This window comes from Pectinophora gossypiella, chromosome 14 (assembly GCF_024362695.1).
Source record: "Pectinophora gossypiella chromosome 14, ilPecGoss1.1, whole genome shotgun sequence".
Lineage (NCBI taxonomy): Eukaryota > Metazoa > Arthropoda > Insecta > Lepidoptera > Gelechiidae > Pectinophora > Pectinophora gossypiella.
Genome location: NC_065417.1, coordinates 10,774,558 through 11,702,693, shown reverse-complemented (window position 1 = coordinate 11,702,693; position 928,136 = coordinate 10,774,558). Strand labels below are relative to the sequence as shown.

General features: G+C 37.5%; 24 protein-coding genes and 3 long non-coding RNA genes across 50 annotated transcripts; 11 read left to right on the top strand and 16 right to left on the bottom strand.

Moving 5' to 3' along the window:
- Window positions 1–19,369: 19,369 nt before the first annotated feature.
- LOC126372843 (uncharacterized) lies at window positions 19,370–22,588 on the bottom strand. Of its 2 annotated transcripts, none has more exons than XR_007567232.1 (3): window positions 22,422–22,588; window positions 21,092–21,238; window positions 19,370–19,471 (listed from the first exon to the last, which is right to left on the bottom strand). It is a non-coding gene; the product is annotated as an uncharacterized LOC126372843 (long non-coding RNA). The 2 variants fall into 2 exon arrangements; XR_007567233.1 differs by lacking the exon at window positions 22,422–22,588 and adding an exon at window positions 21,663–21,758 and having other exon boundaries at window positions 21,092–21,236.
- A 1,990-nt stretch (window positions 22,589–24,578) lies between these two features.
- LOC126372735 (exonuclease 1) lies at window positions 24,579–33,620 on the bottom strand. 2 transcript variants are annotated; one of them, XM_050018601.1, is made up of 12 exons: window positions 33,280–33,620; window positions 33,067–33,186; window positions 32,879–32,930; window positions 32,472–32,681; window positions 31,513–31,728; window positions 30,629–30,788; window positions 29,709–29,842; window positions 29,373–29,581; window positions 27,624–28,216; window positions 27,511–27,581; window positions 26,923–27,110; window positions 24,579–24,839 (listed from the first exon to the last, which is right to left on the bottom strand). In XM_050018601.1, exons 1-12 carry the CDS (start codon window positions 33,438–33,440, stop codon window positions 24,821–24,823), a joined length of 2,133 nt encoding a protein of 710 aa, XP_049874558.1. In that variant the 5' UTR covers window positions 33,441–33,620; the 3' UTR covers window positions 24,579–24,820. The 2 variants fall into 2 exon arrangements, with proteins under 2 accessions (XP_049874558.1, XP_049874557.1); XM_050018600.1 differs by having other exon boundaries at window positions 27,511–28,216; window positions 33,280–33,619.
- A 1,417-nt stretch (window positions 33,621–35,037) lies between these two features.
- On the bottom strand, window positions 35,038–36,328 carry LOC126372815 (uncharacterized). The gene is made up of 2 exons (XM_050018719.1): window positions 35,890–36,328; window positions 35,038–35,385 (listed from the first exon to the last, which is right to left on the bottom strand). Exons 1-2 carry the CDS (start codon window positions 36,203–36,205, stop codon window positions 35,195–35,197), a joined length of 507 nt encoding a protein of 168 aa, XP_049874676.1. The 5' UTR covers window positions 36,206–36,328; the 3' UTR covers window positions 35,038–35,194.
- A 4,149-nt stretch (window positions 36,329–40,477) lies between these two features.
- LOC126372806 (mitochondrial cardiolipin hydrolase-like) lies at window positions 40,478–41,496 on the top strand. The gene is made up of 2 exons (XM_050018706.1): window positions 40,478–40,947; window positions 41,021–41,496. Exons 1-2 carry the CDS (start codon window positions 40,602–40,604, stop codon window positions 41,398–41,400), a joined length of 726 nt encoding a protein of 241 aa, XP_049874663.1. The 5' UTR covers window positions 40,478–40,601; the 3' UTR covers window positions 41,401–41,496.
- A 576-nt stretch (window positions 41,497–42,072) lies between these two features.
- On the bottom strand, window positions 42,073–43,779 carry LOC126372821 (mediator of RNA polymerase II transcription subunit 10). Its single transcript, XM_050018730.1, has 3 exons — window positions 43,569–43,779; window positions 43,376–43,459; window positions 42,073–43,180 (listed from the first exon to the last, which is right to left on the bottom strand). The coding sequence occupies exons 1-3, from the start codon at window positions 43,688–43,690 to the stop codon at window positions 42,991–42,993; spliced, it is 396 nt and encodes a 131-aa protein (XP_049874687.1). The 5' UTR covers window positions 43,691–43,779; the 3' UTR covers window positions 42,073–42,990.
- Window positions 43,780–44,142: 363 nt separating this feature from the next.
- On the top strand, window positions 44,143–45,820 carry LOC126372793 (mitochondrial thiamine pyrophosphate carrier-like). The gene has a single exon (XM_050018692.1). It carries the CDS (start codon window positions 44,315–44,317, stop codon window positions 45,278–45,280), a length of 966 nt encoding a protein of 321 aa, XP_049874649.1. The 5' UTR covers window positions 44,143–44,314; the 3' UTR covers window positions 45,281–45,820.
- Window positions 45,821–45,934: 114 nt separating this feature from the next.
- Window positions 45,935–51,787, bottom strand: LOC126372777 (uncharacterized). Its single transcript, XM_050018662.1, has 3 exons — window positions 51,570–51,787; window positions 47,562–47,740; window positions 45,935–46,876 (listed from the first exon to the last, which is right to left on the bottom strand). The coding sequence occupies exons 1-3, from the start codon at window positions 51,655–51,657 to the stop codon at window positions 46,037–46,039; spliced, it is 1,107 nt and encodes a 368-aa protein (XP_049874619.1). The 5' UTR covers window positions 51,658–51,787; the 3' UTR covers window positions 45,935–46,036.
- A 9,723-nt stretch (window positions 51,788–61,510) lies between these two features.
- Window positions 61,511–66,623, top strand: LOC126372736 (zinc finger protein draculin-like). 5 transcript variants are annotated; one of them, XM_050018605.1, is made up of 3 exons: window positions 61,511–61,711; window positions 62,050–63,927; window positions 66,134–66,623. In XM_050018605.1, the coding sequence occupies exons 2-3, from the start codon at window positions 62,070–62,072 to the stop codon at window positions 66,358–66,360; spliced, it is 2,085 nt and encodes a 694-aa protein (XP_049874562.1). In that variant the 5' UTR covers window positions 61,511–61,711; window positions 62,050–62,069; the 3' UTR covers window positions 66,361–66,623. The 5 variants fall into 5 exon arrangements, with proteins under 5 accessions (XP_049874562.1, XP_049874561.1, XP_049874564.1 ...); XM_050018604.1 differs by having other exon boundaries at window positions 61,511–61,851; XM_050018607.1 differs by adding an exon at window positions 65,678–65,718 and having other exon boundaries at window positions 61,511–63,927; window positions 66,134–66,273.
- A 5,382-nt stretch (window positions 66,624–72,005) lies between these two features.
- LOC126372842 (uncharacterized) lies at window positions 72,006–72,692 on the bottom strand. The gene is made up of 2 exons (XR_007567231.1): window positions 72,447–72,692; window positions 72,006–72,155 (listed from the first exon to the last, which is right to left on the bottom strand). It is a non-coding gene; the product is annotated as an uncharacterized LOC126372842 (long non-coding RNA).
- Window positions 72,693–77,410: 4,718 nt separating this feature from the next.
- LOC126372725 (putative sodium-coupled neutral amino acid transporter 10) lies at window positions 77,411–89,944 on the top strand. 2 transcript variants are annotated; one of them, XM_050018584.1, is made up of 11 exons: window positions 77,411–77,598; window positions 77,954–78,071; window positions 80,133–80,289; window positions 80,795–80,918; window positions 81,863–81,984; window positions 83,134–83,282; window positions 84,347–84,483; window positions 85,525–85,761; window positions 87,024–87,180; window positions 87,336–88,364; window positions 88,407–89,944. In XM_050018584.1, exons 1-11 carry the CDS (start codon window positions 77,515–77,517, stop codon window positions 89,363–89,365), a joined length of 3,273 nt encoding a protein of 1,090 aa, XP_049874541.1. In that variant the 5' UTR covers window positions 77,411–77,514; the 3' UTR covers window positions 89,366–89,944. The 2 variants fall into 2 exon arrangements, with proteins under 2 accessions (XP_049874541.1, XP_049874540.1); XM_050018583.1 differs by having other exon boundaries at window positions 87,336–89,944.
- On the bottom strand, window positions 85,588–129,280 carry LOC126372716 (protein ELYS). Of its 3 annotated transcripts, XM_050018567.1 has the most exons (40): window positions 128,946–129,280; window positions 128,726–128,855; window positions 127,626–128,313; window positions 126,935–127,087; window positions 126,264–126,399; window positions 124,913–125,029; window positions 123,491–123,658; window positions 122,652–122,836; window positions 121,252–121,377; window positions 119,637–119,728; window positions 119,371–119,474; window positions 118,787–118,949; window positions 118,234–118,359; window positions 117,261–117,419; window positions 116,373–116,484; window positions 115,011–115,341; window positions 114,109–114,253; window positions 113,095–113,297; window positions 112,482–112,564; window positions 111,434–111,558; window positions 110,528–110,744; window positions 109,366–109,487; window positions 108,601–108,763; window positions 105,270–105,364; window positions 104,355–104,497; window positions 103,550–103,682; window positions 102,897–102,971; window positions 101,774–101,905; window positions 100,992–101,117; window positions 100,378–100,452; window positions 99,164–100,139; window positions 98,039–98,492; window positions 94,339–95,230; window positions 93,654–93,862; window positions 93,083–93,163; window positions 92,285–92,365; window positions 91,649–91,773; window positions 90,938–91,062; window positions 90,116–90,160; window positions 85,588–85,727 (listed from the first exon to the last, which is right to left on the bottom strand). In XM_050018567.1, coding segments are annotated over exons 1-40 (7,713 nt in total). In that variant the 5' UTR covers window positions 129,043–129,280; the 3' UTR covers window positions 85,588–85,726. The 3 variants fall into 3 exon arrangements, with proteins under 3 accessions (XP_049874524.1, XP_049874523.1, XP_049874525.1); XM_050018566.1 differs by lacking the exon at window positions 85,588–85,727 and having other exon boundaries at window positions 90,016–90,160; XM_050018568.1 differs by lacking the exons at window positions 85,588–85,727; window positions 93,083–93,163 and having other exon boundaries at window positions 90,016–90,160.
- Window positions 129,281–129,779: 499 nt separating this feature from the next.
- LOC126372741 (serine/threonine-protein kinase meng-po) lies at window positions 129,780–134,957 on the bottom strand. The gene is made up of 8 exons (XM_050018611.1): window positions 134,717–134,957; window positions 133,658–133,756; window positions 133,302–133,563; window positions 132,295–132,577; window positions 131,974–132,081; window positions 131,684–131,877; window positions 131,424–131,608; window positions 129,780–131,148 (listed from the first exon to the last, which is right to left on the bottom strand). The coding sequence occupies exons 2-8, from the start codon at window positions 133,724–133,726 to the stop codon at window positions 130,189–130,191; spliced, it is 2,061 nt and encodes a 686-aa protein (XP_049874568.1). The 5' UTR covers window positions 133,727–133,756; window positions 134,717–134,957; the 3' UTR covers window positions 129,780–130,188.
- A 37-nt stretch (window positions 134,958–134,994) lies between these two features.
- On the top strand, window positions 134,995–262,738 carry LOC126372772 (protein N-terminal asparagine amidohydrolase). Of its 6 annotated transcripts, none has more exons than XM_050018654.1 (11): window positions 134,995–135,135; window positions 165,927–165,957; window positions 220,655–220,730; window positions 238,871–238,921; window positions 250,491–250,684; window positions 252,016–252,081; window positions 253,604–253,786; window positions 257,707–257,924; window positions 259,087–259,191; window positions 259,675–259,836; window positions 260,666–262,738. In XM_050018654.1, exons 5-11 carry the CDS (start codon window positions 250,498–250,500, stop codon window positions 260,789–260,791), a joined length of 1,047 nt encoding a protein of 348 aa, XP_049874611.1. In that variant the 5' UTR covers window positions 134,995–135,135; window positions 165,927–165,957; window positions 220,655–220,730; window positions 238,871–238,921; window positions 250,491–250,497; the 3' UTR covers window positions 260,792–262,738. The 6 variants fall into 6 exon arrangements, with proteins under 6 accessions (XP_049874611.1, XP_049874610.1, XP_049874609.1 ...); XM_050018653.1 differs by lacking the exon at window positions 134,995–135,135 and adding an exon at window positions 136,211–136,336; XM_050018652.1 differs by lacking the exons at window positions 134,995–135,135; window positions 165,927–165,957 and adding an exon at window positions 198,579–198,717.
- Window positions 262,739–263,621: 883 nt separating this feature from the next.
- Window positions 263,622–766,824, top strand: LOC126372820 (brain protein I3-like). 3 transcript variants are annotated; one of them, XR_007567222.1, is made up of 3 exons: window positions 263,622–263,777; window positions 264,427–266,126; window positions 766,761–766,824. XR_007567222.1 is itself a non-coding variant. In XM_050018729.1 (2 exons), the coding sequence occupies exons 1-2, from the start codon at window positions 263,720–263,722 to the stop codon at window positions 264,768–264,770; spliced, it is 402 nt and encodes a 133-aa protein (XP_049874686.1). In that variant the 5' UTR covers window positions 263,622–263,719; the 3' UTR covers window positions 264,771–268,203. The 3 variants fall into 3 exon arrangements, 1 of the variants encoding a protein (XP_049874686.1); XR_007567221.1 differs by lacking the exon at window positions 766,761–766,824 and adding an exon at window positions 281,786–281,823; XM_050018729.1 differs by lacking the exon at window positions 766,761–766,824 and having other exon boundaries at window positions 264,427–268,203.
- LOC126372812 (uncharacterized) lies at window positions 294,811–298,793 on the bottom strand. Of its 2 annotated transcripts, XM_050018716.1 has the most exons (4): window positions 297,994–298,793; window positions 297,751–297,879; window positions 297,342–297,407; window positions 294,811–296,928 (listed from the first exon to the last, which is right to left on the bottom strand). In XM_050018716.1, coding segments are annotated over exons 1-4 (531 nt in total). In that variant the 5' UTR covers window positions 297,996–298,793; the 3' UTR covers window positions 294,811–296,594. The 2 variants fall into 2 exon arrangements, with proteins under 2 accessions (XP_049874673.1, XP_049874671.1); XM_050018714.1 differs by having other exon boundaries at window positions 297,751–298,793.
- LOC126372797 (uncharacterized) lies at window positions 360,871–368,994 on the bottom strand. The gene is made up of 2 exons (XM_050018695.1): window positions 368,071–368,994; window positions 360,871–360,961 (listed from the first exon to the last, which is right to left on the bottom strand). Exons 1-2 carry the CDS (start codon window positions 368,925–368,927, stop codon window positions 360,949–360,951), a joined length of 870 nt encoding a protein of 289 aa, XP_049874652.1. The 5' UTR covers window positions 368,928–368,994; the 3' UTR covers window positions 360,871–360,948.
- LOC126372803 (uncharacterized) lies at window positions 372,800–375,946 on the top strand. The gene is made up of 2 exons (XM_050018703.1): window positions 372,800–372,963; window positions 375,250–375,946. Exons 1-2 carry the CDS (start codon window positions 372,828–372,830, stop codon window positions 375,894–375,896), a joined length of 783 nt encoding a protein of 260 aa, XP_049874660.1. The 5' UTR covers window positions 372,800–372,827; the 3' UTR covers window positions 375,897–375,946.
- LOC126372768 (GTP-binding protein Rhes) lies at window positions 377,749–453,653 on the bottom strand. The gene is made up of 5 exons (XM_050018646.1): window positions 453,548–453,653; window positions 425,204–425,648; window positions 410,615–410,808; window positions 378,992–379,172; window positions 377,749–378,644 (listed from the first exon to the last, which is right to left on the bottom strand). The coding sequence occupies exons 2-5, from the start codon at window positions 425,545–425,547 to the stop codon at window positions 378,194–378,196; spliced, it is 1,170 nt and encodes a 389-aa protein (XP_049874603.1). The 5' UTR covers window positions 425,548–425,648; window positions 453,548–453,653; the 3' UTR covers window positions 377,749–378,193.
- LOC126372730 (E3 ubiquitin-protein ligase MARCHF6) lies at window positions 483,659–499,256 on the bottom strand. The gene is made up of 11 exons (XM_050018595.1): window positions 499,157–499,256; window positions 497,976–499,068; window positions 496,877–497,128; window positions 495,898–496,098; window positions 495,365–495,559; window positions 494,393–494,521; window positions 493,717–493,807; window positions 491,998–492,179; window positions 490,671–490,855; window positions 489,535–489,724; window positions 483,659–489,186 (listed from the first exon to the last, which is right to left on the bottom strand). Exons 2-11 carry the CDS (start codon window positions 499,029–499,031, stop codon window positions 489,067–489,069), a joined length of 2,601 nt encoding a protein of 866 aa, XP_049874552.1. The 5' UTR covers window positions 499,032–499,068; window positions 499,157–499,256; the 3' UTR covers window positions 483,659–489,066.
- On the top strand, window positions 500,053–509,516 carry LOC126372775 (adenosine 3'-phospho 5'-phosphosulfate transporter 2). Of its 3 annotated transcripts, none has more exons than XM_050018659.1 (6): window positions 500,053–500,265; window positions 500,802–501,170; window positions 502,140–502,366; window positions 503,887–504,113; window positions 505,586–505,767; window positions 506,475–509,516. In XM_050018659.1, the coding sequence occupies exons 2-6, from the start codon at window positions 500,854–500,856 to the stop codon at window positions 506,650–506,652; spliced, it is 1,131 nt and encodes a 376-aa protein (XP_049874616.1). In that variant the 5' UTR covers window positions 500,053–500,265; window positions 500,802–500,853; the 3' UTR covers window positions 506,653–509,516. The 3 variants fall into 3 exon arrangements, with proteins under 3 accessions (XP_049874616.1, XP_049874615.1, XP_049874617.1); XM_050018658.1 differs by having other exon boundaries at window positions 500,053–500,280; XM_050018660.1 differs by lacking the exon at window positions 500,053–500,265 and adding an exon at window positions 500,377–500,487.
- LOC126372755 (tyrosine-protein kinase Src64B) lies at window positions 508,589–593,000 on the bottom strand. 3 transcript variants are annotated; one of them, XM_050018630.1, is made up of 9 exons: window positions 592,791–593,000; window positions 564,855–564,882; window positions 525,433–525,515; window positions 517,754–517,891; window positions 514,651–514,861; window positions 513,666–513,919; window positions 513,026–513,213; window positions 511,895–512,131; window positions 508,589–511,724 (listed from the first exon to the last, which is right to left on the bottom strand). In XM_050018630.1, the coding sequence occupies exons 3-9, from the start codon at window positions 525,479–525,481 to the stop codon at window positions 511,227–511,229; spliced, it is 1,575 nt and encodes a 524-aa protein (XP_049874587.1). In that variant the 5' UTR covers window positions 525,482–525,515; window positions 564,855–564,882; window positions 592,791–593,000; the 3' UTR covers window positions 508,589–511,226. The 3 variants fall into 3 exon arrangements, with proteins under 3 accessions (XP_049874587.1, XP_049874586.1, XP_049874588.1); XM_050018629.1 differs by lacking the exons at window positions 564,855–564,882; window positions 592,791–593,000 and adding an exon at window positions 574,477–574,758; XM_050018631.1 differs by lacking the exons at window positions 564,855–564,882; window positions 592,791–593,000 and adding an exon at window positions 574,477–574,758 and having other exon boundaries at window positions 513,026–513,201.
- On the top strand, window positions 595,744–605,299 carry LOC126372722 (tonsoku-like protein). Its single transcript, XM_050018578.1, has 14 exons — window positions 595,744–595,886; window positions 595,972–596,229; window positions 596,537–596,702; window positions 597,206–597,482; window positions 597,979–598,132; window positions 599,419–599,623; window positions 599,705–599,894; window positions 600,106–600,337; window positions 600,635–600,747; window positions 600,956–601,142; window positions 601,489–602,848; window positions 603,153–603,328; window positions 603,690–604,395; window positions 604,617–605,299. The coding sequence occupies exons 1-14, from the start codon at window positions 595,874–595,876 to the stop codon at window positions 604,960–604,962; spliced, it is 4,383 nt and encodes a 1,460-aa protein (XP_049874535.1). The 5' UTR covers window positions 595,744–595,873; the 3' UTR covers window positions 604,963–605,299.
- LOC126372750 (U3 small nucleolar RNA-associated protein 6 homolog) lies at window positions 605,703–609,083 on the top strand. Its single transcript, XM_050018621.1, has 7 exons — window positions 605,703–605,918; window positions 606,024–606,336; window positions 606,433–606,624; window positions 607,024–607,221; window positions 607,552–607,860; window positions 608,292–608,477; window positions 608,627–609,083. Exons 1-7 carry the CDS (start codon window positions 605,827–605,829, stop codon window positions 609,035–609,037), a joined length of 1,701 nt encoding a protein of 566 aa, XP_049874578.1. The 5' UTR covers window positions 605,703–605,826; the 3' UTR covers window positions 609,038–609,083.
- Window positions 609,075–610,261, bottom strand: LOC126372796 (mitochondrial carrier homolog 2-like). The gene has a single exon (XM_050018694.1). The coding sequence runs from the start codon at window positions 610,234–610,236 to the stop codon at window positions 609,298–609,300; it is 939 nt and encodes a 312-aa protein (XP_049874651.1). The 5' UTR covers window positions 610,237–610,261; the 3' UTR covers window positions 609,075–609,297.
- LOC126372718 (axotactin) lies at window positions 610,470–628,693 on the bottom strand. 2 transcript variants are annotated; one of them, XM_050018573.1, is made up of 31 exons: window positions 628,569–628,693; window positions 628,395–628,481; window positions 627,187–627,321; window positions 625,842–626,073; window positions 625,305–625,441; window positions 624,709–624,860; window positions 624,459–624,522; window positions 624,008–624,292; window positions 621,831–621,937; window positions 620,978–621,589; window positions 620,711–620,888; window positions 620,515–620,632; window positions 620,288–620,436; window positions 619,841–620,046; window positions 617,929–618,140; window positions 617,501–617,715; window positions 616,619–616,792; window positions 615,688–615,913; window positions 615,130–615,377; window positions 614,623–615,051; window positions 613,886–614,089; window positions 613,500–613,717; window positions 613,327–613,406; window positions 613,133–613,245; window positions 612,742–612,957; window positions 612,185–612,375; window positions 611,643–611,795; window positions 611,296–611,412; window positions 611,016–611,157; window positions 610,722–610,921; window positions 610,470–610,642 (listed from the first exon to the last, which is right to left on the bottom strand). In XM_050018573.1, exons 3-31 carry the CDS (start codon window positions 627,296–627,298, stop codon window positions 610,523–610,525), a joined length of 5,610 nt encoding a protein of 1,869 aa, XP_049874530.1. In that variant the 5' UTR covers window positions 627,299–627,321; window positions 628,395–628,481; window positions 628,569–628,693; the 3' UTR covers window positions 610,470–610,522. The 2 variants fall into 2 exon arrangements, with proteins under 2 accessions (XP_049874530.1, XP_049874531.1); XM_050018574.1 differs by having other exon boundaries at window positions 612,742–612,945; window positions 628,395–628,693.
- LOC126372720 (uncharacterized) lies at window positions 652,309–861,397 on the top strand. 2 transcript variants are annotated; one of them, XM_050018575.1, is made up of 11 exons: window positions 652,309–652,628; window positions 707,136–707,177; window positions 781,904–782,013; window positions 850,432–852,316; window positions 852,411–854,516; window positions 854,614–854,891; window positions 854,970–855,176; window positions 855,344–855,633; window positions 858,752–858,863; window positions 859,272–859,535; window positions 860,405–861,397. In XM_050018575.1, the coding sequence occupies exons 3-11, from the start codon at window positions 781,945–781,947 to the stop codon at window positions 860,534–860,536; spliced, it is 5,343 nt and encodes a 1,780-aa protein (XP_049874532.1). In that variant the 5' UTR covers window positions 652,309–652,628; window positions 707,136–707,177; window positions 781,904–781,944; the 3' UTR covers window positions 860,537–861,397. The 2 variants fall into 2 exon arrangements, with proteins under 2 accessions (XP_049874532.1, XP_049874533.1); XM_050018576.1 differs by lacking the exons at window positions 652,309–652,628; window positions 707,136–707,177 and adding an exon at window positions 759,279–759,526.
- Window positions 797,051–908,281, bottom strand: LOC126372837 (uncharacterized). The gene is made up of 6 exons (XR_007567225.1): window positions 906,162–908,281; window positions 905,793–905,873; window positions 905,409–905,488; window positions 904,665–904,747; window positions 903,932–904,001; window positions 797,051–797,288 (listed from the first exon to the last, which is right to left on the bottom strand). It is a non-coding gene; the product is annotated as an uncharacterized LOC126372837 (long non-coding RNA).
- Window positions 908,282–928,136: the final 19,855 nt, after the last annotated feature.

Genomic DNA, 928,136 nt, shown 5'->3' with positions numbered 1-928,136 from the left:
GAGACATATATAAATTACCAGTGTATTTCGCCAGTGACTATTAATTTGCTAAATTATAAATGTAATTTAGAAACAATGCGCTTAGAGACTTAAATATTACGCGATATTATAAAAATATTCAATTCTGGTCGTCACTTATACAACATAATAATGTAAAATGTATAAATAGTTATTGCAACTGTAATTAGAAGTTTATTTTTCTTATCGGGTGTTAAATATGTTAAGTAGTGTAAATGGTGGTAACTCGTTTCATTACTGCAATATTATAAACTTATAGACGAATCGGCTGTGTCGTGTGAAATTGTGTCAGTCCCGTGAGTAGAAGGTATTTATGTAAATAGGCATCATTCCGACATTTTGTTTGCTCACGTACAGTATGGGCTTGAAGAGTCCGCGATATTCGCAAACTGCCCGCTCGATCCATACTGGCGCCCCAGTCACTCTTGCCCCCGTAGACCCAACGTTCTTATCAAAGGACCAACAAACCATTGTTATTTTAATTCCACTAATCCTGCTCAACCGAGGCTACAAAACTACAATAGAATAAGCATCGCCACATTTATTTTCATCGTGTAATTAGAATTAGACTATTTAGGCTATTTTTTAATAATCACCGCTTGCTTTTAGAGGATGATCGTGATCCGATGACATATCTATTTGTAGGTAGAAAAAAATGTTTTGTCGGTGTGGTAACGTAAGTGTTTATGAAGGATGGTTCGATAAAATGAAGAACGAATTTCGTCACGTCATTACGTAAATTAAATAACAATGTGTATAATTAAAAAGTGGATTTGTCGACATAATGATACCAAAAATACGAGGCCACTCCCCTAGTACTAGTTCATTTGATCTTTCATTAAAATTATGTCATGAGAAATAAATACCTAGAGAAACTTAATTGTGACTTCAAATCTATCGCACTATTTTAAGCTATCTTTAAGTGTAGGAAATTGTTTAATCCTTTACAGTAATCCCCTTGCCTAGTATCGTGTAAGATTTTTAGGTTTTTCACTCATTTTATACAATACTTACTTATACTTGTATCGGTCTACGTATATAAAGTTAAAGTTGAGCTTCTAAATCTAAACCTAATCTTAGGAATCCCAATCAGCGCGGTATTTTAACACGAAAACGTAGATACGCGAACAATTATAAAGTAAATCCAATTCTTGTAAAAGTATAATTAAATAAGTGCGTTTGAACCGGTCGGCTAGCCCGCCACCGCGATCGTTCGTAACTGCCAATGCCAATCGTATCACTTAGCCTATTGAATTTAAAAGTAAAAAAACAATAAAATACGAAACGTAACGTAGACTTAATTGAAAATATTGTTAATTGAGGTTATAGTGAAAATTTAATACTCGTTGATAAATCATGTATTTAGCGAGGATCGAGGCATTACACGCGAATGGGGAGCTTTATTTCATTTAGGCAGCTTTTAATAAAACGAGCTTTATTTTTCATTCATTCCGTTTTTATTTTTTATATTAACTATACTTATTATGTACGTTGTATACACACTCGAATCTATTTACGTGTTTATTGTTTTCGAACGCACATCAGTTAATTATTTTTTATTCCTTTTTAATGTATTTTTTTAATCTGGCAGCTTCAATAGACATAAGCAGCTACTTTAGCTATATTTTTATTGTAATCAGTTCTTTGTGTATATTTTCAAAATACCTAGCTAATTAGGGTTGTTTTTAATGCAATTCGTTATCAGTGCAATTAATATACCATGCCATATAAAGGTGCTGTAATTCCAGTAAGTACAAAACAAAATGTTTTTGTCTCACTCATTCATTGGTTTTCATTTCGTGTCGTCTAATCAATCATCACATGCGTTCCTTTTTACGCATAAGACTGATTTTACTAATTTCTATGTGTTTTTATTTGATTTTCTTGTATGTTAGCTAAAATGATATCCTGTGTTCATATATAATTAGTATAAGTTGTTTAATGACAAATTCATTTTACATGTATTTAATTCAATTAATAATTAATGTGATTTCTAATAAATTGTGAGGTTTATTATTGTTTGAGGGTATATCCGGTTTTATCCTGATGTTGGTAAAAGAAGCTCAGTTTGAGAAAACTATCTGAATTTTATTCATTCATATCGCTAAAATGTTTATCAATATACATAATAAAATTAATGTTGCCATGTCGAATACCCCAAATAATAATAAGCTAAATTGAAATATTTTGTGAACATAATGAAATTAATTGCATTTATGTACAAGTACAAATCCAGTGTATCACTATAATTTCTATATCACTTGCCATTTCGCGTTTCTAATTGGAGTGCTAATTGCTAATGTGGAGGTTGGCATAATTATGCTATTCCTTTGCTATGATAATTGAAATGTTTAGTGCAATTAAGATGGTGGACGCATTTTGGCGGGAGTGTGAATGTAATGTAGGAGTTTGTAGAAGATGATTTTTTTGTAAAAATTCCCGCGCTGCGTCTCGGGACACAGTGGATTCGCAAAATTATACATATGTATATGAAGAAATAAATTTATGTGAGACCATAATCGGTATTTGATTACTAATCTAACTTTTTTAAATTCACAACATACCAAACATATAACATGGCATACCCGTATCGCCGAAGGGCTTAGGCAGAGGTTTAAAATATAGGTACAGTCATGAGCAATATAATGTACCCACTTTAGGATTCTCTCGCACTAACATATTTGACATTTAGTGAGACTTACAGTTCAATTTGTCAAAACAGTTAATGTGACATGGTACCAAAGCGTATAGGTACATATTAATGCTCGTGAATAGGTACCTATTATACATAAATATCCATGTAATAAGTGCCTATTGCCATCCACCGGGCACAAATTCAAACACGAATTTCAAACTCATAGTAGAAATCAGTGGTTTAAACCCCGAATCGGGATTTGAACTTGTGACACATGTTTTTTTTTAAATTCCAACCAAACTATTCTTCTTATTCTTATCTTATTTTATTTATCGCGGTTACGTCATTATTATTAAAACGCCCCGCGTCTGTCGGTGCAACGTTATCCGTTCTTTACCATCCAAGGCCAATTCTTTGACTTCTCAATTAGACACGATTACCTACAAAAACTTCATATTCCGTTTCCTATATTTTTGACGCGAGTATCTACTTGCAGATGTAAAACTGACAAACTTGGCCGTACAAATGTAGAGCACTAAGAAAAACAGGGTAACAAAGACAACTTGCTGGCGAATGCTCAGGTTCGCCACAAACAATTAAGTACATACATACTCTCAGAGAAGGTCCAAGCGGGTCTCAGAGAAGGTCCAAGCGGGTCTCAGAGAAGGTCCAAGCGGGTCTCAGAGAAGGTCCAAGCGGGTAGACTGCACTATTTGCAACTGAATACGTACTTACGTGAAACACTATTTGCAACTGAATACGTACTTACGTGAAACCTCACTCTCACTACAAAAGTAACGGCCTCCGTGGTCCAGTGGTTGAGCGTTGAGCTCACGATTCGGAAGTTCTGAGTTCGGATCCCGGTGGAGACATATCACAAATATCACTTTGTGATCCCTAGTTTGGTTAGGATATTACAGGCTGACCACCCAATTGTTCGAAAGTAAGACGATTCGTGCTTCGGAAGGCACGTTAAGCCGTTGGTCCCGGTTACTACTTACTGATGTAACGTAGTCGTTACACGAGTCATGTCAGGGGCCTTTGGCGGCTCAATAGTAACCCTGACACCAGGGTTGATGAGGTTGGTAATCCACCTCACAACACAACCCACACGTTAGTAGAAACTACAAAGTAATCAGAGATCCCGTTGTTCCTTGTCGTGTGACGTCAATTACTGACCTCATCACCCTGCCTCCCTCATATGGGTCATAAAGGTAACCCGCCACGAGCCGCAGAAAATTCTTTAAATAAAAAAAAATTCAATGACCTTGCATCCCCGCGCTCATGCTGGCAGCTCCTTCGTGCGGCAAAGCCGGTGACTTTACATCCCACAGGGCGCTGCTATTCCGGTGGCAAGACTAGCGGCCTTATGTGTAGAAGCCTTAACTACTCCTTAGCCTCATCATAATCTTACTTTCGGACCATCGGGTTCGATAACCCAATGGTTGGCAGGCTGATGTCTGCAATGAACTAACCAAACTACGAATCACAAAGTGATTATTGTGACGTCCTAACAGTATTGTATGGTGACACTCGAATCCAACATCACCCACCCATATAATGGTGGTTCAAAAGGACAAAATTGTCAAAATATTCTTCAATAAAGTAATTGAATACCAAGATGTAATTTATTAAATTACCTAACCTGGCCTAACCTGCCTACCTCGATAGAGATTACAAGCGTGAAGAGACCGGTCAACCCTGCTTCTATATTATACGACGACTTTCTTTTACTTAATTTTTAATTTCCAGTTTTCAAAATCCTATTTCAGTTTGACTTTAACGAGTCTTTCGTGACTAGTAACACGCATTTGATTATACCAAGCATAATTTAGTGGGTTATAACTCGCTACTTGTTATGCAATTCGTAAAGAGTAAAGCCCCTTTTATTGCAATAATACTCGTATTTCACTGAAATAACACCTTATTAGAAACTCTATACCTACTTATTAGGGTTTAAATCTAATAACATTAAATTAAAAAAATTAAAAACCCCCGACCAAAAAATAGTACTTACTCAATTATTATGAAAAAAGGTTAAAAATGCTAAACCCTATAAAAAGCAAAAAATAACTTATCCCACATAGCTTGCAAGCAAACTGAGCGTGTAACATTCCTATCACACTTAACAAACGACCTGATGACCTTGAAGACCTGAACCGATTTCCACAAAACATAGCTGAGAACACTCTCTACTAATATACCTTTCAAACAAAAAAGCCGCATTAAAATCGGATATTCCGTTTGGGAGCTACGATGCCACAGACAGACACATACACATCTACACAGGCACGTCAAACTTATAACACCCCGTCGTTTTTGCGTCGGGGGTTAAAAAGAAACAATATATCTACATATCTACTCCTAATTAGGTTTATGTCTTGACGTGACTTGTTAGATTTGTCTCTGATATCATCAACTACTTCGCCGGACAAATGAGGAACGCTGAAAGCTCCCACACGGCATATGAAAAATTAAAACTAAGTAGTATAGTAGCCTTGTACAAGATAATAAAACTGTTTATAAGTAAATACCTATACCGGGTGTTAGTGACATCGTAACGAAAACTTTGAGGGAAAATTCAGACCATGACTACGAGTTGATATCAAGTGAAATTTTCCGTCGCAAAAGTATAGAACAGAAAATAATTTAAAAAAATATTTTTTTTTATCCTGCGTTCTGCAGGCATCGGGGAGATCCTATATGCGACTTACTCAAGGCAGAGGCTCCGGTGGACATCGTACTATTCCTCGCTGACAAAATAAAACGAATTAAAATCCTACTCACGACCACCAAAACGCTAATATAATAACAAGAGGCGACTCCGAACAAATACATAAGTAACCTAAGCCAGGCACAGGCCAGCCAGGCACAGGCCTCCCCTCAATGAACCGCAGGGTAGGTGATAGGGGGCACGCTGCTCTTGCGGGTAGATGACCATACAAATAAGTAAAACAAAAGTACTTATATCAAAACATAGAAGGCGTCACGAGGTAATTCCACCCACTTCATTCCATCTACGAACAACTAGACATCGGCGGACATTTCATACCTATGTTGTGGATATACCAATCCGCACTAAACGTTTTGCGCCTCTCTTTTTGATGCGAACAGCAAAGGACTGGAACTGTCTGCCGTCGTCTGTTTTTCCAACTCGTTATAGTCTTCAAGGCTAGTGTGAACAGGTATTTGCTAGGTAAGCGTGATCCACCCAATGACTATCTGTCACTTCCCATCAGGTAAATTGTACTCAAACGCGAGCCTATATTATTAAAAAAAGTAAAAGGTATACCTAGAAATAGGTAGGTAAACATCTACGTAAGTATATGACGAATGCCTAACCGGACATCGCTAGCAAACACATCAGCAATCGAAATACAGCGCCCGACGTTCCCCATTCGTTATTTACTCATAACGCTTAAACTAAACCAAACAGCCAGTGTTGTCCTACGTTCTGCATGCAGCAAGGAGATCGTATACCGTTGGCTTATAGGCAAAACCATGTAAGTGCCATTTTGAAAATTCGCATTCCGATGTGATTCTCTTCAACAAATCGATTTCTTGTAATTAATTTCAATTAGGGTATGACCACCAATTTTGACTTGGATTGAAACTAGCGAGCCCATTGCGAGTTGCGAGATTTTGTTAAGAAAACTTAAGAATAAGAATAAGAATAAAATAAATAAATAATACTTCATAACTTAACAAATACTTTATTGCACACACAGGAAATACAAAACAAAAAGAGAATTAGAAAGAGTACAATAGATCTGATTGCTAAGTAGCAATCTCTTCAGACAACCTTAGAGTATATGAGAGACTTAGAATAGAATATGTTTATTTATCAAAACACTTAAAATGTCGTGGCCAGATCTTAGAATTGATCATGTCACATTTCATGTGCTTCGGTCAGATCAATATCCACCGGTAGTGGCGCTGGTGTCGCTTTATTTTTTTATGCATAATCTACTAATCGATGTTCGAGCACATCATGAAATTATCACTATGGCCACGACATATACATTACTGGCGGATCCCGTACTGGGGAAACCCTGTAAATATTACACGTCCGTCCACAATGTGGTTTTTCAAATAGGCGCTTAAGCGGTTTTCACTATAATGCGACGATATGCCTCTTACTCAAGGCAGAGGTCCCGGTCGGGTCGACGTCATACCGGTCCCTCACCTGACTAATCCCATTGTCCAAATATTGTGTCGCCAGCAAATTGGGCCAATGAATACGTACGGCTGGACGTTAATTATAATATCTCATGGCGTGCCCCCGGAGATTGGTTGCCATTGTGCCGAGACTGGCGTCTGTGTCAGAGGGACTGGAAGAGCTTTGGCCAGCCAAGGAGTATATGCCATCCGAGGCTTTACAATAACTGACAGAGGTTTTTAACCTATACCTACGATTAATTGGGCATGAAACAAACAAAGCTAGTATGTTAATGCAAGGTATTAGTGACATCGTAGTGGTTGGTATTCTACCTCACGACCCACACGATAAGAAGAAGAGTGACATCGTAACAAATACTGAGGGGGATGATTCAGCTCATTATTCTAAGATATCAAGTGGAATTTTCCATCATAATAGTATACAATTAAAAATAATTTAAAATAACACAAAAATAATCATGAATTTTGCGACGGAAAATTCCACTTGATATTCATCCAGAATTATGAGCTGGATTATTGGCTTGAATGTGGGCTTATGCCCACAAGCATAAGCTGACGCAAAACTATGTCTGTATTGGGGTAGTTAAGAGTTACATCCACCGCAAGATGAACTAATTAAATAATAATTTAATGATAATTTGTACGCGTATGTATGTCTATCTATATAATATTATACGTTGAAAGTCTCTCTTGTCACGTAGGTCAGCTGGAAGAAATCTCTTTGTTTAGAGATAAGCTTGCCTGTACTATCTGTTTTCTTTGTATGTTTCTTGTGTCTGTTTCATTGTGTACAAATAAATAAATAAATAAATAAATAAATAAACTAAGTACCCACACCTCACCGAGCTTTTTGTTAGACTAACGTGATAGGTGAGCGGTATCGCCGTCTATAATGTTTGAGCCAACTGTATGTTTAATAAGGCTAAAATGTTAATATATCATAGTTTTTGCAATTTAATGTTTTTCTGATCTAGTTCTTAAAATCAAACCTAAGTAATTTCCATATGTAAGTACCTATTACTATAATTGGTACCTCATCATCATCAGCCCATTAACGTCCTCACTGCTGGGGCACGGGCCTTCCCTATGGATGGATAGGGAGATCGGGCCTTAAACCATCATGCGGGCCCAGTGCGGATTGATGGTTATTAACGACTGCTAATGCAGCCGGGACCAACGGCTTAACGTGTCTTCCGAAGCACGGAGGAGCTCGAGATGAAAACTTTTTTTGTTTTTTATGTGGACACCCATCCTATGACCGGCCTTTGCGAAAGTTGCTTAACTTCAACAATCGCAGACCGAGCGTGTTTACCGCTTCCTCAATTGGTACCTACTTATATTTAAAGTAAAAGCAAATTCTTTATCAACCCGATTTAAACAAAAAGGGCTAGGGGGTTAAAAATATTGCTATAAAACATTTCTTAATTTTGCGCACTTGCTATTGAATACCTAATTACCTATTCGCAAATGTCCAATTCCAACATTGCTTTTTAGATAAATTGCTTCAATGTGGCGTCTTTAGCCCCCTCGATTAACGTGCTTCCAGGTTCATACATCTTCGACGACGTATTGTCAATGAACTTGAGACGTTGCGGAGCATTTGAATGGAAAGACGAACATGGAAATTGCCTCAGTTGACGTGATAGTCAGTCAGCCAACTCGTTAAGAACCGCATCTCGAGACGTCTGCATGTCAATTGAACGCAACGACTATTATGTTAGAATAGCATGAATATTATGCCTACATGTATACATATAGGTAGGTATAAGGTAGATACTAAATCTGACACACGTAATCCTCAATAATACTAGGGTTGGAAGAGCCGTGGTAGCCCAGTTGGTAGAACGCTTGCCTCTCATTTTGAGGTCGCAGGTTCGAATCCAGCACAAACCTAAATCAATGATTGTCGAATTGGTTTTCTTATTCATGTTTGGATCGTAAATTATTATCACATGTTCAGCGGTGAAAGAAAACATCGTGAGGAAACCCACATGAAACCCCGAGAAATGCATTTTCGGAGGTATGGGACCTAACCTGTATTGAGTTGGTTTTCCCTTCGCGGGATAGGTAAGAGGTCCCTGTGTAAAACGGGATAATGCTAGGAAGATGATGATGACTAGGGTGGGAAGAGCCACAAGTAAAAGTAGGACCTACTTATCGTTATTGATGAAAGATATAAAAAAATACTTAATGTTATGCAGCATACTACACTTCTTCAAAAAACTCAGAACACTTCGCAAGTTTGTAATCAGAAATCAGAATCATTTATTCAACGTAATTATCATGGACAAACTTGTTGAAGGTCAATGTTTCGTGAATATCATCAGAATAATATTAAATAGGTACTTAAGTGTATTAAGAAAAAATACATTTTAAAGTGGGTATTATATAAGTAGGCACCTAAATCATAAATAAGGAATAATCATTATTATAGAATAAGGAATATACTACGTATAGAACGGCAACTCTCCGTTCCCCGACAGTGGCTAAGCTAGGTTTACCTCACCCCCTTCGCTCTTACTTTCAGTCTTCAATCGTATGGGCGTCATACGTCACACACAGATGCGTGTACGATAGCGTCAATGTGTAGTGTCTGTGTAAAACGAGGTGTTTTGTATAAAGTGTCTAGGGTATGCCTAAATGTAAATATCTAATTATAAATATTCCAAATTCAAAAAAAAAAAAAAATTCAAATTTAAAATGTAAAAAATCTCGTCTTTGTTGGACCAAAATTTAGAAGTGTTTTGTTTTTTTTTATTACGAATACCTATATATAATATTAAAAAAAGTCACTGAGAGGAAGATTTTACGTCATGAGAAAGGTTTATGGTTCGGCTTACCTCTATTTAGGTAGATAACTGGAACATGTAATTCTAATCATGAAATCATGAATTCATGTAACCTAGAGGTAATTCTAACAAAAAACAGAAGAATGCTATACTTAAACTAAATTATATTCAACGCCTAAGTAATCCCAAAATTCGGCGCCCTATTTTGTTAATGCCTTTTTAAAACGTGCCCCATTGCCCTTTCCTTTGAATACTGGAAAGTGCTTAAAGAATTTCTATAGGCAGCTAAAATATGATTAATTACCAACGTTTTACCAAATCGATGGCTGTTTAAATCATGGGCTAAGCCGCTCCGCCATATTGCGCGCCCGCTTCCCGCGCTTTTAATCCCGCCATAAATAACTGACACTTGTCTATAGCTTAGAAGAAACAATCGTGAATTTTAATAGTGTGAGCTTTTCGAATTCTGCCAATAGGCATATTTACGTCGATTTCAAGTTATAATATTTGGTATTGTGATTACTAGAACTATTTATTATTATTATATCAATGCCCTGCAAAACTATTTAAACAGTTTGTCAGCAGGAAAGAGTCTCTAGTAATACTATGTAATTATATCTAATAGTAATTTGTAAATATATCACATTCCTTAACTAAATTAACTAAATAACCAATTAGTAGCATGAATTAGCCAGGACACGAGTCTAAAAGTTAAACTTTTAAGTATTTTTTTTAAATTTACTTTTGTTTGGTTCGAGAATGATTCCCCTTCCCTTCTTGTTCGGCCAAGTAGTTAATGCCATTTGCGGCAAATCTTCAATAAGTCACACCAAAAAAAAAATCGAGAATGATGTTCTCAGGCAAACTGTTCAGTACGTACGTAGGATAGTCTCTCTTAAAGTTCTGTCGCCATAATAACTATTTACTTACTCTAGGTACTTCGAATTTGCCTACGCACACCGATCTCGTGCCATAACTATGGTTTGAATACGTCATTAGGAATTACTAGCCAACATTTACGAGTGTCCTACTTCCTCCGGCTTTATCTCCTTTTATCATCCCATGTAACCACAAGTACGTAACTCATTAGGGACTTAATAAACAAGAAAAACGTAATACAAGTCTAGACCTACTTACATAAATACAAGAAATGTTTGCTCAACCTGTCAAATTAATGCCGGCATTAAATGAATATCTTCTAAAAACAACTCGCTAAGCTAATAAATTATTTACGATGGAACATGAACTGTGGATTACCTTGTCCCTTCAAAATACCACGAAGCCACAAAGGTCGAGCGAATAAGTTTTTCCTTCGAATATAAACACAAAGCGCTTCGCATCGTTCTTTGCGCACTACTAGGGAGTGGAATTCTTTACCGTCTTCTGTATTTCCGAATGCATATAACCCAGGTGCTTTCAAGGCCAGAGTGAACAGGCACCTTCTGGGCGAGCTCCATCTTACGCCTCGTGAATGCCTTCGGGCAAGTATGGGACCAAGAACAAACCCATCAAAGGTAAAAAAAAACACTTAATTTTTACTAGCATTAGCCGTTGGAATTTTTAATAATACTTTTAACTCACAATTAACAATTTTTCTATATTTATTTTAAATTTTTGTATTTGGATCACAGCACCTCCACCAACCCGCATTGGAGCAGCGTGGTGGAGTATGCTCCATACCCCCTCCGGTTGATTGAGGGGAGGCCTGTGCCCAGCAGTGGGACGTATATATATAGGCTGTTTATGTTATGTATTGGGTCGTTCTTCTTTTTTATCGACAATGATCTGTCCTTCGCTCTGATATGTTTTAGAATTTTATTTAATCTTTCCATTGTCCAAAAATATAGTTATCTTATTATACTCAAAATACTAGCGAAAAACTAATCGGTTCCTCGATTAGTGATTAACGTAGCGTGAGAAGTGTGTTTTTCACAAAATTCTGTGACAGAGTGGTAAATCGAAATGCTGTCTCCGATGAAAAGGGCCACTCTGTCACAATATTTTTTGGAATGGAAAAGTATATTACCTAGATAAAGAGAAACACTAAAAAGTCCTCTACAGACCCATCTTTATAATTATGATGTTTTAAAATATTTATTGCCGTTATAATGTTAAAGATGTTAAAACCGATATATCGAGAAAATGACTTTTTATTGTCGATAAAAAACAAGAACGACCCATTTATCGTTTTACTATGGACATATATTATGGTCCGAAAATAAAGTCAATTGAATAAAATTCAGACTGGCCACTGTAATTCACGCTCGTGTGGCTTTCGATAACTTCGGTGCGTATTTGGTTTGGAGACTTATTTTGACAGTATTTAATAGCTAATTGGATAGTATTCTAGGCCAAAAATAAATTATGCAATTTTAATTATGAAATAAACAAAATGTAAAACCGACGAAAAACATTTTCTTTTTTCTATTTATTTTTTTTATGAATTTAATCAAGAAAATTTTATCGTAACAATAAGTGGCGATATTTTATCACTTTTATCTTTATGACGTCATAGTGTGCTTTATCATACAAATTCCATAGTAATTTTGTGTTTTGACGTTTAGTAAATAGTAACTTATTAGAATAATTGGAAACTAGCGAATTGTATTTTAGTCAAAAGCGTAGAGTGTAATGCCATCCTACGTTCAATTGCGCATGCACCATGGTTCAGCAAGAATGAAGAAATACATGAATACCTTAACATTCCAACCGTCGCTGAAGAGATCAAGAATTACCAAAAGAAACATCTAGAGCGACTAGCCGATCATCCGAATCCCTTCGCATCAGAACTTATAGACCTCGTAAATGTGGTGAAACGACTGAAGAGAAGCCATGTTGTATAAAGTCGGAGGCTGTGACACTGGTTGTAGCTCCTGACACGTCACTTATCCACTCAACGAAACTGCTTATAGCCAGACTGATTGTAGTTTAAAAAAAGAAAAAAAATCGTATAGTCTCTGCTTACCCCGGTGGGAAATAGGCGCGAGTTTATGTATGTATGTGAATGTTAAGACCTCCTATATCATTTTTTATATTGTGGGATGGCAATAAAGTTATTGAGTATTGAGTAACTATTTAAAAATGTGATTATAATTTTTGCCCGGATTTAAACTAGTTTCGTGTATTGGGAATCGTAGTCCTGATGTTCTGGATAGTGTTCTTGATGGTATTGTGTATGATGGTGGCTCAGATTCAAACGGCAAATGGCTCGGTGTAAAACAATTATATTTTCTTTAAATTGTTAGATATACAAAACAAAAGTTATGGTCAAGCGGACAAGTTTCGACATGTTGCGTGTGCGTTCAAAAGTCCTCTATCTAATGTCAAACAGCGAACGTTCAGAAACATGATACTTTAAAAGGAACGTTCGGAAATTAACAAAATAATATTATTACGTCATGAATATTAAAAATTAACTTAATAATAATTAAAATTATTACGATGGATAAAAATCTAATCTACATAAACCGTGAGCGTAATTCGCCACACTAGCATCTATCTATTGCGAAGTTTTGTTAACAAAAATACATTTAAATATAGGCTTATCACTGTAAGGTGACGCCCAACTGGGCACCCTCGGGCCTGTTGTCTTAAATTTTGTACCGGGTGAGAGTCCTCAGTGCTAACCATTTTGTACGGCCAAGTAGTTAATGCCATTTGCGGCTAATCTACAATTGTGGCGTTCTGGAACGCACGCCTTTATTTCAATTATAAAAGTTATAATAAATAATATCATTAATTTTAGTTATAACGTAACGCTATAATAATTATAAGGATAGTTATAATGGTTTTTGAACGAATTTGATTATTATTATGGCAACACTGCCTGGTTGCGAATGAGACTGTCATTCGCTCTCTAGACTTTTTCTGTAACGAAGTAACGAAGTTCAAAATTACAACTTTTGTCGGACACTGACTACTGTTTTAATTATTCTCCATCACCTTCGCCTTTGGAAGAATTGGTCGGCCACTACACTGCGATCGAACCTATTGTAGGCCCCAAACTGGTGACACCCGACGCGTAATACAAGCGTCTTTGAAGATCGCATTCCAAGCGAATTAAGTGGAAGATTACTTCATAGCTGAACGCCTGACTATCTTTCTACTTCGGAGACAGTGAAGTGACGACAGAAGCAACCTTGGCTATTTACTACCGACCAGCATTACGTGCTGTCTGGCCAACCTGTGGATTGCGCGGATTCGACATAGCAACTGCATTTCTTCGCATCGCTGCCAAATCATCGCGCTACCTTCCGCTTTCAGGCCCTCTACATAGTGCAATAAAGTGTTTCTGTCATATTTCCAACGTAGTGAAGTTCAGTGTCAAATCATCCAACATCACATAGTGAAAAACATTGTCGTGAACATGTTCAAACCTGCACCGGCCATTTTGGTACCTAAAGTACCTATCTTTTCGTAGAACATTTCGTCGCGAAAGTGCCATCTGTTGGACGTTCCGAGGACATTTTGGCGAGTTAAGCACAGCTGACAGATCTGTCAATGACAACTGTCATCGCCTACGTTCCTGTTCACGCAAGTAGTGTTTCTATTACTATATTATTCTTCGTGCAAAAAGTATTTTAAATTTATCTATGGACTATAACTACAATTTCGTTTACTACAATAACATTTTTTAACTATAACTTTCCTTTTGTATTGCTAGTGCTAATTTTTCACAAAATAACCTATAATAACTAATTATAATTGGTAATAACTAATCTGTGTTTAATAATTGTTTTGTTTGGATACACAGTTGTTCTAACAAATTAAGATTATTTAATTAGTTTTGACATATTAATCTAGTGTCTGTCTACAAATAATATTAATTTCTAAAACTTTAACCCGCATTAAAAACTTATTTTTTATTTTTGTGTGCATGTTTATACTCTTTTATGTCGAATTAATCTCATATAATTTTTAGCCATTTATGTACTTAACTGTAATAATTTTGTTTTCTTGTTATTTTGTTACTCACCCACAGTTTAGGCAGATTTCTAACTTGGGTTCTGTGGTTCGGATTGGTATTGTGTGTGTGGTGGGTTGGTGTTTTCCTTCATTGCATTACTTATCTTTCTACTTACCCCTTCATGCACGATGTCTGAGGATTTGCAAGCACGCTTAGATGCCCTCTTGGCTGAAAACCAGACCCTGCGGTCCCAGCATGTTCAGCCTAAATCAGAGAATGCAGCTGTGTGCCGAGTTGCTGTCAAACTGCCACCCTTTTGGCCCGACCGGGTTACAGTGTGGTTCGCTCAAGCAGAAGCACAATTTTTACTTGCAGGTATTACCACAGATGATACTATGTATAGCCATATCCTCACTCAGATCGACCACCGGATCGCTGCCGAAATTGAAGACGTCGTGACTAACCCCCCTGCGGAGGGGAAATACCAAAAACTAAAAGCGGCACTAATAGAACGGCTTTCCCCATCTGAAGGCCAGCGAATTAAGAGGCTCCTTAGTGACGAAGAACTAGGTGACAGAAGACCATCTCAATTCCTCCGTCACCTTCGCTCGCTCGCCGGAACTTCATTTTCGGATGAAAAGATTTTGAAACAATTATGGCTCCGCCGCCTTCCTCAACATGCGCAAGCTATCCTCGCGACCCAGGCCGATCTTGGTCTGGACGCAATGGCTGGAATCGCTGATAAAATCGTAGAGGCTCAGCCTAGTCCCGTCAATGTTTACGCTGCCGCCGCCCCTCCGCTGACTACCCTGCTGGACCGTATCGAGGAACTCGGCAAGCAAGTTGCTGCCCTATCATCCGATCGCTCTAACAGGCAGTCGCCTAATAGGTCTGCAGGCGCGAAGCTATGCTGGTACCACCGAAAGTTTGGTACTAAAGCCCTCAAGTGCATAGCTCCTTGCACCTGGAAGGCGGAAAACCCCGCAAGCAATCAGTAGCGGCGGCAACCGATTGCGATTCTATCAGCCGCCGTCTCTTCGTTACCGACCGGGTCACTAAACGTCAATTTTTAATTGACACCGGATCCGACCTATGCTGCTATCCCCGACGCTGGCTCCCAGACCAGAGGAAACCCTCTGACTACGAGCTCAGCGCTGCTAACGGTAGTAGCATTAAAACGTATGGGACTGTCCACTTGACGCTCAATTTTGGTCTCCGGCGGAAATTTGTCTGGCGGTTCGTCGTCGCTGACGTCACTACAGCTATCATAGGGTCCGACTTCTTAGCTCAATATCACTTACTGCCTGATTGCAGAATACAGAGGTTGGTTGACGGTGTTACGAACCATTCAGCTCCTGCATCTACTGCCACTTCTGAGCAGCCGAGCGTCAAGGCTGTAGCTTTGGCGAACTCCGCTTTCGCACAAGTGCTAGCAGAGTTCCCTGATATAACCCGCCCTGCTGGTCTTCCTAGGACTGTGAAACACAATACTGTGCATTTCCTGAAGACAACAGACGGGCCTCCCATTTCTTGCCGCCCTCGCCGCTTGGCTCCCCAAAAATTAATCGCTGCCAAAAAGGAATTCGAGGACATGGTTCAGGCGGGCATTGCACGACGTTCCAAGAGTGCTTGGTCGTCCCCGTTGCATATGACCATTAAAAAAGACAACACTTGGCGTCCTTGTGGCGACTACCGCGCACTAAACGCCAGGACTATACCGGACCGTTACCCAGTCCGGCATATCAATGATTTTGCACATGACCTCACGGGTGCTACCATCTTTAGCACGATCGACCTCGTGAAGGCTTACCACCAGATCCCGGTAGCTGAAGAGGATATCGCGAAGACCGCCATCGTCACCCCGTTTGGCCTCTTCGAATTTCCCTTCATGACCTTCGGTCTCCGCAACGCTGGTCAAACCTTCCAGCGGTTTATCGATGAGGTCACACGGGGTCTCGATTTCTGCTTTCCGTACGTGGACGACATCCTAGTCTACTCTGCTGACGAGACTCTCCACCGCGAACATCTGCGGATTCTCTTCGGCCGCCTGCGGGATTATGGTGTGGTCATTAACCCATCCAAATGTGTTCTTGGTGCTCGTGAGGTCACGTTCTTGGGTTACCATATTACTCCTGAAGGAACTCGCCCTCCGCAGGACCGTGTGCAAGCTATTTTAGATTTCCCACCTCCTAAAACTGTTCAGGGTGTGCGCCGTTTCCTCGGTATGGTTAATTATTACCGCCGCTTCGTACCCCACGCCGCGCAGTCTCAAGCTCCATTAATTAACGCCGTAGTGGCAACAAATGGCAAAGGTGCCAAGCCATTCATATGGTCACCTGAGCTACTGGAGCAGTTTGAAGCCTGTAAAAGGAGTTTATCCAATGCTACCCTGCTGCAACATCCGATTGGTGGCGCGCCCTTGGCACTGTTCACAGATGCTTCCAGCATTCACATTGGATCCTGTCTCCAGCAGCAGGTTGACGGAGAATGGTTTCCTCTTGCGTTTTTTAGTAAAAAACTGTCCTCCCAACAAGCACAGTGGCCAGCGTATTATCGCGAGTTACTGGCGGTGTACGAAAGCGTACAACACTTCCGCCACGTTCTCGAGGCGCAACACGTCACTATATTTACAGACCATAAACCGTTGCTGTACGCTTTCGTACAACGCCGGGAAAAACTGCCACCTGCTCAGCTGAATCAATTATCATTTATCAGTCAGTTCACCACTGATATTAAATACATTAAAGGAGAGGACAACGTCGTTGCCGATGCGATGTCACGTGTCGACGCTATTGCCCTTGAGCAAGATTTCGAGGCACTTGCTACGTCACAAGAGACAGATCAAGAGTTAGCCGACCTCATCAAACAAGGTTCTAGTCTGCAATTGACTAAAATCATCATTCCCGGCACTAACACCTCTGTCACATGTGATGTCTCTACTGGCAAGCCTCGCCCCTATTTGACCCCTCCTTTTCGCAAAGCTGCTTTCAACAAGCTTCATAATTTGAGCCATCCCGGTGCACGAGCTACCACCCGTCTCGTAACCCAACGGTATGTTTGGCCCTCCGTCAATAAAGACTGCAAGCAGTGGAGCCGTGTGTGCGAAGCGTGCCAACGCACCAAAGTCTCGCGCCACAATTCCGCTCCTCTCGGAAGTTTTGACCTTCCATCTGGCCGTTTCCAACACGTCCATATCGACATTGTTGGTCCGTTACCGATTTGCAACGACTTCCGTTATTGCTTAACAGCTATTGACAGAGCCAGCAGATGGCCCGAAGTCTGGCCAATGCGTTCGATCACTGCCGAAGAGGTGGCAGACACTTTTACTAGAGAATGGGTAGCCCGTTTCGGTGTTCCATCGGTTATTACTACCGACCAAGGCGCTCAATTTGAGTCGGATCTTTTCCGCCGATTGATGTCCCAATTCGCTACGAAGCGCATCAGGACGACTTCCTACCATCCTTGTGCCAATGGCATGATTGAGCGCGTGCATCGCCAACTCAAAGCCGCGCTCATGTGCCACAGCGATTCGTGGGTACGTTCGCTCCCGTTTGTTCTTCTAGGAATGCGATCTGCTTTCAAAGAAGACCTGAAAGCTACAGCTGCCGAAATGCTTTATGGGGAACCCCTCAAATTGCCCGGCGAGTTACTCGTTTCAGCCTCGGAGCCCGTGAACACGGAAGACCCAGCTGATTTCGTTGTGCAACTTCGACATAAGATGTCGACTGTGCGCCCTATTCCAGCATCCCACCATTGTGAACCTTCGTCTTTCATTTTCAAGGATCTCTCATCGGCGAGCCACGTGTTCCTTCGGGATGACACCGTCAGACGGCCTTTACAACCACCTTACACTGGCCCCTATCAGGTTATAGAACGCGCCAGTGACGGCAAGACAATGACTCTAGATTTCAAGGGTAAACGCGTCGTAGTCAGTGTGGATCGAATCAAACCAGCATATGTTGACAATTTGGGACCTCGTGTCTCTGAGCCTCCAATGACACCTACTCGACCTACATCTACGCAGACATCACTGCCCACTCTTTCTGCTCCAATAGTTCCTTTTGCACCTGATACCACCACACCCAACGCTAACTTGCCATACACCACAAGGTCTGGCAGACGGGTTAAGTTCAAGGATTTTTCAGATTATTGTTAATCTCTTATCCTTCTCCGTGGGGGGGTGGTGTGGCGTTCTGGAACGCACGCCTTTATTTCAATTATAAAAGTTATAATAAATAATATCATTAATTTTAGTTATAACGTAACGCTATAATAATTATAAGGATAGTTATAATGGTTTTTGAACGAATTTGATTATTATTATGGCAACACTGCCTGGTTGCGAATGAGACTGTCATTCGCTCTCTAGACTTTTTCTGTAACGAAGTAACGAAGTTCAAAATTACAACTTTTGTCGGACACTGACTACTGTTTTAATTATTCTCCATCACCTTCGCCTTTGGAAGAATTGGTCGGCCACTACACTGCGATCGAACCTATTGTAGGCCCCAAACAATAATTCACATCAAAAAAAGAACTACTTATAAGGTGACGGTCATCATCATCATCAATTTAAGAGCCAGGCGCTTGTCGGTGCAATATTTTCCATGCTACTTTTTTAGGGAAAAATTGGGCAGTGGTTTCCCTCTTGCCTTCCGCCCCGCAATACTCTGTCTGACGCAAGTGGGATGGCGCCCAGAGTAGTCTATTACAAAGCCATACTAGGACTCCTGTCCTCCGCCTCTGAATAGTAGTAAGTATAGTTAAGGTGAAGGTATATTGTGTAAAATGAAATCTGTGCAGGTACTTACCTACTCGACTCGGATGGGCGCCTCCGCGACGCTGAGACCCACGACGCGCGATCGGCTTGCAACGGCTCAGAGTCTAGCAGATTCGGCTTCGAATATTGTACAGCTTAAGATGAGGAGTTCGTCGCCAATGGCTCTGTAGAAAGAATAGGCTCGGATTAGAACAACTTGGATCATTTCTACAAAATCGGGCTGGATTTTCAATACATACATAAACGGCCTATATACGTCCCACTGCTGGGCACAGGCCTCCCCTCAATCAACCGGAGGGGGTATGGAGCATACTCCACCACGCTGCTCCAATGCGGGTTGGTGGAGGTGTTTTTACGGCTAATAGCCGGGACCAACGGCTTAACGTGCCCTCCGAAGCACGGAATCATCTTACTTTTTTTTGTTCGGACAATCAGGTGATTCAAGTCTGAAAAGTCCTTACCAAACAAAGGACAGTCTCACAAAGTGATATCGACAATGTTCCCATCGGGAATCGAACCCGGACCTCCAGATCGTGAGACTAACGCTCTAACCACTAGACCACGGAGGCTGTTGCAGGAGGGATTTTCAATAAAGAAATAAAATTTGGTGGGTTTTTTTTTTATTGTATTGTACATTTACATACATACACGTAAAATCACGCCTGTTTCCCGTTGGGGTACGCAGAGACCACGAAATTCCACTTACTACGATCATTCCAATGAACATTTAAATCCAACGGCCTCTGTGGTCCAGTGGTTGAGCGTTGGACTCACGACCCGGAGGCCCCGGGTTCGAATTCCGGTGGGGACATATCACAAAAATCACTTTGTGATCCCTACTTTGGTTAGGACTTTACAGGCTGATCACCTGATCGTCCGAAAGTAACATGATCCGTGCTTCGGAAGGCACGTTAAGCCGTTAAGTGAGTAATCGTTACATGAGTCACGTCATAGGCCTTTGGCGGGTCAATCATAAATTCATAACCCTAACACCAGGGTTGACGAGGCTGATGTTCCACCTCACAACCCACACGATAAGAAGAAGAATTCTAATTAACATGTAAGTATGTTTTTTTGTAATTGCTGTGAAAAATTTAAGTGATGTTATTGTCTTGTTTTTGTGTGTGTGGCTACCTTTTATAATAAACAATTATTCTATTCTAGTATTTTTTTCAGATATCGATATTCGGTCGGGTCTAAATTTTGGTACAAAAATAAAGTTTTCTATTTTTTTTCGATGCTGGGTGTTTGTCCACCAACCTGCAGTGGAGCACCGAATGCATGACGTTGTCAAGTTACATTCCAGTTATACCATGACTAGCTTTTGTCCGCGACTTCGTCCGCATGGCGTGTTATAAAAGAGAGATATTTGTGTGTGGGAATGCATGTCAAATTTCAACCATCTAATTTATGCAGTTTAGATTTTTTCATACAACATTTTTTTCCCGCTAACTCCCATTCCCGTGGGAATTTTGCTATATCCTGTTGCAACTAAGCTTTAAGTTTACTAAGGTACCTGCATGCCAAATTTCAAGCGTCTAACTTAAGTGGTTTAGATTTTTCATACAAAAGGATTTTCCAGCTAATTCCCGTTCCCGTAGGAATTGCGGGAATTCCTTTCTTAATGCACCTCTACGGTACCTAAGCTACGTCCCTTCCAAGTTTCAAGTGCCTACGTTTAGCCGTTTAGGCTGTGCGTTGATATGTCAGTCAGTGAGTCAGTCAGTTTCTCCTGTTATATATGTATTTAGATTCAGCAAAAGGAAGTCAATATGGACACTTACCCACTACTGAACTCGGCTTGGGAACTAGGCGGCTCTCTCCGTGATGTCGAGGAACAGGCTGGGCTGGGTTCGGCTTGTTGGTTCAGCTTCTAGGCACCAGGTTCAGTTGGGTTTGGGCTTCACTCAACGTACTCGTTCGGCATGACTCTGCGACAGAAATGGGTTCACTTAAAAAAAGTTCTAAAACCGCTTATATCTAAGTGATCATACTGGTAGGTTAAGCTATAAATAAAGATAGAAATGTAACGGCCTCCATGGTCCAGGTAGTTGGGCGTTGGGCTCACGATCTCGAAGGTCCCGGGTTCGAATCCCGATGGGGACATATCTCAAAAATCTCTGTGATCCCTAGTTTGGTTAGGACATTACAAGCTGATCACCCGATTGACCGAAAGTGATGATGACATGATCTGTGCTTCGGAGGGCACGGTCCCGGCTACTATCTACATGATAGCCCAATAGTACCGTGACGGTATACCTAACCCTGACACCAGAATTGATGATGTTGGTCATCCAATCACAACCCACACGACAGAAGAACATAGAAATCAAATAGCATAGATAATAAACTCACGCTTGCAATCTGTAATGGGGCGGGCAGAGCCACAGTTAATCAAAGACAACTTTCAGCTACAGTAAAAATAAAATAAAGGAGTACTTAGTAAGTAAGTATTCATTTTGGACTACGATTTCTATTCTACCCTCAAATTTTAAGGTCACAAACTCTTGCTCCTATTACAAAACAAAAAAAATACAATTGGCAGGTAGGGATAGATAATAAATAATAGGTAAGAACTATCTACCAACAATAGGTAAGTCTACCCACTTTTCACACGAAAATAACTCAAAAAGTAATCATGTGACGCAACCTTATTACAAACATTTAAATAAACCGCCGACAATATTACAAAAAAGACGCTTCCAAATAAAGAGTAATAACAAAAAAGGCAAAAATTACAAAAAACGCTTCAGGCATCCTGACTACTTAGTTGAGGCATTTGCGCCATGGACATAACAAACGTGAATTTATTATTTTTAACAGGAGAAAGCTTTGGAGCAATTAAGTAGATGTTGTAAAAATAAATAAAACCAGATAGGTATTTTATGCAGGTACCAAGTAGGTATCTTGAACGAATTAAAACAGTAGCAGATGAAACGCGTTTTATTTGTGTTTGGTTTAGAGGTGTTATTGTAGCAGGGACCAAAGAAATGCTAATAAAAGATTGTCTATCTTCCCGTGGTACGTTTGCTCTTTGTACGAGACGCCACGTGACGGAGTTTTACCTAAGTACACATTCTAAAGTAGCAGCTAAAAGTAAAAAAATACACCTACCTCATTCGGGGCACTAAATTGAATCTCGTAACGGAAATATTTAATGCGCTGTCCTTTAGACCGTCTTGTATCTTTCACTTCTGGAATTTTATCTTTACGTTTAACAAAATGGAACCGGGCAGTATCCATTACTTTAGCCAAATTAAGTCTTATTTCGCGTGACGTCGTTTGCCTCCCTCGTTGAAAAATTAAGAAGGCACTGCCTATAATTATACCGTAACAAATTGTACTTCTCAAATGTGAAACTTCAAAGGAAAATGTGTTTTGTGCACCTACCTTCATCTTTTGAGACGTTTTGTTCGCATTATATTGTATCCAGCTTACGACATCGTATCAACAGTGGCTGCAAGTCGTCTTTGATTACTTGTGGCTCTGCCCACCCCATTAGGGATTACGGGCGTGAGTTTATGTATGTGTATGTATGTATATTGTAAAAAAAAAAGTAAAATCAGAACAAACAGTAAGTACCTACCTAATTATAAATTAAACGCTAGATGATGATGATAATGGGACGGGAACGTGAACGACATGATGAAAAATATATATGACTTGGCTGTAAGGGCATAGTTCCCTTTGCCTTGTCCTTCGGGGAAAACCAAAACAATAAAAATAAAATAAAAAGATGATAATGATGATCATCAGGATTTTTACGCATCATGGATCACAAAAAAAAACAAATTAAAAATAAACTTGGTTTTTAAAAAAAAGAGATTGATACAAGTCGATAGTAACCAGACATAGCGTATTTACGGTGTAGGTAAATACCTTAAAACACCGGCCTTACACATCTTAGATTCTACCAGTTTTGGATACCTACCTTGCAACCTATCAACAGTTTCCTTCGATGTTATTCACTAGGTATAGGCCAAAACGTATCTGCATTACCTACCTATGTAATTAAAAATACCGCCTATATACTAACCACCTGACGAATACGAACCTCCTCATTTATCGGATGATATAAAAAAAACTCGCACCCGAGTAAAACAATTTTGGCCGGGACCTGAGACCTTTACGCCACCGCACCGTAGTGACGGATAAACTTTGATTTGTAAGTCGATGTGATAGAATCAAATAGGGACCTGTTAGAAAATTAAATCATCAAGTGAAAAGGCGGGAAAAACTCACAGATTAAGCGCTGCTCCGATTTATACGGTGTGCTGGAGTGCTGAGACGAGTGCTTTGGTTCCAACATGCTGCCTACACTTTTCACGTTCATATTTAGAAATTATTTGCAATGAGGGCCGGCACTTTCTTCGCAAGTGTTGATCGAACAAAGGTAATAATGTAACTAATCAAATTACTAAATTTGTCGAAGGAATGAAAAGTTCGAATAAACGTCTTTCGTGAATGGAAATGGCGCCACTGGATAGTGGGTAGATAGATCTTTGAGCACCGATAGTCATAATCATTACCGTTAACGCAAAAATATCTTATAATATTCGGCCTTTTTTGCAAATATCCAGTTAGGACTTATATAAGTTGGCATCATAAGTACTTCTAATTGGATATTTGCAAAATGACAAAAGGTTCTAGGATATTTTTGCGTTCACGGTAATGATATTGACTTCCGGTGTTCGAAGTACCACCCGTGGTACCACAGACTACAAAGATGTGTGGTACGAACAGAAGTAATAATTATTTACTCGTAGGTATACTAGGTACCGGTCCGCGAAAGTCCGTGTTGCTTTATGGTATACTAAGCGCTATCTCACACGGGGATATTCAAATTTTCTGGGGCCTAAAATTTAAACTACTACCCGGTTTCCTTTGAGTCACCGCCCATACATTTCAATAATGATAGTTTCTGGTAGATTTGTGTGCGAGCTCGCCTTGAATTGCATAGGCGAAGACGTCCGTAATATGAGTTAAAGGCCCCCAAGAATTTCGAATCCCTCCATGTATGCCGGATGCCTTCGTGTGTTGCTCTATGACTTATTTTTAACAATAAAGTGCCAATTCGGAACACACAAACTTATACTTTGATTTGGACAGATCTAAAATAGCTCTATCTTTTTCTTGCACTTATTGTAAGTGAAGGATGGCACTAGTTTTAAGAGCTGTCAATTTAAAATAAGAATAAGTTTTATCTGTCAAATTCGGCACTTTACTTTTTGTAAACGTAACGTGTTCCGGAGAAAAGAAGAAAAGACAAGATGGTTATTCAAATTATTTACTTATGAAAATATTGTATCACAATTGCAGTAAAATCATATTCAATCAACAACAAAATCATAATGTCATTCATTACACACGATTGTCAGGGCACAATATGCTCAAGTAAAAAACAATACGCCAGCAAATAAAACTGCAAACATTAGTATGCTTAAAACTCACAACAGAAAAGTTAACGCTTATACTAATTTCATAAGTCTTTGTACTTGATTGGGGTCATCCTTCTATCTCCTCAATATAGGCCTGTAATAGTACAAAATGTATTATTAATAATTGCTATATTTATTCAAAACGTAATAAAAAACAAGTCATTTAGGGTCGCAGTTTAATCATCATTATCAATTTAAGAGCCACGCTCTTGTCGGTGCAGAATTTTCCATGCTACTTTTTAGGGAAAAATAGGGCAGTGGTTTCTCTCTTGCCTTCCGCCCCGCAGTACTCTGACGCAAGTGGGATGGCGCCCAGAGTAGTCTATTACAAAGCCGTACTAGGACTCCTGTCCTCCGCCTCTAAGGGCAGTAGTAACTGTCAGTACTATTCAGACGCAGTTTGAAACCGTTAAAAAATATATAGAATTTGTTCAGCCACTTATCTTCCCGGGCACGTCGTAAAAGCCATTATCACCTATATTCTAAGATGTTAACTCGAACTCGAACTCAAAATTGGTATTCTTAGGGTGGTATTAATAAACTAATCTCAGCTGAGACTGCCCTCAAGATCATGCTCAAGTTCCTGTTTTTATATAAGAACTGTCACATTGACATGATCTTGAGGGCAATCTCAAAGCTGAGATTAGTTTATTAATACCGCCCTAAAACGTCGCCTCAACCTTATCTCGATTTTACTCCTTAGACATTTAGTTGAGGCATGACGTCATTAGTGTCGTTTTATTTTATTGGCAGTATGATATGCTCGACTTCAGTGAGCAAAGTCCTCAAGTGAAGGATGTAAATGCCAACAAAATACCTAAATCCTTAGCTGAGGCCGAGTCTAGTGGAGGAAGTTTCAAGTTAACATCTTAGAGTATGGATGTACAGTCATGAGCAATATAATGTACCCACTTTAGGACTCTGTCGCACTAACATATTTGACATTTAGTGAGACTTACAGTTTAATTTGCCAAAAAAGTTAATGTGACATAGTACCAAAGTGTATGCATATTAATGCTCGTGACCGTAGGTATGTCTTTCGAACATGACGGACCATAATCATGGGGGTTGGTATACTGTTAGTCATATCGATCTCAATACTTTGCATCAAAAGTGGCTGCAAGCACGGTATAAAAGAGGTTGGAAGGTGCTACACCCGCCATACAGGTATGAGCAAACAGCTCATACTTCAACTTTGCACTGCAGTCGTCCGCAAACTTTACGACACAAGAAGCTCCACGAAAATACATAGCAACTTTACCGGCAATATATATTTTATGTGATAGGTTGCAATTTTATCATAACCATTTGTAAGATACTGTATACAAAAGTATATTTATTAGCGAGCGAAATGAAAGATGACCAACTCAGTATTAACGTATAATAAAGAGTAAAGATCACAAAAATAATAATGTAAAAAACCTAACTTACACCCCCGTTGCTAAGCGCCTTATAATCAACAATACCTAGGCAACGGGGGTTGCCAGATCTGACGCCAAAAAATTGTTTGATAAATAGTTGATTAAACTAAGGTTTTTAGCTTAACTGTGATAAGAAATCCCTCTTGATATCGATAGTCGATATTTGACTTCTTGGCCTGCAGGTTATAATGGCACAAGACGATATTTTAATATACAGGATGTTACTGACATCGTAACGAATACTGAGGGGGATGATTCTGAGTTAATATCAAGTGGAATTTTCCGTCGTAAAATTCATGTTTATGTCATGGAAAATTCCACTTGATAGTAACTCAGAATTATGGTCTGAATCATCCCCCTCAGTATTCGTTAAGATATCACTAACACCCTGTATATTAAAATATCGTCTTGTGCCATTATAAGTAAAAGGTAAGCAAAAAACCTTAGTTTAATCAACTCTTTATCAAACAAAATACTTTTGTATACAGTATCTTACAAATGGTAATGATAAAATTGCAACCTATCACATAAAATATATACTGCCGGTAAAGTTGCTATGGAATCTACGCCGCACTAGAGCTATCTGTTTGCAGTAATAGTAAAAGAGAGTGGGGTTGAACCAGCGACAGCGGGTTTCGTACAAAATGCGCGTTACAGCCGTTCTAACCTCTTTCTTCGATTCCGTAGCTGCAAGGTATCTTCTGATTACTTGTGGCTTTGCCCACCGCATTAGGGACTTGTATGTGCGTAACTTACTTCTTCTGGAATCCAAACTTGCTCAGCAAGGTGGGTTGGTTGGTGGGCAGTGATGCGGTGCGCTTCAGTCCCGGCACTCGACATGTGGGCCTCTTAACACCATTGTTCCTAAACGGCTGGCTGTTCGACTTAGGCGATGTTTTAGTGTTCCAAGGTAACGCAGACTCTTGGGAATCGCCGTACGATATCTGTTAAAAATGTATTGCCGAATGCAAATTGGAAATATTATGCACCGTTGTTAATTAGTATTGTACAAATAATCAAGTAAAATCTATGTTTTACTTTGATAGTTTCATAATTTTATCTCTTTCTTATTTTTAGAATTGTCAAACTAAAATGTGCACGAAAATTGTCACCAATGATAAATAGTAAATTTTACATTTTAAAACATATATAAAGTCACGCCTATTTGCCACGAGGATAGAATTATCAATAAAATGAGAAAAATAATCAACAATCCTATTAAAAATTGAGATAGGTATGTAAACAAACTTCGTGAATTCATGATATTGCATTATATTATAAATACTAAACCTAACTATATTATAAACCTACTTATATTATAAACAATGTATTATAAATACTAACCTGTGAATCAACTGGAGTCACCAGTGTCTCTAATGGATATGTGTTTTCAATCACTATGTCAGATTCTGTCATTTGACTTAAAGGCGGGTCACACTGCGGCTCTTCTAATTTCAACCTAAACGGCTTCTTCAATCTCGGACTAGGTTCCAATATTGGACTTTTACGCGGAGAATTCTCTTTCTGAGAACTACTAAGTTCTGTATCGAATAAATCTTCGTTTTGTGAGTCTATTTGCATGGCATTGTTATGTTCCGATTGCGTATTGAACACATCCGCTGTTTTGTTAATATCAGCCACAGTTTTCACTTTAAAAGGATTCCTGCTCACTTTCTCTGGGGATTCTTCTATTACAATACTGTTTCTAGAAGTGTCTTTCTCATTTACACTATTATCCAAATCTACACTTGAGGTGGGACTGAAGAATTTGCTCTCAACAACATTATCTTCGTCCAGGACAGTTCTAGTAAACTTACTCAGTCTTTTCATAATGTTTCCGTTCTTCAAACATTTCTTAAAAGATCTCTCTTTGTTTTCCAGTATAGGTGACCTGTTCTGTGTTGAAGGCAGGTTCTTGATAATCTCACTTTCGCCTAAAGCTAAATTGTGTTCGTTTTGACTAAACGCTTCTTGGCTATCACAGTCAGTCTTTATTTTTTTAGCAGCTGGTTGAACACAGTACATGGTGCTCAGGTTCTCTATTGTTAAACTGAAACAGAAATGTGGAATTTCATCTTTGATCCTTGTTTTTCTATGAATATTGATAAATTATTAAATAAAGGTCATAAAACCAATAGCAAATTTCAACCTACAACTACCAAAATTCGATCAGTCATATCTCCACAGAATACTAATATAAACTCTTTACTCCCTACTAATATTGTTAATGCGAACGTAACTGACTACTAAACCGATTTTAATAAGGTACAGAAATATAATTATTAAACCTTGGCAAAGAAAACAGTATAGCTCATTACTATTTAGGGATGGAATAAACATGCCGCGCGCGACAACCGAAATCGATAAAGATCAAACCATCTCGGATCTTCATCTGAGGTCTCGGGTTCGAATTCCTGTGGGGACATATCACAAAAATAACTTTGTGGTCCCTAGTTTGTTCAGGGTATTACAGTTTGATCACCCTGATTGTCCGAAAGTAAGATAATCCATGCTTGGAAAAGCGCATTAAGCCATTGGTCCCGGTTACTAGTTAGTGACGTAAGTAAGTAGTCGTTACATAAGTCATGTCAGAGCCTTTGGCAGCTCAATAATAACCCTGACATGAGGGCTGATGAGGTTGGTACTGTGTTGTCGGCGCTGTGACAACTGACGATAGACGTCGACTGTTCCATTCTATTGTCGATCAACGGCATCGGTCGGTATTCGAGCGAGCGTGGTAGCACCTTTAAGCATAGCTTTGTGTTTCGACCATTATAGACGGCGATACGGCTCATCACCTATCACGTTGGTGTAACAGAAAGATTCATGAGTTTTGGGTACTTTTCATAGCTCATCATGCAGATTTTTTTTTGACGTGACTTTTTGTAGATTTGCCGCAGATGGCATTAACTACTTGGCCGGACAAATGGGGAGCGCTGAAGGCTCTCACCCGGTACAACGTTTAAGACAACAGGCCTGAGGGTGCCCAGTTGGGCGCGCGGCTCAGGGCGTCGTCTGAGAGGAAAAATATTTGAAAGAATTAATCGACCCTAGTGGGTCGATAGCGATAAGCGCTGAATGAGGGAAATCGTCGACCACGCCGGCGGGGTCGGTATCGGGGACCTGAAGTGTCTCATCATGCAGACGATGTACCTCTGACCACCCCAATTGAGATATATTCGTAAGCTTATGTTATGTTAAATTACCTTTCATCCTGAGTCTCCGCGACGTATTTAGGAACCAGATTGACGACAGTCGTCCTCGCCCGAGTCTGCGGAGCCGCTATTATGGGCTCCACTTTCCTGGGCTTCTTCTGCCATGGACAAGGGTCATCCAGGTGTAGGGAGAAGTCTTTACTCCAGATGCTTGGGTGCTTCGCTACTTCCTTCCAGCTGTCTGTTTTTATGCTTCCATTCTGGAAAAATTGTTAAGTAATCAGATATCAACAGCCTCCGTGGTCTAGTAGTTAGAGCGTTAGTACTTACTATCTGGTAAATATTGTGGTAAAAATTACTTATTTAATGATTACTAAATCGTCTTACGTCTTTCCGGTCGTCAGGATGCCAATCGTCCATCTTTTTTAATGAGAACGGATCAATATTACCGAGTGCCAGCTGGAAAGCTGTCGTCTCATCTAGTAGTTCACCCGCATTCACGCACAGCGCGGTTTCAACATCTGAAATATACAAATTTAAATCGTTTAACAAATCAAAAATTCCGTAATTTGCTGTAACATGAGTTGACAATCGTTCTATTTTCCAGACAACATATTTTCCTGACGCCCTGGCTCGAGATACCCTGGGAGGCTAAAAGGGCCACATCAAAGCAATTCATCTAAATGCAATATTACTTATTTGACATTTGTTTAGTGGAGTATCCCTTCCGATCGATTGAGGAAAGGCCTGTGCCCAGCAGTGGGTATAAAGGCTATTTATGTTTGAATTAAATGTTGTAACTGTATAAATACATTTTATGAAATTGAAAAGTTGTAATTTGATTGGAAAGAAAATGTTATGTGAACTGTAGGCTTGTCGGTGTAAAGTAATATTAGCACTCAATATTCTAGATAGGTGGCGCCGGCGTCGGCTTAATGACGATACATAGATCGAAAGAATTTCGCATGGACAGGTGGAGGACCCGGTTGTGTAATGGTTAAGACGCTCGTCCCGGGTTGACAAGAGCTGTGGGTTCAAGTCCCGTCCGAGACAGAAATTTTGCGATTTAAATTTTCTCTTTGAGTTTCCCTGACTGCGAGAGAACTATTGTTCGTAACAGTCGTAGTATGGACGCGCTAGTCGTGTTCATGCGTACGGTAGTCTAGGTAACGTTGGCACGAGAGTTGTGTGCATAGCAGCTAAAGTGTTAAGATTGATGCAAGCTGGGAACCTGCGCCCTTAACCGCTTGTGTGCCCCGCTCGCGCGGCTACGTGCAGCAGGCATTATAATCGTTTTGCCTTATTACCGTCATCATCGGGCTCCGTCAACCGCACCATCTTTCTCTGAAGTGGATCGTACACATATTGATGCTTGAACGTCGCCTCTGCCTTGAGAAAGCTCTCCCTGTACTCATCTGTGACCGTCAGCGACGCCTTGTTGAAGTAGCTTGGTAGCTTCCTTAGTGCCTGGAGAAAGGAATTTCATTATCATAATTAGACTGAGTGAAGGAGCGTTGCCAGATTTTTTTGCTAAGTCGGGATTTTGGAACATTTTGAGTGAAAAAAATCGGGATTATGCATTGTTTTAAACGCGATAAGAACCCGTTATTGTGTGTTTTAAAAGCGGGATTCTTTCGTCGAAAGCGGGACATAGTAAAACAACGTATATAATTATTTTGTTAATATCTATCTTTAATTTGAGTTCAAATTACGTTTACGTGACAATAGATAGCAAAAATATGCATAGAAAATGTAATTTAATAAAAATATGATATTTTTATTCAGATTTACGCTATCGTTAAATAGTTGAGTCTTATTCGTCTTCTGAATAAAAAAAAAACGGAAATGAAAATCAAAATTTCCAGTCCACACTTGTTTGTGCCATCCGCCCGCGCTTTCTCAGTACGTTGCACGCACGGTCGAGTTATTCCCGAAAAGCGGGACTGAGCCTGTCCCGCGCGGGAAATTAAATTTTGATTTAAAAATCGGGACGTCTGGCAACGCTGGAGTGTACACAGGTATTATGTTGGGGCACTGACTGCATTATTAAACTCATCAACGGAGTCTGCACCGCGACGCAGCGAATGCTATCTACGCCGATAAACGTCGTACGCCTATTGGTCGAAGCCCTCGATATAATACGCGCCACACGCGACGCGGTTGTCGTGCAGATCTTGCTGTAGCCACTTACATTAGCAATATTAGGATCCTGAGTAGCAGTAATGAACTGTCGTGCTTTGGCCAGGCCTATCCCCGGCAGGGAAGCGAGGTAGTCACACCCAGACATGATGCACATCTGTCTAAACTTGTCGAATGTGTAGTTCTCAATAGGACATTTCATCACTAGAGGTAGCTTGGTTGTGTCCACCAATGTGCCGCTGCCGTCAAGATCCATTTTGAAGAGGACCTGGAAATGTAAGTTAAGTATAAAGTACTAGTATCATGTTTGGCCTGATGAATAATACCACAAAAGTATTACATGTATGAAGTAGACCCTCGGAATAATGCGATTCCTGAACAGTGCATAATCAAGAATACAAACAAACAAATAAAAAATTATATATAAAATATTATGACATATTGTTTCGTCAGAATTAAAATCCCGCAAGGGGGACAGGATTTTTCACCTAAAACACTTCATAAGGTCGATGACCTTTACCATAACCATAACAACCGCTCTCAGGGTGTGATTTCTCTTGGTAACGGAGAAATCAATTGCTGGTTGGCAGAGCCACTATCAAGTAAGGCTTTTAGTTTATACTATCTGGTTGACCAATCCCTTGTCTAAGGGATAGGTACACGAAAGCACCCATGAGGCTGGCATGATCACTCAGGGTGTTCAAAGCCTCGTTAAAAATAAGAATAAAACAAAACATTTCGTTCTACTTGCGATCGGTTGTTCGACCATAAGCAGGTGTTTTAAGGTGTGGATATGTGGGCGTTTACAATCCTGTGATTACATGGCCCCCGTTTCTGTCCTCTTATGTTAAAAGAATGTTCTTTCTCTTGAGTCTGCTGCTGTTGTTACCAACATGCAGGAGTTGACCAACATGCAGGAGAAATAATAATAATAACAATGATTCTTTCAGACATACTACAAGACAGCAAGACTGATTTTCAACTCTGACCCAATAGATGAAAGATTTATACCTTAGTGCACCCAAACAAAATGAGGTCTGAATCTTCAGTGATGACAAGATGTGCAAATTTCTTGACATTGAGGTAGGCTAGTTGAGAATCAGCCTCATATGGAGCCACGATGCAGTCCACATTTCTCTTTCTGCACTCCTTTATGAGTTTCAAGGCCATACTGTGGGTAATGTCCACACTACGTCGCATGTATGATCGAGCTTCCTCTATCTGAAATTGAGGGAGATTAAATTAAATTGACATTCCAACTAATAAATGTTCTTTCTACTCTGATCTATTTTGAATTATATCTATGTGTGTTAATTTACATAGGAAAGTTGAAAGGCAGTATTAAAGCAAAGTAGCTTAAGTAGTTATAGTATGTAACAGTACTCTCAACATCAGAAATAATCAAATTTTATGCTCACCTTTCCCAAACTTAACAGTTCAGCTGCTCTTTTCTTCGATATGTCTCTAGACCTGAAAGATACCTCAGTAATGATAAACAAGTATTTATTTCAGTTTCATATCAGTAAGATGTCACAGTACAGACTTTGCTTTACCAGATTTCCGATAATGGGTATAAGTAAAAATGCGTCTGAATCCGAATACTTACTCTCTTCGTTTACTTTCGGTCATAGCTTTTGCAGGCAAATGTCTTCCGTCAAAAACCAAAATCGGCTTGATATTCTTAGAAAGTAGCATCGTCACATATTTGAGGCAATATTTTATGTGTCTGCAATGAAAATACCCAAGCGTAAATTAACAAAAACAAAACACTGTCAACATTTACGTGAATTAGAAAAGCTATAAAATAAGTTTAACTTACATGTCGGTATCTTCTCCTCTCACCAGCTTATCTGCACAGGCGAAGGCTCCCTTGTGGAGCCAACAATAGGAATCTATAGCTACGGTACATCCACTAAATTCGTCAACATTAGCCCTCCTTGAAGCCTTCTCAAGAAACGGTATTAAACCGGTGATCCCCATTATATAAAGTATATTATAATACTAAGATACTACCAATGTATCTCTAACTAATCTTCAGGACATGTTTATTGTAACATTTTAACCACGAAATTCAATAAAAAACAACCCATGGAACACCATATATGACGATATGACCAAGAACAGCAAATGTCAATAAACAAACGTCAATATTCGCGCCATTCGCCATTTTTTTTTTTTTTTTTTGTTTTTGTTTTCCCCGAAGGGTAAGGCAAAGGGAACTATGCCCATACAGCCATGTCTGACGTTTTTTTTTTCTTGATGATTAATGAAATGATGAAAGGTGATGATGATGAAACCTAAGCCCCCACCCTCGGAGTAGACTCCTACTCCGAACCCCAAACGAATTAACTCAAAAGTCCGCATAAACTTTTGAGTTATGAAGCGGCTTCCTGACACGAAGCGAAAATAGGCAGATACACTTTGTTTATTGAATACTCCAATATAATAACACTCGCGAATGTCTTCCGACTAACTTAATGCGATCATTAACCACAAAACACCACTTCGTATTAATTATTTAGATTATTCAATGAAGAAAGCAACTGTCCCGTTCCCGTTTCCCGCCAAAAAGCCGCGCCATTCGCCATTTATATCTTTTTTTTTTTTCGATTTGCCCATTTGGGCCGTCAAAGAGAACTTAGGACATACAGCCTGACCTTCGGTCATCTTTTTCATCTAAGTTGTAAAATCCAGTATACTAACGTCTTCAGTCTTCACTCTTCAGGTAACATCTTTAGTTTTTATAGCTTCATGTAGGTATATTCCGATAAATAATGTCTTCGGTGGTATAATTTTCCTTTTGACATTTTTGAGTAGTAATGTCTTTTGGTCTTCAGATACTTCAGAGTAGATAAATAATATGCCAGTTTTTAAGGATGATTCTAAGGATGTTTTCCCACTCGCACTACCATCCGATTCCTTTCATAAATCATCGTAAGAAAACATGAGTTCGAAAATGGGAAGACAAAGGGGAAAGAACATTACTATGAGATATCGTATGTCGGGTCTTTGGATATAGTGTATAAGCCAAAGACCTAGTGTAAGCTACCATACAAATAGTAGGCCACGTGGCCACGTCCACTTCGGATCTGTCATGAAAATCCGATCAAGTCCGTGAAATGATGAATCCGCAATGGTCGTAGAGCTAAATAGCTCTACGTACAAATTACGGTATGGATCGTAGCTTACACTACATCAGAAATCCCTGATGTAGTGTAAAAACGACCATAAGATCTTCTAGCGTTTATAAAGTTAGTCAAAACGAAAATGAAGAACTTTAGTTTTCCTCGTTAAAATTACTTAAAAAAATATGTTTTTTCCTTAAATGTTAAATTTGCAAGGAATAAACATTTTCAATGCATTACAAACTCAATAAAAAATATTTAAAATATAAAGTGTATTATAGTGTTAACTACTTACTTACTAGTATAATCAACTTGAAAAATGTTTGAGAAATGTAATACTTACTGATAATGATTAGGTATTTTAATTCTAATAATGGAGTCTACACATATGATACAATGAAAATACTGATAATTATTATTTTAATTCAAATAATATTATTTTAGAGGTGGAAACAAATTTATTTAAAAAAAAACGACACAAAACACGGCACAAAACAAATCGGATATATTTTACAAAATTATAATTTACAAAAGAAATGAACGTAATCTTAAGAGCGCGCGCTTCGAACGAAAGAATAAAAAAGAGGGCAAGTGTTGGTTGGAGCGTCCTTATATAGCTTCGGTCGTCGGTGTTGCCATATGAGTAGGGGATGCCGCTAACACGGCCTCTCCTGACGGAGCTGCGTCCTCGCTGCTCTCCTCGGCTGGCCTATGGCCTGGGTGTGGCGCACAGCGGCTTGGTCCCGGCTGTGGCTCTTGTCGTAGCTCTGGCACTGCCTCCACAATCGGGTCTTCTACACCTGGGGAGAATAGCCACACGTTAATTCTATTTCAAGCGTTATACAAGTCTTGTTATTTGGCTAATCGCTGTGAGCTGTTGTAAGAAGGTAGGTACGTTACACGAAGCCTCACACAATCTGTAACTTCGCACGTTATATACATGCGAGGTCCTGCCTACAGTCTCGATGCCACACAAGGCCTTACACGAGATTCATATCGCAACCGATGCCTACCAAGGCCTTACACGGGATTCATATCGCAACCGATGCCTACCAAGGCCTTACACGGGATTCATATCGCAACCGATGCCTACCAAGGCCTTACACGGTGCTACAATGCCTTATGCCATAGCCTTCCAGGACTTACATGTGTAAATTATATCGCTTAACTCAGTACTGGACATATCGAATGGTTTGGTGACTGCTGGACAAAGCGTACCACAAGAAAACTTAAGACAAGTTAAACAATTCAGCTACCGAAAGGGCACCTATAGGGGAATAAACATGCAGATAGATAATGCTTACAATCAAAGAAGGCAGAGCAGGTTTCCGGGGTCCATTCGCCATTCCAGGGCATCATATACTCCGCGGCCGCCTGTGTAGTCTTGCCATACGAGCCCGCTATCAACTGCAGCTCGTACCGGTTGTTAGACAGCGTTCTAATGATGCGATATGGACCCCGCATGCCACTATCAAGCTTATCTGTGGATTGGGATGATTTTATAACGAAAACCAAATCGTTCACAGTAAAAGACCTAGGTGCTTTTCTATTCGTATTGACACGAGCGTCTTGCTTTGCCTGATTTGAAGCCAATAGACCTTCAGCCCTTTGTCGCCGCATATCGCGCAAAACTGTCCGGTTAGGCGTAGAACTTTCAATGGTGATATCTCGAACCAGTGCGTTGATAGCAGGAGTGGTTGTCTCCGATCCAATGAGCAGATTTAGAGCGGAGCACTGAGTAGTCTTTTGTTTATTGACATTTAGTACAAGTTGTAGCTTCCACAGCGCCTTAGACCAAGATTCGTTTTTATAATTAACCTCTATTCTAATCATATTAAGAATAGTGCGACAGTACCGCTCCACTTGCCCATTTTCTTGGTGCATTCCGGGAGTAATGAAATGTATCTGTATACCAAAATTCGATGCCCATCCGGTGAAACCGACACTGTCGAACATTCTTCCCCTATCACAAATAATAAGTCGCGGCGTACCAAAAATCGAGACTGCGTTAGTAAATGCACATTTAAGTTCCTCATTGTCTTGCCTATACATTGGATACAGGAGACAATATTTAGTAAAGGCGTCTACTAATATGAGGATGTATTTATAACCATTCGACTCAGGTAATGGACCAAGAGCGTCAGCGTGCACCGTATCGAAAGGTGTCGACGGCTTAGTCCACGACACTATTGGCTGTAAAGGGGCACGAGGTACCCTTTTATGAGCCAAGCACACAATGCAATGAGATATGTATTTCTTTACGAATTGACGCATATTAGGGAACCAAAAATGCTTAAGAATTAAATCAAGTACCTTTTCAATACTTATGTGCTCATGTTCATCGTGAAAAACACGTAATAGGCTTAATCTGAAACCTTTAGGGACATAGCATAACAACCGCGATTGTTCACCTATCGCGTTATATTTGTAATACAACACGTTATTCTTTTTGACATATCGCGAGCAGTCTAACTGACCCTGATCAAGTTTTTCGAGCATAGTCAATGTCTCATCATCTGCCGCTTGGGCAACTTGAGCCCAATTAAGTGGTTTTCGGACGACACAGAGGTTAACTGGGTTGCGACTGAGATAGTCGGCGTGCGGCATAAACTGACCTTTTCGGTATTCTAGATCAAAATCATAATCCTGCAGGTACATCCACCAGCGCGCCACCCTAGGAAGGAGATCCTTTTTGCGCTGAGTCATCTTTAAGGCGTTACAATCAGTTACTACTTTGAAATGTTTTCCAACAAGGTAATGGCGAAAATGTTGTAGGGCCTTGACTACAGCGAGGGTCTCCAATTCATAGGAGTGGTACCTGGGCTCTGCACCCGCCGTGACCTTACTATAATACGCGACTGCGTGTCTGCGACCGTCCTTTCCCACCTGTATCAACACGGCGCCGTAACCTAATGAGCTCGCGTCGGTGTGTACCTCGGTAGGTAACGAGGGATCGAAAATTAATAAGGCAGGTTCATTAGTCAATATAGAAATGACTTCTTGTCTCGCTCGTTCCTGTTCCGCACCCCACAAGAACTTCACATCTTTGCGAGTCAAATATGCGATACTGGCCACCTTGGTTGCATAACCTGGGATATACCTCCTGAAATAGCCGGCCAGGCCGAGGAATTGCCTGACTTGCTTGACGGTTTTAGGGACCGGAGATTTGACAAGTGCGTCAATTTTTTGCACGCTCGGCCTAACCTGACCATTGGAAATCGTTCTGCCAAGATATTCTACTTCGGTAGTAAGAAAGGAACACTTTCGTAAGTTAATGGAAAACCCGGCTTTTGTTAGGGTTTGCAAAACAGAGTCGAGCAGAGACAATCCTTCTTCTATCGTGTCGCTAAGTAATAAAATGTCGTCAATGTATACGAGAACCCGGCCTGATTCTATAAAGGCTCTCAAAGTATCAGAGATAATTCGTTGATAGACAACCGGTGCGTTTGCGAGCCCGTATGGCATTTTGAGGTATTCAAAATGTCCTTCGGGGGTCACAAACGCAGTCTTACGTACGGATTCTTCATTAATTTTTATTTGATGGAAGCCAGTTGTCATATCTAACGCCGTGAAATACGTACACTTCCCGAGCCTATCTATATGATCCTCGATTAAAGGAAGCGGGTAGCGGTCCTTTATAGTGATGCTGTTCAACGCGCGATAATCAACCACCATCCTATCCGACCCGTCTTTCTTTTTGACAAGCAGGATAGGACTGGCGTACGAGGACTCAGATTCGCGTACGATAGGTACCTTTTTCCTTTAAATCGCTAATAATTTCACGAACACGCAGTTTTTCGTCATACGACAGTTTGTATGGGTGGTAATTAACAGGTTCCTCACTAGTGAGCCGAATGTGCATCTCCCCGGTATTGACGGTAGTCGTCGCTGTCCCGCTTAAAAAGAACTCCGAGTATTTATTCAAAACAGAGGCGAGTTGCACCTTTTTGTCACCACACACAGGGGTGTTGATCGAATCGAGTTGCACTTTCGGTTCACCATGACTCACATTATTTACAAACGAACAGTTTCTAGTTATGCGTATATAAGTAATGCCTTTTCTATTTAAAACGTCGGTACCTATAAGCACTGGCGCACTGAGGTAACAGCGAGGCACAACGTAGAGATCAACCTCCAACGTAACGTCTCTAAATTCTATTGGCAATGTAACGAAGGAATCGGAACGCATTTCTATCCCGCCTAAACCACGCAATATCTGTGCGCTTGGGATAGTACGACACGAAAAGTGCTTGACTAAATCGTGCGAAATTAGAGAAATACTCGAACCGCTATCGATTAACACGTCGGTTGGAACACCACAAAGAACCGCTGTTATCACATCATTATGACTGGGACGATCACAGGCCGTCTCGCGGCAAAAATTTACGTTAGCCTTATTACGCGACTCTGAGCGTTCTTTGGCAAAACAGTTTTCTTCGAGGTGTCCTATCTTTTTACAAAATGTACACATAGTTTTGACGGTGTTAGTCGGTTCGTGGGTAGATGCAAAACTTTTGTTCGCATCTCGAACATTATTTTCGGTCTTAACTCGCTTAGAACAGAATCTACTTTTGTGCCCAACCTGGTTGCAGGTATAGCATCGCGCTCGTCCGTCTGTGTTCCCGGCGGGGCGCTTATGATTACTATTGACGGATGAGTCACCGGTCGGTCGAAAGCTACGTGCATGAGTGTTTGCAACGGCCCTCGTACTTCCACTTAAACGATTTGGCTTCACATATATCGATAGGAATTCCACGATGCTGTCTGGTTTTAGTTTAGCATTAGTGGCAGCTGCGCGAATATGCGGATCTTTAATGCCACGTATGATTATAGCACACAGTAATTCGTCACTTAATCCTCTAACTATACGCAATCGCAATAATGATTTACGGGCATAGTCAGCATAGGTGGAATACTTATCGGAATCGGTACACATTACTTCAAAAAGTATGTTCGCAATGTCGATGCGGGGTGGACACAACAACTTTAGTTCAGCCTTGAAATTCGACCAAGTACGGTCATCACTCGTCCATTCACGTAGCCAGAGGCGTGCTTCGCCCTTTAGGGATAACCCCACACGGGCTAGGCACTCCCTGTCGTCCCACTGGTTTTGTGAACAGGCACGATCTATCTCGTCACACCATGCATTGACATCATGAACAGTAGGATCGAAATCAGATATATAATAATGGTTGGATCTCACCGGTTGGATGGATCTCAGGGCCTCGATCAGGCGCTCCGTTGCGCTCGGTGTAGCTGCGACCGATGTAGCGGAGCTGGCAGGGCTGGCGGTGCGGCCGTCACCCGACAGAGGCGGCGGCATGCTCGTCTCGGGAACCGGGGCCAGCGCGCGACCACGTGTCTGCGCAAGCGGCGCGGTTTCTCCACCCACATGTCCCGCCTGCGTTATCGCAAGGCCAGGCGCCTCGCTCGCGGAAGTGCTGGCGCGCTGCTCCAACGTGGCCAGGCGGTTGAGAATCGCGTCCATAGTGGCCGCCAGGCTACCTACATTTGGATGAGGCGAAGCCGCGCGCTCTCGCGGTGCTACTCGTTTCCTACTTGACATTATGAAGAAACCAGGAATGGCATTTGTCGGCTATAACGGCCTCCGAATCCCACTTCTGATTTTAGAGGTGGAAACAAATTTATTTAAAAAAAAACGACACAAAACACGGCACAAAACAAATCGGATATATTTTACAAAATTATAATTTACAAAAGAAATGAACGTAATCTTAAGAGCGCGCGCTTCGAACGAAAGAATAAAAAAGAGGGCAAGTGTTGGTTGGAGCGTCCTTATATAGCTTCGGTCGTCGGTGTTGCCATATGAGTAGGGGATGCCGCTAACAATTACTGGATAACTTGTAAAAATTGAGGGTAGATATAAATAAGTCTCACTTGTGCTAACTTATGGTAGTACTTATTGACCTCTTTGTTTTATTTCAAAGGATAAAACTAAAGACAGGTCCCAGTGCTACTTTAAACAACCCTTTATTCATGTTCGAAATTACTTACAATGAGATTTAATCCACTTATTGTGTCTTCGGCTGCGGCGGTTACATTAAGTTGCATTGTGTCGGCGGCCGCATTTTACTACAAAAGTCGAAATAAAGAAATCAACGATGTGATGGTATTCTGTAAGCTACAACTCAACGCCTGGAACTGTTTCGACAAATTGATTAGTTACATCGAAGGCGCTAAAACTAGTGTAGACGTTTGCATGCCTAGTATCCACAACCCAGCTATTCAAGGAAGATTAGTAAAATTGATAAAAATAAAAAATATTAAAGTCCGTATTATAATCGACAGAAATGGATACAACGACTCGACAGATTTCTTATTAAAAGAGCTATTGGATGCTGGTAAGTAACTGCAACTTTGACTGCAACAAATACCTACAGTTGTATGAATTTTAACATGCATCGTTATTTTCAGGTGCCGAAATCAAATGTAGAGTAAACGAACGTTATAATATGCAACATAAGTTTTGCTTAATCGATGACAAGATCTTGATGACGGGCACTCTGAACTGGGGCGACGATCGTTCATCGGACAACTGGAACTACGTTTATGTCACCAACAAGCCCCAACTTGTGGAACCAGTAAAGAAGGAATTCAATCAAATGTGGAACGTCGACATGAATATAGAAGACGCACTTAGAACGGAACCTGCAGTTTATGAGAGCGATGATGAAACTCCGGAAAGCTTACCGCGCCTTACTGACAGTACCATCGAAAGTGGCAGTGAAAACCAGTCATTCCAAATACCTTTTCTAAGAGAAACTCAAGTAACACCAGAGGTCTGCATAATGTAAGAATTCCGTAGTTTCCCAACTTTAATTTATTTAAAAATGTACCTCTTAATTTAATTTAAACTTGCAGCGTAAGTATACTTTAATGTTTTTAAGCAATTATTTTATAATAAAAGACAATAATTTAATTAATTATATTATCTGTAATTATGTGTTTTGAATCTGAGACCAAAAATGTTATGAAATTTTGCCTTTCATTAATTTCTATCATGTAAATCTCTATATTATTTTCTCAAATTTCATTTTCATTGATGAAATTGCTTTTTAGAAGAAAAGTATTTCTTCATTCTATATTTCAAATGTTTTCATTTGCTATTTTAATTCTTATTAATTCAATATCTTCTTTCAGAATACTTTTATTAAGTTTTTCCATTGTATGTATTTCGTTTTATTTTATAAAAAAAAAATGTTGAGTTTAATAATAAATGAATTTTCAACACAACTGTACTTGATTCTTTTGTCTGAAACAATGAGTGAATGTAAATATTTACTAATTTATATTTCTTTACTTATAAAGGTTAAATTCTAACATGCTACAAATCTCTTATCATAAATCAATAACTTAAGAAATTGAATGATTAATTCAAAATATCAAATGGAACTTCTTTTTGTTGAGCACAGTGACTGGGGGTACTCTTACTTCCTGAATACATTAAAAAAAAATACTACCCAGAATAAAAATAATTATAGTTAATAATTTATTTAGTTACAATACAACCACTTACAATGATTTTATACCTAAGAACATCTTGCAGTATAAAATTTAATTTCCGATTAATTTCTTATAATAGTTTATCAAACAAATGACGAATGAGGGACTTTCCAGGCTATGTTCACCAAAAACAAAAAAGATGATGTTGTATTGTACTGCTTTAACATGATATTCCTATTTTCTCAATACTCAGGTACATAATTATTCCAAAATACCTACAATTTAATGGCAGAAGCATAATATAAAAAAAAAATTGTTGCTTGATATTTGGATCACATTTTCATAGATAACAAAAAAGAATGGAGTGAAGGGGGGGGGGGAGGTCTTCGCCCGAAGGCATACAGATTGGTTATTGTAGATTAAGGAAAAACTTTAAAATGTAACTTTTATATCTGAAAAAAGGCTACAAATAAATAAATTTGGATCATATTATGTATAGAATTATTACTTCTCTTTATTTTAATCAGAATTATAATCATAATTGTGCCTGGGAGTACTAAAAGGGTACTCATTTAAACCCAAAAACAAAGATAAAAGATGCATACCTATACGTCTGTTATCTATGAATTTAGAAGGTTAAACAGGAATATATATTTTAGTTCTGTGCAATAAAGTATATTTGATTTGATTTTGATTTTTTGAATATGTTTACAGCTTGCATCTATATTGTTTTTGAGGAACTTAACCCGGAAAGTCCCTCATAATACCTACAATAAACTGCCATTTTACTTGAAGACTTTTTGGAGATATACAAAAGTGGCACATTTGTGGGTATACACTCTTAACATACAACCTGAGATTTATTATATAAAGGAATTTTACCTATATTTAACTTTACAATTATACTACTAGGTCTGATTTTGACTTAACAAAATTTTCGTCTATTCCCCACCCCTGATAGCCTTATATTTAGCTATTTCATTAGGGAAAGTTTTGGATAATTCTGTTAGTAAATGGCTCTTGAAACGCTTGTACGAATCTATTTTTCCTTTTACTTCTTCATTCTTCGCTAGGGCTTTGTCAATGCAGTCTTTTGTGTACAGCTGTGGATTGCGCCCTTGATCAATGTAGCTGAAAAATGATAAAATATAGTTTTTTTCTGGCAATGACATTGAATATTAAAAATAAGTGTTTAATAAATTAAAAAAATGTATTAACTAAAGTTCTAGGTGTCTAAAACCTAAAATGGTTTAAAAAGGTGTTAGGTTTTTTCATTTAAATAAAATAATACAAAATGATGCAAAAAGGAAGGAATTATAAACTTACTCGAATACTTCAGTAGGAACATGGATATCATGCACTTGAGATTTCAATTTATCTACTTCTTGCAAACCAGTTACCAACGATTGTCTGGAAATTAGTAAATAGATTAAATACACATCTTATAAACAGATACTCATCTGACATTTTGATTTATAAAGTACCTAATAGAGGAAATGTGAAAGAAAGAAACACTCACATTTTCTGGTTCAACACACTTTGTCCCTGCGGTTGGAAATCGCTGACAATAATTCGGATTTGTCTTACATTTTCTATGAACATTTCCAGTTGCGTCTCAAGATTTTCCAAAGGTGAAGACATTTTGTTAATTTATTATCACTTTTCTACAAAAATAAATAAAATTATCTAGCCCCGTTGTCTAACGAATGAATATTCAATGAATGAATGAGTTGAAGTATGAACACAAATAATTCAATTTCAATCAAAGATTTCAATGAATGAGTGAATTTATCTATGAATTAAAAAAATGAACGCTGTTTATGGTTGATTTGCGTAAAACTCCTGCGGAAAAATACGAACAGTAACAGTTTTAAAGAAAAAATAAAATTAATGATTTAACAATTAAGTAATAATAAGGTCTGGTAAGGTCTACAAAACGGTCTAAAATAGTTTAAATTTTAAATACAAGGTGACAGTAGCATAGACATATGGACAGTAGGCGTTCTTTACTGCAAAATACTTACCTTCTTGAACGCACCCTTTTTTGAATGATGAATCGAGATGAATGAATGTCATTTAGTGGTCATTGCGAAGTGTCATTGACATTTTATCAGTAAAATTTTGTTGTTTTTTTGAGGTTATTTTTTCGTAAATATTATGTCTGTGATGTGTTTATAAATAAAGTTATCCTATGTATACATCGTAATACGTGTTATCTATAATTGAAGAGAATTACACAAATTGATTTTATTTTTTTATAACAAAATGCATCTGATTGATAACGAATCTAAATTAACCGTTTACCAATCTGCATTCGCCGGGGGCGCAGCGGGGGCCTTCACAAGAGCTGTGGGGCAGCCTTTGGACGTCCTGAAGATAAGATTTCAGTTGCAGTTAGAGCCTATTGAAAAAGGGTCGAAATACAGCTCAGTGTTGCAAGCTGTCTCTGCCATCATCAAAGAAGAAGGAGTAACCACTCTCTGGAGCGGTCACGTTCCCGCGCAGTTGTTGTCCATATCTTATGGAGTACTACAATTTTCCACATTTGAAACCCTCACACAGCTATGCGAAAGATCTGATCCAAAATTTTACTTGGCAAATAAACATTGGTTGAACTTTTCTAATGGGGCCATCGCTGCCGCCATCGCAACAATAGCATCTTTCCCATTCGACACAGTGAGAACAAGACTAATAGCAGAACAGAAGACTAATAAAGCTTACAGAGGCTTTCTACACGCGTTTTCAACTATAGTCAGATTAGAAGGAACAGCAGCTCTGTTCAAGGGCTTGGTACCAACATTAAGTCAAATAGCACCACATGCTGGAATACAATTTGCAGCATACAAACTGTTGACACAAAATGTACTGAATCAGTTTAAATATTTCCAAAGAAAAATCAATGTGAGCTCGACAGTAGAATCCACACTGCTGGCCAATCTGATAGCTGGATCTACAGCAGGATTTGTGGCCAAGACAGTTATTTACCCCTTTGATTTAATCAAGAAAAGATTGCAGATCCAAGGGTTTCAAGAACACAGGCTAAGCTTTGGAAGACAAATGTACTGTAATGGTCTATTGGATTGTGTGAAACTAACAATTACTGAGGAGGGGTTTCTAGCATTGTTCAAAGGTTATGGACCTAGTATGCTTAAAGCTGGACTAGTCTCGGCACTGCATTTTGCTGCTTATGATGAAATAAAATACTTCATACTAAAAATACAACAAAGATAATGTCTTGCTTTATTAGAAAATTTAATAGCACCTCATTTTTTGTGTACAAAATAATCACTTACTTATATGTAGTTGATTAGAAGTATAGTATGTAGTATACTCGAATTTTTACACAATATAAGCTTTCAACTGTGTTCCCAATGCTGGTAGTCAAAGCTACATTCATCACATGTTGGGCTAAGTACCCATGCCTCACCGAGCTAACCAGTTTTCTGTTAGGCCAACACGATAGGATGTGAGACATATTGCCAAATGGTAAAACCAGCTGTGTTTGTCAAAATGGCATTTAAGATAAATTAATAATTTCTTAGTGCAAATCCAGTCTAGTTGAATTTTTCGACTGTTTATTAGTTAAATTATGTTATTTATTATTTAATACTCATTTTGTTTTGTGTTAGTTCTTAGCTGTCTTCACATCCTTATATTTATTGTAGAATTTCTTTTTATCACATGTTTATTGTAGAATGGTATTTGCTGAAATTCCTGTGATATTACATAATATTGTTTTATAGTTTATAAGATTAACATGTTGTTGTGATTTTTATTTATTTCATACTCCATTTATTGATATTTAATAAAAGGAAATCTATACTTACAGTTTATTTAAAATATTTCTTAAATCACTAATTTATGAGTATAATATTGCAGAGATATAGACAAAATATCAAACTTAATTATCAATAATATACATCACTTAGATAAGTAAGTTTAAGTACGCCTTTATATAAACGAGAATATATTTGACTAAATTAAAAATTACCCATAGGATATCACATAGCCCATGTTTCTCATTAGTGTATCTTTAATTGCAGGTTGCAATTCTTTCTTCATGTAAGTTGTGAGTAGAGTTCTTATTCCTTTTGTGAATATGTCTTCCATTTCCCTAGAGATGTCTTCAACTTCGTCCAAGTCATCACCAGGCCTGAAGAGTTTACTTCGTTCGTAGTTCGCTCGGCTGCGTGGCTCGTATACGATGTCCCAGTCGTTGCTGCCCCGACTTTCTAACGTCTCAGGATGAGGCTGTTCAAGTCGAGGATCGAATGTGAACTCGTCAGAACGCCGTCTTCGCCTCAAGGGAAGGTTGTCCTTGTTCCTAACCGAATTCCGATTTATATATTTCTCGCAACCATAAGCGTAAACGCTAATGAAACCAGGTTCAACAAATTCAGAATCAGTTTTAACATTGAACTTGCCCGGTTGTTGGTTCAGGGGTTGAGTATGGAATCCTATTCCCGCTTTTCTGAGTCTCAGGATCATGTTGCATCCAGTGCTTCCTCTATACCTCGCGTAAGGCGCCGGCGCGTCGTAGTCGTAAGCTCGACCATCTGCGTAATTGCGTCTCAACCTTCTACTTGGAGGTATACCCCTGTCCAGCTCATTGGCATCATACAAGTCAACATTTCCACTGATAGTTATATCATTGAATAGAAGCATTGTGTCCAAGGAGACGTTTCGAGGGTCGAAGTAACATTTTTCCACTCGCACCCAGTTGCTGTTTTGTGGTAGGCGCACGCGCATCCGGGTGACGATCATGTCTACAGGAGCCGTCCTCATTTGCTGGTACAGACTGTAGCCGTTAAAGTCAATGCTCTGACTCTGTAATCAAAGAAAAGCCATCATAATGTGCGTTCTTGTCGTATACAATCTACATTTTCTATCTCGTACACTTTGTATAGGAATGAGTGCTACGGTCTGATAGTTTTATACATAAAGCCTTCTTTAGAAAAATAGGTACGAAGATTGTTCTTTATTTCGAATCAGATTTGTAAACGGGACATAGGATTGTCAACGCACTTAGCTATCGTGCTTCCAATTTTCGCATTTGTCTATAGTGACACGTTTAGTTTAAGGACTAGACTGATTTAAAATAGGCTTTAATCGCACCGAGTGCCGAAAAAGAGGGGGCGCCAAAATCAACCAAGATTGGTTCACTCTGGCCGCAAACTAACTTCATCGGGTTAGATTGCGGCGACATAAACTCATACCGGGGTGGCCATAAACAAAATTTTTAAAACATTTAAATAGGTAAATTTCGGTGGCCGTATACTAATCGAAAAAAAAGTATTTTACGGGGCTGAGGGGTGCCATTGTGAGGTCTCGCACCACCTAAATATTTTGATAGGACCGCCACTGGCTTAAGGACACTTAGATATTGAATTACAAAGTTGAAAGAATTTGGCTGAACATACCTATTCGACATTATGAAACCATAGTTTTGGAAAACCAAATAGTCCAGATATTGATACGAACTATTGGTTATCCGGGAATAAGTAACACTTACCAAAGGCGTGTCTAAGTTCTTAGGCTGTGTGCGTTTGCGTCTCTTGAGCTGGTCCAAGGCGGACTCAAGCCTCGCCGAACATCGTTCACCGGCGATCGGTACTGTAGTCAACGGAGGAAGACCACCAACAGGCAGGGGACGGTCGTAGCGCTTCTCGAATAGAGGCAGGAAGCGAGATTCTGGAACAAACCGGTTTTTTAGGGTAAGTAATTGAAAGTAGTTGTAGTATTGTAGTAGTTTTAACACGTTGACAGTCCAGTGATCCATATACGGGTCATGACGGACTAGCTCCATACGTCCGTGACCCATATATGGGTCACTAAAACGACCAGGGGCCTGTTTAATAAAATTTACAATTGTAAATTACAATGACAATTTGATGTACGGTCACGAGCATTAATACGTATACACTTTGGTACCATGTCACATTAACTTTTTTGACAAATTGAACTGTAAGTCTCACTAAATGTCAAATATGTTAGTGCAACAGAGTCCTAAAGTGGGTACATTATAATTGCTCATGACTGTACATTGCGGAGTGTGTGATCACGAATATTTTGCAGTTTCATATTAGTTACGTAATGAACACCAAATTGTCATTGTAATTTACAATTGTAAGTTTTATTAAACAGGCTCCTGGTATGCACTAAGGGCGGGTGCTCCACTTGTATCCCGGGGAACTTAGCAAAGGTTGAAGTATAATGCGGGGCTTACAAGGAAGTCAAAACATTTTGTATGGGTACTGTCAACGTGTTAAGTAAGCTAGCTGAACCATTTCCTTTTGCCCGTATTCCTATCATAATTAATTCGTTTTTTAGAGAAAAATGAAAATTGTTACTGGCAAATGTATTCTATTCTTAAGTAGTAGATTGATTGTAAGAGGAATTCCGTGGTCCCTGTCTACCCCAACGGCAAATAGGCGTGATCTTGTCATTGTCAGTAAAGTTGTGGATGAGGTTAGCACATGACCGGTAAGGATGGTTCAAAATGGAGGAGGCCTATACCCAACAGTAGGATTGTTCAGCAGATTTTCATGTTGCAGAGAGAGTTGAATTTGTTGGATTGTATCACACTTAGAAACAACGACAGGTTATTGGATCGTTGAGAAAAAAAATAGTCATTTTTTGTAGTTTTGGTTTTCTCCGAAGGGCAAGACAAAGGGAACTATGCCCAATCCTTACGTATTTTCTTCTTGATGATGATGAAAGATGAAACCTAAGCCCCCATCCTCGGAGTAGACTCCTACTCCAAACCCCAAACAAAAGTCCGCATAAACTTTCCAGTTATGAAACGGCTTGTTGGCACGAAGCGAAAATAGGTAGGTACACTTTGTTTATTGAATATTCCGATATAATAACACTGTAGCGAATGTTTTCCGACTAACTTAATGCGATCATTAACCACAAAACACCACTTCGTATTAATTATTTAGATTATTCAATGAAGAAAGCAACCGTCCCGTTCCCGCCAAAAAGTCTCGAAAAATAGACAAAACGGAAAGTTACAAATTAGCTTTTACATCTGTCAATTTGTGTTGCTCGCATAGTTAAAAATAAATAATGAGGTATTTACATTTACCATTACATTTGAAGGGGGGTGATGCAGGCTCTATGGATGATTTGGGACAGACTGGTATTAGGGCTTCGTTATGAGCAATATAATGTACCCATTTTAGGACTCTGTCGCACTAACATATTTGACATTTAGTGAGACTTACAGTGCAATTTGTCATAAACATTGTGACATGGTACCAAAGTGTATTGCATATTGATGCTCGTGACCGTACTGGTACAAGTGTTTGTTTAGAATTTTTTTTACATGATTTCGATGTCAATAAAAACAATATGCATTAAGCAGCCTAGGTATCTTCCCTTATGTCATTTCTAACCACGCTGTACCATTATATCGGTGATGGACTGATAACCTGTCGCCATACAGTTCATCATATCCATCTTAGTATTTTGTATCGAATGTCTGGAAGTTGTCATCAGATTGCTTGTGGCTCAGCCCACCCTATTAGGGATCACAGGTTTTTGTCCTTACATAAACAGCCTACCTGTATGCGTCCCACTGCCAGGCACAGGCGGGGAGGCTCAACCGGAGGGGTATCGAGCATACTCCTCCACGCAGCTCTACTGCGGGTTGGTGGAGGCATTTTACGACTAATAGCCGGGACTAACGGCTTAACGTGCCCTCCAAAGCACGGAATCATCTTACTTTTCAAACAATCGGGTGATTCAATGTCCTTACCAAAAAAAGGACAGTCTCACAAAGTGATTTCGACAATGTCCCCATTGGGAATCAAACCTGCGCCTCCAGATTGTGAGCCCAACGCTCTAACCACAGAGGCTGTTTTTGTATGTAAATATGTATTGTATAAAGGTATGTCAATGAAAGCAGCCCAGACATATTTTAGATAAAAATGAAAGTAATCTTGCTATTTGTTTTCTAATGTGGATCCTGCATTTGTTTTCACTTCTATTGTCTGTGGTTTACAACCGTGAAAGCACCTATAGTTCGACAACAGCTGGGGATTCTGAGCTGTCGACTGCTACATTGTTTTTGTGTATTAATTGTTTTTACAATAGGCCATTTAATAAATTATATCTTTAGACACGTAACGTGTATAGGTAATAATAATAACTTTATTGCACAAACACATTACAAAGATATTTTTGTTAATATTATGCGCAATTATACAATTTAAGTAAAAACAGCGGCTGTTCAACAAGGGTTCCCCAAACTAGGCTGTGCCTGTATCTTGGGGAACCAGTTAAGTATACATTACATTTTAACATAGAGAAGTATAACAAAGTCAGAAAAAATATGAAAGTAAGATATAAAGACATTATTATACACATTATATGTGGAAGGTGATTGTTTTTATAGCATTCACCCGAGGGATACTCTCAAAGTGGAAATTAAATCGAAAAAGTTTGGCTCAGACTTGAACCCGCAGCTCTTAGTCCAGCCGAAACCAGCGTGTAAACCATTACCTACATCACCGGGTTCTCATCATGTCGGGAAGGGGCAAAGAACTTTGTTTGCACTTATCCCGCTTTTCCGACTCTGTGCGCATCAAGTTTAAGAACAATAAGAACCAACCATCTTCCAAAGAGGAAATTTCGTATATCAACGAGGATCTGGATAAGGACTCGATACTATAATTGTTTGTCTGACTTTATGTGCAGCAAGCATTAGTTAAGCCTTTCAACTTAAAAAACCGGCCAACTCTTGGCTCAGCTTGAAATTGAACTTAATTAAATAGTAAGAATTACATCTAAATGAGATGGAGGTTAAAAAGGCCATATCAAAACAATTCATTTGAAAAAGCAATATTGCAATTTGATATTTGCGCATATAAAAGTAAGTGCGCATTGCAAACAAATGTCGAATAGCATTATTGCTTTTTAGATGAATTGCTTCGATGTAGCCTTTTTATCCCCCATTATCATTGTAAACATTTACAAGAACGCTTATAGAACATTGCATTAGATATAGTATTATTTTAGCAAGATGGAAATTATTACGCGCACTATATGACTCAATTCCAATCTTATAAGTACTTACAACAATAGCAAAAATTAGTTACTTACATACATTTAATATAGGTAGTTGAGTGAAAAGTAAAGGGAAATCGTGGGAAATGCAAAGTAAGTTCATTATATTTCCGAACTAAACCGTGTAATCAGAAGAGTAGAGCTGCGCTTTTCCCTTTCTATTATTCTCGTGTTTTGGGTCCATACATAATTGTTATCTTATCCATCAAAAATTCACTTTTGTACAAATGTTTAAAACGAAAAATAATCATTTCCCCTTGATACTAATCTAATCTACTTAATCTCATAGTAAAGTGTTCTGAGTTTCTTATTAAATACAGAGCATAGATAAAATAACTCTGTCGTCTATTTCAAGACAGGTTAGGTACTTACCTAAAGTTTTCTCGAATTAACACAATAAATAAGTGCAATTATTTAAATATAATGGTTCATATTTATAAGGACCTACCTTTTTCCGACTCCACATCAGGCAGTTGGTTGTCACTAGCCGATGCCGTTTTCGCAAAAAATATGAACATCCACCAAAATCTCACCATTCTCACTACAATATCCAGACATGAAAACCAAAGGACTGGCCGAATGCCTTTAACCAACTGCAGAGCATGCACCGATAAAAAAGCAAATTGTCAAAATTTGGCGCGAAAAGATGTCGACTTCCTATCACCGCGAAACCGAATCGTGGAATAAAGTATGGATGGTGAGACAATAAGAAGTGCAGTGTTTGGAAAATGATCCCCGCTCGAATCGCAAGATCGTGCTTCTTGGAGGTACGACGACAGTCGCCGACAGGTGACTAGTACTTTGGATAAATGGCGGGAGATGCTTATTAGAGCGAAAATGAAGATGCTTGCATTTTATTTTGTCCCAAAAGAGAACATTTACTTAACAATTCTAAAGTAGGAATCAGTAAGAAATATCGCAAGACTCTCGTAATAAGCACATTAGTTACTTAACTGTATTTTAAAAGAAGTGCTTATAAAAATCTTTTCTGTAAAGTACGTAAGTACTTATAAAAATAATTATGAGTAGGTATCTGTAAAGCATTTTCTTTATCAAAAAATGACATCGTGTTCTTAGTCCTGTAAGTAGGCTGTAACGTAATTTTGAAAGGAAATTAGGTTGAGCGGATATAATTGTTAGGTAGGTAATAGCCGTAGAGTTGACTGGCCTCATGTCTGCGCGGTCGGGTTAATTTTGCATTATCTGTGTGACCTAGTCTAGTTACTAGTTAGGTGCTTATCATTATATGACTTAGTAGATATTTACTTACCTATAGATGAAGATAGGTACTTACTTTTTATGATGTTTTATGATATGTCGTCAAAGATCTTTTTGTGTTCATCCACAGATTATTATTTCAATAAATGTTTTTGGATTTTCGATGAATTTGGTTTACCTGCTAAGGATAGATTATGTCCAACACCAAACAAGGGTATTATACTTAGTAGGTAGGTAACTTATTACTGTATAATTTCCTGTGTACAGTCATGAGCAATATAATGTACCCACTTTAGGATTCTGTCGCACTAACATATTTGACATTTAGTGAGACTTACAGTTCAATTTGTCCAAAAAGTTAATGTGACATGGTACCAAAGTGTATACATTCATAAAAATAAGCTAAGTACCTATGCATTGCATTATAAGTAAGCTTCTCTATTACCTAATTCAGCTCTTTCTGAGTCAAGTCACTTTTTGATTTACTGTCCTCGCGCCCCTCGCGGCATAGTAACCGCACCGCAGCGCGATATATATCTAGAAGGCTTTGACCAATAGTGATACGACGTTTATCTACGTAGATAGATTCGCTGCGTCTATTGGTCGAAGCCGTTGATGTACTTCACGCCGCGCGCGACGCGCTGGCTGTACAGACCCTGCAGATCATGTGTACTACCTACTAGCTTTAGCGATTTGTATTACTTAGTTATTACGTTTTTTTTTGACGGGGCTTATTGTAGATTTGCCGCAGGTGGCATTAACTACTTGGCCGGACAAATGGGGACCCGGTACAACGTTTAAGACAACAGGGCTGAGGGTGCCCAGCTGGGCGCGAGCCCCGGCTCAGGGCGTCGTCTGAGAGGAAAAATATTTGAAATAATTAATCGACCCTAGTGGGTCGATAGCGCTGACTGAGGGAAATCATCGAAAGCCGGCGGGGTCGGTATCGGGGTCCTGAAGTGTTTGGAGTCGCGAGCTGATTGGCTGCCTCTATGGCTAAAGTAATCGGCTCGTCGGGATCGTATATTACGTCCTTCGCTTAGGTATTATCTGATTACAACTACTTTACTAGATATTCTACTCACAAGAAAGGAGCGACCGGTCCTTACCATGCATGCGTGAAAAAAAAAACATTTGCAATAAAATAAATCCATCTCACCTAGGCCCTCTGCATCGTCTAACTTAAAGGAAAATCTAATGATATCCATCTCTACGAGTAGCTACCAACACGTCATCTGCAAGTAGCACATAGTTTCTAGCATATTTCGCATACTACACCATTGTAACGCATATCGTAATGATCGTCGACATACTTACGATCTACACATCTTATGGTTACAGGTAGGGTTGTCATGATGTTCGAGTTTATACAACTGTACTCATAGACAGTCATTGTAATAGCCTGCAGGCAATATCTGTAACTCAGTGGACAACTGAACTAGTAGTACTTAGTAGGAGCTTTTCTTTTATATATAACAATGCTTGTGAAATGAAACTCCATTCGGCCATAGCAATACTTATTTATGTAAATTCAAATTAAAAAATATCTTTATTTAGCAGGTAACACAACATAGTTACACTTTGAATCGTCATTTTTTACGTAGGTAACGAATGTTTCATCCGCCTAAAACTACTGCAGCTTCTCACAACTAGTATAGCCGGGGTAAAGAAGGTGCAAGAAAAACCTCGTCACAGAGCCCTAGAAGTTCTTTTAAAAATGCAAAAAATCTCGTCACACACACGTTCTTTTTTAAAAAAAAAAAACTGTTATACAATTTAGTAATTTGGCTGCCTAATATCAGTTCCCAGACAGTTAATCCCATGCATTCATATCTTCTAGATAATCACTTATCTTATAATAAGTACATGGGAGTAGTAAGAGAGCTTAATAGATACTTACTAGTAAATAAACCACCTATTAAAAACTACGCGTTTTAGAGTAGCCCTATGGCATTGCAAGTAGCTTAACCTATGAGAACTCCGCATCAAAACATCATTGCGAAGCGTTGTCGGCACAGAATTCAGGATACTGAGTCTGGAATTTGGCAATTTCTAGCACATTACGTCTGCAGACGCCTGGCATTAGTTCCAACCATTGTCTACAAAGTAATTGTCCAAAAAGACATTTCGTTGTAATCGCCGGCGTCGTGTCGTGACCCATTGTTTTGACTTTTTCTTATGAAATTTCCGTGAAACAGTCCAAAAATGCACCACTATTAATTTAATAAAATGTTACAATCTGGCCTTTACAAAATAATAAGTTTCAAAATGCCATTGTTTGTATTAATGTGATATAGTTTTGTTGGAAATTATTATTATACTTACTTACCGGAATATTCTCATATCCTATCATTATTTAGGTAATAGGTTGTATTAATGAAGAAACACGTGTGGATACCTACTTACATACTTATGGTATTTAGATAGATAAACGCATGGCAATAATACTTATGTGGGTAAAGCAACTACTTAATAAGAAGACCAATTGCTATCACTCTAGCATAATTCACATCCTGGTTTCTCTCTTCATTTGAGCCTGTTTAATCGCAATAGGAGCTCGGTGGCGCAGCGGTAAACGCGCTCGGTCTGCGATTGTTGAAGTTAAGCAACTTTCGCAAAGGCCGGTCATAGGATGGGTGACCACAAAAAAAAGTTTTCATCTCGAGCTCCTCCGTGCTTCGGAAGGCATGTTAAGCCGTGGGTCCCGGCTGCATTAGCAGTCGTTAATAACCATCAGTCCGCACTGGGCCCGCGTGATGGTTTAAGGCCCGATCTCTCCCTATCCATCGGGATAGGGAAGGCCCGTGCCACAGCAGTGGGTACGTTAATGGGCTGATGATGATGAATGGCAATAGGCCCCCTATTGTGGGACTTAAACATAACTGGCGATGGCAGGGAGTGGTTGCATGTACAATACACCTCTGCCTACCCCTACGGGGATACAATCGTGATGCTATGTTGTATTATTTAGATAGATAGTTACGTAAAAAAGTGTAGTTTGCCTGTAAAATCAATTATTGTATTGGGATCACGTTACGTAAGTAATTTGTCTCTTTCTTCTATCTAGTGGGTGATGGGTCAAGGTGTGGGTTATGAGGTGGATTACCAACCTTATCAACCCCGCATTTATGCCCATATACCCATATTGGCAGCACTTAAATGACCTCTAAAGGCTTCATGTCACACGCCACTATAAAGTGCCACTGTTAAAGGATTCTTCATACAAAAGACATCAACGAGTTCATTGATTTTCTTCCAAAATAATGTTTTATGACCACATCTTTAAAACTTATGCCGATTTTGAAGAACCTTGCACTGTTGCTAAGCTATATGACAACTAAGTTCTTATTTTAATAAAAAGAAGAAAAAATATTGCAATACGATTTGCAGTTTTTGAGAAATGGAAAATTTAAGCTCACATGTACCTACGAGGAGCTCGGTGGCGCAGCGGTAAACGCGCTCGGTCTGCGATTGTTGAAGTTAAGCAACTTTCGCAAAGGCCGGTCATAGGATGGGTGACCACTAAAACATATAAGTTCATCTCGAGCTCCTCCGTGCTTCGGAAGGCACGTTAAGCCGTTGGTCCCGGCTACATTAGTAGTGTTAATAACCACCAATTCGCACTGGGCCCGCGTGGTGGTGTAAGGCCCGATCTCTCTATCCATCCATAGGGAAGGCCCGTGCCCCAGCAGTGGGGACGTTAATGGGCTGGTGATGTATCTACGAATATTGTGTAATTCCCACAATATTACATACTTACATAAAGGCTCAAATAGATAACCTCCTTTTGAAGTCAGTTAATAAATAAACTAATGTTTTCTCCTTTCTAAAACAGACATATAATTGTATAAGGAGGTATAAAAGAAGAAAGCATGGTAATTATATGAAGAGCTTGGAGGTCGTGATCGAATCTCGGGACAATTTGATCCGGTCCAGTTACTACCAGGTTCATTACCGATCTGCAGAGAAAACATCGGAAAACATTGATCTAAGCCAGTAGAGAGGTGCTCAATAGAAATCACGATTTACTGCGCTTGCTAATGTATTTAGATAAAGAAAATGTATGTTAGGAACAAAGAGTACGTCCAAAGAATAGGTACTTATCACAATAAGTAAGTAAACAGGTATATTAAGTATTTTTTTGTAATTTTTAAGTACTTAGGTTTTATTGTATAGTTTCCTACTAAATAAAGACAGACCTAAAGGTGACAATTTTTTTTTCTATTTATAACCTATCTATGAATTTTAATAAAGAAAAATCTAATAATAAGTGCGACATTTTGTCACGTTTTTCTATGACGTCAGAGGTTGCATTTTCATACAAATCGCATAGTAATTTCGTGTTTTGACGTTTGGTAAAAAGTAACTGATTTGACTAGTTGGAAACTACCCTATTGAGATTAATTCAGAGACGGACATGTGAGCGCTATAAAACATTACATTCAATAGATAGGACTAGGAACACCTATACTTAACTCTTTCACGGACATCATGATCGTGAGTCGTTGATGGTTCATAATAGGCAATATGACACCTTGGTTCTGTCATTGAAAGTGTTCTTCTTCTTATCGTGTGGGTTGTGAGGTGCAATACTAGCCTCATTAACCCTGGTGTCAGGGTTACTATTGAGCCGCCAAAGGCCCCTGACATGGCTCATGTAACGACTACTTACTTACATCAGTAAGTAGTAACCGGGACCAACGGCTTAACGTGCCTTCCGAAGCACGGATCATCTTACTTTCGGACAATCAGGTGATCAGCCTGTAATGTCCTAACCAAACTAGGGATCACAAAGTGAATTTTGTGATATATGTCCCCACCGGGATTCGAACCCGGGGCCTCCGGATCGTGAGTCCAACGCTTAACCACTGGACCACAGAGGCCGTGAAAAGAAAGAAAAATTGAAAGTGTTAACCTATGTCTATCTGTACTTGACCTACCCGGTATGTTTATAGGCACTCGTGCTGAACGCTTTCCAAACAATCTTTCTTAAGTGTGAGACATACACAGAATAATACACATACATAAACTCACTCCCGTTATCCCTAATGGGACGGACAGAAACAAAAAGTAATAAAAAACATTAAGTGCGAAGTCCTAAAGTATTTTTTGGTTGTTTTACTCGTCAGGTGATCAGCCCATTACCCAAATCAGCATGTGAGTAAGGACACAATTGTCACGATCGAGAAAATAAAGCGCACGCGCACCTTCTCACGTTCTAAGTATGTCATTCTTCGCTCCCAGTCGAAATAATACCGCTAAAAATATTCAGGTCACCCTCCAACTACTTCTAAATCTAACAAAGACAGAAATCCCCTTCACAGACCGCAGAAGCAGATAAAACAACAATCCGAGACATAAACCCGACGTGTAAGGTCAGCTAATCAGTTGGATCGGCTCGTCCAACATGTACGGTCAGCAATGTCATTGTGTTGGTTGTGCAAACCGTCCGCTGGATGGTGCAAACTGACGCTATTGTGATTAGACAATGGGGAAAGCCGCATCCAGGCTTAGGTGGTGTGCGGCCAGAGAATAGGCGACGAAGGATGCAAGTCAAAAGGTTTTTTTTAAGTAATAAACAACTTAAGCTCACGATTATATTTCTACGGAGTAGTCAGAGGCACTTATATCTATCGGAAGATCAACTAAGTGATAGGTTGTGAGCATTAGTGGCGAGCCACACATATTATTACATTATTAGCGAAATTGACTGCCCTCTGCTAGGCAGACATGGTTTCCCTCAACGATCTGGAGGGAGTGTGGACACTCCTACTCGCACCACACTGCTCCATTGTGTATTGGTGGAACAAATATCTACGTATCTACCTACATACCTAGTACAATACAAAAAGGATAGAGAACAAAGTTACAAAACGCGGCCTTGCTTCCAGGCCCACGCAACCTGGTAAGTATAGGTACCTAATGCTGGCGAAAAACCTCCCTCTACTGAGCGAAACTTTGATGATATTTCACTGGGTTCGTAAACAAACCCACAGTCCCGAGTCAATATTGAGTTGGAATCCTGTCTGACTTGAGGTAAATCTAGTTCGGCGACGGTACGTAACGACGTACCGTGTGTGTGTGTGTGTGTGTATACGTAGTATTATTCTATCTTATGCCATAGAGGCGGCCAATCAGGAACGCTTTTGTAAAAAGAGCTTTATTAGGTAAGTACCTAACCTTTAGGCATGAAGACCATTAACACCAGAGTACAATAAATATTAATTTGAAGAAGAAAAGCAACCAATGTCTTTTCAATAGTAAAGACAAAAACTATTTAATAAAAGAGTTTTTACAACGGGAATATTCCCACTTTGGAAACATTCCCGGGCACATCACTGCTCGTGACAGCAAACACTTCAGGACCCCGAGGCCGTGCAGATACAGAAAGTACTATTTCACCTTTTCGCTTGTATCGTAAATTCGTAATTACTAGCAGACTCTATAGCCCCATGTTCGTACATACTTTATGTTCTATTTTCCATTATTTAGGTCCCATTGTCGTACATTATTGTCCATTTAGATAATATGTCCGCATATGTAAGCGGGTTTACGGAAAATCATAGGATAAATTACAGTAGTGGTCTGAAAGAGGAAGTCACTAACATAATACGTATGTACCACAGAATACATATAAGTACAGGGTGTAAGTGACATCGTAACGAAAACTTTGAAAGTTGATACAGACCATGATTGTGAATTGATATCAATTAGAATTTTCCGTCGCAAAGGTATGCAACTGAAAATAATTTAAAAAAAAACTAAACTTTTCATGAATTTTCCGACATGGAAATCTACTCGATATCAACTCAGAATCATGGTCTGAATCATTCCCCTTAGTATTTGTTACGCTGTCATTAACACCCATGTGTACTTATATGGCTACTTGTTTGTACTTGCATGGGGTATAAATGACATCATAACGAGTTCTTCAGCACATTATTCTGAGTTAATATCAAGTGGAATTTTCCATCGCAAAATAGAAAAAAAAAATATTCAAAAATATATATATACGACGGAAAATTCCACTTGATATTATTATTATTATTGCGTATGGCAGACATAAATAAAATATCCTGCGTGGATCATATATCCAGCTTAAGCACTTGATATTAACACAGAATCATGGTCTGAAACTCTGAATCATCCCCTTCAATATTCGTTACGATGTCACTAACACCCTGTAAGTATATGTCCGTAGTTAGGTTCTCAGTTTATAGGGACTGGGGACAGATGGATAACAAATTATGATATTGTATTTGTCCAATATACTGACTTGAAACTATGCTTGTAGGCATGTTCTGTAACTCGTGGTCTTATTTTTGAATTCGTCATCTTCGACCACGTTTGAAATATATACCCCTAGAAATCTTATTTGAATCAAATGAGATTTCTCAAATTACTAGTCAGTAGAAAAACAAAAAGTAGCTGTAATGGAAATTATACGACATTATTTAAGATATGTAATATACTTCTTGCTAGTTCAAAGCACACCTACTCTTCTTCTGACGTGTGGGTTGTGAGGTGGAATACCAACCTCATCAACCCTGGTGTCAGGGTGACTATTGTGCCGCCAAAGGCCCCCCTGGAGCAGCGTGGTGGAGTATGCTCCATTCCCCTCCGGTTGATTAAGCGGAGGCCTGTGCCCAGCAGTGGGATGTAGGTATATAGGCAGTTAATAAATAATTATGTTAGGGTATCTACCATCTACCTACCTACTGAGCAATTCAAAGTAAAATGCGCACAAAACACATTTATAAGTAGAATTGGATAAGGAACGACATAATGTCACCTTCCAGCTCTATTACTATGCACGATTTTATTGTATTTATGTTGTTGTGTTGTGCATTTGCATACCTATTGTGATAGTTCTAAACAAAAAGAAAGATCTAGAATGTGTCATGCGGGCACTGCAAGCATGTTGTAGAACCAGAAAGAAAACTAATTATGTATTTATACCCCAATGCACCTTAAATAAACGCCTCAATAAGTATCACAGCGACTGAATCTAGTATAATATTCTAACGACTTGTTGCTCTGCCCACCCCGCAACGGAAACAAACGTCAAAATAAATAATGTAACGAAGAGTATTACATGTTATAGTTAAAAATAGAACACCAGTATGTTAAAAAATAGGTACGGAAATATGCGTCGTTGAAATCTTTTTCATAGAAAAAATATTTTAATAGTAAAGACATCAACGCATCACCGATTGAGCTCAATATTGTTATTGTTACTAAGAAGTTTATTATGATTGTATATTACTAATGAACCATTCTAATTAAGTTGCTAATTTAAATACCTACCGACTGCATCGTAAATTTTGTAAACTGATATGTTTCAAAGCAGAATAATGTAGTTATAGAAGGTATACTAAATACAGGTAATAAATACAAGGTCGTAATATACTTACTTTACTTTTTGATAACACAGCATCACGCCTGTATCCTCGAACGGGTAGGCAGAGGTGTATAGTACATCGATATTACAGCTGTAAATAAATAAAATCATCTTTAAGTTCGAGTTTACCTACCTAAAGTTCAAAAGGAATTCTAGACAAATACTTACTGTGTTGTATAAGGTAAATTCTATCTCGAATATTCACTTTGGTTAAGTACTTAACATGCCCTGTAAATGTAGGTAAGATAGATAAAGGACAAGATGCGAGGCCAAGGTTTAAAATAAGTAGGTACCATCATTTGCGCATCAGCGGGTGCCTTATATGATTACTGCAAAGCGAACAAACGTGTTTGTAACCGCTATAAATATATCCGGCTTGCCGTTGGCAGAAGTCGAGTTATTTATAGAACAATCTTCCTGTTGAATAAGTTCCTTGAATGCAATGAGTTCTCTTCAAAACAATATAATAATAATCTTCATGGGGCAAGCGAGGGCACGAGTTGCAACTGTAAAAGTTCCTGTAAGTTTCAATAGATGGCGGGCAGTTCGAAGTGCATGTGCGAGTCTTTTAATTTTTAATGAGACGTAATTATTATAGTAATGTAATTCAATAAAACATATCAATTTCAAAATGTTTTGAGTAATATTATGTTATACTTTTAATTAAAACTAATAAAATAAACTCTGAAATTGCTGTGTTTATCTCAAAAGTTTCTCTGAAGATAGTAATAGATGGCGCTTACCGGGTCTCTCCCTCACTCACACATGCCTCACACTAACACACAGTAGGGAATGACATTTTTCAACTTTTCATTCAATCAATCCAATACAATAATTTCGACATCGCTGACTCGTATTCGTGAAGTTTTTTTGAATAGAATTGTTCAATGTGATTTACATTTAGAGGTTGCGTGTTTACAATGTGTCGGTTACAAGGTTATTTTTCAGTGTAACGCATAGTAGGCGGGCAGGTAAAGTTGATGATGCTCTAATTACAAGCCGACCGAGACAAAAGGCTTTCGTCCTTCACACATTATCGGAGCATTGTTTGAACAAGTCGTTATCACGTAGTGCTAGTGATTATGGAGCTCTAACAATATTTACACTGCATGTAAGTTACGCCCGGAGACTACTAATATAACTTACTTTAATATACCTAACACTTGGTGGAGGGTCTTATCGCTTACTGTAGTTATATCACAAGAAGGTAATTTACAGCGCTTGATATGGGTTTAGAATAGAATAACCATGGCTAACTTAAGGAGAACTAGTGCTGGAAGTCGTGGTAAAACAAAGAAATCATTGACAGGTAACAGAAGTGGTACAGTGATGAAAAACAATAATATCAAGTTGAAAAATGGTGCGAATATTCAAAGTTTGCGGGGCTTTACAGTAAGCAGTGGAATTAACAAAAATGCCTTACACATTACCAAAGAAATTATGACTAGAAGTGGACGAATAATGAGGAAGAGCAAGGACGATTTAAAAGTCATGGATAACATACTAAAAAGTGAGTTGTTGATTGATGATGACCGAAGATCAAAAAGCTTACAAAGTTCACCAACAAATGGAATCAACAATAATGATATAGCAATAAGTAACCAAAATGATACTGGAATGTCTGTGAGTGATCATAATGAAAATAGCCCCAAAAGAATAAGTAAAAGAAAAAATAATCCACCATCAGGAACTGACAGTGCTGTCAATTTTGTTGGTAAAATAAGAGTGGCAAGGAATATTTTCAAGGAGAATACAGACACTACTAAAAAGAGTCCAAATAAGGATAAGACTGGGTCAGACAATAAGGATAATAGTAACTCTAATAAGAATAGTTCTAAAAAAAATAAAGATGATAACCCTAAACCAATGACTCCTATAGATGAGGTGCTTAGAGAAGATGTTATAAATAATATGAAAAGTGTTCTCTCGCCTCCTGAAGATGTACCTCCTCCGTTGCCAGAGAGTGACCAAACACAGATACCGAAAACGAGGGCCCTAAGGCCTAATACATATCGAGTTACAAAGATAAAATCAATGAATATTGATAAATCAAAGACCAAGCATGTGACATTAAGTAACGGAATAGTGTTAACATTATCTTTAGTGGAATGTGACCACTGCCACAAAACATACAACAACAAAGCTTCTTTAAGTAGACACATCATAAAGCATATGGATTTAAAACCCAATAAATGTAAGTTTTGTCCAAGGAAGTTCCGTTACCGTTCCACGTTGAAGAATCACATTAAAAGACGTCACGCTACTGGGAATGCTCTTGAATTTCATGTGTGTCATATCTGTGACAGGACTTTCCAATTGTTAGACAATTTAGAATTACACTTGGCAACTCACATAAAAGCGGAAAGCAACCTAAAGTGTATGTACTGTGAAAAGAAATTTTCATACCGTTTACTTCTTCTACAGCATGAAAAAACTCATTTGGACACTGGCCGTTTCAAATGCTACACATGTGAAATGACTTATGATTCCCGAGCCCAGTTATCAAAGCATATTAAAGTACATACTAAAGTGAAGGATTACATATGTCAGTATTGTGGGAAAGAGTTTATGAAGTTGAATTCTATTAAGAGGCATGTGAGAATATGTCATGGTGGTCATAGGGTTCAATGTCCTATATGCGGCAAAGATTTGAAGGGGCATTTGGCTGAGCACATGAGGGTTCATGAACAGAACCGTCCCCACATGTGTCCTGATTGTGGACAAAGATTTACCCAGTCCACACAGTTGAAGGTCCATCGCCGTTCGCACACCGGTGACCGGCCTTACATCTGTAGAATATGCAACCGTCCATTTGGCCATTCAAACGCCCTGATGCTGCACATAAGAAGACATACTGGGGAGAAACCTTTTCCTTGTGCCATGTGTCCTTTAACCTTCTCCCAACTGCCGCATATGAAAGCGCACATGAGTAAGATACATGGTAAGGATAGTGCTTACAAATGTCAAAAATGTGGACAGTTTTTCAAGCTAAAGAATGAGTTGGAGAAGCATGCGAAGGTCTGTATTGTTGGAGCAAAGAAGATAGCTTCAGATGAGATTGTGGCGACAGTCGAGGAGGTCGGGGTCGAGGTCGAGTTCGAGTCGACGACGACCTTATCCAAGATGAGATTCCAGCTAGCCCTCCTTCTGAACATGATTGCTTCAAAAGAGAAACTCAAATATTTAGGTGAGAACTTTTTATTGAGTTTGAACACTACTCATACTCAGTTGCACTGTTTTTGATTTGAGTGTGGAGCATCTGCTTCCTGTGTGTATGCCTATAACAGGAATCCATTATATAATTTAGAACCCATTACTTAGGAAACATTTCTTTTTATACACTGCTAAGTAATTTAAATTCTTAAGGTGCGTCAGAAGTCAGAGGTCAATAACCGGAACAGTATGCACTCATTGACCATTCAAGTGCACTGAACCAAATCCAAAATTAATGGTAAAAGTCCATTTCATTTCCTCACATAACTTACATAATGTTTTATCCCTTACATTCGACATCAACGCGAAATCATTTTCGATTGGTCTATTTACTATGAAACACAAAGATTGTGTTTATTAATAATGATAATATAACATATTATTTTTAAGTCATAGCAATGAGATTCGATTTTAAAATTATTTTGGGATTCGTAATTCAGTCGTAAAGGTCCATTTCAGACCCTAAGAAAAGAAAAAAAATTTAGGGAGTTACACATACATTAGACATCAACGAGTTTTTCCGACCTGCCTATAAAATAAATAATACTAGTGCTGTTTTGTAAAAGTCAAATAAGACATTGAATACTTACTAATATATATTTCTTTCGATTTCAAAATACATTACCGGACACGCAATGATAAAGCAAACAATAGGACCACTCCTCAGTTCCAATGATTCATGTTTTACTTATTTCTAAAGGACCTAACTCCATTTTTTTCTGTTTAGCAATTTTGAACAAACTTCTCTTTAAACAAACAGTAAAATTGAACATTTATGAATCGTCTATTCTGTTAAAATTTTATTCTTATTTCGAACCAATATATTTGAAAAATATTATTTTCATTTTCACATTTTTGAGCATAAAAATGTTACATGTATACATATACCGTATAGAAATATAAAAGTTTTTGGCTACATATATACCGTATCAAGTCATTGAAATGCGACTAATTATGTTAAAATGAAACCAGGTGAATCCATCAAGGTATGATTCACTAAGGTTTATTATTCTTCCAAACTTCCTTCTAGTCTGCCTTTGAAGGTTTATTGACTGTTTTATTTTATTGATACCTTTGTAATCTTATGAGCGTTGAACGTTTAACAGAATCGACGGTATTGTGTGCTGTGTGCTTACTGTATTGTCATGGTGGAATAGAAGAAGGTATTCTCTTACATTAAGTCCAGTTAGGAATTATATCTGCTAGTGGAAGGTCTATCTCTACGGGTGATAAACGGTGTCCTATCATCTCACGGTGAATATCTATCTTAGAATCAGGATTTGAAAAAATAAAATAAAGGTTTTAGAACTGGCATCGTCCCGCTCGCGTCGAATTGTTCTTTCGGTACCGAAAACGATTTCAATTAGGTACTGATAGTATATAGAGGTACTGGCACTCATTTCTCTACAGATTTTTAGTTCAGTCCCTCCAGCCAGATAGAAATTATGCGCGTGAGCCACAAGGCTCTAAGCTATTTTCTATCAATATTTAATCTATTATGACGAATTACATTTAACGATATTGTCGTATTTTATCAATAATGGATCTGAAAAATAAATGGGATCCATATTTTGTATAGAGATGAATTTCGATCTCACCTGTTTTTTATTTCAAATTCAGCAATGTTAGTTACTTGTTAATGAGAATACCCTCTTTCTATTATACCATGCTTTGTGTGAAGTCAGCACGTCATTCCGCTTGATCATCGTGCGTTTTTATTTTAGCGGCCATTTGTCATTGATCGTGTCAGCGGCGGCGAGTGTGGGTAATGTGTGAGTCCATACTCATTTTGTTGTTAATTTCTGGTGTTGGGCGGTGATGGGATGAGCTAGACATGGGGTTTCAGGCGTTAGTTTTATAGGCCTACCGTCTATATTCTAGGGAAAGGGACTTAGATAAGCTTATTTGAAGGTGGAGGTCAAGAGGTAGGAATTTCATAGCATTATAATGAAAAAAAAAGGACTTACTTGCTTTATATGCTACCAAAACCTTTGGTTGCATTTTATCAGTATCCCTTATAAGATGTAAGAAATGCTGATAAAATAACTTCCACACTTTCATGTAAATATTCCCTCTGTCAGACTTTAATAAACTTTAACATTTATGCCATCTGTAAAAATGTCACTATACTATCAAAATGCTTATAATACGAGATGTTAATATAGTTTTTACTCCCACAGGTTTCAATAAACGTCTCATAGACGATCTTCTAGTGGAATCCCTTGAAGCTATGGGTCGTGAGCCATGCAATGACTTAACCCTATCGCCGCTAAAGCGTCTCAAAAAGAACATCGAGTCGCTTCTCGAAGCGACCATTCCAAAACATCAAATGGACAAATTCAAAAGCGAAAACAAAACTACAGAGGAATTGCTCACATTACTGACAGATGAAAAGAAGAATGAGTAAATTTGGGTAGTTATTAAACATGAACCGGTTAAAATTAGCGTATTACCTAGTTGCCATTATTTTTAGCACGCTTATATGTACAAGATGTTGTATCATTCGCTGCCAGTAATGTCTAAGTTTACTTAAGTGTCATTTCAATACTTCAAAATTAAGTTTTTAAGCATTTAAGTGCTACTAGGCATTTTAAATTATTTATTTATTTCACAGTTGGGTGTTGAGGTAGCTTCCCTGGGGCCTTATTTATGAATCGCTCGCTCTCAACTAGTGATGGGCAGGGAAAGAAAAAATTGGGTGGGAAAGAAAAAATATCGGGAAAATATGGGAAAATAAAATAAACACCCGAAAAATTCCCGAATCATGGGAAAATATTTTTTATTTAATTATTTTTAATCTTATTATTATTTGTATGTCGTTTCCATGTCTCGGGTCGGATCTGTCATGGAGTCCCGGACTTTTGGAAGGCGTGTGTGGGGCCGAAGCCAACACGTAGAGGCCCCTTAAGACAATTTACTCTAAATGTGTTGTGACACCAACCGGCGATTATCCCTGTATGCACTATGGGAGTGCACCCAAAGACAATCCCTGGTTCGTGTAGGACTATTGCAGATTATGGGAACAAAAGGAACTGGGCTATTGGGTTGGGGGTTAGTGAACCTATATACTGGGGCTATGGGGGACTATGGCGCCTGCTCGACCAATGTTAATAACAGAGATACATTGGGCAGGCGGTGACTCGTCACTCACTGGTTGGGCCACCTATCTATCACCATCTAGCCGACGCGACTGGACGGCAAGGCAGCAACATGGTTGTGAGCATCTCAGGGTGTCAAGAGGTGTACACCGCTTTCTGCGAGGCGGTTTACCCGCCTTACCAACTCGCGACTTATGCATCTTTCACTTCCACCCTGCGAGCGTATAGCTCTAACGCCCCACTCTGGCTGGCCAATGAAGGCAAGCCAGATGTGAGAGTCCTGCGGCCCCCGCTAAGGTCCACTCCGGCCAGCCAGTACTGTCACCATCTTTGTTGCTCTTCTTTGACTCTCTCTAGTAGTGCAATGTCCTTCCGATAGTAAAGTCTCCATATTTGAAACCCATGTTCTAACAGTGGTCTGACGTAAGTAAGTTTTGTAAAGCCTAAGAAACAATTCCGTATCTATATGATAAAAAGCTTTTCTAATTATGTATAAGAGGGAGTTATCCTTCTTAGTGATTCCAATAATGTGTTCGTCCCACTTTAGATTATGTGTTATCGTTATGCCAAGGTCCTTTTGTTTTTTAACACACTCGAGAGGTTTTGAGTCAATGGTGTAACTCAACGTGGGGTGGTACTGCCAACATGCAACACAGTGCATTTGTCTACGTTTAATGTGATTAGCCAATCTCGGGTCCAAGCAATTACTCTATCAAGATCATCTTGGATTATATTATGGCTAATAAGTGTGCATCTGCAAAGAGTGATATATCAGACATGATACCATGTTTAAGATCTGTAAGGTAGATACTGAATAAAATAGGTCCTAACACCGATCCGTGCGGCACACCGCTGAGGACTTTTCTGGGAACAGAGTATGATTCTCCGATGCGCACAGAGAATGTGCGATTTGACAGGAAGTCTTCAATCCACTTCACGACATTGCCTCTGATTCCAAAGGGCTCTAATTTAGCAATCAATGGTGTGACAGGAACTCGATCAAAAGCTTTTTCATAGTCCAAGTAAATAATATCTGTAGGTATTCGTGCCTCCCAATTTCTTGCACAAAACCATGTTGCTCCTCGATGATGACATTCTCTCGTGCCAAAAGCATCCTATATATCCTATAATATGTAGATATCTTTGCATGGAATTATTAAAATCGAACATTCCATTCAAAATATATTACAAAGGAGATCATCGGCTTTCCATACTTTGGCCGGCCCAAATTTGAAAGTGCCGGTCAGAGAAAAAAATGTGTCAAACCTTTCGAGTAGATTGTTCTGAACATTTTTTACTATGACACCAGACGTGTATGACCATTAGTTTGGCTTTAATTGGATTTTAAAAATCTCGACTTTTCATACATTTTGTAAAAAATAATATTATGTCCGTTGGGAAAAAGAGGTATACAGGCGTATTACAAAGGACCGTTAGAACATTTATTAGTATGGCGCCAAACTTCTATGACCATTATTTGGACTTTCAGTTTTGGTTAATACGTTAAAATGCCGGCCATCGAAAAAAATACGTCGAATCTGTCTAATAGTTGCTTCTCAATATTTTTTAATAACACCAAACATCTATGACCATTATTTTGACTTTTATTGGAATTTACGTTTTAGTTTAAATATGAAAAATGCCGACCAGCAAAAATATCATGTTGAGAGTATCGAGTAGATGTCTGTTAACATTTTTTTCTATAGCGCCAAACTTGTATGACCATTAGTTTGGCTTTTAGTGTATTTTAAAAATCTTGATTTCTTATTTATTTTGTATGAAAATAAAGTGCTTTGGGTAAAAAATGCGGTACGGCGGATTACAAACCTTTAGAACATTTAATAATCTGGCGCAAAACATTTTTGACCGTTATCTTGACTTTTTATTCGTCTCTCTTTCCGTTTTGGTTCAAATGGGAAAATGTCAGCCAGCGAAACAAAATAAGTCAAATCTTTTGGTAAACGACTTGAACGACTTATTTTTACTATACTACCAAATGTCGACTTTGGCTTTTATTGGACTTTTAAAAAAAACTTTTTTTTATACATTTTAACAATGACAACAAGCAGAGCTTTCCCAATGACTAGTTATTAGTCAGATAAATACTTTGTGTTTTTATTTTGTGTGTTGTTAGGTGAACTTCTATATTAATACTATCTGATTTTAGATATGACGTTGGCTGTAGTTTTTGCATTCGACTCAACGTTACGGCCTAAGTTTAGGTTGAATTATTGTATTGATTCACCTTGACCGTAAATGGTTACCATCCTCCAAGGATAAGCTTGCCATCTAGTGACGAAACTCGTATTTTGGCATGACGTCTGAAGTATCTGTTAGGGAAAACAGGAGTCGGGTAGTTGTACTTTGCAAGTATGCCTATCACAATGTCCTGGTGCTACTCGGCCGATAACATAGTAGGTACCTCTATCACCCCACTGTTTATTCCTTGTATACACTTTTCTTTAAAAAAAGTAGTTTCTTAAGCGTGTATCACCATCAGGTAAGGTAGTGGTTAAACGCAAACCTATTTTTCAAAAGACGACCACCATATTACGCCTTTAGCAAGATAGTTTCATTATCACTAGATAAAACTTTTTTTTGATTTTTGGAAAATCGAATTAAGTTCAAAATATTGGTCATAGTCGTTTAATACCATAGTAATAAACATTCTGACGATCCTTTAAATAACGCGCCTGTTATATTTTATTTTTATACAAAATGAATCAAAAATCAAGTTTTTTTTAATCCAACAAAAGCCAAACTAATTAATGGTCATACACGTTTTTGTCATAGTGAATAATGTTTACAGGTATCTTCTCGATAGCTTTGACATGTGTTTTTTGCTGACCGGCACTTTTCACACAGAAACTATAACGTAAAGTCCAACAAAAGTCAAAATAATGGTCATAGACGTTTGGTGCCCTAATAATGGTCAAATGGATAAGTTCTAACGGGATATACAAATATTGTTTCATGGCCGGCACTTCACATTTTCACCAAAAATGTATGAAAATTCAGTTTTTTTTTAATTCGAATAAGACCGAAAATATTGACCCTACAGCTTTGGTGCCACAGTAATAAATGCTCAGACGGATAAGTTCTAAGGATAATACCATTATTGTTACTTGGCCGGCACTTTACATTTTCACCAAAAATGTATGAAAAATACAGTTTTTTAAAATCGAATAAAACCGAAGATATTGACCCTACAGCTTTGGTGCCATAATAATAAATGCTCATATGGATAAGATCTAACGGAATATAGCAAAATTATTTTTTGGCCGGCACTTTGACTTCTGGGCCGAAATCCGATGATCTCCTTTAAGTTTTTTAAGAGTTCATACGACACTACGACAGAAGATAAATTGGGCATAAGTAGGCATACATTATATTTAAATGGTCTTTGTTGGAAATCCTTACTTTTAATACAAATATATGCGATAAAAAATATTTTCCCTTGAAATGGGAATTTTTCGGGTTTTTTCCCTCAGAATTGGGAAAATTCCCAAAACGCGGGAATTTTCCGGGTAAGAACCCAACACTACTCTCAACTCACGTCCGGAAACATGTATCCATTTCAAGTAGCACATTAGAACTTGTCATTCGCAAGATGACATAATATATTTTAGTACGCGAGTTGAAGGCGAATGTTTCAAAAATTAGGGCCCGAATTGGTTTTGTTGGGTCATGAACATTCTCTGTTAAATCGTCGATTTTTAATAGTGAAACGATATATTTCATCATATTTTAGACAATGATATTAAATCAAGCGAGATAATTTATTCTCATCAAAGTTATAAAAAGCGAATATATTATAGCATAACATCATTATTATCATAGTGTAGTCTTTAAGCAGTAAACAATATTTACTAATTAAATAAGCCCAATAGCCATTGTAAGTGTTATGATCGTTTGATAAGACAGTAATTGAATCAAAATATTTTATGTACAAATATTTTGCAATCAACTGCATGAATATTTACAACAGGCAACCGAAATATATTTATAAAGTTTGTATTTATATGACAATTGTTTCTGTGTAGAGTTTACTTAAAAGAAATTTGAAATAATCAAAATTATATTTTAGAAAGGTAGAATTACTCCAGATGAGACATTTTAAAAGGTTTTGTTTTCATTTACAAACTGAGTTTGGCATGTTTTTAAATTATATTTGTTATGTTTTTTTTATATTTGAATGGGAACAGCCAAAGACCTTGTATAGAATAGACGGAGCATATTTAAGACGAAAGAAAAACATAGGTTTTGTCTTTCGCACTCATGTGAGCCGTCATAAGTTAAAAAGAGATAAATATACTATCGTCGTAACGTCTTTTGTACTCGTGTAGCGGGTTTGTTATAGAAACGTACCTATAGTATGTTTTTGTATCAGAACCACTAGTGCCGTTCCATGTCTTTATCGACATTATTATTGGCTAAATATTTCATGTTAGTCCAAGATCTAAAAAAATATACATTACAAATTGAATGATTAATTAAATACAGAAATAACGACCTAGTATCCATACCTGGGTGGGTTGAACCACAAGTAAATTAGTTAAAACGATACCTATTTGTACCCTGATAGAAAGATACCTAAGAAGAACCGTACGTTGCGGTGACAGATTCAGAACCACTTATTCAACGTAATTATCATGGACAAACTTGTTAAAGGTCAATTTATCATTTTTGAATCTATGTCATTTCGCAAGGTGTTATGGCCGAGGAGGTCGAGGACGGTCCATCTAGTCCACATATACTATAGTATCATTTTAATACGACATTGCGGCCACCCTTTGGTTGCTATAAATCACATACCTACCCTTTTATAAAAATTAAATACACGTTTTTCATTGACTTGACCGGGAATCGAATCGGCTCTCGATACAAGAAGTAGACGACCTTCTAGTATATTTCGGGGATTATCTCAATGCGATTAAAGAATAAAAGCAAATACTTCTTTATAAGATTTTTATTCAATATAGTTAGAATACAATGACTACGAAGCACTGAACAATTCCGACTTTTGGTGATAAAAAAAAAATATTTCCTCTTGTTCACTTTCTTTAGAAGTGTATAGTGTCGGCTCTGGTCGTTATAACTTTACCTGCAAGAATGGCACATATTAACGTGGAGCACACAAATACACAAGCATTGCATGTTTACACATTGCACATAGAAGGAATAATCACAGGTAATTACAAAAATAGTTATTCATACTAATTATTTATAGAAGGAGTAATCACAGGTAATTACCAAAATAGTTATTCATACTAATTATTTTGTGCAATAGAGAATATTTGTATTGTATTGAAATATTTTTTCCATGCTAATGTAGAATACAAAAACGAAATAGCTGCAAATTTATCTATAAACTTATAACTAAACTTAAACTCACCTTATGTGAGATATGTGAGTGAATATTGTTGGTACTGCATCTCTATGTAATATTTTTGTTTGGTATCCTGCTCGATAGAAAGCAAGATACATCGAAATGTAATTAGCACAGGCTTAAATAAGGAGAAGGCGTCCTTCAGAAGAGAGAATTATCTCGTTTCATGGTCTGAATCTAATTGTTTCTTAATTTCTTGTTTCGTAAATTAGGATATTTAGGAAATCTGGAAAATACAATATCTTTATGTACCTAATCTTCATCCAAATCGGAAACAGGTCGAAAAATAAATTAAACGTGAATAGAATAACGCAACATGTAGATGTTACATTCAAACATAATATTATGTTATCGATATCAAAGGACAACACTACTTATAACACTTTGGGTACATGATCTGTCAAAGCTGATTAACGTAAAATGTGAAATCAATTATTTGTACAAATGTGACGGCTTTGCTGAAAATATGCGTCTGCATCGTGTTTAGGGCTCAATAAACTTTACAAAAACCAGACCAGGTAATGTATTTCTTGCACACAAACATGTATTATGTGGTCGATAACTTACCCATGGTGAGACATTGTTTGATCGTTCTCCATTATAACACCCATTCTACTCTCACAACCAATAGCTACGCAAGCCATGGTTCATAATGAATAACTATTTCACAGATTGTTTATATAAAAAGTTAAAATAATGTCCCAAAACACCAAAAAACTAACGGCAGGTTTGGTATCCAGCTGACTACCACAACATCTCAAAACGGTAAACACTGACGTTCTAGACAGCGGTGTTTGTCTATGTTTGTTTCTTTTTTCCACAGAGATTGTTGCCATAGGGAAGAAAGAGAGCTGTGATAGTTTGATCGTCACTCTAAAATATTATCCGTCTATTCTATACAAGGTCTTTGGGAACAGCGCTTCTGCTATAAGTTGGTACAGTTATAAAAGAATAGGCAATTTGATTAAAAGAATGAGACAAAAATTAAAAGGGGACTATGGGTGTCGCCGGTTCCTTTAGCACTTCCTATTTGGAAAACATTTTTTTTTTATCATAAAGTATTTTTTTATCTGCCTTAACCGATGGTAACATGAGCCAACTGCATAGTAAAAATTTGTAGAATACGACTTGCCATTGAAAAGAGAGTGATTAATCCAAAGATCGTATTTACACTGGTAAGTGTATGTTTTAAAATAAGGATTAATTTTAAGTTTTGTATTTATCATTCCGAAAATGAAGATAATCGTGCCATTGATCTTAATTTGTTATGTTTGTAATTTGTACGAGTTGAGTTGTCACGTTTTGCCAAAGTAACCAAAATTTTATGTATACCTAATACAATTTTAAACTTTATTTTTCTATCTGTTAATTTTAGAAAAAAAAACAATTTCGTTTCAGACGCCACCAGCCCCCGCGGCACGGGTTCTGTGAGCTTCGACCTTTCCATTATATCGAGGGCTTCAACCAATAGACGTAGTGAATGCTATCTATATGGGTATACTGCTTTTGTCAAAGCCCTAGATTTATAATTCGCGCGGCGCAGATTCCATGCAGCGCGGGCAGTGGATGGAAATATAATAAATAAACGGAGAAACAAATATTAATTCCAAAATAAGTTAAAAAATATATATAGCAAGGAATGGTTGTATATACTATACACCTGTGCCGACCCCTTCGGGGACACATGCATGATGCCATGTTATATGCTATGTAAAATAATTTTATTTGCAATAATTAGTTTGTTCAGAAATGAGTGGCCTTTTAGAACCAGTACTACCGTTCGAGTGTTAACAGTGACTTTTATATAATTTGTTCTGGTTATGCAGGACAAATTGCCCTTTACTACGCGTAAATAGATAACAATGATATTTAAAGGGTTTGTTTCTGTAGAAGTGTCACTTCCAGTGTCATTAACCTGCTGGTAAAAAAATTTAAACATAACATAACAAATACTTAATGGTAATATAAAAAAAAACACAATTTTTTAATACAGAATGTTAGTGACATCGTAACAAATACTGAGGGGGATGATTCAGACCATAAAACGATTCAGATTCTGAGCTAATATCAAGTCGAATTTTCCGTCGCAAAATTGATGTTTTTTGTGTGTTTTTTAATTCTATAGTTTTGCAATGGAAAATTTCACTTGATTTAAACTTAGAATAATGAACTGAATCATCCCTCTGAGTATAGGTTACGATGTCACTTACACCCCGTACAAGTACATACCGGTAGCCATACAGGTACGTATGTGGGTGTTAGTGACATCGTAACGAACCCTGATTCAGATCATGATTTTGAGTTGATATCTATCAAGTGGAATTTCCTATCGGAAAATTCCTTATATAGCATTCAATATATAGCATTTTCATAACGTGTTCTAATTTTAACTATTTTCAGCTTCATACTTTTGCGACGGAAAAGTCCACTTGATGTCAACTCAGAATTATGGTCTGAATCATCCCTCAAAGTTTTCGTTACGATGTCATTAACACCCTGTATAGTCGTTTACGACGGCATCGTATTATCCATTACCATTACACTGAGGCAGGTATATGAAACTCTGTAGAAACACATAACATGTTTATAATAGTTATAAATATAATTATCACTATTGAAATAGCATATAAGTTATATAGCATGTTTGGCACAATATTTTGTAGAAATTTTATAGAATGGGCTTAAAATTAAGGGAAGTTATACAAATTATAGTAGGTATTTAAGTTTTTACATACGTAAAAGCAATATAACGATAGATAATGATACTATAAAGTACCTACTGACAGTTTTTTACTTTTTATGTACAGTAAATAATTTTAGCCAGTGGGACTCTTTTTATAAAAAATAAAAACAATTTATGCATTTTTAACAATATAGCTCTGAATTAAGCCTAGTATAATTTTCTTCGCTCTAAATGCTCTTTATATTGTTATAATTATAGTCTTGTGCAAAATATTAGGTGCCAGCTTTGTCATAGAAAAAAATATTTATTTTTTATTACCCTGTTATTAATTTCATTATATTATTCAGCCAAAGACAATGAAAATCCCGCCTGAATTGAACTTTTATTTATTCGAAATTGTTTCATTGTAACTGTAATCTTACAGTAGGTAGGTAGCTAATATTGTATTTATGTAATTTTAATTGAGTGAAATAATCTTATTTATATTATCCTCTGAGTACCAAAGAACTACGTTATTAAATACTAAATATGCAATTAACTGTTGTTTCTTTTGTAACTTAATAAAAACAATGGTCTATACTGTACATGTACACTCATGAGCAATATAATGTACCCACTTTAAGACTCTGTCGCACTAACATATTTGACAGTTAGTGAGACTTACAGTCCAATTTGTCAAAAAAGTTAATGTGACATGGTTCCAAAGTGTATACATATTAATGCTCGTGACCGTACAGAGATACTAAATTGGCTACAGATCTGCCTTCTGACTCCTTATTTATGGCTCACCTTTCTTCGATAAGCCGATAATGTGGGAGTTTCCAGGGTACGGTCCCCATAAAAAGAATAGAGGGCGCTGTAAAAAAAATGCCTATTTATCCTTCTAATTTCATGTATAACAGATCATTGTTTTTGGGTATAAATGATAACCCTTTATATTACACCCAGTTCAATACGTCTTCTACCCATTATTATTCTGATAGCAACATAATTATATACCTACATAATCTGATCCAAATATAAAGCAACTAAAATTTTTATATAAGTATGTATGTAATATTATATTTTTTTGAAAAAATTATGTACCCCTGTAATAAAAGAAAATAAGTAGTATATAAATAATAAAATAGGTAATAAAGATAAAATAGATAGCAAGTAATAAAACAAATATAGTAGATGGCACCTGGGAAGTGCCTCATTATGTACCCGAGTAACACCATTATAACATTAAAGCCGTACATCGCCATCTATATTGATTTTGGTGAACGTAGCCTGGAAAGTCCCTTCTTCTATCGTGTGGGTTGTGAGGTGGAGTACCAACCTCATCAACCCTGGTGTCAGGGTTACTATTGAGCCGCCAAAGGCCCCTGACATGGCTCATGTAACGACTACTAACGTAAGTTAGTAAGTAGTAACCGGGACCAACGGCTTAACGTGCCTTCCGAAGCACGGATCATCTTACTTCCGGACAATCTGGTGATCAGCCAGCAATGTCCTAACCAAACTAGGGACCGCAAAGTAATTTTTATGATATGTCCTCACTGGGAATCTAACCCGGGACCTTCGGATTGTGAGCGTTGCTCAACCACTGGACTACGGAGGTCCATAAATGGAAAGTCCCTCATTGAATTCACGGCTATCTTCTAACATCTCTAATCGGATGAATATCGGAGAAGCCTGTTCTTGTTTCATAACTACTTTTTAGAGCGCGATTTGCTGTCTTGGTTGGTGCTAGTTTTTAAATACTATCAGCATTTTTAGTGATGTACCGGTATCTATCTACGATATCGATTATTTATTACTACAACAACTTCATAAGCTTTCGGTGAATAAAAATGTAGCGTGCAAGAGAAATCAGAGGTGAATATTTGACTTTTTTGGCTTGGTTTTATAAAAGCTTTTTTCCTCGTACCGCCTCATAAGATCTTTAATGCCCATACCATGTCCATGTGGATCATAGAGATAGGAAATTATGTGGATACTCATTTATTTAAGTTGCTGTAGGGTTGTAGAATATAAATCTAATAGGCTATCTCTAAAACATCCATCACTATTCGCAATGGTAGGTATTTCCATGATTTTGAGTTGATATCAAGTAGAATTTTTCGTCGCATAAGTATTGAACTGAAAATAATTTCAAAATATTCTACTAAATCTCAGAATCATCAATTTAGACTACTTCAGACCATGATTCTAAATTGATATCTATATCTATTTTTTTTATAATATATTTTTTTATGAAAATACGTGACTGGCAACACTGTACAAATGTCACGTTATATTTACGTCAAAACAAAACGTTGCTATGATGTGGTAGTGCTAGCGAACTATTCGATTTAGGTGTTTCAGTCTAAATTATTAGAGAAAAATACTTAAAAGTGAATTGTGAAAATGGGGACGGCAGGCCAATCTATTACATTGGCTAACAGTATCATAGGAGTGGGTATATTAGCTATGCCATTTTGTTTTCAACAAGTAAGTAGCCCACATTATTATTCTCTTTATTTTTCTATGTTTTCCTATTATTACAGTAGCTTTATACACGTGTACATTATTGGTTTGCATGTGAAAAGTTTTGAACCTAGTGTATATATAGTTGAATGCAGTATATTTGTCTCTTGAAGACACATAAGTCCGTAACTTCCTACATACATTTTTTACACTGATATAATGATCAAGATGATTTAAGTACTATACCCTTAGATCGACGTTATAGTAGTCTTTCAAGGTAATTTAATTCAAAATCGTGATGTACCTGAGGTCATTTTATATTACTCATAATTGGAATAATTAGTATTCTTTCATTACAAATGAAATAAATGATTTTCAGTGTGGAGTCTTGTTGGCAACTTTAATTCTGTTGTTGATGGGTTTGGTCTCCCGGCTCTGCTGCTATTTCCTCCTCAAATCTGCACTAATAGCTAGAAGAAGAACTTTCGAATTTCTAGGTAAGTATTCCATCATGCATACAGGGTGTCACCAACCCCCAATTCAATTCAATTCAATAAATTTATTGCATTCCATGTAGTACAATGGGGTGTTACATAGGCATAGGAACTAAAACATGGACCCTGTAGGGCACAGCAACGTTGAAGGGAAGAGAGGAAGTGTGTATTCAGAACTTCGTCTCTGTTGATTGGCTGTCTGTATCTAATTTTTTTCTTTTTGTATGCATGTGTGTCTGTAGACCAAATAAATGTTTTTATCTATCTATCTATCTATCTATTAAGATTAAAACTTATCATTTAAAAATTCCCCCTGTATAGTTTATAAGTAAAACATAATACAATGTTTCAATGTTTTTGTGAATAATGTATGGAAATGTTTCTACAAAAGTAATGTAATTTATGGTCTATTTTATTTAATTATGATGAGTAGGTATGTAGGTAATATTTGACAGAGTGCCACTTGTATAAACACAATGGTTTTGGTTTATCTGCTATGATATCATACATTCTACAATTTTGTTTAATAACCAGATCCATATTACAAAACAAATTATGGAGAACCAAACAATGACTGCTCTAAGAATATATAGTGAACCGGTGTTGTACAAGTAGTCTTCAAATTCTTAAACACATGTTCAATGCTTGTTTATATGTTGTGATGGGACTATATAAAGTGTAAGGGGTAAGCGGTTGCTGTGTCAAGGGAACTGCTTAGTGTCCCTTAAACTCTACATGGTCTCATCACAAAATATTAACAAGTATTTTAAAAAAGAACCTCCCTACATACTATATAGTTTGTCTGAGAATATCCATCTCAAAACAACCAAAAGTCAATTTAAAAAAATACTTAAGCAATACCTTTTAGATTTGTGTCCTGGCTAATTCTTGTTATTAATTGTTAATTTAGTTAATTACTGTGATGCACTATTGTTGATATACATAATGATATTGTGATATACATATTACTATTTTTTTAGATATACATGTTATGTGTGTGTGTGTGGTGGTTATTAGCTGTAAAGACACCTCCACCAACCCACAGTGGAGCAGCGTAATGAATTATGCTCCATACTCCCTCCGGTTGATTGAGGGGAGGCATGTGCCCAGCAGTGGGATGTATGTAGGCTGTTTATGTTATGTTATGCCTCACCACCTATCACAATAGTCTAACAGTAAGCTTGGTAAGGTGTGGGTACTTAGTTCATCTTGCTTAGTAAAGTTCTGGTAAAGATCCGGCCCGGCTATACAGGTTGTGAGAAGCTGCAGTAGTTTTAGGCGGATGAGACGTTTGTTATGTAAAAATTGACGATTCAAAGTGTAACTATGTTACATACTGAATAAAGATATTTTTGAATTTGAATTTAATCATTGGAACATACTATACTACACACTGACTGTGTAGTCTGACTGATAAGAGAAACAGGGTGTAGGCAATTTAAAACGTGGGCCGACGAAATAATGTCAATGGCTGGAAACACTAAGACCTGGACCAGATTCGTAGATAACAAAAAAGAATGGAGAGAAATGGGGGAGGCCATTGCCCCAAGGCACACAGATTGGTTATCGTAGATATTATATTATTATTATTATTAAGGAAAAACTTTAAAATGTAACTATCTGAAAAAAAAGCTGTAAATAAATAAATACTACACACTATACTACTACTACTACACTACATACATACTATACTACGGTACTACTTGCGCTCATCATGCAGTATAGTCGTGAGCTTATATTACCTTATTGTATCGTTTGAGGAGCTCGTGGCGCAGCGGTAAAAGCGCTCGGTCTGCGATTGTTGAAGTTAAGCAACTTTCACAAAGGCCGGTCATAGGATGGGTGACCACAAAAAAAAAGTTCATCTCGAGCTCCTCTGGGCTTCGGAAGGCACGTTAAGCGGTGGTCCGGCTGCATTAGCAGTCGTTAACAACCATCAATCCACACTGGGCCCGCGTGATTGTTTAAGACCCGATCTCCCTATCCATCCATAGGGAAGGCCCGTGCCCCAGCAGTGGGGACGTTAATGGGCTGATGATGATGATGTATCGTTTGTGTTCCCAGCGTTCCATGTGTTCGGTCCAGCTGGCAAGTTAGCAGTGGAGGTGGGCATCATTGGGTTTCTCATGGGTACTTGCATCGCGTACTTTGTCGTCGTCGGCGACCTCGGCCCGCAGATCATCGCCAAGATGTTCAACATCAGCCAGAGTGATATATTGAGGTTTAGTATATTATTTAATAGGGTAGTTTCCAACTAGTCAAATCAATTAATTTTTACTAAACGCCTAAACACGAAATTACTATATAATTTGTATGAAAAAGTAACCTGTGACGTCATAGAAAAACGTGACAAAATGTTATTATTATTGCACTTTTCTTTATTAAAATTGATAAAAGGTTATTATCGCCTTTAAAATCTGTCTGTATTTAGTAATCAGAATTTGAAACTACCCAATTGTACTTTCCTAGTCTAAAATTAACAACGAACTTATGAACTTACCAAATTAACCAACTAACTTAAAGGTAAATTAACTATTCAAATTGAACAACGAATTTCTAAATTTAATTCTTGCAGCTTCTTTTCCCCGGCTATACAGGTAGTGAGAAGCTGCAGTAGTTTTAGACGGATGAGACGTTCGTTATGTAAAAAAAATACGATTCAAAGTGTAACTATGTTACATACTGAATAAAGTTATTTTTGAATTTGAATTTGTGTCATGTTTCAGAACATCAATAATGGTGATAGTGTCTCTGGTGTGTGTGCTGCCTCTGGGTCTCCTGAGGAATGTTGACAGCTTGAGTAACGTTAGCGCTGCCACCATAGGATTCTACTTCTGTCTGGTTATAAAAGTTAGTAACTTAAACTGTATAAAATACCTCTCCAAATCCATGATGTTTTAAAGAAAGGCTAGGACAAAAGCGCTCTCACTAAACTGGTGAGCATTCCACATCTGAAAAACGAAAACTGAAGTAATAATGCCAAGATGTATCCAAATAGTTTTGTCTTTGACTGTTCATAAAACAAAGAACAGACACTCCGCCCCGCATTAAGGGTGTTGGGACCCTCCCTATATAATTATCTGGGATGAGACGCCACTACACTTGCTGTGCAGTTGTGATGTTCTTATACTCAGTAGGAGCTGGACACTGGAGAAAGTCATGGAACATCGTCCCAAAAAGACATATAATCATAATAATCTATATATCTATAATCTTAATATTTTTTTTCTTATTTAATATTTTCCTATGGATGTGAAACGTGGACGCTGACTCAGAAAGACAGAGAGACTAGAGGCCTTTGAAATGTGGTGTTCATGGAGGATGGAAAGAATAAGTTGGACTGAAAGAGTTACTAATGAGGAAGTGCTAGTAAGAGTAAGGGAGGCAAATATTGAGAGTTATTGAGGAAGAGGCAAGATGATTGGACACTTAATAAGACACGACGAATTTATTAAAAACATCATAGAAGGGAAGCTATAAGGAAAGAGAGGAAGGGGAAGACCAATAAAAGCTTACGTGGAACAATTAAAGATAAGGCGTACGTCGTGTCTTATAAGGAAGTGAAGGAATTGGTCTTTGATAGACAAGAATGGAGAATGCTACACCGACAAGAGCGTGGCTCTTAAATTAGTGATGATGTAATATTTAATATAAATTGAATTTAATTGAATTGTGCAATATCTGTGATGTGTAATTATTATTATCATAAATTATAAAAAAACGGTCTAGAGGAGCCCTTTCTTTTTCAAATAGTAATAATAATGGAGTATCCGGGCTATGTTGTAATGTTGCAGGTGATAACAGAAGCAGCCTCCCAGCTGTTGACCGGCGACTGGCATGCCAAGATGGACATGTGGAAGCCGTCAGGCGTGCTGCAGTGCGTGCCTATATTCTCCATGGCGTTATTCTGTCAAACGTAAGTATTTTTTTCATCTTTTTGCAATGACGTCAGACGTAATTTGGTACGTTTATGTTTTTTTATGTAGCGAATAGAAAGCATACTCTCTCGACAAGGATCATTTTTAAACGTAGTGAATTATATTCTCTTTGGATGCTTTGGCATGTGGCGACAATCAGAACCAGCGTTGTTTCTCTAGGACACCTAAAAATGGGTATTTTGTATACTTTATTTCCCTTCGGCCGTCATCGCAACCACGTTTCGCAACCAGTTGCAAAGGAAGAATTTTACTCCTTTGTTGGCAACTAGTTGTGAATGAAGAATGTTTTGTCTTAATATGCAACCAGTTGCCAACTAAGAATATTTTTAACAGCATAGTTGCTACAAAATATTTTATATACGCAACCAGACTGAATAATTCATTTGAGCGGTAATAAGGCCAATTAGACGCTAAAAGCTAAGATTTTTTAGATGGTAATCAAATAATCCAGTTAGGTAAGTCCAACTTCGAGAAAGAGATCTCTCGTCGGATCCAACTCGGATGGGCAGCGTTTGGGAAGCTGCGGAATATCTTCTCGTCCAAAATACCTCAGTGTCTCAAGACGAAAGTCTTTGACCAGTGCGTGTTGCCAGTGATGACCTACGGCAGTGAGACGTGGCCGCTTACTATGGGTCTCGTGAGGAGGCTCGGTGTCGCTCAGCGGGCAATGGAGAGAGCTATGCTCGGTATTTCCCTGCTCGATCGAATCAGAAATGAGGAGATCCGCAGGAGAACTAAAGTCACCGACATAGCTCGAAGAATTGCAAAGCTGAAGTGGCAGTGGGCAGGACACATAGCGAGGAGAACCGATAGCCGATGGGGCGGAAAGGTTCTGGAATGGCGACCACGTGTCGGACGACGCTCAGTGGGTAGGCCCGCTACAAGGTGGACCGACGATCTGGTGAAGGTCGCGGGAAGCCGCTGGATGCGGGCAGCGCAGGACCGATCGTCGTGGAGATCCTTGGGGGAGGCCTATGCCCAGCAGTGGGCGTCATACGGCTGATGATGATGATGAATCAAATTACTAACTAACTAACTTTGTACTCTCGTATTGTCTATAATGGTCGAGCCAACTGTCAGTGAAAACAACATTTAAGATAAATTATAAATAAATTCCCACTCCACAGACAACTGTTCGAAATCTTCGAGTCTCTACCAACGTTGTCTCTGGAGAAGATGAACGTGGTGACCAAGAACGCTATCAACATCTGCACCAGCGTGTACTTTACCCTCGGCCTGTTCGGCTACATAGCCTTCTGCTCGCGAGATATATCTGGTACGGACTCTATACTGACTAATGATAATGGTGCTCATTCACATTGATATACAGGGTGTTAGTGACATCGTAACGAAAACTTTCGAAGGATGATTCAGCTTATTATTCTGAGTTAATATCAGGTGGAATTTTCCACCGCAAAAGTATCAGAATAGAAAGTAATTTAAAAAATCTAAAAAATAATAATGAATTTTGCGACGGAAAAATCCACTTGATATTAACTCAGAATCAGTATTCGTTACGATGTCACTAACACCCTGTATAAGTACCGTAAATAATAGTAAAATGTATTTATTTTATTGATGATTCAAAGTGTAACTATGTTAGCTACTGAATAAAGATATTTTTGAATTTGAATTGAATATTGGATCTAATAACTTAAAAACTATGGGTACAGTTATGAATTTAAAGTAATGCTTTAATTAAAAGTAGTGCTGGTACTTACAATGGGTAAAACCTACGCTATAATCACCAGCTATCTCCCATTGACACAATAATATTCAGAGTTGAGCCATAGAATAAGGAATAATACTACGTATAGAACGGCAACTTTCCGCTCCCCACCAGCGTCTGAGCTTTGACCGCTTTCATTGATGACGTCACAGGACTGTATTTCCATACAAACTCCAAAGAAGACTTTCGTTTTGACGTTTCGTTAAAAGTATCTCATTTGACTAGGTTGTAGTAGCCTATTGTTGGATAACTAAGTATAGTGATATTTTTGAATGTCAAAAATAGACTTGCCCATACAAAACACCGACCAAAAGGAAAAGTACTTACAGGATTGTTGAATTTGGTTTCATTTGACCCCGGGGTACTCTGGATACTGCTAGTGCACTTTCAGATTAAGTTTAAACAGCACAACTTGAATTATTACAGACTTTTACGTTATTTTAAAAATTCCTTGTACAGAAACGCGCGACGGCGGTAGTCGAGTTATTTTTTTTTTTTTCTTTTTTCGTGGCTTGGGGTGGCGGAAGTTTTGGCGCGACCTAAAGGAGTTTTTGGAAGAGATTCATGGTCGGTATCCTAACAACAATTACTATTTACTTTTTTAAATGCAGGCAACATCCTGATGTCCCTGTCGCCGACGATGGCGAATGACGTCATCAAGCTGGGCTTCGTCATGTCCCTCGCGTTCAGCTTCCCGCTCATCATCTTCCCGTGTCGCGCCAGTTTGTACTCGTTTCTATATAAAAAGGTAAAATCAAATTCACAAATTATGTAATATGTTTTAAACGTAAAAGCGAATAATTAAGTCGGGACTAAAGAAACATTCCGGGAGCCCCATACCGACCCCGCCGGCAGGGACGATGTTTTCCCTAGCGCCGGGTTATTAATTTATTTTAGTGATCACTAACTCAATTATAGACGGCGATACAGCTCACCTCTTGGCACGTTGGTCTAACAGAAAGGTTGTAAAGCGTGGTTACTTAGTTCTATCTTGCGATGGATGTACCTCTGACTAATTGGGATGAGTTTATGATATGTGATGTGTAATAGAGGCCGTGGTAGCCCAGTTGCTAGAACGCTTGCCTCTCACTTTCGAGATCGCGGATTCGAATCCAGCACAGGCCTAAATCAACGATGGTCAAATCTGTTTTCGAATTCATAAATGATTATCACGTTCTCAGCGGTAAAGGAAAAACATAACATAACATAAATAGCCTATATACGTCCCACTGCTGGGCACAGGCCTCCTCAATCAACCGGAGAGGGTATGGAGCATACTCCACCACGCTGCTCCACTGCGGGTTGGTGGAGGTATTTTTACGGCTAATAGCCGGGACCAACGGCTTAACGTGCCCTCCGAAGCACGGAATCAACTTACTTTTTCGGACAATCAGGTGATTCAAGCCTGAAAAGTCCTTACCAAACAAAGGACAGTCTCACAAAGTGATTTCGACAATGTCCCCATCGGGAATCGAACCCGGACCTCCAGATCGTGAGCCTAACGCTCTTACCACTAGACCACGGAGGCTGTTACCGGATAAAGGAAAAACATCGTGAGGAAACCCACATTCCCAAGAAATGCATTTTCGGAGGTATGTGACCTAACCTGTATTGGGCTGGTTTTCCCTTCGCGGGTTGGAAGGTAAGACGGGCAGTCGCTTTGTAAAAAACCGGAGCTGTCAAATATTCAGGTTAGGAAAGCGGACCGTGCGAAAAACGGGATCATGCTAGGGAGATGATGATGGGTAATAGGGGGCGAGCCTAAAGAATTTACTTATTTATTTTTCAGATCCACCCGGCTCACCACGACCACATAATCAACCACTCTATCCCAGAGACAACATTCCGCTGCATCACCGTAGCTATCGTCGCCGTCGCACTATTCATATCGCTGCTGATTCCCAACATTGAACTAGTGTTGGGATTAGTGGGCTCCACTATTGGGGTGCTGATATGTGTCGTGTTCCCCGCCGCCTGCTTCGTTAACGTCACCTTTAAGAACACGAACGAGAGGGTTTTGGCCAAGGTAAAGGATAACATAACATAACGCATGTATACTGAACTTCAGGTCCTGAAGGTAGGTAGTATAGTATGTATGTCCCGATTTTTAAATCAAAATTTAATGTCCCGCGCGGGACAGGCTCAGTCCCGCTTTTCGGGAATAACTCGCACGTGCGTGCAACGTACTGAGAAAGCGCGGGCGGATGGCACAGACAAGTGTGGACTGGAAATTTTGATTTTGATTTCCGTTTTTTTTTATTCAGATGACGAATAAGACTCAACTATTTAACGATAGGGTAAATCTGATTAAAAATATCATATTTTATTAAAATACATTTTCTATGGATATTTTTGGTATCTATTGTCACGTAAACGTAATTTGAACTCAAATTAAAAGATAAATATTCATTTTTTATTATATACGTTTTTTGACTATGTGCCGCTTTCGACGAAAGAATCCCGCTTTTTTCACTCAAAAAGCTCCAAAATCCCGCGTTGGCAAAAATATCTGGCAACCCTGGTATGTAGTTATATAGTATACACACTCCTCGGCAGCTATCTGTAAGTCCCATGTAATATGGGGTGAGCCTATTGCCGCCATTAACCGGGCACAAATCCTGGAAAACACTAAGGTAATGTTTTACTGTTGCCGAAATGACGATTGATGGTCTTGACAGCCATCTATACCAGCGGCTCTAATCTAATCATCTATACCAGGTTTGATGAGGTTGGTAATTCACCTCACAACCCACACGATAGAAGAAGATCTATACCAGCAGTGGCCAGCCACCCCTGATCTATACTATTGATTTATTTATTTATTACTGATAGTCTTAACACCGACCGTATCCGAAAACAAACAACGATTAATAGAATCGATAGATTATTTAGACCAACACTATCGTTACACAGCAATAGGCAACTTGACAACCGAGTCAAATGAGATACTTTTCACAAAACGTCAAAACGAAAGTTTTTTTTGGAGTTTGTACGAAAATACTGTCCTGTGACGTCATCAATAAAAGCGGTCAAACATCGTACTCATTATTACGTAATTCATAAATAAAATTTGAAAGTAAGTCGAAAAGTAAAATGAGATTGATTTTTGATCATCTTAGACTGGCTTCTATTTCATTTTATAATTTATCTTTGACCCAGTCAAATATCCTATACTCGATAGACTATCACGCCAGAAAGCATAGATAGAGGTGTATAGAATATACAACTACTCCTCGCCAGCTTTTGTACCTTTTATGAGATTGTTCTTTTTTATATCGTTTGTTTCAGGCCGTACTAATACTAGGACTAGTGATAATGGTTCTGGGCACGTACGCGAACCTACAAGCGGCTGAGACCAAACTAGACCGCTTCGATGACAAGATCACCCAGGAAAGAATAGACAAAATGGTCGAAGACTTCTTTGAGAGGATGGAGAAACGTGACGGTACGACTTTTTTATCGATTATCCTTGTCATGTCATCACATGTTTATCCCACATATTTTCATCACGTTGTCATAATCATTTGCAACTTAAATAAAGCCCCTGTTTTAACGAAACGAAAGGTAAACTTCTTTACTGAACCTATTTTTTGTTCCTAGATATTGTCCCAAAGACTATCGACGAAAACAAGCCAAAAACGCATAAGGAGACGATAAAAAAAGAAGCAATATTAGATTCAGAGGTGCAACCACCTAATCCTGTGCCACCAGAATCGCAGTCAAACGAGAAACGCCAGGTCGAAGGTAAACCACAGACAGAGGACAAAAATAAAAGCAAGCTCTTACCTATAGCTGAAAACGTAGCCGATAAAGCGTCAGAATCTCATCCAAGAAATTTGCAGAAGGTAAACGGAGCAAAACTAACAAACGGAGACAAGAAAGAAGAGAAAATAATTGAAACACCTAAAGAAGAAAAGGCTAAACCACCGACTAATCAGGATAAAGCTCAAGATAAACTTGACATTATAAAACAGCAACAGCTTATAGAAACTATTAAACAGCACGGCGAAGAACAAAAAGAGCTGATCAAGGAACAGAAAGAAATTCTAGATGAAATAAAGAAGACAAAGAATGAACTGAAACAGAACAAGAAGGACATTGATGACTCTGACGCTAAGAAAATAGCGGTTGAAAGTATACAACAGATTGCTAACATGGCAATAAAGAGTCTTAGTGGGGTCACGGAGAAACCTCTGGGCGACAATGACGTAAAAGTTAAAGACGAACCATTGGAGAAAATAGCCAATGAAGCCGTCCAAGAGATTGCTAAAAAAGCAGTTGAGACTATCGAAGCTATTAAAGAAATAAATGAGAAACCAAAGCCTAACCCAGATAAGGAGGAAAATCACATTGAAACTGGAAATCTAGGTAACGCACTGAATAATGTCGTAAATTCGATGCCAGTTCAAAGCAGGGGACCAGTAGTACAGAACCTACAAGGAAATATTCAGAACCCACAAGGAAATAATCAGAGCCCACAAGCAAATATCGAAAGCCCACAAGGAAATATTCAGAGCCCACAAGCAAATATTCAGAGCCCACAAGGCAATATTCAGGGCCCACAAGGTAATATTCAGAGTCCACAAGGGAATATTCAAAGCCCACAAGGTAATATTCAGAGCCCACAAGGTAATATTCAGAGCCCACAAGGGAATATCCAGAATCCACAAGTAAATGGTAACAATATCGCCCCAGTCGTCAGTCAAAATCAAATAAATCCAGTGCTTAATATGCCACATGCTGAAGCTTTAGTTCAAAATTTAAAAATGGCAATACCACAAGTCAATAACAATAATCAAGCTAAAATTTCTAATAACATTCCTGCAAATAATGCTGTCAATAAAATCCCAAATAATGTACCTTTGGCGAGTAATGTACTAAACACCATACCTATCTCGCAGCAAGTACAAAACGAACTACAGAAAGAACACAACAATCAAAGGCAAAATAATCAACAAATACAGAACAAACAACAACAGAATGAAATAAATCAACCTCTGGAGAATCAAATCAATTACCAACCACCACAACAAGTTAATCAACAACAACAGGCTCCATCAGTTCAACAACAGAGTGAGTCGATTCCTAAACAGACACTGAACAATAACCATGTGCAGAATCAATTGAATAAAAATGAACCGCAAAAGCTACACTCGCATTCCCCAGATGAACCTCAATCGTATAAACAAGGAGAAGACGCACAGAAGATTCTAGAAGTAGCTAAGAACATAGTCGAACATGTACCACTGCCTATTGCAATGAATGGCAATGCGCAACCAAGCCAAAATACAAACAACAAGCCAGATACAAAAGCAGAAGATATTAAAAATGAAAATATTGTAAACGATATAGAAACGAATGGTGCTAAAGAAAATGTACAAAATGTAGAAGCTCCTGTGAGACAAAAAAGAGAAGTAGTAGACTGCACAAAAACGACGTCCTTAGCGCCACAAGATAAAGAAATATGCAAGAAATTAATTGCTCCCAAAATGGAAAAGGGTTCCGAGGAAATATTATCTTCGAAAGTGGATTTCAATGATGCTGTATTGCCGAAGAATTTACCTATTGACTCGATGATACATCACATGAGATCTCTCAAAAGTTTTGATGAAACCGGTAAAAGAAGATAAAAGTGAGTTTTTGTTTATTTATAAGGAACTTTATTTCAATGAAGTGATTATGTGGACACATTCTGTGGAATAATGTAATAAAATCAGTTTTATGAGCCTTTCCTCATATATGAAACGATTTTTGATACTACAGTTCATGTTTTTATATTTTTTTTTTTGGGATAGTAAATGCCATCAGTTTTTGTGACTGCATGTGTCTGTGCTATATAGAGATCTTTATAGAAATTATGGGCGTGTTTATGCATGAAATAATAAATATAATAATCATGAAATTATTATACTATTTCACAGCCTATGCGTATTTTTTGCATTTATTTATTGTTATTTATGTACATATTGTTATTGTATGATGTAAATGTTAGTGAGAATTACAATAAGCATGTAAACTTTTACTGAACTCAAGGCCATTGGAACGTTTAACTCTTTTTAATATAAAGCCTTGCTGTACTAATAAAATTGTGATCTCAAAAAGTAATAAAATATAAAAAACGTGTCTTAAAATTATTGTGTAATGTTTTGTGTAAGCCAGGTTACATTTAAAACGACTGATTGTGAATAATAAAAAATATTTTGATAACACCTATAACTTTTTTTTTAATATAGCCCTAAAAACCGTTTAAGTATTGTATGTATAAGAAAAGGAAGGTAAGTATTTTATTTTTTATAATGGTTTATTAAGATAAATGCACAAAACAAAACTTATGTATGCCACCCTTAAATAACAGACTGTAAAAAAATAATTTACGTAACTACTTTGTATCCTTAGTTTCTTCTACGGCAGACAGTTTTCTGGTTCTGAAACAACACAAATATTCAAATAATTCGTAACATTTTGTTATAAAAACATTTTCAAAATGTTTGTAATTATAATACATGGCTAGAATGAGCAGGACAGATATATAGTACATCGTCTAGCGCGAAAGAGACGAGAGATATTTCACTATTCATGAAACATACAAGCCCTAACTGTTGCCCTCTCATTCGCTATAGGGCACTCTGATGATAAAACTACTAGGCATTAGCTTTCTCAAAAAAAAAAAAAAAAAACATAAATATGAGGTACTGGGGGTTAAAAAGGCCACATCAAAACAATTTTTCATTGCGCACTTTTTATATGCGCAAATGTCAAATTACAATATTGCTTTTTAGATGAATTGCTGGGATGTGGCCTTTTTAACCCCCAGATCATGCATACATACATAAACAGCCTATATACGTCCCAATGCTGGGCACAGGCCTCCCCTCAATCAACCGGAGGGGGTATGGAGCATACTCCACCACGCTGCTCCACTGCGGGTTGGTGGAGGTGTTTTTACGGCTAATAGCCGTGACCAACGGCTTAACCCCCCAGATCATGGACGAAATAATAAACCTTAGGAGCGAATTGGTCGTCATAAACGAGCATTCGTACGGTACAAATTCGTACAGATTCGTGTCCAAAGTACAGAATTAACGGGCACGTCTGAGTTCGAGTACTTGTCAATCGGAGCGTTTTTGTACGGCGCAGATTTGTGGATATAATGAACGCAATCAATACAAATAAAAAAAAAGAAGTAAAATCATTAAGATTACCTTTTGCTAGTGTCTGCTTTCTGGCTGGAATTGGAGTGTGTGGAGGTGCGGCGCGGGCGGCGCGTCGGCGTGGCGGGCGCGTCCTCGGCCGCGGGCGCCGCGCCCTGCTGGCTGTCCGGCTCAGCCTGGGGACATGACTTAAGCTCACGACTGGATTGGGGTATTCAGAGGTACATCCATCGCAAGATGAACTAAGTATCCACGCCTAACCGACCTTCTGTTAGACCCACGTGATAGGTGGTGAGCCATATCGCCGTCCATAACGGTCGAGCCAACTGTGTTAGTGGAACTCATTGGTGCAAATCCGGTACCGGGAAACCTTGGTCGTATTTTCTTGACGGTGAAAAAATCAAAATGGCGAAAAAACAAGATGGTCGTCATACAAAGTGTTCTTTATATACTCAACCGTTACAGGTAGGCGAGTCTTTTTCATGTTTTTCGAACAAATACAGGGCACACAGGTGCTTTAGCAGCGAGCGCACACGCACCATCTAATAGGTTAGTTTCTAACTAGTCAAATCAGTAACTTTTTATCAAACGTCAAAACACAAAATTACTATGGAATTTGCATGAAAAAGCAAGAAAACGGTCGAATTTATTATTACGTTTTTCTTGATTAAAATTCATAAACAAGTTAAATAGAAAAAAGAAATTCCTTTCCTTAGTATTAGATCTGTTTTTGAATTTAATTTCATACATAAAAACACATACCTTAACATCAGTAGAAGTTCGCCTTCCTTTAGGCGTGTGCAGCGCTTCGCACGCGCGGTTAAAAGACGCGCGGCGGCCGCGGGCGGGGCTGCCCGGTACAGGCGAGCCCACCTCCGGAGTGCCCGCTGGAATACCAACAAATGTGTCAAACAACATAACACAGCATCATGCGTAGGCAGCGGTAGTAGTATACATCCACTAACCATCTCCCTAGCATTATCCCGTTCCTCAAAAAGTCCGCTTACATAACCTGAATATTTGACAGGTCCGGTTTTTTACAGAAGCGACCGCCTGTCTGACGTTCCAACCCACGAAGGGAAAACCAGCCCAATACAGGTTAGGTTACATACCTCCGAAAATGCAAAAATCTTATTCTTACCATGTGCTACTTTACCACGGAAGTGCGAACGAGACAGGTAGTCCGTGCGCACTCCCCCTTACTCTTTAGCAGCTTACGGCCATTCAGACTAAAGCGAGACCCAGAGGGGGTGAGGTAAATCTAGCTTGGCGCGAAGAATTACGGGGTGACGAAAAATCTCCCACCTAAACCCGAGCTATAAATATTTACAGTAAAATTTTAGAAGATGAAATTAGGCTAAAGTTTAAACTAAGGCATAAAGAAAGGAAGGGACTAACCAATGTCTACGGACACTCTCCTGGTAATCTTGGCAGCTTTTGGCGTAGCCTTGGCTTCTGAAGCGGCTCGGGACGTGCGCGCTACAATATAACACATTATATAAGCACACAATCTACTTTTTTTTTTTTAATTATGGCAATGGGTCGCTAGGAGTACGACCAAACAAGAAATGAATCTAAAGTAAAAATATAACAGATGAAAATAATAGGGTAGTTTCCAACTAGTCAAATCAGTTACTTTTTACTAAGCGTAAAAACACGAAATTGCTATGGAATTTGCATGGAAAAGCAACCTGTGACGTCATAGAAAAACGTGACAAAATAGCGCACTTATTATTACATTTTGTTTAATAAAATTCGTGAAAAAAAAACAGAAAACGTTTTTTGTCACCTTTATATCTATCTGTCTTTATTTAGTAATCAGAATTTGATGATTTATCTTTGACCTAGGAAACTACCCAATTCTCGTGACCAACTGGTTGCGTACAATGATCATAATTATGTTAGACTACTTTTATCATGTCAAGGAGGTGACACATCCCACGCCATCATGGATTACTCTAGCCATGGAGCCCGCCGGCGTGGTCTTCGCTATCCCTCATTAAGCGTTTATCGCTAACGGCCCAATAAGGTAAATTATTTTTTCAAATATTCCTCTCACATGAGGTTCGCACAACAAATCTACAATAAATCAATCACGCCAAAAAAAGGGTCGTGTTTAATCATAAGCACACGACTATAGTCACGTAGGGTAGCCAGAGGACAGTCAGTGCATATTGGCAAAAAGCGAATACTCACATCTGCGTTGCTGCTTGCTAGCGTCCGAAGCTATGGATTCCGGCGATACATTGCTTTGTATTTCCGACGAGTCAGGCGTGCCTTGAGTTAGTATATTAGGTGCAAATTAAAAAAAAAATGCAAAATAATAGATTAAAAATAATTTTGAAAAGTAAGACTATCTTTTGAAAGGTTGTAAATAGTGCGATTCGAAGAGGGTTTGCAAATGTATAGGAAATGTTACCAGTAAAAAGTCTATAGATAATGCATGGAAAATTAAATTATATAAGTAGTTAAACGATAGCGTACGAAATACGTACTATTAATGCATGCATACCATAGAATCAAACGGAAAAATGTTATCAAGTCTTAGAACTGTGTTCCACAGAAAAAATGTTGCTAAATCAGGGGGTCTAAAAAGGCCACGAAAGCAATACTGCAATTTGACACTTGCACACATAAAAATAAGTGCGCAATGCCCACAGATGTCAAATAGAAATATTGTTTTTTTAGGTAAATTGCTCTGACGTGCCATTATTGACTACATTAATGAGGCAAGTGAATTTCCGATTCTGAAAATTCAAGTACTTACCTTCAAAATCTCCTTTGTTCAGCAAGCTGATCCTATCAATGGGTTGGACATCGAAAGCCCCGGAGTGGGTTGATGAAGCGTCGTCATCCTCATGCGATGCTTCTGACATGGCACTGGCTCTAGAGGCTGTGCTTGCGCGACGTCGGCTCGAAGGCGACGACTTAGGTTCCAACCACGATTCTAACACCGATTTCTGGTGGCGAGTTAGTCTGGAAACAATAGAAGGAAGTTTTGAAAACAGTTCAAATCTATAATGTTACTATTGTTAGATAAAAAAGAATCGATCGACCTATATAATAATCTCGACTGATACATCACTACGCTAATGAACGTCACAACACTAGCTTACTTTGACAGATCTAAATCTTACCGCGAATTGAGACTATTGTAAAATGTTATCTTTATTGAAATATAACCATTAATTGTACTGAACTGATCGTTCTATTTAATGTGATAAAAAATGGCATATAAATAGATAGTACTTTTCAATAAAGTAAATAGTACTTTTCAAGGGTGAAATTAGGATACCTCTTTACAGTAAGAACATACATCTACGCCGACGAAATCGCGGGCAAAGAGCTAGTTCACATTAAAATGTAAAATATAAATTAAATAATGTATTTCACATCCATAGAAGAGAATAGACGGCTCGATATCGCACATTTATATTTTCAAACAAACTCACCTTCGAGAACTAGAGTATTCAGCGATGACATCCTCCTTAAGATTGGCCTTTAGGTTGCCCTCTTCAACTGTTGACTCTGGTATCACTGACAGGTCCGGTTTGACTGGCAACACTGTTTTCCTTCCTTTCCTAGTTGTACTTCCTGGTTTAACATTACCATCACCTGCATCTTCACTCGCTTTGCTCCTAGTAGACCTAACTGAACTTCCTGAAGCTATACTCGCGTTGTCATCAATGTTCTTGCTCCTAGTACGAGTAGACCGTCTTTTAGGAGTAAGAGATTCATCAAGAATAGACGTTTGGGATTCGTCCATCTTTTCCGACAATTCTTTCGAAGCGCGACGCGTCAGTATCTTTCTAACTTCAGTACTAGTTGGCGTCTTAGCTCGCCTTGTAGGAGTTTTCTTAGAATCTTCTGGAGTTTTCTGTTCGTCGGTAATAGATTTGTTTGAGATAGATTGAGAGCGTTTTCTGGTCATAGGCGTTTTCGATTCAGGTTTTTCTTCCTCAAATTCTTTAGTAGATTTGTTGGATGCCGTAGAGCGTGTGCGTTTGGTACGACTGGCTGGTTTTACTGCTTTTTCAGAAGTTTGTTCCTTAGTTTCTTTTTCTGGTGTTTTTGTTCTGACATCTATTTCAAGAGTTTCACTTTCTAGCTCTTTAGCCTCTGGAAGTACATCTTCTTTTTTGTCAGATTTCTTGCTGTCTGCACCCTTATTTTCACTGATAACTTTCTCAGTAGACACTGCAGTGTCCACAACATCGACTAGATCAGGAGTTTTTTCTTTTGGTTTCTCAGGTTCAGGAATGTGTTTGGGACTTTTTGACGCCGTTTCGATTTCTTTTGTGGCGGGAGCTTCAACCGGAGTTTGGATTGGTATCTCAGTTGTTTCTATAACAGACAAAATATTATGAAGAATAGCTTTTTTAATGCACGATAAAACATATTAATAAATACCGGGTGTTAGTGACATCGTAACGAATACTGAGAGGGATGATTCAGACCATGATTCTGAGTTAATATCTAGTGGAATTTTCCGTCGCAAAATTCATGAAATTTTGAGTTTTGTTTTTAATTATTTTCAATTCCATATTGTGTTTTTAGCTGCATAGAACCCAAATTTCAATAAAAAAAACAATAATGACAAATTATCGAAAATTTTCGATGTAATGGAGACAACAGCTGCTCGAACGGGTCAACGGCCACACGCACCGAGCCGCGCGCCCCGCTCCGCACGCCCCGCTCCGCGCGCCCCGCGCCGCACGCCGGCGGCGGCGCGGCGGCGGCGCGGCCTACAAAGTAGGCACTACGAACCGATCCTATTTCTTTCTCTGTCTATCGTAAATTTATAAATTTATTTTATTCTTATTCTTAAATGGACGGATAATCAACAGGCATAAAATTTATGGAATACACGTCAATTTTAAGCAGAAATCTAAAACAACCGACAGAATTAAGTTGACAGCACACGTCAAACGGTTTGCATACCAGCGAGATACCTTTTTGATTCGACCGGGTTATTCATTCATTTACTCATAGGAATCGGGGCCATTATCTACCTAAAACAGTTGAAACAGTAAATAATTGTATTCTTTGTTGTCATTAGAATAACTAACAACCAACTAACACAACCACCACAGATTAGGTAATTAGTTACCTACTATGTCAACCATCCACCAACTTAGTATGTAAGTACCTACGCAAAACCTCGCTACACAAAAATCGAGCGAGATTGCGTCTAGAATTGGGCGGACACTCCGCCAGAGTGTTGCCTATCGATATTCTATCGATACCTAGTTAAAAAAAACCAATAGTAGGTACCTATCGATAGATCTTTTAGATCAATACCCATTATTATTACAAAGCAAGACCTATCGGTACTATCGCTAGTATCGATCTAAATGTACTATCACTACTTTCGATAGTTTAGACAATTTTCAAGTTCAACAATTGATATATTTTTATATTGTTCGATAGTTCGGCAACTCCGCCGCGTAGGCAATGTCGGCATGTTCAAAGAAAAAAATTGTCCGAGAGGAGTGATCTTATTTTTCTTGTTACATGTTGGTACCGAGGTACTAAGTACTAAGTTATTCGTGGTTTTAAATCTCATTGTTAAATCATCAGTAAAGAACTAATTAAACCTATCCTGTTCTGTGTACAATATTCATGTAACGGCTACGTGCTTACATAAGTACCTAGTAGACGGGAGCAACGACTTAACGTACCTTCCGAAGCACGGATCATTTTACTTTCGGACAATCAGGTGATCAGCCTGTAACGTCCCAACCAAAGGCCTTATAAACAGATTTTTGTGATATGTCCCCACCGGAATACGAACCCGGACCCTCCGCATCCCATCGCTCAACCACTGGACCACATAGGCCAAGAAGGTTCTAAGACATAATTAAAGGATCCTGGGACGCAAGACCTCCGCTTGGGCTTAGGGCTTGTTTGATCTGTCTTGATGGATACTCGGACGTGAATAGCCTCACGGATCAAGGGCAACGCGCGCCAATAAAGTAGGCATTACGAACAGATACTAGGTATTTCTTTGAGTTGATAGGTATCAAGTGAAGTTTCCTGTCGCCAAATTCATAAAAAAAATAGATTTTTTTCAGTCCCATATTGTGTTTTAAGCTGCATAGAACGCACATTTAAAATAAATAAAAATTACTAATTATTAAATTTTATCAATGTCATCAATAATAATAATAACGTATCTACAACTTCAGCTATGCGCAGGTGAATAGCCGGCGCACGGGTCAAGGGCAACGCTCGCCAATAAAGTAGGCATACGAACAGATACTATTTCTTTCTCTGTCACTTGCACCATAAACATACTTCTCTCTCTCTCTCTCTAGTCGTCGGCTCGACTCGGCCGCGGCCGATGCGTCGTCGGCGCCCTTAGTCGGCGCCTTTGATGCTTTGCGCTAACGCCGCCGCGCGCTTCCGCTCAGTCGAATACTAAGCTTGACCCGAATCGCGTGATGTTTTTCGAGGATATTTTTTTCGTGTTTGTGAGTGTTTGTTTCATTCTGTAAATGAGTAGTGTCGACTATGATGATAGATCATAGACCATTTACTGCGCAAAAGTATGGAAGATTGTTGATGTTTATTAAAGAGCAAGGTGTTGTGTTTGTGAGTGCGTGTGATACCTACCTACCGCGGAGGAAACGCGATGTTGCATACCTACGTGACGTGACATGTTCTAGGGTACCTACCTAGGTACTTCATCCGAAGGAATAACAATTAAGGTAAGGCAAGAGTAGGGTTTTTATTGTTAATAAGTTAGGAACGTTTTAATAACTGGTAGGTAGGTACCGTGCGTGAAAAATCGTGGCAGTAGGTGTTCTACTTCAACAAACAACATTTTTAAACGTTGAACCACTAAGCATCTAAATACAAGAGAATGAAAACTCCTACCTAGATATCAACATCGTATCACGCACGCGTAACGTAGCCGCGCGTAAGTTTAGCGTCTGTGTGGCGCGTTGTTCGACTTACATTGCGGCACAGTAAAAATTGAAAATCTTAATTAAACATTTGCGACAAGAAAAACACCCACCATCATTTTTAGTACAATAAAATAGGCGTTCCATTTTTTTTTCGTTACGATGTCACTAACACCCTGTATACTTAATTGACCCGTTGAAATTAATCGATCCTATAAAAAATAAAACGATTGCGACTACTCACCTGTCTCCATTTTTTCAACCTTATTCTCAACTTTGTCAACCTTAGTGTCGTCGATTTTTTCTACCTTATGCTCTTTAACTTCTTCTGCTTTTTGATGTTCAATTATTTCAACATTCTGCTCTTCTACTTTTTCAACCACATTCCCTTCAACATCCTTTTCTTCATCAGAATAGTTGAGATCAACTGAGTTATTTGAATGCATGGAGTTGTCGTCAGTTAGCAGAGATATCTGACCTTGGTTCAAAGGATCAATACTAGCTTCGATGGAATCTTGTACTTTATCCATTGTTTTATCTTTTATTCCTTCATTTGTGTTCGCTTCTTCTATATTTACTTCGGCAATTTTTTCTTCTGTCTCATGTGTTGGTTTGTCAGCTTTTGCTACGTTGGAACTAGATGATGATTCATCTGAGTCTGTGTCCGCGATTGATATGACGTCGTCGTCAGAGGCGGCCTGAAAATGTGTATTTATTGTTAGTCCATTCAGTTTACTTGTTAGCAAATTGACTGACTTAACTATTCTGTCTGTTAGGTATTAATAAACTAATCTCAGCTTCGATACTGCTCTCAAGATCATGTCAATATGACAGTTCTTATATAAAAACGGACTTGAGCAGGGTCTTGAGGGCAGTCTCAGCTGAGATTAGTTTATCAACACAACCCTTAATAATGAAAGTACTTCATTAATGAATAGCCAAACTGAATATTTTGATCGTATCAATAAAGTTGTTGCAATAGCGCATTGTTTTTGAAGCCTGTACAGGTACAGGTTCTGCAAATACAATTCCGTTAGCGCTCTCCATTTGTCCGGTCAAGTAGTTAATGCCATCTGAGGCAAACTTACAGTAAATCAAGTAAAAAAAAGCAAATACTATGTGTAATCTACAATTTGATAAATATTAGACCTGGAGGGCTACCGACTGAGCGAGATCCAGAATGTTTTATGTTTCGTTCTAGTTGGTATTTCACAAGGCGCAGCAACTTGTGTTTCGAGGCCTACAAAAAGAGTATTCATTACTTTTTTAGCGTGACAAAACGTGGGGGTATGGGACCTAAATCTTAGATACCTAGTTGCTAAAATGTGTCCTCATGGTCAAAACATGATGAAAGATATTTTTTTCTTACCTCATCTGCTTCGGAGCTATCTTCGCTTTCCTCTTCTTCCCCATCTTCCGATTCACTCTCATCAGTATCTACCACCATGCCGTCACTCTCCCCACTCTCTTCATCTTCCGACATCTCTTTCTCTATATCATTAATCTCCCTTTCAATCTCAACTATCTTTTCCTTCTCTTTTTGTATTACATCTTGACATTGTATCTTTTCAGCTTTCCAATCTTCTATTTCACTGTCGCTCGTCATGAGACTCGAGACGTTAGTTTTGCTGTTTGACGTCGCATCTTTGGTTTTATCTTGTATGTCAGCTAGGCTGTTATCTTGGCTTCCGAGTACAGATTTGTTTAAATCAGTGATATTGAAAGATGTAGAACCGGGAGATGCTTTTAGTGCTATAGTTTTGTGAGTCGTCTCAATTTTCTCTTCTCTTATGCTTGATTCGTCAGCTACGCTGCTTTGGTAGCTATGTAGTACAGACTTCTCGAAGTAAGATTCGCTCAGAGTAAAGGCTGGTAGCGACTTCAAGTCAGCTTTAGACACGCTTACGTCTATTTTAGTACTAGTTTCTTCATGTGTTATTTCTGCAACGGAGCTCTCGTAACTATGCAACACGGATTTACCAAATTTAGTTTCATTCATAGTAAAAGCGGGTAATGATTTTATTTCAGTGACACTGTCGTCTGTTGATTTAGTTTCTTTAATTACTGTTTCTGATAAAACGCTATCATTCGAGCTGTGTAGTATAGATTTGCTACCTATCGGTGATAGAGTAACGTCCATAAGACTATCAACGGGTTTAACTGCCTTCATAGGCGTGCATTCAATAACAGTTTCAGGTTTTTCGTCGACGTTCGATTCTTTTAAGCTCTGTTTAGACGCCGCAATAGCGTTTGCTTCTAAGACAAGTCTTGCTAGTGGCTTCTTAGCAGATTTTGCTACGTCTTTCTTAGGGGACATTAGTTTTTCTGGAGTCTTGGCACGGCTTCTATAGAAAATGTAAATATTTATATTATTCATTGTTTTAAGTTTACGCGGTTATTATCATAATTAAAGCACATAATAACGGGTTCTTACCGCGTTTAAATGGGGATATGATAAACGCGGTAAGAACCTGTTATTATGTGCTTTAATTATTTATATTATTGTTAATGACTTAGTTACTGCATAGTCTGTATAATTACAGGACATTATAATAAATATTACATTGTGGTTCTTATTCTTACCTTAATGTTCGAGGACTAAGGTTGCCCTCGTTCACTTTTACTGGAATTTCAACTTCGGGAGTTCGCGAACGGCTCCTATATTAAACACAAAAAGAAATCATATGTCTGTATCTCAACTACGGTTATTCATTAATTGCTGTTTAGCAATAAGGCAGCCGATTGTAGTTCTGCTGTCATTTTGTAATTGTCCTTTATGTTGTGTTTATATGGATTGAAAAAAATGTATTTGAATTGTGTATTTCATAATAATTTGTATTTATTTCTAGTAGAATAACGATTCCGCCTGAGTAGAAACAAAGACATAAAACAAACGTAAAAGAAGACAACAAAAAACACGACGAAAAAGGAAAAAAAAACGTAAAAGGAAGCGATGACTTCAACCTATGATCACTATAACCATAACTATCTTCCATTTAAGGATAAAAAATCCGACATCTTTTCAGGCAGTAAACTGTAGATATATAAATCTTACAAAGCTTCCTTTTCTAATAAGAAAGCTACCGAAGCGAAGGCATAATCAAACATTTTTGGACATTCGGTTTCAGGTGCTGAAAAAAATTGAACGTACACAATAACAAGAGTTAACAGCTAGTATCATAAGTAGATTTGTTTACCTCAAATTCCTACGAGTAGGCGAGGAGGTGGGGGAATCCGACGACTTAGTCGGCGACTCCTTGATTGCTTCCAGTCGTGGCGACTCGACCAATTTCTCTATTCTCTCAGGTGTACGGGATCTGCTCCTATTTGGTCAAATTGTTATATAATTTATATTAGTTAACATATATTTGAAAGGTTTTGTGAGTATCAAAAATAAGCTTACGTGGTTTTCATATACGGTGATGGTATGGTCATGATTCTATAGACTGGTATTCTCTGTTAATACGGCTCAAAATTGTTTTGTATATAACGTGGGAGGAGTTTTTGAATAAGCGTTGTCTCGCTTTCTCTTTCTATTAATTTCAAGTGAAAACCAGTTTATTTTTCACGTGAGTTTTTTTGTATATAAAATATGGTGCACACGAGCAGACGGTTAATCGGCACTTATCGCTATCGACCCGTTAGGATCGATTAATTCTTTCAAATATTTTTCCTCTCAGACGACGCCCTGAGCCGAGGTTCACGCCCAACTGGGCACCCTCAGGCCTGTACCGGATGAGAGCTTTCAACGCTCCCCATTTGTCCGGCCAAGTAGTTAATGCCATCTGTTGCAAATCTACAATAACACACGTCAAAAAACCGAACAGATGGATCGCCTGATGGTAATCAATTACTGACGACTTATTGTAGTTTTGCCGCATATGGCATTTACTTCTTGACTTCAATACTCTCCCTTACAAAATTTAAGAAAACAGACCTGAGGGTCTTCAGTTGGGCGTAAAAGCCAGAAGGAACATACCTAAGCTGCCTAGGCACGCTGAGTGTGGTCTTGGTAGGGTGTGGCTCGCTCTCCACCTCTTGTCGCGGTTGTTCTGGTATAGTGTCCAATGGGGACGACCGCGGGCTTATTTCTGGAGTGCGGGATCTGCTTCTGTAAGATTTGATTTAGTTACTCTTTAATTACATACATACACATAGATAAACTCGCCCTTATTCCCCGAAGGGGTGGGTAGAACTAAAAATAATCGAGAAACTATTTGCAGCCACTTTTGATACATAGTCCTAAGGTGGATAATGATAAACCATATGATGATAGGGGATCAGCCTATCGCTCTTACAGATGATCCACCATGTTCCAGGACTCTTTAATTAATTGTGATAAAGTTCCATTTGCTTTGATTCTGACACATTGCTCTTACACACTTCACTTCTCTTATGTATTGTGTAGAATAGGTTAGTTTCCTACTAGTCAAATCAGTTATTTTTTACTAAAGGTCAAAACAAAAATTACTATGGAATTTGTATGAAAAACCACACTTTGACGTCATACAAAAACGTGATAAAATGTCGGACTTATTATTAAAATTCAAACTTTTTCTTGATTAAAATTCATAAATAAGTTAAATAGAAAAAAGAAAACGTTTTTCGTTAGTTTTAGATCTTTATATAGTAATCAGAATATCATAATTTATTTTGAACCTAGTACGGTCACGAGCATTAATATGCATACACTTTGGTACCATGTCACATTAACTTTTTTGACAAATTGAACTGTGAGTCTCACTAAATGTCAAATATGTTAGTGCGACAGAGTCCTAAAGTGGGTACGTTATATTGCTCATGACTCTCTCTCTCTCGCTCTATTTAAGAGCTGCGCTCTTCTCGGTGGATTAATCACCATTCCTCTCTTCTTCCCGCCAAAACCTTCACCTCCCGATACGACACGACCTGCACCTTCTCTTTTATTTGTTTCATAAATGTTATCCTAGGTCTACCCCTTCCTCTCTTCCCTTCAATTTTTCCTTCTGTAATGTTTGTTATAAATGAATCGTGTCGTATCAGGTGGCCAATCATATTTCCTCTCCGGTTCTCTATACACACGACTGACTGTACACGACCCAATTAAAGTATAAAATAAATACCTGGTATTCCTGACAGATCGCAGTGGTGTCGTAGCCACCGGCGAATCTAGCCTTTCCGGAGTTCCTGAACGGCTCCTAAAATAATATTTTAATTACAATCATGCTTATCTTTCTGCACATATCAAAAAACCTACATAGGGGCACGTGTCCGAGCACACGATGGAAGTGAGATATGATGTTCAATATTTTTATGCATTGTTTGAAGTTTACGCGGAATTATGGATATACCTACTCCACTCCAATTTCATCAGTCGTCCCGTGACCATGGCACTTGCAAAAGTGTTGAAATATCGGGTCTCATATCCCTGATTAACGCAGTAAGAACCCGGTATTATTTGTTTTCATATTATTATGATTTTTGTTTTTTTTTACAACCTCCAGGGCCTTGTGCCTACAATTTTCTGGCAGCTAGTTTTCCTCCTAAACAGGTCGTGAGAAGCTGCAGTAGTTTTCGGATGACATGTTCGACAAAAAATATATTTATGTAAAAATTGACTTGATAAGTGTTACTAAAAACTATGTTACCTATTGAAAGATATTTTTGAGTTTGATTACGAGGTCTGAGGACTTCGTATCAAGTGTCGGTTTGGATGCAAGTTATGTTCTGAAATCCTGTGCCCCTTATATATGTTTATGTATATTTGAACTCTCACCTGTTTATCAGAGGCGTGCTTTCAGCACTCGCTGCTCTAATCCCCCGCCTGCCCTTAGGAGTCTTCGGCGCTTCTACCTTCAGGAACTCCTTCTCCACGTCCATTGGTTTGTCTTCGGTAGCTGATTCTGTGCCTAACAAAAGGAAGTATTGAATTTTTTAACATTATTATTTGCATGTTATAATCTTCACAACTAAAAATAATGCTAAATGCTGACCACCTGCAAACTGTACCTACCATTTTTAAAGCGAATAAATGAATTATGAATCATGCACTAATATTATAAATACGAAAGTAACTCTGTTACGTTTCACACTTAAACCGGTGAACAGATTTACATAAAATTTGGTATGGAGATTAAGGATTTCCGGGATAAACAAAGCCAATCCTGTGTTCTTCTCTAAGTCTGAAACGGGGGATGGTTGAGGTATTTTCCATCGCCAAAGCATAGAATTGAAAATAATGTTAAAAGACAGAAAAAAGATATCAGAATAATGGTCTGAATTAACCTCCAAAGTTTTCTTCACTAACACCCTGTATTTATTTATTTTTAACATTACATTATTTTTACCTTATTGGCTAATAAAAAACTAACAAAACCAAGCCAATTACAGATCCCACACAAATAGCAATGAACGGTCACGAGCATTAATATGTATACACTTTGGTACCATGTCACATTAACTTTTTTGTCAAATCGAACTGTAAGTCTCACTAAATGTCAAATATGTTAGTGCGACAGAGTTCTAAAGTGGGTACATTATATTGCTCATGACTGAACATGTATTGTATAAAATGATCTTACTCTCCGGCTCCTTAGCGAAGCTGCGTCGTTTCTCCCCGGAGTATCGCGGGTTGATGAGTGTCACTGGTATGTCGGCGATGCTCTCTATAGACGTGTTGGGGTCGTCCGATAGACTGCTGTTGGCCGATATTGAGAGGGACCGCCTGGGACATATTCAAAATGAAACACGGTTAGTACAGTCACCATTGTCGAAGTCTCCGAAGTGGACTACTGTACTGTGTGATGTAGAAGATGAGGCAACGCAATGTAGGGGTGTTGTTGTTGAATAATACACTCGTCGAATCCCGAGATATACATAAACTCACCAATTTCCTACCGGGGTAAGCAGACTATGGAATTCCATTTGCTTCGATCCTGACACACTTCTCTTCCGCCACATTCATCAATCGTTTCATACACGCACGCCGGTTCAGAGTAGATCGTACTAAAGTATTTTTACACAGTGGAATACTTCCTTCAACGTAACGAATACCGAGGAGGATGATTCAGACCATGATTCTGTGTTAATATCAAATGGAATTTCGTCGCAAAATTCATGATTTTTTTTTTCAATTCTATACTTTTGCGATAGAAAATTCCACTTGATATTAACTCAAGAGTGAATGATCTGAATCATCCCTCTCAGTATTCGTTACGATGTCACTTACACCCCGTACAAGTACATACAGGTAGCCATACAAGTACGTATGGGTGTTAGTGACACCGTAACAAGTACTGGGAGGGATGATTCAGATCATTATTCTGAGCTTTTTAAAATTATTTTCAGATCCATACTTTTGCGACGGAAAATTTCACTTGATATCAACTCAGAATTATGGCCTGAATTATCTCTCAAAGTTTTCGTTACGATGTCACTAACACCCTGTAAGTGCTTTACTTGGCAAGCCGACTGGCCAACCTAAAAGATTATCTTACCTTGCGCGAACTGAATCCTTATACGATTTTCTTCGCAGCAACTTGTCTTCAACTGCCATTTTCTTTGGTGGCGATTCCAGTGGATGTGGTTCTGACTGGTGATATAAATAAATATTACGTCAAAAACATGGATAATATTTTCTTTAGGAATAATATTTTAATTCAGATAATCAATAATAAACAGAATGTAAATCCACCACAGGCTTCGTAAGTACCAACATTCATATTAAAAAAAAGGGAAATTACGCACAAGCTTCGTCAGAAACTACAATACTATACACAAACTTTGTTGCGCAGAAGGAACATACCATGGTATAACAAAACAAGGTATGCTCAAAAGTGACAGCTAACATTTCAAGGTTAGCCCAGCTGACGTCATCCCATCCTGCGTAGCCATTTCGAAAAAAAAAAATTACCCGCGACCAATGTGTTTAATATTTACTTTGTAAGGAAATTTTAAACTTTTAGTAAAATAGTTACTTACAGTTTTAATGTATTTTTATATATATGTGACAAGTAATTGTAATTAAATTAGATACATTGGTCAGTAATTCACTTAATTTTCAATAATAAAATTTACGTCCTTGGAATGTTGGAGATCCCAATTTATTAGTATCACAGTGGTACCACTTACGTCATCAGAGGGCTAGTAATGGCGGCTTGTCATAGGATTGAGCATACCTGGTTTTCTTATACCGTGGAACACACAACACAGATTGAACAAAAAGTAGAAAAGCCAACTGTTATTTCTACCTAAGGTAGCAAACCAATAGTTTATCACCAACTTTTTGAAACCATTACGGGTACAAAATTCAACAAGCATTTTGTTTTTTTTATGATAATGATATATATTCTAGAATAGTCAAGACACCTTGAAGCAATATTGCAATTTGACATTTGCGTATATAAAGGTAAGTGCGCAATGGATACAAGTCAAAAAGCAATATGCTTGATCATCTTAGACTGGCTTAGTGTAATGCTATTTGGTTACCAACTATGAATTAATTAATATAAAAATATATTTTTATAAACTATATAGGTGTTACTCAATTTTGGATGAAAATACTACAGTAGTATTAGCTAGGTGGCGACTCCTCCGAATAACAGCACCACTTCGGATGACTCGACGCCTACTACACTTCTCATCAAAAAAATCGAAACACCTTGCAAGTTTACGTTTTGTCAGGATTATCAGAAAAATGTGTACATTTAGGAATAAATGTTAAATGTCGTTTAATAGTGAGTAATATGAGCTTATCAAATCTTAATGTTAATGTTCTAAATTTAAATGAATTTTTCATAGGTTTCGTATTTTGTTAAATGAGTCATTTTTATTCCGTATGGAGTATAAAGGAAATGGATAAAACAACACACGTAAATGAAAAAAAAAGCTAAAAAACGTTTATTTAATAACTTGTATTCCCTCCCCGAGCTCTAATTACTGCTTCCATACGGTTCTTCATCGATCGGATGAGAGTCACGATCACATGCTGTGGTATATTGTCACATTCCTCTTGGATTGCATCTTGCAGCTGGCTAAGTGTTTCTGGGGCAGGATCTCTTGCTCGAATTCGTCTCTTTAATTCATCCCACAGATGTTCAATGGGATTCATGTCCGGGCTTCTTGCTGGCCATTCCATAATAGAGATATCGACTTCGTTAAGATAATCTCGTACGACGCCCGCGGTGTGAGCCCTAGCATTGTCGTGCATGAATATGAAGCCGTTGCCAATAAAATGTGCATAGGGCATCACATGAGGCTCGAGACACTCTTCGACGTACCGATGACAGTTTAGTGCAGGCAGACGTGGCCCAGACACGAAAGCAAGCTCTGTCTTACCGTCGGCGCTGATTCCTCCCCAAACCGTCCACGAACCGCCACCATAGCTGACCTTTTCTTCAATGCAGCATTGTGCATAGCGTTCTCCGTCTCTTCTGTAGACCTTGTTCCTTCCGTCGTTACCATACAGCATAATTTTACACTCATCAGAAAAGAGAACTTTGCTCCACTGTAGGTATGACCAATTTAGGTGCTCACGTGCAAAGTTAAGGCGCGCTCTTCGATGGTCTGCAGTTAATTTCGGCCCATTTGCTGGCTTATGCGGTACCAGTCCACGATCCTTCAACCTTCTTCTAATTGTAGAGTCACTTACAGCCACCCTTCGTACAACACGAAGCCGCTGCTGCAGTTGAAAAGCGTTAAGGCGCCGATTTCTTAAAGAAGTTGTTACAATAAATCGATCATCTCGCTCAGAAGTGACCCGATTCCTGCCAGATCCTGAACGGCGCGTGAACAAACCAGTCTCCCGATAACGTTTATAGACTCTATGAACAGATGACAGGCTTAGATGCAGTCTTGCAGCCACAACACGCTGACTAAGGCCAGAATCCAGCAATGCCACAACTTGGGCGGCTTCTGTGGGCGAAGTATCCATACGTTTTAGGAAAAAAACCTTTTTTCAGACGTCCCAAAGTCACAGTATTGAAATAAAAAACAAAAAGTTTAAGGATAGGCGCCAATTTTTAGTTTTTAAACGCTAAATGTACTCCAACCCTAAACACACATTTGTCTCAAAACAGTGATTCATTTCGTTTATAAGATAAACAAATGAAATTCTAATTTTGAATTTAGAATTTTCGCTTATTACTGTAATGGCCAAACTGCCAGCTATACATTTATGTATTTTTTTTCATCGTATGAATTCTTTTTTGTGTTAAATACGGACAGAAACAATGAAAACGGAAGTGTTTCGATTTTTTTGATGAGAAGTGTATTTGTAAAGAGTGGTGTTTCATCCACGGATGAAATGCATCTGCGGATGAGCTGTCACCCAAGTCCTTCTATTTCTAGATTTGCATTTTATACTTTTTCTACTCCTCTACTTTAATCTGGCATTTAAATAACCAAAAAGTCTAATATAAGTACATACATAATTAAACTCTTTGAAAAAGCGTACACTCTATGGCCTATAAAAGCATTGTTTACAAAGTGTAACTGTACTATAATGTCGCCAAAAAAGCATTGTTGTTGTTTTTTTTTGACCTGGAAACTGGCACCTTTACTTTGTTTGGTGCCATAGATATACTATAAAAAAAAGTATACATTTGCCGCCATTTTCCCGCGCGTTGGAAAATAAATTGGAAATTTTTTGTGTTTCGTTTAAAATTACGTCGTCGTAGAAAAAGTATTGTATGCAACGTTGTATAACTAGGTCAAAAAATGCTCGTGGCGTCTCTTATTGCGATGTTCGCCACTGTTGCATAAAATACTATTATCTTTGACCCAGTCATGTAGCCTATTATGAGCGTGATGTAATCCAAGTATACTTACAATAGTATGCGACTGCGTGGTAACGAAACTATCGACAGACATATCGACGTCCTTGTCCCTCATCATAGAAATGGATCGATCCTTCTCTGTCGCACGAACAGGAACAGCGAGCGGTGGAGACGGCGTGGAACCAGTTTCCGATGGGATTGTGAATCTTAGATGTCTGAAAATAAGCATGAATTTACTTTAGATCCTAAAAGACATGTCATTTACAAATAAATTATTTTTACCCATCGAAAAAAATATGAAAATCTACGCCATTTGGAGGTAAAAATGAGAACTATCTTTTTCTACAATAACATCTGTTACACACAAAAAAAGTGAGAACAGGGGGGTTAAAAAGGCAAATGTGCAAGCCGCACGAAGCCAAAACCCAAGAAAAAAATATCTTGTAAAAGCCAAAGCTATATAATTTCATGTCATCATCATCACCAGCCCATTAAAGTCCCCACTGCTGGGGCACGGGCCTTCCCTATGGACGGATAGGAGGATCGGGCCTTAAACCACCACGCGGGCCCAGTGCGGATTGGTGGTTATTAACGACTGCTAATGCAGCCGGGACCAACGGCTTAACGTGCCTTCCGAAGCACGGAGGAGCTCGAGATGAAAACTTTTTTGTGGTCACCCATCCCATGACCGGCCTTTGCGAAAGTTGCTTAACTTCAACAATCGCAGACCGAGCGCGTTTACCGCTGCGCCAAATTCATGAATTGAAATAGAAAAAAACAATTTCATTTAAAGACCTGTAATATTGCAAATACTAACTTGTTAGTAGAGTCGCTATAATGCGTGTGGTTGCTGGCTGTCTCGAGCAGTTCATCGTCGCTGTCGCCCAGGTACCGCGAGTCTACCGGAGACGCCGCGTCGCGCAGCCCGTCCGCACGTATCTGGAAACAAATAATGTCACCAGATTGTCCGAAAGTAAGATGATCCGTGCTTCGGGCACGTTACGCCGTTGATCCCGGTTACTACTTACGAATGTAAGTAAGTAGTCGTTACACGAGCCATGTCAGGGGCCTTCGGCGGTTCAATAGTAACCCTGACACCAGGGTTGACGAGGTTGGTACTCCACCTCAGAACCCACACGATAGAGAATAATGTTCTAACGTGACATTGACCCCGACTCCTGCGGACACCTAATTTTATTTTAAGTTATACCCGTCATTTTCATATCCGACGAAAAGGAACGGGACGGATGATTGACAACGCACCACCACCTTATGATAATTTCGACAAACATCCGTCTTGCTTTTTTGTAATTGTTTTAGTGGAAATTTGATATGATGTTGTTGTGTTTTTTTTTTTGTGTGGCGTCCTTTTATAATAAACTTTTTCTATTCTATTCTACAACTGTCCATTTTAAAATGAATCGAGTAACCCGGACGAATAACATATACATCCCTATGGTTTTCAAGCTGTATGACGAGAGCTGTCTACTTAATTCTGTCGGGTTATTGGCCAATATAAAATTTTAGGATTTTTTAAATTTCTACCTAAAATTGACGTGTTCCATAAATTTTATGCCTATCGATAACCCGTCCCTTTCCATTTCGGTGGATAAGACAATGACAGGAAATACAATTAGATGGTGTATACTGGAATCGGCACAATACAATACAAATACACTTTATTGCACCAAAATAAAAAGAAATAAATACAAAAAAGACTCTTAACTAAATACATGGCAAATGGCGGCCTTATCGCTTAAAGCACCACCACCGTTATTATATATTTGCCGTCGATAATTAAGAATTTATAAGATTCTATTGTAAATAAATGTCTCACGCTGTAAAATGGACAGGAGATAAAGGATGTGCACGCCTTACCTTACGATGAAACCGCCAGCGAACGACGATACCTCCAGGGACTCAGAACACACAGCCACTAACACTTATTAATTTAGTTGCTTATTAATTTAGTTATTTACCTTAAGAATACTATGCGGTGTCTCGGCGCCTCTTCTTTCGTACAGCTTCATATCCGGGCTCTGTACTTCAGGCATATCGAGTAACTCTGCCATCTGCCGGCTGATATTAGCACTAACTCGTAGCGCGTTACCACGAGGTGTCTTCGGGGTGCCGGAGAGGTCGAGCCGCGCGCGTTTCGGTGGCGTCGACTCTGAACTCTCGTCTAAGTTGAATATGCTGGAAAATAAAGTGTAGTTATAATAATATAAAATAAATACACACTATGTCTACAATAGGCTAGTTTACAACTAGACAAATCGGTTACTTTTATTTGACGTCAAAACACAAAATGACTATGGAATTTATATGAAAAAGCACACTGTGACGTCAAATTAAAAATTTTCATTTAAAAAATTAGTAAAATTTCGGACTTATTATTCTTCTTGATTCAAATTCACAAATAAGTTAAATAGAAAAAAGGAAGTCCGTTAGTTTTAGACCAGTTTATGCGTCAGATTATGCATCTTTTATCATTGTTTTTGAGTAGAAATGAGGACCCTTTTTATTACATCAAGGCTCAAAAAATCTTCCACCCATTATTATTCTGATTAAAATAAAGAGAAGCAATATAGGTAGCAACATACTTCTTTACATAGTGTGATCCTGCTTAGTTTAGTGTAGTTTAGATAGATGTGTCACTGTACACGTTATAAATTAAAAAAAAATATATATATATTTATTCTTCAAAATTGGCTTACATAGTGCTTTTTGAACGACAAAAATTAATTACATATTATATAACTAGCTGTAAAACTACTAAACAATAGAATATTGAATGGAATGCAATTGCCTTGTTAATTCATGCAGAAAATAATAAAATAATATAATTACAATGACTACTCGACATTTTAGTATACAAAACTTACTTCTTTGTTCGTCCCAGTTTTGGAGTACAAATGAATGGTGTTTCCTCAATGTTCAGAGCTCGCTTCAGTCCTTTCCTGGCTTTGGGCTTATTTATCCAGATTTCACTTGCATTATCTATCGTATCCTGTGTAAGTTAAAATAAAGGGTGTTAGCGATATCGAAACGAATAAAAAATTTTGACATCTACTTGATTCTCTGTGATACAATGCATGAAATAAAGTCTGCATAGCCCCCACTTAAAAAAAAAAGTGTTCTTGTAATCTATCTTTCTATCTATCTTCTGTTCTGAAGGGTTAAAAGGCTACATCGATGCAACTGATCTAAAAAGCAACATTGCCATCTGCCATTTGCGCATATAAAACTAAGTGCGCAATCTAATTTTATTTTAAGTTATATCTGTCATTTTCTTATCCGCCGAAAAGGAAAGGGACGGGTAATCGACGAGCATAAAATTTATGGAACACACGTCAATTTTAAGCACAAATCTAAAACAACCGTCTAAAAATTTTACATTGCCCAATAACCCGACAGAATTATGTTGACAGCACACGTCAAATGGTTTGCATAACAGCGAGAAACCTTTTTGATTCGCCCGGGTTATTCATTCATTTACTAATTCTTCCTAAAATTAAGAGCTGTGAATCATCCGTCCCTTTCCTTTTCGGCGGATAAGAAAATGACGGGTACAACTTAAAGTAAAATTAGGAGGTGTCTGCAGGAATCGGGGCCAATGTCAAAGCAATGTAGCGAGGGTGTGCTGCCGCCAAAGGATGTTTTCGTGGTACCGAACAGAGCATAGTACCCCGCTAGCCACAAGTTGGTAGTGTGACTAGGGATCGACGATCCAACGGTGTTATGTTGAAAGTTTTATATATTGCGTCTCGCTGTGTAAACTTCGATATCGCGTTTCACGTCTGCATTATTGAATGTGGAGCCATCTGTTACATGTGGGCGAAACTAGCTGGCCAACTAGTTGGGTCCGCCACACAATGACGTAGCCTTTTGAAACAACCATGCTAGAGCGCAAATAGTATAAGCGATACATACCTGAATAAAGGTTGATTTGTAGGTAAACTTGTTCTTGGGAGATTTTGCTTGAATGAACACCGACATGGGTTTTGGCGCCACAACTGAAAAATGAACCTCTTATCAAATTTTCACATTAACACCTTCATGGACAGTAAGTCTACAGCAGTGGTCCCGATCCCATCGCCGGCCAAGTAGTGAATGCCATCGAAGGCAAGACAATAAGTCACATCTTTTGCCGTACCTTAGGTGCCAAGGCATAATAAACGTTAAGAGAATGAGATTCTGATTTCCAGTGGATACCTCCTAATTTTATTAAGTTATATCTGTATTTTTTTTATCCGCCGAAAAGGCAAGGGATGGGTAATAGACGAGTAAAAAGTATGAAACACATTTAGGAACGTTGGTATTATAACCCGACAGAAGGAAGTTGACAGCACAAGTCAAACGGGTTGCATATCAGCGAGATGCTGTTCATTCATTCATTTTAAAATTGCATCCATCATTTTCCTTTTCAGTGGATAAGAATATTACAGGTATAACTTAGGAGGCTGTCTGCTGGGATCAGAGCCTAAAAGTGGATAAAAAGTATAGGGGCAGTATACAGTCAAAATAGATAAATGAAATAACTCACTATGGGAGTCAAAGTCCCTGTCCAGCGCGCTGTGAGCCACGGTGCTAGTAATACTGGGCAGCGTGGAACACAACACTTCGACCAGTATGTCGCGAGCCCCCTCTCTGTCTATCACGTCTGCTATCGATTCTAAAGAGCCTGCGGTCTCTTTCCTCGGCTTTGTGTGCTTTATTTTTTTGTTGTATTGTTCCGCTTCTAGGTACCTGTGGAAAATGTTCGATAGTTATTAATAAAATAAAAAAAACAAGTGAAAATATCACATTTTACAAAAAAGAAGGAAGGGAATATCTTAGAACTGGAGCTATTTGAATTTAGGACTTTAGAACGGAACGAAATATCATATTTATTTGATTTTAGAACCTGGCGGTTAAAAAGGCTACATTGAAGCAATTCATCTAACCAGCAATATTGCTATTTGTCATTTGTTGACATTGCGCACTTACATTTCTTATGCGCAAATGTGAAATTGAAATATAGCTTTTTAAACGAAATGCTTCGATGTAGCCTATTTAACCACCCAGTTCTAAAATCAAATAAATATGATATTTCGTTCGGTTCTAAACTAAAGGTCATTTTTTATGTCCTCCCACTCCAGCTAAGAAATTTAAATAGGATTCCGGACCTAGCCAAGCCCGCTTAAATCTTTGGCGGCGGAAGTGTTCTCCCACCCCTTTTATCGCGCCATCGGAAAGTCTCCCGCCTGGAAGCCATCTAGCGTGACCCACATGGAAGTCTTTAAATAGGCTCCGGACACAGGTTGGCCGCTGCAAGGATAATCTCTGCAGGTGGGGATACCTGGTTGATGGTTGGGATGTGTGCGAGTGTGGAGTATCACCACAAACTATGGCTCACCTTTTGTGCTGTCCTAAGTGCCCTAACACCTGCACTATTAAAGACCTTTACGAAGCCACTGACAATGCCGTAAGCGTGGCCAATTATTGGTCAGCAAAAATTTAGTATCGATTGCCATCGACTCGCAAAGAAGAAGATTTAAATAGGAACTCAAAACCTCACCTAGCTTGTTGCAAGTAGTACATGATCAATATATCGGAGGTCTGAGATTCGTTGCAGTTCTCAAGGTATCTGATGAATATTTCCTCTTCAAACGGGAGCAGGGTTACTTGCAGCAGCTTTGACAATTGACCGCTGTTGCGGCAGCCTGAAAAAATAACCATAATTAAACTCAAACACAGTTCATCTCCAAATCCATCGCAAGATAAACTAAGTACCCACACCTCACCGAGCTTTCTCTTAGACCAACGTGATAGGTGGTGAACCGTATCGCCATCTACAACGGTCGATACAACTGTGTTAGTCGTCTTCTTCTATCGTGTGGGTTGTGAGGTGAATTACCAACCTCATCAATCCTGGTGTCAGGGTTATTATTGAGCCCCCAAAGGCCCCTGACATGGCACATGTAACGATTACTCTATTTACGCTTTAAACTACTACAGCTTTTCTCTCGTGTAGAGACCCACGTTCCTTAGAAATGAGTTTCGGAGGTATGTGACTCTAATCCTGTCTGACCTTATGTCTTCCGGTTCTGTACCTTCGCGTGTTGGAAGGTCAGACAGACAGTCTCTGTAAAAAGCCGGACCTGTTAACTCTTCAAGTTGTGTACGCAGGAAGGGGTAATTGTAGGGAAATGATTGGTGTTTTTTTTTTACCTTTGATGGGTTTGCTGTTGGCCTCAGACTTGCCCGAAGGCAGTGACGAGGCATAACATGGAGCCCAGAAGGTGCCTGTTCACTCTGGCCTTGAAAGCACCCGGGTTATATGCATTCGGAAATACAGAAGACGGCAAAGAATTCCAGTCCTTAGCAGCGCGCATAATGAAGGACGATGCGAAGCGCTTTGTGTGAATAGTTGGGATAATCTCCCCCTCCAGTTAAAGCAGTTTTAAACACCAAACTCACCTTTATAGAAGAAATTCATGACCTGCACTTTATCTTCTAAGCTCCCTGCATTCTGTACACACATCCTGACCACATCTAACGCTTCAAACACCAGTCCCCTCGCCAGATACAAGTTACAACACGACTGCCAATCCTCCAATTTGTCATGGTCATTGATTCTTGAGCTATTCATGTCGCTGGATGCATTCTGAATTGGTGCGGGTTTTCTCACGTGTAGGTATTGTAATGCCGCTTGTGTTTTCTTTTGCGCGAGCAGGGAAGATAGGACGACGTTATGTTGCCATTCTGAGAGTGTGTTCCCGGTTAGGCATTGTAGTTGGTCTAGGGCGAACTGTGGAACAAGACAAATGAATCAATATTTACATAAACAGCCTATATACGTCCCACTGCTGGGCACAGGCCTCCCCTCAATCAACCAGAGGGCATACGGAGCATACTCCACCACGCTGCTCCACTGCGGGTTGGTGAAGGTGTTTTTACGGCTAATAGCCGGGACCAACAGCTTAACGTGCCCTCCGAAGCACGGAATCATCTTACTTTTTCAGACAATCAGGTGATTCAAGTCTGAAAAGTCCTTACCAAACAAAGGACAGTCTCACAAAGTGATGTCGACCATGTCCCCATCGGGAATCGAACCCGGACCTCCAGGTCGTGAGCCTAACGCTCTAACCACTAGACCACGGAGTCTGTTTGAATCAATATTTAATAGTTCCCAATATCATAGAACATAAACAGCCGCACCACTGAACGGTTTAGATGTTTGGTATGGAGATAGTTCGAAAGCTAGAAAAGAACATGATAGTTTTCATTCCGGAAATCATCCCCTAAGGGGGTGAAAAAAGCGAAAATGAAAAACTTATCATCTTGAGAAAACCTGAGGCTTTTTGTTTGATGGTCAATTTGTCTAGATATTATATTAAAGATGTTGTTTCACTACGCTTACATGCTATTTTACTACTATACTTACTAGCGAGTGGGAAGCGTAAACGCGGGGGACAATATCTGCGGTACAAGGACATCTTGAAACGTAACCTGACCGCCTGCGATATTTCCACTGAACGCTGGGAGAACCTTGCTGTTTTAAGACCTGAGTGGCGTCACTGTGTCAAAACAGGGGTGGCTAACTTTGAGCAAAATCGCCTGAAAGAGCTCGACGAAAAACGCCAAATACGCAAGGATCGTCCCAAACCCATCTATAGCTACACCTTCAACTCGGATGGACAGCTATTCTGCCTCCAATGTGACCGGGTTTTCAGAACAAAGTTTGGCTTTGCCGGTCACATTCGAGCGCACGAGAGAAGAGACTGAGGTCGCCGTTGTCGGATACGAGAAGGAGGACTATATATATACTACTATACTTACATCAAAATCTCTATGGTCGAGGTGCCAGAACGCCTGCGTGGCTTTGATAGCTGTGTTGCTGAGTCCGAACATTGTTGGGAACTGCATCAGTCGTCTGATCACAGCTTCGTACCTGATGAAACAACAACACATGACATCTTCTATCGTGTGGGTTGTGAGGTGGATTACCAACCCCATCAACCCTGGTGTTAGCGTTACCCATTGAGCCGCCAAAAGACATGGCTCATGTAACGACTACTTACTCACATCAGTAAGTAGTAACCGGGACCAACAGCTTAACGTGCCTTCCGAAGCACGGATCATCTTTCGGACAATCAGGTGATCAGCCTGTAATGTCCTAACCAAAGTAGGGATCACAAAGTGATTTTTGTAATATGTCGCCACCGGGATTTGAACACGGAACCTCCGGATAGCAAGCCCAACGCTCAAACCACTGGACCACGGAGGCCGTTAACACGCATGACAGAAGCACACGAATATGTCCCAATTGGGGTAGTCAGAGGTACATCCACCGCAAGATGAACTAAGTACCCACACCTCACCGAGCTTCCTGTTAGACCAACGTATGGCCGTCGCCTGATAACACATTACGTAAATTATCTTCTACTTATGTTGTGCTTACACTTAGCTACTGTAATAATATGCAGGCGTAACAGAAGTAATTAGTTGATGATTTGGGGAAGTTGCATAATAGAAACTGAGAGGTTATAATGGCCACATTGAAGCAATTTGACATTTGCGCATATAAACGTAAGTGCGCAATGCAAACAACTGTCAAATAGCAATATCACTTTCTTAGATGAATTGCTTCGATGTGGCCATTTTAATCCCGATTAAAATGGCCACATCTATTTATACAAACGAAAAGTAAAAAAAAAAAACACTCACCTAACTTCATCATAAACCATAGAGTAGTCAACCAGTAGATAAAGTACCAAGGAGTGTTTATGTTCCTCTGCTATGTCGGGCAACAAGTACAGACGAAGCAGGGAGTATAGAGAGGGGGGTGGGTATAGACCGCTTTCACTGCCGCCCCGCATCCACATTCTGCAACGAAAAAGATGAAATAGGTAAATACCCGATATCGCGAGACTGTTTTAAGACAGTAGTTAAACAAAAACTACAAAAAAGGTTATTATAAAGTTAGTGATTTAGAAGATATGAATGCATGGGATTAACTGTTTGAGAACTGATATCAGGCAGCTAAATTACTCAATTGTATACCAATATTTTATGTTTATTTTTTTAAAGAACGTCTAGGGCCCTGTGCCGAGGTTTTTCTTGCAGCTTCTTTTCCCCAGCTATACAGGTTGTGAGAAGCTGTAGTAGTTTTAGGCGGATGAGACGTTCGTTATGTAAAAATTGACGATTCAAAGTGTAACTATGTTAACAACTGAATAAAGATATTCTTGAATTTGAATGATCTCGTCTAATTTTTCGGGATCAATCCCGAAGCATAATATGACGAGATCCCATTCGAGATTGACGGGATTGGGCGAATCTCATTGAGTTATACTTTTTGTTTTGATTATGCTAATTTCAAAAGAAAACTTAATTGTTTAGCTAGTAGTATTGAAGAATAAAGGAATTTGTTTTCCTTCAAAAATATTTTGTTTTAATTAACCTCACTATCACAAACAAGCAGTTTTCATCGTTTTCAGCCATCCTAACTTTACATTTTTTTTTTATGAACTAGACGAGATCCCGAAAATTTCGGGATCTCGCGGGATTGATATTTCCAATCCCGCGGGATCTCGAATTTGAGATCTCGAGTCGGGATTGCATTCCTTAGTGGTGAGTCGAATCGCAGTCTATAATGGTGGAGCCAACTGTGTTTGAAATTGCACTAATAACAACTTACTGATTAATCCGTTCTCCACCAAACTCGTTTTCAATCAGCTGGTCGATGTATAGGAGCGGACAGGACGTTTTAGCGGCGCTTTCGTCGCCCAAGTTGTGGTCTTGGAGGCGGTGCAATTTTAGACGTCTGCAATGTTACAAAAAATAAAATTACTTTATATAACGCTCCATACGAGCCGTGGTAGCCCAGTTGGTAGAACGCTCGCCTCTCATTTTGAGATCGCTAGTTCGAACACCAGCACTGGCCTAGCACATCCCAGCACATATATACGCTGTTATAGTTAATCAAATAAAATAAAAGTATATTGCACAGAACTAAATTTCAACAATCAGACATAACACATGAATACAATACAATTTGGGCGGCAATTTGGTTAATGATGAACATTATCTGTAAACAACGTGTACTAATAAGTACTTACTGATATACGTATGTAGTCGTTACATGGGCCATGTTAGGAGCCTATGGCGGCTAAATCATAACCATAACGCCAGGGTTGGTGCGGTTGGTACTCCGCGTCACAACCTACACGATAGAAGAAGAGTAAAGTAACCTCTTGGTATAGGTGTCGGCGAGGTTTCCGCCGGGGTAGGGCAGCGCGTCGCAGGCCTCGAGCCGCTCGGGCAGCAGTCCCACTCGCAGGAACCACTGCACCACTTGGAAGTACAGCGACACACAACCTATGCCCTTGTACTTCTCCTCCATCTCGCTTAGAGCTGGAATAAAAAAAAATCATCATTGCATTGGCCTTATAGGTTTTTTGTAATACTAGCTTTTGCCCTCTAGTTTTTGCTATTTTTGGAGCCGTGGCAGCCCAGTTGATACGCTTGCCTCTCACTTTGAGGTCGCGAAAACATCGTGGGGAAGCCCACATTCCCGGAAATCTCCATACAATTTTCCACCCCCATTTTAGGAATGTGGGAGGTTAGAAAGGGACAAAAACAGCCTATGTCACTGTCCATCCCTTCAACTGTCTCCACTTAAAAAATCACGTCAATTCGTCGCTCCGTTTTGCCGTGAAATACGGAGAAACAGAAAGACACACACGTACCCACACTTCACCGTTCTTTCTTTAAATTTCTTATGACTTGTCAATTAGTTCTATTTAAAAAAAGAGAAAAATATGTCGTTACTCACCATCAGGAACGACCAGATTGCAGCATTTAGTAAGCACGGCGTCCAGCAAGCCGGTGAGCTGAGTCAGTTGTTGCACGCAGTGATCCAAACATCTCACTACGTTCCTGTAAATGTAATATAACATAAACTCACGACTGTATCCCGGTTGGGGTAGTCACACATCCATCTCAAGATGAACTAAGTACTCACACCACAACTTTCAGTTACACCAACTTCACTGAAAGGTCAGTGACCCGTGTTAACTGACCTTGGAAGTATTAACTCACCTATCTGGTAAAGCAGAAGAGGTGAAGAGAGGCGCAGTAAGTTCCCTTGCGTTCTCTTTCAAGTCTACGGCCCGCTTCCAACACCAATCAACCTATAAAGAAAGATAATTTTAAATAACAATTAGTGCCTTACACTTCCGGATTCTTAAGGAGCTGAAAGTCTTGTATTGTCGGCGCTGCAGTAGCTCCGGCGTGGGTTTATTGTTTGTAGTAGGTATTGCTTAGCAGATTGATGGGATTGCTTCAATGAAAGCTTCGTTTCTTGAGGGGGATTGTTTAGTGACTTGTTCGTTACATTACATTTTGTGCGCGTACGCGATAGTTGAAGTTGGTCGTGACGTGACGCGGAGATAGATCGAGAGAGTGAATTGATAGAGCACAGATAATATTGACCGGGACCGGAACAACGTCATCGGGGTTGCCGTTTTTCAATATTATTATGGTGCGTTCACGTTGGCGTGAACATGTACGCATTTTCCATATCTTCATGTCTAGCAGCGAATTAAACAAGGCGTGGTCGACGGTTTCTTTCAAATTTAATCCTCTCAGACGACGCCCTGAGCCGAAGTTCGCGCCCAACTGGGCACCCTCAGGTCTGTTGTCTTAAATTTTGTACCGGGTGAGTCCTCAGCGGTCCCGCTAAAGTCACATAAACTCTTTATTTTTCAGTTTCCTTCCACCGACTGTACTTGGAATACCATTGTATTTACGTCTATAAATTATGTAATACAAACTGGATTTAAAAAAAAAGAAAGGAAAACATGAAACAGTAGGACTAGGGCCCTGTGCTGGGAGATTTTCTGGCCACGTCTTTCCCTCAGCGTTACAGATTCCGATGTGGTAGTAGTTTTACAGCTAGTTACATAATATGTAATTTAATTTTTGACGTTAAAAAGCGCTAACTTTGTAAGCCAATTTTGAAAAATAAAAGTTTTTGAATTCCCCGGCCAAGTAGTTATTGCCATTTGCGGCAAATCTACAATAAGACACGTCAATAAAGGACTAAATAAAGAGCCGGTCTTTGCGTTTCTCTAATATAAAATATAATATATAATAATATAATATTTATTATTATTATTATTTATTATTTATTTTTTTTATATAATATTATACGTTGAAAGTCTCTCTTGTCACGTAGGTCAGCTGGAAGAAATCTCTTTGTTTGGAGATAAGCTTGCCTGTACTATCTGTTTTCTTTGTATGTTTCTTGTGTCTGTTTCATTGTGTACAAATAGATAAATAAATAATAATAAATAAATAAATAAAACTTACCTTCTTCTATCGTGTGGGTTATGAGGTGAATTACCAACCCCATCAACCCTGGTGACAGGGTTATTATTGAGCCGCCAAAGGCCGCTGACATGGCTGATGACTACGACTACTTACTTACATCAGTAAGTAGTAACCGGGACCAACGGCTTAACGTGCCTTCCGAAGCACGGATCATCTTACTTTTGGACAATCAGGTGATCAACCTGTAATGTCCTAACCAAACTAGGGATCACGAAGGGATTTTTGTGATATGTCCCCACCGGGATTCGAACCCGGGGCCTCCGGATCGTGAGCCCAACGCTCAACCGCTGGACCACGGAGGCGGTTAAAATATAAAACTTACCAAGAAGGTAAGAGTGCAGCCCGCGCCAACATGGCTGCCGGTAGCCCAGTCATGCGCACAGCGCTTCAGGAATCTCGACAGCCTCGCTTCCAACGCCACTGATAGGAGGTATCTGCGCTGATCCTCCTAGAAACAAACTTGGCGTTATAAAAAACTTGATACTAGAAATAATCCGTGACAAACTTACATCTTAGTGCCACAGGTAAGAATCCCGGTTTGAACTATGAACTCGGGCTGTGGCGTGCACTGAATTCCACTTTGTGAGTTTGAATTCATAACGTAACAAACAGGAAAAAAAAACAAAATTAAAAACAAAAGAGAAATAGAACGAGTACAATAGGCGGCCTATGCAGGCGGGTCATGTTTATTTAGGTCATAGATATTTTTTTTGTTTTGGTTTTCCCCGAAGGGTAAGGCAAAGGGAACTATGCCCATACAGCCATGTCTTACGTATTTTTTTTTCTTGATGATTAATGAAATGATGAAAGGTGATGATAATGAAACCTAAGCCCCCACCCTCGGAGTAGATTCCCCGAACCCCGAACGAATTAACTCAAAAGTCCGCATAAACTTTCGAGTTATGAAGCGGCTTCCTGGCACGAAGCAAAAATAGGCAGATACACTTTGTTTATTGAATACTCCGATATAATAACACTCGCGAATGTCTTCCGACTAACTTAATGCGATCATTAACCACAAAACACCACTTCGTATTAATTATTTAGATTATTCAATGAAGAAAGCAACTGTCCCGTTCCCGTTTCCCGCCAAAAAGCCTTAGGTCATAGACATAGATAACTCATATCACGCAGTTTCTAGGATTTGTGCTAAGTTTTTTTTTACTATAAGCAGATGAGTTGAGTTTATATGGCATGGAGGACGCTACTCCCAGCGATGTCAGTGCTTTCTTTGAAGTAGTCATTCGTCCTGACTGTCCTTATCGATAATGTCTCGTTTCTTTTTTAGGCGACGTATGGTTTCTGGAATAGTTAGTTGCCCCGCAAGCTGATTTGGGTGCATTTGTAATATATTTTTTTTGTACTGGGTTCCACAATTGCTTATTTCTTCTTTGACCATAGGTACATTTAGAATTTCGTGCATTTCTGTTGTTTTGATGAACCATGGTGCGTTAATGGCAATTATGTTCGTCCCCTATTATATGTGATAATCATTTTTTATATGCAAACAAGTTCGAAAATCATTGGTTTAGGCCAGTAGTGTTTAGTTAGTAGGCCCCCTCCGGTTGATTGAGGGGATGCCTGTGCCCAGCAGTGGGACATATAAAGGCTGTTTATGTATGTATGTAGGCCAGTGCAGCGAACCTGCGACCTCAAAGAGAGTCAAGCGTGCTATCACGGGTCCTTAGACCGGTTATGTTGCTTTAAATAAAGCCAACCTACCTGGTCGATATTCCCCATAGCGTCCATGTACAAGGGAACCAGTCCGGTTTGCACGCATGCGTGGTACAACCTCGTCGGGTTGAGCAACGCCGTCGGGCCCACCTCGTCCAAAGAGTTGATGATCTGTCGCTGTATGCCCGTTGTACTTAACACGCACGATTCTGATGTGTTGAGGCATATGCAATCTGTTGGCAAGTGTGGAACATAGTATTATACTACTACTACAGTTCCGCGACGTACAGTCATAAGCAATATCATGTACCCACTTTAGAACCCTGTCGCACTAACATATTTGACATTTAGTGAGACTTACAGTTCAATTTGTCAAAAAAGTTAATGTGACATGGTACCAAAGTGTATACATATTAATGCTCGTGACCGTACCACTCTCGCCACTAAGAACCCGCGCGTTATCGGTCCGACGTTATATGAGCAACTACCCACTAGCTTTAAAAATGAGGAATGTGACGTATCATTCGGTTTTGTTGGATATGGAGCTATATTCTGTTGATTTTATGAAAAATTGACATTGTATTTTATTATAATTACTTGAATGTAATTTTATTTTATACATAATTAGTTTATTACTCATATTAGCCATAAAATTGTATTGATTTGTTATCTTTTGACATTTTAATTAAATTTATTATCTTCTTTTGAGTCAATATCAAGTGGAATTTTCCATCGCAAAAGTATATAATGGAAAATATTTAATAAAAACTAAAAAAAAAACCATGAATTTTACGACGGAAAATTCCACTTGATATCAACACAGAATCATGGTCTGAATCATCCCCCTTAGTATTCGTTACGATGTCACTAACACCCAGTATACTGACCGTATCTCAAACAGTTGGGATAGAAGTGTTCCTCGAGGCGTGTGGCGGCGCAGTAAACGGACACAGACGACGGGATCAGTCTCACGTCCAGGGTCGCCGTGGCGCCGCGGGCCAGCTCCGTGCAACGGGTCGCGCTCATGAACGCGTTGCTCTGGAGCTGGTACGTCGCTGGAAGCAAACGAACTTTATTATAAAAATCAGCGTCTATTGAATCACAGATGGCCTAGCATCATATACCGTAAACAAATATGTACATTGTCTTAAGTCTACGCAGTTATAATCATAATTAAAACACATAATATCGGGAGTCTCATATCCCTGATTTAAACGCGATAAGAACCCGTTATTATGTATTGTGTTTTAATTAACAAATATTTATTTTTCTCTGGTAACATAAACATAGTTGGCGAATAGGTATATAATGGTGCTAATTCCTGTAAATACCATCTAATTTTATTTTAAGTTATATCTGTCATTTTCTTATCCGCCGAAAAGGAAAGGGACGGGTAATCGACAAGCATAAAATTTATGGAACACACGTCAATTTTAAGCACAAATCTAAACCAACCGTGTAAAAATTTTACATCTGTCAATAACCCGACACAGTTAAGTAGACAGCACGTCAAACGGATTGCATACCAGCGACGTACCTTTTGATTCGCCCGGGTTATTCATTCATTTACTCATTCTTCCTAAAATTAAGAGCTGTGAATCATCCGTCCCTTTCCTTTTCGACGGATATGAAAAAGACGGATATAACTTAAAATAAAATTAGGCGGTGTCTGCAGGAATCGGGGCCAATATATTGTATAATATAAGTGAATTATTTCATTAAATGATACATCCAGTTATGTCATGTTAGTGGGCTCGGTTTTACACTCCAAGATGGTCCATTATACATTCTGTTTTTGACTATGTATACCAACCTAACTCCTTCTGGGGTTTTCACCATTTCTTTAGAGATTTTGTCACTCCCGTGCATTCCGCACGTGCGTGCCGCGACTTGTGCTGAGTGAGGCCCTTTTATCTCAGGACGTCCACCACCACCTTTATGATCATTTCGACAAACATCCGCTTTGCATTTTTTGTAATTGTTTTGTGAAAATTTTAAATGATGTTATTGTCTTCTTTCTGTGTGTGGCGTCCTTTTATAATAAACTATTTCTATTCTATTCATTCAAACAGCTTTGATCAACCATAATGGTGTTCTTCTATCGAGTGGGTTGACAGGTGGATTACCAACCTCATCAACCCCGGTGTCTGAGTTACTATTGAGCCGCCAAAGGACATGACTCATGTAACGACTACTTACTTACATCACTAAGTAGTAACCGGGACAGCTTTCCGAAGCACGGATCGTCTTACTTTCGGACAATCAGGTGATCAACCATAATGGTCTTAGTAAAATAAAACACAAGTTACCTGGCATCTGATCCTTGTACCACTGATCCAAGTCAAACAGCAACATTCCATACTGGGCAGAGGAGTTAGCATTCTCGCCCCAGCATTCCCACACCAGCTGACAGATGTTCAACATGCCTGCAAGTAAAACATACATGACGTGAAACTATAGGAGGGAAGGTTACATAAAAAAAATTATATATTCATAAAAACATAACAAAGTTCGTTGACGAGTCTTCCCAGTAAGTAGCAATAGTACTTGTGTTGGGAATTACTCGCAACCTACCTATGGATCACACAATGGGAGAATAACAAAATACTAGCAAGACTTAAAACTAGCAAGAATCTTCATAATCTATCTACTCCTTTTCTTCCATAGTTTATGTAGTAGTTTAAATAGTGATATTTATTTATTATAACAATTAAAACGAAGATTTTATATGGTCACTAAAATGTGAAGAGGCTTTCACATACATACATACATAAACTCACGCCTATTTCCCACCGAGGTAAACAGAGACTATATAATTCCATTAGCTAGAGGCTTTCAATAGGATTAAACAAAAAATACTGATCGGAGCTTACGTGCTTCGGAAGGCACGTTAAGCCGTTGGTCCCGGCTGCATTAGCAGTCGTTAATAACCACCAATCCGCACTGGGCCCGCGTGGTGGTCTAAGGCCCGATCTCCCTATCCATCCATAGGGAAGGCCTGTGCCCCAGCAGTAGGGACGTTAATGGGTTGGTGATGACTGAGCAAACGCGTCTTGATGCATTTTCCTTCCTTCTAGGTCTTCCTCGACCAGTCCTAGCGTAAACTTTCGCCTGATATCCCCCTTCCGTAATCCTATTATTTTAGTTATATAACACAACATAGCATCACGCCTGTATCCCCGATGGGGTAGGCAGAGGTATGTTCCATAAATTTTAGTCTCTCGGTTACCTGTCCCTTTCCTTTTCGGCGGATAAGAATACCACGGGTTATTGGGGGCGGTTATTGTCACATAATAACGGGTTCTTACCGCGTTTAAAATAGGGATATGAGACTCCCGATATTTCCCGATTTCTCCCGAGTTCAGATTGTTCCGAACATTCCGATATCAAATACATAAACAAGCGACAAAGAAAGAGGGTCAACAGATATGTCTGCCCGTAGAAAATTATGGATCTACCTACTCCACTCCAATCTCATCAGTCATCCCGTTATCATGGCACTTGCAACAGTGTCGAAATATCGGGAGTCTCATATCCCTATTTTTAACGCGGTAAGAATCCGTTATTATGTGACAATAACCGCCCCCAATAACCCGTGATAATAACCGCGTAAACTTAAAACGACAGTAAAACAGTTTGGGTTTAATATGAGTTTCTTACTATCTTCCCCTTCTCCCCCGAGCATGGAGTTGACAGAGTATGTGTGGCAGGACACGCAGCGACCGCCAATCAGCTGTGAGTCTTCCTCTGTTGTACTCAACTCTACTTGGAACCTCACTGTTGCTGTTAGGAATTCCTGTCGGGGAGTAACAGAGATTAGTACTTCTCCTTTTATAGTCCTATTATCCCCTGCTGGGATAAGGGCTCAAACAACAGATATCCACTATTTGCGATCTTTGCGTGGTTAGTACTAATATCGAAGAATTGAATGAATAGCCCTCTCTTAGTGATGAAAAATTCCACTTGATATTAACTCAGAATCATGAGCCGAAACATTGTCGGTAGGGCTAAAGGTCGAACCTGTAGATAGGGCTTAGAGGTGAACTAAAGGTGATGGCAATAGATCTTACAGGTCGCAGTGATACAGTGCATGAAATAAACCTTTTATTTTATCTTTGATGGGTTTGCTCTTGGCCCTGTCTTGCCCGAAGGCATTGACGAGGCCTAAAATGGAGCAAGCTCGCTCAGAAGGTGCCTGTTCACTCTGGCCTTGAAAGCACCCAGGTTATATGCATTTGGAAATACAGAACACAGCAAAGAATTCCACTCCCTAGCATTGCCTCCCTTGCATCTCCTCATAGCACTCCCTTGCATAGTCACAAAGATCATACCTGATAAAGGCACTTGGTATCCGACAGCATTCTCTTCCCCTGATAAGTGAGGGAGTACATGACAGCCAGGGGAAACTCCTCCTCATCAAACCTGTCTATCACGGAGAACACCACCCAGAGGTAGCAGAATGCTCTGGGGTCGTCACATGGCTCCTGGGAAAGAAATGAATAATAAATAATCCAACCAAATAAAAATAAATTACAAAGAAACTTAACTTACTTATCTAATAGCTATAAGCGGTTTTCTTTTTGTGGATGGCTGATGCCTAAACTAAGTAAACTTGTAATATAGGACATCAGGTCTTCCCCCGGAATTTACAATGTTAACAACTTACTTAGATTACAAGATTACTTTTGACAATTCACAAAAAAAAAAACATACTGTTGTAAGAGATTTATGCAAAATAGGCGCTAGTATGTCGAGTTGCGGTAAATGGCCTTCAAGTACATACTTAGGTTTATTTTCCATTAAACAAAAACCAAAATTATCATACATGTTTTCAACATCTTAATGATTATCTTTTTTGGACTATTAGCAACAACTCATGTTTTTCCATGATGAAGGTATTTTCAGCATTTAGATATACAAGCAGCCATATTTGAATTTACAGTCTTGAATTTTTTTTATCATTGATATCATTATAATAAATCTCTTCAAACTAAAACAAAAATAAAACAAATGAAATCTAACCTGGAATCCAAAATGTGTCACTGGCAGGCACTCAACATTGACTTGAGACGTGAATTCCAAATCCAAATTCAAAAGATTCCAAATCTGAAATGCTCCGAAATTGAATCCTACCACCAAACTCCCTAACTGAGGAATGTATTGTATCACAGTAACTCTTATATGGTCTCTCTTGGCCTTCATTCGCACTGTGCCATCTGGATTACGAAATATATACTGCCCGTCAACCAAAGAGTTCTCATTCAATAGTACAGCTATATGATCATCATTCTCTAAGGCCAGATCTCTTTGGACCTCTATTTGGTCAACTGCATTCAAAGGCAGAAACGAAATGTTGGATAAATTCTCTTCACCTCGAATCATGTGTTCATAACCTTGTGATATGTCCTTCAAAGCTTGAATTAAGCTTGACCGATTGAGGTCAAAGACGAATATCTCTCCAGTCTTTGTGCCAGCCATAATAGCACCATCGAAACATGTGAACGGTCCATCTGTAAGTCCATCGCAGACTGCTAGTTCTGTGACCACAACTTCAGTTCTGATGCAACGGAGTATTTGGGAGCCGTTGATGTGGAATACACAGATCATGCCAGCGATGTCCTCACATTCTAAACTGATGAGTAATTGCTGCGAGTTTTCTGTGAGAGGTGTTGGAAGCTCCACCACACTTGTTACAGTAGTACGGAAGTTGCTGAAATGAAATTATTACAAATATGTTAACAGAATTAATCCAAAATAACTAATAAAAAACCTGTTCAATGGAACAAGTTTACATGGATAAAATGAATACTACAAACTCTTTATTGCACTTTAAACAAACATTAAAAAAAAAAACGATTATTTTTCAAGAGTAAACAAATAATTATGTGTTCTTTGAGGGTAGACATATTTTTTCAACAAACAAATCCATGGAATATACATATATATTGTTTTGTAATTTTCTGATATTTTATGAAGACAATCCAGTCCAGTCATAATCCAGTCTAGTCATAGACGAAATTGTTTTTGTTTACTTTAACAGTTTAGTGTTTACATTATTATTGGGTAGTAAAAAAATGTGTGGGATGTTTTATATCTACATGACATCATATGAGAAAGATTACCTCAGCGACGCGCCGAATGTCCGCTGAGCTACTTTCAGGCCAGTTCTGAGATCCACAACACAAAACTTGGGGCCCAAAGCAAGCCAGCCATGTTTTGTGTCACTAAGGATCCCGCCAAGAGGAGTCTTGTCTGCAAAAATATGGTATATCCACTGTAATACACCCAGTTACACTACAGACATTTTTATTGAATGCTGTCATCACAAACCAATATACATACCCGGAAAATCTTCACTCGGCTGCAAGTAACTAAACACAGCAGGAGATAGATTGGTAGTTTTGACAATAGAAAAAACACTGTCTTGTAACTTTTGCATTTTTACACGATTTACCAATGTTTCTCTATTGTAACCGAAAAATAACTACTTATGAGAGGTTATGATACATTTTGCGATTTTTCTCTGCACAGAATATCGATAAACCATGAATTTTGTGACTATTCTATGCGACTAAGTTTAACAGTATATTTTGTACAACGTTATTCAGTATTTAAAATGAAATAACAAAGAAAACTTCATGATCAAAATACGTTTTCTACTGCGCGCGGTGCAAATTCAATTTTTTTTGACAACAGACTTCAGGCGGCTATTTTTTTTTTCGAGACAGGTGTCAATTGCATAGTGTTGTGTATAAGTTTTGCTTCAAAATACGTACTCGTTATAACGTTATTAAATTTATTTTGTAACTAGTATTTTAACAGTTACACCTGTTTCGCTAATCATTCTCTTTATGCTAAAAAAAGTCGAATAAAGCTGTTTAAAAATATTTTAAACATAAATATTATAAAATTTAATATACTTTTATAATACTTCATACAAATAGAATTGCGGGCGAAAGCATAATCGAATAAAAATATATCGTGTGTGGGTGATTTTCATGAAAATGTGGGTAAGTAACATATGTGTTTATTATAATAAAAATCAACTTCATTATAATATTCTAGATGTCATTGTACTATTTTTGTCAAAATTGTATTTGTTAATAAGGGTGGCACAATAAAATATTTCTAAGTTTTTTTTTTTTTTTTAAAGTGGCACAATAAAATATTTCTAAGTATTATGCAAAATTTTATTTCAACCTTACAAAAATAAACAGACTTATGCTAACTAGTTAAACATTTAAAAAATGTCTTTAATAATTATCTTTAAATTCTAATGTAAATAAGTACAATTCAGTACAATTATATAGTGGAACGTCGTACCTATATATAATAACAAATTATAATAATATTCTAGCTAAACAATAATTATTAATAATTTTGTACATTTTGTTTAAAATTATAACAGCAAATGTTTTGACGAATTACAATTTCTAATTCGTTACCGTCCGTTATAAATAGGTATATTGGTATTTTGTGTATAACTACTAAGTTGAGACTATACATGTATTGGCATACGCATACGTAAATACTTAGTGCGGAAATAATAAACCATACATCTTTAACGTTATGAATTTGAGCAATTTCATTTATTTTTGTTGCGGCTGACAGGTGTTACAGAAACATTTACGATATTTCTGTTAGTTTCATTTGCATGAGGACTTATTTTAATTTGCCCTTGAACTATATTCATCATGGAAGTGTATGGGCTATCTAATACTTGATTATGTTGTGGACTTTTATCAACAATATTAGTATTACTTTCACTACGAGCAGCTACATTGTCGTATGCGGTATTTTTCATAGACACGTATGCGTGTTGCGTTTGGGTATTTTTAGCACCAGGACTGAAACCATTCTGTGTTACTACCGGATTGTTAGGTCTAGATTTATTATTCATATTTTCATTTTGTGGCACTTGCAGCATCTCGGTGTTCGTTGAGGTATACTCGAGAGAACCGTTCCGTGTTACTTGCAGACTGTTTGACCTGGAAGAATTAGCCATAGAATGAAGAGTCGATGAACTACCCTTGAAACTTTCCATTTCTTTAGAAAACACTTCTTCAGTTTTCTGTATACGTTGGGCATGAACTGACATAGGTGATCTATTTTGCTGTATAGATGAGCTACTTAGTGATCGACTTGGGGAATTGTCGGTTGTTTGTATAGTGGTAACTTGTTTATTTTCAGCCCTGTAAGAAGCCGTCGTTTTGTTCGTCGTAACTTTTGCATCCATAGAACCATACGCGCTGTCTTTGGTGGAGCTTTGAGATGAGCCTTCTTCTTTCATACCATATCTTCTTACAATGTTTGCTGGAGCGACAGGTTCAATGTTTTGTACGTCATATGAAAGTGGGTTTTTGTCAACTGGGGATTTTCTGTCAACACCTTCAATCATTTCACCGGTGCGGGGGTTGATATGTTTCTCAGTGTCATAGCGGAGGGAAGGCCGGGAATGCTTTTCATCGATGGGGTAGGGCCGTGATCTATCTTCTAACTCTGCATCACTGTCATCGTAAACGCTGGGCTCGTAGTTGCTTTCCTCCTGTTTAAGAGAATAAAAGTAATATATATTGTTTAACATCATAGACGTCATCCATCTTTCCCAGATTATTTATACAATGCCTATTGGAGAATTACATAAACGCCTGAAATTTCGAAGGGGTAGACATAGTTGTATAGTACAGATATACACAGATATGTTTAATTCCCATGTTATAGAGGGCGAGCGTATTTCTGTTAAACGGACGCAAATTCTGGATATCACTTGCTTTTGTTTAACGTTAGAGATGTTTATTTATTTTATATTTAATTATTTACCTCTTCATCGCCTTCTTCGATAACACTGTTTTGTATCCATTCACGTATTCTTTGCTTCTTCGCTTGTCGATCAACCGTAGTTTCAATGCCATTGTCTCGGAAATGTTTCAATAGTATATTTTTCTCATTCGGGTCACTACGGAAACTGTACATTGATGGACAAAGTTCATCAATATCTCCACCAGCTAAAAAAAAAAATACGTGAGCAATTGTTTGTTTACATCGAAATCAAAAGGTATGTTTAAAATAGCAATACATACCAACTCTGTCAGTATATCCTTTAGCCATCCACCGATCATCTAAATACCGGGCAAGGTCCGAGAAATTAGTCGCTCTCCTTTCTTCTCTAGGCTCAATAAACTTCTTGAACATTTTTTGTGCTCGTGACGATACCATTTTCCACAATTTCGGTTGTTTCTTTAGAGGGTTTGCGCTATTATACCAGTTGTGGTAACTGAAAATGAAAATAAAGTGTCGTATAATTATAATACAAAAGGTCAAATAATAAATTATTTATTAAAGAAACCCAAAGAAGCACTCTTCCACGTACCTGGTATATCTAGGGTCATCGAAAGCAGCTTTTTGCCAAGGCAAACAGCCTGTGAGGCAAATGAAAATAACTATACCAAACTGCCAAATATCATGGGTAATTAGCGCTCTGCAAGTAAAATACAAAAATAGAGTTATCTATGAATAATAGGTTTACTGTTTACGTGAACATCGTCTATGATGAGCTATTTTATGGCTTCAGCTACAGCACAGCCACTGTTTATATTGTATGTCTAAAAGTTTATTTGTATAACGCTAAACAATGGTTCTTTATTACATATAAGAGGTAAGAGATACCTGTAAAACTAAAGCACAAACTTACTTATAGCTACTATCCATTGATAACTTTAGAACTTCTGGTGGTGAATATGGTAGCCACTCATTTCTTCTAAGCACAGTAGAATTAACTTTTCTCGTTTCTCCAAAATCACATAGTTTTATTCTTGAAAAATCTGATTTGAATATAAGAACGTTATCCAATTTGACATCTCTATGTACTAACTCCCTTTGGTGAATGTGCTCCAAGGCTGAAGAAAGTTGTTTCGCCACTCTTTTCGTATGTATTTCTCCAATTCCAGTATCAAACATATTAGATGTTAAGTCACCTGCAAGAAAAACTCCAATATGATGTCGGAAATCAACGTTTATCAAAAAAAAAATATATATATATGAATTCTTATTTTATACTGCACAGCTTTAAGAGCATCACGATCACTTACAAAATAACTAATCGTTCTGGAAATTTTAATAAACTATTTATATGAACGGTCTATAACTTTACCCTTCATAGCGATACCACCAATATTCCTTGAAAATAAGGCTCGATGGGTAACTAAACCATCACAGATGGGACCTATAAGTACCACCACAGCAAAATGTACCGTCCATTTAAAAACTACCCAAGACACGCGTGTAGGTCCTTAAGATTAAAACTAGGGATATTGCATTTGAAAATAGGTTCAAATCCAAATTCCGTTGCTTCTATTATTATACTGGTACCCAGTTGTCGAATTTAGATACTCGGATAATTTCGATACTCTAACATTGTTTCGAATATTTGTTAACGTCTCAAAAAAAGTTAATATATACAAAAAATTACATTATACTAATGAGGAGAATGTGCTAGATTTTATATTCATTCAGAACACCGTGGTGTTGGCCGATAGCCAAACTAAAGCATGTGAGAAACGATGTGAATTGGGTTTAGTTAGTTAAACCCAACTGTACTATAAAACTCGATACTTTGACTAAAAGACCGCAGCTGTGTGTGCTTTGTAAGTAGTAACAAAATAAATTTCTAATTGAATCCGCAAACACACACAAACTTACCTAAAGGAGCATATTCTTGACAAAATACATAGAATCCAGCTGTTTCGAATGCAACATCAAATGTCGTCACAATGTTTTTATGTGCGCTTAAGTGTAAACCGTAGTGGAATTCTCTGTAAAAATCCCTTATAGAAACGTATGGTTTTGGTAGAGCTTTTAGAACGATTTCAGTGTCTGATGCTCTGTGCTCTACTAAGAGAATTTTCCCAAACCATCCTTCTCCGACTATCTGCAGAATGTCGAATTCTTCTACCAAGCTAACCTACAAAGGAAAATAAGTAAGAATATATTTAACAATTGGTCGGGATGGGGTGTTATGGAGTGTCATCTTTAATGAAGATAATTATAATCCTTACTTTTTCCAGTTCAAACTCTCTTATCTTATGTATAGAGCCTGTCAAGGCTCTCCTCGTCCCATTATTCATTTTAGTTTATTAGTTCGTCACCATGAAACCCTGAAACGAAATGTTTAGTTTTAAAATAATGTTTTGACCCAATGACCTTAAGGTTGGTGTTAGAAGTATTCTCAACGTGTTCAGAAGAGATGGCGTCCCCATTTCTAAGGAAATCGTTGATTGAATGATCTTGGAGTGGTGCCAGGACTGATGTCTACTCCAGATCCAGACGGCTGTCCCGACGTCACAGGCTGACGTCACCTGTACTCTCACCTTTTGATGTGAGTATAATAAATTATGTCTATAGAAATATACTGAAGCCCTTTGTCACGTCTGTAAATATTAACAGTAAGTTTTACTTGAGCTCATTGCAATTTAATTAACAACAAATACAAATATACTTTATTGCACACAACATACAAAACATGAATTAAGAATGAAAATCCGAAGGCGAAATATTTTATTTTATTTTCAAATTATTTACGACATTAATCTCTAATAGAGTCGTGTTTTCGACGTAAGATTCCCGTTGAATATGGTAATTGTTACTTTGCCTACTTTTTTAATAATAAGAGAACCATGCTCGGTGTTAAGCAAGGTATTGTAGGTTTATATTGTCAGTACTATATATTTGGATATATAATATATAACATTGTCGTATTGAAGACAGGCAGATTGTTTCGCGGAGGTGTGTGTGTGTCAAACTATCATGTATCCAGGTATGGGTATGCAAACTACTATATTAATAAAAAGAAATGATGGTCGACTTCGCTTTCAAACATACTTATATAGAGACACTCAATTACTATTTTTTCACGTTGTTTTTTTTATTAATATAATAATGTAAAGACCTTTTAAAGTCTAAGTTACAAATTCAACAAGTTAATAGGTACCTTACCTACTCAAAAAACATGATTTGAAATTTCATTGGGTTCTGGATCTAGGATTACATAGGCTACATACAGTGTTGATAATTTAAAGTGCATGATTTTAATGATAAGTAAATGGAATGGAAATTACCCGTCATTAAAAGCTAGGCGCCCTTCTATAAGTTATGTTCACAATACACTTGGACTTTGTCCAATCACTTTGTTACGTACAGTCACATCCTCGTTATAATTTCACGGGTATGAAAGAAATCACATAAAACTGCACTATTTATAATTCCTGCACCGAAATCCCGGTGAAACGGCGATACTTTTCGTATTGCAAGGTGTATTTGTAGACTAGGGCGGAACGGGTTGGGCGGCCGGCGCTAGTGTGGCGACTGGCGGCGCGCACGCAGCAATGCCCGGGAGGCTATTTTTGTGCGACTGCATATACAAAAATCAATTTCTAACAAAAATGTTACGATCAACGACCTGTTAAATGTCTTTTCATGTGAATGAGATGAAAGTCGCACTTAACATCGTATTAGAAAAAAATATAAGTAATCTTCGGTAAGTTTTCTTATTATTTTTTTTTCACAATTATCTGGTTTTAATTCCTTTTAAGAACGATTGCTCTAATACAGTTGCGTAATGTACATAATAAATCTACAGAATAGAGTAGATTATTTATATAGATAATATAGTGTATAGGCAAAACACACATTTAACACGGAAATATTGTATGCCTACGTGAGCGGCTATAACTTGTTTTCAGACGACTTGTAGAGAGTTTGCGTTAGTTTACGTCAGTAATTAACAGGTTGTTCACGACTTCTTCCACGAAGACTCTAACTCTCTTTCATCCCTTTAATTTTCAAACAAAAACCCTTCATGGTGTTTTTAAATATAGGCAAACTAAACAATAAGTATATAATATAGATATCAACATCATAAAATGCTATTCATATTTTAGTACCAGCAGTTTTTGCTGTGTGCTATGCTGATGCATTATTTGTTAGGCAGGTCGTTAAACACGTATAGTTTTTCTAACTTGTTTACCTCGAGTTCTCGACAGGTATTACGGTCGTTGGTCGATATTATAAATTATATTGTGAAAATAACTAATAATTGAATTGTATTTTTTTAACCTTAGTCACATCATGCACGACGATCCGTCATCTATATCATGAAACAATTAATGGAAAAATAATTACTACTTACTTACATTACGCATCTGGTTTATTTTTACATTTAGCGAGTTCCTAGACCTTATATTGGATATGTGCCAAGAAACTAAAGAAATCGCTAAACTGTAATTTTAATTGGTGTAGAAATGTTAATTGCGTAACTGCATGTTTACGCCATAAACTTGATGCCAATTATTTGTTTCCGAATATTTTCAATCCTTACCTATTACGTTTTTACCTTGAGCTATAGTATTTCGTTATAACGAATGTACAAAATATTTTTGACAACAGTTATTTATAGTGCAACACTAATGAAAAAAGTAATATTGTCTATGGCTTGGTCTGAAGTTAAATCTTTTATCTCTTTTTGGCATATTGATTTCCTGATATGAGTGAAAAGGAGAAAACAGTAAGCATAAACAACATAGAACTTAAAAGGTAAAAAGTCACAGTTTTCTTTTGTTATGATGTGTCAAGTACTTGTGCATTGTTTATTTTGATTTTGTTATTGAATTAGAAATATAATTCATGAAGAAAATTGCGTGGAAATGAAAAACTAAATAGCTGGGATTGTACATTTCAAGGTAAGTGGTCATTAACTAAAGACACGACCTTTTTTGACGATGATTTGAGGTTATGTCGGGGTTTGTTATTTTTCTACTTTTTGCCTTTTTAGGAAAATTACTTGGGTCTCACAATAGTTGTTAGGTACTATCTATGTAAGTTATGTGCAATGTTACGTATTTAATATAGCTTGCATTTGTTTATAGATAATGCTATTATGTACTGCGGTTTTAGGTTAGAAACAGGATGTTTTTTTTAATAAATAATAAACCTTGTGTTTGTTAAATATTAGAGGTGCTTGGGTTCAACCAAACATGTCTTATTTTTGAGTATCAAGTGTTGTTGTTCATGTTGTAATTCTAACACAACATAGTTTCAGAGAGAATGTTCTGGAACTTGTAAGTGAAACTCTTCGAAAGCAGATTATTTGTACATCATTAGTACATAAAATAATAATTTTGGATGTTAAAAGTTTATCTAATAATGTCCTTGATCATTCCCAGTTAAGCATACAGGGAAGGTTTATAGAGTCATAGGTAGTGTGTCCCTAACTAATTCACATTATTACACAGAATTTAATTTTAAGCAGCAATCATAATACAAATACAGTGGGCGGCCTTATTTCTCTAGAACAATTTCACTTTTTTTTTTCATAGGGAAGGTCTATAGAGTCATAGTGTGTCCTTAACTAACTCACAAATCAAATCAAATACACATTATTACACAGAATTTAATTTTAAGCAGCAAACATAATACAAATACAGTGGGTGGCCTTATTGCTCTAGAGCATTTCACAATTTTCATCACCATTCCAATTAGAATATTTAAAAAAATATTTGAAAGGCACAATTATTTTATATATATATATATGAATCCTACTAATATAGCCCTAAAAAAATAAAACAGCAATTTCTATAATAAAATAACTTAATAATTAAGCAGCCAATCCCCTTGTAACAGCCATTGTAACTGATACTCTATATATTGGCTGTTTGTTATTTACTACTAGCATTAAAATAAGACATTGCATTTAATACCATAAGTACTTTATAGAAAGTGCTTTAATTAGTTCCAGTTTATTACCTTTTTTATAGCCAAACCCAAGTTAATTAGAATGAAGAATCCTATTACAACAATAAATGTTTTGTGCCATAAAATTGCACTCAATAGGCTACAGTTGTTGTTGTCAGTGTAACTTCTACTTTAGTTACCTTATTAGGGGTGTTAGAAATATCTTAATGACAGTTAGAATAAAGGTACAATCATCATCATTATAGTTTAAGAGACACGCTCTTGTCGGCGTGGTATTCTCTATGCTACTTTTTTAGGGAAAAATAGGGCAGTGGTTTCCCTCTTGCCTTCCGCCATGAGTACTGTCTGACGCGACTGGGATGGCGCCCAGAGTTTATAAAGGTACAATACAATAGATAAACTCTTTATTGCAAATAAGCAACTAATTAGACATACAACTGATCAGTTCTGCAGCCGCGGCGCGTGTGTCGCAGATTCTTCTTGAAAATCTTGACTTGACTTGAAATCTTGACAATTAGTTCCAATAAAATCCGCGGACTTCTAGCGTGGCGCGGATTATATTTTAAACCCTGGTATTATCTTTAGTCTTCGTTTTGTGTGCAGTATGGTACGGGTGGAAGGTAAGAGGGAATCGCTGCCCTATTTTTCTTTAAAATGTAGCATGGAGAATGCGACACCGACAAGACCGTGGCTCTTAAATTAGTAATGATGAAGTGCAGTATGATTCGTATCATAACATAAAAAAATACTTTATTGCACAAACAGGAAAATACAAAACAAAAGAGAAATAGAAAGAGTAGAATAGGCGTTTTTTTTAGGCGATCTTTTTCTTATCGTGTGGGTTGTGAGGTGGAATACCAACCTCATCAACCCTGGTGTCAGCGTTATTACTGAGCCGCCAAAGGCCCCTGACATGGCGCATGTAACGACTACATACTTACACCAGTAAGTAGTAACCGGGACCAACGGCTTAACGTGCTTTCCGAAGCACAGAGCATCTTATTTTCGGACAATCAGGTGATCAGCCTGTAATGTCCTAACCAAACTAGGAACCAAAATGTGATTTTTATGATATGTCCTCACCGGGATTCGAACCCGGCGATGCGGCGGTTTTAGGCGACGGGTGATTCTTAGTGCGGGCACACACACATATTATCGACCCCGACGCATCTTTACAGTGTGCAAGCGATTTACTGTATCCGATAAGGCGTAAGCAGTCTCTCCGATTTTATAGCCAAACAAAATAGGATCGCTGTTAGTGTCGGTAGTTAGCGAAGGCAAAAATTTGCTATTAGCACTTAAAACTAAACTTAAACGGCTGTAAAGTGGATGCCATCAATGCTGGTTTATCGCCAGTTTAGCTCTGCATAGGGCGGCGTAAAAAGTAGGTAATAAAATACAAACTACTTTTTTTGAGCCTTTTTCAATCGCGTCACCTTTATAGGAGCTCGTTGTCAAGTGTACCTAAACAATGCTTTAGATAGCGTTTGATACTTTAAAACCACTATTATTATAAAAAAATATGCATTAACTTTGAAAATATGCACTTATTGAAGTGCTAAAGATAATGCGTGTGAATAGATCTTACCGTAAACGATAAGCTGTGTGTTTGACTTGCAGAGTGCTGCAGGGCAGTATGTTAGGTCCTATACTGCTCATAATAGGCTACTTGAACTTGCGTTATAAAACATCAAAACGAAAGCTTTTTTGGAGTTTGTGTGGAATTACTGTCCTGTGACGTCATCAATAAAAGCTGTCAAACGTCGTACTCGAACAGTTCGAAGAGTAAAATGAGATTTATTTTTGATCACCTTAGACTGGCTTCTATTTTTAGATTAGAATTTTATGATGTATCTTTAAGCCAGTCATATATCCTATTTATATGAGTGAATATTAAGGGCTTCTCAAAATATGCGGTTACTGCTTGTTATGAAGAACGTAAATTTTCGGGAGTTATGTGTACGAAATAACTACACTCAAACGCTTTATACCGTTAGTACGAAAGAGTCGTATCTCTCTTCTCTTTCACGCTAGGCGATATACTATATCTCAGTCTTGCTGTAATTCTAATCTAAATGGGGTATAATTATAGCATATTTTATAGTTGCAAAAAAGCATAGCTTACAAAAACCTTGTGAGCTTAGGAATTTGTCTTTAAGCTTTATCTATTCACCATAAAAATACTATAATAATGCGATAATTGCAACATTGTTAGCTGTAAGTTAACTTTAATGCTATTATAATCTTAAAAAAAAACAGCATCGATAAATACCGCTTTATAGAAGCCGCAAAGGGTGGAAATTATCGAAAAAACTACCTATTTATTTAATTTCGCATGTGCAGGAGGAGGACCCGGTGGTGTAATGGTTAACACGTTCGTACCGGCTTGACAAGAGCTACGGGTACAAGTCCCGTCCGAGTCACATTCGATTCCGCTTTTTAAATTTTCTCTTTGTGAGTTTCCCTAAGCACGGGTAAGTGTTATAAAAACAAAAATCAACAAAGAAGTGTCGTAAGGTGGTATGGATTCAAAGAAAAACATTGAGATAATGATTTTAAACCACAAGTCGCTTAATAAGCTTTAATAGCACATATTAGTTGAGGAAATGTGCCGATAAATTATAAGTTTACACTACGATTGTATGCGACGCCATTTGAATTGCTAAAGGCACGTGTATTACGTGCTGATTTTATATTCATAAACGTGCTACAGTCTGTACAGAAAAATATGTTCCAGGAATTGGACTTGCCTTTTTCTAGCAGCTTCTTTTCCCCGGCTATACAAGTTGTGAGAAGCTGCAGTAGTATTAGGCGGATGAGACGTTCCTTATATAAAAATGACGATTTAAAGTGTAACTATGTTACCTACTGAATAAAGATACTCATTATTAGCCGTCAATTTTGCTCTGCACGGCTTTTGCCCTGGATGGGTAACCATCCTAGCCTCTTTTAAATGTTCTCTGTTTTATTTTTACTTTCTTTCTTTCTCTTCCTTTATGTTTTCCAACTAAATATTAATGTTAATGTCTGTATATTTTAATGTTGTAAATGTATATGTGTGTCGTAGATTTTACCAAATAAACTTTTTTATTATTATTATTTAAAAAAAAAATTCTTGGTTTTGTAATGCGATCTATATGGTAATAAATTGTGTCATCAAATAAATTAGCTCGAATAACAGATTTCCACTCCTCGCACACTTTTGCAGCCTCTGTAGCTTGCTCCCATGACGTGCCGAGAGTTTTTAACTCTCGGTCAACCGAACGTCGCCAGGTTTCTTTTGGCCGCCCCCTTTTGCCCCTTTTTTATGAAAAAGACTAGGTAGTTAATAATGTTCAGAATGTAACCTGGTCGAAACGAATTTACCTCGCAACTCTTACGCTATTTGATTACAAGCAAAAGCTCACACCGTGAGACCGATCAAGTCAAATCATCACACAGCATCCAATCAAGTCAGTCCAGTATCTAATAAAAAAACATATTATAGATTTGTTTTTTTTTTCTTAGCTGATGATACAAGGTGTCATTGCCGTACATTATAAAGTAATTACGTGTGTGCTCTTGAACCGAGCATTGAGGTGATGGCACGGTAAAAGCATTAGACCATTGATGTATAATATGTTACTGTTATTGTATGCATTAGGGCCGCGTTCAGGGACACGCGAGCCGTCGCGCGGCGCGGCGCGCGGGGCGTCAAGCGTTTTCTCCATTCATGGAGTTGCAGCGCGTCGAGCGGCACGCGTAGTTCAGTGACATAGCGGTTTTTGGCGCGACCCCCCCACCCCATAGTATCTATATCACGTCCCTCGGTACGTCGCCCGCCACGTCTCAGTCCAGCAATATTGTTATGTCTTCTTATCGTGTGGGTTGTGATGGGGAATACCAACCTCATCAACCCTGGTGTCAGGGTTATTAGTGAGCCGCCAAGGGCCAGGGGCATAGCTCATGGAACGACTACATACTTACATCAGTAAGTAATAACCGGGACCAACGGCTTAACGAAGAACGGATCGTCTTACTTTCGGACAATATTTTTTTTACTTTCGGTAATATCCTAATCAAGCTAGGGGTCACAAAGTGATTTTTGTGATATATCTTCACCGGGATTCGAACCCGTGGCTTCCGGATCGTGAGTCCAACGCTCAACTACTCGACCACGGTGGACATTATTGTTATGTGAAGCTACAATTCAAACAAACGCCTACAAAAAACGCTTGTCCGTGAACGCTCAGTAAATTTTCATACGTTTGTTTTTCCAGCAGCCCGCGCCACGCGCCGCTTCACTTGACGCGCCGCACGTCCCTGAACACGGCCTTAGTCGCGGTACTATTATTTGTGCTGTGTATTGTCAGCGTTTAATTGTAATAAGTAAACACATCACATTTGCATGTCTTTTTTATCAAATAGGTTTGCTCTTGACATATTCCGCCTCTTAAAGAGGTTAAGAAAGTGTCATCTTAAAGTAAACAATAGTTTTCGAAAACACCGGCGGGAAATAATTTGAGTTTATGCATGTATTTTTGCATTTTGCGGATTATATGGGTGTTTCACATAAACAGATGATGATTTTCGGTTCGAATCCCGGTAGCGGACTGATACACCAATGTTTTATTAATTTACTAGATGGTACCCGCGACTTCGTCTGCGTACTTTTAATTTGAATATTAAGGATTATATAAAAGGAACGGTATAGCATGTGATTAAAAGAGAGTAAGTAGGTATATTTAAAAAAAATAAAAAATATCTGTTTACAGTCGTTATAAAGTACCTATGTATTCCATTCTTATCTTATTTAGCCTATACGATCCCACTGCTGGGCAAAGGCCTCCCCTTGATTTTTCCACTCCTCTCGACTTTGTGCGATCTCCGGCCAATCCTTGCGATAAGCATTGAGGTCGTCACACCATCTTTTACGCGGTCTGCCTCGACTTCTAAGCCCGCCCTGAGGTATCCAGGTGAGGTATGAGGTGTATTCCATTGAGTGGCAGAAATTACCTAGGAATATTTATCGGTCCCTTATGTCCAAGACACTTACAGGGGTCAGCGTCACGTTGTGTACAAAAATATTTTAAAATGACCTAATTTAAAACTTTTTTGTACACAACGTTTGCTATTTTGTTATTATTTGTTAAAATGTAGAAATTGTTTGGACTCGACACTCGCGAGCAGGCCACGTATACACCACGTGCGCTCCCCCACCACAAGACAGCGCCGTTGACTGCCGCCACACTTCGGCGAATGTGCGCGACGACGAACGACGACCGACGGCAGTGGCGGCGATGCAGAGTATTCGTTAAAAGGAACTTTATCTACAAAAGCCAAATTTTTTTAACTTGATACACCCAAAACTACTAAATATCATGTTCCTAGGTTCAGTGGTTAATATTTTGTATACAAAAAGTTTGGCTTCGTAGTTCCCGTTCCGAATCCGTTCCGTTCCGTTCGAATTTCGGAAAATCCGTTTGTTGAAAAACTCTGCACATCCTAAGAGACCTACGTATCAAGTTTCATGGTTTTATCTTCAAAAATGACGAATACCCATACAAACATTCAACCCGTATTTCACCCCCATACTGGTAAAAATTTCAAAATGCTTGAACAAACGATTTTTTGTTTGTTATTTAGTGCCTAAACACAAAATTTAATATTTTTATCTTGAAAAATGACGAACCTCATAAAAAATTTCAACACCTATTTCATCCCCTCAAAGATCGAATTTTCAAAAACGCTTTAACAAATTGTTTTTTTATTTCTTATCAAGTTCCTAAATATAAAGTTTCGTGGTTTTATCCCCAAAAATGACGAACTCCCATACAAACTTTCAACCCTCATTTCACCCCCTCACTGGTCGAAATTTCAGCAACGCTAGAACAAATGTTTAATTATTTTTTATCAAGTGCTTAAATATAAAGTTTCATGGATTTATATTTTAAAATTAAAATATCCCATACAAACTTTCAACCCCTATTTCAATCTCTTCGTCCCTTCTTTTCGCAATAAAAGGTATCCTATTTTCTTTCTCAGGGTCTAAAGATTGTCTGTGCCAAATTTAATCAAAATCGGTTGAGAGGTTTAAGCGGGAAAGCGTAACAGACAGACAGACAGACAGAGTTACTTTCGCATTTATAATATTAGTAAGGATTATTTTCCCTCGTTAAATAGTAAACAAACTAAGTGTAGGTGTTATAATTTCGTTGACGAACTGATTACCTATCCGTTTCTTTGTCTAAAATGAGTATTACCTTATTACTATGATTGATTACTGGGCTTAAAGTTCGTATAAATGTCTATCGAATTACCTCCTCAAGTTTAAAGCGTAGCTAGTCATGTAGTACTATATTAATTATGTGGTGTAAGTAATTAGATTTTATCTGTATGTAATGTAACAGTCAGTTGAATAAAAAAACTTATACAAATCAGATCAATTAATTGGCGTAATGTGATTCTAGAAAGAGTTTTAATGTTAATAGATAGCTAGCTATAGCTATGTGTAGGTTCCTGTAGGAATGAGATATACCTGTTTAATAAAGACAGTTGCATCAAAATTTTATGATAAATTCCCTAAATTATGGCGCCTACCTACCCTCTAAGTTAGAAAAGTGATCAAATACTAACTTGAGGTCACTCAGTTTAAAAAAAAACATCGAAATCATTCCAGTAGCTATGGCGTCATGCGCTTCTTGACACGATCACGAAATCTAGATTTCCGCGGGAATGAGGTATTTTCCCGCCATAAAAAGTAGCCTGTGTCCGTGCCTAAGATCCTATCTTTAAATTAACCAAGTCTTATAAAATTCCGTTCAGACGTTAAGGCGTGAATGAGGCAAACTTTTAAAACAAACAATTAAAAATCACTAACCTAGTTTTCTGTCTACTGCCTACGCCTTAAGTACGATAGCATAAATATTAATAGGCCATATCCTTTTCTAGATTACTATCTATCAGCTAACTAAATTTCATCAAAATCCGTTGAGCCGTTTAGGCATGATAGACAAAACTCCCAGCAAAAACCATAAAAAAATCACTAACTCAATTCAGTTTTCTGCCTACTTCCTACCCCCTAAGTACGATGACGTGATCAATTTGACCGTACAACCGTTTGTAGATAACCAACTATTACCTTACTAAATTTCATTAAAATCCGTTCAGCCGTTTAGACGTGAAAGAGCAAAAGTCCCAACAAAAACGACTACAAATCACTAAATCAATTTAGTTATCTGCCAACTGCCTACCCCCTAAGAACGATGGCGTGATTATTTATAGCCTATGACCATTTCTAGGTTATCATCTATCACCATACCAAATTTCATCAAAATCCGTTGAGCCGTTTAGGCGTGAAAGAGTAACAGACAGACAGACAGACAGACAGACAGACAGACAGACAGACAGAGTTACTTTCGCATTTATAATATTAGTATGGATTTTAAGTACAGTTTTCACTAACACAGTCGGATCGAGCATTATACACGGCGATACGGCTCCTCTATCACGTTGGTCTAACAGAAAGCTCGGTGAGGTGTGGGTACTTATACATTGTTTTAAGTTTACGCGGTTATTATCATAATTAAAATACATATTAACAGGTTCTTAACGCGTTTAAATCAGGAAATATGAGACTCCCGATATTTCGACACTGTTGCAAGTGCCATGATCACGGGATGACTCATATCGGGAGTTGCATATTTCCCTGATTTAAACGCGGTAAGAACCCGTTATTATGTGCTTTAATTGTGGGTACTGAACTAAGTACTTGAACTTGCGATGGATGTACCTTTGACTACCTCAATTGGGATATAGTCGTGAGCTTATGTTATGTTAGAATGATGATGAGATAGCTAAATGAACATTGGAGCCCACGAATGAGGCCACGGGACTAGCTAGCTCGTCGGCTTATCTAGCGCCCTTAATTGGTCCCTCTTAATGTCAAACGGTGTATTCTTTTCTACGTATACTCACACGTATAGTCACGTTTGTAATCTAGACACGCAGGAGCATGTGAAGCCAAGTTCAGCAAGTAACAACTGTATTAAAAAAAAAAGAAAAGAAAGGAAAACATGAAACAGTAGGACTAGGGCCCTGTGCTGGGAGGTTTTCTGGCCACGTCTTTCCCTCAGGGTTACGGATTCCGATGTGTTAGTAGTTTTACAGCTAGTTACATAATATGTATTTTAATTTTTTTGACGTTCAAAAAGCGCTAACTTTGTAAGCCAATTTTGAAAAATAAATATTTTTGAATTTTAACAGAACTGGCGAGCAGCACCTTGTGTAATATTACACGAACCATTTGGAGCCACTTTTGATCCCCTCATAATTCAAAAACTATTTAACAAAAACTATCCAACTCGAACCTTATAACATATTACAATATATTATCTTAAGTTATAAGAAGAAATTATATTTCGTGTTTTTATAAATTTTCAGGACTGACCATTGAACTTGGCACCCAATTAGATCTCACTTCTTTTGTCGTTGAAGTCATCAAACAGGGCATAGGTATATCATGATATTGGACTTGGCTCTCATTTCACATTTATGTTTTTGATGGGATCCCTTTTAGTCTTACATTGGCCCCGATTCCTGCAGACACCGCCTAATTTTATTTTAAGTTATATCCGTCATTTTCATATCCGTCGAAAAGGAAAGGGACGGATGATTCACAGCTCTTAATTTTAGGAAGAATGAGTAAATTAATGTGTCGGGTTATTGACTGACGTAAAATTTTTAGACGGTTGGTTTAGATTTGTGCTTAAAATTGACGTGTGTTCCATAAATTTTATGCTTGTCGATTACCCGTCCCTTTCCTTTTCGGCGGATAAGAAAATGACAGATATAACTTAAAATAAAATTAGATGGTATTTACAGGAATTAGCACCATTGTGACATAGATAAATAATAACTGAACTGCGTAAAGTGTTTTGTGTGTGTTGTAATTATGATTTAGATTATCAAAACCTGTTAAGGAACGTACCTTTTTCTTCTATCGCTTGGGTTGTGAGGTCAGCGTTATTATTGAGCCGGCAAAAGCCCCTGACATGGCTCATGTAACGACTACTTATGTATTCATATCAGTAGATAGTAACCAGGGCCAACGGCTGAACCTATCTTCCGAAGCACGGATCATCTTACTTTCGGACAATTAGGTGATCAATCTGTAATGTCCTAACCAAACTAGAGACCACAAAGTAATTTTTGTGATATGTCCCCGCCGGGATTCGAACCCGGGACTTCAGGATCGTGGGCCTAACGCTCAAACACTTGACCACGGAGTCCGAAGGAACGGACTGGGATAGATATTTAGGAGTCGTTGCGCCGGATGCGGTTTGGACGACATGATGATGATGATGATGCTGTCGGAGGTCTTAACTACAGCTAAACCCCGTACACTTCATACAAACAACCTCGTATTACACAGACATCACATATTGACGTTATCGTACACGCGCGTCTGTATGTATGACGTCTGACGTCCATACGATTCAAGTCTAAACTATGTCCGAGGGAGGGTGAGGTAAACCTAGTTCAGACGCTGGTGGGGAGCGGAGAGTAGCCGTTTTATACGTAGTTGTATTCCTTATTCTATGCTACAGCCGTCTGTCTGTTTTTCTAGTACTCTGGTCCATACAATAAATCATTTCATTTCATCCCTGATCAGCCTGAGACAAACCTTCTCTAAGCTTTAAGACTGTGATAGCACTACCTATCTGCTCATTACATCAATTATTGACAACCTACTATAATCCCTCTGTTAATCTGTCTGTTGGACCTCTGTGGTCCAGTGGTTGAGCGTTGGGTTTACGATACGGAGGTCCCGGTTTCGAATCCCGGTGGGGACATATCACAAAAATCACTTTGTGATCCCTAGTTTGGTTAGGTCATTACAGGTTGATCACCTGATTGTCGGAAAGTAAGATGATCCGTGCTTCGGAAGTGCACGTTAAGCCGCTAGTCCTGGTTACTGCTTACTGATGTAAGTGAGTATTTTTTACATGAGCCATGTCAGGGGCGTTTGGCCGCTCAATAATAACCCTGACACCAGGGTTTATGGGGTTGGTAATTCATCTCATAACCCAAACCTAATCTTTTACTTACATGTTTAGAAAGGTGTTTCTAATCATGTTTTCTATGTAGTATAAGTATTATAATAGGTGTTAAGCCATTTATAACAGTGTGGTATTTGGCAATTATTTTTGTAACTAGTAAAAGGTGCGTACTTATTTAATATAAGAGCGCACGCCATCAACCTGTAGGTAATCAGTTAGGCGGAATTATTTGTAAAAAAATGTACCTAATGAAAAAAAATATACCTATGGTAGAAGAAGATCCCTGTGTTCCACCTAGTACATTGTAGTTTCGTTAATGAAACTAACTAATTAGTTAGTTAAGGTAAGTAACTACTTACCTTACTGCAGTTCTAGATAGGTACCTACTATTAGGTGCGGGATGATAGGGAATATTAAATTCTCATAAACATTTTCTTAACTACCAGCAGGTAGGACTGGCTAGTTATATTAATGGATCTACAATGTAACATGTCGAAACAGAGGGATTAGATGTAGTACAAGGTAGTCAATGATTGATGAAATGAGTGTGTAGCCCATAGATTCTACTGTTCTTGACGCCTACTTCTAACACACCCAGGAGCTCATACAAAACATTTCGTTTTACAGACACTACACATTGACGTTATCGTACAGTACACTTTAGAACCCTGTCGCACTATGATATTTGACATTTAATGAGACTTACGGTGTAATTTGTCAAGAAAGTTATTGTGACATGGTTTCAAAGTGTATACATATTAGTACTCGTAACCGTACACGCGCATCTGAGAAGCCCATACGATTGAAGACTAAAGTATGCTCAGCCGCTGGTGGGGAGCATGGAGTTGCCGTTCTATACGTACTATATTCCTTAGTGTATGCTTGTAATATACTATTCCCCACACATGAATTCCCTACTCCATCCCTACTGGTGCCCAGACAATCGCAGCACGGCGTCTTCCCGTTACCCGTTAGCTAGATGCACGCGCAACCAGATACCGACGACGATTTAATTAACGTATTGTACCGCAGTCGCTATTAACGTGCCCAACCTATTGCGTTAAGGCCGAGGTGTTCTTGATTTATACCATACCGAGTAGTCAATCTTTTTTATTTTGACGTGACTTATTATAGATTTTCCGCAGATGGCATAAACTATTTGGCCGGACAAATGGGGAGCGCTGAAGGCTCTCAACCGGTACAACGTTTAAGACAACAGGCCTGAGGGCGCGAACCTCGGCTCAGGGCGTCGTCTGAAAGGAAAAATATTTGAAAGAATTAATCGACCCTAGTGGGTCGATAGCGATAAGCGCTGAGTGAGGGAAATCGTCGACCACGCCGGCGGGGTCGGTATCGGAGTCCTGAAGTGTTTGGTGTCGCGAACTGATTGGCTGCCTCTATGGCTAAGAGTAGTCAACCAAAGCTGGGAGATTTCTTAGTATTCGATTGGTTTGAATAGTTGGAACGCGCCAGTAGGCTTAATAAAGACAGTGAATCGCGCCGCTTTAGTCAAGTCGGTGTACCAAGGGTGGTTAAAAAGGCGGAATTCATCTAAAAAAAGCAATATTGCAATTTGACATTTGCGCATATAAAAGTAAGTGCGCGATGCTAACACTGTATAATGTCAAAAAGCTATATTGCTGTTTTAGGTGAATTGTTTTGGCGTTTTCAAACCCCCAGTACGTTTTTGTCATATCCCAGTATTTGGCACAATTCTTAGGTATTACGTTATTAATTAAAAGTATATTTCATACCTACTATTAATCCACCAGAAAGAAAACATTTCTGAAGAGAACTGAATTTTTAGTTGGACAAATATTACATACATAAATTACATGAGTAGCTTATATAGATAGGTGCGTCCCACTGCCGGACACAGGCCTACCCTCAATCAACCGGAGGAGGTATGGAGTATAGGTACTCCATCATGCTGCTCCAGTGTGGAGAAAAATTACAATAATTAGGTGCAATATAATGTTAACCTGCCTTCGTCTTCTTCTTTATGGACACTTATTCCGGAATCCATTTGCCTCATCTACTAGCCTGAGAAAAATCACCAGTTTTGCCTTTAATGTATTGTTTATCTACTAAATTGACACAATCCTACTAACTTTTACGAATTTAAATTTATATTAGGCGACCTAATAAAAATAACCAGTGTAAATATTTTCCAAACGAATAAAACCAGAATTTTTGAATTAAAACCACACGTGCTTCGCTTTAAGCAAACCCTCTCGATAAGGGATTATGCGCCATTATTATGCAGCGCTCTAAGGTTTCGGGAACTCAAGCTCTCGTCAATTAAGGTATCTCCTAAACCCATCTTCCGTCCATTGAGGCCCAGTCTAGACCTAAACGGCACAATGGCTGGGAATAATGAGACGACATGTTAGCCAGGGACGGAGGCAGACGTGGCCCATACCATTTGAAGCTCCTTTGTCAAAATAAAATGTCAATCTAGTCTGGAATCTCTTCTGCGGTAGATTATTGTTGTAGAAGTTGTTGAAGCAACCGAGTGATTTTTTTGATAAAATTATTTGTTTTTTTTCTTTTTGCTATTGCAAGATATTGCTATTTAACAGTAAGTTCGCCGAGTGAGGCTCTTGGCACTTTGTAATTGTCTTTTAATGTTGTGTTTATGTGCAATAAAGTGTTTGTCATGCATGACAATCTGCACAGTGCGCGCCAACAAGCGTACGTAAAGTTTTCTAGAACTTGAACATTTTCTGGAACATTCCTTGCTCATCAATAATGTCGTCCTAAAACTTAAGTACGTTTTTAGGCACGCACCACGCTTTATCAACTTAGAAACTAGGGGGTTAAAATGCCACATCGAAGTAATTCATCTAAAAAGCAATATTGTTATTTGGCATTTGCGCATATAAAAGTAAGTGCGCAATATCAACAGATACCAAATAGCAAATTTGCTTTTAGATGAATTGATTGAATGTGGTCTTTTAGCCGCAGCGGCTAGGTAGATAAATACCAAATCCGGTCCTTAGCAAACTTTACTAAAATGGTTTTCGGTAGATGAAAAGGTTAAGCGAAGGTTATTTAATGGTTGTTAATAGATTTAAAAGGGTTTGTTTGAATTAATGTGCTGCGGCTCTCGGTATGGCCAGAGAGAATATGATAAGCATTTAACGGGTTCGCCGTAGTAATTTGTAATTTTCTCGAGCGATTCCTGTTTATTAGCAGTTACATTATAATCTCCAGTTAGTCACAGTTGGGTTTATTGATCATGAAATTCTCGGAAAAGCGTCGCGTCTTGGGAATCTATCGACTTCACAACTTCCAATTTGTTACGTGGCAGCTCTAATCGATTCGTGTAGTAGCATTTATGTGTTAAAGATTTGTATGGGATATTAGTATGGGCTATATCAAATCAATGAGGGACTTTCCATACTACGTTCCCTACAATTAATATAGATGGCGCTGTTCAGATTTAACGTGATAATTACCTATTTTCTCATTATAATAATATGTATATAATTATTCAAAAATACAATGTAATGGTAGAAGCATATACAGGGTGTTAGTGACATCATAACGAAAACTTTGAAGGGTCGTTCAGGCCATGATTCTGAGTTGATATCAAGTAGAAATTTCCGTCGCAAAAGTATGGATTGGAAAATAATTAAAAAGAAAAGAAAAATTTTCATGAATTTTTTGACACGAAATTCCACTTGATATCAACTCAGTATCATGGTCTGAACCTTCCCCCTCAGTATTCGTTACGGTGTCACTAACACCCATACCTACTTATATGGCTACCGTATGTACTTGTACGGGGTGTAAGTGTCATCGTAACGAATACTGAGAGGGATGATTCATCTGATTATTCTGAGTTAATATCAAGTGGAATTTTCCATCGCAAAAGTATAGAATTGAAAATAATTTAAAAAAACTAAAAAAAAACATGAATTTTGCGACGGAAAATTCCACTTGATTTTAACTCAGAATCATGGTCTGAATCAACCCCTTCAGTATTCGTTACGATGTCACTAACACCCAGTATAAAAATAATTGTTGCTTGATATTTGGATCACATTATGTATATAATTATGTTGCTATTTATGTTGCTTCTATTTATTTTGATTAGAATACCTAATAATGGGTGGAAGATGTAATTGTGCCTGTGTGTAATAAAAAGGGTCATCATTTATACCCAAATTGAAGATAAAAAATGCATATTCGTTTCTGCAGTAGTTTTAGGCGGATGAGACGTTCGTTGTGTAAATAATGACGATTCAAAGTGTAATGACAAGTAACCAGCCGGTAATAATAAAGTCTAACATGTTTTGACATTTTGCGAATCTCTTTCTCATTTTCAGCTTTTGACATTATGCGACTAAAGGTTTTCAAGAACGTAATCGACATTAAACAGCATAGCCGGGATGATAAGCCATTCTTTGTTTTTTTTCTTTACTCTCTCACTTCAGCTGAGAGATCAGTTCAAAACATAGAACGCCTATTTTCCGGAAGTGGTAGGCAATATAGTACATACACTCACCCCTTGCTAGCTACGTTTAATACGGCGAGCCTAATGCCTATTTTTTATAGATTATCTAAATACATAGAACAGCCAGCTAAATATAACAACCAGTTCAGTGTGAAAACGCCACTAATGCAAAGGTATCAGAGTGGTTCTCACGGTGTTCACTGGATCACAAAACATCTGTGGGTTTGCCCGGTACGCCCATCGGCTATCAAGCCCTCGTCATCCATCCGATATTGCTCATTGTACACATACTTTGTTGACTTTCGCAAACCTTAGACTTGGGCTGGTATACATTCATTGGTTCTACTGTTGCCGAACTATCGATATTCGATACTTCATCTATACTGTCAATAGCTGATTTAGATTTATACTATCGTTTCAAAGCAATACTATCGATAGTATTGCAAGGACTATCGATAATATTGCTTCTGAATATCACAAGGACTGTTGATACTATACTATCGATAGTATTGAACTATAACTATTGATAGTATTGATTGTATTATCGATAGTTTTTTTAAACTATCGATAGAGGCCTATCGGTGTACCTACACTTTCAATTTCAATTGGGTCGTGTACTAGGTTCAATATAAATTATGAAATTCTGACTACTAATAAATACTATTAACTAATGTGGAGGAAGCAAGAGAAGTGTGTCAGGATGGAAGCAAATGGAATTCCATAGCCTCTGCTTACCCCGGTGGGAAATAGGCGTGAGGTTATGTATGTATGTTTAGATAAAGTTGCCAGCTAGATTTATTTCTATTTGCACATGATTGTATCGGCATTATATTTGTAATAAATATGAGTAATAATATTAAACACCCTCGGGACTTGTGAGGCGAAATCTAAACAATCCTACTATGCAAACCGTGCACACTGTATTACCGTTCCGCTTAGTGATGTGTGTATCCTTTGTGATATGATTCAGTGAGTCATTTCATTACAACAAGACGATCATTTATGAGTCAAGTCAGTACGTCGAACTGATTAAAACACGAACGAGGGTATAAGACGCGAATGTTATAGCTTTTATATTAGTCAGTTTTTATATTCGTAGTCATATTTGGAAATGTTGAGACGAAATTGCCAGAAAACGCTCTATCAATTTTTCCTATACTTACCTAATTCAATCTAATAAGCGTCGATCTGTCTATTAAATAACATACATACATAACTCACGCCTATTTACCACCGGGGTAAACAGAGACTATGGAATTCCATTTGCTTAGTAGATTGAGTAGATCGTACTAAACCTTTTCTAAGGACATCTCTAATTAAATGTTATTCCCCTGCTTGTATAAAAGAAGAGGTTTACCAAACAAAAAGCGAGTGGATACAGACACAATGAGCCAATCACTTGAACTGACTTACATGTCACGAGGCGCACTAACAAATTCGCTGCAAGCGTTCGTTGCTCGCGCATCCAGCGTACTATAATTACGCTCTATCAATGCGGTGAGGTTTATTGAAAGGCTGCTTGAGGGGCGGGGGATATTAACATGATGGCTGGCTTGTAATTTGATGGATTAAGGAACACCCGCCGGCTAACAGTAACAACACTAGCACTAACAACCTGTAATGATGGTCGCCTAAAACGTAAGGAAGAATGTGGGAAATGTGAGCCAAGCGCGTTTGTTTTCCGCTATGATTTGAGGGAATTTATTAGGGGGTATCAATGAATGGCTCTGACTGTCAAACTGTTAACGATAAAGTTAAAAGTGTAAAAAATAATAGTGATAATTTCAACGCTTGTAAAGGTCAGAATAAAATAGGTAACGCAAATACTAAATAATCCGCGAGAGTTCTAGAAAATGGTATTGTAAATAAACAAATTCGAGGAACAGTAATTTTCGTACTGGTAGAAAGTGCTCAAAACGCTAGAAGCGTCAATCCAAACAAAAGCAGGTCTTCGAACGAATGGATAATAACAAATATTATAACAATAATAATAATGAATAGCAAAGGGACAGGAAGGGAATTTGTAGCGAGTCAAGTCGCGCACGACTGTATAGAGCCTGGAGCAAGTACAGGGCCACTATATCTCATGATTTACTATAATCTGTATGGCCTAGAGAATACTAGGTCTCTGGGAGATGATATATACAATTGTTGTATTAGTGTGAGTGTCTGGGGTGATAGTATAATATAAAGAATACCTAACACTAACTATAACTATGTTTAAGTCCTATCTATAACTAGCTTTGCCCGCGACTTCGTCCGCGTGGATGGATTTTCCCGCTAATTCCCGTGGGAATTTCGGGAATTCCTTTCTTGGTGTACCTCTACGGTACCTAAGCTACGTCCCTTCCAAATTTCAAGTGCCTACGTTTAGCCGTTTAGGCTGTGCGTTGATATGTCAGTCAGTCAGTTTCTCCTTTTATATATTTAGAAATAGCGGGCGAGCCTATTGCCATTATCAAGGCACAAAATACGGTAAACCATCAATTATATATGGGTGATATTAACAAACGAATCTCAGCTGAGACTACCCTCAAGATCATATCATACTCAAGTATAAGAACTGTGACATTGACATGATTTTCAGGGCAGTCTCAATACTCTCAATACTATTAGTTTATTAATACCACCCTATGATCCAAACGTGAATTCAAATTATAAAGTCGAATACAGCGAATTTTGGATTTTGATATTTATATTACAGAAATTGTATATATGTACTTTCGACCCGTGATACTTCTGAGTTTAATTAAAAAACTCAAGCACTGATCATTCCTTTCGAGATAATTATACATATATATAAACTGAGATCCTGCGCCCTTATGCGTACTTTATTTAAGTTCTCTATAGTTGTAAACTAGCAATAAATACCATATATTTCCTCTAATGGTTTCGTTTTATTATACTTCAAATCGTAGAGTTCTTATTGTATATGTAGAGAGATGCCGCGGGAGCATAGCCGGTGGGACTGAAATATGCACAAAAGGAAATATTTTACCGAGGCAATGATCGTGTAATGTTATAGAACTTTCCACATAGAATAGAAAAATATAATAAAATAGTACTAGTTTATTATAAAAGGGCGCCACACACAAAAAAAAAAACGACATCATATCAAATTTCCACTAAAACAATTACAAAAAAGCAAGACAGATGTTTGTCGAAATGATCATAAGGTGGTGGTGGACGTAAGATAAAAGGGCCTCACTCAGCACAAGTCGCGGCGTGAACCACGACGCTGATATTATGGGGACCCTGTTGGGTGACGTCATTAATTGCTTCTTTGGTGTCGCGTAACTACAAGTAGCGCTTGTAACTACGCAATGAACGGCGGGTAAATCGATGTGGCGGTCCAACCAGGAATGTCTTGGTGCAGCCGCTTCACAAGCCGACGTGGTTAACAGGCGACATGCAGACTCGTGTAATTTAGTGCTGAGGGAACATCCTTCTTGTTTCTATGATCTGTGGTTCAAATGGTATAGCAACGAAACGAAACATTAATTGTAGCAGTAAATATTTTACAACTACTATCACTTGAATATGGATGGAAGTACTTATTTAATTACATATAATTTACAATGCTTGTTGTACCGTTATTCGTTAACCTCTCCTAACACTAAATAAAATATAAGTATATTTAAATTATTAATTAATACAATAAATAGATAAATTATTGATAATTATTAGGCAGTTTTTAGCTTTGGGATACCAACACAGATCTTAGCATAAAATTTTACATCATTTTCTTCATAAAATAAGATATTTTGATTCTGAGTATTGTTATTATCACGTGTTTTATATTTTTATTTCAAACTATTGTATTAATTAGCCCTAATAGTCAGGTCTCATAATAGACGGGAGCCAGCATGGAAAATGAAACCTTGTAACTGTGATAAGGAAACGTCAAATATGTATGATCCAGCAAAGCAGCTATACAGCAAAGCTACAAGTCGTCAGGGGACAAATGCGTATACTCATCAAATATAGCGCCAAGTTTGAAGAAGTAATAAATATATACATGTACTCACACTCATATACTTAATATACATATACTCATATACTTTATTGTACTCATTCTATTTCTCTTTTGTTTTGTATTTTGTTTTTTCCTGTTTGTGCAATAAAGTATTTGTTATGTTATGTTGTTATATGTGAAATAAATTTGTAAATAATTATTACAAAAAATAAATGGAAGTAGGTAAGCAGTTTTGACGGCATTCGTCGATAACCACGAAGGTGCATTAATTTAGTCCTCATTTGCACACAAAATGTATGGTAATAAGATCGATAATTTATGTATAACTATTCAATATCCTTTTTAACTTGAAAATTAATACTTTGGGAAGGAAATGGATTTTAAAACAAGTTTTGATTGCGGTTTGAGCGGAAACGTATAGGCAGGCATTTTGTCGAAAAAAATAAAATTTGGACTTCGAAATGATAGTACCGTCATGCGCCATATCTATCACATACATACTCATTTTAGAACTCTGTCGCACTAACATATAAAATAAAGAATGATACTACGTATAGACCGGTAACTGTTATGTCTTATATGTGTTTTTTTCAGTCGAATTGGTTTTTACTGTAATGGCTGAATGTAAAACTGTAAAAAAAAAACTCCGCCCCGCGCCGATTCGTATCGGGCGCCGAACTCACCCCTGTCTTGAGTTTACTTTGTCTGCACTTCTTACGCCAATGAGCGTAAGGAGCTGAGGAGTAACGGTGTGTCTAAGGTGTGCTTACAGTTCAATTTGTTAAAAAAGAATGTTAGACCACTTTATTGCACAATTAAAAACAAAACAAACACATCTTATAAATAAAACACCTCCTCCAATGCGTCATATCGAGGCAAGGTGCCCAACAGGCTGGCAGCATTACCCCTCTGCCAGACTAATTCTCTGATTGGCATCCCCCGAAGCCCCGATAAGACGCATTGAAAATCCAGAATTGAATTTCTTAAAAATGTTATTGTGACATGGCACTAAATTGCATTTTATACTAATGCTTGTGACAGTGAAGCGACTGAATTAGCAATATCTACCGCAGAAGCATCATCCATCACTTTCTACAACAATTTTCTTTTGTTCGAGTTCGTGTTCTTTCGTCGCTGAACGCTATAAAATGTTAGAATGTCAGGATTCCGTAGGCGGCTAGTAAGTTGCTAAGTACTTGAGGGCAGCTATAAAATTGCGCTTGCGATGAAAAAACGCGCTCGTCAGTAGCGGACTCAGGTTTATGGTGGAGCTTCAAGCCGCAATAATCGCTGGGTCTGGGAACACCCCGGATCAAATTTCGAATCAGTCGAAATAACGTCGGCGTCCAATTTCAAAATTGGAACATATTAAATATACCGATAAAAAATTTAAAACAATAGTCCGCGCGCAGCCGACACGATTCAACACTAAAGTATGACCGAGGGGGTGAGGCTACCTAGCTCAGCCGCTGGTGGGGAGCGGCGAGTATAGAACGCTATACGTATTATTAATAATAACAGGAGCTAAAGTTTTTAACTCTATTATAAGAATAACTGAAGTTAAAATTTTAAAACATAAATAGTGATAACTTACTTGAAATAAAATTTAAATACTATGACATCTGAAAAAAGCTAAAACTATTGAGAAGTTTAAATAAAATATTTTTTTAAACGATAAAACAATACTGTATAGGGTCCTTATTGAAATCGATTATGATTATGAGATGATTGAAATTAGTGCAATGGACAAAAAGCTTTTTTTAATGTATTGACCTATGAATCTTTTGAAGCCCATTCGTTAAAATCCTAGATCCATTCCTTGTCCGTCTACGGCGCACGGATGGCGCGTTACGACGGTTACTGCAAATTGTTTCATAGGGTCCCCGTTTTACGAACCTCCCGGCGGCTGCGCACTGCCGTCGGCTGTACGAATTGTCCAACAAGTCACTTGATTCTAGTTTTATGTTCGTCTTGAGTTGGTTCGCTGCTTGTATGTGATATGATAAACTTGTCAATACCGCCTGTGTGGTTTTACAAGGCGAGAGCTTTCAGCGCTCTCAATTTATCCGGTTAATAATGATCATCATCATCATCAGCCCATTAACGTCCCCACTGCTGGGGCACGGGCCTTCCCTATGGATGGATAGGGAGATCGGGCCTTAAACCACCACGCGGGCCCAGTGCGGATTGATGGTTGTTAACGACTGCTAATGCAGCCGGGACCAACGGCTTAACGTGCCTTCCGAAGCACGGAGGAGCTCGAGATGAAAAATTTTTTTTTTGTGGTCACCCATCCTATGACCGGCCTTTGCGAAAGTTGCTTAACTTCAACAATCGCAGACCGAGCGCGTTTACCGCTGCGCCACCGAGCTCCTCATATAGCTCCTCGAGCTGCTAATAATGATAAAAACAACTAAAAGTAATTTACCCAAAAGTAATACTTCAAAAAAAAGATGCAATGCCATTGAACGAAAATGAGTACTAGTGAATGTCACCATCTAACTAGCATTATCCCGTTTTCACAGGGTCCGCTTACCTAACCTGAAGATTTGATAGGTACGGCTTTTTACAGAAGCGACTGCCTGTCTGACCTTCCAACCTGCGAACGGAAAACCAGCCCAATACAGCTTAGGTCACATACCTCAGAAATGCATTTCTCGATAATGTGGGAATGTGTGAATACTAGTGAATGTAATAAATGAAATCGCTAAATTATTTATTTATTTATGTTGGTTTAGTATTAAATGCATTGGGGCGGAAGGCAAGAGGGAAACCACTGCCCTATTTTTCCCTAAAAAAGTAGCATACTACACCGACAAGAGCGTGGCTCTTAAATTCATGATGATTAAATGCTCGAAACCGGTGAGTATGCATGAAGGCTTTGATTAGAAAGTGTAAGAAGCGTAAATGGTGTGTCCGAATCAGGATGGTAGTAGGTGGCTTCTCTCTGCCTACCCCAACGGGAATTAGGCGTGATCTTATGTATGTATGTAAAAGACTTAACCTGTAGCTAGTATGTCAATCTCCCACCCAGTAATGTACGGGCCATGTTTCGCATCAACAGAATCAGTGTCCAGGGCTTTCTACGGTAAATGTCCTATGAAATTGCCATCGTGAGTCCCGCTTTGGCCGTAAACCAGGCAGAGGCGTTTATGATCCAGTAATAATGTGCCAAGACAATGCAATGCATGCCACAGCCTGCCCTAGAATAAAAAACAAGGGTTTATGGGGTCTAAACAAAAAGGCCCTAAATTGTTCCGAGGTTAAAAGACAATGGCTGCAATTTTCTAGAAAGTTTAGCCTTTTTATGCATTACGTAACACGTAACATTCCTGTTAAGAATTTTAAAATAGGAACTAGCGCCTGAGATAATTCTTAATCATGATATTGTTTCAAGCGTATACTGTCACAAATTTAAAATTAATTTTAATTCATTATTATTCATTCGATATGCTTCGAGTTAGATTACTGCCAATGTTCGTCAATACAAAAACGTTTGATTTATTTCAGACGTAATAGACACGTCAATATGTATTTACAAGCTTAGCTATTATTAGTTTATTGCGCAACAGAAATGGATAGCAATATGGGAGAGCCCATGCCAATTTTTATACATTCCGATTAAGTATACCACTCGAAAAGAACAATGTATAATTATATAGTTTATTTGTATTAGTGTTTACTCGAAATATTCTTCACCTCACGTTTTCACGGGGTCCGCTTACCTAACCTGAAGATTTGACAAGTTCGGCTTTTTACAGAAGCGAATGTCTGTCTGACCTTCCAAACCCGAAAACCCCTTCCGACCCAATGAAAACCAGTAAATTTGCAAAACGTTTAGACCTGAACTTTATATTATTACTAAGTGACATAACTCTCTCTCTACTTGGCATTTATTATTCCCATCTGATGGTGGTGTCTGCCTTCTTCGTACTTCTCTTCCACTTCGCTCTATCCGACGTGTCGTTTTCGGAGACATTGCATTGCACATGCAATGTCTCCGAAAACGATCAAACACTTTTTGACCACATCCGCCCGTCTTGTTTTTGGTCGTCCTCTTGGTCTAAGCCCTGGTATGTTTAGATTGGCTGTAACGTTACCCACATAATCTGGAGATCTTCTTTTTACGTGCCCAAACCAACGGAGCCTGCTCTCTTGTAGCTTTTCGGAGATGTCGCGTACGCCGAGACTACCGCGCACGTATTCGTTACGGATTTTGTCGAGGCTCGTCACTCCGCACTACTAAGTGACATAACTGTTTTGTAATATTTTACCAAAGATTACTTGTTAGCTACACAGTTTGTTACTAGTAATACATAGTAGTGCAGCAACATCTTTATTTGTCAAAAAAAAAACTTCTCATTGTTTTAAGTGTATTTCGAAATTTGAATTTCGTAAATAGTTTTCATGTGTTCCCTATTACGTGCCAGTATCATAACGACGCTCGTGAGTCTGCGTTTGATATTTCTTAGAAACTGTAAGAAAGTTGAGCTCTCCTTATTAGTGTAATGTGCATAATTCAAGTACATTACGTGCTGATGGCATTATAATTGTAATCTTATCGCGTTTTCTAGTTCAACTCGCGTTAACTTTGAGATGAGCGTTGTTTTGTGAGTAGCAATTTCTTGAGTAAATTGTAATGTTAGGTGTTTGGAGGCAACGGCTTTATGAATTATGGTTTATTAGTTTTTGTACGTTTAAATAAAGGTTTTGATGTACATTGATTAAATTAAGTAGATGGCAAATATCAACACCTTCCAAAAGACACTTTCTTCAACGAACATCTTTATCTCGCTTAGAACAGTTTTGGAAAGTCCGTAAACATGAAGAATACCGAAGAAACTTTAATTACAGAATCATACTTGTTTAATTGAAGGATAAAAAGATTACGAAAGCAGTTTATAAAGTGAAGGTTGATGGTAGAGCTGGCAGAAGAAGACGCAGAAAAACGTAAATTTACTAAATTGGAGATGTCCTTAGAAAGGGACGTACGATCTACTCGGAATCCGGTTGCGTGTATGAAACGATTAAAGAATGTGGAGGAAGCAAGAGAAGTATGTTCGGAACGAAGAAAATGGAATTCCATAGTTTCTGCGTACCCCGGTGGGAAATAGGCGCGAATTTATGTACGTATCATGCTTGTGTAATGTAGGTATACAACATTTACGATTGGGTATTCTACCTCTATTACCTGAAGGAGTGCAGAGTGTATGATCACGAATATTTTGCAGTTTCATATTAGCTACGTAATGAACATCAAATTGTCGTTGTAATTTACAATTGTAAGTTTTATTAAACAGGCCCCAGGTTGGCGCTCGATATGAATTGATGCGGGGCGGAAAGTTACCGTTCTATACTTGGTCTATATACTTTATTCTATGACTATACCACAAGACAACTTGTTTAAGTAGCAGCTACCCTGAAGGCAATAAGCAACAACAAAACTGTGCCCTACTGGCAGACGACATCGTCAATGTCAGAAATGGCCGGAACGGTACCGTCGACGAGCGTGACCGTCCCTCAGGCTATAGCTGGTGATATATTAATGGCACCGCAACTACAAGATTATGCCGTCCGGGTAGCGGCGCATGCGATGATGCGATGCGACACTTTCTCTGCAAATTGTTGTGTAAGAATGAAGATAGGTGTTAATCATAGATGATATAATATACTAAAGTCCAGCGCAATGACTGTCGTCTTATAGGATAACGTTCTTTCGTAGTCTTCCTTTTATTTATTTTTCATTCAAATTCTTCCATTCCATTGACAAATTGAGAGAGGGCGCTAGCTCTGCACTGTAAACATCGAGTCCGTATAAATTTGTAATTAAAAATACTTTAAGTGAAATTTAAAAGCCGGAAATGTGTTTGTGTTGTAAATTTGGTTGTGAAAACCATGCATAAGTGTTTGTGAGACAGTAAAACAATTATTTTGGACAATGTTTTCGATTATAATCGAGGTGTATTAAGTGACTTTTGAGTACAGTGAACTTTGTGATTTGTACCAAAAATTAATTACTGGGTCTACTAGACATAAAAACAATTATAAAGTGACAAAAACTCTAAGTGAAACGTACTTTTTATGATAAAACTATAATCAAGTTCCGTTGAGAGTGTTTTAAAAACCATAAAGATGCTATTTGGCTTCTTGACAAGTAAGCCAGATAGTCGTGTTTGGTATTAAATATACGTAATTAGCTTATAACTTCGTAAACCTCACACGTTATTTATCAAAGAACCGTATGTTCATAATTATTTGTCTCCATAATATGTTTATAATTAATTGAATTAGAAAGCATTTTCTAAGCTAATATTTTCTAGAAAACAGTAATTCCATTAAGCCAGAGACAAATGGAGCTGGCATATATCACGCATGCGCGAGAATTGCCGCGGGCGCAGGAAACCTATCATAAACTAAAGGAAACGGTCCCATAAGTTCACACTTAAGTGTGTTGTTATTTTAATTTATTTTGATTGCCAGTCGCTTCTCACGGACTGCGCTTACACTAAAGAGTTACCTGTGCATAATTTCCACTCGATTTGAATATTTGTAATGCCAATTTAGACAGGAAAATGTGCAAATAGTCGCATTCATTTCCAACCTGAATGGTATCTTTGTGAATAATATTCTAAAGCATATGATTTTCTCGGTCTCTAGTCCTTTAAGTTACGATATTTTGTGTCTTCTATTAAATAGTAAGTAGTTGTACATTGAGCACTATTTATATCTATTATTGTATACTAAGTTTCATTTAAAGTTATTGTTACTGACATTGGAGTTCTATTGGTATAATTAAGCAGGTCTATAAACGTAGGCGAACATATCTAATCATTTCTTAATCCCTCAACGCGTACTCTGTTTTCAATTTCACCCTTATTATTAGGTATAATAGTTTATATTTTCTCTCTATATCAATCTCAAGCCGAAACCAAAGTAGGAAAGTAATTCTCTATTATCGCTTGGCGCGTATTTCTCTGGCTATCTTATTACGGTGTATCTTGCCGGTAATGCCAGGACTATTTATTAGATTGAGTCGTGAGAGCGTACTCGGTAGCTGAATAAAATAAATAAATGGAAAATGAATACCCGCCACCGCAGCAGTGTAGCCAACATAACCAATAACGGTGCGCTCTGCTACTGGCGGCGGCGCTCGCGCATGATTCATTCCCGATTCTCAATAATCATATATTGCCTTTCTACTGTTTTCACTTTTGTAGAGATGAATTTGAAAACGAGCTTTCTTTTTTTGGTCAAAACGAAATGAACTTACGCAGTTTTTTTTTCGAACGTAAATAAAGCGAATTTTTCGTTATCTCTATTTTAACCTTTACAAAACACCATTTGGAAACTCTTTCTTCGACAAAACTGTAATAGATAGTGCTATCTATTCTCAAAACGCACATTATAAGTAGGTAGGTACTTATAAATAATATTAAATCAACATGTTGAATTAAGATCTCGCTTCGAGTAAATTCGCCTTGCGAAACGCGTATAAACTTACACCGTAATTCTATTTACAACTTGTCTCCGCTAAATTAGGTTGAAAATATCATTTTGATTTATATCAATGCGTAGTACCAATAATTCTCGTTTATTTGCCGACCATTGCCAGAGATTGATTAAAATTGCATTTGCAGCCTGAGCGTACATAATATCATGCATAACGTTTATAGTTTATTGCTCTATTACACAAGCACTATTTATAGCCAGATTGCTTCGCGGTATAAACCTAAGGTATGCTGTTTTTTCCATGCTAATTGTACCAGTAAACGACGTCTATTGAAGTTGTGACACGTGGTCGATCCAGGGCCAGCTGTGGACGTGACGAATAACGTATCAACTAGTAATGAAGTACCTATGTATGATGACAGAAACGTACCTATTGCCCCCGCAAAATTGTCAGGAATCTCATTTGTTAATAACATAGGATAGAGTAGTCAGAGGTACATCCATCGCAAGGAGAACTAAGTACAAGCACACGAGCTTTCTGTTAGACCAACGTGATAGATGGTGAGCCTTATCATCGTCTATAATGTTCAAGCCAACTGTGTTAATGTTTCATTTGCTAATATATGTCTTTCGTGTGCGTCTATGCTGTTCTAGGAGCGAATCAAAGACATAGATCATGTTCAGCTGCTTGTCTTCCCAGGCATGTCGAATCCGACAGAGGGACAGTGTCCTTTCTAATATGATGGAAAATTGTTGCGATAGACTGATTCCATGTCAGCATAAGGTTCATCATATCCATCTCAGGACTTCGTATCAACAATTGCTGCAAGTTGTCTGAGGGGCTTTATGCCATTAGTTTAGAATAGAATAGAAATGCTTTATCAGACCGAGCGAGCGAGACTCAATCTTCTCCCATAGTAATTAAGAATTATAAACTCAACAAGCCAACCGCTCTTTCTCGTTGAAAATTCAACATTCACTTGTTGCTCAATTTATATGACTGAGCTTTGATTTAAAGGACTTATGTATAGTGCCTCTTAAACCATGTCCAGTTGGTGTCAGTGTCCTATTTGTAAAACACTTTATGACACGGTAACAAATATTGCCATATTGCAAGTTTGATGCAAGTCAAGCCTTTCTATTTCTTAAGCTTTTATGCCTAATTTTATGACTCTGTCTTATCGCCTTTACGTCGTCAGTTTATTTAGAAATATTGTCAATTGATTGTCAAAATAATGTATTTTAGATTTTATTGATCATCTCCTAAATGTTCCATGAATATATTGAGCGATATCTGCGTCGTAAAGTCCAAAATAGTTGCTATTCCGATAATAGTTTGATGAACTCGTATCGATGTTTCTGTCGTATTTGCATAGAGATTAGTTTGAAAATTGCCTCTTAAACGATCCTTTTAGTTTGATTAGAATTCGATGTCGCCTACTAACACCTACACTAGACCATTACATGAATAGATGACATGATGGTGACAGACTTAATGATTGTATTTTACCTTAACAGAGCTATAATTGATGCCAATCTAGGAAACATTCACGTTCTGAATGAATTATAAACAAATTATGCTAAGTCATGCGGGCTGTGACTAATTTTAAATGGTATGAAAAAATAAACGGGGGGGGGGGACTAGGTTTATTAACGACATTATTGTCTCAAATTGTTAATTATCATCAAGCGATGTTGAAGTTTCTCATACTTCATACCTACATGATTTTTAGAACACGCATCATCATCATCAGCCCATTAACGTCCCCACTGCTGGGGCACGGGCCTTCCCTATGGATGGATAGGGAGATCGGGCCTTAAACCATCACGCGGGCCCAGTGCGGATTGATTGTTATTAACGACTGCTAATGCAGCCGGGACCAACGGCTTAACGTGCCTTCCCAAGCTCGGAAGAGCTCGAGATGATTTTTTTTTGTGGTCACCCATCCAATGACCGGCCTTTGCGAAAGTTGCTTAACTTCAACAATCGCAGACCGAGCGCATTTACCGCTGCGCCACCGAGCTCCTCAAGAACACTATTACACGAGTAACTATGAGGTGTTATGTCCATTTTCTACAAGTGATATCATTTTCTAAAGTTTTAGCCAACTGACAGATAATGTGCGTCAAATTCTAAAATACCCAACGCGTCAGTTCTTCCGGTCTGCGTTGTGACTTACATAAAATTTCACCACTTCTTTGAGCAATTAATTAGCCGGAGTAAACATGACATCTCGCGGCCACATCACTTCGCGATTAATAAGCACCTAAAAAAAAATCGCGATTTGCAAACTGTTCTAATATCATTAGCGTCCTATTGCTTTAAATCTTTACGGATTGGACACTAAAATCCAATCCCGGACAGTCCATACAAAATCTCATTCTTAACCGTAAGTGCGTGCGAGGCACTGTCGTTGTGCTCTCTCCCTCACTCCTTAGTGGCTTACGGCCAAATAAAACTGAAGTTAGACCCAAAAGATGCGAGGTCCGCGCCCGGTACGATTTGGCGCGGGGCGAAGAGTTCCCGTTATGCTAATACTACATACGTCACGTTGTGCACTAGAACTGCAAATAATCTATCTGAACTTTCAATTCCCGCAAAGACTGTTCTCAATTTGAATTATCTCAATTTCCATTTCCCTCTGTTGCAGATAGCAATGACAGCGTCGTGATGCCAGCCCTGTAAGTACATTCCCCATTGACGGTGTCCATACTAGGGCGGTTGTCTCCCGTACTGCCAGCTAGGGGTCGTCCATTAATTACGTGTAGTGATTTTGGCGATTTTTGGACTCCCTTTCTCTTGCCTTGGTGACATTTGGCAAGATTTTTCTCAATCAAAACTCACGTGAGATTTTGAAGAGCTACTGTTGCAAAACGGCGTACACAAATGTGATAATTATTATTGGATAGTATTTAGTCGGAATTGAGCGGAAATATACGATGGATAAAAATGTATTTAATTTAATCAAGTTTTTTAATTTTAGACTTTTTCTTTGTTACGGAAAAAATACGTAAGATTAACCGGGTTCCCGCTCTCTCCCGCTTGAGATTTGATGAGACTTGGATTAAGGTCTCCCCTAAACACCTCACGTAATTAATAGATGCCCCCTTACATTGAATCGCGGTCGTGCAGCACGCCCGTATAATGCGCGAGCGCACCCGAGACCTATTTTTTGCTGTACCTAGAGTGAATTTTAAATCGAACATGTCTTTATAAGCGTTTTCGTTTCTTGCGCCTTCACGTTGTTGCTCCTACTATGAATTGCTATTTGGTGTCATTTCTTGTCTTATTTCTGACCTATCTTTCCGAAACGGCGATACGGTAGACCAGCTACAACGTTGGTCTAACAGAAAGCTCGGTAACGTGTGGATACTTAGTTCATCTTGCGATGGATGTACCTCTGACTACCCCAATTGGGATATAGTCGTGAGCTTATGTTATGTTGTTATCTTTAAGAAACTCCAAAGATAGACAATGGGTTACAAAGGTAAGTTACGGTCATTCTGTGATGCAAAGAATTTGTCTTACGTTCGATGGGTCCTTAGCAATTCGCGAAACACGTCTTTAAGAGAAAGAAGAAAATTATTATTTATTTTCGAACTTACTATGGATTGCTTACTTGTTGTACATACTATTAAAAAGAACGACTAGTTTAGAACAATGATTATAAAGTGATATTTCAATAAAGGTAACATTTTGTAAGAATTAGATCTGTCAAAGTACGTAAGCTAGTGTTGTGACGCTCATTACCATAGTGAAGTATCAGTCGAGATTAAGGGGGTTAAAAAGGCCACATAGAATCAATTCATCTAAAAAAGCAATATTACTATTTGACATTTGTTTGCATTGCGCAAATGTCAAATTGCTTTCTTAGATGAATTGTTTTGATGTGGCCATTTTAACCCCCTAGGTCGATCGATTCTTTTCTGTCTAACAGTACAAATAGAGAATCGCTAAGGCTACGTCGACGTCAAAAATAAAGAAGCTTGATTTGATGATTGATCTCTAGATATTGATGTGTCTATTGATAGCAATTTGCTATGTCTGACGTACGTTTGAGTCATCCAAGTTTGTTTTGATTATCTAATCCAGATCGTTGCCAGCAAAGCGAAGGTGAAGGTGAAACTAACCGACTCCTTACGGAGCGATCTTTTTTGACTTTTTTTTACCTTTGATGGGTTTGCTGTTGGCCCCAGCCTTGCCCGAAGGCATAGACGAGGCTTAAGATGGAGCAAGCTCGCCCAGAAGGTCCCTGTTCACTCTGGCCTTGACGTGACTTATATTAACCACTTGACTCCACCCGGCATGCAGCGGCCGAATTATTATTGCCATTTCTATTGATAACGCTATTAACAAGTGCAATGGCGCGGTGAAATTGACCGTTGTTTGTGACATAAGATCACGTCTATTTCCCGTTGGGGTAGGCAGAGACCATTGACTGTTGACGTTGGGATTCCGATACGATCATGATACGCCATCTTCGCTTCCTAGACTCTCATCAAATAATTAGTGCATGCTCGCGGGTTTAGTACTCTTAGCCTGGCCTTTCTTTAAAACATCCTGAATCAGATTGCGGTATATACGTACTTACAACTCTAACTTGCACTCAAAACCGCATCGTAAGTCTTTTTCGTAAGTATATTTTCGTACATTTGTTTGTTTATCCCAATGATACAAACTTTTTTAGGTTTAAACATTACACAACTTCTTAATAATAACAACTTAATATATTTTATGAAATGCATCTGAAATGAATCTGAAAAGGGTACTAAACTAACTAGCTCGAATATCGTATCGACCTTATTGGAAAGCGATACGGGACGCCTACTGCCAGCCTACTGCAACCTATTTAATGTCTGTAAATAAAATATTCGAAAACTTTTCTTAAATTATTATAGTTACAAAAACGAGTCGGTTCATAATCATAATATTACAAACCCTAGATCGAGTTGTAATTTTAAATTGTATTTCTACCATTTAATTTCCATATCACTGTAACAAGCTTACTGAAGCACTCTACTACCAGAAATAAAGCAGGTTAAGGACTTTAAAATATGTTTTTAATAGACAAGAGTCATGTTTCGAATTTCACTCGCACGCTTTAATGTGCCGCATGATTGAGCCATCATTTTGCAAAATGTCTTGCGCAGCGAATTCCGCTGTAACAAGTAGTAAGGCCTATCCCCAGTGCCATGTAACGGTAGCCACGAGTGGAATACCTAATCGATTGGTGCGGCTTTGTTTTAGAAATTGAGAGGTCTAGTCGTGATGCGCCCGCGCTTCTTTATACTGCACTCTGCGGCTCGCTTGTTTCGTATGTTGTACTGCAATATCGCTTTGTATATTAAAGGTGAAGTTATTTTGCGGTTTCGTTCCCGTAGTGTTTTGTTTGAAGAGTGACGCAAAAAACAAGTTTCACTCACGCTTCTACGGTGCTCCGTGTAACGGGGGTTTCTGAAATGATTTTCAATTTAGTTGAAACTGTTTCGTAAACTGCGGGGCGTTTTTGTTACACGAAAATGGCAGCACGTGTGATGCGTTTAACAGCTGAGACAGCTCATACGTCCCGCAACTGGGCACAAGTGAAAACTACCCTCAATCTGTAGAATAACACAAATATAGCATCAAACTCCTTTATTTAAGTAGTAATTCGAGGATAGCTGTTATTGGCTATGGTTTAGTAAGTAACATTGTAAAACATTTAGATTAAGCTGTTGTTATCCCAAATAAACATAAATAAACCTGTATCGCTAAAGGGGAGGCAGAGTGTATGGTATATGGGTACACCTACTTCTCGCCAGCTGTTTAAATCCCATGTAATGATAAGCCTATTGCCATTAACCGGGCACGGGCACATATCCTAGAAACCACATGATTCCAACTCACAAAGTCGAATTCAGTGGTTTGGAGCTCGATTCAATGCAGTGCAGAGACACTACGAAGTCACGCGTAAGAAAAAAGTGAGGGTAAATAAACCCAATAAGAAAACATCGAGTTGTAAATTCTCGAGAATTTAGCGTACAACTCGCATTCATTAATCGAATGTGTACTGTACCCATTTCGAAATTAAATTTATATCTGCTTTCAATATGTGAGACGGCGTGTATATTGTTTATTTGCCGCGTCTAGCTATACGTTAGCCGCGACTCCGCCTGCAGCCACACCCCCATATCTAGAGGGCTATCTGCCGGTGCGATATTATGAACAATGTTAATCTTTTGCCAACTCTACATAGTAAACTATAAGAACATACATTGCCAAGACCGCGTCCTATTTCTGGAATCCGCGTGCGAAACGCCGGGGCTGCTTTGGGTAAACTTAAACGGATTGATTTACAACGAGAGGAGGTATTCGAATAACTCAACCAAATCGTTTCTTTTTTCTTTCTGTCTTTCTTTCAAAACAAATCTTATGAAAATTTAAATATGGACTTTGTTTTTTTAAGATTAGTTTCAACTGTAGTACTAGATGATCACCTAATGCTTGTTAGAATTAGTCAGAGATGCAGTATTTCCGTTAGTAAGGTAAGGGGGCGTTTAGTTCACCAGATTAGTTATAAGTAGTGTTTATATGTCAGTACATTTTAACTCTTTATTTTGTCCCACATGTATTGTAGTTTTAATTTTTTCCTAGCTGCTGGGGAGATGGCGCTGGGCTTGGTACGTTACTGCAAGGAACGAAACGTTAATTATTAATTTTTTTTTTCGATGAAATTTTGAAAACAAAACAAAACGTACGTATATGTCACAATAATTACATTCTGGAAAAAAAAACAAGTAACAGGGAAAAATAAATCAATCTCTTATTAATTCGTGGCATCTTAGTTGGTTAAGCGCCATCTAACGAGTTTTGAGAACTATTTTAATTTTTAATTCTAAAACAGAATCTCCCATTATTAATACATTGTATAAATTACATATACCATGTTCTCCTTATCTTATACTTCCCTAGTTCTCAGCCACTCCAATTAATGCCTTTGGAATCGCAGCTAATTGAATCCCGATACTATTTGTAATAGGCCGATGAGAAAATTTGTACCGTAGATTTGTTATTAAGATTACGAATGAGGAATGTTTTAAAAGATGAGCACTATTAATTGCGAGATAGTAACCTTTAATTAAATGGTTTGTATTACGTATTAGTGTGGTGGAACTAGTCTGATATGGATCGTTTTATCGAGAACGGTTCTAGTTTTGGTGCCCGAAGGCATTAGGAGAGGTTAGCGGGGTTTATGGTACAGATCGCGCTTGTTGCTCGTCTTTAGGGTTTGCGTTCGAGATTTCTCCAAGTCGAGAGTCTCCCAAAGAACTCGAGAAATCGTGAAGTTGTTCTGGAGACAAAATTGAATTGAAAACTGGCAGTTCCATATTATTGTTTAGCAATGACTGCCAGTGGTGCTAATTCCTGTAAATACCATCTAATTTTATTTTAAGTTATATCTGTCATTTTCTTATCCGCCGAAAAGGAAAGGGACGGGTAATCGACAAGCATAAAATTTATGGAACACACGTCAATTTTAAGCACAAATCTAAAACAACCGTCTAAAAATTTTACATCAGTCAATAACCCGACACAGTTAGTAGACAGCATGTCAAACGTATTGCATACCAGTGACGTACCTTTTTGATTCGCTCGGGTTATTCATTCATTTACTCTTTCTTCCTAAAATTAAGAGCTGTGAATCATCCGTCCCTTTCCTTTTCGACGGATATGAAACTGACGGATATAAATTAAAATATAATTAGGCGGTGTCTGCAGGAATCGGGGCCAGTGACTGATAAGTAGCATAGTATTTGGAATGAGCTTTTTAATTCAATAGCGATTCGACTTGCTTTATTTTTCAATACATTAGAAAACTATTGATTGCAATTTACTTACTTTATTTTTCCTTTAGTCAGAATTATTTCATCCTTCCCCACATTCAGGACCTACACGGCTTAACCTAAAGCAATTCAAAGTAAACGTATTACACAAGCATTCATACTTAAACCCTTCCTACCCTCATTACGGTGTTAAGAAATCGTACGGAGCTTTCCTAGTGTCCGGATTGAAATAGGAGAAGAGCTAGACGAATGTCTGCTATTTGTACTGGTCAGTCGGGCCGCCGGCGTTGTGGTGCCACCTTTAGACGGATCGCCGAAAAATAAAGGGACGGGTAATATAAATAATATATGTCAACATCAATTTTAGACAGAAATTTAAAAAGCCCGTCCAAAGTTTTATATTTTCCAATAACCTGACAAAATTAGTTGACAGCACACGTCAAACGGGTTGCATATGAGTGAGATGGCTATTTTATTTGGCCGTATTCATTTTAAAATTAACAGTTGTCAATCATTCGTCCCTTTCCTTTTCGGCGGATAAGGAAATGACACGTATGACTTAAAATAAAATTAGGAGATGTCTTCAGGAATCGGGGCCACTGTCACATTATTTTACGGTTTCGGCATAGAAGAAGGAATAATACTACGTATAGAAAGGCAACTCTCCGCTCCCCACCAGCGGCTGAGCTAGGTTTACCTCACCCCCCCCCCCACCCCCCCCCCCCGATCGTACTATAGTCTTCAATCGTATGGGTTTCGGACGTCACACACACAGTTGCGCGTTTATGATAAGATCAATGTGTATTGTCTGTAAAACAAGGTGTTTTGTATGAAGTGTCCAGTGTGTGGTTTCGGTGAGTTTTGCGGGTTCGAGTGGGTTTTTGTGTGAACCTGTGCATATAATCTCGAATGTTGTTAATACTGTATGCAAAAATTGTAGAATAACTATTTATTATTTAATATGCCATTTGTCACGTATAATCTTAAAATAATGATCATCTTTATTAATACATCCATCGAAAGGCCTTAGGTCTAAACGAGGCATCTTATGAAACAACACTAAACGTTAGATTTACCTAATTAGAATATAATAGCCTTAATACTGCACAATGCAAACATTGTAGGACAGTAATTTATAATATAATTGTCGCTTGTCGCGTATACTGGTAAATTATTGTCAATATTATTAATTTTATATCTATTGAAAGAGCATAACGTCTAAACGAGGCATCTTATAAATTTGAAGCAACTAAATGTTGGAAATTAATTAGGATAATGGTATTAAAATATTTTATAATCAAAATAATTATTCATACTAACCTACTTACGATCTACGTAATTGAATTATTGAACATTAGGAAACTTTAAATGGGAATCTTACCCAAAGGTTGTGGACTTATAATCTGTTAACGCCTAATAAATGTTTATGAAGTTATAAGTTTGGAAACTTGGAGGGCGATAGGTTATTAATGGGTTCAACCCTCTGGGTGTAATCTTCTTAGGAGAGTTTATGGGATAAACCCAATAAACCCAGAAACCAAGTGGACTAATAAGTATAACAAATGGACTGGTCATAGTAATCCAGCGATTTGTCACGACGGGTAGTGGCACAGAATAAACAATCTATACTAATATTATAAATGAGAAAGTGTATGTGTGTGTCTGTTTGTTTGTCCGTCTATCACGGCGAAACGGAACGGTGATTTTTTAAGTGGAGATAGTTGAAGGGATGGAGACTGACATTGGCTGTTTTTGTCTCATTCTAACCCCCCACTTCCCTAAAATGGTGGGTGGAAGTTTGTATGGAGCAATCCACAGTTTTCAAGGTAGAAAGCAAAAAAATATTTGTGATGCACAAATGTGACTCCCAAAAAAAACGTGCATATTTTATTTAGAAATCTGCCCCCTACCCCTCAAAGAGGGGGTGAAATGGTATATGGGACATTTCGCAGTTTTAAATACCGTGTTACCCCGAATTTAACGCGAGCGAACCCGCGGGTAAAAGTTAGTACCACATAAAAAAGAAAGGGCATTCTCCGTCCCGCACCAATGCGAGCTTGATTTGCCTCACCCCCACGATGCCCACTTAAGTCTAAATCTATTTATCCATTAAGGAGTAAGGATGCGCGCGCAGACTGTCTATCTCGGGGTTAAGCGGTGCACTGTAAGAACGAGATTTTTGTATGGAGTGTACAGGCTGTGGTAGATTATAGGCCGACGCGTTGTTGTACGGTATTAGGTATGCTATGACCGATTAGCTCGTGTGTTAACAGCCTAATGTGTTGATGGTCTCAGATGATACTTCTCGTTGGGCACAAGTTTGTTTCAACTTTTTATTGTCAAGTAGGTCATAAAAGCTGAAAAGAAAAGCTGTCTATTAAAACATTCCGCAGATAAACTTACTTTGGAAGTTCTGTAGTGGCCTAAAAAAGCGACAAAAAAAAACAACTTACCAATACTAGCATACGTCTAAAGATAAATCGAAGAGGTTGCTCTGGTAGTGTTAATTTAATTCCTAATGCTAAGAGAATTAGCAAGGAAAGTAAACTAGTCCAAATCGTGATATACCGAGACCCGGACCCAATATTCGAAAGACTAGACTAACACGTTGGTCGAACTTCGTATGGGAAACGGTAACTGTCTCTAAGGGTTAGCAGACTCTTCTGTGTCCGTGCCACTTCCCGTTTGATTTGAGGTCGGGCCTCTGAATTTGTTTCCACCATTCGTATCTGTCGTTAGATATATTCAGCTAGTATTACTGTTGCCAAATAATCGATTATCGAAACTTCTATCGTTAGTATCGACTCCAAAGTCTACACTACAGACGAAGGGTAGCCTGTCTGTCGGTCTTTTATAGGATACACTTCGGTAAGTGTGCACAGGAATTTCACGAGTTAATTCCACCCACTCCATTCCATCTACGGGCAACTAGGCGTCGGCAGACATTTCATCCTTATGTTCTGGATATACCACTAAACGTTTCAAACGCGACCCTAGCAATATTATTTAAAAAAGATACTATCTTTTAAATAATAGATTATTAATCGATATGCAGTCGATTATCGGGCAACTAGCTGGTATGTTTTTAACTACCTATTTACTAGGTTTCTGCACTAGGTAGCTTTCGGGCGTTCCGGAGTTTGTTTACCTGTGTAAATGTTTAGCGTAGTTTCGACTAGCAAGTGATCGTCTTTTTGGTACATCATAATGTACGTACCATACGGAGCCACCTGTCTGAAGCCAACTTGCGTGACCCTTGATATTGGATCTGTAGAATGTATCGTGAGCCGTGTAATATTGCTTTATTAAAATCCAGCAAAGATGCTCGAATAAGTCAAGACTTATTCTAAGATTCGTCTCTAACTTAACCAACTTCACCGCGCATGAAACTAACGATAAAAACAGTACAAATAATACCTAACAATACACTGGATTCTAGGCCTATTATCCGTATCTTGCACAAGCCTCGCGCGGGCGGTCCACACTGGCTAATCGGTTTAAGTAATGTCCATTAATTAACATCCCAGCTTGTCGGATTACAGCCGTGTCCACTGTCCACCAACGACAATATCACTATGGACACACTACAGGCATATACAACTGGTGTGATAAGTTACGATTCACGCACACATGAGGAACGGTGATATGTGAGTAAGCCACTTACATCAAATCAAAGTAAAATCCATTGCCCGAAAAGGTAGTTATTTTGTAATTAGTATGAGAGCAAAATCTACTGTATTCCATAAATTTTAATAGACACATTTTCCAGCGTATTCTAATCCATTTATCAGACAATTTTAATTTAACTTTTATCAGTGATTTGGAATGTGGTTTTATATAGCAAGATAAACATGTCATTTGGCCTTTCAAAAGCATCGGCTTGGTTGCTTTATTGGCATCGGAAGCTAAAAAGGCCACATTAATAAAATCGCGAATGTTGCATTTTTAATAAGCAGCATTTGCGCGTATAAGTAAGTGTGGAATTTTAAATAGTAATATTACTGTTTTAGGTAATGTTCATACCTATTCCAGATTTGCCTCTAACCATAGAATAAGGAATATACTCTAACTAAAAGCAATCTCTACTTACCATTCCTACAGTCTATATTGTCTTAGCCTACTGCATGAATAAAAAAAAAGTGTGACAATATTTTGTCTATGGGCCCCGCATGCGCGCGTAACTTACCGCCGTACCGTTGCTATTGGTCAGCCCGGCGCATTAATCGTCATTATACTGATGGAGATACGGTTCCACTACTTACCGGACAATGTTATGGAAATCTTCAAGTAGCAACACTAGACAGTGTTTGTTGGCTTAGCCGGTAGAGAAACATTTAGATCGGTGCAGTTGTTATGTTTTGTTTGGGTTCTATGATTTATTTTTCGCTTAAAATTATTGCTTGTAGAATTTATCGGGTAATTGAAGTATCCATAAAAAGTATTGTTAGATAGAACAGAATCGATCGGCCTAATCTCGACTGATACATAACTATGCTAATGAACGTCACAACACTGGTTTCCGTATTTCGACAGATCAGAGCGCATCGAAGCTATTGTAGAATGTTATCTATATAATCACTGATAATTGTGCTGAATTAGTCGTTATGATTATTAGTATGTACCTATTAATACCGCTGGCTTTTCCAAGCGCGCAGATACGAAGTTGTTGCAGCAGAAAAACTCGTCAAACTATACTTTTGCAGTATATTAACAAGAAAATGAGCACCATAACTTTGCAAAGTGCGTTCAATACTTCAACGTCTTATCTGTATGGGAATGCATAGACAAATAACGATGTTCCGTAATATATTCAAAAAGAATTCCTGGCCATACCTCGTCAACGGACACGACGGATATGGACAAATGGTCGTCATTTGTTTCAGCTGATTGGCCATCCGAGGGTTGTGGCTTGCCTGATTGTTTCCCGAACCCTTGAGTTGGGATGGATGAAAACTTAAGATGGCCTTAGATAACCAATCTTCGCAATCTATTGGGACTTAGGGGCTTTGGCGAAAATTGGCGTTTTAGAATTGGACTTGAAGACGAATTCGTCGATTTCAAATTGAAAATTATAGAGTTTGTTTGACCATTATGATGATATTGATGTGAATATAAAAATGACGTAATACTCCCCAAAATACTGCTTCAATATAAGTATATTGTGCTCGATGCCTACAACGTCAAACCCTTCAAAATATTACTCCTCGCATTATTACGAAGAGGTAGTTACAATCTCATGTTACTCTAACAATGTTGGTAATATTTTAAAGTGTTTTTGCAATATTTCTCCCTTAGCTGGTTCATTTGTTTCCCGACATGGCGTGTCTAGAATTTATTTACCGGCAACATTATCTTCCCTTCAAAGTGACTAACATTCTACATACGATATTACATACGAGCTTTCGCTTGTGGGTTTGGTTGTGCGTCATTTTTATTACAAAGTTTTATTCCGGTGTCATTGAATTGGATTCATTTTTGTATTTAGTTTCAATGTTCTTTAAAAGTGAGATTATGAGTACTGATATTGAATGGTCTCTGCTTTTAAAATTTCCTTCTGTTTTCGCCTGTTCTATAATATTTTTTTTGTACCGGTGACCTTAGTTTCTAAAACAGTAAGGTGTATGAAGTTCATTATCATGAAAAAACCTGTATAAACTGACCTTCATTTTTAAGACACTTTAAACAGGCACATTTGAAACAATAACAAACAATCCAAACTTCAAGCTAGCTCCCGACTCCAGAGTTTCATAACGCGTAGTTAGATTAATGGTCGCAAGGCACCTTATTCATATTTTACGCGTAAGAGATTGTATGTAATAATTGGTCATGCGTCAAGCATGTCACGGTAATGTGGTCATAAGTTAGCCGGGGCTCCGGGCGCGTGTCATTATGCCAATCTGGACAATTGAGACTCTGCCCGTCTACATGACGTATGGGCTCGTGTTATGAGCCCAGACTGCCTCCTGCTCAAATTGGAAGGTGGGTGGTGATGGGTAAATCTGGCCTTTTGGCTGAATACTCGTATCTGTAATATTTTGGCTGACATCTATAGTTCTAATTTAAGATCTGTAGGGGAAGGCCGGGCATAGTGGATACCTTAAGGTATTTAAGGTTATAGCAGAAAAGATTTACAATACAAAAACAAAATAATTATCACAAATCAATCTTTATTTATTGCTCTTACAAATACGAATATCAGTAACCAAGAATATTTAAACAATAATCAACTGCAGTTAAAATAAAAAAAAGTACGATTGTATTCGCTTTGCCCGGTACCCCGGGTAAAGCGGATACCGCACTTGGGCAAAGTGAATACCCATAATCAGACTCTGAAAATATAGAAATAACTTTGATTAACTGAAACAAATAACTTTTATTGACCATAAAATTATAAAATTAAGATTGGCAATTGTCACAGGTATACCCTTATGTGCCATCAAAAGCAGAACAATCTTCGTGACACCATTGTTGACAAATGTCACATCGAATCCAATTTTCAATTAATTTACCGTCTTCTTTTGTATATATTTTCCTAATCATCGGTGAAAACAGTTTTTTTTTATATTTATTCATAATCTGAAACAAGTAAAACACCTTTTTAGATAATAAGTCATCAGTGGATATGGTATCCACTTTGCCCTACTCACTTTGCCCCACTAGGTAAATTTTGAGCTTAACACATTTCATGCAAAAACTAATAATTCTGACTTTCTGTTAAATATACCATAAAAATCTACTTTGGTATGCTACTGAATTAAGACATTCCTAATAATCAAGAACTAGTAATATAGGAGAATTAATCAATGTACTTACCGCTTAAAATCAATCTTTTATTTACGAAAACACAAATCTCCACTCCGCGGAAGGGACACGACGCGGCCTCTCGTTTCTATGTTTGCCGCGTATTAATCCAAGATGGCCCGACGTAACAGTAGTGGTGTGTTGAATTAACATCTAATATTTTAGGAGTAGTGGGGAGTATTCGCTTTGCCCGGGGTATTCACTTTGGCCAGCCTTCCCCTAGATTTATATTTCCCGAGAGCCGTGGTGGCCCAGTTGGTAGAACGCTTGCCTCTCACTTTGAGATGATTTGAGAGACCAATGATTGCCGAATTAGTTTTCGAATTCATGTTTGGATTATAAATGATTATCACGTGCTCAGCGGTGAAGGAAAACATCGTGAGGAAACCCACATTCCCGAGAAATTTCGCATTTTCGAAATGTGACCTAACATGTATTGGGCTGGTTTTCCCTTCGCGGTTAGGAAAGTCAGACAGGCAGTCACTTCTGTAGTAACTGGACCTGTCAAATCGTCAGGTTAGGTAAGCGGACCCTGTGAAAAACGGGATAATGCTAGGGAAGTAAACTATTCTATCGCTTAAAATGCAATAATAGCTGACTAATAATAATAAGAATAAAAATATTAATGATGATAAGTATGGATAAAGTTGACATTTATCAATATGAAATCTGTGTGTAAATACTTTTTCTGCACTAAAGTCAATTAGTGTCACATCAAAACAAAGTAGTACTGGCACAAAAACCCAAGATTACCAGTCAAAGTCAATCCCAAGGCAGGTGGAAATAAGTCTTGTAGTCTGGTAACAAATAGCAATGTTCATTGATACTAATATTATTACAGGCAAGTCGGGCCTCGTTCACACCCACCGCGCCGCGTTTGATTAAGAGTGGGCTAATGAAATTAATAACCGTGGAACACAAAGTCTAGCGCCTCCTTCCTCTTGACAAATGACCGAGTGTAATTTCACACGGGCCGTAATAACACTGATGTTTTGTACAACATCCTTTATGGACGTCAGTGTAGGGATTTGAAATAGGCACTTTTTTACCTGCGCTGAAAGACGAGACGGTCTTTCATAAGCCTTGTCATGTTGTGTGTCTTATGGATATATTTATTTATACCTATATAATAATACTTAGATATATACGTTATGTTGTTGTAATTGCGAATGCCGTGTTTATTTGTAATTAGGACACATATACAAAAATCAACTTAGTCTTGAATTTTATAACTTTACAATAATATGTGTACTGTTGGTATACATATTCAAATAAATAAATAAATACAATATTTATCTTGCACGTGCTTTTGAAATATGTTTCCTCTGTGAAACACCAACCCGACCAGTGTAAGTTAAAATGAGAGCAGCGGCTCTGCTTTCGTAACGTCTAGCGACCTAGGTAAAATTTCCCCGAGGTGAGCGGTGATATAGTGGTATCATAGCTTGCACAGGATGGTATATATCATAGTGCACTTGCTCGACGCGGACGGGACGCACGGAAACGAGATCGTCGCTAGCGCGCAGGCGCGCACCGATAAATCTGCCGCACTTAACTCGCAACCGGTAAATAACTATGGGATTTCCGCGTGCGGGAACGCGTTGCGCCCGAGCATAAATCTATGCCCGTATTGTGATATTGTGTTGCCATTATGGGACCGCGGGTTGGCTCGCCGTCACATAAATACTTGCTGTAAGCCTCCGCGTCACTCACAATGCGTATCTGTGGTGCTTCCACATAAAGGGCGTCCGGCAGCCTTTCTTAACTTGATTGAAAGTCTACCTCCATTGAAGCGTCTCTTAACTCACCCGGCCTCTACCAGGAAGAGCAGGAACCTTTAATCGTACATTATCCTTCCATGTACAATATTGAAGGTTACTTTACATTTATGTAATCTAAATGTTGCTATAAACGTCCGAATCATAACAAACAGCAGACGATTTCCCTATCTCGTTGTATAAACAAAGCTACAAAATTCCCAAGGGTCGAGGAGCGTGCAAGCCAATTCTGTCATCGAGACTGCCTTTTGCACGTCCTAATAGGGTAGGTATGCGGCGATCGCGATCGCACCGACGAACGACCGATGCTACACGTGTTCCAGGCGAAATTACCATTATTATCGATCATCTCGCGCCAGCGTCTCGTAACGACCCTCAATAGGCGCGAGCCGGAGTCGAATCTTATCGCAGACGCTAGTGCTCCGACCACGTCCCGTTACGGTCATCCTCCAATTTGAGCCTTGTTTATTTTGCTGATTTTCCCAGCGAGGTGAATGACATAGTCATCACATTCGCGTCACTCACCCGTCTGCCGGCTGACGGCCCAGCGACCCACAACAAATCTCGCTTTAATCACACGCCAGCCACAGAACGAGCGATCATCCTTAACTACAATGATAGCCTCCTCTTATTGCACACGTTTAGTGCCTCACATAAAATTGAATTGTAATTGCGCTCTAAGAGAAATGCTAAACGGCCCATTCTTTCTTGATTGCACGTTGTGTCGAGCAGCGTCTAATTCAGCCGGTGCTTATGCCAATTATTGCATATTAACTGAATTGAATTCGCTTGTATGATCGCAATTTATATTTTCATTAAAATATTGTTGCGCGTAGGATATGAGGACGTTTGATTAATGGGTGTGTGGCGTTCGCTTAGCTCGTTCTGTGCGAATTATCGAGGACGCTTTGTTACTCTGTCAGTTCGATGTTAATTTTATTTAGTAGCCGTGAAATTGGATGCTACATGCGTTTTGTTCGTAGTTGTTGCATCTTCAGAGATAATTTGTATTGAAATGTTTAATGGGCAATATCATTCGTTATAGAGGAGTGCACTTATCGCCTGCTTGGATATGATAGCTATAAAATGGCAAAAGAATCTATTTGTAACCCTAACGACGTTTTGCTTTTATCTTTATCTTGTTTGCTATAACAAGTATGGTAACGAGTGGCAACTACTGGCCATTTAGATGACATGTTGTCAGCCGATTTCTGCGAATTATATTTATTTGTTTTCTTCGATAGAAATCTAACTGTTTTTGGATGCTATGTAGAGTTCTCTATACTCATGCGTTCAATAGTTGAGTGGAGCGCTATTGTTCTTATGGGTTTCCCAATTATTATCTCATGATAGCCTCATGTCAATAGTCGTTAAGCCGAGTGGGAGACGTTCGGGTACTTGAAAGCTCTGGTAAATGGCTATTGTCCTAACACTTCCACCACACCATTTGCATATCGTTGCCTTATAGTCAAAACCAAGTCAGCACATTTTTGAAAAATCACATTTTGTTGCGATTTTCTTCCACAAAACCTCGATTTCTTTCATTTTTTTGTTATTTATTATAAAAGACGAGCACACCACACACACACACAGCATAGGCCTGAACGAATGATTGTCGAATTCGTTTTCAAATTCATGTTTGGATCATAAATAATTATCACGTGCTCAGCGGTGAAGGAAAACATTGAGGAAACCCACATTCCCAAAAATGCATTTTCGGAGGTATGTGACCACTAACGTAGCGTAACCTATATTAGGCTGATTTTCCTTTCACGGGTTGGAAGGTCAGACAAGCAGTCGCTTCTGTAAAAAACCGGACCTGTCAAATCTTCAGGTTAGGTAAGCGGACCCTGTGAAAAAGCGGGATAATGCTAGGGAGATGATGATTTAAAAGACGAACACAACAGTTAACAATCATAATAGAGGATAATAATAAAATAGTGTGTAAGGTATTATACCAGATTGTGAAACCTTAACAACTGTGATAACAAAGGGAAAAAGACAAAATATAAAAAAGTTGACGAAAACAGTTACACGATGTGAAGCACAGATAAATATTAATTAGGTTGGTATATGTAAGTAATGAATGATGACGATGATTATGTAAGTAATAATTCACTTAATTACATTTACAATGGAGCGTTTGAAAAAAAAATCATTCCGAGTAATCATTTAGATGGACTAAGGCTGTTACTGAAAGGTGGCCATGGGTTCGGCGGCCAGATGACATTGTGAGGTACGCCGGAAAGTAATGGATGAGACTTGCACAGGAACGGATAAGATGACGTGAAAGAGAGGAGGCCTATACCCAGCAGTGGGTGGACACAGGCTGAGTAGAAAGATAGATAGAAAAATTCAGACCACAATCTTTTACCTGGATTGGGTTTTACCTGGAACTTTATTGCGAGGTTCTGTTACCAAAAATGACATCCGAATGTCATTTTTCGATAAGGTGTTAACGTGATTTTCACTATAAGGTAACGATATATTACTTGTAAGCCTACGCGGAATCTGCAGCCAGCATTATAGGAAAATACCTGAAGCGAAAAGGGTTATATTGCAGTATTACCTACCGGCGATGCAACTAAATCTTTCCCAGCTGGCGTGCCACACCTTGGTTCCCGTATTAATAAGTAACAATACCTTAAAGGGCATAGAACTTTCTCGATGCGACATCGTTAGGAACAAATGCGTAAATCTAGCGGTGCGGTGCGGAGTGCGAATGTGTGTTGTTTATTGGACTTAGCTACTGAGATTTACAATAGGAGTGTATTTGTAGTAGGGAACAGCCGTTTTGTAGTTGGTTTTCGTTCAATACCGTGACTTTCAACCCATTGGGTTGAGGGAACTGCAGCACAATTTATCCGAACATATTTTACTCCAATTCAACGTCTTCCAACGTGATAAATATTATCATCATCAATTTAAGAGCCACGCCGACAAGAGTCAGTGTAGCATTCTTGTCTATCAAAGGCCAATTCAACACGTCGTTCGCCTTCTTTTTAATTTATTCCACGTAAGCTATACAGGTTGTGAGAAGCTGCAGTAGTTTTAGGCGGATGAGACGTTCGTTATGTAAAAGTTGACGATTCAAAGTGTAACTATGTTACCTACTGAATAAAGATATTTTTGAATTTGAATGCTCTTCATGGTCTTCCCGTTCCTCTTTTTCCTTCTATCTTCCTTTTTATGTTTTTTTTTTAATAAATTCGTCGTGTCTTATTAAGTGATAAATATATGGGCGTTAAATTCCCAAGTTGATGCCATAAGGTTTTTCGTATTCTACTTTGAACGTCATGTGTGAATATTTCATGTTTGTATTTCAAGAGCAGCTTTTGTGTACCTACTCTTCCACTCAGATAAGGATTACGTATGTGGGTTGTGTCTGTCTAGCTTGAGATCATCATCTCCCTAGCATTATAGGGAGGTAGTCCGGTTTTTTACAGAAGAAGTGACTCCGTGTCTGACCTTCCAACCCGCGAAGGGAAAACCAGCCCAATACAGGTTAGGACACATACCTCCGAAACGCATTTCTCAGGTATGTGGGGTTCCTCACGATATTTTCCTTCACCGCACGTGATAATTAATTACCATACAAACATCGAAAACGATTTCGAAAATCATAGGTGGATTCGAACTTGCGACCTTACATTGAGAGTCAAGCGTTCTTCAACTAGAAAAGAAGAAGAGACGACTACTTACGGCTATACATTAGTGATGACACTAATGTTAAACATAAATCGAAAGAATATTTCTTCCACCTTCATTAAGACCACAATCTTCCCCGTAATCTTTTTAACACCGCACTACAAAGTTCACATTACAATAGCTTTTCAAAGACCAAACTCGAGATCAGTTTGTGCTATTTATGTTATTGATAATTCAACACGACCGAAAGGGCCCTAACATAAATCGGCGCACTTATCACTATTGGTCGCAGTGCAGTCCCGTTGTTTGTAGGCGCATTGGGCAAATATAAGCAGTGCAGTAGGTCACATCAAAGCAATTCATCGAAAAGAAATTATGTCCGTATACACAACAGGACCCTTCGTCTGATTCGATCGACAACCAGAGTTTCACTTTCGTAATATTTAGTACCTTCCGAGTAGTGTAAGAAAAATAATAGTACCTTTACAGTTAAACAAAAAACTTGAATTAATTTCCAGCAGGACCCTCCGTGGTTTGAAGGTCTTCAGACCATTGGTGTATATCCCTGTATAGCGGTGCATTAGTACCTTCAGATTATCTTCGTTTTCTTTTAAAACAAATATTAGTTTATAAGAAATAAATCTACAAAATTTTTATACTGCCAGCAGGACCCTTTTTTGTTTTGGTGCTTTCAGTCCAGACATTCATATTTCCTAGCAGCAGTATATTAGTACTTTTCAAAAAAATATCGCTTAATTAAAAAAAAATGTATTAAAAAGTAATAAGACTGATTCTTTATCAGAGAAAATATTCTAACACTTTTATTTATGTGATGCAACCAATGAAATAAAAATCAGTTTTCATGTTATATTAGGTAGGTACGTAGTTTAATATCGTCAAAAAGGAAAACACAATGAAAATTATAACAAAAAATAAATTATATTTACAAAAATTTACATTAGGAATTATCAATCAAAATTACAATTACCAATCAAAATTACAATTACCAATAGAAATTAAATTAGAAAATAGCTTCTTTTTTCTAACCATTATTAGCACAAAAATATTTTAAATAACCTGAACGACAATACGTAACTGCACAAATGAACCTCTGTTACTAATATGCGATATGACACTACGAAATCGGTTATTTTTTTTCATCTACCCTCAATTTTGTAAATTATTGAATTATATGTTCTTCGACGATTAAACTACGTACCTACCTAAAATAACATGAAAACTAAATTTTTATTTAATTGGTTGCATCACATAAATAAAACAATAATAGGTAAAGTAAACTCCGGGAATAGAAGTAACGTTATGCTATTTAGAATATTTTCCCTGATAATGAATCAGAGTCTTATTACTATTACTTTATACTACTCATTTTTTAACGAAGCGATATTTTTTTGAAAAGTACTAATATATTGCTGCTAGGAAATATGACTGTCTAGACTGAGAGCACCAAAACAAAAAAGGGTCCTGCTGGCAGTATAAAAATTTTGTAGATTTATTTCTTATAAACTAATATTTGTTTTAAAAGAAAACGAAGATAATCTGAAGGTACTAATGCACCGCTATACAGGGATATACACCAATGGTCTGAAGACCTTCAAACCACGGAGGGTCCTGCTGGAAATTAATTCAAGTTTTTTGTTTAACTGTAAAGGTACTATTATTTTTCTTACACTACTCGGAAGGTACTAAATATTACGAAAGTGAAACTCTGGTTGTCGATCGAATCAGACGAAGGGTCCTGTTGTGTATACGGACATAAAGAAATTTGCGCATATAAAAGTAAGCGTGCAATGTCAGCAAATGTTAAATAGCAATATTGCTTTTTAGGTGAATCGCTGCAATGTGGGCTTTTAACACTCTGTAGCAGTATCTCGTAGTAGTATGAAGAACAGATGGACAGACGGTGAAATTAGGTTAGGTCTGGTTCTATGGGTGCTGAACCCGAAAATTGTAATTTTATACTGCTTCTCTCGTATTGGTTGTGACATCAATGGACCCTCTATGAAGTGTTGATACTGTTTATATACTCAGGTATAACGCGACCGCGTCGTGTGCGCCCGCGCAATTTCAAATACGAATTATTTTACACACGGCAGCCGTGTATGCGTTGACCTTTACGCGACTCCCTTAACTCGTCCGCAGGTTGGGGCTCGTCATGCGATAAAATGCCGCTTTTGTAATTTACGTGTGAATTTCCAGGAGTTATTGTTATTATATATTGTTCCTTTTATAAAAGATAATAAAAATACTAACAGCTTTTATTCGACAGCTTTTGTGTGGGTTATATAATGCATTTTTTTATTACCTAGTCTAATGATATTGTAAGAGTCGTTTTCGATGTCTATATGACCTTATTCTTTATTTTTTACGATCAAAACTGGAATAATTTTGTTCGCATACATATTTACTGCTAAATTGTTTTTTATGACTAAGTTAATTTTATTAAGTAGATAAGAAATATACACTTCTCATCAAAAAAATCGAAACACCTTGCAAGTTTACGTTTTGGCAGGATTATCAGAAAAATGTGTACATTTAGGAATAAATGTTAAATGTCGTTTAATAGTGAGTAATATGAGCTTATCAAATCTTAATGTTAATGTTCTAAATTTAAATGAATTTTTCATAGGTTTCGTATTTTGTTAAATGAGTCATTTTTATTCCGTATGGAGTATAAAGGAAATGGATAAAACAACACACGTAAATGAAAAAAAAAGCTAAAAAACGTTTATTTAATAACTTGTATTCCCTCCCCGAGCTCTAATTACTGTTTCCATACGGTTCTTCATCGATCGGATGAGAGTCACGATCACATGCTGTGGTATATTGTCCCATTCCTCTTGGATTGCATCTTGCAGCTGGCTAAGTGTTTCTGGGGCAGGATCTCTTGCTCGAATTCGTCTCTTTAATTCATCCCACAGATGTTCAATGGGATTCATGTCCGGGCTTCTTGCTGGCCATTCCATAATAGAGATATCGACTTCGTTAAGATAATCTCGTACGACGCCCGCGGTGTGAGCCCTAGCATTGTCGTGCATGAATATGAAGCCGTTGCCAATAAAATGTGCATAGGGCATCACATGAGGCTCGAGACACTCTTCGACGTACCGATGACAGTTTAGTGCAGGCAGACGTGGCCCAGACACGAAAGCAAGCTCTGTCTTACCGTCGGCGCTGATTCCTCCCCAAACCGTCCACGAACCGCCACCATAGCTGACCTTTTCTTCAATGCAGCATTGTGCATAGCGTTCTCCGTCTCTTCTGTAGACCTTGTTCCTTCCGTCGTTACCATACAGCATAATTTTACACTCATCAGAAAAGAGAACTTTGCTCCACTGTAGGTATGACCAATTTAGGTGCTCACGTGCAAAGTTAAGGCGCGCTCTTCGATGGTCTGCAGTTAATTTCGGCCCATTTGCTGGCTTATGCGGTACCAGTCCACGATCCTTCAACCTTCTTCTAATTGTAGAGTCACTTACAGCCACCCTTCGTACGACACGAAGCCGCTGCTGAAGTTGAAAAGCGTTAAGGCGTCGATTTCTTAAAGAAGTTGTTACAATAAATCGATCATCTCGCTCAGAAGTGACCCGATTCCTGCCAGATCCTGAACGGCGCGTGAACAAACCAGTCTCCCGATAACGTTTATAGACTATGAACAGATGACAGGCTTAGATGCAGTCTTGCAGCCACAACACGCTGACTAAGGCCAGAATCCAGCAATGCCACAACTTGGGCGGCTTCTGTGGGCGAAGTATCCATACGTTTTAGAAAAAAAACCTTTTTTCAGACGTCCCAAAGTCACAGTATTGAAATAAAAAACAAAAAGTTTATGATAGGCGCCAATTTTTAGTTTTTAAACGCTAAATGTACTCCAACCCTAAACACACATTTGTCTCAAAACAGTGATTCATTTCGTTTATAAGATAAACAAATGAAATTCTAATTTTGAATTTAGAATTTTCGCTTATTACTGTAATGGCCAAACTGCCAGCTATACATTTATGTATTTTTTTTTCATCGTATGAATTCTTTTTTGTGTTAAATTCGGACAGAAACAATGAAAACGGAAGTGTTTCGATTTTTTTGATGAGAAGTGTATTTATGTGTGAAACTTTTCAGGTCTATTACGACCCCATAAAGTTTATGTCTAATTTCTCTGCATAAATTTATATTTTATGTTCAAGAAATCGACACGCTTATTGCATTAGAAAACTATAAAAACCGTATTTATACTTGCAAGTAAAAGTTATGTGTGGTTTTATATCTAAAGTGGATCTTAGGAGCTTTTACGATTATTTGCTCAAATTAACATTACGTTTTAGGGCTGCAACGTTACGCGAAAGTAAATAAATGTCTGATTTATTTACTGGACTCGCAGTTTCTCCGTGTTTATTACTATAACATTACACGTGGGTGGGTTTACTCCTATTTTAGCTATCGGTTCGCACATTTAGATGTTCACAGTTCACACCACAGGTCCTTACAGATCAGTTTGATTTGGAAATAGTTTGTCCTTTGCGTATTCTAATACCGTTTTCTAATTTCTATCGTCTTATAGGAAAGTTGGTAATTGTCATTTTACAAGCATATTTATCTGATTGGCCTGTGTTTTTTTACAACTTGTAACGTTAACTAACAAAGCGCACAAAGGCATTTATAACATAAACATAACGTAAGCACACGACTATATCCCAATGGGGTAGTCAGAGGTACATCCATCGTAAGATGAACTAAGCACCCAACCGAACTTTCAGATTAACGTGATAGGTGAGCCGTATCACCGTCTATAATGGTCGAGCCAACTGTGTTAGTAATAACTGCACTTCAGATAATTACTTATTGGTGCAAGTTCGGTACCACAGTGACAGTTATAAGTTTTTATGTGTAATCATGAATAGAAAAGTACGTGAGTTTCTACGTTTGGCCGTACTAGAATAGAAACGCTGTGGGTGGATAGTGTCGAAAGATGTGATGAGTACAAATATGAGTGCGAATATGATAGCTGATAGTGATATTCAGGGTGCTAGTGACATCGTAACGAAAACATTGAGGGATGATTCAGACCATGATTCTGAGTAGTTATCAAGTGGAATTTTCCGTCGCAAAAGTATGGAACTGAAAATAATTTTAAAAAACCCGACAGGATCGGAAAATTCCACTTGATATCAACTCGGTATTTGTTATGGTGTCACAAACACCCATACGCACTTGTATGGCTAGGTACTTGTACGTACTTGTACGGGGTGTAAGTAAGTGACATCGTAACGAACACTAAGGGCGGTGATTCAGCTCATTATTCTGAGTTAATGTCGAATGGAATTTTCCGTCGTAAAATATGCGTTTTTGTTTTTTGTTCTTGAATTATTTTCTATTCAATACTTTGGCGATGGAAAATTCCACTCGATATTAACTCAGCATCATGGTCTGAATCATCCCCTTTAGTATTAATTACGAGGTTAATAACTTTTTTTTTTTGACGTGACTTATTGTAGATTTGCCGCAGATAGCATTAACTACTCGGGCGAACAAAAATAGAGGTTAATAACAGAAATAGCAGTCCTGTATAGAAAAAGCAGACTTAGTTTACACAGACTTTGGATATTACCAAATACCACTCGAGATACTCCATCAGGCAAGACGTGTATAAACGGGGCTAATCCCTCATTAGTTGCACAAGCGGTAGATTGGTCGCTTGCGGTCGCAATGTAAACTAATCGAGGAGGCACAGACTTGTCCGTGAGAACTGATCCCAGAGTGGCAAGAGGGCCTGCTACGAACTGCTGAACCGCTGTGTAGATAAATTATATACATAGATTCAATATGATGCCACGCTGTGCTATAATACTAATTAATTTAGAAGGTTTAACGAAGGAAAATCTGTACAGCGCCATCTATATTATTTTTGGGGAGCGTAGCCTGGAATCTCCCTCATTAAATAAAAGGTACAAAATGGCACATAATGAGATATCTGTTTTTTACTTGATTTAAGATTTAATCACGTATCGACCCGTTAAAAAGTAATTCAAAATGTATGAAAAGAGTGAATCTTTCAAAGTGACTACAAATAATGGCAGTTAGAATACCTAAAGGTACAATATAATACAAAACTCTTTATTGACCACAAAACAAGTAATTTTAAAAACAAAAAAAAAAAATGTCGCAGCCGCGGCGCTAGGGTCACCATTGGTGTATTTAGTCTTCGTTTTGTAATAAGGCGGATAGATTTGGACAATACAGTGGTCTGGTGACTGCATGGTAGTAAGTATATGTTAGTCTATAGGGATAACCGAACCACGATAGGTAGATACTCGCTCGCAGGTTCGAATCCAGCACAGGCCTAAACCAATGATTGTCGAATTTGTGTTCGAAATCATGTTTGGATCATAAATGATTATCACGTGCTCAGCGGTGAAGGAAAACATTGTGAGGTGACACATATCATAATGCATTTTGCGGAGGTATGTGACCTAACCTGTGTTGGGCTGGTTTTCCCTTCGCGGGTTGGCAGCCGCTACTGTAAAAAACCGGACCTGTCAAATCTTCAGGTTAGGTAGCGGACCCTGCGAAAAACGGGTTAATGCTAGGGGGATGACGATATTTTCGTTTTAACCGAGACATGCTAAGCCGCATGGGAAAAGAACATAATCGAATATGCTAAGCAATACTTCACATCGCGTGGTTCACATACAGCTCCCCCGAGTAAAATGACATTTACGATGCGATTTGAAGCTGTGTTCCGTGTAATTAGATCGTAACTCTGTTGGTAGGTTGGTAAGGCACTCATTATAGGATTCCACAAGAGCTCAGCCGAATTCTATCTGTCTATCCAATCGTTTGTTTCTACTTTGTTCGCATTTGCGTATAAATTTCAAAGGAATTGTTGGGTTTGTGGCTTGTGAGCCAAGTTAGGATCTGATTGAAAGTAGGGCGTTTCGATGGAATGTTAGTAATTACATTTATTTTTGATGTTGGTAATTTTAATTAGGCTTATATGGGAAGTTTAATGTATCGAACTGCTTCGGAGTATTTGTTAAGCAGTGGTGCCGGCTACTGGCCCCGATTCCTGCAAACACATCCTAATTTTATTTTAAGTTATACCTGTCACTCCACCGAAAAGGAACGGAACTGATGATTGACAACTGTTAATTTTAAAATGAATGAATACCCCAACCGAATAAAATAGGCATCTCAACTTAATTCTGTCGGGTTATTGACGAATGTAAAATATTGGAAGGGGTTTTTAAATTTCTGCTTAAAATTTATGTGTGTTCCATAAATTTTATGCCTGTCGATTACTCGTCCGTAATAGGTAATTGGATTTCGCTTCTTTTCTCTCAAATGTTTTGAAAATGCCTTTAATAATATTATTTAGTCTTCTGCTAATGCTATTACGTATTTAATGTCTTCATTGTCACCATTCATGAATATTATTACATTAATAATGTTGTCAAGGCTAAAAACGAATGTTTCTAAGATTTTTTGTACTGTTTAATAAGTTGAATGACGACATAACTGTCGTATTTCTTTACGTTATGATCGATTGCTTACATTATACGAATGCCACTAATGTATTTATGGAATATATGCGCAACAATGTAAAGTCACGTTAAGCCGTTGGTCCCGGTTACTACTTACTAATGTAAGTACGTAGTCGTTACACGTCATGTCAGTAGCCTTGGGCGGGTCAATAATAATCCTGACACCAGGGTTGATGAGGTTGGTATTCCACCTCACAACCCACATAATAAGAAGAAGAATGTAAAGTCGTTAGGAATATTTTGTTTGTATTAATGATATTAGGTATTGAGCGAATTCTGGGAAACATCTGGATTACTAAGAGATTTCTGGCCATAAAGCTAATTTAAATGATGATAAAAAGAAAAGTTTTGGATTCGTATCTAAATTTGATTTTAACTAACCAACAGTGGGATAGCGCCGTGCTCTATCCGAAAGATGGGTCTGTAGTGATGGGCATGGAACTGGAACATTATAGAAGGGACAAGCAAAAAAGCCCTCGCGACAAGGAAGGAGAAGGCCAAGAAGACCTTACATGGAACAGATTAAAGAGAAGACGAACGTCGTGTCTTAGGCGAAGTGAAATAATTGGCCTTTGATAGACAAGAATGGAGAAAGCTACACCGACAAGAGCTTGGCTCTTAAATTAGTGATGATGTTTGTTTGTTGTTATGTACGTGTGCCTTGCATGAATGAATCTTTCTCCCTCTCTCTCATTCTCTCTTTTTCTCTATACGTTGCGTACTTGATCGTGTTATTTTCTGTGGGTTGTGGACATCTTGAATCCTTGGAAAACTCACAGGCGCAGATTTAGTTACGATGTTTTCTCGGCACACGATATTTTATTATGTATGAAAATGTAGCGCTGCGTAGTTAGTACAAGTAGCAGTTACAAAAATCATCTAGGGCCCGAGGTTTCCTTGCAGCTTCTTTTCACCGGCTATACATGTTGTGAGAAGCTGCAGTAGTTTTAGGCGGATGAGACGTTTGTTATGTAAAAAAATTCAATTCAAAGTGGTAGTAAAAAGTGGATTTGATTTAATTTAAATAAAATTTCTTATAATTTGCGTGTCTGTCATTTTGTAATTATATCTTTTAGTTGCAAATGTACTCGTTGACAGGCGGGGATTTCCATTTATATATCATTATTATTGTTAGTCTCGTGTTTATTGCCAACTTAATTACTTTATTGATGTTAGGTATGTAACGTCCGTTTGTGTTTCCTCCTCTAGTTGGCAATTGTCTGTTGTAAGATTTTCCGGTTATAAAATGAAACATCTTTATCTAGCTTGATATCTATTGGCGGAAATTTGTTATTAGCATTGTTTGCATATCTACACTGCCTGCAAAAGTCAGTACTACACTTTTTAAATTTTAAACGTTTTAAATACACAAGATAAGCTATCAGAATAAAAAAGACTAAATGTTACTAATTTATAGTTTAATAGTTACATAGAAAACGTTTTTATTTTAAATATCTGACTTCTATGGTTTCGCAAAAAAAAAAAAAAGTGTAGTACCTACTTAGTTTTGCAGGCCAGTGCATAAGAATAATTAGTCTTTCAGTCTTTTTGCTTATCTTTTTGTTACCTTATCGTTCATTAAATGATTTCCGCCTATAAGTTCTCCAAATAGAAAAATGCAATAAGCATAGATTTACGCTTTTGCTGTATGCTTTTCTTCGCGAGTGTACAACTGTCTAATGCATTTTCTAACCATATTTCGAACACTTATTATATAATTCCATAAAGATGTTTAATATTATTTACCAACCGCTCATTCACATCGGAATTTAATTAATTGTTCTTCGACTGGTTTCGCTTAAGTAAAAGTGGCGTTTAGTTAGGATTCTCTCGATCTCGACGATACAGGTTCCGTTGTTAACTTTCTCATGGAGATTAGTGCTGATAAAAAGGTATTGGTGTCAGGGAGGCTGGTCGGCGAGGCTGAAAGCGCATGTAGTGTGCCTATCGCGAGACACGGCCCACGGCCCGTGGGCTAAAACAAACATTGTGCTCGAGGCGCAAGTTATAGGAACGTTTGCGGGTAGATAAGGGCGGTCGTGTGATGCTTCAATGCTTGAGAGAAAGGGCACGGGTTTCCTGGCGTAGTACGGCTACAGTACAGATCATGCAATACTAGTAGTATGGCAGTGTGGTTAAGTTCTAAAGTTTTGAACTCAACTATCACACATAGGTAATTACAGACAGATGCCATGCTCGCAACCCCTGTTGGGATGAAAAGACCTAGTAGGTCAAGCTTTGATCGATTAACTTCTCCTATCGCGTGGGTTATGAGGTAGATGACCAACCTCAGCACATTTCGATAGGTGTTACGGCCCTAAGTTTGGTGTACCGCCATAAGCTGTTAGTTCGCACCAGCACACCTTACCTTTCACCGTGGAGAGATATTGTCCGCGTAGTCGCGATCCCTACGCCTCATTACCATATACTGCGCCGTGACAGCATCGCAATTAACTATCTGTTTATTGTTGCTGAATTATAATCACAGCCCTCCGGTATCACTTCTGGGCGCGCCTTACGGCTTTGGCTTTATGTTGGTCGAAGACTTTGGTGTAGACGATATGGCACTATAATCCTGGAGGTTTAAGGCTAGAGTGTATAAGTATAAGCATTTGCTATGTAAGCGAGTCACACTTAACGTGATATTGCCAACTGAGAGCCTAACTGAGAACAATAAATAAAATTCGTTGTATGTCTTGCGAATCGATTTTTATATATATTTTTTTATTTTATTTGTTTATAAGTTCTTTTTATAAATATGAATCGCGTCGCGAGCCGCTGATGCCAGGCATGGCAGTGTCGCCATATAAGGATTGGTGTTATTGAAAGACAGGCGTCCGAACAGATACTACTTTATTAATGAATTCGCGAGGGATTATGTTGGTTACATACATAGTATACTTAAGTGTAGGCTTACACTACACAGACACAAGAAAGTTTTTCAATCTGGTATGACCGACTGCTATTTTAGAGTACAATAATCCACAAGTTATAACTGTGAGGTAAATCTAGCTGTGTGCTAGTAGGGAGCGGGGAGTGGCCGTTCTATACGTAGTATTTCTCCTCTAGGCTTCTGTACATCCATCGCTGAACGTCCACGCTTTACCTGAGGTCTTTGTTAGTCTAACGTGATAGGTGGTGTGCCGAAACATCGTCTATAGCCAACTGCCAAAGTGAAATATTCGTTTGTATATGAGATAGGTTGCTGGTAACGTTATGTCCATACTGCCTTGGATACTTGTATAGTTTACAGTGGCTTAACAGTTAATTTTTATTGCTGTTTCTATATTGCACTCGGTTGCGTAGGCGATGTTTATAGAGGCTACTTTAGTAATTCGCAACATCATTATCTAATACTAATGTTAGTTATATCTACGCATCTATCTGTTGAATGATGATCGGTCATAAATTGTATTTGAGAACTAATATTGACGTATTTTACGCTGAAGATACAAATCGTTATATTTTTGGGTTTCACACATCTATTCTTTTTTTAAAGTTTTGTTGTGTCCTCGAGGCGGTTCGTTTCAATTACTTGTGAAAGCAAAGAAGAAATCATGTATTACCATCACTTCGTTACTTCTCGTGTTATATTCAACGTAGATGACTTTACAAGTAATAGTTCCAATAGCTCGTACAGTACGTTCCTGGTATGGTACGTTGAAGTTCTACCTAATATTCTCAAAGAAAACAGTCGTTGTTTTGCATACAGATAGATTAAGTGGCTCCAACATTTCTAACGTTAAAATATTCGCCATTCATCACACATGTACCATTCCACGCCCCGTCTCTAGATCCAACAATATTATTGCACCTGCGCGATGCGATGCCTGCGCCCGCGCCGCACACCCGATCATTACCATTTATCTGCGCGCGACGCTCGACTCCAGATACTAATAATTATTATTAATAGCAATAATCATAGTGAAAACGTAATAATTACTAATTGAGATAATCGAGGTGAAATCCGCAACGTTGTTCGCTATGCTTATGCTGTTTACAACCTTGCCATCTCGAAATTAAGATAACATGTTATGTTGTTAAATTAAAAATTATTTTCGATTTCGACTTTTATTGCATATTTGTAAACTCTTGACTTTCTTGTTCATGTTGGTATTTTATCCTTCTATTAAGGATACCTTAGTAGCTCTCGTATGTTTAATTTTATGTGTACTTATGCGACATATCTGTACCCAATAAATTCCATGCGGAACGTAAATGTCAATTTAGTTTATAATGTTTATGGCCTGAAACGTCCCAGGCTTGTCTAGCACGTTGCACAACGGAATAGATTTAATGTCTAGTGCCATTGTTTGGTATTTAAATCATCCGATCAGCTGATTACAGACACACAACCTTTCACGATGTACACAATGAATTTAAATTGTCATTTGTAAACGTTCTCATAGTGTCTGGATCATGTTGCTTGTTTTCGTGATTGCTGTTTGATGAGCTGTATTTGCATATTTGAATTCTATACATGATGTTTGATAGGTCTTTGATCTATAGTATGGTGTTTAGTATAATTGTGAAGGTGTAGAGTTGGCTATTGTTAACTATTTGCCTATGTTGTTGTCATTACCATATCTTTTGTACCTATCTTTCCATTGTTGTCAACAAAAGCAATCGTGTCATCTTGAGTTTATGTTCATTATCACATTTAATACCAAGAGGCAATGTTGGGTAACATATATGTACCGTTTGTTATTGTCTATATTCAAAAGAATCTTTATCGTTTTTTTCTCTTACATATTTTTTTTTATTTTGGTATGTTACAATATTCTCCACACAATGGGTGCCAAATATCAAGAAGTGTTGTGACTGACCGAGAAAGATATTGCGTGACGAATTGGATGGTTACTCAACATCTTGAAAAGAGAGAGCCCAAGATCGGGAGGAGTGGAAGATAGGAAGAGAAGCCTTTACCCTGCAGTGCGATGGTGTACGCTTGAAATAATAATAATCTTCTACAGAAAACAGCAATATTGAATACCTGCAGTCAGAAAATTCTTGCAAACTGAACATGAACCTCTAATACTTATAGCCACTCAAACCATCCCACATCGTAACACACAATCAGCCACACAACCCACTCATTCTATAACTGTCACACAACGTAATGCAAGGCTTGACATGTCAGTAAACCGGCAAAAAACGTCACTAAAAAAATAATGATAATGTCTTAGTAACATTAGTCCATACGGAAAAAAAGCTTACTAACAGAAAAACATTACACCCCTTATTGTTCCACATTCTTGCAAACAATAAATAGGTGGACGACCTGACCCTACACGACGTAATACTCGTAAATATATAGGTGGATATCCTCGTATATTGTTTTCTCGCTAACGGCGTTGCGCATGCGTCGATATATATCGCACGTGATAAGTGCCAATTTGAGTTATGAGTTAATTAACACAGGATCTTGAAGTACCCTCATTTATTCTCGGTTGACTGGTTAGCCGCGTCGGAATTATCTTGTGGCGAGGATGAGATTGCTATATGCGAAATGAGTAACATACTTACACAGATACGAATTCTGATTGCAGTTTTAAAATTCGGCATTTTTTTCTATCTTTGTAAAGTAGAAGGAAGAAGGTTGCCTGGAAGAGGTTCCTGTTTAGGAACAAGGCCGCTTATTGTGCCCCTTCTGTCTCTTACGTATTTGTTCTATTTGTTATGTTTATCTTTGTGCAATAAAGTGTTTTTGAATTTGAATTTCGGAGATACTACAAACAAATTTGTCAATATTTTCCTTTCTCTCTTCTCTTCTTCTAATCTTTTTATCGCCTATTGTAAGGTATTTTTGCCTTTACGTTAGTGTAATTCCAGTTTCACCTAATATTAAGGAAGTCAATTTAAATTAAGACGTTCTAGTATGCATTAGAACGAGGTCAGTCATACACATAGTACCCATTAAACATTTTAATGATGATGACTCTTTTATAGTGTCTTGTTTTACGAAGTTAAGAGCTTATAGTTATAAACTGGGAGGTATTTATTATATTTATTACACCGATCACTTCTAATGTTGCAACTCGAGCGAATCTATTGCGAGATTGTTTCTCGTTAGCATGCTTATCAGTTTTATTGGTGAATGTGTTAACTACTAATCTGTAATTACCCATTTATTAAAGTTGCTAAGTAAGCAAGTAAGTCGTTGTAAGTTGCGACTTTTTCACTCAAAAGTTGTGAGATCTTATGCTCGCCTAGTTTAGGTCTACCAACTTAAATTTTAGCGGCGATTAATGCATCCTTCTTATCTGAAATATTTGAGATCTAGCTTTATTTCTAGTTGTGAGAATTTAATTTCATAATTTAACAAATCCAATAGCTTCGATGAAGATTTGGGGTAATCAGTAGTCACTTCGCAGATGAATGAAGTGCATGGGTATGTACATTCATCTTTACCTCCACAGTAAAACAAAACACTATAATAAGAAAAAGTTATTATATCCGACAACCTTATTACTCTACATCACTATCTAAGAGCTTATAGCTGTAAACTTAAACAGCATCAAAATAGAGTGGCTTCGAAACACCGGTATCATCTGATAGGCAATTCATTTACTTCACGAAAGCATTAAAGCTGGCCAAATTAAAACGGTCTTATGCCACTATACTTAAAGGTTATTTAACTGGAGTGAGAGTCCATCGTGATCTCCATAAATCTCCCGAGCTGACGGAAGGTATGGTGCTTATTAAGACGTCAACAAGAGTTATAGTTCAGTGCGCAATGCCGGTAATGTTGACTCAGTGATTATCTGGGTAAACGCGGTGAATGCCAGACGGGGATAAATAAATAAATCCTCCTTTAACACCGTTTAAATGGCAAGGGGTTGCACTTGCTTCGAACGTTCCTGTAATTAGTTCCTGCCAAATGATAACTCCTCAATCAATCTTGACAGTACTCTTTTAATGCCATTGAAATCAAAGACGTGATTTACAATACAATTTGCACAGATTTACCCTCGTTCTAAAGCTTGCCATAAATTGTCTCCGTAAAACGTCAGGCCTCTGTAACTGTGGAATTCCTAAAATGTTTTACGCTTGGTGCTAGAAGAAGACATAATTCACTAGGTGACAAGACCTAAAGACGCCTCGCGTGTGCAAGAGGTTACGCCAAGATTCCGAAAGTAACTGTCAAGTGTTTATTAACTTGAAGCTGCATTCTTTACTTAATTTAAAGCCTTAAAAGTCATTAGGAATCGGGGTTTAAAGGAGATATTCTGGATAGCTTCTGAAGTTTTTAAACAGAACTCTTCTCATTAAACGAATCTCTCAAACAACTTCAAAGTTAGACCCTCTTTTTGTCCTATCGCACCCACTTCAAGATAACAACACGCGATAAGTTCTCAAGTGTCATAATTAGTCTGTCATTATCTCCAAAAAAGTTTATCTGATATTCCATCTACGCCTGTCGAAACACCAAAGAATGCTCCGAGCCTTATCTCTTTTAGTCACAATAACAAGTAACGTCGATACTTTCGCCGTCGAACAAACAATTAACATTGCCTGGATTTGGTCTTCGTTGCGTGACAATGAGGCGTGTTCGTTTCCGAGTGTTAACATGCGCGTATATCACAGTTCGACTGATACACCTGCGAGGCCACGCCTACCGGTCCCCTGCTCCCCGCGCCCCTTCCCTCGTCCTTCTTCCTCGGCTCGCCATCATCAGACCATTCCACGTTGAGACGTCATCGGAGGCGGCCGTCATCGCCCCTTATCTCTACGTTCGGTGCATTTGAACTGAGTGCTGTGTGAATTGACTTACGTGTTTTCAATACAAATTCGGTCCGTGTTTTCGGTGGTTGTTGGTCATTTTTGAAGAGATTGTAAGTTACTCATTTTATTAATAATATATTTTCTTTAAATAGGTATGGTCTGTGCCGATGTTTACATATTCAATAAGTATGTTCTTATCTGTTGTTATATAGTAAATGAATCGATAATGTATAGTAATATCCGCAACCGTTAAGTTTTACGTTCATAGATTGTATTGTACCTGTGTTATGTTATATTATTTAATCTAGCATGACTTATTTTCACATAACACGTCGAATCACGTAATAATAGTGGTTGTTTTATATTTCAAAAAATCATGCAGTTTTAACAAAAAGATAAGAATCTTTAAGAATTGTGTAAAACTAACTAAAAGTATCACAAACTTGTTGCTTTAGTGTGGGAGGAGCTTGTAAGTTGAAATGTCTGTACGCACGCGCGAAACACGCCTTTCGAACTTGATAACGCTGGTTACGAAATCATTTCGCTCCCCAGCCTATAGTTTTGTAATTATTTCTATTCACATTATCTATAATTATGTTATGTCGACAAGTTGCTGCAAAATATTCTTCGTTAGTTCCAGTGACGGCTTCGTGTTTTAGATCGTAATCGTAATTTTATCAGTCTTCATCTAATTTGTCTATTCCTGTTTTGTTATAATTTGTCATGTCCGGTGATGTCTATCTGTATTATGCATTCATATAAAATAGAGCCTACTTTACGTTGACTGACTAATTTTCACATGACAAATCTTCGGTTTTGAAAGCGGAAAGAATGATTCACAAGATCAGCTCATTATCGCCAAAATTAGTTAATACAGGGTATTCAAGAGGAAAAAACAAACAAGACAAGTATTCAAAAGCAACATTTGCATTGATATTCTGTTCGTAGATAGAGAAATGTCCAAAAGAAACGGCGGAATGGCTCACGTAATTATTAGTTTCGCTATCGCAGCGATGTCCCAAAAGATATATCCCACGGAAACTCACAATAGAGGTAGCGAACGACGCACGAATACAACATTGTATATTACAAACAATGGCCATGTCTAATTCCACTTTGAAATTCAAATACATACGAAACTTAGTTACAAAGAATTAGCATATTAAGGAATTGGCAAAAACACATGCTTAAACGCCAACTGTATGTATAATTGTTAATCTTCATTTTATGTCAAGATCGTAAATATTTTTTCGTAGATTTGCCGCAGATTAACTATTTTGCCGGAGAAATGGAGAGCGCTGAGGGCTCTCGCCCGGTACAAAATTTCAGACAACAGACCTGAGGGTGCCTAGTTGGGTGCGAACCTCTACTCAGGGCGTCGACTAAGATGATTATATTTGAAAGAATTAATCTACCCGATAGTGGGACGATAGCGATAACCGCCGGATAAGGGAAAATGTCGACCACACCGGCGTGGTCGGCATCGGGATCCTGAAGTGTTTGTTGTCGCGAGTTGATTGGCCGCATCCTATGGCTTAACCCCTTAAACGCCGGAACGCGGATCTCGACCAGACACAATGTAAAATCTATTGTGTCTGGTATCTCGGCATATGAGAGGTTAAGTAATCGGGTCGTTAAGACAAATATTTTATGAAACAAAACTTCTAGTCATTGAAATTGTATAATAACCTTGTTACATTATGCTTTTAGTCATTAAATAACGTGCAAATATGATTAGAAGTAGATTTCAGATTTACATAATAATGCCATTAAATATTAGAAATTTTGCATTATATCGGTTTGTTGGCGCCAGTATCATGTAATCAATATTTTAGTGGAAGGAAATAATTTTTAAAGCTATGTTTGTAAAGACGTATTTTATATAAAAGCTAATGTATGCATTTTAAGAACATTTGCTACGTCTTGTCTTTACGTTAATGCATATTCCAGTAAAGTTGTTAATAGGAATATAAAATCACAAACTTGATGTCTAGTATTATTTAATTTAAGTATCTTTGAAATTATAGCTAAGTATGTAATTAAATGTTTGTATAATGGCTTATAAATGACGGAGTATTCAATGATTATTCTACGTTTAAACATGTGTTTGCTCAGCCAGGTATCAAAAGTCACAGAAGGGGTACTGAAACGAATGTACAACTAAAGGAACACATAACACGTGTAGGTACCTATTTCTGTAACTGTCCGTAGCCACATCAAGAAACAAAACAGAAATCGCATCACCATCTGAGTCTTCAGATCACACGAAAACTGCAATCTAACTCCAAGATTCCAGCAAAATCAGACTCGCTTCCAAATCAATTACGTCCAATTTAAAATGAACCGGGCGTTCATCATACGTGGTCCTATTAATGTGGCTTGCGTGGGCGGCTGCGGGACTCTGGTCGTAGTTTATGATTCCTATAGCTGCTAATGGGCCATAATATGCACTCGGAACATTGGCCTTAAATTTATCGATGTGAAGCTGCTATCGACGTGATCTTGTCCATGTATGGTTTATTGGTTTTCGGTCGGCTTTTCTTGAGAATTCTGCCTTCTACACCTAAAAGGCAATTGTTATGTTGCCGTAGTGTGAAGTTTCGTATTAAATTGTAGTCGTAATATTTACTCCCATCGATGTAAGAAGCCCAAGTGCAAGGGCTATTTGAGATGGACTAAATAATGTATGTACTCGTATTTCTTATGGCAATAGTACGAAAGGATGTTAGTAGTTACAAATGTTCCAAACATTATAAATAGATCACAAATGTACCTTGCAAAGTGTTCTCATCTTCAGCCCTTCACTAATAGCCGATACGTGACTCCATATTCAGATCTGAACCGTTAATCTGAGATTCCCATAAACCCTAATGTATTGCTGATTCCATGGTATTGCATCCTTTATGGCAGCAGTTGTAGCCTAAAGCGTCGCACCATAATATTCACGTTTGATAGAGTTATTTCGAATCTGCGCTATATGTAGATAACCTGTTTTGTTCGGATGCTAATTTATCTGCGAGTTCATTGTAGATAAGTACACAAATGCGAATAAGATACTTTGATTCGTTATCGTCATCAACAGCTCAAATAGGTCTTTTATCTATGACATTTTCTAGGTCACTGGTATAGGCCTGATTTTTAACACTATTCAATTTATATTTTATTTATTATAATAATGATTCGCTCAGTACCTAACCTATTTAATTTTATGACGTGACTTATTGTAGATTTGCCTCTTATGGCATTAACTTCGTGATCGGACAAATGGGGAGCGCTGAGGCTCTCACCCGGCCAGTATTTAGGTTCTATTGAATCGGAATTAAATAATTATTAAATATGACCGGATTACTAGGAAATAATTAACGTAGATGTTTCATTGGCAAAAACAATTATGTATTGGCAAACGGAACTAATCGTAACAATGATTTCTCTAATAGTCTCGTCGGGATCGACGGGAAGTCTTCAATTATAATTATTGTGCTCACTAAAGTCGCCATTCGCACTCACAATGTACGTATGAATTATGTATGGATGTATGACTAACATCCGGCAGGAGACATCTGTCCGATCCTCGCCCGTTATCTTCGTTGATGTCATCCTTAATTAGAGTACCGTTGTTGCACTTATCGTGAATTTTTGTCTGCTATCACACAACAATGACTACTTCTTCAACCATACAAATTTTATTATTATTCAGAATCAGCATTATATTCAGACTGCTGCGGCTACTCAAATCATATTCATCAACATTTGTATTACAAACCGATTCCAATCTGAAGGCTTGAATGCGATTTATATCAATAGAGCCATTCATCCGTCTCCTTTACCGTCCATTTCATATTCGCTTTGAATGATGTAAATGCTTTACGAAATGAGCAGTTTAGGTTCGATCTATCTACAGTTACGTCGGAGCCGAATTTGATTTATCGCCGGACAGTTTACGTATGACGTATTGTAGCGGCTCTTTATAAGTCGGTTCTTGGTCTGACAGGAGATGGATGCCTGGACGCGGGCTGTTCCTTATTGCTGTCGTTTGTTCTTGAATTTATTGGACACGAAGTAACGGTTGCGCCCGCGTCGGCCCTACGGTGGTCGCCTTCTGAACGCGCGTGATGTATAGCAGAAACACCGACCGCGGGAACCTGTTGACTTTCTTAAACATCATTATTTATTAACCAAATATACAAAATTCCATGATGTCTAAACGCGACTTAATTGAACGCACGTTTCTGTTGTCCTACTGTCACGCTGTCTATTTATTCACGCGTTTATGCTTTGACTCAGATGAATGAAGGGGATTTTGAATTTTAAAAGAACGAGAGCCGTTCATTAGTAGATATTGTGAAATGCTTTTAACGCGTGCCGAAAAACCAAGTCTATCAAGTCAATGACTAATCATTGGGCAACGGTTTTCTATTATTCTCTGTGTGCGAGTACTTCCATGATGCGACTTGTATGTAATATAATCGTACGTTGTTTTCTCACGAGTGGCCGATGTCTATTACGAAATATAAATATCTGATATGGGTTTGTTACAGACATTAAAAGTCCTTGTGCTTTATTATTGAGGTTGTATTCATAGCTTTGTTAAATTCATTTCTCACTTATCTAATACATGTACTTGAACATGTAAGTAGTTAGAGATATTAAAAGTACTTATCCGTTTTGTCTTTATTTGAAAAGTTCTATTCATAATTAAAAATGGTCGAATTTTCCCACAAAACATTACCATCTTTACCTATAGTCTATTCTATATCAACGTTTCCATATCTGTGAGGATAGAGCAGTGAATGTGTACTAACTAGCGGTGGCGTTATTTATGACGCGCGATACTATCGCCACGGACTTGTCAATCACACCGACACCTGACAAATCAAAACTATTCACAGCCATAAATTCCTGATGCGGTCTATCTGAACCGTACTCTATGGGAATAAAGGAGTTGGCGTCTTCACCAAGTGTAGTTAGCATGTGAAATGTTGATGGAAGCAGGGCTGCCTTTGGATTTGGCTGAGCGTGTTTGTTTATTGTTGGAAGATTTTGATAGACGTTACATACCTACTGCTCTAAGAACTTTTTATATAGTGTTTTTATATAGAATTATTTTTATTTTACAGAGCTTTCTGTATGTCTTGCAATATGAAGTTTTAGAATATTATTGACAATAGGATCGCGTTTGATTAAAATTATAGTCAAAAGCTACGTACGTACATTAAAAGGTGAAATGTCGCTGATTCAGCAACAACCAGGTTTAGATACGACATATCATGTGCTGTGTTTAGAGCGTGAAAGGTACGCCTATGGTTGCGAATGACTTCAACCCTAAGTTGCTCTAAGAATAAATTAAATTGTAGTAGGTATATTTATTAGCTATGCCCTTTAACTCTTTGATACAGTTTCAATTTAACTGTTAATACACCTTGCAAGTAAAGGTCCAGTTTGATGTTCTGCTAGCCCTATCGCTCCGTGTTCCTCGATCGGCCACGGCCATCCATCATTCATGAGCGCATGCGCGTAACGAGGCTCTATTCGTGAATGCGCCCGCGACGGTTTTTACACCCTCCCGCGACGTCAAGTGTACTTTCTCGTTCTTTATTGATGGATCACGAATTTGTATTAGGTTATCGCTCCGATTTACATCTTGATATTGTACGTCTCTGAACGACGCTTACGTGTTTGTTCTTTCATATGCATATCTCTTTGTGTTCAAAATGCTATCTATTCAAAATTTAGCCTTCTTGTTCAAGTGTTTCATATCGTAGTGCGCTATCAGGTTGGTTGCGTAGGTATAATTGCGTTCCCAGCAAGTCTGGCACTGACAACTGCAGAAGCTCTAACGATGAGATAGTAATCTTTTGTGACGTTTCAATACGCGGATCAATCGCTGCCGTAGCTATCATTCAGCATGGTCCTTCGGATACGCACTATCGGGCGATCGCACGAACTCCACTTGATTTAGCCTCGCACGTGCTTCAGCAGCCGGCCACCAAGATCGGTATACAGCTAGCTACTTTTTTTGTAAGCTCCGCCAGTTATGAAGTGTAAATAAAAGAATACCAGCAACTCTGTTTTTGTCCCAATATTGCTTATTTTTTGACGAAAAACTTCTCACAAATCTGTCACCATAAAAAAACCGATTGACACTTTTGTCACATTTCTTCGTTTTAACGATTTGAGTGTTGGCGTTTTTGTTGCTTTGCCCGTTTCCTGCTGTTCTCTTTTCTAGTCTGAGTAGATATCTGTAAGCTTAGTTGGTACATGTGTTCTGGTAGAAGTGTCTACATTCACGGAATGCAAAGAGCGCCCAGCGCCCGCCGTTCGGTTCGTGAGTGGCGGCTTTAAGATATTATCGCACTTTCTTTCGCAAGGCGACCCGCGAATCTCGCAGCCTTCAGAATGTGTTCCGCGTTTCTCTCGCTCTTTTCAAAAGATAGGTTTACAATGCATTCCTTTAAGCTTCCTCATTGCAGGTTCGTTCCAAGTAGCATCCGATAAAGGATTTACTTACTTATCTGATCTGTTATGAGTTGCGTTAATAGGCAGCAGGTTTTAGCTAGCTAATGGATAATATGCTGAAATTAAGTGTTTACCATACATATTTTTTATACAAACTAATTCATTTAAAAGAAGGAAATGAAGGAAGGTAAGAAAATTAATTCTATGATTAAACATTATGCGTGGATTGACTTACAATTTATGAATAAATGATCGTTGGAGCACAACGTCAAAAACCCATCGTCTCCGTCCTCAATTCAACATCAAATGAAGTTCCAAATGACATCACGAGTCGATATTTCACTATTGAATGGGTTCTTTAATAAACTTTTTTTTATACTTATCATTGCTGCGACGGCGCAATGCTTCTCATGTCTTGAAAGTATTGGACAATAGCCGCTGTTTCCGATTTTAATTCATCATACTCATAAGTCTCGCATGCTATAGGTATTATAGTATTGAATATCTGTTTTGGTATACCAGTTTTTGTCGAGGCTATAAAACCAAAAATAACAGCCTCAATGCGACTAGAGAAAGTAATTACGACGGATTTGGAACAACAGTACGGATTTGCAAATGGTTTTAGGATTGGCGTGTCGAATCGTGGCATATCGTTCTTTATTTAGGACACGTACTGTAGCAACAACATTTTTTTATGACTGACGAATTTGATAGAAATGCGGATTCGTCGAATGACGTGTTCTACAAATGCAATTGTTAGCTTTCGTTTCGGTATGCTTTTTGTTTGATAGTTAACAGTTATTAAACCTTGTTTCTACCATTATCAATCATATATCGCTCGTTAGGCCTCAACAATCCGTTAATGCGGCTACATTCTAAACACTGTTTCATTGATTTCCTTATTGATGATGGTTCAGATCAGCAAAGTGTCCGTTAATAGCGCACGGAATAAATGATTTGGCGTCGGAATTTGACTTGTGTGATGTAACGTGTATGGAGTATAATCTCCGTGTTTTATGTCTGCGCGTACGCCACTGACGAGTGATTAATGAGTCGACAGCCGGCGATAGGTATGAGTAGATACCGCAAAAGAAGTAAATAATTATCGTAAATGTGCCACGCGTGTCAAGAAACTTTAGGTGAAGTATGAAACTTATTTAAACTCTCCAATTGTTAGTTCACTTGTTCAAGCCGACGATGACACAAATCAACAATGATGACGTTCAATTATTAATTAATCTTTTAAATTTTCACTAACAAAGTTGGCTCGACCATTAGACGATACGGCTTACCACCTATTATGTTGGTCCAACAGAAAGCTCGGTGAGGTGTAGGTACTTAGTTCACCTTGCGATGGATGTACCTCTGACTACCCCAATTGGGATATAATCATGAGCTTATTGTATGTATTTGAAACAAATATTTTGTCAGTTAACTACCCATGACCTACGTCTACAAAACAGGTTGAAGTAAGGAGTCCATATCAACAGTGACTGCAAGTTGGTCTCTGATTACTTGTGGCACAGTTCATATTCTAATTAGTGATGTGCGGTGCCCGAGAATGTTCCGAAAGTCGGAATGTTCCCGTTGTAAAACTCTTCAATAGTAAGGACACTGCCTGCTTTTCTTTTTTCAAATTCTTCTTTCTTGTTCTTATCTTTCTAAAAGTTCGGTAGCAAAGCTCTTTTTACAATACTTTACCGCCTTTTTATTGTCGGGAACGATCAATGATTCTAATGGGGATTAGGGATTAAGGATTTCACAACTTGGATTGGACAACTTCCATCCACTGTTGATACGAAGTCCTAATATGGATATTATTATGATGAACATTATGGTGACAAGGCGCGAGTATAGATATTTTTTCTTACTTACATGCGTAATCTACGGTCACGAGTACTAATATGTATACACTTTGAAACCACGTCACATTAACTGTTTTGACAAATTAAACCGTAAATATCTTTAAATGTCAAATATGATAGTGCGACAGGGTTCCAAAGTGGGTACAGGATATTGCTCATGACCTTACACGTAAGTCATCACCATCTCCCTAGCATTGTCCCGTTTCCCACAGGGTCCGCTTACCTACCCCAAAGATTTGACAGGACCGGTTTTTCACAGAAGCCCGCGAAGGGAAAACCAGCCCAATACAGGTTAGGTCACATCCGAAAATGCATTTCTCGGGAACGTCAGTTTTCTCACGATTTTTTCCTTCACCGCTGGGCACGTGATAATCATTTATGATCCAAACATGAATTCAAATAACAATTTGTGCTAGGATTCGAACCTGTGACCTCAAAGTGGGAGGCAAGTGTTCTACCGACTAGGCTACCACGGCTCCTACTATGTACGGCCAAAATACTAACTATACTCGCGCAACCTTTCCGTAATCAATACCGGTTTAGAATTCGATTGTTCATGTTCCAACTTCAATAGCTAGTAAGACGAGGGCGCCATCAATATTGTCTCCGCTAATGATCCATTCAATAACACCTATTTTAGTACTTCTACTTTACCTTATGTAAGTTTTACTTTCTAAAATGCAAATCGCACTTGCTGCTAATTAGCATGGAATTTCATGCTAAGTGTAAAGTGAGAATATCGAAGATGCAAAGATACATACTAAGCATGCTAAAAGTAGGTATGGAAGCGGATTCAAACCCGTTGAAGTAGAGTACGGTATAATTATAGTGTTTTAATTCTTGTGCGCGTATGAATTTACTGGTGTGGAAGTAGCTATTTACATTCCGTCGTGTAATTTACAATTACTATGTCTATTGCTATACGGTTGCTATCGTAACATAAGTTTTGGTGATCATCAGGGAAAATAAGTGCCATGTTTTTTAGAAGTATAAACTATTGATGATATAAAAGATCCGTGAAATCCCAGTTGTAAAATACGTGACTTAGGGTCAAGTCCGAATCCCGTATCAGGTTCTAAATAACTGAATTAGACTTTATGAGTGTGTATTCATGTTTGGATTACAAATAATTGATATCACGTTGTTTCCAGAATTTTCGTCTGATTGATGACAATAGGCTCGCACCCTATTACATAGGACCTAAACACAGCTGGCGCGGAGTGGATGTATATGTTATGTAAACAGTTCTCACGAGTTTAACGTAACTAATTAAATAACAAACCTATTTCAAGACATTACTTTGCGCGCGAAAACATTGACGGTGATCACGAATCCACGACCTAAAATAATACCACACAGCAACTTTAAAAAAAGAATGTATTCTAAAATCGAGGATATTTCCCATAAACACACGTTGCGTATAATACTCGGCCAACGTGTAATTTCACAAAAACGTTGTTATAATACGGCGCGGAATTGCTGTGATTTGTTTTCGAACTGCGATACTGTGCCGTGCGATCGCTCGCAATTACTCAATAATACAACACAACAAATGTAAGAAGATCCCTCTCCAAAATTCTTGCACAGACTCAAAGCTAGGAGAATGTCTTCAATCATAGACGATTATTCAAATACAAAATTGAACGCTTTCCATTTCATATTGATCATCTTCAAAATATTAAGCACGAAGAAAGGCTCAAACGCATGTAACAGTTGTTGTATGTTATATGTATACATTTACACGGAAAACGGCGTGTTGAAATAATTCCAAGAATCGAATTTATATATTATGTTGTTATCTAATAAAAATTCGGAGCTCTTCCAAGATTTGTCGATTATATCGCCCGTGTTTACTCTACCCACAATGTTTTTGTTCTTAGAGCTGTGTAAAATAGCGCCCATTGCTAGGTGTCATGACTTTCACTAAGCGATCATCGTAACAATACCTTTCTTTCGACACTCGCCCAAATGATAGGTATTCAGACAATTTTCTCGAGCGAGCGCCACAAGGCCCCGCCAGACGAGCCAACAATGCTTGCTTCTAAAAGTAACGAATATTCATAAGCTGCATTTCATTTACGCAAACTCATTTAGTACTCGGTTTTATCTTTAACTGTAAGCAATCGCAATAGAGATTCGTTCTGTTGGGGGAATACGCAAATCATCGTTGTCTAGACGTACTCTACACACGATATAAAAAAATCGGGTTTGAGTTGCTATGTTTTCGTCACCGGTTGTTTTTGTCCTCAGTTCGTGGAATCACGATAGCGTTCCGAGTGACTCTGACGGTTTTTAGTTTTTACAATAATCCCATACTCACCCAAATTTCTAAAATTATAATTTATGACGAACGGAACGTAGATAAGGCGGTGCAAGCGCTCAGATGAAGAGTTTAACGACATTGTTAAATAAATTATTTAGTTGATAACTCTGAATGTTTACTTTATCTTTGTTGATAAATTAATGACTTCACTGGTATAGTCTTGTGTAACTGTGTCAGTTTTATGGATTTCTCTTTATTTGAAGTCAATAAGGATTGTGGTCGGATACATTTTAAATAGGTATGTTTCGTTAAAGTACGTAACGGTTTGCAAGCCTACATTCGCACGGGTAAGGAAAGTAAGGTGTTTTGTAATAAAATCACGGGAGTAATGACATTTGTAGATATAAATAAAAATAAATCTTTCCAAGTACCTAGTTATGTATTCCGGACCTACCGCGGGTACTGTAAGAGTCCCGACGTAAGCTTTCTAAGTATTGTATGAAGCGCATTCCCAGACCTCCGGCGCAGACGAACAACATCCGTCCTGCGCATTCAGCTTTAGATAAGCCCGAACTACCGGGAGGTATTGTTGTTTTCATAGCTTTCTTAGATCATAGAACTAGCTCATAAGTTTAGTCTTAAGTTGACCACTGTAAAGTACGCATTAAAAGTTTAAATTCAAAATTCAATTTTTGCTTTTTAAAAAGAGTCCCTCGCTCCGCGGCAACTTAAGTGGCGCAGCCGGTAGGATATCCGCTATTGGAAGAAGCTGTACCCAGAAGACCTGCAACTCGGTTATCACGGGTTACAGTACGGTGGATATTCTACGAACCAAATAAATAACTTTTGGACAAGCGGCGTGAGACAAAGGACGAGTACTCTCTCGGTGGCAACGCACAACTCTAGTAGGAGGAAATGGGATCGAGCGGTCTGTGAGTAGACTTTTTCACTATCCTGTCTTATCCCTTTCTATTCCAGCTAATTGTGAGACTCATTTAGGTAGGGTCTGACAATCGGACATAAATTGCCGAATGTTTTAGACAGCTAGCATAGTTTAGATAGGATCTGACATTTGGTCACAATCGCCGAATGTTTTAGATAATTAGCATAAAGTAGTTAAGTGATCTGATTTTCTAAAGAAAAATAATAAAATATAATTGAACAGAAATAATTGAAGTGATTTATATTATTGTCTTATTTTGTGTCATTTACTTGTGTATTTTTATTGTGTTTTTATTGTGTTTCTATTGTATTTTGTGTCTTGTGTTATATTTTAAGTAGATAAAAATGACGCAACAAATTTCTCTTGTTCCAAACGAAATGCTAAGCCTTATTCCAAAATTCAGTGGCGAACCACAGTTGCTAAATTTATTCATTAATAAAGCTGAGTATGTATTATCGGCATATGCCCAGCAACAGGACAATCCACACCAAACGCAATATGTATTTCATGCTATTTCAAGCAGACTAATAGACAAAGCAGCACATTTACTAAGCGAAAGACAAGATGTGAACACTTGGTCTTCCTTAAAAGATTTATTAATCCTACATTTCGGTGACCCAAGGTCGGAAGAATGTATAGCTATCGAATTGGAATCAATGAAAATTAAATCTGGCGAATCGTATCACGATTTTTGTTGTCGAATCCAACAAGTGCGAAGCACTCTGTTTGCAAAAGTGAATCTATTACAGGATGAAGGCGTTAAGGCCGCGAAAATGATAATTTACAATAACACTTGCCTTAATGTGTTCATGTATAATCTGCCCGAGAACCTCATTAGGACGGTGCGACTTAAGGGTTCTAACACGCTCGAGAACGCCTTAAGCGTAGTTACGGAGGAAGTAAATTTCCAATTTCAATACGACGCGAAAAATAAGAACAAAACTCAACCCGCACAAGTTTCACAAACACCATTTACGAGAACAGCTCAAAATTTCAGATTCATTCCATCCGGTGCTGGATTTGGACCGTTTCCACAACAGTCCCGTAATCCTTTTATACAACAATTCCAACCTAATAAATTCGGATTCACACCAAAACCCCAGTTCGGATATCGACCCCCGAACCAAAATCAAGGATTTAGATTTGGTATCCCCAACCAAAATAACTTTAAATTTGGAATACCTAATAACCAAAACTTTAAATTCGGTATCCCTAACCAACAAAATTTCAAATTTGGAATCCCAAACCAAAACGCACGATTTAATTTCCCAATGAATCATCCGTGGTATAGGCAAAACTTTAATAACCCGCAACAAACACGACCTCTGTATCAAATTATGCCTAAAGCCGAACCTCAAAAACCGCATGCATGTGCATTACCCGAGCCTGACGTGTCGATGCGGACTGCTACAGCGCAATTCATGATCGACTCCCCTGACGAATATAATAATATCTACTATACCGATGATTTCTTTGTCCCATACGATTACAACTATGAGGAAAACTATTTCACCGCGCAAGATGATTTTTCTGAGAACTGCGAGGGCGTTCCTCCCCCTGAATTTGAACAACAAGCTGAAGAAAATGAATTGACTCCAACGGACTTGCCAGCCGAAAATTTTCAATCAAAGGCCTCAACAAAACCCCGTCTCAAATAATCCGAATAAATTGCGTAAATGCACTAAAATTACCCCATATTAGAATACCTGAAATTAACGCTACATTTATGATCGATACCGGAAGCTCTAGGTCATTCATAAGTCCCAAAAAGGCAAACGAATTTTTTGCAAAATTCAAAATTCTGGAACCATTCGAGGTTATCAGCACACATGCTCGTAGTTGCCATAATGAAGTAATACAAATTCCCCTTTTAAAGACATTTAAAAGCAAGTTACAACAAAAATTTTATGTCTACGACGTTGATAGTCGCTATGACGGTCTAATCGGCTCAGACTTATTGAAAAAACTGGACGCATCCATAGATATGAAACACCAAGTACTGCGGACCCGTGACACCGAAATACCCATACTATACGAAGCACCACACGAGTTGATTTTAGGACCTCGTACCGAAACTAGGGTTCGCATCCCAACTGATCTACAAAACGGACATGCAATTTTGGACTTTATAGAGTTCACTAAAGGTGTCCGCATGCCAACCGCAATAGTAAACTGTGTAGACTTTATGGCTACGTCAGTTATACAAAACGTTACTGACGACACCATAACAGTGACGTTTAATAAACCTCTGCCTGTGACACCATTCCAAGAGAACGAGATCATAGTAAATTTTACTGACCATAGTTACGACGTTGACGACCTATTGAAACAAAATTTACAGAGACTAAGACTGGACCATATGAATCAAGAAGAAAGAGACAAAATATCAAAATTATGCTACGAGTTTCGAGATATATTCTATAGTGAAGACATCCCGTTAACCTTTACAAATCAAGTAAAACACGAAATTCGCACGACAAATGAAGATCCAATTTATATCAGGCCTTATCGTCACCCACCTGCACAAAATTTTGAAATTCAAAATCAGGTTGAAAAGTTATTGAAAGATAACGTTATTCGAGAGTCGCACTCTCCATGGAGTGCGCCAGTGCACTTGGTTCCCAAAAAACAAGACGCTTCTGGAAAAACCAAATTCCGTATGGTAATTGATTACCGTCGCCTCAACGACATCACAGTCGACGATAAGTATCCACTTCCAAACATCAACGACTTATTTGACAAACTAGGCAAATCTACATACTTCAGTACCATCGACCTAGCGAGTGGATACCACCAAATAGAAGTAGCCGAGAAGGATCGACACAAAACTGCGTTCTCTACGCAAGCCGGTCATTTCGAATTTACCCGTATGCCTTTCGGTCTTAAAACCGCACCCGCGACGTTCCAGCGAGCAATGGACAATGTCCTCCGCGGTTTGCAAGGATTACATTGCTTGGTGTATCTCGACGATATAATCGTCTATTCATCCAGCCTACAAGAACATCTAGAAAAGCTAAGAAAGGTATTTGAAAGGTTAAGAGCAACAAATCTTAAAGTCACACTTGATAAATGCGAGTTTCTTCGTAAAGAAGTACTCTATTTAGGCCATGTAATAACTAAGGAAGGTTTGAAACCAAACGATGACAAAATTAAAGCCGTTTTGAAATTCCCTTTGCCAAAAACAACTACGGAAATTAAAAGCTTTCTTGGTTTAGTCGGATATTATCGAAAGTTTATAAAAGATTTTTCTAAATTAACACGCCCACTCACTAACTGTTTGAAGAAAAGAAATCGGATTCAGATCAATCAAGAATACATCAACGCATTTGAAAAGTGTAAGGAGCTTTTGGTAAATGCCCCTTTGCTACAATTTCCGGATTTCACAAAACCCTTTGTACTTACCACTGATGCCTCAGACTATGCGATAGGTGCAGTCCTATCTCAAGGACCAATCGGTTCGGATAAACCAATCGCATACGCTAGTCGTACTTTAAACGATGCAGAAACCCGATATAGCACAACTGAAAAGGAACTTCTTGCCATTGTGTGGGCCACTAAATACTTCCGCCCATACCTATATGGGAATAAGTTCACCATATATACAGATCATCGCCCACTAACATGGTTAAAGTCCATGAAAGAAACCAATAGTAAATTAACTCGTTGGAAACTACGTTTGGCAGAGTTTGATTACGATGTCGTATATAAAGCAGGAAAACAGAATAACAATGCTGATGCACTATCCAGAATAAGAGTAAACGCAGTAGGTAACGATTCGGAATCCATGCGAGTCAATGTTGACGAAAGTGAACATAGACTCAGATCCTACTTGGATGACGTGGTAAACGAAGTAGTCAGACTAGGAAGCCGACCCCAAAATCGACGTAATGAGCAAGTAAACACAGATGATGTAATAGAACTCTCATCGGACGATGGAAGCGAAACCCCAAGGGCGGGATACAACGAATTGGAGTCCCAATTCCCAATCGTCTCACCATCGGAAAGTACCATTACAATCCCTGAAAACACTAATAGTAACACCGATACGATCCATTCCGCACGCGATATTGATACCAATGGAATCCCCATCTTGAACGAAGCAATCGACAGCAAACCCAATCAAATACTGGTTTATACCTGGAACAGAAATGAAACATCAATTAATAATTTGTCCAATTCAAAGCAAAGAATAATTGAAGTAACCTTACCTTTAAATAGACCGGATCTAGTAAAAGAATTCCTGAAAGGTTATGTAAGACCCAAAATAAAACAATTCATTTACTTTGAGAGTGAAATTCATCGCAAACAGTTTGTACAGGCATTTATATCCCTATTCAAGAAGGGCGCTGTACATCTCATGGAATGTACCAAAAGAGTAATAACCGTTGAAAATGAAGAAGAACAGAGACAGATAGTGCTGAAATATCATGAGGGCTCTACATGTCATCGTGGTATAAAAGAAACTTTAATGAAATTAAAACGTGTCTATTATTGGAACAATATGGACATTACAGTAACCGCTATTATCAATTCCTGTGAAACATGCAAAAAACTTAAATACGATCGGAAACCCTTCAAACCGGAATTACAGTTAACGCAAACTCAGAATAAACCGTTTCAAGAACTTTTTATGGATGTATTCTCTATAGAAGGACAATACTTCCTCACAATAGTAGATGCTTTCAGCAAACTGGGACAAGCTATCCCTATCCCAAGCAAAAACACCCCTGAAATAGTACGCGCATTAATTTCGTACTTTTCTTATTACGGAACCCCTAGAATTATAAATGTAGACCCCGGCACAGAGTTTAACAATACCCTTTTGAAAGAAACCTTATGTTTCTACAAAATAAACCTTCATATCGGAACTCCGCACAACCCAAATTCCATGGGAATAGTAGAGAGGTTTCACTCTACCATTTTAGAAATTTATCGTATCGCAAAGTATGAGCGAAAACTTACCGACGCAGCTTCCGTCATGACGTATGCTATCATGGCATACAACCATACAATACATTCTACTACTGGATTAACCCCATTTGAAGTAGTATTAGGACACACGGATTCCTCAAACGCGTTTGATGTAGACTTTAATAAACATTACACCCAAAAACTAATCAACGATCATGCGAACCGAACAAAATTCTTATATAAATACCTAACAGAGAAAATGATAGACCACAAGGAAAATATTAGGGTAAAGCGAGGAGGTGAGAAAAATATTAACTTAGACGAAGGAGAGACAGTTTACATCAAAGGAGTGAACACTAGACGTAGCAAAGACAAACCACGTTTTGAAAGGGCAATAGTATCTGGAAATATAGTTAGGAACACTGTACCCATCCATGTAAGGAACCGCGAAACTAAGGTAACTATTAAGGATATTCGACGGCCCCCACAGGTTCGCGACCATGCTGCTGGTAATGAGCATCCAGAGCCAGAGCCAGGCCCTTCAACTGCAGAAGATTGAACGGAACCCTGGAATACTTCCTGTGAGAAAGGGACGCGCCATTATTACCTACGACAAATGGTTAATTTTTAAGACATTAGATTTAAACCTTGTATATGAAGATTTAGAGCTCAATGTTAATCGACTTGCGGATCTAAACGAACATGTGCTACATTACTTTAAACAAAACATTACCTCCGAATGCATTGATATTAGAGTACAAACTGAACATATAAAGAACATAACCATACAAAAGTTTAGACAACTTATTCCTTCTGTCAGACAAAAACGAGGACTGTTAAACCCAATAGGTTCACTAATTAAAGTTTTAACGGGGAACTTAGACAACGAAGACGCAATAAGGTACGATAGTCAGATCAGTAAATTACAACAACAACAACATAGTGTCTCTATGAAAATCGCCTTGATAACCGAAATTATGGGATCTGTTGCAAATGTAACAAATGCTACGAAGAACAATTTTATCCAGCTCGATAAAGAAATACACGATTTGAAAATATTACTAAATGAATCAATCCAAACAAGCCAAAGTATAAATAAAGTTATCCATGTCTATAGTCTTTTCTTACATAACTTCCAAATGCTCTACATAAAGCTGGACGAAATTGAAACTGCCGTTGCATTTAGTAAGGTAGGAACTTTACATCAATCGATTATTGATACCGATGAATTTATGACTGTACTTAGGAAAATAGAATTAACTGATAAATTGGTTTATCCCGTAGAGTTAAATAATTTGATAAGAATTGAACAATGTGTAGAGTTAAAAGCGTTTTCTAAAGAAAATCAGATTACCTTTATTATTGAAGTTCCGTTAGTCAGATCCGAGAGTTATCATTATTATCGAGTCTTGTCATTACCTGTAACAGATAACCTAAATCTAACTACCCTAATAATTCCTAAATATCCTTACCTTATTGTGAATCAGTCGAAAGCTCTGTCGCTCTCCCACTCTTGCCTGGAAATAGAAAGAAGCATCTTCATGTGTCATGAAGACTCCATTGTTCCGCCGACTATGGAAGATGTCTGCATCACCGATCTACTGAAGTTCGTCATTAATACCACCATGTGTTCCCCTATTCACGTGGATATAACAAAATTCAAGTTACAGCCAATAGAGTCAAATCGTTGGATATTCTACTGCAAAACCGCTACTCTAATGACGTCACAATGTGGAGAGGATGTCACTAGAACATATGTTGAAGGAACCTATATACTTACCATTGAAGACGCCTGCGAAATAACAATCCAAAATGTAACTCTGAAACAACACAGATCGAAGGCGGGCAACGTTTTATATGAGAAACTTCCAATAATTGATCTTCCATCACTGTCGACGTCAAAGCCAGTCGTCTCGAAGAAACCACTTAACCTGGATGAAATAGATTTACAGACCCTGCAAAGCCTGTCCCATGTCCTGAAAAATAGTGAAAGTGAATTAGTTAGTGAAGTGAGCACATATGGAAGTGTAGTGAACGCAAGAAACATTAGTATAGGGACTCTACTTCTCTATGTAATCATAATTTTAAGTATTTTCATATATTCATTTAAACGTTTTAAGAATTTCATATTATCAGATCGGAATCATCAAAGGGCTGAAAACCACCCCTCCGATAATTCCAATCTTATGGAGGGAGGAGTTATGTATTCCGGACCTACCGCGGGTACTGTAAGAGTCCCGACGTAAGCTTTCTAAGTATTGTATGAAGCGCATTCCCAGACCTCCGGCGCAGACGAACAACATCCGTCCTGCGCATTCAGCTTTAGATAAGCCCGAACTACCGGGAGGTATTGTTGTTTTCATAGCTTTCTTAGATCATAGAACTAGCTCATAAGTTTAGTCTTAAGTTGACCACTGTAAAGTACGCATTAAAAGTTTAAATTCAAAATTCAATTTTTGCTTTTTAAAAAGAGTCCCTCGCTCCGCGGCAACTTAAGTACCTAGTAAACATTGACATAATAGGTATGCAATATTGAAGAAATATTAAGATAAGAAAATTATTACTTTTATGTTATAGAAGGCGCAGTAAACGTAGCACAGAAAAACAATACCACTTTGAATCTTATAGTTAGATACTAGAATAGAAAGAGAAGAAAATATTGTTAAAACCTAAACATGATTTGACAATCAGATTGACATTCCTATCTACATGATTCTCGACACACAGAGAATCTGTCAGTCGCTACATTTTCGAACATACGCATCTAGACTACACTTAAGCTTTTCAATACAACGCGAATAAGTAAATGGACAATCTGTACCCCGATGGTAACCCTAGCATCATCAATAACCTGCGATGCACTATTTCTCTAACCCCATCAGGAATTAATTCCGTTCCGTGCGCGCTCGTAATTATCGTGGCATCGATACCAACGTAATGAAGATATTGCTCGCGTACCCGTCTGTGTTGCAATTTGAAATATATACCAACTTGTGGAGCTTTTATTGTTGGCTAAGGCCATGTTTATTGTGACGCAGTGTGTTGTATTCTGTGGAGCGTTCAGCGGCACGTCGCGCGTTTATTTCAAACTTATGGTGATGTATGAGAGTGTTCACGTAGAACCGCGTTGTGTGATTTGCGACTGTATCCTTAGAGATGGGTTTTACTTTATGTCAGTGGCACAGGGAAAGAATACAAACACTCGCACACGGATAAGTGCTCTAACAAAGTAAATATTTATGTGAAATACCACCAACTACCAAATCGTTTGTTGCTGTTATTTATTAAATATACATATAACAATTTACAAACTGTCAAAAGATGTCCATGACACTCGCCACGTTGCCGCGTTGAACGGCGATAGGCCAAAATTGTGGGATATAGAAATAACACGGGATATATTTTAAATGTCTTTACTCCTTAAATATTTTACACAAATCATTTCACCATCGACATACCTTACTGTTATTAGTTTTTATGCAGGATATTGTATGTCTTTATTTTTCGTGACTTCGATGCCAACGTAATGAAGATATCGCTAGCATCCCGCCTGTGTTGCAATTTTATTGTTCTATAGGATTAGTTGTTTTAATTGAATTACCATAATTGTATTGTATAGTCCTTTTTTGTTTCAAATCCAAATGGCTTAGTATTTTTATGCTTCGAACAGTAATGCCTTTCACAAACGAAGAACACGTAGATACTTACATAGTTTTCTAAGTATACAAAATGTAACAAATGACCACTGTGTTACTTTGTGATGTACCAGTTCTACTTCTAACCGACGTTTCATTTTAGTCAAACTTTGACAAATAAATTCACCATGCCAGTAACAAATCGATTGGGGACGTCTATTACTCGTATCGACATGGAATTTATCTTAAATAAACATTCAGCAAGTTTATTAAAATGAAAAACTATCATGTTGTCAAAGAATTGCAAAAATATCGTGAAACTTAATCCTTACTGATTTGTCAACGTTGTCACCCGTGTTACTATTACAAATGTGATGTCCACATCAACAAATTTGCCAAATCAAAATAGTTTTTAAATCGGAATTGCCTGAATAATTTGATTTGCGACCACTAGTTTATCTTTCGGTGCTATTACCAGCTCTACGATTCATCAGTTGCGCCCGCGCAAGGTACTGCTACAATGTATATATTGTAACAGTGTGGCAACTACAAAATTTCGCGCACCGCACACAACATGCAAAGTTTTTACAATCCAATATGTAGTTGGATAAAAAGTGTTGATAAATGCATTACCTACTGTACATAGTGTACAAAAAATAAAATAAATAATACGTGTAAAATAGTACACCGGCCGTTTAAAAAATAAAGCAAGAAATATTGCTTAATCAGCGCGCGGTCTTTATGTTAATCTTAGATTTTTCCTAACTTTTTTGCTTGTTTTCCTTCCCACGAGTGTAAATGTAGGTCATTGTAAGTCCTGCCCTTTCGGCAAGGCAACCTGCCCGCGATGGCGCGTTTCGACCAATAGCCGTACGACGTTTATCTACCGTAGATAACATTCGCTGCGGCTATTGGTCGAAGACCTTGATTTAATTTGCAACGGTGTTACCGTGCAAAGCGCGCTGGTGCGTATGTGTGAGTCAGTGAATAAAATAGAACTGGAGTTGCTACACTGGATGTATTTATTCAACATCACTCCGTGGTCCGGCCGTTCACCTATGGACGTGCATAAATAATCGTCCGTAATCACTTTTTATCAAAACGACACACTATTTAAGCGTATCTTGGAGGCTGCCTTTATTTAGATCTTTCCTCCATTTTATACGGTCCGATGGTTAGGTATGCTTCGACCGTTCATAATAAGCTCAGAAGTGGGTTTTCTAGATTTTAAAGAGCGACTTTTAGGAGCGAATATCAGGGGGCTTAAAAAGGCCACTTCAAAGTAATTCATCTACAAAAGCAATAAAGTCAGTAAATTAATATTTTATCTCTTGTGTATCCACTTATTAAATACCTACCGCAAATCTAATATAGTTTTATCGCCTAATATTAAATCGGATAATCAGATAAAAATATAGCTAATAAATGATGCATTTAAATATTCATTTTTAAACACTTCATTTTTTATCACTGTCACTGTCGATTCTCATAAACCCCTGTTACAAATTGGGTCGTGTACTAGGCTCAAGATAAATTATGAAATTCTGGTTTTTAGTAAATAAAGATAGATCTAAAACTAACGAAAAACATTATCTTTTTTCTATTTAACTTATTTTAATCAAGAAAAACGTAATAAGTCCGAGATTTTATCACGTTTTTTTAGTATGACGTCAGTGTGCTTTTAATAGAAATACCATAGGAATTTCGCGTTTTGACGATTACTAAAAAGTAACTGATTTGACTAGTTGGACACTAGCCTATTACAATCACTGTAAATCCTGCTATAGAGCATAAACACCGTGTCAAAATAAAATAGTGTTATAATTGTTGTACAAAAGTGAAAATTTAATTTTATTCTTTATATATTGATCTATGAAGTTTGTCATCTTCCTGGCTTGCTATGCTATCCCACTCTAGATGGGGTCGGCACAACATGTACATAGATCTATACACTTGATGTGTTTTTTTTTTCAGATATTACGACTGGACTGCGCATGGACATCGAAGAGTGAAGCGTACGTGATTTCAGTGAAGCGTACGTGATTTCAATGTAAGTATTATTTTCGCCTTTATCCTTTTTAATAATAATAATAATATCATTTATTTCAGGCATAAAAAAAACCCATATACAAAAATAAAAGATACAATAAAATAAAATTATACAATAAAATGATATGAAATAAAATAGGTAATAAAATATTATTATTATGTTTTCCCGGGCCGATGTAGGGACGTCCAATGTTTCGCAAAAGGGTTTGCGAAGTCTTCACTGATAGTCATCAGGATACCGTTCTGGCTGTTACGGAGCCGGTCCCAGAAGGAGGCAGTTCTAGCTAGCTAATAATGATAACATAACATAAGCTCACGTCTATATCCCAATGGGGTAGTCCGAAGTACATCTATCGTAAGATGAACTAAGTACTTAACACCTCCTGGTTACATGTCGTTTCTGTAATAGACCAAAAACACCTACAAAAACATAATTTTTATAATTATGAGAAGTAATGGTTCATAATTCCACCAAATAATTCGCTGGGCTCAGTGACTGCACGTTTGTTCTTTGATTGTACGTCCTCCTACGTCGTCCTCTGCCATCCCTACCACCAACAGCTTTCCTTTTATTAGGGGTTATCGGGTTTTTCTTTCCTTTATGCAAAGGGGTTTTCGCAATTACAAGAGATCAGAACTTAACTCCTCCTGGAGTTTTACTGTCGATTAATTTTAAATTAGGATTATGTTAAGTACCTTGTTATATTAACCGTTCCTAAGCATCACGATTAGTTATGATAAATACTAGTTTATTAAACTCCCATATACCTTTAATTATTTTGTATTTACATACATTTTATAACCATATAACTGTAACCTTAATACCTACTTACTTAATAGTATAAATAATTATATTACTTGCTTTTATGAGTATTTAATTCACTATGTATAGTAGATATTTATGTTAATAGAATATGTTCTGAAAACGAGGTACGATCAATAAACAATAGTTTATGTTTAAATAGGTAATAAACTTTACGTCGTTTTAACTTTACCGGTTAATAGGTTTTACAGGGTTTACCTTATATATTAATTCTAAAGTAAATACATGTCCCTATAATAACTTTTATATGATGTTTATTTCTATTTAGTCAAAAGCACCTAAAGGTACCTACTTTATTTATTGGTTAGAAACAAAAGCAAATCATTATTATTTTTACTCCATTCATGATAATGCCCAAGTAGAAACCATAATCAGCGTAAAATTATGCTACACTGCTGTGCACAAGTCTCCATTCATGGCTCAATTTAAATATTAAAATCGCTCAAACTAAGTTACGTAACCATTTTATAATAGATGTAATAAACACGGCTAGTTACTTGAGAAAATATCGCAATAATAATGAGACGTTTGTACTACTAATATCTTAACCGCATTCTGATCTCATCTGATACTGTTTATCTAGATCGGTTTGTCACGTTTCGTTTTACGGCGCTATTGGTGTGTAAGAGTGAGATAGCAATTTTTCCTGGTTCATTTTGATATGTAATTATAACAGGCTAATGGTTAGGCTTCTTGGAAGGGCAATTTGCGAAGGATTATGCCGTGTTATGAAATGGTTTTGATGAACAATGTTTTATGCAACATTCGTTCTGTATTGCATTGTAATAAAATAAATTGTTATTGCTATTACCTTCTTCCTAATCGGATTATTCAGTAATTTCGTAAAAACGAATAAGTGCGGTCTAGTTCTCAATTACACGAGTTCACGCAAAGATTATGGAATGTTCGACCGAAGTAAAGAAACATATCGTAATATTAAAGGTTAGTTTGAATATATTTTGCAGCTGAACAGGGATTGTGCCTTCTCTAACCCGATGTACTACCTTTGATGGGAGACAGGCTAACCTATTAAGTCGGTTCTGTGTTAGTTTTTTGTATGTCTACATGCATACGATGTGATACTCTACGGTTCGCTTTTTTGAAAAGGGAATTTCATAAGCACATACACACCACCCATACACCACATGCACACTACATACACACCACACACACAGCTAATGCTGTCGATGTCACTCGGAATATTTGTGTTGTTTTGTTTTCGGAAGTTTTTTGTTCGGAAAATATATTTATTTATTATTTATTTATTTATTTATATATTTGTGAAAATTGTTTCCTTATCTTATTTGTTTATCTTCATACTTCATACGCTGCGCTACGGCGTGCAAAACATACGCCTTTAAGAATCATATCCCTCTCAGGACACCATAACTGATGGTGACTGTACGTTGTCTTCAGAGGGCTTTGTGGCTGGGTCCACCCCTATAGGGATTACTGGCGTGAATTATGTCTGTCTGGCTGTAGATGATAGACCACTTTAGAATGTATTTGATAGAACGTCACAGGGGCCCTAGCCAAGTTGCAAACGATTATGACAATCGACGTTGACTGTGATAAAAATGTATGGAATTGACATAATGTGACATGTCAATCCCGTACATTTTTATCACTGTTACTCTCGAATGTCATATTTGCAATAAGGCCCCTGTGACGTTCCATCAAATACATCTAAATGGTTCTTACGCGACATGCAAACAAATACATATCCAGACTTGAACCTCTTCTACGATTTTTTTTTGTATTTTACTCGGACAAAGCTAATATACAGCATACAAACCTCACCTTTAAATAGTATTTTACATCTTTACATAATCCTATGATTACGCAAGTAGCAATGTATTGACATGGATACATGGCAGGTTGCACGGACGTGTAACAGCGACTAATTTCTCAACTATCTGTCACTTACTGACAAATTATGATAGACACTATCTTATATGATCATCTTGTAACATACTCTGTAAAAGACTCCTTGATTTATGTTATAATAGTTACGGTAAGCTGGATTTGATAATAATTTAATTAATTTGTGAAAAAATAAGTTTTTATTATGTTCGTGAAATGATGAACTATCTAACTAGAGAATTAGCCATGTTGTGAACGGTTGTGTCAAAAAATCTAGTAGAAAAAGAGAGAAGATAACATAATATATAAGAGGGAAGGGATCGTACCAATAGGCTAGTTTCCAACTAGCCAAATCAGTTACTATTTACTTAACGTCAAAACACAAAATTACTAAGCAATTTGTACGAACACTGTGACGTCATAAAAAACGTTATAAAATGTCGGACTTATTATTACGTTTTTTTTATGAAAAATCATAAATAAGTAAAAGAGAAATTAGAAAATGTTTTTCGTTAGTTTTAGATTTAGTAATCAGAATTTCACAATTTATGTTGCACCTAGGATACTACCCAATTGTCTCTGACATCAGGACGTGAAGAATCCCGGTTCGGCGGCTATAGGTGTCAACCTTATTCGTTGACAATCCAATGTTATCTTTGTGTGCGTAGAGCACTAACCTTTAATCATGTTGTAGCCGTTTTGTATGATACCACTGCTTCAATATGTTGTAATTTGCAATTTACTAGAAAAAGGGAAGGATTATCTACTAAAGCTCAACTTAAAAGCCCTATAACCATTCTAATTATCATTCGCATCAAGCGTCGAAATCGTTCGATCTCTAGGGCGATTCTCTACGCCTTCGGGCACGCCTCACGTGCCGTCCGTTGCCATGGTTACGTGCGTGCGATTCGCCACGCGCCTCAACACGACGTGCGCCGGCGCTGGTTGTTTAGTTGTTTGCATCTTTTGTTGCTGGATATGGATTTGACTGGTAGGATTATTTCTTTTCGAAAGGGGTGGTAATAGGATGGGCTGTCGTTTTTTCTTTATTTTATTTATGAATTCCTAATTTTGATTCAATGGTGACGCTAAATTCGTCTCGATATTTGTGACAAATTGTAAATACGATTGATCCAATCTGTTTCTCTATTAAATTTTAAGGACTTACAATATCTATAAATGAAAGATAATTCGGGTCACGCAACGTCAGAATGGTTAAGTTCGCGAGAGCAATTAACCACTCCTTTAAAATTATGCAATTTTCCATGCGCAAAACCTTTCGGCTCATTTGCAATAAAGGTTCAACTTTACACTTTTATCTTATCATTCATGCATAGTTCATCTACTGAGCAATTCTCTACGGGTCTTATAAACACGCGTGTGGGCAATTAGACGCGGCAGTCGACGCATGCGCCGGTTGAATAAACCTTCACTAGTGTGTATGGATGATGTTTTATTTTATTCATCTCTTTATATTTATGTAATTAAGGCTAGAATTTCTATGCTGATGTTTATGGAGAAATTATTTATAACGTTATGGATTCGTTGCAGTTTGGTAGAGTGCTTGTTTTGCTGTGTAGGTTCCAATTTGAATTACCATATTTTGTTTAAAAAGTCGCATTTGTTCTACCGCATTTGCTGATCTCAGTATAAGTTTTCCTGTAAATAGTCCCGATTCCTGCAGACACCTCCTAATTTTATTTTCAGTTATACATGCCATTCTCTTATCCTCCGAAAAGAAAAGGGACGGGTTATCAACAAGTATGGAACCAATTTTAGGCAGAAAACCCTTCCAACATTTTATATAGGCCAACGACAGAATTAAGTTGACAGCACACGTCAAACGGATTGCATATGCGCGAGATTTAAAATTATTAGTTGTTAATCATCGGTCCCTTTCCTATTCGGCGGATAAGAAAGTCACGGGTGTAACTTAAAATAAAATTAAGATGTGTCTGCAGGAATCGGGGCCACTGTCTTGAAAATGTGTGTGCAATAAAGTGTTATTATTCTACTTCTGTCATTGGTTTCATGCGGCTGTTTATGACATCATTGTCGCGAAGTGTAGCTCTTTTCTCCGTGGCTGTATAGTCATGAGCAATATCATGTACCCACTTAAGAACCCTGTCGCACATTTAATGAAAAAAATTGTAAAATTGTAAAAATGTTTATTTTTCATAAGAAATACAGAAAATATTGGTACAATAAAAACCCCACAAAACCAATTCCTCGGTTTGTCTGTGGGAGTGGAGTTCGCTTAATGTTATTATGTTTAAGATACTTAAAGTTAACTTATAGCTAAGAGATCTTTTGCATGAGATGTTTAAATAAAGATTTTCTAAATTTATTTATATTGCACTCCTGACGTATGCCGACCGGCAGCATGTTGTACAGATACGGTATGCGTTTACGAAGTGTTCTGTCACCGAAGTAGTTGTTGACTCGTGGTACAACATACCTGCCCGTCGACATCGTCCGCGTACACTGGCCATGCTCAACAAGTTCTCTATGGTCTGGATTGCTATGGTTATTTAATATTAATAAATAGGTGTGCTTTAGACTAACAGGAAGTACATTACAAATCTTAAATAGTGTTGTATAATTTCCATTACACTTATTTTTTGTTTTCCTACTGACTAGTAATTTGAGAAATCTTATTTGAAGTGATTCTATTTTATTTATATGTGACTTAAAGGTTAAACCATAGCAATCCAGCCCATAGGACACTATGGAGTCAACCAAAGCCATATACATACATTTTAGTATATTAGTAGGAACTTTAAATCTGAGATGATAGAATTTATCAGATATGATTTGGTATCAAAGATATGGTATATAAAAAAAGATATGGTTTCAAAGTGTATACATATTAGTACTTGTGACCGTATAAGCCAATTCTGGAGCGGCAAATTTTACCGCACACTCTGCAGGAGAATCCTCCGACAGATGCAATGTTGTCGTTTCTTAAAACTTTATTTATGAATTTATCTGTTTCTAAATAGTATTGTATTTAATGCACGTTTTCTTAATTATATCCAATATTATTTCCAAAATGATGGACGTCATATAGACCATCCATCTATCCATCTCAGGTTCGTCATATCCATATTATGAATTCAACACTACATGAGATTCTCAAACTCTCGATAGTCCCAAGTAGTTATAGTGATTTGAGGTTCTGCATGTGTGACTCAGTCTTGTCTGTGTATCTGTGTACCCCGGCTTTAGTCATTTTACTAAACAACAATTCTCAACTGAGAAATTCCTAATTCCTTATCTATGCAGTAGCCTCATGTAGGAACTGTACAAGTAAGCAAGTACAAGGTGGGGGTCAGTCGGAAACGTTGTGGACATGGAAATGAAGGCTCCGAGTCGTGAGACGCGAACCGTTTGTAGGTTTGAAGGAAATACGATAGGGCTTGCGAGTGAGTTAGTACTGAGAACTGGTGAGGAGATTTACGCTGGGAATGTTTGGAAGAACCGTTTTTCAGTTCGATGTGGGTTTAAAGTAAGGTCAGGTGGTCGTGCTTCTGTTTTGTTTGCGAAAGTGGTTCATCGAGTTGTTTTTCTTTTAAGGCGTTGTCAGAATCTAAATTCTGAAGTCGACACAAATAGAAAGACGGTCGAACTAAATGTTCCACACATTGTTATAAGTAATTCAAATTCAAAAATTTAAAATCTTTATATTTTCAGACTATTGTCCATAGATGTTAGTAACATAGTACTTAATCCTAATGTTAGTAGACTAATATTTATTTATGAAAACAAATTATGAAAATTAGAGGCGTCTAGCGGGAGGAGGTATGTGTGCGTGTAGTCGCAACCATCGCGCCATCACTGGCGACTGCCAGTAATGCAACCACAGTGGAGCATAGGCGGAGTTTTCCGGTAATGAACGTTGCTGCTTGCGTGATACCTTTTAATTCTTATGCTTATGTAAATATTAAATTTGCACCTGAAATCTTCTTCCAATTAATTCCTTAGAATCGCATAAAGGCACTTCCCTATTGTCCTACTGTTCAGTAATTCCGTCATCACGGGTATGTCCAGTTAGCACCGGCGGTATCGGACACGGATCGCTGTAATGGCCAGTTCCCACGGGCGGATGTTTCGATACACGGACGACCTGTGTGGAATCACCTTTATTACATGTGTAGTTTTTACGATTGGCATAGACAGCGAGGAGTGGGTGTATATACTATACACATCTGCCTATTACCTTCGGGGATACCCGCGTGACGCTGTGTGTATGCATATGTGTGTGTGTGTGTATGCAATTGCAGACTGAATCTTGATATACAGATAATCTTTACACTTTACCAATTATAGATACATGAAAACTGGACTTTATAACTAGTTTAAGATAAGCGGCACTAGTCTGTCTTGCTCTAAATCGAAAATTGTAGTTTCATGATATTACCTAACAAAATTGTACAAATATATAAGCAAAATAATTATAACACTCAAGAAACACGCGTCTACCTAATTTAACGATCTTAGGAATTTTATACATACATAAGCATCCAATATACGTCCCACTGCTAAGCACAGGTCTCCCCTTAATCAAGAGGATTCCCTGGCTGGTATTCGCCATAAAACGAATGCCATAAAAGCATGTAAATCTCCACCATTTTGCATGTTAATATAGAGAAGGGCTGCGTCACGACACGTAGTGTGACGTCTTGGCTGCTTGAAGAAAAGATGTACGTTAGCGTTCTAATCTAATCTAGCCTACAAGATCCCACTGCTGGGCAAAGGCCTCCCCTTCCTCTTTCCATTTTTCGCGGTCCTGTGCGTATTCCGGCCAGTCCCTCCGACAAGCGTCCAAGTCGTCACGCCATCTCTTTCGAGGTCTGCCACGATGCCTGTATCCGTCAGGAGGCACCCAATGCGTGACGATCCGTGCCCACCGCTCAGGGTGCATGCGACAAACATGTCCGGCCCAATTCCATTTGAGTTTTGCGGCTTCCCGTCCCACATCAGCGATTCCCGTTTTTGAACGCAGTGTTGTGTGTTAACGTTAGCGTTACGATTGAATATTTTAATAGATCAAATTCGGTCAATGACCTAGGTCAGCGTAAGTATAACAATGTTAAAGGCAGACTTTAAAAAGAATCAGCCAAAATATCTAGCATCTAACAGCTGATATTGACTCGAATAGTTCACGCGGTGTAATTTTGCCAAACAAATAGATATTTGTCCCGTGTCTTCATTGACCTCGGGTGTCTTACAATAAAATAAGAAAAGTGGGATCTGAGCCAAAGGAGTCAATAGAAATGATACTAATAAGTCGTTGCCTTATAGTGAAAACCATGATTTAATGCCTTTTTGAAAAACCACATTTAGGTGTTATTTTTGTTAACAAAACCAAGCAACAAGACAAGCTAGTTTTAATCCAAGTAAATATTTACAATGTAAATTTTAACTCGAAATTAATTTAAAAACCTTTTACTCTTAAGGCATAGTACCCTATTATGAGAATAAATTGACTATACCTACTAGTACAACTATCTAGCCATCTTACAATCCTCAATATTTCTGTTTAGTTGAATGGCTTATGAGTATTTATTCGAAATTTCCCTGTCTAGACGGGTATACTTGTCCAGTATGAAATTCTATTTAAATTTATGCGATTCACATTAAGCTTTCAACGTTTCTAACATGCGGTGCGGGGTATAGCAAATTGAATGGAAATACTTTGTTTCAATATCACTGCTTCACTTTGTAATTTTCACTTACTCTTGACACGAAGATCCGTGTCCGTTACATTATATTACATTCCATTACATAAAGGAAAATAATAATAAACTATCTTACAAATCTCATCTCAGATCCGTTGAAATCTATTCACATTCGTATTTCATTAGCATTTTACTTGATCGAAAATATTATTAGAACGTTATTTAAATTGAATCTGTATATTTTGTAAATTTTATTATATATTAGTTTTATTTCCATAAAGCAAACAGAATTAACTAACATTGCTATCGGATATCGACAGCTGTCGTTGTGGCTACAAGTTGCGATTCGAGTTCATTAAAAGCGATTAACGGATCGTCGATTTCGATTATTTGGAATCGAATCAAATAGATATTTATCGGTGGAATTCGGAAGCCAGCACCAATCAGAACAAGACGTTGGTTTTTATCGCTGCGCGCGAGTCGGCCCGTGAGAGAATTTATGTAAACTACCAATTCGTCAGTTAGTTATGCTCAGATTTGAAATGGAAATATTAGATTGGGCTGTTGCAATGAGTCACGACGTGATAAAACCGTTTCATTCCAAATAGCTGGATTATAACGCTATTTTTTTCAATCAAGTCTTTGTGATGGTTTATGGTGTTGGTTTTTCACAAATTCTGTCATCAGAGATACATCTATCGCAAGATGAATTGAGTATCTATGCTTCTTCGAGCTTTCAGTTAGAACGTGATGACTGTGTGTAAAATCAACAATATTTAATGTAATAAACACATTTTTTATAAAACCGTAAATAGCCCCGAATAGATCTACTTATAAAATAACGTCTTTAACTGATTCTTGGATGTGTCGTCTTTGGCTTAGCTCCAGATGCATTTGATTACATATTCTAATGTGTCTCTACACTTTGTTCAGCTGCTTCTCTTCCCGGACACGTCGTAAAATCCGATAGAGGGATTGTGTCCTTTCTAACATGATCAACAATTGTTATGGACGCCGGTTGATTTCTGTCGCCATAGGGTTCGGCATATCCATCTTAGGCGTTCGCATCACCAGTGACTACAAGTGGTCGTTGTTATTTATTTATTTAATAATTTATTGTACACAGGATAACACAGAAACACAATATGACAACATGTTTCTAACAGAAATTTCTTTTTAATTTTCTTTTTGGTTGTTTGTGGCTCTGCCCACTATATTTGTGTATGTTCTCTATTACTGCTGCCCAGCAGAGAAGATGCATTTTGAGGTTGAATTAAGCGCAACGCAATGTGTGTTTGGTTGATGTACTCCTCTGTACTGACGTACTAAAAACTTAGTTTTAGTAATAGTAAACTCTTCATAGCATCCACCAGGCCCTAGATTTCATGTATGTACTTATCTCTAATAAAAGCTGTTACAATCTTAACACAAACATCGATGTTTTGGCACAATCGCGCGCATAGTTGGCGTTACTCTGTGCGCTTGCGCTCATTATTCGCCTGATTTACGCTCGTATTACGATCCGCGCGCGCTTTCTTCGTGTGTCACACGCATTGTAGCAGCCAATTATGATTTTTAATCACTCTTATAAGCACTTGTTTGTTTATAAAGGAAATCTCTTACATAAGTACCTGCTTTCAATGTAGGCGGTAAATATATGACTTCTGCACAGCATATATTACTACAGCCCAAAATTGATAGCGACGAAAGCAACGGCCGTTGTGGTTGAGCGTTGGTATCACGATCCGGAGGTAAAGTGATCGGTTCTCCGTGGGGACATGTCTAACAAAAAAAAACCACACACATTGTAAGACTGTCATGTAGTTTGAGCAGGATATTTAAGGGGAAAGCCGCTGGATGCGGGCAGTATGGGACCGATCGTCGTGGAGATCCTTGAGGGAGGCCTATGCCCAGCAGTGGGCGTCGTACGGCTGATAATGATGATGATGATGATTGAAGGTTTAATCACCTGACTGTGATTTTGAAAATACTACAAATAATAGTATTGAAAATAAGATCGTTCCGTGCTTCGTCAGGCACGTTAAACCGTTGGTTCCGGTGCTGACGATAATGCCACCTACGACCTGTGGCTATAGGACCCATGTAAGGACCCAATAAGTTGAATAGTCTATTAGGTATTTGGTAAACTTTACAGTATTTAAAGCTAAGGAAACGAAGAAGCACTATTATATAAATTCTCTAAATTAATTCCTTATGCGAAGTTAATTAGAAATATCTCGCGTGTAAAGTAGTAATTCATTAGAGTCGGTTCAGATAACGTGTTGGTATTTGCATCTATCGCCGGGTCTATAACTTGGCTGGAACAAGTGGAGACAACGCGACAGTCCTTTCACTAGTACGGTCACGAGTACTAATATGTATACACTTTGTAACCATGTCACATTAATTTTTTTGACAAATTAAACCTTAAAGCTCATTAAATGTCAAATATAATAGTGTGACAGAGTTCTAAAGTGGGTACATGATATTCCTCATGACTGTAAGTACACGTCTAGTAGAACGAGAAAAGTACAGTTCTACTGATCTACTGTCCGTCTGTCTGGTTCCTAGGTATGCTGAATGTTTTCTGGACATGTATACATGGTGTTAATGACACCGTAACGAAAACTTTGAGTGATGATTCAGACCATGATTCTGAGCTGATATCAAGTGAAATTTTCTATGGTAAAAGTAAGAAACTGAATTAATAAAAAAAAATCATGAATTTTGTCATTTGTCATGTCACTTACACCCCGCACAAGTAGGTACAAGCCATACGAGTACGTATGGGTGATAGTGACACTATAACGAATACTGTAGAATTTTGAGTTAATATCAAGTGGAATTTTCTATAGCAAAAATATATAAAAAAAAAACAACAAAATGTGAGTTTTGCGATGGAAAATTGCACTTGATATCATTAACTCAGAATCATGAGCTGAATAATCCCCCACAGTATTCAGTACGGTGTCACTAACACCCTGTATACATAATTGCCTAGATATGCCAGGATTTAGTACATTGGCCTATAAGTATCACGTCCCGTAGCGTGGATTGATCAGTGGAATAATCTGAATAAGCGATTTTATTATGAAATAAGTACCTACATAACATAAACAGCCTCTATCCGTCCCACTGCTGGGCACAGACCTCCCCTCATCAACCGAAGGGCTCGCCAAACAAAGGACAATCAAAATTATTTAGGCAATGTCCCCATCGGGAATTGAACTCGGATTAAATAAGTATTTAAATAATAATAATATTTATAGTTTCCCTAACGCCAACGATCTAGCGTGCGCGTGCAAACCTGATACCCAAACATGTCACCTGTATCAGTGATAGCAATTCTGTCTCCTGACTCATTGGCTCCTATCACGCGAATCGGCGCTAAAAGATCCCTTATACGGATAAACTAGCCACTCTCTCTCAGAACCTGATAAATGAGGATAAAACATGCCTATTTCTCCCGTCAGGTGTCGCTACTATTGAGTGTTCTTAAATTTTAACAGTTCCCCATTTAACAGTTCATCATTTTAGTAAACAAACATAATGTCCCCGATTCCTGCAGACACCTCCTAATTTTACTTTAAGCCTGTCATTTTCTTATCCGCCGAAAAGAAAAGGGACGGATGATTGACAGCTCTTAATTTTAGGAAGAATGAGTAAATGAATGAATAACCCGGTCAACAACCGGAAAGTAAAAGGCAACAACACTTTAGAATAAATTATTCCACCTATAGTTCCATCTTCACTTAATATACTTACCAGTACAATCTGCAGCGGTAATTTCTTGAAAGCCTGTGAACACCATAAAAATGTGCAAACCGATAAGCATTTGACATGTGGGTTGAAGTAAACAAGACGACAGCAATTACCGCTTTCCACAAGTTTTCCACAATTAACACAATCTGTTTTAATACGTGATAAACTCTTGCGCAGACGAGATCCGATCATCATACTCGTCGCTTAATTACACATCGAGATGGAAGGAGGTTTTACTTTTCTAGAGAGAGTCACGTCAAAAAAAAAAACAAAATCGGAAAACACATTTTAAAAACAGATTAAAATGTGTTTTCCGATTTTGTTTTTTTTTTGACGTGACTGTAGATTTGCCGCAGATGGCATTAACTACTTGGCCTAACTAAAATTAACTAAATCTCACCCGGTACAACGTTTAAGACAACAGGCCTGAGGGTGCCCAGTTGGGCGTTCCGATTTTGAAAATCTTTGTGGTATAGCGGTATAACTAAAAGTTTTTAATATAAGCAACCAACCTGAAGTTGTCTCCTTCAGCTTTCACTAGGCTATAAATTGAGTTACAGACTGGTAGGACGAGAGGTTACCGCTTAAAGATGTCGTATAAACGATGTACTACTTGTGATCTAAGCCCTGTACCTATGACTCGACATGACTCCACTTTAAGTTGGGACATAAACGAAGGGATAACATAACATAGCATCATAGCAGTATCCCTCGCTCCTACACAAACTTTTAGTAGGTATATTTAATCAAAAATCAAAAATTTTAACGGATCAACTTAATCTTCCCTTATCCTTCTTTCTTCTTATTCTTCTTTTTCCTTCTTCTTAATCCGGGTTCAAATCCCAGGGGACATATCACAAAAATCACTTTGTGATCCCTACTTTGGTTAGGACATTACAGACTGATCACCTGATTGTTTAAAAAGTAAGATGATCCGTGCTTCGGAAGGTACGTTAAGCCGTTGGTCCCGGTTATTACTTACTGGTAAGTAAGTAGTCGTTACATGAGCCATGTCAGGGGCCAATGGTGGCTCAATAATAACCCTGACACCAGGGTTGATGACGTTTGTAATTCACCTCACAACCCACACGATAGAAGAACAAGAACTTGATCTTAAGACTTGATGCAAACTGCAACTATGTCATAGAACGTTGGAGTCGTATGTAATTTTATAACTGCACTCAATATGCCAGTGTCACGACATATGCATCTAATTAAAATGTATGCGCTTACATTACTGTCGTTATCTTGAGACCTTGTGATTTGTTTACGTTTGTGTGAGTATTTTAGAACGAATCTCATCTGTTCGGCCATAACTCGGTCCGATTACTGTTGCTATGCTGTTAGGCTGACTACATTTTGATATTTGTTTGTATCAAGAAGTGTTGTCCCTGTTTTTATTGGCAATTTGGCAATTACGGTAAGGAAATGATGTGACCTCGTTTGAAAATACACGTGAAGAAGGAATTACTAAGTTTTGACGATACAAAACTGCCTTTGTCGTTGCAAAACTATTCAGGTTCAACTGGGCCAGCATCTTTGGCAAACAGTGTATTGGTTCATAACATAGCATAACATATCATCACATGATAGTATATAGGCTCACTCACTCCCTCGCCACCTATCTTCAAGTCCCATGTATCAGGGGGTGAGTTACCATTCTTCTTCTGTTCTGGCCATTAACCGGGCGCAAATCCTGGAAAACATTTGACATTAATCATCTATGATTTGAACATGTATTCAAACTTCTAAACATGGCCATGCATGGCATTGGCTCATGTTCAATGCAAATACGGATAGAGGGATTGTGTCTTTTCCTGATGGACCATTATATAAAGACCTATCAGTATACGCTTCGTCATATACATCTTAGGACTTTTTAAAAAACTGGTGCAAGTTTTCTCCTGATTACTTGTGCCTCTGCAAACTCCTTTATAGGCGTGAGTTTATTTATGCCCAATGCCAATATTTTTTGTGTTTCAATGTGAACTATATTTTAGTGTGACCGCGTTAATGCAACGCAATACCTTAACCCTTTGCTAAACTTTTATCGCTACCAAATCGACAGTCGTAAATCTGGGCGAACCATTGTTGCCGCAGTGCTTATATGGCTGGGGCCAAAATAAATCACGAATGGAACCATATCGGTGCGATCTGCTATCGCGGCATCGAGATCCAGTATTGCTATTGAATTAGCATTATCCCTGTTCGTGCATATTGCGATACTTTAAAGTCATGTTCTGATTGAACTTGTGACGATCTACCGGTGCCGTAGAACGGGAATTTTGAATATTTTCTTATCGCATTATCTGCCTTAGCGTTAATAACTTTTTCATTCCGGGTTCCGCTTATCAAATGGAGGTATTGACGAAGCCACTGCCAATGTGATCCTCCAAATCGAAGGGATACCATCCAACTACTGATTAATCATATTTCTTCATTTCTATCGCACTCTGGTCTGGTCTGGTATCTATGGTCTTGTGATTGAACCTATCACGATCCGGAGGTCCTGGTTTCGAATCCCGGTAGGCACTCACTACTAAAATCACTTTTTAATATCTAGTGGTTAGGACATGGCAGGCTGATCACCCGATTGTCCGAAAGTAAGACGATTCGTGCTTCGGAGGGTACGTTAAGTAGTCAGTCCTGGCTATTATTTACTTAACTATATATTAATGTAGTCGTTACATGAGACAAATCACACCTTTGGCGAATCAATGATAGTAACCCTGACTGCATTTAAACAAAGACAGAGGCTCTCCACAAAATTTAAAACGAATAAATTCATTGATAGTAGTTACCCCTTACATTTTATCTACTACGACAATTTTATTCTCGATAACAATCTCATGGCACCTCTACATCTCTGTTTAGTCCACGATCGAGTGGCGCTTAAGGAATGTATGAATATGGTGAATAGCTTTTACCAAGTTTCTATTTGCATTAAGTCCGCACTCATATAAATAAAATACCTGTAACTGTACGTATATGTGTTGGCGCCTTGTTACTTGTATTTGTGAGAAGGAGTTAAAGTCTGAGATTTTCATTTTATAATTTGTGTGCTTTTTTGTTATTTATTTATATTTCGTGCTTCTGTGTACCATTCCATTATTGAGGTTGATCAGTACCGTGCTTATTTTAAAATTGTTTTATTTAGTGTTACATGTGTAATTTTAATTTCAAACGGGCCTTGAAATCCTTATTGAATTGTTCTTTTTACGTACACATACATAAACTCACGCTTATTTCCCACCGGAATAAGAAGAGACTATGGAATTGTATTTGCTTTGATCCTGACCTACTTCTCTTACTTCCGTGGAGGAAGCTTCATCAATCGTTTCATACACGCACGCCGGTTCAGAGTAGATCTTACTGAACCGTTTCTAAGGGAATTCTTTCTGTTCCTTTCTGTTCTTGTTAGGTTATGTTGCCACAGGGCGGAATGTTAGGTTAAGTAAGTAATAGTGACTATGTCCGTGACGAGTGCACTGGTGTAATGTTACAATTGTAGGTATGCGTGACGTCATAGTAACATTAAACCTAATACCTACTTAGTAAATCAGAAATCAGAATCATTTATTCAACGTAATTATCATGGATAAACTTGTTGAATGTCAATGTAACATTTTTGAATTTACTTCATTTCGCAAGGTGTTATGGCTGAGGAGAAGAAATGACAAGAAACTGCAACAGCAACACATCTTTTGAAAACCAATGAGGGTATATAATACAAGTTTTTTAATAACTAGAGGAACACATTCAATACCAGACATTTTTGTCATTTAGGTAGTCATTAATCTTATAATAAGCTTTTTTACATAAAGTAAGCTTCACATGAGCTTTAAAAATAAATATAATGTCTAAAATGTTTAGCTTGCCTGTGCAATAATCCTTTGAATTACTTAATTACCCGACTACGACGAAGCAAGAAGGAGGGATACGTATTTAACCGCTATGTATAACATAACATAAGCGCACCTAATGCGATGACAGAAAAACAAGGATCCTTTGAAAAACCTAATAAGCATTAATATAAAATTAATTTAAAAAATATGCAATTATCGATTATTTAAAATTATTTAAAGTAGAATTAAGAAAAATCAATGTGGTACGGTCTAAAATCTTAATAACAGCTTTAATTCCACCATTATAATATACATATGACTAAATGTCAATAATTATACAATTAAATGTCAAAACTTACAACTAAGAATTATTAACAACAACAACAATAAATTAAAGGACGACAAATATAATGTCAATGAATAATATGCGTGTATGCACGTCTGTTCCAACCTCAGAACAATAACTAAAGCATAGAAGGAAGGCTAAAATAAGAATTCAGAAACTATAAACCGGCTCTCTTCTAGCTTACGACACAAACTATGAGTGAGAAAAGGACAAATATTCGCTCTTTGCTTCATTTTTTCCGAGGTTGTCACAAGTTGTCACAACATGAAATGTCATTTGGACCTATTGGACTCATTTTAACTCGGCCAAATACATAGTAACATACATAAGAAGATTTTACTTATATTTACCGAACTATTTGACACGGTCGTGTTCCTAATTCGAAGTGGAGACGTCTTCGAGACGATGCTATTCCTACATTGAACATTATAGATCAGACAGATGAAATGGTAATTACGGCCGAGCACCCACCACACACCCGAAGTCTCGACGGCAAAAGCAAAATTGTGGGTCCGCGTTAAATTCCCATATTTAGCCAGTTTTTGGCTAGCGGCCCACTCGGCAGCCGGCCCTGCGGTTCGAGTAGTACGGGGCAGGTGCGTTGCTGCAAACCTGCAAGCGCAGGTCGCGTCCCACAATAAAGCACGCTCCCTCTCCTAGGGTATGAGCGTGAGCCCATCGGGCCTCTTACCGTCTATGCGGCTTAGACCCGGCGGTTCCAATTTGCACGGCACGTCGATCAACACCAGTGCACGGCGGATGACATCATAAATAAATTCGAATATTACAAAATACTTACCGATGAGACGATAACAGTTGGCTATTTTCTTTCCTTCCTGAATGTGAGCTGCAGCTCCAAACTAATATAAACCAGACAATGGTGCTAATTCCTGTAAATACCATCTAATTTTATTTTAAGTTATATCTGTCATTTTCTTATCCGCCGAAAAGGAAAAGGACGGGTAATCGACAAGCATAAAATTTTTGGAACACACGTCAATTTTAAGGACAAATCTAAAACAACCGTCTAAAAATTTTACATCAGTCAATAACCCGACACAGGTAAGTAGACAGCACGTCAAACGGATTGCATACCAGCGACATACCTTTTTGATTCGCCCGGGTTATTCATTCATTTACTCATTCTTCCTAAAATTAAGAGCTGTGAATCATCGGTCCCTTTCCTTTTCGACGGATATGAAAATGACGGATATAACTTAAAATAAAATTAGGCGGTGTCTGCAGGAATCGGGGCCAATATAATCCAAAAATGGTTAGATACTTACCTATCAGAGACCTATCTCCTTTCATCAAGAAAAAGATAATTGCGTCCTACAAAAAGAAATCTTGTAAAAAAAATTATCGACTTTTATCGACATATTACTAAAGTGAAACCCAACACTAGGCATTGAAAAACTTGTGACAACCTACGAAATTACGAAACAATTTTTGTATATGCGTCTTTGTCTAACATTACGCCGGTTCCGTAAGATAAAGTAGAGCAGAATTATAGAGTTCTGTTGCTATTTTAGCCTTCCTTCTATGCTTTAGTTATTGTTCTGAGGTTCCAACCTAACTTCTAAACCCCCTGTCAGAATTTAACAAATGCAGTCTCCTTAGAAACGTTTTGATTGTTCGATGGTTATTCTGCCTTCACAGTTTACCGTTTATTTTCCTTTACACCTTGCACCTTCGGACTGAATATCAAAGAGTAGACAATACATTGATGTGCGTTATGGATATTTTATATCATACACAATTATACATATACATTCATACATTCATTATAATCACATCAGTGATATTTTTTTTTTGCTGCAGGTGGCCGGGCGACCTGAATGAACATCCCATAGAAAGCTCCACCTATTAAACGTAAGTTGATAATTGTAAATGCACTATAAGGTCGCAGGTTCGATGCCAGCATGAGCCCAAACCAATGATTTTCGATTTTGTTTTCGCATCCATATTTGGATCATAAATGATTATCACGTGCCGGCCTCTGTGGTCCAGTGGTTGAGTGTTGGACTCACGATCCGAAGGCCCCGGGTTCGAATCCCGGTGGGGGCATATCACAAAAATCACTTTGTGATCCCTAGTTTGATTAGGACATTACAGGCTGATCACCTGATTGTCCGAAAGTAAGATGATCCATGCTTCGGAAAGCACGTTAAGCCGTTGGTCCAGGTTACCATTTACTGATGTAAGTGAGTAATCGTTATATGAGCCATGTCAGGGGCCTTTGGCGGCTCAATCATAACCCTGACACCAGGGTTGATGAGGTTGGTATTCCACCTCACAACCCACACGATAAGAAGAAGACGACTTAGATTTTTTTAATAATGTTGGTTTTATTTCGTCAGTTAGAGCTCTTGATTTGTCATTTGGCTTTCAATAAACTTCATTCATTTAAATGTTTCTTTTATGCCCGTAGCCAAGTAAACTTGGTTTAAAAATAGCACTATGCACACAAGAAATGTTCCATTGTTTTCAAATGAGTTCGTTGTTTCTTTATTTGACGCGTGTAATAGGTATTTTCATGACATAGGCCTCCTCCATATGTTTCGATCTTTTGCTAAACTCATCATGAGACAACCTGACTGTTAAGGATGCTGATTTAAGTAACTAAATATTAATATAAAACTTTAGATAGCTATTGGCCCCGATTCCTGCAGACACCGCCTAATTTTATTTTAAGTTATATCCGTCATTTTCATAAACGTCGAAAAGGAAAGGGACGGATGATTCACAGCTCTTAATTTTAGGAAAAATGAGTAAATTAATGAATAACCCGGGCGAATCAAAAGGTACGTCGCTTGTATTCAATCCGTTTGACGTGCTGTCTTCTTTACTGTGACGCGTTATTGACGGATGTAAAATTTTCAGACGGTTGGTTTAGATTTGTGCTTAATGTTGACGTGTGTTCCATAAATTTTATGCTTGTCGATTACCGGTCCCTTTCCTTTTCAGCGGATAAGAAAATGACAGATATAACTTAAAATAAAATTAGATGGTATTTAGAGGAATTAGCACCATTGTACTCACTAACAATTAAACGTAAGAAAATCTAATACTAACTACTGTGTAACTTTTGAAGTCAGTGAATAAAGGCTATTTTCATTCATTTTCATTCATTCAATAGGTATTTTCGATTCGACATTTCACTAGGTTAGGTACCTTGGTTTTATTAGACAATTATCTTTCAGCGCCAATTAACGAGCGTTTTGTTCGCGATAAGCTATCTCGCATCCGAAGTGAATCAATCTTGTGACCCGAATAATGGTCAGTTTTGTAAACATTGTATATTATTTACTATTTTTTTTTTTTTGACGTGACTTATTGTAGATTTGCCGCAGATGGCATTAACTACTTGGCCGGACAAATGGGGAGCGCTGAAGGCTCTCACCCGGTATATATTATTTACTACGTATATATTTATCACACATACGAAATATTATTACCTACTACACTTATTGACTTTCCAGTTCCCCAAAAACAATATAGATGGCGTTGTATAGATTTACATACATACATACATAAACTCACGCCCGTTATCCCTAATGGGGTGGGCAGAGCCACAAGTAATCAAAGACAACTTGCAGCCACTGTTGATACGATGTCGTAAGCTGGATATGATGAACCATATGGTGATAAGGGATCACCCTATCGCCCATAACATTAGTCCATCATGTTAGAGGACACAATCCCTCTGTCGGTTTTTACGACATGCCCGGGAAGACAAGCAGCTGAACGTGTTCTATGTTTTTTATTTTTTTTGTTTTGTATAGATTTAATGTGATTATTACTTATTTTCTCATTGTTCGGGTATATAATTATTCAACAATATTTATAATGTAATGGAAAAGTCATATACATAATATTATATAAAAATAATTGTTGCCTGATATTTGAATCAGATATGCTATAGAATTTAATTGCGTCTCTTTATTTTGATCAGGAGGAGCTCGGTGGCGCAGCGGTTAACGCGCTCGGTCTGCGATTGTTGAACTTAAGCAACTTTCGCAAAGGCCGGTCATAGGGATGGGTGACCACAAAAAAAAAGTTTTCATCTCGAGCTCCTCCGTGCTTCGGAAGGCACGTTAAGCCGTTGGTGCCGGCTGCATTAGTAGTCGTTAATAACCATCAATCCGCACTGGGCCCGCGTGATGGTTTAAGGCCCGATCTCCCTATCCATCCATAGGGAAGGCCCGTGCCCCAGCAGTAGGGACGTTAATGGGCTGATGATGATGATGATTTTGATCAGAATAATGGGTGGAATATGTATTGTGTCTCGGTGTAATATCATCATTTATACCCAAAAGCAGAGACAAAAGATGCATACGTCTGTACAGTGCCATCTACATATTTTTAGGGAACGTAGCCTGAAAAGTCTCTCGTTGTATTTGTTTGTCTTATCAAATATTGTTCGTGTTGTGTGTAACGAAACGTTACTATCATTTGTAACATATAATTCTGCATAATATCACAATCAATTTTATTTATCCGACCTATGTAAACCATCAGTTCGTATGTTTACTTTTACACAATCTTCAAAACAGGAAAAACGAGAATTAGAAGAGAATTATAGAGTTTAGAAGTTAAAAAAATTACTTTGGATAGACAAGAAAGGAGAATGGTGTACCGACAAGGGTGTAGCTCATAAGTTAATGATGAGAATCTTCAGTTATTTCAACATGACTTCTTAAACTTTTGCAGTATTTTTATATTTTTTATATCATATAAGTATCATAAGATATATCTTTATTGCTCAGTTCATCTACAAACTCCATCGTACTCTCCACAGTAGCCCAATGGAGTTATTCTTTTTGGCGCAACCCATTCAAACTAATTTGGTCTCCATAAAATCATAATCCTATAATAATGGTAGGGCAAATCATATTCAGGAAGTTCCCGGGCATAAGTTGCCCGTTGGCCATTAGGGTACAAATTCGTGACACCATGGTTCTGCCCATTATGGCCTGAGCCCAATAGAACTGTCGCGGGCCTTATTAATGGTGTAGACGATGCTAATATTATTAAGCGGTAGATCGGCAGCGCTGCGTTTTAGTGTTGTCGTGCTCTTTATGACTTGAAACGGCATTGGGGCTAATAATGGGTAGCGAGATAGACGATTTTTGGTAAAGAGTGGGTAGAAGAGTGAATAATATGTCTAACAGTAGTTTTAATTAGAATTTATTGATGTGCCTTAGTATGTAAGTGGAAATCATGAATGTTTTTTACATTTAATAATGCGGCGGGGCGTGAAACGACTTTTACCATTGACACTGGATTTAGACGTCGACGTCAGACGATTTAACTAGAAGGCATAACCATACACTTTTGTCATGACTGCGCTGGCCAATACGAAACGAAAAGAAATAAGAATTACGATGAGATTTTTTTTTAATGTTTTAAGACATGGTACCGCCTCCCAAGCGTCTCTTTAGCCTTCCAATACTTACAATAATTCCAATACAATAACAGCCTCCGTGGTTCAGTGGTTGAGCGTTGGGCTTAAAATCCGGAGGTCTCAGATTCGAATCCCGGTGGGGACATATCACAAAAATCACTTTGTGATTCCTAGTTTGGTTAGGACATTACAGACTGATCACCTGAGTGTCCGAAAGTAAGACAATCCGTGCTTTGGAAGGCACGTTAAGCCGTTGGTCTTGATTACTACTTACTGATGTAAGTACGTAGTCGTTACATGAGTCATGTCAGGGGCCTTTGGCGGCTCAAAAGTAACCCTGACAGTAGAGTTGGTGAAGTTGGTAATCCACCTCACAACCCACACGAGAGAAGAAGATTAATATTACACATAATCATGATGGAGTTTGGGCTCTGTCTTACTAGGCCACCAAATAATATGTATATCAAAGGTTTCACTAACATAGTTGGCACGACCATTATAGACAGCGATACAGCTCACCTATCACGCTGGTCTAACAGAAAGCTCGGTGAGGTGTGGGTACTTAGTTCATCTTGCGATGGATGTACCTCTGACTATCCCAATTGGGATATAGTCGTCTCATATACAACCCACACGATAGAAGAAGAAGGAGAATAATTCCAATGCATCATTTTGTTAACGTTTCCTTTTCCTATACGTCTCAAGCGACTTACCCATTTTTCCGGCATTGTCTTAGCATCCAGCCGAGGGTTCCCACGGCACATTAATGACTAGGCGAAACTGAATCGCGCTCCTTTTATGCGCCGGCGACCATTATCTGCCTCATTTGCGGCAAAAGGCAAACGGCGATTAGATGCGGGTACAAATTTTGTTATAGTGCTTCATCGATAGCGATATTTCAACCGTTGTATACTTACCTACTTGTATAGCGATTATATCTGCTGCGGCGGTATTTTGTATTAGTGTCTCTTTACAGTTTTGTCAAACATATAACATAACATAAACAGCCTATACACGTCCCACTGCTGGGCACAGGCCTCCCCTAAATCAACCGGAGGGGGTACGGAGCATACTCCACCACGCTGCTCCACTGCGGGTTGGTGGAGGTGTTTGCGTTAGTAGCCCGGGACCAACGGCTTAGCGTGCCTTCCGAAGCACGAAATCGGTGATTCAAGTCTGCAATGTCCTTACCAAACAGAGGACAGTCTCACAAAGTGATTTCGACAATCTCCCCATCGGGAATCGAACCCGGACTTCCAGATCGTGAGCCCAACGCTCTAACCACTAAACCACGGAGGCTGTTACACGGTGTCAAACATATAACACAGCAAAAGCTCGCGACTATATCCCAATTGGGGTAGAGGTACATCCATCGCAAGATGTACTAAGTACCCACACTTCACGAAACTTTCTGTTATACTCTATAACGGTCGAGTCAACTGCGTTACTGAAAACCGCTCATAAGATAAATTAATAACTCATAGGTGCAAGTCCGATACCAGGGTTCGAACCGGCGCTTCCCGTTTGTAAAGCATGCCGATGAACCACAGGAGCAGAGTGACTACAGAATCAATGTTTTGTCACACGTTGACTTGTTTTTACTTGTTTCAAAAACTTTCTATTTAAGTATTTCCAACATTATCTTGTAATTTACCACACTTAAAGCATTTTATTGGTTAGAAAGATATGTTACACTTATTGTTCAAAGAATTCCTTTTTGTTCTTATCAATCGGAAGAGTTATTCATTGTAGTTCACCAGTAAACTGTCGGAAATGTTGACATTTTACCGGATTTTTGATAGCAAATCTACAATAAGTCACAACAAATAAAGAAACTGGATAGACACTGTTCTTATATTTGTGCGCCATAAAAGCCAAATCGAGGGCACTGTCCTCAAAAATCCTGCCGTTTTCAAATTCCCATTCTCCCCAACATTCTCTATACCTCATACTTCCAAGTCAATATCGAGCTGGGCGCGATAGGATCGTTCGGCAAGAGTAAGACAATGGTTATCTGCGATGCGCCGATAGCGTCGGCTGATGGATGCGGCACGCTCCGCCGATACCATCGCATCGTGACGCCGGGCGGGCGGGGAGCGTGTGCACCAATTATAATTCAATATCTACTATAAGCACTTGGAACTGTGCAAGCATAGAGGACTACGGATGGAACATTTTGGTTGTTCCTGATCGCGAGATATAAAAATCTTTTGTAAACTAGAGTTCTGGAGGACAGGCAACGTTGCGCAAAGTTGATCTTCGATGCCTCCCAGCTCTCTGCAAAGTGTGTTAAAGGCATACCATGAAATCTGAGTATGGAATGGCCCCGTGTTCACCAATTATAATTCAATATCTACTTTGTACACTACCCACACTTCAGCTTTCTGTTATACTAAAGTGATCAATTCAATATCTACTTTGGACAAGAAGAAGACTGCGGATGGAACACTTTGATTGTTCGTGATCGCGAAAAATATACCACTCTTATAGAGTTCTGAAGAAGACATCAAGAGTCAAAAGTCATGACGCGTCAAGTAATGTATATTAACAACGTTGGGTGACAATGATAGGTTGGGTGCAAGTAAGAAATACGAAATTGTCGATACTTTCGATGTTGAATTTGAACACCCCAATATATCCAACAAAATTATGCGTCAATCAAATCAAAATTAAGTCAAAAACATACCAACTAAAGCGAACTCCAACAAGTCTTATCACAGCTTGAGTTATATCACCCGACGTCTGCCCGATTCCTGCGGCAATAGATCTCCGATATTATTGAGGTTAACGTTTGATACCTCGTCGGTCAAGTGACAATCACGAACTTCAGACCAGTAATTGAATAATGGAATTTGTCAGCAATCACAGTTTACGGGTGTATCATTGATTCAATTACTCGGTAGCAATAGCTTGTTGGAATAAAATGAACAATAAACGAAGATTTTACTTAGATCAAGAAAATAGTGTGAAGGGCAAATATAATGATACGCAAAGTAGATTAAAGCACATAATAACGGGTTCTTACCGCGTTTAAATGGGGATATGAGTTATTATGTGCTTTAATTATGATAATAACCGCGTAAACTTAAAACAACGCAAAGTAGATATTTACATTATTTTAAATGTTGATGTTAAAAAAGTAGGTATGAATCTCGCGAGCTTTCTCAAATCTCTATCGCCTGTTTGATCATAATTAATTTAAATCGCAAGAGAAAAGCCACTTTGCCTTGTCTTCGAAAAGACTAGCTCATCAATCCATCAATTAAAAAAAAAACGACATTAAAACAAGGCTCCTCGACGCATTGTCTGAGCAAATCGGCGCGTCAACGTCCGCACTCGCAGTAAATCCATTTAGCCCGCCGGCGGCGTTGCGCACGCGCAAGCTCAATTAATTCCAATTAGGGCACGTCGCTTTGATCCGCCGCATGACTCCTGACTTACACGGATTTGTCGATAAACCCCTGAGTGACTTAAGCTGATTTTACCTTGCATTCGTTCAGCTTTGCTTACTTCCGACGCTAATTACAGCAGCTTCTCCATATAAAACGATCCGCATATAAATCATTTGAGTCCCAACATCTTTCAACAGAACGATAAATCTCCGAGCTTAAATCAATCAGTATGTAAATACAAGTACGAAATTAAAAAGATCTCATTCGAAATAAGTAATTAAAACTGATTATTTAATCAAGTGAAAGTAATTAACAAATAAGCGTTGATAGCTTATTTTTTACTAATAGTAATGCAGCGTTTGACGTCTGCAGTAAATTACACCACGATATGCTAGGATAGACAGGGAAAAAACATCAGCAGTGATTTGTTTTATCGTTCTCCGCTAGACACAATCTGTCTTTTAAACCGCTTTCTAGGAAGATAATTATGGCGCTAATTATTAACAACAAACAAGTTATATTCGCAAACGTGTGTTGTTTATTTTACTACCCGCGAAGATAAAAGCCAATGGTTGTACGTCTTAATTACTTATTGCACGATAGAGACGCTATCGGACACTATTTCCAACATAATAAGCATTATCATAAGAATAACAAGCCAGTTAGTCGCCTCACTCGCTCTGTCCATGTTAGTATGATAACCCGAGGCGGACCGCTCTCTACACTTCATGCTTTGGTTTTTTTAATGTAATAATAAATATAGTGATCACACCAATAAGTTCTTAGTGATGTGTGTCTATTGTGTTGTGTAAAAACAAATCTTCCCCAACGGATTTGTTATCAATAGTATTAATACAGTGTAAGTTTTCTTTCATTTAAGTTGTACAATTAAGACATCATTTTTAAAAGTCAATAGCGATCAATAAAGTTCCTTTCCATATCCGATCTCTATAGGCGTTTCGTAACCTTAATCGTGATTGATGGAATATGTAATTTATTCCCGGGGAACATAATTAGGCTATTGTTACCACTGACCCTGCACTGTTTGGTTTACCGAAGTCAAATCGACCGAGAGGCAACTTCATGTTTGAATGCATATTTTTTTCCACCTCACTGAATGGGACATTTTCAACTTGGTGAGATATTCTTACCAGGTATTGCCAAGACTGCAAAGTCATTAATCTTGTCTCGTTTAGCGAAGGACACACTTTTTGTGTTATTGTTCTTTAATTTTTTTACTGCGAACAGGTAACTGTAGTGGGCTTCTGCCTTGGTCGGTTGCATAACGTTTGGAACTGGCATAGATTGTGGGTACAGAGGTGATTGCACATATTGGTGTTATATATGTACGTTTTATGACTTTCATTCGTTTTATCAATTGTCTGTGGCGTGATAGTCATAGAAACTATTACAGCAGCAGAATTTGCTATTACTGAGAATTTATTGGTAATCAAAAGAATTTCGTTGTCATTACAAAAACTTAAAAAAATATTTCAACGTTTTTGTGTTGGAGTTTTGTTAAGCGTATTTACATTATTTTTTATCTTTAAGAATCTAGCTATTGACTTACGTAAAACTAATCTGTTCAGTCAATTCGTTTGTAGTTTTATCACCAGCTTTACACTTTACGCGTATATCTTCGCCTGTGAGACTTTGCAGTATGACATCAACGTTGACTAAAATATTAAAATTTATTACCGGTCACTTATCAACCGTGACACGAACACCACCTTTATAACTGTCGTATAAAGTTGCTGTCTGTAACATTTTACTCACTTTGTTCTCAATATTTTGTATAGGTTTAAAGGACTAAGTTACTCACATTCACAATCTTGACAGTTTTCAAAATAGTAAAGCAAGCAGGACGATCGATTAGTTCTGTTGCTTGCTTACTAGCAAGCTATACTTTTTTACAGCTTAGCAATTTTTTATTGAAGATTGATCTTAGAAAATTAGGGTTGTTTTAATATATATTTGATTAAAAAATATTAACTTAAAATGCTAATATGCTAATTTAGTTCTGCTACTCAAAATACCGGAAGTATTTCTTTCCTGTGACACAATCAACAACACTGTGCCTAGTACCTTCCTACCGGACACGAGCTCCAAATTGAACCCAGATGAACTTTACCGTCTGCCAACTGTGCCAACGATCTCTTCGATTTATTCCGAGCTGCTTGTGCGGGCGATACTAATTACGGTCAAAACTTATAATTAACCTCTAAAAATCTTAATTAAAACATGCAAAATAGAATAGATTGACGACCAACTCGTGTCACAGTCGCTGATGATATATCGCCACTTACGTCTGAGCTTTTAATGTTTCATAGTTATATATAGTTTCATAGATACAGCGGGGTCAGTCGTTTTACTTAAAATGTCTTGGTATTTTACGACTTACTCTAGCATCACAAATTTATAAGTGTCATATTTTAATACCGAACTGTAAACAGCGTTTCTCTGACGGTAAACGTCTCCCCTGAAATACAACGTGTGTTAATATGGTCGGCATCTAACGCATTTTATACGTAATTTGTGATTTATTTGCCCCGTAAAATTTCTAATAGAAACTGTACGCCGGGTTCGAACAGGCTTTCTTATAAATTAACTCTAGTATCGATGTCCTATCTATTCAATCTATTTCAAGTATACAGCTCATCGGAGCATAACCTCTTAGTTTTGAAATCAGTTTGGTGATGTCACTACTGTATCTATAGTAAATTTTTGTGTTTACTCATTTTGCTACTTTAGAGGTGATTGAACTATGACTAGTAATAGCAGGAAAAGATGACGAAAGTTGTCACTTTGATAAATACCGATAATTAGTGATAATACTTGATACTCTATTCGGAAATGAATGAACCACTTAGACAAGTTCTATGAAATTATCACGCTAAATATGGTGATTAATAGTAGCATGTCCTTAGGAAACTTCAATAACGATAACGTAATATTTCTCAGAAATGTAGTCATTATCCATGTGCACTACATTACTAATTATATCTTATCTTGGGTTATGATTGCGAACAAAAACAAAATCTCTAGTATCGATTCGTCTTGCAGTGGTTACAGTATCATTTGATTGAATACAGCCAACTGTGTTAATATAACATCCACAAGTAATGGCTTCGACACGGAAAAGTGATAATACAGCAGCGACATTTCACCTTCACACATTTTTATTAGTTTTTTATCTCTTGATCCGACCGTAAGTTTAACAAATATTAGTTATAGTTGATACTTTGTAGTGACTTATTACTTACACGTGTGTGTGGTGCAATCCCTCAATACTTTTAAATTCTTAAGGATTTTGGGTTGCTCTGGGCTGCTCTTAATTAAGCCTTTGTGTTTATCAACTTGTTGTTGTTGTTTCCTATAATCGACACTGATTAATTTAAGGCGATTGGAACTAGTTTTTAAGGCGATTTCATTTACATAAAGAAAGAAAACATTTATTTTCATATCATGCACATTATGTCGATTAATATTTTTTTAAAAATAATAAGTCTTATTCTTGTACCTACTCTACTTGTATTGTTTTTGTGTTATACTGGTTGGTACTCAGTAGTCAGTACAAGATGTTGCAATTTTAAAAGTTCCTATTTGGATGATTTTCTTGTTTTAAATAATTTATTTTCTCTCTTTTCTTATTGTAAGTTTTTTGCGGGAATTTGTTTAGAAACATCTCGTCTTTTTATTTTATTACCAAGTTACCCTTTTGCTCTCTTACTCAATCATGTCTTGTTACCTATTCAAAAATATTCAGGAGCATGTCAGCTTCGGTTTCCCTACGTGCTACGTCGTCGGTAGCTGCAAGGGTACGGTCGTTGGCGCCGCTTAAATGCATATGAATGGAATGCATCCGGAGTGTCGTGCAGGTGACCCTACGACTCACTGAATACATTACCAGACAATTGTTCAGGCGGACGACAATCGTCGCGTATTGTTTGCTCTACTGTTTGTGATGTTTTAGTTTCTTTTTTTATGTCTTTATGCAGCGGGGTTTTTGACGTCTCTTGTTTGTTGGTCTGATTTTTATGTCACTGATTATTTATTTACAAAGGAAGTTATGTTGAAATCGATTACTTTAGGTATTTATAAGGTTGTCTCCTCACGCTATATTCTGTACAAGGCAATAGGTAAGAGCTCTTCGACTTTATCAGTTTGGAGCATTACGTTGTCATCTTTTTGTATAAAAATATAAGTTTAATAATTAAAAACTAAAACCCGATACGTTAAAATAGGTATATTTCACAGAAATTCTTCCGAATAGTGATATTTAGGTGATAGCCGTGGTCGTAATGCCGTGGTAACAAAACTCTTGGCACTATTAGGACAGTGTACGTGCATACACACACATACATAGCCGTCAAACACTTAACCCTTCTTTTTTGCTTCACCGCAGTCGGGTAAAAATAGAATGTGTACCGTTCTATAAGAATACGTTATTCTTAATATTGCTTTTGTGTGAGTCATGAGCCTTTGGCGGCTCAATAGTAACCCTGATGAGGTTGATCATTGGTTTCACAACCCACTCGACACAAGAAGACTGTCATCAAAAGTCAAGGACGTTCTCAATTCAATTTTATAACGTCTATTTTCCTTTTTTGAATCGGTATCAAATTTTCACATCTTGTTTCAGCGGTAGCATGGTGGTGGTGCTGAACGGCGTGCTAGCGGACGAGTGTCCGACGTCGGTGCGGGCGCTGCTGGCGGCGCATCCCGGCTACCGGGACGCGGCGGCGCAGCTGCTGGGCGCCGCGGTGAGGGTGCTCGGCCCCGCCCACCTGCTGTACGTCGCGCAGCGCGAGCTGGCCGCCGTCGCGCCGCATGACAGTTAGTATATTCTGGACATAATAAAAAATATGACTTACTACATGTAGTTCGGTAACTCTCCTTTTAGTAGGTAAATTATATAGCCGTGGCAGCCCAGTTGGAAGATCGCTTGACTCTCACTTTGAGGTCGCAGGTTCGAATTCCAGCACGGGCATAAACCTCATTGGTCCGAATTTGGTTTCGAATCTATGAGAACCAAGTGTTCAGCGGTGAAGGAAAACATAGTGAGGAAACTCACATTCCCGACAAATGCGTTTTGGAGGTATGTGACCTTACCTATATTGGACTGGTTTTCCCTTCGCGGGTTGGAAGGTCAGACAGGCAGTCGCGTCTGTGAAAAACTGGACCTGTCAAATCTTCAGGTTAGGTAAGCGGATCCTGTGAAAAACGGGATATCGCTAGGGAGAAGATAATGATATATGTCTTAAGTCTCCCAGCCTCGCTGCCATCCAGAACGGTTCCATAAGAATCTAGGCAGTTGGTCTAGTCGCGTCACCGCCGCTGTCGCCTCGATGATGTACATATAACGTCATTCCAATCGCCGCCTTACTCAGACGCTCATAGCTTTCTTAGAACATAGTATTTTTTTACATTTCCTTTTAACTGTAGGTACATTGTAGTTTAGTTTACAGGTTAGTAACATCGTAACGAAAACTTTGAGGGATGATTCAGGACATGATTCTGAGTTGATATCAAGTGGAATGTTCCGTCGCTAAAGTATGGAACGGAAAATAATTTAAAAACACTAAAAATTTTCATGAATTTTCCGACAGGAAAGTCTACTTGATATTAACTCAGAATCATGATCGGAATCATCCCCCACAGTAGTCGTTACGATGTACCCTGTATGTTTGGGTACTTACCTATTGATTGCGCTAGGAGTCTTAGTACGGCTTTGAAATAGCCTACTCTGGGCGCCATCCCATTCACGTCAGACAGAGTACTGCGGGGCGGAAGGCAAGAGGGAAACCATTGCCCTAAATAAAACACATAATAACGGGTTCTTACCGCGTTTAAATGGGGATATGAGACTCCCGATATTTCGACACTGAACTTATCACTCATGACTGACTGATCTCATCAGTCATCCCGTGATCATGGCACTTGCAACAGTGTCGAAATATCGGGAGTCTCATATCCCCATTTAAACGCGGTAAGAACCCGTTATTATGTGTTTTAATTATGATAATAACCGCGTAAACTTAAAACCATTGCCCTATTTTTCCCTAAAAAGTAGCATCGAGAATGCTACACCGACAATAGCGTGGCTCTTAATTAGTGATGATGATTGATTGTGCTGATTCTTATTTTGCCCTTTTTTGTCTTTTCAGAAAATGTCCAAATCATAGGATCAGACGACGCCACGTCATGTATTATAGTAGTTGTCAGACATTCAGGTAAGAGAAGTTCATAATAATTAACGTAAACATACACAAGACACACATACCTAGGCCTAAGCGAACATACTGCAATGCATGGTATAACAATACCAGCGGGCTTAGCACCGTAAGCGTGCGACTCTTTCTCGCCACATACGTCACCCGTCACTCACTCACAGTACTGCACAGAAAGAGACAGATGATCTCTGTCGCGGCGAGAAAGGGTGGCGTATATACGATGCTAAGATATACCAGGTATGCTCAGTCTTATGAAAAGCCGCCTTTGTTAGCCGTTTCGTGACGTAATTGTTACACAATGTTACCATTTTATTAATGAAAATTAAGCGAATTACGGACTAACGTACTTAATTGCTGTCTCTTGTCACATATAAACTGTAACAATCATTAAAACTGTAAGTAAATCTTTTACTGAAAGTTCAGAATTGACTTGCAAAGTAAATTAAAAACATTACTCGTGGTTAATTTTTTTTTATAAAATAGTAACGGAGGGTGAGATGACGTCAGCGTGGCTAACCTTGGTCACTTTTGAGCATACCTGGTTTTGTTGTATCATGCTACAATGAAGTCCAGGATATTACATAGAAACGCCAGCGAGCATGTATGAAGATTTTTATGATAGTGAAAGAAACAAAAGTGGTGTGTCAGGATCGTAGTAAGTGGAATTCCGTGGTCTCTGCCTACCCTAATGGGAAATAAATCATAAACTATTGTTCCATTGTTTTACTTTGTATGGTATGGGGTGGTGTGATTGTACGTATTATGAAAAACATACATTATAAGATCAAAAATTAAATTATTGAATTTAGAAATTTTTGCTTTTAATGTTAAGTGGTTGTTTTTTTAAAGTTGTGCACGGAACACGTAATTATATGTTGCTAACTTTACCGAACGTAATAATAATTAGTAATCTCGTTAGTTCTTCTTGTTAATTCATTAGTTGATATAATCTGTCGTAATTACAGATTTAGCTCTTGTTTAATGATCTTTTGATATGTAATTACGTCTATCTATACATCAATTCTTTTGTTGATAATATCATAATTCTTTTATACTCAAATAACATATCCGGAATATTGAGTAACCGACGCTTAAATACTACTTCTCCCACACTTAACCCTTATTTTGCCAGGTTCTGAATAAACGTTTATTGTAACTACGAAATTGTAGGATTTCGTATCAAATGTGATGGAAAAAAGTCGTGACGAATGCTGAGAGGGATGATTCAGACCATGATTCTGAGTTGATATCACGTGGAATTTTCCGTCGCAAAAGTATGGAACTGAAATAAATTTAAAAATCTTTTCATGAATTTTCCGATAGGAAATTCCACTCAAAGTTTTTGTTACGATGCCACTAACACCCTCTGTCTTCACCTTTACTGAAAATCAATTAATCGTCTTTTTGATAACTTCGATTTATTTTAATTAATTTCTCAGTGAAAAAACGGGTGACTCCCGCCTCTATGCCTCCTCCAGCAATAGTCTGGACAATCAGCACATAAACAATATTTACTTTTCAGGATCAGGGGCCGTAGCACTCGCGCACCTGGACGGGTCAGGCACCGCGGACGCGGCCGCGGCGATGGTCGCGAGGGTACAGCAGCTAGCAGTCGGGTACCCCGAGGGCCGTCTCGAGTTGCAACTAGTTGGGGGCTTCACGGACCCACACCGCTACTCCGATGAGCTGTTCGCCAATATTATGTGTGAGTTTCACTGTTTTATTCAAAAAAGAAGTGCAACGGCTGCCATGGTTAAGCGTTGGCCTTACGATCAGGAGGTCCCGGGTTCGATTTCCAGTGAGGACATATTACAAAAATCACTGTGATCCGTAGTTTGGTAAGGTAGGACATTGCAGGCTAATCACCCGATTTTCCGAAATTAATATGATCCGTGATTCAGGGAGCACGTTAAGCAGTCGGTACTGGCTATTATTTACTTTAGTAAGTAGAAATAGTCGTTACATGGGCATGTGAAGGGCAGCTCAATACTACCCCTAATAATCTACACGAAAGAAGTAGAAAAATAGAAGACATAATGAAAGCATAGAACGGCAACTCTCCGCTCCCCACCAGCGGCTGAGCTTAGGTTTACCTCATCCCCCTCGGTCTTACTTTATCCTTCAACCTTGTAGGCGTCAGACGTCACACATAGATACGAGTGTACGATAAAGTCAATGTGTAGTGTCTGTGTAAAATGAGGTGTTTTGTATGAAGTGTCCGGGGTCTGGCAAAAGTACATCTTAACTGAATTAATCGGAGGACAAGCCCGATTGGGAATACAGTTAGTTCTGTGTAAAATGAGGTGTTTTGTATGAGGTGTGAGGGGTGTGACGAAGGGAGGGAAGTTCTGACTCGGATTGTCTTTTTCCAAACTCCGCCCATCGCAGCTGCCACGAATGTTTTTCTATCAATATTCTCCGAAACTGTGAGTAAAAGTGGCGCTACCATCATTCACGTTAATGGTTTTTTACATGTTTCCATTCTCCGGTTGAAGATGATTGTTTCTCAGCCGTGACGGATTTTGGACGATGGCCAACGGATATATTGTGGGATTTGTTCAAGCAGTTCTGTTGTTCACCACGCTTTTAATCTTTTTGTCTGTCGCGTTTAATACTTAAATCAGGAAACCAGGGTAGTTACAAAGGCTACATCAAGCAATTCATTTAAAAAAGCAATATTGCTATTTGACATTTCTTGACATTGCGTACTTACGTTTTATACGCAAATGTCAAATTGCAATATTGCAGTTATGTAGATTATCGTCAAAAGTGAATCAGGCACACCTCAGAACGCTTGCCTCTTACTTTGAGGTCGCAGGCTCGAATCCAGCACAGGCCTAAACCAATGATTGTCGTATTTGTTTTCGAATTCATGTTTGGATCATAAACGATTGCGTTCACGTTGCGATCACGTGCTCAGCGGTGAAGGAAAACATAGTGAGGAAACGGGAAATTCCCGGGAAATGCATTTTTCCGAGGTATGTGACCTAACCTATATTGGACTGGTTTCCCTACGCGGGTTGGAAGGTCAGACAGGCAGTCGCTTCTGTAAAAAACCGGACCTGTCACATCTTCAGGTTAGGTAAGCGGACCCTGTAAAAACGGGATAATGCTAGGGAGATGATAAGTGAATCAGGCTCTTAGAATAATAGAAGTTAAATTCTATACGGATAGTTTATACATCAGAAGATAAACTTCCGTTGTGCAACTCGTCATATTATATCATAGAGCGGTCATGTAAGTGAATGAATGAATGAGTAAACACTTCATTGCACACACAAACTTTAAACAAAAGTGAACAATGGCGGCCTTATCGCTAAAAGCGGTCTCTCTCAGACAACCTTTGATAGATGATAAATATAAACAAATAAAGACTACAGTCATAGAATAAAGAATAATACTACGTATAGAACGGCAACTCTCCGCTCCCCACCGGCGGCTGAGCTAGGTTTATTTCACCCGCCTCGGTCTTACTTTAGTCTTCAATCGTATGGGTGTCAGACGTCACACATACACAGATGCGAGTGTACGATAACGTCGATGTGTAGTGTCTGTATAAAACGAGGTTTTTTGTATGAAATGCCCGGGGTGTGCTGCAATGTATCGCGCAAACACATACAGTTTACGTCATGTATACCTATAATAAAATAGCATACTATGGAAAATAAATATACACATTACACAAATATACATGCACTTACAGAAACATGTCTATAGACACTTCGTTTTCCCGCGTAACGGAATACAAAAAATAGTAAAAGATATACAAGTAAGTAATAAACTCAGTTGTAGAAGTACTATATTTAATTAATTGCGCCAGAAATCTAATTCGAACTGGCTTCCTGCATCACTATCACTGTTTGGTCGCGTGTACACTGTGGACAATAGGTAGTAGGGTTGCCAATTTATTCTGAGTATTTAGAACACTTCCCGTCGACCCAATTCCCGGATTAAGTACTAGCTATCATTATCTCCCTAGCATTATCCTGTTTTCCACAGTGTCCGCTTATCTGAACTGGAGATTTGACAGGTCCGGTTTTTTACAGAAACGACTGCCTGTCTGACCTTCCAACCCGCGAAGTGAAAACCAGCCCAATACAGGTTAGGTCACATACCTCTGAAAAATGCATTTCTCGGGAATGTGGGTTTCCTCGCGAAGTTTTCCTTCACCATCTTACTTAAGTCCTAAACGTATGTAAGCCGCTAAGGAGGAAGTAGGACAGCGCACAGACATACAGATGTCTCGCTCGCACTTACACATTAGACGGCTCAAGGCAATAATGAGATTTTTGTATTTTTGATCACAATTTGGACCCCGTTAACAAAATATCTTACAAAGGTTTCTCTCTCTCTTTATTTAAGAGCTGCGCTCTTGTCGGTGGAGTAATAGCCTCCATTTTCATTACTAGAACAACGGTACAAAGGCTTACAAAGGTAACATAAAAAAATATCACTGGCAATAAATAATTAAATTAAATCAATCAATAATAATTTATTACACAACGACATATACACAGGACATAAACTTACTAATAAAAAAATAAGCACAATGGCCTTATTGCTAAACAGCAATTTCAGCAAATTCCACTTCCAAAAACCCGGTTGGTAACCCTTAATAGACCGTGGACGCCCACGCCTATCTTGTCCACTCACTTGGCACGATGACAAGCGCACGTCTTTATGCTTGGACTGTACGTCTATTGCTAAATCAATCCATCATAACCAACTGAAGATGTCTGAAGAGCTATAATGTAAGCTAATTGGGGTATTGAACTCTGACATAGGTGTTAAGGATGAAGAAGGATGTACAGTCATGAACAATATAATGTACCCACTTTAGGACTCTGTCGCACTAACATATTTGACATTTAGTGAGACTTACAGTTCAATTTGTCAAAAAAGTTAATGTGACATGGTACCAAATTGTATACATATTAATGCTCGTGACCGTACTATGTACTACATTTTTTGAATGAGTATATTATAAGAAAAATCGAGTTGGTTTGTGGATCTAGGTATTTATTCAGTAATTATTAAACCATATACAACATTATCATACGCAAAGATGGCCCAAAGAGACCTGGCGACGCTCGGTTGACCAACGAGTTGAAAACTCTCAGCATGTCATGGGAGCAAGGTACAGAGGCTACAAAAGAGCGCGAGGAGTGAAAATCTGTTATTCGAGTCCTACATCCCAACAGCGGATAAAAGGATTAGAAGAAGAAGACACAAAATTGTACATTTACGTTTTGGCGCGATTGAGCTAGTCTCCGAGACAATCGGATACATTCTAATATCTTATTTTATTTACTGCCTGTCTAACTTTCCAATCCGCGAAGGAAAACCAGCCCAATACAGGTCAGGTCTCATACCTGCAAAAAGCATTTCTCGGGAATGTGGGTTTTCTTGCGATGTTTTACTTCACTATTGAGCACGTGATAAACATTTAAGATCTAAACATGTATTCGAAAACAAATTCAAAAATCATTGGACAAAACATTCTTAATTATGTAACACTAGCAATTTGTATGTATCAATGTTATTTATGTCCATTTGAAAAGTCCCTGTTCAAATGTAACAATAAATTTAACACCAATTGGCAATAATTTCTTTTCTCCCTTCCAGTATCATTCCACCGGTTGACCGTAGAGATAGACCTGACGCTTGCGTGTTGTTGCGAGCTGAACACAGCCCTGGGCGGGGGCTCACCAGCGCCCCTGGTCACGGGCGTGGGCGTCGACATACGAGCGGGGGACCTGTTCCCCGCCACGTTCCCGGATAAAGGACCCGAGTTGCCGCTTCGAGGGGCCCGGACTATCACTGGGGGACCCCATTCGGCGCAGGTTGGTGGTGTTTTGTTTTGAGAGATGTTGAATTATGACGCTCCTAACACCTAAACCGGCTTTGGTTTAGGCGAATCTTCTTTACTTTCGATTATATTCCAGTAAACGTATTGATTTCCAGTAAAGCGGAGATGTGTCATAGAGTGTTTCATGGAAACCTATACTTATAAACTACTTGAGGCGAGGTCGAGGTGTTAGAAGCGTCGTATTTGAACAAAGTGATGGACGAAGGACTCTCTTATTGAAAGCCAGCAATATAATACATCAAAAAGAGATTGAGGTGGTTCATTCTACGGGGTACAGGTTGGTTTCCATCATTGTGTGTGTGTCTGTGTACTCTTCTCGGCATAAATATGAAAGCCGTGATCAGAAACGCTACTTTTTAAACAGTTTCAACCAAGGGAGATCAGGGTAGATAGCCAGGTTTATGGTATGAGATGCCCGATCAAGATCAGTGCCGGATTTACCCATAAGCCAAATATACCCGGGTTTGTGATGCCCCCATGTTCACAGTTGTCCCCTATACTTCTCTCCGGGGAAAATCTACAAAAAAGGTTCTACATTATTATTAACGCTTTACCATCCTGCCGACTGAGGGTAAATAAAATGAAATAATGAATGTTCTTTAAGAAAATATAAATACATAACACGCTTATTTTACAAAAAATCACGTTCTAGCTTAAGCTGCTTATGATTATGACCATAATAAAAATATTACCCTCCCTGCAGTGGCTGCCTTCTTAACGCGTGTTTAGTTAATTTGCACGGATTATACACACACCTACTTTATATGTCCCCCCGCGCACTAGGAGTTTAGGCTGCGATCAGGTTCAAGATAAATTATGAAATTCTGATTACTAAATAAAGACAGATATAAAACTACCGAAAAACTTCTTTTTTCTATTTAACTTATTTATGAATTGTAATCAAGGTAACGTAATAGTAAGTCTGACGTTTTATCACGTTTTTCTACGACGTCACAGTGTGCTTTTGCATACAAATTCCATAACGATCACGTGTTTTGACGTTTAGTAAAAAGTAACTGGTTTGACTGGTAGGAAATTAGCCTATTATGGTAAAAAAGGTAAATGAAGGGGGCATCACACACTTGGGATGCTTGGGGTAACACTTACCGGCGCTGATCGAGATCTCACTATTGAAGGTATGGCAGACGGAGAACCGCTGCCGGCTAGACGGCCCCAACGATCGCGGCTCCTGCAGGTGGCAAGGCAGCAACATCGGGGTTGACAGCTATGGCTGTAGAGAGGTGAGACGGGAACGAGCGTCCCCATATTTCGTTCGGCAATGGTGCCTATTCGGTCGGACACACACTTAACCTGATTTTAGTTTGACAGCTCCCAAACCAGTCGCCGTCCTTCACTTACAATAAGTGCAAGAAGGAGATGGAACTAGTTTTAATGCTGTCAAATTAAGTCAAAAATTAGGCTTGTGGTTTCCCGAATCGGCATCAAAATGATACCTTTTTCGTTATAAGATTCCTGTTAAGACTGGTCCAACTTCGAGATTTTGTGTTATTTGAGGTACTCTCCGTACGCGGAGCGCGGATAGCGCGGGATAACGCTAGGGAAATGATGATGATGTCCATTTTAATACTTGATCCGTGATTTTTCGAGCATTGAAGTAGTATCTAAGTACCTATTTTTATCAGGAGTTTTTTGCCCTCTTCTTATTAATTGCATCTAATATCTCAGTACATTATGGTCAATAACCTTGTTGTCATTTATTGCAGGTGCTAGACATCTATGACAACGGTGTGGGTATGTTGCGCGTGGGCCCGTTCAACTACGACCCGCTTAGAGGCGTCGACCTCTGGCTCGAGCAGTCCGACGACTTCATACTGCAGCATCTAAGCACCACGCCCGCTGTCGAGCCGCCGCATTTCGTGCATAATGTAGGTGGATACATAACATACGCTCACGACATATTCCTAGTTGCTGGCGATGTGGTGACCCATCATCATTATCAATTTAAGAGCCACGCTCTTGTCGGTGCAGCATTCTCCATGCTATTTTAGGGAAAAATAGGGCAGTGGTTTCCCTCTTGCCAAGAACATTTTATGCGAAAATTTTTTTTGCTATTTGACACAAATTCCTCATTCTTGAATCAGTCAATAAAATGGCGAAGTTAACAAATTTTAATTTATTTTATTTATTTATTTGGTCAAGCAACCAAACCAACAAATACACTGATATATGGTTACAGTTTGCAGTTAATACATAATATAAAAACTAAGCGCCTTGCCGACACAACATGCACTAATACTTAGGTAATTACAAAATCAAATTACAGTTAGAAAAGTAACAACTTCAACTATTAAAGTATTAGTTATAGATAAAACAGTTTTTGCGCGAATTATATCGAGGCCTTCGACCAATAGCCGTTTGAGGTCCATCTACGTAGATAGCATTCGTATCATTTATTGGTCGAAGCGCTCAATATAATTCGTGCCGCGCGCGGCGCGGTTGTCATGCAAACCCGGCCGATGTGAAGAAGATATCTATTTTTACCGACTTCAAAAAAGGAGGAGGTTCTCAATTCGACCGTATATTTTTTTTATGTTTGTTCGGGCATAAATTCGTTGTATATGAACCGATTTTGATAATTCTTTTTTTATCGGCATACAATTCGTAAGTAGTAAATCAATAAGGTGAGCGCTTGATGTCCGTGCCATATCGATTGGATGGATGATTTGTATTTGATTTTGATAATTTCTCTTCCAGATCCGTATGACGTTGAAGTTCATCCAGCAGCACCCGTTCCCAGCCGTGACGGTGTTCCCGGACAACCGGCCGCACTATTACCGCCGTGACGAACAATCCGGCTGTTGGGTGCCCATGCGCTTCTAAATACACAATACACACATAACCCGTGCGAATTAAATAGACACCTAGCTAGTATGCAACCTTCTTGACGCGTGTGCAGTTAATTTGCACGGATTATACGTACACCTACTAAGTAATAGGTCCCCCACGCAATAGGGGTCCAGGCTGCTTCAATTTTGTTTACTATTTCTCATGAACTAAGACAGAACGTAGGCATATAAAACCTTACAAAACACTTAAATGGAACATTCAAAATATTGGTACATACCATTAATATATAAATACCGAAGGTTGAACATAAGCGCTCAAAAAGTGGGACGAAAAGAAACAGCAACGCTCTGACATTCCATAGTTCGCAATTATAATTACGAACTGGCAGCATGTGGATTTGTATAACCGGTCCGCGTTACAAATCACCACGCGCTGTCGATGCTAAGACGAGGAGCATACCTACGTATTTTATGACGATTTTTATTGAGTCCATATAACGCTGCGTATGAATATTTTGTATAACTAAGTTAGCGTCCAGTTTTCGTCGTATTGTTATAATATGACGCGCTTTATCTGCGGTATTTATATATCATTGGTACCCTAAAATGACAGTACCATTGTACGTTCGACGTTAATAGTTATTGTTTTGTTTGCATACTGAAAATAGTAACCATGCATCACAGAAGGCCAGTGCTCCTTGACTGGAAATATTCACCTTGCAGAATGGAATATTTCTTGGACCAAAATCTTGACGTGACTCGATTATCGGAACTTTTTAAAAGTTTACAATTAATTCACGGTGTTACTCGCTATTTTGTCTCGAATATTTCTATTTCACTACCTAGATGACACATTCTTCTGATAAGATTCACAAAAGTAATTACGATGCACAAAATTAGGTAATTTTACTTTCGGTTTTTAATAAATTCCAACACCTATCCAATACAATAGGAATCTCAATAAATAGACTTAATTTATTGTAATAATTGTTGGAGACATCACTTTATTAACTAAAATATTACACAGATAAAATCGAGTATATACTAAATATCCGATTATATCATAGTTGTAGTGTGAATGGACTTTGATTCGAAGAAATTGTCGACAACAAATATAGTATAATACACATGTCGACAGTAAACTGTTGTTAGAAAACTGTTGTTTCTGTGTAAAGTGACGTATGCATTGCGCATGGATAGGTACTCTGTTTAATATTAATTACGACTATGACGACGTTGATTAATTTGATCGTAAAAAAAATAAAAAGAAAAAAACAGTTTTATTGGCAATATATTTTTCAGCCATTCGATTGGCTCTCTGTGCGACAGTATTGCCAATAAGGCATTGAATTTCTACTCTTTTTATCACTGTAAATAAACAGCGCGTTACAGGGTATGTAAACTCTGAAAGTAAATGGTAAATTGCTGGCAAGATTAGCCATAGTTGACGAGTATGTTACGAAAATATTTTTGTCGTTACTCGCTTTATCATGACGCAATTTTGTGATAAATAAAACTACTTTCCTATATTTAAAATAGCTATATGAACAATTACACTTAATAAACAAGTGTTGTAGAAATGTTTGCATTTTTTTTTTACCGTTACTTTAAAATGTTGTGTTAATTTGATTCCAGATTGCTCTATATTTTCTTTGTGAATTTAAAACTTTCCATTGTATGTAAATATGAGAAACAAATTATGTTAATGTTATTAGAATAATGTAATGATTGTATATTTTGAAATAAACGTAGATTTTTGTTTTTATGCCAATATTTAGCTGTTTCTTAAATTATCAATAGACTCTCTTGCATTATATTCAAACATGAGCTCGGGTCTGGGCCAATCTATAAGTAGTATGGCAATATGGACATTTGCATGTAAATATTTTAGCAAGCAAGTACGTAGATATGATTAGTTAATGACGTTAATAGTTATTGTTTTGTGAAATACAATGAATATATTGAAAGTTCTAAAGTTAAACGTGTTTCATTTAATGCGCTTACGATTATCGTAGATTGATATTTGTACTGAATTTTAGCATTGCAGTAGAACTATCGCGAGGAGTTGTTAGAAAGGGGATTCTCGTAAAGTAGAATTAAAAACAATGAGTAAATATCATAAAGGGGAGTTCATAAAGGAGGGGGGGGAGGGGCCTTTTTTGCAATAAATAAATGAAAAAAAAAAGAAAGGAGTAAATGGAAAAAAGACTGTGGTTTAGGAACTATATAATTACATACTTATTATTGTTACCATAGAAGTTATAACACGCCTACAATCATCACCAGCCCATTAACGTCCCCAATACTGGGGCACGGGTCTTCCCTATGGATGGATAGGGAGATCGGGCCTTAAACCACCACGCGGGATTGGTGATTATTAACGACTGCTAATGCAGCCGGGACCAACGGCTTAACGTGCCTTCCGAAGCACGGAGGAGCTCGAGATGAAAACTTTTTTTTGTGGTCACCCATCCTATGACCGGCCTTTGCGAAAGTTGCTTAACTTCAACAATCGCAGACCGAGCGCGTTAACCGTTGCGCCACCGAGCTCTTCTCTTTTTGAAATTCTTGAAGTTGAACTTGTCTCTGTACCTTTATTCGGGACATCTTGACTCGGGTCACTGTCACAACAGAAATTATCTAGGTGGGTAAATCATTGAACACCGAAAAGAAGAAAGATCTAGGATATTTTTTCCAGCGTTCATTGTTATGAGTAATGACCAGTTAGTAAATCCACACAGGTTAACAGCGTTTTAAAAAACGTTATTCTAAACGAAACCTTATTTCAATATTGCCATATTACAAAATGGTAGATTTCGCAGAATCCCGACATGGTAACATAATTTTGACTTTGACAGCTGTTTTCTGTCATCGCAAAACGAGTTTCGGAGTTTTGTTGAAGCGTTGTTATTGAGGAAAAACTTCTTCAAAAGTGCTTAAATACTGTCTTTTGGTGTTAAATATGGAGAAACCGACTGTTACTGAACAACCCCCGCCATATTCCGCCACATATCCGCAAGGTAACATGATACTTGTATGGAAATCGACTAATACCTTACCGACTATGTAAATGCACTACACAATGCGATAAGCCTGCGATACTGCGCAATGTTCGATGAAAATTAACTTCTATGCGGCATTTAGATAACACTGTTTATTAGTTGTTCCGCTTCTTAATGTCATTTTTGTATAATGCTCGTATTTTCTGACAAACCAGGCCAGCAAGAAGCGTGTCAATCTGCTAAGTTCTTATTTCACAATAATAAGCTGCCATCATTGTTTATCTCAGATTTTTCTTGTGTCTCTTTGGGGCGTAACAACAACCTAAATTCTTAATTAGATTAGGTATTTGGTAAAAGTTAATCTTTTAAGTTTCCAATAAGTTTTTTTACCTAGGGAAATTTATTACAAAGGTCTTAGAAATACTATTTGTTATTAGGAACTCTAAAATAGTAATGCTGAACAATGACAATCCTATACCTATTTCATAACAAATATTGTTATAATTTAATTACTCAAACAAATTAAGTGTCAATGAGGGTTAACAGGCCTGCCTTGTAAACAACAATAGTTAGTAGTATTTTGAAGTGAATTTATTTTATTAAATAGGAGATCTTATAATTATATTCATACTATTTTGTTATAACTATTAAATTTATATTATTTCAGGACCTCAACCACAAGTTCACCCACAACCACAAGCCCAACCGGGGCCAGGGGGAGCATACCCCCCACCCGGAGGAGCTTACCCCCCTCCGCCTCCTGGCTACACACCATTCGGTACCACTCCATCAGCCCCCAGCTACGTACCCAACTATGGTGCTACCAACATCATCATACCACCACCCATCATTGCTGTTGGAGCCTGCCCTGCCTGCCGCGTTGGTATCCTTGAAGACGACTTCACCTGCCTTGGTATATTATGTGCCATCTTGTTTTTCCCTCTAGGAATATTGTGCTGTCTCGCTCTCAAGAACAGAAGATGCTCAAATTGTGGAGCTCTTTTTGGCTAGACTTTAAATAGAAAGAGCAAAGTCAATGATATATTTTGGAATTACTGATTTACAATTTAACTGACTGTGGTACTAAGATAGAGAGCTGTACAAATGGTTTTTGAAATTAGGTTATTTTATATTTAACGGAACATTTACTTTGTCTGTTTTTTCTATTTCAAGAGACAATTCAGTTAAATGGTAAATCTGTGTAATTGATTAGATCGAAATATGTGAAAAGAGACATCATTACATGTATATATCTACAAAATAAAAATGTAAGGTTTGTAACAAAATCAATCAGTTGTTGCCTTATCAGTTGAATGATTCATCATGCATATTTAGATTGGGAAAACATCATTTGATTTTAATAGCCAGTATGTACTAGTGAATTACTATCAACAAGAAAACATTTGCAATTTTAGGAGGTAAATAATTCAATATTTTTCTTATTTTGATTTAAAATAATGAAAATACACAAGTCAAATGGGTCAATTAAAAAAACAATTGCAATAACATTATGTACATAGATGGCCTAATATGGCCACTGCTGGGCACAGGCGTTTTATAATTTGCATTAGAACACGCTTTCAAGGACCATCATAGAAACATTTATTTGTTGTCGCGCGCGCCGCGACATAATGTGAGCGAATATAGTTGGTTCATTTGTGGCGTAGCCAATAGAATCTGTTCATTTGTTGCAACGGGCGCGACATCCTAAGGGCATAGCTAGTTCGCAGATCTAAAAGAGACACAGCTTAAAATCTGTTGTGTCTAGTATCTCGACAGATTAGAGGTTAATAATCTAATTGGTCAATGGATCCCATTTTTAAATTGTGATAAAAAAGTAATAAACTATATTACAATATCGTCAATATTGTAATGTTTTTGTGTATGTTTTTAGCTGTAGTTTTTATAAGTAAGTAAGTCATTTAATTTCTACAAGTTATATTATTTACTTTGTTGCTTTTAGTTGATGTTAGAATGCATAACGATTCCATTACAAATTTTATAACTTCAAAGTACAATAGTGTCATTTACATTGCCATATAAAAAAAATGTGTTAATTGGTTTTTAATTGATTTCGATGATGGTTCCAGTATACACCAGATCTGATTTTATTTAAAGTTATAAGGGACGGATAATCGACAGGCATAAAAATTAAGGAACACATGTTAATTTTATGAAGAAATTTAAACAACCCTCTCAAAAGAAAGAATTAAGTTGATAACACACGTTAAACGGGTTGTATATCAGCAAGAAGCCTATTTGAATCGGCCGGGTTATTCATTCATTTTAAAATTAACAGTTGTTAATCTCCTCTCGTGTGGGTTGAGAGGTGGATTACCAACCTCGTCAATTGAGCCGCCAAAGAAGGTCCCTGACATGACTCATGTAACGACTACTTACTTACATCAATTAAGTAGTAACCGGGACCAACGGCTTATCGTGCCTTCCGAAGCACGGATCATATTACTTTCGGACAATCAGGTGATCAGCATGTAATGTCCTAACCAAACTTGGGATCACAAAGTAATAGCAGTTGCTAATTATCCGTCCCTTTCCTTTTCGGCGGATAAGAAAATGACAGGTATATATAACTTAAAATAAAATTAGATGTCTGCGGGAATCAGGGCATTTGCCATATTCTTTTCTTAAAGTATTAATTTGTGTGAAACCAATGAAATTGAGTGTAGATAAAAATGATTATTTCTTTTTATCAAGTTTTGTGTTACGCAGCTGAAGTAGTAGGACGGAAAAAAGTTAAAACATGGTTCTATTGTTCAAACTTGCTGGCGCGAAATATTGCAAAGTATATTTTTACACTTATTAGGGTAGTACTTCGAACACCGAAAGTCAGTATCATCACAGTGAAAGTGACCTCGAAGGACGTTCATTGTTCATTGACCAAATTGGAGATATCCTTAGTAAAGTTTCAGTACGATCTACTCTGAATCGGCGTGCGTGTATGAAACGATTGATGAATGTGGAGGAAGCAAGAGAAGTGTGTCAGGATCGAAGAAAATGAAATTCCACAGTCTCTACTTTGGCGGGAAATAGACGTGATTTTATCTATGTATGTGAACGTAAAAATATTCCAGAATCTTTTACCTTTTTGCAAATATCCAGTTAGACAATGTTTGTCGCCAACTTATGTAAGTCCTAACTGGATACTTGCGAAAAGACCAAAGATTCAGGGATATTTTTGCGTTAACTGTCACCACCGGTGTACGAAGATCTACCCATTGGATTACAGAATGTTACTGACTTCGCCCCTCCTACATTTTTTTATAATTTATGTAGTATTCCCTATGTTATATAATTATGATTATTTTATCCTTCGATTTACTGATCTTTAAATTCCGTTCCAGTTTCTTCTTATACTTTTTTAGAGTTACAAGAACACACAACACAGGAGCTGTGACAAGAGCAGCGGGTTCAAGTCCCGTCCGAGTCCGATTTTTTCCATTTAATTTTGTATTTGAGAGTTTCTCTAAGCATGGGTGAGTGTTAACAAAAATCCTTTTTTAGAATTCTTTACCCTGCCACCAAAGGAGGAAGGTGATGTATTTTTTATCAGAAATGTTGTTAGAAAAGTAAAAAAGAAATGTTGTTAAAGTGTTATCAGAAAGTGTTCGCCTCACCATTGCTCGTAGTCCGAGTTCTTTCCTTATACTTTCTTCCTTCTTTGACTTCCTATCTTATCTGTTTCTACACTTCCTACTTATCTGATCTTGTGTGCTCTCCATGCTGATATAAACACATAAGCCTTAGAAGGAACTGGGGGGTTAAAATGGCCACATCGAAGCAATTCATCTAAGAAAGCAATATTGCAATTTGACATTTGCGCATATAAAAGTTAGTGGGAAATGCAAACAATGTCAAATAGCAATATTGCTTTCTTAGATGAATTGCTTCGATGTGGCCATTTTAACCCCCTGAACATAATATGATACATATTTTGAGAAAACTAATAATCAGCCTTATTACAAAACGAAGACTGAAAGCTAAACTGGGTTGATATAGGCTGTGCCTTATTGTCATGTCTTGAAATAAGTCCCGCGGCCGCGGCGCTAGTGTCGCAGATTCTGCATAGAATTATTATGACTCGCCAATTAGTTCCTTTAAAATCCGTAGACTTCTTTCGTGGCGCGGATTATTATTTAATTCTACCTCTAGTCTATTTTTAGTCTTCGTTATGTAATAAGGTGAAATGTTTTAAAATGTTTAGTAAATAGTTGTCCAAATAATGATAGCTACCTGACTATACTAAACGACTGATCATATTGTCACAGCCAAATCGCCTTCATGTTATGGGTCGTAGGTTTGTTAAGATTGAAACGAGATATAAGTAATGTTATAATATAATTAAGTATACCTACGTTTAAACGCGTGATCTATGAGAATTTTATTGAATTTGTATAGATTTTTCAAAATAAATTTTTGGGTATAACGATTGTGTTTTCTTTTGAAGATTTAGATTTAGAATAGCCACTTGCATAATATACATTATTGTGTGTTACACAAGAAACAATTTAAATTAGGCGCTTGGTGGACTTATTGCTCTTCAGAATTTTCTACCAGGTGATAATAATAACAAACCAAATCAAGAAATTTAATTTATTACCATATTAATAATAGCCAATGTAACATTGATTAACCACTGAAAAATATATACACACTGAACTGTGTATATTATATGATCTACTACTAGATAGGTTTTTAGATACAGCAGAGTGTGTGCTGCTGATAGGGAACCAGCGGACTGATATATTGCTGAAGACGATGCGAAATGATGCTGAAAATTACTTGCGGGCGCTCAATACGTTGCGTTCGTTCATCTTTCCTTTCACTGGGTTTTTATAGCTTCGGTGATTTTCGTGAAACGTTTTATATAATAAGTATACAAGTTTTCACGCTTAGGTAACTAGATTTTTCTGTCGCCTTTACTGTCTTATCGTTTACCTATCCTAAAATATAGGTAAGTATCTTTTTCACATGGCGCTCCGCTCTGTGAAGGAGTTGCCTTCGCTTAACTTTCTAATTTCATGGATAACAGATATCTTTAATCTTTGTTTTTGGGTATAAATCATGACCCTTGTTATTACACCCAGGCACAACACATCATCCACCCAATACATTTCTCGGGAATTTGGGTTTCATTACGATGTTTTTCTTCACTGCTGAGCATGTAATAATTATTTATGATCCAAACATGAATTCGAAAGCAAATTCGACAATCATTGGTTTAGGCCTGTGCTTGATTCGAACCTGCGACCTCAAAGTGAGAGGCAAGCGTTCTACCAACTGGGTTACTACGGCTCTAAAAGTATGAGTCTGTAAGTTCATTATTACCATGAAATATGAAAAACATTCACATATGATTGTATTCGTTACGTTCCACGCCGGCATTTTTAATGAGGACTCCACTCGCAGTTGTCTGTGTTCATATTATTCTTCTACATATATGATAATGTACAGGGTGTTAGTGACATCGTAACGAATACTGAGGGGGATGATTCAGACCATGATTCTGAGATAATTTTCCGTCGCAAAATTCTTGATTGTTTTTTGATTTTGTTTTCAATTAACTTATGCAATGGAATGTTATGAAGAGCTGCAGCATCCCCCTCAGTATTTGTTACGATGTCACTAACACCCCGTATAAGTAGGACAAGTAGATAGGGTTTTAGTGTACGAATAAATAATATTTAAGTGACATCCTTTCTTTTGATTTTAGTTTTGATTTCTTCTTTTTCAGACGGGAACTTTTGAATGGAGGTGGCGGGAATTTTTATCGGTTGCGGGAATCTACTATGAAGAGTTCGAAAGTTAAAATTGTTTATGAAAATATAACATTATTCAAGAGAATTGCTGAATTGTTTGAATAGGTCGAGAACCTCCCATCTAAGAGCAGTAGTAATATCAAAAGTTATACTCTTGAATCTCATAATATTCAAATATCAAGTCATCACAAGTCATATCTATGTTAAAATACCTAAGTAGGTACGTTACGTGGGAAGCAGGTATTTTTAATGAGGACTCAACTGACGTAATACTTTATCATACTCTTTTATACCAAGCGAGACTTTAGGTTACTTTATTATCAAACAGGGTATTATCATATATAGAGCAAAAAGCCGCGGAAATAAGTTAAGTAGGGATTGTGTTATTATGAAACCTTTTCTTTGCTGATGTACCTGCTTGAACCTTACGCTCGTTATTTTAACTACTTATAGAAAATAACAGATAATTGTAGCCTTATTAACTTAAATATACTTAGATTAAATATAATAATATAATAGTGCTAATTCCTGTAGACACCATCTAATTTTATTTTGAGTGTATTTTTTTTATCCGCCGAAAAGGAAAGGGATGGATGATTGACATCTGGTTAATTTTAAAAAAGTGATCGAATGAATAACCCGTGCGAATCATATAGGTATTTTGCTTGTATGCAAAACGTGTCCTGTCAACTTAATTCTGTCGGGTTATTGGCCAATGTTTGTTAGATGGTAGTTTTAGATTTGTGCTGAAATTAATTAAAACATATTTCTGATGGGTTGACTATGTTGAAGAGAACATAGCCCATCAGTTTATTTAAATTAAGATACGACGATAACATGCAATTTGGGGGGGAACTCAAGCTAGAATTGGTGCGGGGAAAAAGTGTCCTTTCTATACGTAGTATTGTTATTTACTATATGGCTATGCATCCTCTTTGCTCACAATCCAGCAGAGAAGGGCTTGTTAGCGCGCGCGCTTTATCGCTGCTCTGTGAACACTCTCATTCATTTATAATGTTTGATAACACCGCGCGACACGCCGCATCTCCGTAAACTGGGCATAAGTAACAGTATTCATGTTACCTAAACATTTAACATTCTTAAACTAACCTACCTCTAACACTAAGTATCGTTTACTACGTAATGTACACGTATCTTAGTTGAGTTACCTCTGAAAGCCCTTGAGCTTGCTACGAGCTACGACTCTCGTAGCGTTTCCGTAACCACCGCTACGTGAAATCTAATAGTGCTACGACTATTTTATGAAGTTTAACTAGGTCACGATGTAAGTTAACCACGATTTGTTTATAGATACCTACGATATAAAGCACAATATACGCCTGCAAAGTAGGCAAGAGTTTCAAATTATTTCGCTTAGCCAAACACTGCTTAGATGTTAATAACCTGATATTATATACATTTACACCACTTGATACTGGTACTTTTTCATAAGGTGTTATACTTATGTACGTATATATATACACGTGATATACACAAATATGTAATAACTCATCATGAGATTAAAATGTATAGTAATTATTGGATGAATTCTTGATGGATTGCACACAATTCATTAGTGATACGGCTCACCACCTATCACGTTGGTCTAACTTTCTGTTAGTGTCTAGATGGCGTGTGGAGAGTTAGTTCATCTTGCGATGGATGTACCTCTTACTACCCCAATTGGGATATAGTCGTGGGATATAGTTTACGACATGCTCGTAAATACAATCATCTGGACACGTCCTATGTGCCTCTATAATATACGTTGATAAATGATAAAAAATATTAATGTAGGCTAACTAACGTCATCGAGAACAGAAAAGGCAATACGATTGGACACTTAATAAGACACGACAAATTTATTAAAAACGTCATGGTACGTTATATCCATACTAATAATTATTATTGTTATTTATAATAATTATTATTGTTGTTATTTATAATAATTATTAGTGTGGATATAACAACTGTATATTTATAACCTTTTTGTATAACATGCCAATTCAGCTCAAGTAGGTAGAAATCCAGGCTAGGCTAAGGTTTGTAATTAAAATACGAGTAAGATATAACGGTCCCTTCGTTAAAATTAAAACAATTACTGGATGTAAGTAAATGAATTCTCTCTGTTCCGGGGAATTCAATAAACGGATGTCATAAACTTTTTAAAACGTTTTGTGAATAGTAACAAAAAAAATACTTTTCACATTATGAGGGTACGAAAGAAAAATTGTGTAAGTTCAATCGTTTTACTTATTAACTTAGTTTAATTTTGGTAATAAATACATGTCAATTGCCGGCCTTATCGCATAAAGCGTTTCTTCCAGGCAACCGTTAATGTAACAGTTCAAGTGCAGTTCGGTTCTAAATATTTTTTTGACGTGGCATATTTGCCGCAGATGGCATTAACAACTTGTCCGGAGAAGTGGGGAGCGCTTAGGGGTCTTTCTCGGTATGAAAATGACAACAGACCCGTGCCGCGTTTATCAAACTTACTAGTCTACACGTTCACAAGCTCCAAGTTACTCACAAGTACGTGTAAATTACGTTTATCAAAAAAGAAGAGGGATTGTAAAATATACTTCTAAAATAAACATTGACACTTGTAACATGTACAGTCATGAGCAATATAATGTACCCACTTTAGGACTCTGTCGCACTAACATATTTGACATTTAGTGAGACTTACAGTTCAATTTGTCAAAAAGTTAATGTGACATGGTACCAAAGTGTATACATATTAATGCTCGTGATCGTACAACATTGTTTCAGCCTATTTCGATTTTCGACAATTTTTTTTAATTTTATTACTAAACCCTATGGAATTTGAAGTTAGAATTAATTCGAAATACAATAAATTAGCTGTTGGAAGGGGAGGACGGGTCTCATTCAGTTACGGTCATGGTTCTTTTGATTAACAGGGCACTGGGAAGGCCCTGTCGGGTGCGTAAACTAGAGAAACACAAAACACAAACGCAAAAATCTCTAAAAACAACAACTTACGCACCTTACATTTTATGTTTTGTCGTCAGGAGAAATGTATTCTTGAATTTGTTATATTTCCGTTTTCTCGACTTCGTTCACATTTCCCTTCGTTCATAAAAAGGGCATTTTAGTAATCTTATTTGGAAATGAACCGCGTCTCAAATGTTTTTCATTTATATTCCTTATTGAAGGTAATGGCAGACGGAGTAGATATTACGCGTTATAACTTCGCGTTGAATTTTAAATGAAAAAATACAGTGATTGTATGTGCTTTGGTTCAGAGTATACCCTAGGTAAGCTAGTATTGTAGATGTGCTTTGGCCGGATAAAGATAAAGGGGCCGACCATTGCTACCAACACAATATATGCAGTAGTACCTATAAACCCTTTCTCAACTCAATCAATAATACATAATAAATAAATAGTATATTGACAACAGTTACAGTAACAATGTTTACTACATTGAGCTTATTTTTAACTAGAACATGGTACAAAGCATGGTTCACTGACTTCCAAACTAAGTGGAAAACTTATGACTTGGAAAGCAGGGTTCCGTCGTACATTTTTGCGGAAACAGTAATATTATAATCTAACTGTAACAATTATAAAAATCAAATCAATCAATTAAACAAACAAAATGTGTGCGCGTGTGCGTGTGTGTGTCTGTGTATGTGTGTGCATGTGTATGTGTGTGTGTATCAACATCATATATAATAACAACAACTGCATACTTACGGTACATTTTTTTCGTGGTGCCGAAATGGTGCGCCACCGCGGTCCTATTGAGATAGGGCCCCAGGGCCAGATCAGAGATGTCCTTCAGAAAAGGTTCAGTACGATCTACTCTGCACCGGCATGCGTGTATGAAACGATTGACGAATGTGGAGGAAGCGAGAGAAGTGTGTCAGGATCGAAGCAAATGGAATTCCATTGTTTCTGCTTACCCCGGTGGATAATAGGCGTGAGTTGAATCGTATATATACTAATATATTCTCATCAAGACACATGGGAGTAATAACAACTGTAACCCTTATATATACATAATTCACATTTGTGTATGTGTGTGTGTGTGTGGTTGACCGTTGGTCTCAAGATCCGGAGGCCCCGGGTTCGAATCCCGGTGGGGACATATCACAAAAATCACTTTGTGATCCCTAATTTGATTAGGACATTACAGGCTGATCACCTGATTGTCCGTCAGTAAGATGATCCGTGCTACGGAAGGCACGTTAAGCCGTTGGTCCCGGTTACTACTTACTGATGTAAGTAAGTATGTAGTCGTTACATGAGTCATGTCAGCTCAATAATAACCCTGACACCAGGTTGATGAGGTTGGTAATCCACACGATAAGAAAAAGAAGCTGTGTTTAGAAATTACTGCATTATTGCTCAAGCAGCAGGCCGCCTGTTGTGCCTTTCTGTATCTGTTGTCCTTATTTCTGTATCTTGTGTCCATTGTGCTCAATAAAGTATTTTATCTATCTATCTGTAATAGACACCTCCACCAACCAGCCGAGGAGTAGCGTGGTGGAGTATGCTCTATATCCCCTCCGATTGATTGAGGGGAGGGCTCTAAAAATCACAGAATTCGAATATATGAGTTTGAATTCATGTTAGATGATATCACGTGATTTTCACGCTTAGTGCGCGGTTAATGGCTAGAGGCTCGGCAGTATTACATGGGACTTGGCGAGAAGTGCGGGTATTTGATATACCTATACCTCTACCTACCCCGCGGATAAGAGATAGCGCGCTATTAGGAGGTACCATTTTCGCAGAAACCACTCTTATGGCACAAGTTTTAGTGTAGTAGTTGATTTTATCGCCACTAAAGATTGTCAATATTTACCTTTCGCCCGTAAAGTGCCCGGTTTTATGACGCCTTTTTAATGCCGTGCCCACATTTGTCTTAAAATAAATAATACCTAGTGCTTTGAGTGCAGAATACTAAAGTAGGTAACTTAGAAGCAAAGTGGACTCATTGTTTATTATTAAAATACGAATACTGGGTAAACTACTACTAGCGACAAGGATAATGTGCTCAGCTCAAATACAAATAAATCATTACCGGGAGCGTACTGCAGGCGAAAAATTTAATTTTATTTTAAATTTTATACCTGTCACTTTCTTTTTCGCCGAAAAGGAAGAGGATGATTGACGGTTGGTAATTTTAAAATAAATGAATTCAATAAATTAAATAATTAATTTTGCCCGAGCGAATTAAATAGGTATTTATCTCGTTGGTATGCAAACCGTCACGTGTGAACAGTACACGGCAAACGGGCTGTCAATTCTGTCGGGTTATTGGTCAATGTAAAATTTTAAGAGGGATTTAAGGCCAGGCGCGCACTACGAGTTTTTCGCCGCGCGGCAGAAAAAGCAGCGGCATAATGTCACACTGTAATTCTGTACCAAACAGTTTTAAATTGTATTGCGCGCACTTGACGGCAGAGCCACCGCAGCGGCGCAGTATTACAGTGCGACATTAGGCCGCTGCTCTTTTCTGCCGCGCGGCGAAAAACTCGTATTGCGCGCCTGGCCTAAGATTTCTGCCTAAAATTATCGTATGTGTTCCATAAAATTTCCCTATTTGCTATATGCCCTTAATCCTAAATATTTGCTATAATCCCTTTCCTATTTGGCTGAAAATACAATGTCAGGTATAACTTAAAATAAAGTTCTACAGGAATGCATGTTTTTTACGATAGGTTCGTATTTTGACCACAATTTTATCTGATGGTAAGTAATGATGCGGTCTAAGGGGCATATCTCACTACGACAATATAGTGGTACAACCACGGTGGTCGCTTTAACGACAAAATAGTAAGCATGTAGTTGTAACCTCGTTTAAGTATAAACTACATAAATTTTTGGGTGTCGAGCCTATGGTTGTGCAGTTGTCCTTAATGCTCTAATTTTCAATGTTGTAAATGTTTATGAATATTTGTATTATATAAATAAACAGGTAACTTGGTATAAATAGGTAGGTTGGTACAATATTCCTTAAATAGTCTCCATTGAAATTCCAGGAAATTCAACAGAAATTAATTATATTTCAGCATAAAGGAGAATTAGCAAGGAAAACGCCCGTGCGAGCTTAAATACATATTCTGAGTAAATCCCTCGCTGAAATTGTACAAGACTGCATACAGTAACGGAACATTTACTTAGGTAAGTACCGAAGATTTGTTTTCTAACAATCATTATTATTATATGTATAAAGAATTTACACAGAGGCGCTGCGTTGCGTTACTGCGTGTTTTTCTGTGAAAATGCGTACATTGGAACTCATATATTACGAAATATTCAGCTCACATTGTGCCGTTTATCATGTAACCTCAAATTCGTTATTTAAACAACTTCAAGAAATAAGTAAACGGTTTCTGGAAATGACCTTAAACTGATTAAAAAAAGGATATTAAGTAATAAATCTAATTAAACTTATAATTGTTTTCCTAACTGGTTTAACATATAATACCTATTTTAATTACATCTCTATGGCTTTATCCCGATATTACCAAAAAAAATATAAAAAGAAAATGGCCCCGATTCCTGGAGACACCGCCTAATTTTATTTTAAGTTATATCCGTCATTTTCATATCCGTCGAAAAGGAAAGGGACGGATGATTCACAGCTCTTAATTTTAGGAAGAATGAGTAAATTAATGTGTCGGGTTATTGACTGACGTAAAATTTTTAGACGGTTGGTTTAGATTTGTGCTTAAAATTGACGTGTGTTCCATAAATTTTATGCTTGTCGATTACCCGTCCCTTTCCTTTTCGGCGGATAAGAAAATGACAGATATAACTTAAAATAAAATTAGATGGTATTTACAGGAATTAGCACCATTGTGTTTTATTTCGGACAATTTTACATCAAACAATCAAAACAAAAATCAAAAACAATCAACCATCAATCAACAATCAATCATCATTTTTTAGTTTTTTTTGTTTTTTAACAGAATCCGCTAACCTAACTTGACCATTTTGCTGACAACTAATCTAAACATCCAATTACTATTGATTTTTTTTATGCCAATCACTCAAAAATCATAGACCTAGATATGTAAGTATCACTTACCTATTTTACCGAGCCATGGTAGCCCAGTTGGTAGAACGCTTCCAGCACGAATCCAGCACAGGTCTTAACCAGTGATTGTCGAATTTGTTTTCATTATGACATGCTCAACGGTGAAGGAAAACATCGTGAAAAAAACCCAAATTCCCAAGAAATGCATTTTCCGAGGTATGTGACCTAACCTGTATTACTATATTGGTCTAGTTTTTCCTTCGCGGGTTGGAAGGTCAGACAGACAGTCGCTTCTGTAAAAAACCGGACCTGTCAAATTTTCAGGTTAGGTAAGCAGACCCTGTGAAAAACAAGATAATGCTAGGGAGATTAATTAATTCATAAAATTAGTCAACAATACTTTTCCTTTGTAACATTACTACTACTACTATTTTATAGTATACTTATGCATAACTCAATTCCTTTCCACTTTGTGCCCAATGTTCATAGTAAAATGATAGGCAGAATAGAATAACTCGAGTGTCTTACACTGGCTCGAATCTGTCCCGAATCCCGGGTAACAATTCCGCTTTACTGCTCGCCACGAATATACCTTGGGTACAGGAGAAATATTCGCCCATATCTCCCCGGGACCTTCGATGCCTCTGCTTGAGAATAACAGTCGCGGCCCTAAGGTAATCGGGAAGCGGATATATTCGCACAAAAAACGGTAAACATCTTCTTCTTCTTCTGTCGTGTGGGTTGTGTAGTGGATTAACAACCCCATCAACCCTGTTGTCAGGGTTATCATTGAGCCTGGGATTGGGTTATTGGGTTGTAAATGGTAAGTAAATATGATAAATAAATTGCTTAAAATCTACGTTCTTTTCTGGAGACAAGGATGTCTCGTTTTACTCATATTAATCTAACACCAGTCGATTAAAAGATTAAAACTTATCCCACATATGCTTGCAAGCAAACTGAGCTTGTAACATTCCTATCACATTTAACGACCTGATGACCTTGAAGACCTGAACCGATTTCCACCAAACATAGCTTTTTTATATCACCGTTCAACTCCTTTGGTCTCCGCTAAATTCGCGGCCACGGGGCGACAGCGAAAATGTGAAGGAATATTTTCTTATTTAGGTGTAGAACCTGTCCTTTGTTTGGTAAGGACTTTTCAGGCTTGAATCACCTGATTGTCCGAAAAAGTAAGATGATTCCGTGCTTCGGAGGGCACGTTAAGCCGTTGGTCCCGGCTATTAGCCGTAAAACCACCTCCACCAACCCGCAGTGGAGCAGCGTGGTGGAGTATGCTCCATACCCCCTCCGGTTGATTGAGGGGAGGCCTGTGCCCAGCAGTGGGACGTATATAGGCTGTTTATGTGTGTGTGTGTGTGTAGGTGTAGAAGCGTTTAGAGAATTCTAAAGCGAAGGTCTGAATGAAATGAATGAATTCTAAAAGCCGTTTGTTTGGCGCACCGAGGAGTGTGACCGGCTGTGGGGTGTTTAGCCTACTGTTATGGCATTAATGCTGTTTTAGAGATTGTACTTAATACTTGTACAAAATTAAAATTAAATAATTTAGTCTTACGGAGTTTTTTTGGATTATTTGTGGCTCTGCCCACCCCATTAGGGATTACTGGCGTAACTTTATGAATTTATATTAAGCCTGGACAACTTTATTTGCGACAAATTCGAATATAGGCCAGTTTATTTTGTAAATTCATACTCACTTAGTAGGTTTGTAAGTGTTCTTTTCAGACCTCCGATTGCACTTTTTGTTTCTTTTTTTGACGTAACTTATTGTAGATTTGCCGCAGATGGCATTAACTACTTGGCCGGACAAATGGGGAGCGCTGAAGGCTCTCACCCAGTCCAACGTTTAAGACAACAGGCCTGAGGGTGCCCAGTTGGGGTCGAACCTCGGCTCAGGGCGTCGTCTGAGAGGAAAAATATTTGAAAGAACCCTGAGCCGAGGCCGATTACTCTAAGGCTAACACCTTGATATGTTGTCCGAATAAAATAATTTTTGATTTCAGTTTAATGAACTTTAAAGTATACCTCGGTAAAGTGAGGAGCTCGGTGGCGCAGCGGTAAATGCGCTCGGTCTGCGATTGTTGAAGTTAAGCAACTTTCGCAAAGGCCGGTCATAGGATGGGTGACCACAAAAAAAAGTTTTCATCTCGAGCTCCTCCGTGCTTCGGAAGGCACGTTAAGCCGTTGGTCCCGGCTGCATTAGCAGTCGTTAATAACCATCAATCCGCACTGGCCCCCGTGATGACAGGGAAGGCCCGTGCTCCAGCAGTGGGGACGTTAATGGGCTGATGATGATGAAAGTAAGTACCTATTACACGGCCAGTGTTCTAGCATACTTAAAACTCCACTAATTGTACTTATAGTGTATCTGTTTGTAAGTGCACCGGGTGTAAGGATTTCATTATGAATAGTGAACTGTCGCTGAGCTCGGCGGGGAGCGATCTCACCAGCAGATTGTCAGGGAGAGGAAGTACGACTGCGAGTGTAGAATGTAGGTAGACGTGACATCCACACTTGTACAATAACGAGGAATTTTCCAGGCCAGTTCCTCAAAACAATATAGATGGTGCTGTAAAGATATTCCTTCGTTTAACCTCAGACTTGACGGTTATCGAAAAGACTGGATAGAGCTCGCACAGAACCGGGATACTTGGAAAGACATGGGTGCCTTTGCTCAGCAGTGGGATCATACAGGTGTAGCAGAGTACAAACTCTGCACATACTGGCCTTTTGTTCGGACCATCATCATTTTAAATTACGAAATTCTCATTCCATTCCATTCGCATTTCCTTTCATTTTACTCACTTTTGACTCACTGCATCCCCGACCTTCATTAAAACAACAAGTATATTATACTGTTTAGGGCCGTGCCCTCTAATTCCTAAGTCTTGATTCTTTTGTGAAATGTGTATATTGTGAACTATTATGTTTGTGACTATGTTACTAAGTTTGTGAAGTGTTTTTAATAAACTGTATATATTCCTCTTGCTGTTGCTTCTACTTTATCATCGTCATCACCAATCATTCCCCTACTCTGCCGGCACGTCGGGATACCATATCCTCACCTCTCAGCGTGCCGCACAGGCTAATAATAATAATCTGCAATAGTCCTACACGAACCGGGGATTGTCTTTGGGTGCTCTCCCATAGTGCATACAGGGATAATCGCCGGTTGGTGTCGCACCACATTTAGATTAAACTGTCTTAAGGGGCCTCTACGTGTTGGCTTCGGCCCCACGCACGCATTCCAAAAGTCCGGGACTCCATAGGCCCGAGATATGGAAATGACATACTAATAATAATAACCTCAGACTCATGCATCTTTTAGCATTGTGTTTAGGTATTTATGACCTTTTTTATTACAACCACGAACAATTATATCTTCCATCCGTTATAATTCTGATCAAACTAAAGAGAAGCAATATAGATAGCAAAAATAATTCTGTTCATAATTTTAAATTATTTTAATATACAGGGTGGCCCAGAAGTTCACGTTCAAAATGAAAAATTGGATAGAGGGGCTCATTAGCTACCAGAAACAGCCCCATGTGTGTTCAGCGACTATTTATGGTTAGGAAGATATGACCCATTTTGTACCTTTATCAAGATTTTTTACCTTAAGTACTTCAGTAATAATTATTTTGTCGGCACTTCTCAATAGTTCTTTAATTTTACTGCATACGTATCCCTAAGGAAGTGGACCTCTAGCTGAAAAAATTAAAACAGCCAAATCAGATTATCATTAAAAAGAAGATATTAGAAGTCAAAGTGAGAGTTTGACCAAAATTGTTTCAGTTTTGTTAAAACTTGGTCGAAAAATAATAAACACATGAGGTTGTCATGGACACTGAAAGTACTTCCAAAAACTGGTCTATTTAATAGGCTTTTAGACACATCCTAAAAAAGAGAGCTACGAAGACAATTTGCAGCTAGTTTACGGAGTCCTAAGATGGATATTGTAGTGTGAGGCAGCCGTTATCATAAAGTATTTAGAACAAGGATGGTGTAAACCACGGAAACAGGTAAGTAGTAGAAAGTGTCATTAAGTTATAACCTAAATAGTTGTACCATATACGGACAGCATACGGAGATAATTATAAAAACTTACGCCTATACCCCGCCGACGTAAGCAGAGACTGGATTTCCATTTCCTTCGGTCTTGACATATTCCTCTTGCTTCCTCTATGTTCATTATACGTACATATTTGCTTTTATCCATTATTTGGATGCTTTTGTATTGTTTAGGTATGTCTATACATTGAAGAATGTAATAACAATTATTTTATAATTCTATAGACTTTTGGAACAGCCTACGTGGTCTAGTGGTTAGAGCGTTAGGTTCACGATCTCACTATTGTCGAAATCACTTTGTGAGTCAGTCCTTTGTTTGGTAAGGACTTTGGCTTAAATCACCCGATTTCCCGAAAAAGTAAGATGATTCCGTGTTTCGCAGGGCACGTTAAGCCGATGGTCCCGGTTATTAGCCGTAAAAACACCTACCAACCCAATGTTCATTGAGGGGAGGCCTGAAATGTACCTGTACATTTTTTTGACGTGACTTATTGTAGATTTGCCGCAAATGGCATTCACTACTTGGCCGGACAAATGGGGATCGCTGAGTGATCTATATTACAATAATATTATAAAGGACGTTTAATACTACGGACGTACACATAAACTGAAAAACAAAAAAACAATATTGATAATCTGCATTTAACTCCAACGGGCTTTGTGAATCACCATTGTATTTGTGCATATTTCAATTGTTTTAGCGTACTGGCAAACTTTGATGTGGCTCCACCTTTGTTTCTACGCTCCTAGTTTGTATACAACCTATACAGAGGCTGAATAGGGCATTGTCATAGTCGGCCGAGAGCCGTTTTGTTGGCAACAAAAAGTAATTTAATACTGGATTCCACCAGTCGATAATAATTGTCTATACGGGAGCCCAGTTGAGAGGACTACACAATGATTGCGACTTTTTTTGTTTGAGCTTTACGTTACGTGACAGTTCTTTGTTTTTCACATTTCGCTTTTAATACAATTGTGATGACAGTTTTGTTATAATTTAAAAAAATAAAGAAAAATAATGTAAGTAACTACCTATTTAAACGGTTCGACTTATCGGCCAATCTTTTTCTATCGTGTGGATTGTGAGGTGGATTACCAACCCCATCAACCCTGGTGTCAGGGTTATTACTGAGCCGCCATAGGCCCCTGACATGACTCATGTAACGACTACGTACTTACATCAGTAAGTAATAACCGGGACCAACGGCTTAACGTGCCTTCCGAAGCACGGATCATCTTATTTTCGGACAATCAAGTGATCAGCCTGTAATATCTTAACCAAATTAGGGATCACAAAGTAATTTTTGTGATTTTTTCCCCACCGGGATTCGAACCCGGGATCTCCGGATCGTGAGCACAACGCTCAACCACTGGACCACGGTGGCCGTTCGTATCGGCCAATAAGATCATTCATTGAATGGCTGTATAATGTAACGTGTGGTAACCTTAAGAGAGCCGTGGTAGTCCAGTTGGAAGAATGCTTGATCCTCATTGTGAGGTCGCAGGTTTGAATCCACACACGTGCCTAATGATTTCGAATTTGTTTTCGAAGATCTTTAGATCATATGCTCAGCGGTGAAGGAAAATATCAACCAACACCCCAAAAGAGGTATTACCCAAGTAATAAAAAAAGTGAAGTAGGAATAAAATTAAAAAAGTAAGTAAAATAAGAAATAAGTATGTAAGAAGAAGCGAGTAGCTCGGTGGAGCAGCGTTAAACGCGCTCGGTCTGCGATTGTTGCGTTAAGCAACTTTCGCAAAGGCCGGTCATAGGATGGGTGACCACAAAAAAAAGTTTTCATTTCGAGCTCCTCTGTGCTTCGGAAGGCACGTTAAGACGTTGGTCCCGGCTGCATTCGCAGTCGTTAATAACCATCAATCCGCACTGGGCCCGCGTGATGGTTTAAGGCCCGATCTCCCTATCCATCCATAGGGAAGGCCCGTGCCCCAGCAGTGGGGACGTGAATGGGCTGATGATGATGATGTAAGAAGTGTTTATGGTAAGTAGTATGTAAAGTAGGAATGTTTCAACAATACTCATTTTTAAATAACTTGTTTCGTGACTCCGTTATGTGTCATTTTGTGTGGGTCATTTCAACGAGTATAGTTGTTTATGTACTCGTAGGTCATTTCGGCAGGAAGTGCACGCAAACGGTTAAAGTACACTTACCATAAAAGTGGCTCAGTTTAACAGTGCGTGTAGGGGTTAACGATGACAAGCTTTAAGTAGCCGGTCGCAAAAAGGCTACTAACACACTACTGTTTTCATGTCCATGATAGTAGGGGAATCCAGTAGGACTAACTTGCGCAATGTGATAAAGTTTTGTCATGGTCAATTTATCAATTCTGACGATATAATTATGTCGTCCACCTCCGTGACCTTCGTGGTCCAGTGGTTGAGCGTTGGACTTACGATCCGGAGCTCTCGCGTTCGATTCCCGGTGGACACATATCACAAAAATTACTTTGTGGTCCCTAGTTTGGTTAGGACATTAACTGGCTGATCACCAGATTGTCCAAAAATAAGATGATCCGTGCTTCGGAAGGCACGTTAAGCCGTTGGTCTCGGTTACTAATTACTGATGTAAGTAAGTAGTCGTTACATGAGCCATGTCAGGGGCCTTTGGCGGCTCAATAGTAACCCTCACACCAGGGTTGATGAGGTTGGTACTCCACCTCACTACCCACACGATAGAAGGAGATTATGTCGTTTTGTCGATTGGTGCTAATATGTGAAACTAAAGTCATGTCGTTCTGTCAAACGTGCCACGCATGTTAGGGAAAAACACAAACTTATCGATTGCGACAAAATTTATTGAATCGATCGATAATTTTATCACGCATGTTAGCCTTGCAGGACGTAATCGTAACTGCTTAAAAGATATCACAATGTGACTTCACAGTGCTTTCGATTGATTTATCTCAATTGAAGTAGGAAATATAAAATGTAGAAGAACTTTTGATTGGTAAGCAGTACTAACGTACCGCTTTCGTCCGCTTTACTTTATGTTTTTTATATTTATTTTTTTATTTTCTTAAATAAACTTGTTATTGACGTGCACGTCTATCTTCTAAGTTTCTGAAAAATATAAAAAAGTCACGAATTTTGCGACGAGTTTCTACTTGATATTAACTCAAAATCATGCATGGTCTGAATCGTCCCCCTCAGTATTCGTTACATCTCTCATATATAAGTACCATGTACGGTCACGAGCATTAATATGTACTTATACACTTTGGTACCATGTCACATTAACTTATTTGACAAATTGAACTGAAAGTCTCACTAAATGTCAAATATGTTAGTGCGACAGAGTCCTAAAGTGGGCTCATGACTGTACGATACAAACGTGATTTCATGTTATGTTGTTAGAATGTAAACTGCATACCTCATACGATTCATATAACTTGCAGTTTGTTCTAAACAATCCTTCATGCAACGTCACTACTGAGTTCGCTTCCCGTGCACATTGGCTAATAAAATAATGAAATGTAAGCATTTTCCAGAAAAATCTTACATTTTGTATTTTCTCAACTAAAATTGCAACAATAACAGCGCCATTTCATTCGCGCTCGAGTGATTTCAATGCGGTTTCCTTTTCTAAATGCTTTTTTTAAGTTTTCCACAATTTATTCCTTGACAGTTAATAGTCTTGGGAGTTTCGAACCCAGTTGTATCTTGAAAGAGCTACTGCTTTGCTGAATGCCATTACGGAATAAATGACTTTTATGCATTTTAATAAGAGGGTAATTGGAAAGGAAAGAATTGTGATTCTGAAGTTGGATTGTGAAGAACTAGATTGAGATCTGTTCTGTTATCCTTCTGTTAATCTTACTAAGATGTGATTTATGGACAGTGTATTTTTGGCGTGACTTATTGTTAACTACTGGGCTAGACAAATGGGGAGCGCTGAAGGCTCTCACCCGGTACAACGTTTAGCCAACAGGCCTGAGGGTGCCCAGTTGGGCAGAGTTACGTAATGTTAAGGAGAAGATGATTATAATGATTCTCCATCAATCCACACTGGCCCCAGTATGCTTGGTAGAATTACTTTTACATCACACACCGGGCACTCCGTACGAAAATCTGACTAGTTCGATTTGATGATTATTTTATATTACTCCCTAAAAGACAAGTTAGGGATGGTATCCTCCCTAACATAATGATCTGTCTACAGGTATGGGCAATAGGCCATTGCGTACTGCATATCATATTTTATTATCACCCCAATATTAAATATAAAGCTTATATATACGTCACACTGCTGGGAACATGCATCTCCTTAATGGACCAAAAAGTATGTAGTAGTTAATTATGTAGTTGTCGTGGCCAGATCTTAAAGTCGATCATTTCACGAAAAGGTCATATTTCGTGAGATGGATTATCATTTGTTGGCCACATCATGATGTAGTTTGGCCAGATCAATGAACACGAAACGTTTAACGATATGAGCAACTAAATGCATGATTACTTCATGATGTGACCAAACGCTGGTAATCATATCGTAAAATTAGTAACACTATCCACCGGTAGTGGCACTGGCGTCGATTATATTTAAAACTTGATTGATATTATAATCGATTAATAATTGTACAATTTTCCATATCGATTAGGTAAATAATATTGAAACTAAGAAATTAAGCGACCATTCGGATTTTTATTACACCACATAACATGAACACCGCCTGCATTAACGATATGGCCAAACGTTGATTGAAATATTAAACGTTGACGTTTCAACGATATGGTTAACTTAAGTTAGCTATTTCATGAAATGGTCGAACACATCATGAAATGATGAATTCTAAAACACGACACACCATAGACACACACACCACGACACGACACCACGACATAGTGAAGAAGTTATACTTTAATAAAATGTTGTGTGATCATTTGTACGAATAGCTCTGCCCTAGCGCTTCCTATGAGTCCGATAAAGGGACGTCTATAGATTTCATTTATTGATGTGTTTTGAATAGACTGTCGTAATAGTATACATAAGGTATGTAAGGTATCTTTTGTCTACGTGGGCGACGGCAACGGAAACGCTTTCTTCCCAGAGTACACTTTGAGATAGTAGTATCTCTTTATTAATGGACAAACCATGAGAACTGGCAGTAAAAGATCTGTTTCAAGCGGGAATGATAGTAATACATAGTTTCCCTACATCACAATAAAATACTGTTAGGGGTGTTTTTAGTATCCTGAGCGTGATTGTAAGTAGGCTGGACTGTCCGTACATGACTCATTGCTCCATGAGTCACTTGTACAGAGGAGCAGTATATAAATGTCTTATTTTTATTTATTTTTATTTCAATTTTATTGTGTGTATTGTGTATCTATGTAATACTAATATTAGTAAGTAAGAAATCATTGTTACTAACAACCTGGGTCCAAGTTACCCGTAATAAAAAATATTTTATTTTTTATTATTTTTTATAGCCCGGATTGTCACATAAATTATTTTAACAGTCTGGAGGCCACTTTAGCGGATCTCCGGTCCGAATATCAGCATACCATTGTGATGGGGGATTTTAACACCTGTTTAATTAAAAATGATCATCGGGCAAACTCGCTCCTTTCTTTACTTCACTCCTTGGATTTAAACTCTTTGCCTCTGGGTCCAACTCATTTCCCTCCCTATTAGATCTGATAGTTACGTCCTCTCCCCATCTTGTTGACAGTCATGGCCAGTTGAACGCTGCAGCCTTTTCACGGCATGATCTAGTGTTCGCATCCTTTAGAATTAGGCCTCCCAAGCATAGACATAAAGTTATATTGGTTCGTAGTTTCGATCGTATTAATCGGGAAACATTTATGTAGGATATGTACAACGTGGACTGGGAGTCTATCCTCTCAGTTTCTGATGTTGATGCCAAGCTGGCCATCTTCAATCAAAAAAGTGTGAGTCGGTCGCGTATGACATTTTTTATGTGACTTATTGTAGGTTTGTCACAAATGGCGTTAACTACTTGGCCGGACAAATGGGGAGCGCTGAGGGTTCTCACCCGGTACAAAATTTAAGACAACAGGCCTGAGGGTGCCCAGTTGGTCGCTTGTGTACTCACAATATATAAAATACATGTATATCATTTTGCACTACTTACTGCAGTGGGTATATGTTTATATATATAAACATATGTATATGTAATACATATGTTTATATTATTAACAATATACCCACTGCAGTAACTGTTTATACATATAAACAGTAACATACACATTATAAGTATATATGTATATAATATATATTATTTTAAATCTTTATTATAATGAATTAATATATAAACACTATTGCACACACAAACACATAACAGGTACAAGGAAAAACTAAAAGTGGGCAAAGGCGGCCTTATCGCTATAAGCTATATCTTTCTGGCTGCAGTACGCGTAAATAGATACTAGATTTTTTTATATAAGGTATATATATAGGCAGTCTATGTTATGTTTAGGTACATAATATATTATTATATTCTTCATAATCCGTCGAGTGCTGCGTTAATGACCAACCGTTATTAAAGTCAAGCAATTCGTGTGTTCTCTCTGATCCCATTATCTTCCATGCATATTTTACGCCTCATTACTAGTTGTTTCTTAACTCTGACTATAGTGCTTTAGTATACTAGGTTCTTCTTCTTATCGTGTGAGGTTGAATACCAACCTCATCAACCCTGGTGTCAGGGTTGCGATTGAGCTACCAAAGGCCCCTGATATGGCATGTAACGATAACTCACTTACATCAGTAAATAGTAACCGGGACCAACGGCTTAACGTGCCCTCCGAAGCACGTATCATCTTACTTCGGACAATCAGGTGATCAGCCTGTAATGTCCTAACCAAACTAGGGATCACAAGGTGATTTTTGTGATAAAGTCTCCACCGGGATTCGAACCCCCAATGCCGTTAAAGTCGTACGTGAGATTAGGACTTTATACAGGATAGTGTGTGACTCCGGAGTACGGATCATCTTACTTTCGGACAATCAGCCTGTAATGTCCTAACCAAACTTGGGATCACAAGGTGATTTTTGTGATATGTCCCCACCGGGATTCGAACCCGGGGCTTACGGATCGTGAGTCCAACGCTCAACCACTGGACCACAGAGGCCGTTACTACGCATTAAGTATCCATGTACAATGAAGGGCCGTACAAAATGCTCACGTCTGCATGGTTCGTTAATCCTCAAACAAGTCTTAATGGAACAGAGCCGCTTAACCGTAGCGAGTTGTAAATACATCACATTATACTGCTGAATTATTACTGCTCTCATTTGCCTTTTCGACAAGTGTACGTATGTCAAGGTAAATAAGGATAAAACTCTCCACTGTCAGGGATAAAAAGTCAAAAGATTGAAAAGTAACAGAATTTAAATCCTGTCGGTTTTTTTCTAACCGCATTTATTGTATAGCAAAGCAGAACTTTGGCTTGTTTTTAATTTTATTAGTCAAAAAAATCGCATTTTTTTTTTATTTCGACCAAGAGATCCATAATTAAAGTGCAAGTAAGGACTTAAATCATCGCTAACGTCACTAACTGACGTAAGTATCTGAAATTTTTGGTGAATCTGATTTGCACCTTTTGCAATTGTCATAACATAAATAAACAGCCTATTTACGTCCCACTGCTGGGCACAGGCCTCCCCTCAATCAACCGGAGGGGGTATGGAGCATACTCCACCACGCTGCTCCACTGCGGGTTGGTGGAGGTGTTTTTACGGCTAATAGCCGGGACCAACGGCTTAACGTGCCCCCAAACCACGGAATCATCTGACTTTTTCGGACAATCAGGTGATTCAAGCCTGAAAAGTCCTTACCAAACAAAGGATAGTCTCACAAAGTAATTTCGACAATGTCCCCATCGGGAATCAAACCCGGACCTCCAGATCGTGAGCCTAACGCTCTAACCACTACACGATGGAGGCTGTTGCAATTGTCAATAAGACACAAATTATTTTTATACGTCAGTGATACGTCAGTTTGCAAAGTCAGCCACGAAATTATGTGTAGGTAACGAACTTTTACTAAAGTAATTTGGTAGGCACGGCGGCAGACGGCTAACGTAGCGTTTTTCTACCTTTTTTTGACGTGAGTTGTTGTAAATTTGACGCATATGGCGTTAACTACTTAGCCGGGAAGATTTCTACCGTTTAGTCTTCAACAACAGTACAACAACAGTACAGTCGTGAGCAATATCATGTACCCTTTTTAAAACCCTGTCGCACTATCATATTTGACATTTAATGAGACTTACGGTTTAATTTGTCAAAAAAGTTAATGTGACATGGTATCAAAGTGTATACATATTAGTACTCGTGACCGTACATATAGTCCCCTTATCTTTAAAACCACGTAAGCGCTTTTATGAAAAATCATGTTCTGTAGAGCTAACATGCGCAACGTGATAAAATTTTCTCACGGTCATTTTATCGATACTGACGATATAATTATGTCGTTTTATCTATTGGTGATAATATGTGAACCCAAATTATTATTATTATTGCGTATGGCGGACAAAAATAAAATATCCTGCCTGGATCAAATATCCAGCTTAAGCTCCCTTAACCAAGTCACACAATGCAGCTCGGCTATACCACCTGGGAACTGGTGCAGAGGGCACTCGTTCACTATGTGAGATATGGTTTGATCCGGGTGACCACATTCACAGTATGGCGACTCCTTTAAGCCCCATTTATAGATATAAATGAACCCAAATAAGTCATGTCGTTCTGTCAAAATACAAACACACGTGGCACGCGTGTTAGGGAAAAACACAAACTTATCGATTGCGACAAAATTTATTGAATCGATGGATAATTTTATCACGTTGCGAATATTAGCCCTGCTGGACGTAATCGTAACTGCTTAAAAGATATCAGTGCTTTCGATTGACTTATCTCAGTTGAACTAGGAAATATAATGTAGAAGAACTTAGTATGCAGTACTAACGCACTAAGTCCGTTCGCTCCGCTTGCTTAGAATAAATGTTAACATATTTTATGTTATTTATATTTACTTTTTTATTTTCTTTAATGAACACACCAGCATTGGTGTGTCTTTCTTCAACAAAACCTTGATTTCTTTCAATAAATTACAAATAATTACAATTCACGTGTCGGACGACGCTCAGTGGCTCAAGCAGGCCCGCTACAAGGTGGACCGACGATCTGGTGAAGGTCGCGGTAAACCGCTGGATGCGGGCAGCGCAGGACCGATCGTCGTGGAGATCCTTGAGGGAGGCCTATGCCCAGCAGTGGGCGTCGTACGGCTGATATATAATGATGATGATGATGACAATCCGCGTACAAAATGGACACCACATTTTTTTCTTGGATTGAAATTAGCTTGGCTATTGCGAGGTTTAACACATAAATCACACCCGATAGTGATTTTCAAAATGGCGCTTACTTGGTTCACACTACAAGGCGACATAAGACCTACAACCTATAAATAGACAGCAAAGAACAAACATGAAACTGAAACAAAAGATTTTTGCTTACCTTATAGGAAGGTAGTGTAAAGAGGAAATCGGTGTTATGAAAATACAGCTATGTTTCAGAAAATTTATAAAGTGGTGTTTACCTGAAGGGCACAGCTAGATGTTATAGACCGGTGAGCATGAGACAAAGAAAACTCCCTTGAATTTGTACAATGTATATTCTAAAATATACAGATTTTATTATCCATAGGTAGGTAAAAACCCTATGGAGGGAGACAGGAGTAGTATGTTATTGGGCATTCTAGACCATCGAAGTGAAGGGATTCGCAAAAATGTTATTGGGCATTCTAGACCATCGAAGTGAAGGGATTCGCGAAAATGTTATTGGGCATTCTAGACCATCTTCGTTCAGTCGGATCGCTCGAGCGCCAACGCGCTATCGCGCGCGCTCTCGCGGATCCCTTCACTTCGATGGTCTAGAATGCCCAATAACATTTTCGCGAATCCCTTCACTTCGATGGTCTAGAATGCCCAAGAACATTTTCGCGAATCCCTTCACTTCGATGGTCTAGAAATACCCAATAACATCGAGTGTGGTTCTTAATATTACGATCAATCGGTTAGCAACTACAACACTCACCAGTATAGCACGAGTCGATTTCATATCACATTTTTTTGAGTCTAGATTTTTGTCCTGGCTTTCTAGACCACTTTATCGTTAAAACACTCGAGAAACGCTCGAGCGCCAACGCGCTCGCGCGCGCTCTCGCGGATCCCTTCACTTCGATGGTCTAGAATGCCCAAGAACATTTTCGCAAATCCCTTCACTTCGATGGTCTAGAAATACCCAATAACATCGAGTGTGGTTCTTAATATTACGATCAATCGGTTAGCAACTACAACACTCACCAGTATAGCACGAGTCGATTTCATATCACATTTTTTTGAGTCTAGATTTTTGTCCTGGCTTTCTAGACCACTTTATCGTTAAAACACTCGAGAAACGCTCGAGCGCCAACGCGCTATCGCGCGCGCTCTCGCGGATCCCTTCACTTCGATGGTCTACGTATAGAATGCCCAAGAACATTTTCGCAAATCCCTTCACTTCGATGGTCTAGAAATACCCAATAACATCGAGTGTGGTTCTTAATATTACGATCAATCGGTTAGCAACTACAACACTCACCAGTATAGCACGAGTCGATTTCATATCACATTTTTTTGAGTCTAGATTTTTGTCCTGGCTTTCTAGACCACTTTATCGTTAAAACACTCGAGAAACGCTCGAGCGCCAACGCGCTATCGCGCGCGCTCTCGCGGATCCCTTCACTTCGATGGTCTACGTATAGAATGCCCAAGAACATTTTCGCAAATCCCTTCACTTCGATGGTCTAGAAATACCCAATAACATCGAGTGTGGTTCTTAATATTACGATCAATCGGTTAGCAACTACAACACTCACCAGTATAGCACGAGTCGATTTCATATCACATTTTTTTGAGTCTAGATTTTTGTCCTGGCTTTCTAGACCACTTTATCGTTAAAACACTCGAGAAACGCTCGAGCGCCAACGCGCTATCGCGCGCGCTCTCGCGGATCCCTTCACTTCGATGGTCTACGTATAGAATGCCCAAGAACATTTTCGCAAATCCCTTCACTTCGATGGTCTAGAAATACCCAATAACATCGAGTGTGGTTCTTAATATTACGATCAATCGGTTAGCAACTACAACACTCACCAGTATAGCACGAGTCGATTTCATATCACATTTTTTTGAGTCTAGATTTTTGTCCTGGCTTTCTAGACCACTTTATCGTTAAAACACAAAACTTCACTTCGTTCGCTTGCGTTCACTCCGTTCCGTGTGGGGTTTTAACAACCGCGTTGCCCCGCACATATGCGCCTTCTGATGTTACCGCACGTGCACACTCAAAATCGCTTAGGTTTTCATTGTTGCGTTGTATTTCACGTTAACAAGTTTAAACATGAAAAATGGAGACTAGCGATTATAATTAAAGGAAGTATTTATCTAAGTACTTATTTCATCACACTAATGTTATAAATGCGAAACCCCTAAAGAGCTGAACGGATGAAATTTGGTAGCTAGATATATCACATAGCTACCGCATTAACGCATAGGCTACTTTTTATCCTATAAATTTTGAATCTAGGGTGATTAATTTCAATGATTGTGCAAGACAATATAGTATACTTAGGTATCCAACATGTCGGTACTCGTTGAAACAGTAAGACCTTCGCCACACTTGGCGGAAATTCCGACGCCGAACTTCCGTTGCGGTAAATAACCTGCCTGTGTGTGCCTGCTATTTGTAATTTTTATAAGTACAAATATTTGTATCGGCGTTCCGTTGCGGAAGATCCACGACTTAATTTCCATCAAGTGTGACGAAGGCCTAAGTTACCTGTCTGGTGGTTTGGTAGGTATGAATAAATGAAACTATTATGTATATCATATTCTTATTTATTTTCTCCACTGCTGCTAACTTTTTATATAACAATCGTCATCATCTTGTATTATATTTTTATGTTTATAGGTACCTACTTACAACATAAAGTACACTAACCTAAGTATTTACAAACAAAGAGTTTTAAGGATGATTCTTTCAGGGGTAATTGTTACATAGGTATTTTTACTTTTCTCTCTTAAAAACGAGCTTGCAATCTTCGAATAGATTATGAATTTGCTACATAAACGACTGCAATTCCTCCCACTGCGAAGAACAATTGACCTTGAAAGAATCACCTTAAGCAGTACAGCCAAAAATTGATTTATGACCCCAAGCAAGGGTAGTCACTTTGTCAGATTCTAACAATCGCTTATCATCGTTGCTAGAAAGAGCTATTTTATTCACTTTTTGAGTGAAAATTTCATGTTTAATTGATTTAAATAGAATATTTTTTTTGTAAACAACATCACCATTGTATAACACATGTTTATAGTCTGATACGCTCAAACCATTAATTACATTTTTTTTGGTACCCTTCGCCTTTTTTATTGTTTTGTTTAAGGTTTTAATACAGTAAAGCTTTGACCTTAATCCTACAAACTCTCTAATTATTTGTCCACCCATTTCGTCCTTGAATAAACCAGGAATCTTTTTATTAACAATAGGTAAACCAAATTCATTTTTTGGGTTGTAATTGCTTGTGTCAAAATATTTTAAGAAGTTAGTCTTCAAATCTTGGTAAATGTCATCTGTATGCACATTATATACGAAGCTATCAGTATCGGTATAGCACAACTTAATGCGGTTTCCATAAAATGGTTTTATTTTTGAGTAATGGAAATCGTACATATGACTTTTTGAGAGTTCAAGTACAGCAAAACCAATATAAATTGGTTTGTCAAGCACAATCTGTGAATGTTTCATCTGTATAGCTACCAAATTCTCAGAGAAAATTGAAGCACTATGGAAATTGGGACTTGCTATTAAGGTCTCTGCGCCAGTACATTTTTTAGTTAGATTATTTTTGTCTGACCACTTATTAACCAATCGTACATCTACTCGTTGTTCTGTGTTCTCCAAAGTTTTTCCAAATATGCTGTTGTTTAATAATTTAAAAAAATCTTGTTCAAAAGTAGACTGTGCTTTCTGGCGAAGTTGGGTGTTGAGATCTATGTATTTTTTTAAAAAGTTACTTTGATTAAATGTTATAGCTCTATGAATCTTTTTCAACACCAAGCCATGTTCTAAGCATTTTTTTAGATGTACGTAATGAATAATATAATTGTATTTATCATACAAATTAGGTATTAATTTTTTCGATTTTCCTCTGGGTGAAATAATTTTTTCAGGACAAAATGGAAAATCATTATGTTCATCATGTAAATGTGAAGGGTACGATAAGTCCACCTCAAGAATAAAACCATTTTCAGAGTCATCCATAATATTTAAAATATTCGACTCTAAAGTTTTTAATTCAGAATCGTTCACAAATCTGAAGTTTGAATGTGGTAATGTTTGGCACATACTGTATCCATATAAATTGTTACAGTCAAAGTAAACAATATATGAACTTGGGTGAGATGGATCAAATGTTTCCAGATATTTATGATTTGCTTTAACATGTCGTTTAGAACACATGCAAACGCCACCGCGTATACCTTGCTGTATCATACGGTAAATTTCTAAATCAGTTACAAGTTCTAAACGAACGCCTGTTTTAAGGAGCATTGCATCAAATGATAGACTCGGAGCCGTAAGATAGAATGCAGGATCGAGTTGGTAATATTGTTTACATGTAAGTCGAAAATTTTCATAGATATCTGTCAACAAAAGTACATCTGTTATCAAGTACAAATCAGTATATTCACCCATATTGGTTAATGAAAATTTTAACCACACTGATTGAGCGTGCTCATAATCCTCATCTGAGATCGGTTCATTGGTAAGAGAATTGTAAAAACAGTCTTTGGGAGGCAAACACTTTTCTTTATATCGTTCCCAGTTACACATATAATCGTAAGGGTATACGCCCTTTCGAGTAAGCAAATTAAAGTGTTTTTCATCGGGATAGTAAGATTTTAAGTATCTAAATTCATCGTTTTTTAAAGTCGGGGTTAGTTTTTCTAAGCTAGTTCCCAAAAACTTAAAGGAATCTACAAATCGTATCTGAAAGCTATCGGTATCGGATATAGACACAAATTTCGTGAAAGAAATATAATTTTCTTTGGTTTTAGGTATGACCTTGATGGGTCCAGGAACTTTAGCAAGCTCCTTAATAAAAAGATGACAGTCATAACCTGAAAGATTATGAAAGAAAACAGGTAAGAATTTGGGCACTTGAAAGTTCAAATTACATTGACTGTGAGCCGCACCGCGGTATTTACCAGTTATGTGACAATGGTCTCTAACTTTATCCATAACCAATAAACGCTCGCATATGTGACAAGTTTCGGCATTTTCAAAGTTTAACGCATCACTTTCTGTAAAAACCATAGGTACACTATTACTTAATACTGCGCTTATCCTTTTTGCATCGTTGCAAATTGAATCAACAAATTTGTCAACACAATCTTGTCCTCGGTACGATGTAATGTGATTATATCGTTCATCTACAGTACAAACAAGATGATAAGCAAAAGCTACGGGCACGTGCTGCTGATGAGTCACTGTGCTTGACTTGATAGGATCATTTTCACAAGTCTCGTAGGGTACGAGCATTGACTCAAAATCTGCATAAACAACAAAAGGAACATTTTGTTTTCTGTTATAATTTTTGAACTCTATAAATGACCCTTTTGGGGGTAATTTAGTAGCTACACCTCCACAACTATGAGAACTTAACTGATCGGTCGAGTTGAAAAATAACAAACAATGTTCGCAAAAATACAATTTACCATGATGTTTAGAAATTTGACTTCTAACTAGTCGCGGTAAATCCTTGATTAAACAGTAATGTGACATATTACCTTCCTGTAGGTACAGTAGATGAATTACTTTTTTATTTAATGGTTCAGATTTGTAAAGAGGGCCGATAACTGTATTATTATCTTTTAAACCGTAAACAAAAATACATATTTGAGGGTTGTTAATTTCAAATTTAGCTATGTCTGAAAAAGTAACTGGAAACGATATATCCTCTACATTTAAAACGTCTTTGAAATTAGGATATGACGATACTCTATCAGGATGAGATTTAACTGGGTATAAAGCAGCTGTAACTGACCACAAAAAGCAAAAACTGTCTTCGTTTTTTATGTTTACACACGCTTTTCTGGCTTTGATTGGTGCAGGCAAATCAATGTGACCTGACCCTCTTAATGGTTGATATTTATTAATATTCAATTCTAAATGGGAATTATGTAAGAAGGTCCAACCACTATCACGTTCTTGAAATTCACATTTTTTTCTCATCAAACTAATTTTCACTTTGTTCATTAAACTATCAAAGTCATAATTTTGATAGAGAGTATAATTTTTAGTTCCAAAAGACTTTATTTCCTGAGAATCATTTTTTACTAAAAGAAAAACAGCAAAATGTTCAAAATTGAGTTTTATACAGTCATTTTCCTTGAGAGACAAATCAATTAATGTTTTGATTTTATTTTTTATATCATCAAGAAACCGATCTAAAGAATTATGACCATCCAAATCTGGTGATAATATTCTGTATGAAGCTATTCGGTTACGAAATGCGGACTCAATTAATTCAATCCCGTCGCTAAAAGGAGAAATATTATTATTTTTATGGTTAGTGCTTCGTAAATGCCCCACCCAATGAACACGATCTACAGAGACTTTACAAACTGTACAAAACACCATTTTTGATAAGTATACTTTAAATATACAAAGAAAATGCCTCGCCTTTCATACGCTAACGACATAAAATTGCAATATACACAATGAATGTATGATTTACAATTATAATTTCATAGGTATTTGGTTGAAAATGCAGTGGAAAGTATCTTAAAGTGAAGTTATATCAATGAACAGCAGCAGTGAGAGAAAAGGTTGTAATAAGTACCTGAGTAGTAGGTACTTATTACTATTCGCTTATGAAGACGGGCTCACAATCTTCAAATAAATTATGAATCCGCTGCATAAACGATTGTATTTTCTCCCACTGCGGAGTCCCCCGATCTAACTTTACTTTAAGAGTAACTTCAGCCTCTTTCCACCGCTGATCTGGTTTAGAGGCAACAGCTTTCTCGGTGTTATACACCCGGAACTCTATATAGTACTCGCCAGACTGGTTGACGAGCTCCCGGCGCACTCGACCGTTGGGGACGCGGCTGGTCAAATAAGTCTGCAGCACTGCAGACTTCGACGTCCCCGAAGTTGCTCCCGTCTCAAACCCGAAGAGTCCTCCAGGGCCAGTACTGGAAACCGAAAAATACGAATAAGTAATAATTTATATAGGTTTAAAGGAACAAAGGAATAGCTGCACAAACGTCTTCGTCACCTTATTTTGAACTATGTTCATCATAATAATATTGTTCGTAATGTGTATAATGAATTATGGAGTGTAATAAAGATATCTACACAATTATTGAACCAGCTGTCCGCCCCGGCGTCGCACGGGTGCTCGGGTGGACAAAATACATAGGTATACGAGTAGCCTATGTTCATCAGAAATAATGTAAGATTCTAATGGTGAAAGAATTTTTCAAATCGATCCAGTAAGTTTCGGAGTCTATTCGATCCAAATACACAATTTGACAATCAAATCTTTCCTATTTATAAAATTAATAATGTAGACAAAATATGTAGAAAATTAGGTTTTGTTACATACCTCGATGAATACGTTGCGGTCGCGCCTGCCTCGTCGTTGGCACTCGACCGCGACTTCTTTTTAGAACTGTAACAATAATGTTTATATTGAAACGATGCAAGTGTTACCGCCGTGCGCTACGATTTCCAATTAGAACGCTCATTATACCCATTACATTATTTTATATTACTTTTGTTACTATTAATCAAGATACATAACATAACATATAATTCTGCATGTATCTCAAAAGGGTAGAGATAGGGGATATGTAAGTTGTATTTGCAAATAGCGTAAAATTATCTCGAATAAAATAAAAGTAAAGTGATAGATATTAAAGTACCTATTTAATGTTCCACTGATGGGCACGACTGTCTCACTATTAACTTCTCTCAAAAGCACACAAGATTAAAGATAATCATGTTAATCTTACCTAGTAGGCGTTGGGGTCGACTCCGCCGGCTTCCTCTTGCTCGCAGGCTTCTTTTTCAACACTTTCGGCGCAGGCGTAGGCGCCAGCGGCAGTTGGGAGTCCGAATCGGATGAATATTCGTAGTTAGACCTGAAAATTAAGAAATCGGTTAGGTATATGGTATTTAAAATGTTGTGTAAATTTATTATGTAAAAAACTCCAACACAATACATGAACTAAAAGTAAATGTAAATACTTACTAACATTTTAACAAACTTTCTTGAAGAAAAGCACTGAAGATGAAAATAACACGGATGAGGATACCACAATTGTGGACAATTGGGAATCGATCAAAGGAATGAGTAAAGTTTAATGATTTTTCCTATTTTATAGAAAAACAATACAAATCCGTGCAAAACTGAATTATGCAAAATAAAACCTTAAATGCAAGACAATAACGGATTATGCATTGCATATTTCAAATTTTAGCATTTTGGACGCGTAGTCATCGCTAAAATGCTTAGTTGCTATTCTCACGAACAAACGAGTTAGTCGCAACACTTTGTAAAATGATACACCGCATATTCATATTAATTAGGTATTTATTACACAGACGTAAACTTACACCTATTTCCGATGACGCAGTACGACGATGGCTCAGTGGTTAAGAGTTTGATGTTCAATGTAGGTATATGTTACAAGTTCGATTCTCTACATACATTTTTTTTTTCTGACTACATTATGTACATTGAATATAAACGATAATCTTACGAAGAGGAATATCATGAATATACCTGCATATTGGTTGTGATGATTATGTAATCACGATCTAGTTGTACATTAGGTAGGTACCTAAGTTGTACTGAACAAGGAGTGCAACGTTTCAATACTGATATTTTAAATAATATTAACCTTATTTCAACCTGCTTTGAATCGAACAGTAAGTCGAACGTTATAATCACCATCATCATTACAGTTGAACAAAAACATAACAATATTTGAGTAAACGCAAAGCATTGATTCTGCATGATGAATCAAAAGTGAAAACTTGTTCACCTTCTTCATAATGTATTGTAGGTAAACCTGTACCCTGCAATAAAAATAATTTATCAAGCGAAGTCAGTAACTGAAACTAGTTGTTTATTAAAAAGTTTCCCACGAGTCAGAGGATACCTGATTGATATAATATATGGTATAGTATAGCCCACATTCCTCAATGCATACGAGGCACAATCTGTGCAATGTGTAATGTAATTCAGTATAGATTTTTGCCTTGACCGGGCATGACAAGTGAGCTAGATCTTTTATAAATAGTTAAATTAATTGATCACACTATTAGGAAAAAGCTTCCGCTATGGGAATTATATCATGTAAGTCAAATTCATTATGTTATTACAATTTGCTGTCCTTGAATCTAATTACGACTCACGCCAATTTGGACAGAATTTCTGACACCCATGTGGTAATTTTTGGGTCACATATTGTATCATCACTTTTATGTCTAATTCTAGAGATCGTTGAGCCAATCTGGCATTGAATGACAGAATCGAAGCTGTTCTTGAATTTAATGACGACTCGCGCCAATCTGGATAGAATTTCTAACACCCATGTGGTAATTTTTGGGTCACACATTGTATCGTCATTTTTATGTCTAATTCTAGAGATCGTTGAGCCAATATGGCATTGAATGACAGGACCGAAGCTGTTCTTGGATTTAATGACGACTCGCGCCAATCTGGATAGAATTTCTGACATCCTTGTGGTAATTTTTGGGTCATACATTGTATCGTCACTTTATATCATAATTCTAGAGATCGTTGAGCCAATCTGGTATTGAATGACAGGACCGAAGCTGTTCTTGAATTCAATGACGACTCGCGCCAATCTGGATAGAATTTCTGACATCCTTGTGGTAATTTTTGGGTTATACATTGTATCGTCACTTTATATCATAATTCTAGAGATCGTTGAGCCAATCTGGTATTGAATGACGGGACCGAAGCTGTTCTTGAATTCAATGACGACTCGCGCCAATCTGGATAGAATTTCTGATATTTTCGTATGGTACTTTGTGGGTCTCAAATTATATTATCACTTTATATCATAATTCTAGAGATCGTTGAGCCAATCTGGTATTGAATGACAGAACCGAAGCTGTTCCTGAATTCAATGACGACTCGCGCCAATCTGGATAGAATTTCTGATATTTTCGTATGGCACTTTGTGAGTCTCAATTATATTATCACTTTATGTCATAATTCTAGAGATCGTTGAGCCAATCTGGTATTAAATGACAGGACCGAAGCTGTTCTTGAATTCAATGACGACTCGCGCCAATCTGGATAGAATTTCTGATATTTTCGTATGGCACTTTGTGAGTCTTAATTATATTATCACTTTATGTCATAATTCTAGAGATCGTTGAGCCAATCTGGTATTAAATGATAGGACCGAAGCTGTTCTTGAATTCAATGACGACTCGCGCCAATCTGGATAGAATTTCTGATATTTTCGTATGGTACTTTGTGAGTCTCAAATTATATTATCACTTTATGTCATAATTCTGGAGATCGTTGAGCCAATCTGGTATTGGATGACAGGACAGCAAATTGTATAGAGACATGAAGCAATCTGCTAATGAATTTGACTTACAGGAAAAAACTTGATTCGAACACGGACAGATCAAAATAAGTGAGAAGTATATACGGCGCGTATGATAAAGAAGATCGAGTGCTGGCATCCGCGCTGTACTCGTGTTACCTGATGTCAAAGGAGCTGGGTGAACAAGTTGAAACTTGTAGCTTAAATAAGTATGAACAGGTAATATTCGTTTATTGTGTTATTGTGTGCATAAACTACCTATTACTTTATTTTATATGTGTTGAGGGGTATAGTCTAATCTGTCATTGTATTTTCAGTTACTCGTGGAGAAAGACGTAGACACCGTTGACGGTTAAAAATCATCATCATAATTTCGAAGGTGTAGCACTAAAAGCGATGCCTGCTAAGTACTTTGGTAAGTACTGTGGTTTATTTTATAAATAAAATCAAATGTTTGTATTTTATTTTATACATAAATTAATGTAATACGTTTTATTGTTTCAGAACATGTCGAATAATTTAACAAACGTTAACGAAGATGATTTATTCTACCCTTACGCGCAAGATCCGCTTGCTGACTTCGATGAAAGGTATCCTGTTCAAGCGACTACCACAAAATCGACGGCGCCTCATGATAACAAGAGTCAAAAGCTGAAAAGTGATAAGAAGAAGAAGAGGAAGATAATTAAATCTAAAGTTAAATGCGGAAAATGGAAGCAGTCATCTTCATTTGTGCAAAATCGGAACGCGGAGAAAGCCACCAAGTTAATTAAAATCAGTATACTGGATTTAGGTGCTTCAAATACAAGTGAAAATCAAGAAAAAAGTGATGTTTTAGTGAAAGCCCAATATGTGGTAAAAGATAGTTATGATGATATATTGGGACAGACTGAAAAATTAATTAACAATATTTCAAAGACATTGTGTAATTACAGTACTTGTATTTATATGTAACATGCGATTATTTCATAAATATGTTGGAATCGCATTTTCGTGTATTCACAACACAGTAAATTCCATCGCAAATAAAGTCTCTGACTAATGTCAGAGTACTACAAGCTATGGAAACATTTAATGTATATAGTAGAAATAGTTAATATGGTAACGGTTATTTCAAAATATATTTTTTTTATCTATTGTACTTTAAACAGTTTTATGAACTTAATAAATAAAATGTGTTTTTCAAATTTCGTTGTTTTACTAGAAAACCGTTAAATGAAACAAAATCATAAATCAATAACGCTAATCATACTTGAGATAGACAACATAATTTTCAGTTTAGTCAAAAACTATAAATGTATCAAACATCTTCCTGTACCCCCCTTCATTTTTTCCACAATCTTTATTTATAACTACATAATTATAGTTGTTACTCCATACCTTTGAACACATTTCTCTAAATTGTGCCCACGACATGTCTGTGCCTACATGTTCATCGTATACATGTTTTAGATTGATATCGTCCTGTTTAAATAATACTATCAAATTTGAATTATCTCTAACAAGTTGTTTAGGAATCTTAGTATAGGTCTGATTTAAATAAAAGCTATCTATATTTCTATGTCTCCCCATAGCAAAATAATCCCGCATGTTGTTTTGATTTTCACAGGCGACGTCGTCGAATATAATTATAGAATTCGAACGAGCCTCCTGCGGGCTTAGAACTTCATCTTTTTCATGAAATTTATAAAATGATACACCCGGTACCATTTTTAACACATTTTCTAAATATTCATACTTTGGTTGACAAAGAGACTTGGAATATACATATAAATTTCTATAACGAAGACCATTTTTATGCAATAAAAGTCCAATCATTAAATTAGTTTTGCCGCAATTAGATGGCCCACAAATAATGCACCTTATTGTATTCGGCAATAGTTTTCCATGACGTCGAGTGTCAGAGCTCGATATAGGACAGATTTCAGGTAGTTTCAAAGCATGTTTCTGTTTCACAAATTTCATTATAAGTATAAAGCGATGACAATTTGTCTATTGCGTGTTATAGCTTTTACAGCAATGAAATGTATTTCTTGACGCAATGTTATTTAAACTTAAATATTTATGTGATATGCCGTCTCGTAGGTTATGAGCATTCTAATTCGAAATTGTGACAACCACAAACGGTGGTAATACAAGGATTAATAAATACTGTTTTGCGTTGTCGATTAGATAATTATTTTAAAACAGTTTATTGTTGTGTGAATATACCTACTTTCAATTTGTGAATTGAACATTCTAGACGAGTTTATTGTTAAAACCCCACACGGAACGGAGTGAGCGCAAGCGAACGAAGTGAAGTTTTGTGTTTTAACGATAAAGTGGTCTAGAAAGCCAGGACAAAAATCTAGACTCAAAAAAATGTGATATGAAATCGACTCGTGCTATACTGGTGAGTGTTGTAGTTGCTAACCGATTGATCGTAATATTAAGAACCACACTCGATGTTATTGGGTATTTCTAGACCATCGAAGTGAAGGGATTCGCGAAAATGTTCTTGGGCATTCTAGACCATCGAAGTGAAGGGATTCGCGAAAATGTTATTGGGCATTCTAGACCATCGAAGTGAAGGGATCCGCGAGAGCGCGCGCGATAGCGCGTTGGCGCTCGAGCGATCCGACTGAACGAAGATGGTCTAGAATGCCCAATAACATTTTCGCGAATCCCTTCACTTCGATGGTCTAGAATGCCCAATAACATTTTTGCGAATCCCTTCACTTCGATGGTCTAGAATGCCCAATAACATACTACTGACAGGTCGCGCTTTGGTCCGTCAGGTTAATTGTCACTCCGTAACAACCATGGGATATCACTATATTTAAAAACACTGTCCGTACACCTGTAGGCACCTCACTTACTCGAGGACCTCCGACTATCAGGCCTACCTGAGGCGTTCCGGAATACTGTACAGGTGATGAGTTGAGGCCGGCTCAGGCCAGGGCGTGCTGGACGATGGCGGCGCAGCGGGCCAACTGTTACGCAGCTGGCGGGCTGCACGTCCACCGGTCAACCTCGCAGACCTTCACCGGGCCTTATCCGGTGTGTTGACAAAAGGAGAGGCGCGGCACATCCACATGCGCGCCGCACAAAGGAAAGCTTCGACGTGCAACCAACCAAGGCAAGCTCCGCCGAAATGAAGCTTGAAATAACTTGCAAACGCAGAAGAAAACAGTAGCAATCTTCATTCACAAAATTCGTTGAAATAGTCTGATCCAATCATAAACTTCTTCTTAGATTAAAACTTGCAAAACGTTCGACGTTAAAAACTTGCAAAAACGTTAAAACTTCAAAACGTTAAAAACTTAAAGAAAAACAAAAACAACAACAAAAACTCAAAACTTTAAAACTCAAAAACTTTAAAATTTTAAAAACTTAAAGAAAACAAAACCCCATCTGCAACAAGGAATGGCAATGATTAGCATGTGGTTCAGCTGACAGCGTGGCAAGGCAACTCACGAGTGTAAAACAAAGAAAATAACTTACAGGTTCATCCGGGATAGTTGGGCATCGCTCGGATGAAACCTAATCCCACCCACTGGACCTTAGGCGATGGGATTTCAGTGATGTTGCTGAAAACAAGGACCTCGAGGTTATCACAAAGTTGGTGCAAAAATATGCACGAAGAATTGCGAGGACTCACCATCTCGGTTAAGTTGTTTATTTAAATCGAGACATCGGCTCTTGATGTCGCCGATAAATCGTGGCTTTTAATTTGCCCACATTATTGTTACGGCAGTGGAGTCTCCGGCGCTCTCGCGACGTCCCCACTTTCCATAACCTGTCTCTCAGCTCAGCCAGCTGTCAGTCTGACACAAGAACCACGAACAAAGTTGCCAAACTAGAAAAAATCTACCAAACCATAAATTCGCCGAATCAACGACAACAATCGATCGACTTGTTTGATCCAAATATATCCAAAATAAATCTTTAAATAAATGTTGCAGATAATTTAATATAATAATTTAGAACAAAAGAAAATTATTAAAATGTTCGGGCCCATCGATAACCCTGCAGCGCCATCTGTGATTTCCTGCGGGTAAAATATAAAAACAACGTTATATCGTCAGAAACCACAAGATGTCGCTACAAGGCTCGTTGGTCCGAAATGCTTCGTTACAATACCCCCCTACCCACGAGAGGTTTCGAACTGGGTGAGAAACACGGCTGCCCTCAGCCATAGAGCCTGGAGCGCACAACCAGTCTAAATTTTAATGATTTAAAAAAAAATCTGCCACAAAAGACAAGACAACTAAACAATTTATAAAAAAAACGTAACGAAGCACAAACCAACATATAAACAGCACAACCCTAAGCACAACAATTACCCCGACCTGTTATTCTTCGCCTTTCGTTAATCACCTTTCACTTCTTTCATATAGTAGCACCCAGTATCCATTTCACTGGATGTTACCCACAATCATACCCCTGATGAGCTGACGACTCTCATAGTGTCACTCGATACCCCAATTCTAAAGACAAAGACAAAAAACAAAACAAAATAACAGTTGCTAGAGGCTTATTTAAGGAGTCACTACCCGCTCCGTCGAAAAACAAATAAAAATAGTCAACCTAATGAGGTTTCCTATTTAAATGGTTTTCTAATAAATGGCTACTATAAAGCCTAAAAAAAATGTTGTCACGAGCAACATAAAAAACTATATTAAATAGTTGGCTATAACCGCCCATAAAATCATAAAAATATGAAACGCTAAGTTGAGCGTTCATAAAAACGCTGCGTTGCAGACGCTAGTGTGTATGGGCCTTATTAGCGCACCATAAACACACTAAAAAAAAAAACATTAAACATAAAACATCTATTGGTAATTGTAGTTATTTTAAAATCAAAAGACTCAATTAATAGTCTTTAACACATTGAGCGCCACGTGTATCACCAGTGATACATCATGGTAGTTTTGCCACAGGCCAATGTATCTTTGGTGATACACGGTGAGTGGGCAACTTCAGAGGCCAATGTATTAAGCGTGATACATTAGAGCGAACAATTTGTATGGGTTTTAGAAAGCCTTGGCCCTCACAAATCGTTCCATGTTACTGGGGTGTAAATATCAGTCATACTTAGAAAATTATGTAACAAAAATGAAACAACTTTTTTTTGTACTTTTTATTATAATTATAAAGACAGAGATCAACTTCTATTACTTTAATTGTACGTTAACATCGTTTATTTCAAGAAACAATTAAATTTAACTGCTTTATTTATTTATTTTTCTTATAAAAAAAATAATTCAAAAACATGCACAATCATTCCACTAACTAGTAAAGTGTATCATAAAGGATACATTTGGCCCAGGAGTTTGTTTTGCAGGTGTGACGTATTCCAGGGCCAGTGTATCTTTTATGATACACATACAAAAAAAGGGGGTAGGGTACATGGGGGAAGGGGGGGGTCAAGTCCCCATAATAATTAACTACCAAGGGAAGTTAAATACGCAAGAAAAAAAAAAAGAGTGGTTCACGATATTTTCTCAAAACACCCCTTGGCGCTGAACGTGTTAACCACATAAACAATTCGTGTTTGTTATAAATAGATTGTTACTAGGTCCTAATGACACAAGTAACCCCAAAAAATTTTTATCTAAATGTTATTGAATGCTAACCATGAAAAGGAAAAATTCTCCAATGAGTGACCGCAAGCTTTAAGATTCCCAATCTGCTTCGATTGGATGTCCCTATCGACAGACTCCGTGCATACTACACGCTCAAGACGGTGATGAAGATGATTATACAAAGCCCTAGCACGCATAAGGTGATGACGTTCCCTAGACTTCACTGCAGTATCAATCTTTGCCTGCAGCTCCTTCAGCTTTTCGGTGATAATTGGGAATTCGGCCTGTGGCTTCCGCTCATCGTCCAGTATTTCATCCGGAGAGAAACCTGTGATCAACTCCCTAAGCTGTTTCTTCATTTTGAGAACAGTATCAGCTGGTGCTTCAGCACGAATACTCACTCCATAAACCAACTCATCACAGAGCAGTGATTGTAAACAAACAGTTTGGATATCCATGGTTGTGTCTTAGTTATAATTTCAAGTTTGAAAAGAGTTCTGAAGTTAACTAAGTAAATTTATATCAAAATGTACCCGTCTGCCTCCAAAACTTATTTTCTAGAATATGTACAATATTTTCATTAAATATAGACCAAATAACTGTTATTATCACACAACATCAATTCTTAGTTTATTCCTGTAATTAACTTTCAAAATAATAAAAGAAACAACAGTGTTTTATATAAATTTTGTTTTAGGTTATGTTTACTATGAAGTAAATGTTTATTTTTAAGTTGTAATATATAAGATTGTAAAGCAAGTTGACTACTAAATATTACTCAATAAAGTTGTTTTTTAAAAGACAGATCTAAAATTATTCCAAAAAACCAAGTAAGAAAAATGCTTGCCAAGCAGCGGCACAACTAACAATATGATGATGAAGGAAAGTTACAGAGTATCAATTTTTATTTAATGTCCTGTTATAAATGCATTAATAAAAAACTACCTTTATATGTTTTATGAAAGTAATATTAATTCATTTAAAAATTAAATGGTAAATTTGTTTGTTTTTATCATTTATGTTTACAAATAGTAAAAAAAATATACCTATTATTATGGATATTAGTAGTCCAAATCTTAACAAAAAGCTCAATACTCATAAAAAAATTTGCTAGTAAGCATCAAATTAATGTTCAAAATATGTTTTAACCTGTAGTTTACATAATGGTTAAATAAAATGAAAACACAAATGTAGTTTTAAAAATTGACAATAAGCCCTAGAATTGGGTTAAACTTATTGCAATAAAATAAGTATTTAGGTTAGGTCTCTGTAGGAGGCCTAGAACCTTACTTATACTAAGACAGACACAACTTAACCTAGATGCAAACAAAACACAAACAATTCACACAAAATCCCATCACTTTTAATAATAAAAAATACACTGTTTTCACAAAATTTTTATTCTTAAAGTTTATGCCAACACCACTTATATACTAAATGGTTGTACAAAGCGACAATTTCACCAAGAAGGGCGCCACTGAAACGGTAGATCTTTGTAATTCCAATAGAATAGAATTTAATTATTGAGAAGTGGGCCATTAGGTAAAGTATCATTCTGTGACATGACCATAAGATAGCACTAGGTTTTAAAATATCTTTCCGTCCTCCTAGTAGGCACCTCACTTACTCGAGGACCTCCGACTATCAGGCCTACCTGAGGCGTTCCGGAATACTGTACAGGTGATGAGTTGAGGCCGGCTCAGGCCAGGGCGTGCTGGACGATGGCGGCGCAGCGGGCCAACTGTTACGCAGCTGGCGGGCTGCACGTCCACCGGTCAACCTCGCAGACCTTCACCGGGCCTTATCCGGTGTGTTGACAAAAGGAGAGGCGCGGCACATCCACATGCGCGCCGCACAAAGGAAAGCTTCGACGTGCAACCAACCAAGGCAAGCTCCGCCGAAATGAAGCTTGAAATAACTTGCAAACGCAGAAGAAAACAGTAGCAATCTTCATTCACAAAATTCGTTGAAATAGTCTGATCCAATCATAAACTTCTTCTTAGATTAAAACTTGCAAAACGTTCGACGTTAAAAACTTGCAAAAACGTTAAAACTTCAAAACGTTAAAAACTTAAAGAAAAACAAAAACAACAACAAAAACTCAAAACTTTAAAACTCAAAAACTTTAAAATTTTAAAAACTTAAAGAAAACAAAACCCCATCTGCAACAAGGAATGGCAATGATTAGCATGTGGTTCAGCTGACAGCGTGGCAAGGCAACTCACGAGTGTAAAACAAAGAAAATAACTTACAGGTTCATCCGGGATAGTTGGGCATCGCTCGGATGAAACCTAATCCCACCCACTGGACCTTAGGCGATGGGATTTCAGTGATGTTGCTGAAAACAAGGACCTCGAGGTTATCACAAAGTTGGTGCAAAAATATGCACGAAGAATTGCGAGGACTCACCATCTCGGTTAAGTTGTTTATTTAAATCGAGACATCGGCTCTTGATGTCGCCGATAAATCGTGGCTTTTAATTTGCCCACATTATTGTTACGGCAGTGGAGTCTCCGGCGCTCTCGCGACGTCCCCACTTTCCATAACCTTTTTTTTTTTTTTTGTTTTGGTTTTCCCCGAAGGGCAAGGCAAAGGGAACTATGCCCATACAGCCATGTCTTACGTATTTTTTTTCTTGATGATTAATGAAATGATGAAAGGTGATGATGATGAAACCTAAGCCCCCACCCTCGGAGTAGACTCCTACTCCGAACCCCAAACGAATTAACTCAAAAGTCCGCATAAACTTTTGAGTTATGAAGCGGCTTCCTGACACGAAGCGAAAATAGGCAGATACACTTTGTTTATTGAATACTCCAATATAATAACACTCGCGAATGTCTTCCGACTAACTTAATGCGATCATTAACCACAAAACACCACTTCGTATTAATTATTTAGATTATTCAATGAAGAAAGCAACTGTCCCGTTCCCGCCTCCCGCCAAAAAGCCTTTTCCATAACCTTTTTTTTTTTTTTTTGGTTTGGTTTTCCCCGAAGGGTAAGGCAAAGGGAACTATGCCCATACAGCCATGTCTGACGTATTTTTTTTCTTGATGATTAATGAAATGATGAAAGGTGATGATGATGAAACCTAAGCCCCCACCCTCGGAGTAGACTCCTACTCCGAACCCCAAACGAATTAACTCAAAAGTCCGCATAAACTTTTGAGTTATGAAGCGGCTTCCTGACACGAAGCGAAAATAGGCAGATACACTTTGTTTATTGAATACTCCAATATAATAACACTCGCGAATGTCTTCCGACTAACTTAATGCGATCATTAACCACAAAACACCACTTCGTATTAATTATTTAGATTATTCAATGAAGAAAGCAACTGTCCCGTTCCCGCCTCCCGCCAAAAAGCCTTTTCCATAACCTGTCTCTCAGCTCAGCCAGCTGTCAGTCTGACACAAGAACCACGAACAAAGTTGCCAAACTAGAAAAAATCTACCAAACCATAAATTCGCCGAATCAACGACAACAATCGATCGACTTGTTTGATCCAAATATATCCAAAATAAATCTTTAAATAAATGTTGCAGATAATTTAATATAATAATTTAGAACAAAAGAAAATTATTAAAATGTTCGGGCCCATCGATAACCCTGCAGCGCCATCTGTGATTTCCTGCGGGTAAAATATAAAAACAACGTTATATCGTCAGAAACCACAAGATGTCGCTACAAGGCTCGTTGGTCCGAAATGCTTCGTTACAAAACGTCCGAACAAGTTGTTCAGTCGAGCGTTTTCATTGAACTTTATAAATTGTACGTTGGTCTTGCTAAGATCAAATACTTTTGTAATGTATGTGGTACGACATGTTTTCGTGTTCAATTGCTATTCACGTACCTAAAGTCACGACAGTATGCGATTATTACCCACACGAGAGAACAAAAACATAATCTAACGTAATGTTCCTTTCTAAAATACCTACATAACTGCTTATATAATTAACAACATACTTCACGCACTAATGTGTGTATGGCAAGTGCAATTCATGTCGTAGAAAGATTAATCAAATACATACAGTGCTACTACACAACAAAGACTAAAAGATTAACTATGTTTAAAATATAATCCGTATACGAAAGAAGTCCCGAAGGCCGTGGCGCTACTGTCGTAGATTCTACATAGAATTATTATGACTTGTCAAGTTAGTTTCATTAAAATCCGCCGACTTCTTTCGTGGCGCGAAATACTATTTCAAACCTAGTTTATTTTTAGTTTGTGTTTTGTAGGAACACTGTGAAGGTCTGCCTCAATAGCGATTATGGCCGTGACCTTACGCTTATAATTTTGTATCTGAAAACTTTCTCATTTCAAAATGAGAGAGACATAAACTGGGATACATTCAGGCGTTATTGCTAGAGTTTTCTCATTACTGGCGGGCAGTGTTCGTATAAAATATGGAGTTTTAAAAGGCTCTTTCAGTAATGTTGGTGGACACGCATCATCTATTCATAGCTTCAGCAACTGCTCACAAATGAAAATGGAACGCGACTCAACTTGTTTCAGAGAATGGGAATAAAAAAGATGCGAACAGCGTGTTGGGCGAGTCCACAACAGGGTTCCCTAGCCTTTACGGGATAAAGCCTATTTTGTTACAAATTTACGTTTTCTCACAATATTTTCTTAGAATATAGATTTTTTTTTAATTTTCTTTGATACGCTTCTATGCCTTCTGGCCTATACTTAGGTATAGGCCAGGCGCGCACTACGAGTTTATCGCCGCGCGGTAGAAAAAAGCAGCGGCATAATGTCGCACTGTAATTCTGTACCAAACAGTTTTAAATTGTATTGCGCGCACTTGACGGCAGAGCCACCGCAGCGGCGCAGTATTACAGTGTGACGTTATGCCGCTGCTGTTTTCTGCTGCGCGGCGAAAAACGTGCGCGCCTAGCCATATATTTGTTTTTCAGAAAGAAATTGTCAGTAAGTGGATAAAGGAACTATGGCTACGTATAAGTCAAAACGAGATGCCGTATTATTTATGCATTGATACTTCGTGATACTTAAACGACACGTCTGATAAAGCGAAGTGGAAGAGAAATACGAAGAAGGCAGACCCTACCATCAGATAGGTAACAAATGCTAAGGAGTGAAAGAGAAAGAAATACTTACCAAGCGCGTTGAAATCGTCGTTGCGGTGACGTAACGAACTCTTCGCTTCCAATAGCAATAACATAAATGAAACTGAAAAGAGCCTAAAAAAAAAATCAGTGCCACTCACTTATTTCAGAAATTGAAAATGGAACGTAAATGGAAAATGTTTTTGGAATTAAACACTAATCCAGATTCAGAATGCAATTTTTCAAGAGTATTTATGAGTAAATAAAGTGCTGTTGAAAATAGGATTGTGTACGGTCCAGAAAACATTGCTGAGAGTTCGTGGATTTGGAATTCAGTTTATTAGTAATATTACATAACGGTCACCGTGGTCCAGTGGTTGAGCGTTGGGCTCACGATCTGGAGGTCCCGGGTTCGGATCCCCCCACCGGGGACAAATCACAAAAATCACTTTGTGATCCCTAGTTTGGTTAGGACATTGCAGGCTGATCACCTGATTGTCCGAAAGTAAGATGATTCGCGCTTCGGAAGGCACGTTAAGCCGTTGGTCCCGGTTACTACTTACTGATGTAAGTACGTGGTCGTTACATGAGTCATGTCAGGGGCCTTTGTTGGCTCAGTAGTAACTCTAACACCAGGGTTGATGAGGTTGGTAATCCACCTCACAACCCTTAGCGTTGGGCACACAAGAGAAGAAAATTAATATTACACATAATCATGATGGAATTAGGGCCCTATCTCACTAGGCCACTAAATAATATGCATGTCAAAACAATCTGAGCCTGTACATACTCACATACATAAATTCACGCCTATTTCCCACCGAGGTAAGCAGAGACTACGGAATTCCATTTGCTTCGATCCTGACACACTTCCCTTGCTTCCTACACATTCATCGATCGTTTCATACATGCACGCCAGTTCAGAGTAGATCGTACTGAACCTTTTCTAAGGACATCTCCAAAAAGAGACATGAGCTCATTTGGGATTTACCACGAGGCATGGGAGGAGCTCGCCGATGATCGAGACCTGTGGAAGAAGCGTGTGCTCGATGGACGCGACACTCATGACCACACCTGGTTTGACACACTGGCGAGCAGGAGAAGGAAACGCCATCAAACCAACAACAATCCACCAGTTGGAAACTTCTCCTGCAGAGTGTGCGGTAGAGTTAGCCGCTCTAGGATTGGCTTGCACAGCCATGAAAGAAAGTGCATTTCTTCGAGGCAATGACGTCATAAATCGTCTGAAACAAACGTATAAAGCCAATGATGATGATCTGGGTCTTCCTCTTCCAGCCCTACTATCAACCTTCGCTTTCATAATCCTATTATTCTTTATCCGCTCTACGTGTCCAAACCAACTTAACATTCCCTTCTCAATCTTAGTCACTATATCGTCTTATAAACCACATCCCGTGTACTTACAATAAGTTTTGCATTATTAAACGTTTAAAATGACTTAAACCCGCTAGCTGCGACGCAACTGTCTCATCAAGCTTTCATTAGATGCAATGATTGCACGACGTATTTCCTAGCAGTGCAGCGGAATGCAGATTTGAGGTTGAACCGGTAAACGTGTGAATATTGCCTCCAATATCGGGCAAATGAACGAATCTGCATATTGGAAATCGTATGTAGAGTTATGGATAGTGCTTTTGATGTTATTCTCTTGTTTGTCATAGTAATACTTAATTTATACGCGCACAAAATCTATAGACGACTATCTATCGATAAAATTTAATGAGGGAATTCCTTGGGTACGTTTCCCTAAAACAATATAGATGGAGTTGTACAGATTGACACGTTGAAGTGATAATTACCTAGTTTCTCATTGCTTGGGTACATAATTAGTCAAAATAGCAAAGGCATAAAAATAAGTAATTATTACTTGATATTTGGTTTGATATATTTAGTTATACTCTCAAACTATCGATATTGAAAAACTATAATATCTAACTTCTCATCATCATTCTTTGTTTGTTTGTATACTTAGTTAGTCTGTTTCCGGGCTTTCGATAGCATCGATACTTAGGCTGCGTTTCCATTGACGCGGAGCTGGGCGGAGAGGAGCGGAGATGTGCAGGAATCTACCAATCACCGTGAGCGAGAGAGTGACAGAACGTCTTCGTTTTTCGTTCTGTCGAACGCTGTGATTGGTCAAATCCACACATCTCCGCTCTTCTCTGCTTCTCTCCGCGTCAGTGGAAACCCGGCCTATGGGTAACTGTAATGCTTCATGCGAATTTCGCGTCTTGTCCAGAAAAAAACAGTTCAAAAGCTGATCGCTTTATAAGGTATGTTTCTTTTTTACTCGCAGACATACGTCGACTATCCACGTGAGGAAACTCAGTTTATAAAAATATAGAGCTTTTGCATAACAGTTATAAAACTCTCAATTTACATCGAAAATAAATAATTACTTGTTTTAAAACGTTTCTTTTATGCAAAATATTTTACAATCTGAATTGAACCAATGCAAGCATAACAAAAAATTAAACGTCAGTAAAAGAGAAAAGTAAAATACATTTTCCGTCCATGATTTTCAGTTGGAAATGAAATAATGAATTGAATTGTTTATATTTATGATATGTTGCTTCTGCAACTGATTTCGTGAATCGAGGTTTAAATTAAATTATTATAATTAACAGACCTTAAATATAGGTTCGCCACAAACGGGTTTCGCTAGCACCGACCGCTTGGTTGATTAATTTCATTTATGTAGCAATTCATTAAAAAAGGGTTTTTGAAAAAGACACTCCATGTATTTTATCTACATATCTATTATATTTTAACGGCCTACGAGGTCCAGCAGTTGAGGGTTGGGCTCACGATCCGGAGGTCCCGGTTCGAATCCCGGTGGGGACATATCACAAAAATCATTTTGTGATCCCTAGTTTGGTTAGGAAATTACAGACTGATCACCTGATTGTCCAAAAAGTAAGTTGATCCGTGCTTCGGAAGGCACGTCAAGCCGTTGGTCCCGGTTGCTACTTACTGATGTAAGTAAGTAGTCGTTACATGAGCCATGTCAGGGGCCTTTGGCGGCTCAATAGTAAACGTGACGCCAGGGTTGATGGGGTCGGTAATCCACCTCACAACCCAGACGATAGAAGAAGAATTCATGTTATATTCTTCATTATCTCTTATTGTTGGACGTGTTTGTAAACTTTTTTAATTACTTAAAGTAAATTATATGCGAAGTGGCAAAACGATCAGCGTTTTTTACTCCAGTCTACGCGTGGTGAAAGTAATCAAACCACTCTCTTTTAACAACCATTTCAAGCTTTTGGGAAACGCAGACTCACAATATTCGACTCTATTATGTATAGACAAGCTAGGTTCAAACCAGGTAAAAATGTGTGGTTTCAACTTTTACCCGGATTGATATTACTCGAAAGAAAATGAGGCGTTGTTGACGAAAATCACATTGGAATGTGATTTAAAATAACTTGCTTGATTTATAATTTATTATAAATTATACCAATTTTTATCATATGGGTGAATTCTCACGGAACCGCCACAGTCGTGTTACACACTAGTTATTCTGAAAATTAGTCTTTAATTGGAGTATCCTCAATTATGTAACGTTGTCGTGTGCTCGCTAATCGATCCGCCCTAGATCAGAGATAAGGCATTATTCCGCCCAACGAGAGGCACTCCATATTCCTCTAACCGGTGACTTCAAAGTTTAATGAAGCCATTGAGGTCGCTGCTCTTTGGTTTAGTTTAGAAAGAAAGAAAGAAACATTTATTACTTCCGGACACCACAGACACAGACAGACAGGTACATTACATTTAACACAGGACAGAAACCACACGGAAATCAATAAGTACACAGAAAAAAACAAACCAAAATTATAATAACAATAAAACTAATTATTCTAAATGCAACGCACTGACGGCCCGATCATCTACGGTGGAATCCGGAATAAAAAGACCTCGCTCAGCATAAGTCGGGGCGTGAGCCACGACGCTGGTAATCTTCGGGCCCTGCCGTGTGAGGCCACGGACATCGCGGTATATACGTGCATAGATACATACTACTTACACTTACATATAATTATTTAGTATTACAAAATATTACAAAATTATAACCATTACAATAAATACACATTAATACAGTTTAAGCGCCTGCTTACACTGTTGCATCTGTTGTTGTTGACACAAGTAATCAAAATCAAAAATCAAAAAAAATCAAAAATCAAAAATATTTATTTTCGTTTACAATTTTAAACATCTTACAACTAATTGATGGAGTCTCCTTTTAAGCAAGAAGGATGCCTGTAATCAGAAGACAACTTACATTAGGTACTTGTATTCGAAGTCCGAAGATGGATAAACTGTGGTACGTGAACAGCCCATCACCCCTGCGATGGGCTAATTACATACAGGGTATTAGTGACATCGTAATGAAAACTTTGAGGGATGATTCAGACCATGATTCTGAGTTGAGATCAAGTGGAATTTTCCATCGCAAAAGTCTCTCTCTCTCTATTTAAGAGCTGCGCTCTTGTCGGTGGAGTAACCGCCATTCCTCTCTTCTTCCCGCCAAAACCTTCACCTCCCGATACGGCATGACCTGCACCTTCTCTTTTATTTGTTTCATAAATGTTATCCTAGGTCTACCCCTTCCTCTCTTCCCTTCAATTTTTCCTTCTATAATATTTGTTATAAATGAATCGTGTCGTATCAGGTGGCCAACCATATTTCCTCTCCGGTTCTCTATAGTCTTCAATATGGTTCGCAAAAGTATGGAACTGAAAATAATTTAAGTAAAAAAAACTAAAACTAGATCACGAATGGGAAAATTATATAAGTATATCGTAACGATGTCACTAACACCCTAAAGTATATAAGAAAAACTGTAGTGTCGACGCAAGCGGACCACACGTCACTGCCTTATGATCCCATCTGACTTTCATTTTATTTTATTTTCTTCGGAAAACCAACAGCAAAAGAAATAATAGAGTATGTTATAACTATACAATAGCCAATTATAGGTTTTCGCAAATAACAGCTTAATATCTATATCCTCTTAAGACCGAGATTTCCAGATACAATAGTTAAACCTTGGGGTTTGGATTTATAAAGAAAATTCGGTCTTAGGAGGATATAAGATGGGAATAGCAAACTCGCCAAAAAAATTCACGCCCCACCATTTGGAACCCGCTCATCCCATTTCTTGCGAATTTTTATTATGTGCTTTAATTATTTCAATGAAGTTGTCTAACAAACAGAATTGTTAGTACTACCTACATATTTGCGGTAATGGAAGTATTTAATGAGGGATTTTCCAGCCTACGTTCCTCAAAAACAATATAAATGGCGCTGTAAAGATTTTCCTTCGCTTAATGTTCTAATTTCATGGATAACAGACATACGCATCTTTTATCTTTGTTTTTGGGTATAATTGATGACCGTTTTTAATACGTACGTGCCTACCCAGGCACAATTATATCTTCTACCCATCATTACTCTGATCGAAATAAACAGAAGCAATGTAGGTAGCAACATAATTATATACAAATCTCCTAAATATAATTTTATTTTAGACGACCGGAATGCCAGAATTGCACTTTTTGCTAAACTAAAATAGAATTAAGTTTTCTAAAGATAAAGTTAGGTTTAAGATGGTGTTTGCGGGAATCGGCCCCAATGTGATCCAAGTAATAAGCAACAATTATTTGTATATCTGCCTCTGCCATTAGATTATATTTTTGAATAATTATGTACACCGAGGAGCACGGTGGCGCAGCGGTAAACGCGCTCGGTCTGCGATTGTTGAAGTTAAGCAACTTTCGCAAAGGCCGGTCATAGGATGGGTGACCACAAAAAAAAGTTTTCATCTCGAGATCCTCCGTGCTTCGGAAGGCACGTTAAGCTGTTGGTCCCGGCTGCATTAGCAGTCGTCAATAACCATCAATCCGCACTGGGCCCGCGTGATGGTTTAAGGCCCGATCTCCCTACCCATCCATAGGGAAGGCCCGTGCCCCAGCAGTGGGGACGTTAATGGGCTGATGATGATGATGATGTACACCGAGCAATGATAAAATAGGTAATTATCACGTTAAATCTGCACTTCGCATTTTCGGGAACCTAGCCTGGAAAGTCTCTTATTAATAATTTAGACGTTGAAGAGGAGTTTATAATTTGATATTTGGCACTACAACAATTTAACAATCTTGAACCTTCAAATTAGAAATTAGCGGAACCAAAAGTATTTAGAACTTTTAAAGACTTCAGCGGATGATTGAACACTGTTTTTGTTTCGTCATTAATAATATAGAGGTACATAATACACTTCTCATAAAAAAAATCGAAACACTTCCGTTTTCATTGTTTCTGTCCGAATTTAACACAAAAAAGAATTCATACGATGAAAAAAAATACATAAATGTATAGCTGGCAGTTTGGCCATTACAGTAATAAGCGAAAATTCTAAATTCAAAATTAGAATTTCATTTGTTTATCTTATAAACGAAATGAATCACTGTTTTGAGACAAATGTGTGTTTAGGGTTGGAGTACATTTAGCGTTTAAAAACTAAAAATTGGCGCCTATCCTTAAACTTTTTGTTTTTTATTTCAATACTGTGACTTTGGGACGTCTGAAAAAAGGTTTTTTTTCTAAAACGTATGGATACTTCGCCCACAGAAGCCGCCCAAGTTGTGGCATTGCTGGATTCTGGCCTTAGTCAGCGTGTTGTGGCTGCAAGACTGCATCTAAGCCTGTCATCTGTTCATAGAGTCTATAAACGTTATCGGGAGACTGGTTTGTTCACGCGCCGTTCAGGATCTGGCAGGAATCGGGTCACTTCTGAGCGAGATGATCGATTTATTGTAACAACTTCTTTAAGAAATCGACGCCTTAACGCTTTTCAACTGCAGCAGCGGCTTCGTGTTGTACGAAGGGTGGCTGTAAGTGACTCTACAATTAGAAGAAGGTTGAAGGATCGTGGACTGGTACCGCATAAGCCAGCAAATGGGCCGAAATTAACTGCAGACCATCGAAGAGCGCGCCTTAACTTTGCACGTGAGCACCTAAATTGGTCATACCTACAGTGGAGCAAAGTTCTCTTTTCTGATGAGTGTAAAATTATGCTGTATGGTAACGACGGAAGGAACAAGGTCTACAGAAGAGACGGAGAACGCTATGCACAATGCTGCATTGAAGAAAAGGTCAGCTATGGTGGCGGTTCGTGGACGGTTTGGGGAGGAATCAGCGCCGACGGTAAGACAGAGCTTGCTTTCGTGTCTGGGCCACGTCTGCCTGCACTAAACTGTCATCGGTACATCGAAGAGTGTCTCGAGCCTCATGTGATGCCCTATGCACATTTTATTGGCAACGGCTTCATATTCATGCACGACAATGCTAGGGCTCACACCGCGGGCGTCGTACGAGATTATCTTAACGAAGTCGATATCTCTATTATGGAATGGCCAGCAAGAAGCCCGGACATGAATCCCATTGAACATCTGTGGGATGAATTAAAGAGACGAATTCGAGCAAGAGATCCTGCCCCAGAAACACTTAGCCAGCTGCAAGATGCAATCCAAGAGGAATGGGACAATATACCACAGCATGTGATCGTGACTCTCATCCGATCGATGAAGAACCGTATGGAAGCAGTAATTAGAGCTCGGGGAGGGAATACAAGTTATTAAATAAACGTTTTTTAGCTTTTTTTTTCATTTACGTGTGTTGTTTTATCCATTTCCTTTATACTCCATACGGAATAAAAATGACTCATTTAACAAAATACGAAACCTATGAAAAATTCATTTAAATTTAGAACATTAACATTAAGATTTGATAAGCTCATATTACTCACTATTAAACGACATTTAACATTTATTCCAGATACAGATTTCTGGGTAAGCTATCGAATACATATCAACAAGCGAAAGGCCCTAAATCAATAAAACATTTCTTATGTTATGTACCTATGGTACCTATTGTAAAATAATTGAAAGATGATTTTCATGACTTGCATTATTAATAATAACTATTATAATATTATTGTTTATTGTAATATCTATTACTAATATTTATTATAATAAATAAAAATAATACATAGTTATTACAATAATATTATAATAATAATACCGTCTTTCAATTATTTTACAATAAGTATAAATTTATTTTATTCTTATTCTTAAGTATGTCAAGGTACATAACATAAGAAATAATTATGTTATTGCTCTCAAAGGAAATATAAGATACAGAAACAAAAGATAAATAAAGAGTACAAGAGACGTCCTTATTGCTAATTAGCAACCACTACCTACCTTACTTTACCCTTTTACCTTTTTATAGGTTCGATGTTTTTATAAAAAAACAGCATGTAGCATTAATATTTATTAATTACAAACATTTTAATGATATCAATTTCAAACACAAAGCAACTATGCAAGTTATCAAATATTCGCCTTTATTAACACGTTATTATGATACGAATAATTTAGACCTGGTTTGTGGTTGAAAATGTAAGCTTATTATTTTAGTAATTTTGTATGAATTGTGGTATTGTGTGATTATTGTATGTAATGCTGCTTATTATTCTGGCCATATCATAATTGAAAAGAATTGGAATAGAAATTGTGTATTAAAAAAGGACGTCACACACAGGAACAAGACAATAACATACATACAGTTTAAAGTTTTCACAAAATATCAATATCAATTTTTTATTACGTATTATAAAAAAAAAAAAAACAAAAAGCCCGACAGCACACTATAAAAAGACGAAACCAACCCCACAAGAATATTGTTTAAACGATATAAAAAGCAATACGAAATGTATTCGTAATCCATAGTTTAATAAATTGAAACTTATTCGAAATCATCATCATTATCTCGTTTTTCATAGGGTCTGCTTACATAACCTGAAGATTTGACAGGTCCGGTTCTTTTACAGTTTTTTTTTATGACGTGACTTATTGTAGATTTGCCGCAAATGGCATTAACTACTTGGGCGGAAGTTTTTTACAGAAGCGACAAAACTTATTCTATAGATACCAACTAAATAAATATAATTTTTAAATGTTGATGCTACACCAGCACATACAGCATTGCACATGCAGCAGCATTGGAGCAGCGTGCTGGAGTATGCTCCATACCCCCGCCGGTTGATTGACGAGAGGCCTTTGCCCAGCAGTGTGACGTATATTTGGCTGTTTATGTTTATGTATGAATTATGCTACACCGACAAGAACGTGGCTCTTAAATTTGTGATGATGATGATGGAAAGTACCGCAGGCGGAAATTTGAGCGGGAAGGAAAATAAAAATGTGATTCCATAGTCTCTGCTTGCCCCGATGGGAAATAGGCGTGTGTTTATGTATGTATGAAGTAAAATAGACTTGATATAATATATTATATTTGTTAAATATATGTAGTAGTACAGCCGAGAGCGACCCACTGGTTCGGAAATGGGCTCATCTCGTTAGACCTCGATTACCACACTCGTATCACTCGCCACACCATCCAATTAGTATGTTTAATATCACCCTCGTCGCTTCACGACTGAGAAGGAATTAATACAATTAGTTATGATACAATTTCAACACAAAGTTCAGTTAAAAAAAAACGGTTTGAAAATATATTATTTTGAAATAGCTGCTTCGGATAATAGTGCTTCGGAAGGCACGTTAAGCTGTTGGTCCCGGATACTACTTACTGATGTAAGTTAGTAGTCGTTACATGAGCCATGTTAGGGGCCTTTGGCGGCTCAATAATAACCCTTACACCAGGGTTGATGGGGTTGGTAATCCACCTCACAACCCACACGATAGAAGAGAAGAAGTAAAATTGTATTATATTACTGGGTGTAGTGTAATAATATAATGTAAAATATACTTACTTACTTACGTTCTATAGTTATAACGAATTTATTTCATTTAACTCATAATTTTATTTTAATATTTAAGAATGACTTCTTTATTACGCTATTGTATTAATTTTATGATTATTATTATTTTATTTTGTTTTTAATGTGTAATGAATGATACCAAATGAATTATTCTACTAGTAGAATGTAACCTAGATTATATACGACATAATGACATGTAATACGAACTATTACGAATAAATGAATATAAAAATATATATAATAGGTTCACCTACGTTTGGCAGTACAGCTGGAATACAAATAGATGTGTTATAATGTCTGCATAAAGCTAGAATGTTTATGGCTACAATACAAGAGTTATCGCCGCACCTGTCGATATATTTCGATCTCGTTAGTTGTCAATAAACTCGTCACGTATCAGTCGCTGAATTGGCCGATGTTCAATATGGCGTCCAATTAGTGTTTTTTGCCGCGAACGGTATCTAGGACCGACCTCGTCAATGTATCAGAGTGTGTGACTAATTGATGCCACGTCAGAGTTCCGTAGTTTCGAAGTGGTGTTGCACTTAACACTATTCTGAGTGAGAATCAAAACTCTTCTCACTCAACACTATCGTCACCCACACTCTTCTCACTCACACCTCTCTCTCAACACTATTCACACTCAGTCTCTTCTGATTGAACACTATTCTCACTCACATTTTTCTTATTCTGACTCTTCTTACTCACGCTGTTCTCACTCATACTCCTTTCACTCAACACTATTCTCACTCACACACTTCTCACTCACACACTCAGTTTCAGCGTTTTTTACTTTTATGCAAGATAAAATCTGGTTGAAAGCGTAGGGAGTGGTAGGTAACCTGAAAAGCGGCACGCTACGATAACCGTTTTGGCAGTTTGTCCAAATCATCAAGTTTTGTTTCAGGAGCATTTTTTTTGACGTGACTTATTGCAGTTTTGCCGCAGATGGCATTAACTACTTGGCCGGACAAATGGGGAGCGCTGAAGGTCTCATCCATATCAAAACGGTCATCATGGCGTGCTGTTACGCCGTCAGTTTCGTGGTCACCGTCGTGTGAAAACCGCCTAACTCACGGGCTCGTATCACACGACACCTACTGTCCAATTAGTATGTTTAATATTATTCTCATGGCTTCGATTCCATTTTTACTCCTACCGCATATGGTTTACTAAGCACCAATCATCATAACAAAGGGCTTACCCAAAATTGTTGTACAGAATAATGTAAAAACCGAAATGACACGTGGTTAGCTGATGTGAATCCAGCGCATTTTATTCAATGGATTTGTGGTAGTGAGAGCGATTCTCAAACTGTAACAAATATGGCAAGGGTAACGAACCTATAAATTACGTATCAATGTTCGTCCGACAGATGGGGAATTGAAAACGAGTGGCGTGCTATCAATGAATAAATTTTCCATGCGAACGCTGCGGGTTATACTTCGTCGCGCAAATATGTCTCGTTGGAATGCCAATTACGTGTATATCAGTCGAGTTAGTGCCGTTTTATGTCGTATATATATTGCTTATCGTGTTGTAAAGGTGAGCGCGCTGTAAAAAGGATGATGGGAATGGAAGATGAACGAACACTTTATTGCGCTCACATTTAGAGGAAATCAAGCAATTAAAGGCCGGGATGATTAAGACCATGATTCTGAATTGATATCAAGTGGAATTTTCCGTCGCGTACTTTTGCGATGGAAAGTTCCACTTGATATTAACTCAGAATTATGAGCTGAATTTCCCAGTCAGTATTCGTTACGATGTCACTTACACCTCGTACAAGTACTTACTAATAGCCATACAAGTAGCTATGGGTGTTAGTGACACCGTAACGATTAACTGTGAATTATTCTGACCATGTTTCTCAGTTGATATCAAGTGGAATTTCGTGTCGGAAAATTCATGAAAATGTTAGTGTTTTTTTTTAATTATTTTCAGTTCCATATTTTTGCGACGGATAATTCCACCAACCCAGAATCATGGTCTGAATCATCGCTCAAAGTTTTCGTTACGTTGTCACTAACACTCTGTATATAGTTACAAGTCGACACAGTCTAATAGAACACGATGTCAAATTTAAATGTACCGTAAAACGGGGTAAATTGGTCCAATCTTCACTTTCAATTGGAATTTTGACCTACTTCCGTAAGTCATAGGCTATGCAACTCTTTATCTTAAAGATGTGTCATAAGCTCTTCTTGATGATAAATAGCTTTAAATTCCCAAACTAACGTCATATTTTAAGAAAATCAGTAAAAAGTCGCTTGGATTCCAATTTACCCCACACGGGGTTAATAGGTCCTACAGAGAGGTTAATTGGAATTTTCAATAGGGTTGAAACAATTAGTTTTAGTTCTTACTAGCGGCGTCTCGCGACTTTGTCTGCACTGTATCTCAATAAATTATAGCCAATACCCAATGGATGTCGCCGTTCGATAGGGTCAAGGTGTCAACCTTGACAACCAAATTCTTCCTCTTTAATAACTTTTTTACGCATAACTTGCGCATTTATAGAATAGATTTAAAAATGTCGTCTGCGCGCATGGTTTCTCGTTCACACTATTTAGCTATCTACAGTGTGTGAGCGAAACAACATGCGATCAGACGCCAATTTCAAATCTATTCTTTAAATGTATGAGTTGTATTAACTTTTTTACTCGGAGTAGGAATTATTCTCTTTTTGAATGTCATTACCGCACTAGTGCGTAATGGGACACATGCTTTTTCGAGAAATTAAATTTTAAAAATACTACACCAAAATCGGTATTATTATGGATCAATTATGAGCAAATGTGTTCAAAAAATAATAAAAAGAAAATAAGAAAATGTAAAAAAAAAGTAAGAGGTTTTCTTGTTTACGACTGCAACATGATATTTATAACTGTTTACCTATAGGTATAAACGTGTATATTACATCACATAAAACATAGATTACCTACATTTTACTCACGAATTAGGTGGATTCGATTTTTGACAACCCTATTTAGAGATTCCAATTTACCCCTTAGTCAAACCAAGTAACCCCTACTTCGTTCCAATTATACCTGTACATGTGCCTATTTCCCCCCGTTGCGTTCCAATTATTCCTAAAAAAATCTAAAAACTAGTGCCTGACTAAAAACTAAGATTATCAGTGAAATTTAGCAATTATTTACTTAGTTTTACGTTTTTTTAAACCACAATCCACTATTATAAATAATAACAAGTCTATTTCAACCCTTTTTTAAATAAAACATAGCAAAAACCTGAAGTTAAAAAGTACAATTTTTACGGGGCTAGGAAGACCTCACTTTGAAACGGTTTTTTTAGGTGAATCCTGATTATTTCGATTAAATTCACAGTGTAGCCAATAGCAAAAAATGTAGGTTCGTTCAAAAATACAAAAAGTATTGACCTATCAAAAATAGTATGACAGTAACAGAGCGGTTAAGAAAAAGCAGAGTTTTATTCCAATTTACCCCGCCATTCCTATTTACCCCGTTTTACGGTACTTTATTGCACCACAAAGTTGTGAAGCTTATGATAACTAAAACAATCAAGAGGTCTTATGTACTTATCACCTTGGACGATTGCTTGTATCCAGCTGCTGGACTAAATAGTAAAGGAGAAAAGATAAATATAAAAACGCTATTTTAATGCACCGTCTTCAGTATGCTCTTTTACTAAGTATCACTATTTATTTTTATAAGTACATATAAAATGTAGAGGACGCCACAGTAACAATACAATAACATTTAAAAAATACAAAACTTACTTACACAAAATGACTCGACAAAAACTAAAACAAAGTCGAAATAATCGTAATGAATGGTGGAAAATTTTACCTCAGTCAACATAAGCCGCGGCGTGGGCCACGACGCAAAAAGTTTACAGTTTGTATTGCGTAGGTTGCTGATTCAATCATACCCTGAATCTTACTTAAGTATATAAAATATTAATCAGCAAAGTTGGTCTACCTTCTCAAATAACAATGCCTTCTGCGTCCATGAAGATATTATATCTATACTTATAATAAATCTGTAGAGAGGTCAATTCTGTACATTAAATATTTTTTCAAAATAACTATCAGGGGGTGATAAGTGATCGATACTGATGCCAAAAATGCAATCAGTAAAATTTTTGTCTGTCTGTCTGTCTGTCTGTCTGTCTGTCTGTCTGTATGTTCCTTATAGAAACAAAAACTACTGGACGGATTTTAATGAAACTTGGTACAATTATTCTTCACACTCCTGGACAGGTTATAGTATACTTTTCATCACGCTACAATCAATAGGAGCAGAGTAGTGAAGGGAAATCCTTTTGTATGAAAAATCTAAACCACTCAAGTTAGACGTTTGAAATTTGGCATGCAGGTACCTTAGATACCGTAGAGGTGCACTAAAAAGGAATTCCCGAAATTCCCACGGGAACGGGAATTAGCGGGAAAATCCTTTTGTATGAAAAATCTAAACCATTCAAGTTAGACGTTTGAAATTTGGCATGCAGGTACCTTAGATACCGTAGAGGTGCACTAAGAAAGCAATTCCCGAAATTCCCGCAGGAACGGGAATTAGCTGAAAAATCCTTTTGTATGAAAAATCTAAACCATTCAAGTTAGATGTTTGAAATTTGTCGTGCATGTACCATATATACCGTAGAGGTGTACTAAGAAAGGAATTCCCGAAATTCCCACGGGAACGGGAATTAGCGGGAAAATCCTTTTGTATGAAAAATCTAAACCACTCAAGTTAGACGTTTGAAATTTGGCATGCAGGTACCATAGGTACCGTAGAGGTGCACTAAGAAAGGAATTCCCAAAATTCTCACGGGAACGGGAATTAGCGGGAAAATCCTTTTGTATGAAAAATCTAAACCACTCAAGTTAGACGTTTGAAATTTGGCATGCAGGTACCATAGGTACCGTAGAGGTGCATTAAGAAAGGAATTCCCAAAATTCTCACGGGAACAGGAATTAGCGGGAAAATCCTTTTGTATGAAAAATCTAAACCACTCAAGTCAGACGTTTGAAATTTGTCAAGCAGGTACCTTAGGTACCGTGGAGGTGCACTAAGAAAGGAATTCCCGAAATTCCCACGGGAACGGGAATTAGCGTAAAAATCCTTTTGTATGAAAAATCTAAACCATTCAAGTTAGATGTTTGAAATTTGTCATGCAGATACCTTAGATACCGTAGAGGTGCACTAAGAAAGGAATTCCCGAAATTCCCACGGGAACGGGAATTAACGGGAAAATCCTTTTGTATGAAAAATCTAAACCATTCAAGTTAGATGTTTGAAATTTGGCACGCAGGTACCTTAGATACCGTAGAGGTGTACTAAGAAAGGAATTCCCGAAATTCCCACGGGAACGGGAATTAGCGGGAAAATCCTTTTGTATGAAAAATCTAAACCACTCAAGTTAGACGTTTGAAATTTGGCATGCAGGTACTTTAGTAAACTTAAAGCTTAGTTGCAACAGGATATTACAAAATTCCCACGGGAACGGTAGTTAGCGGGAAAAAACATTTGTATGAAAAAATCAAATCTAAATAAAAGGAGAAACTGACTGACTCAGTGACTGAATCAACGCATAGCCTGAACGGCTAAATGTAGGCATTTGAAATTTGGAAGGGACATAGCTTAGGTACCGTAGAGGTGCGCTAAGAAAGGAATTCCCGGAATTCCTACGGGAACGGAAATTAGCGGGAAAATCCTTTTGTATGAAAAATCTAAACCGCTTAAGTTAGACGCTTGAAATTTGGCATGCAGGTACCTTAGTTAACTTAAAGCTTAGTTGCAACAGGATATTGCAAAATTCCCACGGAAACGGGAGTTAGCGGGAAAAAAACATTTGTATGAAAAAAACGAAACCGCGTAAGATAGATGTTTTCAATTCAATTCAATTAAATTATTTATTGCATTCCATGTAGTACAATGGGGTGTTACATAGGCATAGGAACTAAAACATGGACCCTGTAGGGCACAGCAACGTTGAAGGGAAGAGAGGAAGTGTGTATTAAAATTAAAACTCAATGAACAATCAATTAAAAAAATATATCAATTCAATCAATTGATTCAATCTAGCATGCATGCATACCTTAGTAAATATAAAGTTTATTTTTGGCTGTATTTTGAAAAATGGGAGTTATTGGGAAAAAAATTGTATGAAAAAATCTAAACTGCATAAGTTAGATGCTTGAAATTTGATATGCACTCCCACACACACAAAGATCTCTCTCTTATATAACACGCCACGCGGACGAAGTCGCGGGCAAAAGCTAGTCGTTAATAAAGTAATAACGAATGGTATAAAATTACTAGCGGCGGGCAAAATTGAAATAAAAAAGAAGACAAAGTGTTAAAAATATTTATTAATCGTTTATTTATTGTAACTACTTTTCCTCAGCTATGAGAATCTGGCCTGATGCATCAGGTGTTTGTTGGCTGCGAGCCAGATGGAAACTTGAGTCGACTCGAGCGGATTTATTGAAGCAAACTTTATTGCAGGCGGATAAATATTCCTCCGTCGATTACTCACTGAGATTGGAACGCCACATGCTCACGTTGTAACTTGAATTTATATGACATACTTACATCTCTCTATATATAAAAATCAGTAGGGTATCTCCCTGATGCGGAGCAGTTTTCCAAGATCGGGAAGTTTGCCCATACTCACCGGAAGGTCCCAATCACACCCCCATACATATTTTTTACCGCCCGACGCTCCTTCTGGGAGAACAACTCTGTCAGTGAGTGATTCAGTGAGTGAGTGAGTCAGTCAGTCAGTCAGTGGGTTTCTAGCTATATATACGTATATTATAAATAAATAAAAACGTAAAAAATTAAATGTTAATGTTTGTTTTTCATTATATATTGTAATATTTTCTTTTTTTTTTCTTTATTTAATTGAGTCAATGTTGGGTTTCATTTTTAAATCATCAAAATCGGACTTGCCCCTGGCATTTTGTTTATGTTTCAACCAACATCAACATAACCGAGAAATGTGTTTTCGAATGGGATCTAAGCTGTAATTAAGATGGTTTTCCCTTCGGGTTGGAATGTCAGACAGGCAGTCCTATAAAAATCTGAACCTGTCAATCTTCAGATTCAGTAAGCGGGCTGCGTGATAACGGGATGACACTAGGGGGATACTTTGTTGATATTGTTAGAACTCTCGATTAGAAAGAATTTACTTACTCGTACGAACTCGTAAAAGTTACTCGTAAAATAGTACTTGATGCTTAAGTAATATAGTAATACAGTCTTCTCTTCTATCGTGAGGGTTGTGAGGTGAATTACCAACCCCATCAACCCTAGTGTCAGGGTTACTCTTGAGCCGCCAAAAGCCCCTGACATGGCTCATGTAACGACTACTTACTTACATTGTTTTAAGTTTACGGGTTATTATCATAATTAAAACACATAATAACGGGTTCTTACCGCGTTTAAATGGGGATATGAGACTCCCGATAGTTCGACACTGTTGCAAGTGCCATGATCACGGGATGACTGTCATCCCAGGACATTAGGACATTACAGGCTGATCACCTGATTATCCAAACAGTAAGATGATCCGTGCTTCGGAAGGCACGTCAAGCCGTTGGTCCCTGTTACTACTTACTGATGTAAGTAAGTAATTAAAACACATAATAACGGGTTCTTATCGCGTTTAAATGGGGATATGAGACTCCCGATATTTCGACACTGTTGCAAGTGCCATGATCACGGGATGACTGTCATCCCATTTATGATATGAGACACATTTATGATATGGACATATCACCAACGGGATTCGAACCCTCAACCACTGGACCATAGAAACCGTAATACAGTGTAAGAATTTTAATATTCAGTCTAGGAAGCTAGACTGATTCAAGCATGTGTAATGTACTTAAACATGATGTGGTGTCATCGTCATTTACCACTCTAACGCGAACCTAATTTCAATTAAAAAATATCTTGTAGCAGCGATAGCAAAGATATTTATCTTTGTAACACACTTTTTTATATGCATAGATAGATAGATAGATACATAAAATACTTTATTGAGCACAATGGGCACAAAATACAGAGATAAGGACAACAGCTACAGAAAAGCACAACAGGCCTTATTGCTCATGCAGCATAGGTTTATTTTCTTTCTTTTCTCTTTATTGTTTTATAACTAGTGTAGTTATTGTGAATGTAGATTCATAGTAGTAGTAACTAGTAGTAAGAATAAGAATTTATAATTTCAAAACAATTAGTAATCTGTGGTTCTCGGTGTTGGTTGCATAATTAACGTTATTTTTTTTTCTCCGTTTTAACCTAGTTTAAGAGTTTTGTATTGTGCAATTGGGTAGTTTCCTAGGTCAAAGATAAATTATGAAACTCTGATTACTAAATAAAGACAGATGTAAAGGTGACAAAAAACTCGTTTTCTGTATAACTTATTAAGAATTTTAATAAAGGAAAATGTAATATTATGTGCGACATTTTGTCACGTTTTTCTATGATGTCACAGGTTGCCTTTTCATACAAAATCCATAGCCATTTCGTGTTTTGACGTTTAGAAAAAAGTAACTAATTTGACTAGTTGGAAACTACCCTATAGTTCGATGACCCAAATAAAGCAAAAAAATAAAAAACATAAGTAAGTAAGTACTTAATAAAATAATGAACAGCCTCCGTGGTCTAGTGGTTAGAGCGTTAGGCTCACGATCTGGAGGTCCGGGTTCGATTCCCGATGGGGACATTGTCTCACTTTGTGAGACTGTTCTTTGTTTAGTAAGGACTTTTCAGGCTTGAATCACCTGATTGTCCGAAAAAGTAAGATGATTCCGTGCTTCGGAGGGCACGTTAAGCCGTTGGTCCCGGCCATTAGCCGTAAAAACACCTCCACCAGCCCGCATTGGAGCAGCGTGGTGGAGTATGCTCCATACCCCGTCCGGTTGATTGAGGGGAGGCCTGTGCCCAGCAGTGGGACGTATGTAGGCTGTTTATGTATGTACGTAATAAAACAATGATAATGGTAGCAGTGTTTGTATAGTTGTCACATTTTGATGCAAATTCTCTTGTGGCTTGTAAATAGAAGCATGACGTCTTTTCTCCGATCGCATCCGATCAAGTTGGTAATACTATTTGCGGTTAATCTATGACAAGTAAAAAAAAACTGAAAGTATTCCTAATTCAAACGACATCAATCATACTCCATCACACTCCACGTTGGAAGCGGAATCCGCTCCTTGTTTTCATGGCGGCGAACATTCGTTCTCAGTCACAAGTCAGAAGGCAACTCGACGGATAAAAAAAAGCGTAATCAAAGCGAACTCGAACTGCGAATGTGGAGCTAAGAGACAAGCGATAATATTTGTTGACTGTATCCTTCTTTTTCTACCAAATTAATAGACGAGTACTTACTTACCTTTAAAATAAGTACATAAAAATTGTTATCCATATTTTTATTTAATTTTGTCTCATAAAACTGTAAAAGCAATCATGAATGAAATTGATAGAATTCGACTCCTTCAACAGCGTACTAAAATAACCGTTTAGGAAACGATGCTAAGATAACCCGAAAATAAAATGTCTTAAATAAACAATAAGCTTTAGGTACATACCTATTCAAGTTAGATGGGTATTCAATATTAAGAATTTTCATGGTAAGTAATAGCTTTTCAAGTTAGTGTTTATACAGGGTGTTAGTGACATCGTGACGAAAACTTTGAGGGGTGATTGAGGCCATGATTCTGAGATGATATCAAGTGGAATTTTCCGTCACAAAAGTATGGAATTGAAAATAATTAAAAAAAACACAAAAATTTTCAGGAATATTCAGACTGAAAATTCCACTTGATATCAATTTAGAATCATAGTCTGAACCATCCCCCTCAGTATTCGTTACGGTGTCACTAACACCCATACCTACTTGTATGGCTACCCTATGTACTTGTGTGGGGTGTAAGTGACATCGTAACGAATACTGAGGGGGATGATTCAGCTGATTATTCTGAGTTAATATCAAGTGGAATTTTTCATCGCAAAATTATAAAAAAATCATGAATTTTGCGACGAAAAATTCCACTTGATATTAACTCAGAATCATGGTCTGAATCATCCCCCTGAGTATTCGTTACGATGTCACTAACACCCTGTATAGAATAATATATAATAATATATAGAATTTTCATAATTATAGAAAGTACTGGTATACGTTTTCATATTATACTTAGTTCTAATTATTATGAAAATTAACCTTATGGCAAGTCTGTTATGGATTTTTTTTTAATTGTATGGAACTCCCGTATAGATTATAACATCACAAAACGGTACTTATATATAATTTCATGATTCGTCGCTTCAAGCTAATCTCGTGGGCCGAAGTCTCATTCTAGGTTGTCTTTGATCGGCTGCCTGAATACGGCGCGACAAAGCTGAACCTCACGACTTGAGCTGGGATCACTCCACACTATTCCTGTTACGTATCACGATGTAGAAGACAGAGTGGATAAGATTCCTTTAATTAAGTGTCATCTATTATCTATACTGGACTGGCAGAAGAAGCTCGGTGGCGCAGCGGTTAACGCGCTCGGTCTGCGATTGTTGAAGTAAAGCAACTTTCGCAAAGGCCGGTCATAGGATGGGTGACCACAAAAAAAAGTTTTCATCTCGAGCTCCTCCGTGCTTCGGAAGGCACGTTAAACCGTTGGTCCCGGCTGCATTAGCAGTCGTTAATAACCATCAATCCGCACTGGGCCCGCGTGATGGTTTAAGGCCCGATCTCCCTATCCATCCATAGGGAAGGCCCGTGCCCCAGCAGTGGGGAAGTTAATGGGCTGATGATGATGATGACTGGACTGGGCCTTTGGTTTTGGTTTCAGACAAGACCATTAACCCGGCCCCAGGGAGGACAGAGTCATCTTCCTAGCCCTCCACTGAGGCAATTCCTGTTGGGCGTGTCCTTGCCGCGGGGGTGGGTACCTCTTACTTCAATAGGCCGGAGTGAGTTGGTAGCTAAGTTCGGATAGGGATCCAGACCTACGGGGTATAACGTAGAACTCTTGCCCAGGGATACGGGTGAAAACCTCAACGGTTGCAGAGACGGAGATGAGAGCCATCGGTACGGCAATGCAGAACGCTCCCGTTCATGGTGAGTCACAGAGACTTTAACCTGGAACCTGACAGAGGGCAGCAGTAAATAAAACAGTCCCACTAACTGACAGAGTGCACAACTATCCTATTAAAGTTTCGATTTTGCAGCTACCTAAGCAAAGTGTACTATTGAAATGACATTTCATCTGAACAGACTTAAAACCGGAGAAGCCTAAGAAGGAAATGTCAGGACTAAAAAACAGAACTCATAATACCTACCAAAAAATTCCAGTCTACAAATTCAAAGAATTTCCAATGAAATTCTTATTCGTCGAAAATTAAATCGAACATTGGCAATAAGTAAAATAGAAACTCCTATTCTTTTAAGAGCTAATAACCGTTCTTATTAAAGTCTCTTCCTCACACAAGGGACCTCGCTAAAGTATTGCTGGATCATGCTAAGACAATCCTTCCCATTTCAGATATTAATCCATACCAATAGTTATCAACGCGAAAGTATCTCTGTCTGTCTGTTGTTATTCTTTCACAGCTAAACCGCTACACCGATTTGAATGAAAATCGGCACATTGGTAAATCAAAGTAACGGGCGATGGGTATTTATTTTACTTTCCAAGGATAGAATTTGATTTTTGTTTAAGTACATTGTTTTCGAATGTGCAATCGAGCATATTTTGTCTATATACTATGTATTAAATTAATTATTTATTCACAAATATATATTATAATTTTACTTTCATACTAAGTCAGTAATAGATTTCTTTTCTTGATAACACAATAAGACCTACTTACTTACTTAGTTTGTTTTGAATCGAAACGACTATTTAATTTATCAAACCCCAACATTGTACGGAAATATTACATTTAAGTACTTATTTCAATACACAATTAATTGTCGGTTTTATTATATCTTGGTACCTCTAGACAATGAAATCAAAACGGGAAAATAACAATCCCTCTACAAACAACTCTCTGAAGGGTAGCATCAAAGGATTTATTAATAAATTGATAACAGAATTCGCATGCCATCCCATACTACTTCTCATTCCTTCCTAAAACAAAATGAAACCTTTGGAATATCATAATATAATGTTTTGAAGGAAATATCCGTTTGATCTTTTGTTACTAAATTTCATATTGCTTATATGTTTTTTTTTTTTATATTGACAGTCCTTTTATGTTCATTCTTAATGTTATGTGTTTTTAATTACGTTATGTGTTTGATTCGTTGTTACAATCTACAGCACGGTCTGCATGACAACTGTGCCGCGGTGCGAATGATATCTAGGGCTTCGACCAATAAACGCAGCGAATGCTATCTACGTGGATGGACGTCGTACAGCTATTGGCCGAAACCCTCGATATAATACGCGCCGCGCGCGACATGGTTGTTGAGGGCTCACGGGACGACAACCATGTCGCGCGCGGTGGTTCGCATTTGAGGCGATTTTCACACAATGACGCGGATTTTGAAGTGGTGCACGGCGCGGGGAGGCGGTGTCCGTGTGTTAGACATCAGCGGACATACAAGTTAATGCGTCCTTATCAACCGATTTACCGCCAACCACGCGGGTACGCGGTGTCGTGTGAATGTCGCCTTATCTTTTTTTTCTGAACGCGTCTACTCTGAAAGCCGAGTCGAGTTGCGCTAATGGACGCAAATGTATTTTGGCTAGACCGTCTGGGTTGAAATTAAAAAGAAATGATACAGATAAGCATAAATCAATAAACCTAGTAATTATGCGTTCAGCGTATCATCCCGCCTGCCTCACAATAAAATACACTCACAATATTTGTAACAATATAAAATAATATGTAATTACATCACACGTCCTCAGAAATGTAGATATTCGTACAAAGTAGCAATACATCAGTAGCAAGATAACGCTTATTTTTATATCCTATGTTTCTTCTTTTTAATTTACCTGTTCAGATTTGTGTAATTAATTATTTCACGAAAAAATACGGCACGTGATGTGTATGTTCTACTATTCTACCATTAGATATATAGAGGGTGTTAGTGAAAACTTTGAGGGATGATTCACACCATGATTCTGAGTTAATATCAAATGGTCTGAATCAACCCCCTCAGTATTCGGTACGATGTCACTAACACCCTGTATACTTAATTAATTATCGTAAGTACTCTAATTCACATATATAACTTGGATCTAAAAACTAAAGGCGAAAATCGAAGACTATTGAAAAAAGATCCCATTTATTTTTCATTTTACAAACAGGCTTTACCTTTAAGCGGCTTTTCCCTAGTTCATAGTAAATATTTTCTCGATCACAAACCAATCAACGGGCACACCACGGGCACACCTCCCCATTCTTTTCATCTGAACTAAATTGTCCTTCAATCGGTTCCTCGTTACTTCCAACGCGACTTTATTAGTAAAAGGCCTTTGAAAAAACTGAGACCTTTCCTTGTCATCAACTGCGTTGACCCACATCAGCCTACGAAATAAATAACCCAAGCCAAACAGGGTAAACTATACTTGACCACCGGAATAAATTCAGGAAATTGGTTAAAAAATGGCAACGGTAGCAATTTTATTTTCTATCCCTGATAGTCCTGTTCGGAAAACACGTGATACACATCGTTATATGATTAATTCGCCCGGGTTATTCATTCAAAAATTAACAGTTGTCAATCTCCCGTCCCTTTCCTTTTCGGTGGATAAGAAAATGACAGGTATAACTTAAAATAAAATTAGATGGTGTGTACTGGAATCAACACCACTGTCTATTACTTTTATTTTACTTTTCACTACAAGTGTTCAATGGCTACGGAGGTGCTACGTGTTTGCTACGCGCCGGTCAGGCAGCTACGTAGCGTAGCTAGTAGCAAAGAGTCATAAATCGACAAAGACTATTATTTTACGGTTTAATGAGAATATTCACTATTTATTTTTATTGTTTATGTTATTAAATTAAATTTTCACATGTCCAAAATTATCACTTAAGTGAGAACGAGTTCATGTTCATTTTGCAACCAATTCCCAAAGTGCTAGTATTGGCGTTTGAAATAGGTAAACAGTAAAAGTTTCCACTTTGTAAAACTATCCACATCTATTGACATTCCACTGATATTGGTTGCCACAAATAGTTGCTGTCAGACAAAAGCAATTAAAAATTTCCTACCCCACAAACACACGTCAAACCCTGTCCTAGCGAGTATACACACTGAGGTGCGGTGAGTACAGTAAATTAACATCAAATAAGATGGACACGGGCCTTAGCCTAGTTAAAAATGATTACGAAAAATGATAGTGTACTTAATCGATTAGGTAATATACATATTTTCACCTGTTGTTTTTCGTAATAGTTTGCCAAGGTTTTTCTTGCAGCTACGTTTCCTCAGCTATACAGGTAGAGCGAAAGCTGCAGTGATTTTAGGCGGATGAGCCGTTCGACAAAAAATATTCATATAAAAAAATCGACGATTCTTTGTAATGTTACCAACAGGGTAGAGATATCTCATTTGAAGGGAAGGGCACTCAGGGAAGCGACACTCAGGGAAGGGACACTCACGAAAGTGACACGCAGGGAAGCGACACTCAGGGAAGCGACACTCAGGGAAGTGACTCTCAGGGATGAGACACTCAGGGACGAGATACTCAGGGACGAGATACTCAGGGAAAAGACACTCAGGGAAGGGACACTTAAGGATATTAAATCTTGATGCGCACATCCAACTACCATAGTTGGTTGAAATTCGTCATTTATTCAATCTGTGTGTATTACTTGTGGTTGTAGACATTGAACCCTGGCTACTCGGTTGACAGGAGTTAAAATTAGAAGTCCTTGAGTTCAAATAAATGTGGTTCAAACTGGCTTATTAATATCACTTGTCGTTTATTTGCATTTTACTAGTTAGTTTGTTAGTTCCTGAATTAATTCGTTTACGTCTGTCCTCGGGTTTACAGCGCATGTCATCGTAATATTAGGTTTATTTTCATTCATTTATACAACATGTTAACACTGACAGGATTTTCCTTTGCCTTATTTTTGTTGAACTAATGTTATTTGGCATTTATGTTTTTGGCATAAGTACTTATTTATTAAGCATAAATGTTGTTTGGGCTAATGACTTTTTCTCTACTTTTGTTTGTAGTTAGAACTGAGAAGAAATATAATTAGAATTAATTAGAAAAGCAATAACAATACTCTCTTTTAGTTAACAATTCAATTAATTTTATTACTCTATACAAAACAAAACTCAGAACCAGGAAATCATGTCGCTGATAAGCATTTTTTTCCTACACAAGCCGCACGAGCTCCGCGCCGATATATATCGAGGGCTTAGACCAATAGACGCAGAGAATGCTGTCGTTGTAGATAGACGTCGTACGGGTATCGGTCGCTTGTAACCTTTTGAGTGTATACTACAAACTAAAGGATGGATTTACAATCGTTTGCGAACTTTTACTACACTAACTTTAACAGCCTGACGCACTTAAACTCAAAGTTCTGACATGCTCTCTCAATGGGCACCCACATGGTGTTCGTCAGTATCACTGGTCACTCATATTATGTCGGCGTATTGTAAGTTGAAATGGTACTCAATAATAGCTGCCAAGTTAGTGCCGTATAGTGCCTATCATTAGATATCTTCCAACGAATTTTAGCAATAAAATAACATTTGCCATTGTAGGCTGGTGAATATTTATATTTTTTTATATACTTTTTATCTATTATTTGAATAAAATCGGTTACATTTAATAAGCATAATTATAGTCACTCAAAATTCATGAATCTTAATGCACATGAATCCAGTTCTGGTTTTCAGATATTTTTTTAAAGTAATACATTAAAAACGCTATATGATTAATTACACTAAATAAAACAGCTTGCCACACCGAGATTTTTTTTGTTTCTTCCTTAATAATTCATGCAGTAGAGGGTTAAAGGTGACCGGCGGCCCTGACGTCAGGATGGCCGGTCACTCGGTGTGTTTATGGCTATAGAGGCCAAGAGACGACGGACACTACTATGAGGTTGTTTATTATAATAACAAATGTACGGTACCTAGCTAAGCAGCTACATTATTATCACCTAAATCTTAGCACATTTGGGTACAATAGGTAAAATGAATGTGGACCAATAATCATTATTGTAACGATCGGCATCATTTCAGTATATTACAGTCTATTACTGTAAATACGGACATTCTAGATATTGAAAGCATTTTGCCATAATCACTAAGATTAACGAGATGGATTGTTGTATGATGGACTATTCATAGAAAGAAGCTTTTTATGTCAAAACATTACATTGCATAACACCGTACTTATGTTATATTATTATACTAGCTTTTGCCCGCGACTTCGTCCGCGTGGCGTGTTATATAAGAGAGAGATCTTTGTGTGTGTGGGAGTGCATACTTATGCAGTTTAGATTTTTTCATAAGTTCATTTTTTTTTTCCCAATAACTCCCATTTTTCAAAATACAGCCAAAAATAAACTTTATATTTACTAAGGTATGCATGCATGCTAGATTGAATCAATTGATTGAATTGTTTTTTTTTTAATTGATTGTTCATTGAGTTTTAATTTTAATACACACTTCCTCTCTTCCCTTCAACGTTGCTGTGCCCTACAGGGTCCATGTTTTAGTTCCTATGCCTATGTAACACCCCATTGTACTACATGGAATGCAATAAATAATTTAATTGAATTGAATTGAAAATATCTATCTTACGCGGTTTCGATTTTTTCATACAAATGTTTTTTTCCCACTAACTCCCGTTTCCGTGGGAATTTTGCAATATCCTGTTGCAACTAAGCTTTAAGTTAACTAAGGTACCTGCATGCCAAATTTCAAGCGTCTAACTTAAGCGGTTTAGATTTTTCATACAAAAAGATTTTCCCGCTAATTTCCGTTCCCGTGGGAATTCCGGGAATTCCTTTCTTAGTGCACCTCTACGGTACCTAAGCTATGTCCCTTCCAAATTTCAAATGCCTACGTTTAGCCGTTCAGGCTATGCGTTGATATGTCAGTCACTGAATCAGTCAGTTTCTCCTTTTATTTAGATTTGATTTTTTCATACAAATGTTTTTTCCCGCTAACTACCGTTCCCGTGGGAATTTTGTAATATCCTGTTGCAACTAAGCTTTAAGTTTACTAAAGTACCTGCATGCCAAATTTCAAACGTCTAACTTGAGTGGTTTAGATTTTTCATACAAAAGGATTTTCGGGAATTCCTTTCTTAGTGCACCTCTACGGTATCTAAGGTACCTGCGAGCCAAATTTCAAACATCTAACTTGAATGGTTTAGATTTTTCATACAAAAGGATTTTCCCGTTAATTCGCGTTCCCGTGGGAATTTCGGGAATTCCTTTCTTAGTGCACCTCCACGGTACCTAAGGTACCTGCATGACAAATTTCAAAGGTCTAACTTGAGTGGTTTAGATTTTTCATACAAAAGGATTTTCCCGCTAATTCCCGTTCCCGTGAGAATTTTGGGAATTCCTTTCTTAGTGCACCTCTATGGTACTTAAGGTACCTGCATGCCAAATTTCAATTGTCTAACTTGAGTGGTTTAGATTTTTCATACAAAAGGATTTTCCCGCTAATTCCCGTTCCCGTGGGAATTTCGGGAATTCCTTTCTTAGTACACCTCTACGGTATCTAAGGTACCTGCATGATAAATTTCAAACATCTAACTTGAATGGTTTAGATTTTTCATACAAAAGGATTTTCCCGCTAATTCCCGTTCCCGTGAGAATTTTGGGAATTCCTTTCTTAGTGCACCTCTACGGTACTTATGGTACCTGCATGCCAAATTTCAAACGTCTAACTTGAATGGTTTAGATTTTTCATACAAAAGGATTTTCCCGCTAATTCCCGTTCTCGTGGGAATTTCGGGAATTCCTTTCTTAATGCACCTCTACGGTACCTAAGGTACCTGCATGACAAATTTCAAACGTCTAACTTGAGTGGTTTAGATTTTTCATACAAAAGGATTTTCTTGCTAATTCCCGTTCTCGTGGGAATTTCGGGAATTCCTTTCTTAGTGCACCTCTACGGTACTTAAGGTATCTGCATGCCAAATTTCAAACGTCTAACTTGAGTGGTTTAGATTTTTCATACAAAAGGATTTTCCCGCTAATTCCCGTTCCCGTGAGAATTTTGGGAATTCCTTTCTTAGTGCACCTCTATGGTACTTAAGGTACCTGCATGCCAAATTTCAATTGTCTAACTTGAGTGGTTTAGATTTTTCATACAAAAGGATTTTCCCGCTAATTCCCGTTCCCGTGGGAATTTCGGGAATTCCTTTCTTAGTACACCTCTACGGTATCTAAGGTACCTGCATGATAAATTTCAAACATCTAACTTGAATGGTTTAGATTTTTCATACAAAAGGATTTTCCCGCTAATTCCCGTTCCCGTGAGAATTTTGGGAATTCCTTTCTTAGTGCACCTCTACGGTACTTATGGTACCTGCATGCCAAATTTCAAACGTCTAACTTGAATGGTTTAGATTTTTCATACAAAAGGATTTTCCCGCTAATTCCCGTTCTCGTGGGAATTTCGGGAATTCCTTTCTTAATGCACCTCTACGGTACCTAAGGTACCTGCATGACAAATTTCAAACGTCTAACTTGAGTGGTTTAGATTTTTCATACAAAAGGATTTTCCCGCTAATTCCCGTTCCCGTGGGAATTTCGGGAATTCCTTTCTTAGTACACCTCTACGGTATCTAAGGTACCTGCATGACAAATTTCAAACATCTAACTTGAATGGTTTAGATTTTTCATACAAAAGGATTTTCCCGCTAATTCCCGTTCTCGTGGGAATTTCGGGAATTCCTTTCTTAATGCACCTCTACGGTACCTAAGGTACCTGCATGACAAATTTCAAACGTCTAACTTGAGTGGTTTAGATTTTTCATACAAAAGGATTTTCTTGCTAATTCCCGTTCTCGTGGGAATTTCGGGAATTCCTTTCTTAGTGCACCTCTACGGTACTTAAGGTATCTGCATGCCAAATTTCAAACGTCTAACTTGAGTGGTTTAGATTTTTCATACAAAAGGATTTTCCCGCTAATTCCCGTTCCCGTAGAAATTTCGGAAATTCCTTTCTTAGTACACCTCTACGGTATCTAAGGTACCTGCATGTTAAATTTCAAACGTCTAACTGGAGTGGTTTAGATTTTTCATACAAAAGAATTTCCCTTCACTACTCTGCTCCTATTGATTGTAGCGTGATGAAAAGTATACTATAACCTGTCCAGGAGTGTGAAGAATAATTGTACCAAGTTTCATTAAAATCCGTCCAGTAGTTTTTGTTTCTATAAGGAACATACAGACAGACAGACAGACAGACAGACAGACAGACAGACAGACAAAAATTTTACTGATTGCATTTTTGGCATCAGTATCGACCACTTATCACCCCCTGATAGTTATTTTGAAAAAATATTTAATGTACAGAATTGACCTCTCTACAGATTTATTATAAGTATAGATTATAACATAAGCTCACGACTATATCCCAATTAGGGTAGTCAGAAGTATATTCATTGCAAAATGAATAAACTACCCACGCTCATCGAGCAATATGCTAGTTTTCAACTAGTCACATCACTTTTTACTAAACGTCAAAACTCACAAACCACATCACAATCGTCAAAAACCACACTGTGATGTCATCGAAAAACGTGATATTTTATGCCGACCCATTTTACCCCTTTTTCGATGTTACTCATTGTTACGTTTTTCTGGATAAAAATTCATAAATAAGTTAAATACTTAAAAGGAAAATGAAAATGATTTTCGTTAGTTTCAGATGTCTTTATCTTAATTAAAACAGATAATAACGGGTTTTTACCGCGTTTAAATCAGGGATATGAGACTCCCGATATTATTACGCGGTAAGAACCCGTTATTATGTGTTTTAATTATGATAATAACCGCGTAAACCTAAAACAATGTCTTTTCTTGAACGTAATACACGACACGACCCATTCGACTTAATTTGGTTCCCAAACATCACTTTTAAGCCCTCGTTTGATTAAGACATTGCTGGCTGATCACCAACCGTGTCGTGCTTCGGAAGGCACATTAACCGTTGGTTCCGGTTACCACACACTGATGTAAATGCATAGTACTTTTTCTTTTCGGCGGATAAGCAAATGATAGGTATAACTTAAAAAATAAAATAGATAGCGCTGGAATCAGCATCACAATGTTCGCCAGACAACAATTTCGTGGAATCCTGATGACTATTCTACGGACCCCTAGGTTCTTGGAACCCACTTTGGGAATCGCTGACTTACACAGGGTGTTAGTGACATCGTAACGAAATCTTTGAGGGATGATTCAGACCATAGTTCTGAGTTGATATCAAGTGGAATTTTCCGACGCAAAAGTATGGACCTGAAAATAATTAAAAAAAAAACAAAAATTTTCATGAATTTTTAACAGGAAATTCCACTTAATATCAACGCAGAATCATGGTCTGAATCATCCCCCTTAGTATTCATTACGATGTCACACCCTGTATAGTAACAAAGAAAGAGTTGTACAATATGAAACTTTACTCGCTCTAGGAACCGCTCTTAATAAAACAATGTCCTTTATTATTATACTTAGAGAACACTTCAAATAAGCACTTTTGCAACTATCGAGTACCGTCGCTTTAGAGCACTTTGAAATATAAGGAAGACTCATATTCTCAAGCTTTAACAGCTTTAGACACACCGTAAATATTAGTTTTGATACTTCGTAGATAGTTTTATGAGATATCGAACCATGATTCTCGACCAATGAGTTATTATCTTAGTAATTAATTTATCTAAGTGCAGTTTTCATTAAAACAGTTGGCTCGCTATATATCATGTTGATCTAACAGAAAGCTCGGTGAATGGGATAGTTCATCTTGTGAAGACTTCTTCGTCTATCGTGTGGGTTATGAGGTGGATTACCAACCCCAACAACCCTGGTGTCAGGGTTACTATTGAGCCGCAAACGGCCCCTGACATGGGTCATGTAACGACTATTAACCGCTGTAATCTGTGTGCGTGTAACTGTGAAGGCTGTAGCAATTGGAATATAGTCGTGAGCATCATCATCATCAGCCCATTAACGTCCCCACTGCTGGGGCACGGGCCTTCCCTATGGATGGATAGGGAGATCGGGCCTTAAACCATCACACGGGCCCAGTGCGGATTGATGGTTATTAAAGACTGCTAATGCAGCCGGGACCAACGGCTTAACGTGCCTTCCGAAGCAAAGAAGAGCTCGAGATGAAACCTTTCTTTTTTTGGTCACCCATCCTATGACCGGCCTTTGCGAAAGTTGCTTAACTTCAACAATCGCAGACCGAGCGCGTTTACAGCTGCGCCACCGAGCTCCTCAGGCTGGAGTCGTGAGCATACGTTATGTTTATGAGGTATTGGGATATAAAATCATATGGAGTAGACTGAGAACGATATCAAGTTATAACCTTTGAAAACTTGTCAGAGAGATTACTTATAAGATCCGTCTATCTGCAACATGTGTACCTACTTGTTCGGTCCAATGGGGAATACTGAAGTCTCTCATCTGATTAACTTGTCTTATTGAACGTACGAACAGCATGGAGTGTGCAGACGGTATATCTTTGGTTTTACGTTTTACTTCCTTTTCCTGAGATCATAATATTAAATCCTGCGAAATATTACAACAGTTTTCATCGCATTTATAAAACACTTAGAAACCATTCTCACTGAATCTGTGATATGAGCAAACTTAGCACACACTTTGTTCTAAAAGCGAGAATGAGTTAAAATACGTATCTGAAGAGCAGGGGATGCTTGAGGAGAGTTGGTCGAAGTGAATAGTTCAGGCTGGGTTTAAACTATGACCAAAGTATGGTGAGGAAGCCGAGGTGGGAGGAAGGAAGCGGCGACGAGACTGAGCTACTGTCACACCGTTACACTATTATTTGTCGGCCATTTTGGAAGTATGTTTTTTATGCTACACACGGATGGACATTTATTTTTTAAGAGTAAATTTTAGATTTCATAGTAATAACTTAGGGATTATGTAGCATTATAATAGTGAAAGAATTTTTGAAAACGGTCCAGTTGTTATTGAGTTTATTCAATACAAACATACAAGTACAAGTACAAATACAAGTCTTTCCTGTCATCGTCACTAATTTAAGAGCCTCGCTCTTGTCAGTGAAGCATTCACCATGCTACTTTTTTAAGGAAATATAGGGCAGTGGTTTCCCTCTTATCTTCCGCCCCGTAGTACTATGTCTGACGCGAGTGGGATGGCGCCCAAAGTAGTCTATTCCAAAGCCGTACTAGAACTCCTTTCCTGCGCCTCTGAATTATATATTGTCCATATTTGTTGCGAATTGTTGAATTGGCTTTTAATAGACAAGAACGAAGAATGCTATACCGACAAGAGCGTGGCTCTTAAATGTGTGATGCCCTCTGGTCGGACCACTATTCAGTACACAATTTCTAATTATAATCAATAAAATCTACATAATCTCTACTTTTACGTGTATACCAAGAAATTAGTACATCAAAGCATTAAAAGAAAATGAATGTTTTAAGGGGTCCTACCAGGAAGGATTTCTCCGAAATAAATATGGTATTTCTCCGCAGCGGCTCCCCACCGTGATTCTCAGGAATTATAGTATGTAATCAAGTAATGAGGAGCTCGGTGGCGCAGCGGTAAACGCGCTCAGTCTGCGATTGTTGAAGTTAAGCAATTTTCGCAAAAGGCCGGTTATAGGATGAGTGACCACAAAAAAAAAGTTTTCATCTCGAGCTCCTCCGTGCTTCGGAAGGCACGTTAAGCCGTTGGTCCCGGCTGCATTAGCAGTCGTTAATAACCACCAATCCGCACTGTGCCCGCGTGGTGGTTTAATGCCCGATCTCCCAATCCATCCATAGGGAAGGCCCGTGCCCCAGCAGTGGGGACGTTAATGGGCTGGTGATGATGATGATGATGAATCAAGTAATAAGGTCATAGAAAAAAGTGCGGAAATTCTACGCCTTTGCGAAGTATCTCCTGTGCTATAATCTTGTTTACCTTCAATATGAAATTGTTTTTCTAACCTAACCCTTACTATTCAGGGCGGGTCGAGGGGTCTTGGTCCGGGTTCGATCCTCGATGGGGAAATTGACGAAATCATTTTTTGCGACTGTCCTTTGTTTGGTAAGGACTTTTCAGGTTATGTTTACTCCATTATCACAAACAACAATCTAGTCTCTCTATTTAAGAGCTGCGCTCTTGTCGGTGGAGTAATAGCTTTCATTACTCCATAGATAGTGCGTGTAGAGAGGTGGTTGCTCCAATCGCCTTTCGTTCGGCAGTGCACCGACCAATTTCGCAATCGGTGATGTTCTAGCTAAAGGCCTACCAGAATCCACTTCATCGGAGAAATTCAGAATTCTTCAGAATCGGCCTCCAACCAGTACTGATACCGCTGCTGCCCGGCATCAGGGCAGCAATCTAGTATTGACTGAAGAAATCTACTATTTCATTAATTACCTGCTGTGTTTTTCTGCAAGTAAACTGCAATATTTATTTAAATATAAACAAATCAAAGGTCCGTCCATGGAGTATTGTAAATAATCTGTTTACAAAGAAAGGTAAAATGTAAAATAAAAATGCAAACTTTTTGACATGTATATATCTTGTTTTAAGTTTACGTGGTTATTATCATTAATTAAAACACATAATAACGGGTTCTTACCGCGTTTAAAGCAGGGATATGAGACAGGGACAGGGATTATTATGTGTTTTATTTGTTCTAATTATAATTGTTGAGATGTCATATTCTTCAGCAAATTTCAATCCGGGTAAAAATTGTGACCACATGCTCTATTGCGAGGTTTTGTTTACTTACAGAAAAATATATCTGTGGCGTTAAAAATGCCACACCAGTGAAATTCATCTAAAAAAGCAATATGAAAATTTGACATATAAAAATAAGTGCGCAATGCACACAATTGTCAAACTTAACTCCCTGAATGTGATTTTCCAAAAAGGCGCTTGACGTGTTTTTCACTATAAAAAAATATGTATAAAAACTAATAATGTGTGTAATGTGTTTGTGTGTATGTATCTGTGTGTGTGTGTGTGTATGTGTGTGTGCGTGTGTGTGTGTGTGTGTGTGTGTGTGTGTGTGTGTATATGTGCGTGTGCGTGTGTGTGTGTGTGTGTGTGTGTGTGTGTGTGTTATAATTATTGGCTATAAAATAATGTCATAATATAATATATATTGTTACGCTTCTGTGTGACGCCATCGGTTCGGTTTGAAGCCGGTTTAATTGGTTGGAACAGTCGCCGCGACAGATACCGACTGTAGTGCTTAGATGAAGTATGTCAGATGTCTGCCCGAGCTCGGTAGCGATATCCACTCGTCTTGCTCCACTTTACTTTGAAAATGGCCGTATAGATTCATCTGGTATTATTGTTTTGACTGTCTCAATATACCAGGGCTTATTGTTCAAAATGGAACTTACTTTGTAGCAAATACGTTTCTCAATAAAGTCCATAGTGACTGGGGTATTCTTCCTCATTTATCCGGCCAAGTAAGTAAATCTATAGTAAGTCCCATATAATAAAACATTATTATATAAGTATGTGAATAAAGTAAACACAATCAGTCAACTTATAATTAAACCTTAAACCTTATTTTATAAATTTTTAGTTGTGCCTATTGTCTCTCCCCATGTTATCATATTGTGTTTCTGTGTTATCCTGTGTACAATAAATTATTAAATAAATAAATAAAATTACAATTAATTAAGTCATTGAATTATTGCAAAAACAATGCAGGGCAATTTAAAATACCGCCCCCTCGTACCTGCTTCAAAGATGCCCATTATATATGAATATCATCTATGTCAACAGTCTCTGTGGTCCAGTGACTGAGTGTTGGTCTGACGATTCGGAGGCCCCGGGTCTGAATCCAAGTGGGGACATAACATAAAAATCACTTTGTGAGCCCTAGATTGGTTAGGACATTACAGGCTGATCACCTAAATGTCCGACAGTAAGATGATCCGTGCTTCGGAAGGCACGTTAAGCTGTTGGTCCCGGTTACTACCTGCTGATGTAAGTATATAGTCGTTACATGAGCCATGTCAGGGGCCTTTGGCGGCTCGATAATAACTCTGACACTAGGGTTGATGAGGTTGATAATCCACCCCATAACCCACACGATAAGAAGATCTAGGTCATACAGATATTACAGGTATTACGAGTAAGATTGTGAAAGCTTGTTGCGTGAGCAACTGGCGTTCTGAAGCTTATTTCCCGTTGGGGTAGGCAGAGTCCACGGAACTCCACTTAGTTAGTAACTTTGTATACACGTCATGACATGTGCGTTTTTGTAAAGTTACTAACTTTAAAAAACCGGACCTGTCAAATCTTCGGGGGGGTAATAGCGTCCGCTAACCTAATCTGGGGGGTTAAAATGGCCACATCGAAGCAATTCATCTAAAAAAGCAATATTTTTAAATGAATTGCCTCGATGTGGCCATTTTAACCCCCACAGTGTAGAAATATCGGGAGTCTCATATCCCTGCTTTAAACGCGGTAAGAACCCATTATTATGTGTTTTAATTATGACTTTACATATTCAGTCTTATCAAACCACCTCGTTATATCTCAGAAAGCTTAGTCTAGATTCCGGTAGATTAATGAACTAGGAGCACTTGCAGTTCCTTAGTTAATATTCCCAAACAGAACTTGGCCGAACTCTCAGAGTTGTGGATAGTACCGACGACTCGGGGGAGCCTCACAGAGACAGGTGAAGTTAGGCAGGTTAATATATCGATAACCTTAAATATCTATTCGAATCCCGGTGGGGACATATCACAAAAACCACTTTGTGATCCCTACTTCGATTAGGACATTACATGCTGATCACCTGGGGCCTGTTTAATAAAACTTACAATTGTAAATTACAACGACAATTTGATGTTCATTACGTAGCTAATATGAAACTGCAAAATATTTGTGATCACAAACTCTGCAATATACATCAAATTGTCATTGTGATTTACAATTGTAAGTTTTATTTAACAGGCCCCTGGTTGTCCGAAAGTAAGTTGAGCCGTGGTTTGGAAGGCACGTTAAGCAGTTGGTCCCGATTGTGAGTATTCGTAACTCACTCGATAGAAGTAGTAGGATGGATATGTATCGAAAAAGTAGTACCTACATCTTCATCTGCTTTTTCTTCCACGTCAAATCCCTTTCATCTGCGTATTATTGGGTGGAACATTCTGTGACATAAACATAAGCCCTAATTTTAAGCTCACTACTTGTATCTGCGTATGTTCCAACTAATTAAATGGTAATTGGTTAAGATTTTATTTGATTATAAATTTCCAGTTGTACAAATTATCAAAAATCTTTCACTTACTGATACGCTTTAATATTATAAAGTTGTCGTATTGCAACGCTTAGTGTAAAATGGAATTAATAAAGCTAACAAAATTCTCTTCGCTTGTCAATCTCCTATCTTTTTAATAAGTAAGTAAGTACCTTTTATTTAAATCGATTATGTTGTCGAAAATCAGTTATCAGAATCATTTATTCAACGTACCTAATTATCATGGATAAACTTATAAAAGGTCAATTAAACATTTTTGAATCTACATCACTTCGCAAGGTGGTTTATCAAATCAAATGAAATCAAATATACTTTATTGCACAGAACTAAAATAGACATAACACAACACAACACAGTACACAATACTGTACAATTTGGGCGGCCTTATTGCTCTAGAGCAATTTATTCCAGGCAACCACCAAAAGGAAACAAACATTTACAAACAACTTGGATGCGGGGTTATGGTTGAGGAGAACAAATGACAAGAAACTCTGTCTTCGAAATTCTCTTTTAATTTCTTCATCGTAACGTCGATATTACCTTACAAAATACAACATTATTGCACATCTTTAGTCCCGTGATATTGACTGTCTGAGTTCTCTAGTTGGAGAAGTTTCACCTTCGCCACATAATAAGATTATCAATGCAAAAGTGTACTAAGTTCTTATGTTCTGTTATAATTGGATCTAGCAGTTGATTTTATACATACATAAACTAACACCTATTTCCCACCGGGGTAAGCAGATACTATGGAATTCCATTTGCTTCGATCTTGACACTTGCTTCCTCCACATTCATCAATCTGTTTAAATATGTGTGGATTGATTATATCACCACTCGCAGACTGTATTAATGAAACGCTGATTGTTTTGCCACTTCGCATATAATTCAGTTTTAGTAGATAATTACAAAGGTTATAAACACGTCCGACAATAAGAGAAGATCGATGAATACAAAATTAATTTAAAAATAGTAAAGAATTAATATTTTTTATAAACTTTTTTTAAAAGGTATTTTTATGTTGCAATTGTCAATACAATCATCCACTTGATATCAATTAAATATGCACTCAATTCCTTGGTTCTGAGCCCGAGCGGAATTCGAACTTATGATATGATAATATACGATACAATTACTACTAAGTACACCTTTATTTTGGAAATATAAACGACAGCGTACAAAATACCAAACATTTATACAAAAGTAAATTAAGGCAACATTGTTATGGTATAATTGTAATATCTGTTTACGAATGATAAGAAGCAAGAGTGGAGTAGCAGGCTAGCAGGTGATTTATGACCTTCCGAGGTGTGGCCGTAAAGCCGACTATATACTGGGTACACGATTTGCACCCAATAGGGTCTGCGCGGCAACCGCACCGCGCGCGGCGCGAATTATATCGGGGGCTTCCATCAATACACGCAGCGAATCCTATCTACGTAGATAGATGTCATACGGCTATTGGTCGCCGCGCAAGGTGTGGTTACCGTGCAGATTCTGCAGGCAACATCGAAGGTGATTTTTCCTTGAGGGGAGACCTTTAAAAATACGTTGTCTACCTAGCTGTGTATTACTTTGCCTGACATAATGTCCCGATACAAATGCACCCGGTGTGTGTCAGCCATAAGACGTGTTTGTTATAACTTCTGCAAATTGAAATTAACGTTCACAGAATTAGAAACAGCGCAGCGTGGTTGTGGGTTGTGGTATTTTGTTTTGAAAAATACAGCTGCTAAAAACAGCACAGAAAATGTTGGTTTGTCATTTCTAAGTTAATAAATATATACATTTCGTACCTAATATATAAGTTTACTTAAAACAGTGCCCGTAGCACAGTAACCGTTCCGCAGGCGGTTGAAATCATATATGTATAGTAAAAAACCCATTGGTGCAAGTCCGCTACTGGGGCCGGGAGTTATGAATCGGCTTCCCGTTTGAGAATCAAGCACAGAGGACCACAGAATGAAGTATTTAGTTAAAAGATTTTCTTAAAATAGAAGTGTCTAAATAAGTTTAATGGATGTTTCTTTCTTCCCGGAGGCAATATAAAATATCCGGTACGAAAGGGTTTCAGTAGTTCCGCTGGTACGTGTCATTCTAAATTTACTCCACCAGCACTCAACTGTGTCGAGTTTGTACTAAACTTTTTCAATCAATATAATGGATTTGTAACGGAATGGGATTGCTACCTTTTAAGATTATCTTACTTTTAATTGATTAGGTACAATATTTTAATACTGGCAAAAGCAAAGTCTACGATACTTAAGTCATATCAAAAAGACAGCCAAAAGCTGGCGACATGAAAAATAAAGCCATATTAAATTGATTATGATATAAAAGGGTCACTGGCCCCGATTCCTGCAGACACATCCTAATTTTATTTTAAGTTATACCTGTCATTTTCTTATCCGCCGAAAAAGAAAGGGATGGATGATAGACAACATTTAATTTTAAAATGAATGAATAACCCGGGCGATTGAAATAGGCATCTCGCTCATATTTTATGTTACCCGTTTGACGTGTGCTGTCAACTTAATTCTGCCGGATTATTGGCCAATATTTTTGAAGGTTATTTTTCTGCCTAAAATTATTTTATGCCTGTCGATTATCTGTCCCTTTCTTTTTCAACGGATATGAAAATGACGCATGTGAAATTCTGTGGTGAGTTGGATGTATTCCGACGTTAAAATGGTTTTAATTTGAACGTTAGCATCGTGACGAAGATATACCTACGTCCTTCAGCTTTGAAAAAACATGTTCTTAACAAGATCGATGGAGTGAGCCTCAAATCTTCGGAGGGTCGAGGGCTAATACGCGTCAGCCGTCAGCTACAAGTATTTACTAAAGATGTGTATTACTCGGCTCGTATTTATTCGCGTGTATCCAATTTATTTCGTTTACTCAGCGAATTCGGTTGCCAACGCCTGTAGGTTTCCGAGCATTCGAAATAGTTAGGTCCTAGTTATTTTATTTAGTATTAGCTTTTGCCCGCGGCTTGACTCGCGTTAAATTCGGGTTAACACGGTGCCCCTTTTTTAATGTACCATTTAGCTTCCTACCTTGAAAACTGTGAAAAGTCCCATATAAAGTTTCACCCCCTCTTTGAAGGGGTTGGGGGCAGATTTCCACAAAAAAATTATGTACGGTTTTTATGTAAGTCACAAATAGTTTGCATACCCAGCTTTCTACCTTGAAAATTGCGGAATGCTCCATACACACTTCCATCCCCCATTTTAGGGAAGTAGGGAGTTAGAAAGAGAGGAATTATAGCCTATGTCACTCTCCATCCCTTTAAGCTATCTCCACTTAAAAAATCAAGTCGATTCGTCGCTCCGTTTTGCCGTGGAAGACGGACAAACACACACCCACACACCCACACACACACACACACACACACCCACACACCCCACACACACACACACACACACACACACACACACACACACACACACACACACACACTTTCCCATTAACAATATTAGTGAAAATAAATACATTTAAGTATGTTAATAAACTCACATGGATTGGTTGTACATTGTTTTAAGTTTACGCGGTTAATTAAAACACATAATAACGGGTTCTTACCGCGTTTAAATCAGAGATATGAGACTCCCGATAGTCATCCCGTGATCATGGCACTTGCAACAGTGTCGAAAAATCGGGAGTCTCATATCCCTGATACTTTTTACTAAACGTCTAAACAGAAAATTACTATGGAATTTGTGTATGAAAAATCACACTGTGACGTCAAAGAAAAACGTAATAAAATGTCGGACTTATGATTACATTTTTCTAAATTAGACATGTTTATAATATTCCTTTGATGTCGTAAGTTATTTGACAAAATTAATGAATAATAAATTACAATATTTACAAAATAATATACGTTTAATAATATTGCGTTTTTCTTGAATAAAATTCTTAAATAAGTTAAATAGAAAAAATAATGTTTTTCGTTAGTTTTAGATCTGTCTTTATTTAGTAATCAGAATTTTATAATTTATCTTTACCCTCGTACACGACTCAATTCATCATAATCGACATCTTTAACGAGATTACCCGTCTCTCAGACGATGAAACCTTAAGCTGGTTGCAACTGGAGTCCCTAGGGAACTTTTTTAATATAAGAACTTAATCTTCGTTACCTACTTCAACGACACTTTTAAGTACTGTTGTACCTAACTACTTTTTCTCAAAAACTCCAAGAATGGATTAGAGTACTTTAAAATAAATAAAGAATTTATGGCGGGTCACAGCTGCAGTGTTTCGCTTAAATGTTTTAAACTTAACTGTTTTTAGTATACGAGTGCATTACATAGTTGTTTACTGTGTATCTACTACTCTAACATGAGTGTGTATATGCTGTTTATATCGATTTCCGGCCAAGTAGTTAATGACATCTACGGAAAATCTACAATAAGTCACGTCAAAAAACTGTTTGTCTGTAAGTATGTCTATAGTAGCATAAGGTTGAGTCTGTTTTAGGCATCAGCTAAAACATTTCTTGTGTAACTTGCCCCCTACTTATTTTGTTATTTCAAAAATGTTGTAACATTTTACAACATTTTTTGTAGAAATACATTTTTATTATTTTTATAATATGTACCTTCTACCGATTCCAAAGAAAATTTGTCTCCACAGGGCATACAGGTATACACAGTACACTTCTCATGCTCCACATACACTTACACAAATGTACACACCAAGACACATCACACACTACACTAACACAAACACATTTTCATTTTTCTGTTTTCTGCCCTTTTATTTTGTTAACTGTTTTTATTTACTAAATCCTAATAATAAAAATAAAGGGACTCCATAATACAGTATCCCGATTATTCTCGAACCACTAACCCCCAACTCAATAGCCTAATTTCCTTTGTTTCAATATTTTGCAATAGTGGGTGCACTCTCATAGTGCATACGGGGATAATCGCCGGTTGGTGTCACACCACATTTAGATTCAATTGTCTTAAGGGGCCTCTACGTGTTGGCTTCGACCCACGCACGCCTTCCAAAAGTCCGGGACTCCATAGGCCCGAGATATGGAAACGACATACAAACATAATTTATTGAGAACTAATAGTACAGCACAGTAAAATACAGAAACTTTACAGACAAGGGGTTGTTAGTAGCTTAAGTAAACCGTTTGGGAAGTAGCGACTCATTCCCAACACAAGTATCCTAGGACTACTCAAAAGCTATATTTTGATATAGGTAAGAAGAGATGAATAAGGAATAAGGATAATTTATTTCAGTTTTTGGTATTTAGGTTATGCTTTAGTCATTTATCGCCTATTATATAGCGACTGTATATCATTATTTATTGCCTTCTATGTTTTGTTTTTAATATAGTTTATCTTATATTTTTCAACATTTTTTTTTTATTTTGCACTGTCTATCCCGCTACACTTTTCATTAAATTCATAATTCCTAAAGGTTGCCTGGAAGAGATTGCTACTCACACTACTCGTAGTGTTAGTAATAAGGCCGTCTGTTGTACTACCAATTTAATTATAATACTAATGTATTTTTAATGTGATTTAAGAGCAATAAACAGTTTTTGTATTGTATTGTATTGACTGTATGTGATGATGATGATCTCCGACTGATTTCGGCCATGACGAACACTTCGACTTCTAGTCGGCACAACGCTGATGCGCTCGAAGATGACTTATGTACAGTCATGAGCAATATAATGTACCCACTTTGGGACTCTGTCGCACTAACATATTTGACATTTAGTGAGACTTACAGTTCAATTTGTCAAGAAAGTTAATGTGACATTACCATGTGTATACATATTAATTCTCGTGACCGTATGTAAGTAATAATATTCAGCAGCTTCTCATTTGTAAATGATAGACGCAAATAGTGGTATTTCGGGGCACGAACGCGCCTCGCTTAGTGAAGTGCTCTCTGCTCGACCTAGTCTGGCATACCTATGCTAAACAACCAGACTGAACGCGACTAGACTCCACAAGTAGTGTGGTTCTCTAAGACCATTAGGTATATGATTAATCATCATATCATTTATTGCGTTCCACGTGGTAGGAGGTTGGAAATACATATAAGGTGAGTAACACATATGGACCCGGATTGGGCACAGCAATTTAAAGGAGATTTACAGCATATTTTTTAGGCTTAAACATAATAAATGAGAATAAGTATAGAGAGAGAGGAGCTCGGTGGCGCAGCGGTTAACGCGCTCGGCCTGCGATTGTTGAAGTAAAGCAACTTTCGCAAAGGCCGGTCATAGGATGGGTGACCACAAAAAAAAAGTTTTCATCTCGAGCTCCTCCGTGCTTCGGAAGGCACGTTAAGCCGTTGGTCTCGGCTGCATTAGCAGTCATTAATAACCATCAATCCGCACTGGGCCCGCGTGATGGTTTAAGGCCCGATCTCCTTATCCATCCATAGGGAAGGCCCGTGCCCCAGCAGTGGGGACGTTAATGGGCTGATGATGAAGTATAGAGGTGAGACGTCAGGGTGTTGGGGGTTGGCGGCTATAGCGTAGGTTAAGAGAGAGGGGGTCCTATATGCGTGCGGGCTCTTTCTTGGTGCAAAGGTTGTCCATCGCCATGCAACGTGGCGAGTGTAATGGGGACCTTTGCGCCTGGAACGACTCTTGGGCGGGAGGATTGTTTGACGTTTAGACACGTAAGGTCTTGAATTAAAAAAAAGGATAGAGGTATAATTTAGACATACAAGTATGTCATGACTTTTAATAGTATCTAACCTACAACGTTTCAAATGTTATCCTCTCAGACGACACCCTGAGTCGATGTCCGCGTCCACCTTGGCACCCTCTGGCATTTTGTTTTAAATTATGAACCGTGTGAGAGCCTCAGCGCTCCCATTGACTGGCCAAGTAGTTAAAGCCATCTGCGGCAAATCTAAAAACTAGAAAGATAAAGGCGAGTCAGGCTAGGCAACAAATATTGATGTCTGTTTACGATTAGAATAAGATATATTTAAAAATGTGTTATCTATTGTACGTATTAAAAATATTTATGTAAATGGGTTATCTATTTTACAAATAAAGAAAAAAACGAACTACTACTAGAACGAACATAACAATATATAAACTCACGACTCTATCCCAATTAGGTACATGCATCACAAGATGAACTAAGTACCCACACACCTCACCGAGTTTTCTGTTAGACCGATGAACGAATACGTGCATAATACTCTTTCAGCTCGTTAATACAAATCTATAAGTACCTATACTTACCTACGTTGTTGAAGCGGTATTTGTAAGTAAAGTTCAGCGGATGGATATTGTTCTTCTCGCGTACTGAACCCTGTGTACGGAACGCCGCGTCGGAACTTAAACTAAAGGCTACATTGTTCTCTGCAACGTGTCGGTTGCCGCTCTTGACAACTTTCGTTTTAATATGGACTTGTGGAGGTAGCACAATAATTTCTAAACTCCTTTGTTTTTACTAGCAGTTACTTGTTTTAGACGTGACTTATTGTAGATTTGCCGCAGATGGCATTAACTACTTGGCCGGACGAATGGGGAGCGCTGAAGACTCTCACCCGGTATAAAGTTTAAGACAACAGGCCTGAGGGTGGCCAGTTGGGCGCGAACCTCGGCTCAGGGCGTCATCTGAGAGGAAAAATATTTGAAAGAATTAATCGACCCTAGTGGGTCGATGGCGATAAGCGGTGATTGAGGGAAATGGGGAAAGGGTCCTGAAGTGTTTGGTGTCGCGAGCTGATTGGCTGCCTCTATGGCTAGAGTAATCGGGTTGTCAGGATGTATAACTAGTGATAGCATGTGAGATAGACTGTTTACTGACAAAAATATCGGATGGCTAATCATCACTTGGAAGTGAAACGTGGACCATGCCACAGAGAGACAGAAGGAGGTTGGAAGCGAAGAAAAAGAACCATACTATAGACTATAGAGAACCGGAGAGGAAATATGATTGGCCACCCAATACGATACGATTCGTTCATAAAAAACATCATAGAAGGAAAAATTTAAGAAACGAAATCGTAACAGAAACTTTGAATTTATATTTAGTAGAATTTTCCGTCGCAAAAATAGAGAACTGAAAATAATTAAAAAATATATATATTTTCATAAATTTTCCGACAGACTATGTACGTATAATAAGCCTGCTATCGATTTGAAAAAAGAAGATCATCATTTCATCAAATAACGGCCTCTGTGGTCCAGTGGTTGAGCGTTGGACTTACGAACCGGAGGCCCCGGGTTCGAAACCCGCTGGGGACATATCACAAATATCACTTTGTGATCCCTAGTTTGGTTAGGACATTAAAAAAAAAAAAAAAAAAAATAATTGTTTATTGTCATAGAAAAGATCGACACAACATTGGGTGCTACAGCTAGGACACACAAATGCTACAGAAGTATAACCCTGCTACCTGAACTAGGAGACCTGTATCTCAGGGAGCAGTGTTCAGCAATTACATCTTTTATAACATCAGTTTAGGCAGACCATTGTTAAACTGAATTTATTTGACAATAAACTGTGCTTAAATAAGAACAAATAAACATGCATTTTGTATGTAAATTGGGTTTGTGTGTGTGTGTGTGTATGTGTATATATTAGTGTGTGTGTGTGTTTGTGTGTAACTGTGTGAGTGTTTGCGATAGCCCTACGACTTAAATGTTGTCTTGGGTTCAGAAACTGCTATCGTGCTATAAGCAGCTTCCACTAACGCATGTACGTGTGCAATTATGTATTAAGGATTTGTGAAAAATAACAGGGCAACTGCGTTAGCAACAAAGCTAGGTTAAGATTTGTATGTAAAAGCAAATAACACATTGGTCAAGTAAGCAGATTATGCAATGAATTTCAATAGTTCCTCAGTTTTAGAGTAGTTCAAATTAAGAATCCAATTTACGACTTTATGTTTAACTTCATATTTATTTAGATCCCTTAGACTTAGAATTTTATCGATTTTTCTATATAATAAGGAGCCCAAGACATAGAAATGATGTTCAGTGAATCCAGTTTTATGCGGGACAGCAGGCAAGGCATTCCTACGTTGTGATTTGTCAGATGGTGGCGTTATTTTATGCACGCGTAAGACTGATTTTAGCACAAAGAGTTTCCTGACAGTTAGGACTTTGCAATCCAAATAAAGTTGTTCTGTAGGGTATATAAACGGCTTTTTTGACACCACTTTTAATACCGCTCTTTGTGCTCTTTCCACTTTTAGCATGCCACTTTTAATCGCACCGCCCCATACTGGTATGCAATATGAGATTATAGACTGACACAATGCATTATAAGTCATTCTTAGTACTTCACTACAGGCACTATTTCTTAATAACTTAAAGATGTATATCAGATGTACAACCTTAGTAGAAATGTAATCTATCTGCTTGTTCCAGCAAAGACGATCGTCAATCTGCACCCCTAGGTATTTGACAGTATTAGCTTTATTTAATTTATGACAAGAGCAACTATCAGAAGATCTAGTACATTTGTGTGCTTTTAGTACAAAATCATTAGGTGGTTTTGAATTGTGACGTATAGAGAAAACATTACAAGCTGATCACCTGATTGTCCGAAAGTAAGATGATCCGAGCTTCGGAAGGCCCGTTAAGCCGTTGGTCCCGGTTACTATTTACTGGTGTAGGTGAGTAATTATTACCCTGACACCATGGTTAATGAGGTTGATATTCACAACCCTCACGATATGAAGAAGACTTCATCAAATAAAATGTCCGAGAAAAACCTGATTAGGGTTCTCTATTCGCCGTGATACACCGCTACATGTCATCACGAGATCTGATAGATCTTTTCAGTCCCGGTAGACTACTGAGATCTGTAATTATAAAATACAATGTAGAAATGTAATTTACTCATAAAAGGAAGATTCAGATTGCAATAATTATTTTATCGTAAACAGGATAAACAATGTGATTAAAGTTCAACGAGAATGCTCGTGGCTTTCGGCAAGTTGGTATTCAATTTATGAATTCTGAGGATAAGCCGTAATCAACGGCGGAGTGTAAGGTTTCACCTGATGGATTCTACGGTATTGTCTTCCAGCAATATTGGATCTCGTAATCATATTTTACAGCCACCGTGGTCTAGTGGTTAGAGCGTTAGGCTCACGATCTGGAGGTCCGGGTTCGATTCCCGATGGGGACATGGTCGAAATCACTTTGTGAGACTGTGCTTTGTTTGGTAAGGACATTACAGGCTTGAATCACTTGATTGTCTGAAAAATAAGTTGATTCCGTGCTTCGGAGGGCACGTTAAGCCGTTGATCCTGGCTATTAGCCGTAAAAATACCTCCACTAACCCGTAATTGAGCAGCGTGGTGGAGTATGCTCCATACCCCCTCCGGTTGATTGAGAGGAGGCCTGTGCCCAGCAGTAGGAGATATATAGGCTATTTATGTTTATGTATGTATGTAATCATATTTTATTCCACCTCTATGTACACAGATAATACTTACAGAGGGTTTGTTTTACATCAGTTATGTAGAGTAGTGAGATTTTTGCTCCGGCAAATAATATACTAACATAGTTCGTAAGTCTCTATTGTTTTACTATTTACTAACATTATATGGATGCAGAATCTGAAATAAATATTTTATTATTATTATTATTATTAAATAGGGCTAACATGTGCAACGTGATAAAATTTTGTCACGGCCATCTTATCGATTTTGACGATATAATTATGTCGTTTTGACGATTGGTGCTAATGTCAATCCATATAAGTCATGTCGTTCCGTCAAAATACAAACAAAAACCCATGACTCGCATGTTAGGGAAAAAAACAAACTTATCGATTTCGACAAAATCTGCCGCCATACAAAGTATTCTATATTTGCTCAGATGTTATTCGGTTGGTTATAGGAATGTGTGTGCCTTTGGTCTTGGCTCCATACAAGACCATTAACCAGGCCCCAAGGGGGACAGAGTCATCTTCTCTGCCCTCCACTGAGGAAATTCCTGTTCGGCGCGTCCTTGCCGCAGGGGTGGGCGCCTCTTACTTCAGTAGGCCGGAGTGAGATGGTGGCTGAGTTCGAAAAGGGACCCAGACCTACGGGGTATAGCGTAGAACCCTTGCCCAGGGATACGGGTGAAGACTTCAACGGTTGCAGAGGCGAAGATGGGAGTCATCGGCACGGCAATGCAGGAAGGGGCAAGTCACAGGGACTGTAACCTGGAACCTGACAGAGGGCAGCAGTAACTGTCAGTATTATTCAGAGGCGGAGGACAGGAGTCCTAGTATGGCTTTGACTACTCTGGGTGCAATCCCACATGCGTCAGACAGAGTACTGCGGGGCAGAAGGCAAGAGGGAAACCACTGCCTTATTTTTCTCTAAAAAAGTAGCATGAAAAATGCTGCACCGACAAGAGCGTGGCTCGCGAACACGCGAAGCTGCTTTAGCAGCGAGCGCACCGCACACCATCTAATACAAACTCTAACATTGATACCAATGAAACTCGTATACACGAAGATCAAAAACCTGATTAACCAAAGCAGAGTAACGAATAAGCTTCTTATCTGGGATTGTAAGCTGACGCTCCCATGAGACCTGTTGACTTCCATTTGCTAAATCCTGTCTCGTGGGGGTTTTGCAAGTCTAAGAATACTTAGCGTCATGTGTAATCACGAGTAGATATTACTTAAACAGCCTTTCAATAAAACGGGCGGGTTATTATGTTTCCTTGCGGGTTGGTGGCGGTATTACGGCTGATAGGCAACTCATTTGTTACAATGGACATTATAAGTTAAAACAAACCTGGATTTGATCGAGGTACGTTCGGAAAGGATGGCCGTGTAGTCGTGGTAGCCCTGTCGTTAAAACGCTTACTCACTTTGAGATCGCAGGTTCGAATCCAGCACAGGCCTAAACCAATGATAGTCGAATTTGTTTTCCAATTCTTGTTTGGATTATAAATGATTATGACGTGCTCAGCGGTGAAGGAAAACATGGTGAGGAAATCCACATCCCCGAGAAATGCATTTTCGGAGGTCTAACCTGAGCTGGTTTTCCCTTCGCGGGTTAGAACTAGAACTTAGAATTTTTGTATTTCGAATTCTTTCAGAAGAAATCGGTTGTTTTTGCGGCGGAGCAGAGGCTTCTGTAAATTTTTTTCGTTGAGAAATTTTATATGAGAAAGGGGAAACATCCTTTTCCCAATTCTCGTCAGTATATCTTCATTCACGCCACAATATCCCTTATCACACAATTCCTTATGCTATCGTTCGAAGTCACCCCACTCATACTCATCAACGGTTAGATTTCTACTGCGATTATTCTACTCTCAATGTTTCGTCTGCCAAACCCAACAGTCACTACCGTACATCAATGTCGGAAATAGCACATTCCTATGCACATCCGCGGCTTTTAGATACTTTTTGGCTGCTCATAAAGGCATACGGGGTTCCATTCATTTGATTACCGGCATTCACATCTCCTTCACACTTACATTTAATATAAATTCATTTTATAAACATTTCCAAGATCTGTCTTTTTTGTATAGGTACTATGATGTGTGCTGTAATTTATTTATTAAGACATTGATAATTTAAATTTTATTTGATTTTATATAATTTAATTTTAATTTTAATAATGGAATCTAATCTAATGTACTTATAATTATGGATATTAATCTGAAATAAATAATTTGAATTTGTAGCCGTGAGTTATTTTACGGTGCGTTTATTAGAATTTTTGTATTTCGAATTCTCTTACAAGAAATAGGTGTTTTTTTTTTGCGGCAGACAGAATCCAACGAAGCCCAAGTTTGCACATACACATTTTCTCTATTCGGGCTATCGTCTCGTGTTGGCAGGTCCGTCAGACCTCCAGAAGAGTTTGTACCTTTTGCTTTGCATTTAAAATCTTTTCGTGTTTATTAAAAAGTGATTGCAACGTAATTCATATCTGAGTCTCTTTCCATCCTGAGAACTAAAAAAATACACGTAAAATCCTTACACTCAACATTAAATCCATCACAGTACAGTCATGAGCAATATAATGTGCCTACTTTAGGACTCTGTCGCACTAACATATTTGACATTTAGTTAGACTTACAGTTCAATTTGTCAAAAAAGTTAATATGACATGGTACCAAAGTGTATACATATTAATGCTCGTGACCGTACCTACATGTGTTGACTTTATGTGATCGTCTCCGACAGAAGAGGCCGTTAACGACGTTCTGACGCTTTTATGGGCTTGGAATATTTGATTTGAGAGGAACATAACTGAATATACTTTCGTCGCCCCTTTTTACGTCTGTTGGATGATTTATGTGACACGCAGAGCGCATGACCAGTAGAGCGCGGATTTTTTGCATGAAACCGTAAACAAAATTGTTTTTGAAGAAAGAAAGAAACATTTATTCGTTTCGGACACCAAAGAAACGGATTACAGAAACATTACAAGACAAAGAGCATACACCAACAACAATAAAATACTTACTTAGTTCTGAGTATACGATAAATGGAATAATTTTATTGATTGACATTGAAAATTAGCATTTGTTTGCCCTATTGTTCCCTAAAAAAGTATCATGGAAAATTGATATGTTTAGAGCAAGTAAAACGTCTATTCACAGTAGGAACTGGTTTATTACTGATCGCTGTAGGTACAATCGACATGACTCGATACAATTCACAACAGGTTACGTACTTATACACCAATCCTCCCCTTTTAATTTTCAAGCCTAAAATAGAAAAAACAATATAAGTTAGAAAAACTTTTTAAAATCCAATTCCTTATTACGAGGTCTTAGATGGCGGTGAACAGGTGCCGGTGGCGTTTCAACAACCTGATCGCCGACGGCCTCCGTTGGCTCAGTTTGGAGAGCCATAGGCGTGCTCTCCGCCTCAGCCTGCACTTCGTCCCCGACAACATCCACCGCCTCCTCCCACACATCAGTCTCTTGAATATTACTGGGTGTATCCACTGACACTCCGAAGTTTTGTGAGGCTGGTGATGTCGCAGAGGACGTCGCTGGCTCTGACAATGGCGCAGAATGACTATCCTCATTTGATAGTGTTCGTTCCCCCGTCAGGGGTACACCAGTATATTTTAAAATTTGATCAACGTGCCTCTTACAAGCTACCCCGTAATCATTTACATAAATTTCAAATAATCTGTTGCCTAACTTTGCTGTAATAGTTCCATGAGTCCACATTTCTTTTCTTCCAATATACCATTTTAGCCATACAAAACTTCCTACATCAAACTGTCTACTTGGTTTTAATGTTGTCGCATCCCTTAATCTGTCATTAGTTAAACTATCATTTTTACATGGTAAAATTAAATCCAACCTAGAACGCAAGTCTCTGCCCAACATTAGTTTTGCGGGTGTAACCCCCGTCGTACAATGGACTGTATTTCGATAATCGAATAAAAACTTGTATAATTTGTTTTCTATTTCATTTACAGGTGTTTCCTCTTTAAAAATACATTTTAACATCTTTTTACAAGTTTTGACTGAATTCTCAGCTTGTCCGTTACTACTAGGATGGTATATTGGAGAAGTTACATATTGAATCCCGTTAAATTTGCAAAAAATTTTGAATTCCCATGAATTAATTTTGACATCATTATCTGACACTATAGTAGTCGGTACACCGTACCTTGAGAATAAATATTTTAATTTATTTATTAATGAACGAGTCGAAGTGCCGCAATTCATGACTAAACATTCTACCCATTTGCTATACGCATCAATGACGATGAGATATATCTTGGAACCTATAGTCATATAATCAATGTGCAGCCGCTGCCAGGCGGCGGCGGGGCGCGGCCAGGGCGCGGGCGGCGCACGCGGCGGTGCGCTGCGCGTGTGGCTGCACGTCGCACACGCACTCACACATCGCTCAATGTCTTTATCAATGCCCGGCCACCACATGCGACTCCGTGCATTATGTTTAGTCTTTACTAGTGATGGGCAGAGACAGAAAAAATTGGGTGGGAAAGAAAAAATATCGGGAAAATATGGGAAAATAAAATAAACACCCGAAAAATTCCCGAATCATGGGAAAATATTTTTTATTTAATTATTTTTAATCTTATTATTATTTGTATCTCGTTTCCATGTCTCGGGTCGGGTCTGTCATGGAGTCCCGGACTTTTGGAAGGCGTGCGTGGGGCCGAAGCCAACACGTAGAGGCCCCTTAAGACAATTTACTCTAAATGTGTTGTGACACCAACCGGCGATTATCCCTGTATGCACTATGGGAGTGCACCCAAAGACAATCCCTGGTTCGTGTAGGACTATTGCAGATTATGGGAACAAAAGGAACTGGGCTATTGGGTTGGGGGTTAGTGAACCGGGATACTGGGGCTATGGGGGACTATGGCGCCTGCTCGACCAATGTTAATAACAGAGATATATTGGGCAGGCGGTGACTCGTCACTCACTGGTTGGGCCACCTATCTAGCCGACGCGACTGGACGGCAAGGCAGCAACATGGTTGTGAGCATCTCTGGGTGTCAAGAGGTGTACACCGCTTTCTGCGAGGCGGTTTACCCGCCTTATCAACTCGCGACTTATGCATCTTTCACTTCCACCCTGCGAGCGTATAGCTCTAACGCCCCACTCTGGCTGGCCAATGAAGGCAAGCCAGAGGTGAGAGTCCTGCGGCCCCCGCTAAGGTCCACTCCGGCCAGCCAGTACTGTCACCATCTTTGTTGCTCTTCTTTGGACTCTCTCTAGTAGTGCAATGTCCTTCCTATAGTAAAGTCTCCATATTTGAAACCCATGTTCTAACAGCCATCTGACGTAAGTAAGTTTTGTAAAGCCTAAGAAACAATTCCGTATCTATATGATAAAAAGCTTTTCTAATTATGTATAAGAGGGAGTTATCCTTCTTAGTGATTCCAATAATGTGTTCGTCCCACTTTAGATTATGTGTTATCGTTATGCCAAGGTCATTTTGTTTTTTAACACACTCGAGAGGTTTTGAGTCAATGGTGTAACTCAACGTGGGGTGGTTACTGCCAACATGCAACACAGTGCATTTGTCTACGTTTAATGTGATTAGCCAATCTCGGGTCCAAGCAATTACTCTATCAAGATCATCTTGGATTATATTATGGCTAATAAGTGGATTCCCCGTTATTTTCGTATCATCTGCAAAGAGTGATATATCAGACATGATACCATGTTTAAGATCTGTAAGGTAGATACTGAATAAAATAGGTCCTAACACCGATCCCTGCGGCACACAGCTGAGGACTTTTCTGGGAACAGAGTATGATTCTCCGATGCGCACAGAGAATATGCGATTTGACAGGAAGTCTAATCCACTTCACGACATTGCCTCTGATTCCAAAGGGCTCTAATTTAGCAATCAATCGTGTGACAGGAACTCGATCAAAAGCTTGTTCATAGTCCAAGTAAATAATATCTGTAGGTATTCGTGCCTCCCAATTTCTTGCACAAAACCATGTTGCTCCTCGATGATGACATTCTCTCGTGCCAAAAGCATCCTATATATCCTATAATATGTAGATATCTTTGCATGGAATTATTAAAATTGAACATTCCATTCAAAATATATTACAAAGGAGATCGTCGGCTTTCCATACTTTGGCCGGCCCAAATTTGAAAGTGCCGGTCAGAGAAAAAAAATGTGTCAAACTTTTCGAGTAGATTGTTCTGAACATTTTTTACTATGACACCAGACGTGTATGACCATTAGTTTGGCTTTAATTGGATTTTAAAAATCTCGATTTTTCATACATTTTGTAAAAAATAATATTATGTCCGTTGGGAAAAGGAGGTATACAGGCGTATTACAAAGGACCGTTAGAACATTTATTAGTATAGCGCCAAACTTCTATGACCATTATTTTGACTTTTATTGGAATTTACGTTTTAGTTCAAATGTGAAAAATGCCGACCAGCAAAAATATCATGTTGAGAGTATCGAGTAGATGCCTGTTAACATTTTTTTCTATAGCGCCAAACTTGTATGACCATTAGTTTGGCTTTTAGTGTATTTTAAAAATCTTCATTTCTTATTTATTTTGTATGAAAATAAAGTGCTTTGGGTAAAAAATGCGGTACGGCGGATTAAAAAGGGCCTTTAGAACATTTAATAATCTGGCGCAAAACATTTTTGACCGTTATCTTGACTTTTTATTCGTCTCTCTTTCCGTTTTGGTTCAAATGGGAAAATGTCAGCCAGCGAAACAAAATAAGTCAAATCTTTTGGTAAACGACTTGAAACGTATTTTTACTATACTACCAAATGTCGACTTTGGCTTTTATTGGACTTTTTAAAAAAACTTTTTTCTATACATTTTAACAATGACAACAAGCAGAGCTTTCCCAATGACTAGTTATTAGTCAGATAAATACTTTGTGTTTTTGTTTTGAGTGTTGTTAGGTGAACTTCTATATTAATACTATCTGATTTTAGATATGACGTTGGCTGTAGTTTTTGCATTCGACTCAACGTTACGGCCTAAGTTTAGGTTGAATTATGGTATTGATTCACCTTGACCGTAAATGGTTACCACCCTCCAAAGATAAGCTTGCCATCTAGTGACGAAACTCGTATTTTGGCATGACGTCTGAAGTATCTGTTAGGGAAAACAGGAGTCGGGTAGTTGTACTTTGCAAGTATGCCTATCACAATGTCCTAGCTTCTTAAGCGTGTATCACCATCAGGTAATGTAGTGGTCAAACGCAAACCTATTTTTCAAAAGACGACCACCATATTACGCCTTTAGCAAGATAGTTCCATTATCACTAGATAAAACTTTTTTTTTATTTTTGAAAAATCGAATTAAGTTCAAAATATTGGTCATAGTCGTTTAATGCCATAGTAATAAACATTCTGACGATCCTTTAAATAACGCGCCTGTTATATTTTATTTTGAATTATACAAAATGAAACAAAATTCAAGTTTTTTTTTAAATCCAACAAAAGCCAAACTAATTAATGGTCATACATGTTTTTGTCATAGTGAATAATGTTTACAGGTAGATACCTGTAAGCTATCGAGAAGATTCTCGATAGCTTTGACATGTGTTTTTTGCTGACCGGCACTTTTCACACAGAAACTATAACGTAAAGTCCAAAAAAAGTCAAAATAATGGTCATAGACGTTTGGTGCCCTAATAATAAATGGTCAAATGGATAAGTTCTAACGGGTTATACAAATATTGTTCCATGGCCGGCACTTCACATTTTCACCAAAAATGTATGAAAATTCAGTTTTTTTTTAATTCGAATAAAACCGAAAATATTGACCCTACAGCTTTGGTGCCATAGTAATAAATGCTCAGACGGATAAGTTCTAAGGATAATACCATTATTGTTACTTGGCCGGCACTTTACATTTTCACCATAAATGTATGAAAAATACAGTTTTTTAAAATCGAATAAAACCGAAGATATTGACCCTACAGCTTTGGTGCCATAGTAATAAATGCTCATACGGATAAGATCTAACGGAATATAGCAATATTATTTTTTGGCCGGCACTTTGACTTCTGGGCCGAAATCCGATGATCTCCTTTTAGTTTTTTAAGAGTTCATACGACACTACGACAGAAAATAAATTGGGCATAAGTAGGCATACATTATATTTAAATGGTCTTTGTTGGAAATCCTTACTTTTAATACAAATATATGCGATAAAAAATATTTTCCCTTGAAATGGGAATTTTTCGGGTTTTTTCCCTCAGAATTGGGAAAATTCCCAAAACGCGGGAATTTTCCGGGTAAGAACCCAACACTAGTCTTTACAATTCCAAAATGCCCTGAATGTAATTCTTTTAGCATTCTATCGTGATATATTGCCGGTATAATGACCCTATGACTCCTAAATAAACATTCGTTATTTAATTCAAGATCTGTTTTGCATTGGAAATAAGGCAATATAGAAGGACACGTTATTTTACGCGGCCAACCGTTTTTTACGTAATTAATTACCGTCTGTAAGATGTAATCACGACGCGTTGCATCTTTTATGTTGTCAAATGATACCGGCTCAATACTTTCATCTAAAAACTTAATAAACATTGACGTATCGACATCTTCCCAATGATTATCATGTTTATTTAATGGCATGGACGCGCGCGAAAAATAATCAGCCACAATATTATTTTTGCTACATATGTATTGAACATTGTAGTTATATGCAGACAAAATTAACGCATATCTTTGTAACCTAGATGCGGCCATAACGGATATTCCAGACTTTTTCCCGAATATTGACAGCAACGGTTTGTGATCTGTCTTCAGTATAAAAGGCTCGAGTCTTCCATAAAGATACTGGTGAAAATGTTTCACCCCAAATACAATAGCGGTCGCCTCTTTATGTATCTGGCTGTAATTGCACTCACTGGAGGACAACGATCTAGAAGCAAACGCCAGCGGGCGCTCCACGTCATCACGGCCGCGCTGCGACAGCACGGCACCCAAACCGGTTGGGCTTGCATCCACCGACAGTATCAGCTGAGCGGTCGGATCGAAATGACTCAACACTCGCTCTGATGACAATTCGCTTTTAATACGATCAAACGCACTCTGTTGTCTTTCGCCCCATTGCCACTGTACACGCGCTTTTAATAGTTCATGCAGGGGATGTAAAATTGAAGATGCATTAGGTACGAAATTCCTGTAGTAATTTATTACTCCAAGAAATCTTTTTAATTCTAATACATTACTAGGACACGGAGCTTTTACTATAGCATCAATTTTACTCGAGCATGTTTTTAAACCAAACCTGTCAATCACGTAACCTAAATACGTTACGGAAGGTTGGAAGAAAACGCATTTTTGCCGTTGGAGTCTCAGTCCCGCATCTCGTAATCTACATAACACTTCACGCAGCCGCGCCAAATGAGTTTGTTTATTAGGACCGGTTACGCATACGTCATCGAGCCAACAGCTGACTCCTTCGATCCCCATTAATAATGTTTCCATTGAACGTTGGAATATTGCAGGTGCGTTTGCGAGGCCATACACTAGCCGAGTATATTTGAATAACCCTTTGCTAGTGCTAATTGTGGTTAACTCCTGTGATGATTCGGATAACTGGAACTGATTATATGCATTACTGAGATCTAGTTTTGTATAACGTTCACCCCCTCCGATTTTGGCAAAAACCTCTTCGATGCGCGGAAGTGGATATTTATCTATTTTAAGATCTTTATTTAGCGTAATTGAGTAATCGCCCGCAATACGTATTTTTCCATTTTCCTTCATAACAGGAACAATAGGCGTCGCATACTTTGAATAACTAACCGGTTGCAATATTCCTAAACCCACTAATCGGTCAATCTCCCCTTCTACTTGTTTCTTCAAAGCAAATGGGACAGTTCTCGGCTTAAAAAATTTTGGTGTTGCTTCTTCCTTCAAATGTAATTCAACTTTAAACTTATTAAAACAACCTAACTCATCCATAAATAGTTCCGAATATTCGTCCTGTAATTGTTGCACTTCTCTCATGTGAACCTCCGAGCTAACGTAATTGTTATTTGTAATAGAAAATTGTATTTGGAACTTGGTCATAAAATCACGCCCCAGCAACGGCGGCCCACCATTTTTAATAACATATATTTTTAATGTTTTTGTAAACCCTGAATAGGTGACGTTTGCTTCAAAATATCCTAACGGCATAATTTTATGACCCGTATACATACACATCTTTAAATCGCTCATTTGCAATCGTTCCTTAACAAAATACATATTATATAACTTATCAGAAATGACAGTAGCACTTGACCCCGAATCTAATTCCATCTTAAGATCTATGTTTTTAACAGTAATCGGAACTATAATAGGGGATTGATTTACCGACCTTAAGTTAAACATTTGGCACTCGACGCAGTCGTGCGGTTCGGCTTCTTCCACTGGCGACGACTGTGGTGACATCGGCGAATCAGCGGTCACATCAATGTTGTTAACGCGAATCGAATTTTTATTTTTACAAACTTTAGATAAATGGCCCTTTACACCACATATACGGCAACGGTAGTTTTTATATTTACACTTATCGGAAGCATGATTTTTCATTCCACATACTCCACAACGTAACGCGGTATCATGGTGTCGTGACGCCTGTGCCGGCGCGCCGCCTGTCGCGGGTCGTGTTGTCACTCGGAACACAGGCTCGGGCTTCACCTGTAACTGCTCGCGGGCGTGCCGCGCACACGCCGCCTGCTGCGCCACCTCCACGGCCTTCGCGAATGAGAGCGTAGTCGCGTCTTGCTCAAACAGCCGGTCCCGTTCGGGTCCCGGGTTCATGCCCAGCACGAACTTGTCTTTTAGCAACATCTCTAGCGCACTGCTGAAATCGCAATGAATGGCTAGTCCTCGTAACCGCGCTGACCATTCTTCTACGCTTTCCCCCGGCGATCTTCTGGCCCCATAAAACTTCGCCCTATCGGCGAACGTACTTCTTTTTGCCTTGAAATGACCGTTTAGAGCAGTAACCAGCTCCGTGTAACTTGCCTTTTCCAGTGCCTGCGGATGTACTAAATTACGCGCTAGGCGATAGGTATCATCCCCCAAGTGTGTCAACAACAAGGCACTCTTGCTCTCCTCCTTAATATTAGCCGCATTCAATATTAAGAATTGTTGCATGCGACCGTGAAATATTTCCCAATCTTGGGTATTATGGTCAAAAACTCCAAGATTCCCAAATAAGGCACTCATCTTCCTCGAAGTGGGTAGAATTTACCTCGTCGGCCACTGATATGTTTAGAGCAAGTAAAACGTCTATTCACAGTAGGAACTGGTTTATTACTGATCGCTGTAGGTACAATCGACATGACTCGATACAATTCACAACAGGTTACGTACTTATACACCAAAAATGCTACACCGACAAGAGCGTGGCTCTTAAGTTAGTGATGATATATATGTAATTGATTCGGAATGTAACTATAACCTTTAACACGTTTACTAAAAGATTTTATTAAAGTACACTTACTAGTCTATCTCGAAAATGGTCAAAGCTTCTAGAAGCGTCCCTATTCCTATTATGTTCGAACATAACGTCCTTTATCCTGTACCAACCTAAAGGTAGGGATGGGAACAATTCTAGTTGATTGTGTTGCAAACTAGTTAGTGCTGAGCTTCCACGTTATAACCGACTATGCCGGCTAAATGTCATTGATGATGTTACACAAGTTATTAGTTGGAGTGCTTGGACGTTCCCTATAATCGGTATCTCTCTCTTCAATATAGAATAGAATACAAATTGTTTATTATCCACAGAAACGTGATCTGACGTGATGTTTGAGCGGCCTCCGTGGTCCAGTGGTCCCGGGTTCGAATCCCGATGGGTACAAATCACAAAAAACACTTTGTGATCTCTAGTTTGGTTAGGACATTACAGGTTGATCACCTGATTGTCCGAAAGTAAGATGATCCGTGCTTCGGAAGGCACGTTAAGCAGTTGGTCCCAGTTACTACTTAGTAAGTGTAAGTGAGTAATCGTAACATGAGCCATGTCAGAGGCATATGGCGGCTCAATAATAACCCTGACACCAGGGTTGATGAGGTTGGTAATCCACCTCACAACCTGTGGGTGATATAAGATTAACTGACTGTACCTAAGAATTATAACTTATTAATAAATTCTGAAAGATGTCCCGTAAAATACCGTTCAATCTAAGTAATGTCTGCTATACAACTGAAAACATAAAAAAACTTTTTCGTTATACCGAAAACTTTTTATTTAGACGATACAATAACTTTATTCTTTACAAAATAAAAATCTTTTACGTTACTTTTAGTATACAATAACATTTAGAACTTTCTTGTTTTAGATATACTAGAATATAATGTCTGTAGCAAATTAAAAGTTAAGGTATTTCAAAAGAAGAGTACCCATGGTGTGGTGAAATACTGGACTGGGAGGTTATCTAAATACAGGGTGTTAGTGACTTCGTAACGACTATTAAGAGGGATGATTCAGACCACGATTCTGAGTTAATATCAAATGAAATTTTCCGTCGCAAAGGTATGGATTAAAAAAACACAAAAAAAATGATTTTGTTTGTATATAAACTTAATATACCACATCCTATCTAAAGCTTCCAAAACAAAACTCGGTAGTCCACTGATTATCTTCGCGTCTGACCCATTTCCACTTGAATTGTAGCGTTGACAGTGACTTTCCGAACGGCGACCCGCGCTATGGCGAGTCTCTTTACTCACACTTGTGATTCGTGTTTTATTGCTACTTCGTAATACAATACAAAACTCGGTTCCCTAACAACGAGATCATGGTAAAATAGAATCTCTAATGGCATACCATTTGAATCAATTTGTCATTTTAATTAATCGAAATTGTAACAGGAAACCACCTTCAAACTTGTCCCTAAATCTTGTCTAACACGTGTTTAACCTTTGACCTTGTCTGGCTAAAATTGTCTTAGGCTTACATAGTTACAAAGTTCATTGTTGATTGGAAGTATTTTTATAACTATAGTGAGTATAAAATAACGTTTTTACTCTGTATATGCGAACTAAGCTCTTGCTTTGTTGAATTAGTTAGTTGTATATGCTTGCGTGTTGCGTGTGTGCTATGTATCAAAAATGGCTGCAATAGTTTTTTGATTATTTGTAGTTCTGCCCTCCCACCCCTTCGGGGAATACGGGCGTGAGTTTATGTATGTATGTATGTGTATATGCTTGCGTTTGACCACAAATTTTACTTGACGACACAGACCGGACACTCCATACAAGAATCTCTTTCTTACCGTTACCGTACCGTGTTGTCGACGTACCGCGCAAGTAGAGCGAGACAGACTGTATGTGCGCGCTCCTTTACTCCTTAACGGCCTACGGTCATTTATAGTAAAGTGGACCCAGTGAGGGGATGAGGTACATCTAGCGCACCCATACAAATTGATGTGGGGTGGAAAGTGTCCATTCTATATGTAGTATTACTATTTATTCTATGCTGACGGTAAGTAACGATGTAGCGTAAGGTGGTTCATGCTTATCTAGTAAGAGTGACTAGGCTAGAAAGCAGTGGCGCTAGGTATTTGAATGTGGTTTCACGAATTTCGCACGGGCGCAGCAGTGAGCGTAGTCTACCTGTATAAGAGGAAAGAAAGCCACAAATCAGAAGACTACTTTCAGATACTTTTGGAGACCTGTGTCATAGAATAATGAATCGTCGTCGTTCTACGTATAGAACGGCACCTCTCCGCTCCCCACCAGCGCCTGAGCTAAGTTTACCTCACCCTCTCGGTCTTACTTTAGTCTTCAACCTTATGGGCGTCAGACGTCCCACATACAGATGCGCGTGTACGATAACGTCAATGTCTAGTGTCTCTGTAAAACGAGTTTTTTTTTATGAATTTTCCGGGGTGTGATTGTGTGTTAAATTATGCATCACAAAGTTCTTCACATCTAAGTTGCATGTAGTAGGTAGGCTACAATTTGCAAGCCTACAACAAGCTCTTAACCCGCGTCAACATTCAATATAATACGAAGCAACAGCCAGGTCGATAACCTACACTGTTTCTATGCTACACGAGGCGGCACGACGCGACGCGACGCCTGTGTCGGCGTTATGTCGTCATTGCGTCATACATACTGCATAAAGAAGGGACGAGTGACGGACGACGTCACACACAGAATGGCTGAATGCTAGCGAGCAGCGAATAACATCTGCCGCAAACTTAGGTACGGTCACGAGCATTAATATTTATACACTTTGGTACCATGTCACATTAACTTTTTTGACAAATTGTACTGTAAGTCTCACTAAATGTCACACATGTTGGTGCGACAGAGTCCTAAAGTGGGTAAGTACATTATATTGCTCATGACTGTACTTGAGAGAAAGAAAAAGAAAGAAAGAAACATTTATTACTTCCGGACACCATAGACACAGACAGACAGGTAATATAATAAGAGAGATGATAATATATAAAGAAGCGTGTGCTCGATGGACGCGACACTCATGACCACACCTGGTTTGACACACTGGCGAGCAGGAGAATGAAACGCCATCAAACCAACAACAATCCACCAGTTGGAGACTTCTCCTGCAGAGTGTGCGGTAGAGTTTGCCGCTCTAGGATTGGCTTGCACAGCCATGAAAGAAAGTGCATTTCTTCGAGGCAATGACGTCATAAATCGTCTGAAACAGACGTATAAGGCCAATGATGATGGATAATATAATATGGTAAGTAACTGTAATATTAAGCATTCAATGTCGCTTGATACAATGTTGCTAATGATTATCACGTGCTCGCGGTGAAGGAAAACATAGTGAGGAAACCCACATTCCCGAGAAATGCATTTTCGGAGGTATGTGCATTAGGCTGGTTTTCCCTTCGCGGGTTGGAAGGTCAGACAGGCAGTCGCTTCTGTAAGAAACCGGACCTGTCAAATCGTCAGGTTACGTAAGCGGAACCTGTGGAAAACTGGATAATGCTAGGGGGATGAATGTCGCTTGTCGCTGCTAGACGGGGAAGCGGCAAGCGGGCGGGGGAGCGGGACGCGACACTACGCCACGCCGCGCCGCACCGCCAATCACGAGCTAGTACCTGCGCTGCATCCGCCGCACGACGACGCGCGACACGACGCAACATGGCCGTGGAAGTACCACTTGTTAAAGAAATTGAAAAACATCAATGTTTATACAACTTCAACATGCCGGAGTACAACAGGAAAGATGCACACGACGACGTCTGGGCCGAAGTCGCGGCTAATGTCAACTTAACAGGTATAAAGTGTGTTTTAATACATTGAATGATTGTTAACGGCCACCGTGGTGCAGTGGTTCAGCGTCGGGCTCACAATCTGGAGGTCCTGGGTTCGAATCCCGGTGGGGACATATCACAAAAAATCACTTTGTGATCCCTAGTTTGGTTAGGACATTACAGGCTGATCATCTGATTGTCCGAAAGTAAGATGATCCGTGCTTCGGAAGGCACGTTAAGCCGTTGGTTCCGGTTACTACTTACTGATATAAGTTAGCAGTCGTTACATGAGCCATGTCAGGGGCCTTTAGCGGCTCAATCATAACCCTGACACCAGGGTTGATAAGGTTGGAATTCCATCTCACAACCCACACGATAAGAAGAAGAAGAAGATTGTTAATAGTTACCTACCTACTAAGTAACACTATTAGCGCCAGAGGGCGCCCTACAACTAAACATTTTAAACATTTTGACTGTCGCGGTAAAAATAATAGTGACTATTTTTGACTGACTTTTTCTAAACACTTACTAGGTTTGAATCAATAACAAACCAACGGACTCACGTCCCGGGTTCGAATCCCGCTTACGCATTTTTTTATATTATTTTTTGTGCTATGGCGAAAGTTACAAAACCCGAGTAGTGATCAGTCTTTACATAGGTAACTATTTAATAAGTATAAGCAGTAAGACGAATTGTAGCCTTGACAATTGTATGTGCGAGGATCTTTTCCAATAAGATTGGCTATATAAGCCACATGCGACCACATGAACGTCGGAGTTGAAGCAGTCGCCGTAGCCGAAATCGGCTGGATCGCATCATCAAAACACAATTTTAATCACGCTAGTATCAGTTTTACTAAAGGCCCTATTACATTGCGCGATTTATCAGAGACAAATAAAAAAGTAAAATAAATGTAAAAATAAATAATAATAAATAAAAAAAATAAATAATAATAAATAAATGAAAAAATAAAATAAATGAATAAATGAATGATGTAATAATAAATGTACTTACGGCAAATCGTGGCCCCGCCCACCCGGTGTAGGTATTATTACACCACAGCGTAATAAGGGACTTTCCACGCTCCGTTCCCCATAAAAAAATAGATGACGCTGTACAGAGTTTCCTTCGTTGAACCTTCTAATTTCATGGATAACAGACATATCGACGGGGAAGAAGCAAATACTCCTATCTTACATTTTTAGCCAAATCGACTTTTAGATGTGGTTCGTTGCAAAATTTAATTTTACGTTGGTTGACAAGATCTCTTATGTATATTGCCAACTTTTAGAATGATTTTCGATAAATAGAAATAAGGCAAGTAATGGGAATTTGAAGCATTAATTGCAAGTGGAAAAACCGTCTAACGTCAAAACTTTCGACACAACACAGAAACCAATAGGCTCTAACATACATTAACTTTAATTCCTCCATATATACAAAATTAATATTAGTTTTAAAAAATGTCTCTTGAAATAACAAAACTATCTTCAAACATGACATCACACTATAATCATTAACAAAAAAGTTATTCAGTTTTTTCCTCCTCCTGTAAAGTTAGGTCTGTGTAAGATAGGAGTATTTGCTTTTTCCCCGTCGATATGCATCTTTTATCTTTGTTTTTGGGTATAAATGATGACCCTTTTTATTATACCCAGGCACAACACATCTTCCGCCCATTATTATTCTGATCAAAATAAAGAGAAATATCTGATCCAAATATCAAGCAACAATTATTTTTATATATGGCTCAGGAAATACATTATATTTTTGAATAATTATGTACCCGAGCTATGAGAAAATAGGTAATTATCACGTTACATCTGTACAATGCCATCTATATTGTTTTTGGGGAACGTAGTCTGGAAAGTCCCTCATAGGGACGTAAAGAATAATACTACGTATAGAACGGACACTCTTCGCCCCGCACCAATTCGTATCGTGGATTCGTGTTGTTAGTCCCCAGTCTATGATAATAATTCTATTAAGAATCTGCGACACTAGCGCTCCAGCCGCGTAACTTATATATCGTGTGTAACGTAGACTATATTTTAAATCTGCGAGCTTAGCACCGTAAGCGCGCGACTCTTTCTCGCCTCAACATACGTCACCCGTCACTCTCTCACAGTACTGCACAGAAAGAGACAGACGATCTCTGTAGCGGCGACAAAGAGTCGCGTGCTTACGGCGCTAGGCCCGCTGGTATTAACTTGTGTGTGTTTTGTAAGAAGACGGTTAGTTTTTATTTACTTCTAGCGCAGCAAAGAAACTGTCTGTCTATTTTAAAAATGAAATATTTTTGTTTCAGTCGCCGAATGTAAAGACAAATGGAAGAACATACGGTCCTCTTTCGTTCGAAGTTTAAAGTATACCGAAGGGAAGATGAAAAAGCCGTACTATTTGAGCAACTACCTACAGTTCATTTTGCCATATCTCAAACCAATAACTGGTAATATTGACATCAATCTTTCTGAGCCATCTGATGGAGAAACACTCGAGAATACGTCTATTGATGACAATTTGGGGATCAAAATTGAGCTTTTGGACGGAGAACAGATGAGTTTGGACACGTTAGATGCTCCTGTAGTTATTGAAAATCCTATAGAGTTACAAACGGAGAGACCCGGTATACGGAAGCGGAGACGACAGACGATAGCAATGAAACACAACCCCACAAACTATCGCAACAAAAGCAAAAGGCTGCTTCAAACAATAACCACTCCGCGGACAGATAACTCTTCAATGAAATACTTCCTACTCAGTTTGTTATCAGAATTCGATTCAATGAGCGAAGAACAAGTGAGAACGTTCAAAATTAAAGTCATGATGCTAATAGACGATATAAAATCGACCAAATCACAGTTGAAGCAGGAATTCACATCTGCAAAGGAAAATGAAAGGTTACAGAAGCGACTGATAAATCTTTTATTGAAAAAAATTGAAAATTCCTCATAGCTTTAATTAAAATTTTAAGTTAAGAAATAAGTACCTACTTACTTACTAAATATATTGACCTTTTATGTTTCAATAAGTTTTTTTCTATAACATTGGTAGGTTCCTTACATTATCTGCTCAAGTCCACAGGTATTGTATTTGCATGGTAAGTATTTTTATCCTACCATAACGTTCTAGAAACGAAAACACTAATCCGGACCAAATTATATTTAGGACAAACAGCATACCAAACATAATTCATCATCATCACCAGCCCATTAACGTCCCCACTGCTGGGGCACGGGCCTTCCCTATGGATGGATAGGGAGATCGGGCCTTAAACCACCACGCGGGCCCAGTGCGGATTGGTGGTTATTAACGACTGCTAATGCAGCCGGGACCAACGGCTTAACGTGCCTTCCGAAGCACGGAGGAGCTCGAGATGAAAACTTTTTTTTTTGTGGTCACCCATCCTATGACCGGCCTCTGCGAAAGTTGCTTTACTTCAACAATCGCAAACCGAGCGCGTTTACCGCTGCGCCACCGAGCTCCTCCCAAAACATAATTAATTCTACTTAATATGACAATTATACGTACCCAGGTATATCTGTATATCTACATTAATTAACGGTGCTAAAATCCCGTATCATAACACCGAAACTCAGCGACACATAAATTCAGATTTCATGTTGCATGCAAATTACGGATACAAGGTTTCAATGTTATTTTTCTGACCATTCCCAGAGTAAACGCTCGCAGCCGGATGGCAAAAGCAAAAAATTAAAAACACCAAACGTATTGTTTTCGGTTTTATCCCTCCGAACTGTTTCCGTTCGCTTCCAATTTCAAATTTAAACAAGATTTGCTTACATGCATACGAGTAACGGTCAGAATAAAACGGTAAACGACCGTCCATTTGAATTATAAAATCATATTACTTACATGTGGATTTTTGTTCTAAAAAATCTGGTCTGTTTTATTGCGTATTAATTAACGAATCAATCCTTAGAATAAGTAATTTAAATTTTACAATTAGAGATCATAAATAACAGTAAAACCGAATTATATTCATTCAATACTTCGAAGTTCGAATCAATGATGTTACATTATGCCGAAACGTACTTATAGACAAACGTTTTTTTTTTATCGAATTAATTAAAGATTAATCAAACCAATCAAGATTCAGGTACCTTTCTGTTTATTACTTACCAGTTACTCGAATCACTAATTACTTAATTGGAAAAGGTTAGTAAATGAAAAAAAAAAAGTAAAAACAATTCTTTATTAGGCATTATAGACAAGAATAGATAGAGTAGAGGTTCAGATAAAATATAGTTTCAAAACGATTTGAGTATACATAGAATAGGTATATGATATTTTAATATGATACGCGCCGAAACAAATTTCAACGTTTATAAATATTCATCCAGAGAATTTCTTACGCAACTTGGAGTAGATTAGCATTAAATTTAATAAATCATTTAACAATTATCATGGAATAGAAACGGTAGTCTTAATTTTTTAAGAAATATAGAGACCGTACTTACTATGCGAGAAATGTTATTTCCATCACCAATATATCCTTAGTTTTAGGAAATAAACAATAAAGAAATGAGCGCAATTTCCACGTTTTGGTCCCATTTCAACAATGATATATTTTTTCATTTATATCTTAAACGAAAGCGGATAATCTTTTCACAGATAGAAAGCGAGATTCGGAGGATTCATAAAGAAAACAAATTCGTAACGAATAAAAGACCGTTCCGAGAGTCCGCGAATTATATTCAGTGAAGACTTTATTGTAGCTATTACTGACTCGAGGGACTCCCGGCCGGTAAATTTTATGTGCCATTAAACATTTTACTTTATATACATTTTCAAGCTCGACAACCAGCATCCTTACTTCCTCAACTGATGCTCCGCCGCCCACCATCGACCATCGTACAAAGCCATCCCCCCTCCAATCAAGTCTTTACGTTTTAACTCTAACAACACCTTAATTACAGTAACAACATTTAAATTTCACATCGAGTTTCAATATTTAATTGAATGTTTCGTCGTTAGTGGAATTGAAATCTGTTTGGGAGTGAGGGAAATTGAAAATTGTTTCAATTTGTTCCATTAGCCAGTACAAATTAGCCTTAAAATCCTAACAATAGGCTGTTCCTCGAATCTGTTCACAATAATTTCTATTTTAATCCGGCCCCGATAAAACATAGGGGTCTCACAATAGCACCTGACTTACTGTTCCTTAGACCTGATCATACTCGACACTGTTTTATCAAACCAGTTAATTCATTACTAATATACTTTAAATATCACTGAATGACGCACGATCGCTTGTCAGGTTGTCCGGAAGACCGGACCAGTCTGTTGAGTGTAATCTTGGGACTGCCGCTGGCGCTGTCACTGTCTCCTTTGGCACAAGTCTTGGTTCTCATTATCATCAGGTCGGTGCGGATGCTAGGCCTCCTTACGTTGGGGGCGACGACCCCGCAGGCGTCTGACAACCGTCTTTTTATAGATAGAGTACATTTCTTACTTCTACTGCTCTGGCTACTGGTCGGAGGGAGGGTGCATGGGCTGCCGAAAGCCGTACTGACTCGTTTGTGGTGGTTTGGGGCCATTTCTAAGGGTAGGTTGGCGACGACGAAGAGTTCGTAGAAGAGGTCGTCGACCCGCAGGTTCTTCTTGGCGGAGGTCTCGACGAAAACGCAGGCGGGGTCTTGAGTGGCGCAGTACGCGGCTGCCTCCTCCGGTTGAACAGTCCTAGTTGGAAAATAAATGTTGCAGTTAATTTTTTTACGTGACTTTTTGCTGACTTTCCTCAGAAAGACTTTGCTGTGCTAATTCTAGGATGTAAGTGAGACATATCAAAATAAAGCTCCTAAAACGAACTAGTAATCAGCTATTCGCATCGAAATTCAAGACGAGAAACGTATGTTTTTCCACTCGACCCAAGTCCCAATCCAGTAAAGAAACTTTTAACGAGCTTAGGTATGTGTAATTACTTGATTTAACTGAGATCAGTAAGTCGATTCAACAAGCCCAGGATGACAAGGAACATGGATTAAGCTATATTTACCTAAAGAATTCCTTTATCAATTGATACTAACCTAAGATCCCGGTCACACTTGTTCCCGGCTATGGCCATAGGCACCCTGGGAACCTGTCGGCGCCCGCGATTGCCGCCGCCAGACGCACTAGCCTTCGTCTCCAGGATCTGCTCGCGGAGACGTATCACCTCCTCAAACGACTCACGGCTATCCATCGCGAATACTAGCACGAAAATGTCACCTGGGAACAAAAAGAAAATTATTAAAAGCCAGTCTATTAGAAAAAGTATCCATGATGTGAGCCGTATCAGGGGCCTTTGGCGGCTCAGTTATAAATAAATCATGCCGGGCGACAGACCCGACCCCCACCCCCTTGGATCCTGTCCGCTGGATCCGTTCCTGATACCAAATCCTAAGATGGATATGATGTACCTCATGGTGACAAGTCTATCGCCCATAATTTGTCCATCGTGTTAGAAAGGACACAATCCCTCTGTCGGATATACGCTTAAAGTAGGTACGTAGGTATCGTCAAATTTAAAAATAAAGAGATAAGAGAGAAGTAAGTAAGTATTTCATATTTTCTGCGTTGCTAGAAAGGAATAAAAAGTACCTTTTATAGGAATAAAGGAATAAAAAGTAGTGTTACGGAGAAACAAGGTACATTTTAACTAAGTATCTCTCGTAACATGTAATAATTCCTTCCTTTCAACTTTCCAGATGGATTTACGAGTATCCTTCAATATTACAAACTAGGATTAATTAGAATTATTAGCAAGTTACTCGACAGTTCTCGGCTCGAATTAGCGTCCCTTGAAATAAATCAAACTAAAACTTTTGAACTCGATGATGATCAATTATTCCCGAGCGATCAATGCGCAGGGAAATTACACGTAATATTCAGGGTAAATAAACACAAGTTGCCTTATTACAAAACGAAGACTTAAGATACACCGGGTTTAAAATACAGCCTGTGCCACAAAAGAAGTCCTACGGCCGCGGCGCTAATGTCACAAATCATCATCATCAATCTAAGAGCCACTCTCTTGTCGGTGCAGCATTTTCCATGCTACTTTTTTAGGGAAAAATAGGACAGTGGTTTCCCTCTTACCTTCCGCCCCGCAGTACTCTGTCTGACGCAAGTGGGATGGCGCCCAGAGTAGTCTATTACAAAGCCGTACTAGGACTTCTGTCCTCCGCCTCTGAATAGTACTGACAGTTACTGCTGCCCTCTGTTAGGTTCCAGGTGTCACAAATACTACTTCTTAATTATTTTTCGTAAGTATTTATTTTATACTAGATGTTGCACCGTCCCGCACCCAATTATGATAAATGTTTCTTTTTTATAAGTGTTGCCTGGAAGAAATAGCTCCTTAGCATTAAGGCGGCGTATATTAAAATATTATGTTATACGTATAGCGGGATAGTGCAGCATGGGAATACGTACTTGTACATAATATAAAAAAATATAAGTACAGTCGAATTGAGAACCTCCTCCTTTTTTGAAGTCGGTAATAAATACACTTTCGACTACATAATAATAATACACATAATTATATAATGGTGGTTATATGAAAGTTACTAAGTATTACGAAACAGTTCACCCCATTAGGGATTTCGGCTGTTAATTTATGTGTTTATATACAGTTATCTATTCCTAGTTATATTGATACTGGGGTAAATATAATTATCCTTACAAGTGAATGGAATAATGATTGAGTCGAGTCGCTTGTTAGTCCCAAGGGAAGGAAGTTATGTGATACGATATTCAACCTTAATAAGGATTTAGAATTACGGAACTGATGGATATATGGTTAAGTTATAAATACAGGTAGTGAAGTAGGTATATCATGACGCTACATAGCTTAAAAAATAATTTAAAAATACTTTCTTATATACTTTATTACCCGCGGGGGCTTATTTGACTAAATAGATTGTTATTGTATATTTTATATAATGTGTATTTTTGTTTTGACTGTAATGTTTATTACGAATAAATAATGTATTACCTAAGTATAACTAATATACTTTAATGTCATTCGAAAACCTACAATATTTCTAAGTGCTCTGCAAGCCGTGGTGGCCCAGTTGGTAGAACGCTTGCCTCTCACTTAAAAGTTGCAGGTTCGAATCCAGTACAGGCGTAAATCAAATACCGAATTGTCGAATTTGTTTTCGAATTCATGTTTGGATCATAAATGATTATATCACGTGCTCAGCGGTGAAGGAATACATCGTAAGGAAACCCACATTCCCGACAAATGCATTTTCGCAGGTATGTGCCCTAACCTGCATTGGGGTGGTTTTCCCTTCGCGGGTTGGAAGGTCAGACAGGCTGTCGCTTCTGGTAAAAACCGGACCTGTCAAAATTTCAGGTTAGGTAAGCGGACCATGTGAAAAAACGGGATAATCTCTGTGAAATAAGAGTTACCGTTCTATACGTAAGTAGTTTTATTATTTGTTCTATGACATAATATCACTCTTTATTATCTCTCTCTGTATCTCTGTTGTCTCTATATTATCTCTCTCTCTCTCTCTCTCTCTCTCTGTCTCTCTTGTCTCTGTATTATCTCTCTCGTAACCATTTACGATCTTATGAGGAGCTACTTAGCACACTGTCTTGGCATTAGATGTTCCGGTTTGTTTGTCTAACTAGCAAATCCCCTCAGAGTTAAGGTAATCTTAGTTTATCTATCTTAATTAATTACTAGACACCACCACCTCTCATTAAGGAGAGGGAGAATGAATGGCGTTTGCAGTACCTATCTGTGTCTTTTTAATGCATAGTTAGGTATATTGTGACGCTAACTAAGTAAGTATATCTTGTTAATTCATTTATTATTATTCATCATTCATATATAAGGTCCTTCACACACTGAGATTGTTTCCGCATCGACTCTTTATTTTTCACTTTCCTTCCACCGACTGTAATTGGAATACCATTATATTTAAGTCTATAAATTATATAATACAAACTGGATTAAAAGAAAAGAAAGGAAAACATGAAACAGTAGGACTAGGGCCCTGTGCTGGGAGGTTTTCTGGCTACGTCTTTCCCTCAGCGTTACAGATTCCGATGTGGTAGTAGTTTTACAGCTAGTTACATAATATGTAATTTAATTATGTTTGACGTTCAAAAAGCGCTAACTTTGTAAGCCAATTTTGAAAAATAAATATTTTTGAATTTGAATTTTGATGCAAACGCAAGATGTCATCAAGTTCTCACACGCCCTTAGAAAATAAAAGGAACGGTACAAACGCGATGCAGTAATGTTACAGCATTTCTTTTCGTAGCGTATGCTTATTCTTCTCGCCTCTACCCCTGTGTCCATTAACACCGCGTATGTATCGATGCTAACGCGATACAGCGTCGGTGCTGCAGAGAGCGCAAAATGAGAAAACATTTAGCGTGCCCAATTTGAGCGACTACACCTCCCCTCAATCAGCCCGAAGGCGTTTGGAGTGCACTCCGCCAAGCCATTTTTTGTTCTTATATCAGGTATTTTCTCAAATATGTTTCTTCGGGATGTTTTACTCCACAGTCAAGCACGTGAAACCATTCACAGGTACATAAACTGGATAATTTTCTGTGTTGTTAATTATGCTATAGATATAAACCCACCCACGCGTCACGGCTCTGTTAAAACAGAGGCGTTTGAGGTGGCTGGCGCAACAGCACACTGCAAGAGAGATGTCGGTAGGTCGGTGCTCCGATTCAAAGATTGCGTCAAAAGAGAGCTCATTCAGAGGTATGGGAGGAGCTCGCCGATAAACGAGACGTGTAGAGGAAGCGTGTGCTCGATGGACGCGACACTCACGACCACACCTGGTTTGACACACTGACGAGAAGGAGAATGAACATCAAACTGACAATAATCCACCAGTCGGAGACTTCTCCTGCAGAGCGTGCGGTAGAGTTTGCCGCTCTAGGATTGGCTTGCACAGCTATGAAATAAAGTGCATTTCTTCGAGGCAATGACGTCATAAATCATCTGAAACAGACGTATAAGGCCAATGATGATGATGATATAATAACAATTCGAACAGAGACAAACCGTGGACATCCATTTACAATACAGCTCCCTGTTGAGCTATATAGACGTAATACACTACACGTTAGTTACTTATAGCACGCTCGGGCCTAGTAAATTATGCGACGAACACTATATCTAAATCCAAACTGTACTCAATTTCAGAATACACTCATTATAGAACCCGCATAAATACACTCAATGAACAATACTGATTTGCACAATACGTTCTACGCAAAATAATGTAAATTTTAATGGTCGATGCTAGATCCTCGCAAAAAAGGTTGATTGATTGGTTGATAACGGTTGTAAATTACAGTTTAATGTTATTTATATATATTTAATTTAGATATTTCTGTTGGGTAGAGGCACTAGACTAGTAGTCGTTACATGAGCCATGTCAGAGGCCTTTGGTGGCTCAATCTTAACCCCGACACCAGGGTTGATGAGGCTGGTATTCCACCTCATAACCCACACGATAAGAAGAAGACAAGAGATTCAGAAACCAATATGTTAGTCTTAAACCTACCCAATACAATTAGTTTATCTATCTACAGCTATTCGGTTTCACCACATGTCTAAACGTCCATTATCTGGCCATCCACTCTGCCAGCCACAACCGCCAGGAGGCTATTGGCGCAATACCAATGGGTTTACAGAAAATGGGTTCTACCTAGTCTAATGTCAACACGACTTTTAGTATAAATTCTCAATTCTCAATTATTTATTGCATTCCATGTAGTACAATAGGGTGTTAGGTACATAGGCATAGGAACTAAAACATGGACCCTGTGGGGCACAGCAACGTTGAAGGGAAGAGAGGAAATCTACTCTTTATAAAAAAATACCAAAATTGCGGCGAAAAATATCTCTTCATTGTACCGGATGTTATTACCCTGCTTTCAACTAACAACTTTGCATTTAAAATCATCATTAAACTCTCTTAAATAGCGACATTAAAGTACAATAATGTGTGGGCGCGTATAATCTGCTTTTGTTGATCCATAACAATATCACAATTCGATTCTGTCTATTTGTTACTTTTCACTCTTAAACCGCTGAAACTATTTATACAAAATTTGGTATGCACGTAATTTGAGATCAAGGGAAAACATGGGATAGTTTGTCTTCCAGAAATCACCTCGTAGTAGGAATGAAAAAGCGTTGTCGGCAACACCAACTAAAATATTGGTTTTATATTTCTTAAGGTGGTAACAAGTTTTTGTACTCTCTTCCTGTGCAACAACATTATAATGTGCATCGTTTAATAACGGCCCCGGCGTTTTGTTACAAAAAAACCCTAGCAAGTACCTCCCTCAAGACCTTACACTATTAGGACTCGTTCAAACGTCGCGCGCGGTAACAGAAATCCATACGACAGAATTGCGGGCGAGAAAGTAGTATTAATCTACTATTTAATGAAACAAGTAAGAGATAAAAGATTAGATTACAAGGACAAGAATTGCCTTGAAGAAAGAAAAGGTTGCCTGGAAGAAGTTGCTATTTAGCAATAAGGCCGCCGCGTGTATTTCTCTTGTCCCTTTTGTAATTGTTTTTAGTGTTGTGTTTATATGTGCAATAAAGCATTTTTTGTATTGTAGTTTGAGGATTTCAAGTAAGTTTTTTATAAGTAGGTACATTATAGAATAGAATAGAAATAGTTTATTATGAAAGGATGCCACACACAAAAAGAAAGACAACAATATCATATCAAATTTCCACTAAAACAATTAATTATTTTTTATTGGTATTTGTATTCCTGTGTTATATGTTCCTTTTGTGCAATAATGAATTGGTATTTATTGTATTCTGTTAAAAAGCTTAAGTCTGAATCCGAATTTAAAAACGCAATCGCCTTTCGTCATAATTGAATAAAAATTGAATGACTTTTAAATATTTGTATTCATTTCTCAATCCGTTCAGAATAATACAATTCACTGCATTGCATTTTTTGTTCATAAAATGAATGTTTTTCTGATAGCAAAGTTTACTTTGTAACGAATTGAATTTTATTATGGACAAAGGACGTCACAGAATGGTGGCCACGCGAAGGAACAATATCCCTGACCTCATGATGGTGGCAGGCAGGGTAAACCTGCGGTCCAGTGTTTAGCGGAAAGGATGATGCAAAATGGAGGTTTGTATAGAATGTTCGAGGTGGGGACGTACCTAGGTAGAGCCTTAGTCTTCTTCTTCTATCGTGTGGGTTGTGAGGTGAAGTACCAACCTCATCAACCCTGGTGTCAGGGTTACTACTGAGCCGAAAAATACCCCTGACATGGCTCATGTAACGACTACGTACTTACATCAGTGAGTAGTAACCGGGAGCAACGGCTTGACGTGCCTTCCTAAGCACGGATCATCTTACTTTCGGACAATCTGGTGATCAGCCAGTAATGTCCTAACCAAACTAGGGACCATAAAGTAATTTTTGTGATATGTCCCCACCGGGAATCGAACCCAGGACCTTCGGATCGTGAGCACAACGCTCAACCACTGAACCTCGGAGGTCGTTAGCCTTAGTAAGGGTCCTACAAAGAGGTGTTACCTACAGAGACTCGGTAAAGGGCCTCTTTACCTAAGCTTCCGCAATACCTCCGTAATTAATAGGTAAGTATGCACTTCTCGCTTACAGTGCATCCCAATTCCCTCTCAATAGGTTTACCTGCTCTCGTCACTAAGTTTGCTTTACGGTGGTTTGATCTCACCAGCTCGGGCGTTGATGACGTCACTAATTGCTTCTAGACAAACAATGACGTAATTGTTCTAAGGTCTACCTGTAATCCTAATAGCTTCTTGGATTTACGCCGCGTCATTCCACACATGAATAGAATTTAGGTAATTGGGATTTATTGTTATGGACCGCTTGCGAGTTCGTATACGAGTAATGGTGATATGTTAACTAGAATATTTACTTAATAATAAATCACGAATGTTATAGGACTGACCCAAGAAAAAAAAATGGTTTAAGAGTAAAACCCGACTTCGGCAAAATCACGATCTAAAAAAGTATGAAAAAAGAAACTATTTCACTGTAGCAAACAAACAAAATGTATATCAATAAATTCAGTCGTACATTAGTTTCCTTTTAAGCAACAAATTGCCTGTGTCAGGAAAAACTCCGCTCAAAATAGCGAATGAATGAATGAATATTTATTCGCGCAACAATTACAGGAATTGTATTAGAAATACTGAAATACTTAAATAAGTTAACCAAACCTCAATTACAGAAAATAAACTACTTAATTCAAAATATAAACATTTCTTTAGTAAGTATGATAAAAGAATACAAAATATAATAAAGAAGTGACAAAAACAGTCATAACTAATGCCAAAATTTTAGGTGAATTTTAGGTGGTGAAATTAACATTAAAAATTTGAATGGGATACAAATATGATAAGTATGATATGAGTTTGTTATAAATATATAATAAATAATAAAAAATAATACATTAAAATCATTATAGAATAAAATAGAATATAAATATTTTATTACATAAGGACGCCACACACAAAAAAAAGACAACAACATCATATATCAAAAATCCACTAAAACAATTACAAAAAAGCAAGACGGATGTTTGTCGTAATGATCATAAGGTGGTGGTGGACGTCCTGTGATAAAAGGACCTCACTCAGCACAAGTCGCGGCGTGAACCACGCCGCTGATATTATGTGGACCCTGTTGTATTATACGACGCTGATATTACGTGGACACTGTTATATTATACAGTACATCTTATATTTATATTTACACCTCCTATTTAATACAAGAAGAAGACAATATTATAACGTAACGTAATCACGCAATGTCAAAAATCTCATGGTCTTATCCACATTAACCACAACTCCACAACACATACCTATCCCGATCACTGATGATAATCATACACGTAATTTGCTACCAATTTAGTAGCTAAGGACATTTCCAATTCACTGAAGATCTTGTACTATCCTAAGTATATGTAGATGGAGCGCATAATAGCCTGCAGCTATGGGTAACTGCGTGTAATTGCGACGTAATATCTGATATGTCGCTCATCTCAGGGCAGCCAATCTGTCACGTAATCACGGCACTCTAGGCTAGATTTTACTGACGGCTAGCTTTACCTAGATAGCTGTTTAAAGCTGCGCTGCGCTTCGGCCTCCGTGGTCAAATGGTTGAGCGTTAGGATCACGATTCGGAGATCATCCTACGTACTAAAGAAAGTTAGGCCACCTTAGCAGAGTTTAACAAAAGCTTGTACTTAATTAATATTCCATCGCCGCGGCATCTAGGAAAGTCTAGTCTATTTTGGACTCTACATAGTATGGATTTAAATCTTTTTACAACTCAAGAGAATAAGCATAAGCGCATTTCAAAGGATTAAATGCAGAAGTTAATAAAACCGATGTCGGATTTTCCTTTGAACTGAGAGGAGAAATATTCAGTGTGCATTCAAGCGAAGTGTATGCAAAATTGCACCCCTGTATAGCAAGCCCCGTTTGACGTAGAGCCTTCCGATTGGTTTCTTTAAGGTTATACAGGGTATTAGCGACAATACAACGATAACATTGAGAGGTGATTCAAACCATGATTCTGGATTGATATCATGTGGGTTTTTCCGTCGTAAAAGTATGGAATTTGTTTTCGAATTCGTGTTTGGTTCATAAATGATTATCACTTGCTCAGCGGTGAAGAAAAACATCGTGAGGAGACCCACATTCCCGAGGAATGGATTTTCGGAGGTAAGTATGTGACTTAACCTGTATTGGGCTATTTTTCCCTTCGCGGGTTGGGAGGTCAGACAGGCAGCCGCTTCTGTATAAAACCGGACCTGTCAAATCTAGGCAAGCGGTCTAGATAGGCAGTTTAGGTTAGGTAAGCGGACCCTGTGAAAAACGGAATAATACCACGATGAATTAGAGCCGTTGACACTCTTAAGTCCATAAATTAAGTCGTAGAATAAAGAATAATACTACGTATACAATAGTAGTCACTCTGCCCAGCACCAATTCGTATCGAGCGCGGACCTTAGCCTCTCTGGGTCTTACTTTAGTCCTAAACGACCGTAAGCCGGAATAAAGCGGAGAGAGCGCGGACTATAGTTCTCGCTCGCGTCGCGTTAGGCGACACACGGCGAGAATGAGATTTTTATAATATGTATTTGTATGTGGAGTGTGCTTTTTAGAATTTTGTTTAAGAACTTTTGCGGAGTTCACATAAAACACAATTTGAGCTACGATCAGTCAATGTCATCCAAAATAAGACACTTTGAGACCGCTTGATAACAATAACAACTGTAAAAGTGCGTTTTCAATGCGGAAACGCCGCCTGCGTTATGAGCACTTTCCCACCGGTGCGATTCAGAGCGGGTTTTTTGACAATTTTGTAATTTTGACATGTATTATATTATATTTTGTAATAAATAAATAAACATTGTGTACTTACTTTAAAAGTAAACCAACAATATTTAAACAGAAAACAACACAATACCCAGCCAATCACACACCCCGATCATGTCGTGATAAAACGTTGTGATTGGTTAAAAAGTCTTCATTAAAATGCATGCTTGAATTCCGCCATTGTACACCGCTGGCCCTAAAGTGGTTCGTCACGCGCGGTTTGGCACGGAATAGCAACGCGGTGTAATGTGCTGCTAAATGGGTTCCAAGGGAATGCACGGCAGTGCAATCAACATTATGGTAATACTCCTTTCATACAGCCGTGGTTGGAACCTAGTTTCAGTTTTATAATTAGCACTAGAAAGTCGTTGTGATGCATAACGTAACACTTTTCTTTTTTATAGTAACGACTTAGTCACGGAAGGGCCGTAGGAACTTTGGAACCTTTTTAAACATTTCCTTTGTCAGGAGAAGTTTTATGGCATTGTGGGCTAGTTCCAGGGTCATTGCAAAATGAAATTGACACCCAGTTTTCACCTGAGTTGCCACGTATATCGTCGTTGATGTCGCGAATTGACATATCTGCAATTTTAGGGGAAACTGATTTGCACCTTTTATAATTATCAATAAGACACAAATCACTTTAGCAAAAAATACAGATACGTCAGCTAGCAAAGTCAGCCACGATATGGTGGAGCCAACTGTGTTACTGAAAGTTGCACATAAGATAAATTAATAACCCATTTTCCTTATTAATTCCCTATATTTGCCTAGTTTGGTTAAGACACTACAGTCACGTTAAACCATTGGTCCCGGTTACTACTTACTGAAATATTTAGTCGTTACATGAGCCATGTCAGGAGCCTGTGGCGACTCAATAGTAACACTGAACAGGGTTGATGAGGTTGGTTATCCACCTTACAACCCACACGATAGAAGAAAAATAACTCATTGGTGCAAGTCCGGTACCTACCGGTGGATGAAATGGCCCAAGCCGGTGTGACTCACTAAAATATACGCTTGTAGCGAGCAATATTAGCTTTTATGAAAATGATAAGTAAGTAAACATAAACAGCCTATACACGTCCCACTGCTGGGCACACGTCTCCCCTAAATCAACCGGAGGGGGTATGGAGCAGTCTCCACCACGCTGCTCTACTGCGGGTTGGTGGAGGTGTTTGGGCTAGTAGCCCGGGACCAACGGCTTAGCGTGCCTTCCGAAGCACGGAATCATCTTACTTTTTCGGACATACAGGTGATTCAAGCCTGCAATGTCCTTACCAAACAATGGACAGTCTCACAAAGTGATTTCGACAATGTCCCCGTCGGATATCGAATCCGGACCTCCAGATCGTGAGCCCAACGCTCAAACCACTAGACCATAGAGGCTGTTATTGATAAGTAAGTATCCCTTTCAAATAGAGAAAAAAAACAATATCAGAATTAGTAATAGTTTCGTAGTTAGGAAGAAACAAACTTTTTCCCTCTGTAGAAGTAATATTAGTTTAGGTGCGCGCAAGCAGCCGCCGAGAACATTATTCTCAATTCAAATTAGTTCCGCAAATAAAAGTTAAGAACGTGGAAAACTGCAGTCCTTATCTACGGTTAACTAATTCGACCATTAGTTTTAAAGGGCTTTATGGTAAGACTGTTTTATCTAAACTAGTATATACAAACTTGCGCGATTTCGTTGTTGGTACAGTCTCAAGAAAAATACAGTGAAACAAACTAAAGATTTAGAACGTTATCAAACCAATATTACTCTTCTCCTAACGTATATGTTGTTAAGTGGATTATCAACCGCAGCAACACTGGTGTCTATGAGCCGCAAAAGCCCCTAATTTTTACATAAGTAAGTAGTTGCTAGGACCAATTAAAGCAAAGATCATCCTACTTCGGATAATACTTCGGACAATCGGGTGATCAGCCTGCTATGTTCTGACCTAACTAGGGATCGCCTCGCGTAATGTGATGCCTCCATGTAAACGAGGCCTAGGCTATAGGTACATAATGGAGGCGTATACTTTTTATACAGTCACTGTGGTCCTGTGGCTTGCTTCTCAAACGGGGATCGCCGGTTCGAACCCTATCACCGGACTTGCAGCAATGAGGTAAGTATCTATTTATCTTAAGTAACAGCCTCCGTGGTCTAGTGGTTAGAGCGTTAGGCTCACGATCTGGAGGTCCGGGTTCGATTCCCGTTGGGGACATTGTCGAAATCACTTTGTGAGACTGTCCTTTGTTTGGTAAGGACTTTTCAGGCTTGAATCACCTGATTGTCCGAAAAAGTAAGATGATTCCGTGCTTCGGAGGGCACGTTAAGCCGTTGGTCCCGGCTATTAGCCGTAAAAACACCTCCACCAACCCGCATTGGAGCAGCGTGGTGGAGTATGCTCCATACCCCCCTCCGGTTGATTGAGGGGATGCCTGTGCCCAGCAGTGGGATGTATATAGGCTGTTTATGTATCTTAAGTGCAATTTTCACTAACACAAATGTGTTAGACTCGACAATTATAGACGGCGATACGACTCCCCACCTATCACGTTGGTCTAATAGAAAGCTCGGTAAGGTGTAGATACTCAATTCAGCTTGCGATGGTGCCTCTGACTACCCGAATTCGGATATAGTTTTTTTTTTTTTCAGTATCCCCGACTAACACCACAGCTACGGAACGCAAACATGCGATTGGTCCAATTCAAGTCGCGCTGTAGAATGAAAAGCTCGGGTAACTAAAAGAAAATACGTACCTACCGAAAACGCGTCGAATTTCCGTCTAAAATTCAATGTATTTCTGCTGACGCTACCTGCATTTGCCTATCAATGTAACGCAAACAGAATGTGCAGGATCGAGCCGACATGCATCGCATTTGCAGGCTACATGGCCGGCCAATTTGCAGCACTTTGCTGCATATGCACTTGTGCATTTGTATGTGCTATGCTTTCTAACCACGATCTATTGTGCTATTGTTTTTATTTTTGCTTCGGTATTCCTACCACAAAACCTGTTATTCCGATTTCCTACCTGTCATTCAGCTGATCCAAAACTGCTCGGTCAGATTGAATGTTTAAAACATCGACGCATCAAATTCTTCTACACTCGAAGAATCGTCCTGAAATTGAATTTGAGGTATATACTTATTGGTTAGTTTCCTATATAGGTAGTCTTACCCGTATTGCTATCTAGACTCATCATCATCATTAGCCGGAAATCGTTAGACACAGACCTCCCACAAGACTCGCCATAATGATTGGTCTTCTGCTGCGCGCATACAGCGGTTTCCCGCGATCTTCATGAGGTCATCGGCCTATCTTGTAAAGACCTACCTACGCTGCGCTATCTAGACTACCTGAGACCAACCTCTACTCAGCCGGACAAAGAGTACTCTACCACAGCCCGGATACTCCATACAAAAATTATAGTAAGTATGCCAATTTGGAATCAGCGTATGAGTTCGTGCCATTTGCGTTGGAGACAGCGGGACGTGTTGGGGCGCTGAGGCCAAAGCTTTGGTGTGTGATGTCGCTCGCCGTATAAGGGTTGGAGGCGGAGATCCTCGAGCTGGCTTTTTCCTCGCACAGCCTCGGTCCAGAGAGGCAACGCTGCAATAATGGGTACGTTCGGGCGGGGTTTATTTCTGAAGGGCTTTTTGACTGATGTAGTTTACTATATATTATACTGAATTGTACAAACATTTCTTTCTTAGCATGTGGGGTACCAATCGTTCCAGCAAGACAGACAGTCCGCGCCTTAGTGTGCGTCAAGCTAGCGGCCTCAACAAAAAAATGGGCACGAAAAAATAATTTGACCATACCAAAAAATAGTACTCTTATTGAAAAAAATAGTACCTGTTGTAAAAAAATTAGTACCATCACGGTTCTGGATTTATAGCCATGTTTTATTGCACTTGCTAGCTTGACGGTGAGCGAAATTTGGCGAGAGTTAACGACAAGGTCTTTCGCTTTGATTTAAACGCCAAAAAATAGTACCGAAATAGTACTCACCCCCTGCAAAATACCGAAATGAGTACTTCAACGGTTCCAAAGTTATAAAGGCAGTTCTTTGATCCCGCTGGCTTGACGTTTTGAAAATACCTATTATCTAGGGAACGCTTGCATACTTCAGTTTGTAACTAATGTCAATAAACTCGTATGAAATAGTACTCCCTACCATCATAATTTGGACCTGATTCTCTTTGTAGAAATATGTCAAAAAGTCATTATAACCTATGTCATACATTTATCAAGACAGGTACCGTCGCGAACAAAATTATTACACATGCTCAAGAAGAATGTTGTCAGATTTTAGTATTTTTTCCCCATTTTTGGGTAAAAATTGGTGAAGTGCCAGGGTTGTCAGATGAAAGTAATATCATTGTTGAAACTCTTTGAGTTATTGTACAAATACTGCAAATTGTTTATTAACAAACACTTCGATCCGTAACAAATTGAACATGAAGGTATAAATTATAAAATAAAACAGTAGATTAAAAATTTATTATGATGTATTAAAATCACAGATTGTTTTCAATAAGAACTAGACCCATGCAGCCATTTTCTATTAAAATTATTGCATATGGGTGTATGCAATAGCAATTTTTTGTAATAGCAACACTCTGAAGTGCAAAGAAATGGTAGGGTAGACCTCCAAAATGGCAATACTGGCGATGGCAATACTTACGAATAAATTGTGAGGTTATGTAATTGTCTACGTGACTGTATCAACAACAAATGTATGGCATAGGTTATGATGATTTTTTAACATATTTCTACAAAGAGAATCGGATCAAAATTATGATGGTAGGAAGTACTATTTCATACGAGTTTATTGACATTAGTTACATACTGAAGTATGCAAGCGTTCCCCAGATAATAGGTATTTTCTAAACGTCAAGCCAGCGGGATCAAAGAACTGCCTTTATAACTTTGGAACCGTTGAAGTACTCATTTCGGTATTTTGCAGGGGGTGAGTACTATTTCGGTACTATTTATTGGCGTTTAAATCAAAGCGAAAGACCTTGTCGTTAACTTTCGCCAAATTTCGCTCACCGTCAAGCTAGCAAGTGCAATAAAACATGGCTATAAATCCAGAACCGTGATGGTACTAATTTTTTTACAACAGGTACTATTTTTTTCAATAAGAGTACTATTTTTTGGTACGGTCAAATTATTTTTTCGTGCTCATTTTTTTTTTGAGGCCGCTAGCTTGACGCACACCGCGCCTTATTCCAAAATTGGTTTACGGCTTAAATAGACTAAATACCTCTGTCAGGGGAGGGTTTGGTAAATAAAGCTCGCTTCAAACACGTATTCGTGGATTTCAAAATGTAGGTTATATTACAAAACGGAAATATAAGCCGATGACCTCAATCGATTGCCCCTTAGTGTAATTATTATGAGTGTATTCAAATCATTGAATATGCAACAGTGAAACTTTTGAAACCACTTTTTTTTAAAAGCACATTGCATGTTTAAAATGCATATGCTATTTTTATTCTGTTGTTATAATTGTTTATGAACCTTAGGTAGGCACTTAATTTAAGTATGCAAAGTGTTACAAAAGGGATTTATAATAATAATAATAAAAACGTTTCTAGTGAGACCTCATTCGTCAAATTCTGACATTCAGAACTTGGTGGGAATACACGTGCGTACGAGTACATAGGTACATAGCGGTCAAACACAGAAATCAGAATAATTTATTCAACGTAATTATCATGAATAAACTTGTTTAAGGTAAATGTAACGTTTTTGAATTTACGTCATTCCGCAAGGTGTTATGGCTAAGGAGAAGAAATGACAAGAAACTGCAACAGCAACACATCTTTTAAAAACCAATGAGGGTATACATTACAAGTTATTTAATAACTAGAGGAACACATTTAACATAACCCGCCTTTTTGTTTACGCAGTCGGGTAATTAAGCAAAGTATAAATGAGTATCAAAACAAATAATAAAGTCTTGTTGGTACCTACATACTTTATCAAACTTGTCAGACAATCTGAAACCTACTCAAAGAGAAAAGTGTGTATTTCACAATTCTCGTACTTTAAGCTGACGTAGGCGGTAAGCAGATGAACAGAAGGAGGAGAATGATAGGTCAACGACCTCTGACGGTGTGGGCGCAACATAAGCTTGATACACATTATATAGTCACTGTGGTCCTGTGGTAATACTCACTGTGTGTGTGTGCGTGTGTGTGTGTAAGTAGTAGCCGGGACCAATTGGAGCAAAGATCGGGTGATCAGCCTGCACTGTCCTACCCTACCTAGGGATCGCCCGTCGTTATGTGCTGCCTCCGTGTAAACGAGGCCTAGACATAGACTAGGAGGACTTCATTAGGAGGCGTATATTATTTATATAGTCACTAACAATCGGGGAGCGACTTGCACCAATGAGCTCATTTATCTTACGTGCAGTTTTCACTAACACAATTGGCTCGACCATTACAGACGGCAATACGGCTCACCACCTATCACGTTGGTCTAACAGAAAGCACGGTGAAGTGTGGGTACTCCATTGGGATATAGTCGTGAGCTTATATTATGTTATGTTTGCACACACAGACCCGGAAGTGCGGTACCAGAGGCCTTCCGGACCAAGAATATTGTCATACTATACAGGATGTTAGTGACATCGTAATGAAAACTGAGGGATGATTCATTCTGAGTTTATAAGTGGAATTTTCCGTCGTAAAAGTATAGAACTGACAATAATTAAAAAAAAACACTAATATTTTCATGAACTTTCCGACAGGATACTCAATTTGATATGAACTCAGAATCATGGTCTGAATCATTCCACTCAGTATCTGTTACGGTGTCACTAGCACCTGTACATACTTGTGCGGGGTGTTAGTGACATCGTAACGAATACTGCTGGGAATGATTCAGCTCATTATTCTGAATTTTTTTTTTTTTTCTGTAGCCTAATCAATGTCCCACTGCTGGGCAAAGGCCTCCCCCTTCTCTTTCCAACCCTCCCTGTCCCGGGCATCGTTCCGCCAGGTGTGCCGGAAGGCGTCCAGCTCGTCCCTCCACCGTCGTCGTGGTCTACCTCGACGTCGACGACCCTGTGGGGCCCAATCAGTTGTAATTTTGGCCCACTTTTCCGGATGCATACGGCAGACATGTCCCGCCCATTCCCACTTCAGTTTAGCGGATTTTTCTCCGACATCTGCCACTTGAGTTTTGGAGCGCAGTGTCGTGTTTCTAACGCGATCGATCAGTTTAACACCTAATATACTGCGCTCCATAGCTCGCTGGCAAACCTTGAGTCTGGACTTTTGATGTTTGGTCAGGGACCATGTTTGCGCACCATAGGTGAGGATAGGCAATATGCACATGTCAATGAGTTTCCGCTTGAGACATATCGGGAGGTCACCTTTCATTAGCTCCTTCATGGATCAGAAACTCTTCCAGGCATTTTGAATGCGTCTGAATTAATATCAAGTGGGATTTCAAAAAGAATCATGAACTTTGCGACGGAAAATTCCACTTGATATTAACTCAGAATCGTGGTCTGAATCATCCACCTCAGTAGTCGTTGCGATGTCACTCCCGTCATTTTCTTATCCACCGAAAAGGAAAGGGACGGATGATCAACAACTGTTAATTTTAAAATGAAAGAATAACCCAAGCGAATAAAATAAGTATCTCGCTAATATGCAATCCGTATGACGTGTGCTGTTAACTTAATTATGTCGGGTTATTGGGCAATATAAATTTTTGGGTGGGTATTTTAAAATTCCGCCTAAAATTGACGTGTGTTCCATAAATTTTATGCCTGTCGATTACCCGTCCCTTTCCTTTTCGGCGGATAACAAAATGAGAGATATAACTTAAAATAAAATTAGATGGTGTGTACTGGAATCAACACCACTAAATACTAATAACAGAAACCTGATGATGATGATCTCTCCGACCGATTTCGGCCATGGCGACCACTTCGACTCCTAATTGGCACGACGCTGATGCGCCCGAAGATGGCTTATGTAGCCTATCATTACAGTGAACTCCCGCGCACAGTGAAGGCACGTGAGCACACCTTTTTGGTAATTATAATGAATAGCAACAGAAACCTAGAACAATAACAAATGAATGTGACCTAATTATAACGTAATTATTAACATGGATCATTATATTACGAAACAGTAATTATAGGCTCATTAAATGTTAATCAATTATACTGACTGGACCACAAGCCGTTCCGAATTTGTGGGCCTGTATAATTATTGAACTTTAAGCCCTATCGGTGCCGGAACTTGGTACAAATATCCACCACTAACGAAACATATTTACCGTAATAAACCACTAAGTACTGAGTAATAAATACCGAACCGCGGTCAAAAATATGCTGTCAGTAAAAAGTTATGGCTAATTAAGTATATGAAAAATCACGTTTTCTTTTAAATGTCATAAATCAAGTTTTTTCATTTAACCATAACATTTTATTTTGACAGCAATATATTTGAATGGGGTCTGAGTATTAATTACTGAGTATACAGGCTGTTAGTGACATCGTAACGAAATCTTTGAGGGATGATTCAGGCCATGATTCTGAGTTGATATCAAGTGGAATTTTCCGTCGCAAAATTCGTGTTTTTATTTTAGTTCTTTTTAATTATTTTCAATTCTATACTATTGCGATGGAAAATTCCAACTCAGAATGAATCATCCCCCTCCGTATTCGTTACGATGTCACTAACACCCTGTATAATGAGCAATTCAGTTATATAGGCCGTTAATGGTGGAAGCATTTTTGGTCAATTTCCTTTGCCCTCTCGTGTGCGGTATGGGCTAGCCACCCACCAGGTTTCAGCAGTGGCGACAACCACGGGCGGCAGAATTTCGTATCGACCTACTTCGATCGATTTGGATAGTTTATTTAGCAATAACAAACTTTTATGTACCTTAAGTCTTCTGTATCTACAAAAATACTACGATGATCAATATGATCATTTGCCCTTTGGCCAATAACTCACTTAATTAAACACAGAGTTAATTAAGTAGAGGAAATCGGGAAAATGTATTTCGGACGACCAATCGTTACCAAAGATGCTCAATGATTGAATTCTTTTCGTATTACCTACTTATTTATTCGGAAGTAAAACATGCTTCTGCGATTTACCACCAAATCCACCATAGGTTCTGAGTTCGATTTTAGTTTTGTATGGCGTTATTTAGGAGTTCGGTGGCGCAGCGGTAAACACGCTCGGTCTGCGATTGTTAAAGTTAAGCAACTTTCGCAAAGGCCGGTCATAGGATGGGTGACCAAAAATAAAAAAAAATCATCTCGAGCTCCTCCGTGCTTCGGAAGGCACGTTAAGCCATTGGACCCGGCTGCATTAGCAGTCGTTAATAACCACCAATCCGTACTGGGCCCGCGTGGTGGTTTAAGGCCCGATCTCCCTATCCATCCATAGGGAAGGCCCGTGCCCCAGCAGTGGGGACGTTAATGGGCTGGTGATGATGATGATGATGGCGTTATTTATTGCAGATTTGGCTACTTCGCTAGGCGAATGGCGAAAAAATTAGGACAATACTAATATTCAAGTGGATGTGAACCTTGAATTTGAGAATTGCCTACTTGACAGTTTTCGGATAAGTATTTTAAAAACTACAATTGCTTAATCTACACCTCTTAAAATATTTATTTTCTCGGTTAAGCTACATACAATAGAAAATTCTTCACATTTTTCTACAAGTAATTTAAATCGGTCGGTCACGTGACGTTTTGCCCAGTGACGTCACTTTTTTTTTTAGTTTTGATTTTCCCCGTAGGGTAAGGCAAAGGGAACTATGCCCATACAGCCATGTCTGACGTATTTTTTTTCTTGATGATTAATGAAATGATGAAAGGTGATGAAGATGAAACCTAAGCCCCCACCCTCGGAGTAGACTCCTACTCCGAACCCCAAACGAATTAACTCAAAAGTCCGCATAAACTTTTGAGTTATGAAGCGGCTTCCCGGCACGAAGCGAAAATAGGCAGATACACTTTGTTTATTGAATACTCCAATATAATAACACTCGCGAATGTCTTCCGACTAACTTAATGCGATCATTAACCACAAAACACCACTTCGTATTAATTATTTAGATTACTCAATGAAGAAAGCAACTGTCCCGTTCCCGTTTCCCGCCGAAAAGCCCCAGTGACGTCACATTACAAAAAACAAAGAAACTGTCAAACAGTATAACTTGAAACCTGACAGATAGTTTTTTTTTTTTATTTCGTGAAATGTGACGTCACACGAAGCTTAATCATGGCCGCCCGTGTTTCGGGTCTTGTAATACACAGATAAAAAATCGCATTCTTATTTTGTAAACATAAAATATCTAAAAATGAAAAACAGCTATTGAATAATTATCGTTAAATGATAAACTACCATATACAATATATTTAATATTTTATTGTTACCACTATCAAGTATCCAATTATCTAAGCGAGCCGACAGAGATAAATGCTATTAACACGTTGACGGTCCCCATACAACATGTTTTGCCTTCCTTGTAAGTCCCGCATATAACTTCAACCTTGCTAAGTTCCACGGGATACAAGTGGGGCACCCGCCCTTAGTGCATACCTGGTCGTTTCTTAATGACCCATATATGGGTCACGGGCGTATGGAGCTAGTCCGTCATGACCCGTATATATCACTGGACAGTCAACGTGTTAAGAATCGACCTCGAGAACACGCCGGCGGGGTATAATGTTTTATGTATATTTTTATTTTTTTAAAGAACGTCTAGGGCCCTGTGCCGAGGTTTTTCTTGCAGCTTCTTTTCCCCGGCTATACAGGTTGTGAGAAGCTGCAGTAGTTTTAGGCGGATGAGACGTTCGTTATGTAAAATTGACGATTCAAAGTGTAACTATGTTACCTACTGAATAAAGATATTTTTGAATTTGAATTTGAAGTGTCTACTGTGCAAGCTGATTGCCCGCCTTTATGGCTAAAGTATTCAGGTCATCAGGATCCTATATTACGTACTTAATTCTATAAGTAATTACCAAGTGGATACAAATTGAACAATTCCTAGTTAACCCTTGATGGCTGGAGCCATAAACGCGCACGTAAACTAAATGTTTTATTATCCACCGACAATTAAGTAAGTGATGCTCGGCACGCAACTCCTCAGTCAATATGACAATTCTCTAAATAGTTTAGTGGGAAGCAACAGTTGTACCTTGCTTATATTAAATTGTTGAGTTTGTTTTCCAGTTTGTGAATTACCAGTTAATAAGTAGTAAATAGCCAGTTAATTAAAAAGCCTTTGTGGTTTAATGGTTAGAGCGTCAGGCTTACGAACCGAAGGTCCCTGGTTCGAATCCCCATAGGGACATATCACAGAATAAGGATTATTGAGATCGATTATTCTCATAACCTACACGAGAGAAGAAGATTACCGAGGGTTCTGAAGCTTTAACTTTGAAGTTGAAACCTAAATTTTTTTTTTATATAGGTAGAACGCTTGCCTCTCACTTTGAGGTCAAAAAACAAAACAAAATTCGAAAAGAAATTCGACAATTCGGTATTTCACAAGTAATGTTTGGATCATAAATGATTATCACGTGCTCAGCGGTGAAGGAAAACATAGCGAGGAAATCCACATTCCCGAGAAATGCATTTTCGGAGGTATGTGACCCAACCTATATTGGGCTGGTTTTCCCCTCGCGGGTTGGAAGGTCAGACAGGCAGTCGCTTCTGTAAAAAACTGGACCTGTCAAATCTTCAGATAAGGTTAGCAGACTCTGTGAAAAACGGGATAATGCTAGGGAGACGATGACATGATAGATCGCGAATAGCTTACCAATTGCAAAATAGTTCCTAAAATCCTATATGTGACGAAGCAACTTTAGGACTTCTTTAAACAGGTTCACATCAAAAAGTCTACATTGCTTACTTACCTATTTTAGGTATAATCTAATACCTACCATGAAAGTTTCCCTTCAAACATGACATGCGTACCAATTATCTCCGATCCCATACATCCATCACCTAACTCTGGTAGAAATATGAAATATTATCACGATTTATGATAAAACCCAGTGGACCGGCACCTTTTCCTTGACATGTGTCAATATATTTTGTGTTCATGTTTGAATGTGAATTGTATACCTAATAATAGGCTAATTTCCAACTAGTCAAATCAGTTGCTTTTTACTAAACGTCAAAACACGAAATTTCTATGGAATTTGAATGAAAAAGCAATCTGTGACGTCATAGAAAAACGTGACATAATTCTGAACTTATTATTACATTTTTAATTATTAAAATATTTAGATAAGTTAAATAGAAAAAAGAAAACGTTTTTTGTCACCTTAAGATGTGTCTTTATTTAGTAATCAGAATTTCATAATTTATCTTTGACCTAGGAAACTACCCAACTAAAAGAGGATTCCAGAGGATTTTTTATCAATTTTGTTTACCAACCTCACAATCCACTCGAGATGATGATAATGGTAACAATGTCCTCAAATATATTTTACGTTTGCGGTACGTAGCATTAACAATCCATTTACCTCCATAATAACATGATGTAACATCTAGAGGTCCCGAGTTCGATTCCCGGTGGAGACATATCACGAAAACCACTTTTTAATTCCTAGTTTAATTAGGATATTGCGGACTGATCACTCGATAGTCCGAAAGTGTGATGATCCTTGCTTCGAAAAGTACTTTAGTCGGTCCCGGCTAGTATGTAGTCGTTACATGAGCCAAGGGGCCTTTGGTGGCTCAAGTAACCCTGGTACCAGGGTTCATGAGGTCCATGTTTGAACTCACAACGCACACGATAGAAGAAAAAGAACATCGTGAGGGAAACAGGTATGCCCGAGTACCTAAATGACATGTAACGTAAACCTAATCTATAAGTTGGCTAGCTGTGTCTTCGGATTGGAAAGTTAGGTGAGAGTAGCTACTGTAGAAGCTAGACATGTCGCTGAACTTCAGATTAATAAGCGAACCCCGTGAAGACGGGGTATACGCTAGGGAGATGATGGGTAATACATTTTGAGCATCATGAAACAGTACAATTCGAATGAATTTAGCTTGGCTGTCAAATACTTAAACAGACGTTCATCGCTTGTATATTTTTTATTAGTAAGGCGGCGTGTCTACCAACCTTACCAGCTAGTATTTAGCTAGGTACTGCACCCGATTCCTGCAGACACCTCCTAATTTTATTTTAAGTTATACCCGTCATTTTATTATCCATTGGAAAGGAAAGGGACGAATGATTGATAACAGTTAATTTTAAATGAAACAATAACCCGGGCGAATAAAATAGGCAACTCGCTCATATATTAAACCATTTGAAGTGTATAATACAATATAAAATTTTGGAAAGGTTTTTCTCCTCCCTTCCCTTTCCTTTTCGGCGGATAAGAAAATGATAGGTGTAACTTAAAATAAATTTATTTGGTATGTACCGGAATCAGCACCACTACAATTGATTCCAAGACTTAGTTCCAACTAGCATGTACGTCTGCAAATTACAACACAACTCAGGGCAAACTTCTAATTAACACAACACAAAGTTTAATTCAGTTTCCGTTAGCACTGTTAGTTTGGAATATACCTGAAACTAAAATCTAAGTCAAAACATCTAATTAAATGGTTATAATGAAGCCACTAAAAGTTGAAATGTAGGAAGAACTAAAGATTTAGTCGTGAGGTGTGTTAAAGGCATTATTTTAATTTATTTTGTTGATAATTATTTTTCATATATTATCGAATAATTATTTATTGAAGTGTAATTTACACTTCAATTTATAGAAGTACAATTATTTATTGAAGTGTAATTTACACTTCAATAAATTACTGCGGCGTGTCGTGTAAGTAATAAAACGCTTATGTGTACATGCTTATCATGAGGAAACCGAAGGAACCGAACCGATACTTATATTTTTAGCCATATTTATATTCAGAGGATCCAAACAGCCGTCGTTGTGAAAACTTTCACGAATGTGTGCGATCTTTTCACAAATTACGCAAGGTGTGCCATGAACTAGGTACCTACCCAAATGAAAGTTTTAATAATATTGATACCAAAAAAATAATTCGATTTTATTCTAATTATCCTCTCCTTTTTCCTTATAAAAATATATTTGATGTAAAAACGTTTCATAATAAAGACATATGTATATTATCAAATATTTAAACAGTGTTTTGTGTCTTGCATGTGCTTCGTTCCATAGTATGTTTTAATATTATACTATAATATATGGCTAGAGAGGACATACTCGTGTAATAGACATCGGCATAACTTCGTTCCGGAAGCCATTTTAGATGCAATTCACTTACCGCGTGTACTTTATGTCTTTATGTGTTTTATGCCATTAAACATAAACATGTTTGCTTTATAACGAAGTTTAGAACCCTATTTTTATGTTTGGGAAATGACACTCGTTAGTGTAGGTAACGTTTATTTCGTGGAAAATTTGATAATGTATGCGGTTATTGGATTTATAATAGGTACTCATTCGCTTTTCTTTTCTTTATTTTTTATGTATTGGGTGGGATTTGATTATTAGAATATTTTAATACTAGGCTATTTTACAACTTAGTCAATTGAGATACTTTTTGCGAAACGTCAAAACGAAAGATTTTTATTGATCTTGTTTGGATGGATATACTTAATCTGTGTGACGTCATTGACAAATTTTCACCTTCACGTGACTGCAAATGTACTTTTCAGAATGAACTATTAATTTGGCCGATAGTCACATGTCATTATGAAAAAAAGAAACGTTTATTATAAAGGGACACCACAGTAACAGATGTTAATTAAAAAATTCAAAAGAAGATAAAAGTCTCCGAAATTCTTGATAACCCTGTTTTTGAAGAAAGCGTGACTTACATGTATTGTCATAGTAGCGTTACGGGTACGAATCCTGCGTCGGGCTCCAAACCACTGAATTCCACTTTATGAGTTAAAATTCATGTTTTGACCATAGATAATTGGTAACAAAGATATAAAGAAACGTTTATTATAGGGACACCATACAGTAACAAATATAAAACAAAACACGAAACAACACATAACTTACAACGAACACACGTAATAAAACCAACTTACACAAGAGAGTACAAATAAATAGACAGTACAAATTAAGGCAAATTGTAATTTTGTGCATGGACTGGTACAGCGATACATCATACCCATCTTGGGACTAATATCTCGAGTCGAATTATATCGAGGGCATATAAATCGCATAGCGAGCGGCGCGGTTGCAGTGCCGCGGGGACAGAAGTGTCGTTGATCTTATTGACGACTTACATTGTTTTAAGTTTGCGCGGTTATTATCATAATTGAAGCACATAATAACGGGTCCCCATTTAAACGCGGTAAGAACCCGTTATTATGTGCTTCAATTATTGACGACTTTATGTATAACAAATAGTAATGAAAGAAACTAAGTCTTTTAAGGCCTATTAAAAAGACTAGCCTTCATCTTAAAGGACTCGACTCTAAAATGAAGACTAATGGTTCGAGTTTTTATTAATAAGACTTAGTCGTTGTATTATAAAGACTAAACGACTTAAACGACTATAGTTGTTTTATAAAAACTTAAAGACTAAAATGACTGAAGTTGTTTTTAAAAGGACTAGCACTTGAGTATTACACATGACTCATGCATCATCTTTTGTGTCCTACTAACCACATAGATAGAAAAAAAAAACATAAGTTATATTCAGAAATTTTTAATGATTTTTGTATTATAATACGACATGCATCATGCACGAAGGACTAGCGCTCGCGCTACTAAAGGCTATAAGGCACTTTCAGTCATTTTAGTCGTTTTAGTCTTTTAAGCCTTTTACGTTATAAGGTTAAAGACTACGACTGAAATTAGTCGTTATTTGTAGTCTTATGACTAAAGACTAAAGGGTTACAAGACTAATTTAGTCGTAAGGCGTTAAAAAATAGTCTAGTCTTTTTAATAGGCCTTGAAAGACTAAGTTTCTTTCATCACTAATGACTAACCCCACATCGCAGTGACTATACTACACGTATATAATTACGAGCATTGATGTGCTGTTTCCGGGAATATTCTCAAAGTGGGAATGTTCCCGTTGTAGAAACTCTTTTTTGATAGTTAAAGACACTGGCTGCTTTTTTATTTATTTTTTTCAAATTGTTCTTTCTTGTACTCTGGTCTTATCTGCCTAAAAGTTAGGTAATAAATAGCTCTTTTAACAGGGAATTTTCCCACCTTGGGAATATTACTGATTATGGACGTGACTGTATGTACAATAGGGTGCAAAAGTCCAATCAGTTTCTTGCAAAGTAATAAATTAACTGGTTGCACTTGAGACCTCCTAGTTACATGTCGATTTTGTAATAGACTAAAAACACCAACAAAAATCTGTACCGTCGGTGAAAAGTAATACAAGTCCAAAATTGAAGTTTTGAGAAAATCGAGTTTAAAGTTAAAAATATTCTAGCTCGTGACTTATAAGGAATAATGGAACAGAAGTTAGATGTGTCGATAGGTGATGATGGAAGGTTTCTTTTCTAATATTTAGTTATATTTAGAACCTAAACAGAAATGGTAGAGGATCAAAATAAATTACATGTATCAGTTGACACCAACTTTTATACTGTGTAAATTGATACAAGTCTACATATACCTTTTTACACACATAACTATACAAAAGTCATCGTTGATATATCATATTTTCAATTAATAATTTTACAGTCTTATTGTACATAAAACAAAATGTCTTGGAAGAAAGTTTATTTTATGAAGTTGTAGAAAGGCAAAATTCTATTTATTTTCTTTAAAAAGTAAAGAAACGTAACTTATATCAATTGACACAAACGATAAACTACAACGAATTTGTGTCAAGTGGTATAACTTGATTTATTTTTTCGGTTTTATTGTGTAAAATGATACATGTTTTTACGAATTTCTAGTAATAAATACATATAAAGATGGTACACGTATATATAGTGTAAGGTGGCGATAATAAAATATTTTGTTATGATTTTACTCTCAAAACTCATAAATAACCGGTCAAAACCACCACTGCTGCCCGCTACAAACACATTTTGTCCACCACACTACGCCCCTAATCAAAACCATTGTTGGTTCATCTTACAAATTCAATTATGATAATATTTCCACCCCTAACAAATAAAGGTAAGAGGAATCATATTAAGACTGGTCATTAGGAATGTTTCGGGCTAGCCTGGCAGCACGGCCTGGAGATAAAAGTGATGTACCTACGTGCTTTTAAACCAAAATCACACAAACTGGTTAGTGTTACTTCATTCCTGCTGAAACTATTTAAAAGATTACAACTCATTCCACAATCAAAATCCCCTAAAGTATACATGTATCACGAAGAAAATGAGCAAAGCTTGCCCGGCGATCGAAGGGCGCATTTCCACAGAGGTTTTGATAATTCAATACTTCGAATTATCAAAATTGCCGGTCTAATGGTAGCCCGCAACATTGACAGAACCATAAACGGAGTCGAATCAATGTTGACGATAAGAATAGGTAGAGAAAATGAAGATCATTGATTCACCTTCAAAGCTATAGGTTACACAGGGCTATCCTCAGGGTAGGTCTTATCACCTTTACCATGGTCTGTTATGGTTAAGCTAAATGAGTTCGTTTCTACAAAACTTTAGACGTAAGCACACGTTCCGCGTATCCTCGCGTATGGACCACTATTGTGAAGTGGGCAACTTCCCACTATATCATCATCATCCTCCTGCCTTTATCCCACTCTAGTTGGGGTCGGCACAACATGTATGGACAAATGTCCCATATCTAATGTTACTTTAATGGGCTCAGTTTTCCGCATAAACGCAAGTGGTCCATTATGCGTGCTTTTGTTGACTATGTAAGCCAACCAGCTCCTTTCAGAAGCTCAAATACCTCCTGGGATTTCTACAAACTTTGTGACCTGGTTTAATTAAGGGGTTGTGCCCGTGGTGTTGCCAATTATTTATTCTAATCTAATTTATCCTACAAGATCCCACTGCTGGGCAAAGGCCTCCCCTTCCTCTTTCCCTTTTTCACGGTCCTGTGCGTAATTCTCTCTTATATAATCAAAATACAGAAAAAACAATTTAACGGTGGTGCACAGAGTTCAGAGTAGTTGTTCCCTTTATAAAGACGAGAAAGCTCGACCAATTATTTACACCATTCAACGCGTTTGAGAAACTGGTAATCTTCTCTTGAGAAGATGTGGCAGATCCCGATGCTGCCGATGCCAAGCTGGATCCCAGTGGGACCTTAAACCCAAAAGTATGTACGATCATCTACAGCTGTGTAGGTTCAAAAATACCACTACCGGCGCTTGCATCAAAGATCTAACCAGCGTGTATTGAATGGCTTGCATATTAATTGGCGCTTGATAATATTTGGAGCTATTATTTCACGTCTACAACCTCCTTAGCAATGAAAGCAGCGTTCAATCTGCCACCGCTTAACCTGCATGTAATCAAGAAAACTATATAAAACAGCTATGCTTCGAGCTAAGGGAAGGAGACTAATGACAGTTATGACAAATCTCAAATACCTCTTGACTAACCCTGCCATGGTGATATCGACGCCATGATCAGGACTCACAACTTATTGAGGTACTATTATTAAGTACTACAAGGCGGTTATAACAGAAAGAGAAAAAACACGGTTTGGTCTGAAGTACTAACGTAACCTATACCCATTCGCAATGCGGATCAGATATGGTTTGCTGTGGCTCTAGACAAAATGGCTTCCCATAGACAGGTTTATGCGGAGGTTACCCTAAGATACACACTGGTGGCGCATAGAATCGAACTTGTATGTATCATTATACACGACATGTTATTGATATCCAAGATCGTATTTTCTGAAATAATTTGATATATATTAATTTATATTACTTTTCACGAAAAAATAAATTTGGTGTTTGATGTTACAACTAAAATTATATCATTAAACACGGACCGTGAGAATTCAAGCATGGCGTGTATTTTAATATATCTAGAGTTGCATTTACTTACACCAAAATATTTAATGAAAATCTTCATTTCACTTTGATGCAAGTTAAGATGAATTATGTTACACGTGTTATAACAGCATGAATCCTTCACAAACAGTACTTATATCACTTTACACAAAAATTATCTCCGTATTTATAATAGCTACATTTACGAGAATTAGACAGAAAGAAAGAGAATTTTTCGAACATGAAGTGTGTGCTAATAACTCAAAAGTGATACAACTCGAGTTGTATTACTTTTCACCGACGGTACAGAAATATAAATGTTATAATTATGACAACTAATGGTTCATAATTTCACTTTATTTCACCACTGTTTACAAATAATTCGCAGGGCTCAGTGACTGCACTTTTGCTCTTTGATTGTATGTACGGTCAGCATTAATATGGTACCATGTCACATTAACTTTTCTGACAAATTGAACTGTAAGTCTCACTAAATGTCAGTCCTAAAGTGGGTACATTATATTGCTCATGACGGTATGTCTATTTGGCATATCACACGTCGGTGTAAGTATAAAATTAATAAGAACTTATACCTAACGCCTGTCATTTTGAGCAATAGGCACCGTAAAAATGGTTCGTCAACCGGTGTCCCGGTATTTGTGCTGAATGGGAATCTCTTATTCAGAATCCCGCCTTTTGTAGCTCGGACTTTGAGCCGCCTTTTATATTCAGGCAATTTCGGACGCAATTTTTAGCTTTCGCAGGGATCCGTATTCAAAGATCAGTGAAATAGTTTCACTAATTAGCCTGACTATACGCAATTAATTACTCATTCATTCGAACTTAATTATTTATAAGTACTTATTGTTCAATTACCTATGTTTGATTTGAATGATTCTTTTATTTTTGTGATGTATTCCTTTATATTATTCAAAATCAGAAATATTTTGAGTGAGGCACGTTCGCGTTTGACCATAATCTCACCTGATGGTAAGTGACGATGTCGTCTCGTATGGATCATATAAAAATATTCATTCCACAAACTAAAGTGAATTGAATAGGCATTTACAAGGTAAGTGTGTATCTTGGGCCCATCGTCAGTTTCCGTCACGTGAGATTGTGATCAAACGCGATATATATTAAGTATTAAAAAAAAGTTTTACAAAAACCGAATGTGCTTTTGAAATCCAAAACCCGTTTAACTATTTTGTCTGGAAATCTCGGTCTTAGGAGGTTAAGTAAGCTTAGATTTCTCTTTCTCATAATATCTTGTATTATGTACGGAACTCTCAATATTTAAGCAAATTGTAACTTGGCAACTTTTTTATAGTTACGTAAGATAGGCCTGCAAGAATACAAAGTATGTATGAACGTGTGGGCGGGTTTAAACGTAGTCATTATGGACATAAGCTGCTTTGCTTTTTCTGAGCGTCTGCGAAAACAGCTTTAAGGAAAAATAAAAATAAAATAGTTTTTAGTGGCTTTCAGATTGAAAGTAGCTTTTGTTTTTCAACAAAAGTAAGTTTTAGCCAGACACGCAGCAATATAGCACAGACATTGATAGAGCGAAATGGAAGAGTCTGATAGAGCGAAATGGAAGAGAAATACAAAGAAGACAGACGCCACCATCACATCATCATCTCCCTAGCATTATCCCGTTTTTCACAGGGTCCGCTTACCTAACCTGAAGATTTGACAGGTCCGGTTTTTTACAGAAGCGATTGCCTGTCTGACCTTCCAACCCGAAGGGAAAACCAGCCCAATACAGGTAAGGTCACATACCTCCGAAAATGTATTTCTCTGTGGGTTTCCTCAAGATGTTTTCCTTTATCTGAGCACGTGATAGTCATTTATGATCCAAACATGAATTCGAAAACAAATTCGACAATCATTGGTTTAGGCCTGTGCAAGTGTAAGTTCGAGTCAAGTGTTCTACCAACTGGGCTATGGCTCTTCACCACCAGACTACACCACCACCGTCAGATAGGAATAATAAATGCCAAAGAAAGAGAGACATTGTAATGTGAATGTCTTCAACAAACCTCGAAACTGCAATACTTAGATTACCACTTCGGAACTTGTTGATAAATAATAAGTACTTTCATGTCTAAGTTTTACTATTAAAGTTCTTCTTCTCTCGTGTGAGCCGTAAGAGCAATGACCGATCTCATCAACTCTGGTGTCAGGGTATTGGGCTGCCATAGGCCTTTGACATGAAGCTGACAAGGCGACCTGGAAATCTTTAAATAGACTCCGAACACAGGTTGACCGAAGTAAAGATAACCTGTCCACGTGGGGTTTTCTCAACGGATCGGACTTGAGCTGCGTGTGTGGTGTTACGCCACAGACTATGGCTCACCTGACATCTTGCCCCACGTGCCCTGATACCTGTACGCGAGAGGAGCTGATGAATGCCGCCGAAAATGCTGTCCGGGTGGTAAAATACTGGGCTGAAAAAAATCTGAATGCCATCAAAACGACAAGAAGATGAATGCTCTAGCCAAACTCGGGCTAAAGTGATGTCCCCACCGGGATTCGAAACCGGGACGTCTGGATCATGAGCCCGATGCTCAATCACTGGATCACGGAGACCGCGATCATGTAACGTTATTTAAATTTAAATTTCTCAAGTAACTTTTTGTGGAAATATTTTTTTATTAATTATTTACTAAAAAAAGGAAAAAACTAAAGTTTTTACATCCAGTATCATGTCTAACATGAAATACGTGGAACTGTAAAACCTTTTTCATATTTGATGGACAAACGCAAAATTGAAGTTGGACCCGTCACGATGGGTGATTGTGCCAATTTTTCACCCGACAGCGGGACAAAGGACGACGGTGTGGAGAGGATAACATTGCTTACTTTGTTACCTACCTACTGTTTATGATTTGTGAAAGTGTGTGAAGTTAAACATCAAACAAGTAATTTATTTTTCCCATTTATTCGACCGTGGAACTAGTGAGACTTTTTTAACGTGACTTATTGTAGATTTACCGCAGATGGCATTAACATAACATAACATAACAAATACTTTATTGCACAAACAGGAAAAAACAAAATACAAAACAAAAGAGAAATAGAATTAGTACAATAGAATTAACTACTTGGCCGGACAAATGGGGAGCGCTGAGGGCTCTCACCCGGTATAAAATTTAAGACAAGAGGCCTGAGGGTGCCCAGTTGGGCGCGAAAACTGCAATTATGAGAATAACTCACTGATGCAGGTCCGGTACCGGCACTTTCCGTTTGAGAAGCAAGACGGTGGACCACATTGACTTGACAAGTCTTTTACGTCTGCTCAGAGACTCACCAGTAAGGAAGGAGAGTCTCCTCATGGCGGGGAAGGGATGGTTGCCCGAGGTGTCGAGCAGGTCCAGTTGGTACACCTCTCCTCGGATGCGGTACAGCTTGCGGTGGAAGTCCTCGATGGTCGGAGTGTAGCTGTCCTCGAATTTGGTGCCGAGGAAACGGGCGACAAGGGATGTCTTGCCCACTCGCGCTGATCTGCAAAAAAGGTTAGTTTAAATTTAAAAAAAAATCTAAAGGATTCTCTTTTAAAATCTCTCTCCGAAAATAAATAATCTCTTCATTTTATTTTTTTATGAACACACTATGTGTTTACCAATGGTTTGTTTTCAATTTCAAGTTTGGATCATAAATGATTATCACGTGCTCAGCGGAAGTGGAATTTTTCGTTGAAGAAAATTCCACTTGATATTAACTCAGAATCATGATCTGAATCATCCCCCTCAGTACTTATTCGTTACGGAGTAAATAACCCCCTATATTGTATAGGGGCCCGGTTGGCTTCCTAATCTTTAATCAAAACTTAGAGTACAAAGTAAGGTTTAAGACCTTTTTAGATACTTCTTTAAACTAAACATAACGTTTTAAGTACAACATACATTTTCCGCTAACTCTAAGATAAGAAATATGAAAACATTCCGCATTTACAATTATTGAAAGTAATTGTGACAAACATCTTCATGAATAAAAAATATAAAAATACAAAAGTCTTTATCGCCCAATAATTTCGTATTTCGAAATAACAACTTAACTTTCGTACAAAACGTTCAGGAAATAATCCGACCGAAATAAATGGATTCATTCCAATCAAAGTCGACTTTTATTACTCCTCGATTAATATCCACACGTGTAAGCAAGTTAACTTTATGCAAACAAATTAAATACTTTTTACATTACCTAAAGTTATTACTTTAAATAAGACTGCCATGCCACGTGTAACGACTACGCACTTACTTAAGTACTTAAATAAAATCCGGAACCGAAGTAACGTGCCGTTCGAAGTACGGATCATCGACCAATTAGCCTATTAGATGATCCAATCTAAAATGTGTCCCAAAATGTAAAATGTAACCCAACCAAACTAGGTAATCACAAAGTATTTTTAGTGATCAGTCCCCACAGAGATTCTTACCCGGGAACACTTAACCATGGAATCCTTTTTTTTCTTAAATATAATAGGTTCGCGTTTGACCAGAATCGCACCTGACGGTAAGTGACGATGTGGTCTAGGGTGGATCACGCTTACCTAGCAAGTGCCTATTCACTCTAGCCTTGAAGACTCCCAGATTATAACGACGGGAGACAGTTCCAGTCCTTTACTCTTCGAATCAAAAAGGAAGAGGTAAAACGTTTAGTGCGGATGAGTGGTATATCCACAACATAAGGATGAAATGTCTCATCATCATCATCATCAGCCCATTAACGTCCCCACTGCTGGGGCACGGGCCTTCCCTATGGATGGATAGGGAGAACGGGCCTTAAACCATCACGCGGGCCCAGTGCGGATTGATGGTTATTAACGACTGCTAATGCAGCCGGGACCAACGGCTTAACGTGCTTTCCGAAGCACGGAGGAGCTCGAGATGAAAACTTTTTTTTTTGTGGTCACCCATCCTATGACCGGCCTTTGCGGAAGTTGCTTAACTTCAATAATCGCAGACCGAGCGCGTTTACCACTGCGCCAGCGAGCTCCTCGATGAAATGTCTGCCGACGTCTAATTGTCCGTAGATGGAATGGAGTGGGTGGAATTAACTCGTGAAGTTTCTGCGCAGACTCACCGAAATGTATCTTATAAAAAACCGATAGACAAGCAACCCTTCGTCTGTGGTCTAGACTTTCAATCAAGAGTTTCATTCAGTTTAAGTCTTTTTAGCCAGACTTCAGCGTAGGCATAGTAATATATGCTTCAGTATGACGTACGACTATAGATGTAAAACAGGCGAGTTTTCAACAGTGTAAAAATATTTATTTGGGGTTTAGAACGGCAACATTTTCTTTAAAACGTTTTAAATCGGACGTTTTAAACAAAGTGTTGCCGTTTTAAACCCCAAATAAATATTTTTAAACTGTTGAAAACTCGCCTACAACAATAAAATAACCGTGTTTTAAACTTCATTATGGGCAATTTTGGTCACCCGACGTCATGTTTCGTTTTAATTAGTTTATAGAATATCAATAGAAAATACCCACGACGGACCAACTAGAACTAATAAACACGCTAAGTATAATTATTGTCAATTACACATTTAAAAATTCTTTCTCTCGGTAAAATCAAGAAAATGTAGTTATAATTAAGAAAAACATAGTCATCAACAGCAGCCGTTTTAAACCGGTTTTGAACGGCATTTTTCGTTTTAAACGGATTGGTTTAAATGGTTTTAAACCGGCCGTACATCTATACCTACGATACATAATAGTTACCAAGGTATCGTTCCAAAGCTAAATATTAATTATACTTAATGGTTTTTTTTATGATTAACTGTCTGAGAAGTGATATTAGGCAGCTAAATTACTCAATTGTAGAACAATATTTTATGTATATTTTTTTTTAAAGAACGTCTAGGGCCCTGTGCCGAAGTTTTTCTCGCAGCTTCTTTTCCCCGGCTATACAGGTTGTGAGAAGCTGCAGTAGTTTTAGACGTTCGTTATGTAAAAACTGACGATTCAAAGTGTAACTATGTTACTTACTGAATAAAGATATATTTTTTAATTTGAATTTGAATTGAATACACTCTAGGTACATCCTTATTGCAAGTGTTTTGACTTCCGTAATGTAAGGAACCCATTCGTTATTCAGAAGCGATTTGCGTAAGTTTAAACAAGGCACACGCATACATGGCGTAACGGTCCTCTGGTCCCCAAACAATTTATTTTGAATAATTTGTTGTTTATTTTGTGTCCTGTTTGTTCAACCTCATAATAAGTTCACGACTATATTCCCAAATGGCTACTTGACAGCTGTAACAAAGTTGTAACAATAATACTAGGAAATATGTCGGAAATGGTAGTTTATCACTTAAGTTTAGGTAACAATAATTATACTGATGGATAACTATTCTTATTATTGTTTATTAAGATCATTTTTAAATATTTTACCTACATACATACATACATAAACTCACGCCCGTATTCCCCGAAGGGGTAGGCTGAACTACAAATAATCAAGAAACTATTTGCAGCCACTTTTGATACATAGTCCTAAGGTGGATAATGATAAACCGTGTGATGATAGGGGATCAGCCTATCGCTCTTACAGACGATCCATCATGTTCGACAGGACGCTGTCCCTTTGTCGCCTTTTACGACATGCACGGGAAGATATGCAGCTGAACGCATTCTATGTTTTTTTTTTACTCCCAGTCCAGCAGAGGAGTTAAATATTTTATTTTTACAAAATAACAATGCGATTAAACAAAAATATACACAATATATTATATCTAATAAACCATAAGATTATATTCTCCCCTATCTAGAACAGAATTTCAAACAACCTTTTAGTTTTCACTCTAATACCTATGAAAGCCTACAATGTTGTTTATGAAACTCTAATAGTGTTTCTGTAAAGGTCTATGTCTGTATTAGACTAAAAGCTTTCAGCTATAATGCTTCATCCTCACTTCTCTGAAATAATTACGAGGGCCTTATTTTTATTTTATTTTATAAGATTTTATGTTAATTTAAAAATTCAAAAGAAGATACAAATCTCCGAAATTCTTGAAACCCTGTTTTCGAAGAAAACGTGACTTACATGTCATAGTAGCGTTATGGATACGAATCCCGGTTCGGGCTAGGACCCCGATACCGACCCCGCCAGCGTGGTCGACGATTTCCCTCAATCAGCGCTTATCATTATCGACCCACTAGCGTCGATTAATTCCTTGTAAATATTTTTCCTCTCAGACGACACCCTGAGCCGAGGTTCGCGCCCAACTGGGCACCCTCAGGCCTGTTGTCATAAATGTTGTACCGGGTGAGAGCCTTCAGCGCTCCCCATTTGTTCGGCCAAGTAGTTAATGCCGTCTGCGGCAAATCTACAATAAGTCACGTCAAAAAAAAGTTTCGGGTTCCAAACCACTGAATTCGACTTTACAAGTTAAAATTCATGTTTTGATCATAGATAATTGGTAACAAAGAAATAAAGAAACATTTAATAAATGTTTCTCTATAATTAGAGACACCATACAGTAACAAATATAAAATAAAACACGTAATAAAAACAACTTACACAAGAGAGTACAACCAAATAAATCCTTTATTCCCATCTGCCCCCTTTAGGCTTGCCACCGGGGTGGTGGTTGGGAAATTAGGTGCCGTTTAACATTAAGGCAAATTGTAATTGAGTGTATGGACTGGTCAAGAATGGTGATGGTGTGTATCACGTGGTTTCCAGGATCTGTGGCCGGTTAATGGCAATAGGCTCGCCCCCTATTACATAGGACTTAAACACAGCTGGCGAGCAGTGGGTTCTATACTATACGCCTTTGCCTACTCCAAGGAAACAAGTATGATGCTATGTTATAAAAAATATCATCATCATCATCAGCCGTACGACGCCCACTGCTGGGCATAGGCCTCCCCCAAGGATCTCCACGACGATCGGCCCTGCTCTGCCCGCATCCAGCGGCTTCTCGCGACCTTCACCAGATCGTCGGTCCACCTTGTAGCGGGCCTACCCACTGAGCGTCGTCCCACACGTGGTCGCCATTCTAGTACCTTTCCCCCCCAGCGGCCATCGGTTCTCCTCGCTATGTGTCCTGCCCACTGCCACTTCAGCTTTGCAATTCTCCGAGCTATGTCGGTGACTATAAAAAATATACTTAGTCTTTATTTATTCAATGGAAACAACGAAACTATATTAAGTTTCATCACCTTTCCTGAAAAATAATCCAATTTATTCTACCTACTCCATTACATAAAGTTTGCTACGTAAAGTTACCTATGCGTACGTGTGTCGGCCGATTGGAAGAAATCTAACTTGATATCGGACGAAAGGTCACAGGTACGTGTCCCAGTAAGCCTGCCTATACGTCTGATTTTTATTTCCAATTTATTCGTAAATCAGATTAAAGTAAAAGGAGATAACATTGTGACGTAACACATGCAAGGCGCCGGCGCGAGGCACGTTCATAGAATAAGGAATAATACTACTACCTACGTATAGAACGGCAACTCTCCGCTCCCCGCCAGCGGCTGAGCTAGGTTTACCTCACCCCTTCGAACATAGTTTAGTCTTCAATCGTATGGCGTCAGACGTCACACACACAGACGCGCGTATATGATAACGTCAATTTGTAGACAACCCGAATGTGGGTTTCGTCACGATATTTTCCTTTAATCAGTAACAATGATTTTTTTTCAATTATTTATCTGTGTAAGTAACCTAATATTTGTACCTACTATACGACAGAATGAAACATTACAAATATATTCGAGTTATAAATATAATAATAATTATAGCAGTGGGTTGATGCGGACTGATTGACGATGATAATGATTAACTTCAGAATACATTAACACTCTATTATATACGTTCCTTCCCAGGGATACGGGTGAAGACCTCAACGGTTGCAGAGGCGAAGATGAGAGCCATCGGTACGGCAATGCAGGACAGAAGGGGTAGGTCACAGGGACTGTAACCTGGAACCTGACAGAGGGCAGCAGTAACTGTCAGTACTATTCAGAGGCAAAGGACAGGAGTCCTAGTATGGCTTTGTAATAGTCTATTCTGGGCGCCATCCCACTTGCGTCAGACAGAGTAGTGCGGGGCGGAAGGCAAGAGGGAAACCACTGCGCTATTTTTCCCTAAAAAAGTAGCATGGAAAATGCTGCACCGACAAGAGCGTGGCCCTTAAATTGATGATGATGATGTAAGTTATAAAAAACAATTATTTATGTGTGGTAAAAACTTATCTGCCCATGTAATATTCTTATCGCAATAGATCAACGTCAATGTCATTACACCAACGACCTAAAGCCAATATAAGCCTTCGTACGCGTTCAGTCGGCTCGTTATCTCACTAATTGGTCTTCGAACTAACCCTCGCACCATCTAATCGAATCTCCTTCGATCAACATTAAAAGTAAAACACCAATAAACACAGAACAGATAAGAAAGTCGATTTTTTTAATCCGTGCCAATAACGTTCTCCACAGTGTAAAGGTCTCTGCAACCAGGCCAAAAACTCTACACATAAAATCACAGTTTCTTTTCTTATTTATTATCAAAATGTACCTAAAACTCAAGTAAAAAAACAAAATAGAAATTCTAACGGCTTTTTTTTTAATTTATTTGGCAATACTACCAATAAAATTTTGGGAATTAAACGTTAAAATAATTATCATTATCTTGTGGTTATTACGAAATTAACTCCTTTTTTGAAATAGGCATTATTTAAATTTGTTTTGAAAACTTTGATACGTTAACACGTTTCTAATTTTATTGACTTGAAAATGATAAAACTCAAACTATATTCTTGTATGTAACATTCAAAGTCTCAAAACGAACTTTTAACAAAGCATTTTCTTACTGATCTTTCAGTTTACGCAAGAATATATTTTTAATTCGATCAACCTATTTACGTGTGGCAACATCAAAGAAAATTGACTCTTTGACTGGATAGATTCAATTTGTATTGTATACTCATTTTGTTTGGCTCATCACGTTGGTCTAACAGAAAGCTCGGTGAAGCGTGGGTACTTTGTTCATCTTGCGATGAATGTACCTTTGTGTTATGGTTTAAGTAATTAATAGGGCACAATTTATTCCTACCCATAAGCAGCTGGATAATAAACAATCTATGAAAATTCCAGACGCCTTAAGAACATTTATTAAAAACTTACAATTACCATCCCAAGACCATCCGAATACGATGGTGTAACACATAAAACATACTTAAACTCCGCTGAATGGGGTGGACAGAGCCACGCCACCTTAATCAGAAGAAAAATTTCATTATTTAATTTCATTGTTTTTAAATTTTATTATTTAGTTATCTACTAAACGATTACGTTGTCTTATTTTGCAAAAGTTGTGTGCACCTATAATTGGCTTATCCTGATGTAACTTTTATTTTATTTAATGTTTTATTATATAAGCTGTTGGTGTACCTTTTTTATAAATAAATAAATAAATAAATTATTATTGGGTATTTTCCTTGGTCAACGATATATTATGAAATTATGATTAAGTTTTCTTTTTTCTATTTAACCTACTTACGAATTTTAATAATGAAAAATGTAATAATAATTGCGACATTTTGTCACGTTTTTGTATGACGTCACAGGTGGCTTTTTCGGGTTAAAAACTGAAGTCCGACAAACTGTTATCCGACAAGATTTTACTTCGACAATATGAAAATCCGACACTTCGCGTTTTGGCGTTTAGTAAAAAGTAGCTAATTTAACTAGTTGGAAACTACCCTATTATGGTGTTAGGTGATCGGCCCATCGACCATATTACAATGGTTCCAGTCTGTTTTTACGACATCTCCGAGAAATAACATACTTAATATCTTTTCTTATAATCTAAGAATTACAAATCAAAACCTTAAGAAAAGTGAAAACACTTACAACGTAAGTAAACAGAGATTAGAATTAATGAATGAACAATTAAGTAATGAGAAGGGATTAAGTCTGTGTCAATATTAATTATCCGGGATTTCGTCGAGAAAGGCGGGACATGGATTTACACTAATCGTTCTAATTGATTACAAGAGTGTTATATAGGGGCACGTAGCCAATACTCATCATCATCATCTCCCTAGCCTTATCCCGTTTTCACAGGGTCTGGTTACCTGACATGAAGATTTGACGGGACCAGTTTTTACAGAAACGACTACCAACCCGCGAAGGGAAAACCGGCACATTAACATTATTTTTATATTAAGCACTTAGCCTAAGTTAAATTTTATTGCATATTATTAGCATGTTATAATGAACACTCACCATGAAAAATAAATATTCGAATCAAACGAAAGGACGCCGGCGTTCAATTTCAAAATTCGAACATATAAAAATAAAAACAACGGTCGATTCAAGTCTAAACTATGTTCGAGGGGATTGAGGTAAAGCCTAGCTCAACCGCTGGTGGGGAGCGGAGAGTTGCCGTTCTATACGTAGTATATTATTCCTTATTCTATGGCGGTAGCTGAGAACAGACTTTCTAATACCTGTAGCTAACCGTAGCAGTACCTATTAGCAGACACAGGCGGCATGAAATATGAGAGAGGGCCTTTTCCTCCAGCTGAGTTAGATCGTCATGCCACGTGTTTAAAATAAACTAATTTATTAATACATACGACTTATAATACTTTATTTGCCAACTTACAAGGATAAAAGCGGTATCCAATCAAAACTTCAGATTTCTCTGCTCAAAACAAGTATTATCGTATATTCCAAAAGAAAAACTTAATAATCCTGTTTATTGGATGAAAAAAAAAAACATAAACGTATGTTTACTGATTATAATATTAATTGAATTGGCATGAAAACATTAAAAATTCGCAACAAGTTCTGAAAGTATAATAAAACCACATTAACCTATTTGCAAAATTACATTTAATTTATGTAAAAATATTTATTTTATCCATAAAAAAGTGAATAAGTTTTGCGTACTCGAACAAATTGGAACGTAGCTTTTTTGTGCGATGTATATACACATACACAATACATACTTACTCACGCCCGTACCTAATGGGGTAGACACAGCCTCAAGTATTCAGAATAGACGACAACTTTCGGTGCATGTTTCTACATGAGATTTCTACTTCTTTTGTGTGGGTTGTGAGGTGGATTAATAACCTCATCAACCCTGCTTTCAGGGTTATTATTGAGCCGCCAAACACCCCCGAAATGACTCATGTAACGACTACTTACTTACATCATTAAGTAGTAAGCGGGATCAATGACTTAACGTGCCTTCCGAAGCACGGATCATCGTACTTTCAGACAATGAGGTGATCAGTATGTAAGGTAGTAATCAAACTAGGGATCCCAAAGTGATTTTTGTGATAAAGTCTCCACTGGGATTCGAACCCGGGACCTCCGAATCGTGAGCCCAACACTGTTAAAGTCGTACGTGAGATTAGGACTAGATACAGAGTGTTAGTGATATCGTAACGAATACTGAGGGGGATGATTCAGACCATGATTCTAAGGGGAATTTCCTGTCGGAAAATTCATGAAAATGTTGTGATTTTTTTTTCCTTTCCATACTTTTGCGGCGGAAAATTCCACTTGATATCAACTCAGAATCATGGCCGGAGTCATCCCTCAAAGTTTTCGTTACGATGTCACTTTCCAGCCGTATTCGGCTATGGCGACAAGTTTCCAATCTAGGAACTCATAAGATGCGCTCTTATATGGCTGACGTAACCGATCTTAGCAGTGAATGTACGGCCAGATTCACTACCTAGAGATTAGGACTACCTAGTCCTCTAATGGGCGTGTGACTGTTTAAGCAAAGGCGTTTTGCTAAACATCTTTTTTTTTTGACGTGACTTATTGTAGATTTGCCGCAGATGGCATTAACTACTTGGCCGGACAAATGGGGAGCGCTGAAGGCTCTCACCCGGTACAACGTTTAAGACAACAGGCCAGAAGGTGCCCAGTTGGGCGCGAACCTCGGCTCAGGGCGTCGTCTGATAGGAAAAATATTTGAAAAAATTAATCGACCCTAGTGGGTCGATAGCGATAAGCGCTGATTGAGAGATCATCGACCACGCCGGCGGGGTCGGTAATCGGGGTGATTTTTCTAAACATCAAACACTCAGTCAAATACCTGAATGGCCTACATTAACAAATAGTTGAATTGAATAGAGTACTGACCTATCAGTATCGAGCCAATGTCAATAATCTATCAATTCCACGGACCAACGATTGAAGTCGTGTAAGCCGTAAATATTTAGCTGCTATATTAGGTCTCTTTATAGGTATGTACTAGCCCTTACCACTGGGACGTGAGCTCGTGGCATTTTTTATTTTATTTTAGATCATCTCCCTAGCATTATCCTGTTTCTCACAGGGTCCGCTTACCTAACCTGAAGATTTACTCGTAACACGTCCGGTTTTTTACAAAAGCGACTGCCTGTCTGACCTTCCTATCCGCGAAGGGAAAACCAGCCAAATATTGGTTAGGTTATTAATTTCTGATCTCTAGTTTGGTTGGTGCTTTGGAAGGCACGTTATGCCGTTTGCACCGGTTACTACTTAGTGATGTAGGTATGTAGCAGAGTCATGTCAGAGGCCTTTGGTGATAATATCCCTAACACCAGGGTTGATAAAGGTAGGTAAGTCCATCTCACTACCTACACGATAAGAAGATTCCGGGTAAATATTGGGACACTAGCTAGTCTATTGCATTGTTTTGTTAACAAAAATTCCACCATTTCCTAATGCGATTTTTTAAAAAGGCGCTTACTTGGTTTTCACTACGTTTTTACTATAACGAGACGATATTGACGATATTCATTAGTTTTAATTGATACCTTTTTTCTTTTTGTTTTCTTTTTTATTCTTTATTTATTTGCTTTGCATGTCAACTGTTTAGTGTTAACAACTAGGGTAAGAGCGAGACATCCCCAACTCAAGCATTAACCTTGCTTCCTGGGGTTACCTCATAACTTTATGTTGTTTAAAACAAGAAATAAACACTTTTTTTTATTTATTGAGTTCCTCTAGTATGGGTCAGAATAGTGGTTGTATCCATATCTATTGACGGCACGATAAATTCGCAGACGCGGTGATGTTGACTGTCGACACAACGTGGTATTTGCAATTTGGACTAGGATTGTCGCACATTGATTCATTGCTGGATTTGCTCGACTTATGGCTTGCTTTACTCTGAACCATTTGTCACGTGAACTTAGATATTGACGCTTGGTACATGATAATTTGTCAATTATAATCAATAGATACCAACCGAGCAACAGCGTAGTGGATTATATCCCCCCCGGTTGGTTGAGGGGAGGCTTCTGCCCAGCAATGGCACGTACATAGTCTATTTATGTTATTATTATTATTAATAGGGCTCAATGTCCCACTGCAGGGCAAACACTTCTTCTTCTTCTTCTTTCGTCTTTATTTATGTTACGTTATAAAAAGATAATAATATAACAGACTAGATAGACAACTAGTGCTGTATCTAGTATTATTAAGCTCATATTTGGTTAAACATTTTATACGACTAAGCATGCAAGTAGTTGGGTAGTTTCCTAGGTCAAAGATAAATTATGATATTCTGATTTACTAAATAAAGACAGATCTAAAGGTGTCAAAACGTTTTCTATTTAACTTATTTATGAATTTTAATCAAGAAAAATGTACTACACACACACACACAAGCATTTATAGATTTGATATTTTCTTTTTAAGAAATATTTTATGATTTAGTCTAACAATTTAAAAAAAAAACTTTATTTTTTTATATTTTGTTATATTTTCTTGACCATGACTTTTTGGGGGTGGAGGCCTGGAGACCTAAAACACAGGGTATCCTACTTTAGGCTCCAGCCTCTACAAATATTGTATTTTTGTATGTATTTATGTATCCATGTGTTTTATTATTTGTAGAGGAAATAAAGATTTTACTTTACTTTACTTTACTTTACTTTACTAAGTGCGCCATTTTGACACGTTTTTGTATGACGTCACAGGTTGCTTTTTCATGCAAATTCCATAGTAATTTCGTGTTTAGACGTATAGTAAAAAGTAACTGATTTGACTAGTTGGAAAGTACCCTATTCTGGAGCGCAGCTGGTGTACGGCGCGCTAAGTATTTAGGTATTCTGCTCTAAAACGCTCTTTACCAACTTATACATAGCCAACCATCTAGGACGGAACTTTCTTCGAAGTTGCCTATCGCTCCTCACAGGAGCCTCATATTTTCCTAAACTTCCGAAGCAATTTATATTCGAAGCCTGGAATTACGCGGCGGATGGAGTTATTTCTTTCACGTCCAAATACGGTTGAGATGTTAATATAAACTTATGCCGAAAGCTTATTTTGTAGTACGCACACGTTATGGATAAATTGGAAGGAGTTTCTGCATTATTAGGAATTTATTCCCTGGCTTCTAATATTTTATCAACATGTTATCGCTGGCTTAAATTATTGTTTGATTATAGTCCAATTCAATAGATAAATACTTATACAAAAGAGTTAAGAGGCCGACCGCCTTCTACCTGGTGGTCAAATATGCAGAAAGAGATTCTATTGGAAAATCTAAGTACAGAGACAAGCCAAAACAGAGTTCTCTGGCGCAGACGTGTAAGGAGACCCGACCACAGCTAAACTGGGAACAGGGGTGGACAAAGAAGAAGAAGACGAAAATAAAACCTACATCTTGGATTTGGTCCCGGTGGCTGTGGTCTGTGGAATGTGTGCAGCGAAAATCAGAGAATTTCTTGCTTTTATTGATTGCTATTAGAATATAAATCATATAATAGATCGACAAACGTTGCTAGCAATGAGGGATTTCCTTTTGCTTTATTTTTCTTTTGTTTTAACAGGTTACTGCAAGGAACGAAACGTTAATTATTCCTGGACGACTTCTGATTTTCTTCGATGAAATTTTGAAAACATAAAATGAAACGTAGATGACACAATAGGGTAGTTTCCAACTAATCAAAACAGTTACTTTTTACTAAACGTCAAAACACGAAATTACTATGGAATTTGTTTGAAGAACCAGCCTGTGATGTCATAGAAAAACGTGGCTAATATCCTCAAATGTCGCATTAATTAAGTATTACATTTTTCTATATCAAAATTCAAAAATAAGTTCAATAGAAAAATAAAAAGTTTTTTTTTCACCTTTAGATCTGTCTTTATTTAGTAATCAGAATTTCATAATTTATCTTTAACCTATAAATCTACCCAATTATGTTCTAAAATTAACAAAAATGATAAAAGAAATCAATGTCTTATTAGTTTATGGCATCTTGGCAATGACCTAGTAACGTAGTTGGTTAAGCGCATCTAAAAAGGTACCTATAGAGATTTATTTTTATTTTTAATTCTAAAACAGAAAATCTCTCATTCATAAATTCTGACGCTCCGTAAGGCCATTCTAAAACGTAGTGAATTATATTCCCTTTGGTCCATTTGCTCTTTCTCCCGTGTTTACAACCAAATTTTGCTTTATCACGGAAGTCCGTTTGATTTACGTACAACACTAATCCCGCAAAAACCGATCGGATGGCGGTATTTCCGGATCCCTGATGTTGTTTAATTTTAATGGGATCCCCGATTAAATGAAAAGCTATTGGAAACACTTTTGATGATAAGGTTTAAAGTTCACGTTAACTTGCGTGAAATGTTATACAATTCATTTTTATGGAAACATTAATTAAAAATGAATTGTATAACATTTCACGCAAGTTAACGTGAACTTAATTCGGGTTTATGGTTTTTTAAAATATTACGCAGTAAAGATGAGACAATCAACATACCTAGATACCTACACCCTTAGATAAGTAGAGTAAGTAACGGCCTCTGTGGTCCAGTGCTTGAGCGTTGGGCTCACGATCCGGAGGTCCCGGGTTCGAATCCCGATGAGGACATATCACAAAAATCACATTGTAATCCCTAGTTTGGTTAGGACATTACAGGCTGATCACCTGATTGATGAATAGTAAGATGATCCGTCATTCGGAAGGCACGTTAACTCGTTGGTCCCGGTTACTACTTACTGATGTACTAAGTGAGAAATCGTTAAGTACATGAGCCATGTTGGGGTTCTTTGGCGGCTCAATAATAACCCTGACACCAGAGTTGATGAGGTTGGTAATTAACCTCACACCCCATACGATAGAAGAAGATTCCGGGTATAAATTGAGACACTAGCTAGTCTATTATATGGTTTTGTTAACAAAAATGCTACTACTTCCGAATGCGATTTTTTAAAAAGGCGTTTGCTTGATTTTCACCACGTATTGACTACAAGGTAAGAAGTAAAGTAACTTTACATTGTATGAACCTATGAATACAGAGCTACAATATCAACTGTATAATAAAGCCCCGTTTACACTATCTGGCTACAAAACCCAAAAATTCTAAAGAGCTACCGGACCCGAAACTTTTTGCTTTGTTTTATTGACATGTGGAAAATTGCAGGCTCAACTTGTTTGGAGGTCAGCTTTTGAACCAAATATAACTTTTTTCACCCAGTTTTCCTTTTTGGTTGAAATATGCATTTTGGTTTATGTGAAGTGGCCAACCCATCAATAAATGGAGACATGATACATAGAATACGACATTGTGTAAACGTACTCACATAGATGCAGATTCCGGGTGGTCTAAAAAGGCCACGTCGAAGAAATTCATCTAAAAAGCAATATTGCAGTTTGACATTTGCGCATATAACAGTAAGTGCGCAATATCAACAAATCTTAAATAGCAATATTGCTTTTCAGTGAATTGCTTAAATGTGGCCTTCTTAACCCCCCAGGGTCTGTGTTTGATTAAGTTTACTACACGTGTGTGTACTGTGGCATAACGGCTAAATGACTTTGCCTCGGTTCTGGCATCTACGATTTCATCAAAGTTATGACTAAACAAATGACTATCAAAAAGAAAGAAATAAAGTATACATACCCTAACATCACCAATCTAAAGCAGTTCTTCGGCGGCGGCGCGGAGTCTTCGCATCCTTGGGGCAAGGGGGCGCTTGGCCCAGGTGACCTTTCAGGCTCGGAATCCTCACCGCCCGCGCCCCTCCGACACAGCCACGACGTCCCACACTTGTCCCGAGCATCTTCTACTGGCGCTGCGAACTGGCAACGGCGCGGCGAGCGTTGTCGGGCCGTGCTTGATAACGAGCTCTTTAGTGGCGAAGGTGGCGCCCTCACAGGACTTGGAGAAGCTCTTACTGGAGACGTCGACACTTTCACAGGCGAAGATTGTAGGGACGCGGCCCTATCTGCTGTCCCGTTTAACATTTTTCGTCTATTCGTTCATGCACGTGTTACGCTTCTATTAAGTGGTTTTGGGCATCATTTTGTTTGTTTATTTTTATTTGATTTGTCGTCATTGTTTTATGCTATAAAATAAAGTGCAATATTTATTTTTATGGAACTGAATTTTGCAAATGTTTTATAGTTGAATTTTGGAGTTGAAATATTAATGTGGGATCTTCTTCTTTGCGAGTCGATGGCGATCGAAGCTAAATTTTTGCTGACCAATAATTGGCCACGCTTACGGCATTGTCAGTGGCTTCGTAAAGGTCTTTAATAGTGCACGTGTTAGGGCACTTAGGACAGCACACTAGGTGAGCCATAGTTTGTGGTGATACTCAGACCTCAACTTCAAAATCAGACCAACTTAAGTAATATTTCTAAAACATCAAAGTCTTGTGAACAGCTGTCGTGGCACGGGTCATAAATTATGCAACTTATGGCCTACAACGCTTGAAGAAACGCTAAAAATAACTTGAAGTGATGTCACTTAAAATTATTGGCGTTTATATTGTTACTTCTGATAAAAATGGTTTCAAATGCACTTAAAAATGCTTGCTGTATTACAATCTAGTGGTGTAACTAATCCCAATCACGAAATTTTTAGATAAGTAATTAGGGTTTTGTAAGACCTTGCTGCAAAATGAACTTTTATTGTTAACAGAAATATTGACAAAAAAATAATATATCATATTATTTATTTTTCTCTTTTTTGAGGTTGTTTTGAGTTGAGAAGTTGTTGTTTTTGAGTATAAAATCACGTCAAAAAAATTATTTCAAAAGAGCTATAAATTAATTTTATTAGGTAAATTCTGCCAGAACAAATTGTAACAACACGACATCAAACACATGTTGTTCATCTTAAATAATATTTAAAGTCGAGTCTGCGTATCTAAAGGCACCACATTAAAGAGAATGTTCATATCATCTAACACGTATATAATTGGACATTGTTGTCGACCGACCATGCGGAAACAGAGGTCGTTGATAAACATGGAACATTCGACCTGTGCTGTTCATTACAGTATACCTAAGTACGGTCACGAGTAGGTACTAATAGATAGATAGATAGATAAAATACTTTATTGAGCACAACGGTCACAAAATACACAAAAATAATATTTTTTTTATATATATTTAAATAAATAATATATTAATATCATAATATAATACCTTGAAACCATGTCATATTAACTTTTTTGACAAATTGAACCGTAAGTCTCATTAAATGTCAAATACGATAATGCGACAGGGTTCTAAAGTGGGTACATGTTATTGCTCATGACTGTACTCATATAATACACGATGCAATGCAATACACATGCCGTCGCCTCGCCAACCCCTTTTTGAAAAATCAAATTCTGACGTGATTTTCTTCTACAAATCCGGTAAACGGACACACTTCTTTCATTCCAAGGAAAAACTGAGAATACAATCCTGGATTCCTATCGTGTGGGTTGTCAGGTGTGGATTACCAACTTCATCAACTACTTACTTTTTTTATTTTATTTTATTTATTTAGATAGGTATAAGTATAAGTAATAACTGGATCATCTTACTTTGGGACAATCAGGTGATCAGCCTGTAATGTTCAACCTGCAGCCTGTAACACAAAAAGCGATTTTTGAGATCGGTTAAAACGAACGCGCTTAAATGTTTTCACCATAAGACCCACCACGAACTGGCACAGCGGCAAATAATCGTTGAGAATGTAACACGGTCAGATAACTTCAACGTTCCATTCCAACTAAAATTACAAGTGGAAAAGACACTGCAATCAAGTTGCTCGTTACAATGCTATCCGACTATTGCGACACAAGACGACAAGAACGTCCTTGTGCAACCACATTTTCTACTACAATCTGATAGCGGAACAAGATACTACACGTAGTAAACTCTTTAGAGTCCCGGTTTGCACGACAAATCACAAAAACACATAATAACGGGTTCTTACCGCGTTTAGTGTCGAAATATCGGGAGTCTCATATCCCTATTTTAAACGCGGTAAGAACCCGTTATTTTAATTATGATAATAACCGCGTAAACTTAAAACAATGTATGAAACACAAAAATCACTTTGTGATCCCTAGTTTGGTTAGGACATTAAAAACTGATCACCTGATTGTCCAAAAGTAAGATGATCAGTGTTTCGGAAGGCACGTTAAGCCGTTGGGCCCGGTTATTACTTACTGTTGTTAGCACGTAGTCGTTACATGAGTCATGTCAGGGGTCTATGGTGGCTCAATAATAACCCTGACACCAGGGTTGATGGGGTTGGTAATCCACCTCACAACCCACACGATAGAAGAGGAACTCTTTATCTTATTCTTATCTTATTCTTTTGCGATGGAATATTCCACTTGATATTAACTCAGAATCATGGTCTGAATCACCCCTCAAAGTTTTTATTACGATGTCACTAACACACAGTGTTAATGTTTTTATGAAAAGAACTAACCAACAAACATGTCTACTATCCTTTTTGTAATATAAATAGAGATGGAATTCGTTCTGCTCAAATTGTAACTAAGCTGAAACTAAGCTGCTGCTTGAAGTAAAAGAGTAAAAGTTTTCAGTACAACTCCGTAATAGCCCGAGGCGAGAGGTTTTGCCTCATTCAACAAGCAAACTAGCAGCAAATAACCAGAATAATTAACTAAGTACATTAACAACTTCCGTGGTCCAGCGGTTGTGTGTTAGGCTCACGACCCGAAGGTCCCGGGTTCGAATCCCGGTGGGGACATACCACAAAAATATCGATCACCTGATTGTACGAAAGTAAGATGAACCATAATTAAAGCACATAATAACGGGTTCTTACCGCGTTTAAATGGGGATATGAGACTCCCGCGACTCCCTTATGATAATAACCGCGTAAACTTAAAACAAGATGAACCATGCTTCGGAAGGCACGTTATGCCGTTGGTCTCGGTTACTACTTACTGATGCATGTTAGGAGCCTTTGGCGGCTCAATAGTAACCCTAACACCAGGGTTGATGAGGTTGGTAATCCACCTCAAAACCCACATGATAGAAGAGGACTAAGTACATTAACGTTACGATAAGCTCATTCAAGTTAATAAAAATAAATACCCGTTATTTAAATTTGTATTCGGTCTTATTACTACTGTCTTATTACTAGTCTGAACTGAATGTTTGAAACTTTAAAAATTGAGTTTTGATTAAAGTATAAGGTACTTAATAATAATAATATTAATAAAACACTTTATTGCACACAAATTTACAAAACATTTACAGGATAAACTACCCGTACTTAGTGAGTATTGAAGTCCTAAGATAGCAGATACGATAAAATGTACCTTACCAGCCCACATGCACAGCCCGGACACTCCGTACAAAAATCTCGTTTTTACCATAATAATATACCGCTTAACGCGTAAGTGTTTACCGGGTGAGAGCCTTCAGCGCTCCCCATTTGTCCGGCCAAGTAGTTAATGCCATCTGCGGCAAATCACGTCACGTCGTCATCACGTCGTCTGCTGTTAAGTCACGTCAAAAAAAAACGCGTAAGTGCGAGTGAGTCTATATGTAGTATTATTTCTTATTCTATGCCTATACCTACACAGTCTATAACTGCATCCCTCATCATCACCAGCCCATTAACGTCCCCACTGCTGGGGCACGGGCCTTCCTTATAGATGGATAGGGAGATCGGGCCTTAAACCATCACGCGGGCCCAGTGCGGATTGATGGTTATTAACGACTGCTAATGCAACCGGTACCAACGGCTTAACGTGCCTTCCGAAGCACGGAGGAGGAGCTCGAGATGAAAACTTTTTTTTGTGGTCACCCATCCTATGACCGGCCTTTGCGAAAGTTGCTTAACTTCAACAATCGCAGACCGAGCGTGTTTACCGCTGCGCCACCGAGCTACTCCACTGCATCCCTATTACACCTCAAACTCAAAGATTCGTTTACAAAAGTCCGTCTGAAAGTTGTTCAATATGTTCCCTCGTGTGAAACTCTCGACCGGTATTTGGTCGGAGTCCGGTTGTTATTATCGGTTTCCGATAACGTCAACGTATAAGTACCTTTTCACACCGATTGCATGGAATGAAACTGATAAAAACATTATGCATTTACCTGCGAAACGAATGCATACTTTTAATTTTATTTAAAACATAGTGACTCGATCCGCCTTTGCCTGGGTACAGATTTTACAGCCTAATACAAGAATCGAATCATTACCGTGTGCTGCCTTGCCGCGTAAAGCAGTGTAATACGTTTTTGCACGCTATCTCGACAAGTGTATGTTGCTACTAGGTATATTCGATATAATTACAAAAATAAATATTTATAAAAACTAAAAATAATATTAAAACTAAACTTAATATTATACATAATTACAGTTTTCTTATATTTTTTGCGTCAAGGTCACTTCCGTGGTCCAGCGGTTGTGTGTTAGGCTCACGACCCGAAGGTCCCGGGTTCGAATCCCGGTGGGGACATACCACAAAAATATCGATCACCTGATTGTACGAAAGTAAGACGATCCATGCTTCGGAAGGCACGTTAAGTCGGTGGTCCCGGTTACTACTTAGTGATGTAAGTGAGTAATCGTTACATGAGCCATGTCAGGGGCCTTTGGCGGCTCAATAATAACCCTGACACCAGGGTTGATGAGGTTGGGAATTTTTTAAACTACAATTTTATCTTTTTCGTAAAAGATAGATTCATCGATTTTTATTTAGTATAGATAGATATAATTCATTTAAGTTTAATATAGGTACTTTATTAGAGAGACACGATGAGTGTGGCTTTAAAAAAACCCTCCATAAATAAAACATAATTAAAAAAAAACCCACACGATAGAAGACTGATTAAGCAATAAGTATTATTGTAATTTCTTTTATAATTCAATTAGTTGTTTAGCTGTTTTTTTTTAATTAGGTGTTTTTTTTTTCCAATCCTCCGGCCTCAGCCTACGTAATTCGGGTATAAACAACTTGTTGTTTCTCCAGGGTTTGTTGTTGTTAGCGGCTTCCGATATAGCCAGTGTATAAGTGCTCTTTACACCTACCTCACAGATCGGACATTTAATTTTATATTTATCTATCTGCTTTACTTCTGTGCTGTTCTGGGAGTAAATATAAAAAAAAAATAAGTAAAGTATTCGAATTAAATTTGAAAAATATTTTCATTCAATGGGTAGCATTGTTACACGTTGAATCGATTTTTTTTTACATAAAGAACGTCTTGAAGTTACGTCTTGAAATTCGAATTCGTATGAAAAAGCACACTGTGACGTCATAGAAAACGTGATAAAATGTCGGACTTATTATTACTTTCTTTTTTTTTTCATTAAATTTAAAAATAAGTAAAGTACAAAAAATTAAATGATTTTTTTTAAAGAAGAATAAAAAAAAAATTTGTCCTGCCCGGTCCAATGAGAATCACGGGCGCGATCATGTATGTCTATTATGTGAAAACAACATAACAGCTCACCTGTCATTATTCATTGTCATTTTCAACACGAACATAGGTGTTATTATAAACTTATTTATTTATCAGTCGTACTATGTTTAGTATTTGACATTTTATTTTGTGTGAAATACTTAGAGATTTTATCAACAGTATTCTGTAACAAAGCTCCTGTGTGCGGTACATAAATGTACTTACTTTTTTTGTACTTGCGTAAATCTGTATTTCTAAACGGTAAATGATGTTTTATCTCTATTTATTTATTGCCATCATATACAATACTTATACAGATCTTAAATACTATGTTTTACATAGGTGGAACAGTACATGAACCCTGTTACTAGGGCATTGCAATATGTCATAAAAATAAGTTGGACTCGGACATGCAATAAAATAAAAATAACAAATTTACAATCATAATTTGGTTTTTAAGTAAAAATAACTAGCTAGATTGGATTGCAGAATTCCCGTTCTTCAAATAACTAAATAGTTATTCATAATTTAATTTATTACTATTTTATTTATGTCAATTTATCTATTATTACCGCCGTAATTTATATATTATTGCCGTTGGTCCCGGCTATTGGCCGTAAAAACACCTCCACCAACCCGCACTGGAGCAGCGTGGTGGAGTATGCTCCATACCCCCTCCGGTTGATTGAGGGGAGGCCTGTGCCCAGCAGTGGGACGTATATAGGCAGTTTATGTATGTATCTATTATTATTCAGAAGTATTTTTAATTTGTTTAAAAATCATGACATTATATTAAATTCAATTCAATTTACATTATACTTTTTGAACCTAGAATTTAAAATTAAATAAGATTGACGACATTTAATTAAAAAACATATATTTTTTTATATATTAAAATCTTTCATCTAAGTACTCATTTACAGTATAGTAGTACCTTTAGTAGTTAATATTTTTTTAAATTTGCTTATAAATTGTGTTGTTTTAGGTTCGGCCCTAATATGTTTAGGTATTTTATTGTAGATTATTGTAGCCCGATAATGTGGACTATTTCGATACAAAGTCATTCTTGCCTTTTTTTACGTGACTTATTGTAGATTTGCCGCAGATGGCATTAATTACTTGGCCGGAGCATTCTTGCCGGTGGGGGTACTATTGTATCTATTATTATGTTGTTCATACCTGCGTTCGTCATCTTCCCAGCGTTATTCCGTTTCTTACGGAGACCGCTTACGTAACCTAACGATTTGACACGTCCAGTTTTTACAGAAGCGACTGCCTGTTTGACCTTCAAACCCGCGAAGGGAAAACCAGCCCAATACAAGTTAGGTCACATACATCCGAAACGCATTTCTCGGAAATGTGATTTTCCTTCACTGCTGTGCAAGTGATAATTATTTATAATCCAAACATTAATTCAAAAAGTCATTGGTTTGGGACGTCACAATGAGAATCAAGCGTTCTTCCAACTGAGCTACCTTGGCTGGCTGAGCTAGGATATCTGCGTTAATGTTGAATAGTATTGCTAATTCCTGTAAACACCATCTAATTTTATTTTAAGTTATATCTCTCATTTTGTTATCCGCCGAAAAGGAAAGGGACGGGTAATCGACAAGCATAAAATTTATGGAACACACATCAATTTTAAGCAGAAATCTAAAACAACCGTCTAAAAATTTTATATTGGCCAATAACCCGACAGAATTATGTTGACAGCACATGTCAAACGGTTTGCATACCAGCGAGATACCTTTTGTAATTCGGTCGGATTATTCATTAATTTACTCATTCTTCCTAAAATTAAGAGCTATCAATCATCCGTCCCTTTTCTTTTCGGCGGTTAAGAAAATGACAGGTATAACTTAAAGTAAAATTAGGAGGTGTCTGCAGGAATTGGGGCCAGTGTTAATGTAAATTGGAAACTGTGATCACAGAAGCCAAATCGAATATTCAATTAACGCAACTTATTGAAACCAAATTAACACACCTTTTCTATATCTACCACACATATCGTTGTAACAGTTCACACAAGTTTTAATCGAATCGTTTTGAGGTCACTTGTAAAGGTATCCTCATACCAATACTAGAGGCGGGATTCTCGGGAATCGTTCGTGTTTGTAAGCATATAAGTACATTTATTAGAGCGCCTTTAGAGCCCCCGTGCTTCGGAAGGCACGTTAAGCCGTTGGTCCCGGTTACTACTTACTGATGTAAGTACGTACTTAGTCATTACACGAGTCATGTCAGGGGCCTATGCCGGCACAATAGTAACCCTGACATGACATGTTTGCCTGTTGTTTACGTGTCTATCGCGAACCAAACTATAAACAATAACACTTAACAAAAACAGTCGAATTCAGAATAAATGAGAATATTTAATTTACTTACTTAAAACCAAATTACACACAAGAAATGTTACAATAGTCCATATAAGTTTTGATGGAATCGTTTTGGAGGTCTATTGTAAGGTTAGGGTCCCAGGAGAGACGAAAATCAAATATGTAATAGATTCCCGCGTCCGTTCCCAGTAGACACCTGAAATAGAATCTTATTTAGACGCTAAGCATTCGAAGGCTGGTATTATACTAAAAATTACTTCTAAACGTCAAAACACGAACTACATTTTTTTTTGACAGTTGGCTCGTCCAATATAGACGGTGATACGACTCACCACCTATCACGTTGGTCTATCAGAAAGCTCGATGAAGCGTGGGTACTATGTGCATCTATTCCCATTGGGGTAGGCAGAAACCACGGTATTACACTTTCTACGATCTTAACACACCACTTTCGCTTCCTCCACTCTCATCAAAGACTTCATGCTTGCTCGCCGGCTTCATGTTTGACCTGGCCTTTCTTTAAAACATCCTGTTTCTGATCGCAGTATCTATGCGCCTCGGCCTTCTTCTTCCAACTGTACCACTTACAGCTGCATCCTAAGTCGACTTTCATTCATTCTCTCTACATGTCCAAACCATCGGAGCATCCCTTTCTCAACTTATATTATTCATCATCATCACTCATTTAAGAGCCACGCTCTTGTCGGTGTCGCATCCTCCATTCTACTTTTTAGGAAAAAATAGAGCAGTGGTTTCCCTCTTGCCTTCTGCCCCGCAGTACTCTATCTGACGCGAGTAAGATAGAGCAGTGGTTTCCCTCTTGCCTTCTGCCCCGCAGTACTCTATCTGACGCGAGTAAGATGGCGCCCAGAGTAGTCTATTTCAAAGCCGTTTTAGGACTCCTGTCCTCTGCCTCTGAATAGTACTGACAGTTACTGCTGCCCTCTGTCAGTTTTCAGGTTAGAGTCCCTGTGACTCGCCTCTTCCGTCCGTCGATCGTTCTGTCGTTTCGTTTTCGGTCGTGTAAATTTATTTTACAGTTTTCATTACAAGTGACAGCTCTAGACAATATTAATGAGCTCAATCTAAATTCGAGCAATATTTCTTCGTTATTTAATCAACTCAGTAATTTCTATGCCCTTCTATCTTTAGCCATCAAAGATCCATCAAAGGATCGAAATAATTAGAAGTACGTACCTCAATCGAAAATGGTGTCTATAGTTAATGAATTAATTAGTCTTCATAAGAATATCGAAACGATCATTGATATTTTTCTCCTACTAAATTATTCGTTTCAACGTAAAGCAAAGAATAAGGAATAATATTCCGTGTATTCTCTGGGTCTTACTTTAGTCACAAATGACCGTTGATAGTATTAATGGTTGACGAGGTTGGTGATCCACCTTACAAACCTACACGATAAGAGGAGAACGGCCATAAGCTGCTGACGAGTAAGGCGGACTCGCTGGCCCTCACACGGTAAGGTGGCTCACGGTAACAATGTCGCCCTGAGCCGAGGTTCGCGCCCAACTGGGCACCCTCAGGGCTGTTGTCTTAAACGTTGTAGGCACCGGGTGAGAGACTTCAGCGCTCCCCATTTCTGCGGCCAAGTAGTTAATGCCATCTGCGGCAAATCTACAATAAGTCACGTCAAAAATATAAAAAAAAAATGTCTGAAGTGTGCTACAAGCTTTGAGGCACTACCTACCCTGTTCACAATGGCGACGTGATCCAGTCATCTACGTCATACCCGGCTTCTAATACCATATTATGTATACCTACATACTCGCTGTAGAGTTGTTTAGTCGACTCTCGATAGAGTCTATCGATATCTAGTAGGTACCCAACTTATAATGGATCAATCGAATAGTAACGGCCTCCGTGGTCCAGTGGTTGAGCGTTAGGCTCACGATCCGGAGGTCACGGGTTTGAATCCCGGTGGAGAAATATCACAAATATCACTTTGTGATCCTTAGTTTGGTTAGGACATTACATGCTGATCACCTGATTGTCCGAAAATAAGATGATCCGTGCTTCGGAACGCACGTTAAACTGTTGGTCCCGGTTACTACTTACTGAGGCAATTTAGTAGTCTTTACATGGCCTTTAGCGGTTCAATAGTAACCCTGACACAGGGTTCATGGGGTTGATAATCCACCTCACAACCCACACGATAGAAGAAGAAGAATATTCTGAATAACTTTCGAGGTCCACTGTCGATATTTTCGCAACACTACGTTGATGCTACTGTGAACTTTAAGGTAAGTAAGTAGGTACTAGAGGTAGAATAGTGCTCGTAAAATGTTCAAGCGAGAGAAGATAACACTATCCAACATTGAAGTTTTATATTTTATGGGGAATTCTTTCGAGGAAATGTCAAACGTACGCGACGCGGCGACAGAAAAATAAAGTCATCTATATACTATTTACCTACGTACCGTAGGTCATCCTAGCATTATCCCGTTTTTCACAGGGTCCACTTACCTAACCTGACGATTTGACAGGTCTGGTTTTTTACAGAAGCGACTGTCTGTCTGACCTTCCAACCCGTGCAAGGAAAACCAGTCTAATACAGGTTAGATCACATACCTCCAAAAAAGGAACTCTCACAAATTTTCGTTCACCGCTGAGCACGTGATAATCATTTATGATCCAAACATGAATTAGAAAACAAATTCGACAATTACTGGCTTAGTCCTGTGCTGGATTCGAACCCGCGACCTTAAAGTGAGAGGCAAGCATTCTGCCAACTGGGCTACCACGGCTTGGCATAGGTATACTCATGGGCATTTCATAGGAATAACCTAATGTATGTGTGTAATGTAGTAAGATAAATGAAATATAGGCTTATTTATTATTAATAGTCTTTTATTTATTAAGTAAAAAACACCCAACCCACAGTACTCTTAAAGTATCTATATTTTAACTAACAATTATCAAACGCCATTAAACCACAGACAAAAAATAATAGAGAGCGACCGCTAGACATTGTCTATGTTATTACAATGATTATCAACACCCCGCCTCAATGTAATAACAGGAAAAAACTTATTACTACAGTCCAAACAACAATAGTTACTTAAATACCTAAGTAATACACACAGAACTACAAAATTACTTTTCATACACACCACAACTATTTAGAAATCTCAACAGTAAATGCTTATTTAACGGCTTTGTGAACATATCTGCAGTCTGATCTTCAGTTTTTAAATATTTTAAACACAAAGTTCCTTTCTTAACTAAATCCTTAATGAAATGATATCTAATATCAACATGCTTCAAACGCTTAACACTATCAGTATTTGCAACCATTATTGCACATTGGTTATCGCAAAACATTGTAACCGGGCAAACATTTTCAATGTTAAAATCTTTTAAAACATTAATAAGCCAACAAGCTTCGCATGACGCCATACTAGCGGCTATATATTCAGATTCTGTTGAAGACAGACTAACACTGGCCTGCCTTTTTGAACACCAAGAAATTAAACAATTAGCAAACTTAAAACAATAGCCCGTAGTGGACTTTCTATCACTTAGGTCTCCTCCCCAATTTGCATCACAAAAACCAATTAACATGTCACTATTACATCTATATACTAATTTATAATTAAGAGTGTGTTTAACATACCTTAAAACTCTTTTTAAGGCTGTTAACAACATATTATTAGCTTTATTCTGATATCTGCTCAAAATAGATAAAACAACACAGATATCTGGTCTTGTTCCTAATGCTGCATATGACAGACAACCTATAATTTGTCTACATGTCTTTTCAATTTCTTTGTTAATTACAGACCCATTATTTACCTCTAACAATATTTTAGCATTAAAGTTTACATCCATAGGGGTACACATTTCTTTACAGTTATACATTTTAAATTTATGTAAAACATTTTCAAGATATTCCTTTTGACTTAATTCAGTAATTTTATTTTCAAAATCCTGTTTTACATGTATACCTAAGAAAATTGATACTAATCCCATATCCTTCATTTTAAATTCCTTGTTTAACAATGACTTAAGGTCACATATTACTGTTTCATCATTTCCAAAGATTAATAAATCATCAACATATAACAAAACATATGTCTTACTACCACCTATACATTTTGTATACAAACAACAATCACTTTGTGACCTAACAAAGTTTTCTTTTGTAATAACAGAATTAAATTTTTCATTCCAATATTTGGGAGACTTTTTTAAGCCATACAAGGATTTATTCAATTTAACAATTCTCTTGTCCCCATTATAAGCCCCTTCTGGTAGTTCTAAGTACACATTTTCATCTATATCTCCATACAAAAAGGCCCCTGTCACATCCATCTGAAAAACAGGTAAGTTTAATTTAGATGCTACAGCCATAAATAGTCTAAAAGTTGCTAATTTTGCTACAGGTGCATAAATTTCGTCAACATTTAATATATCATTTTGTTCAAATCCCCTGGCAACTAATCTAGCTTTATACTGTATAGAACCATTGCTTTGTTTGACCTTAAACACCCACTTACTACTAATCACTTTTTCATTACATGGTGGTTCACATACATACCACGTGTCAGTCTCTTGAAGAGTTTGAAGTTCCCTTTGTACGGCCTTTTGCCATTTACAGGCATTCGGGCTTCTCATGGCCTCCTCATATGTCTTAGGCTCTTGGTCATCCACCATCACATTGTTGCAGTTGTAGAATTTTGTTTGTTTTCTTACACGCTTCTCCTTAGGACTTACAGAGCATTCTCCAATATCACCAAGCTCGTCGCTATCACTTGGTTCATACAGACTGCCTTCGGACTCGCTATGAGCACTAGACTCCAAGTCCGATGTAGAATTGGTGTGTGGTGACTGATGATCTTCACATACTTGGGTTTCTTGAACAGCCTCTTCTTTTTCAGCGCATGTGTCAGTCAGAACTTCCTCTTCACTTGTCTCTCTTGGTCTCATCCTCTCTTCTTTAATAAATACTATATCCCTTTTAATTTCCACTTCTTTCTTATCTGGAAAATACACTCTGTATCCTTTAGTAGTTTCACCATACCCCACCATCACTCCTTTTTCTCCCTTAGGATCCCATTTCATACGCTTCTCTTTAGGGATATGAACATATACTGGGGTACCAAATATTTGTAGGTTATGAATATCATAAATCTTATTTGCCCACAATTCATAGGGCGTCTTTCCTTCAACAGAGCTCTTCCCAGTCCTATTGATGACATAGGCCGCTGTATTAACAGCTTCAGCCCATAAATTGACCGGTAGGTTTTTAGCACAAAGCATTGTTCTGGCTGCCTCCACTAAAATTCGGTTTTCACGCTCGGCTCTCCCGTTTTGCTCTGGAGTGTAAGGTACCGACGTTTGATGTACTATTCCCTTTTCCTGGAACATATCTTGAACCTCTTTGTTTATAAATTCTGTGCCATTGTCACTTCTGACAATCTTTACCTTATTTCCAGTCTCGTTCTCGGCCAGGGCAATAAATTTCTTGATGCACAACTTGATTTCATGTTTTCCTTTCACAAAATACACCTTTCTATACTTTGAATAGTCATCTTTAAACGCGACAAAGTATCTAGAACCTCCAACAGACATTGTTTGCATTGGTCCACAAGTATCAACATGAATCATTTCACCAGTCTTTGTGCAGACGTTTTCGCTCCTTGGGTAGGGCAGACGATGCATTTTGCCCTTTAAACAACTTTCGCACGTAGAGGATTGGGCACTGCTCGGAATTATATTGTTTTTCTTGAGCGCGTCTTTCACGTAACCCATGTTTTGATGTGCCATTTTTTCGTGCCATTCATTCAAATCTGTCGTTCTAACATCAGCGACATTTGCGGCGCCTGTCTTATTATAGCGAAAATCCAGGTAATACATGCTGCCGCAACGCTCAGCCACTGCCATCACTTTATTTTGCTTATAAAATTTGCACATTTTATCACCAGTTACCAAAACATAACCTTTGTCTATTGCACAGTTGACAGAGAATAAGTTTGTTTTTAATTCCGGAACATGAAGTACATTGTCTATGGTTGTATCCACCCATTCACTACCATTCCAAACATATACCACCACCTGTCCACAGCCTCGGACAGTAATTTGCGTTCCGTTTCCCACAATTACAGATTTATTTTTTACCATAGAGTAAGATGTAAATAGTTCGTAATCACAACACATATGTTCGCTTGCACCCGAATCCACCAACCATTTTGTTTTTTGAAAATGTTCACCAAATGCACTGTCTACTACAAAAGCGTTACTTTCTTTTTGCTCACTGTTTTCTTTATTCTTTCTAAAACGACACTGATATTTAAAATGTCCTGGTTTCTTACAATAATAACATCTCATATCTTGACGACTGTCTTTCACTGTTTTGTCCGTACACTCACTTTTATAATGTCCTATTCTGTTACAATTGAAACACTTTACAGTTTTCTGGTTTGTTTTCTTAGCTACGAAAGCTGTAGATGTTTGCACACTTTCCACTTTTCCTTTAATTCTTTCCTGTTCTATTAGCAATCTTGCAACTAGGTTTTCAAAAGTTTGTTTCTCGTCTGGAGCAGATTCCCAAGCTGATATAAAATGTTTATAATCTTCCGGCAACGACATTAAAACCTTTGTTATTACAAATTTGTCAGATATTTCTTCCCCCATCTGTTTCAATTGACTCTGTAACTCCTGTATTTTAGACAAAAACACAGACATATCTGACCCTTCCTCATACTTGAACTGAAAGAACCGTTGCTGTACAATGTGTATACTAGTTTCAGATTTTTGTTCGTAAACACTTAATAACTTTTGCCACATCTTTGCCGCAGTATCACACGTGATGATGTGAAGCATGACATCCTCCGTCATTCTTGTTACTATCAGCGATTGGGCCTTCGCATCCTGAGCTTCCCATTGAGAGTGTAGTGTTTCATTTTCAGGTTTTACCGTTGTACCTTCCACTAACTTAAACAATCCTTGCCCACGCAACAATACTGATGTTTGAAATTTCCAAATATTCCAGTTCTTGGAACCCTCTAGCTTCATCACATTCTGTGTATCCATAATAGTATCCCTCCTGTAGGTTGTCCTGCCTTGCTTCCGAACAAGTAATTTCAAAATTCCTTCCTGGCGAGATGTGTATAACCACCAAAAGAGATCGATCGACACGTGCACAGTATTTCACTCACAATAAGCCTACATTCACCTCTCAATCCAGCTAGTGGCCTGGGCCCATAACCAGAAGATAAATGAAATATAGGCTTATTTATTATTAATAGTCTTTTATTTATTAAGTAAAAAACACCCAACCCACAGTACTCTTAAAGTATCTATATTTTAACTAACAATTATCAAACGCCATTAAACCACAGACAAAAAATAATAGAGAGCGACCGCTAGACATTGTCTATGTTATTACAATGATTATCAACAGTATGTGTGTATATACCTATGTAATGTGCATTCATAACATTTTTTTGACTGTCAATACAACTCTACAAGCTAAGCCTACCCGATCTAATTACTTAAAAGGCTAATAACACCTCAATGAAATTCAAAGACTTTTTATGACTTCTGAAAGGACAAGTTTATCTACCGTCATGACACCTTCAAAGGGTTCGTATCAAAATGGTGATCAAAAATTGAGTCGCGTTTGCAAAGCGGCGTCGGCATAAAAATAATCGTTTACTTAAACTGTAATGTAGCTTTTCATGTCAGCTAAACGTGATAGACCAATTAGGCTGCCCGCAAGTTAAACGTACATACACGTAGGCGCATCTGCTTTACCAATAAAAAATAAACAAACAGTGAACATGTGTATAAAAGAGCCAAGCATAGTTCCATCGAATTATCAAATAAGTGGTTAATAATAATAAAAACCATTTATTGCACACAAATTTAAAAAACATGTAACATAAACATGTGTGGTTACTTACTAATAAAAATAATTGTCTTCTCGTAATAATCAATAATAAATATTAAAAATAATTAATAATTATCTTCTTGATTGACGAAGCTTGTGCGGATTTTATTATGTATGAGAAAGCCTGTGGTGGATTAACATTCTGTTTATTGTTATCTTATTGAAATATATTTATGTTTTTTTTCTTAATAATTGTTTTGAAAATAATTGTATAAGTACTTTTTTGTTGCTGGTGCAAACACAGTCGCTCATTCAACATGTATGTAATCTGATTGATTGCGGAATGGCAATCAGAAAACTAGTACCCGCCTAATAAGTTCATCACACATACGATATTCCCTAACTCCTAAATAAATATTTTATCTATCTAACTCAAATTGAAACGATATAATGAAAAAAAAAAAAATAATGAAATACGTTACCTTGCGAAATTAAGACACCCTGTTGTTTACCTTTTAAAGCTAGATTAACAAGCTGTAGGCTACGAAACTTTGAGCTCTACCAACCTTCGAGGTAATATACGCTGGTTGGGCTTAAACAGATTATTCACACATTGTGAAAGAATTTCAGGCAATAGGCTAGTTTTTAATTAGTCAAACTAGTTACTTTTTACTAAACATCGAAACATGAAATTACTATAGAATTTGTATGAAAAGGCACACTGTGACGTCATAGAAAAACGTAATAAAGTGTCGGAGTTATTATTACGTTTTCTCTTGATTAAAATTCATAAATAAGTTAAATAGAAAAAAAAATCAATCAATCAATAATACTTTATTGCACAAGAACATATATAAAGGACATAAACATACGAATAAAACATAAGCACAATAGGCGGCCTTATTGCTAAACAGCAAAAAAAGAACAAAAAAAAAAATATGTTTTTCGTTAGTTTTAGATCTGTCTTTATTTAGCAATCAGAATTTCATAATTTATCTTGAACCTTGTACACGACCCAATTATCTACTAGGTCGGATTATCTTGACTCGTGACTAAGGTAATATTATCTACTGTCCTTAAGCGCATTAGTGGGGATTATAGCTTTTCCTTATATGCTGTTAGTCTGTAACTTCTCTCTCTCTCTACTTAAGAGCTGCGCTCTTGTCGGTGGAGTAATCGCCATTCCTCTCTTCTTCCCGCCAAAACCTTCACCTCCCGATACGACACGACCTGCACCTTCTCTTTTCTTTGTTTCATAAATGTTATCCTAGGTCTACCCCTCTCTTCCCTTCAATTTTTCCCTCTATAATGTTATGTCTTGTGTTGTGTGTGTTGTGTTGTGTGTGTGTTATGTTATGTTGTGTGTTGTGGTGTTGTGTTGTTGTGTGGTAACTTCTTAATATAAAACAAACAATCTGCAAGTTGTAGAAGTTTAAATACAATCCGTCTTATTACAAAACGAAGACTAAAGATATACCAGTAGGTTTAAAGAAAATACGTACTTATATAGTTCGCACCAAGACAGGAGTCCACGAATTTTAATGGAACTAAGGGTGGTATTAATGAACTAATCTCAGCTTCGAGACTGCCCTCAAGATCATGTCAATGTGACAGTTCTTATATAAAAACAGGGACTTGAGCATGTCTTGAGGGCAGATTCGTTTATTAATACCACCCTAATTGACAAATAAATAATTATTCTATGCAGAATCTGCGACTTCTGTCCCGGCACGGACTATATTTTAGACCTGGTATTACCTATGTTTTAGTTAAGTATTAATAAAAAATAAGTATTCCTCTCAGTCGTACACTTTGTATTTGATTTGAGTTTAGTTATTGCATAGAAATCAATTTTAATAATCAGATATAACAACTTGAACACATAAACTTATGGACACACAAAATGATTTAATAATTTTTTTTCGGCTTACCGAAAAAAATAATAGTGTTCCTTAGAACACGGTAGCAAATCGACTTTGAATTGCTTATAAAAGTCATTATGTCCAAGACTTATTCTACACTATCAAGACTAGCTGCAAATTCTGCGAGTCAGGAATTTAAAATCTGGGGGAATAAAAAGCTATAACTATTTCCGTAGGCAATATCATGCCAGTCGTTATTTCGAGATACGCTGAAAACCCAATCTTAACAATTTTATGGAATGTTCAGGATATAATGTCTCGAGCGAAAATCACTTTTCTTACTGACAGAACCTCTGTGAAATAGATATGGGTGAACACTGGACAAAATGTTTAGATTTCACGGTTCCGTAGCATTCAGAGCAGACAGTAAGTCTTCAGGGAATAAAGACCAAGTCAGACGTGTGGATAGAATGAATTGTTTGATTTATATAACGTGTTGTTTGTGGGGCGTTCCACGTCGAGGTATCTTGGGACGCGGACGTGGCTTTATCTTGTGATCAATAAGGTTGAATACTATCGTTGATGTCAATTGTTTTGTTGATTATTTGTTTAGAGTTAAAATGGAATAGTCTACGTTAGTTCGTTGGTAGTAATATGCAGTTTTGCCATAACCTATTTTTTGAAGAACAATCTTCTTTTATTTCTTTACCTAAAAATGAAGAGATCAAAGTAAAATTCGTTGTATCTTGACAAACGCGTTCGTGCCGAAAAGTATTGTCCAAAATGTATTAAAAAACCGTTGAAAAGAAGTCGAGAATTAATAAACAGATACTATTATGTAAATACTTATAGATAAACGAAATATATAATATTTTGTTTGATTTTTAGACCAAGAAATGTATTTATAATTAAGTACCTACTTACCTGCTAGAAAATGATAATTGCATCACAATACAAAATCAATAATAAAACTAAATAAAGTTCATTTCTTCAAACCATCCAAAAAACTCTTTTATATAAGTACAAACATAATTATCAGGTAAGAACTCCAATTACACGAAATTCAGTGTTAATTTCACAATCAAAATATTTTGTTCTTTCGCACGACGGAACGAATTTCAGTTGTCAACGAAAGCTTTTCCACATTTCATATCGAATCTGCCGCTGGGAAATTACAAATCGCTGGTACATTAGGAGTCAAAACAATGGAAACAAAGCGAAATCCAACCTTTAGCGTACCAGCCAAAAATATATCTGGAAGTATCGTGGGCGAGAAAGTAACATATTCACGTTGTTCTCACCTCACCTGATATTCACGCGGGAATCGAAACAAAACAAAAAAAAGTATTTAGTTCTACATTCAAATTCTAATAGACGATAATAACATGGAAATGCACTCATTTGAATTCGGAAGTGCTATGATTGCCAAGGGACACTAAGAAAACAAGCACTGAATAGGCTGGTTTCCAACTAGTCAAATCAGTTGCTTTTTAGTAAATATTAAACCACGAAACTACTACAGAGTATACAGTTTTTTTTTTATGAAAAAGCACACTGTGACGTCACACATTTACGCGCGCACACATTCACACACACACGCACTCAAACGCACACAGAATCTTTACGTTTATTTTACATACTTCTTTTGTGTACCACTCAATGTTGATATTTTATGTTTTTGTTTTGGCTTCACTTTCCTATAGTTCTAAGGTTATAAATTAGGAGTCCCGTAAGAGGTTGGGAGCCTGGTGATCTGTCACACAGGGTCACACCTAGTATCGACACCAGTCTCTCACAAAGGCACTATAGTCTGTAAGTACGTATCATTACCCTAGTTAAGTTTACATAATTTGTGTTACCTTTATGAAGACAAAATAATTTATAATTAATTTGTGAAGACAAAATAAAATATAATTTAAAAAAAGATTTATTTTATTATTTATAGGAAAACGTGATTAAATGACGGGCTTTTATTACGTTTTTCTGGATTAAAATTCATAAGTTAAATAGGAAAATAAAATGTTTTCATAAGTTTATTTAGTAATCAGAATTTCATAATTTATTTTTATTTTAGGATACTACCCAACTATAATAACTTATTGACTGAATTGATGCATTTTTTGACAGTTCGCACACAAAAATATTTACAATTCTAGCAGTTATTCTTAGTATCTTTGTTCGTCAGTCAAAACCTTCGCTGTCAAAATGCACAGACACGGTTTTCAAACGCAATAGACGAGCAATACAAATGTAGTCGTGAGCTTACGTTATTGGAAATTGGAATATGTAATCCAATAGCCCTTCTTATTGCTACGCCGTCGGGTAAAAAGTGGCGCAGAACAAAAGAAGCCATTTTATTGACGTAGCGGTAATAAAATTACACTCCTGTAATTACAGTTTCCAGTGTAATTATTGAAGAGTCCATAAGTTAATTACGGATTATTGATTTTTATAATTTGATGAATGCTTGAGGTGGATTGTGCGCGGTTTCGCTTGTTTTCTTTATGCTATTGTTATCTACCAACATAAGCTCACGACTATATACCAATTGGGGTAGACAGATGTACATAAGTGCACTACTCTGCCACTTACAGACGCTACATAAATCTCTTTCATACATACATAAGCATGCCAACGGGGCGTGACTTTTGTATTATATATTTAAACTCAGATAACAGAAAGACGAGGCATGTTATCTTATGTAAATATTTCCTAGTTAAACAAATATAGTCCATTTAGAAACATCTCGAAGGGTTTTATTTACCGGAGCAACCATCGCCTCCAACATAATATATGTTGCTGGCAACACAAGTAATTACTTAATATTTTTTGCATGGCAATATTTTACGGAATTGGATGGCCGACGCCTCCCGCGAAAGTGTATTTTAACGATTACCAAAACTTAATTACATAGTGACAAGGAACAATCTGGTGTTTTGCACTTGGAAGTAGAACCCTCGACCTCTCATCATCTACTACACCTACAGTCCCCATACACCAGGAGCCGAACAATATATTCAACACCGTCTTTAAATACGAACAACCGCAGCCCCAAACAGTGGTCTTCACCCGTATCCAAATCAAATCAAATCAAATATACTTTATTGCACAGAACTACATTTAAACAATCAGACATAACACATGAATACAGTACCATTTGGGCGGCCTTATTGCTCTAGAGCAATTTCTTCCAGGCAACCACCAAAAGGAAATAAACATTCACAAACTTGGATGCGGGATGGTGCAACAAAAAATAAATACCTAAAAGTAAAACTAAAGTTAACATAATAAATACTTAATACTATACGTACATACTATATTAATAAATACTCAATGTAATATAATCCATATATACTAAAAATATAAGTAACCATAATCTAAGAAAACTATAATAATAAATAATAGACTATACACACACACATACAAAACAAGTATTGAAATAAATAAAATACATCATACATAAAAGTAGTATCTTAAGAATATCCACATAAGGATTCAAAATGAGCTCGCAAAGCTCTGAAGAGAGTTAGCGACTCTGATGGAAGCAGGTAAGGAGTTCCATAAACGCACAGCTTGCACAGTAAAAGACTGGCCGTAGTAGTCAGTTCGTGTATAACGTAGAGCCCTTGTCCGTATCCCTGGACAAGGGCTCTACGTTATACCCTGTAGCGTAGGGAAGGCAGCTGGCTAGTTTTATTATGAAACCTAAATTGCCCACGCTTCCATGCGCATTCCGGTTTTATTGACGTACCGGTGTTGCTTAATAAAACAGCGAGCTATTACTGAGGCGGTTGTTTCCATCACAATCGCAATAAAACATTCATAGCATAATATTACCCTTGTTATTGGGCGCCAAAGTTGTTTGTGTTCAGCATTGTGTCGTACAAACAAAGTAAGTAAGTATTCATTATACTTTTATAAACAGCCTCCGTGGTCTAGTGGTTAGAGTGTCAGGCCACGATCTGAAGGTCCGGGTTCGATTCCCGATGGGGACATGGTCGAAATCACTTTGTGAGACTGTCCTTTGTTTGGTAAGGACTTTTCAGGCTTGAATCACCTGATTGTCCGAAAAAGTAAGATGATTCCGTGCTTCGGAGGGCACGTTAAGCCGTTGGTCCCGACTATTAGCCGTAAAAACACCTTCACCAACCCGCAGTAGAGCAGCGTGGTGGAGTATGCTCCATATCCCCTCCGGTTGATTGAGGAGAGGCCTGTGTCGAGCAGTGGGGCGTATAGGCTGTTTATGTTATACTTTTATAAACATCATCATCAGCCAAGCCGTGTCCGGCGACGACGACTCCTAAATGTCTAAACATAAACAACCTGTGACCTAGTAGTGATCTCATGAAACATATCTATATTATCTTGTAAGAACATACATATATACATAAGGTGCCTATTTTATATATTTTAACCACGCCTATTTCCCATTGGGGTAGATAGAGGCCACGGACTTTCACATACTACGATCCTGACACACCACCTTCGCTTCCTCCACTCTCATCAAAGACTTCACGCATGCGCACCGCATTAGAGTACTCAATCAATCAATCAATCAATAATACTTTATTGCACAACAACATATATAAAGGACATAAACATACGAATAAAACATAAGCACAATAGGCGGCCTTATTGCTAAACAGCAATTTCATACTCACTCATGACCTGGCGTATCTTTAAAACACCCCTGTCACTAACACCCATACGTACTTGTTCGTACAGTCACGAGCATTAATATGTATACACTTTGGTACCATGTCACATTAACTTTTTTGACAAATTGAACTGTAAGTCTCACTAAATGTCAAAAATGTTAGTGCGACAGAGTCCCTAAAGTGGGTACATCATATTGCTCATGACTGGACTTGTATGGCTACCTGAGTGTACTTGTATGGGGTGTAAGTGACATCGTAACGAATACTGATAGGGATGATTCAGCTCATCATTCTGAGTTATTATCAAGTGTAATTTTCCATCGCAAAACTATATAAAATATATTTAAAAAGAACATGAATTTTAGTCTTCCACCCGTACCTATTACTGAGCCGCCATAGGCCGCTGACATGATCCCAGACACCAGGGTTGATGGGATTGGTAATTCACCTCACAATCCACACGATAGAAGAAGAAGACCCGCACCTGTAAATAGGTGTGGGCACCTATTTATTACGTTATAATGAGTAATAAAAACATATACATTCTCACAGATATTTAGAATGTTTGTGTGTTAGTAGTCATTGTAGCTCGATAAACTGCCCATACATGAAAGTAGTCTTTTAGTAACTCGCGTCTCTGCCGACCCCGAAAGCGATTATGCGCGTAAGCTGTGTCCGCCTCACTATGACTTTAAGAAGGCTCTTTGGGAATTACTTTATATATTATGTATATGTCGCATGAGTAAGTAGCTATGGAATAATGTAAGATACACTGCGCGTCCCTAATGACTCTCGTTGGGGGCTTAGCAGGCAAGATCCCGAAAAGCTTTTACTCTTACAAGATTACTGTTTCCACTAATTCCTGCTATATACGTATTTACCTTAACTATAATACATCATCATACCCCTCGCGTTTTCCCGTTTTTACAGGGTCCACTTGCCTAACCTACTAAAGATATGTGTCACAAGACAGCATAGTTATAACAATTAAGTACCTGCTTCCGTGATCCAATGGTTGAGCACGATTCGGAGGTCCCGGGTTCGAATCCCGGTGGGGACTGTTATAAATAATTAATTTTATTATGAAATAAAACAACGTGTTTTAGCTGTTAGAACGGAAGAGAGATTTATTTTATTATCTTTTCTATATATATATATATATATATAGAAAAGATAAATAGATAGATAGGTAGGTAGATAGATAGATAGATAGATAGATATATATATATATATATATATATATACATAGACAATCATAGAGGATGAATACCGATGATGAGGATGGATTTTGAGAACAATTATAGGGACAAATCACAAAAATCACTTTGTGATTCTCAGTTTGGTTAGGACAATACAGGCTGATCACTTGTTCTCCGAGATTAAGATGATCCGTGCTTCGGAAGGCACGTTAAGCCGTTGGTCCCGGTTACTACTTACTGATGTAAGTACGTAGTCGTTACATGAGTCATGTCAGGGGCCTATGGCGGCTCAGTAATAACCCTGACGCCAGGGTTGATGGGGTTGGTATTCCACGTCACAACCCACACGACAGAAGAAGAAGTACCTATTTATTTTCGAAATTTATTTATGAATTAAGTAACAATGAGTATAACGTTTCACCGCTTTTGTTGATGACGTCACAGGACAGTATTTCCATATAAAATCCAAAGAAAACTTTCGTTTTGACGTTTCGTAAAAAGTATCCCATTTGACTAGGTTATCAAGTAGCCTTTTTGTGGCTTCTCAAACGATTATCGATGTCGATTTTAGTTGGCTTGCCAATGTATAGATGGCGAAACGGCTCGTAAGCTATCACGGTCTAACAGAATTCCCGGTGAGGCGTGGATACTCAGATCATCATGCGATAGATGTACTTCTGACTACCAAAATTAGGAATTTAGTCGTGAGCTCATGTTATGTTATGTTCCAAAACATTCGAGCTAACACTAGACCAACTGTACAACTAAATGCTCCAGTTTAACATAACATAACAACAGAGGTAAGCAGAGGTATAATAGCACCCACTCCTCGCTATGTTTCAGTCCCATGTCCCATGTCGTTATTGTGCTCTAGTTTCTATGCACAATAAGGGCCTTTAGCGGCTAGAAAACTTTCGCGACTGGGGCCTACCCATTATCTCAAGAGCGAGCAAGTTAGTTGTAAAACTCTCAGAGACGTGGCATGCCTCGTACACGCTTGACTGCACTAAGGGGCGACCTGTACTAAAGTTTTCGTCTCATTTTCAAAGGGCCACCTGACCTGAAATTATTACTAAAAACCGGACCTGTGGTTTTTTCAGAAGCAACTGCGAATTTGACCTTCCAATCCGTTGGGAAAACCAGCCCAATTGCAGATTTATTACTTACAGATTATTACAGATAAAAGATAGTCCAACATAACATAGAATAAGCCTACAACTATATCCCAATTGGGTTAGTCAGAGGTACATCCATCACAAGATGATCTAAGTACCCACACCTCACCGAGGTTTCTATTAGACCAACGCGATGGGTGGTGAACCGTATCAAACGTCGAGTCAACTGTATTAATGCAAACTGCCCTTACAGTACATTAATAACTCACTAGTGCAAGCAAATAAAGCATAAAAAAAATTTTAAAATGGGTTTTTTTTTCTGTAAATCTATAACAAACAAGTCACAGGGGCTTCCCTAAAAGTAGTCAGATGACACTTGAGATGGGAATGCCTCGCTCTTCCAACGCAACCAGTACAATTTGATTTACACTATATTGTCTTAAAATAAAACTTAGGTAAATTAAACATAATACGTGTGTGTAATTTACAAGTAGTCACTCTTTTTTTAATTTATTACAAATCAATAAAACAAAACTACCCCACCCAGACCCAGACCAGTCTAGACTAGTCTATTGATAACTATAAATAATTAGATCCAGCTTTTCTAAATCTTAAAAAATATTTTTTTCTTTATCATTTTTTTCGTGTGGATTGTGAGGTGGATGACCAGCCTGAATGGCTGGTTGAATGTAACTATTTTAAAAATGGTAGGTTGATTTTATTTCTTGTGTCGAAAAAAGCACCTTAAGATATCTAAATGACAAAGTTGCCTATAGATGTAGATACAAAACATACCGACTTATATTCCACGTTCGGTTCGGAGGAACCCGGTCGTAATACCGTGAAAAGGCAAGCGGATCCTTCTAGCGGGATTTATGAATAAAATCTTCCAAAAATTCTGAGGCAAATGTGAGACGGATCATACTTCATCCTGATTTATAGACAACTTTGTATGCTACAGTGTGCACAGGATTTTATCTGATCACTGGCTGTTTCTCTCTTTGTTTTTGGCGAAATTTGATTCTTTTTTGTTATTTAAACGCTTCAAAGACAATTTTAAATTCAGAAGACATCAACAACCGGTTTTGCTGTAGAAACGTTGGGCCCATGGGGTCCAGAAGCACGTCCGTTTTTAAAGACAATTTCAGCTCGCCTCATCGAGGTAACTTCCGACCCTAGAGCAGGCAGTTATTTTGCCCAAAGAGTCAGTTTGGCGGTGCAGAGGGGCAACGTGGCCAGTATTCTGACTTTGCCTCGATGTGGTGAGCTGGAGGACATTTTTTATTTATAGCTTTTTATTCCTTTTTTATGTTTTGTTTTTAATAATATGTGTGTTGTTACAATTGTAGTTGGATGGAATGTACTTGTTTATGTATTTTTATTTAATAAATAATTTTTATATTTGACAACCGGTTTAAAGTCAACGTATTCTAAATTTAAAATTGTTATATTTTTTCTGAATAAAAGTCGTCAGTTCGACAGATGTCATTATAATAATGTCAGACTACACGATCAATTTATTGGATTTCTCATAACTGGGCATTTGTGTGCCATACCATACCATATTAAGGTTGCCTGGCAGAAATTGTTGTTTAGCAATAAGGTCACCTATTGTGCCTATTTTATTCGTCTGTGCATGTCTTGAGTTTATGTTTTTGTTCAATACCTACTCGTAAGAATTATTGTTTGATTGATTAAAGTATACAATTAGCGAGCCACTAAATAAGCATGATATCTAGTGGTATATCTATCTGTAGCTTTACTTTTATCTATGATATTGCTCTTTTCCGAACTCCAGCCAAAAACATAATGCCATCTGAGACAAACTTACAATGAAGCCACGTCAAAAATTAAAAAAAAACAATCCTTTCCCGCATTTAAGTGCAGTGATTAAACTTTCTAATCGCCAAATTCCCAAAGTGACCTATTATGAAACGAACTCTTTGCTAAATCAGGAGTCTCTAAATAAACTCGTATAACCACAGATTACTAAATATTATGTATAGCTGTGTAGTGGTGCTGATTCCAGTACACACTACCTAATTTTATTTTAAGTTATACCTGTCATTTTCTTATATCTTATCATTCATTATAAGGAAACGGACGGGTAATCGACAAGCATAAAATTTAAGAAACATACGTCAATTTTAGCGGAATTTTAAAAAATCCCTCCTAAAATTTTACATTGGCCAATAACTCGACAGAATTAAGTTGACACACGTGAAATGGGTTTTTGTTTTGACGTGACTTATTGTAGATTTACCGCAGATGGCATCAACTACTTGGCCGGACAAATGGGGAACGCTGAAGGCTCTCACCCGGTACAACGTTTAAGACAACAGGCCTGAGGGTGCCCAGTTGGGCGGTGAAATGGGTTGCATAACAGCGAGATGCCTATATAATTTGCCCGGGTTATTAATTAATTTTTAAATGAACAGTTTTTCCCGCACTTCCCTTTTCGTTGTATAAGAAAATGACGGGTATAACAAATAAAATTAGAAGCCATTATCGTATTTCATTATCGCTCAGAAGAATTATCTAACTATGTATAGACAGGTAGGTTGTTTGGAACAAATTGCGATAAACCCCTTTTGCCTAATTTAGTTTCAGTATTTTGCAAATATGTGTGTTATACAGAGTTAGTATTAATATAGACAGTTCATGTTGCAAGAGAAGTGTGACAGGATCGAAGCAAATTGATAGTGTCTGTTTACCCCGATAGGAAACAAGCGTGAGTTTATATATCTATGACTGAATGTACAGTTTATGTTATAGATATCTTTTGGTCCGTTCACATGAAATATACTTTCATATTCATATATATTTATACTAGCGACCCGCCCCGGCTTCGCTCGGGTGCAATGCTAGAAAAAATGAAATTATTTAAGACATCACATTAAAAACCTCAAAAATAACAATATTTCTCCACTATTTAATGGATATTATTATACATATAAACCTTCCTCTTGAATCACTGTATCTATTAAGAAAAACCGCATCAAAATCCGTTGCGTGGTTTTATAGATTTAAGCGTACATAGGGATATAGAGACAGAATAAGCGACTTTGTTTTATACTATGTACTTAGTGATTTATTTATCTCTCCATTCGATTCATGTACCGAAGTACGCGTACGACAGTACAAAGATTGTGTTACAATTTCATCTCCAAAATTCAACGACAGACGGTAAGTACTGAGCAGTACTTCACTCCCTTGTCTCAGCTCTATGCATATTTTACTCAGACAATATCTCTCTCTGACCTATTTTATTGTAACCTCAATTTTAAAACTGAATCTTAATTTGCCTTCGAGGGAAAAAAGGTGAAATTGTAGTACTTAACCGTTTAATATCTTGAATTTATAACATTTACAATGTTAATTGTAATAATGAAGTATGCAGGTAACTGAATAAATTAACTTTTCATTAGTCGTTTTGAATTGTTAAGGAATAATATCTAGACGGTTCATTATATAAGAAAGACTTATGGTGTTTTAAAAGGAGTTTTGAATTATTTACACATTATTACTACTAGTTTACTTTACTTTACCGGTTTACGTAAGTGAAAACTACAATTTTAAATCACGGGTAGTTCAGTTCACCTCACTGCACAATTTAAAAAATGTATCAGCCGCTCAACTCAACCACTCACTAACACTAGCTTCTTGAAAACAAAAAATGAGAAAAAATGTTTCGTAGCCGTTTCCGCGTAGCACAATCGTAGCAAACGCTACGGGCGACTGTCGTAGCCGCCAACTTCGTAGACACTGCCTACGAGCCGCCAGGGATACCAGCACTAAATCAAGTTACCCAACGCTAAAAATATTTATGATATTGACTCGACTTTTATATTTGTAGGCAGTAAAGTTGCGCCGCAGAATCTTATCTTTACGACTTATTCGCTTTCGTTTGTTTCTTCCAGTTTTCGAGCAACCTGCTTTTATCGGAAAAACAGTATGTTTGTGCTTAAAATGTCGTTATTTGGAAATAACATGGGTCACATGTGTATCTTATTTTATGACACAGCTTAGTTTTATTCTCCAATACATTTTCATTTATTTCCTATTTCATTATTATTCTAACGAAAAGAACATTTTTTATTGCATAGAAACCAGAACCATAAACTCGTGAGACCGAGTGTTCTTTTAAAATCCAAACCCTATTATTTAATTATTGTGTCTGGAAATCTCTGCGTTGCGCGGTTTATCACTTTCGACAACAGCAAAGCGTCACAATCTCCCCCAATTTTTCCAACAACAATACCAAACGCTGGCAACCCCACGGCCCAAATGCAGCGAGCAACAGCTATCTGTTGCGCCGTTCGTTCAAATTAATAGCGAGAGCCGCTGCGAAATATTTATGGCGCGGGTTGGATGTAATCTGCGGGTTGAGGGTTGGAATGCCAACTTATACTCGTATACCTACTAATAACTCTTAGTTTAGTATAGTACGGATTGCCTATAATTGGGTCGTGTACTAGGTTTAAGATAAATTATGAAATTCTGAATACTAAATAAAAACAACAAAAACATTTCTTTTTTCTATTTAACTTATTTATGGGTTTTAATCAAGACAGACGTAAAAAGAAGTTCAACATTTTATCACGTTTTTCTATGACGTCACTGTGTAGTTTTTCATACAAATTCCATAGTAAATTCGATTTTTGACGTTTTGTAAAAAGTAACTGATTTGACTAGTTGTAAACTTTTTTTTTTGTTTTTTTTTTTTACCTACTTATATGTACTTGTATGTAGTTGTAAACTAGCCTATTGTAGGACAACTTCGTAGGTATATGTGTATTGAAAGAAAATAATGTATATATACAAAAAGACGCCACACGCCGTATCAACACTAGATTTAAAGCTGACACAAAGTGACATTTATTGATTAAGGATTATAATCCAACAAGAAAACGAAAGAATTTGTCTTGTTGCTGGTTAACTCGAGGTTTAGCTCTCTACCTACAGTTTAAAATTATTCAACTTGTCAATTATTTTCAGTTTGTTTTCTGATCACTTCGACACTGGCAGAATGATCGTACTCCATTGCCATAACCAAAAAAAAAAAGAAAAATCTTAGTAAAGTGCGTAAGTACTTAGTTCATTTTGCGATGGCACCCCATTTGTGATATAGTCGTGAGCTTATGTTAGGTTCTGGATAATAATGCACAAACTAGGATATCCGTTGCACGCAAGAACAAATTACAACAAATAATCCTTTATGAAGCCAAAGGAATGCTCTAATCCATTGTAGCCGTAATGAGCATCTATGTTAGAAGCATTATGTTGCAAAAAGTTAATGCTGCACCCTGGGATTACTAAGTACCTACCTGCTGATTGTGATATATGTATCCAACCCGACCACGAGCGCTACTGAAAGCTTTCCGGAGGTGGGAATTTCTGTTTCAGTGAATAGTCCACACTGAAATCAGTTTTATACCTTTATAGCACAGCAATAAATTCCAGTTATAACGGTATGATTTTGAAACCCGCCCCCCGCGGTACGATTTTCGTTGCGTCATTTTTGAATCACAAAAAAAGTTCACCGGTTTCATAGAGCTAAAATATAATTATTATTACAATCGTAATTTAAAATTCGTAAGAAAATAATAAGGGTTTCATGGAATTAATGGAGTAATTTAATAAACAAAATTAATTAAGTACTTACTTACTTACCTCTCCTTTTTTATTACTTTACGAAACAAGTTAATATAGGCGTTTGAAATAAACAATGAACACATTTTAAACATTGTTTAAAGAGATTATAAAGATCATTATTGTAAAGCACTTTGAAAGAATTTTTCACTTCGTTTACCGCTTTGAGTTACTGTTTCGAAACCATTTTTTACCTTTATTGACTGTCGAGGGCGAAAGCGAAGAAATTAAAAAAGTCCCTCAAAAACAAACAATGGCCGAATTAGAACTGGGCCTTAATTAAAATTATAACATAGAGCGAGGATTCAAGAAAATAAAACTTAATTACTACTTTGCTTTATAAAGATATTACTAAGTAAAACGAAAAAAATAAAATTAAAATCATTAGTTACTATTAGTATCTAATTACTTAAAAGTAACCTAAAGGTTAGGTACTGTTTACATAAAAAGTGACTTTCAAACCATGTATTTATTAGTAACAAAAAATACATGAACCGATCGTTCATATATTTCGAAAGGGGAACATGTGTGCTTGGTAACGGACTCCCGTCTATAATTTCTCAGAGCGCGATATTATTACACTTTTCAAAGTATAAAATGACAAAACGAAGCTGTCAGTACGTACTTCACAGATAATTATAGTTCTCCATAAAAATCAAATATTCCTTCACCGAACTTTACAACGAATTATATTTACTTAAATATATGTCGCAGTCGGATTGTATTACTATATAAAAAGCTGTTTATCATTATCAAAATTGATTTTCACTTTGAACATTGTTTTATTTAGTAATTATGGTCACCCTTAAGTAGTAGTACAATGCGGCTAAACTTGGACCGCTTTATTGGAGAACATATCGCAATGACAATACGGCTAATCGTTGAACCGCCGTATTACAAAACGGCCCTGTTTTTGAAAACAGCTAGCCGTAATGTAATACAGCGGATTATACAATCCGACTGCGACATATACATATATTTTACACACATTTTGTACAACTTTTAAAGAAGTTGTATAAGTCGATATACTTCTACGAAGCGAATGATCTTGGGCGTATGACTCAACATTTGCGCGCCATCTATCGAATGTCACGTGTGGTTTTTGGTCTTCTAGTTATTTCAAGGTTTCAAATGCGTTCTGCAGAGTCTGCATGACAACCGCACCATCTACGTAGATATCATTCGTATCGTTTATTGGTCCTGAATATAAATCGCGCCGCGCGCGGCGCGGTTGTCATGCAGACCTGGCAGCAGAGCTAACATGCGCAACGTGATAAAATTATCGATAGATTAAATAAATTTTGTCCCTAACATGCGTGGCACGTGATTTTGTTCGTATTTTGACAGAGTAACATGACTTATTCAAGTTCACATATTTTATTAGCAACAATCGACAAAATGACATAATTGTATCGTCAGAGCGGAGTCCTACTGATTCTAAATACACGTATTTTGACTGTTTCTCTGTTATATCACCCTTCGTATATTTCGGGAATCAGCTCGAGTAAATCACTTTTTTGTACACAACTTTTATTAATATAACTTTATGAGGCTTTTACGTGGCTGTCGTAAATAAAGAGTATAAAGGCGTTTCACATCGACCATCCAACAGAGTAGATTTAATACATAACATAACATCACGCCTGTGGCCCAAAGGGGTAAGCTGAGGTGTGTACTATATACACCCACTCCTTGCCAGCTTTGTTTGAGTCCCATGTAATAGGGGCGAGTCTATTGCCATTAACCGGACACAAATCCTGGAAACAACGTGATATGAATTATCTAAGATTTAGTCATTAATTCTTACTCATAAAGTCACATTCAGTGGTTTAAAGCTCGAGCCGAGATTTCTAAAAGTATAGAAAGGTCACGAAAGCACTCGCGGTTGGTCGAATGTTTTCGAGGGGCATCTAATCATTACCTAGCGGTATTCCGTTTTTGCAGGCTTCTGTTACCTAACCTGAAGGGTCACACAAAAACAAGACAATACCATCACTTAAAAATTTTCACAAAAAAAAAAACAATTATAAAAAGCATAGGAGGATGTTCATCAGAATGATCATAAGGTGGCGGTGGATGTCCTGAGATAAAAGGACCTCACTCGGCACAAGTCGCGGCGTGAACCACGACGCTGGTATTATATGGACCCTGCTGGGTGAGGCACGAAAGACTTGACCGACTTCCGACTTCCGGTCTTTTACAGAAACCACTGCCTGTCTGATCTTCCAAACCACGATAGGAAAGCCAGCGCATTAGAGGTTACATCACATGCATTCGAAACTCATGTCTCGTAATTGGACGTGGGTATCCTCACAAGGTTTTCCTTGACTACTAAGCACATGATAACCACTATAAACCAAACATTGTAAACAAATAGTATCATTGGTTAAATCCGTCATGGATTCGAACCTGCAACCTTACAGTGAGAGTAAAGAGTTGTTCCAACTGAGTTGCCACGGTTCTTTGGGAGGCATCTAATATCTGACCTATTTATCAGATGTTTTGACAGTAATCATCACTAATTTAAGAGCCACGCTCTTGTCAGTGTAGCATTTTTCATTCTTGTCTATCAAAAGCTAAATCATTCACTTTCCTATAAGACACGACGTTCTCTTTAATCTGTTCCATGTAAGCTCTTCTTGGTCTTCCCCTTCCTCTCATTCCTTGTAGCTTCCCTTCTAGGATGTTTTTAATAAATTCGTCGTCTCTTATTAAGTGTCCAATCATCTTGCCTCTTCTGTCCTCAATAACTCTCAATATCTCCTCTTTTCTCTTACTCTTACTAATATTAGTAACTCTTTCAGACACCCTAGACATTACCCTAGACACACCTTTGACAGTAATATCTGACATATTTGTCAGATGTGTTGACAGAACCCATTCGTCTGTTAGGAGTCTATAGGTTCTATCGTCGAAGGTGTAACTTTGCAGGTGTACCTGCTCTGAACGAATCTGAACGGAATGTTTTCATTCTGTGCCGACAAGTTTTATGGCAGAAAGTAACCGCTTTTATTTTGGGATTTGAAACATTTTATGTCGGAATTTTTGACAAGAATGCGATACAATATTGTACTGTGGTACTAATTGGTATTGTGATAATAGGGAAGGAAAATTATCTTCACTATTAATTAACTAGTTTTACGGTTATTCTTTGTTTTATTTACGAATCATAGTGCCTGGAATTTTTAGTTAGAAACAGTAAAAATAAAATAATATACGTATAATGTTGTAAAATACCTATTGAATAAAAAACAATAGAATGCCTGATTGAAATTGCTACGAGGGGAGGTCAAAAAGTTCGCGGAATGAAGGGGTTGGAGGGGGTTGGTTTGCTCGTACAGGTAGCCGCTAGTTGCACACCTCATTAACAGTATATGTACCAAGTTTGAAGCAAATTGGGTCATTAACGTTTGAACTATCGACCAGCAAACAAGTGAATCGGAAAGAACTCAGCGAATATGGAGAAAATTGAACACCGCGCCGTCATTAAGTTCCTCACCAAGCAAGGAAAATCCGCTCAGACGATTTTTCAAGAGCTGTTAGCAGTTTACGCGGACTCTGCCCCTGGTAAAACCATGGTTTACAAGTGGCATAGTCTTTTCAAGCAAGGAAGAGAGTCGATTGAAGATGACCCCCGCTCCGGACGGCCCATTGAGGCCACCACACCGGAAATCATCGAAAAAGTAGAGAAACTTGTATTAGAAGATACCCGCTTGAAGAAGAAGCAGCTTGCAGCAATGGTCGGTGTATCCGAAACAAGTATTTTAAATATCCTACATCAACATCTTGGGATGACTAAGGTCAGCGCAAGATGGGTTCCAAGAATGCTCACGCCACTTCAAAAAAGCGAGCGTGTCGAGTGTTCTCGCCAGTTTTTAGAGCTCTGTGGAGAGAATAAGGAAGAAGTTATGGCCCGGATTGTTACTGGAGATGAAACCTGGGTTCACCACTATGAACCTGAGTCGAAGCAAGAGTCGATGCAGTGGCATAAAAAAGGCACACCTCCTCCAAAGAAGTTTAAGGTGTCACAATCGGCCGGAAAGATCATGGCCACTATTTTTTGGGATACAGAAGGTATTTTGCTGATTGATTATAAAGATCGTGGTGTGACTATAACGGGACATTACTACGCTTCTTTACTGGATAGATTGAAAGAGGCTATCAAGGAAAAAAGAAGAGGAAAGCTGTCAAGAGGTGTGCTCCTTTTGCACGACAACGCACCCGTCCACACGTGCCATGTTGCGACGGCTGCCATTCACCGATGCGGGTTCGAAAAATTAAACCACCCGCCTTACAGTCCAGACTTGGCCCCCAGCGATTATTATTTGTTCCCAAAAATGAAAAAGGAACTGCGTGGACGAAAATTTGGCGATGATGAAGAAGTCAAGTCTGCAATTTCGGCCTATTTTGACAGCAAAGAGAAATCTTTTTTTTATGATGGAATAAACAAATTATTTGATAGATCCGGAAAATGTGTTAAGGTTAAGGGAGAATATATTGAAAAGGAAAAATAGTTTCGTGTTAATTTCGACCCCCTTCCCCCTCATTCCGCGAACTGTTTGACCTCCCCTCGTACCTTAGTAAATACGCCTTTTGTTTATGTAATATGTTTCTTTTATGTGCTTTAAAAAGTTTTATAATGTATTGTAAAATAAGCTATGGCTTATAATATAAAATTATGATTATCACATAAACAAACAGCTTCATATTTAGGTTAGGTTCAATTTTATTATGACATAATTAATCTTGTTTTCAACCTTATTCTATTCAAAACTTTCAAACCACGGACTTCCTTTCATTCGTCGGTTTGGACCATACTCTACCAAGGTATTCTAGTATATTTGAGGCGTATTTGTCTTATTAAAAAAATGCAGTACTAATTTACAGTTCCCAGGCAGATCCAAGGCAGAGCTCATTATTTTGGATGAAGCCCTCAAAGGCCGCAGAGGCCTCAGAACTATAAGTACGTTGTAAGGGATGAAATTGCAAAGAGTTGCCATCCGACGGACAGTATCGTCGCTTTGATCGCCGCCTCGCAGCCTCTTAACCCAGATACACTGACGCTCCGGATGGTTCAAACTTCCAGCTGGATCTAGATCTATCGCTGAATTGCAGGGTAGTTTTTAAAACTAGTATTTACTAGGTTTTTCTGTTTTTATAATGCTTAGAAAACTCACAATAAGAGATTGATAAGAGCTACGGGTTCAAGTCCCGTTCAAGTCATTTTTTTTCAATTTCATTTTCTCTTTGTGAGTTTTTCTAAGCACTATTTAAAAGTCAAAAAAATATCCTTAATACTAGTTTATGTATCTTATTTTTTCTTTGTGTAATACTACTTCTCTGGGGATTTAAAAAGACTACATTTAACATTTTTGAAAGCAACATTGCTGTTTGCCATAAAATTTTGTATACACTTTGACATGTGAACAAATGTCAAATAGCAATGTAACTTTTTAAATCCCCAGGAGCTAGGTATATCATGAAGTGGGTATCTCCTTTGGTGACATTACGTAATGTGCGCTCATTGATGTATAAAATGATGTTACAATAGTGCGCGCTACACACGGTTAAGATAATATTTTGACGTACTTACGTAATATGCCCAAAATAAAAAATGCACAAAATAGCGGCGTCATTCTCATGCGAAGTGCTACGAACATGCTACGCTGCTACGACTACTACGCCACGTATTGTGTAGTGCGCGCAACTCAGAATGCGTAACTTAATTAAACCTTTTAAAGTTATGAATAAATTATTTATAGTTACATCTATAAATATTTATAAAAATATTAACACCCATTTTTCATATTTATTTTTAGGGGCAATTATTGTCATCTTATTTGTCGTGGTACGATGGATGCATTGTGGATTACACTACAAAAACCACCTACTTACATAAAAAATGCGACATTCTCTGATTGGCTGAACAAATGGAGAGTACTAGGTACAATTACCAGATCATGCATTTATACAGGGTGGCCCAGAGGTTCTTGTTCAAAATGAAAAATTAGATTAGATAGAGGGATCATTGGCTACTAGAAACGTATATTCAGCGATTATTTACGGTTTAGGAGATATGACCCATTTTGTACCATTTTCAAGATTTTGTACTTTCAGAAATTACTACTTTGTCGCTATCTCTTTCTTAATAATTATTTTATTTTACTTCACATCTATTCCTAAGGATGTAGACCACTAGCTGTAAAAATAAAAACAGCCAAATCAAAGATAAAAAACGTTATTGAAAGTCGAAATGAGAATTTGTCCAAAATTGTTGCAGTTGTTAAAACTTTGCCGAAGAATAATAAACACGTGGTTGGCATGAACCCTGAAAGTAGGTATTTATAAAAACTGCTCCATATAAGTGAACCTTTGGGCCATCCTGTACAAGTAACATGCATTTTCTCACATTTCTTACTACAATACAACCTGCCACCTACCCCACCTGCGTGCTACCTACCTGCTAATACAATTACGTACAAACATGTTGTTCCAGTTACTCCAAACTCGAGAAAACATTCCGAGAGTTAGAAGTAAGTACCTAAATGATTAAATTTCTCTCAGAAGCAAACATCGAGTAATATGGTTACGTCAACAGCTAATAAGTTCACTTGAATCCCAAAGCCATACGAGTAGGCGGCGGAACCTTTGATCAGTCAACTTGGAATCCGATGAGGTAAACAGCTAAAGAATTTTATTTACTTTATGAAACATACTGTTTGAGCGCCATCTATCGGCTCGCTAATGAACCAACGGATAAAGCATGAAGTTAAGCGAAGATCGCGCCGCAGCACGTTCCGGGCCTCCGACGACTCTTGCGCCTCACTTCACATCGATCTCCGCAAAACAGCTGTCAATTTTGAAAATAATTCGTTCTGTATTTACCCTTCACATTCGACCTCTGTATCGACATACAATACGTTTCTGTAATACATTTTCTATAAATACCCCCTCCGGTTGATTGAGGGGAGGCCTGTGCCCAGCAGTGGGACGTATATAGGCAGTTTATGTAATACATTTTCTATTTATTTCGCTATAAACTTTGTATTTAAAAATTATAATAAGAGTGCTTCATTGAAGAGCTCTTGGCTGCATCCGACTATCCCCAACACATACATTCTCACGTATCAGCCTCTGCCCTTTTCAAAGTCACCCTCCAGCCCTTATCCCACTCAAAGGGTCGGCACAAGATGTATTCTTCTTCCATACATTTTTGTGCGGCGTGCGTGTATGAAGCGATTGATGAATGTGGAGGAAGCAAGAGAGGTGTGTCAGGATCGAAGAAAATGGAATTCTATAGTCTCTGCTTATCCCGGTGGGAAATGGGCGTGAGTTTATGTATGTATCTATGTATGTATGTACATCTTTGTCAGTCATCGTCTCAGTACTCACACCTTTCACACACATAATTATCCTTCTTCACACAATTTGCCAACACTTTTCTAGCGTTTCCCCTGCCCACATCTATGCATATCAAGTTATCAAAAGCCAGCAGAGTAAGTGTTGTTAATGGAAAGCCCAAAGACTTGTTCCGTATGGTGATCAGCCCATTGCTCTTATAATGATCCATCATATGTGAAAGAACACCGCTGTCGGTTTTTACGACATGAAGAAAAATCATATTAGAATGTGATTTTATAAAACAGCGCTTACGTGGTTTGAGCGCTTATATTTCAATCAAATATTCATACCTATTATGCCCGACAGAGAACCGAAATCAAAACTTTTTTTTTATAATCGCCAGCAATTTGTACTGCGGTTTGTTTCATTATTTCCACCAACATGTTGGAGCCATTCCTGTTTGTGGTCACGAACAAAACCTACGCGCTTTGATTGTTTTATTTCATGTAGGATCGGAAAGTGCTACATTAGAAAATGTTTGTTACAAAGGTAATTAAGTTAGTGGAACAAGTGAATCGGGAACGGAATTTTAAAGAATCCTCCAACAAAGTTCATCACGAGCACGAACGAATATTATTCTAAATTGAAATAAAAGGTTTTTCATAAATGTTTGATTGGGCTTAGACATATATTTGACTCAAAGGTAATGAATAAAGTTGGAGAAGTAAATGAGCATCGGAAATTGAAAGAATCCGCTAACAAAATCCTACTAGTATGCATCAATCAAGCTTTGGTTACGAACAAATATTATTAAAAAGAAATTATTTAAAAACCTTTTAATACAACCATATATATTTTACTTTCTAACAACTGAAATAGCCAACACAACAAAACAACTCTGTAACTCCTCTACCGTTTATTCTACGTCTGTTTATAATGAACAAAAGAAGATTTAAATGCTGGAATAAACTAAGCTAAAGTCTACTTAAGTTAGTATTTTACCGTCTCGTCTTGTAAGAGAGGTTGTAGTCTCAAGGTTTTAATTTAAAACCCTCTAGTGCGTCTTTAATACGGCTTTAGAAGTGAGCCCCAGGTGGTATTATCATAGAATACAGAATAATACTACGTATAGAGCTCGGTGGCGCAGCGGTAAACGCGCTCGGTCTGCGATTATTGAAGTTAAGCAACTTTCGCAAAGGCCGGTCATAGGATGGGTGACCACAAAAAAAAAGATTTCATCTCGAGCTCCTCCGTGCTTCGGAAGGCACGTTAAGCCGTTGGTCCCAGCTGCATTAGCAGTCGTTAATAACCATCAATCCGCACTGGGCCCGCGCGATGGTTTAAGGCCCAATCTCCCTGTCCATCCATAGGGAAGGCCCGTGCCCCAGCAGTGGGGACGTTAATGGGATGATGATGAATGTGTAGTGTCTGTGTAAAATGAGTTTTTTTGAATGTGCTTAAGTGAACTGTAATAATCTGATAATACTCAGACTAGACGTGTTTCTCATAGAAAGTGAAGAGCACCCTTTTTAACCGACTTAAAAAGGAGGTTCTCAATTCGGTAGTTATTTTTTAAATTCAGTTAAAAGATCGGCGAATGTACCACTGACTACCCCAATGTCTTTTTTATGAACTTGACAGTTTCTGAAGAGTCTAAGTGCACTTTCAACAGAGCTTGTCTTTTAAGTAGAGTAATAGAATGAAAACATTAAAAATGTTTTATATCGGGACATTTCAATTTAAAACTTCACAATCCGACGCTGTGGGGTTCCTTTATAAAGCGGGCTATGGTCTGACTGACGCGACGACAGAGAAATATGGTAAACCGCGGTAGCTATTTAAAACTATTTTATTTCTATTACATGGTAAAGTTTGCGTAGTGCTTTGTATTTAGTGCAGAACTATTAACGTAATTAATAATGAAGTGGACATATTTCTCTGTGCTCGGAGTGAATTCACAAAGGTATCATTGTTTAAATAAATAAAATAAATATTTTACTTTTAGTATAAAATGAACAATAATACTAACTACCTACATATAGAAGGGACACTCTTCGCCCCGCACCAATACCAGCTTGAATCGACCTTCATTCCCCCCCCCCCCCATTTCAACTATTGAGGAGTAAAGGAGCGCGCGCAGGGTAAGAACGACATTTTTGTATGGAGTATCCAGGCTGTTGAGGAGCTCGGTGGCGCAGCGGTAAACGCGCTCGGTCTGCGATTGTTGAAGTAAAGCAACTTTCGCAAAGGCCGGTCATAGGATGGGTGACCACAAAAAAAAAGATTTCATCTCGAGCTCCTCCGTGCTTCGGAAGGCACGTTAAGCCGTTGGTCCCGGCTGCATTAGCAGTCGTTAATAACCATCAATCCGCACTGGGCCCGCGTGATGGTTTAAGGCCCGATCTCCCTATCCATCCATAGGGAAGGCCCGTGCCCCAGCAGTGGGGACGTTAATGGGCTGATGATGATGATGATCCAGGCTGTATCATTAGTACAGTAGTAGGTTTGGATTGTAATAGACAAACAATTATTATTTTTAAATAATGTAGGCTCGCGTTTGCCCACAATCTCACCTGGGGGGGTTAAAATTGCCACATCGAAGCAATTCATCTAAAAAAACAATATTGCTATTTGACATTTGTGTGCATTTATATGCGCAAATGTCAAATTGCAACATTGCTTTTTAACCCTGATGGTAAATGACGATGTGGTGACGGGTGGTAGGGTGAATCACGCTTACCCAGCCAATGCCTATTCACTCTAGCCTTGTAGACTCCTAGATTATAACGACTTGGACAAACAGACGACGGCGGGCAGTTAAATAAAAAAAAGTCTGGTTTTAGAAATGTCAAACTAAAATTAAGGATTCAGTCTGCGTGCATCAGACCATATCATCCTACTGCTGTGTAGACCTATCCTCGTCAATCAGGACTAGTGTCATGGTCATCAAGCCTGGGCTTGATGAAGTTGGATGATCTCACAACCCACACGAGAGAGCATCAATGGAAGAAGTATGGAGTATTCTATCATGCTACTCTACCTAACGATCTCCGTGGTCGGGTAGAGCGTTGCCATCACGATCCGGCGGTCCTGGGTTCGATTCCCGGTGCGGACATATTACAAAAATTACTTTGTGGTCCCAAGTTTGGTTAGGACATTACAGGCTGATCACCTAATTGTCCGAAAGTAAGATGATCCGTGCTTCGGAAGGCACGTTAAGCCGTTGGTCTCAGTTACTACTTACTGAAGTAAGTAAGTAGTCGTTACATGAGCCATGTCAGGGGCCTTTGGCTGCTCAATAGTAACCCTGACACCAGATCTGGAATAACAGATTTCCACTCCTCGCTATCTTTTACAGCCTCTGTAGCTTGCTCCCATGACATGCCGAGAGTTTTTTAATTCCCGGTCAACCGGGCTATTTAGATGCCCAATTAAATTTGAATACCCAATCAATCGCCCAGGGCACAGCTCGCCTTAACCGTCATTTTACACCGCCGTAGAGTAATTTCACAAAGTTCACCGCATTTACATTCAGAAAGGGGAACTCAATTTCGTAACTGACGAATAAAGGTTCGCAGACAGTTCAGAATTCACTAAATTAATTGTATACGTACATAACTGTTACTATAGAAGCGGAATGGTGAAAACTTCCTTGATTCCTCAAACATCTTTGAATTGATAAAGTTTAAAATTAGAAAGAAAGTGGCCCCGATTTCTGCAGACACATTCTAATTTTATTTATTTTCAGTTATACCTGTTATTTTCTTATCCACCGAAGAGATAAACTATTCATTTTAAAATGAATGAATAATCCGGGCGAATAAAATAGGCATCTCATGTGCTGTCAACTTAATTCCCTTCCCTTTATTTTTCAGCGGATAAGAAAATGTCACTTATAACTTAAAATTAGATGATAGACATCATCATGAATCAGCACCAGTGTTACTATAAGTTTAAAACATAATATAGTTATTTTCCCTATTTTCTTCATAATAGGTACTTATAACCACGGAGTCCGTTTCTTAATAAGCATGCTAATATCAAGACTGCCTGCAAATTATCCTGTAACGAATTCGTTTCTATTCATCCTTTGGCGAGTTTGTTTATGGAAAAGTATGTAAATCTATCATCATCTCCCTAGCATTCTTCCGTTTTGCACAAAATCCACTTACCTAACCTGAAGATATGATAAGACCTGTTTTTTACAGAAGCGACAGCCTGTCTGACCTTGAGCCCAATACAGGTTAGGTCACATACCTCTGAAAATGCATTTCTCGGGAATGCGGGTTTCCTCACAGTTGATTCAAGCCTGCAATATCCTTACCAAACAAAGGACAGTCTCACAAAGTGATTTCCACAATGTTCCCATCGGGAATCTAACCCGGACCTCCAGATCGTGAACCGAACGCTCTAACCACTAGCCCACCGAGGTTGTTATCATCTACAATTATATCCTATCAAGTTATTCAAACTGCCATTAAAGAAATTCTGAATCTTCTTACATGTAAGTACTTAAACTTACGCCCTAATACCTCCTGTAGCGACGATAAACATTTTAATAGGCAATGGCAGGGTTCAAAGACCTCTTCACAAGCGAGTGAATCTATAAACACCTTTAGCAAAAACCTTTTAGTGCCTGAATGTATAAAGTGTTATCGAGACCAGAATATCATGTCTAAATTAAAAATATTAAATCCGACAGAGGCATTGGCCTCGATTCCTGCAGACACCATCTAATTATATTTTAATTTATATCTATAATTTTCTTATCCGCCGAAAAGGAAAGCGACGGATGATTAACAACTGTTAATTTTAAAATGACCCAGATGAATCAAACAGGTATTCGCTGGTATGCAAACCGTTTGACGTGTGCTGTTAACTTAATTCTGTCGGGTTATTGGTCAATGTAAAATTTTTAGAGGGTTCCGTATTCTTTATGCCTGTCGATGACCCGTTCCTCTCTTTCCTCTCTTTGTTAATATGCAAAAATGTCAAAATAAGGCTCTAAGAAATTGCATAGATGGAGGGTAATTAACAATTGATTTGTGGTTCCAGTAACTGGACATTATAACAACTAGACGTTTCGGCTATTGGGTGTTTTGATATTCAACATTATAACAGCTGCGCATATTATCTATTGGGTGTTTTGATAACTGGACATAATGACAAATTGACATTTTAACAATTGTTGTTTTGACACATGGATGTTATGACAACTGGGCATTTTAACAATAGGATATTTTGACAAATGGACTTAATATCAGTTTGTCTTTTTAACAATTTGGTTTTTAGTCACCTGGATGTTAAGACCACTGGGCATTTTAACAAAAGGACATTATTTCCTTGGCATTTTGACCCCTTGGACATTCTGCCCTTTGGCCCAACATACCCCGGTGGGAAGAAAATGACAGATATAACTTAAAATTAGATGATGTCCACTTGAATTAGCACCATTGTGTCTTTTCTTACATTATGGACTAATGTTGTGGGCGATGGTCCTTTGTCACCATAAGGTTCATCATACATTGTTTTAAGTTTACGCGGTTATTATCATAATTAAAACACATAATAACCGGGAGTCTCATATCCCCATTTAAACGCGGTAAGAACCCGTTATTATGTGTTTTAATTAGGTTCATCATATCCATAATGTAAAAAATAATGGGTGGTAGATGTGTTATGCCCGGGTATAACAACAAGGGTCTACATTTATACCCAAAAACAACGATATAACATGCATATGTCTGTTATCATATGTCTGACAGCCTCCGTGGTCTAGTGGTTAGAGCGTTAGGCTCACGATCTGGAGGTCCGGGTTCGATTCCCGATGGGGGCATTGTCGAAATCACTTTGTGAGACTGTCCTTTGTTTGGTAAGGACTTTTCAGGCTTGAATCACCTGATTGTCTGAAAAAGTAAGATGATTCCGTGCTTCGGAGGGCACGTTAAGCCGTTGGTCCCGGCTATTAGCCGTAAAAACACCTCCACCAACCCGCAGTGGAGCAGCGTGGTGGAGTATGCTCCATACCCCCTCCGGTTGATTGAGGGGAGGCCTGTGCCCAGCAGTGGGACGTATATAGGCAGTTTATTTATGTCTGTTATCCATGGAATTCGAAGGCTAAACGATAGCAACTCTGTACACTTACAGTCATGAGCAATATAATGTACTTACCCACTTTAGGACTCTGTCGCACTAACATATTTGACATTTAGTGAGACTTACAGTTCAATTTGTCAATAAAGTTAATGTGACATGGTACCAAAGTGTATACATATTAATGCTCGTAACCGTACAGCGACATCTATATTATTGTTGGGAATGTAGCCTGAATTCCCTCATTGTGGCTCTGCTAACCCCCTTACGCATTACGGGCTTGAGTTTATGTATGTAAAAATATTAAGTACTTAACATGTCTGTATATATAATAGGCTAGTTTCCAACTAGTCAAATCAGTTACTTTTTACTAAACGTCAAAACACGAAATTACTATGGAATTTGTATGAAAAAGCACTCTGTGACGTCATAGAAAAACGTGACAAAATGTCGGACTTATTATTACGTTTTTCTTGATTAAAATTCATAAATAAGTTTAATAGAAAAAAGAAAATGTTTTTCGTTAGTTTTAGATGTGTCTTTATTTAGTAATCAGAATTTCATAATTTATCTTGAACCTAGTACACGACCCTATTCTCGATTTGTCTGTAGGGCCATATCTACTGGAACTACATCTTGTTGGTACCTACTTCATTTTGTTAGGTAAGTACATCAACAACACAAAAGTGTACTCGCATGTACAACTTAGTACTGACAACCAGACAGGATTCTCTCTCTCTCTCTCTCCGGTGAAGTAATCGCCATTCCTCTCTTTTTCCCGCCAAAACCTTCACCTCCCGATACGACACGACCTGCAACTTCTCTTTTATTTGTTTCATAAATGTTCTCCTAGGTCTACCCCTTCCTCTCTCCCCTTCAATTTTTCCTTCTATAATGTTTGTTATAAATGAATCGTGTCGTATCAGGTGGCCAATCATATTTCCTCTCCGGTTCTCTACAGTCTTCAATATGGTTCTCTTTTCTTCAACTATTTCCAGAACTTTTTCATTTGAAACCATTTCAGTCCAGCTTATACCCTCCATCCTTCGTCCTTAGACAGGATTCAACTAATCTAATACATGGCTCCAATATAGTGTGGTATTTACATTAAAAAGGTTTATGAAATCTTCTTGGTTGTATCCCACAATCCGCGCTGTAGGGCGCTTGACGTGTTACCATACTATTCATGTATCAATGGGACTACGGCCTCTGTGGTCCATCGGTTTGAGCGTTGGGCTCACAATCCGGAGGTCCTGGGTTCAAATCCCGGTGGGGACATGTGATCACTTTGTGATCCCTAGTTTGATTAGGACTTTACAGGCTGATCACCTGAATGTCCGTAAGTAAGATGATCCGTGCTTCGGATGCCACGTTAAGCCGTTGGTCCCGGTTACTCTTACTGATGTAAGTTAGTAGTCGTTAGATGAGTCATGTCAGGGACTTAGGCGGCTAAATACTAACCCTGAGACCAGGGTTGATGTTCTCACTATAGAAGAAGAAGATCAGTCGGACTATATCACGAAGACAATTTTTGTTAATGAGGCACTTTCCAGGCTATTTTCTCCAATAATAATAAAGATGGCGCTGTATACCTTTAAAGTGATACCTATTTTCTCATTACTCGGGTACATCATCATCATCATCAGCCCATTAACGTCCCCACTACTGGGGCACGGGCCTTCCTTATGGATGGATAGGGAGAACGGGCCTTAAACCATCACGCGGGCCCAGTGCGGATTGATGGTTATTAACGACTGCTAATGCAGCCGGGACCAACGGCTTAACGTGCTTTTCGAAGCACGGAGGAGCTCGAGATGAAAACTTTTTTTTTGTGGTCACCCTTCCTATGACCGACTTTTGCGAAAGTTGCTTAACTTCAACAATCGCAGTAAGTATATTCAAAAATACGTACAATATAATGGCAGGAGCATATACAAAAATAATTGTTGCTTGATGTTTGGATCACATCATGTATAGAATTATTTTGCTACCATTGCTTCTCTTTATTTTGATCAGAATAATATGGGTGGAAGATGTAATTGTGCCTGGGTGAAATAACCTTTTTACTAGATAGATAGATAGATCGTTTATTTGCATGAACACATTATCCAAATTCAAATTCAAAAATATCTTTATTCAGTAGGTAACATAGTTACACTTTGAATCGTCAATTTTTACATAACGAACGTCTCATCCGCCTAAAACTACTGCAGCTTCTCACAACCTGTATAGCCGGGGAAAAGAAGCTGCAAGAAAAACCTCGGCACAGGGCCCTGGACGTTCTTTAAAAAACGGGACATTATAACTCACTACTGTCAATTGTAATAGTGGAAGTGAATAAATCGGTATGATAAAACTATAAGTACAATGTTTACCTTCTGAAAGTAATCCCATATTATGTTTATCCAAATTTTTGAATAAGACATGGTGGTATGAGAGAACGCCGGCCACCCGTCGTCTCTAATGGACCAAACTGAGAGGCTTTCACATCGACACTTTTCATACTAAATAGGTCGGAGCCCCGCTGTAAACTACTTTATCACAGCTAAGTATATGAAGTCGAGTGTCTTATTGATTTCGTAGATTATCCTATATAAACTTAATTGAATGACAACCTAGTCTAAGCTAGCATACCGCTTGCAATTCCATCCGCGTGTAATTTTATATTTTATATTATTAATCGGATAGATATATAGAGCGGGTGAAGGATAATAGAATTGCAAAAGCGGTATATAAAGCGAAAGTTAATGGTAGGGCTGGCAGAGGAAGACCGAGAAGGACTTACGATGACCAAATTGGAGATGTCCTTAGAAAAGGTTTAATACGATCTACTCTGAACCGGCGTGCGTGTATGAAGCGATTGATGAATGTGGAGGAAGCAAAAGAAGTGTTTCAGGATCGAAGCAAATGGAATTCTATAGTCTCTGCTTACCCCGGTGGGAAATAGGCGTGAGTTTATGTATGTATGTATGTTATATTATTAATATGGAATACCTAATACTACGTACGGTCTATAAACGGACACTCTCCGCCCCACCCCAATTGAAGCTAGATTTACCTTACACACTCACTTTCACTCTATGACGACCTCACAATGACAATCGCCTTACTTAAGTAAGTACCTGCCTGAGCAAAAAATATTAATTATGCAAAAACAAACAATGTAAAAATAAATACGCCACTCTTGGGTTATTTACAAAGAAAATTGCAGCAAATCCTTTTTAGCGTCCCCGAAATTGTAAGAGGCCGTTATTTGAGAGGCCTCGTTTACACTAATGGAGTTATACTGTGCAATATATTCGCGGTAAGCGAGTAATAACCTCGTAAAATCATATCATCATCTCCCTAGCATTATCCCGTTTTTCACAGGGCCCGCTTACCTAACCTAAAGATTTGACAGGTCCGGTTTTTTACAGAAGCGACTGCTTGTCTGACGTTCCAACCCGCGAAGGGAAAACCAGCCCAATACAGGTTAGATCACATACTTACCTCTGAAAATGCATTTCTACGGAATGTGGATTTCCTCAAGATGTTTTCCTTCACCGCTGAACACGTGATAATTTACGATTCAAACATGAATTCGAAAACAAATTCGATAATCATTGGTGTAGGCCTGTGCTGGATTCGAAGCTGCGACCTCAAAGTGAGAGGCAAGCGTTCTACCAAGTGGGCTACCTCGTAAAATCTTATATATTTTTAGTATTTATTTCAATAAATAGGTTTATAGTATTTTATGCAACAGTTGTATAAGAAGGGTCAAAAAATGCGAGTGGCGTGAGTTGCGATGTGAGCCTTGGCGAACATCGCAATAAGAGACGCCACGAGCATTTTTTGACCTAGTTATACAACGTTGCATACAATACTTTTTCTACGACGACGTAATTTTAAATGAAACAAAAATTATACAAAGAAAAATTTTATTTATAAAAATGAAGATGTAAATTTTGAATGGTATTGTGTGATATGGTAATATTGGGTACATTGGTAGGTTTTACTGCAGTGTTGATATGTAGATCGGTATTTTGTCCAATTTATTTTCCAACGCGCGGGAAAATGGCGGCAAATGTATACTTTTTTTTATAGTATATCTATGGCACCAAACAAAGTAAAGGTGCCAGTTTCCAGGTCAAAAAAAAAAACAACAACAATGCTTTTTTGGCGACATTATAGTACAGTTACACTTTGTAAACAATGCTTTTATAGGCCATAGAGCGTACACTTTTTCAAAGAGTTTAATTATGTATGTACTTATATTAGACTTTTTGGTTATTTAAATGCCAGATTAAAGTAGAGGAGTAGAAAAAATTACATAATCTGCTTACCTTACTTAAGTAATCTGTATGCCTTTAAGCCATTGGTCCCGGTTATAACTTACTGATGTAAGTACGTAGTCGTCACATGAGTCATGTCAGGGGCCTATGGCGGCTCAGTAATAACTCTGACACCAGGGTTGATGGGGTTAGTAATCCTCCTCACAATCCTCACGATAGAAGAAGAGACTTAAGTAAGTACGTGCCTAATGGGGCGAAAGAGAAAGACTGAAAATCCGCGCGCGCTCCCTTTGTCCTTAACGGCGTCCCCTGTCCGAAAATTCCCAATATAGGTATTTAAATATCCAAACTAACATTGACCAGGTAGTCCTAGAAATAGCCTTTTATATAGTACCGGGCACACGCCATCTATCAACTATTGCTTGGAAAGTTGCAAAGTACAATAAGTATTATATAAAAGCAGATACAGAGCTCAATGGTTGCGAATCGATGGGCCATAACTTTATATTAATGAAACCAAGATGGCGCTGTTTTTGGGGACATCATCAAATACTAAGTAGTATTACTATACTTACTTACTTATATAAAAAAAAAACAAAACGGATCCTCTGCCAGTAACTCGCAACCTAAAGAAAATACGGCATTACACGGTTTAAATAAGCTAATACGCTAGAGCCATAGGCTGATGTGTGACTAGCTACTTGGCAATAAGTGCTTCATATTTTATCTAACTTACGTAACTTTGTTCATTAATTCATAATAATTGTTTTCCCGGAACTGCATTAGAGTATTTTTCGACTTTTCAACTCTGGGAATAGAAATACAATCTGGGAATAGTCTAAAAGAGGTACGAAGCAAATTGAATAAGAAACAAGTTAATTGACCTCAAAATAAATTGAATAAGCAAGTGGTGTAAAGTGATATAAAAGAGATACGAAGTAAGGAGGTTTAGTAAGGAACAAGTTAATTGACCTCAAAATAAATTGAATAAGCAAGTCGTGTAAACGCTGCCGGACGCTAGGGAGGCTGTCTGACGCAGACCCCTGGCCTTCGCCAAATGAAGGATTAGCAGAGGGTCTCTAATCCACTCATACACTCACGTCCCTACCTCACCTATACCATAGAATAACGAATAATACTATGCATAGAACGGCAACTCTCCGCTCCCCACCAGCGGCTGAGCTAGATTTACCTCACCCCCTCGGTCTTACTTTAGATGCGCGTTTACGATAACGTCAATGTACAGTGTCCGTGTAAAACGAGGCATATCATATGAAGTGTTGTAGTGCCGTTTCTTTCAGCCTCCGGATTAGTTACAGGGGACCCGTTTTATAGCTTTTTTGTGTAGTATTGAACACAGCGCCATCTCGCCTTGTTCGATGGAAGGTCCGTGAGCATCGACTTGCTATCGTTGGGCTCCGCAGTCGACGACTTTCCACCAGTAACCGGAAGATGGCGTGTGCCGATATTATGCGGAAGGCTATATCTTGGAGTCCCTTGTCAAGTAGCTGCTGAAGAATGTTGGTGTCAATATTTAATACAAAATTATATTTGGGAATTTTCGGTCTGTCTCCTGTCCTTGGACTTGTTAATAACTTGCATTTTGAGTGTGCGACGGCGGTGTCATCTAACGGACGATTGAGGTTGTACTGGCTTTGTCCGTGACGTAGGCGTAGAATTGGGCGATTTATATAGTCCTGCGCCTGCGAGCTGCCGCATTCCCCAGACAGCGCTCCGCCGAGCGGGTGTGTCCACACCTTCGATTTTTAGTGTGAATTTCGGGTGAGAATTTGTCTTTATAATGCGTTATAGCATTTTAATCGTAATTATCAGTGTCGATATATGTTGTCATTGTTTTTCTTTTAGGCGGTTTATAAGCGTGTGACCGGTGGCCCGCAACTCCGTCGCACGCGCCGCCAAATCTTCGTAAATTTTTATTCTGGTAAGTAAGTTATACATTTCTGTCATCTGTCGTGACTCGTGAGTGTTAGTGTTTGCGGTCAGAATTCTAATGTGCGATTTGTTCCGAATAGGTGTGGTTTTGGTGTCCGTGGCGTGGACACGTTGCTCCGCCATTTTGTCCCAGCGTCGTGGCATCGACGTCATCGTACGTTGGCCGCATACGTGGCTTCTCGACCTCCGACAGGTGAGTCTTTTCATATGATTTTGGGGAGTTGGTTAGGTTGTGCCTCCGCCCCTAGAGGTTTGATTTACCCCTGTGCGTTTTGTCCACAGGAGGTGTTTTGGGGTGGCTGTTTTGAGACGTCTGTTTTGTGACGGCTGTTTTACGAAGGCTGTTCTGTTCTATGACGGGTGTTTTGTACAGCTGTTCTGCTACAGCTACAGCTTATTGGTAGCTGCTCCTGGTCGGCTCGGCTTCCTTCCCGCCGCCGAGGGCAAACGAGCTAGGGAGGTTTTTATAATACCTTTCTTATTTTTTAATAATGCTTAACGAATGACCAGTGGCCTTGAATACCTGGAATGTACCCTTAGGATTTAAAAGTTCCAAATACCTATTTATATATTTGTGTAACTTTGGTTTTCTTAGTAATTAATAAATTTAAGTAAACCCATTTTCTCACATTTTATTTCTTCATACATCCATTTTTCATCTTCATCATCATCTCTTCATTAAATTTTAAAACATTACATGGCGCCCGATTACTGAGGTCTAAAGGTTCAGGGTACGCCCCCGGTCTTCGGTCTTTTGCTCGAGGATCGGCTGGTCATTCGTTGTGTATTTTTTTTTGTAACGTGTAAAAAGAACAAATTGTGTGGTGGTGGTGTTTCTTCATTTACCCCCTAGTGAATAAGATTTATCGTATTCATATTGATGTGTGCTTTAAACGAAACAAGTTAATTTACAAATACCTACAAACTATTTTGTATAACTGTGTTTTTAAATTTACATTTGCATTATATATTATTTCTTTTGCTTTGCATACTTTTAAAGTTTGGACTTTGAACTCGTATAGCATTTTATAACATCACATTGTTAAAAAAAATTATACTGCGTTGCAGCTATTTTTCCGTATTATTAAACTTCTTTAATTGTTTCTTAAAATTTTGAGCTTACTTTTTTGTTTTTATCACAAATTTGCTTTTATAAAACAAAACAACATACATATATACAAAAGTTTTTTTTTTAATTTAACTTCAAATTTTTAACATTCTTGAGTAAAATTATTATTGTTGCTAGTTTACTGCTTAGCTTTGCTATACAGCTTTTTTCTTCAAAATTTTATGAAACTTGGCGTGAGTTTAGAATTAAATTTTTGTTTTATACCCTCAAGGTTTATTTACAATTTGTAAATTCTTTCAAATGATGCAACAATTTATAAAAGCATTTCGGCCTAATTTCAATTAAACATTTAACTTGCTGTCTCGTAAAATTATAGTTCTTGGTTGTATAACCACGGCTATACATAAGTACCTACATGCTTGTTATCTATCTTGCATTCCTTTTGAGCTTATAGCAAATAAACTGGTTTTGTTTTTTTTTTTTGATACGCTCGTTAGTATTACGTGGTACAATCTTATATTGTTGAGCTATTGTTTGCTTAATAGTTTTGTATTCTATTACTGGATAAATTCAAATAAGTAAATCTTTTGAATTGGATTAAATTCGTTAAATAAACAACATTTATACATTGTTAGTTTTACAAATAACTTATTTTATTTTTTTTACATTTGAATTTTGTTTATTTGCATTTATTTTTACTTTTCAAGTAGGTATTTAGTTACTGAAAATATTCTTTGATTATTTTTTCTTTAAAACTTAGTACTTAGTTAAATCTTTGTTAAAGTACATTGGTCATTCATTTTTTTTAATCATGGCATTGGAAGAACGTCCAATTAAATTTCATCTATTACGTAAAGATGAAATAATTTACGAGGTATTTCGTGGTACAGGGCCACCACTTGTACTATACATCTTCACATTTTGAAGGTGTGGGTACACCGGCAGCGTTGGGGAATCATTTAGGTTAGTTGTCTTTTAGGTTAGTTGTTGTAGGAGCCGATTTACTGGTGGACGCGCGGCCGCTGTGGGGCTCGCCGCGCCGCCACTGGCGAATTGTGGCCTATTATATTGTTGACGGTGAACGTGTGGGTATTCCCTAGGTTCCCCACACTGCCACTGTCGACATATCCAGTTATTTTTATTATTTTTTTTTATTTTTTTCCTTCTTTATAACTTTATTCCCGAGCTTGCGGGTGGACGCGCGGCCACACCGGCGGCACGCCGCGCCGCCATCAACAAGTTGGGTCGTTTTTTTTTTATATCTTTTTTATTATTTTTTTTGTTTCGCGTTAGGTAGGGATTAGTACCTAATCGTGTGGTTTGTTGATGGTTGGGGTCGAGCACTCACCAATAGTAAGGTGAGGTCACTTCCCCGCCGTTTTAGGATGTTGAGGGAGTGGTAGTTGTGACTGATGGCTGTTGAAGTCATTAGTGTTTATTGATGGTTGGGGTCGAGCACTCGCCAATTGTAAGGTGAGGTCACTTCTCCACCATTTTGAGATGTTGAGGGAGTGGTAGTTGGGACTGATGGCTGTTGAGTCATTAGTGTTTATTGATGGTTGGGGTCGAGCACTCGCCAATTGTAAGGTGAGGTCACTTCTCCACCATTTTGAGATGTTGAGGGAGTGGTAGTTGTGACTGATGGCTGTTGAGTCATTAGTGTTTATTGATGGTTGGGGTCGAGCACTCGCCAATTGTAAGGTGAGGTCACTTCTCCACCATTTTGAGATGTCGAGAGAGTGGTAGTTGTGACTGATGGCTGTTGAAGTCATTAGTGTTTGTTGATGGTTGGGGTCGAGCACTCGCCAATTGTAAGGTGAGGTCACTTCCCCACCATTTTAAGATGTTGAGGGAGTGGTGGTTGTGACTGATGGCTTTTGAAGCCGTTAGTGTTCGTTGGTGGACGTAGTTGTTGCTACGGACACGTATTATTATTGGGATGAGTCATTGCGACTTGCTTATCTACGTGTTTTTAATGCACGTGTGCGCGCTATCGATGCGAAGAATTTCTTGGATGCTATCTGATGTTGTTGTGCTCATGGTGAGCACAGGTGGTTTATGTGCCGTCTCGGCAAGTTTTTAAGTTGTGCGGCCTCTGCCGGCAATGGCATTTTTGCCTTTATTTTTTTTCTATTCTTTTTAAGTTTGTCTTTGTATTTCTAGGATTTTCTTTTTACTGTTTGTACTGAATGGCATTTTTTGCCTTTATTTATTTTCATTGCTATAGTTTTACTTTTTTTATTTTTTTGGATTATTGTTTTTTTTCGTCGACTTTATCTTGAATAGCATTTGTGTCTGTTTTTTTTAATTTTTAAAATTATTTCTCTTTCAAGTTAAACTTGAATATTTTTTGTTGAGGTTTGAGTTTTGGTTTGTTTGAGGGATCAGCTGGAGGGCCAGCTGGGATTTCCTCGTTTGTTTTATTTTTTTAATTATTTTTTTTTTCACTCGGAAATCCTTTTGGGTGGGGAGGTATTGTAGTGCCGTTTCTTTCAGCCTCCGGATTAGTTACAGGGGACCCGTTTTATAGCTTTTTTGTGTAGTATTGAACACAGCGCCATCTCGCCTTGTTCGATGGAAGGTCCGTGAGCATCGACTTGCTATCGTTGGGCTCCGCAGTCGACGACTTTCCACCAGTAACCGGAAGATGGCGTGTGCCGATATTATGCGGAAGGCTATATCTTGGAGTCCCTTGTCAAGTAGCTGCTGAAGAATGTTGGTGTCAATATTTAATACAAAATTATATTTGGGAATTTTCGGTCTGTCTCCTGTCCTTGGACTTGTTAATAACTTGCATTTTGAGTGTGCGACGGCGGTGTCATCTAACGGACGATTGAGGTTGTACTGGCTTTGTCCGTGACGTAGGCGTAGAATTGGGCGATTTATATAGTCCTGCGCCTGCGAGCTGCCGCATTCCCCAGACAGCGCTCCGCCGAGCGGGTGTGTCCACACCTTCGATTTTTAGTGTGAATTTCGGGTGAGAATTTGTCTTTATAATGCGTTATAGCATTTTAATCGTAATTATCAGTGTCGATATATGTTGTCATTGTTTTTCTTTTAGGCGGTTTATAAGCGTGTGACCGGTGGCCCGCAACTCCGTCGCACGCGCCGCCAAATCTTCGTAAATTTTTATTCTGGTAAGTAAGTTATACATTTCTGTCATCTGTCGTGACTCGTGAGTGTTAGTGTTTGCGGTCAGAATTCTAATGTGCGATTTGTTCCGAATAGGTGTGGTTTTGGTGTCCGTGGCGTGGACACGTTGCTCCGCCATTTTGTCCCAGCGTCGTGGCATCGACGTCATCGTACGTTGGCCGCATACGTGGCTTCTCGACCTCCGACAGGTGAGTCTTTTCATATGATTTTGGGGAGTTGGTTAGGTTGTGCCTCCGCCCCTAGAGGTTTGATTTACCCCTGTGCGTTTTGTCCACAGGAGGTGTTTTGGGGTGGCTGTTTTGAGACGTCTGTTTTGTGACGGCTGTTTTACGAAGGCTGTTCTGTTCTATGACGGGTGTTTTGTACAGCTGTTCTGCTACAGCTACAGCTTATTGGTAGCTGCTCCTGGTCGGCTCGGCTTCCTTCCCGCCGCCGAGGGCAAACGAGCTAGGGAGGTTTTTATAATACCTTTCTTATTTTTTAATAATGCTTAACGAATGACCAGTGGCCTTGAATACCTGGAATGTACCCTTAGGATTTAAAAGTTCCAAATACCTATTTATATATTTGTGTAACTTTGGTTTTCTTAGTAATTAATAAATTTAAGTAAACCCATTTTCTCACATTTTATTTCTTCATACATCCATTCTTCTTCTCATCGTCTTTTTCATCATCATCATTCTTCTATCTTTAAATTTTAAAACATTACAGTGTCCGGGGTGTGCCTATACACAGTCATTGTAACGAATACTGAGGGGGATAGTTCTGACCATAATAAATTCTGAGTTAAGTAATATCAAATGGTATTTTCTACGACCTTTACAAAACCCGAAATTGTTGTTTTATTGAGTGTTTTGTTGTCGTATTTTGAAACCAAAGCATTTGTACGAAAGACTATAAATGGAAATAAAGGAAATGTTCCGCTTTCAAAATCAAACACGTTAATTGATTGTGGAAAAACATTGGCCAAATTGTTTCCTCCAATAAAAACAAATGCTTGATGAAATAAATACCTTTGCCTTGTTTTATTGAGATGAAAAACACATACCTAAGTAAATAAAATCAACAAGTACTTAACAGGCACAGTTACCTTATCAATTGGAGTTCTGGAAAACTCCGAAGCCAGTCATCGTGGAAGATACTCCCCACGCTGCTTCCCTATGGATTAGGAAAAGAAACTTCGAAATTTACCCGATCGAGAATCAAACCAGCAGTCGGGGCCTGTAATTTGGTATTTGGCTAATGCAAAACTCATTAATTAAACATTACTTCGACTTTGACTTTATGAGACTGTACTCGTATGTCCTTTACTTGGCTAGGACATTGGATTTCCAAAAAAATAAATATGAATTAATAAATGAAAAAATCTCTCGGGAATGTGGGTTTCCTCGCGATGTTTTGTGTTGTATAGCAGTGAGGCGTACCATAAACTATGTATTTATATAAGCATGTATGTAGCTAACCACATACATAACATACATACATTACATTACATTTAGTAATCTAAATTACTTAATTGGAAAAATCTTACCTGTAAAAGTGAAAGTGAAAAACCTCTACCTGTATCACGATTTAGACAGATTAGCGTGGGTGAACTTCGATAACGGATATTCTACGCCGGTACCGTAAAAATATTTATAAAGTCGGCGGCTGGGCGCACCTATAAAAAGATATGAAATGTGGATAATAACCGTAGACGGTTACCTTCAGTGACATTCTCTGAAATACTCTGAATCGTAGGCGTAATCGGGTTTGGGTTAAAAGTAGCAGGACTAAATCATAGGGGTCGTCAGGGGTTCGTCATGTCGTGGCTGATTTTGCAAACTGTGACGTATCTACAATATTTTGCTAAAACAATTTGCAATAGCAAAAGGTGCAAATCAGATTCGTCAGTTAGCGACATCAGCGACGATATGCTGCTTAGGACTTCGTATCAAGAGTGGCTGAAGTTGTCTTCTGATTAAGTATTTGTTCGTTCGACATTACTACTTAAGGCACAGACTTTACAAACATACGTAAACTGCGCGACCCCATGTCTCCGACACTCCGTACAAAAATCTCATTCTTAATGAAAAAAAAAACTGTCTATGTTCTTCTTCTTCTTGTGCCCTTTAACACGTAAGTGCGAGCGAAACACTACTCGCGAGCTCTCTCTTGCTCAATCAGAAATCAGAATCATTTACTTATTCAACGTAATTATCATGGATAAACTTGTTGAAGGTCAATGTAACATTTTTGAATTTACGTCATTTCGCAAGGTGTTATGGCTGAGGAGAAGAAACGACAAGAAACTGCTCCTTAGCGGCTTGCGATCATTTAAGACTAAAGGCAGCGTATATACATGGTACATCATTTCATAGTAAGGACTTCGTATCAAAATGACTGGAAGTTGCCTTTTAATTACCCACCTGTGCTCTGCCCACGTCATTAGGAATCACGGCTATAAGTTTATTTAAATACCTATTTAATGACGTCATAATTCAGTGGGTCGTGATGCCAATATAATAAACAAATGCGAATGGCGTATGATAATCATTTATTACAAAGCAAACGATCGCGACTGCGAATTTATAACCGACGTGACTGGTTTAATGCGAGCATAAAGGGTCTGGAGGCGTCTCTACGAAGACAACCACACATAGTCGCCTTAGTGAAATCCCCGGAAAAACATTCAAAATAGACACGTTCGTTTTCAGATTACGTTCCCCAAAATGATGGCGCTGTACAGAGTTACTTTTGTTTGACCATCTAGTTTCTAATTCCTGTTGTAATGGTGTTAATTCCTGTAAACACCTTATCTAATTTTATTTTAATTTAAAAATAACACCAATAGTAATAGTTTTATATTTTTAAGTTAGTTAGTTAGTTTAGTTTTTGTTTTAGTTGGGTTATTGTTTTTTTAAGTTATAGGTAGGCTGTCATTTTCTTATCTCTGTATAAGTAGGCTTAGCATATGCATGTCAAGAATGTTGTTACTTGTAGGGATTATAATATTACACATGTATTTTGAATGTTGTACGGTTCTCTGTTAGAAGGGCATAATGTTGGTTCTATTGAAGTTTAAAATCAAATTTTTGTTTTGTTGAACCAATCTATTATTTTTTCATGGCTAAATAATCGTATTTGTAATTGCCACCTACAAACATGTGCTGACACCCCTGAAGTACAGAGTAGTGCGTGCTACGAATTCAGGACGCGTACGAAACATCGCAATACGTCGAATAAGAATCCCGGAGACCTTGATTAGAGCATCGCTCGAATAATTTCCCCCATATTGTAGGTTATATGCCGCGCGTGTAAATTGTTATGTAACGGCAAAGTCGGGACACTGAACAAAAATCTTATTTTTGCCGTGTATATTTGCCTTACCTCGTACGTGTGAGCGAGATAGGCAGTCCGCGCGTGCTCACTTACTCCTTAACAGTTTAGGGTCAAACTCAAACCACATCTATCATGCTATAGCGTGCCTTAACGTGCTGGAGCCCGCTATCGCTTTAACGTCAATTCTGTCTGTCGCGTACAGTCGGTGTTTGTCGTTCTAGAAAATGACGGTTCTGAATAACAGACAAGGATAGACCTATAGGAAACTGCGATGAGGTAGGTGCTAACATTTATTCATTTTACTACTTTTACTGCCATATAAGTACCACATTTTTTGCAATAAACGAATTTAAATTTTGAATTTTTTGAACAGATGTGTTTTAACCTTTAAATGGCTCCCATCGGGGGTGAGGTAAAGCAAACTCGCTCCAAGGTGGTATTGGTGCGGGAGAGTGCTCCTTCTATACGCAGTACCTATTGATTTAGTCTATGGTAACGATTATGTCTTGTGGGGTCTTACATAAATATATTCTCTTTAGGGTCTCAGGTGGGTTCTTTTAGATTTATCTTCGCAACTGAGTTTACACAATATAAATATACTTTATTGCACCAAAATAAAAATAAATAATTACAACTCTTAACTAGGTACATGGCAAATGGCGGTCTTATTGCTTAAAGCGTTAAGCACATAAGCGATGAGTGATAGCGAGTTTTAAACGTATTTCTCTGAGAGTGAGAGTATCCTAGTATAATATAGTCCAATATTATACCGTGCCTAGGTAGTATTTCGGCGAATAAAACACCAATTATTTTTCATTTATTAATTTATTTGTTTACAAATTGCTTATAACCTTCTGCTGCTAATCTACACGCGCGGATCGCTCCGCTGAATGCCTCAAGTTACCAACATTACTCTGTCCATTTACAATTTACAAAATAATAGTACAGTCTAAGAGTACAATAAAACACCTTTTCAGGTACAAATATAACAGAACGAGCAGATTGTAAAAGAAATACAAGATTGAGCAGTATACAATAAATAGATTATAAAACTACTTAACAATAAATACTAAGGAATTAAACAAAATATATCTATTTATGTATGTCACATGTTATCTCATAAAGCGGTGGATTCTATATTATTACAGTTCATCAAAGGAAGGACGTGAATGATTGATAAAAAGAACAGTGAATCGACTCAGTTAACGGAGCATTTCTTTTAAGCGAAATCATACTTTATCTAATGATATAAAAAATATCTATACTACTACGATGATCTCATGATGATTGATCTAAATCTATCAGTTACTGAGTTGGTTATGACTCATTTCTTTACTGTTCAAGGGATTTCTATTCCAATTAATAAAAATATTATTGACAAACGATCTTTTAAAGATATTCATTGCTGTGTACAATATAATGTTTTTTTTTCTTTTTTTTTCTTTCGGTGTTACCTGCCAGCAGGTTAAGTAAAAATAACACGATCCCAGTGGAAAAAATAAACTACGAATTCGATAAGAAATTACAGTTTCCCTTCTTCGCAACAAGAATCGTAAAGGTAAGGAAAGAAATACGTGCAATAGTAATTTTCTATCGTAAATTAAACGGGTTAGTGGCGAACGCCCTCAGTGATGAACGCCCCCAGTGGTTGACACCCCTGTGGTGGACGCCTTTGTGTCACTTGAATTTGATTTCAAGCATGTTTTTGGAAAGAATGGGGGCCTCCACCACAGGCGCGTTTACTACTGGGGGCGTAAGCCACGACCCCAACTAAACTTCGGCAAGAAATTCAATAAAATATTTGTTATCACTATTTAAGCGTAGATTTATGCAAGAACAATACAAATATGTGATTATTGTAAAAAAATACATCAAATCATTAATTAATTATTTTAACTACTAAAGAAGTCACTAATCTACAACGGGGTATACTGTTAGAAGTCTAGAAAAAAGTAAACATTCAGATAACCGGATGGTGTAAAAATACTATCGGGAAATGCATTTAGTAGAATTGAAATGTAGTGGGCTAAAACACCTCGATTGATTTGTATCGGTGTTATTTTGATTCTCTCAAACAATTTGCCAAGTCTCAGAATAAATCATTGAAAATTAAACTTTAACTTGTGACATGTACAGTATACTCAAAACTATATGAACCGTCAACGTTTTTACTTGTTATAATAATTGTGAAATGTACTGCATTCATATACTAACTACCGTAGGTAGAACATGAATGTCCGGTCACGACCATTAATATGTATATACACTTTGGTACCATGTCACATTAACTTTTTGACAAATTGAACTGTAAGTCTCACTAAATGTCAAATATGTTAGTGCGACATAGTCCTAAAGTGGGTACATTATATTGCTCATGACTGTTCATATAAAATATGTGTGTATTAAGTTTTCTTATATAGCGATCTTGCCAAATGCGCCAAATAAAAAAAAATGCGTAAAGCAAAAAAAATAAACTCCCCGCTAGTTCTCACTTTAGCCTAAAGCCGATAAAGAGTAAAAGAGCGCGCTCGGGTTGTCTGTCTCGCTTTTGTATGGATTGTCCCGACTAGGAGGTTATTAAAAACAGGAAAGTGGCCGTAATTTCGTTTAAAAAATCATAAACTATTTTGGGGAAGAGGCTGATTATAACACATCGGATTGGCTTGTTAATGATTTGTGTCATACCGTAATTTGCTGTTCCCGACAGTTAAAAAACGCACAATTTATGTTAAGAGCTTTATTACTTAGCCATTGGGCAGATACAATCAGAGTCCCTGAAAGAAAAAAGCAGCCAGTCTCCTTAATATTAAAGAGTTTTTACAACAGGAACGTTCCCACCTTGGGAACATTCCCGAGAACACATCCCTGCCCCAACCCGATAGAGATACAGAGATCACTACATGTGTGTTTGCCTAGTTAAAGTAGATGCGCTGTAAATACAACGTAGAAGACTTCGATATATAATCATTATAAATTTTGACTCCATTTATTAATATCTAATTAGGTACTCTCAAACTTCCTAAAGTCTAGCCACTTTACAATTAAAAAATAAACAAGCTGTGAACGTGTATAATCAACCAAAATTGAATTTAACAAATAATTCGATTGAACTTTGCTTAGTTGTCAATTGGCTAAATGACAGTTGTAACAATAAAATATGAAATATGTCGGGTATGGTACTTGTAGCATTTAACGATAATTATTATTATCCAATAGCTTTTTTATTTTTTAGAAAATAACGTCACATTTCACAAAATAAACAAAAACTATCGGTCAGGTTTCAAGTTATACATTTTAACAGATTCTTTGTTTATTTAAATGTGTCGTCACTGGGCAAAATGTTACGTGACCAAAAGTTTTCGCGCAAAATTTCAAATAATTGAAGAAAAGTATGTTTTTACTATTACATAAAGCTTTTTCGAGAAAATAAAATATTTTAAGAGGTATAAAAATACTTGTCCGAAAACTGTCAAGTAATTCACGTTCACCGCTTGTTTTTATTTTTATTTTTTAGTAGTAAGGTGGTTGTTACAAATCAGGTTAAAAATTTAAAACTGGAATATACAATTGGCCACAAGTAAATCCGTACCAATCGTTCGTTTTCATTGTTCTAATTTATTTTATTTCAGGTAGGTTTTAAAGTACAATTCTGCGAATTATACGTTTTAGCGCGTAACCTATTATTGAAGCCTAGTACGGAAGCTAATAGATATTCGAAATAGCTAATCATGTTTAAGCCCATATAAAAACAGCAATATATCGCGACAGAACGCCGAAATTGCGTTATTTATCGTGAAAAATGCTGACTTTAGTATCAAGATGTGGCGTATCTGGTATCATCAAGGAAAATATTCGCATTCGCATATCGAAAAACGGTTCCTAATAAGATTGAAGCTAGTTGCATTTCATAAATATAATTTAGAACGCACCTCTCAAATACGTGTTGTACTTACTTTACTTATATGTGAACATAATCAATTCTGGGACACCAATTTATTTGTTTTTTTTTTTACAGAAATTCTCACTTCAATGTCTTTTAAGTAATAACATTTTAGTTAGGATCAATTTTATTAACTTTTTGGTCTTTATTTCGCGTCGTGTTAACTTCACAATGATTGTTACAATTTTAGTCAAGTTTCGAATTGAAAACGACGTTTGGAACATTTACGAATAATCCTACATAACTCTCGACGTGTGAGAGACTATAAGTAACTCTAGTACGTCTTCCGACTGCAGTTTAGTTTATTCTACCACCAAATAGTACCAAAATAAATAATTATTTTCTTGACTTAACTCGGCAATTGACTTACAAAAAATCCTTCGTTGTTCTTTGTGATTGAAAAAAAAAGTAAAGTATATTGTTATAAGACTATTACGTTAAGTTATAACTATGACTATGTGTTGACCAGCGAGCGCTCTAAGCCACAGTAATAGACTTTATGAGTTTGAATTCATGTTTTGGATCATATATAATTGATATCACGTGGTTTCCAGGATTCGTGCCCGGTTAATGATATAGGCTTCCCCCTATCACATTAGTAGTGAGGAGTGGGTGTATACACCTCTGCCTACCGCTTCAAGGATATAAAGGCGTGATGCTATTATATGTTATAAGACTTAACAACTGTCAGTAATAGCTAAATACGGCTTGACTTTCGCTACAAATATGGCGGAAATCAATTGGGGAAGGAAGATGCTATTTTTTTTAAAGTTTATGGCCTGGAAAGGAAGATGCATGTTTTAAAGAGAATGTTGCCGAGTTAAGTCAACGAAACATCTTGGGTAGTTTCCTAGGTCAAAGATAATATACGAAATTCTGATCACTAAATAAAGACAGATCTAAAACTGAAAAAAAAAAACTTTTTCTTTTTTCAATTTAACTTGTTTATGAATTTTAATAAAGAAAAATGTGAAAAAATGCGACTTTGTGTCACGTTTTTCTATGACGTCACAGGTCGCTTTTTCATGCAAATTCTATAGTAATTTGTTTTGACGTTTAGTAAAAAGTAACTGATTTGACTAGTTGGAAACTACCCTATTTTCCACTAAACACCTACCAAGGCCTACTAGATTACCGCCGCCATTTTTCGTTGCCTGTACATACATGGTTATAGTAATGGTATAAGAAAACCAGGTATGCTCAAAAGTGACAGCTAACATTTCAAGGTTAACCCAGCTGACGTCATCCGACCTAGCGTTGCCATTTCGTAAAAAAATAAATTACCCACGACCAATGTTATTATATTTACTTTGCAAGGAAACTTTTGAACTTTTAGTAAAAGATTTACTTACAATTTTAATGATTTTTATTTATGTGACGAGTAATAGTAATTAAATACATTAGTCAGTAATTCAGTTAATTTTCAGTAATAAAATTTACGTCCTTGGAATGTTTGCTTGGAAGGATTGAGCATACCAGCGGGCTTAGCACCCTAAGCGCGCGACTCTTTCTCGCCTCGACATACGTCACCCGTCACTCTCTCACAGTACTGCACAGAAAGAGACAGACGATCTCTGACGCGGCGAGAAAGAGTCGCGTGCTTACGGTGCTAAGCCCGCTGGTTTTCTTATACCATGGTTGTAAATATCGAATCAATAATGTCAATGTGACGCTGACCCTACACCTGTCTGCAAATGTTATCACTTGGTTTGCAGGATTTGTGCCCGGGTAATTTTTATAGTAACCCTGACACCAGGGTTGTTGAAGTCGGGCATTGACCTCGAGAAACTGCAGTGTGGTCGTCTGGCGACTTATTACTGCTTATGCTAACATAAATAAAAGTTTATTATAAATGTATTGACTGTGTTAATCGATTTAAATTCAATTTACAGACACATGTAAGGCCACCTTAAAGGCGGGAATACACACGCCTGCAGCTGGTACACTTGCATGCCAGCTCCTTGCACTTGCCAGCTACTTTTACGTATATACATTAAAAAAAAAATGGTACGCCTGTACCTCGAATTCAAGTAGATTGCAATCGGGCGTACTGTTTACATTTGTATTAAAAGAGCCGGTAACTGGCATGTATATTCCCGTCGTAAGTTCAAAAACAACCAATTCTAAGAAAAACATTTCGATTGAATTTCGAACAATTTGAAATCGTACATTCCATTTTGACATCTCGAACGCTATTCGTCTACGTAGGCCTATCGCAGTCAGACTGGGAGTAATATAGCCGTCTCTCTCACACGCGTGTGATGTCCGTACCGTTTAGTTAGAGGTCACGCTCTGTTGTTGCTTGTGCCGCCGATGGTCGTAGTTCACCAATCGTTGTCCGACTAGGTACTTATCGTTCTTTATGTGCTCGTACAACTTTCTGAACTGCCGTATCTGCGAACGAATTGGTGGCTTAGGAGAAATAGAAATATAAATCTATGCAAATGCTATCTTAAAATGTTATATTAACAGATTTATTAAATCTAAGACGGGATTTTGCGAAATTCACCTCCTCGGGTTGTAAAAAGAGGTGTTATGTAATTAGGGTTTCCAAATTACTAGAAAATACTCTCTTTAAAACGTATTTATTTATTTCTCTAAGCAACCCTTACAAAGGGGTGAAATAGGGGGTGTAATTTTGTATGGTGAACATTATATACTCCAAACCCACATAATAGTCGTATTATATGGTCGTCGGGGCGGGTCGACAATATATAGAGTGCAATATATACGGCAACATACCTGGAAGACAGTGAGCGCGGTGAGCACACACACGAGCAGCAGCGCGGGGTAGATGCGGCGCGCTAGCAGGTTGCGCTGCGCGGCGGCCGGCAGCAGCAGCGGCGCCACGCTGTGCGCCAGCGCGTACGGCACCGCCAGCGCCAGCCCCAGCCAGCACACCAGCGGCGCCGCCACCTCCGTCAGGATGAACCTGTTCATGAAACACAACAACATAACATAAACAGCCTATATACGTCCCACTGCTGGGCACAGGCCTCCCCTCAATCAACCGGATGGGGTATGGAGCATACTCCACCACGCTGCTCCAATGCGGGTTGGTGGAGGTGTTTTTTCTTTACGGATAATGGCCGGGACCAACGGCTTAACGTGCCCTCCGAAGCACGGAATCATCTTACTTTTTCGAACAATCAGGTGATTCAAGCCTGAAAAGTCCTTACCAAATAATGGACAGTCTCACAAAGTGATTTTGACAATGTCCCAATCGGGAATCGAACCCGGACCTCCAAATCGTGAGCCTAACGCCACCACTAGACCACGGAGGCTGTGAAATACAACAAACGAATATTAAAAAAAGGAATAACAACACTCGAGTCATTCGTAAAGCGCGACAATGGCTTGGGCAATCACCAACAATACAATACAAAAAACTCATTGTTACACTTAAAACAAACATTAAAAACACAATCACCACCACCAACTCAATTTGACAGGACTAAAACTATCTCTATCTCCAATGGTAATTACATCGCACACTCGCCGAAACGTATCCGGTATAATACTGGAGGATTAAAAAGCACAAAACAAACCACATCGAAACATCCACATCATTTCCATCTAAAAAGAAACATTGCTATTTATGACATTCATTGACATTCCGAACTTGACGTCTTTATTTATTTATTAATATATAATAGAGTAATAGCAATATGACCTATTTAACCCCCAACCCACCCCACCCCGATAAATATGCTTGTTTGTCAAGTCCCTACCAGACAATGTTTGTTTTCATGTAAAATCATCAGAGATCGCTTAATGAAACTCAAAGATTCAATTTTTATCGGTTATCACTACTTCTAAACGTGTTACAGCTAAAAACTGGCACAAGAAACTCATAAACATCATAATTCATTACTAACTTGAGGTCCATTTCCCGTATTCCGTCTCGGTAAGCCTTCTCAATGGCGCGTCGCATGCTCCAATCCGGGCCCATCATGGTGAGAGCGCACATGATCTTCGTGTAGAGCACGCCTAATGCCCAGTCCTGCCATACGAATAGCACTGGCGACTGTTCCAGGGGCACTCGTAGCGGGATTACTAGTACCTGCGGGGCGAAGAAGGATTGTATTAGTGTTTTAAACAGGCAATACATCCATCGCAAGATGAACTACTCATACCTCATTGACCTTTCTGTTAAACCAACGTGATAGGTGATGAGCCGTATCGCCGTCTATAATGGTCGATCCAACTGTGTACGGTCACGAGCATTAACATGTATACACTTTGGTACCATGTCACATTAACTTTTTTGACAAATTGATCTGTAAGTCTCACTAAATGTCAAATATGTTACTGCGACGACAGAGTCCTAAAGTGGGTACATTATATTGTACCCTAGCGGATAACACTATTGTCAATCAATGATTTCAGGGGGGGGTGAAAGAGGCCACATCGAAGCAATTCATCTAACAAATCAATATGGCAACTTGACATTTGCGCATATAAAAGTAAGTGCGCAATGTTAACAAATGTCAAATGGCAGTATTGCTTTTTTACATGAATTGTTTCCGAATTTTAATTACCAAAATAAATTGTTTTTAGTAGCCGCTTCCACACTTTCTTAGCATTTTATGAGGTTTAGGCAGTTAAACGCGCGAATATCCGATCACTGCCGATCATCTCCTTATTAAAAAATAAGGATAATTTTACATAACTTTTATAAGGAGCTTGAATGTTGTTGTATATTAAGACCTCGTGTATATAAACTTAGCGTGTTATAGAATAAGAGTTAACGATTCACGATGAAACGTTGTCACGCGCATTTGTCCGATAAGATAAACGGAAGCCGAGACCGCGATAAACACGGAACATGACGAGGGTAGTAAAACAGACAATTGAAATTATATTATGGTAGTATTTCATATTATTTCATATTTGGGAGACCAACAGCTTTTATCAACACTATCAATACTACAGCAAAAATAATCATACATAAAAACTAAGCCTTTTTTTTGACGTGACTTATTGTAGATTTGCCGCAGATGGCATTAACTACTTGGCCGGACAAATGGGGAGCGCTGAAGGCTCTCACCCGGTACAACATTTAAGGCAACAGGCCTGAGGGTGCCCAGTTGGGCGCGAACCTCAGGGCGTCGTCTGAGAGGGAAAAAAAACTAAGTTATTGACAGCGCGCGTACGCGTTTTACTTAAGGTTTTAACCCGTCACGCGTGACGCGTTGTACGTACCAGCTCCAGCAGCAGGCCGAACATGAGCGGCACGAGCCCCAGCAGCGCCAGCGCCGCCAGCGCGGCTCGCAGCGCCACCCGCGCCCATAGCGCCAGCCGGGTGAGCAGCGCCACGCGCCCGCCGCGCGCCCAGCCCGCCGCCAGCGTGCCTCCGCGCCCCACCGCCCAGCACACGTACATGCCTGACACAGATCCTACATATTTATTTATTTATTTAACTCAGCCAACTCAACTCGGGTGCGGCGCATTGAATGGCATTTATGCCCACTCGATACGTTAGTATTCGATATCATGATGATACGTTTTCTGAGGAGCTCGGTGGCGCAGCGGTTAACGCGCTCGGTCTGCGATTGTTGAAGTTAAGCAACTTTCGCAAAGGCCGGTCATAGGATGGGTGACCACAAAAAAACAAAAAAGTTTTCATCTCGAGCTCCTCCTTGCTTCGGAAGGCACGTTAAGCCGTTGGTCCCGGCTGCATTAGCAGTCGTTAATAACCACCAATCCGCACTGGGCCCGCGTGGTGGTTTAAGGCCCGATCTCCCTATCCATCCATAGGGAAGGCCCGTGCCCCCAGCAGTGGGGACGTTAATGGGCTGGTGATGATGACTACGTATAGAACGGCAACTCTCCGCTCCCCACCAGCGTCTGAGCTAGGTTTACCTCACCATAGTTTAGACTCGAACATAGTTTAGTAAAATGTCTGTGTCTGTTTAAGGTTGTTTGTGTCCGGGGTGTGGTAAGAGTAAGGGATAAGAGATAAATACTAAGAGTTATTGAGCACAGAAGAGGCAAGATGATTGGACATTTAATAAGACACGACAACTGCACATCGTAGAATGGGAGCTAGAAGGAAAAAGATAAAAGGGAATACCAAGAAGAGCTAGTGGAACAAATTAAAGAGAAGGCGATCGTCGTGTTTTATAAGGAAGTCAAAGAATTGGCCTTTGATAGACAAGAATAGAGAATGCTAGACCGACAAGAGCGTGGCTCTTAAACATGATGATACTTAAGGTTTTAATTAAGAATAATCTGTACGACACTTTAGGTCTTTTTGAAATACTTGAAGTGGTTATATGATTTTTGTATGACACTGTACATTTACACATAATCTTACTACCAATATGTAAGCCTTAAGCAAACAATACATACTATAAATAGTTGGTAATACTGAAGCGTCGGAACACAAGTCCCTTTGGTCAGAAGTCCGCACTAAGCTGCTCAGCAGCGAGTGTGATGGCCACCCGGTGTTTAACAGACCTAAGGCTTGTTAGTCACTCAGAATCGAGGACAGTTACACCCCCTCCTTGGTGTGGCTGATTACATCATCCAGTAGGCAGAGGCGTATAGTATATACACCGGATCCTCGCCAGCTATGCTTAAGTGCCATATAATAGGGATCGAGATTTCGGGAAATCAGAAATCAGAATCATTTATTCAACGTAATTATCATGGATAAACTTGTTGAAGGTCAATGTAACATTTTTGAATTTACGTCATTTCGCAAGGTGTTATGGCTGAGGAGAAGAAATGACAAGAAACTGCAACAGCAACACATCTTTTAAAAACCAATGAGGATATATATTACAAGTTATTTAATAAGGGTTATGTATAGTCAAGTCTTGTGACAGAGCCAAACACTGCTGGATGTTGTGAAAGCGAACATGGAAGAACGATGCGACCCCAAAGCATACCAAAGAGCGTACAAACGAGAACGCTTACCACAAGCAGCCGTATATAACTCGTGAACGCCGTCAGACGCTTTGGGCAGCCACAGTGCCATCACCTTCCTTCCGATTGCTACTGGAATCACCTGTAACATCATCACCAAAACTCGGTAAAAGTGAACCCTTAATCCTGACAGGTATACATACATATAAAACCACGCCTATTTCCCGTTGGGATAAACAGACTACGGAATTTCACTTACTACGATCCTGACACACCACTTTCGCTTCCTCCACTCTCATCAAAGACTTCATGTTTGCTCACCGGTTTAGAATACTCTTGAGTTGGCTTTTCTTTAAAACATCCAGATTCGATGGTAAAAGTGATCTTGTATTTTTGTTAACTATGTACATTTGAGATAGGAAAGTTAAGGGCTTATTCACACCTCGTTTTTCAAACGACCCAATTATAGGCGTCATTTGCGCGTCGTCGGCACGTAGCACATTGTTTGTTTTTTGTCATTGTTTTACTGGCTGATCACCAGATTGTCCGAAAGTAAGATGATCCGTGCTTCGGAAGGCACATTAAGACGTTAGTCCCTGGTTACTACTTATTGATGTAAGTATGTAGTCGTTACATGAGCCATGTTGCTGACACCAGGGTTGATGAGGTTGGTACTCCACCTAACAAACCACACGATAGAAGAATCATAAGGTTCATCGTAACTTACGAGTGTGAGTGCGCTCGCGAGCACCAGGGACACAGAGACCAACGCGAGCAGCGCCGCCAGTCGCGCCGGGAACCACGATACCCGCACGTACGGCTCGAAGCCAGCCGGCCCGTCGCGACGCATCAGCGCCTGTTTTACACACATAACATACATAAATAGCCTATATATGTTCCACTGCTGGGCACGCTCTCCCCTCAATCAACCGGAGGAGGTATGGGGCATACGCCACCACGCTGCTCCATTGCGGGTTGGTGGAGGTATTTTTACGGCTAATAGCCGGGACCAACGGCTGTTTTACATATATAAACAAAATATTTAGTCAGTGGTGCTAATTCTTGTGCAGTCAATGTCAATGTCAAATATGTTAGTGTGACAGAGGCCTAGCTCTGTCACACTAACATATTTGACATTTAGTGAGACTCACAGTGAAATTTGTCAAAACAAATAATGTGACATGATACCAAAATGTATGCATATTGATATTCGTGACCGTACACACTATCCAATTTTATTTTAAGATAAACCTGTCATTTTCTTATCCGCCGAAAATGAAAGGGACAGGTAACCGACAGGCATAAAATTTATCGAACACACGTAACTTACGACAGAATTAAGTCGACAGCACGTCAAACGGGTTGCATACCAGCGAGATACCTATTTAATTCATTCTATCATTCAGTTTAAAATTAACAGCCGTCAATCATCCGTCCCATTCCTTTTTGGCGTATAAGTAAATGACAGATATACCTTAATATAAAATTAGATGGTGTCTACAGGAATCAGCACAGCACATCATTGTCACAGAGTCATGTACTTTTTTCATGGCTGTGCAAGCCAATCCTGGAGCGGCAAATTCTACCGCACACTCTGGCGACTGCCGCTCCCCGTGTCCTCTCCAAAGATAATGAGTCGCCTAGGACGCAGAAACGCAGGTACTGACGTATATTGTGGTATATTGTATGATATAGTGACCTGGTGCGCAGCGGCGAGCTGTATGGGCTGCGGCGGTGGCGGCTGCGGCTCGGGCCCGGGGTCGGCGGCGCGCGTCTCCCCCAGCAGGTACGAGCGCAGCCCCAGCACCGACGCCGCGCAGGCGCACCACGCACGCACGCCCGCCTTCAGCCACGTGCGCGTGTGAGACTGTTCTAGCAGGGCTGGGAGGATCACCTGAGAGGAAACTTCAAAGTTAATTCTATGTACAGCAGCAGCAATGGAGCATCTTTCGGGGATTTAGGATTCAACTTCATCAGGCCGCACCGCATCGCACTTTTCCATGCCTCTATTCTTTTCTGTCACTCAGAGCCGTCACATAGGTGTGGTGACTTTATAACATTATTTTGCTTCTATTGCCTCCAGAATTTTGTGAACTTCAATATTTTGCTAAATAATCGGTTCTATTTATTTATTTTTATTTTTTTGTTAAAGTGCAATATTCACGTATAACTCGGCAACCTATAGTATAAAATAATACAAAAAAAATGACAGCAAAAAACCTTTTAACATACCTGCAGCAAAAGCAGTTCCAAGCTGAGCTCATTCACCGGAGCCTCGGTGTGCACGGCCACAGCGTACGGCAAGAAGCCGGGCAGAGCGAACTTGATGACGCGGATGGGAAGCCACAGCATAAACAGAACAGCTGTCCCGAATATCACTGCTGACACCACCAGGCGACGGATGTGGGACCATACTGATAGGTGGATCATTTCCTGGGGGACAGATGAGGAAATGTGTAAAAAAACTAATACTGCACCCTCGATCAGCCCACATCATCCCACTGCTGAATATAGGCCTCCTCTATTTTGCACCTTCCTTACCGGTCCTGTGCGAATTCCATTCACAACTTCCCCGCCGATGAAACTATGCCATTCGACCACCGGGCCGCTGGTCTACCCATTGGTAGACCACCGGGTCGCTGGTCTACCCATTGACCATTCTGTGACGGCCTTTTTTCACCGCCCTTTGTCTAGCTGAGTGTCCAGCCCGTTTCAGTTTAAGACTCGTGATTCGCCTACCCACATCAAAACATCTTTGGACGAATATCAACACTGGGTACGGGATCCGCAAGGGAGATGCCTAACATGGAAAGCTCTATCCATGGCTCTTTGTGCAACACCGCTAAGGAATAAGAGAGAGAGCGCACGAACTATGGTCGCTAGCACTTACACATTAGGCGCTACACAGTAAGAATGAGATTTACAGAAACACAATATGGCAACAAGAAGAGAGACAAAAGGCACAACTAATTTCTAACAGAAATTTCTTGCAGTAGGCTTGAAACCGCATCAACCCAGCTGACACCCTTTGATCCATCTTCAGATTTCAATAATAAAATTGTCTTGAAATTAAATATTTGTTTGTGAATATTCGCCTAAATTTGGCTTATGACTTGTGGTTCAAATGATTAAGATATAGAACTACGAATAAGGAATTTAGGATGCAGCACAGATTAAAACACATAAAACCCACTTAAAGTGTTATACTGACCTGCACAGGACTAAAGTCAGGATCGTTTAAATTCTTCAAGAACCAAAGCACACCAGGCCTTAAGACTTCTCTGAGCAGCAGTATGAAGGATGCGAAGTAATATACGTAGACCATGCCAACAAGCCAATGTATGAACATTAGGGTCCAAGGAGCCGCTTGAAGGCTTGCTTCGCGGTCCTTCAGGGTTGCATCAAACATGGATAGAGAACAGAGGTCGAGCCACCAGCCACAGACTAGAGGAATTACGCCAATCTGGAATAAAACAAACAAATGCAATTTTTTACTGTTACTTTAATAATAAAACACTGTAGCAATATGAATAGCCCTTTTGCCCCTTTTGTGCCTATAGCCCAATAGGGTTAGTCTACACAAATACATGTTTTTATCATCAACATGTTTTCGACCTTTAAGAATAAAAAAGAATGTAATAAAATAAACCATATTCCTAATATTTACCATTTGCTTTGAATAATTGACTTCAATTGTCCTTGTTATGATTCAGATAAGAATCTTGTTATTGTACATAGAAAAAATAAACTATAAATATGTATTTAAATGTCATTGAATAAAAAATCATTATAATGCGATTCAATCAGTGACGTTGGTTGCTTTACTTCAAACAAACCAATAACAATGTATCAAATCTGATAAAAGTCTTGCGACTGATTGCAGATAAAAAGAACGGAAAAAAAAATTAAAAAAAATAATAATGATTCAACCGTTTAATTGTTATATGATTTAGGTAAAAGTGTAGCTAATGAACTAGTTCATTCATGCAATGTATTGTAATATTAGCAGCAATTTTGCATGCATTGACTATTCATTTGCATAAAACAGCTTGCAAAATTACTAGAAAAGAAAACAATAGTAACAATGGTACCTATACTGGTATTTCTATTAAAATAATAACCAATAATTTGTGACTTCAAACCTAAGGATTTTTTTTCAATAAAGCTTATCTGAGAACATATGATTATTAAACTAAGTATTAATACTGTTATTTTATTCACTTAATATTCCATTTACTATGCTTCTAGATTAGAGACTACTGGAAGGCCATTCAGAAAACAATGTATAATTATAAATATTAAAGGCTCACCTCAACAACAGACAGAAGGGCAACTTTGACGACAACATAGCAGAATCCTAAGGCTTTCTTTGCACCACGGAACCTTAGCAACGATGCTATACCATGTAGTACTGCCAGGATAGCTCCGACAAGGACGTAACCAGCCAGCGCCGTCAACGGACCAGCAAATGGACCTTCAGCAGTGAATCCAGCTAGGACAGCCCCCAGCTTGCCAATATGATACGGGCAAAATGCAAACACCACAATGAATAGTGTATTCAAGGAAACAACCCAGAAAACATGCTCCAAGAACACCATAGACCCATCCAGGCCAAGTAAACGAGCCCATGTCAACTCTTCAGCAGCAGCCCGGTCCCATTCCATTGGATTCCAGTTAGCTTCATCACCAACTAATGGATCTTCTGCAGCATCACCATTACCCTCCTCCGGGGCACCACCATCATTCCCAACTCCATCGTTAACTCTGTCATTATTATTGTCAGGAAGGGGCAAGTCTTCTGGTGCTGGCACTGGCAAATTCTCTCTTTCCATCCAGTCAGGGCCTCCACCATGCATAATCTGCTCTCTTAACCAAACAAGTCCAATAAAGGAGAATAAAGTGCATGTCACCACAAAGCAGCCAGAAAAGACATCCTTTGCCAAATTTTCAGCCGAGATAATATCAAATGGTAAAGAGATAACTGGATCTAGGGAGCCCGAAAACAGACAGCGGTAGGTCCTGCAGGCAGTGAGCGGCACTATGCCGAGCCAGGCGAGTGCCACCAGCGTATAGTGCAGCCAGTCCCGCACAGCAGAGGCCACAGAGGTCACCAGCCCGCCCACCACGTCACGGATGGGCAGACGCCGCGGCATGTCCGGCGAGTAGATCGGCATGAACGAAAACCGGTGACCACACAATTCGCATATCTCCTTCCGCGAATATCTCATCCACTGCACAAGACACTCTTGGTGAATCCATTTTATGGAACCGGTGCAAATGCAAGGATGGAACAGCGGCCTATCCGAGGAGGCTTCCGACCGACAGAACCGACAAAAGTCCGCTCCGGACGAGTCCGAATCCATCATACTCGATTCTTTCAATCCAGTTTGACTGCTTTTCGACCTGCGAAAGTTAGCAATCCAACATCATTAAATGTGGTTCACTAGATAATAAAACACTTTATGTCACATATATTGACCGTAATACACACCTCAATGCATAAAAATAAACAGAAAAACACAAAATACGGTGGATTTTAAGAAAAATACGGATCTATTCGATACTTTGTTTGCTAACCACACGAAAAAGTGTGGCACTAATTATTTATAAATTCTACCCTATTGTCCCAAGCCCCAATGGCGAAGTATCAAGTCTTCAGTCTTTTTAAGATCAATTTTAAATATTGATCTTAATTATGCAGCTTTATATAAAATTTAAATATTCTTTATATACTAGGATATTTAGTATTTACAAACATAGAATAAGTCAGAGGCTCAAGAAGAAAAATTTTCTCTATCAAATTTTCTACTGAAATGTAATGTTATAGAAAAGTTGGCAATACGAAACATATATTTTTAAATATTTTCGTTCAGGAACTAAGTAAATCGCAATGGAAAAAAAAAAGGGCTTTTTAGCGGGAAACGGGAACGGGACAGTTGCTTTCTTCATTGAATAATCTAAATAATTAATACGAAGTGGTGTTTTGTGGTTAATGATCGCATTAAGTTAGTCGGAAGACATTCGCGAGTGTTATTACATTGGAGTATTCAATAAACAAAGTGTGTCTGCCTATTTTCGCTTCGTGCTAGGAAGCCGCTTCATAGCTCAAAAGTTTATGCGGACTTTTGAGTTAATTCGTTTGGGGTTCGGAGTAGGAGTCTACTCCGAGGGTGGGGGCTTAGGTTTCATCATCATCATTCATCACCTTTCACCATTTCATTAATCATCAAGAAAAAAAAATACGTCAGACATGGCTGTATGGGCATAGTTCCCTTTGCCTTACCCTTCGGGGAAAACCAAACCAAAAAAAAAAAAATGGAAAAAAAAAGAAACTGTCAATTATGCACGCACACGTCAACATCGTCAACAAACAAATCGTCAATGACATGACCACGACATGCATGACGAACGGACAGACGACCACCAGAGAAAAGAACGAGCAAAATTGACTCGGTAGACGTGGTCGCAAAGAAAGGTTTTTCTTCTAAATCTGTGATTATAAACGTGGTGCTGAGTGGTCCGTGCCCCGTGGTTTTCAAGTTCAAGTTTATTTACTATGCTCTACGAAAAAGGGACTCGAGCAAAGTTAAGTTAACGTAGGTCGGTTCATTGAAAGTAAGTTTTATAAACAAAACAAAATTTTCCTTTGACGTACATTATTTTATTAAAGTACTAAAATAAATACATTTACGGGCCCGAATTAGATACATATATACGAGTTTATGTACCTATAGTACTGAAGCTGAAGCACAATAATAATAAAATAATTAAATTACTTTGAAGAAAAGTAATTCTTCTGTCAATTATAAATTTGGAACCTGTGTAAGTTATACCATAATTTCAAGCATCTTTCCCGTATGAGTAGCTAGAAAACAAAATTCTACTTGCTAATTCGATATGATCCAGACACCAAATTTCATTAAAATAAATTACAAAGGTACCGGTACAAAGGTAAAATTATAAAGGCCGGGTACAAAGGTACCTAATAATAATCCTCCATGCTGCTACTAAATATTTCCTTTAGGTGTCTATAATACTAATGGCATGCTGGACAATGAAGGACAATTTTCCTAAATCAAACAATCAAAGATCAATTACTTCTTTATTCTATTATTTATTTTTATTTTCATTTTCAGCCACACCAAAGAGTCTCAACAAGAAGGACAAAATAAAAACAATAGTCCCATTATGTCTAAAATGGGTCCTTTAAATGATGTAGTGATAAGCATTGACAACCCAAAAAATGTAACTAAGATTGAGGCGTCCTCGACAGCTGAAATCAATATATTATGTATAAACATAACTCCATATAGCCAGTTTACACAATTTGCCTGCTGTACAATATTCATTTTTGTATGTTACCTAGCATATGGGTATATCCTGGAACTAATATTCTCGAACCCAGAAGTAAAACCAATAAGTTTGTACATAACATTAGTACAATTTTTTATTACTATGGCACTCAGTTATGTTGAGTCTATGATACGAAGCCCGATAAAGAGGAAGTGAGTATTATAGCTTTAGATAAGAGCTAACTATTTTTTGATAATTAATTTCTTAATGAAGTGTGGGTTTTAATAGCTGAAGATAATATTTTCATTGCATATTTTGTTTGTTTTGATAGACACAAATGGGATAGGATAAAGTAAAAAAGAATGTCCCCTATTCCCAGTAGTCTTACCAGTTGAATTACTGGGAATATCCTTCCCAATAGACTTACTGAATAGTTAGACTTTGCAGTATAGACTTTGTAATTGATAAACAGTAGCTTTATTAAATCAAATCTGTCAAGTGCTAGTTGAATTTGTGCACTGAATGTTCCATACCACCAAATAATTTTTCAGTCAGTTTGGTGTATTTGATTGAGGGAAGAGCTGTGCCCAGGAGTGGGACGTATATAAACTGTTTATGTTATGTAGGCATCCTTAGCACAAGTCCAACTGACACTTGTCTAGTTTTTATCATAGCTTGTTTTAGTTTAATTTTTTAATATGCTACATACGGTCACAAGCATTAATATGTATACACTTTGGTACCATGTCACATTAACTTTTTTAACGAATTGAACTGTAAATCTCACTAAATGTCAAATATGTTAGTGCAACAGAGTCCTAAAGTGGGTACATTATATTGCTCATGACTGTACACGCCTATTTCCCAATGGGGCAAGCAAAGAAGTTCAAAAAAGAAAAGAAAATGTTTTAAGTTTGTTAATGTGGAGTCCAATATGGAAATAAATTTCTTTCTTTCAAAGACTATTTGCTTCGATCCTGACATACTTCTCTTGCTTCCTCCACATTCATCAATAACATATATACACTCTGTAATCGGCCTGTGATCATACCATGCTTGATGCTTGTATGTATTGTAGAAGCAAAAACTAAAAAAATATATGTTTCTGGTTTGGTGACAGTCAAGGAAACAAGTATACTTCAATTTTTTTATGCTAATTGCTTTTCATCTGTTTATTTCAGAATACCTCTAATAACGTGTGCAATATTAGCAGCCCTTACACTGGGTACAATGTCATTCTCCAATTTAGCACTCAGTTATCTCAACTACCCTACCCAGTTGATCTTCAAGAGCTGTAAACTCATACCTGTGATGATTGGGAGCATCATCATTATGGGGAAAAGATACGGCTTCCTAGACTACTGTGCTGCTGTTGTTATGTGTATTGGATTGACTATGTTTACATTAGGTAAGCATTGGCCCCGATTCCTGCAGACACCTCCAAATTTCGGTTTTAGTTATATCTACCTGTCATTTTCTTATCCACCGAAAAGGAAAGGGAAATTGACAACAGTTAATTTTAAACAATTATTAATAAGTAATCCCTAATCGGGTGGGCACAGCCACAAGTAATCAAAGACAACTTGCAGCCACTGTTAATTTTAAAATGATTGAATAATGACATTTCGCTTATAAGCACAACGTGTGCTGTCAACTTAATTCTATCGGGTTATTGGCCAGTATAAAATTTTGGGAGAGTTTTTAAATTTCTGCCTAAAATTGACTTGTTTTCCATAAATTTTATGCCTGTCGATTACCCGTCCCTTTCCTTTTCGGTGGATAAGAAAATGATACGTATAACTTAAAGTACAACTAGATCGTGTGTATTGGAACCATTGTATTTATAATCCTTGATATAACCCTATTCGGAAAACGCGGGACCTATATCGCGTAGTCACAATCTCGAATCCCGGCACGGCCTCTAAGCCACTGAATTTGACTTTACGAGTTTGAATTCATGTTTCATACATATTTAGCTCTCTCCATTGCCCGCTGAGTGACACTGAGCCTCCTCACGAGACCCATAGTAAGCGGCCACGTCTCACTGCTGTAGGTCATTACTGGCAACACGCACTGGTCAAAGACTATCGTCTTGAGACACTGAGGTATTTTGGACGAGAAGATATTCCGCAGCTTCCCGAACGCTGCCCATCCGAGTTGGATCCGACGTGAGATCTCTTTCTCGAAGTTGGACTTACCTAACTGGATTATTTGTCCTAGGTAAATGTACTGGTCTACAACTTCGAGTGTAACGTTCCCAACCTGAACTGGAGTGGGTGCGACATGGTCGTTGGACATAATTTTAGCTATGCTCGGTATTTCCCTGCTCGATCGAATCAGAAATGAAGAGATCCGCAGGAGAACTAAAGTCACCGACATAGCTCAGAAATTTGGCAAACTGAAGTGGCAGTGGGCAGGACACATAGCGAGGAGAACCGATGGCCGCTGGGGCGGAAAGGTTCTAGAATGGCGACCACGTGTCGGCGACGCTCAGTGGGTAGGCCCGTTACAAGGTGGACCGACGATCTGGTGAAGGTCGCGGAAAGCCGCTGGATGCGGGAAGCGCAGGACCGATCGTCGTGGAGATCCTTGGGGGAGGCCTATGCCCAGCAGTGGGCGTCGTATGGCTGATGATGATGATGATACATATTTGATATCACGTGATTTCCAGGATTTGTGCCCAGTTAATGGCTAGACTCGCCCTATTACGTGGGACTTAACATAGAATAATAGTCTGCTTACCCCAGTGGGAAATAGGCGTGAGTTTATGTATGTACTTACACTAAGACAGTTACCTATACTGTTCGTAATTCAACTCATTGACTATTGTTCATCGTCTTATGCATGCATGAATGCAACATGGAATCATTGTAAATGTTTCCTCAATATGTATTAACTGTTCAATTAATATAAAACTTTCCCTTACAGCGGACTCTAAAACTTCGCCAAACTTCGATGTATTTGGCGTCCTAATAATATCATTGGCTCTACTCTGTGACGCTATAATAGGGAATCTACAAGAGAAAGCGATGAAACAATATCAGGCATCGAACAACGAAGTAGTGTTTTACTCGTACGCTATTGCGTGTGTCTATCTCGTTGTAATCACGGCGTGCTCTGGAATCATGACCAAGGGAATCCAGTATTGTGCAGAGGTATGTCCGTTTTGTAAACATTTTATCGTTACGTAGAATTATTGTTTACATGCAAACATGTTTGACATTGGATTGAATTGGAATTGCATTTCAATATGCATTATTTTTTGAATTAGGAACTAATGGAAATGTCCGCAATATCATCTACAACGCCGCATCTAATTATTTGCTTATGTTGAAATTACGCCACGTTTATATGACAGTAGAACTTAGGAGAAAAGTATCATTCAATATTATTTTCCTTCTTCTTGTCGTGCCGCTCCATTGCTGGATTTATGTTTAATTAAAATGGTGAAGTAAGGTTGTTTGCTGCTTCCGACCTGGGCTGCTTCCAATGTGTAAACTAAATAGTACATAGTAGCTGTTATATCATTAAAAATAAGGAAACGGTTTATTAAATCATATATTTGGAGCATTGCACTCTATGGAAGTGAAACGTGGACTATGACACAGAGAGACAGAGAGAGGTTGGAAGCGTTTGAGATGTGGTGTTGGCGAAGGATGGAGGGTATAAGCTGGACTGAAATGGTGTCAAATGAAAAAGTGCTGGAAAGAGTTGAAGAAAAGAGAACCATATTGAAGACTATAGAGAACCGGAGAGGAAATATGATTGGCCACCTGATACGACACGATTCATTTGTAACAAACATTATAGAAGGAAAAATTGAAGGGAAGAGAGGAAGGGGTAGACCTAGGATAACATTTATGAAACAAATAAAAGAGAAGGTGCAGGTCGTGTCGTATCGGGAGGTGAAGGTTTTGGCGGGAAGAAGAGAGGAATGGCGGTTACTCCACCGACAAGAGCGCAGCTCTTAAATAGAGAGAGAGAGAGAGAGAGAGCTGTTAAACGTAAATTATCAGTCGCAAGAATCGGTGCTTAAACACAAAACTGAATACTATGACGGTATTGACGGTGGCATCTAATCAACCCTCGATATAACTAAAGAAAAAGAAACTGGATCAGCGATCAGCTCACGGGATGTGTGCCTGTCCTTGACCACACGGAATAGCTCTTCGACCGTTGCCACCTTCGTCCACTCCTTGATGTTGTCTGACCATATCACCCTAGGCCTTCCCACGCATCTAAGGCACAACATTTTGTCCGACAATATAACTTCAAGCAGGCGTTATGTATGTGTTCTCATATTCATTATTCCTCCTAATCATCGGTAATAAAAAATGTGAGGGTTTTTCCAGTCCCATAGGTAGTTATCATCCTCCGTTCGATGAGCAGACAGGGTGTCTATTTTTTACTTATTATTTAACATCATCATCATAAGTTCGCGACTAAATCTCGGGATAGTCAGAGATACAACCATCGCTAGTGGTAAGTACCCACACCTCACAGAGCTTCCTGTTAGACCAATGTGATAGGTGGTGAGCCGTATTGGCGTCTATAATGGTCGAGCCAACTGTGTTAACGAAAACTGCACTTAAGACATTATTGTCCTAACTTTTCATATTTGTTCCAGACGCCATTAAAGACGTACACAAACATATTCCTGCTGAGTGTAACCGGGTACATGGGCCTGCAGGCGGTGTTGACACTCGTGCGCATATGCGGCGCCACTGTCGCCGTCACTGTCACCACCATGCGGAAGGCATTCTCCATTATCATCTCCTTCTTACTCTTCAGCAAGCCTTTTGTCTTCCAGTAAGTATCTCCCTATCCATCCATAGGGAAAGCCCGTGCCCCAGCAGTGGGGACGTTAATGGGCTGATGATGATGATGATGAAGTATCATACATATCACATAATGTAAGAAGAGATGCCCATACACCTGTCGTGCTGTGCAGTAAAGTTCGCACACAAGAAAGCTTTTTATATTATTTTCAGTTCCATACTTTTGCGACGGAAAAATTCCACTTGATTAACTCAGAATCATGATCGGAATCATCCCCCTCATTATTCGTTACGATGTCACTAAGACCCTGTATAGCAAATAGTACGGCCACTTTGGATCTGTCATTTGACGGACTCGGATCGGATATGAATCGAGAGTAGTGTGAAAACGCTCTAAGTATCTAACGAACTTTTCGTATTTCGTGTTTTCGCTCCACCCGCGTCTTATCTAAAGAACCCTGTCACTGATGCACAGGGTGCGGGGGACCGCCAACACCATCCCTGAGGGTCGTTGATAAGCCCGATTGCTCCATCCTGAGGCACTACAAGCGCATGTGCTGGTGTCTAGTGCCCCCGGAGGGAACAAGCGGTATATGAATTAAAATAAAATTACTTTTTAAATTGTATGTTACTACTATGTATCTTTTGTACTTACTCTATATGGGCGTTAGGGTCGGAAATGAGGATTTTTTTTATGCGAGTACCAAGCTTACGATACCTATCTAAATTTTCTTACAGATACGTGTGGTCCGGCATGCTGGTGGCATTAGCTATTTACCTGAACCACTACAGCAAGCAACATCCGCAATACGTCCCACGCCCACTGTTGAACTGCTGCCATCTTCTACAGAGAATGTACCAATCAGAGTATTCTTATTTGAAGTCTAGAACTAAAATCTATGCTGATACTGTATAGGTATATAAGTAAATAAATTGAGAGGTAGCGGTGGGAAATATAGCTCACAGAGAAGAGTGATCGAATCTATCAGATACTGGTTTCAGAATCACTTTTTTTAGCTCTGTGGCTCTCAGCTCAGTACAATGCTATCTGTGGTTCTGCAAGAAAATATAAGCCTTAATCGTAAGGTTTTAGTGTACATAAAATACCCGGTAAGTCTTCCATACAGGCAACATCGAGCATAGCTATGAATCTCGCTCACTCTTGTGCATGCGGGTAGTTTCCATAAATTATGAAATTCTGATTACAGAATAAAGACAGATTTAAAGGTGACAAAAAACGTTTTCTTTTTTCTATCTAACTTATTTACGATTTTTTTCTTTCTAACTTATTTAAATAAAGAAAAATGTAAATAATAAGTACGACATTTTGTCACGTTTTTCTATGACGTCATTAGTTGCTTGTTTATACAAATTCTATAGTAATTTCATATTTTTGAGAGCCGAAGAGCTAAATAGCGACGATTAACGACGGTGCGTTAGTAAGCGAAAGAGTTACTGAGGCTAGCTATAATGGCTCATTCGCGAACCCATCGCTACTAAGAGGTGATAATATAAGCTAGGTAAACTGGTAAACCAGTAAATAGGTAATAGGTATTATGTTGCTCTTTCGCTGTTGAGCAGTTGCGTAAGGTCACTTCCACATACATACATAAACTCACGCCTATTTCCCACCGGGGTAAGCAGAGACTATTGAATTCCATTTGCTTCGATCCTGACACACTTCTCTTGCTTCCTCCACATTCATCAATCACTTCATACCCGCACGCCGGTCACTTCCACAGTTCCACCTAATGTGTGGTTTTAACTTTTATTCCTTAAGCTTTAAAATGTAAGTAAATAAAAATTGTGATATGAATTTTAATTAAACATACAGTTTATGTTTTGATTTAAGTAGGTATTGCATTTGTTTAGCATTTCACGTATTTAGATTAAATTATTATAAATGAGTTTCTTTATTAAATTTTATGTTAGGCATTCAATTAATTGGCAGAAGGCGAAACTGCTCACCACCTATCATGTTGGTCTAAAGCTGGTTGGGTGAATATCAAAATGTGTCAAGTTTGGTGGCGACTGTCATATAATTTTTTCGTGAAAAATTGGGGAAATTGTGAAAATTGGGAATTGAAAAATTCCTTTTTCATGTCGGAACCGAGGATCCTTTTGGATCTTTTTCATGTCGGAACCGAGGATCCTTTTGGATCTTTTTCATGTCGGAACCCAATTTTTCACGAAAAAATAATAGGAAATTTCGCCACCAAACTTGAAATTTTGAAATTCACCCGGTTGAGGTGTGGGTTCTTAGCGGTACGGAGATGTACTACTACCCAACATATATATATATTTGATTTGGTGATATGTGACCAACAATATAATATTTCAGTACATTTGCCAAGCTATCGCATACTTTTATTTGTATAATTTTAAGTTTCATGCGTTATTGAAATGTTATAAAAGAATTTCTTTTAGTAAGTACCTTTCTGTTTCAAATTGACCATTGTCACAAAATATTGTCTCAAATAAAAATACTGTTGTTTTTATCAATGACATTTATTTCATTGTTGTATGTACAAAATCTTATAAATCTAATCGTTTCATACAAAAGTGTCCAAATGTAATGTGTTTTAATATTTGGAATGTTATTATAAGACACTATTTTCATTGGCTTTATACAATCTCTAGGTCGAATGATTAATTTGTTAAAGCACAGTTTTAATACTTTAGAAGGCGTCAGAAACAATTATTGATACTTCGGTGAGTGATCAGTCGTTATTACAAAATTATATTAGTATTACTGTATTAATAAATTTTAACATGTTTTATATAAGCCGAAGTGGGAATATTGGTCAAATTAATTAACATTATACAGGTCACAAGGTCTAACTATACTAGAAATTAAATATGTTCCTACTCCCGCCCTTTTGCCCACAATGGCGTACCAATAAATACCCTAGCGGATAACATGATTGTCAATCAATGACGTCACGGGGTTAAAAAGGCCACATCGATGCAATTTATCTAAAAAAGCAATATTACAATTTGACACTTGCGCGTATAAGTGCGCAATGCAAACAAATGTCAAATAGCAATATTGACCCCTTTTTAACCCCTCGGGTCTGTAGGCCAAAATTCAATTTTAGTTTAGTGCGACAGAAAAACAAGCCCTCTGTTTCTTGCATGACATATGTCAAGGTTGGCACTCTAAAAAGCTGTCAAACCAAACTAAAATTACGTTTTGTCCGCTGAAAATTGTCACATTGTAATGACAGCTTTGTCTTGGTGATTGTAAAACTTATTTACATGTAGAGTATACTTGAAGGAAATGCACCAAATTATGAGACAGACGGTGAAATAAGTTTTAAAACACTGAATCAATACATAACATACGGCAAAGTTTTAAACCTTAAGTACTTGAGATAAGGTTTAACTAGTCTGCATATCTACTGATGGTCTCACGTAGACAATTTTTGACGATTTCCTTCGAGTATACTCGAATTGCTATAAAGGAATACTACAAAATATATCATTCAACATTGATTTATAAAAAAGGAACTAGAAAAGAATATGAGCATTTATATATCAAAATCGTAATAAAGACAGATTCTATTGTACCAATTCTAGATATTAACTACAGATTTATTCAATTTGTGCGACTGAGGCCGGGTTTATTGACACACGACGATTTGAGTGGCTATGGAAACTCTTATACATCGTCTTATGTTTGAATTCACCGCGCAACTGATTGCGTCCTGTCACCATAAACAAGGCCTTAGTTTTGTCATAGGGGTTTTCTAAAGGGTTACACATGGCTATAAAAACTGTTCTGGTGGTTAAAAACGCCACATTGAAGCAATTCATCGAAAAAAGCAATTTTTCGTCGATTGTTAACATTGCGCACTTACTTTTATATGCGCAAATGTCAAATTACAATATTGCTTTTGAGATGAATTACTTCAATGCGGCCTTTTTAACCCCCCCTGTTTTAAGCTTTACTTAGGAAATATGTATGACAATTAAAACACATAATAACGGGTTCTTACCACGTTTAAAATGGCGATATGAGACTCCCGATATTTCTGCCCGAAGAAAATTATGGATCTACCTACTCCACTCCAATCTCATCAGTCATCCCGTGATCATGGCACTTGCAACAGTGTCGAAATATCGGGAATCTCATATCGCCATTTTAAACGCGGTAAGAACCCGTTAATATGTGTTTTAATTATGATAATAACCGCGTAAACTTAAAACAATATGTATGACAATACCTAGGCTATTGGAAGCATAGCCTTTAGACAATTAATATTTCCATCGCACATACACTCACCGACTGAATTGCAACATGACTGGTCTATGCATCCAGTAGTCTTGGATAGCGCGTCCACCCCACCCTTGGTCTTTATAATAAAATTGTTTTAAATAAAAATGATTTTTGAATATTTTAACAAAACACTCTCATCACTTTTCCTTAGCCAGTATTGATTGCTTTATAAAGAATACAAATAAAATACAATATACATAATATTCTCCCGACTACTCTATCACTCTTAATGTACAATTAACTCTTTGGTATATGGTCCTAAAGCTAGCTTTACTTGTCTTTTTACATGAGGGTCTGCCCCTTTGCAAAGGCTTGAACATTGTGTTTATTGCACTCTTGATTTTGACAAAACCATCTATCCAATCTTTCTATAGTGAAGTACCTAAATAGTTTTGCAAAGGAGCCCTGTTTTATAATAAATTTTAAAACCAACAGAATCGATAAAGAGCTTGGCAATTGGCAGTAATTTGTACGTGATAAGTTTGAAAGTGTCGTTTTATAAATTTATATAGATTTAAATAGCCGTTCTAACACCGAACAGTTTTAGGAAATCGTAGGATTGAGATCTCACGTTTTGGGCCTAAGGTGATAAAAAAATATCACATTTCACTTTTTTAATCTACGAAAATATCATGTCACTAGATTTTACCTTATTGCTTACGTCGTAGTGAACCGTTTTTGTACAAAATGCAAAACAATACCCTACTTGTGCTTAGAAGCTACTGTTAGCTAATAAATAAGAAAATAGAAGTGTTTGCGGATTACAATGACTTAAAACTTACGATTTTTAATGGACTTACGCTTAGTTTTTCATTCATTTCTACTTAGTCACTAATGCTTTGCCTTTCACACAAATTATCGATTGAAATGAACATGGAACAAAGTGAAAGCTAACAATAAGGACAAGCTCACACTTTCCTGTATTCTTTTAGTTGCCTTTTGAGTATAAAAATACCAAAAAATGAATCGTAGCACTGCGTGTGACGGGCCATTATCAAATCTTATTGAACATTGTCTTTCTAAATTGTCGCCGCGATAAATACTTGATTCAGAAAAATAAATAATTTACATTTATACAATTTCTCAAAGGTTCATGCTTACCGATTCCCGTTAAACTAAAATGGAATGGCCCGCACACACTACAATTCGTTGATTCGCTAAAAAGGACCTTACACATGTCATCGTCTGCACTATTTCACTATATCACAGCACTAGTCTTGCACTTCTCTGTATGGTATCTCACTGGTCACTGTGAACGACTCGAAATAGTGGTTTAGGAACTCGAATGTCGGTCGTTTCTCGGGTATCGCGTCCCAGCATTGGAGCATCAATCTGTATATGTCGTCGGGCAGGTAATGCCCTACCGGTTTGGGCATCCTGTATCCTCTTTCGACTTGTTCTATGACTTCTTTGCCGTGCAAACCTGGGTAGGGTATTTGGCCGTATGTGAACAGTTCCATAAGTAGTATTCCGTATGACCAGACGTCACTTTTGATGGAGAATCTGCCGTAGATGATGGCTTCGGGCGCCGTCCACTTGACTGGGAACCGCGACCCCTGCTTCGGGCAGTATTCGTTGTCTTCGATCACTCGCGCGAGTCCAAAGTCACATATTTTAGCTATGTTATTTTCACCTATTAACACGTTTCTAGCTGCTAAGTCTCTGTGTATTAGTAGTTTTGATTCGAGGTACTCCATGCCGGAGGCGACCTGTAATTAGAAGAATCACATATTAATTGTTTAGCAACACAAGTGTGGCAGCCATGTTAAAAAAAAACAATTTACAACTTATATACAACTTCGTATCAATGGTGACTGGAAGTGGTACAGATTGCTATGTTCACCCTATTAGGAAAAATGATTATGGAAAATCAACGTACCTGCGCGGCAACATAGACGAGATCTTCAAACTGCAAGAACTTTCCTTCCCCGTTTCTTAAGAACTCTAGCAGCGATCCTTTGCTCATGTATTCCTGCACGATATACACTGGCTCCTGCGTAGAACATACCGCGTAAAGGGCAACCAGTCGCTTGTGTCGGAATTGTTTCATAATGGCTGCCTCTTGAAGGAATGCTTGCGTCGACATCGTGCCTTCTCGCAGGGTCTTTACGGCGACCTGTGAAGGAAATTGGGTCGTGTAGGTTCAAGATAAATTATGAAATTCTGATAACTAAATAAAGACATATAAAACTGACGAAAAACATTTTCTTTTTTTCTATTTAACTTATTTATGAATTTTAATCTACTAAAACATAATAATAAGTCCGACATTTTATCACGTTTTTCTATGACGTCACATTGTGCTTTTTCATACAAATTCCGTATAGTACGACAGCGGACCGTAGCAAACCCTACGGCTACCACGCCTGAAATAGTATGTCAGCGTCTGGGTTTGCCAAACACCACATCACACATCTTGTAGCTTTCAACTAGAGTACCTACCTAAATAATACTATTTGCTAGAACTGCTGCCTCATTGTTACTTTTTACTTTGCACATAGAACCTGTCGACCTCATCAACCCTATTATTGTCAGTGTTACTATTGAGTCGCCCAAGATGTCCCGTGAGTCCCGTGTGACTCACGTAACTACACTTACTCGGGTAAATAGTAGTCGTTAAACAGGTAAGGTTGTGGTAATACAGGGACCTATTCTGTATTTAAAAATTTTGAGTAGAAGTGAAATCGTGGAATTACGCGGTCTCTGCCTACCCCAACGGGAAATAGACGTGATCTTATTTATTTATGTAGAAATCTTATCTAGCCTAAAGTGTCCCACAGCTGGGCAAAGGCCACCCTCCATTTCTTTCAGGAAGAGCACTGGAGAGAGCTCCAGTGCTTCCTCCACCAGCCTTCCAGGAAAGCATCTACGACTTAGGCACGCATACGCGCCATCTCCGCCTCGGTCTGCCACGCCTGCGTCTGTCTCTATTCGGAGACCATTTTGTGGTGATCTTAGCCCACAGGTTGTTAGGCATCCGACAGACGTGACCTTATCTTATAATAAGTACCTCAATATTATTCCGCCACTTCCCATAGTAGACCTCGCCGAAGTTGCCTTGACCGAGTTTCCTGATGAGTTGTATCTCGTTCCTTGGTATCTCCCACTTATCCCGGAGCTCCGGGCCCAGATCCCACATCTGTGGCTCGGGCTTCGGACACGGCCTCGCCAACACATGGCACAAGCCTAGCGCGTTCTCTGGAACGCATAAGTATCTATTATTTAGATAGCGTCACAATCTACTGTACAAGAAAGAAGAGCAGTTGTTATGTTATTAAGCACAAGGTTGAAGTCAGTGCATAGGTCAATTTCACTGGCAAGGATTGAAAAGGTAACGCAAAATAGAAATATTGGATTTTTAATTTTAATTTACATGTTGCCAGTGAAAAATTACCTCTGAAACACATGCATGGGAATGGTAATCTACGTAAAAAAGTCTTTTTTTAACTGAAAAATTTAAAATAAGAAAGTCCAAATTACTTAATGTATGATATTAAAATTGGTTAAATTGGGATTTGGCTCAGCATAATAAACTTTCTTTGAGCACCTTAGCGTCATATAAAGCTCATTACTCGAATTGTAGATTGAACAAGCGACCCTTAACCAAAAACTAAAATTAAAAAATATACAATTACTACAAAACAACTCACTCGTATAGGACATGACAAGCGCCGGCAAACTGGGGAAAGTCTGGTTGGTCGCGATGTAGAAGCCTCCATTATCAAGCGGTTTGATTTTATAGTGTTTCACGTGGTACCCTCTTCCTTCCTCCCAGTCTTTGACGCTTAGACTAAACCCGTGAGGATTGTGCTCCGCTGGCCTCACTAAGAAGGTCCCTCTGGGATTGCTCTCGGCTAGAAGAAGCTTATCCGCCTCCTTTCTTGACACGTGGGGGAAGAACCAACTGCAACAGGACGTCTGCCTTTAGCAAAAAGTTACGATTAGATTCGTGGGGAAGGACGGGGCCACCACCTTTTTCCCGTTAGCGTTGTTCCGTCACCGTCTTCGCAGCGTAGCGTTTTCGTTGTCAGTTCCAATATTGGAAAACGACGAAGTACCTACTTACGCGCGTGTTTTATTTCATACAGTAGTGATGCTGTACAATTTTATTAGCAGTGGTATATTATTTATTAACACGCGTTTCATTATCCTATGGTTCTTAGGCCAGGCTATATAGGTACAACATGAAGCTATTGTAAGGCAGCTTTCTTAGGATATATGTACAAGTGTGGTTCAGCAATTATTTGGTTCAGTTCTATATCTGCTTTGATGTTATTATTTTATTAATCATACTTATGATAGAGATATTGATATAAAGAGGCGCGTAAGAATCGATAATACATCAACAGGAAAATGAAATAAAGATAAATATTTGCTAGTCAGAGCGGTAAGTAATGATTGTCTATATCAATAAAACATAGAAGTAGTATCGCTTTCGCGGTCTACTGGAAGTGATTTATTGAATCGTTTGTCTGTCTTGTGCTATCTATTTGTTTCTATGTCTGGGGTCTTAGTCAAGTTGTGTAGACGATTAAAATATACATACATGGGATTCGTTTAAAGTAACATATATTTTAGCCTCCCCCCCCCACTCCAAGTTCTGTGAACAATAAATAAATAGAAACGGACACTCACTCTTCGCATTCAACTGAACTCTCCTCGGCGACGAAGTTGACGGGAACTAGGCCTTCTCTCCGGGTAGTAAGGTGCAAAACCCGCCACCAGTCCGGCTCGGCGTCGTTTAGCACCTCCATTTTGTCTCCCTTTCTGAACGAAATGTCGGAGTCCGCGCGCGCTGTGTACGCGCATAGCGCTTTGACTACGCGACGTCCGCCATTGGATATGCCTGGAAAAATAATGTTACAAAGATTAAATTGACTATTCTTTATTTAATTAATACACAGGAATTCAGGATGGGGTTATCCCATCCTAAAAACAAGATTGAGGGCTTGTGTTCGTTCCAGGGCTTGAAAAGGTTAAGGTATACAAGAGGTTAAGGTTACGCTCCTGATATCATGCCGGTATAAAATAACAGTACCAATTTTACGGCATATTAAAAATCTTTTAATTCCTTTAATTCTCCTTCCTCCTCTTTCTTTCTTTATCCTTTAATTTTATAGCGTAATGATAGCGTAAGCTTAACCGCTTATATACCGTAATATTTTCAAGCTATGTAATTCCAACATGCATGATGGATTAAAAAAACATTGAATGCCTTCAGCTATGCTTCAAGCTACTTGTCTTCCCGGGCCGGAAAATCGACTGAAGAATTGTCTTTTCTGACAAGATGGACAATCACCTATCGTAGTTCTCTTCATATCCATCCATGTTAGGACTTTGCATTAAAAGTGGCTTTTAATAAGTTCAGGGGCATGAGTTAAGTTGCAAACGATTTCGAAAATCGACAGTGTTAGTGATGAATACACAGTGTTAGTGTTAGAGGAGCTCGGTGGCGCAGCGGTTAACGCGCTCGGTCTGCGATTGTTGAAGTTAAGCAACTTTCGCAAAGGTCGGTCATAGGATGGGTGACCACAAAAAAAAGTTTTCATCTCGAGCTCCTCCGTACTTCGGAAGGCACGTTAAGCCGTTGGTCCCGGCTGCATTAGCAGTCGTAAATAACCATCAATCCGCACTGGACCCGCGTGATGGTTTAAGGCCCGATCTCCCTATCCAACCATAGGGAAGGCCCGTGCCCCAGCAGTGGGGACTGATGGGCTGGTGATGATGATGAGTGATAAATATGTCCCATACATTTGACATAAGGTGACAATCGCTAACAGGTCCTAACACGGATGGATAAAATGACTCGTGGTCTTGCACATCCCGTCAGGGATTAATGGCGTGAGCTTATGTATTTATATTTTCCTTAAAAAAGATACCATGACTCAAAAATATTATGCCGTTCTGCTATACAAATACAGGGTGTTAGTGACATCGTAACGAAAACTTTGAGGGATGATTCAAGCCATGATTCTGAGTTAATATCAAGTGGAATTTTCCGTCGCAAAAGTATGGAACGGAAAATAATTTAAAAAATCACAAAAATTTTCATGAATTTTCCGACATAAAATTCCATATCAACTCAGAATCATGGTCTGAATCATCCCCCTCAGTATTCGTTACGGTGTCACTAACACCCATACCTACTTGTATGGCTACTGTATGTACTTGTATGGGGTGTAAGTGACATCGTAACGAATACTGAGAGGGATGATTCAGCTGATTATTCTGAGTTAATATCAAGTGGAATTTTCCATCGCAAAAGTATAGAATTGAAAATAATTTAAAAAAACTAAAAAAATAACATGAATTTTGCGACGGAAAATTCCACTTAATATTAACTCAGAATCATGGTCTGAATCATCCCTCTGAGTATTCGTTACGATGTCACTAACACCCTGTATTATGCCGTTCTGCTATACAAATATATTTTATTATTCCGCCTGCAAACGTTACCAACCACGAGTATAATATTTGTTTATGCAAATATTATAATTATATGGTTTCCCTTAATGTTGTCCTTATCGATTATATAACTTTCCCTATTTATATTCTTTGTAAAAAAAAAACAATGTTGCTTCGTTGCTTGTGATGTGTGCTGAATTGCCTGTTATATCCATCGAAATGTAAAGATACGAACTGGTGCGGGGCGCAGCGGAGGTAATATTCTATGCGTAGGTATACTTTATTCTAAATGGCCGTAAGGCGTTAAGGAGTAAGAGAGCGCGCGTGTAGACTGTCTGTCTCACTTCGCTTGCACTTACGCGCCACGGCGGCACACATTAAGAACGAGATTTTTATAAGTAATGTCCAGCCAATGACTTGACACATGGGCACATACCCGGGTGCGCCCATTGTTTGATGAAGAATCATCAAACATAATTGTTAAATTCCACTTTTGACAAGTTTATCATCGATAAATTCATTCATATCCAATGAATGATATTAAATTGAAACGCGTAGATACATAATAATTAAAAATACCTAATACCTACACTTAATCCTACTTGGCAAATAGCGAAGCTATTTTCTCAGACTTTCTTTTTTCCTTATAACTTTACTTTTGAGCTATCTTTGCGGAAATAGAGGCAATGCTAAAGATAGGCGAGTAAGCTCATGTTTGTTTTATTTTATTTAGGTAGGAAGGTAGTTGTTTACTATAAATTGCATAAAATATTAAGCATGGTCACACTCAAACAGTTGTTACCTTACTGGAATAATGTAAATTAACATTTACACTTACACTCTCAACACACTAATTAATACTCTCTCTCTCTCACACACACACACACACACACACACATACACACATTAACACCACTAATATAGATCTTATAAATTTACACACATACCCACTTGTTTTCTTTAATGTTCCTCTTTTTTTTTTATTATTGTTTTTATTTTTATTATTTTCTTATTTTTCTTTATTGTTCATTTATTTTGTACTTCTTTATGTTTACTTCATTACCAATACCAATGTATCACATAGAAGAGCGGGGCTACTAACACAAGTAAATATTTGCTTAAAAGTTGTCCCAAACACGAGTATTGTATTGATTTTTGGTAAATAAATAATTTTTGAATTTTGAATTTTTGAAATAGGTATATTGCGTGCCGTTGTCACTTACCTAATCTTTAGATTATTTACATCATGTGTTCTGTTGGCTCACATGATGATGAAATAATCTATAACATAACTGGAAATTAATAAATTAAGAACGGAAGTGCCAAAACTTACATTTGCCCGGGTTGCGCGCGCGCACGAAGTCGACGTTGTGGTTGGCGCGCACCCGGTTGTTGGGCTCGCCCGTGTACCGTGTCTCCAGTGAGGGACATGCCGTGAAGGCTGCCTCGTTCTTCTTGTATGCTGGGTACACTGGAAGGAGAGAAAACAAATGTTATATATATGTATAATAATGCTAGCTTATCTTAAGTACGCGCTCGGTCTGCGATTGTTGAAGTTAAGCAACTTTCGCAAAGGCCGGTCATAGGATGGGTGACCACAAAAAAAAAGTTTTCATCTCGAGCTCCGCCGTGCTTCGGAAGGCACGTTAAGCCGTTGGTCCCGGCTGCATTAGCAGTCGTTATTAACCATCAATCCGCACTGGGCCCGCGTGATGGTTTAAGGCCCGATCTCCCTATCCATCCATAGGGAAGGCCCGTGCCCCAGCAGTGGGGACGTTAATGGACTGATGACGATGATGATGATCTTAAGTGCAGTTTTCACTAACACAGTTGACTCGCTCATTATAGACGTCGACACGGCAAACCGCCTACCACGTTGGTCTAACAGAAAGCTCGGTGAGGTGAGGTGTGCTTACTCGTAGTAGCGACAGGTTAGGTCATGGGTGGGCTATTTCTTTACGGAGTTAGGTTGTCTGCGACCTGGTGGCACCCCCCCCCCCCCTGACGTAAAAGCTGGATCCGCTCCTGACTACGCCATTGGGATATAGTCGAGCTTATGTTATGTTAGTTTTACGGAATATTCTTTCTCCATCGAATCACATAAACAGCTGAAACACGTCTCACTACTGGGTTTCTACAGAACTCGGGATTCATACATAATAATAGTAATTATAATTTTTATAATCATAAAGCCATTTAAACATTTAATATCAGGATCTCACTTATAAGTAATAAATTAAAGTTTTGTATCCCTCGACCTTCCTTTTACACTCCAACCAATTTTATTTCAACCAAACAATCGATTACATATCGAATTTGTAATTTGAGATTAATTATGAGCATTGAGATAATAATTAGTTCCCAAACAATAGTTGACCTCAAAACACAGATGCACGAAGCAATGTGCATTACTTCGGCTTGACGGGCTCTTGGTTTATTTCTTCAAATAAAATTGAAAAAATTGTTCATTCAACGTTACTATCAATAAAATACAACGTTATTATAAACCCGATAAAAGGACATTTTTACAAAGTATTATGGCTGAGGAGAAAAAATCAAAAGATACTCAATATAATCCCAGTGTTATAGTGGTGATGTGTGTTTAGACAGTTTGATCAATAATAACGTTAATGACTACCCACAATAGGCGTTAGTAAGTAACACATAACAACATAACGATATAGTGAGTCATCGTTACACGAGGCATGTCTGGGGCCTTTGGCGGCTCAATCATAACCCTGACACCAGGTTTCATGAGACTGGTATTCCACATCACAACCCACACGATAATAAAACGAAGAACAACATAACATAGCATCACGCCTATATCCCCGAAGGGATAGACAGAGGTGTATAGTACGCCCACGAGCATTAATTACACTTTGGTACCATGTCACATTAACTTTTTGACGAATTGAACTGTGAGTCTCACTAAATGTCAAATATGTTAGTGCGAGAGTCCTAAAGTGGGTAGGTACATTATATTGCTCATGACTGTACACACTCTCCTCGTTATGTTTACGTCCCTTGTAATATAGGGCGAGGCATTAGTAGCTACAGAATATCAAAACATTGAAGAAATGTCAATGTCAAATATAGACCCATTCGTGGTGTAAGATTATACGACTCATTACCATAACCTAAAAAAAGTTATAGATAGGTACATAAGCAAAACAAATTCATGTTAGAAATTTATTTTTACTGGTTGCAAGACATGGTTACATGATGTTGGGTGTCTTCTATCTCTCTTCTATTTGACTCCATGTTCTTGTGTACTCACTATATTTTTGCGTATAGTAAAACTCAGTATGATTCATGAAAATGTAAACGATTCTAATATTGGACATAATAAAACCAACCGATATCGGCAACTGAATATCTGTGCATATTTATTTTCGACAATTCCACGCCACCACAATTCAAAAGTTGGAAACCTACAAACAAAAGCCACAGCTGAAGTGACGCACAGCACAAGCTAGTAACAAATGAATGTAAATTGAAGCTAAGTGCAAAGTTTTAGCATCGTGCGAAAAAAACTCGGCCATTGTTCCATTCAGGGAAGCAGTTCCGCTCACTGGTTTAGGAATCCGTACAGACGTGTGTGATCCGATCTCGAGTAAAAAACGTTAATTCGATGAGACGAGTGGGTAGAGATCGGTTTCTAGACTATTTGCGATTTAAACACTTAAGTTGTTTTAAGGAAAGGCGTAAATAACTGAGGATGATTCCGTAAAGCTGTTTCTTACTTGCGTTTTTAAGAGTAATTATCAGTAGGTAAATATGTCCTCTATTCTTAGTAGTCTTACCGGTTGATCTACTGGAAATTTCCTTCCCAATAGACTTACTAGTAGGACCACTGGGAATAGGGGAAAATATGTAGAGTCAACAATTCTATTTCTGTCAATCTATCCTAAGAGTTTGCTTACCACACGGCATGCGACTACGACTATCTCGTAAACGTCATTCTGAATAATTTCAGAGAAATATTTTCTTGCTTCATACTTTTCAGAGCGTGATTTTTTCGTAGACAGATTCTGGTTTTTGAAATTTATATTTTTATTCTATTTACTTCTGTCGGTAGTTACCGCAGTCGGCGCGGCATGTCAGAATACATTTGAAAAATATTTAAGCTCAGGAAAACGTTTGTGAAGGAATGTAAACAATGTTCGCCCGCACAGCTAGCGGTAGCCAATGACCCGAGTCCCCCCGACTTGCGAACCGAGTGATGCGAACTAGGTAGGGTTTGTGTGTATTATTGTATACTTACATAATGTAGCAGGAGGGTGGATTTGTACAAAAGGTGAATATTTTAAAATAAAAATCGGTGAAGCTTGGTTCTTAGCTCATCTTGCGATGAATGTACCTCTGACTAGCCCAATTGGGAATATAGTCGTGAGCTTTACGTGCGAATAATATTATTGAGTAGTTATTGCTGAGGAGACCTATAATTTTATTCAGGATACACATAACATAAGCTCAGGAGTACATTCCCCATTAGACTAGTCAAATGTACATTCATCTTTTTATATCTATTTTGGATTAGTTTTGATTCTTGTCAACTACTCTATTACTACTACGGTTTTTTTTTTAACTAAGTATATGTCAGATCTTATATTTTGCTTTAAAATATTGTCTAGATTAGGATTTAGGAGCGAGTAATTTTGTTACCTTAATGAGGAGACAGTAATAGTACTACCTACCTAGGTAAGTATCATTACTTACTGTGTTTGTGACGTCAGAGGGCTGCCAATTACAATAGCTAATTTAACCGTCATTTAAATTAGGTATTGTAATTGGCAGCCCTCAGACGTCACACACACAGTTACGCGTGTTGATACCTAATGTCTATGTGTAGTGTCTGTGTAAAACGAGGTTGTTTGTATGAAGTGTGCGGGGTGGACTAGTATTTTAACAATAATAAAATTATAAGCAAACAAACATAGAAGGAAAAATTGAAGGGAAGAGAGGAAGGGGCAGACCTAGGAGAACATTTATGAACAAATAAAAGAGAATGTGCAGGTGTGTCGTATCGGGAGGTGAAGGTTTTGGCGGGAAAAAGAGAGGAATGGCGATTACTCCACCGACAAGAGCGCAGCTCTTAAATTGAGAGAGAGAGAGAGAGAGAGAAAATTATAAGCTAGTTATCGGATCTTAATGGGCCTTATCTAAAACACGGTCTACTTTAGTTTTTAAGCTATTCCAATTAAAAGTATGTAGGGTGGTGGAGGAAAATTAAAAAAACTGTATAATATTTAAAGTTTTCTTATATTTTCTCTTTTTTTTAAATAAAATACAGAGCACAACCTCGCTTCAAAAATCTACCTGTCGCCATCTTCCTTCCCCTTCCTCTCTTCCCCTCTCACTCCCCCTCAGGACACGTTCATAAACTTTACCTCATACACATCACGTTCATAATAAGCTTTAATTCCCACAAGTATGTACGATCCTTCTCATCCGTGGAATCAGCTCTTTTAAGCTGGGCTGTTTAAGATGCCTGTAATCCAAAAGATCAGGTTATTATTAGCCAGGGTTGCAAGAAAATTGCCAGTCCATCGATATCGATTAATTGTGGTAGATATCGACGTTGACCCTATAGATATATCTATCGGTAATATCAGAATTTCGAGGTCGAATAACGAAAGTATGGCAACACTGCAGTACGCTTTAGTCCTTGAATAAACAATAACTACCTAGTATATTTTTACCTATTTGTTTAGTTCTTTAAAAAAGTATATTAATACAAAGATTGTCGATTCAAAGTGTAACGTGTGATGCTCGGTGGCCGGACCACTATCTAGTACACAATTTCTAGTTATCAATCAATCAATAATACTTTATTGCACAACAACATATACAAAGGACATAAACATACGGATAAAACATAAGCACAATAGTTATATCAATAAAATCTACCTAATATCTACCTTCACGTGTACTTACTATAATCTCTGAGGTTCACGGTGGCGCGGCTGGGGAGAACTACTCCCTCGGCGGACCTCAAATAAATTTTGCTTTGATGTACTATTTATTTTTTGGTATACACTCGAAGGTAGAGATTTTATTGATATTATTATAATTAGACACTGGCCCCGATTCCTGCAGACACCGCCTAATTTTATTTTAAGTTATATCCGTCATTTTCATATCCGTCGAAAAGGAAAGGGACGGATAATTCACAGCTCTTAATTTTAGGAAGAATGAGTAAATGAATGAATAACCCGGGCGAATCAAATAGGTATGTCGCTGGTATGCAATCCGTTTGACGTGCTGTCTACTTAACTGTGTCGGGTTATTGACGGATGTAAAATTTTTAGACGGTCGTTTTAGATGTGTGCTTAAAATTGACGTGTGTTCCATAAATTTTATGCTTGTCGATTACCCGTCCTTTTCCTTTTCGGCGGATAAGAAAATGACAGATATAACTTAAAATAAAATTAGATGGTATTTACAGGAATTAGCACCACTGTGTACTGGACAGTGGTTAAGCCAGGGAGCATTACACATGTGTTACAATGTTACCAACTAAATAAAGATATTTTTGAGTTTAAAGTTTTCGACTGCAATGAGGGGCTTTCCATGCTACGTTCCCCAAAAACATATAGATGGCGCTGTAGAGATTTGCTTTTGTTAAACTTTTAATTTCATGGATAACAGACATAAGCAATTTTTATCTTTGTTTTTGTGTATAAATGATGATCCTTGTTATTACACCCAGGCACAACACATCTTCTAAGCACCTATTATTATTCTGATCAAAACGATTTATTCCGTTCTAATACCAAATACTAATACCATTTGCTACTAATACCAAGTGGTACTAATACCAAGTGGTACTAATACCAAGTGGTACTAATACCAAGTGGTACTAATACCAAGTGGTACTAATACCAAGTGGTACTAATACCAAGTGGTACTAATACCAAGTGGTACTAATACCAAGTGGTACTAATACCAAGTGGTACTAATACCAAGTGGTATTAGTTTTTGGTATTAGAACGGAATAAATCATCAAAACAGAGTGAAGCAATATTGCTTCACATAGAGGCATACCTTAATTATCAGTTATGATATAGAATTACGTTACTACCTATATAGGTGTTATATCTGATCCAAGTATCAAGCAACAATTATTTTTATATATGCCTCTTCTATAACATTATATTTTTTTATATTATCAGTTAAATTTGAACAGCGCTATCTATATTTTTTTTAGGAAACGTAGCCTCGAAAGTTGCTTATTAAATGCCCGGATGTTACACTAGTAGCCCGGATGTTACTACTAGCTTACACTAGTCATCTATGTAAGTTTCATGTGAATAAAGTATGCTAGGTGCCTTACCATGTTCAAGATAATATAATATTTATGTTCCTAGCCACCGCATTAGAGATAACGTTTCGTATCTGTGTAAGTAAAGTTGAAAGGTTTACATGAATTGCAAACTAGCGGCGGATTACGAAGCTTTGCTTGCAAAATTGTGTCTAGACGCTTTACTAGGTCTCTATGTGTAAGGTAATAAAAGTAAATTTTCTTAATGTAACTCAAGTCAAGAGAGACGAAAATATACCATTGATACGATGCTTACTGGTAGATATTTTTACAAGTAGCAGTTTTGTCTCTTTGTGAGTTTCGCTAAGCAAGCGTAGCGACATGAAAGGCTTAGTTTTCCATACCAATTATATAAGAATAAAGAACACACTCATAAAACGATTATAATTTCAATACCTCCCTCATAAATAAAATGATCACTAACGTTAAAATAAGCAACGAAACACCAAAACAAATCCCAGGCCATTTTTCCCTTAAAGTGACGTCATTCTGTTCCCCCACCGCACAATAACCGACATAAAATACGCTAACATCCGCAAAATCGCGTCAAGTTTTACAAATATGGTTCCAAAATGGCGGGATAAAATGGCGGAGTTGGAACTAAAGACCACACATCAGGGATCCCTCTATAACGGAGTGTCAATGACAATAGTAAGGACCGTAATGGCCGGGACCGAGGGTCTATTGAGTACTCGCATTGAGGGAATTACACTAGCTATTGGATAAACGCGGCTTATATTGCGTTGTATATCGGTTGAGTTTGCAAATAGGTAAGCTAGTTCGGGTCAGTTTTAGCTTATTCACTGTGTGAGCATTCCTGTACAGTTTACTGTAATCTATATTAGTCAACACTTACGCCCAGTAGAAAATACGACTAATTAGAAGTTACTTGTTCCGAGTTTTGCTTAGTTGGGAACAATTAGCGTAAACGTTTTGTGCTTCTTTCCGGGCATGGTCACTGAATGATAACATCCTGTCCGCAATAAGTCATCGAGTGATGACAATATTGTCGTCATCGATGACAGTTGTTGAATAAAGAAAGTGAACTCAGTGTTCTGATGCATTCGATGACTATTTGAACGCATACGATCGTCTCTCGACTAAAATATGGAATGAAATTTAGTACTTTTCTGCTTATTATGTTCTCTGAGTTCTATACATTCAGATGGATTATTTCATCATTGTACCCTGTATATCGGCGAACAATTTATACTCTATCATTGGGTTTCTATCTTAGGACGCGAATCCCATAGGCTGGCGATCCTATAGACCAATGTCAATAGTGGTATGTAAGACATTTCATGAACCCCGTACTTTATTGATGTATTCAAACGTACATTGACATGTTCGTATTAGAGCGTTCACGCAAAGGCGTTGGAACACGTTGCTTGATTAGTAGTAAGTTGGTCGTGTACCTACTAGATAAATTATGAAATTCTGATTACTAAATAAAGACAGACCTAGAAGTAACGTCAAACATTTTATTTTTTCTATTTATCTTATTTATGAATTTTAATCAAGAAAAACGTAATAATAAGTTCGACTTTTTATGACGTTTTTCAAGACGTCACAGTCAGCTTTTTCATACAAATTCCATAGTAATTTCGTGTTTTGACGTTTAGTGAAAAGTAACTGATTTGACTGAACACTGGCATATTCAATAAAGACCAAAAATGGCGGCTCACCCAGGGGTCTGTCGGGGTCGTGGCGGCGGCTGCAGCACTTGTTACCCATGGCGCGGTCCGCCCGCTACCGCGCCAAGCCGCTTCTGAAACCAACAGAAAAAATCTTAGATTATGACGACTCAGCTAAATTACATAGTACAGTCGGATAGAAAACAGACTTCAGCACAATAAACGGCACATAATATCACACAGGAGAATTGATAAACTTGAACTGAGAAAATTGTCGATGTGACATTAGCGTGGGTAAGATTAGTGATGTCTTTCATGTCGATCGATTTCACTCAAGTAATGTTATCTACCATACTCTCTTCCCGAGATATTTCGCTTCATATAACCACCACTTACGTCCTTATCCTGTATAGAGCTCTTTGTTATTCTGTACCTAAACGTATATACCTACTTACCTAGTTTATACCGTGACTAGAAAAGATGAAACAGTTTCAAAATTAACTCTATTAACTTCAGAGTCTGCGCTGCGCGCTTGGCACGCTATTATCAAGGTTGTTGACAGATTAATAGGATATTAAGTTATTCAAAGTTAATTGATTCAAATTGAAATACGTTGTAAACAAAGTTAGAGACTTCGCACTTTCCAATTAGTGTAATAATAATAATAATAATTAAACACTTTATTTCAGACAAAACAAGACTTTTTACAGGAAAAAATATTATGAGGTAGATAAAGGCAGCGTTATCACTAAGAGCTTTTTTCTTCCAAACCACCTTCGGCAGAGGATATAATGCAATTGTACAACTGTAGTGAATCGCGAAAAGGATGTCAGATTTTACATAGATACCTACAAACATACAAACCGTCTATTATCTTAAAGGTGTCCGTTTTTATCCATATAAGACGAAGATACAAAAGACTAATAACACGCTGGACCCTAAATCATATTTATTTATTTTTATATTTATTTATTGATTCTATAGGTCAGTATTTAACCTACTTTTTTTGTCCTGCCCCATCGCAGAACCACCCCTGAACCTATCCTAAACCATTCAAGGACGTGGGTCACACAAAAACACGAAACATAATTTTTTTATTATAAAACAGAGTAGTAGAATAATTTTGTTTCTGGTAGTATCTAAAAAGCGTAGATAGGTCAGATATAACTATTATACTTTACGAATACGAATTACGAATTAAGTAAGTACCTATTTCCATCCTTCTAAGGAATTAAAATATTTTATGTTAAGCATGCTACTAATAAAATATATTAGTACTAATACTATAAGCTTGTAGAAGAACTTACAGCCAGTAATAATAACGTGGGTGTTGAGAAAGTGGGTTAGCAAAATAAAGTTATCAAGTATCTGACGCTAAGTTTACATTGCGATAAGAATGACATATTTGAACACATATTACTTTTTGACAAATTAACCTAACCCTGTTTGCTTTTAGATTTTTAATAGGAACAACGTAAATTTATTATCATGTTGTACATTATTTAGTTATCGACAACAGGGGAGTCAAAAAGCAATATTGCAATTTGACATTTGTACATATAAAAGTAACTGGACAATGGCAACAAATGTCAAAAAGCAATATTGTTTTAGATGAATTGCATCGATGTGGCCTTTTTAACTCCCCAGAAAAGGCAAGATAATTGGCGACTTAATAAGTCACAACCAATTTATTAAAAACATCATGGAAGTAAAGATAGAAGGAAAGAGAGAAAGATGAATACCAAGAAGAGCTTACTTGGAACAAATTAAAGCGAAGGCGAACGTCGTGTCTTATAAAGAAGTCAAATAATTGGCCCAGGATAGTCCAGAATGGTGAATGTCACACCGACAAGAGCTTGATTCGTTTGACTGTTAATTTAAGAATAATGATGACAATAGTCATAGTCGCCAATAGGCATCATTACATTTACATTACATTCAAGAGTATTTCGTACGTTTTAACATGAAAAGAACTTCTTATACACTCTACCTACCTGACGCGTTAATATTTTATCGCGTTTAATGTAAAAATAACTTTATTTATAGGTAGTTTATCATATTTATTTATTGGAGCGTGTGACTGTTGATAGGAGCTTAGATTGGAATAAAGTTACGTAGAAATACTAGTTTTATCTTTATTAGTTTCATGAACTGTGTGAATTGTACATATGGCGTATGTTGTATCAATAGACGATGATTTCTCATTATTTTTATACAAGCATTGATATGAAATAGAAAGGATCAATTACTACGCTAAATTTCTTTAGATAGATATTTTGTTTTTTCGTAATTAGAAGAAAACATAGAACACGTTCACCTGTTATCATCCCGAACACTTTTTTCGTCATAGGAGAATGATGATGATGAACTGATGAATGAATGACGAACTATTTCTACGATATTAGGTACTGACAACTCGCAAGTCTTCTTCCGAGAACTATTATTATATCTAACCCCTACACTTTAGTGATACCTGGTATTGAAGTTATTTTCCACCAGTAGAAGGAATGCAAGACAAGATAAAACATACATAAAGTCACGTCCGCGATTTCTATAGATATCGATAAGCCACGAGTTCAGTCGTTACAAAAACTTCGAATTTATACTAAAAATATTGGTAGAAATATTGACGAAACTACTTATATGGAAAATTCGTAAAGTTCCTTTGAAGATATAAAGGTTTACAGTTCGATGTTTATGTTTACTGACTTTCTTTCATAAAGTTTTACGACTTATTGCTTCGCACCTGTTACTATTGGAAACGGCCACTTCAGCTTTGATATCGGAAAGGATGTTGGTATTGGTACAAATCTATCAGCACTCGGATAAAATTGCTATATTTGAAAAAGGAATGCTATATTTTGTATTTTGTTTGTTTGTTCAGTGTGACCCAATGCTGGTGGATATTTTTGAGAATCTCTTTCGAGGTTATAAGTAGTCAATTTTAGGAATTCATTCTTGAATGTTGTCATTCCGGTAAGATGTGGGACTTAGTTCATAGTCGTGAGCTTCTGTTGTGATTTTGGACATCATTCTTCTTCTTGACGTTTCGATGGCATTAAGATTTTTGTCAGCCCAGTATTTCGCCACCCGGATAGCATTTTCGGCGGCATTCATCTGCTCCTCTCGCGTACAGGTATCAATGCACGCGGGGCAAGATGTCAAGTGAGCCATAGTCTGTGGCGTAACACCCCACACGCAACTCAGGTCCGATCCGATCATTTAACATTTCATAGTCCCGACGAACATAATATAGTCCAGAGAAGCAAAAAAACGTATGTCACACTGACAAGAGCTTGATTCGTTTGACTGTTAATTTAATAATATTGATGACTATTGTCATCATTACATTTACATTACATTCAGAGTGTTTGCATTTTGTAAGTTTTAAAATGAAAAGAACTTCTTATACACTCTACTTACCTGTAGGTAAATATTTTATCGCGTTTTATGTAAGAATAACCCTATTTATAGATAGTTTATCATATTTATTTATTAGAGCGTGTGACTGTTAGGACGAGCTTAGATTAGAATACCATCCGTGCTTTAACTGCGTGTTCTAGTCGGAAAGAGCCGTGTGACCCTTATTATTATGTTGATACGCAAAAACTTAACTTTTCACAACAAAGGATACTTCCAACGAAGATGTCTTCAACAAAATTATAGAGCGCGAGTACAAAATGAAATATGTTCCCAAGAGATTTTCTTCCAATATTGAATCCCACTGTTGAATCACTTGCGTCTTTCACTAGAAAACTGTTCATTGTTTCTTTCCTTGAAGTGGCCTTCCTATATTCCTACACATTGTTAACAAAACCTGCATTGGTTTTGTTAACAACCCTTTATATGCCAGTCGAATAACAATAACATCCTCGAATGACGGTTTCCTACATTCATGTGAAACGTCACTGATATTCAAGACTGCGATATTTGTGAACTGGGAAACTCCAATGTCTCATCTGATAAGTTATAATGAATTTACATTTAACCTTTATTTGACTATTTGACCTTTATGCAAATTAAACTTTGTCGAAGTATGTTAAAATTCTCTGAAAATAAAGATATTTAATATAATGTAACGTTTAAAGTCTTTGCTCTGACAAACAATACACATGTTATTACTTGTGTATTGTTTAAACGTTACATTCGACGCGACTTTATAATTAACTTTTTATTTCATACTTTATCGTTAAAAAAATCCCCTATGGCTTCAGTAAAAAACACTTAAAAATACCACGCAAACGGCATAGAAAATACGTATACTAAATGTAAGTGCGAAGAAGGGAACATAACATAACAAATACTACAAAATACAAAACCTTTATGCAAATGAAACTTCATTAAAAAATCTTAAAATTGATTGAAATTCTATTTATTAATATGTAGGTAATGTAACGTTTAAAGTCTTTACTCTCATAAACAATACACAAGTAATGACTACTTTATATTACTTTTTATTGAATATTTTATTGGTAAAAAATACTTGAAAAATAGAACGCAAGCGCCATAGAAAATGAAAATATTATTATGTGGAAGTGTGAAGAAGGAATTTTACTTTATCCCTAGGAAATGGGTTGGTCGTAAGGTTGAATTGAAATTGCCTCGAGTTAATGGCAGCCGGTCTATCCCTGCGGTTACCTCACCTTACACCGAGAACAATATCTCTGGATCAGTCAGCTGATGGAGCCATGAAACGCGCGATTGCTGTATTGGATACAGATGCTTTAAGTTACAGGTCGATGACCTCGCTATGTAACAAAATATTGAACTAGTTATTGAAGTAGCTGCCGAGTGAAAAAGAAATGCTTTTTTACCTAATACTTTGCTGTGAATGACTTTGGGATTTTAATGCTGCATTAAGAAAACAGGAAGAAACACTAAAGATAAAACTATCTACGTACCTAAGTTATTTTTCCGTTACATAAGGTTGAAAAAACACTTTTTCTACTTAATATTTCTGTCTATCACTTAGGAAACAGGAAGAGACACAAAAGATGAAACTTTCCACGTAAGTTTTTTCCGTCACTAAAGGTTACATCCAATGATCTACTACAAAGTAGCTACTTAGATTTTATGAAAACATGAAAATAAACTAATAAAACATAAGTTTGCCTTGTCTAACACCCAACATATAGCTATGTGGCCAGTAGCTAAAATGATTTCGAATCACACATTACTTTTTCATTTGTTATTCACAATTTGAAACCTATGCAAATGTATATTTAACGGCCGTACGGCAGAGCGTAACACAAGTAAACAATCCATTTTTCAGTGTCACTCGCACCTCCCTGACAGAAGGGGGGTAGACGGTAGACCGAAGGCTTATCGATACATACTCATAACTAGAACTACAGGGACAGGAACTGCTTTCTCCGCTTCCTGCCCTATTTATTACGAACAATGAAAGCCATCGATATTCGAGATATTGCGTGGTTTATCACCCCTTTGTTATTTATGTGCTGATGTGGTAGGCGTCAATAAGACTTCCTGTTAGGGATTATGAGTATCAAAAGGAGTTAAAATGTGCAATGTCGAAAATTACAAATATTCAGATTCAGTGCTCTGGTCGTCCCCAGAAATGTAATCCAAAGGTTTATATGAATTTGATAAAGTATTTATAAAATATGATGACTTTTTATAATTGAACTTTTTAAAAGGGCCATTTTTTGTTAATCTCTCTACGCAAAGAGGATTTTCCAAAGTTATTTTCACAGTCAGAAAATGTCGGTAAGCTTTACCTAAACCCGCCCATTGCGTGTAGTATACGATGACATCATTATTGATTAGTATAATTGTAAGTCCGAACATTTAAAATGACCAATAGGTCACCAAGTCAACTAAATTCAAAATATTAATAATATTAATTTTTTTACGGTTTAAATTAATTTACGGTTAAAGTGAAATTAACAAAATACATATTTGAAGAAGTCGCTGACTCAAAGCTATCTACAGAACTTACAATCAATTTTCATTCTAACACTGCTCCGAGGGAGGTGACATTTTGATAAAACGAATGAACTCTAATTAAATAATTATAAATAAACCACAAAATCTTACTGAAAATTTACCCCGCTTCCTATCGAACAATGCAATCACTCTCTGAATCGACAAAGCTTTCATTCATTAAGGTCCATTAAGTACCGTTGAACTGAAACAATAGTCTCGATATGACAGATGCCGATAACAGCAACCCAACGCAATTATTTCTGAACTCTCCACAGGTTTTAATTAATAAGCAGAACAAATTCATCAAGGAAACGTCTTAATTACATATAAAATATAACCGGCAGACACAAATTGTTATGAATGCTGTGATAAATTAGCCCAAGCGTTTATTTCAGTGTTGATGGGAAGTAAACCATGTTAAAGTATCTCTCTTAGTAATTGCACAGCAGTGAAGACACAGGCTTTCTGTGTATATATCTGATATCTGAGAAGGAATACTTTGAAGAATGCTGCAATAATTACAAAACTATCAGAAAGATGGAAAAACGAGGCAACGCTTAACAAAGCTTTGAATTTTTTGGACTTTGCTAATAAGGAACGTTCATTTTGGAATTCCTTATGTAAATTCTGGAGAGTAGTGAGCCAAACAGAAGAAGACGAAAGTGAAGGTAGCAACGCGGCGAGGGGGACGAGACGCCCTAACCACCTGTTGCCGGCAATCAATATCACCAACGCACCATTGTTCGTCCGAACCCTCAAAATACTCCCATAGACGAACCTGAAAGTGCCCATAAAACCGATTCAAAATTATACTTACACTTCAAAGCAAATTGAGAGGTATTTAATCGTAAATTTCTCAGAAGTCGGACACATTGATTCGAGAAACAAAGACCACTGATATTGATACTCGTGTGAGTAGGTACAAAAGCAAACAATAAAGCTTATAGCCAAAACTAAATCAATGTTCACTACATCGCTTAAGTCCTGAGAGGGCAATAAAACCGCTTAGCAAAATCCTTGTCTAAACACCGCTTCAGATAAGAGAATAATCAATATTATGCCCGAAAGAACTGAATGGCAACAGGCGTCAATGGTTACAGAAAATTATTTAAACGAAAATTAAGCAAATTGAGATTTCTGCAAATGTTTGAGATGTTGTTAACGGGAGGGGAAAATTGGAAAATTAAAAAGATTTGGTGCGGGTAAAAATGTGGTACGGAAAGTTAATTCTCTGTCGCGCATGTTCAGAGGGCGGTCAATAACCCAGCGGGTGAAATCTTGAACTTGAACCATAAAAGCGAACGCGGAAACTCTTTTAGCCGATATCCAATTTAGAAAGATAAATGCGAAATCTGCGGCGAATGGAAAAGTCAAGTAACTCGATAAAATCGTGTATAATGATGTAGGACCGCATTTGGTAAAATGGAAAAACAAAAATCTCAAGGTGGGTGTGACAATCGATTATTCAATTTGTCTCGTTTCGCTTAGACATGTAAGACTAACGCAATTATTATTATATATTGTCGGAAACGTAGGCATTTTTTCATTCTCACGTTTCCGTCATAATTGATAAGTAAATACATTCTACGGCAAATTATGCATGAATTAAGTATTTCTGAAGATTTTAATACACCTGTATATTATTGATTTTTGGCTGCATATAGTTTTGGAACCAAAATAATCTATTACGTAGTTACCAGTCCTCACACGTCGTTTGCGTTGAACTTGACAATGATTTGTATTTAGAGGATGCTCTGGTCGTCAAACGCAGCTGCGACGAAACAATAGCCTGAATGTTATGTTATGATAAACGTCCACCTCACGGGCTTTCACGGGAAGTACAGAATAATGAGCACTGTGTATCTGACATACAGACAAAGACCTTAAAATGGTCTTTGTCGCTAATGGCGTATTGTACGTTTCTAAGATCTGACATTTTGTCTCGGGATAAACGAATGAAAGTCTGCCTTTTACTTGTACCGACCCCGCATTGTCTTTGAAGACGCGGAATGAATGATTCTTTTCACCGATTCAAATATCAGATTTATTTATAAATCGGAGTGGTGTTTCATGTTAAAGGAAAAATTATTATTTTTTGTTATTTAAGTCAACGAATTGGCTTTTTAGGACACCCGTCTTACTCGATCCATAATTTATGAATTTGTATGATGATGCAAAAAATACTGACTGAATAACACAAAAAACTCAATTTAACGACATACTAAGATAAATGTAATCGCGGTGATAAAATTGTTTCTTTGGAGTAAAATAAGGAGTGGGAAACACTTTAGTATTCATGGTTGAGCCTGTTCAGGTAGTGTAAAGCCTTTGGGACAAAAGCTTGTGGCTGGAAAGAAGCAATTACATTAATTCGTTTCAAACAAACTTCTGCAGGAGCACGATTATTATATTATAATAGTGAAAACTCAAGGCCCTTTGACGTCGGCTAGAATGAAAATAAATTAAAATCTCGTTTTAAGATCAGACCTCTGTGGTTTAACGGCATCATTCAAACCATGTATTTAGATTAAGGATATAAAGAAAATAAATAAATAAATAAAAAACACAGGTATCATACCATTGTCGTCTATAAGAACCCCATGTAATCAGGACTTTTCTTTTTATGAATTTTTGTATGATAGGACTATGAAAATACTAGATTCAAACTTGTCTGCCTTACATGTCTTGCTCTTTTGATTTGTTTTTCTCTGCCATTTCTTAGCAAAATGTAGCAAATATAAATTCTAAGGATATTGACCAAATTGGAGATGTCCTTAGAAAAGGTTCAGTACGATTAACTCTGAACCGGCGTGTATGAAACGATTGATGAATGTGGAGGAAGCAAAAGAAATATGTGAGGATCGAAGTGTGCGTCAAGCTAGCGGCCTCAAAAAAAAGGGGCACGAAAAAATAATTTTACCATACCAAAAATTAGTACTCTTATTGAAAAAAATAGTACCTGTTGTAAAAAAATTAGTACCATCACGGTTCTGGATTTATAGCCATGTTTTATTGCACTTTCTAGCTTAACGGTGATCGAAATTTGGCGAGAGTTAACGACAAGGTCTTTCGCTTTGATTTAAACGCCAAAAAATATTACCGAAATAGTGTGTAACTAATGTCAATAAACTCTTATGAAATAGTACTCCCTACCATCATAATTTTGATCCGATTCTCTTTGTAGAAATATGTTAAAAAATCATCATAACCTACTTCAGTATGTATACTGAAGTATGCAAGCGTTCCCCAGATAATAGATATTTTCAAAACGTCAAGCCAGCGGGATCAAAGAACTGCCTTTATAACTTTGGAACCGTTGAAGTACTTATTTCGATATTTTGCAGCGAGTGAGTACTATTTTGGTACAATTTTTTGGCGTTTAAATCAAAGCGAAAGACCTTGTCGTTAACTCTCGCCAAATTTTTTTTTTTTGAGGCCGCTAGCTTGACGCACACGGATCGAAGGAAATGGAATTCCATAGTTTCTGCTTACCCCAGTGGGAAATAGGCGTAAGTTTATGTATGTATGAATGTAAATTCTAGTAAGGCGAATCTTGTTTATGCAGAAACATGAGTAGGTATCGTAATAAGCCTTATTGTAACCCATTGCACGCTCGAACAAAACTGCGAAGTAGGAACACCCGCTTTCCGCCGGAAACCATGGATACTTGGTCTTGTTATGCCGGCGTATGTCGTCAACCAGAGTCGGATTCGGTTACCATACATCCTCTTTGCCGTATAATAATTAGCTGACAAACTTATGTTTATACGAGTTTGGATTTTTATTATCTTTCTCTATTCTTCTGAACAATGTTTTGTTTTAAAAGGCGATCTAAGTATCAATTGAAACAACACAAGTTTTTTTTTTTATATCACAACCCCATATGCACTTGATAACATACAATCAGTTAATACGTATTTGATCATATCGATGAAAAACAGAAACTATGAAAGCGGTTTAATAATGAATTAGCAACCAATGCAAATAACTGCGAGAGGTAAATAGTAAATACACACGGACGAATGAACAGTACGGGTTGTTCAACCAAACGGTCCACATTATTGAGAGTTTGTAACATTGGTATATTATAACCCAGCAACACTCATGTATCTCCGAAGGTTTATACTTTCCACCCACTCGCGGCGAGCGGGCCTATTGCCATTATCCTGGCACTAATCATGGTATCACGTGATATCAAATTATCTATGATCCAAACATGAATTCAACCCGATTGTAATTTGAAATATGATACAGTAAATCGTGCATTCCATTACAAAATTTAGATCTCTTTCTAGCAAGTCTTCAAACTGTTGCCATATCCATCAAGCTTCGTCATCATCTCCTAGAGCCATCTCGTCCCCTTGCCTCAACTGAAGATTTGACAGGTCCTTTATAGAAGGTACTGCCTGTCTGACCTTCTGTCTGACCCGCTAAGGAAAAACCAGCCCAATAAAGGTTAGGTCGCACTCCGAAACGCATATCCATCAAGCTTGTTGACAGCATGCCTTTAATTTGTTGCAGATGAAAGGTGCTGCCCATTGTTACGCACAACGATTTCCTATAATACAAACGTGAAATGCGGAGCTAGATTCCAGTGTATTTACTCAAACTACCACTAACGTGTGTAATCACATTCTGCCTGCACTACCGGCGTTTCACTAGGAACTTGAGGAGGGCGACAATAGCTGCGTAAACAATGGCGCAGATTATCGTATTGAACGAAGGAATCGTCCAATCAGAATACCTGGAATACTGCGTGAATGCGAAACGTTAGCTTTCGCTGCTTTGTCAGGCAGGACAATCGCTCTAAAAGAGTAGTGACAATCTCTGCTTGGTGAGTGAACAACAGCCTATAGTTATTAGTTATGTTGAATGTGCGACAATTTGTGTGTGTACAAACTAACATATCTGTGGCCGCCTATTGTGCTTAGTTTTTTTCGTATATATATATATATATGTCCTGTGTATATGTTTTGTGCAATAAAGAATTATTGATAGATTGATATCTGTTTTTGAAAATATTTTTTTCTTTAGATCTATATTTTTGAGAATCTGCCTCTTTGAGAATAGAAAAAGGGACATGCAAAATCACAGAGGTCTCAGAAAACACGCAAAGTGTAACGCAGTTCACTAAAAATAATCACTCATCATCGTTTATAGTACCGTTTAAAGTGAATAACATGGTCATGTTGTAAACGCTCCATGCAAAATAAAGTCCGGTAGATTAAAAATAAGTCTGCATCATACATTATCGCGAACCCGAGTGAAACTGGCCCGAAAGACACACGTGCCGACCAATATATTAACACAGGAGCTAGAGATAAACACGGTGCTATCTCACGCCCTAAATCTCCATTCCCCTCAAACAAAATATCTCGGCCATTCCCCTTTTACCCTCCAGTTCCGCAATTTCCGCTGACCGCTCGAACAACTTTAGAAACCTTGTAGATAGAGGATGATGGTGATACAGGTTGCTGAATAAGCGCTTAATCTTGTTTATCTGTTTTATAGCTGCGTTCCGTGGAGCCCATCTCGACGGTTTAACACCGGGAAACAAAGGACCCTGTGTACAGAACACCGGGACAATACGCCCGCATGGGAATGCTCGTACAACGCAATCCAGTTCCGGTACGCCAAAATATTTTACTTATTACGTCACAATAGCTAATTCCATAAAGTTATCGTCCAGCAAGTTAATCGCTATGATTAAATTATATTTGTTTAACCCACTTCCTTTGCACCCGGGATGTTTATGTCCGAGCTGCTTACACAATGTTTGCATTCACAACAACCAGCTGACTGTAACTGGGGCAGATCCCCGCGTCTGTAGTCCACTGAAAATATTCTTGTGGCGAGCAAAAACAAAGTTCCATTAAGGAGATTAAACTGGAACAATAGTTTGGAAGTTTACTCGAACGAAAAGTAGGTGAGTATTGGACAGTGTCTATGACGCGGAATATTGCGGAGTGTTAATACGGTGACGACGTAATAACAACAATAACAAAAGAGTTTCACTGCCGAGTTATCTCCGGAACGAATCTCAATTCCGCAGACTATAAAAGTATCCGGAAATAGGCAAGTCTAGCGAAATAACTTGCTTTTCCACGCTTAACCACGTCACTGCTTCACGTGGAGCGACGGATTTTTTTTATAAACCGGCAAAAATATGTACCTATTAAGTATTTTTTCCACAATAAGCATGTTTCATGGCATGAAAGACTTAAATTACTAACAGGTCATAGAGGTTATTGCCTAGCTGTTTCTTATGCCTTGGTAAATCATAGCAACTTTTAATTAATTTATAGTCGTTATTCCGGATTATATTCTTTATAAATGTATGTAACAACGATTAGCATATTATAAGCAGTCATAGCTTACTTACTTGTGTACTTATAAAACAGTTACTAATTAATTGAAAATTATAATTCAGCACACGCAACTTTCTTAACCCGTCTAGCGTGATGTTTCGCAACTTAGGTATAGCCACGTCTTGATGACATAAGATTAAGATTTTTATGGCCGAAGCTATTTGTTTTCTCGGAGTAACTGTTAGGCTTCCTTGAATACTTTTTCCGAACCCATTGGAATGTTTACGGGCCGGGTGCGCCCTCCTGTCGCCGATGGTCATAACGCGAGGGCGCGTGCGATCAATAATGCGGGGCTTCCCTCTGCTACGAATATCCTGTGGGGTGCACAGTTTCTGAACGAGTTACTACTCATTCACAAATCGACTCGGTAACTAGCCTTTCGAGGAAGTTTTTGAACGAAATTGAACTTGCAAGAAGCGGAGATAGTTCGGAAAGTTTGAATATCAAATATGGAACGCGTATTGTCGAGCAAAAAAGTTGAGGTTGAAAATTGCGAAGGCTTATGAATTCTTTCATATTTTTTTAATTGGTAATTACATAACATACATAAACAGCCTTTATACGTCCCACTGCTGGGCACAGGCCTCCCCTCAATCAACCGGAGGGGGTTAATTGGAGGTTAAATGTATAATATGTATGTATATAACGTGAAGAATTCGAGACGATTCATTATAATTAGTGGAATATTATTAACAAAATATTGGATATATTAAAAAAAGAACTTTTGCATATCTACGTAAATTTATATTTATATTTGTTTGCTACTCTTTTTTTGCTCATTCACTTCCTCTAAATAAGCGACCTAGTTTCGTAATGAGTAGAATCATTGAGTCATGGTATAATAACTGCTTACAAACTTCTGTTTAAATTACTTTTTGTGACTAACAACAATTGTTTGAGTCATTGAGCTTCTGGAGGCGCAAGTTTTGATGGCTAATGATTGACGGACTTTTAAAACTTTCTTTGGAAATTGGCATAGCATAGCACATTAAATATTTTTAACAATAATTAATGGTAATACATTACTTATCACGTTGGTCTAACAGAAAGCTCGGTAGGGTACTGACTAACCCAATTGGTATATAGTCGTATAATAATAGCGTAGTATAATGGCAATATAGTCGTGAGCTTGAATTATTGGAACAAGGAAAATGACTTAGTTACAAATTTAAATAAAGTCTACACGAAAACTGTTTTCCACATAATATTTTACCAAGTTCTAAGTTTATCTTCCGATTATATGTAAGCTGTAACTTCTACTACTTACTTAAAACAATAGAAGTCAGGGACCCCATAGTCTCGACATAGAGTATGAAAGCGACATAACTACAAATAACAATAAAAATATACATACATCATATATACACTTTGACACCTTTCCCGAGAAGATAAAACTTTTGTTATTCATTTCATTTAGACATCAATATCAAAAGTGTCTCGGCAAAGATAATATAGTTATAGTTAGTTTCATCCTCTGTGTTAATTTGTTTTATATGTTGTGTGCAATAAAGTATATTTGATTTGATTTTTGATTTGATTTGATATTTAAGAATTTTTAGCATACCGATCCTTGAAAATATTGGGAGATAATCGACATTTACCTATACAAGCAAATTATTATCATGCATGTCATGGGAGCACGCTACAGAGACTGCAAAAGATCGCGAGGACTGGATATCTATAATTCGAGCCCTAAGAATAAGACCCATTATTATTATAAATTCAAGCTAATGACACACCCCGGACACTTCACACGAACAACCTAGTTTTACACAGACACTACACACTGACATTATCAACACGCGCAACTGTGTGTGTGACGTCTGAGAGCTGCAAATTACAATACCTAATTTAACCGTCATTACTTACTTACGTAGATAGTTAGTACTTCTTACGAAAGATGCGTTTATCAGTTAATTTTTATTTATTTATTTACCACACAAATCACAAACAAGAAATTTTGAAAGGTTCACAATTCATTAATAGACTTAAAACTTGACTTAAAAATCACTGAACTAAGTAATCAATCGCGTCTAGGTCCAATTTTATTGCAAATTATTACCACGTTTTGATGAACAATCACAATGAAAAATAAATATTTGTAGACGCCACGCAGGTGCGTCGGCACGGGCAATTACTGTGATTTCAAATATTCCAATCAGGCGAAAGAACGTCGACGTCCAATTTCAAATTTAGAACATATTATTATAAGCTAAACCGATAAAAAATAAAAACAACGGTCCACGCGCTGCCTACACGATTCAAGACTAAACTATGTTCGAGGGGTGGTAATCCTAGCTCAGACGCTGGTGGGGAGCGGAGAATTGTCGTTATATACGTAGTATTATTCCTTATTCTATGCTAATGATTAAGCTTAGCTAATGAGAAGTAATAGGTACGTAGTCGCTCTGACGTAACGCAACAGTCATTCATTATTCCACTTATACGCGTAAACCTTATTAATATTAATACTAAGGAAAGATATACTAAACTAGACAACGTTGGATACAGTATAATAACATAATCTCACGACTATATCCCAATTGGGATAGTCCTAGGTACAAGATGAACTAAGTACGGTCACGAGCATTAATATATAGTATACACTTTGGTACCATGTCACATTAACTTTTTTGACAAATTGAACATGCAAGTCTCACTAAATGTCAAATATGTTAGTGCGACAGAGTCCTAAAGTGGGTACATTATATTGCTCATGACTGTACACATACCTTACCTAGCTTTCTGTTAGACCAACGTGATATACCTACAGTCAGTCGGTCGTGTACAAAATAATATTTAAAGTACTATTACTATTTCGTTTTATTACGAGTTACGACTAAGTATGGGAAGGAAAAATCTTAATTCTTTAAGATAGAGAGCAGTTTGTTTTGTATTCGATTACCGAAAGGCTCCGTTGGGGTGCCCCACGCTTGTACAATTGACATCTAATGAGGAGCCAAGATACAATGGAGGAATAATACAAATCTTGAGTACAATACTTGTGTAAATATATTCAAGAGGGCTCAAACGATTTTCAAAGCCATTCCACAATTGATACGCTTCTTCAATGTCACATTAGTTTGGTGTAGTAAAAAAATATTCTTCTTCAAATATTAATTATAAGAGATTTCCTTTCACTCCCTTAATAGCAACACCCTAATCCATAATCAAGTTAGACATACGTATATTTATGTTAGCTTAGAGGCAGTATGTACGTGACTGAATGAATTCGAGGCAGTTACATCGGTGCACGCGGCAATTCGGGGGTTTATAACGAACCGCACGAGGGAACGCCTTTGCAGGGGAACATAGGAATACACGCGTTTTGTATTTGTGAACGGTAAATTTTGGACGGCTATGGGTTTTGACGCAAAGCTTTGTTAGGTTTTATATTGTACTGTATAGCGCCGGGCACCACCAGACCTAACGCCTCCAGAGCCTAACGCTCTAACTAGAACGCTCGCGAACTAACGCTCTAACAAGAATTAGACCACGGAAGCTGTTGCCTTTCTGTAATTGCCTTTATATTTATGTAAAACTAGACATAGACGTGAATCATCATCTTCCTGCCCTTATCCCACTCTAAGTGGGATCGCTACAACGCGTATTGTATTCCTTTCCATTCATTATTATCAGTCGTCATCTAAGTACTCACACTTTTCACACACATATCCTTACACTCACAATATGACATACACACACACACACACACACACATGACTTACACACAGACATGGTCATGCAGTTATTTTTATGCTGTGACGTCACGGGTTGTGTTATACTACGAGTAGCTAGGTGTAGTGATATGATAACATGCAGCAGAAGATTGACATCGGAGGTCACTACACGATAACTACAACACATCCGTAGAAGTGATAAACTTCTGCTAAGTAACTGGGGTGAATATATGAAAAGGTCCATTCGTATAGGACTTTTACCTATTAGAAACATACACAGCCATCAATGAAAACAGCTAATGAATAAGAAAATTGCATAGTGAGTTTTTCAGTTTATAAATAGTTTTTTCTTTCTTTCTTTTTTTTATATAGATAAGTATTTTTGTAATATTTTTCAGTACTTTATGTAAGTAGTTATTATTGTATGTCACAACATGACTAAATGTGCTGAGCGCTATAAGCTTTACTTCCATCGATATACTTACCACATTTATGACAATAAATTTTCAATTCATTTCAACGTGAAAAATAAACTTTGTAAGCTACCTACTATAAGGTAAATGGATGATGAATTATGGTACATCAAATAATATATAAATAATTCAAATATGTTGGAATCTATGTTTGAATATATACATAGTTTTCGATATACCGACGAGGAACACACGCTTTTCGAATCGAATCGAACACAATTATTTCAAAATATGTACATAAAAGACTTAATGTAATTGCGCCTTCAACTCCCCCTACCTGTATTTAAGTTTGAATTACGAAGCATTTTTGATTAATTACACCCTAGTATAATTAATGAACTGTTTCAAAAATTGCTTCGTATGAAAATACCTTTAGGATTCATAATTATCCAACACAAACTACGTTTAAAATGCTTAATAATGAAAAATTATCACGAAATTTACATTTATCTTAGGTAAAATTTTTAAGATTAATCATGTTGCTATAGGTACTTAATATAGAGTCATAAGACAAAATGTCCTGAGACCAAATGTCCTTTTAAAAGTCAAACTCCGTTATCTAGCTCTTGCGTCTTTTGTCTTTGGAGGATATGTACGTAATGTACATCCTTGCAAAATTAATTTGTATTTTAATTTTAATTTAAATCAGTTATTTTATTTTTTTCATTCTAATTTTAAAACCGCTACTTATTACTCGTATAGTTTTAAAAATCGTTTCTATTAGAAAATATGGCTCCATTTTCGAAGCGCGCACGAAAAGCTAAATTCAAAACTTTTCAAATCAAGATTCCAAATGATGAGCACAGTGCAGACTTCAACTAAACTAGTGAATACGAAACGTGCCTTAGTCGGAAAAGAAGCTATGGCCATTTCGCGTCCACTCTTACTAGCGAGTTATGAATAAGGAATAGGGGGAGCGCCACAGACTGGAACCCGCAGAGGAAATATGGCCGACCAGCCAATCACTATGAATGCCTCTTCCTTATGTTACACGAACAAGTATATTATAAAGGATTCAACAGTGTATGGACTTTAAAAATTCTAGCTCTATGTAGTGAATATTTAATGAAATAATTTAAAAACAAATAAAAATTATATTAATACGTACATGAGATCACGCCTATTATTTAAAAAGTAAACTGGGACGTCATAGAAAAACGTGACAAAATGTCGCACTTATTATTCTTTATTAAAATTCACAAATAGGTTAAATAGAAAAAAGAAAACGTTTTTTTTTTCACCTTTAGATCTGTCTTTACTTAGTAATCAGAATTTCATAATTTATCTTTGACCTACCCAGTTCCACTAAATGACAGCACTATTGCGCTAATGAGATTAATAGGGATAAATACCTAACTCATATTTTGCGTGGCGTTGCACCTATTTGCTAGCAATTATGTACCTATATTAATATATGCGAAAACATACGATATATTTTTTATGCTTTCGCATTTGTCACTCAATATGATTTACGTAACAATGTGCGGAAAATTGAGCGCAAAATATTCAGTGATTGCCTTATACTTATAAAGTCATCAAGAAATATGGCGAAAAGAACCAACATACTGATTCTGTTCTGATTCTACATAATTATGAGATTAAACGAACTTACCTGTAAGTGAAGTTCTATCTCAATTATACGAAGCTCCTTGTTCGAGAGGTTTTTAACAGTGTAGTCTACGTCTTATGCTCCAGCATCGTCACAATTTTCAAAGCTCATATCCAAAGCTAAAAAAAAAAAGTTAGTTTCCCGCTTCCTGAGCGCAGCTGTCAACTAATGTCATTATGTTTAAAGCATGTTTCATGGACAACTCATCACCTGTGGAAGCTTTAGGGCGGGATATTAAAATTGAAGGGAGGGAGTCCTCTCGAACAAGGAGCTTCGTATAATTGAGATAGAACTTCACTTACAGGTAAGTTCGTTTAATCTCATAATTATACTCGCTCCTTGTTCGAGAGGTTTTTAACAGTGTAGATGTTCAAAGTTTAGTTGGGAATGAAACATTTAAATTGAAACGAGTACCAATAATATGATTATTCATTAATGAATAAAGTACATACATTGTTATCACAAAAGCTAATTAAGCTGCCCATGACTTTAATCCCAATAAAGGCAGTCAGAGGCACAGCCGTCTCCTGATAAACTCAGCGCGGCGTTCCACCAAACGTTTTGATATTATCATGTAAAAAACAATAAGAATAATAACTGTTCGCTAAACAAGTTTCACCAGTTCTCAAGAATGGAATCGATATTATGTATGTTATATATGGTTATACTATACTGTACTAGAATAGATACATAGTTCTAAATAATAAAGTTGAAGTTGAGCAAGTACATTAAATACCTATTTCACATTACTATCAATTTCACACAAATTTCTGATGGAGCTCAACATCAAGATTGGCTATAAGAGCCTCACAGGGACCTCACCATAGAGCACATTTCCGAAGCTCTTGAACAACAACGATAGTTATAGTCGAAAGGACTGTGAGACTTCATCATATAGTATAACACTCATTTTTCATTGGCACACCAAGGGCTACAATAATTATCAAAGTTACACATTATTTGTTTACATACATAAAAGAAGAAGAAATACATAAAGAAGAACGGGTAATGACGAGGGCACCCAGACACAAGATTGATTGTAACATCCTGTGCTAAGTTGGCAATTGTTGTCGACATTGAGTAGTTAAATGAATCCTAAGACAACATGTCAAATTGATTAGAGAAAATACAAATATAAGTGCAAGTAAGAATTTCGATACATTTATTCAAATGACCTTTTTCATTAAAATATTCAGAACCACTGAACTAAACTTTCCTCTTTATTATAAGATATTGTTAAATGAGGCTGAAAGTATAAAGAGGGGAAGTGCATTTACATTATGTACTTGTGTGATAATTATCTTCGGAATAATTAAGATTTCGTTTTTATTAAAATAGATTACCTGAGCCCACGTTATTGTGTATTACCTAATATCGACCATATGGGCTTGGTAATAACATTTAGTATAATTTTTTATGTGGTAATAATAAATATAACTTGTTGTGGAATTTTTTCCTATTCCTCTATGCAACCTTTCACCCACCAATCAGATGATAGAACAACGTACACACAACACATTAACACACGTAACATTGTTTACGCAGCTATCTCTTTAGTGTAATAATTATTGAATTTGTTTTTAGGACAGTAATAGTAACGTCCTATTATTTACTGGAAAAATGGGATAAACATATATTTGTCATGAAAATATTATTGTTACTTCTCCACTGCAGTTTGGTTCCGATTGATTAAGTGGAGGGACATTATTGTTGTAATTTTTATATTAATTGTAAACTGTGTTTTGGGCTGATCAGCAACAACATAATAAATCTACAACAACATAATTTAGAGAAAACGCTAATGGTGATGTAAGTTATATGTTAATAATGAACTATTTTTCCTTCGTTTTCACCTATGAGTTAATAATAAAAAGGGCAACTATTCTATCTAACCGAACTAGGTATCAATATTTTACAATTTCGAATGTAATACTTGAAGGAAATTTTCATTGAAGTTATAATATTATCAGGTAGGTACCTCAATTTATACTGAGATTAGTATTGTTATTCCTGATTAACAAAGACAGGATTTGAATCCCATGTCTTAATGATAATGCTAAAACTTTTAGTGATAGACATTCGGAATTAATTTTACCAGAATTTTGAAAAAGTTAATATCATAAATATTTGCTTGTGCAAATTTTCCCATTATAACTTTATAGGGAATTCTTCCTCCTCATGAGGTACTATTCTTAAACGGCCTTGCTGCCTGGGCCACTGTTGATACTAATGGCTGTGAGACTGCTAATACATCTGGTTGTAGCTCTGCTACTACTGCTGGCTGTAGGGCTGCTGGTACTGCTAATTATGGCACTGCTGATCATGACTGGTTGCATCACTGCTTTTATTGCTGGCTGTGGGGCGGCCTGCTGATACTGTTCCTTGTGGGCTTTCTGTTCATGCTGTTGGCTGTGGGGCTGCCTGCTGATACTGTTGTCTCTGTTCCACAGATCCTGTTGCTATCTCGTTTACTCACTCTTCGGGCAATGTTATTCATTATTATTTATGTGCTATTTGAATTTTATGATGTTGGTTGAAAGAATTTAATAGCAGTATTCTCTAACCATGTCTTGTGTACAGTTATCTCTTTTGAAAGTAATCTCTGACATTACATACTATTAATACTTTGATTTCTAGCACAGTTGGATCATCTGATAAAGATGTAAAGGCCTGAAATGATGAGGTTGATTAATAGAACAGAGGCTTTTAGGTTTTGAATTGTCGGTTATTTCTTCAGAATTTGTACTCTCATTATTTTATAATAATCAATTTGACATAATAGTCTATTGTTTCTCAGCATTAGTCTAATCTTGAGTTTCAACATGGGTAGGTAAGCCCCGACAATTCAATGGTTTATCTTCGATTCCTCAAGTGACAAACCAAACATGGAAATAAAAGTATAAAAAATAGTTGGTCTATGTTCTAGCTATCTACTAGCGTTTAGCAAAAGGCGATACTTGTAGTGGTAGCTTTATGTTATTTGAGTTGATACCATCAAGTCCATTGTCTATCCTCTAAGTGATAGCTCTAGGTATGGAAATGAGAAATAGGTATATAGCGCTTGCTAATGCCGACCATAATCGTGGTAGCTCTTATATTAATAGGGTTCATACCATAAAGTCTATTGTCTATCCTCTAAGTGATAGCTCTAAGTATGGAAATGAGAAATAGGTATATAGCGCTTGCCAATGCCGACCATAATCGTGGTAGCTCTTACCATCAAGTCCATTGTCTATCCTCTAAGTGATAGCTCTAAGTATGGAAATGAGAAATAGGTATGTTAGCGCTTGTCAATGGCGACTTTCTTCGTGGTAGCTCTTACATTCATTGTGTTGATACCTTCAAGTCCATTGTCTATCCTCTAAGTGATAGCTCTAGGCATGGAAATGATAAATAGGTATATTAGCGCTTGGCAATGGCGACCTTCCTGGTGGTAGATCTTTTGTTAATTAGGTTGATACCATCCAGTCCATTGTCTATCCTCTAAGTGATAGCTCTAAGTATGGAAATGAGAAATAGGTATGTTAGCGCTTGTCAGTGGCGACCTTCTTAGTGGTAGCTCTTATGTTCATTGCATTGATACCTTCAAGTCTATTGTCTATCCTCTAAGTGATAGCTCTAGGTATGGAAATGACAAATAGGTATATTAGCGCTTATCAATGGCGACCTTCCTAATGGTAGCTCTTATGTGCATTGTGCCTTTAAGTCCATTGTCTATCCTCTAAGTGATAGCTCTAGGTATGGAAATGTAAAATAGGTATATTAGCGCTTTGCAATGGCAAACTTCCTAGTGATAGCTCGTTCATTAAGTTGGTACCATCAAGTCCACTGTCCATCAGCTAAATGATAGCTCTAGGTATTAAAATAAGGCATAGGTATATTTGCGCTTTGCAACAGTCTTAGTGGTTGATTTTTATGTTAATAGGGTTGATACATCAAGCCCATTGTCTATCCTCTATTGTGATAGCTCTAAAAGGAAACAAATAGTCTGTCTATCCTCTAGTCAGACAGTTCACTACTAGTGCTTAACTAGGTGACTCTCCAAGTGGTGTTCTCTTGTTGGTTAGGTTGGTACCAATAATCATCACCCATACGTTGGAAGCTTGAATTATAATAAGATTAGAGTAATTTGGAAGAAATTGCTTACTATAATAAGGCTATCTTTTGCCTGTACCCTCTTAACACTCTTTCTGTTTTTATTGTTAGGGTATATCATCATCATCTTATACTGTAAGTATCATTCGGAGAATATAACATTATTAACACCACTTAACAGAGACTGTGGGTAGGGATTATGTACTGTTATAATATATATAATATAATTTTTAAGTATGGTTATCTTGTATTGAACCAATTATAATACTCTAAATGTTTTAAGTGTTATCTTGAATAAGTTATGTATCTTGTCTACCAATGGTGTAGATGACCTCTGTGATATCGAGTACTACTGTCTCATAGGTACTTCTTGATGAACAGGGTAAACATGAAGTGCTTCTGTCATCTAATTATCTGAACTTGTCAAATTATTTCTGAGTTTATTATTTACTTTTCTATGCCATTCTGCGGTTATATTTCACTGGTGCTCTTTGTTTTATTATAAAACTGCTCATTTCATTCGCTGATAGTAAGTTATCAACCGCAACATAAGTCAAGAACACGACTTACAAAAAGAAACAAAAATATATTTTTTTTTTTTTTGACAGGTGAAAATAAAAACGTGGTTATCAGGGACTGAAGACAAGGCTTAGGCCTATTTTGATCGTGATTTTTGAATATTAAATTACTAAAGTCAAGACTGTATAGTCCTCAGATCTTTGCCTGCCTTATATAAGGCGAATTTAAACAACATCAACATCGGAATAAAGTATAACTTTTAAATCACTGTTATAACACGAACACGATACAATTTTAATAATATTATTATATCTGTTAATAAAACTAGTTACTTTTATTAGTAATAAGTACCAACTTAAGTTACTTCTTCGAATGATAGGATTATAAAATTATAACCTCAAAAAAAGTAATTTGTTTTCGACAATAAAAGGAATTAAATTGAATTAATCATAATTATATCTTCTCTTGTTTTAGTAGATGGATAATGTTAAGACTTACCAGTTTAATCCACATTTTGTTTTATCAAAAAGAACTTACGCTCGTCGTCATCCACATTTTTTCTTTGGTACTGTTTCTAGCTTTTTTAGAGAAAAAAGCACTTGATTATGTAAGTAACAGATTTTTCGCACTATATCAATCATGTTTGTGTATTAAATATTGGTTTTCAATTAGTTTATTTAAGGAGGCGAAGTGACGCGCCGGTGCACAAAAACCGTAATGACATTAGTTGACAGCTGCGCTCAGGAAGCGGGAAACTAACTTTTTTTTTAGCTTTGGATATGAGCTTTGAAAATTGTGACGATGCTGGAGCATAAGACGTAGACTACACTGTTAAAAACCTCTCGAACAAGGAGCGAGTATAATCTAGGTAAATACAAATACCTACCTTGTACCTACATCTACATCAACTTTTCTTGGAATCACTTGCGATTTTGCCAAAATTATGCAAACCAAATATTTTGCGGAAACTTTAAGAAACTTTACGTCTTCAAAAAGATAAATACAACAAAAAGTATATAAGTAGTATTTGGTACACACGCCGTAGCATGCGGTGATATTGCGTCAAACTTTAATGCTGCTATTTGCGAGAAACTTTTGATACTCCCAGCAGGAACCTCGAAAGTACGCCCGACTTTTATATCAATATTTAATATTCTCAGTGTCTCATCTCCTTGAGTAATAGTTCGAGTGGAATCATTTAACCAATAGCGACTGAATACCCATCAAGAAGACTCATTAGCCGCTTACCTAGTCTAGAGAGACAAATCGATACGTATTTACTACAGGCGACTTAAGAGCTTAATGTTCATTGTAAGTATTATTATAATTAAGTAATAATGTATGTATTTTCTATTATCATTTTTTTATATACACGCCTATCTGCCCTCCCCTGGTTTTAGTTTGTCTCTTTCCCGGTATACTGGAAGTTATTTTTTTGACGTGGCATATTGTAGATTTGCCGCAGATGGCTTTAACTTCTTAGCCGGACAAAAAGGAAGCGCTGATGGCTTTCACCCGGTAGAAAATTTAAGTAGACAGGCCTAAGGATGCCCAGCTAGGCGCGAACCTCGGCTCAGGGCGGCGTCTGAGTGGATTATATTTGAAAGAATGAATCGACCTTAGCGGGTTTATAGCGATAAACGCTGAATGTGGGAAAGCGTCGACAACGCCCGCGTCGGCGTGTTCGGTATCGGGGTCCTGAAATGTTCTGCTAGAAGAGATTTCTATTATAAATAAGCTGAACCGTTTGTCGGTTTTTTTCTAATCAACTTGTCTTTAAATTTTGTTTCTGTGCACAATAAACTATTACATAAATAATAAGTAAATTGTAAACAGATACAGTAGAGGTCGCAAAGGGGGTTTGTATAAAACCAAGCCTCGTTAGATTTTTTCCTACTTAGGCTGAGCTTGGAATTAAGGTTAATGCACATAGACGTGGTTTGCGGAGCGTTTCAGGGCCAAGTATTTTTTTTGCATTTTTGCAATGTTTCAGTTTGAATGTTTGTATGTTATATAAAACCCGTTCTGTTCCGAGTCCCGTTCCGTTGGTCCCGGCTATTAGCCGTAAAAACACCTCCACCAATCCTAAGTGGAGCAGCGTCGTGGACTATGCTCCATACCCCCTCCGGTTGATTGAGGGGAGGCCTGTGCCCAGAAGTGGGACGTATATAGGCTGTTTAACGTTTATGTATGTCTGTTCCGAGTGTATATACCATACACCTCTGCCTACCCCTTCGGGAATTCAGACGTGATGTTATGTTGTGTGAACCCCAGAACGCTCCTAGACCGCCTACGTGCATTACGTCTGAGTCATTAAATGCAGGTAAAGCACTTAGCTATCTTGTAAGCAGTTACTTATAGCTCGCAATTTATTCCCAACAATACGGAGAATTTCGTAATTTGTGTTCGAAGACAAAACTATTGCACCATTAATCTTGAATAACAAGGTGCTATTTAGATCGATCTCCAATTAGAAAAAGTCGAGACGCTGCGTTGCATCTTCCACGACTTAATTACAAGAGAGAAATTAACACTGTCGTAGGTTTTAGAAAAGAACGTTTCTTCTTTAAACCCGTGGTAGCCCAGTTGGTCCAACGCTTGCTTCTCACTTTGAGGTCGCAGGTTCCAATCCAGCACAGGCCTAACCAATACCAATGATCTTGATCAATGATTTTGATCTTTTTATTCTTCCGCAGTTACTCTAATACTACCTCTGGGTTGGCTGGAAGAGATCTCTCTTAGAGATAAGTCCACCCTTGTAAACGTCCATTTCTTGTTTGTGATGTAACTAGTTGTTAAGTGCAATAAAGTATATAATAATGATTGTCGAATTTGTTTTCGTGTTATCACGTGCACAGCGGTAAAAGAAAACATCGGGAGGAAACCCATATTCCCGAGAAATGCATTTTCGGAGGCATGTGATGATGTGACCTAACCTGTAATATTAGGCTGGTTTTCCCTTCGCGGGTTGGAAGGTCAGACAGGCAGTCGCTTCTGTAAAAAACCGGACTCGTCAAATCTTCAGGTTAGGTAAGTAGACTCTGTGAAAAACGGGTAAATGCTAGGGAGATGAATACTTACATTTTTAATTCACAGGTTGCATGGAAAGTTTTTCAATACCTGTCATGTGCCCAAAGTTACCCAATTAATTTCTTTTGTTTTAATCCTCAATGGGTTCAATAATTAAGAAACAATGCATAGATTTCGTAAACTTATCAAGCGACTATGATCTTGACAGCTCTTACAATAGGATCCGACTTATCTCAAATAATTTGGAAACTATCGACTTTCCCCGACGAGTTTCAGCCAACCTAATCTAGGTTTAAGAAGGAGACGGTGGGAATACTTCTCACGTACAGGTAAACTTAGAGCATGAAATTTATTACCTCATTCCAACAGCAGACTAACTGCCTGCCAAGGGTCCCAACTTTTATGGTCCCTACTCGTTACTGTAAGCAAACTTAAATGTCCAGCGAGAATTGTTGTTCTGTTAGAAAACTATTTGTCTCAATTCTATTCGCGATATTTTGTCACGCGTAAAAACGGTTTAGGTAAAACGTTATTGTTCGGTCATTAGTTTTTTTATCACATTTGTCGCCCATTTGTTTCGGTAGCATTACACGAGTCGTATTATGCTTTAGAGTTACGTTTCAAAATGAATTTTCAGTCGAGTCATTACATGACGTTGAATTACGTCTTTTTGTACCATAAAAATGTTTTTATAGTTCAAAATTGGTAGTTTTCAGACGTCGGGAATATTTCATGTGGGAAAGAAGTGGAGCTAATTAGATATTTTCGTGTAGACGACAGTTATTTATAACGATTGCACGTGGAGTGGAGTGTGGGGGCGAAACGTATAAAACAGGCAGTGAAGCAACTCCAAAGGTACATAAATAACCTACGAGGGGAGGTCAAAAAGTTCGCGGAATGGAGGGGTTGGAGGGGGTTGGTTTGCTCGTACAGGTAGCCGCTAGTTGCACACCTCATTAACAGTATATGTACCAAGTTTGAAGCAAATCGGGTCATTAAAGTTTGAACTATCGACCAGCAAACAAGTGAATCGGGAAGAACTCAGCGAATATGGAGAAAATTGAACACCGCGCCGTCATTAAGTTCCTCACCAAGCAAGGAAAATCCGCTCAGACGATTTTTCAAGAGCTGTTAGCAGTTTACGCGGACTCTGCCCCTGGTAAAACCATGGTATACAAGTGGCATAGTCTTTTCAAGCAAGGAAGAGAGTCGATTGAAGATGACCCCTGGTCCGGACGGCCCATTGAGGCCACCACACCGGAAATCATCGAAAAAGTAGAGAAACTTGTATTAGAAGATACCCGCTTGAAGAAGAAGCAGCTTGCAGCAATGGTCGGTGTATCCGAAACAAGTATTTTAAATATCCTACATCAACATCTTGGGATGACTAAGGTCAGCGCAAGATGGGTTCCAAGAATGCTCACGCCACTTCAAAAAAGCGAGCGTGTCGAGTGTTCTCGCCAGTTTTTAGAGCTCTGTGGAGAGAATAAGGAAGAAGTTATGGCCCGGATTGTTACTGGAGATGAAACCTGGGTTCACCACTATGAACCTGAGTCGAAGCAAGAGTCGATGCAGTGGCATAAAAAAGGCACACCTCCTCCAAAGAAGTTTAAGGTGTCACAATCGGCCGGAAAGATCATGGCCACTATTTTTTGGGATACAGAAGGTATTTTGCTGATTGATTATAAAGATCGTGGTGTGACTATAACGGGACATTACTACGCTTCTTTACTGGATAGATTGAAAGAGGCTATCAAGGAAAAAAGAAGAGGAAAGCTGTCAAGAGGTGTGCTCCTTTTGCACGACAACGCACCCGTCCACACGTGCCATGTTGCGACGGCTGCCATTCACCGATGCGGGTTCGAAAAATTAAACCACCCGCCTTACAGTCCAGACTTGGCCCCCAGCGATTATTATTTGTTCCCAAAAATGAAAAAGGAACTGCGTGGACGAAAATTTGGCGATGATGAAGAAGTCAAGTCTGCAATTTCGGCCTATTTTGACAGCAAAGAGAAATCTTTTTTTTATGATGGAATAAACAAATTATTTGATAGATCCGGAAAATGTGTTAAGGTTAAGGGAGAATATATTGAAAAGGAAAAATAGTTTCGTGTTTAATTTCGACCCCCTTCCCCCTCATTCCGCGAACTTTTTGACCTCCCCTCGTACCTCACTCATCAGAATTTACAAACGGACAATTTTGCTGCTTGTATCGTCTAATATTACTATGCTATTCTCTTATCTTCTTCTCGTACTCACAGCTCACGGTCCGGAGGTTCCGGGTTCGAATCCCGGTGGGGACATATCACAAAAATCTCTCGTGTGATCCCTAGTTTCGTTAGGACCTTACACGCTGATCACCTGACTGTCCGAAAGTAAGATGATCCGTGCTACGGAAGGGACGTTAAGCCGTTTTGGCGGCTCAATTATAACCCTAACACCAGGGTTGATGAGGTTGGCAATTCACCTCATAACCCACACGATAGAAGAGAAGACTATGCTGTTTTTGTCTAGAAAATTTTACCAATAACAGACTTGCTGAGTTTTCTCAACTATGTCTAGACAAGTCGCCTTGATAATTCAGTAACGCGTTCCGTTGATACGACATACTTAATTATATAAGTGCGTCAAATCAATCCACTCCCAAGCTTTCACACTGAGTGTATATATGCGCTGTCGAGTGGGGTTTTCGGCACTCAACGCGACGTTAATTAGCACTTTACCTTAATAAACAACCATTTACTTGATTGTGTTTACGTACGGACTGCAATACAACACGTTATTCCTTAGTTTATAAAGATTCTATACGAAATGATTTATTTGATGCTTCTATAAGAGCGAGTGAAAACATAGAACGCGTTCGGCTACTTGTCTTTTCGGGTATGTCGTAAAACCCGACAAAGGGATATATGATGTCTTTCTAACTTGATGAATGGAAAATAAGTATGTGGGCGATGTGTTGATCACCTATTACGTCACGGTTCGTCATCAGTTCGACTTATCAAGTGGCTGCTGACTTCTGATTACTTGCGTAGCTCTGCCCACACCGTTAGGGATACGGGCGTGAGTTTATGGAAGTAAGTTTCAAATGATGTTACTTTCAACTGGGGTCTGGCACTTGATTAAGGGGCGATTTAATTAAGAAAATTATAGTTTTTAGACGACATTACGAATTTATCGTTTCCGATCGTACCCGTCAGACTGGCCGTTGTATCCGTTCATAACACCTGCTGCCATCAATAATAATAACTTATCCGTAGAAGGAGTGTTGGCAAAAACTAAGGACGCGTCAGCAAGACAATGTCAAGGACTTGAAGTCGTTTGATGTCGGGTTGTCTAGGTTCGTTATGTTGGTATGCAGCTAGAACAGCGGTACCTAACTGTTAGCAAAACAATTTGCACCAACATACCATGTTGCTCATCATCTTGTAGTTGAAGTCGACAAAGAATAAGTACTTACAGGTAGCCATACAAGTGCGTATGGGTGTTAGTGACACCGTAACAAATACCGAGGGGCTTGATTCAGACCTTGCTTCTGAGTTGATGAGTCAAAAAATTCATTAAATTTTTTGTTTTTTTATTATTTTCAGATTCATACTTTGGCAACGGAAAATTCCACTTGATAACCACTGAGAATCATGGTTTGAATAATCCCTCAAAGTTTTTGTTACGATGTCACTAACAACCTGTATGTATGCAATGATATATACCGTATTCTACGTTAATGTTTGCAAATACATAAAATACCCACGTGATCTACGTAAGCTAATCACTTAGGATCTCCGAATGAACTCTGCGTATACAACACAACCATAATATAGAGTATCCGTTATAAAAAAAAACCCTGTTTTGCTTTCGTCCCTATTCATATTAATTTATTTCGTAACTAGCGACCCGCCTCGGCTTCGCTCGGGTGCAATGCTCAGGAAAGAAATGAAATTATTTACGACATCACATTAAAAACCTCAAAAATAACAGTATTTCTCCACTATTTAATGGATGTTATTATACATATAAAACTTCCTCTTGAATCACTCTATCTATTAAAAAACCGCATCAAAATCCGTTGCGTAGTTTTAAAGATTTAAGCGTACATAGGGATATAGGGTGCGCGTGCTTCGGAAGGCACATTAAGCCGTTGGTCCCGGCTGCATTAGCAGTCGTTAATAACCATCAATCCGCGCTGGGCCCGCGTGATGGTTCAAGGCCCGATCTCCCTATCCATCCATAGGGAAGGCCCGTGCCCCAGCAGTGGGGACGTTAATGGGCTGATGATGATGAGGGATATAGGGACAGAAAAAGCAACTTTGTTTTATACTATGTAGTGATAGTTATGTTACACCCCCCCCCCCCCTCACCCCTCCCCTGTCCCTTCGACGGGAATATGAGGTTCGGCGCGTTTCTATACACCTATAATATTGAGGTATTTTATATTAACGTAGGCATGAATTAAACATGACACGTGTGGTTATTAGGATAACTAATATTCCAGTAGAGTTGAAATACAAGAGCACTCCTCGATATAAACAATTCTACGAATACTTAGCAAGCCACTTCATATCATTATCAGTCTAGGTGTTTAATAAGTCATTAAAGCACTCAAGTTTCACAATAGTTCAGCCACCGGAAAAAACACAGCCATAAAATGGCGACAAAGGAAACCCCCTCAAAGGTTTTTAAAACCATAAAAATATTATCCATTGTATTAGATTTCGCCCCCTCACCATAATAGGGCTGCGTCATTATTCTGTCCCTACAAACTTCACTAATTCCCCACTCCCCATTCCCCCCCCTTCCGAAATTCGACTTAGCTATATGTAAATAAATTTTAAATCCACATGGTTCTTCTTCTATCGTGTGGGTTATGAGGTGAATTACAAACCTCATTAACTCTGGTCTCTTCGTAGTAGTAGTAGTCGTTACATGGGTCATGTAACTACTTACTTACATCAGTAAGTAGTAACAGGGACCAATGGCTTAACGTGCCTTCCGAAACACAGATCATCTTACTTTTTGGACGATCAGGCGATCAGCCTGTAATGTCCAAACCAAACTAGGGATCACAAAGTGATTTTTGTGATATGTCCCCACCGGGACTCGAACCCGGGACCTTCGGATCGTGAGCCCGCTTAACCACTGGACCACGGAGGCCGTTAATCTATCCATCCGTGTTTCATTGCCATCACCGTTACCATTATAAACTATAGGTATTACACTATACTATTATACTATACTATTGACTACTAGGTTATTTTCCTCAGTCTCTGCTTACCCCGGTGGGAAATAGGCATGAGTTTACATATGTATGTATTACCATTATTGACGACGATACAGCTCACCTATCAAGTTCGTCTAACAAAAAACTCGGTGATGTGTAGGTACTTACTTAGTTCATGTTACAATGGATGTGCCTCTGACTACCTCAAATATAGTCGTGAGCTTATTATGTTGTTTCATTTCATTGTAATATGATTTTTCAATGTGATTACAGGATTCACGAGAGCAAGAATTTTAAATAAAAAGCGCTTCGCAATTTGTATGCAAACGTTCAAAAATATTACATTTAAACTTTTTGAGATAAGTACATTCAAAGTGCTTGTAAAGCACAAAATATTTATAGTTATTACGCCTCGCGGCCTATCAAAGGTAAATTATACCTACGTACATTGGTAACTCCAGACAGGTACCTGACTGGGTCAAAGATAAATTTTAAAATACAAATGTAGCAATAGAAGTTAGTTTAAGACCATCAAAACTCTACCTCATTTTCCGTTTTGAATTATTTACGAATTTTAACGAATGACGTAAAAATAAGCACAATGACGCCTGAGCACGTGTATTGACGTCACCATTTTATATTCGTAGACAAATGCCATAAAATTATAATTTTGACGTTTCTAATAAAAAAGTATTTCATTTGACTAGGTTCGGCTGATTAGGGTCATATAGCCTTATATACTGGTGGACAGAACCACTTCTTACAGTGACTCTGGCGTCCTAAGATGACATTATGAACAGCTACCTATAGTTTCCAAATAGTTCATCAAATAAAATAAAGCACATTTTTGAAAAAGTCGATTTCTTTCAATAAATTTCAATCCGAGTAAAAATTGACACCGCGACGATATAGGTAGTAGTCTGGTTTCGGGAATCCATTTCTACACATCAACTCGATTTGTCTACGCCTACTTGGTTACAATGTAGGTCGTTATAAGAAAACGCACCCTGTCTCAAGCACTTTAACAATCTATATCTCACGACTCTCCAACTATGGTCCTCCATAATTCGAGCCCATAGTTGTAGGGCTCCGGAGGGCCGTTCAAAACATTTTATGCTCCAGTTACGCCAACCTCCATATGTAAACGAGAAAAAAACTCGTTCACACTGAATTTATTTAGTTCTATCGCCATTTTCAGGATAAAGTTCGTAATAAAAACATTTTTATTTCGTCCCGCGACATGTGGTGGGTTTATTACGATAAATTATTCAATACGGACGAATATTTTATAATTTGTCGCTTGTTTTTTGATCAAAAATAGGAAACACCAGTTTTTGGTCAATTTTAGCTAAGATTTTTTTGAAACAATAATGGCTATTTCTAAAACGATACAACTGCAAAAGAAAATTATAATAAGAGACGATGTTACAAAGTTTTTCAATCTAAACTCAAGCCGACAGGAAATAACAAACGCAAAAATAACAAAACCACAACAAAAAATAATAACAACTGAGGTAGAGGCGAGATTTCAGAGAATCCGTGACCAATAGGCGATGATTACTCTTGTACAAGAACATCATTAGGTGATTCTAAAACCTGGGTTGACGTGGGGCCAGGGACACGCACGATCATATCAATATGCAGTAAGTAAGTATAGTAATCACGATTCAAGTGCAACGCCTCACTGACATGTACGCGTTAGGAATATGATATCAACTTTAAAGATTAAATTGGTTCTTGGATATTATGCACGGGTCGTGTAACAAATGATTGTATAAAATAACAGCAACTTTTCAGACGACTCCTGAGATTTAGATATTTAAAATACAAACAGAACTTTAAAATTAAAACATGTTAATATTACATTTCGTCGTTATTAAGAATTCGTAAAGTAACCCAAAACCGGGAGCTCATTAACCTTTATAATGAGGATGACTTTCAAACCCCACACACTTTCTAACAATTCCAATTTCCTCTATATTTAGCAGCAGGTAAGTGATGGGTACCTGAGTACAAAGTAAATCCACAGCCTGCAATAAGCAATGGTAATGAGATACCTGATTAGCAAGGATGATGGATTGTGGGAGCTACGGTTGCTAACCACAGCCTACAGATGAAACAGATAAAAGAAGACGTACTGTGTGTAGAGTACATGATGATCCGTAATTGTAGATTGATATACTAGATAATTCTATTCAAATCAATCTTACCGCGGCTACATGAAAAACGCGTTAAGGTGAGAAAAAATCTGCAGGTGAGATAGAACTTCAATCTGCGATATAAAGGGATTTCTGTGCGATCATTTCAAGTTCAGTGGTTTATATTTAAGGATTGAAAGCCGAGGTTTGGTGTTTATATTCGGTTTTATGTTACATAAAATGGTGATGAAGACAAGAAATTTCTGGCAATATAAACACAGACACACAGAGTTGGGGTTCAAAGGGAGCTCGACGTAAAAGCGTCTAGAATATCTGAAGTGTGAAATAAACGCTTCTTTCCGCAAGAGTGATAATAAAAGTAACATTTATAATGTCTCGACTAAGGCATGAGTGCTATTGATCGTTGTTTATGACCAAAATTTTACACAAACGTTGTTTTAGTCGGGTAAGAGGGAATTTATAAAACATTGCCCGTACATTGTTTAGCGGAACAATGCAGCGTGGGTGGTAACTTGGTAAGTCTTCCCACTTGCTATGTAAACCGACTGGATTTCACTCGCTTACGTCTTATGAACACGTAATAAATATATTTAAGTAGAATTACTTATTAAATATAAAAACTTGAATATCAGTACCTTCTGTAAAATAACGTCATTGGTAGAAAGTAATTTGATTTGATTTAATGTGGACGAGCGTAATTTCAAATTTCCATCATGTTTACTGGAGGGTCGCTCTCGGACGTGATCGATGGAGCGATATGCCGCTTTTCTTTGGTTACATTAGTAGCCATTACGCTTTCAACTCGGCTTATCGCAACCACTTCCTCGGCAGCGATCGCTCACGCAGTAAAAACTTCACGTAATAATGGGTGTATATAAAACTCACTTACGTTTACAACTTCGGATGTTTGGCTGTAATTTTTTACTGTTGGTTTGTAATGATTTCTGAACGGCAATACGTGATCGTGCTCCGTATGTTTGAGGACCGCATCAAAACGTGAGCGCTTGCACGTGTTTGCCAGTTATTAAACAGTACATCGAGCAGGTGACTGCAGCAACGCTATACCCGTGCATAGTCTGTTTTATCTATTTAGCGACACAAAGCACAGCTGGGGATTTACCACACGCCTCGACCAGTAATATGCGGTTGCATACCTACTACTACAATATCTCTTGGAGGGCTATCAGTAATAAGTGTCCGCAATATTTGTACGTAACATCTGAGGCCGTGGAATGTTAATCTATGCGCAAAGATCAGTAAAACAACAAAATAATTCTTGTTTTTCAGCTTTTTTTAATTAATATCATTAATCGCGTTATTATCACACTTAACGTTCGTAAGAGTCGGTTGACGATTCGATACTATATGATAGTAATTAGATAATAAATTTTACATAAAACTGTTTTTTCTTGGCACCCTACGAACCAAGATTGTGTCGCAGACTAAAGCGGTCTAAATCAATTAGCAAGTAGGTAGTCCCTGCAGCCCTACAAAGCTCGTTCTCACAGAGTGGACACAGGCGGGCAGCGCACGTATCATACGCTCAATTACACCGCTCTGCGACGCAAGCCTCGCCACGCCACGCCAGTTTCCACAGATTAAACTCCCTACAACGCTCAACCTTTTCCTAGCAACAGTCCAGGGATTAATCAACCAACTCAGCCGAATCTAATTTGACAACAGCTGGTTCCGAAGCTCAATAAACCGAAACACGTTTTGAAGTGAACATGAAAAATTGAAACGTCAAACTTGAGTAACTAAATAACTTGTAATGCACACCTACATTGATTTAAAAGATGTGTTGCCGTTGCATTTTTTTGTCATTTCTTCTCCTCGGCCATAACACCAAATAGTAGATTCAAAAATGTTTATAAATAAAGAAACAAATAAAAAAAACAAAGAAATAAAGAACACTCAGTTGTTACGTTAACCAAATTCGTCACGACAATGAGGTATTCATCAGCAGCGGTGCTTTAATACAAAATCAAAATTATTTATTCAAATATCGTCAGCTCAACATGCTTTTGAAATAAGATATCGCGAAAATGTGGATGTAATTTCCGCACAATTTGTTTCCCCCTCTGTGGAAAGCATCTGGAATCACTGCAAATAACAAGCCATATAAAGACTTGGACATTCTCGAGCTAAGTTTAAAAGGAATGTTCGATATAAAACTCAGATAGAGTAGTGCATAGACTAGACCACTTCAGATTCTTACAATCGAATGAACGAAGTACAATTTTTAAATAAGGAGAAACTTTGTAATATTTTGAAATTCGTTTCGTCTTTGCGTTCTTGTTCAGCGCGATAGAGAATTCAGTAACAAAACGCAGAGATAATTTAAAACGATTTACGGAAGTGGGAAGCGCAAAAACGACAATTTACAACGGGCCTTTAAAAAGAGCAAAAATGCGAAAAATGTTAAATTTGCTGCAATTATTTTAAAGCGCCATAAAAATAATAATGTGTTTCCCGGAGAATGAATTTTAAAAATGCAAGCGGGTGAAGTGTGAGAGGAAGCTCGCGACGAGAGTCCGGAGGAAAACATTTCGCTGTATATCGTCCAAGGCTTGTGATCTGAGCTTGTCTCTCGTACATGTACCAGTGTTTGTTAATTACACTCTCAAAATAAACCTTTCATTTAAAATATTACGCTTGATTTTTAACATAAAAATGTGTGGCGGGAGTCTTAGAAATTGATCATACCTACGATAAAATAGTTAATAGATAAAAAATATAGGTAAATAGATAATAACTGTTAGGTACCGACATACAAACAGAACTTAGCAGTATAAGTACCTAAGTATAGAGAATACAACTTTTGTAAGGCCTATAGAAGTGTCTCAAATAGAAATGACTGTGACTATAAAAGTAAGATTGACGTTAATAGCAACATCGCTGTCCCGTAGTTTTATTTGAAAAGTTCTATTCAATGCTACGTTTGGACTATGCAACAAACTCGTGGCGTGCTCGGCAATAAATTAGGTCCCTGAACTTGACTGCAGACATTATATTTAGCTTGTGACTATCTAAAATAGAAGTGCAACTCATCGGGAACTGAGTAATGGTAGAATAGTCACGTTAGTAGCTAAACAATCGAGTGCTTTGACCGTTCACTGGCAGTTGAAGGTCGTCATTCCGATAATCCGTGATTCATATTTTTATGTTGACTGAGTTACCTGTAGGTAATGTGCAACAAAATCGTACATTACATATTTTATACACGTATTTTATACAAATTTGGGATTACCATTGATTATTAATAGATATTAATAAATCAGTAAAACGTGAACGGAAGAAGTTTCAAACGGGATTTGTTAAAGAAATAATTCCTTTGGCAAGGTTTCGTTTCATAAGTTCAGACAGAGCACGTTGTCTCGGAAAACTGACACGAAATAGTTTAAATTTATGCGAAATTGCACAAACTGAGCACTGCGACTATTGCGAGCGAATAAACGTCCCGTCTCGCTTATTTGTCGCAAATGAGTTTATCCTGCAAAGTTACAGAATGCGGTGAATTCCCAGTGATTTCAAGTACTATAACTCGTTACTTTAGTCCTTACAGGACACTTGTACGGTTTACGCAAATTGCAACCCTAATCTTAAATCTAGATAAAGCAACTTGATAAGCCACAGTACGAAATTGAGTCGTTTCGGTTACTCACGCCTCAAAAATGTTACTTGCATCATTCAAATCGAGACTGACCAAAGGTAACCTGACGACATTCTTTCATATCCTATCGGCCCAGTTTAAAAAGCGCTCCAAAATGCCAGGTGTTCGTAGTTGAACAATACCCTGTAGGTCATTGTTAAACTTATAAAGCGGAATATTCAAACCGTTATTACCATGAATGAAGTTTATGGTTGTGACGTAACAGCCCTCATTTCAAGAGGCAAATAAGATTGAGTACGCACTTCTCCCATATAGCGATGTGGAAAGATTCCAAAGCCAACTGCGCAAACTAGGCCAGTCATTGCTTCTCGCCTCGAATTTCGCGAAACGAGTCCCTCTGGGCTCTCGCAGCCCTAAAGGCGGCAACTTTATCTGGATCAGCGAAAATAACGTGATAACGGCATCCTGTAAAAACTATGACAAATTATTCTTTCATGAAAGTGAAAATGCAACGTAATGAAACCGTCAGCGGAATTTACTTCTTACCGATGTAAGTTCTATTCTATATCATTAAGGCCACTAAAGACTACCCACCACTTATGCTTAGTGTTTCCCTCGATTTAAATGACGCGAAACGGCATTTGCCCTTATCCTAACAACTGTTGTTAGACTGCTAGGCGAAGTAAAACGGACGTGAGAAGCTGAGAACCCTTGAGGTTTGCGACCTGGCTTGCATAATCACTGCAATTATCGGCTAGCAGGGCGCTGCACGCTGTCCCTATTGTCGACTTGACAACCTTCCATTACAGAAGCTGCCCCTAGAAATACATTGTATGAATTTGTATGTGTATCAATCTCCCGCCGCGTCACGTCACCGGTCCTTTCATGCGTTCCCATAGAAACTCCTCGGTTTCAAATGTCCATGAGAATTGAAGGCTATTGTTTCCCATCGTCAACCGATTTTGTGCTAACAATTTTACTATTACCTTTGTTACCGTTGTTACACCGTAAAATTAAGCCATAAAATGTGAATGGATGCCTATAGGGTTTTCTGCCCACGTGTAAAGTTCAATGGTCTCAGCCAGATAATGCGTCACGCAGTGGTAGTCCAGTACATTATTTTTTCATTAATACTTAGGTGCGGATTATAATAAGGAAGCCCCTCACGTAAATATGGTAATTCAATACGCGGATCATTAAATTCAAAAGCCGTAAGATTTTTTGTCTTGTTTTTTATTGAGTCTTGTGTGTAACCACCCTTCTGTACTTAGAGCATCTGTTTAATATTAATGCAACCTATAACAGAAACTGTAGATAGAAGACTAAGTGGTTGCTTAAATAAGTTGTTGCATGGAAGAGTCCTATTGACATTCAGAATTTACCTTTCAACAGTTTTAAGACAGTGATTAAACAGAAACTTTGTAAAAAAGGCTATTATAAGGTTAATGATTATTTAGAAGATAGCAATGCATGGGAATTACCACCTGGGGTCAAATATTAGACAGCCAAATTACGTCTAGGGCCACGACTACAGGTTGAGGTTGTGAGAAGCTGCAGTAGTTTTAGGCGGATGAGACGTTGGACAAAAAATGTATTTATGTAAAAAATTACGATTTAAAATGTAACTATGTTAAGTCATGAATAAATACATTTTTGAGTTTGAGTCGCTTGAAAACGAGAACATAATATAGGAAAATAATTAAACGGTGTTCCAAATATTGAACGATCATCGTAACGCCTGTCTGGGCAACGCTGAACTAAATTTAATATCGCTCAAGCGCCTTCTGATTATCGCACCGCTACGTACAGATTTACTCTGCTTTCACAAACTACTGAAATTGCAATTTTACGAGTATGTTCGCAAACACGAATATCAGAGCTCGCGGAGATTCGATAGAATTTCATTGCGAGAATTCCTATTATGAAACAATAACAACTGTTATTTATCTCGAGTAGACTGTAAAAGTACCGTTTCATTGCTAATAACTGTTTTATGAAGTTAACGTTCTTTATTTACATAGGTGGTGTAAATGAGTCTCGCAAAAGATCATGGCCCTGAACCAATTTCGTTTTAGAAGGTTTCATTATCACAACGTGTGCACATACGTACATAAACTCACGCCTATTTCCCACCGGGGTAAGCAGAGACTATGGATTCCCATTTGCTTCGATCCTGACACACTTCTCTTGCTTCTTCTACATTCATCAAAAGTTTTAGTTTTAGCTTGTATTTTCATACAAGCACGCCGGTATCAGAGTAGATCGTACTAAAACTTTTCTAAGGACATCTCTAATTTGATCAATGTACGTCCTTCTAGGTCTTCCTCTGCCAGCCCTACCATCAACCTTCGCTTTATATACCGCTGCAACGTGTGAACATTAAGTGAAACTAGCCAAACTGATAAATAAGTTCACACGTAAGATGAACTGATGAGTACCCACCCACCACTCACAGCGCTTTCTGTGAGACTAAAGTGATAGATGGTGAGCAGGTGACTATCACCGTCTATAATGGTCCCGCCATTCTCCGAGCTTTCTGTTAGACCAACATGATAGGTGGTGAGCCGTATCACCGTCTATAATTGTCAATTCAACTGTGTTAGTGAAAACTGCACTTAAGATAAAATAACAACTCATTGGTGCAAGGGCGCTCCCCGTTTGAGAAGTAAGCTGGTGATCCACAGGACCACAATGACACTTTTTAGTAGGTAATTACTATAAATATAAAGTACCTCCAATAAACACTTGGACATCATTCCTTACCAATCGAAAACAATCACATGACTCGTACCTGTAACAAACGTAGAATATAATATTAATTATGACGTTTAATAGGTCATTAACAAAGTAAATAAGGGTTATTTCAAAAAGGCTAACACGTTACGAATGGGTAAATTTTATGAGTCATAATCGTTAAGTAGCCAACGATCGATACGTCTAGTAGACCACCGATTGCTGTTGCTTTTAAAGATAGAAAGATTAAAAATAGTTCTTATTTCAAACTATTCGTTGATTAACATAACTTGTCTACTAGTTCGGATATTATCAATACACATAAGTTCACTTCTCATTGACACAGTGGTTTCTATTCTATTTGAATAGTGGTAGCATTGAGTGGTAGTCCTGAAACAATACGATTAATACAAGTAAAATATTGCTAGTATAACATAACATTGTATCACGCCTGTGTCTCCGAAGGGGTAGGCAGAGGTGTATAGTGTACACATCCACTTCTTGCCAACTATGTTTGAGTCCCATGTAATAGGGGGCGAGGCTATCGAAAGAAAGAGAAAGAAAGAAAGAAAGTATTTATTATTAACCGGCAACAAATCCTGGAATCCACGTCATATAGAGTATCTATGATCCAAACATGACTTATAACTCATGAAGTGGAATTCAATGGTTTAGACACCGAGCCGGGATTCGAACCCGAAACCGTGACATTACGATGTAACACGCGTTCTGCGAACTAGGCTATCACTATACCTATTGTTATTATACCTAAGCGTATACGTGTCACCTGTGCATGGTGAATGTAATGAACACGGTACGTAATTTTAATTGCATATTGCATTTCTGCTTCTACCATTTGGTAAGCGGCGGCATCTGGGGCAGCACAGTATTGAATAATCGTAAAATACATATAACAATAACACGATTTAGACTCACAGCTGGGTTTACTGCTATAAATAAACTGTTTCCTAATGCAAGTAAGATTACGATTAGCCAATGAGTTTATGTAATTTGCATGCGCCTCGAAACCGTTCATAAACAGTTTCATGCTGAAGTTAATTAGCTTTTTACTAAAGTAAGAAAAATAGTGCTTATAGACAACTTACAGTCAAGAAATGCATGGTCATTTCAACATTTTCTCGCTATCAATTTAAAGAACAGTTACGACCGATAGTTTTTGTGGTAACACAAAAGGTTGTGTAACTTAATAGCGGTGAAGATTCAGTCCATTGTCTGTTGAGTTGTATCCACGTTATAGCGTTTAACAGTTTCCGATAAGCTCCTAGTAAAATCGAAAAGTTCAATGTTTTCGGTGAATGAAACGAATAGATCGAAACACGATTTTTCATTTCGGTTAACGGCCACTGCGGCGAGGTCAGCGCACTAACAAAGTCCCGACGCATTGCCATTCTCAGTTTGTGGTGTTTTATCAAGGTTTTGTTGGAATTGGGAACGTCAGTCCTCTATATAGGTGCGTTTACCTTCCGCCAGATAAATATTACCTAAGCTGCACACTTGAAAATGGGTTTCGATTCGACGTAGCAAATATCTATCTCTAGTCGTTCGTTTGAAACATCCCCCATCATGCGGCTAAATTTAGAAAATCTTGGGCTATTTTCGGTGAAACGTTTCACATTTCAATCATCAACCCACCCATAGTAATTAATAAGCTTGTAAAGACCTACTCCGAGCCTCACCACTGAATGGGTGGTTCAGAATCCTTTGATGTTTCACGAAAATGATATATGATGCAGTTGGTGCTTTTCACATCGAATATGACTATGTGAGATTAACTATTTTAGGCTTGAGTAAGTTAATACAAAAGCGGCTAAAACAACAGCTTTACTTTACCAAGATCCGGTAGTTCACTCTAAAAGACATGCGTAATGGCTTTATGCTTTCAGCGGGAATGGTAAGAGGCTATTCCGAATAACTTATTTGGAAACGACTGAGCTTTAACTTATTTTCTGCTTGGGATACAACGAAGATTGTTTCAAGGAGTCGACGAACTCCAGAAAAAAATGGAGGTGAATGTAAATAGCGCGTTTTGCTCATGTTAGGATTCCACCTGCGCTAATGACTAACATCTGCGCTAAGTTACTTACGAGCTAAGAATACACCGAGGTTATAATAGGGAACCTCATATTACTGCGTTAAGATTACAGGGCGTGTTTGCGACTTGACGTGTCATTAGACACATCTGCATGAAGAGACGCAGATGAAGTGCTAACATTCAACGCAGAGACGTAACCTCACGAACATTATAAAGCACATATCTGTGACAACTCAGCCGTGTTTTGATAATGCTTAGGATTCCAAGAATGAGAATATAAATTTACAAAATAAGTACACAATATACGTAGTTGTACTTGGTAAAGCTATTGACGAAGAATTACTTACACAACAGGAATCGCATGTTTAGGTCTTGCTTCAAAACAAAAGAACACAATGGTTGAAATATTTTTAACATTGCCAGCAATAAATGTCAATTGACACTACATAACACATTGCCCACGTAATAGCTACAGTATAATGTCCGGCCAAGTAGTTAATGCCATCTGCGGCAAATCTACAATAAGTCACGTCAAAAATACAATAAAAATACAATCGCTACAGTATAAAAGTAAAACACTAACAGCTTCCTACTGACAATCAGGAACAAGTAGAATTGAATTGTAAATTGAATTGTAAAGGTAGCGGTGGGTCAATGCTTTTAGTCGAGACGGTGGGGTCACGCACAACTAATTATTCTTTTTAAGCTTTGAAGCTTTAAGGTTAGTGCCTCTACATAAATAGCTTTAACAAGCCCTGATATTTGGCTACAGAAGTACAGTCACCACACCTACATTTTCACATACACATACATACATACATTACATACATACACACATACGTACATTTTTCCTCACCTTATGGTTGTCTGGAAGAAATAGCTTTAAGCGATAAGGCCGCCATTTGACATTTACTTAGTTAAGAGTCTTTTTGTAATTATTTCTTTTTATTTTGGTGCAATAAAGTGTATTTGTATTGTATTGTACAGTCGTATCCAGTGATGCGCCATACCTGAGAATGTTTTTACTCTGGGATAGTTTATGTAAAAACTTTATTTAAGCTTTATTTCCTAACCTTTAGGCAGATAAGACCAGAGGACAAGAAATAACAATTTAAAAATGAAGAGCAGCTATTATCCTTACTATTAAAGAGTTTTTATAACAAGAACATTCCCACTTTGGGTACATTACCGGGAACGGTACATCACGCATCTATACTGGGATTTATTGGATAGTATACCTACTTTGATAATTAAATATCAAATATTAATTAAGTACCTAGTTTGTATATAGACGAGACAAAATTAACGTGAAAGCCAATAATACGGTACAGTCACGAGCATTAATATGTAACACTTTGGTACCATGTCACATTAACTAAATGTCAAATATGATAGTGCGACAGAGTCCTAAAGTGGGTACATTATATTGCTCATGACTGTACTGTAACTGATAATGTAAATATCAATTATGAGACAAAAAATATAGCTGTTATCTTTTTTCTTTTTTTTCTTCTTTTTAGCTGTTGTTTTTTTTTTTTTTTTCTGTTTTTTTTTTTTGTTTGTTTTTTTTTTTGTTGTTTTTTTTTTGTTTTTTTTTTTGTTTTTTTTTTTTGTTTTTTTTTTTTTTTTTTTTTGTTTTTCTTTTCGTATCAACAGTGGCTGCAAGTTGTCTTTGATTACTTGTGGCTCTGCCCACCCCATTAGGGATTACGGGCGTGAGTTTATGTATGTATGTATGTTATCTTTTTATCGTCAGATATTTGGAAAGAAAATGTTGACTTCGAAATGTCGGAAACTGTATTACAGCGACAAAAACAAACCAGATAAGAATATTCCAAATCCCAATGAAACGGAAATAATTCACAAAGGAAAGGCTTTGTGAATAAATGAGACAGATAACGAACAAAGTGATTTTGGAATAAATAATATTATGAATGAACTTGGGTATGGTGACATGTTTACAGTACAGATACCCGCATAGAAATTACGTGAATTACAAGTACCAGTGGTAATCCAGTATAAACTAGGGTTTTATTGCCGTGCGACGATGGGGTAGATTAACTAATGGCCAAGCCTGGAACGCTAATTGAATTCGAGTAAGGACTTGACACGCCCTTGTGAACATTCAATCACCACTTGACAAGGTTCAGATTCATTTAACACAACTATCTCTTCGGATCTTATTACTATTTAAATACGATTTAATATACAAAGAGTTTAAAACACACGTAGACTATGTTTACTGTGAATCCATTTCATTTCCACAAATAGTAAATAGTATCTACGAGGGCGGTGACTCGTAGCTTGCTCTACTTACAAAAGTTTTTTAATGACATGGATGGCTATTAACCTTTAAATGTCACTAAAATATCCTTTACAAATGCCAAGACGTTTAAAAATGTCCCCGATAACATATCATTGGCCGACTTTTATTTATGTTTGTAAGGATTTTAATCGAATGTTTCCAATGGAGGATAATTTTGATAGTCGCGATCACAATGACCATCCTTGAAAGTCTCGAAATAAATATCTTCAATCATCTTCATCTTCGCGTCGATGCATCTGACCTCCATATAGAGATAATATGCATATTTACGAAACATACTGGTCAGTAATTGTTAAGAGTTCCTAAAGTCATCATAAGTCCGTAATCAAGCAGTGTTTAGTGGTAATCTCCTGTCGTGTACAGCCCATCACAAGTGACGCTTCCGTCCGTACAAATTGTAAACACGATAAAAAACCTTTCCTGTTCTTTAAGTACGCCATCATTATGTTCACGAACAAAATTACCGCAATTAAGTACATTTTATTTATAGACACTCATGTTGTTAGCATAGCGACCTATCAGACCTCAGTACTTAAATTATAATTTTTAACTTGGATATTTACGAACATCCAAGGATGTTCCCTCATAAAACGAGATGTAGCACTCAGTTTCGCTGTATATTAGCGATTGTCATTATGTTAAGTTTTTTTATTAGTTATGCGATATGTGTCATCATTATGTAAAAAGTTCCTGTCTATCTTCAAGATTATGGATGTGTAGCGACAGCAACATAACTTTATAGTGATTCTAATATTAATCTATATTGCCTACACTACGTGCACTATATTTAACTTTATAGTCCTTACTCGATTTCAACGACGCGCTCGTGATGATAGACAGTACTATTTTATTACTAAGAGCAAACGAGTCTATTATTACTAAGTTAACAAACATCTATTGCTAAACTTGTTATTTCTTCATGTGTGTAGTGCTCATTGCCAACGTGCTATAGAATTAGATCCACATCAGAAGTTGTGCCCTTATCTTGACGTCTTCATCTCTAAGAACCATTGCGACCTGTATTTGCTGTGAGATTGCATAGTTAATGACGTGTGCTGCATATACCGACAGCTGATCAATAATAATTTAAGCCTTGAGTTCATCTCGACAAGGTGACGGCATTGGGTTGTCTCATTCTACATAATGCGTGTCACAGACGTAAAAAATGTGCACTTCAAATGGATTTTATCAAATAAAAGACCGGTTTAATAAGACGATTGAAATCGCGTGTGGTTTTGTGGGTCACGTAATGTAATGAGGCTCATCGAGAAATCTTCAATTTCTTTATCTGGGCGTGACGAGTCGGTAAGAAATTGCAGTGGGTGTAGAAACATACCCACAGCGGTGATAGTGTCAAGATTACCAATTCTAACGGCGTGCTGAGGGTCAGGAGTGTTCGTGGAAGTTCTTACTGAGTTTCGCAACAAGTTAGCGTCCCACGTTCCCCTAAATGTATTCACTGCTTGATTCAAGATGATAATGAAGCGTCTATTCAAGTATTCACACATTGGTGGGTTGATTAAAGTTGTATTGTAGTTTTTGTCATTGAACTCGTAACCTTGATATAAAAGGAGACAAAAGTTTTACTTGTATAAAAGCTCATTGGAGTCACTGTCAAATAAGAAAGTAAAATCTTTTATTTCCTCTACAGTTACAACAAAAAGTCAACATTATAATCAATAAGTATAATGATATATTTGTAGGGGATGGCTCTTCTGGTACTCTTATAACTTTATGAAATCAAATATGTGAAACTTGTTACCCAAAATCTTACTAGAGAGCGATACTGCGATGAATACTGAAATAGATATTTTTCTTTTCAGACGGAGAGACAGAAGTTACGTATAGCAGACTGGCTCTAAATTGGAAAACACGAAGCACAAAAGCATTCACTTCGGTTGCTCTGTGCCTCTCCATCTATTTCCATACAAAATTGATGCGAGGTACGGACAGGAAATGGTGACTGCGATATAGTACGACACTATCTCGTCGAGGTGCATTCGTCAGACCCTAGTCTCATTTTATCACACGGCACGAAGTTGCAACACTAGTCATGCACAGCAGTCTAGACTATAACGACATTAACTCCGTAAAAAGAAGCTGCGTTGCATTACAATTTAAATAAATTCTGAAGATATAGGTACACTTTTAACTAACATTGTTGGCAGTCTTTATGGTGCTAAAGAAAAAGAATAGGTACTTTTATCCATTTAAGGAAAGACGTGTTCGATTCGTGTTCATTACCACTATTTGGGCAGTCGGAACGGAATAAACAACGTTAACAGTTTTCTCGTAGGTAATTAACACGTGTTCGGGGTAAGTAGGCGGGTGTAATGGAAAAACAGTCAGGTGTCTGCTTCCCCGAAGCGCTGCAAGAGTGAGCAAGCCATAAATATTAATGACAAACACCGATTCAATAACCATAGACAGGTCAGCGCCCTTTCATCCGATTGTTAAGAGACCGATCGACCCAGAGATGTAATTAGGAATTCCTCATACTCCATTGAAGAATGTTTATGAATAAAACACGATCCCGTCGAAGTTGAGGACATACAAAAAGAACGTTGTAGGAATGACCTAAATAGACAGACGTAATCAATCATAACCAGCACGGAATGTTATGTTAGCTAAGTATTTACAATAAACATCATTAACCCAAATACGTTTGTTAATCTTGGTGAGAGATTTTCAAGATGAACATGATCGTTTTCCGAAGGCAGGGCGTAAAAGCAATTTCTATATTGCGACTTATAATCAATATACATATATTGTGGGTTCAAATATTGGAATAGTAAACGCTAATAATTTTGAGGCTATTGGGTCAAGTAAGATAAGACTTTTTGAGCTAACTGGTGATGGTCCAGATAGAAAAATCAATTATAATAGTTGAATCGTATGTCTAGAAAGCGTGTCAGAGCGAAGAATGATTCACTTTGGCTATGGACATGAAGATGCAGGAGAAAGCACTACTTTCAAAATTAAATAAATCTGATAAACGATTACGTCTACGCAGTGTTTAGTGTTTTTAGACACGTAATTACACGTGCGCGATGAGTAACTGTGAGGGAGACAGGAGACTGTTAATATTAATTATAAAACTCAAGTCAAGTGTGATTCACTAACGAATAAACCCATTATCAATTCAAGATAGTTTGTCTGCTCCATTAACAATAGTTTCAAACGGATAAAACACCTTCAGAGGACAAAAGGAGTGATGTAATAACATTTCGTTTGTTATGTGAATAAATGCTATTCTTCGACCAGTGGAGCATAACAAAACTAATATGTTTAATGATAACAGTGATGTCAATACGGAGCATAAATCGGTACCAAGAGTTCCAAAAGGTCAGTATCCTCTTAACTATAAGTGATCGTTCTCTCGCAGACAATAAAGAGAATTAAATGCTATTGTAGACTTGACAAACGGATTTCAACATATCAATTTTAATGTGTTTAAGTAATCGGAAAGCATCATTGAATGAAATAGTATAACAAATCTATTAAATTGTTTGATATACGATCTTATACGACCTAAGTATAATACTCGATTGAATATGTTTCACAATGGATATTAAGAGTCTTACTTGTATTCTTTTAATACTATAGGTGAAAAGCAACTTTCACTTCAATAAAGATTTGTGATTGAATATTGAAGTCTATTTTGACAGCAATGACCTGGACGAGTTCGCCGGATGTTTCCATCTCGTTTAAAGTTGACAGTGGTCCCCCTATATGTACATGGCCATATTTGAAGAGCATGTCTAAAGCTCAGTATAAACTAGTCAAGCGAAAGTTGCCACAGAGTGCTTCTTGAGACATACCTACCTACCCATTTCAAAATCTTTGAAAGCGTGTGTAACAGCTTCGCTGCTTGTATCAAAATCAATCAGAATCAGATTAAAAATTACAATTTGCTATGCTACTAAATAAGAAGCGCTAATTCCATTGCCGAATAACTTGCTCCATACATTAATTGTATCCATCAACATCGATCAAGATAACTTCGGAGTATAACATCAGAAATCGATTACAACATATCTATTGTACTATCAAACATGATAAATGGATAGGTGATAGAGATAACTTAGCATTGATTTTAATGTAATATTTATCACCTACGTAATAACCTCCATAATCCTGTAATTATCAATAGTCGAAAGCGTAGCTTCGAACGCAAATAGGTATGTGATGGAAAAGAGTTCTAGTGAAATACGTAATTGTATTATACAAGAGAGTAAAATTATAACAGCTCTCACCAAGTAATTAAAAGAATACGTGTGAATCGGAAGTATTGTTTTGCGGGAAAGCAAAGCAGCTATGGATAGCAATAAAGAAAGAGTCTTTCGTGTAATTCAACAATATGCATTTACGCCTTCCACTAATTGTTTCGAGCAACTTACTTAATATCTACAGCTATGTTGCGTTATATTGTGAGTGTAATAATATAACTTCTAACCACAATCTGTGTAATTATAATTAATGTTGGCCAAGCAACTTCAGGTTAGCGAGGGTTTTTGAGATAAGGTGAAATACTCCAGAACACGTCCAAACTAGCAAAGTCATGTTGAAACTTGTGTGACATGGGTCCCGCTGTAGTTAACAATTTTGACAGGCCCAATCCAACGCATGGAACAGTAACTTAATACACTCAAAAGACTTAAATAGGCTTGCTGAATGACAAATTGTAAAATCCGGTAGACAATGTAATGTGGGACAGTGATAAGAAACAAAGCACGTTGTTAAGCTTCCTGCGAGCAAAGACCGATTTAATAATGGTCGTTTTCAACTGGCCGATGAATTGAGTGGGTAAGTACCTACGGTATTCACACCAATATCCCAGTTTGCCTGCGTTGGCAACCCCTCTGGAACAGTATCGCTTTCTCACTCTCTCGTTCCTTTCATCTAACCCTCCTCCATGGTATCGTGGGATAATTAAATATTTATGCCATCACAGACGGTTCTATCAAATAGAACGACTTACGTTTTAAAACTTGTTAGATTTAAGTGCTATAAAAATGGGAAAGGCAAATCTAAGTCTCATTAGAAACTATATCTTAAGTGATGTACCTACGATACATTGATATGCACACATAATGTAAACACAATGAAAAATAAATATCAAACTTTACGATCACCTAGTCTATTTCGATTACAAACTAAATTACAATAGATAAAATAAAACAAGAATAACCGATTATTTGATAATTTTGCGGCACTATGAAAAGAACTTCATAAAACAGCAGTAAGAATTAATAACCAAACCACATACGTACCTTGATATTTAGTAGATGCTAATGCAACTGAAACATCCCGTAGTAAAATGTAAACACAATCACGGATCTTAAGTTAATAATAAACGAAACCGGCACTACCAAAACCGTTAACCACTGTTCAGCGATAATAGATCCTTCTTTTACAAACACTCACTAGCACTGGTTCAACAACTATACGAGAACAATGCAATGTTGCAAAACAGATGACACTTCATTATAAATAAGACAAAGCTCGGGTACGATAAGCTTTTATCGTGGTAAAGGCGTGCGGCTCCGACGACAGTTGTGTGAAGACTGCATCAGTCAGGCGGGAGTAGCGGCACGCGGGGCGCGGGGAACACAGCAGGGGGCGCGCGTCGAGCGCTAGAGGCAGAGGCGTCGAACCAACCGTGTGTCACCGTCACTGATATGATAACGAACGTATACAGTACAACATATCACACGTAACTACAAATACTTATGAACCTTGACACTACGCAGAAGGAAAGTATCATAAGGTATTTGTATATGAAAATCATTTAGATAGTGGGATACCTAATTAGAGTCAAATTTCTGGATTTACATATCAAACTGACAACAATCAAAATATATGCTCTAATTAAAACTTGAACAGACAGCCATGAGAGAACTATAACATACGTATATTGTCAACAGGGCTCAGAAAAATAAACAAAGCGACGGATAGTGATGTAAGCTAAATAATAAATCTTACCATCTGTGGGGACAGACAATAAATGCACGGTTTCTGTAATGGTTTTGGGTTTGGGTCTCCGAAATTCAAGATCAAAGCAATAGGAACACCTAAGCCAAAAATATATAATGATTTCTAAAAGGAATAATTTAAGGAAAATGGTTCACAAAACACCGAGCATGCCTATAGCACTTTAGAAGTTAAAGTTAATATGAAAACTGAAAATTGAAATATACATGTAGAGACTCGGCCGAACAATTACATAATTTAAATAACATGATATTTATGGTTGAAATACTAGAATAGGAACGCAAGCGACAGATGCAAGAATGAATATATTTAGTGTGAATCATCCGAAAACGTGAGGTAAAAAAGTAAACAAATAGCCACCATGCCATATTAATATTGACTACAGAGGTTTATTTCGAACTGAGTATACAATAGCACCTGTCCGATACTACTTTTATAGCCCTACTTAAAATTTAAGAAACCGCAAGCAGTCTAACGGAGCTTTTATATTTTTAACCGAACACTCATCTTGTTAAAAGGAACCAGACCCCTGCAAATGTTTTGTTAGCGAGCTAAATATATCACAAATCGTGGATATTGCTTTGCCCCGAGTTATAGATTGCCTAAGGGAAGAGTCTATTTTTACTGAAAACAAATTCAACAAGAAGGGGATAAACATTGGAGTTAAAGTAGAATTTTCATATTGTGGAAACATTGGACGTTAAGTTACTGTCTATATAATTTGGGAGAATATTTTGTTTCTACAATCAGGCAATAATGGGAACTAATTTATATTCTGTCATTGATAGTTTAAACATGTGTTTTACTTTACTGTCGTACAGCAATTGCAAGTCGTAAAGTTTACGATGCTAAGCTCTAACAGTGCACAATGCACTATACTTTAGCCATGAGAACGGCTCTATAGTCGGTCCAGTTACACGCATACGTAAATACTACATGTATCCCGTTTTAATGAATGCACTGTCGCTGATTCATAAACCGCGTCGTAAAATCAAAGCGGTCAGTCGCCTGGCAAATGAGTTCTCGGTCCATGTGTAATCAAGTAATGAAGATAACCTGACCTTATTTTTAAATGAGAAATTAGCTGACTTTCAAAGGGAAAAGTAATATAACGCTTGAACTACGCATATAGTACCAGACTGCAATGCGGTCAACCCTCAATTTGTAGATAGGGTTCATATAGAAATCTGTTAAAGGATGCATGACCTTAATATGCCAAGATTATTTTTAATTCACAAAATGGACGATAGCAAACGTAAATCACTCAACAATATCGTACACAGAAACGTTTTGAGACATCCGAGACGAAATGGAGATGTAATTAGTTCCAAGCTCCAGTATCTTGCTGCGTGTATGCACGACGTGATCGGTTTTGTTGTTTCAAGATCGTTTAGCTTTAAATAACTTTAAGTTGAGTCGGGTGAAACACACTTAACAGCTGTACGCGTGATTCTAGACTATGTTGTTATTTATCAAATGTAGGTGACATAAACGGCTGAACTCTATATTTGTTACACATTATCGAATCTAACAAGGTACGGTATCTAGCAATTGCGATACAAGATAAAAATAAGAATCAGAAAAGAATGTTATTAGACTCGTTTGGTATCCAACAAAGAGAATTCAAGGAAAGAATGAGGGCGATTATTTGGACTTTGATAACATGTAACAAGAACAAACGGTGCGACACGCTGTGCGAAAGTCAAGCGTCCCCGACAAAGTGAGGCAATAAAAATGTACGAGAGCCACGCCCGAATGCCGCAAACTTGCTAGTGTGTCGCCTAAAATCGATAGTCAACACCTTATAAACAATTTTTTAATGTTCAATTTATCGACTATACCTAACTTTCACGATGGAAGAATCTGTGTCGTCTTACAAAATAATATCGCCGAAACATACGTTACGTCAGACAAAATTAACGAGAAATCTTCCGACTTAGCAATGTAACCGAATATTATAAAATATCAAGTAGGTACAGATCAATCAAGTCACTTTGCGACTATCGATAAAACTATCGATTTGTAGACCACTCTAAAAGCTGGCGGTCGGTCGTCGTCCTGTTTCGTCCGAATTCACTTGTTATGTATCCAAACGACACTTGGTAAGCAAACATAAATAAGATTTATGGAACATCGGCGTGTGCGGCAGATCTCTTCAACTTTGCCGAACACTCCATCATGCGATCATGTGTATTGATTTTCTTTGTGGCTCCGTCGATATCGGCGTCTTTTGAAGACATGTGCTCTTGTGACTCACTTACAATAATACGCACGCATATTCGAATATATTCCACGTTTATGGTATGCTTTTTAATGCTGGGCAAGGTTCCTCTTAAAAAAAATCTTGGAATTTCTTCGGATAGCTTTTTATTTATATACATATTTCAAATTAGGAAATAAACAGCTTATACAACTAAAATTTCTCCTGATCTTTTATACCTACGTATTTATGTTCGATAATCATTAAGTCACACACTACAATAATTACCGCAAAGTATTACATCCGGTAACACGGTATGGGTATTAGCGTTTGATGTCACCATAAATACATTACCAGTGTCATTCAATCCATCAAGCAGACACCCCGTGATAATGTTGTTATGGAAATCAGCTGATACAAAGGGGCTGTTTATTAATTCGGTTATACGGTCACACTCGAGGCGTTACTCGGTACCCAGTGGCTGTTACACAAGACGGGTATATGCTCTACCGTGTAGTAAGGAGATAACTCGACTGTCAATACAGGCGGACCGTAAATCTTATTACACGCTGTTGCAGCAACAATACGGGAAAGTTAAAACGTCTTGCATGCATTATCTAAAGCACGCTATAAACATTATTTCCTTTTTATATTACTTCTAGTTGCAAAAGGACTTTTAAAGGATTATCCAATAAGACTATAGACTTGTACCAGGTAAATATTGTACTGTACTAGTTACGTTCTTCACTATCGCATCGGGGAACATCTGTAATGATAGTGTATAAGTGTGTTATAAATAAATAAATAAAACAAATATTTTACTTTTAGTATAGAATGAACAATAATACTAACTACCTACGTATAGAAGGGACACTCTTCGCCCCGCACCAATACCAGCTTGAATCGACCTTCATTTCCCCCCCCCCATTTCAACTATTGAGGAGTAAAGGAGCGCGCGCAGGGTAAGAACGACATTTTTGTATGGAGTATCCAGGCTATTGAGGAGCTCGGTGGCGCAGCGGTAAACGCGCTCGGTCTGCGATTGTTGAAGTTAAGCAACTTTCGCAAAGGCCGGTCATAGGATGGGTGACCACAAAAAAAAAGTTTTCATCTCGAGCTCCTCCGTGCTTCGGAAGGCACGTTAAGCCGTTGGTCCCGGCTGCATTAGCAGTCGTTAATAACCACCAATCCGCACTGGGCCCGCGTGGTGGTTTAAGGCCCGATCTCCCTATCCATCCATAGAGAAGGCCCGTGCCCCAGCAGTGGGGACGTTAATGGGCTGGTGATGATGATGACTTGTACCAGGGATAGTGAGCTGAGCACATCGAGGTTAGAACATTATCCTGCAAAAAATGTTGGTGTTCTGATGATAATATTTCCCATTTTCTAGACCCCCAAGTAATTGGGTCACTCTAAGGATATAATAAGGACAAGATAGTCTTAATACAGCGGACGCGAGGTTCATCAGAGGAAATTGCGAGACCATAAAAATATTTAGAGGCTATTAAGAGCTTCGTAGTGTGACGTTAGACAGTACTTATAAAGTATACTAGGTAAGCAATGATTTTAATGCTAGTAGCAGATACAGAACATGCTGGAATCGTGTAGAATTTTACAAACGATGCAATTAAAATCAACGCTTCTTGAAATATTGTCCTTCCGTACTTTAGTACGGAACGTAAGTGGCTTTATATGGCTAAATATGGCTTTACCACAAAACTGATTTCAGCACCGACACTGTTCAAGAAGAAAGACAGGTAAGCAAAAGTGGCCCTAATTTTCAAATAATTCGATTGCCTTAGCTTTCAACTGTGTTTAAATTCTAAACATTGTTTTGTGGTATAGAGCCGTTAAGGTTTAACAAATATAGACACAGACAATTTTCTAATGCTGGAATGGATAAATATTTTTTTTATATACAATATGTAATTATATACAATTAAACAATATATATTTTTACCAGCGCCTTTTATTCTTGTAACCCTTAAAATAATTCTTTGACTTTCAAATCAGGCTATTGTACCGTACCCGTCTTTTCCTACAACTTGCTGAAAGGTAAGCTCGTGATTTAACGAGCTATCGTTTCATCTTTTAATGTAATAAGACCAACCACAAAGCCTCAATAAGTCGAAATCAAATACCCAAATGTTTACGTTAATGTTTTAAACCAAATAATGAAGAAAGTTTGAGAAAGAATACCAACTGACTTTCAAATGTGTAAAGTTATGGCATATGGAGGAATAATACTATTTTATGGGTATAAAATTGTCCTGTTAGGGGTGACTTTGGAAAGTATGCGGAGTTGCATTCTGAGCGGAATGGCAGCAGATGGGAGGGACGTAACGGTCCCGGAATACCGCAAGCGAGGTAAAGAATAACCTATCCCCTTGTTAAACTTATTTGTGAGGAATGTTACTACAGTTTAATGTTATGGAGCAGACGGGCCGGACGTGCTCACTTTAGGAATTTCAAAAAAGACGATATTGCTTTTATGATCTAGCAAAGGAAGTCTTGAGTATTATTTTGTCGCTGTTTATGTACTGCAAATACTCTGTTCGATTTTATATTCACTAACACGCAAAGGTCTCAATGATGAACCAAATTATATTATTATAACAGCAATGGATGACACCGATTTAAATATATTATAAAAACTATACGAGACATCGGGCCTCGTTTCGAAAAGGGATATTGCCTACTCTCTTCAAGTTCAAGAGTAGGTAAAATACTCGAAATTCTGAGGTAACCTTTGGAAGACAATAGCCTCAGTTTTTACAATAAGAATGACATCATGTTTCATTCACGGCGTGATTGAAAAGCCACAAAAGGTTGAATTGAATGCGATAATGCTCCGTGACGGTTTTGTTAATGCTTCTTTATTACCAATTCCACGCTGTCCGAATAGATCCATTCGGACACAAATATTCCCTTAAAGACAATCATTTATAATGAGACTCCCATAAGTTATTATTAGTTCTTACTAATAACATCGATTTATTAGGCTGCTTGATCTACTATCCTGGGATATCGTTCTGAAGGGTAAAATTTATCAACTTTATTTCTCTCATACACTAAAATGTACCAATAATCAAAGGTATTAAGCAGGAAATAATTGTGGTATCAATGACCTGTTATTGGACACACTTCCTATATATATTAGGACTAGCTCCAATTCCAAACTCCGATATCCAGGTCAAAACACCATCTGTAGCGTCAATTATTTTCCCAGATTCATTAATATTGAACTGAGACAGATTCGGTTATAATTGGTTTCCGTTCGAACTTGATTTAAAAAAAAAAAATTAATAAAGAGAACTTATTGGAAAAGCTCTTACGTTCTAAGTGGGCTTAGGCCATTAGCCGTTGGATATCAATTTCGAATTTCTTTTGAAGGAGAATTTGTATGTTTCTGGGAAATTAAAAATATTCCCGAATAGCTATACAGGGTTCGCGAAGTGTTCTAAAGGTGCGAAAGTTTCTTTTAGATGAAAACTAAACAACAAAGTTTATTCTAGAATTTTAATAACGCAATTTGTTTGAAGTGTCTATATGCTTTTAGAATTTTGACATTAATGTATGATGTTGATACACAAGCTTATGTTCATTGTAAATATTGGCTTGCGCATATGTTGTTACTGAGGTAAAGTTAATTTCGATCCATCACAAAACAATTTGGTCCAGAGCTTTACTGAAGTTCGAAAACCTCTGAAAGTCAACGCCTGTCTGTACTGTTAAAGTTGCTATCAAACTAAGAACTGTTTAAATAATCTACTAAGTTTAGTAATCACTTTAGTACCAATAAAGTATTCACATACCTAGTATTTATATTTATATAAGTCAAATATAACATAATAAAATATAAAGTTATTTTTTGTAGATTTCCAAGGTGAAAACTAAATGGCAGTCGGTACGATGGGTCACAAGCTCCCCGAAAGGGCACCAGTTCAGGTCGACAAACTTTCATCAGGTCACTTTACAACCATTTACAATATTTTTAGATGCGATGTCTTTTGATGTTGGAAGCCAATTATGATCGATAATAAAAATAGTTAAGACATTTTCATCGGTTTGAGAAAAAAAAGGCTCGTTAAAAAGTCTCATCAAAGACCTTACATGTCTGAACACGGTTTTGTACTTCTTGTGTTGCATAACTGACGAACAGACGACAGACAGGAGGAAAAGAAATTATTAATAGTAGAGCAAAGGAAAGGAAGTGGCGATGGCGAAGAAAATAGTATATCAACGACAGCAGCTTTTTCAGAAATGTTTACTAATTCATAACACTGCGTATATACAGAAGAAAAAATAATGACTTATTGGAATAGTAAAAACTGTTTTTCAGACTTAGTTTGTTGTTCCGTAAGTCTATTATGAAGTTGCTGATATTTTTAGATAAATCCATCATTCTTAGTGAAGACGAGAAAGGAAGCTCGTTTGACCGCTAGAGTGTAAGAATAAATCGACGGTTCTACCTACACCTAACAATTTCTTAACACAAATATAAAATAAGGCCCCTCAGTACATAAAAGAAATATCAGAAAACAAAAATAATCTCGCTGAGAATGACATTAGTGAACCTGAGAGCGTCAGTCCCAATTCAAAAGCAAAGGGCAGACAGATCGCTGAACTCGCCGATTTTGAGGACGAACACCTTCATCCATAACATCTTCACCTTCAATCATAAGAACATTCTGGAACAATGATTATATTAAGGCTATGCTAATGGAAAATACGAATTTCATCTTCAGTGCCCAATTTAATGCTCTGGCGGCGTGCTAATAAAAAGTAGTCAAAGTTGAGAGATTAGTGCGAATTCTAGAGTTCTGGGAAAATCTAATCGTTTTTTCTAGGAGCCGCTTTAAAGAGCGCCTGAGCGGATATTAAAGAATCATCAACGTTCTACATTATATCGAAAAGTATTGAATCAACTAAATGTTATTTCAGAGTGTGAAGTAATTAATGGTTAGGTTAGGTAAAGTCGAAAACTCGTATTATTAAGATATGTTTACATGATACTACATAGGCGGTCCTAGCGTTCACAAAATATTTTGTATGTAACTGGGTAAGCCATCATAACTTAAGTCGTTAATAAAGTTGTATGTCATCGACCTCAGGGTGCCCCAGACTGACTTTTATTGGAGCCTAGTTGATTAGCGTTCTAGACGTTGCCAAAGTGGGTGCACTGCAGCCAGTCCAACCCATTTTCGGTAAAATCGTGTCTAGTATTCATGAATTAAACTTCCCAATATAGAATTTTCTTTTAAGCAATAAAATACTATCTTGACAGGTTGTTTCAATAACGGTTACATTCATATACCAACAGTTATAAAACAAATAAGTCGATACAATGACGGAAATAAAGTGAATTAGTATTAGTCGCATAAAGGTTAATCGTAATTAATTTTCAAATTAAGGAATTGATAAAATAGTTGTCGAGAAGTTTAAAAACAAGTCGTAAATTATCAGTAACGACGGTTTCCTTAATAAATCTGTTCGCTCGCCGTATTTCAGGGTTTAAGTGACACTCACAGATCCACTTGAATCGAACGTTGCCTGAAGAGTCATCGACCTAATATAATTGTAGGTGCTCCATTCTTTCGACAAAGTTTCATCCTCGAAAACTTACCTAATTTAACTTTTACTTTAATTAGCCATTTGGGAAAGATATGCTTCCGCATTTTTAACCCGTAGTCGAATCCCTAACAAGCAAACTACGAAGTATCTATCCGTAACAGAGTCAAATCTGCACATTTCATTTATGTACAGGAAAATACAACCCGCGTCACAACACGATTTGTACAACATCAACACGTAATTTGCAATTACTGAAACAACATGTGACATTTTATTAATTAAAATGTCATAAAATTAAGTATCAGAGCTATGTTAATGGGATGATCGATACCTTCCGCCCCTCAAATTACCGAGTAATCTCAGACGGTAATTACTCAATTTGAGTCAATTTACCCAAGACAGGAGGCGATACGATCAAAGCGCCGCTGAGAAGATTAACGTGGACTGAGCACCAGGTAGGAGGTACTTAATGAAAGGCTCTTTAACTTTATGATTGTGAAGCGAGCATCACCAAAAGATAACGACGGCTTATCTCATTGACGTCTAAATGAAGCGCACGCCAAGCATACTCTCTTATAAACAAATGTGACTGCGGAACGAAGACATGCCAAATTCCATGGCAACTTAAATAACATTCTGATATACGATAATCGTAGGCATACATAAATGTAGCGGAATGTAAACCATGGCACAGCAGAGCCACGCCCAGTCATATATGGAGTTTATGAGCGTCGAAGCGACGCATCAGCAAAGATAATTATAAACGGACGCGACCTAAATTCAGACATGTGAACGACTATTTCCAGACAAATGGGAAGGTGGGTTTGTCAGGTATATTTCGAAATAGCACCTCCGCTACGACCTGCATAAACAAAGGTGTGTTTATGTTTCGTGCTAAATCTAGACATTAGACAGGCTATTCTCTCTAGTTCACTGAGGTTTATGTTGACAAAACAAATGGAAAATGCATAGCTTAAGCTCCAATTTTCACCGAAACTACGATGCACTGAAAGGAACCACGTAATTGAGTATCCATCCAACAATAGCTGCTGCAGGCAGACGGGATGCAAATAACAAAAATCAATACGGCGGGCGAATGCAGACCAACTTGCACAAAATTAACTACCTATCCTCACGATTTTAGCACATTTCATGCCCTGTAAGTTAGAGTGAGATGAACATTCAAATGATATGTGCATTTAAACAAATAGTTGGAGCGTAGCTATTGATAAACTATTCAACAAGCGAGATCCAGACGGAATTCTCAGACGGAGCAACAAACGTACACAAACAATAGATGATCGGACATCCTGCCGCCGACGTTGACGGCCTAATAATACTGCACTTAAATCTTGAAGGTGTATATTGATATTGATTTCACATTGTTCTGAATTAATATTTATATTTTTTATGTTAGCAAAGGCACTATATGGAATTTTTACTGAGCAAATTTAGTACTTTCTGGGCACAAGTCTATACGTCAAACCGTCAAGTATGTAGAACGTATGAAACCTCTAAGTAAGTGGTTGAGAGACTCCGCTGGTGCTCGACGGACCTGTTGACCCAGTACGCAGCGCCCGCGGCTAAAACTCTGACTACACCTGCACCAACGCTATGCACGCCTAGTACTTTGACTAGTCAAACGAAACCTTCGTCTGTTTCAACTTTGTAATTTAGAAATTCTTGCACGGCGATGCCTTTTACTTGTTTAACATTTTATGTGCGTTTGGTAGTTAATGTTTACGTTTCTATGTTCCATGTTGTAATTTTAAGCTTTACTTGCTAACATAAGCTCACGACGATATCCCAATGGGGTAGTCAGAGGTACATCCATCGCAAGATGAATATACCCACATTTCACCACGCTTTCTGTTAGACCAACGTGATAGGTGGCAATGCCTTTTACTAGTTGACCATTTTATGTGCGTTTGGTAGTTAATGTTTATGTTCTTAAGTTTCATGGTGAAACTTTAAGCTTTGCTACAAGATGGTTTATGATTAGCGTAAGATTTCCATTCTCCTTTTGTATCAAGTGCCATTGACGAAGAAACCCTACCCGAAAGTTGCGAAGCTGTATTACGTTCTATCTGACTGGCTTCAGTTTAATCCACATGCGGAAGATTCGGGTGATATTGAATGAAATATCCAGTGAATATTAAGCGAATTGTTACATTGTAATTAATATGGATTACCAATGGACCAAAACCCTTTCTAATGTAATCGATATAGTCATTTAGGTACTCCTTTCTAAAGAGCTCGCGTGGGTGTAATAACAGAAACTATTTTACATAGAGCGATAACAATTCTGTCGTGTTCAGACTAGGTGCAAATTAATGTTGTAACTTTGCGTATAGTATGTCAAGATTAATCAGCTAAGTCAAATTTTCAAACCCTAATATTATCTCTTGTGTCATGAGGTTTTAGTTCCATCTTAGAAAGTGGAATTCCGTGGTCTCTGTCTAAATATATAAAATCACGCGTATTTCCCGTTGGAGTAGGATCACTTACTACTATCCTGACACAGCACTTTCGGGTCTTGCACTCTCATGAAAGTCTTCAAGCAAGCTCGCTGATTTAGAGTACTCTTGACCTGACCTTTCTTTAAAACATCCCGGATTAGATCGCGGTATGTACACCGAGGCCTTTTTTCTTCCAACTCTACCACTTACACCCGTATCATAATCTTTTTTGTAAGTCTACTTTCATTCATATTTTTGGTTTCTGTCTACCCAGCAGGAAATAGGCGTGATCTTACGTATATAATTAATATGGGTGGAGGTATGTCTCAATTTCTCTAAGACGTTTTAAAAATGCAGTTAGCATTGTAGTATATTTATTAAAAAGAAATATTGTTCAAGACGTAATACTGAATAGACAAACAAACATGCAAAATCCAAAACATATTGTGTAATTATTAGGCATTAAAAAATCTATGACTGGTCCACTGGGTTGGATCGGGAATTGCTCATGTATCTGACGTCCCATTTTAGGGAAAACAAACTCACAAAAAGCAGATGTAAGTACCTGAAGTACCTACATACATTTAATTTGGGAGGGACGCTGATACCAGAACAATGCCAGGCCTTTGTTAATCTGATTGGGTCTATGAAGACGTTCATAATAGCTAATCGAAGAAACGACTTTTAGGAAAAATAAAAAGTCTTTTTATTAAAACTTTTTATATTAATTCCAGAACACTAGTGATAAACGAGTTGAATAAGTTAAATTAATATTCCAAAGCTCCACATATTCCAAGTATCTGGCTGACGTCACCAGTTCACCGATGAGTCTCCTTAATAGACGCAGTATAATTTCCACACTCCTTGACCGTCGTGAACTCGTTGACCCACTACCGTGGAACACCTCGAGCCAGTCGGCGAGAAGTCGATTACCGAGCCGCTCTCAGGCTCCAAATGTGCTGACGAAAGGGGGCGCCTCACAAACGACATGACTTGATACTTTCTAATCTACAATCTTTCGTATGGAGGACATCGATACCTATATCACGCTAAAAATATCTTAGGGCGGTGCTTTGCTTTTTATTTGCACATGTCAACGTGATAGTCATTGAATAAACATAAACCCAAAACAGCTCTCGTAAATATTTTGGACCTGTTTCGATAACCAACTGTATTATTCGAACATATTTTACATCTTATCTACTGTAGTTTGTCAATCTTTCTCAGTACAAATAAATAGAATCCCGTTTCAAATACATTACGCCAGAGACACCCTCGTCAGAAAATCGTTTTCATGGTAATCGAGTCTCACAAGTCCATCTGACATCTCCAATACAGTCCTTATACAAAACATGTCTACATCGAACATTTTATTGTCACGAAAAGAATCGAACAGAACTATTTGTGGAAATACGATACAAGAAACAAGTAGTGGTATAGAAAAAAATAACTGTAGGTATATGGCATATATGCTCAATCAACCAAAAGAGGAACAAGAGGACAAAGTACACGCAACTAACGATTCTCCAATTTCACGCTCCAAAGGACAGTCTTATGAACTAATTCCATTTACCGATAGGTGAACTGTAACATGGAAGTCTACGTCGATCAACAATCATAGAGATATTCGGTCCACAATATTCAAATCAGGCTGCAAAATTATGATAATCGTTAAGTTAAATTTTTTGAACAATTACTTAATGCAACCTGTCGCTGTCAGAGCGCCTATTATTTCGCAAAATTGGACCGCGGAAACATAATTTGCATAGAATTTAAGCGTAAATGAAAATACATTTCCACCGCTCGGGTCTATGTAAATTCAGTGACGAAACGTAACGTTGTTACTGGCGGCGACTAATGGATTATGCTATCTGCAGTCACTGCTTTCAATGCAATCTCTCTGAGCTGAAAAACTCAGGTGGCAGCCGGAGCGTGCATTTAGGGCAATGGGTAATGGGTAAATGGAGCTGGCTAACAACCCATGTCACGCCGCTATCCAGCCGAATATTCAGGTGATTGTTTCAAATTCAATCTAGGTATAGGTAATAAGTCATTGAGCTAGTTCCGCATGGCTGCCGTTACAGTGAACAAAGGCTGTTCACATTCGGAGTCGGTCACCCCCTAAAGCGTCCATTTCTCCACGGTGCGTCCAATACCTAGCCCTAATTCCGTCGCGCTCACAGTTCGACTGTTCACAGGTGTGTTCCGGCACTTAGGATATTTCCGATGGCAAATAAAGCTCTGTCGGTCGCATTGCGAGAACTTTCCGTTCATGTACAAAGCACATTTTTCAACATCGAAAAATGCAACTGTAACTTGGAAACGGTTTATCGGTAAGAAAATAAGATTAATTGCTGCACGATTCCAATATTGCAGACCTTTTGGAAGCAATTTATTTAACTGTTTATTTCCCACTGCTAATTGACTATAATAATTCGACATTATTCTCTTCCCACTATCAAGTCAACGGGCCCGCATTTATTAGTCCCAAACGGGAAACCGGTGACATCCACTCGCCATGTTTGGAGCACCGAGAACGTTGCACTGTAATCTCTGATCTCATACGCCGCTTTAGAGCGTTATTCAAATTATTTTAGGAACTTTTGCTCATAAATTCCTGGCGTGTTTTATTAACTTCACGAGAGTTCGTCTTCCTACGTAGACGAGATCAACGTTAGGTACGTGGCTCGAATACTACAATTATCAACTGTAAAATACATATTAATTTTATATTCCTATAATTTCAGACGTGCAGAAACATAGTCGTGCGGGAGCAACAATTTGTGGTGACAACGGCACGACTTTATAAGTTCGAAGACAGAGTTCCGTAACTTAGTAGTCAAAGTTTTAGCTCACTGAATAATTGCTAAACTAAATATTAAGCGATGTGCGATTTTCTCCGTACGTTACGCAGACATTAGAATTTATTTTACATCGCTTTGATAACAATGCACCTAATTATACTTGGCTTTCAAATACATAGAGTTGTTTCAAAGAGTAAACATAAACTCGACTCTCCTAAACGCGTGGGAAGACCCACCCTGCAACATATTGTAATTTGTAATGACACTTCCTTGGAAGCGGCCTTAAAACTTGTTTAACATATTTTTACTTACAAACGCTATTGAATAACTTAACATTAATAAAAGAGACACGCAACTCGGTTTGCGAGTTTCGAAAATATCTGATAGTAGATGGAATTACATGATAAAAGTGTTGTGACCATTGCGCCCACACGGTTTTAAACTGTTGTTTGGTTTTCTTTAAAAACCGGCCTCAATGAAGCGGACTAGATGGTTTACAACGAAGCATTGATGTTCTTAAGATTCAATCAAGATTACCTTTCACTGATACTCTCGCTTGAACACCGAATTTGCATAAACAGATGATGTGGTTCGACTTCTGTCGTGTGTTCTACTTCTGGTGCGCGGGTAACGATTTTCGTTTATGTCCTTTCGGGGTATTGGGCTCTAAATGCATAATAGATGAGGTCCATAATAGAACCATTGAGTTTTCCGCCGCGGACGTTGCTCCGCGGTGGTATTTTCGGCATTTTTCAGTTGGTAACTGTGAATGGAGAGCGAAGCTTCGGGGTACGTCGATGCAGTATTAACGGCATTCTATTTGCGGAACTTCGAATTCAAATGGAAGACACAGGTTTTTTTACTTGAATGTTGTTGAATTGATTGTTTAAAAAACAGTGACTTAGTTCCGTTAGTCTATAGAAACTTTCTAAATCTCTACCGACCAGCTTTTAAAACAATCATAAAACAAAAAAGGAAATATTTATCTTTTCATACCGTTACCAACAATATTATAACTTATAAATCGTCTATAATGTATTTTTGAAAGTTTTTAACTACAGTCTTTGTAGATAACTTAAAAGCAGTAACGAGGATCATCACGCACGACTTGTAAACTACTTCAACATACCATCTACGCTGTAAGTGCTGTAACGCCTTTAGTAGTCTTCACTTGTAAACAGATCTAACTCTTCGTTGAGCAATGGGATACTAGAGAGTACTTAGTAGTAAAATGTCTTCAGCAACTTCTAATAATTCACGCTCTGGGCGATTTATACCATGATATTAATTGAACCTGTTAATTGAAGCGTTCGTGTGGAAAAAGTTGTAAATTCTAATTTAGAACAGTATTGAACAAGCTGGGCGTTGCGCCATGCCATGGCAAGCGTTCGTGCGTTCACAGGCATTCATTCCCCGATATTAATGCACAGATTACGCTATGGACTGGAGGAAATAGGTCACCATAACGCGGGGTTGCACAAGATAACCCCTTTTATGCTGCCATAAATTTCCTACTAAAAATGTTATGCTTTACGTCGCATCGTAAGTACATAGACAAAATATTGTCGATGATAAATTTTATATGCCAATCCATACTCTGATTACATTTGAAAGTAATTCTACTCATTAAAAGGCAGCGTTTGTTATCATGAATTCTGCAAGACCCAAGGAATGACCCAATGACCGGTGGAAAACTCATATCCCGTAATTTAGATTTTTTGACAAACTTGAACAAAACATGAACCGTACTAACGGTCTTATGTGAATTTTAGGCAAATTGCAAATTAAAGCGGGGGTCGCTCGCTGATTCACTGCATTTTAATTAAAACCGGAATCTTGATACCGTTCGAATGCTTTAGCTCTCATGTAGATGTAACCAAATGCGTCCAGTTCCGCGAATGCAGCATTAAATCTGATGCTTGCATCGCAAGTATCAGACCGCGCAACTATTGTTAACAGATCTTTCCTCGTAATCCATGTTTTTTGCAATTGTCTTATTTCTTGGAGGCCTACTTTCATTGGTGCGGTCTGTGCACTAAAACCTTCCATAATCAATGCAAATTGTATATCTTTCGTCACGCTGTTCATACTCGCCTGGTTATATTTGACATATAGTTTGTGGTTACACGCGACTGCCTAAATCCCGCTTGACTAAGCATTTTTAATTTGGCTAACGTTGTAAAGCAGGATATTTGCCGTGGATATGCAGGTAAAAATGTACAGGCAATATTCTTTCTTGGCCTAGATTTGCCGGTTCGTCGGCCGATTTCATGTCTGGCTTATGTTGGGAACGCCGCGAGCATTTCACAGGTGAATTTCGCTTAGTTGTCGTTTCCGAGGCGGGAACGGATATATTTTTAGAAGGATCCGATATTATTGCTGGAGCCGTGCATCTTAGTCGCTGTGGCAATAATTTTATGGCTCAATAAACCGGCTTTCTTTACTCTAGGCGAGCCGGAGTAGTGTCATTGACCTCTATATCTATATTGACATTTTGACTAGTTTCGTGACTTCTGTTTATTTTTTTACAGCAGAAAAGCTTGATTGCTGTGTAAATAAACCGTTTTGATAGAGCGTTCCGCGATGGGGTATTCCATTATGTAAGGGTAACATACAAGGGTATATGTAGGACTATAATTGAAGTAATTCAATAAGGGTTTTCGTCCAGGCGAACCCCTCAGCAATGCGGGGAAGGTCAAAACAGTGGCGCCTGTGGAGGCGCCGGGGTGTCGGCTAAGCCTAGGAATGTTCGTCTTACATCATAGATATAAGACATACTTTATGTCACAGCAAACGAGATACAAGGTTCTTTATAATACAGTACTTATTCAAGACATTGTAGACATCTTTGTGTTTTGATTTAATGGAACAAAAGTATTTGAGAAAGATTATTTGATTGGTGAAAAAATAAAGTTAGTTTACTGGGAATTGAGATAGGTATAATGTTGGACCATGATTGTCCTCTATATTTATTGCTCATTTTTTTATGAACAGATATGACCTCATCATCATCATCATCAGCCCATTAACGTCCCCACTGCTGGGGCACGGGCCTTCCCTATGGATGGATAGGGAGATGGGGCCTTAAACCATCACGCCGGCCCAATGCGGATTGATGGTTATTAACGACTGCTAATGCCGCCGGGACTAACGGCTTAACGTGCCTTCCGAAGCCCGGAGGAGGAGCTCGAGATGAAAACTTTTTTTTTGTGGTCACCCATCCTATGACCGGCCTTTGCGAAAGTTGCTTAACTTCAACAATCGCAGACCGAGCGCGTTTACCATTGCGCCACCGGGCTCCTCGACCCGAGATATGAACTACTTATGTATTAATTAATGATTTATAATATTTTCAAGCAATTACAGTATGTAAGTATTTATAGTTCAAGGATTTTAAACATTAAATCCTATTAACAAATAGCACTCATCCATGCTTAGGGAAACTCACAATTTCCCATTGTTTAACTATTGTGTCTAGAAATTTCGGCTGCTAGATAGACTAAAAAGTCGCATCTACACATGCAAGCAAGATGTTAAACTTGAAACTTTGTATAAAAATTCAAGTAGGTACTTAGGTATTACGTATATATAAGGTATTACAATGAAAACCACATACATAAACTTTTCTCTAAATACAACACTAAAGACAACTACATTTAAGTTATAATTAATTTACACAAGTCAACTAACAGCACTTGGTATTGTACTCCAGACCGATTTCTCAATAGTCAAATAGAGTCCATAAAGTCTCCCCTGGCATAATGCATATACCTATTAATTTAAATTTGGAAGGCCAAATTTGAATTTTATACAACATTTTCCTATTCCACAGACAAAACTTCTCTAGGTAGTTGGTCCAGGCCGGCCGGTCCATTTACTTCAGTAAGTAGGTAGGCTATGAATCATGCCAGGGGCGATTCAAAAGTAGCCCTAACACCAGGGTTGATGAGGTTGGTCATTGACTTTAAAACCCACATGAGAGAAGAATATTGTAACAATAAGTTGATACCTATTTCCCGTCGAAGTAGGCAGAGACCATGGCATTCTACTACCTATCTACTTTACCTATTATACCTACTTAAATTATTATTAAGTGATTAGGTAGCTAAGTATGACTTCTCAGGCTTTTCAAGTAGGTAGGTACCTACTTACCTCTATTTTGGACTATACCGCATTTTATATTATTGTTATAGATTGCAGAGACACACATTCAAATTCATGCCCAAGATCCTCATCAGGGTAGAGATCATCCCAATGTTATTACTGGCATTTAGTACTTATCAAAAAAATATAAATATTGAGATTCAATCCACATCATCAAAATATGTATACCAGCCTTTCATACAGTCATGCAAGATATTATATTTAGTACATTAATTACCATCTAGGAAAAATTATCACAACTAAGATAGGTAGGTACCTACCCAGACCCACAAATATTGTTTTTTTAGTTAATTTTGAAAATGCAAGTAGGTACCTAGGTATAGATAAAGATAATAAATTAAATAGATAGGTTTTCAGTAAAACAATAAATTAAATTGATTAAAATTACTCACAATCTACAGAGTGAACACCGCCCGGCCGGCCGGTCTTCAATCACAAAACCTTTTGTGGCACTGTACACCTAATTACAATAATTAATTATCGCAATAGTAATTGATTGTCTCAGAACTAATTCAAAACAAAACACAAATCACCAGCCCGTTACTTTTTATTTTATAAATAAAAGCAAGCAAAACAAGTACGTAGGCATACAACATTAAAGTACAACATTTATGTTATGGGCGCCACCTGCCTGTCAAACCGTTATGATTACATACCATACCAAAGACCTTGTATAGAATAGACGGATAATATTTTAGAGTGACGATCAAACTATCACAGCTCTCTTTCTTCCCTATGGCAACAATCTCTGTGGAAAAAAGAAACAAACATAGACAAACACCGCTGTCTAGAACGTCAGTGTTTACCGTTTTGAGATGTTGTGGTAGTCAGCTGGATACCAAACCTGCCGTTAGTTTTTTGGTGTTTTGGGACATTATTTTAACTTTTTATATAAACAATCTGTGAAATAGTTATTCATTATGAACCATGGCTTGCGTAGCTATTGGTTGTGAGAGTAGAATGGGTGTTATAATGGAGAACGATCAAACAATGTCTCACCATGGGTAAGTTATCGACCACATAATACATGTTTGTGTGCAAGAAATACATTACCTGGTCTGGTTTTTGTAAAGTTTATTGAGCCCTAAACACGATGCAGACGCATATTTTCAGCAAAGCCGTCACATTTGTACAAATAATTGATTTCACATTTTACGTTAATCAGCTTTGACAGATCATGTACCCAAAGTATTATAAGAAGTGTTGTCCTTTGATATCGATAACATAATATTATGTTTGAATGTAACATCTACATGTTGCGTTATTCTATTCACGTTTAATTTATTTTTCGACCTGTTTCCGATTTGGATGAAGATTACATAAAGATATTGTATTTTCCAGATTTCCTAAATATCCTAATTTACGAAACAAGAAATTAAGAAACAATTAGATTCAGACCATGAAACGAGATAATTCTCTCTTCTGAAGGACGCCTTCTCCTTATTTAAGCCTGTGCTAATTACATTTCGATGTATCTTGCTTTCTATCGAGCAGGATACCAAACAAAAATATTACATAGAGATGCAGTACCAACAATATTCACTCACATATCTCACATAAGGTGAGTTTAAGTTTAGTTATAAGTTTATAGATAAATTTGCAGCTATTTCGTTTTTGTATTCTACATTAGCATGGAAAAAATATTTCAATACAATACAAATATTCTCTATTGCACAAAATAATTAGTATGATTAACTATTTTGGTTATTCCTTCTATAAATAATTAGTATGAATAACTATTTTTGTAATTACCTGTGATTATTCCTTCTATGTGCAATGTGTAAACATGCAATGCTTGTGTATTTGTGTGCTCCACGTTAATATGTGCCATTCTTGCAGGTAAAGTTATAACGACCAGAGCCGACACTATACACTTCTAAAGAAAGTGAACAAGAGGAAATATTTTTTTTTATCACCAAAAGTCGGAATTGTTCAGTGCTTCGTAGTCATTGTATTCTAACTATATTGAATAAAAATCTTATAAAGAAGTATTTGCTTTTATTCTTTAATCGCATTGAGATAATCCCCGAAATATACTAGAAGGTCGTCTACTTCTTGTATCGAGAGCCGATTCGATTTCCGGTCAAGTCAATGAAAAACGTGTATTTAATTTTTATAAAAGGGTAGGTATGTGATTTATAGCAACCAAAGGGTGGCCGCAATGTCGTATTAGTTTGTCCATGATAATTACGTTGAATAAGTGGTTCTGAATCTGTCACCGCAACGTACGGTTCTTCTTAGGTATCTTTCTATCAGGGTACAAATAGGTATCGTTTTAACTAATTTACTTGTGGTTCTACCCACCCAGGTATGGATACTAGGTCGTTATTTCTGTATTTAATTAATCATTCAATTTGTAATGTATATTTTTTTAGATCTTGGACTAACATGAAATATTTAGCCAATAATAATGTCGATAAAGACATGGAACGGCACTAGTGGTTCTGATACAAAAACATATACTATAGGTACGTTTCTATAACAAACCCGCTACACGAGTACAAAAAACGTTACGACGATAGTATATTTATCTCTTTTTAACTTATGACGGCTCACATGAGTGCGAAAGACAAAACCTATGTTTTTCTTTCGTCTTAAATATGCTCCGTCTATTCTATACAAGGTCTTTGATACCATACGTTCTCTGAATTTGAAAAGAATAAAATTTAATAATTTATAGAAAAAATATGCAGAAACAAAATAATTAAAGGGAAATGTGAATATAGATCAATTTTTGTAATTATTTTTTTGCCGTAAAAGTCCGAAACGTTTATAAACTTTTGAACGAAAGTTAGATGATACCAGTATTTTACTAAAAATGGTAAGATAGTAATTATTGTTAATTAAAAAAAATGCATTGTTCGATTTGGTTTTGCACACAACTTATTACATTTAGCTTGAAAAAAAAATGTCAGTAAAACTTTATTCTAGCAGGAGAATGAGACATTATACTACCCGTAAACGGGAGGCAAAAGTATACAACAATCGTTTACCACCCACCTTTTTTACATTTTGGGTGTCAGAACCTGAAAAAGAAAAAAAATATTTTCCTTTCGTCGGTTCATTAAGGTCCATTTTCTCGAGAACGCGTGAAGGTATCAATTTGAAATTTCTTGTCGTATTAGGTACCATTTGGGAAAAAATACGATTTTCGTGTAAGTATATAAAATAAACTCAAACTACACCTTGGTTGGTAATCGGTCATTTTCTTACTCGACGGATTATCCTGACTATCCTGTAGTGAACATGGTGAACTAGTGAAATAATATATATTTGGTATAATTTACAATACATGTACTGGTAACACAAGTTTCGGCGCCATTTTTCTCTTTATTGACATTTGTGTCAAAAACATACGGCGTTTCTGGCGCTTATTTTTGCTTTCATTCTTAGAAAAGTAGCCTTTCTCCAAGAAAGTAGCTTTATTTTTTAATTCCATTAAAATAACTATTATGCAAGTCTATACAATTTAGTAATGGAAGAAGAAAGTAAGTGAAAATTATTTTATTTAAACATCGAAACTACATTGTTGTCGTTCAGTGTTCGTAAGTTGTTGACATCAACTTATTTCAGAACTCCTGAGAAGGAAGAAAAAAGCTCTAAATGGTAGCAACAGGAGGGCTTTTGCAGAGGCATGTAATGATTTGGCGACGTTTTATTACAAACAGAATAGATATAGTGATGCTCTTGACGAATATAAGGCGGAAGCGTCGATATGTAAAGACTTGGGACTCCGCATGGAGTGGGGCACTTGCAACAGGATGATCGGGGAAATGTACATGTTGATGGCGGAGTTTGATAAAGCTTTGAAGTATGAAGAACGACATTTAGGTGAGTTGTAATACCTACATAACCTAATGAAACATCACTATTTGTTTTCAAACTCGAAGCACCTCCATGAAATATAAAAAATATATAAATACATAGTAACTCTAACCAATGTACTGTTTATTAAAGTTTTTCAATTCAAAGTTATTTTTAGTACTTATGTAAGTGCATTTGAGTATTATAGTTAGGGTGTATTATATATATACACCTCTGCCGAACCTTTCGCGGATTCAAGCGTGACGCTATTAAGTAATTTTTAATGTCCATCCTCTTAGAATTGCGCTCAGTTTACCTTGTATTCAATTCACAGCTGTGGCAAAGGAGTTGAAGAATCTAGTTGAAGAACAGAGAGCTATGGCAACTCTTGGACGGATATACTTACTACAGGGACAAAGCTCCACCAATGAGGATGAAGCCAGTACCTCATTGAAAGCTGCAGAGAAAGCCTTCATGAAGAGTCTTGTATTGTGTGAGAGGTAATGGGGATATACCTATTATGAATTATAGATACACTTCTGTCATCTATAGGTAATAGGGTTAACAACTGCAAAATATAGTTAAAATTTTCCTAACATCTATGGTAGCTTGTCAATTGGCATTTATTTACTTATAAGTTTTATTACAAGGTACATATAAGCTCCTCCAATAAAAAAAAACTTAATTTTATAATTTTATTTCAGAAAAATTTAATTTAATACGTGCATAGTCCAAAATTAATATTAATATAAAATATAGATTTTCATCTCGATAGGGTTAACAACTTGCAGCCACTAAGAAGTACAATTTTAGTCGGTTGCCTTCTTACACATATTTTTGATAGTCCAAGGTTGAATAAATAAACTATAATATAAGCGTTCAAGGAGGCTTTTTTAATTACATGTTATTCTATACTGTATCCTAATTATTAGAGATAGCCCTCAATTAGTTATTGCTATTTACGGCAAATAATAAGTCAGGCCAAAAAAACTTACTGTTACAGTCTAAATGGAAAAATAAACAAACATGAGCTGATGGACATGAGAGCCCGGTTACTCCTAAACATTGGTGTAGTTCAAGAACACCTTGGTTTTTTCGACAAAGCACTGGATTGTATAAACAAGGCTATAACCATCTGCTCCCATCAAGATTTGTTTGATGTTCTGCATAATTGTTACACCACTGCAGCTTTGCTTCATGCTAATAAGAAAAAAGATTTTGCTAAGGCATTGAGCTGTTTGAACAAAGCTTTGGAAGTAGCCAGTAGGCTTGAAGATAAGGTAAGACTATAGATATTAATTAGTCTATGTAAGGCTTGAGATCAAAATTTCTTGTTTGTGATTAGTGTGGTAAATAATGATTAACTGATTGTTATAAAATCATCTTTCGTAAGTAGTACTACCTACCTAAGGTTAAATTAGGTATTGTTATTGGCAGCCCTCAGACGTCACACAAATAGTTCCACATGTTGATAATGTCAATGTGTAGTGTCTGAGTAAAATGAGGTCCTTTGTATGAAGTGTCAATGAGTGTCCTAGAAGGACGTTCATTGACCAAATTGGAAATGTCCTTAGAAAAGGTTCAGTACAATCTACTCTGAACCGGCGTGCATGTATGAAACGATTGATGAATGTTGAGGAAGCAAGAGAAGAGTGTCAGGATCGAAGCAAATGAACAAAAGAGACAGAATACAAAAAAATATATATATAAAAAAGGAATGGTAATATATAGAAGACAATAGACTATTTATAATCTTAAATTATTGCTGTATTTCAGGTGTTGAAAATGTGTGAGACCTTATCATCAAAGGCAGACATTTTGTGTAAAATGTCAGACTATCAGAGTGCTAAACAAGTATTACTAAAAGCTTGGAAAATGAAGACCCCTGATGAAGATGAGAGAGAAAATATTGAGTCCAATCTTAAAGTTGGTAAGTCTCTTTTTGTGCTATATTTTATCTGCCAAATCAAATACACAACGTAATATAGTTGTCATAGTTGGTTCGACCATTATAGACGGCGATACTGCTCAGCACCTACCATGTTGGCCTAACAGAAAGTTTGGTGAGCCGTGGGTACTTAGTGCAGCTTGCGATGGTTGTACCTCTGACTACCCCAGTCAAATGACATACTTTTTTACGAAATGTCAAAACTAAAAATTTTCTATGGAGTTTGTACGGATATACTGTCCTGTGACATCATCAATAAAAGCGGTCAAACGTCGTTCTCATTGTTACTTAATTCATAAATAAAATTAGAAAATAAGTCGAAAGGTAAAATGAGATTGATTTTTAATCTTCTTAGGGTGGCTTGCGTAAGGGTCTTTAAACATGTTTAGTGGGCCACTGTTTAAAGACCCTTACGCAAGCCACCCTTAGACTGGCTTCTATTTCTAGATTAGCATTTTATAATTAATATTTAATCAAATACCCAGTTGGGATATATTCGTGAGCTAATGTTATGTGTTAGTCCTATAACATCAAAACTACAAAGATCTAAAATCAATATCTGGTTTACAATAAAAAATAATATATAACTATATTAAAGAAAGAGGAAGGAGACCCAGCAGTGGAATCATAAAGGCTAAGTTACATTAAACTATACCTATAAAACTATATTCTTCTTCTGTTTTGTTAAGATATAGATTAAATAACATACTGCTATCTTTTGGACGTCATGGTATGTTCACATAGTAAAAAAATCAAATCACAAAAAACAATTCTTATATTACTTGAAAATTTTAGTCTTCTCTCTTGTGTGTTGTGAGGTCAATAACCGACCTCATCAAGACTGGAGAGGAACTAAAACATAATGATTAAAACTTAATCATTATGTTTTGTATTAATGTATTAAATTAACCTTTTGAAACCATGGAAGTGGTGGTGGTGGGTAATAGTTTTTTTTGTAAGTGGAATTCCGTGTCTCTGCCTACCTCAAAGGGAAATAGGCGTGATCTTATGTATGTATTTTTTGACAGAACGACTAGTTCAGTACAATTAGCAATTATATTTCAATAAAGACAATGTTTTACAATAGCTTCAATGCACGGTATGAATTAGATCTATCAAAGTACGGAAGCCAATGTTTGACATTCATTTGAGTGAGGTAACGTCGTCGTGATAACGCGGATCGATCCTTTTTTATCTCACATTTTGTATGAAACCATGGAAAGACCTGGTGGTAGATCTGTTGTATAAAACAAAACCTTTCAAAACAGTTGCAGCAATGTGCTACACAGAAGACCTACTCATTTCAACCAACCCCACTGACCATACTACCTTCAAGAAACTCTATGAGAAACTTGGAGACGGTGCTTGTCATCTGAAGAACTACGCTGGAGCCGTGGAGTATTATTTGAAGATGTTGGACCATGCTGAGTTAGCTGGCGACTGTGGGAAGACGCTTATACCTATCTATGTTAGGTAAGAGTTTATATGTTGTTATTCTAAGAACCCAAATTTAACTTACCTATTGTATATAATATATTTTTGTCCTTATTGCAGCTTATATCAAACCTATAAGGACATGGGTTGCTACAATGAAGCTCTTCAGTATTATGAAAAGGAATATGAACTGATAAAGGATGTACCTAAAGAGGCTTTCACTACACTGTACAATATCGCCGAAGCACTATTCTTAGCTAAGAAACCATATCACCAAGTCGAAAAAGCTTGCCTTGACGCTAGGAAAGCTGTGAGTTAACAAATATCTAATCTTTTATTGAGCTGAATACTGAAATATCTGGGTCCCCAAAGGCCCGGACGTTACATCGCCCCTAAAGAATCTCAAATTAAATAGATATAAGTATTCTACTTTCTGAATACTTTACTACTTACCATTTCAAGCCAAATCAAACTTTTAGATCCACCACAGTAATTTACCAAATCGATTTGTCGCTTTGCAGGCCCAAGATTGGGACAAAAAGAAATACGAAATTCGTGTTCTGAAAACCTTGTTAAAGTATCAAGAAGACTATTTTGAGACTGACAAAATTGAGGAGACGAAATCAGAACTGAGAGTGTTAGGCTATGACGATTTTGATAATTTAGATAATTCAGAGGATGAACAGAGCTCTACTGGTGGGGACGAAGATACGACGCACATTGGTGACGATATATGTCTAGATGATCTTACAGGTACGTCATATGTAGATTTTACCTACTAAAACAATATTCAGGATCATTAGAGTTGTGTATAATCTGGCCATACTGCATCGCACTTTCCTATTCTACTATCTTTGTCTGTCACTCAGAACCGCCATTCGATATTCGATAATGCGGTAGAATCATATAATTTAAGCTTTAGGACGTACTATCGTACGGCTGAGGAGAAGAAGCAGTGCCAATAACCAGAAAATAATATCGTTCTCTTTTTAAAGCAGCATTATGAAATTATTAATTTCTATTGTTTATTAAGTACTTAAATATTTTTAGACCTCTCTGACACAAATGAAGAGGAAGTGACGGAAACGAAACGCGAGACCCGAAAGAGAGGGAAAGGTTTTGCCATCAAGAAGAATATGAAGGGAGAAACACAGTTGCATGTGGTAAGTTTTATCTATAGAGTTTTGTGGCGTGCCGCAAGGTGGCGTTTTGGGTCCGTTATAATTCCTTTTCTACATTAACGATTTGCAATTCAAACTTATTTTACTAAAATAAAATTGTATTTTATTCTCAGAAAATACTCACAATATGGTATTTTATTTAAAGTGTTAATAATGATCTCACTGTAAATGTACGATTCATATTTTTCAGGCATGCATATCAGGCAACAAATTGCTAGTAGAAAGGTTGATAGCTAAGGGGCACCCAGTTAATATACGAGACAACGCGGGCTGGCTACCTTTACACGAAGCATGTATCCACGGACATGTAGAGGTAGCTAATATATTGATCAATAACGGTGCTAACGTTAACGATAGAGGCGGCGTCAATTGTGATGGTGAGTTGAGTACTAAGAATTTTGTTGAAACACTATACTGCCACTCAAACTATGTTTTATTTTGTAGACTTTGGCATTCGTCCATTTTCACTTTAGCAAGTGTGAATTTTTATTACATACCATATAGATGGCCATTCCCTTTCGGGTAGGCACATAAGACGGAATTCAATTTACTACGATCCTACTCTAAATTGACAAACACGCATGAAGATTTTGATGAGAGTGAAAGTCGTGTGTTAGGATCGTAGTAAATGGAATTCCGTCTTATGTGCCTACAATAATATATTGTGTTTATATAAACATGTATAAAACTTATTAAAAGTAAAATTTCAAACCTAATTTACAGGAATAACACCTCTATACGATGCGGCAAGCAATGGCCACTTAGAAGTAGTCCAACTGTTATTAGAAAAAGGCGCAATACCGTCTCTAAAAACTGACTATGGCGAAACACCCTTACAAGTTCTACAAAAATGGCGAACTGGTACCATACTTACTAAAGATGAGGAAGTGTTGTATAAAAATATTTGTAACAAAATAAATGGTTACGTTGACAAGAACAATATGGATACTTTAAATAGGTCCAAATCAAAAACTCCCGTTAAGCCTATAAAAGATGTAACACCACCTAGTACGTCAAAAATGAAGAGTAAGATCGAAGACTTAATATCTCCAGCGAAAAGACGGAATATTATTGACGATGACAGTGATGATGACTTAGACTTGTCACAAAATGTAAGAAATCAAGTTGCATTTCCTTCAGACGACTCGAACTCTTCTGACGATGGTTCTAGAACAAAGAAAGATAAGAGTTCAGGTGTTAAGGCTTATAGAGAAGCGATATCAGCACTTAGAAACAGAAATATAATTGACTCGCCAGACGAAGGTGTAAGGAAATCTAAACCGAAACCGGCTTTATTAACTGCCGATGAAATTGAAGATGATTGGCTTGATGATGATTTAGGAATTAATAAGCAGAATAAAAAACGGAAACTCAGTGACCCATTAACTACTGTAGCCAAAAAACCGTCATACGAGAATATCAAGGAGAAAATTGACAATATTAATAAACTAACTGAACCGCTTTTGGAAAGTAACAGATCTAACATAAATACGAAGAAGTCACGAATCAGCGACATTGTAGATGTAAGCGATAACAGTTCAGACAGTGATCAGTTTCAGAGGAACGAAAATATGTGTCCTAAAGTTTCTCCTTCAGACTCTATGAGGAATATAACAAGGGAACTTAACAATACTCTATCTAGAGATAGTAGAGAAAATATGAGAAGGCGATGGAAAACGCAGTCAACATTATTGAAAGCTGGATTTCAAAGGAAAAAGGACGATGTCGACCAATCGAGTAACAGTAGTAGTGACAATGAGTTTGCAACGCGGAAACAAAAACAAACATCTACTGGATCGTTTTCAAGGAAATCTTCCGGTGAAAACTTTTTCAACTCCAATGACGGCTTTAACGTGGTACAAAGTATAAACCCTGTTATAATGCCAGCAATGAATGTGATACAGCCTATTAATATTGTTCAACCGTCGAAGAGTGGAAGGCCAATGCAGACGCAGATTGTACAACCGGCAGCTGTGAAGGTCCAAGTAGAAGACAAAGTGTTGCTTATCTCGCTAAAGTTAGACACGATAAACAAATTGACAATCAGTTGGCTGGTTGACGAGGTGAAATCGAGATATTACAAGTAAGTAGAAATCAACCTTTATTTTGTCGTACATTTTCAAAGGCTAAATTAAATAAAATTATATTATTCATTTCAAATTACAAACATTCGAGAAGATTTTCATATCCTGATGCTTGCAACAATGCCGTATTAGTATTTGAGCTTTATTTCATTCCATGTATACTATTCCGACATGCTACGTCAAAAGTTTGACGCAGGGTACGATACTTGGTCCTTTTTGTAAAATAGTACTTACATCAACTTTTCACAAACATCTAACAGTAAGTTACAATCTTTACATAAAAACAATCAAAAATTATTTCAGATTGACAGGCGTGCGTCCAGTATTCAGTCTAATGACGTCAGATGGTGCAATACTTTCGGAAGATGACCCATTGAGCTTAGTCCTGTCTTCCCCGGAACTGAAAACTTGCATCACCAACTGGAAAGCATCCCCCGCCGATGAGCGGTATCTAGAATGCTGCGAGGCTTTGGGAATTGGTGAGTTATACGTACATAAGATCACGCCTATTTCCCATTGAGGTAGGGCATTGAGGCACTTTTAAAAATTGATTTATTTTCCCAATACATACATAAATTCAAATCCGTAATTCCTATACTTGAACCTTATGGTACTGACAATGTATTAGCTTATCGCCCTTAATAATTGACCATGATGTTAAAAAGGATACATTCCTTGAAAAAGTGACAAGGTGAACATGTTCTAGGTTTTTTATTAGCTCCTGAAGTTAACCAATTAAAACAGTCGAAATAAACCCTGGACACTTTTCAACACTTGTTTTCTATTTACCAACGAATATTTACATGTTTCAAAACTTAGATAATTTATTTAACTTTTCAGCGTGTTCAGAAGAAATACAGCAAGCAATAGGCAGAAGTCACACGACACATCGCCTCGCTCTCGGCTCAAAAACTTTAGCACCTTCCCAAATCCGGCCTCTGTTCAGAGCTTTAAACCACCAAACACACATCACTGCCATCATGATATCAGACAACAATATAAGAGACGACGGAGTCAAATATCTCACCGAATGTCTATGTACAATGAGACATATAACCCATTTAGATGTAAGCATGAACAACATAACAGCTGAAGGAACGAAAATCGTATTAAATATGATAGAAAAATCCACCAGACCAGTATTACAAACATTAGAAGAATTAGACCTAAGTGGCAACCCTATATCAGATGATGGATTTAAAAATATAGAAAAACTATGCCAACATGTGAAATTAAAAGTGCTAAAAATGAATTATTGCAACATAACAGAGAATGCTATAAATGAAAGCAATGAAAATATGAATTTTGAAAGCTTGGAAACTATCGATATGAGCAACAATAGTGTAAAAATGCCATTTGTAGGTTGTTTAATGAGATCACTGAATCCGAATTTATTGACAGATTTAGAATTGGATAATGTAGGTGTGGAGGGGAATGTGGTTGGGTGTATAGCGTCATTCATGGATTCAGCGAAGGAATTAAAGATTAGGAGGTTTGGTTTGTCTAATTGTAAGCTGGTGGATGGACAATTCATGAGATTGTACAGGTTAGTACTCGAACTATATCGAACTTTCTCCCATTTGTAACCAACGGTGATTGCAAGAGACCGAAATATACTAGCGGAAATTTAAAGAATCAAATCTAATCCCGCTTGCTTTATTTTTGCATAATAACTCTCGCTTGCATCCCTGTAAGAGTTGGCACAACCACAAATCAACAAAAGACACCCTGCCTCTTTTTGATATCTGTCTATTTTTTGTCTTTCAGATGCTTTGGACGCGCTAAACATTTGCAAACAATGACACTGAAAAACAATCTTCTAACTTTCATCACATTGAAGAAACTCTTACAACGACAACCACCTGTACCTCAAATCAACTTAGAAGGCTGTCAAGACATCTTTAAGTACTCCCCGGACTCGGATTTCCAAGTGTGGTTGCCAGCTATTGACTTTGGAAGGTGTATTCCTGAGATAAACATCACGCCAGTGTCGAAAACAGATGAGGAAAGAGATAGTTTCAAATCCTTCTCTAAGACATGGCTTAATTGCTTCAAAGGACGAGGCATTATTGAACATTGTGACGGAGGCGTTATTAAGTTTACTGCTAGGTGATATCATAACAGACAACAAACAACACGTATAACACGTAATATATTCACGTTTTACTCAATAGCATTTGATTTTTCAGTGTAATTTGACAGTAAATGAGGTTACAACTTAAAGTTAGGTCTGATTTTTGTGAAACTTGTTTGTATTTGGTGGAGGTGTTTTTACAGCTAACCACGCCCGTAGTGGAGCAGCGCGGTGGAGCATGATCCATACTCCCTTGTTGATAATGAAATTAATTATATTGATACTCGGCAACAACAGAAAAATCTACCGTAATTAAATTATTTTGTAAATAAACTCTCTAGATTTTAAGAGTGAATTTCTTATGAATCTTTGAATAAAATAATATTATAGATAAGATGATTTTTTTGAGTGTTATAAAATAAATAACTTTATAACATGTTTTCGTATTGTTATTGCTTTTATAAAATAAAATTGTACAGTTCTATTTTTTCTTATTTTCTCTCTTCGAAAGTAAAGTTTGTAAGTATACTTCATGTTTTCCATGCTCAAAGTTTTCCATATGGCAGTATAATATTTCCATTGCCAAGGTTTGTTCGTTTCATAATGTATTAAAAGCATTTGTAAATTATACGAGCCTTAAAAAATATTTCAATTATAAAAATCGAGGCGATATTCAGGTAATGTGACGAACCACGATAAAGTTTGAACCACTTAGTTCAAATATAGGTGATTAATTACTAAATGAAACGAACAGCCACCTACATAATCTGACAGTGACAGCATACATAACCTCAAAAACTCACGTCGTGCATCTTTTGCACGGTCGGTTTTGTTGTTTATAAATACAGAAAACAGTTTAATTTTAATTTAGTTCGTAAGTGAGAAAATAAACAATCTTCAAAAATGGCTGAACAAGTGAATCAACGTATAGAAGATATGATAAATGAGTTAGAGCAGATGCGAAGAACGAATTTGTATGATGAAGAAGAAATAAAGTAAGTTTTGAAATCGTTTGTAACAACGTGTTAATTATTACGTTACCGAAATTCACTATTTAAATTGCAGGCTAATAATAGTTAATTTTTTACTTTACTTTTCAGAGAAATATCCCGAAAACGCAAAGAATTCGAGTATAAAGTGCAGCGGAGAATCAAAGAGAAGGACGACTATGTACAGTACATTGCTTACGAGCTTGCCTTACTTGAAGACATCTCGCTCAGACGCAAGATGCACAAACTAGGAGAGAAGAAAAAAGATTTAGAGTATGCTATCGCTAAAAGATTGAACAAATTGTTCAAGCAATTCATTTACAGATATCAAAATGAAGTGGAGGTGTATTTTGAGTACATCAAGTTTTGCAGGAGTGTTGGGTTCGATTCTGCTGTCTCTGGCATCATTGGTCAGATGCTACAGGTAAGAATATTAATAAAATGTCTTTACTTTGATCAAAGATTATTTTGAAAGTAAAGATACTAAAAAATAAGGCACTTAACACCCTGTTACTTTCAGATTCATGGAGATAAGGCAAAAATGTGGCAGATGGCAGCCAAATGGGAGAGTAAGGAACAGAATAACCTGGAGAGTGCAAGGAGTTTTCTCCTCAAAGGTATCCACAGGCATCCTGAATCAGACATTCTTTACCTGGACCTGTTTGAAATTGAACTAATGCTGGCTTTCAAGACAAAGGATGAAGAAGAAAGGGTGAGTTGGCCCATAAACATTACCTTAGAGATCTCTCTTAGAGATAAGTCCACCCTTGTAAACGTCCATTTCTTGTTTGTGATGTAACTAGTTGTTAAGTGCAATAAAGTATATTATTATTTAGGTCTATTATTACCTATAAGTGAAAGCAATAATTATTATAGTCTTTTTACATTATTGCTGCCATTTGATACTAGAGACTAAATAATACTGACACCAGGGTTGAGGTTCATATCTCACAACCGATGCAATAGAAGAAGAAGAGACTACAGTACATGCCAAACACTAATTAAAAATATAGCCCCAAGAATTTATTATACTCTGTGTAGCACATCTTAAGCAATAGTTGTTAATTATTTCTACAATGGGTTAAATGTTCATAATTTCAATTATTTTCAGGCTAAGTTTTTGAAAAGAGCAGATGTCATATGGAAGAATGGAGCAGAGAATATCAATGATTTATCATTCCTCTTCAAATTGTGTGATATTACAATTAAATATGACGTTGAAGACAATACAAAGGAAGTCAAAGGGGAAATATGGGAAAAACGAAGTAATAAAGAGGTTTGGAGTTACATCGCTACCATGGAGTTGAGAGTGAGCTTTTATTATTTTTAGAATTAGGATATAGAAATAGATGTCTGTTGTATGAAGAAATAAATGTATTTGATGCCTAATTTAGCAGTAGCACTTTAGGCATCTGTCTGTGACTATTCTCACATGACAAAATAAAGTTGAAAGGAAAAAATAAAAGTACAAAAATAAACTTTCATTACAGTACACTATAGTGTGTAGGGTAGTGTGAATGTAGTACTACATACACAGTACTCAACTAATAGTGTACTATAGTCATAATTACTATAGTGAGTGACTTATTTTTTTTAATAAAGTAGATAATAAATGTTTTTTTTTTGTTTTTTGTTTCAGGGTTGCCACTGGGAACAGATAGAAGAATTTACAGATGATGAGAATAATTTCTCAAAGGAAGTAAACTACTATGTCGCTGTTTATGAAGAGGCTTTGCAACGGTTCCCAGAAAATAATTTATGCACTAAATATATTCATGGACTTCTCTCAGTCAGTGAATCAATTTGTACTGATGTCCAGAAATTGAGTGCGGTGAAACATGCATGGTTGAATGGGCATGAGAGCGGACTGCTCTCAGAAGACATGTTTGCATTTGGCTTTGAAATGTTGAAGTTGGAGAATGAAACATCCCAGGATGAGTTGATGGAGGTAATAAATATAATAATTCATCATATTTATTAATATTATGATCTGTTTATTGTCCTATAATAATGATGCTATTGATTCTATACATTGATTGAACTAGTTAGTAGAAAAATGATGTTTGTCTAATACTGATTAGTTCGGAATGTAGTTACTTATATCAAACTAATAAACTACTTATAAGGAAGTGAGACTTAATACTACTTTGATGGACAATTTTTTTCTCTTTATAAAGGTGCAATCAGTCCTTGCATCTTCAGCAGTTCTTTTCTACAGTATTAGATGTCGATTGAGGCTTCTCCTTCCATTGTTGGGCAACCTTTATTGTTACAGGTTATCCCATAATGTAGCTGTATAAGGCATCTCATATCCTGCGATTCGCTAAGACTCTGGGCATAGTGGTTTGGACAGTTTAAAGTAATAATATTTTTTTATAGATTCTAGACACGGCTTCTAAGTACAATCCAAAAGCCAGATACATTTGGGAAGAGAAGCTAAAGCTAAATAAATCCAATGAGAAGAAAGTCCTCACTGTACTACAAGACGCAAGCAAAGTATTGAAATCTGATGATACTTTGCACCTTTGGAATCTAGTACTTGATAACATTGATTCTAAAGATATGGTGAGTACTTACGACTACTTACTTCTCTGGAGTTTCAATATTTGTTAATAACAACATGAAATTTTGTTTTACTGTAAATTAGTACTTATCAAAGTTATTGAGCCATTGTGCTGATTTTCATGACTAAACATTTCTCTTATCTGTTTTAGTTGCAGAATTTCTACAAAAGATTCAAGAATTGTGAGAATTCTACTCTTTTGTCTATTAAACCAAAACTACTTGAGAAAATGTATGAGCATATAGGGTTAAAAGCAGCCAGGGAATTGTATGAAGAGTTGATCAGAACACCACCAACTCAGGTTGAGCTTCACAAAGTTATGATTGATATTGAAAAATCTCAAGAGAAGCCCAATGCAAAATGCATTAGGAAATGCTATGAGTGTTCCGTTCAATATCATGGGACGGATAATGTTGAAGTATGGGTGGATTACATGAAGTTTGAAACAGAAAATGGCAGCATTCAAGCTGTACCAGCTATATACAGAAGAGCCATTGCAACACTGAAGAGAGAATTAGTTGATGAGTTTATTAAAGTTCAGACTTTAGCCAAGTTGAAATAAATATGTAAATGTATATTAAGCAAATTAATAAACAAAATTAATTTAATTATTTTATTTAAATATTATAACCATATATTCAATCAACAATCTAGCAGAATGAATATCCACATGATACACCATTTATCCTAAATTATTTACACATTCTGTTGTACCTTACTTTTTTCTATTAAGAGGTTGAAATCTACTTTGGTGAGAGTGGAACAACACTTAGCAAATAAAGGCTAATAGATAAATGCAATAGTAATTTTGAACTTGTGCACCTACTGCATGGCTGCAATTGGTGCGATGTAGTACCTAAAGATTAGGGATGAGCCACGTTTGTGCTGCTTATTTCTTACGAGGTCTCTCCAGCAGCATTGCCATGACGGGTATTTAGGCATGTGCGGCGGGTTTCCTGCTTTCAGACTACATCCAGCCACAGCCATGCAAGTAGACACCACTACTAGCGGATAAGTAACAGTACTTGTTACGAATGTTAGCAATGGAACAGTGTAATATCTTAAATCCTTAGTTTTCACCAAATATTTGTTTACATAGTATGCCAGTACACCTGTGACAGCAACACAAGTTAAATCTCCCAACAATTTAGGGATTATACCGTTGAAAAAGCCGCGTATTCCGTCGTCTCTATATACAGACACTATTGCGCCTATCAATGAGGAGTATTCTTCTTCTTTTCCAATGAAAGATGCCATCATTCTAACTGACACAACATGGAATGGATATGATACGATAACGGCGGCAGTGTGCATGATCATATCTCGGCGCCCGAGCTTGATGTAGTCTTCCGCTTTCGGCTCTTCATCCGTGATGATGTTGGGGGGATCATTGATTTCTGGCAGGTCGATACCACACGCGTATATTACCTTCGATGTAAGTTGACTGGATGCAATTAACCCGAGCACTCTTGCTGAAAGGCCTCTGTAGCAACCCAAAAAGCCGTCTGTTTGCTTGATGTATTTGATGTATTGGAAAACGTTAGGTAATATCATGGCAGGGCGGCCGAAGAGAGTAGTGGACCGGCGCGGCGGAAGTGGCTCGTAACCAAGTTGGATGAGGACCTTCGCATATTCCATAGGATGACATATTGTCGTCACCAGTAATTGAGACGGCAAAGCAGCTATTTTTTCCTTTTCAATTTCGTCCATAATATATTTTGACAAGGTTACAAGAGCACTTCGGAAATCAAAATCAGGCATAAAGAACAGAGTGACTGTCACAGATAAATGTTGCCAGTCAAAGACTTGGAAACTTGGAAAACATAGACAAATATTTTTTAGTGGCATACATCCACTGTTCCGAATTTGTTTTAAAATAAGGCGGGTCATACATTAATGTAATTTAGCAATATTTACAATTTCGGCTACAAATCCAAATATTATAATATGAAATTGAGGTGTGAAAAGATTGCAGTAAAAACAACTACTCAAAATTGTATTTCAATATAAAATGTTTATTGTAATAAATTTTAAAACAATAATAAAACTATGCGCTAGATGTTAACATCTCATTCGAACCATCTTCATCAATTTTATATGGAAGTTGTGTTGTTAATGTCGATGTCGGCGGTCCTTTGTTAAGCTCCCTTGTTGACCGATGTTTTTTCTGTAAAATTAGACATCATTCTAATTAGGTATCTAAGTACGTAATTACTTATCATGATTATTTTAGCTTAAGTAATTACCAAACTATTCTCCTTTGTAGTTTCTGCGCTTTCATCTATCTCTTTTTCCTTTTCGGATTCATCACATTCCTCACTTTCATGAGATTCGTCACTCTCTGAGTCAGTTTCCTTACTGTCGCTTTGTTCTTGGGATTCTTCCTCTTCATTATCTGATGGTTCATCTTTTTCTTCTAATGGTTCCCAACCGTTATCCGCGATATCTACGAAATGAATAGTGACGTCATAACAATACATTTTAATTAAAAGGCATTTTAAAAAAGGGGATCAGGATATTTTAATATTTTTGTTACCGACCTTTAAATCTCAATGACCCTCTCCTACTTGCAGGTTTATCATCGTTGGGAACTTCTATTATAACAGTGGGAATCATGTCAATCATTACACCGTTAGGTTTCTTTTCTCCATCTTTGTTCGTGTCGTCATCATCTTTATTGAGCTGGAAATGCAAATATAGAAACTTATTACTGTTTGACTATGAAGATTGCTGTAACTGCAATACACCTTGGTCTTACCTTCATTCCCCATCCCATGCATATAGTATGGTGATTCTAACTAGTAATAGAAAAATACTTACTTGACCGAAAGAAATTCTAGGTTCTTGAAGTTTCGTAGCTTTTTCTTTGTCTCTCATAATCTTTTCGTCTTCTTCCTTTTCTAGACGCATTTTGTGCGCTTTATTCGTTCGCCACATCTGTAAAATACGTCTCAGTTTGAACTACCCACGAACATTGGACCAAATATTTCGATTCGACAGTTCGGAGTTTTACATGTCAAAGTGGTATAAAGGATTTGCCAATCTCTGTGAAGTATTTTCGCAGATTGCCTAGGGTAGGTAGGTACGCCAGGCATAAGGGAGGTTTATGTAGACCGCTAGCATAAATTTGGTAATAGTTACTACGTGCCGTTAAGGACAGTACTTACATGATATCCAGTGTAGCATAATCCCAGTACAAATATGACTATAAGTGCTATGAATATTTTATCAGTGTTCTCCTCTTCATCATCAGGTTGCTGGTACAGCGAATCGTATGGAATTCTTATTGGTGGGTCTTCTACCCAAGTCTTATCAACGCTCTAGAAGAATTTGGTAAGTTGTGACAAATATTCTACATTCTTCATAATCTAGTTTAAGTGGGTAGATGATCGACAAAGTTTTATATGTATTCGGACAATTTGTGTACCTAATCGCTAATAACGCTATCAATTTTGAGATTTTGTAGACATGTTGAAATTGGTAGAACCCACCTGTTTTAATTCTGACTTACACAATACCTTCGCAATATACTTACTTTACAAATATTATTGCTCTTTAGACAATGATTAATTTTTTGTCGTGACTTATTGTAAATTTATCTCGGGGGTCAGAAAGCATTCACTACCTTAGATGAACAAATGGTGCTGAAAGTTTATTTAAGACAACAGCTTCGAATGCAATGATCCTTTAGGCATTGAAATCCACTTACAATGAGGAAGCTTCCATTATGAGTGCTCTGATCATGTTCAGGCCATGCTTCGTCGAAGTCTGCCGAGCACTGGGCACTCCTCACTCCCTGAGCATTCACCACGTTCACTTTCTCAGTATCAGACCGAGTATATAGCATGTATTCTTCTAAAGGCTTCATACTGCTCTGGTTGTTTATTTCCACGAATATATCTGTATAGGCATTGATGAATGTAGAATATATGAATGTGACAAACGGTATCGTAACACCAGCAGCACTGCTGAGCTATTTTTGCGTGCTAGCATAATATACGTGTTTAGTGTTTTCTTATTATTATTTGAAAATGTAGTAGAATGATTGGCTTCATTAAATGTAAGTAAGTACCTAATCAGATTTTCATCAATATTCACAAGCAAGATTGCTGTTCTTCGATATATTCATTAGTTAACAAAACCTCTATCTGAATCCTGTTAAGCTAGGCCCTAGCGGCTTAGAGATTGGTTAGTGTTTTAAATCAGTCTCGATTTAGTTATAGAACTTAGAGCTTAAAAATGACTAGTTCTAAAACGTCTACGTACTTGAAAGGCATCCGTTATATCCTTTGTAGATTTTTAGTCTTGGATCAGTTGTATTCAAGCCTCCAATTTGAACTTCATTGGACCCCACATCGAGAGCTTCCCAGAGGTCTTGAGGAGGCAACTTTTCTAAAGGTACCTCAATCCTGTCTATTAGCAATTTGGCTTCATCTCCACGTCTTGTGTAATAGACAGTGTGTCGAGCACCTGCAAGAAAATCTTAGTCGTGTTTCACTTATTGTGTTTCATTGTTCAACAGTCAAACATAAACTTATTCTTTTTTAATATTCTTTTTAATTACTGTTCTACGTTAGCTGCATTAAATTCTGATACGAGTCACAGCATAGTGTGTAACACGGTGTAAGTCCACAACCGAATACATTGTTATAATTACCATTTAAAAAGTTTCTATTTTTTACTTCAGCTCCATACGCTGCTTCTTCGCGATCTTCTTCAAATTTCAAATAACCATCTTGTGTAATGGCTACCAGAAGGTAATAACTTCTCCTGAAATTGAAATAAGATTTCAGTATTTGTAAACTTTATAGATTTAGAAGTATAGGATATTAATTATTTTCTTCGTATTACTTATTCTCCGTTTGGACCAATAAAAGTACGGTGTTTTTTTGTCTTAAATCATTGCTGGAGAACGCGAGTTTGATTTTAACCTGCGGAATAAACATAATTTGTATGTAAAAAGAAAGAAAAGGTGAGTATTATACTTTGTTCAAAATCTTATTTATTTGTCGTTGTTAAAATACCTTCCAAATGGGCCCAGATAGGACAAATCTTCTCTGTAAAATGCTTTCTCCGTTAAAGTCTGCCCCTTTCTCCTCCATACAGTATTCGCCAAAGTAGCTCGTCAGTTCACAATCGCATGAGCTTTCCTGCTTCTTGAAGTTTTCCGTGCAAATTCCACCATTTTTGCAAGGTTCAGAGTCACATTTCATGTTACATTCTGGCAATACTCCTGTTAAATCTAAGGGAGTCGTAAACAAAGTAAGAATAATGAAGTAGGTATAATAACGAACAAAGATTAGTTATGAAAGATTACTGAGCAATAAACCAGGGAATTACTGAAACCAAATTTGTAAAAACGTACAACCGATTTCGAATTAATGTTATAGTTTATAGACCAAAGTTTCACCTATATCATCTTCCTGCTGAGCTTTTCTGGACAGATCCACAACATGATCAGCAATCTTGAAGCCTCTAATACACCCAACGTATCCACCTTGAGGCAGCAATGTTGCTCTAGAGGCAAGGTGTAGAGAATACGAGTCGTATCCTCCGAGGTTCATTTGGAAGTAATCGGTTGGTGGGGCTGGAGGTCTTTGTGGGCGGATCACCTCTGAAATTATTTAAAAGGGAACTTTTGTAGCATTGTTGGATTGATTTCTGGACCAGAACATTTTTTTGTTTTATTTTAAATAACAGCCTCTGTAGTCTAGTGGTTAGAGCGTTAAGGTTGCGATCTCGAGATCTGGGTTCGATTTCCGATGGTGACATTGTCGACATCACTTTGTGAGACTCTCCTACGTTTCGTAAGTACATTGCAGGCTTGAATCCGAAAAAGTTTCGTACTTTGGAGGGCACTTTAAGCAGTTGGTCCCGGCTATTAGCTGTAAAAACACCACCGCCACCGACCCGCAATGGAGCAGCGTGGTGGTATGCTCCATATTCCCTCCGGTTGATTGAGGGGAGGCTTGTGCCCAGCAGTGGGACGTATACTTATAGGCTATTCATGTTTATTTTAATTGAAGTATAATCTTGTCATTCATGTTTTTATCAATCTTAGAATTTCGTGTTAAAATGGCTAAAAGTTGTCATTAGTATAATATGATTACGGGGTATTTAGGCATTCATTTCATGTATTTTTCTTACCTAATTCTGGATTTGTCCAAGGTTTGTTCGTGTAGTTGGTCAAGAGCTTCGCAATTTTATTTATAGTGCTATTTCTCTTATTAACGTGTAAAGTGGTAGTGTTTTCAGTTCTAATTATAGCAATTTGCACACTTTCACCTTTGTTAATTTTCTCATGAGTAACGTTCATTTGAATTATTTCATTTTCATGGTTGAATAGGTAAATAATCTGAGTTCCATTATGTATAAACAAATGTATGAAGTTATTCAAATTGTCATTGGCATACAAAACTAATGAGTTGTCATCATAAGTTCTTAGATTCATTAACACGTTTTCGGTCATCATTTTCTTTAGTCTGTTTTTTTCAGCATCCGTTGAGTTGTCTACGAGGTAATTCTTTTTTAAGTATGATTCTGGTGTTTGGAATGTCAGCGCTTTCTTGTTTATATCTGTCAACGTATATTTTCTTTAGTAATGTTATCAATAAAAGTATCAGATTTGTAAGTTATGTAATTAATAATACTTACTTTCTTCGCAATGCGTTCCTAAATGAGCCCAAGGGTTTTTACAAATGCATTCGTAGCTAGACCACAACTCTTTACATATAGCTTTGTTCTGACAGGGGTTAGGTACACACGAAGGCTTGCAATCCTTTATGATTTCAGACAGATGAACGGACATGTAACTGTAGATATCAAGGATTTCTCCATTTACAACTAACCCTCTGAAGCATCCTATGAGGCCTTGGTTTACAGCAGATTTTTTAAGGTGTTCTCTGAAAAAAAGGATGCGATATGGGTAGATCAGGTAACATAAGATATGTGCATGTTTATGTAAGCAGTAGGTATACGTAGGTAACGATAGTGAAAAGGAGTATAATATCCTGTAGGAGGGTACAAAGGCTTGATGACATTAACCAAATGAAAAATAAATTAAAACTATGCTTTGCTGGTAGGTGTTATTCCGGCCAAGTAGTTAATGCCATCTGCGGCAAATCTACAATAAGTCACGTCAAAAAAAAAAAAGGTAGGTGTTATACTTTTTCTGACATTCAAAACTAACAGGATGTTAAGATAAAAACTTACGCTGTAGCACCACCAATAAACATGGAGCCTTCGAAAGGTCCAAATTCTTCTTCCAATAAAAGATTTAACATTTGATACTCGGTGTTCAACATAAATCTCACATGATAAAAGTTATAGTCAATCCAGATTTTATGCCACTCTCCGCCATTCAGTTTACGCTTGGAATTTATTACTAGTTTTCTAGTAGTACCAGTGTTGAGAGTGAAATTGAATGTTAATTCGTGTTCTGCAAATAAATACGTCATCATCATCATCATCAGCCCAATAACGTCCCCACTGCTGGGGCACGGGCCTTCCCTATGGATGGATAGGGAGATCGGGCCTTAAACCATCACGCGGGCCCAGAGCGGATTGATGGTTATTAACGACTGCTAATGCAGCCGGGACCAACGGCTTAACGTGCCTTCCGAAGCACGGAGGAGCTCGAGATGAAAACTTTTTTTTGTGGTCACCCATCCTATGACCGGCCTTTGCGAAAGTTGCTTTACTTCAACAATCGCAGACCGAGCGCGTTAACCGCTGCGCCACCGAGCTCCTCATATAAATACGTATTGCGTATCATAATAAATACGTATTGATTTATAAATAGTAGTAAACGATGAAAGTACTTTTTTGAAAGACATGTTTAAAGATTATTGGTAAGTATTTAAAGATTAGTTCGGAATAATAATCGTTAGATTATTAATCATAATCCTTAGATTATTAAGAAGCTAAATACTTATTCCAAATAATTGAATTGTAATTGAATTGATTGTTGAAATGATTTCTGATATTTCTATAATCTAAATTTAAATATTTATTTTATCGTCTTCCTTATTCCATCATTATTATTTATGGAATGGTTTAAGATACAAAAGACTACAGAGCCGTTGAGACATTACAAGCTTAGGTACATCAATTATTAGTAATTAGTAAAATAAATAATACGTACCACTTGTCAAAGCAACCATAAACGAAGGGTAGTTTGGTCTTATAGGAGGTTGGAACAATAGAATAGCACTAGTTCCTGTTGTTCTGAAACTGAAAGCAATATCTCCCTTTCTCCAACCAGGCACTTCTATATACGACTGAGAAGTTGTAAAAGTCACGACGTAACGTTGAGTATCTGGAAGGAAAAATAGGCTGTTCATTTGTAGTTGCGGCTTCCGAATACATTCCGCTTAAGGACGGTACTGAAAAGTATCGGCGTCCGAAAGACGTAATATACGGTCCCGACGACCCTATTACTCTAGCCATAGAGGCAGCCAATCAGCTCGCGACACCAAACGGTCGACGATTTCCCTCATTCAGCGCTTATCGCTATCGACCCACTAGGGTCGATTAATTCTTTCAAATATTTTTCCTCTCAGACGACGCTCTCAGCCGAGGTTCGCGCCCAACTGGCCACCCTCAGGCCTGTTGTCTTAAACGTTGTATCGGGTGAGAACCTTCAGCGCTCCCCATTTGTCCGGCAAAGTAGTTAATGCCATCTGCGGCAAATCTACAATAAGTCACGTTAAAAAAAAAAGCTGACCAAATCGAACATGATGTTAGGGTTATTTTGAACCGTAAAACACACCAGACATGGCTCTGTCATTGAAAGCTATGAAATTAAAGGACTTGGCAATATTTATAGCACTTTTTAAAATAAGTATTTAAAACAGTTACCAAAGGATATAGGGTTAAAAGGGCCTCATTGAAACAAATGTCACAATAGGTATTGCCTTTTAGATGAATTGCTTCTCTACTTATGTGTTTTTTTAAAGCCTACGTTTCCAATAAATAGAATGCGGATTCAATTGCAAAAATTCAACTTCAAATTTTTTTTGTTTACTTGTCTCAACACACTCCAGTGGTCCCAAAGTGATTCTTCCTTGAGCTTCTTCAGTCAAGTCCTTCTGTTGTAAGAAGAACATCTCCATTATGCCTAGGCTTTTTGGGTCTACCAGGGTGCCCTCATCAGAATGCCATTTGTTTTCATTAGCGTCGCAATTGCAGGATTGTGTTGGGTTCACGCATGTGGCGTTAACACCACAGGGGCAGTAACCTCTGAAACAAAATATGTTGTATGTATATTGTTTGTACTTATGTAGGGTGTTTTATGTGTGTTGAGTATACCAAAATTTATTAGTGGAAAATACAATAATGCAAAACATGATAATATAAGTACTTAAGTATAAAACAAGAAAGAATAAGAATAAATTCTAGTTGAAATTTTAAAGAGAAATCCAATGAATGAAATGGCCACACAGCCATCATTACCTAGAAACATTTCCCAAAAAATCCACAGCATCGTTTGAAGAAGATATAAACCAAGTGGCACTATGCAGTTCCAAAGGTGCCATATTGCAATCATACTTGATGTACTGGCGACAATAAAGAGAATGCGATATTAATTCCTGAAGCATTTCGGCTGTGAATTCTCTGTATTTGATTCTGAAGCTGAAGTCTTGGCCTGATGATGAACGAACATCCTGAAATAAAAGTGTTGATGTTTACAAATAGGTGGTAGAAAATCCTAGATATATTTATTTCAAATAAGAAAGGTAGGCTTAGATGAAAACATGATTTTAATTATTTTTACAACATATTTCGCTTATAGTATCATGCCGCGATAAAAAAGACTGCAACGCTCAATTGCTTCAACATTTACAAGCAACAAACAATTGGATCACCGACCACAACCTAGAAATTAACCTAAAAAAAACTAAAATAATTCAATTTCGCCCACCTCAAAAATCAGCTTTAGACCTACAATTAATATTTAACAACACAACTATAGAAGAAGTCAAGGATTTTAATTTATTAGGGATAACAATAGACATTCACATTGATTGGAAGGCACATATACAAAAAATTAAAACGAAACTATCACGATTTATATACGCCCTAAGTACTATAAAAGTAAATACAAACTTCAAAACGGCTCTGGCTATCTATTACGCATACGCTAACTCATGGCTACGATATGGTATCATCTTATGGGGGGAAAGCACAGACACCAAAGTTCTATTCGTACTCCAAAAAAAATGCGTGAGAATTCTATCAAACATCAGCCAAACAACTAGCTGCCGACCTTACTTCCAAAAACATAAACTATTGCCACTCCCGTGCATATACATACTGGAGGTAGGTATCTTCGTGCGACAAAACCTACATCTATTCAAACGAGTTTCCGACGTATGCACTCGCACTGTTGGATTGCGCGATATGGACAGACTGGTTTCGCTGCCGAGCAAACTAGCAATGTTTAGAAACGGGCCTTTTTGTAGATTTATAAAAATTTATAATAAAATTCCGAAGAGTATCAAATCTGAGCCTACTGATAAGCTTTTAAATACAAACTAAAATTAATGTTGCAAAATAAGACTTATTATTCGATAAATGAATTTATGACTGATGAATTGCAATAATTGATTTCTAATATTTTATTTCACAGCAAAGAATTCTTACTGACATTATTAACTTTAAATAAATTTCGGGCCTAATTGATGTATTAAAATTTTAGTAAGCATGTATTATCATTTGTACCTAATTATTTCGTTTTTTATATTGTTATTGTTTTAATATTTCTTTATCTTTTAATTGTAATAACTTCATAAGTTGTTGTGCCCATCCAGGGTGCTGTGTGTCTAAAATTGACTTAGTTTAATTTTATACGACATGTAGCTATGCAATATATGAATAAATAAATAAATAAATAAAAACATGAGTTAAAATTGCCGAGTGAGAACCTTAAGTAAGTATATCACCCTATTCAAAGCAGGTATAATGCATAGCTTATAGTAACTTATGTAACGGTCTCCATGGTCCAGTGGTTAAGCGTTGGGGTCACGATCCGGAGGTCCTGGGTTCGAATCCCGGTGGGGACATATCACAAAAATCACTTTGTGATCCCTAGTTTGGTTAGGACATCACAGCTGATCACCTGATTGTTCAAAAAGTGAGATGGTCCGTGATTCGGAAGGCACGTTAAGCCGTTGGTCCCGGTAAATACTTACTGATGTAAGTAATTAGTCGTTACATGAGCCATGTCAGGGGCCTTTGGCGGCTCAATAATAATTAATAACCCTGACCAGGGTTGATGAGGTTGGTAAATCACCTCACAGCCCACACGATAGAAGAAAAAGTAACTTAAGTGAACATTATATTTACCAAAAGCATTTATATTTACCACTTGGCTTGGCAGATTATGTTCCACCACTGTGATAGAGGAATCGGCTTCAATTTCTCTGAACTCACATTTCACGTGCGCTGGGGGGAATTTACCATTGCCATCAATGTCTATTAGATACACATCGTTTCTGCTATAGCCTAAAAGTGCTAATTCTTCACATGTCTTTCTGTATTTCGCGAAGTGACAATTTTGCCCAATATAACCTAGAAATTACAAAATCTTGTTAAAGATTTAAACACATCATAAGTGTTATTACCACACTGCAGTCTTTCTGTATTTTTAGGGCTCCGAACCTCAAAAGGAAAAAAGGAACCCTTATAGGATAAATTTCTTGTCCATCGTCTATCCGTCTGTTTTTTTGTTAATACAGTTCATAACAGTAATATTAATTTCTGTAATTTTATCCATCTTCTATATTTTATTCTATTAATATATGTTATATACCTGTATTTTCACAGTTACAAATGACCCTGTCTTCTCTAACAGAGCAAATACCTCCATGCTCACATGTGTTCGGTCTTGTGCAGGGGTCAACGTATCTGCAGTCGTCGATAGCTACTTCGCCGACTACCCTTTCTGTGTTTATGACATATCTGGAACAAAAGATGTGTTTGTTTAGAACTTAAACATTTAGCACTGCAATTAACAGTACACTTGATATAAATACCTGCCTTGGTTCAATAAGCAATCCGTTAATTTTGATATTTCTCATACACCCAATCAACCCTAAATTAGCCGATTTTAGACCACTGCCAATGACAACTTTATCGTGTAGTTGAAAGTCTAATCCTGAAATAGTATTAATTTGTAATAATTATTAGTTTATTTCCTTGAGAGAGAGGTATTTAGTTGACTATTATTACTTACCAAACATTTCGGCAGGTTTGTTTTGTGGACTGTCCACAGTTAATTTAATTCTTCCTTTCCTGTAATCCAATACAACAGTATGCCAATCTTTGCTGACATTAAATTTTACTGACTTTACCAGATTATTGCCCACATCAGGTACCAATTCGAATCGTATTTCTTCTTTCACCATTCGAACCTGTAATTATATAAATATCTGTTTCACTGCGTGGATGTTATTTTGAAAATGTAAGATTTGCTTATGCAATGTATACAATGTATTTTTACCTCCCAATATCCAGAAGTAATTTCGCTGTAAGCTAAAACTGCCATATTCTTGCTTGTCTTGAACTGAAATCCTATATTAATACTCTGACTCTGTTTCAACGGCCACCAAATATGAGACGTTGCAAAAGGATATGTTATCGGAATAACTTCTATATCAATTTCCTCAAACTCTGGTTCAATTAGCACACCTATGTAATGTACTTTAGGGTTATGTTGCTTCAGTTCGTAAAGAATGGATACGTCATTGTAGTAAACATATTTTAAATTCCCAGCGAAGTTATTGAAGGATTTTAAGCCTTTCATTTTGTATAAATCAGGGCCTCCACAGATGTAAATTTCTGGGTCAATGCAGACGTATTTAGCATCCCCTGGCATTTCGTACTGGGCTCTTATATCGTCTAAATATACGGATACGTTTTTCTCGTATAGTGTGACTGTGAGGTTGTGCCATTGGTTATTATTGACGTGTATACCTAGATAATCTTCTACAGCCCCATCTCCTAAGTCTATTTGAATGGCAACTTTTTCTTGATGTATTGATAGAGCAATGTAATGATGTTTATCGTCTATCTGACCACTGGCGTAGAATAAGGCTGAATCGTCGAAGCGAGTCTGAAAAGTAATTCATAGTTATACGCGAGAGTTGCGTTTTTACATTTTGTTTTTACATGTTAATATATTTGTCATATTAAGTTTTTTTCCAATTTTGGTTATGTGTTAAAGAGCTTGAAACATTCTGTAAGTACCTACTGTTTGTCTCAGATTACTAGGAATTTGTAACATTGCAAAACCAGCTGTGACTGATGTACAAACAAAATGCACATATTTCACGACCACCAAAACGTGGTATTACCTTGAAATGTAGACTGACGCGGGTGTTGGTGGAATGGACTCTATCTTTCCAGTCGTACACTCGATAAGACACGTAGCTTGAGCCTCGCAACGTGAGTACCGTCGCCGCTGTTATGTAACACATAATATTACATTGACTTATCACATCTGATTGGTAAAGGCAAATGGTAGACTTTTATGTTTTTGCATTATCGTAATGAGAGACTTTCTAGGCCACGTTCCCCATAAATAGATGGCGTTGTACAGATTTAATGTGATAATTACCTATTTTCTCATTACTCGAGTGTATAATTATTCAAAAGTATAATATAATGGCAAAAGCTTACATAACATAAACGGCCTATATACGTCCCACTGCTGGGCACAGGCCTCCCCTCAATCAACCGGAAGGGGTACGGAGCATACTCCACCACGCTGCTCCAATGCGGGTTGGTGGAGGTGTTTTTACGGCTAATAGCCGGGACCAACGGCTTAACGTGCCCTCCGAAGCACGGAATCATCTTACTTTTTCGGACAATCAGGTGATTCAAGCCTGAAAAGTCCTTACCAAACAAAGGACAGTCTCACAAAGTGATTTCGACAATGTCCCCATCGGGAATCGAACCCGGACCTCCAGATCGTGAGCCTAACGCTCTAACCACTAGACCACGGAGGCAAAAGCTTATATAAAAATATTTATTGCTTGATATTTGGATTCGATTATGTAAAGAATTATGTTGCTACCTATATTGCATCTCTTTATTTTGTTCAGTATAATAATGGTTGGAATATATGTTGTGCGTGGGTGTAATAACAAGGGTCATCATTTATACGCAAAAACAAAGATAAAAGATGGATATGTCTGTTATCCATGAAATTAGAAGGTTAAACGAAGGCAAATCTGTAAAGCACCATCTGTATATTTTTGGAGAACGTAGCCTGGAAAGTTATTTCAAATTGGTAAGGTAAATGCTTCAGTAGTCGGCAAACAGCTTCCCTAACTAGTATATAAATACTGTTTAAGTATATAAATATAAATAAGGGTCGTATTCCATACAATGAATTTTCTGATTGTAAACAGCACTTGAGAATGAATATTTGAAAGAACTATTAATTATTGCTGTTATAAGTCAAGTTCTCTGACCTTATCTTAACTAGTTACATAATAACGCTAGCAATGATAGATGCGAATGTAATTAGTTCAATCGAAATCTTGCCAGCAACAACAAAATAATCCTACCCTGATCAAGCTTAAATTCTTAAAAAAATAAAACAATCTGAATTGAAACAAGTGAAATTCTCATTAAAATTGGACCTACTTTAATACAATTAAAAGAAAAAAAAAAACATGGCAATAAACAAAGATGTTAATTAAGTTAAAACAAAGTTGTGACAGATTATTAAAGAAGATTATCTCTGTGATTGCGTTTATGAAAGGGCTTTCGCGTTACTTTCATAATTTTGAGAGCAAGTATTGTTATTGCTTTCGACTTTTGCATAACACAAGTGTAATCCAGTTACATCCGTTTCGGTGTAACCTTTACGACTTAAGGAGTTGCTTTAGTTAGATTTGATGACGCAAGTAAAGTGGTTTTTGGAAGCGCGCATTCGATATAATGATAGCCAAAGAAACGATAGGCATGTTGAAACAGTTTGTTAAATCAAATCAAATATACTTTATTGCACAGAACTAAAAATTCAACAATCAGACAAAACACATGAATACAGTACAATTTGGGCGGCCTTATTGCTCTAGAGCAATTTCTTCCAGGCAACCAACAAAAGGAAACAAACATTTATAGCTTGGATGCGGGATGGTGCAACAAAAAAAAAAAAATACCTAAAAGTTAATATAATAAATACTCTATACTATACGTACATATATTAAATAAATACTCAATATAATGTAATCCATATATACTAAAAATATACCTATTTTTAGTATATATGGATTAGTATTTGTTTATGTTGATTGCATTCCTATTCATATCTGAATCACCTTAATCAGTGCTTTTAATACTAAAAAAGATTCATAAAAACTTCTTTATCGTAACAGTATATTTTTTTATAATTTTAGCTGCTAGACTTATCAAAAATACTCGTAAATTGAAATAAAAATAAGAAAAAAAAGAGAAACATGAAAGTGTTATTAACAGTATCAGGTATCTATGATGTACATAAAAACAAGTGAATACTTACTATATACATCACAAAGCTGCTCTTCATACAAGGTCCCGAAACAATCGCATCTGTACCCATTATACTCATTGATGCATCTAGAACCTTTGAAGCAGAGGTTTTCAACAGTTCTGCATTTATTGATGCAACCTTCTTTGACGTTTTCATGTTTGGTGGCTATCAGAGGAACGATAGGTAGAAGGTCCGATGCAGCTTTGCCTGAACTGAGAACCATGTCACTAATGCAACCGACAAATGATTCGATGATGTATTTTACTCCATGTAACTTCTCTTCTGAGCTAAGACCTGTAGACGCGAGGATGAAATTTTAAAATAAAATGTAGTAGTGGTATTCCACGCATAAAGACGAAAAGTAAAAACTGTTAGTGTTGGATTTTACTTAGTCTTGCTTTTTGGTCTATAAATCTATGTCTATTTTTAAAAATGAATATTAAATATTTAGGTATCATACCTCCTATTAAAATAACCGATGTTAGATTGTCTGTGATTCCGTAGTTCGTATCAAAGCTTAAGCCCTGGAAAATAAACAAAATGCTATTGATTTTAAATAGATTGATTTTAATTTTGTAAAAGAATTTTATATTACCATCACTTAAAGCGTTCTGCAACTAATTATAACAACAGCATTGAATGTTCTATCCTTTCTCGGTATTATTATGGAAATCCTCATTCTCTCTTTTCATTATGTTATTATTACTGACCTTCAGATAAACTTCTTCTTTAAGCTGGTCGACTTTAGCTATGAGTCTAGCACCGTGAACATCAATAGTGACAACCACACTGTGCCACTCATCTCTGTTTAAAGCTCGACCAACCGTTACTGACGTAAGATGCTTGCCAAATACGTGCACCACTGCAAAATAACAAAGTCCTGGGGTTGAATTGCTATTTTTATTAAAAATTGTTATTTCTTTTACTTAATTTATTAGATTCGCACATAAAATAGCTATTTTTCTTTCTGTATCTAATTCTTTATCACCATCATTTCAATTGCAAAATGTTTATCATAGTTGCATTCTATGTATTGTGACTGTATCTAATTTCTTAGTTCTTATGTCAATCTGATTCCAGAAAAATTCGTAACATACTCGTGGGTTATGCTATTTTATTAGTTAGATTTATTACTAGCACACCAGGCTTGATGAGGTTGATCATCCACCTAACAACCCACACGATGGAAGAAGATTATTAGTACCCGCGGAACAGCATGGTGGAGGCCTGTGCCCAGCAGTAGGACGTATTTATATTATTCTGTTTATGTTATGTTATTGTTAGTAATGTCTTTTTAGATCTTTACCTTTCAGTTCACCCTTTTCAACGATGACATACAGAGCATAAGGTGGCATCCTAAACACTGGGTTCTTTACATTATGGTACACTAACAATCCATGGGGGAGTCGTGTCCGGAATTTAAATGATATTTCTCTGCACAACCTGAAATGAAAAGACACGGGCTTCTTTACTTCTGTGTAGTAAACGAAAAATGGGACGATTTTAATTGTCATTTGTAAAAGTATCTTAGTCGACGAGTAACGACAATCCTGTGAATGCTACAGCTGACTGTCATCAAGGAGAGTTTGGATTTGCTTTAACAAGTGGTGGAAAATGCACTTAATTGCTTTCATTTTTATCAATCATCACTTTTATTTATTGACGTGACTTTTTGTAGATTTGCGTTGAGCGCTCTCACCCGATACTAAAATTGTGCGATCTTCGGCTCAGGCGTCATCTGAGAGGGTTATATATGTTTGAAAGGATTAATCAACCCTAGAAGGCCGATAGTGATAAGCGCTGAATGAGGGAAATCGTCGATCACCTTGAAGTCATCACTTACCTCAACTGGAACCTCTGTATAACATCTCCATCAAGTTGTATAAACGTGTTATCCTTAGCAAACATGAAAGTCCTGTGGTGACCCGATTCGGCGAAAGTCAGAAATCTATCTCTATCACTTGGTGGTATCGGTGGTATCACTGTAGCATATGTCGATAATGATACGTTGACTGTCGTCGCTCTTGATGAAGTGAACGATGTCGAAGTAAGGGATAACGTAGTTGGTGGCAACACTGAAACGAGAGACGATCTTTTAGTAAAACTTGGTATCAGAGAATAGTTCGAAACGAATATTATTTCAAAAGTTCCCTTAGCACGACTGCCTTTGCTGACGACTTAAGAAGGCATTTTGATAATAATACAGTACAGCTCAAGTTTATCAACTATGTATTTAATGTTATAGAGTTACCAGTGCGTGTTTTAGAGTAGACACTTAGAATTCATTAAAGTAATTTTTGGATAAAGGATGCTCTTAATTTTCTTTGTCCCCTTAGTTTAATGTACATACGTGCGTCATTTAGTGACACACATTCGGAGAAATCTGCGGTTTGATTCAAGAGGATATTACTTAGCTAGATTTTTATATCGTGGACGTCTTATCCCTATCGAAATTGTATTTTGAAAGTTTATATATTATATAAACGGACAGTTTTAAAACAGAGTTGTATGTCTATTTTAGCGTAAATCTGTAGTCTTCTTGTAGGATATATAAGTTCAATATAATGCAATTTTTCACTGACTATTATATTAATCACATCGAAACTGCAGTAAGAATGTTGGTTTATAAAAGAACATGTGGGTATGCATATTCCATTAATTCGTTTTTCCCTGCGACATCTTGATGACGATCTCATCTGATTATACCTTAGTAGCGATCTGACCTAATCAACTATTCCGCCACCTTCTCTACAATTAATAAATACTCATCATCATCTCCCTAGCTTTATCCCGTTTTTCACAAGGTCCAACCTAGCCTGCAGATTTGACAGGTCCTGTTTGTTTACAGAAGGGACTGCCTGTCTGACCTTCCAACCCGCGAAAGGAAAACCAGCCCAATACAGACTAGGTCACATACCTCCGAAATGAATTTCTCGGGAATATGGGTTTCCTCACGATGTTTGCCTTCACCGCTGAGCACATGATAATCATTTACGATCCAAACATGAATTCGAAAACAAATTCGATAATTATTGGTTTAGGCCTGTGCTGGATTTAAACCTGCGACCTCAAAGTGAGAGGCTTCTCTACTATTAATACTACCGTCTCTATTACACAGTACGATTATGACTAAAAGTACCGATGGAATTTTTTTTTTTGTTTAGGCATGTTTGTAATATTTTGTTTACCTTTTTCATCAGGAGCTAGATCTACAGGCAAGCTAGTCCAGACATCAGCTATACCATAGAATAAGAGGGTTATTATTATGTTTACTCCTCTTCTTTGCCGCAATGTTGCCATTTTGCAGAATTAGTGGCATTTATCTGAAAAAACGAATCGTATTCTTAGTAAGTAGCAAGTCTATCTATATAGGCGTAGGGAGCGCTGGTAATTATAATAAAACCCCACACAAATAATTGAATGAACTGTATTACTTAGGACATTATATTAAATTACAAGACCCAAACTTTGAGACGCGTTGGTTTGCTCGCGCTAGAGATGTGACTGACCATAAATGGTAGACTATTAGGTATGTCCCATACAACAGGTTTAGAGATAAGAGAACTGGCGGGATCTCATGATTTATATTAAGTATATAAAAATAAGAATCAGGGATATCAGGAGATAATTGATTGCTGTTAACGTGTTAACTAAAATATTTTGATTGATTGAGAAATTGCATGCAATGAAGGACTCTGGGTGATAGTGTAGAATGTATTAACTTCAAAATAAATAAGTATAATATTTCTGCGTTTTACTGAAATGTAGAGGTGCACGTGAAACGACAAAAGAAGGATTGGTATGCAAAGATTGCGCAAATTGGGGAGAACTCATTCTTATCTGACGATATAATTTGTCACATGCAATTTTCGTTCGACTTAAAATACTACCCGAAAGAAACTTTAAGCATATTAGATCTAAAGTGCATTTTCCTTCGTAGTATTCATCAGCCATCAATTTTCTTAAAAAATCCTTTCCGTTTGCGTCCTGCTCGAGTTAACGGCCATACTAAATTGAACTCTACAATATGTGGTTATACGATTTAATATTGTAAAGTTCGTATTTACATAGGGTTGACAGCGGAAATACGGAATCAGTGTAGGCCGGGTATACAGCCAATATAGCAAGACCTACGTCGTCTCTGTTTTATTAATATTAAAATTGACCTTTAAAGAGCAATTGCGAGAACCAGAGGGGTCAATTTAAAGTGGATATTTGCTCAGCTAAATTGGCTTAAGTAACCACGTTCTTCTGAAGACGTGACTTTGAATGGCTTGACACGTGGTTTCTAACCAAAAGGGCAAAAAAGGAGGATAATTTGTTTACCTGATTTTGTTGTAGGTACTTTATCATTTAAGGTTCTTCTATATTTACAACGAAAAAACTTTAAACTTACCTAAAAAAAAACTTAAATTCATGTAAGTATTGCTGTACTTTTATAAGAAGTACCACTTATTTTCGTAAATCGTGAATATCCGCGAACCTATTTAAATATCACAAATTAAAATTTTAAGACAACAAAATAAGTAATGATAGTCGATTACGCCAAGCGTTCCATATTTGAATTTACCCGTTTTCCCGCTACACCACACGATGTACTTTTTAAAACAAAAGAGTGAATTTTACTTTTAAAATAGAATCTCGTATTTTTTTTACAGCCAGGACGTTGGCTGCGTCCCACTAAACCACCGAGGACTGAGTAGAAGCTAACAGTATGTAATCGTGCCGGCAATTTATGATGACGGGTCAGGATCGTTCCCAGGGTTAGGGCATAGCATGCTAGCTAAGAGGTCGAGTTAGCGGGCTGTGTATTTTTGAAATATACAAACTCTTTTTGTTTAATAAGTAACCAAAATAGTAGGTAAGTAAATTGAAAAATTTAAAAATAATAGAATGCGTTTTGTAATTCGAAATCATATTATGTTAGTGACATTGCAACGAATACTGAGGGGGATGGATTCCGAGTTGATTTCAAGTGGAATATTCCGTCGCAATACTCATGACTTTCTTGTGTGTTTTTGAAATTATTTTCAATTCTATACTTTGGCAATGGAAAATTCCACTTGATCATAGTTTTGGTTACGATGTCACTAATACCCTGTTTTTTGTAATTTAGCAATTCGTAATTAGGTAAATAAGTACTTGACATAAATAGAGAATCGTTTATTTTGAAAATAATAAAAAAGAACGAATACCACAAACTCAAAGTCGTTTACAAAGTAGGTAAATGAGGCAGAGAACACCTTTGAACACTTCCAAAAAACTTGTTATTTTATAAATAAAATTTCGGAATCTTTATTGTGTAAGGACTGTATATAATTTACTTAGCACCTGCATATTGCATGCTGTATGTGGCTTTAATTAGTCGACACGAATCTGTTTTAATTTAATTTTGCAACTGCAACCATCGTGTCATATGTATCTTTGCAGGGCTATTTTTAGTCATTGATCAATCTTGTTTAATGTGTAGCTACGACTTTTGTAAATAATGTTGCTTGCTTGATAAACTGGGAGCGAATATAAGAAACATAGATCGCGTTCAGCTTATCTACGTAAACAGGATTTTACAGTTTTCCCGATACCGACCCTGCCGGCGTGGTCGACGACTTCCCTCAACTAGCGCTTATCGCTATCGACCCGCTAGGGTCGATTAATTCTTCCAAATATTTATTTATAGAGCCGAGATTCGAGCCCAACTGGGCACCCTCAGGCCTTTTGTCTCAAATGTTGTACCGGGTGAGAGCCTTCAGCGCTCCCCATTTGTCCGGCCAAGTAGTTAATGCCATCTGCGGCAAATCTACAATAAGTCACGTCAAAAAAAAAGTATTTTAGAGTGTACCTAAAACTAGCGGTAGGTATATATACGATATAATGGCCGCTTTGACTTTTGTTCCACTCATCAAGTTCCGGATTAATTAATGACTACGTTAAAGGAGAAAATAACTGTATTTTATGTTCATACATCACGAATATATCCCAATTGGGGTAGCCAGAAGTAAATCCATCGCAAGATGAACTAAGTAACGTGACATGTGGTAAACCGTACCATAAAGTTTCGTATCAATTTATAACTATATTTATGGAGCAAATGAGGGACGTTCCAGGCTACATAACATAAACAGTCCGTATATTACGTCCCACTGCTGGGCACAGGCCTCCCCTCAATCAACCGGAGGGTGCATGGAGCATACTCCACCACGCTGCTCCATTGCGGGTTGGTGGAGGTATTTGGGATAATAGCCCGGCACCGGCGGCTTAGCGTCAGTCTTCGTTCCTCTAAAACAATATAGATGGCGCTGTACAGATTTTTCTTTGTTTAACCTTCTAATTTCATGGATAACAGACATATGCATCTTTAATCTTTGTTTTTGGGTATAAATGATGACCTTTTTTATTACACCCAGGCACAATTACATCTTCCACCCATTATTATTCTTTAAAAAATAAAGAGAAATCATATAGGCAGCAATATAATTCTACAGGGTGTAACGGAACGGGGGTATCAACCCGAAGTGTGCCTACTCTGTCACTATCTACAAATCACATGCGAGAGTATTGGCCGCCTAAATTCATATTTGCATTAGTTATGAGCAATTGAATTCCAGGTCTTCATGTAATAAATTCAAATTTGCACAACACTACGTAGCAATCAGCTGTTCAAGGTATTTAACTTTTGAGTGAACAGCTACCACCTCTTTTATTTATGCCTGCCCTAGTAAAGGGTAAACGTGCCAGTGATGGCCATATTAATCAATATTTTTTAAATTGTTTTGTTTCATCCTTGTGAGGCCAAGATTTCCAGACACAATAGTTAAAAAAACAATGGGCTTTGGTCCCGGTTACTGCTTACTGATGTAATAAGTAGTCGTTACATGAGCCATGTCAGGGGCATTTGGCGGCTCAATAATAACCCTCGCACCAGGATTGACGAGGTTGGTTATCCACCTCACAACCAATAGGATAGAACAAGATGTGAACATACATAAATCACGGCTTTATCCCTAATGGACCAGACAGAGCTACAAGTAATTACACATATCTAATATCACACTTACTGCGCTACTGAGGTGGGCAGAGTCACTTTGTTGTACAAGTTTTGTCCAAAAATGTAGTCGATTACCTACATTAATAGTTGATAAAGAAATGTACTTTACAATGCATCTCGTCTCCTTGTGTAGTATGCTTTATTTTATGATTACGTAATATCAGGCTCCCTTAACACCGTCATCCAGGTCAAATGGGCATCACGCTAGCGGCGAATGCGTTCATGGCTAGCTAGGTACGGGACAGTTTCATTAGAATACTTTCAGAGTTTTGCAGGCCCTAAACAACTACTACTACTCATACACAGTTACCACCAATCACTGACTAAGGTGTGCAAGTACTAACACCTCACTTTACAATGGATCAAAGGACACAGCGATTCAAGAGGTAACGACGCGGCGGACGAGTTGGCCAGAAGGGGAACGGGAGGTAACAGCCATCGGTCCGGAACCGATATTGCCGATCTCATTCGGACAGGTCCGCTCGCTGCTACGAACGAGAGCAGCCAACAAACACACCTTTTTTGACGTGACTTATCGAAGATTTGCCGCAAATGACATTAACTACTTGGCCGGACAAATGGGGAGCGCTGAAGGCTCTCACCCGGTACAACGTTTAAGACAACAGGCCTGAGGGTGCCCAGTTGGGCGCGAACCTCGGCTCAGGGCGTCGTCTGAGAGGAAAAATATTTGAAAGAATTAAACGACCCTAGTAAGTCGATAGCGATAAGCGCTGATTGAGGGAAGTCGTCGACCACGCCGGCGGTGTCGGTATCGGGGTCCTGAAATGTTTGTTGTCGCGAGCTGATTGGCTGATTCTATGGCTAGAGTAATCGGGTCGTCGGGATCGTATTACATACTTCGGACGCCGATGCTATTCAGTACCGTTCCTAAGCGGGATGTATTCGGAAGCCGCAACTACCAGGGGATTTGGTTGGTGCGGAGCAGAATCGAAAAAACTAATTTGAGCCATTGGGCAATGGTTGGCAGACTTAGGTCAATGTGCAGATTTTCATTGCGAAGGAACCACGAACGATTTTGTATTTCCTGTAGACGGTGGATTTGAGAGAGACTCGCGTGAGCGAAAACTACCCCTGCATAGGTCATGATCGGACGGATGCAAGTCGTGTAGATTCCTAAGGGATAATTTACTACGCTTGTTAAGGAGACAATGAACACGGCCCATTACAAACGTGGCGCGATCGCGCACACGTTTGATATGGGCCTTGAAAGTAAGACGTCTATCTAAGACTACGCCGAGATATTTGACTTGCTCCTCCCAAGGGATCGGCTTGCCAGACATCTTGATGACTTAAGTTGACAGCGTGACCGTGACGTATTATAATAGCCCTTTGAAAAGTACACCGCTGCACTTTTCTCCGGGTTTACCTTGATTCTCCATTTGCGAAACTACTTGCCCAAGGCATTGGCGCGTTGGAGAATTCCGGTCATCATAACTCGACCACGGCACGAAGAATAGATGGCTGTATCATCCGCAAATAAAGCTAGTTCGGTATTAGGGTATTTGGGAATGAACAAACACACCAGACTATGAACCACCGTAAATAAATGCAGGCAGGCTAAGATGGCACTACCCAACATCAATAGTTGTCTCTCCAAAAGAATTCTAAATGTGAAGAGGTCTCCACTAATACAGGTAACAGCTGCAGGTAGCAGGTGTAGCTGTGTGGTCACGGTGATATCAACAAACATCTGTTTACACTAGGTGTCACCGACAAGCCCCTGTGCAGAACCTGCATGGACGAGACAGCGGCCCATGTGCTACTGGAGTGTGAAGGAGCCGCCAACTACCGGGTCCGGCACCTTGGCCAGACGGGGTGCCTCCCTGAGGCGGCCGGCAACGTCAGAGGCTTGTTAGAATTCCTTGGGGATTTACAACATAGTAAAAGCAAAATAAATTTCTCAAGTACCGTTGTGACTGCCTACCCCTTAGTGATACGGGCGTGATATTATGTTAGTATGTTCTGATTACTTATGGCTCTGCCCACCCCATTAGGGATACGAGCAGCTGCAAGTGATTGTGTATCTTATTAACGAGACATTAATGTTACGTTTACAACATAGTAAAGACAAAATTAATTTCTCAAGTAAAGTACCTACCTAACATAACTATACTTTTACTATGACATGGTAAAAGTAATCTTAAAATAAGTACTTTCGTACAATACAATAATACTTTATTGCGTACAAGGAATTAAAAACACATAACAGTATTTTTTTAAATCTTTTTCTATCGTGTGGGTTGTGAGGTGGATTACCAACCTCATCAACCCTGGTGTCAGGGTAACTATTGAGCCGCCAGAGGCCCCTGACATGACTCATGTAATGACTACTTTCTTACATGAGTAAGTAGTCACCGGGACCAACCGTGCCTTCCGAAGCACGGAATTGCAAATTGCATTGGGACAGTTAATGGGATTTATACCCTGTACCAGGATGCCAGGGCTCGCGAATAGAAAAAGGCACGCTAGTGTTTCAAACTATCGATAGTTCAGTATCGATTATCGATCATAATCATTTTCAACTACGATTTTGATTGGTAGAAATAAAAAAATAACTTTTCAAAAAATCTAAATCCATGGACTTTTGAGTTATTGAAATTCAGTTTAGACAATCAGCCCACTCAAAATAACCATACTATCGGAGTGTAGCAATACTACTGACTGAGGGCAAAATTATCGATAGTTTGTTATTAATCCGCAACGATACTATCGATTGTATTGCACTTAGGTAATAAAATCGAAAATGTTCCCACTTTCCGAGTTATCAATAGTCTTGCTATCGATCGACTCTCGGTCGGGATAGATTATCGATAGTCATTTTTTGATCGGCAAGCCCTAGTGCACCCGAAATTCAAAATGGCGGTGCTGTTAAGGGAAAGTTATCATTAACCATGATAAAAAATATTATTTTTTTTTGTATTTTTTTTCCTTCCTAAATTGTAGTCGTGTATTGTCCAACAGTGAACAATAACATCACGCCTTTTTCCCATTGGAGTAGGCAGAGACTGCGGAATTTCACTTACCATTACACGCTCGTATCGCTACATGCCCGTACCAAACATACATACATAATATCACGCCTTTATCTCTTATGGGGCAGACAGAGCCACAAGTAATCATAACATAGGTACATAAATAATTATCATGCTCGTACCGCTAATGGGATGTTCTTGTGACTCTGCCCACCCCATTAGGGATACGGGCAGAGTGATAGTATGTCTTATTATTGACAGATTAATTTCGCCTTCTGCTATTGCGCGGGATATTTGCGAAGAAACGTGGCAATTCTGTGTTAGTGCCAGAGTGTGAGCGCGGGTGATCCTTATTAGATAAACGACTTTTTTACTTTTCTAGGTTCAAATAAAATACGTACCTACTTTCATAAAATACAATACATTCATTCATTCAAACAATACCATAAAAATATTTTATTGCGCACAAAGAAATAACATACCCTTAAGTACCAGGATACTAGCATTCGAAAGAGATAGAAACATGCACACGAAAGTAAACTGTCAAATTATTTGTCAGTGCTTGTTTACTATCTGTGGAGTGAAGTTCGAAATTTGGATTTGTTGTGATAACTGTGATCAGTGATAGTTCGAGGTGTCTTTGAGTAATGTAGGTTATTATGAAATGATGATGTGTGTGGGTGCCGGCGATGGCAACTTAAGTGAAGCACGGAACTTGTATCAGCGATTCATAGAAGGTAGACCAGCTGATAAAGCCAGGCAACTGCCTTCACTGCATTGCTTCAGGAAAATGGTCAATCGCCTACTGCATTTAACGGGCTCTTTCCACGCGTCATCCGAGACTGGCCGCTCGGCGACCCGTGATCCGGAGTTTGAAGAAGCCGTACTAGCCGTGCAGCCAACCCAAGGACTACCACGCGAACCTTACCACATGCAACGTACGCCTGAGCTAATTCCTGCTGATTATTTACCTCGTGTGGCATTCTGAGAATGGTACCGAGTTCAAGTGGAAAGCTCACCAGACTTTGCTTCGAAAGTGTTGTGGACAGATGAAGCGGCAGGTCTGTGCATCGAACGGGGATGACGACATTTCGAACCTTTCTTGTAAAACGTAAGTCTAATTATTAATTACCTACCTACTTACTCACACTTTCACACTTTTTTTTCCTATTTACTATTAAATTAAATACCTTACCTAAACAAGTAGGTAATTTTAACTTATTTTACACGTCATAAAATAATGTGAGAATAGTTGTCAAAGCAAAATGACTCCAATTATTAGATGCTTTAGTGTCATTCTTGTTTGTTGCAGTCGCCGACGTGCCGCCGACTCGGATTGTTCCAATCGGCCGCCGACTCCTTTTGACGTTGCCGCCAAAGCCGCCGCCGCCCGCTCGAATTTCGTACCTATCGCGGCCGTGCGAGCGCCACGAGTACCAGGCGACCAGGACGCGCTAGGAGATTTGTGTAGTGCCAATATTTGAGTGGATTAAGAACAGTGACCTCAATAGTGCTGTGCCGCGTTTTTTACATGCTGGAAATATTAAAATATTTTTTTAACTGAAATTGAAAAAAATATCAAAAGTGTTTTTTTTTTAATTGAAATTTTGCAGATAAGATCTACATAAGGTATAGTTTTGTCCCCTTTCGGCTTGATACCCCCCCTTCCGTTACACCCTGTATAAGTAATAATGTGATCCAAATATCAAGCAACAATTATTTTTATATAATATATATTGAGGCCATATTTATTAAAGGCGTTGCTACTTAAAAGGTAATGTCTTAAAGGTAAGACTTAAATTAGGCCTTTCTTAGCCGATGGCATTATACGAGTAGGAGGACGATTGGAAAATGCTAACTTGACTTTTGATCATAAACATCCTATGCTTATGACTAACAAAGATAGGATTACTGAACTACTTATTGATTTTATTTTTATATATGCTTCTGCCATTGCTGTACTTTATTATGTCAAAACGTCCTACATAGCATACCGCTAGGCTACCTGACATTGCAAGATTCATAAGATATTTTATACGTAATACTATGTCTTTTCAGTCACTAACGGTGACGAAATGCTCAATTGATTTCTTACACACTTTTTGTTCAGTTTAATCTAGTTATTGTGACCGAATCATAATAAAATCAAGATAATAGATTTATCGCAGCAGCGCGCAACATTACAAACGCAGTGTTGCATTTACAAAAAAGAATAAAAACTTTTTACTCTTTATTGTAGGCCTTTATAAACTTTCTTATCCATTCATTCAATTTATAAACAATTATTCACGCTTTCGTTTCAATAATATCATATTTGCTTTGAAATAAATTGAATGAAATTCGTGACATTTTCACATTTTTTATTGTATTAACCTATTGTTCAAGCAGGTAACTTAATCTGAAACTAGTGAAATGAGAGTAGCCCGGATCCGTACCTATTTGGACTTAAGTAAAGTCATGTTTTCTTGTTTTTCAACTAAGATACAGGTTTTTGGAAGTAGAAGTATTCTTCTTCTATCGTGTAGGTTGTGAGGTGGATCACTAACCTCATCAACCTCAGAGTTGATACCAGTATCAGGGATACCCCTGATGTGTGTGTATGGAACACGATATTCGTGCGTCACCTAACAGGGTCTACATAATATAAGCGTCGTGGTTCACGCCGCGACTTGTGCTGAGTGAGGCCCTTTTATCTCAGGACGTCCACCACCACTTTCTGATCATTTCGACAAACATCTGTCTTGCTTTTTTGTAATTGTTTGAGCGGAAATTTGATATGGTGTTGTTGTCTTTTTTTTGTGTGTGGCGCCCTTTTATAATAAACTATTTCTATTCTATATTCTAAAATTGGACCGATACACAGAAGATTAGCATGGCCCCTAAGCGAACAGCAAATTGTATGTTCTACTAGGTAGGTAACGTGGACGCTGACACAGAAAGACAGAAACAGACTCGAAGCCTTTGAAATGTGGTGTTGGTGGAGGATGGAAAGAATAAGTTGGACTGAAAGAGTTACTAATGAGGAAGTGCTAGTAAGAGTAAGGGAAAAGAGGTAAATATTGAGAGTTATTGAGGTCAGAAGAGGCAAGATGATTGGACACTTAATAAGACACGACAAGTTTAACCAAGAAGACCAAGAAGAGCTTTCATGGAACAGATTAAAGAGAAGGCGAACATCGTATCTTATAAGGAAATGAAGGAATTCGTCTTTGATAGACAAGAATGGAGAATGCTACACCGATAAGCGCGTGGCTCTTAAATTAGTGATGACTAGGTAGGTAAGGTACCCATCTCAAGCAGATATACACCTATTGTGCTGATAACTGAATGATGTCAGACTAGCTAACTATAGAGATTGTCGGTGTTTCTTATTAGCACTGACCTACGATTTCATTGTTGACTACGAAAATAGAATTTATCATTGCAGGAGTCGGCCTAAGAAATAAAATCTATGTAATACGTATGAGTAGCTAGATACATTTTTGTTGTTGAATATTATACGAAAATGAAAAGTGATAAATCTAACATCTACAATAATAATTATTATTACAAGGAGGTAAAATTGACATACCTACTCCTTTTTTCTATCACTAATAGAAGTCTTACTCTTCACACAGACTTAAACCTCGTTTTACACAGACACTACATTTTGACATTATCGTACACGCGCATCTGTGTGTGCTCAGACGCTGGTGGGGAGCGGAGAGTTGCCGTTCTATACGTAGTATTATTCCTTATTCTATGACACAGGACTCTAAGACGACGCCCTGTGCCCGGTTTGCACCCACCTGGGCACCCTCAGGCCTGTTGTCTTAAAATTGGTACTAGGTAAGAGCCCTCTGCGCTTTTGTCGGTCCAAATATTGGATGGATCATCAAAGACTACATTTATTTATTTATTCACAATTTACATAGTCATTACAGGCAATCCCAATTCAACTATGTAATGCAATTTTACTTAAATATTATAAACTCAAGAGTTTTACAACTAAGTCTGTGAATTTCGTTAACGAACACGTAAATAGATCGATGTCAGTATGGAGTACGGAGATAGCATTAATGGCATACATACATGCTCGCCAGTTTGAAGTACCTACTCTTATCATATCCTTAGCATTATCCCGTTTTCACAGGATCTGCTTACCTAACCTGAAGATTTAACAGCCGTTTTTTACAGAAGCGACTGCCTGTGTGACCTTCCAACTCGCGAAAGGAAAAAACCAGTCGAATACAGGTTAGGTCCCATACCTCCAAAAATGCTTTTCTCGGGTATGTGGGTTTCCTCACGATGTTTTCCTTCACCGCTGAGCACGTGATAGTCATTTACGATCTAAGCATGAATTTGAAAAATTGATAATCATTGGTTTAGGCCTGTGTTGGATTCGAACCTGCGACCTAAAAGTGAGAGGCAAGGGTTCTACCAACTGGGCTACCACGGCTCTAAGTACTGTTATATTTTATTTTATTTATTTATTTTATTTTATTTATTTTATTTTATTCATTTTATTTGGATTAAAAACAGGTAGGTATTTAATTATAATACTAATGTATTTTTAATGTGATTCAAGTGCAATAAAGAGTTTTTGTATTGTATTGTATTGTATTGTAGGTTGACTTTCGGTTACTTTTAAAACAATCCCAGGATAACAAGCAAGCAAAGATACATTCTATAACATGCAATTTAGGTCTCGCTTACATAACAAGTATTAAAACAATATGACTAACATACCGAAGATTATGACAATGGGTTATTGGATGAAAGTAAACCAACACAGTTATCCATGTACTTATTTGTTTTGTATACGTAATATGTTGCGTAAAACTGGGTTAATGTAACATAATCGGGTACTCAGATGAACGGAGGGTGATTATGTGTGATTTGCTAACTACATTGGGTAAGTCCATTAGGTCCAGTTTCCACTGACGCGGATATGAGCGGAGAAGAGCGGAGATGTATGGATTTGACCAATCACAGCGTTCGAGAGACCGAAAAACGAAGATGCTCTGTCACTCTCTCTCACGGTGATTGGTCGATTCCTGCACATCTCCGCTCCTCTCCGCCCAGCTCCGCGTCAATGGAAACGCAGCCTTACATACAGAAGATTCCAAATACCCCCCCAACCCAAATTCCTCCACCAACCTGCACTGGAGCAGCGTGGTGAAGTATGCTCCATACGGGGGTTATGCTACATCCAGTTGATTGACGTAGGTATATAGGCTGTTTATGTTGTTTAGATTCCAAATACTTAAGCAAGAGGCAGCGATGAGACATTGCAACATTGATTTACCACTACCGCAGATACAGCGCTTGATACAAAAATGCGGCGAAAACTTGGTGCTTGTTTAGCTATACATTCGTACACAGCACTGCCTCTGGTCCAGTAGTTGAGGGTCGGGTTCACGATCCAGAGGTCCCGAGTCGGGATATCGAATCCCGATAGGGGATATCACAAAAATCCATTGTGATTCTTACTTTGGTTAGGATATTGCAGGCTTATAACCTTCATTGACTTAAAGTAAGATGATCCATGCGTCGGAGGGCACGTTAAGCAGTTGGTTCGGGCCACTATTTACTTAAGTAGGTGTGTAGTAACGACTACATACCTACGTAATGACATGAACCTTCTCAGGGGCCTTCGGCGGCTCTGTAGTAATGAGGTCGCTCATTGATGTCACAACTCACACGAGAGAAGAACAATCAATCATTCCGTAACAAATTCACAATTATCTGTTTCAAAATTTAGGTTAAACTTTTCTCATACGTTTTCTAAGTCAAAAACAAGATAAAACGTCCGACTACGTCACTATGCCAACACCGCATCACGTAAACCACATTCTAAATGACAAATTGTATTTACACCTTAACTTTAAGAATGACAAAAGAGGTTACGAAAATAACTATAAAAGAAAAAAATTGCAAAAAAACTACATCGCAACAAAACGAGACTACTTGCTTTGTGTAAAGTAGAATGAGTATGCAAATTACTATTTGGTTGGCTGGAAGATGCTGGCGCAAAAAATATGCAAAAATAAAACTAAAAACGTTCAGATAAGATCGAGGCGAGTCCATTGTCAAAGATACTTTTTAGAAGTTTAGGCTTTGTATTGCCTAGGACGTAATGCAATAGCCTAGACCCCGACCCGAGGAGCGTAGTGGAAAAACAAATTTTCAAATGTGGGAGCGTGCTGGACGGGGGCGTATTGGAATGAGTGTCTAATGGACAGACCCGCTCTATTTGAAGAACAAAATAAACAAAAGACAAATGATTTGAAATAACGAAATAGGCAATATTATCTAGGTCGTGCTTGAAAGGGTGCAAGTTTAATAGGTAAGTAATATTACTTAATAGGTAAGTAATATTAGGGTGGTATTAATAAACCAATCGCAGCTTTGTGACGGTCAAGATCATGTCAATGTGACAGTTCTCATATAAAAACAAGGACTTGAGCATGATCTTGAGGGCAGTCTCAGCTGAGATTAGTTTATTAATACCACCCTTAGTGTACACTCATGAGCAATATAATGTACCTACTGTAGAACTTTGTCGCACTAACATATATTATTTGACATTTAGTGAGACTTACATTTCAATTTGTCAAAAAAGTTAATGTGTCATGGTACCAAAGTGTATACATATTAATGCTCGTGACCGTACTTACTTAGACATCTTGTATGTTAAGAGGGTACCGAGAAAGCAACATAATTGGCTAGTTTCCTAGGTTAAAGATAAATTACTTATGAAATTCTGATTGCTACATGAAGACAGATCTAAAGATGATAAAAAACGTTTCCTTTTTTCTATTTAAATGATGTATGCATATTTTAATAAAGGAAAATATAATGATAAGTGCGACATTTTGTCCCGTTTTTCTATGACATCTCAGCTTGCTATTTCATACAAATTTCAAAGTACTTAATTTCGTGTTTTAAAAAGTAACTGATTTGTTTAGTTGGAAATTAGCCTATTGTGTTGTTTTCGTCCCTAGCTGTCTTGTTATTACCATTAAAGCTTCAGTTATGAAATTTAGTAGGTAATAACAATTATAAAATGCATATTAATTACACCCAGGCACAATAAATACATCATCCACCCATTAGTATTCTGATCAAAATAAAGAGAAGCAATACAGGTAGCAACGTAATTCTATACATAATGTGATCCAAATATCAAACAACAATCATTTTTATAATATGCTTCTGCCATTACATTGTATTTTTGAATAATTATGTACCTTAGTCGTCGACAGCCTCCGTGGTCTAGTGGTTAGAGCGTTAGGCTCACGATCTGGAGGTCCGGGCTCGATTCCCGATGGGGACATTGTCGAAATCACTTTGTGAGACTGTCCTTTGTTTGGTAAGGACTTTTCAGGCTTGAATCACCTGATTGTCCGAAAAAGTAAGATGATTCCGTGCTTCGGAGGGCACGTTAAGCCGTTGGTCCCGGCTATTAGCCGTAAAAACACCTCCACCAACCCGCAGTGGAGCAGCGTGGTGGAGTATGCTCCATACCCCCTCCGGTTGATTGAGGGGAGGCCTGTGCCCAGCAGTGGGACGTATATAGGCAGTTTATGTTATGTACCTTAGTAATGAGAAAATAGGTAATTTTCATGTTAAAACTGTACAACGCCATCTACATTGTTTTTGGTGAACGTTGCCTGGAAAGTCCCCAATGGAAAATGTTGTCTATATTGAAATATAATCACTAATTGTACTAAACTAGTCGTTCTTTTTAAAAGCACTAAGGTGGGTCGTACTTAGTGATTATTTCTAAGTACATTATTATGAAGTACCTACATAAATAATCTTTATCCTCGTCATAATTATAAAATCAATTTCATGCTAAATAAAGCTTTCGTTAACGATACGATACTTAGATAAACGCCTGGCAAGATTACTCGAGCAATATCATCCTTCTGAATAGACCCTAAAGCAGGTTTCCAATCATGCATAAATTAATTAGTGAATATAATAAAAAAGCTATCAAATCTAAATACCTAGCTGCGGACCAAAAAATCACTTAAAATTAGTCCAACATTAAATAAAAAACAAATTAGCGAGCGATGCCACTACCGGATTCAATTCAGACGTCAAAAAAGCAGGCTTTTTGTTTAAAAGCCTAAGCACAACTTGATTTCAGAGTAGTAATTTCTTCTTAGACCATTTAATCGTGGCCTTTCACTTAGCACACTATAAGTAAGCACTTCTTTAAAGACAGCTCCTTAATCTAAAAGGTCTAGTTATGTTGGTTGTTATTGACCGATGAAAGGCATAATCGTTCGATTGGGAATAAAACAAGTGAAATATTTTTGTCGTTATGTAAGCGAGATACTCAATCTGACTAGAGCGGTGAATGGCAATGCACCATTGCCTCTGGGCACGTTTCCATTTTGTTACGTCAACAGTTGTAACAGTACCGACACCTTATAAGAAAACTCTTACAATATACGAACCTAGTTATTATAAAATTATTATAGGTCCCTTTATCAAGGGTAGTAAGCATGTAATTATAACGGAAAATATTAAGTGTGGCGATTTTTCTTTTATCAACAAAACGCTAAATCCTTTTGAGACAAAATATACAAACCATATTCGGGTAGCTTACGGTTAAGTTCATTTCATTTTGGCAAGAACTTTTTTATTTTAACTACTCCGATGTTCTAATAAAGTCATCGTTTTCTAATAAAAGAGCAATTAAGAGCTATCATATTGCTTTAGGTATACTTAATACATAAGTACTTATCCGTTGTCAAATTGTCCAATTTTAATAGGGTTGTCTTTGGAATCCTAGAATCAATGATGTCTTTTCGTTTAATTCTGATGAATTTCGTTCCTTTTCCTTTCTAGCACATTTAAAAATGATAGATAGATAAATTCCGAAGATAATTATCACAACACATCGTAATTTCGTGACGTACAATGGAAACGCACATCGACGTCCGTCCGTCTGCCGCCAGGTGGCGGATGCGGCGATCAGTTACAGCTGCCGAGCCTATCAACTGTTACGATCGACCTGAATACAACGCTGTATTTAGTGTTTATCTTGCATTTTGTACAAGTACTTCAAAGTTTGGCCGGTGAACGCGGCTACTCAACGAAGATTTTTGGTATTCGAGGTAAAAATCGGTCACCATTTGGGGCGTAGGGGCGTAGGCGGGTGTATTCTGCCATGATATTTGGAGGACCATTTTACCTACTAGATAAGTAAATTCCTTCCCGTCCCCAGATGCGGTGGTATTCAAATTTAATTATATTTAATTTTGTTCTTCCTCCTAAGTAATGTAAATCATTTTCGATTGATGCGCCCAATCAAGGCCCTATTAAGTATTATCGTGAAATAATCCAAAAATAATGTTCATTAAGAATGTTCAGTTTCATTAAATAAGTTGCGTTACCAAGCTGATAACGGGTGTGGTAACCCTTTAAATTGAAGGGAAGAGAGGAAGGAGTAGACCTAGGATAACATTTATGAAATAAATAAAAGAGAAGGTGCAGGTCGTGTCGTATCGGGAGGTGAAGGTTTTGGCGGGAAGAAGAGAGGAATGGCGATTACTCCACCGACAAGAGCGCAGCTCTTAAACAGAGAGAGAGAGAGAGAGAACCCTTTAACCCTTTATACGACTGCATACATTTTCTTAATGGTGCCACTACGTTGACCTAGTGAGATAGGGCTCTAAGAGTAAACGTGTAAGAATGTTCATTGATACCAGAGACACGCTAAAATTAGTACATTTCGCTCTTAAGAAAGCATTTCATTTAGCACTTAATTATGTTGCAAAACTTAGTTCATTGCTCCCAATGGTGGTTTGATTAAAATAGAGGTTTGCGTAGATGAAATTTAAAAAAAAAAATCAAATCTTTTTTTTGACGTGACTTATTGTAGATTTGCCGCAGATGGCATTAACTACTTGGCCGGACAAATGGGGAGCGCTGAAGGCTCTCACCTGGTACAACGTTTAAGACAACAGGCCTGAGGGTGCCCAGTTGGGCGCGAACTTCGGCTCAGGGCGTCGACCCTATCGGGTCGATAGCGATAAGCACTGATTGAGGGAAGTCGACCACGCCGGCGGGGTCAATAATCAAATCAAACACATTAAGATATGTAAAATGTGATGGCTTCACCTGCCACACGCCTGTGTTTTAATCTAAAATAAAATATAAAAAATCATCTATGCGCTTTTCTTTTATAGCGATGCTAATGGATAACCATTTGGGCAATATCGAAAGTCTATAAATAGCAAATAATCGGATTAATATTAGCAATTCATATTAATTGCTAATAATAATAAGTTAAAAAACCTGTTTGAAAGATGATGCGTTTACGTAAATAGACAGCTGTTTATATAAAAAAAAGTCTTTGACCACAGTATGGGGAAAATCATTGTTACGTTAAGTACGATTTTATCTTCCTAATGTCGTTTTCAGCGAAGTTTATGATAACGCGAACTATACGACTCTGAAGGCGGTCAATCAAACACTTTAGTTCCAATTCCGACCCCGCTGGCGTGGTTGACGATTCGTATCCAGCGCTTATCGCTATCGGTTTACTAGGGTTCAGTCTTGAGCTAAGGTTCGCACCCACCTGGGCACCCTCAGGCCTGTTGTCTTCATTTTTGTTCTGCGTGAGAGCTCTCAGCGCTCCTCATTATTTGGACCAATGACATTTGAGGCAAACGTACAATGAACCACGCAAAAAATACTCCCGGGTAATAGTTTATCACATTAAACAATCCTTATGACATAGAATAAGGAATAATACTACGTGTAGAACGGCAACTCTCTGCTCCCCACCAGCGTCGGAGCAAGGTTTACCTCACCCCCCCCTCGAACGTAGTTTAGACTTACGTCACACACAGAGCTGCGCGCGTACGAAACGTCAGTGTGTGTTGTCTGTGTAAAACGAGGTTGTTTATATGAAATGTCCGAGTTGTGCTTATGATCCCTCAGCCAACTACTAAAACATGTCTCTCTTGATAAGAAGTCAATTATGAATCATTCAATTTCTTGTCACCTGTATCATTTCACGCATGTTTGTACAGCTTCTTCTTCTTATCGTGTGGGTTGTGAGGTGGAATACTAGCCTCATCAACCCTGGTGTCAGGGTTACTATTGAGCCGCCAAAGGCCCCTGACATGGCTCATGTAACGACTACTTACTTACATCAGTAAGTAGTAACCGGGACCAACGGCTTAACGTGCCTTCCAAAGCACGGATCATCTTACTTTCGGACAATCAGGTGATCAGCCTGTAATGTCCTAACCAAACTAGGGATCACAAAGTGAATTTTGTGATATATTTCCCCACCGGGATTCGAACCCGGGGCCTCCGGATCGTGAGTCCAACGCTCAACCACTGGACCACAGAGGCCGTTGTACAGCTGATTCCAAAAGTTCTTTAACACTTGCAAGGACAGAACGTCTAATGACGTTCCGATTCCAAGGTGTCATACTATCTATTATGAACCCATGGTTTCTGCCCGTGAAAGGGTTAATGTTATATTTAAATGAGCCATGCACCATGACACCTTTGCATTGCAGATAGCTTATCTTACCACGAATAGGGGCTCGTAATGCCATAGGTTTTTTATTTGTTCTACAGAAGCTAGACATGTTACCTGTGTAGTATAACCGCAGTTGATGTCAATGACTTGAAACTGTAGCAACTATGTGACAAAATACTAGACAAAGAGGTGTGTAAGGATGCAAATGGAATTCCGTAGTCTCTGCTTACTCCTGTATGTATGTATGTACTAGATATCCGGCCAAATAGTTAATGCCATTTGCGGCAAATCTACAATAAGTCACGTCAAAAAAAAATGTACTCGATATAACACTTTATCATCATCTCCCTAGCATTATCCCGCTTTTCACAGGGTCCGCTTAACTAACCTGAAGATTATTTTGACAGGTCCGGTTTTTTACAGAAGCGACTGCCTGTCTGACCTTTCAACCCGCGAAGAGAAACCCCAGCCCAATACAGGTTAGGTCACATACCTCCGAATGCATTTCTCGGGAACATTCCCGAGAACATTCCCAGGGGTTTCCGCACGATGTTTTCCTTCACCGCTGAGCACGTGATAAATCATTTATGATCCGAACATGAATTCGAAAATAAATTCGACAATCATCGTTTTAGGCATGTGCTGGATTCGAAACTGCAACCTCAAAGTTAGAGGCAAGCGTTCTACAAACTGGGCTACCACGGGTCCACACAAAAACACTTAATCGTTTGTTTCAATTTCAAAAGTGGTTCACCGACTTGCTTCTCAAATGGGGAGCGTGGGTTCGAACCGGACTCGCACCAATCTTCTTCTATCGTGTGGGTTATGAGGTGGATTACCAAACTCATCAACCCTGGTGTCAGGGTTACCACCAACTGGCACCAATGAGTTATTAAGTTATCATAAGTGCAGTTTTCACTAACACAGTTCGCTTGACTATTTTAGATGGCAATACATCATCATCATCATCATGATTTATTATCTATCATGATGGTCTGACAGAAAGCCCTGTGAGGTGTGTGTACGTAGTTCATCTAGCGATGGATGTACCTCTGACTACCCGAATCGGGATAAAACTATGAGCTTATGTAAATGCGCAACAAATGTAATCACAGCAACAATCATTTTTCAAATTAACTGGCTGTGACTATTTCTTCCAGATTTATGCCAAGGTCACAGCATTCTAGTGCTGGTTCACGTTATTCCAGTTTCTAGTTTCAACCGTTCGACTGGAAAGCTACTGGAAGAATACAACCCAGGCATAAGATTTAATTGTCATCCCTGTCTAGGCATGAAAAAAACAACTTTTGGTGTTCCAAATTCGAATGCGCATATTTCTAAAATCCCATAATAGGTAGCTCTCTACTGCACTAGACTTTACATTATGTAAACATCGTTTGCGTGACCAATCCGCTAGAAGGGCCCATGTATCTCCGCGTTTTGTTTATTGCCTGTAATAGGGCTGTCTTCTGCTATTTTCTATTTTTGTCATTTTCATACTCAATAATAATAGAATGGAATGAAATACAATAGAATAGAAAAGTTTTATTAGGGAAAATATGATAGTCAATAAACTCGTTTAACGTGTATTAATTTTTACTTAAATAATGAAATATATATTTTTATTTTTGTTGTATTTATTTGTTTTTTTTTTATGTTAGTATTTTATAATTTTATACAAGTTTAAGTTATTTAACAGCCAAGCAAAGTTTAATCTAATTATTTGAAAATTGGATTCAATTTCGCTTGCCTGTCAAATACTTATTAAGTACCTGTACAGTCATGAGCAATATCATGTACCCACTTTAGAACCTTGTCGCACTATCATATTTGACATATAATGAGACTTACAGTTTAATTTGTCAAAAAAGTTAATTTGACATGGTTTCAAAGTGAATACATATTAGTACTCGTGACCGCTTGTATAATATTTTTTATTGGAAAGGTGTTTAAAAAAAATGATTATCAGCCCTAGCTTATCACGACACGAATATAACATGGTTTTGCATGTGGTTTTATTCGACGTTAGAATTACAAAACTCTCTTAATGTCTCTATAACGCTCGTTATATCTGTTCTACTAAAAGATAATTATTTCCAAGTGAAATAAACAGTTGAGGTTAGTAGTTACAGCATAATCATGTGTGTTAGAACATATTTGTATCATTGCTACGATGATATTAAGGTCTTAATGGTGCTAATTCCTGTAAATACCATCTAATTTTATTTTAAGTTATATACGCCATTTTCTTATCCGCCGAAAAGGAAAGGGACGGGTAATCGACAAGCATAAAATTGACGTGTGTTACATAAAATTTAAGGAACACACGTCAATTTAATATAAGCACAAATCTAAAACAACCGTCTAAAAATGTTACATTGGCCAATAACCCGACAGAATTAAGTTGACAGCACACTTCAAACGGTTTGCATACCAGCGAGATACCTTTTTGATTCGCCCGGGTTATTCATTCATTTACTCATTCTTCCTAAAATTAAGAGCTGGCAATCATCCGTCCCTTTCCTTTTCGGCGGATAAGAAAATGACAGGTATAACTTAAAGTAAAATTAGGAGGTGTCTGCAGGAATCGGGGCCATTGTCTATATGTTATGTGGAGACCTACTTTTTACATATCCTGATAATAGCAATGACGTTAATTAAATTAACATTATTACATATCTTCTTCTTCTATCGTGTGGGTAGTGAGGTGGAGTACCAACCTCATTAACCCTGGTGTCAGGGTTACTATTGAGCCGCCAAAGGCCCCTGACATGGCTCATGTAACGACTACTTACTTACATCAGTAAGTAGTAAACGCGACCAACGGCTTAACGTGCCTTCCGAAGCACGGATCGTCTTACTTTCGGACAATCTGGTGATCAGCCAGTAATGTCCTAACCAAACTAGGGATCACAAAGTTATTTTTGTGATATGTCCCCACCGGGAGCCGAACCCGGGACCTCCGGATCATGAGCCCAACGCTCAACCACTGGACCACAGAGGTCGTTATTATACGTTATTGAATAATATAATAATTGTAGGTAACAGCAGAGACGTCATATTACGTCTTTAGTCACGGCGTTATAAAATTATCGTTGACCCAGTCAAATATTTTTATATTTTTTTAAAGAACGTCTAGGGCCCTGTGCCGAGGTTTTTCTTGCAGCTTCTTTTCCCCGGCTATACAGGTTGTGAGAAGCTGCAGTAGTTTTAGGCGGATGAGACGTTCGTTATGTAAAAATTGACGATTCAAAGTGTAACTATGTTACCTACTGAATAAAGATATTTTTTAATTTGAATACCCCATTCATTTAATTTCGTACAAAATGTCATGTTTGGAACAAAAGCCGTAAGCAGTTGCCTTTCTTGCTCTTTGTTGTGCAATATTTCTAAATTATAATAAAGTGCTTGCCATGTATGTATATGTATACAAAATGGAAAAGGAAAACGAGCTACAGTATAATTCTTTAAAACAGAAAAAGAAATTTGAAATTGAAAATGCTCTCAGATTCAGAAGTATAGTAATGTGCTTTCAGCTTAACTACTGCCTCCGTGGTCCAGTGGTTGAGCGTTGGGCTCACGATCCGGAGGTCCTGGGTTCGATTCCCGGTGAGGACATATCACAAAAATTACTTTATGGTCCCTAGTTTGGTTAGGAAATTACAGGCTAATCACCTGATTGTCCGAAAGTAAAACGATCCGTGCTTCGGAAGGCACGTTATGTCGTTATTCCTGGTTACTACTGACTCATGATAGTACGCAGTCGTTATATGAGTCATGTCAGGGGCCTTTGGCGGCTCAATAGTAACCCTGAGACCAGGGTTGATGAGGTTGGTAATTCAACTCACAACCCACAAGATAGAAGAAGAAGCTTAAGTACAATAAATTGTTTAAAGTACTTACCAACGGATTTTCAATCCATCTCATGCTTCGTAAAAACATAAATGATAAATGTCAATCAACAAGCGTCATTACGGGTTCTTCGTTTATATAAGAAAATATGAGTAAAGGAATGCTGTTATGTATGTATGGAAATGCTTTCCTATAAGCAATGACATTAGAATAAGACGATTGCCTACTTATTTATAATGTAAGCATGATCGTAGTGGGCATCTTGGCGCCTAGCTATCATTCTGTAAACTGTTTTAATTTAACAAAGGACTTTCAATTACTATGGGATTTAACGTCAAAATTACTTATTTTCTCATTACTCGGGTACATAATTATTTAAATATACAATGTGATGGCAGAAGCATTATATAAATAAAATTGTTGCTTGCTATTTGAATGACACTTACTTCTCTTTATTTGATCAGAATAATAATGGGTGGACGATGTAATTGTGTCTGGGTAAACCTTTAAAAAGAGTCATCATTTATACCTAAAAACAAAGATAAAAGATGCATAAGTATTTTATGTCTGTTTTCCATGTAATTAGAAGGTTAAAGGAAATTCTTTACAGCGCCATCTACATTGTTTTGAGAAACGTAGCCTGAGAAGTCCCTTATAGGGTCAGTTAGAGGCACATCCGTCCCACGATGAATCCTATTTCGTATCACCATGGATCTCAGGATATGTGCCCGGTTAATGGCAATAGGCTTGCTCCCTATTACATGGGACTTATACATAGCTGTCGAGGAGTCGCTGTGTATCTTATACACTTCTGTGGGTATCTTATACACTTCTGTGGGTATATAGGCGTGGTGCTATGTTATGTTATATTACTCTTTGGCTAATGAGGAAAGGGTTGCAAGTTGCATCTATTGCTAGGACGTGTATACTTATAGGTTGTTTATGCATTGGAAAGTATTTCCATACATACATAACAACATTCCTTCACAGCTTGTTTACATAAACAGAGACAGTGTTGAGCAGTGTAATATATATTATATAAATAGCTATTTAAATAACAACTAGTGGAAGTCTGAGATGGGGTATAATTTCGCATGCAATCTGGTACGTAATATCCGCTGAGTCCTACTTCATCTTAGAAATAAAATGGGGGAAATTTCCAGCACTATTAGCTACTGAAATAGGAAGTATTTTGTGATGTGGAAGTCGGAACATAATGTATGTTTTCCACGTCATCGTAATCTATGATACTTCATTTTATTATTTTCATCGTATGTAACATAAACATGATGATATCTTTAGTGTAATAGTTAGAATTCTCGACTGTCAAACTAGAGGCTCCGCGTTCGATTCCCGGTGGAGTCAATTTAGAAAATTAACTTTTTGTTATTCCTAGTACTACACTAATACTCCGTAGCTCAGTCTCACCATTAATACTCCATACAAAAATCTCACAGGACCACAGTAGCCCTGCAAATACATCCTAATTTTATTTTAAGTTATACCTGTCATTTTCTTAAATGGTAATCGACAGGCATAAAATTTATGAAACACACGTCAATTTTAGGTAGAAATTTAAAAAAACTTTCGAAAATTTTATATTGGCCAATGACCGACAGAATTAAGTTGACAGCACACGTCAAACGGGTTGCATATGAACTAGATGCTTATTTTAATCGGCCGGGTTATTCATACATTTTGATTAACTGTCGATCATCCGTCTCTTTCCTTTTCCGAGGATAAGAAAATGACAGGTATAACTTAAAGTAAAATTAGGATGTGTCTGCAGGAATCGGGGCCATTGGCTATCTATATATTAATTTATCCCCATACAAAAGACATCAACGAGTAACCTCAATTCGAGCGTTAATGAAAACCCAATAATATACTGTTCCGTGGCGCGTCGTTTTCTGTTATGTACGTGTCATTTGACGCAGTTCGAAAGATTTCATCACCATTTCACCATTATGCTAATATATTGATCGTGATAGAAAATAAAACTGTTGTAATAAGCATTATATTGTATGATCTGCTTGATCACGTTTCTATACATAGTGAATGCGGGTTGTCGAGATATGCGAGTTGAAAATCTACTTCTTTTAGTTTAACAAAGTAACATAACAAAGAAACTCGCCTGTACCCTCTAAGGGCTAGGCAGGGTGTGTATAGCATATGTTTAAGTCCTATGTAATTAGGGGCGAGTTCCTATTGAGCATTTTCGTTATTTATTTATTTATTTATTTATTTATTTAGGTACACATACAGCAATACATATTAAACTTTTACAGACAACATTATAAGTAGAAAGAAATACTTGGTATATATGTTTGCCAATTACATGCGTACACAGCATTCACCGTAAATGGAAACAAACAAACTATATTAATACTATATGTATTCCCTGGTACCTACTTATCTACTTATTTAACAAAATGTATAAAAATACTTGAATATAGTAAAATGAGCACTACAAACGGTTTAAGTGCTTCCTATAGGTAAATAAAAAGGAACTATGTAGGTATGGTTAAGGTGTAGTGGTTAAGATGTTTTTTCTGAGTATCGAAATTTTATTTTGGAGTTTTCCGAGTTTAGTCATTCGTTAGTCATTATAATTAAAAAGTTTGTCTCAAAAGAAAAAAATAACATAATATAAACTCACGGCTATATTCCCGATTGGGGTAGTTAGAGATCCATTCATCGCAAGATGAGCTATGTACCACCAAATATCATTAGAAGACCTAAGTATTATTCCATTAAAACCTTTGTTCGAATCTGAATAGCGTTTTCAGTAAACATTTTTAAACAGTTGCTATGCAACAAGATACTTGTATTCTGCAAGGAAGGCTTTGGTTGCGAAACGGGCGCTCGGCGAAGGTGAAGGTAGGGGCAAGCCGCCAGTCGCCAGTCGCTCGAGAGAGAGAGGCCGAGACGGACGCATGCGCCGACACGAACTTACGACAAACAACCGCCGCGCGCGCAACTAACAGTGCACCTAAAGCACTAACCAAAAATTTCAGTGCTGTGAAGTGAGTGAGAAGAGACCAAAAACAGTGCAGTGAAAAAACAGTTTCGAGATTTTCGAGAACCAGTGTCGAGATTGTGAGATTTTTTCTCGTTATTTGACACACATATGACGTGAATAACGGTGTACGATCCGACGGTCGATCGACTCGCTAAAATCGAAAAAAGTGTTAGTGTTTTACAACAGTGTGCCAGAATTTTAACGGACTTGCCTAAGCACAGGTAAGAACGGATGTTTACAGTTATGCTTATTGTATAATCCGGTGAAAGCCCCACTTGAGGCTGATTTGATTATCGGAAACTGCCTAATAGGAATATAAAACTTTATGAAGAAGCCTTTTTACAATTTCCTTATCCGTTTTTGGTTTCCCTTATATAGGTACCTACCAGTCTACTTGGAATCGAGTACTTACTGTTTTTAGATTTTGTAGTTATAACATTATTAAATTATTATGCAGGTTTTGAGCATCAAAACAACGCAAGTATGTTAAACCTACAGACTACTAGGCGAAACCACTTTTGACAAGTAAAAAAACTGATTAATGATATTCTTTAATCGATTTATTGACTGTTTAACATACACGGCGATATTTATCAGAGAAACTTAATTTAGAACTAGTTTGAAAAACTTGCTGAATATTCAAAAATGTAATGAATATTGAGGGAAAAGTTTTTTGCTGCGTCTCGACGCTTGTCCGTAAGGGAAAACCGCGAACGCGCGAGTTTGCGTTTGGAATATACAATAGTTTTGGTGAAAAGGAGGTAGGTAGGTACTCGACGCATCTGGGTTCGGTTGTCGTGTCTCGCCTTCTGTTTAGAATAAATTTCCTTTTGAAATGAGGTTTGTTGATCAATAGAGCCGGGTTCGTTCACAGACATAGACTTTCTTACAAAACTAAAAACAAGTTTTCTAAAGGTCGTTTTTTGTGCAGTCTCTTTGGAGACCTAGCGCCATACAAGACTATTTTTATTGCTTTAACTAAAACATCATTGATTATTTTTGTATACAATTAAATCCTAGTCCGTCTATCAATAAAGTTTAAAGGAGTTAACAAAAAAATTTACTTAGGTACATCACAATTTGTAGTTATGTACTAAGTTTAGTACCAATGGGTAACTATACAGTTCATCATTTTTATTGAATACTAACACCATAACTATAAATTGTGGTGTACCTAATTTTTTTTTGTTCTATTGTTTTTGTGTTGCGGGATCAAATCCCGTTCGAGTCACTTTTTTCAATTTAATTTTCACTTTGTTCTGCCTACGGACGGTGGTATTTGGTACAGATTATAAAAATCCGTTTTTAAATAGTTTATATCCAATTTATCATGTCCCTAGAGTTATTCCGTTGTCATGGGGTCCGTTTACTTAACCAATAATAGTTTATCCAAGCATTTTTGAAAATAAAACAAAGCCCAAACTCGGAGAAGATAACTTGTTTCGATAATTTTGATTTGTAAACGGCGTTGCGTAAAACAGATTCATCATTCTTCTTGGATGTCGAAATGAAAGTTATAACCGTGACGGACCAACCAACAGACAATGGTGCCGGCAAATGGATTAAATTAGCATGACAGTATGTTTTCATTAAGTTACAGTTTGTTTGGTAACATGTGGGCATTTGCATATTCTCATTGAAACATTATGTTAGATAGGTAATGAGATGATGTGACCTCTTTGAGGCACATCATCCTAGCTGGAGTGTTATTCGAAAATCAATTTTTATATTTGACAGAGAGTGCCGATGGGGCCATGCGCACAATGTGATTTTTCGATAAGTTTCTTCTTATTTTATATTCCGGTACTACAGTATGCTATCAGTATAATAGAGTATTTGTTCCTTTTTCCATTACCCTAATATCATTAAAATCTTAACAGCATAACGTCACGCCTGTTTCCCCGAAGGGGTAGGCAGAGATGTATTTTATATGCACCCCTCGCGAGCTACTACATAGCATTTATAACTATGTTACATTTTTAACATGTTCTCTGTTTTTCCTCCATATGTTCGAACTAATCTCGAGAACTGCTGAAAAAAATTGCATACCGTAATACTTATATACTTGGAGAAATCTTCAAGAAGAGTCTATACTCTTCACGACTCTGCAGTCGTAAGATCGAATTTATTTAAAAGCCGACCCCACTGTTTAACTATTGAGTCTGGAAACTCAGTTACGAAGGTAGGGTAAATGTCCAAGCGGAGCCGACTTAAGTTACCAGTATACGTATATTGGTGCTAATTCCTGTAAATACCATCTAATTTTATTTTAAGTTATATCTGTCATTTTCTTATCCGCCGAAAAGGAAAGGGACGGGTAATCGACAAGCATAAAATTAATGGAACACACGTCAATTTTAAGCACAAATCTCAACCGTCTAAAAATTTTACATCCGTCAATAACCCGTCACAGTTAAGTAGACAGCACGTCAAACGGATTGCATACCAGCGAGGTACCTTTTGATTCGCCCGGGTTATTCATTCATTTACTCATTCTTCCTAAAATTAAGAGCTGTGAATCATCCGTCCCTTTCCTTTTCGACGGATATGAAAATGACGGATATAACTTAAAATAAAATTAGGCGGTGTCTGCAGGAATCGGGGCCATTACTTACCTAAAATAAAAGACAAGCTCTTTCAAAATAACATGAAATAAAGTTATCTTTATTTCCGATGACGCGGTATGACGACACTGTATTGCGAAATTCTACGGTTATCATTATTATAACCACAATCGTTTATTTTTCCACACAACTGTTGCAATGGACGACGGTAGATGATGGAATGATAGGTAATAGGTACTTTACCATTGGACATTGTTGGAAGAACTGTTTCTTTGAGAAATTTGACAAACAAAATACAACTTTTGTTGTTCAATTTGTTTGAGTTGTTCATTGACGATGATCAATAATGAATAATCACAAGAAAATTCAGTACCAGTCTGTATTTAGCAAATCAAAATACCTACTTATATTTTAGATCTTATGTAGGATTATAAGAGTTTTTTGTTTATAAATATTCGTTGACAAATACAACGTTCGCGCGTTGATGTCTTTTATACGGAACCTGATAGCTAAATATAATATACTACGGAATTAATTATTGTTAAGGTGTTGTATTTACTGTGATTTTTCGAATTTTAAATGACACCATTTTAAAGCACATTATACTCTAAAGAATCACACCTCACATCACGCCTGGATGTCTGAAGGTTTAGGCAGTGGTGTATAGTACATATGTCACGGTAAGAGTGAATAATTGAAGTTTATTAATCGAAAGAAAAGAAAGTCGAGGTTAAAGTGATACATTAATCACATTTGTCGATTTTTATTAATAATTTAACCCTAGTAGTGATAAATGTAAAAAGTGGCAAAAAATTTAATATGTTGCATTTATAGGTGCTACAGAAGATTTACAGGCAAACCAAATATGATTGTTAATGATTGCTTTTAGGATTCGTGTTGATTTTAATAATGAAACAATATACATCCTCTCCCCGCCAATTATGTGGTTTCCAGGATTTGTTCCCTGTTAATATGGTAATAGGTTCGCCTCCTATCACATGAGTCTTAAACATAGCTAGAGAGGAGTGGGTGCTATACCCTAAACTTCAACTCTATTTTTTTTAAATACTTTCGTTACGGACTTTTTTTGACGTGACTTTTTGTAGATTTGCCGCAAATTGGCTCGGCTGTTATCCGGTAATCGTTAGGTACTAAATCAATTCATTGATATTCTAAATACAAAAAGTATCTATCTTCTCGGTCTATAAGTTGGTTTTTCCACAATAATGGGTTATCAAGCCTGGCGCTCTTTATAAACTGCCTATTATTGTCTACAAAACACGACTAAAACAACTACGGTCTAGTTTATCAAAGTTTTATCACGCTACGAACATAAAATAAGGCTGGATTATCACCAGAGGTATTTTATGAAAGTGTAAACAAGGGTTGTTTAACACTTGATAACAAGATACGTATGGGGTAGATAGTGTAAAATGTATATAGGGTTAACACGGAAATTCTTCGCCCTTGGCCGCTTAAAACTTTTGGTTTGGGGACGGCTTCTAAGGTGAAGGTTTTATGTTTATTTTGATCATTTTATGAAAGTGCCTTGAAGTTTATACGTACATAAACTTTTGATTCGAAACTCGTAACCCTTTTGTAGACGAGTGTAGTCAGCTAGTGTTTTCTTTTAAAAGATGAACTAACTTGCGAGTTGATTACCCGATTGTCTAAAAATAAGGTGATCCGTGCTTCGGTGGACAGCAGTTATGTAGTCCTTACATAAATAGTAGTCAATAGTATCCAGATACTAGGGTGTAGGTCAAACAAGCAATGTTCTAATCCAACTAGGGACTACCAAGTATTTTTGTGATATGTATACTGGAATTTGAACGCGGGACATCCGGATAGTGAGCCCAACGTTCAACTGCTAAACGATGAAGGTTGTCACTTTTAAGTGTGGATTAATGAGGTGGATTACCAACCTCATCAACCCTGGTATCAGCGTTATTATTGAGTCGCCAAACGCCCCTGACATGACTCATGTAACGACTACTTACATCTGTAAGTAGTAACCGGGACCAACGGCTTAACGTACCGAAGCATGGATTCAAATACTTAAAAATATATAATAATAAGTAAATAAAATTCTTCTAAAGCTAAACACACCCAATTTTAAAATGTTAATATATTCATTATGTGAATCACACAATTAATGCAACTATCCTAAAAAGGAGAAAAATCACAAAAATAAACATAATGTCGTAACCTTGTCTAAAATGTCAAATCAGTTGAAAAATTGTTGTATTCTTTGATTGCGATTAACATTACAGCGAAATCATTAGATTGGCTACATACGAAGCTTTTACTGCTTCTACCTATTCTTAAATACAAAATAGACTCAGGTGTTCCTTCCATACAACATGGAATCCTTTAAGCGAAGCGTGAAGGAGAACTTATTAGGTCAGTACAGTAAATTTCCTACATCCTGTTCACTTTTATCAAATATCATCACCCTTTATCTTTCACGATTTTTTGACTTACTTTGTTTTCCTCGTACGTCATAAACGTTCGTATTATGATTTAATCTTTTTTTCGTTAAAGTTCGTTGAATAAAAATATAAAGACGTTTGCCTTTTCTGAGGATGTTGTAATTATGTAGGTATAGGAATTGAGATAACTAACACATAACATAGTATCACACATTATAATATAAGTACAACCAATTTATCATCATCGTCAGCCCATTAACGTCCCCACTGCTGGGGCACGGGCCTTCCCTATGGATGGATAGGGAGATCGGGCCTTAAACCATCACGCGGGCCCAGTGCGGATTGATGGTTATTAACGACTGCTAATGCAGCCGGGACCAACGGCTTAACGTCCTTCCGAAGCACGGAGGAGCTCGAAATGAAAACTTTTTTTTTGTGGTCACCCATCCTATGACCGGCCTTTGCGAAAGTTGCTTAACTTCAACAATCGCAGACCGAGCGCGTTTACCGCTGCGCCACCGAGCTCCTCAACAACCAATTTATCAAACCATGTAAAATGTTCTCTATCTACTCGTGTTCCCAAAGACACGGGGTGCGAAAATAAAAAGAAAAACAAGCGTTTTTTTCTTTATGGTTTCGCACTAGGGTGATATCGGACGCGAAACAACAAGTTCTCCCAATGTCAACACAAAATTTAAGACTCTCGGCCAAACGCTAATTGGATCAAAGTAAAAAAACACGGATTTAGTAATTTTCACACGTATTTGTACCATAACGTTTGCTGACACTTTTTTTAATGAATCGAGTGTTGAAAGTTCCTCCAAGTTTTTATTTTGAAGGTCTGCCAACATAACTTGATTCTTTATGCGAGTGAAAAACAGAAAACGGTTTTGTTCTGAGCGTTATAACGCTCGTAAGGCTCTTGATATATTTTCATAGATAAATAATTGATATCTTTTTATTTCCTTTAAGAAGACAATGCGATAAAGGGTTTTGTTTTATTGGGATGGCTTCTATGATGTAAATTGTCGTAATGTAAATGTTTTTTCTTTCTTTCTTTTTCCTTTTCTTTGTTTAGATCATAGATAATTGATATCGCGTGGTTTCCAGTGGATTTGTGCCCGTATTACGTGGGGCTTTACAGCTGGCGAAGAGTGGGTGTAATATTACACCTCTGCCTATCCCTTCGGGGATACGGGCGTGAAGCTAAGTTATGCTATGTTTTTCTATCGCCTTAAACATAGGCAACCACCTACGTAATCCCTCGTTTGCCTTCTATGACCTGTACAATAAAGATCATGATACATTCTAAGTGATTTTCTTCGTATAGTTTGGTTCATTGTCTTGTGGTATCATTGTACTTATATTGTCTGCTCTGTTTCCACACAATAAAGGTACTAAAAGCGTAGGAGAGGTAACGAAGCCCTCCTTGCTCCAATTAAGGTGCCCTCAGTACAGTGTGGTGTGGGTGAGTGGACGAGTAGGCCTTGCCTAGGGTTGGCACCTTTTATTTTAACTTAAGTATACATTTCATTCGACAAATGTCAGAAATTAAACATAAAAGGAAGAAATTAAAAAGGGAGTATTTATAATAAGCGCATTTGATTGCAAACTGGCGCAGTGATTTGCTAAAACAGTTATAGTACTTTTGCGAACTATTATTATAATACAGGTGACAACCCTAGCCTTGCCTGTCTGTTGGCATCTTTTGCGCTTTGTTTACAGTGACTTTGCTATTTTGAGACTTGATATTTTGAGAGGATAAAGGTCGCAAAGCAGAAATAATCCTTTGATACGAGTACTTGAACGTAATGCTATTGCCTCCTACGTTGCAATAAATAAACAAATTAAAATGCGTTCAGCTGCTATGTCCTGTATTTTCTAACAGGACAGACGAGGACATCGGTCCACTACATATTTATTTATTATCAAATACGCTCATGACTATATCCTATTTGGGGTAGTCAGAGGTACATTCATCGCAAGATAAACTAACAATAAAAGGGCTTCGTACCCACACATCACCGAGCTTTCTGTTTGACCAACGTGATAGGTGTGCCGTATCGCTGTCTTTAATGGTCGAGCCAACTGTTTTAGTGAAAACTGCGCTTAAGATAAATTAATAACTCAGTAGTGCAAGTCCGGAATTTATTATTACAATCAATTGATATACATAATTATAATTACTCGTATATCGGATGGGTTGATCACCTGTCTGTCACAACGCGATTCATCAAATCTATCCATTGTAATGAGTTTTTGTATGAAACACTAAAACACGAGTGAAATATTATCATGTTTTGTTTCATTCATGCATATCGGCAGAAAACATTCTAATCTAAGCTATCGTGTTTACCCTTATTGTCTATTTCAAACAATTGAGAAATGTTGACAATGTGAATCAACAAGTCTATACAATCTGGTAAAGTAAATAAAATAAAAAATAGTAATGTCTAGGTGTCATGGTACAAAAATAATTCTACATAGTGGGCAAAAATGAAGCATATTAAAGTTTTTAAATCGTTGATTTTTAAAACTAAGTATAAGTATTTCTGCGTAATTGCAACCCTAAATTATATTAATAATAATATCAATTTGACGTGACCTAAAAATACAATTTAATTTCATAATCAGCATCGATACAAGGCTATACAAGGATATACCACAACATTCCAAACTCAAAATTTCAAAAAAGAAACGACAATCGGCAATCGAGAATAATTCCAAATAAGTCATCGATTTCACATAATCGAGACAACAAGGCGAAACATGAAGTCAATAAATGTATAACAGTTTCAAGGTGGTTTGAAGTCGTGAGGTCTATAAAAGTTGGAAATCCGTTCGGCGCCGGACCTCGCTTCGACCTCGTGGCAACCTCGCTTGCATTCACCGATGCTATTGGTTCTTGCATCTATCAATTTAAATATAGAATACACATTTTTTTTAAATGATTGAGTTATTATTGTGTAGAATACTTAAGATATTTGCGACAGAAGCATACAGTAAAGAATCTTCCTATTTTGAAGTCAGTTCAAACAAATACACGTGCGGGGTTTGGACCAGGGGGGTTAAAATGGCCACATCGAAGCAATTGATCTAAGAAAGCAATAATGCTATTTGACATTTGTTTGCATTGCGCATTTACTTTTATATGCGCAAATGTCAAATTGCAATTATCCTTTCTTAGATGAATTGCTTCGATGTGGCCATTTTAACCCCCCTGATTTTAAAAATATTCCTGATTGGATACTATTATCATTTAAACGAAAAAGGTGAATTGACTTTAAAAAAAAATGCGGTAAAATGTCGTCACCGGTATAAAACCACAATGTAATTAAGTATTTTTAGATTAAAACCTCAATTCAAATACGTCGCTTTGAGATATCGAAATACTAAGTAAAAGCGGTAGTTTTTGTTATCATAAGCACAATCAGATTATCAGAGATATATATTTTAATTTCTGAACTTATGTTATGTTATAATTACTTCCAGAAAAAACTTGGTCAACTTCATATTACAAATTGACCTAAAATAATTATGTTTACGTATGTGTGTGACAATCTGCAACATACAAAGTACTTAAAATTTGTTGTTTCATCTATTAACTTGTTTTTTTTTAAATATAATTGTCGTGAATACAATGGAATTGTCGGAGATATAACTAATCGCACTTTATTGCTATGTTCTGCATTGTTTATTTTATACAATGGCCCTATGAATATGTGAGTTGCCTCGAAAATAATAATCAAAACTTGTGTTACGAAATAGTCTAATTTTATCATCATTAATTGGTCAGAAATTCTCACGGAGTTTGGGATATTACCTTATTAGATCAGGGGCTTAATTTGTTTATAAATGCCACACTTGGCCACAAATAAAATCTTTGCTAAATCATTCATCCATCTGCAGGGTCTAGGTTCTTGAGTTTGAAACCACAGAATAGAAGAAAGTGGATGGAAAGGCCCTAACGCGCGTTTTGTATGAGAACCGCTGTCGCCGGTTCAACCCCACTCTCGATTGCTACTACTCCTGCAAACTGATACTACGACAGCTCTACTACTTATCATATCCATAGCCACTTTACCGGCAATGTTATATTTTATGTGAGAGACTGCAATTTTATCAATGCTTGTATGGCGCGCGTTTCGCGCTTACTTGGTCGTTTCAACCTCTTTCTTCTATTAAAATTTCATGTTCGGAACCCTAAAAAATACTTGCGATTCTTTTGTAGTAGCACTTTTACTTTGTTTGCTGCATGACCTGTCAAACTGGGTGGCATCGAATACGGCATTGCATAAATCTACAATTCCACATACGGTTTTCATAACGTTGTTTGGAAGTAACATTATAAAGTCATGAATTCGTGAAGTTTTTCCTTATTCATTTTTTATTAATAATACAATAAAACATCCCACCTTGTCATAAAACTTTTATACTTTTGATATAAAATCTTTTATACGACTTTTTCAATGTCTGATGTTATAGTGTCTTGTTCATAATCTTATAAAAAATATTTAAGTATTTTGAAAACGAGCGTAATATCTATCTGTACCTTTATGTCCATTAAATTCTAGTTTGCCCAAGAACCTTGTTGCGCTTGTTGCTCTATGACTTAAAACAAAGATTTAATGAGATTCTTAAACAAAACGAAAAAATAAATAAAGACGACAATAAAGAAGTTTCTTAAACAAAATACAGTTTTTTTCCCTATTAAATCTCAGAATTCACACAACCACATTGATTATTCACTTTTGTACACACAAAGTTGTCTTTAAAGTGAATAAAAATTAATTCTTATAATTATTTTTGATCATATTGAAAATATTAACTTGGCTAATTTATTTATGTTCTATTACATACGATACCATTAGTTTTGAATGGAAGAATTTACTAATCTGTCTTTTTAAAGTGTTGTTTTTGCAAGAGTTTCTGAAGAGCAGTTGGCAACATCAAAGTCATATATTTTTTACTGTAATATTATTTGCTCTGGCAATATTACGGACTTACGCCATTTAAATTTTAACGGACTTTAATTTTTTAATTCCTTACAGTCCACTTTAACACCATCTCGAAGGAGTTTTATTTACCGGAGCTAACACCGTCTCCAACATCGGTCCCCTGAGTGTCACAAAGCACTCGTTTCATGTTAATTAAGTTCTACTACAGAATAATCCAGACTAATCAATCTTCCTGTAGAAACCTAGATTATCACCGAAGCCAATTATACCCTCTTTGCAACGGTTTGATTACAGCAAGAAGTCTATTTTAATTGTTCTAAAGAGCTCCATTGTTGTCTCCTTCAAACAACGAGAGCCAACGACAACCAATGTTTCCGTATTTCTTGTTCCACTGTTCATTGTTTACCATTTACACTGCATTCACTGACACCTGCTTGAAAAACCCTTTCCGGCACTATTCATCTTAAAACCAGTACAATAAAGGCCATTTTACATGCCTTCCTAGCCAGAGATATGTTTGAACTCTGGGCCGGTATTTCTATTGTCTAAGGACTCGCACGCTTCAGTTTTTCTTAAGTTATAATAGTACGTATACGGATATAGACACGGTTTGTAGTGTTTGGAATCGTAAATTGAGAGTTCTATGCCGGAACAGTGTACTGTCGCTGTTATTTTTAAACTTTCTTGGTTTCTTTAGGTGTTTTCTAAGGCTTTATATCATTATAGACGGCGTTACGGCGCACCACCTACCACGTTGGTCTAACAGAAACCTCAGTGGGTTATGGGTACGTAGTTCGTCTTGCGATAAATGTACCCTTGTTTAAGATATGGTCGAGAGTTTATATATTATGTTTAAGGGGACGGTTAAGATGGGAAGATTTAATAATTTGAGTCGAAACCGTGTCTTGATATGTATAAGACGTTAGGGAGGGTACTTTTTTGAAGGCAACTACTTGGCTAGACAACTGAGGAGTGAAGAGAGCTCAAGGGTTATACGTATATACATTCATACATACATATAACACTGATGTCCTGAGCCGAGGTGCTATAAGCCACCTGGGTACCCTCAGGTCTGTTGTCTTAAATTTTGTACCGGGTGTGAGTCCTCATGCTCCCCATTTGTCCGCCCAAGCAGTTAATGCCATTTGCGGCAAATCTACAATAATTCACGTCAAAATAAAATGTACACGTAAATGACATCCGCTTTGTTAGGTAGCCTTGTGAACTTCCGGCCACTTTTTTACTTTATACATACACGTTGAATGGCAGGTGTATGGACATTTTGTTAATGTAAGTACTTGTTAACCGACTGCGGCGAAGCAAAAAGAAGGGTTATGTGTGTGACCGCTATGTATGCACGTCTGTTCCAACCTAACTTCTAACTTCAGAAATTAACAAAAGAGGTGTTACTAGAAGCGTCTTGATTGTCCGGTGGTTATAGGCTTTATGACGTCATGCTAAATTCAGTGGCGCCCTCTGGAGGACATACTCTGAGAACGAAAAATATTTGTATTTTCGAATGGTCGAGTGTTGAATATCAAATGAAGGGGCTTAATTTGTAATTTCGGTACGTAAACAGTAAGTAAGTACCCAATTTTGCTGCATTAGGATACATTTTTTAACGATCGAATTGAGTGGTACAGGACGTCCTATTTGTAGCTTTACATTCTACAACAAATGTGCCACCGAGATAACGTAAAAGAAAATCAAAAATTCACACACAAAATAAAGAATGGATGGTGACCTATCCATTACACTGTACCCAGTGAAGTATCACATTCATTAAAACGGTTAACGTTCAAAAACTTGTTACAAAACCTGGAAAAAGTGTCAGATGTAATCGATTTCGTACAGAACCGTTCGGAAACCGTTGGACAAGCCAAACCCGTTCTAAAGGTTGGCGCGAATGTTGTGATAACCGTTTTTGGTGAGTCCACATCAGATTAGGCCACGTGACGTCACCCCAGATTGCTCAGGTCAAGATTGTTAGATGGATGGCTATAATTCACCTATAACGACCTCCATGGTCCAGTCGTTGAGCGTTGGGCTCACGATTCGGAGGTCCCGGGTTGGAATTCCGGGCATACCACAAAAAATACTTTGTGATCTCTAGTTTGGTTTGTACATTACAGACTGATCCGTGCTTCGGAAGACTCGTTAAGCCGTTGGTCCCGGTTACTACTTACTGATGTAAGTAGTCGTTACTTTGTCGGCTCAATAGCAACCCTGACAACAGGGTTGATGAGGTTGGTAATCCACCTCACAACCCACACGATATAAAAATATTGACCTATAAATGTTAACAAGGACTTAAGTTTGCTATAAAATGTTATATTTACAATATACTTACATATATTATAATATATATTTTTAATATTGTTGTTACGTTAGCTTATCTTGAATATCTATGGAGTCAAAATATTCAATGCAGCTAAAAACAATTACCTACCTATCAGGTTTCAACTTTCTAGGCCATGCTAACTGATACGTGCTGACACTAAGTTTTTACTAAAACACCAATAAAGCAATGCAAATGATAACAAGGACGCAAAAAATCGTGACAATCTAATATTAGCGTCAAAAAATATTTCGACAACCCATTTTACAGAGTAAATAGCAATTGAATTGTTAAGTAGCCGCAATAAAAATGGTTTTGATACTAAAATAAAAAAAATCTGTCGTCGTAAAAACTGTAATATTGCAAAAAAATATATAATTATATAATAATAATATATACTTATATTTGCATTAACTATGGTATACATTAGGAAAACATCGTGAGGAAACTCACATTCCCGAGAAATGCATTTTCGGAGGTATGTGACCTAATCTGTATTGGGCTGGGTTTCCCTGCGCGGGTTGGAAGGTCAGACAGGCAGTCGCTTCGCGAGAAAGTAGGAATAGCCTTAAGACACTTGTAAAACTAGTAGATTATACAAAGAAATAAAAGTAAAGTGAAGATGATGAATACCTAAACAAGGCGATAGCGTAATTTTAAAACAAGAGACTCAACTCTATAGTCTTCACGCCCATATCATGTATAAAATGTAGTACCTAATATTACATTATAATAATAGTTAGGTATACAATATATTTGGTAGCGGTCAATTTATTCGTCATAAATCCATATTTAATGCAAGTAAATGGCAACCCAGATAAAATCGTGACTAAGGTGGGTGATGCAACTGCTTTCGATCGCCTTGCTCTTTGAGAAGTAAAGGGCTGTGTACATAATATTATAATAGTTTTATCTGTACATTGGCCCCGATTCCTGCAGACACCGCTTAATTTTATTTTAAGTTATATCCGTCAGTTTCATATCCGTCGAAAAGGAAAGGGACGGATGATTGACAGCTCTTAATTTTAGGAAGAATGAGTAAATAAATGAATAACCCGGGCGAATTTTTAGACGGTTGTTTTAGATTTGTGCTTAAAATTGACGTGTGTTCCATAAATTTTATGCTTGTCAATTACCCGTCCCTTTCCTTTTCGGCGGATAAGAAAATGACAGATATAACCTAAAATAAAATTAGATGGTGTTTACAGGAATTAGCACCAATATAAGGTTGAGTTAGAGGGAAAATAGGGGCTCTTTCTTCACCAGTGGGGAAAGATTGTAGCAGTGACTTTTTTTATGACTTGACAGGGCCACCTGTTGGTAAGTTGGCACCGCCGCCTATGGACATTTGCAGCACCCGGGGTTTTGCGTGCGTTGCCGACCTTGAATGGCCCTTTTCACTCTTTTTTTAAAAACCCCATATCACAGCGTGGCAAAACTTTGGAGGGAAGTTCATTCCACATTACTAGATAGTATTTGGAACGTGCCCGAACAGAGTAGAATGTCTCTTCTCCAGGCTACTATGAAACTAGCTAGCTAGCTAGCTTGCATTGTGTATTTTGTTTGATACGACTTATTGTAGATTTGCTTTAGAAGAAATTTTACTACTTGCCTGGACAATTGGAAGAGCTGTGGGCTTTCACCATTGTACAGTCTTTTCGTATACAGACGTATACGTCATATTGGAGTCCTGTTAGGGCAAGAGGTTGCTTATATAGGGTATCACAAACAAGCAAATGTCAAGTAGGTCTTCTTCTCTCGTGTGCGTTGTGAGGTGGATTACCAAACTCATCAACCCTGGTGTCAGGGTTACTACTTTTCTTAAACGTAAAGTGATTTCTTAGGTAATTTTTAGATGAGGAAACTAAGCAAGTGTAATCCAAAAATTCAAAATACACAACCCTTGTTTATATCAACGCGTTTCACTGCTCTATCAAAGATGTAATAACATCTAGATAAAGTAATTATGACTAAGCCTTCGACTTAAGGTAACAGGTAAATATAGACTACAGAATAGGGTCAACCATCTTGCTGTTTTGGTATGCACAACGTAAAGTGAGAGAACTGTATTAGTCATACAAGCTTTAGTTCACTAAGTTGTTTCAGTGTGGGATGGTGAATGTGGAATAATAAAACGCAACAAAAATGTGTATGACATAAAAATATATATGACTAAATAGGATTTTAAAGACGTTTGGTTTTAGAAAAATGTAATGAAATATGTCATTGTTTCGATAAATGTATTTTATTCACTAGTGCATTTATGACTATGGTTTGTGTTTGGCACGTTAAGTCGTTGGTCCCGGTTACTACTTACTGATGTAAGTAAGTAGTCGTTACATGAGCCATGTCAGGGGCCTTTGGCGGCTCAATAATAACCCTGACACCAGGGTTTATGAGGTTGGTAATTCACCTCACAACCCACACGATAGAAGAAGAAGATGGTTTGTAATGGGGTCTAGGCATTCTTATTCGTGGTAATTATTTTAACCTGGATATTCACCTCTTGTTAGAAAGGAAGCAATGTCTAAAAGAAATGAACATGGCTACCTGCTACCATAGACCTATAGCACACCCCGGACACTTCATACAAAACACCTCGTTTTACACAGACACCACACATTGACATTATCGTATACGCGCATCTGTGTGTGTGACGTCTAACGCTCATACGATTGAAGACTAAAGTAAGACCGAGGGGGTTTGAATTTATAACTAGGCCAGCCGCTGGTGGAGAGCGGAGAGTTGACGTTCCATACATACATACATACATAAACTCACGCCTATTTCCCACCGGGGTAAGCAGAGACTATAGAATTCCATTTGCTTCGATCCTGACACACTTCTCTTGCTTCCTCCACATTCATCAATCGCTTCATACACGCACGCCGGTTCAGAGTAGATCGTATTGAACCTTTTCTAAGGACATCTCCAATTTGGTCATCGTAAGTCCTTCTCGGTCTTCCTCTGCCAGCCCTACCGCTTATATACCGCTTTTGCAATCCTATTATCCTTCATCCGCTCCATACGACGTTCCATACGTAGTATTATTCTGTAAAATGAATGTGTAAAGTAACATTTTCACAAATCTCTATCACATTTCACACATGTCAGTCGCTAACATACGTGTGAATGGTGCCTTATGGTAGCACACAAAAGACAATGCTTTAAAACAGCCATAGCATTGCTTCGGCCATTTTGAAAGTGTAATTTGTATGGAAATTGATGCGTCCGCGTCCCGGCGACCTTGTTACATGCGTTAACTTTTGCGCTTAACCATCTTATCCTTACGAAATTCGTGTAAGTAGATGTTGTGAGAAATACTTAGGTACCTATTTAACTTGCTTGTTGTCGGTCACGGTGTTCAAAATTTAGTAGGTCGTGGGCTTCTTAAAATTTTGGTAGTTTGTTATATATATATACATACTCGTACATATTACACAATTCGTTTATTCGTTTATATATACTAATATTATATATATAAACGAATAAACGAATATATATATAGGCTGTATATATAGGCTGTGTAATAACATATAAAACAAAACATATAATATAATATATGTTATTACACAGCCTTAAAGTTTAAGAATCGATTTTTTTAAGATTGAAACTTAAATAATTTTAGGTATAAGTACTAAAATTAAAATTAACTACCAACAATTTACTCTTCTCGTTTAGACCTATTCAATGTTTAGAATCCCAAAACCATAATTACATAGTGCGGAAAAAATGTTAATTAACTTCCTTATGTCGATATATAAGCGTATACTTAATTACCATATTACTTTACAAAAAGCTGCTATATGTTAATTATATAGGAAGTTTATTGACATAGTGATACGAAATATAGTATTGTTTATCTCCTAAATGTAACTCAATAGCGTATTAAAAGCATTTCCATCAAAGTTAATCAAATGCTTTTATCCAATTGACATTGTAATAATAATAGCGGACCAATTATGAAAGATTAGGAGATCAGACTATTAGTGAGGTTATTGGGTATATCAAATATACCTCTAAATTAAACAACAACAACATAAACTGCCTATAAACGACCCACTGCTGGGCAGAGGCCTCCCCTCAATCAACCGGAGAGGGTATGGAGCATACTCCACCACGCTGCTCCAATGCGGGTTGGTGGAGATGTTTTTACGGCTAATAGCCGGGACCAACGGCTTAACGTGTCCTCCGAAGCACGGAATCATCTTACTTTTTCGTACAATCAGGTGATTCAAGCCTGAAAAGTCCTTACAAAACAAAGGACAGTCTCACAAAGTGATTTCGACGATGTCCCCATCGGGAATCGAACCCGGACCTCCAGATCGTGAGCCTAACGCTCTAACCACTAGAACACGGAGGTTGTTAAGTAAAACATGAACCTAATTCATAGGGATACGGTACGGTAAGGTGCGTTGCACAAATTGAACTTGTCGTTTGAGTTCCGTTGTCAACTATGATCCCACACCACACTCTTGACATAAACATCCTATATACGTCCCACTGCTGGGCACAGGCCTCCCCTCAATCAACCGGAGGGGGTATGGAGCATACTCCACCACGCTGCTCCAATGCGGGTTGGTGGAGGTATTTTGGTGTTTTTTGTTGAAAATAAATCTATTAAGTAATTATTTCAAATCGACTAACATTACGTTGATAATCATAAAGAACTTTATGAAAGTAAATTATTTAGTCTCGATGCTTTAGACGCAGGTGCGTGGAAAGAGGTTGTTTTCTAAACAATAGAGCAATTTACAATAATAATAGCAAATAAAAATTCTTCGACTGTTATTAATGAAAGAGATATTCGACTTAAAATGTATGAGAACTTAAAATTACTGACATTTTAATATTTAACATTTGTGTACGGAAACATTTCGGTACTGTAATTACTAAGTAATTAGTCATTAAGTAATATATTAGACTAATTCAAAAATTTTCATGTATTTCAAAGAGCCTACTTATTTTTTGATTTCTTGCCAACGTCGTGCTTTTCCATTCATCATTATCATCACTAATTTAAGAGCCACGCTCTTGTCGGTGTAGCATTATCTATCCTTGTCTATCCTGGGCCAATTCTTTGACTGCTTTATAAGACACAACGTTCGCCTTCTCTTTAATTTGTTCCATATAAGCTCTTCTTTGTCGTCCCCACTATCCTCGGCAAATTGAATTCAAATTCAAAAATGTCTTTGTTCAGTAGGTAACATAGTTACACTTTGAATCGTCAATTTTTACATAACGAACGTCTCATCCGCCTTAAACTACTGCAGCTTCTCAAAACCTGTATAGCCGGGGAAAAGAAGCTGCAAGAAAAACCTCGGCACAGGGTCCTAGACGTTCTTTTAAAAAAAAAAGGTGTAATCTGAGGCAAAACTACTACCTATATCATACACATCCTACCTATATGTTTTAAACTGCCTACCCCTCCGAGTTCCTGTATCATACAGGCGTGGTGCTGTTAAGGCAAAACTACAATATATACGTTTTACTTTACCTTAGTTATCATCTAGATACTATTCAGAAAGACAGAAAATTATTCTATGACATAAAACAATTTCCGTGTTTTGATACAATCTGCTAGTAAAACAAAGACATCGTATCAAGTTAGTCGTATATGACGTTGTGGCTTCACATATTGCTCAAGGGCATGTAACTTTGTCCTAGTTTCTTTTATTGTTCGGTTCGATCCCCTGCATTGTAATGACTTGTAACTTTGTATGTCGGTCGTAGCGATTCGTGTGCTTATAATATCTCGGCTAAGTATAGCCCGAGGCTAACTTCGAGCCATATTAAGCTCTGTGACGTTTAAAAATAACAATATTTTTATTTACTACCAGTTGTTACCAGCGACTAAGTTCGTGGGGATGGTAAGGGCTTATACGAGTATTCGTTACTGAGGCCTAAGTCAAGTTGCAAAATTAAATGATTATGACAATTGACAGTGACCGTGTTAAAAATGATTATGTTAAAAATGATTATTGGTCAATCCTATAGGATAATATTATAGGATTGACATGGTACCTGTCACCCACTTGGCTAAGGCCCCTGTTAAGAGTACTATGTCATTCCCCGAGTTTTGATTTATTTATTTGTTAATTTTAATATAAGTAATAAAGTTTTTTTTTATCAAATAAGTACTAAATATCACACAAGTATTTTTTTTACACTTTTATCGAATGCATGCCAAGGTAAAACTAAAATTGGCCGTTCATGTGTGTAATACATTCTCGTATTTATTATGCTCTCGAAGTTGCTTGATTACATATTTGGTGCATTCTACATTGACGAGATATCAATGTCTCCTTATTTAGACTAGACAAAACTAGATTTTGTTGCTAGTTAGTTGATGATCGTTTTGGAAGTAAGAAAGTAAAGTATGTTAAGTGGCTGGCTACTTAGCGTGCTTTGAAAAAGTGTCATTTGAATTTTATTTACTTTCTTTGTTTACGGAAGATTTTTTTTTTGCATTTTTAAGTAGCTTACACGTGTATAGTGTGTAGATACTTAGATATAAAAAGCCGGGGACTAAAGTCTTTTTATTTATAGTTCCTTTTTTGTTCTTACTGCTATTTTTTTAATTGAAAAAATGAAATGAATCTGACCGATCGTGAAATGAAGACTGCCGCGGCGCACTACATTTTGTATATTCTTTTCTTTTCTTTCTTATTAGGCTATGTAATGTCTAGTAGGCTATTCAGAAAGTAATATATTCCATAATAACGAGATGCAAATATTGTCTCCAGCAAACTTAAGTTTCCACTACTACTGAATGGATTTTACATACAAAACACGGCAGCGGTTTGCTCTCTTTTGAATTCCTTTCATTCTACTAATGACAAAGGTACTCTTGTCAGCAGTCTCCTCCCACATGCATTCGCCAAGCCAATGTCACATCGATAAATTTTTAATTATTAAGTCTCAATAGACGATCATAGAATATTATTTTCATCATCATTAATTTAAGAGCCACGTTCTTCTCGGTGTAGCATTTTCCATTCCAGTCTATCAAAGGCCAATTACTTGACTTCCCTATAAGACACGACGTTAATCTTATCTTTAATCTGTTCCATGTAAGCTCTTCTTGGTCTTCCCCTTCCTCTCTTTCCTTCTAGCTTTCCTTCTATGATGTTTTTAATAAATTCGTCGTGTCTTATTGGGTGTCCAGTCATCTTGCCTCTGTCCTCAATAATTCTCAAAATTTGTCTCTTTTTCCTTACTCTTACTAGCACTTCCTCATTTGTAACCCTTTCTATCCAACTTATTCTTTCCATCCTCCTCCAACACCACATTTCAAAGGCCCGAAAATATTATTTTATTGAAATATAATCACCAATTGTACTGAACTGGTGGTTTAATAGTTTGTATTACAGTCTCCAGTCTCTGCAACCCCGGAGACTGGGATATTATTGAGCATCCATAAGCCATATAGATACCTAGATTACTGCTTACGTTTTAAACTTTATCTTTATTTTTTAGGTGGTTCTCTTTGTATCATGCGTGACTAATCAGTTGTATGATGATAATGATTCTTCAAATCAATCTAGTGATTTATAATCTATTAGAAACAAGTCTTTAAGTGTCGTATGCCATTTTCCCGATCCCGTTATATGTTAAGTACTTACTAGTTAAGTTCCGAGAGGCTTAGAAACTCTGTCAATGGGACTGTCTACTCGTTTAGAAAACCGACAGTGCAATATACTCGATACTTACTTAGTTGATGAATAGACTACTGTACTCAGAAGTAATTGAGCTGCAAAATTTACCTTTACGAAAGTAGGATTCATTTGTGACAATGTATGTGGTGAACTGGTGAGACATGTTAACATAATCTCTAATTACTGTATGCTTTTGGAGTGAATATATAGGAATCGAGGTTCTGGACACATTGTTCGAACTATTTTACAAAAAAATACTGAATTAATAATAAAGTATCGCCTGGTAGATAAGATATATACTTTAATGAGCACAAAGAACAAAAGCTTATGAAAATATAAAAAAAGTAAAACAAAAATGTGAAACAGTCTTATTTCACGTGCAGGTATTTCTTCCGGTACAGGAAAAAATATACAAATACATATATAGTAGCGGGTTAGTGCAGTATACAATATGAAAATAAATAAATAAAAATTGTATTTTCTATTCTAACTATACGTGGTACATGAAGGCTTAGATGTGACTAGAAGTATAGACAAAGACACGATAAAAAAAACAAGCGGTAAACCACACAATCTCGATTTTTGACAAAAGCCAACAGTTACGAAATCCATAGTGAAATTTTCGAAAGTATGTACGATTGTATGTATGTATGTATGTGTTAATAATTTGCTTTCTATGCGGTGTTTCGTCGTGTTCGATTAGACGTTGTGCAGAAGAAATGTAATTGCGGGTAATTATGGTGGAGATTATGGTGGCTTTGACTCATGTTGTGGTCAGATACTGTTTGGTCAGTGATAAGTTTCGCGGGAAATTGATTATGAAGTTTAATTTGAGGTCTTCCACTTATTTGCCTTTAGGTTGTAACTGCTTTTTCTACAAGGAAGATAGGAGTTTGACTTAGGTGTTCATGGTCGTTTGATCGTATACTTGAGTTTTCCTCATTTGCAAAACTGGAAATTCTGCAATATTTCAATTTTTTCCTTGGTAAAACCACATTAATGTTTCGGTTTCTGGTAAACGCGGCACTAAAACTAGTGACCCTAACTTTAGTCAGAAAATATGAAGTATTTCATTACAATATTTCTGTGCTAGAAGATTGGGTTCCCAATTACATCAGTAAGGATTATGAACACGAATGTAAACAGACATCGATGACAATAATAATTTAAAATTAGAATCCAACCGTTATTAGGAGACGGTAGGTTATTATTTAAATACTTACTGACATTTTATAACATAAGAATAACCACAATGATTATACCAAGCCAGCTATAATTGCTATCGGCCATCGTATTCTTCAAGACAAGTGCAGCAAACAGGTACCTATCTAGTCCATTGTCCTGCCTTACGTCGATTATAACTGTTCAATAACACCAAATACACAGCCATACCCACGCATTTCCACTCTTATTCCTTTACCATACAGCCTTATCAGAACGAAATATTGTTTTGTAAATGTCAATCAATTTGACACACATTGTTCCACCTAGTGACCTTATAATCTTGTTAGATTTAAAGTTGCTGTCAAAAATAGATATATTTACAAAGGTTTTTAGTGAGTCAAAATAGTGTCTTAGCGAACGAGATGACGATAATTCAGACGGCAATGCTGTTAATTTTGATGACTTTATTGTAGAAGAAGGAAAGGTCAATGTCTTAAAATAATAAAAAGTAACGGCAATTTGAATTTGACCTTGCAACTATCTCACTTTATAGGTAAGCTGACAGACACTCGTTTAATCGAATCAAATCGAAATCGAAAATACGCAATCGAAAGTAAATATTAAATAATCATATATGAGACAATGACAAACTTTACTGTGTGTGTGTGTGTGTGCTTTATTATTTTGGTGGTTCCCTTTTGTATCATGACTAATCAATTATAATGATGATACAGTTCTATAATTGAACAGCTTTTTAAACTTCTTAAAGCATATGACCTTCGGATTGTTCAACTCAATAACACTGATAACAACTACCTATGCGAATTCAATCTACGACTCACCAAATCACGGCTGAGGGAAAAATAAATATCAACACTTAACAGTGCATTGAAGAGACGATACAACGGCCATTTCCACTGCATTTCTAGCACATGCAAAAAATAGTGCAGTCGGCTGTAGGTGTAAACACATTAACACATACATATATGTGTTGAGGCGTGTATGTGAAATCGTCGCGTGCGCTTGGCAAGATTTCTTTTAGCGTTCAAGGAGAGAGACCTAGTAGTTGATGTGATAAACTTGTTGCTTGTTTTGGATATGGCACACTGCGCCTCACCACATCCTGTGTAATGGAAACCATTCTAGTTCCATTATTCTAATTATTTAAGTACTTACGTCAACTTGTCAGCTTTTCTATCTACTGTCTCTATATTCGATTAATTAAATTGTGAAATAATATAATTGTCTATATTTTTATAATTGTCTTTATCTATTTTGCCATCAAATTCATAATATATATTTTTCATAGGTCTATTAATACTGTGTTTTCTGTCTATACAATCACAACTAGACAACAAATCGGTCACTCAAAATTACCTTCTCCTAGAGAATTAAAAAGCTCGAACATAAACATCTACTGTAAGTGCTCAATTAGCTTATAATGGCCTGCACCGCCCATGGGAACAACGTAGACATTACTACCGCTGTTGCTTATATTGCGCAAGCGATAATCGCCCGTGACACCATTTCGAATTATTATCTTCGCAAACCACTGTACTCTGAGCCGTATTCTACATTCTTGTAGGAATTTTATAGGGATCGGAGAAATTTGGTTGTGTTGTTTGTAGATTTATGAATTATTACATTTATTACACGTCATTATAGCTGTTAACTGTTAACAAGTTCTGTTTCGCTGCAGTTGATTGGCTTGTGTCAAGCGTCCCCTTTCACGCGAAGTTGTTTTTGCGGTTTGTCTGTTGCGATGGCTGTGAGTTCTGAGAGGTTGTGAAATTGTTCATTACCCCATTACGGTTGTAACGGTTGGGACGAAAGGGCTGGACCGTTGTTTCTGTGATTATCTTCGGTTGCTTTCGGGGCTTAATTATTTTTTATAAACATTTCAATTAGAGAAGATTTTCTGTGGTTGGGAATATTTAGATACGCTGTGCATTTGGATTTGGAGTAGCCAGAATCATTGGTTTTCAGCGGACTTTGACTTCCAAGAATTTTGATATAATGAGAGGTTACGATCATCCCTTCGCATATACGTTCACTAACAATGAAATTATAATAGACACTTTTAATAACCCCACATGACAAGTTTGCAATGCTCAAGACGAGATACGCAAACATTGCAGACAACGTTTTCCATCTAAATAAGTTTTGTTGGAGAAACGTGACAAGATCTTTAACTCTTTTATCAATATTGTAAACATCTAGTCTAGACACCAGCTGAAGCAATACTTACACCGTAAAGTTGTGCAAAATATAATGACTATGAAAGATTTATAAGTGTTGTGTAACGGCTACCAAGATACTGCAATATTAAACCGCTGCAAAACACTTATAGAATGGCACTAACAATTTTCTTGCAGCGAAATCGGGTTCTAGAACATTGAAATAGGAATAGGCCTTTGTACTGAATACAATACGTCAATTAGAAGTCAAAATATATCGTAATTGTTCGCAAGATGAATTGCCTTTGAATGTTTTGCTTTTGATTACAGCATTTACTTACAATCAATCAGTTCTCGGAGTCTCTTAACCTTTAGTCTTTGTTTTATTACAATATTCTTAAGTACGTTTACGTTTCTTTATTCTAATAAATTTAGTTTAATTTAAAGTGTATTTGATTTCAAATGGATATTTATAGATTTAACCTTCTCATGTTTAAGATCTGCTCTTATTCAATTTCATTTTGGTTTTGCTTTTATGTTACCTATATTAAGTATTTAGCTGCAAGACATAACGTTAGATGATTCCGTAATCTACTGCGTAAGTCTCACAGGAGACCAAGTTCAACATATTCCTTTATTAATTATGATTATTATAAATGTCAAATATAAGGAGAAAATGGTCCGGACCAAAAATGACACCGCAATATTTCATGTCTTGAAAACGAAAGTGAAATACTAAAACCACGCTTGGAATTTGAGATTGTCGTACGTAAGATGCAGGTTATGATGAGTTTTTGCTCTTTATTTATTGCTGTTGATCGTGATCGTACCACAGATCATCTTTCTTCTGGCTGGCGACTTAATCTGATGAGATAACTGTAGTTTCGTAATGGATGATATGTTGGTACTGTTGGCATGTTATATTATATTGTTGACAAACTTACAAAGTACGTTAACATCGGTTCAAAGCAGGCTTTCTGCGCAAACAGCATTTGTTAGCAGATTTACTAATTCGTTTGAGATAATGGCAAACTTTAATTACAAAACATAAACATCATCGATGCAAAGAATAATTTATCACTGTCTTGTTTAAAATAAACAGTATTTGCCGTACAAGACATAATCTTATTGAAATAAGTTTTAATAGACTGAACAGAACATACTTTGAACAAAACAAATTAATTAGCTAAACGTACAGCCATGCCCATAAAAAGTAAAAGAGAAACCACTATAAAAACTAACTAGGTCTACATCGGTATCAAGACTAGTTCATTCAGATCGGTCTAGACTGAGTAGATCAATGCTATACCGTTATTGGCTATATTGTTTGCTTCTTTTATGTTTTTTGTTAGGTTAGGTGAATAATATATTCATTAGACTCATATTTGATGTGTTTGTCTTTCTAAATTCAAAATCGTTTATACTCGTATGTTGCAGCAAAAGACGTTTATCTACAATGACGTTTTCTGTTTAGGGTTGAAGTTTATAATATTTAAAAACTTTATCATACATGTGCAAACCTAACTATCCTAAAAGTTAAGCACGGTCGGAACAAGCCTTCCAAGCAATACAAATGTCTCTTCAATTGTTTACTAATCTTTTCTCCGTGTCTTACGGACTTTTGAATAGTATTTGTCTATTTGTAAACATAACCAAAGACGTATATCCAAATACCATTAGGACGATACTATGATCGCGCGTATATAACTCGGTGCATTCATTCCAAGAGCGAGAGGTGCAAATGTCACGGCTACGTTCTAAAATGTTAAGACGTTTTCTACTCCAAAGGAGAAGTCTACAAACCTTGCCATTTGACTTGGTATTTAGTGTCTAGTAATTTACGCAAGTTTCGAATATAAACTGTCTATTTTGACTGTCGCTAATTACGATCTATTATGAACAATAGACATTATCGTCTTTCATCTGGGGGCACGGGAGTGTCAATTATTCATGATTAGGTTGGGATTGCTCATTTGAGCAATGTTGCTGGTTTTATTTAACATTGTCGAAAAATATATCGTTGTTGATGTTATCACTACTTATATCTTAATATCACGTACGGGAATTTCACTTGTTTATTCCTCGGACGCTCGATACGTGCTTCAGTATGTGTCACTTTACAATACATTTTAGCCTGTAAACACATTATAAGGACGCGTCACTATTAAATGTATGCAATTGACAGCCTGGTGCCTGTTTTATAAAACTGACAATTATAAATTACAATGACAATTTGATGTACATTGCGGAGTGTGTGATCACAGTGATCACAAATATTTTGCACTTTCAAATTAGCTACGTAATGAACTCCAAATTGTCGTTGTAATTTACAATTGTAAGTTTTATAAAACAAGCCCCTTGTCTTGTTCGTTGAGGTGAGGTAGCGTTTATAAAATTGCATACATTTTGTTGTTCTAGTGAGATACGGGTTGGCTAGGTGAGGATTCAAACCGTGACAATACTTAAGCAATATCTTTCTATTGTATTTTTGTAATAATTTGTCATAACCAACGAACTATACAAAGTTACAAACTATTCTCAAAGCAATATTGAACTACAGATAAACGGGGCTCATCTTTGTTATGAGATGTTTTCGAAATGGCTTACTTACTGACTGGAAAATTATTTTGATTTCAAGAGATCGTCGACCGTTCAGTGTGACCAATCAATGATTACTCTTCTAAATAGCGACTAAACAAGTTTCAAGATTTTTTTCAATATTTGTCAAGTCTTTTTAAAAGAAAATCTTGAGAGTATTGCGAAAATTATAATAAAATGAATTGTCATTTTATTATAATATAATATTATTTCCTTCTATTAACCATTTACAAATTGTGTGTATATTTACAGTAGACAAAATTTAAGTTAAAAAGTTGCTTTTAGTAACTTAAGAGATCAATTTTGTGACCTTTGGTTTACCTAATAGTTGACTACAGTTAGGTCGTGACGTGATTACATTTGTCTATGTATCTGGGATGACATTCACTATTCATCCAAAGAGTCTAGGCTAAGTCGACAGCCTGTGTATTCCTATAATTATGAAACTTCAAGGAAACGACTAAATATAGTCTTTAATCTTTAAGGTATGTTAAACCTCAGCAAGTTCCAAAGTCGTGTTTAATTACTTTACGTTTCCTACTTAGCCTATCTTACCATCTATACGTAACTTCTTTTTTGGGAGCCAAGGATATCACATACCATTTCCAGCATAGAAGCGTGCCCAGAATTACTGTTTTCCTTCAGATAACGTCTTTCTTCCTGTGAGATTTCTCAAACAAGTACTTATTTGTAAGTCACGATGCAGATGATACTGTTTAGATACGTTGATAAGTGCGAATATGAAAACTTGAGTTGAATTGAGCGTAATTAATTGTGTGTGGAGTCACGAATTTTAAGAGTAGAAGTAGAAACAGGAATGTGCAATATAAACTAGGTGTATCAAAAGTTAAGCATGTTTCCAAAGGACAACTGTCAAAATGTGTGGACGTAAAACCCAAAATCGATTTTCGCGGATCACGATGCCACTAATGCCAATCGATGAGTTATTAAATCAGTGAAAGTAGCACTGATTGAATCTATGGGGATTAGAAGTTATGTAACAAAATGTAAAAATATGTTCGAAAATGGACGGTATCACGGCAATACTACTCCTAATTGGCGAGTTATAACGAGTTCAATTGAAACCTAAATAAATTCAACCACTGACACTGAATCAATAACACATTATGACTCATTAATTGGCACTATTTCAAGTTGACCGTTTACCATTACCTTTCTTCTGGGTTCTTTTTAAGCAGTGTTCTTTCATCATTGTCCACCAAATTACCCGCTGTTTACTTGTTCATTCATTTATGAAGCGGGATTCTGCAGACGAGGCGTGGAATGCTGTTAATGTCAGTTTTTCCTGCGAACAAGTGAATTGACATTTTTGTAGGCGAACAGAACATCGTGAATTTTAGGAATTTAAACCTGCTGGGCCTTTAGTACTGCGTCTATTCCCGTAACACGAACAAATAAATGCAGATACTTACGGCTCCATTAACAGTGTAATCAGAATCCATTCAGGCTGCCTGACAGGGTAATCTTTACAGCTGTCTTTATCACACCCATTTATCTTCTTTTAAGTGCGAATGAGACAGCGAATACCGTCAACCATGCACTTTTATCGTCAAACACTTAAACTAGCCAAGTGCATGTACTTGAAAATAGTTATAAACTTCGTTTTTTGTATGCGCAGTAATTATTTCAGTGAATTTTGTTGTATCTCTTTGTGAACGATTGGCGCCAAGACGCATCAGATTCCTAAACATGTAGCAGGTATACAAGGCAAGTGTTCTTATCGAAGTAAAAAATAAAACGTTTTGAGTGTTAACAAAGTGAGGTCACCTTAAGAGGTCTGATCTTCACTTTCAGTCTCACGACCGAGTCCAAGGCTGGGTGGCAGTCCACCTTGTTACAACAATATACAGGTTGGTTTATTCATATTTAAAATAAAACAAATACTTAAGTAAATTAATAATAATCCTAAGTATGTAGGTAAGTATGTGAAATTGTAACCCTGCTTGAATGTGACGGGGGAAAGTCACACGTTATTAATAACACATATATTAAAAATAACAAGTTAAATGTTACTTTTAATAGTCATCTGTTATATAATTGTAAAAAAATGTTGCTCATATTGTATGGGTGATTTTAGATTCTAAATAGAGTCATTTAGTAGAAGCCACTCGTGATATTCGTTTTGAAAAAGTGTTAGAAAATAAGAGTTCGTTATTTCTGAAAGGACTCATGCGCTTAGCACCAGTCATATATATATTAAACTCTCGCCGATTTCCCACAGGTGTGAACAGAAACTATGAAATACCATTTGCTTCGATCCGACACACTTCTTTTGCTTTCACACATATACATACATACATTCATAGGTTTGCGTGCTGGTGAACGTTATTATAATGTAAAAAAAAATAATTTGCATAATAAATTAAAAATAAATAAATAAACAAACGATCATGATAAACGTCTAAGAAATCATGTTTTTTCCAAAGTGACGGATCATCAGATCTGTTTGGGCGATAAGCTGTGATATGATGAAACTAACACGTAAACATTTTAGACGTGATATCTTGTAGTTTTGCTTAGATTGTACAGCCTCCGTGGTCTAGCGTTAGGCTCACGATCTAGAGGTCCGGGTTCGATTCCCGATGAGGACATTGTCGAAATCACTTTGTGAGACTGTCCTTTGTTTGGTAAGGACTTTTCAGGCTTGAATCACCTGATTGTCCGAAAAAGTAAGATGATTCCGTGCTTCGGAGGGCACGTTAAGCTGTCGGTCCCGGCTATTAGCCGTAAAAAACACCTCCACCAACCCGCAGTGCAGCAGCGTGGTGGAGTATGCTCCATACCCCCTCCGGTTGATTGAGGGGAGGCCTGTGCCCAGCAGTGGGACGTATATAGGCAGTTTATGATATTTATGTATAGGTAAGAACATGCTGTATTATATACTTATGTATTGTATAGAGTGATCAGAGATAATCTCAACCAAGCTACCAGTTCTCAGATCCGGCTGCGGTTTGAGTGTCAATGTCGCGGTTTGTCCATTGTCGTTATTTGCTCACCCAACTGAATTGATTTCATATGAAGATATAGTCATTCCATATAATTACGAGCTGTGGTCTGCTAAAAATATCGTTTCAGTTGGTTTGTTTTGATCGAGATGCTAGTTACTGATGCTGTTTTTATTTTAAGATAAATAGTGGCACCGATTCCTGCAGACACCTCTTAATTTTATTTTAAGTTGTAGATCATCGTTTTCTTATCCGTCGAAAAGGAATGGGACGGATAACTGACGAATGTAAATTTTAAAATGAATGAATAACCAGGATGAATATAATCATGGCAGGCATCTCGCTGATATGCAAACCGTTTCAGGTGTGCTGTCAACTTAATTCTGTCGAGTTATTGACCAATATAAAATTTTAGGAGGACTTTTTAATTTCTGCGTAAAAATTACGTGTGCTCCATTAATTTTATTAGAGATTCGACATAGGTAGTTACCTAAATGACATATTCAATTGAATTATTTGATAACACAACATAGCATCTCCTTTGTATCCTCGAAGGGGTAGCCAGGAGTGTATAGTATATACACCCACTCGTCGCCGTAAATACTTTTTGCAATAAAGTATAATGGAATGGTAGGTATTAGTAACATCATTAAAATAATATTTGAGATATTGTCCTTCGGCTATTAGCCGTAAAAGCACCACCAACCCGCTGTTGAGCAGCCGGTGGAGTATGCTTCATACCCCCTCCGGTGGTTTGAGGGGAGGCCTGTGCCCAGCGGAGGGACGTATATAGGCTGTTTATATTATGTTTATATACGTACCTACCTCAAATTTCTAATAATTACATATATATAACACACGGAAGATATTCTCCTATAAATAATGTCGGAACCAGTATTTATGTAAATTTTAACGACTAACGTATTTTATTTTTGATTTCCGCTTAACTTTCTTATTAATGGTTTCTTTCATCGTAAACGATTATTTGGATTCGGAAACGTCTTAATTAGGAAATTTAAAAAAAAAATGGCAAAGTACATAAGACAATTTCGTTGCGTACGGAGAAACTTAAGTACTATGTTATATTATTAACTTTTTTGACAAATTGAATTGTAACTCTCACTACCAAAAACGTAGAGTCCAAAGCAATTATTTTTCTATGACAGAAAACGTCTTTTAAAAAGTAAAAATAAGAACACCCACCGGGTTCAAAATCCTATGGAGCTTATGGCGGGAAACGCTTACTTTTACTTAATTTACTCTAGCTGCTAGCTGAAAACCTCGAAAACTAAAAGACAAGAGTGTATCTTTGTTTTATAGTGCAAACCATGTACTTAAGCGCCTTTGTGTAAAATCACTTTCGGATGTTATTTTTGTTAACAACATTCGCAGTAGACATGCTAGTTTTAGCGTTTTACTTTTTCTTCTGTCAGTATAGTATTGTGTTTTCAGCTAGAATACATTTTCATTTATTGGGTAAGCGTTTCCCGCCATAGGCTCCATAGGTTATTAAACCCGGTGGGTGTTCTTATTTTTTACTTTATAAAAGACGTTTGCTGTCGTAGAACCAATTTTTCTTCGGACTCCACTTTTTTGGTACCCTGTCAATCCAAGTAAAAAATTGTGGTCTTAATGTTTACTCGTTTTGAAGTCAATTTAAAGAAATAGGGGTTTTGTTAAAGAAAATCAAATCAGAACGTGTTTCTTCAATAGGCGCTTACGTGGTTTTCAACGGCAACGGGTCTTTAATGGCGAAATATAGAAAACGAAATGCGTTTTACTTTCCGTTTTTCTATAAAAGGGTAAAATGTCAGCTATGTAATATCATCTTACTTCACTGATTTCATCGTGATTCCAATGACATTGATCTCAGGCACTCGGCGTGGTAGAAATCGATTTCTCCAAGCCCAGATCAGTCTCCGACCTGACGATGAAGTGACACAACCCAACGTTTGTACTTTTTTTGTTACAACCGCAACAGTGGTTTGCCTCTAATGACGATTTGCAGACATTGACTTAATGTCTTGTATTCTGCAATACAATATTAACATGTTACAGAGCATAATTTGCTAAATATATTTAGAAATAACGTTAAACAGTCTATATTTTGTTCTGTTACCTGTGGACGCATTGATGATGCGGGTAAGACTTTACTTGGGGAGTTTAATTACATATTACACTGTGTTATTGGAATAGTAGAGAATTTAATGTGTAGTCACAAGTGTGATCTCTGATCCGTCACATCATCTTTCAGGACTACATATTTATTAATACATGAATTAGGATTTTTTTTGGTAAAGACCGGGTTACAAATATAATTACTTAACTGTGAACATTCTAATTCTATTAATTTGAAAATGCTTGTTAAATTAAGTATCATTAACATAGTCACTTGGGCATATAATTGCCTATTTTATAATATTTTTCCATTTATCATGTGTGTCTTTAGAAAGTTTGTAATCTATCAGTGTTGAGTTATGCCATTTTGCAAGGAAAGCTATGTGTTGATGGTGGTTCATTATCGCTGATTTGTTTTGCATAAGTACGTGTTTCAACGTTATGAATTTTTGTTACATGCGCAGTTTTAGTTTATTTACAAATGTATTATTTATGGGAAGAAAGCATAAATTACGTTTCGATCTTTTCTCTTCATAATTTAGTTGTCATAGCTTTTTGTGAATTTGCCGGATATTGTGTTAACTATTTGGCCGGACATAGTGTTCTGAGGGCTCATCAGGAATAAAATGTAAGACAATCTGGAGCCGAATTTTTGAATCATTTGAAAATTTTGAATACTTTTGAAAATTCGTGTGAGAAGATATACCCATTTCACGTAACACATCAAAACTTGACATTAGTAAGATGAGACAGGTAAAATCTAACACAGGTCAAAGATCAACAAAATTCTATTATTTCCAAAGATTGCACATGCCTCATTCATTATCATTATACACGTTTGTATTGAAACCTAATGATTTTTGCTATGCAAAGTAATGAACAGTGTCCCAAGTCGACATAGTAATGGTGCGTCAAATTATGAAATCAAGTGTTTTGTAAGTAAAATTTAAGCCTTGAGGTATAATGAGTGTTCTGTCTTCGTAGTTGAGTGACAAAATAATGTGACAGCGACTTTGTAGTTAAATATAATTGCTAATGAACCTAATGTAACTATGAATTATAATTTAGACTTTAGTAGTATTAAACAGAACGACCAGTTCCGTACAATTAGTGATTATATTTAAATAAAGATAACATTTTACAATCGTCTCAATGTGCGGTAAAGATTAGATCTGTCAAAGTACGTCAGCTAGTGTTGTGCCGTTCTTCTTCTTCTTCTATCGTGTGGATTGAGAGGTGAATTACCAACCTCATCAACCCTGGTGTCAGAGTAATTATTGAGCCGCCAAAGGCCCCTGACATGGCTCATGTTACGACTACTTACTTACATCAGTAAGTAGTAACCGGGACCAACGGCTTAACGTGCCTTCCGAAGCACGGATCATCTTACTTATTGGACAATTAGGTGATCAGCCTGTAATGTCCTAACCAAACTAGGGATCACAAAGTGATTTTTGTGATATGTCCCCACCGGGATTCGAACCCGGGACCTCCGGATCGTGAGCCCAACGCTCAACCACTGACGTTCATTAGCATATTGATGTATCAGCCGATATTAAGTCGATCGATTATTTTCTATCCAACAGGCACTTCATTACATAATATGGAATGCCATAGTTTCTGGTCAACGCTCTTTCTAGTACTAACAAAACTACAACGAAGTAGGTAGGTATCATAGAGCAACACGGGCCTCCGTGGATTGGTACCTACTTAATTTAAAATCAAATCAAATATACTTTATTGCACACAAGATATAAAACAAATTAACACAAATGTATGATAGATACAGTACAATCCGGCGGCCTTATTGCTAATTGTTAAAAATCATCAAACCATAAAAGTAATGTCAATAAAACACATTCGTACTTTAAAATAATAACCAAAATAATACTCATCCAATTAAAGAAAGAGTAACGTAAACGCGAGCGTTACGTATAAACGCAAACTCGAACGTTTACGTTATCTTACATTTCCGTGGCTTCAATCATCATGAGCTCATTTGTCGTGAGAAGGAAGATGAGACTTTCACCAGCCATTAACGTTCCCATGTTGACTTTTTCATGTTTACACATGTATTTGGTACTGTTAGTCGGCTTTGTTGGTATTTGGTAGTGTCATAGCTTTATGGCGAGACCCAGTCACATTGTCTTTCGTTTCCTTCATAACAGTTCCCCTTTTAGTACCTTGTCATAGTTGTCACAAATGTTAGAAACTTATAATTACATAGTAAGCGAAAATGCGTGGTAAATGAACAGATAGTGGTATTCGTTACATGCGTAATGAGGGAAATATACAGCTTTTCTTCAAAACTGTATATCTAATAGGTGCTTATCATTTAAATATATTTTTGCCTTATAATGAAAGCTAATAAGATGTGATTTTTGTAAACAAAACTGAGGTCTGAAATTGTGTATGAAACAGTTATAACTTTTTAATGACTCATTATTCATCTTCAATATTTATTATGTAGGTAAGTTTTTTTATTTTAATCTTCGGTGGAACAAAGTATGATTACCTTTTTTTACCATGTTTTCCTTTTTTAAACTCTATTAAGCATAATTTAACTCAAAAAACCTGGTGACATTATTTTTAATTCTTCTTCTCCTTTTTATTTTTATTTTTTTTTCTTCGTAATTTAAAATTGGCGTCTGTCACTGGCCGATTATGTGTCACCTTGTGTCTCTCTTGTAATCCACCTACTCGATTGTTTTCTTTTTTAATTTGCATGCTAATGACCTCAGATAGTTAACGACTATTGGTTGAATATTTCCGTTACTCACACTACTTGACAGATTTTTATTTATGCAATTTTAATATATTCAATCTGATTGAAATAAATTATATTCAATATTCAATTCAATTTTAGTATTTTTGTCTTGAGGGTGATTAGAATTGTGTAGTTCCTAGCTCAAAGATAAATTATGAAATTATGATTACTAAATAAAGACAAATCTAAAGGTGACAAAAATGTTTTCTTTTTTCGAAGTATTTGACTTTATTATGAATTTTAATAAAGAAAAATTTAATAATAAGTGCGTCATTTTGTCACGTTATTCTATGACATCACAGGTTGCTTTTTCATACGAATTCCTTAGTAAGTTCGTGTTTTGACGTTTAGTAAAAAGTAACTGATTTGACTAGTTTAAACCGTCCCTATTACTTCTACAGAGAGTTCTGTAGCAAAGTACAAACTCTGCATATACTGGCCTTTCCTTCGTACCGTGAATCATTGAAATTTCGAAATTCTCATTCCATTTTACAATTCCTTTTATTTTACGATGCCCCTGACCTTGATAAGAGCAACGTCTATACTGCTTAGCTCTGGCCGTACCCACTAACTTTTGTTGTCATAAATTCTTCATCGTATTTTATATCGCTTATAATTTCGTTCATCATCACACAAGAAGCACACACATCATAGAAGGAAAGCTAGAAGGAAAGAGAGGAAGGGGAAGACCAAGAAGAGCTTACATGGAACAGATTAAAGAAAGGGTTAACGTCGTGTTTACTGTTTCCTTCGCTATTACTACTCATCCTACTCTCCTGCTACTACTCTGCCGGCACTTCGGGACTCCATCACCACCCATAGTGTCGCAGTAGTATACTCTAGCTATCGTGTACAAGAGATGTAGCCGTTGTATTTAATGTTGTTGTGTGTGTGTGTGTGTGTGTTGTGTTCTTGTTATGTATATATATGTAATCCGTGTCTGTGGTGTCCTAAATAATAAATGTTTCTTTCTTTCTTATATACCACTTTGCAGAAACAGGTGTGTCAAAGTAGGTCAGTTTCGTAAATGCAGCTCCTCCAATGTTTGGGCAGGTGCCTTTGACATTCCATTGACCTATTTCATAATCTTTAGATCTAATTTTAAATTTTTATTCCCGCTCCGTTGAGTCTTTTTTTATCTTATGTTCCTTTTTGTTTTTATATCACATGCTGGTTCTTAGATATCTGAGGATATAGATCGATTAATTGCATGGACCGGATGAGGATCCGATGGTGTAATGGTTATTTGTCCGGCCAAGTAGTTAATGCCATCTGCGGCAAATCTACAATAAGTCACGTCAAAAAAAAAACGATGTAATGGTTAACATACGCATCCTGTAGGGCTAACACGGCCAATTTATCGATTCTGATGATATGATTATGTCGTTTTGTCGACTGGTGCTAATAAGTGAACTCATGTTAGTCATGTCTTTCTGTCAAAATACAAAATAAAACAAACTTATCGATTTCGACAAAATCTATTGAATCGATCGATAATTTTATCACGTTGCGCATATTAGCCCTGATGGTTAGACGTTAGTTGCGGCTTCTACTCCCGTCCAAATTAGATTTTTTTTGTCTTACAAATAGAAATAATCTCACAAATAGAAAATATCGAAAATTAGTGGTACAATAGATACCTAGTACTGTCGTTATTTTAGAGCAGGGAGAGAGCCCTCAGAGCTTCACATTTGTTCGGCCAATTGGTTATACTACCATTTGAGGCAAACCCACAATAAGTCAAGCCAAAAAAAGGTCCTAATTATAGTGATTTCTGTAAATGACTCGTGTAATGGATCTCTCTAATGTTACTTAACTGTTCTAATTACAACTTCCAAGATGATTATCAAGTGATTTTGACACGTGATACTTTATATATTCTCATAAGGTAACTATAATGACCACAGTAGTACCCTTATTCGTGTCAAATTATGCAACGGCTCATCTCTAAACTTTCTAAGTGTAAACTTTAGCTCGATTCTTCTTAGTGCTATTTTTTCCCGTCACTACGTCATGCTTGATGACTGTCATTATTTTCACCTCACTGGACATCCATGAATTAAAAACTCGCACGCAACGTGACTAGCGCACTGGCATTTTATGTGAAAATAGGTTTTAAGCACTCTATAATGAGTCCAATTTTTTACAGAACTACCAAGTTCCGGGCCTTATAATGCTCTTGCAATTATGACATCTTTGAAATGTCAGCTGTATGCTTGGACGAATGGTAGGTCAAGTATTTTTAGGTGGAACATTAAAGCTAACGATGTCCGTTTTAGACATAATTGGGTTAGAAACTGTGTCGTAACACAGTTTTGTTGTCATTTAACGCGAGAACCGCCCATAAAACGCTTGTAACTATAATTAAACTGTTACTTGTTTAAGGTAAAATGTATAAAATTGCGTGCAAATAGATTTCATCAAAGTCGATAAGGATTTTATCGTTGAAAGTGTTATACTCTCGGCGATTCATAAGTGGTTCTATTCGTTTTTCGAACACGTGTGTTTAGTAAATATGTTTTTCTTTATTTGCAGGTACTGTGAATGGAGTATTGCTTATCTACTACAATAGTGGCATATACTGTGGGTATGTTTGTATTTACAATGGGTTAAGGCAGAATATCGTTTCTAACGCACGCAGATGTCTTGGTACGCCGATTTGTGTAGTGATGAAGAGGATCGGTGTTAAAAAAAATGATGACTTTAAGGTTGACCACGGTATTATTTTAACATAACATAACATAACAAATACTTTATTGCACAAACAGAAAAAACAAAATACAAAACAAAAGAGAAATAAAATGAGTACAAAAAATAATAATACTTAATTTAATTTTTATAATTTTTAAATTCTCTCTCTCTTCTTCTAAACCTTGTATCTCCTGTTGGGATGTAGCGCTCGAATAACAGATTTCCACTCCTCGCGATCTTTTGCGGCCTCTAGCTTGCTCCCATGTCATCTGTTTGAGGCACAGAAATTAGTTTTTAACACGCACATAATGGACGCGTGATCGTTAAAAAAAAAGTAATGTTGCTATTTCAAAAAAATTTAATACCTAGTACCTACTTACTCCACTCCAATCAGTCATCCCGTGATCATGACACTTGCAACAGTGTCGAAATATCGGGAGTCTAATATCCCTGATTTAAACGCGGTAAGAACCCGTTATTATGTGTTTTAATTAAAATACCTAGAAAAAGAAACAGTTACGTTCGCTCAGCATACAATTTGATTCGAACCTTTCTCAATTCAAATCCAAAAATATCTTTATTCAGTAGGTAACATAGTTACACTTTGAATCGTCATTTTTTACATAACGAACGTCTCATCCGCCTCATACTACTGCATACTGAAGAGTGGTTAATTCTACGCGATGTTTGTTGACACTTATGCTTCTGGCACCCCTATGTGATTAAGTGTATGCATGTGTGTGTGTATGTATGAATAGCAAACCGATAACAAGCACCACACACTCAACTATTAAGTACTCACCTGCTATTTGCTATCGTCATACGCATCACACGGGCCGTATGCGCCCGCGCACCTAGCAGCGCGCATGAATAGAAAGCACGGGAAAACGACATTATGGTCGAATTAAATTTGGTTAAACGGCGACGAAAGTTGTTTCTGTACAGTGAGACGCGTTTTTACGATTCCACACGTGTTCTGCGTGATGTATGCGTGTACGCATGTTTGGTTTTAAGGACATTATATGGCTGGAATTTTGGTTTTGAAGGTCTTCTTCTTTTGTGTGTGTTGTGAAGTCGATGACCGACGTTAGCAGCCCTGGTGTCAAGATGATTATTGCACGGCGAAATACCATAAATATTTTGAAGGATATGACTATAGATATTCTCACTATCGACTTGGGTTTCATCTAGGTACAATCAACTAGAAAAATATCATCATCTCTATAAGTTATTAACTCTTTCTCTCTCTCTCTTCTTGGCATTTATTCTTCTCTATTTATTAAACTCTAATTAAACTTTTTATTGTACATATTAATATAGTTAATAAAGTCAAATAGATACAAAAGGAGAATTTATCTCTATAATAAATCTAAAAAACCTATTTATAAACTTAAAAACTCATTTAAGCCATAAAACTGTTTTCCTTTTAACCAGTTTTTGAGTTACTGATTTTCTCATCGATGACTTGTGGATTTACCCCGACCATGTTAGAAATAACAGCCGTGACTTTATGTATGTACCTATGTCCTATGTGTAGTAGTATATGAATTCCACGTGTTTCACAAACAAACACTTGAAATGCTACCTTTCATTCACACACTCGCCTTCGCCGACTTAGCATTAATACGATATTTCCTGTGTTCGCTCGCATACCGGTTTAGAATTTAAGTTATTAGTACCACTGTAAGCACTTGCATCCTATCTCTCACGCGATGTACTGGAGTAATGTGCTTTTACCGGGAATCTTCCCATTTTGGAAACGTTCCCGGTGATAAAAAGGCGCAAAAGTTATATCATCATCATCAATTTAAGAGCCACGCTCTTGTCGGTGAAGCTATAATTCAAATTCAAAATTCAAAATTCAAATTCAAAAATATCTTTATTCAATAGGTAACATAGTTACACTTTGAATCGTCAATTTTACATAACGAACGATTATATGATGAGTTAAAGTTAAAGGCCCGCCTCGACCGTTCTGCCGACGCTCTCCTCTCGATCCACTCCCGCAGGGAAGAGTTGCTGCCGCAGCTTCTTACGCCGATGAGACAGGTGTCTTTGGGGTTCTTCATAAAGTAAAAGCGCCAGTAACAACTTCACATATTTATAAAGAATTAAATAAGAGAGAAATTACAAATTGAGTATAAAGTCGTCATTTTGACGTTAGGACGACGCGCCCGTTACGCGCGTGCGTTGTTGCGGTCCAATCCCGAATATGGCGGCGCTGGAGTCTTCCTCGCCTCCCGCTGCCCCCTTGTAGTGACGTTCCACGTCCCACAAATGACATATGTCACGATCATTAACAGTTTTATTATCTAACCCTAACCTTTAGGCAAATAAGATCAGACATAAGAAAGAACAATCATCATCCTCCTACCATTATTTCACTATAGGTGGAGTCAGCACAACATTTATTCATCTTCCATTCATTTCTGTCAGTGGTCATCTCAGTACTCACACCGGGTTCGAATCCCGGTGGGGACATATCACAAAAATCACTTTGTGATCCCTAGTTTGGTTAGGACATTAGAGGCTGATCACCTGATTGTCCAAAAAGTAAGACCGTGCTTCGGAAGGCGCGTTAAGTTGTTGGTTCCGGTTACTACTTACTGATGTAAGTAAGTAGTCGTTACATGAGTCATGTCAGGGGCCTTTGGCGGCTCAATAATAACCCTGACACCAGGGTTGATGAGGTTGGTAATTCACATTACAACCCACACGACAGAAGAAGTACTCACACCTTCACACACATATCCTTTCTACACAATCCATCCACACTTTCTTTGGTCGTCCCCTACCCCTATCCATCCATATTCATAATTATTTCCTCTTTATATGCCTTTCATCTCTCCTCTTTATAGACAACACAAGAAAGAAGTGAAAAAGAAAAGCAGGCAGTGTCCTTACTATTAAAGAGTTTTTACAACGGGAACTTTCCCACTTTGGGAACATTCCCGGAATCCGCACATCACTGTACTGGACACGATTAAATAAGTATTAAGAGAGGAAACTTGTGTGGATGAAAGGATTATAAAGTTGAAATTAAAAACCCATGAAGTTTTACTTGAGTCTAGTATTAAAGTTTTAATTAATAATGTTTAAAGTTTCGCAACGCATATTATTTACGTTTTATATAATAAATCATATATAAAGACAAACAGCCTGTATACGTCCCACTACAGGGCACATGCCTCCCCCAATCAACCGGAGAGGGTATGTGTGTATGGGGTATATAATAATTTAAAAATGTATGGGATTGACATAAGATGCCATTAGGTGACATGTCAACCCCATACATTTTTATCACTATCACTATTGTTTGCTACTTGGCTAACCCCTGAGCACATGAAGAATATAATGCGTTACATTATTATATAAGGTGACATTAGGTGACATGTCAATCTCATACATTTTTATCACTGTTCCTGTGATAATCGTTTGCACCTTGGCTAACCCTCCAGCACCTGAAACATATGATGAGTTAAATTATTATAATTATAAGGTGACATTATGTGACATGTCAACCCCATACATTTTTATCACTGTTCCCGTTCGTTCGTCGTGTCGTGTTCGTTTTGTCAATAAAATCTTACAGCATTCTATGTTAATATTGATAGTAACATATTTACACGATGTAGGTAATATATACGTACTATAGTAACATTGTTCGATAAATAATTTTCACTTTTGCGTTATAGTTACTTCACGAACGTTCCATATTAAGATCGTTAAGCGAGCACGATATACGATCGATAATAAACATCCCGATTCTCTAATAAATTACCAATATATTGGTTGATTATTGACGGAAATCGATGTATGAATCGCATAGTTGCACGTTAGCGCATGCGTGGAAACGAAACAATTCGACTTCATCGATTTATAAAAGATACGCTGAGAACGTGATCTATCTTCACACGTCTCAAATCATGTTGGAGTTTCACTGATTTACATTCATAAACATACATAAACTGCATATATACGTCCCAATGCTGGGCACAGGCCTCCTCTCAATCAACCGGAGGGGGTATGGAGCATACTCCACCACGCTGCTCAACTGCGGGTTGGTGGAGGTGTTTTTACGGCTAATAGCCGGGACCAACGGCTTAACGTGCTCTCCGAAGCACGGAATCATCTTACTTTTTTGGACAATCAGGTCATTCATATGTTTCAAATTGAACTCCTGCTGAGTGTTGAGTAATGACTCTTTGTGATTATTTGTTCAATTATAACTTTAAACATATTAAGTATATAAAAATTAAGAAATAAAATAAAAAAGTATTATCGGACATCTATTGATTTAAAATGGTTATGAATTGTATTTTTTTTAAACAAGAAGCACAACAGAAGCTGTAACAGATTCTTATTGTGTTCTATTTAAAGTTTACAAAAATATATTTATTTAGAGAACTAACAAACTTGCAACATAGAATGGAAATATCCATAAAGAAAAGAAAGTTTCTTAACTAAAGAAAAGGAGAATGGGCGAATCTGGTCCAAGAACCTCCACTGATGAGACTTATATGTAATGAAAGCTTATGCTTTCTCTATGAATCTGGCAAAGTTCTATCAGATTCTGTCCCGGGGTTCTTTTTTTTACGGCCATGTTTGTCCTGGCTAAAAATGTGATAAAATACAGTGGGAGCTAAAATCGGCTCAAGATTTGTTGCTGGATAACTAAGTCTACATAAATAATTATGTATCATATTGTATATCATTTTAAAGAGGATCTTTTCCAGAATCCGAAACATAAAAAAAAAAAACAAAAAAAGTCTTTATGTAAGCGAATTATAGTCAATTTGCATCTGCAGCGCCATTGTTTCTCGGTAGCTAAGTTCAAGTTTCATGCCTTTTACCCCTTCCAAAAGTATCTTACCGATTTTTTTTATATTGCTTCCGGAATTTGATCTGAGTGATAATAACAAGAAAAATAAATAGACACCTCTCCGATAGAGACCGCCTAAGCTATTGCCTATTGCAAGAAATCGTCATCATTAGCAAGTCATTACGGTATTGCATATTATAAGCTTATCAGCAACTTGGAACTTGGTCCAAGAACCTCCACTGGTGAGACTTGCATGTAATGATAGCTCATACTTGTCCTATGATTCTGGCAAAGTTCTATCAAACTCTGTCCTAGGGTTTTTTTACGGCCATGTTTGTCCTGAGTGTACAGTAGTGGACTGCAAAATCACCTCAGGATTTGTTGTCGAAAAACTATTTAACTAAGTCTATATACATAATTATATATCATAATGTATATCAATTTTAAAGGGGAAGGTTATCAGAATCAGAAACACAAATAAAAAAATGCATTAAGTATGTAAACGACTTTTAGCCAACTTACGTCCGTAACACCATTTTTCTCAGCAGCTACGTACGAGTTTCGCGCCTTCCAACCTTTCCAAAGAAGCCCAATCATTTTTTCCTTCTTCTGATATTGCATTCTTAACCTGACAAGTGACAACAACAAGAAATAAAATAGATACCATTCCGATAGAGGCCGCGTAAGCTATGGACCTATTGCAAGATGACGTACTCAAAGGCTAGTCATTATAATCCAACAGACGTAACATAATTAGAATGCGGGAGGACGCAAATGTAGTATGTTTTCTTTCACCACAATCTTGTTTTATTAATCCAGGCTTATATCTTGTCTTATAAACAATGCCGAATGGTACAACAAACGTATCGTAAACGTAAGGTTGCCTGGTAGTAATTGCTACCTTGGCAATAAAGCCGCCTTTTGCACCAGTTATTGCCTGAACTTGTTTAATAAATGTGTTTCTTTTGTATACAATAGAGTCATTGTATTGCATCTTGATTAGAATGACTTATTTCTTGTTTCTCTCGTACTAAGCTGTATACTGTTAGTGTTAAAGAGACACATATTTCGTCTCTTTCGCATAAGGCGATGTACTACATTTCCGTCCCGCCGCATATTAATCATGTTACGTCTGTTGGATTATAATGACTAGCCTTTGAGTACGTTATCTTGCAATAGGTCCATAGCTTACGCGGCCTCTATCGGAATGGTATCTATTTTATTTCTTCTTATTTTTTTTTTCTTTGTTGTCACTTGTTAGGTTAAGAATGCAATATCAGAAGAATGAAAAAAAGAATGGGCTCCTTTGGAAAGGTTGGAAGGCGCGAAACTCGTACGTAGCTGCTGAGAAAAATGGTGCTACGGACGTGAGTTGGCTAAAAGTCGTTTACATAATGCATTTTTTTTATTTGTGTTTCTGATTCTGATAACCTTCCCCTTTAAAATTGATATACATTATGATATATAATTATGTATATAGACTTAGTTAAATAGTTTTTCGACAACAAATCCTGAGGTGATTTTGCAGTCCACTACTGTACACTCAGGACAAACATGGCCGTAAAAAAACCCTAGGACAGAGTTTGATAGAACTTTGCCAGAATCATAGGACAAGTATAAGCTATCATTACATGCAAGTCTCACCAGTGGAGGTTCTTGGACCAAGTTCAAAGTTGTTGATAAGCTTATTGTTGGCAACATCAAGGTCTATATTTTTTTTACTGTAATATTTTGTCCTATGGCAATATTACGGGACTTTACGCCACGGACTTTGCCGACGAGGCACGTTTTCTTATATCTCCTAACTTTATGTAAATATTTCCTAGTTCTTAATTCTAATACAGTCCACTTTAACAAATCGAAGAGGTTTTATTTACCGGAGCGACCATCGCCTCCAACACTTATATGCAATACCGTAATGACTTGCTAATGATGACGATTTCTTGCAATAGGCAATAGCTTAGCCGGTCTCTATCGGAGAGGTGTTTATTTATTTTTCTTGTTATTATCACTCAGATCAAATTCCGGAAGCAAAATAAAAAAAATCGGTAAGATACTTTTGGAAGGGGTAAAAGGCATGAAACTTGAATTTAGCTATCGAGAAATAATGGCGCTGCAGATATAAATTGACTATAATTCGCTTACAAAAAGATTTTTTTTTTGTTTTTTTTTTTTTTATGTTTCGGATTCTGGAAAAGATCCTCTTTAAAATGATATACAATATGATACATAATTATTTATGTAGACTTAGTTATCCAGCAACAAATCTTGAGTCGATTTTAGCTCCCACTGCATTTTATCACATTTTTAGCCAGGACAAACATGGCCGTAAAAAAAGAACCCCGGGACAGAATCTGATAGAACTTTGCCAGAATCATAGGAAAAGCATAAGCTTTCATTACATATAAGTCTCATCAGTGGAGGTTCTTGGACCAAGTTTCATACAAAAGTGCCCATTGTCATTTACAGTAGGTACCGACGCACGTACAAGTTGTAAGTAGTAACGAGGCGTTGAAGATTTCTCATACGGATAATGCATAGAATTATTTAAAAAATGGCATTGAAAATTATTTTCGTAGCTCTTCAAATCATTTTTACAAAAAATTCTGATGTAAAAAACATCTACAAGCTAAGTGACACTTCAAGTACCTATCTTGTATGCGTATTCACTTAATTTATATTTTAGTTATTAAATAAGTTAGCTTAAAAACGACCTAAAAATGTGGAATAAATTACGATATTTCAGATAACAGGACTTCCAAGGCTAAGCGAAAAACAAAAAACTTTCCGACTGTGGTGAAATGAATACGCCTCCTTAGAGTAAAATCACATTAGAATAAGATCACATTTTGGCGAAATAACACTACTGCTACTGAAGTAATAGGAAAGCTACCAGTAAAGTACTCAAGTCATTTTGCAACATGAACTATTGACAGACAGCCTCTGTATTTAGAGGTATGTACAAATTATGTGGTTACTTATAGACATTTACGACATGTCTACCCTCATCTTACCGACTGGTGCCATCCGGTAAAAACTGGTTACGTTTTACGCAACAGTTACTTAATTAGAATATTTTGTTACACTAGTGTTTAATCAAGTGATATCAATTCGAGTAGGTATGGAACTAGTTTCAATGTTCAAATATTTTCTGAAAGTTGATACCGGTACGAACTTTTGTAATAAAGTTTCACAATGTTTTAGTATGTGTTTTGTAAATTCGTTCTTGGGCCAATTTTATAGCGTGTTATAATTTATTATTATCATATGCATTAAATTAAAATAACTTTGTTGTACGTTTGCTTAATTTGTAATGAATTGGCATTTCATTTTACGGTTTTTGGACGAGTAAATACTTTGCACACGGCTTTTGTAAAATTTAATCTTTCAAGACGGTATTGAATCGGAAACGAGTTTATGTAAATCGATGAAATGTAAATTTTTCAAAGGTGTTTTCTTGTAGAACAAGCGTGTTAGTAAAACTTTTTTGTCATTATTACTTATATCGAAAATTGTGTCCATCAGAATCTCCGGTCACTAGTATTTTGTCGGCGTATATTAAGTTGAAATGGTGCCCAATAATTGCTGCCCATCTAGTGCCGCTTAGTGCCTATTACTAGCAATTTGCTTTCAACGTATATTAGCAATAAAATAACATTTAAAGGTGACCGGTGGTTCTGAAGGACACCGAAAATTCTTCTATCTACTAGTAATTTATCTTCATATCTAACTACTATGACTGAAGTCACCAAGATTCCATGATATAAGTATCTCAGACTATGACTGAAGTAACCAACATTCCATAATATAATTATAGCTCCGTCTGTATCGTGTAAAATTTCCAAATTATAACAATACGACATTATTGAAATTAAAAAAATAATATAAAATACTTTATCTTAGAAAGCTGTTCCCATGACGTAATTGGTTGTGAATGTTGTGTTGTTATATAAGGCACAATGCGCGCCTAGATTGCTGAGAAGAATTATGGTATTTCGTTTTGACAGGAGAATTTTAAGAAAGTGATTGAGCGTGAAAGTGTTAAGAAGATAGACGGTATAAACCGTATTGTCTCAGTTTTTTGCGTGTTGATTGTGTTGTAGTAATTGTTTGTCTATTTGATTAATTGGCTATTGAATCGGATCGTTATGGTTCTGCTTTTTTGCTAAGATGGTTAGGTAAAACAAACAATGGTAATCCATATTGTTAGAGCCAAAGTTGTTTCAAGACAGTGTTGCAAAAAGGCATGTATTTTGCAACTTTTCCTTTCCAAGTATCTAAACTCACATAATAACTCAAACTCGTTGCTACTTCCCCAGTTCTAAAGTCTAATTTTATCAACGTAAAGTACTTGTCTTTCAGTACGCAGATCTCGACCAGACACAGTGTAAAACATTTTGTGTCTTGTATCTTGTCAGATAAGAGGTTAACACTTTCAAGGACAGAACGTCTAATGACGTTCCGATTGCAAGGTGTCATACAATCTATTATGAACCATCAATGACCCATGGTCTCTGCTCGTAAAAGGGTTAAATACAAAATATACAGACGGACTGGCGAACATACAGAAGGGCGGACAACAAAGTAATCTTATAAGCGTTCCGTTTTATCTTTTTGGTGTTCGGAACCCTAAAAACGAGACACAAGTCTAACTAACGCGTAGGAATAACCTGTACTGAAATCCTCCCTTCCCTTATCCATAATTCAGGGTTTCTACTTCATTATGTCTAGTCCCCCAACAATTCTCAGCCTGCAGAAGTACACTCATTATTCTTAATACGCACTTACGCACTGATCAAGGGGTTATAATCATAAAAATCTGCGGACCGTGCACAGAACACACAATAGCCTGTCGCATTATAAGTTTTTCTTCGACTGTATAAATGACTATTCATTCAATAGTTCCTGAGGCCTGGCAGCAGTAGTTATATCACCTTTGTTTTCTATGCGCCAGGTATTTTGCATTAATTTGTTTATTTTCTATGGGAAATGTAGGGGAGAGTCCGCTTTTAATTTTTTGCTTTGTCATCTATTACATAACTTAACATTGTCAGTTATGTTTAAGTTCCATGTAAAAGCCATTAACGACATGTCCTGGAAACGATGTGCTATGATGTATATATGATCCAAATTTGAATTGAAACTCATAAAGTGGAATTCAGGGGTTTAGAGCCCGAACCGGGATTCATTATCGTAGAGTGCTAAAACTTTATTTACACCATAAAGAAAACAGTTACAGAACAAAAATATTTGAAAAATATGAAACAAAACAAAAATAAAATTAAAATAAAACTAAAACAAATAAACAGAACTCAAAATAAAATAAATTAAACTACTTATATTAATTAAAAAGCCCGCCTCGAATCGTACCTGGTGCAAATGTACCCATAATGCTCTTTGAGTTGATAGACAATATTATATTTTATATAAGCACCTACCATAAGATGAAGGAACTAAAACTGGTATTTTAGCAGTCTAGGCTATACTTTAGAGCTAGTTTTTCCACGCTTATCGTTTTGGGTTATCATGATGAAAGCGCCAGATTTTTTAAAATTTTCCATCGATATGTATGATGATGTGATCCAGGCGATTTCGGCTACGGCGACTGCTTCCACTCCGTAACTGCTTAATGCGCTCGCCTGTGGCATATAGCCAATCTTATAAGAAAAGACCTTCGCACATAGCGGGCTTGTGAGCACACCATTTAAATAAGTATGTATATTTGCTTGTATATAGATATTCAAGTCAATTTCTTAAGAATACATTATATTAAAGACAGTATAAGTTACAGCGTCTTATAAAGACCGTAATAAACAGCTTTTCATTGCAATTATCCAAAAGACTCTGCTAAACATCAGTACTCCATCATCTATTCGTTTATGTAATATAACTTTACACCTGCAAACATTAACTTTATTGACTGCCGAATAACTATAAATAACGATAACCATTATCGTTTTACCGTTATGTAACGCTAAACGTTATCTACGTAACATGATAGATGCATCGGAAGTGATCGAATTATAGAACAAATGGCTTTGAAAGTTGAAACTAGAGTTATAAATGAAGATTTCTTTGAACTATACCTACGTAGTAATACAAAATGAAACTCTTTTTCAAATCCGTTTTTTTTTCTAAAATATATCTTGTGTTCCTAGTACTTAAAGTTATCATAATTTTGAAAGTGTGTATGTAGAAGTGCGTGAAGGAAATGCTTATGTTTAAGTTTAACTATTAGGGGAAGTGTGAACTTATGTGTATACAAATGTAAGTACTTTGTTTCTTATGTAAATGACATTTAATATGTTGGAAATAAGAAATAAATTCTCTTTAACTATAAATTGAAATTTTAAAATGAGTTGGACGATTTATTTGTGTCAAGATTGTGTGTAATCTTGTGAGATATGTTGTACTAGATACGGCATCTGGCGCCTTAGCCAAGTTGCAAACGATTATGTTAATGGACAGTAACAGTGATAAAAATGTATGGGATTGACATGTCGCTTTATACATTCAAATCAAAAATAATACAAAAAGAAACATATGTTTGAGGCGGGGTACAATATAAGTTTTACAAAAAGAACAGAGGCTCCCAAACTAGGCGGAGCATGTGTCTTGGGAAAGCGTGGACAATAGGATACAAGACTTGTAAGTTTGACGCAAAATTTGTCAACAAAAATAATAAGCATAGGAAAATTAAATTATAAATATAAAATTGAATAAGAATAAATATAAGTGTTGGAGTGAGGTTATGTAAGTTGTGTGCGTAAGGGTGCCTATGAATCTGTGTGAGGGTGAGTTTTTGTCCGTGTCACTGTCACATTTCAAAATTGTACGCAACTTGGCCAGCCCCCAGATCGATTAATTACTTTTGTAATTTGGAACTCATCATCATCATCAGCCCATTAACGTCCCCACTGCTGGGGCACGGGCCTCCCCTATGGATGGATAGGGAGATCGGGCCTTAAACCATCACGCGGGCCCAGTGCAGATTGATGGTTATTAACGACTGCTAATGCAGCCGGGACCAACGGCTTAACGTGCCTTCCGAAGCACGGAGGAGCTCGAGATGAAAACTTTTTTTTTGTGGTCACCCATCCTATGACCGGCCTTTGCGAAAGTTGCTTTACTTCAACAATCGCAGACTGAGCGCGTTAACCGCTGCGCCACCGAGCTCCTCAATTTGTAACTATTTTATCTTATTTCGGCTTACCTATTATGTTGGTCTAATAAAAAGCTTTATTAGGTGTGGGTACTTTGTTTATCTTGCAATGGATGTACCTCTACCATCATCACCTTATGACCATTCTAATGAACATCCTCTAAGTATGCTTTTTTGTAATTGTTCCATGGAAATTTTAAGTGATGTTATTGTCTTGTTTTTGTGTGTGGTGTCCTTTTATAATAAACAACTACCTCATTAGGATATAGTCGTGAGCTTATAACATGTTTTTTATGATCATGTATTTTACAAAATACAATTATGCTTTATTGCACACAACATACAAAACAAGTTTTACACAAATGGACGAAAGATACAGTATAGATACAGATGAACAGTATCTTAATGTTCATCTTGTTTAGTTTTGCGTAAGCAACTGATCCGTTTTTCACTATCCTACTGCTAAGTATAAGGCTTCATCAAATTCTTTCTCTATTCTTTTATATGGCTGATATAATAAGTTTGTTTGATTCATCGACTAAGTACTTCAAATAAAGCGTTATTGTTAAATTGAGCTTGAAGGAACTGCATCAGATACACTGATTCTAATGTCTTCAGTACTCGTTATAGACTGTAGAAATAAAGTAGTGGTTGTTTTGTACGCTTCGTGTATAAAAGATCTCCTAATTTTATCTCCTTATAAAATTAGATGGTTTTCTCTGGAGTCAGCACCATTACTTTAGTAATATTTGTCAATGCAATACAAACAAGTTTGACAATAAAAGACCGCCAAATTAAAAAATAACATAGAGTAAAAATAATCATCACTAATTCAGAAAAATAGAACAGTGGTTTCCCTCTTGCCTTCCGCCCCGCAGTACTCTGTCTGACGCGAGTGGCATGGCGCTCAGAGTAGTATGTTTCAAAGCCGTACTAGGACTCCTGTCCTCCGCCTCTGAATAGTAATGACAGTTATTGCTGCCCTGTTAGGTTCCAGGAAAAATATGAAACCTATTTTCTTCACCTTTTTAAAAGGTGTTTTAATGTTGCAATTATTGTGAACAGTTATAGCTAGTCTGCCATTGGCTCACGTATACGAATCTCTTCACTTTTTATCAGACTCCGTGCGCTATGGATTTCGATAACGTTGCAAAACTATCTGCTGGCTGGTGACTATTGTTATTGCAGTATTAAAATTGCAATAAGTAAAAAACCTGTCTTATAAGGGTTACTGTTGGTCGTATTATTAGTAATACTTTCGTTTACGCTATTATTGCAATCATAAGATAACCTTGTCGCTTTGTGATAGTTTATTTACACCTGTTACTTGCGCGTGGACGCAAGTATCATTCATATAATGCCACCTTTGACTCTTGTGACAACATAATTGTTTTTAGGGTTTGGAACCTAATAGGTAAAACAGTACCCTTATTGGATTACTTTGTTGTCCGTCTAATCTGTAGACGCTTTTAGTCGGGAATGTGTGGAATTGTCAATGTGGTACTTAAGTCTGCGGTTTCTTGAAGCTGTAAAATAATCAAGCTTTAAAATCAACGCAATCCAAATATAAGGCAACTTTTTAAAGTATTATATTTACAATAGCCGGATAAATGGGAGTGTTGAAGGATTCTCCTTAAAAAGTCACTGTTCTTTAGATTAGAAATGATTTCAAGCTTGGCTACTAATAATACTTGGTAAAAAAAAATCTATAAAACTATTAATTGAATCTATCCTGCACAAGTAAGTAGTCATTATTAATTGCAAACCACATTGCTGCAAAAAAGTTTGTATGGGAAGCGAAGGTACAGTCGCGAACACAAGTCGAATGTAGAGCTTATTAAAATTCAATAGAGGCGCGTAGTGAGTTCATCGCACTTTGTTGATCGACATGTGTGTCTGTCCTTCTTGTGAGTGTTTGTGGTACAATGTATTGAAAAAACGCGTTTTTGAGTAGACAATAATATCAGGTAGGTAGGTATGCCTAAGTTCAACTATCTTTTACACGTTCATTTGAAGATGCCCTGTATTCTCAATATGCTGCTGCCTGTTGTGTGTATGTATGTATGAACATGTTATTTTTTTTTATTAAACCACTAAACGTTTTAGTGTCCACCCCTACGTCTTGAATAAATAATGGAATACCATGGTATTTACAATATCTTCAACTACAAGTTGTAAAAAGTTTTTCTTAGACCGAAGTTGTATTCAAAATAAGAGGCGCCCACACCCGCGGCAAGGACGCGCCGAACAGGAATTCCCGCAGTAGACGTCAGATCTTGTATGAAACCAAAACCAAAGGCAAAGGCCTGGAACCTGACAGAGGGCAGCAGTAACTGTCAGTACTATTCAGAGGCGGAGGACAGGAGTCCTAGTACGGCTTTGAAATAGACTACTCTGGGCGCAATCCCACTCGCGTCAGACAGAGTACTGCGAGGTGGAAGACAAGAGGGAAACCACTGCCCTATTTTTCGCTAAAAAGTAGACAAGAGCGTGGCTCTTAAATTAGTGATGATGACCTACGAATTCTGTACATTATTACTTAGATTATAATTATGTGTTTTTGGCATTAATGATCGTACTTCAGATATATATTAGCTTCGTGTTAGTATGAGATCCATGAAATTCTATATTTAGGTTTGATTATTGCATTTACCCGCTTAATTAAACGATATAACAGTTCTGATAAGTAAGTAATCATATGCAATTAAGAGTATGAAGCTATAAATGTTATCAGTGATAATTATGCATAGGTAGTAATTTATTTCATGTAAAGGTGAGTGAATTACTAATGTGAAATCTAGATAGGTATAATTGCGAAATGTACTTAAGTTGCAATAAATGATTAAATTTTACAAACGCAATATAGGTATTTTATTGCCTTAGGGATGTAGATAACGCATTGTTAAATTATAGTTTTATGACTTGATTTTATTATGTGTTGATTGGCAAAACAAATGGTCGGGTTGTGCAATATATTATTTAGAATAATATATTGTTTTTATTAAATAAAAACACTTTTAGTATTGCACTACTAGAACAGACCAATGTGTACGAATAAAATGCGTAATATGGCCTATGTTACCTACCCTAATTTCGCGCCGTGTTTCAAATACCCGTGTTTAAGGACCGGACTTGCACCAATGAGTTATTAATTTATCGTAAGTGCAGTTTTCACTAACACAGTTGGCTCGACCATTATAGACGGCGATACGGTTCACTACCTATCACGTTAGTCTAACAGAAAGCTTGGGTACTTAGAACATCTTGCAGCGTATGTACCTCTGACTACACCGATAGTCGTGAGCATATGTTATGTTTCAAATATCGTCAGTCATTTTATAATTGGACTCCATAAAAGCTTTTATCAAAGTCAAACGCGACGCTTACCGCCTATATCTTATAAGTCATTGCACGGAATCATAATAGTGACTTCACTTGCGTAACAATTCTGCTTTTTATTTGGCTTTTTCCTAGACGTAGGAAAGTTATACTTGCATAGTTACTTACGCACTTTAAATAGTATACTGATTACTGATTATTCTCAGTCATCGATTAATGTCGTCTAATTAACTGTCTAAGCTATGAGTTCATAATGGAGTAAAAGATTTTGTTAACAGTTCCTGCCAAGAGAATGCTACCTCTATTATATTATATCACAGCACAAACACACAAACACACAAACACACACACACACACACACACACACACACACAAACTTCACACAAACTAAACACACACAAACATAAACTTTGTATATAATTTGTCTTTAGCAGGGAAGGTAGAGTTCGAAGTATGATTCTTGTATAATGCTATGGCGTAGATAACTTAATATAGGATGTAATGTAAACCATATCAAACGATTATTTTTCTCGTAAATATTTATAAATATACAACGTAGCATGATTAAAATGACAGCAGGATAGAGATACATTACATCGCTTAGCGCGAATGAGAAGAGAGATATGTCTCTTTTGCTCTATCGGTATACAGCTTAGTACGAATGAGACGAGAGATGTGGCACTCTAATCATGCTACATTTTAAGGAGTAAGTAGTTAGTTCCCAAAGTAGTGGATACCTTTTCTACCCGACCACGGAGCAACTAAAAAGAGGGATATGTGTTTAACCATTATTGTATGTATGAACGTCTGTTGATCTGATCCCACATAATTACAATACAATACAATACAAATACACTTTATTGCACCAAAATAAAAAGAAATAATTACAAAAAGTCTCTTAACTAAGTACATGGCAAATGGCGGCCTTATCGCTTAAAGCGATTAATTAATAATAATAATAATATCTTTATTTGTAGTATATAAGCCTAAAATATATGACAATATTTGTTAATATTTATAAGTACGAAGTTACAGGCTGTAACATAATTATAATGAGTCATCTGATATCCCTAAAAAATTTAAACTGAGCAAAGGATACCATTTATCAGAATTTAATAAATTATCCGGTGGTAATAGAATAGGCGACTTTACGTTACACTAAATTCAATGTGGCGTCCTCTAGAGGACGTAAACTGACAAAGAAACAAAAATCGTATCGAAGCCAAGATATTTTCCCATATTTCAATCTACATTTCACGGTAAATAAACAACTGAAATAAATATTCATCAGTTTGAAGAAACCAGATTTATGAGTTGTGTACACCTATTCGCTAGCCTCTAGCTCAATATAAGCAATGGGTTGGAGTATGGGAACCACGGAAAGAATGCAGTCATAGATTATGCAAGTAATTTTTATGTTCGAAGAAAATTGCATGGTAGGCAATTTCTTTCATATGGTTCTTTATTACCATAATCGTGGTTGAGGTACGATTCTGATATCGAAGCAGTACTGGGTTTGAATCCCGAAGAATATTTTTTACAGTGATAAAAGAATAAGTATTTTTTATATAAGATCCTTTCATGTCAATATTGTCATATTATATGGACACAGCCTACGTATCGTAGGTACATTTTTTTTTGCACCAATGAATTATCAATTTATGATAAGTGCAGTTTTCACTAACACAATTGGATCGACCATTATAGACGGCGATACGGCTCACCACCTACCACGTTGATCTAACAGAAGGCTCGGTGAAGTGTGGGTACAGTCATGATCAATATAATGTACACACTTTAGGACTCTGTCGCACTAACATATTTGACATTTAGTGAGACTTACAGTTCAATTTGTCAAAAAAGTTACTGTGACATGGTACCAAAGTGTATACATATTAATGCTCGTGACCGTGCATAGTTAGTGCATAGTTCATCTTACGATGGATGTACCTCTGACCACCACGTAGGGACATCATCATCATCATCATTGGCCTTATACGTCTGTTTCAGACGATTTATGACGTCATTACCTCGAAGAAATGCACTTTCTTTCATGGCTGTGCAAGCCAATCCTAGAGCGGCAAACTCTACCTCAGTTTATATTATGTCATATTATTTAAGTAACTTAAATCCATTGTCTTTTAGATTTCTCATTGCTTAGAGGGATATACCTATCTTCAACATTAGTTGTTTATTACCATAATAGTAGCAGTGTTCCGAATGTCGACCCGACCACACCCGTATTCGGAACGAGTTTGGTGCGCAGACGCATCAGTCGAAATGGTAGGCGATCGACTCGTCCGATCACCTCTTACTTTCGTTATTTTCACTTTCATCGTAATCTCTTGTAACCTGTAGTGTTGTCACGTGGATAGATTATCGATAAAGAAAAATAATTAGTTAATAGCTGATGAAGTAAATGGTTATTTTAGACTATATTTCGTGGTAATAATTAAGTACTTAAGTAATATTATTTATTATACTTTAATACGTTGTTTACACTGTTATTACCGAAACGTTGTGGTTTTCTTTATATTTCCTCTGTTAAACTTATTAAAATATCATATTCCTCTTTTTACCTCTATTTTATATTGAATGGAGACCTTCCTCGTTTTATCAATAAAAATATAATCATTGCATTTGCTGGCCTGCCTGTATGGATTCCTTTTATAAATTTCTCCCGCAAAAGTCTGTGATTGGGTAGTTTTATCGATATGACTGTTTACATGCCTCTACAACACTAAAATCGAATTTTTATTACGTTATTCTACTACTACTGTCATTGATGGCTTCCTTTGTGGGCGTGACTCATTACATTTATAGTTATTTAATATAATCTTCAACATATTTAATATCCATTTAATATAATCGACTTATAATAACGCACTTTCTAACCTATTTGACAAGTTATTTAGTCGGTGCCAAGGTGTAAGTTGATGTAATAGTGGTTAATAATGTTTGTTTTTGATTGCAGGTAGTGGAGACGCGGTAAAGAAGAGCTTCGCTAGTATTTAAGGTGAGTTGATGACTTATTTCTACCCGACTGCGGGGAAGTAAAAAGGAGAGTTATGAGTTTAACCGCTATGTGTGAATGTATTTACTTAAGGAAGAGAGATGGATGTTCCACTGTCAGTGAGTCACCTAAAAAAAATATCATCATGTCGCTCTTGTGCACAATGTATTAGGCCAAGCAGTAAATATTAGCGAAGTAAAATCTTCCATCAACAATGTCATAAATACACAAAATAGCATCGCGCTGGCATCACCGAAGGGGTAGGCTGAGGTGTTTAATATATACACCCAGTTTTCGTAATAGGAGGGCGAGTCTATTGCAATTGGGTAGTTTCCTGAGTGAAAGATAAATTATGAAATTGTGATTACTAAATATAGACAGGTCTAAATATGACCAAAAACATTTACTTTTTTATAATTAGAGTAGAATTTTAATAAAGAAAAATGTAATAATAAGTGCTACATTTTGTCACGTTTTTCTATGACGTCACAGGTTGCCATTCCATTCAAATTCCATAGTAATTTCGTGTTTTGACGTTTAGTAAAAAGTAGCTGATTTGACTAGTTGAAAACTACCCTATTAATCTATGTCAAAAATAGATAAAAGCCAGCCAAAAAAGCCAGTAAGGTTTTTTGTTGAGTAGAGATTTTATAGGAAAGTAAATTTCCAAATGAATCAAATATTGATTTATCATTTGGTCCCAAGTACTTATATACCAGTATTATCCATAAGTCATTGATGTATACAAATATGTAAAAAATCTACTTATAATCCCATGTCAAACTATACTTGCCTAATAATCTGTGAAGAAAGAAAAAAACACCGCTGGCATTACATGGCATATGACTATACAAAAAACATTATTACTACATCACTGACGAAATTTTAATCTGGTATAATTCCAATATGGAAAGAGTTTTAATAATATAATACATGGGTATTGAAGGTGCAGGTCGTGTCGTATCGGGAGGTGAAGGTTTTGGCGGGAAGAAGAGAGGAATGGCGGTTACTCCACCGACAAGAGCGCAGCTCTTAAATAGAGAGAGAGACATGGGTATTACGTAAATAGCTTTCTATATTTTAAAGAAAACCTATAATTTTAATCGAGACTTTGAAAAGTTAAATTGATTATGATGTGCAGAAAGGTCATAGACGCAAAGATCTTTTACCGGAAATAACCAGTTTAGTGCATACATATACATACATAAACTCATGGCTATTTCCCACCGGGGTAAACAGAGTCTATGGAATTGCATTTGCTTCGATCCTGACAAACTTCTCTGGCTTCCTCTACATTCATCAATCGTTTCATTCACGCACGCCGGTTCAGAGTAGATCGTACTAAACCTTTTCTAAGGACATCTCCAATTATTGGTCAATGTAGGTCCTTCTAGGACCTCTTCCAGCCCTACCATCAACCTTCGCTTTATATTCCGCCAGTTTAGTGCTTTATAATTAAACAAGTATTAAGAGAAACATGACTTATTTATCATCATTCAAATATGTATAGCATCCCCAAAGGGGTAGGCAGAGATGTTTAAGTAAAAGTATAAGTATAAGTAAAAACACACAAAACCTATGGCATGTTTATTTTATTACTTTTTATTAGATTAAATAACTAATAATACACAGAATAAAGTAGTGAATCTGTGTCACAACATTATTATTTTTAATTTGACGCTGGCAGTTAATTTCTTTTGTTTTTACATTTGATTTATTCTTTTTTGAACGGGAACTATTTCCCGTCATCTGCTATGAAATCCCATAATAATCACTGTAATTTTCTTCAGGCTTTTTGACGGGAATGGGACAGTTGTTTTCCTCATTGAATAATATAAATATTTACTACGAAGTGGTGTTTTGTGGTTAATGATTGCATTAAGTTAGTTGGAAAACATTCGCGATAGTGTTATTATATCGGAATATTCAATAAACAAAGTGTACCTATCCATTTTCGCTTCGTGCCAACAAGCCGCTTCATAACTCGAAAGTTAATGCGGACTTTTGAGTTAATTCGTTTAGGGTTCCGAATAGGAGTCTACTCCGAGGGTTGGGGCTTAGGTTTCATCATCATCACCTTTCATCATTTCATTAATCATCAAGAAAAAAAATACGTAAGACATGGCTGTATGGGCATAGTTCCCTTTGCCTTACCCTTCGGGGAAAACAAAAAAAAATGTTAATCCCATACATTTTATCACTGTTTGCAACATGACTGTCTCCTGCAGTTCTCCTCTTGCCTTTAAATAGACCGTGAAAATAAACGACAGAAGACAATCCAATGCTTTACTCAAATAAGTCAACTTTTACCTAGACAAAACAAATGCCCATCATTTATTTTCCTACACCGTCTCTGATATACCTGTTACATCAATGTCGTAACTTATGTATGTATGCTATGAATCATAATGCCGATATTACTATGCAGAGTGCTCGGAAGTTTCACAGAGGAAGTTTATGCATGTGTACTTTGTAATCGTAATACGTACGGCCCTTGTGGTGGTAACGGATGTACGCATAATAATAGTACGATTACTATAAGCGATAGTAGATGTTTTATTATTCCTTCCGTTTCGGAAAAAATATGCGGATACCTATGTAGTGTTTGTGTAAGTATCTGGGGGTCTGAAAAGTCTACATTGAGAGCAATCGTTTAAAAAGCAATATAGCCAATTAACGTTGAAATAAGTGCGCAATGTCGCGAGAGAAAAATGCCGTGTTATATAAATTGCTTCAATTCTTCTTCTTCTTATCATTTGGTGGAATACTAGCCTCATCAACCCTGGTGTAAGGGTTTTGATTGAGCCGCCAAACGCCCCTGACATGGCTCATGTAAATCGTTACAATAAGTATGAAGCAATAAGTGAGTAATCATACTCAATGTATCTGTTTTAAAACCCCTGATAGTAAACCTTATAAGAGATTCATGGTATCTACAATATTTGAACGACAATAGATACCATCCACAAAGCAGCTTCTGGCTCTGTCTTCCCCTACAGGAAAGACGGACGTGAGTATTCGATAATGAAAGCAAAAGTAGACACATTGTTTCTCGTCTTGGATTGATATTGACCATGAAATCGAACCGCTAGAGTCGCTTCGTCTTTCATTATGCGAACTGCTAAAAAATTGGAATCTCTCCCCGAGACATATAATTTGAGGATTTTGAAGGCAAGAGTGAATAGGCACTATTTGAGTTTCCGTGCTTAGACCTTAAGACCAGGCCGTATCGTAATCAAACGTCCTAAAATATTGTAATAAAAAAATAAAGTCCTAATTTCAAGTCTTAGATAAATTACTTGTGGGTAGGCTTTTATATTTCAGTATACATGTCTTCTCACCGCAATAAAACATTTACTGCCCATTCCTTCACTGTATTCAATTGAATACGTGACAGTACTAACTTGTGGGGAATAGATACTCCTTAGTATAGTGGGATGCTTGGAAATATACTACTACGATCGCCCATTGATTTCACTTTTAGCCATTTCGAATATGTGCGGAGTCTGCACGTCAACCGAGAGCTTCGGCCAATAGAGGCAGCGAATGCTATCTTAGTAGATAGATTTCGTACGGCTATTGCTCGAAGCCGTCGATATAATATGCGAATCACGCGGCGTGGTTACTATGTCGCGGGGGATGAATACTGTTTATGTTTCGTCATTCGCAAGTTACTTCTCTGCTGGATTGGTAGCACATCCCGGACACTTCATACAAAAATCTCGTTCATACCATTTACCGCCTTATCCTGTGCGTGCGAGCGAGACAGATAATCCGCTCCTTTGCTTTTTAACAGTTTAAATAAACTAAAGTGCGTACCAGGGGGTGAGGTAAATCAAGCTCGCTCCAAGCTCGCATTGGTGCGGGGCGGAGAGTGTCCCTCGTATACATAGTATTTTCACTTTATTTTTAATAATATAAAATTAAAAGTTTAATTTAATTCAAAAAGATTTTAAACAAGATCATTAAATCCACCACAGGCTTCGTCAAAAATGAACTAAAACAAGAATAAACCATAAATCCACAAATGTTTCGTCAAAATACAAATACTTTTTTTTTGTTTTTTTTTTTTTCACTGAACTCACTAAAACATTTTTTTCTTATATATTAGTATTGATTTAATTTCTATGTAGTAGTTGTACGCGTATGTATGTCTATCTATATTATTATACGTTGAATATCTCTCTCGTCACGTAGCTTAGTTGGAAGAAATTTCTTTGTTTAGAGATAAGCTTACCTGTACTGTCTGTTTTCTTTGTATGTTCCTTGTGTCTACTTTGTTTTGTATAAATAAATAAATAGAACAAGGACACTCCAAATAAAAATGATGGGGATGAAGTGAATTTAGCTTGGCAAGGATACGAATAGGAGCGGAGTGTCCGATCTCTACGTAGTTACTGTTCATTAGCAGAGAGTGTCCGTTCTATAAGTAGTTATTCTTTATTCTATGCTTAAGATGAAAAACAAGTCTTATAAGTACTGTGTGAGTACCAAGTATTTAAGGATAGGTACGGGTATTGTTGTAAGTACTCCGTTACCCCATAAGACCATAAAAAACGTTATCTAAGTAAAATCATCACCGACAACGGAGCTCGAAAGGTCATTGCTCTATTATGACTCGTTCACAAACCTGTGAAATAATTAAAAAGTGAGGAATGCTGTGTGACCAAGTATGACTGTTTTAATTGTTCACTGCTTTAGAGCGAAAGGCAAGGTCAATGATCTGTGCTCTCAAGTCGTTTGAAGATAAAAGGGAGTTGTTTTAATCTTAAGAAAATAATAATTGTGGAAAATAGCGCAGGTCTTGTTCATTTGACTTATGTATTAAGGGTGATTCAGATAAATGTTTCGCATCGTTCAGATTATATTCAAAATCAATGAACTTAAACAATGATTAATATACTTTATTAATTTTCTTTATAGTATAATAATCATACTGGCTTCAGAAGACATATGTCGCGATTCTATACATCAGAACGGACTCTTGGAATCAGATCAAATGTATACAGGGTGTTAGTGACATCGTAACGAAAACTTTGAGGGATGATTCAGACCATGATTCTGAGTCGATATCAAGTGGATTTTTCCGTCGCAAAAATCATGTATTTTTTTTTTAGTTTTTTTAAATTATTTTCAATTCTATACTTTTGCGATGGAAAATTCCACTTGATATTAACTCAGAATAATCAGCTGAATCATCCCTCTCAGTATTCGTTACGATGTCACTTACACCCCGTACAAGTACATATGGTAACTATACAAGTAGGTATGGGTGTTAGTGACACCGTAACGAATATTGAGGGGGATGATTCAGACCATGATTCTGAGTTGATGTCAAGTGGAATTTCCTGTCAAAAAATTCATGAAAATTTTAGTGTCTTTTTTAATTATTTTCCATTCCATACTTTAGCGACGGAAAATTCCACTTGATATCAACTCAGAATCATGGTCTGAATCATCCCTCAAAGTTTTCGTTACGATGTCACTGACACCCTGTATGATGCTTGGAACTACGAATTTTTTTCTCATAAGAGTTTGAAGAATATGCACTTTATCCCTTCGTAATAAAACAACCTTAAATCTGTCTCTCTGTTATACTCGGTCCGTTGTTCGTTCTCAAGATTAATTTCATTTGATTTACAATCAGAAAGCAATCTTGACATGCCGGCGTTTTGATGACTTGCCAGTCATATCACAAGTCAAAACAAAACACAATCGCGCGATCGCAGCCGCTCCGATTCAACATGAACCGGTTCGACTGGGTGAAAATCGAAATTTGCTCGCTCGAAGGCGAGTAACGCACCTGGTACTTTCTAAACGGATAACACCTGATAATGTGTTATATAACGCCGAGGTCTCGGTCACAGAATGACCCCACATCAAATACAAACACAAATCTTTATTGGTAACATAACTTGGTAACGCGAGAAGCTCGGTGGCGCAGCGGTTAACGCGCCCGGTCTGCGATTGTTGAAGTTAAGCAACTTTCGCAAAGGCCGGTCATAGAATGGGTGACTAATTGTCATTCATTCATTGAATTAACTAATTTTCTCGTATATTTATACAATTTAAATTCAAATAAAATTTTATAAATTAATATTTTTACTTGTGCCAGATATTTTGTTTGATTGGGGATATGACGTAAGAGCTTTTCCTGTGTAGGTACTTTCTTTTTGTAACTTCTTTCAATACTAAAATATCTACTCATGCTATAACTTAGTAATAACGTTTCACTAGTTACGTACATTTACGTACACATAATAATAAATAGGAACCAGTATTACAAGTATCGTCGAATCTCGTTTTAAGTGTCAAATTGATGCTTTACAAGTTTAAAGATTATACGTTTTGACAGCTGTCAAATTACCCGGTTGGATAATCTATGGGCGACGTAATCCATTAAACGTTTACATCGTATTATCTGTAAGAGATTTCTCTTACCCATGTTGAGTTTTGGAAATTATGTAGGTACTTGTTATACCTTGTCTATGACAGCGAACTTTATGTACGACTGTAGCGAAGATTTCTCTAAGTGTTAGCGAATTTGATTCTGAGTTTCATTTCCACATACATAACATAAGCTTACGACTAGATACAGCCATGATGAACTAGGTACTCTTCACCGAGCTTGTTATTTTCCGAATACGGATAAATGATTATTAAGTTGAAGTAGATCATAAGTTGAGTAGTTGAAGTTGAAGTTGTAGTAGTACGATCTACTCTGAACCGGCGTGCGTGTATGAAGCGATTGATGAATGTGGAGGAAGCAAGAGAAGTGTGTCAGGATCGAAGCAAATGGAATTCTATAGTCTCTGCTTACCCCGGTGGGAAATAGGCGTGAGTTTATGTATGTATGTATGTAAGTTGAAGTAGAAGAAAATCTCTTTTGTATTTCTCTATTTACGTATTGCGATGCGATGTTGCAATGAAGGTTTTCATACTGTGTTGTAAAATACAAAACAAAACCTATTTTTTAAAAAGCATCGTACTAAATCGTTTGACACTAACAAACCACGAGTCTATTCGAAATAAGGCAATGCAGCAATTTCCTTGAACTTACGATGTTATTTAAGTTTTATCATTTTGCTTTATGAGCTAGGCTGTTACATAAATAAATTGGCCAGTCTCCATTTCCTGATGAAAACAAAACTAAATGGCATACCTCATTTAAGACTTTCTCACGGAAACTGGATACTATTCGTCGTTGTGTTCAGGATTCAAGCGTGTGTAAATATAGTTATTGTACCCAAGCTATTTCGACTTCGACTATAAAGAGACCTCGATTCCTGTCATTTTCTTATCGACTGAAAAAGACGTAATTTTAAAATAAACGAATGATTAAATGAAGTACCCGGGCGAATCAAATAGGCTCGCGGATATGCAACCCTTTTGACGTGTGCTGTCAACTTTATTCTGTCGGATTATTGATCAATATAAAATTTTGAAAGGGTTGTTTAAATTGCTGCCTAAAATTGATATATGTGCAATAAATTTTAAGTCTGATTGCCCGTCCTTTTCCTTTTCAGCGGATAAGAAATAGACGGATTTAACTTAAAATAAAATTAGATGGTCTGTACTGAAATCAGCACTTACATACGTAGTATAATTAAGTGAAGACACGGAATATGGAAAGCTATGGCCCCAAATAAAATTGGGATAAAGCTAGCATGGTGATGATATTATTATCTATCTATCTACTCAGCCTGTAGCCACCCACTGCTAGGTATAGGCCTCCTCTCTTTCACGACATCCTTTCCGGTCCTGTGCAAGTCTCATCTATTGCTTTCCGGCATACCTTACAATGTCATCCGAACACCGGGCCGATGGTCTGCCTCGATATCGCATACCATCCCCTGGCCACCATTCAGTAACAGCCTTAGTCCATCAGTTGTCTTCCCGTCTTGCCAAGTGTCCTGCCCATCTCCACTTAAGCCTAGCGATTCGTATACCTACATCTTCGACTTTAGTGCCTTGCTGAATTTCGACGTTTGGTTTGATATTACTATACTTAAATATAATATAAATAGTCTATACATTGGACTTACATTATAAGTACCTGATAAATATTTCCTTTAAGTTATTTATATTTTGCAGAAATCTTGCACTTAATAAGTTTCGAAACCAAGAATAATTAGGTAATGAAGTCGGTTAAAAATAAAGTTCGACTCATTTTCCATACAAAGACAGCAAATCATCATCATTATCTCCCTAGCATTATCCCGTTATTCACAACCGTGTGTAGGTACCGACCTAACCTGAAGATTTGACAGGTCCGGTTTGACAGAAGTGACTGGCTGTCTGGCCTTCCAACCCGCGAAGGGAAAACCAACCCAATACAGGTTATTTCACATACCTCCGAAAATTGATTTCGCGGGAATGTGGGTTTCCTCACGATGTTTTCCTTCATCGATGAGCACGTGATACAAAGACAGCAGATAACTTCTTAAAAAGATTCATAGAATAGATAAAATCACGATAAAATAATAATACCATTGTGCATTGTAAAAAGAACTTCATTTTGGTTCTTGCTATAAGCCAATACCAGTAATTTTGCCGGCCCTTTAATATCGGTGATGAAAATGCAATACGTGTCGCGTACGTGTAGTGATGTGACTTGGGAACATAATTTGCATCAAAATTCAGGAATCGAGAATCTATTCGGCGAAATTATGAAGTAACTTTTTATTAATATTTTTTTTTTGAAGATTTAGTACTCCTTGAAGATTATTTTCTCTTGTTTTTGATAATTTTATGTATCTGGCTCAATACTAACAATAAAGATGCGGTCTATTGATGACAATAACTTATCAATTCAATTGGCTCAATAGTAACCCTGACACCAGGGTTGATGAGGTTGGTACTCCACCTCACAACCCACATGATAGAAGAATAACTTATGAAGTCGGTTAAAAATACTTGTTTGAATTACTTGATATTGGTTCTCTAGAAGATTTAAAATAACCCTAGGCAGCGGGGCTACTAACACAAGTAAATATTTGCTTAAAAGTAGTTCCAAACACGAGAATTGTATTGATTTTTGGTAAATATATTTTTTGATTTTGAGATGTTCTACTTAAACTCTTAAATACTTACATAATTTACGTTATAAATCTGTAGGTCTGTTTCTCTTCCGTGGCCAATTCATTACGCGGCATTACTCAACTACTATAATCGATTAAATATCCATCGATTATATTTTATCTGTTTCCCATCACTAGTTGGAGGGTCTGAATAATACTCTCATTAAAGCTAATAGGGGATCTTAAAATGGACCCAAGATTCGCACCACAGTAATAATAGACCGTCAAGTTTTAAAATACGGGTTTTTAGTGAAATTATTCCTTATAACATGCAGTGTTAGTAAAAAATTCATACAGATATTTTTAGCTTTAGTATTTACTTCTATTCATATAACATAGCTTCACGCCTGTATCCCCGAAGAGGTAGGCTGAGGTGCATAGTATTAGATGCACTTCTCGGCAGCTTGGTTTAAGTCTCATGTAATGGGGGCGAGCCTATTGCCATTAACCGAGCACGACTGGTAACCACGTGCTATCAATTATCTATGACTTCAAATTCAATAAAAACAAAGATGAATTTCCAATTTAAAAAGTCGATTTTTAATGTACTTTGGTAATTTCTATAACGGAGCGTAAGTAAAACTTGTAAATATATATATCATCATCATCAGCCCATTAACGTCCCCACTGCTGGGGCACGGGCCTTCCCCATGGATGGATAGGGAGATTGGGCCTTAAACCATCACGCGGGCCCAGTGCGGATTGATGGTTATTAACGACTGCTAATGCAGCCGGGACCAACGGCTTAACGTGCCTTCCGAAGCACGGAAGAGCTCGAGATGAAAACTTTTTTTTTGTAGTCACCCATCCTATGACCGGCCTTTGCGAAAGTTGCTTAACTTCAACAATCGCAGACCGAGCTCCTCATACGTTTATACGTTTTACTTATTATGTACGTATGTACGTATAGTGTTTATATAAGAAGGAATATTGGGTACATATTAGGTTCAATCCGTCTTTTACTTAAAAGTTGAATAAATACCAAAGACGAAACAACTTCACATCTAACACGATAATCTTACAAGTATTTATTAGCACATGTTATTCGAACCACATGCCTATTACAGTGAGATATTCGTAAATTATAAGGCTATTACCATCATCTATTGCCTAACCGGCCGACTGTCGATCAAGCGAAATTAGGTAACAAACCAAAATACACAACTAAATTGCATATTGCAGTGATTACACATCAGAACACGTTGCATGTGTAAGAAGCGTTTACTTTTAGAATACTCTTTGACGGGATAAGTGGCTATAATGGACTGGATAATATAAATTTATTTTTTTAAATTGTTTCACACGCAAATCTCGAGTATAAAGAATTGCATGCGATTTAACTTGTTTATTGAATGTACTGGGGGGTTAAAATGGCCACATCGAAGCAATTCATCTAAGAAAGCGTTATTGCTATTGGACAGTTGTTTACATTGCGCATTTATTTTTAAATGCGCAAATGTCAAATTGCAATATTGCTTTCTTAGATGACGTGCCCAGCAGTGGGACGTGTATAGGCTGTTTATGTTATGTATGTTGTTTATTTCGTATCTTATCTTCGGACGTTCGAAACTTAGATGTATAATCTCACTCGAATTCATTACGCATTAGAAATATAGTAATATAGTAGTGTATATAGTTACATAGTAGTGTATATAGTAATATAGTAGTGTGTAGTAGTAGTAGTAGTATGTAGTGTAGTAAGTGGTGGTAGTAAGGCCGCCCAAATTTTACTGTATTCATGTGTTATGTCTGATTGTTGTAATTTAGTTCTGTGCAATAAAGTATATTTGATTTGATTTATTATTTAAACGGCCTAATAAACGTCACACAATTGCATACTTACATGCCTATCCTCATCTACAAATTAAATAATACCTTATGATAATATCCATCCATGCAGCACTAGAGCAGCATGATGAAGTATGCTCCATACCCCCTCCGGTTGATTGAGAGGAAGGCGTATATTGGCATTTAATTTATTTACTTTGTTACATTATGTATGCGGTTAATAATATCACAAACTTATAATGTTAAGTTACAAATAAACGGGCACCATTGACCTTTAAGAACACGAGACCGGTTTCCTAATATTCATTATAAATAGCGTTTTCGCAAACATTTTAATCAGTACCATAATTACTTGTTATGTTGTGTAAAGTTAATTTTGTGGCTTACATATTTTCTAAGAGAACAGTTAAACTTGAAAGTAATATAGAAATAAGTGCGGTAAGGTAATAAGGACCAACACACCTAAGGACCTTTCTCATGTAAACTGTTTCTTGAGACGTAGGCCGTACAGTCATGAGCAATATAATGTACCCACTTTAGGACTCTGGCGCACTAACATATTTGACATTTAGTGAGACTTACAGTTCAAGTTGTCAAAAAAGTTAATGTGACATGGTACCAAAGTGTATACATATTAATGCTCGTGACCGTACGTGTTGTATTTGTGTTGTAGATATATGAAGATTTATGAGATTAAGTACGCTATAAAAACGTTTGACATTTCGTAAAATTTAAGGAACCATCTTTAATAACATTCAACTAATTATTTTACAAAATGGAAACTCATTTCGAATCGATTTTCATAACATGTGATGCATGCTATTTTAACATTTATCTCGTTGTAAAACAGATTGAACACATTCACGCAAGTTTGTCCGATAGGTCACGAGTCCATTTTGCGACACATCGGCCTTCGCCGATTTTATCGAACACACATTAATTGACGAACCTTATTGGGCACTAGCAAATGGACTTATAACTTGGAAGGCCATATTTGATTGATCGATGTTTTTAGAAAATTTCTTTAGATAATTACCTATATTATTATTCGAAGTGTAACCAGTCATATGATAACGGTCGCTGTGATCAAGTTGTTCAGCGTTGGACTCACGATCCGGAGGTCCCGGGCTCGAATCCCGGTGGGGGCATATCACAATTTCTATATGATCCCTAGTTTGGTCAGGACATTACAGCCAGATCACCTGATTGTCCGATAGAAAGATGATCCGTGCTTCGGAAGGCAAGTTAAGCTGTTGGTCCCGGTTACTACTTACTGATGTAGGTGAGCAATCGTTACACGAGTCATGTCAGGGGCCGTTGGCGGCTCAATAATAACCCTGACACCAGGGTTGATACAACACGATAGAAGAGTTATATACTTTTATTATCTGTAGGTACTCAGAATTTATTTTTTTGTCTAGTAAACAACATAACATAGCATCACGCCTGTATCCCCAAAGGGGTAGGCAGGGGTGTATACAGTGTATGTACACCTATTCTTAGCCAGATATGTTTTAAGTCACATGTGATAGGGGGCGAGCCTGTTCACATTAACTGGACACAATTCCTGGATACCACGTGATATTAATTATCGACGTCGAATCTCTAGTGGACATCAAAATAAGAAAAAAATGTATGGAAATAGCCTTTAAAGAAACAACAGTAATTAATAAATTTTGCCTAGTTGCTAATTTATTGTTTCGTCAATTTTGACCTACACAAAATAAATTAAGAAACGCAATATAATACTAATTCGAAGGTGAAGGTATATGACATAACATTTTCTTACCATTTATTCCATATCTTCAGTTAAGAGTTGGTACTCTATTTAATGTACTGATATATCTATTAAACAAACAAGTACTTTGACATGCAAAACCTACAAAATAAAAACATAAGAAATTAGCATAACTTAAGCCTTGCAGCACAATGCATCTCCTTGGATCTCCCCCTGTAGATAAAACCATCATATAGGAAACGTTATCTTTTGTTTTTATCATCAGACGTCAAGGTATGAAACGGACGGACATCCTGCACTATCATTGTACATATCGAGCCTTGTAATACAGCCTACCTCAAAAGTTTAACCTCCGCAGCACCGAGTTTCAGTACGTTGCAGTGTTACCCTGTGCGGTTGAACGTAAACCGCTCGGGAAGATACACCTCTCCCCGGAGATATAGCCACTTCTTTAACGATGGTAAGGGTCTTTAGTGATCTTTGTGGTGGGTTGTTCTTATAGGCCTTGTAAAGATGAACGTAGCGGACCATAAATCCGGAGTATTGTCCCATTACGAAGAGCCAACGACTCTATTCTGCAACAACTGATGTTTCTTACTAACAACGTTATTGTTTTAGAAAAGTTTAGAAAGCGAACACATACGAAGATGGCTTACAGGAAACGGAAATGTAGTCATATGTTGGAATGACCTGTCTGTTTTGCAGTATTTTAGTTGTACTTTTCCATAGAAAGTAAGCTAGTGAGAAAATTCTTTGAAGAATTTCCGAAGAATAACTAGAAATTATATTTTTATCAAAGAAAATTGTGAAAGAAGATAGGTACATGATATCTTAAAGGGGTAGGCAGAGGACTCATCATCATCATCATCATCACCAGCCCATTAACGTCCCCACTGCTGGGGCACGGGCCTTCCCTATGGATGGATAGGGAGATCGGGCCTTAAACCACCACGCGGGCCCAGTGCGGATTGGTGGTTATTAACGACTGCTAATGCAGCCGGGACCAACGGCTTAACGTGCCTTGTGAAGCACGGAGGAGCTCGAGATGTAACTTTTTTTGTTGTGGAGAGGACCCACTCCTCGTCATTAAAGTCACATGTGATAAGGGGCGAGCCTATTGCCATTAATAGGACACAATTCCTGGAAACCACGTGATATTAATTATCGACGTCGAATCTCAAACAACCTCAGTAGACATCAAACAAAGAAAAATAGTATGAAAAAGCCTTTAAAAAAAAACAACAATAATGAAAAAATCTGTTACTTTTATTTGCCTAGTTGCTTATTTATTGTTTTGTCAGATTTGATCTACAGTCATGGGCAATAAATATAATGTACCCACTTTAGGACTCTGTCGCACTAACATATTTGACAGTTAGTGAGACTTACAGTTCAATTCGTTAAAAAAAGTTAATGTGACATGGTACCAAAGTGTATACATATTAATGCTCGTGACCGTACACAAAATAAGTTAAGAAAAGCAATAAATACTAATTCGAAGGTGAAGGTCTCTGACATAACATTTCCATACCTCCACGCGTTCGCGGGAGAAAGGGTCTTGGCAGACATATAAACAACAAAGTGATCCTATAAGCGTTCCGTTTGTCCTTAGGACTTACAGAACCCTACAAATACATGAACAAAAGAGTACCCATGGAAGAGACATACTTAGAAAATGTACTTCTTCTATCGTGTGGGTTGTGAGGTGAATTACCAACCTCATCAACCCTGGTATCAGGGTTATTATTGACTCGCCAAAGGCCCCTGACATGGCTCATGTAATGATTACTACTTACATCACTAAGACGGCTTCCACCAACCACCAACCACCACCAAGACCAACGGCTTCACGTTCCTTCCGAAGCACGGATCATCTTACTTTTTGGACAATCAGGTGATCAGCCTGTAACGTCCTAACCAAACTAGGGATTTTTGTCATATGTCCCCACCGAGATTCGAATCCGGGACCTCCGGATCGCGAGCCCAATGCTCAACCACTGAACCACGGAGGCCGTTAATGTAACGTTTAAAGTACTATTCTGACAGCTACGCACTATGCTAAAGCGAAGATAGTATAGCGTATCTATAAACGAAGTATATATTTTTATATTTATTTGATTCAGAAACTAAGGCCCATACTGCTAGGATAGCGTGATCCACCCTAGATCACATCGTCACTTACCATCAGGTGAGATTGTGGTCAAATGCGAGCCCTAGGTATTTAGGGAATTTCTTATTTGTCTTCGCCTCCCTGAAGCGTAGGAAAACCACTCCCTCTGGCCAGAAGTCCCCACGAAGCAGCTCAGCAGCGGGCCAGCGAGTATCATTAGTAGAATAACGCATCAGCCGGGAATAGAAAGCGTTTCACGACCACGCTCCAATGACTACTCGATGGTCGTTATAAATTGTTAGGACGTCAATGTTTTTCTCGACACGGCTTGATGCAGATTGCAATCTGTTACGTATTTCAGATTTTTTAAAGTACATTTTCTTCCGTTCGTTAAACTGTAGTGGAACGCCCTTTAAGTGCCTAGTAAGCTTTGTGTTTCTTTAGTAATTGTGTTGGGAAATCTCGTAGATTAGGTATTTGAGAGATTTTTAGCTTTATTACAAAACGAAGACTGAAACTAAAATAGGTTTAAAATAATATTACGCGCCACAAAAGAAGTTGCCGAATTTGAATCACCCGTCCTATGACCTATGAAAGTTGCTTAACTTCAACAATCGCAGACCGAGTTTACCGCTGCGCCGCCACCGAGCTCCGCGGTCATGCCTAATCAAGACCAATTTGGGTGCAAAATGATATTGACAGATCAAAACCCAGGGTCGAATATATGGTACTTTCTAGTGTCAGACATAGGCTCGGCGCAATCGTAGAACCCGCGAATGGAAAGCCACTACTTACTAGATAACAAAACACAAAAGTAAATTAAAAACCCTTTCGATATTTTGTATAGCATGGGTACTAACTTTGCATCTACTGTTATCGGCATCACAAGCCGAAAATGTCACGGCCATGTCAAGATCGTTCGCTCGAATGATACTTTTACATCCAGCGACATGCTAAGTCTTTTTCTGCTCGAGTAGTGACAGACAGTGAAAGTGTTTATTACAGATTACTTGAATATTTTAAGGCAGGATTAGAGACGTTGTTATTGTTACGAGATCAGTTGCTGAGTGACGTTTGATTATATATGATAATGTATGTGTGGTTTTGAATCACTTTTTGACAGTGTTGATTGCCATGAAGGCCTTATCACTGTTGTGTATTGTTGTTCGATTCAATTTACACACAATAATATGAAGTTCTGCTATGGGTAATACCTATTTCCAATTAGTCATTAATATTTATGGTGTTTCCGCTTTGCACTGCAGCCGCAACTGTAGCCATTGCTACAAAACACCAGATTTTATTCAATGACAGTAATCAATAATGTGTTTTAATAAGATAATACGTAAACAATCAATGAGAAGATTTTTCAAACTATTAGTTTAGTAATGTTTTCTATAATGTTTTACGAAGTAAATAATTTGAATATCATATGCTGAGCTGTTTTCAGAGGGTTAGATTTTAACTTTTTTTCGTTATTCAAATAAGTTTTTTTTCCAAAAGCGAACTTTAGACATTGAATTTCAAAGTAAGTTGATTTATGTTTTCGCAAATTGATTTCTTTGAAAGTGGGCCTGTGCCATAAATCTTGAAGACGTTTTGGCTACACGAATCGGCAATTTTCAAAGATTATTAGAGTCTGGGTTAAGTGGTATCATTAAAGGAAGAAGAGTTATCATCTGATCTATTATTGGAGAAAATATAAACGCGAAAGTTACTGCAAAAATATTTACAACCAGTTTATCGTGAGAACCTTAAGGCCAAAATATGCCGCTCTACAAAAATTATCGTATTTATAATCATAAGGCCCAGGATCATGCCTTTAAAATCCAAAACACATTGTTAAACTATTGTGTCTTCAAATTCGGGCCTTACGAGGTTACTACTAGATACGTAACAAGGTTATATTTTGGGTGTCCAGGTTTCAAATGTATTGACCCAAGTACCTAGCTTGAGTTCTTTGGTTTGAGTTGCTCATATACCTTATATATGACCTTATATTAACAAAATTGCCTTTATTAAGGCTAAACATAGCCTCCTAAACTCAGACTAGACTATGACAGCCAATTTGTCGAGACAAATCGTTAGCGAAATTGCTGGCAGTCCTTATGCAACATAACTAATAACGTTATAAGCCTCAGCTAAAAATAATATCAAGGTTGCATGTGACAAAAAAGGTTCGTGACTTTTACAAGTAACAAATCAAAATATATTAGAACGACAAATGGTAATTCCATCAGTAAAACAGAAGGGTTATTAGATTTATAAATAACAATAAATAAAACATCGATAGCGTTCGAGAAAGAAAACGATTGTATCCAAACGAATATTTTTAACTGAAGATCCGCGGAAGGATATTATAAATGGGTAATGAATTGTTTAGCCAAGGAAACTATTATTTCATGGTGAATGATTTCACAACGTAAAATTATAAATGGTCGTAGCCTTGTATTATGTTATGAACCTTCAATTTAGATGAAACTAATTAAACGGTAGTTTCAAGTGTGTGATAATAGGAATCTTATTATTACGTTTCTACGCGTTTTATGATTTCCTGGGTACATTGATAGTGCCTAACGTAAACAGTCTAATACGTCCCAATAATCATAATAATTAATTTCTCAGACTACAAGCCGTAACTGGTAGTAAACGTATGCAGCTAATTTATGCTGCGCGGGTTATTTTATATGCGATAATTCTGATTCCATCCAATTTTCCACCAATTAGTTCTACACCAGGAAATGCAGTATCAAGGATAGTACCTTAGTTAGGTCGGGTGTTTTAGATGCTGATAAAAAATGAGAATACTTCATCAACGGTCTTCACGGTTTTTGCAGAATTTCAGGTGACGGAAAATATTTTTCTATACCACAAGGTGCTTTTCTTTAAGGTGTTTTTTTAATTTATTGTTTATCTGAAAAATAGATTGTATATTATGTTGAAGAGGAAAGAAGTGAAGTGAAGGTCCCAATTATATTTGAGACAAATGCGAATCATTACCTTATAGTATATTATTGTCTTCTATCAAAGACATCGAGCAATCGACGCGACTCCTTAAGACACCATTCACAATATAATTCTTATCATCACGAATGACGAAATCTTAATCGAGAACAAAAGAAGATACTGTATAGAGGCGGCAAGTTGCAAAATATGGCGTGACTGGACTATTTGTAAGCCTTCGCTAATCATTCTGTTTGTAACTGTCTACCAACGGAATCTTAGCACGAAAAAGCATAAAAATATATTAAAAGGACATGTTTTTACTGCTAAGTTTTTAAGCAACTGAGGATTTTACTGTGATTCATTGTTGGTTTACACTCAAAACCCTGTTTGCTGATTTACAGTTAGATTTTTCTGGAATTTCTTTAAATCTCAATAACGGTTCTGTGCCTTCGTATATGACGCATTTCTAGAGTAAATAAAAATATTGTCATCGCTCTCCGTCTTAGTGCCTAAACGCAGTCTGTTCAAGATATTCATATACCTACGGTAAAATCTTAAGACTTAGGTATTAACACATCACCTTTCAACTTACCTTCTAACCACCTTTGCTCTATGAGGAATTCATATCCATGAACTCTCGTGCATCTGCTAAGACCTATTCAGGTTTACCTTCAAATTCCGATGACGGAAAAAACTGACAAGTCAAATGGAGCAAAAAATCGCGTCAGGCCAGCGACTACAGTGGAATAAAACAAAAGAAGTAATTGGACCCTTTCTTCCGCAACACGAGGTCAGCCGTGACCAACACAAATTCCTCAATCTAAATATTCTGGCTAAAATTGACCACTTTACTCAGACCCCTTTGGGTTTGCAAAGTGTTTAACTGATAAGCTCTTGTTAAACTAGTCAATCATAATCGGATCTTTTCAGAAGGTCTTCGTTTCCTAAACGTTTCTACCACGTAAAAGGTCATTTTAAACTTGTGAAGTTTTTGGACCATGAAACTGTTTTAGTGGGTTTAAATTGACGATTACATTGTCTTTTTAGGATTCAATTTTATCTGTCATTTCACATTTATCATACTATTATGGTCTTTCATGGGAAATTCTCTCAATATTTCCAAAAATGTTTTTAATAAACTAATGTTTTCGACCGATTCTTTTTGAAGAAAATCCTACATTTCATTCCAAAATACTTATTTTGGCTCGATGTTTCGGGCTATTCCGACGAGGATAAAAGTGATTGTGATGTTTCTTACATTTAACATTCCTGTAACACTGTCTACATAAATAGATAGTTTTAAAATAATATGGATAAGTTTCTTGGAATCCACGTTCTTCACTCCGCACGGATGCAGCTTTGCAGGTCTCGTTTAAATGACCTTACCAGCTTTCTCCGGGCTCTTAACATAATGCTACCATTATAAGAGCATTAGTTAGATAGTTGGGAGGCTTCGCGGTCGCGTAATGCCGCCCGATGTGCTGGAAACCCGGCGATAGAGGACATTTGCATTTAACATTGGCATAGTTTGATAAAATTGCCATCGTAAAATATGAATGTCCCTTTCTCTGTCTTACTTTCTTCCATATTATGTGGGTTTTCAGGTTTGTTTTCAGAGCTTTATGTTTACCGCCGTATTTTAATTTTAATCTTGCTACTGTTTCTTTATTATTTGTAATGTTGTTTATTTTACATGTTATAGTTACGGTTATAGTTTGGTTTATTACGGGCATAATAATTAATGAGGTGTCGATTTTTTTATGTAGGTATGTCGTTATTATTTATTGCTTTTTCATAAGTTATAGTACAATTGAAACTCTGAAAACATCTAGACACACATAACTAGATTTTAATTCTACGTTGACAAGAATCCTACAAAGGCTCGTGCTTCCAAAGAATGTAATGTGGCCAAGTTTTGTACGCCGCAGAAGCGTTTGCGAAACATTTCTCGGCAAAAATCACGATTCTGACATTTCAAATATCGTTGCAGGCGGAGTAGAGCATGGCATTTATGCGCCCGCGCATACCAGTCGAGCCTTTCGAGGATACATGTACAAACTTATCTTTTGCATTCTCGAAAACATGTCAATAGAAGGTTTACTTTTCTGATGTTCTAAGACAAAATTTTGATGAACGTCTTCAGTTTCCTGTTTCGAAATTGTTACCTTTTAAAAACGCTAAGTCTGTTTATAAGTATTTTTGTTCTTGTTATTTCTGAATTCCTCCGACACTGTGAGTAAATGGTTAGTCCACAATGGTAATAAACTTAGAGGTGAAGTTTTAAATATGCATTTTTTTCCCACTCAAATCGTTACACATTTATTCTACATCATGGTTATGTTGCTCAACAATACCGTTAAAGGGCATACGAGTACCTTCTGAAATTGTCCGGCCAACCATAAAGGGCTGGCGAAATGTCGATCTCTGCCTAACTGGACTTCAACTCGATTTAGATAAGTATATCTCGCCTTTATGTCAAATGTCAGTTGTTAACATAAAGTTTTATGTCTATCATGAATGTGAACATGCTCGTGTCCGAGTGATTTCTATTGTCTCGGCTATTTATTATTGTCTGTTTATAAATTTATAAATGACCGTTGTAAAATAGTATGTTTATATGCTTTGTTCTCTTTGAGTTCCTGATCATTGTGTTGGTATGTATTGGTATTTACTTTAGTAATATTGTCGTTTTTATCTGTTTAACATATACAAGTATACTTTGATATACTAGTATTGTATGTTTTACTACAGGAATAATATTTTCTTCTTTTCGTTTATCGTATTTAAAAACCTTTGAAGAAATATAGACAATTTCTGTATTGAATATTTATTTAACAAACTATTTTTACCCATATAACAGTAAATATAGATTTATCTATAGCTACTTATTCTAAAAATCTTTATTTCGCACATTGATGTAGGTGTAATATGTTTATACGTTAATGTGCGATAATTATAAGTATAGCTGTATTAACATTTCACGCCAAAAGTAGCTACAAGTTGCCTTCTGATTAATTGTTGCTCTGTCCAGGTCCATTCTAAGTATGCACGTATTACCAAGAGATTCCTCAACGTAAATATGATGATGTTTAACGTAATAACTCGTAACGTGGTATAATATTGTGAAGCAAGCATGAAAAATTCGTGTCTCTTCGCTCGTAAACTAAATTATTCCAAGTTATTTTCGTAATATTTCAAAAGCTGGTTATATGGTTCCGTTGTTGCGTCTTCAAAACATCGAATGAATGCAATCGAAAATTCTGTACTTAATTACTAAAAAAAATCAATATAATGCAGAAAACACGGGACGTCAAAACGTAGCATAGGAATCTATTCATGCACCTTAAATTAAGATATTGAATATTTAAGCAGCATTATACATTATACGTGTATTATGTGAAGTATGACAACTTGAAAATGTCCAAGTATATATTTGTTAAGTAATATTTCAACTTGCTAATAAGAACGTGTCAAACGAAATTAATTAATTGCAGGCCACCTCGGTATGTTGGTTCTTTAAATGTCTATATATCATAGTGCCAATTATACTCTTAATAATACTAACACTCATTAAAAATCATTTCAACGTAAGAATATATTGGCAATTGCTCAAATTATAAAAGACATTTGCACATAAAAAATACAGTCAAGTGTGTTCTGGTCAAATTGTGATAGTGTTTTCTACGTAGAGTTCGTGATGATAATTTGATTTTACAAATTGTATCGAATACGAACGGTTCGTTATTTTTTTACGGAAATGGGCAAAACATTATAATTTAATTAAACAATCTTCTGACTTATGAACTTGTTAATCATTTTAAATAAAACTTTGTTTTTAGTATACAATAAACTTATAATTAAATAGAAAAGTCTTATAAAATGACTTTCATGACTTTATGTACAGTTCTTCTTCTATCGAGTGGGTTGTGCGGTGGATGACCAACCTCATTAACCCTGGTGACAGGGTTATTATTGAACCGCCAAATGCTCCTGACATGGCTCATGTAACGACTACGAACGTAAATCAGTAAGTAGTAATCGTTACCAATGGTTTAACGTGCCTTCCGAAGCACGGATGAGCTTACTTTCGGACATTCAGGTGATCATCATGTAATGTCCTTACCAAACTATTGATCACAAAAAGATTATATTTTATGTACAATTAATGAGTCACTTATTTGACATGTCGAAATCAGCCTAGCCAAAGGAACCCTAAAACAACTCCATACCCAGAGGCGCGCCATTACACTATCCAATTTGAATGGTGCAATTATCAATTTGTCCAATACGGACAAAAGGCAATAAAGCAAAGGTCACATAAGTTTGTGACGAAATGTAATTGTAATTAAAATTAACTTTTATACTTTACAATAACAGTTGATGGAATGTCTAGTTGCAACCAGGGTTAACTGCAATTGATTGGTCATTTTGGACAATTTATATTTTAAATTGTCATTAAAAAAAATGAAAAAATATGTATTTACCCGCAAATGGTGTCATACGTGTTTTTGGTTTGGAACCTTATGTAGAAAATAATGTTTTTGGGCTGTTCCATAGGTATTGCTTGTCTGGCTAGGTATATCTTAGAAAAATAAATCGAAAGGCAAATAAAGTCAACATGAAAGATCGTGTAAACATGTAATATTAACGTTATATAAATGATGTGACAGGAAAGTGCTAGATATGTACAATTTGTAACACGATTATGACAATCGACAGTGACAGTGATAAAAATGTGTAGGGTTGACATAAGGTGACATGTATCTTGTACATGTATCTTATAATATTTTTATTCACTGTAACTGTTGATTTTTAAAATGCTTTGCATCTTGGCTAACTCTTGTTGTCAATGTCAAAAATAATGTCTCTCAAAAAACTTATTTCAATGCAATTTCCGTATCAAACAGTTACCTGTGCTCATAATACAAGTAAGAATATTTTTTGCCAATGTCATTTGACTGTAAATAGCGAAAGTACTTGTACTGTACTTGTTATGTTGTTGTCATTGTTAGATGCTTGTTAATTGGTCTCTTGATTTAATACATACATACATAAACTCACGCCCGTAATCCCAAATGGGGTGATTGGGGTGCTTGATTTAATGTTTGCTATTAATTGACTTTTCAGTGTCGCTCTATCAAGACTGGTTATTAGACAATGGAATTAATTACGAACAGGCGTATGTGTCACGACTGTAATTATCAGATTACTATAGTTAGATTGTTAGATCAATGATTTGATTATACAGTGCCCTAATTTGAATTTGTTTGTTACAGGTACGGTGTTTTGCTTTGGAGTTGCGAGTTTCGTTTTGAGGTTTCTATGACGCGATTGTTGCTTTTTACGTCGATGAAAAACGACAGTGATAGTGATAAAAATAGCATACATTTTTGTCACTGTTTATTTATTTATTTATTTTTTTTGAGTAATGGCTTGGCGCCTTAACCATGAAAATAGATGCCGTGGTTCGATTAACGAGGAGAGGTTTTTGCCCAGCTGTGAGTAAAGTAGAGAGAAACTTTATGCAAAATAGAAAAGGCCTACCCAGCAGTAGAATGATGCGGGCTGATAGATGATGAAAACTTTATAAATAGTGTGATTTGTCCAAAATATGATACTAACTTTAGCTCTTTCCCATATTATAGTGTTAATTAGACTCAACAGGAAATAGTTACATCTTCTCTCGTGTTGTGGTGAGATCTATGATGATAAAAATGTGTATGAGTGTTGTTCATATTCATTCTGTGAAATTAAAAAAGTAAAAGTACCTGAGACACATTTGTAAACTCATCTGTGTAATTATCAACACTATTTCACTTCTTTCTTCTAATCACCATGTAATTACTTAGTACTAACTAATCTAAACAAATTAGTCTCTCATTGTACTTCTATAATCTCGTCCCACGGAGGGCGAAAGTTTATTATTAATAGCAGAAGCGGCTTCAAATTAAATAAAATTATTTAATTTGCCTCAATGAATGCAACACTCTCCTCGCGATTGCATCTGTCAGATGTTACGACGTATAATCATGCTTGATACTTGATATGACTCTATTGTGAAGACATGGGAAGTTTGAGATTCGCAACTTTATGTCTTATTATATTATACGTTTGGTATACATTTATGATTTCGTAATTGTGAGGTGTGTGGAGCTTGAATATGTCTGACTATTATTGACATAATTGCAATGAAGATTTTGGGCGGTAGGTAGAAGTTCAGTTTCATGTTGTAATGAATTGGAATTCGGCGATACTGAAGTAGTATCTATTGTGTTTTGAACAAAATAAATAATTACCGATGGTTGCCATTGCACTGCACTAATAATTATATTGCACTATGTTCTCTGAGGTATTTTTTGACATAGTATAAAGCTTTGCAATGGTTTTGATTTTTCTTCATACACTTTCATTAGAACCATATTTAATATAAGTTGGTCCTTCGCTTATCTTGTAAACAGGCTTTTATTTATATTTTAAACCTTGCAACACTCCTGATCATTACGTTTCTCTTACAAAGCGTGCCTTTTGAATGACATTTGCTTTGTTACGAATCTGATCTGCGCTTTCATCTTTCCCATGTCACTTTTGTTTTTCATTCGTTTTCCCACGAAGACGAATTTGAATGCGTACGAGGCGCTGTGACGTCATTTCGTGTCTTTTACTTTTGTAATGTCGACTAATGTGAAAAGTTCTCTTAAACTAATCTAAGGAGAAAACTTGTTACGCAATTGTTATAAAATGTGCTCTGTATTTACTTTGATTTGACTTTACTTTCGCAAGTTTCTATTATAAAAAATATTCGTAAAATCGTGATAAGAAATGGTACAATGAAGTAGGCAGGGGTGTATTTTTAGGCGATTTCTTTTTAAGTGATTTATTATCTTCACGAAACGTAATATTGTTTATATACTTATACCGACTTGATTAACCGGATAATATCACTTCAGAACTTAAGGAAGTTTTTGGGCTGCTATGTAGTGAACTCTATAGAGGGTTAATGCTTTTTATTTTCCCGTGCATTACATACTCTGTGTGTGAAATACTAGTATCGTCCAGCTAATCAGTCACCTAAATAATGCATTGTATATTGTATATTCTCATTGGTAAAAGTCTGAAATATGCTGTAGATTTTCCCCATTATCCATTTCCATCATCTGTCGATCACATATCTACTGACAATTTCATCCACGTAAGACCTCAAACAATTCCTTTCCCAGAGCAAATTTACTTTCTATGCCGTTGTTAAGCAGTTAATTAACGTTCGTCAAAAGTTTATGTTTCTGCTCATTAGCTATAATAATCATCGAATGCGTCAAATTGTGTGTTTTTGTTGATTTCATTGCGCAGTGTGGTGACAACGTATGACTTTACCGGTAGTAACCAGTAGTAATATTGTGTTATAAGATAATCAATTCATGTTTTAGAAGTGCGTTGTAACGTTTTAGAATTATCGGTATATCCATTCGTAGAAGTAGCCTTCTCCAATTTCTAGAATTGTGTTTTTATCTCTGCTGGCGATTATTTGGTGTGTGTATTTATTATATATTATTTATATACAGTAGGCATGCATCCAAACGTAACAATATTGGCGTTGTATATATCATGTATTGTATAAATAAACACGCCGATAATTCAAGAGTCTATATAGCCAGGATCATGTTTGAATAGAATACATACAATTGAATGATCGGTACTGAGTAGCAGCGAGCGAGTAAAGAAGTCTACACCACGCCATCACAAAATCCGGTATACAAGCAAACTCATCCCACTTGATCGCGCATAAAATTCTATAATCCCAATTACCATGCTAATTGCAAAACGTGTGCACTGTGTCAGGCCATCTTCTTTTATAATACACCTTACATCCTTATCTTAAAGACTATATTTTTTAGAGTAAAAATTATTTCTTACTACTTCGCCTGCTTTGAAAGCTGACGGATGTAAACCATGGAAAAGTAGAATAATGTGCGAGCTTATAAAATTACCCTGATGGTCATTATAGGCTGGTCTTTCGTTGAAATCGTAAGATTATCTGGATGTGCTGTCGTGTTCAACCTAATTGAAATACGGTGATGTGGAACGTTTGTTAGCTAGTTATATTTATTTTATTGTTCTGCAGTCTCAGAAGTTTTGTAGTCAGTAGATGTAAGTAGTCCAATTTCAATAACTTTTAAACGAGTAAAAATCTCTACAAACACAAACAAACAAAATGACTTAACAGAAACCTTTCAGTTTCGAAATTGACACTTTGTTACCAAAAATATGATTTCAGTCTCATTTTTAATTATATTTCAGCTGTGACATAATTTTAATCCTACAATTTTAGCTATTTACTCATGTCCCGTGCTATCTTTATCTATTTATTTGTTTTTTTTTTTATTTATTTGCCACATACTAAAAATGATTCACTTATTTATTTATACATAGTATAGTAAATTATAACCGGAAAAGCAAAAAGAAAATGATAGTTGAGGCATACTTAAGAATTAACAAGTATTTCGACAACTCTTCCTCTACTTATGACATAACTCGTCAAATTACTATTTGAATCACAAAAAGACGGAAACAATTTTATACCCATCAACACTCGCAGATACACAGTCAATATATCATTAGCCTTATCTTAAGCTAATCAATCATCATAACGCAACAATTACATATATTACACTAATATTGCTGAGAGAAAAACTGAACAAAGAACAGGAAAAGAAATCATGTTGACCTTTATAGACGTAAATATTAATATTAATTTTTAATGTCGTATCACGTAACGCTATCTTCTCATCTTAATAGCTTAATTTACACCAGGTCTATGCATATGCACATATGAAAATCAAGAGATAAACACAGGGTATGAAGATGAACTTGCAATTAAATGTGTTTGATTTAATTTTGATGCGTAAACACATGTTTTGTGCACAATGTCTTATGTAAATGAAGTTATGTTTCATTGCGATTTGCATGTTTGCACGCGAGAAGAATCCTAAAGTATCTAGTCTTACTTCAATTTTCGCCAAACGCTTTGCTTCACCACTTTTTCGTTTTCATTCCGTATCCATGTCTTTGGCTTTTTCATTACTATGTAGAACTTAAGAAAGTCTGCAGCATATTCTCCTGAACTATAAATCTTATATTTTTGGTTACAGTGATGATTTTTGAAAAAAAAATGTGCTTTAGGTTATACCTATATTATAAATAAATATGTATGAATAGAATAATATAAATATGAATAGAATAATATGAATATCACGTGACACTTTGTTAGCGTATGACAATTACATTTTTACTGGCGATAAAGTTAATAGAAACTTATGGAGCAGCTTGGAGTATAAATGTTTAAAATTTACAAAAAAGAGACCCTTCACGCGTTAATTCCTTTCATTTCCTACAAATCATTCATATTGACAGCGGCGTAACATAAAATCCCTACGACGATGACGCAACTAGATCATAAGGTAAGTATTTCTTAGTCAGGTTATGCAGAAAATAAATTTCCATACCCATTTCTGTCTTCCGTGTAACCAGTTGTCAGGCTGAGAAAACTCGATTAGTTGAGCACTATCTATCTTTAAGGTAATCTTGTACGTGAGCAACGTGATTGTTGAAGAATCTAGTCGAATATTTACTAGAAGTGTTCATAAAGTATGTGAACAGCAAAACAAAGAATTTGCTGATGATGATAGAAATGTTGTAGTTAATAATAATGATGTAAGTAGAAAAAATGTGTTGGTTTAAGCTATAAAATAGAATACGATTGATAATATCTACAGTATAAAACTTGTATTGACGTGAAGTCTAGTTTCAAAGAAATAAAACAAGGTACACATATTAAATATTGATAAGTTGAAAGGTCAATTCTTTCAGAAACGTATAAGAAATAAAAATGAATTAAACAATCACGTGCTTCCGTCGCATGACTAAACGTACCGCCCCTAGAGGTCACATGTTTGACTAAGCCAAATTATACGAACAGGCCCCTAAAATTATTTGTTAGCCATCAATAAATCTAGGTGCTAATCTAAATCACGATGTCAGTATAATGATACGATACTTTGTTAGGAGGAAGTGAATAGATCAGCTGTGCAAGGTTGACAGCCTCTCACTTGTGCGGCGATGCGGCGCGGGCGCACCTAGAACCGACGAGTTTTTTAGAAATATCTTGCATAATGTTTGTAGAGATTTAGAATAATATTTAAATAGACGTTGTCGGACAATGAGAAGTAGCGGCACGAGGCACTGCAGTAAACAAGGTGGCTTTGTCAACAGATTTTCTTTCTATAACGTTACCGACTGTATAGAATATAATGTTTTGATAGTTTTATTGCCTTATCTTGAGCAAACGACGTTTTATAATGAGGGATTGACGTTGGCGCAACAACACTGCAAGTAATTTCGGATTATATCAGATCAATAAAAGTTAACATACCTCAACTTTCTCTCTTTATATTCAAGATTACGATCGATAGGCATCTAATATTCTATATTACAGCCACATCTATCCATTTCTTATTAAACTAGCACGCTGTGCATGTCGTCGCATTAATTCTAAGTCGTCTTCGTATGCATAAACAAGATTTATTTGATGCTATGCAAATTTAAAATTTATTGCCCGTGTCATGTTGAGACTAAATGTGTATTGGTTTTTGATGCTTTTGTTGTGCATTAGATTTTATGTCCTAGTTAGTGTAGGGTCTCTTTGAAATAATGTTTTTTCCATTTGAATTATATCACTGTTCCCTTAATCCTATTAAAATATGTGTCGATTCGTTTCAATTTATAACTTTTGCTTTACTCTGTTAACTTATTTTAATTAATAAGATTCTATTAACAGGTTTATGTTAATATATTCATTTCAATTAGCTGAAATAATTGTACATGGATTATTTGTAATATTTCATTAGAATCATTCTTACATACGTATAGACCCATACAGTTTGTATAGGTTTGTTAATTTATAATTTATTTAAAACAACTAACTTGTATGAGAATTCCAGACATAATCAGGTGTCTTTTGTCAGTTGCTTTATGTTTTGTTTTCCACGTACTTTCAAAATCAATGCCAGTACCTTTCTCCCCATTGACAACGTGTGGATCCGATTGTTTGCATGTTTAAACTATCCTCGGATCTCCATTCATATGTAAAACCACAACATCTAGGTCGTTCCGACTTAGTACATTTAGCACGAATAACGGTACAGTAGGAAGCTGCTTGCCAGTTAATTGGAGGATTTCCTTTGCGAGAACATACATTATGTATGCGACTCTATCTTTTTCAGTATTGAATACTAGTCCATCGTCACTCTCCATTTCTGTGCACTTTTAATGAGTGACACTTTCGTTAGGATGGGAACAGGATTTTATTAGATTTCTCAGGTTAACAAGTTTCTTGTAGAGGTCGTTATATCTTATTATCTTTGTGTAGTTATAATGTGAGTATGCAACCGGTCTGTTATAATAATTACGAAGTATTGAAAGTCAATATTATTCCAGTAGATTTATTATCGACTTTATGGACGTGTAAAACTGGGCCGCGTTGTCTTTGTTCCGATCTAAACCTCATTTTTGTTTGTATTAAGTGAAACGTTCTCCCAATAAACTGGAGTTGCTCTTCAAATAAAATGACGGAGTGCAGTGAAATCGCTCCAAGACAAAGCTCCGGTTTTAAAACTGGTTCAGTTTAGTGAACCGAATCAAAATTGACCGTAGGCGGCACATCGGCACTTCCCTGCTTTCTCGTGAAATATTGCGCAGGAGATACCGGTGCACCAAGCTGACACTAGGGCCACGCCGCATTGTGGTGCAAATGTTGAACGTTTGCGAACCCACGCAACAGGATCTCATTAAGGACTGACACAATGGACTAGGCTCAGCTTTTTGCATACATAATGAGTTTTATGACCGTTCGTGTACGTTGTTAGGTCCGTTTTATAGACTGCACCCACTATGTGTTGACCTTTGAGAGTCGTGTTTTTGTTGTTAAAGTCACGGCTGATCGATCAATCTAATTTACATTAATATTTATAGAGAGAAATGATAAGTTAATAAATATCGGAATAATATCATAGGTGTTCATTTTCAGAATAATTTCATTTGGAAAGTACATTATACTCACTGTATCTCTTTACGGCGACAATACATGTAAAATTTAAGCCATAAAATGTCAATAAAGCTTACTATGGGCCATTAAACGGTAATACCGACGCGAACGACAGTAAGTATTAAATCAATAAATAAATAATGGTAGTATGAAACAAAGGTACAATTTCCCTGTCTTTATGTCACAAGCCATAGGCTTGGACCCCATTTTGAAATCGGCCAGTAATGCCCGTTATTGTGGCTTAGAATCTAACCTCGAGCGTTTAGAAATCTAGTCTGGTACAATAAGGATCAGTGGTTCTTAAACTAATTTGCTTTTAACCTCACCTCCGAACACTCTCCTGTTACTAAATTCCATTTAAGGTAAGGAGAGTGCCGAGCGTGTTAATCACGAAATGATGTCCCCTTCTAGTATCAGAACAGATTCCGATGTTGTTTAGAGGACATAAAAGTTCCAGTTTCAATTCGAAAGTAAGGGAAGTAATGTAAACTGCTTGCATATATGCAGCTAATATACGTTCCATTTTCAACCCAAGTTTCATGTATTCTTCATTGTTGGTATTGGTATTCTTTACTAGATATCTGTATTAGTGCTAATATAGATGAGTACAAGTTTCTTATTGAGTTTAATGAGCCATGTCAGGGGTCGTTGGCAGCTCAATAATAACCCTGACACCGGGGTGGATGACGTTGGTATTTTACCCCACAATCCATACGATAAGAAGAAGATTGAGTTTAATAATTGATAAGTTTAAGCTTCGGTAGTTTTACAGCCCATTAAGTACGAAAAACAGAGGACTAAACTATAAAATGGTTACATAAATCAAGCCCAGCAAGTTTGAGACACACTATATTAGATTGAATTTCTCGAAGGCGTGATAGCAAATAGCTGCAATAGGCACAACCATGCGATGATAACAGATTGCCCGAGATAACGGGACGATATTGATTTTAATACCGCACACGCTTTAGAAGACAAATTGTTGTGCTTATGTTCACGTCTGTTTTCATTAGAGATCCATTTAATTACAAGATAGAGAAAACGGTTTCGTAAAATGGATTGACTAAGGTCGTTGATATTCTTCAATCAATATTATTGCTTGTTGGACTTGGAGTTGAACAAAAGCATAAAAATTTGCAGCTTCACATTTCTGGGGGTTAGTCATATTGGAAACAATTATGACAGTAGTCAGTGACAGTGATAAAGATGTATGGGATGGACATAAGGTGACATATTTTTATCACTGGGCCACAGGCATGTAGAAAGACTCGACTGTGGTAATTAGCACCATAGTGTATCTAAAATTAATATTGACAGGTGATCAGCGTATGGCTTTAGACATAATATTATATCATAATTCATTATGTTGGAGAGGAATATATATCCCTCTATCCCGTACCGGACTTGCACCAATTAGACACACTACCACGTTTGTCTAACTGTAAGTTTGGTGAAGTGTTATTACTTAATTCATCTTGTGAGATGGATTTACCTCTGACTAACCCAATTTGAGAATTTTGCTGCGAGCTTATGTTCTGTTACGTCTACAATCCCAGACCATCAGAAAAGTTTATCTACTTATGCATTTTTTTAGTTCTTGTAATAAGTGAAAAAGGGTAATAAGTAATAAGTAAAAGAGCGTCAACGAAACAAAACAAAATGAACAGGTATTCAGACCAACAAGAAAGACCAACAAAACACAAACGAGTACCTATGAAGTAAGTTATTACCTAATTGAATCGCAAATTACTATATTAAACACAAAATTGTTTAAATTGCTGAATCTTTATGCCATTCATTTGACGCGTAATAATATCTTCACATTTATACCTGGGCAAATTGCGTACCATAAATTGTTTGTGATCATTAAATAAATATCAGCGAGTGAAAGCCTTTGGTTGCCAATCTGACAACTTTATTATAATTTATTATTTTACAACTCGATCAATTTGTTACTTCCGTCCCTACGCCCTTCACTGCGTTAGGTAAGTTATTATAGCCGCGTCGGTCAAAGAAATTAAATGTACTTATTTCTCATTAGAGTCTTGATAGTAAAATTGATGGAGTAATCTAAATTTAGTTGTTTTCTATATCTCATCTATGAATACATTGAAGCAAGTAGTGTTTTCTTTAAACGAGTATGTAGCTATTATTGTAATTTAAAACAATATGCCAATGTATTTTAACGTGTCTATTGTTTTGGCAAATTAAAAATACAAATGGAATACGCTTTGTGAAACAGAACAGCTTTAGTACGGTCAAATATGATAATGCAACAGGGTTGTAAAGTGGGTACATGATTTTGCCCATGATTGTACAAATGTATGTTCTACTACAGAAGTCTTGTAGTCATGTTTCCCTTCACGCTATGCCACTAGGCTAGAGTAGTCCAATGAGCGACACATGTCATTTAGACCACATTCAGACCTCCGAGGATATCTAGATTACGGCCTTTTAATGCACGTTTACTTAGAAAAAACCTCCCAACGGTTCTCGGTCAAGAGCATCAGTTCTTAATCACATCGTAATTGCGTCGCTGTCCCGATGCTTATATCGATTTAATTCGTGATAATCTACCCAGTGAGCGCCGAGGAAGCACTGATTGCGACTATAAATTAGATGTCGTATCATGTCCTTATCTTTAACTGTCCACGGACTATTACTAAGATTAGCTTTAGACACTCTAATCTTATTAGCGATCGTGCACTAAGATTGATGAAGATTATAAATTTTAAGACCGTTATAGGTGACACTGGAACGGGACTAGGTGCATCATGTATAGGTGATAAAATATCCATACATGATAAATAGATGTTAATGATAATGATACAAAAGAATACACAGATATATCCAAAGAAGTAGAGTTGAAGTTTATAGTATTATATGTTTTATATCAAATGTATAAACATGCAGGAAAGAAAGAAGAAAGATAAGAAGAAAGATAAGAAGAAAGAAAAGGTTAAGTAGTAGCACGCTGTCGACATAAGTTAGATAATCCGACAATCAAGGATACAGAAAGCTATTATTGAATTACACTTGAACCATTGACCGTGTTAATCGTTCACGCAACAATGACTCATAACTGGCTGCGCGCACATACATAACGTGAATAAAACATACATTCGAAATAAAAAGATTCTCATTCACAAATATCATACTCTCCTACGCTCCAATAAGTGAAACAATAAAAAAGAAACTAGCACAGACCGATCTGCCACGAACAGACAATGGGATAGCACTTTCGTCAATTTGTAACTTGTCATTATTTCAATAGAGCAGTTTGATGCTCCGATGAATGGGCAAAGAGGCGGAAAGTCGGATGAAACTTTCGTTTCGTATGACGAATTTCCTGGTTTTGTTCGAGTTTTCTGCAAAAATTAGGGTTAGAAACCAAATGTGTTAGATATTTTCTTTTGGAAACAGTTATCTGTAACTTTGACGACCATAAGTTCTACCTCAATGCTAGAATGAAGAACCGTAAAAACGCTTCTGGTAATGAATACTTATATGCTTAATTAGATCTTCGTCGTAAAATTAGGGTGGTCTAACAAATAAAGATAAATATGCAACACCGAATGATAAAAGCGGTGTAAATTAAGAAATGGAGTTACAATCTTATCTTAAAATTAGCAAGTATAAAGTTCGTAAGTGCAAAGGTATAGAATAGTCTAGTGTTGTGCATTTAGCATCATACCATCGCATGCAAACAGAATTCAATAGTGAATAGACGTTTTTTTCCTTCATTATACATTACTGTGTGTTCACACACCATAGAACAATGGTGTAAGTGCAAATTGCTACAAACGGCAAGCGGGTGTAAATTTCGTAAGGTGAAAGCAATGGGAACATAGAAATCGTTTTGTGATAATACGAGTAACTGTATTGCTCTACTAGTACTTTGGTACTAATTCACAACGATGTATATTTGAATTGTTATACGAGTAAATAATGACAGAAATCATAACAAGTAAAGCTTTTTAAGCTAGAATCTATTAGAAGACTAGCAAATAACCAGAACGCCTATTTTGGTACAGGCATCACAGACAATCCTTTAGACATAAGCATAATTCTTGCTAAGACTGTGAAAATAGTATTTGTCATTTATTTAACACGGTGTGTTAAAAATCGAAACGCGGTGTTTATTCCATTTGAAATTCATCTGGTTTAGTGGGGCGTGAAATTTCTTTCAATTTTAGTGAGAGTAATGTACTCATTGTTTTTAAGTGTCTATCACGTTTTTGTAAAAATGCACGTGCTATGACGTTCTCTCTTTTTTCGTTATTATTTCTTGGAAGGGAAAAGATAAATAGTTCAGTCAAGAACGTCAAAAGGATATTATATGCTTTTATGGATTAGATGTGCTTTCTTTTTCTGACATCTATGCTTTTGGGTAATTTCTAGAGTAAGTTCTATCCATTGCCATGCCATCCATTGCGTGATCCGCAGCTGTAGATACTTACTGATATGATTGTATCACCACATATTTCTGTATGAAGATTAATGCGTTTCTTAACATAACATAACAAATACTTTATTGCACAAACAGGAAAAAACAAAATACAAAACAAAAGAGAAATAGAATTAGTACAATAGGCGTTTCTTGCACAGTTTGACCTAATTGCGCCCATGTGATCCAGGTTATCTAACCAATTTCATTCTTCCGATACTTCAGCTCTGCATCCTGTCCAAAGATAAGTGAGTAAAAACCACAACGAATAGTTGAAAGAGATTGTATAAACACCCCAAGTGTTTAGTTTACAAAACTTTATAGACAGAACATAGTAAACAGAATGTAAAGTAGACTTTCACTTTTATACCAGAACTAGTTGATAAGGCCTAATAGCACTCGACAGATAGAATAAGCGATTTCTAAAGTTTAAATTAATAATGCCAAGCAAAATGTCACAGCACTGTCTCCATTCTAATCCTATGTAGAAGTTGAATGCAGTTAGTGCTAGTAATACGGTTAATAGTATTATTGATAACATCTAGTCTTTTTACTGTACAACTTTTGTATTGATTAAAGACTTGAGTTCATGAGAGCTTAACAAACTTATTTTTGATTCTATTTGCAAACTTTAGTGTCTTTTAGCTAATTCTGTTTTTCTAAGTTTATCAACTTTAGCCTCACCCCTGTCTCGATTGACACTTTACATAATCCATGCAGGTTTATTCACTATGTTAGAGCTGCATTTACATTTAGTTGCAATGGTAATATTTCTTTTCACTGAAAACTACGTTGACTAAGCTCACCTACTTGTTCAAATGCTATTTTCGTTTGACTTGCGTGTACAATGTGGAAAACTTTTGTGAAAAGAAACGCTATCTTATTCCTATGTAAATGTTATTATGTCAAATATGTACATGTGTATTACTCGACCTTGTCACTGTGGCTTTTATATTTGGAGGTACTGTGACTTTTATATTTGGAAAAATACGAATCGATTTTATCGAAGACCGTTTTGTTTTTTTATGGACTCTATTTTTTGTTTCAAAGGTTTTAAGTTGTCGTTTATAGCAATGCGATATTTCCATTCATGGACTATTGTGACCTTTTATATTAATGCGTTTGATGTTTTATTCTTTTTATACGACTCTAACTGTTCCGACGATATCCAAACTCTCTATTCATCGCATCGTATCTAAAATGATAAATCTTTTGATAATTTATTAGTTTTGATATTAAGTCGTCATTTAATGCTGACACAAATCTTTCTTCATTCGGATTTTATTGTTCTTTTCAGTCTTCACTCAGCATTTATTTATCAATAAGAATTATAAACTATTTAGTACCTTTCAATAAATCCATGTAGACTCTTATAATATTATATGCTAATTTCTACCCACGCCCTTTTCATAATCCCGTACGTTTAAGTACAGTTAGCCCTGTGGTTTGCTTACTGGTAAGTTATTGCGATCAAGATAGTATGGCTCGAGGTGCGTTTGCGCAGAGTTCGACCCACATCAGGCTTGCATAACGCATGCGCCGGATCTCGCCCCCAGACACATTTTAAATTGAGAATGGAAAATGGCGGGTGCTGACCCGCAGATTTCGAATTGTTCAACATGCTTACGTAAGAACAGGACTTTACACAAAACGGCGAAATTAAATGAGTTTTGAAATGTGATTGTTTTTAAATTGGGTTCCAGTAGGCAGACATGTTTCAAATTGCTTTTGGTTTATTACGATGTGGAGGGCCTATCAGATAGCGGAATTTTGGTTCCAATTATTGCATAGCGATAATGAATAGACGAATGAAGTAGTGATGAAAATCAACCTCCTTTCTTTATGATAAATATACGTGTATAGTCAGATTGTGTATAATTAATTACTTACTTCGTTTTTCTAGATTCAGTTACATAAAGATTATAAATATAATAATGAAAATATTGAATGCAGAATTTCTAAATTAAACTTGCGAGCTTTATAATTAATCTTGATTTATAATATTTTCTATTATTCAATAATTGCTTTTGAATATCTAATAAAAACGGTTATCGCAATCAGAATCGATATGAATGAAAGTAAATCTTTGAGAAGATTATGTTACGTAATAAGATCCGTTTGTTATAAAAAATGTGTTATGTGCTCCATTACTTTTATTTAATTGTGGCAATAAAATGTTCAAGTAATATATCAAATCTATCAATGCAATTGATACAACACGACAAACCACTTTCGATACAGATACTAGTAAGTTAGATTTCAGTCAACAATATTATATACTTAGAAGTTTGTAACGTGAGTAAATTATGATTATTGGCCAATTCGGTTCTTTACATACGAGTACATAAACTCACGCCTATTTCTCACCAGGGTAAACGGAATCTGTGGTCCAGTGGTTGAGCGTTGGGCTCACGATCCGAAGGTCCCGGGTACGAATCCCGGTGGGACATATCACAAAAACACATTGTGATCCCTAGTTTGGTTAGGACATTACAGACTGATCATCTGATTATCCGAAAGTAAGATGATCCGTGCTTCAGAAGGCAAGGAAGAACTAAATACAGATTGATTGACAGGAGAACTGTGTACAAGACGTTAGTGATATCGTAATGAAAGTACGACATGAATTTTGACGTAAAATTCTTATTTCGAAAATATGCTAAAATGCATATTTCATTTTCGGTCAAGTAGTTAATGCCATCTGCCGCAAATCTACAATAAGTCACGTTAAAAAAAGCATATTTCATATACATATTTTACGAAGCAATATATCGCATTCGCCTATAATACTTATTAATAATTTATTATTAAAGTAAGTTTTTTCATTTAACCATTTGCATTATACGCAGCTAGTGACAGCGAGGTCAAAATTTTGTTTTTATTGCAGTCGAAGCTTTTTATATGTTCATGTTTTTCATGTTTTATGGAATTTGCGTATTTTTTACTGCCGTTGCGTGGATTGGCTCTGTTATACTCCTGTGAATCGCGTATTCTTGTTGACTGGCATTGCGTGATGGATTTATAAACCATTTTTTACATATTTTTATTGAGATTTTTGGATTGAATGAAGCATGGTTTTGGTTAATTTCGAATCAGTATTTGTTACGGTGACAGTACGAAAACATTGTGTTCTGTGCCTCTTTCCCTTTGCTAACATCGTAAGTAAAGCAGTGTAAATAAAACAGTTTTCACTGCAAATTGGAACTAAAAACCTTACTTTGTTTTAACTACAGAGTCGTTGAAAGTAGCTGGGGACAAAGTTTCTGAAATTGCAGACAAACTTTAGAGAAGCGTGGTAATTAAGTATTGTACGTTTCTGCTCTTTATTGTTCATGCAGCGAAGAAACTGTTTATAGCAAACACTTAGTCCTAGAACGAAAATTACTTGAATCATAAGCACAACACTAAAATCAAAGCTTTATATATATCAAATCAGCGACTCGACGTATAATCGCAACATGAACTGATTGCCCACATCTCACCGAGCTTTTTGTTAGACCAACGCTATATGTACCGATGTGAGTTGTACCGTCGTAACGGTCGAGCCAAATGTGCAGTGAAAATTGCACTTAAGATAAATGAAAAACTCATTACTTCACTTTACTTCTAACGTATTACGTATATCGACATAAGAAAGCAAAAGCAACCTTGATTAATAGTTTAAAAGTAAAATTAATATTACACAACAAATAATAGGTGAGGTTGAAACTTGAAACTAAAACGTAGTATTAAGCCCACCTACCTATTTGTTTAATAGATACGCCTTGGGCAGAGCACAGCTATGAAGCCTATGAATTGAATATAGAAATTCGTATTATGTATTGAACATGTGGGCAGAGTATCTGGATTGTAGAACGATATCGCTAATGGGATCTTGGAGTTAGTTGCTGATCTAGGACTTCGACTAGACGGGAAAGGAAGTGTGTGTATATTAGCTATATCTAAATGACTAATCTACTAAATTCACTCGCCGCTCACACACTTCACAATGACAGTCATGATTGTATTGATCGCTTGTTTTTTAACCGAGTACAAAATAGAAGGTGGTTATCAATTTGACCAGTTTGTTTTTGATATTGTTGGAATTGCACTATATTCGTAAATGTTGGCTTCTCAACACATGTGTCAAATTTTATAGGTGTATGTATTATGTATGTTTTTGGATACTTGACTTTATAATTCTACCAGGGACGTGATTAGTGTTGGTGTGGGTCACTTTTATACCCCATACTTTTTGCGAAATGCATGTCAATACAAAATACTAACATACATAAACAGTGTTTAGATTACATTCTGTATTCCTCAGACTATGTATTGATGAAACTAGGCATTAACCTCACAACCCGCACTACAAATTAAAAAAAGCAGAAGTAAAATAAAATTAACTAGTAAGTGACTAAGATCGGTTTTTCGTAACTATCACAGCCCTTTTCTTAACTATCATAGCCCTTTTCGTAACTACCATAGCCCTTTTCGTAACTACTATAGAACACTGTAGATATTTACTTATCGAAAACATAGGTAACGGACCACAAAGCCAGATAAGAGAACAATAAACCAATGACGTGTCGAATTCAATCGACTAGGTGAAGAAATATTATAAAAAAAATAAAAGAAATCGCAATAAGGCGTGGTTGCGTAGTAACCATGATAGATACAGTTGTGAAACGAGAGCGAACGCGGTTGGGTGAGGTCGGGGAATTTTTTGTGGTTTATATACCTATGGTACTTATGTTTATATGAAGGTTGATTAGGTTGTTCACACTGGGAATGATGTTGGTAATCTTGACGAAGACGATGCTTATCTTATAGTGTGTGGGTTGTGAAGTGAATTACCAACCTCATTAACCCTGGTGTCAGGGTTATTATTGAGCTGCCAAAAGTCAATAAGTAGTAATCGGGACCAACGGCTTAACGTGCCTTCCGAAGCACGGATCATCATTCTTTTGGGCAATCAGGTGATCAGTCTGTAATGTCCTAACCAAACTAAGGATCACAAAGTGATTTTTGTGATATGTCCCCACCGAGATTCGAACCCGGGACCTCAGGATCGTCTGCACAACGCTCAACCACTGGACCACAGAGTCGTTCCTAACGAAAACGATGCTAATGTTTGTACTCAAGATTTTTTAAATCCTATTTCTTCTTCTTTACCTTAAGAGTCCGTCTTGTCGATGCGCAGTGTACCATTTTAAACTGTCTCTATCAAAATCTAATTCTTTTTACCAACCTTAGCAACCGTGGTGATGCTGATCTCAGTATCAACAACCTACACGATAGAAGAAAACAATTCTTTATTGATAAGACACAACTACTCTTTATTTTTTTCTGTGTTAACTCTTCTTGTTCTTCCTTTCCATAATATAAAATCAGACTTATGATACTAATGAAAAATTGTTTTGTTTCAGGTAAAGAGGTCACATCAATCTTGTTGTTAATAAGAAAATATGGGAACAGCATAAGCAAAGCGAATAAAGTAAGTTGTATGAAACAGTAGCTTTTATGTCATAAATAATACGAAGTCAGTGACTATAGACTAGCTCATCGGTAAAATTTTATTTTTACAAGATAAGAATGCGATTTTTTCTGTGTATTACAAGACCCAAAACACGGGCGGCCATGATTGAGCTTCGTTTGACGTCGCATATCACAAATTAAACAAAAACTATCTGTCAGGTTTCAAGTCACTTGGGGGACGCGTAGTTTGACAGTGTCTTTGTTTATTGAATGTGACGTCACAGGGTTTTCGCGCAAAATTTGAAACTAATGAAGAAAAATATGTCTTTTTCTATTCCATAAAGCTTTTTCGAGAAAATGAAATATTGTAAGTGGTATAAAATAAGAGCTAGTAATTTTTTTAAAAGGCAATTGTGCTTGTCTTTAGATTTGCCCAATATGCTGTCAGCTATGCTAAGTTATAATAACGTCAACATGCCACAAAGACAGCTTCACGCTGTATCCTTTCCAGGGCAAAGCGACACAATGCACCACAAAAAAACTGCAACTGCAACAATATGCACGGAGGAAATGCATAGAAGCGTAGAATAAGCCATATAAGCATCTCATTTGGTGCCATGAATGTTATTACGCTCTGGTTCCTATGTGGGTTATGCAGAGAAACAATAGTTAATTATTACGTACGCATGCGTATATACAGTAGTACGTTTTGCGATTAACACCGCATTTTAATTAGTCCAGTGTTTATCTGTTTGGTTACTTTCGTTGGCGTGTTCTGTTTTTGTGTATCTGTGTTTTATTTTGATAGAAGCGTTTCCTCTCAGACGACGCCTTAGATTTGCGCTCGACTGGGCAGTCTCAGACTTGTTATCTTAAATTTTTGTATCGGGTGACAGCCCTCAACGGTCCTCATGAGTCCTGCCAAGAAGTTAAGGCCATCTAAAGGCAATTTTACAATAAATAACGTCAAAAATACTATTGTTCTGTAGTAGACGTAAGAATGTATAATGGTTGTCAGTTACATATAAAAACTCACGCCTCCGATTCCTAATTTATTGAACAGAGGCACAGTCAATCAGTAGGTAACTTATAGTATTACGAAGTTCTGATACGAGGAATCGTAAGACGACATGTGATCAACTCATGATTTCACATTGCTATGCTTTTGTGTATAAAAAGACACAGAAAAACCTGCAATGGAACCGCGTGGTGTCAGCTCTAACCCCTTCCGTTACACTTTGAATCGTCAATTTTTACATAACGAACGTCTCATCCGCCTAAAACTACTGCAGCTTCTCACAACCTGTTTAGCCGGAGAAAAGAAGCTGCAAGAAAAACCTCGGCACAGGGCCCTAGACGTTCTTTAAAAAAATAAACAGAATATGTTTTTATACAATTGAGTAATTTAGCTGCCTAATATCAGGTCTCAGACAGTTAATCCCATGCATTGGTTGATGGTTGCGATGATTGCGAGTGTGGAGTATCACCACAAACTATGGCTCACCTTTTGTGCTGTTCTAAGTGCCCTAACACCTGCACTATTAAAGACCTGTACGAAGCCACTGACAATGCCGTAAGCGTGGCCATCGTGGTCATCGCCATCGACACGCAAAGAAGAAGATATATTCTAAATAATCAATAGGACGTGTTATGTTTATGTTTCAAATTGCTGTGCTTTCCTCTTAAACATCGTGTCGTGTGAGAGAAACTCACGTTGGACATGAATCTTCTAAAAATTGCTTGTAAAGAGGTCGCCATAGTCATGCTTCACCATTCTTCAATCCACACGCAAGCCTTTAATATAATTTATGGTTTATATTACTTACTGTGATGACAGACCGGAATTGAATTCTCAAATTATAAGTAATAGTCTATTATTAGATTTACCGGCAGTTGAGGTACTTGCTTCTTTTTTGTTTTAACGTCGAACTAAACGCCCTAATTTCATTTTTTTAATTCGTAAATAAAATAAGCAATTCGTCAATAACATAACCAACATGATAGATATGTATTGTTTTATTTTGTATCCTGAGACTATTAATAAAATAATAATAATATAATAGAATAATAAAAAAAATATTACAATATTTTGGTGCAATAAAGTATATTTGAATTTAAATGCTGCGGGGCGGAAGGTAAGAGGGAAACCACTACCCTATTTTTCCCTAAAAAGTAGCATGGAGAATGCTACACCGATAAGAGCGTGGCTCTTAAATTACTGTTAATAGTATAATAATGTTTCGTGTATTTCTGTGCAATAAATAATATTTGACTTGATTTGTTAAAGGTATAAAATGTACCGTACAAATATACGATTCTTGACAGATTCCCAACGGAAAAGCGAATATCTTATATGGCGGCGTCAACGGCCTACTAGTCACTCACATTAATTAAGGACGCAAGGCTATACGTGACACTGTGGCACAAGTGTCAAGTCCTGAGCGTTTATTGTAAGAAATACGACGACAGTAAAAGAACATGTTACAGCCTACGGTAGACAAGCATTCCATTTCAAAAACAAAAGAAGGTAGTTTTAGGTAGATAAGTAACATATACATAAAAAGCCTACCTATACACGACGTACTGTCTCTCTCTCTAAGTAGAGAGCCAGAGAGTAACATAACAATTACTCTCTCTCTCTACTTGGCGTTTATTATTCTGTCTGCCTTCTTCGTACTTCTCTTCCACTTTGCTCTATCGGACGTGTCGTTCTCGGAGACATTGCACATGCACAGGTCCTTTTTGACCACATCCGTCCATCTCGTTTTTTGTTCAACATAACAGTTACAAATAATTAAAACTATAAAAAAGTAATGTGCCCATCACGCTCGCAGCGTTACCCAGTTGAATGGCGAGGGAAATATGCTGCGCGAAGTAATGCCCGCACCGTCAGTCTCCATGTTGCTCTCTTAGCCGCTTGCCCATCTCGCTAATAAAGCGCTTCGTTGCTTCGATTGGCTGTCACTATCTTCTGGCTGAAGCATCGTACCGCTACTCGCCTATACCTCGTACCCCGCGTGTTTTTTCCCCGCGTCTACCGGTCGCGTTCACAGTTATCCGCACTAATGACGCCGTCTGTAGCATATTATGTACACTGACCTATATTTACTTCGCGGAAACTATACAACACTATCTGTACGGGTTTTGTACAGGAAATCTACACTTCTCATCAAAAAAATCGAAACACTTCCGTTTTCATTGTTTCTGTCCGAATTTAACACAAAAAAGAATTCATACGATGAAAAAAAATACATAAATGTATAGCTGGCAGTTTGGCCATTACAGTAATAAGCGAAAATTCAAAATTCAAAATTAGAATTTCATTTGTTTATCTTATAAACGAAATGAATCACTGTTTTGAGACAAATGTGTGTTTAGGGTTGGAGTACATTTAGCGTTTAAAAACTAAAAATTGGCGCCTATCCTTAAACTTTTTGTTTTTTATTTCAATACTGTGACTTTGGGACGTCTGAAAAAAGGTTTTTTTTCTAAAACGTATGGATACTTCGCCCACAGAAGCCGCCCAAGTTGTGGCATTGCTGGATTCTGGCCTTAGTCAGCGTGTTGTGGCTGCAAGACTGCATCTAAGCCTGTCATCTGTTCATAGAGTCTATAAACGTTATCGGGAGACTGGTTTGTTCACGCGCCGTTCAGGATCTGGCAGGAATCGGGTCACTTCTGAGCGAGATGATCGATTTATTGTAACAACTTCTTTAAGAAATCGACGCCTTAACGCTTTTCAACTGCAGCAGCGGCTTCGTGTTGTACGAAGGGTGGCTGTAAGTGACTCTACAATTAGAAGAAGGTTGAAGGATCGTGGACTGGTACCGCATAAGCCAGCAAATGGGCCGAAATTAACTGCAGACCATCGAAGAGCGCGCCTTAACTTTGCACGTGAGCACCTAAATTGGTCATACCTACAGTGGAGCAAAGTTCTCTTTTCTGATGAGTGTAAAATTATGCTGTATGGTAACGACGGAAGGAACAAGGTCTACAGAAGAGACGGAGAACGCTATGCACAATGCTGCATTGAAGAAAAGGTCAGCTATGGTGGCGGTTCGTGGACGGTTTGGGGAGGAATCAGCGCCGACGGTAAGACAGAGCTTGCTTTCGTGTCTGGGCCACGTCTGCCTGCACTAAACTGTCATCGGTACGTCGAAGAGTGTCTCGAGCCTCATGTGATGCCCTATGCACATTTTATTGGCAACGGCTTCATATTCATGCACGACAATGCTAGGGCTCACACCGCGGGCGTCGTACGAGATTATCTTAACGAAGTCGATATCTCTATTATGGAATGGCCAGCAAGAAGCCCGGACATGAATCCCATTGAACATCTGTGGGATGAATTAAAGAGACGAATTCGAGCAAGAGATCCTGCCCCAGAAACACTTAGCCAGCTGCAAGATGCAATCCAAGAGGAATGGGACAATATACCACAGCATGTGATCGTGACTCTCATCCGATCGATGAAGAACCGTATGGAAGCAGTAATTAGAGCTCGGGGAGGGAATACAAGTTATTAAATAAACGTTTTTTAGCTTTTTTTTTCATTTACGTGTGTTGTTTTATCCATTTCCTTTATACTCCATACGGAATAAAAATGACTCATTTAACAAAATACGAAACCTATGAAAAATTCATTTAAATTTAGAACATTAACATTAAGATTTGATAAGCTCATATTACTCACTATTAAACGACATTTAACATTTATTCCTAAATGTACACATTTTTCTGATAATCCTGACAAAACGTAAACTTGCAAGGTGTTTCGATTTTTTTGATGAGAAGTGTATTTAAAATAACGTTCCGTGTATGGCTGGAGGCGAAAAGAAAGACTTGCTGCTTATCCCGGGAGTGTCGTAGAATTTGTTTTTGTCTCTTTCTACGTTATTATTTACTTATCATTCATGAAAAATTTTACATTAATATTATATCTTAGGTCGATAGTAATAAGTACTAAGATGGGACTGGATATAAGTTATTTACTTCTTGTATCGTGTGGGTTGTGAGGTGGATTACTAACCCCATCAACCCTAGCATCAGGGTTACTATTGAGCCGCCAAAAGCCCCTGACATGGCTCATGTAACGACTACTAACTTACAACAAGGACAACAGGTTATTTACTTATTACTTATGTATGTAGTCATGTCACAGGCTTCTCGCGGCTTTATAATAACCCCGACACCAGGGTTGATGAGGTCATTGTTGTCACAACCCACACGAGAGAAGTAATAAGTATGGTTGCAAGTTGTCGTCTGACAACTATTTTATAATAAAAGTATATAATATATAGGTTTATAAGCTTTTAACAGATTGCAGTACAGATTTCACAGATTTATCACTTAGTGTTATTAAGATTTGTATCTGTTAACATGAATTATTACTGTTTTACAGTCACTGTACTTCGAGATACAGGCAATGAAAATATTAACGATATAGTTATGAATGATAAAGGGAGAGTTTTGATTACAGCGCTTAGATTATTATTTTATTATCTATAAACGGGCTGCCCGCATCCAGCGGCTTCCCGCGACCTTCACCAGATCGTCGGTCTACATTGTAGCGGGCCTACCCACTGAGCGTCGTCCGACACGGACCGAGTGTCGTGGAGATCTTTGGGGGAGGCCTATGCCCAGCAGTGGGCGTCGTACGGCTGATGATGATGATCTATTAACGATTTTGATGATATGAAGATATGGTGACATGTATGAGTATGAAGTACTAACTCCCCTGATTCCTTATATGATCAATGAGCTCAATATGTCGAAGAATTTGAATTGTACCGTCTTTACATGGAAAAATCTTACATAAACATACATACATAAACAGCCTATATAAGTCCCACTGCTGGGCACAAACCTCCGCTCAATTAACCGGAGATGGTATGAAGCGTACTCCAGTGGTGGTGTTTTAAACGGGTATTAGTTGGGTCCAACGGCTTAACGTGTCCTCCGATGCACGGAATCATCTTACTTTTTAAACGTGGGTTAGTATCACCCAGAGTGAAACATAAATCATTCTTTTCCGAATTTTTAGCTCCATTGTTCTTGGTAAAGTAAATAATTCATTATTTATAACGATTAAAACCAACTTGTTCGGTTATTTAACGGTTAAAGTGAAATCCAATAATTAACCTGAAATGTTACAGCTTCCTCATTATATTAACATTGTTAATTGAAAAACATCGAGAACAGAATTTAACGAATCTGATCTGCATTCAATACATTGTTATTTTTAATGACAGGCACCTAATTACTAAGATATTATTGCTTTATGTTAATGTAGTTAATCGATATATCGGTGGAGCTGTGGTAGCCCAGTTGGTAGAATGCTTACCTCTCACTTTGAGGTCGCAGGTTCGAATCCAGCGCAGGCGTAAATCAATGATTGTCGAATTTGTTTTCGATTCCATGTTTAGATTATAAATGATTATACGTCCTCAGCGGTGAAGGAAAACATCGTGAGGAAACCCACATTCCCGAGAAATGCATTTTCGGAGGTATGTGACGTAACCAGTATGGAGCTTTTCCTTTGCGGGTTGGAAGGTTAGACAGGCAGTCGCTTTTGTAAAAAACCGGACTTGTCAAATCTTCAGGTTAGGTAAGCGGACCCTGTGAAAAACGGGACAATGCTAGGGAGATGATGGTAGTTGATCGAATTTTTAATATGTGCGTGAAGTGTATATGTGTAGTCGATGTTTACATGGTAAAAAAAAAAACAGTTTTGATCTGTAAAGTGTATTTCTGATTGCATTTACCTATATTTGTTCCTTTCTCTTGCAACGCGTGAAGGAATTTTTGTACGTGCCAATGGATCGAAACTTCATTGATATTTTTTTCTTACTCAGTCTTTTTTCTATCTCTCTGATGATCACAGGGCTCCGTTTTATTTGATGTCGCTGTGTTGTTTTATTGATATCGGAGGGGCTTTTTGGCGGGAACGTGAATGACATTGTTGCTTTCTTCATTTAAAAATCTATATAGGTGTTTTGCGGTTAATGATCGCATTCAGTTAGTCGGAATACATTCGCGATATCGGAATATTCAATAAACAAAGTGTACCTATCTATTTTCGTTTCGTGGCAAGAAGCCGCTTCATTTTATGCGGACTGCCGAGGAGGCTTGGGTTGAGAACCAATACAAAAAAAATGAGATCGGAGGTTTAGGACTCCCTTGTGAGCGAGGTTTATGTTCATAGTTCGTATATCTTTGAACCTTTTAAATTCTTCCGTCTGTCGTTGGTTGAATGGTGGTTGATACTGTGATGTGCGCTTTCGAGTATTAACATATAGTAAGTTTAAGAACTGTAGTTTGGTATTTGATTTCTGTACATCTGGCTGTCGTTAGCAAATTCTGTGTTCGGATCTCGGGCCGGATAAAACATACAGAAATCACGTTTCAATGGAAACGCGTTCATTTTGTGAATCACACATTTTCGATTTTCGTTTGCAACTTGGCTAACCCCTAGTACTGTATCACCACACATCACAGTACTTACTTAACATCCTCTGCCATGAAATTTCATTTTATAAATAAGGTATCATAAATTCATATAAGGTATATCATAGCTGACAGTGCCAAATGAGCAAAAACGACAATAAAGCATAAATCAAGTTACGCGGGACATTACGTCTACACCTTTTGTGAGAAGACATAATTACAATGAAGAAATGTCTATAAAATAACAATTTGAACAAACATTTACGTTGTTTTGATAATATAATATGACCATCCGAAGTCAGCGTGTGTGAACGTCTCACTCTACTTATTCAAGTAATTAGATATATTGCATAACTATTGTGTCGGGTTACACAGACACACGTTCAGACAGTTCATGTATAATGCATTCTGTTTTAGACGGAATTTTAAAAGGTATAAAAGCTGTGTTATAGTTACGTTTTGTGTGTAATCGTTTGTTCTTTTTTCAACGTTCGATTATTGGGTAGGATGTTTTGGTTAGTTGTAAGATAACATAAGCTCACAACTATATCCCAATTGGGGTAGTCAGAGCTATTTCTGTTAGACCAACTTGATTGATGGTGAGCGGGATCGCCTTGCACATTCATGAGTAATATTATGTACCCAATTGAGAACCCTGTCGCACTATCATATTTGTCATTTAATAAGACTTACGGTTTAATTTGTCAAAAAACTTAATGTGACATGGTACCAAAGTGTATAAATATTAGTACTCGTGACCGTACGTTGTATTGTAGCCAACTGTGTTAGTGAAAATTGGACTTAAGTTAAAATTAATAACTCAGTTGGTTTACGTAATAACTCAGAAGAACATTAACAGATTTGAAGAAGTCTTTGGTCAGTCAATCGAGAAAATCGGCTTCTCGCAGCCATCTTTAGATCCTTATACAGCCTTAGTGAGATAGGGCCCTATGTGTTTCTTTACGAAGTTTCTTTGCGTTAAGGAGGGCGAACTGTGCATGGAAAGTTTCTTAAGTAATATTTAAGAAATAGAAAACATCTAGTCTGTCTATTCTGTCTAGACTTGTCTTGTCGATACCCAGTTTGCCTTATTTATATTTCTAGATTATTTAGTTCTAGTTTAGATAACAGTTGCGACTTGCGACAGATTGTTGAATGAATAATTAGTTAATTATTGAGTGTGAATACTAATTTTGTAAAATTTGCATTCTCTAGGCAGTACATTAAAAACACGTTCGGTGGAACGTAATCTCTTTTTAAAATAAATACCTACTCAAGCAAAGTAGGAAGGTATTTTTTTTTAGAAATGAATTTTCAAAATATAATTCATCAACAATTACTATAGTAGTAGTCATATTTCTTTTTGACGTGACTTATTGTAGATTTGCCGCAGATGGCATTAACTACTTGGCCGGACAAATGCATTGAAGACTCTCACCCGGTACAACGTTTAAGACAACAGGCCTGAGGGTGCTCAGTTGGGCGCGAACCTCGGCTCAGGGCGTCGTCTGAGAGGAAAAATATTTGAAAGAATTAATCGAACCTAGTGGGTGGATAGCGATAAGCGCTGATTGAGGGACGTATTAGTCATAAACACCAAGAAAAAAAGTAAGAACAAAGTATTTTCTACATACATACAAATTCATAAACTCACGCGTATTTCTCACCTTGTAAGCAGAGACTATGGAATTTCATTTGTTTCTATTCCGACAAACTTCTCTTGCTTCTTCTATCTACTATCTATCTACTCAGCCTGTATCCACCCACTGCTGTGTATAAGACTCCTCTCTTTCACGCCATCCTTTCCGGTCCTGTGCAAGTCTCATCCATTTTCCGGCATACCTCACAATGTCATCCGACCACCGAGCTGGTGATCTGCCTCGATATCGCATACCATCACGTGGCCACCATTTAGTAACAGCCTTCGTCCATCTCTTGTCTTCTTGTCTTGCCAAGTTTCCTCTTGCTTTTTTAATAGTATTTACTAATTAGTAAGAATGATAAAAAATAAAAACTCTCTAGCAAATTACTTCTGAAAAATAAATTATGAAACATAGTGAATTCTCCTTGATTTCTCAGTATTGATGATTAGATATGTTGATACTTGGTTTTCTCTATCAAGTATGTAAAGAATTGCAGCATAAGGTAACATAGAATGACATAATAAACCATCTGAAACGTGGGAAAACACCTCATAACTGTAAAACGTCTATGATAAGACGCGTTTGTAATAAACATTGAATTTGTATGCGGCGAGCGTTTAACAAGCTCAAATCGTGATATGTGAGCGATTACATATCTTACGTAAAAGCAGAACATTTTCATGTGCCTATTTTGTACGTGGTATGTCGTTTGCTACTTGTAGTAAACGACCCGTGGTTCGTTTTTAGGGTTCCGTACCCAAAAGGTAAAAAAAATAATTAAAATTTAAAAAAACCCCGACCAAAAAAAGGTACTTAATTATAATGACAAAAGGTTAAAAATGCTAAAACCCTATAAAAAGCAAAAAAATAACTTATCCCACACATGCTTGCAAGCAAACTGAGCGTGTAACATTCCTGTCACATTTAACAAACGACCTGATGACCTTGAAGACCTGAACCGATTTCCACCAAACATAGCTAAGAACACTCTCGACTAATATACCTTTCAAGCAAAAAAAAACCGCATTAAAATCGGATCATCCGTTTGGGAGCTATGATGCCACAGACAGATACATACACATTTACACACACACAGAGAGACACGTGAAACTTATAACACCCCGTCGTTTTTGCGTCGGAGGTTAAAAACGGGACCCTATTACTAAGACTTCGCTGTCTATCTGTCCATCTGTCTGTCACCAAGCTGTATCTCAAGAACAGCGATAGCTAGATAGGTAGTTAAAATTGTATGTATTTTTGTTGCCACTGTAATAACAAATACTAAAAACAAAATAAAATACATATTTATCCCATACAACAAACGTGATATTTTTAGCCTTTTTTTGCTCGATATCAATAATGATATAATAAGATGATATATAAGTAGTGTTGTTTAGGTAATACCTAACCTAAAAAAAAACCTAACCTAACCTAACCTACATTACTACTGGTATCAATTTTCTTCATATTGGTTAATGGTATTAAGATGCCTTATTTGTCGTTTCCCATGTCAATCATTGTTACCGAATAGTAATATCTTGGAGATAGATACCGTCTTAGTTCTGCTCTAATGAGGTACAAGGCTCTCCCACCATTAACAGACCACGTTCCCATTGTAAAAATATAATCCAACCAAATGTAGGTGCAATATTACGCAACCCAGTCTACTTAGACCGCAATACTGATTGATGAAATCCTAAAATAGACATCTTGTATTTGGGGTAACTAGTGTATTGTTGACCGTCTAAAATAGGGTAACAAGACTAGTTGTATGTCATTAGCAAGGTTACTGGTTACTACGCTGTTAGTTGCTCTGTCACTGCTACTGACTTGCATATTATTATAACAAGATCGTGCTATGTCGATGACTTTTGAACCTATTTTGGCATATATATGTTTGGTGAAACAGCCTCCGTGGTCTAGTGGTTAGAGCGTTAGGCTCACGATCTGGAGGTCCGGGTTCGATTCCCGATGGGGGCATTGTCGAAATCACTTTGTGAGACTGTCCTTTGTTTGGTAAGGACTTTTCAGGCTTGAATCACCTGATTGTCCGAAAAAGTAAGATGATTCCGTGCTTCGGAGGGCACGTTAAGCCGTTGTTCCCGGCTATTAGCCGTAAAAACACCTCCACCAATCCGCATTGGAGCAGCGTGGTGGAGTATGCTCCATACCCCCTCCGGTTGATTGAGGGGAGGCCTGTGCCCAGCAGTGGGACGTATATAGGCTGTTGATGATGATGATGATGTTTGGTGATACATAAACATAAAACATAAACAGCCTATACACGTCTCACTGCTGGGCACAGGGGTGGAACATACTCCATCACGCTGATCCACTGCGGGTTGTTGGAGGTGTTTGGGCTAGTAGCCCGGGACCAACACCTTAGCGTGCCTTCCGAAACACGGAATAATCTTACTTTTTTGGACAATCAGGTGATCCAAGCCTGGTATGTCCTTACCAAAAAAAGGGCAGTTTCACAAAGTGATTTCAACAATGTCCTCATCGGGAATCGTACCCGGACTTCCAGATCGTGAGACCAACGCTCTAATCACTAGACCACGGAGGCTGTTACACTGTTGGTGATACATAGATATTATTATTTATTTATTTATTCAATCTTAATACTAAATGTACAATTTATCAATGCCCTGCAAAATTGTTTGAACAGTTTGTCTGCAGGAAAGAGTCTCTAATAATAACAAGTATATTTTATAATAGTAATTTGTACGTATATTTATTTACTATGTACTTTTATAGTTATACCTATATTTGTAGTGTTTTTCCGCCGCATGCTTCGGAAAACCTGGTGTCACAGTTACTATTGAGCCGCCAATGGCTCATGTAACGACTACATACTTATTAAGTATCTTAATATTAGACTGATTAACGTGCCCTCAGAAGACGTATGATCGGGTTGCACCGTCCTATCCAAATTAGATTACAATTCTTAAATGAATTGAATTTCTTAATAAAAAAAAAATTCGAACCCGAGATCTCTTGATCGTGAGTCAACCACTAGACCATTGAGGCCGTATACCTATTTGTAGTTAGATGCTGAAAGTATTTTAAAATATTTTTTTTTGTTTATCAAACAATAACATACAACCGCTATTGAATAAAAAAGAAAACAGTTTTTTTAAATAAAGTCAAAAATTTTCGCGCCATTCCTTCAAGTAGGTTTTCTATAACGCAACGGTTTAAGTCTTCTTTCTTATTGTTGGCATTTCGACCAATAGCAGAGCGTTTTGTCAACGCAGTCGTACGTTTCGTCCAATAACAACCCAGGGTTGATTTGCTGTTGTTGCAGCGACGGCGGCGCCTCTGGTGGTACCGCTCAGTACGTTCGCCGGTCTTCTGGAAGCAAGTCGATCTGCTCAGAAAAAAATATATTCTTTAATAATACGTGAATAAATTACATTCTACCGCGAGTGACAAAAATAACATTATTATAATACAGAAGTGATGTGTTGACAACTGACAATGATTGACTCGAAACTTCGGAACTGTTTCGTTCCTAATGGAGCACGTGGCTGTGACCCCGCCGGCTAGGTGGCGAGCGGCGACCCTGGACACAAATTATATCGTACATCATGCTTAAAGGTAGGATTCAACTATATTTCAATTTTTTGAGTAGCTGCAGCCTTTCCTTTTTTTGCGTAGCTACCCCCAAATGTGCATGATCATTATAAAGCGTGTAGAATTTTTCAAATAATGACATAATTTTCATACGGTTTTTCGAACGTAATATATTACGAAAAGGAAACGGTTACGTGATAATAATGAAACATAAAATTGTATGCCTGCCGATTAATGATAGAGAAGTGAGGGTAGTTACACTTTTGATTCGAATCAACGCGTTCACATTCGAGAACGTTCGAAGCGTTGGGATTTCTTCGTTTGAACTGCATTTGTTTATAATTTATTCCTATAAAATTGCACTCACTAGATCGGTAAATCCGCGCTGGAGGTTGCTATGACAACTTGCTTTTATCTATGATAACATACCTAAATTCACGCCTGAATTCCCGAAGGGGGAAGGAACCTATTGCCATTAACCGGGCACGAATCTTGGAAACCACGTTATATCAAATTATCTACTCGTATGATCTAAAAATGAATTGGTACTCATTAAGTCCAATTCAGTAGTTTAGAGCTCAAGTCGAGATTCGAACACACGATACACGATGTGAGTCACGCGTTCTTCGAACTTGGCTATCACAGATTACCTACAATATTTCCTGATTGTAAGTAAGTAGGCATCTAAGTTCAAGCTGTGTTTTAGTTCGCGGTCGTTGTACGATTGTATTTTTCAACATGTTTCGCCTCGTCTTAACGAGTCGGTTGTCATATTTTATTATTCAAATGAAATAGACATTTTCGCAACATTTCTTGACGTATTACCGTAAAATTGTTTTACTACGCCAATTTGTTTAAAATGTAATTTGTATGCGGATTTTTTGTTTTGGTATTTTACTAAAATCTTGCTTAAGAAGGATTTGGAATTTGATATGGATGCGTTTTTTGGTAGTCGAGCTGATTTGGCCTTTACGGTTCGTAATGTTAAGTTTCATTATTGGCTGTGTCTAATGTAGTTTTTAGTTTAAGTTTGCAGACTATCTAATATCTAATCTGATGTTTATCTCATTAAGTTCTTAGGGTACGTTGCAAAACTAGGCTTACTATATGCAAGTTAAGGTTCAATACATGGCTATATCTTCTATATCTTCTTCTTATCATGTGAGTTATGAGGTGGATTACCAACCTCATCAACCCTGGTGTCAGGGTTATTATTGAGCCGCCAAAGGCCCCTGACATGGCTCATATAACGACTACATACTTATATCAGTAAGTAGTAACCGGGACCAACAGCTTAACGTGCCTTCCGAAACACGAATCATCTTACTGTAGGACAATCAGGTGATCAGCCTGTAATGTCCTAACCAAACTAGGGATGCACAAAGTGATTTTTGTTATATGTCCCACCGGGATTCGAACTTGGGGCCTCCGGATCGTGAGACCAACGCCGCAATGTCAGTTATCAATATCAAACATTAGCTCCGTCGGCAATCGAACCCGGAGCCTTTCACACAGCAGGCAATAAAAACCATAACTTTGTACAAAGCCGCGTCATACACCCAGTAAAGTCAATCACACCACCCAGTAATTGTATCAATTAGAAAACCGTAACAATTGCTCAATAGCAGAGTTTCCTATAATTTTCGTTCTGCGCGTGATGGAGATCACTGTTGGCTCTGCGCACACTACTGACATAAATAAGTAACGTTCGATCGTGCGGCAAGTGCGCGCGCGCATTCGACTTTTAAATTTCACCAGCCAGTGACATTTCGCAAAGAGATTAGGTTATCTTTGAAAGGTAGTGACTTTGGTTTATCGGTCTATTTGAGATTGGTTAAAAGGTCGAGATAATTGCGGGCATATTTTGAGTTGGTCATTTTATCTCAAGATTGATTTTTTTCGATGAATAGTTATTTTTTTACTTTGTGATCCCTAGTTTGGTTAGGACATTACAGGCTGATCACCTGATTGTTCGAAAGTAAGATAATCCGTGCTACAGAAGGCACGTTAAGACGTTGGTCCCGGTTACTACTTACTGTTGTGAGTATGTAGTAGGGTATTCTAGGACCGTCTTCTTCTTTTATCGTGTATCGCCATCTTATTTATGTCAGATAGAGTATTGTCGAACGGAAGGCAAGAGGGAAACCACTGGCCTATTTTGTGAATGGTCGAGGCTGGCTCTTAAATTAGTGATGATGAAAAAAAAATCGAGTTTTAAATAAGTACTTTTGATTACAAGACATTATAATGTATACTTAAGATATACATAAAGTCACGTCCGTATTTCTATCGGGATAGACAGAGTAACAAGTACGTACCATTTGTAAGAAATAACTTGAGGTGTATCAACTATACTTCTCTCTCTCTCTCTCTCTTCTTTTTTCTCTTTTGTTTTGTTTTTTGTTTTTTCCTGTTTGTGCAATAAAGTATTTGTTATTTTATGTTATAGAAGCGTATGTTATGTTACGATTACGCAACATTTCTGCTATACTTGTAAAGTCACTCGTATCCAGAAAACCTACCTCTATCATCTGATAACTCGATTAAATTAAATTCGCCATAATTTCACCCACGATCTACCGCGATAAATGACTTCCGGAATTAGTCGGATTGATTCTGTATTAAAGTTGATCCCATCTCTATTACGGTTAGAAGTATAACTGTTATGTTACACGGTAACATGTGGATTGGTAAAAGAATGATTTATAGAACTTTCAAGATAGGAATTAGAAAGATGTAATAAATAATTATGATTAATAGCAGGACACGAGACAGTTGCAAATGTGAACGGAAATTGATTTGCAATACTAATAGTTATCTGCTTTGAATCTGATATACCTTATAATTATTGTCATTTTACCATACACCATCATCATCATCATCACCAGCCCATTAACGTCCCCACTGCAGGGGCACGGGCCTTCCCTATGGATCGATAGGGAGATCGGGCCTTAAACCATCACGTGGGTCCAGTGCGGATTGATGGTTATTAACGACTGCTAATGCAGCCGGGACCAACGGCTTAACGTGCCTTCCGAAGCACGGAGGAGCTCGAGATGAAAACTCTTTTTTTGTGGTCGCCCATCCAATGACCGGCCTTTGCGAAAGTTGCTTTACTTCAACAATCGCAGACCGAGCGCGTTAACCGCTGCGCCACCGAGCTCCCTATCCCATACACCATAATAATGATTTATTAATATTCATACATACATAAAGTCACGCTTGTTAGCTATCCATAGGTATGTCAGGATCGAATCAAACGGAATTCCGTAGTCGTCTTGATACATACTCTCTCCTCGACATTCATCAATCGTTTCATACACGCGCATCAGTTCAGTTCAGTGTAGATCGTACTAAACATTTTATAAGCACATCCCTATGTTCTTCAATGTACTTACTTCATTTCAGGTTTCAATTTGCCAACCCTACCAATAACATATGTTTTCTTGTGGATAATCAGCTTGTATATTTTTTTTAAGTAATTCTCTTGATTTGAATTTTTTGAACGATATTATTGATAATTTTAAACTTATTGGATTGTGCCAACCACTTCAAGGGCATAGGTAATTTTGTGTATGTATGTATGTCAGACATTAAAACGTTTTATATTTTTCAATAATTTAAATTCACATGAACTGAAATTTCTTTGACTTTTTAATGAAAAAAATAAAATATTTTAATTATGGTCTTCAATGAGTACGTCAAAACCGGATATATTTTTTTAAATAAAATAAGTTCGCGTTTGACCACAATCTCACCTGATGGTAAGTGACGATATGGTGAAGGTAGGTCACGCTTACCTAGCAATATTCACTCTAGTCTTGAAGACTCCCAGATTATAACGAGTTGGAAAAACAGGTGGCGGCAGACAGTTCCAGGTACTTACAATAGGCGTATCAAATTAAATTACTTAATACATTATTCATAAGAATATTTTATACTTGTACATATTTTATACGATTTATGACATTTTATGACGATACTCGAAAAGTGGGTCTTTAGGTCGATAGCCCCTGATAATAATGATTCTTATTATGTTTATGAGATAATGATAAATAACTTGTAAAATATCGGTATCGGTTATTTATAGATTGTATAAAAATAATGTAGATAGGTAGATACTTATTGTGAATTTATGAAGGTACTTACATCAAGTCCGTAAAATACTATCGAGGTGTTTTATGCCCTAAATAATCGTATAAGTAGGTAGGGTTGTAAGTGATTTACTGTAGTTTTGTCTCTGATAATATTAACTACTAGCACATAGGGAGCGCTGAGGATTCTCACTCCTGGTACAAACCTTAAGAAAACAGGCACGAACATCGGGTCAGTGCGTCTTCAAAGCATCGACTAGTGGGCCTATAGCGATAAGCATTGAACGCGATTGAATCAATCAAAGCGTGCACATATGAACATTTCCTCTAATTTTTATTGCCTTAACTACACTTAGAATAACAAAAGTAGGTCTTTAACGGCATCTTGCTTAATCATAATGAACCGTATCGATACAATACCCGATATGATCTCAATACCAAACGAGATTTTGAGGTGAAATATAGGTACTGATATTTCGAAATCCGTTATAACGTCTCGATTCGCGTGATTGTTGAAACACTTAATTATTATTTTTTACTTTTTAGTGACATTGAGCACTTGTTTTTAATTTGTTTACTGGTTTATTAACTGTTATATTTACTGTACAATATTCCATGACTTAAGAAAGTTGGGACTACGTATAATAATGGTAATAATATGAAAACATTGCAAAGTATTTTCAGATACCTGCCATCGAAAGAGTAAACGATTTATAGGGGCGTTAATAAGTCCACATCAATATGGCTATTTCACATTGTTGGCATTGCGTACTTAGTACTTTTATATGCGCGAATTTCAAATTGATATATGTGCTTTATAATATATGAATGGCTTCAATAGGCTCTGTAAATTAGAGGCTCCTTTTTTGAAATTTTGATGCATTTTACCAACTTTTGACGCTTGTAAGTAAGACCGTAGTTTTTATAACGCTATTTTTGCTGTCACCACATAAAGTTACACGTCATTTGATAGTATAGGTAAACTCCTACTTAGTAATTCATTTGTTTCAAGCTCTATAATATAATTTACTGACTATACTGTTAACTTTGCCATTTCTGACGACATAACATAGTTATGTTATTTGTGTGAAGCTTCACGCATGTATCGCCAAAGGAAGCAGAGCTGTTTAGTAAACCCACTGCTTGCCAGCTATGTTTAAGTCTCATGTAATATGGGACATACGCTTTATTCATGTAACTTTCTAGTTATAATTTTATTATAAGAAATTAAAGAATGTATGAACGTCACACATCCGACACACAGATCACATTACAATAGAGAGTACTCAAAGTAGGCATGTTCGCGCATGCGCGGAGGAACCGTAGAGAGTTGCATATAAATCAATAGTTTTTACCGCTGCGCTTGCGATTGACTATCGCTCCTATCCTGGATGAATAAAAACGCCAATGGAGAGAGATAGAGCCCATTTCTTGTTCCTTATTGGAGATGTCTCGTTTAGATCGAGCTAGTTGCTTAGGCGAGTCGACTTGTGTATGAGGGGTAAACTAATATAAATTAATCGTTAATGTTACTTTTTACATACTGTAAAAGTACTGTAAGTAATAAATATAGGTCGGAAATTCAGTGGAATATTTATCTAAATTCGATGGTAGTCCATAGTATACTTCCTATAGAGTTGATTTAATTAGTGTTAGGTATGCGAAACATTCGAATTCGGAACAGCTATTTTATAAGTAACTAAGTATTTTATTGTACCTAATAATACAATACGTGTATGTTTGCGATTATTTTTACCCCTTGCGATCGTATACGATGTTCTATCGCTCTTCTTCTTCTTATCGTGTGGGTTGTGAGGTGGAATACCAACCTCATCAACCCTGGTGTCAGGGTTATTACTGAGCCGCCAAAGGCTCTTGACATTGTATCGTGTAACGACTACATACTTACATCAGTTAGTAGTAACCGGGACCAACGGCTTAACGTGCCTTCCGAAGCACGGATCATCTTACTTTCGATCAATCTATCGCTCTTATCTTGGTAATTAATAAGCAATTTTCATTTTCTTTAATGATGAAGATAGAAATGAAGAAATGGGTATCTATAAAACGATTAATTATAGAATTATAAATTAAAACACGTCATTACGACAATTACCCTTAGATATGATGTTTTTAACTTTTACTAGGTCTGAACTCTCAGCTCTTTCAAATGTGCAGTGTGCATTAGGCAAGTAGTGAATGCTATACAATTCTACAAGTTAAAAGAGTATGTTCAAGTTCAAACAAGCGAGTCATCTAAACGAGTCTCACAGCGTGTCCAATATTTCCTAATAGCCATCGCGTCGACACGTCTTCATGTCAAACGCAACATTAATATGTCAAATACGTTTCTCTAGAAAGTGGTCGTTGTATCGACTGACAATGTTTTAGTGAAAATTGTCTATTGGTGAGTTGTACGTGGTGTATGGCCCTTAAGTTTGGTCCCATTTTCGAGTGCTTAACATGCAAGTCGTTTGAATATCCTCGAAAACATAAAATTACATTTAAGTATAAAGTAAAGACCGAAAATATATTTTTTTGATTGACATTTTATGGCGTGGTTCTTGGAACATTGCAGTACAAGGCTGAATAAAAAGTAGCCATTTATGTCATGAATGACAAAATTTTTTTTTTTTTGTACTTAGGTTGTACTTAAGAAATGATTAAGTTTCATTTAAGAACATTCTGAAGAATATTATGTCGTTAGGATTTGAAATAAATGGATTCTTGAAATTTTCAATGGCGCAAATACCACTGTATGCAAACCATCACAATAGTAATACGCAAAATATTACGTTGTTTATACAGGAATTCCAATTTATAATAGGCAATATGTAGTTAGAGTGTAAATGTTCCAAGTTAACATTCAAATATCTAGTAAATATGACTTTAATGAGCCGTTATGATTGAATGGGTGATAAATCGTATACATTATGATAATGTTCTTAACTTGGTTTCCCCAGTCTGATGTCAGGATTGTAATACATAATTATTAAGTACCTATTCAAAAATCTATGAAGTAAAATAACGTATTTCTTTCCTGGAGTGTAAAGAAGAATATAGAAAGCGTCCAGACGTTAATCGTCTTCTATCGTGTGGGTTGTGAGGTGGAGTACCAACCTCATCAACCCTGGTGTCAGGGTTACACTATTGAGCCGCCACAGGCCCCTGACATGGCTCATGTAACGACTACTTACTTACATCAATAAGTAGTAACCGGGACCAACGACTTAACGTGCCTTCCGAAGCACGGATCATCTTACTTTCGGACAATCTGGTGATCAGCCAGTAATGTCCTAACCAAACTAGGGACCACAAAGTAAATTTTGTGATATGTCCCCACCGGGAATCGAACCCGGGACCTCCGGATCGTGAGCCCAGCGCTCAACCACAGGACCACGGAGGTCGTTAATCATCCCGGGTATCTTGTAAAAATCGACTAAGGCAGTTATCACACGACGCGGTTGTCTGCGCGGTGAGACGGTGCTCGTGTTTTAAGAATAGTTTACGTACAAGTCAATTCTACCTTGTCGACCGATTTGCCGCCAACCACGGCCGCGACGACGTCGTCTGATATACGTTTAAGGAATAGGCTCGTTTCCAACTAGTCAAATCAGTTTCTTTTTGCTAAACGTCAAAACATGAAATTACTATGGAATTTGTATGCGAAAAAGCACAAAAATGTCGGACTTATTAATAAAGTTTAAATAGAAAATGTTTTTCGGCTGTCTTAGATCTGTCTTTATTTAGTAATCAGAATTTCATAATTTATCTTGAACCTAGTACAAGACCCAATTGTTTGTCCTCCGAACTTGATGAACCAATGGGCTGGTAAACTACCACATCCCTGGTAGGATTTACCAACAATACCATGTTTGTGTTTTTTCAGTTTTCCATTAGATAATTGAGTCTGTTTTGACGTGCAAGTTTTTCGTTATTCTTTGTTGTTCCCATATTTCCACCAGGAAAAACTCCGCAGCAAAAAGTAGGTAGGATCTTAACAAAGGCATAGAATATTAGAAACTAGAATATTTTAATAAAACTGAATCTTATATTAAGTTATGTACTTATTTTGAATTTAATTAAACTTGTGTTTGGTTGAACAAATATTGAGAAGTGTTTCGATGTTTTTCATGGGAGGTGTAACGATAAGTTAATAAGTATTACACCACATTTTATACATTATGGTCGTAATAAAACATTTCTTTTCTATTCTACACAGTTGCTTTCGTGCACTTGTGGCTCTACTTCATCATCATCAGCCCATTACCGTCCCCACTGCTGGGGCACGAGCCTTCCCTATGGATGGATAGGGAGATCGGGCCTTAAACCACCACGCGGGCCCAGTGCGGATTGGTGGTTATTAACGACTGCTAATGCAGCCGGGACCAACGGCTTAACGTGCCTTCCGAAGCACGGAGGAGCTCGAGATGAAAACTTTTTTTTTGTGGTCACCCATCCTATGACCGGCCTTTGCGCAAGTTGCTTAACTTCAACAATCGCAGACCGAGCGCGTTTATCGCTGCGCCACCGAGCTCTCAAAAACCTGTGGCTCTACTTAGCTAGTGGAAAATCAACAGGATTTCTAAACATTTTCTATCTATACAATGTTGATATTTTATAACACCCTGTGTAGACGTGAGCCATGATGTTACTTTCCCGCCAATCATTAACCGTCTCTTAAGAATATTATAAATATGTTAAACGCTCAATAAAGTATGCACTTAACTACGTATTGACTACTATGTAAATATTCACGTGAAAATCTAATGAGGTTGTGATAGACTATTCACATAATGTACTCAGAAATGGTGTAGCCATACTAATTGATAGGTAAAGGATCGATAGTTTTCATCACAAAAGTGCTATAGTACGTAGTATTGATACGCCCATCACCAGTACTATTGTTTGAGTAATACTATTATCGACTACTTAAATAGTATATTTTCTTTAGAATTTTTTAATTAATAAGCAGTAATATTCTCGATAATGCTTTAAGAAATTACGAGTAGTTCTGTCCCTTTACGAGCTATTTATTGGTATTGTCAATGCTATTATCGATTTCATAGCTATATATTAGCTATATACTAAGATTTTTTGTAGTTGTGAGGTCACGTTATGTAGTTATAGTTGTCTTGATGATGACTTGTGGTTCGGATTACCAACTTCTTTGCGAGTCGGTGGCGATCGATGCTATATTTTTGCTGACCAGTTGGCTACGCTTACGGCATTGTCAGTGGCTTCGTGAAGATCTTTAATAGTGCAGGTGTAGGGAATAGGGAACTTAGGACAGCACAAAAGGTGAGTCATAGCATGTAGTGATACTCCACACTCGCACTTATTGCTACCGTTATCCAGGTATCCCCACCTGCAGAGATTATCCTTGCAGTGCCTATTTAAGGACTTCCATGTCGGCCACGCTACATTGCTTCCAGGGGCCTGTTTAATAAAACTTACAATTGTAAATTACAACGACAATTTGATGTTCATTGCATAGCTAATATGAAACTGCGAAATATTCGTGATCACACACTCCGCAATGTACATCAAATTGTCATTGTAATTTACAATTGTAAGTTTTATTATACAGGCCCCTGGTGGCAGGCTTTTCGGTGGAGCGATAAAGGGAGTGGAAGAACACTTCTGCCGCCAAAGATTTGATTTGATTACAAACTTTTTGACCATGATCTATTATAGATCTTCCGCATATGGCATTAAATACTTGGCCGGACGTATGGTGAGCGCTGAGAGCTCTGATACAAAATTTTAGACAACAAACCTGAGGAAGCTCAGGCCTCTACCCAACCCCTATTACAGACGTGTCTTCACGTTATGTCAAGATTTTCTCACGTGTCGGTTCGATATTGCACGAGATAATGCAAGTGGGTTGATAAAACGCGTGTTACTGCGCCTACGCTTGCCTTACTTTGGATTGTTGTCTGTAGGTTGTTGACTCTATGTGCTCACACCTCATCGATCTTAGCTTAACTTCGCTTTTTGAACGAGAAAGATACGTATAGTAGTTGTTAGTGAAGAATTAAATCCATTTATTTATTTACAAAAGCTTTAACACTAGATTCTGTGTAATGTTATAAAGATACTAGTTATACTAGCTACTTAATTAGATATATACTTGAATTGTACCATTGGATTATTTTCTCTATGGGTTGCAAATACTAAAGGGAAGGGACCAGATGTTTGATTTACAAAATTTTTATGTTTCACAAAACTTTTCATTTACAAATTGCGACATTTTGCGGATATAAATTCGGCTGTTATTTTACTATACAGAAGCTAGTTTTTAAACGCGGTTCTGAATCGAAATTTGTGATCTGATTTATGTAGAACAACATAACATAGCATCACACCCATTTCCCCAAAAAGGGTAGGCAGTATGGTATATACACAAACAATTTTTTTTTTTTCTCCGGCCCCCCGGGTACTGTAGCAGAGTACAAACTCTGCACATACTGGCCTTTTGTTCGGACCATCATCATTTTAAATTACGAAATTCTCATTCCATTCCATTCGCATTTCCTTTCATTTTACTCACTTTTGACTCACTGCATCCCTGACCTTCATATAAACAACAAGTGTATTATACTGTTTAGGGCCGTGCCCTCTGAAACCCTCCTCAGTGCCCTCCTTTTGTGAAATGTGTATATTGTGAACTATTATTTTTGTGACTATGTTCTAAGTTTGTGAAGTGTTTTTAATAAACTATACTACTACTGCTTGCTGTTGCTTCTACTTTATCACCAATCATTCCCCTACTCTGCCGGCACGTCGGGATACCATATCCTCACCTCTCAGCGTGCCGCACACCTAACCTCACATGTAATAGGGGGCGAGCCTATTGCCAATAACCGGGTACCAATCCTCTTTTTCTATCGTGTGGGTTGTCAGGTGGATTACCAACCCCATCAACCCTGATGTCAGGGTTATTATTGAGCCGCCATAGGCGCCTGACATGACTCATATACATTAGTAAGTAGTAACCGGGACCAACGGCTTAACGTGTCTTTTCTGAAGCACGGATCATCTTACTTTTGGACAATCAGGTGATCAGCCTGTACTCGTAGTGTCCTAACCAAACTAGGGATCACAAAGTGATTTTTGTAACCAATCCTGGAAACCACGATTGACATTGGAGATTTAAGTAGACTGTACCCTGTTGTATTGACTCTAATTTGTTCTTTCACACATTATTATTACAAATCATTCAAAACATGTAGGTACACTTTCTTTTTCGAATTAACCTGAATACTATTCGGTAGCATTCTTGTCAAATAACGTGTAAGTATTATTTTCTCGACCTTTTTTCGCGCTAAGTAATCTTTGTGACCGGAAAACGTAATTTGGACTTAGACATTTGTGGTCAGTGACCAAAAATGATTCGTGTTTTTACCTTCGTTTTGTCAACTTTCACTGATGATTGTGTCAATGGGACGTTTGTCGTTGAAGAGGGCACACAATTTCGTCATTATGTTTTGAGCTCAACGTCAATATACAGACAGATTTTTTTTGACTAGATCTTATCTTTCAGTACTTAGTGTGCGAGTTTGTGATTTACGCTTTCACGTAAATCGGCCGAGGAGAGGCGCTCCCACTGTTTTATACAAAATACATCTCCCCGGTCCGCAATCGTGGTACCGCCTCTATGTATCTACATACTCAATCTTGAGTATACAAATCTTGAGAATACTAAGAGGGATGATTCAGTCCATGATTCTGAGTTCATATCAAGTGGATTTTCCTAACGGAAAATTCATGAAAATTTTAATGCTTTTTACAATTATTTTCCGTTCCATACTTTTGCGACGGAAAATTCCATTTGATATCAACCCAGAATCATAGCCTGAATCGTCCCTCAAAGTTTTTGTTACGATGTCACTAACACCCTGTATACTTAAATACCTAGTGTCGCGGTCAGAACCTCGGTATTATACCTAAAACGATTTACGACTCACTGTGTCTTTCGTCTCACTTGATCTCGTTTGAACGAAATCTTGTCGAAAGTATTAGGAGTAGGTAAATTAATTATGTCAAGTTGAAGGTTATTTCGAGTGTGACTGTGAAATTGCTTTGCTAGTGTTCAACAAAATTTACGTATTTAATACCACTGGACTTAAAGTGTATTTTTAAGCTGTAAATCTATAATATTGTGACAATTTTATACACTAAAAAGTTATAGATATTAAAAAAAAAAAATAGGTCATCATCACTAATTAATTTAGGTAAGTACGTAAGATTATTACTATTATTAGTAGATAATTGATATCGCGTGGTTTCCTCTATTATATGTGATTTAACATAGCTGGCGATGAACTCTATACAGGGTGTAACGGAAGGGGGGTATCAAGCCGAAAGGGGACAAAACTATACCTTATGTAGATCTTATCTGCAAAATTTCAATTAAAAAAAAACACTTTTGATATTTTTTTCAATTTCAGTTAAAAAAATATTTTAATATTTCCAGCATGTAAAAAACACGGCACAGCACTATTGAGGTCACTGTTCTTAATCCACTCAAATATTGGCACTACACAAATCTCCTAGCGCGTCCTGGTCGCCTGGTACTCGCGGCGCTCGCACGGCCGCGATAGGTACGAAATTCGAGCGGGCGGCGGCTTTGGCGGCAACGTCAAAAGGAGTCGGCGGCCGTTGGAACAATCCGAGTCGGCGGCACGTCGGCGACTGTAACAAACAAGAATGACACTAAAGCATCTAATAATTGGAGTCATTTTGCTTTGACAACTATTCTCACATTATTTTATGACGTGTAAAATAAGTTAAAATTACCTACTTGTTTAGGTAAGGTATTTAATTTAATAGTAAATAGGAAAAAAAGTGTGAAAGTGTGGGTAAGTAGGTAGGTAATTAATAATTAGACTTACGTTTTACAAGAAAGGTTCGAAATGTCGTCATCCCCGTTCGATGCACAGACCTGCCGCTTCATCTGTCCACAACACTTTCGAAGCAAAGTCTGGTGAGCTTTCCACTTGAACTCGGTACCATTCTCAGAATGCCACACGAGGTAAATAATCAGCAGGAATTAGCTCGGGCGTACGTTGCATGTGGTAAGGTTCGCGTGGTAGTCCTTGGGTTGGCTGCACGGCTAGTACGGCTTCTTCAAACTCCGGATCACGGGTCGCCGAGCGGCCAGTCTCGGATGACGCGTGGAAAGAGCCCGTTAAATGCAGTAGGCGATTGACCATTTTCCTGAAGCAATGCAGTGAAGGCAGTTGCCTGGCTTCATCAGCTGGTCTACCTTCTATGAATCGCTGATACAAGTTCCGTGCTTCACTTAAGTTGCCATCGCCGGCACCCACACACATCATCATTTCATAATAACCTACATTACTCAAAGACACCTCGAACTATCACTGATCACAGTTATCACAACAAATCCAAATTTCGAACTTCACTCCACAGATAGTAAACAAGCACTGACAAATAATTTGACAGTTTACTTTCGTGTGCATGTTTCTATCTCTTTCGAATGCTAGTATCCTGGTACTTAAGGGTGTGTTATTTCTTTGTGCGCAATAAAATATTTTTATGGTATTGTTTGAATGAATGAATGTATTGTATTTTATGAAAGTAGGTACGTATTTTACTTTGAACCTAGAAAAGTAAAAAAGTCGTTTATCTAATAAGGATCACCCGCGCTCACACTCTGGCACTAACACAGAATTGCCACGTTTCTTCGCAAATATCCCGCGCAATAGCAGAAGGCGAAATTAATCTGTCAATAATAAGACATACTATCACTCTGCCCGTATCCCTAATGGGGTGGGCAGAGTCACAAGAACATCCCATTAGCGGTACGAGCATGATAATTATTTATGTACCTATGTTATGATTACTTGTGGCTCTGTCTGCCCCATAAGAGATAAAGGCGTGATATTATGTATGTATGTTTGGTACGGGCATGTAGCGATACGAGCGTGTAGTGGTAAGTGAAATTCCGCAGTCTCTGCCTACTCCAATGGGAAAAAGGCGTGATGTTATTGTTCACTGTTGGATAATACACGACTACAATTTAGGAAGGAAAAAAAATACAAAAAAAAAAAATATTTTTTATCATGGTTAATGATAACTTTCCCTTAACAGCACCGCCATTTTGAATTTCGGGTGCACTAGGGCTTGCCGATCAAAAAATGTCTATCGATAATCTATCCCGACCGAGAGTCGATCGATAGCAAGACTATTGATAACTCGGAAAGTGGGAACATTTTCGATTTTATTACCTAAGTGCAATACAATCGATAGTATCGTTGCGGATTAATAACAAACTATCGATAATTTTGCCCTCAGTCAGTAGTATTGCTACACTCCGATAGTATGGTTATTTTGAGTGGGCTGATTGTCTAAACTGAATTTCAATAACTCAAAAGTCCATGGATTTAGATTTTTTGAAAAGCTATTTTTTTATTTCTACCAATCAAAATCGTAGTTGAAAATGATTATGATCGATAATCGATACTGAACTATCGATAATTTTAAACACTAGCGTGCCTTTTTCTATTCGCGAGCCCTGGCATCCTGGTACAGGGTATAAATCCCATTAACTGTCCCAATGCAATTTGCAATTCCGTGCTTCGGAAGGCACGGTTGGTCCCGGTGACTACTTACTCATGTAAGAAAGTAGTTATTACATGAGTCATGTCAGGGGCCTCTGGCGGCTCAATAGTTACCCTGACACCAGGGTTCATGAGGTTGGTAATCCACCTCACAACCCACACGATAGAAAGATTTAAAAAAATACTGTTATGTGTTTTTAATTCCTTGTACGCAATAAAGTATTATTGTATTGTACGAAAGTACTTATTTTAAGATTACTTTTACCATGTCATAGTAAAAGTAAAGTTATGTTAGGTAGGTACTTTACTTGAGAAATTGATTTTGTCTTTACTATGTTGTAAACGTAACATTAATGTCTCGTTAATAAGATACACAGTCACTTGCAGCTGCTCGTATCCCTAATGGGGTGGGCAGAGCCATAAGTAATCAGAACATACTAACATAATATCACGCCCGTATCACTAAGGGGTAGGCAGTCACAACGGTACTTGAGAAATTTATTTTGCTTTTACTATGTTGTAAATCCCCAAGGAATTCTAAGAAGCCTCTGACGTTGCCGGTCGCCTCAGGGAGGCACCCCGTCTGGCCAAGGTGCCGGACCCGGTAGTTGGCGGCTCCTTCACACTCCAGTAGCACATGGGCCGCTGTCTCGTCCATGCAGGTTCTGCACAGGGGCTTGTCGGTGACACCTAGTGTAAACAGATGTTTGTTGATATCACCGTGACCACACAGCTACACCTGCTACCTGCAGCTGTTACCTGTATTAGTGGAGACCTCTTCACATTTAGAATTCTTTTGGAGAGACAACTATTGATGTTGGGTAGTGCCATCTTAGCCTGCCTGCATTTATTTACGGTGGTTCATAGTCTGGTGTGTTTGTTCATTCCCAAATACCCTAATACCGAACTAGCTTTATTTGCGGATGATACAGCCATCTATTCTTCGTGCCGTGGTCGAGTTATGATGACCGGAATTCTCCAACGCGCCAATGCCTTGGGCAAGTAGTTTCGCAAATGGAGAATCAAGGTAAACCCGGAGAAAAGTGCAGCGGTGTACTTTTCAAAGGGCTATTATAATACGTCACGGTCACGCTGTCAACTTAAGTCATCAAGATGTCTGGCAAGCCGATCCCTTGGGAGGAGCAAGTCAAATATCTCGGCGTAGTCTTAGATAGACGTCTTACTTTCAAGGCCCATATCAAACGTGTGCGCGATCGCGCCACGTTTGTAATGGGCCGTGTTCATTGTCTCCTTAACAAGCGTAGTAAATTATCCCTTTGGAATCTACACGACTTGCATCCGTCCGATCATGACCTATGCAGGGGTAGTTTTCGCTCACGCGAGTCTCTCTCAAATCCACCGTCTACAGGAAATACAAAATCGTTCGTGGTTCCATCGCAAGGAAAATCTGCACATTGACCTAAGTCTGCCAACCATTGCCCAATGGCTCAAATTAGTTTTTTTGATTCTGCTCCGCACCAACCAAATCCCCTGGTAGTTGCGGCTTCCGAATACATCCCGCTTAGGAACGGTACTGAATAGCATCGGCGTCCGAAGTATGTAATACGATCCCGACGACCCGATTACTCTAGCCATAGAATCAGCCAATCAGCTCGCGACAACAAACATTTCAGGACCCCGATACCGACACCGCCGGCGTGGTCGACGACTTCCCTCAATCAGCGCTTATCGCTATCGACTTACTAGGGTCGTTTAATTCTTTCAAATATTTTTCCTCTCAGACGACGCCCTGAGCCGAGGTTCGCGCCCAACTGGGCACCCTCAGGCCTGTTGTCTTAAACGTTGTACCGGGTGAGAGCCTTCAGCGCTCCCCATTTGTCCGGCCAAGTAGTTAATGTCATTTGCGGCAAAACTTCGATAAGTCACGTCAAAAAAAGGTGTATTTGTTGGCTGCTCTCGTTCGTAGCAGCGAGCGGACCTGTCCGAACGAGATCGGCAATATCGGTTCCGGACCGATGGCTGTTACCTCCCGTTCCCCTTCTGGCCGCCGCGTCGTTACCTCTTGAATCACTGTGTCCTTTGATCCATTGTAAAGTGAGATGTTAGTATTTGCACACCTTAGTCAGTGATTGGTGGTAACTGTGTATGAGTAGTAGTAGTTGTTTAGGGCCTGCAAAACTCTGAAAGTATTCTAATGAAACTGTCCCGTACCTAGCTAGCCATGAACGCATTCGCCGCTAGTGTGATGCCCATTTGACCTGGATGACGGTGTTAAGGGAGCCTGATATTACGTAATCATAAAATAAAGCATACTACACAAGGAGACGAGATGCATTGTAAAGTACATTTCTTTATCAACTATTAATGTAGGTAATCGACTACATTTTTGGACAAAACTTGTACAACAAAGTGACTCTGCCCATCTCAGTAGCGCAGTAAGTGTGATATTAGATATGTGTAATTACTTGTAGCTCTGTCTGGTCCATTAGGGATAAAGCCGTGATTTATGTATGTTCACATCTTGTTCTATCCTATTGGTTGTGAGGTGGATAACCAACCTCGTCAATCCTGGTGCGAGGGTTATTATTGAGCCGCCAAATGCCCCTGACATGGCTCATGTAACGACTACTTATTACATCAGTAAGCAGTAACCGGGACCAATGCCCATTGTTTTTTTAACTATTGTGTCTGGAAATCTTGGCCTCACAAGGATGAAACAAAACAATTTAAAAAATATTGATTAATATGGCCATCACTGGCACGTTTACCCTTTACTAGGGCAGGCATAAATAAAAGAGGTGGTAGCTGTTCACTCAAAAGTTAAATACCTTGAACAGCTGATTGCTACGTAGTGTTGTGCAAATTTGAATTTATTACATGAAGACCTGGAATTCAATTGCTCATAACTAATGCAAATATGAATTTAGGCGGCCAATACTCTCGCATGTGATTTGTAGATAGTGACAGAGTAGGCACACTTCGGGTTGATACCCCCGTTCCGTTACACCCTGTATACGTCTGCCTACCCCATTCGGAATACTACGTTAGTTTATTTATTTAGAGTAGTTAGGCTTGATACTATGTTATGTGGTTGTTAAAAGTTAATACTAGGCTTTATTATCTATCTTTTTTGAGTATCAAATGGTTTAAGATTATAGGTACCTATTAAATATAGATCGCATAAAAGCAAGTACGACTTTATAGTACTATGCAAGTAAAGTACATTTATTTATAACATACAGCTCATATTACAAGCTCGTTTACTTAAGTATCTACCTATTATCTGCTGTAAAGATAATAAACCTATAAGAAAATCGTTAGAAGACAGCATAAACACGTCCTTATACAACGACAAAGTTCCATAAATAGTTATAATTCTAGCTCGTTATATTTAATACGGCCTTCCGTAGAGTAATAACCTGAGAAATTATGAGGAAACCTAAGCATTCAATTAAAATAATAAAAGAAATAATCTTAAGCGGGCAGGTGCAAGCTAGGTTGCATGCTCTTGTGTTCACAAGGCGGATATATAAGTAGTGACGCAGGTTCTGTTTATAGATTTCACTTACGCACACTCAAATGTATTAATCCGTCACCTTTTGGAGTCATTGTCATAGACCATTAATAATAATTCAAATAGGGTAGTTCTTATTCGGTCTGGATTAAGGGCGAATGATGATTTTAGAGGAAAACATACAATTACAAAATCTTTATTGCACTCAAAACAAATATTGAAATTATAAATTATAATTAGTTAGGTAGCACAACAGGCGACCTTATTGCTAAGGTAACAATCGCGCACATATTGCCATTCAATCAGTATTACAAAAACCAAACTATCAAAATACCATCGTTTTGCCTTTTGTCCGTTAAAGAGAAGGGTCTGTAAACTGAAGAAATTGGACAAACTTAAGTAATTTATATAAAAACATAATTCCAGAGACTTGATACGTACATACACGTCCGTGACAATCGGTGGGTAGACACGTTACACTAATTAATTGGAAGACACCTTGTTTGTTACGAAATCCTAAGATTTGAGACTTTACCTCTCATCTGTCGGGATACCAGATACAATAGATTTTATACTGTGTCTGGTTCAGTTCTCTGAGCTCCGATATGAATCTGAGTTCCGATAGACAAGTAGATAAAATCTTTTAAAAAGCTCAACACGTGCTCTTGCGCGCATAATGGAAAAAAAGTAAAACATACTGATAATACAGGTACAAAATAATAATTATACTAAGTTTGCTGACGTCGTTTCCTCTCCAGCTTAATCAAATTTATGTGCGCGTAAGTTCTAACAACCTACCATACTGTTTGTATACACAATTTATGGAAGGTTGCATGTTTACCGTATACGTTCGACCTCCGGGGGACTATTATCTAATCTGCTCGTATGCGAGCTTAAGATAATAACAGCTCTGAAGTGAGACAAAAACGACTTAATTGTTAAGTTGTCTGAACTACCTGAAGTTACGTACTGTTACCTTTGTATGTAATTAATTTGTAACAACTCTTTTGTTTGTAAATTGATGTAAAATGTCCGGCTGTGTACGCAGAGCTAAGTGTACAATATTAATACTTTTTATATAATGTCTTGCGGGTGTATACCTGTAAAATAAAACACATTTTCGTTTCACGTTTCATAAAATAAAACACATTTTTTGACGTCATCTCAGTACTCACACCTTTCACACACATATCCTTTTTACACAATCCATCCACACTTTCTTGGGTCGCCCCTTATATCTTTCCTCGTTATATATCTTTCATCTCTCCTTATTACCTGGCCTTCCATAGTAAACTGTTGCGTCTAAATTTCTCACTAACCGGTGCTATTTTTAAACTTCCTTCTTTAATATTCATTCCTAATTTTGTCCATTCTGGTCACACCACACTTCCATCTTAACATTCGCATCTCCACCACGTGTACACTTCTTTCAGTCGTCTCTTTTCTCGCCTAACACTCGGAACTACACAGCACGACGTCTTATGACTGTCTTATAAATCTTCCCTCTTCGCTTTAGGGTTTTAGGGGGACAAAAAATACAACAAATATCAAAATGTTTTAGGTTACTTTCTTTGTCAATTTAGGTTTTTTAATCAACCGTGATATTTTAACATACTTAATAAAATAGGTACGCGAACCATAATAAAAAAAAGACTGCAAGTTACCAATAAAACACCTTTGCGGTACTAACAGTACTACATTGAAAGCTCGCAAGAATGCGTGAAAAGGTTAAGTCATTTTAATAAACGACTTATAATTTTATACTAGGGCAACACTTGTAAACAATGGCGGCTGTGGCGTTACAATTTCTTTGTACAACGCGTTCTCTTAGTCATTATTGGACCTGTGTGGGAATTGTCTATAACACGCCATAGAATAAAAGTAAACAGTAAGTCGAGCACGCTTAACTTACTACTTCTACTATTACTGTGAGCATTACTGTCGTTTCATTTCTTTTCAATGCGTACGAAGATAAGCTCTTCGGAGGTGCTAATGTACGTACGCCCTAGATTTAAAATTAAGACAGGTGGTTCGATCCTATAGCTATATAGGTACTACTCTGTAATGGTTTTTAAAAAATATACTTTTAGAAAAATATAACGTATTCGTGCGTTTTTTTTAATTTTGCTTTTGAAAAATAAAAATAAAATTTAAATGTCGTCATTCACATAATCGTTTCTAATTAAAAGTCTCAAAACAAACAATTAACCGAATCAATTTTCTCTATAATTCTCACGCATCACTATTTTTTTTATTAAACAAAAAATTTATCAGATTAATGATTTTAACAATCAATTTGACTCATCAAAAAAAGCGTCGTTTGACAACACAATTGAAGTTGATATGCTGATACGCTCTACACTGTGACCTGACGCTAGGAAGTCGGGGCAACGACACCGAATGCACCGAGCGTCATACGGATGCTCTCGCGCATTGCACAATAATGGCTGTAGGTTGTGGTTTAATGTCGCATTGAAAAAAAAAAAAAAAAAACACCGCGCCTTTCCGTGCATAGAACGCTGTAGAAACGAGTCGATTGGTGATTGTCATGCTATCGATGAAAGGAGTGTTTAATTGGTAATTAATGCTTTTGAATTTCTATTGCTTGCGTATTAGTAGTTAGTACGGTCTTGATTTGGTTAGTTTTTCGTTTTTATTTTAAATTCAGCCGGGGAAAATTATAAATGGTATTTTCTACACCGGAAGTGACAAATAGCTTATGTTCCGGTCTAGAAGGAAAACAATAACTTTTAAGTTATGGTGTTGTTTATCATCCAAGCTATTTCTTGAAAGTTCTGGTATATTTTAACGTGTAGAATAATTAGGTAAATGTAGATACTTACACGTTGTTTTCTTTGTCCCTTGAATGATCTGTCACTCGGTACCTATTGTGGCGCGTAGTGGGTATCAATATTGTAAATGTTCATTAGTTAAGTAAATACATATTATAATTTTAGTTTAAGTAAATTGTAGTCATTTTAAAGCGGAATGTTCATCAGGACAAACCCTTTTGGGGTTTATTGATGTGATTTATTGTTTTTAGTTTAGAAGTTAAAAAAAAATTATAATATTAGTCTGTAAAGGTGATATTGAAGGAGCGTGAATTTACTCTTTTTGATCCGTTTTATAAACCTCAATGTATAAGTAGAATTGTACGAGACATGTCCTGTAGGGCTAACATGCGCAACGCAACAAAAATAATCGATCGATTCAGTTTTGTTTTCTCGAAATCGATTTTGTTTTTTCCTACACGCCTGCCACGTGATTTCGTTCGTATTTTGACAGAAGGACATGACTTATTTAGTTTCACATATTAGACAAAACGGCATAATTATATCGTCAAAATCGATGACAAAATTTTATCCCTTCTGGACAGCAACCTTCCAGCATTTATTATTTCTTCGTAAATGAGAGAAAAAATGTTTCTGTCAATGTAAGGTAATGTCCTACGCTGTAATTGTAAGTAATTTATAATTACTTAGATGCGTTCTTGCCGTAATGTCGCCTCCTGCATTCTTCACACGACCTCTAATGTAATTTCTGAGCAAATTGCCAGCCTACCCTTGCTTCTAATTTGCTCGCCCTTCATATAAAACATGTTCTAGAGGAAATGGCGAGTTTCCTCGTCGAGATGTAGGTACCTACGGTTCACTTAGAGGGCCTGCGCAGACGACGACGTAATTGGATTATATGATACACGATTTGAGACCGAATGTGCGGCGCGCGCATATACCTAAGCAATTAGGTGGCTTAGTTTTTATACGATTCTCATTGTGGTCCTGTGGTTTACCGGCTTGCTTCTCAAACGGGGAGCACCGGTTCGAACCCCGGTACCGGACTTCCACCATAGAGAAAAAAAAAAAATTACCTTATTTTTTTCATGAGCATTTAGTCATGAGCTTATATTATGTTTGCTTCCCGATGAGGATTGTCGAAAACCCATTGTGAGCCTGTCCTTTGTTTGGTAAACAAAAAGTAAAAAAATAAGATGATTCCGTGCTTCGGAGGGCACGTTAAGCAGTTAGTCCCGGCTATTAGCCGTAAAAGCATTTCTACCAATCCGCAGTGGAGCAGCGTGGTCGAGTATGCTCCATACCCTCTTCGCTTGATTGCTGGGAGGCCAGCAGTGGATCGTTTATAGGCTGTTTATGTTTATGTAGCAATTACTGGTGGCGCCAGGTTAGAATTTAAACCCATTATGCTTCCAACTTCAACTTTTAACTAACGAAGGTTCTTCTTGTTTCAGAGCGATGTCTCGGTGGAAGGGCATATTGAGGTAGCCGGCAGATGGCAGCAGCGAGCACGGCAATGTACCGGCCCGGGGCTCTCGACCCCTCCTGCTATGCCACACAAAGGGTGAGTACGTGTTAGTTTGTCTATTTGCCGCTAGATGGCGCTAATCGAAAAATATGTAATTTTCTACAATATTTTTCCGACTTTATGGTAAAGAAAGAAACGTGCATTTTTGTATTTTAACTGTTTAGCGAATTGATTCTTTCTAGATAAAATGATATTATAAATAAAAGTTATGTATACATATACATAACAACTTATATATACATAGTATATGACATATAAGTTATGTTTATAACCTCAAACATTTTTCGCGCAATAATTGCCTTGTTTATAACATACATACATACCTAAACTCACCCCTATTTCCCATCGGGGTAAGCAGATGGAGTCCATTTGCTTCGATCCTGACACACTTCAATGAAATTTCAACTCTTAACTCTGTTTATAAAGAAATTGAAACTCTGAATTTAACAAATTTCTCTCCTCATTTCTGGAAATGGAAATTTATACGTATACCTACAGGAAAATTGTGCGCTGTAAAATAAATCATCAAGCTACATAGACCAAAGGATACTTGAATAACAATGTGTGAGGAACCACTTAATTTTACCGTAGGGATTATTATAGTAACTCTGCCGCGGGTCGAAATTCCGGAACGATACCGCAAAGGATGCCAGATACCGTATTTATTGGGATGTATTCGGTTTTTACGATAAATCTAAACACGAGTATTAGGGGATTAGAATGGTGTTTTAGCAATGCTGTGTGGGCCGTGGTAGCCCAGTTGGTAGAACGCTTGCCTCCCTTCTTTGATTTCGAATTCATGTTTGATATTCTCAGCGAAGGAAAACATCGTGAGGAAACCTACATTCCCTGGAAATGCATTTTCGGGGGTATGTGACCTAGCCTGTTTTCTGATGGATTTCCCTTCGCGGGTTGGAGGGTCAGACAGGCAGTCGCTTCTGTAAAAAACCGGACCTGTCAAATCTTCAGGTTAGGTAAGCGAACCCTGTGAAAAAGGGAATAATGCTAGGGAGATGATGATGAGTAATGCTGTGTGTTAAAGTGAAGAATAAGTACGTTATTCACCGTTCTATGCGACAACATATTCATAATCACACGTTAGATCGCTGGCAGACCACAACTAAGCGTTTCTCCAGACACGTCCTGCCTTTTATTTTTAACGCCCTGGGGCACGACGTGGTTATGTGGGACTCCCCGGGTGTCGCCACCCGATATACTCACTAAAACCCAACGGTGTTCCTCCATGCCGCCGTGTGGCGGGGATACGGGAACGCAATTGCACACAACCGCGTCCCCGCCGGCAAGACACGTCCTGCCTCGCACAACTAAACTATGGAATCAATTGTCGCTGCTGTATTTCCGGACTGATGCGACCTTCAAATCTTGAAAACACATAACCCTCCTTTTTGCTTCGTCGCAGTCGGGTAACAGTGAGCGTACTCCCATCTGAAAGGCCGGCGACGCACTTGAGAACCTTGTGGTTTGGCGAGTGTTTATGGCCGACTCTAATTACTTACCATAAGCCGATCCATTCGCTTGTTTGCCCCCTTATATTATATAAAAAAATACATAAAATCACGCTGCTAATTCCTAGTCGGGTAGGTAGTACACCCACTCGTCGCTAGCTATGTTTAACTACTTAAGATATACTTTATTGAGCACAAGAGGCAAACAAACACAGAAAGAAAAACCTAATAAAATCATATTATTGCATTGAGAAGTGTTACGATATTGAATAATAATATATTAGGTACATCAAATAAGTACGAGTAGTGTTGTAATTACATGGCAACTAACCTAAACTTCTACCGTTCGAAGCTTATTATGCCACTCAACAAACTTCGAAGTACGTAGCGTTCGATGAAACTATCGAGGCATCGATTCCTTGTTCTAATATTAACAAAACTATGGCCCCGATACCCGCAGACACCTCCTAATTTTATTTTAAGTTATACCCGTCATTTTCTTATCCGCCGAAAAGGAAAGGGACGGATGATTGTCAACAAGTTAATTTTAAAAGGAATGAATAACCCGTGCGAATAAAATAGGCATCTCCCTGGTATGCAATCAGTTTGACTGTCTATAGATTTATGCTTAAAATTGACGTGTATTCCATAAATTTTATGCCTGTCGATTACCCGTCCCTTTCTTTTTCAACGGATGAGTAAATGACAGGTATAACTTAAAATAAAAATAGATGGCGTCTGCAGGATAGGTCTGTTTTCAGTCAATCCATGTGCTCTATTCTAAAACTTATTGTAGAATCTCCGCATACGGCACAAATGATCTCTTACGTGTCTGCTAGCTAAAGATCACAGCTATAGCACCTATAGCACCTACCTATAGCACCTATAGCACCTACTTATAGGTGCTATCCATAAATTTTATGTCTGTCGATTACCCGTCCCTTTCTTTTTCAACTGATGAGTAAATGACAGGTATAACTTAAAATAAAATTATGTCGTCTGCAGGAATTAGCACCTACCTATAGGTGCTATAGGTGCTAATTCCTGCAGACGCCATCTAATTTCATTTTAAGTTATACCTGTCATTTACTCATCCGTTGAAAAAGAAAGGGACGGGTAATTGACAGGCATAAAATTTACGGATAGCACCTATAGGTAGGTGCTATAGGTGTGATCTTTAGCTAGCAGACACGTAAGAGATCATTTGTGCCGTATGCGGAGATTCTACAATAAGTTTTAGAATAGAGCACATGGATTGACTGAAAACAGATCTTAAATACTGCTTCGTCCCGTTCCAGCAAAACTTCTGTTGCTTATAAATAATATGGTAACAGAACAATGTGACGTCATAAAGCGCTATTTACATTTACTTATTCGAATAAATGATTATCTTATTTCGAATTCCCTGGTTTCGGATAGCTAACTATCCCCTGCCAATTCACTCTTCCTTAAAACTGGAGTGAATGGTCATTTGTTTGTAAGGGTGAACCAACTGTTTAAGACTATCAGGCGATTTACTTACCACAATCTCACTCAATACTTAGGTTTGAGTTTGATCACTAAAACGCAAACTATTTTTGTAATAAAAAGCAAGATACGTAGGTATTACCTACAGGTACTCCTGGCCCCAGCAGTAGGTGAGACGTAACATAATATAAACACTGCTGGGAATTGGCCTCCCCTCAATCAACCGGAGGGGTATGGAGCATACTCCACCACGCTGCTCCACAGCGGAGATATTTTACGGCTGATAACCGGGACTATCGGCTTGACGTGCCTTCCGAAGCACGGAATCATCTTACTTATTCGGACAATCGGGTGATTCAAGACAGGTGGGACACACAATAGGCTATCCACATTGTGGAATGGCAATAAATTAATGGAGTATTTACGTAGTATACACACAAATGCACACACACACACATTCTGGTTACACTTCAAAGTGCTGTGTGTATATGGGTAGCTTCTCAACAAAATTAGAAATTAAAGTACTTACTTTCATTTGTTTGAGACGTTGGGTAGCTATTGTGTTATTACATACCTTTATATTATGTTATGTATAGGTTTGTATTTTATTTGTCTGAAAATAATGAAATGCTATTCGATACTCGTTTTCATTTAGTCGACGTATCAAATTCGTTTTTCCAATTTGCTTTATGGCTGTAAAAGGGTTAGATACTTTGATCTTTATGTTATTTTTATGTCTTGAAAGGCGATGTTTAAGCCGAAAAGTATATATAGATTATAGGTATAAATTTGTATTGTGATCGAGTTTCACAAATGGATTTATGATTCTTATAAAATAGAGAGATCTTTATATCAAAATATCAAATCAATCTATTTCACAGTCTGTGAAATTCTACGATTCTAAAACAACCTTCTTTGATTAAGGTAAAAGGTTTCTTTAGGTATTTATTTATGATTCCAATATGCACAATAGAAATGACAAACGACGTAATTTCTAGTAAATTGTTATTGAAGCTGTTTCAGTATTTTGCTTAATGAGTACATGCCTACTCAATGAATAAAACGTTCGAATATTGGTACCGATTCCAGTATACACGATCTAATTTTATTTTAAGTTATACCTGTCATTTTCTTATCTGCGGAAAAGAAAAGGGACGGTTAATCAACAGGCATAAAATTTATGCACACGTCAATTTTAGACCAATAACCCGACTGAATTAAGTTGATAGCGCTCGTCAACCAGGTTGAAAATCACAGGGATGCTTATTTTATTCGCCCGGGTTATTCATTCATTAACAAAAACATATCAGTTATCAATCATCCGTCCCTTTCCCATTCGGCGGATAAGAAAATGACGGGTATTACTTAAAATAAAATTAAGAACTGTCTTCAAGAATCGGGGTCATTATCTAAATTATATTAAATCAACAAAATTAACACTAAAATGCTGCTATATACTCCAATAGCTATTAACAAAATTTACATAGCACAGTTTCCTTACTTTTTAATCCACTAGACTTCTTTATTGCGCTTTGTGAATTAAACACAAGGCATTTACGCGCTACGCTAACATTTTAGCGGCGCAATCGCCTATTGGCTATTGACTTGTGCAAACAAGTCAGACTGTTGTGACGTCAGCAACATGGCGATGTTTGGTCTAGATCTGATAGACACGCAAGCTGAATTATGCCGGTAAAGCCTGCGCTATTTGGTGGTGAGGTATTTAGTTTTCCATTATGCGAGAGATCTAGCTCCCGTGTGTACCCACTACCTCTGTTTAAATAAAAGTTTCCTGTACTCAAAGGTTGCCTGGAAGAAATTGCTGCATGTGCGTTAAGGCTGCCTGTTGTGTTATTAGGGTTGAAAACGGAATCCGCCTGTCTGTGAATACCACTGTTCTCGGGAACCCGTAGAGGTATATCAAGTTAAAATTAACATCTAATACTTTTAAATGTCTGCGGTTAAAATATGAAGCTATAAAAAAATGAAGCTTCTAAATCAACGCAATCCAAGATACAGCAATTTTTGTACCAATTGGGTCCTTCCCATAGACTTAGAAACATGGAATTTGGCATAAAGGGAGGACTTACTTATCGGTAATCAAAGCCAAACCTCCACATCGTCAGTCAACGCTCTAACCACTAGAGCACGGAGATTAAAGTAGGTAAGTATATTTAACGAATTGACATAAACAAGTTGATTTAAAAATAGAATGCGTTCAGTTGGTACTCTTGCCCATCCCGATGCGGGTTACGGGCGTGAGTTACCTATTCGGTCTGTACATTTCATTTTAATCTCATCTAACTGATAAAACAAATCCAATCGAATAGTATTCCAAATCCATGGAACGAAATAGTCAGTGAAAATATTGACTAGGCAACTTCAGCCAAATTGTAATATGCCAAAGTGTGTGGTGGAACCTTTTAAATTAATTACAATGTTAGGTTGTAAAGCCGTTGTTAGGTACAAATTTCATTCGGGAGCCCATTTGACCGCAAACTGAACGCAACACCGGTTCAACCGAGTAATTATCCAGAATTAACCGGTTATACGGAAACACTTCATAATTTATTAAATGTGGAATGAAAAAGCGATCGTTTATAATATATGTAGGATCGGATTTGAATTTCGAATTTGGTCGATCTGTTTTTTTTTTATACATTTCGTTGGTAATAATTATTATCATGCTATAAAAATGTGTAGGTGCGTCTCAATAAACGAGCATCGACCTTATTTTGTTCAAAGGAACAGAAGTATTTTCTACAAGTACCTACAGCAAAAACTAAAATATCGATGCGCTCTTTGCGCTTCACTTCACCTTTATAGAACTTTCCCGTCTTCTTACTTTCTTGAGCGCTTGTGAGATACTAGCGAACAGCGCTTAGAACTTAACCGATCCCTGTAAAACAATAGACACTTACATATTGGTGCAAACTAAGTGCCGAGGTTAACCTTCAAAGGTGTAAAACCTACGACATTCACAGAACAACACGCGAAAGTCGTTTCTGAGAACGTAATTAAACGTCGTCACAGAACTTTTCACTTTTCTTGCATTTCGTCATCTCTTGTCTGCATAACACAAAAGTACTAGGTCCCACGGTATTATATTCTCACTTTTAGCTTAATCTAGATATAAACTAGGTAATTATTATCACAATAGAGCTGTCACGGTTGCAAGTTTATAGCTTGGCACATTTCTTTGCACGCGACTGTACAGCTTTGAAGCTATGAACCGCAATAAAAATAGTGTGAGAAATGAATTCTGGATTATTTATGATTTTTCTAGAACATTACGGTAAAGGGTTTAGTTTTGTAATACGGTACGGAACACGTAAGTGCGGGAAAGAAATATGTGTTTAGGTACTTAATCTTAATAACAAATGTTAACATTTATGATTTATTTACAATGAAAGAGACTTTGAAACTGAGCCATATATGTATTCAAGAAAAATGTAATAAGTTGTTTAAAATAATTTTATGTAATTAATAAATAACCGCCTTACCAATAAAACATAAACAAGCCGTGAACGTGTGTAGGTAAGCATAAGTATTTTCGAATTGTTTGTTAAACAGGGACTGTCCAGGATAGGTACGTTCACCAAAACGAATACTTACAGGTAGCGTTGTACAGTTCCAACGTTATAATTACCCATTTTCTCTTTACTCGGGTACACAATTATTCCAAAATACAATGTAATGGCAGAAGCATGTATAAAAATAATTGTTGCTTGATATTTGGATCACATTTCATATTTGGATCATATTTGGATTGAGGAGTTTGGTGGCGCAGCGGTTAACGCGCTCGGTCCGCGATTGTCGAAGTTAAGCAACTTTCGCAAAGGCCGGTCATAGGATGGGTGACCACAAAAAAAAGTTTTCATCTTGAGCTTCTCCGTGCTTCGGAAGGCACGTTAAGCCGTTGGTCCTGGCTGCATTAGCAGTCGATAATAACCATCAATCCGCACTGGGCCCGCGTGATGGTTTAAGGCCCAGGTGGAAGGAGTTCTTCCAAGCCAAAGTCGATAATAGTTAAAGCATTTCACAATTAAGAACTCATTCGTTCATACAAAGAACTTAATGTTTAATTACATACTAGTTCTAACTCAACGAACCTACCTTTGTGCAATATATCTCGGGCAGGTAACTCATCCAAAATTCTCTCATAGTAAAATGATAGTGTACACGGTAGAAATGTTAGATTCTCGAGATTCATTGTCCGTGGTTCGGTGTAAATAATGTTTCCTGTCCTGTAGTGTACTGAGAACAATAAGAAGCATAATACAATACACATAAGCTTATAAGTAATATAAGCTTATACAGGTGGCAGATAGTGGAACGGCCATCAGATAATGGTTAGCTGCGAATATAAAAATAAGCAGTCCCAGACCAAACAGCGACAGGATTAGCAAAACGTAGTGGGTAGCTCACTGGGACGGGCTAACCTGTAAAATGCTACTTAGGTTCTATGACGATGTTGTGACGTAGCGAGTAGGCGCCGCTACTTTAAAACCGCACCCCTGATGCCGGGCAGCAGCGGTATCAGTACTGGTTGGAGTCCGAGGAAATGGATTCTGGTAGGGCTCTAGCTAGAACATCACCGATTGAGAAATTGGTCGCTGTACTGCGGAACGGAAGGCGATTGGGGCAACCACTGTTCTACACGCCCTATTTATGGAGTATTGAAGGCGATTACTCCACCGACAAGAGCGCAGCTCTTAAATAAAGAGAGAGAGAGAGAGAGAGAGAGAGAGAAGCTTATACATTTACATGCATGCATACACGAACCCGAAGAGCCGTGGTAACTCAGTTTGTTTTGAAACGCTTGACTCACTGTGAGGCCGCTGTTTCGAATCCCAAAACGGGCCTAAACTAATGATTTTTTTTAAATTCATGTTTGGATTTGAAATGTTTATCACGCACTTAGCGGTGAAGGTACATCCATTGCATGACGAACTAAGTATCTACACCTCACTAAGCTTTCTATTCTGTTAGACTAATGTTTCTGTAAACCATTACCTTTCCCGTTGCGTTAAAAAATGATGGATTTTCCAAGCTATCAAATATGTTTTGTTTTTGGGTATAAATGATAAGCCTTGTAATCACACCCAAGCACAACACATCTTCCACTCCTTATTATTCTGATCAAAATAAAACGAAGCAATATAGGTAGCAATTTTATACATATCTGATTCTCTGACATTAAATTTAATTTTTGAATATTATGTACTCGAGAAATGACAAAATAGGTAATTAATAATTATCACGTTAAATCTGTACAGTGCCATCTATATATTTTATTGGGGACCGTAGTCTGGAAAGACCCTCACATAAACAGCCTATATACGTCCCACTGCTGGGCACAGGCCTCCCCTCAATCAACCGGAGGGGGTATGGAGCATACTCCACAACGCTGCTCCAATGCGGGTTGGTGGAGGTGCTTTTACAGCTAATAGCCGGGACCAACGTCTTAACGTGCCCTCCGAAGCACGGAATCATCTTTTTCGGACAATCGGGTGATTCAAGCCTGAAAAGTCCTTTCCAAACAAAGGACAGTCTCACAAAGTGATTTCGACAATGTCCCCATCGGGAATCGAACCCGGACCCCCAGATCGTGAGCCTAATGCTCTAACGACTAGACCACGGAGGCTGTCAATAAGGAAATACCTTCATTCAGTACTAATTGCTTAATGCGTTACATTTCTACGTATAATTAATTAATGATCATGCATTGCTGTTGCTAAAATGCATTGGATGAAATATTCGGGTTGAATTTAATCGGCATTTTATTGGCCAGTTGCAATGTGGGATGTTAATGTTGATGTGTTTAATGGATAACTACTGAAAATGTTATTTATGGACATTGTTATTTTGTTGGATTTTTGTTGAAAATAGCATCGAGTAATATGCCAATAGTACATGTCGTTATAATCTGGAAGTCTTCAAGGCTAGAGTGAACAGACATTTGCTAGGTAAACGTGACTCACCCTAAACCAAATCGTCACTTACCATCAGGTGAGATTATGGTCCAACGCGAGACTATGTTATTATAAAAAAAAACCCGGTCAAGTGCGAGACCGACTCGCGAACCGAGGGTTCCGAATTGCCAAATTGCCGTAAATCGGAAAATAAATTAGGGTCAGAATGCTTAACAAAACAAATCAATCAAGCCCAAATTCCCAATGTCTAGTTCCTATGACCATCTGGCCATCATCAGACCTTGACTACCAAACACCAAAACCACCTATTAGCCAGAGTGCTCATCAAGTCAAACATCTTGTGTCATTTTATTGTCGAGTTTCATTATCACAGAGTCATTATGACAGACGGACAGACGGACGGACGGACGGACGGACGGACGGACGGACGGACGGACGGACGGACGGACGGACAGACGGACACACGGACGGACAAGGGTACCATTTTACTTTTTAAGGTTCGGAATCTTAAAAATGAAGTATTTTTATCAAAGTCGGACGGACGGACGGACGGACGGACGGACGGACGGACGGACGGACGGACGGACGGATGGACAGACGGACAGACGGACACACGGACGGACAAGGGTACCACTTTACTTTTAAGGTTCGGAATCTTAAAAATGAAGTATTTTTATCAAAGTCCACGCGGACCTAGTCACCAGCAACAGCTAATACAAAGATACTAATCGAGATCCGGATCACGCATTCATCTATTGATATATTAGAACTACCTAGTACTGGTAATAGAGCCATTCAAATATAGGTCATATCATTAACCTTGCTTTCGAATCGAAGGCCCCTCTACAACACTCTGGAATGTATTCAAATGTTAATCTTATCATCACGATTCCAAAATGAATAAATAAGGTCGAATAAATGGAAGGTCCAAAGTGGACGTCCCAAACATCAAAAGGTATTTACAATATAATACTAAAGCTTATAATACTAATACTTTGAAATGATAATATAATGAATGCCTACTCACAATTCCAACATATCTTAAATATATTCATTGAAAACTTACATGCAATTGCGCCTTTGAAAGTTAAGAAATTTTGGAGGACGAAACTGTTTATATAGGTATTTAATTAGTATTTCACAAATGGTATTAAGGCGTGTATATATAAGTAAACTATGGCTCCGATTCCTGCAGACACCTCCTAATTTTATTTTAAGTAATACCCGTGCTTTTCTTATCCACCGAAAAGAAAAAGATTCATCATCATCCCTAGTATTATCCCGTTTTTCAAGGGTCCGCTTACCTAACCTCCTGGTCCTGTTTTTTACAGAAGCGACTGCCTGTCTGACCTTCCAACCCGCGCAGGAAAAACCAGCCCAATATGCATTATGTCACGTACCTCCGAAAACAATAAAATATAATGACTCACAATTGATTTAAAAGTCATCACCTCTCCAGCATTATCCCGTTTTTCACGGGGTTCACTTACCAAACCTGAAGATTTTACAGGTCCGGTTTTTTACAGAAGCGACTGCCTGTCTGACCTTCCAACCCGCGAAGGGATAACCAGCCCAATACCTTCGAAAGGTATTTCTCGGGAAAGTGGGTTTTCTCACGATGTTTTCCTTCACCACTGAGCACGTGGTAATCATTTATGATCCAGATATGAATTCGGAAACAAATTCAAAAATCGTTGGTTAGGTCCGTACTGGGATTGGAACCTACGACCTCACAGTGATATCCCTTCCCAATATGTGCGTGATATTAAGTATGTATGAATGAATAAACTTTATGCGAGAGCATAGGGTCAAATAGGCGGGCCAACCTGCATTCTTGCATAACCAACCGGCCAACTCACTTTCTTTAGGAATGCAGTTGACATGCGATTTTCTTATATAAGTGTAAACGATAATTGCTCACTTAGGTAATAAAAGCACCCTAAGTAATTACCTACAACTTGAGTTGTAGTTATCTGCTAATGTATATATATTTCAAAAGATTGTACCTATGTATTAATTAATGAATTATATATTATTACTAGCTTTTGCCCGCGACTTCGTCCCCGTGGTGTGTTATAAAAGAGAGATCTTTGTGTGTCAAATTTCAAGCATCTAACTTATGCAGTTTAGATTATTTCATACAAATGTTTTTTGTCTAACTCCCGTTTCCGTGGGAATTTTGTAATATCCTGTTGCAACTAAGCTTTAAGTTTACTATGGTACCTGCATGCCAAATTTCAAACGTCTAACTTAAGCGGTTTAGGTTTTTCATACAAAAGGATTTTCCCGCTAATTCCCGTTCCTATGGGAATTCCGGGAATTCCTTTCTTAGTGCACCTCTATGGTACCTACCCTACGTCCCTTCCAAATTTCAAGTGCCTACGTTTATCCGTTTAGGCTGTGCGTTGATATGTCAGTCAGTCAGTTTCTCTTTTTATATATTTAGATTTGGAAATTATATATTTAGATTTGGAAATTTATAAATAAATAATAAAAATATAATCACGAAAAGGCAAAAACAAGAAAAACCAAACTATGTCTAGCTTAAGTAAGTAGGTAAGTAATTAGGTTTAAAAAATTGTAATGCTTATATAGTTTTCTTTTTATTTTCAGGTATGTACTCGCATTTAAAGCAGTTTTTTTCCCCCGTCTCCAATGGGTAAGTAATACGTACATCATATTAGTATATTTTAAAAATAATAACACCGTAAGACCTCCTTCCTGAGAAGATTGTTGTGAATATTATGAGAGCACTATGTACCACATCTCACAAATACAATAAGCAAAAAGCAATAAGGCCGCCGATTGTACTTCTCTTATAACATTTGTAATTGTTTTTAGTATTGTGTTTATTTATTTTAAACTTATCACCATCATCAGCCCATTAACTTCCCCACTGCTGGGGCACGGGCCTTCCCTATGGATGGATAGGGAGATCGGGCCTTAAACCATCACGCGGGCCCAGTGCGGATTGATGGTTATTAACGACTGCTAATGCAGCCGGGACCAACGGCTTAACGTGCATTTCGAAGCACGGAGGATCTCAAGATGTTTTTTTTTGTGGTCACCCATCACCCATTTGAACTTATACAAACTTAAACCCCGAAGGGGTTTGTCCTGCTGATGCACATTCTATTATACGTGCAATAAAGCGTTTTTGTATTGTATTACATTATATGGGCGCCACAACGGTTACACCATGAACGAAATGAATGCAGTTGACACTAGCAGGGTTAATATGCGCAACGTGATAAAATTATCGATCGATTCAATAGATTTTGTCGAAATCGATAAGATTTTTTCTCTCTGGGTACATTCTCGCGAACGGCACATCAAATTCAAATATCTTTATTTTCAGACTATTGTAAGTAGTCGTATATACATCACTGTATATACCTGACCGCGACGCCAGGGTCACGTCGCCAGCGACGTCGTCAAATAATTTGTATTGAAACGGCTTCGTTGCTCAAGCGTCGCTAAGTTGTCATACATTTCAATATGAATTGTTTCCGCCTTATTAGAAAACAAAGACTAAAAGATATACAAGGTTTAAACTAACGTATAGTCCGTGTCACGAAAGAAGTCCTGCAGTTTATTTTTTTTTTTGTTTTAATTTTATTTAATTTAATTTTATTTAAAATAAATAAAATATAAAATTTAATAAAATTTAATAAAAAATAATCCGCAGGACTAGGCATAGAATCATTCTTCCCAATGAGGTCCAAATCCGTAGACTTCATTCGTGGCGCTGATTACTATTTGAAACCTAGTTTATCTTCGTTTTGCAATAAAGCGGTTTGGTTTAGGCGCTGATGATTGATTGGTCATGGCATCTCCGTGAGTTAGGGCCCTAAAAGAAAAAGACCCACTATTCACTAATGCTATACCCTTACCTTACCTTTGATGTTCTTAGAAAAGCTTCAGTACGATCTACTCTAAACGTGCATGTATGATACGATTGATGAATGTGGAGGAAGCAAGGGAAGTATGTCAGGATCGAAGCAAATGGAATTCCATAGTCTCTGCTTACCCCTGTGGGAAATAACCGTGAGTTTATGTATGTACTACTGCTATGCGCATCAATAAACCCGAGCCAACTGGCGATATTTAAAAGTAAGTAAGTGAAAATGTTTGTCGTTTTATACTTTCTTGTTTTTCCCGGGGGTGGAAGAAAGTGAAGAAAAGAAAACCTTTTAAGTACTTAGTTCCTACATGGACGATGTAGCGAATCCCTTAAGTAACCAGCATTTATTTAAATACATTTAGGTTTGCTAAAACCCCATTCTAACGGTTTTACAGACAATAGGCTATTTCATTGGGTCAAAGAGAAATTATAAAATACTAATCTAGAATAGCCCATTCTAATATGTTCAAAAATCAATCTTACTTATATTTCGTTTTGACTTATTTACGAATTTTAATCACGAATTAAATCACAATGAGTACGATGGTTGACTGTTTTTTTTATTAATGACGTCACTTCCCTCTTTCTTCTTTCTATCATGTACCCCACACGATAGGATATTGGATTAGCAATCCTCGTGTTTCATAGAAAATTCCCGATTTGTCTCGTAAAAAGTATCTCATTTGACTAGGGTGCAAAATAGCCTATTGACAATTCGAAAACGTCGGCGTACGAACAGAATTTCTCTTCACATCTCCAACACTATTACATCAAGTAACAATAACACATACCGCCCGGAGCAGAATCGATGTTCCTCTGCAGGCATTATCGGAACCGGTATTAAAGTCTATTGAATTTTTGAACAATAAACTTGTTTTTAAAATCAACATGTTGAAGTGTGTTATGTAAACGTGAGATGGGGAAAGGAGACAGGTGGTAGACTCACTAAAGCTTTCGAATTTCGAGCCATCGACAACTATGGAATTTGCGTGTTTTTAATTAATTTTCATAAGAGCAAATGTGTACTTACTTTAAAATTTTGTTCCGAGGTGTATTTATTATTCATTAATGTACATGTATTTATTGATAAGTTGTACTTAGCATGCACCCGTGGTAGCTCAGTTGGTAGAACGCTTGCCTCTCGCTTTGAGGTCACAGGTTCTAATGTAGCAAAGGCCTAAACCAATAATTGCCAAATTTGTTTTCGAATTCATGTTTGCATCATAAATGATTATCACGTACTCATCGGTGACGGAAAACATCGTGAGGAAGCCCACATTCCCGAGGAATGCATTTTCGGAGGTATGTGACCTTACTATAGCCTATATTGGCCTGGTTTTCCCTTCGCGGGTAGGAAGGTCAGCCAGGCAGTCGCTTCTGTAAAAAACCGGACCTGTCAAATCTTCAGGTTAGGTAAGCGGATCCCGTGAAAAGCGGGATAATGCTAGGAAGATGATGATGATAACTTTTATATAAATTGTGAGTCATTATATTTTATAGTAAATACTAAATTACAAACGTTTTCCCAACTTTCCGATTTCCATCTATAACGGTCAATAGTCATAAAATGCGGAAAACTTGTTTTCTGACTATTTTAATATAAATTATGTGTATGTGTGTGTGTGTATTATGTGTGGGCTATTATTAGTCGTACGTAAGTAAATCGAAGAAAGTTCCGGTGCTAAGAAAAATTTGAATATGTTTGCTTAAAAATCGGAAGTAAAAAATCGAAAAAGGTGATTGAGTAGATTTGGTAAAAGCAGTTAGGTTTTTGGTTTGGATTGGTTAATTATAATAAACATCCCGCACTTATAGCTCAATTTAATGATAATAAGCATTTATTGCAGGCGACTAGGCCCATAGAACAAATACCTTAATCCAGAAATACATAATAATAGTCAAATCAGTTACTTTTATTAAACGTCAAAACACGAAATTACTATGGAATTTGTATGAAAATGCAACCTGTGACGTCATAGAAAAAATTTACAAAATATCGTACTTATTAATTTTTCTTTATTAAAATTCATAACTAACCTTTAGATTCGTCTTTATTTATTAATCAGAATTTCATAATTTATCTTTGACCTAGAAAATGACCCAATTATATTCATTATAGGTAACTTAAAAACTTATATAATTAAAAATTAATACGTTGGTGCGTAGTTGCGGTCTGCCACAGAAGCGTTGATGACGCTCTTTGGCCTGAAGTCCTGCCGTAGGAAGGCATCCTGTTTGCTATTCGGCACATAGGTCAGAAAGGGAAAAATATCGAATTGAATAACGAATACACAACTGCCTTCGAGAAATGCAAGGAGTAATTTAATCAACCGTTTATTTAACAACGGACGCTTCAAATGTTCGGCACGCTACAAAAGCATGGGAAGGAGGTCGGTCTTCTTCTTGCTATTATCCGTGAGGTTCTGTTCTCGGGTGGGTGTAGTGCAGACGCGTTCGGTACATCGTAGAGGTCGGCGTGGTAAGCTGACACACACCAACGCGGTTCCGCAGCGATTAGCACCCACACGCTGTCCACACCTGCAAACAACCAGATGTTAGCAGACATTTCAATCTCCTCGTTGTTAGTTTACCAATCTGCAAGGACTAGACTGACGTATCATCTAATGTAATGTAGCCTCTCATATCCCAATACTGGGCGAAGTTATCAACTTTAGATCTACCTACAGTCTTGTGCAGGTATGTTGTTATATTTAAATACATAAAGACTACAAGACAAGTAGCTCAGATCATCAGATGAAAATGTTATAGAGCGCTATAGTGACTGGTAATAAGCGCTATTTACCGAGAGATGGCGCTGTGATAAAAAAACGCAATTTAACGTTGCGGTACGCATAAGTGAAACGGGATGCACTATAGTGGTTCCCTTAATAGCTAAATAAGCTATTTAACGGTGATAGTTTTTCGCTATTTAGCATGCATAGCTTGAGAAAGTTGGTAACGTGTGTGGGAAAGCATTATGGCCGATCTGTTAATCAAAGTAACCACTTTCTTATCGCTTCTTCGACGTGTATTTTGCCATGAAAATTACTCGAGATGTTATAAGCAGTGAAAATTAAGTACACTCCGATTTAATATACTTTGAGAGGGCTTAATAAAAGTAATTACTCTTTAATACGCCATTTTACATGCCTATCCCTTCGGCCTTATGGAAAATGTTATTTAATTCGTCGGTGAAAAAAATAATTTGATTATTGATTTTGGGTGTTTATGCATTAACTCAAGGTGGAGTATTTAGAGTATGGTTTCCAATCCAATACTAAGAGACAAGCCTCTTCATAGTCCAGCAGTGGGACGTGTGTGTGAAGGTTTTGAGAGAATTGTATTGCCTTGTATGCCATTCATACTTTTGATCTGCTAGGTTCAAGATTAAGGCCAGGCGCGCACTACGAGTTTTTCGCCGCACGGCAGAAAAGAGCAGCGGCATAATGTCGCACTGTAATACTGCGCCGCTGCGGTGGCTCTGCCGTCAAGTGCGCGCAATACAATTTAAAACTGTTTGGTACAGAATTACAGTGCGATATTATGCCGCTGCTTTTTTCTGACCTGGCCTAAGGGTCACGTTTCAGCCCTTGCTGATATTCAGTACGATAAATGTCTCATAGAAGAGGTTTATTTAGATCACGAAAAAGTGGTTTAGAGGCGTCATACGTTTATTGAAGATGATTTAAGCAGTGTTTGCGAAGCATTTCCGTTAGTAACTTTATATTCCGATACGGGAACGGCGAGGAGCGAACGCTCGCCAGGAAAAAGTTGCAGGGATGGAGTTCAGCCGCTCTCATATACCTATGTTCTTTTCCCCTGATTCTCCAAAACCTTTTTTGTGTACATAGCGCCTCTCCTTTACGTATTGAGGTTTATATATGCTATCAAATACTTATAAGTCTGCGGCGAAACATGCCTTTACTAACGTACTATGTAGTTTCTCAATATAGTCTTCAAAACACAAACTACATCTATTCCAAACAGCGACTGAACAATCCAACAACCCGACCCGTATATAAAACGACCCAAGACAATGTAAAGTATCGGCGCAATCCCGTGACGTCACACGATACCTCGACCAATCCCGGCGGAATATTGACTCGTAGCATCGTAGTTGAGACCGTTACCGCTCGCGTTCAGTTTGTGCATAAAATGTATCGGAATTCAGGATGACGTGTTTGGAAATCTGTTCTTTAAAGTAGGTTCGTACATACGGACGAATACTAAGGGGGATGATTCAGACCATGATTCTGAGTTAATATCAAGGCGGAAAATTCCACTTGATATTAACTCGGAATAATGAGCTGAATCATCCCTGTCAGTATTCGTTACGATATCGTAACACCCCGTACAAGTACGTACAGCCATAGAAGTAGGTATGGGTGTTAGTGATACCGTAACGAATACTGAGGGGGACGATTCTGACCATGAATATGTGTTTATATCAAGTGGAATTTCCTGTCGAAAAAATTCATGATAGTTTTAGTGTTTTTTTTTTAATTGTTTTCAGTCCCATACTTTTGCGACGGAATATTCCACGGAAAGGTCTTGAATCATTTCTCAAAGTTTTCATTACGGTGTCATAATGATAACATCCTGTATATAATGATAAATAAAGACACTTTTGTATCTCTATATTTGTCATTAATTAAGAGGGGAAACCACTGCCTTTTTTCCCTAAAAAGTAGCATGGAGAATGTTACTCCGACAAGCGTGTGGCTCTTAAATTAGTGATGATGTCATTAATAACATAAGTCTCCTGACATTCGTCTCAAGAAGATGATGTACCATGCCTTTAATTAGTCCGTTGCCCAAAGAATCGATCATTGCTAAGTAGCATTTTTTTTCAACAGTATCTTCATCATCATGTCGATGACCTATGAAATCCTTAAGTCAAGTTCCAAGTTGACATCGCGGTAATTTGCACAGATTGCTAAAGGTGGTATTAATAAACTAATCTCAGCTGAGACTGCCCTCAAGATCATGCTCAAGTCTCTGTTTTTATATAAAGAACTGTCCCATTGACATGATCTTGAGGGCAGTCTCGAAGCTGAGATTACTTTTCAATACCACCCTAAAAAGTCACTACTAGTAACGGATACAATATGCGTACGCAGCGCCAATTATTATCATGGTAGCATTAAACACATACATATCAAGCGGGATAGTCTTTCTTTCTTGATTCTTTATACTAAAGTTTACACAGTACTGCTGTATATGTTACGGCTAATACCCGAAGTGCGGCTACACCTAGTTTTAGCCGGTTAGAACCGGTTAGGGCCCTCCACCCCGCGCCGCTGCTGCAGATGCTGTGAATCAAGAGTGTGACGCGAGGCGGAAGGTTTGGCGGGACACGCATCTAAGTTTTATCCAACAGGGATTGTCTGGACCTAGTTCTAGCCGGAATTTTTTTTTTTTTTTTATTTATTTTCTTATAAAAACAATGTTACAAACACTGGAATACAGACATCGGTAAACCCGCAAAAGTTTGTCTCGATGCCTACTCCTCGCACTACGTCACAATGGTTGTCTTATATTTAGTAAAAATTACAAGCTATACCTGTAGGTAGGTACTCTGTCTATTACTATAACCAACACTAAATAGTATGTAGTATTATAATGTAATCTATGCTAACAGGTAGGTAGTTCTAAACAAGTCACAGTCCGCCGGCAGCTGATGGTCGGTTCTTATCACTGTTACACACCCCACTCCACGCGCTGCTTAAACGTTCCAACCAGTTTTGCATCACATACAGTATGTGTTTAATTGTGGAATGTTTATAGTCGACTTAATAATTCTTTCTTAAGTACAAGACTTATATTATTGTTAGTCAATGTATTTTTAACTTCTGTAGACAGTTTGTTAATTAAGGTGGGTACGATATATTCCGAATGATATCGGATAGACCTAGTTTTATCCAACAGGGAATGGCTGGACCTAGTTCTAGCCGGAATGATATCGGATAGACCTAGTTTTATCCAACAGGGAATGGCTGGACCTAGTTGTAGCCGACATGATGAAGGCTAGACCTAGTTTTACCCGAAAACAATCGGCTCGTACTAGGTTTAACCAAGAATAAGTGGCTACACCTAGTTTTAACCGGCTAAAACTGTAAAATATATAAGAAAACCATTGAAAGTAAAAATATCAAGTCGTAGCCAGGTGATTTTTAATCAGAGAAACACCGGTACTAAAATGACGTCATTAGTCCAAAGCGAAATCCTAGTTTTAATATCACAGCAAAAATATCAACACCAGCAAAAACACAGAGCTCAACTCTTTCGTTAATGATAAATAGAATGCAGAGACGTGTTACTCCAAGTGAAAACCATTAAGCTTTGTGTGACAATGTTTAAAAAAATGCTTAAAACAAGATGTTTTGTTTTGCTCGATAAATAAAAGCCGGGTGCAATTGCGCTAGTGGTTTGCGGTACTGGTGTTGCCATACTTACTGAGTAGTCACACTAGCGTTGGAGTCTTCCTAGCTTGTATTCAGCCACTGCTAAAGCCATTTCTTCCACGCAATTACCAGTCCTGCTTTGGATAACTAGTTACAATGTGTATTATTAAACCTACTACATAAACTGCCTATATACGTCCCACTGCTGGGCACAGGCCTCCCCTCAATCAACCGGAAGGGGTATGGAGCATACTCCACCACGCTGCTCCACTGCGGATTGGTGGTGTTTTTACGGCTAATAGCCGGGACCAACGGCTTAACGTGCTCTCCGAAGCACGGAATCATCTTACTTTTTTGACAATCAGGTGATTCAAGCCTGAAAAGTCCTTACCAAAGGACAGTCTCACAAAGTGATTTTGACAATGTTCCCCACCGGTAATCGAACCCGGACCTCCAGATCGTGATCCTAACGCTCAACCACTAGACCACGGAGGCTGTTTTTATATCTATTAATCAATTAAAATATAAAAAATTTAAACAAATACACTTATCGTATAATATACAGTAAAACAAACATAAGGTGAAAAATCATGATGATGATGATGTAAAGAAGTTTAATGGAGTGCTTACATAATATGGAATTGTACGACAAATAAAACAAATTATAGTGTCCTCAAGTGAGTATTAAGTGACTATGTAATTAATAGTGCTGCAGTAGTGGAGCAGAACTAAAATGAGAATAAAATAAATGGAAAGGTCAGAAGGCTTGGTATTTGGTGGGACATTTGAGATTTATTGTATACTAGTTTTCATTATTGTCTGCTAAGCAAGTGCTTATCTCAAAATGTTAACTTTGATGGTGCATTTTGAGCAATTCGTAGGTACCTAATGCCCTGTTGTATTGCTAAATTCTGCTTATGTTAACAAATTCACGTCATTTTCTTAAAGTTCACGTGTAGTATTGTTGCTTTGTGGTCCAACTTATTGTTCTATATTATTAAGTAATTGTTTGTTTATAAGATAAGATGAACTTTCTATAATGCCAACCAAGGTGCCCTTTGTCTTTATAGTAGTAGTGTCAAGTAGTAGAGTATTATTTAGGAGGAGTGCTGACGTGCATTGAATGCGGTCGTACATTTAATGCTAAGATCGGATATGTTTGAGAGCACACGAACGGCTCTCTCATTAGTTGTCGAGTCGCTGTGGCCGAATACGGTCAGAAAAGGGGACAGTAGTGTCAAGAATTTTGTGTACTGACTTATTTTTTATGAGGAACAGGGGGGTTAAAAAGGCTTTGTTGATTGCATTGTGCACTTACTTTTATATGCGCAAATGTCAAATTGCAATATTGCTTTTTTTAGATGAATTGCTTTGATATGGCGTTTCTAACCCCGCCGATTCTTTCAAAAACTTTAAAACATAAATGAGTACACTGTACATTCAAAATACAAGAATAACAAAATACGCTTGAATTTAATTAGGTACATAATAGTCACAAAACCTAAAATGCTATGCAAAAAATTGTACTTTAATTCATCTATTGTCAAAATTTCAAGGCATTCTTCTTTTTGTTGCACTAAATGCACCTTGGCTGTTGCAGTTTACAGTAACTATTACCGTCACAGGTACATTTTAAAGTGACTATTACGTACTTTACTTGGCCATATTAATTAACATAATGAGACAGTGTGCTCGGATGCTATAAAGACTTTAAATTGTGGGTTGGAGGTACTCAGTGCAGAGTAATAAGTTTGTTTTGAGCAAAATTTTTAATAAAGATAAGACTAAATATACGCAGTCTTTATGTTTTTAAGTTATTACTTTGGGAGTAAAAATAGTAGATTTAAAACTCTTTTATGCTCTTAAAAGAAATCAACTCAATAGTATCATTGATCTCACAACCCACACGAGAGTAAAAGAAAGAAGTTTTAAGTAAATTCTGTTTTCTTTAAGAGCAAACAATTATGGAAGATTTTTTTATTTCAATGTAAAATTCCATTAAAATGTCTGTCCTTTTAGAAATTTATTTAATCTGCCAATATTTCTGAATAAACTACACACACTTTATTCTAAATTAAGCTATCGACTTTGATAGATGATTCTTGATACATTATTGCAAATATTCTGTTAGGAATTCAGACAAAATTCATAGGTACTTAGAATCTTTGAACTTTGATCGTTGAAATGTCAAGGATTTCAGACAAATTGTTAGCGGTTAGTCTAGCTTTCATGTAATATGTAAAGATCCTGTGTTATATTTAACTTGCCCATATTTTAAATTTTATATAGATGACTTATGAGACTTTTGAGATAGATAAAAATAAATAATGAATATTCTAACGGGTCAAATCAAAAGACAATAAGATACAAATTAACAATCTTATAAAATATAGAACGTGAAATTATTACAGATTGTAATGTTGAAACTAGTCTATAGTTTCCAACTATAATCAAATCAGTTATTTTATACTAAATGTCGTAAAACGAAATTACTATGGAATTTATATGAAAAAGCACACTGTGACGTCATAGAAAATCGTGATAAAATGTCGGACTTATTATTATATAATAAGCTAAATAGAAAAAGTAAAATGTTTTTCCTTAGTTTTGGATCTGTATTTATTTAGTAATCAGAATTTTATAACTTATCCTAAACCTAGTACCCGACCCAATTATTGACTCGATAAAAATCTTTTTAATAATTCCAGTGTTGTGATTTTATGCATAGGGATGCGTTCAAAAATATATACAAAAATGTATTTATATTTTATTATATTAAGTAAATTTAACTATAGATTACTATAGTTAAATTTACTTAATATAATAAAATCTATATATAAGTAAATATGTAATATGTATTAACATATTACATATTTACTTACTTATCCTACTAATAGTCTAAATTCAGTTTACATTAGTACTACGGTAAAATTTTGCTATCGCTATTGTACCAGGCTTGCACAAATCGGTGAGAGTGAAACCGATTTCGAAAGCAGAATAGGCCTCTCACGACGCTTCACAATAAACTTCAACAATGGTATTGGTGTCTCATATTGAAATTTGAATGTTAATGGCCTTTTCGTGGTTTTTCGTAGATTCCTGCAAGTACTTGCGAATTTCTGGGTGGGAATTTGGATTGGAGTTAAGAAACTGGTGGCTATTTAGCTTGAAAGCTAATTCGTTGTGTAAAGTAGTCAACTTTCTGGGTCGGTATTTTGGAAAATATGAGAAGCTGGAATTTTGTGTGCCACTGATTGAAACCATGTGTCTTATATTACAAATATAATAACAGTTTGATGTAATAATATATCAATGTATGAAAGGCTAAGAACGTGTAGCTGCCAATATTTGTTCTTATTGTTTTCCGCTTTGTTACAGAAAACAGGAAACCCTCCTATTTATTCGCACGCTCATAAATATCGGGCAACAAGGTTTCCTCGGAAAAAAATCTCGTCCAATCTAGCCAAAAACGCGAAATAATAAAGAAAAATAAGACGGCACCCATAGCAAATGAAGTACAAAAATCCGTGAGCAATCTCAACGGGTATAGCGAGCGTAAAATTTATTGCAACGATAAAATGTGGGATGCTTCCGCGCTTGGCTAAAAGCACCGAGCAAGAATTGTTTGAGGTAACTGTAGGTGACCTCCGACTGCTAGCGATCAGTGGGTAAGCTAAGAATTACGCTAAATGCTCCATTTACAACGTTATCAATAACTCCTCTCTGGAATGGGAGCACAGAACATGTTCAGCTAGCTTGTCATTCCGGAGTCCGAACATAAAAATCAACTCAGGAACTGTCTGTTGAGTTTGACGAATTGTCTGCCTGTCTCTGTTTATATACTTGTGTCTTTTAGCTACTGCAATTATCTCAGGAATTCGAAGTTTATATTTGGGGAACAAAGTTCAGAATAATAACAATGTTAATGTTTTTTTCGATGTTTCAATGTTAATACTTTAATAGAAATTTTGGGTAAAAATCCGATATTAATCAGCTAAAGTAAGTATATCCTATATTTGATCTTAATTGTGAATGAATTTAGTTCACCGCTCGTCGCGTTCTCGCTCGCATTTGGATTACAACCGTATCGTACCTATAGTTCTGCTAAAATGGCCGCTACCAGCTGAGACTCGTTTGTTTTTGTACTATAAGAAATATATATCTTTTTCTTACACTCTTTAGTTTTAATTCCAGATTTTGTAGAAGAAGGTGGCTTTCATTACAAGTAACTATGGTAGGTATACTTGTAAACGCAAGTAAAATCTTGTATTCTGCTTGTAGAAAAAAGTTAAACGGTAATTTAGAAAAAATAAACTAAAATCTATTGTTGAGGGTAGTAAAATAATTCTTGAGGGAAGATATGGAGCATTAGAACCTTTAAAATTGATGCCTGCGTATAATAATGAAAAAAAAAAGTTGAATATTATTTCCACCACATTATTCTATTCATGGCCAAAAATGCTGATAAATCAAAACATTTATCTTTTATTACATTTCTTATCTTACCAAAAAGGAAAACAGCAAGAATATTTCGTGGACAAGGCACATTATATCAATCTGTACATTCAGTAATTTAATGCTAAAGAAACGTGCTTGCTGTCGTACTAAATCTTTTTCTTTAAGAAATTATTGTAGCAATAGATGGGTAGATATGGCGCAGTTTTCTCCACAAAAACTCGGTTGATCTTAACTCTGGAACACTCATTCAACAGCTTTTTGTGAAAAGGCGAGAGTGTTTAATTGTATATATGTATCTTGTAATTGAGTTTTCCTTCAACTTGGTACTAAGATTGTTTTTATTGTTCGCTTTGTAAGCGGTAATATCTCATGGATCTTTCTTCATGCCATTATTCTTTCACTCTTCTTCTATCGTACCAACCTCATCAGCCCTGGTGTCAGGGCTACTATTGAGTGGCCAAAGGCCCCTGACATGGCTCACGTAACGACTATTTACTTAGGTACATCAGTAAGTAGTAACCGGGACCAACAGCTTAACGTGCCTTCCGAAGCACGGATCATCTTACTTTCGAACAATCTTCAAAAAAAAAACAATTCTTTCACTGAAAGTGAAGTTTAGACGATTGATTAATAATAGAGTTTTTTTTTCATGAATAAACTTTACGAAATCGTGTCATATAATTAATAAGTGTTTTATGCGCCTATTTTTTATTATTAACAGGACTAATGTTGCCTTATTCGTGTTTATTTTCATCATCTTGTCGTGTACCATGTTTGTCTAAAATTGGTTATTCAATAAGATTATCTGCTTTGATATAAGTTTCATGTTACGCAGAACAATTGGTTGACAACGCAAATACGTTTATTTTGTTAAAGTAAACTATCGTCAAAATAGTCTTTTTATCGTATAAAGTCGTAAGTGAAGTAGAGGTTTTCCTGAAAACGAACCTAGTGCAGATAAAAATCAAGACTAGAAAAAGCAGATCACGGATTCGAATCTCGAAGGGAGGTTTGTGATAAGTTACTTTTGAGTACGGTTGTGGCGGCCAAAGTAAAAGTCAAAAAAGTTTCAAAGAGTTTTAAAAATGACTTTCGTTTTGTTTTTTATTTAAGAATTGTTTGCTTTGTTTTATTTTAAATATTCTGTGGTGGTATCTTCTACTTACTATAGTTTACAAATACCTTCTTATATAAGTAAGTAGTGGTACTTATATTTATAATTATGTACGTATTGTAAATGAATATCAAAGTATTGACGTCACCGTTGTGGCATACATACAATATCATGTTTAATTACTGAGTGGACATGTACTAATTAAATGTATTACTTTACTTGCTTAGTTAGATGTTAAAAAAATGAAAATTATCTATGAGATTGTTTCTCATTCTATTATATATCCTTACAGCAGTCTTCTTCTACCTAGATCATGAATAAATTTGCATTTTTTTTGGTGTTTCGTGGTTTCGTCGAACGAGATTTTAATGTAGAATTAATGAAACTACTCTACGTCGGGAGCATGCGTGAAGTTTGATGAGAGAGGAAGAAACGAAGGTGGTGTGTCAGGATTGTAGTAGGTGGAATTCCGTGGTTTCTGCATATTTAGATTTTATGTATATGTGTATGTGTCTATCAGTATATTCTTATCTGTATTTTAAAATCAATATGTAACAGTAAAAAAGGATAATTTTACCATAGTCTTACTAAAGAATTAAACTAAAGATACATTTGAATAACAAATTAGAACATTGAGTAACCTCATTCAGAACAAAATTGCACAGTTTAATTACAAGAATGTCAACTGCAGATAAGACAGAGAATTATGGAAAGAACGCAGAGACTACAATTTCAGTTACATTTGTGGTTGATAATAACAGGTTACGTTGAAAAGAAACAATTATTACGCAAATGAGAAACAATCTCATAGATAATTTTCCTTGAATGTTGAAATTGTGCGGTTTTATAAACATTTATACTATTATAGATGCTGATGCTTGTGTCAGGGACATCAGCTCAGTCATTAGGGGTGTTGCTGACAATATTACTATGTATAGTATGGCGACTGTTAGATATTGCGCAGACGATCAAATTACATCGGTGAATGATGATTATGAAATATATAAACATAAAAGGTAATATCGAACTACATTACGACAACTAGACCATCAGCTCGATGGCGACTTGCAATAAACAAGAAAAATAAAAGCAAATAGCGAGAAGACACAGTTATAGCCTCTTTAGATCGGTACGCTATCTACAAAATTCATCTATCTAATACTTATGTGTTACTATGTCAGGGTTAATAAAAATAGCATTTTTTGCATTGACGCGACACCGTCAGTCTGTTTGATTGAAGGGGCAAATTTCACGAATTTCACTAGTCTATTTTGCTCTAGTTATTTGTATCTGTGCCATTGTACCTTTTGTTTGTGGCCTATAGAATTTGTTTTGTTTATAAAACTCTAAATATTAAAAATGTTTATTATTTACGTATTATTTGAATTTAGAATTTAAATACTTAATAAGTAATATCGAGTTGGACTTATTTTATAGATATTACTGCTTGTTAAAATACAATTTAGCAGATGGCGTATCAATTTAATTATTACAAGATCGTTTCAAATAATTCGTTCATAAAGAAATATCACTCCAATAATAATTTCGCGCGGAAACATAGCTGAATTTTGTAAGGAAAATTGAAGACACTGAACGTAACCAATTTGAAATCCTTTGTCTTTACCGAGCCAGTGGTTACTTACCATAATGTCTCCGAATTTATTTCCTTCATACATTTTAATATCTCAAGCACCGTTAAGGTAAAATTTGTACATCAGGACACCGTAATGGCTTTAACAACGAAGGTCTTATTTTTAACAAAAACAAGTCTTTTATTAAGGAAGACACGCTTAAAGCTATTGTAATATTTTTTGCACAAATTAGGAGATTTATTCAAATTATGCGTCATGCTTCATTTGTTCGTAGAAAAATTTTCATGAACAGCTGAATATTTTTGTTAACACAAATTTGCCTTGGATAGTGTATTGACCTTGGCTTGCTATTATTACTTATTCTAAAACTTTACCATTAAGTGCTTTAATTTCAGACTTTTTGTGTTCCTGAAATAATTGTATCAATATTATTTAATATCTCATTTTTCTAACGAATTAGAAATAAACATCTTAGTGATTTGGCCGCTTTTCTTAACAATTCAAATTACTTTATACAGCATTCATCACTATAGCATAGAATAATAATTAGGAATAATAATACGTATAGAACGCCAACTCTCCGCTTTACCTCACTCCCTACTTTCAATCATTTATTTATCTTTTTTTAGTCTTCAATCGTATGGGCGTCAGACGTCACACACATAGATGCGCGTGTAAAATAACGTCATGTGTAGTGTCTTTGTAAAACAAGGTGTTTTGTAACACCTTCCATATCCCTTGATTTTCAAAATTCACCACAAAATCTCCTTTCTTCATCAATAGTAAGTTGCAACAAAGTTGCAGGGGTAACTATTAATATAAACTGTCTGAATACAGTTTCTAGACCACATCTTCAAGAAGCAAGGAGCAAACTATTCATAGTTAGATAATACGCAACTGCAGTATAACTCTATTGGAGTGTAATTTAATATGTGATGAAGCTAGAGTTACTGCGCTGAGTTAGCCCAACTCATCGAATATACCACCTCTAGACTCCTACTAACAGACGAACGGGGTCTGTTAATACGTACGTCTTATTAGATAGGGGGGTTAAAAAGGCCACATCGAAGCAATTCATCTAAAAAAGCAATATTGCAATTTGACATTTTACGCATATAAAAGTAAGTGCGCATTGCAATAAAATGTCAAATAGCAATATTGCTTTCTTAGATGAATTGCTTCGATGTGGCTATTTTAACCCTCAAGAAAAGCCATGCCGCCCGGCAACATTTCGCTCTTTCAGAATGCAGCGTTTCCTTCGTGCCCCTTACCTCAGCTAGTTGACAGAATTGATAACAGCCATAGCAAGATTAACTAAGTACCCACACCTCACCGAGTTTTGTGAACACAACAGTATTAATTATATGCGAAAAACCCAACATTATTGGTGTTGACAAGACAGGTATAACTTAAAATTAGGAGTCGTCTGCAGAAATCAGCATCGTTGGGCATCTATTTGGTTGTATCTTCGATGGCCAACTGAACTTGTTGTATACAAGTCGTAATGTTACTTAACTTTTCCTTGTAGCAGGGATAATAATGTTCTTAAGTTCTCGTTTGGTCTATAAATTTTTATGTACTCGTTAGCAGAGTGTGGAATTTTTGAGAAGAAAAGTTTTTTGTGATTTTTCGCGCAGGGTGCTTTGTCTTGGATGCGGTTGTAGAGGGGTAGAAAAAAAATGTAAGGGGAGAGAATATTAAGCACTTATTTGTGGTGAAAGTTCTTTATTTGTTATAAATTTTAGAAAACCAAGTAAGTGTCACAGGAAAATGCATAGCTAGTACATACAAACACATTACAAATTATAAACAAACAAAAAACAGAAAAAAATGCAATTACAAATTACACTATAATTTTCAATATAACATAATATAAAGAAAGATAGAAAGAATAACATTTGTTTCCATATGTACCTACCTACTCATTGTGTTGATATAGGAATCAACCAGGCAAAGAGGATGTGTCGTGTGTTGATTATCCTTATTTTTTTTTCTGTTCACAATTGTATTTTTACTAGGGTGAGGAAGTCACTATGACTGTCATCAGAATTGAGTATTGAGTGTCCACGTGTCGACTTCTACAACTGGATTATCAGAAGCATGAAACATTTAAAATATAAATATTCTTAGTAAGTAGTTGAAAATACTGTTGTTTTGTCCTTATATTGAATTCTTAATAAATTAATCTCAAAATGTGTAGCGTAAGACAAGAATTAGTAACAACTTTTGCTTTTTGCGTTTCGAATAAATACGATGCACTTTACCTTGGTTTTAGAACTTACCTTCACAGAGAATTAATGGCCGAATTTTTTACATTCCTCTGCGGTTTTCTTGAGTCACAAAATTAATCTTCTCCGTATATTACTAGTACACTGACGTCTTAGCCTGAAGTTGCGACTAGTATTGCGAAATGTCCCGAAAAACCCGCGCAAGAATCACTAATAAATAAAAATCAAATCTCATAATCTACCTGAGCATAACATAGGTAATATAAACTTTTTTGGCCGAAAATCACCTTCTGACGACTCGCAAGTGCGTCTGATCAGTCTAACTAGGAAAAACAAGCAATACTTTGTACGTGTATTTTTGAAGCGTCTTGATACCTAAGCTAAGTAGACAGTACGTTTATAACCGTGGACCCAATCCAAAGAATCATTAAGTACTTTTATTAAAAATAAAAGAGTTATGACCCGTGGGCAATGCTGTCATCGATATGGTTATGGAAACATAATTTGTCTTACATGATCACAGCGATTTATTAAGATTTCGCAAAAACCGTGAACCAGAACGACGGAAGGGAAATATCATTTGACATTGACATTATCTGTCAGAGAGACCATGACGCAAAATATGACAGTAAACCACTGACATCCTAAAAACAAATAGACTCATATTCGCTAAGGGGTTTTTCTAAAAAGCGTCCGAATCATGTTGTAAATTCGTATATATTTAAGTTATGTAAATAGTATAAGTTCGTTCCCTCAAATTAAGATGTTACGACTGTTCAATTAAAGTGCAATATTGGTTGTGCAGTGTCGTTACACGCCGTAGCTTGTGGCAATATGCGCCGCGGACACGTTTTGCAGAGATTGGTTGTCCATTTGCTATACGAAGTCTATGAAGTAAATACAGAAGTCCGTGTTCCGCTGTATTCAACCCTCTGTCCCGTTTCTCGACACTCGGCAACTCGAGTGCAACTAATGTACTAAAGGTCTCGAAGTCTCGCCTTAAAACTGCAAGTTCTAATGACACCTCCTTCGTTGAATTTGTCAATGTCCTTTTGAAAAAGTACTCTAAAAGATTGCGTCCATTTCTAGTTTCCTCTATTAGCAACGTTCTAACGTAGTGGCTGTTAATTTTGGAGTTTCTTTTTGGGTTCTTTGTTAGTTTCGCTTTATTTACTGGACTGCTATTATTCACAAGAAGCTGTACTCAGGTACTGCCACGGGTATATTGAATAGCATAAATCAATTATCAAAATAATAACAGTAGCATATTTATAGGTTGGCTCTTTGCATTTGAAAAAACTTTGAGATGACTTTTTGTTATTTCAAATCAAATCAAATCAAATATACTTTATTGCACAGAACTAAAATTTCAACAATCAGACATAACACATGAATACAGTACAATTTGGGCGGCCTTATTGCTCTAGAGCAATTTCTTCCTGGCAACCAACAAAAGGAGACAAACATTTACAACTATTAACTGTTATTTCTGTGTGTTCTAAACAAAACGAAATAGAGTTCGCTTTTTATATTTACTAATGTTCCTTTTTCTTTTAATTTCAGGTATGTAAAAGCAGATTATTATATTTTCGGCACGCGTAAGTTACTACAATTTTACATATACTTTTTTATATGTATTCAACAAGCTTGGTTACTGACTGCATTTGGTGCAATCAAAACAAACGAATATAAATTTGACTAAAATATAAGTCCAAACCAAAACAATAGGATAATCTTAGGTACTATCACCCATAAAAACCAAGCTACAGAGATAGTTAAAACGTCAGATAGGGTCCTAAATAGTGTAGCTTCGACACGCTTTGCAGATAACACTCATAATCTTCGAGAATTCTCGTAATATTCGTAATAAGTTCATGTATGTGTGTAATCTCCTTTAGCGATGTTACGATAGACGTTGGGATTGCAGTCACGTTCCGACTTGCAGTAGATAAGACCAGTGCACTGTCCAACTGTATTATCTTGGGACGTACTAATTAAAAAGCCAATTTTAGCTGAATTTCGTAGTGAATTTGTTGTTTTATATTGAATTTGTTAGCCAGTTTCGTGGTTATATTTTAAATTGCGCGATAGTCTAGTATGTTTAGATCATAGATAATTAACAATATATGACGTGGTTTCAATGATTTGTGCCCGGTTTATGGCAAATAGGCTCGACCCCTATTACGTAAGACTAAAACATAACTGAAGAAGAGTGGTTGTATATATATACACCTCTGCCTATCCCTTCGGGTATACAGGCGTGATACTATGTTAACGGCCTCCGTGGTCCAGTGGTTGAGCGTTGTGCTCACAATCCGGAGGTCCCGGGTTCGAATCCCGGTGGGGACAAATCACAAAAATCACTTTGTGATCCCTAGTTTGGTTAGGACATTACAGGCTGATCACCGGATTGTCCAAAAGGTAAAAAGATCCGTGCTTCGGAAGGCACGTTAAGCCGTTGGTCCTGGTTATTACTTACGTAAGTACGTAGTCGTTACATGAGTCATGTCAGGGGCGGCTCAGTAATAACCCTGACACCAGGGCTGATGGGGTTGATAATAAAATTCACCTCACAATCCACACGATAGAAGAAGACTATGTTAATGTTAACTAAGAAATGGGAATATAAAATAATTTCATTAGTACCTAAGTAGGTACCCATCATTTCTTCTAGACGACAAACGAAATACTAAGCATGCCAGTAGGTACCGTGACGCAAATTTTCTAAGACAATTCAAGAGACCGCTTTCTTCGCCTGAAGATTTGACAGGTCAGGGGGGTTAAAATGCCACATCGAAGCAATTAATCTAAAAATCAAAACTGCAATTTGACATTTGCGCATATTTAAAATAAGTGCGCAACACAATCGAATGTCGATTAGCAATATTGCTTTTTCGGATAAATTGCTTCGATGTGGCTTTAACCCCCCTGGTCTTTTTCAGAAGCCACTGCCTGTCTGATCTTCCAACCCAAAGGAAAAACTAGCCCAATACAGGTTATGCACATACCTCCGAAACGCATTTCTCGGAGATGAAATGCCCAAAACAGATCACCAAAACCGAAACTAGTCTTAAATGCTATTTAAGCATCATTTAAATCCTCGAAACGCTTACTGAATCTGTACCTATACTCGTCGTTACCTAAAACTTTCCTCAACTTTCTCTGTTTCATAGTTTTGTGGATATATTGGGTTACCAGGGATATTTGGAACACACGATGTTAGTAAACTGTTTTTATCGGCAAATTGTTGTAAGTTGTAAGCCTTTTTCGTGATAGAAAATGCTGTATGATATAAATAAAAGAGGTACTTACTTACATAGAGAACAAGAGGTTACCTACTTACGCTTATTTTATACTATTTTAAATAATATTATTTATTATAATCAATTATATATATTTTATTATTTTAAATAATTTCTGCACGATATCTTGATCGTTATTGTAAAATTCGACTCCAATATTTAATAATATTTTCATAGAGGCTATTTTCAATTTTAGTTATGTAGCTATGGTAATAATTTTTGATCGATTTGTATTTTATCATTTAAGTACCTAATAATTAGATCACCTAACGTAAAACATATTATTTATATTATTATTTATTCTATAATATAAAGAAAGAAAGAAAGTATTTATTTATCGTATTTTTTAGTATGTATTTTTTTTATTGTATTTTTGAGCCGTCACGGTCCCCTTTTGTCCAGTCAAGTTGTTAATTTCAATGCAGCAAATATACAATAAAGCACATCAAAAAAAAATCTAAAAGTAGTTCCTTGCGAAGATGTGAATTTTCTTGAAAAAATATTTTGTAGGTATTTAAAAATTGAAACCTCAAGCGGGAATCGAACCCATAACCCCAATAGATGACAACATAGCACAGTTCAGTTGGAACTACTTTTGCATTGAATATGTAAGTGCCACCAACGTGTTAGGAGTAGTTTAAACTTGTACCGTGAAAGCTGAACAAACATTGAACTTCGAGTTTCGGCGAACTGCATGTGTGTATAATTGTTTCCAGTTCAAGTATGTGCAAGTGCATTTCTGATGTTTCAATCAAATTTGTAACGAGTTATAGTTGCACTGATTAGTTATGTATCATACGAGTTTACAGTGAATTACTTATTGTGATTGATACCAATGTGTAAAAGATATTTAAGTTTAATAATTATGTTAAATGTTCATGAAAGTTTAATATTGTTTGTTGTTCAATACATTTTCGGAGGTATGTAACCTAACCTGTATTGTGCTGGTGTTACCTTCACGGGTTGGAAGATCAGACAGGCACTCGCTTCTGGAAAAAACCGGACCTGTCAAATCTTCAGGTTAGGTAAGCGAACCCTGTGAAAAATTGGAATAATGCTGGGGAGATTTAATGAAAGTTTAATGTTAAATGTTAAACGCGAATTGTGCTCTGAGGAAAGCGCGTTATATAACGCCAGGGGGCTTTATATACGTGCGTCATATACGGTGTTCGGTTGCAGCATTCGTTCATACATGTTCTAAATATAGATAGGGGTAGGCAGACCTAAAAGTGACCAGCGCGCGAAACGTAAGAACGTGTGGCTATACTAGCCCATCAATAAAGGTATACAACACCATAATAACTGACGACACCAAAATGTCACTATCAATCTGGCTAATTGTTGATACAAAAGGGCTCTGATTTCGTAATCATAGAATAAGGGAATGGCAACTCTCTCCAACCCCTCGGTCTCACTTTAGTCTTCAATCCTAAGGGCGTCAGACGACAGACACGCAGTGTCTGTGTAAAAGGATATTTTTTGTATAGTGTCCGGGGTGTGGCGTTATGTAATAGGGAAGATTAAATGCGACACGTGCACTAGGTATCCTAAAATTGATGATAAATCATTTGATGATAGTTTACACTTTCACTTAAAAACTTTGTAGTTATATAAAGTTTAGGGTCAACCTGTGTAAAAGGAGATTTTTTGTATAGTGTCCGGGGTGTGGCGTAATGTAATAGGGAAGATTAAATGCGACACGTGCACTAGGTATCCTAAAATAACTATAAATCATTTGATGATAGTTTACACTTTCACTTAAAAACTTTGTAGTTATATAAAGTTAAGGGTCAACCTATAAATAAAACTCGGGCCCTGTTTGGAGAAGCGTCACTGACATTGTGGTGTCACGGGCTGTAAACCGTTGAATTCGACTTTATAAGTTCATGTTCGGACCATAGATAATTTATATCACGTGGTTTTGAAGATTCGTGTCCGGTTAATGACAATAAGTAGGATCGTTCCTGGCTTAAGGTGGCTAAGAATGAGTTACTATACACCCCTGTCAAAAAGTCAAAATCAATATCAAATCAATTTATTTGCGAGAACACATATAATACAAGAAAGGTGGTAAAATAATGTCTACCCTTTAGGGGATTTAGGCGTGATGCTACCTTATGTTATGCTTTAACAAAAACACGATATCATCGACTAGCTCAGCAACTGGTAAAACCAGCCCTTTAGGCTCGGTGATACCGTGGCATAGTAAACCAGCTGACGTAGAAAGCAACTCTCGCTTCACACATGACACTGGAAAGTGCTATTGGGTTAATTATTCCTAAACTTGTATAGATGTAATGTTACTGGAAACACGTGAGAGGATTTGAAAATGGCGAGGAGTTAGTCGCGTCGGTTAGGTAGGACCCGTATGAGCTGCGATAGTTTTGAAACATAACATAACTGTCATGTCATCGTTATTTATACGCCGACTCTGGCCCCGATCCCTGCAGACACATTCTAATTTTATTTAAAGTTATAAGTACCTGTCATATTCTTATCCGCTAAAAAGAATTACGGATGATTTGTCAGAAAATAAATTTAAAGCTCACGTGACGCTTACTTTATGTAAAAAAGCTTATTATGAGATTAATGATTACCTAAATGATAAAAATGCCTGGTATTAAATGATTTAAAAGATGTGTTGCTGTTACAGTTTCTTGTTATTTCGTCTCCTCAGTCATAACGAAAAAGAAATGAGGTACATTCAAAAATGTCTAATTGACCTTCAACAAGTTTATTCAAGATAATTACGTTGAGTAAATGATTCTGATTCTGATTGACAACTGTTAATTTTAAAATGAATGAATAATCGGGCGAATAAAATAGGCATCTCCCTCATTTGTAATCTATTTGACGTGTGCTGTCAAGGTAATTCTGCCGGGGTATTGGCCAATGTAAAATTTTGGAAGGGCTTTTTGAATTTCTGCCTAAAATTTACGTGTGTTCCATAAATCTTATGCCTGTTGATTACCCGTCCCTTTCTTTTTCAGCGGATAAGAAAATGATAGGTATAATTTAAAATAAAATTATATGGTTTGTACACAGGAATCAGCACCAATATAAGTAACTCTTCATTATACTAGTAAAAGGTAAAAACAACAAACACTTCGGACAATTACAAATGAAACAACATAAAAATGAAAGTCTAATTTGTCGATTGAACATGATTCAAGTCTCTTTTTGCGTACAATTTTACAACATACCTAATAATAAATGAGTACATTTATTTCATCTGCAATTATAAAAATGCGACATAACTTGAACCAAGCCTTACTTTTTTAATGTGCCTTGCCTTACCTATCTGCTACACCTCATTTTCAAAGCATACGAAAAGATTTCAAATAGTCACGGCATACTTTTTTGCGTTCGCTTTATTATTTTCCAATGAACTATAAAATAAACCAAGCTATTAGCAACGGCCTCCGTGGTCTAGTGGTTTGAGCGTTCGGCTCATGATTCGGAGGTCCCGGGTCCAAATCCCGGTGAGGACATATCACGAAAATCACTTTGTGATCCCTAGTTTGGTTAGGACATTGCAGGCTGATCACGTGATTGCCCGAAAGTAATATTATGATCCATGCTTCGGAAGGCATTTACTGATCCAGGGTAGTAGTCGTTACATGAGCCATTTCAGGGGCCTTTTGCGGTTCAATAATAACCCCGATACCAGGGTTGATGGGGTTGGTAATCCACCTCACAACCCGCACGATAGAAGAGCATGTATAATAATAAGAGCTAGTGGTCCATATACTGTTAAATGTACAGAACCCTTACCAGTAAGGTGATACGCACATTGCATGTTCTAGTAAAAGTGAAAAAGCAGCTGATATCAATGTACTTAAACAGGAATGATCGGTGTTCTACTTTACATGACTTGCGTTAAACGGTGAAAAGTGGAGGAGCAGTATTTTGAAGGTCATTTAAATAAACATTCTCTTATGGATGACAACTAAATCTACCTATCAATAGAGCAAGAGACTTGCCTTTAGAGTTTTTTCCTATATCGACGGACAAAAAAAATTGACTGGGAGTGCGTTTAGCTACCTATTTTCCCGAGCATGTCTTAAAACTGACTTTTTTTTTTATTGCAAAGAAATTCATGAACATAATACCTTAAACGCTAAGAAGCATTGTTAAACCCGACATGGGTTTGTCTCAACGCAAAATATAATCTAAACATCAGTTAGCAATCAGTTGTTCAACTTAACTTATAAAGGGTAGGTAACTTACAAAGAAATAATAAATTGCAAACAATTATGTCACACCATACTAGCTAGTAAACACGTAAACAAGTACGAGAGTAGGCATCATACGAGCGGCTGCGCAAGAGCAATTCGTTCATTATACAGGCGGCTCCACAAATTCACACCGAAGTCTCGGCAAGAATTGTTACGCGATCGGTAACAATTCGGATCGGTAGCAAGTGGACTGAGGTATTGTAGTGTTTCTTAGACGGACCTTATGGACCACTTAATCACCCAACCAATAAACATACGTTACGATTCCTCATTCTCATCTCGGGACTAAGCATTAAAAGTGGCTATAATTTAACTTCTGATTACTTGTTTCGATCGTTAGTATGCATGTATGTACGTATGGACACCAAAGTCCAGCTAATCCAAACCCAGAGCTACTTTCATTACCGAGCACATAATTCACCGCTACGGGAAGGCACGTATACGACAGACAATAATATATGTAGTTACTCGAATTTCTCTATACAAGCGGCACCAAATGGCCCCAAACGGTACCAAACGGTTCCAAACTTCATGAACCCATGTGGACACGTTTGTGGACAGGCAGTGATTAATGACCCTCCCCGCGTGTGTCTAAGAACAATTTAAAGCAATTTATTTATGCAAAGCATGACAACAGACACTTTATTCCGCGGTCCCATAAGTGGGTGTTTACGTATGAAATATTAAGTATTTAAGTCCGTTAATGTCTGTAAAAAGGGTTGAAACGGGCTAATGTGTTGGGGTATTAACTAAATGTTAGGGAAATAGAGGATTAATTTATAAAAAGATTTAATTGCTGGAAGATTGATAACGAAAATTGACAAACTTTTCAATGTAGTAAGTACTATATCTAGTACGTCTACGTTTCTACATTAAATGTAGAATATTTTATGCATAATAATATACTTAGATCTTAGATTGAGGAGCTCGGTGGCGCAGCGGTAAACGCTCTCGGTCTGCGATTGTTGAAGTTAAGCAACTTTCGTAAAGGCCGGTAATAGGATGAGTGACCACAAAAAAAAAGTTTTCATCTCGAGCTCCTCCGTGCTTCGGAAGGCACGTTAAGCCGTTGATCCCGGCTGCATTAGCAGTCGTTAATAATCATCAATCCGCACTGGGCCCGCGTGGTGGTTTAAGGCCCGATCTCCCTATCCATCCCATGCTCGTGCCCCAGCAGTGGGGACGTAATGGGCTGATGATGATGATACTTAGATCTGTGATCTGTGTGTAATTTATCTCAAGTGCAGTTTTCACTAACACAGTTAGCTCGAAGTGTGGGTACTTAGTTCATCTTGCGTAGGATGAACTACCTTAATGGGATGTAGGCGTGAGCTTATGTTATGTTATCTATGATAGGTCCATTGGGGCGACCAGTTGATTATTTGTTAAATAATTAAGAGGACAAATAAAAGAGAAGGTGCAGGTCGTGTCGTATCAGATGGTGAAGGATTTGACGGGAAGAAGAGAGGATTAGCGATTACTCCACCGAAAAAGAGCGCAGCTCTTAAATAAAGAGAGAGAGAGAGAGAGAGAGAGAGAGAGAGAGAGAATTAGAGGACATTTTGCAGCCATTTTTGAAATCCTAAGATGAAAAATGATGGATCGTTTGGTGACAGGCAATTAACCGATCGCGTAATAATTGCCTATCAAAGTATAAAGTAAACCTTCACAATAAATCAAGCGGAACCAAACCACACTATTGATATTATAGAGTTCAAACTCTCAACTAAAGTTCGTTCAACGTAAAGTAAATGTTAGCTTATAATGGCTTCGTTTCACTTCCTGAAACGAGATCCATATCAAATCAAACGCTGTTTTTTTAAAATCTATTGTAGAGTCGAATCTGTTCGTTGCAGCTGGTTAAATAATAAAGTTTCCTTCATTCTAATTATTTTCATTTCACTTTTGCTATGGAAAATTCTATAAACTAACCTTACCTCACCCCTCAGCCTTACTTTGGTCTTCAATCGTATAGGCGTCAGAAGCCACACACACCGATGCGCGTGTACGATAACGTCTGTGTTAAAACGAGGTGTTTTGTATGAAGTGTTCAGCGTGTGCCAATACTGTAATTAAGGTAAACCCTTTCTGCTGATAATTGCAACCCCTGATAACCCTTTACACTCGAATTCACCTTTTGAGGGTGGATTTTAGAGTGGCTTTTTGTGTTGGTCATTTGTATTTGTACCTATTAAATTATGGACAAAATCCCGCAAAAGGTACGGAACAGCCGCGGGCAGTACTTTTATTGCTTTCAAAACGACAATATTGTTTGTTTCCTTATATAAATGTTTATGGTATCCGTTGCTAGGTAATGTGTTTATTTTCTGCTTTTCTTTCTGTCGTGATTAGAATAATAAAAGTGCATCAGTCACTAACGTACTTGGCTTGACAGCGATACGGCTCACCAAGTATCATGATGATGATTTTTGATCTTGGTTTTCTTTTTGTTTTGTTTTTTTTTTCTTTTTTCTGTGTATTGATTTCCGTGTGGTTTCTGTCCTGTGTTGAATGTAATGTACCTGTCTGTCTGTGTCTGTGGTGTCCGGAAGTAATTAATGTTTCTTTCTTTCTTTCTTTTATCACGTTGGTCTAATAGAAAGCTCGGTGAAGTGTGGTTACTTAGTTCACCATACGATGGATTTACTGTCTAATTTATACGAATTGGGAATATCAGCACAGTCGTCATCTTATGTTATGTTTCTTAGAATAATAGAAATCTTATTTTGAGCTGAGTACGGTGTGTATTTGCATAATTTTCCGATTCCCTTACTTTTTTTTCTAGCACAAGACAAAGTTCATGTTTGGCAAATTATTTCGTATAAAATATTTTGCTTCACTATGAGATCATCGGGAAATTAACATAATTATTGCATCATAACGTCAACTGGCAAAAAGTTACAAACAAAAACCGTAACCGGTATTTTGTGTAAAATTGTGCATTTTGAGCGTCGATACTCTTTTGCAAATTATTATGTCAGTATTAGGTATATTTTATAGGAATGACCCCTGCACTTTTTAATCGTTTTATTCTATTTTCGAAATTATAATCTTGTTTATTGCTTTATAACGCTATATATTGTTACATAGATAAGAACTTAAACCCAAAGCCGTTTATTTTGAATGGAGTGGGTTAGCCTAAGTCTAGCTCGGCGTACGATACGACTTGGTGAGAGGCGGTGAGTTATCTTTCTAGTACTAGGTATTATTCTTTATTCTATGATTTCTATAGTAATTTTGTAAACCTACCGTCCGGTAGGATTTTATGCATTTTGAATCATAATCTGTCCAGATAAGGGTGATTTTTATCAAAAACCTCAAAAGGTGGAAGGATGAAAAGCAAAGAAAAGCAAGGTAAAGTTTATAATAAAGGATTAAACTTAAAGACTGGCTACATAAATGCAACATAAAGACACCACAATAAGGTTTATTTGTTCAAAGTTTTGCTGCTCACAATACTAAGAAATATACAGTTGATGAAAACAAGCCAGCACAGATGCTATTGAACAAAACTTCACAATATCGCGAAACTTATGAGTTTTCCGCAAAAAGGACGCAATAAGTACTCTGCCGCATTCGAAAACTTCATTTTTGACTCTTCAAAGCTCAATGAACCTAAGGTTTTACCGGTGTTAAACAGACCTGGGGCAAAATTCGAACACGCTGGTTGAGTCGGTCTAGTCTAAGTCCTGATTGTGTGCGAGCTGATTGATTGCCTCTATAGAAGGAATAATCGGGTCGTGAGGACCTTCGGATGCAAATATACATTCGGTGATATATGTTTGGTGCCGTCCCTGTTCTCGGAAGCGGAATGGAAGTTGAAGAAACCAGTCTTTCTGTATTAACTCTCTTTAGGCAGCCAAATTGTTAAATTGTACAACAGTTTTTTCTTTTAAGAACATCTGGGGCCCTGTGCCGAGGTTTTTCTTGCAGCTTCTTTTCCTCGACTATGTTGATGATCGAGTAAACGATTGTACAAGTTGTGAGAAGCAATACAAACTTAATTATTACATTAGGCGTAATATTTTTTGATGGTTGTTCAGAAATTTTATAGTTTTTTGGTTGGGATAAACATAGTTGGCGACGAGTGGGTGTATGTTATATACTATACACTTCTGCCTACCCGTTTGGGGATACAGGTATGATGCTATATCTAATATAGTTTAATCTAATATAACGACGATGGTCCAGTGGTTGAGCGTTGCTCACTGGAGCCTCCCGTTCGAATATCGGTCATGAAAATCACATAATGCCTAGTTTGGTTGCCCGTTGATATTAATATTAAACATAAAGTATCTGTTTTGTAAAATATCTGGACACAATAGGTGACTGTGGTCGGCTTGCTTCTCAAACAAGGAGCACCGGGTTGTTATTGTTTTCACTAACACTTGGCTCGATCATTATAGACGACTCACCACCTATCACCATTAGTTTAACAGAAAGCTCGGTGAGGTGTGGGTACTTAGTTCATCTTGCTATGGAGGTACCTTTGCCTACCCCAATTGGGATCATCATCATCAATTTAAGAGCCACGCTCTTGTCGGTGTAGCATTTTCCATTCCAGTCTATCAAAGGCCAATTCCTTGACTTCCCTATAAGACACGACGTTAACCTTTTCTTTAATCTGTTCCATGTAAGCTCTTCTTGGACTCACCTTCCTCTCTTTCCTTCTAGCTTTCCTTCTATGATGTTTTTAATGAATTCGTTGTGTCTTATTAATTGGGATATAGTCGTGTATTTTATGATGTAGACATAATAATATACTTCATCTCCATTAGCGTTGACATCCTTTTATATCATAGTAACGTAGTGGAAAATGCGACTTTAATCCAATTTACTTTGAAGTCAAAATACATGATTTCTATGACTGAAATATCTTGTTACCATTATATTTGTTTTTCTTATACAATAGAATATAATTATCAAACGTAAACAAAGTAATTACATAGACAAAGAGACCATCAAAAACACAATGGACTAAACCCTCAGATAAACAGACTTGTAACTAAGTGAAAAGATTTAGGCTTCATTGTTATTTTTGAATATCATGTTAAATCATATTTAAATCTCTGTATTCTTTAGGCATAAGACATCGCCCTTATTCGAGGATTAACAAAGTTGTTAATTAAAAAACAGACAGGGTGTTCGTGACATAGTAACGAATACTGGGGGGATGATTCAGCTCATCATTCTGAGTTAATATCAAGTGAAATTTTCCATCACAAAAGTATAGAATTCCACTTGATATTAACTCGGAATCATGGTCTTAATCATCCCCTTTAGTATTCGTTACGATGTCATTAACAATACAATACAATACAAATACACTTTATTGCACCAAAATAAAAAGAAATAATTACAAAAAGTCTCTTAACTAGTACATGGCAAAACACAGCGACAGGATATCCAGGGATATTCCTACCTGCATAAATAAGTATAATGCTGTCAAAGTTTCCGTGGGTTAGTTGTTAGAGCGTTAAGTCTGGAGGTTTGGGTTCGTTTCCAGATCACGGGACATTGTCGAAATCACATTGTGAGACTGTCCTTTGTTTGGTAAGAACTGCGCAGGCTTGAATCACTTGTCTGGAAAAGTAAGATGATTCCGTGCTTCGGAGGGCACGTAAAGCCGTAAAAACATCTCTACCAACCCGCAGTGGAGCAGCGTGGTGGAGTATGCTCCGTACCCACTCCGGTTGATTGAGCGGAGGCTTGTGCCCGGTTGTTATTTTAGAGACATTTCAATTATTATAAGACCTCTTCATAGATCTGTATTTTACGAAAGCATAACATAAACTCACGACTATATCGCAATTGGGGTAGTCAGAGGTACATCCATCGCAATTGGGGTAGTCAGAGGTACACGTATCTATAATGGTCGAGCCAACAGTGTCAGTGAAAACTACACTTAAATAAGTCATTGGTGCAAGTTCGGAACGCCGAGGGTGGGGGGGGGGGGGGGGGGCGTTTAAGAGCTTAAACAGAAGTAAACGTGGATAAGAAACCACGGTCATAAAATTAGTATGATTAATAGCACCGTTAAATATTTTACAGCTCCAACATATTCATGTTATGAAGTCATTACTGCCCCAAATCCAGTTCACAGTTATTTTATTAACCGTAAAGGACATTTGAAGGTATTCCAATAAAGCATTTTATGGGTAAAATTAACCAATAGGCAGGGTATGTTTTACACTGGACGTATAATTTATAAGATATTAAATTCCATTCGATATCAACTCACAATAATGGACCGAATCATCCTCAGTATTCGTTACTATGTCACAAACATCCAGTAAGATAAATAAGTATACAAAGATAGACATATATAACATAGGTTCATGTGTTTAGGTATTATCATAAATAATGGAATATTGAAGTTAAGATAATGTGCATTGTCCCAGCAGACTTTGTTTATAAAAGTACTCATTAAATTTCTTTCATATAAACTAACTAAAATCTAATTTACATTATGTTATATGAAGGGAATAGAATGTTGTTTGCATAGTTTAAAAACAAAATACTATCTGTTTCATTTAGAAACGCGCATCTGTCTCAACAAATCTTGTACAAAAGATGAAAGTGAAAAATACTTTTTGAATAATAAAACTGTCTTAGTCAACTTTAGAGACATCTGATTGTGGCTAGGAAGTGAGCGTGTGCCATCTTTTTGTGTTGTGATTACCAACCTGTTATCATGTTACTACTATGTGCTTACAGTAGTAAGTAGTAACCGGGACCAATGGCTGAAACTGCCTTCCGAAGCCCGAATCATCTTACTTTCGGGCAATCTGGTGATCAGTCAGTAATGTCTCCGGATCGTGAGCTCAACGCTCAACCACTGGACCACGCAGGTCGTTCGTATGGACACCAAATTCCAGCGCTACTTTCATTCCCGAGCACATAATTCATTGCTACGGGAAGGCACGTATACGACAGAAATAACCTGTCCTAACCAAACTACGCACTGATTTTCATATTAATTTCCATGGAATGTTGAAGTTTTCCATATATCATAGAAATACGGTTCTACAGTTTTATCGCTTACTGTCTAGCCTAGCCAACCTCAACCCCTCCGTCATATTACAATAACAAAAGCATGGTACATCATTTGATATTCGTGTCACACAACTACAGATGCATAGATAACAATTGGTTGGGGTTTATCCGTCGACCTGCCGCGACTAAACGTTTATCTATAATTCAGCAGTTATTATTACGAGGGTAATTTTAGCTCAGATAATTGCCGTCTCTTATTGTCTATCGATTTGTATTGATATGTTTCAAATTCTATCAGTATCGGGTCCTGTAGAAACTGTTCACTCGTCCTTCTACTGTTGGAAACCATTTGATTCTGTCGCACCCCGGACACTTCATACAAAACACCTCGTTTTACACAGACACTTCACATTGACGTTATCGTACACGCGCATCTGTGTGAGTGACGACTGACGCTCATACGATTGAAGACTAAAGTAAGACCGAGGGAGGCGGGGATGAGGTAAACCTAGCTCAGCCGCTGGTGGGGAGCGGAGAGTTGCCCTTCTATACGTAGTCATCATCTCCCTATTATCCCGTTTTGTCACAGGGTCCGCTTACTTATTTTTTTCTGAAGCGACTGCCTGTCTGACCTTCCAACCTGCCGTTTTATAAGTAGTATTGTTCCTTATTCTATGCGTAGAGTGAAACAAAATTTCATTATTAATGTTTACTTTATTTTGTTTCAGGTAAGATGAAGTGTTAAATAACTGATATCGTGAATCTGGGTGAAGTATTTCTATGTTAATTCAATATTTATCTAAGTCAAGGGAGCTATTTAATATTGATATCCAGTTACCCTTGATCAATTAGTCTGTCCCATCTAGATAGCAATCAGAGCTTTATACAAATGCAACCTTTATTGATCGAAATAATTGCTTATTCATACATACATTAAGCTCTTATTTAAAATACGCTCTGAAGAGTTGTTTTTATACTTATCACTTGGTTTAAGTATTAAGGCTAAGTAAGTTATTTAACGATTTTAGACAGAAAATTACGAGGTTGAAAATTTGTTATAACCATTACATAACATTATAATTTATAATATAACATACGTACAACTCACGACTATTCCATTGAGCGATTCAAAGGTACAAATTTATCTGAGTATCCACGATTCACCGAGCTTTCTGTTAGACCATCGTAGTATAGCCGAAGGTGCCAACTGTGTTAGTGAAAATTGCACTTTAGATAAATTAATAACTCATTGGTACAAGTCCGGTACCGGGGCGGGGATTGAACCGGCACTTTCTGTTTGTGAAGCAAGCCGGTGACGGACCACAGTGCTTAATCAATTCAATGCAAGTTGACGCTTGACTTAATTAGATAGACTAAAAAGAATATCCTTTATTTTTTCTGTCAACCTTAGTACGACAAAAATAACAAGTGAAGTACGTAGAAAATTGTTTTTTTTTTATTTAATTTGCACCAATAGTTAAACATTTATACAAATAACATTCTCTCGCCCAACTGACACCAGTTTTCGGCGAGTACGCGCTAGCAATGTTTGATTATACTATGTACATGTAAAAAAAAAACATAAACAATCTATACACGTCCCACTGCTGGGCATAGGTTCCCCTGAATCAACCGGAGGGGATATGGAGCATACTCCACCACGTTGCTTCACTGCGGGTTGGTGGTGTTTTGTTTTTGTTACTATGTACATGCAACCTTATATATTTCATCTCTTAGTTACAACATAATGTATCACACTTTACAATGACATTATTTTATTTCAAGCAGTGCTTTCTCTAATTTTGATTTAATTGCTTGTTTTATTAAGTACTAGCTTTTGCCCGCGACTTCGCGTGGCGTGTTATAAAAGAAAGATCTTTGTGTGTGTGGGAGTGCATGCCAAATTTCAAGCGTCTAACTTAAGTGGTTTAGATTTTTCATACAAAAGGATTTTCCCGCTAATTCCCGTTCCCGTTAGAATTTCGGGAATTCCTTTCTTAGTGCACCTCTACGGTACCTAAGCTACGTTCCTTCCAAATTTCAAGTGCCTACGTTTAGCCGTTTGGGCTGTGCGTTGATATGTCAGTCAGTGAGTCAGTCAGTTTCTCCTTCTATATATTAGATATGTGTTACGTCCTGGTAACCGTTACTCTATTTGTACATAAAATACAAAAATAACTTATTTCTCCCATAACGGTCACCATTACTCAATAAATAAAACCGTTGACGTTAACGCCTTCTCCTTATATAACCCTTTTATGACCTTTTACGCCATCTTTACAACCTAAGCGAGTTAACCTACAAAGTATTCCTTCAAGCACAAACAACCGCTTAAGCTTTATATACGAATATAAAATTCCACGAAAAGTAACCGAATACAGTTTCGGGAACTGTCATACGAATAAAATAAAAAAATCCACTCAAAATTTACTGCTTTCTTAGACATAAAGTAGACCGATTTTACACCTTACAGGGACCGAGTCGATTTTATATGTGCGCGTAAAAGAAGTGTCCAATAAAAATTTAACAGCTCATGAGAAATGTTCATGCTGTGCTAGGCTTTGAGTTCCGCTGCATAGCGGGAAATAAATTAAACATACATTAAGTAACATCCATAATATTATTACGAGGTGGGCAGACCCGCAAGCCATCGATAATACAGTCATAAGGTAAAAGTCAAGTTGCCAATCTCATACAAATTATAGACGAGCCCTATTATAGGTAAAGACCTATCATTTTAGAAAGTACAAAATGCGATTTTACTTAGGTTGCAATTCAAAGACATATAAAATAAAGATAAATCATAAGGTATAACCTTTTGTAGATCTGGTAAGCCAGATCCGTCGATGATCAGGCATAGATTTAAACCCAATGCTGATTCAAAAGAAATATGTCAAATTGTGTTGATAATTACAGAATTTACTTAGTTATTTAAGTATCTTTTTTTCTTAATCGTTAAACCCTTGATCTTTGGTTACTACTTACTGGCGTAAGTACGTAGTCGTTACATGAGCAATGTCAGGGCCTTTAGCGGCTCAATAAAATAACCCTGATACCGGATTGATGAGGTTCGTAGTCCGCCTCACGACAGAAGAAGAAACGACTTAGTACCTAGTTACCAAATCTCTAATTTGCTTTGTCATCCTATTACTGTCCCTAATTACCTAATATCTCTAAAAATATTTCATACCCGCTTCCTGCAAGTATTAGCTAGGGATTGCAACCCGTTGCCTGCCACTTAGGCAGCTGAATTATTAACGTGATGGATGGTGCTAAAGTCAGTCGGTCTTCAAATTGCGACCCCTAGAGACACACTTTGTAGATGCTGTAGAATCTGTATTAAAAGCAGCTAAGTGGGGCCGATTTCAGCTGACACATACATACTTAATTTTATTTGAGTTTGAATGTTCTAAGTCTTCAAAACCTGACAGCTCTAAAAATACTCGGATTTATAAATAAAGATAATTTAGGCGTCCCAAGCAAATTGGAAATAAGTAGAGGCAGGAAACTCTAAAAATAGTGCTTTAACAAATGTACATACTTTAAATAGTGATAACGGCCTGTGTGGTCCAGTGGTTGAACAATGGACTCACGATCCATAGTCCCCGGGTTCGAATCCCGGTGGGGACATACCACAAAAATCACTTTGTGATTCCTAGTTTGGATAGGACATTACAGGCTGATCACTTGATTGTCCGAGAGTAAGATGATCCGTGCTTCGGAAGGCACTTTAAGCCGTTGGTCCTGGTTACTATTTACTGATGTAAGTAAGTAATAATTACATGAGCCATGTCAGGGGCCTTTGCCGGCTCAATCATAAGCCGGCTCAATCATAACCCTAACACCAGGGTTGATGAGGTTGGTATACCATCATCGTGAAAAATCATCGTTTTCGTACCACTTCTCAATGCTTGCTAATTGGAAATGCAAACATTAGCACTAAGCGTGTGCGAGATCTCCAATTTCGAAAGTAAACGATGTAAATCTAATTAGCTTGATTTTCATTATTAAGTACGAAATTGCCCTTGTGACGTATCATATCCAATCTTAGGTTTAACATCAAAAGTATTTGAGTGTTGTTTTCTGATTACTCTTTACTCTACTATGCCCTATCTTTTAGGAGTTATGCACGTAATAGTACTTGATAAATCCAACGCTGATTCTGAAGAAAGATGTCAAAATGTGTAGATAATAACAGAATTTAGCTCTTACCTAACCTAAACCTTGCTCTGTGACCTAACATAATATATTGGACCGGTTTTCCCTTCGCGGGTTGGAAGCTCAGACACGCAGTCACTTCTGTAAAAAACCGGACCTGTCAAATCTCCAGGTTAGGTAAGCGGACCTTGTGAAAACGGGATAACACTAGATATATACATACATCTTTGTAATAATTCAATCTTCTCTCATGTGGGTTGTTACATCAAAAACCAACCTCATTAACCCTGGTGTCAGGGTTACTATTAAAGGCCCTCTGACAAAGCTCGGGTAACGACGACATACTTAAGTAAACGGTAGCCTGGACTTGGTCGGGAATAACTCAATATATTAATATCGATTCATTGTATATCTGAGTGTATGTAATAGAGGTTGTGACGGGTTCACAGGTTATGGTTATAACTGGATAACCGGAAAACCTAAAGCAGTCTTCTTAAATGTTAATAACATAACTCGGATAATACAATAAATTCCATGAATGATTCCAACAGAAATGGGGTACCCTACGTGACGAAAAGTTTGGTAATTCCAAGTTGGGGGCAAAGTATTACGGGGGAAGTATTAGGTTATATGTCTCGTGTGGTTTCAAACTTGAAGCGATTTGTTGTGATTGAATTATTTTTGGTTTGTTCAGTGCTTTTTCAAATTCAAATTATTTATTTCGGAAACTAGTTCATATTCTGTTAGTAACAGAAATTCGAAAGACGACAACATAAAAATAAGCTACATGTAGAACTTTTCTGTGTACCTACATATTTTTTTATATCCTAACTGGCCCCGATTCCTGCAGACACCGCCTAATTTTATTTTAAGTTATATCCGTCATATTCATATCCGTCGAAAAGGAAAGGGACGGATGATTCACAGCTCTTAATTTTAGGAAGAATGAGTAAATGAATGAATAACCCGGGCGAATCAGAAGGTACGTCGCTGGTATGCAATCCGTTTGACGTGCTGTCTACTTAACTGTGTCGGGTTATTGACGGGTGTAAAATTTTTAGACGGTTGGTTTAGATTTGTGCTTAAAATTGACGTGTGTTCCATAAATTTTATGCTTGTCGATTATCCGTCCCTTTCCTTTTCGGCGGATAAGAAAATGACAGATATAACTTTAAATAAAATTAGATGGTATTTACAGGAATTAGCACCACTGTGGGCTTAACAGGATTCTGTGTCCGGCGATTATATTAAGCTAATGTCATCTGAGGCAAACCTACGATAAGTCACAACAAAAAAAAAAGAGAAAATAATAAACATAACATAAGCTCATGACTATAATAATAATAATAATAATCATTTATTTCGGACTCATCCACATTGATTACATCCATATTTGTTAGTAAAATAGTAAAAAAAACTATATCCCAATTAGGGAAATTAGAGGTACATCCATCGCATTTGCAAGATGAACTAAGTAGGTGAACCCCGCTACTTAATAATAATAAATAATAATAAAAAAGTTTCTTTAGGTAAAATCTACGACACACTTACTTCAGCCCCCACATTGCAACACATTTGCGCATAAAAAAGCGCATTGCAAACAAATATCCAATAGCAATATTGCTTTTTTTAGATGAATTGCGTCGATGTGGCGTTTTGAACCCCACAGGTCTTCCCTCATTAATCCGAGGGGAATCCAGACCTTTTCCCATTTCACAACGCTGCTCCTCTGCGGGTTAAGAACCCAGAACCCACAAACGTTTTCATTTAGAAAAGTTGGGAAATACTTAGGTAGTAGGATTTCGCATCAACCGTCACAATTCCACTTTCAATTTGATTTTTTGCGCGAAGGAGCAGAGGAAACAATACATAACATAAATAGCCTATATACGTCCCACAGCCGGGCACAGGCCTCCCCTCAATCAACCGGAGTGGGTATGGAGCATACTCCAACACGCTGCTCCAATGCGGGTTGGTGGAGGTGTTTTTTACGGCTAATAGCCGGGACCTACGGCTTAACGTGCTCTCCGAAGCAAGGAATCATCTTACTTTTTCGGACAATGGGGTGAAAAATCATCGTTTTCGTACCACTTCTCAATGCTTGCTAATTGGAAATGCAAACATTAGCACTAAGCGTGTGCGAGATCTCCAATTTCGAAAGTAAACGATGTAAATCTAATTAGCTTGATTTTCATTATTAAGTACGAAATTGCCCTTGTGACGTATCATATCCAATCTTAGGTTTAACATCAAAAGTATTTGAGTGTTGTTTTCTGATTACTCTTTACTCTACTATGCCCTATCTTTTAGGAGTTATGCACGTAATAGTACTTGATAAATCCAACGCTGATTCTGAAGAAAGATGTCAAAATGTGTAGATAATAACAGAATTTAGCTCTTACCTAACCTAAACCTTGCTCTGTGACCTAACATAATATATTGGACCGGTTTTCCCTTCGCGGGTTGGAAGCTCAGACACGCAGTCACTTCTGTAAAAAACCGGACCTGTCAAATCTCCAGGTTAGGTAAGCGGACCTTGTGAAAACGGGATAACACTAGATATATACATACATCTTTGTAATAATTCAATCTTCTCTCATGTGGGTTGTTACATCAAAAACCAACCTCATTAACCCTGGTGTCAGGGTTACTATTAAAGGCCCTCTGACAAAGCTCGGGTAACGACGACATACTTAAGTAAACGGTAGCCTGGACTTGGTCGGGAATAACTCAATATATTAATATCGATTCATTGTATATCTGAGTGTATGTAATAGAGGTTGTGACGGGTTCACAGGTTATGGTTATAACTGGATAACCGGAAAACCTAAAGCAGTCTTCTTAAATGTTAATAACATAACTCGGATAATACAATAAATTCCATGAATGATTCCAACAGAAATGGGGTACCCTACGTGACGAAAAGTTTGGTAATTCCAAGTTGGGGGCAAAGTATTACGGGGGAAGTATTAGGTTATATGTCTCGTGTGGTTTCAAACTTGAAGCGATTTGTTGTGATTGAATTATTTTTGGTTTGTTCAGTGCTTTTTCAAATTCAAATTATTTATTTCGGAAACTAGTTCATATTCTGTTAGTAACAGAAATTCGAAAGACGACAACATAAAAATAAGCTACATGTAGAACTTTTCTGTGTACCTACATATTTTTTTATATCCTAACTGGCCCCGATTCCTGCAGACACCGCCTAATTTTATTTTAAGTTATATCCGTCATATTCATATCCGTCGAAAAGGAAAGGGACGGATGATTCACAGCTCTTAATTTTAGGAAGAATGAGTAAATGAATGAATAACCCGGGCGAATCAGAAGGTACGTCGCTGGTATGCAATCCGTTTGACGTGCTGTCTACTTAACTGTGTCGGGTTATTGACGGGTGTAAAATTTTTAGACGGTTGGTTTAGATTTGTGCTTAAAATTGACGTGTGTTCCATAAATTTTATGCTTGTCGATTATCCGTCCCTTTCCTTTTCGGCGGATAAGAAAATGACAGATATAACTTTAAATAAAATTAGATGGTATTTACAGGAATTAGCACCACTGTGGGCTTAACAGGATTCTGTGTCCGGCGATTATATTAAGCTAATGTCATCTGAGGCAAACCTACGATAAGTCACAACAAAAAAAAAAGAGAAAATAATAAACATAACATAAGCTCATGACTATAATAATAATAATAATAATCATTTATTTCGGACTCATCCACATTGATTACATCCATATTTGTTAGTAAAATAGTAAAAAAAACTATATCCCAATTAGGGAAATTAGAGGTACATCCATCGCATTTGCAAGATGAACTAAGTAGGTGAACCCCGCTACTTAATAATAATAAATAATAATAAAAAAGTTTCTTTAGGTAAAATCTACGACACACTTACTTCAGCCCCCACATTGCAACACATTTGCGCATAAAAAAGCGCATTGCAAACAAATATCCAATAGCAATATTGCTTTTTTTAGATGAATTGCGTCGATGTGGCGTTTTGAACCCCACAGGTCTTCCCTCATTAATCCGAGGGGAATCCAGACCTTTTCCCATTTCACAACGCTGCTCCTCTGCGGGTTAAGAACCCAGAACCCACAAACGTTTTCATTTAGAAAAGTTGGGAAATACTTAGGTAGTAGGATTTCGCATCAACCGTCACAATTCCACTTTCAATTTGATTTTTTGCGCGAAGGAGCAGAGGAAACAATACATAACATAAATAGCCTATATACGTCCCACAGCCGGGCACAGGCCTCCCCTCAATCAACCGGAGTGGGTATGGAGCATACTCCAACACGCTGCTCCAATGCGGGTTGGTGGAGGTGTTTTTTACGGCTAATAGCCGGGACCTACGGCTTAACGTGCTCTCCGAAGCAAGGAATCATCTTACTTTTTCGGACAATGGGGTGATTCAAGCCTGAAAAGTCCTTACCAAACAAAGGACAGTCCCACAAAGTGATTTCGACAATGTCCCCATCGGGGATCGAACCCGGACGTCCAGATCGTGAGCCTAATGCTCTAACCACTAGACCACGGAGGTTGTTGATGGAGGAGGAAACAATAATATTATCAAAATATATTTTCATAGACAAGCCAAATACTTGCGCGCGCAAGTAGGTATTAATAGGCGGTAGTAGGTACTAACTAATAGGTCAAGAGAATCCGTGATATTCCTGTTCGAAGAACGCGTTAATAAAAATCATAATTTTCACTGGGGCTAAGTGAAGAATGGGACTTTACAAGTTTGAAGACAAGTTTGAAAATTTACACGTGGTTTTCAGGATTTGTGCTCTGGACTGCCCCCTCGGACTTAATTATAGCTGGCGAGGAGTGGATGTACATATAATTATATACTATACACCTCTGTCTTCACCCGTCGGGGATAAAGGCGTGATGCTATGTTATTAAATAGGTACTCGAAGAAAGCCTATAGACGTAAGAATTTACGAGTATCCATTCAAGTTTCGCAACATCAATCAATATGATTTACTTTCTCAAAGCCGCAAAAAGTTTGGGACAGTTTGAGTTAGGGATCAATTTCTTTCGGAACAAACCGTATCGGGATAGCACGGGAATATCAACAGTATGTGTGACAGTCTACAAAAATGAAAATTGGGTATAAAAATTGGGTATAAGGGTAGAAGAGTTGATAAAAACTAGGTGAAAAACATGGATGGGTTAAAAATACTGAAAGAACAGGTAGATACGAGTAGGAAAGAGTAGAGGTATAACTAGTAGTGGTAATGCTACCGTGTGAGAGGCCTTAACGCTCACCATTTGCCCAGAAAGGCCTTAACACTCCCCATTTGTCCAGCCAAGTAGTTTATGCCATTGGCAGCAAAATTAAAATAAGTCACGTCAAAACAAATGTGAATGCAATGAGATAGAAATTTGAATTTATTTATGATGACGGATAGATGGAAAATACGATCATATTTTAAAATAGATCTCTGTTGAATTTCGTAAAAATGACACTAAATACATTAATAAACAAACAATATCATCATCAGCCGTAGGACGCCCACTTTTTAAACAAACAATATAAGTAATTATAATATTATATACTGTAAAGATACAAAGCGAAACTCGATCGTTAAGCGTTATCAAATGTGGCTACCCAAATTGGTGGAAAAAAAATCGCTTACACAGTCACATGTATTTTGTTATCGGAGGGCTGTGGCCAAATGGTCGGGGAATGGCGAATGAAAAAAATGCCAGTCAGGTGAAATTACACCGTCCCTGGTTTGCTGAAACACAAACGTAAAAGGGTTATCATCGACACCGTAATACCTAATTTAAAGAAGTTTCATTGCTCTTGATTTTAAATATATTTTTAAATATTAATATACACAAACGGTATTATGTAGTACTGTAAACAACAGTCCGCCAGATAATATGTCAAACAGATTATCAGCAAGGTTTTATTGTATTGATTTTAAACATACTAGTACTGTTAATAACTATCCGCCAAATAAAATTTCAGACAGATTATCAGTAAGCGTGAATCAGACCTAAAACATGAAATCAAAATCGCATAAAACGCGAAATACTAGTAGTGTCAGATAGCAGTTTAATACTAAGTACTATGTGCTAGCTAAGTTTTCGAATGGGCTGACAGATATTATAAGCAAGTGGTGAAACGGGTACTAAATATACAGTTAACGTAACGCATTAACGTATTTTGGAAAGCTGATACCTACACATTTAGTTTTGATATACCTCTATTTATTTCGTGGCACGCGTTTAGTATCCAAATACAGAAGCTAACTCCTCCAGACTTTTTGCAATAGAAATAAAATGCGAAAATTTATCTCTAAAACCAGCTTTTTCCAAAAAATGACAACCCTAATCTGGTAGAACCCGCATTGATTATATCGACTGGTAGTAGGTTAATAACATTATCTCATTTGTTATCTTTATCTTATTCCGCTGGTAAAAAAAAAAACTGGATTATTCCGAGACCAATTTTATTTCCGCTATTTCTTATTTCCGAAGCCTCTTATTTAGGATATTGTTTTAGGACGAGGAATATTGCTGGCTGTGTCGATTATATTAATAGAATGTGTGCTGAAATTCGTCGGCTAGTGATATTCGTATTTGATATGTAGGATTTTGGCAGTTATTTTAGTGGCTTCGCTTTTATTTTGATTGGTTTGCCGTTCTGTTTTTCTTGTATAATAATTGATAAAGTTATATTAAATTAATTTTGCAATCAAGCAGCAGAATACGTATTCTATTTTTACACTAAGTTTATATCAAGTACATTACTTTTCATAAATATAACACAACGTTGAGTAAACAACGATTTATATAATAAAAGTATTTTTGACATCAGCAGATGATTGAACGTTTTGCACAATATTTAGAAAAAAAGTAGATAGCCTATGAAGGTACATTAATCTAAATAGATTGGCTTCTGTAATTTGCGAGAAAAAGTAGGAAAATAGTAATAGGATAAAACTTGCTGAGGTGTATTACGTCATGCTTTTGCTAAAGAGAAAAATTACATTAAAATATTAAATCACCTCTTAGCTATCCGTCCTCTGCATTTAAAAACGAGATATCAGACGAACAACCTTTTTATAAAACAAAAGCGGATTATGACGTAATCCTTAACGTGTTGGGTTTATGGATACGATGTGCGCGTCCATTAAAATATTTCGCTCGCTAATCTGGAACGGCGCGCTTCAAATTCAATATGGCTGCCTATCTACGGCGATTACTCCCAGTCGCGACCACGTTGTTTGCCACAAGTGGTGGCAATTTGCCTATGTTTACGGCACAATGCATTTAGGACAGGCTCACAAAACTAAACAGTACTAAACTAGAGCAGATTGTATGTAAAATATTTATATATTATATAGGTTCTTACTGTACTAAACCACCTAAGATGAAAGAGACGGAAAATCTACAGCGTAAATAGTCAGCATCAAAGCACCCTACACTCCTTTAGACGTTTACATGCAATATACAGGCATAAAAATATTATACAAGCTTTTCGTTTAGTACGGGTCTATAAGTTATTTATAACCCAAGTAGGTGCTTACATGACACAAACAACCTATACTATACGTCCCTTTGCTAGGCACAGGCATCCCTACATGCACCTCAATCAAACGGAGGAGATAAGTATGTACCTATTTAGGAAAGTCTTAAGATATATTACTTTTATTGATAATGGCAAAAGTGCTGATCTAATTTGATTTGTGTTTCTAGGTACTCAATAATTTTATACCGCGAAATTCAAAACCAACAATATTATCAATATTTTATAGGTTTAAAATTCAAATTCAGAACACTGACTTTGGGGTCTATTTATCAGTTGTGTTTGCCAACTAAAAATATTCGCCCGAACAATTCTCAGGTGGCACATAACGATTCCCGTCCATTTCTCATTATTTGTAGCTTCCAATCTTTATAACGATAAAAAGGTCGGGAAATAATGGTGTTTTCAAATAAATTTTAGTTCTATAAAACAAGAGGGATTTTACCTACGTAAAAAGATTCTACTCTATTTTTGTAATAGTCGGTAAACAATATAAAAATGTATACATTATTTTGTAAAGGTTGTAAGATTTATTCGACTCTTGGTAGATAGCCAAAATGTAACTATTTTTTTTGTACCTGTCCAACATAAATAACCACCGAAGTAAAAAAAAATAAAAGTGCTGAAAGCACATCAGGAAACTTTCAAATCGGATGCGCTGTATGAATTGTCAAGTTTTAAAAATCACAATTTGAAAACGATTACAGCTTGCAACTTGCTTGCTTTTGCAGATTGGCTAATTAAGGCTCAACATCCATTCCGTTTTTTTTTATTTTAAAAACATCGGATGTCATCCATTGTGCAGTGTTTAACATAACGCGCCGATTACCTTCTAGTGTTCCTTCATCCTTGGCTTACTAAAGTTATTGAAATTATACAGGGTGTTAGTGACATCGTAACGAATACTGAGGGGGATGATTCAGACCATGATTCTGAGTTAATATCAAGTGAAATTTTCCGTCGCAAAATACATATAATTTTTATTATTTTTAATTCTATACTTTTTACGATGTCACGATGTTAGTATTTGTTACGATGTATGAGGGGGATGATTCAGACCATGGTTCTGAGTTGATATCAAGTGGATTTTCTTGTTGGAAAAATCGTGAAAATGTTGTGCTATTTTTATTATTTTCCATTCCATACTTTTGCGACGAAAATTTCCAATTGATATCAACTCAGAATCATGGCCTGAATCATCCCTCAAAGTTTTCGTTACGATGTCACTAACACCCTGTATACCTACTGCATAAATCTGCCCTCTAGTTGTACTGTCCCTGTAGCCAGTTAATATTACAGTTCCAATTTCTATAATTTACTCCGAAACCTATACGTCAGAGTCACGTAACTCTACCTTGTAAAGCTAACTGGACCACATAAAGTGGTTGGACATTCTACCCTACGCATCAGATAACCTTTTAAGGAACTTCTCAGGCTGTTATCGAGTTTTCCAAGGAAATATACGTTTCTCAGAATGAATACGAAAGTTTTTCCACTTGATATATAGAAAGGAATACTTGGCCAAGTTCTACGTTCGTGTGATCGATGTTTTACTAGGCAGAATTTATTATGTACAATATGAAAGGGGAATGATGCTTGGAGTTTGGTTTGTTATTAGTTTGTTTGTTGATTATAGGTACACATGTTGTGTTCCTCTACTGGGTTGCCGATATATACTCGTAAAAGAAGTAGGCTGTTTATCAACCCGAGGAAGGGAGTAGTCATACACATTATTTTCCCCTATACCAAAGTGTTTGCATATAGTATTTCTGCAATTTTCGATTCGACGTTTCGTAAAAATTACCCGGAAGAAGCCGTGGTAACCCAGTCAGAAGGACGCTTGACTCGCACTGTAATCCTAGCACGGGCCTAAACCGAATTCATGTTTGGATCATAAATGATTCCGTACTCAGCGGCGAAGGAAAACATCACGAGGAAAGCCACATTCCCGATAAATGCGTTTCACTATGTGACCTAACCTTTATTGGGCTGATTTCCCTTGGAAGGTTGACGCTTCTGTAAATACCGGACCTGTCGAATCTTCAGGTTAGGCAAGCGGACTCCGTGATAACGGGATATCGCTAGGGAGATGATGACGTATCCTAAAAAGTGAGTCATTTCACTAAGTTGTATTAAATATATTTGTGGTTCTTTCACCACGGAGGTGTGAGTCGTATCTGTCTGTCAAATACACTAATATTCAAGTAATGCTGCAACTAATTTAATAACCGCCGAGCACCAAGTAACTATATACGACTGACTCAGATCATATATGCGAAACTAACTAAGTAGGTTGAGTTAGGCCGAGTATCGAATGCTAAGTGGTTATATGAGAACGTTAGTGTAGAATTACATGGTAGTTGTGTAAGAAATAGGTATAACTGGGAATGTGCTTGTTCGTTACGTGATTTTTCTTCGAATATCATAAGTTCCCCGGAAAAGATGGCGTGATGATCTTGACTGTTATTGGAAAGACTGGGTGGAGCTCGCACGGGATCGTAAAAGACGTTATATACGATCCTCACGACCCGAAGACTAGCTATAGAGGCGGGCAATCAGCTCGCGACAACAAACACTTCGATTAATTCTTTCAATATGATCCCCTCAGACGACGCCCTGAGCCGAGGTTTGCGCCCAACTGGGTACCCTTAGGCCTGTTGTCTTAAATTTTGAACCGGGTGAGAACCCTCAACGCTCCCCATTTGTCCCGCCAAATACCTTATTAATGCCACCTGTGGCAAATCTATAAAAAGTCATGTCAAAAAAAAGCACGGTACCGTGAGTTGTGGAGACCAAGGGGAAGGCCTTTGCCAGCAGTGGGATCAAGTGGGCTAGTAATAATAACAAATTAATAGTTTGAGGTCTCAATGATCTCCATTTTGTTCCTAATAGTAAATGCTGTTGAGGAGCTCGGTGGCGCAGCGGTAAACGCGCTTGGTCTGCGATTGTTGAAGTTTTCATCTCGATCTCCTCCGTGCTTCGGAAGGCATGTTAAGCCGTTAGTCCCAGCTGCATTAGCAGTCGTTAATAACCATCAATCCGCACTGGGCCCGCGTGATGGTTTAAGGCCCGAACTCCCTATCCATCCATAGGGAAGGCCCGTGCCGCAGCAGTGGGGACGTTAATGGGATGATGATGAGTAAATGCCGTTCGAAGCTATTTTATAAAACGTTACGGCTAAAAAATATCCCTAAGTGGTTAGCGTAGTATTATTCCTCATTCTATGTCGTTAGTTCTTAAACAGGGAGCGCTGGTTCGATCCGCACTTTCTTAAGTGAAATTTTCACTAACACAGTTGGCCTGACCATTATAGACGGCGATACGGATCACCACCTATCTCGTTGGTCAAAGAGAATGGTCGGTAAAGCGCGGGCACTCAGTTCATCTTGCGCTCGATGTGCCTCTGACTAGCTCCATTGGGATTATAGTCGTGAGCTTATTTTATGTTAAGTATTGTGGGAAAACTTTTTTTGTATTGAATATCAGCGTAGTAATAATATTTTTACAAATTACATGTTATGTGTTTAATGCATAAGGAATAGAGTGGTGTTAAAAAATCGCTAACGATTCGGGCGTGTCTTATAAACATCATAAACATACATATGTAAACGCTCACGAATAACCCAACTGGGGGTGGTCAGAGATATTCAATGCAAGATGAACTAAGTACCCACACCTCATCGAGCATTCTGTGGTTCTTAAAAGGATCAACAATTCAACATTAACTTCATTCAAACATTTGTTAGCGAAATTGTAACTAATTAAGTGCTTCACTTTACTTTTAAAAGTAAATTCACTCTAATTAAAGCCCAATGAGTCTGAAATCCCGTACATAATTCGTCCAATGCCGTAGAAAGCTCCATCGGTCCAAGTTACACAAACAATGTTAAGTCGTGACTGTCCCTACACTTGCTTAAGCGTAGTGCTTCTATTGAAGCCGCTAAAATGTTACTAAGACAATAAAGTTCAATAATACCAACACGATAGGAAGAAGTAATATTAGTACTCAATATTCTAGATAGATGGCGCCGGTATCGGCTTCATGACGATCATAGATCGAAAGAATTTCGCATGGATAGGAGGAGGACCCGGTGGTTTAATGGTTAATACGCTCGTCCCGGCTTGACAAGAGCTGCGGGTTCAAGGCCCGTCAGAGTCAATTTTTTTTTCGATTTAAATTTTCCCTTTGTAAGTTTCCTTAAGCACGGTTAAGTGCTACTATAAAACAAAATCATGAACGGAAGAAGGTAGGTAAATAAACAATAATTATTACTAGTAGAAGAGGAAGAAGAGAAGAGGTTTTCGTATAGTTAGCTATCGCTAAAGGCGTTAGTAAAATCAGCTGCAGCAACATTGACATTGAATTTAGCTGAAAACAGACGAGTTCAGTTTGAATTCTGATGACGCCATCAGAAGATTTCGGTGTGAAATGTTACTGGATGGCATCCGAATTTTTCAAATTTCCAAAAAAACATTGACCTTCTCTATTCTGTGATTAGTTACATATGAAACTGAAATTTTCGACTGCGCGTACGATACGGAGAAATCATCATCTGTTTTCAGCATTACTTCTAATAAAACCAAGCAAAATAAACTCACGGTTGAAAACGCTCTCATCTAGACTGAGCCCAAAACGTAAATTATTTAACGGCTTTTATTATAATTAAGCACAGAAAAGTCATAACAGGAAAGTCAAACATTAATTTCGTGGATTTCAAGAGGAAAATAAAGAAATTCCTTGAAAGATACATGCTTGTATACGTATGTACCTAGTAGCAATGTCAAAAGGTAAACCGAAGCATTTTTATTTTAGTTTTGTATTACACTTTAACATTTTGAACTGGCATAAATAATAATATAGAATATTCAAAAGTACAAAAGCGACATTTTAAACCCACAGCCCGATTGCGCGAACGCAGTACACGATTCCATTTATATCACTCAACGCGAATTGGAACTCGGTTTTACTTAAACGTTTTATATTCCTCTCTTTCGATTATCTAAATTGATTGGGAGCTACTTTTACACTTATTTTTGCAATTTCTGCGTGACACTGCAGAATTGAGAAACTAGTTACTTAGTAAGATATTTTAAATCTAACGAGTAGATAAATGTGTAACGAATAGAGTAGAGGCTAGACATAATGATAACAGCTGGCAAAAAAAAATAATTAATGCTATAATTGAACACATTCCAAGTTTAGAAGATAAATTTTCTTTTTCATGAAAAATAAGATTAAATAACTAGATAAAGGTGCTGGATATCAGCAAGAAGGTGCACCTTTTCGACGGATAAGAAAGTGACGATGCTCTACTCGTATCTGTATCCCTAACGTTATCCCGTTTTTGAAAAGATTTGACAGGTCCGCTTTACAGGCGCGACTGCCCATCTGACTTTCTAAACCGAAAGGAAAACCAGCCCTATTACAGGCTAATCACACGTAGGTTTCCTCACGATGATAGAAAACAGAAGATTTTACTCAAATTTTAGGTTTCTGCAGGAATCAGCTCCAAAATCTGTAGGTAATTGGTTATAACTTTGCACAGCAAAGGTGCCTTATAAGGGGAACACACATGTAGTTTATATATAAGTTACTTTACATATAAATTCCTTCTCAAGTTCTATAGATTACTCTCGTAAACATATACGTAACACCCACTTAAACACTCACAATAGATGAAGCACAGGAATTTAGTTAGCCAATAAGCTTAAGCTATCTCGAGCATCAGCATTCACCAAAATCGGATACTTAAATCGGTTTAATCCGTGTAAGCTATTGTTCGACTAAATTGAAAACCGCGCAATATCTAAGACGATAGTATTAGTGAAGAACAATGAGTGTTGTTGGCGTTAACTAGGGTAGCACAGGCCACGATTTGGTAAAGATTTTAATTGAGGGATCCACCACAGCTTAACGTGTGTCTTGAAGAGACAGTTTTAAGTGATTAAGTGTTATCCTGTTATGGGGTCTGCTTACTCGAAGATTTGTCAGGTCCGGTTTGTTATAGAAGCGACTGCCTGTCTGACCTTCCAACCCGAAGGGAAAACTACCTCAATACAGGTTAAGTCGCATACCTCCAAAACGTATTTCTCGGGAATGTGGGTTTCCTCACGATATTTTTCTTCATCTCTGAGCACGTAATCCTTTATGATCGATCCTGCGATCTCACAGTGAGAGCCAAGCATTATTCAAACTGAACTACCACGGCTTCGGCACCAGGGTTGATGTTGGTAATCCACCTGATAACCCACTCGATAGAAGACTTATTTAGGTCCACATATGTCTTTGTCATTCATCTTATCTTCCTATCTTGTTTGATCTACATGTCAGTTTTCATCTACATAATACAGGGTATCTCAACAAAGGAATACTCGACAATCAGGTTTAATAGATTAGGTAAGCTATGGTATTTGACAGTGGAAAGAAGAGTGAAGCTCGATAAAATATATGACATGTGATATTTGTATTCGTGGGGCCTTAGCCAAGTAGTAAATGATTATGACAATCGACAGTAACAGCGAAAAAAACATACGGAATTGGCTTGTAACTTGTAACTTGTATACCTCTACAATGCCGTACATTTTTATCATTATCCTTTAACTCCTACCCATTGAAGAGTTCACCTTCCATCATCAACTCAGCCACATAAAATTGTTACGATTAGACGTAAATACTGTGTAGCTTTGAAAAATACACTAAAAACCTTACATGTGCCTATAAAATTTGAGGGTTGCCCTTGATTTCTCTGGGATCCCATCATCTGATCATGAAATACTGACAATGGGACCACCTGGACGCTATACCCTTTTGAATAAAAAAATAATTTTTCAAATCGGTTCAGGCGTCTTCGAGTAATGGAGAACATAGAAAAAAGATCCCGACGAAATGAAAAACTCCTCCTTTTTTGAAGTCGGTTAAAAAGAACAAATAAAACTAACAGGTTTCAACCATGATTCTGGCGTATCGACAAAAGTCTTGTTTGACAGTTTTAAGGGATCGCTACAACATTTTTGCATTAAGCGGAAATGAGGGTCGGTTCTATTTTAAAGCTATTAGCTGTTGTGTGTTTCTGTTAGTTTGGATATACGTCAGGTATTGTCATCTGACTGCCGAATCCGGGAGGCAGATTCAACTATTAAAAGGCTGTAAGTATTAAGTATCTATTGAAAAATATAGGCACTAAAGTTTCGGTAATTATCTTCCGTTCTACAAAGAATTTAAAATTAGTTTTAAATTAATGCTCAGTTAATAAAAAGCTCAATAAAACAGTTATTCATTTGGTATTCGAATTCGAAGGAAAAAGAAAGACATTTCGTTTTCTTAAAAAATAGAAACTAGGCGCTATTTTGACTAGAACCATTTTCGTTAACGATGTTGCTTTATACTTTTCGGAATTTCAACACTTCTTAAACAGGTATCATTTCAAAGACCTAAGTACCTGTGAAACGAACACCTAACGCGCTCTAAATGATTTTGGTTCACAAGAATTCAAACCCATTATGGAATTTAAAAGAAACGGAACATATTTCATAAATACGAGTAAAGAAATGAAACGTAATTTGGTTCTTTTAAGGTAATATGGTTATTTAGCACCTAAACATGTGTACGACCTTAGTATTTTACCGTAACTTTGTTTAATTTGTCCTAATTATAAAGGGTTTAATTGTCCGTTGAGAAAACATTTGTTTAAATACGGATGTTAGGCCTGGGTGTGTTTGTTTTCTTAAGGGCTGTTTTGTATCTAAGGGGAGTACTTGTGTGTGAATACTTATAATTGAGAGGAATGTTACTTAATTATTCTAAAGTGTGGATGTGTGTAGTGTGTGTGGGAGGCCTGTGGCACATCCCGGACACTTCATACAAATACCTCGTTTTACACAGACACTACACAGTGAGTGACATTATCGTACACGCGCACCTGTGTGTGTGACGTGTGACACCATACGATTCAAGTCTAAACTATGTTCGAGGGGGGTGAGGTAAACCTAGCCCAAAAGCTGGTGGGGGGCGGAGAGTAACCGTTTTAAACGTAGTATTATTCCTTATTCTATGCCCGTGGCTAGCACTGGGACATATACAGGCTGTTTATGTACGTAAAGAGTATTTGTAGAACTCAGCCCAGAGCATGAGCCTAAACCAATGACTTTTAGAATTTGTTTTAGAATTAATGTTTGGATTATAAATGAGTATTACGTGCACAGCGGTGAAGGAAATCCGAGAAATGTTCCCGAGAAATGCGTTTCGGATGTTTGTGACCTAACTTGTATTGGGCTGGTTTTACCTTCACGGGTTGGAAGGTCAGACAGGCAATAGCTTTTGTAAATAAAACCGGACCTGTCAAATCTTCAGGTTAGGTAAGCGGACCCTGTGAAAAGGGAGATGATGATGATGTACGTGAAGAGTATTAAATGCCAACCTCATCACTGTGTTTCGGGTTTGGGATACGGCAAATACCACTGCTCTACAACAAATTCTTCCTTCAGTTTAGGGTAAAATGTATTTGACATTTTAGCAAAAATATTATAATTGCCCTAAAGTGAAGGAAGAATTTGCTGTTGAGCGATGGATTTCGGATGAGTTCTGTGCACCTTAGGTTCTTTATGTGTTTGATTTAAAGGCTTTTAGGTTTAAGGGGAGTGGGATATTTTGGGTTGGGTTTCTTTAAAAGTTATAAATTCTCTAAAAGTTACACTAAGATATGTTTCAATATATAACACAAAACTAATAGAGACAAAACAGATGTGAATCTGTAAAACTAAACTAAAACTATTCAAACAATTTTAATCCAGATTTTGCCGTCTAGCTAGATGAAAGAAGTTGCTGTAATTATGAGTATTACTGACAGTGAACATTCTGGTTTAAATCCGAAATTAGTTTCAGCTTTTAGTTCTCACATTCTAAATTCAATTTTGAAGTAATTTCAGTTCTGAGTTTTTACTTTTGAAGTTCTTTGTTAGATTTCGATTCTTATTATGAAAATGTTATCTTGTAAAAATGTCTTAGTATTTAATTTATATCAGGGTTTATGTTTATGAATATTTAAGAATCCAATCAATGAAATATAAATGGGTATATATTGTCCATTAAAAGCACATACTCTTATTGGCAGTACAGTCTCCGTGGTCTAGGTTTAGAGCGTTAAGCTCACGATCTGGAGGTCCGATTACTTTTTACACGCGCAAATGTCAAATTGCTCAATTGATTTTTAGATAATTCGCTTCGATGTGGCTATTTTAGACCGTCTGGGCGTTACAGGAGAATCGTACCCGTCTTAAGTGGACGTAGCAAGGAATGTAAAGTGCCGACTTAATGTCTCACCAGACGAATTTAATGCGGCCCGTAACGACTGACGTTGTAATTGCTTTTGTCTGTCGCTGCTCTTGTAAACAATGTCTCTCCTTTTTATTTCCCCTCTCTTCTTATTTTTTTTAATTCTATCACTGGTGCTAATTCCTGTAAATACCATCTAATTTTATTTTAAGTTATATCTGTCATTTTCTTATCCGCCGAAAAGGAAAGGAACGGGTAATCGACAAGCATAAAATTTATGGAACACACGTCAATTTTAAGCACAAATCTAAACCAACCGTCTAAAAATTTTACATCCGTCAATAACCCGACACAGTTAAGTAGACAGCACGTCAAACGGATTGCATACCAGCGACGTACCTTTTGATTCGCCCGGGTTATTCATTCATTCACTCATTCTTCCTAAAATTAAGAGCTGTGAATCATCCGTCCCTTTCCTTTTCGACGGATATGAAAATGACGGATGTAACTTAAAATAAAATTAGGCGGTGTCTGCAGGAATCGGGGCCATTACCTACTTATTTTTATTTTTATTCTCATAAAAATGAGGTCTTTCCTTCCGGCAGATTTTATTTTTACACGACTTCTTGTTATTTAAAGTAATAACATAAATAGCCTATATACGTCCCACTGCTGGGCACATTCCTCCCCTCAATCAACCGGAGGGGGTATGGATACTCCACCACGCTGCTCCACTGCGGGTTGGTATTAAGTAATAAAACTCTAGCTAAATAGATTGGGGTTATTGACTTGCCCACCCTCATAGTAATAACGTGGATGAGTTTTCAGATTGTAAATTCCATAGACTTTGCAGTTAGTTGATTTCTAATTCGCAACCGCTAAAACAATGGGGTTTGGATTTTAAAAGGAATTTAGGCTTTTAGATCATTTAAGATCGCTGTTAGTAAGAAACGTTTTACTGAGTGACGTAATCGCTCCCGATTGTCCTATTTTTTGTATCTTTGCTTGTATTTTTCAAATTGATTGCCTGTTTTACTTCAGGGCATTTACCTAATTTCGGTTCCAGTCATGTTACTTTCGGCACTGTCTGGTTTAGATAGTAATACATTGATAAAGTAAAAATACAAGCTAGCCATAACCATAACATCCATAGCTATAACAGCTGGAAGTTTAAAAAGATCGTATTAAAACATTTTTTGTGGAGGAGTTGTGTTAGAATTGAAGCAAATGTAATTCCATAGTTTCTGCTTACCCCGGTGGGAAATAGGTGTGAGTTTATGTATGTATAGTATATAAATTAGTAATTATAAAAAGCAAGTGCGCAAGTTTTGTTTTGTTATACAGACGAATTGGTTGAATCTGGAATTTTTGTGCGGATTAATTTAAAAGCTTTTCATCTGCTAATCAAAATAAGTAAAGGTACTAATTGATACTGGGTACTGGGTAGGGAAGAGAGGAAGGGGTAAACCTAGGAGAACATTTATGAAACAAATAAAAGAGAAGGTGCAGATCGTGTCGTGTCGGGAGGTGAAGGTTTTGGCGGGAAGAAGAGAGGAATGGCGATTACTCCACCGACAAGAGCGCAACTCTTAAATAGAGAGAGAGAATACTGGGTATAAATAATTTCCGGTACTAAAACAGAATATATTATTATTAAACAAATCACTTCCAAAACGGGAATGAATATTCTTCTTTTCTTGTTCCTCACCAACCCTGGTATAAGGGTTATTGTCAAACCGCAAAAGCTCCCTGAGGGTCATGTAACGCCTACGTTCTTACTTCCGTAAGTAGTAGCTGAAAACAAACAGCTTAACATACCCATCATTAACCACAGATAACACAAAATAGCCTATATATGCACGTCCCACTGATGAGCATACTCCACCACGCTCCACCACTGCAAGTTGGTGGAGGTGTTTGAGCAAGTAGCCCCAAACACAAAAACGTTTTAAACACGTTAAAATTTTCTGATTATATTGAGGGGAGGAGCTCGATGGCGCAGCGGTTAACGCGCTCGGTCTGCGATTGTTGAAGTTAAGCAACTTTCGCAAAGGCCGGTCATAGGATGGGTGACCACAAAAAGAAAGTTTTCATCTCGAGCTCCTCCGTGCTTCGGAAGGCACGTTAAGCCGTTGGTCCCGGCTGCATTAGCAGTCGTTAATAACCATCAATCCGCACTGGGCCCGCGTGATGGTTTAAGGCCCGATCTCCCTATCCATCCATAGGGAAGGCCCGTGCCCCAGTAGTGGGGACGTTAATGGGCTGATGATGAATTGAAGGACTTTCCAGGGTACGTTCCTCAAAATCAGCATAGATGGCGCTGTACAGTTTTTTCTTCGTTCAACCTTCTAATTTCATGGATAAAGACTTTGGCTATAAATGATGACCCTTATATGCACCCATTATTATTCTGATCAAAAAAGAGAATTAATATATGTAGCATCATAATTCTATATATATAATGTGAACCAAATATCAAGCACTATTTGTTTTTATATATGCTTCTGCCGTTACATTGTATTTTGGAATAATTATGTACCCGACTAATGGACAAAATAGGTAATTATGTGGTTTAAACTGAACAAACGCCACCTATATTGTTTTTGGTGAACGAAGCCTCGAAAGTCCCACATTGAGAATGATCTAGAATAAGTATCTACTCAACTATAATAACTATTTAAGATAATTACCGTTTAAGGAATCGTAAGCATAGCAACACGTCGTTAATACTTAGGTTTAATTAGAGTTATACCGTAAATGTAATGGCATTCGGTACTCGGAATGAGTTTCGAAATTTAGAAGGCTCAGTTAATCAGGTCGGCTTCACGCACAAAAGGGGGACTGTAAAACCGCCACAATAACGCTTTGCGCTTTAATTGGCATCCTCGTTTGAATAACAAACGAATGTAAGAGAATATACAGCGGACGTGAGAGTGAACTGACACTGGACGACCGGGCACTTCAGTTAACGCTGGTGTATTTGCCCGAGACATTGTAAACAAAATCTAGATATTTAAAACACATAATAACGGGTTCTTACCGCGTTTAAATCAGGGATATGAGACTCTCGATATTAAAATTTCGCGGTCATCATCATTAGCCCATTGACGTCCCTACTGCTGGGGCACGGGCCTTCCCTATGGATGGGTAGGGAGATCGGGCCTTAAACCATCACGCGGGCCCAGTGCGGGTTGATGGTTATTAACGACTGCTAATGGAGCCGGGACCAACGGCTTAACGTGCCTTCCGAAGCACGGAGGAGCTCGAGATGAAAACTTTTATTTTTTTGTGGTCACCCATCCAATGACCGGCCTTTGCGAAAGTTGCTTTACTTCAACAATCGCAGACCGAGCGCGTTAACCGCTGCGCCACCGAGCTCCTCGCGGTAAGAACCAGTTATTATGTGTTTTAATTATAATAGCCGCGTAAACCTAAAATAATGTAAAATCTAGATATTCTAGCGTCAAAAGATTTTTTGACGAGGGCTGCATAAATTGTATATAAGAATGTTCTAATTTTTAAAACGTCCTTTTTTTTGAAAATGGGAAATGTTTTTATTACCAGTAAACCATACAATAAGCACGTGAAGTAGGATGGGGTACATGTAATATTGGCGCATAGTTAGCCAAAGGAAACTTAAAATTAAGCTTACATATAAGTATTAGAGTGAAGGGTGTGTTCAGTAGGAACATGAATAAATAAATATGAATGTGTGAGTATGCGAGTATTATAGCAGAAATAATCATAACGATAATATATGAGTAAGTAACAAAATAAGTGCATATGTATTTATGTATGTGAGTGTGTATGTGTGGGGGTGAGTAATACGTACTTTTAAATAAAATTGTCAAATGCTTTCCCTATAAAAATGAAATGAAATGAAATAATGAAATGAAATAAAATTTATTCGTTTTCGCTTTTTGTTTTTTTTTTTTTTTTTTTATAAAAGAGCAATATTAGTAAAAAGTATTATCACCTACGTAATTAGTTCGAATAACATCAGTTTGGTGTTAAATCAGTCGAGTTCAACAGGAAGATCCATTACATTTTGTTTCATGCAGTCAGTTTTAGGCTTCAATTTCTATGGGCTTCAAATACTGAAACAACAAATATTCTTTGACAGAATGAATTTTCCTTGTAAACAAGTGATGAATGAGAAATCGTTTTTTGTACTCTTCACAATATTATTTGGTATTATCGGTTGAACATTGTAGGCATGTGACGTCATTATTCCGAAAAAACTTAATTGATGATGGGAAAAGATCGTCGCAAACTATTAATATAATTTGACCGTTAATTAAGCAACTTGAATAAGGGATCCGACGTACGGCTATCGAAATGTTCATTTGGTTTTTCTTCTTTTACAGATATACGACACACCGGAGAGTACGCGGTCGAAGAAATGGTCATCGAAACTGAAGCTGAACACGTCAGGGAGCACCAAGTCGTCTGACAAGTCTCCTGAAAGCCCGTACATGTACGGAACTATTAGCGCACCGGGAGGGTCAGCCTTATCTAAATCAATGAAGTATGCAGAGACTTGGCTTTACGGGTCCGTCAGGACCCAAACCCCACCTATTAGACCCAGCGTCTTCTCGGCCTACCCAGAAGTTACAGGTCCCGTCCTAATAAGCACTCCTCAAAAACCAACGCCACACAATTATGCTGTCATACTATGTTCCTGTCCTGAGTACCTCAATGGTACGAAGAAAACCAGCTCTACCAAAGTCAGTATATGTAAGAAATGTAAAGGATCTCGATTGCCGTTGACTATTGCAGAAAGTCCACGACTATTGGTAGGAGGCACAGTTAGAGGACCGCAAGTTAGTCGGGAATCTGGTATGCTAAAAGGCGGAACAGTTAGAGTTCAAGGATCTAAGTCGAGACCTACAATACTGAAAAATAATGGTGAAGCTGACCCATATGACTTGATGCGACGTAGCAGATTGGCACCGCCCCATGAAGCTCGTATCGGAAGTCAATTTTCAACTTCGCGGTCAAGAGCTAAAAGCATTAGCCCTTGCCGAATAAAAAATAAAAAACCAAGTCCAGAAACTCTTCGTAAAAGCAGAAGCAAATCTGTAACTCGTGTAAACGAAATATGGGTAGAAGAAGATGAGTCTCTTCAAGAATCCAAAAAGTCAATTCTATCTTGTGACATAAATCCGTATGATTTAGTTAAGTCAGGTGGAAGTTCAAAATCCTTATTAGAAATTGAGTTTGATGACAACTTTGGTGATGTTTTTCATGATTCATTAAAAAATGGCAGTTTCAAACCTCTAAGCAAATCAAAGTCTGACTCTAATGTAAAAGCAATAAGCGGACAAAGAATTAAAATTGCTGAAGATACTAAATGTGACGATTTAGCATATGACCCTATAAATTTTGATCTCAAGACACCTGAACACAAAACTTCAGATATTTCCTCTGCTTTGTCATTGCCAAATATTAAAAATGAAAGCAAGAAATCAATGTCACTAAGCAAAAATACAAGTAAAAGGATATTAAATATACCCACCACAAATCGTACTAAACAGAAAAGCGTTTCACCTAAACGGCCGCCAAGAAGAATCAGAAGTGTTAAAACAGATGATGATAGCGAAAGTGATAATCAACGTTTGCCAGATAGAAGTTTCAATAGAAAAACCTACAATGATACACTTCGTAATCAGAAATATAAAAATCAAAATACTGATACAATAAAATCTATTTTAAAGAAACCAAAAAACTACGAACTGAATGATTCTAATACCAAAACAGAAACTTCAGATGATTCCTTTGATAGCAAACGTGTAAATTCATCGCAGTTTTATCTTCCAAAACCTAAAGATAAGGGAAACTATTCTCAAAACATGCTGCAAAGAAAACGCGTTCAATTTTTGGTGGAGAAGGAAGAGACTAGGGTCATTTGTACGGCAGAATTCAACTTTGAACAAACTACTCTGAATGAAACAAGAGAAAGTAATGTTGACACGGAGGAAGATATTTCAGCAGAAGGTGATGTTGTTAGTCACAGCTTAGATTACCAATCAAGCAACTGTGAAGAGTCACTTCAAATTAGTAGCTTGGAAACATATCAAACTAACACTATAGAAATTTCAGAACTAATAAATCAAGAAGTTCGAAATAGCCATCACGAGATTTATGAAGATGTACAAGTCAATAAGTTTGAAACTGTCGTCGAAGAAAATCAATATGTTTTAGAAAATGGCAGTACCGTAGCTGGAAACGAAAATAACAACAGTGTTGAAGGTAAAAACAAAAATTTAAATTACTTTATCTATTTTATAATTTTATATCTATCTTATATAAAAAATCTGACTTGTGCTTTTTATATTTGTTTCAGATAATGAAATTCCCAAAATACCAATTTTGCGGCGCTCTGAGTCTGAAAGACTAGCAACAACTTTGTCGATCTCACCACCAAAGTTTTTGGATACAATGGCTTTGCGACCAAAATCAAAACATGGACATTCAAGCCAAATATTTGTAACATTGGTCAATGATACGGAAACTATTTACCAAAACAATTCCCAGCAACCTGTGAAAGAAAAAGTATTAGAAGAAATACCACAGGCAGGAATGGATCATCAAGAAATTGAATCTGGGAATTTAAGCGACAGCAGTGATATAACAAAGCAGGTACTTACTAACTTACGTCGAGGTTTATCAGAGTCACCGGAACCTCCACCCAGACTGAAATCTAAAGATCGTTTACGAGTCAAGAAACATAACAACTATATGAAAACTCGTTTTATTAGAAATAATTCCACAAGTTCCACTAGTGATGAGTGGTCAGACGCTAATGATTATGAACAGAAAACTATATTACGAGTGAAACAATTCGATTCAGAAGATAACGATCACCCGAAAGAGGCTTCAAGTGCCATGAAATTTATTGAAAATGAACCAAGAAAAACATCTATTCAGATAAATGGTAACGAATGTTATTCTACTATGAACGTAAGTAACGATACACCAATTTATCTATCATCGGTTGTCGTAAACGATGATTATGGTAACACTTGCAACACTTATCAAACTGGAACAACTGTTACAATTAGTGTTGGAACTCCCGAAAAAGAACTCAAAAAGTCAAAAAGTCAAATTTATATCGGTGCAGTACTGTCAGACCAAAAGGAAAATAAACCAGAAGCTAATGCTTACGAGGAATATTGCGCAGACGCCAACAGAAAAGCTTTAAATGGCGATAGAAGTTCTAACGATTTATCTTCTATACTGGCTGATCCTGTAGAAGCTGTAAAACGAAACTTAATTCCGCATGTTTGTGGTAAAAAAGATGACGTATTGCCAAATGGGGAAAATCAACAAGAAAATGGAGACTTTGTCACGAAGCTTTTTGATGATCCCTTCTTTGGTCATCTAGCGGAGGGCTTAGATTCAGATCTAGTGAAAAAACTAATAGAAAACTCTTTAATAAAACTCCAGGAATCAAAACATCAAGAGGGAACAGAAAGCAGCAAAATGACCATAGAAAAACTAATAGAGAGCTCCCTTAAGAACATGAAGGAGGAAGTGACCAAAAATGAACAAGGAAAAGAAGAAAAACCAAAGATACAGGAAAAAACTATAGACAGCGAATCGAATAAAGATAAAATAATCGATTCCGTTTGTCCTGAAAATGAAGACAACGGCTGCTCTGCTCCCTATGAAAGTATGGAGTATGAGAGCGGTGCTATGGGAGTTTTCTCAGATCTCGAACCAATGTCGGACTGTTACAATGCGTCGGCAAGTGAACTATCCACAGAAGACGATACAAACTCGACAAGATCAAAGTTCTATCAAATGTTGGTAGACGCCGCCTTATGTGATATTGAAATTGCAAACAATACTGATGACGACCATCATTACGAATCCATTCGTTTGAATAGTGATCCGATTTACGAAGAAATTGGAGATATGCCGCCGCCTTTACCAGTTAATCCTCCACCAAACTCATTAATGCTGTTAGACGACGAGAAACGTCATGGTTCTCGTTCCATATTTGAAGGTGCATCGAAATACGACATTCTGTCGTACTTAGTTGATGCAAAAGAACGAGGCATTGATGACGAGGAAACTTACATTACTAGTTATGTGACTGAAAATGGCACCACTTTAATAGAGGATAGAAAAGAAAAGCATATTAATAACGAAATTATTAATACACATCTAAGTAGTAACACCAGTCAGTTGTCTCACGCGTCTGACTCAAGTGAAGACAACTCATTAATTATTAATCACGAGAGTTTGGAAAAGACCGTTGTCTGTAAAAAGACATCAGCTGAAATAGAGAGGAACGACTCTGGTGTCGGGTCTGAAACGAGTAAATCGTCAAGAAGCAGACTTCAGGGGAAAACTTCGCCATGTAATACAATCAGCGATAAAGACACTCCTATTCATCTTTGCGAAGATTGTGATACTGCTGTGGAAACACAAGTTACTGAACAAGGTATGTAAACACATAGGAATCATATTTAATTATGGTTACAATTTATCGTCCAATACATTTTCATATTTGCAATAATTGCAAGTTTTGTATTTTACAGGATCAATATATGCTCCACTGGTGTGTCGTAAATGTGCCAAGAAGAGAGCCGAAAGAAAGGAAATAATAACTGAAATCGTTGAAACAGAAGAGAAGTACGGACGAGATTTGCAAATAATCTTGGAAGAATTCTACAAACCTATGCTAGTAGCTGGACTTCTAACACAGGAACAACTGAGTGCTATATTCTTGAACGTAGAAGAACTAATTGAAAACAATCAAGTTTTATCAGAAAAACTAAGAGATGGTCTTGAAATTGCCGTCGATCAAGGAGATGAGGTGATAAGAAATGAATCTTTTAGTCACATTGTTTGAGGTATCTTATGTGTACTAATATATTTTTTTATATTTTTTCAGGATTTGCTTACAGTGAACGTTGGCAAAATTTTGTTGGAATGTTCGGGTATGTTAGCGGCATTCCAGTCGTACTGCGTGAAACAAGCGGGTGCTGCACTTTTATTGGCCGGTCTTGAGAAGGAGAAGGAACTTCTGAGGATATTCTTGCGCGTCTCGCAGATGGAAAACGCGGTCCTGAGACGGATGAACCTTAATTCATTTCTCATGGTAAGTGAACCGTATCCTCGATCACACTTTTTAAACTCTAGTTTTAGAAACATAAAACTTGCTGGGTAATAAGCAACTCAATACATTAAATATTTTTCTTTGTTTTCCACATAAACAAAAGTCGAGAAGAGAGAAGTTTTGTTAATTTTGTACTGTCATCGTTTCAGGTGCCAGTCCAACGCGTGACAAAATATCCGCTCCTTCTCTCTCGGTTGCATCGAGCGACTGCAGCTTGCGCGACTGAACGCGAAGATGTGAAGGCGGCTCAGCGTTGCGTCGAGACCAAACTTGAAGAAATCAACACTGCAGCAGCCGCGGCGGCGGCTGCGGCAAGAGATGTGCCGCTGTGGCGCCGTCTAGCGGCTGCTAGAAGAACTGCTCACGATCTTCACGTAGCGGATATCAGATTGAGGAAGATGGCCGTCGATGTTTTGGACTGGAATCATGACGATGCTAGGTTTGTGCTCACCATTTATAAATCTGATAAAAATGTTGGATGCCCATTGCGCGGAGGCTGATAGTAGCCACGTGCATTCGCTTTGACTTGCTCTGGCTCCGTTGCCCCGATGCGGCTAACCTACCTAATAATGGGCGCCTTAATTACCTTTTGATTGACAATATTACTTTTCCTTCTTCCGTGGCTGCTAAGATAGTCTTTACGTAACGAAACGAATTGCGTAAATCAAAATTGTCATTGAGCGACAATACAGTCACGTTTAAGTTTTCGTGATCCTGACCTTTGTGTAGCTTCCGGAAATTATCTGGTGATCTATTGTGAGATACCAATAATAGACTTATTATTATTAGATAATCTCTTAATTTCGAATAAACAAGGAGAAAGTTGTTCTTTTGTTTTACAAATTCATAATTTTCTTGAGATGCAACGACAAAGTTCAGTTCCTAAGCCAGATTTAATTAAAAAATAAACATTTAGTACACTGATAATTTGGGATGTTTCGCCAAATTGTGGCATATCCGTCTGCTACGGGTGGATGGGACAAATGACGTCATTACTAGAACCATTGCGAGCCTCAGGTTTGACTCTTGGTACAAGTCAAGATTTAGCTTTTTAATAATTTAATATTAAAAAGACAGGCTATTTGTAAACAAGAACTATTAAATATATATTGTCTATTAGATTTCAAATAATTTGAAGACACTAGCATTACTGATTTAATTTCATAAATGCTGAATTGTAGCAATATTTTTAGAAAGTTCACATTAAATAAGTAACTTCGCAATGATTTATTAAAGTTACTCGGGTATGTTATAAAAATGTGTATTATATGCGTGAAGAATAAAGTGTTGTCGCATCAGTGCATTGTTAGTAGCCATAAATGTCCTTTCACCTACTAGCATATTTATAAGTCGCTCGCTAGTTTCCCTGACTTGTCCCGTAAACCTGATAATCGTCCCTTTAGTGGCAGTTACTGCGAAGAGAGCTATTTCCAAGACTCTTTATGTCGGAACACCAACACAAATACAAGTAATTATACGTGTAAAAAGGAAATAGGCTGATGCCTTAAGACATTTTAACTTGAATGTTTCCAGGAAAATTATGGTATTAGGGTTGAAAATGGGTTTGGAAGAGGTGAAAATTATAAGGTTTGCTTTAATTTTGGTGCAAATTGTATGCTGCTACAATGGGGTCTAGTTTATGTGGTTTTGTTGAAAACCTTGTGAAAATTGCCAAAGGCTATCGTTATTAGAAATCATAACAAATAATATTGTAACGGTAGGAACCATTGCAAATTTAAAGAAATTCAAATCATAAATATGAAATAGTTAAATTTCGTTTGCTTTTTTTTACAAAACAGTGGATGCGTTCATCTCGTATTTTCTCTATTATTATTTCGTTTTGTCAAACGATAATATGATTCCAATTTTGGGTCTGCATGCTTAGACATGACCAATTTTCGTATTGTTAAAAATATGAATTACTTAATATTAAATTATGCTCGGATATTTGAGGTTACCTCCAACTAATAACGCTTCCCTTGTGGCTTTTAAACCTACAAACGCAGAGAGTAAATAAACATACCTTTTTTTAATTGTACAACAATATTTTAGTTTCATTTCTATAGTGATACCCAAAAATATACAAATGGAAATATGAATATTTTATAACTCTTACCAATAAAACTAAATTGCGGGTGCGGCTTCGCGAACAAATATTTAAACACTGAATCTACACGCGTTTCAAAATATTTGTTTCATAGAAATTATTTTGTAGTATTCTGGAATAAACTTACTATTTGAAATAATGCTTTGTGGAATTATGTGTTCTATGAAATAATGTGTCGAAAGCTGCTAAAATGAATATGAATTCGTCATTAATTTGGCTATAAAATGACGAATTTGAATATTTCGGCATGTGAACACTAGAACACTCTGCTTTAGCTGCGAAAATTAATTTGCTTAATGTAATTGCTTTGTTGGATTTATAAATTAATGCCGACTTCGACTTTGGTGGGAATAGCACAGTTGCTGAGGTCGAAATTAATGTGTCCTAATTACGTCTCAGAGCTAAATCTAGGATTACGATTTGCTATTGTACTAAGTGTAATATATAAAGCCCACTTTCTTAATCAAGTTTTTCCGGCAGAGGTATAATAATTTGGCATTTGATTTAAGTAAAAAATATTATGCGTATGCAAAATCGTGCTCAAAGTAGTGATTTTACTGCACCCATTATTTTACAAAGCTGACGGAAGGGGCAAGTCACAGTTACTGTAACTGACAGAGGAGAGCAGTCACTGTCAGTACTATTCAGAGGTGGAGGACAGGAGTCCTAGTATGGCTTTCAAATAGATTACTCTGGGCGCCATCCCACTCGCGTCTGACAGAATACTGCGGGGCGGAAGACAAGAGAGAAACCTCTGCCCTATTTTTCCCTAAAAAAGTAGCATGGAGCGTGGCTCTTAAATTAGTCGTGTGGTGACGTAGTAAACTAGAAAAGGAAGATTTTCTCAACCGAATTAACTTGCTAAATGTTGTTGTGATTAACTTCAGTCGTGAATGAATAGTTTGTTGCGTGGCAGACTAACATAGACATCATACTTATACTGAATATGATTAACGTTTCGAATTTCTAATATAAAGTTTGACGTTGACAATTCATTGATACGTGATACGCATTCATTACTTAAAGTCTTATTTGTAAATACATAATAGTGGCAGGTACCTTATATTAATAACATACTTAATTCTACCTTTAAGTGTTTGAATTCATATCTGGATCATAGATGAGTAGGATCATAGATATGATATTACTATCAAGGAGTAAAATTCTCTGCCGTCTTCTGTATTTCCGAATGCATATAACCCGGGTGGTTTCAAGGCCAAAGTGAAAAGGCACCTTCTGAGCGAGCTCACTCCATCTTAGACCTCGTTAATGCCTTCGGGCAAGTCTGGGGCCAAGAGCAAAAAAACAAAAACGTGGTTTCCAGGATTCGCTTCGTCGTCCCCAATTACGTGGTACTTAAACATTATACTAGACACACACATCTGCCTTCAGTGATACAGGTGTATTGTGTTATACATATATATAATATTGATTGTTTTACTTGTTAAAGGTTCGCGATGGAAGGCAAGCTGCTGTTCACTCAGCCCAATGATAACAACTGGCGTAAGGGCCGCACTATCAAACTGACGCCGATCAACGCTCTTTTGGTAACTAATGGAAAGGTGAGTTACAGTACTCCTCTTCTTCTTATCGTGTAGGTATAATTATTAGGTATATTAGTATTCTTCTTATCTCGTGTGGGATGTAAGATCGACGACCGACGACAGGGTTAGTATTGAGCCGCCAAAGGCCCAGACATTACTTCGTCTCCTTCTATCGTGTGGGTTGTGACGTGGAATACCAACCTCGTCAACCCTATAAGGTCGCCTATTGTACTTCTTCTGTCCTACTTGTAAGATGTTCCTTTCTTGTGTGACCCTTGACAACGCTTACGCAAGTATTTCAAAATAGAAGGATATTCTACATTTGACTTTGATAACTCTAAAATACCCACAGTCTTATATCAATTATAAACTGACTGTCAAAACCTACCAAAGAACAAATCTAAACCAAACAACCTCTTTCCCCAGCCAACGACGACTCACAAGCCGAATGAGATCCGTGAGATTCGGGAAGCAAGAGATAGAGAGGCGAGAGAGAAGGAGGGAGAAGCTCTGTTCGCGAGGAGTGGAGTAAGAGAAGCTGCTCTACTCCTTGTGAGAGAGAAGGCTGGACGATACACACTGCAGAGGGAGCCACTGTTCCTAGACCGGTGTGTGGTAGCAGCGGATCACGAGCCCGAGCATTTCTTCGAAGTCCACGAGATTACTACTAAGGATTCTTATATTTTTAAGGTACCTATAACCATAATTATATTAACAGTTCCTTTATTGTAGGTACCGTAATCGTTAGGAGTAGCACCAGAATTCACCAGACAACAACTTGCAGACACACTTTGTATTTAAATCCTAAGCACACCCCAGACACTGCATACAGAAATCTCGCTCTTACCGTGTGCCGCCTAACGCGTAAGTGCGAGCGAGACAATCAGTCCGCGCGTTCCCCCTTACTCCTTAGCGACTTACGGCAATTTAAAGTAAGACTCAGAGGGGTTGAAATTGGCGTCCGATACGAATTGGGGCGGGGCGAAGAGTTACCGTTCGGTGTTCTATATGTTCGTAGTATTATTATTTATTCTATGGCCAAGTCAATTTTACATCTAATAAAATTATTAGAAAATCTTAGGCAATAAATAACCCGTCTCTGACCGTTCCCGGTGCAAAGGTGCCCATAATAGCGATGGCTAACCTTTGCCCCAAGAACGAACCGGAGCGGGAGTCACCTGTTTTTGCTATGTCCTAAATTCGATATTTAAGGAAGTTGATGATCAATGTATATCAAAATCTAGGCGTCAAGAATACGAAGTTTCAAAAGTGTTTTTGAAGTTGAACACTGAATATTCATCAATCAATGTATTGTCATGTTAAGATGTTGGTTCAGGTTGCTAGCCATAAAAGCCTTCAGCTCTAATACGCACTTTATCAGCTTGGTGGAGTATGCTACATACTACCTCCGGTTGATTGAGAGGATATCCTGTGCCCACCAATGAAATTTAAGGCAGTTTATGTATTATTATTATCATTCATATTGTGATAGAAAACACCACCAGAGTAAAAATCAATATGAAATAATAATGTTTTTTTATTTTTTCAAATACTTCCAGGCCGAAGAGAACAGTCGCACGCGCACCTGGTATCGGCAACTACAGTATCACGCACAAGGCGCAGGCGCGTGGCGTAAACGAAGAAACGCACTCGCTAACATCATGATTAACCCTATGCTCACAAGAAATTAACATTATTAATTGCCATTTGTATTATCTGTAGCAAGAACACTTCGAAAAAATACGTCACGCAGTGTTTTTTTAAAAAAACAAGTTTTTTATGCATCGTCTGTTTTATCAGAATTCGAATTTCGAATGCATTGTTCGTAAATAATGTTTTTATTTCTTTTCATATCACGGAAATATTTGCGAGCGGATCATAATTATATACGTCAATATTTTTCCTTTGTGACCTGCACTTGAATCGTTTCATGATTAAAAATATTCGAGCTAATAATTCCAGCATTTTTAAAGTGTATTTAAAACTTCAATATTCAGTTTACAAAATATGGCATTCGAGGAATATTATTTTATTTTCTGTATAATGTAAATATTTTTATATCATTTTTGCCACTAGTGTTTAGTACTAGCTTTACACCAAAATATAGTTCATTAACATTTTGTGCCCTATATTTTAAAAGATATATTTTGAAAATACAATTGTAGCTTAAAAATAAATATTGTACATAAATTAACTTTAATAGCTGTGATATCCCGTCCTTAAACTGAAAAATAATAAAAAAAATAAACAACTAAAAACCGCTTCTATTTTCAAATGTAACAATAAATTAAAAGTATTTTGTCTTTTCAGAAATTTTAGATAACATTAATAACTACTTCCTGACTAGTCTTAAGGGAATATTGTAATAAAAATAAATATTTATAAGAAAATATACATAATTATATTGTATTTATTGTATGTAATACTTAGTTTTAAGTTTAAATATCGCTAAAATGTAGATGTTAAACAAAAGTGTTTTCGCCTTTCAAATTATTGTACTTATTTGTTATTCTATTATGTTCGTAGTGAAAGAATTAAATTAATTATTAAAATTAAAGTATTTGCTTTTTTCGCAATCCTCAAGCATAACATTTGTCCAGCCAAGTAGTTAATATTATCCAAAGGAATTTTATAATATTAAATAACGTTATATTTTTATCATCTTCTCTTATGTGAATTATGAAATGAATGACCGACCTTATAAACCCTTGTATCAGGGTAACTATTGAGCCGCCAAAAGTCCCTGACGTGCCTAATAATAATGAACAGTTGTATTTGGGTCTAGTACGGTTAAGAGAGAGGGAGAGATATCTCTTATAGCTAAGATCCGTCGCATGATGAACTAAGTACACACATCTTACCGAGCTTTCTGTTAGACCAACGCGATAGGAGCTGTATCGCTGTGTATAATGGTCGAGCCAACTGTCTATTAAACGGCCTAGATAAATCGGGGCACGGGAGTGTCCCCGCCAAGACGAGCAAAGCGAAGCGCAAAGGCTGGGCTCCTAATCTAACCTAACTTTTCTAGAAACGTTTCGTCGATCTTTCGAGCCCTCACAACTCAGGTTTGGATTATACTAGATAAACTAAATTTTCAGAATATGTTGTCAGCAGTTTTACATGTAAAGTTTCATCAGCCCCATATTTTGCCTAACATGTAGAGTTTGGGAACTTAGTGTTTGTATAGTTAGGGCGTGCAGAGTTAGAAGCTTGGCTTTACTTGAGATCTGATAACTTTTTGAATATTGCGAGCGATATGAATATGAACTCATCTTGGCAACATTTTACATGAAAATGTTTTTGTTGGGATTCATTATATTTGATTCGCTTCAAGAGACGCCTGCTACGAGATTCTTAGAATGATAAGTTCTTAAAAGCCCAGATATAAGCAAACGCTTCCAAGTCTAGTAAATGTGTGTTTCCTGGTTGTGGTTCACTCGAAGAAATTTCTCTAGAGCAATAAGGTCAGCTAAGTTGTACTGTATTCGGGTGTTATGTCTGCTTGTTAAAATTACGGTCTGTGCAATAAAGTGTATTTTATTTGCCTTGATTTATCTCCTTAAAAGAATAAACTTTTACATGGCTCATAATATTTACGAAGCGCGATACTTTACGAGTATTGTAAAGGCAAAATCACGCGTTAACAATTACATTTTCCATGAAAGGACCCAATTGCTTCGACAAATGTAACTTGCCATTGTTATATTGGACAGTTATTAACGTCCTGTTATTTTGTGAGCTTTATGCGTTTTTAATACTTGCATGAACGTGAATGGTAATTTATTGAAGTATAAAATGCATACAATACCCAGTGTGGGCCAGAGATTGGGTCTAAAAAGTACATAGAACATCTTATTTTTAATGTTCAGCGATTATTTATGGTTTACGAAACAAAGAATCAATGAGATTTTTGCAGACTTCCCAACCTAATCTGGTAGTCTTCCCAATCTAGCCTTAGCGAAGTTGCAAACCGTTTTGAAGCATAAGGTCAAACGAGCGAAATGTCAAGTGGTAGCAAATTGTCAAAAGAGCAGAATGTCAAAAGCGCATATTGTCAAAAGCGCACAATGTCAAAGGCGCGTTGTTTTCGAAATCGTTTGCAATTTGGCTAACAAAACTAAAACTTCTTGGAACCTGATAGAGGGAAGCAGTAACTGTCAGTACTATTCAGAAGCGGAGGACATGAGTCCTAGTACGGCTTTGAAATAGACTACTCTGGGCGCCATCCCACTGGCGTCAGACAGAATACTGTGGGGCGGAAGGGAAGAGGGAAACCACAGGCCTATTTTTCCTCAAAAAAAATAGCATGGAGAATGCTACACCGACAAGAGCGTAGCACTTAAATTAGTGATGATGAACCTAAAACTTCAATATCAAGTGTGTTTATAAGTTGTCTTCTGTGGCTATGGTTACCCTGATAACAATTACCAATCGACCTCTCTTTTGGCAAACATGACATTCCAAAAACTACCCAAAATGACTAAATTCCATCTCCAAGATTTCATACATGGCAGATTTGTAACTGATACGCACAGAACAAAATTTAACATGCAATTTGCGCTCCTGATTATCCTTCAAACTTTCCCCACGCTCTTATATAGTCTTGTTAGGGTATAAAATAGCAAAAAGGTGTAAAAATTCAATAGCAAAACGAATACGAATACCCTTTGTTTCCCGGAAGAGACTAGTTGGTAATTACACGATTCTAACTTTATTAGTTAGTGTGTTCAGAGTTGAAGTTTTAATCAAACGCCTCGCCAACGTTTATTGACTTTCCACTTAATTTGGTTTACCTAGTTAGTCGATTTTATTATAACTGCTTCTCGGGACCCGGTAGATATGTATGTAGTTTCTATAACTGAATTTGTTTACATAATTGTGTATAGAGAAATAGGTAACTATTTCGTGAGTTTCAATGATGTTTGCGTCATTTGATTTTGCTTGAGGGCTTGGTGCCACAGGGAAGAATAATTAGTTACTTAGGTATTCCTACGAATTTCACAACATTTTTTATATAGTTATCGTTTTATATTCCCCTTACAGTGAAAATCACGTAAGCGCTCTTTGAAAAAGCACGTTCTGATGTATTTTTTGTTAACTTAACTTCGTACAGACTCACTTATTTTGAATCCAGGTAATAAAATAATTGTAAGTAATTTAAATTATTTTTTGGCCCTGATTCCTGAGGACACTTTCATTTCAATTATACCTGTCATTTTCCTATCCGCCGAAAAGGAAATGGACGGATGATTGACATCTGTTAATTTTAAAATGAATAAGTGAATGAATGAATAACCCGTTCGCGTTTGACGTGTGCAGTCAACATAATTCTGTCGGGTTATTATTGGCCATTTTAAGAGGGCTATTTTTCTGTACTTTCCTCTACGGCGGATAAGAAAATAACAGGTATAACTTAAAATAAAATTGGAATCAGAAACATTATATTATAGTTAAAATGGTCTTCGTACATTTGTTTTTGTTCATCATAGTCATCATGAACTCATTGCAGTCCTTTGCTGGGCATAAGCCTCTCCCAATCTCCCCTCACACAAAGCCCTATCCTCAGTCTTAGATATCCAGATGCTTCCAGCCACCTTCTGTAAGTTGTCCCGCCATCTTGCGAGGGGTCGACACACGCTGCGTTGCCCTAGCTTTTGTATACTTATTTAAATAATGAAAAATAAACAAAAATTAACAGCCTCCGTGGTCTAGTGGTTAGAGCGTTAGGCTCACGATCTGGAGGTCCGGGTTCGATTCCCGATGGGGACATTGTCGAAATCACTTTGTGAGACTGTTCTTTGTTTGGTAAGGACTTTTCAGGCTTGAATCACCTGATTGTCCGAAAAAGTAAGATGATTCCGTGCTTCGAAGGGCAAGTTAAGCTGTTGGTCCCGGCTATTAGCCGTAAAAACACCTCCACCAACCCGCAGTGGAGCAGCGTGGTGGATATGCTCCATACCCCCTCCGGTTGATTGAGGGGAGACCTGTGCCCAGCAGTGGGACGTATATAGGCTGTTTATGTAAACAAAAATTAAGATATAATCTAATTAGATTGAATCTGTTCTATAAATTAACTTAGAAAAACTGAAATACCTACCTATATTGAAAATTCTACACAATCTCACCTGATGGTACCTAAGTGACGATGTGGTGTAAGGTGCATCACGCTTACCTAGCAAATGCCTATTCACTCTACCCTGGAAGGCTCTCAGATTATAACGAGTGTGTTACTTAATATAGTAACATAATATTATACTCGTACAATGATGTCCATGCTCAAGAGGCCGCGAACCTCGACTCCTGGCGGCACGAATACTACATGTAATGTAGCTTACTAAGCGAGGTATTAATAAACTAATCTCAGCTTCGAGACTGCCCTCAAGATCATGTCAATGTGACAGTTCTCATATAAAAACAGAGACTTGAGCATGATCTTGAGGGCAGTCTCAGCTGAGATTCGTTTATTAATACCACCCTAAACGAGGTTCGGTAAACCGCGACAGCCTAGTTTCAAACTGGCTACAGCTCAGACTGAATTATAAGCTAGTTTCAGGTAAATAGTGTAACGTAAACCACACGGGGTTAATAAATTATGAGAGATTTGGAAACAGATTATACCCGTGCATTTACTACTGAAATAAATGGTTTACTTGCTCTGTAAGATAGATTTTGTCATAGTACCCGTACACTAAAACACGATGAGCACCACTTGTTAGTAAGTATCTTTACTCCTCTCCTTGGGGGAAGCCTATGCCCAGCAGTAGGCGTCGTACGGCTAATGATGATGAAGTATCTTTACGTAAAAAAAAAATGCATTAAAAGGTCAGTAAAATTGAGGGAAACTAATAGGAAAAATGTTAGGTAGTTATGGAAAATGTACATTTATTCAACATAATTATCAAATCAAATAATCTAAAAATAACAATACAAGCTTATTATGGAAAATTATATGACTATAATAATAATAAATTCATTTATTGCAGATGCCAATGTCCAATAATTTAATACAATTAAAATTAGAATTCAAAATTATAATTATCATTAAAAAATAAAATATTTTTAGTCGCTTCCGTAAAAAACCGGACCTGTTAAATCTTCAGGTTAGGTAAGCGGACCTTGTGGAAAACGGGATAGGTAATGCTAGGGAGATGATGATCAAAATTTTAAATTAATTATTATATCCCAAATGGGGTGTGGAGGCTTCACAAGAGCTCGTGTAAGAGACTGGGGGGGCCAGTCGCGTACCGCGCACACGACAACTTTGGTGGAAGCGAGCAGTCGGATACATTGCATGCAGCTGGTTCCCTTATCAAGACCCAGTCCCATGTTTGAAGTCTAAGGAGCTAAGATATGCGTCTTACGGTCTACGAGACACACTTGTCAACGTATCAAACTAAAGAGCTCCTGATAAAGATAAATAGACCCTCCAAAAGGACCCTAAGATTTTTCATGAGCATCCATCGAACTATCGTTTATTTTACGACGTTATAAAATTCAAATTACAACAAGCTCTGCGACCTTTTATCGGTATAATAAAGAGGAATGCCCCTCGTAAAAATAATTTTATGTGCCCAACTCCGGATATGTGGGCCGACGAAACAAAAGTTCGGCACAATAATGTATGTAGACTGGTATTTACTTTATTTTCTTGAATTAATGAGCTTTTGTACATGCTCACACATGCTGAACTATGGTAATGATGTAACATAAAGTAGCAAAAACAGTAACCTAACTTACATTTTATATAGTATAAAACTATTTATTTTTGTTGCGAGTGTACGTAAAAAAGTACGAGAATAAGTAAAAAAGAAAATACCATGAATACGAAAATCCTAACACAGAATTCAAATTCAAATTCATAAAAGTCAAATTCAGTGGTTTGGGGTACGAGCCGAGATTCCAACCAGGGACACTACGATATAAGTCATGCGTTCTCCGTACAAACCTATCACGGATTACAAAAATATACGGCATTCAAATAATAACCAAAAGTGAAGAAGAAAAGAAATAAGAAGAAAAGTGTGATAAGTATGTCAGGATCGAAGCAAATGGAATTTCATAGTCTCTCCTTACCCCGGTGGGAAATAGACGTGAGATTATCTACATATTATATATTTGTAAGTTCAAATAATTAGGTACATGAATCGCACCGAGTACGAAAAGTACCTATAAACTCAACAAAAGGTTGCCGAACGCCGTCCTAATGACTATACAGAAGGTTGAACAAATCGCAAGTCTAAATGATCATCCTATTTGAGAGACCACATTGGTTTGTAGGGGAGGGATGCTATGGAAGGGTCTAGAGGATTCGTCTAATTAATGTCCAAGCGAGCTTATCTTCACGCCTAATAGTTTAGACATTGAAGATAGTCGGTAAGTACATCAACATGTACTAAAAACGTAGAATAAGAATAAGTGGATATCACTTTGCAACTTAAATGACGACAAATAAGTAAAAATACTCATGAAGTGTCAAAAATTGTTACTGAAGTAAATGGAACAAACAAGCCACGTGAATTAGTCTCTGCGGAATTGATCCTATCCATTCAACGTCTCTCATATTTCCTTAGGGCTCTTCACTAATGCACCTAATAAATAAGTATCAAAATACACCTTTATAGGAACGTTGGGAATGAAACTTTGCTTGTTCCGAAGAGTCCAACAAGTTTCCTGATGTTCATTCCCTCAGGAACATGTCGTAACCGCTTTTAGTGAATTTATCAATTTCTCTTCCAACTCCTAAAAGGGATATGTTTGTGAAGTTTCAAATTTCTAAATCGTGACATGATATAATGAAGTTGGTTACTTATCGGGGTTTCCTCTTGAGAATTAAACGTTGTTGCTGTAACACTTTAAAGTTACGCTTTGGGATAAGATATTGCAACTTTAGTACGAAATTGGAAGTCGAGCAATCACGCGCCGAATCTTGTGACGTGATCGGGAAGAATTCAATATATGCCTATTGAAGAATTGTTATTGGTTTTTTCAAATCGTTTTAAATTCTAAATTAAAGTTCGAATCTTTTTTTTTAAACGAGGAGAAGCGTTTCATTAAGTATTTTTGTGCCATTTTAAACGAAATGCGCCCAGACGCGTTTAACTCATTAAACATTATCTCAACGAATCTATTGTCTGTTTTGAGAGTTCCGTAATCGTCTTACAGTGGTAATACCGTAATGTTGTCTCCGGTATCTTGTTAATTCTCCGTAATCCCGGGGTTTGGAGCTTCGCCGCCTAATCCCGTTAAAGTCACTCGACTATTAATTGAGGCGTTTGTTTTGGGATCTCCCAAAATTTTTGAATCATTAATAAAGATTTTGAGCTTCACGCACGCGGTTAGTTTATCGTTTTTGCCACAAAATGCCTGCAGAAATATTGTTTTTCTCGACTTTCCCAAGATGTTTTCCTTCAGTCTTATGCACGTGACATAAAAAGGTAGGTAAACACCCGAACTTGGAAGTCATATTCGTAGTGTTGGGATGCGAATTTATTGACCTAGTTAGTTCTGAACAAAGGTAAAAAAATATCGCCTATTATTATTATTTGTATGTCACTTCTATATCTCGGGGCTATGGAGTGCCGGAATTTTGGAAGGCGTGAAGCCGAAGCCAACACATAGAGGCCCCTTTAAGACATTTATTATTTGCCTGTGTGATCCCACTGCTGGGCAAAGGCCTCCCTCATGTCTTTCCAAGTATCCCGGTTCTGTGCGAGCTCTATCCAATAATTATAATCTATAATATTTTTATTATGTATCAATTTTCTACTGCTACATCTTCTTCTCTTCTCGTGTAGGTTGTGAGATCATGACCGACCTAATTCACTTTGGAGTCAAGGCGACTTCATACTGATTCATGTGGAACATATCATTATTTTACTTGAATATTAACGGCCTCCGTGGTCCAGTGGTTGAGCGTTGAGCTCACGTTCCTGGGGTCCTGAGTTCCATTCCCGGTGGGGACATATCATAAAAAATACTTTATGGTCCCTAGTTTGGTTAGGACATTACATGCTGATCACCTGATTGTCCGAAAGTAAGACGATCCGTGGTTCGGAAGGCACGTTAAGCCGTAGGTCCCGGTTACTTCTTACTGATGTAAGTAAGTAGTCGTTACATGAGCCTTGTAAGGGACATTGACGGCTCAATAGTAACCCTGACACCAGGGTTAATGAGGATGGTCATCCACCTCATAACCCACACGATAGAAGAAGAAGTAATAGAAACATGAGACATGTCCGGGCCTTTCAACCCACATGATATAAGAAGAAAATAATGTTATATGATAATTATACACTTATACTAAACACTCTGAACCGGCATGCGTATATGAAACGATTGCTGAATGTGGAGGAAGCTAAAGAAGTGTATAAAGACCGAAGCATATGGAATTCCATAGTCTCTGCTGAACCCGGTAGGACACGTGAGTATGTATATACACACTTGTTAACGGTGGGCAGCAGTATGCAGAGAGTGGTTCACGCAGCATATAGCCGTACTGAGTGAAAAGCCATACCCTGTGGTCGCGATCCTCAGCAGTGAGGGAACGACGAAGAAGAAGACACTTGTTATGTACAGTCATGAGCAATATAATGTACCCACTTTAGGACTCTGTCGCACTAACATATTTGACATTATTTAGTGAGACTTACAGTTCAATTTGTCAAAAAAGTTAATGTGACATGGTACCAAAGTGTATACATATTAATGCTCGTGACCGTAGATACATTTTAGTGATTACGTAAAGAAGTCAATACCATCCATTAATGAAGTAAATTTAAGTTATATTTAGAAGCATCATCTAAATCAGACGAAATTTTAATGAAAATTCTAATTTTAGTATCTCAATCGTATCTCCTATTAATTTCAGGCAGGCAATCTCGGGTCCCAAGTGGCTTGTTTCATTTAACAGAACAACACCTAAATTGAACCATTTCTCAAGGGACCTCTAGTTGGTCAGCACTATAAAGGGGATCTCCTCTATGTGAGAAGTAACTGTCTTCATTGTCTGTACGTACATCTTCCATTATACAAATACCAGTTAGTTGTACTTGTTGTTAGGGTAGGAGAGTTATAAATTGCTAGACGACAATTATGCAACTTGTTTACGTTACTTATGTACCTACTTCTTACATTCGAATAATAGAATGTTAGTAAGACAAACATAAGATATGAATGCATGGGATTAACTGTCTGAGAACTGATATTAGGCAGCTAAATTACTCAATTGTATACCAATATTTTATGTTTATTTTTATTTTATTTTAAAGAACGTCTAGGGCCCTGTCTGTTTCCCCGGCTATACAGGTTGTGAGAAGCTGCAGTAGTTTTAGGCGGATGAGAAGTTCGTTATGTAAAATTGACGATTCAAAGTGTAACTATGTTACCTATTGAATAAAGATATATTTGAATTTGAATTATTTATGCACTTGCTAGATCTTGCAAGAACTCGTTTGATTAGAATGAGAGCAGGATATAGTGCATCGCCTTGTGCAAAAGAGACGAGATCATCATCATTCTCCTGTACTTATCTCACTCTAGGTATGGTCAGCACAACATTTATTCTTTTTCCATTCATTTCTGTCAGTTGTCATCTCGATACTTACACCTTTATCCTACCTTATTGTTCTCTTTCTTAGGTTTTTCTTTACAAAACCAACATAACCGAACAACATATAATCACGCCTGCATCCTCAATGGCAGAGCAATTAGGCAGAGATGTATAACATACAAATCCACTTCAGCTATGTATGTGTGTATGTTTTTCATTACACTTCTACATAAATACTAGAAAGTATATAAAATATTACAGTGGAATCCTCAGTTCAGAGTTGTCTGTGCATCCTTACTAAAAGGCTTCCCAATTTTATTCTCCTCAGTATAATTTCAGCTTTCCCGAGATATGAATGAGGTCAGAGTCAATTTGCAAGTCTGAACAGGTGAAGCATGGATCTTTACTTATGCTATCATAGTAACGATGCAAAACTTTCAACTTTCCTTGAAAGCGTTGGATTTTTCATAATGTTTACGCTATTTACCATTTACCCAAGTCGCAAGCAAACGTATCTACTTAGGTACTTACTTGAAATTTAAATTGCAGCTACTTCGTTGAGTATTCTTCTGAGCACAGCCATTTTGTTTTTTTTATATTATTTAGTCATTCATTACATTCAAATATATCTTTATTCAGTAGGTAACATAGTTATACTTAGAATCGCCAATTTTTAAATAAAGCACGTTTCATCCGCCTCAAAATACTGCAGCTTCTCACAGCCTGTATAACCGAGGAAAATAAGCTGCAAGGAAAACCTCGGTAGAGGGCTCTAGAAGTTCTTGAAAAAAAAAAAAAAAAACTAGACTCGTATAAAAATTAGACATTCGGGAGCGTGTCAAGCCAAACAAGTAACAGAACTGGCGAGCAGCACCGTGTGGCATGAACCATTTGGTGCCATTTTGTTTAACAATTCAGTAAGTAATTTGGCTGCCTAATATCGGTTTCCAGACAGCAAATCCCATGCATTCATATCTTCTTAATAATAACTTACCTTATAATAACCTTTTTTACAAAGTTTCTGTTATAAATTATTCTGACGTATAGAAAATCTAAAACATTTTCTGGATTTTGTAATTCTACGCGCTTCTTTCATATATTTTTTATGGAATGTCAAAATATAGAATAGTTTCCATAATAGTAGTCTGAACCCTTATCAAATTATTATGAATTTTGGCAACACAGAAAATAATTTCCACGAAAAGTAATTTAAGAAAAATGTACGTTTCATCTTGGGACATTTTTATTTTATACCTGCGTAAACTAAGTACAATATAATTAATTTCTAATGAATTGACAATACCTAGACCTTCAAATGTTCATTGAACTGTATTTCTTTTGAAACTAATTTAAGTTCAAGCCGATTTAATAGTGAACGTCTACCGTACAACGATTTTTTTAAATAGAGGGTGAAACTTTAAGTAGTCATCTTTGTGAAATATTACCGTTAAGGCTGTTTAATTTTGAGCTTTTGCAAATTATTTCTTTATTATTTTTTTGTTTTTATGCTAGTGCTACTTTACCATTTGAATAAAGAATCTCTAACATTAAAAAAGGAAGCATGTAGTTTGACTGTACATAAGAACCATCATCTTCCCAGCGCTGTTCTGATTCTCACAGGATCCGTTTACTAAACTGAAGAACCATTTTGGAAAAATCTAGACATAGAGTTAGCATCGCTTAAAGTCCTCAATTCCAAACCCAATAGGGAATCGAATTTGGGGCAGCCATCTCCGAGATTGTTATATTAATTTATTATACTTAATAAAGAAAGACCTTCTTTCTCTCTCTTCTTCCACTACCAATCAATATAGAGGTAGGAAAGAGACAAGAAAATCCCTTATCAAAAAAAAAACAATAAACGCAACTACACGCAATTCCAAAATAAAGGAAACTCTACCCACCCGGCCATAGAGCAGGTGTTCTATAAATAAACATGTCTGTTGGCCGAAATTGGCTAATCTAAAAAGACCTTATGCGTGAAGGGTTAGAATTAGTTTTACTTTGTGAGTTGCTGTTGAAGGGCCATCTGAAGGGTTATAGGGCGTTTCACACACGAGTGCTTGGTTCCACGAGCTGATAAAATCTATCAAGTGCTCTCTTCAAATTGGGCAATTCGGTGGTCATAATAAAATTACCTACGATTATTTTCTTTTTAATACGGCAATTTTGTGAACTGTGATCGCTATGTCGTCTCAGATATGATGAATTATCTATTTGATTGATGGGCTGATCATCGGGTTTTTCATATCCATCTTGAGACGCATATGAGGAATGGCTGCGGATTGTTTTATTGATAACTTGTTACACTGCTTACTCCGATAGAGATGCTGGTGTTTTTGCTTTTGTGAAATGGGTATGTTTTATTCATATAGATTACTTGGGTAAACGGCCTCCGTGGTTCAGTGGTTGAGCGTTGGGCTCACGATCCGGAGGTCCCGGGTGGGGACATATCACAAAAATTACTCTGTGATCCCTAGTTTGGTTAGGACATTATAGGCTGATCACCTGATTTTCTAAAAAGTAAGATGATCCGTGCTTCGGAAGACACGTTAAGCCGTTGGTTCCGGTTACTACTTACTGATGTAAAAGAGTAGTCGTTACATGAGCCATGTCAGGGGCCTTTGGCGGCTCAATAGTAACCCTGACACCAGGGTTGATGAGATTGGTAATTCACCTCACAACCCACACGATAGAAGAAGACTTGGGTAATTCATCCCAACCCATGGCCCGAGCCGCTCGCGGTGTGAGACGCCTATGACCTCAATTGAAAGGGTGTAGGAAAAGGAAATGTGTGGATTGGACTTCGGGTGATAGAACAAGAACCGTTTTGTAACGTTATCGAGATTCGCCGGAATGTTTTCATTACGCCGAATGGATGTGTGAATTGATTTTCACATTGGAACAATTTTGAAATGGAAAACTTCGTCTAGAATCTGTATCGCCGCCGTGTGATATTACAGCACGAGTGCTTCGATCATGTATTATTGAGATGAGTTTTTCTTTGACCTGATTTATTGTAAGTAGATTCATATGTCAGACGGCATTCAGTAGACTGCCTAGTCACTACTTAGGGGTCAATGTTTAACATTGTGAGAGAGATGTCAGAAGTCGGGCGTAAAATTCATTTTAAAGTAGCAATTATTATAAAAAGCATACCTAAATATTAATTTTGAATAGTCTCTTTTCGTGTCTTATTACCAGAATATAAAACGTGTACCTTTAAATGTTTTCCAGAAAAGCATCGTAAAACTGTATGCACAAAAGTTATCAAAAGAAACTCGTATATTTATGAACCGAATCAAAAACCCTCTTCAAATCGGCTAAATCCTATCAGAAACAGATTCGTCCAGCGCCTTTCATTTTGGACCTAGCAATCACATTCCACGATCGAATGTGGGGAAAAGTCGCTCCAGGCGGCTCATACAGTCACAAAACGCCTAATCCATTCCAATGAGCAATCCGTACAGAAACACCGATTGCTTAATTTGACTGTAGGCAACCTCATTTCAGGCGCTAGAGCAACGGCAAATGAACTCGACCTTTTCAGGACCGTCAAAAGGGCTAGTGAGAATGAGAGCGTACTGAAGTTAGATGTAAAGTAGCTGGATAAGTTTGCTATAGATTGTTGTACTTTATATATTACGTTCATGTAAAAGACCTGCAACTGAGATGTGAACGCAGATGTTTCAATCCCACTAGATGATGAAAATGTTGCTAGCGGATGAGTATGGGTAGCCCCATTATGGTTAATGTGTATCTTGAACAATGAAAAATATTTTGATCATTGCTTAAAACTTTTACGGACACTGACTACCGGTCATTGACCTTTCATACATAACGTACACGTTTTGTTCTACGAAGTGTAGAATTTTCCGTGTGGTAAAGCAGCCTAAGCCAAAGCAAAGCAGTGTTTGTAGGAATTTTTGTTCACTCTGTTTGATAAAGGTTAAAATTTATTTTTTATTTTTTATTTTTTTTATTTCAAAAATTAAGTCAAAAACAACCGACCAATGTCATCACTGATAACGGCTAGGAAGACAGTGTAGCTATAAATATAATTCATAGTAATACTACGTATAGAACGGTAACTCTCCGACACACACCAATTCGTAGCGGGAACCTCACTCTATGTAGGACTTACTTTAGTCATAGAATAAGTAATAATACTACGCATAGAATGGTAACTCCCCGCTCCCCACCAGCGTCTGAGCCAGGTTTACCTCACTTCCCCTAATCATAGTTTAGACTTGAATCGTATGGTGTCAGACGTCACACACATAAATGCGCGTGTACGATAATGTCAATGTGTAGTGTCTGTGTAAAACGAGGTTGTTTGTATGAAGTGTCCGGGGTGTGTTTTAGTCTTAAATGGCTGTAAGCCGCTAATGAGGAAGAGAGAGCGCGCTGAATGTGTCTCGCTCGTGCTTTAGCATTAGGCGGTACATGATGAGATTTTTGTATAGAGTGTCTGGAGTAGTCTCCTCAAAGATATTATTATCATAATGTCAACTGTTAACGACGCACTCCTTGGTTGTCCCAATTTTTTTTAAATATATTTAGTTTATATAGTTTATTCATATTCCGTACGTTCTATTATTTAAAAAAAAATGACAGTTTAGTTCAATATTAAAATCAGCTTATAATGTTTTGCTTTTAATGTTTCAACAACAACGTTACAAAAATTTCCTTCCAGAAGGTTCTACAGCCGAGACCAACACAAGTTTATAGTGTGGCGTTAGAGCATACGGCGTTGAGTTACGAATTGCTACAATCAAAAGCCGCGTCAAACCCTGCCTGGATTCAGCTCATTCATCATTCAAGCCACTTCATTTGCGCTGACTCCACTTGCGAACGTCGACAAGGGTTTGAATCTCGCAGTTTCTTTACGACTATGTAACTACTAGGTTTATTCTACGTTGCAAGTTCATTACGACCTGAAATGTCTGCGACAGAATTAGGAATGGAGACGAAACATTATTATTACATACCTACATACAGATTCTGTATTTTCGAGGGTTTCTGAAACCTTCGCTTCTTATTTCTAATTCAATGCCACAAAGAATCAGAAGAAAACCTGAAATCACCTTTGATAAGAAGTCCTCAAACGGAGAAGGTAAATCCGTGATAGCTCAGTTCGGAGAACACGACTGACTTCCTTCGTAGCGTCACGGCTGCGAATCCTGGCTCGGGTTCTAAACCATTGAATTCGAATTGTGAGATTGAATTCAGTTTTGATTGGATGTATAGCGTACACCTTTTTTTTTTTTTTTGGTTACGAAGGGGAAATCCTCATGGATACCTCGCCACCCGGGGGGAGCGACGAGGTTATGTCGGACTCTTACCGACTAAAACCCCTCCGATGGCCCTCTGCTGCGCATGTCGGGAAGCTCCGGGATCTCTAACGAACGCACCGGTGCTTCCCTCGCGCCTGCTATAAAAAGCGCGTCCCGGGGTAGGTCCCCACCCCTACGCCATCCCAGTTTTACGGCAATGCGAGGCCATGTCACATTGCCGTCCCTCCCGGAGACCGTATGAAGAGCGGCTCGGGCCCCCGCCCTTACCACTCACGGTCTCCAGTGTCCCCTTTCAGTCGACAGGCAGGGGGTACCGTAGCCCTATTCTTGCGCCCGGAACTACAGGGCGGGTATAGCGTACACCTATGCCAACCTCTACGGGAATGCGTGAGCTATTTTATGTTATGTAAGATGGACAAGGCGAACCGCATAATGGATCATCATTTTGTAGATACTGTTTCATAATAATTATAATGTTAATAATAATCATTTGACCTAGATCATGCGTTAAACATGTGTATGTTGCTGCGCTCTTTGTATCTCCGAAGTGGTAAGCAAAAGTCTATAGTATCTACAGTCTCCTCGTCAGCAACGTTTATGTCTCGTATAACAAAGGGAGTCCCGTTAAGTTTGCCGTCAATCGTTACGAATCCTGGACACCGCATGCAATAAATAAATTACATCATTTCCCCTATTCCCAGTAGTCTTACCGAGTAGTCTTACCAGTTGAACTACTGGGAATTTCATTCCCAATAGACTTACTGGTAGGATCACTGGGAATTTTGTACCCTGTAGACTTCCCAGTAAAACAAAGTTCTCAATAGTCGTACTATTGGGAAGGAAATTCCCAGTAGTTCAACTGGTAAGACTACTCGGTAAGTCTACTGGGAATAGGGCCATCAGTTTCTTCTTTAGCATTCTATATCCAATAGTGTCAGCCTCTTTTTTCCCGCCATTTTACTCTATTTAAAGTCTACTTTGTGCCAAATGGCAGAAAACAATGAAAGGGCGTAAAATATAAACTTTGTCGAAAATCATTCCGAAACCCAAGTTCCCGTAAAGATCGTCACTTCGCTAAAAGATATCAATTACGTAGTCGGAATCGATCGATTTAATTAGGTCACATCCAGCTGTCAGCTGTCCCAGCTAATTACTTCCCCCAGCGGTGCCTTCCGAGAGGAAAAACAAGATGTGTTTCTCTGTTGGTTAGTCATTCATTCTGTCATCACGTAATTCCGAGTAAAGGTGGATTTTTCTACGATTTTTGTCACGAAATGTTCTTTATTTGGTACTTGTTTTTTTGAGCAATGCTCAGATGGTATTCTATTACTTGGCCGGAAAAATTGGAGGCAAAGAAGATTATCTTAGGTGCTATGGGATATGCGGTTTGGTCTCAGATTTTCTAGGTAGCAATATGACTAACTACATTAAAGACTATATCGTAAAGCGACTAATATCATTTCACCTACAATAAGTATAGAAAAACTAGCTTTTGCTTCGCTCAATTCAGGGTAACACGGATCCCCTTTTGCAAATGTACCAATCTTTAACTTCCTACCTTGAAGATTGCGAAAAGATTATAAAATTTGACCTCCTCTTTGAAGGGGTTGGGGGGATATAAAAAAACAAAAATAATGCACGATTTTTTTGTTAGTCACAAATAGTCTGTGTACTAATTTTTAGTTTTCTACTTTGAAACTTGCAGGCTGCTCCATACAAATTTCCACCCCCATTTCAGGTAAGTGGGGGTTAGTAAGAGATAAAAAATTGTCTATGTGACTATCCCTTTAATTATCTCTTCTTAAAAATCACGTCAATTCATCGCTCCTTTTAGCCGTGAGAGACAGAGAAATTCAAATTCAAAAATATCTTTATTCAGTAGGTAACATAGTTACACTTTGAATCGTCAATTTTTACATAACGAACGTCTCATCCGCCTAAAACTACTGCAGCTTCTCACAACCTGTATAGCCGGGGAAAAGAAGCTGCAAACAGACACACACACTTTCCCATTTATAATATTATTATAGATATTGAGGCCTATGAGTAAATTATTCTATCACCACGTGACATCGTGCCGCGGTGGATCTTGTTCCGAGTCGTGCTACAAGCTGGCTGTAAGTTGTCCTCTGATTACTTGCGGGTGTGCAAAGGCACACCCACGAAAATACATACATACATAAAGATGTATGTATGTATATTCTTGGTATTCAGTTACAAAGTCATCTTTCCAACTGCGGGACTCTTCCTAGACTAAAGTAGGTTAAGGCCCGATTTGTACAACTGAGAAATGTAGTACAACCGCCACGCGATATTGTTTGTCTTTCCTTGTGTATTGTGCAAGTAAACAACGGGTTTAAAGGGGAATTTCGTTTCTTGAGATTTCAGTATTTCTTAGCTTATCTGAATGGGAAGAGATAAGTCTGGGGAGCTGGTTGGCAAAATTTAAGACTGCCGTTGTTTGTTTTGCAAGGGCCCTATCTCACTTGGACACCATGGTGGCGCTGGCGTCATTACGGTTGCAAAGGGAAGGTACCTCACATGTGGTGGCGCAACTAATTTTTTGCCTGCAACCGAATCCCGAATAATTTCCCACTGGTGGTGCAACCATGATGTCCTAGCGAATTCTTTAAGTCTGGCCAAATAGTAAATCCCATCTGAGGCATTTTTTCGGCAAAATAAACTTAGAACAATTTTTTTTTGTTAAAAACCATTAAAATTTATATATTTTTAAAGCTTCACAACTAAACAACGAAAGAATTACGAAGCTGATACTTTACTTCTGCCTACCCCTTCTGGGATACAGACGTGATGCTGTTTTGTTGACATTAGTTATAAGTACTTAGATATTTTTATCGCTTTTTTCCTGGTGAATTACAAAACTTAGACCGCATAGGTACACTGCACTTGAAAATTTTGTCTAGAAAGATTCCTTACTTTATCTCGTTTTCCTGGTATACAGGGTGGCCCAGAAGTTCACATTCAAAATGAAAAAAATAATAGAGGGGCTCATTGACTATCAAAAATACCACCATGTATGTTCAGCGTTTATTTGGGGGTTCGGTTTATCCTTCTAAAATAAGTAAAAGACCTAAGTGCAAATATAAATGCTAGCAGCCGAACCCCCGGTTTGAACAAATAATTTCACTTCGAGCATGCCCTGGGGATCTATAGGTATGCCTAACATACAACCTTCTTCAACTTCCTTATTCACGTATCTATATATTACACATATTCATAAAGGTATTATTATATTTATGTTTGTTTCATGATAAATTAACTTTTCACTCGTGACTTCGGTTATATCGCGGTGAACACTCTAAATTGCGTTCTTGGAAACTACTCTTAATTCATCCGTGAATTTCAAACCATATTTATGACAAATCTTCTTCTATCGTGTGGGTTATGAGGTGGAGTACCAACCTCATCAAACCTGGTGTCAGGGTTACTATTGAGCCGCCAAAGGCTCCGCTCATGTAACGACTACTTACACACATCAGTAAGTAGTAACCGGAACCAACGGCTTAACGTGCCTTCCGAAGCACGGATCATCTTACTTTTTGGACAATCAGATGATCAGCCTGTAATGTCCTAACCAAACTAGGGACCACAAAGTGATTTTTGTGATATGTCCCCAACGGGATTCGAACCCGGGGCCTCCGGATCGTGAGCCCAACGCTCAACCACTGGACCACGGAGGCCGACAAATATCCATACCCTATTCTATTTTGCTGTGAAATATGCATGTAATAGAAGAAAGAGATTGGAAGGGCCAAATGAGCGCGAAACGCGCGCCATATAAGTCCTTATGAGCAAATAGTTCATACTTCAACTTTGCACTTCACTCGTCCGCAAACTTTACGACGCACGGAGCTCCGCGATGGTATATCAAAAGATCATCTTATGCATTATAATCTGCATAGCAAAAACTAAATATCGACTATGATGCAAGGTTATCCCTCGTCACAGGAAAGCTAAAAATCTTAGTGTGATCGGCTATTTATCAAAAAAATACTTTTGTATGCAGTATTTTATGAAAAGTCATGATAAAATTGCAGCCAATCACATAACATTTATATTGTCGGTAAAGTACCACAACCGATTAAAACCACAATTGGTTATCTGAAGGGGTAGTAATAAAAGAGAGTGGGGTTGAACCGGCGACAGCGGTTCTAATACAAAATGCACGTTAGGGCCTTTCCAACCAGAGTTATGGTAAATTGGTAAGGGAATATATTATCTAATTTGGAATACGTGCTAACTTTAAATAGTACAAGATTGTAATCTCTTCTCTTCGTATCAATGGCATTCACATTTTTTCAGCAGATTCATAAGCTTCACCCGCTTCATAAGATTGTAATAGATAACATAGATGTAATAGATAACATTATGCGGGATCTTCTAACCAAAAGGCTTAGACGTAGACCACTATAAATAAACATAAGTAAGTATATATTTTTTAATTACGTTTCCCAATTGAAGGCATAAAATGTTGTGTATTTTCTAATTACCACAGTTGTTCCATTTTTGAGTACTTAACGGCGTAACGAATTCAAATGATTTTTGTTGTATATAATTATTACCTATGTACAATCATAGAGAAAAGTTCAGTCACTGAGCCCAACGAATTATTTGTAAACAGTGGTGAAATTATGAACGATTAGTTGTCATAATTATTACCCATTGGTCTATTACAAAAACGACATGTAACCAGGAGGTCTTAAGTGCAACCAGTTAATTTATTACTTTGCAAGAAACTGATTCGATTTTTTAACTGGAGGAACACACAGATAAGATAATAATCCTGGAAAATTGTATGGGTTCTATAGGAAATCTTATACACCCCAACTCGGACGATGACGCGGGGAAAAACAAGTTTATTATATACTTAACAGCTTTTTTAATATTCATTATAGCGTAACGTTAATGTTGTTCCTTCGCTAACAGTCTAACACAGCTATCCATTTCCGTACTCGCTAAACATGTGTACGTAACTGAAAACAACGGAACTTATTTTATTAAACACGGACGCTGTAGTTGGTTGGAACGGAATATCTGGCAGCAAACAGAACAGAGCGGTGGCTTATTCACAAATCCTGCTGACTGCAAACCGAGGGGCATAATGTGGAATGATTTTAAGGCGGTAATGAAACGAGACGATACAATTATTTGGACATAAATTCACGCAATTGGGTGGCAAGTTTATTTTTTATTGACTCATTAGTTTGCCTTCAACAACAATGTGTGATATCGTGTTAATTTAAGTTATTAAAGGACAACCTACTTTGCTGCCTACCGTGGGTGCAGCATCAAATCAAGACCATGTTATTGCATTGTTATCAAGTCTACACTTATGTTGATGTGGCACAGTTAAATTGGATAATCATAGTACATATAAGTACTATATTTGATTGTTTATTTTTTATATTTATTTTAAATGCAATGATAAGTTTTTGTATTGTATTGTATATTTATGTACAAATTCTCAATAAAGAGTTTATAGTCTTACATTTGCTGTAAATGTTTTCAAGATATATTTTTTTATATTTCTTGGCGTAAGTAGCTTTTTCAATCTGTTTAAGGTTGTTTTCCTTGTAATTACGTCTCTATTGTCGAATTTACTGAAGGTAACTTTAGGATACATTTTATCAGGCTAAGTCGTCATAATATCGTAACTCCTGATCGCAATCTCTTTACCGCCGACACTGCAATGCAGCACGATGGATTATCAGACTCTGCTTTTTTCAATTAACAAGCCAAATGAGCTCGCTGAGATTTATATCAATGTACAGATTGTCAAGATGCAAATGGAGAAGAAGAAAACAATGTTGAGGGATAGTCAGTGACGTACTTAGAGCAATGAGTGTTGCTGTAAGGTTGAGTTGTATCTGAATGTTGGTATTAAGCGGCATTCCACCTGATAATGTAAAAATAACAAAGATAAAGAAATAAACATTTTTTATTTTTTATTCTTTTTTATTACATCCTCGACTCCGGCCTCAGTTGAGGTTACCCCAAGGTCTTCGTCGTACTCAGCTAAAAATTGGTATTCTTAGAGCGCGCTTCAAGCTTACGAGTTTACTCCAATAAAGACGCGTTTATTTTGTCGTCGTATTATTGCGTTAGCAATATGATATGCTCGACTCCAGTGAGTAAAGTCCTCAAGTCGAAGGCGTAAATGTCATCTTGAAATACCAAAATGCTCAGCTAAGAGGCAAAGTCGCGTAGAGGAAGAGTCGAGTGAACATCTTAGCATACGGACATTATCATTTATTTTATGGTGTTTGTAAAGAGATTAAAGATTAAGATATTGTTTTCTAAGTTGGACTATAAGTGAATAAAAAAAGATACAACGCGTTCAGCTGGTTAAGATTTATCTTCCCGTCGGCGTGGCGTAAAAATCAAATTCCTTTTTAATAATATGATGGATGGTACTGATCGCCTGTCAGTGTATTATTATTATGAGCCGTATGATAAAAACATCTACTTCAGGAATTCGCATCAAAACTGGCTGGTGCACTGGTGGGGGATAAACAAATGTTAGCTCGGGGCATTCTTCTTCTCTCGTGTGGTTGTGAGGTGGATTATCAACCTCATCAACCCTGGTGTCAGGGTTATTACTGACCCGTCAAAGGCCCCTAACGTGACTCATGTAACGACTACGTACATTAGTAAGAAGTAACGGGGACCAACGGCTTAACGTGTCTTCCGAAGCACGGATCATCTTACTTTCGGACATACAGGTGATCAGCTTGCAATGTCCTAACCAAACCAGGGATCCCAAAGTGATTTTTTGTGATATATCCCCACCGGGATTCGAACCCGGGACCTCCGGATCGTGAGCACAACGCTCAACGAGGCATTTTTCCGATACTTATTGGAGAGATGCGGCGCGAAGTGGGCTGATAGTGATAAGATGGGCGTCTAAGGCGTAGTTGAACTTATTATCAATATAAAATGCGGACCGAGGAATGGATGTATACACCTCTACTTATCCTTTTGCGGATACAGGTGAGGGTGTGATGCTATGTTATATTACCGAAGACCGTCTCTTCAAAAATATTATTTGAAAACGTGATATCTACTTAAAACTTTATATCCCTAAAATAACTCGCGCATAATCGACTTAGAAAACAGCAGTAACAATTTGAATTCCACATTGAGGTTATAAGGTTCTAAATCGGTAATCCTCTTGGCAGTTGGACTGTAGCTCTTGGCTCCTAATATCCTGGGCCATTTATCACGCACAACACAAACCGTTTCCACTTGGTGTTTGCACTTGGACTATCGTCTTTAGTCTGGGAAAATTATTGTATTACCAGGAAACAGGTGGAGAGGAATTTACGTCCTGAAGCTTGGATCGTAGACGCCAAGAGATATGAGTCGTGTTCCGGGCGTGATGCGTAGAGAAGTTATTCTGGGAGAAGAGTTAGTACAGTAAGCTGCAAACCAGCTGCAAGATTGCATAGAAACTGAAGTTTTTTTAACATGACATAAGCTCACGACTATATATCCCAATTGGGATATCCAGAGGTACATCCACGGTAAGATGAACTAAGTACCCACGCCTCATCGAGCTTTCTGTTAGACCAACGTGATAGGTGGTGTGCCGCATCGTCGTCTATACTGAATTGGATTGTAGATTTGCCGCCTATTTTATGGCATTACTACTTGGCCAGATAACATCGAAACTGTAAGCAAACTTCAATCCAACTACAATCCAATAGCACTAGGATATAGTAGAAAGCCGTTTCTTTTCCAGTTGAATTACTGTCGGTTTGTAGTTCCGCTTCAGTCATGTCAGATGCAAAAAATAACTGCATCATGACTGTAATTTTGCAGCTGACACAGCTGATTTACAGTTTAAATACTATATTTTATCTGTAATAGCTCCAGCTGTGCAATATTCCATACACATGGGTGGAATTGTGAACCTATTTCTGAAGTCGTTTAAAATTCCATACCATCCTAACCAAGCTACCACGCTACTGCAATTTATCCTTTAACTACTGCACTAGTTACCTAACGATATGATAATAGCGAAACTTCGCCGTACTGCAAAACGAGTACAGTTAATTAGTGCACAAGCAACCTGTTCTAACAATTAATTATGCTCCACAGATGCAAGGAAGAGGCGAAACTTCTCAACTCTTCGAAGATCAGATGTCGGGGGATACTTCAGGTTTTGTCGTCGGTTCTGAAAGTTTTATTCTGTGGGCAAAAGTAGTTCAGGGTCCGACAGGTGACGGCAATTTTCAATAGATTTTATTTTTAAAAAGCTTTTATTGGATTTACTGGACTGGGAGGTGTGTTTTGAGTTACAAGGCCAGCACGCATCCAACTGCGCTCACTGTAATTTTACGTCGGTTCGGCATGGCTAGGCTCGGCACTATGCATATGTCTGTAATTCACGCAGTTAGAAGGTTAAACGAAGGCAAATCTGTACAGCGCCATCTATATTTTTTTGGTAAACGTAGTCTGGAAAGTTCATTATCTATGATCCAAACACGAGTACGTAATTAGAAATAACAAACTTTGCATATTGTTCAGTGTTTGCGTGGTAGTCTGTGCACGAGGTACCTACCTACTTACGTAAAAATCGCAAGCTCTATTTTCAACCTAAGTTATAGCGGAATATAGGTACGGTCACGAGTACTAATATGTATACACTTTGATACCATGTCACATTAACTTTTTTGATAAATTAAACCATAAGTCTAATTAAATGTCAAATATGATAGTGCGACATGGTTCTAAAGTGGGTACATGATATTGCTCATGACTGTATATAGCATAGACCTCGAATAACAAATACACAACCAATCTCTGTAAAAAAGGGTCCGCGGCTCATCTTGTCACAGGGGATAGCGTGTAACGACACTGTACTGCCACTGCCTTAACATGTTAATTTGAGGGAACGAACTTATACTGGTGCTAATTCCTGCAGACGCCATCTAATTTTATTGTAAGTTATACCTGTCGTTTTCTTATCCACCGAAAAGGAAAGGGACAGATGATTGAGAGCTCTTAATTTTAGAAAAAATGAGAAAATGTATGTATAACCCGGGCGAATCAAAAATATATCTCGCTGTTATGCAAACCGTTTGACGTGTGCTGTCAACATAATTCTGTCGGGTAATAACCCGACCAATAGGCCTGGCCAATAGGCTAGTGTAAAATTTTTAGACATTTGTTTTAGATTTGTCGTTAAAATTGACGTGTGTTCCATAAATTTTATGCTTGTCGATTATACCCGTCCCTTTCCTTTTCGGTGGATGAGATAATGACAGATATAACTTAAAATAAAATTAGATGGTGTTTACGGGAATGAGCACCACTATCTACATAATGTATATTTACGACACGGTTCCGACAATTTTTACAAAAACTCCTTTGCGAATGTGAGTCTATTTGTTTAGGTATAGGATGTCAGTGGTACTGAGAATTCTTTGTGAAGCTGTAAAACTAGAAATAAAATAATTTTATATCCGTGTAAAATGAAAAGGGACGCTGCCGCAAAAAAGTAGGCAAGGGAATAATATTTTAATCGCCCTGTCCAGCTTAGAAAAAGAAAAAGTCAAATTGTCCTTTTCTTTTTTAATTAGTCACGCAGCAGCACTGAGATACTGAGAGCATTTAAAAAGAGCAAATTAAAACACAGAAAGCTTTTTCAACACGACAGTTGACGTTCAGAGATTTAAGAGTCCTCTTATGCCCGCGGGGATACTTTTAAATATTCTATTAATACACCCGTCAAAGCTAGGTTACTCGCCTGTTCTTACTAAATTCTATTTTATTTCTCTTGTGAGAAAATTGCTCGTGGAAAATGATTTGTGTCTTAAAAATCAACATTATCAATTTAAGAGCCACGCTCTTGTCGGTGTAGCATTGTCCATTCCAGTCTATCAAAGGCCAATTCCTTGACTTCCCTATAAGACACGACGTTGACCTTTTCTTGAATCTGCTCCATGTAAGCTCTTCTTGGTCTTCCCCTTCCTCTTTTTTCTTCTAGCTTTCCTTCTATGATGTTTTTAATAAATTCGTCGTGTTTCAAAAATATTCTCGATATATTCGTAATGTATGAACTAGTACATAATAATGAAAAAAAGAAAGAAAAAGAAATGTTTTGCGAGTGGAATAAATATGTAGTGACTAGCCATTGCCAAAAATTTGCATAATGACATGGTTTTAAATGACAGAAATATATACTAGGTACTTAAAATGCTTACTACTAGGTACTTAGGTACTTAAAAGGAGTACTTATAATAATTTAATAATGATGATGGCTTGTCGTTCTGCCCACGCCGGTAGGAATTACTGACGTCTATTAAGTTTCTCTTTACTGTATTCTTTGTATTAATCTGACTGAATGTTTTATATTAATCTGACCGTAGACAAAATTTTCAGAAATATAGAGTAAGAAATCTTAGAAATTAACGATAAAAAAAAGTAACAATTTCCAAAGACCAATCAAAATGGTACTATACAATTCATATAATATAATATGTATACACACTTGAGGAGCTCGGTGGCGCAGCTGTAAACGCGCTCGGTCTGCGATTGTTGAAGTTAAGCAACTTTCGCAAAGGCCGGTCATAGGATGGGTGACCACAAAAAAAAAAGTTTTCATCTCGAGCTCCTCCGTGCTTCGGAAGGCACGTTAAGCCGTTGGACCCGGCTGCATCAGCAGTCGTTAATAACCACCAATCCGCACTGGGCCCGCGTGGTGGTTTAAGGCCCGATCTCCCTATCCATAGGGAAGGCCCGTGCCCCAGCAGTGGGGACGTTAATGGGCTGATAATGATGACTTAAAGTGGGTCTAAATTAATGATCGAATAGGTACATCAAAAGAAATTGCCGTAGGTACCTAAGGTCATTTTCTCAAGACAAGACATTCCGCATTAAAACTTAATGATTTGTTAGGTACTTAATAAGTATATTATCATAATTAAAGCACATAATAACGGGTTCTTACCGCGTTTAAATGGGGATATGAGACTCCCGATATTATATTAAGTATAATATTATTCTTATGTCTATGTAAGTATACTGGGATTGTAAGATTCTGATATCAAGTGGAATTTTCTGTTGGAAAATTCATGAAGAATTAAAAAATAAAAAAAATAAAAAAATATACCGTAATAGGTATGTAGAACCATATAAATGAAAGTAATCTTTTTTTTATCTTCAAGTTCACGCTTTGTCACTATAATAGTTGTTTGAGTTAATGTTATGGATAAATTTGATTAAGTACTCGATTTATTTACTAGCTTTCCACCAGCGAATCTTACAAGATTCTGATATCAAGTGGAATTTTCTGTCGGAAAATTCATGAAAATTTTAGTGTCTGAATCATCCCTCAAATATTTCGTTACGATGTCCCCCTGATGACACCCTGTTGTTACCCTGTATATTATAATTTTTTAAACTATTTAAGCCGACCTGTGTTATCTTGTGAAAATATTTTACTTAATTGTTTACTACATCTGCAAAAACCTTTGAAAAAATAAACGTGAAATATTTTGTATCTCAGAACAGAATGTGAAATTTTAATTGAAAATTAATGAAACAACTGCCCAATTTTTCAACGGGAGAAAATACGAGAATTTCTCACAAAGCCAGGGGCGTATTACGAGTCAGTCTTAAATGAAGTAGAGATTTTACGGTGTCTTCCTTCGGCTGACATGGATAAATTGAACTTCAGCTTATAGGAGGAAAAGTCAAATAATAGGAATGTTCTATCTTATACCGTAATAGGTATGTAGAGCCATATAAATGAAAGTAAACTTTTTTTTATCTTCAAGTTCACGCTTTGTCACTATAATAGTTGTTTGAGTTAATGTTATGGATAAATTTGATTAAGTACTCGATTTATTTACTAGCTTTCCACCAGCGACTCCGTCCACGTATTTATTCCACCCTTAATTAATATAAAAACTATCCAATTTTATTTTCCAATATCTAATCTGTCTAAGTATCAAATTTCATCAAAATCAGTTAAGTAGATTTGGTTGGAAAGAATATCAGATAGACAGACAGAGTAACTTTTGCGTTTATAATATTTGTAGGGATTTAGTGTCTCAAATGTGGATAATTCTCACTTTTTTCTTTTCCATGACACTAATGCAGGGTCTGCACAGCAGCCAATGCTATCCTATGGTAGGTGGACGTACGGCTAATGGTCGAAGCCGTACAAATAATTCGCGCCGCGCGCGGTACGGTCGTCGTGCCGTGAGGACTGGAAGTACTGAGCGGTAGTACCTCAGGCAAAAAAGGCTTTTGACCCGCTAGAAAGTACGATAAGCTGCCATATCAGTTTCTGGCAAAGTAATAAATTGACTGATTGCACATAAGTCCTCCTGGTTACATATCGTTCTCGTAGACCAAAAACACCTATAAAATTTAAAATTATGACAACTAATGGTTCATAATTTCTCCCACTGTTTACAAATGATTCGCTGGGCTCAGTGACTGAACTTTTGCTCTTTGACGGTACATAGCCTCCTCATATATCTGCACGGGGTAAGAAACATATCTGCTAAGCAGTTCCAATGTCAAGTCATGTCAGGGGCCTCTAGTGGCTCAATAGTAACCCTGACACCAGGGTTGATGAGGTTGGTATCCCACCTCACAATCCACACGATAAGAAGATCATAAACTCATTGAGATTATCATAATCATCTCCCTGAAGATTTGACAGGATCAGTTTTTACAGAAGCGACTGCGTGATTTTCCTGCCCGCGATAAAACCATACCAATATAAGTTTGGTATCGGCAGCCGGTCAGCGCTGACGTAGCGTCGCCGCGGCGTCGACATCGGTCGAAAGACGTTAGTGTGGGGGTCTCTAAGAAGGATACTGGTATATTAAAAGTAGAAGTAGGAGTTCAGTATGATAAGCGATTTTTTGTTTTAATCTTTCTATTATTATTGTTTGTATGTATGTATGTTTATTATTACAGAGGGTTTTATCAGGGACTGATAATGCCACCCCCGATGAAAGACTCAGTACAAATGAGTGTGTGTACATAAAGAAATCTTGAACCTAAGAGCTTAACTATTTTATACAAAGCTTTATCTTTTTCAAAAGTAGGATAAGCCAAAACGCTGTTAGCCCATCCCACCTCCTTAATTTCTATTCAAAATTTGATAAGCGATTTAAATACACATTCACGTTTACAATACCTTACTTCAATGTGTGTCTTCTCGAAAGGAATCTTCAGGGATCTGTCAAACGTGAAAAAGACTATAGTATGTCTAAAAGTCTAAGATTAGAAATTTTCGTTTAACATTATCGATATAATAGGTCGATTTAATTACAGCACAAGCTAAAGAGTTTGTAACGAAAACCAACATTCTTGTTATTTGTAGAATAGAAATATTTCACGGACCATTTTTCCATTTTTGTTCGAAGCAGTTTTTGTTACGAGAAAGAAAAGAATTGCGTCTCGAAACTTCAAGTGAAATACTTGAAGATGTTGAGAAAAAAAATACTGAAAATTATATTTTACATTACAAACAGCTCAATAAACGTTTTCAACAATATTTTTAAAGGCGTTTCTATTGTATTGTTTTAATAGAACTGAAATTAATTTTACCGTGTATAATTAGTATTACATTACATTAATATTACATTGCTTTTAAAATAATTAATTCCTAGAAGTAATATCTAGTCCGACAAACCGTACAGGAAAAAGCAAATTAAGTATACAGGATGTATCATCGTAACGAATACTGAGGTGGATGATTCCGCTCATGATTCTAAGTTAATATCAAGTGGAATTTTGATGAATTGCTTCAATGTGGCGGTTTTTGTCTCCCAGATGGTTTGAAATTTTGAAATAAATAGCCTTTCATTTCGAATCTACCTTACTCGTCTTCGTTCTGCGCAGATTCTAAAAGTCAGGCTTGAAACCACTATTGGCTTATGTCTTGAAGACTTACGTGAAAAATTGGTCCAGTTTCCTACAATGTGACAAGGTGGTAATCCTCTTCTCTATTTTGTCTAGGAGAAAACAAAAGACGAGATTTCGTAACTGTGTTATTCTACGTTTATTTTAAATATATGTTTTTGGGTTATGATACTGGTTTTGCACACATAGCCGAGAGAGGGGTACCTACAACATAGTGGGCTAGAGGGCGGAATAGGCTAATTTCTATATACTTTATACTTTTGGCTCTTGTGTGCATAAAAACATTATAACCTATTTGTGAGATTAGAAACTAAAATAAAGACAAAAAAAAAAGAAAAAAGGCAAAAAATACGAAAATTCAGGTGGGATTCCGTGATCTCTGCCTACCGCAACGAGAATTTATTTATATACGTAATATTTATGTAAAATAAAGACAAAAAAAAAAACAAGGAATTTTATGCCAAAAAAATCTTTTATTCGTTTAAAGTGAATAATATTATCCTACTAAGTCATGAAGTAGTCAAACTGAAATCGAAATCGAACACCGCAATAGTATGAAGGATACTTTTTCGATAGCCTCGAAATCTGTCATGCGAGAAATTCGCCAATATTTTTGGCGCGTTACCCTATTGGCCAACATGTGATTGGCATCAATCAACGTCTAAGCCCTTTTCTAGGTCAATATCCACTTAGGCGGGGCTCACCTGCGCTAATCAATGAGACCAAATACCTCTTTTTATAGTTTTGAAGGACTTTATAACGGGTCGCTATGACGTCATTGATATGATTGTAATATTAATGTAATTCATCAGGTTTGGATTGAAATATGTACTGTATTTTTTTATTATAGGTAAATGTGGGGAAGACCGTCAGGACTAAAAAGAGGTAGTAACTACTTGTAAGTACATCAAAAAATTATGCCAACCAAGTAAATTATCTATCATAATTTTCTGAATGGATAACTTGCACTAAATAAATATAATATCGTTTTCAATAAATCCAGTCAAACTCAAATTTTAGAACAGTATACCGTACAGTATAACAGTATACCGTCTTCCCCGTATTCACCTTATGTTTGTGTAATAATATTTAAAGGTATCATATCAATACGATACTTAGCATTAAGAGCGACATGACAAACATTATTTTATCTGGTTCGTCCAGAATCAGAATCAGAATCATTTATTCAACGTAATTATCATGGATAAACTTGTTGAAGGTCAATGTAACATTTTTGAATTTACGTCATTTCGCAAGGTGTTATGGCTGAGGAGAAGAAATGACAAGAAACTGCAACAGCAACACATCTTTTAAATCAATGAGGGTACATTACAAGTTATTTAATAACTAGAGGAACACATTCAATACCAGACATTTTTATCATTTAGGTAATCATTAATCTTATAATAGGCTTTTTTACATAAAGTAAGCTTCACGTGAGCTTTAAATTTGTTCTCTGACAAATTTAAAATATTATCTGGTATTTTATTGTAAAAACGTATACATAACCCCAAAAAAGATGAATTTAATTTACTTAATCTAGAATTTTGAACAACAATTTTATTTTTATTCCTTGTATTGTAAGTATGCCTTTCACAGTTTCTCGGAAGGAGAGATACATTTTTACGCACATACATAATGTTTTCATAAATATATTGACTTGCGACCGTCAGTATATTTATTTCTTTAAACAGCTCCCTTAAAGAGTCCCGACAACGCAGATTATAAATAGCGCGAACTGCCCTATTTATAATCCAGTCCAGATTATCTATCATACAATTATAATATCCAAATATCCAAACATATCGGATCGGAATGGCACAGCATGCCTCGATTCGGTAGATATGCTTTTTTGAACAGCCATGAAGGTTTCAGTATACAGTCCCAAATCGAAACCTTTGAAAAGGGAGACAATCGATCAGAGGTGTAGTTAGGTGACCAGTAGCCTAGAGAAGTAGTTCCGATCCCGATTGCATCAACAAAGCCTCGTGTTGCTCTATGGGTTTACAGATTGGTTGACACGTTGAAGGAACAAGTTGCAATATCGAAACAATTGACGATTTGAATATAGGGTAGACACTTTAGATTATACTTTTAACAAAACTTCATAACGTATCTATGGAATTAATAAGATGTAAAGAGTTATGACGTCATTAAAAATAGACAAATGTAGAACTTTCTTACAGTGGTGGTCCAATGCTATCAACCTTACGGGTAATGTTGAGACGGATACTCCTTGCGATACGTACGTATGTATCTGCGAGGCGTCTGCCGCGCGAGATTCGAGAGACGTTTGCAAGTGTCGGAATAAGAACATTTGCAACTTGACTGAGCTCTGAACATGAGGTCCTCAGACCAGATTATGTGTCTAGATGCCTACCATTGCGATCGATAGTCGCGCCAGGTTTAATAGTGTAAACATTAGCAGGGAAATTACAAGGGACTAGCTATTCCCCCATTAACACCCGAGTTGGGTGTGATAAAATGACGCTTTGTTCGGATTGACTAGATGTGGCAAGTTCAATTTCATTATGTAGTAAGATTTATAAGTATACCTTAGAAGTAAAAAAATATATGACTTACCATTCGGGTTTTAAAAACTTAAAACGAATTTAGTACATACTTGATTTTATTTTATTTGAGGAGCTTACATCTATGTTGACATAATATTCTAATATTTAAATACATAAATATGTATTATACTACCTTATTATTTATACCTAATTAAACTGTAGTTTTTCTCCTACTAATAGGTACTTATTATTATTATTATTTTTCATATTGTTTGTTGCGAATACCAAGTTTATATTATATTGTTTTCTCGTCATGCTGCTGCTGCTAACAAATGCTGTATTTACCTAGTGTGAAAAATATTTTAATAATAATTGTTAAATTCATTCATTCGTCTCAAAATGAATTCTGTCCAAATAAGGAACGTAAGATTTCCGTTTCGATAAAGAGTTTGTGTTATCGAACTGAAAGCTGTAAAGATCAAGTGGTTTTATTGATTTATATTGAGAGCCGTGGTTAAAGATGTTGGAACGGTGCCATAGTCGTGTAAGGACCGTTTACTTATTTTTTAAACAGGCTGGATTTAGGTTAGTTCTAAAGTTCAATTATTTGTGTATAATTTGGTTTACCTACTTCAATGCACACACTTGTAACAAAAAATCAACAGCATACAAAATTTAAATAAGTGCTAGCGAATTTTAAATACACTTTACTTGAGAATATTTTTAGTTGATATTCAGCAGTATAAAATTAAGTATTATAATACAAATATGTACTCCGTACTAGGGCAAGGCGAGTTAGATTCTGTTTATTTGTCTTCACCAAAAAAGATAAGTTAGATTTGAGTTTATATAATATACCATAATATTACGTATATTTCTGTAATGTATATTACGCTGTTTTGTTAGTCAGTGACGTATGGGATCTTAGTCTATCTTGCGATGGATGTACCTTCATTCGGACTACCGCAATTCGGATTTATGGTCGTGAGCTTATTTTATGTTAGTCTCTGTATCAATATTCCGATTTCATTGTGATCTTACTACCGTAAATATCTTTGCAATTAAAAAGTCTACTCCAATCCAACTGGGATAGTGGACGTGACTTTTTCTGTGTAAGTACTTCTTTATGTTAACGTCATGGTTTTATTTACTGAAAATCGATGTGAAAACATCATCTCAGAAGGAAAACATCTTGAGGAAACCATGTAAATGGGCTGGCTTTCTCCATCAGGTAAGGAACATAAACTTACGTCTATGTTCTATAGAAGTACTACACGAGTTACAATCCGACCACCGACCTGTTATATTAAAACTAGGCTCCCGTTTAGACGCCCCTGATAATCCAGCAACCCCTAAGACAGTACTGGACTGGGAGAAGGTGGCCGAAGGCCTCCAGTCTTCTAGTTCAGTATACTTAGATAGTATCCCAGTAGAAATAGTCTCCTTAGAGGAGGCCTCGACAGCTATTAACTCCCTCACGGATCACGTGAGGTCGGTTTTGAATGAAAGTTCAAAACAGGTTCCGGAGATGGAAGACCATCGCTGGAAACTGCCTACCGACATCCGTGATCTGCTAACGGAGAAAAACGCAGCCACCCGCGCATATGATTCCAATCGCACCGAGGAATGTCGCCGTCATTTGCGTCTCTTGCAGCATACTGTAAGAAAACGTATTAATGACATGCGACAGAATCGGTGGGATAATCTTTTGAGCGGCATTGAGCCCCACCACCAGGCCATCTGGCAGCTGTCTAGGTCTCTTCAAAAGGATACGGTTGTTCCTACTCCTCCTCTCAATAGGCCTAACCAACCCCCCGCTTTTGACGATGACGAAAAAGCCGAATGCCTTGCCGACAGTCTCGAAGCCCAATGTTCGCCCAGTACTCTCCCTATCGATCGTAGGCACCTCTCGACGGTGAACTCTGAAGTTCAGCGTAGGGCTTCTGTACCTCCCACCGATCCTCCTCTTCCACAGGTTACTGAGGAAGAGGTACTAGGTATCATCAAAAGATTTCATACCCGAAAAGCCCCTGGCTCAGACGGTATCACGAATCGTGTCCTTAAAAACTTCGGTGCTCCCCTCATCTGCTTACTAACGGCAATATTCAACGTCGCCATGAGCAACTGCGTCTTTCCACAGCAGTGGAAAGAAGCAATTGTAATTGGTATACCAAAGCCTGGGAAACCTAAAAACGAACCTTCCAGTTACCGCCCTATAAGTCTCCTCAATACCATGGGGAAGATTTATGAGCGGCTCATATTTGCTAGATTACGGGACTACGCCGAATCCAATAGTCTTATTCCACCAGAGCAGTTTGGTTTTAGAACCAAACACTCCTGCGTTCAACAAGTGCACCGTATTGTTGAACATATCTCCAGTAGATTAAACTTAAAAAAACCTGTCGCTACGGGAGCGCTCTTCTTCGATGTGGCGAAAGCGTTCGACAAAGTCTGGCACAACGGCTTGATCTACAAGCTTTATTCACTGGGAGTGCCAGACCGTCTCGTGCACATCATACGAGACTTCCTCTCAAATCGAACCTTTCGCTACCGCGTGGAAGGGACGCTCTCGTCACCGCACCCGATACATGCCGGAGTCCCACAAGGCTCCGTCCTCTCCCCTTTACTATTTTCATTGTATACTAGTGACATTCCCAAATCCCCTAATACCGAATTAGCTTTATTTGCGGATGATACAGCCATCTATTCTTCGTGCCGTGGTCGAGTTATGATGACCGGAATCCTCCAACGCGCGGCCAATGCCTTGGGCAAGTGGTTTCGCAAATGGAGAATCGAGGTAAACCCGGAGAAAAGTGCAGCGGTGTACTTTTCAAAGGGCTATTATAACACGCCACGGTCACGCCGTCAACTTAAAATCATTAAGATGTTTGGCAAGCCGATCCCTTGGGAGGAGCAAGTCAAATATCTCGGCGTAGTCTTAGATAGACGTCTTACTTTCAAGGCCCATATCAAACGTGTGCGCGATCGCGCCGCGTTTGTAATGGGCCGTCTTCACTGTCTCCTTAACAAGCGAAGTAAATTCTCCCTTAGGAATAAGGTCAAAATCTACACGACTTGCATCCGTCCGATCATGACCTATGCAGGGGTAGTTTTCGCTCATGCGAGTCCCTCTCAAATCCACCGTCTACAGGTAATACAAAATCGTTTCATGCGGAAAGCCACGGGAGCTCCGTGGTTCCTTCGCAATGAAAATCTGCACATTGACCTAGGTCTGCCAACCATTGCCCAATGGCTCAAATTAGCTTCCAAACGTTTTTTCGATTCTGCTCCGCACCACCCAAATCCCCTGGTAGTTGCGGCTTCCGATTACATCCCGCTTAGGGACGGTACTGAAAAGTATCAGCGTCCGAAGGACGTAATATACGATCCCGACGACCCGATTACTCTAGCCATAGAGGCAGCCAATCAGCTCGCGACACCAAACACTTCAGGACCCCGATACCGACCCCGCCGGCGTGGTCGACGATTTCCCTCATTCAGCGCTTATCGCTATCGACCCACTAGGGTCGATTAATTCTTTCAAATATTTTTCCTCTCAGACGACGCCCTGAGCCGAGGTTCGCGCCCAACTGGGCACCCTCAGGCCTGTTGTCTTAAACGTTGTACCGGGTGAGAGCCTTCAGCGCTCCCCATTTGTCCGGCCAAGTAGTTAATGCCATCTGCGGCAAATCTACAATAAGTCACGTCAAAAAAAAAAAAAAAAAAAAATCTCCATCAGGTTCGAAAGTCAGATATGAAGTCGCTTTTGTAAAAAACCGGACTAGTCAAATCTCGAGTAAGGTAAGCGGGCCCAAAATGGCGTAATTCTAGAGACGTGGAATAGAAGAAAGAGGTTGGATGGGCCAAGTGAGCACGAAACGCACGCCATAAGTGTAAGTTTTTTTTCCCCTACTGTGTTTGTATTGTTACTGTGGTGTCCTCTAATAATAAATACTTTCTTTCTTTCTTTCTTTTCTTTCATAAGTATGAGCAAATAGTTCATACTTCAACTTTGCACTCCGTTCATCCGCAAACTTTACGACGCACAGCGTTCCACTATAGTATATTAAAAGATCGTCTTGTGCATTATAACCTGCAGGACAAAAATCTAATATCTACTAAAATGCAAGGAGATCCCTCCTTATCACAGGAAAGCTACAAACCTTAGTATGATAGGCTATTTTATCAAAAAAAATATATTTTAGTATGCAGTATCTTACGAAAAGTAATGAAAAAATCACATGAAATATGCATTGACGGTAAAGTGGCTATGGAATTTGAAACGCAGTAGAATTAACTATTTGCAGGAGTAGTGGTAAAACAGAGGGGTTGAACCGGCGACAGCGGTTCTCATACAAAATGCGCGTTAGGGCCTTTCCAACTTCTTACTTCTATTACGTAGTTAAAGATATGATGATGTGGAAAAATCTCAGAATTTGAGCAGCATTTTACACGTCCTTAGTCCGGGAGCACTAAATGCCGTCGTCAGTTATTCGCGGTCCTGTCTTAATGATGTGTGTACACAGATGGATGTCTGCCTGTGTTCCTCTCCTAATGTTGCTCGTATCATTTCACTGGAGCCATTAGACGATCGTATGTGACGGAAATATGTTTTGGATTAGCTGTTTCGTCTTTTTGTCAGTTGCATATTACAATATGACTAGTCTATTATACGTCCTACTGCTGGGCACAGGACTGCCTTCGATCAACCACTACGCAACTGTGGTGCGGATCGATTGAAGTCGAAATATTTTGTGCATTTTTGATATGCTTTTTAGTAATTATTATTAAATTAAAATGATTGTGTTATGTTATCTATACCTAAAACGAATATTCTGTTTGCAAACACATGCCTTTTTGTACCTAGTTTTAATTTGGAACAAATAAACGTTGCTCCCGGGATCAGGTGACAAATACTCATTAATTCCTCAAAGTATTAAATCACGTAAGATTCAATTTCTATGAGTATAATAAATGTGAATTCCCCAAAAATCAATGTTATTCATATGGAAAACGAGAAAGCAATATATTTTCTTTGTCGTCGAAGCAAGATTTCCGAGCATTTGATATAACATCGAGTTCAGTACATTTGATTATCATATTTTTTGTTTCTTCTTTCTTTTATTTTCCCCTTGTGATTTCGTGTGCGCATATTTGCATATAGAATTCCGATATAGTGCTAAAATTTATTACTTTGCCGTACATATTGTATTGCGATGAGGTTTCGTTTTTTTTATTTATTTAGGCACACAGATAATAAAATCAGTTAATGCAAAAATCAATACTAAATAGTACTTATAACGTCTATTTCGTGCTACTACCCATTTATATACATGATGATACAAATCAGAACAGATAGAAAATACAATGAATAGCGAATGAATGGAAAATATTGGGTGATTGTTGATTGGTGGTTTCGAAAAAAAAGTTGATCGAAGCAAATGGAATTCCATAGTCTCTGTTCCCCGGTGGGAAATAGCCGTAAGTTTATTTATGTATGTTTAAATGAAAACATAGGATGCCGTCATAATTTACTAGGGATACAATCAATGTTAATTTGGTAATAAATATAATAATATTTGCTTGGAATATTAAATACGGATAGTGAAACGCTGAGTGTAAAATGTTACATGGTCTAAATCACGCTGCAAATAAAAAAATAAGTATTCTTCTAGCAAACCCACTACAGTAGAACGTAACATACCAACGTGAGCCTAGGAAATGAGGCCAGCAGAGTTCTGGAAGGAATCGATGACATTCCGACGACTGCCGAGTCTCGTATATCAAGACCGACACGACAACATTGAGCGATGTCCTAATATCCGCTACGGAATGGTACCACCAGAGTAATATAATGCCGCTATCAGAAATGCATGCGTGCAAGATGCAAGGAATTTATGAGGTCGTATGCCACGAATCAATTGGAACTGAAAATATTCGTTGTATTTCAAGCGGATTTCTGAAGTCGCCGATGCGGAAAATGTAGTGAAATTGAAAATATGGGCGTAATAAAAATGTAATGTGTGCGAACGGTTGGTGAAAATCGAGGACAAAATGGGGAAGACTTGTGTCGTTCTGCGCGTGAAATAAGAGTTGAATATCGATGCATGTGATGAAAATAACATGACTGTAAGATTAACAAGTGTAGGCATCATTATATTTCAGGAAAAATTACACTTTGGTTTTATAAGTTCTGCTACTCAAAGCGTCGGTTCAATATGCAACCCTGGTAGCGTATTTCGAAATGCTACCTCAATACCCCGCTGGCCGAGATGAAATGTGGTGGATTTCCAAGCAATAAACCTGCGCAAACCCTACTCAAATACGTTCCAGACAAGAAGGTGAGGCTAGGTTAATAATTAATTAGGTATGCATTAAAATGTGCTAAAAATCCCTCATTCTACTCGTCAACCTAGCGTCATGTATTGGTTAGTATAGGATTACATAGCGCAAAGTAGAGGTTATCCTAAGCTGCTGCACTGCACAAACAGATACTTATCAAATACAAAATGTGCTAAGAAATAAATAAATGAAGCGAAAACAAAAGCTCGGATATACGGAACTCGGACCTCGGACCTCGGACCTCGGACCATCTATCCCAGGTTCAGAGTAAATCGTACTGAACCTTTCTAAGGACATCTCCATTTTTTGCATGTAGATAGTAATCTATAAAACTTGACAATCATTGCTTTAGTCTTGTGCTAGATTCGAACCTGCGACCTTAAAGTGAGAGGCAAGCGTTCTACCAACTGGGCTATCACGGCTCCATGTATATTGATACATAGTTAAAATGCTTTTTTAATCATAATGGACACAAGATACATAAATAAAGACAATGGATACAGAAAGGCACATTTGCAATAATATTAAAAACAACATTTTAGTGCAAAACTAAATTATGCTTATATCGATTGAAGGGTACATATTTACTTAAGTAGTTATTAAGTAAATAACTAATAATATAACTAATAATATTTACTTAAGTAAATATGTACCCTTCAATCGAAAGGGAGATCAATATAAAAGCTACCTACATAACAAAAAAAGGTAAAAAAACTTTTTTAAGTTAAATGGTTTTATTTTATGTGCACTGAAAACTAGAAAATAAATAAATAGTTACTTAGCTATCAACCTACGTAGGTGGTCCCGGTCATTACTATCTCTGATGGTAGTGGTCGTCATAACATACATGAACCATATCAGCGGCTGAAAGGCGGTTCATGAAAGAACACTAACACCAGGGTTTGCTTGGTAGGTAAACTAAGCAGCACACACCATAACAAGTAGGTATTTTGAACTTCTAGTTCAGAAATATTTTAATACTGGGCAGAATAGCTTTTAAGCATATTACACTAAAATAAAAACGGGGGGTGAAGGTACTTAAATTTCAATTTCTAATTTTGATCCAAATAAACAAATACCGTACGGGCTGAGCTAAATAAAACTGTTTAATAACCATAAAACAATTTTACAAGTATCAAAACTAAAGAATATTCAAAGTAAACGAGCAATAAATGAAGTGCATACCATTCGCCTTTCGTGGAAAGAAATTAATTTCGAAATGAGTTCGCAATTAGCGGGTACACGAGGCAGAAGAAACAACTAAAAGCGTCCAGTCGCGAATAACCGGGCTATAATAAATAACAGAGCGAGCCATTTGTACGACTACCGCCGCTTCTTTCTCACTGTCATCCGGAACTGTGTGTTTACAACCACACCATGAAATGTTTATTATTTCTTTGATCTTTCTTGTTTTTGTTTCCGTCTGTTCAGTAGCAACTTCTTCGCTCAGCTATTTTTTACGACGCTATTGCGATGTTATTCGAAGTAATTGCCTGCTAGTACAAATACACTCCTCACCAGCTATGTTTAAGTTTCATGTAATATGGACCTAGTTTAGTTCTGCCATTGCAGGCTGATCACCCGATTGCCAGAAAGTAAGATGATCCACGCTTCGGAAGGCACGCCAAGCAGTGGGCCCCGGCAACTATTTCCTTATATAAGTCATCATCATCATCATCACCAGCCCATTAACGTCCCCACTGCAAGGGCACGGGCCTTCCCTATGGATGGATAGGGAGATCGGGCCTTAAACCACCTCGTGGGCCCAGTGCGGATTGGTGGTTATTACCGACTGCTAATGCAACCGGGACCAACGGCTTAACGTGCCTTCCGAAGCACGGAGGAGCTCGAGATGAAAACTTTTTTTTTGTGGTCACCCATCCTATGACCGGCCTTTGCGAATGTTGCTTAAATTCAACAATCGCAGTCCGATCGCGTTTACCGCTGCGCATGTTAGGAGACTTTGGCAACATAGTAATAACCCTGATACAAAGGTTGACGAGGTCGTATATTGATCTCACAACCCACACGAGAGAAGATATAATATAATAAGGGTTGACAATATTGCCATTAACCGGGCACAAATTCTTGAAACCACGTAATATCAATGATCTATAATCCAAACGTGAATAAAGTCGAAATCAATGGTTACTACCGAAGCCGGGAATCCAACGCATGACCTTTTACGATGCAAGTTAAGCGTACTCTGCCTATCCCTTTGGGGATAAAGGCGTGAAGTTATGTTATAATATATATTTTGTAGTAATGGCAGGCTTAACAAACTGAGTTTTACATAGTAGTACAGTCATGAGCAATATCATGTACCCACTTTAGAACCCTGTCGCACTATCATTTTGACATTGAATGAGACCTACGGTTTAATTTGTCAAAAAAGTTAATGGGACATGGTTTCAAAGTGTAACCGTATCAGTACTCGTGACCGTACAAGTATAATGGCTACGTCGCACTAGTATTCAAAGCAGTTTTAAGAGACACATAAATAGGATACCTTGTCTTGCCGAAGGTGTCCCAGTGCTGGACAAAGTCCATTAATTTCGCGCGAATTGTGCGTGTTTATTTTGTGTAAAATCCACCGAATAGGTTACCTAACCACCTAATTTCCCTAGCTCACTCACAAACTGAAACTGCCTAAAACACTTAAGAGATCCTGCAACATAATATAATTATATTGTTTGCAAGAGCGTGATTGTTTAGGTATAATCTGTTGAGAAGTTCCGACACTGTTTTGGCCTACTTCCAACCTCGGTAACTACGAGACAAAACCTGACTATCGTTGTTTACGCTTAGAGATGGGTAAGATTATGGCTGATACGCAGCTTTAATTAAAATCTCTGTTCTTTTTAGAGTAAGAAGATTTTTTACGTTAAAACCTATACAATTCGTCGCTGACGTCGCAAACAGACATATCTGCAATTTTTTGCTAAAATAATTTGTATCTTATTGACAATTGCAAAATGTCTGTTTGCGACGTCAGCGACGAATTATCTAGACACGCGGTAGCGTGTTAAGCAAAGTTCAAGAAACAGAACTGGCGAGCCGCACCGTGTGTAATATTACTAGGTTTATAAAAACTAGCCAAGACAGACCTTAGGCTGCAATACATAATCTTATGTTATGCACCTATTTAGATCTCACTTCTTTTGTCGTTGAAGTCAACATCCAAGGCATTTATCATAATATTGAATTTGGCTGTCATTTCACATTTATGTTTTTGATTAGATTATCATTATCTCCCTACCGTCCCGTTTCTCACGGAGTTCTTTTTTGTGATGTCCCTTGTTGTAGATTTGTCGCAAATGGCATTAACTACTTGGCCGGACAAATGGGGAGCGCTGAGTGAGTGCGGTACAAAATTTAAGACAACAGACAGACAAAGGCCTGAGGGAGGAAGAATATTTAAAAGAATTAATCTACCTTTTGAGTTAAAATAGTTATAAGAAGTAAGTAAACAAGTTGTCATTTATTAGATGGACACAAGTTTTTCTTTGTAGGATTTTTGCGGATAAGAATTTCGAAGAAATGTTTTCTTATTTCATACTTTTAAATACAGCGCGACTTTTCGGGTTTTAATTTTTAAGCTTATTTTTTAAATTGATTACCTAATCTAAGCTCACGATTATACCCTAATTGAGGTAGTCGGAGGTACATCCATCGCAAGATGAACTAATTACCCACAATTCTTTCTGTTCGACCAACAAGATAGGTGGTGAGCCATATCGTCGTCTGTGGTTTGATTAAATTCGCACGTTACTGTGAAATAATATTAAACAGAATGTTGCATCAATGCTCTAATAGCTGATATCACGTACTTAATAATATTAATAAAATCTTTTTATTCAGAAATAAAAAAGAAGATAGGCCCGCCATTTGCCATTTACTTAGTCTTTTTGTAATTATTTCTTTTTATTTTGGTGCAATAAAGTGCATTTGTATTTGTATTGTATTGTAAAAAAATACAGTGGATTCCATATTCATAGTCAAATTAGGACAAAGTGTATTTTTTTAACTACCTCAATAATAAAAGGTTTTCTAGCAATACAAAATACTGTAACTCCTACACTACGCAGAATCAGAATCATTTATTCAACGTAATTATCATGGATAAACTTGTTGAAAGTCTATGTAACATTTTTGAATTAAGTAAGTAAGTAAGTAAGTAAGTAAGTAAAATCTTTATTTCATTTTTATTTTTAGTAAATATTTATTTATCTTTAATTAACGTCATTTCGCAAGGTGTTATGGCTGAGTAGAAGAAATGACATGAAACTGCAACAGATACATTATCTTTTAAAACAATGAGGGTATACAAAAGTTATTTTTAATAACTAGAGGAACACATTTAATAAACGTAGTGAATTATAATTCTCTTTGCACTAGGCTAAAGCTGATGTTGGAAAGTAATAATCCTGAAAGCTGTTTATCTAATATCGAGGTTGAAGTTTAATATTGTCAAAGTCTCATCAATAAAATTAAATCAAAGTTATGACGAAACATCTGTCTAAGTGTGATAAAGCTTTCATAATGTTATGGTTTGTGAAATGTTCCAGGGTGTCCCAGTTGTTGATTTATTAAATAGAATAGAATAGAAATCGTTTATTATTAAAAGGACGCCACACACAAACACAAGACACTTCACTTAAAAATGTTCACAAAACTATTAGGTACAAAAAGTATAGAGGTTGTTCATTAGAATGACGGTGGTGGACATCCTCAGATAAAAGGGCCTCAATCAGCAGAAGTCGCCATGATCTCTCCGTAAAAGGGTTAAGTAGGTAGGTATTTTCTGTTTTGTTTTTTATATTTTAACGTTTCTTACCTAGTCATAACCTGTGGGTATGGCAGCCCTACCAGGTATGAAGTTTGCTCAACGTTTATTAATATGAAATGTAGAACGAAATAGAAATGAATACGAGTTTGTTCAGAGGCCGAAAAGTTTTTTAATATAACGACTCGCGACATAATTCGAATTTCATTTCAACTCTTGCGCTCTGAAAAATATACCCCGAGAGGATTTCAAAAGGTTTTGTATTCACGTACTTCAAATAACGAAGTTTGAAATTAAAAATCTAAATAAAATCATGAAATAAAAAAAAATATTCAAAATAATTCCTTTGATAAAAAATTACGATGCCAAGTCAAAGTTTGAGCGGGTAGTGTTTACTTTTCAAAAAATATTTCATATGAATTGTATATTAAAGCATTCTTATTTCGAATGTTGCGAATCTATACATAACCACTTAAAAAAAAAACAATTCAATAGTCAATTATTTGTTTGTCCTATAAAAATACTTATCACCAAAGTTCTATACATCGCATCGAATCGCACGGCTGGTAAACATTTGACGGTAGTACGTTCATACCTAATCAGATAAAAATACATTTTTACGGCAGTATATTGAAAAAAGAAGATCTGCAACGACTTATAAACTATGTGAATATATACAAAAATCCTACCTTTATCGCGTCTCCGCTCCATATCGTAGAGTAGAGCTCGTCAGCTAGCAGTCGATGTCCTTGGCAAGTGCTTTAGTAGAAAAAAAAATAAGTAGTTAGTACCTTTATTCATACATCACTTCTTCTATCGTGTGGGTTGTAAGGTGAATTACCAATCTCATCGACCCTGGTGTCAGGGTTATTATTGAGCCGCCAAAGGCCCCTGATATGGCTCATGTAACGACTACTTACTTAAATCAGTAAGTAGTAACCGGGACTAACGGCTCAACGTGCCTTCCGAAGCACGGATCATCTTACTTTTTGGATAATCAGGTGATCAGCCTGTAATAACCTAAAACCAAACTAGGGATCACAAAGTGATTTTTGTGATATGTCCCCACCGGGATTCGAACCCGGGACCTCCGGATCGTGAGCCCAACTCTCAACCACTGGACCACTGAAGCCGTTCACATATTACTAATAAATAGCATATCATATTCCATACATAAACACTTAAAAAAAAAAACAATAGAAATAGTCATATGTTTATTTGTCCCTTACCTAGTCTGTCCCATACTCAAACTTATTATTACCTAAGTTCTATACATCACATCGTACCGACAAAGTCGATAAACATTTGAGGGTAGTAAGTAAAAAATACTGCGATAAAAATAAGGTTTTTTACGGTAGTACATGGAACAAATAATATCTGCAACGACTTATGAACTAATATGTGAATATACAGAAATCCTACCTTTATCATTTCTCCGCTCCATATCCAAGAGTAGGCAAGGGTCAGAGCTCGTAAGCTAGCAGTCGATGTCCTTGGCACGTGGTCTGTTGAAAAATAGATAATTAGTACGTTTGATCACATATCACTTATAAATGACATCACTATTGTGATGAAAATCATATTCTATACATAAATACTTGCAATAGAAATAGTCATTTAGTTTATTGTAGTCATATTGTTTGTTTTATTTGTCCCGTACCCAGTCTGTCCCATATTAAAACTTATCACCCAAGTTCTACACCATCATACTAACGAGACATGGCCAATAAATACATACTTAAAATGTAAATCTTAACCAATTTAAAGTATCCCCTCTGAAATGCCTGAATCTAATTTGAAACGATAATGTTATACCATTCTATTTAAAAATAAAATAAAATAAATTATATAATATAAATTAATAATATAAATTATAAGCATTACTGAGACATCACTACTTAATGACGCAAAGGAAAAAAAAGTGAAAGAGGGTCGTTTTTCAAATGCTTACTTACTTTTAAATTTAGAGGGTAAATACATAAATATTTTAGAGTTATTTTTCCGAGTTGTAAGTTAGAAATTTAGAAAAAGAAATGTAAAAAGTAGTACGTGTTTAAAATATCTTATTTTAAATAAGTATACAGGATATTGCGTTGTAAAATACTTATTTAAAAATTAAGTCAATTTAGAGACGGTAAACTATGAATATAAATATATAAATCTTACCTTCATCACATCTCCGATCTTATCCAACAGTAGGCGAGTTTCATAATTCCTCAGCTAGCAGGCAATGTCCTTGACACGTCCTTTTGTGGAAAAAGACATAAGAAATTAGTAAATTTGTTCACACAGGTATCACTAATGAAACACAATAGTGATGCGAATCATATTTTATACATATATACTTTTAAAAAAGCAATAGAAACAGTCATTTATTTGTCTCGTAGTCTGTCCCATACTAAAACTTTTCACCGACAAACCAATAAACATTTGAGAGTAGAAGTTAAAAATACTGCGATAATAAAATAATGTCTTTACGTGGAACAAAGAAAGTAACGACTTATGAACTAATAAGTGAATAAAAGCAATAAAAACATATATAAATCCTACCTTTACCACATCGACGCTCCATATCCATGAGTAGGCGAGGGTCAGAGCTCGTCAGCTAGCAGGCGATGTCCTTGGCACGTCCTTTTGTAGACAAATACATAAGTAGTTAGTGAATTTGTTCACATAGTTATCACTAATAAAAACTAGGAATCATATTTTATACATATATACTTGAAAAAGCAATAGAAACAGTCATTTATTTGTCTCGTAATCTGTCCCATACTAAAACTTATCATCCCGAATTATATACACCGCATCGTACCGACAAAGATAAACATTTGAGGGTAGTAAGTAATAAAATAATTAGATAAAAGTGAAGAATATTTGCAACGACTGTGAAACTACTTATTACTTATATAAAAATCTTACCTTTATCTCGGATTCATGTCCAACAGTGGGCAAGGATCATAGCTCCTTAACTCTCAGGCAATGCCCTTAGCACGTGCTTTAGTAGAAAACAAAATAGATAAGTAAGTAGTTTTTGTTTACAGTTCACTAAATGAAATCATAATACTTAGTTATTCAATTTAAAATAACTCGCGTACGAATTTATCACGTAATACTGTTTAAATATACTTTTCTTCCGGGCAGCTCATGTTATACTGAGGACCGGCGAACGTCTGACTATCATCGGCGCTGCAATCATCACGGCAAACCAATGCTGTGTTGTGATTGGACGACACATGTCAATGTCGTGATATATTATGATGCTCTGTTATTGGTTGAAATTGTCACAATATGACAGGAGACTCATGATATTAGTTTTTAAAGGAATGGCACGAATGAAGCTGAGTTTTCAATATACAAGTACATCCGGACTGAGTTTTTTCTCGGATTATTTTTCGAACGCTGCTCGCGCGCACAATCTGAGAGGACCGAATAATCCTGTTGCCGAATTATCGATTATAGACCTTGAAAATAACCAATATTACCGATAGCTCATTTAAATCAATACTATCGTTACACACCAATACTATCGATACTATCGATAATTGCCTTATGCAAGGACTATCGATAGGATCGATAGTTAGTGCTGTGTATCGATAGTTTTGGTAGTTCTTGCAATAGTGATAAACAATACTATCGATATTATAGATAGTTTTTGCAATAGTCAGAAGCAATACTATCGATAGTATCGCTATGTAACGACTGTATTACTCGAAATGAGTTATCGATACTATTGTTTTTTTTTTTTTAAATTATCGAATCGATTCTCAACTATCGAACTATCGAACGGCCTCCGTGGTCCAGTGGTTCAGCGTTGGGCTCACGATCCTGGGTTCCTGAGGTCCTGGGTTTGAATCCCGTTGGGAACATATCACAAAAATCACTTTGTGATCCCTAGTTTGGTTAGGACATTACAGGCCGATCACCTGATTGTCCGAAAGTAAGACGATCCGTGCTTCGGAAGGCACGTTAAGCCGTTGGTCCCGGTTACGACTTACTGATGTAAGTACGTAGTCGTTACATGAGTCATGTCAGGCGCCTTTGGTGGCTCCATAGTAACCCTAACACCAGGGTTGATGAGGTTGGTAATCCAACTCACAACCCACACGATCGAAGAGAAGAATCGAAATCACTGTAAAAAGTTTGGCGAAATTATTATTAAGTAAGTATAATATGTATTGTACCTTACTCTGAAAAAAAAAATCGATACACTATCGACTGTGGCCTATCAATAGGCTATACCGAGTAGCTTTCCGAGACAGCGACTTAATTTAAAAATCGAATGACCCGAATAATAGAGGTAGAATATTGTTACGAAATAAAACTAAGCTAACAAATTACTGTTTTAGGTGTTAATGTGTTACCTTATTCATAGACGGGAATTGATGGAAGCTAGGTAAGGGATAGGGCCTGACCCTCGATGGCTCATTAGTTGGTAGGTATCCAAACTTGGTAGCCTTGTCCGTTGGGTTGGGTTCGCTAATGGACCAACGCTATTTATAATCTGTTACAAGTCGTACCTTTGGGAGTAAAATTTTCGCCTAGCTTAACTTTACAGACAGATTCACGCACGTGTTTAGCATTTTCTTCTTCTATCGTGTGGATTGTGAGGTGGATTACCAACCCCATAAATCCTGGTGTCAGGGTTATTACTGAGCCGCCATAGGCCTCTGACATGACTCATGTAACGACTACTAACTTACATCAGTAAGTAGTAACCGGGACCAATGCCTTAACGTGCCTTCCGAAGCACGGATCATCTTACTTTTGGGCAATCAGGTGATTTGTTCCCACCGGGACTCAAACCCGGGACCTCCGGATCGTAAGCACAACGCTCAACCACTAGATCACGTTTCTTATGTTTAGCATAGGAAACAATTACTTGCATCAACACACTGGTTATAACTGATCATTTGACGTCCTGATTGATAAGAGATGGACGTTATAAACCGGTTGGTACTCACATTAATGTTGATGAAGGGAACAAAATAATGTAAACTCACGGCACGCTATGATGGCCGATTTGACATAATAAAGTACAGCAATTCGCTCCGTCAATATGGTTATGAATTAATAAGAAACTTGATGAACAGCTATTTAATCTTTTAATGTAGTTATTAATTAATACGAAACTTAATGAGCTGGACAAACTTCAAAACAGTAATCATAGCATGCCTCTATTTTAAGCCCTTAGTCAACATTTACGTCAAACTTGTTTTTTTTCACCTGACTGACGGTAGGTTCGCCTAAGGAGGCATTAACTGACATGGCCGGACAAATGGGTAACGCTGAGCATTCTCACTCGGCACAAAATTGAACACAACATTTCTGTGGGTGCCCAGTTCGGGGTATATCTCGATTCAGGGCGTCTTCTGAGAGGATTAAATTTGAAAGAATCAATCGACCCTAGAGTGCCGATAACGCTGTGCGCTGAAAGAGGGAAAATGTCGACCGCGCGGGGAAGGTATTGGGGTCCTGAAGTGTTTATTGTCGCGAACTAATTGGCTGCAGCTATCGTTAGCTAGAGTAGTCGGCTCATCAGGATCAATAGGTACCTATGATGTCCTGCGAAGCTCGGAATGATAAATAGCTAAATTCTATGTTATTTCTTTATATCCACCCAGTACAGTAGATGAGGCGAAACCTGTACTGTACTTAGATGTACATAACATAACATAAACAGGCTATATGCGTCCCACTGCTGGGCACAGGCCTCCCTTCAATCAACCGGAGGGGGTATGGAGCATACTCCACCACGCAGCTCCACTGTGGGTTGGTGGAGCTCTCTTTACGGCTACTACGACGTGCCCTCTGAAGCACGGAATCTTTTTACTTCAGGTGATTCAAGCCTGCCAAGTCCTTTCAAAACAAAGATACGTTCACAGAGTGATTTCGACAACGTCCCCATTGGGAATCGAACCCGGACCTCCAGATCGTGAGCATAACGCTCTAACTACTAGAACCCGGAGGCTGTTACTTATAAATCATCATCTCCTTAGCATTATCCCGTTTTTCACAAGGTCTGTTTACCTACCCTGAAGATTTGACAGGTCCCGTTTTTTACAGAAGCGACTGCCTGTCTGACCTTCCAACCCGCATAGGGAAAACCAGTCCAATAAAAGTTAGGTCACATACCTCCGAAAATGCATTTCTCGGGAATGTGGATTTCTTCACGACTGCTGCTTAGGCTGTTATTTAGATATAAATAAGAAAATTGTTCAGGCTTACCTAGTTTTTTGCGTTCTATTCTAGTTATGGTTACTCGTACAGAGTAGCGCTAAGAAGATTGGTGCTTGGAAAACGGCCAAATTTGAAATCCTCACTCACACATACTACTGAAACTCACAATAAAAACAAAAAATCGTTTATTTTCTTTTTTTTAATCTTTATTTAATGAGCTATGTCTCAAAAGTGACAATGCCGCTTAATACAGCCTCATAGAAAAAAATAAAAAATAAAACAAGGCTTGAAACCCAGACGCAAGTATTCACTCACATCTCAATTTCGAACCCCGCTTGACCAAATTGTATAGCATCTTGGCCTCCTTAGATAACGGAAAAGCCAAAATGCTGTTACATGCACCGATCTGACAAAATCCAGGACACATAATCTGCATTGTAGATCTAAGGGATTCATTACGCACACATTCCATTATAATATGGTATACATCCTCAATTTGGTCACATTCCACACAATTAGGTGAATCAGATATCTTCATCAAATGAGCGAATTTATTAAGTGGAATGTGTCCGGATCGTAGTCTTAAAGCCAATCCTAAATCACTTCTTTTTAAACAATTATTGATCCAGGGTGTATTCAATGGCTCAGTTTGGATAGTCCTGTACCATATACCAACTTGTCTGGGTTTATTTTCTTGTAAACAGTGATTTTACAAAAACACTCCGCCAAACTATAAAATCGTTTGTTAGCAGAATCAAACTCCCTGAGGATGTTGGGACCCTCGTTCAGCAACAATAGATGTCGTAAGTAATAATATTAATAATTCTTTATTGTGCAAGACTTGTACAAGTTTAAATCAGTTAACATTTAGGAAACATCAGTGGGTAAAATTGTACACAATTGTCAAACTCTGTTGATCCAAACTAAGCACAAAGGCTTGTATCTTGGAAAATCAGTATAGCGGTGATTGAAATTATTATGTTTGTCATAGATAAACTAAACGAGCTGTACGCCTTTTCGCCACTACTTGAAGGTTTCGAGAACCTACAAAAATAAGAAATATTTTTATTTTATTCAGGTTTTGCTCTGGGTCTACAAAACAATAAATTTGATCACCGAATGGCTTGGCTACTCTTACTGAATTAGAGTCCCAACACCCTTAAATAGGGTAATGTCTATTCTGGGTAAAAAAATGCAAATAAACTTACGAAATATAAAATAGAATAGTGTTGTTGTTTTTCGTATTAAAACACCTATATTAGATGACTGGACAGGCTACACAGATAGATATAACATACCTAAACAGCCTATGCCTCTTGGGGATATAAGCGTGTATTATCGAGATAGCATAGTAGGTGCTGAAAAGCGATACAATCAAGTCGACCTGTGGATTTTCAGCTTAAGAGAACTAATAGCCGATGCCTCTTCTGTGGGATAATGTTGGTGATTTTGTAAATGCATACACATTCGGTATTGTTCACTGTACGGCCTCCGTGGTCCAGTGGTTGTGCGTTGGGCTTACGATCCAGAGCTCCCGGGTTCGAATCCCGGTGACATTATCACAAAAATCACTTTCAGGTCCGTAGTTTGGCTTGGACACTACAAGTTGATAAACCATTTGTCCGAAAGTAAGGTGATTCGTGCTTCGGCACGTTTAGCTGTTGGTCCCGGTTTGTTTCTTACTGATGTAAGTACGTAGTTGTTGCATGAGCCATTTTAGGGATTTCATTTCACTAACAAATGATGGTAACAGCAGTCAGGTTGCATAGAAAATTGCTGTATATTTCGACGCCTCGTCATCATTTCCCGTTATCTCTTTTTCACGGAAACCGTTTACGTAACCTGAAGATTTGACAGGTCCCATTTTTTACAGAAGCGATTGCCTGTCAGAACTTCCAACACGCGAATGGAAAACCAGCCTAATACTGGTTAAATAGGTAACATATTTACCTCCAAAAACGCATTTTTATGTTCTTTAAAATAGATATGACGAACTTTATTGTTAATAAGGGATCAGCCTAAGATACATATTTTTTTCTCTATTTTCGTTTTTCCTTCAAAATAACACAGTATGTTTACGCTTCACATCCATTTTTTGTTTATTTAAAAATATGGAGAACAATTGTACACAAACAATAGCAACCCATAGAAAAACTTCTCTTAGTAGCCTTTCTATTGCTTTGTCATACTGAAACCCTGGCAGTATACCGCCTTTGTTGAACACTCGACTCGACAGACATTCAAACTAGTCTACAACTTGTTGAAAAACACCTTGGTATGCAATGTAGTGTGTAGACACAGATACAGTTCCTGAGATTCGCGTGGATTGTTCAAAAATTATGTTCACACAAGGTTTGCTAATAAAGAGCAGTATGTACATACTTACACCTTTTTAATAAAATTGCTACAGCATACCAACGGGAAAACAGATTTAGTGAGAATCAGAATAGTAATAAGAAGCCGAAGAAGAAGGTATTGAGACAAACCTGTTTTGTAATTTATGAAGTGTTATAAATAAAAAAAATAATAATAATAGAAAAACGCCTGATGAAATCAGAATTGACGATGCTGGTGATGAAAAGCCGTATAGACAAATCTACTTATTCCCAATATTTCACAAACGTGTTACTTGACTTGCGATGGCGTATCAGTCCAATGCGAGCTAATAATATGAAAACTTTATTGCACGTAGAAAATCTGAAAACTAAGAGTGGGTAAAGAGGAGGTAAAGAAACATTTGTCTATTAGCGTTCGTTTACTAGTGGAGTCAATGAAACCCTTCATTGACTCCACTATATATATTTACTAGCTTTTGCCCGCGACTTCGTCCGCGTGGCGTGTAAAGAAAGATCTTTTTCATACAAAATGATTTTCCCGCTAATTCCCGTTCCTGTGGGAATTTCGGGAATCCTCTACGGTACCTAAGCTACGTCCCTTCCAAATTTCAAGTGCCTGCGTTTAGTCCCTTAGGCTGTGCATTGATACGTCAGTCAGTCAGTTTCTCCTTTTATATATTTAGACTAGTAAATAGTCAAGTAATAAATAAATAGGATCCACCTTACAAATAAAAAAAAAACCAGGGATGAACGTGGGTATACGTATTTGACAGCCAAGCAAAATTTAATCCAATAAATAATACAATTCGACTGAACTTTGCTTGGCTGTTAAATACTTAAATCTACTTTCATCCCTGGTTTATTTTTTATTTGTAATAAAGTTTGAATAAGTAGGTCTTTATTTCCGTGATAGTTAGTTTATTCTCTATCATTCTTGACACAAATGATCGATTGCCATTGTCACTATGTGGCCCAGATTAAAAATGCTATATTTTACTTAGAAGATTATAATACCTAATAGATATGATAATATACAGTAAAAATATTATATTAAAATTCAAAGACTGCTACTTAAGTTATTTTAATGCCATCCGACACAACAATAAATCACGTTAAAGAAAATAAAAGAGCAAAATCACATTATCACTTTTAAACACAGACACTTCTCAAAGTATTAAATTATGTCTGTGCTTTTAAAAGACTTATTGCGTCTATAGTCTGAGTCTATAGTACTCAGAATAAATAAAAAAAAAGTATTTTGACATGTTTACATCAGCCGGTGACATTATTAACAGTTGTCGGATGACAGATGTTTGTTGCATTATGTAGATGAACCTAAAAAATAATGTTTTTGAAAATTTTACACATGGAAATGAATATAAGATCAGTTATAATTTTGCTTTTGTTGGTTTTAGCATGTCATGCATCTTACCATAACCGTCGCGGGGATAATGCAGAGAATTTCAAGCGATCTAAACGACGTGACAAACACTTACAAAATTTTACAATTACACGTGTTACAAATCTACATTCATCGCAAGGGAAAATAAACTTATCGGCCTTGGAGATATCTAGGGCATATAAATTGAAACATATGGGTGCACAGTTCCTTAATAGTAGAAAAGCTCCACACGCACGTTTTCCAGCTGAAGCAACCATTTCAAAGCATTTACAAGTAAAAATATCGCGTCGTAAACGTGATAAATCAATGCAAACATCTTCTAATGGCACGCGGCTATCACTTTCAACGACTCAAAAAGCGTCTAGTGTGGAAGACTGGCTTACTTTTCCGCCGTGGTCAAAGTTACCTATCGTTTTATCTCCGCTGTCTGAAACAAATGAATGGAAAACATATCGATCTTTATTCCCAACGAAAACTTTTAAGAGACTTAAATGGCCAAATACATCAATGATCGATATAATCGCAAAAGAAGAAGTAGTTACTGGTAAACCTATAAGAATAAAGAAACCCAGATTGCAAACACGATATGGTAAAAGGAATAAAGTGCTTAAAAAACTCAAATTCAAAAATGAAACTTTTGCTAGACGTTTTGATCTAGGAGACAACCTTCATGGCAGAGCTAATTGGTTCAATTATGATGTTCCAAGACAAGTAGGCCAGATGATACCTGGAGTAAACATTGGCATTCCAAGACAGTGGGAATATGAAAGTGGATTTGATAGACTTAGATTTAACGATAGAAGAGATTTTCCAGGCTGGATGAGAGGTGATCCTGGATGGGGACCTGGGTTTGGTCCACTTAATAGGCAAGGACCCAGCCAAAGAGCATGGTCAGGCAGGAGTTATGAAAATTGGGCAAAATATTATCACGGTGGTGGACCCCGTTTAGGGACGAGTGGCGTACCAGGTGATCCTGGTCATGGTCAAAGAGTTTGGCCTAGAAGAAATTTTGAAGGCTTAGTGAGAGGTAAACCTATGTGGAGACCAGGTTTTGGTCCAGGAGGTAGACAAGAAGGTATTCAAAGGGCCTGGCCTGATATGAATCCCGGTATGAATTGGGGAAGTGGGCGTGGTTCTGTTGACTATCTAGGCCAACGAGCATGGCCTGTAAAACATTTTGAAAATATGGGAGGTTATCCAGATTGGTTTGATAAGACTCCTGAAGTTTGGAGAAGAGGTGATCCTGGTTGGGGTCCTGGGTTTGGCCCAGTCGCCAGGTTAGGAGACGAGCAAAGGGCCTGGTTTTATAAGAATTCTGAAAACTATCCTAACGGTTTGGTGAGATATGGTTCTGGACCAAGTGCACATGGTGAACAAAGAGCCTGGTCTGGTCCACATGACGAGCTTGAAGACCGTCAAAATGAATGGTTCGATAAAGATTCAAACAATGTAGCTAAAGTTAACCAAACTGGAAATCATGACAAAGAAATGAGTAATGGTTTAGCAGGTTGGCGTAGAGGCGACGCAGCCTGGGGACGTGGATATGGTCCACAGAATAATCAGAGTGATGCTTCCAAAATCTGGTCCAAAAAAGTAATAGGTGATTGGGTTGGAGACAATAAAAAAATAGCTGAAAAACTAGATCAGGACAGCGGACCAGACTATAAAAACTGGGTAGGAGGAGGTCCAAAAAGTACTTGGAAAGACAGCTTTGGAGCTCGTTTAGATAATTACTTAGGTGATTTAGATATGAGATACCATGATAAATCATGGAATGACCCAGACTGGTCACAGAGTCAATCAAAAGTAGAGAATCCAATGAACAAGTTAGAAGATCCACGGTATGGTTTTATAGGACGACCATGGAGCCGCGTAAATGAACGCCCTATTTGGGGTCGTTACAAATTAAAGGATGACTCAAATGAGATAGATATGCAGCGAATTGAAGGACAAGATATTATATTTGATGAAAAGCAAATTGAAGCAGTAAACAGTAGTATATTGCAAGGTAGAATAACAGGTGGTGCTTACAGAGTCTTGACTGGTGATCCAGATAAGGAAAGAAAAGTAGATGGTCAGAAACAAATTAAATCGAGTAGTACGCCAAAGGTGACTAAATCGACACAACTAAAATATGACGACAATAAAGTAGGCAATAGATCAATGGTAAACGAAACACAGGAAGAAAGGCAAAATCGAGAGTCTAGCAGAAAAAAAGAATTCGAATCAGATGGAATTAGACAAATGGAGGATATAGTAGAGGGAGATGAACAGGATATACAATGGTCAGATTTGACTAGTTCTGATTCCACTATATGGAGAGGGTTGGAAGGATGGAATGGTAACCTTGAGGTAAAAGAGGGTAATGGTGATATTCTAAGAGGAGTAACGCCACTAGACAGAAATTCAAAAGATTCACTACGTTATTTAATGGGTAGATGTTACACTTGTGGCCTAAATGAATCAGGTATTCCAATTGTACCTAGGTGTTACGACGCTTTTGATAATGAAGATCGCAGGTTTATTGGGAGAAGGCCAAAACTTCAGACAAATTGCCACCGTGGTAGTGGAGTGGAATCATCTTATCATAAATACAGTTCAACATTTATAGGGGGTTGCTTTAAGAGGTTTACTGACATAGGGGGCATTTACTATGAAAAGGGCTGTCGATCGTGGCCACCAACAGTAGGAAGAACTGTTGCGTCGGTGAGATTTGCACGGCTAGAAGAATTGCTAGAAGATGCAAAAGACGAATGTGTTTTTTCCCCTAATGCGGTGTTGACGCCATTTGCACGAGGGATCTCACTGTGGGTTCGTTATCACGTGTGTGTGTGCAGAGGAGATTACTGTAATGCTCAATGTAAAATACAATTGGCTCCGTCGACTTTTTTGTTTTCAATTTTAGCTATAACCTTAAACAATATATGGCATATATTTTTAGAAATACGCTTTTGAATATGACTATAATTATTGAATATTTAACTTGGACTACTTTTGTGTTGTGCAGTATTAATTAGTTTTATTAACCTTTGGATTAATTTTGGTTAATCCTGTAAAGAAACTTTTTACATGTACCCTATGGTCTCAATATTGTAAAACTTTGTGATGTTTGTACTTTGTACATAAGGGAAGTAAAAGAACATTTACAAAAGAAAAATATACTCATTGAAGCCGTGATGTTATCTCAAAAAATAAATACATCACAGTTTTACAAAATAATAATATATTTGTTCACATAACAGATAACATAAATAAACAGCCTATATACGCGTACGTCTGACTGCTGGGCACAGGCCTCCCGTTCTTAGTACTTATTCATAGTATTTACTGTATTTAATAATTTTGTTATACTGGAATTGATTTATAGTGTGTCTTAATGTGTGTGTTTAGAAGTAAGATTTTGAATTAATAAAATGTTCTTATTTTTCGTTACTCTATACTTTTATTTAAAATGTATCTTAAGTTACTTATTATATTAATATTATTGTTAGGTGTTTAACTATGAAAGTTTTCTATGTACAGTCATGTACAGAAAAGATACGAGTTCTTATTTTGTTAATCGAAGAATTTGCTATTATGATAGACTTAGGCGTTTCCGACATTTCATTGAAAGTTTCCAGCTCTAACGCTTCTTGTTCATCGTCAGCAGTGACTACAAGTGCCTTATGATAGGTATCACACAGAAATTACCCACAACGAGCCCACTACACTGGATCTCGCGCAGAAGCAAAAATCATAGACGGTCTGCGGAGGTCCGTGTTGTTCTATGGCAAAAATAGGTAAAAAAATATCTGTATTTGTTTTCAATATTTAAATACTTTTTGAAATATTATGATATGAAAAAAATAAAATAGATTATCGTCTTGTCAAATGTGAACGACACAATAGGCAAAAAACATGTAACCATTTGATATTGTAAGAACATTTTTTCCTCATCTGTATTGAATTTTGTAAAAGTATTTTTAATCGACATATTTTTTACCGTATGATTTTAGAGAATAAGAAATATATTATATTTTTAAACCATACCAACTTTTGATAGAAGAATGAATGTAAGCCATGTTGTTTTGCTTGTTATATTCCCTATAATTCAAAGTCAAATAATGGATTTCTTTTCTCCTCACTGGTATTGGAGTAACGTTACTCGTACTCGATACCTGACAAGAATAGTCAACAAAACATCAAAACATTCAAAAGGCTTGACGTATATAATACGGATTCCTTATAATACTACATATATACCGTCACATAGAAGAATATATGGACGCAAGTATCCGAATAAGATTTTGTTTACGACTCAGTCAAGTCTACTAAACAAAACTAATTTTGATTATCCTACAGAGACTAGCGAAATAAGTGAAGACTCGTCATTTCAACGGAAATTTCAACACAAGTATTATACACATACGAAACGTACAACACCAAGAACAAGGAAATTAACGATGACATATTTAGTGGCACTGAGGTCTACCACTCACAAAGAAACTTATACAGAAGAGACTACAGATGTTGAGTACGTTTTAGATGAGTGGCCTACGTATCCTCCATCTTTATACCAATCACATCTTCGATCTCCTGTACTGATTCCCTCTTTTTTCAACACAAGAACTTTTACCAAAAAAAGGAAAATGAAAACACTTTTCCAAACTACAGTCCCAGTAAATGTGTCCCAAAGTTTAGAGCTCAGACGACAACAAATATTAAAAAATCCAGATATTATATGGAAAACCGAGGATTTTGAAGATTTCAGAGATGCATCAAAACTGCAAATTCATAAAGAATTTGAGAAATCTGTACCGCTATATTTTAATACAAAACGACCTGCAAAAGGTACACAATCTTTGTTAACTAATGGTATACATTCTCATTCTAAATCTCTAATGATGTCTAAAACTAGACGTAAATTACATGGCTCACGTAAAAGAACTAAAAAGACAAAGAAACGCAAGACAATAGTTCACATTTATAGGGCAAAAAGTACAAAAAATGCAAATGTAAGTATACTTCGAAACAGTGATTTAAGAGCCCAAATCTCAAGGTGTTATATGTGTGGACTTGATCAAAAAAACATACCGAGAAAGTTCGAGTGCTATATGGCATTTGATAGTGCTGACCAAAGGAATTATTGGCGACGACATAAATATCAATGTATTCATTCCAATAGATACACACGAAATACCTCTAGTGTATTTTACAGTAAAGAATGGGTGGGTGGATGTTTTAAGAGATTCACAGATATTGGACATTCTTATGACGAAAAAGGCTGTCGTGCTTGGCCTCCGGTTATGGGGGAAACCTTTGCATCACGAAGATTCTCATATTTGGAAAAGATGTTAAAAGATCAAGATGAGGGGTGTGTTTTTACTCCACATGCTGTGCTGACTCCATTTGCACGTGGAGTTAGTCTTTGGGTACGATTTCACGTATGCGTGTGCCTTGGAGATTATTGTAACGCGCAAATCAGATTAAAACCAAACAATGTTGTTACATTTATACTGAATAATATTGTTATTGTAAATAGTATCAATAAAATGATTTTGAATTAGCTAAATGCATAAGCTTATATTTAATTAATTAACATCATCAATTTAGTTGCTTCCATCCATTATCTTGCGATGGATATACATCGGACTACCCCAATTGCGATAAAGTCGTGACCTTATGTTTTGTTTGTTGATGATATTGGTATTCAGTACGGTTTTGATTATATTGGTAAAGATTGTTTCATCCCTTTCCATCACAAGAAAAAAGAATCAACTTATCATATGGGTTATGAGGTGGATTACCAACCGCATCAAACCTGGTGTTAGGGTTATTATTGACTCACAAAAAAAAAGGAAAAAGGAATTGAAGCAGGTAGTCTTGTTTTATATTTTTTGTGTTTTTTATGCACATACATTTAATACTTTACGAGGAGCAGACTAAACATAAATATCATACAACATTGATCATCATCATCAGCCCATTAACGTCCCCACTGCTGGGGCACGGGCCTTCCCTATGGATGGATAGGGAGATCGGGCCTTAAACCATCACGCGGGCCCAGTGCGGATTGATGGTTATTAACGACTGCTGATGCAGCCGGGACCAACGTCTTAACGTGCCTTCCGAAGCACAACATTGATAATGTGTACCAATTATTGCATCCTGCTCACGATACAAGCAGTAATATAATTATGTCCTTGTATGTTTAGTCTGCTTCTCCTACAGTATTAAATATCGTATTAAATAATTATAGTTGTTACTATAGTGACATTATTATATTATATCGGTGTTACTAAAATAACATATTTTTATACTACGTGTATCATTGTTTGTATCATAGACTCAATTGACTTTTGAAAAAAAAATGCATTGACTTTAGACTTGACATTGACATATTTACTACCAACAAAGTTATAATAAACAGTTAATTGTAACACTTCATAGAGATGAACTTAAATATTGTAATATTCAGCATTTACGTCTTTATTTTCACGACGTGCCACTCATCTAAAATTTTACACAAACGCAAATCTCCAACATTAGTCGAACGAACTTCATATCAACACGAATATTTGCAACATTCAGACAGAACAATCAAATCAAATAAAATGTTGTCGCCAGATAACATAAGCGATCATATGATTAAAAAAAAAGCCATATTATTTAATGTGCCTGATCCTGATTTGTATACAAAACCTGCAGTAAAACAAGCACGCCTCAAACGTTCTGCGTGGAAACAACATTTTTTTCAAAGTCTCACTACTTTGCCATTATCTACAATAACACAAGTGGCATCAGATACAGGGGTTGAATACTACTGGGCGGATTGGCCAAGTATTCCTACGTGGTCAAAATTGCCTGTCACGGAAACACCTTTGCTAAAAACTGTGAATTGGAAAATATTTAGATCTCTGTTCCCACCGGTAAATTTTGTATCAATAAATGCAACGATGACTTTACTAAAAATCAAAAATACGACTAAGCCATCAACAAATGAATCAAGCCAAACACGAGATTGGGTAACCAGTAATGTAGAAGATGCAACAACAAAGAAAATTCATAGCAAACTAATTATTGATGGCACAAAGATAACATGGTCTCACAAACCACCTGGAGACTGGATATCTGAAGTTCTTGATAGCTGGTCTAGTATAAATGCACACCGTCGTGGTGTAACATGGAATAATGTCAATTTCAACCTACCTTTAATTCCAAAAAATGAACTGCTAATGGGTGACGAGCCAAGTAAAGGACGCCGTGGTAAGCAAAGTTACACACTTCGAGGTGGAGTTCGATTAGTAGATAATCTAAATTCTATAAATAATGATGATTTCCAGCCAAGAGATAAGCAAAGTTATACGCTTAGAGGAGGCTGTCGATTGATAGATGAAGTAGATACTGAAATAGATGAAAACAGTCTAAAACATAGGCACATTTATTTGTTAAATCAACCTTATTTACCTCCGGAATTGGATAAGGACGGCTCGCGGCCTACTTTTATTTATAGAAATACAGCAAGTCGAGGGAAATTCAGTGTAACAACAGATAAAACCGAATCGGATGTAGATTTGACCACTGAAAGTATGTTTGTGGAAGACAACGACGGTCCACCAACTTTTATTTTTCGTAATCGAGGAAGACCGTGGAAACAAAAGGATATTACGAAAAATAAAGCTGACTTGGGCGAAACCGACAAAAAACACATGAATCCAGGTGAACTCGAAAATAATGGCGATAATTTATTTACTGAAAATCATCAAGGGGATAACGACGATAACTTATTGAATAATAATGGGTTAAAAGAAGGTGAAGATGATGCTATAATTAACCATGAGCAGGAAGAAGCTGAAGAGTATTGCGAAATTGAATGTGAGTCGAAGGGAGACGCAAATTTTTCTATGTATGTAAGTGTTTCGATAAAAGATCGTGATGAATCAAGAAATAAAGTAAGTAAAGCCGTAGAAAAAATTAACAACGAGACGACAAGCAAAAATAAAGAGTGTCATTGTGTGAAAAGTTTAGAAAAAGTGAAGAATGGATCATTAAATAACGGATTAGAGCGAGGCCAAGTTAGTTCTACTCTAATTGAAGTTGTTGTAAATGCATTAGGAAAAAGTAAACCCTATGAAATTGTAACGGCGCAAGTCAATTGGGATGAAAGTCAGTTTAGCGAAAATGCAGCACCATATGGGGACGTTCGGGAACACGACTCTATGGATATTGAAATGAATGAAAGTATTTTTCAGGACGATTATACTACTACTGAAGGTGACATTGGCGAAGACTTCTCCACTGAAGGTGACTCTAATGAAAATAACTCAGCTCAAAGTGACTCTGATCACGATAACTCCGACCAGAGTGTCTCCAGTCAAGATGACTTTAGAGAGGATAACTCTGATCAGGAGGCTTCCGATCAAGATGACTCTGGTGAAGATATGTCTGGCGAGGACTACGGTGATGATATCTTCAGTAAAGGTCATTTTGATAAAGTTTCAAAAGGTGAAGACATATTGGGAGGAAATTTGCTTCGAGCAAATGAGGAAGAAGCTAATTCTGTAGGTGATTCTGAAAGAAACTCTGGTAAAGTTAAACTTTGGAATAGCGACAACCACGATGGAAGTTACTTAAATAAATATGGATTTAAAAGAGGAGATTCTGATACAAAATCTGAATGTTACACTTGTGGTCTTGATGATGAAAGAATCCCAATTATGTCCGAATGCTACGAAGCATTTGACTCCAAAGATTATAGGCAAAGATATAAAAAGTCAACATATAAGACCGAATGTAGCGACAACACCGGCTGTTTTAAGAGATTCCTTGACATAGGGGGTATATATTATGAAAAAGGTTGTCGAATGTGGCCACCAACCCAGGGAAATAGTTTTGCCTCTATGAGGTTTGCAAAGTTAGAAACAATGTTAAAAGACGTAAATAATAGTTGTGTGTTTTCCCCGAATGCAGTGCTGACACCATTTGCTCGAGGGATTTCTTTATGGGTGCGTTACCACGTATGCGTATGCACTGGTAATTACTGCAATTCTCAATCTAATATACATATGACGACTTCGATAATTTATATAAGCATAGTATTTAACCTTATGTGCAAATAACTCAATAATAGTGTTAGGTATTTCGATAAAATATCAATACTACAATGCCCTATGCAGTCTTTTTTATCTATATAATAGACTAAAAACATTACGATTGCGACTTTTTTAAGATTTTTACAACTTGACATTGACATATTTATTATTTATATAAATTAACATACATAGAATGAACTCAAATATAGTAATAATAAGCATATATTTATTCATATTCACGATGTGTTACTCATCTAGAATATCCCACCAATACAACGCACCAAAAGTAGTCAAACGAGCATCATATTATCGACATGGATATCAATTTCAAAAACATACAACCAGAACTAGCATGCGGAATAGTTATCTATCGTCAACGTCAAACAATATACGTGATCATGTAGTTCATAATACAAACAGAACATTTATAAATACCGACTTGCATAAACATCTTGTTAAGAGAACTTTGTTGAAACGCAACAAGCGTTCTGTATTGAGTCATAATTTTTTTTCAAGCCGCACAGCATTATCAACATTATCTACAATAACAAAACTAGCACCAGGGGAAATTTTATTGCCAGATAACATAAGTGATCATATGATTAATAAAAAAGCCATACCACCTATTGTCCGTGAATTGTATACAAAACCTTCAGTAAAACAAGCACGTCACAAGCGTTTTGCGTGGAAACAACATTTTTTTCGAAACCGCACTACTTTACCATTACCATCTACAATAACACGACTGGTATCAGATACTGGTGCTCAATACTACTGGGCGGATTGGCCAAGTATTCCTACGTGGTCAAAGTTGCCTGTCACAGAAACATCATCTCTCAAAACTGTTAATTGGAAAATATTTAGATCCTTATTCCCACCTACTAATTATATTACCACAAATGTGCCGATGACTGCACTAACAAAGAAATACACGAGTAAGCCAACGAATAACGAATTAAGTAATGAACCGGATTGGGCAAGTAACCTAGAAGCTGGGTTGGCAAAAAAAACCTATAGCAGGCTAATTGTTGACGGCACGAAGATAACATGGTCTCATAAATTACCTGCTGACTGGATATCTGAAGTTCTTGATACATGGTCTAGAATAAATGCGGAACGTCGTGGTGTAACATGGAGTAAAGATAATTTAAAACTATCCATTATTCCAGGAATAGAACAGATAATGGACAAGGAGCCAATTACAGGACGTTATAATAATAAGCAAAGTTACACACTTCGAGGAGGTGTTCGATTAGTAGATGACGAAAATTCTGTTAACAATGATGATTCCCAAGCAGAAAATAGGAAAAGTAATACGCTTAGAGGAGGTTGTCGGTTAATAGACGAAGAAAACCAGGAGAAAAAGCAGGATAATCGAATACATGGACACGTTTATTTAATAAACCATCGCCATTTATCCCCTGACTTTGATAAGGATAGCTACGGGCCTTTTACTTTTTCTCAAAATTCAGTAAGTCGAGAAAAAATTAATTTTACAATCGATGAAACTACATTAGATGTACATTTGACCACTGAAAGTAAACCCGACAATGACGGTCCACCGACTTTTATTTTTCGTAATCGAGAAACGCTGTGGAAAGAAACGATTATTATGAAAACTAATGCTGTTTTTATCGGAAATAAGGCCGTACCGATGGATAAATATAAACATGAAAATAAATATTTTGTCACTGAAGATGAATTAGAGGACAACGACGATTACTCCTCGAATGACAGTAAAGCTAAACTAAATAAAAACATATGTAATTATGGAAAAGGGGTAAAACAAGTAAAAAAGGAAACATATCGAGGAAGAGGTGAATCTGCAGTTATTACAATTGTGGAGAATAAATCAGGTGGCAATGAACCGAATGAGTACTTAAATGTATTTCAAGGATCAGACGGAGAAATTGAGGAAGATGACTTTATGGATATTGATATGAATAAAATTATCTCTCATAACGGTGATTCTGATGATGGTGAAACCGATGAAGATGACTTAGATCATGATGATTCTGGTCAGAATAACACTGGCCAGTATGACTTTAATCATAACGGCTCTGATCATGATGAATTTGATGAAGATACCTTTGTTCAAGATGACTCCGAGGGCAATGAGTCAAATGCGAGAAACTTTCGTCGAGTTGTAACGAGTGGAGATATACTTAGAGAAAAAATATTGAAAGAAAAGCGTAAAAAAGCTGATTTTAAAATCAATTCTAAAAGAGGCTCTGGTAAAAGATCGAAAAGAATGAAGAAACTTCGAGAAAGTGACGTTGATCATGAAGTTTTCCCTGGTAAAGATGGGTCTAGAAGATGGTCAAGTACAACATCTGAATGTTACACTTGTGGACTTGATGTTGATAAAGTTCCGGTTATGTCTGACTGCTTCGAAATATTTGATACCAATAACTTCAGAAAAAGTTATAAAAAGTCACAGTATTCGACAGAATGCAGCAGTAGCAGTGGCTGCTTTAAGAGATTTCTTGATATAGGGGGTGTTTATTATGAAAAAGGTTGCCGCATGTGGCCACCGACCGAGGGAAATAGTTTTGCATCCAAGAGGTTTGCAAAATTAGAAAAAATGTTAAAAGATGTAAATGATGGTTGTGTGTTTTCCCCTAGTGCAGTGTTAACTCCATTTTCTCGAGAGATTTCTTTGTGGGTACGATACCACGTGTGCGTGTGCACAGGAAACTACTGTAATTCTCAATCATATATACATATGGCAATTTGGATCATTTTCTTGAGCATATCATTTCTTTTTATATGTAATTGATTGTGTTCATTGTGATAATTGTGTTGTAATGAAGACTAGCTATCAGCGAAAGATTTATTTCACAATAATTCTGTAATGTTTTCTTTTTGATTTTCAACTACAATATTGCACCGTATCAGATAATGTTTGCCTAATTTCATCAAGCATATTATCTATAAATCAAAAATATTATTAGGTAATAAATGGCCCACTGACTTTGTTTTATAAAAAATGCTTCCTTCTGTCTTTTATATTTATGTTTATCTTTTGCGGTTTTGAACATGGTTTGTAATATACATTTATTTTTAATCATGAGTTACTGAAGGCCTATGCTATTATATTGAGTATTGTTTTTTTTCTTTATATAACTGGTTTATTTTTTAGGTTACTTAATTTTTATGTAGAAGCGTAGTTTCTATTTTACTTAATAGTATTTTATAAATAAATTGTTCATGTATTGTTAATAAACTTGTGGTTTAGGAAATAAAAGCTAATATTTGAGTGATTCGAATTTGTTTTTATTTTCTTAATATTCATTATTATAAATCAATGATTTTGGATGAGTTAGGTTATAGCTGGGTAATAGAATCGACCACAGACATTTCATACTTTAAGATTTAAATAACTGTGGTTTTAACCTAACTTCGACAGACAGATTTGTACAGACATCATTAGATACGGTAAAAGAAGCGCGAAAAAGTCTATAAGTAGTTGAAAGTATAAGGAATGTTGAGAAGTTTTGTTTGACCCGAAAAAAGAAAAGGGTGCTTATGGAAATTTTGCAGTCGATTCCTATCCACTAGTAAAATATAGTGATTTATATTCTCTTTATTATAGTTTAACGTACTAAATATCCGAGACCGCGTGGTATTTATACCGCAAGCAGTCCATGTTGCTATTACATAAGTAACATCATCTTTGATGGAGTTTTTCAACGCGTAATAAATTATTTTCTTTTTTCCTTTCAATGAAATAATAGTTGTTAGTTTTGGTTTTTGACAATATCCATAAAGCAATATTAATTACTTATATTCGAGGATTATATTCTCTTTGAGGCTGGTTATAAAGATTTGTTGTTTCTGTTGACAGAATTGATTTGATAGAGTGTGTACTGTCATATTTAAAAACTCAGAAAATATTTTGCTTATAAAACACTAATGAATCTAAATATTTTAATAAGCGTTTACTTCTTGTTTATCATAAAATACTGTTCATCTAGATATTACCGTGCCATCGAATCAAAATTATTAAAAACAAGAACGGAAAAATATAATATGCAGAACTCTACAATAACAAGTTTTCCACACCAACTTTTATTGCCAGATGAAATGAACAATTACAGAATTCCGGAGAAAATTATTCTATATAAGTTAACTGACTCGTCTAGCTACTCACCTGATCAACTTTTATCACCAAATAATACATACATGGCAGAAACAAATACGATACCATTTGAGGTAAATAATATATACGCATTTATTAACAACTTTCAACCAAAGTTTCACGGAAATCTACTACACAATAAGCGTTACGTTTCAAGTTACAAATTTGATCCAAGCTATACTTCTTGGACAAGATCATCTAAAACACCAGAACTAGTGAATAAAAAAGTGTCATCAAGTAAAGGTGAAAATGTGGAATATATATGGGAAGAATGGCCAAGTTTTCCTACATGGTCAAGATGGGCTATCACACTAACACCTTCGTTAAAAACGGTTAATTGGAAAATGTTTAAATCCCTTTTTCCACCAATACGTACAAAAAATGTATATAAGTCTGCAGAAATAATAATAATAGATGCAACAACTAAGAAATTGCCTACTAGATCTAAGAAATTCAAAAAATCAAGATTTCCCACAATATCGAAAATAACAAAGATAACGTCCGAAGAAATCCAAATTTGGAATAAAACAGCATGCAATCCCACTCGACGACATAAAGACAAAGATTCTCAATATGACGCGATAGAACTTGGTGGATTAGATAAAAAACGTTGGTCGGCCCTCAAAAAATACGATATTTATCAACGAAAATGTCCACTCGATGATCTACAAGTTAGAACACAATGGATAGTTAATAGTCAAAAAGTCCGGACTAAAGCTGCAAATCTGCCTAAAAAAGGGTTAAAGTTAGGTTTTCATTATAAAAGCCGGTTGCCAGATGGATTTGGAGGTTCATCCCAAAATGATGTAAATCACTTTAGTGATTACAGTGGAGATAGTCAATTACCCCGTGTCACACTATTTAGTGAAGATACTAGTGATGAAGAATCAGAGGTCTCTGAGCTTACAACTACCATTGACAGTTATAACCTTTTGGAATATGACTATTCGACAAATAAAAATGAAAACAATTTGATATATGGATACAGATCCGAAAAAAATGACAAAGATTCGGAAAGAGAATCCGAATCAGGACTACAAAAGAAAGACGAAGACAGTCAAGTAGTAATAGAGGACGAAGGAGGGCCTGAAGATGATAATGAAGACGAAAATGAGACTACTGTAGATGAAAAAGGTAACACTGAAACTATTGTTTTTGAGGAAGATAAGCGTGAGCCAAAAGAAGTTGAAGAGGATAAAAATGAGTTCAACAGTGGAAATAAAAAAGGCAAAAGTGAATTTGTTAGAGTTGGGGAAAATGACGATGAATTTATTGAGGCTGAAAAAAGTGAAGATAAGTTTCGTCGTCAAGATGAAGAACAATATAATGAATTTGATCAGAACGTTGAGTTTTTTGAGGTTGGGGAGAAAAATATGTTTGATGTACCTGGTAGCAGGCAAGGAGATCCAGGTACAAATGGCGGAGGGGGTGATACGCGTGGGAATGGAGGTGATGCAGGTACAAACAACGGAAGGGATATTCCTGTTGGGGGTGCAGGTAGTTTTGGTCCAACTGGCGGAAGAGGTGATTCTGGCGGAAAAAGAGATAGTGGTGGTCCAACTGGTGTAGGAGATTTTGGTGGAGGTGGAGGTAGTGATGGTGGTGGTGCTACTAGTGGAGATGATTCAGGTGGGGGTGGAGATGTCGGTAGTCAAACTGGTAAAGGAGGTGATCTTGGTGGGGGTGGTATCACTGGTGGAGGTGGAAATGGTGCAGAGACCGGTGCAGGGGAAACCGGTGCAGGTGAAACCGGTGCAGGTGAAACCG

What these genes read in the sequence shown, in the direction of transcription:
- LOC126372735 (XM_050018600.1), bottom strand. Translation starts at nt 33,440, where the DNA reads ATGGGGATCACCGGTTTAATACCGTTTCTTGAGAAGGCTTCAAGGAGG. An exon ending in TTTTGTTTGGGTGCACTAAG is followed by an intron (nt 31,729 to 32,471) that starts GTATAAATCTTT and finishes TTACATTTCCAG; the next exon opens with GTCCTCTTCAAAATGGATCT. An exon ending in GACGGAGCCCGATGATGACG is followed by an intron (nt 29,843 to 30,628) that starts GTAATAAGGCAA and finishes TGTATATTTCAG; the next exon opens with ATGTTGAAACCGCGCTGTGC.
- LOC126372815 (XM_050018719.1), bottom strand. Translation starts at nt 36,205, where the DNA reads ATGCGGCGACAAAGGGCTGAAGGTCTATTGGCTTCAAATCAGGCAAAG. An exon ending in CTGCTCTGCCTTCTTTGATT is followed by an intron (nt 35,386 to 35,889) that starts GTAAGCATTATC and finishes TATTCTCCCCAG; the next exon opens with GTGTAGAAGACCCGATTGTG.
- LOC126372806 (XM_050018706.1), top strand. Translation starts at nt 40,602, where the DNA reads ATGAGATTTAATCCACTTATTGTGTCTTCGGCTGCGGCGGTTACATTA. An exon ending in AAAAGAGCTATTGGATGCTG is followed by an intron (nt 40,948 to 41,020) that starts GTAAGTAACTGC and finishes CGTTATTTTCAG; the next exon opens with GTGCCGAAATCAAATGTAGA.
- LOC126372821 (XM_050018730.1), bottom strand. Translation starts at nt 43,690, where the DNA reads ATGTCTTCACCTTTGGAAAATCTTGAGACGCAACTGGAAATGTTCATA. An exon ending in AGTGTGTTGAACCAGAAAAT is followed by an intron (nt 43,460 to 43,568) that starts GTGAGTGTTTCT and finishes ACTAATTTCCAG; the next exon opens with ACAATCGTTGGTAACTGGTT. An exon ending in GTTCCTACTGAAGTATTCGA is followed by an intron (nt 43,181 to 43,375) that starts GTAAGTTTATAA and finishes ATCATTTTTCAG; the next exon opens with CTACATTGATCAAGGGCGCA.
- LOC126372793 (XM_050018692.1), top strand. Translation starts at nt 44,315, where the DNA reads ATGCATCTGATTGATAACGAATCTAAATTAACCGTTTACCAATCTGCA.
- LOC126372777 (XM_050018662.1), bottom strand. Translation starts at nt 51,657, where the DNA reads ATGGTGAGATTTTGGTGGATGTTCATATTTTTTGCGAAAACGGCATCG. An exon ending in TGATGTGGAGTCGGAAAAAG is followed by an intron (nt 47,741 to 51,569) that starts GTAGGTCCTTAT and finishes GGTTTGTTCCAG; the next exon opens with AATCTCGCTTCCTGCCTCTA. An exon ending in AGAACTTAGACACGCCTTTG is followed by an intron (nt 46,877 to 47,561) that starts GTAAGTGTTACT and finishes CTTTGATTACAG; the next exon opens with AGTCAGAGCATTGACTTTAA.
- LOC126372736 (XM_050018603.1), top strand. Translation starts at nt 61,989, where the DNA reads ATGGCTAACTTAAGGAGAACTAGTGCTGGAAGTCGTGGTAAAACAAAG. An exon ending in AGAGAAACTCAAATATTTAG is followed by an intron (nt 63,928 to 66,133) that starts GTGAGAACTTTT and finishes TTACTCCCACAG; the next exon opens with GTTTCAATAAACGTCTCATA.
- LOC126372725 (XM_050018583.1), top strand. Translation starts at nt 77,515, where the DNA reads ATGGGGACGGCAGGCCAATCTATTACATTGGCTAACAGTATCATAGGA. An exon ending in ACTTCTGTCTGGTTATAAAA is followed by an intron (nt 80,919 to 81,862) that starts GTTAGTAACTTA and finishes GTAATGTTGCAG; the next exon opens with GTGATAACAGAAGCAGCCTC. An exon ending in ACTCGTTTCTATATAAAAAG is followed by an intron (nt 84,484 to 85,524) that starts GTAAAATCAAAT and finishes TTTATTTTTCAG; the next exon opens with ATCCACCCGGCTCACCACGA.
- LOC126372716 (XM_050018567.1), bottom strand. Translation starts at nt 129,042, where the DNA reads ATGCAAAAGTTACAAGACAGTGTTTTTTCTATTGTCAAAACTACCAAT. An exon ending in GGTGGAGAACGGATTAATCA is followed by an intron (nt 117,420 to 118,233) that starts GTAAGTTGTTAT and finishes TTTTCGTTGCAG; the next exon opens with AATGTGGATGCGGGGCGGCA. An exon ending in AAACTGGGACGAACAAAGAA is followed by an intron (nt 110,745 to 111,433) that starts GTAAGTTTTGTA and finishes TTTATTTTCCAG; the next exon opens with CATATTCAACTTAGACGAGA.
- LOC126372741 (XM_050018611.1), bottom strand. Translation starts at nt 133,726, where the DNA reads ATGAATAATGGGACGAGGAGAGCCTTGACAGGCTCTATACATAAGATA. An exon ending in AGGATATACTGACAGAGTTG is followed by an intron (nt 131,609 to 131,683) that starts GTATGTATTGCT and finishes TTTTTTTTTTAG; the next exon opens with CTGGTGGAGATATTGATGAA. An exon ending in TCGAAGAAGGCGATGAAGAG is followed by an intron (nt 131,149 to 131,423) that starts GTAAATAATTAA and finishes TCTCTTAAACAG; the next exon opens with GAGGAAAGCAACTACGAGCC.
- LOC126372772 (XM_050018651.1), top strand. Translation starts at nt 248,971, where the DNA reads ATGGCTTCGACACGGAAAAGTGATAATACAGCAGCGACATTTCACCTT. An exon ending in ACAGCTATGGCTGTAGAGAG is followed by an intron (nt 259,192 to 259,674) that starts GTGAGACGGGAA and finishes CATTTATTGCAG; the next exon opens with GTGCTAGACATCTATGACAA. An exon ending in CGCCGCATTTCGTGCATAAT is followed by an intron (nt 259,837 to 260,665) that starts GTAGGTGGATAC and finishes TTTCTCTTCCAG; the next exon opens with ATCCGTATGACGTTGAAGTT.
- LOC126372820 (XM_050018729.1), top strand. Translation starts at nt 263,720, where the DNA reads ATGGAGAAACCGACTGTTACTGAACAACCCCCGCCATATTCCGCCACA. An exon ending in TTCCGCCACATATCCGCAAG is followed by an intron (nt 263,778 to 264,426) that starts GTAACATGATAC and finishes ATATTATTTCAG; the next exon opens with GACCTCAACCACAAGTTCAC.
- LOC126372812 (XM_050018714.1), bottom strand. Translation starts at nt 297,962, where the DNA reads ATGTATTGTGTTGGAGTTTTTTACATAATAAATTTACACAACATTTTA. An exon ending in TCGACCCCAACGCCTACTAG is followed by an intron (nt 297,408 to 297,750) that starts GTAAGATTAACA and finishes TTATTGTTACAG; the next exon opens with TTCTAAAAAGAAGTCGCGGT. An exon ending in ACCGCAACGTATTCATCGAG is followed by an intron (nt 296,929 to 297,341) that starts GTATGTAACAAA and finishes TTCGGTTTCCAG; the next exon opens with TACTGGCCCTGGAGGACTCT.
- LOC126372797 (XM_050018695.1), bottom strand. Translation starts at nt 368,927, where the DNA reads ATGAGTGCCTTATTTGGGAATCTTGGAGTTTTTGACCATAATACCCAA.
- LOC126372803 (XM_050018703.1), top strand. Translation starts at nt 372,828, where the DNA reads ATGGCCGTGGAAGTACCACTTGTTAAAGAAATTGAAAAACATCAATGT. An exon ending in GGCTAATGTCAACTTAACAG is followed by an intron (nt 372,964 to 375,249) that starts GTATAAAGTGTG and finishes TTTTTGTTTCAG; the next exon opens with TCGCCGAATGTAAAGACAAA.
- LOC126372768 (XM_050018646.1), bottom strand. Translation starts at nt 425,547, where the DNA reads ATGTTAAACGGGACAGCAGATAGGGCCGCGTCCCTACAATCTTCGCCT. An exon ending in TTTAGATTGGTGATGTTAGG is followed by an intron (nt 410,809 to 425,203) that starts GTATGTATACTT and finishes CCTTTTTTGCAG; the next exon opens with ATCAGCGCGAGTGGGCAAGA. An exon ending in AAGTGTGACCGGGATCTTAG is followed by an intron (nt 378,645 to 378,991) that starts GTTAGTATCAAT and finishes TTTTCCAACTAG; the next exon opens with GACTGTTCAACCGGAGGAGG.
- LOC126372730 (XM_050018595.1), bottom strand. Translation starts at nt 499,031, where the DNA reads ATGATGGATTCGGACTCGTCCGGAGCGGACTTTTGTCGGTTCTGTCGG. An exon ending in CTGACTTTAGTCCTGTGCAG is followed by an intron (nt 496,099 to 496,876) that starts GTCAGTATAACA and finishes TCTGTCCCCCAG; the next exon opens with GAAATGATCCACCTATCAGT. An exon ending in GTTATATACGGCTGCTTGTG is followed by an intron (nt 492,180 to 493,716) that starts GTAAGCGTTCTC and finishes GATCTGTGTCAG; the next exon opens with GCATGTACGTGTGCTGGGCG.
- LOC126372775 (XM_050018659.1), top strand. Translation starts at nt 500,854, where the DNA reads ATGTCTAAAATGGGTCCTTTAAATGATGTAGTGATAAGCATTGACAAC. An exon ending in ATTGACTATGTTTACATTAG is followed by an intron (nt 502,367 to 503,886) that starts GTAAGCATTGGC and finishes TTTCCCTTACAG; the next exon opens with CGGACTCTAAAACTTCGCCA. An exon ending in AGCAAGCCTTTTGTCTTCCA is followed by an intron (nt 505,768 to 506,474) that starts GTAAGTATCTCC and finishes ATTTTCTTACAG; the next exon opens with ATACGTGTGGTCCGGCATGC.
- LOC126372755 (XM_050018630.1), bottom strand. Translation starts at nt 525,481, where the DNA reads ATGGGTAACAAGTGCTGCAGCCGCCGCCACGACCCCGACAGACCCCTG. An exon ending in CGACCCCGACAGACCCCTGG is followed by an intron (nt 517,892 to 525,432) that starts GTGAGCCGCCAT and finishes CTCTCCTTCCAG; the next exon opens with TGTACCCAGCATACAAGAAG. An exon ending in AGTTCAGTTGAATGCGAAGA is followed by an intron (nt 513,920 to 514,650) that starts GTGAGTGTCCGT and finishes GTCCTGTTGCAG; the next exon opens with TTGGTTCTTCCCCCACGTGT.
- LOC126372722 (XM_050018578.1), top strand. An exon ending in TGAGTCCAATCTTAAAGTTG is followed by an intron (nt 598,133 to 599,418) that starts GTAAGTCTCTTT and finishes CTTTCAAAACAG; the next exon opens with TTGCAGCAATGTGCTACACA. An exon ending in GTGAAATCGAGATATTACAA is followed by an intron (nt 602,849 to 603,152) that starts GTAAGTAGAAAT and finishes AAATTATTTCAG; the next exon opens with ATTGACAGGCGTGCGTCCAG.
- LOC126372750 (XM_050018621.1), top strand. Translation starts at nt 605,827, where the DNA reads ATGGCTGAACAAGTGAATCAACGTATAGAAGATATGATAAATGAGTTA. An exon ending in CAAAGGATGAAGAAGAAAGG is followed by an intron (nt 606,625 to 607,023) that starts GTGAGTTGGCCC and finishes AATTATTTTCAG; the next exon opens with GCTAAGTTTTTGAAAAGAGC. An exon ending in ACATTGATTCTAAAGATATG is followed by an intron (nt 608,478 to 608,626) that starts GTGAGTACTTAC and finishes TATCTGTTTTAG; the next exon opens with TTGCAGAATTTCTACAAAAG.
- LOC126372796 (XM_050018694.1), bottom strand. Translation starts at nt 610,236, where the DNA reads ATGCCTGATTTTGATTTCCGAAGTGCTCTTGTAACCTTGTCAAAATAT.
- LOC126372718 (XM_050018573.1), bottom strand. Translation starts at nt 627,298, where the DNA reads ATGGCAACATTGCGGCAAAGAAGAGGAGTAAACATAATAATAACCCTC. An exon ending in GCGTCAGTCTACATTTCAAG is followed by an intron (nt 621,590 to 621,830) that starts GTAATACCACGT and finishes ATTACTTTTCAG; the next exon opens with ACTCGCTTCGACGATTCAGC. An exon ending in TATGCTACACTGGATATCAT is followed by an intron (nt 611,413 to 611,642) that starts GTAAGTACTGTC and finishes CGTATTTTACAG; the next exon opens with ATGTGGCGAACGAATAAAGC.
- LOC126372720 (XM_050018575.1), top strand. Translation starts at nt 781,945, where the DNA reads ATGGCAGCAGCGAGCACGGCAATGTACCGGCCCGGGGCTCTCGACCCC. An exon ending in CCGTCGATCAAGGAGATGAG is followed by an intron (nt 854,892 to 854,969) that starts GTGATAAGAAAT and finishes ATATTTTTTCAG; the next exon opens with GATTTGCTTACAGTGAACGT. An exon ending in ACCTTAATTCATTTCTCATG is followed by an intron (nt 855,177 to 855,343) that starts GTAAGTGAACCG and finishes TCATCGTTTCAG; the next exon opens with GTGCCAGTCCAACGCGTGAC.